The sequence below is a fragment of the Zootoca vivipara genome, chromosome 2 (genome assembly GCF_963506605.1).
Source record: "Zootoca vivipara chromosome 2, rZooViv1.1, whole genome shotgun sequence".
NCBI classification, from domain to species: domain Eukaryota; kingdom Metazoa; phylum Chordata; class Lepidosauria; order Squamata; family Lacertidae; genus Zootoca; species Zootoca vivipara.
This window is the reverse complement of record NC_083277.1, coordinates 8,120,364-9,224,514: the sequence shown is the minus strand read 5'-3', so window position 1 is coordinate 9,224,514 and position 1,104,151 is coordinate 8,120,364. Positions and strand designations below refer to the sequence as shown.

At 46.6% G+C, this 1,104,151-nt stretch overlaps 52 protein-coding genes, 2 long non-coding RNA genes and 3 pseudogenes across 109 annotated transcripts; 18 read left to right on the top strand and 39 right to left on the bottom strand.

Moving 5' to 3' along the window:
• Positions 1-6,267: 6,267 nt before the first annotated feature.
• LOC118081119 (adhesion G-protein coupled receptor G4-like) lies at positions 6,268-59,081 on the top strand. Of its 2 annotated transcripts, none has more exons than XM_035107316.2 (25): positions 6,268-6,438; positions 7,066-7,207; positions 10,337-10,948; positions 15,803-15,874; positions 17,647-18,096; positions 21,821-21,915; positions 22,686-22,759; positions 23,986-24,004; positions 27,029-27,054; positions 30,382-30,524; positions 32,594-32,726; positions 34,986-35,104; positions 37,332-37,542; positions 41,878-42,043; positions 42,844-42,993; positions 44,061-44,174; positions 46,168-46,213; positions 46,850-46,953; positions 48,984-49,096; positions 51,374-51,642; positions 53,042-53,138; positions 54,274-54,563; positions 55,818-55,916; positions 57,666-57,809; positions 58,485-59,081. In XM_035107316.2, exons 2-25 carry the CDS (start codon positions 7,111-7,113, stop codon positions 58,610-58,612), a joined length of 3,771 nt encoding a protein of 1,256 aa, XP_034963207.1. In that variant the 5' UTR covers positions 6,268-6,438; positions 7,066-7,110; the 3' UTR covers positions 58,613-59,081. The 2 variants fall into 2 exon arrangements, with proteins under 2 accessions (XP_034963207.1, XP_034963206.1); XM_035107315.2 differs by having other exon boundaries at positions 23,983-24,004.
• Positions 59,082-75,093: 16,012 nt separating this feature from the next.
• On the top strand, positions 75,094-80,882 carry BRS3 (bombesin receptor subtype 3). The gene is made up of 3 exons (XM_035105076.2): positions 75,094-75,530; positions 79,315-79,666; positions 80,438-80,882. The coding sequence occupies exons 1-3, from the start codon at positions 75,094-75,096 to the stop codon at positions 80,831-80,833; spliced, it is 1,185 nt and encodes a 394-aa protein (XP_034960967.1). The 3' UTR covers positions 80,834-80,882.
• On the bottom strand, positions 80,796-99,534 carry LOC118080145 (uncharacterized). The gene is made up of 7 exons (XM_035105075.2): positions 99,391-99,534; positions 95,620-96,509; positions 94,164-94,290; positions 92,291-93,625; positions 85,702-86,543; positions 84,349-84,475; positions 80,796-83,249 (listed from the first exon to the last, which is right to left on the bottom strand). Exons 2-7 carry the CDS (start codon positions 96,361-96,363, stop codon positions 82,252-82,254), a joined length of 4,173 nt encoding a protein of 1,390 aa, XP_034960966.2. The 5' UTR covers positions 96,364-96,509; positions 99,391-99,534; the 3' UTR covers positions 80,796-82,251.
• Positions 86,802-87,809, bottom strand: LOC132591592 (uncharacterized). Its single transcript, XR_009557050.1, has 2 exons — positions 87,651-87,809; positions 86,802-86,979 (listed from the first exon to the last, which is right to left on the bottom strand). It is a non-coding gene; the product is annotated as an uncharacterized LOC132591592 (long non-coding RNA).
• A 1,568-nt stretch (positions 99,535-101,102) lies between the features above and the next one.
• LOC118080144 (zinc finger and SCAN domain-containing protein 31-like) lies at positions 101,103-110,624 on the top strand. 2 transcript variants are annotated; one of them, XM_060270715.1, is made up of 5 exons: positions 101,103-101,250; positions 101,981-102,060; positions 103,592-104,556; positions 105,344-105,470; positions 106,590-110,624. In XM_060270715.1, the coding sequence occupies exons 3-5, from the start codon at positions 103,774-103,776 to the stop codon at positions 107,432-107,434; spliced, it is 1,755 nt and encodes a 584-aa protein (XP_060126698.1). In that variant the 5' UTR covers positions 101,103-101,250; positions 101,981-102,060; positions 103,592-103,773; the 3' UTR covers positions 107,435-110,624. The 2 variants fall into 2 exon arrangements, with proteins under 2 accessions (XP_060126698.1, XP_060126699.1); XM_060270716.1 differs by lacking the exon at positions 101,981-102,060.
• Positions 110,625-117,053: 6,429 nt separating this feature from the next.
• LOC118081299 (uncharacterized) lies at positions 117,054-156,064 on the top strand. Its single transcript, XM_060270926.1, has 18 exons — positions 117,054-117,148; positions 118,823-119,746; positions 119,890-120,016; positions 121,508-122,356; positions 124,671-124,678; positions 127,709-127,842; positions 128,748-129,381; positions 131,040-131,384; positions 131,826-132,057; positions 132,296-133,653; positions 137,020-137,995; positions 146,957-147,063; positions 148,572-148,686; positions 149,585-149,706; positions 150,883-151,009; positions 152,635-152,730; positions 154,005-154,115; positions 155,169-156,064. Exons 2-18 carry the CDS (start codon positions 118,961-118,963, stop codon positions 155,834-155,836), a joined length of 6,795 nt encoding a protein of 2,264 aa, XP_060126909.1. The 5' UTR covers positions 117,054-117,148; positions 118,823-118,960; the 3' UTR covers positions 155,837-156,064.
• Positions 137,281-138,123, top strand: SURF2 (surfeit 2). Its single transcript, XM_035107878.2, is given in 1 exon segment — positions 137,281-138,123. A coding segment is annotated over 1 exon segment (843 nt).
• Positions 141,170-147,066, bottom strand: LOC118081156 (zinc finger protein 665-like). 2 transcript variants are annotated; one of them, XM_035107413.2, is made up of 3 exons: positions 147,014-147,066; positions 145,308-145,437; positions 141,170-144,494 (listed from the first exon to the last, which is right to left on the bottom strand). In XM_035107413.2, exons 1-3 carry the CDS (start codon positions 147,017-147,019, stop codon positions 142,474-142,476), a joined length of 2,157 nt encoding a protein of 718 aa, XP_034963304.1. In that variant the 5' UTR covers positions 147,020-147,066; the 3' UTR covers positions 141,170-142,473. The 2 variants fall into 2 exon arrangements, with proteins under 2 accessions (XP_034963304.1, XP_034963303.2); XM_035107412.2 differs by lacking the exon at positions 147,014-147,066 and adding an exon at positions 146,828-146,928.
• Positions 156,065-156,853: 789 nt separating the features above from the next.
• LOC132591113 (zinc finger and SCAN domain-containing protein 31-like) lies at positions 156,854-162,557 on the top strand. Its single transcript, XM_060270925.1, has 4 exons — positions 156,854-156,984; positions 158,097-158,550; positions 160,258-160,399; positions 161,349-162,557. Exons 1-4 carry the CDS (start codon positions 156,854-156,856, stop codon positions 162,107-162,109), a joined length of 1,488 nt encoding a protein of 495 aa, XP_060126908.1. The 3' UTR covers positions 162,110-162,557.
• A 13,220-nt stretch (positions 162,558-175,777) lies between these two features.
• On the bottom strand, positions 175,778-196,351 carry LOC118081359 (uncharacterized). Its single transcript, XM_060270924.1, has 8 exons — positions 195,317-196,351; positions 191,910-192,039; positions 189,128-189,849; positions 187,669-187,777; positions 186,381-187,364; positions 179,446-180,236; positions 177,662-177,776; positions 175,778-176,451 (listed from the first exon to the last, which is right to left on the bottom strand). Exons 1-8 carry the CDS (start codon positions 196,334-196,336, stop codon positions 175,790-175,792), a joined length of 4,533 nt encoding a protein of 1,510 aa, XP_060126907.1. The 5' UTR covers positions 196,337-196,351; the 3' UTR covers positions 175,778-175,789.
• Positions 196,352-198,364: 2,013 nt separating this feature from the next.
• LOC118081203 (zinc finger protein with KRAB and SCAN domains 8-like) lies at positions 198,365-206,272 on the bottom strand. The gene is made up of 4 exons (XM_035107516.2): positions 206,104-206,272; positions 203,213-204,100; positions 201,297-201,423; positions 198,365-199,429 (listed from the first exon to the last, which is right to left on the bottom strand). Exons 2-4 carry the CDS (start codon positions 203,975-203,977, stop codon positions 198,369-198,371), a joined length of 1,953 nt encoding a protein of 650 aa, XP_034963407.2. The 5' UTR covers positions 203,978-204,100; positions 206,104-206,272; the 3' UTR covers positions 198,365-198,368.
• A 988-nt stretch (positions 206,273-207,260) lies between these two features.
• Positions 207,261-213,122, bottom strand: LOC118081168 (zinc finger protein 436-like). Its single transcript, XM_035107442.2, has 4 exons — positions 212,926-213,122; positions 211,205-212,044; positions 210,325-210,454; positions 207,261-210,034 (listed from the first exon to the last, which is right to left on the bottom strand). The coding sequence occupies exons 2-4, from the start codon at positions 211,940-211,942 to the stop codon at positions 208,743-208,745; spliced, it is 2,160 nt and encodes a 719-aa protein (XP_034963333.2). The 5' UTR covers positions 211,943-212,044; positions 212,926-213,122; the 3' UTR covers positions 207,261-208,742.
• Positions 213,123-228,650: 15,528 nt separating this feature from the next.
• LOC118081331 (zinc finger protein RFP-like) lies at positions 228,651-241,689 on the top strand (annotated as a pseudogene).
• Positions 241,690-241,709: 20 nt separating this feature from the next.
• LOC118081281 (zinc finger protein RFP-like) lies at positions 241,710-262,118 on the top strand. 3 transcript variants are annotated; one of them, XM_035107709.2, is made up of 9 exons: positions 241,710-242,243; positions 244,551-244,646; positions 246,927-247,157; positions 248,299-248,321; positions 249,417-249,535; positions 251,307-251,339; positions 252,733-252,762; positions 260,561-261,040; positions 261,591-262,118. In XM_035107709.2, exons 1-9 carry the CDS (start codon positions 241,815-241,817, stop codon positions 261,596-261,598), a joined length of 1,449 nt encoding a protein of 482 aa, XP_034963600.1. In that variant the 5' UTR covers positions 241,710-241,814; the 3' UTR covers positions 261,599-262,118. The 3 variants fall into 3 exon arrangements, with proteins under 3 accessions (XP_034963600.1, XP_060126753.1, XP_034963599.1); XM_060270770.1 differs by lacking the exon at positions 261,591-262,118 and having other exon boundaries at positions 260,582-261,569; XM_035107708.2 differs by lacking the exon at positions 261,591-262,118 and having other exon boundaries at positions 260,561-261,568.
• Positions 262,119-270,047: 7,929 nt separating this feature from the next.
• LOC118081317 (zinc finger protein 501-like) lies at positions 270,048-273,839 on the top strand. The gene is made up of 2 exons (XM_035107785.2): positions 270,048-270,180; positions 272,536-273,839. Exon 2 carries the CDS (start codon positions 272,583-272,585, stop codon positions 273,801-273,803), a length of 1,221 nt encoding a protein of 406 aa, XP_034963676.2. The 5' UTR covers positions 270,048-270,180; positions 272,536-272,582; the 3' UTR covers positions 273,804-273,839.
• A 6,427-nt stretch (positions 273,840-280,266) lies between these two features.
• On the bottom strand, positions 280,267-287,449 carry LOC118081226 (zinc finger protein 586-like). Its single transcript, XM_035107581.2, has 4 exons — positions 287,332-287,449; positions 284,472-285,297; positions 283,165-283,294; positions 280,267-281,879 (listed from the first exon to the last, which is right to left on the bottom strand). Exons 2-4 carry the CDS (start codon positions 285,051-285,053, stop codon positions 280,789-280,791), a joined length of 1,803 nt encoding a protein of 600 aa, XP_034963472.2. The 5' UTR covers positions 285,054-285,297; positions 287,332-287,449; the 3' UTR covers positions 280,267-280,788.
• Positions 287,450-289,354: 1,905 nt separating this feature from the next.
• On the bottom strand, positions 289,355-301,160 carry LOC118081345 (zinc finger protein RFP). Its single transcript, XM_035107830.2, has 4 exons — positions 300,554-301,160; positions 298,486-298,508; positions 295,198-295,262; positions 289,355-290,624 (listed from the first exon to the last, which is right to left on the bottom strand). The coding sequence occupies exons 1-4, from the start codon at positions 300,965-300,967 to the stop codon at positions 290,107-290,109; spliced, it is 1,020 nt and encodes a 339-aa protein (XP_034963721.2). The 5' UTR covers positions 300,968-301,160; the 3' UTR covers positions 289,355-290,106.
• A 3,801-nt stretch (positions 301,161-304,961) lies between these two features.
• On the bottom strand, positions 304,962-381,186 carry LOC132591152 (zinc finger protein RFP-like). 3 transcript variants are annotated; one of them, XM_060270699.1, is made up of 10 exons: positions 380,218-381,186; positions 377,750-377,845; positions 375,097-375,327; positions 314,268-314,363; positions 312,492-312,722; positions 311,243-311,265; positions 309,250-309,368; positions 308,162-308,194; positions 306,909-306,938; positions 304,963-306,293 (listed from the first exon to the last, which is right to left on the bottom strand). In XM_060270699.1, the coding sequence occupies exons 1-10, from the start codon at positions 380,641-380,643 to the stop codon at positions 305,776-305,778; spliced, it is 1,803 nt and encodes a 600-aa protein (XP_060126682.1). In that variant the 5' UTR covers positions 380,644-381,186; the 3' UTR covers positions 304,963-305,775. The 3 variants fall into 3 exon arrangements, with proteins under 3 accessions (XP_060126683.1, XP_060126682.1, XP_060126684.1); XM_060270700.1 differs by lacking the exons at positions 375,097-375,327; positions 377,750-377,845; positions 380,218-381,186 and adding an exon at positions 316,892-317,355 and having other exon boundaries at positions 304,962-306,293; XM_060270701.1 differs by lacking the exons at positions 304,963-306,293; positions 306,909-306,938; positions 308,162-308,194; ... (2 more) ...; positions 312,492-312,722; positions 314,268-314,363 and adding exons at positions 366,014-366,582; positions 368,406-368,438; positions 369,341-369,459; positions 372,349-372,371.
• On the bottom strand, positions 330,518-344,290 carry LOC118081378 (zinc finger protein RFP-like). The gene is made up of 8 exons (XM_060270769.1): positions 343,818-344,290; positions 341,080-341,175; positions 339,664-339,894; positions 338,486-338,508; positions 337,366-337,484; positions 334,831-334,863; positions 333,666-333,695; positions 330,518-333,158 (listed from the first exon to the last, which is right to left on the bottom strand). The coding sequence occupies exons 1-8, from the start codon at positions 344,241-344,243 to the stop codon at positions 332,632-332,634; spliced, it is 1,485 nt and encodes a 494-aa protein (XP_060126752.1). The 5' UTR covers positions 344,244-344,290; the 3' UTR covers positions 330,518-332,631.
• Positions 350,573-354,833, bottom strand: LOC132591580 (butyrophilin subfamily 1 member A1-like). Its single transcript, XM_060270808.1, has 4 exons — positions 354,042-354,833; positions 352,863-352,895; positions 352,099-352,128; positions 350,573-351,256 (listed from the first exon to the last, which is right to left on the bottom strand). The coding sequence occupies exons 1-4, from the start codon at positions 354,268-354,270 to the stop codon at positions 350,739-350,741; spliced, it is 810 nt and encodes a 269-aa protein (XP_060126791.1). The 5' UTR covers positions 354,271-354,833; the 3' UTR covers positions 350,573-350,738.
• A 1,309-nt stretch (positions 381,187-382,495) lies between the features above and the next one.
• On the bottom strand, positions 382,496-384,837 carry LOC132591583 (butyrophilin subfamily 1 member A1-like; the record flags this gene model as incomplete). The annotated part of the gene is made up of 1 exon (XM_060270823.1): positions 382,496-384,837. A coding segment is annotated over one exon (537 nt), but the record flags the coding sequence as incomplete, so codon positions are not given.
• A 1,156-nt stretch (positions 384,838-385,993) lies between these two features.
• LOC118081283 (zinc finger protein RFP-like) lies at positions 385,994-401,402 on the bottom strand. The gene is made up of 7 exons (XM_060270784.1): positions 400,889-401,402; positions 398,329-398,424; positions 395,758-395,988; positions 394,569-394,591; positions 393,392-393,510; positions 392,459-392,491; positions 385,994-387,629 (listed from the first exon to the last, which is right to left on the bottom strand). Exons 1-7 carry the CDS (start codon positions 401,312-401,314, stop codon positions 387,124-387,126), a joined length of 1,434 nt encoding a protein of 477 aa, XP_060126767.1. The 5' UTR covers positions 401,315-401,402; the 3' UTR covers positions 385,994-387,123.
• Positions 401,403-402,882: 1,480 nt separating this feature from the next.
• Positions 402,883-423,490, bottom strand: LOC118081210 (zinc finger and SCAN domain-containing protein 30-like). Of its 4 annotated transcripts, XM_060270678.1 has the most exons (5): positions 423,307-423,490; positions 420,041-420,161; positions 415,141-416,125; positions 411,486-411,612; positions 402,883-410,130 (listed from the first exon to the last, which is right to left on the bottom strand). In XM_060270678.1, exons 3-5 carry the CDS (start codon positions 415,936-415,938, stop codon positions 409,154-409,156), a joined length of 1,902 nt encoding a protein of 633 aa, XP_060126661.1. In that variant the 5' UTR covers positions 415,939-416,125; positions 420,041-420,161; positions 423,307-423,490; the 3' UTR covers positions 402,883-409,153. The 4 variants fall into 4 exon arrangements, with proteins under 4 accessions (XP_060126661.1, XP_060126660.1, XP_060126662.1 ...); XM_060270677.1 differs by lacking the exon at positions 420,041-420,161; XM_060270679.1 differs by lacking the exon at positions 423,307-423,490 and having other exon boundaries at positions 420,041-421,061.
• A 4,271-nt stretch (positions 423,491-427,761) lies between these two features.
• Positions 427,762-430,007, bottom strand: LOC118081336 (zinc finger protein 501). The gene is made up of 2 exons (XM_060270799.1): positions 429,897-430,007; positions 427,762-429,286 (listed from the first exon to the last, which is right to left on the bottom strand). Exons 1-2 carry the CDS (start codon positions 429,916-429,918, stop codon positions 428,229-428,231), a joined length of 1,080 nt encoding a protein of 359 aa, XP_060126782.1. The 5' UTR covers positions 429,919-430,007; the 3' UTR covers positions 427,762-428,228.
• An 817-nt stretch (positions 430,008-430,824) lies between these two features.
• On the top strand, positions 430,825-463,890 carry LOC118080238 (zinc finger protein 420-like). 3 transcript variants are annotated; one of them, XM_060270280.1, is made up of 8 exons: positions 449,219-449,361; positions 450,895-451,866; positions 452,735-452,849; positions 454,231-454,295; positions 456,128-456,254; positions 456,866-456,964; positions 461,125-461,247; positions 461,633-463,890. In XM_060270280.1, the coding sequence occupies exons 2-8, from the start codon at positions 451,105-451,107 to the stop codon at positions 462,673-462,675; spliced, it is 2,334 nt and encodes a 777-aa protein (XP_060126263.1). In that variant the 5' UTR covers positions 449,219-449,361; positions 450,895-451,104; the 3' UTR covers positions 462,676-463,890. The 3 variants fall into 3 exon arrangements, with proteins under 3 accessions (XP_060126265.1, XP_060126268.1, XP_060126263.1); XM_060270282.1 differs by lacking the exons at positions 449,219-449,361; positions 450,895-451,866; positions 452,735-452,849; ... (3 more) ...; positions 461,125-461,247; positions 461,633-463,890 and adding exons at positions 430,825-430,966; positions 431,013-431,034; positions 435,135-435,224; ... (2 more) ...; positions 438,477-439,780; positions 442,584-446,779; XM_060270285.1 differs by lacking the exons at positions 449,219-449,361; positions 450,895-451,866; positions 452,735-452,849; ... (2 more) ...; positions 456,866-456,964; positions 461,125-461,247 and adding exons at positions 430,860-431,034; positions 435,135-435,224; positions 436,313-436,439; ... (1 more) ...; positions 438,477-439,684; positions 442,661-442,663 and having other exon boundaries at positions 461,902-463,890.
• A 599-nt stretch (positions 463,891-464,489) lies between these two features.
• LOC118081155 (zinc finger protein 208-like) lies at positions 464,490-478,838 on the top strand. 3 transcript variants are annotated; one of them, XM_060270270.1, is made up of 4 exons: positions 464,490-469,114; positions 470,529-470,592; positions 472,369-472,511; positions 474,693-478,838. In XM_060270270.1, the coding sequence occupies exons 3-4, from the start codon at positions 472,442-472,444 to the stop codon at positions 476,972-476,974; spliced, it is 2,352 nt and encodes a 783-aa protein (XP_060126253.1). In that variant the 5' UTR covers positions 464,490-469,114; positions 470,529-470,592; positions 472,369-472,441; the 3' UTR covers positions 476,975-478,838. The 3 variants fall into 3 exon arrangements, with proteins under 3 accessions (XP_060126253.1, XP_034963301.2, XP_060126250.1); XM_035107410.2 differs by lacking the exon at positions 470,529-470,592; XM_060270267.1 differs by having other exon boundaries at positions 470,529-472,511.
• Positions 478,839-481,985: 3,147 nt separating this feature from the next.
• Positions 481,986-487,642, top strand: LOC118078337 (zinc finger protein OZF-like). Its single transcript, XM_060270739.1, has 2 exons — positions 481,986-483,970; positions 485,143-487,642. The coding sequence occupies exons 1-2, from the start codon at positions 483,859-483,861 to the stop codon at positions 486,672-486,674; spliced, it is 1,644 nt and encodes a 547-aa protein (XP_060126722.1). The 5' UTR covers positions 481,986-483,858; the 3' UTR covers positions 486,675-487,642.
• Positions 487,643-495,724: 8,082 nt separating this feature from the next.
• LOC132591610 (uncharacterized) lies at positions 495,725-499,174 on the top strand. Its single transcript, XM_060270923.1, has 2 exons — positions 495,725-497,459; positions 498,735-499,174. Exons 1-2 carry the CDS (start codon positions 495,725-495,727, stop codon positions 499,172-499,174), a joined length of 2,175 nt encoding a protein of 724 aa, XP_060126906.1.
• Positions 499,175-511,849: 12,675 nt separating this feature from the next.
• On the bottom strand, positions 511,850-589,886 carry LOC118081247 (zinc finger protein OZF-like). Of its 9 annotated transcripts, none has more exons than XM_060270508.1 (6): positions 589,783-589,886; positions 540,402-540,485; positions 539,089-539,205; positions 517,106-517,189; positions 516,153-516,269; positions 511,850-515,891 (listed from the first exon to the last, which is right to left on the bottom strand). In XM_060270508.1, exons 2-6 carry the CDS (start codon positions 540,433-540,435, stop codon positions 514,150-514,152), a joined length of 2,094 nt encoding a protein of 697 aa, XP_060126491.1. In that variant the 5' UTR covers positions 540,436-540,485; positions 589,783-589,886; the 3' UTR covers positions 511,850-514,149. The 9 variants fall into 9 exon arrangements, with proteins under 9 accessions (XP_060126491.1, XP_060126488.1, XP_060126498.1 ...); XM_060270505.1 differs by lacking the exon at positions 589,783-589,886 and adding an exon at positions 544,590-544,878; XM_060270515.1 differs by lacking the exon at positions 589,783-589,886 and adding an exon at positions 544,590-544,878 and having other exon boundaries at positions 511,850-515,888.
• Positions 522,715-530,758, bottom strand: LOC118081222 (zinc finger protein 260-like). Of its 3 annotated transcripts, none has more exons than XM_035107575.2 (4): positions 530,541-530,758; positions 528,046-528,129; positions 526,703-526,819; positions 522,715-526,433 (listed from the first exon to the last, which is right to left on the bottom strand). In XM_035107575.2, exons 2-4 carry the CDS (start codon positions 528,077-528,079, stop codon positions 524,749-524,751), a joined length of 1,836 nt encoding a protein of 611 aa, XP_034963466.1. In that variant the 5' UTR covers positions 528,080-528,129; positions 530,541-530,758; the 3' UTR covers positions 522,715-524,748. The 3 variants fall into 3 exon arrangements, with proteins under 3 accessions (XP_034963466.1, XP_034963464.1, XP_034963465.1); XM_035107573.2 differs by having other exon boundaries at positions 523,782-526,436; positions 530,541-530,755; XM_035107574.2 differs by having other exon boundaries at positions 523,782-526,436; positions 530,582-530,755.
• On the bottom strand, positions 550,731-551,894 carry LOC132591582 (zinc finger protein 665-like). The gene has a single exon (XM_060270822.1). It carries the CDS (start codon positions 551,892-551,894, stop codon positions 550,731-550,733), a length of 1,164 nt encoding a protein of 387 aa, XP_060126805.1.
• Positions 552,342-577,939, bottom strand: LOC118081134 (zinc finger protein 208-like). Of its 5 annotated transcripts, none has more exons than XM_060270122.1 (5): positions 573,446-577,462; positions 571,480-571,596; positions 554,227-554,310; positions 552,939-553,055; positions 552,342-552,674 (listed from the first exon to the last, which is right to left on the bottom strand). In XM_060270122.1, exons 1-5 carry the CDS (start codon positions 573,477-573,479, stop codon positions 552,361-552,363), a joined length of 666 nt encoding a protein of 221 aa, XP_060126105.1. In that variant the 5' UTR covers positions 573,480-577,462; the 3' UTR covers positions 552,342-552,360. The 5 variants fall into 5 exon arrangements, with proteins under 5 accessions (XP_060126105.1, XP_060126106.1, XP_034963246.2 ...); XM_060270123.1 differs by having other exon boundaries at positions 552,342-552,671; XM_035107355.2 differs by lacking the exons at positions 552,342-552,674; positions 552,939-553,055; positions 554,227-554,310; positions 573,446-577,462 and adding exons at positions 562,363-570,164; positions 577,745-577,939.
• Positions 578,480-589,906, bottom strand: LOC118081136 (zinc finger protein 345-like). Of its 3 annotated transcripts, none has more exons than XM_035107362.2 (4): positions 589,783-589,906; positions 587,823-587,906; positions 586,075-586,191; positions 578,480-585,815 (listed from the first exon to the last, which is right to left on the bottom strand). In XM_035107362.2, the coding sequence occupies exons 2-4, from the start codon at positions 587,854-587,856 to the stop codon at positions 583,693-583,695; spliced, it is 2,274 nt and encodes a 757-aa protein (XP_034963253.2). In that variant the 5' UTR covers positions 587,857-587,906; positions 589,783-589,906; the 3' UTR covers positions 578,480-583,692. The 3 variants fall into 3 exon arrangements, with proteins under 3 accessions (XP_034963253.2, XP_034963255.2, XP_034963252.2); XM_035107364.2 differs by having other exon boundaries at positions 589,750-589,857; XM_035107361.2 differs by having other exon boundaries at positions 589,709-589,836.
• Positions 589,907-591,104: 1,198 nt separating this feature from the next.
• On the bottom strand, positions 591,105-597,764 carry LOC118077611 (zinc finger protein 345-like; annotated as a pseudogene).
• On the bottom strand, positions 596,329-612,500 carry LOC118077610 (zinc finger protein 260-like). 5 transcript variants are annotated; one of them, XM_060270707.1, is made up of 6 exons: positions 611,560-611,713; positions 608,598-608,673; positions 606,063-606,179; positions 600,802-604,507; positions 597,779-597,862; positions 596,329-596,352 (listed from the first exon to the last, which is right to left on the bottom strand). In XM_060270707.1, exons 2-4 carry the CDS (start codon positions 608,656-608,658, stop codon positions 602,895-602,897), a joined length of 1,791 nt encoding a protein of 596 aa, XP_060126690.1. In that variant the 5' UTR covers positions 608,659-608,673; positions 611,560-611,713; the 3' UTR covers positions 596,329-596,352; positions 597,779-597,862; positions 600,802-602,894. The 5 variants fall into 5 exon arrangements, with proteins under 5 accessions (XP_060126690.1, XP_060126687.1, XP_060126686.1 ...); XM_060270704.1 differs by having other exon boundaries at positions 596,331-596,352; positions 609,861-612,500; XM_060270703.1 differs by having other exon boundaries at positions 596,331-596,352; positions 608,598-610,179; positions 611,560-612,500.
• An 897-nt stretch (positions 612,501-613,397) lies between these two features.
• On the bottom strand, positions 613,398-625,640 carry LOC118081169 (zinc finger and SCAN domain-containing protein 12). Of its 3 annotated transcripts, XM_035107443.2 has the most exons (7): positions 625,531-625,640; positions 622,903-623,065; positions 621,850-622,745; positions 621,036-621,126; positions 619,888-620,394; positions 618,337-618,561; positions 613,398-615,433 (listed from the first exon to the last, which is right to left on the bottom strand). In XM_035107443.2, exons 3-7 carry the CDS (start codon positions 622,615-622,617, stop codon positions 614,871-614,873), a joined length of 2,154 nt encoding a protein of 717 aa, XP_034963334.2. In that variant the 5' UTR covers positions 622,618-622,745; positions 622,903-623,065; positions 625,531-625,640; the 3' UTR covers positions 613,398-614,870. The 3 variants fall into 3 exon arrangements, with proteins under 3 accessions (XP_034963334.2, XP_034963336.2, XP_034963335.2); XM_035107445.2 differs by lacking the exon at positions 618,337-618,561; XM_035107444.2 differs by lacking the exon at positions 622,903-623,065.
• A 2,645-nt stretch (positions 625,641-628,285) lies between these two features.
• Positions 628,286-637,671, top strand: LOC118081242 (zinc finger and SCAN domain-containing protein 31-like). Its single transcript, XM_035107621.2, has 4 exons — positions 628,286-628,344; positions 631,079-631,971; positions 632,745-632,865; positions 634,334-637,671. The coding sequence occupies exons 2-4, from the start codon at positions 631,237-631,239 to the stop codon at positions 635,185-635,187; spliced, it is 1,710 nt and encodes a 569-aa protein (XP_034963512.1). The 5' UTR covers positions 628,286-628,344; positions 631,079-631,236; the 3' UTR covers positions 635,188-637,671.
• Positions 637,672-638,145: 474 nt separating this feature from the next.
• LOC118080236 (uncharacterized) lies at positions 638,146-671,479 on the bottom strand. The gene is made up of 13 exons (XM_060270922.1): positions 671,054-671,479; positions 665,506-665,601; positions 664,343-664,573; positions 661,641-661,663; positions 660,555-660,673; positions 657,043-657,559; positions 649,061-649,523; positions 647,595-647,690; positions 646,451-646,852; positions 645,626-645,628; positions 644,391-644,556; positions 643,284-643,316; positions 638,146-639,589 (listed from the first exon to the last, which is right to left on the bottom strand). Exons 1-13 carry the CDS (start codon positions 671,465-671,467, stop codon positions 639,072-639,074), a joined length of 3,081 nt encoding a protein of 1,026 aa, XP_060126905.1. The 5' UTR covers positions 671,468-671,479; the 3' UTR covers positions 638,146-639,071.
• An 8,652-nt stretch (positions 671,480-680,131) lies between these two features.
• On the top strand, positions 680,132-696,232 carry LOC118081144 (tigger transposable element-derived protein 1-like). Of its 2 annotated transcripts, none has more exons than XM_035107374.1 (6): positions 680,132-680,249; positions 681,529-681,623; positions 689,748-689,874; positions 691,154-691,264; positions 692,351-694,428; positions 696,013-696,232. In XM_035107374.1, the coding sequence occupies exons 1-6, from the start codon at positions 680,207-680,209 to the stop codon at positions 696,100-696,102; spliced, it is 2,544 nt and encodes an 847-aa protein (XP_034963265.1). In that variant the 5' UTR covers positions 680,132-680,206; the 3' UTR covers positions 696,103-696,232. The 2 variants fall into 2 exon arrangements, with proteins under 2 accessions (XP_034963265.1, XP_034963264.1); XM_035107373.1 differs by having other exon boundaries at positions 691,151-691,264.
• Positions 696,233-706,824: 10,592 nt separating this feature from the next.
• LOC132591514 (zinc finger protein 550-like) lies at positions 706,825-724,706 on the bottom strand. Of its 6 annotated transcripts, XM_060270346.1 has the most exons (11): positions 724,427-724,706; positions 721,363-721,413; positions 720,671-720,784; positions 718,387-718,936; positions 715,075-715,192; positions 713,476-713,558; positions 712,026-712,152; positions 710,926-711,021; positions 710,311-710,469; positions 710,079-710,207; positions 706,825-708,337 (listed from the first exon to the last, which is right to left on the bottom strand). In XM_060270346.1, exons 4-11 carry the CDS (start codon positions 718,759-718,761, stop codon positions 707,169-707,171), a joined length of 2,256 nt encoding a protein of 751 aa, XP_060126329.1. In that variant the 5' UTR covers positions 718,762-718,936; positions 720,671-720,784; positions 721,363-721,413; positions 724,427-724,706; the 3' UTR covers positions 706,825-707,168. The 6 variants fall into 6 exon arrangements, with proteins under 6 accessions (XP_060126329.1, XP_060126314.1, XP_060126318.1 ...); XM_060270331.1 differs by lacking the exon at positions 720,671-720,784; XM_060270335.1 differs by lacking the exons at positions 720,671-720,784; positions 724,427-724,706 and adding an exon at positions 723,051-723,069.
• A 1,917-nt stretch (positions 724,707-726,623) lies between these two features.
• LOC118080234 (zinc finger protein 850) lies at positions 726,624-773,577 on the bottom strand. Its single transcript, XM_060270921.1, has 16 exons — positions 773,285-773,577; positions 769,444-769,624; positions 767,301-767,493; positions 766,542-766,716; positions 764,395-764,825; positions 762,791-762,899; positions 761,631-761,738; positions 759,269-759,391; positions 750,878-753,061; positions 749,932-749,993; positions 737,293-737,775; positions 736,581-736,704; positions 735,674-735,756; positions 732,219-732,345; positions 731,219-731,311; positions 726,624-731,125 (listed from the first exon to the last, which is right to left on the bottom strand). Exons 2-16 carry the CDS (start codon positions 769,512-769,514, stop codon positions 729,822-729,824), a joined length of 5,670 nt encoding a protein of 1,889 aa, XP_060126904.1. The 5' UTR covers positions 769,515-769,624; positions 773,285-773,577; the 3' UTR covers positions 726,624-729,821.
• On the bottom strand, positions 746,912-749,920 carry LOC132591590 (uncharacterized). Its single transcript, XR_009557048.1, has 2 exons — positions 748,735-749,920; positions 746,912-747,165 (listed from the first exon to the last, which is right to left on the bottom strand). It is a non-coding gene; the product is annotated as an uncharacterized LOC132591590 (long non-coding RNA).
• Positions 773,578-776,235: 2,658 nt separating the features above from the next.
• On the top strand, positions 776,236-807,679 carry LOC118081122 (zinc finger protein 585A). Of its 6 annotated transcripts, none has more exons than XM_060270079.1 (12): positions 776,236-776,319; positions 778,184-778,277; positions 780,150-780,351; positions 782,455-782,599; positions 783,936-784,354; positions 787,081-787,207; positions 788,931-789,044; positions 792,372-792,539; positions 800,161-802,362; positions 803,789-803,841; positions 804,788-804,861; positions 807,373-807,679. In XM_060270079.1, the coding sequence occupies exons 2-11, from the start codon at positions 778,207-778,209 to the stop codon at positions 804,830-804,832; spliced, it is 3,546 nt and encodes a 1,181-aa protein (XP_060126062.1). In that variant the 5' UTR covers positions 776,236-776,319; positions 778,184-778,206; the 3' UTR covers positions 804,833-804,861; positions 807,373-807,679. The 6 variants fall into 6 exon arrangements, with proteins under 6 accessions (XP_060126062.1, XP_034963214.1, XP_034963213.1 ...); XM_035107323.2 differs by having other exon boundaries at positions 778,177-778,277; positions 788,934-789,044; XM_035107322.2 differs by having other exon boundaries at positions 778,177-778,277; positions 800,164-802,362.
• On the bottom strand, positions 807,454-813,842 carry LOC118081321 (zinc finger and SCAN domain-containing protein 2). Of its 2 annotated transcripts, none has more exons than XM_035107790.2 (4): positions 813,554-813,842; positions 812,419-812,572; positions 812,076-812,178; positions 807,454-810,535 (listed from the first exon to the last, which is right to left on the bottom strand). In XM_035107790.2, exons 2-4 carry the CDS (start codon positions 812,524-812,526, stop codon positions 809,607-809,609), a joined length of 1,140 nt encoding a protein of 379 aa, XP_034963681.1. In that variant the 5' UTR covers positions 812,527-812,572; positions 813,554-813,842; the 3' UTR covers positions 807,454-809,606. The 2 variants fall into 2 exon arrangements, with proteins under 2 accessions (XP_034963681.1, XP_034963680.1); XM_035107789.2 differs by having other exon boundaries at positions 813,594-813,842.
• A 127-nt stretch (positions 813,843-813,969) lies between these two features.
• Positions 813,970-835,170, top strand: LOC118081250 (uncharacterized). Of its 3 annotated transcripts, none has more exons than XM_060270736.1 (8): positions 813,970-814,531; positions 821,242-821,352; positions 822,080-822,869; positions 824,341-824,472; positions 826,026-826,559; positions 829,899-829,967; positions 830,114-830,185; positions 833,447-835,170. In XM_060270736.1, the coding sequence occupies exons 3-8, from the start codon at positions 822,551-822,553 to the stop codon at positions 833,965-833,967; spliced, it is 1,647 nt and encodes a 548-aa protein (XP_060126719.1). In that variant the 5' UTR covers positions 813,970-814,531; positions 821,242-821,352; positions 822,080-822,550; the 3' UTR covers positions 833,968-835,170. The 3 variants fall into 3 exon arrangements, with proteins under 3 accessions (XP_060126719.1, XP_034963529.1, XP_060126720.1); XM_035107638.2 differs by lacking the exon at positions 813,970-814,531 and adding an exon at positions 816,766-816,902 and having other exon boundaries at positions 822,771-822,869; XM_060270737.1 differs by lacking the exon at positions 813,970-814,531 and adding an exon at positions 816,766-816,902.
• A 1,976-nt stretch (positions 835,171-837,146) lies between these two features.
• On the bottom strand, positions 837,147-846,817 carry LOC118081301 (zinc finger protein 501-like). 2 transcript variants are annotated; one of them, XM_035107756.2, is made up of 4 exons: positions 846,567-846,817; positions 845,285-845,367; positions 844,047-844,173; positions 837,147-840,732 (listed from the first exon to the last, which is right to left on the bottom strand). In XM_035107756.2, the coding sequence occupies exons 2-4, from the start codon at positions 845,357-845,359 to the stop codon at positions 839,519-839,521; spliced, it is 1,416 nt and encodes a 471-aa protein (XP_034963647.2). In that variant the 5' UTR covers positions 845,360-845,367; positions 846,567-846,817; the 3' UTR covers positions 837,147-839,518. The 2 variants fall into 2 exon arrangements, with proteins under 2 accessions (XP_034963647.2, XP_034963648.2); XM_035107757.2 differs by having other exon boundaries at positions 837,147-840,729.
• A 4,507-nt stretch (positions 846,818-851,324) lies between these two features.
• On the bottom strand, positions 851,325-858,667 carry LOC118081405 (zinc finger protein 883-like; annotated as a pseudogene).
• Positions 858,668-863,126: 4,459 nt separating this feature from the next.
• LOC118080233 (zinc finger protein 665-like) lies at positions 863,127-896,650 on the bottom strand. Its single transcript, XM_060270920.1, has 6 exons — positions 896,587-896,650; positions 895,011-895,125; positions 887,918-889,470; positions 872,335-872,514; positions 870,745-870,859; positions 863,127-868,862 (listed from the first exon to the last, which is right to left on the bottom strand). Exons 2-6 carry the CDS (start codon positions 895,042-895,044, stop codon positions 867,661-867,663), a joined length of 3,084 nt encoding a protein of 1,027 aa, XP_060126903.1. The 5' UTR covers positions 895,045-895,125; positions 896,587-896,650; the 3' UTR covers positions 863,127-867,660.
• Positions 896,651-902,646: 5,996 nt separating this feature from the next.
• LOC132591119 (uncharacterized) lies at positions 902,647-903,964 on the bottom strand. Its single transcript, XM_060270807.1, has 2 exons — positions 903,140-903,964; positions 902,647-902,721 (listed from the first exon to the last, which is right to left on the bottom strand). Exons 1-2 carry the CDS (start codon positions 903,947-903,949, stop codon positions 902,674-902,676), a joined length of 858 nt encoding a protein of 285 aa, XP_060126790.1. The 5' UTR covers positions 903,950-903,964; the 3' UTR covers positions 902,647-902,673.
• A 4,940-nt stretch (positions 903,965-908,904) lies between these two features.
• LOC118080232 (zinc finger protein 397-like) lies at positions 908,905-917,705 on the bottom strand. Of its 2 annotated transcripts, XM_060270668.1 has the most exons (5): positions 917,637-917,705; positions 915,666-916,638; positions 914,943-915,060; positions 913,267-913,749; positions 908,905-910,023 (listed from the first exon to the last, which is right to left on the bottom strand). In XM_060270668.1, the coding sequence occupies exons 2-5, from the start codon at positions 916,401-916,403 to the stop codon at positions 909,410-909,412; spliced, it is 1,953 nt and encodes a 650-aa protein (XP_060126651.1). In that variant the 5' UTR covers positions 916,404-916,638; positions 917,637-917,705; the 3' UTR covers positions 908,905-909,409. The 2 variants fall into 2 exon arrangements, with proteins under 2 accessions (XP_060126651.1, XP_060126650.1); XM_060270667.1 differs by lacking the exon at positions 917,637-917,705 and having other exon boundaries at positions 915,666-916,951.
• A 5,394-nt stretch (positions 917,706-923,099) lies between these two features.
• On the bottom strand, positions 923,100-987,598 carry LOC118081121 (uncharacterized). Its single transcript, XM_060270919.1, has 19 exons — positions 987,464-987,598; positions 984,361-985,125; positions 982,803-982,914; positions 981,300-982,075; positions 979,988-979,992; positions 974,790-975,501; positions 973,527-974,084; positions 971,648-971,804; positions 968,585-969,495; positions 962,067-962,891; positions 955,265-955,400; positions 954,379-954,489; positions 952,770-953,265; positions 942,369-942,581; positions 936,092-936,294; positions 932,987-934,757; positions 930,908-931,601; positions 929,501-929,606; positions 923,100-926,819 (listed from the first exon to the last, which is right to left on the bottom strand). The coding sequence occupies exons 2-19, from the start codon at positions 985,087-985,089 to the stop codon at positions 925,720-925,722; spliced, it is 9,615 nt and encodes a 3,204-aa protein (XP_060126902.1). The 5' UTR covers positions 985,090-985,125; positions 987,464-987,598; the 3' UTR covers positions 923,100-925,719.
• On the top strand, positions 940,102-952,885 carry LOC118081127 (zinc finger protein 271-like). 3 transcript variants are annotated; one of them, XR_009556997.1, is made up of 5 exons: positions 940,102-940,169; positions 941,654-942,617; positions 943,995-944,109; positions 944,633-947,988; positions 952,828-952,885. XR_009556997.1 is itself a non-coding variant. In XM_035107334.2 (4 exons), exons 2-4 carry the CDS (start codon positions 941,835-941,837, stop codon positions 946,765-946,767), a joined length of 3,030 nt encoding a protein of 1,009 aa, XP_034963225.2. In that variant the 5' UTR covers positions 940,102-940,169; positions 941,654-941,834; the 3' UTR covers positions 946,768-948,766. The 3 variants fall into 3 exon arrangements, 2 of the variants coding, with proteins under 2 accessions (XP_034963225.2, XP_034963224.2); XM_035107334.2 differs by lacking the exon at positions 952,828-952,885 and having other exon boundaries at positions 944,636-948,766; XM_035107333.2 differs by lacking the exon at positions 952,828-952,885 and having other exon boundaries at positions 944,633-948,766.
• Positions 987,599-993,022: 5,424 nt separating the features above from the next.
• On the bottom strand, positions 993,023-1,007,784 carry LOC118081185 (uncharacterized). 2 transcript variants are annotated; one of them, XM_035107486.2, is made up of 5 exons: positions 1,007,586-1,007,784; positions 1,002,798-1,003,733; positions 999,114-999,249; positions 995,801-996,559; positions 993,023-993,428 (listed from the first exon to the last, which is right to left on the bottom strand). In XM_035107486.2, exons 2-5 carry the CDS (start codon positions 1,003,563-1,003,565, stop codon positions 993,040-993,042), a joined length of 2,052 nt encoding a protein of 683 aa, XP_034963377.1. In that variant the 5' UTR covers positions 1,003,566-1,003,733; positions 1,007,586-1,007,784; the 3' UTR covers positions 993,023-993,039. The 2 variants fall into 2 exon arrangements, with proteins under 2 accessions (XP_034963377.1, XP_034963378.1); XM_035107487.2 differs by lacking the exon at positions 1,007,586-1,007,784 and adding an exon at positions 1,006,944-1,007,577.
• A 4,584-nt stretch (positions 1,007,785-1,012,368) lies between these two features.
• On the bottom strand, positions 1,012,369-1,035,492 carry LOC118080231 (zinc finger protein 850-like). Its single transcript, XM_060270918.1, has 7 exons — positions 1,035,161-1,035,492; positions 1,030,101-1,030,926; positions 1,029,018-1,029,114; positions 1,025,434-1,026,410; positions 1,016,831-1,017,499; positions 1,015,822-1,015,954; positions 1,012,369-1,014,157 (listed from the first exon to the last, which is right to left on the bottom strand). Exons 2-7 carry the CDS (start codon positions 1,030,773-1,030,775, stop codon positions 1,013,022-1,013,024), a joined length of 3,687 nt encoding a protein of 1,228 aa, XP_060126901.1. The 5' UTR covers positions 1,030,776-1,030,926; positions 1,035,161-1,035,492; the 3' UTR covers positions 1,012,369-1,013,021.
• Positions 1,035,493-1,037,678: 2,186 nt separating this feature from the next.
• Positions 1,037,679-1,047,110, bottom strand: LOC132591570 (zinc finger protein RFP-like). Its single transcript, XM_060270768.1, has 7 exons — positions 1,046,173-1,047,110; positions 1,045,326-1,045,421; positions 1,043,537-1,043,767; positions 1,042,509-1,042,531; positions 1,042,003-1,042,121; positions 1,040,651-1,040,683; positions 1,037,679-1,038,899 (listed from the first exon to the last, which is right to left on the bottom strand). The coding sequence occupies exons 1-7, from the start codon at positions 1,046,635-1,046,637 to the stop codon at positions 1,038,382-1,038,384; spliced, it is 1,485 nt and encodes a 494-aa protein (XP_060126751.1). The 5' UTR covers positions 1,046,638-1,047,110; the 3' UTR covers positions 1,037,679-1,038,381.
• An 18,745-nt stretch (positions 1,047,111-1,065,855) lies between these two features.
• On the bottom strand, positions 1,065,856-1,089,280 carry LOC132591575 (zinc finger protein RFP-like). The gene is made up of 7 exons (XM_060270783.1): positions 1,088,605-1,089,280; positions 1,086,451-1,086,546; positions 1,085,308-1,085,538; positions 1,082,918-1,082,940; positions 1,079,659-1,079,777; positions 1,077,510-1,077,542; positions 1,065,856-1,071,560 (listed from the first exon to the last, which is right to left on the bottom strand). The coding sequence occupies exons 1-7, from the start codon at positions 1,089,019-1,089,021 to the stop codon at positions 1,071,043-1,071,045; spliced, it is 1,437 nt and encodes a 478-aa protein (XP_060126766.1). The 5' UTR covers positions 1,089,022-1,089,280; the 3' UTR covers positions 1,065,856-1,071,042.
• Positions 1,089,281-1,091,184: 1,904 nt separating this feature from the next.
• Positions 1,091,185-1,103,475, bottom strand: LOC118080227 (zinc finger protein RFP). Its single transcript, XM_060270767.1, has 7 exons — positions 1,102,945-1,103,475; positions 1,102,375-1,102,470; positions 1,100,569-1,100,799; positions 1,099,391-1,099,413; positions 1,097,485-1,097,603; positions 1,095,982-1,096,014; positions 1,091,185-1,093,382 (listed from the first exon to the last, which is right to left on the bottom strand). Exons 1-7 carry the CDS (start codon positions 1,103,407-1,103,409, stop codon positions 1,092,865-1,092,867), a joined length of 1,485 nt encoding a protein of 494 aa, XP_060126750.1. The 5' UTR covers positions 1,103,410-1,103,475; the 3' UTR covers positions 1,091,185-1,092,864.
• Between the last annotated feature and the right edge of the window lie 676 nt (positions 1,103,476-1,104,151).

The window sequence follows — 1,104,151 nt, the reverse complement described above, 5'->3', positions numbered from 1 at the left end:
ATGGTTCCTCAATTTTTTCAGTACCCCACTATCATATTCTAGCTTTGTTGCTATTTCTTTCTTACAGTTCTAAACATCCTTACATAAACACAATATTAATTATATCCTCACAACAAACCTGTGAGGTAGGTGAAGATGAGAGAGATTGTGACTGGCTCAAAGGCACCTTATGAACTTCACGTTGAAGGCAGTACGTATATGCTTCTGAATACTAATTGGGAGTTGGGGAGGGGGAGAAATTTAATTAATTAATTAATTAATTAATTAATTAATATACTGTCCTTTATCCAAAGATCCCAGGGTGGTGTGCAACATTGAGAACATAATTTATTCAGCATAATAAATAATAATAAAGCATGGTATAAAGTAAAATAATCATCATGACACACACACACACACCCCTATTTAACAGGCCATAGATTATTTAACGGCCAAAGGCCTGGGTGAACAGGAATGTTTTCATCTGGCGCATGGGCGTACCCAGGATCAAAACTAGGGGGGGGCAAGGGGAGGGGCCAAGGCACGGAAGGGGAGGGGCCACAAAGTGGGCGGGAACGGCGAACTCGCGCTCCGCCGGGCTGTGCCCCTCCCTAGAAGCAGGGCTGGTGGGCGGAGGCGGAGCCCAGCCCAGCGGAGCGCGAGTTCAGCATTCCCGCCCGCCGCGCTGCGCTCTCTGGTTCCCCGCCGCACTTGGCCTTGCCAGAGGGCGCGACGGGGAGCTGGAGGGAGGGCGCAGCGCGGCGGGCGGGAACGGCGAACTCGCGCTCCGCCGGGCTGTGCTCCGCCTCTGCCCACCAGCCCTGCTTCTAGAGTAGGGCAGCTGCCCTAACTTGCCCCATGGTGGGTACGCCCTTGATCTGGCGGCTAAAGACAAGTAATGATCGCGCCAGGCGAGCCTCTCCGGGGAGAGCATGCCACAGATGGGGAGCTGTGGGAACTGCAGGCCCGCAATATCTGAATGGGGAAATTGTTCAGTTCTGTTCTGTACTTTTCGATGTGTGTTATTTATTGTTTATGACTACTTTTGTTACGTAGGTAATTGTGTGACTCTTCACATTGTAAGCCGCCTTGAGCATGGCTTTAACCATGGAAATACAGCTTGCAGATAAAATGATGGTGTTGAAGGGCCACAGGTTCCCCATCTTTGGAGCATCTTTGGAGAAGACCATCTCAGTACACAGCAGCACCTTGTATTTTCATTTAATACCATCTGTTTCCTTCAGACGCTTGGTTTGCTCTTTCTATTTTTGCAGAACAAAGCCCATCTGAGTAGTTGGGACTCTGGCCAGTGTCAACAAAATGGCTTCCAGTCTGGAAACGAGGCCAAGCTGAAGAAGCACCAATGTGCTTTGGAAGGCCAGTCTATGAGGCGGGCCTAACCGCAGTCCTGAATCCTGGACATAACGGCAAGAGGACCGAAAGAGCAGTGGTAGGCCAAGCCAAGGTTAGCCGGCTCAGTTTCAAATGTCATGACGACAGAGGTCTGGGTTACATCCGAACGGACAGGGAAGGGGCTGTAGCTGAGTCGTAGAGCATCAGAGTTGGTTGCCCCAACTCTAGGTAGGACTCAAGGCAGGGTAAAGACTCCCTGTCAGAAATCCTATTGAGCTGTTGTAAGTCAGTTTGGACAATACTGAGCTGCTTTATTGTTTGTTTGTTTACACGCTACCCAACTGACTGGGTTGCCCTCTGGACAGCTTCCATCAAACACAGTAAATTCAGCAGCCAGGTTGTTTTCTGCTGCTCCAGAGAAGCGGACACAGAGCAATGGATTCAAACTACAAGAAAGAAGATTCCACCTAAACATTAGGAAGAACTTCCTAACAGTAAGAGCTGTTCGGCAGTGGAATTTGCTACCAAGGAGTGTGGTGGAGTCTCCTTCTTTGGAGGTCTTTAAGCAGAGGCTTGACAGGCATATGTCAAGAATGCTTTGATGGTGTTTCCTGCTTGGCAGGGGGTTGGACTGGATGGCCCTTGTGGTCTCTTCCAACTCTATGATTCTATGATTCAGGTTGCTCATCGGAGCGAGATGTTTTGAGCATATTACACCGATCCTGGTCCAACTGCACTGGCTACCGATTAGTTTCTGGGCCCAATTCAAAGTGCTGGTTTTGACCTATAAAGCCTTAAACAGCTCAGGACCGCAATACCTCAAGGACCGCCTCTTTCCATATGAACCTACCTGGACCCTGAGATCATCTTCCGAGGCCCTCCTTTGTGTGCCTCCTTCTCGAGAGGTCCGGAGGGTGGCAACATGAGAACGGGGCCTTCTCTGCAGTGGTTCCCTGTCTGTGGAATGCTCTCCCCAGGGAAGTTCACCTGGCACCTTCATTATACACCTTTAGGCGGCAGGCAAAAATGTTCCTTTTTTACCAGGCTTTTGGTTAACCTGATCAACATCCTATACCCTTTTAAAATGTGTGGGTTTTTTGGTGGGGGGGGGCATGTGTGTGTTATTGGGTTATCCCTATGGAATCTCCAGGTAGGGTTGGGGGAGATTTCCTGCATGAAACCGCAGAGAGCCACTGCCAGTCAGTGTAGACATTACAGTTTCCAGTGTTTCCTCTCTGTGTTTTTTCTTCTCCTGGTCCATCCACTGTGAAACATATGAAGCCTGACTCCCTACAGACAAGGCTCACAGGGCTCACCTCTCCCCATCGGGAGATGCACAAGCGATGTGGCAGGAAGGAATCCAACTGGAACAGCTTTCCTCATCATTTTATGGCCTTACCAAGAATCTCTCCCATGGAGCTGGGAGCTGGGAAAAGTACGTACAGGAGTTTATTTAAAACAACCACAACAACCACAAATGTGTCACTGAGATGCTGTTAATCTTGCCTGTTCAAATCTCCTTTATTTTATTACTCTAATCTAATCTTTGCTATAGCTTTCTGGCAAGATTACATTTTATGAGCAAATATGTAACTTAACATTTGTATTTATATGGTTGTTAAACACTGTAAAGGTTGGTGGTCAGAGGTCAGTACCACCCAATCTGGTTAACTTTGCAGAGTAGAACAGTTTAACAGCTTTAAGTGTCTGCCTTAATTTAGAGTACAGTGAATACATGGGGATCTGGAAGCTTCCCTGCGAATCAACCTAAGAAATAAATCCAAGCTTCTAGCCCTCCTAATTGCAGAAAGACCTTGAAAACATAATTTGATCTTACTATATTATAAAGTTGTAATGCTGTCATCATGCTGCCATTTGCAATGCCCCCAACAGGTGGCCATGATAACTCCTGTGTGGTGACAAAACAGCAGGTAGGCAAGTAAGGGCTGGTGGCCCAGGTGAGCCTTTTAAAGGAGGGAGGGAGGTGCTTCAGCGCATGGTATGGCAAACTGAAGTGCCTTCTTCTCTCCATTAAAAACACCACTGGATCAATGTTTAAAGCAGAGGGGTGCTTTAAAAGGGGTTGAAAGCAGGGTGGATTTGATTTAAATCAAATTGATTTAAATAACGATTTAAATCACTAGTCAGTAAGACTTGATTTAAATCTTTTTTTTTTTTACAGAAAGACTAATTGTTGCAGGTACAATCTTAATATTTACAACCAGATGAAGGTTTCATTTTTGGAAAAAATAAATTTTCAGGGTAGTTTTTGCAGTTATATCAAAAATTACTGATTTGTTTATACTATTGGAAATACATAGACAGATATTTATGAAATTATTGTGAGGTTTAATAAGTTAACTGTTTATATTTGGACAACTTTTCTGTTGCACTTTATTGGAAGGAGATAAATAAACATTTCCTTAATAACAATTTAAACAATTTATTTAACTAATACAATAACATGGTAGCATATGTATCCATGTTTCTTAACTGATGTGGTTAAACAATTTTTAAAAAAACCAAAAACTTAGACTGAGTTTCAGCACACATGAAAAACTTAAAACAAATCCTTATTTCCTGATGAATAGCCTTTGGACTATAATGTAACTTAAATAGAAAACTATCTTTAGAAAGATTTTTTCTTTCTAAAGAAATAAAAAGCATTTTATTTTAAATATATAATTTAAAAAACTGATTTAATTTTTAAAAAATCTGATTTATTTTATTTTTTAAAAAATCATTGATTTTTATCCACCCTGGTTGAGGGGGTGTTGTGGTGGGAGGGGAAGAAGAGGTTTGGGCAGGCTGTGAGGTGTTAGATAAGGATGAGGCACAAAGGAAGGGCATTGGTCAGGTATAAGGGGTGTTTCTTTCCACTGTTACCTGTAACTCTCAGCTGTCCTGTCTGCACCTCACCTGCAGCAGGAGTAGGGATGGAGGTCTCCCAATCTCAGTTCCCTTGCGTTCTCGGTTTTCCCACTCTTAAATTTGGTTCTCTACATTTTTGCAGCAATCTTCAAACCTTCTTTTCAGAAATCCTCATGGGAATTCTGCAACATTTTAGTGTAATATATATATATAATAAAAGTAATGTCCAGTAACACCTTAGAGACCAACTAAGTTTGTCCTTCCTTGGTATAAACTTTTGTGTGGATTTCTCCGAATCAACACCTTTTTTTGTATGCTGTTTTGACCAACACGAACATCATTTCAAGCAATTTTCCCCAATATAATGCATTTTTGTATGCTATTTTCACTAATACATTCAATTTAGATATACATCTAAATTTTTGTGTGGATTTCTCCGAATCAACACCTTTTTTTGTATGCTGTTTTGACTAACACGAACATCATTTCAAGCAATTTCCCCCAATATAATGCATTTTTGTATGCTATTTTCACTAATACATTCAATTTAGATATACATTTGCCTAATACATGCTTTTCGTAAACTTTGGCTTGTTGGTGAACAAGAGTGCAAAATTCAGAGAAGTGCAAATAGAGGAAGGATGGGTGTATTTTGGTTATCACATTGTTTCAGAAAGTGTGAATTTGGAAAATTTGGTTCCAAATATGAGCTGAATACCCCCTCCCCCCGTCCCCTCATCCCTTGGAGAACTTCTGACGGTGCTCTTTAGTTTCCCAGTATCTCTGATCCAGATTGAGGATGAATCCTGACAAGACAGAAGTACTGTTTGTGGGGGACAGGAGGCGGGCAGGACTCCTGTGGACTCCCTGGTCCTGAATGGGGTAAATGTGTCCATGAAGGACCAGGTGTGCAGACTGGGAGTCATTCTGGACTCACAGCTGTCCATGGAGGCACAGGTCAATTCTGTGTCCAGGGCAGCTGTTTATCAGCTCCATCTGGTACGCAGGCTGAGACCCTACCTGCCTACAGACTGTCTCACCAGAGTGGTGCATGCTCTAGTTATCTCTCGCTTGGACTACTGCAATGTGCACTATGTGGGGCTACCTTTGAAGGTGACCTGGAAACTACAATTAATCCTGAATGCGGCAGCTAGACTGGTGACTGGGAGCGGCTGCCGAGACCACATAACACCGGTCTTGAAAGACCTACATGCTTTGATGGTGTTTCCTGCTTGGGAGGGGGTTGGGCTGGATGGCCCTTGTGGTCTCTTCCAACTCTATGATTCTATGATTCTACATTGGCTCCCAGTACATTTCTGAGCACAATTCAAAGTGTTGGTGCTGACCTTTAAAGCCCTAAACGGCCTCGGTCCAGTATACCTGAAGGAGCGTCTCCACCCCCATTGTTCTGCCCGGACACCGAGATCCAGCGCTGAGGGCCTACTGGCGGTTCCCTCGGTGCGAGAAGAAATGTTGCAGGGAACCAGGCAGAGGGCCTTCTCGGTAGTGGCACCCGCCCTGTAGAACACCCTCCCACCAGATGTCAGAGAGAAAAACAACTATCAGACTTTTAGAGGACATCTGAAGGCAGCCCTGTTTAGGGAAGCTTTTAATGTTTAATAAATTATTGTATTTTAATACTTCTGTTGGAAGCCGCCCAGAGTGGCTGGGGAAACCCAGCCAGATGGACGGGGTATGAATAATAAATTATATTATTATTATTATTATTATTATTATTATTATTATTATTATTATTATGGAGTTGATTGCAGGTCAACTTCACACAGAATTATTGCATTTTTCCGTGTATAAGACGACCCCTATTTTGGGGGACTCCAAATTAAGAAAACACCCCTCAGCACTACCCATGTATAAGATGAGCCCCTATTTTAAACCAGTTTGGTAAAAAAACCCAAGTCTTGTACACGGAAAAATACGGTAATTCTTATCCTTAAAATCTCAGTAGATAACAGATAACTGCTACCCATAAAAAGGGGGGAGGAAATGAGCCCATAGTTAAAAAGCAGAGTGATCTCCTGCCAGCCTATAAGGGGAAGTCCTTCTTCACACTGGCAGGGAGAGTCCCATTTGCAACACTTGTGCGGCATTGAAATTGTCCTTCTGCAAAAAAACAAAACACCACACAATTGGCAAGAAGCTCATTTGTAGGGCCTGCAGAAGGGACTAGAGCTGGCAAAATATCACTGCAAATCTTTTTAGCGGCTTCCCTGTCAGGTAAGTGGTCTTATTTTTGAATCTTTGCGAAATGTCTTGTAATGAATTCATTTAGATACAAATCAATGAACAAGCGAATTAAAAATGTGCAAGAACTTGGATAAGGAGGATATTAAAATGCAAGGCTGCCATTGACCTTATGTTCTAACCCTAATAGCCTTAGACTCCATTTAACTCCATATAGACTATGCATTTCTTTATTTTTAATAAAGTTTTCCATTTTAACAATACAATAAAAACCACATTAAAAACATTCCAAATTATAATACAATCAAACAGTCCAAATTTTATGCCAAATTATAAATCTTTAGGTTACTTCCCATGCTCTGGAGGTCGAGGAGCAACGATCTCACGTAGTACCGCATTCCTTAATTAGTCCACATTTCTAATCCACATTTCCCCCAAATATATGCATTTCTGTACATACAGTTTGGCTGAAGAGGTGCATTACAAAAATTTGTAGAAGTTTGAGTTTTGAAGGTTAGCTGTGTTTCGGTTCTAGAAGTGTGAAATGGGTGTATCCCCTTAGCATGCACAAAAAATCCAGTTTCTCCAAGGGAGCTTTGGTTTGATCCAGAATCAAGCAAGCGTCACCTCTTCTTCTTGTGTGTATCCCTCACTATCCAGAAAGTGCCTCGTGGGATTCCCTTCTGCCTTTCAAAGCGTGTCTAGATGATGAGAGGGCGAATGGGGAGTTTAGCTGGAAGTTCTTCAGACAAGACCCTCTGCAGCCTGGTCGTCATTCTTGTGGGCTTGTTCCTTCTCTCAGGTAAAGGTTTCCCCAGTGCTCCTGTTCATTTGCCTACAAATTCAGGAGTAGGCACGCTTGCAAGGGCCCGTTGCCTAGCCAGGCCCCCAGTGACCTGTGGTTCATCCCCACCATTCAAGACATTGACCCAAAAGTCAGTTTGCTCGTCACCTGCTCTTTCTGTGGCATGCTGGGTTTTTCCAAAGCTCCGACCTGAAGGGCCATTTGCAATATTTAAAGAAACAAACAAATGCATGGTCTGATCTCTTCTTCTTGTGCAAAGCAGAATGTGTGTGTGTGTGTGTGTGTGTGTGTGTGTGTGTGTGTGTTTCCCCACTCTTCCACTTTGCAGCTTCCAGTATCCCATCCCATCCCTTTCTTGGGTGTCCCTTGACCCTGGGGGTCATCTTTTCTGGGGTGCTGCTGCTGCAGGGGACTTTAGCAGGAAGAGGGAGGCAATACAAGGCACATTTCAGTGGGATTCATATTGTACCTAATTACATCCAATGTCTCCCTTACACTTGCCATGTGAAGTGTTGCAGCCCTTAAGGACTAGACCACAGGCTGTGGAACATTTGAATCTAGATGTGACATCAGACCCATTTAATGGGTCAGGGTGAGTTAAGGTCAGTAAAGGTAAAGGAACCCCTGATCATTAGGTCCAGTCGTGACCGACTCTGGGGTTGCGGCGCTCATCTCGCTTTATTGGCCAAGCGAGCCGGCATACAGCTTCCAGGTCATGTGGCCAGCATGACAAAGCCGCTTCTGGCAAATCAGAGCAGCACATGGAAACACCGTTTACCTTCCCGCTGTAGCGGTCCCTATTTATCTACTTGCACTTTGACATGCTTTCGAACTGCTAGGTTGGCAGGAGCTGGGACCGAGCCACGGGAGCTCACCCCGTCGCGGGGATTCAAACCGCCGACCTTCTGATTGGCAAGCCCTAGGCTCTGTGGTTGTAACCTGCCCTGTGACATTAGGGTGTTGCGTGGGAAATGAACAAATGAATAGTAATAGTAGTGATTAATAATGATGAAAAGGGGATCCTGGATTAGATGGGCCACAGGGCTCTTCTTAAGCAGTTCCAAGCTTTCTCCCTCCAGTGGCTTCCAGCTGCCCTGAATGTAGAGGCAGACCAGAGCCATCCTAGGAGGAAGCCATGGAGGGCCTGAATCTACTCCATGAATTTGTCCAACACCCTTTTAAAGCCATCCAAGTTGTTGACCATCGCTACCTCCTGGGGAAGGGAGTTCCATCATTTAACTCTGTGCTGCATGAAGAAGGACTTTGGGGAGGAATGATTTTTTAAATATTTTTTTATAGGATTTATATACCGCCCTATACCCAGAGGTCTCAGGGCGGTTCCCATAAAAGGGTCACAGTTTCCTCTTGCTCATTTTGGGGGGTGCCCTTTACTGGACCTTTTCCAAGTTCACAAGACCCTTTTTGAGATGAGGCAAGCAGAACACAGTACACAATATATTCCAAAAGGGGTCACATCATAGATCTGTAAAATAGCATTATGAAAGTGGCGGTTTTATTTTCAGTTCCTTTCCATGTAATTTGCCTTTCATGGCTGCTCCTGTTGTTGTTGTTTAGTCGTTTAGTCGTGTCCGACTCTTCGTGACCCCATGGACTAGAGCACGCCAGGCACTCCTGTCTTCCACTGCCTCCCGCAGTTTGGTCAAACTCATGTTCGTAGCTTCGAGAACACTGTCCAACCATCTCGTCCTTTGTCGTCCCCTTCTCCTAGTGCCCTCCATCTTTCCCAACATCAAGGTCTTTTCCAAGGATTCTTCTCTTCTCATGAGGTGGCCAAAGTATTGGAGCCTCAGCTTCACGATCTGTCCTTCCAGTGAGCACTCAGGGCTGATTTCCTTAAGAATGGATAGGTTTGATCTTCTTGCAGTCCATGGGACTCTCAAGAATCTCCTCCAGCACCATAATTCAAAAGCATCAATTCTTCGGCGATCAGCCATCTTTATGGTCCAGCTCTCACTTCCATACATCACTACTGGGAAAACCATAGCTTTAACTATACGGACCTTTGTAGGCAAGGTGATGTCTCTGCTTTTTAAGATGCTGTCTAGGTTTGTCATTGCTTTTCTCCCAAGAAGCAGGCGTCTTTTAATTTCATGACTTCCGTCACCATCTGCAGTGATCAAGGAGCCCAAGAAAGTCAAATCTCTCACTGCCTCCATTTCTTCCCCTTCTATTTGCCAGGAGGTGATGGGACCAGTGGCCATGATCTTGGTTTTTTTGATGTTGAGCTTCAGACCATATTTTGCGCTCTCCTCTGTTCATTGAGCCACCTGATCCATCACCTCCAGTTCAGAGTTTATGTGAAAGTACTTTTTTTTTTTGCACTTTAGGGATGCGGATGGTGCTGTGGCCTAGAGCCTAGACCACTGAGCCTAGACCACTGAGCCTAGAGCTTGCCGATCAGAAGGTTGGTGGTTCGAATCCCCGCAACAGGGTGAGCTCCCGTTGCTCTGTTCCAGCTCCTGCCAACCTAGCAGTTCAAAAGCACATCAAAGTACAAGTAGATAAATAGGTACTGCTCCGGCGGGAAGGTAAACGGTGTTTCCGTGCGCTGCTCTGGTTCGCCAGAAGCGGCTTTGTCATGCTGGCCACATGACCCGGAAGCTGTCTGTGGACAAACGCCGGCTCCCTCGGTCAGTAAAACAAGATGAGCACTGCAACCCCAGAGTCATCCGTGACTGTACGCTGGCTCCCTCGGCCACTAAAGTGAGATGAGTGCCACAACCCTAGAGTTGTCCATGACTGGACCTAACGGTCAGGGGTCCCTTTACCTTTATCTTTGCATTGTGCAACTTTTTCTTATTTTTCTATAGTTATGCTTTATATTTCAGCAGTCGTGGATCTCTGTAGAAAATCACTGGCTGCCCCAGAACACGGCCAGGTGTGCTCCAGATAGTCTACATATTTTATTTAAAAGGATTTGTATAGTGCTTAATCTTAAAAACATCCAAACAGATTGTGGCTGTGTTCACTGGGGCTGGTGCAGGATTCAGATCGACACATTCAGGGCACCGGCTTAGGGAAGGCTAGGCTATGCAGCTGACGGATTGATTGAAAAATGTCCTCACTCTCTTCTCTTATTTCTCTTGCTACCCATGTCACGAACAGAAACTGCTTCCCTGAAAGGGAAGCAACTGGTCCTGTCTGGACAGACAGAGAAATACCCTTCCTTGGCCGGCCGCATTGCCCACGACTTGCACATCTTTACCGTGTGCATCTATCTGAGCAAGACTAATAGAAGTGTGGGTACTTGGGCGGCCTTTTCTTATGACATCAGCAGTTCCTCCAGGGACCCCAAAGATGCGGAGCTGGCTTTGTTTGCCAGTAACGATACCCTGCAAATGTCCCTTTTCGGCACCCTGGTTGATTTGGGGAAAGATGTCGTGGCCCCCAAGATGCGCCAGATGTGCTGTGTGTGGGACGGGTACAAGAGCTTGCTCGAGGTCTTCCATGACGGGGGCAGGATGAAGAGCGAAGATCTCCCTCTGCTCAAGCGCAAGCACCTGAAGCCTAATGGGACTTTCAGGATTGGGTGCCTCCACAAGAAGCAGGCTTCGCCCTTCCGCTTCGTGGGAACCTTGCACTACTTCCAAATGTGGAGTTCCGTGATAGAGGAGCAGCAAATGAAGAAGTGCTTTTCTGGAGATGTCATTAGCTGGGAAGGCGATTACTGGTCCTTGAACGGCGCAACACTTGAGTCCGACCATCACCAAGATTGCGGTGAGTATCATGCCAACAGAGTCTTCGCAGGAGCCTCCTCCATCTTGCTCGCTCCCATCATTTTGAACAATACGTTTTCACACACACACCCCAAACTCAGGAGACCCCCAGGGCTGCCTGTGCTCACCCGGGTTTCAGTTTCCTCAGCATGAAGGCTGGTAGAGACTGTGGTGCCTTTAATAATAATAATAATAATAATAATAATAATAATAATAATAATATTTTATTTAAACCCCGCCCTCCCCAGTCAAAACCGGGCTCAGGGCGGCTAACACTAATAAAATTACAATAAGACATAATAAAATTACAATAAGACATAAAAGAAAAGAAAACAATTAAAATACAGATTAAAATACAATACTAAAATTTAAAATGCAGCCTCATTTTAAGTAGTCCATAAATCAAAACCCCGAGGGAGGAAAACACAGGGGTCAGACTTTAGGATATATAGTTTGATTTGCACATATGTATAGGGTGAGCTCCCGTTGCTCGGCCCCAGCTCCTGACACGTCAAAGTGTAAGTAGGTAAATAGGTACCACTCCAGCGGGAAGGTAAACGGTGTTTCCGTGCACTGCTCTGGTTTCGCCAGAAGCAGCTTAGTCATGCTGGCCACATGACCAGGAAGCTGTCTGTGGACAAACGCCAGCTCCCTCGGCCAGTAAAGCAAGATGAGCACCGCAACCCCAGAGTCATCCGCGACTGGACTTAATAATAATAAATGATAATAATAATAATAATAATAATAATAATAATAATAATAATATATTATTTATACCCCGCCCATCTGGCTGGGTTTCCCCAGCCACTCTGGGTGGCTTCCAACTGAAAAATAAAATGCAATAATTTATTAAACATTAAAAGCCTCCCTAAACCTAATGGTCAGGGGTCCCTTTACCTTTACAACCTGAACATGGGATGGAATGGCTCACAGCATTAATCCTGCAGCGGATCTTGTTTCCCATTAGATTCCCAGGGAGATCCTCAAGCCACAGCTTTGGGTCCAGCACACAGAGCAAGACAATCCTTTGTCTCTCCAGCTTCCAGCATCAGCCCAAACTCTCAAGCATAGACAGCCTGCTTTGCCCTCTTGTTCCCCATCCTAGGATGGCTGGTTGCATGATGCAACCAAATGCTTTGTTATCTAGGGGTTTGTCTGTGCTGGAGCAGAAGGTGGATCCACACCAGCCTGCCTCCCCATCAGTGTAGAGCAGGCATCCCCAAACTGCGGCCCTCCAGATGTTTTGGCCTACAACTCCCATGATCCCTAGCTAACAGGACCAGTGGTCAGGGATGATGGGAATTGTAGTCCAAAACATCTGGAGGGCCGAAGTTTGGGGATGCATGGTGTAGAGGAATCCACGTGATGCCCTTCCCATCCCAGCGCTGTCCCAGATCTTCCACCCTTCAGAATCATATCACAGAATCATAGAATTGTATGGAATCACAAACATCCTCTAGTCCAACTTTCTGCAATGCAGGAATCACAACTTTATGGGCGGGGAGGGGGGGGAGTAATCCTTGGGAAGCCCAAAATGGCCAGGATTTTTTCAAAACCCTAATTCAAGCAGGGTAGAGGGACGAGCCTTGAGACGACACTAGGGTGGGGTGTATGTCACTACGTCAATGGGGAGACAGGCCAGTGCAAACCCACCTAACTCCAGTGTGGACAAGTTCTCTGACTAAGCTTTTGAGAGCCTGGTTGGAGACAGGGCGGTAAAGCTTTATTTATTAATCTGTTGTGCGAAATATCTGCCATGGCGTGTGGGAACTCTTGCACAAGCTATAAATTTCCTCCTTTGCCTTTTACGACTGTTTTTGACAACCTGAAATTTATGAAAAGCTGATAGTACCCGGAACAGATAATGGGGAATAAGGACCAAAGCAGGAGAACAACAAGCAGGTGGTTGAGTTTATTGGAGCGCAGGACTGGCCAGCAGATAAGAGCCTCTCCAAGGTCCTGATGCTGTTCACTGAAAAGCAGCTCTGCCCATTCATGAGCATCATGGGAAATGGCCCTCGGGGGCTTGTAGTGGGTTCAAGCTGTGGGATTTTATTCCATCTCGACAACTCCCTGTCCACCGAAAGCTAAGGTAGAAGATTAGCAGCCCAACCTGTTTGTTTGGCCCTCAGTGTTTCCCCATTTTTTAAAAAAAATTAACACATTTTAAGAAGAGTTTGGATTTGATATCCCGCTTTATCACTACCCGAAGGAGTCTCAGAGTGGCTAACATTCTCCCTTTCCCTCCTCCCCCACAACAGACACCCTGTGAGGTGAGTGGGGCTGAGAGACTTCAAAGAAGTGTGACTAGCCCAAGGTCACCCAGCAGCTGCATGTGGAGGAGCGGAGACAAGAACCCGGCTCCCCAGATTAGGAGTCTTACCGCTCTTAACCACTACACCACACTGGCTCTAAAGGAAACTAGTATTTGCATTAGAATGAAATTCCACAGTGGCTCCAAATACTGTATTTTCCCGTGTATAAGGCTATATCCCCCCCCAATTTAGAATTGGGGGTCATCTTATACACAGAATGCTGCAATTATTTATTTATCAATTTGGGGCTCAAAAAATAGGGGTCATCTTACACATGGGTGTGTCTTATACACGGAAAAATACGGTGACCAGAGGAAGGACTTTTCTTCAGAACTCCAGCAGCAGAAGAAGGAAAGGCTTACCCCTTTCCCCTGGTGATGCAGTTTACATTTAAGAAACAAAAAAAGCCATCCAATTTAAAATGCCATACAGTATCTGCTTTAGCCCTCCCATGCTAGTCTTTTCAAGGAATAAATAAAAAACAGAAGTCTTGTAGCACTGTTCACTCGTACTAGACAGGTCCATGTTTTGTTATTCCTGTGTGTTTTTCATAGATGGTGGATCATTCAGTCACATGACATCCCCCCCCCCCCACCTCACCAGCTTGCTAAAGTGGGCAGTCCAAGGAGGACTGGACCATATAATTCACCCAGGATTGTAGATGGGCTCATGTGCATTCCTCCTCTGAAACAAGACCAGAAGGTTCATTGCAACCCCCAGACTTCCTCATTTCTGAATCCTTTCTACTAGCCTTTATTGGCATAAGTTGTTGTTGTTTAGTCGTTTAGTTGTGTCCGACTCTTCGTGACCCCATGGACCAGAGCATGCCAGGCACCCCTGTCTTCCACTGCCTCCCGCAGTTCGGTCAGACTCATGTTGGCGGCTTCGAGAACACTGTCCAACCATCTCGTCCTGTGTTAAAACAGTAAACTCATACAAAGTCATCCAAATACATTCATAATCCAAACACATACGATATATAAAAGACTAGATAGCCACCACTGAATAAATCAGGAAACTTTAGATTTAGCTTTAAAGACCTCTGCTAAGTACCCTGATCCAGCCAACTTTATTTATAAAATCAGGGAGTATTTACATAAAGGACCGGCTAGAAATCATAAGATTTTTCAAAAACCAGGCACCACCAGTAGCCTCTCTTCTTGGTGATATGGCTCTCGAGTGCAAATATAAAGATTCTCCGAAACCAAACAGCAATGAAAATCTTACAGATTTGAATTGGACCCAAGAATCCTTGCCCAAGAGACACCAAAACCAGAATGGAAGATGCCACTTACACACGACCCATGATACTCTGCTATCAAGCGGATAGAAAATTTTGCTTTAGAGGAGAAAGCCTTAATGCGTCAATTTTGGACATTGCCAACCAGGGCCCAAATAGAAATATTGGATAGGCTAGATTTATTGAGAAGCTGTTTAACATGACTTAAATTGTGCAACACAGAAGAAACAATGGGCTTAAAATGAAAGGAATTTAAGTCCCAAGTGATCAAGGAGATAAAAAATGGAAAAGGGAGCACAGGTCCCGGGAAAGTCGAACCTCTCTAATTTACCAAACTGGGCCCTGATAAACTCAGACGAAATTATGGAACTTATTGCAGAACTAAAACCCGGTAGGGCCCCTGGCTCTGATGGGATTTCTGCTGAGATTCTGAAGAAGTGTGCAGATTGGGGGCATCATCACTTGCTAACCTTTTCGCTCTTGTAGACCAATATGGAATTATACAAAAAATGTGATTAACTTCTGTAATTATCCCAATTTGTAAAAAAAAAGGCGACCTTGAGCAGCCGTGTAATTATCGCCCTATTAGTCTCCTGTCCACTATAAACTCTACTCTAAACATTTGGAGCGCTATCTATTGGATTGGATTAAAACGAATAGAATTATTGGCCCTGAACAGATCGGATTTACAAAATGGAAATCAGCTATTGATCACTGTCTCTCACTTGCCTTTCTAGCAAATCCGAAATCTGAAATGGGAAAGTGATATGTGGCCTTTATTGATCTGAAAAGTGCTTTTGACTGGATACCCAGAGGGCTGCCATGGGAGAAATTGAATGCCATTGGGCTAGAACCCCAACTTTTTCTTGATAAGAATATTTTCCTTGATAAAAATATGCATACAAACACTGTGTCAGGTGAAGATCTCCCTGGACGGCCACTTATCACCTCCCTTTACAACTACTAAAGGAGTCAAACAAGGCTGTATTCTTGCCCCACACCTATTGAATCTATTTTTGAATGATATGAAACATCTACCTGTTGCGAATGGCTGCCCTCCTAGGAAGGCAGTCCCCATACTTTTATATGCCAATGACAATGTCCTCCTCTCCTGCACCAGAGTTGGGCTCCAGAGGTATCTAAAAGCATTCTTTCATTAACCTAGTGATTAATTACTCAAAATCCAAGATCTTGGTATTTTCAAAGAGTTGGCATCCATATAAATTGGTGAGCCCTGTCTTTATTCATATTTATGCATTCCTCAATTTCGTCTCTCTGCATTTCTCCCTCTTTTCAACAGGGTCACGTGACTTTAACCATACATCTTTAGCTCCACCACTGACAAGCAAAGCCCCTGACCCCTCAGTTACAGGTACGTGGGGAATAGAATGGAGTGATCCGGGTTAAAATCTTGCCTCATGGGCAGCTGGCCCTGGACAGGGAACCTGTGGCCCTGCAGGTGTTGGGCTCCAGCTCCCATCAGCCCCTGCACCCAGCATGGCCAATGGTCAGGGCTGATGGGAGTTGGAGTCCGGCAGCATCTGGAGGACAGTGTGCCCAGTCCCAAGTCCTGCATTACAGGGAGGTAGCAGGACCCTGGATGGGTCTTCTTACAATTATTTATTTGCTAAATTTATATCCACTTTTTATTTATATCACAAAATATATTATTTACCAATTGATTGTAGTAAAATCATCATCACCATCATCTCAAAGCTGTTGAATCATCCAAGGTAGCTAACAAAAATGTATATAATAAATAATAAAATTCTCCTGATAATATTCTCCTCTTATAAGTTATCACAAATTTTAAAATGCCCAGTTTTCTAAGTTACGTATTTCTCTTGGCTGGCATAGGTAAAAAAAAATGTCCCAAGTATTGCTCCCTCAATGCATTATGTAAAGAGCAATATATATATTAAAATTTGTACAAGATTTTCACCCAAGGACAGGTAGATTCAATTCAGAATATGGCGTATTTCTGAACCTTCCTTCCGAAACAGCTGAAGCCATCAGATTTGAGTGGGTTTTGTAGAGTGACAGAGATGAAATATATTTCAAGATGTTCATTCCCACTGGAAATGCTACCCTGGAAGCCACAGTTGTAGTTATCAAGGACCCCAGTACAGCTTCTACCACATTTCCTATTGGACCTCCTGAGACTCCGTGAAATCCTGAGTAACGGAGGTTTCTCCAACAGCCAACTCTGATGTGGTTATAACTGTGCCTCTGTCTTCTTTAGCAACAACCTGTAAGTCTGCAGTCACACTTCTGGACGATGGTCTTCCATGGATCTCTTCTGGGACTGTTCCTTCACGGGCTGGTGTGGAGGACTCCTTGGTCCTGAATGGGGTAACTGTGCCCCTGAAGGACCAGGTGTGCAGCCTGGGAGTCATTTTGGGCTCACAGCTGTCCATGGAGGCACAGGTCAATTCTGTGTCCAGGGCAGCTGTTTATCAGCTCCATCTGGTACGCAGGCTGAGACCCTACCTGCCCGCAGACACTCTCACCAAAGTAGTGCATGCTCTAGTTATCTCTCGCTTGGATTACTGCAATGCGCTCTACGTGGGGCTTACCTTTGAAGGTGACTCAGAAACTCCAACTAATCCAGAATGCGGCAGCTAGACTGGTGACTGGGAGTGGCCATCGAGACCACATAACACCGGTCCTGAAAGACCTACATTGGCTCCCAGTATGTTTCCGAGCACAATTCAAAGTGTTGGTGCTGACCTTTAAAGCCCTAAATGGCCTCGGCCTGTATACCTGAAGGAGCGTCTCCACCCCCATCATTCAACCCGGAAACTCAGATCCAGCGCCGAGGGCCTTCTGGCGGTTCCCTCCCTGCGAGAAGTGAGGTTACAGGGAACCAGGCAGAGGGCCTTCTCGGTAGTGGCTCCTGCCCTGTGGAACGCCCTCCCACCAGAAGTCAAGGAAACAAGCAACTATCCTACTTTTAAAAGACATCTGAAGGCAGCCCTGTTTAGGGGAGTCTTTAATGTTTAATGCTGTTTTTGATATTTGATTGGGAGCCACCCAGAGTGGCTAGGGAAACCCAGCCAGATGGGTGGGGTATAAATAATATATTATTATTATTATTATTATTATTATTATTATTATTATAGTATTATAAAACCAAATGGACAGTGTCTCCTTCCAGGTCTGATGAAGCCACACCCAAAGCAGAACCAACGGCATCAACAGCTGTTCCTTCTAACTCTTATGTGAAAATACCAACCTCTGGCAGAGATGGAACAACACATCAACAGGAGTTGATTGCATCCACCACTCGACCCGATGGAGCTACCCCGCAGGGCGTCCCAACTCAACCCACATGGTACATGCCAACTTCTCAGTATGCTGAGACAGCTCCCAAAAGCACCTGGACTGTGCCCACCTCCAAACCTACCCAAGTTTCCTCAACTTCTAGATACGATGGGGCGACACAACAGGCTTCTGAAACAGTATCTGTTCTTCCTTTTACCAATACAAAGCTTATCACTGAATCGAAAGCATCAACCATCGATATAAATGCCAAGACCACGCCGCAGACTTTTTGGTCTACACCAACACCCACAGGAACCATGCCAGTTTCAGGTAATAGATGGGATTTGTGTTAAAACTTAATGTGGAAGCAAGATATTAAGTTTACTGCCTGTTACACAATTAGAGAAAACCAGCTGAAGATGATGTACAGGTGGTATATGACTCCCATCAGACTAGCCAAAGTATACAAATTAAAATCAAGTAAGTGTTGGAGATGTCGTGAGGTAGAGGGAACAATGTATCATGTGTGGTGGGGATGTGGGGGAAAAAAATTCTGGAGCAATATTCAATATTAAAAAAGATGCTTAAAACATCATTTGAGGAAAAACCAGAAGCGTTTCTATTAGGCTTAGTTTCAAAGGACATCCCTAGTGAAAATAAAAAAGTGTTTTTATATGCTACTAAGAGCTAAAATTTGGAAAGGGGATAAGATTCCATCAGTAGCAGAGTGGCAATACAAGCTTTGTGAATTAATTGAATTGGCTAAAATGCCAGCAGCTAGTAGATTCCAATCAAATCAGAAATTAAGAAAAGAAGAGGAATGTGGATCCTTGCCAACTTCTTGTTGTTGTTTAGTCGTTTAGCCGTGTCCGACTCTGGGCCAGAGCACGCCAGGCACTCCTGTCTTCCACTGCCTCCCGCAGTTAGGTCAGACTCATCTTGGTAGCTTCGAGATGAGCCCCCTTGCTAACTACCAACCCCCAACGCTACAAAATATTTGGGAGACCTTTCCAGGAGAGTTCTTAGTAGCAGGAGAATTAATATGTTATTCCACACAATCACAGTCAGCCATTAGCAATGCAGTAAGCAGCACCTTAGAGACCAACCAAGTTTGTCATTGGTATGAGCTTTCGTGTGCATGCACACTTCTTCAGATACCTTCATGCACACGAAAGCTCATACCAATGACAAACTTAGTTGGTCTCTAAGGTGCTACAGAAAGAAAAAAATTTATTTCGACTACGTCAGACCAACACGGCTACCTACCTGTAACTACTCCTATTATCTGGAGATGATTAACGTGTACAAGTGTGAAGTTGTGGTGATTCCATGATTTGAAGGGCAGCTGAATAATAGAGGACTTGACTGGTAGCTGCAGCTCTTGGATAACATAGACACAAACCTACAAAACTCTGGAGAGCAAAAATATCTGAGCTTTCTGTAGCCCATAATTTCCCAAGACTTCAGAAAAGAAGCCCATCCTAAATATCACTTTCTTCATCTTTCACATACATTTGTTGTTGTTGTTTAGTCGTTTAGTCGTGTCCGACTCTTCGTGACCCCATGGACCAGAGCATGCCAGGCACTCCTGTCTTCCACTGCCTCCCGCAGTTTGGTCAAACTCATGTTCGTAGCTTCAAGAACTCTGTCCAACCATCTCGTCCTCTGTCGTCCCCTTCTCCTAGTGCCCTCAATCTTTCCCAACATCAGGGTCTTTTTTAGGGAGTCTTCTCTTCTCATGAGGTGGCCAAAGTATTGGAGCCTCAGCTTCACAATCTGTCCTTCCAGTGAGCACTCAGGGCTGATTTCCTTCAGAATGGAGAGGTTAGATCTTCTTGCAGTCCATGGGACTCTCAAGAGTCTCCTCCAGCACCATAATTCTTTTTTTTTTTAAAAAAATGATATTTATTCATTTTACATATTAAAAAAATAACACAAAATACAAATTCAGCATACAAAAAAAGAAAAAGAAAAAGATCCCCCTACCCCCCCAAAAAAGGAAAAAAGGAAAATATAACAGCAATAAAGAGAAAAAAAAATCAATCTAATAATCTTATATCATTCTCATAACATTGAGACTTCCCCGGTTCCCCCCTCTTTGATTCCCTAATTTACTTCCTCGTAGAGCAGTTTTCACCTTATACCAGATAATTTTTAATTAATTAACATTTCCTCATTCATTATCACCATTTAATTATATCTATAAACTCAATTTTTAAATACTCATATTCTAATATATCTCCCCAACTTAGAATTTTTACCAACAATGAAACTGCATTTTAATACTTCATTCTTCCCCCCCCCCCTTCCCCTGGACCCAGATTCCCTAGATACCTCAGCAAATTCCATATTTCATACCAGTGTCGGACATTTCCAATCAGACCAGCCTAAATTTACATGATTAAACATTTTATCCCACTCCCACCCTTTCCAAAAACTTCCAGCAATATTTTTTAAAGCCACTCTGCTGTCTCCACACTTTCCTTGCTGTTTCCCAACACCCCCCTTCTTCCTTCCCCTCAACCCAGAGCCTTCCCTGCACACCCTCTCTCACTGGGTGTGCAGAGACCCCCCCTGGTTCTCCGTTGGAGAGTTCTTTTTTTAAGTCCAAAACTTGTCCCACATCTCCCACTTGTGGGGCTTTTTGACAGTCTTCTTCCCTCTCTTCTTTGCAATTTTGAAGTTCTTCTAAATTATCATTAATGTCTATCATTTTTATTTCTTCCTCCGTGTTGTCTGCGCAGGTCAGTTCTCTTCCAGAATCCTTGTCCATATCTCCCTTCGTGTCCTCAAGTCTGTTGTTAATTTGTCACACTTGTTCATTGTTCTTGACCAGCTGTCCCTTGATGTATAAAAGTTCCAAATAAATCTTTTGGTACTGTAAGTCCTGTACTGATGTTGAGACTGCCATCGTCCTTGCTCTCAAATCCCGTGGGAAAGCAGCAGATAATAAAACCGGATGTGACAGGTGTCAAATTCCCAGATGGAGTCCATTTTAAGTCCAGTCCTGGCTATTTCATAAATCCAAATATCAATAACATAGTCTCTTCTTAATAATAGCAGAATATCAATCCATTCACTGATCTCTCCAGGGACCTAGTTCCAGTCTCCTGGAGGGTTTTAAGAGTCTGATTCTTGGTAAATTAATTACTTCCTCTCTCTTCCCCTGCTGGGGATCAGGTTACTGCTTCACATAACAATCAAAGTGGGAGACCAACTTCCGTTTTTATAGTCACCCACCATGTCCAATTTTTTTTTTAAAAAAATATTGCCAATCAAGCTTTTTTACTCACGCTGAGTTTTGTTTTTTCCTGATCGTTGCTTTTTACGGAAGGAATCCACCGCTCTCTGTGTGAAGACTTGGGACGTCGCTTCTGGAGGTAATGCTGGTGCCCAAAATGGCTCCCGCGACTGCGACTCCGCTGACTCTCAGGGACTCTGCTGGGCTCCCCGGGCAGCGGAGGAGTCGCGTCAGGAGCTCTGCAGGGCAAATTTGGCCCCCGGGAAGCTCAACCCGGGGTTCTATGGGGATCCGCGTGCCCCCGCGGTATTCCCCCCCCCTCCGCGAATGCCAGAAGCCCCGCAGCTCGGGGCTTCTGCGTCCTCACAACAGCGCGATAGACCGGAAGTCCTCCAGCACCATAATTCAAAAGCATCCATTCTTCAGCGATCAGCCTTCTTTATGGTCCAGCTCTCACTTTCATACATCACTACTGGGAAAACCATAGCTTTAACTATACAGACCTTTGTCAGCAAGGTGATGTCTCTGCTTTTTAAGATGCTGTCTTGGTTTGTCATTGCTTTTCTCCCAAGAAGCAGGCATTTACTTAACAAAAAAGTTTGAGAGCAATAAGGAGAGATAAGTGAAAGGAACCACTGGGGGGAAAGCATACGCAAGGCCACCATCTCAGGGGCATCAGGCACAGCTTTGCATTTGGCAGATTAAATGCCCACTTCCCAAAAAATAGCTGTGTTCCCCACAAAGGATGATGTGTAGGAAAGGTCACTTGCGAAATGCAATGCGGATGTAATTTTCCTTCCTCTCTTGTTGCAGTAACGTTCTATAACATCCAGATGAACTTCTCTGTGTTCTCCGATCCTCCAGAGACATTTGATTACTATGATGTTAAGAAGCTCTCAACAAACTGGGTGAGTGCTAATTCTTCTCTTGCCCACCCCTGAACACCAGTTTACAGGTTAGCAGATTGTAATCAATTCCACTGTACAGAAAGTGAAGCACAAAGCCAGTCGTACAACCCAAACTATAGGCCTCTGGTTTTCATCTAGCACTATTGAAGACTTAATTACAGAACAGCATTTACCTTGTGTGTGCACCACTATGTGTGAATGCTTAGGGGTCTGTTCTGGGGTGGGTGTATTCATTCCTAGTTGTGGGGCAAACTCAATGGATTAGCAGCAATCAGCTCTTTAAGGCAGCTACTACCGCAACATTGAGGGACGCGGGTGGCGCTGTGGTCTAAACCACTGAGCCTAGGGCTTGAAGATCAGAAGGTCAGCGGTTCGAATCCCCGCGACGGGGTGAGCTCCCATTGCTTGGTCCCAGCTCCTGCCCACCTAGCAGTTCTAAAGCATGTCAAAGTGCAAGTAGATAAATAGGTACCGCTACAGCAGGAAGGTAAATGGCGTTTCCGTGTGCTGCTATGGTTCACCAGAAGCGGCTTAGTCATGCTGGCCACATGACCCGGAAGCTGTACGCCGGCTCCCTCGGCCAATAACGCAAGATGAGCGCCGCAACCCCAGAGTCGGTCACGACTGGACCTAATGGTCAGGGGTCCCTTTACCTTTACCGCAATATTAAATGGTTAGCTTTTCACAGAGGATCACCATCGTTAGACAAAATGCTGAACAAATTTCACCCAGGGAAGCAAACTGTAGTTAACTTTTTCTCTCTCTTACAGTTAATGGGAGTTATACAGTTATTCCATGATCCTGAATTTGTTGTTACAAACCATAACATCAAGGCAAATGCTCGGTGAGTATTTTATTTGTTTGTTTGTTTGTTTTGCTTTCTGCCACTCTTATCAAATATAGGAATAGGTGGTTAGCAAGAATACATTTACAACCAGACTAAAAACTCACATTACTAAGGAGTAGCAGTATGGGCAACGCAGTACTATATTCCAGGGGGAGAGAGAGAGAGAGAGAGAGAGAGAGAGAGAGAGAGAGAGAGAGAGTTCTCCTCCAGGATCTGCTGTCTCTGAGCCAGGGTGGTGTAGTGATCAGGCTCGGACCCAGGAGACGGGGGATCAAATCCCCACTCAGCCCTGAAGCTCACTGGGTGAACTTGGGGCTCCGTCACTGTCTCTCAGCAGTCTAACCTACCTCTCAGGGTTTCTGTGAGGGTAAGAATATCCCACATATATCAGCCAAGTGAGCAGGATGAGGAGGAGGGCAGTGTTTCCATGGAGCTCACTCATTTAAGATGGAACCAACTCTTTTAAGATGCAGGTGTTGGGTGCTTAGCTGAGCAGCTAAGGTCATTGGCCAGGGGTCAGCAAACCTTTTCATCAGGGGGCCGGTCCACTGTCCCTCAGACCTTGTGGGGGGCCAGACTGTATTGGGGAGGGGGTGATGCAAGAGCACCACGAGCCCCGGTGGCTGCTTACCTGTGTCTTGCGAGCGGCAGGGGCTGGCAGCGGAGGGACGATGAGCGGTGTGCGAAATGGGCTCCGGAGAGGGGCTGCTTAATATGGCGGCCGCTCGAGTGCTGCTGCTGCTGGCACCAACAGAGCCCAGCCCCCTTCCTCCTCTAGGCAGGGCGGGGAGGAGCCAGGAGGAGGGAGGGAGGAGCCACCACCACCACCGCTGAGGGAGAGAGAGGGAAAGAACGAGCGCGCTGGCGATTCACATGGCGATTCCCGGACCGTCCGCAGGCTGGATCCAGAAGGCAATTGGGCCGAATCCGGCCCGCAGGCCTTAGTTTGTTGACCCATGGTCATTTCCTTCACAAAGGGACCAGTTTGGCTGCTCCACCAGGTTCCCTCATGCACCCTAGCCTCAAAGATATAGATCACAGGTTTTGGAAGGAACTCAGGGTTACATCCAGACTGGACCCTCCCCCCCCCCCAGCCCATAATACTATGCAGGGTTGCTCAGCGTCCTCCCCTCTCATACTGATGTTTGCCTCTTTTTTCCTGTTTCTGTCTGTTCTGTATGTCCTGTTCTCCCCCCCCACTGCTTTTTGATTCCACAAAGGAGGGAGCGCATGAAAACTGGGGTATGTATGCATTTTATGCGCCATAGTTTGCACCAAGCCTCTTCACCTTCTTACGTAAAATAGTCACTTGGGTGTTGTTTTCCTCTTTTCTTCAATCTTTTTGCACCGCATGCTTTTAGGAAATTAGTTCTCACGGGGGATTGCCATGGCAGCAGTAAAGGATGCGCCATGGCAACTGGTTTGAGGAGGTTTAATGGTAAACATGTCTTGCCTTTGTACATTATGCAAAGATAAACAACGGTGGCGTATAATCTTTTACGCAACTGGTCCAGAACAATTCAGCCTGTCACAATTCTCTGCCACTTCCCATTGCCATCAACTGTGGGCCAACAGTAGCCAGAACAGAGACATGATGCTTCCTTATACTGCTGCTTTCCAGGTGTTTGGAACTTTAACTCCCATCAGCCCCAGCCAGAGTAGACAATGGAAAGGCCATCTTAAACCTAATCAGACTTGTAACTAATTTTGCAAGTCCTGTGGTTACCACCAAGAGTAGATGCCCTGCCTTTCTTTTCAGTAACACCTGCCTAGAGAAGATGGGTGGTGTGATGTCATCATGCTTAGAATTCCCTTGCCTGCCAATGGTGAGGAAAGTGTGTGCGTGCGTGTCAGGACAAGGCGGCTCTGAGCACGAAGATGTCGTCTTACCTTCCAAGTCCCGGACTGCAGAATCCGGGACCGGCAGCCGTGTGACACCGGAAGTTGCGTCGACATAACTTCCGGTGTCGCTTTGTCCTTCTATGGGCACCAAAAATGGCCGCCGCGGGCTTCGAAAGTCACTTGTACGCATGTCAGGAAGTGCGTCGACGCAACTTCCGGTGTCACTCCGCCCATCTATGGGCACAAAAATAGGCCGCCGCCAACACCGGAAGTCGCTTCTATGCACTTCCGGACATGCGTAGATGTGACTTTTGAAGCCCGCGGCGGCCATTTTTGGTGCCCATAGAAGGGCAAATCGGAAAGAAAAAAAATGGCCGCCGGCAGGAGAAAATAACGGAGAAAAACGGGAGACGAAGTGATACGGGGGACCACCGGGAAAAGGTAAGTAAAAACGGGGCTTTCCCGAGGAAAACGGGGTACTTGGCAGCTATGGATGTCGTGCCAGGTATTTTCTTTTCCGAGATACAAGATGGACCATTTTTCTCTCCTCCCACAGTCAAGCAGCAGACCATGCTCTCCGAATAGTGCTTGGTTCCCACTGGAATATTGGAATATTGCCTCCTCCCTTTTAGGGTTCCCCCCCCCCCCACACACACACAAATACTTTTTGTGCTTCTGCAGACTTTGAAGTTCTCCCAAGCCTGCTGGTAGCTCCACTTTTGTGTGTGAGTGATGCCTTTCCGTCAGAAATCCGTACGCTGAGAATGAGTTGAGTGGTTAAGAGCGTTCTTGCATCCATTGTAATGTCTGCTTTGCAGCTTACTGGAAACTGTCTTCTTGGTTTCCAGTGGAATTCAAGCATGCATAATATTCTCTGGCCGACACCTCAAATCTTGGAAATATTGTTGTGCTCACTCTAGTCTCTTGAGTGGTGAGAGACTTCAGGGATGCCTGCGGCTGTTGAGAATTGGTTTTCTTACCATGAAGGTCATTGGAGATTGTGGTGTCTTCAAGATATATGGTTTAATCTCCACCTATATACAAACTGACTGTAGAATGGAGGGACTCACAGCATTAACACCCCAACAGATTTTGGTTCTGCATTAGGTCTCCAGGGAAGCCCCAAGTCCAGCTTTGGGTCCAGCACAGAGCAATACAAGCCCCTGTATATCCCGCTTCCAGCCATAGCTGCCAAGTACCCCGTTTTCTCCGGGAAAACCCCGATTTTACTTACCTTTTCCCGGTGATCCCCCGTATCACTTCGTCTCCCGTTTTTCTCCGTTATTTTCTCCTGCCGGCGGCCATTTTTTTTCTTTCCGATTTGCCCTTCTATGGGCACAAAAAATGGCCGCCGCCGGCTTCAAAAGTCGCATCTACACATGTCCGAAAGTGCATAGACGCGACTTCTGGTGTCGGCGGCGGCCATTTTTTGTGCCCATAGATGGGCGGAGTGACACCAGAAGTTGCGTTGACGCACTTCCTGACATGCGTACAAGCGACTTTCGAAGCCGGTGGCGGCCATTTTGGGTGCCCATAGAAGGGCAGAGCGACACTGGAAGTTACGTTGACGCAACTTCCGGTGTCACACGGCTGCCGGTCCCGGATTCTGCAGTCCGGGATTTGGAAGGTAAGCTTCCAGCATCAGCCAAAACTCACAAACACACAGGTCTCCTTGGCCTATTCTCCCTCCTAGGATGATGTGGCATCCTGCCTGTTGTCTCTATGCCTCTATTTGTCTCTATGGCAACAGAGCAGCCTCTTTGGACATGTCAGTGGTGGTACTTAACTAGACAACTAAAGTTATTACCAGTATCTTACAAAGAAAGTGGTCTGACCAGTTTAGTGGCCTTTTCTGCTAGATTCTAAACTAGAGTAGCAGGCTTGGAATGAATCCACTGACCCCTGGCCCCGATCTTGTAACATAATAAATGGTTTTTGTTTTTGTTTGCTTCGTAGAATCTGCCTTTCCCGTCCTCAGGTACATCCATTTTTCAAAACTGGCTGTTCCTCCCCCCCCCCAAGTCCCTAAAGTCACCCTTTTGAGATTTCCTGTATCCAAGGAACCTGAAATTGCTTTAAAATTAAATTGCTCCAAATGTTCTAGGAGAGCTGAGTGACTTTCAGTTTTTCCTCATCACAGAGTGAAAAACTGCAGATGGCAATTATCAGAGCATTTAATAGCCAAACTAAGGGACTACTCAAAATGCTGTCTGATGTCAGAGAAACATGGTGTCCTTCCAAAGGCATTCATGGCACACGGAGGCCAATTGATGTTAGAATATTTCATTGTAACAAGTATGAGCTAATCAGCTGCCTTTCTTCTGCTAAATCATCTTGATTGAGCTCTTGCACTTAAGATATCATTCCTTAGTAATCACATCTTTTTGAATGTTTTTTTTTTACTTTGCATATTGTGAACTGAAGAGAGATGAAAAGCTGGCTCCTGAAAGGTAAGCTGTTCATTTTCCTCGAGTAGTAGCTTCTATACTTTCTGCCTCCGGAAAGTGATTTGCACATTTACTGTGCTCATGCTGCAAAATCTACATGCACATTGCAAAGGATTCTGGGCTATGTTGCCACAGACCTCACCATTAACCCATGTAATGTCGAGCGCTTAGAACGCGCCACAAATGCTTCCAGGAAGTGGCATGTTGATGAAGAGGGGGTGGTTTGCACCCGTCCTTACTCAGGAGCTTCTCCACCATGAACTGCCTTGTAGTGGGCCAGGGACAAATGTCTGTGCTTGACCATCAGACAGGGGCTGAGTCCCAAAGCAAGCAGAGAAGGGTCAGAGGAGAGACCCTGCTTGAGAGGGTCAGGAAGGCTAGAAGCAGTTGCTACTCAAAGGCAGGCAGCTGTCAGAAAGGGGCAGCCAACATAATCAAGAGGATGGAGCGCCTCCCCCATGGGAAATGGTTGCAGAGTTTAGCGCTTTTTAGAGAAAAAGTGCATCCATGGTGTACAAACAGTGGATGGAGAAAAGCTTTTCTTTCTCATAACATTGGAAGCGGAACGTTGGCAGATTTGGGACAGATGAAAGGAAGGCTTTCTTCACACAGGGCATAGCTCATAGCTTATTCAAGCCCCTTCGCCACGACAAGGCATTGATCCATGAAGGGGAGGGCATTGTTGAAAGGATGGAAATGGTTCCAACGGCAGGCAGTGATGGCCACCGGATTGGATGGCTTTAAAAGACAAATGCTTGGAGGAGGAGACGGCTGTCGATGGCTGCTCACCATGATGGCTATGCTCTGACTAGAGGGACTAGGCTAGTCCCCTAAAGGGTCCAAGAACCTCCTCAAAGCCTACCCAGCTTTAGGGAAGGAGGCAGCAGTGCCCTTCAGCTCTCTATATTGGACCAACAGGCCAAACCCTACGCCAAAGGATAAATGGACATAAATCTGTCATCAGGAATCACAAGATAGAGAAGCCAATAGGAGAACACTTCAGTCTCCCAGGACATTCAATACAAGATCTCAAAGTAGCTGTCTTATTACAAAAGAATTTCAGAAATAGACTGGAGAGAGTAGTTGCTGAATTTCAACTTATTACTAAACTGAAAACTATGGTCTGAATAGAGACATTGGATTCTTGTCTCATTACATATGCTAAAGCTATTTTTGGTCATCTGTATACTATCCCTTGCTTTTTCCTGTAGGGCTAATTACAGTTGTTAACAGCCCTCAACAGGTTTACCATACCCATTGAGTCAATCAACCATCTCCTACTACCCTTCTTGGAAACACCCCACCCCACTCTCCCACTATATATAAGGGTCTGGTGACTTCTGTTTCACTGTATCCGAAGAAGTGTGCATGCACACAAAAGCTTATGCCCAGAACAAACTTAGTTGGTCTCTAAGGTGCTACTGGACAAGTTTTTATTTATTTAATTTATTTCAACTACGTCAGACCAACATGGCTGCCTACCTGAATCTAGTGCTCTGAATGTGTTTTAAAGGTGTAAGGCAGGGGTCAGCAACCTTTTTCAGCCGTGGGCCGGTCCACCGTCCCTCAGACCATGCGGTGGGCCGGACTATATTTTGAAGGAAAAAAATGAACGAATTCCTATGCCCCACAAATAACCCAGAGATGCATTTTAAATAAAAGCACACATTCTTCTCATGTAAAAACACCAGGCAGGCCCCACAAATAACCCAGAGATGCATTTTAAATCAAAGGGCACATTCTACTCATGTAAAAACACGCTGATTCCCGGACCGTCCGTGGGCCGGATTGAGAAGGCGATTGGGCCGCTTCCGGCCCACGGGCCTGAGGTTGCCTACCCCTGGTGTAATGCGTACTCAGCCTGAGCTAGATGAAACAATGGTCCAACTTGGTACAAGGCAACCTCCTGTGTTTCAAAAGGAACTCGTCCACCCCAGCATCTTTTCCCAGTAAATAAGCACCATGGAAATCCATAGGACTGGCTGACTCAATGGAGAATAATAATAATAATACTAATAATAATAATAATAATAATAAACATTATTATTATTTCTACCCCGCCCATCTGGCTGGTTTTCCCTAGCCACTCTGGACGGCTTCCAACAAAATATTAAAATACATTAAAACATCAGCCATTAAAAACCTCCCTAAACGGGGCTGCTTTCAGATGTCTTCTAAATGTCATATAGTTGTTTACTACTTTGGCATCTGATGGGAGGGCGTTCCAAAGGGCGAGAAGATTACCATTGTCAGAAAGAAGACTGGAACCAACCGTCAGAAAGGACTTAATGTGAAAACCGTGTTAAAGCCCCTCGGAAGTTATGAGAGATGCTCCTCCTCCTTTTCCAAACTGGCTCCATCATTAGTGTGTTAGTGCTGGTGCAGTTTTACCATTTCTAGACAAAGAGACGGAGTTGACGGGATGTTCTTTGGCAACCAGGGGCGTACCCAGGATCAAAACTGGGGGAGGGGCAAGAGAGGGGAAGAGAGAGGGAAGGAAGGAGGGAGGGAGGGAAAAGAGAGAAGGAAGGAAGGAAGGAAGGAAGGAAGGAAGGAAGGAAGGAAGGAAGGAAGGAAGGAAGGAAGGAAGGAAGGAAGGAAGGAAGGGGTGGGTGGGAGAGAGAGAGAAGGAAGGAAGGAAGGAAGGAAGGAAGGAAGGAAGGAAGGAAGGAAGGAAGGAAGGAAGGAAGGAAGGAAGGAAGGGGTGAGAGAAAGAAAAGGGAGGGAGAGAGAGAGGGGGAGAGAAAGGAAGAAATAAAGAGGGGGGAAGGAAGGATGGAGCTCCCGTCCGCCCCGCCCCCCAGCTCAGGCTGCTGCTCCCCCCTCCCACGTTCCTGTCGCTGGCTGCAGCTGCGGAGGGGGCGGAAACAGCCCGATCTCAGGCTGCTTCTCGCCCTCCCCACGTCCCTGTCGCTGGCTGCAGCCGCGGAGGGGGCGAAAACAGCCCAATTTCCATAACCCGCAGCAACTTTTCCCCTTCAGTTTTCGGAGGGAAAAAGTGCGGGTTATGATCTGTAAAATACGGAATTTTTTTTTGCTTGGGGGGGCAGCTGCCCCCCCGCCCCTCGCTGGGTACACCCATGTTGGCAATAATACCCTTTGAGCTTAATGTCCCTGTGACTGTATAATAAGTGGCATCCTCTGAGCCAGAAGAACCTCCCCTGATCCTTGATGTGTGAGGGTTCCCTTCGTGACTTCAGAGATGAGGTAAATGCTCTCTGCACTGGCTTAGGGGCAAAGGTAGAAGTCTGTATTGGAAAGAGATGCCAAGGTTGAGCCCCAATGGAAAGCGCAAGCCTTCCAAGGGTTGTCTGTCTGTTGTGCTTTCAGCTTTTCCTCAAAGTCTGTCGTCAAGGCCACATCTCACCAACCCAGAGAAAACATCAGGAAAATGTTACAGGATACTTTGAGTGGCAGTCATACTGAGAAGCCTCTTTCCATGGAATCTAAAGATGTCGCTGTTGTTCACTTTGGTAATGTATTCATCAGATTTAAGCTGTTAAATCGAGGTTGGCTTATTTGTGCTGTTTCACATAGTGTTGCATGGATGGATGGATGGATGGATGGAAAGTGTGTGTGATAATAATAATAATAATAATAATAATAATAATAATAATAATAATATAATTTATTATTTATACCCCGCCCATCTGGCTGGGTTTCTCCAGCCACTCTGGGCGGCTTCCAACAGAATATTAACATACAATACTTTTCTAATACATTTTTCAGTTTAGCAATTTATTTACTGCTAAACCCCTCAGCCTCTAAGCCAGGCATCCCCAAACTGCGGCCCTCCAGATGTTTTGGCCTACAACTCCCATGATCCCTAGCTAACAGGACCAGTGGTCGGGGAAGATGGGAATTGTAGTCCAAAACATCTGGAGGGCCGAAGTTTGGGGGTGCCTGCTCTAAGCGCTTTATAGTAGAAAACCAGGAGGGGATATACAGGGGGCAAAAAACCTTCTTTGAAATGCCTGCTGAGAACAAACAGTTGTTAGACTTAAGGCTTGTTTGGTTTGTTGTCAGCCCCTTTGGGCACAATTCTGTGGGAAAGTGGCACACTAGTAAACAGATGGTGGTGGTTTCGTAATACTGACCATCCCCCAAGGAGCGCAAAACAGCACACCTAGTTTCCTGTTCTCACAATGACCCTGCGCGGTAGGCTAGGCTGAAAGATGGTGAACAGCGCAAGATGACGCAGTGAGCTTTGTGGCTGGGAGGGGATTCGAACCCGGCTGCCTGCGGCCTCAAGGCTCAGTTGAACAGAGGTCAGGTGAGGGGTGTAGCCCTGCCGCAACATCTGTTGCTGTGAACATGCCCGTTGCTGCGCTCTCACCGATAAAGGAATTGCTGGGCTGCAATTCTGCACTTTGTGCCCTCAAAGGAAAAGGAAAACACAATTTTCATTGTGGTGGGTGTGAGCAGTGCCCTGGCCAATGTAAATCTGTGTGTATGAAGAGATCTCTTTACCATCTCCTGGTAAATGGACTGTTGTATATATACAGTGGTACCTTGGTTCTCAAATGCCTTGGTACTCAAATGCCCTAGTTCTCAAACACCGAAAACCCAGAAGTAAGTGTTCCATTTTTTGAACGTTTTTGGGAAGCTGAACATCCGATGCAGCTGTCAGCTATTGTTTCTGGGGCACCTGCACCAATCAGAAGCCACGCCTTGGTTTTCGAACCTTTCGGAAGTCAAACGGACTTCTGGAACAGTTTAAGTTTGGCGCTTTTGCTATTTATTTTGTGTGCTTTTTTTCTTTTGAGGCTTTTTTGGTTAATTTGTTTTTGTGACTGTGTGGAACCCTGTTCAGCTACTGATTGCTTGATTGTGTAACTGCGGAAATGGATAAAAGGCCCACATCCAAACAATTACTATCATCAGTGCAGTTGAGAAAAAAAAATTAATTTAAATTTGTATCTTCTACAATACTGTCTTATTTATTTTATAGTACAGTACATTGATGATTGCTTTCATTTAATGGATCAATGGTCTCGTTAGCTAGTAAAATTCATGTTACATTGCTGTTTTAGGGATTGTTTTAAACGTTTGGAACGGATTAATCCGTTTTGCATTACTTTCTATGGGAAAGTGTGCTTTGGTTTTGGAACGCTTTGGTTTTGGAATAGACCTCTGGAACAGATTAAGTTTGAGAACCAAGGTACCACTGTATATGAAGAGATCTTTTTACCATCGCCTGGTAAATTCACTGTTGCATATACTGTATACAATTCAACAGCAGTATACTGTGGATGCAATGGGAGTTTTAGAAGTAAGTTAAGACAATTGCATGCAGGGCTGGACTAACTGCTATCAGCCATGACAGCTAGAATATCCACTTTTAGAAGCCGGCTGCCCTGATTGTTCCGGGCAGCAAAACAGGGGAAGGGCTCTTGCCTTCATGCTCTGGAGGTTGTTGGGGAAAAGGATGCTGGATTGGCTGGGATGACTTTCAATAAGCTAGGTAAAAATTGAATGGCACCTAAATATTAGAATCTAGTGAACACAGGGATTGGCTCTCATTGTCTGCTCTTGCCCCAAGACCCAAAGACGTGCTCTCAGCACACACCACCATCCAAATACAAGGGGACCTACGAGTGGCTGGAGACAGCTCCTGCCACTGTGGCATCTCAGTCCTGCAAGATGAATGGAGACCAGCTTGCTAGCAGAGCGTGGTGAGTTGTGGGTCCTTCTCTCTTTCTCTCCCTCAACCTCAACACATTTCACCTGTATGAATGCATTTATACCCCACCTTTCTGTGAAGGTTCATAAGGCAGTTTACATGAAAGCAACAGTGCTTTCAAGGCCTTTTACAATACAAGATTATTATTATTTTTAAATAATATTCATTAAGTTTTCCATTTTTAACAATCCAATAAAAGCCACACTAAAAGCATTCCAAATTATAAAATAATCGAACGATCAAAATTTTATGCCAAAGTAGTTCCAATAAGACATTCTGATGTTGATCTTTCGTTTGTTTTTAACAGCTTCTGAGTTTGTCTAGCAAGTGGATTGGACCAATATAGTATGATTCTGTGTGGAGAAAATTCCTTCATGTTTATTTTCTTTGTTTCCGTCTTTGTACTCCGACAGTCTGTCCGTGGCAGTTCACTTTCACTTCTCACGCCTGTAATTTCCACTGTGACACATCCCGAGCTAGAGGAAATCTGGCTTTCTGCCATTGGTACCAGGCATATATCCAAACTTCTTTGTTTTATCTCCTTCCAAAACAAATAAGCCTGTACTTTAGCTAGAAAACATAATTTCCATCATCTATTCTTTTATCGATCAGTTAATTCTGTAGTTAAACCATAATCATAACAATAATGAAGTACAATAATGAAGCACAAGCAGAAGGGGATGACAGAGGATGAGATGGTTGGACAGTGTTCTCGAAGCCACCAACATGAGTCTGGAAACGACTAAATGACTAAACAACAACAATGAATTGATCTTTCTTTTCAGTCCCGCTTGCATACTCAAACAATCAGGCAGCCAGTCCTTCCAGGGAGATTTCAAATAGAAAATATATCAAAAAGAAAGAATGGAGGCTCACCTTCCATTCAAACATACCAGTCCCATGATGATAATAATCCTTCTTCCACTCAAATCCCTTGGCACCCCAGTGGCTGAATCAGTTAACAGAATACTTTATCTCCCCTCGCTCAGAGCATGCCTGTTAATTAAGTCCAAATTTCATCTTAAAAAGCAGGTGTTCATTGCTCATGGCGACAGCTTTGGAGAGTTGCCAAAGTAACGCAGGGTGCTTTACACCCAGCCTGCCCTGCCCCCTCATTCCTTCCGGACTGGGAGCAAGTGTTCGGCGATCTGTGGGTAAACCCTGGGGGGTTTGGGAGGATGATTACTCCCATCTCATCCTCAAAATATTCCGTGCGAGACGGCTCTGATGTAATGGGCAGCCATTCGCCATGGCAGCCAAACAGGAAGACAATATTAAATGCATAGACCCAAATGCATAGAGTTGGAGTCTTCCAGTCCAACCCTCTGCAATGCAGGAATCCCAGCTAAACAATGCCTGACAGGTGGCCATCCAATCTCAGCTTGTTGTTTAGTCATTTAGTCGTGTCCGACTCTTCGTGACCCCATGGACCATAGCACGCCAGGCACTCCTGTCTTCCACTGCCTCCCACAGCTTGGTAAAACTCACATTGGTAGCTTCGAGAACACTGTCCAACCATCTCATCCTCTGTCGTTCCCAACATCAGGGTCTTTTCCAGGGAGTCTTCTCTTCTCATGAGGTGGCCAAAGTATTGGAGCCTCAGCTTCACGATCTGTCCTTCCAGTGAGCACTCAGGGCTGATTTCCTGAAGAATGGATAGGTTTGATCTTCTTGCAGTCCATGGGACTCTCAAGAGTCTCCTCCAGCACCATAATTCAAAAGCATCAATTCTTCGGCAATCAGCCTTCTTTATGGTCCAGCTCTCACTTCCATACATCACTACTGGGAAAACCATGGCTTTAACTATATGGACCTTTGTCGGCAAGGTGATGTCTCTGCTTTTTAAGATGCTCGGCTTAGTAACCTCCAATGAAGGATGGTCTACCATGTTCCAAGGTTGTCCCTTCCACTGTTGAAGGGCTCTTAACTGTCAGAAGGGTCTTGCTGACGTCGAGTAGGAATCTCCTTTATTGTAAATTGAAGCCATTAGTTTGTGGCCTACTCTCCAGAGCAGGAAAAAACAGGCTTGCTCCCTCTTCCATGGGAAGGTCCCTGTGATATTTTAAGATGGCTCTCATCATGCTTCTATGCAACCCACCTCTGTGCTCTCTGAAGCCTGCGACCGCTGTCCTTGTTCCCCTGGCCCAGAATGATACATCATGGTTCCTGGCAGCCCTGCTTAAAATATAATAAAAGTAATGCATGCTCTTAATTTCTCTTGGTTTCACTTTCTCTCCTTTACATTTTAAAGCTTGATTAATATCAACACGGGAAATGCTTATTGGAGGAGACAAGACCTGACTCTGTGCCAGCTGGTGCAAAAGCTACCTGATAATATTATGGAACTGAAAAACATGACCATCACAGTGGGTAAGTGGGTTATCTTTGCTTAACATACAATCATAGAATCGTAGAGTTGGAAGGGGCCCCCAAGAGTAATCTAGTCCAACCTGCTGCAATGCAGGAACCTCAACTAGATTAAATATGACAGATGACCATCCAACTTCTGCATAAAAGCCTCCAAGGAAGGAATGTCCACCACCACCACCTGGGAGAGACCATTCTGCTGTTGAACCATAGCTGCCAAGTCTCCCGTTTTCCCCGGGAAAACCCCTTATTTACTTATCTTTTCCCGGTGGTCCCCCGTATCACTTCGTCTCCCGTTTTTCTCCGTTATTTTCTCCTGCCGGCGGCCATTTTTTTTCTTTCCGATTTGCCCTTCTATGGGCACAAAAAATGGCCACCGCCAGCTTCAAAAGTCGCATCTACGCATGTCCGGAAGTGCATAGACGTGACTTTGGTGCCCATAGATGGCCGGAGCGACACCGGAAGTTGCGTCGGCACACTTCCTGACATGCGTACAAGCGACTTTTGAAGCCGGCGGCAGCCATTTTGGGTGCCCATAGAAGGGCAAAGCGACACCGGAAGTTACATCGACGCAACTTCCGGTGTCAAATGGCTGCCGGTCCCGGATTCTGCAGTCCGGAACTTGGAAGGTAAGTGTTGAACACCTCTTACTGTCAGAATGTTCTTCCAGAAGAAGAAGAAGAGGAGGAGGAGTTTGGATTTGATATCCCGCTTTATCACTACCCTAAGGAGTCTCAAAGCAGCTAACATTCTCCTTTCCCTTCCTCCCCCCACAACAAACACTCTGTGAGGTGAGTGGGGCTGAGAGACTTCAGAGAAGTGTGAGTAGCCCAAGGTCACCCAGCAGCTGCATGTGGAGGAGCGGAGATGCGAACCCGGTTCCCCAGAGTCTACCGCTCTTAACCACTACACCACACTGGATGTTTAGTTGGAATTTCCTTTTATTTTGTAACTGGAAAACCGGGGACACAGGGGTCCTACTCTGCGGAGCAGGAGAAAACAAGCTTGCTCCATCTGCCATGGGACAGCCCTTTAGATATTTGAAGATGGCTATCATCAGGCTTTTGTTCTGGGGGTACTCAAAGGTACACAGTACCGACACCTTTTTTTCTTTAGAAGAAAAGCACTGATTAAATGTGTGGCACTTACTGTAACAGCTTCATGGTGAGTACCGACATTTTCCCCCCTAGAAGAAAAAGCACTGGCTATCATATGTCCTCTCTGTATCCTCTTATCCAGGCATCCCCAAACTTCGGCCCTCCAGATGTTTTGGACTACAATCCCCATCATCCCTGACCACTGGTCCTGTTAGCTAGGGATCATGGGAGTTGTAGGCCAAAACATCTGGAGGGCCACAGTTTGGGGGTGCCTGCTCTTATCCATGATGTCATGAGGTTATTGTTTGTCCGTTCCTTCAAACACCAGGGACAGGGGACCTGAAGATCTCCAGGTGTTGTTTGGCTCCGGTTCTAGCAGCCCATATAACCAATGGTCAGGGGTTTTCAAGACATAGAAGAGAAAGTCCTCTTTCATGCAGCACATGGACTTTGTTGATGCAAGAGGCAGCGATAGCCACCAACTTGGATGGCTTTAAAAGAGGGTTGAAGGAATTCGTGGAGGAGGAGAGGGCTATCGGTGGCTACTAGCCACAATAGCTATGCCCCGCTTACATGGTCAGAGGCAGCAATGTTTCTGAATGCCAGTTTCTGGAAAACTCAAGGGAGGAGAGGGGTCTTGTGCTTAGAGCCAGCAGGCTCTTCTTATGCTCAACTTTGCTAGGAATCTGAACTTGTGCTTACTTCATGAGCATGGCTCTCTGGAGCTCTGTGTGGCTCTCCGGGGGTGGGCTAAACAATGGCTCCAAGTTCTTGGGTGCCCTGCCTGTGGAAAAAAATCACACAAGGTTTGGGAGGATGGAAATCTAGCAAGGAGCCTTGGGATAATGGTGAGAGCCATAAAAATGTGACCAGGGGTTGCCTCACCCGTTCAAGGTCAGGAGCCACAGACCAGAGAACAAGGTCTTTCAGCCCCCTAGGCAAGGCAACTTGTTCAAACAGGTTTCGCAATCCTTATAAGCTTATATCCTTCCGTGACTACCATTCCCAGGTCTGCCTCCTTCGAGAGAAAGAGAGGCATGTTGTTCCCCATGCCAAGGCCAAGACCAAGTAGCCTCCTGGCGATGCCTTCATTCATGAGGAAGAAAAACTTACTTGCATTTTTTCTGTTGCAGAAAACGCCGAGGAAGTGGCAGATCACATTTTGATTCTGCTGAATTCTACTAAGCTGAGTAAGGAAAAAATCGAGGTCCTTGTGAGCAAGCTCACTGATATTGCCAACTGTGAGGAGATCAGTGAGGCGCTGGCGAGGAAAGCCTTACAAATAATAGATATCATTCTGACACAGGCTACCAATGCCCAGGGCTTGCGAGGACACATCAACAGGTAAGGGGGCTTGCCAGAGAATCAGTTGCTACCCACACAGGAAAGAAGGTTCCTTGTGTGACTTTAAAGTGCGACTAGGACAGCCTTTGCCCAGCTGGTTATTCTCCAAGGTTTTTTGTGCTCCTGTTCCCATTTGCCTCCGATGCCTATCAGCCCCCACATTATACAGCCATGCTGGCTGATGGGAGTTGTAGTTCACAAACATTTGGAGGGAATAAGCTTTGCAAAGCCTGGTTAGGGGATTTAATACTCCCTTGTATTAACCCCTTCCCCCCCCCAAACCCCAACCCCAACATTCATAAAGGAAACTTTGTCAGGGAATGGCTAGTGTAGGAGGGCCCTCCTTCATGGCATACAGTCTACATGGAGGAGTCTGGATCTCACAGCATGGTGCTTTCAAGAGGAACTTGTTCCCCACAGCAGTCAAAAGCATCTCTCCCAGCCAGCCTTCAGCCAGCCTGCCCAAGATGGATCTCTCTCTGGGTTCTCTCCTTCTTCTTCCCAGCACACCTATCTAAAGACTCTCTTTTCCTGTCACTTCACACCCAGTTACCCTGGCAACCTTCTTTCTCCCAGGCCCAAGATCCTCTTAGAAGAGCCATCAGCACTTTTTGTCACACTAATGTCTCTAATCCCAGGTAAGGCCCTGACTTTGAAAGGAAACTTAGCCTATACTTTTCCACTGGCCTCCAATCTTCCCTTCACTACTCAAAACAATCAAAATCCCTACCATTTATTAACTTATAGCAGACATGTCCAACCAGTAGATCGTGATCTACCGGTAGATCCCCGACTGATCCTGGTAGATCACGGGACCCTGATCGATTGTGGGATTAAATAAAGTTTACCAAAAGTTAAACAAATAAAAGCTGAAGAACTCTGGGCAATCCTACCACCCCACACAAGCTCCTCCCCCTTCCAATGACAATGGGTAGATCACCTGCCAGTTTTTTTTAATATTGGGAGTAGATCCCAGTCTCTTGGGAGTTGGACGTGACTGATTTATAGGGTTGGGGGTTCCCCACCCCCCAAATCTATAACAATATAGTGGGCACACTATATTGTTGGAATGGAGAAGAACAGAGCAGTGCTGTCACCCTGTATGTTAAAGACAGATTTAATCCTGCAAGCTAGGAATCCCCAAAGGGGCGAATTCTTCCACAGAATCATGGCGGGTGGTGAGACCCAGCCCCAAGAGCAGTGGAAGTGCTATCGTCCCCCTGACGAAAATGCTCAGAATGGGGGAGGCCATTGAATCAAAATGCTGCAACTCATTTAGAGCTTGCTGACTGTGGACCAAATCAATTTTGGCAGCCAGATTCACTCCAAAGGCTGCTGGTTCAACCCTGGACCTAAACCAATCTCATGGTAGCGGGATGAGTTTGGCATATGGAGGCGGTGCCTAAAATTGTCAGGGTCTTTTGAAATGCAATGTGGGCTCCTCAGCCTCTCATTTTTTAACACATGGGAATCAAACGTTATGTGGGGGGGGCGCTATGCGTGTGCTGAAAATAGATAAAATAAAAAGCACTGGGTTGTGTCGTGATTCTCCCCACAGTGTTCCCCCTCCTACTGTAACCTCCCAAGCTGTAGTGATCTGAGTAGCAGCTTTCACACAGCACCTTTTCCCTAGTTAAATTAGGCTGTTTTCTTCCACATCAGGGTCATAGGCAGTACAGGCAGATTCCTTGGGCAGCGGAGACCCAGGGATCCAGACAAGGGGGTGCTCTATCCCTTCCCCTTCACCCTTAGGACAGCTAGATCCACTATGCATGCAAGACATGCAAGCACTTACTAGGAGAGTAGTTTGCAATTGCTACAAGCCGAACTGAAAAATCTGAAGGCTGCTTAAAAAACCTGGACCAAGCAAGTGTCTCTTCTTATTTTTGTTTCTCACTTCAGCACCTTTTCGGGTAGCAGATGGTGTGAAAAACTGTGAAACTGGAGGCAGGCTTCCTAATGCTATGAGGAGGCGACATGTTTTGCTCCTGTCCTCCATTTGCCCACTTAATTCAGTGAGAGCATCAGAAGGGACTGGCTGCTGGAACAGGCAATGGCCCATCAAGTCCAGCATCCTATTCTCACAATGGCAATAATAATAATAATAATTAATAATAATAATAATAATATATTTATTTATACCCCGCCCATCTGGCTGGGATTCCCCAGCCACTCTGGGCAGCTTCCAACAAAAGATTAAAAATACATTAAATGGCTGCCCAGATGCCCCAATGGGAAGCCCACAATCAAGTCTGCCCACCTGTGGTTTCCAGCAACTGGGACTCAGAATCATTGCCGCCTCCAGCTGTGGAGGCAGGGCAGAGCCACCGTGGTCAATAGCCACTGCTCACCTGTGCAAAGTAATTCTACCTGCAGCTCCTTGTGGAGAAAGGAAGAGACTGGAACCTGGACCTGTCTTGCCAAATGCAAGATCGAATCATAGAATCACAGAATCATAGAGTTGGAAGAGACCACAAGGGCCATCCAGCCCAACCCCCTGCCAAGCAGGAAACACCATCAAAGCATTCTTGACATATGCCTGTCAAGACTCTGCTTAAAGACCTCCAAAGAAGGAGACTCCACCACACTCCTTGGTAGCAAATTCCACTGCCGAACAGCTCTTACTGTCAGGAAGTTCTTCCTATTGTTTAGGTGGAATCTTCTTTCTTGTAGCTTGAATCCATTGCTCCGTGTCCGCTTCTCTGGTGCAGCAGAAAACAACCTTTCTCCCTCCTCTATATGACATCCTTTTATATATCTGAACATGGCTATCATATCACCCCTTAACCTTCTCTTCTCCAGGCTAAACATACCCAGCTCCCTAAGCCGTCCCTCATAAGGCATCGTTTCCAGGCCTTTGACCATTTTAAAAGATGGTTCTTTTAAAATTAGATTCAGAAGCAATACAAACCCAAGTGGGTGAGAAAATTAAAGATTTTATTCCAAATAGCAAGCAAAATATACATTACCAAACAGCACTTCAATCTGCCACTGAGAAGCTCTGAAGGAGTGGCGAAGTGTCCCCCAGATAGTCTCTTGGTGCCCAGCTGTACAGCTGATAGACTGTGCTGAGCCATAGCTGCCAAGTTCTCCCTTTTTTTAAGGGAAATTACTTTATGCTGAATAGGCTTCCTCGCGAGAAAAGGGAAAACCTGGCAGCTATGTGCTGAGTTTCTGCTTGACATGCCCCAAAGCTAGATATTTTATAGATCTGTGTCCGTTTGAGCTAATACAGGCCCAACTAGAGGTACTTTACATCAAAAGAGAGCTGCTCTACATCAAAAGACAAAAATGCCAGGCTATACATCAAAGGCTTTGCTGACCAGTGAACATATCAAAGACCTTTTTACAAGGGATATAAAAAGTAATATAGAAACCAGAATCAGGAAGAGATAACCAGAGAGGAAGAGTTGACAATGCCAGATCATTATCTCCTCAAAATTACAATAATCTTCCGCATTATCCACACAGGACCACATCTCCAACTGCAAAAGGGCCAGAAGGGATTGCTCCCCACTCCACCCCCGCATTGACATATCCCAGTGATGGGCAACCTTTTGAGCTGGGTGTGTCAAAATTCGCCCAAAAAAAAAGAGCATAACTCGGGTGGTGTGTCACTTCGAGAAAAAAACCCATAATTTCGTGATATTTATGGTTTTAATAACAAAAATGTATAATTGTAATATATAACTGTATTTAATAAACCAAAAACTAATTTTTTAACCAAACCAAACCAAAAAACCCTTATTTATCACAAAGTGCCCAGAGTTGTTGAGCTTTTTGGGGGGAGCTGCTGACCAAAGTTTTGGAGGGGTTTTTTTTGGGGGGGGGAGAGAGAACAGAAATAAATGACGAATAATACCTTCGCTGGAACTAACACGCAGCACCGACATAGTCTGCCAAAGCACCAAAAAACCCAGCACAGAACGGGTTAAAAAACGAACGCTGTTACACCTAATCATAGTCTGCCAAAGCGCCAGAAAAAACAGCGCAGAAAGGGTTTTACCAGCAACAACAAAAACAAAAAAGGATCCGGGTTTTAACAGCGGAGACAAGCTGTAGTGTGAGGAGGAGCGGGAGAACAAATGGGGGGAAAACAACAACAGCGCGAATGGGCCGGTGGGGCGCGTGCCAGCAGTGAGGGCTCTGCGTGTCACGTCTGACACGCGTGTCATAGGTTTGCCATCACTGACATATCCCTTACATTGTGTATGTTGGTGTAGTAGGGACCAAATAGAATAATACAGGGTCAATAATGAGAGAGAAGGGGATCCCACGGTCTAGTTGTGAGAGCCATAAACAAAGCTCATTTGTTTTGTTCCCTTTGTTGTTTAGCATCCTACAGGTACTGGAACAAATAGGTTTCAAGCTGAAATTCAGTGGGAGAAGTGAGTCCATCGTTCTCCCGCGGCTGGCTTTGGCTCTGTTGCGCCCAGATCCCATGAATTTCCAGGGAGTTGCTTTTGGGGTCACATCCTATGACTCTGCAATGGATCCACAGGTAAGAGGCCCTTCTTTTGACTCTGTCCTTCTGCCCCACGACCGGTTCCTGCCAGATCCAGAGAGCTGCTAAGTCAACGTCTCCCACTCTTCCAGTGAAAAATGGGGTGAAAATGGGCTTTGCTCTCTGGACTATGGCTTAGACCTACATAGGGAACTTGGAAAGGCACACAGGTGTGAGGAGGATGACGATATGTGACCATCTGTAGGTGACCCGGAACTACAACTAATTCAGAATGCGGCAGCTAGACTGGTGACTGGGAGCGGCCGCCGAGACCACATAACACCGGTCTTGAAAGACCTGCATTGGCTCCCAGTACGTTTCCGAGCACAATTCAAAGTGTTGGTGCTGACCTTTAAAGCCCTAAACGGCCTCGGTCCAGTATACCTGAAGGAGCGTCTCCACCTCCATCGCTCTGCCCGGACACCGAGATCCAGCGCTGAGGGCCTTCTGGCGGTTCCCTCGCTGCGAGAAGCCAAGTTGCAGGGAAACAGGCAGAGGGCCTTCTCGGTAGTGGCACCCGCCCTGTGGAACGCCCTCCCACCAGATGTCAAAAAGAAAAATAACTACCAGACTTTTAGAGGACATCTGAAGGCAGCCCTGTTTAGGGAGGCTTTTAATGTTTAATCGATTATTTTATTTTATTTTTCTGTTGGAAGCTGCCCAGAGTGGCTGGGGAAACCCAGCCAGATGGGCGGGGTATAAATATGTTGTTGTTGTTGTTGTGTTGTTGTTGTTGTTGTTGTTATATTTTATCTGGAGGTGACTCTAGCCCCCCAAACATTTTCTCTTCCACGCAGATTGATATCCGCCAGGCACCCTTTGAAATGGCCCTGGCATCCATATTTTTGCCAGAACTGCTGAGGCATTACTTGGGGGCCCAATCCTTTGAGCCAGAAGATCACACAAAGATCCAGTTTTCTTTTTTCGGAACAACTTCGCCGTTTCAGGTAAATGTGGCCACCGCTGAATGGTACAGGCAGATCAGGAAGCAAATGGCAAGAGGAAGCTCCAGAATCTCTCCCTCACACATTTCAGGTTGGCCTTCAGCCTAGTCTTTTGACTGCCCTTCCTTCCTTCCTTCCGATTTTCCACATAGGTTCACAAGGCGGTCTACACAGTTCTCAAAATTCCAAAACAGATCCAAATCAGGCATATCACAATCTCAGTTTCCACATGCCTTATTTTTCGTCAAAGAGGCTGGGGAGAAAGACAGAGTGTGTGTGTCTCTCAAGGTTGCCCCCGAGGCCACCACAGAGATGGCCCCGCTCCTGTCAGGTAGCATTCTCACCTCATGAGAGGATGGTGCCTGGAGAAAGGGCTTTGCTGGCAGATTTTAACAGCTCATGCTGGTGGGGTACATGCAGAGGATATTTGGGAGTCCAGACCACAAACGTTTTTGAGGACAGCTTGAATTGGGCCGAGGAACCATCTGCTAACAGTTGCACTTTAACAGCACTCCTTATAATGGCTAATTTGGATGGCGAGGCCCACCAGAATTGTAGCCCAAGTGAAAATGAGAAGCAAGTAGCACAAAAAATATTTAAAGGGGGTGGAAAATTCTTCCAAATTAGTCCAGCAAGGAGTAAGCATACTCAGTAACTGCAGAATATAGAGTGATAGTTAGGGGGAGGCGGACAAAAACTTTGCTTTCTATATTTAAAAATAAAGTTTTAAGAAACAAAGATTTGATCATCTTTTTGATGGCAGTGGTTGTTTAATTATAGCCAAATATTGGAGATTTTTGGATGTGGACTTATTTGAAATTTGGTGGGTACCGTTCCTTGTTTTTCTTTCCCAAAATTAATAAAAGCAATTTAAAAGGAAAAGAGGAGGTGGGTGGAAGAGGAAGAGCTGGTAGGGTTGACAGTTAATTCAGATCTTTTGCAAATCGCTCATTTAACCAAAAATGTATAAGAGAAAAAGAGGGGTTTTGTTTTGTGTTTTGTTTTGTTTTGTGTTTTGTTTACCAATGGTTGGCTCCCGAGCTGTGAAACATTGCACCTGTCTGTTACAGGAAAAGAATAAAAATCTGATCACCTATGTTGTGGGCGCCAGTGTTGAAAATGTGTCTGTTCAAAACCTCTCGGAGCCAGTGAATATAATTCTACAACATATAAACTCAACGACGGTATAGTATCCTGTTGTCTCCAGTTGCATAAGTGTTGATTCTGCAGCATTAAAGCACATTGATTGCTGGTGGATAGAGATGCTTTGCTTTGACTTGGGGATGATGCTAAAGGCCAGCTGTTGGAATTCAAGAACGCAGGAAGCTGCCTGAACACAGAGCCAGACCAGTGCTAATTCCATATTTTTACACTGACTGGCAGCAACAGCTCTCCAGGGTTTCAAGCAGGGAAAATTCCCAGGCCTACCTGGAGATGCCATCGGGGATTGAACTTGGGAACTTCTGCATGCAAAGCAGACACTCTGCCACTGGCAGACGAAGGTGGGGGCAGGGGGGGCGGTCAGCCACGGGTGACATCGGGGGGTGACATCGCAGTCGCCCCCGCCCCCTGGGACACTCGGCACTCACCACTTGCTGCACACACCCCAGGACGTGGGTCGCTTGCCATGCACCCCACCCAGACATGTGCCACGCCCCCTGACACGCATGCCAGCCACGCCCCCAGATGTACGCTGCTCCCGGTGTCAGAGCAGGTAGCTTTGCCACTGCGCTCTGCTGCTCACATGTGGCCCTTCCCAACTTCTGGAAGCAAAGCACCTCCTAAGCCAGTGGTGGGGAACCTTTTAGAGACCGAGTGCCCAAACTGCATCCCAAACCCACTTATTTATCGCAAAGTGCCAACACGGCCATTTAATATGGGATAATAACGATTGTCTGCATGCGCACATACAAATAAATAAATAAATAAACCCAGCCAGATGGGCAGGGTATGAATTTTTGTTGTTGTTGTTGTTGTTGTTGTTGTTGTTGTGTTTTGCTGTTTGATGAGAGTTTGCCTAAGAACCCCATGAATGCTAACCTCCAGTTCCGTGATGAAGGAAAGGCAGGCTATTGGTGTACGCAGGGGCAGCCATTATGGTGCCCTTCAGATGTTGATGGACTCCCAATCCCACCAGCATGGTGAATAGGCAGAGATTAGAAGTGTTATAATTCAGTAGCATCCATAGCTGCCAAGTTCCGGCCTGAGAAATAAGGGACTCGACCGGAAGTAGCAGACTGGAAGTAGTGCTGCCGCCATTTTGGAACTGGGCGGAGCATGCTCAGAAGCTACTTTTGATGCTGCTCTGCCCTGTTCCAAAATGGCCGCCGCACCAGAAGTCACGCTGCGGCCATTTTGGAACTGGGCAGAGCAGCATCAAAAGTCGCTTCTGAGCATGCTCCGCCCAGTTCCAAAATGGCCACCACGCCAGAATAAACCGGGGGGGGGGGGACAAAAAAATCCATTTTTTCGGCTGGGGACAGCTGGAAAAACGGGGGTTTCCCGGGGAATACGGGAGACTTGGCAGCTATGAGTAGCATCTGCAGAGTACCATGTTGGCTACCCCTATATGAAAGAATAATATCAGCTGAAAGAAGGTACATGCCAGACCACATAGGTCACCTAGAGAAGGAAAAGCACAGGTCCAGGTGGCTTTGCCTTTCCAACCCGTTATTCAGCTCTAAATCAGGATAAACACCATTCAGCCAAAACTGTTGGATTTCAAGCTGGTCTGTAATTTCCAAAATCACCAACTTGAGAGGAGGCTTCTTCAGTAAAGGTGTACCTACTGCCCCTCTCGGAACAGATTTCTTGCTATGTCCTTCTTGCAGAGAAGCACTCACCGCAACCAAGATAAAATCTGAATAATTTGTCCTGCAAGAGAATGCTATCATTATAAATTTTTTGGAGCTAGAGGTACCAATACTGATTTTGGAGGCTGAACTTGCTTGGGGACTAGTAGTACCTGGCTGGCTTTATTTCGTGTGTGCATCCACCTTCGGCTTATTACGGTATCATCATAACAGCTAACAACATAAATATCTACTGTATCTGGCTCTTAACTGATCGGCCTGTCTGTTTTCAATTGTGGCGTGGGGGGGGAGCGGCTGCCCACTTTGCAAACCCCCAGCAACAGCCCTGCCACCACTGTCCTAAGCCATTCCTTTTGCTTTTCAGGGTGATGAGTCTGTGCACTGTGTATTTTGGAACTTTAAGAAGAACGGTGAGTATGAAGGATATAACTAGCTCTGCTCTGGGCCAGAACAAAGGTCCATTTAGTCTGGTGTACTGATTTAACTTATTTAAAACCGGAATGGAGGGCAAAATGTTGGGCTTGCTCCAAAGTGAGTAACTTCAGTATGACCCTCTTTTGTTAAACCCAGAACAAATGTAATATTTAGGTCAAAGACTTCTAGCCAAAAATGCAGCAAATTCAACGTTAGCCGAGAGTTGCATGATTTGAAGGAGTAGCTTGAGGGGAGCTGTAACTGAAATAGTATTTTGATGCGTTCAAATGCGTGTCTGTACTTCAAAGTTCCAGTGCAGCAGCTCTAGGCAGCAGAGAATTATGCCTCTTTTTAAATGGGATGCAGCCAAGCAAAGCACAACTTTCATTATTTCTTTCTCCCACAAGTTTCCCACCACCAATCTTAAGTGGGCGATCTGAGAAGTGCATGGTGGGAGCATGAGAAGCCTTTAGCACTTCTCCACCCCTCCCTGCGATGGTTGCAGCTAAGCCCCAAGTCAGCATGAGGCTCTGCAGAGAGTCACACATCCCCCGTGTTCTGTTGGGAAAGATCTATAAATGGTGAGGGACAAGTAACTACAGATGAAATATCGTCTCTTCTCTGCTGCACAGATAACCAAGGAGGCTGGGATACATCAGGGTGTGAGGTACAACGCACAAATTCAAATTACACAATCTGCAACTGCAGCCACCTCACCCATTTTGGAGTCTTGCTGGTAAGCTTTTGTCACTGTCGTGTCAGAACCAATTGCCCTGTGTGGTTCCTGCAAAGGACAGCACGGAATGTCTCCTTTCGTTCAGTTCTATAGCTGTATTCAGTGCTGAAATATACTCGGACGCCTGTAGTGACTTCATGCTCTTTATTGCAGCTTGTAAAACAGTGAATGAAATCCTCCCCCCCCCCCAAACCTCAGGCTTTTATATACATTATTTACACAATGAGTCCCGTCTGATTGGTTGATTTTGCTTCCCTCCTGGAGCCTGATTGGTCTTTTCCTGCAGGCCAATCAGTTGTTGCATTCCAGGATGCTACCAGCCTAATAGGCTGATTAACTTCTTCCTGGAGCCTGATTGGTCTTCTCGTGCAAGCCAATCAGTTGTTGCATTCTAGGATCCAAGCTTAGTACAAAACAATAACAATAACAATAACAATAATAATAATAATAATATTTATACCCCGCCCATCTGGCTGGGTTTCCCCAGCCACTCTGGGCGGCTTACAACAGAAAAATGAAATAAAATAATCTATTAAACATTAAAAGCCTCCCTAAACAGGGCTGCCTTCAGATGTCTTCTAAAAATCTGGTAGCTGTTTTTCTCTTTGACATCTGATGGGAGGGCGTTCCACAGGGCGGGCGCCACCACTGAGAAGGCCCTCTGCCTGGTTCCCTGCAACTTGGCTTCTCGCAACGAGGGAACCGCCAGAAGGCCCTCGGTACTGGACCTCAGTGTCTGGGCAGAACGATAGGGGTGGAGACGCTCCTTCAGGTATACTGGACCGAGGCCATTTAGGGCTTTAAAGGTCAGCACCAACACTTTGAACTGTGCTCGGAAACGTACTCCCCCCCCCAAAAAAATGTTTAGGGGTACTCTCATTTTGACTCAAGAAAATCACCATTTTATAGTTCAAATTGGGGGAAATAAATACAGTAAATGGACAAAAGTACAAAGATTCGCAAAATGTTTAGGGGTATGTGTTCCCCCCGCATCCCCCCAGAAAAAAAAAGCACTGGTTGTATTTCTTTTAAAATCCTATCTTCAACATCAAAAAAGAGGGCTTGGCTTAAGCTGTGGATTCAGTATCTTTGGCCTGGTAGAGTTGGTATAGCGGCTAAAAAATGTGCCCCCCTCCGCTCCTCCCAAGTCAAATCCCATCCCACAGCCATGATGTCATTGGATTATTTTGAAGCAACTAACTAGTATTAGTGTAATAGTTTGGTATCTTTACGTTTATATCCTGGGGCAAACAGCAGATTTGGGGAAACAGTTTCAACCAAGAAAATGGCACAGGGCGAAAGGATTAAACCTTCTCCTGTAGTGCCTTGGGCCTGATCCAAATCACTCACTTGTACACACACACACACACACACACACACACACACTGGTGAAATTCCAGAACTTGTAATACTACTGTGTTTCTCCAAAAATAAGACACCGTCTTATATTTATTTTTCCTCAAAAAAAAACACGGTGGCTTATTTTCAGGGGATGTCTTATTTTTTTTATATTAAGTATGGTACAGTTTAACCTACAAGGTTAAACTGCCTATCACTATGGCTCATTTTCGGGGTATGGCTTATTTTCGGGGTATGGCATATTTTTGGGGTATAGCTTATTTTCGGAGAAGCACGGTACTTCTGGAATTTGCAAAATTGTGTGGAAAATTTGCTCCTGAGGGTTTTGCAAACTGTTTTTGCACCTACTGTAAGCCTTATCACTTACAGAGATTCCAAAATTTGCAGTAAAGAAGCATGAGCCGTGAGGTAACAGAATACAGGAAGAAGGACGAGCTGAAGAAAGAATTGGCTCATCCTGAGCCTTAGGTCCCATGTGAATCTTTCCTTTCGCTCCAAACTTCACAGAATACTTTTTTTTGGGGGGGGGGAGTGGGACAGGGGAATCATGAACCATAGAAGCCACATAATTCACACCTCAGTCAGCAATGCCCAAACAGATATCATTTTGGGTCTGCTTTCTCACCAACTCTTCCAATGAGAGGCTTATTCACTTCCACCCTGGTTTCTAGGATGTATACCGGACGGTACGTGAGGACAAGGTTTTAACATTGGTCTCCCACGTGGGATGTGGCCTTTCCTCCATCTTCCTCGGCTTGGCTCTAGTGGTGTACCTTTCCATCGAGTAAGTAGGACCCACCTGCCATTTTCTATACTACAACAACGTTTATTTACTTAGATCCCCCTCTCCCCAGCCCATTCACTGCCCCTTCCTTCCTGTGCTCTTTAGGCCAACCTGGATACTGAATTAGTCCTAACCCCCTCCTCCCTGCACCCATAGCTGCCAAGTTCCGGCCTGAGAAATAAGGGACTGGACTGAAAGTAGCAGACCGGAAGTAGCGCTGCCACCATTTTGGAACTGGGCGGAGCATGCTCAGAAGCTACTTTTGATGCTGCTCTACCCTGTTCCAAAATGGCCACCGCACCAGAAGTCACACTGCAGCCATTTTGGAACTGGGCAAAGCAGCATCAAAAGTCGCTTCTGAGCATGCTCCGCCCAGTTCCAAAATGGCCACCGTGCCAGAATAAACCGGGAGAAAACAAAAAAATCCATTTTTTCAGATGGGAACAGCTGGAAAAACGTGGGTTTCCCGGGGAATACGGGAGACTTGGCAGCTATGCCTGGACCTCTTTTTATTTAAAAGCTTAATACTGTATACAACATGTGAATATCAGATTAGCCTGGCTGCTGACTCAGGCTAAAGGGGACCCCTCTTAGGAAGGGGGTGCCAAGTTCTTTTTTATATATAATATTTTATTAAGTTTCCATTTCACAATATGTAAAGACATCCTCATTTTTCACATTAATTTTTGCTCATAAGAGCTGGTTGACTCCCCCCCTCCCGCCTTAATTCTTTACTATGTCATTGCATTTACAGTATACTTCTTCCTGTTTACATGACATCCATTTCCATTGTCACATTTTTTAAAAGAAAATATAAAAAGGTAGAATCATCAGCATTGCAAGTCTTCTTAAGTCAGTCCTGCTAGCGCTGTTAATTGTTTACAGTTGTCCTTCAAGTATTGTATAAATTTACCCCAGTCTTTTTGGAAAGCTTGATCATGCTGGTTTCGGAGTTCCCCAGTCAGTTTCGCCAGCTCTGCATATTCCATCATCTTCGTCTGCCACTCTGCTATTGTTGGTAATTCCTGTTGCTTCCATTTGGGGGCGAATAAAGTCCTTGCTGCAGTAGTTGCATACATAAATAGTGTTTGATCTCTCTTAGCAATTTTTTCTCCTACTATACCCAGTAAAAATGCTTCTGGTTTTTTTTTTTAACAAATGTACTTTTGTACGTTTTCTTTAACTCATTATATATCAGATTCCAGAAGGTTTTTTACTTTGCTGCCAGTTCACCACATAGGATAGAAATTTCCTTCTTTTTCTTTACATTTCCAACTTTCCTTATTTTTCATCTTATACATTTTGGAAAGTTTAGTTGGTGTTAAGTACCACCCATACATCACTTTCATAATATTTTCTTTTCATGCACTACACTACAGGCCGTAAATTTAATTCCTTCATTCCATAACCTTTCCCATGCCAGGGGATGCAAAAGTTCAATCTGTTTTAGTATTTTGACTTTCTGCCTGTTTTAAAGGGCTGTTGTAAACTTTTCTTGATTTTCTTGTTTTATCTTTTTGCTACCTGCTTTGAGGTTGCTAGGGTTTTTGTTTTTACAACCAAGCAGCGCATTTCACTCACACACACACGGGAATCCCCGCTTATGCAGAGGTTCTGTTCCAGGTCTAATGCAATGCTAAACCTCTGTTGGGATCCCACTCCAGTTTGCTATTAAGACCCCCCCCCCCGCACACCATTCCCAAAAAGAGGCAGCTCTCAGAGCTGGCCTTTCCATCTTTTGTGTGTGTGTGTGCGCGCGCCCAGATGAAGTCTCCAGCACTGCTTTTCCCAACAAGTGACTTGATTGGCATTGTTTTATAATCCCACCTCCATTGAAATTTGGCAGAGCTGTTGTGTGTGTGGGGAGCTACATAAGCCAAATCTGGTTTGTCGGTTGCCATCTTTGTGGCAAACGGTGTGGGGTTCTTGCCACGCAGGAGGGGCAGGCTTAGGCAATATGGTACTCTGAGCAAGGACAACATTTGCCCCCTCCCTCCCCAAATTTCTTATTTTCACAATAATTCATTTTGGTGCCTTTGCTTTTTTATGCAGCTTCTCTCAGCAGGTATAAATACAGGCCTGTTGTTGTTGTTGTTGTTGTTGTTGTTGTTGTTGTTGTTGTTGTCATTTGGCTCCACCCCCACTCACCCACCCCATGCCTGTGCTGCCCTTACTTCGGTGCTGCACCCTGCTCCAGACCCTTCCCATGCCCGGCTGCCCCACTGTGGACTTAAAGGGCACAGGGGGCGAGCGAGGCCTTCACCTCTTTCGTTTCAGCAAGCTCCGCGGGGACGACCCGTCCAGAATCCTCGTCCACCTCTGCTCCGCGCTGCTGATGCTCAACCTCGCCTTCCTGCTGGACTCCTGGCTGGCCTCTTTCCAGGTGCGCGGCCTCTGCATCACGGTGTCCGTGGCTCTTCACTACTTCCTGCTGGCTGCCTTCACCTGGATGGGCCTGGAAGCCATCCACATGTACTATGCGCTGGTCAGGGTCTTCAACACTTACGTCCCGCATTACATGCTCAAGGTTTCCCTGGCTGGCTGGGGTAAGTGCAGGGCAGGGGAAAGGGTGGGGGGGGGTCACTTCCCATCTAACGGCCACATCCCCGCAAGGGGAATCTTCTGGGGGCCATATACTAGCAGTGGGCGGGGCCGGATATGTGATTTCCCCCTTGGTGCAGTAGGTGGCATTAAGACCTTGCAGAAGGCAGAGGGGCATCGCATCTGTCTCTCCGTCTCTCTGCCCGTTCCTCCTTCTCCCTCTCCCTCTCCCTCTCCCTCTCCCTCTCCCTCTCCCTCTCCCTCTCCCTCTCTCTCTCTGTGTTTCTCTCTCTGTCTTTGTCTGTCTGTCCTTCTATCTGTTTTGTCTCTCTTTGTCTCCATCAATACAGTGGTACCTTTGTTCTCAAACTTCCGGAAGTCCGTTCCAAAACCAAAGCGTTCCAAAACCAAGGCGCGCTTTCCCATAGAAAGTATTGGAAAACGGATTAATCCGTTTTTAAAAACAACCCCTTTTAAAAACAGCAATTGAACATGAATTTTGCTATCCAACGAGACCATTGATCCATAAAATGAAAGTGATAAACAATATCCTAGAGTCACGCAATCAAACAATCAATCAGTAGCTGATTGATTGGCACTCAATTCAGAAGCATAGTGCTCAAAACGGAGTGCGTTCAGCTTCTGAAAAAGGTTTGCAAACCAGAACACTTACTTCCAGGTTTGCAGTGTTTGGGTTCCAAGATGTTTGAGTACCAAGGCGTTTGAGAACCAAGGTACCACTAAAATCCTTGCACACCTTCTCCATCCAAGTAAGCAAGAGGCATTGTCACATTTCAAGAACTCGCTCTAGGCCAGGCATCCCCAAACTGCTGCCCTCCAGATGTTTTGGCCTACAACTCCCATGATCCCTAGCTAACAGGACCAGTGGTCAGGGATGATGGGAATTGTGGTCCAAAACATCTGTAGGGCCAAAGTTTGGAGATGCCTTCTCTAGGCCAAGGAAAGCTTTCTCTCTCTCTCTCTCTGTGTGTGTGTGTGTGTGTGTGTGTGTACCGGTATGTGAGAGAGAGAGAGAGAGAGAGAGAGAGAGCATGGCCTCTGGGAGGAGGAATGGCCTGGGGAGGCTACCAAGGGCCAGGCAGGGACGTCAGGAGGGCCACATTTGGCCCTGGTCCTGCAACTCCCCAGCTTGGCATGGAGGGTTGAGCCTGCCATTTTGGCTTGATAGCACCTAGCACCCAAGAAGGAACAACGGGCAGCTCAGAATGGCACCGCAGCCCCAAAATGCTGGGTGCTTCGATTGCATGTCCCCCATCCCCGCACTCCCCTGGTGATACAGGTCTTCCTGAGGACTCGCCTTCCTTAGTCAGGTCACAATTGCATCCATGCTGCTCTTTTTCCTTTCCGGCTAACCCATTCTCGTTTCTCCCCCTTTGCCATTAGGAATTCCAGCGGTCATCGTTTCCACGGTTCTCATTATAAGCACAGACTTTTATGGGGTTTTAAGCGACCCCCTAAGCAGCAGTCCAATCACACCTTTGTAAGTCTGTATGGTATGCTTTGATTCGCCTCAGATCTACCTGACAGCAGGTATCCCCAGCAGGTATCCCCCCTTTTTTGAGTGTGTGTTGGGGAGAGAATTCAACCTTCCTTACTTTTCGGTACACCAACCTGTTCACTCCCTTCCATCTATGGGTCAATTGATGGTCCTGGCCTTTCTCAAGGAGATTCCTCTGTCTGTTCAGCTGCATGCATATAAATGCCCAAACATCCGAAGCCTACAATTCCTTCAGCACTTTGCAGATCATATATATTAAGATCATGCAGAATTTGTATCCAGAAAGCCTGACCTCCTGCATAACCCACTCTAGAACTTATCCTGCAATTTCCAACATAAAATTCAGTTTTGTTTATTGAGGATTGTATCCAGCCTTCAAATCAAAGTTTATTGTGGCGAGTCAGCAGAGCATAACATAGAAAGATACCGGAGACAATTTCAGTACAAGTTAAACAACAATTACACTTTAGAGTTAGAAACATAATAAAATTAAATGTTAGCATTCCCCTGCAAATTGCCGTTGGGAAACTCTTGTTTCCTACGTCTAATAGCAGATACACAAAATTTTGCAACATTGGTCGTGATTTCGGGATCCTTGTCTTCCACCAGGGCTCTCAGGCGTTGGGGTTCTGGTTCGTACTTAAACTTTTGTAAAACTGGGGTAATAAAGGACAAACGTAAATCCTCATAGAGGCTGCAGTATAGCAATACATGTGCATTTGTTTCTACTTCCGATGAGCCACATGGGCAAATACGTGTCTCATAAGGTTTACCCTCGTACCTGCCTTGCAACAGGGCAGAGGGGAGTACATTAAATCTGGCCATGGAGAAGGAATGTCTATACTTAGGTATAGACAAATATACTTAGGTATATTTCAACAAGGCTTTTAAGTTGAGTCTGATTCTGCGCTGGAATCTGTTTTAAGATGTGTTTATTTTCTTATCATTTGTTTGGGGGAAAGGACAGGATGTGAATTTAACTAACCACCACTACTGATGGGTGTCTCATTGAAAAGCCTCAAGAGAGGCTTCCAGCTATCAAGAGCCCATCTGAAAGAAATGGCCCTGCCAGCAGCCTTAACAGCACTTCTCTCCCTCCTCGCCTTGTCTGCTACAGTTGCTGGATCCGCGATGACCTTGTGTTTTACATCTCTGTGCTGGCCTATTTCTGCTTGGTGTTCCTGATGAACACCGTCATGTTCATCGCGGTCCTTCTGCAGATTCACACCATGAAAACGAAGAGCCCGGGCCGCGTCAGCAACTGGAATCACAGCTTCCTCCACGGCTTGAAGCGGGTAGCCAGCTTAATGGTTCTGCTCAGCTTAACGTGGAGTTTTGCCTTTTTCTCTGTGGGGCCCACACAGACATTGTTCTCCTACCTCTTTGCCATTTGCAACACCTTCCAAGGTAAGCGTTTGCACACAGGTGGGTGGGCTTCAGAGGAGGGACCGTAGCTCAGCAGCAGAGGAGCCTGCTGGGTCAGGCCAGAGGCCCATCTAGTCCAGCCTCTTGTTCTCACAGTGGCCGACCAGATGTCCATTATGGGAAACCTGCAAGCCGGACGTGAGTCCAAGAGGAGCCCTATCTCCCCCTCCTGTGGTTCTACCTCTACCTCTCTTTTAAATCAGAACCGCCTGGAGGCGGTTGGAGGATGGACGGCGGATAACGGATTGAGGATGAATCCTGACAAGACAGAAGTACTGTTCTTGAGGGACAGGAGTCAGGCAGGTGTGGAGGACTCCCTGGTCCTGAATGGGGTAACTGTGTCCCTGAAGGACCAGGTCTGCAACCTGGGAGTCATTTTGGACTCACAGCTGTCCATGGAGGCACAGGTTAATTCTGTGTCCAGGGCGGTTGTCTACCAGCTCCATTTGGTATGCAGGCTGAGACCCTACCTGCCCACCGACTGTCTCGCCAGAGTGGTGCATGCTCTAGTTATCTGCCGCTTGGACTACTGCAATGCTCTCTACGTGGGGTTGTCTTTGAAGGTGACCCGGAAACGAAACTACAACTAATCCAGAATGCGGCAGCTAGACTGGTGACTGAGTGGCCGCCGAGACCACATAACACCGGTCCTAAGAGACCTACATTGGCTCCCAGTGCGTTTCCGAGCACAATTCAAAGTGTTGATGCTAACCTTTAAAGCCCTAAATGGCCTCGGACCAGTATACCTGAAGGAGCGTCTCCACCCCCACTGTTCAGCCCGGACACTGAGGTCCAGCGCCGAAGGCCTTCTGGTGGTTTGCACCCTGCGAGAAGTGAGGTTACAAGGAACCAAGCAGAGGGCCTTCTCGGTAGTGGCGCCTGCCCTGTGAAACACCCTCTCAGCAGATGTCAAAGAAATAAATAACTATCTTACTTTTAAAAGACATCTGAAGGCAGGCCTGTTTAGGGAAGTTTTTAATGTTGTATTGTGTTTTTAATATTCAGTTGGGAGCCGCCCAGAGTGGCTGGGGAATAAATAAGTTGTTGTTGTTGTTCCAGCAACTAGAACACAGAAGCATTACGAGTACCTTGCTCTCTGCAGGCAGGAAAATCTCTTGGTCTGACTCTGACCCGTTCTGTAGTTGAAGAGATGATGGCAGAATTGTGGCCAGAGGAGTGGGGAATCTAATGAATGTTTTTCCTGCTCCCCCTCTCCTCCCCGTCTCCTTACTCTAGGATTCTTCATTTTCGTGTTTCACTGTCTCATGAAGGAGAACGTGAGGAAGCAATGCCGAGTGCATTTCTGCTTGGGAAAGTTTCGGCTCAGCTATTCTGGTATGACATTCTCATATATATAAAACCAACTCTTGGCTATGGGCTGACATTGTTCTCTGAGGGCAACAGTGGCTGTGTGGCTGCTTTTGCAGTTGTTGTCATCTGAGCTGCCCACTACCTGTACTGGAGGGGCTGTGATGGAGCAGCCCAGCCATTGCCTTGCCCAATAAGAGGCCATTATAGCACAGAGAGTGAGGGAACTAGACCCCCTACGAAAGTCCTCAGATACAATCCACCAATCCCGTATGCTATAATATGTGTTAGGATTACAGTGGTACCTCAGTTTAAGTACACAATTGGTTCTGGAAGTTTGTACTTAACCTGAAGCGTACTTAACCTGAAGCAAACTTTCCCATTGCAAGTAATGGAAAGTGGATTAATCCGTTCCAGATGGTCGGTGGAGTACTTAAACTGAAGCGTACTTAACCTGAAGCCAACTTTCCTATTAAAAGTAATGGAAAGTGGATTAATCCGTTCCAGATGGGTCCGCGGAGTACTCAACCTGAAGTGTGCTTAACCTGAAGTATGAATGTAATTGGTTCTGGAAGTCCATACTTAACCTGAAGCATACTTAACCTGAAGCGAACTTTCCCATTGAAAGTAATGGAAAGTGGAATAATCAGTTCCAGATGGGTCCGCGGAGTACTTAAATTGAAAGTACTCAAACCGAAGCGTACTTAAACCAAGGTATGACTGTATTAGTTATTATATTTTAAAATGAACATCCCATTTTTTAATCTTTTTTTAAAAATAGATTTAAGTGTGGCCAACAACAAAGGCTTAAAATACTAAATGAGTTAAAACATTGCAACAAAAATTAAAGTGAGCTATTAAAAAAGGCCAAGAACCTCATATAGAGGGCTTTAAATAGAGTGAAACAGCAGTTAAAGGGAAAACAAAGCAACAGGAAGCCTTTAAAAAAATCTATTTAAGTTAAGCGAAGGCACAGGTTCTGTGTCTGTGTCTCTGTGTGGTGGTTCTGTTTTTTTAGGGCTTTACAAACTCCAAGCATGACCAGTCCTTGTCCCGGGGGGGGGGGGAATCCAATCTCATACAGACACAGCTAAACAACAGAGGAGGCAGCGGCAGATGAGAAGAGGGTGAAGGAAGTAATGGAAAGAATATCTGATGGCCTTAATTCCAAGTTCTTTGGCTTAGTTTACAATAAGGCATGGGGAACTAGTGGGATGACCCAAAAGGCTTCTGGGGAAAGCCGAGTTTTGAAGAAAGACCTAAAGTAATCTAGATTAGAGAAGAGGTTGTGCGGAGGCATTCTGAGAGGCAGTTCTAGGCATAAGGTAAAGGGACCCCTGACCATTAGGTCCGGTTGTGACCGACTCTGGGGTTGCGGTGCTCATCTCGCGTTATTGGCCGAGGGAGCCGGCGTACAGCTTCCGGGTCATGTAGCCAGCATGACTAAGCTGCTTCTGGCGAACCAGAGCAGTACACGGAAACGCCATTTACCTTCCTGCCGGAGTGGTACCTATTTATCTACTTGCACTTTGACGTGCTTTCGAACTGCTAGAATGGCAGGAGCAGGGACCAAGCAACGGGAGCTCACCCCATCGCGGGGATTCGAACCGCCAACCTTCTGATCGGCAAGCCCTAGGCTCTGTGGATTAACCCACAGCGCCACCCGCGTCCCAGTTCTAGGCATAAAAGGCAGCAAATAAAAAATGAATTTCAGGGGGGCAGGAGACCATTTACGCTTTCACACCCTCCAAAGCCTGCCCTCCTACGCTGTTTCAGATTGGAGCAGCTCTGCCACAACTCTGGGATATCACCATCACTCGCAGAACACATCACCCCATTCTCTGAAGTCGCAGAGCTCTTGCACCGCCAGCTCCACATCAAACGGTTCAGGAAGCTTACCTGGGGCTGCTCCTGAGACTGGTGAGTGGGAACTATATATAGCTAGATAGCTGGAGAGCTGGAGAGCTGGAGAGCTGGATAGATAGATAGATAGATAGATAGATAGATAGATAGATAGATAGATAGATAGATAGATAGATGATGGATAGGATTGTAGGTCACAGGCTACCAGTGCTGCAGGATGAGATGGGAAGTGGGCAATAGAGTCTGGAACTGTCACTATGGAGGATGGCATTTCAAGGTGAGGGGGTTTGTGCACCCTGTTTTTGAGTGCTTTTCTGTGTGATGGACTCCCCCAAAGTAGAAAGCTAGCACAAAAGGTAATAAAGTTCTCATTCTGCCACCTGCCACGATGGCTGCTTTGATACTTTTTTAAAAAATATCAAATTCTTTCAAAAATTTATCTCCCTCTTATTTTATTTATTTTTTATACGTTTGCTTGTCTGGTGCCGGAAGCAGCCCCCCCTTAGCCTGTCTCTTGAGCAAATCCGGCACTGGCTTGCGAGGTGGGTGGCTTAGTGGGTGAAGCATCTTCCTTTGTTTAAAGAAATGTTCCTAATAGTTTCCTAGGTTTTAGAGAACATCTTGAAAACGGAGAAAGAAAAATTGCAATTTCCAATTTAAGCTCTCCTGGATTATTTTCAAAGGCGTGAATCGTTGGAGGGGTGGTTGACTCCCTCTGTATTTATTTCCTAGATGATGTTTTGCACAGCACCCGCCATGCATCCTTTACTCACCAGAAGGTCAAGCTTCCTCGCGTGAGAAGAATGTCACCAATGGATGCAGAGCTTCACTGCACTCAGAAAACGAGTTTTTTGCCTTGAGGGCCTGTCTGGTTCTTCCTGGGTCTCCGGCTGCCCAGTCTGCTCTTTACAGTCATGACAAATCAATGGTCGGCTGAAGATCTTCTTTCAGCCTCTCCTTCCACCCTTCTCAAAGTATTCTGAGCCAGTTCAATAAGTTAGTTTCAGTTAAGGATTTTGAAAAGCCTACCAGCTGAGCAGGCAAAGCTCTCAACCTATGCCCCATGAAGACGAAAGTTTGGACAGACCAATGGTTGCAAACATAAATGAGAAATAAGTGAAGGATTAACATCGGAATGGTTTACTGACTAATTAAGAAATGCAATGTGATATTAGATTATTAGCACTCCGCGAAATTCAGAGCATGGGAAGTCACCCAAAGATATATAATTTGGCAATATATTTGGCTTTTTTATTGTATTGTAATTTTGAATGTTACAATGTGTTTCTTATTGGATTATTAAATTGGAAAACTCAATAAAATATAATATATAAGCAGGAGAAGAAGAAGGAGACGACGAAGGAGGAGGAGGAGGAGGAGGAGGAGGCAGTCTGACCTCTAATCCTGACCCTAACCCTAAGTTCTCCTCTGAGGAGGTGGAGCTTGAGAAAGCCACCTATTTAAGTTTGCAGCAGGTGCTGGACTCTGTTGCTGGAGCAACACTGAAATATCTCTGCTTTTGAGCTTGCCTTGCATCTGGTAAGCAGCTGCCTGGAGTCCTGATAACCTAAAGTTGGCATCCCCAAACTGCGGCCCTCCAGATGTTTTGGCCTACAACTCCCACACTCCCTAGCTAACAGGACCAGTGGCTGGGGAAGATGGGAATTGTAGTCCAAAACATCTGAAGGGCCAAAGTTTGGGAATGCCTGAGTCCTAAAGCCTCACCTGGGCTCTTGCTGTGCTTTGCCAGAATGGATCAGGGCTCACCTGAACAATGGGAACTCAGGGCTCAGAGAAAGAAAGGAAACCATATGGGTCTTAGATTCAACAGTGAGAGAGTAGGAGCAAAATACACACAGTCCCTTGCAATATAAAATGATAAATGAAGAACCAGGTTGGCTAATTGGGCGGTGTCAGAGTCAGTTGTCTCCAAAACCTCCTGTTCTTGCTTATAAGGCCCATTGCAAGAAGAAGAAAAAACATGCCTTCCCTTTGCTTGCACCGTTGTCCGTCACTGATTCATTAGTGTTTTTTAAATCCCACCTTTCTTCCCAAGAGCTCAGGGCAGTTTACGTGGTTATTCCTCCCACTTTCCTCCGATTTCATGCTTCAGAAGAACCCTGTGGGGCAGGCTAGGCTGAAAGGTGGTGGCAGGCTCAAGGTCACCCACTGAGCTCTGCATTTTATTTAAAGATGTTGCATTTTATTTAAAGATGTTGCAAGACTGCGCTGGCTCATGGACTGCCCCCCAGGGTGCGTGTGCGCGCACATGCCTGTGTTTGACTGGCAGCTGCCCCTGAAGGCAGGGTGCTTGGTAAAGGGGCCTCTGGCCTGATCCAGCTGCTCCCAAGCACTGCTGAGGGGTGCATGTGTGTGGAGTCTGTCTGCATTACTCCTGCCTTGCAAGGGGTTGGACTAGATGACCCTCGGGTCCCTTCCAACTCTACAGTTCTATGACTCTCTGTCTGCGTGTGTGTCTCCTGTAAAAGCAGTTGTGAAGGCAGCAGTCCAAAAGTACATCACAAGCTGAATTTTATACATTTTCCTTGGACTTCTCTGCATATCCTAGTGATCTCGCAGTTTCCCAAATTGGCAGGAGAGAGAAGGGAGATCTCAGAACATGGAAGAGCCTTTTTGGATTGAACCAAAGGCCCATCTCACCCAACATCTGGCTTCCTACAATGGCCAACCAGGTGCCCCCAGGAAGCCCCCAAGCAGCGCTAGGGGGCACCTGCTCTTTCTTGTCATTTGCCTCCTCCCCCTGACACACACATCACCTGCTAGTATTGACCGCTGGCCCTGTTAGCTAGGGATGATGGGAGTTGTAGTCCCAAAACATCTGGAGGGCCGAATCTGGGGGTGCCTGGCTTATAGCCACTGCAAGACCTGTTTTCTCTTTATGAACTCAACTGAGCCTTTTAGAAAGCTACCTGCTAGTAGCCGTCGACACAGTTCATGGCGGAAAATTCTGCAGGTCAGTTCTGAATTGTACTAAAAACTTCCTCCTTTGTGCCTGCTAGTCCCTTCCATGGGAAGACAAGGAGATGGACAGACAGACAGGCACACACACACACCACGAGAGAGAGAGAGCGCTCTATCCACTTAAGTTAAAAATACCTTTTTTTATTGATTGGGGGGGGGCAGCAGATCTTTCCCCTTGAAGACAGTTTATTTCACCCTGAGGATATGTATGATGGTTAATAAATCTGGCCTATGGAAGTGAATATGGTTGATGGCTGTGCCATTCAGCCTCACTTCCCGCCCAGGAAGGCTTTCGATAGTTGCTCATCATTGGTACCCAGAGCTGCCTTAGCAGGGATGGGGGCTGAGTGAGTCTCCCCCACATAGGGGAGCAAAAGACAAAGGGCTCTTTTATTCCCACGCAGTAGCAGTTAGCGATGGCTGGGGGAGAGGGAGAGGAGGAATATTTCAGTAAGAACCTTTCCCTGAAGGCAGCAGCGAGAGCTCCCAGGCTGATCACGCAATGCCTTGAATCGGGCTGTAACTGGCAAGGAAGACAATGTAAAAGTTTTTGTGGAGATGCACAGAGAAGATCTGTGATGAGGATATTCAGCACCCCTGAATTCTGCCCCTTTGAGATCCAGCATGGCAAAGTGTCAGACTAGGACCTAGGAGACCAGGGTTCAAAGCATCTCACTGCCTCTCTCAGTCTAACATCCCTCACAGGGTGGTTCTGGGGATTAATTGAGGAGAGGGGGGAACCATGTAGAGTCATACCTGGGTTAAGTACACTTTTAAGTTTGAGTACTTTCAGTTTAAGTACTCCGCGGACCCAGAAGTGTTTACTTCCGGGTTCCGCCACACGCACATGCGCAGAAGCGATCTGCACGCTTTGCGCATGCGCAGAAGCGCTCTATCGGTGCTCAGATTAAGTACTTTTCGGGGTTCAAATGGCACCCCGGAACCAATTAAGTACTTAACCTGAGGTACCACTGTATGCCACGTTCAGCTCCTTGAAGAATAAGCTGGAATGGGAATGCGGTAACTAATAAAATGAAATAAATCTTCCAGAGCAGCCAGAAGGACAGTGGCATAGCGTGAGGGGAGCCAGAGGGGCTGTTGCCCTGGGAGCAAAACAAAAGAGGGGCCTGCAAAATTTCAAAAGGGAAATAAACTACTTTGAGGGGCTTTTTTAAACAACCAATTGGAGTAAAAATGTCATGAAACAAATCATAAAATAAATGGCCACTGCCACTGTCCCCTCCCTAGCTCCCCTTTGCTGGGAAGACCCTTCCCTACCACCATCGCTGCTGCCGCCCTGCCCTGACAAGGTTCGCAATTCTTGCCCTGGGCACTGGCATCCCATGCTACGCCACTGGGTTAGGAGACAGGAATTGATCCTTAAAACTACATCCTTAGGAGTTATCAAGCCTATGAGCCAAGGGAAAACTTTGGATCAGGACCATATTGAAATGGGGGGGGGGAACAGACCCAAGAATAAGAATGCCCAAGGTGGACTCAAGAAGACTGCATGTGTCTCTAGACGGCAGAAGAGAAAGTTAACTTTCACATCACCAGCGGAGTAAAATTGAGTGAAGAAATGGTGCACGCCAATGTATCACTTCTTTAGCACATTGGGCTCAACCTCCTAAACTTCCTAACTCAGAAAAGGCAACCAAAAAATGGTCGAGGGGATGGAGCAACTGCCCGTGGGACTTTCTAGTTTAGAGGAAAAGCGAGCACAAGGTGAAAGCAGCATTACAGAGACCCACAGAGAGGGAGAGTGGCTCTTGTGCTTGAGTCCTGCGTAGTTGGCCACTGGGAGAACTGGATGGGCCTCGTTGGGCTTCATCTAGCAGGCTCTTCTTTTGTTCAGAACAGGTAAAAATGTAAAGGACCCCCGGACGGTGAAGTCCAGTCAAAGGCGACTATGGGGTTGCGGCGCTCATCTCGCTTTCAGGCCGAGGGAGACGGAGTTTGTCCACAGATAGCTTTCCGGGTCATGCCAGCAGGACTAAACCGCTTCTGGCACAACAGGACACCGTGACGGAAACCAGAACACACAGAAACACTGTCTAACCTACCCGCCACTGCAGTACCTATTTATCTACTTGTGCTGGCGTGCTTTCGAACTGCTGGGTTGGCAGGAGCTGGGACAGAGCAACGGGAGCTCACCCCGTCATGCAGATCTGAACCGCAGACCTTCCGATCAGCAAGCCCAAGAGGCTCAGTAGTTTAGAGCACAGCGCCACCCGCGTCCCTTTGTGAAGAACAGCACACTTGGGGGAAAGGGTGTGTGTGTCTTGGTAAAGAAAAGTATTTCAATTATTACTTTTGGTCGCATTTATTTTTCATTTATTTTAAGCCCTGTCTTTAAAAGCAATTAGAAGCCAAAGCAAAACACAGACCTTTTGGTTCCTGTGGGGGGGGGGGGGAATAAGAGCAGAAAGGAGCTTTTGGCTGGTCCCTGTTGCTATCTTCTATCTAAGCCAGCCCCCCCCCTTCATTCCATAACTCAAGAGTGCTTCATTTTAACTTCAAACGCAGCATTGCTTAAGTTGTCAGGTGGAATGAAGGCATATAATTTTATGATGGGGCGTGAATCAGCCTCTCTCTGCACCTGGCACCCTCTCATTTGTCTCTCTGATGCCTCCTTGCAAGATATGGGGGGGGGCGCATTGCGACAGGTATGGAGGTGCAGAGTGAGAGCTGCAAAGACAATAACACCTGCTGAATTCATCTCGAGTCATTTCCTGATCACCTCAAAGAGTATGCAAATGTGAACATGAAGATACACCTAAAGGCAGAGGTGGTAACAGAGATCCAGTTGGGGGTGGGGTGGGGGGCTGGTGATATATGCGGATGTGTTTACGATGTGGCTGCATGGAGCTGATCCAAATTACTCTCAAATGGCATGTTTACCGTTTTTTTTACTGTACACTGGAGTTGAAAACATCCCCTCCTCAATGCCTCGCTAACAGCACCTGCGCAGCTAAAAGGCTCTTCTCATGCCAAAGACATAAGAGACACCTTTGATGTCATGATGACACCTCTTACCTATTATGGGATGTGCATGCGTGGAGGAAAGGGAGGGAGAGCCTTTGGCCTCCAGTGCGCATCAGCCCCAGGCAGCAAGGCTGCAGGTGGGCCATGATGGGCACCGAGGTCCAATGATGTCTGAATGGCCACTGGTGGGGTTTGTGTTTCCTGGAGGTGTGCCTGTGGGCGACCTGTGCCTGAGCCGAAATGAAGGGAAGAATAGCAACACTCAAACTGGAGGAGATGCTGGAGGGGGTTCAAAGTGACCCAGGCGCAACTTCCTGTTTGGCTGCCATGGTGAATGGCTGCCCATTACATCAGAGCCGTTTCATACGGAATTTTTGAGGGTGAGATGGGAGTAATCACCCTCCCAACCCTCAGGGTTGGGTGTAATGATGCTGGCGCTCCAAACTCTGTCCCTTGTTTTTACAGTTTTATATTATATATAAAGTATATAAGTGTTGGTGCTGACCTTTAAAGCCCTATACGGCCTCGGTCCAGTATACCTGAAGGAGCATCTCCACCTCCATCGTTCTGCTCGGACACTGAGGTCCAGCGCAAGGGCCTTCCGGCGGTTCCCTCGTTGCAAGAAGCCAAGTTACAGGGAACCAGGCAGAGGGCCTTCTTGGTAGTGGCACCCGCCCTGTGGAACACCCTCCCACCAGATGTCAAAGAGAAAAGCAACTACCAGACTTCTAGAGGACATATGAAGGCAGCCCTGTTTAGGGAAGCTTTTAATGTTTAATAAATTATTGTATTTTAATACTTCTGTTGTAAGCCGCCCAGAGTGGCTGGGGAAACCCAGCCAGATGGGCGGGGTATAAATATATTATTATTATTATTATTATTATTATTATTATTATTATTACAAGTAAAGGTAAAGGGACCCATGACCATTAGGTCCAGTCGTGACTGACTCTGGGGTTGCGGCGCTCATCTCGTGTTATTGGCCGAGGGAGCCAGCGTACAGCTTCCAGGTCATGTGGCCAGCATGACAAAGCCGCTTCTGGCGAACCAGAGCAGCACACAGAAACGCCGTTTACCTTCCCACTCTAGCGATACCTATTTATCTACTTGCACTTTGACATGCTTTCGAACTGCTAGGTTGGCAGGAGCTGGGACTGAGCAATGGGAGCTCACCCCATCACAGGGATTCGAACCACCGACCTTCTGATCAGCAAGCCCTAGGCTCCATGGTTTAACCCACAGCGCCAAAGTCCATTACTGTCTTAGTCCGAATCAGAATCCGGAAGCACTGCCCGTCGGGACTTTTGCCAGCAAAGCACCCTTGGTGCCTTGAATCTACTCCTCTCCTTGCGCCTCTTTCTCCCCCTTTGCTGTTGGGGTGATGGGACTGGTGGAGCACCCTCTCCACCCGAACTGCTCAGCTGAGGAGCCGGTGCTGTCTCCTCTGGAAGAGGAGTACACAAGCGGGATTGAAAGAACATTTTATTACCATTGTGACTGTGGTTTAACTATAGAACTGACTGTGCGAAATTGGACTACATTTTGGTAATCACTTTCAACGGAACAATAAAAAGAATTGATGATGGGAATTATGGGTTTTCGCTGAAGCACCGGTTCATTAATTAGTTGGAAGGAGATAAAAAATGAATTTCGGATACATTCCCGGTGCAAATGGTGGAAAACCAGATTTCGTTCGGTTTCTGAGTTGTGTCGCACGAAGAATTGCCTTCGAGGGAAAACAAAAGTGAACGCCGAGTACAGATTGTTTGGATTACAAAAAGGGAAACAAGGAAAATGAGCACCAAGAAACTTTTCACAGAGAACTTCACAGGACTTAGCTGCTTGTCAGACGAATTCAGGGGCTGTTAAAAATCAATGAAGGAGCAACATCGGAATGTTTTATTGGAATTACCTGATCTAAATAAGGAATGCAGCGCTATGTGAGATCATCGCTCCTCGACCTCCAGAGCATGGAAAGTCACCCAAAGACTTATAATTCGGCATAAAATTTGGACTGTTTGATCTTATTATAATTTGGAATGATTTCAATGTGGTTTAATTTGGATTGTTAAAATAAATAAATTTATTATTATTATTTATTAATAAATATTATTATTTTTAAAACAAAAAAATGACGCAGGTGTCCAGCTGCAAGGCACCCAGGCAGAAGGGGTGGCCAAGGAGATGCAAGTGTGGATGGGCAGCTGAGGGGCTACAAAGAGATGCAGTCTTTCCTCGCCTTCAGCTACTGACAATGCCTTGGAAAAGGCTGTGCTGGCGAGAGCTGAGGAGCTGCAGCTAACTGATTTCTCCACTCCCTGGATGCCTTCCGTGGAAGGGGGAGCAGGAGGTGCATCTGAATGGGCAAGAAAAGCAGCGGGCACTGGAAGAAATGGTGGAGGAGAACACACAGGAAAAGCCCGAGGCCAGTGTATGCACACCAGAAAAGCTGCTGGCGTCTGAGTAAATGGTGCCTGGAAACACTGGGATCTCTTCTTCTTCTTTCTTTGGCGATCACTCGTAACCAATTAAGATTGCCTTCCATAAACATGGTTTTAACAATGAGTCCGTAAGTGACTGTGGAGGCCAATCCTGGATCCACACGTCCTTCCACAATGGGGACATTGGTTTCCGGGGTGGGAGTTGATCAAGGTGAGGGTTTGCCAAATGTGCCTTTTTCTTAGCACGTTTCTCCCTTGCATCCTGAGTTTGAGTGTCTTCAAAGCCCACGACACCTTTGGTAAAGGCTGTTCTCCAACTGGAGCACTCGCAGGCCAGTGTTTCCCAGTTGTCAGTGTTTATACTACATTTTTAAAGACTTGTCTTGAGAGAGTCTTTAAACCTCTTTTGTTGACCACCAGCATTACGCTTTCCATTTTTAAGTTGGGAATAGAGTAGTTGCTTTGGAAGATGATCATCAGGCCTCCGCACCACACAACATGACCAGTCCAATGAAGCTGATGTTGAAGAATCATTGCTTCAACACTGGTGATCTTTGCTTCTTCCAGTACACTGATATTAGTTCGCCTGTCTTCCCAAGTGATGTGTACCATTTTTCAGAGACGCCGTTGATGGAATCTTTCGAGAAGTTAGAGATGGCATTTATAAGTGGTCCATGTTTCACAAGCATATAATAAGGTTGGTAGTACAATAGCTTTGTAAACAAGCATTTTGGTTTCCCTGCGAATGTCCCAGTCCTCAAACACTCTGCACTTTAATCGGGAGAAAGCCACACTTGCAGAGCTCAGGCGATGCTGGGATCTAACCCTGCTTGGAGATTGGGGTGACACACAACAAAGAGTTAAACTGTCCTTCTCAACCTCCTCCCACTGCCCTGCTTCTGAGACTGCTCAGGCTTATCCAGGATCCCTATTTATGTATTTGAAAGCATGTTGGTTGATTGCATTTGCAATTAACACCTGGTTTCTAGTTTGGGCATTTGGAAGTTGTCTCTCTCCTTGTCAGGGCCTGAGCTGAGCTCTCCAGCTCTCCAGCCAATCTCCAAAAGACTTTTTAAAATGAGAAATATCTCTCTACCCCCTTTACCCACACTCTCGCTCTCGGCTTTTGCACACACCAGCTCCAGAAAATGTGGGCTAACAAAGCAACGATGAATTTGATTAGCCTTTTCGAAAGAGTGAGCACAATCTTCTATTATCCCAGTGACTCAAATCTTGAGAATATTAATATATACCAGAGATGAATTGCCCAAATGGAAGTAGATTCAGATTACTGATAGGCTTTTAATAGGCCCTGTGTTATGCAATTAAGGGACTTTAAAGAACTTTCAGACTCTAAACATATTATTTGCATTTCCACACGCCCACACATGCACTACAATTTCTAGGCACGGGTCCACATTTCAACCTGATGTGTCCAAACACTTTTCTTTCTTTCTTTCTTTCTTTCTTTCTTTCTTTCTTTCTTTCTTTCTTTCTTTCTTTCTTTCTTTCTTTCTGGCTTGGCTACTTTCACCAGGAAAACCTGCTCTTCAGTGCTGAATCGGAACAAACAGCAATTCAGGTTTTCCGCAGAATTGTTTTCAGCGGTAAGAAGCAGGTTTTTGTGGGGAATGTGCTGGGGAAGGAAGGAAGGAAGGAAGGAAGGAAGGAAGGAAGGAAGGAAGGAAGGAAGGAAGGAAGGAAGGAAGGAAGGAAGGAAGGAAGGAAGGAAAAATGCTCAGACACAGAGCTTTAAAGCACAGCCCTGTGGCTAGAAACACGGCAAAAAAAAATGTCTGGATGATCCCTCTTTGAGTAAAATATGTCCTAAGTTGCAATGTTCTTAATTAATAAAACTGGATGTGTGGAGTGTGTCTTCATCTCAAAGAGCAATGCTAAAATGAAGTTGCCTGTCTCTGTTCTTTGGGGCATGAGAGGAAGAGGATGGCTTTGAGGCATGAGCTGCCCTTTACTAGCCTGTTACTGTTTTGAATTCTATTGTTTGTTATGTTCCTTAGGGGGTCCTGCAAAGCACTATTCTGAATAATAATAATATATTATTTCTTCCCAAGCCACTCTGGGCGGCTTCCAACAGAAGGTTAAAAATACATTTAAACATCAGTCATTAAAAACTTCCCTAAAACTTCCCTTCACATGTCTTCTAAATGTCATGTAGTTGTTTATTTCTTTGACATCTGATGGGAGAGCGTTCCACATGGCGGGCACCACTACTACCAAGAAGGCCCTCTGCCTGGTTCCCTGTAACATTTCTTCTTGCACTGAGGGAACTGCCAGTAGGCCCTCAGCACTGGACCTCAGTGTCTGGGCTGAAAGATGGGGGTGGAGGTCGTTTAGCACTTTAAAGGTCAGCTCCAACATTTGAATTGTGCTCGGAAACATATTGGGAGCCAATGTAGGTCTTTCCAGACCGGTGTTACATGGTCTTGGCGGCCGCTCCCAGTCACCAGTCTAGCTGCCTCATTCTGGATTAGTTGTAGTTTCCACCTCTCCCAACCCAGAAGAGGTCATTTCCGATGCACTTCCGGGTCGGGGGAGGCCCGTACGCATGCGCACAAGCGATTTTCGGTGATTTTTTCCCGACCGTTTGCATGTGCGCATGTGCACAGGCGCGCACTCCCCCGCCCTCCGGCCTGCTGCGCGCGCACTCCCCTACCCTCCGGCCCGCCGCGCGGTTGGCGCGGCGGGCACCGGCCTGAAGCCCGGTAAGTCTGGGGACCCCTGGTCTAAGATGACATAGCAAACTTTCTCTGGAGACAGGTAGGTAGCCGTGTTGGTCTGGGTCGAAGTAAAATTTAAAAAAGCAAGGGTTGAGACAATGAGATGGCTGAAGAACCCTTGCTTTTTCATGCAAAACCATTTGCAGTCGTTTTAGGTCATCAACAGCTATCAGTCAGTCAATCACCCACTTCCACCACCCTTCTGAGTTATACCCCCTCCCCTCCCCACCCTCTCCCCACCCCTTCTCTACATAAGCGCCTGGGGACTCCTATTTCAGTTTATCTGAAGAAGTGTGCATGCACACGAAAGCTCATACCAAAATAAAAACTTAGTTGGTCTTTAAGGTGCTACTGAAGGAATTTTTTTATTTTATTTCTCTGGAGAAAAACCCTTACACCTCACTCTCTTAGCCCAAGGACGGGGCCTCCAGATAATGTTTGACACCAGCTTCCATCAACCCTGACCAGTGCCCATGCCAGCTGGGGAGGAAGGGGGTTAGAATAAGAGAATTGTAGAATTGTAGAGTCAGAAGGTACCCCGGCGGTCCTCTAGTCCAACCCCCTGCAATGTAGGAATCTCAACTAAAGCATCCATGACAGATGGCCATCCAACCTCTGCTTTAAAACCTCCAAGGAAGGAGAGACCACCACCTCCCAAGGGAGACCGTACCACTGTCAAACAGCTGTTACTGATATTTAGTTGGAATCTCCTTTCTCGCAACTTGAAGCCATGGGTTCGAACCCTACCCTCCAGAGCAGGAGAAAACAAGCTTGCTCCATCTTCCACGTGACAGCCCTTAAGGTATTTGAATATGGCTATCCTATCTCCTCTCAGTCTCCTGTTTTCCAGGCTAAGCATACCCAACTCCTTCAACCATTCCTCATATGGCTTGGTTTCCAGACCCTTGATCATCTTGGTCACCTTTCCGCATTTGCCTCCCTTACTGCAGAGGAATATTTGAAGTCATTAGGAGAGTCGAAATGGCTCCAGGATTGCTCTCCTGTGCTATTTCAGACACATGGTTCATGTATTTAAATATGTGTGCATTTATGAATATTTTCCTGCCAACCTAGCAGTTCGAAAGCACGTCAAAATGCAAGTAGATAAATAGGAAGGTAAACGGCATTTCCATGTGCTGCTCTGGTTTGCCAGAAGTGGTTTAGTCCTGCTGGCCACATGACCCGGAAAGCTGTCTGTGGACAAACGCCGGCTCCCTCGGCCTGAAAGCAAGATGAGCGCCGCAACCCCATAGTCGCCTTTGACTGGACTTAAGAGCAAAATGGACGCTTCGGCATCTGAAGGTTGCGACTTATGAAGAGCGCCACGGAACGGATCGCCTTCGTAAGTCGAGGTAGCACTGTACAGGCCTTTTAGTAGCCAGGGAGAAAGTATTGCACACTTGCCTGTCGCTCTTGGTTCCAAGTCATTCGCTTCTTCGTGCACAGTTATTAAAAACCGCCTTCTGCGGCTTTTACCTTCCCCTATTACAATGCTTTCTCCCACCTTCTCCAGATTTTGCAATTGAACAAAGTTAAGATGAAGAAATTGTCTGTTTTGCAAGTTGCGTATTTCTTTCTTTCCTTCCAGAATGAATCCTTTTCCCCCATTGAGACATCCTTGCTCCCCCTCCTCCCAGTTCTTGCATAATGGCATCTATTGTTCTTTCAGCTGCAGAGATACTGTTTCCCCCCCCCCCAGGGGAAAGGGTGGTGGCTTTTATCAGAGCGTGGAATGCTTCACCCCATCTCTTTAGAAGAGAGTCAACTTGCCGCCTTTGCTCCCCTCTGGAGAAAGATCCATCAAGGAAAAAGACGGCACCTTCCAACTTGCTCACCCAGCATTTCAAGCTGGCAGGAGGCCCTCTCTGGTGGGGAGCCAGGCTTCAGGCTCAGCTATGCCCAGCTAAGCTGGGTGACAACCAGGAACAGTGCGCAGAGGTGTCTGAGGGAGAAGCAAATGGCACCATGCTTTGTGGGAAGTAGGGTTCTTGCATCTCCTTCCCTTTGGGGGATGAACCAAGCAACCCCATGTTATAAAATCATATGGGGGGGGGTTTGCAGGACACCATTATTAATGAACAGAGAGGGGTGACAGAATTTGACAGCTGCAATACCCAGAATCCTGTTCAATGCCATCTTCCCTGTCTCCCCACCCCTCCTGCTAGGACTCGACCCTGCCTGAAGGAAGGCTTAAGGATCTGCATATGCACAACAGTTAGCATAAACTCACACATTTCCCCTCTCCACCTCCCCTCCGCCCAGAACAAAACAATGTTTCCAGAAGAAGGGGGGGGGGAAACCGCCCAAATCCAAAGTGACACTTTTCTACTCAAGTTAATAATACAGCCTATTATATGTTCTCTTACCATGAAATCTCTATCCGCTGCCTCTGTATTAGAATTGCTAGTATCTCTCTGTATTGGAATTGCTGTTTTATATCTTAGAACTGTACATGTCAGGACTGCTACCTTTTAATTAGAAATCCCTGCATTAGGTATGTTTTCCAGGTATATTTTCTGTATGAACCCTGTATGATCCCAACCCACCTGAACCTTGCCCTACTACCACCCTATACCCATTCAAGGACACACGGACAATAGAGGGATTAGCTGGAACAACTTTATTCAAATAAATTGCCATCCTCAACGTAGCCCACCCTTCCATGGCCTGGAGGAAAACACCTGCCGGGCGGACTTCCACCCCACGGAAATCGCCAGGAACTGCCCCACCTCTGCACCCATCTCGACTGATTGCCCTTCCTGCCAAACAACAGGGAGCACCATCAGCGACAGGAGAAGAGCGATTGACATCTCTCCATCTGAAAGGAAAAGTCATCTCCGCACCCAGCTAATCCGATCCCCCACCCGTCGCCCTTGTCTCCCCCTCCCTCCCAGTCCAGAGATTTCCATGCAGGGACAGGAGGGTATATAAGGGGACTTTACCATTTTCCGGGGTTCCTTCCTTCTTTCCAGAGGCAGGGACCCTACAGCTTTAGCTTTGCATTCTGCAATAAAGGGATCAGTTTGTTTTTCCTGACAGCATCGTGTGGTCTCTGTCATTTTCCCGGCGGAGCTGAACTTAGTGCAAATTTTGGAGCTTCCGACCCGCGTCTATCCTTCTTAAAAGGCAACACATTTTGGGGTACATTTTTCATAACACCCATCTATGAGTTATGCCTGGTGGTCAGGGCAGGGTCACTGCAAAACCCACTTGGGACCTCATTGCTCAGTCCAGCTGGCACAGCATTGTCCACACCAGCAGTTCTCAAGCCTTTGTGGGCCACTGCCCTTTGGCTCTGTGCAACCCTATAAAAAGCATTACCCTCTCCCCCATGCTTTTTAACGTCTACATGAAACTACTGAGAGAGATCATCAGGGGGTTTGGGCTGGGTGTTCATCGGAACCCAGGGCCGTCTCAAGCATGTCGGGCACCCGGGCGCCGTGGTGTGGAGATCACTCCGGCGCCCCCACCCCGCCCCGTTTCTTGCCGCGGCGCCCCCCCTGCCGGACCCGCGCCCTGGCGACCCGCGCCACCCAGCCTACCCCTAGAGCCGGCCCTGTCGGAACCAGTGAAGGTGGTGAAAGTCCTGTGTGAGTGTCTGGAGGCGGTTGGAAGATGGATGGCGGCTAACAGATTGAGGTTGAATACTGACAAGACAGAAGTACTGTTTTGAGGGGACAGGGGACGGGCAGGTATGGAGGACTCCCTGGTCCTGAATGGGGTAATTGTGCCCCTGATGGAGCAGGTGCGCAACCTTGGAGTCATTTTGGATTCACAGCTGTCCATGGAGGCACAGGTCATTTCTGTGTTCAGGGCAGCTGTTTACCAGCTCCATCTGGTATGCAGGCTGAGAACCTACCTGCCCGCAGACTGTCTTGCCAGAGTGGTGCATGCTCTAGTTATCTCCTGCTTGGACTACTGCAATGCGCTCTATTGTGGGGCTACCTTTGAAGGATTTTCGGCGATTTTTTGCCGATTTTGAAGATCGCCGCCGCGCCGTGCGCCGTAAGAGCGGGCGGCGGCAGCGGGCGGCGGTAGCGGGCGGCGGGGGTCGTCGCGGGCCAGATTGGGAGGCCAATTGGGCCGCATCCGGCCCGGGGGCCGTAGTTTGGGGGACCCCTGTCTTAGACAAACAATTTTCTTTTCTTTTTAATATACATTTTTATTAGTTTTTACATATATTTTCCAAACAGAACATATCATCTCATCTCATCTTATACAATATTTTGGCTATTTTAGCTTGATACTTCCATCAACCATGTCTAATGATTTTCAAACCTCATCTCTTAATCTTACATTTGTTATCCTAACTATTACTATTAATAATCCATAACTTAAAATCCATTCTCATAAATCTTTTCTGCAATATTTCATATAGTTCTCTTCACAAAGCTTATTGTAGTCCTACAAGCATAGTCGGGTTGCAATTGTCTTTCAGATAACGCATATATTTACTCCAATCTTTCAAGAATTTCTGGTCCTGAATTCTCCGTCATCTTATCCAATTCTGTGTAGTCCATCAATTTCAACTGCCATTCCTCTTTCGTCGGTAGTTCTTCCTGCTTCCATTTCTGTGCCAATAATACTCTTGTTGCAGTTGTCATTATAAATCATTTCCCAGAAGCCTTTCACTTTCTTACATTCCCACCACAGATAAAAAGTGCCTTCCTTTTCCTTACATTTCCAACATTTATTACTTATTTTATACATTTTAGCTAATTTCGCTGGTGTACTGTATATTCCTGCGTATAAGACTACTTTTTAATCCAGGAAAATATTTTCAAAAGTCGGGGGTCATCTTATACGCCGAGTTGTATTTCTTATACGGCGAGTATATCCCAAACTCTATATTTTAACTGGAAAAGTGGGGGTCATCTTATACGCCCAGTCGTCTTATACGCCGGAATATACCGTCATTATACATCATTTTCATTACATTTTCTTTCAAAGCATTACATGCAGTAAAATTTGTTCCTTCTTTCCATAATTTCTCCATAATGGTTTGTCTGGGAGAAATTATAGACAAAGCATTTTCAATCCTCACTTCACAATGTGTTGTAACTGTTATTCATACTCAGGGTAGACCCATTTAAATTAATGGTCATGGTTTATTTGGGGCATTAATATCAATGGGACTACCCTGAGTTGAACTTTAGGTGGGTATAAGTGGCCTACCTTATAGGTCTGTTGTAAGGATGTTTGGGGCGTGGGTGACGCTGTGGTGTAAACCACTGAGCCTAGGGCTTTCCCATCGGAATGTCAGCGGTTCGAATCCCTGCAACGGGGCGAGCTCCCGTTGCTCGGTCCCTGCTCCTGCCAACCTAGCAGTTCGAAAGCACGTCCAAGTGCAAATAGATAAATAGGTACCACTCCGGCGGGGAGGGAAACGGCGTTTCCGTGTACTGCTCTGGTTTTGCGAGAAGCGACTTAGTCATGCTGGCCACATGACCCGGAAAAACTGTCTGCGGACAAACATCGGCTCCCTCGGCCAGTAAAGCAAGATGAGCACCGCAACTCCAGAGTCGTTCACGACTGGAACTAGCCATCAGGGGTCCTTTACCTTTACCTTTTAAAGGATGCCTGAGGTTGCATTTGTGAAGTCTTTCAGAACTCGATATAAGGACTGAGTAAAGCAAGAGCTAAACATGGTTTCTCTTTTTTGCCTCTATTTTGAGACAAGGTGTTCCCTAATTCCCACTGTTATAATGTTATATTGGGTACATAGGCACTCAGTCTGTGCTCCATAGACACTTTTTTATATGGAGAAGTCAATTCAGCGTGCAAATTGTGCAAAGAGCCAGCCTAATCGAAATAACAGAGTACTGTTGACAGGGAAACCAGTGAGAAAAAGCAATCAACCCCCACCCCCGCCCCAATTTCCTCCTCCTCTCTCTTTCCCCCACAGTAGCTGCTGAAAGGCATATTTTTTTAAAAAAAAATGATAAAGACGTTCCACACCTCCCACACAGTTCAGCAATGAATCTGTGAGCATCCATTCCTATCAAGCTTTGAGACTCCAGAGCGAGGAGATGTGAGTAAAACATCTTGTGGAATCTCTCTCTCTCTCTCTCTCTCTCTCTCTCTCTCTCTCTCTCTCTCTCTCTCTCTCTCTCTCTCTCTCTCTCTCTCTCTCTCTCTCTCTCTCCCCCATTAATGCTTCTTCTGGCCAATTTAATTCCACCCTCAGCTGGCAAAATGTCCAGGGCACCTCCGCTGGGGATGAATGCGGCTCTTTCCGATTTTGCAAATGCAACTGGGCGCCCGGTACCTGCCGCCACGGGGAATCAAACCGCGGAGGAAAGGGGGTCCGAAGACACTTCGCTCGGCTTGGGAGTGCTCTGCACAATTTGCGTGGCATACGCCGCGATCATTGCAGTCGGTCTCCTTGGGAATGTGATCCTCGTCCAAGTCTTCTTCAAGATCAAATCGATGCAGACCGTCCCAAATATCTTCATTACCAGCCTGGCTTTTGGAGATCTCCTGCTGCTGCTCACCTGCGTGCCTGTGGATGCTGCTTGCTACATTGTGGACACATGGCTGTTTGGAAGGATGGGCTGCAAGCTGCTCTCCTTCATCCAGAGGACGTCTGTCGGCGTGTCCGTGTTCACTTTAACCGTGCTCAGTGCGGACAGGTAAGTTGGAAGGAAGGCGACGGACCAAGAGTTTGACAGCGGGGCGGGGCTTGCTCCCGCGTTGGGTTGGATGGGGCTGAGTTCTGAGTCTTGCACACCCTCCAACATTTCTCCGGTAAAAATAGGGACGTCCATAATGATAAATTTCCTGTTTCTACTAAAGATGGGAGGGCCTGGGGGGGGGACTGGAAAAATTGGAGGAAAACCGAGGGTTCTCCGTTTTTCCCTGGGTCTGTTTTTTCTCCCAGGAAAAATGGGGGAGGGGGTTTGGAAATATTAAAACTATATCAAACTTTTTTTCCCAGTTTTTCCGGTAAAAGACGGCTTTGGGGAAGGGCGGAAAAAACCTGGTGTCGTTCCCCCCCCCCCATTTTTCTGGGTTTTTTTCCAGGCCTTCCCATCTCTAGTTTCTACCCCGTCCATCTGACTGGGTTGCCCTAGCCACTCTGAGCAGCTTTCAGATAAGATATCTTTATTGTCATTGTCCCCTTGCGGGAACAACGAAATTACCTCGGTTTAAGTACACAATTGGTTCTGGAAGTCTGTACTTAACCTGAAGCGTACTTAACCTGAAGCGAACTTTCCCATTGAAAGTAATGGAAAGTGGATTAATCCATTCCAGACGGTCAGCGGAGTACTTAAACTGAAGCGTACTTAACCTGAAGCAAACTTTCCAATTGAAAGTAATGGAAAGTGGATTAATCTGTTCCAGATGGTCCACGGATTACTTAACCTGAAGCGTACTGAACCTGAAGCGAATAGAAAGTGGATTAATCCATTCCAGACGGGTCCGCGGAATACTCAACCTGAAGCGTACTTAACCTGAAGCGTACTTTCCCATTGAAACTAATGGAAAGTGGATTAATCCGTTCCAGACGGGTCCACGGAGTACTCAACCTGAAGCTTATTTAACCTGAAGTATGAGTGCAATTGGTTATGGAAGTCCGTACTTAACCTGAAGCATACTTAACCTGAAGCGAACTTTCCCATTGAAAGTAATGGAAAGTGGATTAATCTGTTCCAGACGGGTCCGTGGAGTAATTAAACTGAAAGTACTCAAACCGAAGCATACTTAAAACGAGGAATGACTGTAAAAACATAATAAAACATATACAAGGCTGCCTTCAGATGTCTTCCAATCAACTTGGCTTGGGGGTCGCATAATTCCATACCCTCCAACATTTCTCTGATGAAAATTGGGACGTCTTAAGGAAAAGCAGGATATTCTGGGATCAAATCAGAAACTGGGACGGCTTCTGTAAATCCGGGACTGTTTCTGGGGGGAAAGGGGCACTTGCCCAGGGACACCAGTGAAAGAATCCATAGGGGCCATGACACCCTGTATTTATCACCTCTCATTTAACAAAAACTGCCTTCTAACAATATCTCAGCATGCTAGTTATTTACAGAGTGTTGTCCCCCACCCACTGCCCCCAAAATAATCCTGGTAACAATATCAATAGGAGTATAGCATCTAAATCAAGAAGGATACTGACAAGCTGGAACGTGTCCAGAAGAGGGCAACCAAAATGGTCAAAGGCCTGGAAACGATGCCTTATGAGGAACGGCTTAGGGAGCTGGGTATGTTTAGCCTGGAGAAGAGAAGGTTAAGGGGTGATATGATAGCCATGTTCAGATATATAAAAGGATGTCATATAGAGGAGGGAGAAAGGTTCTGCTGATCCAGAGAAGCGGACACGGAGCAATGGATTCAAGCTACAAGAAAGAAGATTCCACCTAAACATTAGGAAGAACTTCCTGACAGTAAGAGTTGTTCAACAGTGGAATTTGCTGCCAAGAAGTGTGGTGGAGTCTCCTTCTTTGGAGGTCTTTAAGGGGCTTGACAGTCTTTAAGAGGCTTGACAGCCATCTGTCACGAATGCTTTGATGGTGTTTCCTGCTTGGCAGGGGGTTGTACTGGATGGCCCTTGTGGTCTCTTCCAACTCTATGATTCTATGGTTTGTTAAGGGTGTTGGGAATTGTAATGCTGTGAGGAGGTCAAAGGTGTTCTATAATTATTACCTTCATAGTCTACATTTTTCTTCCAAGGTAGTGTACAGGCTTCTCTCTCCCCCTCCCCCAATTCATCCTCACAACAACTCTGTGAAGTAGGTTAGGCCAAGAAGCAGCGACTGGCCCAAGCTCACCCAGTGAGCTTCATGGCTGAGTTTTGAACCCTGGTGTCTCTAACCATTATGCCACACTGGCTCTCTACAGTTGTAGTTACTGTTGTTGTTGTTATTAATTACATTTATGTTGCTCAAGGCAACCCAAAGCAACTTACAACCAGTTTCCAGATTCTTTGATGGGTCCTTTACCTTTTTTAACTGTAAGGGGAGCTGGGAATTGTAGCTCTGTGAGGGGTAAATTGCAATTCCCAGGATCATTTGGGCGGAGGGGGGCAGTCATGTGCTTTTAATGTACAATGTATGGAATTCCACCTCCCCAACCAGTACGGCCACAACAGCCAGAGGTGATGGGAGCTTTTGATGTCCCTGTTTCCCATTATTTCAAAGCTTTGAATTTCCAGTCTGTGCTTGGAAATTTAGACCTCCCTTTATGGTTGGGACGCAGGTGGCACTGTGGGTTAAACCACAGAGCCTAGGGCTTGCCGATCAGAAGGTTGGCGGTTCAAATCCCTGCATCCCCGCATCCCGTTTCTCGGTCCCAGCTCCTGCCAATCTAGCAGTTCGAAAGCACATCAAAGTGCAAGTAGATAAATAGGTACCACTCCGGGAAGGTAAACAGCGTTTCCATGTGCTGCTCTGGTTCGCCAGAAGCGGCTTAGTCATGCTGGCCACATGACCTGGAAGCTGTACGCCGGCTCCCTTGGCCAATAATGCGAGATGAGCACCACAACCCCAGAGTCAGTCACGACTGCATCCAATGGTCAGGGGTACCTTTACCTTTATGTTAATAGTAGCAATTGTATTTTTAAGCACTTTGTCTCAGATATGTAAAATGTTAACTCTTGATTCCTGAATAACGGAAGCTGAATGTGACATGGAATATTTGGAACAGATCCCAAATGATTAAACTGCTAGCATCTGGAAGAAGAACATTTCCCATTTTATATGATAGTGATAATGATGATGATGAGATGAAGATGAGGATACAAACCAAGTGCCAAAAGGCAGGAGAAAGTAAGCTGTGTCTTGGTGCCACCTAGTGGTGTATTAAAGCAGTTCAGGAAGAGCAAAAATGGAAGTGTAAGAATGACGGCTAAACCTTTGCAGCCCATTTATCAGTGTAGATCAGGGGTCAACAAACTTTTTCAGCAGGGGGCCGGTCCACTGTCCCTCAGACCTTGTGGGGGGCCAGCCTATATTTTTTTTTGGGGGGGTGAACAAATTCCTATGCCCCACAAATAACCCAGAGATGCATTTTAAATAAAAGGACACATTCTACTCATGTAAAAACACACTGATTCCCGGACCGTCCGCGGGCCGGATTTAGAAGGCGATTGGACCGAATCTGGCCCCGGGCCTTAGTTTGCCTACCCATGGTGACTGTAGCCCCAACCAAAAGGCAGAATCTCCAAGGCTCAATATATTTGGCCCAACAGGCTGAGATCAGCGTTCAATTTAATTAATTCCCATATGCACGCAAGAGTTAGGCACTCGTAACAGATTGTTCCAAAATTTTGGAAGCCAAACACATTTCCCAGAGTCTGATGGGGCACAAAGAATGCCAGGGAGACAATTTTCGGGAAACGAGATGTTCCTTTGATTTTGCTCAGTTCTTTCATTGCTTTTATCACTTTGACATTAATTGCCATTCCAGGTACAAGGCAATTGTGAAGCCCTTGGAACTGCAAAGGGCCGATGCCGTCCTGAAGACCTGCTGCAAAGCCGCTGCTGTCTGGATCATCTCCATGTTATTAGCCGTTCCAGAGGCCGTGTCCTCCGATCTCTACGCCTTTCACATTCCGGATAAAAACGGCTCCTTTGAGACCTGCGCGCCTTACCCCGTCTCCGAGAGAATCATCCAGGAGGCTCATTCTCTGGTGTGCTTCTTGATGTTTTATATCATACCGCTAGCAGTTGTATCAATCTACTACTTTCTCATTGCAAAGGCGCTGTACAAAAGCACGTCCAACATGCCGGCAGAAGAGCACAGCCATGCTCGTAAGCAGGTAAGTAGAGATCTAGGGCAGCCTTCGCCAACCTGGTGCCCTCCAGATGTTTGGGGTTGTTGCTCGGGCACATGGCTGATATGATAGCCATGTTCATATATATAAAAGGATGTCATATAGAGGAGGGTGAAAGGTTGTTTTCTGCTGCTCCAGAGAAGCGGACACGGAGCAATGTATTCAAACTACAAGAAAGAAGATTCCACCTAAACATTAGGAAGAACTTCCTGACAGTAAGAGCTGTTCGACAGTGGAATTTGCTGCCAAGAAGTGTGGTGGAGTCTCCTTCTTTTGAGGTCTTTAAGCAGAGGCTTAACAGCCATATGTCAAGAATGCTTTGATGGCACCTTGCAATTTGATGCGCTTTCGAACTGCTAGGTGGGCAGGAGCTGGGACCGAACAACGGGAGCTCACCCTGTTGCAGGGATTCAAACCGCCGACCTTCTGATCAGCAAGCCCTAGACTCTGTGGTTTAACCTACAGTGCCACCGAGCATTACACTCCTCCAAATGTTCCCAAGCTTTCACACATTTCTCAATCTGTTCACAATGCTCCCTGACAGTAGTTAAAAGATCCACAGACTCTTCTTCTTCCTCCTCAGCATGCTTTCCGAAGGCGACGACCTTCTTCAGATGGCTCCCTTTCTCGACGTACACGGGGGGTGGAGTGGTGGCATCTGGTGTACACATTGCTTTTTGTGACTCCTGCATGCAGATTTTTTATTTTAAAAATGGGTTGTTGTTTTTTTACATGTGCAATGATTTCCCTCTGCAGATTGAATCTCGCAAGAGAGTTGCCAAAACTGTGCTGGTCTTGGTTGGCCTGTTTGCCCTCTGTTGGCTCCCGAATCATGTCCTTTACCTTTATCGTTCCTTCACTTACTACGCTTCCGTCGACACATCCACCTTCCACCTCATTGCCACAATATTCTCCCGGGCTCTGGCTTTCAGCAATTCCTGCGTCAACCCCTTTGCTCTCTACTGGCTGAGCAAAAGTTTCCGCCAACATTTTAAGAAGGAAGTCCTGTGCTGCCAAGCCAAGACCCCTCCGCAACCTTCCCGCATCGTGCAGAGTGCAACTCCCACCAGGGCCATGTCGGTCACAGGCTCTGAAATCAGTGTCACTCTGCTGACAGATTATAGCATCACTAAAGAAGAGGAGAGCGTTTAATTCTGCCCGGCCTGTGGATAATTGTCCTGCCGAGGTCCACTGAGATCAAAGCATGTCAGGGTGCAGAAAAGAGGTAAAGCCACTTTTTTTTGCTTTTTAAAAAATATTATTTTATTTATTTATTTTCCAAAACCAACAAAAAATAAAAGCAACAATACATATTCAAACTTCCCCCTATTCCCTTCCCTGGTTCCATTGTTTATCATCCTACCACATGTCCATTTTAAATTATGAAATCATTAAAATTACTTATGGTCCAATCATAATGCCTTTACAAGTCTTTTAAAAATCCTGCTAATGTATTAAGCTGTGTATATTGCTTCTGTATATATACAATAAATTCCTTCCAATCTTCCTTCCAATAATCGGATTTTTTTTCTATTTAAATTGGATTTTTAAAATGAAATGCTTTTGGAGGAAAAATCTTTCTAAAGTGTCTGTAACCTGAAGCGTCTGGAGAACAAAAATATTTCATGGGCAATATCTCAATGTTATGTTAAGAGTTCCTCTCTCCTTGATCACTTTTCCATCTGCGCAAATTCCACTGAATCTAATCCAACATCAATACATTATTGACTAGGAGAGAGAGAAGTACTGTACTATAAACATTTCTTATTCTATTTTTTTCCCATTGGCATTTTATTAATTTTTTTCAAGTATCTCAAACTCTGCAACAATTCAAACACGTGCAGGACAAAAGCAGCAACGAAGAAGATTAAGCAAAGCCATAAGCAGATTTCAAGTAACTCCACTGGGGCAAATAAAATAACCATCACAATGCCGACCCGGTGGAATCAGGAACTCCAAAACGGTACTGTATTTGAGTTTCGTCCAAGGAGTGCTCATCAGAGGGCGACTGGAAACCTCTGCTTCAGAGTAAGTCTCAGATCAGGCTCAATCTGAGGATGAGGAGCCAGGATCCTTGGGACGAGGCAGAGGAAGGCCTGTCTGTACCACAAGGGAGCTCAGCTTCTGCAGCATCAAGACCCCCACCCAATCTCTCCCTGCAGCCACCGGAAACTACCGTATTTTGATTCTTTACCATGTCCTTCTGCATCAGGAATAGTGGCCCTCTCAACCAGGGTTTCTAGCTGTTTTTGGACAACAGTTCCCATTGTCCCTGACCACTGGCCCTGCTAGCTAGGGGTGATGGGAGTTGTAGTCCAAAAACAGCAGGAAACCCAAGTTTGGGGAACTGCTCTAAATGTTGCTGAGCTACAACTCCCATCCGCCCCAGTGAGAAGGGACAATGTGAGTTCTAGTTCAGCAGCTCCCAGAAGGGCACAGGTTCCCCTGCTTCCCTTCTGCACAGACATTCTTGTGCCTAACAGAGCCAGAGTTTTTGACGTCCCCATTTGTCCGAAGCGTGCCTGCCGTTGCTTTTTCTCTCGAGAGCAGAGCGCTTTCCCAATGGCTTTTCACACGGCTTCCCTGGCATGGGTTCTCTTGTGGCTGAGAAGGCGGGAGTTCTGGCTGAAGCCTTTCCCGCAGTAGGAGCACTCGTAGGGCTTCTCGCCCGTGTGCGTCCTCTCGTGCACAATGAGGTTCGAGCTGCGGCTGAAGCTCTTCCCACAGCTGGCGCACCGGTAGGGCTTTTCCCCCGTGTGGGTCCGGGTGTGCGCCAAGAGGTTCGAGCTTTGGCAGAAACTGATGCCGCAGTCGGCGCACTTGTAGGGCTTCTCGCCCGTGTGGGTCCTCTCATGCGTGATGAGCTCGGAGCTCTCGATGAACCTCTTCCCGCACTCGGCGCACTGGTACGGCTTCTCGCCCGTGTGGATCTTCTGGTGGCGGATAAGGAGCGAGCGCAAGCTGAACGACTTCCAGCACTCGGCGCACTGGTACGGCTTCTCCCCCGTGTGGATCCGACGGTGGCTGATGAGCTGCGAGCTTCGGGAAAAGCTCTCCCCGCAGTCCAGGCATGTGTAGGGCCTCTCTCCTGTGTGGGTCCTCTGGTGGTTGATCAGGTTCGAGCTGCGGGTGAAGCCCTTCCCGCAGTCCGAACATTTGTACGGCTTGTCGCCCGCGTGGGTCCTCTGGTGGCTCATGAGGTTTGAGCTGCGGGAAAAGCTTTTCCCACAATCCACGCAGTTGTATATTTTCATGTCTGCGTTCGCTCCCTCGTGTGCTGGGCGGTCGGGGCACACCCTCGGGAGGTCCTCCCTTTCATCCTTAGAAAGTCCTTGCAGAGTCCCAGCCACGCTGAGGTCGCCCTTGTCCTTTTCTCCACTGCAGCGGGAGAGTCTATTGGACTTGATCCCTCTGAGAGGTTCCTGCTTCCTCTCTGGCCTGTCCAGATTCTTAAGGGCATCCCCCTGGTTAGGACATTGGACCACGTTCTCCTTGGCCTGCCTCAGTGTCGTCATCTGCTCGCTTCTTCTGAGTAAGAGGTTTTTCTCATCCTCACTTCGCCACCCACCTGGAATAAGGTAAAAATAAACAAAGAGTCGGCACGTGAGTCATACCTTGTGCCTATGGCAGGGCAGTGGTTTTTCGTGTGGGTGTATTCTGCAACATGGACTGCCAATTAGCTACCAGGCCAAGTTTAAGATGCTGCTTTGTTTATTTATTTCATAAAATTAATCCATCTCTTGATTGTAAGACAAGACCAAAACCACCAGCTGAACAAATTTTCTGGCGGTTAAGAGCTGTTTGACCATGGAATACAACTCTCTGATTCTCTACCAAGGCAGTTTACAAAAAAACAAAGAAAGAAAGAAAGAAAACAAAGAAAAATTAACAATTGAGACAGCAAGAGACTAAAAACAGATTAAAACTCACATGGCTTGGGTGTATAAAGGCTATATAGCTTGGGGCCAGAATACCTGAAAGATCATCTCATTCCTATATTCTCAATTGATTGCTGCAGGGGGCGGGGGACTCCTGCAAATGCCACTTTATAATAAGTTATGTTTTGTGCAATGGAGGAATCAGGCCTGTAGCGGAGGGTGGCACCTTCCCTGGGGAATCTCCTCCCATCTCTGCTGTCTTTTTGCTGTCTACTGAAGACCAACCAGTCTTTTCAGCAGAGATCCTTCCCAGTGTGCATGTGCCAGAACTGTTTTTCAGGCGCTTTAAAGAAGTTTTACGATTTTAAAACATTCTTTTCTATCACTCACTGCTTCCTGCCTTTGGTTTCTTTGGGAGGAAGGGTGGGGGTGAAACTCACTAAATGTATGTATGAATGAATGTGTGAATGTATGAATGTATGAATGTATGAATGTATGAATGTATGTATGAATGAATGAATGAATGAATGAATAAAAGGTGAATGATCCATGCTTAAAGGAAGTATCGGCATGGTTGGGAGTGAAGGGATATACCCAGGTTTGCAGAAGTACAAAATAAAAATCCAGAGCCCCTTTCCCAATGAGTGGCAGGAAGAAGAACCTGATAACGTCCCAAGGAAGACAGCATGAAGGACTAGAAACTTATCTTGCATATTGGAAAAAGAGCCAGCACCGAAATCCCATTATTAATGTTGCTGTCTACTGCCGGTGACATGCTTCTCTCCTTACCCAGCAATCCGGCACCTCTGTCCCCCTCCAGCTTGCTCCCTCTGCTGAAGTGTTTCTGCCAGATGTTGGAAAGTGTCCACTCAGCCGTTGAGAAGTTCAGAGCCGTCGCCTCAAGAGGCCCCGGGACCTGCAACAGCAGCAGTGAAGGTCTTGCATCAGTGCAGGGTGGCAGGGCTGAAAAGGGAAAAGCTACAGGCAAGGGCTGGATGCCGTGCGCACACACAGACGGCACACATACTGACACATGCGCTCCTTTCCAATGTCACCCATGTGAATGCCTTTGCGAGCAACATTACAAGTTAGCAGGGCAGCAATGGGTCTAATAGCTGGTTTCCAACACACGCTGCACTCTGGCGCATCTGCACGCTGCATTTAAAGCAGAATTATACGACATCAAACAGTCAGTGCTTCCCCCAAAGCATCCAGGGAACTGTAGTTTGCTGGGGGTGCTGAGCGTTGTTAAGAAACCCTCTGTTCTCCTCAAACAGCTACAAAAAGAGGGACTGATATTTCAACCACTCTGCGCATTGTAGCTCTGCCTCACTTGTTTTCCTTATGTAGGAAGTAACTCCTGTATGCTGTGGTCTAAACCACTGAGCTTTTTGGACTTGCAAGTTGGAAGGTCGGTGGTTCAAATACCCCACAAAGGAATGAGCTCCCGTTGCTCTGTCCCAGCTCCTGCCAATGTAGCAGTTCGAAAGCACACCAGTGCAAGTAGATAAATAGGTACTGCTATGGCAGGAAGCTAAATGGCATTTCCATGCGCTCTGGCACTTGTCACAGTGTTCTGTTGTGCCAGAAGCGGTTTAGTCATTCTGGCCACCTAACTCAGAAAGCTGTCTGCAGACAAACACTGGCTCCCTCGGCCTGAAAGCGAGATGAGCGCCGCAACCCCATAGTCGCCTTTGACTGGACTTAACCGTCCAGGGGTCCTTTACCTTTTACCTTTACCTTTACAGATAAAGTAGATCTAGATGGGTAAAGTAGCATAGAATATGAAACGATGTTTGAAGCTACATTATCTTGAGCCATGCAATTGCTGGTCCGCCTAGCTCAGTATTGTCTACCTGCACTATAGTCTACCTGCATGTGGCTCTCCAAGGTTGGAGTTGGGAGACATTCCCAGCCCTTACCCGGCAATGCCAAGGATTGAACCTGGAACCTTCTGCATGCAAAGCAGATGTGCTGCCTTTGAGCTACGGCCCTTCCAGTTGCAGGAAGATGGGGGGGGGGGGACACACACCATCACAGCACCCATCCTTGCCCTTTCCCGCCAGAAGTCTGCCTTCTGACACTTCAGATCTGCTCTGCAGCCCATGGCAGCCTCCCTCCATCGGGGCAAAAGATGCTCACCTCACGCTGCTGCTTCTCGGCCTCTCGACACCTCAGCAGGAAGGCCTCAGCCAGGGCCACTGCCTGGGCACATGCTGCCGGGCAGCGCTCCCTCACCCAGCTCTGCATGTCCGGGGGCAAGATGGAGAGGAACTGCTCCAAGATGACCAGCTCCAGCACCTGCTCCTCCATGGGTGTCTTGGGCGTCAGCCACTGTTGGCAAAGCTCCCGGAGTCGGCAGCAAACGTCCCGGAGGCCCTCGGCCTTCTGCGGACACAGCTGTGGGTCCTGCATCTCTGTCCCCACAAAGTCTTCCCTACCCTTCCTGGAGGACCCCACCTCGGTGACGTTCAGGGGGCTGGAAGCTCGGTCCGCTTCTCTGCCGGAGGAAGGTGCGAGACGGGTCACCCACTCCCCTCGAGCCCAGCGGCGAACGGTAGCTGCTCCCTCAAAGGAGGCAAGAAAGGCCATTGAGTCGCTCCATGGCGGACACACCGGCGGGTCTTCAAGTGTCGAGCGAAGGGATGGTGTGGCCTTCAAGAATTCTTGCCACTGGGCTTCCCAATGCTCAGTCACTTTGTCACCCGGTTCTTGCTTCACCTGAGGGAGCGGCGGCCATCTCAGCAAGTCCTCAGTGGCTCCACACTGGATAATCCGTGTTTTTTCCTTCCCCTCTTGCTTTTCCTCCACTCTGTCCCCTGGCCCACAGCCTTTTGGATCCAGTTCCTCCACCTTCGCTCCTGACTTCTCAGGCACATCTTGGTCCTGGCTTCCTGCCGACTCCCATTTTGACGCCCTCTTTCTTTCCACAAGAGACATCTCTGAAGTCAACCGTTGTCTTACTTCCAGTTTCCAAACGCCAGCTCAGGCTTCCAGCTGCTCTCAGAAGAGCCCACCTTGAAGGCTTCGCAGTCCCGCAGCCCATGAGTTTTATGCTCACCCTGATGCTCATTCAACAGGCTGATCCGATGCCACGGATGCAACCTTCTGCAGTGTCACAGTTTTGGGAAGTAATGGCAGGGATGCCATGGGCTCAGGACAAACTCAATTCTCCCTGTTTGTGAGAAAAACAAAAGCCTCAGCACATTTTTGCCCCTATTTGAAAACAAGTTTTTTTAAAAAAATAAAAGATTTATTACAAACTCATATTTCTTACACCCTGACGCAGCTCAGGACCCCAATATGTTCTGGAATGTCTCTCCTGATATGAACCTACCCAGACCCTTAGATCTTCTTCTGAGGCCCTTCTCCAGGTCTCCACTCTGAGGGAGGCTCCGAGAATGTTGAAATAAGATGAACCTGCAAGCGGGATGCGAGCACAAGGGCACTCTCACCTCCTGTGGTTTCCAGCAACTGGTATTTAGAAGCATTATTTCCTCCAAGCATAGCCAAGCATAGTCATCAATGACTGTCAGGTTCAATCCCCGGCACCTCCATGTAAAGGCTGGAAATTTATCCTGTCCAAAACCTCACGAGAGCTACAGCCAGCTCAGCTAGATGGTCTAAATCAGGCATCCCCAAACTCGGCCCTCCAGTTGTTTTGGGACTACAATTCCCATCATCCCTGACCACTGGTCCTGTTAGCTAAGGATGATGGGAGTTGTAGTCCCAAAACATCTGGAGGGCCGAGTTTGGGTATGCCTGGTGTAAATGATCGGTATATTGTTGTGGATTCGAGCCCCAAGTTGGGCAAAAAGATTCCTGCATTGCAGGGGGTTGGACTGGATGACCCTCGGGGACCCTTCCAATTCAACAATTCTGTGGTTCCAAAGATACATTCCTAGCAACCCAACCCACCCTGGCTTTAAAAAGAAAGGGAAACGGTGTGGGGTGAGAAGGAGAGAAAATCTATGTTGCCCCCACCCCACCCAGTGGCTTTCAACCAAGCAAGGAAAATAATCTGAATCTGCAGGTCCTTTTGGGACTCCAAACTAAGGGAAAACTGCAAAATAAAAAGCCCCTCTGTTCACCTCGGCCTGGAAAAAAAATGCTGAATTCGCTTTCCACCCCGATGAGAAGGGAGGCTCCCCGCATCTCTCACCTCCTTTGAGGGCGATCCCTGCAAGGTCGCTGCTGCAGCTGAACACCAATCTCCAGGTGCCACTTCTGCCAACAGTGGGAGGGCAGGCGGGGGAGGGTCCAGAAGGCGGAACAGGAAGGAACCTTCAACACAAATCGGCGTACACCCACGTGCCCACTCATTCTCAGGGCCACTCTAGGAAGCGAGGCGCGCCTTTTTTTAACCCTTAACCCTTTCAAACCTACCAGCCCTCTGGAATCGATTAAAACGCACCCAGTAGGTTTGTTTGGTTGTTTGAGATTTGTGCTCCTCCTTTTGAAGGTGCCTCGATGCCAAAAACGGCAGGGCTCCTGCACCTCGTTGACCTGTGCATTAAGCAGTTGCTGCAAGATTAAAATGCAATGTTAAAATCTTCTGAAGAGGGTGGGACATGCAGAGTCAAAGTGCATCTTGCTGCTGGTTAACTTTAGCCTTGAACTTACTGGTCCCACAACCCTCTTCCGATGGCCATTTGTATTGCTTTGACTTTGAAGCCCAGTTAACATTTCTTACCCCCAAATCACATCTCCATGCTTGACTTCTATTTATTAGATGATAAGAATAAGAATTTATTATTTATACCCCGCCCATCTGGCTGGGTTTCCCCAGCCACTCTGGGCAGCTTCCAACAGAAAAATAAAACACAGTAATCTATTAAACATTAAAAGCCTCCCTAAACAGGGCTGCTTTCAGATATCTTCTAAAGTCTGGTAGTTGTTTTTCTCTTTGACATCTGATGGGAGGGCGTTCCACAGGGCGGGCGCCACTACCGAGAAGGCCCTCTGCCTTGGCTTCTCGCAACGAGGGAACTGCCAGAAGGCCCTCGGTGCTGGACCTCAGTGTCCAGGCAAAACTATGGAGATGGAGACGCTCCTTCAGGTATACTGGTCCGAGGCCGTTTAGGGCTTTAAAGGTCAGCACCAACACTTTGAATTTTGCTCGGAAACATACTGGGAGCCAATGTAGATCTTTCAAGACCGGTGTTATGTGGTCTCGGCGGCCGCTCCCAGTCACCAGTCTAGCTGCCGCATTCTGGATTAGTTGTAGTTTCCGGGTCACCTTCAAAGGTAGCCCCACGTAGAGCGCATTGCAGTAGTCCAAGCGGGAGATAACTAGAGCATGTACCACTCTGGTGAGACAGTCTGCAGGCAGGTAGGGTCTCAGCCTGCGTATCAGATAGAGCTGATTGACAGCTGCCCTGGACACAGAATTGACCTGCGCCTCCATGGACAGCTGTGAGTCCAAAATGACTCCCAGGCTGCACACCTGGTCCTTCAGGGACACAGTTACCCCATTCAGGACCAGGGAGTCCTCCACACCTGCCCGCCTCCTGTCCCCCACAAACAGTACTTCTGTCTTGTCAGGATTCAACCTCAATCGTTTAGCTGCCATCCATCCAGATACATTACAGCAGACAACAACACCCTGTTCCTGTAATGGCCTTTTAAAATGTTTTATTTTTATTTTTTTGCAGTTTAGAACAATTTCATTAATTTCACAAACTCTGTGTAATTTGGACATAATCCGCCAGCAGCATATCCAAAAAAAACCACCAGGCTAAGGGACAGCTATGAATTTTGTTTCCTCATTTGCTCATTTAGCTGTTCTTTACTTTCAACACCAAAGCACAGCCTATGTAAAGGAACTGGAAGTGACAAATTTAACCGTTGAATAAGCAGAGAACCCTATAATTGTAGAGTTGGAAGGGACCCCCGAGGGTTATCTAGTATAAGCCCCTGAATCTCAGCTAAAGCATCCGTGACAGAGGGCCACCCAACCTCTGCTCGAAAACCTCCAAGGAAGGAGAGCCCACCACCTCCCGAGGGAGTCCTTTCCACTGTCCAACAGCTCTTTCCGGCAGAAAGTTCTTCCTGATGTTTAGTCGGAATCTATTGTAGTTATTCTTTTGTTCTGGTTATTGTTGATGAAGATTAAATACCAATAAAATAATGCTTTAAAGGTAAAGGTAAAGGGACCATTAGGTCCAGTCGTGAACCGACTCTGGGGTTGCGCGCTCATCTCGCATTATTGGCCGAGGGAGCCGGCGTATAGCTTCCAGGTCATGTGGCCAGCATAACAAAGCCGCTTCTGGCAAACCAGAGCAGCACATGGAAACGTCGTTTACCTTCCCGCTGTAGCGGTTCCTATTTATCTACTTGCATTTTGACGTGCTTTCGAACTGCTAGGTTGGCAGGAGCTGGGACCAAGCAACGGGAGCTCACCCCGTCACAGGGATTCGAACCGCCGACCTTCTGATCAGCAAGCCCTAGGCCCAGTGGTTTAACCCACAGTGCCACCTGGGTCCCCCAAAATAATGCTTTAATTGGAATGTTTTCTGGATTTGTCACTCCTCAGGGGTTGCCACAGTGGGGCCTGCGGGTGCCAGTACCCCTGATGGCACCTGCAGGCCTCAGTAAATAATCCCTCATAAAATCGCAATACCTGAGAGACTGTGCATGCTGATCAGCTAAGGGAGGCTGGAGTTACCATACTCTCTGTGCTTGTCAAACTATGGTGCTGATGCCTGAGGAGGGGCCATTTTTTACCCTCCCAAGAGGGCTGGGGTCTGCTCAAGGCAGGGCTCTCACTGTGTGTGAGCTGGGCTGACATTACCCTTGCCAAAATCAGTGTTCAGGGATCCAGAAAAACATACTGAGGCTAAATGGGAATTAGCCACCCTTGCTTTAATCAAACATTTTAATAGACCCCCCCCAAAAAAATAACCACAGCTCCTTTAAATACACATCCCAATTAACCATCCATTTTTAAAAGAAATATCTTTTTTTTAATACAGATGCAAGTGAAAAAAGCATACAACAGACACCACCTTAGGCGAGGTATTTTCCCTTTCCCATGAAGGGGTGCCCCTCAATCCCCAGCACGTATACATACACCATTGAAAAAACGAAGACAGTATGCTTTCCCCCTTCCAAACAACTATTTTCAATTATAAGCAAATGTGAGATTTACATTTGGACACCTTCCAGGTGTCTTGTTTATTGAACATTCGCTGTCATTTGTTCACAGATTAGACAGGTGTTGGCTGCAGTGCATCTGCTTTGCATGCAGATTTAATCCCTGGAATCTGTGGGAATGCTGGGAGAGGATCCTGTTTGAAATCCAGGAGAGCCACTGCCAGTCAAAGTAAAAACTACTGAGAGCAAGATGGACCCCATGGTCTGAACTTGGTAGATAAGGGAGCTTTCCTATGTTCTCACAAATTCTGCTTTGTTTGTGGGAATGCTACATAAAACTGCATCCAAGCAAGGGTTACCTCAGTGAGTTTCCCCATCACTTTCCTTCCCGAAAAAAGTCTAATCCTTTCTTGGGGGATGGAAGTGGATTTGTGGCACAAGACCTCCCCATCAACTGCAACTGTGCAACCTGAATTTGCTGGTATATGAAGGAATCCTGCCCGCCAAATAGCGAGAGTCTGGAAGCGCCCTTTGTAGCAGGTAAAACCACGTTAAGAAAAAGACAAGTCAAGATTAGAAAAATAAAGAGCAAACACCTCGCTTACTGGAACAACAACAAAAGCTGGGGAATAGCTCATTGTTTGAACAAACATTCAAATGGGAGACACTTGAGTTGTTGGGGGCTACGAGGACCACCCACAATTCATGCTGAAGCCCTGAGAAACACAATTCACTTCCACAGTTTATTGCGGACTTGGTACTGTCCACATTTTCCACAGCATCTTGACGATGTCATCCTCAACCAAGTGATGTCCCTTCCTCCCCGCCCAATTTAATCTGTTTTTACAGCTTCTTTGTTTGTTTTAAATTTATTGGATTAAATTCCACAGCAAGAGGTTTTCCACAGAGACGGTACATCTCAATTAAGGGGGAAATTATACAGGATAGCATTCTGATGAGGACAATAGCGTGTGGTCGGCCACATTTTTTGGGCCAGTGGAATTCTGAGAAACTGCCAACGGCACCAGTCACAAAATGGCTGCCGCGGGGATGTGGCATAGCACAAAATGGTGGCCACATCCACAAGAGCAGGAAAAGGGACAGGGCCGCAAAAAGATGCAGGCATGCACCTTCCCCCTCAAGAAAAAACAGTCACCTGCATCTGCCACCACTGCATTCACTTACAGAGAGAAGGTAGTTGCTCTTCTCTCCCATTCAGAAGCCCTGGCACCTAGTGAAATGTGGGCAGCTATAAAGAGACACATTCAATGTAGGAGGGGCTGAGACAGTGCAGGCAGGAAATGAGCAAGAAGAGCAGGGTCCCTTTCAACTTGTGGATGTTTGAGAGGCGATTTAATCAGGTTTTCTATAGGTGCCACAGGAGGTACTGGTGGGCACACTGTCTCCTGTAGGTGTTGTTTGGCGACACCTGGTGTGGACACAGGTCAAAATGTGCCACATGGCACTGCTGAGGGGATGCCTCCACAATCAGGTTTGCTAACGGAGTCCACTGTTTGGCAGCCCTCACATGTAATTGATGTTTCCCCCCCCCCAAGCACCCTACAGACCAGAGGTTTGAGGTCCAACCTCTGCCCCCTCACACCCTGATCCTCTGAATGAGAAAATGAGAAAAGTTATTCCGTCAGGTGAGTTCTCTCGTGCTTGGTAAGCTTTGACCTCTGGCTGTAGCTCTTCCCACAAGCCAAACACTGGTAAGGCTTCTCTCCCGTGTGGGTCCTCATGTGGAGCGTGAGGCCTGAACTCTGGCTGAAGCCTTTCCCGCAAGCCGGGCAGGCATATGGCCTCTCCCCAGTGTGGGTCCTCTCATGTTTGATAAGGCCCGAATGGTGCCGGAAGCTTCTCCCGCAGATGGAGCACTTGTACGGCTTCTCGCCCGTGTGGGTCCTCTCGTGGGCAATGAGCGTTGAGTTGTGGCCGAAGGACCTGCCACACTCAGCACACGTGTACGGCTTCTCTCCCGTGTGGGTGATTTCGTGCCTCACCAGGTCCGAGCTGCGGAGGAAGCTCTTCCCGCACTTGGAACACCGGAAAGGCTTCACCCCGGTGTGGGTCCTCTGGTGCAGGATAAGGTTGGACCGCTGGCTGAAGCTCTTCCCGCAATCCCCACAGGCGTAAGGCCGCTCGCCGGTGTGGATTCTCTTGTGGAAACGGAGGCCGGAACTCTTACTGAAGCTCTTCCCACAAGTCGGGCAAGTGTAAGGTTTCTCTGCCACCAGAGTTTTCTCTGTCACGGAAGGAGGGCTGTCGCTCCGGCAGATTCGCTTCCCGGCCTCAAAGGGCGCATACATCTCTTCTCCAGCGTGGATGCGCTTGTGTTTCATGAGGCTTGAATAGAGGCTAAACTTTTCCCCGCAGGTTAAGCACGCATAACGCTTCTCTCCTGCGTGGATTATTGCGCGCTTAACAAGTGCCAAGCCCCTGTCGAGGTTTTCCCCGCAGTCTGAGCATCTGCAAGCCTCTTCTTCCCGTGCGTCGCTTTGCTCATGCTCAGCTGGGCTTAAACTGGGGCGCAAGCTTTTCCCGCAGCTCAAACAGCAGCATATCTTCTCACTTGCCACTTGGGCTCCCGCGCTATGCTTCATAAACTCAGCTCTCTGACTGGACGTCTCAAACTCTGAGCGTTTGTGGGGCTTGCCCTCAGCATCGATTAAGAAGTCCGCATCGTCACCAAAATCACCCCCCTCTTCCTCACAGGGCTCCACCTTCTCGAACGCAGGCCTCGCTGGGGTGTCCTTGACACCGTCTACTCCAAGGAAAGACGCATCTGATCTTTTGTCTGGTTCCTCCGTGTCCTGCTTCCTCCTTGTCCTGAGCCATTTCTTGGAAGTTTGTCCTGGTTTTGGATGGTGCCGGGAAACACATTTTTCTCTTCTGAGCAAGGCTCTATCAATCTCTGTTTGCTTTGGATTTCCCACGGAAGCCTCGTTTTCGCTGGATCCCTCAAGGTCACCTGTTAAGAGACAACATCCAAAGAGATCTGTATGAGTGACAAGGTTCTGGGGCTCTGTTTCTGCCCAGCAGGGCAAAGGATGTCTCTAGCTTTCATGGTTGCAAAGGCAGGTAAGAATAATAATAATAATAATAATAATAATAATAATAATAATAATAATAATAATTTATTTATACCCCAACCATCTGGCTGGGTTCCCCCAGCTACTCTGGGCAGCTTCCAACAGAATACTAAAATACAATGATCTATTAAACATTAAAAGCCTCCCTAAACAGGGCTGCCTTCAGATGTCTTCTAAAAGTCTGGTAGTTGTTTTTCTCTTTGACATCTGATGGAAGGGCGTTCCACAGGGCGGATGCCACTACCAAGAAGGCCCTCTGCCTGGTTCCCTGTAACTTGGCTTCTCGCAATGAGGGAACCGCCAAAAGGCCCTTGGTACTGGACCTCAGTGTCTGGGCAGAACAATGGGGGTGGAGATGCTAAAAAGCAACACAAAGAGAAGATCAAACCTGGCAACTAACCCATGTACTGCACTTACCACAGACGCTCTCATCTGGGTTGTTCTCTTGCTCATGTTCACTGTCCAGCTGTGTCTGGTTGGAATCCAGCAGGATCTGCTCATCCTCGAGGCAATCCCCAGCTCCTTCCTCAAATATCCGCAAGACCTGGAAAGGCAGCAAGTACCCAACAGTAAGGACGGGCGAATCTGTCAATTACAGTTCCTCTCAGTTTCCCATTTTCCTAATTGTAAGTTCAGCTCTTCACTCTCCCTTGTCAGTTTGCTATTATTATTTTTCTGGACGAGATACCACAACACACTTTTTGTATGCAATTTTGCATAAAATACACATTTTTGCAGCACATCCCCCCCCCCACAACAATATAATGCATTTTTGGCTGTTATTTTCACTAATTTTTATGCATACTTCTTTACCCAGATATATGCATTTCTGTACATGTCAACTGGCCAGAGAACTGCATGGCAAAACTCAGAGAAGTGCCTATTTCGAATGAGTTGTAGTCCAAAAACAGCTGGATATGAATGAATATATAATGATAATAATCATATAGTCTGCCAGAATACTGGTGGCAAAAAACTGGAAAAATGAGACGCTATCTACAATAACGGATTGGCAAATATTAATGTTAAATTATATACGAATGGCAAAATTGACTGATTCAATAAGAGACTTACCTGTGCAAAAAGTAACAAAAGAGTGGAGCATGTATAAAAATTATCTTAAACTGTACTATCCAAACAATTCTCTACTCGCAGACATTGAATGATGTTTGAGAAAATGAGGAATGATGAAAGTGGAAATGAAAAGATATAAAAAAAGATATTATAAGCAAAAACCTGTGGACTACAAGATATATAAAATTGTATAATAAGAGGGATGGGAAGTATTTGTGTATATATGTAATGACTGTGTTCATTCTTTATCTTTTTTCGATGATAGGTATGGTAGAAATGTGATTTGTGTGCTTTTAGATGTTGCTTTTTTCTTTTGTATTTGGTGTATTTGTATCTTGTTGTTCTTTTGTACTCTTTTGTATTCTTGTGTTCTTTATTCTTTGTGTTTTTAAACAATAAAATTTAAAGATTTTCCAGGGTGGAAAAATCAAATAGTCTGGGCACCCAGGGCATCCATACACAAAACCTAGGCTTGAGCTCCGAGGTCGTCACACTCCAATGTCTCTCGAGATAGGGAGAAGGCAACAACCACAACAATTCTAGGAAGCAGGAGCAGTGAGGGGGTGGCCTGGGACAAGCAGAAGCTGTGTGTGGCCCCCAGGCCTGAAGTTCCCAACCCCTGAGCTAAATGAAGCCCAGCTTGCATGTCTGAAGCACCACAACTTCAGAGGCAGAGTTCAGCCTCACGCATCTCCGGTCATGGCTGGGAAATGCGCTGGCCAACCAGTGCCAGCAATACTAGTCTATACGGAGCAATAGCAGCTCTCAGGCCTTGCCCTCTCCCTCTCGGCAGCCTCACCTCCTCTTCCTGGGGCTCGCCCTCTCGCTGCCTCAGCAGGAACTCCTCCGCCAGGGCCACCGCCTGCCCGCAGGTCTCCGGGCCGCTTCCCTTCACCCAGCCCTGCATCTCCGAGGGCAGGACGGCCAGGAACTGCTCCAGGATCACCAGCTCCAGGATCTGCTCCTTGCTGCGCCTCTCCGGCTTCAGCCACTGGTGGCAGAAATCCCGCAGCTGCCCGCAAACCTCCCGGGGGCCCTCAGCCTCCTCGTAGCAGAAGAGACGGAAGCGCTGGCGCTGCCACTCCCTGCAGCTGGCCTCCCCGCGCAAGATGGCCGCCTTCATCGTCCCGTAACTCTCTCGGGCGTTGGGGCCACCCAAGCCCTCCCCGGCTGCTTCTCCCAGCCGGGTGGCCCACTGGTTGGCCTCGCCGGCCCCCTCAAAGTGGGCCAGGAAGGCCTTGATGTCTCCCCAGGGCATGGCGGGCTCTGTCGGCTGCGAGCAAGGGGCCTGCTTCCCCCCGGGGGACTCCAGCCACCCGGAGCCCTGGCTCTGGAGCAGGCCCTCCTCAGCCTCCTCTTTAACCCGGGGGATCGTTATCCTCTTCATAAGTCTCCTGACGCTCCCGGGACGAAGGATGCCGTGAGGTGCTTTCCCACGTCTTCCAGATCCCTCAACTTGCTCAGGGCCTGTGAGGTCCTCCTCATCCATTTGGTCTTCATCCAGAGCAGCCTGGCCTCCCAGAATCCTTTGCTGGTCGGTCATTTTCTTTCCCGAGCTACGGGACAGCCTTATTGCAAGTCAAGCCTCATATCACTCTTCCTTGCCTTCTTATAACTTCAGACTTTTGGATAAATGGCCTGTGACCTTACTTCTGTCCTTCAAACAAGCTGCACTCACAGATGATGGACCTGTTTACAGAAAAAGACATGGATTTTTTGGTTTGTTTTCATTTTTATTCATGTATTAATATGATATATGCCGAATAAATACACAGTATATATATAACAATTGACCTGTTAGTGTGACACTTTGGAATTCCCTCCCACTGACATCAGGCAATTTGAATGTTTTAAGCAGCTGCTTTTAACTGCTTTTAGCTGTTTTTATTGATCACTTTTAGTTTTATTCTTTTTGTACATCGCTTTGAACGGTTTTTTCAATCAAGCAGTATATAAATTGTATGAGATAACTTGTATGAGATAACTTGCATGATATATAAAAATAATTTCACGGAAATAAAACAGTGTTGATAAAAATATATTTAAAAAAAGAAATACGGTAAATAAAACAGCATGTGTGTGTGTGTGTGTGTACGTATGCATATATGTATACTGTAGTTACAATATTTCAAGTAGTAAGCACTCCAGTTAACAATTGAAAGTTGTCTTCCCTTTTAAGATGCATTTTCTATTGTATTTTCTATTGGACCTATTGCAGTCATCAGCAGTCGTTAACAGCCATCAACAGGTTTACCACTCCTATCAGCTCATCACCCATTCCCACCCACCCCCACCACCCTCTGTATATAAATAAGGGTCTGGCTCTTCTGTTTCAAGTGTATCTGAAGAAGTGTGCATGAACACGAAAGCTCATAACAAAATTAAAACTTAGTTGGTCTTTAAGGTGCTACTGAAGGAATTTTTTCATTTTGCTTCGACTCAGACCAACACGGCTACCTACCTGTAACTATTTCTATTGTTGCTTATCAGAATAGAGACATCAAAATGTAATTTGTCAAACTGTGAAATTGGAAGGGTGCCATCTTTGCCAGTGTTGAGATGGGGATTAAAGTGTGTTAAGATGGGTCTCCACACACTTGTTGCAAGTCCCAGTATACTGCCTCCGACAGTGGAGAAAGGACACAGCCATGGATCCAGTCCAGTCCAGCATCCTGTTCTTACAGTGGCCAACCAGGCGCCCACAAAGGGAAGCAAGTCCTGAACACAACAGTACTGCTCTCCCCAGCCGCAACTCTATTTATTATCTTCATCGCCATGATCCTACACATTGTCAAAGGGAAACTTCCCACCAGGGTAGAAATTATATACTGAACAGATGGAAAGCTCTTTAATCTGAGTAGGCTGAAAGCAAAAAGTAATGTTACCATAACTTCCCTCATAGAGCTGATGACAATGTAGTGTGAGCACACTCAGAGGATGACCTCTAAACCAGTATCTTCGCAGAAGCTTGTGGAAAGCCTGGCCTATCGTTCAAAATCCCCCCAAAAAACAAAGTGCTGCACCAACAAACACAAAGCAACCCCTCTGCAGTGCCACAGTACTCTGGAGTACTGTGTCCAGTTCTGGGCATCACAGTTCAAGAAGGATACTGACAAGCTGGAACGTGTCCAGAAGAGGGCAACCAAAATGGTCGTCAAAGGCCTGGAAACGATGCTTTATGAGGAACGGCTTAGGGAGCTGGGTATGTTTAGCCTGGAGAAGAGAAGGTTAATGGGTGATATGATAACCATGTTTAAATATATAAAAGGATGTCATATAGAGGAGGGAGAAAGGTTGTTTTCTGCTGCTCCAGAGAAGCGGACACGGAGCAATGGATTCAAACTACAAGAAAGAAGATTCCACCTAAACATTAAGAAGAACTTCCTGACAGTAAGAGCTGTTCGGCAGTGGAATTTGCTGCCAAGAAGTGTGGTGGAGTCTCCTTCTTTGGAGGTCTTTAAGCAGAGGCTTGACAGACATATGTCAAGAATGCTTTGATGGTGTTTCCTGCTTGGCAGGGGGTTGGACTGGATGGCCTCTGTGGTCTCTTCCAACTCTATGATTCTGTGAAATCCAATTTAATGGTGTAAAGTTGGAAAGTGTAATCCCTTTTCCTACCTGGGTAGTTATCTTTCTACAAAGGCTGGCATTGCCTGAGCTCTGCGAGCGCAGCTTTCTCCCAGTTGAAACACAGAGTGTTTAAGGGCCAGGAAATTTGCATGGAAACCAAAATGCTAAGCTATTGTACTACCAACCTTACTGTACACTTGTGAAACATGGACGATCTCCAGCTCCTTGAAATATTCTATCAACGGTGTCTCCGAAAACTTTACACATCACTTGGGACGACATGCAAACTAATGCCAGTGTACTGGAAGAAGCAAAGATCACTAGTGTCGAAGCAATGATTCTTCAACATCAGTTTCGTTGGACTAGGCATGTTGTGCGGATGCCTGGTTATCGTCTTCCAAAGCAACTACTCTATTCCCAACTTAAGAATGGAAAGCATAATGCTGGTGGCAAAAACAAAAGAGGTTTAAAGACTCTCTCAGGGCAAATCTTTAAAAATGTAGTACAGGTATAAACACCAACAATTGGGAAACACTGGCCTGCGAGCGCTCCAGTTGGAGAACAGCCTTTACCAAAGGTGTCATGGGCTGTGAAGACGCTCGAACTCAGGACGCAAGGGAGAAACGCGCTAAGAGGAAGGCACGCTTGGCAAACCCTCACCATGATCAACTTCTGCCCAGAAACCAATGTCCCCCACTGTGGAAGGATCTAGAATTGGCCTCCACAGTCACTTACGGTCTCACTGTTAAGACTGTGTTCATGGAAGACAATCTTACTCGGCTACGAGTGATCACTCAAAAGCACATAGTGGAAGCAGGAAGCAGATGAAATAACCAGGTAGAAGCTGATTATGGCACGTGAAAGTTGCACAGATGTAAATGTTTGTTTGCTTTTTGAATGACTGGAGATACAGGTGCCTCGTCCCTGCAGCCCATTACCTCCCTCTCCTGGTGTCTTCCCCCCCCCCATCTGATCTTGCACCCACCCATTTAAAACTCACCTCCCTTCCAGAGGCGCAGCAGAAATAAATCCAGAGCAAAACTCTTTTGCAGATCAGCCAAGCAACGGAGTGCAAACCGAGGCTGGGGATTCAAAAGGCAGGTTCCCTCCTGGAGAGGGTGGAGCAGGAAGGAAACTGGAGGGTTTCCCATTCTCCACCCCCCAGCCACACACATACACAGACACACTTTTGAGAAAGGAAAACCCACAGATTTCCGGCCCTTCTCTAGCAACTACAGCCTCTGTTGATTTAACTCTTTGCAGCATCCCAAGGGCTCAGTTGAAAGGATCAAGGAGTTTGGCAGGGCGAGGAGAAGGAGGAGATTTCCCTGCCAGCCAGAGTTTTATTTATTCGTTGCATTTACAGGTGAAACTCGGAAAATTAGAATATCGTCGAAAAGTGCATTTATTTCAGTAATGCAACTTAAAAGGTGAAACCAATATAAGAGATAGAGGCATGACATGCGAAGCAAGATATGTCAAGCCTTTATTTGTTGTAATTGTAATTATTTGTTGTTAAGGCGGGTCAATTATAAATGGAGTGTAATTAATGAAATGCAATAGCGATGTTTATTTTTGTATTAATGTAACTTTGTTTTATTACTGTGGAATTTCCAAAAGAAAGCATTTGTAAAAATTAAAAGAAAAATAAATGAATAATAAGTTGCATTCCTAAAATAAATGCACTTTTCGACGATATTCTAATTTTCCGAGTTTCACCTGTATATCCCTGAATTTGTTGCAGACTCTTTCCAGCCACATGCCCAGTCACAGACCGGCCTGCTGCTTTACAGTGCTGGGCTTTTAATTGTTTCACTGTTGCTGTCATGGGCATGGCCAAGGGGGCCAATGAAAATCAATAGCAAGCTCAAGTTCTGCCCCCCCCCCTAACAAAAAGCAATGCAGGAATTAAATAAGCCTTTAAACACTAGTTCTTTTAAATCGCCAATGGACAAGCTTAGCAATGCAATTTTAGGACCACCCGGTACCACCCGGCCTGCTGCGATACTTTCTTAGTTCATCATGAACTTCAGAATAAGACTGAACCTTCTCGCAGAGGCAGCGTGGGGTAGTGGTTAGAGTGTCGGTCTAGGGAAACCAGGGTTCAAATCCCCACTCGCCCATGCAACTCATGGGGTGACCTCTGGCCAGCCACTGCCTCGCAGCCTAACCTACCTCATAGTGTTGTTGTAGGAATTAAATGAGGAGAAGGAGAACCCTTTGAGTTCCTTAGAGAAAAAGGTGGGGAGAATGCAATATTTTTTTGTTATGTTTTTACAGGTGTTGCAAAGCGCCCAGAGTTACTGGGGCAACCCAGCCAGACAGGTGGGGTATAAACAAAATTCGAAATAAAATTATAAAAAATATATTGGTGCGCATCAAACACAGCTCTTCCTGAGTTAGGGGGGTCTCCACCATCCTCTCCCCTAGGGATCTTGCGTCTTCATAGCACAGTGGCAGGCAGAAATTCAGCAGGCAAAGCTTTTCCCTGACATGGAAATGCAATGCTGTGCCTGGCTGCACCTGTTAAATGTCTGCCTGTCACACTGCTGCTTAAAGGACAGGGCTTTATTTTAATTTTTAGGTGTATCTGGCCTTGTGACTTGTCCCTGATGGCTGTCCTAGAATATGAGAGAGAGGTGTCTGCAATAAGGGTTAAAAACAATAAAGCGCCATCCAGGCAGTTCTCTGCTTCCTAGAGAGGCCAGGAAAGGTAGGAGGCTGCAAGGGAAGGTCTTCTTTCCTCTTCCCTTCAGTGCCCTGGCGAGGAATCCTTTCCTGTGTTTTGCCACAGAGGAAAACCAGAGCCTTGGCAGGACATTCCCAAGAGGGATTGCAGGGCAGCAGCTGCAAGGAGCTGGTGAGTTGGAGGAAGGAGAATGGGGTGATCTTTGTGGGGGGGAGGAGGTTTCACTGGGGTTGGGGGGGATTACTTTTTGCACTGTGGAAAGAGTGAGGGGCATTCCCCCCAAATGTGTCCGGAAAGAGAAAATTGTATTCACTGGCGCATTGCTGCTGCGCTGTTCGTTTTGAGCTGCTTTCATTGGCATAATAGGGTGGTGTGCAGTTCTATCATAAGACAGAAAGACAAATGGTCAAATATTTGGGCAGGCAGACAAAACCAATTTTATCAATAAAAAAATGTTTGCATGCCCCTATTCGCTAAAATATATCAGAGTGGTTTACAACAAACGAGTACAAACAAACACACGCTAAAGTAACATGTAAAAATGAAAACCCAGGATCACCCACTAACTATTTTTAGTAGGCTGCATAAGTCTGGCAGCATGGAAAAGTTCACAGCAGACTTTTAAAGATTAAAGAGAAGGCATCCATTGGATCTCTGTTGAGCCTTCCACAGGATTGGGCCAATGACCCTAAAGGCTCCTGTTTCTTGCTGCTCTCAGTTCAGCCTGGATGTGATCCCTCTGATCTGAACCAGGATATAAGGATCTTCAGGTGGCCTTATAGTGAAAGTTGCTTGCCAAAAATGTACATATTAGGCAAAAATGCATAGAAAGGTTTGTTTTAGGTCAATTGGGCACTAACAATGTTTTGATCCCCCTTTCTTTTTCCTTTTCTCTTTGTAGAAACATATTTTCCTGGCCGTAATCATATTTTGATAATCCTATTCCACCCTGGGCTCTTTTGGGGGAAGGGCAGAGTACCGGTATGTACTGAATAAATATTCCCCTGGAAGGGTCTTGAATACTTCTCCCTTGAAAGGGGAAAGCTAGAAACCTGGAGAGTATTTTATTACTATCATTATTATTTCTTTGTGTTATCCAGATGTTTCAGACTACAACTCCCATCAGCCTCAGCCAGGGCAGGATGGCACCGATGGGAGTTGTAGTCCGAAACTAAATGTCAGGAGGGCCCTGGAGAAGGCTGATGTATATACTGTAAAGCTCTATATCTAGGGCAAGGGTAGAAATTTGGTTTACTAATTTTTATTCTTAATTACATTTGCATACCGCCTTTCATCCATAGATCTCAGGGAGGTTCACAGCATTGAAATACAAGATAAAACCACAAATGCATAGTGAAAACAAGAACAAAGGAAACCAATAACCCCCATCCCTCCTAACTTACACTTCCTGGAAATAATATGTGACCGAAACACAGGGTTCCTTCAAAATGTGCTGACCTTTAAAGCCCTTAAACGGCCTCTGTCCAATATACATGAAGGAGCATCTCCACCCCCATCATTCTGCCCGGACACTGAGGTCCAGCACCAAGGGCCTTCTGGTGGTTCCCTCGCTGCGAGAAGCCAAGTTACAGGGAACAAGGCAGAGGGCCTTCTCGGTAGTGGCACCCGCCCTGTGGAACGCCCTCCCACCAGATGTCAAAGAGAAAAGCAACTACCAGACTTTTAGAGGACATATGAAGGCAGCCCTGTTTAGGGAAGCTTTTAATCTTTAATAAATTAGTGTATTTTAATATTTCTGTTGGAAGCCGCTCAGAGTGGCTGGGGAAACCCAGCCAGATGGGTGGGGTATAAATAATAAATTGTTGTTGTTGTTGTTGTTGTTATCCGAAATTTGCAGTGCCGTTCCCCAGCCAAAAGGATGTGTATGAAACTGCATATATTTGTGAGACATAGAATATAGCAAAAATGTGTTCCGTTAGTGAAAGTTGCTTGCCAAAAATGTACATATTAGGCAAAAATGCATGGAAAGGTTTGTTTTAGGTCAAATGGGCACTAACAAAGTTTCATGAGGAATGTTTTTTTAAAAAGGAAATTGCCAAAGGATTCCCTTTCCAGCATGACAATGTACGCCAAAATATTGTCATGCCTTCTCATCAGGCAAAAAACAAAGAGGTGTGAACCTTGAAATGGGAAGAGGGTGCAGCGCATGCCGCCTCACATCTTGCAACATGAGTGGCAGCGGCCTGAACCCATGAAAGAGGTGGCAAAATTGCAGCGAGAAACACCACCGGGTTGAGGGGGATACAAACAGAATTATTCAGAAATCAAATGTCATGGAAATAAGTGCTATGCCATAATTGCCATATGCATTGCTAAACTTGTTTCCGTATGCCACTTGTGCCATATGCCATTGCATTGCAGCTCAAATATTATGCGCAAAATAACAGGGAAATGGAATAAACTGCAGTGTGAAGGCAGCCAAAAGCCGTCTGCTCCAAAAGTAATTGCACTTTAACAGCTCTTTCTCCTTCTCTCGGTTATCTTCTTTCAGGGAGAAGGCCCAGTCGCCAATTGAGAACGCCCCCAACTTCTCTTTCGGTACCAGTTTGGCAAAAAGAGACTCCGATTCTCTTGTTTGGATGCTTAGCCATCTGTGCTGGCACAATGTTTCCCTCGGATGTGTGCTAAGCCCTATGAGTTTGAGAGCCACGGCTGAGGGAAGGCCAAGACGAAATGGCCGCTGAGGAAGGAGGCGCCTCGCCATCCCTGAGCCTGCAGTTCCGGGTTGCGCTTGGACAGCATGGCGGTATAAAAACAGAGGCCCAGGATCCGGCTGACGCCAACAATCACGATATCCAGATGGTGTGCATTGGCGAGCCTCATGGGTGGACTGCCTCGACCCATGTCAAGCCGGAACTGGAGGAAGTGCATTGGGAAACCCGAGAAAATGAGGTGTTCTTGAAGGCGAGGCCGTCCCCTCGCTCAGGGTGGGGAAGCCTGCCACCGTGTCAGGAGGCCCTGCCTTGGGACGGGGTCAAGGTGTTCCCAGCCTCCTTTGAGGGAGCGCTCACAACTTGCAAATGGCTGGCCAGAGAGTGGGGGTCTCGGCAGAGGACACCCGCCTCTGAAATGGAAGGGCAACGAGCGACTGGCACACCGACCAGTGCCAGAGCGAGGAGGGGCAGCAGGAAAGGGAAGGCCACTGTTCTTCTGAGCGGTGCAGTCGGGGCAGAGGCCCGGCGCCAGCAGTTCAGGCGTTTCTGCTACCAAGAGGCCGAGGGTCTGCACAATGCCTACGGCCAACTCCGGAGCCTGTGCCATCGATGGCTGAAGCCGGAGAGGCACTCCAAGGAGCAGATTTTGGAGCTGGTGATATTGGAACAGTTCCTGGCTGTTCTGCCCCCAGAGATGCAGAGCTGGGTCAGGGAACGGGAGCCTGAGACCTGCGCCCACGTGATCGTCCTGGCTGAGGATTTCCTGCTAAGGCAACAAGAGGCAGAACAATTGGGGCAGGAGGTGACTGGAGCGGGGGTCGGCCTGAAGTTTGGGAGGTTTAATGGGAATTTGCTAGATTAGGTGGGGGCAAGTGCCTGGATCTGTTGATAAACCAGAGTTTAACCTATAGAACTTGAGTGGGTGTGCCAAAGGGGGCGCGGGAGTGAACTGGAAGTGTGGTATAGTGTGTAGAGCAGTGTGGTGTAGCGGTTGGACTCTGGCCACATCCACAGTATACACTGTAGAATCCTAGAACGATAGAGTTGGAAGGGACCACGAGGGTCGTCTGTTTCCACCCCCTGCAATACAGGAATCTTTTGCCCAACATGGGGCTTGAACCCATGACCCTGAGGTTAAAAGTCTCATGCTGTGCATTCAAAGCACATTCATCACACTTTTTGCAGTCATGACTTCCCCCCCAAGATTCCTGGGAGCTGTAGTTTTGCCCCTCATAATGCCATCCAAGCTCTGCTTAGAAAATCCTTCCTGATGTTTAGTCGGAATCTCCTTTCTTTTAACTTGAATCCATTGGTTCCTTGTGGTGCCCAGAACTGGACACAGTGTTCCATGTGTGCTCTGACCAAGGCAGAATAGAGCCATACTATTACTTCCCTTGATCTGGACACTAGACTTCTGTTGATGCAGCCTAGAATAGCATTAGCTTTTTTCACTGCTCCATCACAATTGGTCATAACATTCCACTGCAATTTAACTTTATGAAATGACTCCCACCCCGGTCTCCCTGCCGCCTCTAGTGGATCCTTTCCCTCTCCCAGCTCTGACAGAAACCTTTCCGCTCTTCTTACAGGAGCTGGGACCCTTTGTGGAGGTGATGGTGAATTCTCCTGAGGGAGAGCATGTTCCATCAGATGCTTGGCAGAAACCGCTCTTCAAGGAGATCAAGCAGAAGGGCAACAGAGATGCAGAAACACTCGGTATGGAGTCGGTTAACTAGCAGGTGGGAGGGTGAGGAGCTAATAATATACCTGAAGGAGTGTCTCCACCCCCATCGTTCTGCCCGGACACTGAGGTCCAGCTCCAAGGTCCTTCTGGCTGTTCCCTCACTGCGAGAAGTGAAGTTACAGGGAACCAGGCAGAGGGCCTTCTCGGTGAAACACCCTCCCACCAGATGTCAAGGAAATAAACAACTATCTGACTTTTAGAAGACATCTGAAGGCAGCCCTGTTTAGGGAAATTTTTTAATGTTTGATGTTTTATCATGTTTTTTCTATTCTGTTGGGAGCTGCCCCAAGTGGCTGAGGAAATCCAGCCAGATGGGAACGGTATTATTATTATTATTATTATTATTATTATTATTATTTAATATTATTATTAGTAATTATTATTAATAATATTAGAAAACTTATAAGCAAAAAGAAGGCCACACCACTCATTCATGGCTCCCCCCAAGGAATCCTGAGAACTGTAGTTTGTTAAAGGTGGCAAGAGTTGTTAAGAGACAGTCCCGTCCCGTCCCCCAACTTTATACCCCTCACAGAGTTACAGTTTAACAGTAGTTTAACAGTCAATCAATCCCTCTTCCACAGGAACTCTGTGAACTGTAGCTCTGAGAGGGGAATAGAATGCCTCCTAACAGCTCCCAGCACCCATAACCACCTACATTTCCCAAGATTCTTTGGGTGTGGATTAAGCCATTACAGTTGTACCTTGGTTCTCGAACGGAATCCATTCCAGAAGTCCGTTCGACTTCTGAAAATGTTCTAAAACCAAGGCACGGCTTCTGATTGGCTGCAGGAGCTTCCTGCACTCAGCCGGAAGCTGTGTTGGATGTTTGCAAACTGGAACACCTCACTTCCGGGTTTGTGGCGTTCGGGAGCCAAAATGTTTGAGTCACAAGGCGTTCCAGAACCAAGGTTTAATGTGGTATCATACTGCTTTGAATGTATAAGGCTGGAAAAAGTGACATTAGATGGGAAACCGCTTCAATTTTTAAATTATTCTTAAGTAGCATCTAAATCTTGTTAAATAAAACTAAAAATGATTTGGCGGGGGTGGTGGTGGTGTCGATGACTCAACTGTGTCTTTTCCTTCAGACAGCCGTACGACGTCCCAGGAGGAGGAAGAGCTCGGGCAGCAAAGAGGTTCGGAGTTAGCGGAAGCACGCAGGATGTTCCTGGGCAAATCTGCCAGCCACCTCACGCTGAGGAGCGAGAGCTTTGAGGAAGCTTGCGGATCAAAGCGGCAGCAGGAGTGGCTTCCTGCGATGACATGGGGGGCGCCGTTGCACCGGTCGGAAGCTGACGGGCCTGTTCCCGAGGCGGCGCTCCATGGCGTGGCGGTCAAGTACCTTTGCCCCGAGTGCGGCCGGAACTTCCAGCACAAATCGACCTTAATCCGCCACCAGAAAATGCACACGGGCGAGAAGCCCCACGTCTGCCTGGAGTGTGGAAAGAGCTTCCGCCGCAGGGACAAGCTGATCCGGCACCAGAGGATCCACACGGGGCAGAAGCCCCACGAGTGTGCCGAGTGCGGGAAGAGCTTCCGCGAGAGGGGGAAGCTCACCAACCACCAGAGGATCCATACCGGCGAGAAGCCCTACGCCTGCCCGGCCTGCAAGAAGACCTACCGCTGGAAGGAGGAGTTTGTGAAGCACCTGAGGATCCACACGGGCGAGAGGCCCTACGGGTGTCTGCACTGCAGCAAGGCCTTCATCAGCAAGGCCCACCTGGTCTCCCACCACCGCAGCCACACCGGGGAGAAGCCGTACGAGTGCACCGAGTGCCGCCGGCGGTTCTGCAGCAAGCAGAGCCTCGCCAAGCACCAACGGGTCCACGCGGAAGAGAACGCCTACGAGTGCCAGGACTGCGGGAAGGTCTTCCGCTATGTTTCAAACTTCGCCAAACACCAGAGACTCCACACGAGCGACAGGATCCTCTAGTGAGGAATAATTTATACAGTGGTACCTCGGGTCAAGAACTTAATTTGTTCCGGAGGTCCATTCTTAACTTGAAACTGTTCTTAACTTTAGCTAATGGGGCCTCCCGCTGCCGCCGCACGGTTTCTGTTCCCATCCTGAGGTAAAGTTCTTAACCTGGGGTACTATTTCTGGGTTAGCGGAGTCTTTAACCTGAAGCGTCTGTAACCTGAAGCGTCTGTAACCCGAGGTACCACTGTAATAATTTATTTTATGCACCCTGCCCATCTGACCAGGTTGCCTTGGCCACTCTCGGCAGCTTCCCGCAGAATATACTAAAACACCACACACCGTCGTCACATGTCAAAAGCTTTCCGATGCAGGGCTGCCTTCAGATCTCTATGGAAAGTTGTATAATTACCTCCTTGGCATCTGAGGGCAGGATGCAGGAAGGTAGCCAGGATTTATGGTGGGGTGGGGCAGGACACACACATGTCATCCTCCTCTGTCTGGCTCTGTCCAGCAGATTTGGAATGAAACGTCTCAACAACCGTTCTTTTAAATTACTTTCTTTTGACCCCCAAGTGCCCGAAAAAATCTGTCAAAGCCTTCAGTTATTTGAAAGCTAGGAAGTTAAATAAAAAATAAACATCATCGACTGAGGGCTTTCTGCTGTATAGAAACTTCCAGTTGTTTCTAGGCTGGCCGTGCAGGTGCGCGCTCTCAGGAAAAAACGCCGGAAACAATGAGAAGCTTCCAGAACTGAGCTACTTGCAACGCGATTGGTCAGTTCACGGAAGCCATGCCGATCGCTCAGTTGGGTTGCCAGTTGTGTCACTAGAATGCACCACATCAACAAGTGACCTCAGCGAGCCTTTCAATTTCAAATATTCTGATTCTTTTAATTATTTTTATTTATTTACTTGATGGGGGGTAGCTGCCCTCCTGACCCCTCGGCTACACCCATAGGTGGGTGTTCCACAGGGCAGGCGCCACTGCCAAGAAGGCCCTCTGCCTGGTTCCCTGTAGCTTCACTTCTCGCATTGAGGAAATTGCCAGAAGACCTTCGGAGGAGGACCTCAGTGTCCGGGCTGAACGATGGAGGTGGAGACGCTCCTCCAGGAACAATTATCATTCCATGATAAAAACCCACTTTTCCTTTGACACTGTCAGACACCACAGACACCGGGCTTCTCTCCTGAGGCTCCCAAAATCCCACCAGCCTGCAGACATGAGAGAATCCACTTGCTCGGTGGAAGGGCCTTATCTCACCTGCACATGCAGAAGGTCCCAGGTTCAATTGCCCAAAAGCATTTTCATGTTCAGCAGGGAAGAGTCTCCCTGCCTGAAACCCTGGACAGCAGCTGCCAGTCAGTGTAGACACTACTGAACTAGATGGAGCAACAGCCAAGTTCAGGAGAAGGCATCTTCCTATTATCCTGTTTATAACTGCTTATAAAACCTATTGCCTTGTTTCAGTTAGCCTTGTATGCTCGAAATCTTTGTATCCACATAAGGCTAGACAGCTGTGCATTTCTTTGTTTGTCTGAATGTGAGGAATGATGATCTATTTGTGCAAACTAAGCTATTCCTGCTAATTTGAGCAGGGAGACCCTCTGCTCAGTGGACAAACATTTTGAGAAGCAATTTACACAGCCGACCACCAACAGATTACAGTGACTTCAGTGGCAGAAACCACTTAAACCATTCAAGGGCCAAATGTGGACTTGCCTCGGACAAGAGTCATTTTTTAAAGTCTTGATAATGGAGAGAAAGGCTTCAGAACATTCTGACCGCAGAATCATAGCTGGACGGTGGAAGCATGAACGACCGCAAGGAACGTTTTTAGAGAAAGACTTGGATCTGAACTGGCAGGTCCCTTCCCTAAACCTCCTGGTCTCAATCCATGACATTGTGAGCCGGTGTTTCTATGTGCAGTTTAGGAAACGCTGGTAAAATTAGTAACACACTTTCTCAAATGTTTCTGTTGTGATTATTGTGACATACATGGGGGGTAGTAGTAGTAGTGGTAGAAATTATTACCTACCCCTCACCCTAAGATCCCAGGGCAGGTTAGAGCAATTGAAAAACATCATTAATTTTAGAAAGAGTGTAAAACAACTTGAAATTACAAAAATAAGTTGAGTCCTGAAAATATACACCTCAGGGTCGAAAGCATTGTTTTTTATAAAACCATGACTCGTGTGGTGAAAGTGAACACTGTACCTTTAAAGCACATTCTTTCCCTCAAAGAATTCTGAGCCTTGTAGTTTACCCCTCACAGTTACAATGCCCAGCAGCCCTTAACAAACTACAGTGCCCAGAATTCTTTGAGGTGGGAAGAACACACTCTGAATGTGCTTTAAAGGTGGTGTCTTGTATGAAGCCTGGGAAGGCTTTCTCTCTCCCATAACATTAGAAACGGAGGGGTCATCCAGTGAATCTGACTGGCTGGACTTTCAGGCATTGAGGTAGGTGGTAGAGCAGGCTTCTTCAAACTTGGCCCTCCAGATGTTTTTGGCCTACAACTCCCATGATCCCTAGCTAGCAGGACCAGAGGTCGGGGATGATGGAAATTGTACTCTCAAAACATCTGGAGGGCTGAGTTTGAGGAGACCTGTGGTAGAGCATCTGCTCTGCAAATAGGCAGTGCAGGGTAGCGGTTAGAGTGCTGACCTAGGACTTGGGAGATCAGGGTTCAAATCCCCACTCGGCCATGGTACTCACTGGCCAGTCACTGTCTCTCAGCCACACAAGGTTGGAATCCTAGAATCCTAGAGTTGCAAGGACAATACAGGTTTTTGGGAGGGCAAAATGGGAAGAGGGAGAATCATGTACACGAACTTCAGCTCCTGGGATGCTGATGCTGCAGAAAGGTCGCTGGTTCACTCCCCAGGATCTCTAGGTAACACCAGGGGGGGGCGGGGAGAGAGACACTACCCCCCCTCCCGTCTGAAACCTTGGAGAGCCACTGGCAGTCTGTGTAGAGAACACTGAGTTAGATTATAAAAATCAGCCTGGTAGCTTCCTCAGTTTCTCACGTGTTTCCAAGGTCACACGTCTTAAAGGCTTTTCTTATTTTCACTTGTAATGCAAAAAGGGGGCATCTGTTGGGAAAGATTGAAATCTGCTCAGATGGATTTTGGTGGGGCTATCTCCTGGGTAAATGGGGTTAGGACTGCAGCCTAAGACACCTGCCTTAATGTCGGCTCCACTAAAAGGGCCATTCCGTGAAAAATGAGCCTGATTAGAAAAAAATTATTTTTAAAATATACTTATTTTACTTATAGTTTCATTAACTAAACATATTAAAGTTCAATATTCCAAAGGAAAAAAGAATTTGAAATTATTTTTTTTCATGAGAAATCTGAGCTTGAAGTTTCAGTATCATTTTTCTGATTGTGTAGCTTAATTTTGTTCATTTAGGTTGGCATTATTTTTTAAAGATAAACAAAAATTGTGGTTGTCATTGTTGGTATATTATTAAAGTGAAGAACTTTGTCTACACATTGGACTTGAAAATTTTTAAATAGGTAAGTTATTTCTATTTTATTTTTATTATTGAATGGGATGCTGTTTCAGTGTCCCACCCGTGACAGCAAAAGGTACAAAAGTTTATTTTGTGATAAAACTAATTTATAGGTTATGTTTGTTTTATTGTGGGAGTATGTATTAGAGTATAACACACCTATCAATAATAAAAATGCAGTTAATTAATGTAAACACCATGAAATTTTAATAATTCTTTTTCTGTCCCACCCGTGACAGTTTTCAACTTGTTTTACTGTTGTAGCTTGAGTTAGTGATTTCAGCAAATGATTTCAGCTCTCTGCAGACAGGAGACAGATTCCTCATGTAACAATTCTTTATTCTGGCAAACAAGACTGAGGGACTGAGGAGAGGGGAACTAGCTAGAAAGGGATACATTTTGGAGGGAACAATCTCAAGCAATCACAAAGCTGCCTTTTGGTGGAAACCAATAAGACTAAGGCGCCAAATGCAGCTGCTTGAATGAATCAATAGTAGCTGTTCCTTCTGGAACATAAAGGCAGTTACCGTTACTTTACCCTAGTACGAATACATACAGTAATACAGATAATATAACCTTTGAATCAATACACAAAATGGGAAAGACTACATCTGCAGAACGTATGAGAAAGCTGCGTGAAAAACTAAAACAAGATAAAAACGAATGTGAAAGCTTCAAAGAAAAGGAGAGGGTCAGAGATAAGAAGAGGCGAGAAAAGTTGGTAAAGAATTTGTCTGCAAAATCACTTATGGAATACAGACGGAAAGAAACTGAGCGCAAAAGAAAGTACAGACAAAAGATAAAAGAAAAAAATCTAGGCCAATTGGCGACACTACTATTCCAGAGATTGGGTCATTTAAATGCCCACAATCTCTTGGAAAGGCTGTTACCAAAGTTAAAAGAGTGTTGCCATTAAGTCCACGGAAAAGAATAAAGAATAGCCATGTTACGAAAGCTTGTGTATGAGAGTTCACCTCAAGCGCCAAAACCACTACAGTGGTACCTCGGGTTACGAACGCGATCCGTTCCGGGTCGCAGTTCGTAACCCGAAAAGTTCGTAACCCGAAAAGGGCCCAAACCGCCTTTTGCGCATGCGCGCGCGGCAAAATACTTCCCGGTTTGCGAAGTTCACAACCCGAGGTACGACTGTATATGATAAAAGCCCTAAACAGAACACCAAAAGTTCTATTATTTCACAAGATAATATCTCAAAGGTCCATGAGTTTTATAATTCAGATGATATTAGCAGGCAGGCACCAGGATTTAAGGATGTCAAATCTATTAAAGATCCGACAAGTGGAAAAAGAATCAAAATCCAAAAGCAGCATATGAATATGACAGTCCAAGAGGCCTATGCCTTATTTAAGATTGCATAGCTGCCAAGTTATCCCTTTTTTTAAGGGATTTTCCCTTATGCTGAATAGGCTTCCTCGCGAGAAAAGGGAAAACTTGGCAGCTATGAGATTGATAATCCAACAGTTGAAATCAGCAATCAAAATCAAGAAAATATTTTTTTAATAGATTTTAATTTTAGTACAGTGGAACCTCGGTTTACGAACACAATTGGTTCCAGAAGTCTGTTCTTAAACCGAAGTGTTCGTAAACCGAAGTGAACTTTCCCATTGAAAGTAATGGGAAGTTGATTAATCCGTTCTAGACGAGGAAAAACACCCCCTAGAACGGATTAACCGCTTTGCTCCGATGCTGCAGCCGCGAAAGCGGTCCCGGCCTCCGCAAAGGCATCGGAGCAAAGCCCCAGCCTCCGGAAGGCATCGGAGCCGGGACTTCGCTCTGATGCCTTTGCGGAGGCCGGGGACCGCTTTCGCGGCTCCCCGGCCTCCGCAAAGGCATTGGAGCGAAGTCCCGGCTCCGATGCTTTCCGGAGGCCGGGGAGCGTTTCCGCGACTGGGCTGTGCAGCCGCGAAAGCAGTCCCCGGAACGCTCCCCGGCCTCCGGAAGGCATCGGAGCCGGGACTTCGCTCCGATGCCTTTGCGGAGGCCGGGGAGCCGCGAAAGCGGTCCCCGGCCTCCGCAAAGGCATCGGAGCGAAGTCCCGGCTCCGATGCCTTTGCGGAGGCCGGGGAGCACTTTCGTGACTGCAGCCCAGTCACGGAAACGCTCCCCGGCCTCCGCAAACGCATCGGAGCGAAGCCCAGCCTCCCCGAAGGTATCCGACGCTCCGATGCCTTTGGGGAGGTTTGGCCTTTGCTCCGATGTCTTCGGGGAGGCCGGGCCTTCGCTGCGGGCCTCCAGGAGGCATCGGAGCGAAGGCCCGGCCTCCCCGAAGGCATCGGACGCTCAGTAGACCTCCGGCACCTCGGTTTACTAACTTCCGGGTTAGGATAGTTCGTAAACCGAAAGTTCGTAAACCGAGGTGTTCGTAAACCGAGGTACCACTGTAAATACAACATTATACTTTGTAGGCTATGGTAGATAGTAAGTATAGTAATAGCAAAAGGTTTTTTGTAATTATTCTATTTTTAACAACCTTAATTGTATGTTAAATCAAGTGTATGCCAGACGCGTCCCACCCGTGACATTTCATTGTCCCACCCGTGACATTTCATTGTCCCACCCGTGACAGCATTTTTTCCTTAATTTTGTATCATTAAATTTCTTAACCTGAATTTCTGATTGCATAGTTGTAACCAATAAACATTGATTTAAACAAATATGCTGAGTTTATAATTGATTCACCTCCCAACTCACAGAGTTTTTCCATAAATCAAACTTATCTCAAGCCCCATGTCCTTTTTTTGTCCCACCCGTGACAATACTTTAACATTTAATAAAATTGTCAAAAATATCCATAAAAATAATAAAAAATTAGTAAAATGTTCAGTATCTTATTAAGAACATAGTTCAAATTTTGGTTGTTAATTTTTATGTATATTTACATTCTTACACATGTGTGAATACCAAAAAACATGGTCCAAGTGTCCCACCCGTGACAATGGAATGGCCCAAAACAGAAAATACTGTACATTCGCATATCATAGAATAGTAGTGTTGGAAGATTGGCAACAAAAACTACTAGAGTATGCAGAAATGGCAAAACTTAGTGGCAAGATAAGAATCCAGGGAATTTTTTGAGTTAGAGTGGAAATGCTTTATTGACTATTTAAAAAATCATTGTACACAACTAAAAACATTAACAGGATTGACATAAAGACGATTGTATGCATGAAAGGAAAGCTAATAATAATTAGGTTTAATTGGGAGATGCGGTTGGAAAAGATATACATAACCGCATACATGGGACAAAGGTTGAGGTGGGGAATGGGTTTTATAAATGTATAATGCAAAAAGATTTGATGTAAACAGAAAATCTAAAAAATATATAAAAACAAAAACAAAGGAAACACTCAATCAGGATTCGGACACAACAGCACTTCTGTGGTTTCCACTTTCCAGCAATTGGGATTCAAAAAGAAAGGCACAGAATTGGCTTCGGTGCTTAGTTTTTAAAGTTGGGAATGATGCAAATTATTTGCGGGACACCAGGGCAGTAATAACAAGCAGCTGCTCTTGACTGTTGATGCCGGACAAAGGAAAAGACCACAACAAATCTTCAGAGGTATATTATTACAACGATAAATAAGACTTTTTAAATAAAAAAAATGCAACAATGTTGAATTATTAAAATCGTACCAAATTTATTAGTTAAAATCTTCGCTGCGGATGAAATATGGGAGGACTCCAAACTGTTGATATTTAAATATTTCTCGACAAAACTCAGGCCAGCACCATCTCCCCTGCGTCCTTGTGTCTTCTCTGATTAACTGTAAGGTCCGAGCTCCAGTTAAAGCTGCTTCTGCACTCAGAGCATTTGTATGGCTTCACTGTCTGGTGAGTCCTCTTGTGCAATTTTGTATGTTGCACCATGCAGAAGGGTGGCAGTGGGTGGAAATGGGGTTTTCCCCTCTATTGCTCTCCATTAAAATATTTTTAGGGTTGCCATACGTCCGGAATATCCCAGACATAGCCGGTATTAGAGATGGGAAGGCCTGGGGTCCCCCCCCCCGATTTTTCCCGCCCCCCGGCCTTCCCATCTCTATGGTATTTGTCCCTTGTAAACAGCGTTTGGGCAGAAATTGCGTTTTTAAAGTGTCCGGGAAAATCTGGATGTACGGCAGCTCATGTCGTAAGTGTAGATTTTGGCACAAGAGCAAAATATTTGGACAAAACTAAAAAAAAGCTCAACAACTTTTGGGTCCAGATTGTCACTTTTTGAAATATGGCAATCCTAAACTCCTGCCAGGAATTTTGCTTTATTTCTCCCACTGTTTCTTCCTGTTCTCTCTTTATTCTCTCCCTTTACCCCTGTGATGAGCTCCTTGCAAGGAGATGGGCGCCTCCTGCATAAACTCACCCACTCTTTGCAACTTCTTGTGATACAGTCACTGGTTGGCAAAAAGCTGCAAAAAGGGGTTAGGTAAGATACCGGAAATGGCGTCATTATTTGACAAGAGGCATTGTCAAGTTTCTGATCTCTCTAGGAACCTGAGCTCTGTGGACTTAACCATCAAAGGACATGCTTTTGGAGAGCAAAGGAGGACAAAGCATGTTGAATCTTAAATTGTAAGATCCTTGGGGCAGGTGCCTTGTCTTCCTCTCATCTCTAAGTCAGTGGTGGGCAGAAAGTTGGCATGGATCTACTGGTTGATCTCTGGGAGGTTTGCAGTAGATCAGCAAGGATTTATGACTCCCAGTTGTTTAACAACAGCTGCAAAAAGCCCCAAACACACTCACACAGTCCTAAATTATTGTACTAAAACGGTTTTGTTTGTGTGGGAGCATTGTGAGTGCTATTTTATTATTATTATTATTATTATTATTATTATTATTATTATTATTACAGTATACCACAGTATACCCAGAATTTTATCACACCCTGTCTGATAAACAGTCTGATGAACCAAATTCATGCGCTCAGAATTTTCTATTGCTAAAATCACAGAACCATAGAATTGTAGAGTTGAAAGGACTCCAAGGCTTATCTAGTCCAACCCCCTAGCTGCAGTCCAGTGTATCTTTATCTAGACTGTGACTAATTGGGCATAGCTCAGTGGTGGAAAAGCTGCTTGGCATGTATAGAATCATAGAACTGTAGAGTTGGAAGCTACCCCAAGGGTCATCTAGTCCAACCCCCTGCAATGCAGGAATCTCAACTAAATCCATGACAGATGGCCTCCACTTAAAGACCTCCAAGGAAGGAGAGTCCACCACCTCTTGTGGGAGTCTGTTCCACGGCTGAACAGCTCTTGCAGTCAGAAAGTTCTTCCTGATGTTTAGTCGGAATCTCTTTTCATGTAACTTGAAGCCATTGGAGATTTTAAAGCAGAGGTTGGATGGCCATAGTTCATGGATGCTTTAGTTGAGATTCCTGCATTGTAGGGGGTTGGACTAGATGACCCTTGGGTAATCTTCCAACTCTACAATTCTATGATTCCATGATTCCTCTTCCAACAAGCCTTTTGAGATTTCCCCCTTTCTGCATCTGTACTGGAGTTGTGTCTTTAATATTTATTTTTATCTTCAAGTCGGCGGTTCTTCATAGTTTCTCCCACCGCTCTTAACCAGTACACCACGCAGAGGCAATAATGCCTCTGAATAACACAGTTCTAGTTACAGGTAGGTAGCCGTGTTGGTCTGCTGTAGTCGAAACAAAATTTTAAAAAATTTAAAATTCCTTCCAGGAGCACCTTAGAGACCAACTGAGTTTGTCATTGGTATGAGCTTTCGTGTGCATGCACTGGCATCTGGAGAAATGTGCATGCACATGAAAGCTCATACCAATGACAAACTCAGTTGGTCTCTAAGGTGCTACTGGAAGGAATTTTAAAAATTTTGTTTCGCCTCTGAATAACATTTGCTGGAAACCACAGATGGGGGGAGAGTGCTCTTTTGCTCTGGTCCTCCTTGAAGATTTCCCATCAGGATGCTGGGCTGTGATCCCAAGGGATGCAAAACACAAATGGCCCTCAGCTTTCTGAGCAATTTGCTTTATGGCCATTCACCAAAGGGGTTAAGTTCATGGAGACTTGCATTTCCTAGAGATACTAAGAGGCTTTGGGAGCAGAGGGATGCGCAACTCACTTCCTGCCCCGCCTACTGTGGGAAAGCAGGGGTTTAAATTTCCCAGGCGATGCAGGAGGAGCGGTGGTGCTGATTCCCCCACCTCCCTTGTTCTTTTTAGGAAAGATCAGGTGAGTGGGGGGGGGGAGTGGGTTTGCAGCAATAAGAGATGGGGAATTTCAGCAGAGAGATTCTCCGCCGGTATGCCTTTCGGAACTGGGTGACAGGCAGAAGTTGAACAGGTGAAGCTTTCCTCCATCATGGCATTTCTGTGTTTGGGAGCAGCTGTACCTGCTGAATTTCTGCACTGGGGTTAGCTTGTGACGGTGCCTTTTTCCACGAACACACGCCCTTCCTCTGTTGGATCCCTCTGAATCAAGGACCTAGGGAGGTAGCTCAGTCGGTAGAGCATGAGATTCTTAACCTCAGGGTCGTGGGTTTGAACCCCACTTTGGGCAAAAGATCCCTGCATTGCAGGGGGTGGGACTAGATGACTCTTGTGGTCCCTTCCAACTCTGCAGTTCTGTGATTTTATGCTTCCTGGCTTGAAAAAGCATTCAGTGGCTGCCAGCCACAATGTCTGCATTTTCCTTGCACTGAGAAAGGCATAATACGTCTCTGGATACCAATTTTTGGGAATCACAAGTGGGAGGAGTCAGTGCTGTTACACACTCATGTCCTGTTTGGGGTTTCGCATTGGGGTGTCTGGTTTTGCCACTGTGAGAAAAAAATGCTGGACTAGATGGGCCATTTATTTACTAATTATATTTTATATCCCACCTTACCTACGAGGAACTCAAGGTGGAAGACATAGTCCTCTCCAACTTATCCCCACAACAGCCCTTAGGAATAGGCTAGGCTGAGAATTGCTGACTGGCCCAAAATCACCCTGTGAACTTCATGGCCGAGGGGGATTTAAACCCTGGTCTCGCAGGGTCCTGGCCCAACACACCTTAGGGTTATTCCCTAAAAGAGCTGTGGGTGTTGATTGTATTGAATATGTATATGTATGAACACAGGCATGGAAGGAGAAATATGGGCAGGAGGGTGAAATAAATCTCTGCTAAATGAAGAAAATGTTATAGCTCAGGGGTAGATACCTCGCTTTGCATGTGGAAAGTCCCAGGTTCATAGAATTATACAGCTAGAAATGAGCAGGGAGGTAATCTATTCAATGCTTTTGTTCAATGTGTCCCTGTGCGGCCTCTGTTTAAACATCTCCAGCGGAGAGGCCATTGGTTTCTTGTGATATTTATCCAAAATCTGCATCTTCCCTGCGGTTTCCTCCTACAAGTTCTAGCCTAGGGTTGTCATATTTCAGAAAGTAAAAACCAGGAAACCCCAAAAGTTATTTATCTTTTTTTAGGAACACCTCAATAGATCAAGGGCAAATTTTCAATTCCGCATTTGAAATCCTAGTATATGTGGCAGCCCTATATCTAGTCCGATCCCCTGGGGCGACAGAGAATGACATTCACACCATTTGAAAACACTCTTGTTCCATTTTAAGAGTCATGGACAGTTGTTAGGAGACACACACACCCCATTCCCCTCACAGATCTACAATTCCCAGAGTCCCCCAGGAAGAGGGATTGATAGTTAAACCACTCTGGAAACTGTAGCTCTGTGTAGGGAAGAGGGGTCTCCAAATAACTCTCAGCACCCTTAGCAAGCTACAGTTCCCAGGATTCTTTACAGGAAGCCATGGCATTAAGTGCATATTGGGCCTCGCTTTGATCTAGCAGTGCCTGTCTTATATTCTTATAAAATTAGTATATCTCTCCCCCCTTTTTTTTCCTCCACAGGAAGCTTAAACTTCCCTTCCAAACCGCTTGCATGTCTGCACACCCAGCAGCTTCGTGAGGTCAACAGCTTCACAGCCTGGGCTGGCGGAAAGAACTGGTAACTTGGGCTCGGGCGGACGTTTGACGGGAAGAAATAAAATGGCAGCCAAGCCGAGGGACGGATTGGTGCTGGGTCTCCAGCCCGAGGCTGGGCCTCAACAGGGAGTGAAAACAGAGCAACCAGATCTAGCGGTCCTTGACCCAGGAATGGGGAACGTCCCTCACGTCTTGCAGGCCAGGAATACCAGGGAATTCTGGGAGAGAAACGTGCCGGGCCACGTTAAGCAGGAGCCACAGAAGGGGCTGCAGCACCCATGGGAGGCCCAGCTGCAGGAGTTCCTCCGAGCGATGGAGTCTTCCCACTCCGACGGAAGAAACCCGCACCAGCGGACGTTGGCATTGCGGGACGAGGCCCACCCCGCCCTGCCTCCTTCGGTGGGAATGGATGGCGCCAGGCCGCATCTGAGGGGAGAGATGACAACCCCTCTACTGCCAGGGCCCTGCAGAGAAGCCCAACAGCCAGCTAACAGCCTCTTGGCCAAAGAGACAGGAGAGTCCGGGAAAGTCAAGGAAGAGGTCCTGGGCGAGGAGGAGAACGGCGTGGCCGCTGGCATGGATGCCGAGCGCCAGCGCTTCCGGCAGTTCAGCTACCGGGAGGCCGGGGGGCCTCGAGAGACTTGCAGCCGCCTCTGGGATCTTTGCCACTGGTGGCTGAAGCCGGAGAGGCGCAGCAAGGAGCAGATCCTAGAGCTGGTGATCCTGGAGCAGTTCCTGGCCGTCCTGCCCTTGGAGATGCAGAGCTGGGTCAGGAAAGGCGGGCCGGAGAGCTGCTCGCGGGCGGTGGCCTTGGCGGAAGACTTCCTGCTAAGGCAGCGGCCCGAGCAGGTGAGCACCTGCTTCTCCCTGCTACCTTTCGGAGGCTTTCGGAGTTGCGGAGAGGGCAGAGATGGGCCACATTCACAACATACATTAAGGCACTATAACAGCCGGGGCTGGATAAGTAAGAACAATCTCTCCTTCTGTTTCAGGTGCCGGGGGTTTCCAAGGAGGGGGCTGCCAAGATCCCTGAAGTGGAGGCATCTCCCTTGGGTGCCTGGCCGAGGCCTCTCTTCAGAGAGATCAAACAGGAAGGCGACAGGGATGCGGCCTTGCTGGGTAAGGGTTCCTGGTGGCAGAGTTTTAACCACACAGTTGTTAACATTTTTGATTTGTCACCAGGTAAAAGGTTAGGTCAGTGATGGAGGCCTGCACCCCTATCAGCAGTAATTCCATTTCAGTCCGTAAATAAGCTGTTCCCTGAACTTAGGCTGCCCACTAAAATGGGATCTCTTAAATCACGGCTTCTGTAACTACAAGAGGGGGATTACAGGCCTCGCTCAGGTGTTCTGTGGTGGATCATTACATGTCCTTAGGTGCTGACAAAAAACATTCCTTTTTACCCAGGCCTATGGCTATTAGCCCAGAGTGGCTGGGGGAACCCGGCCACATGGGCGGGGTATAAATAATAAATTATTATTATTATTATTATTATTATTATTATTATTATTATTATTATTATTATTAAATAATCTATGGCCTGTAAAAGTGTGGGGGAGAGGAGTGTTATTATGAGGGCTATTTTATTATTAGGCTGTCTGTCAGTTTGCTTTATATTATGCTTCTATTACGATTTTGCCATTGATGTTCCGTGATACGTTTTTAATGTTGTACATCACCCTGGCATGCTTTGATAAAAGGGTGGTATATAAATTGAATATTAATAAGAATTAATTTTATGCAAGATATGTGGGGGAGAGTGCAGCCTATATTCGGACTAATGTGGGGTTTTTTTTGGGGGGGGTGGCACATACCAGCGATAGAATTGCCAGTAGAAGTGGCCCAAGAGGGCTGCCCCCACCCCCACCCCACCCCCTCATCCTCACTATACCTTTAAAGCATAATCATGTCACTTTAAACAGTTGTAGCTTCCCCCCTAAAGAATCCTGAGAACTATATTTTGTTAAGGGTGCTGGGAACTTTAGCTCTGTGAGGGGCCTCTCAGAATTATACTGTGCAGAATTAAATCCTGTGGAGGCCCTTGGGAAGTTGAAATCTGAGGGCCGACCTTGCAATACATTTTTTATTTTACCAACCATTTTAATAAACCAATTTTATTGCACAATAGTATTTTGATCCATTGTCGCAGGGCCCCTCAAAGGCACAGGGCCCATAGGCCAGTGCCTGCTCTATTTAGTAATCCGGCACAGGAATTATTACATTAAGAGGAGGATATCTGGGTGTGTAGGAACTACCCTACAATGATGAAATTCACATCCATTGCTCCTCCCATGTTTTCCTCTGGTCCTGCCCTGAGGGCATATGGCCCTCAGAAGGTTCTGCAGAAGGGAATGTGGCCCTCACAAACCATAGCTGCCAAGTTTTCCCTTTTCTCGCGAGGAAGCCTATTCAGCATAAGGGAATTTCCCTTTAAAAAAGGGAGAACTTGGCAGCTATGTCACAAACAAAGTCTAAACAGAGAACATTGTCCTTCAGGTAACCTGGTGCCAAGTTCCTCAGGGCTCTGCACATTAATAGCAAGCCTTTGAGCATGGCTTCGTAGCTAACAGGCAAACAGCAAATAACACTGAGTTTCTCTCCTTATTTCAGCAGGAGGTGGGCAGGAGCAGAACATACAAGAAAATCCCCGGAAACGGGAACCACACTGGCTGTTGTCAGGAAGAGGCGGGCAGAATGCCTCTGGCTGGCCCAATCGGGGCGAAGCATCTGCCAGCCAGGAGGAAGCGAACCCCGAGAAAGAAGGGGACAAGTTTATAAATTCCCAGGGCAGGTACGTGGAATTCGATGGGAATGTGGCCCAGCTCACCGTCCCTGCACCAAACGAGTCGCAGAAGCCGGGTCACGAGAGGCAGAAGTCCTGCGCCCACTGCGGGAAGGACTTCCAGCTGAAGTGCAACCTGCAGGCCCACGAGAGGACCCACACGGGCGAGAAGCCCTACAAGTGCTCCGTCTGCGGGAAGGGCTTCAGCACGAGGGCATACCTGATCACCCACGAAAGGATCCACACGGGCGAGAAGCCGTACCAGTGCTCGGACTGCGGCAAGAGCTTCTGCGACAACTCCAACCTGATAGTCCACCGGAGGACCCACACGGGCGAGAGGCCCTACAAGTGCACGGACTGCGGGAAGAGCTTCCGGGAGAGGCCGGTCCTCATCCGGCACCAGCGGATCCACACGGGGGAGAAGCCCTACAAATGCAGGGACTGCGGCAAGAGCTTCAGCCAGAGCTCGGGCCTCCTGGTGCACGAGAGGACCCACACGCGAGAGAAGCCCTACACGTGCGCGGACTGCGGCAAGAGCTTCGGCGGCAACTCAAACCTCAGGGTCCACATGAGGATCCACACAGGGGAGAAGCCCTACAGGTGCTCGGACTGCGGGAAGGTCTTCAGCGACCGCTCGCTTCTCATGCGGCATCAGAGCACCCACCAAGAGGGGAAGTGTTAGAAAAGGGGTGGTTGGGGGGGAGCAACACACGAACTCGAGTTCCATACTGTCTAGGAGAATGACATTTTGATGCACACATGTACGCCACTCACACATACATTTAATGTGCTGTGGTACTGCTTTAAACAGTCATGGCTTCCCCGAAAGGATTCTGGGAGCTGTGTTAAAGGTGCTCAGAGTTGTTAGGCAAGACCTCTATTCCTTTCACAGAGCCACAATTCCCAGGGCTCCCTCTGAAGAGGGAATAATAATACTAATAATATTTTTTTATTTATACTCCGCCCATCTGGCTGGGTTTCCCCAGCCACTCTGGGCAGCTCCCAACAGAACATTAAAAACACAATAAAAACATCAAACATTAAAAACTTCCTTAAACAGGGCTGCCCCCAGATGTCTTCTAAAAGTGAGATACTGTAGTTGTTTATTTCCTTGACATCTGATGGGAGGGCGGTTCCACAGGGCGGGCACCACTACCGAGAAGGCCCTCTGCTTAATCTCAAAGCATTCTGGGAATTGTAACTCTGCGATGGGAATAGAGGACTCTCGACACCCTTAGCAAACCACAGTTCCCATGATTCTTTTGGGGGAAACCATGACTGTTTATAGAACCGTAGAATTGTAGAGTTGGTCCTGAGGGTCATCTAGTTCAACCCCCTGCAATGAAGGAATCTCAGCTAAAGCATCCATGACAGATGGCCATTCAAAAACCTCCAGGGAAGGAGAGGCCACAACCTCCCAAGGGAGACCGTTTCACTGTCAAGCAGATTTTACTGTCAAAAAGTTCTTCCTGGTGTTTAGTCGGAATCTCTCTTTTTTTGTAACTTGAATCCGGCAGAAGTGTGAATGTGGCTGTAGTTGCCTTACGACCCACCCTGATTACGCCCAGACCTCTTTCTTTTTTTTTAATGCATCTTTCTGCCTTTTAATATGAACCACATGCCAAAATGGCTGAGTGGGAACACCTAGAAAGCGTCTAATGTCCGCAACCAGGCAATAAATAGCTTTATCAGGACTGACCCAAGATGCCAGAAAAGTGCAAGCCATTCTCAAGGTCCACAGAACTCTCCCATAAGGTTGGACGTTAAGCAAAGCAGGAGGGAGAAGGAGGGAGGAAAACACTCGCTCAGTCACCGGTGTAGCCGCAAAGTCACATGCTTTGAAAATCCGAATAGGAGAGCCACAGCAAATGCGCAGGGAATCTCTGGGATTAGGGAGGAGAAAGTGTGGGACCGTAGCCTTTGTAGGAGAACACCACACCGGGGGGGGGGGAATTAAAGGATGCGCAAGCGATTCACAGTCCACATTAAGCCGAGGTATGGCCAGACCGTGTAACTCAGGGGTCAGCAAACTTTTTCAGCAGGGGGCCGGTCCACTGTCCCGGACTATATTTTGAAAAAAAATATGAACAAATTCCTATGCCCCACAAATAATCCAGAGGTGCATTTTAAATAAAAGGACACATTCTACTCATGTAAAAACACCAGGCAGGCCCCACAAATAACCCAGAGGTGCATTTTAAATTAAAAAAAACACATTATACACTCATGAAAAACATGTTGATTCCTGGACCGTCCGCAGGCCGGATTTAGAAGGCGATTGGGCCGCATCTGGCCCTCGGGCCTTAGTTTGGGGACCCCCGGTGTAACTTAATGCAGACCTCATGGCTAGAGCGCCTAAGTGGTTCTTCACTGCCCTTTCCCTCCTCCCTCTGCTCTGCTTAACTTCCAGCCTGATTTCTGGAGAAGTGGAAAGCTTTGCTGACCGCTGAGTGAAGGGTTTTGCTAGTGTGGCAGCCATGGCTGCAGTGGCGCCCTTTGGATTCCCCCCCAGCACCCATAACTCTCCACTCAGGAAACGCCCTCTTTTGTTGCGAGTTGGTGGGAAAGTACAGTACATGGAACTGGGGGGGGGGGGGTGATGACGGGAGTCATATTCCAGCAAAAACCTGGAAGGCCGCAGCTTCCGCAGCCCTGTCAAAGAGACTAGTCCTTAAGCAAACGGCAGCAGGGGTGGCATGATGTTCGCAATTCCACTGCCCCTTTGACACATGTCATTTAGCAAGGGGAACGGAACCCTAGTAGTACCGTAGCTTAGTAGCGGTTAGGGGTACAGGCCGAAGTTTATAGTAGGTTTTAAGTTTGTAGGGTATAAATCTGTAGCATGTACACGGTCCTTGCCACTTCTAGCGGGAGGGAGGTGGGATTGAAGGGTGGAGAGTACGGAATGCGATGTACTGTACTGATGAATGCCGATTTGTATATATGCAGAGAGTTTTAAGCTTTAGATTTCTCTTCTCTCCCACTGCCCAGCCTCTTATGTCAGCACTTCTTCCAGGAGTGGCTCCGCGTTTTGGGATTAGCTTTGCCCTAGGATGGGGACATTTGTCATTGGAAAGACATTTGACTCACATAGCTAATAGATTTTTTCCCCGTTCCTAAGTAGCATAGGGGTTCTACGATGATCAGATTTGGCTTGTTTGGTTTTTTCCCCCAATCCAAGAATTTTAGAGAAAATGTTTTTATGGACCTGTAGGAAACACTGATTATAACAAATAAAAAGGAGTTCTTAAAAAAAAAAGTGAAAAGCATGGCATGGACATGATATACCTTTGAAAAGAAAAAGTGTATTTTTCATTGTAAACTCTTAACACTGTGGTGGTTTGTTAAGAGAGTCAGTGCAGTGTTTAGAGTTGCGGTAATCATTGTTGAACCTTCCAGATCTAGTTGGGCCACAGCTTCAGATGCGGGAGAACCACTTGGAACCAAAAAAGATCCTTTATGGAGGAGCATTCCATCACTGGGGGGCCACCACAGAGAAGGCTCAGTGGAACTTATAAAGAGCAGGCATACTCAAGGTGTCTGGACTACAAGTCCCATCATCCCTGGGGGCTGATGGGAGTTGAAGTTGCAACACCTGGAGGGCACCAGGCCAGCTGCCACCCCTGCATTAGACATTATTATTATTATTATTATTATTATTATTATTATTATTATTATTATTATGAGACTCTGTAGGGCTCCCATCTGCAAACAACGCCTCTCAGATAAGGACCAGCGACACTTTCCTCTTGGTGCAAAGACATGCCAGATTGAACAAACCCCAGTCGCTTTCTTGAATGGATGTGACTGGAAACAAACAGTGAGGTTGTGTATCCGTAGCAGCGACCAGAGGAGGAATGGCCGCTGGGAGGAGTGCAGAGAGAAGAAACATTGCAGTGCTTCTGCAGCAGCATCTCTGGACGCCTTCCTCTGCCCCAGCTGCAACAAAACATCTCTCTCCCCTATTGGTCTCTGCAGCCACAGATGGATGCCAAGAATGTTCATAGAATCATAGAGTTGGAAGAGACCACAAGGGCCATCCAGTCCAACCCCCTGCCAAGCAGGAAACACCATCAAAGCATTCTTGACATATGCCTGTCAAGCCTCTGCTTAAAGACCTCCAAAGAAGGAGACTCCACCACACTCCTTGGCAGCTGTTTGGTAGCTCCTTGTTGTTGTTGTTGTTGTTGTTGTTGTTGTTGTTGTTGTTGTTGTTGTTGTTGTTGTTGTTGTTGTTGTTGTTGTTGTTGTTATGCATTTATTTATTTATACCCCACCTTCTTCCCTGGCAGCTTACAGATAATAAATAATAATTTTATTATTTGTACCCTACCCATCAGACTGGGTTGCCCCAGCTAGTCTGGGCGGCTTCCAATGTATATAAAAACATAATACAGTGGTACCTTGTTTTACAACCATAATCTGCTCCGGAGGTCCGTGTGTAAACCAAAACAGGTTGTAACCCAAGGCGCGCTTTTGCCAATGGGGCCTAAAAAAAAAAAATTGTTCGTAATCCCCAAAAAATGGGTTGTAATAAAAAAAAAAAAGTGGCAAACCGGGACACACACTTCTGGGTTTGACGTGTTTGTAACCCAAAATGTATGCAAACCAAGACATATGGAAACCAGGGTACCACTGTAAAACACTGCATATTACACATTAAAAAAAACTTCTCTATACAGGGCTGCCTTCAGATATAGTTGTTCATCTCCTTATCTTCTTCCTCCTCCTCCTCCAACGCCCCCCCCCATTGCACATTCTTTGCACGAAAATTATTAAAATGTCAATATAATAAAAAATAAGAACATAAGTACTGTGTCCAGCTCTGGGCACCACAGTTCAAGGAGGATACTGACAAGCTGGAACGTGTCCAGAAGAGGGCAACCAAAATGGTCAAAGGCCTTATGAGGAACGGCTTAGGGAGCTGGGTATGTTTAGCCTGGAGAAGAGAAGGTTAAGGGGTGATATGATAGCCATGTTCAAATATATTAAAGGATGTCATATAGAGGAGGGAGAAAGGTTGTTATCCGCTGATCCAGAGAAGCGGACACGGAGCAATGGATTCAAGCTACAAGAAAGAAGATTCCACCTAAAAATTAGGAAGAACTTACTGACAGTAGGAGCTGTTCAACAGTGGAATTTGCTGCCAAGGAGTGTGGTGGAGTCTCCTTCTTTGGAGGTCTTTAAGCAGAGGCTTGACAGCCATCTGTCAGGAATGCTTTGATGGTGTTTCCTGCTTGGTAGGGGGTTGGACTGGATGGCCCTTGTGGTCTCTTCCAACTCTATTATTCTATGAAAATGTAAAGGTAAAGGTAAAGGGACCCCTGACCATTAGGTCCAGTCGTGACCGACTCTGGGGTTGCGCGCTCATCTCGCATTATTGGCCGAGGGAGCCGGCGTGTCATGTGGCCAGCATGACAAAGCCGCTTCTGGCAAACCAGAGCAGCACATGGAAACACCGTTTACCTTCCCGCTGTTGCGGTTCCTATTTATCTACTTGCATTTTGATGTGCTTTCGAACTGCTAGGTTGGCAGGAGCTGGGACCAAGCAACGGGAGCTCACCCCGTCACAGGGATTCGAACCGCCGACCTTCTGATCAGCAAGCCCTAGGCTCAGTGGTTTAACCACAACGCCACAGCTCTGAATTCGACCAAGAGCTGCCCAGAGATGTCGTTTGTCATGATTTTACAACAGCTAGCGACCCCCAAGGGCTAAATGGAGCCTCCAGTGCCAGAGGCAGTCTATCTCTTAATACTTGCAACAGAAAAAGGAGCCGGCTCTTGTGCTTGCAGTCTTCTAGCTGGCCACTGTCAGAGCAGGAGGCTGGGCTTTTTAAGGAGAGGTGAGCCTTTTGGGTCCTATCCAGCAGGGTTGGGTTTTTTGGTGGGGGGGGGGGAATTGGGTGCGTGGAAATGACTTTCTCAGGGTTAAGGCGACAGATTCCTGTTTCCCAGAACAGCCTGGATGCATTAGGAGGAAGAGGAGGGAGAGGAACCGAGGACATCACTTCCTATCCTGCCGGCCATAGGGGGCGTGGGGTTGGGGGGCACCGGCGGTAGGGTCCTTTGCCCAAGTAGCAGCCCAGCAAGAGGGGTGGGGGACACGTTGCCCCGTTGATGCCTCCTGCGTGCCCCCCTCCACCTTTTGCAAGAAGATCCTTTGGTGAGTGCAAGGCGTGTTGCAATTGCAGAGGGAGGGATTTCAAACAAAGCTCCTGGGGAAAGTCCAGGGAGACGAGACAGAGCGAAAGATCTGGGGCTGGAGGGACTTCTAAATACTGTATATATATATTCTTATTGTTTTTCCCATGTTTTGATTATCTCACGTGCAAATCGTGGCTTTGGAAGGCGATTAACAAAAGCAATAGTTCTAATGAAAGAGGAGCGGGATGTGGTTGGAAGAAAAGGGCTGTGTGTTTGCAAAAAATAAAAATAAACGAGTTTTAGGGGAGGGATTAGCCAGCCCCGTTTTCATCCAGGCTCAGTATAGGGCTTTAATATGCTGCGACCCCAAAGCTGGGGGAGTGCAGGGGGGGTAGCCAAGGATGTAACAGGAATAATAATAATAATAATAATAATAATAATAATAATAATAATAATAATAATAATATAGACAAAATGGCACTTCACGCACCAGAGGGAGTGGACTGCAGCCCACAAAAGCTAAAAGATTAGGAAACGTTTACTGAATATATGGGGAAAGAATTGTGTATACCTGAGAATGTTGGCAGCATTAAGATAAATTCAACAGTGTAAATATGTTTAGATGGATGTAATAATGGAATACAGGATGGTTTAGTTTATATAGGGATTTATATGTAAAATGAACCATTGAAAGAGAAGAAGGGAAGTCATTGATATTATACGGATCTTAAAATGTGTATTTTAAATTGCTAAACAGAAAATTTAATATATATATATTTATATTAAAAAAATAAAGTCAAGTAATATGTTAACACCATGAACTCTGGTGGTTTTGCAACTACTGGTCTTTTGCACTGACATTTCTCTCTCCTCGCCTCTAGAGTCTCTCATAACCTTTTTAATGGTGCTTACTCCTTCCCTTAGGGAGAAGCTTACTGGGAACAAATTTGGGCCTCTTTGGCCTGCGGTGTGTGTTGCTTTGAGGTGCCCAACCACCCTTCTAATAGTCAGCGTTGGACTAATGGTCACCCCGGTCGCAGATGCCCGGCTTGGCCTGAGACACAAAATGGCCACTGAGCAAGGCAGCGCCCGCACCCCAAGCTTCCAGTTGCCGGCGGATCCGAAGGCGGGGACGAAAATGGCGGAGGAGGAGCAGGCCAGCTACCTTGCCGGCAGGGCTGCGGGTCCTTGCATTCTTCAAGCCGGGAGCATGTGGGGCCTTGAGAGAAGAGGTGGGGAAGATACCCTGAGGGGGACCAGCAGCGTCTCCAACTCTTGGCATCAATATATCCGGCCATTTAGTCACCACGAAGCCGAGTGGCCGCGGCAGGTTTGCCGGCAGCTCTGGGAGCTGTGCTGCCGGTGGCTGAAGCCGGAGAGACACGGCAAGGAGCAGATTTTGGACCTGGTGGCCCTGGAAGAGTTCCTGAGGGCCTTGCCCCCAGAAATGCAGAGCTGGGTCAGGGCGATTGGGCCAGAGGGTGGTTCGCGAGCGGTGGCCTCGGCCGACAATTTCCTCCCAAGGGAAAGAAGCAGTGAGGAGCAAGAAGAAGAAAAGGTAAGAAGGGTTTGCTGCAAGTGATCCGAAGGGGTTGAGAAGGTAGGTGCAGGATGGGTGCTTGCTGACCACTGTTGCGCCGTTCCTTTTTCCTCTCGATGTTCGGGCAGTGGGTGCTGTTCCTTAAGTAGCCAAAACAGCACCACCCATGAGTGGGAGGGACCAACAGGCTTAGGGAACCCCAGTCTATCCGCAGAAGTACAAAAAGGTTTTATGGGGGGGTCCGGAAAATCTTGACAGGAGAAAATCTCAAAACAGCCCATAGAGGAATGAGCATTCTTAAATGACATTTGAGCCATACCTCTGAAGCTCTGTGACATCACTTTAGATGGTCATGAATTCTCCCAAAGAATCATGGAAAGTGGGTTGTTGTTTTTTAGGATGCCCAGAATTCTTAGGGGGCAATTCTGGGCATCCTAAAAAAACACAAAAACAAAAATCCACTTCCCAGGAATCTGGGATGGTAGGATGAAAGGAGTCTGTCAACTTGCCAAGGAACTGATAAGATTCATTACTGAGTCATCTGCAGTTTGACAGGCTGCTCTTCTTCCCAGGGTGAGAGGAAAAATGGCGAAAACAGGTTATTTATTGGGACAGAGTGACTTTTGCAGCTGTTGTTAAAGTTGCAAAACAACGAAGCACAGGACAGAGCATGGGAGAAATTTCTGGAACAACAATGGGATATCAGCTCAGGCATGATGGAGAACAGCAACAACTGGGAAAAGATAGACATACTGATAACATCTTGCAAGGACAGGAAGAAACACCACGGAAAGAATAATTGCCAAACACAGGAAGAATAAAGTTATACAGTGGTACCTCTGGATGCGAACAGGATCCGTTCTAGAGGCCCGTTCGGAACATGAAAAGGCTGCATCCTGAAGCACCGCGTCTGCGCACACACATGACACAATTCTGCGCATGTGCGCATGCTGAACCTGGAAGTAACCTGTTCTGGGACTTCCAGGCTCGGCGCCTCCGTAAACTGAAAAGACATAACCCGCAGCAGACGTAACATGAGGTATGACTGTAGTTTGAGTGCCTCACTTGTAGTTTTATAAATCATTTAATGTGTCAACATGAATAGAAGTTGTTAATATTGCAGTTGTTGTATAATGGGATTATTATTATGACAGGAATGTAATTGAAATTAATAAGATTCTGGAACGCCGAAATCAAGAAACGCATCCACCATCAATTCTAGCACACGGGGAACCACCTTATCTAAATTATATAATTCGGTATTTGAACGATTGGTATTAGTAATTGTATTATAAATTGGCATTGTTATAATGAGGCTATTATTGGATTGTAATTGAAAACTAATAAAAAGTATTACTTAAAAAATAAGATTTATTATTATTAGGGGGCCCCTATCCCCATCACAGAGCTACAATTCCCCGAGCGGTTTAACATGCAACCCTTCTTCACGGGGAACTCTGGGAACTGTAGCTCCGCCTGCTTTCTAGCAGATCTTTACACCCATGAGGACTAGAACCTTAAACAAGCGTGGAAGCTGCATTCTTTGCTCAGCTCCACATCCCATGCTTTTCCTACGCTCCCTGGAAACGGTGGCACAGCCCTCTCTAGATAGCAACCCTGTGAGCAAATGAGAAATCACGCTGCTGAGAAGTTGACGGTGCTCTTTCCTCTTTCAGGAGCAGGTGACTTTTGAAGAGGTGGCCGTGTATTTCTCCAGCGCCGAGTGGAGTCTTCTGGATGCCGGCCAAAAAGCCCTGTACAGGGAAGTTATGCTGGATAATTATGGGAACGTGGTCTCCTTGGGTAAGGACGTTGTTCAAAAAGCACAGAATGTGGGTACTGGTTATTGGTTTGGTTCATCTCAAGGTGTGTTTTGGCAGCTGAATTTCAACACCTTCCCTGCTGGGGGCAGGATATTCATAATCCACCTGACCCCACAGATGGCACTTTCATATTTACAGCTCTATGATAGCACTTTAAACAGTCATGGCTGCCCCCAAAGAATTCTGGGAGCTGTAGTTTATTAAGGGTGCTAAGAGTTATTAGGAGGCCCCTATTCCCTTTGCAGAGGTAAAAGTCCCATAATTCCCTGGGAAGAGGGATTGATTGTTAAACCAGTCTGGGAATTGTCACTTTGTGAGAACAGGGGTCTGCTGTCAGCTCTCAGCACCCTTAACCAACTACAGTCCCCAGGATGTTTTGGGTGCGGAAGCTGTGGCTGCTGAAGGGGTATAAGAATTATTTAATTGTATAGGGGAACGCGGCCGGGGGCAGCTCCACATTTGAGGGCGGACATGGCAAAGTGGGGAAGAGTTGCAGTTCTGTGGCCGAGCAGAAAATCTCAGGTTCAATCGCTAGCACCTCCAGGCGGGATTAGGAAAGGCTCCTTGCCTGATTCCCTGGAAAGCTGTTGCCATTCAGTGAAGACAATCCTGAGATAGCTTTCCTGTGGAAGAGTCTAGCCACTTTTCTGGTGTCTGAAGAGCGCCAGTAAGGTGGAGTGGAGCCCTTTTCGAGAAGTCACAAAAATTAAAAAGGTTGTTTTGGTGGTTTTTTGTTTTGTTTCCTCTGAAGGACTTTGGCTTCTCAAACCCGAATTCGTCTCCTGGCTGGATGAAGAGGAAGAAGAAAGTGATATATTTGTCCAGGGAGCTGCTGAAAGAGAGGAGAGATCAAGAGGAAGGAGTTCTTTGGGTATTTATTTAGATTCACTCTTCTTTGATTTACACGCTGCCCTTTAATAGGTTCCCAAAGTAGCTTACAGAAAGTCCAAATCCCACACTAAAACCACACACACACACACACACACCCCACAATATGCTAAGCTATCAGCAGAATTAAACAAAACACCAGGCAGCATTAAAAAAAAACCAGACAGAAGATTTTAAAAAACCAACAAAAATCTTATGTCACAATTCTCTGCTTCTTCCAGCAGGGGTTGAGAAGGGGTGTGAGAAGCAGACGAATGGCCCGGAAAGTTCTAGAGATGTGGAACTGTGCGGTGATGCTTTGTTGAGAAGAGCTGAGCCAGAAGATGCGCTCGGTAGCGCATGGGCAGAAGACGACGAGGGGCAACTGGGGAGCCGCTCGCATGAAAGCCAAGTCCAGTTCCTTAATTGCCTGGAAGGATATGGCAAGCCTGAGGATTATTTGGCCCAGCTGGGAATCTTCCAGAGCGAGGGAGCTTTCGAAAGCATGAAGGCCTTCATGCAGAATCCTGACCTCCTTGTCCCGAACCAAGCAAGTCTTCCGGGACGGAGGACGCACCAATGCTTGGTGTGCGGGAAAAGGCTGGCCAGCCGAGGGAAGCTCATCATCCACGAAAGGACCCACACGGGAGAGAAGCCGTTTGCGTGCTCCGACTGCGGGAAGTGCTTCAGCCAGCAGGCGCACCTCAGCGGCCACCGAAGGACCCACACGGGGGAGAGGCCCTTCCAGTGCGCTGAGTGCGGAAGGAGCTTCAGCGACAGGACCTCATTCAAGAGGCACGAGAGGATCCACACGGGAGAGAAGCCCTACGAGTGCACAGAGTGCGGGCGCCGCTTCAGTGACTGGACGGCCGCCAGGAGGCACATTGCGGCCCAGATGCGCACCAAAGCCCACAAGTGCGCAGACTGCGGGAAGGGCTTCCAGAACCTGGAGGAGCTCCTGAAGCATGAAGAGGGGCACCCGAGCGACAAGCCGTATACGTGCTCGGTCTGCGCGCAAGGCTTCAGCAAGGCGCAGTACCTTTTCAGGCACGGCATAACACACGTGAGGGAACGGCGTGAGCAGCAACAGCAGGACCAGAGAGGCTCCCCTCACGAAGGGGAAGCGGCCACGCAGGAATCATCGGTGTGCGCAAGAGAGGGGCGTGAGGGCCGAGGGTGCAGCGAAGGCTCGCTCGCCAAGTGCGCCCTGAAACGTGCTGGAGCCGGGAAGGCCTTTGGGTGCTCGGAGTGCGGGCGCAGCTTCAGCCAGAGGACCAACCTGGTGATCCACTGGCAGACGCACACGGGGGAGAAGCCCTACGAATGCGCCGAGTGCGCGAAATGCTTCGGCACCCGGACATCCTTGCGGAGGCATCGGAGGATCCACACGGGGGAGAAGCCCTATCAGTGCTCGGACTGCGGGAGGTGCTACAGAGACGGGACGTCCTTCCGGCGGCACAAACTGACCCACACAGGCGAGAAGCCGCTTTCGGAAAGCTTTCCAGCTCCAGCCCAGCTCATTAAACAGGAAGAAACCCACATGGGGGAGATTCTCTGGGGCAGCCCCAGTTGCAGGGAAACTCCAGCTCAACAACCGTTCTAAAAGAAGAGGCGTCCAAGAAAGAAGTCACATAACAGCAGGGGTAGGGAACCTGTGGACCTCCAGATTCCCTCCCCCCCCCCAAATTATTTTTGCCGGGCTATAACGCCCTTTCTCCCTCACCACTGACCATGCCGGCCGGGGAGTTGGAGTCCAACACAGACCTAGAGGGTCATTGTGTCAATGAAATACAAACTCTTGTATTGGGGTAGAAGCTGTTTCTTATAAACCGGCCACATCCCCTCAGGCCGCTTATCCATTTGAACTCCCCTTAGCCGAATTGTAGTTCAGCAACATTTAGAGTGCTCACAGCAGCCCCCCCCCCATCCTTGGTTTCGCCCTTCCTCAAACCCCCCAAAAGTTCTACCAGCCCATTTCCACCCCACGTCATAATTGTTAAGTTTCGGAACTTGGCCATGTTTACGCCACACATTTTAAGACGCCATGATACCACTTTGAAGTGTCATGGCTTCCCAAAAATAATTCTGGGAGCTGTAGTTTGTTAAAGAGTTGTTAGGGGACCCTTGCTCCACCCCCCAGATGTACAAATTTAATAAATAGTAATAATAACAACAACTATGGGAATAGTAACACTGGAAGGGGAATAGTGGGGTCTCCTATCAACTCTCAGCACCCTTAGCAAACTGCAACTCCCAGAAGTCTTTGGAGGGAAGCCATGATTTTTGAAAGTGCGTTATAAATGGATTGTGTGAAGGTGGCCTTGGTGCAAAAGTGCCTCAGTTTGAATGTCTGCTGGTTCAGTTACAAAGTAGCCTGGTATCTACAGTGGTACCTCGGGTTAAGAACTTAATTCGTTCTGGAGGTCCGTTCTTAACCTGAAACTGTTCTTAACCTGAGGTACCATTTTGCTGCCGGTGCGCGATTTCCGTTCTCATCCTGAGGTAAAGTTCTCAATCCGAGGTACTACTTCCGGGTTAGCAGAGTCTGTAAGCTGAAGCGTTTGTAACCCGAAGCGTTTGTAACCCGAGGTACCACTGTATAGGCAAAGACTGCAGCTTCTGAAACTAAGGAAATCTGGAAATTAAAAATAAAAATATCTTGTTTTAAAAGGGATGCATATTACATCTTGTTTTGCCCCTCTAAGATTTGAGTATGCAGCAGAATGGGGGCTGGGGCAGAACACCTTAAAACGACAGGACAAAAAAAAAGTGGGAAGGGGGGGGCAAGCTCTGGTGTTCATTGAAGCAAAATTCTTCATTGTAGCTTGCTCTATGGGTTTTGGAGTTTAAAACTCCTTCAGGAGCTCTAGGTGGAAATCAAGCCTTAATTAAGAACAGTTGAGGAAGTTGGGTATGTTTAGATTGGATAAGACGAGACTGAGAGGAAATATGATAGCCATCTTCAAATACCTCAAGGGCTCTCACATGGAAGAGGGAACAAGTTTGTTTTCTCCTGCATTCGGAGGGTAAAATCTGAAGCAATGGCTTCAAGTTACAAGAAAGGAGATTCTGGCTAACATCAGGAAGAACTCCCTGACAGTAAGCGTTGTTTGACAGGGGAACAGTCTACCTTGGGAGGTGGTGGACTTCCTTGAAGTTTTTAAAGCAGAGGTTGGATGGCCATCTGTCATGGATTTAGTTGAGATTCCTGCAATGCAGGGGGGTTGGACTAGATGACTCATGGGGTCCCTTCCAGCTCTACAATTTTATATGCAACTAGTGTAATTCAGCCCGTTAAGTAAACGGGCGCTAGAACATCCCGGGGTTCAGAGAAGCGCTAGCGCAGCGCTTCTCCGAACCCCGGGACCTGTCCTTCCTGTCGGCGGCAGGGGGGCAGGAACGAAGGAGGGGAAAGCAGCCCTTTCTCCTCCTTCCTTCCTCTCCCCCAGCCGCCGACAGGAAGGAGACATCCCGGGGTTTGGAGAAGCGCTTGCGCGCGCTCCCCCCCCCCCGCCACCAACGCTCAGTCCGGCCAGGAGCGGCGGTTGGCGGCCGCAGGGAAACGGTAGGTGGGGGTGTGTGTGTGTCCAGTCTCTGCGTCCAATCCCTGTGTCCGTGGGGCACATGCGCAGTAGTGCGGACACAGGGACTGGACGCAGAAACACTTGCATATTATTATATAGGATTCTATGGATCTCTGAAGCACCTCCCTGGCTGTTAAAGGTGGCTGCAGCTGTGTTCAACATAGCACACCTCTCACTCTCCTTTAAACAGCTGCCTGCCATCTGCGCTGCTTGTTCGTTCAGCTGCCTGCCATGCTGTTGTATGTTGGAGATAGCTTGTCCCCTGAGAAGTAGTCACATGAACTGAAGTGTAACGACAGCCTTACGTTTTTATGTATATAGGAAGACATTTCCAGCCCCGGGAAATCATTGAATATTATTTACTACTGTTATCCATGCCTCACATTTCTGGAAACAAAGCCTTTGATTTCTGATATTCAGCCAATTAGGAATTTTATTTCACTGAGTCCCAGACCCATTTTAAAGCACGTGCGTCGTAGGCAGTGTATTTTGATACACCAGAGTCACACATTTACCTGTCTGCTACGCTGAATACCGGATTGAAAGGAAGCAAATGCTCTTCAAATGCTCAATTGGGCAACATAACGGCGGTGGGTTGCTACTTTCATTTTTAGTCACGGGACTGTTTAAAGCAGGGGTAGGCAACCTAAGGCCTGGGGGTCGGATGCAGTCCAATCGCCTTCTCAATCCAGCCATCGGATGGTCTGGGAATCTGTGTTTTTACATGAGTAGAATATGTCCTTTAATTTAAAATGCATCTCTGGGTTATTTGTGGGGCATAGGAATTCGTTCACCCCCACCCCAATATAGTCCGGTCCCCACAAGGTCTGAGCACAAACTGCTGGAAAAGTTTGCTGACCCCTGGTTTAAAGAATATTGGGAACCTGTTGTTTGTTAATGGTGCTTGTTGGGTGATCTCTATCATTCTCACAGATCTATGATTTTTTAGAGGGGTTTAACTATCAGTCCCTCTTATTACTTATTAAAATTATTAGCCGTTTTTTGACCCAGCAGTTCAAAGAGACTTAAATATTTTAAGCAAAAACACACATATATAAAAACCAGCATTAAAAAAAAATCTAGAAGAAATTTCTTTAAAAAAAAATAAAATTAGAACATCCCACCCAGGCAAAAAGTTAAAACACAAAGGGTTGAGGAGGTGCTTCTGCCACAAAATGGGGTGGGTGGGTTATTGGATTATTATTATTATTATTATTTATATTATGTATTTTTTGTTTTTATATTGTGATTTTAGATTGTGAATTACCCTGAGACCTGCAGGTACAGTACCTATAGGGCAGCATACAAATTTAATCAATAACAATAAACAAAACACACAGGGAACCCCTTCGCCGCCTATACGCCTATAATCTTTCTCCAAGATTCCTGTATGGAGTCTTCACCCAAACATCATCACCACCATTATTATTGTTATCGTCATCATCATTATTAAGAAACCAGCTCTTCACCTCGCTTTTCGCCCCGCATATGGGGGAGGTGAGGGCAGGGAGCCGGAACTGTTTATGAGTGCCAGGTCTGCGATCGTTTCCCACGTCTCTAGGAGCGGCAGCCAGGGCGGACCTGATTGGCTGTTGCCGCTCCTTATTTCCCTCGCGGCCACCGTAGCCCCACCCACAGCGGCCATGTGCGAGGCGGCGCGCGATGGTCCGGCAGACGCGGTGCGGAGCTTCTTGCGGGAGCATCCTGCGCTGCGCCTCCTGCCTGCGGGGGACAAAGTCCGCTGCGCCCTGACCGGCCACGAGTTGCCCTGCCGGTTGCCGGAGCTCCAGGCCTACACGAATGGCAAGAAGTACTCGCGGCTGGTCCAGGCGGCCGGGGCGCTGGACTACGGCGAGTATGGGCCGCACATCGTGCCCAGCACTAAAAACCCCGCGCAGCTCTTCTGCAAGCTCACCCTACGCCACATCAACAGGATCCCGGCGCACGTCCTCCGCCACGTGCAAGGCCGGCGCTATCAGAAGGCGCTGAGAAGGTATGAAGAATGCGAGAAGGAGGGCACGAAGTACGTCCCCGCGTGCTTGCTCCGGAAGCCCCGTCCCCGGGATGATCCACCGGCAGGGATCCACCGGCAGTCCGATCGGAAGGGATCCTGGGAGCATCCGTCCAGCAGCGAGAGCAGCGGAACGGACGACAGCATGAGCGACTTGTACCCGCCTGGGCTTTTCCCGGAGAAAAATCCAGCAGCCAAGGGAAGGAGCCGCGACCGAAAGGTGGCAGAGCCATCGGTGGATAAAAGTGTCGCGGAGGGAGAGAGAGGGGATCCCATGGAGGTGGATTTGCAAACAGGCACCAAAAGGGCAAAGAGACAAGCAGGTCCCTTGAAGAAGAAGCTCAAAAGTTGAAACCAGAGACCCGGAAGCTTTGGGAGAGACGTCTGTGGGAAAGAGACGTTTCTTGACCCCACAAAACACCGATTGTGTGTGGCGGAGGGGCTGGGGAAAGAAGACGGGTTTAGTCTGCCCTAATTCTGACCCCTCCCCCCAAATAATAATAATATGCATGTCTAGTGGCTAGGGATGTAGTCCAGTCCTAGCAGGTGGCCCTTGGCTGTTGTAGATATTGCTCATACCTTAGGGGTTAAAAAATAAACCCCAGCTGTAAAACAGGCATCTTCTCATGTGCCAAGGTTAAGTGCATTGGTTGAACAGTGTTTAATGAATTAGTTCAAATATCTTGGGTGATTTCTAGTTCATCGGACCATCTTCTGTCAGGTCACAACCGGAGGCCCATGGCATTATTTCAGAAATCCAACCCTTTGGGCCTTTAAGCTTACAGATTGCAATTGTTGGGGAAAATAAACAATTCAAATTCCACTCTGTGTGTGCCAATGTTTTCTTAGTGTTAGTATATTTTATACTTCAGCACAGCAGCATGTAAACTGCTGAATACTTTTTTTTGGGGGGGGGGATTGCCAAGAATCAGGGTTTCCCAAACTTGAGTCTCCAGCTATTTTTTTGGACTACAATTTCCATCATCCTTGACTACTGGTTCTGCTAGCTAGAGATGATAGGAGTTATAGTCCAAAAACAGCTGGAGAGAGACCCAAGTTTGAGAAACCCTATTTTAGATGAACTGCGAACTTTGCCTGCAGCTTCAATGACAGTACAGAAAATGCTGGAAAACAAATCAAGAATTATATAATTGGGTAGGAGCTGGAAGGCTGGAATAAAGCTTACGAAACTGGCAGCTGCTCTTTCAAAAAATAAATAAATGGTGTGTTAAACCATAAGTACAGTTCTGGACAGGCTGTGAATGTAGGCACACCAAAAAGAGAATATGAGGAAAGACACAACTCAAGTCTCCTAAGGAACTCAGTTTTTTAAAAAGCAAATTTCTAGTCCTTGTGGATTCAGAAGTGCTTGAAATACAATGTGAGTGATGCTTGCTGAAATCACAGAACCCAGTAAGAGTCCATCAGAGGTCCCAGGGCTGGAATCTAGCCGCAGGGCCCTGCATAGCTCCTTCCTTCTCCCCATAACTTACCATATCTTTTTGCAAAATAGAAATAAACTGCAGACTAGGTTATGCCAAGCAAGGTGATAATTTATTCAGGTAGCAAAACTCCCCCCAAAAGTTCTAGAAGAATTTTGAGCACCTGAAAGTGAATTCCCCTCCTGCAAATATTTATTTCTCCATGGTTTATACATAGCTTCAGAAATATGGACTAATTCAACATGGACCACACTCTGAAGTCTCTCCCTCCTGAACCACCAACACAGTGCTCTCATGACTGGGAAAGGAACACTTCTCCAATCTGACATGAGCTTACAGGGGTCTCTCTACCCACACTGGTTAAAAAATTGTAAAAAAAGAATCTAGAATAAAGGTGGCAGTCACATAACTTATGTGTGGGAGAATGCTTTTCAAACATAAGGCATCCTGATCCTATACATCCTGATTTTCCTGGACATTACTGGGATTTTACATTTCAAAGGTGGAATTGATGTCCGGGGTGAATTTCTGAAATGCGGCGCTTTGTCCTGAATTGGGGGGGGGGTGTCTAAAAAAAGCTCAACAGCTTTTGGCAACCCTAAGCAAAGGCTATTAGCCGTGGCAGCCGAATGGAGACTCCATCTCTAGGGCCAGTCTACCTCTGGGTATCAGTTGCATGGGAGGGATGTGGTCTTTATGTTCTGCTATGGCCCACCCAAAGGACTCTGGCTGGATGTTTGGAGGAATTAAGGAAGCTGGACCAGATGGGCTCCTTGGCCTGATCCAGCTGTTCTTACATGCTCAGAACACATTTTAATAACTCTGGGACATCCAGCAAAGCAGGATGTTGGAAGATTCCAGGCAAGCACAGAGTTTAATTATGGAACTCGCTCCTGCAGGATGCAATGGCTTTAAAGGATTTAAATCAAATTCATGGGGCATAAAGCTGGCTAAGTTCGACCTCCACTGCCAGAGGTAGTTTACCTCTGGATAATAGCTGCTGGGAATCACAAGTGGGCAAAATGCTATTACATGGAGGTCCTGCTTTTGGGGTTCCTTTTGGGGCATCTGTTTGGCCACTAGGAAAGCAGGATGCTGGCTGGGCCTCCTGTCTGATCCAGCCTGTCAGGCTCATCCTTGTTGGAGGAAGAGCTCTACAACCCAGCAGGGATTGTGTGGCTGCTGTATTCATACTGCGTGACCACCCTGAACAAACGTATCAGCACCAGTAAGTCGATACTGAGACTGCTGTGGATCAAAATTTTAATATACAGGCGAAACTCGGAAAATTAGATTATTGTCGAAAAGTGCATTTATTTCAGTAACGCAACTTGAAAGGTGAAACCAATATATGAGATAGATGCATGACATGCAAAGCAAGATATGTCAAGCCTTTATTTGTTGTAATTATTTGTCGTTAGGCGGGTCATTTATAAATGGAATGTAATTAATGAAATGTAATAGCGATGTTTATTTTTGTATTATTGTAACTATTTGTTTTATTACTGTGGAATTTCCAAAAGAAATCATTTGTAAAAAGAAAAAGAAAAAATAATAAGTTGCATTACTGAAATAAATGCACTTTTCAACGATATTCTAATTTTCTGAGTTTCACCTGTATTTCCAACCCCATGGTATTAAAATTTTGATCCACAACAGTCTCAGCATTTACTTACTTTCACACACCCTACCATTCTGCAATAGTCCAAAATCCACACCTTTTTAGCTTATACAGTATATTTATGGCTGATTTGGGGTAAAGGTAAAGGACCTCTGGTTAAGTCCAGTCGAATCCAACTTTGGGTGCAAGCACTCATTTCCGCTTTCAGGCCAAGAGAGCCGGCATTTGTGCACAGACTGCTTTCCAGGTCATATGGCCAGCATAGCTAAACAGCTTCTGGCGCAATGGGACACCGTGACGAGTGCCAGAGCACACGGAAGCACCGTATACCTTCCCACCACAGTGGTACCTATGTATCTACTCGCGCTGGTGTGCTTTCAAACTGCTAGGTTGGCAGGAGCTGGGGCAGAGTAACGGGAGCTCACCCCATCACGGGGATTCAAACTACCAACCTTAGGATAGGCAAGTTCAAGAGGCTCAGTGGTTTAGACCACAGTGCCACCCAGATTTGGGGACAGTTTTATCAGTCCTGCTAGCCAGACATTTGGTTGGCCACTGTGAGAACAGGATGCTGGACTAGAGGGGCCACTGGCTTGATCCAGCAGGTTCTTCTTATGCTCTGTGTGTAAACAGGTGTTCATTAAACTCGAAAGAGTCTGTAAGGCTTCTTTTGCCTATGGGTTCTGCTAAATAGTATTTCTTAAAACAGCAGGCCAGGAATCTCAATCCAGTCTCAGGTGAGGCTCAGCGCCATCACCTGTCCAGTGCTTTCTCCTCACTCGCCTGCCTGGTTCCCAAACTGTTGGACCAATGTCAGCACCATATAATTTTATTGCACACCGGGTCAAGTTTCCTGGGAGACAGAAAAGAGGAGCAGGAAGAAATGAAGATCTCCTTCCTCTGGAGGGAAAGGGCCAGAGGAAATATTGAGGGAAATCAGATATTCAAAGGTTAATATTTCAAATAACAATAATAATATTTCGCCCTCCCCCTAAGAAATCCACACACACCTGAGAATAGCAATGAAAGGATAAAAGGAAGATAGCTGTTAACAGGAGGAATGAAAGAAACTGGCAGCTTGGGGTGGGCATAGGGAACGGTGAAAGGAGGAAAGGAGAAGAAATAGCAGGAGATGAATAAAATTACTTGTGATAGGTGCATGGAGAGAAAGGAAACATAAAATAATTTGACTTCTCCACTTAGAGCAAAATTCTGCCTAAAATGAAGCTAACATGATACTTCCATGATACTGCTCACAGCTTGAGGAAAGCTAACTGTGGAAGCCTGTGTTACAAGGAAATGGCTAAGGCAAAGGATTTAGAAACTGAGATCAGGGAGCAGTGATTTGCAGCTGATTGTGCTGAAGTTCATCTCAGATCTGCCACCATTTTGCGACTAGCTCTGCCCTTGCACCTTATGATTGGTGGGCCTCATGTTTGTTGCTGGGGGTTTAAGTAAGTTTCAGCCCTTTTAAGTGTTTGCTGGAGGTGGACAGTTTTGAGACCAATCCTGCTCTGGTGAGAAACTAGCTCAGCCTGGCTAAAAAAACCCTTCCACCGTAATCTTGTTTCTGCACCGTTTTTGCTTTCCTGTGTGTGATGATCACCATGGAAGCTTTTCCTGCAATCTGTTCCTTTGTACAGTTTCTCTCTGCTGTGGAGCCATAAACATGGTTGAAGCACTCTTGATTGCTGATACGGTTTCTCTCCTAACTCAATGATTTGGATTCTCAGATGAGTAAGAAGGTAGATGATGCAAACCTTTACAGGGTTTCTCGTGCTACGTGGATTTTCTTGTGCCTGAAGAGGTGTGAGGGGTCACTGAAGTTCCGCCCACATTCGGGACACACAAACGGCCTCTCCCCTGTGTGGATTCTCCGGTGGTTCACAAGCTGCGAGAGCTGACGGAAGCACTTCCCACACTCCAAACACGTGTACGGTTTCTCCCCTGTGTGGATTCTCTGATGTTTCACAAGCGGTGAGCGCTCTCGGAAGCATTTCCCGCACTCGGAGCATTTGTACGGCTTCTCTCCCGTGTGGATTCTCTGGTGACTAATAAGGGCCGACCTCCTCCGGAAGCATTTCCCACATTCCGAGCACCGACACGGCCTGTCGCTTGTGTGGGTCCTTTCGTGCACGAGTAGCTCGTTCCCTGTGCAGAAGCTCTTCCCACAGGCCAGGCATTTGTACGGCCTGTCTCGTGTGTGGGTCCTCTTGTGCCTGATCAGGTGCGAGGGGTCTCCAAAGCTTTTCCCACAGTCGGGGCAGCTAAAGGGTTTCTCCCCCGTGTGGGTTCTCTCATGGTTCATGAGCTGCGAGTGCTGGCGGAAGTCCTTCCCACAAATGGAGCATTTGAAAGGTTTCTCTCCTGTGTGGATTCTCTGATGTTTAATGAGGACTGATCTGCTGCTAAAGCTCTGGCCACATTCTGGGCATTTATATGGCTTCTCTCCCCTGTGGATTCTCTCATGGGCAAGGAGACCTGAATTGTGGTTGAAGCTTTTCCCACACTCTGAGCACTGATACGGTTTCTCTCCTGTGTGGATTCTCATGTGAGTAGTAAGATAGGCACTGGTGCTAAAGCTCTTCCCGCAAACAGAGCACTCACAAGGTTTCTCTCCAGTATGGGTTCTTTTGTGTCTGTTGAGGTGAGACGGGTCGCTGAAGGCCCTCCCACAATCTGAACACGCATATGGCCTCTCCCCTGTGTGGATTCTCTGGTGGCTCCCGAGCTGAGAGTGCTGTCGGAAGCATTTTCCGCACTCTGCACACTTGTAGGGCTTCTCTCCCGTGTGGATTCTCTGGTGTTTCACAAGTTGCGACTGCTGCCGGAAGCACTTCCCGCACTCGGAGCATTTGTAGGGCTTCTCGCCTGTGTGGATTCCCTGGTGGTTCATGAGCTGGGAATGCTGTCGGAAGCACTTCCCGCACTCGGAGCATTTGTAGGGCTTCTCTCCTGTGTGGATTCTCTGGTGTTTTGCGAGCTGCGAATTGTATTGGAAGCACTTCTCGCACTCGGAGCATTTGTGTGGCTTCTCCCCCGTATGCATCCTCTGGTGGCTAATGAGGACCGACATCCTGGTGAAGCTTTGCCCACAGGCAGTGCACTGGCACGGTTTCTCGCTCGTGTGGATTCTCTCGTGCATGAGAAGCTCGTTCCCTGTGCAGAAACTCTTTCCACACACCAAGCACTTGTATGGCCTCTCTCTCATGTGGGTCCTCTTGTGCCTGATGAGGTGCGAGGGGTCACCAAAGCTTTTCCCGCAGCTGGGACAGCTGTACGGTTTCTCTCCAGTGTGGATTCTCTCGTGGTTAACAAGGTGAGAGTGTTGGCGGAAGCCCTTCCCACAAACGGAGCATTTGAAAGGCTTCTCTCCCGTGTGGATCCTCTGATGTTTAATGAGGACCGATCTACTGTTAAAGTTTTGGCCACAATCTGGGCATTTGAACGTAGTCCTGCTGGCTTGGATTATTCCATGTGACAGAAGATCAGATGCCTCCCTTGGGACTTTTACACACTCAAGGGGTCCCTTTTCGTGCTGATCCTCGGGGAGACCCTGCTGGAATATTCTGTCCTCCAGTTCCTCGTACCTGCCCTGGTGATCAATCAAGTTGTCCTCCTCTTCTGCTAGGCAGTTTCCCTGCTGGCTCTCAGAGGCTTCATCTCTCAGATTGGGGCTCCAAGATGAATTCTGTTCCGCTCCTCTCAGTAGCATCGCATGCGGTTCCACTTCTGCAGGATTTCCAGACTGATTTGGCTCATTCCCACGCATCCACTCATCACCTGCCGGAATAAGAACAGAATTCCAATGTGCGTCTTTTTTTGGAGAGAGATGCGAGGGGCAGAAAAAGGAAGCAAGCAAGCAAGCTCTGGCTACACACTAGGAGCAGCTGCATGGAAACAGCCACGGTGCTACATGCCTGAATCCCAGTTGGACTGCTGTAACCTGCTCTACGTGGGGCTGCCTTTGAAATGTGCTCGGAAGCCCCACCTGAAACATCATATCTCCCTATACGAACTTGCCTGGGTTTTGAGATCCTCAGGTGAGGCCATTCTCTGTCAGAAGCACAGAGCCTTTTCTGTGGCAGCCCCCATACTGCGGAATTCCCTCTCAGGAGATGTTAAACTGCCTTCCTTTTTGTTATCCTAAGGCCTTCCTATTAATCCAGGCTATTGAAAACCAAGGTGCAGGCGATGCAGACCACTAGGCCGCCGTCAGGGCAAACTGCATCTTAAGGCGTGTTTTTAATGTGTTTCAATGTACTTTTAACTATTGTTTTCAGTCAGGATAGTTTTACTCCTTTGTATCTGATACAGTCAAACCTCGGGTTGTTGAACATAATCCAAATTATTAAATAATCTCTGCCTTTAAAACAAACAAACCAGGGTATGTGTGACTCTAAATTCATGGAGATTAGATCTAGCAATGACCAGTAATCATGGTGAATAACAGCAGAATGTCTATCGTTCCCCATCTCTAAAGCACAGTTTCCCAAAGTGGTCGATACTGATCCTTTGGGGTCAAATTGCAAAGTGCCGAGGTGGGTGGGTCCCAGGATAGAATGAGAGGGCAAATCAAGCAAAGAGGATCCTTGCCTGAGAAGGTGGCAGCTCCATCATCGGCCTCTTGCTTGATATCCTGGAAGAGCAATCCCTGCCAAGTGTCTTGAAGAGCATCCTCTGTCCCGGGGAGATTCATTTTTTCTTGCTTCTGCGGACTCAGAACCTAGCAACAGAGCAGCAGAGATCTTGTTCAGTAACGAGGTACAGAAAAGGAAAGAGGAGCATTGATCATTTAAACCATTCTGGGAATTATAGCCCTGTGAGGAAAAGATGGGGAGGGGACTCCTATGAACTCTGAGGATATTTAACAAGCTACAGTTCCCAGGATCCTTTGAGGAAAGCTTTGACTGTTGAAAGACCCTCTTGCCATGATGGGAGGGGAGATTGTATATCATGGGGCGGGGGAATTGAATTGGTAATTTCCCTTCTTTCAAATCTGTTTTCCATATAATTCTGTCTAAATCTACACACCTCTGTTTTTTTGCCTTTGTAAGTACAAGGAAAACCCTTCAGGGAGTTCCCATCTGAAGCAGATATTTTTTTACTTTTTAAGGGCCTCTGTCAAAAATTTATAATCCTCTCTCTTCTTCAAGACCTCTTTTAGAATTATAATCCTCTCATCATCTATTTCAAGACCTTTTTCATAATATGTCTGGAGCACTCCGTCTTTGATAGAATTTCCTAGTAATCTTGACCATGTTGACAGAAAGGCCCTTTTCTCTTCCTTTCTCTGATTCAAGGCGCACTGAATCCCCTTCTGCTTCAGTCCTGCTAATGCAGACTGCGGCTGGAGACCCAGGCAGACACACTTCTCGGCTCAGCAGACACTGTAGTAAAAAACAGGGCTGAGCCAGAAGCACTCCAAGTACTTGTTCCCTCCAAAAACCAATGCATTGCCTGAAAATATTATCCTCTCTCTGCAGGGTATAATCATAAATCAATATTCTTCATGGGGAATGCTTCTGCCAAATGGAAACAAAGAATAATATCAATATTCAGCGACAATGCATGTTTCCAAATCTTAAGAGGAGATTATTGTTGTTGTTGAATTATGAAAGTCTGTGTTTTCATCTGTATTCCCTCCCCGCCCCCACAAAAAAACTTCAATTTCAGTTGAGAAAATTGATGACTTTGCTGTTTTCTCTCTGCACTGTAAAGATTTTGCCGTGGTTTGAACCAGTAACATCAGGTGGGAAACCTCTATTGGCCGTACAGATGTGACTTCCCCCAAATACCCCAAACACTCAAAAATAGAGACAGTCTAGAAGCGATTCCAAGCCCTCTCCAACGATCCTCATAGCAAGGCATCGATTTGGACACAACAACCTAAATATCGGAAAAATAGAGGCCAACTTTCCCGCTTTCTGCTGCCAAGAGACTGGCTGCTAAGCAAACAAGAAAAAGTGTGCGTTATTAAATATAGTATTTAGTAACAGCTTTAAGAGGGAGTGTTGGAGGAGATTGCAGATTTCCATCTGGGGCTGTGGAGACATTTTCTCCCAGCAACCCTCGGTGTAACCTGAAACTTGCAGAGAAAACTACTACGCCCTTACCCAACTGAGCTTGCAGTCTCCTCTCCATCGAAGACTGGGATTTAATGCAATTAAATGCGGGCTTTGTGGGCGCAACATCGCCAAGCCCTTTTCCACACCCCTCTCTCCTTTGCCCCTTGCTCTGCTTAGCCTCCAGCCTGACGAAGAGCTCTGCTGAACCCGAAAGCGGGCGCTTTTCACACTCACCGACATCACCTCCCACCAGCTGCCCTGCTCTCTCGGGTCCTCCAGCCAAGGTTGAGCGAAGCCGGAAAAGGCTCTCGCGGCCTCTCTAGGAACGAAGACTCGCTCTCCTTAACCCTATTTACGGGAGGAGGAAAAGGCGGTAGGGTGGGAGAACCATTTTCAGAGTCTTGTGACAGCTGAAAGGATGCTAACGTCAGATGCCACGATGCAGTTTTCCCCAAGCTTGGTGCCCTCCCATCAGCACCATGGGGCTTTGCCTTGAGTGCTCGTTTAGTATGATGTTGCTGCTGATTTATTTTAATTCTATTTTATTTAAAACATTTCAATTGAACAAAATAAAGCGGCCGGGGGGGGGAGGGGGAGAAAAGGCGCATTAAAAAATACCAAAAAGAAACAACCACTATAATTCCATAATACAGAGGTATATAAGTGAAATTATTATTTTAATACCTATCCATTTATTTATAACCCACTGTATTTTTTTATAAATGTATTCCAAATGCCATTCTATTTGTCCATACACAATCTGCGTCTACCGTATAAGCTATCTGTCTGTATGTTGCAAGAGTTGTCAGAATAAAGGGGGCTATAGATTTATCATTCCACTGACTCAGTCTTTTAGCCGTAGTGAGGACACAGCAAAACCATTTACGTTGACAGGTTGTCAAATCCAACGTAATTTAAAATAATGTTATCCTCTGACAGTACTAGCTTCTCCCCGTCCCCCGCCGCCAAAAAAGTAATATTTATAATATTTAAACTATCTGGTACTTTCTCCCAAAACTTAATAAGCATAGGATATTGCATAAACATATGTAACAAAGAAGCATTATCCTTATTACATCTCCAATATGCTGCCATAAATAGTTCCCTTCTATACAAACGTTACAGAGCACAGTACAGTTGAGTGATTGTATAGAATCATAGTGTTTTGAATGGGAACCTCCGAAGGTCCTCTAGTCCAACCCCGTCACACAGGTATCTCAGCTGAGGCATCCCTGACAGATTCCCACCCAGCCTCTGTTTAAAAACCTCCAATGAAGGAGGGTCCAACACATTTCGAGAGAGTCTGCATGGAAGGAAAATAAGGACACTTGGAGGATCACAGATCTAGGGCTCTGGTTCTTAGAAGCCTAGGAAGCTGCCTTATACCGGTCCAGCTCAGTATTGTCCACACTGATTGGCAGCAGCCCGCCAGAGTTTCACGCTTATAAGCAGGAGATAGGCGGCGCTGCTCTGAGCTTGCGGCTTGGAAAGCATTCAGAGGTCGGTGGCAAGGCAGCTCCTGCGCTCCTCCTCCTCCTCCAGCCACCTCCCCTCTCCGGAAGCAGGATGGCCAAAGATGGGGCGGAAGCTGGGAAACGGAAGCCTGAAGCAGCTGTTTTAAGCGAGATACAGAACTGTAGACTTGAGAGGGGACCCCTGGTGGTCATCTAGTCCAACCCCCTGCAATGCAGAAACCTTGTCCATAACAGAGCGGCTCTGGGCTTCGGTGGCTGCTGCTTCTTCTCCTCTTCTTCCTCCAGCTCCTTTGTGGTCTCGATTTCCCCAAGGGTAGCCAGGGCCGGGGGGCAGGCGGAAGCCAAAACCGGGGAGACTTTGCGAGGAGCAAGAAGCCGCTGAGCACGGGCGCCCGCTGCCCCGCGCCACGAGGGACGAAGAAGGAAGCGGAGGTAGATCCTGGGGAGAGAAAAGGACCGGGGACCGGGCAGGCGGGGTAGATCACAGAGCGGAGGGTTGTTTTTAAGGGAGCGGGAGATCATCCCCGAAAGTGTCCGCCCATGCAAGGCTGATCTGCAGCTCGCGAACTAAAGAGAGAGCGAGACGGGGGGCGGGAATCGAACAGCGCTCTGCACATGAGCCGGGAACAGCTCTCCTTTATCGCCTGGCAATTTGCAGGGCTGGGCGATGCTGAAGTTATAGTTTAAATTATAGTTGGAAAATTTGCCCCTCTATATTTTTAGTAGGCTGGAAAACTTGCCCCACATACGGGGCACATTTTCCAACTTAACATGATCAGACTTAACCATTTGCTGTCAAAAACTATATTTACTTTTTTGAAAAAACAATTGTGCTAGCTTGTAGATAAAGGTATAGGAAATACAATGGTCTCCTGTTTACCTCAAAATAGATAAAAATAAAAAATACCAAAAATTAAATTATAAAAAGTTGGAAAACTTAGAGGCTTTGCAAAGGCAAGAGGAGAGCCAAAAAATCTGTAGGGGCATTTGAAATATTAAAATGACATGGGATAAATACTATAAATCGCCATTCAGGATGACACCTTGCTGTCTTTGTCAGAGGTGAATAAATTGTGGGCATGTGACCCAGGTGTGGCTCAGGGGATGTTTGGAGAAAGTAACAAGGGCATGGGTTCCTAAGATACCTGTGTGAGCCAGAAAAACAGAGGCTTGCCTCTTCCACCATCCTGGTTCACTTCTGCAGCTTGCCTCTTCTGTTGTCCTCATTCCCATTTTATGGCAATATTTTAGACTGCCTCTTCCACCTTCCTCATTCCCTTTTGTAGCAACGCTTCCTCTCCTGCTGTCTCCTTTCTGTTTCTTTCAGCAGCGCTCAACCGTGGGGACGAGCCCATTTTCACCACCGCGTTCGGAAGGATGGCATCCCTGACGCTATCTGGGCCAGTCCCTCTTCCTGCTGGTGTGGCCACAGTTGCTCTGGTTCCAGCTCAGGTGAGCAAGGGGACAACTGGCTCTGGGGTGACAACCTACCAATTTCACTTCGCTTCAGTATGAAGGGTGACCTTAGCCCCACCTGCTGCTCCTGAGAAGCTCTGTGGAGAGACAGTGAGGTGCAGCAGTTAGAGGAGCAGTGGGAATACTGTATGTTGGATTTTATAACACAAGTACTTTGTTTGAGAGTCTCCCATAAACAATTGCTGCCATCTTCAGATAGAGCTGGCAAGGACCCTACCTAAAAACCTGGAATTCTCTGCCAATCAGTGTAGAAAATACTTAATTAGACATCCAATGCTCTTTTAAAATGTGGGGTTGGGGGGTTATTGGACTGTTGTTTTTATTTTGATTATATGTTTTGTGGTTTTATATTTTCATTTTGTTCTGTGAAGTGCGCTAAGACCTCCGGGTATAGGGCGGTATTTACAGTGGTACCTCGGAAGTCAAACGGAATCCGTTCCGGAAGTCCGTTCGACTTTCAAAATGTTTGGAAACGAAGGCGCGACTTCTGATTGGCTGCAGGAAGCTCCTGCAGCTAATCGGAAGCCGCATAAGCTGCATTGGACATTGGGGTTCCAAAGAACGTTCTCAAACCGGAACACTCACTTCCGGGTTTGTGGCGTTTGGGAGCCAAAATGTTTGACTCGCAAGGTGTTCGACTTCCAAGGTACAACTGTAAGTTCAATAAATAAAGTTAATTAGATGGATCAACTATGTGGCTTGTGCGAAGGCGTCAAGTCCTTTGTGGAAGGGATGTAGCTCAGTTGTAGAGCACCTCTTTTGCATGTAGAATGTCCCAGGTTCAATCTGGCTTCTCCAGCTAGGCCTGGGAAGAGCCCTATCTTGAAACCCAGTTAGCATTGAGCAGGGGTAGCTATTGTGGTGGCCTCTGGATTTGTTTTTGGACTCCAACTCCCATCAGCCCCAGCCAGCATGGCCAATGGACAGGGATGATGGGATTTGTGGTGCAGCAAAATGTCAACCGGGCACCTTGTTGACTACCCCTGGCATAGATAATAGATGGACCAATGGTCTGACTCTGTACTATGCAATTTACTTGCCTGGGACCCTGGAGATTCTCTGGTTGGTCAGTCTATAAACTACTGAACTAGGCGGATAAACTATCTGACTTGGGATGAAGCCGCTTCTGAAGTTCTTGTGCCTCCTTTCCAGGTTTTGGTGACCTTTCAGGACGTAGCGATCCACTTCAGTGAAGAAGAATGGGCCCTTTTGGATCCGGACCAAAGAGCTCTCTATATAGATGTCATGGTAGAGAACAACATCAACTGGGCCTCTCTGGGTATGCAGCCCTCCTTTGCTGCTCAATAAATGGTGTTGAGAGGGCTTGGGAAGGCTCTAGGAAAGCATATCACAGCTCTACTTTCCCCATCTCTCAGTTTGAGTAAGGAAAGGGCCATAGCTCAGTGGCTAGAGCACTTGCTTTGCAAACATTGTCGCTATTACAAGGTTATGTGCTCTATATTTATCGCTCCAATCATGCAGCAAACCCCAAGCGGAACTGGTGATTATTACTTGAAATACTTAATAGAGGACAGGGAACTAGAGATTACCTTAAAAGTGGCTAAATTCTGTGCTGCTGCTATAAAATTAAGGAGACAAGCGTTGAATGAATCTAACCACCAATGTCTTAATATGTATTAAATTAGCTGTTCTGTTCAGTTTTTATTACAGCAAAAGCCAGCAATACAGAATAACATAATTCCAAACAAAAGAAAATCAGCTATAACAACACCAGAAATAAAACAATTACACAAAAGGGATTTGCAATGTGTCATTCAATAGAAGGAATTTACGTTTCTTGATAGCTAAAGTGCAGAATTTAGCCACGTCATATGACACTGGGCTTGAGGAATCTTCCAGAAGGAATTTTCGTAAGAGTTTGAGGGGAAATTCCAAATAATATTGCAAGGGTGTAAATTTTGATAAAAGGGGTAAAATGAGTTGAGCTCGTTCTTTTAAATTAGCAATTAAGGCTTTAACTTATATATTTTAGCAGTTTGAATTATTTATCGCTTATTATCTCATAGAGCTTAATTTTGATCTATTTATGTTTGTATGTTCTCTGTTGTTGTACACTCGTACCTTGGAAGTCGAACAGAATCCATTCTGGAAGTCCGTTCGACTTCCAAAATGTTCTGAAACCAAAGCACGGCTTCTGATTGGCTGCAGGAAGCTCCTGCAGCGAATCGGAAGCCACAGGAGCCCCGTTGGACATTCGGGTTCCAAAGAACGTTCGCCAACTGGAACACTCACTTCCAGGTTTGCAGCATTTGGGATCCAAAACGTCCAAGTACCAAGGCGTTCAGAATCCAAGGTTCGACTGCATATGTTGTACTCTGGTCAGGGACCGAAATAAATCGATTCATTCATTCATGCATGCATGCATACATACAGAAGGCCCCAGGATCAATCCCCATTTAGGGTTTGGAAAGGCTCCCTGTCAAAGTTCACATCCTCACCAACATTTAAAGCATTCTTATGCCCCTTTAGCTGCATTTATTCATTTTGTATACCACCTTTCATACGAAGGTCTCGGGGAACTTCACAGCATAAAAATATAAAATAAAAAAACACGAAATGCATAATAAAAACAAGAACGAAAACCGAAATAAACCAATATCCCTCCATCCCACGAAACACATTTAAAAGGACACAGAATGTTAATCAACTACAGGCCTGGTTGAAGAGGAACGTTTTTGCCTGGCGCTAAACAGGGAGCCACTGCAGAAAAGGCCCTGTTCTCATGCTGCCACCCTCTGGATCTCTCGTGGAGAAGGCACATGAAGAAAGACCCCAAAAGACGATCTCGGGGTCTGGTTAGGACCTAAGATGGTATGGAGAAGTGTGTCAGAAGGAGTAGCTTCTTTCCTAATTCCACTTGTATTTTTGTCTTCCCTTCTGAAGGTGGATATTTATTTCCCAAGCTGACCCTCATTTCCAGGCCTAAAGGCATCAACAATCTCTGTGTAAAGGACTCCAAGGAAATGGAGAGCATTTCAGGTAACGCCTTTCAAAGAACGTGGCCAGAAGTCTTGAATCTTCCTAGTTCAGTCAGAGCATCATATTTCCTGAACACTTTTCCTGACAAGATAGATATAAAGCCAGAAAACATGTATATCAGGGTTGGTGGCTTGGTTGGTTTTTAAAAAATATGTATATCTATACAGTGGTGCTGCGGTTTGCGATCGATCGGTTTGCGAACGCTGCGGACCCGGAAGTGCTTACATCCGGGTTCCATGGTGCGCGGATGCGCAGAAGCGATCTGCGCGGCTCGCGCATGCATAGAAGTGCTCTATCGGCGCTTTGCGCATGCGCAGAAGAGGCGCTCCGTTTACGGACTGCTTGGGAAGCGACTGGCTCCCTAGAACCAATTGCGTCCGTAAACCGAGGTACCACTGTACAGTATCAGCCTTTCCAACCTGTTGCCGTCTAAATGTTTTAGACTACAGCTCCCATCAGCCTCCCATATAGTTTATTGCTGGTCTGGTGACAGTAGTTTTTATTCTTTATGCTCTGATCTTTTGCACAATTAATGGCTTTTGAAATCAGCGACCTGTCTTGAAATATTTTTTATTTCTGCTCCGTAGAGAGACCAGTATTCTTGTGTACCTAAACTGAGTTTCCTGCCTTTTCTGTTCTTTGGATCTGTATTGAAAAGCCGCATGGTTGGTCTCCTCCCTCCGCTGACAGAAGTGAGTCTCAGGATTCAAAATTAGAGCGCAAGTCATTTTCTGTAGATCAGGCATCCCCAAACTTCAACCCTCCAGATGTTTTGGACTACAGTTCCCATCTTCCCTGACCACTGGTCCTGTTAGCTAGGGATCATGGGAGTTGTAGGCCAAAACATCTGGAGGGCCACAGTTTGGGGATGCCTGCTGTAGATCCTTGAGACTTCGGAGTTGTATCAGAAGCTGTAAACCTTTATTCTCGGTGCTGTTGTGAGTGGAAAGGTGTTAATTGAGTATACATTTGGTGCTGGAATATAAGGAAAGAAAGGAGTAGAGAGCCATCTTGGCTGGATGACATCACTGCCCACAACCCTGGCCATATTGTTGACGTGCTTATGGCATTTGGAGATAACCTGCCTTTGAACAGGGAAGCTCCATTTAGCTGCCATGGCTTATAAACCTATCTGCTTCCACGAATTAGTCTAACCATTCCCACCACTGCCACCTGTTTTGGAAGCCAGTAGTTATGGCTGTGCTTTTTGTGTGTGCAGTCTCACAAGTTTTTACATTGTCATTTTATGAATATTTGTTCTTCTCTTCCAAAAGGTGATTCTATGGCGAGTGAGACCAAGCAGAAGCCTCTTCAGCCAGAAGATTACTCCTGCGAAGCCAACAAGACTTTAATGAGAAGATCCCAGAATAATGTTTGTTTTTCAAGTGAGTGCCCATGAAAAACATTTCGGGGGGAAACAAGCAGGGATAAGTCCATATGTCGCCCCAAAGTCTGCAACTTTTCCTCATAGGGGAGCTGATCTGTCCCATTGATCATTTGGTCATCCTTATCAAGAGCTTTTTGAAGAAGAGCTAATAATAATAATAATAATAGTCAGATACTTTAGTTGTTTATTTCCTTGACATCTGATGGGAGGGCGTTCCACAGGGCGGGCGCCACTACCGAGAAGGCCCTCTGTCTGGTTCTCTGTAACCTCACTTCTTGCAATGAGGGAACCGCCAGAAGGCCCTCGGCGCTGGATCTCAGTGTCCGGGCTGAACGATGGGGGTGGAGACGCTTCTTCAGGTATACAGGTATATATTTAAGGAAGCTGGATACTTTTTTTTAAAAAAAATTTTTTTTATTGATTTTATATTAAGACAAAGAGAAGTAACAATAAAAAGAAAAAAATACAACAATAAAAAAATAAAAACAAAAAAGAAGAAAAAAAGAGAGCAAAAATATAGCAATTCATAAACACCATTGAACACTAACAACATCAAAATTTAACTTTATATAATACTATTTTGTTCAAATGCAATTCTTTGTCTCTATAGACTTCCTCCTGTCCTCCCTTCTACGTTTCTCTTTATAACTAATTTAGCACTTCTAAATCTTATCAATATTCTTCTTCTAAATCACTCATTCTAAATTTTATTCTCTATCCATTATCCCAGGCAAATTCCAAAAATTCATAATATAAATTGGATCTTGAAATCACATTAACTAATCATCACTTATCTTAAATCATCCTACATATATCAAATTAGCTTCTACAACCTCCTTATACTTCCACTTCCTTTATCAAATATTTCTAATCTTATAATTCTTTTCTAAATAAATTTTAAATTTCTTCCAATCTTGTTCCACCGCTGGAACAGCGGAGGAAGCTGGATACTTTTTGGGGGGTGGGGAATGTTTCTGAGGCAGAGATAGCTTTCCTTTTAAACTTTTCCCCCAGACAAGTAAGGTGCAATCTGCTCTTCTCCCTTCTGCAGAAGAAGCTTGGAGCCGGGATTGTCTCTCCCCATCCTCTTTGTGTGATAAAAGAATGTTTGGTGAGGCTGAAGATCCACTCCTCCATTCCAAGCACCCGGGAACACGAGAGGAATCTTTGGGAAGAGTAGAGCAGAAAGGTGAGGCCTCTGGAAGCCTCCTCATAGATGAAAGAGAAGAGGTGTGGACCAATTCTGGGACGACTTACCGGTGGAAGTCGTTCCTCGTGCCACAGGAAACAAAACCTCCAAGGGAGAAGCTATACAGGTGCCCGGTTTGCGGGAAGTGTTACAGCACCAGGCCCGTCCTGGCACGGCACCAGAGGACCCACACGGGCGAAAGGCCGTACCAGTGCTCTGAGTGCGGGAGGCGCTTCGCCCAGTGCATCGACCTGAAGAACCACCAGAGGGTCCACACGGGCGAGAAGCCGTACGTGTGCTCCGAGTGCGGGAAGAGCTTCAAGCACCACTCCAGCTTGACGGCCCACGAGAAGATCCACACAGGCAACAAGTCCTATGCCTGCCTGGAGTGCCGGAGCAGCTTCAGCAACAGGTCGAGTTTCTCCAAGCATCAGATGACCCACTTGGCGGAGAAGGCAGGGCCTCCTCCGGGAGTAGGGGAAGTTTCAGGGAGCGGCGGAACCTTACAGGACATCAGAGAATCCACCTGAGGGAGATGGGCTGGCCCGGCCGCCTCTGCTGTGAACTTAGGACGTTCCTGTCTTACGGGGGCAAGGGGAAGCTGTGGCCCTCAATGTGTTATTGATTGTTGACTGTGCTCCACTGTGCTTGGTTCTACTCTGAAGTTCCAGAGCAGCATTGATCACTGCCAAAAGCAGGGCTTGACTGGGGTTTTTATGGGGTTTCTGAACTTTTGCATTAAATACATGATGGTTTTGTACTGAAATTTGTTTACTGGTTGTTGTTTTTAAAACACCATGCACTAGCCTCCTTGGGAAAGCAGCTAGACCCTGGAAGGTGCTATGTACACATGCCCAGCAAGTTGGAGTTAGCAAAAACACGATCGACACAGGAGTGTCAGGCCTAATAAGCACAGGAACTGATCTCCGGCAGGTGTGTCCCCCTTGCTGAGACTGAAGGTCCCCTCCTCTCCAGGGTTTTCCCCAAGCAATTGGAGACTGCAGCTGTGCAAAGCTAACTTCTCCTCCTCCCCTTTCATGCCATCTGTTGGTCATCCTGGCTGGGGTTGATGGGAATCAACTGTATATTTAAAGCACACACATGCCCCAATTCTGGGAACTGCAGTTTACCCCACAAAGAGCTACAATTCCCAGGACCCATAGAAAATTACATCTCCAATAATTCATCATCATCATCATTATCATTTTATTATTTATACCTATCTGGCTGGGTTTCCCCAGCCACCGTTTGGTGGGGAAGAAGATGTACTCAAAATGTATGCTATGTACGCAATCTGAGTCCAGCAATGTCCACAGGTTTCCCAACCCAGGGTTAGTCCCAAATGTCCTGTCCTCCAGACGTTAACAGAGTGCAACTCTCGCCATCCCCAGCCAGGGGCGATGGGAGTTGTAGTTCAGCAACATCTGATGTACCCCCATGCCAGCGACCTTTGTCACAATCTGCATTACGACTCTTTTGCTCGGCAAAGGGTTAAGGTGAGGGAATCCCGCCTCCTAGAGAGACCGGAAGCTTCTCTGCGGCACGAAATGGGAGAGAACAAAAACAATCAAATGCCACTTCCTGTTCCGCTTCCCCGTGGGAAAGTGGCCTTTGAATTTTCCCACGCGCAGATAATCAGGGCTCGGAAGGACTTTTCCGGTGGCTGCGAAAGAATCAGGCAAGTGGGGAGGGCGGAGGGGAAGGGAGTGTGTGCTGGGCCTCGAATGGGCTCCATGGCAGAAGTGCAACTGGGGACGCTTTTCCCTGCCATGGGGCTGGGGAGGAGAGGGAAGGCTGGGGAAACATCTTTGGTTGGATTTCTGCCTGCCAGGTAGGGGAGAGCGGCAGAAAAATGAGCCCTTCGATTTATTATTTTTATTTTTATTTTTATAATGCACACTTCAAGTGGAGCAGAGAGTAAGTCTTTGTGCAAATGAGGGGGTGGCAATCTGGATCCTCTCTCAGGGTATCATGCCTTTGAACGCTACCGTGTTTCTCATATTATAAGACACGTCTTATATTTATTTTTCTCTCAAAAAAACACACTATGGCTTATTTTCAAGGCATGTCTTATTTTTTTCCTCCTCCTCCTGCCGCGGCCGGCATTGCTGCTACGCCTATCACTATGTCTTATTTTCGGGGTATGGCTTATATTCCTTGAATGCTTAAAAATCCTGCTATGGCTTATTTTATGGGTATGTCTTAAAATATGAGAAACAGGGTACCTCACGTTCTTTAAAATAAAGAGCATCTTTCCTGTAGACATACTATAGTCTGTTTATTACACCAGTGGTTTCCAAACTTCCCACCCCCCTTCCGCCCAATGGACTACTTGAATATTGCTGATGGAGGACAAACCTCGATTATTTTTCTGCCTTTTGTAGCAAATGTAATGCCCCATGCTAGACGTCCAGATGATTTTTAGTTATATTTTTATTGCTTCTTTTATTTCTTTGCTTTTATTTCTCATCTCTTGATCCTACTCCAATTTGTGTTCCATAGAGTTCAGGCAGAAACTTCCACAACTCCTCCACACTGCCCGATAGATAGCTCAGTCAACAGAGCATGTGACTCTTGATCTCAGGGTCGTGGGTTCAGGAAAAATATTCCTGCATGGCAGCAGGTTGGACTGGATGACCCTCTGGGTCCCTTTCGACTCCAGAATTCCATGATTCTATGACTCTGTGGCTACCAGGCTGGTGCCTTAATGCAAGGCTCCCCCTACTCTAGCGGGTAGCCTTTGGCCAAGGAAGATTTCCAGCTCCAATTTTTATTTTCTCCCTTCAACAGCACAGCCGTCGCCCCGGTCAGCATCTCTGAGGGGAGCGAGAGGATGGCCCGCCTCCTGCCGGACCTCTGTAAAGAAACCCAGCTGACAGAGAGCGGCTTGTGGGGCAGCGACAAAGTCAGCTGCTTGAAGGTGAAGGAGGAGGTCCTGGAGGAAGAGCCAGCCAGCTCAGAGGCACAGCGACAGCACTTCCGGCAGTTCGGCTACCAGGAGAACGAAGGACCGAGGGAGGTGTGCAACCAGCTCTGGGAGCTGTGCAACCTGTGGCTTAAGCCTGAGAGGCACACCAAGGAGCAGATCCTAGAGCTGGTGGTGCTGGAGCAGTTCCTGGCTGTCCTGCCACCGGAGGTGCAGAACTGGATCAGGGACGTGGAGCCAGAGAACTGTTCCCAGGCGGTGGCCCTGGTGGAGGACTTCCTGCTGCGGCAGCAAGAGGACGAGAGGCAGGAAGAGCTGGTGAGGATGTTAGGAAGGACCCAGGAAGAGGTCAGGCCAAAGGGGCTCCGTCTAGCCCAGGCATAGGCAACCTTGGCTCTCCAGATGTTTTGGAACTACAACTCCCATGATCCCTAGCTAACAGGGCCAGTGGTCAGGGATCATGGGAGTTGTAGTTCCAAAACATCTGGAGAGCCAAGGTTGCCTATGTCTGGTCTAGCCCAACATCTTGTTTCCCACAGTGGCCAAACAGATGTTCCGATGGGAAGCCCCCAAGGAAGACCTGCTTGCGACAGCATTTCTCCCCTCCTGAAGCCTCCAGCAGCTGATACTCAGAAGTACACTGTCTTGCACTAATTCATGAAGTGGCCCATCAATGGCTACTAGCATGGTGGTCCTGCTCTTTCTCCACAGTTGGAAGTGGTAACACTTCTGAATAATAATAATTATTATTATTATTTACCGTATTTTTCCATGTATAACACGCCCCCGTCTATAAGACTATTTTGGGGGACTCAAAAACGGGGGGAGATTCCCCCGTGTATAAGACTACCCCTCCTTTTTAAACATTATTTTTAGTAAAAAAAACCAAAACCCTAGTCTTATACACAGAAAAGTACGGTATAGGGCACCCATCTGGCTGAGTTTCCCCAGCCACTCTGGGCGGCTCCCAACAGAATATTAAGAACACAATAAAACATCAAACATTAAAAACTTCCCTCAACAGGGCTGCCTTCAGATGTCTTCTAAAAGTCAGATAGTTGCTTATTACTTTGGCGTCTGATGGGAGGGTGTTCCACAGGGCGGGAGCCACTACCAAGAAGACCCTCTGCCTGGTTCCCTGTAACATTGCTTCTCACAGTGAGGGAACTGCTAGAAGGCCCTCAGTGCTGGACCTCAGTGTCTGGGCAGAATGATGGGGGTGGAGACGGTCCTTCAGGTATACTGGGCCGAGGCCGCTTGGGGTTTTTAAGGTCAGCACCAACACTTTGAATTATGCTCAGAAACTTACTGGGAGCCAATGCAGGTCTTTCATGACTGGTGTGATATGGTATTGCTCACAGTCACCAGTCTAGCTGCAGCATTCTGGATTAATTGTAGTTTCCGTGTCACTGTCCACAGTGGGGGAGAGGGCTCCTGTGCTTGGGTCCTGCTTGTAAGTATTCCACAGGCACCCTCCTCCTCCTCTGGCACAGTGGGTCAACGCATGTGACTGTTAACCAGAAGGTTGGTGGTTCGTGCCCACCCAGGGCACGAATTCCTGCCTTGCAGGGGGTTGGACTAGATGAACCTTTGGGTCCCTTCCAATTCTAAGGTAAAAGGTAAAGGACCCCTGGATGGTTAAGTGGTTAAGTCTAGTCAAAGATGACTGTGGAGTTGTGGCGCTCATCTCGCTTCAGGCGGAGGGAGACGGCGTTTGTCCACAGACAGCTTTCCGGGTCATGCGGCCAGCATGACTAAGCCGCTTCTGGTGCAATGGAACACCATGACAAAGCCAGATCTATCAGTTTGAGGAAAACAGGGGGAATTAAATGCAACAAATAAATACAATAAGATTGTATCTGCAGGTGGTGCAGTGACCGGTTGGGTCTCTAAAGGGAGAGATGATTTCTCAGGTATCCAGATCCCAAGCTTTCTAGGGCTCACTCAAACCAGCCCCTTGAACTCACCAGCAACCAGCCTCATCCTTGCCTCGTCTCCTTTCAACATCCTGTGCTCTTTTTTCAGATGTTGGGCCCATTCAAAGAGGAGGCTGCTCATTTCCCCACCGCTGAAGACGCTTCCTCAGACACCTGGCGGAGGGTCGTCTTAGGGGAGATGAAGCAGGAGGAGGACGACAATGACGACGACAGAGACGCAGCCTTGTTGGGTGAGGACTCCTCTTTCTATGCTGTTTTGAGTGTGAGTGTCAGGCAGTGGTGGTATGAGTGAGATGTTGCCTTGATTGAGCAATTCTAAATTATACAGCCTTGCAGTGCTCTCTCATTTTACTTATCTGTATGTGTTGTTGTTGTTAATAATTGAATTTATATACTCCCCTATAACACATGGAATTTATATACTCCCCTATAACACATGGAATTTATATACTGCCCTATAACACATGGAATTTATATACTGCCCTATAACACATGGAATTTATATACTGCCCTATAACACATGGACAGTGTTCTTGAAGCTACAAACATGAGTTTGACCAAACTGCGGGAGGCAGTGCGAGACAGGAGTGCCTGGCGTGCTCTGGTCCATGGGGTCATGAAGAGTCGGACATGACTAAACAACAACAACTGCCCTATTCCCAGAGGTCTCAGGGTGGTTCACATAAAAAGATCACAGTATATAAAATCAAAACAGAAACAATAACCCAGAAATACCCCAGTTTGAATCCCCACAATGGGGTGAGCTCCCATTGCTCTGTCCCAACTCCTGCCAACCTAGCAGTTCAAAAGCACACCAGTGCAAGTAGATGAATAGGTAGCGCTGCGGCGGGAAGGTAAACGGCGTTTCCATGCGTTCTGGTTTCCGTCACGGTGTCCCATTGTGCCAGAAACAGTTTAGTCCTGCTGGCCACATGACCCAGAAAGCTGTATGTGGACAAACGCCGGCTCCCTCAGGCTGAAAGCGAGATGAGCACCAAACCTCATAGTCACCTTTGACTGGCCTTTAACCGTCCAGGGGTCCTTTACCTTTTGCCTTTACCTTTACTTTTTACCTCACAGTAGCCAGTCAGATGCCTCAACAGGCAGCTTACTTGAGATTTTCCTGCCCCCCCCCCAATCAGGGAATGACTTATGTTATGATTTCCTCCTTTCCGGCAGGTTCCGAGAGAGCGTGCAGGGAGGACAACACAGACCATTCTGCTGATCCGAGGCCTCACGAGATGCTTTTGGGGATTGCTGAGTGGAACAGTCCTGATCTAGGGGAAGCCTCTGAGAGTCTGCCAGGAAGCCACCCAGAGAACAAGAGGGACAAACTGGTTTGCGGGCCGCAGGGCTATCAGCCGGCCAAGGGAGGAGTGTCTCTCCAGCCGCGGATCCAAGACGAGCGCCTGAAGAAGTGCCCAGAATGTGGGAAGGGCTTTGTGTGGCGGTCAGAGCTGATCGAGCACCAGCGCTCGCACACTGGGGAGAGGCCCTACTCCTGCTCCTACTGCGGCAAGAGCTTCAGCCGCAAGTCGTACATCATCAAGCACGAGAGGATCCACACGGGAGAAAAGCCCTACATCTGCTCGCACTGCGGCAAGGGCTTCATCTCCAAGTCAGACCTGATCAAGCACGAGAGGACCCACACGGGAGAGAAGCCCTACATCTGCCCCGACTGTGGCAGGAGCTTCAGCAGGAAGCAGTTCCTCGTCACCCACCGGAGGACCCACACGGGGGAGAAGCCCTACAAGTGCTCCGAGTGCGGGAAGAGCTTCAGCCAAAGGACTTGCCTGGTCATCCACGAGAGGGCCCACACCGGGGAGAAGCCCTTCAAGTGCCTGGTGTGCGGGAAGAGCTTTGGCCGCAGGGACATCCTCATGACCCACCAGAAACTGCACACCCGTGAGAAGGCCTTCCAGTGCACTGACTGGTTGTGAAGCGGTCCCTTTGCCCGGTTCTGCATGCCCTTTGGAGTTCATAACTGTATATATTCTGGAATTGGGTTTTGGTTTTTTTTTAATGAAGGTTTTGCATAGAAGAAGCCTTACGGAAGGCTGCTTAACATGCTCCCCCCGCCCTTTTAAGTATTTGATGGCTTCTTTTGTACATCGGGAAAATGTAATGTGTGAATTAGGTAAACAAGTGTATTATACAGGTAATCAGGAATGTAAGGCTTACCAGAGAGACCTAAGATTGGTTATGGGTCTCGGTTAAATGCACATTCAGTGGTGACCCACTGGGTTTCCATGATGAGCTGGTTCAGATGCCAAATCTGTTGGACGTGTCCTAGAGGTTCCCAGACTTATTTGGCCTGTCTCCCACTTAAAAAAAAAAATACTCAGCAACCCCCTGGAAATCTACCTTCTTTAAGTGAACAGACAGAAAGATGCAGTGAAAACTGGACGAAGAGATGGGCTAGGTCCCGGGCTTAAAAACCCTTGGCTTGGCCATCTTTGGTGCTGAGCGCTGCCACCTTTCCCTTGCGTGCTTGGATCCAGAGCAGCCCTGCTAGATGGGGCCCATCTAGTCCAGCATCCTGTTCTCACAGTGGCCAACAAGCTCTGCCAATGGGAAGCCTGAAAGCGCAACACCACTAGCCTCCGTGATTCAGAGCAACTGGTGTTCAGAAGAATATACTGCTCCTGGCTGTGGAGGTACAACATAGCCATCATGGCTGGTAGATTCCTGCTTTCTCACTTCCTGCTTTGGACAAAACACCTTTTAAGCAGGCTTCCTGTTTCCTGCTAACCACAGTTTTTGGTAGTTAGTGTGTAATAAACTCTGGTTTTCCTGAATCAGGAAGTCAGGAAGGGAATTGGAGATAAGTCAGCCTGAGCTACTGACCCAATGACATTTTTTTGTTTTTTGTTTTTAATGCAGAAACCATTGTGTTAAACGGCTCTAATAGAAATCAGCTCATGGCAAATATTCACTCTGACAAGTAACCTTTGGCCAGGAGGATCTGAAGAACCTCCTTTCTGGATGCTGGGTGTGCCTGAGGGTGCTTTGCACTTGGATGGCAATCCTCCCTCCCTGTTACACGAGGAGCTGGATTTGAAACCAAAGGGTGTCTTAAAAAAAAGCAAGCAAGCAAGCTGTATTGTACTTTTAAAAAGTATGGTGTGCAAGGATTTCCTTGCAGAAAATGAACAGAAGCTTCAGGAAAGGAATTTAGTTTTTATTGTTCTATCAGCGCAAGCATTTCAGCTTGCCAGACAGAATGATCCTCCCTCTTTGTCCCCCGCATGCTACCGGTACTACTCGGGGAATTCTCCAAACCAGTTTTTGGGGTGCATACAGGGAGAAGGGGGAGCCCCGTTGTGCTATTGGAAGTCCTTACCCAAGCTTCTGTTTGTGGGCACTTGTCAGTTGAATCCCTTTCTCGCTGCCTTAGCTGAGACATTTGTGCCAAACCATGGTTTACAACATAGCTGCCAAGTTTTCCCTTTTCTCGCGAGGAAGCCTATTCAGCATAAGGGGAAATCCCTTTAAAAAGGGGATAACTTGGCAGCTATGGTTTACAATCCTAACCATCTTTCGGAATTCCTTGTTTGCTGCCATTTTCAGCTTGCTGAAACTCTCCCTGTTGGGGGTCGTCAAATCCTAGCACAAACCATGGTTTACAAATCCGTTTCAAGCCACGGTTTCCGGTCCTCATTTGCAAGCTGATTGTAACCATGGTTTGTTTGATTCACAACACTAAACCAAACCTTAGTTAACCTTCCACTGCCATGTTTTTGTGTGGCCTCTATATTTGAGGCCCTGCATGAATAAGCAGGGAGGTGTGCCTAACATTATAATGCAGCCTTGTTCTTTGACCACTTTCTTTGGTAGCCAGGAATTCCATGTGAGTGAATGGTTTGGCACAAAGGTGGGCTGCTTAGATGCCAGTCCGCTTGGTAAAAGGCTCTTTGTCTTTTCTACTTGCCTGCTAACAGGCTACAATCCTTCACCCCACTTTACTTCAGCCAACATGAAAACACAAGCTAACTAGCCTCTTGGCAAGTTAGTGATTTTGAGGAGCAGGTTTTATAAGCCTGTTTAATAGGTTTCTTCCAAATTCTTGCATTTCTCATATATTCCCACCCCAAAAAAAGACTTAACACAGCAAAACAAACACGATAACATCAGAATGCCTGATAAATATTAGGCTGACCATTGAGAAGCTTTCCAAAACGTCATCTTAAAAATGTGACCTATTTTTAGATTGTGAGCCTGAGAGGCAGGCCTTTTTAATCTAGTGTTGCTTTTTATGTCCTCAATGAAATAAATAAGTAGATACTTTTGATGTGTGCATTTCCTCGGCCCCCGAGGGAGGAGGGAACGAAGAGCTGGGACATGTCAATCTGTCTGGTTGTTAAGCAGAAGGTTAGTGGTTTAAGCCCACCAAGGGGCATCTGTGGGCAGGATTCCTGCATTGCAGGGGGTTGGACTAGATGACCCTCGTGTCCCTCCCAACTCTAGAATTCTGTGATTCTATGAAAAAGGAAGCTAATGTCTACCACTGCCCTTGCCAACTTGGCCGTGCTGGAAGGGGCTCGTGGGATTTGTATTCCCAACACATCTGGAGGGCCGCAGGGTCAGACTACTCAGGCCTGAGTGTTACCTGTTGCAGCTGGTGGAAGCTCAAGCAGAGACTGTTCCTGTTGGGAGTTCCTTTAAAAAGCAAAATGATGGAATTGGGGAGGGACAGTCTTATAAAACTGCTTTTCAGTGTATGGTTTTGGGCACAGCCTCGGTCTCTTAAGAGTTAAGATGACCGAGTCGGTTCCCAGACGGGCCCTGGATGCCTCTCATTCCAGGAAAGAGAGAAGAGGGTGGCTTGGAGTTTACTTCCTACTCTGCCTCCCCACGTGACCTGCCCTTTGAATTTCCCAGGCGTGGATTCAAGTGGGAGATATTTTTTCCCCACTAGCAGTGGGAGGGGGGGGATCAGGTGAGTTTAGAGGGTAGAGGGGCTTTTAAGGAGTGGGGGCTCCAGGGGAGGAGGAAAATATCAAGGCAGGCTGTTTAAAGACCATGAAGCTTTGCCCCCACCCTCCATTCCTGCTCAGATGCATGGAGACCCCCTCCCTTACTGAGACTGAGTCAGGTGATTGGTCCACACTGAGTGGGCCCCCTGGAAAACCCAGGTGGCTGTGCTGGTCCCCCTGGGATGGCAGGACAGCGGGTAGGGTGGGCACCTGCTCCCGAGGCAGTGCTTTCATTTGCACCCACTAAAATGTCACAAAATGATTTCCTTGGCAGCAGAACGGCTGTGAGTCTCAGTAACCATTTAAAGTGCATTAACCCACACCCACCCCAAGAATCCTGGGAGCTGTAGTTTGTTCAGAGTGATGGGAATTGTAGCTGTGTGAGGGGTTACAGTTTCCATGCTGTTCCAGTTTTGGGGAGGGGTCTGAATGTGTGTTAAATGTATGGTGCAGTTGGCTTCCTTCAAGGAATCCGGGGAATTATAGTTTGTTTAGGGTGCTGGGACTTGCAGCATAACAAGGGGCAAACTACAGTTCCCAGTAGTCCTGTGATGGGGTGGGGTGTGTGTGGCTTTGAATGTGTGGTTGGCAACCATCCTGCTGCTGATTTGCAGGAGGGATTTAAGCGCATATCAGAACATTAGGTTTGCACAGTTAAAAGTGGATGAAAGGGCTCTGTTTCTTGCAAGTGACAAATCTACTTTATAAAAGAGAGGGATTTTTGTGGTTAGAAGGAGGACAAGGAAATTGTTTCGACTACGTCAGACCAGCACGGCTACCTACCTGTAACTAGTCTATTTCTCTTCACAGGGGACTCTGTTAGCAGTAGCTCTCTGAGGGGAATAGCCTTCAATGGTTCGTATGTTGCACTAAACCATGGTTTATTTGAATGTCTGAACACACATGCCACCAGCGGTATAACCATAATTTGATAATCACAAACCATGCTCATAAGCCATGGTTTATTGCTAGCTTACAAACCTTGGATGGTGTTAATCAAATGTGGCTGACAGCATGCGCTTCCCTTGCAATCCATTATTTGGATTTTAAGAAACAAAATCAACAGCACAGTCCTGTGCTTGTCGTCTCAGAAGCTGGACTGGGCAAATCTGTCCTCCCCCCTCCCCGCTGTGATTCGTTCCTCGCATGTTTGTATGCAAATCTGCCCGCTATAAAAAGTCTTCTTACCAGTTAGAAACTTTAATGAACACAGAGAACAAAGAATCCATTTCCTAGGAATGGCGGTGCTCCCAATTAAGGATTCCACCCACTTCCTCCCTAGTTACCCACATCACTACTGCATCTTGTAACCTGAGCTCTTAACCACTGTCCTTTCTGTGCTGCCACCTTATCTGCTCTTCTTGACCTTCGGCTGAGGATGCTTTCCAGAGACAGTGAATCTGTTAACTCCCTCCCTCCCAGTGCTTCTTCTCCTAGTTGTTCCCCATCAAATATTTCCCAGCTTCTGCCTTCTGAACGAAGGCGCTCTGTGAACTACTGTTCCAAATCTATACTATCTTCCTACTCCTGGGAAGAGTCAGGATCCTGATCAGGAGCAGGGGGAGGCTCCCACCATTCCTCCTCAGTGCAGCCCTCCTCAGCACGGTCCCTGACACCCCTCCCTTTACATGGAGCAGCTTCCTGACACATCAGATCCTCGTCCTCCTGCCTGCCATTTCCTGCTTGTTTCTGTTGCCACTGTAAGATTTAAGCAGGGTCCTTTACTTAAGGCAATCAGCCATTACTAGTTATAACAGGACAAGCAATAAAAGGGAAACAAGAACAACAACAATAATAAAACTTTTTATTATTTATATGCCGCCCATCTGACTGGGTTTATATATTGCTTAATTGCCAAAGTTTCTAAGTGGTATACATCCAAATTAATTTTATTTATTCATTTCATAAATTTATACACCATTGATTGCAAAAAAATCTTAAAGAGGTTTATGAAAAGAATAAAGTTAAAAACAACTATTTAAAACATTACATTAAAAAAAAACAGTGAGAAACTAAAAAGCAAGTTAAAATACACATCATTGTTCTACGAATCTGGATAGGGTTTCTAAAAGGGATTTACTTGTATACTAATAGCACTTTGAACTTGGCCCAGTAGCAAATCAGCAACAAGCACAGATCTCTGAGTATATGCTGACAATGCCTCCGTCCTGTCAGCAATCATGCTGCAGCATTCAGCACCAACTGCAACTACTGGATTAAGCCCGAGGGAAGCCCCAAATTTCACATTCCAAAGCATACAATGGATAGGACCAATTACAATAAATCAGAAAATCATGGGAGGAAACGTAACATTCCTGTTCCAAACAGAAAGGCCTTTGTCAAACACCTGAAATTTCAACAGGGAGAGAGGGGTCTTCCTAAACTCAGCTGGGAGGGTGTTGCACAGAATTTTGGACCCACAAATCTAGGGGGTGTGAGCTGTACATCTGACCCAGGGAGAACCACTAAGGGAGACTCCCCTGCAGATCTCAGAGACCAGGCAGGAATATCGAGGATTAGGCAGTCTTTTGAGTTATCCTGGTCCCAAGCTGCTAAGGGCCTTTTAAATTAATATGTGGATTTTGAACTGAGCCCAGTAGCATCCAAGCAGCCAGCCCAAGAGCCACAGTTACATGCTGGCAGAAGTGTGTCACCACCTGCAGTCTATAGCTAGCCAACTGTTTTGCACCAGCTCAACTGCCTCATAGGGGCAAGACCTACTGAGAAAGGAGATTTCGCTCAACAATTAGTGTTTGCACAGGGGGGGGGGGGGGAAGCTAGAAAAGTGTTCATGAAAATAAGTTTTTAAAATCAAATGTCGCCTGTTTTTTCCTCTTTTTTGATATATGCTCCCATTCTCAGACAGTTGAACTGCAACCACCATCATGGCTGCCCTTCGGCCACGCTAGCTGGGGCTGAGGAGTTGGGGGCCTAATGAAATCTGGAGGGCCATGATGTTTCCTGTCCCTGCACATTCCTAGACCATTTGAGAGAAGACTTGGTGGACTGGAGAAAGCTCACCGGCCCCCAAAGGATCTCCGGTGGACCATGAAGCTGAAATAACGGCGGAAACACCAAACATTACGGAAGGGGGGGGGGAGATGAAGCACACCATCTTGAGCAGAACGTTTTTATTTCTTTATAAACACTCAAACGATGTTGTGCCGCAAGAAAGGCCGGTCTTTTTTTGTTCCCACGTTCTTCAAACCAGTTGTATTGTTACCCCAAAATTGTACATAACTCAGGTTGCTTTGCTACCCCAAGATCGCTGCTTCTGTGAAGCTTGTGAGAAAGGTGTAAGAAAAGGTGGGGGGGGGAGGGAAGATGGCCGCTCCCCATTGGGGACCTGGTGGAACCCCCAACCTTTTAGTTTGCAGAAGCCTCTGGGAAAGGAGGCTCCACTCTTAGGTATCGCCAGTCAATAGCCTCTTAAGAGTGCTCTCTTCCGTGTTGTCTACCAGCCTTCCCCAACCTGGTGCCCTCCAGATAATCTTAGCGACTTCTCCCCTCAGCCCCAGCCAACAGGAACTGTTCAAAGGCATTTAAGCAGCAGCCCTCATAGCACCTTACAGAATTCAATTTCAGGGAAGTTTAGTGTTGTGTGAAGAAGGGCTCCTTTTTTCGTGCCCTGAAGCCACATCCCCTGCCAATTTCACTGGGGTGAGTCCAGCTTTCCATGGTAAAGGGGGGAGGACCTTATTTACTCTTTCTACAGGCTTATACATCTCATGTCCTCTGTCAATCATTTAAAAACATTTACGGTAATAACCACCCTTCCTCCAAGAAAGCAACAAACTGAGTCCTACTCTGAGTAAACCCACTTAATTATTTTTTAAGTCCATTGTTTTCAACAGATCTTCTATGTTGGCCCCAGAAGACATCCTTTATACAGTGGTACTTCGCTAGATGAATGCCTCGCAAGACGAATTTTTCGCAAGACGAATGCGTTTTGCGATTTCAATGGAGACTCGCAATACGAAGTTTCCTATGGTGCGCTTCGCAAGACGATTTTTTTCGTCCCATAGGGTGCCTTCGCAAGATGAATTTTATTCGTCTTGCGAGGCACCCTATGGGAAACCGCACTCCAATGCGTTCCTATGGGAGCCGCTTCGCAAAACAAATTTTTCGCTATACGAAGCGACTCGCAGGACGAATTAAATTCATCTTGCAAGGCACCACTGTATTGTGCCCTTAAGATGATTTGTGCTTTGTTATACATGAATACATTTTGCACCTGGAAAAGTTTTTTTGGGGGGGTGGATTTGGAGTGCTTTGTTTCTAATGCCAAGGTCGCAGGTTCAATCCCCGTACAGGGCAGCTGCAAGGGTTCGGACTAGATGGTCCTCATAGTCCCTTCCAACGCTACACTTATAGGAGTCTATATTCCGTAGCTCTCTGCTGAAATCCTGCAACTTGTTTTGGTCCCACCACAGCATAAGAATGTCCCTCCAGACAGCAATTGTTCCATAACATCGGGAAGCATTGCAGAACAATTGATAACATGGAACAATGTGTGGAAGGTCCAGTATAATTTTTCCATTTCATGCTCTATTATTGCATCAATGTCATGTTGTTAACTATACCCACAAAAAAACCACTGGTCCGGAGGTGTCAGAATGAGGTAACTGTGCCCCTGAAGGACCAGGGGCACAGCCTGGGAGTCATTTTGGCCTCACAGCTGTCCATGGAGGCACAGGTCAATTCTGTGTCCAGGGCAGCTGTTTACCAGCTCCATCTGGTACACAGGCTGAGACCCTACCTGCTCGCAGACTGTCTCACCAGAATGGTGCATGCTCTAGTTATCTCCCGCTTGGACTACCGCAATGCGCTCTATGTGGGGCTACCTTTGAAGGTGACCCGGAAACTACAACTAATTCAGAATGCGGCAGCTAGACTGGTGACCATAGCTGCCAAGTTTTCCCTTTTCTCGCGAGGAAGCCTATTCAGCATAAGGGAAAATCCCTTTTAAAAAGGGATAACTTGGCAGCTATGCTGGTGACTGGGAGCAGCCACCGAGACCACGTAACACTGGTCTTGAAAGACCTACATTGGCTCCCAGTACGTTTCCAAGCACAATTAAAAGTGTTGGTGCTGACCTTTGAAGCCCTAAATGTCCTCGGTCCAGTATACCAGAAGGAGCGTCTCCACCCCCATTGTTCTGCCCGGACACTGAGGTCCGGCGCTGTGAGAAGCCAAGTTACAGGGAATCCGGCAGAGGGCCTTCTCGGTAGTGGCACCCACCCTGTGGAACGCCCTCCCACCAGATGTCAAAGAGAAAAACAAGTACCAGACTTTTAGAAGACATCTGAAGGCAGCCCTGTTGAGGGAAGCTTTTAATGTTTGGCGCACTATTGCATTTTAATATTTTGTTGGAAGCCGCCCAGAGTGGCTGGGGAAACCCAGCCAGATGGGCAGGGTATAAATAATACAATTATTATTATTATTATTATTATTATTATTATTATTATCATCATCATCATCAGATTCGTCCACGTCAATCTTAAACCAGGCACCAAGGGCGATGCTATCACAGCTGTGTCAACAATTGTTTTCCCTCTGAACCACTGAGCAGTGGTATTAAATATTGCTTGAGAATAAACAATCTTGGTAAGCCAACTAAAATATTTTGTCTACACTGATAAGGCCAGAAGAACGATGTCAGAAACCACAAAAGCCCTTGAAGAGCTTTCCATCAGTGGCTTTTAAGGAGGTCTTTGGGGCTAAGTGCGTAGACCTACAAAACAAAAAACAACCTACCTATATTATATTGGCCTACTGGGTTTATTTTTTAAAAAGCACCACTGCACCACCCAATATGTACTTAATCTGTGATGTTTTTCATGTCTTTGGTTCTTCCAAAGGCCTAGAAGGGATTTGCTCCATGTACAACCCTTTGGACTGTTTCAAAAAAGTCGATCTATTGCTAATCCCCAAGCAAAACTTCATACTCTGCTGCCGAGAGTCAAGAAGGACCAATGTGATTGTGTCAGTGTTGAACATGGCCAGTGAGATAAATGGCAGAGATAGGAAGCCAAAATTAATGTATTACTGGATTCCAGTTCCCAGTTAACCACTTCCTTGTTCCTGTGGGGCCTTTTCCCAGTAACAATGAAGTGATTACAGGAGACACACATGCAAGTCTTAAATGCTGTCAGGGTGACAAGGGAGCCAATTTATTTTCTGTTGCTCTACAGCAGGTATGGAGAACCTTTGGCCCTCCAGATGTTTCCATGGAGGCGCAGGTTGCATCCACAGCAAAGGTGGCATTTTTCCATCTCCGCCGCATCAAGCAGTTGGTCCCTTACCTCTCTCGCCCCGATCTGGCCACAGTGATCCATGCGACGATCACCTCCAGGCTTGACTATTGTAACTCGCTCTACGCAGGGTTGCCCTTAAAGCTGACCCAGAAACTCCAGCAGGTGCAGAATGCCGCAGCGAGGCTCCTTACAGGGTCCCGGCCGTGGGATCACATTCATCCAGTGCTTTACCAGCTGCACTGGCTCCCGGTGGAGTACAGGATCAGGTTTAAGGTGCTGGTTTTGACCTTTAAAGCCCTATGCGACTTGGGACCCTCGTACCTACGGGACCGCCTCTCCTGGTATGCCCCGCGGAGGACCTTAAGGTCCACAAATAATAATATTCTGGAGATCCCGAGTCATAAGATGGCTAGATTGGCCTCTACTAGAGCCAGGGCCTTTTCAGTACTGGCCCCAACCTGGTGGAACGCTCTTTCCCAGGAGACCAGGGCCCTGCGGGATTTGTCATCTTTCCGCAGGGCCTGCAAGACAGAGCTGTTCCGCCTGGCCTTTGGGTTAGACTCAGCCTGACCCCTGTGTTTTTCTCCCTCATGGCTTGGATTTATGGCCTACTTGAAATGAGGCTGCACTTTAAATTTGAATACTGTATTTTAATCTGTATTTTAATTAATTGTATTTATGATTTATTGTGGTTCTGTTGGTGTCAGCCACTTATGGCCTACTTGAAATGGGGCTGCACTTTAAATTTTGATACTGTGTTTTAATCTGTATTTTAATTAATTTGTTTTTATGTTTTATTGTGGTTCTGTTGGTGTCAGCCGCCCTGAGCCCGGTTTTTGACTGGGGAGGGCGGGGTATAAATAAAAATTTATTATTATTATTATTATTATTATTATTATTATTATTATTATTATGTTGCCGGGAAGCATGGCCGACGGTCAGGGACGATGGGATCTGTAGTCCAGCAACATAGAAAGGGGCAAAGGCTCCTCTATTACTGCTCTAGATAGCACCCGAACCAACAGATTCAAATAAGAACAAAAAGAGATTTTGATGAAACATTTGGAAGAAGAGTTTGGATTTGATATCCCGCTTTATCACTACCTGAAGGATAGTGATTCTCCTTTCCCTTCCTCTCCTACAACAAACACTCTGTGTGAGTGGGGCTGAGAGACTTCAAAGAAGTGTGACTAGCCCAAGGTCACCCAGCAGCTGCATGTGGAGGAGCGGAGACGCGAACCCGGTTCCCCAGATTATGAGTCTACTGCTCTTAACCACTACACCACACCAGCCACCACACCCTGAAACGTAGCTCTTTTGGCTGTCGAAAGGTCGGTTCTCCTGTACCGTGCCAGCTGGTCATTGTGGGAACAACTGTTAAGAAATCAAAGCCTGAGCTTTGATTTTGATTTTCCTCTTCCCTCCCTGTCACCCTTTCCTCATGTGTCGTCCTTTTTTTTTTTTTAAAGATTGTAAGCCTGCGGGGTCAGGATTGACTTTTTCTGTTTGTAAAGCCACTCCAGGAGCCTTTTTGGATGAAGAGCAGGCTCCGTATAAAAAAATAAAAATAAATGGCCGTACTTCTAAAGGGTTTCTAGCAAAGGGAGGTCCTTCCCAATGATGTAAGAATAAGAGAGCCAGGGTGTAGTGTTTTGTTTACTTTAATAATATTTCGGTATTAATTGCATTTAACCTTTCCCACAAATGATTCCTGTGTGTATTTTGTGACTCGCAAGCCTCCCTCCTGTGCTGCATTCCACCTCCAATAACCCTGAAATGTGTTACAAATGGCCATTCAGGGTGTTCTAGTTGGCACCAGAGCGTAAATCCAAACTTTTCATTAAAACTTCCTGGAGAAAGGAGAAGGAAGGGAAGTGAGATAAGGGAATGAATGTCAACAGCCCAACAAAGGCCTGGTTGCTAGAGAAACTGTGATAGGAGGACATTTGAGACCCGTGGCCTGGGCACATTTGGGTCACTCCAAGGTGATTGCAGGGGTGAAGATACCGATATGGAGCCATGTCTGTTTTACTTCTGATGTCCTGTAACCTTTCCTGGTGTATGTAGGAGAATGTTTATGTTTCAAGAATTTTTAGATGTTCTGTGGCTTTTTGTGTGCCGCCTATGAAACCCTTGTGCCAGACTTCTTCTTAGGTGGCGGTTCGGCTAGAACAACCACGTTAAGTTGAGCTCTGCCCTATGGCAATATCTATAATAATAAACGCCAGGCCCCTCCTTGATGCTGGGCTTGGAATTAAATTCCTGGGTCCCATTTAAAATAAAAAAAAAGATGGTCCCTCACCCGCGTAACGAACAGAGCGGTGCGGAAGCAAGTTATTACCTTGCCACACAGGTGGAGGTGCTAAGAGTTGGCGCTGGGAGCTTCTGCATGCAAAGCATGTTCTCTAACCGCTGATCCTACTGCCCTTCCTCTTTCTTGAAGAATGCGATGGGCCACGAGACCCTTGTATGGGCGGGCAGAGGCCAAGCAAGAGCCTGCAGCAAGCACAAAGCCAGCTGCAAGCTTCTCTGCGGCCGTCACAGGTGCTGAAATCGCTCAGAACTGTGGAACCATCAGGGCTGGCTGTTGGGCCCTGTAATCTGGAGCCTCAAACAGCAGAATGAGGAGGAGGGATTCCCAAACACAGCAGTGGCCGGCTTGCCACCTACGAAAGAAATACACATTCCCTCCAAAACAGACGTCCCCTGTACCATCCTTCTCCAACATGAGCATTGTCCACAGCCTAAACTACCTAGGTGCACCACTGAGGAGGCAGGAACCAGGAGGGGCAGAATGGGGATAGGGAGATTCTGGCCCCTCCAGCCTCCCTTCTCTGCCTGGCTGGTTGTATTTTTGGCAGGCATTTGAGCTGCCCCCCCCCAATACTGGTCGGTGATGGATTTGTAATCCTGGCCTACAGATTTCCATAGCAGGTGGGCAAGGGGAGATTCGGCTCGCTCACCTGCTGAAGAGAGATGGCTGCTGGCCGTTAAGGGGCTCAGAAAGGAGAGGAAGCAGAGAAGTCCCTCCCTCCCCCCTCAAACCATTGAGAAATGCTGCTCTTGACCAGAGCAAGCAGCTGGATTAGCAGACAGTGGGGGAAAAAGGATCAGGAGGCATGACGGAAGCAGGGCCAGCTCACCCATTGGGCATGGTGAGGCAGTCGCCTCAGGTGGCAGGCCAGAGATAAGCTGAAAGGGGTGGCAGACTCCCCCCCCCCAGGAATGCGCCACTTGCTGCCTCCTCTCCAGCATCATATTCTCTCCCCTGCCACTTTCAGCACACAGGGTCTGCCTCCAGTCGCCTCAGGTGGCAGCAGGGCACCATTTTCTGTTTTGCTTCAGGTGGCAACATGTCTTGGGCCGGGCCTAGGTGGAAGGGAGCATGTGGGGGGGGGGGTAGGTAGGAAACTAGCACAAGGAAGGTGACAGAAGTGGGGAAGGAGTCCAGCCTGCCACCTCCCACGGCCTTTTTTGGACCAGCTCCCCTGTCAGGGACTGGCTGGATGAGGAGCAGTGGGGGACGCCGCCTGACCAAGAGTCCCTCCTCCCCCTCCATGGAAAGTGCAGAGGGAGAGGATTTGGCTCCTGGTGGTGGGAAACCGGCCACCACCCCAGAGGAGGGGATGAGCTGGGAAATACTGGAGGCAAGGAGCTCGAGGGATAGTGAAGAGGCAGAATCAGACAGGTGCCGCAGCACAGGGCAGGGACAGGAGTGAGACTTGGCAGCTCTCCCACAGAGCCGCTCTTTACAGCTTCTCTGCTGAAACAAAACAAAACAAAAAATCCCTTCCAGTAGCACCTTAGATACCAACTAAGTTTGTTATTGGTATGAGCTTTCGTGTGCATGCACACCTCTTCAGATGCCTTCAGCTTGCAGGCCCCTCCTGCCCCAGAACAAGGCATTTATTGCATGTTGCCGAGCAGAGAACCAGGCAGACACGGAGAGGGTCCCTTGGAGCTCACCGTAGACAGAAGGAGGGGTCTGACACAGAGGGCCAGGGAGTGAAGGGGGAGCTACAGGCCAGTCCAAGCAACTGCTTCATCAAGACAGGAGCAACCTTTAGAAGTCTCTGTGTGTTCTTAGTTCTGCTTTCCTTAACAAAGAAACTAACTGTAAGTTAGCCAGGGTTTCGCTCTTTTTCTCTGATCTGCAAACGACCTGCTCTCCTTGTCGACTCCCAGACATCCCCCCCTCTACCCGATCGATTGCTTTAGAAGGCAACAGAGGCTATGGGGGACCTCTTTTTTGCCACGGCCCTCACTCACAGAGATGCTCCTTTGTTGTCTTGTTATGTAGTCTGTAATCAGTTTTTGTTTAGTACAGACAAAACAACTCCCCAGTCCCCCCCAAAAAAACCCGCCCCACCCACAGCCCGCCAACCTCTCAGTGGTGGTGCTTGATGAAGTTGGAGTTGTCGCTGAAGCGCTTGCCACAGACAGAGCACTCGTAGGGCTTCTCTCCCGTGTGGATCCTCTTGTGGACGATGAAGTTGGAGTAGTCGTTGAAGCGCTTCCCGCAATCGGGGCACTTGTAGGGCTTCTCCCCCGTGTGGATCCTCTTGTGGCGGATGAGGCTGGAGCCCGTGTTGAAGCCCTTCCCACAGTAGGAGCACTTGTAGGGCTTCTCTCCGGTGTGCACTCGCTGGTGGATGAGGAAGGCGGCCCGGCTGACGAAGCTCTTCCCGCACTCAGAGCAGTTGTACCACCTCTCCCCCGAGTGGATCCTCTCGTGCGCGATCAGGTTGGAGCGCCGCCGAAAGACCTTCCCGCACACGTGGCAGGCATTATCCCTCTCGCCGGGGAGGAGGAGAGTCCCCGGCTGCATGGCGCTCTCGTCCAAGTCCTCGTACGTCCCCTGGGAGTTGATGAACTTCCCTGCTTCTCGCTCCAGGCAGATCCCGCCGTACAGCATCTCGGAAGGTTCCCCTGGACCGGGGCAGTGGGGAACGGTCTGTTCGACCCTTCCAGACAACATCCAACGTGGCTCCAGCTCTCCGGAAGCTTCCGGGTCATTCTTCTCCGGGCTGCACAACTTCTCGTCACCTGCTAGAAAGGGCAAAGGAATGGCGTTCATTAAGGACAGGGGTGGGGGACTGCCTGTAACCCTCCAAATTTTCATAGAAACAAAGAATCGTAGGAGTTGGAAGGGACCATGGGGGCCATCTAGTCCAACCCCCTGCAATGCAATAGTCTTTTGCCCAATGTGGGGCTTGAACCCATGACCTTGAGATAAAGAATCTGTCAAACACCAACTCCCATCAGCCCCCAGTGTGGCCAGTGGCTCTAGGATGAAGTCCTTTCAATATGTAAATAATGATGATGATGATAATAATAATAATAAATCCCCACACATAGAAGAGTAGCACACAGGGAAATGGACTCAATAGCATAGAGCAGGCCTCCCCAAACTTCGGCCCTCCAGATGTTTTGGACTACAGTTCCCATCTTCCCCGACCACTGGTCCTGTTAGCTAGGGATCATGGGAGTTGTAGGCCAAAACACCTGGAGGGCCGCAGTTTGGGGGTGCCTGGCATAGAGTATTGTATCAAGGAGCATTCAATTTTGCGGGGAAGAATGTTTGACCATGAAATGGGCTCCCTTGGGTTTTTAAACAGAGGTTGGCTGGTCCTCCGTCCGGGATTCTTCAGCTGTGATTCCTGCAATCCAAGGTTGGCCTGGATTACCCTTGGTGGATAAACTTTATGATTCCAAGCTTCCCTCTGCCGCATTCCATACACAAACAAATACATGCACACAGCCAGAAGTGGCACATGCCAGCATTAGGCTGCCCTACTCAAGAGAAAACAAGGGCAGCATTGAGCTATCAGGCTTGGCAGGACGTCTCCCAAAGGCCACAAGGGCGAAGAATCAGAGCAGGAGCACACACTGGGCACTGAGCCAAGGGGAGTTTTGGAAGAAGGCGTGAGGGCTCTGACAGGGTGCTAGGGTCCTCCTGCCTCCTTTCCAAATCCCAGTTAGCGCTTTCCCAGCTTTTGGCCTTGCACAGGGCACAATAGTACCCAAAGAAGACCCAAAGGTCCCAAGTTCAATCCCCAGCATTTCCAGGTAGGGCTGGAAGAGTTTTCCCTGCCCACCAAGCCACTGGCCATCAATGTTGACAATTCTGAGCCAGGTAGACCGATGGCAACTCCTGCCTCCCATGTCCCCAACAGCAGCCCAGTCATTGGGGTGCAAAGGAGGCCGTGACGATGTTCAGCTCGCCACCGAGCAACCACTACCCCTCAGAGATCCTTACGCAGCAAGGGGGCGTCTCCTTCGCTTTCCTCCTTCATCCCGCCAAGCAGCGGCCTCTGCCAGGTGTTCGGAGGAGCCTTCTCCGCAGAGTCTTCCTCCGCAAATGGGCGGATTGTCTGAAAACAGGGAAGAGGATCCCGTTCAGGGGAGACACAGTTGTCAAGGGGGCAGGAACAGTGGATGGATTCTACCCCCCTACCTTGCCAGCAGTGCACCAACAAAGGAGGAATCATGGTTGCAGGGGTTCACGCGCTACTGAACTCTCAAGCTGGATTACTGCAGCACATTCCCTATGGGGCTGCCCTCGTGTTGGAGCAAACACTTATCCAAACAAGGAATTAATCTACACTGGTGCCAGGGGCTGATCTGGATCGGAGGACTGGGGAATGCAATCGCAGGGAGAGGAGCTCCTAACAAAAAAAGGAAGGGGAATATCCCTGCCCCCCCTTCTCAGCATTTCCAGAAGCAGAGAAACAGGCAGAGACAGAAGCTGCACAGTTGAGAGAGGAGCTACCCAGCTTTGCGATAGTAGCTAAGCAACCAGAAGGGAGGGAGCAACTGGGTGATACATCAATCGAGAGTGGGGGGAGCTCCCTCCTCCTGAACTCGGAAGTCTGAGCGAGTCAGAGAACAAAGGAGGAGGGACATCCCATTTGTGCGCTTCTTGCTGTGGAAGTGGAGAGGAGTCAGAGTAGGCAACTGCTATCCTTGCAAAGAGTTGCCACTCTGTGCTCACAGCATGATACTGTAATAAAAAGACTATAAATCTACCAATGCTCATATTCTTATCGGTGAGTTACCAAGAAGGGACCTCCCGTACTTGACAACCAGTGAGTTATAACATTAGAATGTGTTCTAAAAATGTGACACCAGAGCAGTGATCTGTCACCAATGGGAAATTGCATTGGGATATAGAGAGAGGGGGGTTTAAAATAATAATAGTAATAATACCAGTACTATAATAATAGAATTTTCCATAATAATAATCCAATAATAGCGTTTTCCAGATCAGTGTAGCCAAGGAGTGCTTTCAAGCAAAAAAGTCAGGCCAGCAACCCACTAGATGCCTAGATGGAGTAGAGTCATGCCTCGACATCTGAAGGCTTCGACTTCCGAAGATTTCGACTTCCGAAATCGAAGCCTCTGGAAGTCCTCCCGGCGCGCACGTTCTGCACCTGCACAGAGCGCCGTGCATGGCGCATGCGCAGACGTGCAAAATCGTGCTTCGCGCATGCGCCGTAGTGGCGCTTCGGCAACCAAAAACCTCGGCTTATGAAGTCGACCGCGGAATGGATTGTCTTGTGGTACTAAGTCGAAGTACCACTGTAGTGGCAAAACTAGCAGCATCTAGCCTGCTATTCTGGGTAGCCTTCAATAATTCAAGTACATTGCTAGGGGAGGAGAAACCTAGGAAAAGAGGTTACAGCTCAAGGGGTAGAACATAGGCTCTCTGTGCAGACAGTCCCAGTATTAAGCCCTGGAATCTCAGGAGGGCTGGGAGACATCCCCGCCTGAACTCCTGGGGAGGCTCTGCCATCAATGTGGACAATGCGTAGCTAAAAAAACTAAGGCCTCACTTGGTGCAAGGCATATTTCATTTGAATCTAAATCAGCACTTTATAATATCCAGAATTGCAAGTCTTCCTCCTCCTCCTCTTGCCTTTGTTTTCCTTTTGAGTCCTTATCTCCCTTGTCTCCTTTAAACCCAAAGCGTGCCCATCCCCTCTTCCCCAGAAACCTCCTGTCCCCAGTGCCCTCCCCACCTCCAGGGCCAGCCACACTCACCTGCTGCTCTCCCACCCGCCCCTCGTCCTCCCGCCGCCTCAGCAGGAAATCTTCCGCCAGGATCACTGCCTGGGTACAGGTCTGGGGGCTGCACTCCCGGACCCAGCTCTGCATCTTCGTGGGCAGGATGGCCAGGAACTGCTCCAGGATGACCAGCTCCAGGATCTGCTCCTTGGTGTGCCTCTCCGGCTTCAGCCACTGGTGGCAAAGCCTCCGGAGGTGCCGGCAAGCTTCGCGGGGCCCTTCCGCTTCCTGGTAGCCGAACTGCCGGAAGAGGCGGCACTCTTCACGTGAGCTGGCAGCCTCCTGGGCCTTCCTGCAGTCCGGCTTGTCTTTGGCCAGGAGGCCCCTCTCGGCCTGGGAGGCTCCTCCGCTCCGACGAGGCAGGGTTTGGGGGTCTGGCTCCCACCTAGGCCGCCGGCTGGTGGCAGCCATTCCATCAAAAGGGGGCAGGGAAGTCTGCGCACTGTTTCTTGGGAGTTGTGGGCTGCCCCCGTCCGCCTGGGGGGACTCCAAGGCCTTCAGGAACTCCTGCAGCTGAGATTCCCACCGCTGCTGCAGGCCTTTGCGGGGCTCCCGGATCACTTCCTCAGGGGCAGTTCTTTCCCAGAAATCCCGGATGCTCTCCGCACGGATGACACAAGGGCCCCTCCCTCCGCCTTTCCCCGCCTCGGGCCCCGCGGGGTTCTGCTCCCCCACCCTCTTCTCTCGCTCGGCCTGCTGAAGACCTGGCGCCGACGTATCTCTGGACTCCGCAGCCATTTCCACCCCCACCCCACCCTCAGTCGATTCTGTCGGTCAGCCCTGGAAGCACCACCAAGTCCTGAACTCTCAAAGCAAGGAAATTGTGTGCAGGGGGAAGCAAATGCCGAACAGGCCTGGCCCCTGAAACAGAAAAACCAGAGGCCAGAATCAGAGAAAGGGTGTTAGACAAGCACGGGCAGCCTTTTCTACCCAATAGCCAGGTTCCCTCAGAGGTCATCCTTTGTGGGTTGCAGGTGGTCAGTGGTCAGAGCTGGGACTGATGTTGGGCAAGCCAGAGGCAAATAATGTTATAGATCATTTAATCTGGAATAAAAACTGCCCAGCTTCCGATTCTTCCCATGGCCAGCTCAGATTAGAATTCACAGGTCTGCTCAGGAGTAAGCCCGATTGGGTGTGCTGGGAATCTTAGAAAAGCACATCAATGCCTTTTTTAAAAAAAAGTTCAACAGAAAAAAGCTACTGTTCTGGAGAATTTAAGAGCGCAACTGCAACAAGAGTCTGGATCAGGCTGATGGCCCATCTATTCCAGCATCCTGTTCCCACAGTGGCCAACCAGATGCCTGTTTGAAACCTGCAAGCAGCAGGATCCAAGCAAACAGGACCCACGGTACAAACCTGCTTTATCCCGAGTCAGACCGTTGGTCCATCTAGCTCAGTGTTGTCAAAACTTGCCAGCAGCAGCTCTCTATGATATTCCCAACCCTACCCGAAGATAATCGGGGTTTGAAGCTGGGAACCTTCTCCATGCAAATCAGATGCCTTTCCCTGCTGTAACTGGTCTATTTTCAAACCAGGAAATCAGCCCCACTGCCAAGCTCCTCTTACCTCCACGTTCGGAGGTAGTGCGTGCCTCTGAATGCCAGTTGCTGGGTATCACAAGTGGGGGAGAGCAGTGCTGTCGCACTCGAGTCCCGCTTCTGGGCTTCTCTATGGGGATTCTGGTTAGCCCCCACGAGCACAGGATGGGCCCTTTGGCCTGATCTTACGTTCCTGCGCTACGTTACCTCCACTGTTTCTCCTGGTGTGTTCGAGAGCCATACCCTGAACCTGCCAGCGTCCACATCTTGTACCCCCTGGCCAGGGTCCTTCCGAGCCCTCCTGCAACCCCACTGCAAATGTGCCCACATCCTCATTTACGCGCAGCGCCCAGAACTTACCAGCAGCATCTGCACGTGGGACGTTTGAGGGCTTTTATATTAATTAATTTGCTTATTGCCTTGATCAAACAGCACAGAGGGAGAAAAGTGCACCACCTTCTGCAAATCAGGCAGTTGTTAAAAGGCAGAGGAGCAGGAGCTAAAGGGAGAAGTTGGCAACCCTCTTAGCTTGGAAAGTAGCCCCCTCCCTCTGCTCCCTTGGGCTTCCTGCCCATTTCCCACCTCCCACCCTGGATCCCTCCCCTCACAATTGCCCCCCCCAAGAGGATCACTTACCCCCTCCACCCCACTCCAACTCACCTGATATCCCCCTCCCAGGAACAAGCACGGAAGGATCTGGGAAATTCAAAGGCCACTTAGCCACGGTGGGCGGGGCAGGAAGTGACCGCCACTGTTTACATCCCGCCCTCCGGCCACAACATCCGGTCCGCTCTAGGAAACCAAAGCGCGCCTCTTGTTCGTTTTAACCCCTTAGAAAGCGAATAATTCAATTAAATGAAATACAAAGCGGGGTTTGCTACCCATGGCTGAAATACATTCTTCCTGGAATTGTGAGCTGCGAGAGAGAACCACGCAGGGCCTCTTTTTGGGGTGTATAGGAAGCCTGCTTGTGCCGGTGAGAATCCTTGTCCGCCTAACCCAGTGCTGCCTGCTCTGGCTGGCAGCAACCCTCCAGGGTGTCAGGCGGAGAAGGGAAGGTGAAATATACTCGGAGTCGAGAGTGAATTTCATGCTCTTTATTCAGCTCATATTCATCAAGGAGAAGAAGAGAAGACGAATGGCTCTTTTCCCAAAACCATCTGCTTATATACATTATTTACACAATGGGCCTTGCGTGATTGGCTACTTCAGGGCTACACCTGTGGGCCAATTATATTGTGGATTGACTTCTGCCTGCAGCCTGATTGGCTGCTCCTACAGGCCAATCAGGTAGCAGATTCACTTCTGCCAGCCGCCTGATTGGCTGCTCCAGCAGGCCAATCAGGTTGCGGATTCACTTCCACCTGGAGTTGGATTGGGTAGCTCCCGCTGATTCTGAATCCTATTGTTCTAGGATTCAGCTCAGTACATAACAGAAGGGCTGGGGGCCATAGGCATAGCTGCCAAGTTATCCCTTTTTTACAGGGATTTTCCCTTATGCTGAATAGGCTTCCTCGCGAGAAAAGGGAAAACTTGGCAGCTATGGCCATAGGGCGGGAGAAAAGCCTTGCTTCTGGGGCTTCCCCCGGGCATTTGGTCGGTCCCTGTGAGAATCAGATGCTGGACCGGCTGGGTTGCCTTTGGCCTGATCCAAGGGGCTGTTAACGGGGCTCTTCGTAAGCCTTTTCCATGCTCCCCCTTCTGATATTTCAATTTGATTGATTGATTGAATTCATACACTGCCCTTCATCCGAAGATCTCAGGGCGGTTCACAGCATAAAAATATAAAAATGATGCCCTTCTTAAACAATTGCACTGTGAGTCCGAAATGGCTGGAGGTCTCTGGTGTAGCAACCTCCTTCCCATTCATCTGTCTCCTGTTGGCTGCGATCACTGTCATTTATATAAAGGGCAAAGGACCTGTGGTCCTCAAGATATTATTGGACTCCCCTTTCCCATCATCCCTGAGTTCTCCAACATCTGGAGGACCACAGGTTCACCATGCCTCAGGGGCAAGCCACAGCTACAGCATCCTGGCTAAGTTCAAACGCTACTTTCCCACGGTGGGCGGAACAGGAAATGACCTCACGGGTTGCTCGCAGCCAGCCTCCCCTCCTCGCCTAAAAAAAATCTAGCCCCTCTGGGCATCGATTCGTTAGCTTTAACTCCTTCGTGCATCTGATCACCTTACGGTAGCTTCAATATGAGGGCGTAAACCTCCAAGGACCAGTCTGGGAAATCCTTGCTTTATAGAATTATATCTAGCTCCCCTATGGGGAAAGGTGCTTTTTAATTATTAGAGGCTTTTTAATTTATTTCTTAAATTTAAATTTATTTTTAATTTAATTTGGGACTTTTTAATTAGAGAAAAGGCAAGAAAGGTGGTAAAAAAATGACTTGTCAGGTGGAAAAAGGGGGTGCAGACCCACCCCATACATTTAAACAATGCACTTTGAAAGCATGTTGCTGCCCTCAAAGGACCCTGGGAACTGGAGTTTGCTAAGGGTGCTGGAAATTGTAGCTCTGCTAGGGCGAAGCTACAGTTCCCAGGATTGTTGGGGAGTGGGAGCTGTGTACTTTAAAGGTGCATTGGGTGTGCTTTAACAGTACGGCATGGATCCACTAACAAAAGGAGGGACTTCTTCACGCAGGGCATAAACTGTGGAACTCACAGCCACAAGATAATAATAATAATAATAATAATAATAATAATAATAATAATAATAATAATAATATCAATGATAATTTCTTATTTATATCCCGCTTGTCTGACTGGGTTCCCCAGCCACTTTGGGTGGCTCCCAACAGACTCTTAAAAGCACAATAAAACATCAAACATTAAAAACTTCCCTAAACAGGACTGCCTTCAGATGTCTTCTAAAAGTCAGATAGTTGTTTATTTCCTTGACATCTGATGGGAGGGTGTTCCACAGGGCAGGCGCCACTACCGAGAAGGCCCTCTTGAAAGGAGGTTAAACAAATTCATGGAGGGTAAGGCTATCAACGGATACAAAACCGGACAGCTAGATTCTTCTTCCACTGTCAGAGGCTGTACATGACTTTGAATACAAGGTCCTGCTCGTGGGGGTGGGGTGGCAGCTTCCCATTGAGGCATCTGGTTGTCCACAGGATGTTGGACTAGACAGGCCATCGGTATGCACCTCTGCAGGGAAGAGGATTGGGACAAACTCTCTCTCTTTAGTTGACCCTTGGGGTCACGTCCAACTCTATGATTCTATGAAAACTAGAACTGTAGTTGGCTCTGCCTGTCACTGGCTCTCTGGCTCCACCTACTGTTGGTCTTCCTGCCATCTGCCCTACCAGTCCCAATGAGCACCAGTCCCCAAAAATTCTGGGGACTGTACCGTAGTTTTCCCTTCACAGAGCTACAATTCCCAGCCCCCTTAATAAAAGGCAGAAAACCAGGATTCTCTGCAGGAAATCATGTGTGCTTTAAATGTGCATTTGGTGTGAATCTGCCCAAACGTTTGGAGGGGGGCCACAGGAGGTTTCTCATCTCTGCTATAAAAATTACAAGGCAGCTGCGAAAGTCCTGAGGAAAACCATCTTTATTTTTTACAACCTATTTGGAAAAACTACTGTAAACAATTGCACACAATGGTAGGATTGACAGAAAACCTGTAGTAAAAATTTGAACAATGGAATGATAAAATCATTATATTTTGCTTGTATATATAAAATAGAAAATGCAAAAATAAAATATATAAAAAAAGGAAAACCACCTTTCTTTTTTAAAATGGAGGACCATGCAAAATGAAGATTTGGTGCCAATCGACACCCGAGCAGCAGGGCCTGCTTTGTGTTGTGAGGAAAGAGTGTCTTCAGGAAAAGCTAAGTCTGCCACAAAACCTTAACTGAACAGAGAGCAGTGTGCAGAATGACAGCTGGAATCTGTTTGCCTCAAAAGACATCCCCAAGAACCTTCAGTTCCACTAAACATGTCAGAAAACTGAGTTCTGTAAGAGGGCCTCCAGTCTCATTGTGAGTGAATTCTGCACCGTTTTTTTTTTCATTTTGTATTTTTATGTTGTAAACCACCTTGTGATCTTCGGATGAGGGGTGGTATATAAATCAAATAAATAAATGAAGCAAATCATGCTTCAAACTAGGCAGGGCAAAGGAAGTCAGTGACTGAGTGGAAGTTTCAATATTCTCCTTTAAAGCATTTGCAATCCTAGGGGCATTGGATTTTATCAGAGCAATTCTGGGTTTTTTGCAGGGGCAGTACGGGCAGTTACATCATTTCCCTTATCTGAGTCTTGTTCCCTCTGCCACATGAAACTGCTCTTAAACTCACAGCAGGAGAAGGAGAAGGAAAACCCACAGAAGGGAAGTAATAGTACCACTGTATTCCGCTCTGGTCAGACCTCACCTGGAGTCCTGTGTCCAGTTCTGGGCACCACAGTTCAAGGAGGATACTGACAAGCTGGAATGTGTCCAGAAGAGGGCAACCAAAATGGTCAAAGGCCTGGAAACAATGCCTTATGAGGAACGGCTTAGGGAGCTGGGTATGTTTAGCCTGGAGAAGAGAAGGTTAAGGGGTGATATGATAGCTATGTTCAAATATATAAAAGGATGTCATATAGAAGAGGGTGAAAAGTTGTTTTCTGCTGCTCTAGAGAAGCGGACACGGAGCAATGGATTCAAGCTACGAGAAAGATTCCACCTAAACATTAGGAAGAACTTCCTGACAGTAAGAGCTGTTCAACAGTAGAATTTGCTGCCAAGGAGTGTGGTGGAGTCTCCTTCTTTGAAGGTCTTTAAGCGGAGGCTTGACAGCCATCTGTCAGGAATGCTTTGATGGTGTTTCCTGCTTGGCAGGGGGTTGGACTGGATGGCCCTTGTGGTCTCTTCCAACTCTATGATTCTATGATTCTAAGTTGCATTGAGTCTTGTTGCAGCTTTGGAGGAGAGAGGCCTCTTTGTAGTATTGTACTAATAGCTGTTGCTTGGATGAAGTTAAGGCTGCCACCCTTACAAGGCAGTAAATAATACTGGAGGGACTAGCTTATATAATTTATATTGCAATTTATAATTTTTTTGTACCTCACTAGGTCATGATAAAATTAAAGTCAAGGAGTTTCACAAGTAAAAAGCCAAAGGGGGGGGGGGAGCATGTAAGACCAAGGTTTGCTGTGGCTCGTTTCTGTCCCCATAAAGTATGGTTTACCATAAAGTAAGTGTCCAAATAACTGTTAGCAAAACTAGCAGGGTGAAATCAGAATCTGCAAAAAAAGACTATGAGCACCCTTTTCGTTTTCCAAAATGCTTCATCATCTTTATTTTATTTACCTTTTTTATTTGTCACTTTCCAAACAACCCTCTGATGCAGATTATGATATTATTTTCATTTTTCAGAAGGGGCATTGCTGAGGCTCAGAGACAGAGGCTCTCCCCAGCTCACAGAATTGGTCCATGGCAGTGGGGGCTTGTCCCCCAAGCGGGGTCTCTTATCTGCCCCCAAGACGGAGACGGTGTTTCCCCCAGCTTCCAAACACTTCAGGGTCTTGTCCCCGTTATGGATCCTCTCGTGTCGAATGAGGGTCGACTGGTGACTGAAGCTCTTCCCACACTCTGAGCATTTGTAGGGCTTTTCGCCCGTGTGAGTCCGGTTGTGCGCGATCAGAGATGACCGGTCGCTGAAGCTCTTCCCGCAGTCGGCGCAGGAGTATGGCTTCTCCCCCGTGTGGGTCCTCTTGTGGGTCGTCAGGGTGGAGCGGTCGCTGAAGCTCTTCCCACAGTAGGGGCACTTGTAGGGCTTCTCCCCGGTGTGGATCCTCTCGTGCTTGACCAGGTGGGGCCTCTGGCTGAAGCTTTTCCCGCAGTCCGAGCACTTGTAGGGCTTCTCCCCGGTGTGAGTCCTCTCGTGCAAGATCAAGTGCGACCGCTGGCTGAAGCTTTTCCCGCAGTCCGAGCACTTGTACGGCTTCTCCCCGGTGTGGATTCTCTGATGAGTGATGAGGACGTTCCTGCGGCAAAAGGTTTTCCAACAAACCGAACATTTGTACTGGGACTCTCCTGTCAGTGTCCTCTCGTGCACTATGAGATCGGACCCCAGCCTGAGGACTTGCCCCAAGTGAACCCCTGTGTTTTCCCGCCCACCTTTCAGGGCGGCTGCCTGTGGCATGATGCTGTCATCAAGGTCCTCGTACCCACCCTCAGAATTAATGAATTTCCCGCCTTGTGCTTCTGGTTTGTTTCCTTGCAGGCTCTCAGAGTCCTCCGCTTGACCAGCGATGTTCTGCTCTTCTTCCCTTGACAACGCTACGAACGGCTCCAGTTCCTCAGGATTGCCCGACCGATTCCTCTCCTTCCGACGTGTCCCCGCAGAACATGCTAGAGTGGGGGGGAAATAATCCAGGCATTATTATCCTCTGCTAACAGAGAAAGTGGGCGAAAATCAGGCTCAAGACAGGAAGGAAGTGTATGGTGCAGCCAATCGGAAGCCGCACCTTGGTTTTCGAACCGTTTCTGGAGTCAAACGGACTTCCGGAATGGATTAAATTCGAGAACCAGGGTATGGTTGTATCCCTTTCTCCCAGCGAGCCGCTGCAGCTTCAACATTCCCTTTTGCGATTTCAGAGCCCCACATTAAAAAAAATAAAAAAGAAGTAAAGGAAATAAAAAACAAAAGCCTTACCAAGCAAGGTGGCATCTCTGTCAGTCTCTTGCTTGATCTCCCTGAAGTGAGGCGTCGGCCAGGTATCTGGTGGAGCCCGTTCCATCTCAGGGAAGGCCCGTACCGCCTCCTTGAACAGCACATAAGACAGAAACAGTGAGGGTCTCACTTTTAAAAAAAATATATACCAGCACTCAGATTGTTGTGTTGCCTACCTATCCTCTTATTTCAGGACCATTGTGTTGAAAACTAGCCTGCTTAACCGGCCTACTTTTATTTCGGATAAAAAGTGGCTGCAGGCCCTCCGATCACATCTGCGTTCCAGATTGGAGGACCCGCAGCTCGCTTTTCCTCCAAACGAAAAGCGGATGCCATGTTTCTGTTGACAATCAGCCCTGCCCTCTGCCCAACAAGAATCCTTGTTTCTCAATTTGATTCTTTTAGATAGTTTTGTATGTTTTTGTGGAATTTTATGCATTGTGACTTGCTGTTGTTTTTATTGATTATAGTTTAGTAATTCTTTACTGCAATTGATAAGCGTAAACTGTTTAATTATTATTTGCTGGTATTTAATTTTACTATTATATTCTGAATATGAGTTGTTTATTTTAAAGTAACTGTGACTTTTTGTGTTGGATCAGCTCGTTATGCTGAGGACACTGAGATCCAGCGCCAAGGGCCTTCTGGCGGTTCCCTCACTGCAAGAAGCAAAGCTACAGGGAACCAAGCAGAGGGCCTTCTTGGTAGTGGCACCCGCCCTGTGGAACGCCCTTCCATCGGAGGTCAAGGAGATAAACAACTACAGTACCTGACATTTAGAAAACACTTAAAGGCAGCCCTGTTTAGGGAAGTTTTTACTCTGTGATATTTTAATGTATTTTGGTATTTGTTGGGAGCCGCCCAGAGTGGCGGGGGAAACCCAGACAGATGGGTGGGGTATTAATAATATAATATGTGTGTGATCTTTTCTGTCTATTTTGTTGTTTCTTCAGCTTGTAAGCTGCCTTGTGTATAGCAATAAAGAAAGGTGGTATACAAACTAAAAGTGAAAATGAAATGAAATCCTGGCTAGTTCCCCCTAAAGGTTACCCACAATTAACCCTTTTTGCAGTTGAGTTCACTCTCTTAATCAATGCAAACTTTCCTGGGACCGACTGCTACACCACTCTGGGTATTGCAGCTCTATGCAGACAGTCTCCTAACAACACTCAGCACTCTAAATAAACTACAGTTCTCAGGAATGTGGGGGGAAAGCCGTGACTGTTTAAAGCAGCACAACAGGGCTTTAAATGTATAGAGCGGCCTTACAAAGCCACTGGAACTAACCATATTAGGGCTCTAGCTCAGAGCATCTGTGTTGCATGCAGGAGATGGGAATGTCCTCTGCTTGAAACCCTGCAGAGCCCTTGCCCATCCGTGTAGACAATACTGACCTGGGTCTGACTCGGTATGGGCCATTTATTACGTTAAATCCTCTCACCTTCCCTCCGAGTCTCTCGTCCTCCTGCTGCCTCAATAGGAACTCCTCTGCCAGGGCAACGACTTGGGAGCAGGTCTCCGGGCGACATTCCTTGACCCAGCTCTGCATCTCCGAGGGCAGGACGGCCAGGAACTGCTCCAGGATCACCAGCTCCAAGATCTGCTCCTTGGTGTGTCTCTCTGGCTTCAGCCACCGGTGGCAAAGCACCCGGAGCCGGGTGCAAGTCTCTCGAGGCCCCTCCTGGTAGCTGAACTGCCGGAAGTTTTGCCGCGGTGCATCAGAAGCAGCTTCTTCCTCCTTCACTTTCCCAATCTCTCTCTCCTCTTTGGCTTCTCTTCCGGGATGTGGCAGGAAAGGGACCTGGCGTGGCCTGGCGTCACCTGGAGACAGGCCAACTTGGGCCTCATCCCGCAACGCCAATGTCCTCTGGCGCGGGTTTCTCCCGTCGGAGTGGGAAGACTCCATCGTTCTGAGGAACTCCTGCAGCTGGGTCTCCCATGGCTGCTGCAGCCCCTTCTGTGGCTCCTGCTTAACGTGGCCCGACACGTTTCTCTCCCAGAATTCCCCCATACTCCCATCCTGCACGGCACGAGAGTCTTTCCCGAGGCCTTTTCCCACTTCGGCTGGGTCCGGCTCCTCCACTTTCATCCTCTGCTTTAGCACAGCACCGGGCGGTAGGCTCAAGGCCAGTGTATCTCCTGGCTCGGTGGCCATTTTCCTTTTTCAAGCCAATGGCGGGCGAAGCTCAAGCTGCGGCTAGCCAGTCCCACAAGAAGGTTTTGCTGCAAAAGGCGGGGAGAAAAAGAATCCAGGTGCTTCACAGGAAAGAAAGATTTTTCATCCTCTTAAGCCACAAAGAATCAGATGTGAGGGAACTTTGGTTCTCCAGATGCTCCTGAACTACAACTCCCCCCCATCAACGTTTTCTGGGGTTGATGGGAGTTGTGGTGCAGCAACATCTGGAGAGACGAAGTTCCTTCTCCTGTCGTGCACAAAGGCATGTGGAGGGTGGAATCGGAAGCCTAATAAATTAGATCTGCCTGTGCACTTCTGCTTCATAGCTCCTCATAATAAGATTCTGCCTGCTGGATCAGGTCAAGGGCCTATCTAGTCCAGCATCCTGTGACTGACCAGAGGCCCCAATGGAAAACTGCCGCAGGACCAGAGCACCAAAGCACTCTCACCTCCTGTGGTTTCAGAAGTAACTGGTATTCAGAAGCATTTCTGCCTCCAGCCGTGGAGGCAGAGCACAGCCTTTACGGCTAGTAGTAGCACAGATAGATTTCTAGATTTTGAATTATGGTGCTGGAGGAGACTCTTGAGAGTCCCATGGACTGCAAGAAGATCAAACCTATCCATTCTGAAGGAAATCAGCCTCGAGTGCTCACTGGAAGGACAGATCCTGAAGCTGAGGCTCCAGTACTTTGGCCACCTCATGAGAAGAGAAGACTCCCTGGAAAAGACCTTGATGTTGGGAAAGATGGAGGGCACTAGGAGAAGGGGGCGGCAGAGGACGAGATGGTTGGACAGTGTTCTCGAAGCTACGAACATGAGTTTGACCAAACTGTGGGAGGCAGTGGAAGACAGGAGTGCCTGGCGTGCTCTGGTCCATGGGGTCACGAAGAGTCGGACACGATAAAACGACTAAACAACAACAACAACAACAATAATTTTTTTATTATTTGTACTTTAATTATTTTTATTTATTATCAAAATTCTAATCATTTATTTGGCTTATTATAGCTATAATTTATTATTATCATTATTTATTGTATTATTATTATTATTATTATTCATTATCCTATACTGGAATTATTGTTATAATTTAATATCATCATTGTTTATTTGTACTTTTATTATTTTTAGTTATTATCAAAATCTCCCTCATTTTATTTATGATCAAAATCTTGCTTGTCATTTTTTTGGGCTTATTATAGCTATAATTTATTATCATCATTATTTATTGAAATAAATGATGATGATGATGATGATGATGATGATGTATTGGAACTATCTTAATCATTTATAGAATTTCTCAGCTATCCTTCACAGCACGCTCCCGGTGTGGGTTACAAAAATAGAAAAGTGCAGGATTAAAATTCTGTTAAAACAATGTACAATTACAAGAACAGGGTGAATCCCAGAAACACACCTCTCAGGTGCGAAAGTGCAAGGGAAAAGAGGTGCATTGAAAGCTATGCAACGAAGGTGGCAGGTGCCTTACCTTAAACCTCGCCTTTTCGTTTAATATTAGCACACAAAAATATGCAAAGAAAATACACCTAACAATGCAAGCCAACTTAGAACAAAACACAATATTTTTAATCACTTATCATCATCGTATACTATGTAAGTCACAGTGTTCCATTTATGTATATTTCATTGGGGGGGTTGTTGGGGGCTGGCTGCAAATGGGGACCAGGCTCTTGTACCTTTAATTAATTGTGCAAAAGAGGTTCTTTCACCGGGTGCAGCTTAGCAGGACATGCCCTCTTTTGCACACAGAATTATTATTAAAGGTGCAAAAAGCTCTGCAGTCTTTGCAGCAGGTCACCCTGATATATTCAGAACCAGCAAAAGCTGGGAAGGAAGAAAACTTAAAAGGCGAGGCCCACTGACAAGATCATCCCTTCCTATTAGGTATACTGTACTAAGATTAGGAACCTTGTGTTTAGATGGGAAGCTACACTGAACAATGCACTAGTCCTCAAGGAACTGCGGTGGGGGGGGGGGAGAGAACAGGCTTGGAAAGAGAAGCTCCCGTGCATTTGCATGCACTCACCTGATCCCTTTTGCAAGGCTTTCTTCCGCCCCTTCTCCTCCTTCGATTTCGCCTTGGCCGCGCCTGGGAAATTCAAACTCCGCTTGGGTTTCCCACAGCGGAATAAGGAGGAAATGATCACAGAGGTGCCCTCGCCAAAAATTCACAGAGTACAGAGAGAAAAGGGAAGAGTGACACATCTCATGGTGCGAATGGCAAATTCCCGGGTTCACATTGGAGAAACCATTAAAAAAAAAAAACAGTGCCAACGATCTGTTTATAGATATCTATGGAGAGATGCAGGATTTTACCGCGGTTTCCCAGCAGGTAACAGAAAAGTAACAATGGAAAAAGGATCGATAACTCCACTCTTTTTTGGTGCATAAAATTCAAGGTCGTGAGGTTTTTTTAAAAAGCATAAGCCTGACTTTGCAAATGATCCCAATGCAAATTTAGCCTATTATCCCTCAGATGGGCGGGGTATAAGAAATAAATAATTATTATTATACTATTACAGGTTGTTGCATAGCTGTCATGTTTTCCCTTTTCTCGTGAGGAAGCCTATTCAGCATAAGGGAATTTCCCTTTAAAAAAAGGGAGAACTTGACAGCTATGGGTTGTTGGGCGGGGTGCTCTAGCTTACAGCAACCCTGCAGTGTAGTCCGATGTTAACGTTGCAGGTTGGGGTCCAGGCTGAGACAGACTCGCAGAATTATAAAACTGTAGACTTGGTTGGGACCCAATCGGTCATCTAGTCCAACCCCCTGCAATGGGCGGTTAATTGCAACAGCAACCCTGCAATATAGGAGCATCGTTAGCATATCCCTTTTCCAGGCTGGAGGTGGGGCTGGAGCTGAGTTGCTACTACGCAAAAGCCTTGCAGTGTAGTCCAGTGCTGCAATGACCCCCGCATCTCATTCTCAGCCACGAGAGACCCAAGATTTCCGCACGCAACAACCCTGCAATGTAGTTTGGTTTCAGGTCGGGAGGGAGCTCAGGCTGGGGCTGGTTTGGATCTGGAGCCAAAAACCATCTCCCCTTCGAGCTGCGGCAAAGGCCATTTAAACTGCCCTCCCTCCTTCCCCCTACCCAGTCCAAATCCAGCTCTCGGCTGCACACAGAAGCTTTGTGCTTCTTCTCAATGCAGAGTTTGCTCCGCTGTCGTTGAAACCCTAAAGAATGCGAGTCGCGTGAAATATTAAGCGGCACCGCCGGGTTAACCAGTGGAACTCACTGCCACTGTCTTAGATGCGCTGAAAAGGGGATTAGACCAATTGACGGAGGAGAAGGCTTTCAACGGCCACTGTTAATGATAATTATATACTGTATGCTACTTCTTCAGGATCAGAAATGGTACCAGTGGCTGAGGATCAGAAGTGGTGGAGCACTCTTAGGGTCACGTGCTGCCTTCGAGCTTCCCAAAGGCTGACCACTGTTGGAAACTGGGTATGTACTAAGGAGGCCTTTATTCTCATCCAGCAATGCTCTTATTATTACATGCAAACGAGGCCCATCTATGCTGCTGTGGGTTGTCTTGAGGAAGGGGGGGGCTTTAACCAATAAAATATTGGCTGGGCTGGGCAGTGTTTTTTTGGGGGGGAGTGTGGCCCACCTAGAAGTTGTTGGGACTCCAATCTCACATCACTCAGCATGACCAATGGGCGGGGGTGATGGAAGTTGCAGTCCAGCAAAAGCTGTAAGGTTATAGGTTTCCCCTCCATCTTCGAAACCAGAAACGCAGGCTGTGTCACTCTTTACTTTTTTGAAAGAAAATATCTACGGTACAGGCTCTCCCACAAATCATTGGTGGCCAGACATTACATAGAAAGCCGCTATTGGCTCATAGAGATAGAAAAGGGTTGAGTCACAAACTGTCCCATCGGCTTCCGGTTTGGGAGCTCCATTCATTTGATCACTGTTTAAAGTGATCAAAGCCCCGAGCGCCTTCTGAAAGAAAATATAATGTAGGGGCATAGGAAGCTTCCTTCTACAAGAGTCCAAATGGCTCAGTACTGCAGCAGCTCTCCAGCAGCTCTCCAGCAGCTCTCTCAGACTGGAGGATCTCTATCAGCCAGGGATTGAATCTGGGACGCAGGCAGATACTCCGCCCCTTAGCTATGATCTGCCGCCCCCCCCCACCCCAGAAAGTGCTTGCTATTGGTTGAGTGGTGCACAATTTTTTTCCTGCAATTTAATGTCTGGTCTCTTATTTTGATGCATTCTCTGATGATTTCAGGTGCAAGTTTACTCGGAAGTAGGTCTCACTGTCTACAATGCATCCTACTTTCTAGGCAGATGTATGGGGTGGGGCTTGCAGTTCAATCCTATCATACTTGTCTACTCAGAAGCAAGTTCATTAAATTCAGTGGGGCTTGCTCCCAGGTAAGTAAGTGTAGGATTGCAGCCAGTGGGAGAGTAAGCCCCGCAGAAATGAGTGAGACTTGCTTCCAAGCAGATCTGAGATAAATATTACTACAGGAAGCAAAGTCCCCCTTAAAAAAATGAGTCTATTTTTTGCCCTCCCAGCCTGCCCTTTGGGTAATAAAAGCGCCCATTCAGTACAAGGTTGTGTGGTGTAGCATTCAAACCCTAACTCGGCCAGGTAGTGAGTGAACTTGGGGCAATCAGCCTAACTTTCCTTACAGGATTATTTTGAGGATAAAACAAGGAGAGAGAACCAGTGTGCCACCTTGAATTCCTCGGAGGCTTATCGTTGTAATAATACCAATCCATTCTTTTAATAAATACTACTTAACATTTGTATAGTGCTTTCAAGTGCTCAAAAGTGCTTTACACCCGTCTAGTTGTAATCCTTCACAACAACCCTGTAAGGCAAGCCAGCATGATTCTGACCCAGTCTGCAAGGGATATGCCTGGAGATTCCAGGGATTGAACCTGTAGCCCTCTGAGGAACATCCCACAAAGTTCCAGCCCTCTGGAATTTTCTGGCTGATTTTCATCCTCCTCTTGCAATTTCTCACTGACATAAGGGGCACTGGGGTTAAACAAGTATTCTTTAAAATGGACAGAAAATGTATCCCAAATGAAGGGATAGTTATTGTAATAAGGGACAACCGGGGCAGAGTGCTGCCACAGCACAAACTGGATCAGCACTGGCTGCAGAATTCTGCTTCCTGCAACTCTCCACTTGCTTTCTTTTAAAATAATAATTCAGGTTTCTAGTCCTTATGAGTGCAAGTATGTGCATGAAAAGTTGGGGCAATGCATGTTGAAGCATCAAAAGGCAAAGGAGATGCCGAACAGGATTGCTTCAGGTCAGCACACATTTGTGTGTGTGTGTGTGCATGCTTAAGTGGAAAAAATGGAATATGCAAAATAAGAGCAATGGCATGCAGATTTTGCAAAATTTGCATAACACACATGTTGCAGAACTCAGCTTAAGGTGAAAAAAGCAGTGTTGTTTATTTATTTAAACACGGAGTGCCCACAGACAGTCCTGGGACCAACCCAACGGTTTGCGACTCCTGTGTCGCGTGGCTTCTTTCGTGCCTCGTACAGTCGGCAGCATGAGCAAAGCTTTTCTCGCAGTGCGAGCACCGATGCGCTTTCTGCCGCGTGTGGGTCTTCTTATGCTCGCTGAGACTTGACCCGGCGCCGAAGCTCTTCCCGCACTCCAGGCACATGTAGGGCTTCTCCCCCGTGTGCCTCCTCTGATGAGTGACGAGGTCCGTCCTCCTGCTGAACTCCTTCCCGCAGACGGAGCATCTGTAGGGCTTCACTCCCATGTGGGTCCTCTCGTGGTTGGTGAGCTGCGATCGCTGGCAGAAGCTCTTCCCACACTCCCCACACTTGTAGGGCTTCTCCCCCGTGTGGATCCTCTCGTGCTTCATGCACGTGGAGCTCTGGCTGAAGCTCTTCCCACAGTGCGAGCACCGGTACGGCTTTTCCCCGGTGTGGGTCCTCTTGTGCGTGTTCAGGTTAGACCTGTCGCTGAAGCTCCTCCCGCACTCGGCACACATGTAGGGCTTCTCCCCCGTGTGGACTCTCTCGTGCGACATGAGGTGCGGCTGCCGGCTGAAGCTCTTCCCGCAGTCGGGGCACTTGTACGGCTTCTCCCCCGTGTGCATCTTTTTGTGGGTGATGAGGCGGGATTGGTAGCTAAAGCTTCGCCCGCAGTCCAGGCACTCGTACGGCTTCTCTCCGGTGTGAATCCTCTTGTGGGCGAGCAATTCAGCCCTCCACCGAAAGGCCTTCCCGCACTCTGGGCATGTCTTTTCTCTCCCGCCTTTGGTGAGCTTCTCTTGTACCTGTGTGTTGCCGCACGGCTCATAGAAGTGCTGGTAACAAACAATGGGTGCTGCCTCTCTTTCCGTATTCGAGTGGCCCCCTTGCCGGCTCACCAAAACTTTGCCCTGATCCGGACGCTGGGGAACGTTTGGCTCAACGTTCCCCGGCAGGACCCAGTACGGATGGAGATCCCCGGCCATTTCTGGGTGGTCAGTCTCTTCCTCCCAGCGCCTCTTGCCACCTGCTTGGACAAAAATAAACCCCAAAGGTGAGCACTCTCCTGCTCCGGGGAGAAAAAGGGGGCTACAGGGCACAGAAACTGAGTCAGGGCACTGGTCCAAATAGCTCAGTGTTAACTGCAATGACTGGCAGCTGCTCTCCAGGGATGGAGTTGGGGGACATTTCCAGCCCTACCTCGAGATGCTGAGGATTAAACCTGGGACAAAGCAGATGGTGTGCTACTGAGCTAGGCGGGGTATTATTATTATTATTATTATTATTATTATTATTATTATTATTAAATGAAAGCTCAGGGTCTAGGGCACCACAGTGACAACCCCTGTTTTATGGTATTTGTTCAGGACCTGCTAAAAATATTACTAAAGTTAATTCATGTACCAAAAATGGATTAAGGTGTGGAATAAATACAAACATAAATTAAGTCCAGGGTCTTTTCACTTTTGACGAAAGCTTTTTGCAACAAGGAAATGCAAAGAATTGGGGAATTTAATTAGGGGATTCAATTAAGACATAGTCTGACATTATCGGCAATATGGGACAGACCCAACCTCCATTTCCCCAATATTTACACGCTAGGCTTGTAGTCTTCACTTTGACTGCAAGGGATGGGCACCAACAGAATAGGATTCACTGACTATGAAGGGAACAAACAAAAAAGGATTAAGCAAAATAGACGAAAATATTCTAGATACAGTGGAACCTTGGAAGCCGAACACCTGTAAACTCAAATGTTTCGGCTCCTGAACGATCAAAAACCAAAGTGATTGTTCCAGTTTTCGAATTATTTTCCGAAGCCGAGTGGCTGGCGTGGCTCCCGCGGCTTCTGATTGGCGGCAGGATGTTCCTGCAGCCAATCGGAAGCCGCGCCTTGGAAGTCGAACGGACTTCCGGAACGGATTCCGTTCAACTTCCAAGGTACAACTGTATACATCTAACACATAATTCTTAGCAGCATAGTTGGGAAAGGGATTTGGGGCAGGGAATTTCGTTGGAACGATGACAGCACATTGTCAACCAGGGGCAATGCCTGCCTTCCAAACAGACACTATTATTACTCAAGCGATTTTTCTTTGCATAAATAAATTGATTTTTATTTACTTTCTAACATTTTTATCCCATTCTCCCTCCAAAGAGGTTGAGAGACAGCATGCAAGGCCCCTCCCCATTTCATTTTCACAACAACCCTGTGAAGTAGGAGAGAGAGCGAGACCAGGCCCCATGCAGAGGGCTTCATGCGTGAATGAGAACTGAACCTCAGGCCTCCTGAAGCTATGTACCATTTCATTTGTTAATTTCCGCATTTATATAGTCACCCCATGACAAGAGGTCCCTGGGAGAAGAAAAAGCACATTTAAAATACAATATCAAACAACAAAAACTCCTAACAAGTTAATTAAAAAGCTGAAACACAATTAAGAAGCACCGATTAAAACTCAGTTTATAACTGAGAGGCCCAGACTATAAAAGGTCAGTTATTTAAAGGGCCCAATAGGTAGCACCAGGCAAATTAAACCTCTCTGGGAGAGCCAGTGTGGTGTAGTGGTTAAGAGCGGTAGACTTGTAATCCGGGGAACCGGGTTTGCGTCTCCGCTCCTCCACATGCAGCTGCTGGGTGACCTTGGGCTAGTCACACTTCTCTGAAGTCTCTCAGCCCCACCCATCTCACAGGGTGTCTGTTGTGGGGGAGGAGGGGAAAGGAGATTGTTAGCCGCTTTGAGACTCCTTCGGGTAGTGATAAAGCGGGATATCAAATCCAAACTCTTCTTATTATTATTATTCAAGTACCAGGGTGCCACTTCTAAAAAGGTCCTGTCCCTAGTGGGGACTCTCATCCCTTCATCTGGCGGGAAATCTCTGAGTAGGGCCTCTGAGGAGGATCTTAAAAGTTCAGGTGAGGTACAATATGGGAGAAGGCACTCGACAAACACAGGCATCGTCTCCTAATGATGTCAGCTATGCATTCCTCTTGACATGGAATTTGTTCCCGACCTTTCAGCAGTCCTGCAATGTCTTTTTGGAATGGATTCTCTCATGTGCAGTAAGGCTTGGTCTCTGGGCGAAGGTCTTCCCACAGTCCAAGCACTTGTAAGGCTTCTCCCCTGTATGTATCCTTTCGTGCGTGTTCAGGTTGGAGCGATGGCTGAAGCTCTTCCCACAGCCAGAGCAGTTATACGGCTTCTCTCTCGTGTGGGTCCTCCGGTGAACGAAGAAAGCAGATTTGTCGCGGAAGCACTTCACGCAATCCGGGCACTCGTGGGGCCTCTCCCCCGTGTGGATTCTCTGGTGCGAAAGGAGGCTGGAGCTCTGAGAGAAGCTCTTCCCGCACTCAGCACACCTGTAGGGCCTCTCTCCTGTGTGGGCCCGTTTGTGTGCTGTCAGGGACGACCGGTCGCTGAAGCTTTTCTCGCACTCCAAGCACTTGAACGGCTTCTCTCCCGTGTGGATCCGCTCATGAGTAATCAAGTTGGAGCGATGGCTGAAGCTTTTCCCACAGTCCGAACACTGATAGGGCTTTTCCCTCGTGTGTGTCCTCTGGTGCACATCCAAAGCGGATCTGTCCCGGAAGCTTTTGGTGCAGTCGGGGCACTTGTGTGGCTTCTCTCCCGTGTGGATTCTCTGATGTCGAATAAGGACCGACTTGTGCCGGAAGCTTTTCCTGCAGACCGAGCAGCTGTAGGGTTTCTCTCCCGTGTGGATCCTCTGGTGTATAAGGAGCCCCGTTCTCCTGCTAAGGCTTTGCCCGCAGATTGGGCACTTGCACAGCTTCTCTTGCCCAAGGTTTATTTCGTTTTCAGAATCGTGTCCAAGCGCTTTCCTGCATTCAAGGTCGGCCTTTGCTCCCTTGCCATTTCCCTCCAGTCCTTTCTCATCTCCCCAAGAATTCGTGACTGCACCCCTTTCCTTCCCCTCTTGGATTTCAGAAGTTGCTCCCCGAATCGGGCACTGGGCAATGCTCCGTTTATCCCTTTCTGCCAATATCCCACGTGGATCTTCTTCCCCGGGACGTCCTGTCCAATTTTGCTCCATCACAAATGGCCTCTTCTGTTCATCTGCTGGAAGAAGCAGAGCGTCCAAATGTCAGTCTCTCTGTGCTAAGGGATAAAGGAACAACAGGCCAAGCTCAACACCAGGAAGGAAGATCGAGGCAGAGCATCTGCTTTGCATGCAGAAAGTCCCAGTCTGGGAAAGATTCCTTGTCTGAAACCCTGGAGAGCTGCTGCCAGTCAGAGCAGGCAATGCTGAGCTAGATGGGAGCAATGTTCTGACTCAGTATAAGGCAGCTTCCTGAGGAAAGTGGAGCCATGGTACTCCCTGCCACAGTTAAATCCTTGTGGCGATACAAGTAGCTGTCGCCAAAGAGGGATTAGGTATCAGTAATCTCAGTTGTTGCCTGCTGATTATGCCAGACCCGATCTCCATTTTGTTCCTGGCTTCATTCTTGAACCACTACTGGTGGGCCTTGAGCTCTCTCAAACATGTTCTGGGGCTGAATGGTTTGAGAACCTTTGCCCTAAAATTCTAGATAAATGCTAATTAGGAGGTTTCCTAAAAGGCGAGTTAGCTAGTCCTATTCAGCATTAACCCACCAAATTTAATGGACATGACTAACAGGCTCATTCATTTCAATGGTCTAACCTAGGCATCTCCAAATTTCGGCCCTCCAGATGTTTTTGGACTACAATTCCCATAATCCCTGACCACTGGTCCTCTTAGCTAGGGATCATGGGAGTTGTAGGCCAAAACATCTGGAGGGCCGAAGTTTGGGGATGCCTGGTCTAACCTGACTCTGATGTGAATTATGACTACTATTAGCAATAGGTAAGTTAAAAATTTATATCATCACCATCATCAATATGAAAATACAGTGGTACCTTGGTTTGCAAACAGTCTGGTTTGCATATGTTTTGGGTGACAAACACGCCAAACCCAGAAGTGCGTGTCCCGGTTTGCAAAAATTTTTTTGGATTACAACCCATTTTTTTGGATTACAAACAAAAATATTTTGGAAGCCCTTATAAATATTTTGGCAAAAGCGCACCTTGGGTTACAACCAGTTTTGGTTTACAAACAGACCTCCGGAACGGGTTATGGTTGTAAACCGAGGTACCACTGTAATAATAAATGGGACCTACAACAAAATATCACAATGTGTTTGTTTATTTAAGATTGTAAATAAATTTACAATAAGATTGTAAATAAACTTCTTCCCAAAACATGTTTCCAAAACAGAGTACAGCAGAAGTATCAGAAAACAAAATCTATAATAGAAATAAATATATACTGTATATTTCTGCGTATAAGACTACTTTTTAACCCAGGAAAATCTTCTCAAAAGTCAGGGGTCGTCTTATACGCCGGGTCGTATTTCTTATATGGTGAGTATATTCCAAACTCTATATTTTAACGGGGAAAGTTGGGGGTCGTATTATATGCCCAGTCGTCTTAGATGCCGGAATATACGGGTACATAGCAATTTAAAGGCAGACCTTGAAAACGCCAAATTACACAAATTTAGTACACGCTGTAAAATTGCTGAGCCACATCTCTTCCAGCCGGCCACTTCGACTTGCCCTGCCCCCAGTGTTCCATTGTTTCTTTTCTAACAGACACTCAATGGTTAGTTACAGCAGTGTTTCCCAACCTTGTGCCTCCAGATGTTTTGGGACTACAACTCCCATCATCCCTAGCTAGCAAGACCAGTGGTCAGGAATGATGGGAATTGTAGTCCGAAAACAGCTGGAGGCTCAAGGTTGGGAAACACTGAGTTACAGAGCATGCTCACTCTCTATTTAGCTAGGTACAAGGAGAGGTTGCTGCCCCATTAGGCAATTTATGTAGTTCTTATTGGAGGGAGGGACATATTTCTCAACCACCTCCTGGGGTAACTGTAGCTGGTAATCAGGTGCAAAGCATCCTTACCTGCATAGGTGGTGTCTCTGTCCCCCTCCTGCTTGACCTCTCTGCAGAGCACCGCCTGCCAGGTGTCTGACGGAGCCTGCTCTGCCTCTGAAGACTGGGCAGCTACCTCCTTAGACACCCCTGCCACCTGGAAAAATAAAAGCAGAAATAGAAATTAAGCAGCTGCTGAGGCCCGTTGGCATAAAAAGGTCTTCAATAGTCAAAAGTGAAGGTGTCTGCTGTTTCTGTCCTGGAAGAAAGTGCTCATTCACAGCATACCTTTTAAGTGCTATGATACCACTTTAAACAGTCATGGCTTCCCCCAAAGAATCCTGGGAAATCTAGTTTGTCTCCCTGCTTATTTAACTTATATGCAGAATTCATCATGCGAAAGGCTGGACTAGATGAATCCCAAACCAGAATTAAGATTGCCGGAAGAAATATCAACAACCTCAGATATGCAGATGACACAACCTTGATGGCAGAAAGCGAGGAGGAATTAAAGAACCTTTTAATGAGGGTGAAAGAGGAGAGCGCAAAATATGGTCTGAAGCTCAACATCAAAAAAACCAATATCATGGCCACTGGTCCCATCACCTCCTGGCAAATAGAAGGGGAAGAAATGGAGGCAGTGAGAGATTTTACCTTCTTGGGCTCCTTGATCACTGCAGATGGTGACAGCAGTCACAAAATTAAAAGACGCCTGCTTTCTGGGAGAAAAGCAATGACAAACCTAGACAGCATCTTAAAAAGCAGAGACATCACCTTGCCGACAAAGGTCCGTATAGTTAAAGCTATGGTTTTCCCAGTAGTGATGTATGGAAGTGAGAGCTGGACCATAAAGAAGGCTGATCACCGAAGAATTGATGCTTTTGAATTATGGTGCTGGAGGAGACTCTTGAGAGTCCCATGGACTGCAAAAAGATCAAACCTATCCATTCTGAAGGAGATCAGCCCTGAGTGCTCACTGGAAGGACAGATCCTGAAGCTGAGGCTCCAATACTTTGGCCACCTCATGAGAAGAGAAGACTCCCTGGAAAAGACCCTGATGTTGGGAAAGATTGAGGGCACAAAGAGAAGGGGACGACAGAGGATGAGATGGTTGGACAGTGTTCTCAAAGCTACGAACATGAGTTTGACCAAACTGCGGGAGGCAGTGGAAGACAGGAGTGCCTGGCGTGCTCTGGTCACAAAGAGTCAGACACGACTAAATGACTAAACAACAAGAAAGGCTGCTCAGAGCTCTTTGGAGACACCCTACTCCCCTCCCAGAGCTATAATTCCCAGAGTTCCCGGGAAAAGGGATTGTTAATAAACCACTCTGGGAATTGTAGCTGTGGGAGTAGGGAAGCAGTCTCCTAAGAACTCTCAGCACCCTTAAGTAGCTCCCAGGATTCTTCGGGAGAAGCCATGGCTGTTCTAAATCTGTATTAACCAGGTTTTTCTTGCAAGCCCAGAGGGTGGCAACAGGAGAACGGGGCCTTCCCCGTCTGTGGAATGCTCTCCCAGGGAAGTTCACCTGGCGTTCAGGAGCCAAAACATTCGAGTCGCAAGGCATTCGTCAACCAATCTACGACTGTATATAAATTCATTTATTATTATTACAGTCATACCTCATGTTGTGTCCGCTTCAGGTTGTGTCTTTTCAGCATGCGAACGCAGCAAACCCAGAAGTATTTACTTCTGAGTTTCGCCGCATGCGCAGAAGTGTTCTGCGCGCTTTGCGCACGCGCAGCAGCACTCTACCGCGCTTTGCGCATGCACAGAAGGGCTCAATTGTGCTTTGCGCGTGCGCAGAAGCGCCGCTCTAGTTGCGGGCTTTTCAGGGTGCAAACGGCACCCCGGAACAGATTGTGTCCACAACTACAGGTACCACTGTATTATTATTATTTTTATTATTGGCCAAAAAATGAGCTGGCTGAAACCACCTGGCTCACCTCCTCTTCCCATCTCTCCTCCTCTCGGGATTGTTGCAGCAGGAAGTCCTCAGCCAGGGCCACTGCTTGTGCGCAGGACTCCGGGCTTCCCTCCCTGACCCAGGCCTGGACTTCCGGAGGCAGAACGGTCAGAAATTGCTCCAACACCAGCAGCTCCAGGATCTGCTCCTTGGTGTGCCTCTCCGGCTGCAGCCACTGTCGGCAAAGGTCCCGGAGGCGGCTGCAAACCTCTCGGGGCCCCTCGGCCGCCCGGTAGCAAAACTGCCGGAAGTGCTGGCGGACACTCTCTGCATCCAGGTCCTCTTCCTTTACCATCCCAGGAACAAGGACCTCGCCTTCGGTCCCCGAGTTCTTATGGGCTTCACCGCTGGGCAGGAGTTGAGCCCCTTCCTGTCTCCTCAGCTGCAGGCCTGTCTCCGACACTCCCTCAAAGGGAGGCAGATCGGCCTGAGAAACATCCCTCAGTCCAGGTTCCGGCTGTGGGGCCTTTCCTTGTTCCGAGTGCGGGGACTGTACCGCCCTCAGAAACCGCTGCCACTGAGTCTCCCAGCATCCTTGCGCTGCCCCCTCGCGCTCCCATTTGACATGGTGCAGTGCGGCACCCTCCCAGAATCCCTTGGCACTCTCAGGCTGGGCGGCACGAGGCTCTTTCCCTATGCCGTTCCCTGTCTCGGTGTCCACTGGGTCCTGCTTCTCAGTCTTCACACCCAACTTTCTGATCGTCTCTGCGGCAAAATCGGATGCATCGCCATGATCTTCCGCCATTTTGGTTCCGGGGCCAAGGCTGGCCTGAATTGGGGTGTGTGAAATGAGCCTCCCACCAAATCAAGTGCGGAAATGGCAGGCCCTCCAGAGTTCACAGCTGGATTCTAGGTCGGGATCCTTTGCCTGAGGGAAAAAGAAAGAACGAAAGAACATTTCTGAATCGGAGAGGATAAGCAGGACCCGCAACAAAATTTTGCAGCGCCAACTGGGAACTGATAACATGAGTTTCCTTCTCCCAGGGTGTAAAGAGTGCTGCCAATCAATGCTGATTATTGCTTCTTCTTTAGATCTGTTATTCGCTTGTTGCCCGGAGGTCTCAAAGTGACTTGAAAAACACAAATAAATGTATGTTACTATTCCAAATGTATGTTATTCCAAAATGGCAAAAAATGGCTGGAAGAATTAAAAATCAGGAGCAAAATTTTAATAAGGAATTGGGGAAAATTTATAATTTACATTAAAAATCATTGTAAACAATTAAAATTATTAGTAGGATTGGAATGAAACTTGTAGTTTAATGTCAAACTATGGTTGTAATGGAGATTTAATAGATTTAATAGATTAATTTGGATTAATAGAAAAGATGCAGGAGGGAAAAAGTTAACATAAGGACCCACAAAGGGGAGGAGGCAAGTCCAGGGGAATCTTTGAAATTCTCTTTTTATTTTTTTTGTTTGACAAATGTTTGTAAATTTCAAAATCTGAAAAATTATATGAAAAAAGGAGAAACACATAAATGTATTTACCCCTTCAAAACCAAACCACACCACTCCTCACCATACCTGCCAAGTTCCGGACGTGAAGATCCAGGATCGGCAGCGCACGCATGACCGGAAGTTGCGTGACGCAACTTCCGGTGGCGCTTCGCCCTTCTATGGGCACCAGAAAATGGCGCCAGCGCCGGAAGTCGCTTCCGCGCATGACCAGAAACACGTAAAATCGACTTCCAGCGCCGGCGCCACCATTTTCTGATGCCCATAGAAGGGCAAAGCGCCACCGGAAGTCGCGTCACGCAACTTCCGGTCATGCGCGGAAGCGACTTCCGGCGCCGCCATTTTCTGGTGCCCATAGAAGGGCAAAGCGGCACCAGAAAAATGGCCGCCGGGCCGAAGCCGATTTAAGGGACAATACCGGGATTTTAACCTAAACGGGAGACCGCCGGGAAACGGCAAGAAAAAAGGGGTTTTCCCGGCGGATACGGGATACTTGGCAGCTATGCTCCTCACCCCCTGGACTGAGATTGTTTTACTTTCTCGATATGGCTTAGATCGAAGTTCCATGTCCCCATAAAGTGACTCGCTATTTCTTTGCAATGAAAGGCAGCCCCGAAATTTATTATTTTTACAAAAATGAAACAAATGCCCAGGAGCACCATTTGTGCTCTGAAGCCCTCCACCCGAGGTGCCTGCCTGCATCTATCAATCAGTATTTACTGATTATTTTTCCCAGTTAAAGCTTTCTGCTGGCTTGGTTTCCAGATGTTGCATGCCGCCTTGGAATGTTTTGAGGAAAGCAGGGTTTAGGAATTCATAAATCACTGCCCAGAGATGGAAAAAGTTGCAGTATCAGCCAAGGAAGAGTGGCTAATTAAATTAACAGATTATGCCGAAATGGCAAGGTTAACAGGTGCAATAAGAAACCAAGAAGAATTTTTTTTAAATTAAAAATTGGGGAGAATTTGTGGAATATTTGAAAAAACTTATTTATGCAAATAAGCTCATCAGCAGGATTAATGTAAAACAAGCAGTTAGATGTATTGTTCCGAAAAAGAATAAGTTAAAGATGGAGTAATGTGGAAAATGCAGTATGAAAATTAAAACTAAAAAGAAACCACAAAGGGGGTGGGGTGGGGAAGGAAGTGAAATATATGTGTATAAGAAACGTGTGGGGTTTGTATTTTTGTAATTTGTTTGGCTGCATATCTTTGAAAAATCCCATACATTTCTAGAACACATATATTTGACTCCCCCCACCTTTCGTGGCTTCTTTTTTATTTCTGTGTATCTATATCTATCTATCTATATCTAGAAATTCGTATATCACATCTTCCTTTCCCTTTCCCTCCGCCTCTCTTTTGCACTGCATGCAGCCCCAGCTCCCGGCCCCTTGCAAGCGACTTAACTCACCTGATCCCTCAAATCCCAGGAGATCCTCCCGCTTTCCGGAGATGCAATATGCAGTATATACATAAAAGCTCCTTTGGGTCTCCCCTCTCCCACCAGGCTTCCCCCAGGAGAGGCGGAGCAGGAAGTGACTCCGCACAGGCGCAACCTTCTCCCCGTTTGCGAGGAAGTCTTTATAAGGACCGACCCTTTCGGCTTCGCCCCTTTGGGGGTTGCAACCTGCACAAAACTGGGGTGGATCCCAATATCATCCCCGCCCCCGACCCTGGGAGAAACAAAGACCCGCGAGGCCGGGGGTGGGGGGTGGAAGAAATTCCTGGGAGAGGAAAGGGGGATTTTGCATTCCTGGCTTGGATTGGAAACGCGTGTCTCTCCCCCCCCCTTTTTTTTTTGTTTTCTTGCTGCTGGACTCCAGCTCCCATCAGCCCCAGCTTACCATGGCTAGTGCTGAAGGATGACGGGAGTTGTAGTACTAAAACAGAACCAAGGCTGCTCCGGTTCCAATTCCAAGAATTGGAAGAGCCCCCCCCCCCAAGGGTCATCTATTCTAGTCAACCCCTTGCAATGCAGGAAGCTTAACTAAAGCTTAAAAGGTAAAGGTAAAGGGACCCCTGACCATTAGGTCCAGTCGTGACCGACTCTGGGGTTGCGCGCTCATCTCGCATTATTGGCCGACGGAGCCGGCGTATAGCTTCCAGGTCATGTGGCCAGCATGACAAAGCCGCTTCTGGCAAACCAGAGCAGCACATGGAAACGCCGTTTACCTTCCCGCTGTAGCGGTTCCTATTTATCTACTTGCATTTTGACGTGCTTTCGAACTGCTAGGTTGGCAGGAGCTGGGACCAAGCAACGGGAGCTCACCCCGTCACAGGGATTCGAACCGCCAACCTTCTGATCAGCAAGCCCTAGGCTCAGTGGTTTAACCACAGCGCCACCTGGGTCCCTTTAATTGGAAGAGCCCCCCCCCAAGGGTCATCTATTCTAGTCAACCCCTTGCAATGCAGGAAGCTCAACTAAAGCTTACTGAACTTAATGAGTAGCTCACTTAGAATCATAGAATCATAGAGTTGGAAGAGACCACAAGGGCCATCCAGTCCAACCCCCTGCCAAGCAGGAAACACCATCAAAGCATTCTTGACATATGCCTGTCAAGCCTCTGCTTAAAGACCTCCAAAGAAGGAGACTCCACCACACTCCTTGGCAGCAAGTTCCACTGTCGAACAGCTCTCACTGTCAGGAAGTTCTTCCTAATGTTTAGGTGGAATCTTCTTTCTTGTAGATTGAATCCATTGCTCCGTGTCTGCTTCTCTGGAGCAACAGAAAACAACCTTTCACCTTCAGGATGAAAACAACTCAGGATCCCCAGCTCCTCAGGTTCGTTTGATTTGTTTGCTAAGCCTTTTGCTGTACTCATGAAGACAGGAAACATTGCCAGCAAAATTGCCCCAATTCCATGCCCCCTATGTGTGGATTTCCTAGAAGCATCTGGCCACTATATAGTAAGGCCAATACTATGAGATGAAGCCCCTGGTAGGGCAAGGAAAAATAATTGCCAACTTGCCCTCCTCCCCAGCACCTGCCTTTGGCTGCTGTCAGCTTCCTCTTGAGAGACACGAAGGAAGCAACAATGAACCATCCATCCCAGGAATAGCTAACCTGAGGCCTTCCAGATGTTGATGAACTACAACTCCCAGCAGCCGCAAGCAGTGCAGCCAATGCCCAGGGGTGATGGGAACTGTAGTTCAGGAACACCTGGAGGGCCGCAGGTTTGCCACCCTTGATCTAGCCTGAAATTCCAACACACCCTGACCTGACTGGCATTTGTTGGCATGAACTGTTGTCTCCTTGGAGGGCAGCATGACTCAAATCAGGTTCATTCTTTTGTATTTACTTCAGTAACCTCTGCACTTGAGGATTAAGCCTATATTATTTTACTGTGATACTAAATGTACCGTGTTGATTTGGTTGCATCTGAATTCGTTGACATTTGTTGCAGCAAATTGGCAGGTTTTTGTTTTTGTTTTAAAATAAATTAACTGTAATGTATATTGAGAAGACGTTAATGTTCATTGTGAGTGGCTTTGGGGCAAAGCTTCCTGAGACAGCGACATTTGAAGAAGAAACTAAACTAAGCTGTGCAAAACTTGATGTAGGACTAAATAGACCGTTGGCTTTCCTGATAAAGTTGTACCTTGGTTCTCGAACAGAATGCGTTCCGGGAGTCCATTCGACTCCTCGAACTGTTCAAAAACCAAGGTGCGGCTTCCGATTGGCTGCAGGAACGTCCTGCAGCCAATCGGAAGCTGCGGAAGCCATGCCACAAACTCGGCTTCCAAAAATCGTTTGAAAGCCGGAACACTCACTTCCAGGTTTTGATAGTTTGGGAGCCAAGGTGTTTGAGATCCAAGGTACGACTGTATTCTTAAGTGGCTCTTTTATTCCTACAGGATTTAATTACTGAATGATACGGAAAGGACCTTTTCAAGGTGGTCTCTCCATATGCTATGAGATTTGACTGCAGCCTGGCACCCTCCCCTTCCTTTTATGCCACAGATAAAAAGCACATTCTTCTCCTGATTTTCCTCTTTGCCACTCAATAACAGTGGCAAATGGTAACAAAATAGAGATCTCTAAAAGCAGACTCAGGACCTTATTTTATTTTCCAGCTGGGGTTGCCCAGTGAGGTAGTTTTCCCCACCCTCTGAGCCAATCTCCCCTTCCTCTTTCAAATGGCTTCTCGCGTGTACAAGGAGATTTGGCTTCTGAGTGAAGCCCTTTCCGCACTCCAGGCACTTGTATGGCTTTACCCCAGTGTGGGTTCTTTCGTGCTTGAGAAGGTTGGAGCGATGGCTGAAGCTCTTCTCGCAGGCCAAGCACTGAAACGGTTTCTCCCTCGTGTGCGTCCTGTGGTGAACGACGAAGGCCGACTTGTCCCGGAAGCTTTTGGGGCAGTCTGGGCACTGGAAGGGTTTTTCTCCCGTGTGGATCTTCTCGTGCTGAACCAGGCCGGCGTTCTGAGAGAAACATTTCCCGCACTCGGCACACTCGTACGGCTTCTCGCCCGTGTGGGCTCGCTTGTGTTTCATGAGGGACGACCCGTCGCCAAAACTCTTCCCGCACTCTCCGCACTTGTACGGCTTCTCTCCCGTGTGGATCCTTTCGTGCGCGAGGAGGTTCGTGCGATGCCGGAAGTTCTTCCCGCACCCAGAGCACGGGTACGGTTTCTCCTCGGTGTGGATCCTTCTGTGCACAAGGAAAGCGGATTTGTTCCTGAAGCTTTTGGCGCAATCGGGGCACTCGTGCGGCTTCTCTCCTGTGTGGATTCTCTGGTGCCGAATAAGATCGAACCTCTGCCTGAAACTTTTCCCGCAGTCTTGGCAGTGATAGGGCTTCTCTCCCGTGTGGATCCTCTGGTGAGCCACAAGCCCAGTACGCCTGCTAAAGCTCTGTCCGCAGTCCAGGCAAGCAAAGGGCTTCTCTTGCGTGTGGGTTCTCTCATGTGCCGTAAGATGCGATCGCTGGTTGAAGTTTTTCCCGCAGTCCGGGCAGTTGAAGGGCTTCTCCCCGGTGTGGATTCTCTGATGGGCAACCAGGACATTCCTCCTGCAGAAGCTCTTCCCACAGTCAGAGCAGATGTAGGGTTTATCTCCTGAGTGCATTCTCTGGTGTTCTGTGAGCTCCTCCTTGCAGCGAAAGGACTTTCCACACTCAGCGCATGTCTCACCCTTGAGGAATCTTTGCTGGACTGGCATGGCAGGGAGCTGGAAATGAATGGATTTGCCTTCTTCATTATGGGGGTGAGTTTCCTGCTGGTTTTCAGATGCTTCTACCCAGTCAGCATATCGGGATACAGTCTGTTCTGCTCTCTCTGGCAGTATGCAACGTGGTTCTGCTTCTTCAGGATTGACTGGCACGATCTCCTCCTCCTCACCATCTGTTAGAGGGGGGAAAGGGATCCTTAGAAAGAGAGATTTTCCTTCCCCAGGGAAAAAGGAGGGCCTGGATCATCAAATAAGGGGTCTGGGGCCCAGTTATTTGAAGGACCACCTACAGGAACACACACAGGCCCTAAGAGTGGCCTCAGAGATCCTGTTTGCTAGTGCACCTGTAAGGTCAGTTAGATTGGTGGGCACTAGATCTCAAGCCAGAGCCTTTATTGTGGTGGCCCCTCACTTGCATAACTCGCTCCGCCAAGAGAACTCCCCCCAGCCAAAGACTCCTTACCCAGCCAAGGGGCATCAGCAGCTGTATCCTCCTGCTTGACCACTCTGATGAGCGGCCACTCGCCAGAGTCTGACAGAGCCCCATCAGCCTCAGGGGAATCATCCGCTTTCTCCTTGAAGGGCCAGAGGACCTGAAACAGCAGAAAGAACGAGACAAAGAAATGGGTGCGAATGGCCTGAGATTCAGGGGTGGGGAACCTCTGGAGCTTCTCCAGATGCTATGGGACTCCAATTCCCAGGGGTCAGGGGTCAGGGGAACAGGAGTCAAGCAAGATCTGGAGGGCCACAGGCTTCCTGGCTTCAACTCAGTCAGGTCATTGGCCTAACTTTCACAGTATTGCCTACACTGACTGGCACCAGCTCTCTAGAATCTCAATGAGACCTTCTTCAGGCAAAGGCTGTCCTCTGCGCTGTCTTTGAAGGGGGATGCATTAAACACTCCAGCTGGTGCAGGATGTGGCAGCCCATCTCAAGACAGGGACTGGAGCACAGGAATCCATCACTCCTGCGTCCACATAGCCTCCCTCTTCTCTCTCAAGATGGTAGATACAGAGCCCTGAAGGGCCAGAGAGCAACACAGACTGCCTCTTCACAGCAGTGGAAGCTGATCCGTTAGGGCAGAGAGCGCGTTGCCCACCATCCCCCGTCTTCCCCCAGCATGTGGCGTTCTAAGGTACACTGCCTCGGAACCTGGAGGTTCTACTTTGCCAATAGAGCCAACCCCTGCTGATTCTGCCAGATCCCATTTTCGAACCATCTAAGGGAGCAGTCAATCCAATGCATATTTACAGTCAGCAAAAACTGCCCCTAACGGCTCGCCCTCTGGGCTCCTTGCCATCGTTCCTTTTGTTCTTCCCAGGACTGATCTCCTGCTCTCTCACCTGTTGTATTTCATGCTCGTTCTCCTGCTGCCTCTCCAGGAAATCCTCTGCCAGGCCGACTGCCTGACCGCAAGTCTCCGGCCCGCCTTCTCTGACCCAGTTCTGCATCTCCGGGGGCAGGACAGCCAGGAACTGCTCCAGGATCACCAGCTCCAGCATCTGCTCCTTGGTGCGCCTCTCTGGCTGCAGCCACCGGTGGCAGAGCCTCCACAGCATCCCACAGAGATCTCGCGGCCCCTCGGCCTCCTGGTAGAGGAACTGCCTGAAGCACAGGCGCTCCACCTCCTGGCTGGGAGCCTCCTTCTTCACTTCCCCACGCTCCAGGGCCAAAACGCTGTGGGTGGGCTGGGGGACGTCTCCTCCAGGGCCAGGCAGATGGCGGATCACCCTGCCTCGCCCAGACTGCAGCCCGATGTCTGATCGCCCTCCAAAGGAAGCCTGAGTGTCCCTTGGGCCATTGCTGTCCAGCTGCAGGCTTCCTGGTTCAGGCTGCGGAGACCGCACAGCCTTCAGGAGCCCCTGACACTGAGCTTCCCAGCACTCCTCCCGAGGCCCTTCCTCGGGTTCCTGCTTAATGTGCTCTGTTATGGGCCCTTCCCACAATTCCTTGAGGCTCCCTGAGCGGACGGCCAAGGGGCCTGTTCCTTCCTCCTCCTGGGCCTCCATCTTCACTGTGTCCTCCATCAGGGCATCTCGGGGGACGGCCCAGACAGCTGCGTTCCTGCGTTCGGATGCCATCACCTCTCTTAACTCCAGGGCTTGGCAGGGGTCACTCACACACTGCTATCCCATGTTTCTCGGTTATGTCAACTGCCAGGTCCAGGATTTTTTACAAGGCCTCTGCAAGGAAAGAGAATCAGTGGGAGCTGCAGCAAAAAGTTGCAGCGTGGAACACTCCTGCTCAGGATGCTCCATTCCGTTCTCTGCCCCCATGTTTTCCATCCCACCAATCATCAGCCAGTATTCCGTGCATACTGAGCATGCTCAGTCCTCTGGGAACTGTAGCTCTGTGAGGGGAATAGGGGGGTCTCCTAACAATCTCAGCACCCTTAACAAACTACAGTTCCCAGGATTCTTTGGGGGAAGCCATGACAGTTTAAAGTGGAATTACATTGTGCTAAATGCATAGTGCAGATGGCACCCTGATTACAGCCCTTTCACATGAGAGTCCAGTGTTCTGGTTTCCCACTGCGCTTTCTCACATTCAGAAGCTGTTCATTTCATTTTTGCAGAGTGGGAGAAGGAGTTGCTGCCACTATTTTGAATCAACTGGCAATCAAGAAGCCTTAGAGACACTTAGTGATCTACTGCAAATCACCCCATCTGACTTCTGACCACCCCTGACATAATGTCCCTGAAGACAGATATAGGCAAGATATAGCCATGATGAAGAATAGTCCTTGATAGACTTTACGTTTAAAAGGGGTGGGGGTGGGATAGAGAAATCCACAGAGGATGTTCTAAAACTCACCACAGCTCCGTGGAACCTGCATGTTCAGGAGCAGTTTACCTGTGATCGCAAAATGCTGGAGGCAGACAGCAGCAAGAGATTTGCCGCTGCCTCTGAGCATCCCAGAGAAGTCTGGCTGCCCACTGTTGGGAGCAGGAGGCTGGTCTGGGGGGGTTGTCTGATCCAGCAGGGAGTCCTCTTAGACCCCTAAAGCAAACCTTCCTATTCCAGGTGAGCTCTCTGCTCCTCCCTCAAGGCTCTTCTCACTTACCGGATTCCCTCCCAGGAGCTGAAAATCTCTTTTTCCAGCCTCTACTTTGCAGCAAAGAAAAGCACCATAGAGTCGCTAAGGGGGAGAAAAGGAAGAGGGCCTTCAATAACAATTTCATCCGAAGTGTCGCTCTAGAAATCCCGACTCTCTCAGCTTAACCCTTTGTGACAATCAGAGCACAGAGTAGAAGATTAAAAGGATTCCCCCCTTCCCCCCCTATAATTTCTGTGTCATGAGAGAGGAAAAGCCAAAAGTTAAAAATAAATTGATCTGGAATAAATTCTAAATAAAACCAGCACTTAAAAGTATATTCCCCCCAAAATGCTAATTATAATTTATATACCACCCTACAGTATACCCGGGGGTTGCAGGGCAGTTCACAGAATAAAATCAAGATATAAAACCACAAAATACTTAATACAAAATAAAAAAACAACCCAATAGCCCCCTCAAACACACACACACACACACACACACTTTAAAAGTGCATAGGATGTAAGTCAGATCAACCAAAGGCCTGCCAACTTTAACAAATCTGGGCAGTTATAGACCAAGTACACTAACCCATCTGTAGAAGAAAAAATGTTTTCCTCTGTCTGGAAGTGTATGTGAATTGAAATCCTTCCCTTGATTATGTTCACACCTTTTCCTCTCTGCACATGCCCAGGTGAAGGGAGAAGGAAGCAGCAGTTGCAGTCTTGGGATGTAGTTGGTCTGCCGTAGTCGAAACAAAATAAAAAAAATCCTTCCAGTAGCACCTTAGAGACCAACTAAGTTTGTCATTGGTATGAGCTTTCATGTGCATGTGTATCTGAAGAAGTGTGCATGCACACGAAAGCTCATACCAATGACAAACTTAGTTGGTCTCGCTGTGGGTTAAACCACAGAGCCTAGGGCTTGCTGATCAGAAGGTCAGCGGTTCGAATCCCCGTGAGGGGGTGAGTTCCCGTTGCTCAGTCCCAGCTCCTGCCTACCTAGCAGTTTGAAAGCATGTCAAAGTGCAAGTAGATAAATAGGTACCGCTCCAAGCGGGAAGGTAACCGCCATTTCCGTATGCTGCTCTGGTTTGCCAGAAGCAGCTTAGTCATGCTGGCCACATGACCTGGAAGCTGTACGCTGGCTCCCTCTACCAATAAAGCGAGATGAGCACTGCAACCCCAGAGTCGTCCATGACTGGACCTAACGGTCAGGGGTACCTTTACCTTCACCTTAAGGTGCTACTGGAAGGTGTCTTGGGATGCTTCACCCAACTGTATTGTCATCTGGCAGGTGTGAATAAACCCCACATTGCTGAGACCACCTACAGCTGTTTTCAAATGAGTGTTGGGAGAAAATGCCCTGGAGTGCTTGCAGCCCCATTCTTCTGGACATATTCCAGTGAGCGAAGCTCTGGAAAAGGTCCTTGGCCCAGGCTGGGCTTGGATTCCGCAATGCCATTCTGCAACCAAGCAATGTTTACTTAAATGCACATATTGCAGACAGAGGGTTCTTAGAAATGAAGAAATGTTCATGGAAATAACACACGGACAGCTTGCTACGCGATCTGCAGCAGGGACCAAAACCAGGGTGCTACAAAACAGACCACAGGCTTGTAAAGTCTTACTTGCAGATTTCCCACAATGGGCATCTGGTTGGCTACTGTGAGAACAGGATGCAGGTCTAGATGATACACTCTCCAACGTTACCCTGGGAAAAATAGGGACATCCTATTCCATAATCATATTTTTTAAAAATACCCCTCCCATCTGACTGGGTTGCCCCAGTCACTCTGGATGGCTTCCAACATATATAAAAACATAATAAATAACTGAACAATAAAAAAAACCTTCCCTATACAGGGCTGCCTTCAGTTGTCCTTTAAAGCTTGTATAGTTACTTATCTCCTTGGCTCCAATGTTGCGTAACTCCCTACCCTCCAACATTTCTCTGATGGAAATAGGGACATCCTAAGGAAAACCGGGACTTTCCAGGATCTAATCATAAACCGGGATGGCTTCTGTAAATCCAGGACAGTCCCTGGAAAATAGGGACACTTGGAGGGTCTGAGATGATGGGCCATTGGTCTGATCCAGCCGGTTCTTCCTAGGTTCTCAAGGAGGATGAGACCAAATGCTTATCAGTCACTTGTGGGATGGATCGGGTTGCAATGAGGCATCCGGGTGTGATTTCCCCTGATAAGGAGAGCCTGCTGGAACAGGCCTATGAATGGCCCATCGAGTTCAGCATCCTGTTCTCACAATGACCAACCAGGTGACCATTATAGGAAACCTGCAAACACAAACCCCTCTTGCGGTTTCCAGCAACTGGGATTCCGAAGCCTTGCTGCCTCTGGCAGTGGAGGCAGAACAGAGCAGAGCCATCCTGCCTAGGAGCTATAGATACAGCCTTCTACTCCATGAATTTGCCTAGCCCTCTTTCAAAGCCATCCCAGTTGGTGTCCATCTCTGCTTCCTGTTGGAGTTCCACAGGTTAACACACAGAGTGAAAAGGAACTTTCTTTTCTCTGTGCTGAATCTTCCAACATTCAGCTTCATTGGATGCCCACGAGTTCCAGTGTTATGAGAGAGGGAGGAAAGCGTTTCTCTATATCCATTTTTTCCATGCTGACTCTTTGCTTTCGGAGGCTGGCACTGTCTGTGAGAGACTCAAAACAGCGAGGTGGGTCACTGGGACCATCTACTTCTTTTGCCTGCTCTGTGCATCAGTATCAAAACCTTTATTGGCATCACAAACATTCAAAGTAAATAGGCCAGTACGATCTCGTCGCCCTATTATCAGTACAGAACACAAGGATCTGAATTAACGAGCATACACTATTGCTTTTTCAAACCTTGGTGTATTCTGATCGTGTGACTCATTTGACCTCGGTAGAGAGTGGTGAACTCTCCCCAGTAACCAGAGTCACTTGGTTTGAGGAACTCATGGACACCTTAATAACTGAATTGCCCCATTCACATCCGCACAGGCCTCCCAAGAAACCATGGTCTGGTGAGTGGACTGATAACTAAATCAAAGGCATTAACGTGAAGATTAGGAGTATCTACAGAGAGATTAGAGAGGCAGGCAACTCCCGATTGCCTAATATATATTTCTCTAGAATCAGGCAACTTAGGGAAACTATCCGGCTTAGCCAGGTAAGATACAGCCAAGCTTGCTGGGATTTGTTGCTCTCAGCCATCCTTACCAATGATCATAAGAAATTTTGGAAGGTTATTGCGGACCCCCCACAGACCCAAGGTCATCGACTGACATTGATTCCATCTATGTTATGGGTAGAACATTTTAAGGCGATCTTCTACGACGATCGTATTCCCTCAGACAGCCAAGATCTTGTCCCCTCTCCGACCCTGGTTGAGTGGCCCCCTGCCTCCCTGGCTCTGTGCATCTGATGAGCAGTGGGTTCCTGCATCTGGAATCGGGTTGCTCTCCAGAGCAGCTGCCAATGACTTATCAGATGCTGCTGCCTGTCTGATTTTTCATAGAATCACAGAATCCTAGAGGTCACGGAGGGGGCTCAACTGTACATGGCTGATCAATTTATGTGGGTTTTCTGCATGTGTCTTTGCTGCTTTCTCACAGATTATTCTGGGGAAGGTAGAAAATCCAAGGCTGAGAAGCAATGTAGTGAAATTCTCAGTCCCTCTGTGTTTGTGAATTGGTCTAGATCAGGGTTCCCTGAACTTGGGTCTCCAGCTGGTTTTGGACTACGACTCCCATCATCCCTAGCTAGCAGGACCCAGTGGTCAGCGTTGATGGTGGGGATTGAAGTCCAAAAACAGCTGGAGACCCAAGTTTAGAAAACCCTGGTGTAGAGGTAATGCCCATTAAAGTGTTACCTTGATACAGATATTGGGATTTGTCTCACGGGCCAACACAGCCTTTTCTGTACAAGGCTGAAAGTGAAAGCTTCAGTTTGTAGGCTTCCGGAACAGGTGTGTTTAGGCACCTGGGGTTATCTTCCTGTTTTGGTCCCAGAAATGCCAAACCTGAATTGAGAACACCAGTTGGGCTCGAGTTGAGCCCGCAGTCCAACTTCCCTGGAGGCCCTTCCTCTTAGGCTTGGGTACAAGAAATATGTTCAGAAATATAGTAAAAATGCAGTATCCATTAAAGCGTTTGAGTGATTTTAAAAAGATACGAGGAGATGCATCCTAATTGTTACATCCTAATTGTTAGGATGTAAAAGGAAGTAAGAATGTACTAGATTATTCGCTAAAGAAGTTTGTACTAAGGTATTTACATTCAATTATAAAGAATAAGTATATACTCGAGGAATTAGTCCAAAGCTTTTATTTTTACTTTTATTATATATACATATTTTTATTTTACTCTTTATTTTTAATTTTCTTTATCTTTTCTGTTTTCTTTGGTATTCTAGTTTATTTAGGGGAGGAAAATGCTGGAAAACGAAAAAGAGGAAAGATAAATTAATACAGAAAGGAAATACTTGTAATAATTACTAGATAAACTGTAGAATGTAATCTGTATGATGCCTATTTTGTATAATGTATATATTCTTTGTATGTTTTGTATTATATATGTATTTTGCAGTTATGAAAAACAAAAAAAAGTGTGGTGAGGACTGTTTCTAGCCAGATTCCCCATCTTGATAGCCACATAAACTGAGGCAAAAGGGCTGCCTTAAGCCTACTGAACAGTTCATGAGTTCAGATTGTCGACAGCTCAATAGAGGGTCTCTGCGTTGCCGCTCCGGGGTCGCTTGATCTTCTCAATGTTCTTTAGGATCATGTCGTGCAGAGTCACATATTTCTGAGCTCCGAAATGATGAACCACAGGCTGGCGTATTCCTTTTCCTCCATCTCAGTCAACGTGTGACGGTAATCCTCCACATGGGGATATTTAGCTATTTTAGAAACCAGCTTGACCAGATCTAGAGATCTGGTCCAAGTATGAAGCGGCTTCACTCTCCACAGTTCAGAGCTCCACCACAGTCGCTTCCTGAATAGAAACGCCAAAGTTGCTGCCGTCCTCTGTCCTGGGAATCAGCAGCTGCACCCACATTTTGACGGTGTTGCATTTCTCAATTAGCAGCTGGATCCTTGGAAAGGCCCTTTGCCCCCAGATGTTTAGATGCTGTGGTCCCCTTAATCCTCTCCCGATGACTCCAAGCCCCCAAACCATGAAGGGATCTTGCTCCACAGGAAGGACTCTCAGGAGCCCGCAGAAGTCCGGGGTGCTGAAGAAATTGTCCAGGCAACCCTCCCCAGTGCAATTCAGGAAGGCCTCGTCCAAGCAGAAATCCTGTAGCAGCAGCGTACCCTAAGGGCCTCGGCAAAGACGCTCAGCCCTCTTGCCTTTGCACGGAAAAGGCTCCTTGGCCAGAGGGCTGGGGAAGGGACTTTCCCACAGGGACCTTTGCTTTCCTTATCCTACACAGGCAGGACACAGCAGGTCTGTGTTGCTTCTGCACTTTCTCTGTGAGCTGGGGGGGGTGTTGGTGGGAGGGGGGCAGAGAAAGAGGCCATCACCGCCTCTTGTGGGAGAGAGTTCCACAGTTTGACTACAGGGTGCGTGATGGGCTGGAATGGCTCTTCCAAAGGGGGTCCCTCTAGTCCCCCATCCCAGACCCATCAATTGCCCCAGTTTGAGCAAAGCATCCTAGAATTACAGCAGCCATCCCAGCTTGATCCCAGGATGGACAGAGAAAGTGCAGAAGCGACACAGACCTGCTGTGTCCTGCCTGTGTAGGATAAGGAAAGCAAAGGTCCCTGTGGGAAAGTCCCTTCCCCAGCCCTCTGGCCAAGGAGCCTTTTCCGTGCAAAGGCAAGAGGGCTGAGCGTCTTTGCCAAGGCGCTTAGGGTACGCTGCTCCTGCGGGATTTCTGCTTGGACGAGGCCTTCCTGAATTGCACTGGGGAGGGTCGCCTGGACAATTTCTGCAGTGCCCCGGACTTCTGCAGGCTCCGTGGCACCTTGGCGCCTTGGGCATGCTGAGCTGAGAGTCCTGCCTGTAGAGCAAGATCCCCTCATGGTTTGGAGGCATCGGGAGAGGATGAAGGGGACCACGGCATCTCAGGGGACTGCCTCTTGGGGGGCTTGCCGGCTTTGCCTCACACCCTCGGCAAGAAGTTCTTCATCCAGAGAACCAGTGGCTTCAGGATTCTGCGGCACCTGTTGGGGGGGCATGGGAAGCATCGTGCTGGGGGCCGGCATTGGCAATTCTGGCTCGGGCTTCATTTCCGGTTGCGGGATGGGTTTTGGGATGCTCCTGCTGTGGCTTTTAGGCCTCAGGTCCAGCCTCTCTGCCGAGTGCTGCTCGGGCAGGCAGACGGCCTTCTCTGGGTCCTGAGGCTGGGGGGCAGTGGCCTTGCTCTTCCACCACTTGCCCTTGCTCCTGTCCAGCTTGGAGGGCAGCCCCTCTTTGCCCAGGCACGTCCGGGAGGAGTCCGGCATGTGGACCTTGCCTTCCTGCACGCTCAGCCACTCAGCATGCTCAAACCATGAGGGAAGGGCTGTACCGCGTGGGCGGGTGGATGCAGTAGGGGGTGCAGCGGCCGCAAAGCAGGCAGACGGTACTCCACATATGGCCGGCTGCGCCCCTTCTCGAGCCCCTTGGCCAGGGCCCGGTGCAGGTCCTGTGTGGCTTGTTCCTGGTCCAGCGACGCCCCCAGCGGGTGGGCCAGGAACGGGGTCTTGCTGGGCGGCACAGCAGGCTGGCACACTTCCTCAGCAGACTGGCACGCCTCCTGCTGCAGCTTGGCTGGGCCCTGAATAATGACAGATCCAGGACTGGCAGGTGGGTGGGTGGCGCTCATTGCATCGCTGGTTGCCAACGGCCTCCGGGCTTCGAGCGCAGTGGCATTGGCCAAGCTCAGGCGTTGCACCTTGCAGTCCAGCTCCTGGGACTTGTAGTCCAGGAAGCTGATGTTGTTGGGTGGTTCCGGTGGGTGGGCCGGGTCACTGGTATGTTTGCCCACGGGGTGCCTGGAGGGGGTCAGGTGGGAGAGGTGGCAGAAAGGCAAAGGAAGGAGGTCAGAACAGGCCTTCGTTCACTTTGTCTTGTTTGTCACCAGCAACAGAATGTTATAAGAATGTTAAGGTCTCAATTATAGAATAAATACTCATAAATGAGTTTTGGGACGCGGGTTGCGCTGTGGGTTAAACCACAGAGCCTAGGGCTTGCCGATCAGAAGGTCGGCGGTTCAAATCCCCATGACGGGATGAGCTCCCCTTGCTCGGTCCCAGCTCCTGCCCCCCTAGCAGTTCGAAAACACGTCAAAATGCAAGTAGATAAATAGGTACCGCTCCAAGTGTCAAGGTAAATGGCGTTTCCGTATGCTACTCTGGTTCGCCAGAAGCAGCTTAGTCATGCTGGCCACAAGACCTGGAAGCTGTACGCCGGCTCCCTCGGCCAATAATGCGAGATGAGCGCCCCACCCCACCCAGACAAGGTCTTACCTATCCCTGTCCCTGCAGACTGTCTCCTTGGGCAGGCTTGGTCCTGGGGCGGGATGGATCTCAGGGGACTGTTTGATCTGTGGAGAGGCATAAAGGAGGTCTAAATTAAGGAAAAGTGAAAAAAAGGGGAAACATAATAAAATTGGGATAAATCGTATGTATTTGTGTAATTTAAGTAGGGGTGTGTTAGGTATAGAGGGTATTGGGGAAGTTGTGATGGTTAGAGTTATGTGTAGTGGTGGGGGATGTTGTGGGGTTGACATGATAGGAGATGGGAGTTGTGTATGGGGGGGGGGTCAGGAGTTAGTGTAGGAAATGTGGAGTGTGTAAAGTTATGGAGGGTGTGCCCGATATGTGTCATCTTACCTGGACAGTGGATGTTGTCTGTCTCCCTGGGCAGGCTGGCTCCTGGGTCGGGTTGGATCTCGGGGGGGGGGGGTTGTTTGACCTGCGCAGAGGCATAAATAAGGTCTAAATTAAGGGGAAACTTAAAAAAAATGGGGAGTGGGCGGGATTTTGGCAGTATGTTGGATGTTGTTTGGTGGGGTGGATGGGGAGTGGGCGGGATTTTGGCAGTATGTTGGATGTTGTTTGGTGGGGTGGATGGGGAGTGGGCGGGATTTTGCCAGTATGTTGGATGTTGTTTGTTGGATGTCCACTGGAGAGGGCACTTTTTTTGTACAGAAACCCAGGTTTCTACCTGTCCTACGTGTGTCATCTGGCCAATGTAAGTGGATAGAGACACTCCCACATGAGCACCCGATGTTGTGGTCAAATTTGAGGGCGATCGGGCAAGCGGTTGTGGAGAAAGGTGCGGCCGTACAAACATGCACCATATATATATATATATATATATATATATATATATATATGTACTAGAGGTCCATATTATGTTGATTGATTGATTGACCTTTACCTGGAGGAGGTTAGGCAAGGAACTGGGTGAAACTGAGGCTCATCTAGTCCAACTGCCCTTCAGTGCAGGAATCTCAACACCAAATTATACAATGGTAGAGTTGGAAGGGTCCCCCAAGGGTCATCCAGTCCAACCCGCAGCAAGGCCAGGGATTGAACCCGCCACATTGGAGTCCTCTGCAGCAAGCAATGGTGGTGTTACTTACGGACGACAACAATCACTGCAAAGGGGAGGAAGCACATCCCGGCAGTTTCTGCAGTGACAGGTGTCAGGTCCACCGGTGCAGCGCATCCTTGCTCTGTGAAGAAAACAATAGCCAGACCAAAGTTTTAAGATATTTTAAATACCTTTTCCCCAAACCAGGGCTTTAGGGGCAGCAGACTCAGCTGGGAAGAGAGAAGAGGAGTGTAGGTAATATTAAAAAATAATAATTTTAGGTTGGGTGTCCTTGCTTCTCCATTTGAGCCTACCTGCTTTTGTAGGTTTCATGGTATTTTGACAAACACACAAGACGTAACTGGTTGTGCTCTTATTCACTATATCATATCAAATAACTTAGAGTTCAACGAGAATAACTCATAAAGTTCAACGGAGTAAGCAGAAGACCCAGTAACTGTTATATTATATAAATAACTGTTATATTAACCCAGTTATTTGATATGATATAGTGAATAATATATTTTATTTATGTAAGAGCACAAGGAACCTTGGATCTGCAAGCCCATCTGACTGCAAGCACATGGTGGTTTCTAGGAGTGCCTTACCTGCATCTGATCCGTTGCCATTGCTGAGCGAGATGCTTCACCTTCCTGTCCATCTTGTGCAAATATGAGGTCAGGATCCTGCACGACCTAAGAAAAACCAGAGAACCAGGGCAACATAAGAACATAATAAGGGTCTGCTGGATCAGGCCAGTGGTCCGTCTAGATCAGCGTTTCTCAACCACTGTTCCGCGGCACACTAGTGTGCCGCGAGACGCTGGCTGGTATGCCGCGACGTGCGGCGACGAGAAGGGCGATTTGCATTGTCACGTGCCTGGCGGCCGCCAATACACAACACTGACCCGCCGGAAAGCAATATTTCTCCTCCTCTTTCCCAAAGCTCTGTGCAAACGAGCCTGGCGGCCGCCAAATCACAACACTGACCCGCCGGAAAGCAATATTTGGCAAGTGTTTCTTACAGTCATAATTATAATATAGGGCGGCACAGAGTTAAATTTTTTAACTTTTTTAATGGTGGTGTGCCTCGTGATTTTTTTCACGGAACAAGTGTGCCGTGGCCCAAAAAAGGTTGAGAAACACTGGTCTAGATGACTCTCAGTGTCTACAATTCTATGACCTTGGGGGAACTGGGACAGATGATGCTGCCCGTCTGATTTTTCATGGAATCACAGAATTGTAGAGTTGAAAGGGCACCCCCAAGGTCATCTAGTCCAACCCCCTGCACTTCAGGAATCAAGACTCACCTGCATGCTGCTGCACGGTGCATTTTCTTCTTTTTGAGATGAAGAAGAACCTGTTGGAGAACAGCAAGGCAAAAAGAACAGAGCTGAAGGCAACAGAGCGACAGCAACAGAGGTGGGGGGGGGGAGGTGGGGAGGTGAATGGGTCTGAATCCCTTTCATAGTCTGCAGGGCCTGTTCAAGGCTTTCTGCCGCCTGAAGCAAAGGGCAAGGAGTTTCCTCCTCCCAGGCAGATGGCTGAATCTTATTTCAACATCCTCCCTTACACCCAGAGGACAGCGGCTTGGTTTAGTGGGTGCAAGATCTGAGCATAAGAGCACCCTTGCCTCCTGTGGATCCCAGCAACTTGAATTCACAAGCCTTCCTGTCTCTGAATGTGGAGGCAGAGCACAGCCATTGTGGCTGGGAGCCAGCTATAGCCTCCTCCTCCTCCTCCTCCTCCTCCTCCTCCTCCTCCTCCTCCTCCATGAACTTGTTCAATCCCCTTCTTTAAATTGGCCCTCACTGCTTCCTCTGAAAGCATCAGAACAGCACAGAGTGAGAGGCGGAAGGGAGGTCATTTTGTCCAGGCAGCAGAAATGCCCATACAAAGAGAGTGCGAAGATGCATCTGTCCCTCTGCCTCCACTGTCAGAGGTGATCTGCATCTGAAAGCCACTTGCAGCTACCGGTAGTAATCACAAGCGAGTAGAAGGCTAAAGGTAAAGATAAAGGGACCTCTGACCATTAGGTCCAGTTGTGACCGACTCTGGGGTTGCAGTGCTCAGCTTGTGTTCTTGGCCGAGGGAGCCAGCGTACAGCTTCCAGGTCATGTGGCCAGCAGGACTAAGCCACTTCTGGCGAACCAGAGGAGCACACAGAAATGCCATTCACCTTCCTGCTTGGAGCGGTACCTATTTATCTACTTGCACTTTGACCTGTTTTCGAACAGCTAGGAGGGCAGAAGCTGGGACCGAGCAAGGGGCGCTCACCCCATCGCGGGGATTCGAACCGCCGACCTTCTGATCGGCAAGCCCTAGGCTCAGAATTGTAGAGTTAGAAAGGACACCCAAGGGTCATCTAGTCCAACCCCCTGCAAGGCAGGAATCTCAACTAAAAGCATCCATGACAGATGGCTGTCCAAGCTCTGCTTAAAAACTGGGCTGCGGCTTACTTACCCACAGGCAGGAAAGAAGCAGCAGCAGCAGCAGCGACAACCAACGGTCGATGTCCTCCATCATGTTTGCCAGTTGGGGCAACTGCTCTGTGGCTCTGACCGGATTTCAGGCAGGGAGTTCTGTTGTCTCCTGTGGTAACGCCTGCATCACAAATGTCTTCTGTGACATTCTGTGACGCTCAGGGCCTCTCTGTGATCAGTCAGCCAGCAGCAGAATGGGTGGCATTCATCCAGCCCTCTGAGCTGGGCTGGGCTGCGAGGCAACTGACCCCTGACCCTGAGAATGAGGTTTCAAATCTTTAGTGAGAGGACCTGAAGCTCAAGCCGAAACAAAATAAAAAAATAAAAAAATTCCTTCCAGTAGCACCTTTGTTGCTGTTTAGTCATTTAGTCGTGTCCAACTCTTCATGACCCCATGGACCAGAGCACGCCAGGCACTCCTGTCTTCCACTGTCTCCCGCAGTTTGGTCAGACTCATGTTGGTAGCTTCAAGAACACTGTCCAAGAATCTCTGGACACTGTCCAACCATCTCGTCCCCTGTCGTCCCCTTCTCCTTGTGCCCTCCATCTTTCCCAACATCAGGGTCTTTTCCAGGAAGTCTTCTCTTCTCATGAGGTGGCCAAAGTATTGGAGCCTCAGCTTCAGGATCTGTCCTTCCATTGAGAACTCAGGGCTGAGTTCCCTCAGAATGGATAGGTTTGATCTTCTTGGAGTCCATGCGACTCTCAAGAGTCTTCCCCAGCACCATAATTTGAAAGCATCCATTATTTGGCGATCATCCTTCTTGATGGTCCAGCTCTCACTTCCATACATCACTCCTGGGAAAACTATAGCTTGAATTAGACAGACCTTTGTCGGCAAGGTGATGTCTCTGCTTTTTAAGATGCTGCCTAGGTTTGTCATTGCTTTTCTCCCAAGAAGCAGGCGTCTTTTAATTTCATGACTGCTGCCACCAACTGCAGTGATCATGGAACCCAAGAAAGTAAAATCTCTTACTGCCTCCATTTCTTCCCCTTCTATTTGCCAGGAGGTGATGCGACCAGTGGCAATGATCTTAGTTTTTTTGATGTTGAGCTTCAGACCATATTTTGCACTCTCCTCTTTCACCCTCATTAAAAGCTTCTTCAATTCCTCCTCACTAAGTTTGTTATTGGTATGAGCTTTCGTGTGCATGCACACTTCTTCAGATACCAATATCCAGCATGCTTGTGCTGGAAATTGCAGACCCTCCAAGGCTCCATCTTCCCCAGATAGACAGAAGCCATCCCAGTTTCTGATTTGAACCTGGAATGTTCCGCTTTTCCTTAGGACAGTGATGGCGAACCTATGACATGCGTGTCAGCAGTGACACGCATAGCCATTTTCGGTGACACGTGGCCGCATGCCAAGACCTCACTTCTGGCCGGCGGCAGAATGCCACAGGTGACGCATCTCTGGGGGCCTTGTGGAGGCAAGATGGCGGTCGGCACAAAGCCGTGGAGCTACTGAAAGTGACTAGCGCTGCAGGAGCTGCTGGACGGGCTCCTGAGCCACTGAAACCACCACCACCACCGCCCGGACACTGGGGGCCACCAGTGCAGCAACCGGAGAGCTGCCGGACCCCACCCCCATCCCGCGAACCTGACGGACAGCCTCGAGGTGGAAAAGGAAGCCTCAGCACAGGCCCAACCTCCCCACCTCCACACCGGCAGACCTGTTGGAGGAAGGCCTGAGCCCAGACGCCCACTGGAAAAGACCTCTGGGTTTTTCCCTTTAAATTTTTTATTTATTTAAAAAAATTTTAAAAACTTTTATAATTTTTTTCTCCCCTTTTTCCTTTTTTTAAAGGGGAAACAATTATACATTTTTGTTATTTAAACTATAAATATCACAAAATTATGGTTTTTTTCTCGAAGTGACACACCACCTGAGTTATGCTCGGTTTTTTTGGTGAATTTTGACACACCAGGCTCAAAAGGTTGCCCATCATTGCCTTAGGACGTTCCTATTTTCACCAGAGAAATGTGGGAGGGTATGGAATAGGAGTCTCTGTTTTCACAGAAATGGAGAGGCTGAAGACTGTGGAGTTCAAAGAACTGTACCAGTTCCTGGAAGAACAAGAAAAATGTCTGTGGAAGAGGTGGAGAAGGAGATTTTTAACAATATGTCTGTTTCTGTCTCTTGGCTGACTCTGCCTAATCCTCTCTTTTCCTCAACTTTCCCCCAACAGCAAATGTGACTCTGGATCCAGACACAGCCTATCCCTGGCTCACCCCTCAGAGGATCGGAAAAGCGTGAGATTGGGAGAGAAAAAGCAAAACCTGCCCAACAATCCTGAGAGATTCAACATCATGCCTTCTGTGTTGGGACGTGAGGGATTCACAGCAGGCAGAAATTTCTGGGAAGTCACTGTGGGAAGTGGGGAAATGTGGGCTATGGGGGTTGCCAGGAAGTCTGTGAGGAGAAAAGGGCGGCTTCTACTTAAACCCTGAGGGGATGAATATGGGTTGTGGGGAAGTGGCTTGGTGAGTACTGGGCCTTCACCTCCCCTGATGACTCTCCGCTGTCCCTGAATGAGGATCCCAGGAGGATCCGGGTGACTCTGGACTATGAAGGGGGATGTGTGTCTTTTTCTGACGCTGACTCAGGAGCCGAACTCTACACGTTCTCAGGAGCCTCGTTCTCTGGAGAGACCCTCCTCCCTTTCTTTTATCTGGATGACTTTCAAACCCACCTCAGTATCTCCTGAGGAGACTAAATCTGCCTCTCAGGCCCAGCAGGATTCATTCCAGTCAAAATCAGTAGAAATAACAGAACAAAAATGGGTTGCTTTTTACTTTGCATGTCCCTTTTCCCAGAATTCCCTCTGCAGTTTGCTTCTTAAAGAGACAATCACACTTTTAGGAGTCCTAATAATTTTCCTCACCTTCAATCTTGTTTTCCTTTTGAGATGTCTGATTTGGCAGAGCACGAGACTTAATCCCAGGGTTGTGGGTTTCTGCACTGCGGGGGGTGGGACTAGATGACCCTCAGGATCCCTCACAACTCTGCAATTCTAGGAAACCTTCCTCTCCCCACAATACCCTATTGCAGCTGTGAAAATGCATGCATCATTGGATTAACAGAGGACTAAAAAATGAACTCCTTCACCCACGTCAGGCAGGATAGCTCCTTGCTCTGTAAACCTTAGATAGGAAGAAAATGTTTAATGAATATCCATGAATGCTTCTTTCCAGGAGAGAAAATTTGGACCTTTCCCTTTTCTTGCTTTGATAACAGTGCTTTATATTGCATTGCCTTCTTAACCAAACCGATGCCATCTAGTTTGCACTGAGAGACTCCCGCCGTGAAGTTCTGTTTACAAAAGGAGGCCATTGGTTTGAGGGAAGGGATCAGCCCTTGCTTCTCCAAGCCTTATGTCATTTTCTGTTTGATTTCCAGCGGGTCGAATCCAGGCAGAACAATGGCACAAGAGCTGCCACACACCTGTTGTCCGGCTGATCTTCCTTACCTTTATTATTAATCTCACTTCCCCACCCCCAGAAAGAAAAATATATTCTTGATGTTCCTCCAAATCTGCATGATTAATTAAGCCATTGAACTCAGGGGAGGGGGGATTTTCTTGGGATTGACTAAATGCCATGGGGGTTATGATGCCACGTGGCCACCTGCCACGGATGCTTTCACTGAGATTCCTGCCCTGCAGGGGGTTGGACTAGCTGATCCGTGGGAGTACCTTCCAACTGTACAATTCTGTGATTCTCTGATGGCAGGCACCTCCCCAGCTGGAGTTTATGGAGCTTAACCGAAGGTGTTTTAGGAACGTTTGGGATTCTTTGTCTGGTTGTTATATGGCGGGACTCTGCCTGTGAAATGCATGCAATGCCGACAGCGGCGGAGGCGTGCGAAAGGCTTGAGCTGAGGTGTTTTGGAAGGTTGGGAAGGAAATAGCGACCAAGCTAGGAGGTTGGGAGCGTAGCTTGGAAGTGATAGGCTGTCTGCCAACTGACTACCATCCTGATTGGCTGAGGCACACAAGTATGCAGATATAGAGTTCAGTTGTCCGGTCTACCCACCTAGGCTTGGCGGGTTTAAACCAGGGTTAGCAAAGGTAGCACTTTATCCTTGATGTGTATGTGCTGCTTGGTGCGACATTGAAGAAGAAAAGGGACCCCCCCCGAACTAATGGTCTCATGCCCGCGTGTGCCTGAGGCTGGGGAAACGGACCTGGCCTCTGGCTTATGTGCCAGTACCACCCCCCTCCGTTCCGTAACACGCTGGTACTCCTAGAACCCCTCAAACAGCTGCATTCTCCGCTCGGTGGTTTCTGCGCTGAATTTAAGATGCTCATGGCCGTGTTTCAAACGGTGCTTCCCAGAGTGGGCGGTACTACCCCCTGGGAAAGGGGAGGGGTGGGGGTGGAAATGACCGCCAGACTTGGACTTGGAAAAGCTAGCCTCACTGGAACAAGTTCATCAATTTTGTGGAGCTCATTAAACTAGGATAGTTTCAATTGGATTTTGAATAAATGTGCAATGAAGGAGTTATCTTGAGGGAATCAAGTCCCGTTTGCTAAATCAGAACTCCCGTCCATTTAGGGCAGCAGCAGATGTTCTCCAATTCAAAAAGGCTAAGGAAGCCTATGAATGAAAATGTTACAGTATGAATACCACAACTTACTAAGTACCTGTGTGCTTGTATGTGTAATCAAAAGCATGGGAAACAATGAAGAATAAAACATTCAGCAAATGCAAAGATCTGGCGACTGACGTTATTTTTTTTAAAGGATCACGTGGTCACTGAGTTTCTGAGTCATTTCCTGGAAAGGAAACACCCAGTGACTCAAAACTGAGAAAGTGAAACTTAACTCAGGTCTTTGGAGCGAGGGAGCCATGGCTGCTGCTGGGCGTCCCGTCCAGAATCTTTGCGATGAAGCCACTTGCTCCATCTGCTTGGAATATTTTAAGGATCCAGTGATCATCGCAGAGTGTGGGCACAATTTCTGCCGATCCTGCTTGATCCAGTGCTGGGTGGAATCGGAGGCAGAGGCTTCCTGCCCTCAGTGCAGAGAAAGAGTCCAGAGAAGGAGCCTCATCTCCAATCGGCAACTGGCAAACTTCGTAGAAATAGCCAAGAATCTCAGCCTTCAAGAGGGAAAGGAGGGGGGAGGAAAATGGAGTGTCTGCGAGGAGCACCAGGAGCCCCTGAAACTCTTCTGCAAAGTCCATGAAGCCCCCATCTGCGTGGTGTGTGACAAATCAAAGGAACATGAAAATCACAAGGTGATTCCTCTGAAGGAGGCTTTCGAGGAATACAAGGTAGGAGATCCCTGGATCTTGAGGGGGGAGAAATAGCTGTGGATTCTTCTTGGAAGGTTTTCTTTTTAATTCTCAGGTCTAAAGTAGGCATGGCGTGAATTGGTGGTTGTTTATTATGTAAAACGCAGCCCAGGGGAAGCCTGAGGGCTCCTGGGATGGCTGGGAGGAGGGAGTTGAAGTCTTTCTCTCTGCCAGAAAGGGTTAACCTCATTCCCATCCCCCAGGAAGGTTGCTTTATAAATATTTAGAAACTACAGATGTAAATTGCACATACACAACTCAGTACATGTCTCCTTTGGCTAGCAGGATGCTGCCTTAATGCCCTGCAAAGCAGAGAGCAGCAAGGGATCAGCTGCAGGGGGGGGGGCGGTGGCCAGGAATTGACCAGATGGTGCAGGATCCCCCCCCCCAACGTATATGTCGGAATCAGATTTTCGAGTTGGGGCTGGTGGAAGCACGTACTGGTGGGGAGCACGCTTATTCTGGGGGTGCTGGGGGGCCTGTGCAATAAGGTGTGTGTGTGTGTGTGTGTGTGTTGAAGATCTTTTCCCGTCCCAAATGGCGGGAAGGTTCATAGTAGCATCTGCAAAGACTAGGGGGAAAGGTGACTTTTCCATGACAACTCAGAATTGGACCTGTGCAATTACCGTATATAAAAGCAATAAGATTCTCATTATGCTTCAGAAAAAAACTTATTAAAATGCCTTTTAATCCCTTTTAAAATAATTCACTTGTTCTACTATAGTGGTGCAAAAATGCTCCTGTGTCATGCAATGTCAATAATGCCACAAAATAGTAAAGATCATAGATCATAGATCATAGAATTGTAGAGTTGGAAGGGACCCTAAGGATCATCTAGTCCACCCCCTGCAATGCAGGAATATGCAGCTGTCCCATATGGGGATCAAACCAGGAACCTTGGCATTATCAGCACCATGCTCTAGCCAATTGAGCTATCTGGGTGAATCCTACTTAGGTGGATTCTGGCTGCAGCAAGAACTTCTTTGGCCCAGAAATGGAAGAAGCTGCACCCCTTTAATCTCCCCTGGTGGTCCAAGCACATGTGGGTTCTGACTTCTGCAGAGAAGATAACTGACAAGTAGCAGAAAACCTGAATTGCCATCTGACCCAATTAAGTGGCAAAGCAGCTGGGTCAAGAGGAAGGGTGGAAAAGCCCTAGGCTTGCAGAAGAGGGGCTTGGAATGGGTGAAGTTTTGAGAAGCGCTGCTCTATTCCTGTATTTCTAGCCTCTTGGGCCGACCTCACTATCTCTTTAATGTTAGACTGATACATCCCAGGTTGGATCCTGCCTCCCCCCTTCTTCCTCCTCCTCCTCTTCCCACGTCTCCCTGGGACCTCAAGATGAGAAGTCAGGCTGGAAGTCTCCTTGGAGGAGACCAAGGAGCAAGCATGGCTGCCTTTGCTCGTCTCCAGACTAGTTTGTTGCACACGAAAAAATTTCCATCCCAATTCTGCAGTGGTTTTCAACCAGTGTGCTGTGGCACCCTGGGGTGCCTTGAATGATGCTCACTCACGGGTGCTGCTGGCAACACTGGCCTCTGTCCCTCTTTCCTTCCTTCCCTCCCTCCTTGGATGCCATCTCTGCCTCCCAAAGGCTTGTGCAGCTGTTTGTTGCAGCACATGCAGCAGCCCTGGCTACAAGCTCCACAGGCAAATGGTGCCTCTGGACTGCACAGGGGTTTTGGTTGCCAGGATCTGAGGCAGCCTCAAAGTAAGCAAGCAAACTGGCGAGGAATGGACAGACAAGTCCCAGGCCCCTGTGGGGCAGCATGAGGAGGAACCTCTCTTTGGGGCTCAGAAACCAAGAGGAGGAATCCTAAGGAGAGGGGAGAGGAGAGGAGGCTGAGAGAGCACTCCACAAGGGAGGGTGTTTGAGAAAGGGTGAGGGGCTGCCAGTTCTGCAAGCAAGAGGGGACCTAACTGGGATCCTGAGCCCCACAGGGGTGCCACAGAAAAAAGGTAGTTGGTCAAGGAAGTCATGGACCCAAAAAAGTTGAAAACCTCTAGACTCTTATTTCCTCCAGTAAACTGCTTTTCTATTATAGCAAGGCCACCGAGCGCATGAAGCCAGTGTAATATTCATCTCTCTGTGTGTCTCAATCAAACCTGACTTTTTCCTTTTCTCTTTAGGGACAGATCTGTCACCATCTGAAGATTCTGAGGAAAGAGAGAGAGGAAATTCTGGCCTATCAAGCAGACCTGAACAAGGAAAGCAAAGACCTCCTGGTGAGTGTCTGTATTGTTACTAGTGAGGGAACAAGCACTTGAAGAATCGAGTCAGGATTGAGGAGGGATGGGGAAATCTGCCCATTTCAGCTTCTCCCCATTTCTCATTTTCCCATATCAGTTTGTTTATTCATTTATTATTCTGAAAATGAATCAGATGTTAGGGTAGCTACTTCCTTGTACAAATATTTTAATATGTACATTATCCTAAATAATTTTTTTGGTGAACATTACCTGGCTGGGTCAACTGTGAACAATTCAGAGGTGTGAATTTCAAAGGATTGCTCTGTTTTGGTCTCCATATTTTTTCAGGAATAGCAAATTAGGTAAATTCACCTTCGAATCAGCTAATTTGAGTTTATAATGGTACCTGTAGTTACGAACTTAATTCGTTCCGGAGGTCTGTTCTTAACATGAAACTGTTCCTAACTAGAAGCGTGCTTTCGCTAATGGGGCCTCTTGCTGCCGCTGCACCGCCAGCACACGATTTCCCTTCTCGCCATGTGTTCCTCTACTAAGAACAGGATTTTGTATGGGGACTGATTTGTAAATCTGGGGACTGTCCCTGGGAAACGGGGACGTCTGATAAACTTAGTAAGGGAAATAGTCCCAACTTAGTGACTGTGACTGAGCAGTCACTTCTCCTAACTCTTAGGAACACACAAGGGAGAACACATAGAGCAGAACATGGAGGCTGTGTGCTCCTCTACCAAGAACAGGCCACACCCACATTCAGTAACATGCAAAGGAAGTCTGTCTCAGCTCAGGAGGAACCAGCAAGTTTTCTCCTGAGTGATACAAAGCATTCCCCAGCATGTGCATTGTAGGACTGTTGTATTTGACTGCAATATGTTTTTACATCCCACATATCCATGGCTAGGGGGAAAAAGCTGCTGGCTTTAGGCAGCAGTCCTCTGCAAAATATAAGTCAATAGAAAGATCAAAATAAATGTTTACATCTTTAGCCACTGGACTTTTCATGTCTCTGAAAAATCAGAAGTGTCCTCCCTGTGGAATTCTCATAATTCTCTTCCGGATGTTTTGAAGGCTGACCATCTTCCACTCAGACCTCCTCTTTTCTTGCAGAAATTAACAGAAATGGAGAGGCTGAAGACTGTGGAGAAGTTCAAAGAACTGCGCCAGTTACTGGAAGAAGAAGAAAAGCGTCTGCTGACTCATGTGGAAGAGGTGGAAAAGGCTATTGGAGGGAGAAGGGATGAGCAGCTGGCCAGACTCTCCAGGAAACTCCTTTCTTGAGAGGATCATCCAGGAGATGGAGGAAAAGGTTCAGCAGCCAGCGAGTGAACTCCTGCAGGTAAGACGGTGAAAGGAATAGCCAGAGGATCCATGAAAAGGCTGCCTCCAATCTTAATGTGCCCCTTTCATGTATGCAAGGAGTTCAGGGGCTCAGATGATGGAGCCTCTAGTCAGGTTTGTAATGGACAGGAAGACCCAAGAGACCTGGGATGCTTAACTCACCAGAATGCAGACTAGAGATTCTTCTGTGGTCTTGATGGAACTGGAGGTGGTTTTCTGCTCTTTGCTGATGCTTTGTCTCCAAATGCCTTCCAGCTGTGGGGGCACTTCGCCTAGGATGCATTCAGGCCTCCTTCCGAAATTAGCCAGTCTGTTGACCAAGCACAACTTCTGGGTTGATCACCTTCACAATGGATCCAGATCAGCCCAAAATGGTGCTCAGTCACAGTGACCAAAGAGCAAGACAGAGGGACTCATCCAGACTGCTGCGTGTCCCACCCCTTTCCTCCAGGAAAAGCCACTGTTTACTTCTGAATGAGAGCAAAAATCATTGATATTTGATTTGGAGCAAGGTTTTTCCTGAGGGAAAGTGGCAGGGAAAGCAAAACCACTTGGACTCCTGTTTTCTGGGCACAGGAAAAGCAGAGGTCTGGAGGAGCCCAAAGAAACACTGAGTTGTTTTATTACCCCTTTGGAGGCATTTTATGCTGCAGGTGCTTTTTTTTTTTTTACTTCCCGATGGAAAATAGAATTTGAAATTTGAGGACTTCTCTGGGGGACAATTTGGGATAGTGCCCTGGCAGGATTATCCTGTAGGTTTACGTATGTCTGAATTACACGATGCAAACTGGGTTAAAGTTATTAAATTATAATGTAAGACAAGAGATGAGGTGGAATCTTCTCTTCAACGCACAAACGTGAAATTTCCCTAAAATGCTGGTGGATTTTCATAAGGATTTTAAACAATTATGGCAAAATGATGTGGAAATGTGGAGAACCTGATATCGGAACAATTAATAATTTCAGATTGGAAAAATAAAGGTTGTGAGAAACAAAAACTGGCTGATTCCACCATCCTTACCCCAAACCTTGGCATGTACAAGGCAGAGTGACATCCAAGGGCCAGGGTCTGAGGGGGCTTCCTAGTGTGGCCTGTGGTGTGCAGTAAATCCCCTTCTCTTTTTCCCTTTAGGATGTGAGAAGCACCTTGCAGAGGTAAGTGGATCTGGCTCATTCCCATTAGCATCACTCCATGAGGCCGGGATGCAAGAACCTAAAAATAGCCCTCCAGGGGTAGCAGGGTAGAGACTGTAGGACTCACTCCCTGCAGCATCTCACAGGTAAAAATAGAGCCCCCTCTTTTGAACTTGTGGCCCCCCAATTCTCCCTCCAAGGTTCAAGGTCAACTGCCTCCTCCCTCCCCATATCCCTTCACCCAGGGATGGGGGGCTCTTTTCTTTCTCTTGCACTTTCTGTTCATGGACATTGTAGTAATTTCAAATATCTAGAAGAGAAAGTCCCAAAGATGCTTGGGAAGTGCTTAGGAAGTACCAATAGATTTCCATGTCCAACTAGAAGCCCCCCAACTCTGGTAACTCAGCCCCTTTGAGGCACTTAGGGAGGGAAGGTCTGTTGGTCTAGAATAGGTAGGTTCTTTTTTATGGAAGCGTTTCCAGCGTGAGAGGCTGAAGGGGGTTTGGAGAGGGGGGTGAAAGTCAGGTTGTTTGATGCCTCTGATGTCCAGTTGGGCATGGAAGAGTCCAGTTGAGAGTCCAGTTGGGCATGAGAGTCCAGTTGGGCATGGAATTGTGTCCTTCCTGGGTGAGAGAGGGGGGCAGGAAGGGTGGAGGTTGTTCTCCTTGACCGCTGGGCAGCTTTGGACATCACTCCCATCCTCTGGAGAGGCTCAGGGATGGAGAGATGGCAGGCATTCCACTTCAGGGGTTTGGTTCTTACATCCTGGGACCTTCCCAGAAAGTTTTTATGGGGCAGCATCATTGGAAGCCATTGGAAGCCATGGGAGCCCTACAGTGGTGTCGCTTGGGGTTACATCTTGCCCCTTGTGCTGTTTAGCATCCTTACGAAGCCACTGACAGCTCTCCTGAGGGGTTTTGGACTGAGGTCTCACCAATCTGTGGTGGACACCCAGCTTTATCCCACTTTTCCATCTCAGTCAGGGCAGGAAGTTGAAATGCTTGGAGGTGGAAGATGTACTGGATGTGAGTCAAGAGTTGAAGCTGAATTCTGAAAATGACCTGTTGGGAAATAAACTTTCACTTTGTTCATGTTATTGAGATACCCAATAATTTGGGAGACAGTGCCACAATTCATTGTTTTTCTTTTCACCAGATATGAGAAAAGAGAGAGTCCAGAGAAGCCACTTGCTTTCCCTCCAGAGCTGAGGAACAGGATCTTGGAATCCTGTGATCTAAATCACCTTGTGGAAGATGCAATGAAACAATTGAAGGGTAATGAAAAATGGCTGCCAGGATTTCACACTGGGAATTCTATTCCTTCTTCAGAACCGAACATGGCTGAAACAGAGTGTAGAGCAAAGTCAGGATTTTTTCCTCCCATGTGCTTCTGTTTACAATTCTACAGAACCTCCTTTTCCTTTTGGTTCCCCGTCTACACAATCTGGGTTTGTCCTTTCGGAGGTTCTCCTGGTCTGAATGGAGTCAAAGGGCATTAAGAAGCCCCCAGTTCCCCCTCTTCCTCCTGCTCAGGCTTGTTTCTCCAGGCCTGAGCCATATCCTCCTCAGACGTCCCCCTGCAGCTGCTATATCTAGTGCTTCATGTGTCAAAATCTCCTGAGAGTAATAATAATAATAATAATAAATTTATTTATACCCCGCCCATCTGGCTGGGTTTCCCCAGCCACTCTGGGCGGCTTCCAATAGAAATATTAAAATACACTAATTTCTTAAAGATTAAAAGCTTCCCTAAACAGGGTTGCCTTCAGATGTCCTCTAAAAGTCTGGTACTGTAGTTGTTTTTCTTTTTGACATCTGGCGGGAGGGCGTTCCAATGAGAGAAGGCCCTCTGCCTGGTTCCCTGTAACCTGGCTTCTTGCAGCGAGGGAACCGCCAGAAGGCCCTCGGTACTGGACCTCAGTGTCCGGGCAGAGCGATGTAGGTGGAGACGCTCCTTCAGGTATACTGGACCGAGGCCATTTAGGGCTTTAAAGGTCAGCACCAGCACTTTGAATTGTGCTCGGAAACGTACTGGGAGCCAATGCAGGTCTTTCAAGACCGGTGTTATGTGGTCTCGGCGACTGCTCCCAGTCACCAGCCACATTCTGGATTAATTGTAGTTTCCGGGTCACCTTCAAAGGTAGCTCCACATAGAGCGCATTGCAGTAGTCCAAGTGACAGATAACTAGAGCATGCACCACTCTGGCGAGACAGTCTGCAGGCAGGTAGGGCTTCAGCCTGCGTACCAGATGGAGCTGATAAACAGCTGCCCTGGATACAGAATTGACCTGCACCTCCATGGACAGCTGTGAGTCCAAAATGACTCCCAGGCTGCACACCTAGTCCTTCAGGGGCACAGTTACCCCATTCAGGACCAGGGAGTCCTCCACACCTGCCCGCCTCCTGTCTCCCACAAAACAGTACTTGTGTCTTGTCAGGATTCAAGCTCAATCTGTTACATCCCACATTGAGTTCCCACATTGAGAGTGGAAGCAAGAGCACATGAGCTCCCAAAGGGCACAATTCTGCTTGTTTACAACTTTAAAGATGTGTAGAATGTTTGTGAGGAAGGACTTCCTTTTGCATGAGAGCTCTGCCAATCCTTCCTCATCAACCTTCACTTCTCCTTCTGTTTCACAGTTACGGCTTTAATAATTTCCCTCACCACTTTACTTGGGAAGATGTTAAGGCTGCCTCCATCTCCCCTCTGCCTTCTTTTACAGGATTCCTCTTGCTCTGCCTCCCCTCCAGTCCAAGAATGTAGAGCCCAATTTCAGGGACAAAGTTCAGAGACCATCAGGATTCATGCTGAATATTCTTATTCTGCTGTTTAAAGCTTTAGTTATTTTCATAGATTCTTACTATGATTTTCTAGTTTTTAATTATTTTGTACAATTTAATTAATATTTAATAATTGTACTTGAATTTAAGGATGCCACGTTATGAAGTGTTACTTTTGTATGGAGATTTATTTCTGGTGGAAGAGTGTTGCCCTTACACTTTATATCTTTTTGCTTCCTCAGATGCTGTGTTATACAGAAAACAGATTCAAAAGGGTAAATTTCCAGGGGAGGAACAATTTTACAGGAGGGATGGGGATTGATATTTCATGGGTGTTGAACCGTCTGTTCTGCAGACTTTGGGACCCCCACCAATGTCATAACTCTGGGTAACAGTTCTCTAGTGTTGTTTGGATTATTTGTCTGTCCCATGAATGAACTGGGAGGGGGTTTGAAGGCTTGGATTGGGGGCAGAGCTTGTCCCTGCGAAGAACCTGCACACCAGTCTTGAGTTCCGTTCCTGCCTATAGACTATTATCCTGGTTTCCCCCTCAATTTTATAGATTTTGCTTTCTTTCATAAAATTTATATACTGCTTGATTGTAGGAAAAAGCCTCAGAGCCTTACAATATCTTACAAAAGCCCTTAAGGAGAATCCTGCAGGGTCAGTCCAATGTCCATCTTGTCAAGTTCTCATGTATTTCTGAGTTTGAAAGGATCCCAAGGATCATCTAGTCCAACCCCCTGCAATGCAGGAATTACAGCTAAACATGTTAGTTGCTTTAATTTCTTAGGCCTTGTGATATTAAATTCTTGAGAATAATGTTTTGGAGAATATTTAACATCACTACTTAGGCCTACAGTCCCAGGACATTCTATACAAGATCTCAAAGTAGCTGTCTTATTAGAAAAGAATTTCAGAAATAGACTGGAAAGAGAAGTTGCTGAACTGCAACTCATTACCAAACTTGGAAACATGGAGAGACCTGGCCTGAACAAAGACATTGGATTCTTAAATCTTTAGCCATCTCACCCCTTGCTTTTTCCTGTAAGACCAATTGCAGTCGTTAAGTCGTCAACAGCTATCAGTCAGTCAATCACCCATTCCCACCACCCTGCCGAGTAATACCCCTCCCCACCCTCTCACTATATATAAGGGTCTGGTGACTTCTGTATCAGTGTATCTGCAGAAGTGTGCATGCACACGAAAGCTCATACCAATGACAAACTTAGTTGGTCTCTAAGGCGCTACTGGAAGGAATTTTTTTATTTTGTTAGGCCTACAGTTGTCGTCTTTGCAATTATTTGTTCTATGATTTAATCTTTTGCTTGAAATAAGGAAACAACAGGCGCTATGTTATGGTGATGTTTTGTAAAAAATATTTATTATTTTTTAGATATGCATTGTAGCCTGTTAAGCCTGTCTTTTTGCTTCCTCAGATGTTCAGTCATTCAGAAATCTTCAGAGAGGTAACCTTTTGAGTTATTCCCCCTTTCCCCCAAGGGAACTAGTCTTATGGTATATATTCAATCCAAAAGAGAAGCATGGAATAAGCAGTCCTTTGTAAAATTGCCCTGCCACCTGCCTCCTCTTCCCTGACGGCAAGCCCTAAACTTCCAAGATGGTAGGAAGGCAAGGAGAGACCAAGTGGGTGAGAGAGATGGAGAGCAGGAATAAACAGGCTCCCCACCTAGTGTGATTTTTACTTTTGTGGGGCCAAACCATGACCCCTGCGTAAGTTAGGGGGCACCTATATTTGTTTTTATGTTGTATTTTTAGGCTGTGAACCACCCTCAGACGTATGGATGAAGGGCAGTAGGAAAGTGTGATATTATTATTATTATTATTATTATTATTATTATTATTATTATTACGACTACTACTACAGGGGGATCCTCATCTACTACTACTACTACTACTACTACTACTACTACTACTACTACTACAGGAGGGTCCTCACCCCCCACCCCAACCAGAGGTCCCCAAAGGCCAATTCCCACAGATATTGTCAGAGGAAAGCAGCTTCTCTCCTCTCCTGCCTCCTCCAATTCTCCTCTCTTTCCCCTTCACTAACACAGAAGAGATGAGTAAATGGTTTACTGGGTGGTTTTTCCTCTTAGAAAATGCCTGGGTTGAAAGGAGGGCAGGCACAATACACACTGAATATAAGAAAGTGAAAAAAACTGATTTAAAAACCAACAAGGAAGATATTTATTCTGATGAAAGCCTGCAAGGACGGAGAAGTCTTGCATGTGATGCAGAGAAATCCCACTGATCTGAAAGGGAATCTGGGGTTTTTGGTTGTTGTTGTTTTTTTAACAAAATGTCTGTTTCTGTCTCTTGGCTGACTGCCTAATCTTCTCTTTCCCTCATCTTCTCCCCAACAGCAAATGTCACTCTGGATCCAGACACAGCCCATCCAAAACTCATCCTGTCTGAGGATCGGAAAAGCCTGAGATTGGGAGACAAAGAGCAAGTTCTGCCCGACAATCCTGAGAGATTCAGCAGCTGCCTATGTGTGTTGGGACGTGAGGGATTCACAGCAGGCAGACATTTCTGGGAAGTCAATGTGGAAAGTGGGGAAGGGTGGGGTGTGGGGGTCTCCAGGAAGTCTGTGGAGAGAAAGGGCCTCTTCCCCTTAAGCCCTGAGGAGGGTGTGTGGGCTTTGGAGAAGTGGGGAGATGAGTACTTGGCCTGCACCTCCCCTTCTTCCTCTCCTCTGTCCCTGAATGAGAAGCCCAGGAGGATCCGGGTGACTCTGGACTATGAAGGGGGACGTGTGTCTTTTTCTGACGCTGACTCAGGAGCCGAACTCTACACGTTCTCAGGAGCCTCGTTCTCTGGAGAGACCCTCCTCCCTTTCTTTTATCTGTGGGGAAATGAAACCCACCTCAGAATCTCCTGAGGAGACTAAATCTGCCTCTCAGGCCCAACAGGAGTTTCTCTCCAGACCAGAGTGACTGATATGAAAAACATTTACCTGCCAAGAGCACATTGGGCAGTTTTTCAAGGGGACCTTTGAAAGGATTCATTCCAGTCAAAATCAGTAGAAATAACAAAACAAAAATGGGTTGCTTTTTACTTTGCATGTCCCTTTTCCCCAGAATTCCCTCAGCAGCTTACTTCTTAAAGAGACAGTCACACTTTTAGGAGTCCTAATAAATTTCCTCACCTTCAATCTTGTTTTCCTTTTGAGAGGTCTGATTTGGCAGAGCACAAGACTTAATCCCAGGGTTGTGGGTTTGAGCCCCACGTTCAGCAAATGTTTCCTGCACTGCGGGGGGGTGGGATTAGATGACCCTCAGGATCCCTCACAACTCTGCAATTCTAGGAAACCTTCCTCTCCCCACAATACCCTATGCAGCTGTGAAAATGCATGCATCATTGAATTAACAGAGGACTAAAAAATGAACTCCTTCACCCACATCAGGCAGGATAGCTCCTTGCTCTGTAAACCTTAGATAGGAAGAAAATGTTTAATAGATATCCATGAATGCTTCTTTCCAGGAGAGAAAATTTGGACCTTTCCCTTTTCTTGCTTTGATAACAGTGCTTTATATTGCATTGCCTTCTTAACCAAACCGATGCCATCTAGTTTGCACCGAGAGATTCCGGCCGTGAAGTTCTGTTTACAAAAGGAGGCCATTGGTTTGAGGGAAGGGATCAGCCATTGCTTCTCCAAGCCTTATGTCATTTTCTGTTTGATTTCCAGTGGGTCGAATCCAGGCAGAACAATGGCACAAGAGCTTCCACACCCCTGTTGTCCGGCTGATCTTCCTTACCTTTATTATTAATCTCACTTCCCCACCCCCAGAAAGAAAAATATATGCTTGATGTTCCTCCAGATCTGCATGATTAATTTAGCCATTGAACTCAGGGGAGGGGAGGGGATTTTTTTGGAATTGACTAAATGCCATGGGGGCTTTGGTGCCACGTGGCCACCTGCCACGGATGCTTTCGCTGATATTCCTGCCTTGCAGGGGGTTGGACTAGATGATCCTTGGGAGTCCCTTCCAACTCTACAATTCTGTGATTCTATGATGGCAAGCACCTACCCAGCTGGAGTATATTATGGAGCTTAACTGCAGGTGTTTTGGGAACGTTTGGGATTCTTTGTCTGGCTGTTATATGGCGGGACTCTGCCTGTGAAATGCATGGAATGCCGACAGAGGCGGAGGCGTGCGAAAGGCTTGAGCTGAGGTGTTTTGGAAGGTTGGGAAGGAAATAGCGACCAAGCAAAGAGGTTGGGAGCGTAGCTTGGAAGTGATAGGCTGTCTGACCACTGTATACCGTCCTGATTGGCTGAGGCGCACCAGTATGCAAATATAGGGTTCAGTTGTCCGTTCTACCCACCTAGGCTTGGCGGGTTTAAACAGGGTGCAAGGGTAGCACTTTATCCTTGAGGTTTATGTGCTGCTTGGTGCGACATTGAAGAAGAAAAGGGACACACACACACCCGAGCTCAAGGTCTCATGCCCGCGTGTGCGTGTGTGTGGGGGGGCGGACCTGGGCTCTGGCTTATGTGCCACCCCCCTCCGTTTCGTAACACGCTGGTACTCCTAGAACCCCTCAAACAGCTGCATTGTCTGCCCGGTTGTTTCTGCGCTGATTTGAAGGTGTTCCTGGCCGTGTTTCAAGCGGTGCTTCCTAGAGTGGGCGGTACTACCCCCTGGGAAAGGGGAGGCGTGGGGGTGGAAATGACCGCCAGACTTGGAAAAGCTAGCCTCACTGGAACAAGTTCATCAATTTTGTGGCGCTCATTAAACTAGGATAGTTTCAATTGGATTTTGGATAAATGTGCAATGAAGGAGTTATCTTGAGGGAATCAAGTCCCGTTTGCTAAATCAAAACTCCTGTCCATTTAGAGCAGCAGCAGATGTTCTCCAATTCAAAAAGGCTAAGGAAGCCTATGAATGAAAATGTTACAGTATGAATACCACAACTTACTAAGTACCTGTGTGCTTGTATGTGTAATCAAAAGCATGGGAAACAATGAAGAATAAAGCATTCAGCAACTGCAAAGATCTGGGGACATACTTTATTTATTTATTTTAAGGATCACGTGGTCACTGAGTTTCTGAGTCATTTCCTGGAAAGGAAACACCCAGTGACTCAAAACTGAGAAAGTGAAAGTTAACTCAGGTGTTTGGGGCGAGGGAGCCATGGCTGTTGCTGGGCGTCCCGTCCAGAATCTTTGCGATGAAGCCACTTGCTCCATCTGCCTGGAATATTTTAAGGATCCAGTGATCATCGCACAGTGTGGGCACAATTTCTGCCGATCCTGCTTGATCCAGTGCTGGGGGGAATCGGAGGCAGAGGCTTCCTGCCCTCAGTGCAGAGAAAGAGTCCAGAGAAGGGATCTCATCTCCAATCGGCAACTGGCAAACTTCGTAGAAATAGCCAAGAATCTCAGCCTTCAAGAGGGAAAGGAGGAAGGAGGGGGAAAAGGGAGATTCTGTGAGAAGCACCAGGAGCCCCTGAAGCTCTTCTGCAAAGTCCACGAAGCCCCCATCTGCGTGGTGTGTGACAAATCAAAGGAACATGAAAATCACAAGGTGATTCCTCTGAAGGAGGCTTTCGAGGAATACAAGGTAGGAGATCCCTGGATCTTGAGGGAGTGAAATAGCTGTGGATTCTTCTTGGGAGGTTTTATTTTTAATTCTCAGGTCCAAAGCAGACATGGCATGAATTGGTGGTGGTTTATTATGTTAGAAGCAGCCCAGGGGAAGCCTGAGGGCTCCTGGGATGGCTGGGAGGAGGGAGTTGAAGTCTTTCTCTCTGCCAGAAAGGGTTAACCTCATTCCCATCCCCCAGGAAGGTTGCCTTATAAATATTTAGAAACTACAGATGTAAATTCCACATACACAACTAAGTACATGTCTCCTTTGGCTAGCAGGATGCTGCCTTAATGCCCTGCAAAGCAGAGAGCAGCAAGGGATCAGCTGCAGGGGGGGGTGTGGCCAGGAATTGACCAGATGGTGCAGGATCCCCCCCCAAAGTATATGTCAGAATCAGATTTTGGAGTGTGGGGGGTGGAAGCACCTACTGGTGGGGAGCACCCTTATTCTGGGGGTGCTGTGGGGCCTGTGCAATGAGGTTTCAGTTTGTGTGTGTGTGTGTGTGTGTGTTGAGGATCTTTTCCCGTCCCAAATGGCGGGAAGGTTCAGAGTAGCATCTGCAAAGACTAGGGGGAAAGGTGACTTTTCCATGACAATTCAGAATTGGACCTGTGCAATTATATAAAAGCAATAAGATTCTCATTATGCTTAAAACTTTTTAAAATGCCTTTTAATCCCTTTTAAAATAATTTACTTGTTCTACTACAGTGGTGCAAAAATGCTCCTGTGCCATGCAATGTCAATAATGCCACAAAATAGTAAAGATAATAGATCATAGAATTGTAGAGTTGCACAATTGTAGAATTGTAGAGTTGGAAGGGACTCTAAGGATCAACTAGTCCAACCCCCTGCAATGCAGGAATATGCAGCTGTCCCATATGGGGATCAAACCAGCAACATTGGCATTATCAGCACCATGCTCTAGCCAGTTGAGCTATCTGGGTGAATCCTACTTAGGTGGATTCTGGCCGCAGCAAGAACTTCTTTGGCCCAGAAATGGAAGAAGCTGCAGCCCTTTAATCTCCCCTGGTGGTCCAAGCACATGTGGGCTCTGGCTACTGCAGAGAAGATAACTGAGAAGTAGCAGAAAACCTGATTTGCCATCTGACACAATTAAGTGGCAAAGCAGCTGGGTCAAGAGGTAGTGGGGAAAAGCCCTAGGCTTGCAGAAGAGGTGTTTGGAATGGGTGAAGTTTTAAGAAGCGCTGCTCTATTCCTGTATCTCTAGCCTCTTGGGCTGACCTCACTATCTCTTTGACGCTCAACTGATACACCCCAGGTTGGATCCGGACTTTCTTCTTCTTCTTCTTCTTCTTCTTCTTCTTCTTCTTCTTCTTCTTCTTCTTCTTCTTCTTCTTCTTCTTCTTCTTCTTCTTCTTCTTCTTCTTCTTCTTCTCCTCCTCCTCCTCCTCCTCCTCCTCCTCCTCCTCCTCCTCCTCCTCCTCCTCCTCCTCCTCTTCCCATGTCTCCCTGGGACCTCAAGATGAGAAGTCAGGCTGGGACTTTCCTGGGAGGAGACAAAGGAGCAAGCATGGCTGCCTTTGCTCTTCTCCAGACTAGTTTGTTGCACTAGAAAATCTTTCCATCCCAGTTCTGCAGTGGTTTTCAACCAGTGTGCTGTGGCACCCTGGGGTGCCTTGAATGATGCTCACTCACGGGTGCTGCTGGCAACACTGTCCTCTTGTCCCTCTTTCCTTCCCTCCCTCCCTCCCTCCTCGGATGCCATCTCTGCCTCCCAAAGGCTTGTGCAACTGTTTGTTGCAGCACATGCAGCAGCCCTGGCTACAAGCTCCGCAGGCAAATGGTGCCTCTGGGGTGAACAGGGGTTTTGGTTGCCAGGAGCTGAGGCGGCCTCGAAGTAAACAAGCAAACTGGTGAGGAATGGACAGACAAGTCCCAGGCCCCTGTGGGGCAGCGTGAGGATGAACCTCTCTTTGGGGCAGCTCAGAGACCAAGAGGAGGACTCCTAAGGAGAGGGGAGAGGAGAGGAGGCTGAGAGAGTACTCCGTAGGGGAGGGTGTTTGAGAAAGGGTGAGAGGCTGCAAGCTCTGCAAACAAGGGGGGACCTAACTGGGATCCTGAGCCCCACAGGGGTGCTGGAGAAAAAATTTAGTTGGTCAAGGGAGTCATGGACCCAAAAAGATTGAAAACCTCTAGACTCTTATTTCCTCCAGTAAAGTGCTTTGCTATTATAGGAAGGCCACCGAGCGCATGAAGCCAGTGTAATATTCATCTCTCTCTGTGTCTCAATCAAACCTGAGTTTTTCCTTTTCTCTTTAGGGACAGATCTGTCACCACCTGGAGATTCTGAGGAAAGAGAGAGAGGAAATTCTGGCCTATCAAGCAGACCTGGACAAGGAAAGCAAAGGCCTCCTGGTGTGTGTCTGTATTGTTACTAGTGAGGGAACAAGCACTTGAAGAATCGAGTCAGGACTGAGGAGGGATAGGGAAATCTGCCCATTTCAGCTTCTCCCCATTTCTCCTTTTTCCATATCAGTTTGTTTATTCATTTATTATTCTGAAAATGAATCAGATGTTAGGGTAGCTACTTCCTTCTATAAATATTTTGATCTGTATTTTACCCTCATAAATACATTTTTTTGTGAACATTACCTGGCTGGGTCAACCTTGAACAATTCAGAGGTGTGAATTTCAAAGGATTGCTCTGTTTTGATTTCCATATTTTTTTCAGGAATAGCAAATAAGGTAAATTCACCTTTGAATGCAGCTAATTTTGAGTACCTCTAGTTACGAACTTAATTCGTTCTGGAGGTCCGTTCTCAACCTGAAACTGTTCTTAAGTAGAGGCATGCTTTTGCTAATGGGATCTCTTGCTGCTGCTGCACCACTGGCACACGATTTTCGCTGTCATCCTTGGGGCAAAGTTCTCAACTCGAGGTAACTCTTTCAGGTTAGCGGAGTTTGTAACCTGCAGCGTTTGTAACCTGAGGCGTTTGTAACTCGAGGTAACAATGTATTTCCCATTGTTGTTTATTATGTGAATAGCAGTCAAGGAAAAGTCTGAGGAATTGTGAGCTGAGAGGGTGGAAGCAGTTCAATTCAAATCCAGATTTACCGTAAATATTACTAAAGTGTTGTCTTTCCGAATGTGCGCTATTGTTCATCTTTAGGAAATTCAGGGAACTATGGGGATAAACTCTGCACTTTCTCCTCATCCACCTCTGTTTCTGTTGGTCTTCCTACACCTAAATGGCCCCAGTCTAAACTGAGGGGTGTTTTAAGTCCATGGATATTCTCTATGAACTATGAACAGCTATGAACTCTGGTTATAATGCCTCAAAACATGCAGGGAATATCCAGTGGGGATTTTATGGAGGCAGGAGAAAATATATTATTATATCCTTCCTAACTTGCGCCAGCAAGTTCTGTAACTTAGCAGAGTTGTTAAACAATCCCCCTTTTAAATTACACAGAGGTTAGCTAATTGCAGACTCATCTGAACCTCACTATTTAGGATTCCTGGTTTCCCTTTATTATATCTGTCACAGTGGCCTGGGTGGGCTACTTCAGAGAAAAGACTCCACACAGCTCCGCATTTTATTGTTTTATTGGTGCTGTGTATTTACAGTGCTTAAAGCAGTGCTATTTACAGAGGTTAACACATCTTATCGGTTTCCTGCAGAACCTCCGAATGGAGATTGGCGCGTTTTTCTCCAGCATAAAAGCTTGGGGAGACCCAGCCTTTTCCCTCGAAGTTTTTTGCGCAATTCCGGAGTAGGTGGGATTGGCCTTCCCCCCTTGCTCCCCCCTTCCTGTCCCTCCTGGGGCAATGGCTCTGCTACCTTGCCTGAGCCTCAGACACCACTTCCTGTTTCTCCACTTGAGTCGGAACTCTCCCTGCTTTCCCCAGCGCTCGGTGATGGGCTGGAGCTCAAGATGGGAGGGACCTCCCGATATCCCCTGTCCCTCACAATATCCGTCCTAAAACAATAGATACAACCATCTGATTAAAGTTAACATAAAACTAGTTTACTTACAACCATCCAGTTCACAATAAGATCCCTGAAGGCAGACTTAGTTTACAGAACAACATATAACTATGTGAACTATCCCATAAGGTAAGGTTACCACTTTGCAACTTCAGTCGGAATGATAGGATTTTGTATGGGGATTGATTTGTAAATCTGGGGAATGTCCCGGGAAACGGGGACGTCTGGTAACCTTACTATGGGAAATAGTCACAGTCACTTCTCCTAACTCTTAGGAACACACAATGGAGAACACAGAGAGCAGAACATGGAGGCCATGTGCTCCTCTACCAAGAACAGGCCACACCCACATTAAGTCACAAGCCAAGGAAGTCTGTTGCAGCTCAGGAGGAACCAGCAAGTTTTCTCCTGAGTGATACAAAACATTCCCAGCATGTGCGTTGTAGGAATGTTGTATTTGACTGCAATATGTTTTTACATCCCACATATCCATGGCTAGGGAAAAAAGCTCCTTCCTTTAGGCTGTAGTACTCTGCAAAATAGAAGTCAATAGAAAGATCAAAATAAATGTTTACATCTTTAGCCACTGGATGTTTCATGTCTCTGAAAAATCAGAAATGTCCTCCCTGTGGAATTCTCATAATTCTCTTCCTGATGTTTTGAAGGCTGACCATCTTCCACACTCAGACTACCTCTTTTCTTGCAGAAATTAACAGAAATGGAGAGGCTTAAGGCTGTGGAGAAGTTCAAAGAACTGCACCAGTTCCTGGAAGAACAAGAGAAACGTCTCCTGAATCATGTGGAAGAGGTGGAGAAGGAGATTGCAGAGAAAAGGGATGAGCAGCTGGCCAGACTCTCCAGGAAACTCTCCTTTCTTGAGAGGATCATCCAGGAGATGGAGGAAAAGTGTCAGCAGCCAGCAAGTGAACTCTTGGAGGTAAGACATTGGCAGGTACAGCCCAAGGCTCCAGGAAAAGGCTGCCTCCAATCCTTTATGTGCCCCTTTCATGTATGCAAGGAGTGCAGGGGCTCAGATGGTGGAGCCTCTAGTCAGGTTTGTAATGGTCAGGAAGACCCAAGAGACCTGGGATGCTTAACTCACCTGAATGCAGACTAGAGATTCTTCTGTGTTATTGATGCAGTGGGGGGGTGATTTTCTGCTCTTTGCTGATGCTTTGTCTCTGAATGCCTTCCAGCTGTGGGGGACTTCGCCTAGGATACATTCAGGCCTCCTTCCAACATGAGCCAGTCTCTTGACCAAGCTTCTCTTCCAGTCCCCTCCACAACTTCTGGGTTGATCCCCCTCCCCATGGATACAGATAGGCCCAAAAAAGTGCTCAGTCACAGCGACCAAAGAGCAAGACAGAGGGACTCATCCAGACTGCTGCTTGTCCCACCCCTTTCCTCCAGAAAAACCCACTGTTTACTGCTGAATGACAGCAAACATCATTGATATTTGCTTTGGAGCAAGGTTTTTCTTGAGGGAAAGTGGCAGGGCAAAGCTACTTGTGTTTTCTGGACACAGGAAAAGCAGAGGTCTGGAGGAGCCGAAAGAAACACTGAGTTGTTTTGTTACCCCTTTGGAGGCATTTTATGCTGCAGGTGCTTCTTTTTTTACTTCCCGAAGGAAAATAGAATTTGAAATGTGGGGACTTCTAAGGGAGACAAATTGGGATAGTGCCCTGGCAGGATTATCCTGTAGGTTTACGTATGTCTGAATTGCATAATGCAAACTGGATTAAAGTTAATAAATTATAATGTAAGACAAGAGATGGGGTGGAATCTTCTCTTGAACCCACAGACGTGAAATTTCCCTAAAATGCTGGTGGATTTTCATAAGGATTTTAAACAATAATGGCAAACTGATGTGGAAATGTGGAGAACCTGATATTGGAACAATTCATAATTTCAGATTGGAAAAATAAAAGCTGTGAGAAACGAAAACTAGCTGATTCCACCATTCTTACCCAAAACCTTGGCATGTACAAGGCAGACTGACATCCAAGGGCCAGGGTCTGAGGGGTCTTCCTAGTGTGGCCTGTGGTGTGCAGTAAATTCCCTTCTCTTTTTCCCTTTAGGATGTGAGAAGCACCTTGCAGAGGTAAGTGGATCTGGCTCATTTCCATTAGCATCACTCCATGAGGCTGGGATGCAAGAACCTAAAAATAGCCCTCCAGGGGTTGCAGGGGAGAGACTGTAGGACTCACTCCCTGCAGCATCTCACAGGTAAAAGTAGAGCCCCCTCTTTTGAACTTGTACCCCCCCCCCCCAAATTCTCCCTCCAAGTTTGAAGGTCAACTGCCTCCTCCCTCCCCACATCACTTCACCCAGGGATGGGGGCTCTTTTCTTTCTCTTGCACTTTCTGTTCATGGACTTTGTGGTAATTTCAAATATCTAGAAGAGAAAGTCCCAAAGATGCTTGGGAAGTGCTTAGGACGTACCAAGAGATCTCAATGTCCAACTCGAAGGCCCCCAACTCTGGTAACTCAGCCCCTTTGAGGCGCTTAGGGAGGGAAGGTCTGTTGGTCTAGAATAGGTAGGTTCTTTTTCATGGAAGCGTTTCCAGCGTGAGAGGCTGAAGGGGGTCTGGAGAGTGGGGTGAAAGTCAGGTTGTTTGATGCCTCTGATGGGAGAGTCCAGTTGGGCATGGAGTTGTGTCCTTCCTGGGTGAGAGGGGGGGCAGGAAAGGTGGAGGTTGTTCTCCTTGACCGCTGGGCAGCTTTGGACATCACTCCCATCCTCTGGAGAGGCTCCGGGATGGAGAGATGGCAGGCATTCCACTTCAGCGGTTTGCTTCTTACATCCTGAGACCATACCAGAAAGTTGTTATGGGGCAGCATCATTGGAAGCCATGGGAGCCCTACAGTGGTGTCGCTTGGGGTTACATCTTGTCCCTTGTGCTGTTTAGCATCCTTACGAAGCCACTGACAGCTGTCCTCAGGGGTTTTGGACTGAAGTCTCCCCAATCTGTGGTGGACATCCTGTTTTATCCCGCTTTTCCATCCCAGTCAGGGCAGGAAGTTGAAATGCTTGGAGGTGGGTGATGGACTGGATGTGAGTCACGAGTTAAAGTTGAATTCTGAAAATGACCTGTGGGGAAATAAACTTTCACTTTGTTCATGTTATTGAGATCTCCTGCAATAATTTGGGAGACAGTGTCACAATGGGGCCATTCATTGTTTTTTCCCCCACCAGGTATGAGAAAAGAGAGAGTCCAGAGAAGCCACTTGCTTTCCCTCCAGAACTGAGGAACAGGATCTTGGAATCCTGTGATCTAAATCACCTTGTAGAAGATGCAATGAAACAATTGAAGGGTAATGAATAATGGCTGCCAGGATTTCACCCTGGGAATTCTATAACTTCTTCAGAACCGAACATGGCTGAAACAGAGTGTAGAACAAAGTCAGGATATTTTTCCTCCCATTTGCATCTGTTTACAATTCTCCGGAACCTCCTTTTCCTTTTGGTTCCCCGTCTACACAATCTGGGTTTGTCCTTTTGGAGGATCTCCTGCTCTGAACGGAGTCAAAGGGCATTAAGAAGCCCCCAGTTCCCCTATGCCTCCTGCTCAGTCTTGTGTCTCAGCAGTGGAGCCAAGGCCTGAGCCGTATCCTCCTCAGACGTCCCCCTGCAGCTGCTATGTCTAGTGCTTCATGTGTCAAATTCTCCTTGGAGTGTTGGTGAGGGAGGTGGGGTGGGTCCCTGTGGGGTGGTCCACGCCTGTTATGGGATCGGCAGGGGTACGATCGGTGGGGTGGGGGTATGTGTGGAGTGGGCTTGTTCAGGGCGGGAGGGGGTTGGTGGTACGTGATCTCCTGTGGCAGCGCGGGTCCCTGGGGAACGGTCTGGTCTCGGGTGTGAGATCTGCGATGTGGATTTTTTCTCTGGGCAGTCTGGTTGGAGGGATAGAGGGGTTTGGCGGTGGGATCCGTGGGGTGGTTGGGGAGTTTGTAGAGGTGTAGGGTTGTTGTGGAGGGGTATTGGTTCGTGGGGGTGGGGGGAGGGATCTGTGGGGTGTGTGGAATGGGGTTGGCTGGGGGAAGGGGGTCACAGGAGGTGGGGGGATCGGTGGGGGTGCAAGTTGTGGGGTGGGTGGGGTTGTGGAGAGGTATCAACCTGGTTCCCTGGTTGGTGTGGGTATCAGGGTCTCTGTGGGGCTTGGTGGGGTGGGGTGGGGTATGGAGTGGGTTTCCTCTGGGTGGGGGGAGGGATCGGGATCGGCGGGGGTGGGTACTGTGGGGTGTGGGGGGTGGAGAGGGCTTGGATTTTTTGTCTGCGGAACGGCCTGTGGAGCGGCCTGGGTCTGTGGGCGCCTGGGGTCTCAGGCGGCAGTGCAGCCTGTAGATCGGCCTGGTTTCCTGGTGGGTGTGGGTCTCGTGGGCTGTGTGCGGCGGGATCGGTTGGGGGCGGGATCCATGGGGTGGGGTGTGCAGTGGGTTTTCTCTGGGTGCGAGGGGGTCGCGGGAGGCGGAGGGGTCGGTGTGTGTGTGTTCCGTGGGGTGTGATTGTGAGAGGGAATGGATTGGAGGACGGTGAGAGGGAACGGTTCAGAGGACGCTGCTATAAGTGTTGGATCTCATGGCGGAGGTGGGGTTTGTGGGTGTGGCATAGACTCCATGGGGAGGGAGGGGGTGTAGGAGGAGGAGCTGAGGGAATAACGCCACTTGAGGGCACTGTTTTAGTTTGTGGAAAAGTAGGTCTGTACCTGTGCAGGCAAGAGATGTGAGGCATCCAAGGTTGTGCAAACACTCAGGAAGTGGCATGGATCGTTGTGTCCAAATTTCAGGGGGATCGGTCAAGCGGTTACTGAGAAAAGTGGAGCCCACAGTTTCACCATTTTTACATTTATATATATATAGATTTGTAAGCTTGCTTTATGATTGCTGAGTTATAAAGCTTTAGTTATTTTCATAGATTCTTCCTATGTTTTTCTTGTTTTTAATTAATTTTTGTATGATTTAATTAATATTTAATAATTGTACTTGAATTTAAGGATGCCATGTTATGAAGTGTTACTTTTGTATGGAGATTTATTTCAGGTGGAAGAGTGTTGCCCTTACACTTTATATCTTTTTGCTTCCTCAGATGCTGTGTTACACAGAAAACAGATTCAAAAAGGTAAATTTCCAGGGGAGGAACAATTTTACAGGAGGGTTGGGGATTGATATTTCATGGGTGTTGAACCGTCAGTTCTGCAGACTTTGAGACCCCCATCAATGGCGTAACTCTGGGTAACAGTCCTCTATTGGTTTTTGGGTTCTTTGTCTGTCCCATGAATGAACTTGGAGGGGGTTTGAAGGCTTGCATTGGGGGCAGAGCTTGTCCCTGCGAAGAACCTGCACACCAGTCTTGAGTTCCATTCCTGCCTATAGACTATTATCCTGGTTTCCCCCTCGATTTTATAGATTTTGCTTTCTTTCATAAAATTTATATACTGCTTGATTGTAGGAAAAAGCCTCAGAGTCTTACAATATCTTACAAAAGTCCTTAAGGAGAATCTTGCAGGGTCAGTCCAATGTCCATCTTGTCAAGTTCTCATGTATAGGGAACCTCCCTTCCATTTTGTATACCGCCATTTTCTAGTATGGTTTACCATTTCTGAGTTTGAAAGGATCCCAAGGATCATCTAGTCCAACCCCCTGCAATGCAGGAATTACAGCTAAACATGTTAGTTGTTTTCATTTCTTAGGCCTTGTGATAGGCCTACAGTCCCAGGACATTCTAGAATCATAGAATCATAGAGTTGGAAGAGACCACGAGGGCCATCCAGTCCAACCCCCTGCCAAGCAGGAAACACCATCAAAGCATTCTTGACATATGGCTGTCAGGCCTCTGCTTAAAGACCTCCAAAGAAGGAGACTCCACCACACTCCTTGGTAGCAAATTCCACTGCTGAACAGCTCTTACAAGACATATACATATCTTCTATACAAGATCTCAAAGTACTGTATCTGTCTTATTACAAAAGAATTTCAGAAACAGACTGGAAAGAGAAGTTGCTGAACTGTAACTTATTACCAATCTTCAAACCATGGAGAGACCTGGTCTGAATAAAGACATGGGATTCTTATCTCATTATACATGATGAAGCTATCTTTAGCCATCTCACCCCTTGCTTTTTCCTGTAAGACCAATTGCAGTCATAAAGTCATCAACAGCTATCAGTCAGTCAGTCACCCATTCCCACCACCCTGCCGAGTAGTACCCCTCCCCACCCTCTCACTATATATAAGGGTCTGGTGACTTCTGTATTGGTGTATCTGAAGAAGTGTGCATGCACACGAAAGCTCATACCAATGACAAACTTAGTTGGTCTCTAAGGTGCTACTGGAAGGAATTATTTTATTTTATTAGGCCTACAGTTGTCGTCTTTGCAATTATTTGTTCTATGATTTAATATTTTGCTTGAAATAAGGAAACAACAGGCGCTATGTTATGGTGATGTTTTGTCAAAAATATTTATTTATTTTTAGCTTTGTAGCCTGTTAAGCCTGTCTTTTTGCTTCCTCAGATGTTCAGTCATTCAGAAATCTTCAGAGAGGTAACCTTTTGAGTTATTTCCCCTTTCCCCCAGGGAACTAGTCTTATGGTATTCAATCCAAAAGAGAAGCATTGAATAAGCAGTCCTTTGTAAAACTGCCCTGCCACCTATCTCCTGTTCCCTGGCGGCAAGCCCTAAACCTCCAAGATGGGAGGGAGGAAGGTGCAGGAGAGACCAAGTGGGTGAGAGAGATATGGAGAGCAGGAATAAACAGGCTCCCCACTTAGTGTGATTTTTACTTTTGTGGGCCCAAAACATGACCCCTGCGAAAGTGAGGGGGCACCTATATTTGTTTTTATGTTGTATTTTCATGCTGTGAACCACCCTGAGACCAATGGATGAAGGGCAGTAGGAAAGTGTGATGATATTATTATTATTATTATTATTATTATTATTATTATTATTATTGTGAGGGACAGGGGATATCGCGAAGTCCCTCCCCTCCTGAGTTCAAGCCCATCCCCGAGCACAGGGGAAAGCAGAGAGAGTTCCGATTCCAGTGGGGAAGCAGGAAGTCGTGTCCGAGGCTCAGGCAAGGTAGCGGAGCCAGGGTCCCAGGTGGGACAGGAAGGGGCAAATAAGGGGGGGAGACCCATCCCCCCAACTCCGGAATTGCGCAGAAAGAGGAGGGGAAAGAGGATGGGTCTACCCAGGCTTTTGTGTTGGAGAAAGACGCGCCAAAAGCCATTCGGAGGTTCTGAACCCGACTGAACACATAGCTCCGTGTAAATAGCAATGACTTCAGCACTGTAAATACGCAGCACCAATAAAAGAATAAAATGCAGAGCTGTGTAGAGTCGTTACTCTGAAGTAGCCCGCTCCGGCCAACTGTGACAGCAACCTCCGAATCTTTTTTTGGGCTACTTTGGAGTTGCCGGGATGAGTGCGTCAGAGGCGGAGAAATGGCGGCAGATCGCGGAGAAAGCCCAACAGGACCTGCAGCAACTGGCGCTGCAGGCACAGGGGGAATTAAAGGCAGCTAAAGAAGAAACCAAGAAGGTCCAGGAGGACCGGCTACAACTTGCGGAACAGGTGAGAGCGCTTCAGGAAAAAGAGCAGCAACTAAGGGCGGTGGCGGTAGAGCTCCAAAACAAGTTGGATGCCGAGAAAAACAAGGCGGGAGGGGCCCCCCAACTCCAAGTGCTGCCAGGAAGGAGAGCGGGGACCCTAGTAAGCAAGTTCAATGGAGACCCGAGGGAATATCATGGCTTTGAGACTGAGATCGTGTATGCTCTTGAGCTGCACCATGATGAGTTCCCTGATGATGAGCACAGGGTAGCGTTTATTGTGGAACACCTTACAGGGGCAGCCAGGGAGTGGCTAAGACCGTTAATCGCGACAAAAAATCCTTGCATGAAGAATGTCAAACTATTTCTAGAGGCTTTAAAAACTATGTATGCGTCAGATAGCCATATGGACCAGACCAAGGAGGAACTGCATAATTTAAGGCAAAGAACAATGACAGTTCGCGAATATTGGGCGAGATTCACCATGCTAGTGCACAGACTGGGGTGGGAACTGCACTCGCCTCCGATGGAAGCGGCGTTCTACCTGGGGTTGAATGAGGATGTGAAAGATGAGCTCTCGAGAGGTCCAAAGCCCAGTAATATGGATCAGCTGAGCAAAGCGGCTCTGGCGGTGGGGGTGAGACAGGAATCCCGGTGGAACGACAAGCAAGCAACGCGCGCAAAGCGGGCTTGGTTCCCACGGTCGCAGGAGAAGCCACTCCCCCAACAGCCATCTCACGCCATGCCAGGGGCCAGCCAGGACCAGGAACCCATGCAAATTGATAGCGCGCGCGCGCGCGGGCTTTTCAAACCCCAGCGGCGACAAGACGCAAGGAGGGAAGGGGCGGGAATTGCTTTCTCTGCAACTCCCCCCAGCATCTCGTCAGAGACTGCCCACATCGCAGGGAGTGGCAAGGAAAGGCGGGAACGGTTGTGCCCTCCCCCACTGAAGCAGCACCACAGCAGGGAAACGGGAAAGCCTGGTTGCAGGAGACAAGGGGCAGCAGCCAGGCGCAGTCAACAGACAACAGCCCCAGCCCGCCCACCCGCACAGCGCGGAGCAGAGCCAGCCCACCCCTCCCAGAGCAGGGGTGGTTCTAGAAGTGACGCTAACGCTCCCAAATGGCTATCCCCTGACGGTCCTCGCCTTAATTGACAGTGGTGCATCAGCTAACTTCTTCTCGAGAAACTTTGCAGAAGAGCACCAGATCCAGCTTCTGCAGCTGGACTTTCCCCTGCACGTAGCCACCATTGACGGCAGGGAGTTGCTGGGAGGGGCCATCACTCATCAACCCCCCCCCCCATGAGAATGACGGTGGGCAGGCACTCAGAGACACTGGCATTCAACGTCACCACCATCTCAGACCCCCCCATCGTCTTGGGCATGAGCTGGCTGGCGCGCCACGACCCCTCCATCAGTTGGCACCAGAGATGCATCACGTTTGGGTCGGACTTTTGTCTGGAAAATTGCATGCAGCACCAACCAGGGGAGGGGCCTCCAATAGCCACGGTGGCCACCATGCACGTCAAGGGGGGTGAGGCGATACCCAAACCATACTGGGACCTGCAGGAGGTCTTCAGCGAAGCGGAGTCCGACCACCTACCCCCACACAGGTCTTTCGACTGCCAGATCAACCTGGTGCCAGGGGCAACGATACCCCCAGCCAAGCTGTACGCCATGTCAGATCAGGAACTGGAGGATCTGTGTGCGTTTATAGACAAGAACCTCAAATGGGGGTTCATCAGAGAAAGCAAGGCAGCAGGGGGCAGCCCGGTCTTCTGGGTGGACAAGAAAGACACGCAACAGCGCCGTCTTGTGGTGGATTTTAGACGGCTCAATTCAGTGACAGAGCCAGTGGCTTTCCCCATGCCCAGAGTGGACGATCTCCTGACAGCGGCACGCAGGGGCAAGATTTTCACCAAGCTAGACCTGAGGGGGGCGTACAACTTGATCAGGATCCGGGAAGGCGATGAGTGGAAAACCACGATGTTCACGCCTCTGGGCTCTTTTGAATATCTGGTGATGCCCTTCGGGTTGCAAGGGGGCTCAGCATGCTTCCAGGCCTTCATGCACCACGTCCTGGGGTCCCTCCTCTTCAAGAACTGCTTGGTCTTCCTGGATGACATCCTTATCTATTCCAATGACCCAGTGCAACATGTGAAGGATGTCAGGGAGGTGTTGCAGCGCCTGAAGGAGAACCACCTGTATGTGAAGCTGGAGAAGTGCAAGTTTCACACCAGAGAAGTAGACTTCCTGGGCTACAAACTGTCAGACAAGGGGCTGGCGATGGACAAGGACAAGGTGCAGGCCATCCTGGACTGGCACAGCCCCAGGACGCGCAAAGATGCCCAACGCCTCCTAGGCTTCGCCAACTTCTACAGGAAATTCATCAAGAACTTCTCGCGGGTTACGGCTCCCATCACGGACTGCCTGAGAGGCAAGCAGAAGTTCAGGTGGACACCAGAAGCGCAAGCAGCGTTCGAAAGCCTCAAGAGGGTGTTTGCTTCAGACCAAAACCTGTTCCACGTGGTGCAGGATGCGCCCCTACGCGTGGAGACAGATGCTTCAGACAGGGCTTTGGGCGCCATTTTGCTGCAACTGGATGCCAACAGAGAGTGGAGAGATCCTGTGCCTTCTTCTCCAGAAAGCTGACCCAACCAGAGCGCAACTAGACGGTGTTTGATAGGGAACTTCTTGCGATCCACGCTGCTTTCCAGCACTGGCGACACTTCCTGGTGGGCGCCAAGCACCCCATCCAGGTGTGCACAGACCACAAGAACCTGGAGTTCTGGAGAACAGCCAGGGTGCTCAACCAGCGGCAGATACGGTGGGCAGAGTTCTTCTCGAACTTCAACTTCTCCATCCACTACATCCCGGGGGAGCAGAATGTCAGGGCGGATGCCCTCTCCCGCAAACCAGAGTACATGGAGCAGGAGTTGCCACCAGCACCCAGGCACATCTTCCCCCCATCAGCATGGTCCTGCGGAGCAGCAGTGGTGAGCGAGGCAGAACTCACAGCACTGACAGCAGCTGATGTGTTTGCCACCCGCATCTTCAGAGAACTGAGAGGGGGGGAGGGAGCAGGCAAAAGACTTTGCAGAACGCAGGGGGCTGCTTTTCTACAAGGGGGCACTGTACCTGCCCACCACCCAGCTTAGACGTAAGGTCCTCAAGCAGATGCACGACAACCCAACGGCGGGTCATTTTGGAAGGGACAAAACCGCTCACCTAGTCATGAGACACTTCTGGTGGCCAGGGGTGCGGGAAGATGTTAGAGACTATGTACGGGGCTGTGACACCTGCCAGCGGGCAAAGGTAGTCAGAGCAGCCCCAGCAGGATTGCTGGAGCCCTTAGCCACACCACACAGGCCGTGGGAAGTGGTGTCCATGGACTTCATCACGGACCTGCTGGCGTCCAGGGGCAAGACCGCAGTGTTGGTGTGGTGGACCTTATGTCCAAAATGTGCCACTTTATACCGTGTGCCAGGGCGGTCTCTGCAGAAGAGACAGCCAAACTGTTTGTTGACCACGTATTCAGACTGCATGGATTACCTTTAAGGGTTATTTCGGATCGTGGCCGCCAATTTGTTTCCAGGTTCTGGAGGCGGCTCATGAACCTCCTGCAGGTGGAGGTCAGCTTATCGACGGCGAGACACCCGCAGACCAATGGACAGGCGGAGAGGGTCAACGCCATTCTGCAGCAGTACCTAAGATGCTACGTCAGCCAGAGACAAACGGACTGGGTGGATCGCCTGCCACTGGCAGAATTTGCCTACAATAATGCAGTGCACGTCTCCACAGGGGTGTCGCCCTTTAGGGCCAATTATGGGCGCGACCTCAGATCTTTCCCGGAGAGGGAGGGGGAGGAGGAGGAGGAGGGCCCACTGGCAGAGGATTGGGCAGAGGAACTGGAGACGGTGCACCAGCAGCTCAGAGAACACTTGGAGAGGGCCAAGGAAGCGTACAAGAAGGGGGCAGATCGCCACAGGCGACAAGGGGAGGTCATCAGGGTGGGGGACAAGGTTTGGTTGTCCTCGGAGGGCCTTCCCATTAGAGGGAGGTGCAAAAAGCTGGCGCCCAGACGGCTGGGCCCCTTCACGGTCACGCAACAGGTCAATCCGGTGGCCTTCAGATTGGCACTACCAGAGGACATGAGGGTGCATCCAGTGTTTCATAGATCGCTGCTGTCGCTGTACAGGGAAAGCAGCAGGCTCCGAGACAGCGAACAAACCCCCGAGGGAGGGGGGGAGAGGGAAGGCAGGGAGCAACTCAATGAGGCCACGGCCATCCTTGATTCACGGAGAGGGGTGGGGGGCCTGGAGTACCTCATGGCATGGGAGGATGCTCCACCGTCACAGAATGAATGGGTCCCAGCCACTCAGATACAGGAGGAATTCTTGGTGGAAGAATTTCATGCCCTCTTTCCCCACAGACCCAAGCCCTGGCACATGGAAAGGGAGGGGGAGGGGAGGGGGAGGAAGTACTGGAGAGCAGTTCACCATGGGGATGGGAAGCGGAGTTTGAGGAACCAGAGGAAGAAGTATGGGCGTCGCCGAGATCCACCCAGTCAGAGGAAGAAGCAGACTGGCAGCACATTTTTACCCCCACCAGCTCTGACGCCACGGACTTTTTGGGATTCCAGTCCTCCCAGGCGGAAGGGGGGGGCTCGCAGGACTGGGGGGAGGTGTTCACACCAACGGGCTCGGAAAGTACTGAGTTCTTAGGCTTCCAGTCGTCACCGACACCTGGGGGGGACCTGGGGAGGGGAGAAGGGGAGCTTGGGAGGGGGGTGGATGTGAGGGACAGGGGATATCGCGAAGTCCCTCCCCTCCTGAGTTCAAGCCCATCCCCGAGCACAGGGGAAAGCAGAGAGAGTTCCGATTCCAGTGGGGAAGCAGGAAGTCGTGTCCGAGGCTCAGGCAAGGTAGCGGAGCCAGGGTCCCAGGTGGGACAGGAAGGGGCAAATAAGGGGGGGAGACCCATCCCCCCAACTCCGGAATTGCGCAGAAAGAGGAGGGGAAAGAGGATGGGTCTACCCAGGCTTTTGTGTTGGAGAAAGACGCGCCAAAAGCCATTCGGAGGTTCTGAACCCGACTGAACACATAGCTCCGTGTAAATAGCAATGACTTCAGCACTGTAAATACGCAGCACCAATAAAAGAATAAAATGCAGAGCTGTGTAGAGTCGTTACTCTGAAGTAGCCCGCTCCGGCCAACTGTGACAATTATTACTATTACTACTACTACTACAGGGGGGCCCTCATCCCACGCCCCAACCAGAGGTCACCAAAGACCACAGATATTGTCTTGCAAAAGAAGATTCACTATTTGAAAGAGAAATCATTCAAAATAAAAGCAATCTGCTATCCAGAACATATAATCTACTACTGGGATGGGACTTATTTCAAGAAGAGACGACAGAATCTATGATTAAATGGTCCCAGGATCTCGGTCAGACAATACAAATTGACCAATGGGAGAAATTATGGAAGCAGGATATAAGATTTACGGCTTCTTATAATATAAAAGAAAATTTTATCAAAATGTATTTTAGGTGGTATTTAACACCTGTAAAGATGGCCAAAGTATATAAATTAAAAAATAATTTATGCTGGAGATGTAATGGGGAACCTGGCACATTTAAACATATGTGGTGGACGTGTCAAGAAATAAAAAAGTTTTGGTTAATGATTCATGAAGAATTAAAGAAAATGATGAAAAAATCGATAAAGAAAAAACCAGAGATCTACCTATTAGGTTTATTAAGTGAAGAGATCCCCCCAAAGAATAAGACAGTGTTCTTGTATGCGTGCACAGCAGCCAGGGTTCTAATAGCTACTCATTGGAAGACATCCAAAATACCAACAAAAGAAGAGTGGATAAACAAGCTTAGTGAGTATTTATTAATGGCCAAACTTACAGCAGCCTTGAGAAATCAACCGAAACAAAAATTAAGAAGCGAATGGGAAAGTTATGATGAATATATAAAAAAATACTTTTTAAAAGAGGGCATGCTCACATGCTTAGAATAAAAAGATATGAAGGGATATAAAAATAAAGAGTGGAGATATAAGATAAGAGTGATAGAGGAATACAGGAAAGACAGAATGCATGCAGAGAATATATGTAAGCGATGGATTATATCTATAAAATTGAAGCTGAAGTGAAAATAGAAGTCGGGTAAATAAAGGAGGGAAGCTTGTGGGGTAGGGGGGTAGGTGTTGGGGGGTGATTGGTATTTGGTGAAATTTTGTTTTTGTTTTTGTTTGCTTTTATCGTTATTATTATTTATGGATATTACGGATTATTCTTTATGTTCATTGGTTTACAGATTATTTGTTTATTGTTTATGTTGAATTGTATTAAGATTGATGCTCAATAAAAATAATAAAAAAATAATAAAAAGACCACAGATATTGTCAGAGGAAAGCAGCTTCTCTCCTCTCCTGCCTCTTTCAATTCTCTCTTTCCCCTTCGCTAACACAGAAGAGATGAGTAAAAGGTTTACTGGGTGGTTTTTCCTCTTACAAAATGCCTGGGTTGAGAAGAGGGCAGGCACAATACACATTGAATATAAGAAAGTGGAGAAAACTGAATTAAAAACCAACAAGGAAGATATTTATTCTGATGAAAGTCTGCAAGGAGGAGTCTTGCATGTGATGCAAAGAAATCCCATTGATCTGAAAGGGAATCTGGGGTTTTTGGTTGTTGTTTTTTTTAACAAGTTGTCTGTTTCTGTCTCTTGGCTGACTCTACCTAATATTCTCTTTTCCTCATCTTCTCCCCAACAGCAAATGTCACTCTGGATCCAGACACAGCCCATTCAAAACTCATCCTGTCCGAGGATCGGAAAAGCCTGAGATTGGGAGACAAAGAGCAAGTTCTGCCCGACAATCCTGAGAGATTCAGCAGCTGCCTATGTGTGTTGGGACGTGAGGGATTCACAGCAGGCAGACATTTCTGGGAAGTCAATGTGGAAAGTGGGGAAGGGTGGGGTGTGGGGGTCGCCAGGAAGTCTGTGGAGAGAAAGGGCCTCTTCCCCTTAAGCCCTGAGGAGGGTGTGTGGGCTTTGGAGAAGTGGGGAGATGGGTACTTGGCCTCCACCTCCCCTGATGACTCTCTTCTGTCCCTGAGGGAAAAGCCCAGGAGGATCCGGGTGACTCTGGACTATGAAGGGGGACGTGTGTCTTTTTCTGACGCTGACTCAGGAGCCGAACTCTACACGTTCTCAGGAGCCTCGTTCTCTGGAGAGATCCTCCTCCCTTTCTTTGGTATGTGGGATAATAAAACCCCCCTCAGTATCTCCTGAGGAGACTAAATCTGCCTCTCAGGCCCAGCAGGAGTTTCTCTCCAGACCAGAGTGACCGATATATAAAACATTTACCTGCCAAGAGCACATTGGGCATTTTTTCAAGGGGACCTTTGAGAGTATTCATTCCAGTGAAAATCAGCAGAAATAACAAAACTGGTCGAGAACCGTAACAATAAACTAAACAAAAGAAAACAAAAATGCGTTGCTCTTACTTTGCATGTCCCTTTTCCCAGAATTCCCTCTGCAGCTTACTTCTTAAAGAGACAGTCACACTTTTAGGAGTCCTAATAAATTTCCTCACCTTCAATTTTGTTTTCCTTTTGAGATGTCTGATTTGGCAGAGCACGAGACGTAATCCCAGCCCCACGTTTAGCAAATGTTTCCTGCACTTCGGGGGGTGGGACTAGATGACCCTCAGGGCCCCTCACAACTCTGCAATTCTAGGAAACCTTCCTCTCCCCACAAGACCTTATGCAGCTATGAAAACGCATGCATCATTGGATTAACAGAGGACTAAAAAATGAACCCCTTCACCCACGTCAGACAGGATAGCTCCTTGCTCTGGAAACCTTAGATAGGAAGAAAATGTAAAAGAAAGTGCTTGTGCACTTATGTATGCCTTGACAGACTTGGTATGTGTTAAATCGTCAACAGTGCCATTCAGGTACCCATTATTTCTTAAGATGTGGCTATGCAACTCTGGAAATTTCATTTGCAGTCTTACCCATTCCACCACGCCCCTGAATTTGCCAAAGAACTCTTTGCCTTACAACTTGTCTGCAAAAGTTACTAGTTCTCATCCGAGGAAGAAAGAAGAAGCTGTCCAAGCAGACTTGTGTTAGCCACGCAGTACCAATGGCCTAGATTGTGGGGTTTGGGCGGGATATCTCTTCTAATTTTACAAAAGCTTCCCAGTCCATTTACCCCAGGCAAGTAGTTCTTTCCTTAGCCTTCCTTAGTTTTGTTGTTTAGTTGTTTAGTCGTGTCCGACTCTTCGTGACCCCACGGACCATAGCACGCCAGGCACTCCTGTCTTGCACTGCCTCCCGCAGTTTGGTCAAACTCATGTTCGTAGCTTCGAGAACACTGTCCAACCATCTTGTCCTCTGTCGTCCCCTTCTCCTAGTGCCCTCAATCTTTCCCAACATCAGGGTCTTTTCCAAGGATTCTTCTCTTCTCATGAGGTGGCCAAAGTATTGGAGCCTCAGCTTCACGATCTGTCCTTCCAGGGAGCACTCATGGCTGATTTCCTTAAGAATGGATAGGTTTGATCTTCTAGCAGTCCTTAGTTTACACTCTATTGAATTTTGCTCACGTACATTGGACTATGAACTCACTCTGGCTCATAGGGGATTCTGCAGTCACTCCACCAGGAACCATTTTCTGGCTTCTAAAATATATTTATGTGCAATGCATGAATACCTCTATAGACTTTCTGCATCTTTTGGGCGTGTGTGTGTCTCTGTGTTTTATTTTATTTTTAGCAGCTGGTCCCAGTAAAGCACCTTGATGCCCATGTTTAATGGATATCCATGAATGCTTCTTTCCAGGAGAGAAAATTTGGCCCTTTTAATTTTCTTAAGATAAGATATCTTTATTGTCATTGTCCCCTTGCGGGAACAATGAAATTAATTGGTTGCTACATCCACTCAGATAAAGCATTCCACATAATCCAAAATTACTACAAAACCTAATTAAAGACAGTAAATTTTCTTGCTTGGATAACAATGGTTTATATTGCATTGCCTTCTTAACCAAACCGATGCCATCTAGTTTGCACCAAGAGATTTCCGTTTTGAGGCCGTGAAGTTCTGTTTACAAAAGGAGGCCATCGGTTTGAGGGAAGGGATCAGACATTGCTTCTCCAAGCCTTAAGTCATTTTCTGTTTGATTTCCAGCGGGTCGAATCCAGGCAGAACAATGGCACAAGAGCTGCCACACACCTGTTGTCTGGCTGATCTTCCTTACCTTTATTATTAATCCCACTTCCCCACCCCCAGAAAGAAAAATATGTGCTTGATGTTCCTCCAAATCTGCACGATTAATTAAGCCATTGAACTCAGGGGAGGGGAGGGATTTTCTCGGGACTGACAAAATGCCATGGGGGTTATGATGCCACGTGGCCACCTGCCACGGATGCTTTCACTGAGATTCCTGACTGCAGGGGGTTGGACTAGATGATCCTTGGGAGTCCGTTCCAACTCTACAATTCTGTGATTCTATGATGGCAGGCACCTACCCAGCTGGAGTTTATGGACCTTAACTGAAGGTGTTTTGGGAACGTTTGGGATTCTTTGTCTGGCTGTTATATTGTCTGTGAAATGCATGCAATGCAGACAGCGGCGGAGGCGTGCGAAAGGCTTGAGCTGAGGTGTTTTGGAAGGTTGGGAAGGAAATAGCGACCAAGCAAAGAGGTTGGGAGCGTAGCTTGGAAGTGATAGGCTGTCTGACCACTGTATACCGTCCTGATTGGCTGAGGCGCACCAGTATGCAAATATAGGGTTCAGTTGTCCGTTCTACCCACCTAGGCTTGGCGGGTTTAAACAGGGTGCAAGGGTAGCACTTTATCCTTGAGGTTTATGTGCTGCTTGGTGCGACATTGAAGAGGAAAAGGGACACACACACACCCGAGCTCAAGGTCTCATGCCCGCGTGTGCGTGTGGGGGGGGGGCGGACCTGGGCTCTGGCTTATGTGCCACCCCCCTCCGTTTCGTAACACGCTGGTACTCCTAGAACCCCTCAAACAGCTGCATTGTCTGCCCGGTTGTTTCTGCGCTGAATTGAGGGTGTTCCTGGCCGTGTTTCAAGCGGTGCTTCCCAGAGTGGGCGGTACTACCCCCTGGGAAAGGGGAGGCGTGGGGGTGGAAATGACCGCCAGACTTGGAAAAGCTAGCCTCACTGAGACTCTTTCCCTCATCTTCTCCCCAACAGCAAATGTCACTCTGGATCCAGACACAGCCCATCCCTGTCTCATCCTGTCCGAGGATCAGAAAAGCCTGAGATGGGGATACAAACCTCAAGCCCTGCCCGACAATCCTGAGAGATTCAGCAGCTGTCTTTGTGTGTTGGGACGTGAGGGATTCACAGCAGGCAGACATTTCTGGGAAGTCAATGTGGGATTTGGGGAAGAGTGGACTGTGGGGGTCGCCAGGAAGTCTGTGGAAAGAAAGGACTTCTTCTTCTCCTTAAGCCCTAAGGGAGGAATCTGGGCTGTGGGGAAGTGTGGAGTCATGTACATGGCCTTCACCTCCCCTCTTTACTCTCCTCTGTCTCTGAGTCAGGAGCCCAGGAGGATCCGGGTGACTCTGGACTATGAAGGAGGATGTGTGTCTTTTTCTGACGCTGACTCAGGAGCCGAACTCTACACGTTCTCAGGAGCCTCGTTCTCTGGAGAGACCCTCCTGCCTTACTTTGATCTGAATGACATTAAAACCCACCTCAGTATCTCCTGAGCAGACTAATTGTGCCTCTCAGGCCCAGCAGGAGTTTCTCTCCAGACCAGAGTGACTGATATAAAAAACATTTACCCACCAAGACCACGTTGGGCAGTTTTTCAAGGAGACCTTTGAGAGGATTCATTCCAGTCAAAAGCAGCAGAAATAACAAAACAAAAATGGGTTGCTCTTACTTTGCATGTCCCTTTTCCCAGAATTCCCTCTGCAGCTTACTTCTTAAAGAGACAGTCACACTTAAGTATGCCTTGACGGACTTGGTCAACAGTGTTAATGTGTTAACAGTGTTAATGGATTAATGGATATCCATGAATGCTTCTTTCCAGGAGAGAAAATTTAGACCTTTCCCTTTTCTTGCTTTAATAACAGTGCTTTATATTGCCTTCTTAACCAAACCGATGCCATCTATTTTGCACCAAGAGATTCCGTTTTGAGGCCGTGAAGTTCTGTTTACAAAAGGAGGCTATCAGTTTGAGGGAAGGGATCAGCCATTGCTTCTCCAAGCCTTAAGTCATTTTCTGTTTGATTTCCAGCGGGTCGAATCCAGGCAGAACAATGGCACAAGAGCTGCCACACACCTGTTGTCCGGCTGATCTTCCTTACCTTTATTATTAATCCCAGTTCCCCACCCCCAGAATGAAAAATATATGCTTGATGTTCCTCCAAATCTGCATGATTAATTAAGCCATTGAACTCAATGGGAGGGATTCTCTCAGCATTGACTAAATGCCATGGGGGCTTTGATGCCACGTGCCACCTGCCACGGATGCTTTAGCTGAGATTCCTGCCTTGCAGGGGGTTGGACTAGATGATCCTTGGGAGTCACTTCCAACTCTACAATTCTGTGATTCTATGATGGCAGGCACCTACCCAGCTGGAGTTTATGGACCTTAAGCGATGGTGTTTCGGGAACGTTTGGGATTCTTCATCTAGCTCTTATATGGCGGGGCTTTGTCTGTAAAACACATGCAACACAGACAGCCCGTGCCCGTCTCTGCTTTCTGACTCGAGTGGTAAATTACACTCAAAAGATCCGATACCCTGCCTTCTCTGGCTGGGAACAACCAAAGGCAGCGCTAGCTAGTGGTTTCAGTGTTGATGATTATCGTCTTGTCTGCCAGTTGTGTGTGCCTGATATGCTGTTATATCAAATATACTTTTGATTTAATAATGCTAAAGAGTTTTTGTCCCAGCTGTTCAGGAGCTCTGCCCCAGGTCTCTCTCTAATAAGAGTACTAGAAGCATCTGCTACATTACCTTGATATCTCGCCTTTTCTTCAAGGAGGTCCTCGCAACAGCAACAACCCTGTGAAGTAGGTTAGGCTGAGAGTGAGTGACAGGCTGAAGGTTACCCAGCGAGCTTCCTGACTGAGTGGGGATTCAAACCCTAGTCTCCCAGGTCCTAGTCCTGCACTCTAACCACTGTACCACACTGGCTTTTTAATGCAGCATTTGTCCTAATTAACTTGCAAGCTTACACAGTGGTGCTTTTTTCCTGCCAGGTCATCGTTATAGAAAAAGTGCATTGGGGGTGGGTTTATACAGCTTCATTTGCACATCATTCCATTTTATTTATTGTTCTGTGTCATTGCACTCTTGCCATCTGAAGGCACCCTCTTGCGCAAGAAGAGGGTTTTATTGGATTTGATATTCCACTTTATCACTACCCGAAGGAGTCTCAAAGCGGCTAACATTCTCCTTTCCCTTCCTTCCCCACAACAAACACTCTGTGAGGTGAGTGGGGCTGAGAGACTTCAGAGAAGTGTGACTAGCCCAAGGTCACCCAGCAGCTCCATGTGGAGGAGTGGAGACTCGAACCCGGTTCCCCAGATTACGAGTCTACCGCTCTTAACCACTACACCACACTACAGACCCTCCAAGTGTCCTTATTTTCCAGGGACAGTCCTGGATTTACAGAAGCCGTCTCGGTTTTGGATTTGATCCCAGAATGTTCCGCTTTCCCCTGGGAAGTCCCTCTTTTCGTCAGAGAAATGTTGGAGGGGATGGAGTTATGCGACCCCAGAGCCAAGGAGATAAGTAACTACACATCCTTTAGAAGACACCTGAAGGCAGCCCTTTATAGGCAAGTTTTTTTATGTTTAATTTATTTTTATGTTTTATATATGTTAGACCAGGGGTCCCCAAACTACGGCCCCCGGGCCGGATGCGGCCCAATCGGCCTCCCAATCCGGCCCGCGACGACCCCCGCCGCCCGCTGCCGCCGCCCGCTACCGCCGCGCGGCGACGATCTTAAATATCGGCAAAAAATCACCGAAAATCCTTTGTGCGCATGCGTATGGGCCTCTCCCGACCCAGAAGAGGTCATTTCCGATGCACTTCCGGGTCGGGGGAGGCCCATACGCATGCGCACAAGCGATTTTCGGCGTTTTTTCCCCCCGACCGTGTGCGTGTGCGCATGCGCACGGGCGCGCACTCCCCCGCCCTCCGGCCCGCTGCGCGCGCACTCCCCTACCCTCCGGCCCGCCGCACGGTCGGCGCGGCGGGCACCGGCCTGCTGCGCGGTAAGTCTGGGGACCCCTGTGTTAGACAAAGGTCCGTATAGCTAAAGCTATGGTTTTCCCAGTAGTGATGTATGGAAGTGAGAGCTGGACCATAAAGAAGGCTGATTGCCGAAGAATTGATGCTTTTGAATTATGATGCTGGAAGAGACTCTTGAGAGTGCCATGGACTGCAAGAAGATCAAACCTATCCATTCTGAAGGAAATCAGCCCTGAGTGCTCACTGGAAGGACCGATCCTGAAGCTGAGGCTCCAATAATTTGGCCTCATGAGAAGACTCCTTGGAAAAGACCCTGATGTTGGGAAAGATGGAGGGCACAAGGAGAAGGGGACGACAGGGGACGAGATGGTTGGACAGTGTTCTCAAAGCTACGAACATGAGTTTGGCCAAGCTGCGGGAGGCAGTGGAAGACAGGAGTGCCTGACGTGCTCTGGTCCAAGGGGTCACGAAGAGTCAGACATGACTAAACAACAACATGACATTGAAGGTGACCTGGAAACTACTCTCTGGTTCTGAATGGGGTAACTGTGCCCCCGAAGGACCAAGTGCTTAGCCTGGGAGTTATTTTGGGCTCACAGCTGTCCATGGAGGCGCAAGTCAATTCTGTATCCAGGGCAGCTGTCTACCAGCTCCATCTGGTACGCAGGCTGAGACCCTACCTGCCCGCGGACTGTCTCACCAGAATTACAGAATATACAGTATAGACAAGCAATCATGGTGCTCTCTCTCAGCTCCCAGAGCAGAAGAATCCACAGCGTTGTTATAAGAATTTTGAGGTCATATATATATATATATATAATAATTGTTCATAAAACATGTGCATGAATGTACAGTACAGGCACATGTCTGAAGCAGCACAGGAAGACAGGCCTTTCTGACACCATTTTGACTCTCTCAGACCTGGCGTTCCTCTGCAAGGAAGAAGGTGGGGGGGGAACCTTCTCATTGTCTCAGGAATTAAAGTGATAATCCCTGGCATCCTGATACCTGAGTGCCAGACAAAAGGGTGTGATTAACTTGGCAGGGAAACAGGGAAATGTAAATATCTCTCTTTTTTGTTGATTAGGTTTGGGGGGCAGGGGGCAGGGTCCAGGATGCTCAGATTACTGCCACCAGACCTCCCCTTTCATGATGTACCTATGATGAATCTAGGGAAGGGGGGTCTTGGGCTACACCCCTTCTGTGACATATGGATGATGCTTCTGGGGGGTGGGCTGAAACCAATTTCAAATTTCTTTTTAAGGACAGGACACCTTTGTTTGGGGTCCTTCCTTGTTCTCCTGCGTGAGAGGAAGGACCCTGTTGCAACAGCGGAAATAAAAGTGCCTTGCTTCGTACGTCCTGGTTTGGTCTCTGTTATTTGGTGGGCAGGAGACGCTTAAATTTGTCTGCTTGCCTGGATCCTTGGGCTCTCCCTGGGTCAAGATCCATTTCTCTGGGTTCATAGGAACCAGCTTAAATTTTACTACAGCGTAAAAGTGAAAGTAGAATTTCACAGTCTCATACCGGAAGAAAGATAAGCATGTCTTCCCTTCTCACGTTCATCACAGACAGGCATGTGAATCACACAAATCATAAAATGCAGTTTCGGAGGCCTGGTTTGCTAACATCGAGCACACTACTCTAAACAGTCATGGCTACACACACACCCAGCAAAATAACAATAATATTGGGATTTATAGTTAAGGGTGCTGTCAATTTTTAACAAATGCCTATTCTGCTCACAGAGCTACAATCCTCAGGACAGTTTAACAATAAATCCGGCTTCACAGAGAATTTTGGGAACTGTAGCTCCATGAGGGGAACAGTGGTCTCCTAGCAACTGTCAGCACCCTTAACAAACTACAACTCCCAGATTTTGAATTTGATTTTTTGCAGGGGAGGGGAGCCATTATTATTTATAGTAATAATCATCGTGTTTTAATGCATGTAGTATGAATGTGGCCTTAGGTGAATGCCACCTTATGTTCTATCACAAACGTTTCCCAAATCTCCCCTTTGCCTTCTCCCTTTCAGTCCCCAGTAACATTTCTTGGTAGGATAGGGAGAGACGCTCTTGGGAATTATAGAGACAGAACTAGCTAAATTTTATAGCAATTTATTCATGTATGCGACTACACTGGCAAGAATATTACTTGCCCCAAAATGGAAAGAAGTCCCAGTAAAGGAAAAAGGAATATAAGAACTTATGAAATGGCAGAAAAATGTGAATCTTACCGGAAGAATAAGAAATCAAGAAAACAGACTTTTATAAAATAATGGAAATGTTTTTATTATTATTTACAGATAAATTGTAAACAGATAAAAACACTAGCAAGATTATTGTACTGTAATAACCTGCAGCTACATAAGAGTACTGTATATATTAAAGAAGATAAATAAATAAGTTAATTTGGGTATGCAGAAGATATTTAAAATAAAAGTAAATTTAAGGTACCACAGAAAGAGGGGGAAGGAAGTCAAGATTTTGAATGTCAAAATGATTGTATAATCGGTGAAATGTATATATCTGAATACTATAAATAAAATTTAAAAAAAAGAGGATTGGGAGAGGTGCTTTGCCTGGAACCCTGGACAGCCGCTGCCACTCAGTGTAGACAACACTGCGCTAAATGGACCAATTTTCTGACTCTGTATATGGCATCTTCCTTTGTTAGGCTCACCCCAAACATCACCTCCCCCGCCCCCAAAAGCCAGCAAGCTTGGGAATTGTCCAGAATTATTCACCAGAGATCTGGAGATCCCAGAAACTTCCTTGCAGTTTTACTGATAATTTGGAATTTGTTAATTTTCTCTCCCTCCCCGCCCCTGCGCCTTTGGAATGAGTCGCCCTAAATCCACGATTTTTAGAGATACTCGGTTTTTCATGTGTCTGTCTGTCTGTCTGTCTCTCTCTCTCTCTCTCTCTCTCTCTTTTTGCAAAGGGGGACGATAAACAGCGACGGCCACTTCCTGTTCCTTCCTCTCTCTCTCTCTCTCTGTCTCTGTCTCCTTTTCAATCGCTCTAGCAAAACCCATTTGCAAATCGGCAGTTGCAGGAGCTGTTCAGCCGGGCAGCTTCCTTTGTGCGCGTGTTGCTGCGCGCTGCGCTCTTGCAGGCGGCTGTGCATCGGGAGGGCTTGCGGAGGTAGGAAAGTTGCTTCCCTTAAAATCGTGCTTACTCTCCCTTCTCTTCTCTTTTCCCTTTTTCCCAGTGGGGGAGGAGGAGAGACAAAAGGGGAAAGGCGAGGTAGTGCAGCGAGGGGGGGGGGACAATAGGAAACTCCCCTTCCCGTCTTGGGTGGCTGGAAAAGCTGGATCGCAAATATCTCTGTCTGGAACAGGGGAGAAGGTGCGAAAAGAGAAACCTTCGTAATGCAATATGATGGCAAAGAGGGCCTTTTTAAGGTTGCCAATGGACTGGGAAGTGTGTGGAAGCCTGATTTTGCTCTTGGACGGTGGCTGGATGTGCAGAAATGTGGATGTGCAGAGAAAAGCAGATGTGAAGCTTTTTTGCCACACAGGGATAAAAACGCCTGCACATTGGGCTGCTGTCCAAATGCACAGCTGCAGGCTGTGTTTGAAAAGTTAGCGACCCCTCCTAACTACCTTCTTCTTCCTCCTTTTAAATGCAGATCGATCTTAGAAATGCCCCAAGGGAAGGCCCAGAGCTCAGTGGCAGAGTAGGTGTCTTGCATGCAAAAGGTCCAGTCTCTGGCATCTCCTCTGGGGAAAACTCCTGCAATGAAATCCCGGAGAGTGGCTGCCAGTCAGTGTAGACAATACTGAGCTCAATGAAGCAACCGTCTAGCTCGGTACATGACAGCTTCCTGTTTCTCTGTACAAGGCAAGCAGAAGCTCCCAGGTTCGCGCCTCAGTGGCCTCTCCAGTTACTGTGTGATCCTCAGAGGAATAGCAGGATACATATGGATTTAATTAATTAAATAGTAGCAATAATACGGCTGAGACAGATGCTCAGCTTGAAACCCCCGGAGAGCTTCTGCCAATCAGTGCAGACAGTTCTCATCCGGATGGGCCAGTGGTCCAGAACTCTGCACAAGGGGGCTCAGCACTGACACGGGAACAACACCGGAAGCTGCCTTATTCCACGTCGGAAAACCAACACTGACTGGCAGAGGCTCTCCAGAGTTTGGGGCAGGAGCTTTACCCATTCTTGCCCAGAGGCACAGGGAATTGCGCCCAGGACAAGGCAGATGCTCCGGCCCTGTGCTACGGTGCTTCCAGGAACCATGCAGAGGGCCTTCTTGGTAGTGGCTCCTGCCCTGTGAAACACCCTCCCACCAGATGTCAAGGAAATAAACAACTTTCTGGCTTTTATAAGACATCTGAAGGCAGCCCTGTTTAGGGAAGTTTTTAACATTTGATGTTTTATCGTGTTTAAAATATTTTGGGGGGAGCTGCCCAGAGTGGCTGGGGAAACCCAGTTAGATGGGCATGGTATAAATTATTATTATTATTATTATTATTATTATTATTATTATTATTATTATTATCATCCCCCCAAACTTGAGCCAGCCCTGGTTTAAAGAGCCCATTGGGAGAAGCTTGCAGAGCAGTGTGTATGAGGTATGGGGAGCAGCCTTGGGAAAAGTTTTGGGGAGCGAGTTCTCGTGGCCCTTTTGTAACTTATCCTTTGCTCCAGAGGCTGTTGCAATGTCAAGTTTTGCATATTCAAAAGAGCATCTTTTGTGTCTGGGTGAATTAATGTGGGCTAACGGTCATTCCTAGGATCTATCCAGGTCAAATAGGGTTGCTACCTCAAAAGCACAGGAAATGGATTGGTTTTGGGGGTGGGAGGTGAACTGCACAGGAAGGCAGTACATGGTTTTTGCTCCTGGAACAGGAGAAAGGCCATAGCAGTGGTGGAGCATCTCCGTTGGATACAGAAGGTCCCGGGTTCAATCCCCACCATCTCGAGGTAGGACTGGGAATGTTCCCTGCCTGGAACCCAGTAGAACACGGCTGGATTAATCATTAAGCAGAATAAGCCTGTGCTCAGGGCATCAAAGGAAGGGGGGAAACACAGAAATTTCCCATTGTCAGGTTTTTAGCATTAATGGTCCCAAATTGCTCATCTGAGTGTTCCATTTTCTCAGTTGAAGTATATTAAAAATCCCAGCTGCACAGCTATGCAACAAGGCAGGCTGGATGCCTTTACTCTAAGTATAGAAGCAGATGTGTTATGTAAGACTAAATAAAGTGGAAATATACAAAAATAAACATTGTTTTCCATCTTTCCCATTGTTTCGTTGCATTTCAAAAAATAAAATTTTGTTTTGCGGTTTATTATTGTTTATTCTATTGTTTCTATTTTGAGGGCACCAAAATCATTTAAGTCCTCAGGGGCCTCTAAAGGTCTTAATCTGACCCTGCCAATCAGTGTGGGAAATACTGAGTTAGAGGGACCCATGGTCAAACTCACCTGCGGCACAGAGATCGAGTCCTGTTTAGGTCGCTTCTCACTCTCATTTTTCGTTTTTAGCCTCAAAAACGTATTTTTCAAAGAAAATTCACGCCGCCGGAGAACAAATGAGTGACAGCAAAGAGGAGGTCACCGAGACGAAAAGCCCCGACCTCATGGAAGCGTGTGGGTCCTTGCTGGAAGCGCCCGACGGCCTTTCCGGGTTTCACGGCATGGAAGGCATCTGCGAAATCAGCCATCGCCCGGAAGGCCCGCCGAGCCTCCTCCCCATCTTGGATGAAGGCGGCTCCGTCGAAGGGACATCCTACATCTGCACCGAATGCGGGAAGAGCTTCAGCAGCATCTCGAGCCTCATCAGCCACCAGAAGAGGAACCACTCGGGGGAGAAGCCCTACAAGTGCTCTGACTGCGGGCGCAGCTTCCACCAGAGCTCGGACCTCGTGAAGCACGAGCGGATCCACACGGGCGAGAAGCCGTATCAGTGCTCTGTGTGCGAGAAGCGCTTCAACCAGCGCTCCTACCTGATCGTCCACGAGCGCTTCCACACAAAGGAGAAGCCCTACAAGTGCTTCCTGTGCGGGAAGAGCTTCTGCTCCAACGCGCACCTCATGACGCACCAGAGGACCCACACGGGCGAGAGGCCTTACCAGTGCCCCGACTGCGGGAAGCGGTTCAGCACCAGCTCGAACTTCGTCAACCACAAGAAGACGCACACGGAGGAGAAGCCGTTCAATTGCTCCCTCTGCGAGAAGAGCTTCAAGCGGAGCTCGAACCTCATCCAGCACGAGAGGACGCACACGGGCGAGAGGCCCTACACCTGCCTGACGTGTGGGGAAAGCTTTGCGTCCAACTCGGGCCTCGTGAAACACCAGAGGAGCCACACGGGCGAGAGGCCTTACAAATGCTCCTACTGCGGGAAGAGCTTCAGCCAGAGCATGATCCTCACGCAGCACGAGAGGACCCACACGGGCGAGAAGCCGTGCAAGTGCCTCGTCTGCGGGAAGAGCTTCCGCTCCAGCTCCGACCTCGTCAAGCACAAGAGGATCCACACGGGGGAGAAGCCCTACAAGTGCTCGCTGTGCGGGAAGAGCTTCACCACCAGCTCGGACGTGGTGAAGCACGAGCGGACCCACACGGGGGAGAAGCCCTACAAGTGCGGCACCTGCGGGAAGAGCTTCAGCCAGAGCGCGCACCTCATGCAGCACCAGAGGATCCACACGGGGGAGAAGCCGTACATGTGCCTCATCTGCGGGAGGTGCTTTACGTGCAGCGCACACCTCGTGGTCCATAAAAGAACCCATAAAGACCAGGAGGTTTTGCAAGCCTGAACTGTTTTGGCATTTAGGGTTTTTTGGGGGGGTGGGGTGGGGAGTAATTCCTGCAGGATGGGGAATGGAAACGGCTTTACTCCCTGGTCTGACATAGTTGAGCAGCAAAGATCCCATGCAAAAAGAGAGGAAATCTTAGGAGCGTACTATGCAGTTGCTTAAACCAGACCTTTATAAAACCATGCGGAGCCTGTTTTTAGAGGAGTGTGTGAAGCAGAAAAACTTAGTACAGTGGTACCTCTGGTTAAGAACTTAATGCGTTCCGGAGGTCCGTTCTTAACCTAAAACTGTTCTTAACCTGAGGCACCACTTTAACTAATCGGGCCTCGCGCTGCCAGCACACAATTTCTGTTCTCATCCTGAAGTAAAGCTCTTAACCCGAGGTACTATTTCTAGGTTAGCGGAGTCTGTAACCTAAAACGTTTGTAACCTGAAGCGTTTGTAACCCGAGGTACCACTGTAACCAATTTAATCGTATTATGCATGGGGTGGGGTGGGGGGAATCCTGCCCAGCTAGGAAAGAAGCCATAACATTTCCACACAGGCCTGTTCTTGTACTTCGCTGAGTAATACAGGTGGTAACGGCAAGGTAAACCTAACCAGGTTTCCCAGGGTTTCGGGTCGCGGACTGCCTTCCCACTTGCATCCAGTCCAAGGGGTGGCGCTGTCTGTCGGCTTCTTCGGTCTCAGTGTGGCCCATGTAGAACTCAGCCGAGAGTAAGAGGGGATCAAGGCCAGCGTTAGTTGGCTGTGCCTGTCGCTGGCTCTCTGGCGCCACCAACTGTCTGCCTCCCTGCCTTCCAGCCTATCGATATCAATGGAACCCAGCGACACATTCCCGGGTGTGGAGGAGAGATGCGGCTGCGAGAGCAACTGCAGGCAGGGAAGCAGCTACAGACTTGCAACCATCGGTGCAAAAAATAAATAAAGAAATGGGTTTTTCATGCATTACTGTATGTTATTTCATGGTAATAAATAGATGGTTGTTTTGTGTGCAGGCCTACTTTATCGAGAGCATTGTGTGGGTTTTGCAGCATTCTGACCCAGACCCAAACTGCTTTTCCCCAATATTAGGACCACACTTAAATTTTTGCTCATTAAAAATTTCTTTTGGGGGGAGAGGAAGTTTCACGACACTCCCTGTTTGCTTATTTCTTATACACGTGTGCACACACACACAAAATATAATAACTGTCCTTTACCAGTTTGATACCATTTTCTTTAAAAACACAAGAGCTTCTTTCTGAGGCAATCGGGGGCACCTTTAGGAAGTTTGATTGTATTTTGTAATATTTTTAAAAATATACAAATAAAGAGTTTTGGTTTTTTTTAAGGAAGTTTGATGTTTTCATGTCACATAGCCAATTGGATTTGGCTACGTGACATCACAAAACGGGGGCAGTGCTTTCTGTCTTTATACTGAATGATTATTGGAGCTCTTGCCCAAGCATGGTACACATGTGCAGTTTGTAGGGTATGAAGTTTTTGTAACCCCATCTGTCACCTCGTTTAAGGTCAGCCTTCTAAAACGAGAGGCGATGGCGATCAGGCTTGCCTTATGACTGGAGTCAGAAGTGGACCCTGAAAGCGGCTGGGGTGGCTGTTAACCAACTCTGCGTTCTTGCTCTGCCAGTGACAATTTCCCCCATGATGCTTTGCTGACATCACCATGCTGTGAGTGTCCTGCTCCCCTGACAAGGGGCAGCCAATCCAGGCGGGGCAGGGAAATGCAAATTGCAGTGATGTCACTTTATGAGAATACTGGAGAAAAAGAGGAGGAGATTGGGGACACAGGAAGCTGCCTTATGCTGATTCAAACCCTTGTTTCATCTAGCTCAGTACTGTCCACACTGACTGGCAGCTGTTGGGTTTCAGACAGGCTTCTCTCCCAGCCTTGCCTGGAGATGCCAGGGACCTTCTGCATGCAGGGCAATGCTCTGCCACTGGGCTGTGAACTCTCTCCTGCTGTTTTCCATGCGAATGGGGGTGTCTGCTTCCAAACTTCAAAAACTATATCGTGGAGCTGGAAACACTTAAGGAAGAGGGCAAACAAAATGATTAAGGGGAGCTGGGGTTTTGTCTTTTTAAGAAAGCGTTTTATTTAACAAAAATTAATCGACAAAAGACCTCTATGCAGTTTACATGATATACACACTAATTTTTAAAAAGCACAAGATGAAAAGTTAACAAGGAGTTGACATACAATTTATCAAGGGGTAAAGTTAAGTGTCTTAAGATAAGCAAGACAGGTTGAAATTTGGACATGGGAAGCTGGCTAATTCTGAGTCAGACCATTGGTCCACATAGCTCAGTACAGTTGTACCTTGGTTCTTGAACACATTGCGAGTCGGACGTTTTGGCTCCCGAACACTGCAAACGCGGAAGTGAGCGCTCCGGGTTGCGGATATTCTCTGGAACCTGAACGTCCGACACAGCTTCTGCGGCTTCCGATTGTTCTTCTGTGAACAGCTCTTCATAAGTTGCCCATTCACTCTTTATGTTTAATTTTTTCAAGGGCTATTATCAGTGCTTTTTTTCTAAGAATGTTTTGGGGTACTCTCATTTTGACTGAAGAATATCACCAGGAAAGGAAAGGAAACCACCATCAGAGGAGGTAACAAAGAAACTGACCAATCACTGTGCTAGATTCCAACTCCTACTTCACACATTAAACGCTCACTTCCCTCTGAGACTCAGGAAACACCATGACAGGAAATGAGGCCGACATCAAGGGCAGCAACGGAACTGACGATTCACCGCACTAGAGAAGAAACTATTTTTTTTAAATAAAAAAAGTTTCTCCTGTAAGATTCACAAAATGTTTAGGGGTATGCATACCCCTATGTCCCCCCCCCCCCCCGAAAAAAGCACTAGGTATTATAGTGTCTTTTAAATGTATGGTGCAAATGTAGCCCTAATGAGCACCAGCTGCCGCTACTGGAGGAGAGAAAATGGTTGGGGAGAGGTTTTTCTTCCTCATCACCTTAGACCCCAAGGTTGAAGCTGAACAGCAGGAGATGCAGAGCAGGCTAAAGGAAGACGTGCACAATTAAAAATATGGCATTTGCTGACACAAGCTGTGGTGATGGCCGCCCAATTGTGGATGGCTGTGAATGAAAAGGCAATCAGTGGCTGTTAGTATAGTCTGAGGCGGCACATGAGGCTACCTTCTTGCTAGCTCTGGTCACTGGGAGAATAGGTGGCCATTTGGGAGCCATCTTGTGTGAGAGAGAAATCCCTATTCCCCTCACAGAAATGAGGGTTTTCCTAACAATTCTGGGCACACTGAACAAACGACATTTGCCAGGATTCTTTGGGGGAAGCCATGATAGTGTGATATGATAGTCCTTTAAATGTATGGTTACAGGTAGGTAGCTGTGTTGGTCTGGGTCGAAGTAAAATAAAAAAATTCCTTCAGTAGCACCTTAAAGACCAACTAAGTTTTTATTTTGGTATGAGCTTTCGTGTGCATGCACCCATCCCCACCCCTTCTCTACATAAGTGCCTGGGGACTTCTATTTCACTGTATCTGAAGAAGTGTGCATGCACACGAAAGCTCATACCAAAATAAAAACTTAGTTGGTCTTTAAGGTGCTACTGAAGGAATTTTTTTATTTTACTTTAAATGTATGTTGTGGATGCGGCACAAGTTTTTGCTCTCTTCACAGATATTGGGGAGATGCTATCCCTCAGTCTTTTCCTCACAGAGCTTGTTTCCAAACCCCTCAGCAGCAGCATTGCCCTCTTCTGAGCTTCTTCCAATTTGTCTACATCCTCCTTAAAAGTGTGGTAGCCAAAAGACTGACTCCAGATGAGTTCTGGGTTACCGCAGAATAAATTCCTTTTGAGTATTGTATAGGAATTAAGAGGCAGTTTTCTTTAAAGATGCAGGCCTTTGTCCTGTTCCCAAACAGACCATTCCACCCTGAATTTCCCTCAGCACTTCAAACTACAGTGGTACAAACACAATTGGTTCCGGGAGTCTGTACTTAACCTGAAGCGTGCTTAACCTGAAATGAACTTTCCCATTGAAAGTAATGGAAAGTGGATTAATCTGTTCCAGACGGGTCCGCGGAATACTTAAACTGAAAATACTCAAACCGAGGCGTACTTAAACTGAGGTATGACTACACAAGACTGTTTCTGTAAGAGTGTATTTATTGAAGTAAGGGATCGTGGTTGTACATGGTTGACACAAACTCAAACATTCCAGGCAATACAGGGATGGGGAACCTGTGGCTTTCCACTGGTTCGGTTGGACTCCAACTCCCATCAGCCCCAGCCAGCATGGCCAATGGCCAGGGATGATGGGAGTTGGAGTCCAGCACAATTTGAAAGGCCACAGGTTCCCCCAACCCCAGCCTTCAGGGATAGTGCAGCCTGGGAGAGAGAGCTTCCATTTCACAAAATGTGCACCGGCCTGGATGAAAGACAAAACGCTCATAAGACCTGATGCATTTGGTTAATCCTGCACTGGCATGCTTAATCTCTTTCTCACCAGTGGAGTGTGTGGCAGGGGAACTCTGACCCATGAGCCACGCGCAGCCTTCTGCCTAATTTTGGGTCAGTGGAGGGAGAGAAGAAGGAGGGCAGAAGTTGGGAAACCCATTGCAAGCAATCAGCCCAGAGCTCTGGCAAGAGTGATCTGCTGAATTTCCTGCCACAGCCTATTGGGGTGGGGAAGGAGAGGGAAAAGAGGGTGGCAGAGAGGGAAGAGAGAGTGGTTGGTAGAGGAAGAGAATGAAAGGGCAGCAGAGAGAGAATAAGGGGTGGCGCGCGCACACTCACACACAGAGAGAGAGAGAGAGAGAGAGAGAGAGAGAAGGGGTGATATTTTCTCTGTCTCTGCTACCCCACTTTGGGCTGTTTAGCCACAGGAAAGGTCCAATAACGGTGCTCAATGCAGAAATGGGCAGAGTTAGCAAAACTGGAAAGGCTCACGTATGGGCAATCTATAGGGTTGCCAGACTCAATAGAGGACAGGACTTCTGTGCCTTTAATTGCCCTGCTCTCTTTTGAGTCTGGAAACCTTAAAGAGAAACCAGAAGACCCTTTGTTTAATTTCCAAGCAAAGGGTCTTCTGGTTTCTCTTTAAGGTTTCCAGACTCAAAAGAGAGCAGGGCAATTAAAGGCACAGAAGTCCTGTCCTCTATTGAGTCTGGCAACCCTAGCAATCTATCCGGAAGACAATTATATTTTGAGGAGTTAGCTGATCTATGATTCTAGCACGGTCTTTCCTTCCTGTCTCTGTTTGCTTCTCCTCTCTATCTCTTGTTCTGCTCTTTGATGGCTGAGAACAGCCTTTAATTTGCTGGAAAGAAGTGATAACGCAGGGTACCTTCTGACCTTTTTGGATGTTAGACATTGTTTGGAGAACGTGCGGCATGGGAAGAGGAAGCTAGCTGATGAATAATTTGCACATAGGTAGCCGGGCAAGGCACGTAGGCTAACGGGCTAGTTAGCTATAAATCAGATGGTTTTGGGGCAGAGTTATTTGAAGCTCCCGCACGAACTATCTCTTGCAGGTTTCACCTCCAACCTTGAACGGAGTCTTGGAAGGTCTCCGTGAGCACCACCAATCTGTGCTTACATTTAGAGCACTCTGATACCACTTTAAACATCCATGGCTTGCCCCGGAAAACTCCTGGGAGCTGCAGTGAAGGAGGCAGAGGGTTGTTGGAGAACCCCTACACCCCTCACAGAGCTACAATTCTCAGAGTTGCCTGGGAAGAGCGATTGACTCTTAAACCGCTCTGCAAATTGCAGCTCTGCAGGGCCGGCCAAAGACATTTTGGTGCCTGAGGCGAACCACAAAATGGTGTCTCCCCTCTCCGCCAGGGAAGAAGGGGTGAGTGGCGATCTACATCAGGAACAAGAGCAGAATAAAATCAACCTTTCCTTACGGTTGAGGTGGGAATCAAAGGCCATTCGGAGGGGGAAGGGGCCCATTATGAATCATGCCAGGTGGGTGTGGATCCCAGGAGGTCCCCCCCGCCATTTCCTCCCTAGGGGGGAGTCTAGCAGCGCTTCCTATTCACCAAGAGGCCACGGTAGAGGCAGCATTGTGGGACAGCTGCCAAGGAGGCAGAAGATTCAGCCTCCAAGGAGTGTGCCACAGCCATCGCTGTCCCTGAGGTAGCAGCGCATGATGGAGGCTGGATCAGCTGCCCTGTGGATCCTGCTGTCTGAAGCAATCAGCTCACCTTGCCTCATGGGTGGGCCGGCCCTGCAGCTCTGTGAGGGAAATGGCAGATGGGACCTAATTATTGACATCCCTTTTTTAAAATAATATTTTTATTCAATTTTCAACAAACAAACAAACAAACAAACCACAACAACAACCACACACAAAGAAAAATATACATCCCTTAGCATGTCCAACCGGTCGATTGTTTGTGATCTACTGGTCGATCGCGGAGTGTTCCTGGTCAATTGCGTGATCCCACCCCCCACCCCCAAAGCTCAACAACTTTTTAATAGTAGGAGTAGATCGCAGTCTCTCAGGAGTTGGACATGCCCACCTTAAGACAAGGATGGGATCCAGAAGCCCTCCGGGTGTCACTGGACTGCAACTCCAGGCCGTTGGACCATGATGGGAGATGGGAGCCCAGAGGCAAGGTTCCTCATCCCTGCTTTAAGACTTCAACTGCCAAAAGGTGAACCTAGCTATCTGTACTTTCTAGGGCTGATTTTCTGGTATGCAGTGAGGCAAATGGGCTACATGAAACGCTAACCATGTGGACAATAGCCCTGTGCTGTGTCTTTAGAAGTTTATATTTCTCTCTAACTAGCTGTATGTAGAGATCTGGAAGGTGGGGAATTCTCTATTAGGAATATGAGTTGCATGAAAAGAAGACTACCCTGTGACACAGATTTATAGGATTTCCAGTCCTTGTAGAATCTCTGATGTTTATTAAGATTTGTGTTGAGGTTCATTCTCTTCTGACAATTCAAGTATTTATAATGTTCCCATCTCCTGTAAAGTTCATTGTATGTCTATTACGGTGCAAACTCCCATTTTCCTCCTGTGTGAATGCTTTTGATGGCGGATCAGATACTGGGTCTGACTGAACCTCTTCCCACAATCCACACACTCGTGCAGCTTCTCTGTCGTATGTCTCCTCTGGTGCCTGGTCAGGTACTGGCACACGCTGAAACTTTTCCCACAGTCTAAGCATTCGTACGGCTTCTCTCCTGAGTGGATTCTCTGGTGGCTGAGAAGGTTAGATTTATTGGAAAACGTCTTGGTACAATCCGAGCATGTGTACGGCTTTTGCCCGGTGTGGATTCTCAGGTGGCTGAGAAGGTTGGATCGGTCCGAAAAGGTTTTGGAACAATCTGAGCATTTATAGGGTTTCTGCCCCGTGTGGATTCTCTTGTGGGTATTAAGGTGCGAGCTCCGGCGGAAGCATTTCTCGCAATCAGGGCATTCGTAGGGTTTCTCTCCGGTGTGGGTTCTCTTGTGGCTGATAAGGTTTGAGCTCAGCCGGAAGCTTTTCCCACAGTCTGGACATTCGTAGGGTTTCTCCCCGGTGTGGGTTCGCCTGTGGCTAATCAGGCTCGAACTGCATCGGAAACTCTTCCCACACTCCGAACATTCGTACGATTTCTCCCCCGTGTGGGTTCTCCGGTGCCTATGGAGGTTCGAGCTCCGGCGGAAACTTTTCCCGCAGTCGGAGCATTTGTACGGTTTTTCTCCCGTGTGGGTTCTCTGGTGCCTGTGGAAGTCTGAACTCCAACGGAAGCTCTTTCCACAGTCTGAGCATTCGTAGGGTTTCTCCCCAGTGTGGGTTCTCTGGTGTTTATTAAGGTAAGCTTCGTCTCTGAACACTTTCCCACACACGTTGCACTTGTTCCTCCTTTTCCTGCTGTGGATTCTCTGACGCACTGTGATTTCGTGGAAGTGGCCGCCTTCATAAGCAATGGATTTGTTCTGCCATTCCTCCACTTCGTCCCCTTGCTCCCACTCTGATCCATCCATGTTCCCATTGTCTTCTTCCGCTTCCTGGTGATCAGCAACTTCCATCAACACTCCATGTGGCTCCCTCTCATCCTTACTGGGCCATTCATCAGCTCCTGAAATCAAGAGATAAGGCAGATTAGTTTACGGCCAGGTTGCTCACAGGAGCAAGATGCTTTGAGCATATTACACCGATCCTGGTCTGACTGCACTGGCTACCAATTAGTTTCCATGCCCAATTCAAAGTGCTGGTTTTGACCTATAAAGCCTTAAATGGTTCAGGACCACCATACCTCAAGGACACCCTCTTTCCTCTGTATTGTTTTAATATTCAATTGGGAACCGCCCAGAGTGGCTGGGGAGACTCAGCCAGATGGGCGGGGTATAAATAATAAATTATTATTATATATTGTTATTTCCATATGAACCTACCCAGACCCTGAGATCATCTTCCGAGGCCCTTCGTCTGCCACCTCCTCGAGAGGCCCAGAGGGTGGCAACACGAGAACAGGGCCTTCTCTGCAGTGGCTCCCCATCTGTGGAATGCTCTCCCCAGAGAAGTTCATTATACAGCTTTAGGCAGCAGGCAAAAATGTTTATTTTTAACCAGGCCTTTGGTTGACCTGATCAACATCCTATACCCTTTTAAAATGTGGCTCTTTTGGGGTGTGTATGTATTATTGGGTTATTGTTTTTATTTTTATTTTATATATTGTTACAGGTAGGTAGCCGTGTTGGTCTGACGTAGTCGAAACAAAATTTAAAAAATCCTTCCAGTAGCACCTCAGAGACCAACTAAGTTTGTCATTGGTATGAGCTTTCGTATCTGAAGAAGTGTGCATGCACACGAAAGCTCATACCAATGACAAACTTAGTTGGTCTCTAAGGTGCTACTGGAAGGAATTTTTTTAATATATTATGATATTTTTCGTGAACTGCCCTGAGACCTCCAGGTATAGGGCAGTGTAATAAGTCAATTGATTGATTGATTGATTGCATGCATTTACATTCCACCTTTTCTTCCAAGGAGCTCAAGGTGGCATACATGGTTCTCTTCCTCCCTATTTTATATTTACAACAATCCTGTGAGGTAGGTTAGTACCTTAGTAGTGGATTTATAATGGGCTGTCCAAACATTGTCCTGCTTTATTAGTTGTTAAGAGCTCAAGAAGAGCCTGGATCAGGCCAGTGACCCCTCTAGTCCAGCATCCTGTTCTCACAGTGGCCACCCAGATGCCCCCATGGGAAACCCATAAGCAGGATCCAAGCACGGGTGCCCTCCCACCTCCTGAGGTTTCCAGTAACTGGCGTTCAGAAGCAATACCGCCTCCAACCATGGAGACAGAGCACCGCTGAGCACCCCACAGCCACAACTAAAATCCATGGACTGCTTAACCTTACCAAGTGAGCTGACATCGTCCTTGACCTCTTGCTTGACCTCTCTGCACAGCGGCCTCTGTGTGATTTCCAGCACTGCGTCATCTTCCACTGGGGTATTCGCAGCCACTTCCTGGATCAGCCTCTCTGTCCCCTGGAAACAATAGTGAAAGTTTTAGTTGAGGTAGCAGAACAACAACAACAACAACAACAACAACAACAACTTATTACTTATACCCTGCCCACCTGGCCAGGTTTCCCCAGCCACTCTGGGTGGCTCCCAATCGAATATTAAAAACACAATACAGCATTAAACATTAAAAACTTCCCTAAACAGGGCTGCCTTCATGTGTCTTCCAAAAGTCAGATAGTTGTTTATCTCCCTGACATCTGATGGGAGGGTAGGGTTGCCAGACTCAATAAGAGGACAGGACTTCTGTGCCTTTAATTGCCCTGCTCTCTTTTGAGTCTGGAAACCTTGAAGAGAAACCAGCAGACCCTTTGCTTGGAAATTAAACAAAGGGTCTGCTGGTTTCTCTTTAAGGTTTCCAGACTCAAAAGAGAGCAGGGCAATTAAAGGCACAGAAATCCTGTCCACTATTGAGTCTGGCAACCCTATGGGAGGGTGTTCCACAGGGTGGGCGCCACTACCGAGAAGGCCCTCTGCCTGGTTCCCTGTAACCTCACTTCTCGCAGGGAGGGAACTGCCAGAAGGCCCTCGGAGCTGGATCTCAGTTTCCGGGTTGAATGATGGGGTGGATACGCCCCTTCAGATATGCTGGGCCGAGGCCGTTTAGGCATTCTGGCCGAATACAGTGGTACTCCCGGTTGCAGCTAGGATCCATTCCAAAGGTCCGGTTGGATCCTGAGGTTTTCGCAACCGGAGAGACCGCTTCTGCATACGCACGTGTGGCGGTAGAGCGCTTCTGCACATGCACAGTAGTGCTCTACTGCTGCGCATGCGCACACGGCAAAAACCCAAAAAATACATCCGGATTTGTTGCTTACGCACCCCGACGTTTACGTAACCGGAGGGATACATAAGTGGAGGTACCACTGTATAAGGAAGGGCCATAGCTATGGGTGTACTGAATAGCATATGTGAAATATGCAGCACCCAAGGGTAAATATCGAAACCACAGAAGGGAGGACAGGAAGCCAATGGATAAAGGAATTTACAGTTTTTTTCATTTGGTTTTTTTTGCGTGTGTAAAAAATCAAATAATATTTACCAAAAAACAAACAAATGAAGGGCCATAGCACTAGAACATGTGCTTTTCATGCGGCAGGGGGACACTAATGGGGACATTCCCTCGCCGGAAGGGGCTCACCTGCTCTCTCCATTGCTCTCCTTCTTCCCGTCTCGGCAGCAAGCTCTCTGCCAGGGTCACAGCCTGGATACAGGTCTCTGGGCCTTGTTCCATCACCCGACTCCGGATTTCCTGAGGCAGGACAGCCAGGAACTGCTCCAGAATCACCAGCTCCAGGATTTGCTCCTTGGTGTGCCTCTCGGGCTTCAGCCACTGGTAGCAAAGCTCCCGGAGCCGACTGTATGTCTCCCGTGGGCCTACAGCTTCCTGGTAGGAGAAATACCTGAAGCTGTGAAGCCGTCCTTCCAAGCTGCCAGGGAGTGGAGAAGCTGTTGTGCCGCCTGCTGGCGCAGGATTAGGAAGAAGTGGGTTCCCCCATCCAGGTTGAGGGCATTGCACGGCCTTGAGGAACTCTTGCCACTGGGCTTCCCAGCGCTGAGACGACAGGCCCTCTTCTGGCTCCTCTTTCATGTGTTGCGGAGGTGCCACCTCTCTGGGACTCTGCTTGAGGGTCCCCGCTTGAAGGATGCCAGGGGGTTCTCCTGCCTTCCCCGATCCTGTCTCCAGCTGGGGGCTTGCCAATTTCTGCTCCTCCATTTTCATCTTGGGATCCAGCAACCTTTGTTGCAGCTCAGCCTCGGATAGCAGGGCAAGGAGAGAGCAAATAATTCTGCCTCCTGCAGTATTTCAGCGCATGCCAACTGTTTTCCGCAAATGCCGCAGAAAGATATTGTGCCATGAGTTTTCAGTGTGTTGGGGATGTGGCCAAAGGACTACTCCAAACAGCCAGCGGGGCTCTTTGGACTGCACATCTTCTTCTGGAAATTCGAAGGATTTCCCCCTATTCCTGTTGGAAAGGGAAAGAGACTAAGCTTTCAACTTTCATTCTATTGCTTCTGATCTAGTGAACAGAATTCTATTGAATCAGGGCACAATCCTGTGCTCAGATCTGCTGGGCTGAGCAGCTTAGGCTGGTTCCCGGCTCAGCCAGGCATAAGTCTCCCATCAGTGATGAACCTTGCCGCTTGGCTGCCCAGCGGAGGCGGCCCCTGGGGGCAGGGCGTCGTGATGCATGCGTCACAACGTCACAACGCATGTGTGGTCCGTCCAGGCTGGTGTTGCTGCTCCCGCGTAGGGTTGCCGCGGGAGCAGCAGCGCCAGCCCGGCTGCTGCTCGCACACAGTGGCCCATGGGGCTGCCGTGCGCCAGCAGCAGCACGTGCTGACTGCGCATTTGTAGTATCCCGGTGCGTGGGCACTCCATACGCACCGGGATGCTGCACATGCACAGTCAGTATGCGCTGCTGCTGGCACATGGCGGCCCGTAACGGGCTGGGGGCAGCCGGCACGGACTGCATGCAGCGCGTGCGGGCAGAGGCGAGGGGTGGGGAGGGGCGCCCCGAGTGGAGGCCCCCCCCCCGAGAGGAGCCCAGGGCGCACCGCCCCCACCGCCTCCACCTTGCTACGCTACTGTCTCCCATCCCATCTTAGTCAGGGCTCATGCCAGTGTAGGCCCTGAAGAAACAGGGCAATCTGAATGAGTGATGGTGGGGGACTTACTCTGATCCTAAACTTGTTCAGCTTGGTCACATGACCTGGCAACCCAGCATGGGTTTCGCTGGCAAAAAAGGTGATAGAACTTAAGCCACACAGTGGAAGTCCATGGGGGGAGGGGAATCCCTCAGAAATTGGTACCAGGCTTACCTGGCAGTTCCCTTTCCACCAAGGAATCGAACATGGCTCCCCGTCAATTGTGTGGCAGCAGCCTGCAAAATAGCGAAAGCGGGTGCTTGCAGGTCTTTGCTACTTTGCAGGTGGCTTCTAATCGCATACTGGTAAATTCAGGTTGCAAAATTATAGCTCAACCCGCTTCCCGCTTTGATGCAACATCATCTAACCTCCAAATGAATGCTCTTTAAATTGCCAGTCGGGATGAATGCTCAATAAAGTGCCCTGTCTGGAGACACCCAAGCTGTGTACATTTAAAGTGCACACAAACATAAAGGTAAAGGTAAAGGGACCCCTGACCATTAGGTCAAGTCGCAGACGACTCTGCGGTTGCGGCGCTCATATCGCGTTATTGGCTGAAGGAGCTGGCCAAGGGAGCTGGCATACAGCTTCCAAGTCATGTGGCTAGCATAACTAAGCCACTTCTGGAGAACCAGAGCAGCGCATGGAAACGCCGTTTACCTTCCCACCGGAGTGGTACCTATTTATCTACTTGCACTTTGACGTGCTTTCGAGCTGCTAGGTTGGCAGGAACAGGGACCGAGCAACGGGAGCTCACCCCATTGTGGGGATTCAAACTGCCGACCTTCTGATCGGCAAGCCCTAGGCTCAGTGGTTTAACCCACAGCGCCACCCGCGTCCCACAAACATACACCACAAATAATCCTGGGAACTGTAGTTTAACACACACACACCCCAGAATTACATTTCTCAGCACCCTTAAAAATCTACTATTCCACGGTTTCAGGGATGGGGGTGGTGAAAATGTGCTTCAAATGCACCTAGGGATCTTGGAAGCCGATGGTTATACCCTTGCCATGAATTGCTCTTAAATTTCTCCTCATCACCCTTGATCTAGGAAGGTATAGAGTCTCCCACCGCCCTTAGTGCGTGTGTGTATCTCTATTTTTCCCCTTATGTCTCCTTTTGCTAGGATCCATTTTAGTCATTTCAGCTGTGCTTTTTCTCCCCTTGCTAAGTTTTTTAACATCAAACGGCTTTTCAGAAACCCACCAGAGGGGAACTGCCTGAGTTGAGGGTAGGGTCCTAATTTCTTTTCCTTCTCCTCCTCCCCACCCGCAAAAATGAACAGGGCACTCCCCTCCCACCCCCATCCAAGCCTTAAAATTTTTTTATTTTTTTTGAAAAATTACCTGCACTTGAGATCTGCTGCAAATACTTCATAAGGCAGCATCACATTAACTCAAGAGCTGAAGGTAGAAAAATTCAAAAGCTACAGGCTCCCGGGCATAGGGTAGGGGGTGGGGAGGAGGGGGGGATGAAGGAAGGAGAACAGGAAGGGACTTTGCACTATTTACAGTCCCCTCTTTTCAGTCCTCTCTGGCAACCAGAGCTTCTTATTGGTTTTAACTCCTTCCAGGGAAGGTAACTAGGCGTGGATTATTTTTTTAAAGGAATTTCCTGAATTCCTCGTTTTACTTGTTTTCATATGCTTTTACACCATTTATGTTTTATGATTAATGCTGATTTTATATTGTGCAACGTTTAAGAGGTTTTTATAATAATAAAAATAAAATAATAATAATAATAATAATAATAATAATAATAATAATATATTATTTATACCCCGCCCATCTGGCTGGGTTTCCCCAGGCACTCTGGGCGGCTTCCAACAGAAATATTAAAATACACTAATTTCTTAAAGATTAAAAGCTTCCCTAAACAGGGCTGCCTTCAGATGTCCTCTAAAAGTCTGGTAGTTCTTTTTCTTATTGACATCTGGTGGGAGGAAATTAAAAACAGAATAAGAAATTAAGTGGTTTATAAATGCTGGTTGGCACTTGAGCCCTGCAGTTCTTTCCATTGCTTTCGCAGCGAATGTCTTGAGAAAACCTCACCAGCTTCACCAAGGGAAATCCAGCCTGGATTTCCCTTGGTGAAGCTGGTGAGGTTTTCTCAAGACATTCGCTGCGAAAGCAATGGAAAGAACTGCAGGGGTCAAGTGCCAACCAGCTTTAAACCTATGTGAAAGCATTTATAAACCACTTAATTTCTTATTCTGTTTTTAATTTCCTCCCACCAGATGTCAATAAGAAAAAGAACTACCAGACTCTCACAATCCTGTGCTCAGATCTGCTGGGCTGAGCAGCTTAGGCTGGTTCCCGGCTCAGCCAGGCATAAGTCTCCCATCAGTGATGAACCTTGCCGCTTGGCTGCCCAGCGGAGGCGGCCCCTGGGGGCAGGGCGTCGTGATGCATGCGTCACAACGTCACAACGCATGTGTGGTCCGTCCAGGCTGGTGTTGCTGCTCCCGCGTAGGGTTGCCGCGGGAGCAGCAGCGCCAGCCCGGCTGCTGCTCGCACACAGTGGCCCATGGGGCTGCCGTGCGCCAGCAGCAGCACGTGCACGCCTGGCAAGCGCATTGGTGGGACATTGCGGGTGCCACGGCACCCATGGGTGCCACACTGGAGAAGCCAGAGGGAGGTGATAATGCTGAGCTAGGGAGAGCAGAAGCCTGGTGGGGTTCAAGGCAGCATCCAGCATTCGCTGCACAAGACCCCAGGTTTAATCTTCAGAAATGACAGCTGAAAGGATCCCAGGCCAAAGCTATGTAGGTGCAGCAGACAAAGAGGGTGGGGGCAGGCTGGTTTTGCTCTCTGGTCCTCCTTGCAGGTTTTCCACACGAGGGGTCTTGGTGGCCCCTCTTGGGCGCTGGACCAAGTGGGCCCCTTTTGTGTCCTTCCACGGGGTGAGAGGAGTCTCACAGGGAAACTTAGGATGACATACAAACGAGGCCAACAACATAAAGGGGAGGGAGGTGGCCCACAAGCAGGTGGGGGGGAGGTGTCTTTATTCCGTCATGTGCCACCACCCCATGAGAAACGCAGGGAAAGGAGAGCAGGCTTCACCGGTCAGTAGTCAGTGGCCCTGATAGTGGAGCCAGAGTGAGTCCTGCCAGATCTTTGAGAGGGGTTGATTCCATAGGCATTTCTTGTTCCAGCTGTTAGTATCCCAGGAGAGAAATCAGATGCAGCTGGTGCTGAAAAGACGCTCCTTGGGGGAGCATTGTGTATTTGGGGTGGGATTGAGGAACACAGGGAAGGTGCCCTGCGTAATCTATAGGGTAGCATACCTTTCAAAAGCTGCCGGACTGCAGCTCCCATCCTCTCTGCCCCCTGGCCATGCTGGATGGGTCAATCGGGAGTTGGAGTCCAGCACTATCCAGAGGACACCCCATTTGATGCCCCCGATGGACAGAATCCAGCCTGTAAATAAGGAATGTTAATGCATCCACTCGAAACACATTCAACTGGGCAGAAGCCCCACTCAATGCAATGAGGTTTATTTCTGTCAAAGTGTGGAGATTTCGAGGCTCTATTTGCATAGGGCATTTGAAGCTAACACCCTGTTCATTTTCTTTTACATTTTCTTCCCGTCTGAGGTCTCCAGAGCAAGGAGCTATCCTGCCTGATAGGGGTTCATTTTTAGTCATCTATTAATCCAATGATGCATGAATTTTCACAGCGGCATAATATATTGTGGGGAGAGGAAGGTTTCCTAGAATTGCAGTTGTGGGGTCCCCGTGGGTCATCTAGTCTCACCCCCTGCAGTGCAGAAAACCTTTGCCCAACGTTGGGCTCAAAGCCACGACCCTGGGATTAAGAGTCTTGAGCTCTGCCAAATCAGACAACTCAAAAGGAAAATAAGATTGAATTTATTAGGACTCTTAAAAGTGTGACTGTCTCTTTAAGAAGCTGCAGAGGGAATTCTGGGAAAAGGAAAGAAAATGCAAAGCAACAGCAACCCATTTTTGTTTTGTTATTTCTGCTTATTTTGAGTGGAATGAATCCTCTCAAAGGGCCCTTGAAAAACTGCCTAACGTGCTCTTGGCGGGTAAATGTTTTTTATATCCATCACTCTGTCTGGATAGAAATATCTAATGGGCCTGAGAGGCAAATTTAGTGTCTTCAGGAGATACTGAGGTGGGCTTTAATGTCATCCAGCTCAAAGAAAGGGAGGAGGGTCTCTCCAGAGAACGAGGCTCCTGAGACCGTGTAGAGTTTGGATCCTGAGTCAGCGTCATAAAAAGACACACGTCCCCCTTCATAGTCCAGAGTCACCCGGATCCTCCTGGGATCCTCATTCAGGGACATACGAGAGTAACTAGTGGAAGTGCGGGCCCAGAACTTGCCTCCCCACTTCCCCAGAGCCCAGATTCCTCCCTCAGCGCTTATGAAGAAGTAGCCCTTTCTCCTCACAGACTTCCTGGCGACCCCCATAGTCCACACTTCCCCACTTTCCACATTGACTTCCCAGAAATGTCTGCCTGCTGTGAATCCCTCACGTCCCAACACAAAAGGCCAACAATTGAATCTCTCAGGATTGTCAGGCAGGTCTTGCACTTCCTCTTCCAATCTGACACTTTTCCGATCCTCGGACAGGATGAGGCAGGGGTGGGCTGTGTCTGGATCCAGAGTCACATTTGCTGTTGGGGAGAAGAGGAGGGAAAGAGAAGATTAGGCAGAGTCAGCCAAGAGACAGAAACGGGCATCTTGTTTAAAAAAAACACAACCAAAACCCCTAGATTCCCTTTCAGATCAATGGGATTTCTTTTTAAATCAGTTTTCTTCACTTTCTTATATTTGATGTGTATTGTGCCTGCCCTCCTCTCAATCCAGGCATTTTCTAAGAGGAAAAACCACCCAGTAAACCTTTTACTCATCTCTTCTGTGTTAGCGAAGGAGAAAGAGAGAATTGGAGGAGGCAGGAGAGGAGAGAAGCTGCTTTCCTCTGACAATATCTGTGGGAATTGGCGTTTGGGGACCTCTGGGCTGGGGTGGGGGATGAGGACACCCCGTAATAATAATAATAATAATAATAATAATAATAATAATAATAATCACACCTGCCTACTGCCCTTCATCCATAGGTCTAAGGGTGGTTCACAGCATAAAAATACAACACAAAACCACATTTAGGCGTCCCCTCACTTTCGCAGGGGTCATGTTCTGGGCCCACAAGTGAAAATCACACCAAGTGGGGAGACTGTTTATTCCTGCTCTCCATCCCCCTCACCCACTTGGTCTCCCCTTGCCTTCTTCCCTACCATCTTGGAAGTTTAGGGCTTGCCGCCAGGGAAGACAAAGCAGGTGGCAGGGCAGTTTTACAAAGGACTGCTTATTCAATGCTTCTCTTTTGGATTTAATATATACCATAAGACTAGTTCCCTGGGAGAAAGGGGGGAATAACTCAAAAGGTTACCAGTTAGGGGCTGAGACATTCATGATAGGCAAGTGTAGGGGTGCCGTATTTTGAAGAGCAGATTTTGACATCTGGTGGGAGGGCCTTCCACAGGGCGGGTGCCACTACCAAGAAGGCCCTCGGCATTGGACCTCAGTGTCCGGGCATAAGGATGGGGGTGGAGATGCTCCTTCAGGTATACTGGACCGAGGCCGTTTAGGGATTTAAAGGTCAGCACCAACACTTTGAATTGTGCTCGGAAACGTACTGGGAGCCAATGTAGGTCTTTCAAGACTGGTGTTACATGGTCTCAGCGGCTGCTCCCTGTCACCAGTCTAGCTGCCACATTCTGGATTAGTTGTAGTTTCTGGGTTACCTTCAAAGGTAGCCCCACATAGAGCGCATTGCAGTAGTCCAAGCGACATAACTAGAGCCTGCACCACTCTGGTGAGACAGTCTGTGGCCAGATAGGGTCCCAGCCTGCGTACCAGATGGAGCTGATATACAGCTGCCCTGGACACAGAATTGACCTGCGCCTCCATGGACAGCTGTGAGTCCAGAATGACTTCCAGGCTAAGCACCTGGTCCTTCAGGGGCACAGTTACCCCATTCAGGACCAGGGAGTCCTCCACACCTGCCCGCCTTCTGCCCCCCACAAACAGTACTTCTGTTTTGTCAGGATTCAACCTCAATCTGTTAGCCGCCATCCATCCTCCAACCGCCTCCATACACTCACACAGGACCTTCACCACCTTCACTGGTTCTGATTTGAAAGAGAGGTAGAGCTGGGTATCATCCGCATACTGATGAACACCCAGCCCAAACCCCCTGATGATCTCTCTCAGCGGCTGCATGTACCATGTTTCTACAAAAATAAGACACCGCCTTATATTTATTTTTCCTTAAAAAAAACACACGGTGGCTTATTTTCAGGGTATGGCTTATTTTCGGAGAAACACGCTAGATGTTGAAAAGCTTGGAGAAGAGGACAGAACCCTGAGGTAACCCACAAGTGAGAGCCCAGGGGTCTGAACACTCGTCCCCTACCGCCACTTTCTGAACAAAGTCCAGGAGGAAAGAGTGGAACCACTGTATAATAGTGCCCCCAGCTCCCAACCCCTCTAGACGGTCCAGAAGGATGTTATGGTCGATGGTGTCAAAAGCTGCTGAGAGATCCAGCAGGACTAGGAAACAGCTCTCACCTTTGTTCCTAGCTCGCCAGAGATCACCAACCAGTGCAACCAAGGCAGTTTCAGTCCCATGATGAGGCCTGAATCCCGACTGGAAGGGATCCAAATGGTCTGCTTCTTTCAGGCGTGCCTGGAGTTGTTCGGCAACCACTTGCTCAATCACCTTGCCCAAGAATGGAAGATTTGAGCCTGGGCAATAGTTGGGCATATTGGCCGCAGCTAAAGATGTTTTTTTAAGAAGCGGTTTAATAACCACCTCTTTCAACGGGTCTGGGAAGGCTCCCACACAGAGAGAAGCATTCACCATTCCGCAAAGCCCATCGCCCAGTCCTTACCGGCTAGCTTTTATAAGCAAGGATCAAGGAGACAGGTGGTTGGTTTCACTCATCCAAGCAGCCTGTCCACATCCTTGGAGGTAACAGTTTGGAATTGATCCCATGCAACTTGAATAGATAGGACTCTAGCACTCCCCCACCCCAGCCCGGCTCCCATGGTGGCAATGTTCTTAACTTTCAAAATAATAATAATAATAATAATAAGTATTACTCCCTCGCTTGCCACATGAAAGTACTTGGGCTCCTGTTCACATCTTTGTGAATGCAAGTGTGCACAGAACAATTTATTAAACTGTTAAACATGTACATATGGACTCTCCTTAAGGGCAGGGGGATGTTAACTCTTGCTCTCCGGGACTCCTCCTCTAAGATCTTTTAGCTGAGCCAGCGTCCCTTAAGTTCATCCACAAGAAAAGGTTTTTATACAGTATGTCGCAAGCTGAAGATGCTGCTAGTCCGAGAAAAAGAGGACACATGGCAACCAGTCCTGGAAAATGTCACATGGAAAAAGAACCCAACTCTAGGCAGGAATGAAACTCTTCCCTACTCAGTCTGATCCTTCTGGGTAATTTATCTCGCCCCCTCTGCATCTTCAAGTCCACCCTCTCTGCCTTTGTGGTACAAACAGCAGGGGCTAGAGTCAAGTTGTATAGAACAGACTCTTGACCCCCCCCCATGAAACACTATTCCCCCCCCCCCGGTGAAGTGGGATCTCCATGTGAAATTTAACTCTCTGGAGATTTCTGAATGACTGAACATCTGAGGAAGCAAAAAGACAGGCTTAACAGGCTACAATGCAATAGCTTAAAAAAATAAATCTTTTTTTACAAAACATCACCATAACATAGCATCTGTTGTTTCCTTATTTCAAGCAAAAATTAAAATCATAGAACAAATAATTGCAAAGGCCTAAGTAGTGGTGTTAAATATTCTCCAAAAGTTTATTCTTGAGATTTAATATCACTAGGCCCAAGGAATTAAAACAACTAACGTGTTTAGCTGTAATTCCTGCCTTTCAGGGGGTTGGACTAGATGATCCTTGGGATCCTTTCAAACTCTGCTATTCCATGATTTCGTGGGAAAATCAGAAATGATAAACCATACTAGAAAATGGCAGAATACAATCATTCAAAATCCACGAATGAAATGGGGATCCGAACTGGAGGGCTGGAGGAAGGTTTAACATCTGCCCCAAGTAAGCTGGTGGGGAAAAGTTGTTGAAACTGGAATTTCCAAATATGCTGACAAACTAGATTGCAGAGGAAGAATCGGCAGAGCTTTGCCATGGAACTCCAAGGGTCTGGTGTAATGGGAAGTCCTCTCTCATGGAATGGGGCTGATCTCATAAGAACTGTGGGAACTCTGAGGAGATTGGGATGGCTGAACCACAAGAAATGGCTGGTGAGGTTGAAACTCTGAGGAAGAGGCAGCTCAGGCCTTGGCTCTGCTGTTGGGAGACCAGCCTGGCAGGAGGTGGAGGAGGGACTGGGTGCTTGTGGGTACCCTTTTGAACACACTTCACTAGGGGGAAATCCAAGCAAATCTCGAGAACCTCCAAAAGAATCTCTCCATATTGTGTGGAGGGAAAACAAAATGCAAGGGAGGTTTCCTATGCAGGAGAACTCAACAAGAGGGACATTGGACTGACCCTGCAGGATTCGCCTTGAGGGCTTTTGTAAGATATTCAAGGCATCATAAGGCAGCCCTGTTTAGGGAAGCTTTTAATGTTTGATGGATTTCTGTATTTTAATAGCCACCCAGAGTGGCTGGGGGAACCCGGCCAGATGGGCGGGGTATAAATAATGAAATTAATGTTGTTGTTGTTGTTGTTGTTGTTGTTGTTGTTGTTGTTGTTGTTGTTGTTGTTATATTGTAAGGCTCTGAGGCTTTTCCCTACCATCAAGCAGTATATAAATTTTATGAAATAAAGCAAAATCTAAAAAATCGAGGGGGAAACCAGGATAATAGTCCATACGCAGGAATGGAACTCACGACTGGTGTGCAGGTTCTTCGCAGGGACAAGCTCTGCCCCCAATCCAAGCCTTCAAACCCCCTCCCAGTTCATTCATGGAACAGACAAAGAACCCAAACACCAATAGAGAACTGTTACCCAGAGCTACACCATTGATGGGGGTCCCAAAGTCTGCAGGCCAGAGGGTTCAACACCCATGAAATATCAGAGCCCACCCCTCCTGTGAAATTGTACTCAGTTCCATGCAATAAGTGCCTGGCATGTTCACTTCTGAAGAAATAGAATTCCCAGTGTGAAATCCTGGCAGCCATTATTTATTACCTTTGAATTGTTTCAAGCTTGGAGGGAAAGGCAGTGGCTTCTCTGGACTCTCTCTTTTCTCATACCTGGTGAAAAGAAAAACAATGAATGGCCCCATTGTGACGCTGTCTCCCTAATTATTACAGGTGATTTCAATAAAATGAACCAAGTGGAAGTTTATTTCCCAATAGGTAATTTTCAGGATTCAGCTTCAACTCGTGACTCACATCCAGTCCATCACCCACCTCCAAGCATTTCAACTTCCTGCCCTGACTGAGATGGAAAAGCGGGATAAAGCTGGGTGTCCACCACAGATTGGGGAGACCTCAGTCCAAAACCAGGGGCGTAGCCAGGATCAAAACTAGGGGGGGCAAGCCATGGTCGTTCAGGGGAGGGGCCAAGGCACGGGAGGGGAGGGGCCATGAAGTGGGAAAGTGGGCGGGGCTACAGGCCAGCGGGCCTGATGACATTGTGGCGGTGGCGGCGGCAGCGGCCACCTTGTGCTTCTGGGGCTGGCAGCGTTGGCGGCTACCCTGCTTGGCTGGAGAGGACGGGAGGGTAGGCGAGAGGGGATGGCAGGGCGGGCGAGGCAAGGCATGGCCGCAGCCACGACGGCTCCGAGGCGTTGCTGCATATCAGCATAATATTTCAACCATGGTTCAAGCCCCACCTTAGGAAAAAAATTCCTGCATTGCAGGGGGTTGGACTAGATGACCCTTGTGGTCCCTTCCGACTACAATTCTATGATTCTATTGATATATTACCATAGCATATGCATCATTCTGCTTTCTTGAATTGTCCTACTCCTAGGCATAGCAGCCAACTCCTAGAGGCCTAGGTGCCTCTCCCCCCCCCCAATTACTGGTAAATACCATATTTGAAAGAGTCATCCCCCCATGTTGATGGGCTTTCTATGTGGGGCTTATCTGCCCCCCCCCGTATTTTATTAAGGATGGAAGAGGGAGGGAAGGAAGGAAGGAAGAAATAGAGAGAGGGATAACGCATATTTGTGGGTGTCTCTGGATGACGCTGTGATGTTGGAACTCTGCAGCAAGAGGACGGGAGGGTCGGGCAGGCGAGAGGGGGTGGCAGGGCGGGCAAGGGCGAGGCAAGGCATGGCCGCAGCCACGACGGCTCCGAGGCGTTGCTGCATATCAGCATAATATTTCAACCATGGTTCAAGCCCCACCTTAGGAAAACATTCCTGCATTGCAGGGGGTTGGACTAGATGACCCTTGTGGTCCCTTCCGACTACAATTCTATGATTCTATTGATATATTACCATAGCATATGCATCATTCTGCTTTCTTGAATTGTCCTACTCCTAGGCATAGCAGCCAACTCCTAGAGGCCTAGGTGCCTCTCCCCTCCCCCCCCCCAATTACTGGTAAATACCGTATTTGAAAGAGTCATCCCCCCATGTTGATGGGCTTTCTATGTGGGGCTTATCTCCCCCCCCCAGTATTTTATTAAGGATGGAAGAGGGAAGGAAGGAAGAAATAGAGAGAGGGATAACTCATATTTGTGGGTGCCTCTGGGTGACGCTGTGATGCTGGAACTCTGCATGTACAGGAGCCTTGTAAGCAGCTTTCTCTCTGCTTGATTTACAGCAGGCACGTCCAACAGGTAGATTGTGATCTACCAGTAGATCACTGGATGTCTGTGGTAGATCACTGGTAGGTCACTGGCACCCCTAAAAAAAGCTCACCCAAAATTTTCCTCCTCCCTAAAAAAAGTTGAACTATGACCTGAAGCCCTAAACAAAAATGGGCCTCCCTCCCTCCTAAAAGAAGCTCAACAAGTTTGACCTAAACCCCAAAAAACAGGGCTTCCCTTCCTTAAAAAAACTCAACAGCTTTGACCTGAACCCCCCCCAAAGGGCATAGATCACCCCCAGTTTTAAACTCTGTGAGTAGATCAGAGTCTCTTGGGAGGTGGCCACCCCTGATTTACAGTATACAGATGCAGGAGGAGGGGCAGACTGGAACACCACTGCTTTTCATAAACATCACTGTGTCTGTCAAAGCTACAGCCCCCCCTTTCTTATTCACTTCCTTTTAGCCTTGCAGAGCCACCTTAGTCAAATTGAATCCTCTGAGTCTGCACCCTCATTAAATCGCCAATAGAACTCTTAATGCTCCTGAATGCTCATTAACAACTCCCACTTAAGAACAATAGGGTGAAATTGTCAGCTATCGAATCTTGCCTGGGGATATATGCTCCATTGTCTTAACTGCTTAACTACTGGTAGCCACTTTGCTTTATTTATTTGATGTGTTTTTGTTACAGCTGTGTCCCCCACCCCCCCAGCAAGCGGAGACTTAGCTGCTCTTGCTAAAGCAAAGCCCTTTCCACTTCAGTTTTTGGAGGGGAAAAGTGCTGGTTATGGTCTGTAAAATACATTAATTTTTTGCTTCTAGGGGGGGCAGCTGCCCCCTTCTGCCCCCCTTGCCTACGCCCATGTCCAAAACCCCTGAGGACAGCTGTCAGTGGCTTCGTAAGGATGCTAAACAGCACAAGGGGCAAGATGTAACCCGAAGCGACACCACTGTAGGGCTCCCATGGCTTCCAATGATGCTGCCCCATAACAACTTTTTAGGAAGGTCCCAGGATGTAAGAACCAAAGCTCTGAGGTGGAATGCCTGCAATCCCTCCCTCCCTGAACCTCTCCAGAGGATGGGAGTGATGTCCAAAGCTGCCCAGCAGTCAAGGAGAACAACCTCCACCCTTCCTGCCCCCCTCTCTCACCCAGGAAGGACACAACTCCATGCCCAATTGGACTCTCCCATCAGAGGCATCAAACAACCTGACTTTCACCTCACACTCCAGACCACCTTCAGCCTCTCACGCTAGAAAGGCTTCCATGAAAAAGAACCCACCTATTCTAGACCAACAGACCTTCCCTCCCTAAGAGCCTCAAAGGGGCTGAATTAACAGAGTTGGGGGGCTTCGAGTTGGACATGGAAATCTATTGGTACGTCCTAAGCTCTTCCCAAGCATCTTTGGGACTTTATCTTCTAGATATTTGAAATTACCAAAAAGTCCATGAACAGAAAGTCAAGAGAAAGAAAAGAGCCCCCATCCCTGGGTGAAGTGATGTGGGGAGGGAGGAGGCAGTTGACCTTGAACCTTGGAGGGAGAATGGGGGGGGCTACAAGTTCAAAAGAGGGGGCTCTACTTTTACCCGTGAGATGCTGCAGGGAGTGAGTCCTACAGTCTCTCCCCTGCAACCCCTGGAGGGCTATTTTTAGGTTCTTGCATCCCAGCCTGATGGAGTGATGCTAATGGGAATGAGCCAGATCCACTTACCTCTGCAAGGTGCTTCTCATATCCTAAAGGGAAAAAGAGAAGGGAATTTACTGCACACCACAGGCCACACTAGGAAGACCCCCTCAGAGTGGAGGAACAGCCTGGCCCTCGGATGTCAGTCTGCCCCCCTCCACTGCCCCAAAAGAAATGCCTCCTCACACTGCCCCACAGGGGCCTGGGACTTGTCTGTCCATTCCTAACCCCACAGGCGCCATTCGCCTGGGGATCTTGTGGCCAGGGCTGTTGCAACAAACAGCTGCACAAGCCTTTGGGAGGCAGAGACTCCAGAGGACATTTGAGGAGAGAGGGAAGGCAAGAGGGAAGAGGCCAGTGTTTCCAGTGGCACCCCTGAGCATCATTCAAGGCACCCCAAGGTGCCACAGCACACTAGTTGAAAACCACTGCAGAACTGGGATGGAAAAGTTTTCTAGTGGTACCTCGGGTTGAGAACTTTACCTCAATATGAGAATGGAAATCGCGCGCCAGCAGCAGGAGGCCCCATTAGCCTCGGGTTAAGAACTGTTTCAGGTTCAGAACAGACCTCCGGAATGAATTAAGTTCTTAACCCAAAGTACCACTGTAACTAGTCTGGAGAAGAGCAAAGGCAGCCATGCTTGCTCCTTTGTCTTGTCCGAGGAGAGTTCTAGCAAGTGGGAAGAGGAGGAGGAGGAGGAAAGGGTGAGGCAGGATCCAACCTGGGGTGTATCAGTTGAGCATCAAAGAGATAGTGAGGTCAGTCCAAGAGGCTAGATTAACAGGGATAAATCAGCAGTTCTGAAAAAGCCCATTTCAAGCCCCTCTCAAGAGGCTAGAGATACAGGAATAGAGCAGCGCTTCTCAAAACTTCACCCATTCCAAGCCCCTCTTCTGCAAGCCTAGGGCTTTTCCACCCTTCCTCTTGACCCAGCTGCTTTGACACTTAATTGGGTCAGATGGCAATTCAGGTTTACTGCTACTTGTCAGTTATTTTATCTGAAGTAGCCAGAACCCACATGTGCCTGGACCACCAGGGGAGATTTAAATGCTGCAGCTTCTTCCATTTCTGGGCCAAAGTAGTTCTTGTTGCAGCCAGAATCAACCTAAGTAGCTCCTTCAATCAGAAGATTGCTGTCTGGTCACCCCACAAGTTCAAAGGGGCCAGCTTCATTTCATTATCTTTACTATTTTTTCGCACTATTGACATTGCATGGCACAGGAGCATTTTTGCACCACTGTAGTAGAACAAGTGAATTATTTTAAAAGGGATTGAAAGTCATTTTTAAAAAAGTTTATTCTGCAGCAGAAGTAGAATTTTATCTTTTTTATATAATAGCACAGGTCCAATTCTGAGTTGTCATGGAAAAGTCATCTTTCCCCCCTGTCTTTGCAGATGCTACTCTGAACCACTGAGTCCTTTGCTATTTGGGATGGGAGGAGATCCTCACCCCCCCCCAACCTCATTGCACAGGCCCCACAGCACCCCCAGAATAAGTGTGCTCCCCACCACTAGGTGCTTCCACCCCCACTCCTAAATATTCATTCAACAGATTTTGGGGGGATCCTGCACCCTCTGGTCAATTCCTGGCCACGAGTCCCACCCATAGCTGCCAAGTTATCCCTTTTTTACAGGGATTTTCCCTTATGCTGAATAGGCTTTCTCTCGAGAAAAGCGAAAACTTGGCAGCTATGGTCCCACCCCCCAGCTGACCCCTTGCTGCTCTCTGCTCTGCAGGGCATTGAGGAAGCATCCTGGTAGCCAAAAGAGACATGTACTTAGTTGTGTATGTGGGATTTACATTTGCAGTGTTCTTCATAGGTACAAAGCAACCTTGCTGGGGGATGCGGATGAGGTTAACCCTTTCTCTCCCTACCAAGGTTCCACTTCAAATATTTGAAGCTGCTGTGAGTATTTCAAGGGAAGATCCCTTTGTCCCCCTGGCAGAGAGAAAGACTTCAACTCCCTCCTCCCAGACCTCAGGCTTCCCTTTGGCTGCTTTTTATGTAATAAACAACTACCAATTCATGCCATGCCTACTTCGGACCTGAATCGACAGCTGTTTCTCCCCCTCAAGATCCAGGGATCTCCTACCTTGTATTCGTCCAAAGCCTCCTCCAGAGGAATCGCCTTGTGGTTTTTATGTTCCTTTGATTTGACACACACCACGCAGATGGGGGCTTCGTGGACTTTGCAGAAAAGCTTCAGGAGCTTCCGGTGCTTCTTACAGACTCCTTCTCCCTTTCCCTCTTGAAGGCTGAAATTCTTGGCTATTTCTACCACATTCGGCAAATTCCAGTTGGGGATGAGGCTTCTTCTCTGGAATGTTTTTCTGCACTGGGGGCAGGAAGCCTCTGCCTCCAATTCCCCCCAGCACTCGATCAAGCAGGATCGGCAGAGGTTGTGGCCACACCCTGGGATGTGCACTGGATCCTTGAAGTAATCCCGGCAGATGGAGCACGTGGCTTCATCACGGAGACGCTGGATGAGATCCCCAGCAGCAGACATGGCTCCCTGACGCCAAAGAGCTGAGTTAAGCTTCGCTTTCTCAGTTTTCCGCAACTTGAACTTTCCTTTCCTGGAAAAGACTCAGTAAAGTCCCCAGGACTATGCAACAAAATAATAAAATATCCTTCTGCCGATCCTGCCTGATCCAGTGCTGGGGAGACTCCGGAAAAGGGTAAAACGCGGGTCTACATGGATCCTCCCCTTTTTTAAAAACAACGCCAACAAATCCAGTGTCAAATCACATCTGGTAGCTGTTACGTATTGGGCTCAGTGTCCTTCGACCACCAATCAGGGTCCGCATCCTGGCGCGACCCAGCCAATCCCTGAAGTGTGTGGTAGGCGAACGCTCCAATGAGAAATAAGCGCGCGAACTATTAGAGTCTTGGTGGGTTTTTGTTGTTGTTCTCTGGTGGAGTTTAACAGAGTGAGTTCTAGTTGGAGCTGCTTATGTGTTAACAAACGATCTGCAAAGTACCATGCTGACTCGGCTTCCTTTCAAGCTGCGTATTTAACACTGGCGACGAAGGTGCGATCCTAGAGCCCCCTGCCTGTAAAGGCCTGACGCTGCACGTCTATACCATCCATAGCTGCCAAGTTTTCCCTTTTCTCACGAGGAAGCCTATTCAGCATAAGGGAAAATCTCTTAAAAAAAGGGATAACTTGGCAGCTATGATACCATCGCCTGCTGCTGTTTCACTGCAAACGCGACCTCACCGCCAGGAAGGAAGTTCTAGTAACAAGACCGCGCCAGCCGCGTCTTTGCAGTTCAAGAGACAGCACCAGGTCCGAGAATGGCCGCTGGGCAGAGTCATTTCCATCACCAGCTCCCCCCTGCCTCTTAGCGCCCGCCTATGTAATGCCCCCTCCCCTTTCCCAGGGGGCAGTACTATCCACTTGTGCGAAGCACTGCTTTAAACACTAGCCTGAGCACTTTAAATTAAGCCCAGAAACATCCTAGCAGCCAATGCAGCTGTTTTAGGGTTTCTAGGGGTACCAGCGGTAACCCTACTCAGGGATCTGGCTGCTAGTCGCCTCCAAAGGCAGCCCCACGCACAGCACATGGCAACAACCCAATCTGGAAGTCCCTGGAGAAATTGGATGAAGCGCTTTGACCTGCCACTTCCACGTCTCAGCTTTCCGACAGCTGATCGGGAAATCCTATGCCAAATGTAGGAGTGGACCCATGGACAGAGAGGGGAATAAAAAGCTATATTTTAGGCTATATCAAAAACCGCCAAAAGGGAAGCCCAGAATCACCGAATAGCGAAGCTTCAGTTTCCTCGCTTCCACCATAGGAAACAGATTTGCATCTGTCAATGAGCCTCTGAAATGAGCCTCAAAGTTGTGAATCGGCCCTCAGCTCTCTTAGCATGGCCCCTTAACTCGCTGAGGACTTGGTGACAGCAGCTCCTGATAAGAATAATAGGAACAATAGGCGTGAAATTCCTGTCAATTACCCTGCTTAAAACGAACCATGTAGCGAAAGCCGAGCAATTTAGTCTCAATTTATCCTCATGCCTAAGGATTTGCCAATAAATCTTTTTCCTAAGAACTCGAAACCCTATATCACCAGAGTGTGTTTGCCCCCTCCTCATAAAACCTGTGTTCTAAGCAAAAATCTGCTCTTATTCCCTTATGGGGTACACAAGAGCCTTATTGGGTTCTCCATCGATCGGAGAATATATAACAGAGGCCAACCAGAGAAGTTTGAGAAGCAAAGCCTTTATTTGCTGTTGCAACAGGGTCCTTCCCCTCACGCAGGAGAACAAGGAAGGAAACCAGAACAAAAGAGAACCTCCACTTTTATCAGTTTCCCCATCACCAAGAAACGCCCCCCAATACATCATTCCTACATCACAGCTATGTAATCAATACCTCACAAAAAAGGAGGGTTCAAGGTAGAAATCTGAGCACTTTTGACACCTCTCCTAGTCCTCCTATCACCCCTCCCAGGTGTGAATTCCTAAACACAAAGAGAAATTAACATTTTCATAAGAGTTGATCACTGTCTTTTGTTCAGAGGAGTCTTCCATTGTGAATGAGATACCATTGACAGCGAATTATGGCTCCCAAGTTGCTAGTCATGTGGAAATGTGTGCATATGCTGATCCTTAAGCCTTCCTTAAGGCAGGGTTGAGTCCAAGCGGGAGGGGTGGGGGTCTCTGGAGTGGAGCAGAGGCGAAGAAGGTGGTGTTGAGAGGGATTCTGGGTAACTGCAGCTGTCAGGTTCGGTCACCCCTCTCTGTTCATTAGTAATGGTGTCCTGCAACCCCCCCAAATATGATTTTATAACACCTGAGTGTTTCTGATCCTTACTTCTTAATTTAAATACTGTACCTTATATTTGAAAAATGTATTCCTTGTATCTGAATGTATTCATTTTGAGTTTTTTTTCTGATATACCTTTCAGTTAAGAATATAGCTCTCTCGTTCCGTGTGTTGCGTGTAATCTCCCAAGTTAAATTGTAACCTTAAATTTGTAACGTGTATTCCTTTAATGCTTTGTATCCTAAACTCTGTGGAAGAAATGTGTCTTCTCTTGAAACGATGTTATATAATAAGTAGCAACTGATCTGGTTTTTAGTGCTTATAATTCAATCACACTTTTAGGACCATTGTTTTATTTTTCCACCCCAATGCTTGATATCGTTTTATTACTGTACCACAATGTAAAATGTCTCGTTGCGTTCCTCGAACTGCCACATTGCCAAAACATCCTACAGCTACCCCAGTGGGTCTACAAGCAATTGCCAAAGAACTCGAGAATGCACATGAAATGTAAAAATCACAGGAAACTTTAATATTCACACCCATTTCCCAGGTGGACCGGTTAGCCATGATCTCTATACTGATAGCCCGGGAACTCCAAAGTTATTTCCCGCAGAGAAGGAAAACCCAGAACCATTAACAGAATCCTGGACTGCTCAAAAACTACTCAACACCTTTGATAGCTAAGATGACCCACAGATATTGCAAAATATTCTATTGATCTGCAGGGGGGTCCCTCTGAGAACTGCTGATGGCCAGATCCCCGTCATAGCTGCCAAGTTTTCCCTTTTCTCACGAGGAAGCCTATTCAGCATAAGGGAAAATCCCTTAAAAAAGGGATAACTTGGCAGCTATGATCCCCGTAGGCGAGGGCAGAGTCTCATGTGTTAATTTCTTGTGTGGTGGCAGCAGCCATAACCCTTTGCTCACCTGGTGCTGCCCATCTTTCCTGCTGCTCTCTGTGTGGTGTTGCCTGTCCGCAGTGGGGGTGGGCAGCAGGCAGGACCCCCAGCTCAGGGTGCCCGGGGCAAGGGGTGCGTGCCCCCTGCAAGGAGCAGGGAAAGGTGCGGGAGGTGAACGAAGGCAAGTGATAAAACCAAGCCGAAGGTGGAGGGGATCATGGCTTATCTGCCCCCCCCCCAACAAATTTGGTGCCCATGCTTGTAAAATCGGTTGCTGGAGGCTGCAGGGGGGGGGAGGCTGGTTTTGCTCTCTGGTCCTCCTTGCAGGTTTCCCATAGGCGTCTGGGTGGCCCCTCTTGGGCGCTGGACCAAATGCGCCCCTTTTGTGTCCTTCCACGGGGTGAGAGGAGGCTCACAGGGAAACGTAGGATGACACACTAATGAGGCCAACATCATATAGGGAAGGCGGCCCTCAGGCAGGTGGGGGGAGGAAGGTGTCTTTATTCTTAGATGTGCTACCACCTTGTGGGAAATGCAGGGAAAGGAGAGCACGCTTCACTGTTCAGTAATCAGCAGCCCTGATAGTGGAGTCAGAGTGAGTCCTGCCTGATCTTTGAGAGGGGTTGATTCCAAAGGCATTTCTTGTTCCAGCTGCTAGTATCCAGGAGAGAAATCAGATGCACCTGGTGCTGAAAAGACACTCATTGGGGAAGCATTGTGTATTTGGGGTGGGATTGAGGAACACAGGGAAGGTGCCCTGCAAAATGTATAGGGCAGCACAGCCCATGGGGCCCCTTCTGGAAACTGCCAGACTGCAACTCTCATCCTCTCTGCCCCCTGGCCATGCTGGAGGGGTCGGAGGGGAGTTGGAGTCCAGCATTATCCAGAGGACACCCCATTTGATGCCCCCGATAGACAGAATCCAGCCTGTAAATAAGGAACATTAATGCATCCTCTGGAAACACATATAACTGGGCAGAGGCCCCACTCAATGCAATGAGGTTTATTTCTGACATGGTGAGGCTGTATTTGCAGAGGGCATTTGAAGCTGACACCCTGTTCATTTTCTTTTACATTTTCTTCCCGTCTAAGGTCTCTAGAGCAAGGAGCTATCCTGCCTGATGTGGGTGAAGGGGTTCATTTTTTAGTCATCTATTAATCCAATGATGCATGTATTTTAACAACTGCATACGGTATTGTGGGGAGAGGAAGATTTCCTAGAATTGCAGAGTTGTGAGGGGTCCTGAGGGTCATCTTGTCTCACCCCCTGCAGTGCAGGAAACCTTTGCCCAACGTTGGGCTCAAACCCACGACCCTGGGATTAAGAGTTTTGAGCTCTGCCAAATCAGACATCTCAAAAGGAAAACAAGATTGAAGGTGAATAAATTTATTATTAGGACTCTCAAAAATGTGACAGTCTCTTTAAAAAGGTGCAGAGGAAATTCTGGGAAAAGGAAAATACAAAGCAACAGCAACCCATTTTTGATTTGTTAATTCTGCTGATTTAGACTAATTAATCCTCTCAAAGGGTTCTTGAAATACTGCCCAATGTACTCTTGGCGTGTAAATGTTTTTTATGTCGGTCACTCCAGTCTGGAGAGAAACATCTAATGGGCCTGAGAGGCAGATTTAGTCTCTTCAGGAGATACCGAGGTAGGTTTGAAAGTCATCCAGATAAAAGAAAGGGAGGAGGGTCTCTCCAGAGAATGAGGCTCCTGAGAACGTGTAGAGTTCGGCTCCTGAGTCAGCGTCAGAGAAAGACACACATCCCCCTTCATAGTCCAGAGTCACCCGGATCCTCCTGGGCTCCCAACTCAGGTACAGAGGAGAGGAATCAGGGGAGGTGCAGGCAAAGTACTCATCTCCCCACTTCTCCACAGCCCACACCCCCTCCTCAGGGCTTAAGGGGAAGCGGCCCTTTCTCTCCACAGACTTCCTGGCAACCCCCATAGCCCACATTTCCCCACTTCCCTCATAGACTTCCCAGAAATGGCTGCCTGCTGTGAATCCCTCACGTCCCAACACAGAAGGCTCCTCATTGAATCTCTCAGGATTGTCGGGCAGGTCTTGCTCTTCGTCTCCCCAGCTCACGCCTTTCCCCTCTTCCCACAGGATGAGCCAGGGATAGGCTGTGTCTGGATCCAGAGTCACATTTGCTGTTAGGGAGAAGATGAGGGAAAGAGAAGATTAGGTAGAGTCAGCCAAGAGACAGAAACAGACATGGGCTCATGTTCACAAGTTTGAGAATGCAAGTGTGCCCAGAACAATTTATTAAACTGTTAAAGATGTACATATGGACTCTCCTTAAGGGCAGGGGGATGTTAACTCTTGCCCTCCCAGACTCCTCTAAGATATGGTAGCTGAGCCAGCGTCCTTTTAGTTCAGCCACAAGAAAAGGGTTTTATACAGTATGTCGCTAGCTTAAGATGCTGCTCTGTTGCCATTCTCTGCTCTAGGCTAGGTGCCTTAGATCTGAGTCTAATCCACTAGAATTTATTCTAGTCTGGGAAAAAGAGGACACGTGACAATCAGTTCTGAAAAAGGTCACATGGAAAAGCAACCCAACTCTAGGCAGGAATGAAACTCTTCCCTGCTCAGTCTGATCCTTCTGGGTAATTTATCTCGCCCCCTCTGAATCTTCAAGTCCACCCTCTCTGCCTTTGTGGTACAAACAGCAGGGGCTAGAGTCAAGTTGTACAGAATAGACTCTTGACCCCCATGAAACAATAGTCCCCCCCTCCTGTGAATTGGGGTCTCCATGTGAAATTTACCTCTCTGAAGATTTCTGAATGACTGAACATCTGAGGAAGCAAAAAGAGAGGTTTAACAGGCTACAATGCAATAGGTAAAAAAACACACACACCCTTTTTATAAAACATCACCATAACATAGCGTCTGTTGTTTCCTTATTTCAAGCAAAAGATTAAATCATAAAACAAATAATTGCAAAGACGACAACTGTAGGCCTTAGTAGTGATGTTAAATATTCTCCAAAAGATTATTCTCACGAATTTAATATCACTAGGCCTAAGGAATTAAAACAACTAACGTGTTTAGCTGTAATTCCTGCCTTTCAGGGGGTTGGACTAGAATGATCATTGGGATCCTTTCAAACTCTCCTATTCCATGATTTCATGAGAAAATCAGAAATGGTAAACCATACTAGAAAATGGCGGAATACAGTCATTCAAAATCCCCGAATAAAATGGGGATCTGAACTGGATGGATGAAGAAATGTTTAACATCTGCCCCAAGTAATCTGGTGGGGAAAAGTTGTTGAAACTGGAATTTCCAAACATGATGACAAACCAAATTGCAGAGGAAGAATTGGCAGAGCTTTACCATGTAATTCCAAGGGTCTCAAAAGAACTGTGGGAACTCTGAGGAGATTGGGATGCCTGAACCACAAGAAATGGCTGGTGAGGTTGAAACTCTGAGGAAGAGGCGTCTGAGGCCTTGGCTCTGCTGCTGGGAGACCAGCCTGGCAGGAGGTAGAGGAGGGACGGGGTGCTTGCAGAAATTCAAGCAAATCTCGAGAAGCTCCAAAAGAATATCTCCAGATTGTTTGGAGGGAAAACAAAATGCAAGGGAGGTTCCCTATACATGAGAACTCGACAAGATGGACATTGGACAGACCCTGCAGGATTCTCCTTAAGGGCTTTTGTAAGATATTGTAAGGCTCTGAGGCTTTTCCCTACAATCAAGCAGAATATAAATTTTATGAAAGAAAGCAGAATCTATAAAATCGAGAGGGAAACCAGGATAATAGTCTATAGGCAGGAATGGAACTCAAGACTGGTGTGCAGGTTCTTCGCAGGGACAAGCTCTGCCCACAATGCAAGCCTTCAAACCCCCTCCCAGTTCATTCATGGGACAGACAAAGAACCCAAACACCCCTAGAGGACTGTTACCCAGAGTTACGCCATTGATTGGGGTCTCAAAGTCTGCAGAACTGACGGTTCAACACCCATGAAATATCAATCCTCATTCCTCCTGTGAAATTGTTCCTCCCCTGGAAATTTACCTTTCTGAATTGGTTTTCTGTATAACACAGCATCTGAGGAAGCAAAAAGATATAAAGTGTAAGGGCAACACTCTTCCATCAGAAATAAATCTCCATACAAAAGTAACACTTCATAACGTGGCATCCTTAAATTCAAGTACAACTGTTAAATATTAATTAAATCATACAAGAAAATAATTAAAAACAAGAAAATCATAGGAAGAATCTATGAAAATAACTAAAGCTTTAAAACTCAGCAATTATAAAGCAAGCTTATAAATAACAGAATAAAAATATTCAGCATGAATCCTGATGGTTTGTCCCTGAAATTGGGCTCTACATTCTTGGACTGGAGGGGAGGCAGAGCAATAGGAATCTTGTAAAAGGATAAAGAGGGGAGATGGAGGCAGCCTTAACATCTTCCCAAGTAAAGTGGTGAGGGAAATTATTAAAAACAAAATTGTGAAATAGAAGGAGAAGGGAAGGTTGATGAGGAAGGATTGGCAGAGCTCTCACGCAAAAGGAAGTCCTTCCTCACAAACATTCTACAAACCTTTAAGGTTAACAAGCATAATTGTGCCCTGTGGGGCTCATGTGCTCTTGCTTCCATCCTCAATGGGGGAACTCTTAGGAGATCTTGATGCTTGAAGCACTAGATATGGCAGCTGCAGGGGGGACGGCTGAGGAGGAGACGGCTCAGGCCTTGGCTCCATTGCTGAGAAACAAGCCTGAGCAGGAGGCAGAGGGGGAACTGGGGGCTTCTTAATGCCCTTTGACTCCATTCAGAGCAAGAGATCCTCCAAAAGGACAAATCCGGATTGTGTAGACAGGGAACCAAAAGGAAAAGGAGGTTCTGTAGAATTTTAAACAGAAGCACATGGGAGGAAAAAATCCTGACTTTGCTCTACACTCTGTTTCATGCTTTCTTTACAGGATCCAGTGTCACAAGATACATGGGCCATTCTGAGGGACAGGAAATGAAGGCTGGGGCACCAAGAAGGAAAGTATCCTGGGGTTACAAAATTCCATGCAATAAGAGCCTGGCATGTTCAGTTCTGAAGAAGGAATAGAATTCCCAGTGTGAAATCCTGGCAGCCATTATTCATTACCTTTCCATTGTTTCATTGCATCCTCCACAAGGTGCTTTAGATCACAGGATTCCAAGATCCTGTTCCTCAGTTCTGGGGGGAAAGCAAGTGGCTTCTCTGGACTCTCTCTTTTCTCATACCTGGTGAAAAGAAAAACAATGAATGGCCCCATTGTGGCATCGTCTCCCTAATTATTTCAGCTGATTTCAATAAAAAGAACCAAGTGGAAGTTTATTTCCCAACAGGCAATTTTCAGGATTCAGCTTCAACTCGTGACTCACATCCAGTACATCACCCACCTCCAAGCATTTCAACTTCCTGCCCTGACTGAGATGGAAAAGCGGTATAAAGCTGGGTGTCCACCACAGATTGGGGAGACCTCAGTTCAAAACCCCTCAGGACAGCTGTCAGTGGCTTCATAAGGATGCTAAACAGCATAAGGGACAAGATGTAACCATATGTGACACCACTGGAGGGCTCCCATGGCTTCCAATGATGCTAGGAGCCGAGCGCCCCTGGTACCGCCGCTCTTGGGACACCTCACTCACCATAGCTCGCTGGCTGGCTGGCGGGCTGCGCTCTGGGCCAGCTCCAGCTGTCTCGCTCACTGGCAGGCTGGGCTCAAGGCGCTCCAGCTTGAGCGCAGCAGTGGGGAGGCCAGCGGGGCCAGGCGCCCACGCAATGCCGCTGCCGCCGCTGAGTCCAGTCCAGACCCTCTGTGCTGGGCCAGCCACAGCACAGAGCGACCTCTCTCTCTCTCTCTCTCTCTCTCTCTCTCTCTCTCTCTCTCTCTCTCTCTCTCTCTCTCTCTCTCTCAGGCTCGGCTCTTCTTTCAGCGTCCCACCCTGAAAGCGTTGAGCGGCCGCTCTTTGCTAGACAGCTGAGATTCGGGGAAGGCGCTGTTTGAAGCAGGAGTCGCAGCCACCCGCTTTTGAAACACGCCAGGCAGGCTCGCTTTGGCGGCTGCCCCACTTCTCCCCCACACACATGCCCCCAGACCTCCCTTCCTTCGCAGCGCAGCCTACACTCCCCCCCCCTGAGCCCTTAGGCAAGGCACGTCCATTCCCTTCTCCTCCCGAGGGAGGGGGAGGCTTGTCGGTGCCTAGCACTTAGCAGCCGAGCAGAAGGGCCATGTCTGCGGTTCTTGCACCTTGTGACGAAAGTCCTCTACTTTCCGTCTTTATTGTACAACCTACTTCTCAGATTGTGCAAGGCTTTAATGGGGATGTCCTGAGGTAAAGTTCACTTCCCACTATCCCAGTTATTCTTCTTATAAACCCCCTCACAATGCTTGGAGTTTAAAGGTAAAATGAAAGTGCTCTTCCAGCCCAAAACGTGGCACGGTTTCTTTTAAGCTCTGAGGGGAAATATGAGACTATTCTTAATGTACACAACAGTAAGGGGTTCTCCTCACTCGAGCTTTACCCCCACTTGAAGCTTTCCTCCCACCTGAGGAAACTTTGTGTCACCCTCAAACCAGTCTCCCTCTTCCTCCTCCTCTCGGTGCACTCAAGGGATAACAACCTATCCTTTCTGCCTTAGATAGGGGTTTTGTCATTTTAATGAGTATCCCCACCAGATGAGCCATAGATACCTCTGCTGGAAAGATCACACAGGCGATGGTACAGATGGAACTTTAATTTAACATTTAATGTCTTATGAACTTAACGGTTGCATTCAAGGTTCATGTGTACAAGCATGTGGTTTCAATGGAACTGTTCTTGTTAAACATATAACTTCAAACCTCACTAATTCCTCACCTAACACTACCCTCACCCACGCTCACACTCTCCTGCTTCATCTCCCTCTCTCTCCCAACTGTCCCTAACTGCTGTTTTCTCCTCATAAAATGTTCGTAACCCCGCCCCCACAAGCATGTGATGTAACTCAAGGTAGGAGGTGCATTAACTCTTCTACATCCAGGCTGTGACCAAATATATCATCCTAGGGTTATTTCGTTACACACCTCTGCTTCAAAGAGTGATTCTAATGGAAATTAGCCAGATCCACTTACCTCTGCAAGGTGCTTCTCACATCCTGGAGGGGAAAAGAGAAGGGAATTTACTGCACACCACAGGCCACACTAGGAAGACCCCCTCAGACCCTGGAGTGGAGGAACAGCCTGGCCCTTGAATGTTAGGCTGCCTGGCACATGCTAAGGTTTTGGGTAGGGATGGCTGAATCAGCCAATTTTCATTTCTCACAGCTTTTATTTTTCCAATCTGAGATTATTAATTTTACCGATATCAAGTTCTCCACATTTCCACATCAGTTTGCAATTATTATTTAAAATCCTTATGAAAATCTAACAGCATTTTAGGGAAATTTCATGTTTGTCGGTTCAAAAGAAGATTCCATCCCATCTCTCTTGTCTTAGATTATAATTAATTAACTTTAATCTAGTTTGCATTGTGCATTTCAGACATACACACTGTCCCAAACTGTCTTCTATAGAAGTCCCCACATTTCAAATTCTATTTTCCATCTGGAAATTTAAAAAAGCACCTGCAGCATAAAATGCCTCCAAGGGGGTAATAAAACAACTCAGTGTTTCTTTGGGCTCATTCACCTTCTGCATTTTCTGTGCCCAGAAAACATGGGTCCAAGTGGTTTTGCCTTTGCCCTGCCACTTTCCTACAGGAAAAACCCTGCTCCTTAGTGCAACATCAAAGCAAAGGTCAATCCGGAGAAAACCTGGCTGAGGTTTGCTCTGATACATCAGTAAATAGCGGCTTTTCCTGGAGGAAAGGGGTGGGACAAACAGCAGTCTGGATGAGTTCCTCCGTCTTGCTCTTTGGTCACTGTGACTCAGCACCATTTGGTCACTGTGACTGAGCACTGTGACTGAGCACCATTTTGGGCCGATCTGGATCCATGGCGAAAGTGATCAACCCAGAATTTGTGGAGGGAACGGGAAGAGAAGCTTGGTCAAAAGACTGGCTCATGTCGGAAGGAGGCCTGAATGCATCCCCAGTGACGCCCCTCATAGGGCAGGAAGGTAACATCTGGAAGGCATTCAGAGACAAATCATCAGCAAAGAGCAGAAGATCTCCTCCCACTCCATCAATAACACAGAAGAATCTCTACTCTGCATTCTGGTGAGTTAAGCATCTCAGGTCTCTTGGGTCTTCCTGTCCATTACAAACCTGACTAGAGGCTCCATCATCTGAGCCCCTGCACTCCTTGCATACACGAAAGGGGTACATAAAGGATGGGAGGCAGCCTTTTCCTGGAGCCTTGAGCTGTACCTGCCACTGTCTTACCTGCAGGAGTTCACTCGCTGGCTGCTGTCCCTTTTCCTCCATCTCCCGGATGATCCTGTCCAGAGAGGAGAGTTTCCTGGAGAGTCTCTCCAGCTGTTCATCCCTTCTCCCTGCAATCTCCTTCTCCACCTCTTCCACATCATCTAGGAGACGTTTCTCTTGTTCTTCCAACAACTGGCGCAGTTGTCTGAACTTCTCCACAGCCTTCAGCCTCTCAGTTTCTGTTAATTTCTGCAAGAAAAGAGGAGGTCTGAGTGTGGAAGATGGTCAGCCTTCAAAACATCAGGAAGAGAATTATGAGAATTCCACAGGGAGGACACTTCTGATTTTTCAGAGACATGAAACCAACCTTAATGGCTAAAGCTATAAATATTTATTTTGAGGGAAAGCTATTTCTGTTGACTTCTATTTTGCATAGGGCTACAGCCTAAATGAAGGAGCATTTTGTTCTAGCCATGAATATTCCCTGCATGTTTTGAGGCATGGCATAACCATGTTCTAAATTGTTCAGAGAACATCCAAGGACATAAAACACCCCTCAGTTTAGATTGGGGCCATTTAGGTGTAGAAATTCAACAGAAATGAAGGAAGCGGAGGTGGAGGACAAAGTGCAGAGTTAATCCCCATAGCTCCCCCCTTTTCTTTAAAGGTTCAAAATGGCCTGAGTTTCCTACAAAGGAAGGAGAGCACACATTTAGAAAGACAATTCTTTAGTAATATTTACGGTAAATCAGGATTTGAATTTAACTGCTTCCACCCTCTCAGCTCACAAGTTCTTTGGCTTCTCCTTGACTGCTTTTCACATAATAAACAACAATGGGAAATAAACTCTCTGTAGCTGCAAGGTGAACTTACCTATTTCACAATTGCTGGAAAAATATGGAGACCGAAAGAAAGCAATCCTTTGAAATTCACACCTCTGAATTTTTCAAGGTTGACCAAGCCGGGTAATGTTCACAAAATATGTATTTAGGAGGGTAAAGTACAGATCAAAATATTTATACAAGAAGGTAGCCATCCTAACATCTGATTCATTTTCAGAATAATAAACAAACAAACAAACAGATATGGAAAAAAGAGAAATGGGGAGAAGCATGAGCGTACCCAGGATCAAAACGGGGGGGATGCCAGCCACGCCCCCACCCCCACCCACCCGATTGGCTGGCTGGCAATGACACGGCCAGGATCCCCCCAGGAAGCGTGGTCAACATCCACGCCCGCAGAGGGCAGGGGGCCATTTCCAGCCTCGCCTGCTCCTTTAATGGCAGCGGTGACTAAAACGAGGCAGCAGCAGCGAAGCTGCCTCCATCGAGGAAAACCTTGACCTTGACCTGGGCTAACTTCAGCCCACACTCCTTCAAGTCACAGCGAGCATAGCACAGAAAGTGCTGCCCCACAATGCTCCGTGGCACTTCATTTGCATACATAGCTGTTTGTTGCAGCACTTTCTGTGCTGTGCTCTCTGTGACTTGAAGGAGTATGGGCTGAAGTTAGCCCAGGTCCAGGTTTCCCTTGACGGAGGCAGCTTTGCTGCCGCTGCTGTTTCACTTCAGCTGAGCAGGCCGAGGCGGAGCACAGTTGGCAGCGTCCCTGTCTGTCGTGCTGTGCTCTTTATACCATTTCCCCCCCTTTTTGCTTCTGGGGGGCAGCTGCCCCCCTGCCCCGTGCTGGGTACGCCCATGGGGAGAAGCTGAAATGGGCAGATTTCCCCATCCCTCCTCAGTCCTGACTCTATTCTTCAAGTGCTTGTTCCCTCACTAGTAACAATACACACACCAGGAGGTCTTTGCTTTCCTTGTCCAGGTCTGCTTGATAGGCCAGAATTTCCTCTCTCTCTTTCCTCAGAATCTTCAGGTAGTGACAGATCTCTCCCTAAAAAGAAAAGGAAAAACTCAGGTTTGATTGACACACACAGAGAGATGAATATTACACTGGCTTATTGGGCTCGGTGGCCTTGCTATAATAGCAAAGCAGTTTACTGGAGGAAATAAAAGTCCAGAGGTTTTGAACCTTTTGGGTCCATGACTCCCTTGACCAACTACATTTTTTCTCCAGCACTCCTGTGGGGCTCAGAATCCCAGTTAGGTCCCCCCCTTGCTTGCAGAACGGGCAGCCTCTCACCCTTTCTCAAACACCCTCCCCTACAGTGCTCTCTCAGCCTCCTCTCCTCTCCCCTCTCCTTAGGATTCCTCCTCTCTATCTCTGAGCTGCCCCAAAGAGAGGTGCCTCCTCACGCTGCCCCACAGGGGCCTGGGACTTGTCTGTCCATTCCCAACAGCAAGGGCCCTTGGCCAGCTCCAGAGGCACCATTCGCCTGCGAGGCTTGTAGCCAGGGCTGCTGCATCAAACAGCTATGCAAGCCTTTGGGAGGCAGAAATGGCATCCGGGGAAGGAAGGAAGGAAGGAAGGAAGGAAGGAAGGAAGGAAGGAAGGAAGGAAGGAAGGAAGGAAGGAAGGAAGGAAGGAAGGAAGGAAGGAAAGAAAGAAAGAAAGAAAGAAAGAAAGAAAGAAAGAAAGAGGGACAGAGGCTAGTGTTGCCAGCGGCACCCCTGAGTGAACACCCCAGATGCCACAGCACACTGCTTGACAACCACTGCAGAACTGGGATGGGAAAGTTTTCTAGTGCAACTAACTATTCTGGAGAAGAGCAAAGGCAGCCATGCTTGTGTTAGCATAAATCCTCTACATGGCACAGATGCTAACATGTGACTATTATTTACTTTATGTGACTGTATTCTTTCCCAGGCAGGACTTGGCTGTAACCCGACTCCTGTCATGTGATGTTCTTTGTTCTTCCTCTTTGCTTTCGCTTTCACCGAGAGCAGATGGCTGCTTGCATCTGTCTCTCAATAAATTAGTTTAACAACTAATAAAATGTGTGCTGTCTTCTGTCACGGAGGGCAGTCGCATCACAAGAATACTGAGCTTTACACCCCAGTATTCTAACAGCTTGCTCCTTTGTCTTCTCCAAGGCTTCCAGCCTGACTTCTCATCTTGAGGTCCCAGGGAGAAGTGGGAAGAGGAGTAGGAAGGGGTGAGGCAGGATCCAACCTGGGATGTTTCAGTCAAGCATCAAAGAGATAGTGAGGTCAACCCAAGCAGTGAGTGATACAGGAATAGGAAGGCGCTTCTCAAAACTTCACCCATTCCAAGCCCCTCTTCTGCAAGCCTAGGGCTTTTCCACCCTTCCTCTTGACCCAGCTGCTTTGCCACTTAATTGGGTCAGATGGCAATTCAGGTTTTCTGCTACTTGTCAGTTATCTTCTCTGCAGTAGTCAGAGCCCACATGTGCTTGGACCACCAGGGGAGATTAAAGCATAGCTGCCAAGTTATCCCTTTTTAAAAGGGATTTCCCCTTATGCTGAATAGGCTTCCTCGCGAGAAAAGGGAAAACTTGGCAGCTATGGATTAAAGGGCTGCAGCTTCTTCCATTTCTGGACCAAAGAAGTTCTTGCTGCAGCCAAAATCTACCTAAGTAGCTCCTTCGGTCAGAAGATTGCTGTCTGGTCATCCCACCAGTACAAAAGGGGCAGCTTCATTTCATTATCTTTACTATTTTGTGGCATTATTGACATTGCATGGCACAGGAGCATTTTTGCACCCCTGCAGTAGAACAAGTTAATTTTTTTAAGGGATTAAAAGGCATTTTCAAAAGTTTCTTTGAAGCAGAATGAGAATCTTACCTTTTTTATATATAATAGCACAGCTCCAATTATGAGTTGTCATGAAAAAGTCACCTTTGCCCCTTTTCTTTGCAGATGCTACTCTGAACCACTGAGCCGTTTGGCATTTGGGATGGGAGGAGATCCTCAGCATCGCCCCATTGCTGAAACCTCATTGCACAGGCCCCACAGCACCCCCAGAATAAGCGTGCTCCCCACCAATAGGTGCTTCCACCCCCCTCCTAAATCTGCTTCCAACAGATACTTTGGGGGGGGGGTCCTGCACCATCTGGTCAATTCCTGGCCACCAGTGCCCCCCCCCAGCTGATCCCTTGCTGCTCTCTGCTCTGCAGGGCATGGAGGAAGCATCCTGCTAGCCAAAATAGACATGTACTTAGTTGTGTATGTGCAATTTACATTTGCAGTGTTTTTCATATGTACAAAGCAACCTTGCTGGGGGATGTGAACGAGGTTAACCCTTTCTCTCCCTGCCACGATCCCAACCCAAATCTTTGAATCTGCTGTGATTATTTCAAGGGAAGATCCCTTTGTCCCCCTGGCAGAGAGAAAGACTTCAACTCCCTCCTCCCAGACCTCAGGCTTCCCTTTGGCTGCTTCTAACATGATAAACAAAGACCAATTTATGCCATGCCTACTTTGGATATGAGAATGAAAAAGAAAACCTCCCAAGAAGAATCTACAGTTATTTCTCCACATCACGATCCAGGGATCTCCTACCTTGTACTCCTCGAAAGCCTCCTCTAGAGGAATCACTTCATGATGTTTGTGCTCCTTGGACCTGTCACACACCACGCAAATGGGGGCTTCATCCTCCTTGCAGAAGAGTTTCAGGGGCTCCTGATGCTTCTCACAGAGTCTCCCTTTTCCTTCTTCCTCCTTCCCTCCTTGATCCCTGAGATTCTCGATTAATTCTACGAAGTTTGCCAGTTGCCGGTTGGGGATGAGGCTCCTTCTCTGGACTCTTTGTCTGCACTGAGGGCAGGAAGCCTCTGCCTCCGATTCCCCCCAGCACTGGATCAGGCAGGACCGGCAGAAGTTGTGCCCACACTCTGCGATGATCACTGGATCCTTAAAATATTCCAGGCAGATGGAGCAAGTGGCTTCATCACGGAGACAATGGTGGATGTGACCGCCAGAAGCAGCCATGGCTCCCTCACGCTGAAGACCTGAATTACCGTAAATTCTGTTTTCAGCCACTGGGAGTTTACTTTTCCGGAAATGAGTCAGTGATCACGTGATCTTTATTTATTTTTTTATTTTAAAAAAATGTTCCCACGTCTTTGCAGTTGCTGAATATTTTCTCACAGAGCAGCGAATGCTTTTTGATTGTGTTGTAAGATTTTTAAGTTGAATAAAGGCTTCTTTTCCTCTGTGTCAATAAAGGAATAAATATCTGCTATAAATAAAGTCTGCCCACTTGTCTGCCACCCCTTCATTGCACCCTGTGATGCTCAAAACCACTGTATAGTCTGCTGCATTGCTTCCTTTTCCAGCCACTGTGAGATATTATAATTGTGTTCACAGTCTCTGTACTAATGTTAATTTATTTAATGTTACTTTTATGTTGTCTCCCTTAAATGTAACTTTGTACAGTCGTACCTCCATTTACAACCTCAATTGGTACTGGGGAACTGGTCGCTCCCCGAGCAGTCCGTACATGGAGTGCCTCTTCTGCGCATGCGCGAAGCGCCGATAGAGCGTTTCTGTGCATGCGCGCGCCGCGGAACCTGGATGTAAGCACTTCCAGGTCCGCGATGTTCAGAAACCGATCGATCGCAAACCGCAGCGATCGCAAACCGATGTATGACTGTATTGTGTAAAATGTACCTACTGTCTTGCAAAAGGAAAAAAATTAATGAAAACCTGTCAAAATGTCCGTGGCTACACAACGGGAAGGTAAACGGCGTTTCCGTGCACTGCTCTGGTTCGCCAGAAGCGGCTTGGTCATGCTGGCCACGTGACCAACGCCAGCTCCCTCAGCCAGTAAAGCGAGATGAGAGCCGCAACCCTTTTTACACAGCGCCACCTACCGAGTCAGCAAAACCTATACTTCTTGTTCTTTAGTCGTTTCCGACTCTTCGTGACCCCATGGACCATAGCACGCCAGGCACTCCTGTCTTCCACTGTCTCCCGCAGTTTGGTCAGACTCATGTTGGTGGCTTCGAGAACACTGTCCAACCATCTCATCCTCTGTCGTCCCCTTCTCCTTGTGCCCTCCATCTTTCCCAACATCAGGGTCTTTTCCAGGGAGTCTTCTCTTCTCATGAGGTGGCCAAAGTATTGGAGCCTCAGCTTCAGGATCTGTCCTTCCAGTGAGCACTCAGAGCTGATTTCCTTCAGAATGGATAGGTTTGATCTTCTTGCAGTCCATGGCACTCTCAAGAGTCTCCTCCAGCACCATAATTCAATAGCATCAATTCTTCTACAGTCAGCCTTCTTTATGGTCCAAACACGACTAAACGACTAAACAACAATTTCCTTATGGAAAGGTGACATTTTGAGCAAAATTTCATAACGGATAGCTTCCCATGCTTTTCATTACACACACACACACACACACACACACCCTAGTAAGTTGTTGCATTTATATTATAACATTTTCATTCAAAGGCTTCCTTGTCATTTTTGAATTGGGGGAAATCTGCCTCTGCCCTAAATGGACGGGAGTTCTGATTTAGCAAGCGGGACTTGATTCCGTGAAGAGAACGACTGGTTGCTAATTCTAACTTAATTCATTTTTAGCATGCTGACAAAGAACTTCAGATTGAAACAGATGCTTTCAGCCTTGCCAACCTGGTGCCCTCTCTTTGCTTAAGACATCTCCAGGTATGGTTGGCAAGGCCCCCTGCCTGAAGACCTTGCAGAGCCACTGCCAGTCAGTGGAGGCAATACTGACCTCGATGGACCTGGCAGAAGGCACCATCTGTGGTGTGGCAGCCCAGTTATGGAGCTCCTTCCCTAGATAGGAATGCCTGGTGCAATCTTGACTATTATTATTAATCAATATTACTACACATTGTGAAGTCTCCCTATAGCCCTGATAAAGTGTGTTCCCTTGCAATGGCTGAAAAACCTGGAGGGCTTTAACAGAGGATTAGATAATAATTCCTGGAGGATAAGACTTTGGATGCTTATATGCTCTGCCTTTGTGGTTGGAAACAGTAATCCTCCTGAATAGTGGTTGCTGGAGACTCAGAAGGTGAGAGGCTCTTGTGCTCGCTGGATCATCACCTTGTCGTGGTGAGTGGGCTTGCATGTTCCTATGACCCTTGTGAGCAAAGCCATCGGGAATCTCGTACTCCCAGCAGGGTCACCCAAGATGGTAAGGTCAAAGGGAAGGAGCTGGACAAAGAATGATCCAAGAAGTCCTCAACGGCAGAACAGGCGGATGATAACAAGCGGTATGTTACAACGGCTGTGAAGGCGGATGAAGGATGCAGCAGATAGGAATCTACTGGTTTGTCATGACTACTTCATGCCATCGGAACAGAGCCCTACTGCGAAGACTGTGGGTTGGTCAGCGTGCACTGATATACACACATAAAACAAATTCATGCACAGGCATCTTCCAAAAACCCAACTGTGGCGATCAGTTTAAAAATTAGCCAGGCTGTAGAGGGTTAACCCTGTTAGAACCCTAAGAACCCAAGGGGGAGGGCTCTGGGGGAATATAAAAACCCCAACCCTGAAGTCAGTGAGGTTGTTGAAGGGAGTTGTTGGTTGAAGTCAGTCAGGTTAGAGTTGGTGTGAAGATAAGAGCTGGTTAATATTGAGGTGGTTGTTAAACAGGGAGATAGACAGGATACAGTGTGATGAGAATAGTGATAGATAATATTAGTTGTTTTTAGAGGTAATAGGCCGGTAATTCAGTTTTAGAGGTATTAGGCCGGTATAGGAACCATCTGTTATTTGAACCCGTTTAAGCTTTGTACCATAACCATCACGCATAAGAACATTCAAATAAACTATCTTGTTTTATTTTAAGATATCCTGGTCTGAGGTGTGTGAGTGACTGAATGTATTTGTTGTCGTAGGCACATCACCAATAGACCGTCAAACGTCCGGGGGTGATGTGCAGGTCAGAGTGACCGCGACATAAACTGGCGGCAGAGCGGTGGGATAGATAGATCAATAGATAGATAGATCGAAATAAGAGTAGGCATAAACTGGTGGCAGCGTCGTGTTTCGAATCCAACACCCACACGCCTATTTGTTTGAGAGACTGACAATTTTGAGTTTCTGACAAGAAGTGTCAGGATTTAAGAAAGATTGGAAGTGGAAGAAATTAAGTAAGAGCCTACAATCCAGTGAGAAAGGAAGGGCATACACCTGGAAGGGGAGAGGGTTAATTCTGAGAGAAATTAACTGGCCCTAGGGTGTAGTGCAGGAGTTCCTAATTGCTGAGAGATTGTAGAGGAGACGGACTTACTTTAATTTCAAAACTATTTTGGCTGAGAGGGTTTTATTTGGAGAGGTTGATAAAGTACGCTGGAAAAGGTTAAGAGGGAACCTTAGGCGTGACTTTACACCTAATTTTGGAAAACCCAGCCGGAAGAAATAGTTTTAAAGAGACAATATTTTATTTCAACCAACTTTATTAAACAACCAACATATAATAAAAAAAATGCCACCGAAGAAAAGTAAACCAGCTATGAGCGAAACTTCTGTTGAAAGAACTCAGGAGGAAAATGGGTCTTTACAAATTGAAGAGTCTAGAGCTGAAACAGTTAGTGAAACCCCATCTGAGGGAAGGGTTCCACAAATGTCTGAGGAATTTGAGAGGTGGAAATTAGAGAAGGAATATCAGTTGAAAGAAACCGAAATGAGATTACAAGCTGAAGAAAGAGAAAAAGAAAGACAACTGAGAGAGAAAGAAATGATGCTAACAATTGAAAGAGAGAGAGAGGAAAGGGAATATCAATTGGAATTGAGAAAATTAGAATTAACAGCGCAGGAGAACCAGAACAACAGTAATAATACACTTACACAAACTACTAGTAAGGTAGATTTGAAGCGTTTTCCCGAATATAAAGACAAAGACAGTGCTGAGGCATTCCTCATTTCCTTTGAAAGGGCATGTGAAGATTTTAACATTAAAGAGGAGGAGAAAATGTCCATCTTGAGAGCTAGAATAAGTGGGGCTCTAACTGATATTTATTCACAAATGCCATTGGAACAGTCCAAAGATTTTAGTTCTTTTAAACAACTTGTTTTTTCGAGGTTTGGGATTACCTCAGAACGTTTAAGACAACAGTTTAGGAGCGCCAGTAAATTGCGAGAGGAGACTTTTGCCCAGCTGGGGGCTAAGTTAACAAATTATTTAAACAAATGGTTGGAACAAGAGGGTGCAGATTCTGTGGAGAAAATTAAGGAAGTTATTGCCTTAGAGCAGTTTTATGACACCATAAATACACATTTAAAATATCTCATAAAAGAAAAGAGGCCTGCAACAGTATTAGAAGCTGCTAGATTGGGAGATGAGATTAATGAAATAAGAGATCACGCCTATGATGGTCCAAGAAAAAATGAAAAACATTGGGGAGAGTTAAATAAAAATAAAAAACAGACTCCACCAACAAAATTTACCTCACAAGGGGAAAATAAAAACTTCCCCTCAGGCCCCAGTACCTCAACTAAGACATCCACCATATCGGGGGTAGCTGAGGAAAAACGTATGAAATTTGGTGGGGGTGAAAAGCCTGATATCATTTGTTGGAGTTGTGGAAAAAAGGGTCACAGGCAAGCCTTTTGCAGAAATGAGCCAGGAAAACATAAGATATATAATAGCGGGTCTCCCAAGCAGACATATTGTGTCAGAGCCTTGGAGTCAACCTCTGCTAATGCTGAAGTTGCCACGACGACGCAAAACACGGACAGGCCTCAACCAGAAGAGACAGTACCACTAGCCAGAGTTGTGGAATGTTATCTCATTCAGAAGGATGAGAGTTTATTAAACCGAACAGGGGAAGAAATATGGATTGAGGGTAGAACCTTTATAGCTCTGAAGGATTCATGCTCGCAAGTGACTGTATTGCACGCTGAGGTTGTTAATAAAAAAGCTTATATCCCAGGAAAAACAATCACGCTGTAGGGAATCTCCTCAACTCCTGTAACCTTGCCAGTCGCTTCGGTACAGCTAAGATTTAAAAATTGGTCAGGCCAATGGCAAGTGGCTGTGTCACCAGAAATCCCAGCAGCAGCGTTAATTGGTTGGGATCTTATAGACCATGTACAGAGTGCACTGGTAATAACTAGAGCACAAGAACAGCAACATTTAGCCAGCACTGACTTATCTGATGAAACAGTTACTGAGGAAAATTCTGAAACAGTTTTAATTCCTTTGGTTTCTAGTCAACCCTCTAAGTTTGCTGAGAGCCAAAAGGCTGATACAAGTTTACAGTCTTGTTTTGAGGCAGCTGCAAATAATAAGGAAATATCCCCTGAGAGCCCTGAACGTTTTGTGGTGAAAAGAGGATTGTTATACAGGGAAGTGCTTTTAAAACCAGAGAGAGGAGGGGATGAGCTTCACCAACAGCTAGTGGTGCCCCAAGAATATAGGGGGGAAATAATGCAGCATGCTCATGGAAGTGTGTTTGGGGGACATATGGGTATAACCCGCACCAAAAAGAGGGTAGCCCAAAATTTTTATTGGCCCGGAATGGGGAGTCAAATTAAACAATTTTGTAAGGCTTGTCATACTTGTCAACTGCAAGGAAGTGGGCAAGATAAAACTAAAGCTAAACTTTGCCCCTTGCCAGTAATATCAACCCCATTTCAGCGGTTAGGGATCGATTTGCTAGGACCCCTCCCAAAAGCCACACGCAAAGGAAATCGTTTTATTTTGACTATTGTGGACTATGCAACAAAATACCCCGAAGCTATACCTTTAAGAAATATAGACACAGAAACAGTAGCCTCTGCTTTAATAAATTATATGTGCCGATTGGGTTTTGCCTCAGAAATAGTTACTGATCTTGGAACCACATTCACATCCCGGCTGATGCAGCGTCTGTGGGAGAAATGTGGGATAAAACATTTAACTTCAACCCCTTACCATCCACAGAGTAATGGTTTGACTGAACGATTTAATGGTGTTGTGATGAGAATGATCAGAGCCTATGTAGCAGAGCATCCTTATGATTGGGACACTAACATTCAAGCCCTATTATATGCATACAGAGCTGTTCCACAAGAAAGCACAGGCTTTAGCCCTTTTGAGTTATTATTGGGAAGAAGAGTAAAGGGTCCCTTGGATTTATTGCGATTTAGTTGGGAAGAACAACAGGAGGATGACCCTGAGACAGTAGTAGATTATTTATTTAAGTTGCAAAACACACTCCAACGTTCAATGCAAATAGCTGGGGGAAATTTCAAGCAAGCCCAGACTAAACAAAAGGTGTGGTACGATAAAAAGGCGCGTGCAAGAACATTCGACCCAGGGAATGATGTGCTCTTACTTAGGCCTGTAAAAGGCAACAAGTTACAATTAACCTGGGAAGGCCCTTATAAAATTATCTCAAAAATGAACGATGTCAATTATATCCTACAATGTGGGGATGGAAGGAAGGTAGTTCATGTGAACATGATGAAACCTTATTTTAAGGCTGAGGGATGGACACTATATGCCATAAAAGAAGACCCCCAAGAGATAAAAATACCCTGTTGGGAAAGGGACGCGCACACAAATACAGTAACTGAAGTAAAGATAGATGCACAACTTACACCGTCACAACACACTGAAGTACAGCAGATTTTATTTGAATTTAAACATTTATTCAGTAATAAACCCGGAGTAGCCAATGGAGTGTTGCATAGAATTGATACGGGAGATGCTAAGCCCATAGCTGTAAACCCATACCGCATTACAGGCAGTTATGTGGAGAAGGTGACAAAAGAAGTGAAAGAAATGCTGGCAGCTGGAATAATTCGTTCCTCTGAAAGTGCATGGGCAGCTCCAATACTTTTATTGACCAAGACAGATGGGAGTTTACGTTTTTGTTTGGACTTCAGAAATTTAAATTATGTGACCAAGTCTGATGCTTACCCGATGCCACGTTTAGACGATTTAATAGAGACTATTGGTAGATGTAACTATATTTCCAGCTTAGACCTTACCAAAGGATACTATCAAATTAGAATGGACCCCAAAGATAGAGAGAAAACAGCCTTCCGAAACCCCATAGGCCTTTATGAGTTTAATGTAATGCCATTTGGACTAAAAAATGCACCCGCCACTTTCCAAAGGTTGATGGATAAAACATTACAGGGTTTACAAAATATAACTATCGCATATTTGGATGATATTGCAATATATAGTATGACCTGGCAAGAGCATAAAACACATTTAAAATTAGTGTTGCAAAGACTTCAGAAGGCAGGATTAACAATTAAGGCTAGCAAATGCCATATTGGGGGAAGCTCCATCAAATACTTGGGGCACATGATTGGTAGTGGACATATTAAACCTTTATCAGTAAAAATTGAAGCAATTATTAATTGGCCTACCCCAACCACAAAGAAAAAAGTCAGAGCATTTTTAGGACTGGTGGGCTACTACAGAAAGTTTATTCCTAATTTCAGCGAGATAGCGGAACCTTTGTCCAGTTTGACTGGAAAGAAATTCCCAGATCCAGTTGTTTGGACAGACAGTTGTCAAAAGGCGTTTGACATATTAAAGACAGCGCTAACATCACAACCTGTGTTAGCCACGCCTGATTATAGCAAGGAATTCACCGTCTACACTGACGCTTCAAACACAGGCATTGGCGCAGTTTTATGCCAACCTGGAGCAGATGGCGAACACCATCCTATTGCGTTTCTTAGCAAGAAATTGTTGCCTAGAGAACGTCATCTTTCCACCATAGAACGGGAGTGTTTGGCGATAATTTGGACTCTCCAACGTCTGAAACCGTATCTATTCGGACGACCCTTCGTGCTTCGTACAGACCATTCACCTCTCCAGTGGCTGAGATCCATGAAAACCAACAGCAAATTGATGAGATGGGCGTTACTTCTGCAGGATTTTGACTTCATCGTCAAGCCGGTAAAAGGATCCATGAACATTTTGGCTGATGCATTGTCACGAAAGCCAGAGACTAATACGGACTAATGACTTTTCAAATCGCTATTGCATGTCATTTGATCTGTATTCCATTGCATGTTGCATGATAAAGTTTACTGTTTTGATGTGGTTAAAAAAAAAAGGTAAGGAATAGTTAATGTAGATTCCAATGTATGTAGGTATTTTTAAATTGTGTTGTTTGATCAGGAGGTGACTTACATTAGGAAGTTCCCCTCCTGATTCAAACCTAAAAAGGGGGGAGGTATGTGGCGATCAGTTTAAAAATTAGCCAGGCTGTAGAGGGTTAACCCTGTTAGAACCCTAAGAACCCAAGGGGGAGGGCTCTGGGGGAATATAAAAACCCCAACCCTGGAGTCAGTGAGGTTGTTGAAGGGAGTTGTTGGTTGAAGTCAGTCAGGTTAGAGTTGGTGTGAAGATAAGAGCTGGTTAATATTGAGGTGGTTGTTAAACAGGGAGATAGACAGGATACAGTGTGATGAGAATAGTGATAGATAATATTAGTTGTTTTTAGAGGTAATAGGCCGGTAATTCAGTTTTAGAGGTATTAGGCCGGTATAGGAACCATCTGTTATTTGAACCCGTTTAAGCTTTGTACCATAACCATCACGCATAAGAACATTCAAATAAACTATCTTGTTTTATTTTAAGATATCCTGGTCTGAGGTGTGTGAGTGACTGAATGTATTTGTTGTCGTAGGCACATCACCAATAGACCGTCAAACGTCCGGGGGTGATGTGCAGGTCAGAGTGACCGCGACACCAACCCATGCTCTGCCTCTGTGGTTTGAAGCAGTAATCCTCCTGAATAGCAGTTGCTGGAGACTCTAGAAGGGAAGAGGGCTAGAATCATAGAATTGGAAGAGACCACAAGGGCCATCCAGTCCAACCCCCTGCCAAGCAGGAAACACCATCAAAGCATTCCTGACAGATGGCTGTCAAGCCTCCGCTTAAAGACCTCTAAAGAAGGAGACTCCACCACACCCCTTGGCAGCAAATTCCACTGCCGAACAGCTCTTACTGTCAGGAAGTTCTTCCTAATGTTTAGGTGGAATCTTCTTTCTTGTAGTTTGAATCCATTGCTCTGTGTCCGCTTCTCTGGAGCAGCAGAAAACAACCTTTCACCCTCTTCTATATGGCATCCTTTTATATATTTGAACATGGCTGTCATATCACCCCTTAACCTTTTCTTCTCCAGGCTAAACATACCCAGCTCCCAAAGCCATTCCTCATAAGGCATTGTTTCCAGGCTCTTGTGCTCAGGTCCTGCTCAGGGCTTTCCCACACACATAATTCTAAAAATAAAAAATAAAAATTGTTTTCACCATCACCTGCAGGTAAAAGGAGAGATATCAAGATGAAGAATTCCCACCAAGGAGAAGCTGTGCCATAGGGAATACAGTATCCCCAAGGAACGTTCCTTTATTAGCTGAGATTGCAGAGCAAAAGGGTGAGTCCAAAGGACACCAGGAAACAAAGGAATACTGTACAGCAATTTCCCAGAAGTTCCCTTTAGCGAAAAGACCTTCTCCTCAATGAAGAAGAGAAGAAGAAGAAGAAGAAGAAGAAGAAGAAGAAGAAGAAGAAGAAGAAGAAGAAGAAGAAGAAGAAGAAGAGGAGGAGGAGGAGGAGATTGCCGAGTAAGATAAGTGAGTCCGTAAATGACTGTGGAGCCCAATTCTGGATCCACATGTCCTTCCACAGTGGGGACATTGGTTTCTGGGCAGGAGTTGATCACGGTGAGGGTTTGCCAAGTGTGCCTTCCTCTTAGCACGTTTCTCCCTTTCGTCCTGAGTTCGAGTGTCTTCAAAGCCCACGACACCTTTGGTAAAGGCTCTTCTCCAATTGGAGCTCTCGCAGGCCAGTGTTTCCCAGTTGTTGGTGTTTATACTACATTATGCTTTCCATTTTTAAGTTTGGAATAGAGTAGTTGCTTTGGAAGATGATAATCAGGCATCTGAACAACGGCTTTAACTGTGTAATGAACGGCGGCTACTACTTTGCCCCTCCCAGCCTATCTCCTGACTTGGGCAGGTGGTGAGAAACACACAACTCGGCACTTCTCTTGTGAACCGTAGTCAAAACAATTTCAGTAGTTCGCTACCACCACCCTTTCTTGCTCGCACCTGGCCAGAGAGTCTAAAAGGGATAGCTCCCCGCCTTGTTACTAGGTTGCAAGCCTCTGGCTACTCCTTATGAAGCAGGCAGAAATTCAACTGGTTTGGTTTCTTTACGCAAACCCAGGCCCACTCTCTTGTGCAGCCTAACACTCAGTATGTGACCAAATGCTTAAGGTACTGGACTAGTTGCCCCACCCTGGACAAACACTCAAGGTCCAAACAATATTCCTTTTCAAGGATTTATTTAAAAGGTGTAAAACATACAACTTAAAATAGTGGTGCACATTTTTTATAAGGTTACAGATATAGAAAATAATAAAAAATAAGCATATAATTTTGCTCTAACTAAGAATACATATGTAAGGCAGTAAATATCATCCTTTTGCAAAGCAGTCAGAAGGCAGAGCCCACAGGCCCCCCCTTCCACCCTTACAACTTCATGCTGACAGAATCTCTGGCAGAATTGCAGACAGCAAAATCCAAAGCTCTATATGCCTCTTCAGCTGCTAGTGTGTTAATCGCAAAAAAATTGGAAGGGAACCTCCACACCGACAAAAGGGGAATGGATAAATAAAGTATGTGAATATCTGGAGCTGGCAAAACTCACAGACATAATACGACAAAAATCGAAAGATAGGATTAAAAAACAATGGGAATGTTTAAATGATTATCTAAAGAAAACAGACATGGGGAATAAAACATGGTTATGTGTAGACTAACCTTGCAGGATGGGAAAAACAAGAAGACTAGGTTTTTCAGACCATTTATTATGCTTGAAATACAATATATGACCAGAAGACAGGAAAATTGAAAGATAAAACGTAAACTACTGTGTGGTCATATATATGGTCATATATCCAGGTGGGGTTACGCGATCCCACTAATGAGAACACCACATCAATTAACTTTTACCAATGGCCTTAGATGTAACTCATTCATTCTCAGCTTTCTTAACTTTATTCTCTACCTGTATATTGGCAGGTGGTAAAGACATTTCCCCCATTCCTTCTCAATTCTGTAGAGGGCGAGTCAACCTCGGGTGGAAGGGATTCTTTAATTTGGCCTTTCATCCCCCTCCCTGTACCTGCCACAAGGTAATAGGTATCACCTGGGTCTTCTTCCCGCCAAAGGCAATTAACACATTCCTTTGCAGACAGCTAATTGGGAAGCAGAGAGAGACACGGCCAGGGCTGTTAAAGACCCAGACTGCCCTGCTGTCTCTCCCAGCATACAATGCTTCAAACCAAGGATTCAGAGTTGTCCATACTACAATTCCCATACCGTGTTCCATGACAAACTGTGTAATACCCAGCTATTAAACAGGTGCTCAAGGCTCATGAATTCTAGGTGCCCCTTGTTTAAAGTGGTTTTCCCTGAGGTCTTTGGCCCAGTCATTTTATAAAATATCAATTGTCCATCTGTAGAAATGCTTTCATTGTTTTTGGGGTGTGTAGGAATGGCTTTGGGTTTAGAACTTGACTTTCATCTCACTTTTAATCTTCTAGTACACTGCATCAATGGCTCTACCGTACATTGTGAAGCAGAACTTGTTTTTTTTAAAAAGAGAGAATCATAGAATTGAAAAGTTGTAAGGGGTCATGAGGATCATCAAGGCAACGGGATAAGAACCCATGACCCTGGGATTTAAGAATCTCATGCCCTGGAAAATAGGGACACTTGGAAGGTCTGTAGTGTGGTGTGGTTAACAGCGGTAGACTCATAATCTGGGGAACCGGGTTCGAGTCTCCACTCCTCCAAATGCAGCTGCTGGGTGACCTTGGGCTAGTCACATTTATCTGAAGTTTCTCAGCCCCACTCACCTCACAGAGTGTTTGTTGTGGGGAAGGAAGGGAAAGGAGAATGTTAGCCGCTTTGAGACTCCTTCGGGTAGTGATAAAGTGGGATATCAAATAAAAAAAAACCCCTCTTCACTCTTCCTTCTTGCGCAAGAGGGTCCCTTCAGATGGCAAGAGAACAATTAATAAAACGGAATGATGTGCAAATGGTGCTGTATAAGCCCACCCCCAATGCACTTTTTCTGCGATGACCTTGCCGGAAAAAAGCACCACTGTGTAAGCTTGCAAGTTAATTAGGACAAATGCTGCATTAAAAAGCCAGTGTGGTACAGTGGTTGGAGTGCAGGACTAGGACCTGGGAGACTAGGTGTCGAATCCCCACTCAGTCAGGAAGCTCACAGGGTAGCCTTGGGCCTGTCACTCACTCTCAGCCTAACCTACCTCACAGGGTTGTTGTTGCGAGGACCTCCTTAGAGAAAAGGCGAGATATCAATGTATTGTAGCAGATGGCTCTAGTACTCTTATTATAGAGAAACCTGGGGCAGAGCCCCTGAACAGCCGGGACAAAAACAAATCAAAACAATGTTTATTTAAGAAATACAGCATATCAGGCACACACAACTTGCAGACGAGACGATAATCATCAACACTGAAACCACTAGCTAGCACTGCCTTCGGTTGTTCCCAGCCAGAGACGACAGGGTATTGGATCTTTTGAGTGTAATTTACCACTCGAGTCAGAAAGCAGAGACGGTCTGTGTGCATTGCATGCGTTTCACAGACAAAATCCCGCCATAGAAGAGCGAGACGAAGAATCCCAAACGTTCCCGAAACACCATCGCTTAAGGTCCATAAATACAGGATGGGAGACACCTGGCTTGAGAGCAGTACATGTGAAAAGAATCTAGGAGTCTTGGTAGACCACAGACTTGACATGAGTCAGCAGTGTGATGCAGCAGCTTAAAAAGCCAATGCAATTCTGGGCTGCATCAATAGGAGTATAGCATCTAGATCTAGGGAAGTAATAGTACCACTGTATTCTGCTCTGGTCAGACCTCAGCTGGAGTACTGTGTCCAGTTCTGGGCACCACAGTTCAAGGAGGATACTGACAAGCTGGAATGTGTCCAGAAGAGGGCAACCAAAATGGTCAAAGGCCTGGAAACGATGCCTTATGAGGAATGGCTTTGGGAGCTGGGTATGTTTAGCCTGGAGAAGAGAAGGTTAAGGGGTGATATGATAGCCATGTTCAAATATATGAAAGGATGTCATATGGAGGAGGGAGAAAGATTGTTTTCTGCTGCTCCAGAGAAGCAGACACGGAGCAATGGATTCAAAGTTCAAGAAAGAAGATTCCACCTAAGCATTAGGAAGAACTTTCTGACAGTAAGAGCTGTTCGGCAGTGGAATTTGCTGCCAAGGGGTGTGGTGGAGTCTCCTTCTTTAGAGGTCTTTAAGCGGAGGCTTGACAGCCATCTGTCAGGAATGCTTTGATGGTGTTTCCTGCTTGGCAGGAATCTCAGTGAAAGCATCCGTGGCAGGTGGCCATGTGGCATCAAAGCCCCCATGGCATTTAGTCAATCCTGAGAGAATCCCTCCCCTCCCATGAATTCAATGGCTTAATTAACCATGCAGATTTGGAGGAACATCAAGCATATATTTTTCGTTCTGGGGGCGACGAAGTGGGATTAATAATAAAGGTAAGGATTGAGGGCACTAGGAGAAGGGGACGACAGAGGACAAGATGGTTGGACAGTGTTCTCGAAGCTACGAACATGAGTTTGACCAAACTGCAGGAGGCAGTGCAAGACAGGAGTGCCTGGCGTGCTATGGTCCATGGGGTCACGAAGAGTCGGACACGACTAAACGACTAAACAACAACAAACAACAACAAGGAAGATCAGCTGGACAACAGGTGTGTGGCAGCTCTCGTGCCATTGTTCTGCCTGGATTCGACCCGCCGGAAATCGAACAGAAAATGACTTAAGGCTTGAAGAAGCAATGGCTGATCCCTTCCCTCAAACCAATGGCCTCCTTTTGTAAACAGAACTTCACGGCCTCAGAACGGAATCTCTTGGTGCAAACTAGATGGCATCGGTTTGGTTAAGAAGGCAATGCAATATAAAGCATTGTTATCAAAGCAAGAAAAGGAAAAGGTCCAGATTTTCTCTCCTGGAGAGAAGCATTCATGGATATCCATTAAACATGGGCATCAAGGGACTTTACAGGGACCAGCTGCTAAAATAAAATAAAACACAGACACACACTCGACCAAAAGATGCAGAAAATCTATAGAGGTATTCATGCATTGCACATAAATATATTTTAGATGCCAGAAAATGGTTCCTGGTGGAGTGACTGCAGCATCCCCTATGAGCCAGACAGAGTTCATAGTCCAATGTACGTGAGCAGATTCAATAGGGTGTAAACTAAGGAAGGATAAAGAAATAATTACTTGCCTGGGGTAAATAGACAGAGAAGCTTTTGTAAAATTAGAAGAGATATCCCCCCAAACCCCACAATCTAGGCCATTGGTACTGCGTGGCTAACACAGGTCTGCTTGGACAGGTTATTCTTTCTCCCTCTGATGAGGACTAGTAACTTTTGCAGACAAGTTGTAAAGGCTGGAGTTCTTTGGCAAATTCAGGGGCGTGATGGAATGGGCAAGACTGCAAACGAAATTTCCAGAGTTGCATAGCCACAGCTTAAGAAATGATGGGTACCTGAATGGCACTCTTGACGATTTAACACATACCAAGTCTGTCAAGGCATACATAAGTGCACAAGCACTTTCTTTTACATTTTCTTCCTATCTAAGGTTTCCAGAGCAAGGAGCTATCCTGCCTGACGTGGGTGAAGGGGTTCATTTTTTAGTCCTCTGTTAATCCAATGATGCATGCGTTTTCATAGCTGCATAGGGCATAGCTGCCAAGTTTTCCATTTTCTCGCGAGGAAGCCTATTCAGCATAAGGGGAAATCCCTTTTAAAAAGGGATAACTTGGCAGCTATGTGCATAGGGTATTGTGGGGAGAGGAAGGTTTCCTAGAATTGCAGAGTTGTGAGGGGTCCTGAGGGTCACCTAGTCCCACCCCCCGCAGTGCAGGAAACATTTGCCGAACGTGGGGCTCAAACCCACAACCCTGGGATTAAGTCTCATGCTCTGCCAAATCAGACATCTCAAAAGGAAAACAAGTTTGAAGGTGAGGAAATTTATTAGGACTCATAAAAGTGTAACTGTCTCTATAGGAAGTAAGCTGCAGAGGGAATTCTGGGGAAAGGGACATGCAAAGTAAGAGCAACCCATTTTGTTTTGTTATTTCTGCTGATTTTGACTGGAATGAATCCTCTCAAAGGTCCCCTTGAAAAACTGTCCAACGTGGTCTTGGCATGTAAATGTTTTTTATATCGGTCACTCTTGTCTGGAGATAAACTCTTGCTGGGCCTGAGAGGCAGATTTAGTCTCCTCAGGAGATACTGAGGTGGGCTTTCCTTCCCCGCAAACTTCCCTGCAGAGCAAAGAAAGGGAGGAGGGTCTCTCCAGAGAACGAGGCTCCTGAGAACGTGTAGAGTTCGGCTCCTGAGTCAGCGTCAGAAAAAGACACACGTCCCCCTTCATAGTCCAGAGTCACCCGGATCCTCCTGGGATCCTCACTCAGGGACAGAGGAGAGTCAGGGAAGGTCAAGGCCCAGTACTTGCCTGCAGACTTCCCCACAGCCCAGATCCCTCCCTCAGGGTTTAAGGAGAAGCTGCCCTTTCTCCTCACTGTCTTCCTGGCAACCCCTACATCCCACCCTTCCCCACTTTCCACATTGACTTCCCAGAAATGTCTGCCTGCTGTGAATCCCTCACTTCCCAACACACAGGACCAGTTGTTGAATCTCTCAAGATTATTGGGCAGGACTTGCTCTTTGTCTCCCCTTCTCACGCTTTTCTGATCCTCTGACAGGATGAGGATGGGATGGGCTGTGTCTGGATCCAGAGTCACATTTGCTTTTGGGAAGAAGATGGGGGGGGGGAGGAAGAGAGGTAGAATCAGCTGAGAGTCGGAAATAGACATATTGTAAAAAAAACTAAAACTAAAAAAAACACAAAAAACCCCGGATTCCCTTTCAAATCAATGGGATTTCTTTGCATCACATGCAAGACTCCTCCTTGCCGACTTTCATCAGAATAAACATCTCATCCATAGGTCTCAGGGTGGTTCACAGCATAAAAATACAACACAAAACCACATATAGCTGCCCCCTCATTTTCATGGGGGTCATGTTTTGGGCCCACAAAAGTAAAAATCACACTAAGCCTGTTTATTCCTGCTCTCCATCTCTCTCACCCACTTGGTCTCTCCTTGCCTCCCTCCCATCTTAGAAGTTTAGGGCTTGCTGCCAGGGAAGAGGAGGCAGGTGGCAGGGCTGTTTTACAAAGGACTGCTTTGTACGGGCTTCTCTTTTGGATTTACCATAAGACTAGTTCCCTGGGGGAAAGGGGGAATAAAATTACCTCTGTGAAGATTTCTGAATGACTGAACATCTGAGGAAGCAAAAAGACAGGCTTAACAGGCTACAATGCAATAACTAAAATATAATAAAAATTTTTTTACAAAACATCACCATAATATAGCACCTGTTGTTTCCTTATTTCAAGCAAGAGATTAAATCATAGAACAAATAATTGCAAAGACAACAACTGTATGCCTAAATTTTTTAAAAAAATCCTTCCAGTAGCACCTTATTGTTGTTTAGTCGTTTAGTCGTGCCCGACTCTTTGTGACCCCATGGACCAGAGCACGCCAGGCACTCCTGTCTTCCACTGCCTCCTGCAGTAGCACCTTAGAGACCAACTAAGTTTGTCATTGGTACGAACTTCCCTGTGCATGCACACTTCTTCAGATACACCAATACAGAAGTCACCAGACCCTTATATATAGTGAGAGGGTGGGGAGGGGTATTACTCGGCAGGGTGGTGGGAATGGGTGATTGACTGACTGATAGCTGTTGACGACTTAACAACTGCAATTGGTCTTACTGGGAAAAGCAAGGGGTGAGATGGCTAAAGATAGCTTTATCATGTATAATGAGATAAGAATCCAATGTCTTTATTCAAACCAGGTCTCTCCATGGTTTGAAGATTGGTAATAAGTTACAGCAACTTCTCTTTCCAGTCTATTTCTGAAATTCTTTTGTAATAAGACAGCTACCATACTAGAAAATGGCGGAATACAAAATGCAAGGGAGGTTCCCTATACATGAGAACTCAACAAGATGGACATTGGACTGACCCTGCAGGATTCTCCTTAAGGGCTTTTGGAAGATATTGTAAGGCTCTGAGGCTTTTTCCTACAATCAAGCAGTATATAAATTTTATGAAAGAAAGCAAAATCTATAAAATCGAGGGGGAAACCAGGATAATAGTCTATAGGCAGGAACAGAACTCAAGACTGGTGTGCAGGTTCTTTGCAGGGACAAGCTCTGCCCCCAATCCAAGCCTTCAAACCCCCTCCCAGTTCATTCATGGAACATTCAAAGAACCCAAACACCACTAGAGGACTGTTACCCAGAGTTACGCCATTGATGGGGGTCCCAAAGTCTGCAGACAGATGGTTAAACACCCATGAAATATCAATCCCCATCCCTCCTGTAAAGTTGTTCCTCCCCTGGAAATTTACCTTTCTGAATCTGTTTTCTGTGTAACAGAGCATCTGAGGAAGCAAAAAGATATAAAGTGTAAGGGCAACACTTCCATCAGAAATAAATCTCCATACAAAAGTAACACTTCATAAGGTGGCATCCTTAAATTCAAGTACAATTATTAAATATTAATTAAATTGTACAAAAAATAATTAAAAACTACAAAATCATAGGAAGACTCTATGAAAATAACTAAAGCTTTAAACAGCAGAATAAGAATATTCAGCATGAATCCTGATGGTCTCTGAACTTTGTCCCTGCAATTGGGCTCTACATTCTTGGACTGGAGGGGAGGCAGAGCAATAGGAATCCTGTAAAAGGATAAAAAGGGGAGATGGAGGCAGCCTTAACATCTTCCCACGTAAATGGGTGGGGGAAATTATTAAAGCCATAACTGTGAAACATAAAGAGAAGGGAAAGTTGCTGAGGAAGGCTTGCCAGAGCTCTCAGGCAAAAGGAAGTCCTTCCTCACAAACATTGTACACATCTTTAAAGTTGTTAACAAGCATAATTGTGCCCTTTGGGGCTCATGTGCTCTTGCTTCCACTCTCAATGTGGGAACTCTCAGGAGAACTTGATGCTTGAAGCCCTAGATATGGCAGCTGCAGGGGGACGTCTGAGGAGGAGACAGCTCAGGCCTTGGCTCCACTGCTGAGAAACAAGCCTGAGCAGGAGGCAGAGGGGGAACTGGGGGCTTCTTTTTTCTCTCTCTTTGAAATTCTTTTGTTTTGTTTCTTTTATAATGTATTTATTAAAGATTTTCTCAAACAACAAAACATACAAAAATACAAAACACACAAAGAAAATTACAAAACATAAAAAAGAAAAAACTAGAATACAAAAAGAATACAAAAAAGAAAAAATACAAAAATGCAAAAACAAAAATTCTAACTATAACCCTTATTTCCAATCTACTGACTTCCTCATTCCACCTCCTTCTGCGATTCTTTACAAACCCTCCGTAGTAAACTCTAAATCTTATATAAATTCTTATTATTACTTTAACTATACCTTAATTCTTTAATCTTTTATATCTTATATTCTATCTAAATCTTACTTCTTAATTAAATTGTCCTTAACTTCTATCAATACTTATTTCACACCATTGTATTATCTACAACCTCTATTTTATCTCCCTCACTTCCACTAATTCTAATCTATTATATGTTTATTCTTTAAATAAATTTTAAATTTCTTCCAATCTTCTTCCACGGCTACTTCGCTCCGATCCCGGAGTCTCCCGGTCAGCTCAGACAGTTCCATAAATTCTATCAGCTTCTTCTGCCATTCATCCACTGTTGGTAATTCTTCATTCTTCCAATTCTTTGCAAGTAGAATTCTTGCAGCTGTTGTGGCATACAAAAAGTAACATCCTTCCTAGGTACTTCATCTCCCGTTATCCCAAGTAAGAAGGCCTCTGGTTTTTTAAGAAAGGTGTTTTTCAACACTTTTTAAATTCATTATCAATCTTTTCCCAGAAGTCTCTCACTTGGGGGCACATCCAGCACATGTGGAAGAAGGTTCCTTCTTGCTTTTTACATTTCCAGCATTTATTATCTTGTTTATGATAGATCTTTGCTTGTTTTACCAGTGTCAGATACCATCTATACATCATTTTCATCAAATTATTTTTTAACACTGTACACACGGTAAATTTCATATTATGCTTCCATAACCTTTCCCAATCTTCCACCATGTTGTTATGTCCTACATTGTTTGCCCATTTAATCATAACACATTTTTGTTCATCTTTTGTATGCCATTCCAACAATAGATTATACATTTTTGACAAATTCTTACTTTTTGAATCTAGCAATTCCGTTTCCAATTTAGACTTTTTCATTTGAAAACCAACTTTTTTATCCATTTTATACATTTCATTAATTTGATGATATTGTAACCAATCATTTACCTTACTCTTCAACACCTCATAAGATTTTAACTTCATCTGGTGACCTTCCTCAATTAGAATATCACTATATTTCAACCATTGTGTTGACATATTCAATCTTTTCTGCGTCTTAGCTTCTGTCGGGGAAATTCACCTGGGTGTTTTTGTTTCTAACAAATTTTTATACCTAATCCATACATTATACAAGGATTTTTCGAATAATATGACTTTTAAAACCTTTATGGACCTTAACTTCATCATACCATAGATATGCATGCCATCCAAACGCATTATCATGTCCTTCCAAGCCAAGTATGTCATCATTGTCTAATGCAAACCATTCTCTTAACCAGCAAAAGGCTGCTGCTTCATAATATAACTTCAGATCTGGGGGCTTCTTAATGCCCTTTGACTCCATTCAGAGCAGGAGAACCCCCAAAAGGACAATCCCAAATTGTGTAGACGGGGAACGAAAAGGAATAGGAGGTTCCATAGAATTGTAAACAGAAGCACATGAGAGGAAAAAACCCTGACTTTGCTCTACACTCTGTTTCAGCCATGTTCGGTTCTGAAGAAGGAATAGAATTCCCTGTGTGAAATCCTGGCAGCCATTATTCATTACCCTGCAATTGTTTCATTGCATCTTCCACAAGGTGATTTAGATCACAGGATTCCAAGATCCTGTTCCTCAGTTCTGGAGGGAAAGCAAGTGGCTTCTCTGGACTCTCTCTTTTCTCATACCTGGTGAAAAGAAAAACAATGAATGGCCCCATTGTGGCACTGTCTCCCAAATTATTGCAGGAGATCTCAATAACATGAACAAAGTGAAAGTTTATTTCCCAACAGGTCATTTTCAGGATTCAGCTTCAACTCGTGACTCACATCCAGTACATCACCCACCTCCAAGCATTTCAACTTCCTGCCCTGACCATAGCTGCCAAGTTTACCCTTTTCTCGCGAGGAAGCCTATTCAGCATAAGGGAATTTCCCTTAAAAAAAGGGAGAACTTGGCAGCTATGGCCCTGACTGAGAAGGAATATTGGGATAAAACAGGGTGTCCACCACAGATTGGGGAGACCTCAGTCCAAAACCCCTGAGGACAGCTGTCAGTGGCTTCGTAAGGATGCTAAATAGCACAAGGGACAAGATGTAACCCCAAGTGACACCACTGTAGGGCTCCTTCCTGCCCCCCTCTCTCACCCAGGAAGGGCACAACTCCATGCCCAACTGGACTCTCCCATCAGAGGCAGGAAACAACCTGACTTTCACCTCCCTCTCCAGACCACCTTCTGCCTCTCAAACTGGAAACGCTTCCATGAAAAAGAACCCACCTAGTCTAGATCAACAGACTTTCCCTCCCTAAGAGCCTCAAAGGGGCTGAGTTACCAGAGTTGGGGGGCTTCTAGTTGGACGTGCAAATCTATTGGTACTTCCTAAGCTCTTCCCAAGCATCTTGGGGACTTTCTCTTCTAGATATTTGAAATTACCAAAAAGTCAATGAAGGGAAAGTGCAAGAGAAAGAAAAGAGAAAGAAAAGAGAGAGGAGTCAGTTGACCTTGATGCTTGGAGGGAGAATGGGGGGGCTACAAGTTCAAAAGAGGGGGCTCTACTTTTACCCGTGAGATGCTGCAGGGAGTGAGTCCTACAGTCTCTCCCCTGCAACCCCTGGAGGGCCATGTTTGAGGTTCTTGCACTCCAGTCTCATGGAGGGATGCTAATGGGAATGAGCCAGATCCACTTACCTCTGCAAGGTGCTTCTCACATCCTAAAGGGAAAAAGAGAAGGGAATTTACTGCACACCACAGGCCACACTAGGAAGGCCCCTCAGACCCTGGCCCTTGGATGTCAGTCTGCCTTGTACATGCCAAGGTTTTGGGTAAGGATGGTGGAATCAGCCATTTTTCGTTTCTCACAGCTTTTATTTTTCCAATCTGAAATTATTAATTATTCCAATATCAGGTTCTCCACATTTCCACATCATTTTGCCATTATTGTTTAAAATCCTTATGAAGGATTTTAAACCCGCATTTTTGGGAAATTTCATGATTGTGGGTTCAAGAGAAGATTCCACCTCATCTCTTGTCTTACATTATAATTTATTAACTTTAATCCAGTTTGCATTGTGCAATTCAGACATACATAAACCTACAGGATAATCCTGCCAGGGCACTATCCCAAATTGCCTCCCATAGAAGTCCCCAAATTTCAAATTCTATTTTCCATCGGGAAGTAAAAAAAAAAAGCACCTGCAGCATGAAACGCCTCCAAAGCGGTAATAAAACAATTCAGTGTTTCTTTCGGCTCCTCCAGACCTCTGCTTTTCCTGTGTTCAGAAAACACAAGTGGCTTTGTCCTGCCACTTTCCCTCAAGAAAAACCTTGCTCCAAAGCAAATATCAATGATGTTTGCTCTCATTCAGCAGTAAACAGTGGGTTTTTCTGGAGGAAAGGGGTGGGACAAGCAGCAGTCTGGATGAGTCCCTCAGTCTTGCTCTTTGGTCGCTGTGACTGAGCACCTTTTTGGGCTGATCTGGATCCATGGGGAAGGTGATCAAGCCAGAAATTGTGGAGGGAACTGGAAGAGAAGCTTGATCAAGGGATTGGCTCATGTTGGAAAGAGGCCTAAATGCATCCTTGGTGAAGCCCAGCACAGGGCAGGAAGGCAGCATTGCCCAGGAGGAAGGCATTTGGAGACGAAGCAGAAAATCACCTCCCGCTCCATCAAGAACACAGAAGAATCTCTAGTCCGCATTCAGGTGAGTTAAGCATCCCAGGTCTCTTGGGTCTTCATGTCCATTACAAACCTGACTAGAGGCTCTATCATCTGAGCCCCTGAACTCCTTGCATACATGTAAGGGGCACAGAAAGGATTGGAGGCAACCTTTTCATGTATCCTCTGGCTGTTCCTGCCACCTTTTTACCTGCAGGAGTTCACTTGCTGGCTGCTGACACTTTTCCTCCATCTCCGGGATGATCTTCTCAAGAGAGGAGAGTTTCCTGGAGAGTCTGGCCAGCTGCTCATCCCTTCTCCCTGCAATCTCCTTCTCCACCTCTTCCACATGAGTCAGCAGGCGCTTTTCTTCTTCTTCCAGGAACTGGCGCAGTTCTCTGAACTTCTCCACAGTCTTCAACCTCTCCGTTTCTGTTAATTTCTGCAGGAAAAGAGGAGGTCTGCGTGTGGAAGGAGCCATGGATGTTCCCTGCATGTTTTTGGGCATGGCATAACCAGAGTTCATGCCTGTTCAGAGAACACCCATGGACTTAAAACACCCCTCAGTTTAGACTGGGGCCATTTAGGTGTAGGAAGACCAACAGAAACAGAGGAGGATGAGAAAATGCAGTGTTTATCCCCATAGGTCCCTGAATTTCCTAAAGATGAACAATAGCGCACATTCAGAAAGACAACTCTTTAGTAATATTTATGGTAAATCAGGATTTGAATTGAACTGCTTCCACCCTCTCAGCTCACAATTCCTCAGACTTCTCCTTGACTGCTATTCACATAATAAATGACAATGGGAAATACATTGTTACCTCGAGTTACAATCGCCTCAGGTTACAAACGCTGCAGGTTACAAACTCCGCTAACCTGGAAGAGTTACCTCGAGTTGAGAACTTTGCCCCAGGATGAGAAAGGAAAGAACGGACCTCCAGAACGAATTAAGTTCGTAACTAAAGGTACCACTGTAAACTCAAATTAGCTGCCTTGGTCCAGTATACCTGAAAGAGTGTTTCCACTCCTATCGTTCTGCCCAGACACTAAGGTTCAGTGCCGAGAGCCTTCTGGCGGTTCCCTCACTGTGAGAAGCCAAGTTACAGGGAATCAGGCAGAGGGCCTTCTTGGTAGTGGCACCCACCCTGTGGAATGCCCTCCCACCGGATGTCAAAGAGAAAAACAACTACTAGACTTTTAGAAGACATCTGAAGGCAGCCCTGTTTAGGGAAGCTTTTAATGTTTAATAGATTATTGTATTTTATTATTCTGTTGGAAGCTGCCCAGAGTGGCTAATTTGCTATTGCTGAAAAAATATGGAGACCAAAACAGAGCAATCCTTTGAAATTCACACCTCTGAATTGTTCAAGGTTGACGCAGCCAGGTAATGTTCACAAAAAATGTATTTATGAGGCTAAAGTACATATAAAAATATTTATACAAGGAAGTAGCTACCCTAACAACTGATTCATTTTCAGCATAATAAATGAATAAACAAACAAACTGATATGGAAAAAGGAGAAATGGGGAGAAGCTGAAATGGGCAGATTTCCCCAACCCTCCTCAGTCCTGACTCCATTCTTCAAGTGCTTGTTCCCTGTCTACTAACAATAGTGACACTTACAAGGAGTTCTTTGCTTTCCTTGTCCAGGTTTGCTTGATAGGCCAGGATTTCCTCTCTCTCTTTCCTCAGAATCTTCTGGTGGTGACAGATGTCTCCCTAAAAAGAAAATGAAAAACTCAGGTTTGATTGAGACACACAGAGAGATGAATATTACACTGGCTTCTTGGGCTCCGTGGCCTTGCTATAATAGCAAAGCAGTTTACTGGAGGAAATAAGAGTCTAGAGGTTTTCAACCGTTTTGGGTCCATGACTACCTTGACCAACTACATTTTTTTCTCCAGCATCCCTGTGGGGCTCAGGATCCCAGTTTGGTCCCCCTTTGCTTGCAGAGCTGGCAGCCCCTCACCCTTTCTCAAACACCCTCCCCTACAGAGTGCTCTCTCAGCCTCCTCTCCTCTCCCTTATCCTTAGGAGTCCTCCTCTTGGTCTCTGAGCTGCCCCAAAGAGAAGTGCCTCCTCACGCTGCCCCACAGGAGCCTGGGACTTGTCTGTCCATTCCCAACACCAAGGGCCCCTTCACCAGTTTGTTTGTTTGTTTGCTTGCTTACTTGCGGCTGCCTCATGTCCTAGCAACCAACACACTCTGGCCAGCCCCAGGGGCACCATTCACCTGCAGAGATTGTACCCAGGGCTGCTGCAACAAACAGCTGCACAAGCCTTTGGGAAGCAGAAATGGGATCCAAGAAGGGAAGGAAGGAAAGAAAGAAAGAGGGACAGAGGCTAGTTTTGCCAGCAGCACCCCTGAGTGAGTATCATTCAAGGCACCCCAGATGCCACAGCACACTGGTTGAAAACCACAGCAGAACTGGGATGAGGAAGTTTTCTAGTGCAACTAACTAGACTGGAGAAGAGCAAAGGCAGCCATGTTTTCTCTTTTGTCTTCTCCAAGGAGGCTTCCAGACTGACTTCTCATCTTGAGGTCCCAGGGAGACGTGGGAAGAGGAGGAGGAGGAAGGGGTGAGGCAGGATCCAACCTGGGATGTATCAGTCTAACGTTAAAGAGATAGTGAGGTCAGCCCGAGAGGCTAGAGATACAGAAATAGAGCAGTGCTTCTCAAAGCTTCACCCATTCCAAGGCCCTCTTCTGCAAGCCTAGGGCTTTTCCACCCTTCCTCTTGACCCAGCTGCTTTGCCACTTAATTGGGTCAAATGGCAACTCAAGTTTTCTGCTACTTGTCATTTATTTTCTCTGCAGTAGCCAGAGCCCACCGTGTGCCAGGGGAGATTTAAGTGCTGCAGCTTCTTCCATTTCTGGGCCAAATAAGTTCTTGCTGCGGCCAGAATCCACCTAAGTAGCTCCTTCGGTCAGAAGATTGCTGTCTGGTCATCCCGCCAGTTCAAAAGGGGCAGCTTCATTTCATTAGCTTTACTATTTCGTGGCATTATTAGCATTGCATGGCACAGGAGCATTTTTAGACATAACTAGAATAAGTTTTAAAAATGCCTTTTAATCCCTTAATTTTTTTAAGCTTCTTCTGAAGCAGAATGAGAATCTTATCTGTTTTATATAATACCACAGGTCCAATTCTGAGTTGTCATGAACACCTTTGCCCGTATTATTTGCAGATGCTACTCTGAACCACTGAGTCCTTTTGCCATTTGGGATGGGAGGAGATCCTCAGCATCGCCCCATGGCTGAAACCTCATTGCACAGGCCCCACAGCACCCCAAGAATAAGTGTGCTCCCCACAGTAGGTGCTTCCACCCCCCCTCACCCCAAAATCTGATTCTGACATATAGTTTTTTTTTGGGGGGGGGTGTTTCTGCACCATCTGGTCAATTCCTGGCCTCCAGTCCCTCCCCCTGCAGCTGATCCTTTGCTACTCTCTGCTTTGCAGGGCATTGAAGAAACATCCTGCTAGCCTTAGTTGTGTATGTGCAATTTACATTTGTAGTGTTCTTAATAGGTGCAAAGCAACCTTGCTGGGGGATGCGGACAAGGTTAACCCCTTCTCTCCTGAGTCCCTACCACGGTCCCACTTCAAATATTTGAAGCTGCTGTGAGTATATTTCAAGGGAAGATCCCTTTGCCCCCCTGGCAGAGAGAAAGACTTCAACTTCCACCTCCCAGACCTCAGGCTTCCCCTTGGCAGCTTTTTATGTACAGTGGTACCTCTACTTACGAATAACTCCACTTACGAATTTTTCTACTTACGAATTTTTAGATAGGTTGCTTCGACTTACGATTTTTTTCTCCCAATGCATTCCTATGGGATTCGACTTACAATTTTTTTCTACTTACGAATGTGCGTTCGGAACGCATTAAATTTGTAGAGGTACCACTGTAATAGGTAAAGGTAAAGGGACCCCTGACCATTAGGTCCAGTCATGACCGACTCTGGGGTTGCGCACTCATCTCGCATTATTGGCCGAGGGAGCCGGCGTACAGCTTCCAGGTCATGTGGCCAGCATGACAAAGCCACTTCTAGCGAACCAGAGCAGCACACAGAAACGCCGTTTACCTTCCCACTGTAGCGATCCCTATTTATCTACTTGCATTTTGACCTGCTTTCGAACTACTAGGTTGGCAGGAGCTGGGACCAAGCAACGGGAGCTCACCCCGTCACAGGGATTCGAACCGCCGACCTTCTGATCAGCAAGCCCTAGGCTCAGTGATTTAACCCTCAGCACCACCTGCATCCGCTTTTATGTAATAAGCACCCACCAATTCATGCCATGCCTACTTCAGACCCGAATCCACAGCTATTTCTCCCCCTCAAGATCCAGGGATCTCCTACCTTGTATTCCTCAAAAGCCTCCTCCAGAGGAATCACCTCGTGATTTTCATGTTCCTTTGATCTGTCACACACCACGCAGATGGGGGCTTCGTGGACTTTGCAGAAGAGTTTCAGGAGCTCCTGGTGCTTCACACAGACTTTTCCTTTCCCTCCTTCCTGCTTTCCCTCTTGAAGGCTGAGATTCTTGGCTATTTCTACCACATTAGCCAATTGCCTGTTGGGGATGAGGCTCCTTCTCTGGACTCTTTCTCTGCACTGAGGGCAGGAAGCCTCTGCCTCCGATTCTCCCCAGCACTGGATCAAGCAGGATCGGCAGAAATTGTGCGCACACTCTGCGATGATCACTGGATCCTTAAAATATTCCAGGCAGATGGAGCAAGTGGCTTCATCGCAAAGATTCTGGACGGGACGCTCAGCAACAGCCATGGCTCCCTCGCCCCAAAGACCTGAGTTAAGTTTCACTTTCTCAATTTTTAGTCACTGGGCGTTTCCTTTCCAGGAAATGACTCAGAAACTCAGTGACCACGTGGTCCTTAAAAAAAAAAAGTATGTCCCCAGATCTTTGCAGTTGCTGAATGTTTTATTCTTCATTGCTTCCCATGCTTTTGATTACACATACAAGCACACAGGTAATTAGTAAGTTGTGGTATTCATACTGTAATATTTTCATTCATACGCTTCCTTGGCTTTTTTGAATTGGAGAACATCTGCTGCTGCCCTAAATGGACGGGAGTTTTGATTTAGCAAACGGGACTTGATTCCCTCAGGATAATTCCTTCATTGCACATTTATTCTAAAACCAATTGAAACTATCCTGGTTTAATGAGCACCACAAAATTGATGAACTTGTTCCAGTGAGGCTAGCTTTTCCAAGTCCAAGTCTGGCGGTCATTTCCACCCCCACCCCTCCCCTTTCCCAGGGGGTAGTACCGCCCACTCTGGGAAGCACCGCTTGAAACACGCCCAGGAGCACCTTAAATTTAGCGCAGAAACAACCCGGCAGACAATGCAGCTGTTTGAGGGGTTCTAGGAGTACCAGCGTGTTAAGGAACGGAGGGGGGTGGCATTGGCACATAAGCCAGAGCCCAGGTCCTTCCGTCTCCCTCTCAGACACAGGCACACGCGGGCGTGAGACCTTGAGTTCGTGTGTGTGTGTGTCCCTTTTCCTCTTCAATGCCGCACCAAGCAGCACACAAACCTCAAGAATAAAGTGCTACCCTTGCCCACTGCTTAAACCCGCCAAGCCTAGGTGGGTAGACCGGACAACTGAACTCTATATTTGCATACTGGTGCGCCTCAGCCAATCAGGACGGTATTCTTGATTTCAGCAAGGCCTTTGACAAAGTGCCCCATGATATTCTTGTAAAGAAGCTGATAAAATGTGGGCTAGACAATGCTACCATTCAGTGGATTTGTAAGTGGCTTACTGACCGAACCCAAAGGGTACTCATCAATGGCTCCTCCTCATCCTGGAGAGTAGTGACTAGTGGGGTGCCACAGGGTTCTGTCTTGGGCCCAGTCTTGTTCAACATCTTTATCAATGACTTGGATGATGGGCTTGAGGGCATCCTGAGCAAGTTTGCAGATGACACCAAATTGGGAGGGGTGGCTAACACCCCAGAGGACAGGATCACACTTCAGAATGACCTTAACAGATTAGACAACTGGGCCAAAGCAAACAAGATGAATTTTAACAAGGAGAAATGTAAAGTACTACACTTGGGCAAAAAAAATGAAAGGCACAGATACAGGATGGGAGACACCTGGCTTGAGAGCAGTACATGTGAAAAGGATCTAGGAGTTTTGGTTGACCACAAACTTGACATGAGTCAGCAGTGTGATGCAGCAGCTAAAAAAGCCAATGCAATTCTGGGCTGCATCAATAGGAGTATAGCATCTAGATCAAGGGAAGTAATAGTACCACTGTATTCTGCTCTGGTCAGACCTCACCTGGAGTATTGTGTCCAGTTCTGGGCACCACAGTTCAAGAAGGATACTGATAAGCTGGAACGTGTCCAGAAGAGGGCAACCAAAATGGTCAAAGGCCTGGAAACGATGCCTTATGAGGAACGGCTTAGGGAGCTGGGTATGTTTAGCCTGGAGAAGAGAAGGTTAAGGGGTGATATGATAACCATGTTCAAATATATAAAAGGATGTCATATAGAGGAGGGTGAAAGGTTGTTTTCTGCTGCTCCAGAGAAGCGGACACGGAGCAACGGATTCAAACTACAAGAAAGAAAATTCCACCTAAACATTAGGAAGAACTTCCTGACAGTAAGAGCTGTTCGGCAGTGGAATTTGCTGCCAAGGAGTGTGGTGGAGTCTCCTTCTTTGGAGGTCTTTAAGCAGAGGCTTGACAGGTATATGTCAAGAATGCTTTGATGGTGTTTCCTGCTTGGCAGGGGGTTGGACTGGATGGCCCTTGTGGTCTCTTCCAACTCTATGATTCTATGATTCTATTCAGTTGGCAGACAGCCTATCACTTCCAAGCTACACTCCCAACCTCCTGGCTTGGTTGCTATTTCCTTCCCAACCTTCCAAAACAGCTCAGCTCAAGCCTTTCGCACGCCTCCTCCGCTGTCGGCATTGCATGCATTTCACAGACAATATAACAGCCAGACAAAGAATCCCAAACGTTCCCAAAACACCTTCAGTTAAGCTCCATAAACTCCAGCTGGGGAGGTGCCTGCCATCATAGAATCACAGAATTGTAGAGTTGCAAGGGACTCCCAAGGATCATCTAGTCAACCCCCTGCAAGGCAGGAACCTCAGAGAAAGCATCCGTGGCAGGTGACCACGTGGCATCATAACCCCCATGGCATTTAGTCAATCCTGAGAGAATCCCTCCCCTCCCCTGAGTTCAATGGCTTAATTAATTATGCAGATTTGGAGGAACATCAAGCATATATTTTTCTTTCTGGGGGAGGGAAATGAGATTAATAATAAAGGTAAGGAAGATCAGTCAGACAACAGGTGTGTGGCAGCTCTTGTGCCATTGTTCTGCCTGGATTTGACCCGCCGGAAATTAAACAGAAAATGACTTAAGGCTGATCCCTTCCCTCAAATCGAGGCCTCCTTTTGTAAACAGAACTTCGCAGCCTCAAAACGGAATCTCTTGGTGCAAACTAGATGGCATCGGTTTGGTTAAGAAGGCAATGAAATATAAAGCATTGTTATCAAAGTAAGAAAATTTACTGTCTTTAATTAGGTTTTGTACAAGCCGGATTTCGAAGGGGCAGAGGAACCAGAGAACAAATAGCAAACATGCGCTGGATTATGGAGAAAGCTAGAGAGTTCCAGAAAAAAACCATATACTTCTTCTTCATTGACTATGCAAAAGCCTTTGACTGTGTCAACCACAGCAAACTATGGCAAGTTCTTAAAGAAATGGGAGTGCCTGATCACCTCATCTGTCTCCTGAGAAATCTCTATGTGGGACAAGAAGCTACAGTTAGAACTGGATATGGAACAACTGATTGGTTCAAAATTGGGAAAGGAGTACAACAAGGTTGTATATTGTCTCCCTGCTTATTTAACTTATATGCAGAATTCATCATGTGAAAGGCTGGACTAGATGAATCCCAAAACGGAATTAAGATTGCTGGAAGAAATATCAACAACCTCAGATATGCAGATGACACAACCTTGATGGCAGAAAGTGAGGAGGAATTAAAGAACCTTTTAATGAGGGTGAAAGAGGAGAGCACAAAATATGGTCTGAAGGTCAACATCAAAAAAACCAAGATCATGGCCACTGGTCCCATCACCTCCTGGCAAATAGAAGGGGGAGAAATGGTGGCAGTGAGAGATTTTACTTTCTTGGGCTCCTTGATCACTGCAGATGGTGACAGCAGTCACGAAATTAAAAGACGCCTGCTTCTTGGGAGAAAAGCAATGACAAACCTAGTTGCTGTTTAGTCGTTTAGTCGTGTCCGAGTCTTCGTGACCCCCTGGACCAGAGCATGCCAGGCACTCCTGTCTTCCACTGCCTCCCGCAGTTTGGTCAAACTCATGTCCGTAGCTTCGAGAACACTGTCAGGGCCGGTGCGTCCATTTAGGCGAACTAGGCCATCGCCTAGGATGCCAAAATGGAGAGGGCCCTAACCAGCCCGCCCCCCAAAACCGCCGCGCCAACGCCCACCACCGCCGCCCTCGCCTGTGGCTTCCTTTCTTATTTTTTCTTCTCCCGACGTTGCCGGGTGAGGGGCGGGATAGCGAGGTGCCACGCTAGTGGGCCAGCGAGGAGGGGCGTCACGCCAGTCAGCCACTAGCGTGGCGCCTTGCTAGCCCGCCCCTCGCCCGGCAACATCGGGAGAGGAAAAAATAAGAAAGGAAGCTGCAGCCAGCAGCCTCGCTCGGCCGGCAGCTTCCTTTTTAATTTCTTCTTCTCCCAACGTTGCCGGGCGAGGGGCGGGCCAGCGAGGAGGGGCGTCATGCCAGTCAGCCACTAGTGTGGCGCCTCGCTAGCCCGCCCCTCGCCTGGCCGGCTGACCGACCGCAAAGCCCTCCTTGAAGGCGGCAGCAGCAGCGCCTTCAAGCCGTCCCACCGTCAGGGAGCGCGTACCGTAGCTCTGCCTGCCTCTCCAAAGGAGGCTGCGCTCCCTCTTTCTTTGGTTCTCGCCAAGGCAGGTGCTGGTGGCAGCTGCCTTCGCCGGACACCCCCCCCCCCAAAAAAAGCTCCAGTGAAGCCCCAGAAAGGTGCGGCCGAGATCCAAGGTGGGGCAGGCAACGTTGCGTCTCCTGGGCTTCACTTAGTCTCAATTTCGGATAGAGGAGCCAGCCAGCGGTGCCACTGTGCGCCGCGCGCCCAGAGCGCGTGGATGCCACACGAACAACTTCCAGCCTCGCCCAGTGTACGGATGCGAACCTCCCGGGAGAGGTTGGATCATTCTTGGGTCGCACTGGAGCCCTCTCAGGCCCCCAAGAACAAAGAAACAAAAGGGCCAGGATCGCAGGACGCACCGTTGGTGCCTTATTCCCTGCCCCTCCCATTAAACGTGTAACCATGGTAACCCTTCAGAGGTCTCTGAGCGTGTCCTCAAACCCAGAGTTGGCACTTTCCACTTTGGCTGGGTTCACACTCCCGTTTGCACTGAGCTCACTGCATTCCCAGCGCTGGGTTTTCAATTCCTGTCCACACGACCACATTTTTTATTCTCTCTCTCTCTCCTTCCTTATAAAATACTACTGTTCGCTGAGTTGTATCTCAAACCAGCTTCATGATGTTCCATCCTAAGTCATCTCTAGCCAAGGGGTGAATATACCTTTGTATAGGGTAAAAACATCAATGCCTGTCAGTGCTCCCTGGTGCATACACAAACAGAAGCAATTTTGACCCTAATGAAGCCATGCTGATGTGAACCCCTTAAGGGAGTAGGTGCTGTGAAATGTGGGGTGGGGGGCAACTGCACTGCTTTCTAAGACATTCAGAAACCTTTGGACAAGGTACTTCAGCAATCTCTTCTCAAGTAAGGCTTAACAGTCATAGAGCAGAAGTCCTCATAGGGATTAGGTTAAGAAACAAGAAGCAGAGAATAGGAACAGACAATTCACTGAATGTAGAAGGTGGAATCCATTAAGGAACAGTATTGGGAATGGGACTTGTGCCTCTGGAGAGCTGCCTGAAGCCGCTGAGTTCGGCGCCCCTGATGGGGGGGGGGCAGAAGGTGATCTCGCCTAGGGCGCAAAAAACCCTAGCACCGGCCCTGAACACTGTCCAACCATCTCAACCTCTGTCGTCCCCTTCTCCTTGTGCATCATCAGGGTATTTTCCAGGGAGTCTTCTCTTCTTATGAGGTGGCCAAAGTATTGGAGCCTCAGCTTCAGGATCTGTCCTTCCAGTGAGCACTCAGGGCTGATTTCCTTCAGAATGGATAGGTTTGATCTTCTTGCAGTCCATGGGACTCTCAAGAGGCTCCTCCAGCACCATAATTCAAAAGCATCAATTCTTCAGTGATCAGCCTTCTTGATGGTCCAGCTCTCACTTCCATACATCACTAGTGGGAAAACCATTTAGTCAAAACTCTCCACTATGACCTGTCCATCTTGGGGGGCCCTGCACAGCATAGCTTATAGCTTCTCTGAGTTCTTCAAGCCCCTTCGCCACGACAAGGCATTGATCTATGAAGGGGGACAAACCTAGACAGCATCTTAAAAAGCAGAGACATCACCTTGCCAACAAAGGTCCATATAGTTAAAGCCATGGTTTTCCCAGTAGTGATGTATGGAAGTGAGAGCTGGACCATAAAGAAGGCTGATTGCCGAAGAATTGAGGCTGAATGGCACTGTTGACGATTTAACACATGCAGAGACCATCAAGGCATACATACATACACACACAAGCACGTTCTTTTACATTTTCTTCCTATCTAAGATTTCCAGAGCAAGGAGCTATCCTGCCTGACGTGGGTGAAGGGGTTCATTTTTTAGTCCTCTGTTAATCCAATGATGCATGCGTTTTCATAGCTGCATAAGGTCTTGTGGGGAGAGGAAGGTTTCCTAGAATTGCAGAGTTGCGAGGGGCCCTGAGGGTCATCTAGTCCCACCCCCTGCAGTGCAGGAAACATTTGCCGAACGTGGGGCTCGAACCCATAACCCTGGGATTAAGTCTCGTGTTCTGCCAAATCAGACATCTCAAAAGGAAAACAAAACTGAAGGTGAGGAAATTTATTAGGACTCCTAAAAGTGTGACTGTCTCTTCAAGAAGTAAGCTGCAGGGGGAATTCTGGGGAATAGGACATGCAAAGTAAGAGCAAATCCAGTTTTGTTTTGTTATTTCTGCTGATTATGACTGGAATGAATCCTCTCAAAGGGTCCTTGAAAAACTGCCCAACGTGCTCTTGGCGTGTAAATGTTTTTTATACAAGTCACTCTGGTCTGCAGAGAAACTCCTGCTGGGCCTGAGAGGCAGATTTAGTCTCCTCAGGTGATACTGAGGTGGGTTTGAAAGTCATCCAGATAAAAGAAAGGGAAGAGGGTCTCTCGAGAGAACGAGGCTTCTGAGAACGTGTAGAGTTCGGCTCCTGAGTCAGCGTCAGAAAAAGACACACGTCCCCCTTCATAGTCCAGAGTCACCCGGATCCTCCTGGGCTTCTCATTCAGGGACAGAGGAGAAGAAGAAGGGGAGGTGCAGGCAAAGTACTCACCAAGCCACTTCCCCACTGCCCAGACCCCTCCCTCAGTCCTTAAGTTGAAGAAGCCCTTTCTCTCCACAGACTTCCTGGCAACCCCCACATCCCACCATTCCCCACTTCCCACATTGACTTCCCAGAAATGTCTGCCTGCTGTGAATCCCTCACGTCCCAACACAGAAGGCCGGTCACTGAATCTCTCAGGATTGTTGGGCAGGACTTGCCTTTCATCTCCCAATCTGACACTTTTCTGATCCTTGGACAGGATGAGCCTAGGATGGGCTGTGTCTGGATCCAGAGTCACATTTGCTGTTGGGGAGAAGATGAGGGAAAGAGAAGATTAGGCAGAGTCAGCCAAGAGACAGAAACAGACAACTTGTAAAAAACAAAAACAAAAAACCAAAACCCCCAGATTCCCTTTCAGATCAATGGGATTTTTTTGCATCACATGCAAGACTGAGACTCCCTGCAGACTTTCATCAGAATAAATATCTTCCTTGTTGGTTTTTAGATCAGTTTTCTTCACTTTCTTATATTTGATGTGTATTGTGTCTGCCCTCCTCTCAACCCAGGCATTTTCTAAGAGGAAAAACCACACAGGAAACCTTTTACCCAGCTCTTCTGTGTTAGTGCAGGGGAAAAAGAGGAGAATTGGAGGAGGCAGGAAAGGAGAGAAGCTGCTTTCCTCTGACAATATCTGTGGTCTTTGGTGACCTCTGGTTGGGGCATGGGATGAGGACCCCCCTGTAGTAGTAGTAGTAGTAGTAGTAGTAGTAGTAGTAGTAGTAGTAATAATATCATCACACTTTCCTACCGCCCTTCAACCATTGGTCTCAGGGTGGTAAAAATACAACATAAAAACAAATATAGGTGCCCCCTCACTTTCGCAGGGGTCATGTTTTGGGCCCACAAAAGTAAAAAAAATCACACTAAGTGGGGAGCCTGTTTATTCCTGCTCTCCATCTCTCTCCCACTTGGTCTCTCCTTGCCTTCCTCCCATCTTGGAAGTTTAGGGCTTGCCGCCAGGGAAGAGAAGGCAGGTGGCAGGGCAATTTTACAAAGGACTGCTTATTATAGGCTTCTCTTTTGGATTGAATATTTACCATGAGACTAGTTCCCTGGGGGAAAGGGGGAATAACTCAAAAGGTTACCTCTCTGAAGATTTCTGAATGACTGAACATCTGAGGAAGCAAAAAGACACGCTTAACAGGCTACAATGCAATAGCTAAAAAATAATATATATATTTTGACAAAACATCACCATAACATAGCATCTGTTGCTTCCTTATTTCAAGCAAAATATTAAATCATAGAACAAATAATTGCAAAGATGACAACTGTAGGTCTAAGGAATTAAAACAACTAGCATGTTTAGCTGTTATTCCTGCATTGCAGGGGGTTGGACTAGATGATCCTTGGGATCCTTTCAAACTCAGAAATGGAAACCATACTAGAAAATGGCGGAATACAAAATGCAAGGGAGGTTCCCTATACATGAGAACTCGACAAGATGGACATTGGACTGATCCTGCAGGATTCTCCTTAAGGACTTTTGTAAGATATTGTAAGTCTCTGAGACTTTTTCCTACAATCAAGCAGTATATGAATTTTATGAAAGAAAGCAAAATCTATAAAATTGAGGGGGAAACCAGAATAATAGTCTATAGGCAGGAATGGAACTCAAGACTGGTGTGCAGGTTCTTTGCAGGGACAAGCTCTGCACCCAATCCAAGCCTTCAAACCCCCTCCCAGTTAATTCATGGGACAGACAAAGAACCCAAACACCACTAGAGGACTGTTACCCAGAGTTACGCCATTGATGGGGGTCTCAAAGTCTGCGGAACAGACGGTTCAACACCCATGAAATATCAATCCCAATCCCTCCTGTAAAATTGTTCCTCCCCTGGAAATTTACCCTTTTGAATCTGTTTTCTGTATAACACAGCATCTGAGGAAGCAAAAAGATATAAAGTGTAAGGGCAACACTCTTCCATCAGAAATAAATCTCCATACAAAAGTAACACTTAATAACGTGGCATCCTTAAATTAAAGTACAATTATTAAATATTAATTAAATTGTACAAAAATTAATTAAAAACTAGAACATCATAGTAAGAATCTATGAAAATAACTAAAGCTTTAAACAGAATATTCAGCATGAATCCTGATGGTCTTTGAGCTTTGTCCCTGAAATTGGGCTCTACATTCTTGGACTGGAGGGGAGGCAGAGCAATAGGAATCTTGTAAAAAGAGGCAGAGGGAAGATCAGGGGTCCCCAGACTAAGGCCCGGGGGTCGGATGCAGCCCAATCGCCTTCTAAATCCGGCTCACGGACGGTCAGGAATCAGCATGTTTTTACATGAGTAGAACATGTCCTTTTATTTAAAATGCATCTCTGGGTTATTTGTGGGGCATAGGAGTTCATTCATATTTTTTTCCAAATTATAGTCCGCCCCCCCCCCAAAGGTCTGAAGGACAGTGGACTGGCCCCCTGCTCAAAAAGTTTGCTGACCCCTGGGGAGGATGGAGGCAGCCTTAAAATCTTCCCAAGGAAAGTGGTGCAGGAAATTATTAAAGCCATAACTGTGAAACAGAAGGAGAAGTGAAGGTTGATGAGGAAGGATTGGCATGGCTCTCAGGCAAAAGGAAGGCCCTTTCTCACAAAAGTTCTACAAACCTTTAAGGTTGTTAAGCATAATTGTGCCCTTTGGGGCTCATGTGCTCTTGCTTCCACTCTCAATGTGGGACCTCTCAGGAGATTTTGACTCATGAAGCACTAGATATGGCAGCTGCAGGGGGACGTCTGAGGAGGAGACGTCTCAAGCCATGGCTCCAATGTTGAGAAACAAGCCTGAGCAGGAGGCAGAGGGGGAACTGGGGGCTTCTCAAGGCCCTTTGACTCCATTCAGAGCAGGAGAACCTCCAAAAGGACAACCCCAGAACCAAAATGAAAAGGAGGTTCCTTAGAATTGTAAACAGAAGAACATGGGAGGAAAAAATCCTGACTTTGCTCTACACTCTGTTTCAGCCATGTTCGGTTCTGAAGAAGTAATAGAATTCCCAGTGTGAAATCCTGGCAGGCATTAGTCATTACCCTTCAATTGTTTCATTGCATCTTCCACAAGGTGATTTAGATCACAGGATTCCAAGATCCTGTTCCTCAGCTCTGGAAGGAAAGCAAGTGGGTTCTCTGGACTCTCTCGTTTCTCATACCTGGTGAAAAGAAAAACAATGAATGGCCCGATTGTGGCACCGTCTCCCAAATTATTGCAGGAGATCTCAATAACATGAAGAAAGTGAAAGTTTATTTCCCAACAGGTCATTTTCAGAATTCAACTTTAACTCGTGACTCACATCCAGTCCATCACCCACCTCCAAGCATTTCAACTTCCTGCCCTGACTGAGAAGGAATATTGGGATAAAGCTGGGTGTCCACCACAGATTGGGGAGACCTCAGTCCAAAACCCCTGAGGAAAGCTGTCAGTGGCTTCGTAAGGATGCTAAACAGCACAAGGGACAAGATGTAACCCCAAGCGACACCACTGTAGGGCTCCCATGGCTTCCAATGATGCTGCCCCATAACAACTTTCTGGGAAGGTCCCAGGATGCAAGAACCAAACCCCTGAAGTGGAATGCCTGCCATCTCTCCATCCCTGAGCAACAGACCTTCCCTCCCTAAGTGCCTCAAAGGGGCTGAGTTACCAGAGTTGGGGGGCTTCTAGTTGGACATGGAAATATGTTGGTACTTCCTAAGCACTTCCCAAGCATCTTTGGGACCAAAGTCCATGAACAGAAAGTGCAAGAGAAAGAAAAGAGCCCCCATCCCTGTGTGAAGTAATGTGGGGAGGGAGGAGGCAGTTGACATTGAACCTTGGAGGGAGAATTGGGGGGGCTACAAGTTCAAAAGAGGGGGCTCTGCTTTTACATTTGAGGTGCTGCAGGGAGTGAGTCCTACAGTCTCTCCCCTGCAACCCCTGGAGGGCTATTTTTAGGTTCTTGCATCCCAGCCTCATGGAGGGATGCTAATTGGAATGAGCCAGATCCACTTACCTCTGCAAGGTGCTTCTCACATCCTAAAGGGAAAAAGAGAAGGGAATTTACTGCACACCACAGGCCACACTAGGAAGACCGCTCAGACCCTGGCCCTTGGATGTCAGTCTGCCTTGTACATGCCAAGGTTTTGGGTAAGGATGGTGCAATCAGCCAGTTTTCATTTCTCACAGCTTTTATTTTTCCAATCTGAAATTATTAATTGTTCCAATATCAGGTTCTCCACATTTCCACATCATTTTGCCATTATTGCTTAAAATCCTTATGAAAATCCACCAGCATTTTTGGGAAATTTCACTTTTGTGAGTTCAAGAGAAGATTCCACCCCATCTCTTGTCTTACATTATAATTTATTAATTTTAATCCAGTTTGCATTGTGCAATTCAGACATACGTAAACCTACAGGATAATCCTGCCAGGGCGCTATCCCAAATTGTCTCCCATAGAAGTCCCCAAATTTCAAATTCTATTTTCCATCGGGAAGTAAAAAAAAAAGCACCTGCAGCATAAAATGCCTCCAAAGGGGTAATAAAACAGCTCAGTGTTTCTTTGGGCTCCTCCAGACCTCTGCTTTTCCTGTGTCCAGAAAACACAAGTAGCTTTGCCCTGCCACTTTCCCTCAGGAAAAACCTTGCTCCAAAGCAAATATCAATGATGTTTGCTGTCATTCAGCAGTAAACAGTGGGTTTTTCTGGAGGAAAGGGGTGGGACAAGCAGCAGTCTGGATGAGTCCCTCTGTCTTGCTCTTTGGTGACTGTGACTGAGCACCTTTTGGGGCCTATCTGTATCCATAGGGAATTGGATCAACCAAGACGTTTTGGAGGGAACGGGAAGAGAAGCTTGGTCAAGAGACTGGCTCATGTTGGAAGGAGGTCTGAATGCATCCTTGGCAAAGCCCAGCACAGGGCAGGAAGGCAGCTTTGCCCAGGAGGAAGGCATTTGGAGACAAATCATCAGCAAAGAGCAGAAAATCACCACCCGCTCCATCAAGAACACAGAAGAATCTCTAGTCCGCATTCAGGTGATTTAAGCATCCCAGGTCTCTTGGGTCTTCCTGTCCATTACAAACCTGACTAGAGGCTCCATCATCTGAGTACCTGCACTCTTTGCATACATGTAAGGGGCACAGAAAGGATTGGAGGCAACCTTTTCATGTATCCTCTGGCTGTTCCTGCCACCTTTTTACCTGCAGGAGTTCACTCACTGGCTGCTGACCCTTCTCCTCCATCTCCTGGATGATCTTCTCAAGAGAGGAGAGTTTCCTGGAGAGTCTGGCCAGCTGCTCATCCCTTCTCCCTGAAATCTCCTTCTCCACCTCTTCCACATGAGTCAGCAGGCGCTTTTCTTCTTCTTCCAGGAACTGGCGCAGTTCTCTGAACTTCTCCACAGTCTTCAACCTCTCCGTTTCTGTTAATTTCTGCAGGAAAAGAGGAGGTCTGAGTGTGGAAGGAGCCATGGATGTTCCCTGCATGTTTTTGGGCATGGCATAACCAGAGTTCATGCCTGTTCAGAGAACACCCATGGACTTAAAACACCCCTCAGTTTAGACTGGGGCCATTTAGGTGTAGGAAGACCAACAGAAACAGAGGAGGATGAGAAAGTGCAGAGTTTATCCCCATAGTTCCTTGAATTTCCTAAAGATGAACAATAGCCCACATTCAGAAAGACAACTCTTTTGTAATATTTACGGTAAATCAGGATTTGAATCCAACTGCTCCCACCCTCTCAGCTCACAATTCCTCAGACTTCTCCTTGACTGCTATTCACATAATAAACGACAATGGGAAATACATTGTTACCTCGAGTTACAAACGCCTCAGGTTACAAACGCTGCAGGTTACAAACTCCGCTAACCTGCAAGAGTTACCTCGAGTTGAGAACTTTGCCCCAGGATGAGAACGGAAAGAACGGACCTCCAGAACGAATTAAGTTCATAACTAAAGGTACCACTGTAAACTCAAATTAGCTGCCTTGGTCCAGTATACCTGAAAGAGTGTCTCCACTCCTATCGTTCTGCCCGGACACTAAGGTTCAGTGCCGAGAGCCTTCTGGCGGTTCCCTCACTGTGAGAAGCCAAGTTACAGGGAATCAGGCAGAGGGCCTTCTTGGTAGTGGCACCCACCCTGTGGAATGCCCTCCCACCGGATGTCAAAGAGAAAAACAACTACTAGACTTTTAGCAGACATCTGAAGGCAGCCCTGTTCAGGGAAGCCTTTAATGTTTAATAGATTATTGTATTTTATTTACAGGTAGGTAGCTGTGTTGGTCTGAGTCGAAGCAAAATAAAAAAAATTCCTTCAGTAGCACCTTAAAGACCAACTAAGTTTTTATTTTGGTATGAGCTTTCGTGTGCATGCACACTTCTTCAGATACACTGGAAACGGAAGTGTCAGGCCCTTAGATATATATATATACAGAGGGTGGTGGGGGTGGGTGGGGATGGGTGATGGGCTGATGGGAGTGGTAAACCTGTGGATGGCTGTTAACGGCTGCTGATGGCTGCAATTAGTCCTGGGGGGAAAAACAAGGGCTGAGGTGCTAAAGAAAGCTTGATCATGCATAATGAGATAAGAATCCAATGTCTCTATTCATCCCAGGTGGCTCCATGGTTTTAAGCTTGGTAATTAGTTCCAATTCAGCAACTTCTCTTTCCAGTCTGTTCCTGAAATTTCTCTGTAATAAAACAGCTGCTTTGAGATCTTGTATAGAATGTCCTGGGAGAGTGAAGTGTTCTCCTACTGGTTTCTCTGTCTTATGGTTCCTGATGTCAGATTTATGTCCATTTATCCTTTGGCGTAGGGTTTGGCCTGTTTGTCCAATATAGAGAGCTGAAGGGCACTGTGTATGCCATCAAATGCCAACAGTGCATGCACACGAAAGCTCATACCAAAATAAAAACTTAGTTGGTCTTTAAGGTGCTACTGAAGGAATTTTTTGTATTTTATTATTCTGTTGGAAGCTGCCCAGAGTGGCTAATTTGCTATTGCTGAAAAAATATGGAGACCAAAACAGAGCAATCCTTTGAAATTCACACCTCTGAATTGTGCAAGGTTGACCCAGCCAGGTAATGTTCACAAAAAATGTATTTATGAGGCTAAAGTACATATAAAAATATTTATACAAGGAAGTAGCTACCCTAACATCTGATTCATTTGCAGCATAATAAATGAACAAACAAACAAACAAACAAACAAACAAACTGATATATAAAAATGAGAAATGGGGAGAAGCTGAAATGGGCAGATTTCCCCATCCCTCCTCAGTCCTGATGACATTCTTCAAGTGCTTGTTCCCTCACTAGTAACAATAGTATACTATATATACTATATATTACTATATATTACTATATATTATATTGTATAATAGTATACAATAGACCTGGTTTGAACAGAGATATCGGGTTCTTATCTCATTATACATGATAAGCGATCTTCAGCCATCTCCACCCTTGCTTTTTCATGCAAAACCATTTGCAGTCGTTTCCGGTCATCAACAGCTATCAGTCAGTCAATCACCCATTTCCACCACCCTTCTGAGTGATCCCCCCTCCCCATCCCCACCCCTCCCCACCCCTTCTCTACATAAGTGCCTGGAGACTTCCATTTCACTGTATCTGAAGAAGTGTGCATGCACACGAAAGCTCATACCAAAATAAAAACTTAGTTGGTCTTTAAGGTGCTACTGAAGGAATTTTTTTATTTTAGTAACAATAGTGACACTTACAAGGAGGTCTTTGCTTTCCTTGTCCAGGTCTGCTTGATAGGCCAGAATTTCCTCTCTCTCTTTCCTCAGGATCTCCAGGTGGTGACAGATCTCTCCCTAGAAAGAAAAGGAAAAACTCAGGTTTGATTGACACACACAGAGAGATGAATATTACACTGGCTTATTGGGCTCGGTGGCCTTGCTATAATAGCAAAGCAGTTTACTGGAGGAAATAAGAGTCTAGAGGTTTTCAAGCTTTTTGGGTCCACAGCTCCCTAAAACAACTACATTCTTTCTGTGGTGTCCCTGTGGGGCTCAGGATCCTAGTTAGGTCCCCCCTTGCTTTCAGAGCTTGCAGCCTCTCACCCTTTCTCAAACACCCTCCCTTGCGGAATGCTCTCTCAGCCTCCTCTCCTCTCCCCTCTCTTTAGGAGTCCTCCTCTTGGATAAAAGGGGCACGACTGCCCTTACTTAAAATGGCCGCCGGAGCCTCACATGTGACACAACGGCCACTAAATTATAAAGCGAAAACCCCTCGCTGTGCCCCCAAGTGTGTGTTAGGAGAAATGAGGAATGACTGCCTAATGCTGCCAGGCGTTTATTAATGCAGCCGCCGGGAGAGGCTTTGGGCTTGGGGGGTTGAATGGCTGTTTTGGTGGTTGCTGGACAGTTGCTCCCCCCACCCTACGTCAGCCCATGACCTATTTGGGCTCCTCCTCCCCCCCACCTACCATCCAGGGCTCCATTCGGGATAGTATTTAAAGGGCTGTAGACTGAGGCCTGGCCTGTAAAATGGAGCCGAGGCCTAGTCTTTAGGCTGTAAAGTAGAGGCGAGGCCTTGGCTTGGGCTAGTATTAAAATGTGACCTGAGGCCTCTGCCCTGTATCTCCATTCCTTGGCCCTGGCCTGACTCTGTGGGTTGTCTGGTAATGGCTGCCTTGTGCATTAGTCTGTCAAATGGAGGGTAATAGGCCCCCTTCAGATCCCCATGAGCCTCAGAGTCCCCCTGTTTTTGTCTTGTGGTTATTTGGTGGGGGATTTTTTGGGGTAGTGGTGCTAAATTTTAAAGTAAAAACCCCTTGCTGTGCCCCCAAGTGCGTTGCTGTGGGTTATTCCCCCACCCGGGCCTAGTGGGGGCCTGGCAGGGGGCTACATAAAACAAAGGCCTGTGCTGCGACCCGCAATCCAGGCGCTCACCCTCTCTCCCCCCCCCCGGGCCTAGTGGAGACCTAGCAGCCTGGCAGGGGCCTAGGGGTCTGATAATGGCCGCCTTGGTGGTTTCAGTTGCATGGTTGATGATTTCATTTGGTTTGTGGGTGTGGCTTAGATTTCACAGGAAGGGAGGGAGTGGAGGAGAGTATAACGCCACTTGAGGGCGCTGTTTGACTTGGTGGAAAACCAGGTTTCTACCTGCCCACATGCAAAATTTGAGGGTTTTTTGTCCCCAACAACCCTCGGGGAGTGGCCTGGATCGTTGTGTCAAAATTTCAGGACGATCGGTCAAGCGGTTACGAAAAAAAGTGCGGCCGACAATTTCAAGATTTTTACATTTTTATATATATAGATGTCATATAGAGGAGGGAGAAAGGTTGTTTTCTGCTGCTCCAGAGCAGCGGACACAGAGCAATGGATTCAAACTACAAGAAAGAAGATTCCACCTAAACATTAGGAAGAACTTCCTGACAGTAAGAGCTGTTCGGCAGTGGAATTTGCTACCAAGGAGTGTGGTGGAGTCTCCTTCTTTGGAGGTCTTTAAGCGGAGGCTTGACAGGCATATGTCAGGAATGCTTTGATGGTGTTTCCTGCTTGGCAGGGGGTTGGACTGGATGGCCCTTGTGGTCTCTTCCAACTCTTATGATTCTATGAATTCCTGGCCACCAGTCCCCCCCCCCCCAGCTGATCCCTTGCTACTCTCTGCTTTGCAGGGCATTGAAGAAACATCCTGCTAGCCTTAGTTGTGTACGTGCAATTTACATTTGTAGTGTTCTTAATAGGTGCAAAGCAACCTTGCTGGGGGATGCGGACAAGGTTAACCGCTTCTCTCCCTACCACGGTCCCACTTCAAATATTTTAAGCTGCTGTATTTCAAGGGAAGATCCCTTTGTTCCCCTGGCAGAGATAAAGACTTCCTCCTCCCAGACCTCAGGCTTCCCCTTAGCTGCTTTTTATGTAATAAACAACCAATTAATGCCATGCTTACTTCGGACCTGAATTTCTCCCCCTCAAGATCCAGGGATCTCCTACCTTGTATTCCTCAAAAGCCTCCTCTAGAGGAATCACCTTGTGATTTTCATGTTCCTTTGCTTTGTCACACACCACGCAGATGGGGGCTTCGTGGACTTTGCAGAAGAGCTTCAGGGGCTCCTGGTGCTTCTCACAGAATCTCCCTTTCCCCCCCTCCTCCCTCCTTCCCCTCTTGAAGGCTGAGATTCTTGGCTATTTCAACCACGTTAGCCAATTGCTGAAGCTCAACATCAAAAAAACCAAGATCATGGCCACTGGTCCCATCACCTCCTGGCAAATAGAAGGGGAAGAAATGGAGGCAGTGAGAGATTTCACCTTCTTGGGCTCCTTGATCACTGCAGATGGTGACAGCAGTCACGAAATTAAAAGACGCCTGCTTCTTGGGAGAAAAGCAATGACAAACCTAGACAGCATCTTAAAAAGCAGAGACATCACCTTGCCGACAAAGGTCCGTATAGTTAAATCTATGGTTTTCCCAGTAGTGATGTATGGAAGTGAGAGCTGGACCATAAAGAAGGCTGATCGCCGAAGAATTGATGCTTTTGAATTATGGTGCTGGAGGAGACTCTTGAGAGTCCCGTGGACTGCAAGAAGATCAAACCTATCCATTCTTCAGGAAATCAGCCCTGAGTGCTCCCTGGAAGGACAGATCGTGAAGCTGAGGCTCCAATACTTTGGCCACCTCATGAGAAGAGAAGAATCCTTGGAAAAGACCCTGATGTTGGGAAAGATTGAGGGCACTAGGAGAAGGGGACGACAGAGGACGAGATGGTTGGACAGTGTTCTCGAAGCTACGAACATGAGTTTGACCAAACTGCGGGAGGCAGTGCAAGACAGGAGTGCCTGGCGTGCTATGGTCCATGGGGTCACGAAGAGTCGGACACGACTAAACGACTAAACAACAACAGCCAATTGCCGGTTGGGGATGAGACTCCTTCTCTGGACTCTTTCTCTGCACTGAGGGCAGGAAGCCTCTGCCTCCGATTCCCCCCAGCACTGGATCAAGCAGGATCGGCAGAAGTTGTGCCCACACTCTGCAATGATCACTGGATCCTTAAAATATTCCAGGCAGATGGAGCAAGTGGTTTCATCGCAAAGATTCTGGACGGGACGCCCAGCAGCAGCCATGGCTCCCTCGCCCCAAAGACCCGCGTTAAGTTTCACTTTCTCAGTTTTTAGTCATTGCTTGTTTCCTTTCCAGGAAATGACTCAGAAACTCAGTGACCACGTGGTCCTTAAAAAAAAAAGTGTGTCCCCAGATCTTTGCAGTTGCTGAATGTTTTATTCTTCATTGCTTCCCATGCTTTTGATTACACATACAAGCACACAGGTACTTAGTAAGTTGTGGTATTCATACTGTAACATTTTCATTCATAGGCTTCCTTGGCCTTTTTGAATTGGAGAACATCTGCTGCTGCCCTAAATGGACGGGAGTTTTGATTTAGCAAACGGGACTTGATCCCCTCAATATAACTCCTTCATTGCACATTTATTCAAAATCCAATTGAAACTATCCTAGTTTAATGAGCGCCACAAATTTGATGAACTTGTTCCAGTGAGGCTAGCTTTTCCAAGTCTGGCGGTCATTTCCACCCCCACCCCTCCCCTTTCCCAGGGGGTAGTACCGCCCACTCTGGGAAGCACCGCTTGAAACACGGCCATGAGCACCTTAAATTCAGCGCAGAAACAACCGGGCAGACAATGCAGCTGTTTGAGGGGTTCTAGGAGTACCAGCGTGTTATGGAATTGGGGGGGGGGTGCCACTGGCACATAAGCCAGAGCCCAGGTCCGTCCGTCCCTCTCAGAGGCACACACGGGCATGAGACCTTGAGCTCGGGGGGCTTGTCCCCTTTTCCTCTTCAATGTCCCACCAAGCAGCACACAAACCTCAAGAATAAAGTTCTACCCTTGCTCCCTGTTTAAACCCGCCAAGCCTAGGTGGGTAGACCGGACAACTGAACTCTATATCTGCATAGTGGTGTGCCTCAGTCAATCAGGACGGTATTCAGTTCGCAGACAGCCTATCACTTCCAAGCTACGCTCCCAACCTCCTGGCTTGGTCGCTATTTCCTTCCCAACCTTCCAAAACACCTCAGCTCAAGCCTTTCGCACGCCTCCGCCGCTTTCTGCATTGCATGCATTTCACAGGCAGAGTCCCGCCATATAACAGCCAGACAAAGAATCCCAAACGTTCCTAAAACACCTTCGGTTAAGCTCCATAAACTCCAGCTGGGGAGGTGCCTGCCATCAGAGAATCACAGAATTGTAGAGTTGGAAGGGACTCCCAAGGATCATCTAGTCAACCCCCTGCAAGGCAGGAATCTCAGAGAAAGCATCCGTGGCAGGTGGCCATGTGGCATCATAACCCCCATGGCATTTAGTCAATCCCAAGAAAATCCCGCCCCTCCCCTGAGTTCAATGGCTTAATTAATTATGCAGATTTGGAGGAACAACAAGCATATATTTTTCTTTCTGGGGGAGGGAAAATAGATTAATAATAAAGGTAAGGAAGATCTTGTGCCATTGTTCTGCCTGGATTTGACCTGCCGGAAATCAAACAGAAAATGACTTAAGGCTGATCCCCTCCCTCAAATCAAGGCCTCCTTTTGTAAACAGAACGTTACAGCCTCAGAACCGAATCTCTTGGTGCAAACTAGATGGCATCGGTTTGGTTAAGAAGGCAATGAAATATAATGCATTGTTATCAAAGTAAGAAAATTTACTGTCTTGTGCAAGCCGGATTTCGAAGGGGCAGAGGAACCAGAGACCAAATAGCAAACAAGCGCTGGATTATGGAGAAAGCTAGAGAGTTCCAAAAAAAATATACTACTTCTTCATTGACTATGCAAAAGCCTTTGACTGTGTCAACCACAGCAAACTATGGCAAGTTCTTAAAGAAATGGGAGTGCCTGATCACCTCATCTGTCTCCTGAGAAATCTCTATGTGGGACAAGAAGCTACAGTTAGAACTGGATATGGAACAACTGATTGGTTCAAAATTGGGAAAGTACAACAAGGTTGTATATTGTCTCCCTGCTTATTAACTTATATGCAGAATTCATCATGCAAAAAGCTGGACTAGATGAATCCCAAAACGGAATTAAGATTGCTGAAAGAAATATCAACAACCTCAGATATGCAGATGACACAACCTTGATGGCAGAAAGTGAGGAGGAATTGAAGAACCTTTTAATGAGGGTGAAAGAGGAGAGCGCAAAATATGGTCTGAAGCTCAACATCAAAAAAACCAAGATCATGGCCACTGGGGTCCCATCACCTCCTGGCAAATAGAAGGGGGAGAAATGGTGGCAGTGAGAGATTTTACTTTCTTGGGCTCCTTGATCACTGCAGATGGTGACAGCAGTCACGAAATCAAAAGACGCCTGCTTCTTGGGAGAAAAGCAATGACAAACCTAGTTGCTCCAGCACCATAATTCAAAAGCATCAATTCTTCGGTGATAGGCCTTCTTTATGGTCCAGCTCTCACTTCCATACATCACTAGTGGGAAAACCATTTAGTCAAAACTCTCCACTATGACCTGTCCATCTTGGGGGGCGCTGCAAGGCATAGCTCATAGCTTCTCTGAGTTATTCAAGCCCCTTCGCCACGACACGGCATTGATCCATGAAGGGCAAAAAACCTAGACAGCATCTTAAAAAGCAGAGACATTACCTTGCCGACAAAGGTCCGTATAGTTAAAGCCATGGTTTTCCCAGTAGTGATGTATGGAAGTGAGAGCTGGACCATAAAGAAGGCTGATTGCTGAAGAATTGATGCTTTTGAATTATGGTTCTGGAGGAGACTCTTGAGAGTCCCATGGACTGCAAGAAGATGAGGCTCCAATACTTTGGCCCCCTCATGAGATGAGAAGATTCCCTGGAAAAGACCAGCTGCTAAAATAAAACAAAATACACAGAGACACACATGCCCCAAAGATGCAGAAAGTCTATAGATGTATTCATGCATTGCACATACATATATTTTAGAAGCCAGAAAATGGTTCCTGGTGGAGTGACTGCATAATCCCCTATGAGCCAGACAGAGTTCATAGTCCAACGTACGTGAGCAAAATTCAATAGCATAGCTGCCAAGTTATCCCTTTTTTAAAGGGATTTCCCCTCATGCTGAATAGGCTTCCTCGCGAGAAAGGGGAAAACTTGGCAGCTATGGAATAGGGTGTAAACTAAGGAAGGATAAAGAAAGAACTACTTGCCTGGGGCAAATAGGCTGGGAAGCTTTTGTAAAATTAGAAGAGATATCCCCCCAAACCCCACAATCTAGGCCATTGGTACTTCATGGCTAACACAGGTCTGCTTGGACAGTTTATTCTTTCTTCCTCTGATGAGGACTAGAAACTTTTGCAGACAAGTTGTAAGGCAAAGAGTTCTTTGGCAAATTCAGGGGCGTGGTGGAATGGGTAAGACTGCAAATGAAATTTCCAGAGTTGCATAGCCACATCTTAAGAAATAATGGGTACCTGAATGGCACTGTTGACGATTTAACACATACCAAGTCTGTCAAGGCATACATAAGTGCACAAGCACTTTCTTTTACATTTTCTTCCTATCTAAGGTTTCCAGAGCAAGGAGCTATCCTGTCTGACGTGGGTGAAGGGGTTCATTTTTTAGTCCTCTGTTAATCCAATGATGCATGCGTTTTCATAGCTGCATAAGGTCTTGTGGGGAGAGGAAGGTTTCGTAGAATTGCAGAGTTGTGAGGGACCCTGAGGGTCATCTAGTCCCACCCCCGCAGTGCAGGAAACATTTTCCGAATGTGGGGCTCAAACCCATAACCCTGGGATTAAGTCTCGTGCTCTGCCAAATCAGACATCTCAAAAGGAAAACAAGATTGAAGGTGAGGAAATTTATTAGGACTCCTAAAAGTGTGACTGTCTCTTCAAGAAGTAAGTTGCAGGGGGAATTCTGGGAAAAGGGACATGCAAAGTAAGAGCAAATCCGTTTTTGTTTTGTTATTTCTGCTGATTTTGACTGGAATGAATCCTCTCAAAGGTCCCCTTGAAAAACTGCCCAACGTGGTCTTGGCCTGCAAATGTTTTTTATATTGGTCACTCTGGTCTGGGCAGAAACTCCTGCTGGGCCTGAGAGGCAGATTTAGTCTCCTCAGGAGATACTGAGGTGGGTTTCCTTTCGCCACAGAAAAAAGAAAGGGAGGAGGGTCTCTCCAGAGAACGAGACTCCTGAGAACGCGTAGAGTTCAGCTCCTGAGTCAGCGTCAGTAAAAGACACACATCCCCCTTCATAGTCCAGAGTCACCCGGATCCTCTTGTACTCCTCACTCAGGGACAGAAGAGAGTAATAAGGGGAGGTGAAGGCCCAGTAAATGACTCCCCTCTTCCCAACAGCCCACACACCCTCCTCAGGCCTTATGGGGAAGTGGCCCTTTCTCCTCACAGATTTCCTGGCAACCCCCACATCCCACTCTTCCCCACTTTCCACATTGACTTCCCAGAAATGTCTGCCTGCTGTGAATCCCTCACATCCCAACACACAAGGCCAGTAGTTGAATCTCTCAGGATTGTTGGGCAGGATTTGTTCTTTGTCTCCCCTTTTCAGGCTTTTCCGATCCTCGGACAGGATGAGGCAGGGATGGGCTGTGTCTGGATCCAGAGTAACATTGGCTGTTGGGAAGAAGATGAGGGAAAGAGAGGATTAGGCAGAGTCAGCCAAGCGACAGAAACAGACATCTTGTTAAAAAAACACACAACCAAAAACCCCAGATTCCCTTTCAGATCAATGGGATTTCTTTGCATCACATGCAAGACTCCTCCATCCTTGCAGACTTTCATCAGAATAAATATCTTCCTTGTTGGTTTTTAAATCAGTTTTCTTCATTTTCTTATATTTGATGTGTATTGTGCCTGCCCTCCTCTCAACCAAGGCATTTTCTAAGAGGAAAAACCACCCAGTAATCTTTTACTCATCTCTTCTGTGAGAAAAAGAGGAGAATTGGAGGAGGCAGGAAAGGAGAGAAGCTGCTTTCCTCTGACAATCTCTGTGGCCTTTGGTGACCTCTGGTTGGGGCGTGGGATGAGGACCCCCCTGTAGTAGTAGTAATAATAATAATAATAATAATAATAATAATAATAATAATAATATCATCACACTTTCCTACCGCCCTTCATCCATTGGTCTCAGGGTGGTAAAAATACAACATAAAAACAAATATAGGTGCCCCCTCACTTTCGCAGGGGTCATGTTTTGGGCCCACAAAAGTAAAAAAAATCACACTAAGTGGGGAGCCTGTTTATTCCTGCTCTCCATCTCTCTCACCCACTTGGTCTCTCCTGTGCCTTCCTCCCTACCATCTTGGAGGTTTAGGGCTTGCCGCCATGGAAGAGCAGGGAGGTGGCAGGGCAGTTTTACAAAGGACTGCTTATTCCATGTTTCTCTTTTGGATTAAATATTTACCATAAGACTAGTTCCCTGGGGGAAAGGGGGAATAACTCAAAAGGTTAGCTCTCTGAAGATTTCTGAATGACTGAACATCTGAGGAAGCAAAAAGACAGGCTTAACAGGCTACAATGCAAAAGCTAAAAAATACACTCGTACCTCGGGTTACGAACACCTCAGTTTGCGAACAGTTCGAGTTATGAACTGCGCAAACCCGGAAGTGTTTTCGCCACGCGCACATGCGCAGAAGCGGCGCAAGTGGTCTGCGCATGCGCAAAATGGCACTTCGGGTCGCGTTCGGTTTACGAACTTTTCGGGTTACGAACTGCGATCCGGAACGGATCGCGTTCGTAACCCGAGGTATTACTGTAATAAATATTTTTGACAAAACATCACCATAACATAGCACCTGTTTTTTCCTTATTTCAAGCAAAAGATTAAATCATAGAACAAATAATTGCAAAGATGACAACTGTAGGTCTAAGGAATTAAAACAACTAGCATGTTTAGCTGTGATTCCCACATTGCAGGGGGTTGGACTAGATGATCCTTGGGATCCTTTCAAACTCAGAAATGGTAAACCATACTAGAAAATGGCAGAATACAAAACGCAAGGGAGGTTCCCTATACATGAGAACTTGACAAGATGGACATTGGACTGACCCTTCAGGATTCTTCTTCAGGGCTTTTGTAAGATATTGTAAGGCTCTGAGGCTTTTTTCTACAATCAAGCAGTATATAAATTTTATGAAAGAAAGCAAAATCTATAAAATTGAGGGGGAAACCAGGATAATAGTCCATAGGCAGGAATGGAACTCAAGACTGGTGTGCAGGTTCTTCGCAGGGACAAGCTCTGCACCCAATCCAAGCCTTCGAACCCCCTCCCAGTTAATTCATGGGACAGACAAAGAACCCAAACACCACTAGAGGACTGTTACCCAGAGTTACGCCATTGATGGGGGTCTCAAAGTCTGCAGAACTGTTGGTTCAACACCCATGAAATATCAATCCCCATCCCTCCTGTAAAATTGTTCCTCCCCTGGAAATTTACCCTTTTGAATCTGTTTTCTGTATAACACAGCATCTGAGGAAGTAAAGAGATATAAAGTGTAAGGGCAACACTCTTCCATCAGAAATAAATCTCCATACAAAAGTAACACTTAATAACGTGGCATCCTTAAATTCAAGTACAATTATTAAATATTAATTAAATTGTACAAAAAATTAAAAACTAGAAAATCATAGTAAGAATCTATGAAAATAACTAAAGCTTTAAACAGAATATTCAGCATGAATCCTGATGGTCTTTGAGCTTTGTCCCTGAAATTGGGCTCTACATTCTTGGACTGGAGGGGAGGCAGAGCAATAAGAATCCTGTAAAAGGAGGCAGAGGGGAGATGGAGGCAGCCTTAACATCTTCCCAAGGAAAGTGGTGGGGGGAATTATTAAAACCAAAATTGTGAAACAGAAGGAGAAGCGAAGGTTGATGAGGAAGGATTGGCAGAACTCTCACGCAAAAGGAAGTCCTTCCTCACAAACATTCTACACATCTTTAAAGTTGTTAACAAGCATAATTGTGCCCTTTGGGGCTCATGTGCTCTTGCTTGCACTCTCAATGTGGGAAATCTCAGGAGATTTTGAAACATGAAGCACTAGATATAGCAGCTGCAGGGGGACGTCTGAGGAGGAGACGTCTCAAGCCCTGGCTCCACTGTTGAGAAACAAGCCTGAGCAGGAGGCAGAGGGGGAACTGGGGGCTTCTTAATGCCCTTTGACTCCATTCAAAGCAGGAGAACCTCCAAAAGGACAAACCCAGATTGTGTAGACTGTGAACCAAAAGGAAAAGGAGGTTCTGTAGAATTGTAGAACAGAAGCACATGGGAGGAAAAAATTCTGACTTTGCTCTACACTCTGTTTCAGCCATGTTCGGTTCTGAAGAAGTATTAGAATTCCCAGTGTGAAATCCTGGCAGCCATTATTCATTACCTTTCCATTGCTTCATTGCATCTTCCACAAGGTGATTTAGATCACAGGATTCCAAGATCCTGTTCCTCAGCTCTGGAAGGAAAGGCAGTGGCTTCTCTGGACTCTCTCTTTTCTCATACCTGGTGAAAAGAAAAACAATGAATGGCCCGATTGTGGCACCGTCTCCCTAATTATTGCAGGAGATCTCAATGACATGAACAAAGTGAAAGTTCATTTCCCAACAGGTCATTTTCAGGATTCAGCTTCATCTGTTGACACCCACCTCCAAGCCCTCATCTAGCATTTGAACTTCCTGCCCTGATTGAGCTGGAAAAGCAGGATAAAGCTGGGTGTCCATCACAGATTGGGGAGACCTCAGTCCAAAACCCCCGAGGACAGCTGTCAGTGGCTTCGTAAGGATGCTAAACAGCACAAGGGACAAGATCTAATCCCAAGTGACACCACTGTAGGGCTCCCATGGCTTCCAATGAGGCTGTTCCATAACAACTTTCTGGTAAGGTCCCAGGACGTAAAAACCAAACCCCTAAAGTGGAATTATTGCAGGAGATCTCAACAACATGAACAAAGTGGAAGTTTATTTCCCAACAGGTCATTTTCCGAATTCAGCTTCTTTTTTTATAAAAATAATCTTTATTTCAATTTCGCAAAACAAATACAAAAAGAAATATAACAAATAACAACGTAAAAAGAAGAAAGTGACAGAAAACAGAAAATATTAACCAATGATTATATAAGCAAATTAATGCAAATCATATTGAGAAACTAGGAAAAAGGAAAAAGAAAACAAAAGACAAAGAAGAAAAAACACAAAAAGAAAGGCAAATCGAAAACATAATGTTGAGATGATATTCAACCAAATCATATTTAAATATCCGATATAACATATAATGCAAATTGACATAACTCAGATTTCAACCAATTATAATATAACAATTAAAATATCATATCAATTTTTGTATTCAGATTTTGCAATCTGTCAGCTAAAAGTTACAGTTAAAAGTTGACTCCTCACTGCCCATACATCGCTTCCCTTTTGTTCACACTCATTAGTTCTTGCTTCTATCTAAACATCAATTGTATTTCCTCTCTCTTTTCCTTTTATTTTTTAAAGATTTTCTCATTTTCATTTTTTCCCTGTTTTTCTTTTAGTGTAGACATACCACCAATTTGATATTAAAATTCTCTTTTATTAAATAATCTTCCACCTGTTTCCACTCACTTATGCATTTTTGTTTAGGGATGTTTCTGATTGCTGCGGTCATTTTGTCTAGGTTCATGAATTCGACCAGTTTCTCCTGCCATTCATAGACTGTTGGCACATTTTCTCCTTTCCAGTTTCTTGCTACCAACATCCTGGCTGTTGCACTGGCATATAATATTATCTTCCTTTTTCCTTCAGGGATGTTTTGAGGGATCATACTCAATAAGAATAATTCAGGGGTCTTCCCGAATGTTATTTTCAACATTTTTTTCAGTTTCTCATATACCCCATTCCAGAATTTTTGAATTTTCCCCACACTGCCACCAGCAATGGTAATAATTACCAATTTCTCCTTTGCATTTCCAACATTTGTTGGAGCTGTTTTTGTACATTTTTGCAATTTTAGCTGGTGTTAAGTGCCATCTATACACTAATTTTAAAATATTCTCCTTAATTCCCGAACACGCTGTGAATCTCATTCCTTCCTTCCAGAGCTCCTCCCATTTATCACTGTATATAGGTCTCCCTATATCTTGGGCCCAACGTGTCATCGTGGTTTTCACCACCTCATCCTTCAGCTCCCATTCGAGAAGGTATGTATATAGTTTTGACATTGGTTTTTCTTTATTCTCCAATAGAATTTCTTGTAATTTTGATTTATTTTCTAGAAACCCAATTTTCTTATGTTTATTAAAAAGACTCTGGATTTGGGAGTAATGAAGCCAGCTCATACACTCATGTTTTAGCGCCTGATATGATTTTAATCTTATTTGTTCTCCTTCTTTTTCTAGAATATTCGAATACGTCGGCCACTTCCCCTGTTTGTGTTTGCTGAACAGTGCAGTCATTTCTATCGGGGAGGCCCACCAGGGCACTTTTGGTTCTAATATATCTTTATGTTCTAGCCAGATTTGTAATAAAGATTTTTTTGAAAACGTGGTTCGTGAATTCTTTATATCCTCCTCTTTTTTCATCTAATAAATATTTGTGCCATCCCTGGGTGTTATTGAAACATTCTAGATCTAATATTTCATTATTGTCTAATTCAATCCACTCTTTTAGCCAGCACATGCCCGCCGCGGCATAGTATAGTTTTAGATCTGGGACCCCCCAGCCTCCTCTCTCCCTAACATCTCTCAGCAATCTGTATTGTATTCTTGGTCTTTTCCCCCCCATTCAGCTTCAACTCATGACTCAAATCCAGTACATCATCCACCTCCAAGCATTTCAACTTCCTGCCCTGACTGAGATGGAAAAGCGGGATAAAGCTGGGTGTCCACCACAGATTGGGGAGACCTCAGTCCTAAACCCCTGAGGACAGCTGTCAGTGGCTTCGTAAGGATGCTAAACAGCACAAGGGACAAGATGTAACCCCAAGCAACACCACTGTAGGGCTCCCATGGCTTCCAATGAGGCTGACCCATAACAACTTTCTGGTAAGGTCCCACGATGTAAGAACCAACCCCTTAAGTGGAATGCCTGTCATCTCTCCATCCCTGAGCAACAGACCTTCCCTCCCTAAGTGCCTCAAAGAGGCTGAGTTACCAGAGTTGGGGGGCTTCTAGTTGTTATTCTAAAAATCTTCATCTACGTGCATATTAAAGTTATACCAGCAAGAATTAGTCTTTATGTAGAAAACTATGATTTAAATCAAGCCTTACTGACTAGTGATTTAAAGTTCAAAAGAGGGGGCTGCAGGGAGTGAGTCCTACACTCTCTCCCCTGCAACCCCTGCAGGGCTATTTTTAGGTTCTTGCATCCCAGCCTCATGGAGGGATGCTAATGGGAATGAGCCAGATCCACTTACCTCTGCAAGGTGCTTCTCACATCCTAAAGGGAAAAAGAGAAGGGAATTTACTGCACACCACAGGCCACACTAGGAAGACCCCTCAGACCCTGGCCCTTGGATGTCAGTCTGCCTTGTACATGCCAAGGTTTTGGGTAAGGATGGTGGAATCAGCCAGTTTTCATTTCTCACAGCTTTTATTTTTCCAATATGAAATTATTAATTGTTCCAATATCATGTTCTCCACATTTCCACATCTTTTTCCCATTATTGTTTTAAATCCTTATGAAAATCCACCAACATTTTTAGGAAATTTCATGATTGTTGGTTCAAGAGAAGATTCCACCCCATCTCTTGTCTTACATTATAATTTATTAACTTTAATCCAGTTTGCATTGTGCAATTCAGACATACGTAAACCTACAGGACAATCCTGCCAGGACACTATCCCAAATTGTCTCCCATAGAAGTCCCCAAATTTCAAATTCTATTTTCCATCGGGAAGTAAAAAAAAAAAGCACCTGCAGCATAAAATGCCTCCAAAGGGGTAACAAAACAACTCAGTGTTTCTTTGGGCTCCTCCAGACCTCTGCTTTTCCTTTGTCCAGAAAACACAAGTGGCTTTGCCCTGCCACTTTCCCTCAAGAAAAACCTTGCTCCAAAGCAAATACCGTGTTTCTCATATAGAATCATAGAATCATAGAGTTGGAAGAGACCACAAGGGCCATCCAGTCCAACCCCCTGCCAAGCAGGAAACACCATCAAAGCATTCTTGACATATGGCTGTCAAACCTCTGCTTAAAGACCTCCAAAGAAGGAGACTCCACCACACTCCTTGGCAGCAAATTCCACTGCCGAACAGCTCTTACTGTCAGGAAGTTCTTCCTAATGTTTAGGTGGAATCTTCTTTCTTGAAGTTTGAATCCATTGCTCCGTGTCCACTTCTCTGGAGCAGCAGAAAACAATCTTTCTCCTCCTCCATATGACATCCTTTCATATACAGTATTTGAACATGGCTATCATATCACCCCTTAACCTTCTCTTCTCCAGGCTAAACATACCCAGCTCCCTAAGCCGTTCCTCATAAGGCATTGTTTCCAGGCCTTTGACCATTTTGGTTGCCCTCCTCTGGACACGTTCCAGTTTGTCAGTATCCTTCTTGAACTGCTGTGCCCAGAACTGGACACAGTACTCCAGGTGAGGTCTGACCAGAGCAGAATACAGTGGTACTATTACTTCCCTAGATCTAGATGCTATACTCCTATTGATGCAGCCCAGAATTGCATTGGCTTTTTTAGCTGCTGCATCACACTGCTGACTCATGTCAAGTCTGTGGTCTACCAAGACTCCTAGGTCCTTTTCACATGTACTGCTCTCAAGCCAGGTGTCACCCATCCTGTATTTGTGCCTTTCATTTTTTTTGCCCAAGTGTAGTACCTTACATTTCTCCTTGTTAAAATTCGTCTTGTTTGCTTCGGCCCAGCTGTCTAATCTGTTAAGGTCATTTTGAAGTGTGATCCTGTCCTCTGGGGTATTAGTCACCGCTCCCAGTTTGGTGTCTGCAAACTTGCTCAGGATGCCCTCAAGCCCATCATCCAAGTCATTGATAAAGATGTTGAATAAGACTGGGCCCAAGACAGAACCCTGTGGCACCCCACTAGTCACTACTCTCCAGGATGAGGAGGAGCCATTGATGAGCACCCTTTGGGTTCGGTCAGTAAGCCAGTTACAAATCCACTGAATGGTAGCATTGTCTAGCCCACATTTTACCAGCTCCTTTACAAGAATATCATGGGGCACCTTGTCAAAGGCCTTGCTGAAATCAAGATAGGCTACATCCATAGCGTTCCCTTCATCTACCAGGCTTGTAATTCTGTCAAAAAATGAGATCAGATTAGTCTGACATGACTTATTTTTCAGAAACCCATGCTGACTTTTAGTGATCACAGAATTTCTTTCTAGGTGCTCACAGACTGTTTGCTTAATGATCTGCTCTAGAATCTTTCCTGGTATTATAAGACACGTCTTATATTTATTTTTTCCTCAAAAAACACACACTATGGCTTATTTTCAAGGGATGTCTTATTTTTTTTCCTCCTCCTGCCGCGGTCGGCATTGCTGCACCTATCACTATGTCTTATTTTGGGGGTATGGCTTATATTCCTTGAATGCTTAAAAATCCTGCTATGGCTTATTTTATGGGTATGTCTTAAAATATGAGAAACAGGGTATCAATGATGTTTGCTGTCATTCAGCAGTAAACAGTGGGTTTTTCTGGAGGAAAGGGGTGGGACAAGCAGCAGTCTGGATGAGTCCCTCTGTCTTGCTCTTTGGTCGCTGTGGCTGAGCACTTTTTTGGGCCTATCTGTATCCATGGGGAAGGGGATCAGCCCAGAAGTTGTGGAGGGAACTGGAAGAGAAGCTTGATCAAGGGATTGGCTCATGTTGGAAAGAGGCCTAAATGCGTCCTTGGTGAAGCCCAGCACAGGGCAGGAAGGCAGCATTGCCCAGGAGGAAGGCATTTGGAGACAAATCATCAGCAAAGAGCAGAAAATCACCTCCCGCTACATCAAGAACACAGAAGAATCTCTAGTCCGCATTCAGGTGAGTTAAGCATCCCAGGTCTATTGGGTCTTCATGTCCATTACAAACCTGACTAGAGGCTCCATCATTTGAGCCCCTGAACTCCTATTATACATGAAAGAGGCACAGAAAGGATTGGAGGGAACGTTTTCATGGATCCTCTGGCTGTTCCTGCCACCGTCTTACCTGCAGGAGTTCACTCGCTGGCTGTTGACACTTTTCTTCCATCTCCTGGATGATGTTCTCAAGAGAGGAGAGTTTCCTGGAGAGTCTGGCCAGCTGCTCATCCCTTTCCCCTGCAATCTCCTTCTCCACCTCTTCCACATGAGTCAGCAGAAGCTTTTCTTTTTCTTCTAGGAACTGATGCAGTTCTCTGAACTTCTCCACAGTCTTCAACCTCTCCGTTTCTGTTAATTTCTGCAAGAAAAGAGGAGGTCTGAGTGTGGAAGGAGCTTTTTGACTAGCCATGGATGTTCCCTGCATGTTTTGGGGCATGGCATAACCAGAGTTCATAGCTGTTCGGTTCCGGTTTCCGCCGGCAGGAATGGCGGACCTGTTTTCCATCCCTCTGACCTTCGTGAGGAATTTGGCGGTTGCTAGGGGAGTAAATGGCAACCCCCTACCCTCTCCGGGGGTTATGGAGAGGGGCCGCTGGCCCGCGATGCCCCCAGACCCACTCCGACTGTTTATGGAGTGGGGGGAGCTTGGGCTGAAAAGCACTTACGAGGGCCAGGACTCCCGGACGCTAATCTGCATGGCGGGGATTTCCATGGTTAAAGAAGATAATTAGGCTTCAATCTATGGACATACTTCAGAAGGAGGGGAAGAAGCGCTGTTTACTGCTGAGAAATCTATGCTGCTGAGGGAGAGGAGTTAAAGGCTGTATATCACCTGGAAGAAGGATTGATGGGGACGGAGCGATAAGGGAATTGAGTTTTTTTTTGTTTTTTTTCATATGAGTTACTTCGTATCTTCCCAGACGCGATGTCCTGGCTTGTTTGGAGTGAAAGAGAAGCAAAAGACTGTGTGAGTTGAACTTTATAAACTGTTGTTACTGAGCATATTTTTTAAAGATGTGGAGTTGCCGATGAGAAAAGCCCCCCCCCCCTAGTCGGACGGAAGGAGTCCTGGACGCGTTCGGAGGATGTATGAGCTGTGACGCACTTTGAATTGGAGCAGCGACCTGAAGCTAAGTTCAGCTATAGGGCAAGGAGATCCATTAATTTACCAAGAGTTTATGGTTTGATGTTTGGGTCTTCTGCCTGGAAAAGCTGTAAATTTTAAAGATCGTTAATCTTCATGGCTATGAGAGAAAACGAAAGTGATTTGAGCTTTTTAAGATAGCGCTGCTTCGACGCAACAGGGAGCTCCAGACTAAGAAGATTTATGGGGAGGCTGGACTGATTAACCCACACAGGAGAAAGAACATTTGTGAAACCTTGTTTGATATTTATCTCAGCAGCTGGGAAACAATCGGTTGAAAGTGGAAAACATCTATGTGACTGTAAGGGGAAGATCTGGATTATTATGAACTTGGAGGACGATTTGAACTTTAGAAAAAAGACGGCAGTGGACGGTTGCGAGGAATCCCCAATTTCTTGAAGCATGGGAACCCAAATAAAAAATTCTTTAGACGATTTGGCATAACATTCGGTTTGATTGATATATATATGTGTATAATTTGAAATAATGAATGTGATATAATTGGTTTTAATTGGAAAATTAATAAAATATATTTTAAAAAAAAAAACAGAGTTCATAGCTGTTCAGAGAACATCAATGGACTTAAAACACCCCTCAGTTTAGACTGGGACCATTTAGGTGTAGGAAGACCAACAGAAAAAGAGGAGGATGAGAAAGTGCAGAGTTTATCCCCATAGTTCCCTGAATTTCCTAAAAATGAACAATAGCCCACATTCAGAAAGACAACTCTTTAGTAATATTTATAGTAAATCAGGATTTGAATTGAACTGCTTCCACCCTCTCAGCTCATAATTCCTCAAACCTCTCCTTGACTACTATTCACATAATAAACAGCAATGGGAAATACATTGAGTTACAAACGCTTCAGGTTACAAACTCCGCTAACCTGGAAGAGTTACCTCGAGTTGAGAACTTTGCCCCAGGATGAGAACGGAAAGAACGGACCTCCAGAACGAATTAAGTTAACTAAAGGTACCACTGTAAACTCAAATTAGCTGCCTCGGTCCAGTATACCTGAAAGAGTGTCTCCACTCCTATCGTTCTGCCCGGACACTAAGGTTCAGTGCCGAGAGCCTTCTGGCGGTTCCCTCACTGTGAGAAGCCAAGTTACAGGGAATCAGGCAGAGGGCCTTCTTGGTAGTGGCACCCACCCTGTGGAACCCCCCCCCACCAGATGTCAAAGAGAAAAACAACTACTAGACTTTTAGAAGACATCTGAAGGCAGCCCTGTTTAGGGAAGCTTTTAATGTTTAATAGATTATTGTATTTTATTATTCTGTTGGAAGCTGCCCAGAGTGGCTAATTTGCTATTGCTGAAAAAATATGGAAACCAAAACAGAGCAATCCTTTGAAATTCATACCTCTGAATTGTTCAAGGTTGACCCAGCCAGGTAATGTTCACAAAAAATGTATTTATGAGGGTAAAATACATATAAAAATATTTATACAAGGAAGTAGCTAACCTAACATCTGATTCATTTTCAGAATAATAAATGAATAAACAAACAAACTGATATGGGAAAAGGAGAAATGGGGAGAAGCTGAAATGGGCAGATTTCCCCAACCCTCCTCAGTCCTGACTCCATTCTTCAAGTGCTTGTTCCCTGTCTAGTAACAATACTGTACAGACACTTACCAGGAGGTCTTTGCTTTCCTTGCCCAGGTCTGCTTGATAGGCCAGAATTTCCTCTCTCTCTTTCCTCAGAATCTTCAGGTAGTGACAGATCTCTCCCTAAAAAGAAAAGGAAAAACTCAGGTTTGATTGACACACACAGAGAGATGAATATTACACTGGCTTATTGGGCTCGGTGGCCTTGCTATAATAGCAAAGCAGTTTACTGGAGGAAATAAGTGTCTAGAGGTTTTCAACCTTTTGGGGTCCATGACTCCCTTGACCAGCTACCTTTTTTCTGCAGCACCCCTGTGGGGCTCAGGATCCCAGTTAGCCCCCCCCCGGTTTGCAGAGCTTGCAGCCCCTCACCCTTTCTCGAACACCCTCCCTTGCGGAATGCTCTCTCAGCCTCCTCTCCTCTCCTTAGGAGTCCTCCTCTTGGTCTATGAGCTGCCCCAAAGAGAAGTGCCTCCTCACGCTGCCCCACAGGGGCCTGGGAGTTGTCTGTCTATTCCGAACACCAAGGGCCCCTTCACCAGTTTGCTTGCTTACTTTGCGGCTACCTCATGTCCTAGCAACCAACACACTCTGGCCAGCCCCAGAGGCACCATTCACCTGTGGAGATTGTACCCAGGGCTGCTGCAACAAACAGCTGCACAAGCCTTTGGGAGGCAGAAATGGGAACCAAGGAAGGGAAGGAAGGAAGGAAGGAAGGAAGGAAGGAAGGAAGGAAGGAAGGAAAGAAAGAAAGAAAGAAAGAAAGAAAGAAAGAAAGAAAGAAAGAAAGAAAGAAAGAAAGAAAAAGAGGGACAGAGGCTAGTGTTGCCAGAGGCACCCGAGTGAGCATCATTCAAGGCACCCCAGATGCCACAGCACACTGGTTGAAAACCACAGCAGAACTGGGATGAGAAAGTTTTCTAGTGCAACTAACTACCCTGTTTCTCCTATTTTAAGACGTAGTCATAAAATAAGCCATAGCAGGATTTTTAAGCATTCAAGGAATATAAGCCATACCCCAAAAATAAGACATAGTGATAGGTGCAGCAGCAATGTCGGCTGTGGCAGGAGGAGGGAAAAAATAAGACATCCCCTGAAAATAAGCCATAGTGTGTTCTTTTGAGGAAAAATAAATATAAAACGGTGTCTTATTTTTGGAGAAACACTCCTTTGTCTTCTCTGAGGAGGGTTCCAGCCTGACTTCTCATCTTGAGGTCCCAGGGAGAACTGGGAAGAGGAGGAGGAGGAGGAAGGGATGAGGCAGGATCCAACCTGGGATGTATCAGTCTAACGTTAAAGAGATAGTGAGGTCAGCCCAAGAGGCTAGAGATACAGGAATAGAGCAGCGCTTCTCAAAACTTCACCCATTCCAAGCCCCTCTTCTGCAAGCCTAGGGCTTTTCCACCCTTCCTCTTGACCCAGCTGCTTTGCCACTTAATTGGGTCAAATGGCAATTCAGGTTTTCTGCTACTTGTCAGTTATTTTCTCTGAAGTAGCCAGAGCCCACCGTGTGCCAGGGGAGATGCTACTCTGAACCACTGAGTCCTTTTGCCATTTGGGATGGGAGGAGATCCTCAGCATCGCCCCATGGCTGAAACCTCATTGCACAGGCCCCACAGCACCCCAAGAATAAGTGTGCTCCCCACAGTAGGTGCTTCCACCCCCCCTCACCCCAAAATCTGATTCCGACATAGTTTTTTGGGGGAGGGGGGGTCTGCACCATCTGGTCAATTCCTGGCCACCAGTCCCTCCCCCCCCCCAGATGATCCCTTGCTACTCTCTGCTTTGCAGGGCATTGAAGAAACATCCTGCTAGCCTTAGTTGTGTATGTGCAATTTACATTTGTAGTGTTCTTAATAGGTGCAAAGCAACCTTGCTGGGGGATGCGGACAAGGTTAACCCCTTCTCTCCCTACCACGGTCCCACTTCAAATATTTTAAGCTGCTGTGAGTATATTTCAAGGGAAGATCCCTTTGTCCCCCTGGCAGAGAGAAAGACTTCAACTTCCTCCTCCCAGACCTCAGGCTTCCCCTTGGCAGCTTTTTATGTAATAGGTAAAGGTAAAGGGACCCCCCTGACCATTAGGTCCAGTCGTGTCTAGCTCTGGGGTTGCGCACCCATCTCACATAATTGGCCGAGGGAGCCAGCGTACAGCTTCCAGGTCATGTGGCCAACATGACAAAGCCGCTTCTGGCGAACCAGAGCAGCACACAGAAACGCCGTTTACCTTCCCGCTGTAGCGGTCCCTATTTATCTACTTGTACTTTAATGTGCTTTCGAACTGCTAGGTTGGCAGGAGCTGGGACCAAGCAATGGGAGCTCACCCCATCACAGGGATTCGAACCACCAATCTTCTGATCAGCAAGCCCTAGGTTTAACCCACAGCACCACCTGCATTCCCTTTTATGTAATAAGCAACCGCCAATTCATGTCATGCCTACTTCAGACCTGAATCCACAGCTATTTCTCCCCCTCAAGATCCAGGGATCTCCTACCTTGTATTCCTTAAAAGCCTCTTCCAGAGGAATCACCTTGTGATTTTCATGTTCCTTTGATCTGTCACACACCAGGCAGATGGGGGCTTCGTGGACTTTGCAGAAGAGCTTCAGGGGCTCCTGGTGCTTCTCACAGAATCTCCCTTTCCCTCCTTCCTGCTTTCCCTCTTGAAGGCTGAGATTCTTGGCTATTTCTACCACATTAGCCAATTGCCTGTTGGGGATGAGGCTCCTTCTCTGGACTCTTTTTCTGCACTGAGGGCAGGAAGCCTCTGCCTCCGATTCTCCCCAGCACTGGATCAAGCAGGATCGGCAGAAGTTGTGCCCATACTCTGCGTTGATCACTGGATCCTTAAAATATTCCAGGCAGATGGAGCAAGTGGCTTCATCGCAAAGATTCTGGACGGGACGCCCAGCAACAGCCATGGCTCCCTCGCCCCAAAGACCCGAGTTAAGTTTCACTTTCTCAGTTTTTAGTTACTGGGTGTTTCCTTTCCAGGAAATGACTCAGAAACTCAGTGACCACGTGATTTATTTATTTTTAAATAAAGTATGTCCCGACTCCCCAGATCTTTGCAGTTGCTGAATGTTTTATTCTTCATTGCTTCCCATACTTTTGATTACATATACAAGCACACAGGTACTTAGTAAGTTGTGGTATTCATACTGTAACATTTTCATTCATAGGTTTCCTTGGCCTTTTTGAATTGGAGAACATCTGCTGCTGCCCTAAATGGACGGGAGTTTTGATTTAGCAAACGGGACTTGATTCCCTCAAGATAACTCATTAATTGCATATTTATTCAAATTCCAATGGAAACTATCCTAGTTTAATGAGCTCCACAAAATTGACGAACTTATTCCAGTGAGGCTAGCTTTTCCAAGTCTGGTGGTCATTTCCACCCCCACCCCTCCCCTTTCCCAGGGGGTAGTACCGCCCACTCTGGGAAGCACCGCTTGAAACACGGCCATGAGCACCTTAAATTCAGCGCAGAAACAACCGGGCAGACAATGCAGCTGTTTGAGGGGTTCTAGGAGTACCATCGTGTTACGGAACGGAGGGGGTGCCACTGGCACATAAGCCAGAGCCCAGGTCCGCCCCCCCTCACAGACACACGCACACGCGGGGGGGATGTCCCCTTTTCCTCTTCAATGTCGCACCAAGCAGCACACAAACCTCAAGAATAAAGTGCTACCCTTGCTCCCTGTTTAAACCCGCCAAGCCTAGGTGGGTAGACCGGACAACTGAACTCTATATTTGCATACTGGTGCGCCTCAGCCAATCAGGATGGTATTCAGTTGGCAGACAGCCTATCACTTCCAAGCTACGCTCCCAACCTCCTGGCTTGGTCACTATTTCCTTCCCAACCTTCCAAAACAGCTCAGCTAAAGCCTTTCGCACGCCTCCGCCGCTGTCTGCATTGCATGCATTTCACAGACAATATAACAGCCAGACAAAGAATCCCAAACATTCCCAAAACACCTTCAGTTAAGGTCCATAAACTCCAGCTGGGTAGGTGCCTGCCATCATAGAATCACAGAATTGTAGAGTTGCAAGGGACTCCCAAGGATCATCTAGTCCAACCCCCTGCAAGGCAGGAATCTTAGCTAAAGCATCCGTGGCAGGTGGCCACGTGGCATCATAACCCCCATGGCATTTAGTCAATCCCAAGAAAATCCCTCCCCTCCCCTGAGTTCAATGGCTTAATTAATTATGCAGATTTGGAGGAACATCAAGCATATATTTTTCTTTCTGGGGGAGGGAAATGAGATTAATAATAAAGGTAAGGAAGATCAGTCAGACAACAGGTGTGTGGCAGCTCTTGTGCCATTGTTCTGCCTGGATTTGACCTGCCGGAAATTAAACAGAAAATGACTTAAGGCTGATCCCTTCCCTCAAATCGAGGCCTCCTTTTGTAAACAGAACTTCGCAGCCTCAAAACGGAATCTCTTGGTGCAAACTAGATGGCATTGGTTTGGTTAAGAAGGCAATGCAATATAAAGCATTGTTATCAAAGTAAGAAAATTTACTGTCTTTAATTAGGTTTTGTGCAAGCCGGATTTCGAAGGGGCAGAGGAACCAGAGACCAAATAGCAAACATGCACTGGATTATGGAGAAAGCTAGAGAGTTCCAGAAAAACGTCTACTTCTGCTTCATTGACTATGCAAAAGCCTTTGACTGTGTCGACCACAGCAAACTATGGCAAGTTCTTAAAGAAATGGGAGTGCCTGATCACCTCATCTGTCTCCTGATAAATCTCTATGTGGGACAAGAAGCTACAGTTAGAACTGGATATGGAACAACTGATTGGTTCAAAATTGGGAAAGGAGTACGACAAGGTTGTATATTGTCTCCCTGCTTATTTAACTTATATGCAGAATTCATCATGCAAAAGGCTGGACTAGATGAATCCCAAGACGGAATTAAGATTGCTGGAAGAAATATCAACAACCTCAGATATGCAGATGACACAACCTTGATGGCAGAAAGCGAGGAGGAATTAAAGAACGTTTTAATGAGGGTGAAACAGGAGAGCGCAAAATATGGTCTGAAGGTCAACATCAAAAAAACCAAGATCATGGCCACTGGTCCCATCACCTCCTGGCAAATAGAAGGGGGAGAAATGGTGGCAGTGAGAGATTTTACTTTCTTGGGCTCCTTGATCACTGCAGATGGTGACAGCAGTCACGAAATTAAAAGACTGCTTCTTGGGAGAAAAGCAATGACAAACCTAGCTGCTGTTTAGTCGTTTAGTCGTGTCCGAGTCTTCGTGACCCCATGGACTAGAGCACGCCAGGCACTCCTGTCTTCCACTGCCTCCCGCAGTTTGGTCAGACTCCTGTTCGTAGCTTCAAGAACACTGTCCAACCATCTCGTCCTCTGTCGTCCCCTTCTCCTTGTGCCCTCCATCTTTCCCAACATCAGGGTCTTTTCTAGGGAGTCTTCTCTTCTCATGAGGGGGCCAAAGTATTGGAGCCTCAGCTTCAGGATCTGTCCTTCCAGTGAGCACTCAGGGCTGATTTCCTTCACAATGGATAGGTTTGATCTTCTTGCAGTCCATGGCACTCTCAAGAGGCTCCTCCAGCACCATAATTCAAAAGCATCAATTCTTCAGTGATCAGCCTTCTTTATGGTCCAGCTCTCACTTCCATACATCACTAGTGGGAAAACCATTTAGTCAAAACTCTCCACTATGACCTGTCCATCTTGGGGGGCCCTGCACAGCATAGCTCATAGCTTCTCTGAGTTATTCAAGCCCCTTCGCCACAACAAGGCATTGATCTATGAAGGGGGACAAACCTAGACAGCATCTTAAAAAGCAGAGACATCACCTTGCCGACAAAGGTCCGTATAGTTAAAGCCATGGTTTTCCCAGTAGTGATGTATGGAAGTGAGAGCTGGACCATAAAGAAGGCTGATTGCCGAAGAATTGAGGCTGAATGGCACTGTTGACGATTTAACACATACGGAGTCCATCAAGGCATACATACATACACAAGCACTTTCTTTTACATTTTCTTCCTATCTAAGGTTTCCAGAGCAAGGAGCTATCCTGCCTGACGTGGGTGAAGGGGTTCATTTTTTAGTCCTCTGTTAATCCAATGATGCATGCGTTTTTTATAGCTGCATAAGGTCTTGTGGGGAGAGGAAAGTTACCTAGAATTGCAGAGTTGCGAGGCGTCCTGAGGGTCATCTAGTCCCACCCCCCGCAGTGCAGGAAACATTTGCTGAACATGGGGCTCAAACCCACAACCCTGGGATTACGTCTCGTGCTCTGCCAAATCAGACATCTCAAAAGGAAAACAAGATTGAAGGTGAGGAAATTTATTAGGATTCCTAAAAGTGTGACTGTCTCTTTAAGAAGTAAGCTGCAGAGGGAATTCTGGGAAAAGGGACATGCAAAGCAAGAGCAAATCCATTTTTTTTTTGTTATTTCTGCTGATTTTGACTGGAATGAATCCTCTCAAAGGTCCCCTTGAAAAACTGCCCAACATGCTCTTGGCAGGTAAATGTTTTTTATATCAGTCACTCTGGTCTGGAGAGAAACTCCTGCTGGGCCTGAGAGGCAGATTTAGTCTCCTCAGGAGATACTGAGGTGGGTTTTTTTTTCGGACTGAAAAAAGAAAGGGAGGAGGGTCTCTCCAGAGAACGAGGCTCCTGAGAACGTGTAGAGTTCGGCTCCTGAGTCAGCGTCAGAAAAAGACACACATCCCCCTTCATAGTCCAGAGTCACCCGGATCCTCCTGGGCTCCTCATTCAGGGACAGAGGAGAGTCATCAGGGAAGTACTTGCCTTCACACTTCTCCAAAGCCCACACACCCTCCTCAGGCCTTAAGGGGAAGTGGCCCTTTCTCCTCACAGATTTCCTGGCAACCCCCACAGCCCACAATTTCCCACTTCCCACAGTGACATCCCAGAAATGTCTGCCTGCTGTGAATCTCTCACGTCCCAACACACAAAACCAGTAGCTGAATCTCTCAGGATTGTTGGGCAGGACTTGCTTTTCGTTTCCCAATCTCACTATTTTCCTATTCTTGGACAGAATGAGTTGCGGATGGGCTGTGTCTGGATCCAGAGTCACATTTGCTGTTGGGGGAAAGATGAGGAAAAGAGAATATTAGGTAGAGTCAGCCAAGAGACAAAAACAGACAACTTGTTATAAACAACAACAACCAAAAACCCCAGATTCCCTTTCAGATCAATGGGATTTCTTTGCATCACATGCAAGACTCCTCTGTCCTTGCAGACTTTCATCAGAATAAATATCTTCCTTGTTGGTTTTTAAATCAGTTTTCTTCACTTTCCTATATTTGATGTGTATTGTGCCTGCCCTCCTCTCAACCCAGGAATTTTCTAAGAGGAAAAACCACCCAGTAATCTTTTACTCATCTTTTCTGTGTTAGTGCAGGAGAAAGAGAGGAGAATTGAAAGAGGCAGGAAAAGAGAGAAGCTGCTTTCCTCTGACAATATCTGTGGTCTTTGGTGATCTCTGGTTGGGGCGTGGGATGAGGACCCCCCTCCCCCATAGTAGTAGTAGTAGTAGTAATAATAATAATAATAATAATAATAATAATAATAATAATAATAATAATATCACACTTTCCTACCACCCTTCATCAATAGGTCTCAGGGTGGTTCGCAGCATAAAAATACAACATAAAAACAAATATAGGCGTCCCCTCACTTTCGCAGGGGTCATGTTTTGGGCCCACTAAGTGGGGAGCCTGTTTATTCCTGCTCTCCATCTCTCTCACCCACTTGCTCTCTCCTTGCCTTCCTACCATATTGGAAATTTAGGGCATGCCACCAGGGAAGAGGAGGCAGGTGGCAGGGCAATTTTACAAAGGACTGCTTATTCCGTGCTTCTCTTTTGGATTGAATATTTACGATAAGACTAGTTCCCTGGGGGAAAGGGGGAATAACTCAAAAGGTTAGCTCTCTGAAGATTTCTGGATGACTGAACATCTGAGGAAGCAAAAAGACAGGCTTAACAGGCTACAATGCAATAGCTAAAAAATAATAAATATTTTTGACAAAACATCACCATAACATTGTTGTTGTTGTTTAGTCGTTTAGTCGTGTCCGACTCTTCGTGACCCCATGGACCATAGCACGCCAGGCACTCCTGTCTTGCACTGCCTCCCGTAGTTTGGTCAAACTCATGTTCGTAGCTTCGAGAACACTGTCCAACCATCTTGTCCTCTGTCGTCCCCTTCTCCTAGTGCCCTCAATCTTTCCCAACATCAGGGTCTTTTCCAAGGATTCTTCTCTTCTCATGAGGTGGCCAAAGTATTGGAGCCTCAGCTTCAGGATCTGTCCTTCCAGTGAGCACTCAGGGCTGATTTCCTTCACAATGGATAGGTTTGATCTTCTTGCAGTCCATGGCACTCTCAAGAGGCTCCTCCAGCACCATAATTCAAAAGCATCAATTCTTCAGTGATCAGCCTTCTTTATGGTCCAGCTCTCACTTCCATACATCACTAGTGGGAAAACCATTTAGTCAAAACTCTCCACTATGACCTGTCCATCTTGGGGGGCCCTGCACAGCATAGCTCATAGCTTCTCTGAGTTATTCAAGCCCCTTCGCCACAACAAGGCATTGATCTATGAAGGGGGACAAACCTAGACAGCATCTTAAAAAGCAGAGACATCACCTTGCCGACAAAGGTCCGTATAGTTAAAGCCATGGTTTTCCCAGTAGTGATGTATGGAAGTGAGAGCTGGACCATAAAGAAGGCTGATTGCCGAAGAATTGAGGCTGAATGGCACTGTTGACGATTTAACACATACGGAGTCCATCAAGGCATACATACATACACAAGCACTTTCTTTTACATTTTCTTCCTATCTAAGGTTTCCAGAGCAAGGAGCTATCCTGCCTGACGTGGGTGAAGGGGTTCATTTTTTAGTCCTCTGTTAATCCAATGATGCATGCGTTTTTTATAGCTGCATAAGGTCTTGTGGGGAGAGGAAAGTTACCTAGAATTGCAGAGTTGCGAGGCGTCCTGAGGGTCATCTAGTCCCACCCCCCGCAGTGCAGGAAACATTTGCTGAACATGGGGCTCAAACCCACAACCCTGGGATTACGTCTCGTGCTCTGCCAAATCAGACATCTCAAAAGGAAAACAAGATTGAAGGTGAGGAAATTTATTAGGATTCCTAAAAGTGTGACTGTCTCTTTAAGAAGTAAGCTGCAGAGGGAATTCTGGGAAAAGGGACATGCAAAGCAAGAGCAAATCCATTTTTTTTTTGTTATTTCTGCTGATTTTGACTGGAATGAATCCTCTCAAAGGTCCCCTTGAAAAACTGCCCAACATGCTCTTGGCAGGTAAATGTTTTTTATATCAGTCACTCTGGTCTGGAGAGAAACTCCTGCTGGGCCTGAGAGGCAGATTTAGTCTCCTCAGGAGATACTGAGGTGGGTTTTTTTTTCGGACTGAAAAAAGAAAGGGAGGAGGGTCTCTCCAGAGAACGAGGCTCCTGAGAACGTGTAGAGTTCGGCTCCTGAGTCAGCGTCAGAAAAAGACACACATCCCCCTTCATAGTCCAGAGTCACCCGGATCCTCCTGGGCTCCTCATTCAGGGACAGAGGAGAGTCATCAGGGAAGTACTTGCCTTCACACTTCTCCAAAGCCCACACACCCTCCTCAGGCCTTAAGGGGAAGTGGCCCTTTCTCCTCACAGATTTCCTGGCAACCCCCACAGCCCACAATTTCCCACTTCCCACAGTGACTTCCCAGAAATGTCTGCCTGCTGTGAATCTCTCACGTCCCAACACACAAAACCAGTAGCTGAATCTCTCAGGATTGTTGGGCAGGACTTGCTTTTCGTTTCCCAATCTCACTATTTTCCTATTCTTGGACAGAATGAGTTGCGGATGGGCTGTGTCTGGATCCAGAGTCACATTTGCTGTTGGGGGAAAGATGAGGAAAAGAGAATATTAGGTAGAGTCAGCCAAGAGACAAAAACAGACAACTTGTTATAAACAACAACAACCAAAAACCCCAGATTCCCTTTCAGATCAATGGGATTTCTTTGCATCACATGCAAGACTCCTCTGTCCTTGCAGACTTTCATCAGAATAAATATCTTCCTTGTTGGTTTTTAAATCAGTTTTCTTCACTTTCCTATATTTGATGTGTATTGTGCCTGCCCTCCTCTCAACCCAGGAATTTTCTAAGAGGAAAAACCACCCAGTAATCTTTTACTCATCTTTTCTGTGTTAGTGCAGGAGAAAGAGAGGAGAATTGAAAGAGGCAGGAAAAGAGAGAAGCTGCTTTCCTCTGACAATATCTGTGGTCTTTGGTGATCTCTGGTTGGGGCGTGGGATGAGGACCCCCCTCCCCCATAGTAGTAGTAGTAGTAGTAATAATAATAATAATAATAATAATAATAATAATAATAATAATAATATCACACTTTCCTACCACCCTTCATCAATAGGTCTCAGGGTGGTTCGCAGCATAAAAATACAACATAAAAACAAATATAGGCGTCCCCTCACTTTCGCAGGGGTCATGTTTTGGGCCCACTAAGTGGGGAGCCTGTTTATTCCTGCTCTCCATCTCTCTCACCCACTTGCTCTCTCCTTGCCTTCCTACCATATTGGAAATTTAGGGCATGCCACCAGGGAAGAGGAGGCAGGTGGCAGGGCAATTTTACAAAGGACTGCTTATTCCGTGCTTCTCTTTTGGATTGAATATTTACGATAAGACTAGTTCCCTGGGGGAAAGGGGGAATAACTCAAAAGGTTAGCTCTCTGAAGATTTCTGGATGACTGAACATCTGAGGAAGCAAAAAGACAGGCTTAACAGGCTACAATGCAATAGCTAAAAAATAATAAATATTTTTGACAAAACATCACCATAACATTGTTGTTGTTGTTTAGTCGTTTAGTCGTGTCCGACTCTTCGTGACCCCATGGACCATAGCACGCCAGGCACTCCTGTCTTGCACTGCCTCCCGTAGTTTGGTCAAACTCATGTTCGTAGCTTCGAGAACACTGTCCAACCATCTTGTCCTCTGTCGTCCCCTTCTCCTAGTGCCCTCAATCTTTCCCAACATCAGGGTCTTTTCCAAGGATTCTTCTCTTCTCATGAGGTGGCCAAAGTATTGGAGCCTCAGCTTCACGATCTGTCCTTCCAGGGAGCACTCAGGGCTGATTTCCTTAAGAATTGATAGGTTTGATCTTCTAGCAGTCCATGGGACCCTCAAGAGTCTCCTCCAGCACCATAATTCAAAAGCATCAATTCTTTGGCGATCAGCCTTCTTTATGATCCAGCTCTCACTTCCATACATCACTACTGGGAAAACCATAGCTTTAACTATACGGACCTTTGTCGGCAAGGTGATGTCTCTGCTTTTTAAGATGCTGTCTAGGTTTGTCATTGCTTTTCTCCCAAGAAGCAGGCGTCTTTTAATTTCGTGACTGCTGTCACCATCTGCAGTGATCAAGGAGCCCAAGAAAGTAAAATCTCTCACTGCCTCAATTTCTTCCCCTTCTATTTGCCAGGAGGTGATGGGACCAGTGGCCATGATCTTGGTTTTTTTGATGTTGAGCTTCAGACCATATTTTGCGCTCTCCTCTTTCACCCTCATTAAAAGGTTCTTTAATTCCTCCTCACTTTCTGCCATCAAGGTTGTGTCATCTGCATATCTGAGGTTGTTGATATTTCTTCCGGCAATCTTAATTCCTGCTTGGGATTCATCTAGTCCAGCCTTTCGCATGATGAATTCTGCATATAAGTTAAATAAGCAGGGAGACAATATACAACCTTGTCATACTCCTTTCCCAATTTTGAACCAATCAGTTGTTCCATATCCAGTTCTAACTGTAGCTTCTTGTCCCACATAGAGATTTCTCAGGAGACAGATGAGGTGATCAGGCACTCCCATTTCTTTAAGAACTTGCCATAGTTTGCTGTGGTCGACACAGTCAAAGGCTTTTGCATAGTCAATGAAGCAGAAGTAGACGTTTTTCTGGAACTCTCTAGCTTTCTCCATAATCCAGCGCATGTTTGCTATTTGGTCTCTGCCCTTTCGAAATCCAGCTTGCACTTCTGGGAGTTCTCGGTCCACATACTGCCTTGTAGAATTTTAAGCATAACCTTGCTAGCGTGTGAAATGAGCGCAATTGTGCGGTAGTTGGAGCATTCTTTGGCACTGCCCTTCTTTGGAATTGGGATGTAGACTGATCTTCTCCAATCCTCTGGCCATTGCTGAGTTTTCCAAACTTGCTGGCATATTGGGTGTAGCACCTTAACAGCATCATCTTTTAAAATTTTTAATAGTTCAGCTGGAATATCATCACTTCCACTGGCTTTGTTATTAGCAGTGCTTTCTAAGGCCCATTTGACTTCACTCTCCAAGATGTCTGGCTCAAGGTCAGCAACCACACTACCTGGGGTGTACGAGACCTCCATATCTTTCTGGTATAGTTCCTCTGTGTATTCTTGCCACCTCTTCTTGATGTCTTCTGCTTCTGTTAGGTCCTTACCACTTTTGTCCTTGATTATGGTAATCTTTGTTCGAAATGTTCCTTTCATATCTCCAATTTTCTTGAACAGATCTCTGGTTTTCCCCATTCTATTGTTTTCCTCTATTTCTTTGCATTGCTCATTTAAGAAGACCCTCTTATCTCTCCTTGCTGTTTTTTGGAAATCTGCATTCAGTTTCCTGTATCTTTCCCTATCTCCCTTGCATTTTGCTTGCCTCCTCTCCTCCGCTATTTGTAAGGCCTCGTTGGATAGCCATTTTGCTTTCTTGCATTTCCTTTTCCTTGGGATGGTTTTCGTTGCTGCCTCCTGTATAATGTTACGAGCCTCCATCCATAGTTCTTCAGGCACTCTGTCCACCAAATCTAAATCCTTAAAACTGTTCCTCACTTCCACTGTGTATTCATAAGGGATTTGATTCAGATTGTATCTTACTGGCCCAGTTGTTTTTCCTACTTTCTTCAGTTTAAGCTGGAATTTTGCTATAAGAAGCTGATGATCTGAGTTACAGTCAGCTCCAGGTCTTGTTTTTGCTGACTGTATAGAGCTTCTCCATCTTTGGCTGCAGAGAATATAATCAATCTGATTTCGATGCTGCCCATTTGGTGATATCCATGTGTAGAGTCGTCTCTTGTGTTGTTGGAAGAGAGTGTTTGTGATGACCAGCTTGTTCTCTTGACAGAACTCTATTAGCCTTTGCCCTGCTTCATTTTGAACTCCAAGGCCAAACTTGCCAGTTGTTCCTTTTATCTCTTGATTCCCTACTTTAGCATTCCAATCCCCTGTAATGAGAAGAACATCCTTCTTTGGTGTCATTTCTAGAAGGTGTTGTAGGTCTTCATAGAATTGGTCAATTTCACTTTCTTCAGCACCGGTAGTTGGTGCATAAACTTGGATTACTGTGATGTTAAAAGGTCTGCCTTGGATTCGTATCGAGATCATTCTGTCATTTTTGAGATTGCATCCCATTACAGCTTTTGCCACTCTTTTGTTGACTATGAGGGCCACTCCATTTATTCTACAGGATTCTTGCCCACAGTAGTAGATATGATAGTCACCCGAACTGAATTCGCCCATTCCCTTCCATTTTAGTTCACTGATGCCCAGGATGTCTATATTTATTCTTGTCATCTCATTTTTGACCACATCCAGCTTACCTCCACTCATGGTTCTTACATTCCAGGTTCCTATGCAATATTTTTCTTTACAGCATCGGACTTTCCTTTCGCTTCCAGGCATATCCGCAACTGAGCGTCCTTTCGGCTTTGGCCCAGCCGCTTCATCAGCTCTGAATCTACTTGTACTTGTCCTCCGCTCTTCCTCAGTAGCATGTTGGACGCCTTCCGACCTGAGGGGCTCATCTTCCAGCGTCATAACTTTTATATGCCTGTTGTCTTTGTCCATGGAGTTTTCTTGGCAGGGATACTGGAGTGGCTTGCCAGTTCCTTCTCCAGGTGGATCACGTTTAGTCAAAACTCTCCACTATGACCTGTCCATCTTGGGTGGCCCTGCATGGCATAGCTCATAGCTTCTCTGAGTTATTCAAGCCCCTTCGCCACGACAAGGCATTGATCCATGAAGGGGTCACCATAACATAGCACCTGTTGTTTCCTTATTTCAAGCAAAAGATTAAATCATAGAACAAATAATTGCAAAGATGACAACTGTAGGTCTAAGGAATTAAAACAACTAGCGTGTTTAGCTGTAATTCCCACATTGCAGGGGGTTTGACTAGATGATCCTTGGGATCCTTTCAAACTCAGAAATGGTAAACCATACTAGAAAATGGCGGAATACAAAATGCAAATGCAGGTTCCCTATACATGAGAACTTGACAAGATGGACATTGGACTGACCCTTCAGGATTCTCTTTAAGGGCTTTTGTAAGATATTGTAAGGCTCTGAGGCTTTTCCCTACAATCAAGCAGAATATAAATTTTATGAAAGAAAGCAGAATCTATAAAATCGAGGTGGAAACCAGGATAATAGTCTATAGGCAGGAACGGAACTCAAGACTGGCATGCAGGTTCTTCGCAGGGACAAGCTCTGCCCCCAATCTGAGCCTTCAAACCCCCTCCCAGTTAATTCATGGGACAGACAAAGAACCCAAACACCACTAGAGGACTGTTACCCAGAGTTATGCCATTGATGGGGGTCTCAAAGTCTGCAGAACTGACGGTTCAACACCCATGAAATATCAATCCCCATCCCTCCTGTAAAATTGTTCTTCCCCTGGAAATTTACCCTTTTGAATCTGTTTTCTGTATAACACAGCATCTGAGGAAGTAAAAAGATATAAAGTGTAAGGGCAACACTCTTTCACCTGAAATAAATCTCCATACAAAAGTAACACTTCATAACGTGGCATCCTTAAATTCAAGTACAATTATTAAATATTAATTAAATTGTACAAAAATTAATTAAAAACTAGAACATCATAGTAAGAATCTATGAAAATAACTAAAGCTTTAAATAGCAGAATGAGAATATTCAGCATGAATCCTGATGGTCTCTGAACTTTGTCCCTGAAATTGGGCTCTACATTCTTGGACTGGAGGGGAGGCAGAGCAATAGGAATTCTGTAAAAGGATAAAGAGGGGAGATGAAGGCAGCCTTAACATCTTCCCAAGGAAAGTAGTGGGGGAAACTATTAAAGCCATAACTGTGAAACAGAAGGAGAAGTGAAGGTTGATGAGGAAGGATTGGCAGAGCTCTCATGCAAAAGGAAGTCCTTCCTCACATTCTACACATCTTTAAAGTTGTTAACAAGCATAATTGTGCCTTTGGGGCTCATATGCTCTTGCTTCCACTCTCAATGTGGGAACTCTCAGGAGATTTTGACACATGAAACACTAGATATAGCAGCTGCAGGGGGACGTCTGAGGAGGATACAGATCAGGCCATGGCTCCACTGTTGAGAAACAAGCCTGAGCAGGAGGCAGAGGGGGGCTTCTTAATGCCCTTTGACTCCATTCAGAGCAGGAGAGCCTCCAAAAGGACAAACCCAGATTGTGTAGGCGGGGAACCAAAAGGAAAAGGAGGTTCCGTAGAATTGTAAACAGAAGCACATGGGAGGAAAAAATTCTGACTTTGCTCTACACTCTGTTTCAGCCATGTTCGGTTCTGAAGAAGTATTAGAATTCCCAGTGTGAAATCCTGGCAGCCATTATTCATTACCCTTCAATTGTTTCATTGCATCTTCTACAAGGTGATTTAGAACACAGGATTCCAAGATCCTGTTCCTTAGCTCTCGAGGGAAAGCAAGTGGCTTCTCTGGACTCTCTCTTTTCTCATATCTGGTGAAAAGAAAAACAATGAATTGTGGCACTGTCTCCCAAATTATTGCAGGAGATCTCAATGACATGAACAAAGTGAAAGTTTATTTCCCAACAGGCCATTTTCAGAATTCAGCTTCAACTCGTGACTCACATCCAGTCCATCACCCACCTCCAAGCATTTCAACTTCCTGCCCTGACTGAGATGGAAAAGCGGGAAAAAGCTGGGTGTCCACCACAGATTGGGGAGACCTCAGTCCAAAACCCCTGAGGACAGCTATCAGCGGCTTCGTAAGGATGCTAAACAGCACAAGGGACAAGATGTAACCCCAAGCGACACCACCGTAGGGCTCCCATGGCTTCCAACGATGCTGCCCCATAACAGCTTTCTGGGAAGGTCCCAGGATGTAAGAATCAAACCCCTGAAGTGGAATGCCTGCCATCTCTCCATCGCTGAGCCTCTCCAGAGGACGTGAGTGATGTCCAAAGTTGCCCAGCGGTCAAGGACAACAACCTCCACCCTTCCTGCCCCCCTCTCTCACCCAGGAAGGACACAACTCCATGCCTAACTGGACTCTCCCTCCAGAGGCAAAAAACAACCTGACTTTCCCCCTCCCCCTCTCCAGACCAACTTCAACCTCTCACGCTGGAAACGCTTCCATGAAAAATAACCTACCTATTCTAGACCAACAGACCTTCCCTCCCTAAGAGCCTCAAAGGGGCTGAATTAACAGTTGGGGGGCTTCTAGTTGGACACGGAAATCTATTGGTACTTCCTAAGCACTTCCCAAGCATCTTTGGGACCAAAGTCCATTAACAGAAAGTGCAAGAGAAAGAAAAGAGCCCCCATCCCTGGGTGAAGTGATGTGGGGAGGGAGGAGGCAGTTGACCTTGAACCTTGGAGGGAGAATTGGGGGGGGGCTACAAGTTCAAAAGAGGGGGCTCAACTTTTACCTGTGAGATGCTGTAGGGATTGAGTCCTGCAGTCTCTCCCCTGCAACCCCTGGAGAGCTATTTTTAGGTTCTTGCATCCCGGCCTCATGGAGGGATGCTAATGGGAATGAGCCAGATCCACTTACCTCTGCAAGGTGCTTCTCACATCCTAAAGGGAAAAAGAGAAGGGAATTTACTGCACACCACAGGCCACACTAGGAAGACCCCTCAGACCCTGGCCCTTGGATGTCAGTCTGCCTTGTACATGCCAAGGTTTTGGGTAAGGATGGTGGAATCAGCCGGTTTTCATTTCTCACAGCTTTTATTTTTCCAATCTGAAATTATTAATTTTCCGATATCAGGTTCTCCACATTTCTACATCATTTTGCCATTATTGTTTAAAATCCTTATGAAAATCCACCAGCATTTTAGGGAAATTTCACCTTTGTGGGTTCAAGAGAAGATTCCACCCCATCTCTTGTCTTACATTATAATTTATTAACTTTAATCCAGTTTGCATTGTGCAATTCAGACATACGTAAACCTACAGGACAATCCTGCCAGGACACTATCCCAAATTGTCTCCCATAGAAGTCCCCAAATTTCAAATTCTATTTTCCATCGGGAAGTGAAAAAAAAGCACCCTCAGCATAAAATGCCTCCAAAGGGGTAATAAAACAACTCAGTGTTTCTTTGGGCTCCTCCAGACCTCTGCTTTTCCTGTGTCCAGAAAACATGAGTCCAAATGGTTTTGCTTTGCCCTGCCACTTTCCCTCAGACAAAACCTTGCTCCAAAGCAAATATCAATCTAGAGAAAACCTGGCTGATGTTTTCTCTCATTCAGCAGTAAACATTGGGTTTTCCTTGGGGAAAGGGGTGGGACAAGCAGCAATCTGGATGAGTCCCTCTGTCTTGCTGTTTGGTCACTGTGACTGAGCACCATTTTGGGCTGATCTGGATCCACGGGGAAGGTGATCAACCCAGAAACTGTGGAGGGAAGTGGAAGAGAAGCTTGGTCAAGAGACTGGCTCATGTTGGAAGGAGGCCTGAATGCATCCTAGGCGAAGTCCCCCACAGCTGGAAGGCATTCGGAGACAAATCATCAGCAAAAAGCAGAAAATCACCTCCCTCTCCATCAATAACACAGAAGAATCTCTAGTCTGCATTCAGGTGAGTTAAGCATCCCAGGTCTCTTGGGTCTTCCTGTCCATTACAAACCTGACTAGAGGCTCCATCATCTGAACCCCTAAACTCCTTGCATACATGAAAGGGGCACATAAAGGATGGGAGGCAGCCTTTTCATGGATCCTCTGGCTGTTCCTGCCACCGTCTTACCTGCAGGAGTTCACTCGCTGCCTGGTGACGCTTCTCCTCCATCTCCTGGATGATCCTCTCAAGGGAGGAGAGTTTCCTGGAGAGTCTGGCCAGCTGCTCATCCCTTTTCTCTGCAATCTCCTTCTCCACCTCTTCCACATGAGTCAGCAGACGCTTTTCTTCTTCTTCCAGGAATTGGCGCAGTACTTTGAACTTCTCCACAGTCTTCAGCCTCTCCATTTCTGTTAATTTCTGCAAGAAAAGAGGAGGTCTGAGTGTGGAAGATGGTCAGCCTTCAAAACATCTGGGAGAGAATTATGAGAATTCCACAGGGAGGACACCTCTGATTTTTCATTTTTTTGAAACATCCAGTGGCTAAAGATGTAAACATTTATTTTGATCTTTCTATTGACTTCTATTTTGCAGAGGACTACAGCCTAAAGCAAGCAGCTTTTTTTCCTAGCCATGAATATGTGGGATGTAAAAACATATTGCAGTCAAATACAACATTCCTACAACGCACATGGCTGGGAATGTTTTGTATCACTCAGGAGAAAACTTGCTGGTTCCTCCTGAGCTGCAACAGACTTCCTTGGCTTGTGACTTAATGTGGGTGTGGCCTGTTCTTGGTAGAGGAGCACATGGCCTCCATGTTCTGCTCTCTGTGTTCTCCATTGTGTGTTCCTAAGAGTTAGGAGAAGTGACTGTGACTATTTCCCTTAGTAAGGTTACCAGACGTCCCCGTTTCCCGGGACATTCCCCAGATTTACAAATCAATCCCCATCCAAAATCCTATCATTCCGACTGAAGTTGCAAAGTGGTAACCTTACCTTATGGGATAGTTCACATAGTTATATGTTGTTCTGTAAATTAAGTCTGCCTTCAGGGATCTTATTGTGAACTGGATGATTGTAAGTAAACTAGTTTTATGTTAACTTTAATCAGATGGTCGCGTCTATTGTTTTAGGACAGATATAAAAAAGGGAAACCAGGAATCCTAAATAGTGAGGCTGCAACTAGCTAACCTCTGTGTAATTTAAAAGGGGGGATGTTTAACAACTCTGCTAAGTTATAGAACTTGCTGGCGCAAGTTTGGTAGACCACAAGCTTGACATGAGTCAACAGTGTGATGCAGCAGCTAAAAAAGCCAATGCAATTCTGGTCTGGTCAGACCTCACCTGGAATACTGTTTCCAGTTCTGGGCACCACAGTTCAAGAAGGATACTGAGAAGCTGGAACGTGTCCAGAAGAGGGCAACCAAAATGGTCAAAGACCTGGAAACGATGCCTTATGAGGAACGGCTTTGGGTATGTTTAGCTGGGTATGTTTAGCTTGGAGAAGGTTAAGGGGTGATATGACAGCCATGTTCAAATAGATAAAAGGATGTCATACAGAGGAGGGAGAAAGGTTGTTTTCTACTGCTCCAGAGAAGCGGACACGGAGCAATGGATTCAAACTACAAGAAAGAAGATTCCACCTAAACATTAGGAAGAACTTCCTGACAGTAAGAGCTGTTTGGCAGTGGAATTTGCTACCAAGGAGTGTGGTGGAGTCTCCTTCTTTGGAGGTCTTTAAGCAGAGGCTTGATAGGCGTACGTCAAGAATGCTTTGATGGTTTCCTGCTTGGCACGGGGGTTGAACTGGATGGCCCTTGTGGTCTCTTCCAACTCTATGATTCTAAGTTAGGAAGGATATAATAAAATAATATATTTTCTCCTGCCTCCATAAAATCCCCACAGGATATTCCCTGTATGTTTTGAGGCATTATAACCAGAGTTCATAGCTGTTCAGAGAACATCCTTGGACTTAAAACACCCCTCAGTTTAGACTGGGGCCATTTTGCTGTAGGAAGGCAACAGAAACAGAGGAGGATGAGGAGAAAGTGCAGAGTTTATCCCCATAGCTCCCTGAATTTCCTAAAGATGAACAATAGCGCACATTCAGAAAGACAACTCTTTAGTAATATTTATTTGATTTGAATTGAAATGCTTTCACCTTATCAGCTCACAATTCCTCAGACTTTTCCTTGACTGCTATTCACATAATAAACGATAATGGGAAATACATTGTTACCTTGAGTTACAAACATCTCAGGTTACAAACTCCGCTAACCTGGAAGAGGTACCTCGAGGTGAGAACTTTGCCCCAGGATGAGAACGGAAATCGTGTGCCAGCGGTGCAGCGGCAGCAAGAGGCCCCATTAGCAAAAGCACGCCTCTAGTTAAGAACAGTTTCAGGTTAAGAACAGACCTCCAGAACGAATTAAGTTTGCTATTCCTGAAAAAATATGGAGCTCAAAACAGAGCAATCCTTTGAAATTCACACCTCTGAATTGTTCAAGGTTGACTCAGCCAGGTAATGTTCACAAAAAAATGTATTTATGAGGGTAAAATACAGATCAAAATATTTATACAAGGAAGTAGCTACCCTAACATCTGATTCATTTTCGGAATAATAAATGAATAAACAAACTGATATGGAAAAAGGAGAAATGGGGAGAAGCTGAAATGGGCAGATTTCCCCATCCCTCCTAAGTCCTAACTCGATTCTTCACGTGCTTGTTCCCTCACTAGTAACAATACAGACACACACCAGGAGGTCTTTGCTTTCCTTGTCCAGGTCTGCTTGATAGGCCAAAATTTCCTCTCTCTCTTTCCTCAGAATCTTCAGGTGGTGACAGATCTCTCCCTAAAGAGAAAAGGAAAAACTCAGGTTTGATTGAAACACACAGAGAGATGAATATTACACTGGCTTCATGCGCTCGGTGGCCTTCCTATAATAGCAAAGCACTTTACTGGAGGAAATAAGAGTCTAGAGGTTTTCAATCTTTTTGGGTCCACGACTCCCTTGACCAACTACCTTTTTTCTCCAGCACCCCTGTGGGGCTCAGGATCCCAGTTAGGTCCCCCCTTGCTTGCAGAGCTGGCAGCCCCTCACCCTTTCTCAAACACCCTCCCCTGCAGAGTGCTCTCTCAGCCTCCTCTCCTCTCCCTTATCCTTAGGAGTCCTCCTCTTGGTCTCTGAGCTGCCCCAAAGAGAGGTGCCTCCTCACGCTGCCCCACAGGGGCCTGGGACTTGTCTGTCCATTCCTTGCCAGTTTGCTTGCTTACTTTGAGGCTGCCTCAGATCCTGGCAACCAAAACCCCTGTCCAGCCCAGACGCACCATTTGCCTGCGGAGCTTGTAGCCAGGGCTGCTGCATGTGCTGCAACAAACAGTTGCACAAGCCTTTGGGAGGCAGAGATGACATCCAGGGAGGGAAGGAAAGAGGGACAGAGGCCAATGTTGCCAGCAGCACCCGTGAGTGAGCATCATTCAAGGCACCCCAGGGTGCCACAGCACACTGGTTGAAAACCACTGCAGAACTGGGGTGGAAACTTTTTCTAGTGCAACAAACTAGTCTGGAGAAGAGCAAAGGCAGCCATGCTTGCTCCTTTGTCTCCTCCCAGGAAAGTCCCAGCCTGACTTCTCATCTTGAGGTCCCAGGGAGACGTGGGAAGAGGAGGAGGAGGAAGAAGGGGTGAGGCAGGATCCAACCTGGGATGTATCAGTCTAACATTAAAGAGATAGTGAGGTCAGCCCAAGAGGCTAGAGATACAGGAATAAAGCAGCGCTTCTCAAAACTTCACCCATTCCAAGCCCCTCTTCTGCAAGCCTAGGGCTTTTCCCCACTACCTCTTGACCCCACTGCTTTGCCACTTAATTGTGTCAGATGGCAATGCAGGTCTTCTGCAACTTGTGAGTTATCTTCTCTGCAGTACCCTGTTTCTCATATTTTAAGACATACCCATAAAATAAGCCATAGCAGGATTTTTAAGCATTCAAGGAATATAAGCCATACCCCGAAAATAAGACATAGTGATAGGCACAGCAGCAATGCCGGCCGCAGCAGGAGGAGGAGGAAAAAAATAAGACACCCCTTGAAAATAAGCCATAGTGTGTGTTTTTTGAGGAAAAAATAAATATAAGACGTGTCTTATAATATGAGAAACACGGGTAGTCAGAGCCCACATGTGCTTGGACCACCAGGGGAGATGAAAGGGCTGCACCTTCTTCCATTTCTGGGCCAAAGAAGTTCTTGCTGCGGCCAGAATCCACCTAAGTAGCTCCTTCGGTCAGAAGATTGCTGTCTGGTCATCAGGGCCATCTTGAGCAGGTCGGGCGCCCTGGCGCTGAGACGCGGAGATCGCTCCGGCGCCCCCGCCCTTGCAGCGCGCAGTACGGCTTCCGCGGGGCTTCGCCGTGCAGCGCCCCCCTGCCGGCCCGGCGCCACCCGGACTGCACCTAGAGCCGGGCCTGCTGGTCATCCCACCAGTTCAAAAGGGGCAGCTTCATTTCATTATCTTTACTATTTTGTGGCATTATTGACATTGCATGGCACAGGAGCATTTTTGCACCACTGTAGTAGAACAAGTGAATTATTTTAAAAGGGATTAAAAGGCATTTTTAAAAGCTTTTTTCTGAAGCATAATGAGAATCTTATTGCTTTTACTGTATATAATTGCACAGGTCCAATTCTGAGTTGTCATGGAAAAGTCACCTTTCCCCCTAGCCTAGTCTTTGCAGATGCTACTATGAACCTTCCCACCATTTGGGACGGGAAAAGATCCTCAACACAGATACACACTGAAACCTTATTGCACAGGCCCCACAGCACCCCCAGAATAAGGGTGCTCCCCACCAGTAGGTGCTTCCACCACCACCCCTCACTCCAAAATCTGATTCCGACATATACTTTGGGGGGGGGGAGGGAATCCTGCACCATCTGGTCAATTCCTGGCCACTTCCCCCCCCCCCTGCAGCTGATCCTTGATGCCCTCTGCTTTGCAGGGCATTGAGGAGGCAGCCTGCTAGCCAAAGGAGACATGTACTTAGTTGTGTATGTGCAATTTACATTTGTACTGTTCTAAATATTTATAAAGCAACCTTCCTGGGGGATGGGAATGAGGTTAACCCTTTCTGGCCGAGAGAAAGACTTCAACTCCCTCCTCCCAGCCATCCCAGGAGCCCTCAGGCTTCCCCTGGGCTGCGTTTTACATAATAAACAACCACCAATTCATGCCATGCCTACTTTGGACCGGAGAGTTAAAAAGAAAACCTCCCAAGAAGAATCCACAGTTATTTCTCCGCATCAAGGTCCAGGGATCTCCTACCTTGTATTCCTCGAAAGCCTCCTTCAGAGGAATCACCTTGTGATTTTCATGTTCCTTTGATCTGTCACACACCACGCAGATGGGGGCTTCGTGGACTTTGCAGAAGAGCTTCAGGGGCTCCTGGTGCTCCTCGCAGACTCCTCCTTTTCTTTCTTCTTCTTTCCCACCTTGAAAGTTGAGATTCTCGATTAATTCTAAGACGTTTGCCAAATGCCGGTTGGGGATGAGGCTCCTTCTCTCGACTCTCTCTCTGCACTGAGGGCAGGAAGCCTCTGCCTCCGATTCCCCCCAGCAGTGGATCAGGCAGGATCGGCAGAAGTTGTGGCCACACTCTGAAATGATCACTGGATCCTTGAAGTAATCCAGGCAGATGGAGCAAGTGGCTTCATCTCGGAGACGCTGCATGTGACCCCCTGCAGCAGCCATGGCTCCCTCACCAAAGACCCGAGTTAAGTTTCACTTTCTCAGTTTTTAGTCACTGGGTGTTTCCCTTCCTGGAAATGACTCAGAAACTCAGAGACCACGTGATCTTAAAAAAAAAATGTCCCCAGGTCTTTGCATTTGGTGAATGTTTTCTCAAGTAGCAGCTTCCCATGCTTTTGATTACACACAAACACACACCCCTAGTAAGTTGTGGTATTCATATTGTAACATTTTCATTCATAGACTTTGTGATAGGAAAAAAACTGCTCCTTTCCCCTTATGGAGTACCCTAGAGCCCGTAGAGTCCTTATGTAGGTTCACTATCGGTAGGAGAAAAACAACAGAGGCCAACCAGAGAATATTGAGAAGCAAAACAGCTAGTCAGCATGATCTTTATAAACTGTTGCAACAGGGTGCTCACACCCCACCCCCACGCAGGAGGGAGGAGGAACCCAGAACATTGGTATGCAAGCCCTTACGGTATATAGACTTTTGAAATTGCCACCCTGTAGCTCAAGTCCACCCCCACACCCTGGGGGATACATCACTGAAGGGGCAGTCTACAGCAGAAATCCAGTCTGCCAGGATACCTGATAATGGTCACTGATTGCATTACCTGGGCAAAGAGACAATGGGGAGGTTTTCCATTTTCCTTCCTCCTTGCAGCGGAGAAACATTTGAGGTCAATTTGGGAGTCAAAATGGCTTCAGGATTGTTCTTCTGCACTATTTCAGACACGTGGTTTATATACTTATGTACGGTATGTGTTTGCCTTGTACAGTTATTAATAATATGTGTGTGTGTGTGTGTGTGTGTGTCACCTTAGAATTCCTATAACAAGCTTCCTTGTCATTTTTGAATTGGAGATAATCTGCCTCTGCCCTAAATGGACAGGAGTTTTGATTTATCAAGCAGGACTTGATTCCGTTTCCGTGAAGAAAACTCCTGAATTGCACATTTATTCAAATTCCAATTGAAACTATCCTAGTTTAATGAGTGCAACAAAACTGATGAACTTGTTCCAGTGATGCCAGCTTTTCCAAGTCTGGTAGTCCTTTCCACCACCAGCCCCGCCCCCCTGCCGCACCTTGCCTCTTAGCGCCCCCCCCCACTTTGAGAAGCACTGCTTTAAACACTAGCATGAGCACCTTAAATTAAGCCCATAAATATCCTTGCAGCCAATGCAGCTGTTTTAGGGGTTCTAGGAGTACCAGCGGGAACCCTACCCAGGGATCTGGCTGCTAGTCATCTTCGAGGGCTGCCCCATGCACAGCACATGGCAACAACCCAATCTGGAAGTCACTGGAGCAATTGCCTCTCCCTGCATTAAGCGCTCTGACCTGCCACTTCCATGTCTCAGCTTTCCGACGGCTGGTCAGGAAATCCTCTGCCAGGGCCACGGCTTGGGCGCAGCTCTCTGGATCCTCTTCCCTGATCCAGCTTTGCAGCTCAGGAGGAAGGATGGCCAGGAACTGCTCCAAGATCAGCAGGTCCACCGTAGTGTTCTGAATAATGTTTTTTATAGGGTAGGCAATGCCCCCCCCCAAAAGTTCGGGATCCGCTGGAAGTATCTGGGCTACAGGAATCTGTGGCTCCCCCTGCCAAGAGAACCGTCATTATAATTTCTATTGATTTATGAATTGCCTCACTAAACCACCATTTCAAGGCAATTTATACACAATTGAAAACTGCTTTAAATCACAAGAACAGCAAATACATTTAAAAGCCTAACAGGTGGACCCTTGTGGTAAAAAGCCATTAATCCAGCCTGTTGGAGCAACAATTGTCTCCAGAAAGTGCAGAGATTGGGCGCCTTTCACATCTCGACGGGAAGCCTAACCTACCTAACAGGGTTGTTGTTGTGAGGACAAAATGGGGAGGAGAATGATGTACACCACCTAGAACTCATTGGAGGAAAGGTGAGAGGTAAATGTAGCAGATGGCTCTAGTACTCTTCTTAGAGAGAGACCTGGGGCAGAGCCCCTGAACACACAGGACAAAAACACTATAGCATTATGAAATCAAAAGAATATTTATTTAAGAAATACAGCATATCAGGCACACACAACTGGCAGACAAGACGATAATCATCAACACTGAAACCACTAGCTAGCACTGCCTTCGGTTGTTCCCAGCCAGAGACGGCAGGGTATCGGATCGTTTGAGTGTAATTTACCACTCGAGTCGGAAAGCATGCGTTTCACAGACAAAGTCCCGCCATATAAGAGCCAGACAAAGAATCCCAAACGTTCCCAAAACACCATCGCTTAAGGTCCATAAACTCCAGCTGGGTATACGCCTGGAATCATAGATTCAGAGAATTGGAAGGGACTCCCAAGGATCATCTAGTCCAACCCCCTGCAAGGCAGGAATCTCAGCGAAAGCATCCATGACAGATGCACATGTGGCATCATAGCCCCATGGAATTTAGTCAATCCCAATAAAATCCCTCCCCTCCCGTGAGTTCAATGGCTTAATTAATCATGCAGATTTGGAGTAACATCAAGCATATATTTTTCTTTCTGGGGGTGGGGAAGTGAGATTAATAATAAAGGTCAGGAAGATCAGCCGGACAACAGGTGTGTGGCAGCTCTCGTGCCATTGTCTGCCTGGATTCGACCCGCCGGAAATCGAACAGAAAATGACTTAAGGCTTGGAGAAGCAATGGCTGATCCCTTCCCACAAATCGAGGCCTCCTTTTGTAAACAGAACTTCACAACCTCAAAACGGAATCTCTCGGTGCAAACTAGACGGCATCAGTTTGGTTAAGAAGGCAATGCAATATAAAGCATTGTTATCAAAGCAAGAACAGGAAAAGGTCCAAATTTTCTCTCCTGGAAAGAAGCATTCATGGATATCCATTAAACATGGGCATCAAGGGACTTTACGGGGACCAGCTGATAAAATAAAATAAAACACACAGAGACACACACGCCCAAAAGATGCAGAAAATCTACAGAGGTATTCATGCATTGCACATAAATAAATTTTAGAAGCCAGAAAATGGTTCCTGGGTGTAAACTTAGGAAGGATAAAGAAATAACTACTTGCCTGGGGCAAATAGACTGGGAAGCTTTTGTAAAATTAGAAGAGATATCCCCCCAAACCCCACAATCTAGGCCATTGGTACTTCATGGCTAACACAGGTCTGCTTGGACAGTTTATTCTTTCTTCCTCTGATGAGGACTAGTAACTTTTGCAGACAAATTGTAAAGGCTGGAGTAAGGCAGAGAGTTCTTTGGCAAAGTCAGGGGCGTGGTGGAATGGGTAACACTGCAAATGAAATTTCCAGAGTTGCATAGCCGCAGGTTAAGTAATAATGGGTACCTGAATGGCATTGTTGACAATTTAACACATACGGAGTCCGTCAAGGCATACATAAGTGCACAAGCATATACTATATACAGGCATATAAACATAGCATCCCAAGCCACAAGGACAGTAAAAAAATTTTTTACCCATGCATATTTGCAAAGAAAAAACTAAACAAAATAGAAAGACATGTACATATTCCGTTTAGACAATACATCACCCATTTTAAATAGACAATTCGGCAAACGAAAGGCATTTAGCATCACATGAAATGACTTTTCGGAGCAATGCTATGATGCGTATACATGTTTAGTGTTAAGAACCGGCAGCCTGGAGACTCAGGTGCCATCTGCCCTATACAGTGGTACCTTGGTTTATGAACTTAATCCGTTCTGGAAGTCCGTTCTTAAACCAAAGCGTTCTTAAACCAAGGCGTGCTTTCCCACAGCAGCGGGGGACTCAATTTACAAATGGAACACACTCAACAGGAAGCGGAACATGTTCTGCTTCCAAGGCAAAGTTCACAAACCAAAACCCCTACTTCTGGGTTTGCAGCATTCTTAATCCAAGCTGTTCATAAACTAAGCTGTTCTTAAACCGAGATACCACTGTATACTGAACGCAGTATCATGCCGCCTGGGGCAGTCATTGCTTCCCCCACCAAAGAATCATGGGAAATGTAGTTTGTTAAGGTTGCTGAGAATTGTCGGAAGACCCCACTATCCCCCCTCACAGAACAAAAACCCCCAGAGTTCCCTAGGAAGAGGGACCAATTGTTAAACCACTCCAGGAATTGTTGCTCTTTGAGGGGGGTAGTGTGAGGGTGTGTGTGTGTCTCCTAATAATAATAATAATTTATAATTTATATGCCACTCTGGGCAGCTTTCAGCAAACACCAGGCACAGTAAAACACCAAACATTAAAAACTCCATTATACAGGGCTGCTTTCAGATGTTTATTTCCACACGTAAATAGTTCCACAGGGCAGACGCCACTACCGAGAAGGCCCTCTGCCTGGTTCCCTGTAACCTCACTTCTTGCAGTGAGGGAACCGCCAGAAGCCCCTCAGCACTGGACCTGTTTTTTGGGCTGATGGGGGTGGAGACGCTCCTTCAGGTATACTGGGCCGAGGCCGTTTAGGGCTTTCAAGGTCAGCACCAACACTTTGAATTGTGCTTGGAAACATACTGGGAGCCAATGTAGGCCTTTCAAGACCGGTGTTATATGGTCTCGGCGGCCACTCCCTGTCACCAGTCTAGCTGCCGCATTCTGGATTAGTTGCAGTTTTCTTCAAAGGTAGCCCCACGTAGGGCACATTGCAGTAGTCCAAGAGGGAGATAACCAGAGCATGTACCACTCTGGCGAGACAGTCTGCGGGCAGGTAGGGTCTCAGCCTGCGTACCAGATGGAGCTGGTAGACAGCTGCCCTGGACACAGAACTGACCTGCGCCTCCATGGACAGCTGTGAGTCCAAAATTGCTCCCAGGCTGTGTCCTTCAGGGGCACAGTTACCCTGTTCAGGACCAAGGAGTCGCCCACACCTGCCCGCCTCCTGTCCCCCCAAAACAGTACTTCTGTCTTGTCCGGATTTAACCTCAATCCATTGACCGCCATAACTCTTAGCACCCTTAATGAACTACAATTCCCAGGATATCTTGGGGGAAATCCCCAACTGATTAAAAGTGGCATCACAGAGTCTCCAATGTATGATGCAGCTGGGGCCTGAGACTTACTTCTGAGTAGACATGGCGTAGGATTGCACTGTAAAAGGACTCTCCCCCTGGAGTAAACAGTGGCAGAACCTTTGCAAGCTGAGATAAAGGCCACAACCATACTAGACTTTAAAGCACACAGCAAGGCCCCCATCCCAAATCCTTGGAACGGTAGTTTACCACTAACGAAGCTATAATTCTCAGCACCCTTAACAAACTAGTTCCCAAGATTTTATTTTTTTGGGGGGGGGGAGGAAGCTATGTTCTCCTAATGTACGGTGTGGCTCAGATAGGAAAACCTCACCTCCCTTTTAGGATTTGGGGGCCAAGTCCCATATCTCAGGGATGACAAACAGGTGGCTGAGTGCAGGGAAAGGGGGATAAATGTGGCCCCTTAGGACCCAGGTGGCGCTGTGGGTTAAGCCACTGAGCCTAGGGCTTGCTGATCAGAAGGTCGGCGGTTCGAATCCCTGTGACGAAGTGAGCTCCCGTTGCTTGGTCCCAGCTCCTGCCAACCTAGCAGTTCGAAAGCAGGTCAAAATGCAAGTAGATAAATAGGAACCGCTACAGCGGGAAGGTAAACGGCATTTCCGTGTGCTACTCTGGTTTGCCAGAAGCAGCTTTGTCATGCTGGCCACATGACCTGGAAGCTATACGCCGGCTCCCTCGGCTAATAACGCGAGATGAGTGCGCAACCCCAGAGTCGGTCACAACTGGACCTAATGGTCAGGGGTCCCTTTACCTTTAGGCCTCATTATGTGACCCTTGGCAGTCTCTCTAAACCAGGCATCCCCAAACTTTGGCCCTCCAGATGTTTTGTACTACAATTCCCATCTTCCCCTACCACTGGACCTGTTAAGCTAGGGATCATGGGAGTTGTAGGCCAAAACATCTGGAGGGCCGCAGTTTGGGGATGCCTGCTCTAAACCAACACCAGCATGACTCCACACCCTTCTGGAGAGTTTCTGCTGGACAGGGAACATGATCCCCAAACTGCCTCTGGACAGGGAGCAAGAGAAGGGTCTGTGAAGGTGTGGAGAAACTAGCCTATTGTACAAAGGAAAAATTGTGGATTTGACGCTCCGGCCTCGCTTGCTTCCAGCCTTGCCCACCACTGGCAGCTGGATCCCAGAAGGTTGCCTAGGAAGGAACAGCAGGCTGGAAAAGGTTCCTTACCCCGACACAGCCCGTAATGTAGGGGACAAGCACTCGAAACTGTGCGCCCAACACCAGGCGGGAGAAAACTTAAGAGCCCTGTTGGATTACGCCAAAGATCCATCCAGTCCTGCTGTGGCCAAACAAGACCAGAAGCAGCAGCCCTTCCTCGCTGTTCCCCTCCCACCTTGCAACTGCCGGTTTTTAGAGGTAGACTGCTCTTGGACCTGGAGGCTCATGGCCAACAACAGCCCTCTTGCCCCCCAAATTTCTCTCTAGCCAGAGCAGAAGAAGAAGCTCGCCAGCTCAGACCAAAGGGCCCATTTCTCCCAGAGTCCTGTTCCCCGAAGAGGCCAACTAGACATTCTGGGAAGTGAACAAGCGCTGCCTTTTGCTTCTGAGCTGCAGGAAAAGGGGCACACACCAACACCTTATTTACACGTTTACAGGTTGCAACTCTCCCTTAAGAACAGGGCTCACCAAGCCCAGAAGGAACCTTGGCGCCAAGTCCTGAGTGTTAAACCTTTTGGACTCATTTCCAGATCAGTCCCTAAGAAACCCATTTGGCATCTTTGGGAAGCTCACCAAGCCGGTTGGGAAAGCAGAAACACCACCTCCCCACCTCCAGGGGTTTGTTTCCAGCATCTGGTAAACTGCAACTGAAAATGGAGGCTCTGCATTTCACATTCATCGGCAGACGACCTCCCTGAATCCATCTGATCTTGTTTCAGTTTTTTAAAAAGCCACCTAAGCTGGCGGCTGCCGTCAACACCTCTTTTCGACAGCTGGTTCCGTTACAAGTTCACTATTTCCTGTGTGAAGTGTCTCCTTTTTTTGCCAGTCCTGATTGCCTTTAAAGTAAGGTTTTAATTCCAGGGTCCTCCTTTTCTTTCTGTCCTTCCAATCTGAATGTTCGTTTTGGTGTAGAGTAGTGTTTGTTCTGCCTACATAACATTGCATGCCTGCTTGGGGCAGGGCCTCTTCTGCGTTCTGTACACTGCCTAGGCTTTTAGGTGCTCAGCAAATAATTTATTAGGGTTCTGCTTTACACCTCCTCCGTCTTGCTTGGTGGTGTTGACTTAACAGATCATACTTTCTAACGGATCGTACTTTGAAACTGAACCTCATATCATGGGAGAATTGAGTAGTGTTCCTCCCTCTCTCCACCATCTTTATAAAACGAGTCTGCTCAATGAGGCATGTGCTTTATTTATATTCTCTGCTCCTCAGGAAAGCAAATGCGGCTATTTTTTCCACAAGCGGCGAGGCTTCGGCGGTTCCTCCCTTGCTCCCCGCCCCAGCCTACCCTCAAATAATCTCTCGCCTCTCGCAAACATAAAATCCAGTCTTCACAACCAGCAGCTGGCCTGCACCATTTCCGACTACAGGTAGAGGACGAAATGCTTGACTGCTCCTCTCTGTCTCTCTCTCTCTCAAATCTTGCACGTAAGAAACCTAGCATGTCAGGGGAAAGGCCCTGAGATGCTAGCTTTCTACGCACGGGGTGACAGTCTTAAAAAACAATAGTACAGTGGGAGCATTCAAAGACGAAGCTTCCCAACTGCGGCCTGATCCTTGGTACAGCCCCGATGAGAGACACGTCCCGCGATGGTCCTCCTGCCAATCGTGCGCTTCTGCTCTGGGGAAGTCTTCCGAGAGCAGCTCAGAGCACGGGCAAAGCCTCCTGCCCTAAGTGCATCCTCTGGTGCTTCACGAAGTACGAGCTGGTGGTGAAGCTCTTCCCGCAGAAGTTGCACTTGTAGGGCTTCTCCCCGGTGTGGGTCCGTTTGTGGAGCACGAGGTGCGCCTTGCAGCTGAAGCCCTTGCCACAGGCGGAGCAGGTGTAGGGCTTCTCCCCCGTGTGCGTCCTTTCGTGGTAGAGGAGGGCGGAGCGCTGGCGGAAGCTCTTCTCGCACGTGGAGCACTTGTAGGGCCTCTCGCCCGTGTGGATCCACTTGTGCTTGACCAGGTCCGAGCTGCGGTGGAAGCTGCCGCCGCAGTCGGTACACTTGTAGGGCTTCTCCCCCGTGTGGATCCTCTCGTGCTTCACCAGGTCCGACCTCTGGTGGAAGCTCCGGCCACAGTAGGAGCACGTGTGGGGCTTGTCGCCCGTATGGAAGCGTTCGTGCACGATCAGCTTGGACCTCTGGCTGAAGCACTTCTCGCACGTGGCGCACTTGAAGGGCTTCTCGCCCGTGTGGATCCTCTCGTGCCGGGAGACGTCCGAGCTGCGGTTGAAGCTCTTCCCGCAGAACGAGCACTTGTAGGGCCAGTCGCCCGTGTGCAGGCGCTCGTGGGCGATGAGCTTTGCCACCTGGCAGAAGCTCTTCTCGCACACGGAGCACTTGTAGGGGTTGGCACCCGGGGGGAAGCCCTCCGGCCCGAGGAACCCCGAGCTGGGGTTGAAACTCCCTCCGCAGTTGGAGCACAGCGACTGCTTCTCTCCCGGGGGGATTTCTTCCACGGTGGCCCCTTCCGGGCCATTCTCATGTGGCCCCTTGGGCCCGCTCTGACCCTTGTAGCTCTCTTCCATCTCACGGAAATGGCTGGCTTCCACCCCGTCTGCCGAGAGCCCGTGCGATTCCGCTCCCTGGGGGGTTTTCCACCTGTTCGCCTCATTCTCGTTTATTTGCCCATCATCTGTTGGAAGAAAAAAAGAGAAACCGAACACAAGTTAGGTTTGTGTACCCCTGCGGAAAGCAGGCATCGTAGGGGATTGGACTAGATGTCCCTCAGGGTCTGACAGGAGCACGTCAGCAGTAAATCACACTGAGGATAAGTTCAGTTAAGTTCAGTCAAAGGCAACTATGGGGTGCAAAGATCATCTCGCTTTCAGCCTGAGGGAGCCAGCGTTTGTCCACAGACAGCTTTCTGGGTCATGTGGCCAGCATGACTAAACCGCTTCTGGCACAATGGAACATTGTGATGGAAGCCAGAGCGCATGGAAATGCTGTTTACCTTCCCGCCGGAGTAGTACCTATTTATCTACTTGCACTAGCATGCTTTCAAACTCCTAGGTGGGTAGAAGCTGGTACAGGGAAGCAAGAGCTCACCCATTTGAACCGCCGACCTTCTAATCGGGAAGCCCAAGAGGCTCAGTGGTTTAGACCACAGTGCCACCTGCAGGGTTTTCTCTAAGCAATTGGAGACTGTGCCTGCGTGCCTGCCTTTGCTCCCCCTGCTTCATGCCTCCCCTGGTTCTGGGAGACCAGGGGGAAGGGAAGCTTTTTGCAGCAGGAGGGGGAGACACCTGTGACCCTCCACCAGCCTGACCTGTCACTGCTTCTTGGCCTCCCTCTTCCTCCAGTTCAGCTTCTGCCTCTGATTCTGGGCTTCTCTCTGCCACAGACTCTCCCCGCTCACTAAGCCCTGATACCCTTTTAGGAGAGCACTGAATTTGGGCACTGCTGAAATTTGAGACCCCAGTGTCCATCACTGGGTGCAGTGAGGTCTAAATCCAATGGTTTCTCATGGCAGTGTGGAGATCTGCTTCTTCTTAAGGGTCAAGGTCTGGGCAGGGCTAATCCCCGACAGGCATGAACGAAGTACAAATGAGAAAAGTGTGCTCATCTGAACCCCTCTGTGGCTCGAAGTGTTTGCTCCAAAATAAACATACAACCCACCCGCACGTTTGGTATAAACCAGATCTCAAGACTCCTGAGTTTTGACACACACAGATGCAGCTGCCTGAGACTCTTAATCCCGGAGTCATGGGTTTGAGTCCCATGTTGTGCAAAAGATTCCTGCATCGCAAGAGGTTGGACTAGATGGGCCTTGAGGACTCTTCCGACTCTACAAATCTACACGGCATGAATGACTTAACAGTGGCACTTCAGATGGCCAGGGATTACGGAAGCTGTAGTCCAACAATGCCTGGAAGACATTGGGTTCCTCATTCCGGGACTCCAACTCCAATCAGCCCCTGCAGCATCCGATAGGCTACAGGTGAGTCACCTTGCTCTAAGGAAAGCTCCTTGGTCAGGAGAATCCCTTACCCACAGAGCGGCCATCTTCTTCGACTTCCTCCTTGACAGGCCTCCCAAGCTGCCTTTCCGCGCTCCTGCTTGCCGCATGCTCAGCGTCGGGGAAATTTACGGTCACCACGTGAAACATCCCTGGGCCCTGCAAACAGCAGCAGCATTTTATTTTGCTTTGTCAAGATCGTTATTATTTAGTGAATTTATACCCCACCCTCCTCCTCAGATGGAGCCCAGATGGGGGAAGAGTGCCTCAACAAGCAAGTGGCAAAATTATTCCCAGGCCATCGCTGCCTCTTGTGGCAGCAAATTCACTGTGTGAAGAAGGACTTTCTTTTGCCTGCAATGAATCGTCAGGCATTCAACTTCATGCTTCATCCATTCTTCTAGTGCTGCAAGTCTCCCCACCCACATTTTTCACACCATGAATTAAGTTTTTACACCTTTACTATGTCACTTCTTTGTCACCTTTTCTCCTAGCCCCAAAACCCCAAATGTTATACTCTTTCCTCAAAATCTTCTTTCCTCCATCGCTTTCACCATTTCAGTTGCCCTATTCTGGACCTGCAATATCCTTTTTGAGGTGAGGGGACCAGAACTGTATACAGTATTCCAAACGTGGCCACGCCACAGATGTGTATAACAGTGTTACGAGAGCGGCAGTTTCATTTTCAATTTCTCCTAATGATCCCTTACATGGAAATTGCCTTTCTCCATAGCTGCCACACACTTCACTGAGCTATTTACTGTAACCTCAAGGTTTTGTTCCTGGTCAGTTCCCAGTCAGTAACCCCCCCCCCTTTTGTAATTTTAAGATGCTTTAAATGCTTTCTAATGTTGTGCAACATTGTCTTTTAATATTAATGTTGTGTTTTGTTTGTTAAGCAACCCTGGGAGCTTAAGGAGAGGGGCAGGTAATAAATTGGAAGAAGAAGAAGAAGAAGAAGAAGAAGAAGAAGAAGAAGAAGAAGAAGAAGAAGAAGAAGAAGAAGAAGAAGAAGAAATAATAATACTGTTTGGCCCAATGTGTATATATTGTTTGCACTGAATTGCATTTGCCATTTTACTGCCCATTCACTCAGTTTGGAGAGATCATTTCAGACATCTTCACAATCCCTTTTTGTCCTCATTACAACGAGAAATTTAATACAATCAGAAACCATGGTCACCTTGAGGCCCACAGCTAACTCTAAACCATTTGTTAACAATTTACCTATTATTTTTAAATTGACTTTGGGCAGCAAAATGTCTTAGGGTGGTCCTGCTTCTGACACAAGACTGCACTTTAGCGGCTATGGCTTCCCCCAAAGGATAACTGTAGTTTGTTTGTTGTTGTCATATAGCCCCTTTACTCGTGGAAATGGCTCGGTGACTTACAGGCACAATAGAAATACTAACATAAATTATGATAAAAACACAACCAAACCTTAAAAACCCATATCTGCACAATTAAAAGACAGGTCTTACAGATCCTACCTCGCTAAAAGAGGCCACAAATACTAAAAAAAACCCTTTCAAACCAAGAGACTGAGTTAAAACGGAAAGTTTTCACCCTGTGCTTTAAAATAGAAAGCAACAACCACAGTTTCTTAAGGGTGCTGAGATCACTCCTTGTAGCTAGATACCTGATTGCAGTTCTATCCTACAAGAGGAAAAATGGGTTACTTTATGATTATTGATTTTTTGCCCTAATGTTTGATTTATAGTGGTGACCAGATGAACTGGCAGAGGTGATTTCAGAACCACTGGCAATAATCTTTGAAAATTCCTGGAGAACAGGCGAAGTTCCAGCAGACTGGAGGAGGGCAAATGTTGTCCCTATTTTCAAAAAGGGGAAAAGAGAGGACCCAAACAATTACCGCCCAGTCAGCCTGACATCAATACCAGGAAAGATTCTAGAGCAGATCATTAAGCAAACAGTCTGTGAGCACCTAGAAAGAAACTCTGTGATCACTAAAAGTCAGCATGGGTTCCTGAAAAATAAGTCATGTCAGACTAATCTGATCTCATTTTTTGACAGAATTACAAGCCTGGTAGATGAAGGGAACGCTGTGGATGTAGCCTATCTTGATTTCAGCAAGGCCTTTGACAAGGTGCCCCATGATATTCTTGTAAAGAAGCTGGTAAAATGTGGGCTAGACAATGCTACCATTCAGTGGATTTGTAGCTGGATTACTGACCGAACCCAAAGGGTGCTCATCAATGGCTCCTCCTCATCCTGGAGAGTAGTGACTAGTGGGGTGCCACAGGGTTCTGTCTTGGGCCCAGTCTTGTTCAACATCTTTATCAATGACTTGGATGATGGGCTTGAGGGAATCCTGAGCAAGTTTGCAGATGACACCAAGTTGGGAGGGGTGGCTAACACCCCAGAGGACAGGATCACACTTCAGAATGACCTTAACAGATTAGACAACTGGGCCAAAGCAAACAAGATGAATTTTAACAAGGAGAAATGTAAAGTACTACACTTGGGCAAAAAAAATGAAAGGCACAAATACAGGATGGGAGACACCTGGCTTGAGAGCAGTACATGTGAAAAGGATCTAGGAGTTTTGGTTGACCACAAACTTGACATGAGTCAGCAGTGTGATGCAGCAGCTAAAAAAGCCAATGCAATTCTGGGCTGCATCAATAGGAGTATAGCATCTAGATCAAGGGAAGTAATAGTACCACTGTATTCTGTTCTGGTCAGACCTCACCTGGAGTATTGTGTCCAGTTCTGGGCACCACAGTTCAAGAAGGATACTGATAAGCTGGAACGTGTCCAGAAGAGGGCAACCAAAATGGTCAAAGGCCTGGAAACGATGCCTTATGAGGAACGGCTTAGGGAGCTGGGTATGTTTAGCCTGGAGAAGAGACGGTTAAGGGGTGATATGATAACCATGTTCAAATATATAAAAGGATGTCATATAGAGGAGGGAGAAAGGTTGTTTTCTGCTGCTCCAGAGAAGCGGACACGGAGCAACGGATTCAAACTACAAGAAAGAAAATTCCACCTAAACATTAGGAAGAACTTCCTGACAGTAAGAGCTGTTCGGCAGTGGAATTTGCTGCCAAGGAGTGTGGTGGAGTCTCCTTCTTTGGAGGTCTTTAAGCAGAGGCTTGACAGCCATCTGTCAGGAATGCTTTGATGGTGTTTCCTGCTTGGCAGGGGGTTGGACTGGATGGCCCTTGTGGTCTCTTCCAACTCTATGATTCTATGATTCTATGATTCTATGATCTAAGTGATATTTTTTACCTTGTAATTGTAATTTTATAATATTTATAGGGATAGGATTTTTATGAATGGAATTGATTTTGTTTACTTTTGTTTTGTTTTGTTCTGTTGTACGATGTACATTGTTTTGTGTTGATATCTTGATATGGGCCTATGGCCGAAATAAAGTACTGAAGGGTGCTGAGAGTTGTTAGGACACACACACACACACACACACACACACACACACACACACACACACAACAATTCCCAGAGTGGTTTAATCCCTTTCCCCAGAGAACTTTGAGAACTGTAGCTCTGTGAGGGGAATAGGATCACCTAACAGCTCTTAGCACCCTTAACAAACTACAGTTCCCAGGGTGTTTCTGGAGAAAGCCACAATGATTCAAGTGGTGTAAGGGTGCTTTGAATGTATTGTGCAGATGTGGCCCCACATCTGGAAGCAGATCTTCTCACCTTCTGGTCCTGCCTGCCCTCCTCCTGGTGCCTCTGCAGGAAATCCTCCGCCAGGGCCACCGCCTGGGCGCAATTGTGAGGGTGGCATTCCTTGACCCAGCCCTCCATCTCTGGGGGGAGGACAGTCAGAAACTGCTCCAGCACCAGAAGCTCCAGGATCTGCTCCTTGGTGCGCCTCTCGGGCTTCAGCCACTGCTGGCAGAGGTCCCAGAGGCGGCTGCAGACCTCGCGGGGGCCCTCGGCCTCCTGGTAGTGGAACTGCCGGAAGTGCTGGCGGTCCGTCTCAGCGCCTGAGGGGTCTTCGCTGCTCTCCATCTCCTCCTTCACTTTCCTCTGATCTCGGCTGGCTGGCGGCCCCGTCCCGTCAAAGCTGGGTGGCAGGGGGACAAAGTGCCCTTCCGTGGGCCGGTGGCTGGTTGTGGCTCCCCCGTCAAAATGTGCCGCGGGTGCCTTCATGTCCCCCCATGAGGCGGTGCCCGGAAGCTGTGGGGGCCCCCATCCCGAGCGAGGAGACTGCACGCCCCCCAGAAACTCCTGCCATTGTGCCTCCCACTGCTGCGACGACATCCCATCCTCTGGTTCTTGCTTGATGTGTTGCGGTCCTCTCCATCTCAGGCCTTGCCTGTCGGACCCCAACTGGGCGGCACTGGGGCTTGCGCTCTGCCCCTCCAATTCCACCTCTTGCTTCAAGCCCACCGGCTCCGCGTCTTCCATTTTCAGGGCTAAATTTGCCCCTCGTTCGAGCCCAGCCCGGAACTGCAGGTCCAGAGGCAACGCGTCTCTCTGTTGGGCTGCCATTTTGTCTCGCTACAGATGTTTTCTCCTCCTTCTGCCCTCGGCTGCCACGGAAGAAGAAAGGCCTAGGCTTTGGGGCCTGCAGTTACATCACGGTGAAACAGGCCGTTCTGCAGGGCGTACGGGGCAAATTTTTGTTGTTCGTCTCGGGAGAGATGCAGGTCATACGGAAGCAGCTGGCATTTTCTCCCTGAGGGAAGGAAACACAAACGGGTGTCGGAGAGACAGGTGAAGGTACCTGGCAGAGTGCCAGTCAAGTCCTCGAGAGACCCGGGTTCAAATCCTCACTCAGCCATGAAGCTCGCTGGGAGACCTTGGGCAAGTCACAATTGCCCTCAGCCTTACCTACCTCACACGAGGGCCAAAAGCAGGTGGGGAAGCTGGCTGTCTACACCAGTGTTTCTCAACCACTGTTCCGCGGCACACTAGTGTGCCGCGAGATGTTGCCTGGTGTGCCGTGGGAGAATTACTTTATATATAGTCAATATAGGCACAGAGTTAATTTTTTTAACATTTTCTAATGGTGGTGTGCCTCGTGATTTTTTTCATGAAGCAAGTGTGCCTTTGCCCAAAAAAGGTTGAGAAACACTGGTCTACACCACATTGAGCTCCTCGGAGGGCAGGCAAGATATAAATATAATCAAATAAATAAAATAAAGCAAACACCCTGTGGAAATGAAGGGAGCAACATTCAGTCAATTAACTGGTTAGATTAATTCGAACCTTTTTCTTTCTAACCCACCCTTTAATTGATTAAGTTTCCATCTCTGGAACCCTGATGATCGAGGCAGTAGAATATTTTGTGGGGAAATGTCATGTTTATTCAATTAAAAAGACCTATGGGGAAATGGAGAGAACAAGCCTCATAGTAAAATAAGCTTCCCAGCCTCACTCTCGCTTGATAGGGTTGTCAAGGAAATAAGCAACTATTTTACTTTTAAAAGACATCTGAAGGCAGCCCTGTTTAGGGAAATTTTTAATGTTTAATACTGTATTGTGTTTTTAATATTCGGTTGGGAGCCGCCTAGAGTGGCTGGGAAAACCCAACCAGATGGGCGGGGTATAAATAATAAATTATTATATTATATTTATTTCAAAGACTTTTTTAAGGAAACCACTGAAATTGTTGAGCTTTATTAAGGAAAACCCAAAAGTTGATGAGTTTTTTTGGGTTGTGTTTTTAGGGGAACCAAAATTGTTGGGCTTTTTTAAAGTAAAAGCTACATACCGTGTTTCCCCTTTTTTAAGACGTAGTCATTATATAAGCCATAGCAGGATTTCTAAGCAATTGCGCGATACAAGCCATACCCCGAAAATAAGACATACTGATAGACCCTTCACCCAGTAGCAATAACCCCCCTCCCGCCAGCCAACCCCCCCTTAAAAATATCTCCATTTTGCTGTCGCTCCACAGACACGTATTTCCTTTAAAAGCTTGTAAAAATGCACTGAAGAGCCGTAGCTGCTGGCTGCCGAAGCCTCGTGACCTCCGTGAGCGCGTCTGTCTCTCTCTCTCCCCCCGCCCCCTGCGTCTCTCTCTCTCTCTCTCTCTCTCTCTCTCTCTCTCACACACACACACACAGAGAGAGAGAGAGCACCCACCTCTCGCTTCCCCCCACCTTTCCCTTCCATTCTATGCGCCCACCCCTGAGTTGCCTGTTGATTTCCTCTTGACGGGAGAGGGGCGATTGAATGCAAAGGCTGTTTTCCCTTTAAGGGAGAGATCTCCGTGTGCGCGTCTGTGTCCTCTGTCTCTCTGTCTCTCTCTCTCTCACACACACAGAACCCACCTCTCGCTTCCCTCCACCTTTCCCTTCCATTCTATGCGTCCACCCATGAGTTGCCTGTTGATTTCCTCTTGACGGGAGAGGAGCGATTGAATGCAAAGGCTGTTTTCCCTTTAAGGGAGAGATCTCCGTGTGCGCGTCTGTGTCTCTCTGTCTCTCTGTCTCTCTGTCTCTCTCTCTCACACACACACAGAACCCACCTCTCGCTTCCCTCCACCTTTCCCTTCCATTCTATGCGTCCACCCATGAGTTGCCTGTTGATTTCCTCTTGACGGCAGTCTCCTGTGTCTGATTGTTGTCTCCTTGCAGCCTTCCTTTCTACCTTATGCTTGCTTGTCTGTGGAGCTGCCCCTTTAAGGATTTGTAAGTAGTCTGGATCGCAGTCCTTGCCTTGGGGACTTTTTTAAAAAAATTAAGGACTTTTTCCTTCTTGCTGTTTGTGAGCACAAAAGTTAAACTGCCGGTCCTAGCTTCCTTTACCCACAAAATTTTACCTTGCTAGCTCAATTGCTTCTTAATTGCTACCATTTACCAAGTCAGCAATCTTAATTGCTGTTTAGCTGGCTTCTTTGTTCTCAGCAGGTAGCTTCTTTGCTATCAGTGATAGCACTACAAAGTTCTGGTTACAGGTAGGTAGCCGTGTTGGTCTGGGTCGAAGTAAAATAAAAAAATTCCTTCAGTAGCACCTTAAAGACTCATACCAAAATAAAACTTAGTTGGTCTTTAAGGTGCTACTGAAGGATTTTTTTTATTTTAGCACTACAAAGTGTTACATTGTTGGAACTTAAGTCTTGGGCAGCTGGCTAGTAGAGATCCTTATTTGCTTTACTATAGGCTACTGCTAGGACTGTATCACACAGATAGATTCCATTATACTGGTTTAGATTTAAGAAGCTCCAGTGTAGCAGATTGCTATTAAGTGAGTCCCCACATCAGAGGAGAGAGAGAGCAGCCCTTTGCGAACATCCCAGGGCTGGGGAGAGAGGGCTGGGCCAGGGACGCACACCTCCCTTCCCTCAGACTCATAATAAAAATACCAGTAAGACATCCCACCAAAAATAAGCCACCCTGTGGTTTTTTGAGAAAAAAAAGTAATAAGACGGTGTCTTAAAAAAGGGGAAACACGGTACAAGAACTTTTGAGTTTGGGAGCTTTTTAAATACATTTTCGGCATGATTTAACCCCCATTTCCTGGAGAATCAGGACGTAAGAATGTTTGCAGTAAGAATGTTTCTTCTGACATTATTGACCAAGATTGTGCAATTCCAACCATCACCTTTGTTGCAAAGCCTCAAGTTTACCCTCTTTTATTGAAACTATCAACTGTATTGTGTTTTGCTTGGAGCAGTTTTTAATTGTGTTTTAATAACCGTGGATTGTATTGTTGTAACCTTTCTGTGGGACCTTGTGGTGAAGGGCAAGGCAAGGAACCCTCGATAGTAAAGCAACAAATAAATCATTTGAAAACAAAGAAAACCCGCTTCTTGCTTCAGAACAGGGTTGATATAAGTAAAAAAAAAACCTGCTCCTTTTCCCTTATGGGGTACCCAAGAGCCCATATAGAGTCCTTTTGTAGGTTCTCTATCGGTAGGAGAAAATAACAGAGACCAACCAGAGAATATTGAGAAGCAAAGCAGCTTGTAAGCCTGATCTTTATTAAAGCTGTTGCAACAGGGTGCTCCCCTCACACACAGGAGAGAGGAGGACCCAGAACAAAGGTGTTCCTGCCCTTATATAGACATTTTAAATTGCCCGCCCTGGGGTCCAAGACCACCCCAAGAAACCTCATACATACACCATAGAAGGGGTGTAGCCCAAGACTAAAGGTAAAGGTAAAGGGGCCCCTGACCATCAGGTCCAGTCGTGTCCGACTCTGGGGTTGCGGCGCTCATCTCGCTCTTTAGGCCGAGGGAGCCGGCGTTTGTCCGCAGACAGCTTCCAGGTCATGTGGCCCGCATGACAAAGCTGCTTCTGGTGAACCGGAGCAGCGTACGGAAACGCCGTTTACCTTCCCGCCAGAGCGGTCCCTATTTATCTACTTGCACTTTGATGTGCTTTTGAACTGCTAGGTGGGCAGGAGCTGGGATCGAGCAACAGGAGCTCACCCCATTGCAGGGATTCGAACCACCGACCTTCTGATCAGCAAGCCCTAGACTCTGTGGTTTAACCCACAGCTGATGAAGAATTGTCAAAACAGGGCCTTGTCCTGGGATTTTTTTCACTGGAATTTATCTTTATTTGCCTCACTATCATACTGGAATTGATTCCTATTTGAATTCATCTCATCATTACATAAATAAAACCTTTTGAAGACTTACTTGAAATTCATCTTCCTCCTGGCCCGAGTTCTTGTAATTTACTGTTTATTTCTGGACTTCACCAAGAACTCCAATTTCTACAGAAGTACAAATCCTGCCAACCTTGACTAGAAAAATAGCACTGGGTGTAAATACAAATAAAAAAAGTTAAATGTCTGGAAATTTGGGTTGCAGTTCTATTAGAAATCCTTCTGGCGCGTGACAGAGTGCATCTCCCGGATGAGATATCAGCTGAGCAACTGGAATTGGTTAGGAAATTTAATCACCACAGCTCAACTTGAGGAGGCAAAGGAAGAGCGAAATGTACAGTCTGCAGACAATTTTTTTAACAGTTGAGCAGACTTTGTGCTATATATCATCCTTCCCCAACCAGGAGGCCTCTTGATGTTGCCGGACTCCAACTCCCATCAGCCCCTGCGAACAGAGCCAATGGTCAGGGATGATGGGAGCTGGAGTCTGGGATCCGAAGGCACAGCTTACCACAACACCCCTGGTTGTCAGGAGACGCCTATTCCCCTCACAGAACTACAATTCTCAAAGTGTCCTTTTCTCTGGGGAAGTTGGAGCATTGTAGCTCTTAAAGGGGCAAATTTAAATCTTAAATTTTACAAGGTAAAAACCAGCATTTTTAAAAATGCATTGTAGCCCTGAAATGCTTCCCTTGGTGGATTAATTATAAAATTGCTCTTGACGCATTTACGGCGTAACGTTAATCAAATGGGTTGAATTGACAGCATATCAAGTTTAAGGGTTTTGTTTTTTTTAAAAAAAAAACCTTATTTTATTTGGTGTATTTTAGTACACATTGTTGTCCATTTCATGACGAGGTTGTCTGTTATTATTTCATGTTATGTTCCGTTCCCCGCCCTGGTATCGTACAGAGGAAGGGCAGGCTATAAATATTATAAAGAAATAAATAATAAAGAAAAGTGCCTAAAGAAAAGTATACCACCAGAAGTTCAACAGAATCAGCATCAAAACCATGTAAGCACTAAAGGACATAACATAAAGAATATATCAAATTCATAAAAAAATTCCTTCAGTAGCACCTTAAAGACCAACTAAGTTTTTATTTTGGTATGAGCTTTCGTGTGCATGCACACTTCGTCAGATACACTGAAACAGAATCAACCAGACCCTTATGTATATTCAGAGGGTGGGGGTGGGTGGGAATGGGTGATGGGCTGATGGGAGTGGTGAACCTGTTGATGGCTGTTAACGACTGCTGATGACTGCAATTGGTCCTGCGGGGGGGGGGGGGAAGCAAGGCACAAAAGAAAGCTAGATCATGATCATCCTATCAGCCCATCAACCATTCCCACCCACCCCCACCACCCTCTGTATATACATAAGGGTCTGGTTACTTCTGTTTCAAGTGTATCTGAAGAAGTGTGCATGCACACGGAAGCTCATACCAAAATAAAAACTTAGTTGGTCTTTAAGGTGCTACTGAAGGAATTTTTTTATTTTGCTTCGACTCAGACCAACACGGCTACCTACCGGTACCTGTAACTATATCAAATTCATGATTGTTTTTAAGAGTGCTGGGAACTGCAGGTCTTGCAGGGGGTAAACTGCAGTTTCCAGGATTAATTATTTGGGGTAAGTCATGTGCTGCAAATGTATGGTACCCACTCCTACCACCACCAACCTCTACCCCGCCCCACCCCGCCAGGCAGAAGACAAAAGGGTGAGTCACAGCCCCATCTTTCTCAAGGGAAGGGTTAGCCAATAACCATCCATCAACACACACAGGAGAAAAGTCCTGGCCAAAGATGTGGCCAAACCAGTTCCTTCTACACTTGCTATTTCTGGGTCATTTTACAGTCCAAGTTGCAGGGTTAGGGCAGGGCCCTCAAGGTCATAGAGAGCCACCCCCTGGCGTAACCCACCAGTTTTCAGGTGGGTCATTAGACCACAGGCTATGTTGTTGTCATGTTAAACAATAAATATAACAAAAATAATAATTAACAGCAACAACCATAAACAGATCCTGAATATTCGCTCGCTTCCTCTTTGGGTCTGAGAATGTGGCCGGGAAACTTAGGAACTACTGTACCTTACTACTGAATGGGGGCGCCGTTCCATCTGGTTCAATATTGTCAACCCAGACTGGCAGCAGCTCTCCAGGGTTTCAGGCAGGGATGTCTCCCAGCTCCACTTGGAGACTGAACCTGTGATCTTCTGTACACAAAGCAGAACTTTTACCACTGAGCTATGGCCCTTCGGCTTTTATGTATCAGAATAACACAGGATTCCAGTTTTGGGAAAAGAGAAACAATAACAAGACTAAAGTCAGTCTAAGGCTGCTCTGAAATTGTAGGACCTTTCGAGTGGAGAAAGGCTCTTTCCAGAAAGGGGGAGGAGCAGCAAGGGGGGGGACAACATCTCTTAGTCCTTATGCCTTACTGTAACCAAGCCTAAACACATGTAGCTGAAAGAGAGCCAGTGGTGGCATTGTGGTTAGAGCACTGGACCAGAACCTGGAAGACCAGGGTTCAAATCCTTGCCTGGCCATGAAACTCACCAGGTGACCTCGGGCCAGTCACAGTCTGTTGGCCTAACCTACCTCGCAGGGTTGTTTCAGGGGGTTGGACGAGATGACCCTTGGGGTCCCTTCCAACTCTACGATTCCGCAGAGACTAAAATGGCAGGGAAACCATACAGTAAATGCTCCCGCCTCAAACCCATTGGCGGGGAGGGGCAGCTGGCATTGCAATCTAATAAATAAATGCATTTTTCCAGGCTGCTTTCCTGTCCATTTGTCCATTTCCTGCCTCTGCCCTTTGCCCTCTCCTACCCCGTCGCACTGCAAGCTCATCGAGGCAGAGACCTGCGCGGCAGCCTCTTGCCACTTGGCCACAGGCCCATCCTCGCAAATGGACGGCGCTCAGGGAAACCAGGAGGAGGTTTTGTGCGGGGGGGCCGGGGCCGGGGGGGGGGACAAGAATCGGCAGTGAGGTTTTGTGCGGGAGAACAAGAATCGGCAGAGGGTTTTTGTGCGGGAATGCAAAGGCCACATCCTCCCCACCCACCCACTCTTTTCTAAAAGGATCAGAACTGCAAAAAAAAAAAAAAACCTCTTTGGGGGGCGGGGCGGGGCAGGGATATCTGCCTTCCTGGATCTAGCTGTCAAGGGCGCTCCTCTCCTCTCCGCCCCCCCCCACCCCCACCTCCCCTCTTTCCCTCCCTTCCCTTGCATGCAACAACCCCGAGCGATGCCCAGGCGGCTTGGAAAAGCCAGCAGGTCCCTCCTGGCAACTCACCTCCTGGAGCGGATTCCCGGGCGCAGATGCCCTCGCTCTGCAAGAAGCCCTGGCCGGGTGGGGGGGGGGCTGGGCTGGGAGGGCGAGGGAGCAGCGAGGGGCCTCCGCTCTGTCCCCAGCCTCCCTCTCCTGAACTGGTAAGAGGTGGGCAGAGAGTGTTCTTCGTCCGCCTCTCCTCGGCGGCGGCGGCGGAGGCGCTGCTGCAGCTCTATCGTTTTAACTCTTCGCGCGCGGGCTGGCTCCTAGGGTGGCCGGTGCTGAGGATGCGCAGCTTTCGCCGCCCATTGGGGGACTCGCTTTTCATTATTATTATTATTATTATTATTATTATTATTATTATTATTATTATTATTATTATTATTATTATTATTATTATTATTCCACTGCATGTAATTTAAGGCAGGCTCCTGCAAGGGGGGAGCGCACCCCTCCCCCCATTTATTCCAGGCACTTACAGCAGGACAGGCTCCCTTTCTCTCCCCTCACCCACCCCAGATCTGCCCCCTCCCCGCTTCCCAGCACTCACAGGCTGTGCAGGATTCAAGCAGGCAAGATCCAGAGCCTGCTTCTCCAATGCACCCAAAGGAAGCCCCTGCAAGCAAGGAGGGTCCTTACAGCCCCCGGGATTATTATTATTATTATTATTATTATTATTATTATTATTATTATTATTATTATTATTCTTTATCCCTTCCCGGTTTAGGAACCGGGCTCAGGGCGGCTAACAACAACTATAAAACATCAACCTAAAACAACTTTAAAACATCGTAAAATGCACATCAATATAGCATCACCAGGGCAACTGGCCAAGTTAGTCCTGCTAAGTCCAGCAAGGAGACCAGGGGAAATTTTTATGTGGAGACCCAGAAGGGTTTCTTCCTTAAAAAAGGAAAGGGAAAAGGGATGACAGATCAGGCTAAATTGAAGGCCAGGCTAAATTGAAGACCAGGTCAATGCCATCACTTAAAAGGCTCTGGCCCTTGGGGAGGATAGTCTAGCTTCTTTAGGACTGCATGGACAGACATGCATGGATCGAGGGCTCCTTATCATCCTTATCACCACCACCACCATGATCATTGAATTTGGAAGGTACGCCCAAAGGTCATCTAGTCCAGCCCCCAGCAATGCAGGAAACTTTCACCCAACGCGGGGCTCGAACTCATGACCCTGAGATTAAGAGTATCTGAGGAAGTGTGCATGCACACGAAAGCTCATACCAATGACAAACTTAGTTGGTCTCTAAGGTGCTACTGGAATAATTTTTTTGTTTGTTTGTTTTTGTTTTGACTACACCAGACCAACACGGCTACCTACCTGTAACTAGACCTGTGAAGTAGGTTAGGCCAAGAGGCAGCGACTGGCCCAAGGTCATCCAGTGAGCTTCATGGCCGAGTAGGGATTTGAACCCTGGTCGCTCTAACCATTATGCCACACTGGCTCTCTACAGTTGTAGTTACTGTTGTTATTATTAATTAAATTTATGTTGCTCAAGGCAACCCAAAGCAACATACAGTGGAACCTCGTGTTACGGATGGGATCCGTTCCGGAGGACCGTCTGTAACACGGAACTGGCGCAAGCTGAAGTGCTGCATCTGCGCATGTGCGCAATTTAGCGCTTTTGCGCATGCGGCGAAACCGTAACCTGAACGCAACTTGAGGTATGACTGTACAACCAACGAGTTTCCAGATTCTTTGAGGGGACCTTTACCCTTTTTACCTGTTAAGGGGGCTGGGAATTGTAGCTCTGTGAGGGGTGAACTGCAATTCCCAGGATCATTTGGGCGGAGGGGGAAGTCATGTGCTTTTAATGTACAATGTTGTTTAATGAAACAACCCCTTAGCCCGGGGGTGAGTGGGATTTGATCCTGTGCCCCACCCCACCAGGTATTGGATTCCACCTCCCCAACCAGCACGGCCAACAGCCAGAGGTGATGGGAGTTGTAGTCTGGGAAATGAGTCAACTACAGTTCCCAGGATCCTTGTGCCATGAATGGGTTTTACACATATGTGTGTGCAACTGCTTCTCAGCCTGTTTCCCTAACTCATCAATTATGGTGGAGTGGCATCTCCTTCATCCAACTCTACGATTCTTTTATTCTATGAAATCCTGGAGAAGCCGCTGTCAATCAACGACAACAATACAGAGCTAGACAGACCAGAGGTTTTACTCAGAATAATGCAGCTTCTAAGTTATTATACCAAAGGCAAAACAAATCTTAGTTGATTTATTACTAGTGAGCACTGCCCTGGAATTTGGAGGAGGGGGAGGGGGAGGGGGAGGGGAGAAGAGAAGAAGAAGAAGAAGAAGAAGAAGAAGAAGAAGAAGAAGAAGAAGAAGAAGAAGAAGAAGAAGAAGAAGAAGAAGAAGAAGAAGAAGAAGAAGAGTGGTTTTTAAATGCACAGTGCAATTTATGAGTTAAGTCATATCAAAAATCAGGCAAATTCACCTGCTGCCTGGGGCTGATGGGAGTTGTAGTCTGAAACATCTGGATGCCACCAGGTTGGCAAAGACAGGTGTAGAAGCAAGCACCATGGGATTTAGTAATGATAACAATAATTTATTATTTATACCCCATCCATCTGGCTCGGTTTCCCCAGCCACTATGGGCAGCTCCCAACAGAATATTAAAAACATGATAAAACATCAAACATTAAAAACTTCCCTAAACAGGGCTGCCTTCAGATGTATTCCAAAAGTCAGATAGTTATTTATCTCCCTGACATCTCATGGGAGGGCATTCCACAGGGCAGGCACCACTACCGAGACGGCCCTCTGCCTGTTTCCCTGTAACCTCACTTCCCACAGGCCCTCGGTGCTGGACCTCAGTGTCTGGGCTGAATGATGGGGGTAGTAAAATTTTCTGAGTAAATCTCCTGTTGCTAGCAATGCATTGCATATAGACTCCTTCAGAAATAAAGGCGGTGTCACAGTGGCCGGAGTGGGCTACTTCAGAGTAACGACGCTACGCAGCTCTGCATTTTATTCTTTTATTGGTGCTGCGTATTTACAGTGCTGAAGTCATTGCTATTTACACGGAGTGATGTGGTCAGTCGGTTTCAGAACCTCCGAATGGCTTTTGACGCGTCTTTCTCCAACACAAAAGCTTTGGCAGACCCATCCTCTTTCCCCTCCTCTTTCTGCGTAATTCCGGAGTTGGGGGGATGGGTCTCCCCCCCTTATTCGCCCCTTCCTGTCCCACCTGGGACCCTGGCTCCTCTACCTTGCCTGAGCCTCGGACCCGACTTCCTGCTTCCCCACTGGCATCGGAACTCTCTCTGCTTTCCCCTGTGCTCGGGGATGGGCTTGAACTCAGGAGGGGAGGGACTTCGCGATATCCCCTGTCCCTCACATCCACCCCCCTCCCAAGCTCTCCTTCACCCCTCCCCAGGTCCCCCCCAGGTGTCGGTGACGACTGGAAGCCTAAGAACTCAGTGCTTTCCGAGCCCGTTGGTGTGAACACCTCCCCCCAGTCCTGCGAGCCCCCCCCTTCCGCCTGGGAGGACGGGAATCCCAAAAAGTCTGTGGCGTCAGAGCTGGTAGGGGTAAAAATGTTCTGCCAATCTGCTCCTTCCTCTGACTGGGTGGATCTCGGTGACACCCATACCTCATCCTCTGGTTCCTCAAACTCCGCTTCCCAGCGCCATGGTGAACTGCTCTCCCGTGCTTCCTCCCCCTCCCCCTCCCTTTCCATGTGCCAGGGCTTGGGCCTGTGTGGGAAGAGGGCGTGGAATTCTTCCACTAAGAATTCCTCTTGTATCTGGGTGGCTGGGACCCATTCATTTTGGGATGGCGGGGCGTCCTCCCATGCCATGAGGTACTCCAGGCCCCCCACCCCCCACCTTGAGTCCAGGATGGCCGTGGCCTCATTGAGTTGCTCCCTGCCTTCAATTCCCCCTGCGCCTGCAGCGACAGCTGCTGCAGTTCTTGCTGGGCTTGCTCCGCGATCTGCCGCCATCTCTCCGCCTCTGACACGCTCATCCCGGCAACTCCAAAGTAGCCCAAAAAAGGATTCGGAGGTTGCTGTCACAGTGGCCGGAGTGGGCTACTTCAGAGTAACGACGCTACGCAGCTCTGCATTTTATTCTTTTATTGGTGCTGCGTATTTACAGTGCTGAAGTCATTGCTATTTACACGGAGTGATGTGGTCAGTCGGTTTCAGAACCTCCGAATGGCTTTTGGCGCGTCTTTCTCCAACACAAAAGCTTTGGCAGACCCATCCTCTTTCCCCTCCTCTTTCTGCGTAATTCCGGAGTTGGGGGGATGGGTCTCCCCCCCTTATTCGCCCCTTCCTGTCCCACCTGGGACCCTGGCTCCTCTACCTTGCCTGAGCCTCGGACCCGACTTCCTGCTTCCCCACTGGCATCGGAACTCTCTCTGCTTTCCCCTGTGCTCGGGGATGGGCTTGAACTCAGGAGGGGAGGGACTTCGCGATATCCCCTGTCCCTCACAGGCGGGATATCAGTTTAATAAATATTAAGTGAAGCAAAAAAAAACCCAACAAGGAAAACAAGGCATGTTTGAAGCTACTTTTTGTCACACACTTACATTCTGCCTTACGATGGAACATATTTTTTCTAGGGGATGTAAACCTTTTAAAGTATTTGAATACAAATGGTGTTGGGCATGTTTTGTTACAAAGTAATATTAAGAAGATAGGTTTCTGTCCTTCAGGAGTTTACAATCCCAATTCTGACACAGGGCGGAGAAGTCAATCCATTCCCTTGATCATTTGGGTTGCTCTTTTCGGAAACTTTCCCAACTCCACAATATCCTTTTTGAGGTGAGGCAACTAGAACTGTATACACTATTCGAAATGTGGTCGCACCAAAGATCTCTCTAATGGCATGCTTTTAAAAATAAAAGTGGATTGTCAAATGAATGATAAGGAACTGGCTTCTGATCACTCCCCCCCCATTACAACTTAAGTGGTGTCTCCCAGATGTATTCTCATGTGTCTGATAAGATTTTCTCGCCGATTGAAGCGTTCCCCACATTCCGTGCAGCGATAGGGTTGTTCTCCTGTGTGGATCCTCTGATGACGGAGGAGATCTTGGCTCCAGTTGAAGCTTTTCCCACATTCCGAACATTTGTACTGTTTTTCTCCAGTGTGGATTCTCTGATGGCTGATAAGGTTCTGCCTTCGGTTGAAGCTTTTCCCGCACTGGGAGCACGTATATGGTTTCTCTCCCGTGTGAATTCTCTGGTGACTTATAAGGGACTGGCTGAGACGGAAGCTTTTCCCACACTCATGGCACTTATACAGTTTATCCTCTGTGTGGCTGCTCTGATGCCTCGTAAGGTTCTGGCTGCGGCTGAAACTTTTTCCGCATTCCGAGCACTTGTGCTGTTTCTCTCCCGTGTGGATTCTCTTGTGGCTACAGAGGTTCTGACTCCGGTTGAAAGTCTTCCCACATTCCGAGCACCTATAGGGCCTCTCTCCCGTGTGGGTTCTCTGGTGGCTAATGAGAGACTGACTCAGATCAAAGCTCTTCCCACACTCGTCACACTCATACGGTCTCTCCCCTGTATGGGTTCTCTGATGTCGGTTAAGGCTCGATTTATCACAAAAGGTCTTGCTACAAACGGAACACATATACGGTTTCTCCCCTGTGTGGGTTCTGTGATGTGAAGCAAGGTTCGTGTTCCGGCTAAAACTCTTCCCGCAATACAAACACTGATAAGGTTTTTCTCCTGTGTGGGTTCTCTGATGCCGCTTAAGGTTTGAGTCATCTCTGAATACTTTCTCACATGTGATACATTTATTCCTGTCCTCTTCAGTGTCTATCATCTCCTGAACATCTGGGAGGTCTCCACCTTGAAAAGCAGAGGATTCTTTCCTGCCGTCCTCTGGTAGGGTTTCATCCTGTCTATGTGGTTCATCTGGGTTCCCAATCTTCATTTCCACCTCCTCGGTCATGATCCTCTCTGGTGACACCCTGGATGTTATTTCCTTCTGCTCCTCATTCTCCCAAATGGCATCTGCTGGCAAATAAATGGCATCTGCTGGCAAATATACATGTAGATAGTGACATTTAAAGAGAGCAAGGAAGAAACAGGACCTTCAAAACAGGGCACAAATTCACTCATTCAAGACACAGGTGTGTTTTAAACAAAAGGCATGGAAACCCATGACCCTCCAGATGTCATAGAATTGTAGAGTTGGAAGGGACCACGAGGGCCATCTAGTCTAACCCCCTGAAATGCAGGAATCTTTTTTCCAATGTGGGGTTTTGAATTTACAACCCACAGGTTAAGAGGCTTATGCTTTACCAACTGAGCTATAACTCCCATCATACCTGATCGTTGTCTATGCTGGGTGAGACTCATGAGAGTTGGGGGTTAGGAGTCTGTGACAACCACCTCCCAGCCACGCTGGGTCTGGTGCTACCTGGAGAAGGGAAATCCGGCCTCTCTTGCACCTTCCCATGTGATGCACCTTCCCATCTTACTACCATAAAATGTTGGGGTGGGCTGCCATCTTGGCTGGCTTTAAAAGTGTTAGGCAAATTGAAGGAGGATTTTCAATGGCTACTGGCCATTCATTCATTCATTCATTCATTCATTCTACTTCCATTCTATTTCAACTCACCAGCCCCGCTGGAGTCGTTCATCCTGCACCCGTGGGAAAGGCGAGGGCCACTTTCCCACGGTAGGCTTGGGAGGCCCGGAAGTGACGCTCCTTCCTCCGCCTCCTCTTCGCTCCGTAGAGCCTCTCTAGGAAAAGCAGACTCCGCGAGCAAGACGAAGGCAAAGACTACGGATCCCAGCAACCCTTGCGCCTGGAAAGGTTCCCGGGGAAAAGGAAAACCACAACTCCCAGCAACGCTTTGGGCCGCCGGGGGCGGCGCCCGTTTGCAATTGAGGATCCTGATTGGCTGAGATTGGGAGACTGAGGCGGGGATTGGCTGGCAGAGAAGAAGTGCTGTTTATAGCAATTCAACTTCTGCTTCTAAGAGTCTCGGCTGTAGGATTTAGCTCAGAAGGGGGCCTGAATCCTGCCATTGCATATGGATATGGATATGGCGCAGCATTTTAAAAAATAATTTCTTTTACAAAAATGCTTTTCAGTTTTATACATTTCAATAATTTTACAATCATTTTAACATGTCAAAACTTGACTTCCTTCCCCCTTTTTCTGTGGTTCCTTAAATTTATTTTTTAATATCTTCTGCGTATCCAAATTCATTTAATTTGTTCATTTATTTATCTACTTTAAATATATATTATAAAACTGCAGGTTATTACAATGTTTTTATCTGTTTGCAATTTATCCGTAAATATTCAATAAACCATTTCCATTCTTTGATATAAAAAAAGTTTGTTATCTTGACCCCTGCCCTTGACTGTTCATGCCCTGAAAGGGAATGCATATACTGTAAGCCTCTTCCAAAATTTCCTCCCAGAAGCCAGGAAAGACTACAAACCCCATAAAGCTTTGGGTCAGGAAAAGGTGCTGGAGGGAGAAGCACTACAAGTCCCAGCATTCCTTGCACACAATGCCTTTAACCCCCATTTTCAAAGGAGGGGAGGGGATCCTGCTGCGGTGAGGTCACTGGCGGGGAGGGGGGCGATGCCTTCCCGGAGGGGAAGCAGCTTTGTTGGGAAATCGGGGCCCTGCAGCCCCACATCCCGGGGGCTGTAAGGACCCTCCTTGCTTGCAGGGGCTTCTTTTGGGTGCATTGGTGAAGCAGGCTCTGGATCTTGCCTGCTTGAATCCTGCACAGCCTGTGAGTGCTGGGAAGCGGGGGGGGGGGGCAGATCTGGGGTGGGTGGGGGGGGGGAGAGAGGGAGCTTGTCCTGCTGTAAGTGCCTGGAATAAATGGGGGAGAGGGGTGTGCTCCCCCCCTTGCAGGATCTGCCTTAAATTACATGCAGTGGAATAATAATAATAATAATAATAATAATAATAATAATAAAGAGCCTCCACTTGCTTGGGGGAGCAGGAGGGTCGTGGAAGCTGCTCCGCATGCACAAGGTGCAAGGTCCAAATCTCTGGCCTGTCTGGAGTGACACTTGCCTGAAACCCCCTGAAAAGCTTCTGCCAGCCCGAGCAGGCAACATTGAAGCTCAATGGACTGACTGGATTAAAAGGAGACAGGGTCCCTGTCACGGAATCATATGGTGGAGTTGGAAAGGGACCCCGGGGGTCATCTAGCCCAACCCGCTGCAATGCAGGAATTGCAGCTAAAGCATCCATGATAACAAGGTAGAAGGGAGCGGGGAGCAGGGAGAGATCCCTTAAGGCAAAGCCAAGATCAAGTGCTGATTTATTATTTTTATTTATTATTTTATTTTACTTTATGGTCATCATATGTTTTAGCTGAGATTCTTGCACTGCAGCGGGTTGGACTAGATGACCCTCGGTGTCCCTTCTGACTCTACAATTCTGTGATCCTATGGGCAGGCAAGCCGTTTGGCTTCGGAGACTCTTTACCGTGGTACTGTATTTCACCATGGGTAAGGAGACCACTTTGTTAGTGGAAAACGGGTCACTTTCGATGCTCAGTTACGCCTTTTATCTGTCTTTGAGGGTGCTAAGGCTGATCTTATTTGCTAACAGTTAGAATCAGTATGTTAGGGTTGGGCAGGAGGACCCTGAGGGTCATCTAGCCCAACCCCCTGCAATGCAGGATTCACAGCATTAATTAATTAATTACCTGCCGCTTGCCACTTGTTTAGTGATCTCTCAAGAATGGAAGGCTGCATCTTGCTACTCTTTAAGCATGTGGTTTTAAAAAGTTGTGCCCGTTGCCTTTTCTGAAAAACTGATCCTATAAAATATGTGCTGCCAAGGGCAATTGCAGCGCATATTGTTTTTGCTTGTTATTATACACATTTTTGTGTTTTTATATTATAAACCGCCCTGCGATCCTTGGATGAAGGGCAGTACTGTATAGAAATTTAATAAATCATCATAATAGTAATGGTAGTATTTTGCCTCAGGTTGGGGGGCTGTTTGTGATTTATAGCAGTGTTTCTCAACCAGTGTGCCTCCAGATGTTTTGGCACTACAACTCCCATCATTCCTGACCACTGGTCTTGCTAGCTAGGGATGATGGGAGTTGTAGTCCCAAAACATCTGGAGGCACACTGGTTGAGAAACACTGATTTATAGGACCAACCAGTCTCATGGCTGGCACATATCTGCTAAGTGTGATTTTATCTGGTGACGTTTCATGCATTCCTGATATATTTTGCAATCAATTCAAACTTTGTACCCTGCCATGAAATATATTTTATGCTATACATTATTTCTTCAGCTTTTTAAACTTGTTATTCCTCTTTCCTTTATGTTTATTCTTTATTATGCATTTTGGTTTATTGTTTCATTTATTGCATTTGTAAGAAAAGAAAAAACCACATTAACTCACAGACTCTAGCCCAAATCTGCTTCCCCCCCCCTCTTTTTTAATTTGATTTTTCTTACCTGGAGAGAAATTGCTTTATTCACTGAGATCTGGTAAATAATATAATAAGGACTCTTTATATTTTGCTTCATATATAAAGTATAATTATCTGCTTTGGGGGGGGGGGAGGCAATTTGCAACCCCTCAGACAAGTCACAGTGAATAGCATCCAGGGCTTCGCAAGTTATTTTGGCGTATGAGGCCTCTTGCAAGACACCCTTTTCATCGTGCATTTGTGGTGATTTTCCTCCTGATGCTCTGGGCAAGGCCACACACAACCCCACTCCCCAAACTGCCTACACTTGCAGTTGTTTGGAGGTGGTTGTGCCGCTCCATTTTGCATTTGATGCATATTCCGTAGCTTCCTGCTGAAATGCTGTCACTTTTCATACCACAAATGTTCACGCTTCCCGTTTTTGTGGCGTTACAGCCCCCCTCCAGTCAGCAGTCATGTGGCAGCATCGGGGAACCATTGCCGAGCAAACAAAAGCAGCATAAACCCACCGTTAATGTGCTGTTATTGTGTAAGGAACATGTTGCGCAATCCACTAGCGTTGAAAACCACCCATTCACTCCGGACGGCCTGAATCAGCTTTTGTTTTGTTTTGTTAAAAGAGATGGGTGGACAGTTAAGGAACTTTGTTTTGTGGGACCGATCTCTTTTTCTGAAGCTGTTTGGTTAGAACGGCTTATTTGAATGATTGGTTTGCTTTTTAAAATAATAATAAGTAGAAGAGTTTGGCTTTGATATCCCGCTTTATCACTACCCGAAGGAGTCTCAAAGCGGCTAACAATCTCCTTTCCCCTCCTCCCCCACAACAGACACCCTGTGAGGTGGGTGGGGTTGAGAGACTTCAAAGAAGTGTGACTAGCCCAAGGTCACCCAGCAGCTGCATGTGGAGGAGCAGGTAAGCGAACCCGGTTCCCCAGATTACGAGTCTACTGCTCTTAACCACTACACCACACTGGCTCTATAATTGTAGCTGTCTTCTTTCACTAGGGACAAATGTAAGGCTCTGCACTTAGGCAGGAAGAACCAGATGCACAAATATAGGATGGGGGGTGGGGGACGACACCTGGCTTGCCAGTAGTACATGTGAAAAGGATCTAGGGGTCCTAGTGGACCACAAGCTGAACATGAGTCAACAGTGTGATGCAGCAGCAAAAAAAGCTAATGCCATTCTAGGCTGCATCAACAGAAGTCTAGTGTCCAGATCAAGGAAAGTCGTAAAGGTACCCCTGACCATTAGGTCCAGTCGCAGACGACTCTGGGGTTGCGCGCTCAACTCGCTCTATAGTCGAGGGAGCCGGCGTTTGTCCACAGACAGCTTCCAGGTCATGTGGCCAGCATGGCAAACCAGAGCAGCGCACGGAAATGCTGTTTACCTTCCCACCGGAGCGGTACCTATTTATCTACTTGCACTTTGACATGCTTTCGAACTGCTAGGTGGGATTCGAACCGCCGACCTTCTGATCGGCAAGCCCTAGGCTCTGTGGTTTAGACCACAGCACCACCTGCGTCCCAGAGAAGTCATAGTCCCAGTCTATTCTGCCTTGGTCAGACTACACCTGCAATACTGTGTCCAGCTCTGGGCACCAAAATTTACGAAGGACGTTGACAAGCTGGAACATGTGCAGAGGAGGGCAACCAAGATAGATGATCAAGGGTCTGGAAACCAAGCCTTTTGAGGAATGGTTGAAGGAGTTGGGTATGCCTAGAGAAGACAAGACTGTGCGGTGATGCGATAGCCGTCTGAAGGGCTGTCGCAAGGAACACGGAGCAAGCTTGTAGAGGGTAGAACTAGTGGGTTCAAAAAACAAGAAAGGAGATTATAAAAATTCGGTCTAATCTAATTAGCAGTGTCCAAATATCTTCAGAACATCTTCAAGACTAGCTAAAGAGGACCCAGTGTCATTAATTGCTGTAGTCTACCTCCCTAAGTACCTAGTAACACTCCTTTTAATCAGTTTTCTTTTAAACAATTGTTAAAACCTATATTTATTGCCTATTTTTAGATTATTACTGTTTTTTTATTGTTTTATGTATTGCATATTTATGTGTGCTGGTCAAGAACCGTAATAAATCAATCAATCAATCAAGAAAGGAGATTACGATTAAAAATTAGGAAGAGTTTTCTGGCGGTAAGAGCAGTAGAATGGACTTCCTCGGAAGGTGGTGTGCTGGTTTTCATTGGAGGTTTTGAAGCAGAGGTTGGATGACCATCTGTCAGGGATGCTTTCGCTGAGATTCCTGCATTGCAGAGGGTTGAATTAGAGGATCCCTTCCAACTCTATGGTTCTATTCATTTTAATAACTGTATATTACATTGTTGTAACCCATTGTTGTAAGAAATCTTTATCAATCCATATATATGATGTTGGGGGAAAGCATCACTCCGAAATTCATTGCTTTTTTTCAGCCCACAGAGTACAGAACCATAGCCCAGACTCAAACTGGATTATCCTCTCATTCCACTGCAAAGAAAATGAATGAAACAGACCCGGTTCAGGTAAGAGATGTCTGTAATAATATGGCTCTGTGCACACAATATTTTGTTCTGGAATCCATGGAGTTTCCAGCACTGGTATCCAGAGGCATTATTGCCTCCAACCAAGCCGTCTCCTTCTCTTCTTGGTTCTTCCTTCTTGTTGAGAAGTTCAGAGTGGCAGCGTCCCAGGAGAGGCGATGCTCTGTGGCAGCTCCTAAATTGTGGGGCTCCCTCCCCACAGAGGTGCGTCCTGCACCTTGGTATTCAGATTTTGGTGAATGCTGAAGGCACACCTCTTTAGGTGCCTTAGACCAGTGTTTCCCAACCTTGTGCCTCCAGCTGTTTTTGGACTACAATTCCCATCATTCCTGACCACTGGTCTTGCTAGCTAGGGATGATGGGAGTTGTAGTCCAAAAACAGCTGGAGGCACAAGGTTGGGAAACACTGCCTTAGGCACCTGAGGTGTTTTTGGAGCCCACCCTATTTCCATGACCGCAATCTGTTTGAGCTGTTTCAAATTCTGAATCTTAAATTGTCATACCCTGCCCTGGGACCTGCTAGTGAATGGCAGGTGGTGTTTGTAACAAATGATAATAATAATAGCTGCATTTTTATGGACATTTTCTTCTGATATATGCATTTTTGTACTTACCATTTGCTTGGAAAACTACAATGCAAAATTCAGGGAAATGTGAACTTCAAAGGATGGATGTGAAGTGCAAATCAGGTACTTTTATTGGCCCGAATATAAGCCACACTTCCCCCTCCCCCCCCCCAAAAAAATCTGACTGTCAAAAGTTAAAGTGTGGCTTAAATTTGCAATCTTACAGAAATTGGCTTTTACGATATCGCTGCTGAAACAGACATACGGTAAAACGGAACAAAAAAAGTTTTATTGCCGATTTGCGAGCTGGAGACTGTTGTACAATTAATTCCAATGTCATTCATCACTTTCCCCATATTTTACTGTGAAGTATACATTTTTTATTTGCATCTATAGTGCTACGAACAGGTCTCGTGGGTCCTTTCTAGTACCCGTAGGATTTTCTTCTACATTTGCCACTTACAGGGATTCTTGGGCTTGGCTGAGTTCTCTTTGTCCTTACAGGGGCCAGTGACCTTTGAAGATGTGGCCGTATATTTCACGGAGGGCCAGGCCGCTTTGCTCGATCCGGCCCAAAGGTCCTTGTACAAGGAGGTCATGCTGGAGAATTATGGGAACATCGCCTCGTTGGGTAAGCAGCCTCCTTTCCCATTTCGGCCAGAAGACTTTGTTGATGTCATATTGAGAAGAAGTTTGCTTTGCCTTACGTCTGCTACATCCAGGGCTTTTAATGTGGCAGATTCTGTCCCTTGGAATGCAGACCCCACCCTTTCCAATTCTTATTTGTAAGTTTCGAAGGTTTACAAATTTAATACTTTCCAATTGATTTCCACTTGCCATTTGACTTCCCCTCCACCCTTCTGGGGTTTCCCTATCTTTTCTAATATCGCTGCATATTATAGCTATTCTGTGTCCTATGCTTTCCACTTGTTCCCAAATACTCATTTTACTGCAGTTCTTCATTCAGATCCTACCTGTGTTTTTACATGTTTACAATGATGCTTTGAATATTCTACAAAAGGTTTCCAATCCTCCTGCCTCTTCTAGATCTCTAATTTACAATAGTTAAACTGGGCAGTTGGAATGCACTCCCAAATGGGCAGCTGGAAGTCATTTGCAGCACTGGAATCCAGGTGTCTGCTTAAAACTCACCTGTTCACCCACACTTTCCCTGTGGAGGGGATCCAGCTTTGTTTGATGCATCAAGCGGATCTATTATTCTGTGATGTGTTTTGTACTTTTATTATGAACACAATTGTTGACTTTACTCTGTTCATACCATGATCCGTTTTTCCCCCCTTTAAAGTTGGGGGAAGAGAAATTTTTGCAAATAAAACAAATGCATATATTGACCAGTGCCTTCCCCCTTCCCCTTTTATTTAGGAGGAGGAGTTTGGTGTAATTATTTTTTAATAATCGAAAACTATGACAGCCGTGTCCCACTTCCACTTTCGGAGCCAGTAAATGCCTCGGAATAACAATCATGTGTAGAAACTACCCCAGGCATCCCCAAACTTCGGCCCTCCAGATGTTTTGGACGACAGTTCCCATCTTCCCCGACCACTGGTCCTGTTAGCTAGGGATCATGGGAGTTGTAGGCCAAAACATCTGGAGGGCCGCAGTTTGGGGATGCCTGAACTAGCCCATTGTGCGAAAGTAAAATTTTCATCAATTGCTCCGCCCACTTTTGCCTCTGGCCACGCCCACCAGAGGCATGTGGCCCTGGGAATGTCAGGTCCCCACCCCTGACCTGCGTGAACATAGCAAATGAATGAAATTAAAAAACAGAGATAGGTATGGGAGTTCAGGCAAATACCTCTTGATTTTTTCCCTCCTTCTGATTTCCCAAGGAGGATCTGAAGACCCCAAGCCGGCCCTGATTTGCCAGCTGGAGCAAGGGAAAGAGCCGTGGGTGGCTACTCTTCGGCGCCTGGGGGAAGAGGCGCTCAAGGCAACCTCAGGTGAGACAGCCAGAGTGGGGCCAACAAGGCTGCATCCAGAGTGAGACCCTGTCTGCATGAACATCTCTGCTCGGAGATCTGCAATAATGTCAATAATCTCCCCCCGCCCCCAGCCATTTTGAAAATAAAGCGGCAGGGAAACAAATTACCAAATCAGGATGCAGTGCTTGTATTTAATCCATTCTCAACAATGTCCGTTTTATCTGTCATCCGAAAAAAGGCCTCTCCCATTAGTAAACCCATCATCCCTAGCTAGCAGGGCTAGTGGTCAAGGATGATGGGAATTGGAGTCCAAAAACAGCTGGAGACCTGATTTGGAAACCCTGGTCTAGATTAAGTCCATAACAAAAAGCCACTTACTAGCACCACTGCTGAGAAGGAAGCCTCAGGGAATTCAGTGGGTTACATTACAGGTGAAACTTGGAAAATTAGAATATCGTCGAAAAGTGCATTTATTTCAGTAACGCAACTTAAAAGGTGAAATCAATATATGAGATAGATGCATGGCATGCAAAGCAAGATATGTCAAGCCTTTATTTGTTGTAAGAAAAATGAAAAATAATAAGTTGCATTACTTTTCGACGATATTTTCCGAGTTTCACCTGTAGGTGTGCAAAGGATTTCAGCTAAATACTAATGATCCTTAGGTGAAGCGTTTTCTTCCAGACTCGAAGAGTAAATTTTGCTGGTGTGTTTTCTCCCAACAGGAGACTTGAAGAAGAAAAACGTGTGTCCAGAGTGCGGAAGATGCTTCTCTGACATGTCCGTCCTCCTTGAACATCGGAGATGCCACTCAACCTGGAGACCGTATAAATGCGTGGATTGCGGGAAATGTTTTCCTGGGTTTTCAGAGCTTTTGACGCACCACAGAGTCCACGTGGCCGAGAAATCTCCTCAGTCCTCCGAATCTGAGGAAGGTTTTGACATCAAAACAGTCATCGTCGGCCACCAGGGAATCCACGCGGGAGAGAAACCTCACAAATGCTCGGAGTGCGGGAAGTCTTTTGATTTCAAGTCCACCCTGGCAACGCACATGCGCATCCACACGGGGGAAAAGCCTTACAAGTGCTTGGAGTGCGGGAAGTCGTTTGCTCGGAAAGGGAACCTTTCCGGTCACCGGAGACTCCACATGACCGAGAAGCCTCACAAATGCATGGAGTGCGGGATGTCCTTTGCTCAGCAGTCGAAGCTCGTTGGTCACCAGAGAGTCCACGAGGAGCTTTTCAAGTGCTTCGAGTGCGGGAAGTGTTTCCCTCACAAGGGCCTTCTCATTGAACACCGGCGGGTCCACACGGGAGAAAAGCCTTTCAAGTGCTTGGCGTGTGGGAAGTACTTTTCCCGGAAGTCGAACCTTGACGACCACCAGAGAATCCACACGGGGGAGAAGCCGTACAAGTGCTCGGTGTGCGGGATGTGTTTCGCGGGCCGCTCGTCCCTCACCTACCACTACCGAGGCCACACCGGAGAGAAGCCCTTCAAGTGCCTGGAGTGCGGGAAGGATTTCGCCGACCGCTCGTCGCTCCAGTACCACGAGAGAGGCCACACGGGAGAGAAGCCGTACAACTGCTTTGAGTGCGGGAGGAGCTTTGCCAGTCGGTCGTCCCTGGTTTGCCACCGGAGGACCCACACCGGGGAGAAGCCTTACCAGTGTGTGGAGTGCCTGATAAGCTTCGCCGACAAGTCGGGCCTCATATGCCACGAGAGGGTCCACACAGGGGAGAAGCCGTACACCTGCCTGGAGTGTGGGAAATCTTACTCCTTCCGGTCGTCCCTCGTTTGCCACGAAAGGTCCCACACGGGAGAGAAACCTTACCAGTGCCTGGAGTGCGGGAAGTCTTATTCCGACAGGTCGTCCTTTGTTTACCACCAGGGGACGCACACAGGAGAGGAACGCTTCAAGTGTCTCGAGTGCGGGGTGTGTTTTGCGCCAAAGCGACCACTTTCCAGGATCCATGGCATCCCGGTCGTGCAGCACCCTATTCATCACGAGAGCTGCTCTTTCTATCTCAAGGCAAGTGAAGTGCCTGGCTCTTAAGATAGGGCATTGGTGTCAGGCTTCAGGGAATCTGACCCCTCCCACGGTGGGCAGCCAAGAAGCCGATGACAAGAAGAGCTCTTACCAAGTCTTTTATTCAGTATTCACAGAGAGAGGCTTTGAAAAGTGCCTCTCCTTTCCAGTAATGGCATTGCTCCGAGTAAAGTCCCACCCCTTCCGTCTCTCCTATCACACGTCATCCCTTTGCCGGTTGATCTGTCATGGAATTCTACTCAATATTGATCCTGAGCAGATTCCAGTGTATAGTTAGCAGAGTAAAAACTTAAACACATTGCAGGATTCCCCCAAAAAATAGACCAGAGGCAATGAATAATTCATCCAGTAGAGCTTTACTGCTACTGAAGGCAAAGAGCATCATGGTCACAAATCCTATATTTTCAGGATTGGCACTGTCTATAAGAAATCCAGTTGCGACAGACCTAACTTAAACTTAGAATAACTTATAATAAGACTAAAACTTAACACTAAGCACTTTGTACAGAACACCACACCAGAAAGAAAGAGAGAAACCCAGGCTCCTGTTGTCTTATCATAGTCTTATCATAGTCAGCATAACCTTGACAGAAGAGATAACAGGACCAGTTTAAGCCAGCTGTTCTCCTTCTCTGAAGGAATAACCCAAACATCATGAACCTTCTGCTTGTTTCTTTCACACAGAGAATCTTCTGGAAGCTTCCAGAACCCTCTTGAATTAAGTAGCATAGGAAATATCTCTACACATCAGATCAATACTTCCTGCACTAAGAAACTGACACTTTCTGCCTCTGAGCTTTCTGTTCTCCTGTTCTCAATGCCTGCTGAGTCCTGAGAGAGGCGGGGGCGGGGGGGGGGGGCGGGTTTGGCATGCTTTCCAAAGACACTGAGTCTGTCAGCTGTTTCTCCCCTGGTGTTGCTTCTTCCTCTTGCTCCTCTCCCAATATTCCCCAGCTTTTACCCTCTGCAGCCTCTAAACTGTGACCTTCTGCAAACCACTGTTCTGAATCTATACTGTCTCCCTCTTCTCTGGGAAGTGCAGGAGGAGGAGGGGGCGGTCTCCCCCATTCCTCCTCAGTCCAGTCCCTGATATCTGGAGGCATATCTTGCGGGTGACATTGAGGCTGGGAGTCAGCAGCCAGTGTGGCCAAGACCACTTAGGAATCCCACTCGCATATCTCTGTCCAGCCCCACACGTCTATAAGAAGAGCCTGCCTGCTGGATCAGGCCAGAGGCCCACCTTGTCCTGCTTTCGAAATGGTTAAACAGATGCCAGTGCCGGATTAAACCCTGCATAGTCAAAATCTCTGGCCCTTCTCATGCGCAGGCTCTGGTGGTATAACATTGAACTAAGAAAGCTAGATTGCAATTTTATTTCAAGATCACATCAATATTATTTTGATCCGTTGTCGCAGGGCCCCTAAAAGGGCCCAGAGACATGCTCTGCCAATTTGGAAATCCGGCACTGCCAGATGCCCTTGCGGCCTGCAGCAACTGGTATTCAGAGAAATGTGGCCTCCGACTGTGGAGGTGAAACACAGCCATCGTGGCTGGTAGCCATTGATAATAATAATAATAATAATAATAATAATAATAATAATAATAATAATAATAATTTATTATTTGTACCCCTCCCATCTGGCTGGGTTTCCCCAACCACTCTGGGTGGCTTCCAACAAAAATTTAAAATACATTTGTTATTCTCTTTGACCTCTGGTGGGAGGGCATTCCACAGGGTGGGTGCCACTACCGAGAAGGCCCTCTGCCTGGTTCCCTGTAGCCAGAAGGCCCTTGGTGCTGGACCTCAGTATCCGGGCAGAACGATGGGGGTGGAGACACTCCTTCAGGTATACTGGGCCGAGGTCGTTTAGGGCTTTAAAGGTGGATTTATACTGATGGATTTATACTCCGTGAATTTGTCTTAATCCAGGTGTGGGGAACCTTTTTGCCCCTCCAGACACCGCTGAACTGCAATTCCCATCAGCCCCAGCGAGCATGCCGAATGGCAAGGGTTGATGGGAGTTGTAGTTCAGCAACCTCTGGAAAGCCAAAGATTTCCCTGGTCCAGTCCTCTTGTCAAAGCCGTCCAGAGTTGGTGGCCATCGTTGCCTCTTGTGGGAACAAATTGTTCCCTTTTGTACGTCCCAAATATTCCAACACTCAGCTTCGTTGGATGTCCCTGAGTTCTCGTATTATGAGAGAGGGAGAAAAAGCTTACCCCCGTCTGCTTTCTCCACACCTTTGTAGGTAAAATGTATCTGGTTTCCATAGTTCAACAGGTTGGTCTGTTAACCTTGTTCGTATGAGGCATGTGCTTCAACGACTCGTGTGTTAGGGTGTCTAGAATGTTCAAATTCCAAAAATGAGGGGTACTTAAAAGTTTTAACATGACTTGGGAATTTGATAGATATATCGGTTAAATTAACACAATTTAGTTTTGCCTGATATGTAAAATGTGTGTAAAATTGAATAGAAATAATTAAAAATGGTTGCCAAATACATGCAGCTTAATAATAATAATAATAATAATAATAATTACCTGACATTTTCAGGTTAAAATTAAAATCCTGTTCTTTTCTGAAAGCAGCTTGTGGGCTTCTTCATGCTTACCAAGCTAAATGTAGTCCAGTCACAAAAATAATAGCAGATTTGTATGCCTCACACCCAAAAACATTTTAAAGACCACTCTCTGAAGAAATTAGCAAAAATTAAGTTTCACACCCTAAAATGACATACCTGTTGATGGTATTAATATAATTCTTATACGGCATTCTTTTTTCCCCAGTTGAAAATGGAATCAGAAATAAAAGAAGAAAAATGAAGACAAGAACCCAGGAGCAGCCAGCTGATCTTCGTGCGAAGGAAGTCGCAGTATCTCTGTTTACAAAATATCTCGGTTGAGTGTCTTGCATCACTAGCACTTCGATGTAACAAGTAAGAATAGGACAAAGGAGGCCTCCATATCTGTCATGTTAGGCTTTGTTCTTAGAAAGGGTTTCCCATGGCGTTTTGGGCTGCACACATGCTACGTATACCTTTGAAACAAATTTGAAGCACATTATTTCCCTCGGAGAATTCTGGGCACTGTAGTTTTCCGCTCACAGAGAAGCGCTGAAGAAAACTACAGTGCCCAGAATTCTTTGAGGCAGGGAGAATTTGCCTTTAAGTTTGCATACACACCATACATGGAAAACACGTTTGAAGCACACAGGCTTCCCGCAAAGAACCCTGGGAACTGTAGGCTGTTAAAGGTGCTGGAAATTGGAGGTCTGTGAGGGCTAAACTACACTTCCCACAATTCTTTGTAGAGGCGTCATTTTCTTTAAATGTGTGGTGTGTGTATAGCCTTTGAAACAGCCCTTTAGTCCAGAGGGTGAGCCTGTGGCTCTTCAGATATCATTGGACTCCATCTCCCATCAGCTGCTCCTGGGTTGGTAGTTTTCCTTCTCCCACCCAATCCTTTTTCCTTTTGTGTCATGTTTTTTGTTTTTAAGAAAAATTGCAGCACGGCTGACAGCTAGGGATTATGGGAGTTGTAGTTGAGCAGCATCTGGTCACAGGCTCCACACCTCTTCTGTAGTCTCTACACCCTGCCTATAGCAACTAAGTCTTTTTGTTGTTTATCCATGTCTGAATCTTCATGACCTCATGGACCAGAGCACGCCAGGCACTCCTGTCTTCCACTGCCTCCCGCAGTTTGGTCAGACTCATGTTGGTAGCTTCGAGAACACTGTCCAACCATCTCGTCCTCTGTTGTCCCCTTCTCCTTGTGCCCTCAGTCTTTCCCAACATCAGGGTCTTTTCCAGGGAGTCTTCTCTTCTCATGAGGTGGCCAAAGTATTGGAGCCTCAGCTTCACGATCTGTCCTTCCAGTGAGCACTCAGGGCTGATTTCCTTCAGAATGGATAGGTTTGATCTTCCTGCAGTCCATGGGACTCTTAAGAGTCTCCTCCAGCACCATAATTTAAAAGCATCAATTCTTCGGCGATCAGCCTTCTTTATGGTCCAGCTCTCACTTCCATACATCACTACTGGGAAAACCATAGCTTTAACTATACGGACCTTTGTCGGCAAGGTGATGTATCTGCTTTTTAAGATGCTGCCTAGGTTTGTCATAAGTCTTAAATACATTAAATAAATGCAACTTCCGTTGTTTTTTCCTCCCTTTCACGCATATGGAATTTTAGATTGTAAGCTCCTCGGGGCAGGGACCGGCCCTCTTGTGAAGCACTATTTGGGCAGCCCGCACAAGCCTGGGCTATGAGCTCAAGGGCTGTTGGGAGTTGGAAATGAAATGAGAACATCATTGCAACCTGGCTGTGACTGCCAACTAGCTTCACCCTCCTAGAAAGAACACTTAGAAGTACTTTGAAAACGAAGAACTGGTACCTGGGCTGCTTGTCTTCCTTCCCCCTCCCAATCCTTTTTCCTTTCATGTCATTTTTTTTTAATAGGAAAATTGCAGATCAAAGAGCAAGGACGATTGTGCTAAACCTGCTCAGGGAGCCCTTTTTTTTAAGCTAAAGAGCAGGGTGAAAAAATACTTTTAGAGAGCACTAAACAAAGCAATAACAATTGGAGACTGAGAAGGGACTGCTCCTATTCCGTGCTTCAAGAGGGGACTTTTATCCATGTCCAAGGGCTGCCAGGAGGGGAAAGTTAACTTGGCAATGTTGAGCATGAGCACTTCATTCCTACATGGGGCACCTGGGGGCTTCTGAATCATAGGAAAGAAATGTCCTGTTCTCCCCCCCCCCCAAAAAAAAAGGAAGTACAAAAATGGGGAACCAAAATGATCAAGGGGCTGAAGCAGCTGCCTTGCAAGGAAGGGAGGGAGGGGACAAGATGGAAATGTATAATATTATGTATGTTATATATAGTAAGCAAATAGGGGTTTTTTCTCATCACATCGGGGACATCGAATAAAGCTGGACGTTAGAAGGTTCAGGAGGCACTTCTTCAGACAGCACATACTGGTAGTTAAAAACTGTGGAACTCACTGCCACAAGGTGGCCACCAATTGGGGTGGCTTTAAAAAGGGGGTGGAGCGAATCCACTGAGAGTAAGTCTATCCGTGGCTGCTGCCCACCCTCGGAGGCAATATAGAAGATAATCCGTTAGGGAATCTTGCAGGCCACATTTCCCTCCGTTTTCCAAACCCCCACCCCACCTCACAGCAGACACCCTCGACATTCCCTAGGACCTGGAAGCTCACAGGTTCTTATTTTTATTATCAATATCCTTTTCCTTTTAGCTTATAAAATCAATGTGCTTCTGCACACTTAGGAAGCTTGCGCGGTGTACTGGGGGTGGGGGCCGGGAACCCCTACTGCCTTTATTTCTTAAAGTTAAGCGGTATGCACATGTTATTAAATCAATAAAAATAAATAGATTTTCGGAGCAGCCCCGTTTCTCTGCTAAGCCAAAAGGCAGGCAGGACCACCCAGAGTTCGGTACTGCAGGCGCCACTGCCTCTAAAGTGATAGTGTTATTTTAATGGTTACAAAAATGTGGACATTTGTTCCATGTCGTCTGAGAGGAAACACACAGTAAGATCTCATTAGATTCTTTGATACAACTGGAAGGATCAGAGAGAATCGGGTTTATTACGGAAGATTATTATAGCCATTATTTCACATTCAAACTGGTTTCTCTCTTACTTTTGACTCTTAAAGAGAGAGGCACATGCTTTTGATTGAGCGTTCTTAAAAAAAGTTGCCCTCCAGAGGTTTGGGGAAGGGGAGAGCACATCTGCCATACATACGAAAGACTATACAGGGGTAGCCAACTCCTGAGAGACTGCGATCTACTCACAGAGTTAAAGAATGGCATTGATCTACCCCATTTTGGGGGGTTCAGGTCTAAGTTGTTGGGCTTTTTTAAAGAAAGGAAACCCCTGCTTTTGGGGGTTCAAGGTTGTTGAGCTTTTTTTAGGGAGCCCAAAGTAGTTGAGGGGAGCCGGTAATCTACCGGTGATCTACCACAGGCGTCCAGTGATCTACCGGTAGATCACGATCTACCTGTTGGACGTGCCTGGACTATACCATTGGTTTTTCCAGCTGAGTATTGTCCATGCTGGCTGACAGAAGCTCTGCTTTCACGCAGCAGTCTTTCTCAGCTCTTCCTGGTGATGCCAGGGGTTGAGCCTGGGAGCTGATCACCAGAGGAACTCACCACCTCAGGAGGCGCTGCAGGTTTGTAAGCAGCTGGAATGCTATAGCTGCATCTTGCATTGCAGATTCCCCCAGTGAGCATGGGTGGGATACATCGGCGGTTGCCAACAAGGGGCCCGTGGGCACAATGACACCCTTGAAGTCGTCCCCATGTGCCCATAAACCTTCTGAGGAAGTTGGAAAAGTGACGCTCTTTCCCAGTTCCTCTTTCATTTCTATGTGCTCAGATAACTTCTCCTTGGCATGACTTTTGCACAGATCCCTTGGAAAAGTGAGACAAAACAGATGACGATCAGTCTTTTGGGTGGTGGGGTGGGGTGAAGTTGAAGATAGAGTTGACCAGTGGGAGTGATGCTCACTAGAAAAACCCCAGATGTCCCCACGAGGCCTGATAGTGTTGGCAGCTCCCTGGAACACATACCTCAGGTGGCCCTCCCTACTCTTATCATTCTGTTTTTAACACATATATAACATGGGAGAAAGTTTCTCGCTTCTGGAACCTTTGAATGGCTATGTTTGTTTTAAGCCTCTTTCTGTATAAATAAGCTTCCTTTTTTCTGTTGAACAAAACCGATATCCCACGTCATTGTTTTTGCGAGTAGAAAATAACTGTCGTGTTCTCATCCGTTATTTAAATAAAAAGTTAGTGCGAAATGCAATCTCGGTTCTAGTAACTCATTGTGTCCTTTCGCTTTTGTTACTCGAGAGTTTCCATGTGTCTTGCAACAGGAGTTTCTCAAACAATAATATCAACAGATATTTCAGTGTCATATAAGGAATCAGTGTCTCTGTTGGAATCGGGGGTCGAAAGGCCAGCTGGCTCAGCCCCAGCTGGAGTGTCTCCCTTCGGCCTTGCTCCGACATTTGCAAGTTTTCAGACTTGAGAACACTTTACTCAGCAGCGTAAACTGCGCAACAGAAGAGGCTTGAGGCTGTAGACACATACTAAACTACGCATTTATTATACATAAATCAGGACAAAGAAAACATGGCATCTCTCCTTGCTGTCTTATCGGAGAGAGACTAAAAACAAAAGCAATACAGAGTGGAAGTTCCGTTCACGCCAGCAATCTGAGCTGGAATGTAAACTGACATGTGACACGCAACAATCCCATGTCTGCAGCAAAGGGTGGAATTGAATCCCCAACAGTCTCCTGACAACGTTCAGCACCCTTAACAAATGAGAGCAATACACACTCCCGCTAATGCACAGATGGAGTCATTCATTTTCCTCCTTCAGTAGTAAAGAGATTATAGCCATCTTCAAATATCTCAATGGGAGAGGGCGCATGCTTGTTTTCTCCTGCTCTGGAGGGTAGGACTCGAACCAATGGCTTCAAGTTACACAAAAGGAGATTCGGACTAAACATCAGGGAAAACTTTCTGACAGAGCTGTTTGACAGTGAAAATGTCTCCCTCCTTGAAGGTTTTTAAGCAGAGGTTGGATAGCCCTCTGTCATGGATGCTTTCTCTGAGATTCCTGCATTGCAGGGGGCTGGACTAGATGACCATTGGTCCCATCCAACTCTGTGATTCAGTGATAAGCATGCATTTGTTTACTCTGTTTTCCAGTTTGTCCCTGATTTAAAAGGCATGGTGTTTATTATGAAAAGTCACTAGTTTCTAGGAAATCATTAATTCTGAGCCTGCACTACATGCTAGGCGTCATCTGCACCAGAAAGTTCTTCCTGAAGTTTATTTGGAATCCCCTTTCTTGCAACTTGAAGCCATTGGTTCGAGTCCCGCCATCCAGAGCGGGAGAAAACAAGCTTGTTCCCTCTTCCATGTGATAGCCCTTGAGATCTTTGAAGATGGCTCTCATATCTCCTCTCAGTCTCCTCTTTTCCTGGCCAAACACACCCAGCTCCTTCAAACATGCCTCATAAGGCTTGGTTTCCAAGCCTTGATCATCTTGGTTGCCCTCCTCTGTACCCGTTCCGGCTTGGCAATATCCTCCTTAAATTGTGGCGCTCAGAACTGGATGGTAAAAGCTGTTCAACAGTGGAACAGTCTCCCTTGGAGATGGTGGACTCTCCTTTCTTGGAAGTTTTTAAGCAGAGGTTGGCGGGCCACCTGTCATGTATGATTCAGTTGAGATTCCTGCATCGCAAGTGGCTGGAATACAGGACCATTGAGCTCCCTTCCAACTCTGCAATTCTGATTCTATGAAAACAGCATGATGCCACTTTAAACAGTCATGGCTTCCACCTTACTAAATATCTGTGGGAACCATAGCCCTGGGAGGGTAAGAACAAATAATAATAGAATTGTAGAATTGGAAGGGACCCCAAGGGTAATCTGTCTATCAGCTCCATCTGGTACGCAGGCTGAGACCCTACCTGCCCACGGACTGTCTCGCCAGAGTGGTGCATGCTCTAGTTATCTCTCGCTTGGACTACTGCAATGCGCTCTATGTGGGGCTACCCTTGAAGGTGACTCGGAAACTACAACTAATCCAGAATGTAGCAGCTAGACTGGTGACTGGGAGCGGCCGCCGAGACCATGTAACACCGGTCTTGAAAGACCTACATTGGCTCCCAGTACGTTTCCGAGCACAATTCAAAGTGTTGGTGCTGACCTTTAAAGCCCTAAATGGCCTCGGTCCAGTATACCTGAAGGAGCGTCTCCACCCCCATCGTTCTACCCGGACACGGAGGTCCAGCGCTGAGGGCCTTCCATCAGATGTCAAAGAGAAAAACAACTACCAGACTTTTAGAAGACATCTGAAGGCAGCCCTGTTTAGGGAAGCTTTTAATGTTTAATAGATTATTGTATTTTAATATTCTGTTATAAGCCGCCCAGAGTGGCTGGGGAAACCCAGCCAGATGGGCGGGTTATTATTATTATTATTATTATTATTATTATTATTATTATCATCATCATCATCATCATCATCATCATCATTACTATTTAGACCTACCCTGCCCCCCGCCCCAGCAATGCAGGAATCATTTTGCCCAACCTGGGGCTTGAACCCGCAACCCTGAGATTAAAAGAGTCTCCTGTCCTGGAGAGCTGTTGCCAGTCAGTGCAGACATCCTGAGCTAGATGGACCAAAAGTCAGACTTGGTTGGTCCTAAAGCAGATTCCTAATGTCCCTGGTGCGGTTTTGAACCATGATGTGAAATGTGGTGCGATTCCTTCTCCCTCCAGCGGCAGTTCCCTGGTTGCCTCCTACTCTGCCTTTGGAAAGGGTTAAGAAAAAGGAGAAGATGGAGCCCAGCTTCCTAGACAGGCTCCCGAGAAGGAGGGATGCCAAAAGGACCTTCCTGTGTTATTATTGCCATTCTTCTTATTCTGCCTCCTTCTCTCCCTCCCTTCTGGGGATGCAGAGGCCTCCTTTGCTCAGAGACAGAGGCAGAGGTGCCGCTTGCAGGGCGTGCTGGAGGGGTGAGTTGAAAGAAACGGGGGGGGGGAGAGAAGACAAAGGGAATTTCAACTGCAAGGGATGGAGTAGTAAAAAGAGGGAGAAAAGGCATCCGAACAGGGGCCTGTAAGGAGCAGGGATGATGCTCTCTCACCCCGGTCCTTGCATGAGGTTGCAAGGATGTAGTCATTATTAATATTATTGTTTGCATCAATTGCTCACGTTTGGGAGTTGCGTCTGCAATAAACAGAATGAGAGGAAGAAACTCCACTGGGGTGCAAAGATTTATGATTACGATTTGCTTTCGTCGTTTTGTCAAAAAAAAGCTGGCAAACTACACAAACCACCACCACAAAGACAGGGGAGACTCTTGGTTTTTTTTTCTTGTTGTCTCAGGCTGCTGCTGCAAAAAAAGCACAGGAGCTCGACACAGGGAGGAAATGTGGCAACTCAGTGTTGTTCCCACAAGACAGGCGGCAGCTGTGCGGAGTGTGATTGTCAGGAGAAAATATTTATTTTCCGTGCTTCTGGCTGCTGTAATGAACGCAGGAACATGGTAGATGCAGAAAGGTGGCAACCTAATGTTGTTTCTGCAGTTCAGGTGGGAAAATTGGGGGAAGGGGTGTCAGGAAGCAAATGCCCCCCTGCTTGTTTTTGGTGTCTCTGGCTGCTGTAATAGGTACAGGAGTGAGACGGGGTGAAAAGGTAGTAGCAATGATATTCATGCACATTAGGAGGCAAAATTTAGGGGTGTCAGGGGAAAATGTCCTTTTGCTTAATTTATGTGTCTCTCAGGCTGCACAGGAACATGACAGAGGGAGGGAAGGTGGCAACCTAATGCTGTTTCTACAATTCTGGTAGCAAATTTTTTTTGGGGGGGGGGGTTGTCAGGGATGGTTGTAAGAGTCTGAGTTGCTGAATTGTAGAGTTAAAAGGGACCTCAAGTGTTGTCCATCCCCCTGCAATGCAGGATTTTTTTTGCACAACATGGGGCTCGAACCCACAACCCTGAGATTAAAGGTCTCATGCTCTACTGACTGAGCTATCCCAAGTTTTTTATCCTTTCAGCAGGAGCAAAATAAGAGTCTTCTCTAATGTGTACACAATGGAATAAGCTACACGTGCTTATTTAGCCATCTGCCCCTTCCAGCTAAAACAACCAGGAGGAGGCGGGTTCTAATTTTAACATCAAATGCAGCTTGTAGGGAATTCTGCACAACTTTGCTTTCAGGGATCCCCTGAAATGAAAGAAAGGGGGGGAGAGAGAGATGCCTCCTTGATGGAAGGTAAGTCTGTCTAAAGAGGGGTAGCCAGATTAAAAAGAGGGCAGGGGTCCTATACATTTAATAGTTGTATAGAAGAAAGAGCAATAGAGGCTGGTCCTTGAGGCATTAGGGCAAATGGGGCACTGCCCCACCAACCTTTGTCTGACTCAACCTGCCTGCCTTCCTGGTTACATCCAGCCCAGGGAGGTGGCATTTTCCAAGATGGTGGACAAGACAGGTCTGATCCAGCAGAACTCTTCATTCAATATGCTTATGTCTTATTTTCTTTAGGGAGAGGCCTGTCCCCTGGCTTGAGAATGAATCCACCTTCTGGGTGACCCTTCTCTATAGTCTATAAAGATCATCTAAAGATCTAGCCCTGCAGCCTTTCCTAAAGATTTTGCGTTTTACAGGGCCGAAGCAGCCTCCCTCTAGTTAAGAGGCACAGAGCAAATCTGTAGATCCAGCTCCGTCGAGGCGAAAGAGAAAGAGGCCTCTTGGATGTCCGGAGGATCAGGGATGGCAACTGTAGGCTTCCAATTTCAGCCTTTATTCGCTCACGAGTTGCCTGCAGGAATTAAATCGGAAGAGGCAGAAGCACCAGATGATTCAATTGGAGAAGAACAAGGAGACAAAGGCCGCCATTTTGTGCAAGCTGGGGCAGCCCAAAGCTTTTCCAAAGGTCCGCCACTGCTACAGATTAAACAGGAACCCGAGGAAGGTTTGGCCCAACACTGGGAAACCCGGTGGCATGACTTTTTATGGGGCCAAGCAGGATGGGATAATCCGCAGCTTCAATGGGGTGATAAGGTCTCCATCGGAGAGGAAGCCCAAAGTGACCGGTGTCCTAGAGCGGAGAGGTTGACCCAAATCTCGCCAGATCTCAACGCCGAAGCCCCAAAGAGCCTGCATGTCAGAGGGAGGGGAGACGCCAAGGTGGAAAGGGCAACTGTCCCGGGTGACATTAGCGCTGAAATCCAGCGTAAACGCTTCAGACATTTCTGCTACCGGGAGACGGAGGGACCCCGAGAGATTTGCAGGCGGCTCCGGGAGCTGTGCTGTCAGTGGCTGAAGCCGGAGAAGCACACCAAGGAGCAGGTGGTTGAGATGGTGGCCCTGGAGCAGTTCTTGGCCGTCCTGCCTCAGGAAATGCAGGGCTGGGTCAAGGCAGGGGGCGCAGAGAGCTGTGCCGAAGCGGTGGCCCTGGCAGAGGACTTCCTGCTGAGCCAGGAAGAGGATGAGCCTCAGGGATGGGAACGGAAGGTGAGGCCACCAAATATCCGAAGGGGCACTTATCATTATTTTATTATTATTATTATTTTAGCAAAGCAGTATGCAAAAGGCCATCAAACACCCAAATTAAAGAATTCAAGCAAAATATCAAATCCCATTACTCAATACTCATGTCATTTTCTGGCTGCCCATTTACAGGTGAAACTCGGAAAACTAGAATATCGTCGAAAAGTGCCTTTATTTCAGCAATGCAACTTGTCATTTTTTCTTTTTCTTTTAATTTTTACAAATGCTTTCTTTTGGAAATTCCACAGTAATAAAACAAATAGTTACAAAAATAAACAAAAATAAACATCGCTATTACATTTCATTAATTGCATTCCATTTATAATTGACCCGCCTAACGACAAATAATTACAATTACAACAAATAAAGGCTCGACATATCTTGCTTTGCATGTCATGCATCTATCTCATATATTGGTTTACCTTTTAAGTTGCATTACTGAAATAAATGCACTATTCGACGGTATTCTAATTTCCCAAGTTTCACCTGTATTGTCAACGGCAACAGAACCCGCCCCACTCCTCTAAATCAAGCTTTGCCAGCCCCGTGTCTTCTGGGTGTTGATGGACTCCATGCAGCAAGCATGGTCAATGGTCTGGGACGATGGGAGCTGTAGTCCAGCAACATCTGGAGGTGCTTGTAGGTTTCTCCACTCCTGGCTAGAAAAGCACTGTTTCCTTTTGGTGCTCCCTCTAACTTCCGTCACTCTGCCCTGAACAAGGGGGTCCTTCCCCACAGGCATCTAGTACGAACAGGATGCTGGACTAGATGGGCCAACTGGTCTGATCCAAAATACTCTTCTGATGCTCTTACGTCCTCTCTGTTGCTCCAGGTACCTGAGGAGGAAAAAAGGGAGACTGCTCTGGGTCTCCTCTCACCTTTGAGCATTCAGCCAGGACCTTTATGCAAGGAGGAGGAGGAGGAGAATGAAGATGCCAGTCTGCTTGGTAAGGAGTTATGGGATGGATTAGACTTTACAAAAGTGGCTTGTTTACAAAGGTTTTGTTTCCTTCAGTCATTAATTCAAGGGGGCATAGACCTAGGTATGTGCATACAGTGGACGCTCAGGACGCGAATGTGATCCATGTGATCTAGATCAAGGGAAGTAATAGTACCACTGTATTCTGCTCTGGTCGGACCTCACCTGGAGTACTGTGTCCAGTTCTGGGCACCACAGTTCAAGAAGGATACTGACAAGCTGGAACGTGTCCAGAAGAGGGCAACCAAAATGGTCAAAGGCCTGGAAACGATGCCTTATGAGGAACGGCTTAGGGAGCTGGGTATGTTTAGCCTGGAGAAGAGAAGGTTAAGGGGTGATATGATAGCCATGTTCAAATGTATAGAAGGATGTCATATAGAGGAGGGAGAAAGGTTGTTTTCTGCTGCTCCAGAGAAGCGGACATGGAGCAATGGATTCAAACTACAAGAAAGAAGATTCCACCTAAACATTAGGAAGAACTTCCTGACAGTAAGAGCTGTTCGACAGTGGAATTTGCTGCCAAGGAGTGTGGCGGAGTCTCCTTCTTTGGAGGTCTTTAAGCAGAGGCTTGACAGCCATATGTCAAGAATGCTTTGATGGTGTTTCCTGCTTGGCAGGGGGTTGGACTGGATGGCCCTTGTGGTCTCTTCCAACTCTATGATTCTAAGTGGGAGGCACGTTCACAACCTGCAGCATTTGCAACCTGCAGCGCCGCGTCTGCGCATGCGCGAGTCGCAATTCAGCACTTATGTGCATGCGCAAAGTGCGATTTAGCACTTCTGCGCATGCGTGAACGCTGAAACCCAGAAGTAACCCGTTCCAGTAGTTCCGGGTTTGGCGCAGTGCGCAACCCGAAAACACACAACCTGAAGCGTCTGTAACCCAAGGTATGACTAAATAAAAAAATTCCTTCCAGTAGCACCTTAGAGACCAACTAAGTTTGTCATAGGTATGAGCTTCCGTGTGCATGCACACTCATACCTATGACAAACTTAGTTGGTCTCTAAGGTGCTACTGGAAGGAAATTTTTTATTTTGTTTCGACTACGGCAGACCAACATGGCTACCTACCTGTAACCCGAGGTGTGACTGTATGTCTAGCATTAAACATAAACATAAACAACCTACATTTAAAGCTGCTTCCTACCATCACGGCTTCCCCCAAAGGATCCTGGGAAAACCCCTATTCTATTCCCAGAGACACAATTCCCAGAGCGGTTTAATATTAATAGAATAATATAACTGTAGAATTGGAAGTGTGGTGACCTGACAAATGTTTTAAATAAATGAAAAGAATGTAATGGTGGCCTGTCTCCCATTTTGCTTCTCCCATCCCTTCCTGCCTTGTAGCCAGTGGGGCGTGGCCTCTGATTTCCTGTGGTTCGTCTCTTCATCCTGCTCCGGAGCCAACTCAGGTGAGGCCTGAACGTGGGAGTTGCGGAGGTTGGGGAGGGAAGGCGAGGAAGAGGGAATAGAGATGTAGTTGAGGTGGTTTGCCATGTGGTTAAGAATTTGCCGGATGTTGGATGCGCACGCTTTTTTCTGGTTTGCACCTTGGAAGTCAAACAGAATCCATTCCAGAAGTCCGTTTGACTTCCAAAACGTTTGGAAACCAAAGTGCAGCTTCTGATTGGCCGCAGGAAGCTCCTGCAGCTAATCAGAAGCCACGGAAGCCCCATTCGGACATTCGGCTTCCAAATAACGTTCGCAAACTGGAACACTCACTTCCGGATTTGTAGTTTTCGGGAGCCAAAACGTCCGAGTTCCAAGGCATTCGGAATCCAAGGTACGACTCTATTGGACTTATTTGTCACTTTGCAGTAAAACAAATCTCAAAGCGTCTTACTAACCCTGATGCCCATGCTCTGCCTTCTGTCAGGGACTGGGCAGAGGAGGAATGGTGGAGACCGCCTCCCCATCCTGACACGGTGTCATTAGAAAGGATCCCAGAACCTCCATCTCCCAGAACCCGGTGAGCCTTAAAAGTAGGAGAGCAAGAAGCTCAAAGACAGAGGGCCCATAGCAGCACCTGTAGAGGAGACGATGAGAATGACGAATGAGAACGTGGGAGAGACGGGGTGGGGTGCGGGTGGAGATTCACTCAGGACATTGCCATTATCCAAGAGGCTGGGTTCTATAGCCTCTCTCTGTAATATTGAAATAAAAAAGGACAGTAAGAAACTTTCCCTTGTCTTTATACTTTCCCGGGCAACCGGCTGGGAGTCACTGACAGCATCCTGACAACTCCATTGTAAGGAATGCTTCTAAATATCAGTTCCGGGAAAGCACAGGAGGGGAGAATGCTGCTGTGCTCAGGCCCCAAGTTCCCCCAGTATCTGACTGTTGCCAACCCTGCGCTCAGCGCCTGAGAAGCCCCCAGCAGAGGACTGGCAAAGTCCCTTGGCACTGCAGTTCCTAGCTGACTGCCAGGAGCTTGGGAGGAGCTGTGCCAAGGGTCTTGGACTGGCGGGCGGGGAAACCCACCTGTCAACCACCTGACATCACGACATCGGATGGGTTGCCCCAACCACCTGTCAAAGTTGGCCAATGGAGGGGGGTGGAGATTAATAAGGGTCTGTCCCACTGGGTCAAAAAGGTGCCCCACCTCTCTTGCAAACTAACGAGGAGAATTCTTGCATCCTTCCTGGGAAAGTTGTTGTGGTGTAGTGGTTAGATCATAGCTAGGCAAACTAAGGCCTGGGCGCTAGATCCGGCCCAATTGCCTTCTAAATCCAGCCCACGGATGGTCCAGGAATCAGCGTGTTTTTACATGAGTAGAATGTGCCCTTTTATTTAAAATGCATCTCTGGGTTATTTGTGGGGCATAGGAATTCATTCATTTTTTATTTTTTATTAAATATAGTCCGGCCTCCCACAAGGTCTGAGGGACAGTGGACCGGCCCCCTGCTGAAAACGTTTGCTGACCCCTGGGTTAGAGTGTCGGACTAGAACCTAGGGAACCCCAGCCATGAACCTCACTGGGCGACCTTGGGCCTGGCCCTGTCACTTAGCCTAACCGGCCTTACAGGGTTGTTGAGATGATAACCGCCCCCTCTATTGCCGGGGGTTGGACTAGATGATCCTTGGGATCCCCTTCCAACTCTATAATTCTATGATAACAACAGGAGATGAGCTGGGGTGTGTGTGAACCAATTACATCCCCTTGAGCTCCTGTGGGGATATACAGGCAATAAATAATAATGCCTAGACAGCAAGCGTTGAGGAAGCAATATTTTCCTTATTTCAGGGACCATTGGCCTTCGAGGAGGTGGCAGTTTACTTTGCAGAGGAAGAATGGGCCTTGTTGGATCCGGACGAAAGATTTCTGTACAATGAGGTCACGTTGGAGAATTATGGGAATATGGCTTCATTGGGTAAGAATCTCCTCTGCAGTAGCCTGTAAGGGAGCAAGGCGGAGGGAAAGAGCAGCTTGTATCTCCCATGTATGTCAACCATGGCTATTTCTCAGGGATAGTCTCCTCTTTAAAAATAGAATTGACCCTAGTACAGTCGTACATTGGAAGTCGAACGGAATCCATTCCAGAAGTCCGTCCGACTTCCAAAACATTTGGAAACAAAGCACGGCTTTTGATTGGCTGCAGGAAGCCAATTATCCTGGTTACAAGAAAGGAGATTCCAACCAAACAGGAAGAACTTTCTGACCGGAAGAGCTGTTCGACAGTGGAACGATCTTCCTCGGAAGGTGCTGGACTCTCCTTCCTTGGAGGTTTTTAAGCAGATGTTGGGTGGCCATCTGTCATGGATGCTTTAGCTGAGATTCCTGCATTGCAAGGGTTGGACTAGTCAACCCTTGGGGTCCTGTCAAACTCTATGATTCTATGTTTTTGCCCAAATGGGGACTGTAGTTTCTTAAGGGTTCTGAGAGTTGCCAGGAGCATGTGAGGGACACGTTTTTCTAGCTTAGATGACTTGAGATGGCAGAAATCACTCCTTAACTTCCTGTGTTTTCTTCCCTTCTGTAAAGGACTTTTGATTCCCAAACCAGAGTCCGTCCCCTGGCAGGAAGGAAAGGAAGATTTATTCACTCAAGACCCTGAGGAAACAGAAAAAGGAGGTTTTGCAGGTAACTGCTCACCTGTGTGACCATTCATGCCTAAAAAAAACCTATTATCCCCTCTAAGGGCTGGTGAAGGGACCCAGGTGGCACTGTGGGTTAAACAACAGAGTCTAGGGCTTGCTGATCAGAAGGTCGGCGGTTCGAATCCCTGCAACGGGGTGAGCTCCTGTTGCTCGGTCCCAGCTCCTGCCCACCTAGCAGTTTGAAAGCACATCAAAGTGCAAGTAGATACATAGGGACCGCTCCGGCGGGAAGGTAAACGGTGTTTCCATGCGCTGCTCTGGTTCGCCAGAAGCAGCTTTGTCATGCTGGCCACAGGACCCAGAAGCTGTCTGCGGACAAATGCCGGCTCCCTCGGCCTATAGAGCGAGATGAGCGCCGCAACCCCAGAGTCGGGCACGACTGGACCTGATGGTCAGGGGTCCCTTTACCTTTAAGGGCTGATGAGGTTGTCAAAATTTATTCTCAGGTGCACTATATATAAATCTAAATAATATTTATATTTCAAAGGCACACCCAAACAATTTGAGGAGTTACCGTGTTTCCCCCTTTTTAAGACACCGTCTTATTACTTTTTTTTCTCAAAAAACCACAGGGTGGCTTATTTTTGGTGGGATGTCTTACTGGTACCGGTATTTTTATTACGAGTCTGAGGGAAGGGAGGTGTGTGCGTCCCTGGTGCAGCCCTCTCTCCCCGGCCCTGGGATGTTCGCGAAGGGCTGCTCTCTCTCTCCTCCAAGGTGGGGACTCACTTAATAGCAATCTGCTACACTGGAGCTTCTTAAATCTAAACCAGTATAATGGAATCTATCTGTGTGATACAGTCCTAGCAGTAGCCTATACCTAAAGCAAGTAAGGATCTCTACCAGCCAGCTTCCCAAGACTGCAAGACTGTCTGAAGTTCCAACAACATAGCACTTTGCAGTGCTATCACTGATAGCAAAGAAGCTACCTGCTGAGAACAAAGAAGCCAGCTAAGCAGCAATTAAGATTGCTGACTTGGTAAATGGTAGCAATTGAGAAGCAATTGAGCCAGCGAGGTGAGGAAGCACGTGTTAGGACCGGCAGTTTAACTTTTGTGTAAAGCAGCGTTTAGCAGCTCCTTTTAGCAGCTCGCAAACAGCGAAGGAAAAAGTCCTTAATAAATAAATAAAAGTCCCCAAGGCAAGGACTGCGATCCAGACTACTTACAAATCCTTAAAGGGGCAGCTCCACAGACAACCAAGCAGCATAAGGTAGAAAGAAAACTGCAGCAGGATTTTTAAAAGGCTGCTTTATGCCCGGTAAAAGCAATGAGACAACAATCAGACACGGGAGATTCCCGTTAAGAGGAAATCAACGTGCATTGAATGGAAGGGAATTTAGGGAAAGGTGGGGGGAAGCGAGAGGTGGGCTGTGTGTGTGTGTGTGTGTGTGAGAGAGAGAGAGAGAGAGAGAGAGAGAGAGAGAGAGAGAGAGAGAGACGCAGGGGGGGGAGAGAGACAGACGCGCGCACGGAGGTCTCTCCCTAAAAGGGAAAACAGCCTTTGCATTCTTCAATCGCCCCTCTTTTCTTCCTCGTGCCTTCATCTCCTCCCCACCCCACTTTTCTCCCCTTCACCAAGTAGAGCTTACACAGCTTGGCTAAAAAAATTATTTTTGGATCTTTTTATTTAAAAAAATGCTCTCAGAAACGGGGAAGGGAAATCACAAGGCTTCGGCAGCCAGCAGCTACGGCTGTTCGGTGCATTTTTACAAGCTTTTAAAGGAAATACGTGTCTGTGGAGCGACAGCAAAATGGGGAGAGATTTTTAAGGGGGGAGTTGGCTGGCAGGAGGGGGGTTATTGCTAGTGGGTGAAGGGTCTATCAGTATGTCTTATTTTCGGGGTATGGCTTGTATCGCGCAATTGCTTAGAAATCCTGCTATGGCTTATATAATGACTACGTCTTAAAAAAGGGGAAACACGGTATTTGATAATTCCAAAGAGTTCATAAATTGTTTGGGCCGATTTTGGAAGTCATGTCCTCACTCTGAATTGTATTTGCTCTCACTCTGAACTGTATTTGCTCTCACTCTGAACTGTATTTGCCATCACCAAAACAACCCAAGCACATCTTTCAACATATGGAGACACTGGAGTTTGTCTGGGACTCCTGCCCAGGTGATTGGAGTGACTGTACCCTTTTGGTTCTGTGAGTGGGACATAGCTCTGTAACGATAAGCATACGGAGTACCGCAGGTCCATCTCCACTTAAAGTATCCCAAGGAGCAGGACTAGAAAAAGACCTCTGCCTGCGACACTGGATTGCTACCAGTCAGAGTTGGCAGTACAGAACTGGATGGCCAAATGGTCTAATCCACATAGGGTATCTTTCCATGTTCATAGGCCTTTGAGGGATCCGCTGTAGTTCAGTAGCAGAGATAGGGATGAGAGAGAAATTCTATTCACTTGTACTTTCTGAAGCAACACATAAACTGAAAAACAGATATCTTTCTAAATTTGCACCTTCCCAAATTTTGCAGCGGAGTTATCCAACCAAGTAAGGTGTACAAAAAAATGCATATACTAAAGAGTGCAGGAAGATGATCCCCTCAAGATTCATTGTTTTTAACTTTGACCCTGGGCTGTGTGTGTGTGTGTGTATGTATGTATGTATGTATGTATGTATGTATGTATGTATTATTAATAATACCTCGCCCACTTTGGGCGACTTCCAAACGAATATTAAAAACAGAATACAGCATTAAACATTAAAAACTTCCCCTAAACAGGGCTGCCTTCAGACGTCTTTTAAAAGGAAGATAGTGACTTATTTCCTTGACATCTGATGGGAGGGCATTCCACAGGGCAGGCGCCACTACTGAGAAGGCCCTCTGCCTGGTTCCCCTGTAACCTCACTTCTTGCAGTGAGGGAGCCGCCAGAAGGCCCTCGGAGCTGGACCTTTTAAAGCATATTTGAAGCACATTATTTCCTTTGAAGAATTCTGGGTACTGCAGTTGACCCCTCACCTTTTGAGGGAAATAATGTGCTTTGAAGGTCTTGCCAAAGGCAAGGGGGTTCTTTCCCCCCCCAGGGGTTCGGAAGTAAACGCGTGATGCAAGTGGTGAAGAAGTCTTAAGATTTATTAAACAGCAGCAAAATCATTCGCAAGAGTAACAGCGTACCAGGCAAGCCGATGGCGACACCTCCGTTCAGCTGCAAAGAGACAGAGAGACCTCAAGCTGGCCATTGGGTCGCACAAAATCCGATGCCAGCCTTCAGGCCTGTGCCAAAGCTCAACTCTCAGGTCAAATGCTAAGGCTTATATCCATGAGGTGTAATTGCTAAATTACCTGCACTGGGCACCAGGGGTCGCATGATCTGGGCCGGCAGGCAAACAGGATATTGGGATCCTCCCAATGTACTACAGTACAGGGAACAATGTACCATGTACAGGGAACAATCCCATGAATTAGGAATTGAAGCTTGGAAAGCAGACAGGTCCATCCACTGTCAGGCTTAGGAGAGCAGTGAAGGCCTGCTTCTGTGAAAGGCTGCACACAATGGTGACATCATCATCATCATCACAATTTATTATTTATACCCCATCTGGCTGGGCTTCCCCAGCCACTCTGGGCGGCTCCCAACAGAATATTAAAAACACGATAAAACATCAAACATTAAAAACTTCCTTAAACTGGGTTCCCTTCACGAACAGTTGCGCCAGGCCACTTGCACCTCCCCAGGTTACAGCAGTGTTTCCCAAATGTGGATCTTCTGTTGTTTTTGGACTACAATTCCCATCACCCCTGACCACAGAACCTGCTAGCTAGGGATGATGGGAGATGTGGTCCAAAACAACAGGAGATCCACGTTTGGGAAACACTGGGGACTCCGCTGGATTGGTAAAGAAAAAGCATTTTATATGTGTTGTACATGCGGTATAACATCGTGACACCAGATGACGTTGTGGAGTCCTGTTTTTCCCAACCCAATTTCCCTGTATGAGTTTACAACGCGTTTAACCGAAATGCTTCTTTGATGTCTCTAGGCCCAGCCAGGGTTACAATATATTTTCCGGTGTTTCCACTACAGTACAGGTAGTGCGCAGCCTAGAACCCTCTCTATCTTCTGAAGTTTCTTCCCTTTTCTGAAAGAGGGACTCCTATTTCCCTCCTGGTCTTTCTCTTTCCCTGCGTCACAGCTGCAAATGAGATGAAAGAAGAACCTCCCCCAGGAGAAGGGATCCCTCATCTAGAAGACACGCCCAAAGTTTTCCCAGGGGGATCTCAGGATGACATTTTCCTGGCAGCCGAGTACTGTGAAAGTAAGTATTCAAAAGGAAGGAGTGCCACAGCTCAGGGGGTGTTTGTTGGGTTAGTTAGGGCCTCCTCTGGGTTGTTTTTCTAAAGTTTTTCTCTCTGTGCACCTCACTAAACCTTGCCATTCCCCTGAGCCTAATATCTTGTGTGTAAATGGTGCTGTTTTGTCTTAAAAAGCAGCAACACTCACAACCTCAGAGTTTGAGAAGAAATGTTCCAATCGGAAGCACTGGGCTTCATCCTATCACCTCAAAACCCTTGCCACCTTTGTTTTGAAGTGGTAGGATGGAGTCCATTGTTCTGCCTCCACGGTAGCTTCCGTTTTCCTCCCCTCCTGTCAGATGGAGTGATATCACGGCCTGTGTTTTCTTGTCTCTCTAATCTCTTCAGGCAACGGCACTGCCAGTGAGGTGGACAGGACGCATCAAGAAGGCCCTAGGTCAGCCAGTTCTGATGGGAGGCTCCCGGGGGGTTCCCTCAGGGAGGTTTCTGTGAAGTCCGAAGCCTTCGATCAGGGCTACGAGTCCGACAGGCAGCAGTGGCAGCGGGCCATGAAGATGTGGGGCATCTCCATTCAGGAGGTGGAAACCGCCGTATCTGATAACGCTGGCGCGATCTGCGCAGGAGAGGAGTGCCACATGTGCCGCAAATGCGGGCAGGCGTTCGAGCACCAATCGGGGCTCATCGTGCACCAGATGATCCACACGGCCGAGAGGCCCTACGAGTGCCTCGAGTGCGGGAAGAGCTTCTGCCAAAGGGAAAACCTTCTTGCACACCAGAGAATCCACTTGGGGGAGAGGCCTTACGAGTGCCCACAGTGCGGGAAGAGCTTCAGCACGCGGTCACATCTTATCACCCACCAGAGAATCCACACGGGGGAGAAGCCGTATGAGTGCCTGCACTGTGCGAAGAGCTTCAGCAACAAGTCCTCGCTCGTCACCCACCAGAGGATCCATACCGGGGAGAAGCCTTACGAGTGTCCGCAATGCGGGAAGAGCTTCTGCCAGAGCGGGCAGCTGATCAGACACCAGAGAATCCACACTGGAGAGAAGCCCTATGCTTGCCTGCAGTGTGGGAAATGCTTCTGCCAGAGAGGACAGCTGATCAGACACCAGAGGATGCACACAGGGGAGAAGCCTTACGAGTGCCTTCAGTGCGGGAAAAACTTCAGCAGGAAGTCATACCTTGACATTCACCTGTGGATGCACACAGGAGAGAAGCCTTACAGGTGCTCCGAGTGTGGGAAAAGCTTCTGCCAGAGTGCCCAGTTAATCCGGCACCAGCGGATCCACACGGGGGAGAAGGCATTTGCGTGTTCCGAGTGCGGGAAAAGCTTCTTCCAGAAGGAGAAGCTGGTAAGACACCAGAGAACCCATGCGGAATCAAAACCGCACAAATGCTCAGGGCCAAAAAACCTTCCCCCGGAAAGATAAGCTCATCCATCATCAGAAAACCCATGCAGAGCTTGAAACCTTATGAATGTTTCCTCTTTTTAAAAAACAAAATGAAACCCTGCTCCCAAACATAGCTGCCAAGTACCCCGTTTTCCCCGGGAAACCCCCGTATTTTCTTACGGGGCCAGTGTGGTGTAGTGGTTAAGAGCAGTAGACTCGTAATCTGGGGAACCGGGTTCGCGTCTCCGCTCCTCCACATGCAGCTGCTGGGTGACCTTGGGCTAGTCACACTTCTCTGAAGTCTCTCAGCCCCCCTCACCTCACAGAGGGTTTGTTGTGGGGGAGGAAGGGAAAGGAGATTGTTAGCCACTTTGAAACTCCTTCGGGTAGTGATAAAGCGGGATATCAAATCCAAACTCTTCTTCTTCTTCTTACCCTTTCCCGCAGGTGTCCCAAATGGCAAAATACCCCGTATTCCCCCGGATTACGGAGCTCCTTCTGATGCCGCTGTGCCCATTTCTGAAATGTCCACAGCGCCAGAAGTCGCTTCTACGCATGTCCGGAAGTGCTTAGAAGCGACTTCGGGTGCCGCGGTGCTGCTGATCCCGGATTTTTCAATCTGGAACTTGCCACTTATGCTCCTAAAGTGTAATAAGTTTTTAGCAAAATGCATCATGTTTAAAAATCATTCGAGACCGATGTTGGAGAAGGTTTCTGCTGTAAATTGGCCATTCCCAAATATAAGGATAAATACAGAAGAGAGAAACAGAGTCTTGCTGGATCAAACCAGACCTGCTGTATACCGTGTTTCCCCCTTTTTAATACGTAGTCATTAAGTAAGCCAGGGCAGGATTTTTAAGCAGTTGTGAAATATAATACACCCCCTGAAAATAAGCCATACCTTGTTGCGTTCCTTTAGAGCCTCGGAGAGGCTTGAGACCAGGTGGGAGGGGGTGCATGAATTGAGCATGTCACCAGGCGAGCGGCGCTGGGAGCAACTTGTGCCGCTTTGCAGCTGCACAGGCCGGCATGGCGGGAAAAGGAGAGCGCTATTGTGTGTGAGCCGAGCAGCACTTGGCCCGGGTGAAGCGGTGGCTGCATTGTGCAAGCGCTCGCCGGGCAGGGTAGAGTTACACAGAGGGATGCGGAGGAGGGAAGGCACTCCCCCCTTCCCCATCCCTGCCAGTTTCCATGGCCTGAGGCTGAGTGGCGACGGGAGGCCCGTGGGTCCTTCCGCACCGCCGGGGCGACGGACGCCGGCAAAAGCACTGCTGACTCCTTCTGCGCCGCCGGAGTGTTGTGGGCTGCATGGCCCAAAGCTGAGCGGTGGTGGGAGGTCCGCGGGTCCTTTCGCGCCGCCGGGATGACGGGCGGCGGGAGCACTGCTGGCCCCTTCCGCCGGATCAAGGATGCGGCCTGCCGGGACGTTGCCCAGCAGCGCCGCGCAGAGCACCAGATCGAGTAAGCAGCCTGCAGAGTCAGCGCCCAGCAGCCCCGTGCTGGATTGAGGAGGCGGTGCTCCGTGCGGCGCTGCTGGGTGCTGACTCTGCAGGCTGCTTACTCGATCTGGTGCTCTGCGCGGCACTGCTGGGCAACGTCCCGGCAGGCCGCTTCCTTGATCCGGCGGAAGGGGCCAGCAGTGCTCCCGCCGCCCGTCATCTCGGCGGCGCGAAAGTACCCGCGGATCTCCCACCACCGCTCAGCTTTGGGCCATGCAGCCCATGACACTCCAGCGGCGCGGAAGGAGCCAGCAGTGCTCTCGCCAGCGTCCGTCGCCCCGGCGGTGTGGAAGGACCCACGGGCCTCCCGCCGCCACTCAGCCTTAGCACAGGGGCTAAGCACAGCCTTAGCACCTCCCACCACCGCTCAGCTTCGGGCCATGCAGCCCACAACGCTCCGGCAGCGCGGAAGGAGCCAGCAGCGCTTCCGCCATCACCCTGGCGGCAGGGAAGGACCCGCGGACCTCCTGCCGCCACTCAGCTTTGGGCCATGCAGGCCAACCAGACCCAGCAGGCCGCCTCCGGGATCCGGCAGCAGCAGGAGGTGGCTTGCTGCGCGTCCCGAGCCCTGAGCCAGCAGGACCCAGTAAGGAGGTACCGTACTTACAGTAACAATAAAAAAAGACACCCCCCGAAAATAAGCCATAGGCTTATTTTCTTGAGTGAAATAAATGTAAGACGGTGTCTTATAATGTGGGAAACACGGTACTCCTGAAATTGAGGCATTGAGGTAATGACAGTTGCCTTTCGAATCCTCTTGATTGGTTGGGAGAGCATTCTTACACATCAGAGAATCCACACAGAAAAGGGCCCTTTCTGAAGCAGCTTGGAACAAGGGGCAGCTTTGTGGTGCTGTGAATTAACTTTGGTCTCTGAACATCATAGACATCCCTCCTCCATTTCTTAGATGGGAACATGAATTTACTTCAAAACACAGTGAGCCATCCCTGCTGAGTTTGGCAGCCCTCTGGCCCTTCAAGCCACATGGCGCCTTGGATTCCTCCCCATGGGACAGAACTCCTTTCCACATTAAAACGAAAAGCAGCTGAAAATAAGTGTAAAATGTCACTTAGGACGTAGACATTTGCAGGTTGGATGTGTAAACTGTAGTCGTATTTCTCCTGTTGTCATCTCCCTCCCTCGCATCAGGTATCTCTCCCACTTCCATTAACTTTTATTTGCACAAAATCTAGTCCAGCATCCTGTTCTCACAGTGGGCAACTAGATACCTCGGTGTGGGGTTGGGGACACAGACCTTTGCATTACGGTGAACCAAAGCAGGGCAACCCCTCACCCGACAGTTACCAGATTTCAGCAGGAAGCTCTGGGTGCCAGTGCAAAATGGGAGCAAAGAAGTTTGCCCTTTTGCAGGTGTGAACAGTACTGAAAGCGGATCGTGTCTGCTCCCCTCTCCCCCAATACATTTACAGAAGGAAATGAGTCCACACTGTGGTTAGGGTTAAGTTCAAGAGCCCATGTTGATCGAAGGAAGGTGATTATGTTGGAGGGACGTGATCGGTCAGGCAGAGGGTCTCCCCTGCAGATCAAAAGCAAACCAGCCGGCATTTTAAAAGGTTTTTACGTGCTGTCAAAACCAGGGCCCCAAAAAGCCGCAAAGCAGACAGTTCCAACTGCAGTGCATAAAAATATACAATTGTGGTCAGACCCTAGCAGCTTGCTTAAAACGGTTATTCCCCATGCTTCCCTTTTCATGTAATTTGCAGGTGTTGAGGTCCTCTCCCTCCTGCCTTCATCCAAACTTTTCCTTAGACAAGCAGAAACAGAGGAGGGACAAAGCCTTTATAGCTAAAGGCCTGCTGTGCAGACCCATGAAGGTCCTTTAAGGACATCTGGAGAAGCTCTCAAAGGCATCCAGTAACTGTCTCAGGTTAGGCCTGCCTCTTTCAATGATGGGAGAAGCCTGTTCCAGATTGTTGTATTCGTGTTGTCCTGATTTCTGTCACCAGACCATTGTTTTTCCTCATTAGATGTACCGTGCTTCTGAATTCTGCTTTTGAATCAGCGTTGTTCTCTGGTTCTGGATAAGAATAGACAGTGTATTTTTTTTTTCTGGGGGCCCGCGAGAGTATGCATACCCCTAAACATTTTGTGAATCTTTGTACTTTTGTCCATTTACTGTATTTATTTTCCCCGATTTGAACTATAAAATTGTGGTTTTCTTGAGTCAAAATGAGAGTACCCCTATACATATATATTTTTTAGAAAACAGATATTCTGAGAACAGATATTCCAAGTCTTAGAAAATCTAAAAGCTGTTCCATCAGGTGACCTCTGCTTACACCAGGAGTCGGCAACGTTTTTTGAGGCTGGGCCTGTCCACTCCCCAGCAGACCTCTCAGTAGGCCGGAGCATGTGTGTCAAGCTATTTCCGGCGCTCTTCCAACCCGGAAGTCGTTCTCCGCAGCGAGAAAAAAAATAGTGTCGCGGGGGGGGGAGCACAGAATCCCCACACCGATCCACGGAATGGCCGTGGGCTGGTTCTAGGAAGCTGGAACCGGCCCATGGCGCTTAGGTTGCCGACCTCTGGCTTACACCATCATTTCTCTTTCTCTCTCTCTCTCTCTCTCTCTTACACACACACACACACACACATGCCTACCCTACTGTGGGAAAGCCTGGGTGAGTGACACCATAATGAATTGAAAATGTGTTCCGCTCAGCCCTGTGTTTGTGTGTGATGTTTAGTTTTGGGTTGGTTTGTTCTAACAGCCGGTTGGTGCAATGGCATTTTGTTCCTTAATAAATTATCTCAAATGAGCAAGAAAGTGTCCAGAATTTAATTATGGAAAAGGCACTGATCTTCAAGTGGAATACAGCACAAGAGAATAAAATCAGGAAAAGGAGGCATTAAAAATTATTTTAAACCTCAATAAATAATCCTCAGTACTTTCACCAGATGCTCGGACACCAAGCAAAACATCCCCGCTTAACAAGAACGTTTTATTGTCACCTGAGGAAGAAAGCTTATTTCACATAACAAATCCTGACCTCCGTTCAGACTGTATTGTTGAGGTTCCTTCTGCACCAAGTTCAGGAGCAAACCCTGCTTTCTCTTCTCTCTCTCTTTCTCCCCCAGCAGATAATGCCAGGAGGAAACATTTCTGACCAGACTGTGACTACCGCTTTGCCCTGTAATCTCAAGCCCATAATGCATATGCAAGATTAGTACTTGAAAATCACAGCACCATTGATCTTTAGGAGCATATTGTTTAAACAGGCCCATTTGTGAGGGGGACCCCAAAATTTAGTACAAGGGTTCCCAAACTGTGGTCTGTGGTGGTTTGTATGAAATATTGATTTTAATTGTATTTCTGGTGTACTGTATCAAGAAATGGAGGGTACATTTCACCATGTGTGGTGGACATGCAAATCAGCGAAGGGTTTTTGGGAAATGACCTATAACAATATAGATGATATATAATGAATTGGGGGGGGTGTTTTAAAGGACTTTTATAAAAAGACCAGAAATCTTATTATTAGGAATACTAGGATGTCCCCACAGATCAAAATGATTTGTTACTTGACGCAATCACGGCAGCCCGAATGATATATGCTCGTAAATGGACAGAGGGGAGAACGCCAACGAAGGAGGAATGGCAAATGAAATGGATGGAACATGTGGAATTAGCAAATATGAATTATAGAAGGAGAGACCAGGAAGGTGGAATATGGTATTTAAGGAGGAGTGAAAAATGTTTGCAGAATATCTGAAAAATCATGTCAAACAGGTTAAAGCGTTAGCAGGGTTGGAGTAAATTCAGCGGTTTAAAGTATATGAAGATGTAATGAGGAGGGAGAGGGGAAATTATGGAGTAATTAGAATATGCAGTTGTAATATCTAGAACCATTAAAAGGGGAAATGGAAGTCAGTGACTACGATTGTGTGAGTAAATTGAATGGAATATGAAAACTTGGTAATGGGGGGGAAAGCATAAAGGGAGAGAGAGAATGAGAATGCAGTGCCAGGGCTCTGGCACTAGACTAGAGCCCTTCCTCCATCCTCTAGAAGCTAGTTCTTCTTTTGTTTCTTATACTGTATTGTCTTTCCTTGTGCCATGGAACTCCAATTGTAATACCAATAAAATGTAAAATGAGAAATAAGATTCAATAGAAGAAATAGAAGAAGAAATAAAAATGCAATTAAACAAACATGCAGCATCTACCACAGTGCATTACAGTTGCTACAACAGATGAAAAAGGCATTAAGTGATCTTCCAAGGCCACCAGCAATTTTCATGTGATCTGGTTTCAAGTGACACAACTGTGCGAATCTGAATAAGGCACAATGTTCCTTTGTTCTGAGGTTTCTACAGTGCTGGATTCAGAAGCAAACCCTGTCTTCCTCCTTTCTCTTCCTCCGTGAGCAGATGATGCCAGGAGCAAATTTTTCTGCCTGGGTTGTGGTCACAGCTTTGCCCTTCCGTTTTAAGCCTGAATTTGAACACGGAACACAAAATTTGCACTTGAGCCTCACACCACCTGTCTACACAATGGATTTTTGTGTTTTATCTTATCCTGGAGTGGCTTGATTCCTTTTTGTTGCCCAATGCTATGGTGATTTGGGGTGTTTTTCAACACTACAGTTCTAAGTAGTTTTTTAAAAAAGCACTTCCAGATCCTCATAAACAGCAGCTTACCTGGGTCTCAACACATAGCATTTTTACTCAAAATTGAGTCCCCCAGGTGTTGTTGGACTACAACTCCCATAATCCCTAGCTAGTAGGTCCAGTGGTCAGGGATGATGGGAATTGTAGTAAAAAAAAAACCAGGGAGGGGCAAGTTTGAGAAACACAGGAAGAGACTACATCTCCCAGAAGGCTTTGGGAAAGACCGCCAGGCGTGGGAGGCCCCACAATGCAACAGGCTCTCTGGCATAAGAATTTTCCGCAGTGTAGGTTGCTTTGGGAGCTCATCACCGAAGAGAAGCTGCAGCTGACTCTTGTAAGGGGTGAATGCAGGTGAGAAGCAGTAGAGGGGAGATACGGGTCTAAAGGCTTAGCCACACTTACTCTTGAATCCCCCACCCCACCACCAAATTTGCTCTTTAGTGCTCAGTAAAATGAGCAAACAGCAAATCAGATTTTCCCCAGTTTGGCCTTTAGTCCAACCTATCCCTAAATAGCAAGTTTTTCCCTTGGAAAGGAGTGGGATAAGGGGGAAACTGCCCAGACATGTGCTTTCCTAAGTGGATGTGTGAGGGAAAGAGTGGGGAGAGGCTGAATCATAGAATCAAAGAACTGTAGAGTTGGAAGGGGATCTGAGGGCCATCTAGTCCAACCCCTGCAATGGAGCCATTGGAATATGCAGTTGTAATGAGTTTATATATTTAACAATGTAAGGGGGGGGAGGGAAGTTGATGACTATGATTGTGTGAGTAAATTGAATAGAATATGAAAACTTGTAATGGAAAAAAGCATAATATTAAAAAAAAATCAAATAGAATGCAGTGTCAGGGCTCTGGCACCATACCAGAGCCCTTCCTCTGCCTTCCCTGAAGCCAGATACAGCGGTACCTTGTTTGGGGAAGGCAGCCCTGTTTAGGGAGGCTTTTAATGTTTAATAGATTATTTTATTTCATTTTTCTGTTGGAAGCCGCCCAGAGTGGCTGGGGAAACCCAGCCAGATGGGCGGGGTATAAAGAATATATTATTTATTATTATTTATTATTATTATTATTATTATGCCATGGAATTCTGACTGTAATACCAATAAATTGCAATATAAAAAATAAGATTCAAAATAAGAAATAAAAGAAGCAATTAAAGTGCAATTGAACAAACATACAGCATCTGTTTTTCAACAGTCTACAGTTTTAAGTTGTGTTGTGTGGTTTTTAAAGACACCCTCCCAGGTCCCATGAATGGCAGCTTACCTGGGGCTCAGCTCCAAGCATAGTTTCTCAAACTTGAGTCCCCAGGCGTTTTTTGGACTACAACTCCCATCATCCCTAGCTAGCAAGATCAGTGGTCAGGAATGATGGGAGTTTGTAGTCTAACATGAGTTGGGTGGGGACCTAAGTTTGATAAATACTGGAAGAGATTACATCTCCCAGAAGGCTTTGGGTCTGGATAAGAAAGAAGGCAAGGACTGGGGAACCCCAGAATGCCCTCCTTTTCAATGAATATTATTGGTGGGAAGGGGAGGAGGCAGAACAAGATTGTTGTGATAAGGAAAAGCACATTGGGGGGGTCGCTTGCAGGGTGCCCTTAGGGAGTTTTGGGAAGAGAAGCTGCAGCCGACTCGTGTAATGTTATATATAATGTATATATGAATAAATGAGTGGTGCAAGGGCTCTGGTAGCATCCCAGAGCCCCTCACTCTGCCTTCCTTTAGCCAGATAATTATATTTCTCATGCTTCTTTTGTTTAACAGAATCATAGAATCTCTGGACTGAAAGGGTCCAGAGGGTCATCTAGTCCAACCCCCTGCAATGCAGGTATCAGCCAACGCATCCATGACAGATTGCCATCCAACCCTGCTTAAAAACTTCCAAGGAAGGAGATTCTGCAACCTCCTGAGGGAGACCGTTCCCACTGTCAAACAGCTCTTATTATCAGAGAGTTATTCCTTATGTCTAGTTGGAATCTCCTTATATCATATTGTACTGACTGTAAATCAAACTTGTGTCCCCAGGTGTTGTTGGACTGCAACACCCATCATCATTTGCTTGCAGGAACAGTGGTCAGGAATGATGGGACTTTGTAGGGTGGGTACCCAAATTTGAGAAACTCTGGAAGAAACAACATCTCCAGGAAGGCTCTGGGTCTGGATAAGAAAGAGGGCTTGAGATGCCCCACAATGCAATGGGCTTTTGCTTTATCCCATCAGCCCTCAGGCACTACTCTTGGCAGGAAGGGGAAGAGGCAGAACAGGATTGTTGTGATAAGGAAAAGCACACTGGAGTAAGACAGAGGTCACTTGCAGGGTTCCCTTTGGGAGCTCATCACAGAAGAGAAGCAGGGGAGGGGAGGTACAGTGGTGCCTCACTAGACGAAATCAATTCGTTCCACGGATCAATTCGTGTAACGAATTTTTCATCTAGCGAGTCCCAGTTTCCCATAGGAATGCATTGAAACTTAATGTGTTCCTATAGGCTCTGGGGGACTGGCGGCGGCATGCGATGGGGCTTCAGAGAAGGTCTCCGAAGCCCCGTCCGATGCCGGCTGTGTGCGAGGCGGCGGGGGGAGAAGCTCTCTGCTCCCAGCCACCGCCTTGCCTGCCTCCCCCGACATGGAGCGCAGTTTCGGAGGTCTCTGAAGTTGCACTCCATGCCGGCTGTGCGCGGCGAGAGGCGGCGGGGGAAGAGTTTCTCCCGCTGCCGCTTCCCGTCTGCCTCCCCCGACATAGAGCGCAGTTTCGGAGACCTCCGAAACTGCGCTCCATGCCGGCTTTGCGCTGTGAGTGGCGGCAGTGGGGAAGATTTTCCCCAGATTGGCCTTTAATCCAACCAATCCCTAAAGAGCAAGTTTTCCCGTGGAAAGGAGTGGGGCAAGGGGCAGGGGCATAGGAAGATAGGGGCAGTGGGGGCGGGGTGCCCGAGCGGCGTGATCCCAAGGGCGCCATCGCGGGTGCCCGCCCTGCCCCCAAACGCGCACCCCGCCCCTTCGGGCACACCCCAAAACACCGCCCCTGTGCATGGCATGCCCCGCCCCAAAATGCATGCCCCGCCCCTGTGTGCAGCACTTCCTGCCCCAAAACGTGCATCCCACCCCCCAAAACGCACATCTCGCCCCTGCACACGGCATGCCCTGTCCCCAAAACGTGCGCCGTGACACGCCCCCAGACCGCGTGCACGTCCCTGGGGGCAGTGCACCTTCTCTCTGCCCCGGTGGCAGAGCATGAAGCTCCGCCTCTGGCAAGGGGGGTACTGCTCAGACACGTACTTTCCTGAGTGTGTGAGGGAAAGAGCAGGGAGAGGTAGAATTTAAGAGTTGGAAGGGGATCTGCGGGAAATCTAGTCCAACCCCCTGCAATGAAGCAATTATTAGAATATGCAGTTGCAATGGGTAAATATATGGAACCATGGAAGGGGGGAAGGGAAGTCGATGACAATGATTATGTGAATAAATTAAATGGAATTCTGTTGGGAGCCACCCAGAGTGGCTGGGGAAACCCAGCCAGATGGGTGGGGTAAAGATAGATAACTAACTAAATAAATAAATATCCCATAGGCCAATGAGAGGCCACTGCTGAAAGTTTTATTTTCATACAGGGTGGTAAAAAGAGGCGGCCCCACGTCCTCCGTGATCCTCTGCCAAGCCATCAGTTGAAAGCCAAGGAGAACGATGCAGAATGGCTTTCCCCTGGGAGAGATGTTGTTGCTGGAGCACTCCTACGCTCTCCCAGCAAGTCCAGGTAGGTCAGTGACTAAATGGTTTTCAGAGGTGTATGCCCTGTGGGACGCCCTCCCATCAGATGTCAAGGAAATAAGCAATTATCTGACTTTTAGAAGACATCTGAAGGCAGCCCTGTTTAGGGAAGTTTTTAATGTTTGAAGTTTTATTCTGCTTTTAGTCCTCTGTTGGGAGCTGCCCAGAGTGGCTGGGGAAACCCAGCCTGATGGGCAGGGTATAAGTAATAAAATTGTTGTTGCTGCTGCTGTTGTTAAAGAGGAATCCACGTAGGAAGCTTTATATATAATATAGCAGGGTTAAACCTTTCCTTATTGAATTTACACAGCAGCAAGCGGATTGCTGACTCGTTTGAGTCCTTCCTGCCTTCTTGGTTGTTAATCCCTTTTGTCCCTCTTGAAAGAATAAATACACATGAATCTGAATGATAACAATATAAACTAGTTTACTGTCAGATTCATTGAGTACATACTTAGGTTACAATAGATATAAACTATATATAAGATATGAGTGAGTCCTGAAAAGACTCCACCAGAGCATTTACTTCTTAACACTTCTATAAGCAGCAGCCTAACCGACCAACGGACCAAACTAACTGACACATAGTGGCAGTTGGTCCTCTCTTAGAATGTTGGATTTGACTGACATATCCCAATATCCAGAGGTCTTTGTGCATCAGGGAATCTTCTGGAAAGGAGAAATAAGGAGCAAATTATGCCACCGACGGTGCCAGAGGAGAAGAGTTTGGATTTGATATCCCACTACCCTAAGGAGTCCCAAAGCAGCCAACAATCTCCTTTCCCTTCCTCCCCCACAACAAACACTCTGCCACACTGGCTGTCACACTCACCAAAGGCAGGTTAAGGGGAACACCAAGCCAAGAGGGAGCCACTGGGGGCAACACAACAATGAGGAACATTGGAAGGGGAGAGTTGTTTGGGGGGAAACGAATTTCAGCGTTTCGCAGGGCAGTGTTGAAATTTCAAAGCCCAAAGTCCGCCATGCACTCACACCTTCCACATGTGGCTCAATGTAGCTTTCAAGGTGGGGGGTGGTGGAATTGTAACAACCTTCCACTACATCATGACAAGATTTAGTCACCTTCATGGAATGTCAGCAAGGAACACCAAAAAAGCTGCTGGGAACCCGACCCCAATGATAAGGTGATATAGGATGGCAGCCTTGTACACTCACTTGCACATCCTGAAAAGCCACTTCTGTGAGGGAGGGACTCCATCAGGCAAGGCCTTCTTCAACCTGCCTTGCCCCACCCTCCAGTCTCTGCTTCTCAATTTGTATTCTATTACGTTATGCACTGTGGCTTGCTGTTGTGTTGTTGATGGTAGTTTGGAAGTTATTGTAATTGTTAAGAGTGGGTTTCTGTTTGATTTTTATATGCTGATATTTAATATTATTCTATACTATTCTATACTATGGGACGTGGGTGGCGCTGTGGGTTAAATCACTGAGCCTCGGGCTTGCCGATCAGAAGGTCAGCAGTTCAAATCCCCGCGAAGGGGTGAGCTCCCGTTGCTCTGTCCCAGCTCCTGCCAACCTAGCAGTTCGAAAACACGTCAAGTGCAAGTACCTACCTCTGGCGGGAAGGTAAACGGTGTTTCCGTGTGCTGCTCTGGTTCACCAGAAGCGGCTTAGTCATGCTGGTCACATGACCTGGAAGCTGTACGCCAGCTCCCTCGGCCGATAGAGCAAGATGAGTGCCACAACCCCGCAGTCGGTTACGACTGGACCTAATGGTCAGGGGTCCCTTTATCTTTATACTATTCTAGTGATTGTTGAATGCTACTTTATTTGATGTAGGTTGCTTATTTTAAAGTTATGTTTTCTTATCACAATTTTGTATTGCATTAGATTGTTATAAGGTGTACATTCTTTGTTTCTTCAGCTTGTAAACCACCTTGGATATTGTAAGATAGAAAGACGGTATACAAATTAAAAGTGATGACTAAAGTGAGGCCACTTTGTGGGGCTGTGGGCATTTTGCCCAAATCTGGGCCCACCCCTGGCTATACTTAATGCAATTTGTTCATGGGTAGCTGCGAGAGCTTTCACAGGTCCAAGCTTCATATATTGCATATCATAGCACAACCATCATTCAGTTTGTATTGTGTAGTTCCTTCTCGTCCAGACTCAGAATAACTTTCCCCCCTTCTCTGTCTCTATGCAGGTGACACCAGGAGAAAATATACCTGTCCGATCTGTGGCGAGTGCTTTGCCTTCACGTTGGCTCTTGCCGGACACCAGAGAATCCACACAGGAGAGAAGCCCCAGAAGGGCAGTGAGAGCGGGGACTGTTTTGATCAGAGTTCAGGGCTTTTGAGCCACCAAAGAACCTGTCAAAGAGAAAAACCCTATAAGTGTGCAGAGTGTGGGAAAACATTTACTCGCCGATCCGTCCTTCTGCTCCATCAGAAGTTCCATGCAGGAAACAACTCCTATGACTGCTGGGAGTGTGGAGCGAAACATTCCCGACTCTCGGATTTTGTGAAGCATCTCAGAGCCCACACAAGAATAAAACCATACAAATGCTTGGAGTGTGGGAAATGTTTTCCCCGGAATTCGCAGCTTTGTGAACACCAGAGAGTCCACACAGGAAAAAAACGGCACAAGTACTTGCAGTCTGAGACGAGCTTTTCTAGATGGCAGCAACTGGTGAGACGTCAGCAGGTCTATAAGGGGGGGAAACCCTGTAAGTGCATGAAATGTGGCAAATCGTTTGCTCGGCACACTGCCCTTGCGATCCATCGGGAGGGCCACTGTGGAAAGAAACTACATAAATGCTTGCAGTGTAGGAAATATTTCCCTAGCCAATCAGCTTTTGTGAAACATCAGAGAATTCACATAGGCACAGGACGCCACCAATGTGTTGGGTGCCAAAAACGTTTTCTCTGGAGATCACAGCTTCTTGTACACCAGAAAATCCCCACAGGAGAGCAATCCCACAAATGCAGTGAATGTGAGTCATGCTTCTCTTGTTGGCTACAACTTGTTATTCATCAGCAAACCCATTCAGGAGAAAAGCCTCATATGTGCTTGGAGTGTGGGAAATGCTTCCCCACAAAATCAGATCTTGTTCAACACCAGATAATCCACCCAGGAAAGAAACCTTATCAATGCACAGAGTGTGGGAAATGTTTTTCTGATAAATCTGCCCTTTTGAGCCATCAGACGGTTCACAATGGAGAGAGGCCCCATAAATGTGTGGAGTGTGGGGAAAGGTTTGTTTTGCCGTCAGAACTTGAAATCCATCAGGGAATCCACACAGGAGAGAAACCCTACAAATGCGGGGAATGTGGGAAATGCTTTGCCGGCCTAGCAGACCTTGATGAACACCAGAGAGTGCACATAAGAGAGGGGCCTTATGAATGTGGAGATTGTGGGAAATGTTTTTCTACTTCATCACATCTTACTAGACATAAGAAAGCCCACCCAGAAAAGCCATATAAATGTTTGGACTGTGGAATGATATTTTCTCATTCACATACCCTTAAGGGGCACCAGAAAAAACATACAGTAAATAGATGCCATGAATGCTTGGAATGTGGGAAATGTTTTTATAGGAGAGAGAGTCTTGTAAAACATCAGAGAATCCACACAGGGGAAAAGCCCTACAAATGCTTAGAATGTGGGAAATGCTTTGCAAGGAAAGAGGGTCTTATGAAACATCAGAGAGTCCATACAGGAGAGATATCCTATAAATGCACAGAGTGTGAGGAATGTTTTACTAGCAAATCACGGTTTAACATCCATCAGAAGAGCCATGCAGGAGAGAAATCCTACAAATGCATGGAATGTGGAAAATCCTTTCCCAAGAAAAAGACACTTCGTGGTCACCAGAAAACCCATACTAAATCGGAAGCCTACAAATGTGTGCAATGTAGAAAACTCTTTGCCAGCCTAGCAGACCTTGATGAACACCAGAAAGTGCACATAGGAGTGGGGCCTTATAAATGTGAAGATTGTGGGAAACGTTTTTCTGCTTCATCAAATCTTATTAGACATCAGAGAGTCCACCCAAGAAAGCCATATAAATGTTTGGACTGTGGAATGATATTTTCTCATTCACATACCCTTAAGGGGCACCAGAAAAAACATACAGTAGATAGATGTCATAAATGCTTGGAATGTGGGAAATGTTTTCCTAAGAAATCCCGTCTTGTGCTTCATCAGAGAACCCACACAGGCGAGAAGCCCTACAAATGCTTAGAGTGTGGGAAATTCTTTTCGAGGAGAGACAGTCTTATGAAACATCGGAAAAGCCACACAGGAGAGTTATCCTATAAATGCAGAGAGTGTGAGGAATGTTTTTCTAATGAATGGCGGTTTATCATGCATCAGAAGAGCCATGCAGGAAAGAAGCCCTACAAATGCATGGAATGTGGAAAATTCTTTACCAAGAGTACGAACCTTCGTAGACACCAAAGAATTCATACTAATTCGGAACCCTAGAAATAATATCTCATAATCCCTAGGACAATCAATACAGGAGACAAGCCCTACAAATGCTTGGAGTGTGAAAAATGTTTTACTGTAAACTCGGGGCTTCTTATACCCAAGAGAGTCCACACAGGAGAGAGGCCTTACCAGTGTGTAGCGTGTGAGAAATGTTTCTCACAGAGGAACCTTAAAAAACACCAGAGACTCCATAAGGAATAGAAAGCATATAAATGTTGGGAGTGCGGGAAATGTTGTTTTAATAAGATTTTGTTACAGATTTTTCATAATACAATATGATAAAAGAAACAAATCTAAATAAAAAACAGAAACAAAAAGACGGATAAGAGAAAATACCAAAGGAAAACAGCAATATAGAAGAAAAAAGGACTTCTGATTCTCCCGTCTGTTACATAAATTATTCAAAATATTCACCCTAGAATGACACTCAACAGATCTACTTTCTGTTAGGCAATATTTTCCCTGTCTTCTATCCCAAATGTATCTGATTTTCCTATTCCTTTATATACGAAAAGTCCAAAAGGGGTTCTCTAATTATTGCTATTAATAAATTTCAGCAATCATTTTTCTCTAAACAAACCTATGAACTTTGCCTCTATTACGGTAACTTCAACAACCATTCCTCCATATTAAATGTTAAAATGTCTTTCCATCTTTGTCCACACAAGAGTTTCTTCTGTTTATATATTAAAATAGTATTCCACAATCCTTTCCTTATTGTGTATTCATTAATTGAATTTCCAGGTTGTAGATGGAAATCTTACTCTCTCAACTCTATCTCTGCCGGCTCAGGGTATCTCTTCATTTCTCCATCCATGGCTTCATTCCACTCCTCCAACATCACAATTCTACTTTTTCATTCCGCTAAACACCTCTGGGAAGAGCTTTCCTTTATTGAAATTGCTCCCTGAAGTCTCTGTGTCCTCTTTGATTCCATTTTCCATTTCATCCTTCTCTCTCTCTCTCTCTCTGTCAAATAGTTTTTATTTGATTTTTCAGTTATAGATTTACAACAAAACAAAACACATTTCCATATACAGAGTTGTTTTCTCTGAATCTTGAGACACCCCCCCCATATCCCCTCAATGGGTCCTAATGTCAGCGTTTTCAACTCCATATTATATCAAATCTATATTTCATATCTATCCATATTATCCATAGAATTTGTTACATTACAAGTGAGATTAAAATCCTGCTAATGTTTTCATCTGCTTACAGGTAGTCTCCTAAATTAATTATAAATGTTCCCCATTCTTTCTTGAAGTTTTTGTCTTCTTGGTTCCTGAGCTTTCCGGTCAGTTTTGCCATTTTGGTGTAGTCCAAAAGCTTGATTTGCCATTCTTCTCTGGTCGGGACTTTGTCTTCATTCCAGTAGCATCCGTGTGGCTCTTGTCACATACATAAAAAGTATTTCCTGCTCCTTTGGGATGTTAGTGTCAGTAATTCGGCCATCCCAGGGGCCAGTTGTCAGACTGGTCCCACGGGCCAAATATGCGATTGCTCTCACAAACGTGATGAACAACACACAAGTCAGTAAATAAGGCTTAACTGCTTTATTTACATATAAACAAACTGGGAGCTCTACATCATGGCTCCCTCTCTCTGGCATCACAGCCAGTAAAGAGAAAAAACAAAGGAAACAACAGTCCCACGTAAACATCCTGTCTACGTCACTTCCACTCTGTTTGAATGAAAACACATACAGTCATATGATACACAATAACCCTATGACTGCAGACGGGGAATGAATCCTAACAAACTCCCCCGATTTATGCCCTGTGCTGCAGTTCACCTTTGGAACTACCTGCAACTGGAGTTGGCATTGGCCATACCATCTTGCACTTCTGATAAGTCATGGCGTCATAGCTCTTTGACTATCAGGAAATTGCACAGTTGGCTTTGTTGGTACACACGCCCGTTTGGACGCGGCCCAGCTTCCTTCTCCAAGGAAAATGGTCTTCACCCATACAGCCTTTGGGCATGGTTCACTGTCTCTTGAGGACAAACTCTGTACCCTTCTCTGGACTCCGGGTTTTAAGACCTGTGTTGAGCTACTTACAACAGTGTAATCAAAACATCTGTGTTAGCAAACTCTTCAGCATACACATACCTTTGTGTGTCGAGCCGCCTACAAACAGCGCCATCTTTAAGCAACTGTGCTAGCAAACCCTTGCACTATGGCAGTGGAAACTCTTGTGAGCACATCTGCTGTTTGTAACAGCGAAAAAACTTACTATGTAAGTCTGCAGCAATGGGGTTGTCTAGAAAAAAAATCTAGAACTCCTTCCCACACTGCACTGCACTCAACAGAGTATAAACAAATCTCACTTTATGCAAGCTAAGTAAGAAAAACAAAACAAAAAATTAAAGGAAAGGATTAATAAACTAATGAGTAAGAGTACAAACATACTAAGAACGCTGAAGTTCGAATTTCAAAGCATCATAAAGTAAATGTACATTTTCCATTTTGCTCCTGGTATTCCTTTTACTGATATTTTTACCGTTCCGCTTTGAGTTTTGTTTGTTTTTTGAATGGTCCAACAGCAGACAACTTTCAGTAAATAAATAAAAGAGTAAGCTCCCCTTGGTTTTGAAAAGTGCCCAATTCTCCTGGTTTCAACCTCGATGGGGGCTGAAGGCAGTTTTACACTGGAAGTGAGTGAGGTTGTCCAGCATCTCCCTCTTTCGCCTCCTGCTCTCTTGCAAACTGAGAGGGGATTGCAGAGAAAGCAGCGTTTGGCTAGCTGCAGCAGCCAAAGTACTCTAATTTCTATCCCCGCTGTTAAAAATGTGTTGGGTGAGCCTTAGCCAGAAGGCAGGACACCACTTTAGGAGCCCAGCTGCATTTTTCATCTCTTGCCTTTTCTCCAAGGGACTCATGGCGGCCTCTGGTGCTCTCCGCTTTCCTAGCTACCATCACAACAACCCTGTGAGGTGGGTCAGCTTGAGAGGCCGCCAACAGCCACAGGTTGCTCCCTGATCAGTACTTTTGGTTTAGATGGGGGCATGAGACTCTTAATCTCGGGGTCATGGGTTCGAGCCCCATGTGAGTCCTGCGTTGCCAGAGGTTGGACTGGATGACCCTCGGGATCCCTTCCAACTCTAGAATCCAACCATGTTGAAATTCATGTTTGCTTCACCTTCTTCTTCTTGTTGCTGGGCACCAATCCTTTACTGGTGTGCCAGTAAGTCAGTAAATAGAAAGGAATAATAAAAATCAATGAGCACCCTTCCCCAGAGCCGAAAGGCACTACCCCCCCTCACAGAGGAACAGACTACAAATCCCAGAATCCTTTAGGTCTGGGAAAAGGGAAGAAGCGAAGGACTAGGACATCCCAGGCTGCCTGTTTCCTCTGGCCAGTCCCCATTTGTGTGGGTCTTTTGCAGGAGGTGTCCGGCCATCGCAGTCTCTGGGGTGCAAAGAGGTTTTTCAGGGGAGGCTGAAGGAGTCTTTGCAAGCAGAGGGGCCCTTCGGAAGCAGCTCTACACGGGTGAGAGGGCACCGTCTGAACCCTGCAACACGTGAATGCCGGTGATGGGGCGGGGCAGGAAAGGGTGGCGGGAGAAACAAGCCATTTTGGCTTTTCCCATTGCACGAATAAGTTTGCACGTTGCATCGGGGAGAAAGAGGAGATTCTCGAGAGCAGAAGAAGGGAACTCTTTCATTTGTTTATTCCTCTTTGAAAGCATTTTAATGAAATGGTAAAATGTAAAATTTTGTAAAATGCAATGGTAACCAGAGATAAATATGAATATGAAGCGCAGTAATAGTAATTATAAATATGCACAAATAATGGAGTGCAGGAAACCATTTAAGCAAAATGGTATTTAATTGTATAAAGCTTATAAAAATAATTGACATGAAACGTAATTTAATTAAATGAAATTAAAGCTTGCTGTTAGATTGTGTATATTTTTAATGGAAAAATCTGGACATTAAGAAAAAACCAGATAACATTATAACCCCTTTTTTAAAAAGAAAAAAGTCTGCAATGAGAGTATCCCCCTGAATATTTTAAATGCTCCAAAATGAATATGCCATCGATTATTCCCCTGACCTGCTTGGATGGAGGTCTGTGTGCATGTAAACAGACCTCTGGTTTCTGTGTGGCTTGAATGTATCCCACGGCTTGCGTGTATTTTACTTCCTTGCATTCATACTCCACCAATCCTGCCAGGAGCTCAAGGGAGTGTGCATGGTTCCCCATCTCCCCATTTCTTCCTCAGAACAACCCTGTGAGGTAGGCTAGACTGAGAGACAGTGACCGGCCCAAGGTCACCCAATGGGCTTCACAGCCAGGTGGGCATTTGAACCCCGGCCTCCCAGGTCTCAGCACAGAGCTCTAACCACTACACCAATTTTCCACTGGACTAGCAATGCTCCCTGGTATTAGACGGGGGTCTTTTCCCAGCCTCTCTTAAATAAATCACGAATTGGACCTGGAATATCTGCTATGCCAGTGAGCTATGGCTGCTCTCCAATCTCTGTTTTATATTTTTTTGAATTATTTAATTTTCAAATATTACAAGTTCTTTTAAAATACACGCATAACTACGGTAATTTCTCATATCCGTTGACTTCCCATCCACCCTCCCATGGTGTTTTTTTAATTCCTTTACAAAGCTGCAATGTTACTTAAAGGTAAAGGGACCCCTGACCATTAGGTTCAGTCGTGGATGACTCTGGGGTTGCGACGCTCATCTCGCGTTATTGGCCGAGGGAGCCGGCGTATAGCTTCCGCGTCATGGGGCCAGCAGGACTCAGCCGCTTCTGGTGAACGAGAGCAGCAAACCGAAACGCCGTTTTCCTTCCCGCTGCAGCGGTACCTGTTGATCTACTTGCACTTTGACGTGCTTTCAAACTGCTAGGTTGGCAGGAGATGGGACCGGGCAGCGGGAGCTCACCCCGTCACGGGGATTCGAACCGCCGACCTTCTGATCGGCAAGCCCTAGGCTCTGTGGTTTAACCCACAGTGCCATCCGCGTCCCTCGCAATGTTCCTTATATTATATCCATTCAGGACTTAACCATCCAGGGGGCCTTTACCCTTTTTATTATTATTATCTCTAATTTGTCCACTGTAGTCAACGCAAGGAAACAGCCATAGGCTGGGGTCCCCCCGACCTTAGGGTTGCAAAAGTAAAAAACAAAACACCCTGATAGATGAGCTTTTTTAAAAAAGGAAACCCCAAACTTTTATGTTGTTGTTGTTTAGTCGTTTAGTGACCCCATGGCTTTATATATATGTTTTTTACAAACATGTAAAAAAAACCGCAATTTTTTAAATCAAAGATTAGTCATTGCCAATGAAAAGTAATAAATGAATAGAAAAAGAACCTACCCACGTGACGCTGAAACCAAAACCTTGCACATGCAGTACGTAAAGGAATGAAAGTCGCCCTTCTCTCCCCACTTCTCTCCCCCGCCCCCCTTATACTGCAAGCAGGAGAGCTTTCCAAACTTTTCATGTTGGTGACACACTTTTTAGACATGCATCATTTCGCGACACAGTAATTCAGTTTCCCTAGCAAACCAGAGGTTAAACTTACCCCTTTCCAGTTCCAGGGAGGAACGTGGGGAGCATTCGCAAGACACACCTACACACTGCAGCCTATAAATTAACGTGTCTCGTATAGAGCATTAAAGTTTCTCATTGAATATAAGTGGTCTGAAAAAAGGACTTTTATGATCTGAAAACAGAGACAATGTATGCACTTTTTTGGTAACCCAAGAAAATCTTTAATAATAATAGTAATAGTAATAATAATAAAGAATGAAGTTGCAAGCCCCTATGGGGAAGACTGAGATTCCCACTCTGCGCTTGCCACCAAAGGCGTTCTTGAGGTGCTGCTATTTTTGCTGAGGGCGTTTTGTCATTACAGTGACCGCTAACCTTTGATAAACCCAGATGCCAACTTTGCTGCCACATACACTCGGACAACACCATTACTGGCCCCAACATCAAACATACCATCTCAGGACTATTTAATTGCTCGTCTAACATTGTGTATGCCATCAAATGCCCGCAATGCCCTTCAGCTCGCTATATTGGACAAACAGGCCAAACCGTATGCCAAAGGATAAATGGACATAAATCTGACATCAGGAATCACAAGACAGAGAAACCAGTAGGACAACACTTCAATCTCCCAGGACATTCTATACAACAGGCATGTCCAACAGGTAGATCGTGATCTACCAGTAGATCACCGGACATCTGTGGTAGATCACTGGTAGATCACCGGCTCCCCCTAAAGAAGCTCAACAACTTCTGCTCCGCCCCAAAAGGCTCAAAATTTTAGTTCTTCACACCCCAAAAACGGGGTTTCCCTCCTGCCTCAAAAAATCTCAACAACCTTGACCTGAACCCCTAAAAAAGGGGGCAGATCACTGCCAGTTTTTAACTCTGTGAGTAGATCCCAGTCTCTTGGGAGTTGGCCACCCCTGCTATACAAGATCTCAAAGTACTGTAGCTGTCTTATTACAAAAGAATTTCAGAAATAGACTGGAAAGGGAAGTTGCTGAACTGCAACTCCTTACCAAACTTGGAACCATGGAGAGACCTGGCCTGATCAAAGACATTGGATTCTTATCTCATTATACATGATAAAGCTATCTTTAGCCATCTCACCCCTTGCTTTTTCCTGTAAGACCAATTGCAGTCATTAACAGTCATCAACGAGTTTCCACATCTATCAGTCAAATACCCATTCCCACCACCCTCCTGAAAATACCCCTCCCCACCCTCACACTATGTATAAGGGTCTGGAGACGTTCAGTGTATCTGAAGAAGTGTGCATGCACACGGAAGCTCACATCAATGACAAACTTTGTTGGTCTCTAAGGTGCTACTGGAAGAAAAAAAAATTACTTTGAGGATGTGCATGTTTATTTCACCAGATTCGAAAGGCCCCCCCCCCCCCCGGTTGGATGTTGGCCGAAGAGCAAGGGAGGCCATGCTGGAGAATGAGGGGAACGAGGCTTCTCTGGGTAAGGAGGTTCCTTCCTTGCTGCCAGAGTCTGAAGCAGTCCTTCCGGGACATTTTCTTGTCATGTTGCTTTGGGGGAGGAAGGGCATTTGGGGAGCAGGTTTGGTGCACGAGAGCTGCAAATGTACTTTATTCCAAATGCCTTGCATTTTGATCCTACCTTTTCCCCCTCCAAGGAGCTCAAGGTGGGGAACATGGGTCTCCCCCTCATTTAATCCCCACAACAAGCCCTAAACGGCCTTGGCCCCATATACCTAAGGAGCATCTCCATCCCATCATTTTGCCTGGACACTGAGGTCCAGCTCTGATGATCTTCTGCCGGTTCCCACCCTGTGGGAAGCGAAGTTATAGGGAACCAGGCAGAGGGACTTCGTTGTAGTGGCACCCGCCCTGTGGAATGCCCTATCTTCAGATATCAAGGAAATAAATAACTGTATAACCTTTAGAAGACGTTTGAAGGCAGTTCTGTATCTGGAATTATTTTGTGTTTGACGCTTTATTATGCTTTGATGCTGTAGATGTCGGATGGGCAGGGAATTAATAACAACAGCAACAATAACAGTAATCTCTGTGAGGTAGGCTAGCCCTGAGAGGGAATGACTGGACCAATATTTCCCGATGAGTTCCACGGCTGAGGCGGGATTTGAACCCAGGTTTCCCAGGTTCTAGTCTGGCACTTTAACCACTGTGCTGCACTTTAGCTGTGTGAAATGAGTTTGCTGGCATGTGAGGGACTCCCACCAGCGTAACAGCAGCAGTCTGGAAGCGCCAACCATGTTCCTTCCCTGGGGTCCTGGCCATGGAGTTCTGATCCCCCACCCCACAGACGTCCTCCCTTCTCTTTCCAGCACAGAGCGAAGGACCACCTTGCCCCCCACAAACCCCCAGCCCCCTAACACAAGGTGCTGTTTAGTTACGGGTTCTCCTTCTCTGGAAATGTTTGAGGGAGCTTTGGATGAGCAGCCATTGGGGATAGTTTGGGCCATGAGGCAGAATGCTTCCTTCTCCTCACCTCCTCACCACAATACCTCACCTCTGGGTATTGTGGGTGGGTGGGGGGAGATGTCAACCTCCGTCTCTCATGCATCATCTGGTCCAACCATCTCAGGTTGGATTCTGAGGCTACTTCTCTGCCATCTTCAAACCCTGATTCCGCTTTGTTCACTTTCTCAGCAGGAAACTCGAGGAGGAAACATTTCTGCCCAGAGTGTGGCCGATGCTTTGCCTTCAGGTTGGCTCTTGCTAGACACCAGAGAATCCACACAGGGGAGAAGATCCAGGAAAAGTCTGAGAGTGGGGAATGTTTGGGTCAGAGTTTGGAGCTTGCAAGCCATTCGGAAACCCCTATGTCTTCAGAGTTCAGTAAGGTTCTTGCCCATCAGCCCATCGTTCTGATCCACCGGAACATCCATGCAGGAGGAGATAAGTCATATCGCTGCTTGGAGTGTGGGGAAGGTTCCTCCCAACTCTCAGATTTTGTGAAACATGAAAGAGGCCACAGAGGAGAGAAACCCCGTAAATATGGCGAGAGTAGGAACGGGTTCCCCAAGAGATCGCAGCTTCGTGAAGACCGTAACGTCCACACAGGAGAGAAGCCCCACAAATGCAGTGTGTGTGGGTTATGCTTTTTTGTTAGGTCAACACTTGTTACCCATCAGCGAACCCACACTGGAGAAAAACCCTATAAATGCCTGGAGTGTGGGAAATCATTTGCTCAAAAGTCAGTCCTTGTAATCCATCGGAGGCTCCACACAGGAGAGAAGCCCTATGAATGCTGGGAGTGTGGGAAATGTTTTCCTCAAAACGCACAGCTTTGGAGCCATCGTTTGGTTCACACAGGGGAGAAACGGTATAAGTGCTTGGAATGTGGAAGAAGGTTTACTCAGCGTTCCTCACTTGTGCGCCATCAGAGAACCCACACAGGAGAACAGCCCCATAAGTGCCAGGAGTGTGGAAAATGTTTCCCCACAAAAGGAAGTCTCAGGCGACACCAGAGAATCCACACAGGAGAGAAGCCCTATGAATGTAGAGAGTGTGGGAAAAATTTTCATGAGAAAGCTGACCTTCTGAGGCATCAGACTATTCACACCGGGGAGAGGCCCCATAAATGTGTGGAGTGTGGGAAAAGTTTTATTTCACCATCACATCTTGCAATCCACCAAAGAATCCACACTGGGGAGAAACCCTACAAATGCATGGAGTGTGGAAAATGCTTTTCCCAGAAACAGCACCTCAAAGCGCATGAAAAAATCCACACTGGGGAGAAACCCTACAAATGCATGGAGTGTGAAAAATGTTTTGCCCACAAATCACACCTTCATGTACACCAGAGAATCCACACAGGCGTGAAGCCATATGAATGTGGAGAGTGTGGGAAATGTTTTTCTACTTCATCACATCTTATTTCTCATAGGAGAGTCCACACAGGAGAGAAACCATATAAATGTTTAGACTGTGGAATGTCATTTACTTTAGCACAAAGCCTTAAGGGTCATCAGAGAATTCATACAGGAGAGAAACCCCACAAATGCTTGGCGTGTGGGAAATGTTTTTCAAGGAAAGACACCCTTGTGACCCATCAGAGAACCCACACAGGAGAGAAACCCTATAAATGCTTGGAGTGTGGGAAATGTTTTCCAAGGAAAAACACCCTTTTGATCCATCAGAGATCCCACAGTGGAGAGAAACTTTACAAGTGCTTGTAGTGTGGGAAATCATTTTCTCAGAAGTCATACCTTGTGATCCATCAGAGGATCCACACAGGAGGGAAACCTTATAAATGCTTGAAGTGTGAGAAATCATTTCCTTAGATATAATGCCTTGTGATCCATAAGAGGATCCACACAGGAAAGAAACAGTTCAAGTGCTTGGAGTGTGGGAATTGCTTTTGTGAGAAAGTGAGTCTTTCAAAACACCAGGGAATTCACACAATAAGCCAATCCTATAAATGTAGAGTAACAAAATCCCTTAAGGAGCACCAGAGAATACACACAGGAGGGAAATCCTACAAATGCTTGGAGTGTGGGAAATGTTTTTCTCAGTCATCACATTTTCACAGTGTGGAAACCTTCGAAAACACCATAGACTCCATATGGAATAGAAAGCGTATAAATGTTGGGGAATGCTTTCTAAAGAAACGAATCTTTTATCAATACTGGAGATTCCACTCAGGAAATACAATGCAAGTGTCTGTAGTGTGGGAAATGGTTCGCTGCTCATTCGGACCTTCAAAGGCACCAGAGAATCCACAGAAAAGGAAAACCGATTAATGTTTTGAGTGTGGGAAATGTTTTGCTTGGACGGGGCAGGCTGGTCCTGCATCAGGGAGCCCACACAGGAGAGAAACCACAAAAATGCTTTGAATATGTGTATTGCCAGATATTTTCAGAAAGTGGTGTCTCCTGATCTCGATGTAATGGTAGCTTTAAATCCTTATATATCTATCTGTACATATAATGAGGGCTTCCCCATGAATTTATCTGTATAATGAGAACTTGGCATCAACCAGAGGTCTAGACAGCTGGGCTCATAAGGAGTCAACTAGCAGACAGGCCTGTCATGACCCAGCCATGGAATTGGCAATTAGACATCGCCCTTGGCTCACTGCTGAGAACAGAGGGAGTAACTTTGCTCTGTGCAAACTGCAGAGACAAGGGAGGATGGCAACAGAACCTAAAGAACCCACCTGCTATTGTTGTTGTTTAGTCGTTTAGTCATGTCCGACTCTTCGTGACCCCATGGACCATAGCCCGCCAGGCACTCCTGTCTTCCACTGCCTCCCGCAGTTTGGTCAAACTCATGTTCGTAGCTTCAAGAACACTGTCCAACCATCTCGTCCTCTGTCGTCCCCTTCTCCTAGTGCCCTCAATCTTTCCCAACATCAGGGTATTTTCCAGGGAGTCTTCTCTTCTCATGAGGTGGCCAAAGTATTGTAGCCTCAGCTTCAGGATCTGTCCTTCCAGTGAGCACTCGGGGCTGATTTCCTTCAGAATGGAGAGGTTTGATCTTCTTGCAGTCCATGGGACTCTCAAGAGTCTCCTCCAGCACCAAAATTCAAAAGCATCCATTCTTTGGCGATCAGCCTTCTTTATGGTCCAGCTCTCGCTTCCATACATCACTACTGGGAAAACCATAGCTTTAACTATACGGACCTTTGCCGGCAAGGTGATGTCCCTGCTTTTTAAGATGTTGTCTAGGTTTGTCATTGCTTTTCTCCCTAGAAGCAGGTGTCTTTTAATTTCGTGACTGCTGTCATCATCTGCAGTGATCAAGGAGCCCAGGAAAGTAAAATCTCTCACTGCCTCCATTTCTTCCTCTTTTATTTGCCAGAAGGTGATGGGACCAGTGGCCATGATCTTGGTTTTTTTGATGTTGAGCTTCAGACCATATTTTGCGCTCTCCTCTTTCACCCTCATTAAAAGGTTCTTTAATTCCTCCTCACTTTCTGCCATCAAGGTCGTGTCATCTGCATATCTGAGGTTGTTGATATTTCTTCTGGCAATCTTAATTCCGGCTTGGGATTCATCTAGTCCAGCCTTTCGCATGATGAATTCTGCATATAAGTTAAATAAGCTATTAGATCGTGTTTAAAAGCCTCAATATAAGGGCTCAATGACAGCAGCTCTCTGATTCCCTCTTTCAAGTTCTGCAGGTGAACATCAATGTTGGCCCTATCGAGGGAAGGGAAAGATCTCCTGCTCCCGGGGTCTCTGCACCAAATGAGATGAACCATGAACTTCACTTTTGCAGTTCTCTCCAAAATATCCTTTTGATCTTGTATCTTAAGGGTCACTCATTAGTGAGTATGGAACATAGATGTTAGACTGTTAGAAAAATAATTAGAATATACTGGACCTTATTACCTTTGTTTTAAAAAGGGAAATCTCAGGTATCTTAACTGTTGGAGATGCACTAGGGATAATGCTTCTCTAAAACATGTTTTTTCCTTGTCCTATAACTGAAACTCTCAACTGTATGGAACAACCTTACATTTACTGAGCAAAATATCCTCTTCAGTTATATACCCACCACATGGAACCTTACAAAAGGATGATACAAGTGGACTCTCCGTGGCCTGACTGCAGCAAAGGGACTGATACTGATGAACTGGAAAAATAAACGATTGGATTGGAGACTTATACAAACTCGCAGCATATAAATGACTTGCATATAAATGCAGTCTTGCCATGGAAAAGTTCAATGATATTTTGGATCCATTTTTACAAATACTGTTAATAGGTTAAAGTCTGGTGAAGTGCAATAACAACATTGTAAAATATACCGTTTGGGGTTTCCACCCCTCCTGCCTTTATTTCCCCCTCCAAGTGGTTTCTGTTTCTTTCTCTCTCTTTTATTTACGTCTCACCATGTTTAGTGCACATATAATTAAGTACTTTTTGAACTTTCAATAAAGATTTTTTTAAAGAAAAAAATTTGACTGCTTATTTGGCTTCTCTTGCTTTGCTTAAATTAATAAAAGCTTTCTTCCAAAGAGTACATTGAGGTGGAGAATTAAAAAAAATGTGTTTTAAGCCATAAGCAAAATATTCCTATCACTCCTCACCTCTGAAACATCTTATCTTTTGTCATGGAGTATGTGAAAAATCCTACTTCCTCCCCCATTAAAAAAAATTCATTTATTGAAAATCAAAGCGGTGCATACAAAACATACAAAAAAGTCAGAAAAACACTGTCAATCAATTCAGCCTGATTCAGCAGCTAAAAAAGCCAATGCAATTCTGGGCTGCATCAATAGGAGTACAGTATAGCATCTAGATCTAGGGAAGTAACAGTACCACTGTATTCTGCTCTGGTCAGACCTCACCTGGAGTACTGTGTCCAGTTCTGGGCACCACAGTTCAAGAAGGATACTGACAAGCTGGAACGTGTCCAGAAGAGGGCAACCAAAATGGTCAAAGGCCTGGAAATGATGCCTTATGAGGAACGGCTTAGGGAGCTGGGTATGTTTAGCCTGGAGAAGAGAAGGTTAAGGGGTGATATGATAGCCATGTTCAAATATATGAAAGGATGTCATATGGAGGAGGGAGAAAGATTGTTTTCTGCTGCTCCAGAGAAGCGGACACGGAGCAATGGATTCAAACTTCAAGAAAGAAGCTTCCACCTAAACATTAGGAAGAACTTCCTGACAGTAAGAGCTGATCGGCAGTGGAATTTGCTACCAAGGAGTGTGGTGGAGTCTCCTTCTTTGGAGGTCTTTAAGCAGAGGCTTGACAGGCATATGTCAAGAATGCTTTGATGGTGTTTCCTGCTTGGCAGGGGGTTGGACTGGATGGCCCTTGTGGTCTCTTCCAACTCTATGATTCTATGGAGCCAGGAGGTGATGGGACCAGTGGACATGATTTTAGTTTTTTTGATGTTGCGCTTCAGACCATATTTTGTGCTCTCCTCTTTCACCCTCAGTAAGAGGTTCTTTAATTCCTCCTCATTTTCTTGTGTCACCTGCATATTTGAGGTTGTTGATATTTCTTCTGGCAATCTTAATCTCATTACACCTCCCATCTTCACCTTAAGAGCTTCATAACAGAAGGTACATTTTATCATATGTGGTGGCAATGCAAGGTTATTAAAACTTTTTGGGAAATGATAATGAATTGAAAAAATGTTAAAAACAACCTTTCTTTAAAAACCAGACGCGTTTCTTTTAGATATTACAGGAATGGATATACCTAAAGAATATAAGAATCTGTTCAACGGCCACACAGATATTGTTAGCCCAACAATAGAAAGAGGATTGGCAAATGAAGTTAATGGAGTATGCGGAAATCAAGATGACCACAAATATTAAAAATAACAGGAAATGTTTATTGCATATGTACAAAAGCATTTAAAGGAAGTTAATACATTAGCAGGATTTTAAAAACACTTGTAATATGATGGAGAATGTTTAAACTTGGAGGTAACCAGAGATAAAGACTTGATTGACATGCATAAATTGAGATAACACAAGGAATCAGGGGGAGGGAGTCAATCACATAATGTGGATTTAATACTATGTGAATACAGTTGTTTGAAATCTTTTTTTAAAAATCATCTGTGATTATTTTGTTTAATTGTGAAAATTAATAAAAATATTTATTAAAAAAGATACGGGTAGGTAGTCGTTTTGGTGTGCCATAGTCGAATAAAAATAAAAATAAATAAATAAGAATTGTGCATGCACACAAAAGCTCATACCAATAACAAATTTAGTTGGTGAAATAAGGGTTCAGTAATGAACAGAGAGGGGACACGCATTTCTTGGCCACACCAAAGCCATGTTTCACAGAGTACCAAATCAGGTCAAAAGGGAAAGCTGACTTGAGACCGGGATGGGGAATCCTTCTATTGTTTCAACCAGACATGCCCCGGTATGCCCCACCATCCCAATCAACATGATCCGATCACCACAACCTCCGCCCTAAGCCCATAGGAAGGTACACATAACAAAGCCAAGCCAGGATGTTTGGAAATGACAGCTATCTCGTCTGATTACACAAACTCCTTGCCGCTGCTGACCAAGCGTCTCCGTCCCCCCCCCTCCCAGGAAAGGAGATTATCGATTCCAAGGAAGCCCAGCCGATCTTGTTGCAGTAAACAGTACCAAAATAAAGGAGGAATTTTCTTTATACTGTCTCTAACAAATGTTTCCTTCGATACACTGTTTGGCCTGAGATCCCGTTATATTTTGTTACTGAATGTCAAAGTGTTCCGCTGTAGCTGTCATTGCACGATCGCTGTCAGAACGTAATCGTTCCTTCCACTTTTCACCCGCTACAATTGTATGTAAACCCTCTTTAGAATGCACATGAAACTGTAACTTCTTGCTACTTATCATCAATATTGTATACCCCGATCAGCGCATTATCACAAGTTGATTTCTATATATGTTTATGAACTCCGGTGTATTAGTTCTCACATATTCTGCTGAATTAGGATGACTGTCCCTCCCGCCTCATCATATGTAATACCACACTGCCACCTAGCTGGCCGCGGACAGATGACACAGATACACAAAATTAAGGGAGAAAAACAACTTTATTTAGATTTTTTTATCACCGATGTTCTCCGCATCTCCGTTGGCTCATCCTGAAACAATAGGAAAAATTATTCATGCATCAGTCAGCTACCACCAAAGATTGTCACCTTTTGTCGCTACCCATCACGGACTGTTAAGCCTTTGTACATGCCTGATTGCTTCCTTTCCGCCCGCTTCCCGCCTTTTTCACGCTAACTGTGTAACATGGAGAAACTGTTCCTATAAAAATCCAAAGCTTCTTTTGTTCGGGGTTCTTCTCCACTAAATTTGCTGCGTGGGGTTGAACCGCTGTTGCAACGGCCTTTTATTTCTTTATTTTCGAGTGGGTTAATAAATTTTGCCTTGCTCTGACAGCTCTGGCTGGGGCTCTGTTTATTTTCGTAGCGGTAAGCAGCGGCAATTGCGCTAGTTTACCAGGATCTGCGGACTCTACCTGGGTCAAGATCCCCTTTGTTTAAGGTGCCCAGAGACCTACATAATTTTACAACAGATTTGGCGACCACTTCGGGGACCCAGTTTTTCCTTGAGCCCCGACCTTTCTGGGGAAAAGGAAGCCCTGCGCGCTCCTGCCATTTGCAGGGGGCATCCAGACCTCAGGGGCCGGAGCTCTGGGGAGTGATTGGGAGTCCGGCGAGACCGGCCAGAGCGGAGCAACGTTTCGGGGAAGGTTGTGTGGGTTTTTTTTTCTCCCTTTCTCTTTTTATACCAGGACTTTAAGTGTTGAGAATCCGGAGCTTCAGGGAAGAATCGTTGTGAGTATTAAAAGGGGACACCTTGGGTGAGCTAAGAACCACAGCAACTAAAAATCTATTTCTCCGCTTGAACTATCCTTTTCTACTCTCCTCTTTGGACCTCAGTTGCAGCAAGGCTGCCAAGGCACGGGTATAAAGTAGAACTGAGGTGCAGGGCAACAGTCTTTACGTTAAACGCAGTGCTTAGAAAGACTGTCCCAGCTCCCTTCTGCCAAACTGAGCAGAAGTCTGAGCAAACTGTCGCCTTTTCTACCAATCTGGGAATCTGGCTATCCCAGCTCTGTTTCCTATTCCTCTGCTCTTAATCTTCGGGTGAAGACGCCCCCCTGCCATGGCGACCCATTGTTGGGTATGACCCATGACCAGGGAACGCAAGTGCACCTGTTCTTTTCCAACCTTTTATTCCTCAGTTCCGACCTGGCATTGCATAGGCAAGCGTTCAGTAGGATCTGAGTTTAGTGTGTAAGAGGCAGGGAAGTTGCTGTGGAACCCTCAGGCAATTGATGACCAGTGGGAGGGTTCCAATAGGGTTTTAGCTGCACCAGCCGCCTAGTAGTTAGTGCACGCGAACGGCAGGCAGAAACACCACTAGAACGTGGGGGTGGGTCATAGACTCGGAAGGTTAAGTGTGTCCAGGAGAAAGGGTCGGGGACCCAGAACTGCAGTATAAAGAGCCAGAATAAACATGGGTGCGCATAATTCAAAGGAATTCCTGTCCCAGACTCCCAGCCGTGGCAAAGCTCAATGGAAGCTTCGCCAAAGTGGGGACTCTGAGGATGAAAGCCCATTACAATTCATATTCGAACATTGGCATGAATTACCTGGGGTGGAAAAACTTGACAAAAATCGGCTAAAGAGACTCTGTCAAAAAAACTGGATCCGCGTCACCACGGACCATCCAGAGGGAGAGAAGTGGATACCGAGAGGTTCCTTTAATGCCCAGCGAATCTCTGCACTAAGAATAACCCTAGAAGACCAATATCCCTTGCAAATTCGATATCTCAACTTATTTGAAAGGGCAAAAATCCTTCTTAAAGGAACTGAAGGTCCAACAGCCCCACAAATGCCAGTGATAAAGGAAAGGAGCCCAAGACCCCCACCGTACCAGGAAACAATCATAGAAGAGCCGGTAGACCAGCTCTGTAGCCCTGCCGAAGCCCCGGCACCCTCTCCTTCTAACGCAAACAGACAACGGGAGGATGAGGTCCAAAACTCCCGGAGTGCAGTGGAAGGCGGATCTGCAACTCCTGCCATGCCTAGTCTAAGTCCAGCACCTCAGGGCGACCTCGAAGCCCGAATTCCTGTTGAAGTACCCCCCCAGCTAAGTCCTGTCGCTAGCAGAACTCGTAGTCGTGACCCAGAAAACAATTTAATGGAGCAACTAGTGACAGTTCTATCGGAATTAAAGGGATCGTCCACAAAGGAAAGAGACCCCATAGAAAGGGACCCAGAGGCTACTGAGAAAACCCAGGGACAATATCCCTTAAGGTCAGTCCCAGTTTCAGATGGGACAAACTTCGTCTATTCCCATGTTCCCTTTTTAACCTCGGACCTACTGAATTGGGCTCAGCAGATGTCGACCTTAAAAGACAATCCTGACATGTGCTATCGTAAAATTGCCATTATTTTTTCTACTCATAATCCCTCCTGGGCAGACGTACACATGCTCCTGAATGGTCTTTTTAATGAGCCCGAACGGGAGGAGATCTTAGAGAAAGCAACAGAAGCCCTAAAATTACCTGATGTCCAACTCAATAAACCCGCAGGGATCGAGCCTCTAACTGCAGCCCAACTTAGAACCGAACCAGAATGGGACTATAACACCACGCCTGGGATTTGGTATCTGAAGGCGTTTCGAAAAGCCATCTTACATGGGATAAGGCTCGCGGGAAAAAAATCTACAAATTGGACTAAGATCAGGGAGGTAACCCAAGAACCTGATGAAACTCCCACCGCCTTCTATACCAGGCTAATAACCGCCTTTCGGACATGGGGGGGAATCGATCCTGATACCCCAGACAACCAAGTAGTGGTAAAAAGCTTCTTTAAAGACCAAGCTTGTCCGGACATCAGAAAATTCCTCTCCCTCCAAGTAGCCTATGAAGGGAAACCCATGAGTGAGATCCTCGGGCTTGCGAAAACCATTTATGATGGAAGGGATGAGAAAAAGAAAAAGGAGGCAAGGAAGGAAAAGGAGGACGATGCTAGAGTCCTCGCCTTGGCTTTGAGTGCAGCCAGTACCGCATATAACCCCCAGCCGAGTTACCCCTTCAGAAATTCAAAGGCTCCCACACAACCTAGGGGGATGAACGCACATGCAAATCGTCAAGCCTCTCCTTACCAAAGGGCTAACAATGTCCAGCATCGAGAGGCCACCTCTCTATGCTTTTTCTGCAATCAAATAGGGCATTTCAAGCGAAATTGTCCACTACTCTTAAATACCGTGGCACCAAAACCAGCTCTAGGGATGGGATCCACGGCAGCACAAAACCCTAACCCGATAGCGCCAAACCCTTTCCAAAATCAGCGCCCATTCCAACTACCGCTGGAATTTAACCAGGAGCAAATGCACCCCACTCTTAATTCAGAGACTAACCAATGACAATTAAACGGGGATCCTTCGAACCTTGCCCTGGTATGCCCGACAATTGCATTATCAGCCCATGACCCCATATGCACAATCACCATAGATGGCCATGAGTATCAGTGTTTACTAGATACAGGGGCAACTTTCTCAACTTTAAACGACAGCCATCTGAGGTCCAGTCAACAAAAGCAACGTATTATGGGCATAAACGGGATCCCCAGGACATGCGCTCTTTCAGAGCCAGCGAAAGTAACGATAGGGCCCCTGGCTGCCGAGCACTCATTTCTACTGACCTCGAGCCCTGTCAACCTACTAGGGCGAGACCTACTATGTAAATTACAGGCAACTATAACTTGCAGCGCTGAGGGTATCTACCTCCACATGCCAGAAGAGGCGGCAGTCTCCTTTCAAGGCATTTTAAAAGAAGAAAACCCGACTGATTTAGAAATACCAACCCCTCTGATTGACAAGGTACCAGTTCACCTGTGGGGAACTACAAATACCTCTGTGGGACTCTTAAAATCGGCAGATCCCGTTGTTATTAAATTCCGCACCGATGTCCCATACCCCTCCATCAAACAGTACCCCTTGCCGCAGGAGGCAATAGAAGGATTGAGACCAATGATACAGGATTTCATGGATCAAGGCATCCTTGTTCCCTGCGTCAGCCCATGCAATAGTCCACTCCTGCCGGTACGCAAACCCTCACCCCCGGGTGCCCCAGTTAAATACAGGCTTGTCCAAGACCTCAGAATTATCAACAACTTTGTGATACCCCGCCACGCCATCACCGCCAACCCTAATACCATTTTGACCGGAATCCCACCAGATAGTACATATTTCAGTGTCATTGATTTATGCTCTGCCTTCTTTTCCATAAGAGTGCATGAGAAAAGCCAATTTTTGTTCGCCTTCACGTGGGAAAAGGGACAGCTGACTTGGACTAGACTCCCACAGGGATATGTAGAGAGCCCAACAATTTTTGCCTGTGCATTGCATAGGGACCTACAAGACCTCTCCTTTCCTGGAGGCTCCTCCCTTTTACAGTATGTAGATGATTTGATAATTTGCTCCACCTCCGACACTAATTGCCACCTGGACACCGTCCATCTGCTAACCGCCCTTGCCGACAAGGGCCACAAGGTCTCACCAAAAAAACTACAATATTGCCAAACTGAAGTAAAATACTTGGGTCACATAATTGGCCACGGAACAAGAGCTTTGACAACTGAGAGAGTAGATGCTATAGCTAAGGTTCCCCTGCCAAAGACCAAGAAACAGCTCCGAGGGTTTCTAGGAATGAGCGGATTCTGCAGGTGCTGGATCCCAGGATATGGAGAATTAACCAAACCCCTTGTAAAAATGACTAATAAAGATGAACCAGAACCTCTTCAGTGGTCCAAGGACAGCTTACAAAATTTTGAAACCATAAAAAGAGAACTGAGGTCGGCTCCAGCCTTAGGGTTGCCAGACTACCGTCTCCCCTTCTCATTATTTGTAAGTGAACAGAAGGGGGTAGCATCCGGAGTTCTGACGCAAACCTTCAGAGGTCAGGAACGTCCTGTCGCGTACTACAGCATACAATTAGACCCAGTGGCGAAGGGGACTGTAGGTTGTCTCAGGGCGATTGCCGCGGCTGCGGAATTAGTGGACAGAGCCCTAGAGATAGTTCAAAACCAAGAGCTAATTTTAAATGTGCCGCATGCAGTAGCCACCTTACTAAACTTAAGGAACTGTCAACATTTCAGTAACGAACGTCTAAACCAGTATGAAGCCGCTCTACTCACTCCCTCGAATGTACGCATTAAAAGAGTCAACACCTTAAATCCCGCCACCCTTCTACCTCTGCCCGATGATGGCACCCCCCATCACGATTGCACCTTAGCTGTCCGACTGGCAGAAAAACCCCGGGAAGACTTAGATCATCTCCCCTTAGAAAAACCAGACCTCTCGATTTTTACTGATGGAAGCTCCAAGGTGGTGGCAGGACACAGACAAACCGGCTATGCTGTAGTCACACATGAATCCATCCTTGAGGCTGCGCCTATTAACCCACGCTACAGTGCGCAGGCAGCAGAGCTTATCGCCCTAATCAGAGCCTGTGAATTAGGCGAAGGCAAGAGCATTAATATCTACACTGACTCCAAATATTGTTTTGGGCTAGTACATGCTACGGGAACTCTTTGGAAACAAAGAGGATTCCTAACAGCTGCAGGAACACAGATCTCTCATGCCCCCCTCGTAAAAAGGTTAATGGACTCCATACATTTCCCGAAGGCCATATCAGTTATACACTGTAAGGCACATACAAATGGGACAGACTTTGTGTCAACGGGAAACCGTATTGCGGATGCCGCTGCCCAGGAGGCAGCGGCCATGAGAGGGGAAATGTATAGGAATGAATTTCAGGCCATTGTAGTTCCAGCCGACGTGGACTTCACTCGAATGTATCGCACTGCGAGCATAGAAGAAATAACCTCATGGCAGGAACTAGGGGCCCAACTTAAGGACAATTTATGGATTATGCCAGATGGCCGCCTGGCAATGCCAAAGGCTTGGGTACCACGCCACCTCCGGGTACTACATAATTTCACACATTGGGGAACAAACCGACTTAGTGACAGCATTCTTAGACACTGGTATGCCCCGGGTGTCCACCAATTTGCCAAATCAGTGACTAAAAACTGCCCCATATGTGCAGGTTTTAACCCCAAAACCGAACCTCGCAAACCCCCAGGCTCTAGACCATGGGCGTACATTCCCTTCGAAAGCCTTCAACTGGACTTTGCCGAACTTCCTAGCTGCTTAGGATATAAACAGTTGCTAGTGATAACAGACCGCCTCTCGGGGTGGCCAGAAGCGTTTCCGTGCAAACACGCAAACGCACAAACTGTAGCCAGGATCCTCATGCAAGAAATTATACCTCGGTACGGAGTTCCACGCCGTTTAGACTCAGACCGTGGCACCCATTTTGCGGCTGAAATAGTCCAAGCCATTTCCAAGGCTTTCGGGATAAAATGGCAGCTCCATACCCCATACCACCCCCCTTCGTCCGGACAAACTGAACGAATGAATGGGTTGATCAAGACCCAACTTGGTAAGGTATGCAGAGCCACAGGCCTCAAATGGGTTAATGCCCTCCCGTTAGTCCTGCATAATATCCGAAGTCAGCCACGAGGACTTTTAAAACTCTCCCCTTATGAACTTTTATTTGGAAGACCTTCCCCAACCCATACTACCCAACTCCCAATTTCTGAACTGGAAGCTGGGGAAAATGAACTAATTGCCTATGTAAGACAGTTGCAGCGGCAACTCAAAAGGCTCCACCAATATGCTGCAAACTGTCAAAATGTACCCCTTGATGTTGATGCCCACTCGTTTAAACCGGGAGACTGGGTACGCATCAAAACCTACAGACGTATTGCCCTACAACCGCAATGGGAAGGACCATTTCAGATCCTCCTCACAACCCCGACTGCTGTCAAGGTGGCCGAACGCTCTGCATGGATCCACCACACCTTCTGCAAATCAGCACAACCACCGGAGGAAGAGGAGCCTCAACCAGACGACGCTGAGAGACCTACACGACCGCCATCCGAGGACATCACTCCCCCAGACGACTCTGCATCGAACGCTCACCCTGACGTCGACCTTCCTGGCGACACCGCAGCTCGACCAACTACGCCGTCACCTCAAGGAGACGACTCTGGCTGTGAGACCCCGGAGAGGTGGATGTCACAGATTCTGCTTGAACCACGACCAGACGATCCTGACCACCCTCCTATTCGACTGCAATTCCGGAAGGAGAAGACCACCGAAACTGACGCCTGAGTTCCCTGTTTTTGTTTTACCTACCCTTATCACAACCCTCTTCTCCCCTCACCCCCCCTTGCATGCCGTCAAGCCCAAGCCCCAATTCCCTTCCTCCCTAGGTGTATCGTGTCTGTCATGTTCTTCTTTCTCTCCCACACAGATTGGCGACTCACCCCTAAAAGATGGACCGCCTCCTGCTCCTGGCATGCAGTTTTTCCGCCCTCCTGGTAGCCGCGAAACCACCATTCGACTGTGGAGGGAACCCGACGGATTTCTTCTTCCTGGACCGACGAGCGGTTGATTCCACCGATCCCTCATCTCGGAGCAACTTGGGAAACCTCGACTTCTGCCTGCCCGGAACCATGACTTGGCTCCGACATGCTTTCCGCCCCCGCTTACGGGACACTCAAGTCTGGGAACTGCTCATCCGGTCTGCCTCGTATTCCATCATCGGACGTGCATTCTACACCATTGACAACCTGTGGAACCGATTAACTTGCCACAATGGAACTTATCACAAAACTCAATGGGGAATGACAGTCAGGACTTATGACCACACTGAGATAGGACATGGACTCTGGGAAGGGTATACGGACTCCGCTATTAATGATTTCTGGACTTATGGACTCACCTGCACCCATCCTGTCACTACCACCACAGTTCAAGGTATTTGTGTACGAAAGTTCTGCTGTCTATGGGATCTGGGGACCTTTTCAGCATGGGATGGGAACAAGTATGTGGAAGGATGGTTACACCCGGTTGGGGGTAGCGCTGATCTAGAGTGGGACTTCAAGGGGCCCCAGAGATGTGGAGGGATAGCTTCCGACTTGTATCTCCTTCAACGCCATGACCCCCTCCACCCAGTCGGCACGGCCCCCAGATCTATCAACTTATCTGAGTTCCCTGATTCCCAACGCAACTCCCTAAGATCCGCTTGGCAAGGCAATTCCTATATCCAATTAGTACAGAAGGTAGCCCATGCAACTAACCTCACCGACTGCTGGATATGCGCTCATACCCCAGCACATATTGAGCAAGGAGTACCTTTTGTTGCTACACCCCTCACACTAGATCAGTACAGATCCCAATACCTCTTCACCCGCAACCTGACCTTTATAAAGCCTACCTCTCAATATATCTACTTAAGCGGGGAAATCACCGGGCCACTATGTAGAAAATTTTCGGGAACCAAGGACCACATAGGATCCAGTTCCTGCTTAGTGACTGTCATTAGTGACCCTGAGGGAAACAGGACATGGATTCAGAACCGTACCCATTCCCGCCCTTACCTAAATATGAAATCTGCCCTAACCGCAGTGCTTTACCCCTTTATAACCGAAACCCCTAGTGCGGCCCTTGTGGAAACCTTTCAGACCGGCCGTATTGGGGAACCCTTGGGTGGGTTGTTCTGGGTCTGTTCCACACGAGCTTTCACTTGGGTCAGCATACACATGCAAGGATCCTGCTACCTGGGTCATGTGCACCCGGGGCTTCGAGTAACCCGGAATTTACCCCATGGCCGTAGAAGGAACAGACGCTCCCCAGTGACTTCCCGGAAGCCCAATGCTAGTGGAGAGACATGGCTCCGTGCACTCATTCCTGCATACGGAGCCTACTCTAACCACTTGGACATTTTACGATTGACGGACATTTTGCTCCGTTTTATAAACGAATCTGAAGCCTCCACCATGTCAGTCCTGACGGAGTTGACCCAGGTCCGCTCCATGACCCTACAGAACCGCCTTGCTCTTGACCTCCTCTTGGCCTCCCAGGGCGGCACATGTAAGCTCATCGGGGCAGAGTGCTGTTCCTACATTTCTGACCAGACCCTTAACGTCACCGCGCATCTCCAGACAATGGATTCTCTCGTTCACGACCTAAGGAACATCCAACATGAGGGGATGGGGGATTGGGACCCTTGGTCGTGGCTCCCAAACATTAATTGGCTAAAGGAGGTAGTGAAGGGGACTATCTATATCTCCATATCCCTGGCACTCCTCCTATTTCTCTCCTGTTGCTTCCTGCAGAGCTGTTCCCCAGTGACAGCTGCTAGCCGATCGTTAGGCTCCTCTGTGCGCCTGCAAGCCGCCCTGCAACAGTTCCCTGAGTACCCTGAAGATATCCCCATGTTCCATCTAGGGAACGGAGACTATTCAAACCCCAGTGTGCGGCATTAATTTTTAATTAATTAAAAATTAGGCCGCAGAGAGGGGAAATGAAATAAGGGTTCAGTAATGAACAGAGAGGGGACACGCATTTCTTGGCCACACCAAAGCCATGTTTCACAGAGTACCAAATCAGGTCAAAAGGGAAAGCTGACTTGAGACCGGGATGGGGAATCCTTCTATTGTTTCAACCAGACATGCCCCGGTATGCCCCACCATCCCAATCAACATGATCCGATCACCACAACCTCCGCCCTAAGCCCATAGGAAGGTACACATAACAAAGCCAAGCCAGGATGTTTGGAAATGACAGCTATCTCGTCTGATTACACAAACTCCTTGCCGCTGCTGACCAAGCGTCTCCGTCCCCCCCCCTCCCAGGAAAGGAGATTATCGATTCCAAGGAAGCCCAGCCGATCTTGTTGCAGTAAACAGTACCAAAATAAAGGAGGAATTTTCTTTATACTGTCTCTAACAAATGTTTCCTTCGATACACTGTTTGGCCTGAGATCCCGTTATATTTTGTTACTGAATGTCAAAGTGTTCCGCTGTAGCTGTCATTGCACGATCGCTGTCAGAACGTAATCGTTCCTTCCACTTTTCACCCGCTACAATTGTATGTAAACCCTCTTTAGAATGCACATGAAACTGTAACTTCTTGCTACTTATCATCAATATTGTATACCCCGATCAGCGCATTATCACAAGTTGATTTCTATATATGTTTATGAACTCCGGTGTATTAGTTCTCACATATTCTGCTGAATTAGGATGACTGTCCCTCCCGCCTCATCATATGTAATACCACACTGCCACCTAGCTGGCCGCGGACAGATGACACAGATACACAAAATTAAGGGAGAAAAACAACTTTATTTAGATTTTTTTATCACCGATGTTCTCCGCATCTCCGTTGGCTCATCCTGAAACAATAGGAAAAATTATTCATGCATCAGTCAGCTACCACCAAAGATTGTCACCTTTTGTCGCTACCCATCACGGACTGTTAAGCCTTTGTACATGCCTGATTGCTTCCTTTCCGCCCGCTTCCCGCCTTTTTCACGCTAACTGTGTAACATGGAGAAACTGTTCCTATAAAAATCCAAAGCTTCTTTTGTTCGGGGTTCTTCTCCACTAAATTTGCTGCGTGGGGTTGAACCGCTGTTGCAACGGCCTTTTATTTCTTTATTTTCGAGTGGGTTAATAAATTTTGCCTTGCTCTGACAGCTCTGGCTGGGGCTCTGTTTATTTTCGTAGCGGTAAGCAGCGGCAATTGCGCTAGTTTACCAGGATCTGCGGACTCTACCTGGGTCAAGATCCCCTTTGTTTAAGGTGCCCAGAGACCTACATAATTTTACAACAGTTGGTCTCTAAGGCGCTACTGGAAGGGGAAAAAATAATTTATTTAAAAAAATAAGAATAGGGGGGAAAGAGCTTAATAGTGTTCTGTCTTATCAAAGCACATTCCAGCGACTTTGTATCTTGCAACTTGTGAAGGGGCAGCGGGGAGCAGGAGATTCTATTCCCCAGCACCATTGTGGGGGTGGATCTTCCCCTGAAGTCAATTTGCTCTGCATCAGAGTGAAAAGGGAAGAGATGGAGGGAAGGAAGGGTGGGCTCGCAGGAAACGGCAAGTGAAGGAAATGATTCCAGATCTTCATTGGATGAGGATGGTAGGCAAAGAGAATTCTCCCTGCCCATATCTGAAAAGCTCCATAGCACAACATCCCTGTGTGGGAGATGAAGCTGAGAGTTGTTCGTCAGCCAAAGGTGTGTTGGAAATCCCTTGCAGTATAATCAGTTGAGGGTTTTTTTTCTGGGGGCTTGTGGGGGTATGCATACCCCTAAACATTTTGTGAATAAAAAAATGTAAAGATCTAGGACAAATATTTGCTGGAAATGCAGGGAGGGAGGCTGAAGGTACATAGATCCACATGTAGTGGAACTGTAATAAGATGAGGCAGTTCAGGGAAATGATCTGCAATTAACTTAAGAAAATGTTCAAATGCTCTCTCCCTAAGAAACCAGAGGCCGTCCAGGTAGGAATTCTGGGAAATGAAATTCCAAAAAAGTATAAGAGAGTAGTTATGTATGCCACAGTGGCTGCCAGAATTCTAGCTGCGAAAGGGTGGAAGGCAGAGGATATCCCAACCAAATTGGATTGGCAAAATAAATTAAGAGAATACGCTGAATTAGCGAGACTTATCAGCGAGGTTACGAGATATCTCAGATGAAAAAAATTACTAGAGAATGGGATATTTGTAAAGTCTATGTTAAAGAATGTTGTCAAATGATAAATCCATTGGCAGGGTTTTGACTGAGCTTCTGTGCTTTAAGAAGGACAATTTTACAAAATTGAATGTAAGTTAAATAACAAGGAGAAACAAAGTCAATGTGCGGTTCTAAGGAATTTAATTTGAGAACATAATGGGAAGATCAAGTACACTATTTTGTAATGAAAGTTAACTTTTCCTCTGATCTACAAAGAATGAAGAACTGTTTGTTTATATTTTGTTTTTAACATTTACTGAAGATTTTTGTTGCACAATTTTGAAACTAATAAAGCATTAAAAAAAATATATTTGGCGATCACTCGTAGCCGGGTAAAATTGTCTTCCACGAACACGGGCCTTAGCAGCGAGTCCATGGAATTGAGCGAATTGGGATTTAAGAGAGAAGCGGTTAGCGGGATTGCAGCCGTTGTCGTTTTCCACTTCAGAGAAGCCTCACTGACCCTCCCTCGCCCTGGACTGGACGAAGGGGGACAAGATGGAGGGCAAGCCGAACCTCCTGCACCCTTCTGAGGGTTGAGAGGAAATTGGAGAGGTTGCCACATGGCAGCCAGTTGGCCACTGCGAGAACAGGATGGGGGACTAGATGGGCCGCTGGCCTGATCCAGCCGGGCTCTTCTAAGGTTATTCTGGCTTATTTAAACATATTCTGCCACATCCGCCCTTTAAAGAGTTTTTGATTGCCTACAATGGACTTCATCACAACCTGGGAGGTTGAGAGAGGCTGGCTGCCTAAGATTCTTTTTGTTGCATAATGCAATGGTGATCTTGGGTGTTTTCCAACAGCCCATGAATGTGCTTTAAGCTGCTGGGTTGTTGTTGTTTTTCTAAAGCACCCTCCCACAACCCCAAAATCTCAGCCTGCCTGGGGCTCAGGGCCAAAGCCTGAAACTAAATTTCCCTGAAGCCTTTGCGCCTAAGAAGGAAAGGAGCCCAGGAGTGGGGACACAAGGCAACGGGGCTTTTGCTGTTTCTCTCGCCAGTCCCTGAAATCAGGAGCTTTTGTGGAGCAGGAGGCAGAGGGAGCTTTGGAGGGGAAAGGCTCTTTCGCAGGAGGGGAGTCCAGGCCCGTCTTAACCACATCAAGCGCCGTGGCGCAAAGGTCCCTCCACCGTCGCCCCGGGCTCACTGTGGACGCAGAGGAGGGACATGGCACCAGTGGGCCGGGTGCCGAGGGCCGGCCAGGCTCAGGGGCGTCACAGTGGGCGGGGCAGGCTGCCTGGTCGCCCTCCGGGGCACCGCCTCCTCCTCCAGTGCTGAGGCCTCTGCTGGGGGGGGGCAGTGCCACACAGCGCCCGGCCTCTCGTCCTCCTCCTGCCCCCAACCCGACCCGCCAGGCCAGGACTCAAACCCGCGGCGGGCGGGCAGGAGGCAAGGAGCAGGGCGAGCAGGAGGGCGGCCAGGCTGGTGCCGCCGCCTGACAGGCGGCCCCCCGAGAGGCGCGCCAAAGACCCCATCACAAAGGGCGACGCAGCCAATCACTGTGCCTGGCTGGCACGGGAGGGACAGGGACAGGCCGGACAGGACAGGAGAAAGGCCACTCTGCACAAGCTCAGGAGCCCCCTCGCCCGCCCCGCTGTGTGCCCGGCTCGCCAATGCTGAGCCGTGGCCCCCGGACCACTTCCCTGGCGCCCTCCAGCGCCCTGGTTCACCGCGCCACTAGCCTCTATGGCTAGGACAGGCCTGGGGGAGGAGGCTGAGCGTTGCTTCCAGACCAGGAAAACGCTGGACTGAGGGAGAGCGGAGATCCGCGGCTGCCAGGAGCTTGCTAGGTCCCTCCTGGAGACTTGAGCTACAGACACAGATCTTTCCTGGAGCTGCTACTGCATCTGAGCCCTTTCCTGCACGCAAAGGGCGAGGCAGAAGAACTCCCCCGAGGAAGCGGTCACTTGGGGGATCTTCATGAAGAAGCTGTGCCTGACTCCTGTAACGTGTGAATGCGGGGAGATGCGTGTCATACTTTGATCTTTGGGATCACTGGAGGCGGGAGGGTCGCCTCTTCCCATTGCACCAGTTTTCCTTTGCGAGGGGCATTGGCGTGAAAGAGGAGCGGGAGGGGAGGCAGAAAAGGGGGAAATAAAAGAACATTTCATTTTTGTGAGAAGGCAGCCCCTTTTCCCTGGGCTGCTAGTAGTTTTTCCCTAGGCATTAGTTTTTTCTTACTTTCCTTTAAATTTTTATTTTGTTTTTATTGCATAAAGTGAGATTGCATCAGGCTGAATTAATTGACAATGTTTTTCTGACTTTTTTGTATGTTTTGTATGCACCGCTTTGATTTTCAATAAATGAATTTTTTTTAACGGACGAGGAAGTAGGATTTTTCACATACGCCATGACAAAAGAGAAAATGTTTCAGGGGTGGGGAGTGTCGAGAATATTTTACTCATGGCTTAAAAAACATTTTTTTGAATTCTCCTGTGACGGGTATAGGGCTCCGTTGAGTTGTTTATGACTCAATTAGGAGCCACTAATCTGCCCGGCGCGCTTTCTCTAGCGCTTCTCTGCTTCCGTAGATCCGGGCTGGCAGTAAAACACACACAGCAGAGTTCTTCTTCTTCTCACACAGCGAAAGCTTGTATAGCCGTTGGATAAAAAGCCTCTTAAGAACACACAGAGTCCAAAGTGTTCTAATAACTACTTAAGTTTATTCTAGAGAGAAAATAACAAACAACCTGGTGAGAGCGCAGACATCTTGCGACCGTCTCCCAGGCAGAAACGAAACCAACTGATACATACAGAAACACTTCTGGTACATTCTGTAACATGATATTCCTCAGTGGTCAGGTGCTATACAGAACACAGTTAACTCTTTGGTTACTTGTTACTCCTCACACCCCCTCTCACCTGAACACTGGGGATAGCGGGTATCCAAACTTACCCCAAAACCAACCCTTCACAGAATTCCCCATGCCGTTGGAAACTCAAGGGTTTTGTGAACCCATCTGCTAGGTTCTCTTGGCTTGGACAATACCTCAACTTAGAATAGAATCATAGAATCATAGAATCATAGAGTTGGAAGAGACCACAAGGGCCATCCAGTCCAACCCCCTGCCAAGCAGGAAACACCATCAAAGCATTCCTGACAGATGGCTGTCAAGCCTCTGCTTAAAGACCTCCAAAGAAGGAGACTCCACCACACTCCTTGGCAGCAAATTCCACTGCCGAACAGCTCTTACTGTCAGGAAGTTCTTCCTAATGTTTAGGTGGAATTTTCTTTCTTGTAGTTTGAATCCGTTGCTCCGTGTCCGCTTCTCTGGAGCAGCAGAAAACAACCTTTCTCCCTCCTTTATATGACATCCTTTTATATATTTGAACATGGTTATCATATCACCCCTTAACCTTCTCTTCTCCAGGCTAAACATACCCAGCTCCCTAAGCCGTTCCTCATAAGGCATCGTTTCCAGGCCTTTGACCATTTTGGTTGCCCTCTTCTGGACACGTTCCAGCTTATCAGTATCCTTCTTGAACTGTGGTGCCCAGAACTGGACACAATACTCCAGGTGAGGTCTGACCAGAGCAGAATACAGTGGTACTATTACTTCCCTTGATCTAGATGCTATACTCCTATTGATGCAGCCCAGAATTGCATTGGCTTTTTTAGCTGCTGCATCACACTGCTGACTCATGTCAAGTTTGTGGTCAACCAAAACTCCTAGATCCTTTTCACATGTACTGCTCTCAACTTCACCAAGCCTACCTGTATGCTCTGACATACGTTTCGGAAGCGGATGTCTAAGTGTTTGGTTCTGGCCTTGAACTGTCCAGACTCCGCCAGTCTCAAAGATGGTTGATTGTCGCCCCAAACAGTGATGGGCTGGCTACAATCACCCCAGATTTCCTGGACCAAACATCTGTAGTACTCCAATTCAGTGCATGTCGCAGACAACGCACAGAATTCGGCTTCCGTGGAAGACATTGCTATTAGGCTTTGCCTGCGCGACCGCCAACCAATCAGGGCATTTCCAAACTTGACTACCAAACCAGTCACTGACTTCCTGTCTTCCTGATTGGCCCAATCAGCATCTGCAAAACAAGTGAGTTGTGGCTCACCTTGCGCTGACATCTCCAAACAATACTCTTTGGTCTCCTGCAAATACCTAAGCACTCTCTTAATGCCATTCCAAGCATGCACGCTAGGTTTCGATGCCTCTCTACTGAGCAAATTGACTGCAAAAGCAATATCTGGTCTGCTCCATTGTGACAAATACAACAGACTCCCTAGCGCTGACTGAAACACTTCAGGACTCTCAAACGCTACTTTGTCCTTCACTTGTGAATCTTTCACAAAGTTTGTCTCCATAGGTGTTCTGACCCCTTTACAGTCAGACATTCTGAACTTCTCAAGCAAATGTTCAATCTTGCCTTTCTGACTGAGCAAAAAACTTCCATCCTCAGTTCTGTCTATCTGCACACCTAGATAAACATTCACTGCACCTAGATTCTTGAGTTTGAACCTCTTGCCTAGCTCTTTTGCAAACTTCTGCACTTGCATCTGGCTCTTTGCTAAGCAGATCAAGTCATCAACATAGACAAGCAACAGTTCCTGCTGTTCTCCTTCACCTCTGAGATACAGACAACTGTCAGCTAGACTCTTCCTGAAACCTAGGCTCTTCAAAACAGAATCAAGACATGAATTCCAATTTTTAGCGGATTGCTTCAGACCGTAGATCGACTTGTGCAGCTTCCACACCTGACCTGGCACGTCACTCTCAAACCCTGGAGGAGGCAACATGTACAACTCCTCCTGGAGGTCAGAGTTCAAATAAGCGGTGTCCACATCAAAGTGGTTGACCACTAGGCCTCTCTGCGCTGCAGTCGCTAAAAGCATCCTGAAAGATTCCGCTCTCGAAGTCGGACTAAAGACATCTGTGTAGTGGATTCCTTTCTTCTGAGTAAAACCTCTAGCCACTAATCTAGCCTTGTACTGAGGCTCTCCAGTCACTGTGGGTTTCAGCCTGTAGACCCACCTACAACTGACTGCTTTCTTGCCTTCTGGCAACTGTGTTAGGCTATACACACCAAGAGATTGCATGGAGTTCAACTCTTTCTCCATTGCAACTTTCCACTTACTAGCTTCCTCCACTGATAACTGTTGCACCTCTTCAAAGCTTTCAGGCTCACACACTGCTAGGTTCGCCCATACACTGACAGCTGAAAACCTTTCAGGTGGTTTACCTTTTGTGGTGCGTTTTGAACGCCTTGGTCCCACATCTTCCCCCTCTAAATCCGAACTGCTTGTCTCTGACTGTGGCTCTCTCGGACTAGCAGCACTGTCAAGAGACCTACTACGCTTTGCAGCCCCCTCTGGGCTTGCTTTGGGTGAAGTGGGTGACCTACCACGTTTGCTGTACTTCCCAGGCTTGACCTGGGGTGAAGTCGGTGTGCTTCTGACTACTTGCTTCACTTCCCTAGGAGCTACACCACTTGGACCATCTACCTGACCTGGATCTGGTCCTGCAGCACCTGGAACTCCAGCATCAGCTACCTGAGTTTCCTCTTCCTGGTCAAAACCTGAAGACCAGTCAAGAAGAACTTCGGGGTTAGCATGAATGCGTCTCCAGCCCTCTTGTTCACAGAACGTAGCACTCCTGCTAATGTGAACGCGGGTTTGGTCCCCCTCTGCTGGTACAAACCTCCAAGCCTTTGAGTTTGGTTCGTAACCACAGAAGATCATTTTTCTGGATCTTGATCCCCCCTTTCTGCGCTTCTGCTTTGGAATTAGAACCCAAGCCTCACACCCAAAAGTTCTGAAATAGTGCACCTTCGGAACTTTGCCATACAACATGTGGTAGGGTGTGTTGTCCACAACTGAATTAAAAGCGCGATTTGAACAATAATTCACAAATTTATAGCATTCACCCCAAAACTTCTGGGGTAGTCCTGCATCAAACAACGTTGCCTCCACCAGTTCAGACAGCGTTCTAAATTTCCTTTCAGCTAAACCATTCTCCTGTGGACTAAAAGGAGCGGTTTTTCTGTGCCTAATTCCCTTGCTGCGGAAAAACCCTTGTAGTTCTGCACTCAAAAACTCTCCTGCCCTGTCACTCTGAAAACACTGGACAGTGACGGAGAACTGTAGTTCTACTTCGGCTACCCACTCCTGTATCACTCTGGCAGCCTCCCCCTTCTCTTTCAGTGTTATGACCCAGGAAAAATGGCTGAAATCATCCAGAAGACACAAAACATATTTTGAACCACCTAAACTTAACGTCGACAGAGGCCCAGAAATATCCATGTGCACTAACTGAAATGGTTTTGTGCTCTTCCTCTCAGACCTAGGATAAGAGCATCTCTTCGTCTTCGCTTTCGCACATGCGCGGCATTGCAGGTGTTTTTGACATGGCTTGAACCTGCAACCTTTGACAAAATCAGGGGCTTTTTTCACATAAGGAAAAGACATATGACAATATTTCCTGTGCCAAGCATGAATACAATCCTTATGGATAGCGCCCTCTGTGCCCTTTGGGGTATTGGCACTTTTAGCCTGAGCATCACCAGTGTTACTTCCACCTGCTTGCCCCCTCCCATCTAGGACAAACAGACCATCAGACCCAACAGTAACGCTTACCAGCTCAGCCCCATCTCTGGCAATTTTGCAAACACCATTGGCAAAACTTATTTCAAAGCCCTCACGCAATAAGCAAGACACACTTAAAAGACCATTCTCCATGCCTGGTACAACATAAACATCAAGGTTAGTGTCTAAGCATTGCATATAAAAAACACCCTTGCTTTTAATTGTTCCAGAAGAACCATCAGCAAGATGCAGGCTTTTTTCATCTTCAAGTGGCCTGCAGTTCAGGATCTGTCCTGAAGGCGGTACAAGATGATGGCTGCTGCCTGAGTCGATAATAAAAGTGAAACTGTCCTGTCCTCTGTTTCTGACCGTTGCTAAGGCAGCAGAAAGATGGCTGACAGGCTTATCTGGAGTTTTCCCACGTCCTCTGCCTCGGCGCTGCTGGCTGGTCCCACGACCACGTCCGCTGGTTTGCCTGGCACCTGGCTGAGTGACCTTGGCTGCTTCCGGAGCTGGGCAAAATCTCGCTACGTGCCCAGGCTGCTGGCACCGATAGCAAAGCCTTGTTGCGCACGCACTCACAGTGGATTCCTCAGTGCTTTTTACTGCACCCCCACTGGCTTCTCTGCGCCCATGGCCCCCCTTCTCAGCCGATTCTTTCTGGCGTCTCAGTTCCTCATCCGCCAAACGCCCAGAAACGTAAGCAATCGTGAGTTCAGGTTCAGGCATGGACTCAAATGTTAAACACAAATGTTCATAGGCGTTTCCCAAACTAGACAGCAAAATATAAACTTTTTCCTTCTCTTTGAACACAAGCTCATGCCGCTGCAGCTTATGGAATGCATCAATCACATTGGCAATGTGCTCCTTAATGGGTTGCCCTGGTCTCAGTCTCAACTCAAAGAGATGCCTCATAGCATGCAGCTTAGCTCCAGCTGTTTTTCTCTGATGGACCCTTTCCAAACTGTCCCAGGCTTCCTTGGCATTTTCAGCATTTTGCACATAGGGCAGTTGCGTAGCATCACAGCTCATGGCAATGGCACATAGAGCCTTATTGTCTTTCCTGGTTTCTGCTGCAAACCTCTGTGCTTCAGCTGCTGAATTATCAGCGACAGGGGTTGGAGGATTTAACACACAAGTCCATAAATCCTTTCCTAGCAACCACATTCTGGCCCTTTCTCTCCACTCTGCATAGTTGTCGCCATTCAACCTCTGGAACGGCACGACAAATGACTCCTGTAGCTGCTCCGCCATCTTGTCCACCCCCGGGCTCCGTGTCTGTGTACTCACTCAGAATAGCTGACGTTGCTCCTCCGGGTAGACTGCGGATCCCAGCCTTCTGGTACAGGGTCTTTCTGCTAGCAAGTGCATCTGTTAATTGCCGACTGCAAAACAACAGGTTTCTCCCAGCTAGCTCTTTACACCGGCTTTCTCCAAGGCTTTTACAGCTGCAATCACCTTTTATCGCTTTGGTGATTGATTAGGTTCAGGACCTCTTATCTCCCATAACCTGTGACGGGTATAGGGCTCCGTTGAGTTGTTTATGACTCAATTAGGAGCCACTAATCTGCCCGGCGCGCTTTCTCTAGCGCTTCTCTGCTTCCGTAGATCCGGGCTGGCAGTAAAACACACACAGCAGAGTTCTTCTTCTTCTCACACAGCGAAAGCTTGTATAGCCGTTGGATAAAAAGCCTCTTAAGAACACACAGAGTCCAAAGTGTTCTAATAACTACTTAAGTTTATTCTAGAGAGAAAATAACAAACAACCTGGTGAGAGCGCAGACATCTTGCGACCGTCTCCCAGGCAGAAACGAAACCAACTGATACATACAGAAACACTTCTGGTACATTCTGTAACATGATATTCCTCAGTGGTCAGGTGCTATACAGAACACAGTTAACTCTTTGGTTACTTGTTACTCCTCACATCTCCACCTCAATGTACTCTTTGCAAGAAAGCTTTTATTAATTTAAGCAAAGCAAGAGAAGCCAAATAAGCAGTCAAATTTTTTTCTTTAAAAAAAAAACTTTATTGAAAGTTCAAAAAGTACTTAATTATATGTGCACTAAACGTGGCGAGACGTAAATAAAAGAGAGAGAAAGAAACAGAAACCGCTTGGAGGGGAAAATAAGGGCAGGAGGGGTGGAAACCCCAAACTGTATATTTTACAATGTTGTTATTATACTTCACCAGACTTTAACCTATTAACAGTATTTGTAAAAATGGATCAAAAATATCATTGAACTTGTCCATGGCAAGTTTGCATTTATATGCAAGTCGTTTATATGTTGCGAGTTTGTATAAGTCTCCAATCCAATCATAGAAGGGAGCCGCATTTTTATTTTTCCAATTCATCAGTATCTGTCCTTTTGCTGCGGTCAGGCCATGGAGAGTCCACTTATATCGTCCTTTTGTAAGGTTCCATGTGCTGGGTATATAACTGAAGAGGATATTTTGCTCAGTAAATGTAAGGTTGTTCTGTACAGTTGATAGTTTCAGTTATAGGACAAGGAAAAACATGTTTTAGAGAAGCATTGGATTGGAGAAGATCAGTCTACATCCCAATTCCAAAGAAGGGCAGTGCCAAAGAATGCTCCACAATTGCGCTCATTTCACATGCTAGCAAGGTTATCCTTAAAATTCTACAAGGCAGGCTTAGGCAGTATGTGGACCGAGAACTCCCAGAAGTGCAAGCTGGATTTCGAAGGGGCAGAGGAACCAGAGACCAAATAGCATACATGCGCTGAATTATGGAGAAAGCTAGAGAGTTCCAGAAAAACGTCTACTTCTGCTTCATTGACTATGAAAAAGCCTTTGACTGTGTCGACCACAGCAAACTATGGCAAGTTCGTAAAGAAATGGGAGTGCCTGATCACCTCATCTGTCTCCTGAGAAATCTCTATGTGGGACAAGAAGCTACAGTTAGAACTGGATATGGAACAACTGATTGGTTCAAAATTGGGAAAGGAGTACGACAAGGTTGTATATTGTCTCCCTGCTTATTTAACTTATATGCAGAATTCATTATGCGAAAGGATGGACTAGATGAATCCCAAGCCGGAATTAAGATTGCCGGAAGAAATATCAACAACCTCAGATATGCAGATGACACAACCTTGATGGCAGAAAGTGAGGAGGAATTAAAGAACCTTTGATTGAGGGTGAAAGAGGAGAGCGCAAAATATGGTCTGAAGCTCAACATCAAAAAAACCAAGATCATGGCCACTGGTCCCATCACCTCCTGGCAAATAGAAGGGGAAGAAATGGAGGCAATGAGAGATTTTACTTTCTTGGGCTCCTTGATCACTGCAGATGGTGACAGCAGTCATGAAATTAAAAGACGCCTGCTTCTTGGGAGAAAAGCAATAACAAACCTAGACAGCATCTTAAAAAGCAGAGACATCACCTTGCCTACAAAGGTCTGTATAGTTAAAGCAATGGATTTCCCAGTAGTGATGTATGGAAGTGAGAGCTGGACCATAAAGAAGGCTGATCGCCGAAGAATTGATGCTTTTGAATCATGGTGCTGGAGGAGACTCTTGAGAGTCCCAGGGACTGCAAGAAGATCAAACCTATCCATTCTGAAGGAAATCAGCCCTGAGTGCTCACTGGAAGAACAGATCCTGAAGCTGAGGCTCCAATACTTTGGCCACCTCATGAGAAGAGAAGACTCCCTGGAAAAGACCCTGATGTTGGGAAAGATTGAGGGCACTAGAAGAAGGGGACGACAGAGGACGAGATGGTTGGACAGTGTTCTCGAAGCTACGAACATGAGTTTGACCATACTGCAGGAGGCAGTGGAAGACAGGAGTGCCTGGCATGCTCTGGTCCATGGGGTCACGAAGAGTCGGACACGACTAAACAACAACAACTGGTGCCTTTGAAGGTCCGAATGAGCAGCGAACCATTTCCCACACTACAAAGACTTGCATTGTATTTCCTGAGTGGAATCTCCAGTGTTGATAAAAGATTCATTTCTTTAGAAAGCATTCCCTGCACTCCCATCATTTATACGCTTTCTATTCCATATGGAGTCTCTGGTGTTTTCGAAGGTTTCCACTTTGTGAAAACCATTTCCCACACTCTACACATTGGTAAGGCCTCTCTCCTGTGTGGACCTTCTGGTGTTCGTGAACATGTGATGACTGAGAAAAACATTTCCCACACTCCAAGCATTTGTAGGGTTTCCCTCCTGTGTGTATTCTCTGGTGCTCCTTAAGGGATTTTGTTACTCTACATTTATAGGATTGACTTATTGTGTGAATTCTCTGGTGTTTTGAAAGATTCACTTTCTGACAAAAGCAATTCCTACACTCCAAGCACTTGAAATGTTTCTCTCCTGCGTGGATTCTCTGATGGGTCACAAGGGTGTCTTTCCTTGTAAAACATTTCCCACACTCCAAGCATTTGTGGGGTTTATCTCCTGTGTGGATTCTCTGGTGCATCCTAAGGCTTTGTGCTATAGTAAACGACATTCCACAGTCTAAACATTTATGTGGCTTTTCTCCTGTGTGGACTCTCCTATGAGAAATAATACCTGATGAAGTAGAAAAACATTTCCCACACTCTCCACATTCATATGGCCTCACTCCTGTGTGGATTCTCTGGTGTACAAGAAGCTGTGATTTGTGGGCAAAACATTTTCCACACTCCATGCATTTGTAGGGTTTCTCCCCTGTATGGATTTTTTCATGCGCCTTGAGGTGCTGTTTCTGGGGAAAGCATTTTCCACACTCCATACATTTGTAGGGTTTCTCCCCTGTGTGAATTCTCTGGTGGATTGAAAGTTGTGCTGGTACAATAAAACTTTTCCCACACTCCACACATTTATGGGGCCTCTCTCCGCTGTGAACAGTCTGATGCCTCAGAAGGTCAGCATTCTCATGAAAACATTTTCCACACTCTCTACATTCATAGGGTTTCTCTCCTGTGTGGATTCTCTGGTGTCGCCTGAGACTTCCTTTTGTGGGGAAACATTTTCCACACTCCTGGCACTTATGGGGCCGTTCTCCTGTGTGGGTTCTCTGATGGACTACAAGTGAGGAACGCTGAGTAAACCTTCTTCCACATTCCAAGCACTTATACCGTTTCTCCCCTGTGTGAACCAAACGATGGCTCCAGAGCTGTGCGTTTTGAGGAAAACATTTCCCACACTCCCAGCATTCATAGGGCTTCTCTCCTGTATGAAGCCTCTGATGGATTAAAAGGCCTGACTTTTCAGCAAATGATTTCCCACACTCCAGGCATTCGTAGGGTTTTTCTCCAGTGTGGGTTCGCTGATGGGTAACAAGTTTTGACCTACCAGAAAAGCATAACCCACACACACTGCATTTGTGGGGCTTCTCTCCTGTGTGGACTTTACGGTGTTCATGAAGCTGTGATCTCTTGGGGAACCCGTTCCTACTCTCGCCATATTTACGGGGTTTCTCTCCTCTGTGGCCTCTTTCATGTTTCACAAAATCTGAGAGTTGGGAGAAACCTTCCCCACACTCCAAGCAGCGATATGACTCATCTCCTCCTGCATGGATGTTCCGGTGGATCAGAACGATGGGCTGATGGGCAAGAACCTTACTGAACTCTGAAGACATGGGGGTTTCCGAATGGCTCGCAAGCTCCGAACTCTGACCCAAACATTCCCCACTCTCAGAGTTTTCCTGGATCTTCTCCCCTCTGTGGATTCTCTGGTGTCTAGCAAGAGCCAACCTGAAGGCAAAGCATCGGCCACAGTCTGGGCAGAAGTGATTCCTCCGCGAGTTTCCTGCTGAGAGAGTGAACAAAGTGGAATCAGGGTTTGAAGATGGCAGAGAAGCAGCCTCAGAATCCAACCTGAGGTGGTTGGACCAGATGATGCGTGAGAGATGGAGGTTGTACTTCTCCCCCCCCCCCACAACACCCACTGCATAAGGTATAACCAGTGAAAGAGCTTTTTCTGATGAAGTAACAGAGAACACTTTTCTTGCCCATTCTCAGCAAGGGAGGAGAAACTCTGAACGGACTCGGCATCCCATGCAAACCGCCTCACCTGAGCTGGTGTCCGAAATGGCAGCCCCTGTTCCGTCTGAGATCTGATATTGTGGGGGCCTGGGCTCCTCCTCTTGCTCTGCACTGGGGACGAGGCTCGTCTTGGGAAGCGGCAGGGCTAAGCGGGAAAGAAGTGAGAAGAAGGAAGAAGAGGAGAAGGAAGAAGAAGTGCGAAGGAGGACGAGGTGAGAAGAAGGAAGCATTCTGCCTCATGGCCCAAACTATCCCCAATGGCTGCTCATCCAAAGCTCCCTCAAACATTTCCAGAGAAGGAGAACCCGTAACTAAACAGCACCTTGGGTTAGGGGGCTGGGTGTTTGTGGGGGCAAGGTGGTCCTTCGCTCTGTGCTGGAAAGAGAAGGGAGGGCGTCTGAAGATGTCTGTGGGGTGGGGGATCAGAACTCCACTGCCAGGACCCCAGGGAAGGAACATGGTTGGCGCTTCCAGACTGTTGCTCTTACGCTGGTGGGAGTCCATCACATGCCAGCAAACTCATTTCACACAGCTAAAGTGCAGCACAGTGGTTAAAGTGCCAGACTAGAACCTGGGAGACCTGGGTTCAAATCCCACCTCAGCCGTGGAACTCATCGGGAAATATTGGTCCAGTCATTCCCTCTCAGGGCTAGCCTACCTCACATATGGGCAGCTTACAGCATCAAAGCATAATAAAGCGTCAAACACTAAAAAATTCCAGATACAGAACTGCCTTCAAACGTCTTCTAAAGGTTATACAGTTATTTTTTAATGAGGGGGAGACCCATGTTCCCCACCTTGAGCTCCTTGGAGGGGGAAAAGGTAGGATCAAAATGCAAGGCATTTGGAATAAAGTACATTTGCAGCTCTCGTGCACCAAACCTGCTCCCCAAATGCCCTTCCTCCCCCAAAGCAACATGACAAGAAAATGTCCCGGAAGGACTACTTCAGGCTCTGGCAGCCAGAAAGGAGGCTCCTTACCCAGAGAGGCCTCGTTCCCCTCATTCTGCAGCATGGCCTCCCTTGCTCTTCGGACAACGTCCAACAGGGGGGGCCCTTTTGAATCTGAAATAAAGAAACACGTCCTCAAAGTAAAAAATAATAATCTTCCAGTAGCACCTTAGAGACCAACAAAGTTTGTCACTGGTATGAGCTTTCGTGTGCATGCACAGTTCTTCAGATACACTGAAAGTCTCCAGACCCTTGTACATAGTGTGAGGGTGGGGAGGGGTATTTTCAGGAGGGTGGTGGGAATGGGTATTTGACTGATAGATGTGGAAACCTGTTGATGACTGTTAACGACTGCAATTTGTCTTACAGGAAAAAGCAAGGGGTGAGATGGCTAAAGATAGATTTATCATGTATAATGAGATAAGAATCCAATGTCTTTGTTCAGGCCAAGTCTGCCCATGTTTCCAAGTTTGGTAATGAGTTGCAATTCAGCAACTTCTCTTTCCAGTCTATTTCTGAAATTCTACAGTACTTTTGGGATCTTGTATAGAATGTCCTGGGAGATTGAGGTGTTCTCCTACTGGTTTCTCTGTCTTGTGATTCCTGATGTCAGATTTATGTCCATTTATCCTTTGGCATACGGTTTGGCCTGTTTGTCCAATATAGAGAGCTGAAGGCCATTGCGGGCATTTGATGGCATACACAATGTTAGAAGATGAGCAATTAAATAGTCCTGAGATGGTATGTTTGATGTGGTTGGGGCCAGTAATGGTGTTGTCCGAGTGTATGTGGCAGCAAAGTTGGCATCTGGGTTTATCAAAGGTTAGCGGTCACTGTAATGACAAAATGTCCTCAGCAAAAACGGCAGCACCTCAGGAACGCCTTTGGTGGCAAGCGCAGAGTGGGAATCTCAGTCTTCCCCATAGAGGCTTGCAACTTCATTCTTTATTATTATCACTATTACTCTTATTATTAAAGATTTTCTTGGGTTAGCAAAAAAGTGCATACATTGTCTCTGTTTTCAGATCATAGAAGTCCTTTTTTCAGATCACTTATATTCAATGAGAGACTTTAATGCTCTATACGAGACACATTAATTTATAGGCTGCAGTGTGTAGGTGTGTCTTGTGAATGCGCCCCACGTTCCTCCATAGAACTGGAAAGGGGTAAGTTTAACCTCTGGTTTGCTAGGGAAACTGCATTACTGCGTCGTGAAATGATGCATGTCTAAAAAGTGTGTCACCAACATGAAAAGTTTGGAAAGCTCTCCTGCTTGCAGTATAGGGGGGTAGGGGGAGAGAAGTGGGGAGAGAAGGGAGACTTTCATTCCTTAACGTACGGCATGTGCAAGGTTTTTGTTTCAGCATCACGTGGGTAGGTTCTTTTTCTATTCATTTATTACTTTTCATTGGCAATGACCAATCTTTGATTTAAAAAATTGCGGTGTTTTTTTACATATTTGTAAAAAACATATATATAAAGCTTTGGGGTTTCCTTTTTTTAAAAAAGCTCAGCTATCAGGGTGTTTGCAACCCTAAGGTCGGGGGGGGGCAGCCTATGGCTGTTTTGTTGGGTTGACTGCAGTGAACAAATTAGAGTTAATAATAATTAAAAGGGTAAAGGCCCCCTGGATAGTTAAGTCCAGAATGGATATAATATAAGTACCGTAACATTGCGAGGGATGCGGGTGGCGCTGTGGGTTAATCAGAAGGTCGGCAGATCAAATCCCTGTGACGGGGTGAACTCCCGTTGCCCGGTCCCAGCTCCTGCCAACCTAGCAGTTCGAAAGCACGTCAAAGTGCAAGTAGATCAATAGGTACCGCTACAGCAGGAAGGTAAACGCCATTTCCGTGTGCTGCTCTGGTTCGCCGGAAGTGGCTGAGTCATGTTGGCCACATGACGCGGAAGCTATACGTCGGCTCCCTCGGCCAATAACGCGAGATGAGCGCCGCAACCCCAGAGTCGTCCACGACTGGACCTAACGGTCAGGGGTCCCTTTACCTTTAAGTAACATTGCAGCTTTGTAAAGGAATTAAAAAAACACCATGGGAGGGTGGATGGGAAGTCAATGGATATGAGAAATTATTCATGCTTGTATTTTAAAAGAATTTGTAATATTTGAAAATTAAATAATTCAAAAAAATATAAAACAGAGATTGGAGAGCAGCCATAGCTCACTGGCATAGCAGATATTCCAGGTCCAATTCATGATTTATCTAAGAGAGGCTGGGAAAAGACCCTCGTCTAATACCAGGGAGCATTGCTAGTCCAGAGTGGCAATTCGGTGTAGTGGTTAGAGATCTGTGCTGAGACCTGGGAGGCTGGGGTTCAAATGCCCACCTGGCTGTGAAGCCCACTGGGTGACCTTGGGCCGGTCACTGTCTCTCAGCCTGGCCTACCTCACAGGGTTTTTGTGAGGAAGAAATGGGGAGATGGGTAACCATGCAAACTACCTTGAGCTCCTGGCAGGATCAGTGGGGTATGAATGTAAGGAAGTAAAATACACGCAAGCCGTGGGATACATTCAAGCCACACAGAAACCAGAGGTATATTTACATGCACACACCACTCCATCCAAGCAGGTCAGGGGAATAATCGATGGCATATTCTACCCAGGCAAAAGCACCTGACTCAGAGATGGGCTGAAACACCCTAGGGAGATGGGGCTGGCATGGGTGGGTGCGGGAGGCAGAGTCCAGCTAGATCCCCATTTGGCCCCTGGATCTGAGATTTCCACACACCCCATCGCCATGATATACAGGACATTTTGGAGCATTTAAAATATTCAGGGGGATACTCTCATTGCAGACTTTTTTATTTTTTAAATAAGGGATTATAATGTTATCTGATTTTTTTCTTAATGTCCAGAGTTTCAATTAAAAATATGTACAATCTACCAGCAAGCTTTCATTTCATTTCAGGTCAATTATTTTTATAAGCTTTATACAATTAAATACCATTTTGCTTAAGTGGTTTCCTGCACTCCATTATTTGTTCATATTTATCATTACTATTACTGCGCTTCATATTCATATTTATCTCTGGTTACGATTGCATTTTACAAAATTTTACATTTTACCATTTCATTTCAAAGCTTTCAGTGAGGAATAAACAAGTGAAAGAGTTTCCTTCTTCGGCTCTCGAGAATCTCCCCTTCCTCCCCGATGCAAACTTATTACTGCAATGTGGAAAGCCAGAAAGGATTATTTCTCCCGCCGCCCTTTCCTGCCCCCCGCCCCCTCACCGGCATTCACGTGTTGCAGGGTTCAGACGGTGCCCTCTCACCCGTGTAAAGCTGCTTCCGAAGCGCGCCTCTGCCTGCAAAGACTCCTTCCTGCTCGGACCTTCAGCCTCCCCTGAAAAACCTCTTTGCACCCCAGAGATAGCGATGGCCGGACGCCTCCTGCAAAAGACCCACAAAAAAGGGAACTGGCCAGAGGAAACAGGCAGCCTGGGATGTCCTAGACCTAGTCCTTCGCTTTTCCCCTTTTCCCAGGAGCAAAGGATTCTGGGATTTGTAGTCTGTTCCTCTGTGAGGGGAAAAACGTTCCTTTGGGCTGTGGGGAAGGGTGCTCATTTATTTTTATTTTTCCTTTCTATTTACTCACTTACTGGCACACAAATAAAGCATTGGTGCAAAAAGAATGAGAAGACGAAACAAATCTGCATGTCAACCTGGTTGGATTCTAGAGTTGGAAGGGACCCGGAGGGTCATCCAGTCCAACCCCCGGCAACACAGGGCTCTTTTGCCTCACGTGGGGCTCAAACCCGTGACCCCGAGATTAAGCGTCTCATGCCCCCATCTAAACCAAAAGTACTGATCAGGGAGCGACCTGTGGCTGTTGGCGGCCTCTCAAGCTGACCCACCTCACAGGGTTGTTGTGATGGTAGCTAGGAAAGCGGAGAGCACCAGAGGCCGCCAGGAGTCCTTTGGAGAAAAGGCAATATAGGAAAAATGCAGCTGGGCTCCTAAACTGGTGTCCTGCCTTCTGGCTAAGGCTCACCCAACACATTTTTAACAGTGGGGATTAAAATAAGAGTATTTTGGCTGCAACTGCAGCTGGCCTAACACTGCTTTCTCTGCAATCCCCTCTCAGTTCGCAAGAGAGCAGGAGGCGAAAGAGGGAGATGCTGGGCAACCCCGCTCACTTCCAGTGTAAAACTGCCTTAAGCCCAGATGTCACCAGAATTGGGCACTTTTCAAAACCAAGGAGATCTTACTCGTTTGTTTATTTATTTACTGAAAGTTGTCCACCACTGGACCATTGGAAAAACAAACCATCCTCAAAGCAGAATGGTAAAAATATCAGTAAAAGGAATACCAGGAGCAAAATGGAAAATGTACATTTACTTTATGATGCTTTCAAATTCGAACTTCAACGTACTTAGTATTTTGTACTCTTACTCATTAGTTTTTTATTCCTTTCCTTTAATTTTTTGTTTTGTTTTTCTTACTTAGCTTGCATAAAGTGAGATTGCATCAGGCTGAATTCACAACAGAGTTTTTTGTATGCACTACTTTGATTTTCAAGAAATGAAATTTTTAAAAGGGGGAAGGAAGTGGGGTTTTTCACATTCCAAGGATTTGTGGGAGGTTTTTTGTCCTTCATGATAAAAAATGTTATGTTTCAGAGCTGAGGAGCGAAGGGAATAGTTTGCTCATGGCTAAAAACATTTTTTAATTCTCCACCTCAATTTACTCTTTGGTGGCGACGAAGGAACAGGAAGAAGCTTTTATTAATTTAAGCAAAGCAGGAGAAGCCAAATAAGCAGTCCAACTTAAAAAAAATTCAAAAAGTACATAATTATATGTGCACTAAACATGGTGAGACATAAAAAAGAGAAATAGAAACCATGTAAGAGGTGGAAATAAAGAGGGGAGGGGTGGAAACCCAGACCTTAACGTATTACAGTATTTGTAAAAATGGATCCAAAATATCATTGAATTTGTCCATTGAAAGTCTGGATTTATATGCAAGTTGTGTATATGTTGCGAGTTTGTAGAATCCTCCAATCCAATCATAGAAGGGAGCTGCATTTTAATTTTTCCAATTCATCAGTATCAGTCATTTTGCTGCGGTCAGGCCACGGAGAGTCCAGTTGTAGCGTGCTTTTATATAATAATAATAATAATAATAATAATAATAATAATAATAATAATAATAATATTTATACCCCGCCCATCTGGCCAGGTTCCCCCAGCCACTCTGGGCGGCTTCCAACAAAACACTAAAATACAGAAATCCATCAATCATTAAAAGCTTCCCTAAGCAGGGCTGCCTTGAGATGCCTTCTAAAGGTCTGGTCATTGTTGTTCTCTTTGACCTCTAGTGGGAGGGCATTCCACAGGGTGGGTGCCACTACTGAGAAGGCCCTCTGCCTGGTTCCCTGTAACTTGGCTTCTCGTAGCGAGGGAACCGCCAGAAGGCCCTCAGCGCTGGACCTCAGTGTCCGGGCAGAACGATGGGGGTGGAGACGCTCCTTCAGGTATACCGGACCGAGGCCGTTTAGGGCTTTAAAGGTCAACACCAACACTTTGAATTGTGCTCGGAAACGTACTGGGAGCCAATGTAGGTCTTTCAGGACCGGTGTTATGTGGTCTTGGCGGCCGCTCCCAGTCACCAGTCTAGCTGCCGCATTCTGGGTTAGTTGTAGTTTCCGGGTTACCTTCAAAGGTAGCCCCACGTAGAGCGCATTGCAGTAGTCCAAGCGAGAGATAACTAGAGCATGCACCACTCTGGAGAGACAGTCAGTGGGCAGGTAGGGACTCAGCCTGCGTACCAGATGGAGCTGATAAACAGCTGCCCTGGACACAGAATTGACCTGTGCCTCCATGGACAGCTGTGAGTCTAAAATGACCCCCAGGCTGCGCACCTGGACTTTCAGGGGCACAGTTACCCCATTCAGGACCAGGGAGTCCTCCACACCCGCCCGCCTCCTGTCCCCCACAAACAGTCTTCTGTCTTGTCAGGATTCAATCTCAATCTGTTAGCCGCCATCCATCCTCCAGCCGCCTCCAGGCACTCACACAGGACCTTCACCGCCTTCACTGGTTCTGATTTAAAAGAGAGGTAGAGCTGGGTATCTGAACACCCAGCCCAAACCCCCTGATGATATCTCCCAGCGGCTGCATATAGATGTTAAAAAGCTTGGGGAGAGGACAGAACCCTGAGGCACCCCACAAGTGAGAGCCCAGGGGTCTGAACACTCATCCCCCACCACCACTTTCTGAACACGGCCCAGGAGGAAGGAGCAGAACCATTGTATGACAGTGCCCCCAGCTCCCAAGCCCTCTAGACGGTCCAGAAGGATGTTATGGTCGATGGTGTCAAAAGCCGCTGATAGCCCGCCGGAGATCATCGACCAGTGCGACCAAGGCAGTTTCAGTCCCATGATGAGGTCTGAATCCTGACTGGAAGGGATCCAAATGATCCGCTTCTTCCAGGCGTGCCTGGAGTTGTTCGGCAACCACTCGCTCAATCACTAGGCAGAGGGCCTTCTCGGTGGTGGCGCCTGCCCTGTGGAACGCCCTCCCAACAGATGTCAAAGAGGAAAACAACTACCAGACTTTTAGAAGACATCTGAAGGCAGCCCTGTTCAGGGAGGCTTTTAATGTTTAATAGATTATTGTGTTTTAATTTTTTGTTGGAAGCCGCCCAGAGTGGCTGGGGAAACCCAGCCAGATGGGCGGGGTATAAATAATAAATTATTATTATTAAATTATTATTACCTTACCCAAGAATGGAAGATTTGAGACTGGGCGATAGTTGGCCATATTGGCCGGATCTAAAGATGGCTTTTTCAGAAGCAGTTTAATAACCGCCTCTTTCAGCGGGTCTGGGAAGGCTCCCTCATGGAGAGAAGCATTCACCAACCCGCGAAGCCCATCGCCCAGCCCTTCTGGGCTAGCTTTTATAAGCCAGGATGGGCAAGGATCAAGGAGACAGGTGGTTGGTTTCACTCGTCCAAGCAGCCTGTCCACATCCTCGGAGGTAACAGATTGAAATTGATCCCACACAACTTGACTAGACAGAACTCTAGCACTCCCCCGCCCCGGCCCTGCTCCCACGGTGGAGTCTACCTCTTCCCGAATCTGAGCGACTTTATCTGCAAAAAACTTTGCAAAATCATTGCAGGAGATCATGTGGCCCGTACTGGGCCCGGATGGAGCAGGTGGTTCTGCTAAATTGTGAGCCACCTGGAAGAGTCACCTCTTTTGAAAGGTTCCATGTGCTGGGTATATAATTGAAGACGATATTTTGCTCAGTAAATGTAAGGTTGTTCTGTATAGTTCTACTGATAATTTTATAGGACAATAAAGGTAAAGGTAAAGAAGCCCCTGACCATTAGGTCCAGTCATGGACGACTGGGGATGCGGCACTCATCTCGCTTTACTTGCCAAGGGAGCAGGCATACAGCTTCCGGGTCATGTGGCCTTGGAAGGTCCACACAAGCAGCAAACCATTTCCCACACACTCCAGACACTTGACTTGTATTTCCTTTGTGGAATCGCCAATGTTCATAAAAGATTCATTTCTTTACCAAGCATTTCCCACTCCTGATATCTATACGTCCTTTTTGGATGGCCACTCTTGTGTTCCACGAGGGCTGACCACTGACAAAAACATTCCCCACACTCCCAACATTTATATGCTCTTTATTCCACATGGAGTCTAAGGTTTCTCTCCTGTGTGGATCCTCTGATGGATAACAAAGTATGACTTCTTAGAAAATGATTTCTCACACTCCAAGCATTTATAGGGTTTATCTCCTGTATGTATTCTCTGGTGACCCTTAAGGCTTTGTGCTGAAGTAAATGACATCCCACAGTCTAAATATTTATGGAGCTTTTCTCCTGTGTGGACTCTCCTATGAACAAGAAGATGTGATGAAGTAGAAAAACATTTCCCACACTCTCCACACTCATATGGCCTCACTCCTGTGTGGATCCTCTGATGGATCACAAGGTTGTCTTTCCTTGGAAAACATTTGCCACACTCCAAGCATTTGTGGGGTTTCTCTCCTGTGTGGATTCTCTGGTGCATCCTAAGGCCTTGTGCTATAGTAAATGACATTCCACAGTCTAAACATTTATGTGGCTTTTCTCCCGTGTGGACTCTCCTATGAATATTAAGGCCAAATGAAGTAGAAAAACATTTCCCACACTCTCCACATTCATATGGCTTCACCCCCGTGTGGATTCTCTGGTGTACATGAAGGTATGATTTGTTGGCAAAACATTTTTCACACTCCATGCATTTGTAGGGTTTCTCCCCAGTGTGGATTTTTTCATGCGCCTTGAGGTGCTGCTTCTGGGAAAAGCATTTTCCACACTCCATGCATTTGTAGGGTTTCTCCCCAGTGTGGATTCTCTGGTGGATTGAAAGTTGTGCTGGTACAATAAAACTTTTCCCACACTCCGCACATTTATGGGGCCTCTCTCCGCTGTGAACAGTCTTATGTCTCAGAAGGTCAGCGTTCTCATGAAAACATTTTCCACACTCTCTACATTCATAGGGTTTCTCTCCTGTGTGGATTCTCTGGTGTCGCATGAGACTTCCTTTTGTGGGGAAACATTTTCCACACTCCTGGCACTTATGGGGCCGTTCTCCTGTGTGGGTTCTCTGATGGACTACAAGTGAGGAACGCTGAGTAAACCTTCTTCCACATTCCAAGCACTTATACCGTTTCTCCCCTGTGTGAACCAAACGATGGCTCCAAAGCTGTGCATTTTGAGGAAAACATTTCCCACACTCCCAGCATTCATAGGGCTTCTCTCCTGTATGAAGCCTCTGATGGATTACAAGGCCTGACTTATGAGCAAATGATTTCCCACACTCCGGGCATTTATAGGGTTTTTCTCCACTGTGGGTTCGCTGATGGCTAACAAGTTGTGACCTAACAGAAAAGCACAACTCGCACACACTGCATTTGTGGGGCTTCTCTCCTGTGTGGACTTTACGGTGTTTGCGAAGCTGTGATCTCTTGGGGAACCCGTTCCTACTCTCGCCATATTTACGGGGTTTCTCTCCTCTGTGGCCTCTTTCATGTTTCACAAAATCTGAGAGTTGGGAAAAACCTTCCCCACACTCCAAGCAGCGATATGAGATATCTCCTCCTGCATGGATGTTCCGGTGGATCAGAACGATGGGCTGATGGGCAAGAACCTTACTGAACTCTGAAGACATAGGGGTTTCCGAATGGCTCGCAAGCTCCAAACTCTGACCCAAACATTCCCCACTCTCAGAGTTTTCCTGGATCTTCTCCCCTGTATGGATTCTCTGGTGTCTAGCAAGAGCCAATCTGAAGGCAAAGCATCGGCCACACTCTGGGCAGAAATTTTTCCTCCTCGAGTTTCCTGCTGAGAGAGTGAACAAAGCGGAATCAGGGTTTGAAGAGAAGTAACCTCAGAATCCAACCTGAGATGGTTGGACCAGATGATGAATGAGAGACGGGAGTCGTACCACTTCTCTCCCCGCCTCCCACTGCATATGGTATAACCAGTGGAAGAGATATTCTTGTTGAGCTTCTTTTTAAATGAAGTAACAGAGAACATTTTTCTTGCCAATTCTCAGCAAGGGAGGAGAAACTGTGAACGGACTCATCATCCCACCCAAACCGACTCACCTGAGCTGGTGTCCGAAATGGCAGCCCCTGTTCCGTCTGAGATCTGATATTGTGGAGGCCTGGGCTCTGCCTCTTGCTCTGCACTGGGGACGAGGCTCGTCTTGGGAAGCAGCAGGGCTATGCGGGAAAGAAGTGAGAAGGAAGAAGAGGAAGAGGAAGTAAGGAGAAGGAAGCATCCTGCCTCATGGCCCAAACTATCCCCAACGGCTGCTCATCCAAAGCTCCCTCAAACATTTCCGGAGAAGGAGAACCCATAACGAAAAAGCTCCTTGGGTTATGGGGCTGGGTTTTTGTGGGGGGCAAGGTGGTCCTTCTCTGTGTGCTAGAAGGAGAAGGGAGGACGTCTGAAGACGTCTGTGGGGTGGGGGGTCCAGACTTCACTGCCAGGACCCCGGGGAAGGAACATGGTTGGCGCTTCCAGACTGTTGCTGTTACGCCGGTGGGAGTCCATCACGTGCAAAATAATTTTACACAGCTAAAGTGCAGCACAGTGTTAAAGTGCGAGACTAGAAACTGGGAAACCTGGGTTAAAATCCCGCCTCAGCCGTTAAACTCATCGGGAAATATTGGTCCAGTCATTTCCTCTGAGGGCTAGCCTACCTCACATTGATGATGATGATGATATTATTATTATTATTATTATTATTATTATTATTATTATTATTATTATTATTATCATTATTCCCGGCCCATCCGACATCTTTAATTTTGGACAGAATCCTACCTTACACCCACACACAAGTCTCTACACCTATGCTAGCTTAATACTAATAATACTTTCTTATTAGTACCCCACCCATCTGACTGGGTTTCCCCATCCACTCTTTGCAACTTCCAGCACATATAAAAGCATAATAGAATGTCAAAAATAAAAACTTCCTGATACAGGGCTGTATTCAAACGTCTTGTAAAGGTTATACAGTTATTTATTTCCTTGACATCTGGTGGAAAGGCGTTGCACAGAGAGGGCGCCACTACCAAGAAGGCTCCCTCTGCCTAGTTCCTTGTAACTTCGCTTCTTGTGGTGAGGGAATCGTCAGAAGACCCTTGCAGAAGGTGGGCCTCAGGGTCCGGGCTGAATGATTGGGTTGGAGACGCTTCTTCAGGTATACTGGGCCAAGGCTGTCTAGGGCTTGTTGTGGGGATTAAATGAGGGGGAGACCTGTGTGCCCCACCTTGAGCTCCTTGGAGGGGGGAAAGGTGGAATCAAAATGCACGGCATTTGCAGCTCTCGTGCACCAAACCTACTCCCTAAATACGCTTCCTCCCCAAAAGCAACATGACAAGAAAATGTCCTGGAAGGACTGCTTCAGACTCTGGCAACGAGGAAGGAGGCTCCTTACCCAGAGAGACCACGTTCCCCTCATTCTCCAGCATGGCCTCCCTTGCTCTTCGGCCAATGTCCAGCAGGGATGGCCCTTTCTACCCTGGAGAAATAAACAGCCCCGTCCACAAAGGTTAGCGGTCTCTGTAATGACAAAACACCCTCAGCAAAAACCTCAGGAACGCCTTTAGTGGGAATCTTTGTTTTTATTCAAGATTTTCTTGGGTTATCAAAAAAGTGCATATATCGTCTCAGATCATAAAAGTCCTTTCTTCAGATCATTTAAATTCAATGTGAGACTTTAATGCCCTATACCGGGGCTTTCCAAACAGTGTGTCGTGACGCGTTAGTGTGTCAGCTGCAGTGTGTGTAGGTGTGTCTTGTGAATGCTCCCCACTAGGGCTAGAAAGGGGTTAGTTTAAAATCTGGTTTGCTAGGGAAACTGAAATACTGCATCGCGAAATGATGCAAAACTGAATTGCTGTTCTGCAAAATGATGCATGTCTAAAAGGTGTGTCACCAACATGAAAAGTTTGGAAAGTTCTGCTGCATGCAGGATAAGGTTGGGGGGAGGGAGAGAAGGGGGATAGTTGACTTTCATTCTTTTACATAGTGGATGTGGAAGGTTTTTGTTTCAGCGTCACATGGATAGGTAATTTTTCTATTCATCGATTAGTTTTCATTGGCACTGACAAACCTTTGAGAAACAATTGGGATTTGTTTTTTTTTAAAAAAAACTCAGCTTTTGGGGGGGTTGTGTTTTTTACTTTTTGCAACCCTAAGGTCGGGGGGCCCAGCCTGTGGCTGTTTCCTGGGGTTGACCGCAGTGAGTTTTTGGGGGTCAGTTTAGCCATGTCAATTTGGTCTTCCCCATAGATGCCTGCAACCTGATTCTGTTCACGGGAGATGACGGGGACTGAGCTCAGGAAGCTCTGCCTTGAAGGGATGGATCCTGCCCTTCAGCTATGGCCGTTCCCGTCTCGGTGTCACACATTTAAGGCAGCTTCATAGGTTGCAAGAGTTAGCTGGAGAGGACCCAGAGTTAGAGAACAAAATGAGAAAATAAGATTCTTGAAGAATGAAACTATTTTGTGGAATTCTTGAAAAATAATAATATCATGGTTATGTTAAATCGTACGCAGGATTTGGAGTATAGCAGCAGATGAGAATTTGCAGTTAAACAGATTAGAGTTAATATTAATTTAAAAAGGTAAAGGACCCTGGATGGTTAAGTCGAGAAGGGATATAACATTGCAGCTTTGTAAAGGAATAAAAAAACACCATGGGAGGGTGGATGGGAAGTCAACAGATATGAGAATGGATAGGAGATATTAGTTACAACTGTATTTTAAAAGAATTAGTAATATTTGAAAATTAAAAACATTTAAAAGAGATTGGAGAGCAGCTATAGCTCACTGGCAGCAGATATTCCCAAATCCAATTCGTGATCTATCTAAGAGAGGCTGGGAAAATAACCCCATCTAATACCAGGGAGAACTGCTAGTCCAGAGTGGCAATTTGGTGTAGTGGTTAGAGCTCTGTGCTGAGACCTGGGAGGCCAGGGTTCAAATGCCCACCTGGTTGTGAAGCCCACTGGGTGACCTTGGGCCGGTCACTGTCTCTCACGCTGGCCTCTCTCACAGGGTTGCTATGAGGAAGAAATGGGGAGATGGGGAACCATGCACACTACCTTGAGCTCCTGGCAGGATCAGTGTGGTATGAATGTAAGGAAGTAAAATACACGCAAGCCGTGGGATACATTCAAGCCACACAGAAACCAGAGGTATATTTACATGCACACACCACTCCATCCAAGCAGGTCAGGGGAATAATCGAGCCAGGCAAAAGCACCTGACTCAGAGATGGGCTGAAACACCCTAGGGAGATGGGGCTGGCATGGGTGGGTGGGGGGTGCAGAGTCCAGCCATTGGGCCCCTGGAACTGAGATTTCCACACACCCCATCACCATGATATACAGGACATCTTGGAGCACTTTAGAATATTCGGGTGGATATTCCAATTGCAGCCTTTTTTCTTTTTTAAAAAAGGGATTATAATGTTATCTGGTTTTCTCTTAATGTCCAAAGTTTTTAATTAAAAATATGCACGATCTACCAGCAAGCTTTCATTTCATTTTTTCTAATTTATTTTCATAAGCTTTATAAAAAGTAATACCATTTTGCTTAAGTGGTTTCCTGCACTCCATTCTTTTTTAAAAACTTTTTTAAATATATATTTTTTATTAGTTTTCTACACATTCTTGGTGTGTATTCATCACCTACTATTTCTGCGTTTCATATTTATCTCTGGTTACCATTGCATTTTACAAAATTTTATTTTTTACCATTTCATTTCAAAGCTTTCAAAGAGGAATAAACAAGTGAAAGAGTTCCCTTCTTCTGCTCTCGCGAATCTCCTCTTTCTCCCCGATGCAACGTGCAAACTTATTCGTGCAATGGGAAAAGCCACAATGGCTTGTTTCTCCCGCCACCCTTTCCTGCCCCGCCCCCTCACCGGCATTCACGTGTTGCAGGGTTCAGACGGTGCCCTCTCACCCGTGGAGAGCTGCTTCCGAAGGGCGCCTCTGCCTGCAAAGACTCGTTCCTGCTCGGACCTTCAGCGTCACCTCTTTGCACCCCAGAGATCGCGATGGCCGGACGCCTCCTGCAAAAGACCCACACAAATGGGGAATGGCCAGAGGAAACAAGCACCTCTTGAGATGTCCTGCCCCTTCGCTTCTTTTTTTCTAGACCCAAAGGATTCTGGGAGGTGTAGTCTTTTCCTCCCTGGGAAGAAAAAAATATGCCTTTGGCTCTGGGGAAGGGTGCTCATTTATTTTTATTTTTCCATTCTATTTACTCACTTACTGGCACACCAGTAAAGCATTTGTGCCCAGCAAAAAGAATAAGAAGGCGAAGCAAACCTCTATGTCAACGTGGGCACTTTTCAAAACCAAGGAGATCTTATCTTACTCGTTTATTTACTGAAAGTTGTCCGCCGTTGGACCATTCAAAAAACAAACCAACCTCAAAGCAGAATGGTAAAAATATCAGTAAAAGGAATACCAGGAGCAAAATGGAAAATGTACATTTACTTTATGATGCTTTGAAATTCAAACTTCAGCATACTTAGTATGTTAGTAGTCATACTCAAGTAGTCATACTCATTAGTTTTTTATTCCCTTCCTTTAATGTTTTGTTTTGATTTTCTTACTTATCTTGCATAAAGTGAGATTGCATCAGGCTGAATTCACCGACAGTGTTTTTCTGACTTGGGAGTTTTTTGTATGCACTACTGTACTTTGCTTTTCAATAAATGAATTTTTTGACGGGGGAGGAAGTAGGATTTTTCACATTCCAAGGATTTTGGGGAGGCTTTTTTTGTCCTCCATGATAACAAAATGTTATGTTTCAGAGTTGAGGAGCGAAGGGAATATCTTGCTCATGGCTTAAAACATTTTTGAATTCTCCACTTCAATGTGCTCTTTGGTGGCGACGAAGGAACAGGAAAAAACTTTTATTAATTTATTAATTTAAGCAAAGCAGTCTAACTTAAAAAATAACTTTATTGAAAGTTCAGAATGTCCATAATTATATGTGCATCAGAAATACAATACTCATCATGAAATGAAAGGAGGTCCAAATATATGTTTGTTTTTCTTTTTCTGTTGTTTGTTTGTTTTTTAGGATAAAATAAGAGATAGTAGAAGAATAAAATAAGTATTGTTTGTTAACAAATGGAGTATTACTTGTATACATTTGTTGCTCTGTTTATAAGATGTATACTCACATTTACTCAAAGAGGATGTATACCAGGCACCCCCAAACTTCAGCCCTCCAGATGTTTTGGACTACAGTTCCGATCATCCCTGACCACTGGTCCTGTTAGCTAGGGATCATGGGAGTTGTAGGCCAAAACATCTGGAGGGCCGCAGTTTGGGGATGCCTGATGTATACTATAGTTGCTGTATACAATTGTTAATAAAAATGCAAAACGGGAAAAAATTAAATTAAAACAAAGAAAGTTCAAAAAGTACATAATTATATGTGCACTAAACATGGTGAGACGTAAATAAGAGAGAGAAAGAGAAAGAGAAACCGTGTAAGAAGGGGGAAATGAAGGGGGGGGGAACCCCAAACTGTATATTTTAAAAGGTTGTTATTGTATTTCACCAGACCTTAACCCTGGGGTCAGGAAGCTTTTTCAGCCATGGGCCGGTCCACTGTCCCTCAGACCATGTGGTGGGCCAGACTATATATTTTTTTTGGGGGGGGGATGAACGAATTCCTATGCCCCACAAATAAGCCAGAGATGCATTTTAAATAAAAGCGCACATTCTACTCATGTAAAAACACCAGGCCGGTCCCACAAATAACCCAGAGATGCATTTTAAATAAAAGGACACATTCTACTCATGTAAAAACATGCCGATTCCCGGACTGTCCGCGGGCCGGATTGAGAAGGCGATTGGGCCGCATCCGGCCCATGGGCCTTAGGTTGCCTACCCCTGCCTTAACCTATTACAGTATTTGTAAAAATGGATCCAAAATACAGTATCATTGAACTTGTCCATGGAAAGTCTGTCTTTATATGCAAGTTGTTTATATGTTGCGAGTTTGTATAAGTCTCCAATCCAATTATAGAAGGGAGCCACATTTTTATTTTTCCAATTCATGAGTATCAGTATCATACAAGAGTCCACTTGTATGGTCCTTTTGTAAGGTTCCATGTGCTGGGTATATAATTGAAGACGATATTTTGCTCAATAAATGTAAGGTTGTTCTGTACAGTTGATAATTTCAGTTATAGCACCATATGGGACAATGAAAAAACCTATGTTTTAGAGAAGCATTGTCCCTATTGCTTCTCCATTCCGAAGGAAATCAGCCCTGAGTGCTCACTGGAAGGACAGATCGTGAAGCTGAGGCTCCAATACTTTGGCCACCTCATGAGAAGAGAAGAATCCTTGGAAAAGACCCTGATGTTGGGAAAGATTGAGGGCACAAGGAGAAGGGGATGACAGAGGACGAGATGGTTGGACAGTGTTCTCGAAGCTACGAACATGAGTTTGACCAAACTGCGGGAGGCAGTGGAAGATAGGAGTGCCTGGCGTACTCTGGTCCATGGGGTCACGAAGAGTCGGACATGACTAAGCGACTAAACAACAACAACAACAACATCCCTATTGCCTCTCCAACAGTTAGTTACCATCGCCTTCTAAATCCAGCCCATGGACGGTCCGGGAATCAGCGTGTTTTTAATTGAATAGAATGTGTCCTTTTATTTAAAATGCATCTCTGGGTATTTGTGGTGCATAGGAATTTTTTCATTCCCCCCCCCCCCACAAAAAAAGTCCAGCCCACCACATGGTCTGAGGGACAATGGACCGGCCCCCTGCTGAAAAAGTTTGCTGACCCCTGCCTTATGTAGCCCTTTTTTAAAAAAAATCGTAATGGGCTCCAGTATATTCTAAATATTATTCCAACAGTCTAACACCTATGTTCCATACTCATTACTGTAATGAGTAACACTTAAGAAACAAGATCAGAAGGATATTTTGGAGATAACTGCAAAAGTTAAGTTCATGGTTCATCTCATTTGCTGCAGAGACCCTGGGAGCAAGAGATCCTTCCCTTCCCTTGATAGGGCAACATTGATGTCGCTGAGCCCTTATGTACAGTAGAGGCTTCCAAGCATGATCTAATGGCAGGTGGGCTCTTGTAAGTTCTTTTCCCATCCTACCCTATCTCTGCGGTTGGCACAGAACAGTTACTCCCTCTGTTCCCTGCAGTGAGCCAAAGTCTGTCTATGTCTAATTGCCAGTTCCATGGCTGGGTGAAGACAGACCTGTCCACTAGTTGACTCCTTATCAGCCCACTGTCTAGACCTCTGATTGATGCCAAGTTCTCATTACACAGATAGATTTATGGGGAAGCCCTCATTATATGTACAGATAGATATATAAGGATTTAAAGCTATCATTATATAGATCAGGAGACACCGCTTTCTGAAATTATCTGGCAATACACATATTCAAAGCATTTGTATGCTTTCTCTCCTGTGTGGACTCCCTGATGAAGTACCAGTTTGCCTTTTAGGCCAAACATTTCCCACATGCAAAACATTAATGGGGTTTCCCTTTTTTTGTGGATTCTCTGGTGCCTTTGAAGGTCCGAATGAGCAGCAAATGACTTCCCACACTCCAGACATTTGCATTGTATTTCCTTTGTGGAATTGCCAATGTTGATGAAAGTTTCATTTCTTAAAAAAGCATTTTCCAAACTCCTGATATCTATATGTCCTACACAAGGGCTGACCACTGATCAAAACATTCCCCACACTCCCAACATTTATATGCTCTTTATTCGACATGGAGTCTTTGAAGGTTTCCACTCTGTGAAAAACATTTCCCACGCTCTACACATTGGGAAGCTCTTCTCCTGTGTGGACTTTCTGGTGTCTATGAAGATGTGATGACTGAGAAAAACATTTCCCACACTTCAAGCACATGTAAGGTTTCTCTCCTGTGTGGATCCTTTGATGCACATTAAGCTCTGAATTACTAGGAAAGTATTTCTCACACTCCAAGCATTTATAGGGTTTCTCTCCTGTGTGGATCCTCTGATGGATCACAAGGGTGTATTTCCTTGAAAAATATTTCCCACACTCCAAGCATTTGTGGGGTTTCTCTCCTGTGTGGATTCTCTGGTGCACCCTAAGGCTTTGTGCTAAAGTAAATGACATTCCACAGTCTGAACATTTATGTGGTTTTTCTCCTGTGTGGACTGTGTTATGAGAAATGAGATGTGATGAAGTGGAAAAACATTTCCCACACTCTTCACATTCATATGGTCTCACTCCTGTGTGGATTCTCTGGTGTACATGAAGGTGTGATTTGTTAGCAAAACATTTTCCACACTCCATGCATTTGTAGGGTTTCTCCCCAGTGTGGATTCTCTGGTGGTTTGCAAGTTGTGAGGGTACAATAAAACTTTTCCCACATTCCGCACATTTATGGGGCCTCTTTCTGGTGAGAACAGATTGATGCCTCAGAAGCTGATCTTTCAAATAAAAACATTTTCCACACTCCATACACTCATACGGTTTCTCTCCTGTGTGGATTCCCTGGTGTCGCTTGAGATTTTTTTTGGAGGGGAAACATTTTCCACACTCCAGACACTTATGGGGCCTTTCTCCTGTGTGGGTTCTCTGGTGGTTTACAAGGACGGAACGCTGAGTAAACCTTCTTCCACATTCCAAGCACTTATACCGTTTCTCCTCCCTGTGAACCAACCGATGGCTCCAAAGCTGTGAGTTTTGAGGAAAACATTTCCCACACTCCGAGCATTCATAGGGCTTCTCTCCTGTGTGAAGCCTCTGATGGTTCAGAAGACTTACCTTTTGAGCAAATGATTTCCCACACTCTGGGCATTTAAAGGGTTTTTCTCCATTGTGGGTTTGCTGATGGGTAACAAATTGTGACCTAACAGAAAAGCATAGCCCACACACACTGCATTTGTGGGGCTTCACTCCTGTGTGGACTTTACGGTGTTCACGAAGCTGTGATCTCTTGGGGAACCCGTTCCTACTCTCGCCATATTTACGGGGTTTCTCTCCTCTGTGGCCTCCTTCATGTTTCACAAAATCTGAGAGTTGGGAGAAACCTTCCCCACACTCCAAGCAGCGATATGAGTTATCTCCTCCTGCATGGATGTTCCGGTGGATCAGAACGATGGGCTGATGGGCAAGAACCTTCCTGAACTCCGAAGACATAGGGGTTTCCGAATGGCTTGCAAGCTCCAAACTCTGACCAAAACATTCCCCGCTCTCAGAGTTTTCCTGGATCTCCTCCCCTGTGTGGATTCTCTGGTGTTTAGCAAGAGCCAATATGAAGGCAAAGCATCGGCCGCACTCTGGGCAGAAATGTTTCCTCCTCGAGTTTCCTGCTGAGAGAGTGAAGAAAGTGGAATCAGGGTTTGAAGATGGCAGAGAAGTAGCCTATGGTTACCAGACGTCCCCGTTTCCCAGGGACAGTCCCCGGATTTACAAATCAAGCCACTGACAAAATCCATCAATTTAGTAGGAAGTTGAAAAGTGTCCCCAGATGCATTGAAAAAAATCTGGTAACCTTAAAGTAGCCTCAGAATCCAAACTGAGATGGTTGGACTAGATGATGCGTGAGAGACAGAGGTTGTACCACTTCTCTCCCCCCACCCACACACCCACTGCATATGGTATAACCAGTGGAAGAGCTATTTTTATTTTTTTGATGAGAGGGTGCTGAGCAAACTGTCCTTCCACCAACACAGGGGTGGACCTCACACCCTCATACCGGTATATTCCTCCCATATGACTGGGTTTCCCCAGCCATGCTAGGCAGCTTGCAACATATAAAACACAATAAAACATTGAACATATACTATATGCAACAAACCAGCCAATAAATCAATAAAAACAACAAACAGTTTACAGTTATACCCAAATAAAAATAACCACAAACCCCAAGTTTTAACCAATACCAACGCGACAGAAACAAAACAGAGGAACCAAAATCAGAGCCGTTTCAAACCTTTCAGCCAGTTCCCCCCCCCCCAAATGCCCCCTTGGTCCTAAGGCAGCAAGGCTTGCTACCTCCATCTCCCTTGAATACAAGCCAGAACTGGAGGAGGAAGCCTCCCCACTTATTTCAGCTCTAGGTCGTTTTCGAGGCTCAAGAGAAATTCTACTTTTTCGGACGTCCGCCCAAATCCCTTAACAATGATGCTACTGTTGTTGTCTCACTTCCTCCTCTCAGTCCAGGCAGGAATGACCAGAATGAGTGGTGCCCACAGAACATGCTTGAAAGAAAAAACAAAACCCAAATGTGCTCACGGAGCTAGAAAGCTTGGCAATCGCTGTCCTCGCATTTGCCTGTTTGCTCTCATTCCCCACTTTCTTCTCCCCCTCCTCTATCCTCCTAACGTCTGAGCCTGAGGGACTCAGCACTCGGCTGAGTTAGAGGAGAACAGCAAAGATGGTGGAGGGAGGACAGGACAGAGGTGTAAAAGGAAAAGGGAGGTTTCTCTCCTTCTCGCATTGTGTGAAAATGCAGGGGGCCCCATGAAGCTGAACCTTGGAAAATGCAGGACAGACCAAAGCAGGCACAGTCCATAGATGTTGGCCAGGCTTGCTGAGAGGAGGGTCCAGTGGGTATTGGGATTCTGAGAAGGTCGAGATTCTGAGTTTTCATGTTCTTAAAAATAGTAGTAGTTACAGGTAGGTAGCAGTGTTGATCTGACGTAGTCGAAAGAAAATAAAAAAAAAATCCTTCCAGCAGCAACTTAGAGACCAACTAAGTTTGTCATTGGGTATCTGAAGAAGTGTGCATGCACACGAAAGCTCATACCAATGAAATCTTTTAAAATTTTAAAAGATGATGCTGTTAAGGTGCTACACCCAATATGCCAGCAAGTTTGGAAAACTCAGCAATGGCCAGAGGATTGGAGAAGATCAGTCTACATCCCAATTCCAAAGAAGGGCAGTGCCAAAGAATGCTCCAACTACCGCACAATTGCGCTCATTTCACACGCTAGCAAGGTTATGCTTAAAATTCTACAAGGCAGGCTTAGGCAGTATGTGGACCGAGAACTCCCAGAAGTGCAAGCTGGATTTCGAAAGGGCAGAGGAACCAGAGACCAAATAGCAAACATGCGCTGGATTATGGAGAAAGCTAGAGAGTTCCAGAAAAACGTCTACTTCTGCTTCATTGACTATGCAAAAGCCTTTGACTGTGTCGACCACAGCAAACTTTGGCAAGTTCTTAAAGAAATGGGAGTGCCTGATCACCTCATCTGTCTCCTGAGAAATCTCTATGTGGGACAAGAAGCTACAGTTAGAACTGGATATGGAACAACTGATTGGTTCAAAATTGGGAAAGGAGTACGACAAGGTTGTATATTGTCTCCCTGCTTATTTAACTTATATGCAGAATTCATCATGCGAAAGGCTGGACTAGATGAATCCCAAGCCGGAATTAAGATTGCCGGAAGAAATATCAACAACCTCAGATATGCAGATGACACAACCTTGATGGCAGAAAGCGAGGAGGAATTAAAGAACCTTTTAATGAGGGTGAAAGAGGAGAGCGCAAAATATGGTCTGAAGCTCAACATCAAAAAAACCAAGATCATGGCCACTGGTCCCATCACCTCCTGGCAAATAGAAGGGGAAGAAATGGAGGCAGTGAGAGATTTTACTTTCTTGGGCTCCTTGATCACTGCAGATGGTGACAGCAGTCACGAAATTAAAAGACGCCTGCTTCTTGGGAGAAAAGCAATGACAAACCTAGACAGCATCTTAAAAAGCAGAGACATCACCTTGCCGACAAAGGTCCGTATAGTTAAAGCTATGGTTTTCCCAGTAGTGATGTATGGAAGTGAGAGCTGGACCATAAAGAAGGCTGATCGCCGAAGAATTGATGCTTTTGAATTATGGTGCTGGAGGAGACTCTTGAGAGTCCCATGGACTGCAAGAAGATCAAACCTATCCATTCTTAAGGAAATCAGCCCCGAGTGCTCCCTGGAAGGACAGATCGTGAAGCTGAGGCTCCAATACTTTGGCCACCTCATGAGAAGAGAAGAATCCTTGGAAAAGACCCTGATGTTGGGAAAGATTGAGGGCACTAGGAGAAGGGGACGACAGAGGACAAGATGGTTGGACAGTGTTCTCGAAGCTACGAACATGAGTTTGACCATACTGCGGGAGGCAGTGGAAGACAGGAGTGCCTGGCGTGCTATGGTCCATGGGGTCACGAAGAGTCGGACACGACTAAACGACTAAACAACAACAACAACAAAACAAGGTGCTGCTGGAAGGAATTTTTTTATTTTGTTAAAAATAGTAAATTGAGGAGGAAGGGGGAAGGAGGAAGAACAGTGGCCAGGTCTGTCGGAGAAGCAACTTTAAAACAATAGGATCCATACCATCCCTATGAATGAAGAAACAGAGAACATTTTTCCTGCCCTTTCTCAGCAAGGGAGGAGAAACTCTGAACGGACTCATCATCCCACCCAAACAGACTCACCTGAGCTGGTGTCCGAAATGGCAGCCCCTGTTCCGTCTGAGATCTCATATTGTGGCAGCCTGGGCTCTTCTGCTTGCTCTGCGCTGGGGATGAGGCTCATCTTGGGAAGCGGCAGGGCTACACAGGAAAGAAGTGAGAAGAAGGAAGAAGAGGAGGAAGAAGAAGTGAGGAGGAGGAAGCATTCTGCCTCATGGCCCAAACTATCCCCAACGGCTGCTCACCCAAAGCTCCCTCAAACATTTCCGGAGAAGGAGAACCCATAACTAAACAGCACCTTGGGTTAGGGGGCTGGGTGTTTGTGGGGGGCAAGGTGGTCCTTCGGTCTGTGCTGGAAGGAGAAGGGAGGACGGTTGAAGAAGTATGCGGAGTGGGGGATTGGGACTGCACTGCCAGGACCCCAAGGAAGGAACATGGTTGGCGCTTCCAGACTGTTGCTCTTACGCTGGTGGGAGTCCCTCACATGCCAGCAAACTCATTTCACACAGCTAAAGTGCAGCACAGTGGTTAAAGCGCCAGACTAGAACCTGGGAAACCTGGGTTCAAATCCCAACCTCAGCCGTGAAACTCATCGGGAAATATTGGTCCAGTCATTTCCTCTCAGGGCTAGCCTACCTCACAGATTACTGTTATTGTTGCTGTTGTTATTAATTCCCTGCCCATCCGACATCTTTAATTTTGCAGAGAATCCTACCTTACACCCACTCACAAGTCTCTACACCTATGCTTGCTTACTACTAATACTTTCTTATTTGTACCCCACCCATCTGACTAGGTTTCCCCATCCACTCTATGCAGCTTCCAGCACATATAAAAGCATAATAAAATATCAAACATAAAAAGTTCCTGATACAGGGCTGCATTCAAACGTCTTCTAAAGGTTATATAGTTGTTTATTTCCTTGACATCCGGTGGGAAGGCGTTCCACAGGGTGGGCGCCACTACCAAGAAGACTCCGTCTGCCTGGTTCCCTGTAACTTCGCTTCTCGTGGTGAGGGAATCGGCAGAAGACCCTTGCAGAAGGTGGGCCTCAGGGTCCGGGCTGAATGATGGGGCTGGAGACAATTCTTCATGTATATGGGCCAAGGCCATCTAGGGTTTGTTGTGGGAAGGGGGAGACCCGTGTGCCCCACCTTAAGCTCCTGGGGGGGGGGAAGGTGGCATCAAAATGCAAGGCATTTGGAATAAGGTACATTTGCAGCTCTCGTACACCAGACATGCTCCCCAAATACCCTTTCTCCCCAAAAGCAACGTGACAACAAAATGTCACGGAAGGACGGCTTCAGACTCTGGCAGAGAGGAAGGAGGCTCCTTACCCACAGAGAGCACGTTCTGCTCATTCTCCAGCATGGCCTCCTTTGCTCTTCAGCCAACGTCCAGCAGGAAGGGCCCTTTCGAATCTGGTGAAATAAACAGACACATCATCAAAGGATAGCTGTCTCTGTAATGACAAAATGCCCTCAGAAAAAACTGCAGCACCTCAGGAACGCCTTTAGTGGCAAGCGCAGGGTGGGAATTTCAGTCTTCCCCATAGATCCTTGCAACTTCTTTCTTTGTTTGTCTTTATTCAAGATTTTCTTGGGTTACCCAAAAAGTGCATACATTGTCTCTGTTTTCAGATCATAAATGTCCTTTCTTCAGATCATTTATATTCAACTAGCTGACCTAGCCCATGCGTTGCTGTGGGTTTTGGTGTTAAATGGGCCCTTTTCTGTTAAATTGACCTTCAGAGTCTCCCTTCAGAGTCCCCTCACCTGCCCTGTCCCAACCCTGACTCCCCTACTGTAAGTTTCAAAAATAAGACTCACCCACCCATGCGTGTTCCTGAAAATGTCCCCACCCCCCACTGCTTTGGCTGACTCAGGATCCTACCTTCCCCCCATGGCCCCATGGCTATATGTCCCCCCCTCCCTTTGTTGTGCCTCATCCCTGTGATTCCCTCACCCTGTGAAAGGCCCATATTATGTTTGTTTTTGCCTGTGGCCTACTGGGCAACTTTGCGGCCTACTTAGTTTTTTCCCTATCCCAACCCTCCCACCCCCCACTGCTTTGGCTGACTCAGGGTTATTCCTTCCCCCTCATGGCTATGTGTTTCCCCTCCCTCCCTTTGTTGTGCTTCATCCCTGTGACCACCACCACCACCACCACCACACTGTGAAAGGCCCTATTTTGTTTGTTTTTGCCTGTGGCCTACTGAATGGTGCAGCCTACTCAGTTTTTCCTGCTTGGCGATGCTGCGGCCTATTGAAAAAGCTTGGCCTTGTTGCTGCAAAAGGACTGTTTTTCAGTTGGTTGCTGTGGAATGTTGTGATGTCATCTGGCAGCGCAGCTTTGGAGCTGCTGGAGTCTTCAGAGCTTCCGGCTGGTGATGCCTAATTTGCACGCCACTTTTTTTTGCCTTCAATCATTATTTTACGTGTGAAAGGTGTGGTTTTTTGATAATCCTTTTTATGCCAGGTCCCACCCTGGTGGGCAAGGTACGTTGTGCCCAAATTTGTTTCAATTCGGTTCAGCAATTACGGAGAAAGGCTGTGACCTCTGCGCCTGCAATGCCTACTTTTATAGATAGATAGATAGATAGATAGATAGATAGATAGATAGATAGATAGATGTGAGACATTAATGCCCTATACCGGGGCTTTCCAAATTGTGTGTTGCGACACGTTAGTGTGTCGGCTGCAGTGCATAGGTGTGTCTTGTGAATGCTCCCCACATTCCTCCCAGGGCTGGAAAGGGGTTAGTTTAAAATCTGGTTTGCTAGGGAAACTGAAATACTGCATCACGAAATGATGCAATACTGAATTACTGTGCTGCGAAATGATGCATGTCTAAAAAGTGTGTCACCAACATTAAAAGTTTGGAATGCTCTCCTGCTTGCATTGGTTGGGGGAGGGAGAGAAGGAGGGAGAGAAGGGGGATAGTAGACTTTCATTCTTTTACATAGTGGATGTGCAAGTTTTTTGTTTCAGCATCAGATGAATAGGTTATTCTTCTATTCATCTATTAGTTTTCAGTAGCAATGACAAAGCTTTGATAAAAAATTGCAGGTTTTTAAAAATATTTGTAAAACAAAATCTCAAAAACTTTAGGATTTGTTTTTTTTTAAAGCTCAGCTTTCGGGGGGGTTGTGTTTTTTACTTTTTGCAACCCTAATGTTGGGGCACTCAGCCTATGGCTGTTTCCTGGGGTTGACCGCAGTGAGTTTTTGGGGGTCAGTTTAGCCATGTCACTTTGGTCTTAACCATATATGCTTGCAACTTGATTCTGTTCACGGGAAATGATGGGGACTGAACCCAGGAAGCTCTGCCTTGAAGGGAAAGATCCTGCCTTTCAGCTATGACCGTTCTCGTCTCTGTGTCACGCATTTAGGGCAGCTTTATAGGTTGCAAGAGATAGCTGGAGGGGAGCCTCGGTCCGGTATACCTGAAGGAGCATCTCCACCCCCATCGTTCTGCCCGGACACTGAGGTCCAGCTCCGAGGGCCTTCTGGCAGTTCCCTCACTACGAGAAGCCAAGTTACAGGGAACCAGGCAGAGGGCCTTCTCAGTAGTGGCACCCACCCTGTGGAATGCCCTCCCACTAGAGGTCAAAGAGAACAACAATTACCAGACCTTTAGAAGGCATCTCAAGGCAGCCCTGTTTAGGGAAGCTTTTAATGTTTGATGGATTTCTGTATTTTAGAATTTCTGTTTTCTTGGAAGCCGCCCAGAGTGGCTGGGGGAACCCGGCCAGATGGGCGGGGTATAAATAATAAATTATTATTATTATTATTATTATTATTATTATTATTATTAGAGAACAAAAGGAGAAAATGAGTCTTGAAGATTTGTGGAATACTTGAAAAATAATAATATCATGGTTGTGTTAAATCGTACGCAGGATTTTGAGTATAGCGGCAGATGAGAATTTTAAATTTAACCAATTAGAGCTAATAATAATAAAAAAGATAAAGGACCCTGGATGATTAAGTCCAGAGTAGATATAATACAACTAACATTGCAGCTTAGTAAAGGAATAAAAAAAACACCACGGGAGGGTGGATAGGAAGTCAACAGATATGAGAAATTAGTTACCCTTGTATTTTAAAAGTATTTGTAATATTTGATTTTTTTATAATTCAAAAAAATATTTAAAAAGAGATTGGAGAGCAGCCTTAGCACAATTGGCAGAGCAGATACCCTCAAGTCCAATTCGTGATCTATCTAAGAGAGGCTAGGAAAAGACCCCTGTCTAATACCAGGGAGCACTGCTAGTCCAGAGTGGCAATTTGGTGTAGTGGTTAGAGCTCTGTGCTGAGACCTGGGAGGCCGGGGTTCAAATGCCCACCTGGCTGTGAAACCCACTGGGTGAACTTGGGCTGGTCACTGTCTCAGCCTAGCCTACCTCACAGGGGTGTTCTGAGGAAGAAATGGGGAGATGGGGAACCATGCACACTACCTTGAGCTCCTGACAGGATTGGTGGTGTAAGAATGCAAGGAAGTAAAATACACGCAAGCCGGGGGATACATTCAAGCCACAGAAACCAGAAGTCTATTTACATGCACACAGCCCTCCATCCAAGAAGGTCAGGGGAATAATCAATGGCATATTCCCGCCAGGCAAAAGCACCCGACTCACGAGATGGGCTGGAGCACCCTAGGGAGATGGGGCTGGCATGGGTGGGTGGGGGGTGCAGAGTCCAGCTATATCCCCATTTGACCCGTTGATCTGAGGGTTCCCCCCCCCAATCCCCATGATATACAGGGCATATTGGAGCACTTAAACAAATTCGGGGGGGATATTCCAATTGCAGCCTTTTTTCATTTTAAAAAAAGGGAATATAATGTTATCTGATTTTTTCTTACCCTCCAGATTTTTTAATTAATTAAATCTACCAGCAAGTTTTCATTTCATTTTTTACTTTTTTTTAAGCTTTATAAAAATTAATACCATTAATAGACCCCCATTTGGCCCGTCAATCTGAGCGTCCCCCCCCCCAATGATATACAGGGCATTTTTGAGCACTTTAAAATATTCAGGGGGGTATTCCAATTGCAGCCTTTTTTCATTTTTTAAAAAGGGATTATGATGTTATCTGATTTTTTCTTAACCTCCAGATTTTTTAATTAATTAAATCTACCAGCAAGCTTTCATTTCATTTCTTCTAATTTATTTTTATAAGCTTTATAAAAATTAATACCATTTTGCTTAAGTGGTTTCCTGCACTCCATTCTTTTTTAAATATATTTTTATTAGTTTTCTACACATTCTTGGTGTGTATTTATCCTCGACTATTACTGCGTTTCAGATTCATATTTATCTCTGGTTACGATTGCATTTTACAAAATTTTACATTTTACCATTTCATTTCAAAGCTTTCAGTGAGGAATAAACAAGTGAAAGAGTTTCCTTCTTCGGCTCTCGAGAATCTCCCCTTCCTCCCCGATGCAAACTTATTACTGCAATGTGGAAAGCCAGAAAGGATTATTTCTCCCGCCGCCCTTTCCTGCCCCCCGCCCACTCACCGGCATTCACGTGTTGCAGGGTTCAGACGGTGCCCTCTCACCCGTGTAAAGCTGCTTCCGAAGCGCGCCTCTGCCTGCAAAGACTCCTTCCTGCTCGGACCTTCAGCCTCCCCTGAAAAACCTCTTTGCACCCGAGATCGCGATGGCCGGACGCCTCCTGCAAACGACCCACACAAATGGAGACAGGCCAGAGGAAACAGGCAGCCTGGGATGTCCTAGTCCTTCGCTTCTTCCCTTTTCCCTTGCCGAAAGGATTCTGGGATTTGTAGTCTGTTCCTCAATGAGGGGGAAAAACGTTCCTTTGGGCTGTGGGGAAGGGTGGTCATTTATTTTTATTTTTCCTTTCTATTTACTGTATATTCCTGCTTATAAGACTCCTTTTTAACCCAGGAAAATCTTCTCCAAAGTCAGGGGTTGTCTTATACGCTGGGTCGTATTTCTTATACGGCAAGTATATCCCAAACTCTATATTTTAACTGGAAACGTTGGGGTTCGTCTTATGCGCCCAGTCGTCTTATACGCCAGAATATACGGTACTCACTTACTGGCACACCAGTAAAGCATTGGTGCCAGGCAAAAAGAATGAGAAGATGAAACAAACTTGCATGTCAACATGGTTGGATTGTAGAGTTGGAAGGGACCCCGAGGGTCATCCAGTCCAACCCCCGGCAACGCAGGGTTCTTTTGCCTCACGTGGGGCTCAACCCCGTGACCCAGAGATTAAGAGTCTCATGCCCCCATCTAAACCAAAAGTACTTATCAGGGAGCGACCTGTGGCTGTTGGCGGCCTCTCAAGCTGACCCACCTCACAGGGTTGTTGTGATGGTAGCTAGGAAAGCAGAGAGCACCAGAGGTCGCCATGAGTCCCTTGGAGAAAAGGCAAGATAGGAAAAATGCAGCTGGGCTGCTACAGTGGTGTCCTGCCTTCTGGCTAAGGCTCACCCAACACATTTTTAATAGCGGGGATTAAAATAAGAGCATTTTGGCTGCTGCAGCTGGCCAAACGCTGCTTTCTCTCCAATCCCCTCTCACTTCGCAAGAGAGCAGGAGGCGAAAGAGGGAGATGCTGGGCAACCTCACTCACTTCCAGTGTAAAACTGCCTTAAGCCCAGATGTCACCAGAATTTGGCACTTTTCAAAACCAAGGAGATCTTACTCGTTTATTTATTTACTGAAAGTTGTCCACCACTGGACCATTCAAAAAACAAACAAAACTCAAAGCGGAACGGACAAAATATCAGTAAAAGGAATACCATGAGCAAAATGGAAAATGTACATTTACTCTATGATGCTTTGAAATTCAAACTTCAGTGTTCTTAGTATGTTTGTACTCTTACTCATTAGTTTTTTAATCCTTGCCTTTAATTTTTTTCTTTTGTTTTTCTTACTTATCTTGCATAAAGTGAGATTGCATCAGGCTGAATTCACAACGGTGTTTTTTGTATGCACTACTTTGATTTTCAGTAAATGAAATTATAAAAAGGGGGGAGGATGTAGGATTTTTCACACATTCCAAGGATTTGTGGGAGGCTTTTTGTCCTTCATGATAAAAAATGTTATGTTTCAGAGATGAGGAGAGAAGGGAATAGTGGCTTAAAACATTTTTTAATTCACCACCTCAATGTGCTCTTTGGTGGTGACGAAGGAACAGGAAGCTTTTATTAATTTAAGCAAAGCAAGAGAATCCAAATCAGCAGTCTAACAATTTTATAGAAAGTTCAAAAAGTACTTAATCATACGTGCAGTAAATATTGTGAGACGTAAATAAAAGAGAGAAACAGAAACAGAAATCATGTCGAGGGGGAAATAAAGGGGGGAGGGGTGGAAAACCCCAAACTGTATATTTTACAGGGATGTTATTGTACTTCACCAGACCTTAACCTACTACAGGATTTGTAAAATGGATCCAAAATACCATTGAATTTTTCCATGGCAAGACTGGATTTATATGCCAGTTGTTTAAATGTTGCGAGTTTGTAGAAGTCTCCAATCCAATTGGAGACGGGAGCTACATTTTTATTTTTCCAATTCATCAGTATCAGTCCCTTTTGCTGCGGTCAGGCCACGGAGAGTCAAAAGGATATTTTGGAGATAACAGCAAAAGTGAAGTTCATGGTTCATCTCATTTGCTGCAGAGACCCTGGGAGCAGGAGATCCTTCCCTTCCCTGGATAGGGCCAATGTCGACGTTTGCTGGCGGAATTCGAACGAGGGACTCAGATAGCTGCTGTCGCTGAGCCCTTATATAGAGGCTTTTAAACATGATCTAATAGCAGGTGGGTTCTTTAGGTTCTGTTGCCATCCTCCCTTATCTCCGCGGTCGGCACAGAGCAAAGTTACTCTCTCTGGTCACAGCGGTGAGCCAAAGCCTATGTCTAATTGCCAGTTCCATGGCTGAGTCAAGACCATAGTTGCCAAGTTTTCCCTTTTCTCGCGAGGAAGCCTATTCAGCATAAGGGAAAATCCCTTAAAAAAGGGATAACTTGGCAGCTATGGTCAAGACAGGCCTGTCTGCTAGTTGACTCCTTATGAGGCCAGCTGTCTAGACCTCTGGTTGATGCCCTCATTATATGTACAGATGGGGAAGCCCTCATTATATGTACAGATAAATATATAAGGATCTAAAGCTACCATTACATCGAGATCAGGAGACACCACTTTCTGAAATTACCTGGCAATACACATATTCAAAGCATTTGCGTGGCCTCTCTCCTATCTGGGCTCCCTGATGCAGCACCAGCTTCCCTTCCAGGCCAAACATTTTCCACACTCGAAACATTAATGGTCTTTCCCTTTTTTGTGGATTCTCTGGTGCTTTTGAAGGTCCGAATGAGCAGCAAACCATTTCCCACACTCCAGTCATTTGCATTGTATTTTTTTTTTACTATCAAACCTTTATTAGGCATTTTACAAACAGAATCGCAAGAAAAAGAATCACATACAAAAGTATTTAAAAGTATTTAAAATGCATACAGAGAGGCAACAGTAAACAGTTCCAAGAAGATGGCGCAGAGGTAAGACACTCTTATCAGAGCTCGTAGAAATCCTTTTAACTACCTTTGCTACCGGCCTCCCCTCCTTGCTTTTTTCGGTTTTTCTTTTCATTTCTTTCCCCCCCCCCTACCCTTTTACCTCCTTTCAACTAAGGCGAAGTTGTTGTATCCTTTTTTATCTTTTTCTTATCGTAACCACTGCCGTGCTGAGATCTAATTTTAATGAAGTTAAATAGCCTCATAGGCACTGCCTCCGGATTTTCTGACGCTTTTTTTGCCGACCCTGCGCCAAACTGTGTTAAATTCTTTCCAAGGATTTCAACTTTCAAATTCAAGGCTTTTAACCCCTAAAATCCTTTAAAGGAACCGCCTTAAAGTCCTCTTGAACTTTAGTCTCTCTTACTGCCACACTCACCGCCTTATCAGCCCAAAACTCTTGCTGCAGCTCACTCAGGACTGAATGAGATTGATCCTAGAATTTGCTACTCTACCTAGAAGCTTGGCCTGATTGATCTAAGAGAAATCAAAAATGAGGAAAGCCAAAAGACCCAGATACCCCGATACGGAAACTGACACAGGGTCTCCAAGTCTCAAACAGAGCAACTTAGACAATTATCTTCTGCTTCAAAAACAGCCCACACCCCCTCCCAAAAAAACCTTCAACTCCTTGCATGAAAAAACAACCGAAGAGATATTTCTTGGAATTAATGAGCAGGATAAGGCTAGCACTCTCCTAATGGAGGCACAAATATTGACTGATAGAAAGGTGGAGTTATTGGAGGAGTGCTGTATGCTGACTGCTCAGACAGTCCAAAAAATCTTCGAACAATTACAAAACATCTCCAAAAAGTTGGATAACTCAGACTATAAAGGACAATCCATCCCCCACTTGTCCCCTTCAACAAGCCCTAGGGACAAGCAGAACAAACCCAAACCTACACCTGTAAATCCCCTAAAAATCAAAGGAAGTCACCCAGTCAACCTGGTATTGAGACCATGTGAGATAGTTCTGCACATCTTTCCATATAGGGGACCTCTGCCTTATTGGGAGTCAACCTAGGCATCATCTGAATTTGCTCCTAGGCCCTGATGCAGGAAATATTGATTTAAAAGCAGTCAAAAGGCTCTTTAGCGATGGATATTCCAAAAAACTTCTTCTAAGATTTGGCAGTCATAGAATTCCAACCAAAATTTTAAGGGGAAAGGCTCATTTAGCCCAGAAAGGAATCACCCAACATCGACACTTTGACGACATATTACTTAGACCATTGATTGTATCCAAAAGACTGAACAGGATGAACAATACCATTTCATCTGAAGCCGATGTCTGTCCTATTCCCGAGGAAGAACTCAATCGAAGGGAGAAATTGCTATCAGTAACCCGGGAGACTATACAAGAAAAATCTAAGCTGCCAAACTACGTTATAGCAGCATCAAACGACAGCCCCGTCCTCGACCCAGTAGATTGGACAGTCCCAGAAGAAGAAGACCTGCTAAGTAACTTTACCAAATTACCGGACAAAGAGCAAATAGGTATACTTAGCAAACTGATGAAATTACACTCTAGGTTGACTAAAATACACCAGCATGGTCAACAAAAAGTAGAAAAAATAATTCATAATCAAACCTTGTACCCATTAGCTCTCTCCCCAAAATGTATAGCTGAAAAGAGAGCCACCAATGGAACCTTCAAATGTATAGATGCAGAGCTCCAAACCCAGCCCCCTTTGGAATATGACATGGTGAGGAAGAACCCTAACAACGGGACCTTAAATTCCTGGCTGAGCTACCAAATATTAGCTCCAAACGAAATAGGTAGCCCTCCTCCAAGAATTATAAAGGATACCACTATGGTCAAACAACAGACGGTCATCGACAGAGCTGATGTTCTGAGCTCAACATCAAACGAGATCAAAGAAATGGAAGTGGAAACGGAAAATAGACCCGATGTCCACAATTGTCCGACAACTACAGAAACCCCGCAGGAACAAGGTATAACAGAAGAAGAAGGCCAAGAAAGGGAGGGAATTTTAACTTCCCATTCCTCAAAAAAGATCTTAGAGGATCCACCGATACGCTCCCCTCCGAAAAAAGTGGCAAATGGCTGTATTTATGTAAGACAAAATCCTTCTCTGAGCTCAATAACTGAATTAGACTGACTAAACTCTGCAAACTCTGCAAATCAGTCCCAAACTCAAAAACAGACTTTACGCTTGCTGTCCTGGAACATCGCAGGGGGGGGGGGAGGCGGAGACCCAGACCTAATGAATTTTCTCAAAGACTTTGAATTAATATTTCTACAAGAAACATGGGCAACTAGAGACATCAAAATCAGTGGATTCACCTCTTATATGATACCTGCACAGAAAACAAATACTAAGGGCCGGCCTAAAGCAGGCTTTTGCTGTCTGATTAAAGACAACCTAGGGATTGAAATCAAACAGCTAGAAAAAAGCTCTCCATTTGCACAAGCTTTACATCTAACTCAAAAAAATGAAATTTTTCTTTTTGTAAATGTCTACGTTCCCCCTACTAAAAGCAATATCTCCAGTGAGAATTGGTCACAATTAACTCTTTATATCGAAAATCTGATTGATAAATATCCAAACGCCTCACTAATAATAGTAGGCGATTTCAATGCTAGGGTGGGAACCAACAAGGAGCAACTATGTAGTAAATTAAATTGGAACATTGACAACGATATTGCTTATGCACTGAAAATAGAACGATTCTCCAGAGACAATGTTATAAATCTTTCGCATTGTATTTCCTTGGTGGAATCGACAATGTTGATAAAAGATTCATTTCTTAACAAAGCATTTTCCAAACTCCTGATATCTTAAGTCCTCCTTTTTGTATGGACACAAGGGCTGATCGCTGATCAAAACATCCCCCGCACTCCCAACATTTATACTGTATGCTCTTTATTCCACATGGAGTCTTTGAAGGTTTCCACTCTGTGAAAAACATTTCCTACACTCTACACATTGGGAAGGTCCCCTCTTGTGTGGACTTTCTGGTGACTGCGGAGATTTAATGACTGAGAAAAACATTTCCCACACTCCCAAGCATTTATAGGGTTTCTCTCCTGTATGTATTCTCTGGTGACCCTTAAGGCTTTGTGCTAAAGTAAACGACATTCTGCAGTCTCAACATTTATGTGGCTTTTCTCCTGTGTGAACTTTCTGGTGACTGCGAAGATGTGATGACTGAGAAAAGCATTTCCCACACTCCAAGCACTTGTAAGGCTTCTCTCCTGTGTGGATCCTCTGGTTCGCCTGAAGACCTTGTGCTATAGTAAATGACATTCCACAGTCTAAACATTTATGTGGCTTTTCTCCTGTTTGGACTCTCCTATGAACAAGAAGATGTGATGAAGTAGAAAAAAATTTCCCACACTCTCCACATTCATATGGCCTCACTCCTGTGTGGATTCTCTCGTGTACAAGAAGGTGTGATTTGTGGGCAAAACATTTTCCACACTCCATGCATTTGTAGGGTTTCTCCCCTGTATGGATTTTTTCATGCGCCTTGAGTTGCTGTTTCTGGGAAAAGCATTTTCCACACTCCATACATTTGTAGGGTTTCTCCCCTGTGTGGATTCTCTGGTGGATTGAAAGCTGTGCTGGTACAAGAAAACTTTTCCCACACTCCGCACATTCATGAGGCCTCTCTCCGGTGTGAACAGTCTTATGGCTCAGAAGGTTAGCGTTGCCATGAAAACATTTCCCACACTCCCAGCATTCATAGGGCTTCTCTCCTGTGTGGAGCCTCTGATGTCTGCAGAGGTGTTGTTTCTGGGAAAACCGTCTCCCACACTCCATGCATTCAAACGGTTTCTCTCCTGTATGGATTCTCCGGTGGATTACAAGTTCCGATGGTGAAATACAGCTTTTTCCACACTCCACACATTTATGGGGCCTCTCTCCGGTGTGAACAGTCTGATGCCTCAGAAGGTATTCTTTATCATAACATTTCCCGCACTCTCTACATTCATAAGGCTTCTCTCCTGTGTGGATTCTTTGGTGCCTCCTAAGGCTATGTGCTATAGTAAATGACATTCCACAGTCCAAACATTTATGTGGCTTTTCTCCTGTGTGGACACTCCTATGGGAAATAAGACCTGATGGATTAGAAAAACATTTCCCACACTCTCCACACTCATATGGCCTCACCCCTGTGTGGATTCTCTGATGGACCACAAGGTATGACTTTCGAGCAAATGATTTCCCACACTCCAAGCATTTGTGGGGTTTCTCTCCTGTGTGGATTCTCTGGTGCCTCCTAAGGTTTCGTGCTATAGTAAATGACATTCCACAGTCTAAACATTTATGTGGCTTTTTTCCTGTGTGGACACTCCTATGGGAAATAAGACCTGATGAATCAGAAAAACATTTCCCACACTCTCCACACTCATATGGCCTCACACCTGTGTGGATTCTCTGATGGATCACAAGGCTGTCTTTCCTTGAAAAACATTTGCCACACTCCAAGCATTTGTGGGGTTTCTCTCCTGTGTGAAACCTCTGATGGATTACAAGGACTGACTTTTGAGCAAATGATTTCCCACAGTCTCGGCATTTAAAGGGTTTTTCTCCAGTGTGGGTTTGCTGATGAACAACAAGTTGTGACCTACCAGAAAAGCATAACCCACACACACTGCATTTGTGGGGCTTCTCTCCTGTGTGGACTTTACGGTGTTCACGAAGCTGTGATCTCTTGGGAAACCCGTTCCTACTCTCGCCATATTTACGGGGTTTATCTCCTCTGTGGCCACTTTCATGTTTCACAAAATCTGAGTTGGGAGAAACCTTCCCCACACTCCAAGCAGCGATATGAGATATCTCCTCCTGCATGAATGTTCCGGTGGATCAGAACGATGGGCTGATGAGCAAGAACCTTCCTGAACTCCGAATACTTAGGGCTTCCTGGATGGTTTGCAAGCTCCAAACTCTGACCCAAACAGTTCCCACGCTCAGAGTTTTCCTGGATCTTCTCCCCTGTGTGGATTATCTGGTGTCTAGCAAGAGCCAATCTGAAGGCAAAGCATCGGCCACACTCTGGGCAGAAGTATTTCCTCCTTGGGTTTCCTGCTGAGAGTGAACAAAGCGGAATCAGGGTTTGAAGATGGCAGAGAAGTAGCCTCAGAATCCAACGTGAAATAGTTGGGTGAGATGATACATGAGAGACGGGGGTCATACCACTTCTCTCCCCCCATCCACAACACCCACTGCATAAGGTATAACCAGTGGAAGAGCTCTTTTTTGATAAAGTAACAGAGAACATTTTTCTTGCCAATTCTCAGCAAGGGAGGAGAAACTCTGAATGGACTCATCATCCCACCCAAACCGACTCACCTGAGCTGGTGTCCGAAATGGCAGCCCCTCTTCCGTCTGAGATCTGATATTGCGGAGGCCTGGACTCTTCTGCTTTCTCTGCACTGGGGACGAGGCTCGTCTTGGGAAGCAGCAGAGCTAAGCGGGAAAGAAGTGAGAAGAAGGAAGAAGAGGAGGAGGAGGGGGAGGAAGAAGTAGTTAGGGGAAGGAAGCATTCTGCCTCATGGCCCAAACTATCCCCAATGGCTGCTCATCCAAAGCTCCCTCAAACATTTCCAGAGAAGGAGAACCCGTGACTAAACAGCACCTTGGGTTAGGGGGCTGGGTCTTTGTGGGGGGCAAGGTGGTCCTTCCCTCTGTGCTGGAAGGAGCAGGGAGAATGGCTGAAGACATCTGCGGGGCGGGGGGGGGGGCCGGGACTGCACTGCCAAGACCCCAGGAAGGGGACTTGGTTGGCACATCCAGACTGTCGCTGTGGGAGTCCCTCACATGCCAGCAAACTATTTTGCACAGCTAAAGTGCAGCGCAGTGGTTAAAGTGTGAGACTAGAATGTTGGAGACCTGGGTTCAAATCGAGCCTCAGCAGTGAAACAGATAAGGAAATATTTGTCCAGTCATTCCCTCTCAGGGCTAGCCTACCTCAAAGGGATTATTCTTATTATTATTATTCCCTGCCCATCCAACATCTTTAATTTTGCACAGAATCCTACCTTACACCCACACACGTCTCTAGACCTATGCTTGCTTACTACTAATAATACTTTCTTATTTGTATCCCACCAATCTTACTAGGTTTCCCCATCCACTCTGTGCAGCTTCCAGCACATATAAAAGCATAATAAAATATCAAAATATCCTCATACAGGGCTGCATTCAAACGTCTTCTAAACATTATATGTAGTTGTTTATTTCCTTGACATCTGGTGGGAAGGCGTTCCACAGGCCGGGCGCCACTACCAAGAAGATTCCCTCTGCCTGGTTCCCTGTAACTTCACTTCTCGTGGTGAGGGAATTGGCAGAAGACCCTCGGAGAAGGTGGGCCTCAGGGTCTGGGCTAAACAATGGGGCTGGAGACGCTTCTTCAGGTATACTGGGCCAAGGGTTTGTTGTGGGTATTAAATGCCCCACCTTGAGCTCCTTGGAAGGGGAAAAAGTGGGATCAAAATGGAAGGCATTTGGAATAAAGTACATTTGCAGTTCTCGTGCAACAAACCTGCTCCCCACCTACCCCTCCACCCCAAAAGAGTGACAAGGAAATGTCCCAGAAGGACTGCTTCAGACTCTTGCAGCGAGGAAGGAGGCTCCTTACCCAGAGAGACCACGTTCCCCTCATTCTCCAGCATGGCCTCCTTTGCTCTTCGGCCAACGTCCAGCAGGAAGGGCCCTTTCGAATCTGGTGAAATAAACAGGCACATCGTCAAAGGTTAGCGGTCTCTGTAATGACAAAACACCAGTACCTCAGGAACGCCTTTAGTGGCAAGCGCAGAGTGGGAATTTCAGTCTTCCCCACAGATCCTTGAAACTTCATTCTTTCTTTGTTTTTTAATCAAGATTTTCTTGGGTTACCAAAAAAGTGCATACATTGTCTCCGTTTTCAGATCATAAAAGTCCTTTCTTCAGATCATTTATAGTCAATGTGAGACTTTAATACCCTATACTGGAGCTTTCCAAATTGTGTGTCACGATACGTTAGTGTGTCGGCTGCAGTGCATAGGTGTGTCTTGTGAATGCTCCCAACATTCCTCCCGGGGCTGGAAAGGGGTTAGTTTAAAATCTGGTTTGCTAGGGAAACTGAAATTTTGCATCGCGAAATGATGCGAAACTGAATTGCTGTTCTGCGAAATGATGCATGTCTAAAAAGTGTGTCACCAACATGAAAACTTTGGAATGCTCTCCTGCTTGCAGTATAAGGTTGGGGGAGGGGAGAGAAGGGGGATAGTAGACTTTCAATCTTTTACATAGTGGAAGTGCAAGGTTTTTTGTTTCAGCGTCACATGGATAGGATATTTTTCTATTCATCTATTAGTTTTCATTGGCACTGACCTTTGATTAAAATCTGCGGTTCTTTTCTTTTACATATTTGTTTAAAAAAATGTCAAAAACTTTAGGATTTGTTTAGGAAAAAGTTCAGCTTTCGGGGGGTTGTGTTTTTTACTTTTTGCAACCCCAAGGTTGGGGCCCCAAGGCTATGGCTGTTTCCTGCGGTTGACCGCAGTCAGTTTTTTGGGGTCAGTTTAGCCATGTCAATTTGGTCTTCCCCATTGACGGCTGCAACTTGATTCTGTTCACGGGAAATGAATATGAACTGAGCCCAGGAAGCTCTGCCTTGAAGGGACGGATTCTGCCCTTTAGCTTTGGCCGTTCCCATCTTGGTGTTACGTGTTTAAGGCAGCTTCATAGGTTGCAAGAGATAGCTGGAGAGGACCCAGAGTTAGAGAACAAAATGAGAAAATAAAATGCTTGAAGAATGAAAATATTTTGTGGGATACTTGAAAAAAATATATCATGGTTTTGTTAAATAAAGGATAAAGAGCAGATAAGATGAAAATTAGTATAGAAAACCAAATGTGAAAGAAGGAGGAAGTCGGGTTCGGCAGAACTAACAAGTTTAGAAGGTGAAAAGATGATTAATAATGAATGGGTGAGGGGTAAAGGTAATTGCTGTATATGGTTATATTGTGTATTATGATTTATATTGTATTATATTGTAGAATGATGTATATATGTTTACATTTGAAATTAATAAAATTAATGCACACACCTCCCCATCCAAACAGGTCAGGGGAATAATCGATGGCATATTCTAGCCAGGCAAAAGCATCCGACTCAGAGAAGAGCTGGAGTACCCTAGGGAGATGGGGCTGGCATGGGTGGGTGGGGGTGCAGAGTCCTGCTAGACCCCCATTTGGCCCGTTGATCTGAGGGTTCCTCCCCCCCCCCCATCCCCATGATATACAGTACAAGGGTTTTTGGAGCACTTTAAAATATTCAAGGGGATATTCCAATTGCAGCCTTTTTTCTTTTTTGAAAAAAGGGATTATAATGTTATTTGATTTTTTTTCTTAATTTCCAGATTTTTTAATTAAAAATATGCACAATCTACCAGCAAGTTTTCATTTCATTTCTTCTAATTTATTTTTATACGCTTTCTAAAAATTCCATTTTGCTCAAGTGGTTTCCTGCACTCCATTCTGTTTTAAATATATTTTTATTAGTATTCTACACATTCTTGGTGTGTATTTATACTCTACCATAACTGCGTTTCATATTCATATTTATCTCTGGTTACCATTGCATTTTACAAAATTTTACAGTTTACCATTTCATTTCAAAGCTTTCGATGAGGAATAAACAAGTGAGAGAGTTCCCTTCTTCAGCTCTAGAGAATCTCCTCTTTCTCCCCGATGCAACGTGCAACTTATTAGTGCAATGGGGAAAGCAAAATGGCTTATTTCTCCCGCCGCTCTCTCCTGCCCCGCCCCCTCACCGGCATTCACGTGTTGCAGGGTTCAGACGGTGCCCTCTCACCCTTGCAGAGCTGCTTCCGAAGGGCCCCTCTGCCTGCAAAGACTCCTTCCTGCTCGGACTTTCAGCCTCCCCTGCAACACCTCTTTGGCCAAACGCCTCCTGCAAAAGACCCACAAAAAATGGGGACTGGCCAGAGGAAACAGGCAGCCTGGGATGTCCTAGTCTTTCGCCTCCTCCCTTTTCCCTCGCCCAAAGGATTCTGGGATTTGTAGTCTGTTCCTCTGTGAGGGGAAAAAACGTCCCTTTGGGCTGTGGGGAAGAGTGCTCATTGATTTTTTATTTCCCCCTTATATTTACTCACTTACTGGCACACAAATAAAGCATTGGTGCATGTCAACAAACTTGCATGTCAACGTGGTTGGATTCTAGATTTGGAAGGGACCCCAAGGGTCATCCAGTCCAACCTCCGACAACGCAGGACTCTTTTGCCTCATGTGGGGCTCGAACCCATGACCCCGAGATGAAGCGTCTCAAGCCCCCATCTAAACCAAAAGTACTTATCAGGGAGCCACCTGTGGCTGTTGGCAGCCTCTCAAGCTGACCCACCTCACAGGGTTGTTGTGATGGTAGCTAGGAAAGCGGAGAGCACCAGAGGCCGCCATGAGTCCCTTGGAGAAAAGGCAAGATAGGAAAAATGCAGCTGGGCTGCTACAGTGGTGTCCTGCCTTCTGGCTAAGGCTCACCCAACACACTTTTAATAGCGGGGATTAAAATAAGAGCATTTTGGCTGCTGCTGCAGCTGGCCAAACGCTGCTTTCTCTGCAATCCCCTCAGGTTGCAGGAGGCGAAAGAGGGAGATGCTGGACAACCTCACTCACTTCCCGTGTAAAACTGCCTTAAGCCCCCATCGAGGTTGAAACCAGGAGAATTTGGCACTTTTCAAAACCAAGGAGATCTTACTCTTTTATTTATTTACTGAAAGTTGTCTGCCGTTGGACCATTCAAAAAACAACATCAAAGCAGAATAGTAAAAATATCAGGAAAAGGAATGCCATGAGCAAAATGGAAAATGTACTTTTACTTTATGATGCTTTGAAATTCGAACTTCAGCGTATGTTTGTAGTCTTACTCATTAGTTTCTTCTTCCCTTCCTTTAATGTTTTCTTTTTCTTACTTCCCTTTTATAAGGTGAGATTGCATTAGGCTGAATTGATTGTTTTTTTGACTTGAAGTGTTTTGTATGTAATGCGTTGATTTTCATTAAATGAATTTTTTAAAACGGGTGAGGATGTAGGATTTTTCACATACTCCATGACAGAAGATAAGATGTTTCAGGGGTGGGGAGTGTCGAGAATATTTCCCTCATGGCTTAAAACACTTTTTTTTTTTAATATCCAACTCAATGTACTCTTTGGAAGAAAGCTTTTATTAAATTAAGCAAAGCAAGGGAAGCCAAAAGTTTCTTCTTTAAAAAAAAATCTTTATTGAATGTTCAAAAAGTACTTAATTATACCTGCACTAAATATGGTGAGACGTAAATTGTTGTTGTTTAGTCGTTTAGTCGTGTCCGACTCTTCGTGACCCCATGGACTATAGCACGCCAGGCACTCCTGTCTTGCTCTGCCTCCCGCAGTTTGGTCAAACTCATGTTCGTAGCTTCGAGAACACTGTCCAACCATCTCGTCCTCTGTCGTCCCCTTCTCCTAGTGCCCTCAATCTTTCCCAGCATCAGGGTCTTTTCCAAGGATTCTTCTCTTCTCATGAGGTGACCAAAGTATTGGAGCCTCAGCTTCAGGATCTGTCCTTCCAGGGAGCACTCAGGGCTGATTTCCTTCAGAATGGATAGGTTTGATCTTCTTGCAGTCCATGGGACTCTCAAGAGTCTCCTCCAGCACCATAATTCAAAAGCATCAATTCTTCGGCGATCAGCCTTCTACATGGTCCAGCTCTCACTTCCATACATCACTACTGGGGAAACCATAGCTTTAACTATACGGACCTTTGTCGGCAAGGTGATGTCTCTGCTTTTTAAGATGCTGTCTAGGTTTGTCATTGCTTTTCTCCCAAGAAGCAGGCGTCTTTTAATTTCGTGACTGCTGTCACCATCTGCAGTGATCAAGGAGCCCAAGAAAGTAAAATCTCTCACTGCCTCCATTTCTTCCCCTTCTATTTGCCAGGAGGTGATGGGACCAGTGGCCATGATCTTGGTTTTTTTGATGTTGAGCTTCAGACCATATTTTGCGCTCTCCTCTTTCACCCTCATTAAAAGGTTCTTTAATTCCTCCTCACTTTCTGCCATCAAGGTTGTGTCATCTGCATATCTGAGGTTGTTGATATTTCTTCCGGCAATCTTAATTCCGGCTTGGGATTCATCTAGTCCAGCCTTTCGCATTATGAATTCTGCATATAAGTTAAATAAGCAGGGAGACAATATACAACCTTGTCGTACTCCTTTCCCAATTTTGAACCAATCAGTTGTTCCATATCCAGTTCTAACTGTAGCTTCTTGTCCCACATAGAGATTTCTCAGGAGACAGATGAGGTGATCAGGCACTCCCATTTCTTTAAGAACTTGCCATAGTTTGCTGTGGTCGACACAGTCAAAGGCTTTTGCATAGTCAATGAAGCAGAAGTAGACGTTTTTCTGGAACTCTCCAGCTTTCTCCATAATCCAGCGCATGTTTGCTATTTGGTCTCTGGTTCTTCTGCCCCTTCGAAATCCAGCTTGCACTTCTGGGAGTTCTCGGTCCACATACTGCCTAAGCCTGCCTTGTAGAATTTTAAGCATAACCTTGCTAGCGTGTGAAATGAGCGCAATTGTGCGGTAGTTGGAGCATTCTTTGGCACTGCCCTTCTTTGGAATTGGGATGTAGACTGATCTTCTCCAATCCTCTGGCCATTGCTGAGTTTTCCAAACTTGCTGGCATATTGGGTGTAGCATTTTAACAGCATCAGCTGTTAAAATTTTAAATAGTTCAGCTGGAATATCATCACTTCCACTGGCCTTGTTATTAGCAATGCTTTCTAAGGCCCATTTGACTTCACTCTCCAAGATGTCTGGCTCAAGGTCAGCAACCACACTACCTGAGGTGTACGAGACCTCCAGATCTTTCTGGTATAATTCCTCTGTGTATTCTTGCCACCTCTTCTTGATGTCTTCTGCTTCTGTTAGGTCCTTACCACTTTTGTCCTTGATTATGGTAATCTTTGTACGAAATGTTCCTTTCATATCTCCAATTTTCTTGAACAGATCTCTGGTTTCCCCCATTCTATTGTTTTCCTCTATTTCTTTGCATTGCTCATGTAAGAAGACCCTCTTGTCTCTCCTTGCTATTTTTTGGAAATCTGCATTCAGTTTCCTGTATCTTTCCCTATCTCCCTTGCATTTTGCTTGCCTCCTCTCCTCCGCTATTTGTAAGGCCTCGTTGGACAGCCATTTTGCTTTCTTGCATTTCCTTTTCCTTGGGATGGTTTTCGTTGCTGCCTCCTGTATAATGTTACGAGCCTCCATCCATAGTTCTTCAGGCATTCTGTCCACCAAATCTAAATCCTTAAACCTGTTCCTCACTTCCACTGTGTATTCATAAGGGATTTGATTTAGATTGTATCTTACTGGCCCAGTGGTTTTTCCTACTTTCTTCAGTTTAAGCTGGAATTTTGCTATAAGAAGCTGATGATCTGAGTTACAGTCAGCTCCAGGTCTTGTTTTTGCTGACTGTATAGAGCCTCTCCATCTTTGGCTGCAGAGAATATAATCAATCTGATTTCGATGCTGCCCATTTGGTGATATCCATGTGTAGAGTCGTCTCTTGTGTTGTTGGAAAAGAGTGTTTGTGATGACCAGCTTGTTCTCTTGACAGAACTCTATTAGCTTTTGCCCTGCTTCATTTTGAACTCCAAGGCCAAACTTGCCAGTTGTTCCTTTTATCTCTTGATTCCCTACTTTAGCATTCCAATCCCCTGCAATGAGAAGAACATCCTTCTTCGGTGTCATTTCTAGAAGGTGTTGTAAGTCTTCATAGAACTGGTCAATTTCACTTTCTTCAGCACTGGTAGTTGGTGCATAAACTTGGATTACTGTGATGTTAAAAGGTCTGCCTTGGATTCGTATCGAGATCATTCTGTCATTTTTGAGATTGCATCCCATTATAGCTTTTGCCACTCTTTTGTTGACTATGAGGGCCACTCCATTTCTTTTACAGGATTCTTGCCCACAGTAGTAGATATGATAGTCACTCGAACTGAATTCACCCATTCCCTTCCATTTTAGTTCACTGATGCCCAGGATGTCAATATTTATTCTTGCCATCTCATTTTTCACCACATCCAGCTTACCATTGTTCATGGTTCTTACATTCCAGGTTCCTATGCAATATTTTTCTTTACAGCATCAGACTTTCCTTTCGCTTCCAGGCATATCCGCAACTGAGCGTCCTTTTGGCTTTGGCCCAGCCGCTTCATCAGCTCTGAATCTACTTGTACTTGTCCTCCGCTCTTCCTCAGTAGCATGTTGGACGCCTTCCGACCTGAGGGGCTCATCTTCCAGCGTCATAACTTTTATATGCCTGTTGTCTTTGTCCATAGAGTTTTCTTGGCAGGGATACTGGAGTGGCTTGCCAATTCCTTCTCCAGGTGGATCACGTTTGGTCAAAACATAACTTCTCTAAGTTATTTAAGCCCCTTCGCCACGACAAGGCAGTGATCCATGAAGGGGAGTTTGCAAGAGAGGAGGAGGCAAAAGAGGGAGATGCTGGGCAACCTCACTCACTTCCAGTGTAAAACTGCTTTAAGCCCCTATCAAGGTTGTCACCAGGAGAAATTGGCACTTTTCAAAACCATTACTCATTTATTTTTTTACTTAATGTTGTCCGCCGTTGGACCATTTGAAAAACAAACAAACTTCAAAGCAGAATGGTAAAAATATCAGGAAAAGGAATACCAGGAGCAAAATGGAAAATGTACATTTACTTTATGATGATTTGAAATTTGAACTTCACTGTACTTAGTATGTTAGTAGTCTTACTCATTACAGTGGAACCTCAGTTTATGAACACCTCGGTTTACGAATTTTCGGTTTATGAACGCTGCGGACCCATCTGGAACGGATTAATTCACTTTCCATTACTTTCAATGGGAAAGATCGCTTCAGTTTATGAACGCTTCAGTTTATGAACAGACTTCTGGAACCAATTGTGTTCATAAACCGAGGTACCACTGTAGTTTTTTATTCCCTTCCTTTAATTTTTTCTTTTCTTTTTCTTACTTATATTGCATAAAGTGAGATTGCATCAGGCTGAATACACTGACAGTGTTTTTCTGACTTGGAGCTTTTTATGCACTTCTTTGATGGTTGGATTCTAGAGTTGGAAGGGACCCCGAGGGTCATCCAGTCCAACCCCTGGCAAAACAGGACTCTTTTGCCACACATGGGGCTCGAACCTATGACCCTGAGCTTAAGAGTCTCATGCCCCCATCTAAACCAAAAGTACTGATCAGGTGGCTGTTGGTGGCCTCTCAAGCTGACCCACCTCACAGGGTTGTTGTGATGGTAGCTATAAAAGCGGAGAGCACCAGAGGCTGCCATGAGCGCTGTTATGGGAATTTAAAGGTTTTTAAAGGTCTTTTTACACATATGTATTAAATGTTCATAGATGTACCAAGCAAACATGTGCAAGAGGGCAGTCCTGTAGCCATTTTGACTCCCAGGCTGACAAGGCCTTTCTCTTTGAAAGGAGGGAGGAAATGGGAAAAAAACCTCTGCTCACAGATCCTGCCTTAAGGGCACATTTAAGGTGTGAATAGGAGAGCTTGTCACCTTGCTCAGGAACTCAGTAATCATCATTACAAAAGGACTCTGGCCAGGCTCCCCATGGTGATCCAACATTAACAAGTAAACTTGGCTCTCAGATTCTCACTCCTCTTCTTTGATGTAGGTGTGACATGGGGGGGGGGTTGGTCTTGGGCTACACCCCTTCGATATGTATGGTGCTTCTGGGGGTGGGAAGGACTGGGAAGAAGGGAATTTTCAAAGTTCTATATATGGGGAGGGAGATTCTTTGTTCGGGGTCCTTCTCTTCTCCTGTGGAGAGAGAACACGCTGCTGCAGCAGATTGTTTTATTTTCTTGGCAAATAAACCGTGGGCAACTACCCCTGCTTTTCTCTACCTTGGGTTGGCCTCTGTTTTGCACTATCGAACAGGGGTAATTAATTTCACCCGATCTCTTCGGAGGTTCGGACTCCCTACCGGGGTAGGACCCTTTTAAACAGGCAAGAAAGCCCTTTAAAATTCTATAACAGCCCCTTGGAGAAAAGGCAAGATAGGGAAAATGCAGCTGGGCTGCTACAGTGGTGTCCTGCCTTCTGGCTAAGGCTCACCTAACACATTAGTACGTAGAATCGCCAATGTTGATAAAAGATTCATTTCTTAACACAGCATTTTCCAAACTCCTGATATCTTAAGTCCTCCTTTTTGTATGGACACTTTTGTGTTCCACAAGGGCTGATCGCTGATCAAAACATTCCCCACACTCCCAACCTTTATATTCCACAGGGAGTCTTTCAATGTTTCCACTCTGTGAAAAACATTTCCTACACTCTACACATTGGGAAGGTCTCCTCCTGTGTGGACTTTCTGGTGCCTGCGAAGATGTGATGACTGAGTAAAACATTTCTCACACTCCAAGCATTTATAGGGTTTCTCTCCTGTGTATATTCTCTGATGTATAAAAAGGTATGTCTTCTTAGAAAATGATTTCTCACACTCCAAGCATTTATAGGGTTTCCCTCCTGTATGGATCCTCTGGTGCCCCCTAAGGCTTTGTGCTAAAGTAAATGACATTCCACTAAACATTTATGTGGCTTTTCTCCTGTGTGGACTCTCCTATGAGAAATAAGACCTGATTAATTAGAAAAACATTTCCCACACTCACCACACTCATATGGCCTCACTCCTGTGTGGATCCTCTGATGGATCACAAGGCTGTCTTTCCTTGAAAAACATTTGCCACACTCCAAGCACTTGTAAGGTTTCTCTCCTGTGTGGATTCTCTGGTGCGCCCGAAGGCTTCATGCTAAAGAAAATGACATTCCACAGTCTAAACATTTATGTGGCTTTTCTCCTCTATGGACTCTCCTATGAACAGTAAGGCCTGATGAAGCATGTCAACATGGTTGGTTTCTAGAGTTAGAAGGGACCCCAAGGGTCATCCAGTCCAACCCCCGGCAACGCAGGACTCTTTTGCCTCATGTGGGGCTCAAACCCGTGACCCCGAGATTAAGAGTCTCATGCTCCCATCTAAACCAAAAGTACTGATCAAGGAGCGGCCTGTGGCTGTTGGCGGCCTCTCAAGCAGACTCACCTCACAGGGTTGTTGTGATGGTAGCTAGGAAAGCGGAGCGCACCAGAGGCCGCCATGAGTCCCTTGGAGAAAAGGCAAGATAGGAAAAATGCAGTTGGGCTGCTACAGTGGTGTGCTGCCTTCTGGCTAAGACTCACCCAACACATTTTTAATAGCGGGGATTAAAATAAGAGCATTTTGGCTGCTGCTGCAGCTGGCCAAACGCTGCTTTCACTGTAATGCCCTTGAAATAAGCAAAAATCTGCCCTTATGGGGTTCTCCATCAGTCGGAGAATATAACAGAGGCCAACCAGAGAATTTTGAGAAGCAAAGCCTTTTATTTTTGCTGTTGCAACAGGGTCCTTCCCCTCACGCAGGAGAACAAGGAAGGAACCCCGAACAAAAGAGAACCTCCACTTTTATCAGTTTTCCCATCACCAAGAAACACCCCCAAAATACATCATTCCTACATCACAGCAACATAATCAATACCTCACAAAAAGGGAGGGTTCAAGGTAGAAATCTGAGCACCTTTGACACCTCTCCTAGTCCTCCTCTTACCCCTCCCAGGTGTGAATTCCTAAACACAAAGAGAAATTAACAGATTCCTAAAAGTTGATCACTATCTTTTGTTACTATCTTTGGTATCTGAAGAAGTGTGCATGCACACGAAAGCTCATACCAAAATATAAACTTAGTTGGTCTTTAAGGTGCTACTGAAGGAATTTTTTTATTTTGCTTCGACTCAGACCAACACGGCTACCTACCTGTAACTAGAACTATCTTTTGTTCGGAAGAGTCTTCCATTCTGAATGAGATGGCTAGTGCCGGCTTACAGGATTATGGCTCCCAAGCTGATAAGTCATGTGGAAATGTGTGTGTTATTCTGGTCAGAGAGAGTCAAAATGGTGTCAGTTAGGCCTGTCCTCCTGTGCTGCTTCAGACATGTGCCTGTACATTCATGTATATGTTTATGAACGATTATAACCTTAAAATTTACAACACCCTCTCAGGTTGCAGGAGGGGAAAGAGGGAGATGCTGGGCAACCTCCCTCACTTCCAGTGTAAAACTGCCTTCAGCCCCCATCGAGGTTGAAACCAGGAGAATTGGGCACTTTTCAAAACCAAGGAGGTCTTACTCGTTTATTTATTTACTGAAAGTTGTCCACCACTGGACCATTCAAAAAACAAACAAAACTCAAAGCGGAACGGAAAAAAATTCAGTAAAAGGAATACCAGGAGCAAAATGGAAAATGTACATTTACTTTATGATGCTTTGAAATTCGAACTTCAGCGTTCTTAGTATGTTTGTACTCTTACTCATTAGTTTTTTAATCCTTGCCTTTAATTTTTTCTTTTGTTTTTCTTACTTACCTTGCATAAAGTGAGATTGCATCAGGCTGAATTCACAAGTGTTTTTTGTATGCACTACTTTGATTTTCAATAAATGACATTTTTAAAAGGGCGGAAGGAAGTAGGATTTTTCACACATTCCAAGGATTTGTGGGAGGCTTTTTGTCCTTCATGATAAAAAATGTTATGTTTCAGAGGTGAGGAGCGAAGGGAATAGTTTGCTCATGGCTTAAAACATTTTTTAATTCACCACCTCAATGTGCTCTTTGGTGGCGACGAAGGAACAGGAAGCTTTTATTAATTTAAGCAAAGCAAGAGAATCCAAATAAACAGTCTAACAATTTTATTGAAAGTTCAAAAAGTACTTAATTATACGTGCAGTAAATATGGTGAGACGTGAATAAAAGAGAAACAGAAACTGTGTCGAGGGGAAAATAAAGGGGGGAGGGGGGAACCCCCAAACTGTATATTTTACAAGGATGTTATTGTACTTCACCACACCTGAACCTACTACAGGATTTGTAAAAATGGATCCAAAATATCATTGAACTTTTCCATGGCAAGACTGGATTTATATGCCAGTTGTTTATATGTTGCGAGTTTGTAGAAGTCTCCAATCCAATTGGAGACGGGAGCTGCATTTTTATTTTTCCAATTCATCAGTATCAGTCCTTTTGCTGCGGTCAGGCCACGGAGAGTCCACTTGTATGGTCCTTTTGTAAGGTTCCATGTGCTGGGTATATAACTGAAGAGGATATTTTGCTCAGTAAATGTAAGGTTGTTCTGTACAGTTCTACTGATAATTTCAGTTATAGGACAAAAGGAGAATGAAATAAACCTATGTTTTAGAGAAGCATTATCCCTATTGCATCTCTACCTTAGAACAGATCATGCATAGGCAAACTAAGGCCCCGGGGCCGGATCTGGCTCAATCACACACTAAATCTGGCCCATGGATGGTCTGGGAATCAGAGTGTTTTTAAATGAGTATAATATGTGCTTTTATTTAAAATGCATCTCTGGGTTATTTGTGGGGCATAGGACCCTGGGAGCAGGAGATCCTTCTCTTCCCTCGATAGGGCCAATGTCGACGTTTGCTGGCGGAACTCGAACGAGGGACTCAGAGAGCCGCTGTCGTGGCGCCCTTATATAGAGGCTTTTAAAAATTATCTAATAGCAGGTGGGTTCTTTAGGTTCTGTTGCCATCCTCCCTTATCTCCGCGGTCGGCACAGAGCAAAGTTACTCTCTCTGGTTACAGCGGTGAGCCAAAGTCTATGTCTAATTGCCAGTTCCATGGCTGGGTGAAGACAGGCCTGTCTGCTAGCTGACTCCTTATCAGGCCAAGTTCTCATTATACAGATAGATTTATGAGGAAGCCCTCGTTATATGGACAGATAGATATATAAGGATCTAAAGCTATCATTACATCGAGATCAGGAGACACCACTTTCTGAAATTACCTGGCAATACACATACTCAAAGCATTTGCGTGCTCTCTCTTCCTGTCTGGGCTCCCTGATGCAGCACCAGCTTCCCTTCCAGGCCAAACATTTCCCACACTCGAAACATTAATGGTCTTTCCCTTTTTTGTGGATTCTCTGGTGCCTTTGAAGGTCCGAATGAGCAGCAAACCATTTCCCACACTCCAGACATTTGCATTGTATTTCCTTGGTGGAATTGCCAATGTTGATAAAAGATTCATTTCTTAACAAAGCATTTTCCAAACTCCTGATATCAATACGTCCTCCTTTTTGTATGGACACTCTTGTGTTCCATAAGGGCTGATCGCTGATCAAAACATCCCCTGCACTCCCAACATTTATATGCTCCACGTGGAGTCTTTGAAGGTTTCCACTCTGTGAAAAACATTTCCTAGACATTGGGAAGGTCCCCTCTTGTGTGGACTTTCTGGTGACTGCGAAGATTTGATGACTGAGAAAAAAATTTCCCACACTCCAAGCATTTGTATGCTTTCCCTCCTGTGTGGATCCTCTGATGGATCACAAGGGTGTCTTTCCTTGGAAAACATTTCCCACACTCCAAGCATTTATAGGGTTGCTCTCCACTGTGGGTTCTCTGATGGATCACAAGCTTGTCTTTTCTTGAAAATAATTTCCCACACTCCAAGCATTTATAGGGTTTCTCTCCTGTATGTATTCTCTGGTGACCCTTAAGGCTGTGTGCTAAAGTAAACGACATTCCGCAGTCTAAACATTTATGTGGCTTTTCTCCTGTGTGGACTTTCTGGTGACTGCGAAGATGTGATGACTGAGAAAAGCATTTCCCACACTCCAGGCACTTGTAAGGTTTCTCTCCTGTGTGGATCCTCTGGTGCACCCTAAGACTTTGTGCTATAGTAAATGACATTCCACAGTCTAAACATTTATGTGGCTTTTCTCCTGTGTGGACTCTCCTATGAACAAGAAGATGTGATGAAGTAGAAAAACATTTCCCACACTCTCCACATTCATATGGCCTCACTCCTGTGTGGATCCTCTGATGGTTCACAAGGTGGTTTTTCCTTGAAAAGCATTTGCCACACTCCAAGCACTTGTAAGGTTTCTCTCCTGTGTGGGTTCTCTGGTGCAGCTTAAGGCTTTTTGATATAGTAAATGACATTCCACAGTCTAAACATTTATGTGGCTTTTCTCCTGTGTGGACTCTCCTATGAGAAATAAGAATTGATGAAAAGGAAAAACATTTCCCACACTCTCCACATTCATATGGCCTCACCCCTGTGTGGATTCTCTGATGGGTAACAAGGTATGACTTTTGAGCAAATGATTTCCCACACTCCAAGCATTTGTGGGGTTTCTCTCCTGTGTGGATTCTCTGGTGCGCCCTAAGGCTATGTGCTAAAGTAAATGACATTCCACAGTCTAAACATTTATGTGGCTTTTCTCCTGTGTGGGCTCTCTTCCTATGAGAAAGATGACCTGATGAATCAGAAAAACATTTCCCACACTCTCCACATTCATATGGCCTCACTCCTGTGTGGATCCTCTGATGGATCACAAGGCTGTTTTTCGTTGAAAAACATTTGCCACACTCCAAGCATTTGTGGGGTTTCTCTCCTGTGTGGATTTTCTGGTGACCCTTAAGGCTTTGTGCTACAGTAAATGACATTCCACAGTCTAAACATTTATATGGCTTTTCTCCTGTGTGGACTCTCCTATGGGAAATAAGATGTGATGAAGTTGAAAAACATTTTCCACATTCTCCACACTCATATGGCCTCACTCCTGTGTGGATCATTTGATGGGTAACAAGGTATGACTTCTTAGAAAATGATTTCTCACACTCCAAGCATTTATAGGGTTTCTCTCCTGTGTGGATTCTCTGATGGATAACAAGGTATGACTTCTTAGAAAATGATTTTTCACACTCCAAGCATTTATAGGGTTTCTCTCCTGTGTGGATTCTCTGATGGATAACAAGGTATGACTTCTTAGGAAATGATTTCTCACACTCCAAGCATTTATAGGTTTTCTCTCCTGTATGAATTCTCTGGTGATCCTTAAGGCTTCGTGCTACAGTAAATGACATTCCACAGTCTAAACATTTATGTGGCTTTTCTCCTGTGTGGACTCTCCTATGAGAAATAAGATTTGATGAAAAGGAAAAACATTTCCCACACTCTCCACATTCATATGGCCTCACCCCTGTGTGGATTCTCTGATGGGTAACAAGGTATGACTTTTGAGCAAATGATTTCCCACACTCCAAGCATTTGTGGGGTTTCTCTCCTGTGTGGATTCTCTGGTGCGCCCTAAGGCTATGTGCTAAAGTAAATGACATTCCACAGTCTAAACATTTATGTGGCTTTTCTCCTGTGTGGGCTCTCTTCCTATGAGAAAGATGACCTGATGAATCAGAAAAACATTTCCCACACTCTCCACATTCATATGGCCTCACTCCTGTGTGGATTCTCTGGTGTACAAGAAGGTGTGATTTGTGGGCAAAACATTTTCCACACTCCATGCATTTGTGGGGTTTCTCTCCTGTGTGGGTTCTCTGGTGACCCTTAAGGCTTTGTGCTATAGTAAATGACATTCCACAGTCTAAACATTTATGTGGCTTTTCTCCTGTGTGGACTCTCCTATGAACAAGAAAATGTGATGAAGTAGAAAAAAATTTCCCACACTCTCCACATTCATATGGCCTCACTCCTGTGTGGATTCTCTGGTGTACGAGAAGGTTAGATTTGTGGGCAAAACATTTTCCACACTCCATGCATTTGTAGGGTTTCTCCCCTGTGTGGATTTTTTCATGCGCCTTGAGGTGCTGTTTCTGGGAAAAGCATTTTCCACACTCCATGCATTTGTAGGGTTTCTCCCCTGTGTGGATTCTCTGGTGGATTGAAAGTTGTGCTGGTACAAGAAAACTTTTCCCACACTCTGCACATTTATGAGGCCTCTCTCCGGTGTGAACAGTCTCATGGCTCAGAAGGTTAGCATTCGCATGAAAACATTTCCCACACTCCCTGCATTCATAGGGCTTCTCTCCTGTGTGGAGCCTCTGATGGATTACAAGGACTGACTTTTGAGCAAATGATTTCCCACACTCCGGGCATTCATAGGGTTTTTCTCCAGTGTGGGTTCGCTGATGGGTAACAAGTTGTGACCTAGCAGAAAAGCATAACCCACACACACTGCATTTGTGGGGCTTCACTCCTGTGTGGACTTTACGGTGCCCACAAAGCTGTGATCTCTTGGGGAACCCATTCCTACTCTCGCCATATTTACGGGGTTTCTCTCCTCTGTGGCCTCCCTCATGTTTCACAAAAACTGAGATTTGGGAAAAACCTTCCCCACACTCCAAGCAGCGATATGAGATATCTTCTCTTGTATGGATGTTTCTTTGGATTAGAACGATGGGCTGATGAGCAAGAACCTTCCTGAACTCCAAAGACGTAGGGGTTTCCAAATGGCTGGCAAGCTCCAAACTCTGACCAAAACATTCCCCGCTCTCAGAGTTTTCCTGGATCTTCTCCCCTGTGTGGATTCTCTGGTGTTTAGCAAGAGCCACTCGGAAGGCAAAGCATCGGCCGCACTCTGGGCAGAAATGTTTTCTCCTCGAATCTCCTGCTGAGAGAGTGAAGAAAGTGGAATCGGGGTTTGAAGATGGCAGAGAAGTAGCCTAAGGTTACCAGACGTCCCCGTTTCCCAGGGACAGTCCCCAGATTTACAAATCAGTCCACTGACAAAATCCATCTATTTAGTAGGAAGTTGAAAAGTGTCCCCAGATTCATTGAAAAAAATCTGGCAACCTTAGTTGTCTGGTAACAACTTTATATTCCTCCCATATGACTGGGTTTTCCCAGCCACTCTAGGTAGCTTGCAACATATAAAACACAATAAAACATCGATATTTTTTTTAAAAAACAAGATATACTATATCAGCAACAAACCAACCAATAAATCAATAACAACAACAATAATAAACAGTTTACAGTTATACCCAAATAAAAATTACCACAAACCGCAACTAAATATTTAACCAACACCAACCCGACAGAAATGAAACAGAGGAACCAAAATTAGAGCCATTTCAAACCTTTCAGCCAGTTGCCCCCCCCCCCAAATGCCCCCTTGGTCCTAAGGCAGCAAGGCCTGCTACCTCCATCTCCCTTGAAAACAACACGGAACTGGAGAAGGAAGTGGAAAGAGGGAGACACCTCCCCACTTATTTCAGCTCTAGGTCCTTTTCGAGGCTCAAGAGAAATTCTACTTTTTCGGACGTCCGCCCAAATCCCTTAACAATGATGCTACTGTTGTTGTCTTGCTTCCTCATCTCAGTCCAGGGAGAAATGACCAGAATGAGTGGTGCCCACAGAACATGCTTGAAAGAAAAAACAAAACCCAAATGTGCTCACGGAGCTAGAAACCTTGGCAATCGCGGTCCTCGCATTTGCCTGTTTGCTCTCATTCCCCACTTTCTTCTCCCCCTCCTCTATCCTCCTAACGTCTGAGCCTGAGGGACTCAGCACTGGGCTGAGTTAGAGGAGAGGTGTAAAAGGAAGAAAAGGGAGGTTTCTCTCCTTCTCGCATTGTGTGAAAATGCAGGGCCCCCCCATGAAGATGAACCTTGGAAAATGCAGGACAGACCAAAGCAGGCACAGTCCATAGATGTTGGCCAGGCTTGCTGAGAGGAGGGTCCAGTGGGTATTGGGATTCTGAGAAGGTCGAGATTCTGAGTTTTCATGTTCCTAAAAATAGTAAATCGAGGAGGAAGGGATGGGGGAGGAAGAACAATGGCCAGGTCTGTGGGAGAAGCAACTTTAAAATAATAGGATTCTTACCATCTCTATGAATGAAGTAACAGAGAACATTTTTCCTGCCCATTCTCATCACGGGTGGAGAAACTCTGAACAGACTCATCATCCCACCCAAACCGACTCACCTGAGCTGGTGTCCGAAATGGCAGCCCCTGTTCCGTCTGAGATCTGACATTGTGGGGGCCTGGGCTCTTCTGCTTGCTCTGCACGGGGGATGAGGCTCATCTTGGGAAGCGGCAGGGCTACGCGGGAAAGAAGTGAGAAGAAGGAAGAAGAGGAAGAAGTGAGAAGGAGGAAGAGGTGAGGAGGAGGAGGAGGAAGCATTCTGCCTCATGGCCCAAACTATCCCCAACGGCTGCTCATCCAAAGCTCCCTCAAACATTTCCCGAGAAGGAGAACCCGTAACTAAGCGGCACCTTGGGTTAGGGGGCTGGGTGTTTGTGTGGGGCAAGGTGGCCCTTCGCTCTGTGCTGGAAGGAGAAGGGGGGACGGCTGAAGATGGCTGCGGGGGGGGGGTCGGGACTGCACTGCCAGGACCCCAGGAAGGGGACTTGGTTTGCGCTTCCAGACTGTTGCTGTTACACTGGAGGGAGTCCCTCACATGCCAGCAAACTCATTTTACACAGCTAAAGTGCAGCATAGTGGTTAAAGTGCGAGACTAGAACCTGGGAAACCTGGGTTCAAATCCCAACCTCAGCCGTGAAACTCATCGGGAAATATTGGTCCAGTCATTTCCTCTCAGGGCTAGCCTATTTCACAGAGATGATGATGGTGATGATGAATTCCCTGCCCATCCGACATCTTTAATTTTGCAGAGAATCCTACCTTACACCCACTCACAAGTCTCTACACCTATCATAGCTTACTACTAATAAGACTTTCTTATTTGTACCCCACCCATCTGACTAGGTTTCCCCATCCACTCTGTGCAGCTCCCAGGGCATATAAAAGCATAATAAAATATCAAACATAGAAACTTCCTGAGCAAAACTTCCTGATACAGACCCTACCTGCCCACGGACTGTCTTGCCAGAGTGGTGCATGGTCTGGTTATCTCTCACTTGGACTACTGCAATGCGCTCTATGTGGGGCTACCTTTGAAGGTGACCTGGAAGCTACAATTAATCCAGAATGCGGCAGCTAGACTGGTGACTGGGAGCGGCTGCCGAGACCACATAACTCCTACCTTCAAAGACCTACCTTGGCTCCCATTACGTTTCCAAGCACAATTCAAAGTGTTGGTGCTGACCTTTAAAGCCCTAAATGGCCTCAGTCCAGTATACCTGAAGGAGTGTCTCCACCCCCATCGTTCAGCCCGGACACTGAGATCCAGTGCCAAGGGACTTCTGGCGGTTCCGTCACTGCAAGAAGCAAAGTTACAGGGAACCAGGCAGAGGGCCTTCTCGGTAGTGGCACCTGCCCTGTGGAATGCCCTCCCAACAGAGGTCAGAGAGATAAACAACTACTTGACATTTAGAAAATGCCTAAAGGCAGCCCTGTTTAGGGAAGTTTTAAACCTGTTATATTTAATATTGTGTTTAAATGTTTGTTGGAAGCCGCACAGAGTGGTGGGCAGGGTATAAATAATATATTATTATTATTATTATTATTATTATTATTATTATTATTATTATTATTACAGACGTTTGCTGCATGCAAACGTCTTCTAAAGTTTATATAGTTCTTTCATTTCCTTGACATCTGGTGGGAGGGTGTTCCACAGGGCTGGCGCCACTACCAAGAAGGCCCTCTGCCTGGTTCCCTGTAACTTCACTTCTCGTGGTGAGGGAATCGGCAGAAGACCCTCGGAGGAGGTGGGCTGAACGATGGGGCTGGAGACGCTTCTTCAGGTATACTGGGCCAAGGCTGTCTAGGGTTTGTAGTGGGGATTAAATGAGGGGGAGACCCGTGTGCCCCTTGGAGGGGGAAGAGGTGGGATCAAAATGCAAGGCATTTGGAATAAAGTACACCGGCAGCTCTCGTGCAACAAACCTGCTCCCTAAATACCCTTCCTCCTCAAAAGCAACATGACAAGAAAATGTCCCGGAAGGACTGCTTCAGACTCTTGCACGGAGGAAGGAACCTCCTTACCCAGAGAGGCCACGTTCCCCTCATTCTCCAGCATGGTCTTCCTTGCCTAGGGCTCTTCGGCCAACGACCAGCAGGGAGGGAACTGCAGCACCTCAGGAACTTGCTTTTGGTGGCAAGCGCAGTGTGGGAATTTCAGTCTTCCCCATTGTTGTTGTTTAGTCATTTAGTCGTGTCCAACTCTTCGTGACCCCATGGACTATAGCACGCCAGGAACTCCTGTCTTCCACTGCGTCCCGCAGTTTGGTCAAACTCATGTTGGTAGCTTTGAGAACACTGTCCAACCATCTCATCCTCTTTCATCGCCTTCTCCTAGTGCCCTCCATCTTTCCCAACATCAGGGTCTTTTCCAGGGAGTCTTCTCTTCTCATGAGGTGGCCAAAGTATTGGAGCCTCAGCTTCACGATCTGTCCTTCCAGTGTTTTTGTTTAGACAAGCCTTAATCAGAAATGTAATTTTATTATGCCTTTTTGGTTCCATTAAAAAAAACCAATAACCCTGTTTATCTGTTTTTATAATATTGTTATTCTTATATTTTATTTTTTTATAATAATGCTTATTATAATATTTTCTGTTTTACAATTCCAAATAAACATTTTGCAAACTTGGAAATATCCAATGACTTCCATTCTTCTCTTTTGATTGTACATTTTACATATCTTACATCCCTGCATATTTTACAATAATCATTCAAATCAATTTTCCACTATTACATCCATAAAGAATCATTTACTACTACTAATCATAATAATAATAAAAAATTATTATTCATACCCCACCCATCTGGCTGAGTTTCCCAGCCATTCTGGGCGGCTTCCAACAGAACATCAAAATGCAGAACATCTATTAAACATTAAAAGCTTCCCTAAACAGGGCTGCCTTCAGATGTCTTCTAAAAGTCTGGTACAGTAGTTATCAGGGGATCCTGATTATCACTGTCTACACCTGCAGAAGCAGAAGACATCAAGAAGAGGTGGCAAGAATACACAGAGGAATTATACCACAAAGATATGGAGGTCTTGTACACCCCAGGAAGTGTGGTTGCTGACCTTGAGCCAGACATCTTGGAGAGTGAAGTCAAATGGGCCTTAGAAAGCACTGCTAATAACAAGGCCAGCGGAAGTGATATTCCAGCTGAACTATTTAAAATTTTAAAAGATGATGCTGTTAAGGTGCTACACCCAATATGCCAGCAAGTTTGGAAAACTCAGCAATTGTTTAGTCGTTTAGTCGTGTCCGACTCTTCGTGACCCCATGGACCATAGCACGCCAGGCACTCCTGTCTTCCACTGCCTCCCGCAGTTTGGTCAAACTCATGTTCGTAGCTTCGAGAACACTGTCCAACCATCTCATCCTCTGTCATCCCCTTCTCCTTGTGCCCCCCATCTTTCCCAGCATCAGGGTCTTTTCCAGGGAGTCTTCTCTTCTCATGAGGTGGCCAAAGTATTGGAGCCTCAGCTTCATGATCTGTCCTTCCAGTGAGCACTCAGGGCTGATTTCCTTCAGAATGGATAGGTTTGAACTTCTTGCAGTCCATGAGACTCTCAAGAGTCTCCTCCAGCACCATAATTCAAAAGTATTAATTCTTCGGCGATCAGCCTTCTGTATGGTCCAGCTCTCACTTCCATACATCACTACTGGGAAAACCATAGCTTTAACTATATGGACCTTTGTCGGCAAGGTGATGTCTCTGCTTTTTAAGATGCTGTCTAGGTTTGTCATTGCTTTTCTCCCAAGAAGCAGGGGTCTTTTAATTTCGTGACTGCTGTCACCATCGGCAGTGATCAAGGAGCCCAAGAAAGTAAAATCTCTCACTGCCTCCATTTCGTCCCCTGCTATTTGCCAGGAGGTGATGGGACCAGTGGCCATGATCTTGGTTTTTTTGATGTTGAGCTTCAGACCATATTCCACATAGAGGCTTACAACTTCATTCTTTTTGTTTTTAATCAAGATTTTCTTGGGTTACCAAAAAAGTGCATACATCTTCTGTGTTTTCAGATCATAAAAAGTCATTTCTTCATTTATATTCAATGTGAGACTTTAATGCCCTATACCGGAGCTTTCCAAACTGTGTGTCGCAACATGTTAGTGTGTCGGCTGCAGTGTGTAGGTGTGTCTTCCAAATGCTCCCCACGTTCCTCCATGGAACTGGAAAGGGGTTAGTTTAAAATATGGTTTGCTAGGGAAACTGAATTACTGTGCTGCGAAATGACGCAAAACTGAATTACTCTGCTGCAAAATCATGCATCTCTAAAAAGAGTGTCACCAACATGAAGTTTGGAAAGCTCTCCTGCTTACAGTATAAGGTGGGGGGGGGAGAGAAGGGGGATAGTAGACTTTCATTCTTTTACATAGTGGATGTGCAAGGTTTTTGTTTCAGCGCCACATGGATAGGTAATTGTTCTATTCATCTATTAGTTTTCATTGGCACTGACAAACCTTTGGTAAAAAATTGCGGGTTTTTTTTTTACATATTTGTAAAAAAAAATCTAAAAAGGTTTGGGGTTTGTTAAAAAAAAAAGCTCAGCTTTTGGGGGGTTGTGTTTTTTACTTTTTGCAAGCCTAGGGTTGGGGGGCCCAGCCTGTGGCTGTTTCCTGCGGTTGACTGCAGTGAGTTTTTGGGGGTCAGTTTAGCCATGTCAATTTGGTCTTCCCCATTGATGCCTGCAAGTTGATTTGGTTCAGGGGAAATGACGAACTGAGCCCAGGAAGCTCTGCCTTGAAGGGAGGGATCCTGCCCTTCAGCTATGGCGGTTCTCATCTTGGTGTCACATAGGCAGCTTCATAGGTTGCAAGAGATAGCTGGAGGGGAGCCAGAGTTAGAGAACAAAATGATAAAATAAGATTCTTGAAGAATGAAAATATTTTGGGGAATACTTGGGAAAAAGATATCATGGTTGTGTTAAATTGTACACAGGATTTTGAGTATAGTGGCAGATGAGAATTTTTAAGTTAACCAATTAGAGCTAATAATAATAAAAAAAGATAAAGGACCCTGGATGATTAAGTCGCGAGTAGATATAATACAACTAACATTGCAGCTTTGTAAAGGAATAAAAAAACACCACGGGATGGTGGATAGGAAGTCAACGGATATGAGAAATTAGTTACGCTTATATTTTAAAAGTATTTGTAATATTTGAAAATTTTATAATTCAAAAAATATATAAAAAAGAGATTGGAGAGCAGCCTTAGCTCATTTGGCAGAGCCGATACCCCCAAGCCCAATTCGTGATGTATTTAAGAGAGGCTGGGAAAAGACTCCCATCTAATACCAGAGAGCACTGCTAGTGCAGAGTGGCAATTTGGTGTAGTGGTTAGAGCTCTATGCTGAGACCTGGGAGGCCGGGGTTCAAATACCCAACTGGCTGTGAAGCCCACTGGGTGACCTTGGGCCAGTCACTGTCTCTCAGCCTGGCCTACCTCACAGGGGTGTTGTGAGGAAGAAATGGGGAGATGGGGAACCACGCACACTACCTTGAGCTCCTGGCAGGATAGGTGGTGTAAGAATGCAAGGAAGTAAAATACACGCAAGCCGGGGGATACATTCAAGCCACAGAAACCAGAAGTCTATTTACATGCACACACCCCTCCATCCAGGCAGGTCAGGGGAATAATCAATGGAATATTGTAGCCAGGCAAAAGCATCCAACTCAGAGAAGAGCTGGAGTACCCTAGGGAGATGGGGCTGGCATGGGTGGGTGGGGGGTGCAGAGTCCAGCTATATCCCCATTTGACCCGTTGATCTGAGGGTTCCCCCCCCAATCCCCATGATATACAGGGCATATTGGAGCACTTAAACAAATTCGGGGGGGATATTCCAATTGCAGCCTTTTTTCATTTTTAAAAAAGGGAATATGTTATCTGATTTTTTCTTACCCTCCAGATTTTTTAATTAATTAAATCTACCAGCAAGTTTTCATTTCATTTTTTAATTTTTTTAAGCTTTATAAAAATTAATACCATTTTGGTTAAGTGGTTTCCTGTACTCCATTCTTATACACACACATATATATATATATATATATATATAAGTTTTTTACACATTCTTGGTGTGTATTTATCCTCGACTATTACTGCGTTTCAGATTCATATTTATCTCTGGTTACGATTGCATTTTACAAAATTTTACATTTTACCATTTCATTTCAAAGCTTTCAGTGAGGAATAAACAAGTGAAAGAGTTTCCTTCGCCGGCTCTCGAGAATCTCCCCTTCCTCCCCCATGCAAACTTATTAGTGCAATGGGAAAACCCAGAAAGGCTTATTTATCCCGCCGCCCTTTCCTGTCCCGCCCCCTCACCGGCATTCACGTGTTGCAGGGTTCAGACGGTGCCCTCTCACCCGTGTAGAGCTGCTTCCGAAGGGCGCCTCTGCTTGGACCTTCAGCCTCCCCTGCAAAACCTCTTTGCACCCCAGAGATCGCGATGGCCGGACGCCTCCTGCAAACGACCCACACAAATGGGGACTGGCCAGAGGAAACAGGCAGCCTGGGATGTCCTAGTTCCCTTTTCCGACACCCAAAGGATTCTGGGATTTGTAGTGTGTTCCTCTGTGAGGGGAGGGGAAAAACGTCCCTTTGGGCTGTGGGGAAGGGTGGTCATTTATTTTTATTTTTCCTTTCTATTTACTGGTACTCACTTACTGGCACACCAGTAAAGCATTGGTGCTCAGCAAAAAAAATGAGGAGATGAAACAAACTTGCATGTCAACATGGTTGGATTCTAGAGTTGGAAGGGACCCCAAGGGTCATCCAATCCAACCCCCGGCAACGCAGGACTTTTTGCCTCATGGGGGCTCGAACCTATGACCCCGAGATTAAGAGTCTCATGCCCCCTTCTAAACCAAAAGTACTGATCAGGGAGCGACCTGTGGCTGTTGGCGGCCTCTCAAGCTGACCCACCTCACAGGGTTGTTGTGATGGTAGCTAGGAAAGCGGAGAGCACCAGAGGCCGCCATGATTCCCTTGGAGAAAAGGCAAGAGATGAAAAATGCAGCTGGGCTGCTACAGTGGTGTCCTGCCTTCTGGCTAAGGCTCACCCAACACATTTTTAATAGTGGGGATTAAAATAAGAGTACTTTGGCTGCTGCTGGCCAAACGCTGCTTTCTCTGCAATCCCCTCTCAGTTTGCAAGAGAGGAGGAGGCAAAAGAGGGAGATGCTGGGCAACCTCACTCACTTCCAGTGTAAAACTGCCTTCAGCCCCCATTGAGGTTGTTACCAGGAGAAATTGGCACTTTTCAAAACCAAGGAGATATTACTCGTTTATTTATTTACTGAATGTTGTCCGCCGTTGGACCATTTGAAAAACAAACTTCAAAGCAGAATGGTAAAAATATCAGGAAAATGAATACCAGGAGGAAAATGGAAAATGTACATTTACTTTATGATGATTTGAAATTTGAACTTCAGTGTACTTAGTATGTTAGTAGTCTTACTCATTACAGTGGAACCTCAGTTTATGAACACCTCGGTTTACGAATTTTCGGTTTATGAACGCCGCGGACCCATCTGGAACAGATTAATTCACTTTCCATTACTTTCAATGGGAAAGTTCACTTCAGTTTATGAACGCTTCCGTTTATGAACAGACATCCGGAACCAATTACACCCATGCTTCGGGTTAAGTACTCTACAGGTTGAGTACTCCGCGGACCCGTCTGTAACGGATTAATCCACTTTTCATTACTTTCAATGGGAAAAATCGCTTCAGTTTATGAACGCTTCAGTTTAAGAACAGACTTCCGGAACCAATTGTGTTCATAAACCGAGGTACCACTGTAGTTTTTTATTCCCTTCCTTTAATTTTTTCTTTTCTTTTTCTTACTTACCGGTATATTGCATAAAGTGAGATTGCATCAGGCTGAATTCACTGACAGTGTTTTTCTGACTTGGAGCTTTTTATGCACTTCTTTGATGGTTGGATTCTAGAGTTGGAAGGGACCCCAAGGGTCATCCAGTCCAACCCCCGGCAAAACAGGACTCTTTTGCCACACATGGGGCTCGAACCCATGACCCTGAGCTTAAGAGTCTCATGCCCCCATCTAAACCAAAAGTACTGATCAGGTGGCTGTTGGTGGCCTCTCAAGCTGACCCAGCTCACAGGGTTGTTGTGATGGTAGCTATAAAAGCGGAGAGCACCAGAGGCTGCCATGAGCGCTGTTATGGGAATTTAAAGGTTTTTAAAGGTCTTTTTACACATATGTATTAAATGTTCATAGATGTACCAAGCAAACATGTGCAAGAGGGCAGTCCTGTAGCCATTTTGACTCCCAGGCTGACAAGGCCTTTCTCTTTGAAAGGAGGGAGGAAATGGGAAAAAAACCTCTGCTCACAGATTCTGCCTTAAGGGCACATTTAAGGTGTGAATAGGAGAGCTTGTCACCTTGCTCAGGAACTCAGTAATCATCATTACAAAAGGACTCTGGCCAGGCTCCCCATGGTGATCCAACATTAACAAGTAAACTTGGCTCTCAGATTCTCACTCCTCTTCTTTGATGTGTGACATGGGGGGGGGGGTTGGTCTTGGGCTACACCCCTTTGATGATGTATGTATGGTGCTTCTGGGGGTGGGCTGGACTGGGAAGAAGGGAATTTTCAAAGTTCTATATATGGGGAGGGAGATTCTTTGTTCGGGGTCCTTCTCTTCTCCTGTGCGAGAGAGAACACCCTGTGCAGAGAGAACACCGCGGGCAACTACCTTGGGTTGGTCTCTGTTTTGCACTATCGAAGAGGGGTAATTAATTTCACCCAATCTCTTCGGAGGTTCGGACTCCCTACCGGGGTAGGACCCTTTTAAACAGGCAAGAAAGCCCTTTAAAATTCTATAACAGCCCCTTGGAGAAAAGGCAAGATAGGGAAAATTCAGCTGGGCTGCTACAGTGGTGTCCTGCCTTCTGTCTAAGGCTCACCCAACACATTAGTAAGAGCGAGGATTAAAATAAGAGCATTTTGGCTGCTGCTGCAGCTGGCCAAACGCTGCTTTCTCTGCAATCCCCTCAGTTCGCAAGAGAGCAGGAGGGGAATCTAATAAGCAAAAATCTGCCCTTATTCCCTTATGGGGTACACAAGAGCCCTTATTGGGTTCTCCATCGGTCGGAGAATATATAACAGAGGCCAACCAGAGAAGTTTGAGAAGCAAAGCCTTTATTTTTGCTGTTGCAACAGGGTCCTTCCCCTCAGGCAGGAGAACAAGGAAGGAACCCAGAACAAAAGAGAACCTCCACTTTTATCAGTTTTCCCATCACCAAGAAAAAATCCCAATACATCATTCCTACATCACAGCTATGTAATCGATACCTCACAAAAAAGTAGGGTTCAAGGTAGAAATCTGAGCACTTTTGACACCTCTCCTAGTCCTCCTATCACCCCTCCCAGGTGTGAATATCTAAACACAAAGATAAATTAACATTTTCTAAGAGTTGATCACTGTCTTTTGTTCAGAGGAGTCTTCCATTGTGAATGAGATACCATTGATGGGGAATTATGGCTCCCAAGTTGCTAGTCATGTTGAAGTGTGTGCATATGCTGATCCTTAAGCCATCCTTAAGGCAGGGTTAAACCATTAGTGATGTATGGAAGTGAGAGCTGGACCATAAAGAAGGCTGATCCGTCGAAGAATTGATGCTTTTGAATTATGGTGCTGGAGGAGACTCTTGAGAGTCCCATGGACTGCTAGAAGATCAAACCTATCCATTCTTAAGGAAATCAGCCCTGAGTGCTCCCTGGAAGGACAGATCGTGAAGCTGAGGCTCCAATACTTTGGCCACCTCATGAGAAGAGAAGAATCCTTGGAAAAGACCCTGATGTTGGGAAAGATTGAGGGCACTAGGAGAAGGGGACGACAGAGGACAAGATGGTTGGACAGTGTTCTCGAAGCTACGAACATGAGTTTGACCAAACTGCGGGAGGCAGTGGAAGACAGGAGTGCCTGGCGTGCTATGGTCCATGGGGTCACGAAGAGTCGGACACGACTAAACGACTAAACAACAACAACAAGGCAGGGTTGCATCCAAGCGGGAGGGGTGAGGGTCTTTGAAGCGGAGCGGAGAGGGGGAAGATGGCATTGAACAGGATTCTGGATAGTTGCAGCTGTTAGATTCGGTCACCCCTCTCTGTTCATTAATAATGGTGTCCTGCTCCCCCCCCCCATATGATTTTCTATAACAGGAATATCAGGAGCAAAATGGAAAATGTACATTTACTTTATGATGCTTTGAAATTCGAACTTCAGCGTACTTAGTATGTTAGTAATCTTACTCATTAGTTTCTTCTTCCCTTCAATTTTTTGTTTTGTTTTTCTTACTTATCTGTATAAATAAAAATGTAGGCATTGCGCAAGCGGATGAAACAGCCTTTCTCCATAACGTAACCACTGAACCCAATTGCAACAAATCTGGCCACAACATACCTTGCCTGCATAGCTCATGAGTCAGGACAGGGTGGGGCCAGTTACAGGGATGTGCTGCAGGGGGGAGAAGGGGGCTCAATACCTCATGGGTCGGGACAGGGTGGGGGCAGTCACAGGGATGAACTGGGGGGGGGAGGAGGGGGCAGGATAAGTCATGTGCCCGGACAGAGGGGGGAAATCACAGGAAAGAACCACAGCAACGCGTGGCCGGGCCAGCTAGTCTTGCAGAAAATGAGATTGCAATTGGCAGAAAACCATGGCTAGAAAAGCCACTGCTATTGGCCTGTCACCCACCCAAGGTGCCCTAAAGACCTGAAAGCAAAGACTTTGGGATAATACACACAGTGAGTGACCTGCGACATCGATCACATGCAGTCTGCAGTCAGCTTACATTAAAAACCTGACTGTACCAAACTACCGAAGGTTATTCACAAAAAGCCAGATTAAACGTTTTCCCCTCTGCAGTGCTGGAAGGTAGGATGAGAGGAGTCCCCTACCAGGAAAGATTGTGCTCATGTGCCCAAGACACAGACTCTAAAACATATTATGCTGCACTGTGTGAAGTTCAAGCAAGCTACGGCTGAATAGCTTTCACCCTGATCCCAGGAAAATCGGAGGAGTATTACATCAAGTTCCTATTGGAAGACCAGTCAAATGCTAGAACATTAGCAGTGGCGAAGTTTCTATTGGTGGTTGCAAGAATCAATGATCCCAACTCTAGGTTTGAAGAAAATGCTTCTGAAACCTGAAAGCACGATGTCCTTATTGAGTATCGCTTTGTAACGAATTGATGGGTCTATGGATTGTAATAAAGATGGTTGCTGTTGTTGATTTTCAATAAATGAAATTTTTAAAAGGAGGAAGTAGGATTTTTCACATTCCAAAGGATTTTTGGGAGGCTCCCCCCCCCCCCCCGTGATAAAAAATGTTATGTTTCAGAGGTGAGAAGCGAAGGGAATATTTTGCTCATGGTATATATATAGATTTAATAAAAACTGGAACAAGGGACTCATAGAGAGCTGCTGTCACTGAGCCCTTATAAATAGGTTTTTAAACATGGTCTAATAGCAGGTGGCTTCTTTAGGTTCTGTTCCCATCCTCCCTTATCTCCGCAGTTTCCACAGTTACTCTCTCTGGTCACAGCGGTCAGCCAAAGTCTATCTGTAATTGCCAATTCCAAAAAAGGTATCTGAAGAAGTGTGCATGCACACGAAAGCTCATACCAAAATATAAACTTAGTTGGTCTTTAAGGTGCTACTGAAGGAATTTTTTTATTTTGCCAATTCCATGGCTGGGTGAAGACAGGCCTATCCACTAGCTGACTCCTTATCAGGCCAGCTGAGAATTTGATGCCAAGTTCTCATTACACAGATAAGATTCATGGGGAAGCCCTCATTATACGTACAGATAAATATATAAGGATCTAAAGCTACCATTACATCGAGATCAGGAGACACCACTTTCTGAAATTACCCGGCAATACACATATTCAAAGCATTTGCGTGGCCTCTCTCCTGTCTGGGCTCCCTGATGCAGCACCAGCTTCCCTTCCAGGCCAAACATTTCCCACACTCGAAACATTAATGGTCTTTCCCTTTTTTGTGGATTCTCTGGTGCCTTTGAAGGTCCGAATGAGCAGCAAATCATTTCCCACACTCCAGACATTTGCATTGTATTTCCTTGGTGGAATTGCCAATGTTGATAAAAGATTACTTTCTTAACAAAGCATTTTCCAAACTCCTGATATCTTAAGTCCTCCTTTTTGTATGGACACTTTTGTGTTCCACAAGGGCTGATCGCTGATCAAAACATTCCCCGCACACCCAACCTTTATATGCTCTTTATTCCACAGGGAGACTTTGAAGGTCTCCTCCTGTGTGGACTTTCTGGTGACTGCCAAGATGTGATGACTGAGAAAAGCATTTCCCACACTCCAGGCACTTGTAAGGTTTCTCTCCTGTGTGGATCTTCTGGTGCCCCCTAAGGCTTTGTGCTAAAGTAAATGACATTCCACAGTCTAAACATTTATGTGGCTTTTCTCCTGTGTGGACTCTCCTATGACTAGTAAGACCTGATGAATTAGAAAAACATTTCCCACACTCTCCACACTCATATGGCCTCACTCCTGTGTGGATCCTCTGATGGATCACAAGGTATGACTTCATAGAAAATGATTTCTCACACTCCAAGCACTTGTAAGGTTTCTCTCCTGTGTGGATCCTCTGGTGCCTCCTAAGGCTGCTCGCTATAGTAAATGACATTCCACAGTCCAAACATTTATGTGGCTTTTCTCCTGTGTGGACACTCCTATGAGAAATAAGATGTGATGAAGTAGAAAAACATTTCCCACACTCTCCACACTCATATGGCCTCACTCCTGTGTGGATCCTCTGATGGATCACAAGGTATGACTTCATAGAAAATGATGTCCCACACTCCAAGCATTTGTGGGGTTTCTCCCCTGTGTGGGTTCTCTGGTGCCTCCTAAGGTTTTGTGATATAGTAAATGACATTCCACAGTCTAAACATTTATGTGGCTTTTCTCCTGTGTGGACACTCCTATGGGAAATAAGACCTGACGGATTAGAAAAACATTTCCCACACTCTCCACATTCATATGGCCTCACTCCTGTGTGGATTCTCTGATGGATCACAAGCTGTGACTTCTCAGAAAATGATTTCCCACACTCCAAGCATTTGTGGGGTTTCTCTCCTGTGTGGATTCTCTGGTGCCTCCTAAGGTTTTTTGCTATAGTAAATGACATTCCACAGTCTAAACATTTATGTGGATTTTCTCCTGTGTGGATTCTCTGGTGTACAGGAAGGTGTGATTTGTGGGCAAAACATTTTCCACACTCCATGCATTTGTAGGGTTTCTCCCCAGTGTGAATTTTTTCATGTGCCTTGAGGTGTTGTTTCTGGGAAAAGCATTTTCCACACTCCACGCATTCATACGGTTTCTCTCCTGTGTGGATTCTCCGGTGGATTACAAGTACCGATGGTGAAATACAGCTTTTACCACAGTCCACACATTTATGGGGCCTCTCTCCGGTGTGAACAGTCTGATGCCTCAGAAGGTCAGCTTTATCATAAAAACATTTCCCACACTCTCTACATTCACAGGGCTTCTCTCCTGTGTGGATTCTCTGGTGTCGCCTGAGTTTTACTTTTGTGGGGAAACATTTTCCACACTCCTGGCACTTATGGGGCCGTTCTCCTGTGTGGGTTCTCTGATGGACTACAAGTGAGGAACGCTGAGTAAACCTTCTTCCACATTCCAAGCACTTATACCGTTTCTCCCCTGTGTGAACCAAACGATGGCTCCAGAGCTGTGCGTTTTGAGGAAAACATTTCCCACACTCCCAGCATTCATAGGGCTTCTCTCCTGTGTGAAGCCTCTGATGGATTACAAGGCCTGACCTTTGAGCAAACGATTTCCCACACTCCGGGCATTCATAGGGTTTTTCTCCAGTGTGGGTTCGCTGATGGGTAACAAGTGTTGACCTAACAGAAAAGCATAACCCACACACACTGCATTTGTGGGGCTTCTCTCCTGTGTGGACGTTACGGTGTTCACGAAGCTGTGATCTCTTGGGGAACCCGTTCCTACTCTCGCCATATTTACGGGGTTTCTCTCCTCTATGGCCTCCTTCATGTTTCACAAAATCTGAGAGTTGGGGAAAACCTTCCCCACACTCCAAGCAGCGATATGAGATATCTCCTCCTGCATGGATGTTCCGGTGGATCAGAACGATGGGCTGATGGGCAAGAACCTTCCCGAACTCTGATGACTTATGGGTTCCTGGATGGTTTGCAAGCTCCAAACTCTGATCCAAACAGTCCCCACGCTCAGAGTTTTCCTGGATCTTCTCCCCTGTGTGGATTCTCTGGTGTCTAGCAAGAGCCAATCTGAAGTCAAAGCATCGGCCACAGTCTGGGCAGAAATGTTTCCTCCTTGAGTTTCCTGCCGAGAGTGAAGAAAGCAGAATCAGCGTTTGAAGATGGCAGAGAAGTAGCCTCAGAATCCAACCTGAGATGGTTGGACCGGATGATGCATGAGAGACGGAGGTCTTCCCCCCACCCACCACACCCACTGCATAATAAGGTATAACCAGTGGAAGAGCTCTTTTTTGATGAAGTAACAGAGAACATTTTTCTTGCCCATTCTCAGCAAGTGAGGAGAAACTCTGAACGGACTCATCATCCCACCCAAACCGACTCACCTAAGCTGGTGTCCGAAATGGCAGCCCCCGATCCATCTGAGATCTGATATTGTGGAGGCCTGGGCTCTTCCTCTGGCTCTGCCCTGGGGACGAGGCTCGTCTTGGGAAGTGGCAGGGCTATGCGGGAAAGAAGTGGGGAGAAGCAAGAAGAGGAGGAGGAGGACGAAGAAGTGAGGAGGAAGCATTCTGCCTCATGGTCTAAACTATCCCCAATGGCTGCTCATCCAAAGCTTCCTCAAACGTTTTGAGGGGGGTCGGGAACCCAGGAAGGGGACTTGGTTGGCACTTCCAGACTGTTGCTGTTACGCTGGTGGGAGTCCCTCGCATGCCAGCAAACTCATTTTGCACAGCTAAAGTGCAGCGCAGTGAAACTCATCAGGAAAAATATGTCCTGCCATTCCCTCTCAGGGCTAGCCTACCTCAAAGGGATTATTATTATTATTATTATTATTATTATTATTATTATTATTACCTGCCCATCCAACATCTTTAATTTTGCACAGAATCCTACCTTACACCCACACACGTCTCTAGACCTATGCTAGCTTACTACTAATAATACTTTCTTATTTGTATCCCACCCATCTGACTAGGTTTCCCCATCCACTCTGTGCAGCTTCCAGCATATATAAAACCATAATAAAATATCAAACATAAAAACTTCCTGATACAGGGCTGAATTCAAGTTTATATAGTTGTTTCATTTCCTTGACATCTGGTGGTAGGGTGTTCCACAGGCCGGGCGCCACTACCAAGAAGGCTCCCTCTGCCTGGTTCCCTGTAACTTCACTTCCCGTGGTGAGGGAATCGGCAGAAGACCCTCGGAGGAGCTGGGCCTCAGGGTCCGGGCTAAACGGTGGGGCTGGAGACGCTTCTTCAGGTATACTGGGCCAAGGCTGTCTAGGGCTTGTTGTGGGGATTAAATGAGGGGGAGACCCGTGTGCCCCACCGTGAGCTCCTTGGAGGGGGAAAAGGTGGGATCAAAATGGAAGGCATTTGGAATAAAGCACATTTGCAGTTTGGAACGCATTAAATTCATAAGTAGAGGTACCACTGTATTATTATTATTATTATTATTATTATTTCCTGCCCATCCAACATCTTTAATTTTGCACAGAATCCTACCTTACACCCACACACGTCTCTAGACCCATGCTAGCTTACTAATAATACTTTCTTATTTGTATCCCACCCATCTGATTAGGTTTCCCCATCCACTCTGTGCAGTTTCCAGCACATATAAAAGCATAATAAAATATCAAACATGAAAAGTTCCTGACACAGGGCTGCATTCAAACGTCTTCTAAAGGTTATATAGTTGTTTATTTCCTTGACATCTGGTGGGAAGGCGTTCCACAGGCCAGGAGCCACTACCAAGAAGGCTCCCTCTGCCTGGTTCCCTGTAACTTCACTTCTCGTGGTGAGGGAATCGGCAGAAGACCCTCGGAGGAGGTGGGCCTCAGGGTCCGGGCTGAATGATGGGGCTGGAGACGATTATTCAGGTATACTGGGCCAAGGCCATCTAGGGTTTGTTGTGGGAAGGGGGAGACCCGTGTGCCCCAACTTAAGCTACTGGGGGGGTGGGAAAGGTGTGATCAAAATGCAAGGCATTTGGAATAAAGTACATTTGCAGCTCTTGTGCAACAAACCTGCTCCCCACCTAGCCCTCCACCCCAAAAGATGACTGACAAGGAAATGTCCCGGAAGGGCTGCTTCAGACTCTTGCAGCGAGGAAGGAGGCTCCTTACCCAGAGAGACCACGTTCCCCTCATTCTCCAGCATGGCCTCCCTTGCTCTTCAGGCAACGTCCAGCAGGGAGGGCCCTTTCGAATCTGGTGAAATAAACAGGCACATCTTCAACGGTTAGCGGTCTCTGTAATGACAAAACGCCATCAGCAAAAACAGCAGCACCTCAGGAACGCCTTTAGTGGCAAGCACAGAGTGGGAATTTCAGTCTTCCCCATAGAGGCTTGCAACTTCATTCTTTGTTTGTTTTTTAATCAAGATTTTCTTAGTGTGTCAGCTGCAGTGTGTGTAGGTGTGTCTTGTGAATGCTCCCCACTAGGGCTAGAAAGGGGTTAGTTTAAAATCTGGTTTGCTAGGGAAACTGGAATACTGCATCGCGAAATGATGCAAAACTGAATTGCTGTTCTGCAAAATGATGCATGTCTAAAAAGTGTGTCACCAACATGAAAAGTTTGGAATGCTCTCCTGCTTGCAGTATAAGGTTGTAAAAAAAATGTCAAAAACTTTATGATTTGCTTAGGAAAAAGCTCAGCTTTTGGAGGGTTGTGTTTTTTAGTTTTTGCAACCCTAAGGGTGGGGCCCCCAGCTTTGACTGTTTCCTGCGGTTGACCGCAGTCAGTTTTTTGGGGTCAGTTTAGCCATTTCAATTTGGTCTTCCCCATTGACGGCTGCAACTTGATTCTGTTCACGGGAAATGAATATGAACTGAGCCCAGGAAGCTCTGCCTTGAAGGGACGGATCCTGCCCTTTAGCTTTGGCCGTTCCCGTCTTGGTGTTACGTGTTTAAGGCAGCTTCATAGGTTGCAAGAGATAGCTGGAGAGGACCCAGAGTTAGAGAACAAAATGAGAAAATAAAATGCTTGAAGAATGAAAATATTTTGTGGGATACTTGAAAAATATATATCACGGTTTTGTTAAATAAAGGATAAAGAGCAGATAAGATGAAAATTAGTATAGAAAACCAAATGTGAAAGAAGGAGGAAGTCGGGTTCGGCAGAACTAACAAGTTTAGAAGGTGAAAAGATGATTAATAATGAATGGGTGAGGGGTAAAGGTAATTGCTGTATATGGTTATATTGTGTATTATGATTTATATTGTATTACATTGTAGAATGATGTATATATGTTTACATTTGAAATTAATAAAATTAATGCACACACCTCCCCATCCAAACAGGTCAGGGGAATAATCGATGGCATATTCTAGCCAGGCAAAAGCATCCGACTCAGAGAATAGCTGGAGTACCCTAGGGAGATGGGACTGGCATGGACTGGCTGCAGAGTCCCGCTAGAACCCAATTTGGCCCGTTGATCTGAGGGTTACCCCCACCCCCACCCCCATGATATACAGTACAAGGGATTTTGGAGCACTTTAAAATATTCAGGGGGATATTCCAATTGCAGCCTTTTTTCATTTTTAAAAAAGGGATTATAATGTTATTTGATTTTTTCTGAACCTCCAGACTTTTTAATTAAAAATATGCACAATCTACCAGCAAGCTTACATTTCATTTTTTCTAATTTATTTTTATAAGCTTTAGAGGCGCCCTTCTTGCTTAAGTGGTTTCCTGCACTACATTCTTTTTTAAATATATTTTTATTAGTTTCCACACATTATTGGTGTGTATTTATCCTCGACTACGTATTACAGCGTTTCATATTCATATTTATCTCTGGTTACCATTGCATTTTACAAAATTTTACATTTTACCATTTCATTTCATAGCTTTCAGTGAGGAATAAACAAGTGAAAGAGTTTCCTTCTTCGGCTCTCGAGAATCTCCCCTTCCTCCTCTTTCTCCCCGATGCAACGTGCAAACTTATTAGCGCAATGGGGAAAGCCAGAAAGGATTTTCTCCCGCCGCCCTTGCCTGCCCCGTTCCCTCACCAGCATTCACGTGTTGCAGGGTTCAGACGGTGCCCTCTCACCCCTGTAGAGCTGCTTCCGAAGGGCGCCTCTACCTGCAAATACTCCTTCCTGCTCGGACCTTCAGCCTCCCCTGCAAAACCTCTTTGCACCCCAGAGATCGCGATGGCCGGACGCCTCCTGCAAAAGACCCACAAAAATGGAGATTGGCCAGAGGAAACAGGCAGCCTGGGATGTCCTAGTGACTTCGCTTCTTCCCTTTTCCCAGACCCAAAGGATTCTGGGATTTGTAGTCTGTTCCTCTGTGAGGGGGAAAAAAACGTTCCTTTGGGCTGTGGGGAAGGGTGGGTGCTCATTTATTTTTATTTTCCCTTTCTATTTACTCACTTACTGGCACACCCGTAAAGCATTGGTGCCCGGCAAAAAGAATGAGAAGATTAAACAAACTTGCATGTCAACATGGTTGGATTCTAGAGTTAGAAGGGACCCCGAGGGTCATCCAGTCCAACCCCCGGCAACACAGGGCTCTTTTGCCTCATGTGGGGCTCGAACCCATGACCCAGAGATTAAGAGTCTCATGCCCCCATCTAAACCAAAAGTACTGATCAGGGAGCGACTTGTGGCTGTTGGCGGCCTCTCAAGCTGACCCACCTCACAGGGTTGTTGTGATGGTAGCTAGGAAAGCGGAGAGCACCAGAGGCCGCCAGGAGTCCTTTGGAGAAAAGGCAATATAGGAAAAATGCAGCTGGGCTCCTAAACTGGTGTCCTGCCTTCTGGCTAAGGCTCACCCAACACATTTTTAACAGTGGGGATTAAAATAAGAGTATTTCGGCTGCTGCAGCTGGCCAAACGCTGCTTTCTCTATAATGCCCTCTCAGTTTGCAAGAGAGCAGGAGGCGAAAGAGGGAGATGCTGGGCAACCTCACTCACTTCCAGTGTAAAACTGCCTTAAGCCCCATCGAGGTTGAAACCAGAAGAATTTGGCACTTTTCAAAACCAATGAGATCTTACTCTTTTATTTATTTACTGAAAGTTGTCTGCCTTTGGACCATTTGAAAAACAAACAAACTTCAAAGCAGAATGGTAAAAATATCAGGAAAAGGAATACCAGGAGCAAAATGGAAAATGTACTTTTACTTTATGATGCTTTGAAATTCGAACTTAAGTATACTTAGTATGTTACCTTAGTAGTCTTACTCATTAGTTTCTTCTTCGCTTCCGTAAATGTTTTGTTTTTCTTACTTCCCTTTTATAAGGTGAGATTGCATTAGGCTGAATTGATTGGTTTTTTTGTACTTGAAGTGTTTTGTATGTAATGCTTTGATTTTCAATAAATGAAATTTTTTCTAAACGGGAGAGGAAGTAGGATTTTTCACATACTCCATGACAGAAGATAAGATGTTTCAGAGGTGGGGAGTGACGAGAATATTTTCCTCATGGCTTAAAACACATTTTTTTAAAATCTCCAACTCAATGTACTCTTTGGAAGAAAACTTTTATTAAATTAAGCAAAGCAAGTGAAGCCAAATAAGCAGTCAAAGTTTCTTCTTTTTAAAAAGATATTTATTGAAAGTTCAAAAAGTACTTAATTATACGTGCACTAAATATGGTGAGACGTAAATAAAAGAGAAAAATAGAGAAACAGAAACTGTGTCGAGGGGAAAATAAAGGGGGGAGGGGGAAACCCCCAAACTGTATATTTTACAAGGTTGTTATTGTACTTCACCAGACCTTAACCTACTACAGGATTTGTAAAAATGGATCCAAAATATCATTGAACTTTTCCATTGCAAGTCTGGATTTATATGTAAGTTGTTTAAATGTTGCGAGTTTGTAGAAATCTCCAATCCAATCGGAGACGGGAGCTGCATTTTTATTTTTCCAATTCATCAGTATCTGTCCCTTTGCTGTGGTCTGGCCACGGAGAGTCCACTTGTATGGTCCTTTTGTAAGGTTCCATGTGCTGGGTATATAATTGAAGAGGATATTTTGCTCAATAAATTTAAGGTTTTTCCGTACAGTTCTACTGATAATTTCAGTTATAGGACAAAAGGATAATGAAATAAACCTATGTTTTAGAGAAGCATTATCCCCATTGCATCTCCAACAGTTAGATACCTTAGAATAGATCATGCGTAGGCAAACTAAGGCCCCGGGGTCGGATCTGGCTCAATCGCGCACTAAATCCAGCCCATGGATGGTCTGGTAATCAGAGTGTTTTTAAATGAGTATAATATGTGCTTTTATTTAAAATGCATCTCTGGGTTATTTGTGCGGCATAGGAATTTATTTATTCTCGCCCCCATAAAATATAGTCCAGCCGCCCACAAGGTCTGAGGGACAGTGGACCGGCCACCTGCTGAAAATGTTTGCTGACCCCTGCCTTAGATAGCCCTTTTTAATACAAACGTAATGGGCTCCAGTATATTCAAAATATTATTCTAGCAGTCTAACATCTATGTTCCATACTCACTACTGTAATGAGTGACACTTAAGATACAAAATCAAAAGGATATTTAGGAGAGAACTGCAAAAGTTTAGTTTGTGGTTCATCTCATTTGCTGCAGAGACCCTGGGAGCAGGAGATCCTTCTCTTCCCTTGATAGGGCCAATGTCGACGTTTGCTGGCGGAACTCGAACGAGGGACTCAGAGAGCTGCTGTTGCTGAGCCCTTATATAGAGGCTTTTAAACATGATCTAATAGCAGGTGGACTCTTTAAGTTCTGTTGCCATCCTCCCTTATCTCCGCAGTTGGCACAGAGCAAAGTTACTCCCTCTGTTGCCAGCAGTGAGCCAAAGTCTGTTCCTAATTGCCAGTTCCATGGCTGGGTCAAGACAGGCCTGTCTGCTAGTTGACTCCTTTTTATCCGCCCAGCTGTCTAGACCTCTGATTGATGCCAAGTTCTCATTATACAGATAGATTTATGAGGAAGCCCTCGTTATATGGACAGATAGATATATAAGGATCTGAAGCTAACATTATATTGAGATCAGGAGACACCACTTTCTGAAATTATATGGCAATACACATACTCAAAGCATTTGTGTGCTCTCTCTCCTGTCTGGGCTCCCTGATGCAGCACCAGCTTCCCTTCCAGGCCAAACATTTCCCACACTTAATGGTCTTTCCCTTTTTTGTTGATTCTCTGGTACCTTTGAAGGCCTGAATGAGCAGCAAACCATTCTCCACTCCAGACATTTGCATTGTATTTCCTTGGTGGAATCGCCAATATTGATTAAAGTTTCATTTCTTAACAAAGCATTTTCCAAACTCCTGATATCTTAAGTCCTCCTTTTTGTATGGACACTCTTGATCGCTGATCAAAACATTCCTCGCATTCCCAACATTTATATGCTCTTTATTCCACAGGGAGTCTTTGAAGGTTTCCACTCTGTGAAAAACATTTCCTACACTCTACACATTGGGAAGGTCTCCTCCTGTGTGGACTTTCTGGTGACTGCGAATATTTGATGACTGAGTAAAACATTTCCCCCACTCCAAGCATTTATAGGGTTTCTCTCCTGTGTGGATTCTCTGGTGCACCCTAAGGCTTTGTGCTGTAGTAAATGACATTCCACAGTCTAAACATTTATGTGGCTTTTCTCCTGTGTGGACTCTCCTATGAGAAGTACCAAGACTTGATGAATCAGAAAAACATTTCCCACACTCTCCACACTCATATGGCCGCACTCCTGTGTGGATCCTCTGATGGATCACAAGGCTGTCTTTCCTTGAAAAACATTTGCCACACTCCAAGCACTTGTAAGATTTCTCTCCTGTGTGGGTTCTCTGGTGCCACCTAAGGATTCTTGCAAAAGTAAATGACATTCCACAGTCTAAACACTTACGTATGTGGCTTTTCTCCTGTGTGGACTCTCCTATGAGAAATAATATGTGATAATTGAGAAAAGCATTTCCCACACTCCAAGCATTTGTGGGGTTTCTCTCATGTGTGGGCACTCTGATGGATCACAAGGGTGTCTTTCCTTGAAAAGCATTTACCACACTCCAAGCATTTGTGGGGTTTCTCTCCTGTGTGGATCCTATGATGAATCATAAGGCTTGACATCTGAGAAAATGATTTCTCACACTCCAAGCACTTGTAAGGTTTCTCTCCAGTGTGGGTTCTCTGATGGATCACAAGGTGGTTTTTCCTTGAAAAGCATTTGCCACACTCCAAGCATTTGTGGGGTTTCTCTCCTGTGTGGATTCTCTGGTGCCACCTAAGGCTTTGTGCTGTAGTAAATGACATTCCACAGTCTAAACATTTATGTGGCTTTTCTCCTGTGTGGACTCTCCTATGAGAAAAAAGACCTGATGAATCAGAAAAACATTTCCCACACTCTCCACACTCATATGGCCGCACTCCTGTGTGGATCCTCTGATGGACCACAAGGTATGACTTCATAGAAAATGATTTCTCACACTCCAAGCACTTGTAAGGTTTCTCTCCAGTGTGGGTTCTCTGATGGATCACAAGGTAGTTTTTCCTTGAAAAGCATTTGCCACACTCCAAGCATTTGTGGGGTTTCTCTCCTGTGTGGATTCTCTGGTGCCACCTAAGGCTTTGTGCTGTAGTAAATGACATTCCACAGTCTAAACATTTATGTGGCTTTTCTCCTGTGTGGACTCTCCTATGAGAAAAAAGACCTGATGAATCAGAAAAACATTTCCCACACTCTCCACACTCATATGGCCGCACTCCTGTGTGGATCCTCTGATGGACCACAAGGTATGACTTCTGAGAAAATGATTTCTCACACTCCAAGCACTTGTAAGGTTTCTCTCCAGTGTGGGTTCTCTGATGGATCACAAGGTAGTTTTTCCTTGAAAAGCATTTGCCACACTCCAAGCATTTGTGGGGTTTCTCTCCTGTGTGGATTCTCTGGTGCCTCCTAAGGCTTTTTGCTATAGTAAATGACATTCCACAGTCTAAACATTTATGTGGCTTTTCTCCTGTGTGGACTCTCCTATGAGTATTAAGATGTGATGAAGTAGAAAAACATTTCCCACACTCTCCACACTCATATGGCCTCACTCCTGTATGGATCCTCTGATGGAGCACAAGGCTCTCTTTCCTTGAAAAGAATTTCGCACACTCCAAGCATTTGTGGGGTTTCTCTCCTGTGTGGATTCTCTGGTGCCTCCTAAGGTTTTTTGCTATAGTGAATGACATTCCACAGTCTAAACATTTATGTGGCTTTTCTCCTCTGTGAACTCCCCTATGAACAAGAAGATGTGATGAATTGGAAAAACATTTCCCACTCTCTCCACATTCATATGGCCTCACTCCTGTGTGGATTCTCTGGTTTACAGGAAGGTGTGATTTTCCACACTCCATGCATTTGTAGGGTTTCTCCCCAATGTGGATTTTTTCATGTGCCTTGAGGTGTTGTTTCTGGGAAAAGCATTTTCCACACTCCATGGATTTGTAGGGTTTCTCCCCTGTGTGGATTCTCTGGTGGACTGTAAGATGTGCTGGTGAAATAAAACTTTTGCCACATTCCGCACATTTATGGGGCCTCTCTCCGGTGTGAACAGTCTCATGCCTCGGAAGGTCAGCGTTCTCATGAAAACATTTCCCACACTCTCTACATTCATAGGGCTTCTCTCCTGTGTGGATTCTCTGATGTCGCTTGAGACTTTTTTTTGAGGGGAAACATTTTCCGCACTCCAGACATTTATGGGGCGTTTCTCCTTTCTGTGTTCTCTGATGGATTACAAGGCCTGACCTTTGAGCAACTAATTTCCCACACTCCAGGCATTCATAGGGTTTTTCCCCAGTGTGGGTTCGCTGATGGGTAACAAGTTGTGACCTACCAGAAAAGCATAACCCACACACACTGCATTTGTGGGGCTTCTCTCCTGTGTGGACTTTACGGTGTTCACGAAGCTGTGATCTCTTGGGGAACCCGTTCCTACTCTCGCCATATTTACGGGGTTTCTCTCCTCTGTGGCCTCCTTCATGTTTCACAAAATCTGAGAGTTGGGAAAAACCTTCCCCACACTCCAAGCAGCGATATGAGATATCTCCTCCTGTATGGATGTTCCGGTGGATCAGAACGATGGGCTGATGAGCAAGAACCTTTCTGAACTCCAAAGACTTAGGTATTCCTGGATGGGTTGCAAGCGCCAAACTCTGACCCAAAAAGTCCCCAGGCTCAGAGTTTTCCTGGATCTTCTCTCCTGTGTGGATTCTCTGGTGTCTAGCAAGAGCCAATCTGAAGTCAAAGCATCGGCCACACTCTGGGCAGAAATGTTTCCTCCTTGAGTTTCCTGCCGAGAGTGAAGAAAGCGGAATCAGGGTTTGAAGATGGCAGAGAAGTAGCCTCAGAATCCAACCTGAGATGGTTGGACCAGATGATGCATGAGAGACGGAGGTTGTACCACTTCTCTTCCCCCCACCCACCACACCCACTGCATAATAAGGTATAACCAGTGGAAGAGCTCTTTTTTGATGAAGTAACAGAGAACATTTTTCTTGCCAATTCTCAGCAAGGGAGGAGAAACTCTGAACGGACTCATCATCCCACCCAAACCGACTCACCTGAGCTGGTGTCCGAAATGGCAGCCCCTGATCCATCTGAGATCTGATATTGTGGAGGCCTGGGCTCTTCCTCTTGCTCTGCACTGGGGACGAGGTTCATCTTGGGAAGCAGCAGGGCTATGTGGGAAAGATGTGAGGAGGAGGAGGACGAAGAAGTGAGGAGGAAGCATTCTGCCTCATGGTCCAAACTATCCCCAAAGGCTGCTCATCCAAAGCTCCCTCAAACATTTCCAGAGAAGGAGAACCCATAACTAAACAGCACCTTGGGATAGGGGGCTGGGTGTTTGTGGGGGGCAAGGTGGCGCTACGCTCTGTGCTGGAAGGAGGAGGGAGGACGGCTGAAGACGGCTGCGGGGTGGGGGGGTCGGGACTGCACTGCCAAGACCCCAGGAAGGGGACTTGGTTGGCACATCCAGACTGTAGCTGTGGGAGTCCCTCACATGCCAGCAAACTATTTCGCACAGCTAAAGTGCAGCGCAGTGGTTAAAGTGTGAGACTAGAATGTTGGAGACCTGGGTTCAAATCGAGCCTCAGCAGTGAAACACATAAGGAAATATTTGTCCAGTCATTCCCTCTCAGGGCTAGCCTACCTCAAAGGCATTACAGTGGTACCTCTACTTAGAAATAACTCTACTTACGAATTTTTCTACTTACAAATGGAGCTCCGTCCGCCATCTTGGATGCGGATTTTTTCTACTTACAAATTTTTACATGGGGTTTCTTCGACTTACAATTTTTTTCTCCCAATGCATTCCTATGGGATTCGACTTACAATTTTTTTCGACTTACAAATGTGTGTTTGGAACGCATTAAATTCATAAGTAGAGGTACCACTGTATTATTATTATTATTATTATTATTATTATTATTATTATTATTATTTCCTGCCCATCCAACATCTTTAATTTTGCACAGAATCCTACCTTACACCCACACACGTCTCTAGACCCATGCTAGCTTACTACTAATAATACTTTCTTATTTGTAGCCCACCCATCTGACTAGGTTTCCCCATCCACTCTGTGCAGTTTCCAGCACATATAAAAGCATAATAAAATATCAAACATGAAAAGTTCCTGACACAGGGCTGCATTCAAACGTCTTCTAAAGGTTATATAGTTGTTTATTTCCTTGACATCTGGTGGGAAGGCGTTCCACAGGCCAGGAGCCACTACCAAGAAGGCTCCCTCTGCCTGGTTCCCTGTAACTTCACTTCTCGTGGTGAGGGAATTGGCAGAAGACCCTCGGAGGAGGTGGGCCTCAGGGTGAATGATGGGGCTGGAGACGATTATTCAGGTATACTGGGCCAAGGCCATCTAGGGTTTGTTGTGGGAAGGGGGAGACCCGTGTGCCCCACCTTAAGCTACTGGGGGGGGTGGGAAATGTGTGATCAAAATGGAAGGCATTTGGAATAAAGTACATTTGCAGCTCTTGTGCAACAAACCTGCTCCCCACCTAGCCCTCCACCCCAAAAGAAGACTGACAAGGAAATGTCCCGGAAGGGCTGCTTCAGACTCTTGCAGCGAGGAAGGAGGCTCCTTACCCAGAGAGACCACGTTCCCCTCATTCTCCAGCATGGCCTCCTTTGCTCTTCAGCCAACGTCCAGCAGGGAGGGCCCTTTCGAATCTGGTGAAATAAACAGCCCTGTCCTCAAAGGATAGCGGTCTGTGTCATGACAAAACGCCCTCAGCAAAAACAGCAACACATCAGGAACGCCTTTAGTGGCAAGCGCAGAGTGGGAATTTCAGTCCTCCCCATAGATCCTTGAAACTTCATTCTTTGTTTGTTTTTTAATCAAGATTTTCTTGAGTTACCAAAAAAGTGCATACATTGTCTCCGTTTTCAGATCATAAAAGTCCTTTCTTCAGATCATTTATAGTCAACTAGTCTCATTCAGCCCGTTAAGTAAACGGGCACTAGAGGTGCGATGGGGCCTCCCTTTCTGCGCTCGGCCGTGGGGCGCGCCGGAAACGCAATTAAACAAAGTGCTTTCCCGTCGTGTCCCACGGCCGAGTGCAGAGAGGGAGGGAAGGCCGCGGCCCCGCCGCTCCACCCACGGGCCAGGTAGGGTTGTCAGGAGGCGGAGGCGGCAGACCAAGATGGCGGCATCGGGCCCAATGCCGCCATCTTGGTCCGCCGCTGCAGGGGAACGGGAGGCAGAGGGTTGAGGGGGGGAGAGAACGTGTGTGTGTGTACGTCCCGCCTCTTCGTCCAGTCCCTGTGTCCGTGGGGCACGTGCGCAGAGACAAAGGGACTGTATTATATAGGATGTGAGACTTTAATACCCTATACTGGAGCATTCCAAAATGTGTGTTGAAACACGTTAGTGTGTCAGCTGCAGTGTGTGTAGATGTGTCTTGTGAATGCTCCCCACATTGCTCCCGGGGCTGGAAAGGGGTTAGTTTAAAATCTGGTTTGCTAGGGAAACTGAAATACTGCATCACGAAATGATGCAAAATTGAATTGCTGTTCTGTGAAATGATGCATGTCTAAAAAGTTTGTCACCAACATGAAAAGTTTTGAAAGCTCTGCTGCATGCAGCACAAGGTGGGGGGGAGAGAGAGAAGGGGGATAGTAGACTTTCATTCTTTTACATAGTGGATGTGCAAGGTTTTTGTTTCAGCACCACATGGATAGGTAATTTTTCTATTCATCTATTAGTTTTCATTGGCACTGACAAACCTTTGATAAAAATTTGCGGTTCTTTATTTACATATTTGAAAAAAAAATCTAAAAAGCTTTGGGGTTTGTTTTTTAAAAAAGCTCAGCTTTTGGGGGGTTGTGTTTTTTTCACTTTTTGCAACCCTAAGGTTGGGGCCCCCAGCTTTGACTGTTTCCTGGGGTTGACCGTAGTGAGTTTTTTGGGGTCAGTTTAGCCATGTAAATTTGGTCTTCCCCATTGATGCCTGCAACTTGATTTGGTTCATGGGAAATGACGGGAACCGAGCCCAGGAAGCTCTGCCTTGAAGGGACGGATCCTGCCCTTTAGCTATGGCCGTTCCCGTCTTGGTGTTAAGCGTTTAAGGCAGCTTCATAGGTTGCAAGAGATAGCTGGAGAGGACCCAGAGTTAGGGAACAAAATGAGGGGGGGAAATGCTTGAAGAATAAAAATATTTCATGGGATACTTGGAAAAAAAATATCATGGTTATGTTAAATCGTACGCAAGATTTGGAGTTTAGCAGCAGAAAATTTATATAAATTTATAGTTTAACAAATTAGAGTTAATAATAATAATAACACAGTGGTACCTCGGTTTAAGTACACAATTGGTTCCGGAATTCTGTACTCAACCTGAAGCGAACTTTCCCATTGAAAGTAATGGAAAGTGGATTGATCCGTTCCAGACGGGTCTGCAGAGTACTTAAACTGAAAGTACTCAAACCAAAGCGTATGTAAACCAAGGTATGACTGTAAAAATAAAGGTAAAAGACCATGGATGGTTAAGTCCAGAATGGATATAAGTAAAATTGCAGCTTTGTAAAGGAATAAAAAAAAAACACCATGGGAGGGTAGATAGGAATTCAACGGATATGAGAAATTAGTTACGCTTGTATTTTAAAAGGATTTGTAATATTTGAAAATTAAATAATTAAAAAAAAAACATTAAAAAGAGATTCGAGAGGAGCCATAGCTCACTGGTATAGCAGATATTCCCAGGTCCAATTCGTGACCTATCTAAGGGAGGCTGGGGGGGAAAACCCGTCTAATACCAGTGGGCACTGCTATTCCAGAGTGGCAATTTGGTGTAGTGGTTAGAGCTCTGTGCTGAGACCTGGGAGGGCGTAGGATACATTCAAGACACACAGAAGCCAGAGGTCTATTTACATGCACACACCTCTCCATCCAAGCAGGTCAGGAGAATAATTGATGGCATATTCTTGCCCGGCAAAAGCATCTGACTCAGAGAAGAGCTGGAGTACCCTAGGGAGATGGGCCTGGCATGGGGTGTGTGTGTGCAGAGTCCAGCCATTTGGCCCCTGGATCTGAGGGTTCCTCCCCCCCCTCCATCCCCATGATATACAGTACTGTACAAGGGATTTTGGAGCACTTTAAAATATTCAGAGGGATATTCCAATTGCAGCCTTTTTTCTTTTTAAAAAAAGGGATTATAATGTTATTTGATTTTTTCTTAATCTCCAGATTTCTTAATTAAAAATCTGCACAATCTACCAGCAAGCTTTCATTTCAGTTTTTTCTAATTTATTTTTATAAGCTTTATAAAAATTAATACCATTTTGCTTAAGTGGCTTCCTGCACTCCATTCTTTTGTAAATATATTTTTATTAGTTTTCTACACATTCTTGGTGTGTATTTATCCTCTACTACGTATTACTGCGTTTCATATTCATATTTATCTCTGGTTACCATTGCATTTTACAAAATTTTACATTTTACCATTTCATTTCAGTGCTTTCAGTGAGGAATAAACAAGTGAAAGAGTTCCCTTCTTCTGCTCTCGAGAATCTCCCCTTCCTCCCCGATGCTTACTTCTCCCGCCGCCCTTTCCTGCCCCGCCCCCTCACCGGCATTCACGTGTTGCAGGGTTCAGACGGTGCTCTCTCACCCGTAGAGCTGCTTCCGAAGGTGGCCTCTGCCTGCAAAGACTCCTTCCTGCTCGGACTTTCAGCCTCCCCTGAAAAACCTCTTTCCACCCCAGAGATCGCGATGGCCAGACGCCTCCTGCAAAGGACCCACACAAATGGGGACTGGCCAGAGGAAACAGGCAGCCTGCGATGTCCTAAGTCTTTCGCTTCTTCCCTTTTCCCTGACCCAAAGGATTCCGGGATTTGTAGTCTGTTCCTCTGTGAGGGGAGGGGAATGTGCCTTTGGGTTCTGGGGAAGGGTTCTCATTTATTTTTATTTTTCCTTTCTATTTACTCACTTACTGGCACACCAGTAAAGCATTGGTGCCCGGCAAAAAGAATGAGAAGATGAAACAAACTTGCATGTCAACATGGTTGGATTGTAGAGTTAGAAGGGGCCCCAAGGGTCATCCAGTCCAACCTCCCACAACGCAGGACTCTTTTGCCTCATGTGGGGCTCAACCCCGTGACCCCGAGATTAAGAGTCTCATGCCCCCATCTAAACCAAAGGTACTGATCAGGGAGCGACCTGTGGCTGTTGGCGGCCTCTCAAGCTGACCCACCTCACAGGGTTGTTGTGATGGTAGCTAGGAAAAAGGAGAGCACCAGAGGCCGCCATGAGCCCCTTGGAGAAAAGGCAAGATAGGGAAAATGCATCTGGGCTGCTACAGGGGTGTCCTGCCTTCTGGCTAAGGCTCACCCAACACATTAGTTAGAGCGGAGCTTAAAATAAGAGCATTTTGGCTGCAGCTGCAGCTGGCCAAACGCTGCTTTCTCTGCAATGCCCTCTCAGTTCGCAAGAGAGCAGGAGGCAAAAGAGGGAGATGCTGGGCAACCTCATTCACTTCCAGTGTAAAACTGCCTTCAGCCCCCATTGAGGTTGTTACCAGATTCTGGCACTTTTGAAAACCAAGGAGATTTTACTTATTTACTGAAAGTTGTCCACTGTTGGACCATTCAAAAAAACCAACCAACCTCAAACAGAACGGTAAAAATATTTACTTTATGATGCCTTGAAATTCGAACTTCAGCGTACTTAGTATGTTAGCAGTCTTACTCATTAGGTTTCTTCTTTGCTTCCTTTAATGTTTTCTTTTTCTTACTTCCCTTTTGTAAGGTGAGATTGCATTAGGCTGAATTGTTGTTGTTTTTTGACTTGAAGTGTTTTGTATGTAATGCGTTGATTTTCATTAAATGAATTTTTTTTTAACGGGGAAGGAAGTAGGATTTTTCACATACTCCATGACAGAAGATAAGATGTTTCAGAGGTGGAGAATATTCAAGAATATTTTCCTCATGGCTTAAAACACATTTTTTTAAAAATCTCCAACTCAATGTACTCTTTGGAAGAAAGCTTTTATTAAATTAAGCAAAGCAAGTGAAGCCAAATAAGCAGTCAAAGTTTCTTCTTTTAAAAAAGATCTTTATTGAAAGTTCAAAAAGTACTTAATTATACTTGCACTAAATATGGTGAGACGTAAATAAAAGAGAAAAATAGAGAAACAGAAACTGTGTTGAGGGGAAAATAAAGGGGGGAGAGGGAAAACCCCAAACTGTATATTTTACAAGGATGTTATTGTACTTCACCAGACCTTAACCTGCTAAAAATGGATCCAAAATATCATTGAACTTTTCCATGGCAAGATTGGATTTATATGTAAGTTGTTTAAATGTTGCGAGTTTGTAGAAGTCTCCAATCCAATCAGAGACGGGAGCTTCATTTTTATTTCTCCAATTCATCAGTATCAGTCGTTTTGCTGCCGTCAGGCCACGCAGAGTCCACTTGTATGGTCCTTTTGTAAGGTTTCATGTGCTGGGTATATAATTGAAGAGGATATTTTGCTCAGTAAATATAAGGTTGCTCCGTACAGTACTACTGACAAGATTCATTTCTTTACAAAGCATTTCCCACAATCCTGATATGTATACATCCTCCTTTTTGTATGGACACTCTTGTGTTCCACAAGGGCTGACCGCTGATCAAAACATTCCCCGCATTCCCAACATTTATATGCTCTTTATTCCCCAGGAAGTCTTTGAAGGTTTCCACTCTGTGAAAAACATTTCCTACACTCTACACATTGGGAAGGTCTCCTTCTGTGTGGACTTTCTGGTGACTGCGAAGATGTGATGACTTAGGAAAACATTTCCCACACTCCAAGCACTTGTAAGGTTTCTCTCCTGTGTGGATCCTTTGATGGACCACAAAGCTTGACTTCTGAGAAAATGATATCTCACACTCCAAGCACTTGTAAGGTTTCTCTCCACTGTGGGATCTCTGATGGATCACAAGGGTGTCTTTCCTTGAAAAGCATTTGCCACACTCCAAGCATTTGTAGGGTTTCTCTCCTGTATGTATTCTCTGGTGACCCTTAAGGCTTTGTGCTAAAGTAAACGACATTCCACAGTCTAAACATTTATGCGGCTTTTCTCCTGTGTGGACTCTCCTATGTCTAGTAAGGCCTGATGAAGTAGAAAAGCATTTTCCACATTCTCCACACTCATATGGCCTCACTCCTGTGTGCATCCTGTCATGTACACGAAGCTCTGGTAGGCCAGCAAAGCATTTCCCACACTCCATGCATTTGTAGGGTTTCTCTCCCGTATGCACCTTCTGATGTCTGCGGAGGTGCTGTTTCTGGGAAAACCGTCTCCCACACTCCACACATTCATACGGTTTCTCCCCTGTGTGGATTCTCCGGTGGATTAAAAGTTCTGATGGTGAAATAAAGCTTTTCCCACACTCCACACATTTATGGGGCCTCTCTCCGGTGTGAACAGTCTGATGCCTCAAAAGGTATTCTTTATCATAAAAACATTTCCCACACTCTCTACATTCATAGGGCTTCTCTCCTGTGTGGATTCTCTGGTGTCGTCTGAGATTTTCTTTTGTGGGGAAACATTTTCCACACTCCTGGCACTTATGGGGCCTTTCTCCTGTGTGGGTTCTCTGATGGATTACAAGTGAGGAACGCTGAGTAAACCTTCTTCCACATTCCAAGCATTTATACCGTTTCTCCCCTGTGTGAACCAAACGATGGCTCCAAAGCTGTGCATTTTGAGGAAAACATTTCCCACACTCCCAGCATTCATAGGGCTTCTCTCCTGTGTGGAGCCTCTGATGGATTACAAGGACTGACTTTAGAGCAAATGATTTCCCACACTCCGGGCATTCGTAGGGTTTTTCTCCAGTGTGGGTTCGCTGATGGGTAACAAGTTGTGACCTAGCAGAAAAGCATAACCCACACACACTGCATTTGTGGGGCTTCTCTCCTGTGTGGACTTTACGCTGTTCACGAAGCTGCGATCTCTTGGGGAACCCGTTCCTACTCTCGCCATATTTACGGGGTTTCTCTCCTCTGTGGCCTCCTTCATGTTTCACAAAATCTGAGAGTTGGGAAAAACCTTCCCCACACTCCAAGCAGCGATATGAGTTATCTCCTCCTGCATGGATGTTTCTTTGGATCAGAACGATAGGCTGATGGGCAAGAACCTTCCCGAACTCTGAAGACCTAGGGCTTCCTGGATGGGTTGCAAGCTCCAAACTCTGACCCAAAAAGTCCCCAGGCTCAGAGTTTTCCTGGATCTTCTCTCCTGTGTGGATTCTCTGGTGTCTAGCAAGAGCCAATCTGAAGGCAAAGCATCGGCCACACTCTGGGCAGAAGTGTTTCCTCCTTGAGTTTGCTGCTGAGAGTGAACAAAGCGGAATCAGTGTTTGAAGATGGCAGAGAAGTAGCCTCAGAATCCAACCTGAAATGGTTGGACCAGATGATGCACGAGAGACGGGAGTCGTACCACTTCTCTTCCCCCACCCACAACACACACTGCATAAGGTATAACCAGTGGAAGAGCTATTTTTAATTTACAGTATGTATTCGATGAGAGGCTGCTGAGCAAATTGTCCAATGAGCTGTCTCCTTCCACCAACGCAGGGATGGCCCTTGCACCCTCAGAGGCTCTCTAGCCTCCTCAGCCTAATAATTAATTAATTAATTAATTAATTAATTGTATTTATATTCCGCCCATCTGGCTGGGTTTCCCCGGCCACTTTGGGTGGCTTGCAACATATAAAACACAATAAAACATCAAAGATTTTTTAGAAAAGATATCCTATACAAGCAGCAAACAAACCAATAAACCAATAAATAGCAATAATAATAACAAAAATAGCAACAAGAATAAACAGTTTACAGTTATACTCAAATAAAAGTAACCACCAATCCCAACTAAACATTTAACAGATGCCAACCTGACAAAAATGAAACAGAGGAACCAAAATTAGAGTCATTTAAAACTTTTAAAAACCTTTTAGCCAGTTTCCCCAGTTGCCCCCCCCCCCCCGCCCCCTTGGTCCTAAGGCAGCAAGGCCCGCTACCTCCATCTCCCTTGAAAACGACACGGAGCTGGAGGAGAGGGAGACTCTTCCCCACTTCTTTCAGCTCTAGGTCCTTTTATAGGCTCAAGAGAAATTCTACTTGTTCAGACTTCCCCCAAATCCCTTAACAATGATGCTACTGTTGTTGTCTCACTTCCTCCTCTCAGTCCAGGGAGAAATGATCAGAATGAGTGGTGCCCACAGAACATGCTTTAAAGAAAAAACAAAATCCAAATGTGCTCACGGAGCTAGAAAGCTTGACAATTGCCGTCCTCGCATTTGCCTGTTTGCTCTCATTCCCCACTTTCTTCTCCCCCTCCTTGATCCTCCTAACTTCTGAGCCGGAACAGCAAAGATGGTGGAGGGAGGACAGGACAGAGATGTAAAAGGAAAAGTGAGGTTTCTCTCCTTCTCACATCTATCCTCCTAATGTCTGAGCCTGAGGGACTCAGCACTGGGCTGAGTTAGAGGAGAGGTGTAAAAGGAAGAAAAGGGAGGTTTCTCTCCTTCTCGCATTGTGTGAAAATGCAGGGGCCCCCCATGAAGCTGAACCTTGGAAAATGCAGGACAGACCAAAGCAGGCACAGTCCATAGATGTTGGCCAGGCTTGCTGAGAGGAGGGTCCAGTGGGTATTGGGATTCTGAGAAGGTTGAGATTCTGAGTTTTCATGTTCTTAAAAATAGTAAATTGAGGAGGAAGAGGTGGGGGAGGAAGAACAGTGGCCAGGTCTGTGGGAGAAGCAACTTTAAAACAATAGGATCCTTACCATCTCTATGAATGAAGTAACAGAGAACATTTTCTCGCCCATTCTCAGCAAGGGAGGAGAAACTCTGAAAGGACTCATCATCCCACCCAAACCGCCTCACCTGAGCTGGTGTCCGAAATGGCAGCCCCTGTTCCGTCTGAGATCTCATATTGTGGCAGCCTGGGCCCTTCTGCTTGCTCTGCGCTGGGGATGAGGCTCATCTTGGGAAGCAGCAGGGCTATGTGGGAAAGAAGTGAGAAGAAGGAAGGAGAGGAGGAAGAGGAAGAAGTTAGGAGAAGGAAGCCTTATGCCTCATGGCCCAAACTATCCCCAGCTGCTGCTCATCCAAAGCTCCCTCAAACATTTCCAGAGAAGGAGAACCCGTAACTAAACAGTATCTAGGGTTAGGGGGCTTGGTGTTTGTGTGGGGCAAGGTGGTCCTTCGCTCTGTGCTGGAAGGAGAAGGGAGGATGGCTGAAGATGTCTGAGGGGTGGGAGGTCGGGACTGCACTGCCAGGAACCCAGGGAGGAGACTTGGTTGGCGCTTCCAGACTGTTGCTGTTAAGCCAGTGGGAGTCCCTCACATGCCAGCAAACCTATTTTTCACAATTAAAGTGCAGCACAGTTGTTAAAGTGCCAAACTAGAACCTGGGAGACCAGGGCTCAGCCATGAAACTCATCGGGAAATATTGATCCAGTCATTTGCTCTCTGGGCTAGCCAACTCATTGAGATTATGTTGTTGTTGATGATGATTATTATTCCCTGCCCATCTGACATTTTCCATTTTGTACAGAATCCTACCTTACAGTTGTACAAAAGTCTCTACACCTATGCTAGCTTACTACTACCGGTACTAATACTTTATGATTTGAACCCTAACCATCTGGCTGGGTCGCCCCATCCACTCTGGGCAGCACATATAAAAACATAATAAAATGTCAAACATTAAAAACTTCCTGATATAGGGCTTCTGAAGGTTACATGGTTATTTATTTCCTTGACATCTGTTGGGAGGGCATTCCACAGGGCGAGCGCCACTACTGAGAAGGCCCCCTGCCTCGTTCCCTGTAACTTCGCTTCTCACAGTGAGGAACTGGCAGAAGACCCTCAGAGCGATTGCCCTAAAATTTGCCCACAACATTGGGAGCGCATGTGAGAGTGTCTCTATCCACTTACATTGTCCATACACACACCTAGGACAGGTAGAAACCTGGATTTCTATACAAAAAAATTGCCCCCTCCAGTGGACATCCAACAAACAACATCCAACTTACTACCAAAATCCCTCCCACTCCCCAGCCACCCCACCACCCCAGGATCCAGCCCGCCCTGGAGAACAGACCTCTGCCAGGGACCAGGGCATCCCAACAGTAGCCCACTCCCCAATGACACCCTCCCGCCACGGAGGTACCTACCGCAGGGGGACTCTGAGGGCCCATTTAGGGCCTACAGGGAAGTCAGAAGGAGGACTGAGGACCCATTTCACAGACTAAACCACAGTGGGACCTACAGGGGAGTCTGAAGCGGGATTCTGAGGGCCCATTCCACAGACTAAACCACAGGGGGGCCTACAGGGGAGTCTGAAGGGGGACTCTGAGGACCCATTTAGGGCCTACAGGGGAGTCAGAAGGAGGACTGAGGACCCATTTCACAGACTAAACCACAGTGGGGCCTACGGGGGGTCTGAAGGGGGATTCTGAGGGCCCATTCCACAGACTAAACCACAGGGGGGCCTAAAGGGGGGTCTGAAGGGGGACTCTGAGGACCCATTTCGGGCCTACAGGGGAGTCAGAAGGAGGACTGAGGACCCATTTCACAGACTAAACCACAGTGGGGCCTACGGGGGGGGGTCTGAAGGGGGATTCTGAGGGCCCATTCCACAGACTAAACCACAGGGGGGCCTACAGGGGGGTCTGAAGGGGGACTCTGAGGACCCATTTAGGGCCTACAGGGGAGTCAGAAGGAGGACTGAGGACCCATTTCACAGACTAAACCACAGTGGGGCCTACGGGGGGTCTGAAGGGGGACTCTGAGGGCCCATTTCACAGACTAAACCACAGTGGGGCCTACAGGGGGGTCTGAAGGGGGACTCTGAGGGTCCATTTAGGGCCTACAGGGGAGTCAGAAGGAGGACTGAGGACCCATTTCACAGACTAAACCACAGTGGGGCCTACAGGGGAGTCTGAAGGGGGACTCTGAGGGCCCATTTAGGACCTACAGGGGAGTCAGGAGGAGGACTGAGGACCCATTTCACAGACTAAACCACAGTGGGGCCTACGGGGGGTCTGAAGGGGGACTCTGAGGGCCCATTTCACAGACTAAACCACAGTGGGGCCTACAGGGGAGTCTGAAGGGGGACTCTGAGGACCCATTTAGGGCCTACAGGGGAGTCAGAAGGAGGACTGAGGACCCATTTCACAGACTAAACCACAGTGGGGCCTACAGGGGAGTTTGGAGGGGGAGTCTGAGGCCCCATTTCACAGACTAAGCTACAGCAACATGTGACAGGGCCAGTTAGTTTAGAATAAAGTACATTTGCAGCTCTCGTACAACAAACGTGCTCCCCACCTACCCTTCCTCCCCAAAAGCAACGTGACAAGAAAATGTCATGGAAGGACTGCTTCAGACTCTTGCAGTCAGAAGGAAGCTCCTTACCCAGAGAGGCCACGTTCCCCTCATTCTCCAGCATGGCCTCCTGTGGAGTTTGCCCACTCATTATGGAGATGTCGTACTGGGGGGGAGAGAAAGGGTTAATAGGCTGGCCAATGAGAAAGCCCAGGGGCGTAGCCTAACTGTGTTTAAGGCTCAACACAGGGGTTTTGGCAGTTATTTCCTTTGGTAGGAAATCGTAGGAGTCAGAGTGAGTGAGAGGCAGAGGGGAATCTACTGAGCAGAAAAAAGAAACGGAAAAATTAAATTAAAGCAAGACTGTGATAAAAATTAACATTCCTGAACGGAGTCCTGGAAATGAAGGCAAAAAAGAATTAATAAACAGTATAAAGGGAGGAGCGGACATATTGGATAGATTGCTGAATCTGACTAGTGGCTTGTTCATGCTTGTTCTTGTGACTGTGGGGCTAATGGGGCAGCAGGAAAATCATTAAACCATTAAACCGACGAAGTGGAAGCAGAAGAACTTAAAAGATCAAATCAGCTAACAAAAAACCCACCACCATCTTAGACTTACAACAACCCACCAGACCTCACCCGACCCGACCCGAATCGACTGGCATGGAACCTGCATGCGATTTGAGAAGGACTGATTAGGACTGAAGCTACACAAGACTGCGTAGTCGCTACAGAGGGTAGGACTTTGGAGGGTTGGGGGGATAGGTTCAGGTCTGGACTTGTTGTAAGCCAAAAATGGCTTATCTTCTGAGTTAGCCAATAAAACTCAAGAGACAAGAGGAGTTAGGAGTCCATTTTGTTTATTGCAAAGCAATAAGGTTACAGTCGAATCTTTTTGCAAAACTGCAACCCAGCCCAAAGGTCGGGCAGAAATTTATAACATTTCAGACAAAGGATTTTGATCTAACCAATCACATAAAGCATTACATCATTTAATATTTTAATATTCATCATTATCTCATTTCATATTTAATACGTATATCATTAACTAATCTAATACGCATGCGCAATAAGCATTGCTAACTAGGCCAAGGATTGCTAGCTAGGCCTTTGATTCTCAATATGTTACATTGTGAGATAGTATGCATGTTGGGAACCTGTGTTACGTGTACTATGTAACAATTTGTGTTCTAGCTTATGAATTATATCTTTGTGATTTGCGTGTTAGCTGACCTTCTGTTCTGGTAAAAGAACGGCATCTTGCTAGATCATCAGTTTCTTAAAGCAACAAGTTCCCATAATTCACTATTATAAGCATATTCCAGGATTTATAGGGATTTACATTATCACCTTAATTGGGCACCTTTGGGCCCCTGCTACAGACTGAGGAATTCATGTTCATTTCTGTAACCTTGTAACAGTGTTGTTGTTGTTGTTGTTGTTGTTGTTGTTTAGTCGTTTAGTCGTGTCCGACTCTTCATGACCCCATGGACCAGAGCACGCCAGGCACTCCTGTCTTCCACTGCCTCCCGCAGTTTGGTCAAACTGCAACTTGATTCTGTTCACAGAAAATGAAGGGGACTGAGCCCAGGAAGATCTACCTTAAAAGGATGGATCCTGCCCTTCAGCTATGGCCGTTCTTGGCAGCTTCATAAGTTGCAAGAGATAGCTGCAGAGGACCCAGAGTTAGATAACAAAATGAGAAAATAAGATGGAAATATTTTGTGGAATATTTTTTTGGGGGGATCATGGTTATGTTAGATTAGAACAAAGGCAGGAGTATAGCAGCAGATAGGAAATTGTAGTTTAACAAATTATAGTTAATAATAATAATAATAATAATAAAGGTAAAGGACCCCGGGTGGTTAAGTGCAGAATGGATGTAATATAAGTAAAATTGCAGCTTTGTAAAGGAATAAAAACACACCATGGGAGGGTGTATGGGAAGTCAACAGATATGACAGAGTAGCTACAATTGTATTTTAAAAGAATGTGTAATATTTGAAAATGTAATAATGAAGAAAATTACTGTATAAAAAAGAAATTGGAAAGCAGCCATAGCTCATTGGCAGAGCAGATATCCCCAGGTTCAATTTGTGATCTATCTAAGAGAGGCTGGGAATAGACCTCCGTCTAATACCAGGGAGCACTGCTAGTCCAGAGTGGCAATTTGGTGTAATGGTTAGAGCTCTGTGCTGAGACCTGGGAAGCCAGGGTTCAAATGCCCACCCGGCCATGAAGCCCACTGGGTGACCTTGGGCCGGTCACTGTATTATCTCAGCCTGGCCTACCTCAAAGGGTTGTTGTGAGGAAGAAATGGGGAGATGGGGAACCATGCACACTCCCTTGAGCTCCTGGCAGGATTGGTGGGGTATGAATGCAAGGAAGTAAAATACACACAAGCCGTGGGATACATTCAAGCCACACAGAAACCAGAGGTCTATTTACATGCACACACCCCTCCATCCAAGCATTCTAGCCAGGCAAAAGCACCCGACTCAGAGATGAGGCACCCTAGGGAGATGGGGCTGGTATGGGTGGGTGGGGGGTGCAGAGTCCAGCTAGACCCCCATTTGGCCCGTTGATCTGAGGGTTCCTTCCCCCAATCCCCATGATATACAGGGCATATTGGAGCACTTAAACAAATTCGGGGGATACCCCAATTGCAGACTTTTTTTCTTTTTTAAAAAGGGGATAATCACGTTATCTGATTTTTTTCTTAATGTCCAGATTTTATAATTAAAAATATGCACCATCTACCAGCAAGCTTTCATTTCATTTCATATCAATTATTTTATAAGCTTTATAGTATTAAATACCATTTTGCTTAAGTGGTTTCCTGCACTCCATTCTTGGTGTGTATTTATCATCTAGTATTACTGCGTTTCATACAGGTATTCACATTTATCTCTGGTTACCATTGCATTTTACAAAATTTTGCATTTTACCATTTCATTTCAATGCTTTGAATGAGGAATAAACAAGTGAGAGAGTTCCCTTCTGCTCTCGAGAATCTCCCCTTCCTCCCCGATGCCACGTGCAAACTCACCCGTGTAGAGCTGCTTCCGAAGGGCGCCTCTGCCTGCAAAGACTCCTTCCTGCTTGGACCTCCAGCCTCCACTGCAAAACCTCCTTGCACCCCAGAGATCGCGATGGCAGGACGCCTCCTGCAAAAGACCCACACAAATAGGGACTGGCCAGAGGAAACAGGCAGCCTGGGATGTCCCTAGTCCTTCGCTTCTTCCCTTTTCCCAGGCCCAAAGGATTCTGGAATTTGTAGTCTGTTCCTCTGTGAGGGGGGAAAACGTGCCTTTGGGCTCTGGGGAAGCGTGTTCATTGATTTTTATTTTTCCTTTCTATTTACTCACTTACTGGCACACAAGTAAGGCATTGGTGCCTGGCAAAAGAATAAGAAGGCGAAGCAAACTTGCATGTCAACATGGTTGAATTCTAGAGCTGGAAGGGACCCCAAGGGTCATCCAGTCCAACCCCCGGCAACATAGGACTCTTTTGCCACACGTGGGGCTCGAACCTGTGACCCTGAGATTAAGCGTCTCATGCCCCCATCTAAACCAAAAGTACTCAACAGGGAGCGACCTGTGGCTGTTGGCGGCCTCTCAAGCTGACCCACCTCACAGGGTTGTTGTGATGGTAGCTAGGAAAGCAGAGAGCTCTAGAGGCCGCCATGAGCCCTTTGGAGAAAAGGCGGGGTATAAAAAACTCAAACAAACAGTTGAGATTAGGAAGACAGTGGAAGGAAGAATGGAAGCCAATTTTATGTGTAAAAGAAATGTATAAAGATAAATGGAAACTTTAAATGTTCAATGCAATGTATAGAGACAAACGGAAATTGTAAATACAGTATGTTTTAAATGGAAATTCAATAAAAATCATATTGGGGGAGGGGGGATTCAAACAGGCAACTGGGCTTGTGCTCCAGGTGGAAAGCCATTCTTTGAAGTCTCAGTTCGCAAGAAGGCACCTCAAGTCCCACTTCCTTCAGTTCAGTTCAGTTCATTGCAGGTGGGAGATGGCAGGCAGCCTCACTCACTTCCAGTGTAAAATTTGAAATAAACAACTCTCTGGCTTTTAGAAGCCATCTGAAGGCAGCCTTATTTAGGGAAGTTTTTAATGTTTGATGTTTAAACATGTTTTTAATATTCTGTTGGGAGCTGCTCAGAGTGGCTGGGGAGACGCAGCCAGATGGGTGGGGGATAAATATATTATTATTATTATTATTATTATTATTATTATTATTATTACCTAACATCAATCTACAAATGGCTGTCATTGAATCTGCTCCCTCAAGCAATAGCCCCACTGATCCTCTGCGACCAGATCCAGTCAGGCTGGCAGACAGCAGTCCTAAACACCCTTCAGAAACTGGGTTTTGCCCCTCAAGCCCTTCTAAATCTGGGGCTGAGCCAAGCAAAAGCTATGGTGAGGCAAAGAATCATAGACACCAAGAGACAACAGGATTGCTCAAGGTGCCCCGACTATAAAACTGGAGAAATCGAGAGAGATATTGGGAGGCGAGCTGGAAGAGATTGTTGGAACAAAAATGTTTTCACTTTTTTTTCTGGAAGGTGCAGGCTTCTGAGATCTTTGGAAATTGCCCACAAACTGTAGTGACGTCCTGGGTACATAAGGCCGAAAGCTGTCAATCAGTAACAGAAGGTAGCTCTTAAGCAATATCCCTCAAGGCATTTATTAGGGGGTGTGCTGTGGGTTAAACCACAGAGCCTAGGGCTTGCTGATCAGAAGGTTGGCGGTTCAAATCCCTGTGACGGGGTGATCTCCCATTGCTCGGTCCCAGCTCCTGCCAACCTAGCAGTTCGAAAGCACGTCAAAGTGCAAGTATATAAATAGGTACCGCTACAGCGGGAAGGTAAACGGCGTTTCCGTGTGCTGCTCTGGTTCGCCAGAAGTGGCTTTGTCATGCTGGCCACATGACCTGGAAGCTGTACGCCAGCTCCCTTGGCCAATAATGCGAGATGAGCGCCGCAACCCCAGAGTCGGTCGTGACTGGACCTAGTAGTCAGGGCTCACTTTACCTTTACCTTCTAGAAATAACACACACTTGTGATCCGCAGTTTATACTTTTATTTAAAACGAGAAATAAGACAATGTTTGTGGCTGGGGTCCCCGCAGTCCAAATATTTGAAAGCAGGGGGTCACTGAAGTCCAGTGTGAAGTCCAGTCAATAACATTATTAACGGTAATCATTATCATTAAGCATAAGAAACCCTCTTTACACAATATGTACATTGCAGGTGGTGGGAGGAAACCAAAGGCGACTCTTGAGATGGCTATTTTATTTATTATTTATATTTGTAATTGTTTGAATTTGCATGCCGCCCTTCATCCAGAGATCGTAGGGCAGTTCACAAGATAAAAATACAAAATGAGAACACAAAATGCATTAATAAAATGAAAGCTCTTCAGCAGTGGAGCAGATTCCCGCGAGAGGCAGTAGAGACTCTCCTTCCTTTGAGATTTCAAAGCAGAGATTGGATGGCCATCGGTCATGCATGATCCAGTTCGAGATTCCTGCATTGCAGGGGGTTGGGCCATCACACAAATGCATTCAAAAGGCCATAGAATGTTAATCAGCTAAAGACGTGGTTATGTTTTTGCCTGGCGCCTATTGAAGGTGCCAGCTGAGGGCCCCCCCCCCGGGGAGAAGCATTCCACAAACAGGGAGCCACCACAAAAAGGCCCGTTCCCGTGTTGCCACCCTCCCGACCTCGTGTGGAGGAGGCACACAAAGAAGGGCCTCGTTTTACGATCACGGGGTCCGGGTTGGTTCATATGGGGAGATGCGGTCCTTGAGGTCTTGTGGTCCTCGGCTGTTTAAGGCTTTCCAGGTCAGAGCCAGCACTTTGAATCGGGCCTGGAAACTAAAGGCTGGGAGACCTGGCCGAATGATTTGCTGCAAGTCGAATTGTACAGTTGGGAGGGACCCCTTGGGTCATCTAGTCCAACCCCCTGCAATGCAGGCAACCCTACGCCTTTCTTTCGATAAAGCCCTAGGACTGATGTTTTTGACATCCTTCTTTGGTATCCCTGCACCCCACCACTCCCATGAGCGCCCCTTTGGGCCGGCGGATCAGGGCACCAATGCAGGCAGGCTAGGGCTCAAACTGCTTTGTCCGGGTGAGCAACCTGGACGTTGAACTCTGCGCCGGCTGAAGTTTCCGAACCATCTTTTTACCACTGCCTCCTTCAAGCAGCCAGGGACCACCCCCTCTCTCAAGGAGGCATCCATCACCCCCCTGGCCCAGGCAGCTGCCTCTGCTCTGCTTGTCTTTTTCAGCCAGGAGGTTTTGACTCTGCCTGTTAAACATGTCAAAAAACGCTTCACCTCTCTGCAGCACCCCCTACTAACAGCACCACATTCGCGGCGTAAGGCTCCCCTCTGCAGTCCTCGACCTTCACGCCGTTGCCCAACGCCCCTTCCTCCCCAGCCGCCTGGGGGTGCGCAACACCATTTTGCCCATGATTCGAGTGCTCCTCCGCCACCGGTTTCAACTCTAGATCGACGGGCTGCCGGTGGATGAGCTGGTGCTTGTACAAACTCGAGGTGTAGCTGAACCGCCGCCCGCACTCCAGACACGAGTAGGGCTTTTCACCCGTGTGGATCCTCTCGTGCCTCACCAAGTCCGCCTTGTCCCGGAAGCCTTTTCCGCAGAGGAAGCACCAGTGGTTTCTTTGCCCCCTGCGGTTCTGCTTTTTTCGGGAAGCTTTGGTCGCTGCCCCAACCTGTCTTGGGACGGCTCCCCACGGACAGTAGCCCCCTGGCCAGTATGATCCACTGGAGAAGGTGCCAGCAACGCTCTCTTGGGGTGTCGCTGATGGGCTGGGCTGCAAGGATCCTGGCTGCATGCAGGCCTTTTCCTGGCTTGAAGACAGTTTTCCATCACCTGTAGGGAGAAAGGAGAATCCAAGCAGATATCATCTTGTGCTAGGGAAAGGATTAAAAAATTTAATATATTTCACAAATGCACACACACAAATGTTGCCCCTGCAAGTAAGTGTCTCTGTTACTGTTTTTAAGATCTTCAATTTTACACATTTCAATAATTTTACAATCATTTTAACATTTCAAAACTCGTCTTCCTTCCCCCTCTTTCTGGGGTTCCTTAAATTTATTTTTTTGTATTTTCTACATATTCCAAATTAACTTAACGTACTCATTTATTCATATACTTTAAATATAAAACTGCAGGTTATTACAACAATCCTGCCAATGTCCTTATCTGTTTACAGTTTATTTGTAAATATTCAATAAACCATTTCCATTCTTTTATTAAAAGTTTGCTATCTTGATCTCTTATTCTTCTGGTAAGATTCGCCATTTCTGTATACAGTGGACCCTTGGGTTACGTTACCTTCGGGTAATGTAAACTTCGGGTTGTGGACGTGGCAAACCTCATGCACACCTCATGCATATGCAGAAGCGGGTCCTCTGGTTACGAAATCTTCGGGATACGAGCCGGGCCTCCAGAACAGATCCCATTCGTAACCGGAGGTGCCACTGTATTCCATAAGTTATTGTATCCATTATACTATTATAACATGCTGTTATCATTATCCAATATATTTTCAAACCTCTTAAAGCATGCCAATGGCTTTCATTCTATCAGCACAAGCATTTTTTCTCCCTCCACATGCTGTTCTGGGTGGGTTCTGCCAATTTGGGATGTTTGTGAGCATGTGTGGACAGGGGGGAATCTTGCTGCACTAGTGAGACTTATTGGTTAGTGCATGGTGCTGATAACGGCAAGGTGGCAAGTTTGATCCCCATATGGAACGGCTGTTCCTTCCAACTCTACGATTCTAGGATTCCAGCTCTTTGGTTTATTTATTTGCATTGATATCTCACCCTTTTCTCCAAAAAAAGGGAGGTTAGGCTGAGAGAGGGAAAGCGCGCCTGTGTGTGACTGGCCCAAGGTCACCCATCGAGCTTCATGAGTAAGTGGGGATTTGAATCTTGGCAGCCCAGGTCCTACTCTGAAACTCTAACCCACCACAAAACTGGATCCAGCTCTCTGCTTAATCCGCCGTTTTATGTTCAGTTGCTGCACTTAGCAGCGAATTGCACCAGCTGTCCCTCTGAGGCGATGCAGAGGGCTCTGAAAACTCTCAAGGGAGAGACCAAATCTCCACCACAGAAGTACTGTTTTGGGGGGGCAGGGGGCAGGCAGGTGTGGATGGGGTACTGAATGGGGTAACTGTGCCCCTGAAGGACCAGGTGTGCAGCCTGGGCATCATTTTGGACAGCTGTCCATGGAGGCGCAGGTCAATTCTGTGTCCAGGGCAGTGGCCTACCAGCTCCCTTGGACTACTGCAATGCACTCTATGTAGGGCCACCTTTGAAGGTGACCCAGAAACTACAACTAACCCAGAATGCGGCAGCTAGACTGGTGACTGGAAGCGGCCTCTGAGATCATATAACACCAGTCCTGAAAGACCTACATTGGCTACTAGTATATTTCCAAGCACAATTCAAAGTGTTGGTGCTGACCTTTAAAGCCCTAAATGGCCTCGGCCCAGTATACCTGAAGGAGCATCTCTACCCCATCGTCCAGGTCCGAGGGCCTGAGGTCCAGCGCTGAGGGCCTTCAGGCGGTTCCCTCACTGCGAGAAGTGAGGTTACAGGGAACCAGGCAGAGGGCCTTCTTGGTAGTGGCGCCTGTCCTGTGGAACGCCCTCCCATCAGATATCAAGGAAATAACTACCTGACTTTCAGAAGACATCTGAAGGCAGGCCTGTATCAGGAAGTTTTTAATGTTCGATGTTTTATCGCTTTGTTATTATTGTTGTTGTTGTTGTTGTTGTTGTTGTTGTTGTTGTTGTTGTTATTATTATTATTATTATTATTATTATTATTATTATTATGCTGTTGGGAGCCATCCAGAGTGGCTGGGGAAATCCAGCCAGATCGGTGGGGTATAAGCATAGCTGCCAAGTTATCCCCTTTTTTAAGTGATTTCCCCTTATGCTGAATAGGCTTCCTCGCGAGAAAAGGGAAAACTTGGCAGCTATGGGTATAAGGAATCACAACTCCAGATGTAACCAATAAAATAAATAATTTCTTTCTATATGCTTCTGCTGCAGCGAGAATTTTAGTGGCATCTTATTGGAAGAGTGATAAGTTACCAGGTAAAAAAAGAATGGCTTTTCAAAACTGTAGATTATGCTGAATTGTCCTTCTTGTCAGAAAAAAAATAAAAGAAAATCCGAGAAGTAAATTTGCTGAAGAGTGGTATAGCTTTTTGAGTTACTTAAAAAAGATGTGTGACCTTAACATGGTTCAAGCATTGGAATAACTCTTGTAGAATAATTTTGGATTTTTAGGGATAAAATATTAGACCAAAGGTGTTATATGATTGGTTCTAAACTAATAAATATCAACTTTATGTTTACTTTTGTACAATTTGTATTAAATCAATGAAGAGATGTAATAGGGAAGTCAATATTATTTTGATTTTGTAATAGATATGGAATGGAATTTATACTTTATTGTGTAATAAGTATAATTGATGTAATGATTTATGTATAGAAAAATGAATAAAAAGAGGGGGGATTGTTGTTGCTGTTGTTCAGATTGACACACACACACCCGGTTCAATCTCTGGCACCCCTACCTCAAAAAAGAACCAGAAAGCAGGTGATCTGAATAATTCTAACGGGGAAAGGGTGGTATCAGTGGCAGCGAGGAGGGAGATGTGCTGAAAGGGGGTCTTTGCCCAAGGGCTCCCCTGAATCCAGAGCTGGCTCTGGTGGGAAGCGGAGGTCCCGGAGGGTAAGCCCAGCCCCATACCTGCGCCGTGGCTGCCTTCTAGGTGCTTCCTCTGGTGTCTGTTGAGGGCGGGTTTCTGAGTGAAGCTCTGTCCGCACTCGAGGCAGCTGTACGGTCTCTCCCCCGTGTGGACCGTCTGGTGACGAAGGACTTGCGAAATGTCCCGGAAACTCTTCCCGCACTCTAGGCACTCGGGGCGTTTGCGGCCCACAAAGGTCTTCGGGGGTCGGACGGCGATGCTGACACCTGTTTGGCCAGAGGCGGGGGGGAGCGGCATGAGATCCCGCACGAGGAAGGAGCGTCGCAAAGGTTTAAATAAGTTCATTGGCTTACGTGAAGTTTAACCGATGCAAAACTTTTATGATTCCTTAGTACACCAGTTGGAAAGTATGGTGCTAAGCAGCGTGTATGTACCATACGTTATTGAAAACTACCTTCCTTACGTTTTGGACAGTTACTCGTTTGCTGTTTATTTAGACACCTCTTAAGAGATCACAAACAAATGTTGCATGATGGTTCCCAAGATCAAGAAGCAAGGGGTTTTTTTTGGGTCTATGCGTCTCTACAATTGGATGCCATTTTGAATCAAGGTTGCAGAATGAACCTTTCAAAACTGCACTGTTTTTAGGTTTCTGAGAATTATTGGGTACGAGCCTGCTCGTAAGTAAGCAATTAAGCAATTAAGTAAATAAATACAGTAGATTAGATAGATAGATAGATAGATAGATGATAGATAGATAGATATGATAGATAGATGATAGACAGACAGATAAAAATATTTTTGATAAGCTAAAAAGGGTGTCTCTTATTAACTGTGCAGCAGATTTTGTTTTTCGGTGAAGGTTATGTTTAATACAATATCTTATGAAGACTGTATCAGGAACATCCGAGAACAGACATTTCTCCTCCTAATACTTCTTCCACTGTCATGTTAGGAAAGGCACTCTGCCTCTCTCTCATACACACACACACACAGAGATGGAATTCCTCTTCTTAAGATAATATTAGAAGAGACATTTCCTTATCTCTCACACAGCAAGAGGGAATCGCTTTGTCCCTTGCAATTATTCGTAGCAGAATGCGGAAAGTTGAATCCCCCCAGATGATCCTGTGGGAAGTCCTGTGGTTTCAGATTATTGTGGAATATTAAGTATACCAACACACCAAAGTTGGAATCCAAATACCTTGGTTCTTAAATTTAATCCGTTCTGGGAATCTGTTTGACTCCCGAAACAGTTCAAAAACAAGGTGCGGCTTCCGATTGGCTGCAGGAGCTTCCTGCACTCAATCGGAAGCCATGTCGGACGTTCGGCTTCCGAAAAACGTTTGCAAAACAGACCACTCACTTCTTTTGAGAGCCAATTTGTTCAGGAGCCAAGCTATTCAGGAACCAAGGTACCACTGTATAACATTTTCTATTGTAAATTGCATAGTTTCAATAATCTGGATGGAGCTGCAGGGCTTGTACAGTTATTTAAAAGCTTTACATATTTTTTGTGTGTGCAGATTCTATTCCCTCTTGAGCATATTCATCTTTTGTGGCACCCGCAAAATTGATTACGGCGTACGTACCTGTGTAGTTCTTTTCTTCCAGATGTTTTCTGAGATGTCTATTGAGGGCCGGCTTCTGGGTGAAGCTCTGCCCACACTCGGAGCAGGAATACGGTTTCTCTCCGGTGTGGACTGTCTGGTGCCGGAGGACATGCGAGATATCCCGGAAGCTCTTGCCGCATTCCGGGCACTCGGGGCGCTTGCGGCCAGTGTGGGTCTTCTGGTGTCTATCCAGCTGCCACGCATCCTGGAAGCTTTCGCCACATTCCAGGCACCAGTGGCCATGTTCCTCCAAGCGTACGACGGTCTCGTAGACTCCCTCGCTGCAGAGCGTGGCTTCGTCCCACCTCTCGAGCGGCTCCGTCTCGTTCTCATGTTCCAGATCACAGCTGCTTCCGAGGGAACCAGGCCGCCCCAATAAAGATCCGAGCATCACCGGAAGCCTGGGACTTCCTCGCTGGAAAGGACCCAGCTTGCTCCCATTCAGAGTTGTTTCTCCAGCTGAGACTGCATAGCCATCCAGGTTCACTTTCCATGAAAGAGGAAAAGGAAACAGAAGAATGAGGCTGGATTTCACTGCACAGTATTTTGAAATATACAAAAGAGCCTTGCTGAAAACCAATTCTGCTTCCACACGGCCACATTTTGACGGGGCATTTCCATGACATCTTAAAAGCCCTCTCTCATTTTAGCTTCTAAAGCTCAGAGAAATCTGACTCTCATGATTTCATTGGACAAGCTGCACAATTTTCATAGGTATAAATGGTTTTTGCTCTGCTATTCTGGTCAGTTATGGCTCTATTTACTTTGCTCTAGCACAGGCGTCCCCAAACTGCGGCCCTCCAGATGTTTTGGCCTACAACTCCCATGATCCCTAGCTAACAGGACCAGTGTTCAGGGAAGATGGGAATTGTAGTCCAAAATACCTATTTTTTTCTATTTTCTATTTTTATTTTTTTCTATTTTCTATTTTTATTTTTTCTATTTTCTATTTCTATTTATTTTTTATTTTATTTTTTATTGGGGGGGGGGGGGCGCGCGCCAGAAGGTGATCTTGCCTAGGGCGCAAAAAACTCTAGCACCGGGCCTGGTTAGCTGCCCTGAGTCCGGCTCCAGCCGGGGAAGGCAGGGTACAAATACAATTTTATATGTTCATTTATTATACATACCCAGTGAGTTGGGACCCAGGCCACCCTCCAACGACGACCACTCAGCCTCAGGGGAGACCACAATCACCTCCTCCTCGTGTCTCCCCGGCGCCTAAAAGAGAAGAGAGGTTTCCCGTCAAGTCAATGGCTTGGGGTGGCCAACTTCCAGGAGACTGCAATCTACTCACAGAGTTATAAACTGGAGCTGATCTACCCCCGTTTTATTGCAAAATATCACTGTAAAAACTCCGTGATAAAATGCAGGGAGGGGAGAGGGGCCGGGGCTGGGTGCTCTTAGACAAAACCAAAGGAAAAGGAGCCCGCGATCAACAGCGATCGACTGCAGCCTCCCAGGGATCGACCAGTCGACCTGTTGGACATCCCTGATGTATACGACAACTGCCGGACGGATGTTACTAGCCCAGAGATGGAAAGAAGAAAGAGCCCCTACCAGAGAGGAATGGCAAACTAAGCTGATGGACCGGAAAGCTCAGGAACCAAGAGGACAAAAACTTTTTTAAAAGAATGGGATTTTTTTTAAAAAAAAAACTTATTTAGGAGACCACTGCAAGCAGATGAAAACATGAGGAGGGTTTTAATCTCACTTGTAATGAAACAATTATTATGGACAATATGGAGTGATACAAAATATAGACTATGGAATAATATGCAGCTGTAAATGTTGACAATAGGACCCATGGAGGGGGTGGGGGGAAGTCTCGAGATTCACAGTAATCTCTATATATGGATATACATTTGGATTGTTATATTTTTATATTTCTAAAATCAAATAAAAACGATGTAAAATAAAATCTGAAAACTTTCTCTCCTTTACCTCGGCTTCTGGTTGCTGGCGTCTGAGGAAATCTTCAGCCAGGGCCACCGCCTGGGAACAGGCCTGAGGGCGGCGATCCCTGACCCAGGTCTGCATCTCCGGAGGCAGGAGGGCCAGGAACTGCTCCAAGATCACCAGCTCCAGGATCTGCTCCTTGGTGTGCTTCTCTGGCTTCAGCCACTGCCAGCAGAGTTCCCGGAGCTTCTTGCAAACCTCTCGGGGTCCCTCGGCTTCCTGGTAGCCAAACTGCCTGAAATGTCTGCCCCCCTGCGCATCGGGGCCAGCTTCGTCCTTTTCCGCGGCCTCTTTCTCCGGCGTCCTGTTTTCTCCAGCGGCTGGATTGCTAAAGGCTCCTGGAGCTCCTCTGCCGTTGCCCACCAGAAGCTGAGCGACTCCATCTCCGCTGGGCCACTGGCCAGCAACCGTCATGGCCTCACAAGAGCCCCACAGCAACGGCTTCGGCGGCTGTTGGCTTCCCCACCCGGAGGGAAAGGGCTGCACGGCCTTCAGGACCTCCTGCCACTGAGTTTCCCAGCGTTGCGCCAAACCCTCCTCGGACCCCTGGGTCAACTCTTGGGGGGGCACCCAGCCCAGAAGCTCCCCGATGGTCCCAACCTGGATGACGCGAGGGACCACCCGTTCCCCTTCGGATTCCAAAAGCCCCGCTTGGGATTCCTCCCTCAGTTTCGCGCCAGGGATCGCCTCGTGTTCTAGAACGTTCTGCAAAGGGAGACTCATCACTCCGCCGGCCCTCAGCTCGGCAGCCATTTCGTCCGACGGCGTTGAACACCGGAGGCAATGTCCACGGAGAGCGTAGAAAGTGTTATTTTAAGCTGGAAAGCCCATCACCGGAAGGAAGAGGGTTCTGAAATGTTGCCACATAGAGACCTGCAGGCCTAAAACAAACAAACAAACAAACAGAATATTTGTAGCCTTCTTCTTAAAAAAGAGCTAAACAAAGAGTTTACTCCTTCTTATCCAATGTGTGAGAGACTTGTGCCTTTGTGGATGTACCACAGGTGATGCCAGGGAGGACCTTGCCATCGGTCGCACCTCCTTTAAAATAAGCACATCTCATGTTTTCATCTGCCAGGCTGATTCCTCCAGGTTCCACCAGTAGGATCTGTCAGCGGTGCCGCAAATCACTCCTGTCAAATGGTGCCTTTATGCTGGATTCAGCAAAATTTCCAGCCAGCAAGAAAGGAACTTCTTTTTCCTGAAGGAAGAAGACAAAAGGTGGAATAAATAAGCCAAACCAAGCTATTTTGGCTGATGAGTCGTTCTGAAAGAGAAACCATATTTTAAGCCTTCAGGCCGAGCATCTGCCTTGCACGATCCTGGGTTCAATCTTTGGCATCTCCATGCAGGGCTCGGGATAAGCTGGCTTTCCATGATGATTATGATGATGATAATTTATTATTTATACCCCACCCGTATGGCTGGATTTCCCCAGCCACTCTGGGTGGCTCCCAACATAATAAGAATAATAATAATAATAATAATAATAATAATAATAATAATAATAAAGCGAAAAACATCAAACATTAAAAACTTCCCTAAACAGGGTGGGGTGGCCTTCAGATGTCTTTTGAAACTCAGATAGTTGTTTATTTCCTTGACATCTGATTGGGGGGGGATGTTCCACAGGACAGACGCCACTACTGAGAAGGCCTTGCCTTTTTTCTGAGCGTGCTCATTCAACTTTTCCCTTTCCTCCCGTCAATTTCTTCATGATCAGCGCTTGTGCAGCTAGACTGAACCTTTTCCTTTTCTATATGCACAACTGCAAATATAACTGGCAAGCTTTGAAAAGCCTCAGGCCCTTATGCTTGGGTACCAGTTAAAAGTGCGTTGCTAAACTGGGCTTGCTGTCCGGATCTAGCAGCTGATGCGACATCATGGGAAGAACATTTCAGTTCTGAGCTAGATGGGCCAATGGCCCAACATAGTCCATAGATGGACCAATGTTTGTCTCCTTTGTCATTTTATCCTCTCAACAACCCAGTTATGTAGTCTTTAGGCTGAGAGAGAACGTGAGGGGCTAAAGGTCACTCAATGAGCTTTACAGCCACGTGGAGACTTGAACTCGCGTCTCCCTCTTCCTAATCCCAGCACTCCAACTGGGTGTGACTGACCTATGCAGCCCTCCAGAGGTCAGGGATGATGTGAGCTGTTAGTGGTTCGAGTATCAGACTCGGACCTGGGCGACCAGTGTTAAAATTACCCCACAGCCATGAAACCCACTAAGTGACCTTGGGCCATTCATTGTCTCTCAGCCTGACCTACCTGGCAGGGTCGTTGTGAGGATTAAATGAGGAGGAAGAGAACCCATATAAGCCACACCTTTAGCTCCTTGTAGGAAGAGGTGAAATACAAATGCAATAAACAAAGTTCTCTCCATTAACCATATGGCACAAAAAGAAGGAATACATATATATTTATATAAATAAAAGAAATCACACTCCCAGTGTTATTAGATAAGTGATTCTCGGTAATACCTATTCTTCTTTTGAATCCATTCGCTTACACACCTGGTTAATTCCATAATTTTATGCTTGCTCACAATCCTACCTGAAGGCACCTTTGCTGTTTCACACCCCTGACACTCCTTAACAAACAACCTCAAATTTAACTTTTTTAAAAGTAAAAAACAACAACCCAAAAACAGAGTTTTGCGTAAAGAGTTACCCTACCACCCCATTATTATCTCAACTAGGACGTCCGGCTGATTATTGTGTGACTTTTTCCCTCGTTATGGCAAAATCGCAAAATTTCTAGGAGTTGCTGTTAGAAACAAGGGTCACAGCAATGAGCTTTTGATTTTGTGTGGTTTTTAATTTAAATTGGGCAGCGTTGTCTGCTTAGCTGCCTTCATATATGTCTGTTCTTTAATAATAATAATAATAATAATAATAATTTATTCCCCGCCCATCAGGCTGGGTTTCTCCAGCCACTCTGAGCGGCTTCCAACAGAAAAATAAAATACGTACAGTGATCTATTAAACATTAAAAGCCTCCCTAAACACAAAAGCCTCCCTTTGTGCACAAATTACAATGCTTGGTGGCTGGTTAAAAATATCGATCTATCAGGATGTTCTATGGCACAACTTCAATGTGTATTAAGGGGTAGACGGCCTTCTTAAAAGCCTCCCCACTTTTGCAAGAAACCTCTATTGAACCCTTTTCACTTTTTCCTCCCCCCCCCCAATTGCACGAAAGTGACATTCCCATCCTAAAACACCAAAAAGATGAAGAAGAAGAAGAAGAAGAAGAAGAAGAAGAAGAAGAAGAAGAAGAAGAGGAGGAGGAAGAGGAGGAGGAGGAGGAGGAGGAGGAGGAGGAGGAGACCCTGTAGTTGTAGACAGAGGTGGTGCATATGTACAGGGAAACACATGTACAGGAAAACATATGAAAATCTGTTTTATCAGAGATCTAGGTCAGGCATCCCCAAACTTTGGCCCTCCAGATGTTTTGGACTACAATTCCCAACTTCCCCAACCACTGGTCCTGTTAGCTAGGGAACATGGGATTTGTAGGCCAAAACATCTGGAGGGCCGCAGTTTGGGGGTGCCTGATCTAGGTCAAAAGTGAACCGAAGTGGCAGAGGGCAAGGGTTTGCATCTGCTCTGCACCACTTTCATATTTAGAAACACCTCTTTCCCCCCTCCTCATGCAACTCACAGCACATCCTGCCCCACTGCGCTGGATCTGCTTCAGCCCCGCAGAGGAACCTAGTTGTCCTCTTTCTGGTCCGGCTATCTCCTGCAACAGAGGGGCTGGAGGGAGCGGGGAGCATCCAGAACAGGAAGTGGGCAGCCCTAATTTATTTCCCCAACTCCTCAGTCTCTCTAGGAACCGAAGCACTCACAATGTAACCCTTCATGTGCCTGTAAAAAACAACAACCAACCCCTACCAACCAGAGACACACCTTTAGCCTCACGATCTTATAAAACACACATTTTATCGAGAGAAATATTGGAGGGTATGGAATAGGATGTCCCCGTTTTCATCAGAGGAATGTTGAAAGGAATGCACTCAGCTGTGCAAATCCCCACAGAGCTGGGAGGGATCCTGAGGGTCATATTGGAAGATGCTGGGGCTTGAACTCTGGACCTCCTGCAGGCAAACCCCGTACTTTTCCACTGAGCCGCGCGGTACCTCCCCAAGGGCAATGAATGCACTTTGCATATGCTCAGAGGGCCCACCGGACCCTTCATATTCCTGCCTGCCATGACGCAGGCTCTGAAAAGCTGGGAACCTCATCTGTCCCAAGCACAAGTTCTACCCATGTTGGAAGTTCCCCTGCCCCGCTCTGCCTAGGGCAAGGCAACCCCACCAACAACTCAGCTGTGGTACCCAAGGGGTTAAAGGGCCTGAGTTAGAGAGTCCTAGAGAGGACAGGAAATGGAGAACGCATGGGGGAATTAAAACACGAGAGGAATATTCCGGTCATGTGCAACTTTATTTCTCTTCCCTTCTTTCTTTGGAGGAAGCTGGGCTTTTTAAAGGGGTATGATATCGCTTTAAATGTATACTGCAGATGGGGCCTTGCCAAGGTCATTAACTTCAGCTGCTCTACATAAGAACATAAAAAGAGCCTCTGGATCAGGCCAATAGTTCATTTAGTCCAGCATCCTGTTCTCAAACTGGCTGACCTGGGAAACAAGCAAGCAGGATTCAAGCACTTTCCCCTCCTATGGTTTGCAGCAACTGGCATTCAAAAGCATTGGTGTCTCCAACCTTGTAGGCTGGTGTTTCCCATACTTGGGTTTTTTTGGACTACAACTCCCATCATCCTTAGCTAGCAGGACCAGTGATCAGGGATGATGGGAACTGTAGTTCAAAAACAGCTGGAGACCCAAGTTTGGAAAACACTGGCGGAGGCAGAGCATAGCTTTCATGGCTAGTACCATCGATAGGCCTCTCCTTCCATGAATTTTTCTCATCTTCTTTCAAAGCCATCCAAGTTGGTGACTGTCACTGCCTCCTGTGGCAGAGAGTTCCATAGTTTGACAATGAGCTGCATAAAGTAGTCTTTTATTTGCTCCTGAATCTTCCAGCATTCAGCTTGATTGGATATCCTTGCAATTTCCCAGCATTTAGGACCTTAAGATGCCCTTAACAAATTCCCACTCAGCCATGATCCTGACTGCATAAGCTTGGGCCAGCCCTTACTTTAAAGTCTAACCAACCTTTCAGGGTTGTTGTGAAGATAATTTGTGTGTGTGAAAAGGGAGGGCGATGGGGGAGGCAGGCAGGCAGAGAGGGGACTGCTGCCCCAGACTTCTTGGGAAACTAGCAAGATACAATGAAAGGAAAACTATCACAATAATACTGACAAAATATCACATTAAATAGCCACATATATTTCCCTTTATTCTCAATTTTATTGTATTGTATTTTACTTTTTCTTGGCAACGGCTGTAGAAATATTATACATCACAGTAAAGAATGGATACAACAGGCATCCCCAAACTGCGACCCTCCAGATGTTTTGACCTACAACTCCCATGATCCCTAGCTAAGAGGACCAGTGGTCAGGGATGATGGGAATTGTAGTCCAAAACATCTGGGATGCCTGGGATACAAGAACTTATGAAATATGCAGAAATGGCAAAAAAATAAGAAATAAAGATAAACTTTTAATGAAAGAATGGAAATGGTTTATTGAATATTTACAGATAAATTGTAAACACATAAGAACATTAGCAGGAGTATTGTAATAACCTGCAGTTTTATAAGAATATATACTTACAGTAGATAATTACAGTAAATGAGCAAGTTAAATGAATTTGGATATGCAGAAGATATTAAAATAAATTTAAGAAACCGCAGAAAGAGGGGGAAGGAAGTCAAATTTTGAAATGTTAAATTGATTGTAAAACTAATGAAATGTATAAATTTGAAAAGTATAAATAAAAAACTTTTTTTAAAAAGCAATTTTATATGTAACTAATTTGCAAACAGTTTTTAATAACACCCATCAATAAAACGTGTGGTTCTTATTTTTCCCTATGTTTTCTGTCTTTCTTTCTTCTTTTTTAAAAATCTGTTTGTCTACTATGCAGCTGACAGTGTCATGGGAGCCTTGCATAAAGAAAGACCAAACCCCCTCCGTCAAAAAAAAAGTTGCATGCGTTTTGCTTTGTTAAAAATAAATAAATAATATTTAAATCACTGCAGGGGTGCAGATTGGGAATTTTTAGACTCTGGGACCTCGATGTGTGCATTCTTTCTTCACTTACGTACAAATGTAGCAAGCTGCGTGAAAAGGTAAGGGGGGCGGCTCTTGCCCTGAAATTCGGCCCGGGAGGCACCACTTGCAGGGGGAGGGGAAGGGAATTTCAAGTGGATCTATAATGGTTAAATCCAAAGAATCCAATTCCTAGAGAGGCTCAATAACGCTGGTGGGGGCGGGCGGAAGGGGAGGTCAGTAATGGACTCATCTTCCTCGCTGGAGGGGGCAGAATGGCTCCTTTGCAGCTTTCAGTAGGGTGAGCCGATGACCACCAGGTTCAATAATAAAGGGACCTTGGGTGGGTGGAGGGTGTTGGAAAGGTGCAGAGGAGGAGAGACAAGGGATGGTGGGGGGGCTAGGGTGGGGGTGCAGAAGGGAAGCACCCCCTTTCTCCCCTAGATCCTCTCCCTTAAGGGAGCAAACCTTGCAATGCACGTGGGAAGGGCACGCAGAGCAGGCCAGAGGTCCTTCTGGCACTGGAAGTGAAGGTATAAGGACGGACTTCCTAACTGCGGCACACTGTTAAACTTAGGAACTCCCTCCCACAGGAGGCAGTGATGACCACCAACATTGGTGGGTTTCGTGGAGGAGAGGGCAACCTGCTGAGGGCTCTCCTCTGCCCTGCCACATTTGGAAGCAGCAGTGTTTCTCAGTACCAGGTGCCAGAAACCACAGGAGGGGAAAAGTGGTCTTGTGCCCGAATCCTGCTTGTGGGTTTCCCAATGGGGCCTCTGGATGGTCATTGTGAGGGCAGGATGCTGGACTAGGTGGGCCACTGGCCTGATCCAGCGGGCCCTTCTTAGGTTCTTATGAAAATGGCTCGTCTCCACTTGTTGAACCCCTGGCACCTAAACATTTGGGGATAGACTGCTGCTGTAAAAGGAGGCTCCCCACAGCTAGAGGCACAGACATTCCCCTCCCCTAGGCAATGCCATTTTAAAAAGTAGCAGTAAGATACAACTCTGCTGCAACATCAGTTTTGTTATGCGTAAATAAAGTGTTTACCATCTCTTTCCTAATTATCTTCCCCACTAAGACCATCAGCTTCACTCTCCCTTCTTCCCATATTTTCTGTTTCCAGCCCAATCTGGTCCTCTCTTTCTTGGGGGAGGCCTCTTTCTTCCACTTGCCCAGTCCAATTGCTCCCTTCTGAATGTTAATTTTGCCAACTCCCCCCCCCCCCAAAAAAAAATTAGTACCCAGACTGCTTCTGAAAATCTTCCCTTCTCTTCCAATGGCAAGTACAGTACCGGTAACACCTTCATTGCCCCTTCAGCCAGTCCCCTCCCCTCTCTTTCTTTGACCATCCTTTTTGCATACTGCTTTAATTTCAGTGTGTTTTCAGATACATGTTTCGAGTATAATAAGTAGTTTTTCACTCTTCATTCTGTTCATTTTTCTTAATTTTCATCCACAAGGAAGGTGTTAATTCCCATTTTTTTGAGATAACAACTTTGCCATTGCATTGTCTGTGTGGCTCTGTTAACTCAATAGGTGTCAAATTCTGAAGCGCACCCCAAGTCTCCGTGTCAAAGAGTCCCCAAAAGTGGCATCTAGAGTGCATGTGAGGACTGCAGGTTTGCAGGCAAATTGCACACGTGAGAATATAAGAGCCTGCTGGATCAGGCCAGTACTGATCCTTGTGGGCCGTGTGTGTGTGTGTGTGTGTTCAACTTTCTACATCTTTCCATTTTGAGAACAGTCTATTTATTCCTACTGTCTGCCTCCTGCCACTTGACCAGTTTGTAATACACACACGAACGTCTCATACATCTTGTTTTATTGTATTTTTATATATGTTGGAAGCCACCCAGAGTGGCTGGGGCAATCCAATCAGATGGGTGAGGTACAAATAATAAATTTTTTATTATCATTATCATTGTCATCATCATCATCATCCCAATCTGTGCCTGTGTTGGATTTAAAATCCACTTTTAAATATGTAAGGGTTTTTAATTGTTTTTGGATATGCAATTGTTCATAGGCAGCAATCATTTTAACTTTATAAATATGCGTGCATGAGGGAGAAATAGCCCAAGCACAATATATCATATATGTATATAGTACAGTGGCGCTGTGGGTTAAACCACAGAGCCTAGGGCTTGCCGATCAGAAGGTTGGCGGTTCGAATCCACGCGACGGGGTGAGCTCCCGTTGCTTGGTCCAGCTCCTGCCAACCTAGCAGTTCGAAAACACGTCAAAGTGCAAGTAGATAAATAGGTACCGCTACAGCAGGAAGGTAAACGGCGTTTCCGTGTGCTGCTCTGGTTCACCAGAAGTGGCTTTGTCATGCTGGCCACATGACCCGGAAGCTGTATGCCAGCTCCCTCGGCCAATAATGCGAGATGAGCACCGCAACCCCAGAGTCGGTCACGACTGGACCTAATGGTCAGGGGTCCCTTTACCTTTACAGTATTGTAAAATGACTTCAAGATCCTTCATAGGGAGCCATCCATTAGTAATATTATTTTTATTTTTATTATGCTAAGCTTACTTAGGCGTCTTAGGTGAGTTGCCTTGGTAAAAGCTTTTTGAAAGCCTAAGTGTGCTTGCTGACATTCTCAAAGAACTCTGATAGGTTCACAAGGCAGGACTTCTCCTTGTTGAAGCCATGCTGGTTCTGCGTCAGCAAGAATTGGTCTTCTATACAGTACTCTAAAAAAATTCCTTCAGTAGCACCTTAAAGACCAACTAAGTTTTTATTTTGGTATGAGCTTTCGTGTGCATGCACACGAAAGCTCATACCAAAATAAAAACTTAGTTGGTCTTTAAGGTGCTACTGAAGGAATTTTTTTATTTTACTTCGACCCAGACCAACACGGCTACCTACCTGTATACAGTACTCTGTTATTTTATCTTTAACCATACTTTACAGCAGGTGATCAGGGATGGTGGTAGTCGTAGTCTAGAAGCTTCTCAAGGGCCACAGGTTCCCCATCCCTGCAAATATACTGTCTAACCCCTGTTTGTCTGTGTTCTTTTTCCCTCAGGTGAAAGGGCTTCCAGTTATCGACTTCAAGAAAGTATCTCTGGAGTATCTCTGCAGACTCTGATTCAGGCGCAGGTTAAGCGTTTCTCTTGCCTCTTGCTGTGAGATTTGAAGGCTGACTTCAACTCGGCTCTTCCCCCCCCCCCCCGTCAGAATAAAATGACTACAGATTATGAATCCTCATCAGCCTTTGGTCTCCAGTTTCAGGATGCGCAGATGGGACTTAAAAGGGAGACCCAGGATGAACCGGCAGCTGCCCTCCAGCCAGGATCTGAGGAAATGGGAGAAGCTCTTCAGCATCAGTGGACAGCCCTATCTGTTAAAGCAGAACCAGATGTGGGTCTCTGGTCCCACCAATATGAAGCTCAGTTGCAGGAGTTCATGAAGACACATCAGGCCCCTTGCTCCGGACAAGGAATCCCACCGCTGCCAGAAACTGTCCTCTGCGTTGATGCTAAAGTAGTTGCAGCAGAGCAGTTGGCCCAAATCCTGCCATGCACTCAGAAACCAAGTCAACAGGCCTGTGACAGGCTGGACTCCATGGTGCAAGGAGAAGGCCACAAGAGAGAAAGACATGATATCCTGAACGAGGAGGCCACCGTCAGCTCAGATGTACCCTGCCAACACTTTAGGCAGCTCAGGTACCTGGAGGCTGAGGGCCCCCGAGAGGTTTGCAGCCAGCTCCGGGATCTTTGCCATCGGTGGCTGAAGCCGGAGAGGAACACCAAGGAGCAGATCCTGGAGCTGGTGATCCTGGAGCAGTTCCTGGCCGTCCTCCCTCAGGAAATGGAGAGCTGGGTGAAGGAACATGGCCCGGAGACCTGTTCCCAGGCAGTAGACCTGGCAGAAGATTTCCTGCTGAGGCAGCAAGATGCTAAGAAAGAGGAAGAACAGGTGAAGGGCAAAGGAGAGAAGTTCGAAATGGGCAAAATGACATTGCCAGTCCTGGCATTGGAGCCTTTTGCTTTCTAGGCCCAAGGCCTTTCTCGTAGTAGCCTGGGAAGCTTTGGTTCTCTAGGCCAGAAGCCTTTCTGGTAGTAGCTCGAGCTGGGCGATGGTCAAACAGCGATACCGGTTTCAGACTTTTTGAAATGGGGATACATTGCGGCTCCCCAGTCACTGCCTTCCTGCAGTCTGCATGCCTGCCTGCACTGTGTTGGCAGCATTCGGGAAGCTGCAACGTATCGCCATCTCAAATTGCCTTCATCAGCTGAGAAATGGACTTCCTTAAACTTAAAGCAAGTCTAACTTCCTTAACCTTCATTTAAATTGCTCCTGAAGGTCGATAATGAGGGAGACGGAGGCGCTTCACCAGGGAGTGCGTTCCACAGATGGGGAACCACTACCGAGAAGGCCCTGTCATGGGTCACTGCAAACCGGGTGGCAGCCAGAGGCGGCACTGCCAATGGGGCTTTCCTTGCTGATTGTAGGGCCCGGGAAGGTTGATATTGTGGGACTCCCTCCCTTAGGTCCCAAACCATTTTGGGCTTTGTTCTAAACCCATGAATTGGGCTCGGTAGCTCACAGAGAGCCCCAACGCATCCCCTTTCCTACTGCTTCAAAATGCTTTCGAGTTGTTACTGTCATATGTTGGGTGCTGCCCAGACCAGGAATGCACGATGGCAGAGAGTTATACAAATTTAATAATTCCTTGTTTGCTGTTTCAGGAGCACTTTCACGTGATCACAGTCAGCTTCCCTGACGATGAACAGGCTTTGTTGGAAACCTCACAGAGCCAGTCCCACCGGGAGATCAAGCAGGAGGATGAAAGGGATTCCAGCTCCCCAAGTAAGGACCTGTTGTTACAATCCATTGCTTACCACAAAGAGCCTGGCAGGGCTTTAATTTGGGGATTCCTCCTTGGGGAGAATGTTTAAAGTGACTGCACTTGGAATCCTGTGTCCGGTTCTGGTTGCCTCACCCTAAAAGGGATAGTGTGGAGTTGGCGACAGTTCAGAAAAGGGCAAACAAAATGAGTCAAGGCGATAAAGCAAAGATCATTGGGAAATATTAAAACGACTCAATAGCTCAGTCGGTACATTATGAGATGCCTAATCTCAAGGTCATGGGTTTGAGTCCCATGTTGGGCAAAATATTCCTGCAGTGCAGTGGGTTGGACTAAATGACCCTCGTGGTCCCTTCAACTCTACAATTCTATGGTTTTATTATCGGGTTTTTTTACTTTAAGAGTAAAGACAAATAAGAGGAGGCATGATATAGTTGTACAGCCAAACCTCAGTTGTCGAACGCAATCCGTTCCGGAAGCCCATTCAGCTTCCAAAATGTTTGACAACTGAGGCGCAGCTTCTGATTGGTTGCAGGAGCTTCCTGCACTCAAGCAGAAGCCGCACTGGACGTTCAGCTTCCGAAAAACGTTTGAAAACCAGAGCATTTACTTCCGGGTTTTTGACGTTTGCGAGCCGAAACGTTCCAAAATGGAGGCATTCAGGATCCGAGGTTTGACTGTATAAAACAGGCACCCCAAACTTCAGCCCTCCAGATTTTTTGGACTACAATTCCCATCATCCCTGACCACTGGTCCTGTTAGCTAGGGATCATGGGAATTGTAGGCCAAAACATCTGGAGGGCCGCAGTTTGGGGATGCCAGGTATAAAATTAGACAAGGTGAGGATAAAGTGGGTAGAGAAAAGGTTTTTTTTCCCCTTTCTCTCTCATAACACTACAGCTTAGGGACATCTAAGAAAGCTGAATGTTAGAAGATTCAGGACAGACCAAAAAACATCATTCTCACAGCACATAATTAAACTATGGCATTGGCTTCCAACACGAGGCAGTGACAGCCACCAACTTGGATGGATTTAAAATAAGATCAGACGAATTTATGGAGGAGAGGGCTGCTAGCCAAGCTAGCTGTGTCCTACGGTTGGAGGCAACATGCCTCAGAATATCAGTTGCTTGGGATCACAAGTGGGGAGAGTGTGGCTGATGCACAAAGGTTGTGTGAGATACTCAGAGGCATCTTGTTGGCCACTGTAGGAATAAGGCAGGCATCTCCAAACTGCGGCCCTCCAGATGTTTTGGCCTACAACTCCCATGATCCCTAGCTAACAGGACCAGTGGTCGGGGAAGATGGGAATTGTAGTCCAAAACATCTGGAGGGCTGAAGTTTGGGGATGCCTGGGATAGGATGTTGAACTAGGTGGGCTACTGGCCTGATTCAGTGGGCTCTGGTGTTCTTAGATACTGTACCTAAATTGTAAGTAAAGTGTTCTCCCTTATTATCTCTCTATTCCAGCAGGTGACGGACACATGAATGGTGAGCGTTTGGAGGAAGCTGAGCTTCGAAAGCTGAAGAAAAGCTCAGGAGATCAACGTGGATCAAACAAACGGAAAGAAAAAACAACGCAGAGGCGGAGAGAGAACTCTCTTCTTTGTCAGGCGGGTGGTATTGGAGATCAACTGATAATCCCCACAGGAGAGAGCAGGGACGTGTCCACCGTGTGTGAGGAAAGCTCGAGTGATGCCACAGGCCACGATGGGTTCTTAGGAGACGAGCCTTATACCTGCTCCGCCTGCGGAAAAGTCTTCCGTCTCAAGTCAAGCCTCAAAAGACACTGGAGAAGCCACACGGGCGAGAAGCCGTACACCTGCTTAGATTGCGGGCGGAGCTTCAGCTGGAGGAGCAGCCTCACCACACATCAGAGAACCCACATGAGTGAAAAGCAGTACAAATGCTCCAAGTGCGGGAAGACCTTCCGCTGGAGCCAGAACCTCACGAGGCACTGGAGCATCCACACCGGGGAGAAGCCCTACAAGTGCTCCGACTGCGGGAGCAGCTTCAACCGGAGCCAGAACCTCATCACTCATCGGAGAATCCACACAGGAGAGAAGCCGTACAAGTGCTTGGACTGCGGGAGCACCTTCAACCGGAGCCAGAGCCTGATCACGCACCAGAAGACGCACGCGGGAGAGAAGCTGTATATCTGCTCAGACTGCGGGAAGACCTTCAACCGGAGCCAGAGCCTCGTTGCTCATCAGAGACTCCACACGGGGGAGAAACTCTACATGCTCCGGATGAAAGGAGAGCTTGCGAAGAAAATGCAGCCTCCTCAGACACGGGTGGATTTGCACACTGCGGACATGATATAGTAGGGTTGCCATATTCCAAAAAGTGAAAATCCAGACACAAATGTTGTTGAGCAGGATCTCCCCGCAAAAAAAGAGAAAGTTCTCAAGCTATTTTTAAAGGAAATTTGCCCCCCCCCCAAAAAAAATCAATGTTGTGGATTTGAGCTGCCATATGTCTGGATTTTTCTGGACATTTTAACTGATTTTTGAAAATTTCGCCCAGACGCTGACAGCCCTATGATATAGGCGGGCTCACAGCGGATGGGGGAAAGATGGGTTTGAGAGCCACCCCTTGTTTAGATAGGTACAAGGATACAGTGGAAAATGAGTGCTGGAAATGTTCATTTAAGTCGGGGGTTGCTGGTGTGGCAGCCTGAGGGTGCTGGTATACCCACTGGGACCTCCTGTGGTGCCTGCAAAAGGTCTCTGTAAATATCCCCTCAAAAATCCACAATGCACAAAAGACGCTTTGCTCTTCCTACTCTGTTCCTGTTTGTACTGGCTCTGCCTCTCCTGCAGTGAACACGCCCCCTTTCAATATGCCCAAGTTCCATTGGACGCCAGGACTGGATGCCCGCCTTCCCTTCCATTCTGAACAGGGGAGAGGTGCGAAGAACTGCTCTCAGCGGTGGCTGATATAGGTGCCTTTCACCCCATTTATCAGGCAGCTGACGTGGAGGCATGCTTCCATCATTTGGCGATCCTGTCTCTCTTCCTCCCAATGCTGTTAGATGTGGTGTGTGTGTTATAGCAAACACTCCTGCATGCAGCATTTTCTCTAAAAGTCAAGGGCTCTGTGCAAATCTCTTTTCTGTTGAGCGATCAAGGCCAATGAAGGAGGACTTGCTAAGCTTGTGTAGCATAGTGGACATGGGTTCAGATTTTGGGATGTCACATTGACAGCGAATACTTAGCCAGAGCCCGACCTCACACAAACACCTCTCCCCAAATATGTGTGCAGTATGCTGGAAATAAAACTGTTGTATGTTAGTTAAAATATTAAATTCGATCATCCCTGAAAGTTGAACTGTATCCTCTGACTGAACATTCCTTCAAACTCCTAGGAAAGAGACTACTAGCCAATGCTGCTTCTATGGACTATATTTCTTCTTTTTCCTAGCAAACTGCCTAAAACGAATCCTTAGTTTAGTTAATATAAACATTGACTAGATTCCTGCCTTCCGCCACCTGCCAAGGAACCTGGGTGTTTTAACCTAGAAATGAAGACCCATCTAGTAGGTGGTGTATTTTACATTTTAAAATTTGGGGGAATTGATTTAGTGCTTGTTTTCCCCTTCCCAGTAGCCCTGAATCCAACCCGAAACCTGCAAACCACCTCACAGCCTCAGTTCAATCCTGGCAACAGCCATTTCCTTCCCCCATCTGGATTTCCTCACCCCCTGCCCCATTTTTGTTTACCATCTAACCCAGGCATCCCCAAACTGCAGCCCTCCAGATTTTTGGCCTACAACTCCCATGATCCCTAGCTAAGAGGACCAGTGGTCAGGGATGATGGGAATTGTAGTCCAAAACATCTGGAGGCCCGAAGTTTGGGGGTGCCTGATCTAACCTGATGAAGCATTCTGTTGACCTTGAAAGCTGGCAAGCTGTTTTCTGACATTTTTAAAAGGTACAGTAAAGGTAAAGGGACCCCTGACAGTTAAGTCCAGCCGTGAACGACTCTGGGGTTGTGGCACTCAACTTGCTTTACTGGCTGAGGGGGCCGACATTTGTCCACAAGCAGTTTTTCCAGTCATGTGGCCAGCATGAGTAAGCCGCTTCTGGCAAAACCAGAGCAGCGCACGGAAACACCGTTTACCTGCCTGCCAGAGCGGTACCTATTTATCTACTTCCGCTTCGATGTGCTTTCGAACTGCTAGGTTGGCAGGAGCTGGGACCGAGCAACGGGAGCTCACCCCGTCATGGGGATTTGAACCGCCGACCTTCTGATCGGCAAGCCCTAGGCCAGGCATGTCAAACCTGTGGCCCTCCAGATGTTTTGGCCTACAACTCCCATGATCCCTAGCTAGCAGGACCAGTGGTTGGGGAAGATGGGAATTGTAGTCCAAAACATCTGGAGGGCCGCAGGTTTGACATGCCTGCCCTAGGCTCTGTGGTTTAGACCACAGCACCACCCACGTCCTTCCTGGGGTGAAATCCTAAAAACAACTCAACTTCAATCCTAAAATAAGGTCAACAACTTTGGTCGGGCCCCACGGCCCTTCACTTCATCAAATCTGGCCCTCTTTGAAAGAAGTTTGGACACCACGGCTTAAAGCCTTTCCCTCAATCTCATGGGATAATCCATACAGGCAGATATATTTTAGAACAAAATACTCCCCAAGTACAAAGGAGCTCTTTTTGCATGAGAATTCTTTTTTTGTTGGAACTGCGCAATAATAATCACCATTTTGTTTCCCTCTTCAGCCTGGGCTGCCATATCTGATCTTGTTTTGCCGACTTCTCATTAAAGGTTTCCATTGAGGGCTGTATAGCATGCATTCAATTATAATTTCCACCTCTTGTGTTGTCATTTAAGTAATTAAATTCTTCCTGGCTGAGCTTCGCCAAATCATGATGTAAGTACGAAAAGATAGCGGTTGCTCACCTCCTTAATCCATGTTTCAAGATGAGAGTCCGTTTAAAGTCTGAAATGCAACATCCAATGACTCTATAATTTAGCAGTTCCCCCCCTTTTTTCTCCTCCATCTGGAACATGCCTGTTCCCCCCCTCCCCCTGAATCTTATAATTATGGAAAACAGGTGTCTCTTGCATGTAGGAGTGGCTCTTGAGAGCGCCAGCAGTGCGAAGCTCTTAGACCCAGCGCCCCTGCCGCTTGTATCTTGACTCCTTGAGTCTGCAAGGGCTAATTACCCCCATATTAGCCCCGAATTACTAGCACGGCTGGAATCCCTTCGTGTGGGAGGCAGTCATTTCCCACAGCGAGAGACCAGAAGTCCCTCATTGTGCAGCGCATAATTGAACTCACTGCCATTGGAAGGCAGAGATGGCAACCAACTTAAAATCATGGAATTGCAGAGTTGGAAGGGACCACAAGGGTAATCTAGTATGGATCTCTGCAATGGAGGAATCTTTTGCCCAACGTGGTGCTCAATCTGGTGACCCTTAGATTAAGAGTCCAGCACTATCCAGAGGACACCCCATTTGATGCCCCCGATAGACAGGATCTAGCTTGTAAATAAGGAACGTCAATGCATCAACCCAAAACACATTTATAACAGGGCAGAAGCCCCACTCAATGCAATGAGGTTTATTTCTGACAAAGTGTGGAGATGGCGAGGCTGTATTTGCAGAGGGCATTTGAAGCAGATGCCCTGTTCAATTTCTTTTACATTTTCTTCCTGTCTAAGGTCTCCAGAGGAAGGAGCTATCCTACCTGACATGGGTGAAGGGGTTCATTTTTTAGTCCTCTGTTAATCCAATGATGCATGCATTTTCACAGCTGCATAAGGTCTTGTGGGGAGAGGAAGGTTTCCTAGAATTGCAGAGTTGTGGGGGACCCTAAGGGTCATCTAGTCCCACCCCCTGCAGTGCAGGAATTTTTTGCCCAACGTGTGGCTCAAACCCACACCCCTCGGATTAAAAGTCTTGTGCTCTGCCAAAGGTGAGGAAAATATTACTTATTGGGACTGTTACGGTAAAAGTATTACTATCTCTTTAAGAAGTAAGCTGCAGAGGGAATTACGGGAAAAGGAAGGAAAATGCAAAGCCATAACAACCCATTTTTGTTTTGTTATTTCTGCTGATTTTGACTGGAATGAATCCTCTCAAAGTCCCCTTGAAAAACTGCCCAACGTGCTCTTGGCAGGTAAATGTTTTTTATATCAGTCACTCTGGTCTGGAGAGAAACTCCTGCTGGGCCTGAGAGGCAGATTTTGTCTCCTCATGAGATACTGAGGTGGGTTTTAATCCCCCACAGATGAAAGAAAGGGAAGAGGGTCTCTCCAGAGAACGAGGCTCCTGAGAACGTGTAGAGTTCCGCTCCTGAGTCGGCGTCAGAAAAAGACACACGTCCCCCTTCATAGTCCAGAGTCACCCGGATCCTCCTGGGCTTCTTCCTCAGGGACAGAGGAGAGTCATCAGGGGAGGTGCAGGGCCAGTACTCACCAAGCCACTTCCCCACAGCCCAGACCCCCTCCTCAGGCTTTAAGGGGAAGCCGCCCTTTCTCCTCACAGACTTCCTGGCGACCCCCACATCCCACCATTCCGCACTTTCCACATTGACTTCCCAGAAATGTCTGCCTGCTGTGAATCCCTCACGTCCCAACACAGAAAGCTGCTCATTGAATCTCTCAGGATTGTTGGGCAGGTCTTGATTTTTGTCTCCCCTTCGCAGGATTTTCAGATCCTTCGACAGGATGAGTTCAGGATGGGCTGTGTCTGGATCCAGAGTCACATTTGCTGTTGGGGAGAAGATGAGGGAAAGAGAAGATTAGGCAGAGTCAGCCAAGAGACAGAAACAGACATCTTGTTAAAAAAACAACAACCAAAAATCCCAGATTCCCTTTCAGATGAATGGGATTTCTTTGCATCACATGCAAGACTCCTCCTTGCAGACTTTCATCAGAATAAATATCTTCCTTGTTGGTTTTTAAATCAGTTTTCTTCCCTTTCTTATATTTGATGTGTATTGTGCCTGCCCTCCTCTCAACCCAGGCATTTTCTAAGAGGAAAAACCACCCAGTAAACCTGTTACTCATCTTTTCTGTGTTAGCGAAGGGGAAATAGAGGAGAATTGGAGGAGGCAGGAGAGGAGAGAAGCTGCTTTCCTCTGACAATATCTGTGGGAATTGGCCTTTGGGGACCTCTGGGTTTGGAGATGAGGACCCCCCTGTTCTAACAACAAACAACAACAACAACGTTATATTTTCTTTCTGCCCTTCATTAATAGATCTCAAGGTGGTTCACAGCATAAAAATACAACATAAAAACACATTTAGGCATCCCCTCACTTTTGCAGGGGTCATCTTCTGGGCCCTCATGCACACAAGTGAAAATCACACTAAGCAGGGAGCCTGTTTATTCCTGCTCTCCATCTCTCTCACCCACTTGGTATCTCTTTGCCTTCCTCCCTACTATCTTGGAAGTTTAGGGCTTACCGCCAGGGAAGAGCAGGCAGGTGGCAGGGCAATTTTACAAAGGACGGCTTATTCCATGCTTCTCTTTTGGATTTAATATATACCATAAGACTAGTTCCCTGGGGAAAGGGGTAATAACTCAAAAAGTTACCAGTTAGAGGATGAGACATTCATGATAGGTGAGTGTCGGGTTGCCATATTTTGAAGAGGGAAAAAGAGGACACTTCTACTCTTAACCATGGATCGCTATAACAACTCTCATTTTAAATACCCCTACTCTATGTAGGTGAATACACAGTGGAAGTGAGGAACAGGTTTAAGGATTTAGATTTGGTGGACAGAGTGCCTGAAGAACTATGGATGGAGGCTCGTAACATTATACAGGAGGCAGCAATGAAAACCATCCCAAGGAAAAGGAAATGCAAGAAAGCAAAATGGCTGTCCAACGAGGCCTTACAAATAGCGGAGGAGAGGAGGCAAGCAAAATGCAAGGGAGATAGGGAAAGATACAGGAAACTGAATGCAGATTTCCAAAAAACAGCAAGGAGAGACAAGAGGGTCTTCTTAAATGAGCAATGCAAAGAAATAGAGGAAAACAATAGAATGGGGAAAACCAGAGATCTGTTCAAGAAAATTGGAGATATGAAAGGAACATTTCGTACAAATATTACCATAATCAAGGACAAAAGTGGTAAGGACCTAACAGAAGCAGAAGACATCAAGAAGAGGTGGCAAGAATACACAGAGGAATTATACCAGAAAGATATGGAGGTCTCGTACACCTCAGGTAGTGTGGTTGCTGACCTTGAGCCAGACATCTTGGAGAGTGAAGTTAAATGGGCCTTAGAAAGCATTGCTAATAACAAGGCCAGTGGAAGTGATGATATTCCAGCTGAACTGTTTAAAATTTTAAAAGATGATGCTGTTAAGGTGCTACACCCAATATGCCAGCAAGTTTGGAAAACTCAGCAATGGCCAGAGGACTGGAGAAGATCAGTCTACATCCCAATTCCAAAGAAGGGGAGTGCCAAAGAATGCTCCAACTACCGCACAATCGCGCTCATTTCACACGCTAGCAAGGTTATGCTTAAAATTCTACAAGGCAGGCTTAGGCAGTATGTGGACCGAGAACTCCCAGAAGTGCAAGGTGGATTTCGAAAGGGCAGAGGAACCAGAGACCAAATAGCAAACATGCGCTGGATTATGGAGAAAGCTAGAGAGTTCCAGAAAAACGTCTACTTCTGCTTCATTGACTATGCAAAAGCCTTTGACTGTGTCGACCACAGCAAACTATGGCAAGTTCTTAAAGATATGGGAGTGCCTGATCACCTCATCTGTCTCCTGAGAAATCTCTATGTGGGACAAGAAGCTACAGTTAGAACTGGATATGGAACAACTGATTGGTTCAAAATTGGGAAAGGAGTACGACAAGGTTGTATATTGTCTCCCTGCTTATTTAACTTATATGCAGAATTCATCATGCGAAAGGCTGGACTAGATGAATCCCAAGCCGGAATTAAGATTGCCGGAAGAAATATCAACAACCTCAGATATGCAGATGACACAACCTTGATGGCAGAAAGCGAGGAGGAATTAAAGAACCTTTTAATGAGGGTGAAAGAGGAGAGCGCAAAATATGGTCTGAAGCTCAACATCAAAAAAACCAAGATCATGGCCACTGGTCCCATCACCTCCTGGCAAATGGAAGGGGAAGAAATGGAGGCAGTGAGAGATTTTACTTTCTTGGGCTCCTTGATCACTGCAGATGGTGACAGCAGTCACGAAATTAAAAGACGCCTGCTTCTTGGGAGAAAAGCAATGACAAACCTAGACAGCATCTTAAAAAGCAGAGACATCACCTTGCCGACAAAGGTCCGTATAGTTAAAGCTATGGTTTTCCCAGTAGTGATGTATGGAAGTGAGAGTTGGACCATAAAGAAGGCTGATCGCCGAAGAATTGATGCTTTTGAATTATGGTGCTGGAGGAGACTCTTGAGAGTCCCATGGACTGCAAGAAGATCAAACCTATCCATTCTTAAGGAAATCAGCCCTGAGTGCTCCCTGGAAGGACAGATCGTGAAGCTGAGGCTCCAATACTTTGGCCACCTCATGAGAAGAGAAGAATCCTTGGAAAAGACCCTGATGTTGGGAAAGATTGAGGGCACTCGGAGAAGGGGACGGCAGAGGACAAGATGGTTGGACAGTGTTCTCGAAGCTATGAACATGAGTTTGACCAAACTGCGGGAGGCAGTGCAAGACAGGAGTGCCTGGCGTGCTATGGTCCATGGGGTCACGAAGAGTCGGACACGACTAAACGACTAAACAACAACAACTCTATGTAGGCTCTAGAAGCTCTTAAGTTTCAACAACAAAAGAATAATAATAATACATAGTGCTCCCTCACTTGCCACATGAAAGTATTTGGGCTCATGTTCACATCTTTGTGAACATAAGTGTGCACAGAACAATTTATTAAACTGTTTAACATCTGCATATGGACTCTCCTTAAGGGCAGGGGGATGTTAACTTGCCCTCCCAGACTCCTTCTCCAAGATCTTGTAGCTGAGCCAGCGTCCTTTTAGTTCAGCCACAAGAGAAGGCTGTATGTAAATGCTACAGTATGTGATTCTCTGCTGCAGATTAGTTTAGCCAGGTGTCTTAGATCCGAGTCTAATGTTCTGTGCTTTTCCCCACAATCAAGCAGTATATAAATTTTATGAAATAAAGCAAAATCTATAAAATTAGGGGGGGGCACCAGGATACTATATAGGCAGGAGTGAAACTCAGACTGGTGTGCCGGTTCTTCGTAGGAACAAGCTCTGCCTCCAATCCAAGCCTTCAAACTCCCTCCCAGTTCATTCATGGGACATACAAAGAACCGAAACACCACCAGAGGACTGTTACCCAGAGTTACACCATTGATGGGGGTCCCAAAGTCTGTGGAACAGACAGTTCAACACCCATGAAATATCAGTCCCCATCCCTCCTGTGAAATTGTTCCTCCCCTGGAAATTTACCCTTTTGAATCTGTTTTCTGTTTAACACAGCATCTGAGGAAGCAAAAAGATATAAAGTGTAAGGGCAACACTCTTCCACCAGAAATAAATCTCCATACAAAAGTAACACTTCATAACATAGCATCCTTAAATTCAAGTACAATTATTAAATAGTAGAAAAAATAATTAAAAACAAGAAAATCATAGGAAGAATCTATGAAAACAACTAAAGCTTTAAAACTCAGCAATCATAAAGCAAACTTACAAATAGCAGAATAAAAACATTCAGCATAAATCCTGATGGTCTCTGAACTTTGTCCCTGAAATTGGGCTCTACATTGGAGGACTGGAAGGGGGGGGCAGAGCAATAGGAATCCCATAAAAGGATAAAGAGGGGAGATGGAGGCAGCCTTAACAAGTAAAGTGGTGGAGTAAATTATTAAAGCAAAACTTGTGAAACATAACAACCCGGTATTGGCAGAGCTGTCATGCAAAGGAAAGTCCTTCCTCATGAACCTTTAAAGAATCTTACAGATTGTTAACAAGCAGAATTGTGCTCCATGAGGCTCCTGTGCTCTTGCTTCCATCTTCCATGTGGGAACTCTCAGGAGATCTTGAAGGCTGAAGCCCTAGATAGGGCAGCTGCAGGGGGACGTCTGAGGAGGAGACGGCTCAGGCCTTGGCTCCATTGCTGAGAAACAAGCCTGAGCAGGAGACAGGGGGTTGGACTGGATGGCCCTTGTGGTCTCTTCCAACTCTATGATTCTATGACAGAGGGGGAACTGGGGGCTTCTTAATGCCCTTTGACTCCATTCAGAGCAGGAGAACCTCCCAAAGGACAACCCCAGATTGTGTAGACTGGTAACCAAAAGGAAAAGGAGGTTCTGTAGAATTGTAAACAGAAGCACATGGGAGGAAAAAATCCTGACTCTGGTTCAGGCTTTCTTTACAAGCTCCAGTGTCAGAATATATATGTGCCATTCTAGGGGACAGGAAATGAAGGCTGGAGCACCAAGAAAGAAGGTATCCTGGGGTTACAAAATTCCATGCAGTAAGAGCCTGGCATGTTCACTTCTGAAGAAGTAATAAAATTCCCAGTGTGAAATTATTGCAGCCATTATTCATTACCTTTCCATTGTTTCATTGTATCCTGCACAAGGTGATTTAGATCACAGGATTCCAAGATCCTGTTCCTCAGTTCTGGAGGGAAAGACAGTGGCTTCTCTGGACTCTCTCTTTTCTCATACCTGGTGAAAAGAAAAACAATGAATGGCCCCATTCTGGCACCTTCTCCCTAATTATTACAGGTGATTTCAATAAAATGAACCAAGGGGAAGTTTATTTCCCAATAGGTAATTTTCAGGATTCAGCTTCAACTCGTGACTCACATCCAGTCCATCACCCACCTCCAAGCATTTCAACTCCCTGCCCTGACTGAGATGGAAAAGCGGTATAAAGCTGGGTGTCCACCACAGATTGGGGAGACCTCAGTCCTAAATCCCTGAGGACAGCTGTCAGTGGCTTCGTAAGGATGCTAAACAGCACAAGGGACAAGATGTAACCCCAAGCGACACCACTCTAGGGCTCCCATGGCTTCCAATGATGCTGCCCCATAACAACTTTCTGGGAAGGTCCCAGGATGTAAGAACCAAAGCCCTGAGATGGAATGCCTGCCATCTCTCCATCCCTGAGCCTCTCCAGAGGATGTGAGTGATGTTCAAAGCTGCCAAGCATTCAAGGAGAATAACCTCCACCCTTCCTGCCCCCCCCTCTCACCCAGGAAGGGTGCAACTCCATGCCCCATGGGACTCTCCCTCCAGAGGCAGGAAACAACCTGACTTTCACCCCCCTCTCCAGACCACCTTCAGCCTCTCATGCTGGAAACGCTTCCATGAAAAAGAACCCACCTATTCTAGACCAACAGACCTTCCCTCCCTAAGTGCCTCAAAGGGGCTGAGTTACCAGAGTTGGGGGGCTTCTAGTTGGACATGGAAATCTATTGGTATTTCCTAAGCTCTTCCCAAGCATCTTTGGGACTTTCTCTTCTAGATATTTGAAATTACCACAAAGTCCATGAACAGAAAGTGCAAGAGAAAGAAAAGAGCCCCCTATCCCTGTGTGAAGTGATGTGGGGAGGGAGGAGGCAGTTGACCTTGAACCTTGGAGGTAGAATTGGGGGGGGGGCTACAAGTTCAAAAGAGGGGGCTCAACTTTTACCCGTGAGATGCTGCAGGGAGTGAGTCCTACAGTCTCTCCCCTGCAACCCCTGGAGGGCCATGTTTGAGGTTCCTGCACTCCAGCCTCATGGAGGGATGCTAATGGGAATGAGCCAGATCCACTTACCTCTGCAAGGTGCTTCTCACATCCTAAAGGGAAAAAGAGAAGGGAATTTACTGCACACCACAGGCCACACTAGGAAGCCCCCTCAGACCCTGGCCCTTGGATGTCACTCTGCCTTGTACATGCCAAGGTTTTGGGTAAGGATGGTGGAATCAGCCGGTTTTCATTTCTCACAGCTTTTATTTTTCCAATCTGATATTATGAATTTTTCCAATATCAAGTTCTCAACATTTCCACATCAGTTTGCAATGATTATTTTTAATGCTTATGGAAATTCACCAGCTTTTAAGGGAATTTCACATTTGTGGGTTCAAGAGAAGATTCCACCCCATCTCCTGTCTTAGATTATAATTTATTAATTTAAATGCAGTTTGCATTGTGCAATTCAGACATAAGTAAGCCTACAGGATAATCCTACCAGGGCACTGTCCCAAATAGTATTCCATAGAAGTCCCCAAATTTCAAATTCTATTCTCTAACTGGAAATAAAAAAAGCACCTGCAGCATAAAATGCCTCCAAAGGGGTAATAAAGCAGCTGTGTATCTTTGGGCTCATCCACACTTCCCTCTGTCTTGCTCTTTGGTCACTGTGACTGAGCACCATTTTGGGCCAATCTAGATCCATGGGGAAGGGGATCAACCCAGAAGTTGTGGAGGGAACTGGAAGAGAAGCTAGGTCAAGAGATTGGCTCATGTTGGAAAGAGGCCTGAATGCATCCTTGGTGAAGCCCAGCACAGGGCAGGAAGGCAGCATTGCCAAGTGGGAAGGCATTCTGAGACAAATCTTCAGCATAGAGCAGAAAACCACCTCCAGTTCCATCAAGACCACAGAAGAATCTCTAGTCTGCATTCTGGTGAGTTAAGCATCCCAGGTCTCTTGGGTCTTCCTGTCCATTACAAATCTGACTAGAGGCTCCATCAACTGAGCCCCTGAACTCCTTGTATACATGAAAGGGGCACATAAAGGATAGGAGGCAGCCTTTTCCTGGAGCCTTGGGCTGTTCCTGCCACCGTCTTACCTGCAGGAGTTCACTCGCTGGCTGCTGACACTTTTCCTCCATCTCCTGGATGATCCTCTCAAGGGAGGAGAGATTCCTGGAGAGTCTGGCCAGCTGCTCATCCCTTTTCCCTGCAATCTCCTTCTCCACCTCTTCCACATGATTCAGGAGACGCTTTTCTTCTTCTTCCAGGAACTGGCGCAGTTGTCTGAACTTCTCCACAGTCTTCAGCCTCTCCGTTTCTGTTAATTTCTGCAAGAAAAGAGGAGGTCTGAGTGTGGAAGATGGTCAGCCTTCAAAACAGCAGGAAGAGAAATATGAGAATTCCACAGGGAGGACACTTCTGATTTTTAATTGCTGTTTCATTTGACTTCTATTTTGTAGAGGGCTACAGCCTAAAAGAAGGAGCTTTTTTCCCTAGCTACGGATATTCCCTGCATGTTTTGGGGCATGGCACAATCAGAGTTCTAAATTGTCCAGAGAACATTCATGGACTTAAAACACCTCTCAGTTTAGACTGGGGCCATTTAGGTGTAAGAAGGCAACAGAAACAGAGGAGGAGGAGGACAAAGTGCAGACTTTCCCCCCATAGCTCCTCTGTTTTCTTTAAAGGTTCAAAATGGCCTCCGTTTCCTAAAGATGAATAAGAGCATACATTTAGAAAGATAATTCTTTACTAATATTTATGGTAAATCTGGATTTGAATTGAACTGCTTCCACCTTCTCAGCTCACTAGTCCTCAGCCTTCTCCGTGACTGCTTTTCACATAATAAATGACAATGGGAGGTACATTTATGAGGGTAAAGTACATATCAAAATATTTATACAAGGAGGTAGCTACCCTAACATCTGATTCATTTTCATAATAATAAATTGATAAACAAACTGACATGGGAAAATGAGAAATGGTTGGGCAGATTTCCTCATCCCTCCGCAGTCCTGACTCGATTCTTCAAGTGCTTGTTCCCTCACTAGTAACAATAGTGACACTTACCAGGAGGTCTTTGCTTTCCTTGTCCAGGTCTGCTTGATAGGCCAGAATTTCCTCTCTCTCTTTCCTCAGAATCTTCAGGTGGTGACAGATCTCTCCCTAAAGAGAAAAGGAAAAACTCAGGTTTGATTGAGACACAGAGAGATGAATATTACACTGGCTTCTTGGGCTTGGTGGACTTGCTGTAATAGCAAAGTAGTTTACTGGAGGAAATAAAAGTCTACAGATTTTCAACTTTTTTGGGTCCTGGGACTTGTCTGTCCATTCCCAACAGCACTGACTCCTTGCCAGTTTGCTTGCTTACTTCGAGGCCACCTCAGCTCCTGGCAGGCAACCCCCCCTGGCCAACCCCAGAGACACCATTCGCTTGCGGAGCTTGTAGCCAGGGCTGCTGCAACAAACAGCTGTGCAAGCCTTTGGGAGGCAGAGATGGCATCCGAGGAGGGAGGGAAGGAAAGAGGGACAGAGGCCAGCGTTGCCAGAGGCACCCCTGAGCATCATTCAAGGCACCCTAAGGTGCCACAGCACACTGGTTGAAAACCACTGCAGGACTAGGATGGAAAAGTTTTCTAGTCTAACTAAATAGTCTGGAGAAGAGCAAAGGCAGCCACGCTTGCTCCTTTGTCTTCTCCGAGGAGACTTCTAGCCTGCCTTCTCATCTTGAGGTCCCAGGGAGGCATGGGTAGAGGAGGAGGAGGAAGGACTAAGGCAGGATCCAGAATGAGGATTTTATTTTTATGTATAATAGCACAGGTCCAGTTCTGAGTTGTCATGGCAAAGTCATATTTTCCCCTAGTATTTGCAGATGCTACTGTACTCTGAACCACTGAGTCCTTTGCCGTTTGGGGTGCGAGGAGATCCTCAGGTCCCCCCCCCCCCCGCTGAAACCTCATTGCACAAGCCCCACAGCACACCCAGAATAAGTGTGTTCCCCACCAGTAGATGCTTCCACCCCCCACTCCTAAATCTGCATCCAACAGATACTTGGTGGGGATTCTGCACCATCTGGTCAATTCATGGCCACCAGCCCCCACCCCCGCAGCTGATCCCTTGCTGTTCTCTGCCTTTCAGGGCATTGAGGCGGCATCCTGCTTAGCCAAAAGGAGACATGTACTTACAGGTACTTGTGTATGTACAAATTACATTTGTAGTGTTCTTCATTTGTACAAAGCAACCTTGCTGGGGGATGCGGATGAGGTTAACCCTTTCTCTCTCTGCCACGGTCCCAATTCAAATCTTGCTGTGATTATTTCAAGGGAAGATCCCTTTGTCCCCCTGGCAGAGAGAAAGACTTCAACTCCCTCCTCCCAGCCATCCCAGGAGCCCCCAGGCTTCCCCTTGGCTGCGTTTTACATAATAAACAACCACCAATTCATGCCATGCCTACTTTGGACCCGAGAATTAAAAAGAAAACCTCCCAAGAAGAATCTACAGTTATTTCTCCACATTAAGATCCAGGGATCTCCTACCTTGTACTCCTCGAAAGCCTCCTCTAGAGGAATCACTTCGTGATGTTTGTGCTCCTTGGACCTGTCACACACCACGCAAATGGGGGCTTCATCCTCCTTGCAGAAGAGTTTCAGGGGCTCCTGATGCTTCTCACAGAGTCTCCCTTTTCCTTCTTCCGCCTTCCCTCCTTGATCCCTGAGATTCTCGATTAATTCTACGAAGTTTGCCAGTTGCCGATTAGGAATGAGGCTCCTTCTCCGGACTCTTTGCCTGCACTGAGGGCAGGAAGCCTCTGCCTCCGATTCCCCCCAGCACTCGATCAAACAGGATCGGCAGAAGTTGTGCCCACACTCTGGGATGGTCACTGGATCCTTGAAGTAATCCAGGCAGATGGAGCAAGTGGCTTCATCACAAAGATTCTGGATGTGACCCCCAGCAGCAGCCATGGCTCCCTCACCATTCAACCACTGGGAGTTTCCCTTCCTGAAAATGACTCGGAAACAGAGTGACCACGTGATCTTTTTTTAAAGCAATATGTCCTTTGCATTTGCTGAAAGTTTTCTCAAGGAGCAGCGAAGGCTCCTTGATTGCTTCCCATGCTTTTGATAACAAAAACACACACTGTCTAGTAAGTTGTGGTATTCATACTGTAACATTTTCATTCATAGGCTTCCTTGTCATTTTTGAATGGGAGAAAATCTGACTCTGCCCTAAATGGACGGGAGTTTTGATTTAGCAAGGGGTGTTAGCATTTCACTCCTCCGTTGCTTGGATGTGTGATCCCCCCTGCCAAGCAGGAAGCACCATCAAAGCATTCTTGACATATGCCTGTCAAGCCTCCGCTTAAAGACCTCCAAAGAAGGAGACTCCACCACACTCCTTGGCAGAAAATTCCACTGTCGAACAGCTCTCACTGTCAGGAAGTTCTTCCTAATGTTTAGGTGGAATCTTCTTTCTTATAGCTTTAATCCATTGCTCCGTGTCCGCTTCTATGGAGCAGCAGAAAACAACCTTTCACCCTCTTCTATATGACATCCTTTTATATATTTGAACATGGCTATCATATCACCCCTTAACCTTCTCTTCTCCAGGCTAAACATACCCAGCTCCCTAAGCCGTTCCTCATAAGGCATTGTTTCCAGGCCTTTGACCATTTTGGTTGCCCTCCTCTGGACATGTTCCAGCTTGTCAGTATCCTTCTTGAACTGTGGTTCCCAGAACTGGACACAGTACTCCAGGTGAGGTCTGACCAGAGCAGAATACAGTGGTACTATTACTTCCCTTGATCTAGATCAGGGGTTCCCAACAAAATTTTCTCGAGGACCCCTCATCGAGCCGCTATTGTGACAAGGACCCCCATTAATTCCTAATCCTAAAATTAAAAAGTGAGAGCCAAATTAAGAGTCTTTTTATATTTTATATTTAGACGTTTTTTACAGTTACAACAGAGTACTCCATCAGTATACAGTTAGTTTTAATTTTCAGTTCTTAATGAGATGAGTTAAATCTGTCCTTTGAGTCCATTATTTCTGAAATATTAGGTTCCAAACTTGAAACTTTCACTCTGAAATCCGACCGCATGTCGAACCGATTCCTATATTTGTTTTTCATGAAACACATGGAAGAAAATGCTTGCTCACACCGATATGTGGTTGCAAATGGAAGGATCTTTTTCATTGCCTTATCTCCAAGTTTCTTGTAGTCCTTGCGGCATACAGCAGAACTACTGCCTCTATCTAATTCTAGTTTTGCGCTAGACTCTGCTCATGCAGGAAGCGGCCAAAACAAAAAATTTGTTATCATACGAAATATATTTAATATATTTTTTATTCTAATAGGATCTTGAGGACCCCTCTGGCATAGCTCGCGGACCCCTGGGGGTCCCCGGACCACCTGTTGGGAACCACTGATCTAGATGCTATACTCCTATTGATGCAGCCCAGAATTGCATTGGCTTTTTTAGCTGCTGCATCACACTGTTGACTCATGTGAAGTTTGAGGTCTACCAAGACTCCTAGATCCTTTTCACATGTACTGCTCTCAAGCCAGGTGTCACTCATCCTGTATTTGTGCCTTTCATTTTTTTTGCCCAAGTGTAGTACTTTACATTTCTCCCTGTTAAAATTCATCTTGTTTGCTTTGGCCCAGTTGTCTAATCTGTTAAGGTCAATTTGAAGTGTGATCCAGTCCTCTGGGGTATTAGCCACCCCTCCCAATTTGGTGTCATCTGCAAACTTGCTCAGGGTGCCCTCAAGCCCATCATCCAAGTCATTGATAAAGATGTTGAATAAGACTGGGCCCAAGACAGAACCCTGTGGCACCCCACTAGTCACTACTCTCCAGGATGAGGAGGAGCCATTGATGAGCACCCTTTGGGTTCGGTCAGTAAGCCAGTTACAAATCCACTGAATGGTCCACACAACAGGGTTGTCTATGTTACTCCTTCAGGCTGCCCGCCGTGCAGTATAGAGAGCAGACTACATAGCAGGGCTGTTGTAGTCTACTGTCACCCTCTGCACCTTAAAAAATGTTGAATAAAAAATGCAAAGTAAAAGGCAAGTTAGGAAGAAAGGCAGGGTTTGATTTGATTTAATATTTGTATTTCGCTAGTCCAAAAACAAACGTTGAGCTCAAAGTGTTTCACAATAATCACAAACAGCATCATTGCAATCCCTGACATAAAAGACAGCAGCATATAAATATAAATAGGACAAACATGACAAATTCCTTTTTAAAAAATTGATACAATGCAATAAAGTCACAATCATGTCCTTCCTTTGGTGCTGCCCTTTTTTTTTGGAGTGGGGGGTGAACATGACAGCCAGTTGCCCAGCTGGTCCAGTCTCACAGGTGGGGGAAACTGAGGCTGCTCAGAGCCTGCCACTCTTTCCCCAGGCAACCTGTGATAGACTGGATATGCCTGTGTCTTTCTGAAAGGAGAAACTATTTCTACAAAGATCGCTGGGAAGGTGGTGCCAGGACCCAGGCAGAATCAGGCAGCATCTGAGAGCCCCTACGCCGACTTCTTAAAATTGGAAGCCGGGAAGTAGGAGGAGAGAACAGATCGCGCATGGATCCAGCTGCAGCACTTTCCAGATGTCCTCAGCCTCCTAATGCAAGTTTCCAACCATTGTTCCACCTAGCTCAGTATTGCCTACACCAGAGGTCAGCAACCTCCGGCCCATGGGCTGGATACGGCCCACAAAGGCCGTTTATCCGGCCCATGAGCCGCCCGGTCACTGAGCCGCCCGCTCGGCAAGTCCCCTGAGCGTTGCGCTAAACCGGAGCAGCATGGCACGGGGACTCACCGAGTGGTGCTGGAAATTGCCTCTGCGCATGTCCAGAAGCCGAAAATCGTGTCTGCGCATGCCCAGACGCCGAAAATCGCTTCTGCACATCATTGCTGTATGGATATACTATTTTTATTCTTTTTTATTTGTGGTTAATTGTGGAAATTAATTGTGAAGAAACAATAGGGGAACTCCAGCAGCTGACCCAAGATGCTGGGTGTTGCTGGTGCTGGTTCTGGGCTGGATGCGGGAAGGACCTTTGTTAAGGTTGAACCAAGGCTGCTGCGGGGATAAAATAAACTTTATGCAAGGCAGTAACCTCAACTAATGTTTTCTGCTGATGCAACACATAGCATGGCAGGACTTCTACACATAGCATGGCAGGACTTCTGGGGCAGCCTAGCGCCCCCAGGTTGGAATTGGCAAAGCTCTCTGGTTTAGTCATCTTGTCTAGCAAAAGGAATTGATTTTGATGATGTGATTTCAAAAATAGCAGAGAACAAAGTTAGGGGAAAAAAGGTTTTAAGTGATTTTTAGGTAAATAAACCAGAAAACAACACTTTCCACTGTGAGTATCTTATTTCTCCTTCTTTTAAGAATTTCAGGGGTGGAAGTTGACAAGAAATTTTCCGCACCGGGTGCCATCTTACCTTGCTATGCCACTGCTCTTGTCCAACGGAATTCCTGGGATGGGGGTAGGCCCCCCCCCCGGCCTTAAAAAGTTGACAACTCTGGGAAAGGGGGGGGGCAGGAGAAACATTTGCACCACGGTGCCAGATATGCTTAAGATGGTCCTGATTACAATAACAACAGTACACCAATTATATATTCCCAAGTTCCAGATGTCTACAGATAATCATCCTCATTCCTGTCTCTGCATTTTATCAATCTAATCAAGCTAATTTATCAATCTAATCAATCTAATTTTATCAAGCTAATATTATCAATCCTTATTCTCAATCTGATCAGCCATTGTTTCTGTGGCTCACATCTTCTGCAGCAAAGTTTCCATGTTGTTAACCCACAAGAGGCATTTTTTTAAAAAATAATCTTATTCTCTGTCCAATTATTTGGTATTCAGTCCTCTTATATCTCCTTTGTTCGTCAAATTCTGATTAAAGGCTTTGTTCCAAAAATAAAGTTTCTAAATGGCAAGTCAACAAATTCTCTCTGATGTCTTTTAATGAGCTTGTGTCTGGATATGTCTGTATATATTGCTGTATTGTGGGACATGCTTCCCAGCTGTATATTATATGAAGATTTTTTAAATCCCTCCGAGAACAAAAGGACCTCCACCAAGCTCCTCTGGGCCCTAGAAGAGCTGGCAGAGATCCAACGTTCTCTGTCCTTCTGTCCACAATTTCTGTCTACAATCATGTACAGTGGTACATCTGGGATCCATTCTGGAGGCCCATTCACAACATGAAAAGGCCGCACCCTGAAGCGCCAAATCTGCACACGCGCGTGATCCAATTTGGTGCTTCTGCACGTGATTTGGTGCTTCTGCGCATGTGCGTGTGCCAAACCAAAAAATAACCCATTCTGGGACTTCTGGGTTCCGCGCAGGATGCAACCTGAAAAGACGTAACCCATAGCGGACGTAACATGAGGTATGACTGTATAAATATAATCCATACAAGCAGATATATTTTAGAACGAAACACACCCCAAGTCCAAAGGAGCTCTTTTCCATAAGAATTCTTATTTTTGTAACTGCGCAATAATAATCGCCATTTTGTTTCCGTCTTCAGCCCGGGCTGCCATATTGTTGCAGTGTGTACCAGGACTCCAAAGAAAGATCAGAAGAAAATTTCAGGCAGCAAAGTTTCAAAGTTATAAAAACAGGTTTATTGTTTTGTCAGACAAAAGCAATAGGTGCATTCAGGCAAAAATGCACAGCTCCAAAGCTGCGTGGGGTGTTCTTATACATGTTTCATATAGCAAAGCCCAGCCTCTTGCAATCTTCTTAAGCCTATCAGCATCATTGCTCTATTGTGCTTGTAGCCAATCAGAGTAGTTTTTACCCACCCGGCTGCCTTTTTCTGTTTCAAGCTGCATTGCTGTCCTTGCCCCACTAGGTGGTGCTGCATACCTATTATTGCATCTAACTAGCTGGCAGTTACCTCTCAAGCCCACCTGTGTCCTATTATAGCTTATGCTGGTTAATTTAGTGGCTAGCTAGTCTGTCACAGCATCTTAAAAAGCAGAGACATCACCTTGCCGACAAAGGTCCGTATAGTTAAAGCTATGGTTTTCCCAGTAGTGATGTATGGAAGTGAGAGCTGGACCATAAAGAAGGCTGATCGCCGAAGAATTGATGCTTTTGAATTATGGTGCTGGAGGAGACTCTTGAGAGTCCCGTGGACTGCAAGAAGATCAAACCTATCCATTCTTAAGGAAATCAGCCCTGAGTGCTCCCTGGAAGGACAGATCGTGAAGCTGAGGCTCCAATACTTTGGCCACCTCATGAGAAGAGAAGAATCCTTGGAAAAGACCCTGATGTTGGGAAAGATTGAGGGCACTAGGAGAAGGGGACGACAGAGGACGAGATGGTTGGACAGTGTTCTCGAAGCTACGAACATGAGTTTGACCAAACTGCGGGAGGCAGTGCAAGACAGGAGTGCCTGGCATGCTATGGTCCATGGGGTCACGAAGAGTCGGACACGACTAAACGACTAAACAACAAAAGTCTGTCACTTAGCTGCTCTTGTGCTGAGCTCTTTCCTTGACAGATTGTTCTAGCAGCTGCAGTGGTTAGATGCTTGCATAGATCTGCTGAACTGCTGTGTCTGCTTATTTGCTGCAATATTGTGCTGAACATAATATTTAGCTGAAATGGAGCTGCCTATTTAAAATGGAGTTTCTCTGGCTCTGGTCAAGAGGACCTTACATTCTGTCCCTGCATGACTGGGTGCCTCAATATCTGATCTTGTTTTGCCAACTTCTCATTAAAGTTTTCCATTGAGGGCTGTATATCATGCATTCAATTATAATTCTCACCTCTTGTGTTTTCATTTAAGTAATTAAATTATTTCTGGCTGAGCTTCGCCAAATCATGATGTAAATATGAAAAGATAGCCGTTGCTCACCTCCTTAATCCATGTTTCAAGATTAGCGTCCCTTTAAAGTCTGAAATTCAACATCCAACGACTGTATAATTTAGCAGTTTTTTCCCCTTTTTTTCTCCTCCAGCTGGAACATGCCTGTTCTCCCTCCCCCCAAATCTTATAATTATGAAAATCTGGTGTCTCTTGCATGCAGGAGTGGCTGTGGAGAGTGCCTGCCGTGCTGAGCTCTTAGACCCAGCGACCCTGCCGCTTGTACCGTGATGCGAGCCAACAGATCACAGGCAATCCCTGGGTCTGTGAGACAGTCCTCCCCCACCCTGGGGAATCTGCCAGGGCTAATTACCCCCATATCAGCCCTGAATTACTAGCACGGCTGGAGTCCGTTCGTGTGGGAGGCAGCCATTTCCCACAGCAAGAGACCGGAAGTCCCTCATTGTGCAGCGCATAATTGAACTATGGCACTCACTGCCATTGGAGGCAGAGATGGCAACCAACATAAAATCATGGAATTGCAGAGTTGGAAGGGACCACAAGGGTAATCTAGTATGGATCTCTGCAATGGAGGAGTCTTTTGCACAACGTGGTGCTCAATCTGGTGACCCTTAGATTAAGAGTCCAGCACTATCCAGAGGACACCCCATTTGACGCCCCCAATATATAGAATCTAGCTTGTAAATAAGGTTTATTTCTGACAAAGTGTGGATACAGCGAGGCTGTATTTGCAGAGGACATTTGAAGCTGACACCTTGTTCAATTTCTTTTACATTCTCTTCCTGTCTAAGGTCTCCAGAGCAAGGAGCTATCCTGCCTGACGTGGGTGAAGGGGTTCATTTTTTAGTCCTCTATTCATCCAATGATATATGCATTTTCACAGTTGCATAAGGTCGTGGGGAGAGGAAGGTTTCTTAGAATCACAGAGTTGTGAGGTCTCCCAAGGGTCATCTAGTCCCACCCCCTGCAGTGCAGGATTTTTTTTGCCCAACGTGGGGCTCAAACCCACAACCCAAAGGTGGTAAAGGTAAAGGGACCCCTGACCGTTAGGTCCAGTCGCGAACGACTCTGGGGTTGTGGCACTCATCTCACGTTATTGGCCGAGGGAGCCAGCGTACAGCTTCCAGGTCATGTGGCCAGCATGACAAAGCTGCTTCTGGCGAACCAGAGTAGCACACGGAAACACCGTTTACCTTCCCGCTGTAGCGGTTCCTATTTATCTACTTGCATTTTGACCTGCTTTCGAACTGCTAGGTTGGCAGGAGCTGGGACTGAGCAACGGGAGCTCACCCCGTTGCAGGGATTCGAACCGCCGACCTTCTGATCAGCAAGCCCTAGGCTCTGTGGCCCACAGCGCCACCTGTGTCCCTGCCAAAGGTGAGGAAAATATTATTTAGCAGGACTGTTAAAAGTACTACTATCTCTTTAAGAAGTAAGCTGCAGAGGGAATTATGGGAAAAGGAAGTAATATGCAAAGCCACAACAACTCATTTTTGTTTTGTTATTTCTGCTGATTTTGACTGGAATGAATCCCCTCAAAGGTCCCCTTGAAAAACTGCCCAATGTGCTCTTGGCTGGTAAATGTTTTTTATATCAGTCACTCGGGTCTGGAGAGAAACTCCTGCTGGGCCTGAGAGGCAGATTTAGTCTCCTCAGGAGATACTGAGGTGGGTTTCATTTTCCCACAGACGAAAGAAAGGGAGGAGGGTCTCTCCAGAGAACGAGGCTCCTGAGAACGTGTAGAGTTCAGCTCCTGAGTCAGCGTCAGAAAAAGACACACGTCCCCCTTCATAGCCCAGAGTCACCCGGATCCTCCTGGGCTTCTCATTCAGGGACAGAGGAGAGTCAAGATGGGAAGTGCAGGCCATATACTCATCTCCCCACTTCCCCACAGCCCAGATTCCTCCCTCATCCCTTACGGAGAAGTAGCCCTTTCTCCCCACAGACTTCCTGGCAACCCCCACTTCCCACCATTCCGCACTTTCCACATTGACTTCCCAGAAATGTCTGCCTGCTGTGAATCCCTCAAGTCCCAACACACAAGGCCACTTGTTGAATCTCTCAGGATTGGTGGGCAGGTCTTGCCTTTCATCTCCCAATCTGACACTTTTTCGATCCTCGGACAGGATGAGGCAGGGGTGGGCTGTGTCTGGATCCAGAGTCACATTTGCTGTTTTGGGAGAAGAGGAGGGAAAGAGAAGATTAGGCAGAGTCAGCCAAGAGACAGAAACGGGCATCTTTAAAAAAAAAACAACAACCAAAAACCCCAGATTCCCTTTCAGATCAATGGGATTTCTTTGCATCACATGCAAGACTCCTCCTTGCAGACTTTCATCAGAATAAATATCATCCTTGTTGGTTTTTAAATCAGTTTTCTTCACTTTCTTATATTTGATGTGTATTGTGTCTGCCCTCCTCTCAACCCAGGCATTTTCTAAGAGGAAAAACCACCCAGTAAAGCTTTTACTCATCTCTTCTGTGTTAGTGAAGGGGAAAGAGAGGAGAATTGGAGGAGGCAGGAGAGGAGAGAAGCTGCTTTCCTCTGACAATCTCTGTGGGAATTGGGCTTTGGGGACCTCTGGGTTGGGGTGGGGGATGAGGACCCCCCTGTAATAATAATAATAATAATAATAATAATAATAATAATAATTGTCATGGATTTAGGTACAGAGCATTATGGGAACTGCGAAGATTCATGGGACTTTGGCCCTTGAGAGGGAGAACGGCCTGGGAAAGTAAACTTCTGAACTCTAAGAGAGAGATTTCTGGCTCTTTTGATCCCGTGTAACCCTGCAGCTGTGAAATCTCCCATTCCTGTGCGATAAGAAATTAGGGAGGAAGCTCTGTCCGGTGTGTTCCAAGAACTGAAGGCGTTAATTGCCCTGTAGGTTGATTAATGGCTAAACACAAGACATCTGTGTAGCCTCTATTTGATTGACAAGACTAACGGTTGTAGGTTCCTTGATTGGATTATTCAAATCTCAACTCTAACGTAGATTGGATAATGAGCCATAAGCCCACGTGGAACACCTCAAGGGTTGTGGGGATTTAAGTCTGTTAGAGATGAGCTTTTTTTGTCCTCTTTTGTCTTGCAAAATGACCCAGCAAGGTACTGCTGTCCTGCTCATCTTCAAAGAGCCTGAGAAAGACTGAGGTCTGCGTGGCTCTTGACTGCAATTTGCCGGATGGAGAGATGCAGTCTTGGATCAACCTTATTCTAAGTTTGTACTTGTAAGTTAGCTATGCTTTCTTGTTTTATCTTTGTATTCCCTTTGTTTTGAGAACTGTTGCATGTTACTTTGTTATGCTATTTTTATAATAAATAGTTAAAAGAGATTTCTTGTGGATTTTGGTCCTTCCTGGTCGCACTGCTAAACCCAGTCCTAGGCTGCTTTGCCCTCTACCAGGCAGAACGTGTATTCTTTGTCCCGGAGGTCTGTAAGTGGACCCCCTCCGGGTGGTGGCAGCGATACCGGTTAAAGAAGTGTTTTAAAACCCCTGTTCGAGCCATAGAGGTATAGCCAGACCCTTCCCCGGGTAACGCAAGCAGCCCCAGCAGCCTCCGGAGGGAGAGCTGGCGGTGCTATAGGGGAAGAGGTTGAGGGTACCGACGGGCACGAAACATCACAATAATAATATCACACTTGCCTACTGCTCTTCATCCATAGGTCTCAGGGTGGTTCACAGCATAAAAATACAACACAAAAGCACATATAGGCGTCCCCCTCACTTTCGCAGGGGTCATGTTCTGGACCCAGAAGTAAAAATCAGTTAAATGAGGAGCCTGTTTATTCCTCATCTCCATCTCTCTCACCCACTTGGTCTCCCCTTGCCTTCCTCCCTACTATCTTGGAAGTTTAGGCCTTGCCGCCAGGGAAGAGTAGGCATGTGGCAGGGCAATTTCACAAAGTACGGCTTATTCCATGTTTCTCTTTTGGATTGAATATAAACCATAAAACTAATTCCCTAGAGGAAAGCAGGAATAACTCAAAAAGTTACCAGTTAGGAGCTAAGACAGTCATGATAGACAAGTGTACAGTTGCCATATTTTGAAGAGCAAAAATGAGGACACATTTGCCAACTTCTACTTTTAACCATGGATTGCTATGACGACACTCATTTTAAATACCCCTACTCTATTTCGGCTTTCGAAGCTATGATATACTAAACAAAAATATAATAATAATAATAATAATAATACATATTGCTCCCTCACTTGCCACATCAAAGTATTTGGGCTCATGTTCACACCTTTGTGAACATAAGCATGCACAGAACAATTTATTAAACTGTTTAACACGTACATATGGACTCTGCTTAAGGGCAGGGAGATGTTAACTCTTGCCCTCCCAGACTCCTTCTCCAAGATCTTGTAGCTGAGTCAGCGTCCTTTAAGTTCAGGATTTACACAGTATGTAGATGCTGCTCTGTTGTGATTCTCTGCTGCAGATTAGCTTAGCCAGGTGCCTCTAGATTGGAGTCTAATGTTCTGTGCTTTCCCCCACAATCAAGCAGTATATAAATTTTATGAAATAAAGCAAAATCTATGAAATTGAGCAGGAAACCAGGATACTAGTCTATAGGCAGGAATGAAACTCAGACTTCCTCATGAACCTTTTAAGCAGAATTGTGCCCTTTGGGGTTCATGTGCTTTTGCTTCCATCCTCAATGGGGGAACCCTTAGGAGATCTTGAAGGCTGAAGCGCTAGATATGGCAGCTGCAGGGGGGACGTATGAGGAGGAGACGGCTCAGGCCTTGGCTCCAATGCTGAGAAACAAGCCTGAGCAGGAGGCAGAGGGGGAACTGGGGGCTTCTTAATGCCCTTTGACACCATTCAGAGCAGGAGAACCTCCAAAAGGACAAACCCAGATTGTGTAGACGGGGAACCAAAAGGAAAAGGAGGTTCCGTAGAATTGTAAACAGAAGCACATGATGGGAGGAAAAAATCCCAACTTTGCTCTACACTCTGGTTCAGGCTTTCTTTACAGGATCCAGCATCACAATATACATGGACCATTCTGGGGGACAGGAAATGAAGGCTGGAGCACCGAGAAGGAAGCTATCCTGGGGTTCCTCAATTCCATGCAATAAGAGCCTGGCATGTTCACTTCTGAAGAAGGAATAGAATTCCCAGTGTGAAATCCTGGCAGCCATTTTTCATTACCCTTCAGTTGTTTAATTGCATCCTCCACAAGGTGATTTAGTTCACAGGATTCCAAGATCCAGTTCCTCAGTTCTGGAGGGAAAGGCAGTGGCTTCTCTGGACTCTCTCTGTTCTCATACCTGGTGAAAAGAAAAACAATGAATGGCCCCATTCTGGCACCTTCTCCCTAATTATTACAGGTGATTTCAATAAAATGAACCAAGGGGAAGTTTATTTCTCATCAAGTTTATTTCCATCACAGATTGGTGAGACCTCAGTCCAAAACCCCTCAGGACAGCTGTCAGTGGCTTTGTAAGGATGCTAAACAGCACAAGGGACAAGATGTAACCCCAAGCGACACCACTGTAGGGCTCCCATGGCTTCCAATGATGCTGCCCCATAACAACATTCTGGTAAGGTCGCAGGATGTAAGAACCAAATCCCTGAAGTGGAATGTCTGCAACCCCTCCCTCCCGGAGCCTGCCAAGAGGTCAAGGAGAACAACTCCACCCTCCCATCACCCCCCCTCTCACCCAGGAAGGGTGCAACTCCATGCCCAATTGGACTCTCCCTCCAGAGGCAGGAAACAACCAGACTTTCACAAACACCCCTCTCCAGACCACCTTCTGCCTCTCACGCTGGAAACGCTCCCAAGAAAAAGAACCCACCTATTCTAGACCGACAGACCTTCCCTCCCTAAGTGCCTCAGAGGGGCTGAGTTACCAGAGTTGAATGGTGGTTTCTAGTTGGACATGGAAATCTATTGGTACGTCCTAAGCTCTTCCCAAGCATCTTTGGCACTTTCTCTTCTAGATGTTTGAAATTACCACAAAGTCTATGAACAGAAAGTGCAAGAGAAAGAAAAGTGCCCCCATCCCTGGGTGAAGTGATGTGGGGAGGGAGGAGGAAGTTGACCTTGAACCTTGGAGGGAGAATTGGGGGGGGGGGCTACAAGTTCAAAAGAAGGGGCTCTATTTTTACCTGTGAGATGCTGCAGGGAGTGAGTCCTACAGTTTCTCCCCTGCAGCCCCTGGAGGGCCATGTTTGAGGTTCTTGCATCCCAGCCTCATGGAGGGATGCTAATGGAAATGAGCCAGATCCACTTACCTCTCCAAGGTGCTTCTCACATCCTAGAGGGGGAAAGAGAAGGGAATTAACTGAACACCACAAGCCACACTAGGAAGACCCCCTCAGACCCTGGCCCTCGGATTTCAGTCTGCCTGGCGCATGCCAGGTTTTTGGGTAGGGATGGTGGAATCAGTCAGTTTTGGTTTCTCACAGCTTTTATTTTTCTAGTCTGAAATTATGAATTATATTGGGAATTCTATCTTCAATAGAAGATTCCAACCCATCTCATGTCTTAGATAATAATTTATTCACTTTAATGCAGTTTGCATTGTGCAATTCAGACATAAGTAAGCCTACAGGATAATCCTACCAGGGCACTGTCCCAAATGGTCTTCCATAGAAGTCCCCAAATTTCAAATTCTACTTTCCAACTGGAAATTTTAAAAAAGCATATGCAGCATAAAATGCCCCCAAAGGGGTAATAAAACAGCTCAGTGTTTATTTGGGTTCATCCACACTTCTGCTTTTCCTGTGCCCAGAAAACACAGCTCCAAGGGTTTTGCTTTGCCCTGCCACTTTCCCTCCGGAAAAATCTGCTCCTTAGTGCAATATCAAAGCAAAGATCAATCCGGAGAAAAACTGGCTGAGGTTTGCTCTAATTCAGCACTAAAGAGTGGGTTTTCCTGGAGGAAAGGGGTGGGACAAGCAGCAGTCTGGATGAGTCCCTCTGTCTTGCTCTTTGGTCACTGTGACTGAGCACCATTTTCATAGGCGTCAACTTCCGAATTGAAAAATAAGGGATCACAGCGGCGTGGAACCGGAAGTCGCTGCTGTGCATGCATGGACGTAGGCAGGGGGGCAGGAGGGGGCAGTTGGCCCCCCTAGAAGCAGGGCCGCTGGTCAGCCTGCCCCGCTGCCCGTCCCTTCTAGCCGGCTGGCTGTGGGGCGGGTGGAGGGAAAGCCAGCCAAACGCTTTGCGATTTCGGGCTGATCCTGGTGCCCCCTCGCCCCTGCTGATCGCGGAGGGGGAGGAGGGGGTCAGAGCAGCCTGATTTCGGGCTGATCATGGTGCTCCCTCGCCCCTGCTGGTTGCGGGGGGGGAGGGGGACGACCATGGCTTTCCTTGCCCCACTGTGGCCCCTGCCCCCGTGCCTTGGCCCCGCCCCTTGCCCCCCCCTAATTTTGATCCTGGCTACCCCCCTGTGCGCATGTCTGGACATGCACAGAAGCTTACCTTCCAAGTCCCGGACTGCAGAATCCGGGACCGGCAGCCGTGTGACACCGAAAGTTGCGTCAACGCAACTTCCGGTGTCGCTTTGCCCTTCTATGGGCACCAAAAATGGCCACCGCCGGCTTCGAAAGTCACTTCTACGCAGAAGGAACCTCCCCTGGCTGGCAGGAGCTGCTTTCAAAATCCAGGGGAATTATGGATTTTTTGCCATTCGGGATAACATCGGGAAACGGCTTTAAATACCGGGGTTTCCCGCGAAAAATGGGAAACTTGGCAGCTATGCCATTTTGGGCCAATCTGGATACATGGGGAAGGGGATCTACCCAGAAGTTGTGAAGTTGTGGAGGAAACTGGAAGAGAAGCTTGGTCAAGAAACTGGCTCATGTCGGAAGGAGGCCTGAATGCATCCTAGGTGAAGCCCAGCCCAGGGCAGGAGGGCAGCATTGCCAAGCAGGAAAGCATTCGGACACAAATCACCAGCAAAGAGCAGAAAACCACCTCCAGTTCTATCAAGACCACAGAAGAATCTCTAGTCTGCATTCAGGTGAGTTAAGCATCCCAGGTCTCTTGGTTCTTCCTGTCCATTACAAACTTGACTAGAGGCTCCATCAACTGAGCCCCTGCATTCCTTGCATACATGAAAGGGGCACATAAGTATTTAGTTTGAAGATTGGTCAAAACTTTGGAAGGAAAACCTTAAATTTACAGCATGCACAGTTCTAAAAGAGAACGTAATGAAAATGATATATCGCTGGTACATGACGCCAGTAAAATTGGCAAGAATGTACAGAAAGAAGGATAAAGCATTCTGGTAGCAGATGGTGATTTCGACCATACGTGGTGGAGGTGTGACAAAGTTAAAAGTTTCTGGGAACTAATTTACGAGCTAAAAAAATTATTTAAATATACGTTCCCCAAAAAACCCAAGGCTTTTCTGTTAGGGCTGATGGGAAATGAAATTCGGAAAGCAGACCAAAGACTGTACATGTACGCCACAGTGGCAGTGAGAATATTACTAGCCCAGAGATGGAAAACGACAGAAATACCTAAAATTGCGGAATGGCGAGTGAAGATGTTGGGATATTTAGAGTTGGCGAACCTGACCTGCAGAATCCGCGACCAGGAGGACACGAAATTCAGAGAAGAGTGGAGTAATTTTTTGGACTAAATTATAAGAATGTAAAGAGTCTGGCGGGTATAAACTAGATCCTACAATAATGATGTAATATAGATACAAAGTTTTGTTAGTAAGCTAGCATTTATCTGTAGGAAACGATTGAATTTTAAGGTGCGCGAGTAAAGTGAATTATACTACCTACTCAAGGGAGGAGGGAAGTCAAAGCATGAAAGTGCTATACAGTGTAAAAAAACCAAAACTTATATGTCGATGTAAAGAATCTGTTGAAAAAAGTAATAAAAATTTATTTGGGAAAAGAAGAAGAAAGGGACACATAAAGGATGGGAGGCAGCCTCTTCCTGGAGCCTTGGGCTGCTCCTGCCACCGTCTTACCTGCAGGAGTTCACTCGCTGACTGCTGACACTTTTTCTCCATCTCCTGGATGATCTTCTCAAGAGAGGAGAGTTTCCTGGAGAGTCTGGCCAGCTGCTCATCCCTTTTCCCTGCAATCTCCTTCTTCACCTCTTCCACATGATTCATTCGACGTTTTTCTTCTTCTTCCAGGAGCTGGTGCAGTTGTCTGAACTTCTCCACAGTCTCCAGCCTCTGCATTTCTGTTATTTCCTGCAAGAAAAAAGGAAGTCTGAGTGTGGAAGATGGTCAGCCTTCAAAACATCAGGAAGAGAATTATGAGAATTCAACAGGGAGGACACTTCTGATTTTTAATTACTGTTTCTGTTGACTTCTTTTTTGCAGAGGGCTACGGCCTAAAAGAAGGAGCTTTTTTTTCCTAGCCTCAAATATCCCTGCATGTTTTGGGGCATGGCATAACCAGAGTTCATAGTTGTCCAGAGAACATCCATGGATATAAAACACCCCTCAGTTTAGACTGGAGCCATTTATGTGTAGGAAGGCAACAGAAACAGGAGGAGGAGGAGGACAAAGTGCAGAGTTTATCCCCATAGCTCCTCTGTTATCTTTATAGGTTCAAAATGGCCTCAGTTTCCTAAAGATGAACAAGAGCACACATTTAGAAAGATAATTCTTTAGTAATATTTATGGTAAATCAAGATGTGAATTGAACTGCTTTCACCCTCTCATCAGGCTTCTCCTTGACTGCTTTTCACATAATAAATGGCAATGGGAAATAAACTCAATTTAGTTGCATTCAAATGTGAACTTACCTAATTCACAATTGCTGAAAAAAATTGGGGACCAAAACAGAACAATCCTTTGAAATTCACATCTCTGAATTTTTCATGGTTGACCCAGCCAGGTAATGTTCACAATAAATATATTTATGAGGGTAGAGTACATATCAAAATATTTATACAAGGAGGTACTTACCCTAAGGGGTCACGAAGAGTCGGACATGACTAAATGACTAAACAACAACAACTTACCCTAACATCTTATTCATTTTCAGAATAATAAATTAATAAACAAACTGATATGGGAAAATTAGAAATAAATGGGCAGATCTCCCCATCCCTCCTCAGTCCTGACTCAATTCTTCAAGTGCTTGTTCCCTCCATCGTAACAATACAGACACTTACCAGGAGGTCTTTGCTTTCCTCGTCCAGGTCTGCTTGATAGGCCAGAATTTCATCTCTCTCTCCCCTCAGAATCTTCAGGTGGTGACAGATCTCTCCCTAAAGAGAAAAGGAGGAACTCAGGTTTGATTGAGACACAAAGAGAGGAGATGAAAGTTATATTGGCTTCTTGCACCCAGTGGCCTTGCTATAATAGCAAAGTAGTGTACTGAAATAAATAAAAGTACAAAGGTTTTCAATCTTTTTGGGTCCATGGCTCCCTGGACCAACTACATTCTTTCTGCGGCACCCCTGTGGGGCTCAGGGTCCCAGTTAGGTCCCCCCTTGCTTGCAGAGCTTGCAGCCCCTCACCCTTTCTCGAACATGCTCCCTTGCAGAGTGCTCTCTCAGCCTCCTTAGAAGTCCTCCTCTTGGTCTCTGAGCCCCAAAGAGAGGTGCCTCCTCACACTGCCCCACAGGGGCCTGGGACTTGTCTGTCCATTCCCAACAGCAAGGGCCCCTTTCTTACTTCAAGGCCGCCTCAGTTCCTGGCAGCCAACACCCCCTGGCCAGTCCCAGAGGCGCCATTCGACTGCGGAGCTTGCTAACTAGTTTGGAGAAGAGCAAAGGCCGCCACGCTTGCTCCTTTGTCTTCTCCGAGGAGGCTTCCAGCTTGACATCTCATCTTCAGGTCCCAGGGAGACGTGGGAGGAGGAGGAGGAGGAGGAGGAAGGGCTAAGGCAGGACCCGGAATGAGGATTTTATTTTTTATGTATAATAGCACAGCTCCAGTTCTGAGTTGTCTTTTTTTTTTAATATTTTTATTAATTTTCCAATTAAAACCAATTATATCACATTCAATATTTCAAATTATACACATATATATATCAATCAAACCGAATGTTATGCCAAATCATCTAAAGAATTTTTTATTTGGGTTCCCATGCTTCAAGAAATTGGGAATTCCTCGCAACCGTCCACTGCCGTCTTTTTTCTAAAGTTCAAATCGTCCTCCAAGTTCATAATAATCCAGATCTTCCCCTTACAGTCACTTAGATGTTTTCCACTTTCAACCGATTGTTTCCCAGCTGCTGAGATAAATATCAAACAAAGTTTCACAGATGTTCTTTCTCCTGTGTGAGTTAATCAGTCCAGCCTCCCCATAAATCTTCTTAGTGGAGCTCCCTGTTGCGTCGAAGCAGCTCGAAGCAGCGCCATCTTAAAAAGCTCAAATCACTTTCGTTTTCTCTCATAGCCATGAAGATTTACGATCTTTATAGAATTTACAGCTTTTCCAGGCAGGAGACCCAAACATCAAACCATAAACTCTTGGTAAATTAATGGATCTCCTTGCCCTATAGCTGAACTTAGCTTCAGGTCGCTGCTCCAATTTAAAGTGCGTCACAGCTCATAAATCCTCCGAACGCGTCCAGAACTCCTTCCGTCCGACTAGGGGGGGGCTTTTCTCATCGGCAACTCCACATCTTTAAAAAATATGCTCAGTAACAACAGTTATAAAGTTCAACTCACACAGTCTTTTGCTTCTCTTTCACTCCAAACAAGCCAGGACATCGCGTCCGGGAAGGTACGAGGCAACATATATGAAGAAAAAATAAAAACTCACTTCCCTTATCGCTCCGTCCCCATCAATCCTTCTTCCAGATGCAGTACAGCCTTTGACTCCTCTCCCTCAGCAGCATAAATTTCTCAGCAGTAAACAGCGCTTCTTCCCCTCCTTCTGAAGTATGTCCATAGATTTAAGCCTAATTATCTTCTTTAACCATGGAAATCCCCGCCATGCAGATTAGCGTCCGGGAGTCCTCGCCCTCGTAAGTGCTCAGCCCAAGCTCCCCCCACTCCAAAAACAGTCGGAGTGGGTCTGGGGGCATTGCGGGCCAGCGGCCCCTCTCCGTAACCCCCGGAGAGGGTAGGGGGTTGCCATTTACTCCCCTAGCAACCGCCAAATTCCTTACGAAGGTCAGAGAGATGGAAAACAGGTCCGCCATTCCTGCCGGCGGAAACCGGAACCTCCAGTTCTGAGTTGTCATGACAAAGTCATCTTTATCCCTAGTCTTTGCAGATGCTACTCTGAATCACGGAGTCCTTTTCCATTTGGGGTGGGAGGAGATCCTCAGCCCCTCCCCCGGCTGAAACCTCATTGCACAGGCGCCGCAGCACCCCCAGAATAAGCGTGCTCCCCACCAGTATGTGCTTCCACCCCCCTACTCCTAAATCTGCTTCCAACAGATACTTGGGGGGGGGAATCCTGCACCATCTGGTCAATTCCTAGCCACCGGTACCCCCCTACAGCTGATCCCTTACTGCTCTCTTTTGCAGGGCTTTGAGGAGGCATCCTGCTAGCCAAAGGAGACATGTACTTAGTTGTGTATGTGCAGAGGCGTCCTTCCCATAGGGGCTAGTGGCTCATTGTGCCAGGGCACCGGCCTCTCAGGGGCACCCCAGCATTGGCAGGGCGCAATGAGCTACTAAGCCCTATGGTGCCACTGCCGCTGCCACTTCCTCTCCCTCGGCCGCGGGTGTTGTGTATTGAGTCAAAGGATTTTATATCTGTATTATTATTGTCTGTATTTGCATTAGGATAAAGTAACTGCCTTTTGGTTCCAGAGGGTACAGCTACTAGTGGTTCATTTAAGCTGCTGTATTTGGATCCTCTGTCTTATTGGTTCCCTCCAAAAGGCAGCCCTGTGATTGCCTGATATTGTTCTCTCCAAAATGTATCCCTTTCTAGCTAGTCCCCCGTCCCTATAAATGTAGCTTTCCTGTCCTCAGAGTCAGTCTTGTTTACTTTAATAAAGAAGTGTTACTAGAGAACTGTCTCCAGCATATTATGTCAAGAGAGCTGAAATCACAAACCCCACGTCACAACAGCGGGAATCCCCTGCCTGCTGAGCCGCTGTCAGTGGGAGGGAGTGGCAGTGGCGGGAGCGGCTTTCGAGGGGCCTCCTCCACATCACTGGTGCCTGTTTCCCCACCACCATCACTCCCGGGGCACAGGTGGCGTCGTGGCAACTGCCTCCTGCTCCGTGGCCATTGGGCCAAGCTGGGTCCTTCGCAAGCGCAGCAGCAGCGGCAGATGGAGGAAGGGGAAGAGGGAGACGCCGCTGGGCTCGGGCAGCAACCAGTGCCTTCAGCACATGGTGCCTGGCGGGCTCTGCCTCCGCCCAGCCCGGCTGAGAGGCGGGCCGGGCTGAGAGGCGGGGCTTGGCCTGGGACGCTGAGGAAGGAGAGGAGGAGAAAGGGAAAGAGAAAGAGAAAGAGAAAGAGAAGGGCCTCCTTGTACAGGCTCCTCTATCGGAGGCCTTGGAAGCCGGGGAGGAGCATCTTCTCCCGTGCCCCGGGCATGGTGCGGGGGCCACGTCCTTCTTTTCTGGTGTTCCACTGCCCCCTTCTCTCCCAATAGCCCCTGCCCCGCCGGAAAGGGAGGGGGCGCCGGAGGTAACTTTTGCGCCACGGCGCTGGATGTACTTAAGACAGCCCTGTGTATGTGCAATTTACGTTTGCAGTATTCTTCATGTGTACAAAGCAACCTTGCTGGGGGATGCGGATGAGGTTAACCCTTTCACTCCCTACCATTGTCCCAGTTCAAATCTTTGAAGCAGCTGTGAGTATTTCAAGGGAATATCCCTTTGTCCCCCTGGCAGAGAGAAAGACTTGGAGTACTGTGTCCAGTTCTGGACACCACGGTTCAAGAAGGATACTGACAAGCTGGAACGTGTCCAGAAGAGGGCAACCAAAATGGTCAAAGGCCTGGAAACAATGCCTTATGAGGAACGGCTTAGGGAGCTGGGTATGTTTAGCCTGGAGAAGAGAAGGTTAAGGGGTGATATGATTGTTGTTGTTTAATCGTTTAGTCGTGTCCGACTCTTCGTGACCCCATGGACCATAGCACGCCAGGCACTCCTGTCTTGCACTGCCTCCCGTAGTTTGGTCAAACTCATGTTCGTAGCTTCAAGAACACTGTCCAACCATCTTGTCCTCTGTCGTCCCCTTCTCCTAGTGCCCTCAATCTTTCCCAACATCAGGGTCTTTTCCAAGGATTCTTCTCTTCTCATGAGGTGGCCAAAGTATTGGAGCCTCAGCTTCACGATCTGTCCTTCCAGGGAGCACTCAGGGCTGATTTCCTTAAGAATTGATAGGTTTGATCTTCTAGCAGTCCATGGGACTCTCAAGAGTCTCCTCCAGCACCATAATTCAAAAGCATCAATTCTTCGACGATCAGCCTTCTTTATGGTCCAGCTCTCACTTCCATACATCACTACTGGGAAAACCATAGCTTTAACTATACGGACCTTTGTCGGCAAGGTGATGTCTCTGCTTTTTAAGATGCTGTCTAGGTTTGTCATTGTTTTTCTCCCAAGAAGCAGGCGTCTTTTAATTTCGTGACTGCTGTCACCATCTGCAGTGATCAAGGAGCCCAAGAAAGTAAAATCTCTCACTGCCTCCATTTCTTCCCCTTCTATTTGCCAGGAGGTGATGGGACCAGTGGCCATGATCTTGGTTTTTTTGATGTTGAGCTTCAGACCATATTTTGCGCTCTCCTCTTTCACCCTCATTAAAAGGTTCTTTAATTCCTCCTCACTTTCTGCCATCAAGGTTGTGTCATCTGCATATCTGAGGTTGTTGATATTTCTTCCGGCAATCTTAATTCCTGCTTGGGATTCATCTAGTCCAGCCTTTCGCATGATGAATTCTGCATATAAGTTAAATAAGCAGGGAGACAATATACAACCTTGTCGTACTCCTTTCCCAATTTTGAACCAATCAGTTGTTCCATATCCAGTTCTAACTGTAGCTTCTTGTCCCACATAGAGATTTCTCAGGAGACAGATGAGGTGATCAGGCACTCCCATTTCTTTAAGAACTTGCCATAGTTTGCTGTGGTCGACACAGTCAAAGGCTTTTGCATAGTCAATGAAGCAGAAGTAGACGTTTTTCTGGAACTCTCTAGCTTTCTCCATAATCCAGCGCATGTTTGCTATTTGGTCTCTGGTTCCTCTGCCCTTTCGAAATCCAGCTTGCACTTCTGGGAGTTCTCGGTCCACATGCTGCCTAAGCCTGCCTTGTAGAATTTTAAGCATAACCTTGCTAGCGTGTGAAATGAGCGTGATATGATAGCCATGTTCAATATATAAAAGGATGTCATATAGAGGAGGGAGAAAGGTTGTTTTCTGCTGCTCCAGAGAAGCGGACACGGAGCAATGGATTCAAACTACAAGAAATAAGATTCCACCTAAACATTAGGAAGAACTTCCTGACAGTAAGAGCTGTTCGACAGTGGAATTTGCTACCAAGGAGTGTGGTGGAGTCTCCTTCTTTGGAGGTCTTTAAGCGGAGGCTTGACAGGCATTTGTCAAGAATGCTTTGATGGTGTTTCCTGCTTGGCAGGGGGTTGGACTGGATGGCCCTTGTGGTCTCTTCCAACTCTACGATTCTATGACTTCCCTCCTCCCAGCCATCCCAGGAGCCCTACTTTGGACCTGATAATTAAAAAGAAAACCTACCAAGAAGAATCCACAGCTATTTCTCCCCTCAAGATCCAGGGATCTCCTACCTTGTATTCCTTGAAAGCCTCCTTCAGAGGAATCACCTTGTGATTTTCATGTTCCTTTGATCTGTCACACACCAGGCAGATGGGGGCTTCGTGGACTTTGCAGAAGAGCTTCAGGGGCTCCTGGTGATCTTCGCAGACTCCTCCTCCCTCTCCCTCTTGAAGGCTGAGATTCTGGGCTATTTCTACCACGTTAGCCAGTTGCCGGTTGCAGATGAGGTTCCTTCTCTGAACTCTTTGTCTGCATTGAGGGCAGGAAGCCCCTGCCTCCGATTCCTCCCAACACATGTACAGGCAGGATCGGCAGAAGTTGTGCCCACACTCTGCGATGGTCACTGGATCATTGAAGTAATCCAGGCAGATGGAGCAAGTGGCTTCATCACAAAGATTCTGGATTTGACCCCCTGCAGCAGCCATGGCTCCCTCACCAAAGACTCGAGTTAAGTTTCACTTTATCAGTTTTCAGCCACTGGGTGTTTCCTTTCCTGGAAACATGGGTGTACCCAGCATGGGGCAGGGTGGGGCAGCTGCCCCCCCCCAGAAGCAAAAAAAAAATTTTTTAATCGTCCTGCTTCACGGTGGCTGAAGCTGAGCTGGAGACACGTCGGGGTCCCACAAGAAGAGCCTGAAGCGGCTCAGCAAGGCGCAGCGGCGTCACTAGCTTTCTGGCAGCAAATCAGAAGGCACCCCGCCTGGGGGGTGGGGCGTATGTCACGTGCATAAAGGCTAGCGACGCCACTGGGAGGAAGGGACCCGTGCGAAGGGAAAGGAGGAGCAATGGAGTCAGGGAAGCGGCTTCCTCCTCCTCTCCGTTTCTCCCTCCCCTCCTTGAGCTCCAGCGTGAGGGCAGCGCGGGAGCCGCGTCCCTAACCAGCCCAGCCCAACCCCGGCGGCGCTGCCGCCACCACTTACTGCTCCTGCCGGCTGCGGCCCAATGGCGTGCCCAACCCCTGCTGGCCCCGACTCCAAGGGTTGCACATGGGTCGCTCCTGGCAGCTGCAACAGCAGCAGGAGCCACGGAAAGGGGAGGGGTCTTCGCAGCAGGAGGTGGAGAAGGAAGAGGGGCTCTAAGCCGCAGAGCCAGGCCTTGCCCCTGGGGAGGGAAAGGAGGGTGGACCTCAGCTTGTGCCCCTGCCGGGTCTGTGGGAGGCAGAGGCAACTTGAGCGTGCAGCTTCTCGGCTGCTCGGCCAGCAATCCCTCCTCCTCCTACTCAGGCGGGGCAGCCGTCGGTGGAGGTGGCGAGGGAGCGCCGCGCTGCCCCCCACAAAGTGGAGCCTGGGCCCTCCCGCCCCCCTATTGTGATGCCCCTGGCCGCACATGTGCGCTCCCCCGGGGCAGCGCCCAGGATGAAACTTCTTCCCGGAGTCAGTTTCACATGGGCTCCATGGCCCCGTCCACATTCCCACTTTGTGGCCCCTCCCCTCCCGTGCCTTGGCCCTGCCCCTGAACGACCATGGCATGCCCCCACCCTAGTTTTGATCCTGGGTACACCCCTGCCTGGAAATGACTCATAAACTCAGTGACCACATGATCTTTTTTAAAATTAAAATAAAGAAAACATGTCCCCAGGTCTTTGCAGTTTCTGAATGTTTTCTCAAGGAGCAGTGAAGGCTCCTTGATTGCTTCCCATGCTTTCGATAACAAAAACACACACTATCTAGTAAGTTGTGGTATTCATACTGTAACATTTTCATTCATAGGCTTCCTTGTTGCTGCTCACCTAAATGGACGGGAGTTTTCATTTAGCAAGGGGTGTTAGAATTTCACTCCTCCGTTGCTGGATGTGTGATTGTATACAGTGGTACCTCGCTAGACGAATGCCCTGTTAGATGAATTTTTCGCTATACGAATAGGTTTTGCGATCGGAGGTTGCCTCGCAAGACGACGAGGTTTTCTATGGCCGCCGCTTCGTCTTGCGAAGCGTGGCTATAAAAAACTCCGATCACAAAACCTATTTCATAGAATCATAGAATCATAGAATCATAGAGTTGGAAGAGACCACAAGGGCCATCCAGTCCAACCCCCTGCCAAGCAGGAAACACCATCAAAGCATTCCTGACAGATGGCTGTCAAGCTTCTGCTTAAAGACCTCCAAAGAAGGAGACTCCACCACACTCCTTGGCAGCAAATTCCACTGCCGAACAGCTCTTACTGTCAGGAAGTTCTTCCTAATGTTTAGGTGGAATCTTCTTTCTTGTAGTTTGAATCCGTTGCTCCGTGTCCGCTTCTCTGGAGCAGCAGAAAACAACCTTTCTCCCTCCTTTATATGACATCCTTTTATATATTTGAACATGGTTATCATATCACCCCTTAACCTTCTCTTCTCCAGGCTAAACATACCCAGCTCCCTAAGCCGTTCCTCATAAGGCATCGTTTCCAGGCCTTTGACCATTTTGGTTGCCCTCTTCTGGACACGTTCCAGCTTATCAGTATCCTTCTTGAACTGTGGTGCCCAGAACTGGACACAATACTCCAGGTGAGGTCTGACCAGAGCAGAATACAGTGGTACTATTACTTCCCTTGATCTAGATGCTATACTCCTATTGATGCAGCCCAGAATTGCATTGGCTTTTTTAGCTGCTGCATCACACTGCTGACTCATGTCAAGTTTGTGGTCAACCAAAACTCCTAGATCCTTTTCACATGTACTGCTCTCAAGCCAGGTGTCTCCCATCCTGTATTTGTGCCTTTCATTTTTTTTGCCCAAATGTAGTACTTTACATTTCTCCTTGTTAAAATTCATCTTGTTTGCTTTGGCCCAGTTGTCTAATCTGTTAAGGTCATTCTGAAGTGTGATCCTGTCCTCTGGGGTGTTAGCCACCCCTCCCAACTTGGTGTCATCTGCAAACTTGCTCAGGATTCCCTCAAGCCCATCATCCAAGTCATTGATAAAGATGTTGAACAAGACTGGGCCCAAGACAGAACCCTGTGGCACCCCACTAGTCACTACTCTCCAGGATGAGGAGGAGCCATTGATGAGCACCCTTTGGGTTCGGTCAGTAATCCAGCTACAAATCCACTGAATGGTAGCATTGTCTAGCCCACATTTTACCAGCTTCTTTACAAGAATATCATGGGGCACCTTGTCAAAGGCCTTGCTGAAATCAAGATAGGCTACATCCACAGCGTTCCCTTCATCTACCAGGCTTGTAATTCTGTCAAAAAATGAGATCAGATTAGTCTGACATGACTTATTTTTCAGGAACCCATGCTGACTTTTAGTGATCACAGAGTTTCTTTCTAGGTGCTCACAGACTGTTTGCTTAATGATCTGCTCTAGAATCTTTCCTGGTATTGATGTCAGGCTGACTGGGCGGTAATTGTTTGGGTCCTCTCTTTTCCCCTTTTTGAAAATAGGGACAACATTTGCCCTCCTCCAGTCTGCTGGAACTTCGCCTGTTCTCCAGGAATTTTCAAAGATTATTGCCAGTGGTTCTGAAATCACCTCTGCCAGTTCTTTTAATACTCTTGGATGTAGTTCATCTGGCCCTGGAGACTTGAATACATCTAAACTAGCCAAGTATTCTTGTACTACCTCCTTACTTATTCTGGGCTGTGTTTCCCCTGCTGAATCATCTGCTCCATATTCTTCAGGTCGGGCGTTGTTTTCTTTCTTGGAGAAGACAGAGGCAAAGAAGGCATTGAGGAGTTCTGCCCTTTCTCTGTCCCCTGTTTGCATTTCACCATCTTCTCCTCTGAGTGACCCCACTGTTTCCTTGTTTTTCCTTTTGCTACGGACATACCCATAAAAGCCCTTTTTGTTGCTTTTAACCTCTCTGGCGAGCCTGAGTTCATTCTGTGCTTTAGCTTTTCTGACTTTGTCTCTACACGTGCTGGCTATATGTTTGAATTCCTCTCTGGAGATTTCCCCCCTTTTCCATTTTTTGTACATATCCCTTTTAAATCTTAACTCAGTCAAAAGTTCTTTAGATAGCCAGCCTGGCTTCTTTAGGCACCTTCCATGTTTCCGTCTCATTGGTATTGCCTGAAGTTGTGCTTTTAATATCTCCCTTTTAACAAACTCCCAACCATCATGAACTCCCTTCCCTTTTAGTATTACTGTCCATGGGATTTCACCCAGCGTTTCCCTAAGTTTTCTGAAGTCGGCTTTCTTAAAGTCTAGAATTTGGACCTTAGTATGCTTGGTTGCTCCTTTCCGCTGGATAATAAACTCCAGAAGAGCATGGTCACTCCCACCTAATGATCCTGCCACTTCTACCCCACTAACCAAGTCATCACTATTGGTTAGGACCAGATCTAAAATGGCTGATCCTCTTGTTGCTTCTCCCACTTTCTGGACAATGAAGTTGTCTGCAAGGCCAGTGAGGAATCTGTTCGACCTTATGCTCTTGGCTGAGTTTGACATCCAACAAATATCAGGATAGTTGAAATCCCCCATTACTACCATCTCACTTCCTTTGGAATGCTTGGCCATCTGTTCCAGGAAGGCATCATCTGTGTCCTCAGTTTGGCTTGGGGATCTATAGTAAACTCCCACAATGAGATCACTGTTGTTTTTCTCTCCCTTAATTTTGACCCAGATACTCTCAATTTGGCTTTGAAGTTTTAAATCCTGGATCTCTTCACAGGTATACATATCCCTAACATATAAAGCTACTCCTCCTCCTTTCCTGTTTGGTCTATTTCTCTTAAATAGATTGTATCCCTCTATTACTACATTCCAGTCATGAGACTCATCCCACCAGGTTTCAGTGATGCCTATTATGTCATATTTAGTTTGCTGTACCAAGAGCTCAAGTTCATCTTGTTTATTTCCCATGCTCTGTGCATTAGTATACAGACATTGAAGACCGTTGATCATTCCCCCATGTCTCTTATTTAAGGATATTTTCGTCCCACCACTAGGTCTGCATGCTGCTTGCTCCATTTGGTCCTTGACATTTGGATGATCATCTTCAGCATTTGATAGACTCCTACCTTCAGGACCACTGTCTCCCTCCCCCACATAAGTCAGTTTAAAGCCCTCCTGATGAGGTTTTTGAGTTTTGTGGCAAAAACATTCCTCCCAACTTTTGTGAGGTGCAGTCCATCACTTGCCAGAAGTCCATCTTCAAGAAACTGCAGACCGTGATCTAGGAATCCAAACCGTTCCTGTTTGCACCATTTGCGAAGCCAGTTGTTCACTTCCCCTATTTTTCCCTCTCTCCCTGGGCCATGTCGTTCAACTGGGAGGACAGAAGAGATGACAATTTGTGCATCTAATTGCTTCAACTTCCTGCCCAGAGCCTCATAATCATTTTTGATCTTCTGTAAGCTATGGCTTGCAGTGTCATTGGTTCCCACATGCACCAAAAGGAAGGGGTATTTGTCGGTGGGTTTTATGATTCCTTGCAGCCGTTCTGTTACATCTTTGATCTTGGCCCCAGGTAGACAGCACACCTCTCGAGACATCTTGTCAGGCCCACAGATCACTGCTTCTGTACCCCTCAGTAGGGAATCCCCAATCACCACTACACGCCTCTTCATAGGCTTGGTTGGGATTCTTCTATGTGCTGTCCCTTCCAAGGTTACCTGCATATTTCCAGAGGACTGACTTGGTTGCTCGTCTTCATATTCCTCATCAACTGTGATGAGGGAGAGATCCTCAGGTGGAGTCTGTTCCTCGTCTTCCATGAGCACTTCAAAACGGTTGTGTAATTCTAAGCACTCAGAGCGATCCCTGGGCCTTCTACTTCTATGAGTCACGTTCCTCCATACATCTGGCTGCTGTGTTGGGGAACTGACCTCCTCCTCAGGGAGATCCCCTGTCTCCTCCTTGGTGCAGACAGTGTGCTCTGCTGCATCCAAGAAAAGCTCCAGCTCTTTAATTCTCTGGAGCGTAGATACACGCCCCTGAAGCTGCTGCACCTTCTCTTCCAGAAGGGCAACCTTGTTTTCCAGTAGGGCAACCAACTTGCAATTGTTGCAGGTGTAGCTACCCACATCCTTTGGCAAGAAAACAAACATTGCACAGGAATTGCAGGTGACTATGGTTGTTCCCTCCACCTCCATCTTGAAAACCTTGAGGTCAAGGGGGAAAGAGGAAGAGGCCTAGGTCCCCCCTAACAAACGTATGAGATTTGCTGCCCTAGGTCAAAAAGATGGGTCACCCAGATCCAAGAGGCAGATCCAAGAGGCAGCAGCCCTAGAAAACCAGCACAAGCACACAAACAAGTAAGAAAACAAATAAGCACACAAGGCATTTGTCTAGCAAAAGGGGAACCAGCTGTAGCTAGTGTTCCGCTGGTCTCTGCCGGTTGCCCCTCACTGCTCGCGGCAACCAGCAGAACACAAAGGGGAACCAGCTGCAGCGCTCACTGGAAGGACAGATTGTGAAGCTGAGGCTCCAATACTTTGGCCACCTCATGAGAAGAGAAGACACCCTGGAAAAGACCCTGATGTTGGGAAAGATGGAGGGCACTAGGAGAAGGGGACGACAGAGGACGAGATGGTTGGATAGTGTTCTTGAAGCTACGAACATGAGTTTCACCAAACTGCGGGAGGCAGTGGAAGACAGGAGTGCCTGGCATGCTCTGGTCCATGGGGTCACGAAGAGTCGGACACAACTAAACGACTAAACAACAACAAGGACAATTGCTGGGGGGGGGGAGTCTCTGAATGCCCATTGCTGGGAATCACAAGCAGGGAGGTTGTCGTTGGTGACCAGGAGAACAGGAAGTTGGACCCCTTTGGCCTTTGGCCTGCTCCAGCAGAGCTCTTTTTGCATACTTATAACCCAAAGTTAGAGAGACTCCCTTCAGGAATCTGTGGCAGGTGTAGACAGTGATAATCAGGATCCCCGATAACGGTAATTGTTCAGTGTGGATCACTTAAGTTTCTTGATAATGTAGAAGTTCGCCCCCCCCAAATAAAAATTTGTGGAACAAACAGCCATGTTTGCTCACTTGGCCGAGTCATCAGGGTGTTGTGAAGAGGTGAGATTAATTAGGAGTCCTTAGGCTAGTTTCTCCTGCCAACCTAGGAGTTCAAAAGCACGTCAAAGTGCAAGTACAGTAGATTAAAAACCATCGAAAGAGAAGAAGGGAAGTCATTGGGTATTTCCAAGTTTGCAAAATGTTTATTTGAAATTGTAAAAAATAAAATATTATAATAAGTATTATTATAAAAAACTAGCTGGCCCTGCACACGTTGCTGTGTGTTAAGTCTGTAAAATGGAGGGCAATAGCCCCCCTTCAGATCCCCTGAGCCTCAGAGTCCCCCTGAGTTGAGGCGAGACACTGTGGAGAGGGCAGGTTTTATCCCTGTGTCTCTCCCTCCCCTTCTGACCCATTACGTATCCCTGCCCTCTATTGCCCCCCCACCTCCACTTGGCCTAGTCTGGAAAGCGGCCTAGTCTGCAAAGCCGAGGTGAGATATTGTGGAGAGGGCAGGTTTCATCCCTGTGTCCCCCCCCCCCGTTCTGACCCATCACGTATCCCTGCCCTCTATTGCCCCCCCACCTCCACTTGGCCTAGTCTGGAAAGCGGCCTAGTCTGCAAAGCCGAGGTGAGATATTGTGGAGAGGGCAGGTTTCATCCCTGTGCCCCCCCCTGTTCTGACCCATCACGTATCCCTGCCCTCTTCCCCCCCCCCCTTACCTCCACTTGGCCTAGTCTGGAAAGCGGCCTAGTCTGTCTGATAATGGCCGCCTGTGTGGTTTTAGTTGCTTGGTTGATGATGATATCATTTGGTTTGTGGCTGTGGCTTAGATTTCACAGGAAGGGAGGGGGTGTACTGTGGGAGGAATTCTACTTGAGGGCGCTGTTTGAGTTGGTGGAAAACCAGGTCTGTACCTGCGCAGGTGTGCTATTTGAGGTTTTCATGTCCCCAGCAACCCCCGGGGAGTGGCCTGGATCGTTGTGTCAAAATTTCAGGATGATCGGTCAAGCGGTTACGGAGAACATAGCAGCCGACAATTTCAAGTTTTTTACATTTTTTGTATATATAGATGAAATATAAGAATAACAATCAGAGGTGTCTTAGCCATAAAGGCTACTGGCGCAAGGCGGCAAGTTCTGGAGGGTGCCTCCGCCATGCCGCGCCACGCCCAGAGCCTCCTCCCTGCCGGAGGAGCTGCCTCAAGCCGCACCGGCAGCACCGCCCTTGCCCGCCTCTTCTCGGGCTGCAGGTGCTGGCGTCGGGCTGCCCCCTCCGGCTGCCCACTGCGCCTGGCCCTGCCCGGCAGAGCGCGAGTCCGTTGTCGCCGTTGTCGGTCCTGCCCGCGGTGGGTGCGACATGGCGGTCTGGGGGGGGGAGCGAGGTGGGCTGCAGAGGGGCCCGAGGGAGAGGTGCTGCCCACCCGGAAGGAAACGTGGGGGTGGGGGTGGGAGGGCGCCTGAGGGATCCCTGCACCATGGCACCCTGATAACAATATTATCAAAACAGATAAACAGGGATGCTGTTTTTTTAAACGGAACCAAAAAGGCATAATAAAATGACATTTCTGATTAAGTCTTGCCTAAACAAGAACTATATTAAAAAAGTTGACACCACTAATAATAAATAGGAGAATTTCAGATAAATGGGTGCAGACACACTAAGATATCAATTCCTTGCAGAACAAACAAACATTTGCAAAATTCTCCCAAAAGAGAGTTGGTGGGTTTTTTTAACAATAATGTTGTTGTTGTTTAGTTGTGTCCGACTCTTCATTATCCCATGGACCATAGCATGCCAGGCACTCCTGTCTTGCACTGCCTCCCGCAGTTTGGTCAAACTCATGTTTGTAGCTTCGAGAACACTGTCCAACCATCTTGTCCTCTGTCGTCCCCTTCTCCTAGTGCCCTCAATCTTTCCCAACATCAGGGTCTTTTCCAGGGAGTCTTCTCTTCTCATGAGGTGGCCAAAGTATTGGAGCCTCACCTTCAGGATCTGTCCTTCCAGTGAGCACTCAGGGCTGATTTCCTTCAGAATGGATAGGTTATAATCACCATCATTATCATCATAATCACCATCATCATCAAATCAGATAGCGCTTTGATTCCAAAAATATGTGCATGCCGTACTACAATTCCCAGAAGCCCTTGCCTTCCAAGGGGCCGGGAGGAGCGAGGACTACAGTTCCCAGCATGCCCTTGCCTTTCCTGCTGGCGGGCTCCCTCCCTTGCTTTGCCCAGCTTCGGAGCACAAAGACAGGTAGTGGGGAAACGCTGAAGATGCGAAGGGGATCCTGCCTGCTCTGGATGGGTCCTGGCGCCGGTGAGTTGCAGCTGGAAGGGGAGGAATGGGGGGCGAGGAGAATTGCAAGGTCTTGTCCGAGGTTGCCACCTTCTTCGATCAGCCTCTGCTCCTTTGCTCCTGCTCCAGCAGCAGGCTTGGGCTGTTGGAAGTTTACTGGGTTTTATTTCCCCGGCGCGGAAAGCTTCTCTTGCTGATTTCTGAAGACCAACCTGCTTTTAAAAGGCAGAAAAGCAAGCCAGCATATTCATCTCCATCTTTCTTAGTCCGTTGGGTCTTCCTGTATCTGGCTGGGCCTTAACTTGGCATGGGAAAAGAGGGAGATGTTTTAATCTGTTCCAGCAAAACACAAGTGCATACACAATTTGGTGGTGGCCTATAAACCCAACTGGTTTTTTTTTTAAAGTAACTTTTTATTAGATTTTATAAACAAGGATAATAGGAATAATATAAAGGATCATAGGAGTAATAAACAGTATAACTAAAAAGACCAAGACTTCCAATGTCATTTGTACAAAACAAAAACAGCAGAATAAATTTGCAATAATATCTAGAACATATGGTTCATGGTCAATGTACAAGTCCTTGGTTTAAATAAACCAAGTGGAGTGAATTAAATAAAAACAGGAAATGGAAACAGGAAAGAACGGCTCAGCTCTGTTTTGTTTAAAGCAAGCACAGGCAAACTCCAGCCCTCCAGATGTTTGGGACTACAATTCCCATCATCCCTAGCTAACAGGACCAGTGGTCAGGGATGATGGGAATTGTAGTGCCAAACATCTGGAGGTCTGGGGTTTGCCTATGCCTGGTTTAAAGCATATAAACTGTTTTTAAGGTGCCACAAAAAAGTATGAATACCCCCCCCCATTTTTCCAATTCCCAATTCCAATGTACAGTTATATATTACTGTAATATACTGTAATATACGGTTGTTACAGAACCATTTATAAATGTGGCAGTTTATTAAATCATACTTAATGAATCTATAATTCACTGCTTTCATGAAAATGTAGAGGATTGTGCTTTTGATTCTCTCTCCTGTCCTGCCGCTAAATCAAATATCACTTCGAGCTTTGCAAAATACTTTTTGAGATATTCAGATTTCACAAATAGGGAGAGGGCTGTTGGACTGAGGTTCTGCTTGTGGGCTTCCCATTGCGTTTCCAGGTCGACCACTCTGAGAACAGGATGTGGCCTGATCCAGTAAGGGGCTTTTTATGTTTGTACAGTATATTCTTAATCCATAAAATGCAGCTCAGTTCCCCCAACCTGCAAATAATGGAAATCTCTTTTTTTAAAGATCCCTCAGAGTACCGAATGACGTCCTCAGTTGAACCTGGATCCCCCCCTTTTTCCAAAGGGAGAGGAGAAAACACTTTGGTGGAGTCAGCTCAGGTAGGGAATTTTGGGGGGAGAATGGGTCAAAAAGTCCTAGAGATAAGTGTCTCTGAGTCTTCTGCGGTGTACTAGACTTCTTCAGCTATGGGAGGTAAGAATTATTCTTCTGCGGTAGATAAAGTTCAGCTCCCAGGTACCGTAGGGCTGGGCGATATATTGTCCAAAACCAGTTTGAAGTCCATATCGCAATACCTGTTTCATAACTTTTGACCTGGCGATATATCACGAATCATGATGTGTGTTAGGGCTGAGTGATGCCTGGCTTTCACCAGCTAAACATTGTGATATAACGATATATCCTGATGCCTAAAATAAAGATGTAACTATGTAGAGGTGAATGGAATAATGTCCAGAAAATGGCTGCTACTTGGGGGTCTAAAACAGGCATAGGCAAACTCTGCCCTCCAAATGTTTTCGGGCTACAATTCCCATCATCCCTGGCCACTGGTCCTGTTAGCTGGGGATTATGGGAGTTGTAGTCCCAAAACATCTGGAGGAACGAGTTTCCTTGGCCTAAAACCTATACATTTTTGCTTGCATTTATCATAATGTTACAACTGTTATTTTACAGTTCAGAGTAACAGGGGCAGAAGGAATCAGGAGAGAAACTATGACCGGCTTCACGGTTTTTTACAGAGCACATGCACATATCATGATTTGTGAAACAGAGAAAATTTGAAGAAATCTGATATTATTTTACAGACTGGTTGCAGTACCACCAACTAAATGATATTTTCAAAATAGATTGGAAAAACGGGTTTGCAACAGAGGTATTGAGGATGGAAAAAGACATATTACAGGATAAAAAGAAAATATTATCTAAAATGTACAGAATTCTGCTAGTTTGGGAAGTTAAAGAAGAAGAAGAAGTTAAGGATGTGATAATTAAATGGTTAAAAGATTTTGGTTACTCCATTCAGATGGCCACTTGGGAAAAATTATGGAACAAAGACCTAAAGTTTAATGCTTGTTATACACTAAAGGAAAACTTTTATGAAAATGTTCTATAGTTGGTACATGACCCCCAGCAAATTGGTCAAAATGTACAAAAGAAATTCACACATATGCTGGAGGTGCAAACAATGTACCATATGTGGTGGGGCTGTGAAAAAATTAAGAACTTTTCAGATATTGTATGTGAAAAGCTTAAAAAATGTTTAAACAAACATTTGCCCAAAAAACTGGAAGCCTTCCTTCTAGGGCATTTTGACAATTGATATTCCAGATGATAAGAGGAGAGTTTTCTTATACGCAACTACAGCAGCGAGAATGTTGATTGCCAAAAACTGCAAGGGAGAGAAAATCCCAACGAAGGAAGAATGGCAATTTAAACTATATTAATGCAGTACTTAGAACTAGCAAAGATGACAGAGGCAATCGGCAACCAAACAAACCAAGAAGTTCAAAACAGAATGGGAGTGTTACAGAGTATATTTAGAAAAACATTGTTCTCAAAACAAAATCCTTAACATGCTTTGATTAGCTTTCGCAAATTAGACGTGTTACTTGATTTTGAGTTACTATGGTTTTTCATTATGTATTTTATTATGTTCTGAATGATGAATGGAAATACATGTATTAATAAGTGTCAGGGGTTGTTGTGGCTACTCTTGAGTAACGACCCTCCACATCTGCTTGTCTTCCAGATGTTTTTATTGGTGCATATTATTTACAGTGCAAGTGTCCATAAACATGTCCGCCTCAGTCTGAGTCAGAATCTCGCAATGTTTGCTTTCTGTTTCGTGCCCAACATAACAGTCTGGGAACTGCGAAGCGCCTCTCCCTGCTCCGACGGGGAGCCGTTCGCCTCAATTCTGGCATGGAGGGGAATGGCCTTCCGGCTGACTGTCTGCTGGTCCCTTCTTCCCCTGCTCTCTCTCCCTCCCCTTGGAGCAAGGGCTCTCTGATGCTGTCAGAGCCTTGGTTCTCCCTTTCTGTTTCCTGGCTCTTGTAATCTGATCCTGTGCTTGACTTACTGCTTGGCGAGGAACTCGACCTGATTTTTTTTTGGGGGGGGGTTGTTCCCTATAAGCCTTCCCCCTTACAATAAGTAAAGCCAATAAAGAACACATCATGATTTGCGATATATAGCCATGTTAAATATTATGAAATCGTTACCACAATGTAGACTTTAGACCGATTTTTGACAGTGTAACAATACAACCCTAGAATGTGTGTATGTGCTATGCAAAAATCACGATGCAGGAAAAACCGTGAAGCCGGCCAGTGCCTCTGCAGAGCTCCATCCTTATTTCAGACATCGTGATATAGCATTATATCGCGCATGTTTAGCTGCTGATATATCACAATGTTGGAAACCAGACGATCACCCAGCCTTACCGTTTGACTCTTCACAGTTCCATCCTGATTTAAGTCATCGTGATATATTGGTATATCACAAAATTTAGCTGGTGATGTATGTTGAACCAGATATCGCCCAGCCCTACTCCCAGGGTTCTTTGGGGGAAGCGGTGTGCCTTTAAATGTATGATGCTTACACAGACTTACTTCAACACTGATGATGGGACAGTATTTTCCTGAGGGCAAAATATGGGTTTGGATGGTGCAGGGCAGGCCCAATGGGCCACACAGCTCTGTCCTGCAACGACTTGCCAGGACTCCTTGGCATCTGCCAACTGAAGCACCTTGTCTCACTGCTTCACAGTAGGGCTGATGCTGAACGGAAACAGGGAAGGCTGGTAGAAAGAGGAGGGGAGGGAAGGAAGGAAGGAAGGAAGGAAGGAAGGAAGGAAGAAAGAAAGAAAGAAAGAAAGAAAGAAAGAAAGAAAGGTGTATTGGCTCTCCTAGATTTTGCTTCTTCTCAATTTACAGGAGGTGCCTTCTAAGCAAAGTATTTTTTTTTAAAATATTTTTATTAATTTTCCAATTAAAACCAATTATATCACATTCAATATTTCAAATTATACACATATATATATCAATCAAACCGAATGTTATGCCAAATCATCTAAAGAATTTTTTATTTGGGTTCCCATGCTTCAAGAAATTGGGAATTCCTTGCAACTGTCCACTGCCGTCTTTTTTCTAAAGTTCAAATCGTCCTCCAAGTTCATAATAATCCAGATCTTCCCCTTACAGTCACATAGATGTATTCCACTTTCATCCGATTGTTTCCCAGCTGCTGAGATAAATATCAAACAAAGTTTCACAGATGTTCTTTCTCCTGTGTGAGTTAATCAGTCCAGCCTCCCCATAAATCTTCTTAATGGAGCTCCCTGTTGCGTCGAAGCAGCTCGAAGTAGCGCCATCATGGATCAATGCCTTGTCGTGGCGAAGGGGCTTGAATAACTCAGAGAAGCTATGAGCTATGCCATGCAGGGCCACCCAAGATGGACAGGTCATAGTGGAGAGTTTTGACTAAACGTGATCCACCTGGAGAAGGAACTGGCAAGCCACTCCAGTATCCCTGCCAAGAAAACTCCATGGACAAAGACAACAGGCATATAAAAGTTATGACGCTGGAAGATGAGCCCCTCAGGTCGGAAGGCGTCCAACATGCTACTGAGGAAGAGCGGAGGACAAGTACAAGTAGATTCAGAGCTGATGAAGCGGCTGGGCCAAAGCCGAAAGGACGCTCAGTTGCGGATATGCCTGGAAGCGAAAGGAAAGTCCGATGCTGTAAAGAAAAATATTGCATAGGAACCTGGAATGTAAGAACCATGAGTGGAGGTAAGCTGGATGTGGTCAAAAATGAGATGACAAGAATAAATATCGACATCCTGGGCATCAGTGAACTAAAATGGAAGGGAATGGGCGAATTCAGTTCGGGTGACTATCATATCTACTACTGTGGGCAAGAATCCTGTAGCAGAAATGGAGTGGCCCTCATAGTCAACAAAAGAGTGGCAAAAGCTGTAATGGGATGCAATCTCAAAAATGACAGAATGATCTCGATACGAATCCAAGGCAGACCTTTTAACATCACAGTAATCCAAGTTTATGCACCAACTACCGGTGCTGAAGAAAGTGAAATTGACCAATTCTATGGAGACCTACAACAACTTCTAGAAATGACACCAAAGAAGGATGTTCTTCTCATTACAGGGGATTGGAATGCTAAAGTAGGGAATCAAGAGATAAAAGGAACAACTGGCAAGTTTGGCCTTGGAGTTCAAAATGAAGCAGGGCAAAGGCTAATAGAGTTCTGTCAAGAGAACAAGCTGGTCATCACAAACACTCTCTTCCAACAACACAAGAGACGACTCTACACATGGATATCACCAAATGGGCAGCATCGAAATCAGATTGATTATATTCTCTGCAGCCAAAGATGGAGAAGCTCTATACAGTCAGCAAAAACAAGACCTGGAGCTGACTGTAACTCAGATCATCAGCTTCTTATAGCAAAATTCCAGCTTAAACTGAAGAAAGTAGGAAAAACCACTGGGCCAGTAAGATACAATCTGAATCAAATCCCTTATGAATACACAGTGGAAGTGAGGAACAGGTTTAAGGATTTAGATTTGGTGGACAGAGTGCCTGAAGAACTATGGATGGAGGCTCGTAACATTATACAGGAGGCAGCAACGAAAACCATCCCAAGGAAAAGGAAATGCAAGAAAGCAAAATGGCTATCCAACGAGGCCTTACAAATAGCGGAGGAGAGGAGGCAAGCAAAATGCAAGGGAGATAGGGAAAGATACAGGAAACTGAATGCAGATTTCCAAAAAACAGCAAGGAGAGACAAGAGGGTCTTCTTAAATGAGCAATGCAAAGAAATAGAGGAAAACAATAGAATGGGGGAAACCAGAGATCTGTTCAAGAAAATTGGAGATATGAAAGGAACATTTCGTACAAAGATTACCATAATCAAGGACAAAAGTGGTAAGGACCTAACAGAAGCAGAAGACATCAAGAAGAGGTGGCAAGAATACACAGAGGAATTATACCAGAAAGATATGGAGGTCTCATACACCCCAGGTAGTGTGGTTGCTGACCTTGAGCCAGACATCTTGGAGAGTGAAGTCAAATGGGCCTTAGAAAGCACTGCTAATAACAAGGCCAGTGGAAGTGATGATATTCCAGCTGAACTATTTAAAATTTTAAAAGATGATGCTGTTAAGGTGCTACACCCAATATGCCAGCAAGTTTGGAAAACTCAGCAATGGCCAGAGGATTGGAGAAGATCAGTCTACATCCCAATTCCAAAGAAGGGCAGTGCCAAAGAATGCTCCAACTACCGCACAATTGCGCTCATTTCACACGCTAGCAAGGTTATGCTTAAAATTCTACAAGGCAGGCTTAGGCAGTATGTGGATCGAGAACTCCCAGAAGTGCAAGCTGGATTTCGAAAGGGCAGAGGAACCAGAGACCAAATAGCAAACATGCGCTGGATTATGGAGAAAGCTAGAGAGTTCCAGAAAAACGTCTACTTCTGCTTCATTGACTATGCAAAAGCCTTTGACTGTGTCGACCACAGCAAACTATGGCAAGTTCTTAAAGAAATGGGAGTGCCTGATCACCTCATCTGTCTCCTGAGAAATCTCTATGTGGGACAAGAAGCTACAGTTAGAACTGGATATGGAACAACTGATTGGTTCAAAATTGGGAAAGGAGTACGACAAGGTTGTATATTGTCTCCCTGCTTATTTAACTTATATGCAGAATTCATCATGCGAAAGGCTGGACTAGATGAATCCCAAGCCGGAATTAAGATTGCCGGAAGAAATATCAACAACCTCAGATATGCAGATGACACAACCTTGATGGCAGAAAGCGAGGAGGAATTAAAGAACCTTTTAATGAGGGTGAAAGAGGAGAGCGCAAAATATGGTCTGAAGCTCAACATCAAAAAAACCAAGATCATGGCCACTGGTCCCATCACCTCCTGGCAAATAGAAGGGGAAGAAATGGAGGCAGTGAGAGATTTTACTTTCTTGGGCTCCTTGATCACTGCAGATGGTGACAGCAGTCACGAAATTAAAAGACGCCTGCTTCTTGGGAGAAAAGCAATGACAAACCTAGACAGCATCTTAAAAAGCAGAGACATCACTTTGCCGACAAAGGTCCGTATAGTTAAAGCTATGGTTTTCCCAGTAGTGATGTATGGAAGTGAGAGCTGGACCATCAAGAAGGCTGATCGCCGAAGAATTGATGCTTTTGAATTATGGTGCTGGAGGAGACTCTTGAGAGTCCCATGGACTGCGAGAAGATCAAACCTATCCATTCTTAAGGAAATCAGCCCTGAGTGCTCCCTGGAAGGACAGATCGTGAAGCTGAGGCTCCAATACTTTGGCCACCTCATGAGAAGAGAAGAATCCTTGGAAAAGACCCTGATGTTGGGAAAGATTGAGGGCATTAGGAGAAGGGGACGACAGAGGACAAGATGGTTGGACAGTGTTCTCGAAGCTACGAACATGAGTTTGACCAAACTGCGGGAGGCAGTGCAAGACAGGAGTGCCTGGCGTGCTATGGTCCATGGGGTCACGAAGAGTCGGACACGACTAAACGACTAAACAACAACAACAACAACAAAAAAGCTCAAATCACTTTCGTTTTCTCTCATAGCCATGAAGATTTATGATCATTATAGAATTTACAGCTTTTTCAGGCAGGAGACCCAAACATCAAACCATAAACTCTTGGTAAATTAATGGATCTCCTTGCCCTATAGCTGAACTTAGCTTCAGGTCGCTGCTCCAATTTAAAGTGCGTCACAGCTCATAAATCCTCCGAACGCGTCCAGAACTTCTTCCGTCCGACTAGGGGGGGGGGGCTTTTCTCATCGGCAACTCCACATCTTTAAAAAATATGCTCAGTAACAACAATTATAAAGTTCAACTCACACAGTCTTTTGCTTCTCTTTCACTCCAAACAAGCCAGGACATCGCGTCCGGGAAGGTACGAGGCAACAATATGAAGAAAAAAAAATAAAAACTCACTTCCCTTATCGCTCCGTCCCCATCAATCCTTCTTCCAGATGCAGTACAGTCTTTTGACTCCTCTCCCTCAGCAGCATAAATTTCTCAGCAGTAAACAGCGCTTCTTCCCCTCCTTCTGAAGTATGTCCATAGATTTAAGCCTAATTATCTTCTTTAACCATGGAAATCCCCGCCATGCAGATTAGCGTCCGGGAGTCCTGGCCCTCGTAAGTGCTCAGCCCAAGCTCCCCCCACTCCAAAAACAGTCGGAGTGGGTCTGGGGGCATCGCGGGCCAGCGGCCCCTCTCCGTAACCCCCGGAGAGGGTAGGGGGTTGCCATTTACTCCCCTAGCAACCGCCAAATTCCTTACGAAGGTCAGAGAGATGGAAAACAGGTCCGCCATTCCTGCAGGCGGAAACCGGAACCCTCTAAGCAAAGTATTTTTATGGTCAGCTAAGCGGGTGGCGCTGTGGTCTAAACCACTGAGCCTCTTGGGCTTGCTGATCAGAAGGTCGGCGGTTCGAATCCCTGCGACAGGGTGAGCTCCCGTTGCTTGGTCCCAGCTCCTGCAAACCTAGCAGTTCGAAAGCACGCCCAAAAGTGCAAGTAGATAAATAGACCCTGGGCCCATGACCCATGTTAGCAATTTATAGGCGTTTCCGTGTGCTGCTCTGGTTTCGCCAGAAGCGGCTTAGTCATGCTGGCTACATGACCCGGGAAAACTCTCTGCGGACAAATGTCAGCTCCCTCGGCCTGTAAAGCAAGATGAGCACCGCAACCCCAAAGTCGTCTGCGATTGGACTTAACTGTCAGGGTCCTTTAGCTTTACCTTTAAGCATAGAATGTGGCACACGTCATTTGGGCGCTGTCTGCACTACACATTTAAACCTGTATCATACAACTTTAAACAGTTATGCCTTCACCCAAAGGATCCTGGGAACTCTAGTTTGTTAAAGACGCAGGCAGCTGCAAGGAGACCCCAATTGCCTTTGCAGAGCTGCACTTCGCAAACTGGCTTAACAAGCAATCCCAGGAAACTCCGGGAACTGCTGATCTGCGAGGAGAGTAAGAGTCCCCTAAGAATTCAAGTTGCCGTGAAGCTCACTGGTTGCACCTGGTGCGAGTCCTTGCCTCTCAGTCGTTTAACCTATCTCACAGGGTTGTTTTGAGGAAGAATTGGGAAGCGGGGGAGCTGTGTCTGCCACCTCGGGACCCACAGATTCCGCTTTGTTCTTGCAGGGCCTGTTGACCTTTGAAGACGTGGCCGTATATTTCACGGAAGGGCAGGCGGCTCTGCTGAACCCGGTCCAAAGGGCCTTGTACCGGGAGGTCATGCTGGAGAATTATGGGAATGTGTCCTCGTTGGGTAAAATCTTGATAAAATCTTAAAATGGAAAACATAACCATGGTTGTACAGCAGCCTTCGCCTACCATATCGTTGGGCTACAACTTCCATCACCCCTCACCATTAGCCATGCTAGCTAGGACTGATGGGAGCTATAGTCCAAACCGTCTGGAGGGCACCAGGTTGGGGAAGGCTGGTGTACAGGGTAATCCTTGTGGTCTGCCTAAGGACGTAAATGCATTTTCTGAATTATTTTGGCGTTGCAGAGCCAAACATTCATTCTGAAATTATGGGTAAACATGCATTCATCCTGAAGTGATGGCTGAAAGCAAAGGAAAATGGGAAGCTGTCTTATGCTGAGTCAGATGACGGGTCCACCTCGCTCAGTGTTGTCTAGCAGAAGCTCTCCAGTGTGTCAGGCAATATTTCAGCTCTACAGACGCCCTGATCTCTCCCAGCCTTAACTGGAGATGTTGGGAATTGAACCTGTGGCTGTTCCATTGAGGCTGTTCCATTGAGCTAAGGGCCTCCCCTACAAGAGCGTATAAATTTTTTTTCCTTACTAAGCACCAAGTAGGCATATACAGAGTTTTTATACATAGCCTCTATCAGCAAAGTTAACTCGGCATAAACTCTCCTTTTGCATAATAATAATAATTATACCTTCTGGTATACTGGACCGAGGCCATTTAGGGCTTTAAAGGTCAGCACCAACACTTTGAACTGTGCTCGGAAACGTACTGGGAGCCAATGTAGATCTTTCAAGACCGGTGTTACGTGGTCTCGGCAGCCGCTCCAAGTCACCAGTCTAGCTGCCGCATTCTGCATTAGTTGTAGTTTCCGGGTCACCTTCAAAGGTAGCCCCACGTAGAGCGCATTGCAGTAGTCCAAGCGGGAGATAACTAGAGCATGTACCACTCTGGCGAGACAGTCCGCAGGCACGTAGGGTCTCAGCCTGCATACCAGATGCATGACTTGAGGTTAAACCTCAGTAAAGAAGAAGAAGAGAAAAGAAGTAATGGAAGGAAATAAAGGAAGGGAGAAGGGGGGGGGGAATAGTACATCTATGTAAGCTTCCATTTCTGCTCCTGTTGTTTTGTTTAATGGAAAGAGTGAATTGAATAAAAATGAAAGTTTTCAGCCAGGCAAAATGAAAGATTAAATGGTTACATAGGCTTGGTCTTCTTAAGTTTATGGATATATATATATATATATATATATATATATATATACCACACACACCCCCAATCAGCCAATTGTGACCTTGATTTCCCCCAACCCCTCGTTCTTTCCCAAGAAGGATTGCCAATCCTCAAGCCTGACCTCATCTCCCAGCTAGAGCAAGGGGAAGACATGTGGGTGCCCGATTCTCAGGGGACGGATGAAAGCAGGATCTCCAACACACACACAGGTAAGGGGCTTGGGATAAGTTGGGGATTCCGCGCCCCCCCCCCGGACCCTCAACAATTAGCAGTTGCCTGAAACTCTTTCATTTTCTCTCCTCCCCCCCCCCCGCCTGAAAGTGTGACCACATCTAGCTCGATTAGGAATGGGAAGACCCACCAAATTTGCTTCTTTTCTCATTTTTCTGATCTTCAATTTCATTCTCCACATTCCTGCAGCAAATCTGCCAATTTTGTTTCTTTTTTTAAAAAAAAACCCCTCTTGGAAATTATTTCTCCTAATAAGACACACGTTTGCCTGCAGTTTTGACCAACGTACAGTGGTCCCTCGACTTACGAATGTAATCCGTTCTGAATGCACATTCATAGGTCGAAAAGTTTGTAAGTCGAAAAAAGCGGTTTCCCATAGGAATGCATTGGAAACCAAAAAAAACCATAAGTCGAGTAAACCGCATCTAAAATTTGTAAGTCGAGAAAACCGCATCTAAAATTCGTAAGTCGAGAAAACTCCATCTAAACCGCTACGGTTTTCCTTTCGGATGTCAAAAAAAAAGTAAGCGTGCCGCCATTTTTTTTCCATTCGTAACTCGAAATTTTGTATGTCGAGTACTTTGTAAGTCGAGGGACCACTGTACCCATTTTTGCAAGCCGCTTCTCCGACTGTTGCATTTTTGGATGCTGTTTTCGCAAACGTATTGATTCTTATGCCCATGTTTACCTCAGATATGCCTTTTTCTAAATGTCGGTGGGAGAACCACATCATGAAATTTGGACAGGTGTGCTTTTCGAAGGGCGGCTCCATCTCTGTTCTCATACTGCCTCGGGAAGCATAAATTTGGCTTTAAATGGGAAGGGAATGGCATTTCTTCCCAGTCCCTTAAAGGGATTCCAGGCCTCTGTGTAGCATTTGTGGGGTGCCCCATGGAACACAAGTGGGAAGACCCTCTAGCGAAGGGCCGTATACCCTTGTGGCAGCCTTCTGGGGCCCCCATGCCAGTGGAGGGTGTGGCCAGGGACAGTGGGTGGAGCCAAAGTTGAAAAGTGGGCGGGCCAACAGACGTTCCATACAAGACATATTTCCATCCTCTATTCAGGCGAGCAAAAGGCATTACAGTGGAGCGATGTCATAAGTACATTTAACGTACACGAATTCAACTCCATGTACCTGTCGAAACAAGGCGTGGGTGACTGTCAAAGCCAAGTGTGGGCAGTTCCACCCAGTGAGCCGTCTTGGGGTGAGCGTGAGTGCGATTTCCTTGCCGAGCACACCGTCCTTCAAGGACAGTGTTCATCATACCCCATGGCCCCTAAACGCAAGCTAGCTGCCTGCAGGTCACCTGGAGGGCAGCGCAAGAAGCAGCGATCTGTTCCAACGCTGGAGGAAAAAGTGGCCGTGTTGGATTTACTGAGGACTGGCCTGTCTGTCTCCAAAGTGGCCCGCGTATACGGCCGCAATGAATCGAGCATCCGTGCCATTAAGGTTCGAGAGAGAGAAATACGCCAAGCCGTGGCCTCGGGTGCTCCCATAACGGCTAAGGTGACGAGCCAAGTTCGCGATCAGACTTTGGTGAAGGCGGAAAAGGCGTTGTACTTGTGGCTGGAAGACATGAATGCCCAAGGCGTTCCCATCGATGGCAACATGATGCGAGAAAAAGCTCTTGACCTGTACGCGCTGTTCAAGCCTCTTACCGAAGAGGGGCGGCCTTGCGATGAGAAGGAGTTCAAAGCCAGCCAAGGTTGGCTCAACAGCTTTAGGAACCGCTTCAACCTGAAAAACGGGCACAGCCCTGGCGACGCTGCGCCCGCCAGTAAACAAGCAGCGAAACCCTACTCCAAACAGTTAAAGAAACTGATAGAAGAAAAGGGATATCTCCCCGAGCAGGTTTTCAACGCTGGCGAGACGGGGCTCTTCTGGAAGAAAATGCCCAGCCGCACGTACATTTCGAAAGCAGAAAGGCAGGCGGCCCAAGACCGTGTGATGTTGTTGCTTTGTTGCAACGCGGCTGGGCATTTAATAAAGCCCGGCTTGCTCTGTGGGTCTGCAAATCCTCGTGCCCTAAAAGGCAAGGACAAACACCTCCTGCCTGTGTTCTGGCAATCGAGCAAAAAGGCTTGGGTGACGGCAGCAATATTCCTGGATTGGTTCCACCGATGCTTCGTTCCGGAGGTCAAGCGGTACCTTGAAGAGAAAGGAATCGACTTTAAGGTGTTGTTGATTGTCGATGATGCTCCCGGCCACCCCGAGGGAGTCCGGTTTGGACATAGCGACGTCGAAGTTGTCTTTCTGCCCCATAACACCACCTCTGTCATCCAGCCTCTGGACCAAGGCATAGTTCGCTGCTTCAAGGCAAAGTACGCGAGTCTTATGTTCTCGCGGGTCTGCAACGCTATGGACGCTGATCCCAGCCTCAGCGCGGCCGAGCGTTGGAAGTCCTTCAGTATCGCCGATTGCATCACTTACGTCAAACAAGCCACGGATGCGATCGAGCCCGAAACGGTCAATGCGTGTTGGCGAAACCTGTGGAAAAAATGTGTGAATGATTTCAGGGGTTTCCCAACCATTCACCATGAAGTGGAATGTATCGTTCGGGTGGCCAGGCAATTGGGCGGCGATGGCTTCAGCGACATCCTCGAGGAAGAAATAGAAGAATTAATTGAGGGCCATAGAGGAATGTCGGCTAGCGAAGAGCCAGAGGATCTGATAAAATCGGAAGAGGAAGATGACGACGAGCAGGAAGAGCCGGCAAGTTGGAACCTTCCCAAATTTGCCGAGGTGTTTCAAGCGGCAAAGCACTTGAACGATTTGATTTCGGAATATGATCCCTCCCTGGAGCAGAGCCTCAAAATCACACGTGGCATTGCGGAAGCCTTGAGGCCGTACCGAGAAATGTTTGAGCAGCTCAAGAGGCAGCAGCGGCAGTTGCCGGTCGCCATGTTGTTCTCGAAAAAACATCCAGCAGCGGATGAGCCATTGCAACCGACTCCTCGAGCGGACACAGAGCCAGCTGCCTTGTGTGCGACTCACTCTCCATCATGCAAGCCTGGACCATTTTCTGCCGCATCGGCATCAAACCCTCGTGATCCCTCAGCAGTGATGTCGGGAGACGAGAAAGACCAATTGCCCGAGTGTGTACAGCAGCCCTCTTCATTGTTTCATCCTCCTCGTATACAGGTGTGTACCGCAGTGTGCTTTATGGGTGGTTTAAGGGATTTTCAAGGGTAATTTTGACTATACGAATTTTGCGCTAAGGCACTGAGTTCGGAGCCTAACCCCCGTGTTAGATGCGATTCCATGGTATTTATAGTTTGAGGATACATAGGGCAAAGGCCCTCAAGGAGGATGTGGGGCAGGTTTATGATGGAGGGGGTGTAGCCTGATGAAGCGCATGGGGGCTGGCTGGAGAGAGGGGCCCGGAGGCCAGAGTTTCCCAGCTTCTGGGTTAAAATAATGCAATTACTATAGAGCTCCAGGTTCAAATCGCCACTCGGCTGTGAAGGCCACTGAGAGATTCTGGGGCATTCACACATACTGCCTAATCTGCCTCACGGGGTTGTTGTGAGGAGAAAATTGAGGGGTGGGGTATGTACCATGCCCTGAGTCTTCTGCAGAGAAGGCAAGGTGTCCACATAGTGAACAAATAAATGCTACGCTCACCAAAATGTATGTTTCTTTTGTATTTGTTTGCAGTGCTTTGGCTCCTCCGATAAGATCAAGGAGGTTCGTGGGACTGTTTCCCTCCCCTTCTGTACCTCCCTGACCCACCTGGCAATGTCTGCCACCTCATAATGGCTTCTTTTTTACCAAGAGATGGGCAGATCCTGCTCCTCAGCTAAGGCAAACCTTTTTGCCCCTTCTCATTTGCCCACCCTTATCCCTCCACCCAAGGATGACAGGGATTGGCTTGTTTATCATTGTATCAAGTCTGAAGGGGTCTTAATGGTTTATATATGGTTTTCCTTTCTCCTTTCCGTATCTCTTAGTGCAGGCATCGCCAACCTTTTTGGGGCTGGTGGGTGTATTTGGAATGCGGTGGTCACAAAATGGCTGCCACCAGGGGCATGCCTTGAGACAAAATGGTTGCCACATATAGAAGAACAGGGAGGAAAAATGAAACCGGGCAGGGAAGCTCTGCCATTGACAGCTCCATCAATGGGCGTAATGTGCTTTTTACTGATCATAAAATCATAGAATTGTAGAGTTTGAAGGGACCCGAGGGTCATCTAGTCCAACCCCCTGCAATGTTCTGTTTGACATTCCGGTTGAGTTTCAGGGCACTTCCAGGCAGCCATTTTGTGACCACCACATTCCAAATACACCCACTATTTGGGGGTGGGATTCAGGCATGAGATTATGGTGGGTCTGGAGCTCTGGTGCAATAAACCCTCCACTCCCAGCTTTACCCAAATTTCCATTTTGAATTGTCGTTTTCCTCTCAGTTTCCCTCCATCCCTGCTAATAATAAAAATGACGAAGGGAAACTCTTTGTTTTTCTGTTCTGTTCAGAACAAGCGGGAGCCTGGGTGCCCAGTCATGGCATCTGATAAAATGTGGGCCTGCTCAAGGGGCCCTACATTTAATGTAGGAGAGGCTGATGTGGATTTTTGAAGTAATCTTACTCAGTAGGCACCATAGGAGGTACTGGTGGGCATACGTGGGCACCATGTTGGTGGCCCTTGCCTTGTCCATTTTCTGAGGTTGCTTCTTACACGGGTCAGCAGTGAATCTCTTATGTTTTTTGCTCTTTTCTCCTTGCAGGCGACTCGGAGAAGAGGCACTCATGCCTGGAGTGCAGCCGGCGTTTTGCTCGGAAATCATCTCTCGCCAGACACCAGAGAATCCACGTAGGAGAGAAACCCTACAACTGCTTGGAGAGAGGGAAGGGTTTCCTCTGGGAGGCAGAACTCGGGAGCCATCGGAGAGCCTGCCCGGAAGATAAACCGTATAGGTGCCAGGAGTGTGGGAAACGTTTTGTTTACAAATCGAAACTCAATGTGCATCGGAGGGCCCACACGGGAGAGAAACCCTACAACTGCCTGCAGTGTGGTAAATCTTTTGCCCAGTGCTCGGCCCTTGTGATCCACCACAGGGTCCACATCGGGGAGAAACCCTACATGTGCTTAGAGTGCGGGAAAGGATTCCCACAGCAGTCGGAGCTTGCAAAACACTGGAGGACCCACACGGGAGAGAAGCCCTATACCTGCCTGGAGTGTGGGAAAGGTTTTCTTCAACAGGCTCACCTCAGCGGACACCAGAGAATCCACTCGGGCGAGAAACCCTATGGCTGCAGGGGAGTGTGGGAAAGGTTTTGCCGACAAATCGAACCTGGTAAACAACCAGAGGACCCACACAGGGGAGAAGCCCTACGATTGCACTTGGTGTGGGAAGCGTTTTGGCCAAAAATCCCACCTCGTGAGACACCAGAGAGTTCACACAGGAGAGAAGCCTTACAACTGTTCAGAGTGTGGGAAACGTTTTGCCCAAAAATCAAATCTATTTTTTAACTTTCCCTTTTTCCTTTCTGTTTGGAATACTGTCTTTGCATTATTCACCCGTGAGAACATTTGAATGAAAGGCGAATGAAAGGCAGATAGCACAAGTAGAACTCTCCAGAGTCTACCATGAGACATTGGAGGAATCCTTTTTCGGTCGTCCTGTCTCATGCAAGATATAAACTCTTGCCATGCCATGCATTATTATTATTTATTTATTGAATGTATATACCGCCCTATACCTGGAGGTCTCAGGGTGGTTTGCAGAACAAAATCAAATTATAAAACTGCAAAATATATAAGGGTAAAGGGGCCCCTGACCATCAGGTCCAGTCGTGCCCGACTCTGGGGTTGCGGCGCTCATCTCGCTCTATAGGCTGAGGGAGCCAGCATTTGTCCGCAGACAGCTTCCGGGTCATGTGGCCAGCATGACAAAGCTGCTTCTGGCGAACCAGAGCAGCGCATGCAAACGCCGTTTACCTTCCCGCTGGAGCGGTCCCTATTGATTATAAAATATATAATCAAAATAAAAACAACAACCCAATAAAGCCCTGTTTAGGGAAGAGTTTTTTAAATAACTGATGTTTTAATGTATTTTTCATCTGTTGGAAGCCGCCCAGAGTAGCTGGGGAAACCCAGCCAGATGGGTGGGGTATAAGTAATAAATTATTTATTATTATTATTATTATTATTATTAACATTATTAACATTATTAAGCCCCCTCCAAAAAAGCCACATTTTAAAAGGGCATAGGATGTCAATCAAATCAACCAAAGACCTGGTTAAAAAGGAACATTTTTGCCTCGCCTAAATGTGTATAATGAAGGCGCCAGGTGAACTTCCCTGGGGAGAGCATTCCACAGATGGGGAGTCACTGCAGAGAAGGCCCTGTTCTCGTGTTGCCACCCTCCGGACCTCTCAAGGAGGCACACAAAAAGGGGCCTCAGAAGATGTTCTTGGGGTCCAGGTAGGTTCATATGGAAAGTGGTGGACCTTGAGGTATTGCAGTCCTGAGCTGTTTACGGCTTTATCGGTCAGAAGCAGCACTTTGAATTGGGCCCAGAAGCTACTGATAGCCAGTGCAGTCGGACCAGGATCGGTGTGATATGCTCAAATGGTCTTGCAAACCTCGCAACCATCTGGTCTAGGGAACCACCCACTAACAGTGCCTCAGTCTTATCTGGATTGAGTTTCTGTTTGTTGGCTCGCATCCAGTTCATTATCGAGGCAAGAAAGAAGAGGGGCAGGTTCTTTAGCAGTGTGGATTTGGCATGTTAGTTTCTCTGCCACTTTTTTTCAGACCCTTTGGTACCAGGCATCAGTTCTCAGACCTTTAGCTGTTTGCCAGCATCTGGCAATTTTCAAGCTGCTGCGAGCAGAAATGACAGCATTTCTTTATATACAGCTTGGAAAGTCAGTGTTATTCATTATTCCCACTACTGCTGGGGCGGGAGACATGTTGATGTTCATCTTATAAAAGTTTTTCAGTTCTTTAAAATCCTCTGTCCAAAATGCAAACAGAGGTTTGCAATGCCACCAGGGGCATAGGAAAATTCCTGGACTCTTCTTATCTGAATGCTCATATTTTCAACCCTAAAAGGGGAACTTTTTCTACATCAGGGAATCCCTTTTGGGTTGGGACACTGTTGTACTATTTCAGTCTACAGTTGGCTAGGATAATTCAGACTTCTTGTATTAATTTACAAGACTCTTGACGGCTTGGGTCTAGAATATCTTAGGGCTCGCCTGATCACTTATATCCCTGCCTCTCACCAAGCACTTTGTGGGACTCACAATTTGTGGCTCAAATGCACGGTTTATAACCCCAGGAGCCATGCATTCAGTACTGTGGCCCCAATCCTGTGGAACTCCCTTCCACCTGAAATTGCACATACATGTTGAACTTCAGGCATTGAACAACAGTCAGCCTATTCCAGCAGGCATTTTAAGTAAGTTATACTGTGTCGATTTATGAAACATGTTTTTTGTTGTATTATTATGGTTCATGGATTGTTTTATTTCTCTGTAAACTGCTTTGTGACCACCCAGTCTTAGAAACTGGGATAGGAAAGCTAGGAACCCAATGGCTCCTGGGATCTGGGTTGTGGGCGCCAAAACAGAATGTCTAGTAGCCATGGGGGGGGGGGGGGTCAGCAACACTTTTTTATTTATTATTTTGAGAAGCATGAACTAAAACACAATTCACTTAAGTGACACATTGTTAATATCACATTTTTAACAGAAATTGTTGCTGCATGTTTAATTTGGTGTTTGCACAATAAAAAAATATTGGTACCATACTTCAGTTTTCAAAACACTCTTTATTGTTAAACATTGAAGGCTGATCCTATAGCTCTAACTGATCTTTGTGTTTTTTCATACAGAATCTTTGTAAACCTCTTAAGAGACTATTGTAGTTACATGGTATATAAATTGTATAACTGAATAATTGAATAAAAACCATTCCCCGCCACTTCCCTAACTGCAAAAAGTCAAGAGGTTCCTTTGGAAAGTACCTGAATCCATTTCAGTTGTCCAAACTTAAATTTCCTGGTATTTCCATCCCTCCTGCAAGCTACTGACTGTCTGGCGGCACCCTGACTCTCTTAACTACACACAAAAAAATTTTGCTAAGTGTTTCTAGGGTTTCCTCATAATTTATGTTGCTTTTCTGCTTTCACCTAACAATGTCACGATAATACTGCATTTTTGTTTCGCCAATCCTGCTTTTCATATTTGATGTATATCCTGCATCTAGTAACTCAATAAAGAATTGAACCGCTCTAAATCTAGTTCCCATTTTTATATTCCATGTATATCCTGCATAGCGACGTTTTTAATGTTTCGTTATTATTTTTAAAATATGCTGGAAGCCCAGAATGGGTGGGGCAGCGCAGTCAGGTGGGCAGAGTACTGCTACTAATACAAAGGCTTTGCTCGAATGATAAAGCAGTGAATTCCTCAAAATAAGAGGTAGGGGAACTTTTTGGCTCCGAGGGAACTTGCAGGGTAACACTGCCAGGTAGGTAGAGAGATAGAGGCTGAGAGATAGCGACTGGTCCAAGGTCACCCAGCAAAGTTTTGTGGCTCGTTGGGGATTTCAATCTTAGTCAAATTGGGGCAGGAGGAGAGGAAGGGGAGCTGAGGAAAGAGTAGATTCCTTCGACTGTCAGTTTTGAGGACAAAACATGGAGGGAACGAGGGATGCTTCCTTATAACCCATGGGTAGGCAAACTAAGGCCCAGGGGCCGGATAAAGCCCAATTGCCTTCTAAATCCGACCTGCGAACAGTCTGGGAATCAGTGTGTTTTTACATGAGTACAGTGGACGCTTGGGTTGCAAACATGACATGATCCATGCGGGAGGCACGTTCGCAACCCGCAGCGCCGTGTCTGCACATGCACGGGTCACGATTCGGCACTTCTGCGCATGCGCAAAGTGCGATTTAGCTTTTTTGTGCATGCGCGAGCATCAAAACCCAGAAGTAACCAATTTGGGTACTTCCGGGTTCGCGTTGTGCACAACCCAAAAAGACACAACTGAAGCATCTGTAACCCAAGGTATGACCGTAGAATGTGTCCTTTTATTTAAAATGCATCTCTGGGCTATTTGTGGGGCATAGGAATTTGTTCATTATTTTTCTTCAAAATATAGTCCGTCTGCCGCGCCCCCCCCCCCACATGGTTTGAGGGATAGTGGACCGGCCCCCTGCTGAAAAAGTTTGCTGACCCCTGTTATAACCTCATCAGGCCATTGGTCCATCCAGCTCAGTATTATTTTCCTACGTCTGCCTTTTCCAACCCATGGCCTGTCAAACTCTATCCTGAGTGAAATCCCCCAGGCCCCATTGTTTCAGGCCTGGCGACCCCCTGCTCCCAGTGTTTCCTATGGCTGCCAAAGAGCTCTTGCCATCGGAAAGTTCTTCCTAATGTTTAGTTGGAATCTCTCTCTTTTTGTAATTTGAATCCATTGGTTCGGGCCCTACCCTCCAGAGCAGGAGAAAACAAGCTTGCTCCCTCTTCCGTGCGACAGCCCTTGAGATGTTAGGAGATGGCTATCGTATATCCACTCAGCCTCCTCTTTTCCAGGCTAGTCATACCCATATCCTTCAACCGTTCCTCATCAGGCTTGGTTTCCAGACCCTTGATCATCTTGGTTGCCCTCCTCTGTATACATTCAAGCTTGTTAATATTCTCCTTAAATTGTGGTGCCCAGAATTGGACACAGTGTTCCAGCTGTGCTCTGACCAAGACAGCAGAGAGCTGTGCTATGACTTCCCTTGATCTGGACACTAGATTTCTGCTAATGCAGCCTAGAATAGTATTAGCTCTTTTTGCTGCTGCACCACACTATTAAGCTTGTGGTCGACTAAGACCTCTAAATCCTTTTCACGTGTACTACTGGCAAGCCAGGTCCATTAACTTTTATGAGTCTTCTCTGTGTACAGCTAACCCTGGACACAACCCTTACTTTTGTGTTGTAATTTTGGGCATTTTTCTCAATTTTATTTTATTGGTCAGTTGGCAGCATTTAAAAAATAAAATAAAACCTGCACCTCAGTTTTTTTTTTACACAGGACCCAATTTTGGTGATATCAGGCATGCAAAATTTAATATGTGCAACGAAATTGTCATTCATTACTCTTTATTTGCAGAACATTTTGCCAATACACTATGAAACTCTTAAAGCAACCATGCAAAGGCAGCCACCTACACATCCAGTTATTTAAAAAAAAATCACCTCAGAAACAAACCTCCACACATAGACGACTCCCTACACAGTATAACAAAATAGGGGGAGGACTTAATTTGGAGAAGCCGCCATTTGTTTGCGGTACTGAATGAGTGGAGTCACCCTGATCAAATCTTCTCTAACCTGAATTTACACACAATGGTCAAAGAGAACCCAAGGCATTTTACATTTGTAAATTCAGTTTCTTTTGATTGAGGAGTTGGCCGGTTTTCAAAATGGAGTCCCACATCTCAGGGATCGTGGCGAGCTTTCCCTATTCCCCCTCACCTGCCTTTATTTAATCTTCACTTGCATACAGTATTAACATGGCGGTAAGTCATATTATTGCAAGGTGTACTCCAGATCACGGTATTTCACAGCAAAAACTTGCAAACACAGTAAAGGAGCGAGATTAAAATGAGAGGATTTCAACGCAAGACAGGTAACAATAATGTGAACTAAGCATGGATAACAAAAAGCAAAATCTAGGTTAAAATATTTTAAAAGATACAGAATGTCTATGATACAGTACAACTTGGAATCCTTGAAGTTGATGCTTCGTGACAATGTTAAGGCCGCTGGAGCCCAGGGGAGGGATGTAATGGCAATCTCAGAAAATTCTGACATTTATCAGTAAAGCCAGAGCACAAGATGATTCGGTTAAAAGAAGAAGGTCATTTACCAAATGACCAAGTATTTTTCTTGTTTCTGATTTTTGCAAGTGAGGAGTGACATTTAGCATTTATTTGGTTGTACATTTCCAAAACAAGTATAATGATAAAATTCTTTCTAATACAGTACCTTACTGAAGTTTCAAGACCAACTACAGTCAGCTAGAATGAATTATACAAGAGTAACATTTCCCATGGGCTGCAGGCAGAACCCTGACAATCAGGGGTAGATCTCAAAAATACGGAGTGCCTGGAAATAATCATACCCTCTTTCTCCACCATTAACTGGTAAATGTCAGCATTTAACAAGGGCAAGCAAGTCCAGGATGATTTAAGAAATGAATCCATTTTCATATGACATCCCCCTGTACCTTAATCATCCCCGTAGATGAGCTACTGCTATAAAACTCTGAGAAACGCCATACACTATAGCAATTTTCTTTGAATTACAGGATGCTTTTATTGGCAATTTATAAAATTCAACCTCTCAATATTCAAAAAGCTTAGCATAATGCATTTGTGGAAGGTAATATATCCCCCAGAGACCGTTCAGCGTGCTCACCCAACCCTCCGTATTGTTCACACAACATCCCATGCACCTACTAAGCCCAGTTCCCCACTAATATTGTTGCTCTCTAGTCTACATTAAAAATTACAGAACGACTGTTTTGCATCTTTATGCAGAAGCTAAGTCCCGCTGCAGTCGAAGAAGCGATTTCAGCATTGCAGGCTTAAAAGTACTCAAAAGTGTTAGCATACCTGTTGGAGTGAAACTTTGCTGCATCCATCATCCCATACCATTGATTTAATCTCAAAATAGCCCATAATCTTTGCTTTTAAAACCATACCAACCAACCACAATTGCTCACCGATTAAGAGCCAAGCACCAGCCTTGAACCTACAGTGGTACCTCGACTTACGAATGACTCGACATCCAAATTGTTCGAGTTACGAAGGGAAAAAATGGCCGCGCGCTAACGAATTTTTTGACATCCAAAGGAAAACCGTGGGCGGTTTTAAGATGTGGTTTCCTCGACTTACGAATTTTTAGATGCGGTTTACTCGACTTACGGATTTTTCCGCATTTCCCCCCCTCCCCCAATGTATTCCTATGGGGAAAGCCACGAAAGCCGCTTTTTTTTACTTACGAATTTTCCGACTTACGAAGGTGGCGTCGGAATGGATTAAATTCGTAAATTGAGACTTCCGGTCTGGCACCATCAGAAATCGGCAAGGGAAACCTCGGGCTCAGAGGTTCCCTGCACTTCGGGGGGGGGGGGAGCCGCTTGGGCAAAGCGGCCCCCCGGAGAACTCCTGGATTGGGCTTTCCAGGAACGTGGGTACCCAGCAGAGCTCACCAGAGTCTCGCCCGCTGCAGGTAACCCCGCTTTTTTGGGGGGGTGACGAGAGCAGACGGAGCCTTGGGACATTCGCTTACTCTGAAGCGCGAAGCTCTGTGCCGGTCTCAAATTGAGCGCCAGATGCCTCCAAAAATCGATTTGGACTTGTAAGTAAACTTTTTAACCAATTTGGAATAAGAATTTGGACCTGGGAGGGGAATCCAAAAGAAAACGGAGGTCGTTCCCCCCCTCTACCGAGATACCAAGATGCAATTATTGAGCCTGCAGCCATCATGCTGAAACGGGACTCTGAATTTCTCTAAAAATCAAAGCGGACCCCTTCCCTGTGGCAGCAGAGCCAAGGGAAGGCGATTTATTTTATATGCGTGGATTTCCGCAAAAAAATTGGAACTTTGCATTAACGAGCTCTCCGGCAACCGGTGACGGGAAACTGGAGGCTTCGATCAGCCAATATTAGGACTCGTCTCTGGCACAACAGCCTAAACGCCATATTGTAACTTGAGAAGACAAAGGATACAGACAGTCAAAACAACACCACGAGATGTGTGAGAAAGGGATACAAAGTGTATGGGAAAAAGTTCAAGAAGTGTTGACAGGAGTAAAAGAATACAAAAGACTTACAAAGTTATGGATTGAAACTCAGCGACAACTTCTCCCTCCAGACAATTTTGAGACACAGGTTGAGGACATAGATTTCACAAGCATTAAAGTTGTAAAGGAGGAAGAACAAGAGGAGCTACAGATTTCGATCGATGTGCAAGTGGTGAGAGAGGTTGCACAGGACATACGTTACAACAAAGGAGCTCCAATGTGTGAGGAAGCCCAGGAATCGCTTTTCCCAGTGAGAGAGGGAAAACAGGTTCTTGGGGAAAATGACCAAGCTGTGACATTCAACAAAGATGTGGCTGGGATTCGAACCTCCTTAGTGAGAGAAGGGAGGCAAGAACCAGGTGAAGGACATGCTAAATGTGGGGACAAGAAAAAGGAGGAACTGGGGTGGGGTTGGCAGAAGGTTTGCTGGAGAGAGGAGGGTGGGCTGGTGTGGTCGAGAGATGGAGTGGGCTGATTAATAAGGCATCGTAACTATGGGATGGATTAAATGGTCTGAATTGGAATACATATAAGGAACTGATCGAGATGCCCAGTGGAACGTCAATCGGGAGAAGGAGGGGGGATTCGGATTAAATTAGGTTAGAAATGAGGTATTAGAATTGTTAGAATGGAAAAGGTAGAATATTTTTAAAGAAAATCAATAGGCTAAAGGGATTAATTAGAAGGAATAAGTTGTGTATTAATTTGGAGTAAAGGATTATATCTAAGTATTATTTTAAGATTAAAATTGTTAGTTCTGGAATTGTATAATCAGGAAAATTGCTAAGATGGGATATAATTAAACTCGGGAAGGAGGGTGCGGGGAAGTCGAAGTTATGACAAAGATATTAAAATATTAAGATTGTATTTTTTTATTTTTTTATTCCTTTTCCCCCCTGGAATTTTGTCCAGTTTCTTTTTTGTGCTATTTTTGTTTTTGTTTTTTTCCTCTTCTTTTTTATGTTTTCTTCTTTTTACACAGTATTAGGATATGATCTGATGTGATGATTTGTATCTTAAATTGGAAAATGCCAATAAAGATAATTTTAAAAAAATAAATAAATTCGTAAGTCGAGGTACCACTATAATTATTTTAGGGTCAACCAGATAAAAGCATAAAGCATACTGCTTCCTTTATTAACATTTATTTGGGACTTGTATGGAGGCGAGAGTGTTTGGCTTCTGCAAAGGATTCTTTGCTCCCCAAATTATGGATGGGGGAGGGGGTTTGGTCCTCTCACCAAGCCAAGAATCTAAGCCACCCTTGTAAGCAAGCTCATAAAAGTCATTTACCCACAAGTCCTCTTCACTACCAGTCACTGAGCAGGCTGGGAAACAAAACAACAACAACAACAACAACAACCCTGCTTTCTATTAAGCATACTGGTTGATGTGGGGATTCTACCATTTGCCTCCTGTGCTGTTAAGAAGAGGAATTCCTTTAAGGCTAGAATGGAGTCCAACAAGGCTGGTACAGGAGAATTGGCTTGAGCCCACTCCCTCGCTTGCATGGGATTCCTGCTCGCCTGTGGCGACCAAGCGAGCTGTTAAAACACAAGGCTGATCTCGGTGCAGTCTTAAAACGGGTTTACTTGGAAGTAAGGCCTTCTGATTTTAAGGAGATTTTACTCCCTTGCTATTTTGCATAGGATTGCAGCCTATATATAAAAACATTGGTATTGATTTCTCAAGAGCCCACACAGAGACCAAGGAGAATAAAAAGCGCTGCAGCATGCCGAACTCTCGTGGCAGATAATACAAAACTAAAGCCCACACATGCCAGTACGTTCGGGAATACGGTAAGCTCCCTCAGATATTCATGATGCAGCTATATCGCTTGTTCTTAGACTCTAGTTTCCATCAGCCCCAGCAAGCATATGGCCAGCGCTCATGGATTATGGGAATTGTAGCACCACCTTCAGGGGGTGTCTGCATCCCAAACTGAATTAATAGGAACCTGTTCTCAGTAATTTATTTCATTTTTGCCAGATTTCAGCAGAACCTGTTAACCTATGGCTCAATCTCACAAATCAGCTGATAACTGTTAAGCAGAGTGCTCTTTCTCATGCTTCCCCTTGCAGGCTTGGAGATTCCCAGTTCAGGTGATGTACAGTACTCTCTAGTTTTGTGATTCTATAACTGTGACTTTCTTCAGCTGTCAAACAAACCCAAATACCCTGAACTGCCCCGCTGCCCAACATTGTGCAACTCCCCAAATGTGGTGCAAAAAAATCCAACCCACATGTTTCCGGATGGCCTCCACCAAAATATCGTTTTGGAAAATAATCCCTTTTTAACTATGTTAGAAGTGTGGAAAACGACAAACCTTTCTGATGATACCCTTCCCTTCCACTTTTAGATCTCTGCTAGAGCAAATCTATACGACCGGGTTTACAAACTGAGAGTCTAGAATTTTTAACCCAATTGATACCAAGAGGCAACGAACCCCTTTAAAAACACCCTCTTTAAAATTTGGTGTGGGTCAGAACAAGCAGGATCGGTGTCCAAATTCCCTTACCCCCCAAAAAGTTAAATAATGACCAGCTTTCGAAAGATGGGAGAGGACAAAAGCGGTGTTTTTTGTTTGTTTACAGACCACCCTGATTGTCATTCATTCTGCCACAGCCAGTTGCTGAATCTCATTCAGTCATTTTGCTTCCATCTAGTCCGAAAGAGTACAGAATCACCATCGATTTTGGAAGCAGAAGAGAGCAACAACTGGGTCTCTTCCCTTTTTTTTGGAAGGCATACACCCAAAAATGTACTCTTTGAGAATCCCTGTTCTCTGGTCAATAATTATAGATCTCTCCTCTTAAGTCAAGCAGGAAGTGGGCATAGCTGTGAAATGCGAGCAATCTCCCTTGCAGAGCTGGATCTCCCTTTCCGAAGATCCTTTGCCTAAAGATTCAAACAGAGCTCCTGTCAGTCAGATCTTGGATCGATGTATCTCTGCTTTGAAACATGCTTATTTTCAAGAATGTCTAAAGCATGGCTTTCTTGCTTGACCAGGCAATCTTACTCATTGGCCATAGGCCTGGATGAGGCTCCTTCCCTACTCTGAGCATCATTCACAGCGTCAAGGTCCTGTCCTCGGTTAGCTCTTTCATGACTAAGATGGCTTGATCTCCGACGGAAGTCTCCTCAATTGTCCACAGGTTGGGCACCCCTCCTTCTCCGGCGTCCGCCGAGGGGGCGTAAGACGGAATGGGCCAGTGAAAAGTTTCCGCAGGGTGAGTGTATCCATAATAGTTCTCTTGCGTGAAGCCGATGCTCTCTGGAGTGAAGCTCTGAGTGATGTCCAAAAAGATATTGGCTCCGACCGCAGCCTTGCCCTTGCGCGACGACCGGCCCTTGTGGCGCTGGGCGTCGTGCGTGTTCTGGTGGCGGATGAGGTGAGAGCTCTGGTTGAAGCTCTTCCCGCACTCGGTGCACCGATACGGCTTCTCGCCCGTGTGGATCTTCTGGTGCCGGAGCAGCGTGGCCAGATCGTTGAAGCTCTTCCCACATTCCGTGCATTTGTAGGGCTTCTCCCCGGTGTGGATTCTCTGATGTCGGAGGAGGGTCCTGCGGTCGCTGAAGCTCTTTCCGCATTCCGTGCACTCGAAGGGTCTCTCACCCGTGTGCACCCGCCAGTGGGCCTCCAGGTTCGACTTGTCGCAGAAGCTCTTGCTGCAGCTGGAGCACTTGTACGGCTTTTCCCCCGTGTGGCTGCGCCAGTGAGTCTTGAGGCTGTACTTGTTGTAAAAGCTCTTGCTGCAGCTCGAGCAGTGGAACGTCTTCTCCCTGGTTTCCACGTGAGTCTTCTGGTGCGTAATAAGATTTGTGGTCCGGTTAAAGCTCTTCCCACACTCCGGGCATTTGTACGGCTTCTCGCCCGTGTGGATTCTCTGATGTCTAAGAAAGCTGGTTTTGTCGCAAAAGCCTTTGCTGCAGACAGTGCACTTGTAGGGCTTCTCCCCTGTGTGGATTCTCTGATGCACCTTAAGGCTCGCCTTGCGCGTGAAGCTCTTCCCGCAAACCTTGCACTGATTTTTTCTTTTGCCTTTGTAAACTTTCGCCGGAGCTGGCAACCCGTTGAAGTCGCTGCCCTGGCAATTGGGTTTATTCCGCCAGTCTTCTGTTTGGTCGTCCTCGTTTCTCTCTAATCCTCCTTGATCCCCAACATTATCTTCCTCCTCTGTATCTTCCGACAACACTCCGTATGGTTCCCATTCACTCTCACTCTCCCAGCCATCACCTAGTAGAGAGGGAGAGAGAGCGATCAATACAATAGTGAAGGAAATATAAAAGATTCAAACTCTGCGAAATCACGGCAAGTTTATTTCTGAGAAGAACAAAGAGCTGGAAAATGGTTATTTTGCCTGTAGATCCCTTCAGCATCTTTAAGGGAAGAGACCACAGCCTTTTTGATACCTGGGAAGGTTATTTATTTATGCCACTACTGCGGCTCGTGTTCTGTTAGCCCAAAAATAGAAAACGAGCGAAGTCCCAACTAAAGAAGAATGGAAAGAAAACAGGAGACTTGGCATCTATGCACAGGTCCCAGCCTGTCATTCTAACCACCAAAACACACCTGGTGTCAGACAGGGGCAGCTCCATGTCATCGCTACCCTAACCCACCAATGGGTTCCTCATGCCTTGGTGCCAAATGCCCCTCCCAAGCCTCCCCAGTTACCCCACAGGCGACACCCCTTACCAACCCTACTTTGGGCCCTCCTTGAACTCTGATGTTACCACCTGCTTGCCTGGATGAAGGCTGGAGACGGTGTGTGAGAGTTTGTGTAGAAACCATCATGGCCTCCCCCAAAGAATCTTGGGAAGTGTAGTTTATTAAGAACTGATGGGAGAGACCTGCTCCCCTCTCAGAACCGCCATTCCCAGCATGGCTTAACAGTCAATCTCTCTTCCTACTGAACTCAGGGAATTGTATCTCCGTGAAGAGAAGGGCTGTGCTTCTTAACAACTCTCGGCACCCTTAACAAACATGGCTTCCAAGATGGAAAGAAGAAACAATCTCGACCAGGGAAGAACAGCAAACCAAATTGATGGACTATGCTGAAATGGCAAAAATAACTGGAAAGCTCAGGAACCAAGAGGACAAAAACTTTTAAAATTTTATAACTTATTTAGGAGACCATTGTAAGAAGATGAAAACATGAGCAGCTAGACTGGTGACTGGGAGCGGCCGCCGAGACCACATAACACCGGTCCTGAATGACCTACATTCGCTCCCAGTACGTTTTCAAGCACAATTCAAAGTGTTGAAGCCCTAAACGGCCTCGGTCCAGTATACCTGAAGGAGCGTCTCCACCCCCACTGAGGTCCAGCGCCGAGGGCCTTCTGGCGGTTCCCTCGTTGCGAGAAGCCAAGTTACAGGGAACCAGGCAGAGGGCCTTCTCGGTAGTGGCACCCACCCTGTGGAATGCCCTTCCACCAGAGGTCAAAGAGAACAACAATTACCAGACCTTTAGAAGGCATCTCAAGGCAGCCCTGTTTAGGGAAGCTTTTAATGTTTGATGGATTTCTGTATTTTAATATTTTGTTGGAAGCCACCTAGAGTGGCTGGGGAAACCCGGCCAGATGGGCGGCGTATAAACAATGAATTATTATTATTATTATTATTATTATTATTATTATTATTATTATTATTGTAAGGTAACAAAGACTATGGGCAATTTGGACGGATTTAAAAAATGTGGATAACGGATTGATATGCAATTGTAAATATTGACATTAGGACCCATGGAGGGGATGGGGGAAAACCTTGAGATTTAATTGAAACTTTTAATTGATTTTGTTATAAGTTTATTTTTTAAAAAACCAAATAAAAATTATTTCAAGAAGAGAAAAGAAACATGGTTTCTTTGTTTAAAATGGGATGAGATTGCTTCAGTTGTCTGGTACAGATGTGGCCATAGTCAAACAGCATCTGTTGGGAAGTCAGAGGGCCCCCATCCCGGCTCGTAGCGGACACTCACTCTCTGCAGCTTCAGTCACAAAAGAAATGCCCTCTTGGGATCCTCCTGGTTGTTCCTCGAGTGGCTCTCCTGACAAAAGGCCTTCCTCTTGAGAGTCCTCTATGCTGAGGGGTGTCCCAGTCACGCTACCTGTGGCGGGGGGGTGGGGGGGGAGGAGAAATGATCAATTTCTGTCTGAACTGGACAGAAAAGCAGGATATGAATCTTCTAATAAGTAAATCTACGTTGCTACCGGCTGATTCCTTCTGCCACGTTTCTCTCAGCGGACTTCCCTCGGGGGTCTCGGCTCCTCTTCCATTTCCAACGTTTTCCTTCGCCTCTTCCCTCTCACTCCCTTTCGGAGCCACTTCAGCCGGTCCCCCACTGTGTTCGCTCCCCCAGAGATTGGCCACTGAAACAGGAGACCAAGAAGAAAATGGCACCTTAAACCACGAGATTTCCCCTCAAATCCCTGGGGAGGGGGCGGCACACCGGTGCCTCACAAATCAGATGGTGGCCTGCTTCACACAACAGGCCAGGCCAAAACTTGGCTTGGAGAAGCTCCTGAAAAGGATCTTGCAGCTGCTTTTTGATGTCCAGAGCTCAGCCATGGTTTGGCTCAGCGTGGCCTCCAAACTGGGGCTCGTGGTAAAGCTCTCTCCTACCTAAGGATATAACCTTGTTCCTTGGGAACCAAGGGAAGGAGCTTAATCACGAGCCCTGGGTTTGGAAGTCATGCTAAGTCAATCCTTGGCAGCAAAAACCAGGGAGGATCAGAGTTTCCTTCTCCTAGATGGGCTACCTTCCCAGGTTCACGAGCCCCACCTGCCCCCCTAAAAGGTCCCAAATGCTGCAATTAAGAATCTACCTGTTTGTTGTTCTCCTTCTTCGGAGCTCTGGTCAAATACCTCTTCCTTTTCTTCCAACCAGGAGATGAGATCAGGTTTAGGAACCGGAGGCCCTTCTGGAGAAGAACGGAAAAAAGCCCATCACACACCCCAAAACTATTATTTCTGGCCTTCTTGAGGAACTCCAAAGCAGCCACTCTGAAACTACCCTGGCCACTGCCACTCCAGCACAATATTTGAGAAGTCAAGATCTTCTAACTGAGGGATTGAGGGGGAATCTGCTGCTGGCTTTCAGATTTTCTTGGACTCCAGTTCCCATCCGCACTGCAGCCAGCACAGGCAACAATCAGGGAAGATGGGAGTTGAGCGTCTTGCAGGTTCTGCAGGCCAGGAAGTTCCTCACCTTGAAGGTTAGAGAGATCGGTCAATGGCCGTTAGCAATTATCTGCTACATATTTTGGAAAGTGGTCTGCCCATCTGTTCTCTATAGGTTTGGATGCCTCTCAAGATATTGGGGATTGAAGCTGGGATGTCCTGCCTACAAAGCAGATGCTCTGCCAGTGAGCTGTGGCCCTTCCTTATGTTTCAACATAGAATGTCCCAAAATAGAATCATAGAGTTGGAAGGGACCCTGAGGATAATCTAATTCAACCCCCTTACAATGCAGGAATATGCAGCGGTCCCATACGGGGATCGAACCCACAACCTTGCCATTATTAGCACCACGCTCCAACCACCCAGCTATCCAGCTGACATATGTGAGATGACTCACCCAGAGCTATGACAGGATCGTAAGGTGCTTTGTCCCAAGCCAAACCATTGGTCCACATGTTTCAGCACCGCCTACAGCAAGCATAGGCAAACTTGGCCCTCCAGACGTTTTGGGACTACAATTCCCATCATCTCTGACCACTGGTCCTGTTAGCTAGGGATCATGGGAGTTGTAGGCCAAAAACATCTGGAGGGCTGAGTTTGTCTATGCGTGGCCTACACTGACCAGCAGCACTGGCCTTTAAGGGTTTCAGGCAGGGAAGATTCGCATCCAAGGCCCAATTCTCTGCCACAGGGGTTTCACGTCCTTCCTCGGTGTCCCTTCACCAAAGAGCAAAGGGATCCTTACCCAGAGAGGCGACATTCCCATAGGTCTCCACCATGACGTCCCTGTAGAGGGCTCTCTGGTCTGGGTCCAGCAGGCCCCATTCCCCCTCCGTGAAATGCACAGCCACTTCCTCAAAGGTCACAGGCCCCTGGAAGGAAGTGGGGATAGCGGGAAGTCATTCTCACAAAGAGTCCCATGCAACTAATCCAGAATGAGGCAGCTGGACTGGTGACTGGGAGCGGCTGCCGAAACCATATAACACCGGTACTGAAAGACCTACATTGGCTCCCAGTACGTTTCCGAGCACAGTTGGTGCTGACCTTGGGATTTCCACAGTGTTGGTGCTGACCTTTAACGCCCCAAACGGCCTCGGTCCAGTATACCTGAAGGAGCGTCTCCACCCCCATTGTTCTGCTCGGACACTGAGGTCCAGCTCCGAGGGCCTTCTCCTTGCAAGAAGTGAGGTTACAGGGAACCAGGCAGAGGGCCTTCTCGGTAGTGGCACCCGCCCTGTGGAACGTCCTCCCATCAGATGTCAGAGATAAACAACTACCTGACATTTAGAAGACATGTGAAGGCAGTCCTGTTTAGGGAACTTTTTAATGTGTGACATTTTAATGTATTTTAATCTTTGTTGGAAACTGCCTAGAGTGGCTGGGGAAACCCAGCCAGATGGGCGGGGTACAAATTTTATTATTATTATTATTATTACTATGAGGCGGAAAACTTTCCACTTCCCTGTATCCCAGGATTGGGGAACCCAGTGCTATTTTTTTTCTATTAAAAATATGTTTAGGGGTAGCCTCATTTTGACTCAAAGGACGTGGGTGGCACTGCGGGTTAAACCACAGAGCCTAGGGCTCGCCAATCAGAAGGTCAGCGGTTCGAATCCCCGCAACAGGGTGAGCTCCCGTTGCTCAGCCCCAGCTCCTGCCAACCTAGCAGTTCGAAAGCACGTCAAAGTGCAAGTATATAAATAGGTACTGCTACAGCGGGAAGGTAAACGGCGTTTCCGTGTGCTGCTCTGGTTTGCCAAAAGCGGCTTTGTCATACAGTAAATGGACAAAAGTACAAAGAACATGCATGACTTATATTGAAATACTGCCCCTTAACAAGGCCAAGCTTTCATCAGTAAAACATGACACATCCACATTCCATGCTGCTTCACACATTAAATGCTCGCTTCCGTCTGAGGCTCCCGGAAAGACCGGGAAAGGAAATGAAGCCATCATCGGGGGTAGCAATGGAACTGACGATTCACCATGCTAGAGAAGAAACTAATTCTTAAAAAAAAAAAAGTTTCTTCTCCCGTTAGATTCATAGAAAGTTTAGGGGCATGCGTACCCCTGTGTCCCCCAGAAAAAAGCACTGGGGGAACCTAAGACTCAAGGGCCAAATGTGGACCTCCAAGGGGTGTGTGTGTGTTTGTGTGTGTAACAAAAGGAAGTCCCTTTGAGGATCTTTGCCTTACCTGATCGGAATCCATAGCATCTGTTTCTACCCCAGCACAAAATGAAGATGAGCCACGACTTATTTCAGCAAACAGCTCTCCACCTGCAAAGCAGACAACATGATGACAAGGCAGTTATTCTCTAAACACATTTAATACGTGGCACTCGACTCTTGACATTATTGGTGTGCTAGATAAGAAATAACTCTAAAATGTGTTGAGAGATGTAAAGAAGAAAGAAAGAAAGAAAGAAAGAAAGAAAGAAAGAAAGAAAGAAAGAAAACACAAAACATACTTTGATAAGCTGCGAACCTGTTTTGAGCACACAAAAATTGTTAGAATTATTTATTCAAATTGTAGGATAATAGACTATACAGAACTGGCAAAATTAAGAGAATCTAATGCTGTTTTAAGGAAGAACAGAAGCCTTTTCAGACTATTATAAAGAAATATTATAGTATGATGAACTTGCGAGCAGGATTTGAGCTATGAGCTACAGAAGTAATTAGATTATTATACTGTAGTTATGATTTAATAGATAGAAGATAAAGTGCAGAAGGGAAGAAGCAACAACTTCATGGAAAATGGGGTGAGTAGTTGATAAAAGTAAGAGAAAAGATGAAATTTTGTTTTGACTGTGTATGTTAAAAACACTGTAACTTAATAAAATGTAATTAAATAGTAATAATTTGTGTACCACCCTTCATCCAAAGATCATGCGATGGTTCACAACAAACAAATGTATTCTTATGTATCACAATGTAACAACGTACTCCATTCATAGCTGCCAAGTTTTCCCTTTTCTCGCGAGGAAGCCTATTCAGCATAAGGGAAAATCCCTGTAAAAAAGGGATAACTTGGCAGCTATGACTCCATGTATTCTAATTCAACCACTAAACTATATCCATCTCCTGGAATGAGGTGTGGCACTCTTAACATCAAAGCAAGCAATTAATTGCTCATTTTACCAGAACGAAAAGGTTGGGATGATCCCAATGACAAAACTATGCTTGCTCTTCTGGATTAACACAAGGTCTCTCTCCACTGTGCTAATGCTCAATGTTTGGTTAAGGATTTTCCATTAAAAGGACAAAGGAAGGTATCACTTTCCAGTTCATTGTGCTTGAACTGGAAAGCTTCCAGAAGGAAGGATAACTACAATGTTTGGACTGCAAGGACAATAGTTAGCACTCACCCTTCAAGTCAGAATTGGAAAAACATTCTGCTCTGCGGTGCAAATGTTAACCACAGTTTTTTGATTCACTGCCACAGGTTTAAGGTTTTTAAAATAGTGACTAGACTCTTGAATTACAGCATAAGGTAAAGGTAACATTACCCTTGTATTGTTGCTGCTGAATTGTATATTGAATTCCGTAAAAGACCAACACAAGGAGCTCACCTCTTAGAGAGTAGCAGGCGCAAGAAAGTTATTTGCCCCCAAATGGCTCCTTCTCTGGAAAGACAGGTTTAATAAACGATGTCACTTTGCTATGGCTAAATTAACATCTTATTCAAGAGCAGGAGCCTCAAGCGACAGAAAGAATACACTTTGGGAAAGTTGGTCCAACCTTCCAAAATATATAGGTGATCCACGGACCTTCAAGCACCAGAAATCCTTACCAGGAAAATCTATGTCGCCATCATTTTCCTGCGCCATCACTCTGAACAGGGTCCTCTGCAAAATGTCTGATGGAGCCCCTGCCTGGGGGGAGTCAGCAGCCACGTCCATGAATGCCACCTGCACACAGAACAAAGAGAGGGAGCCCCCCCCCCCAGTCAGGAAAATAAAAGGGGCCAACTCTTTACGCATAAGCCTGATTCCAGTCTTCCTTCCCCTCCCAATAAATTTTTATTATTTTCTTTTTTCCGATTCTTTAACATCATACAACACATAATCAACAACTATGCAACAGATAGCTTTGCCAAGCTCCGACTTCCCTCCTCCCCTCAACAGGTAATTTATTTCATTCCAATCGCACATTTTCCTAGTTTTACTTAAAATCAAAGATGTAGGGTTTATCTCAGTCCCGCTAGTGTCTTCGTATCTTCATAATTATCTTTTACATATTCTACAAATTTACTCCATTCTTTCTGGAATCTCGTATCATCCTGATCCCAGATTCTGCAGGTCAGTTTGGCCATTTCCATGTATTCTAACATTTTCGTGCGTCACTCCGCTATCAAAGGTAACTCTTGGGATTTCCACTTTTGAGCTATCAATATTCTTGCCACCACAGTGGCATACATAAACAACCTTTGGTCCGATTTTGCAATTTCCTTAGCCATCAGCCCCAACAAAAAGGCCTCGGGTTTTTTAGGGAAGGTATACCTAAATACCCTTTTTAATTCATTATAAATCAATTCCCAAAAGGTTTTTATCTTATCACAAGTCCACCCCGTGTGGTAAAATTCACCAGCAGATGTTTCACATTTCCAACATGCCTCATTTTTCATTCTGTACATTTTTGCTAGCTTTACAGGTGTCAAATACCAGCAATATATCATCTTCACTACGTTCTCTTTTAAAACCGTACATGCCGTGTAAATTTTAAATTTTCATTCCATAATTTTATCCATGCATCAAATTCAATATTATGCCCCAAATCAATTGCCCATTTAATCATTGCTTCTTTCACTTCCTCGTCTTTAGTATACCAATCTAATAACAAATGGTACATTTTTGACAATAATTTGCATCTGCTTCCTAACAATTCAATTTGAAATTTTGACTTCTTTTTCTCAAATCCTAAATTTCTCTTGTCCGTACTGACTCTTATTCTTCCAACGGGGACCCAGCTCCTGAAACAACTGCCAGCAGTGACACATATACTGGGCATGCAGGGCCTTCTCTGTGGCATCACCCAAAGTATCACAAAGGATTGTGAGATGCCCCCAAAGGATCTCTCTGAAGTGGGTGATCAGGAAACAGAGACTGGGATCAGGAAACTGGCAGCAAACTTTCTCAAAGCTTTAAGTTTTCTGCTTTCAAATGTTGCTGCCCTGGGCTGGCTCTTCCCTGCTGGCTTCCCAGTAATAAATTCCCTTCCTTCCCACCAATTTCATTAATTGTTCACCCTAAACCAGTGGTTTGTAATACAGTGGTGCCTCGCTAGACGAATTTAATTCGTTCCACAGGTCAATTCGTGTAACAAATTTTTCGTCTAGCGAGTCCCAGTTTCCCATAGGAATGCATTGAAACTTAATCAATGCGTTCCTATAGGCTCTGGGGGACTGGCAGCGGCATGCAACGGGGCTTCGGAGAAGGTCTCCGAAGCCCCGTCCGATGCCGGCTGTGTGCAAGGCGGCGGGGGGAGAAGCTCTCTTCTCCCAGACACCGCCTCGCCTGCCTCCCCCGACACGGAGCGCAACTTCGGAGGTCTCCAAAGTTGCGCTCCATGCCGGGGGTGCGGGGCGAGAGGCGGCGGCGGACGGAGCCGAATCGCAGTGGGCGCTGCTTGCCCCCGCCTGTCTTCCCCGAGCCAAGCTGCATTTCGCACCGCTGCATTTCGGCTCCGCCCCCCCTGGCAAAGGAAGATTAGCTGTCAGCTTCCCGCGCTGACAGCTGATCTTCCTTTGCCGCTTTCTATGGCCGCGCTCCGTAAGATGAAGCGGCGGTCATAGAAAATTTTGTCATCTTATGAATGCCTCGCGCAACGCAAAACTCTTTAGTGTAGCGAGTTTTTCGTTGTGCGAGGCATTCATAAAGCGAGGCACCACTGTATTGTAAAAATCAAGACAAAACTGGTCTAAAAATAAAAGTTTTTTTTTTTTAATTTTTAAAAAAATCAGCCTTACTTCATTTGGTACCATTAGCAGCAGTAATAAGCACTTACAGAAAATCATTTTAAAATATTTGACTGCTGTTTTACACGGTTTTGCTTAAGAGTGGAGACTCCTGCCACAGTGAAACATTTGAGAATCGCCCGACTTAGATGACCAGCATGGCTGTTACCAGTGCTTTTTTTCTGGGAGGACATAATAATAATAATAATAATAATAATAATAATAATTTTATTTATACCCCGCCCTCCCCAGTCAAAACCGGGCTCAGGGCGGCTCACACCAGTAAAATCCAATAAAACATAAAAAGCAATTGATTAAAATACAGATTAAAATACAGTATTAAAATTTAAAATGCAGCCCGATTTTAAGTTGTCCATAAATCCAAGCCACGAGGGAGGAAAACACAGGGGTCAGACTAAGTCCAACCCAAAGGAGTACAGTGGTACCTCGGTTTATGAACACAATTGGTTCCGGAAGTCTGTTCATAAACTGAGGCGTTCATAAACTGAAGCAAACTTTCCCATTGAAAGTAATGGAAAGTGGATTAATCCATTCCAGACGGTCCGCGGAGTAACCGTTCATAAACTGAAGCGAACTTTTCCATTGAAAGTAATGGAAAGTGGATTAATCCGTTCCAGACGGGTCCGCAAAGTACTTAAACTGAAGCGTTCATAAACTGAAACATGGGTGTAATTGGTTCCGGAAGCCTGTTCATAAACTGAAGCGTTCATAAACTGAAGCGAACTTTCCCATTAAAAGTAATGGAAAGTGAATTAATCCGTTCCAGATGGGTCCGCGGCGTTCATAAACCGAAAATTCATAAACCGAGGTGTTCATAAACAGAGGTTCCACTGTACACATACCCCTAAACATTTTGTGAATCTAACAGGAGAAGAAACAATTTGAAATTTTTTTTAAAGTTTTTTCTCCAGCACGGTGAATCGTCAGTTCCATTGCTACCCTCAATGGTGGCCTTTTGTCCATTTACTGTATTTATTTCCCCTGATTTGAATTATAAAATGCTGGTTTTCTTGAGTCAAAATGAGAGTACCCCTAAACTTTTTATTTTTAGAAAAAATGCACTACTTGTTACCCACCTGCGGCACCAGGTAATCACTTGGAAAAAATACCAGGATGCAACCCGCTCACCTGATCATCTTCTTGCTTCTTCATGAGGAAATCTTTGGCCAGGCCAGTGGTTGGGACACAAGCCTCCCCGTCACTCAACCTCGCCACGAAGCTCTGAATTTCTTCAGCCAGGGGTTGCTCCTTTGTGGGCCAAGCCGGTTTCAGCATCCGATGAGGAGGCGCGTCTAAGGGGATCACATCCTCTTTGCTCAGGACAACCGCTGCTCCGTTTCTTTCCCAGCATCCTCTACTGCTCCCAGCCTGGGCGGCAGATGGGTCCACGGCCACCGCTTTGTGGCCGACCAAGTCTTGCAAGTCTTCCGTCTTCACTTGGTGCTCCAGCGCGGCCTCCAACTGCAGACCTACAGCCAACGGGTCTCCTTGTTCTGCTCTCATTCTCTCTCGTTTCTCGGGGGTAAAGGCAGAATTTGGAGGGCAGCGGGAGGAGGTCGGATGCTACTTCGTGGGCCCGCAAAAGTCTACAGGCTGCTGTTCTGCCACACTGCCCAATGAGGCAGTCACATCAGAAAGGCAAAACTGAAGGGTTCCAGAAAGCCATCGGGTCTTAGCCCTGCAGGAAAGGGAGAGAAAGGACAAGGATGAGAATAACAAAGGAAAACAAGCACATTTTGCAGTTAGGAAAGTGACAGTGAAACGCATGGAAATGTGTGGGACGAATGAATGACTGATGGGAAGAACATCTTCCCATCAGTCATTCATTCATCCCACACGTTTCCATGCGTTTCACTGTCACTTTCCTAACTGCAAAATGTGGGTGTATTTGAAAAAGCAGTTTGCTGGAACAGAGCACTTTTAAGGAATAATAATAATAATTTTACTATTTATGCCCTGCCCAACCAGCCACTGTAAAACCTAAATTTTCAGCATGTAGTAGAATCCCTGCTACAAAATACTGTTCAGTGTATTTTCCTGTCACTTTCCTAACGGCAAAAAGTCGATTTCTTTCTTTAAGTGCATTTTATTGCATCAGAGAGAGCACCTTGACCACACATAACCTAATTTTCTCTAATGTGCTTGAATCCACCCGGCAAAACACTGGCTGGGAGGAGACCTATACACTTGAGATAATAATTTTAAAAAGGTGAGGTAAGGACTTCTGTTTTGCCCAAAGCTGTAGCCACATGCATGTCTACTTCTGAGGAAACACAGGCAGGACTAGGTTGCAACTCACTGGCAATACTGGCTTCTAGTCAGCTGCTGAGCTAAGTTCTGTGCTGCTGCTTTTGGCATATAAAACCCTATACCTAGAAGATCATCTCACTCCTTATATACCCAACTTTGCGCTGCACTCTGCAGGAGGGGGAATCCTGCAAATGCCATCCTATCAGGAGGTCCATCCTGCACAATATTGTGATATTGGGCCCTTAGTATACCTGAAGGAGCGTCTCCACCCTCATCGTTCAGCCCGGACACTGAAGTCCAGCTCCGAGGGCCTTCTGGCGGTTCTCTCACTGCGAGAAGTGAGGTTACAGGGAACCAGGCAGAGGGCCCTCCCATCAGATGTCAAGGAGATAAACAGCTATCTGACTTTTAGAAGACATCTGAAGGCAGCCCTGTTTAGGGAAGTTTTTAATGTTTGATGTTTTATAGTGTTTTTAATATTCTGTTGGGAGCCACCCAGAGTGGCTGGGGAAACCCAGCCAGATGGGTGGGGTATTATTATTATTATTATTATATTGTGGAACGTACCCTTTGGATTTCCCTCCTCGTCTTTGTTTCCGCAGAGATCCTCCCCGACCTGCATCAGTATGGGAATTGTTTTAAGTATGTTTTTTAATTGTTAAAAAAAGAGATGTTTTTAAAAATAAAATAAAATTTATTAATATTATATTAATGAAAATGAATAACATATTAATCCTAGGGGGAAATGATTAAGTTTAGCTTTTTATGTTGTGGTCAACTTACTATGCCTCCCTGGTTCTGAAAACTGGTGCAAGGCCGGCTCCTGCACATTGTCGTATTATTAAAATTGAACAAATAAATAAATCATTTTCTAAAAGGCCGGTTACCGCAGGTCGCAAATGAATTTACTGGACAGTTAGCAGAGAAGAATTTGGCAATTTGTTCTTGTTGGTATTATCAGGACCCGTTGAAAAGCACTGCAGTGTGGAATGCAAGCCAGTCATGCCCTTTCTCAGAATATTCCATTCCGTTCCGCCCTCCCAGTTTTCCCTTCCTCCTCACAACCACCACTGAGAGGCCTCAGTAACCCTTGAATTAATTGGGGCGTTCCCACGGGTACACATAATTACTATTTAACATTTATATTCCACTCGCAAAGCACCTGGGGGGGGCGCGGGGCTGCTTCCATGAGGCTCAGAATGAGTGTGCAAAACTAGTCCTTCCTTTTGCTTGTCTCCAGTCTACCGACATCTGGCTTCATAAGCATCCTAAAATTCTAGAATTAGGAGGGAGGGAAGGAAAACTTTTTGTGACCCACTTTTTGGGACACATCCTGCATAATCTTACATGTCCCCTCTTACTTTCCCTGTTCTCTATAAACAACCGCCCCCCCAAAAAAACGCCACAACCTTTTCATCACATGCTCCAACCCCCTTGATCATTTTGGACAACTTTTTCTGAACCTTTCCGCAGCTATGCAATCTCCCATTTATTCGTTTTTTAGGTGCAGCGGCCAGATGGATGGGGAAAGTGACCTCGAGGGCCGCCCTCCTTGCCTTGGGGGTCAAACCGGTGTGTTTTTTTCATTGCCCCTCCCCTTTCTACACTCTCACAATTGAAAACTGCCTTCCCCCCTCTTTTTTGTTTTTTTGGGGGCTCCCCAAATCCCACCCCACCCTCTAAATTAAAGGGCCAAGCAAACTTGCCTCCATCTGCCCAGCTGGGGAGGAGGAGGAAGAAGAAGAGCGGGGGGGGGGGAGGGAGCAAATGTGGCAAATTATTAGACACCCCCTTGCGTTTCATGACAACTCTCATGCTGCAAATCTCCCATGCACACTTTTGCAAGAAACTCACCAGATCCCCCTCCAGCCATTGACAGCACACCCTGGATCTTCCCCACAGTGGCTGGAGGAGGGGGGTTTTTTTTGGGGGGGGGAGGGAGAGAGAGAGAGAGAGAGAGAGAGAGAGAGAGAGAGAGAGAGAGAGAGATGAAAAGCAGGAAGTGACTTAATGCAGTTTACAACCCTCCTTCCTCAAAGGTATCCTAGGAATAGAGACTCGGTCAGCTTAACCCTTAGTTAGGGAAGCATTTCAGATGTATTGCAAAAAAAGGCAATACACACACAAAGAAGGAAACGCATCACAACACCTTGAGGGTTGGTCCGATGCGCGCGCGCGCGCGCGCCCACCCACCCACCCCTGGGTACTCTAAGGACAGCTCTGTTTTCCTGCAAACACACCATACGGAAAGACAGTGTACGCACAGTGTCCCTTTAAAGCAAGATACTGTACCCAATTGCTGTTTTCCTCTCAAAGAATTCTGGGAGCTGTAGTTTGCTGGGAATTGTGGCTCCGCCAGGGGTGAAACTACAGGACCCAGAATTCTTTCCGAGGCGCTTAAAAAGCCACAGAGCCATACAGTAAAGAGGTTTTAAAGCCCGCAAAGAATCGTGGGGACCTGTTGTTTGTAGGCTCCCACCACCGCCCCCAGCCTCACTTTCAGAATAAACATTTGCTTGCATTTCACGAAATATTTTACTGATAAGAAGTACACTGGGAAACAACTCCTAGCTGTGCTTGATCCATAACATAAAACACAGCTACCTTATAATACCACTGTAGGACATCCCAGACAGTATAAAACGAAGCAGCTACCTAAAAGCATGGCTGCTGCCCAGCATAGAATATTGATGGGCCTTGTATCTTCCTGCCATTCTCTCTTGCCACGCCCTTTGAAAACCACTGAAACAAACATAAAGCTATGCACCTCAGATATCAAAGGACAGAATGTTAGTCTCAAAACATTTAATGACCCCTGTACTTTGCACCAGTTTACTTCTCAACCTAGCCTACCCCACAGGGTTGTTGTGCAGATAAATGTAAAGTGAAGAGCTGCCTATCTATTACCCATCAGGAAGGGTGGAGTTAAAATGCAATTAATTGTTAATAAATAAATATGTTTATATACATTGGCTGCAAAATCCATCATGCTTCTACAGTGGTACCTCGGTTTACAAACACAATTGGTTCCGGAAGTCCGTACTTAACCTGAAGCATACTTAACCTGAAACGAACTTTCCCATTGAAAGTAATGGAAAGGGGATTAACCGTTCCAGACAGGTCCGCGGAGTACTTAAACTGAAAATACTCAAACCGAAGCATACTTAAATCGAGGTATGACTGTATAACCTCCAGGGGTATGTGGGACTCCAACTCCCATCAGTCCCAGACAGCAAGGCCAATGGTTATGGATTATGGGAGTTGTAGTCCAGCAACATCTTGAGGATCACGGGTTCCATCACCCCTGCTCTAAGGAGTTCTGGGCAATGTTGCAGGAGTCCCTTTCTCTGCAAATTCTATTCCCAATAATAATTCTATGAAAAAAACTGAGGCCTATAAAAAGTGACTAGCCCAAGCCTAGGCAGGTAACTTTATGGCTGAACAGAAAATTGAACTCAGTGTCATGTTGGGCAAAGTCCACCACTAAACCCTGGTCAATCTTAATCTTAATAATAATAATAATAATATTCTAGTTTGCTCACCCAACGGAGCTTGCAGGAAAACCAGCTGTAAACCACCAAAGCACATTTAGCAAATTTACATGCCATTCCATAGCAGAACTTAAAGCAGCAGCCTAAAATAATATAAATGGTTCTAATATAAACAGCCTAAAAGAATATGAAGATAAATAACAGAATATAAAATAGAAATAATATAAACAGTCTAAAATAATATGAAGCAGTCTGAAAACAATTTTCAAATCAACCGCAGCACTACTTTTTTTTTTAAGAAAAAGCCGCCTTCAATATGTGGGTATTCAAAGTCCATTTAAAAGTTTATACCCGGGATGGGTAAAACCTTTGGCCCACTCGGTGTTGTTGGACTACAACTCCCATCAGCCTTGACTAGAGGCCATATTGGCTGGGGCTGATGGGAGATGCAGTTCAGCAACACTTGGAGGGACAAAAAATCTGGTCTATACAGATAGGATCATATGCATATCACTTTGGAGGTCGTTTTGTAAGAGTGGGGCTACCAGCAAGAAGGCTCTGCTTATTTCGCCCAGAAAGCTGACTGATTTTACAGGCGGGATTCTGATCAGGACTTTGGGAAGTTTAGTTCTGTGAGAGAGAATAGGAATCTCTTAACAACCCTCAGCACCCTTAACAAACTACAGTTCCCAGGATCATTTGCAGGGAAACTGTGGCTGTTTAAAGTGACATGATACGGCTCTAAATGTATAAAGCAGATGGGGCCAAAGGCTGCCCTCCTACACACCAGACGTGGAGAAACTGTTGGCAAAGAATAAAAGCCTTCATCTCAGGGTTGTGGGTTCAAGCCCCATTGGACAAAATATTTCTGCATTGCAGGGGGTTAGACTAGATGACACTACGGGTCCCTTCAAAACTCAACAGTTCTATGATTCTATAACCTGCCTTCCTCCCAATGTTGGACTCCATCTCCCATCATCCCTGGCCCATTGGCCATACAGAAAGTCCCGCAACCACTGGAGGAACACCACAGCTTCCCCCCTACATTTCTATCCCCCAGAGGTGCTGGTGGTGAAAACTTGTGGCCTTCCAGATTTTTGTTAGACTCCAACACCCATCAGTCCCAGCCAGCATGGCCGGAGGACAAGGATGATGGGAGTTGTAGTCCAGTCCTATCAGGGAGCATTGCAGGTTCCCCAACCCTGCGAAGTCCATCCACTTACCTGCGCTCACTGGGGCTTACTTCTGAATAGACTTCTAATCATAGAATCGTAGAGCTGGAAGGGACCTTGGGGGTCATCTAGCTCAACCCCTTGCAATGCAGGAATCTTTTGCCCAGCGTGGGGCTCAAACCCGCAACCTTGGCATTATCAGCACCAGGCTCTGATCAAGTGAGTTATCCAGGCTGCACTTTGAGGTTTACTCACCCCGGTCCTCTAAGAATACGATCTGGCTGAGAGACTGCTCCAAATCTCCCTGGAGGATTCAGCTGGGCTTCTCTCCTTCTTTCTTCCCTTCTTACTCCATCTGGACCCCTCATTCTTCCCTCCTTCCGACCAGCCACCTCCTCCTGCTCCTCCTGGTTAAGGAAAGAAACGGATGCAACAGCAGAGGCCAGGAACCCCCAGCCCCTTTGCATGCATTTTAATACCCAAATTGCTATAAAGCAACCCAAACGGGCAAGAAGAAGGAGAGGCACACAAGCACACTTTGGCCCTCGAATGGTTAAGGGGACAGAGCTCTCGTTCCTAGAGAGGCAGGAAATGGAGGGTCACAGGAGGGGGGGTGCTGTCCAAAGTGTCCTCCTCTGCCCAGCTGAGTTCCTGAATCCTCTGCAGGCTGGTTGCAGTTTGTTTCGGGGGGGGGGAGGTCTGTAAGTAGAAGGTGCATTTGGCTGGGGGGCAGAAAGGGGGGATTTGGGAGAGGAGCAGAAGATTGCAAGCTGAGGAGTTAGCAAAAGGCAGTGAAACGCATGTTGGAATGGGGAAGGAGGAAGCTGTTTGTGGCAGAGTCAGACCACTAGTCCATCCAGCCCAAGGGCTGCTGCCTACTTTCACAGGCAGCGGATCACCAAAATTTCCCAAGCTCCTAGTAGCTGGGAGTTTCCCAATTTGAGATGTTGCCTGGCATTTTCTGCCTGCAAAGTGAACACAGGAATCAGCCTTCTACAGAGTCGGACAACTGGGTCCGTCTCGCTCAGCATTGCCTACACTGACTGGCAGCAGCACTCCACGGTTTCAGACAGGAAGGCTTTACCAGCCGTACTTGGAGATCCTAGGGGGTTAAACCTTTTGCATGCCAAGCAACTGTCCTGCCCATGCTTCTGCAAACCTTGCGGCTCCCTGGAGCTTCCCGATAGCTCCCTCTTCTGTCTGGGTGGAACTGTTTTGGCCCCATAACAAACAGCCGCAAGGAGAATTGAGGTTGCTTTCGTTCTGTATCAGGATGGGGAACCTTTCTGGGCAGCCTTTCGAGGGCCACATATCAACAGGAGGCAGCACTAGAGACAAAAGCGAACAGAGCAACAAGTGTAAATGCTGCTGTCACATAATAAGCTAGTTTCTATTCACACTCCCCTCTCTGTCCTCAATCTAGGCAAGCAAAGAGGTGCTATCAGAGTTCAGGGGCACATTCCCGCCAGGGGAAAATGCCCAGGAAGGGTACAAAGCAAGATTATTGAGGGGGTGTGGCCTGGGAAAAGTTCTGAGGGCCAGATAGAGAGAGCCCCGGGGGCCACATTCAGCCTGAGGTTCCCCACTCCTGAGGTCCATGACACTCTGCATTTGCCCACTGTTCTGCATGTTTCATTCCTCCAGGGTTCTCAATTCCCAGGTCTAACTGGAAACCCAGATGGCGTGAAGTGTTTTTGGGGAGAGAGCTTCTGCCCACCACCGACATCTCCTTGTGTGCCAACAGAACAGAGCAACAGGCAGGCCACTTCCCTGCTTCTCTAAGAAGCGATGGAGGGCCCAGACTAAGCTGGGCTCAGATCCTGCAGGGTCCACGGGGAACCGTCCTCAGGTCCCGAGTCGCCAGCTCCGGAGACACAAAGCCAGAGAAGAGATGGATACTGGAGAGCCAGCCATTTCCAAGCTGGAGGCCAGAGCAGAGAAAGGCACGGGAGATGCCTTCCCTATTGTCCAAGTGGAGGCAGATGGGCAATTTCCAAAATGGCCATTGCTGAAACGTGTTAAACGGGAGCAGGATGAGGGGCTGCTACAGCAGAGCTGGCAAGCCCAGTGGAAAGACTTCCTCAGAGTGGTTCAGCCCCACAACTCCAGCACAGAAAGCCCACAGCCGCCATGGGGGGGGGGGGACACACCAAGTTATCTTTTATCCACAGTTGAGGGTCCCTCTGTGTGGATAAATTGTTGTTGTTGTTGTTTATTTCTACAAGGCAGGTGCAGGGTCTCTCTGGCCTTCCAGTTGTTGGAATTACAAATCCCATCAGCCATTGGCAATCATTGCTGAGGCTGATGGGACTTGTAGTGCAGCAACATCTGGAGGGCCAAAGGTTTCTCCACACCTGCTATGAGATCACCAGGAGGAGCTCTGCTGAATCTAAGTTCCTTCTAGTCCAGTAACTTGTTTTCCCAAAGCGGCCAATCGGATGCCTCTTGAGATGATACCAAGCAGGCTAGAGAGGCACTGCCCTGCTGTTCCACATCTCATATTCAGAGGTACAACTGCTGCTGAAGATGGAGGTTCCATATATCCTTCATGCGGATGGACCATTGATAGCCTCATCCTTCATGGGTTTGCCTGATCCCCTTTTAAAGGTTAGCAGCCATCACCACCTCCTGCAGTACTGTGAAAGACCATGCATGAAGTAGGGACAAAATAAACTTCCATTTGTTAGCTAAAACCTTTGCCTACCTAGAGGAGAGAATTCTCAGGTGAATATGCAATTTTACACCCCATCTGCACTGTACATTTAAAGCACGTGCCATGCCACGTCAATCAGCCATGGCTTCTCAAAAGAATTATGCAAACTGCAGTTTGTTGAGGGTGGCTGGGAAGCAGCAGTTATGTGTTGCTGGCCTCTGCAGCCACAGCAGCCGCTGTGATCCCCCACCTGTTTGACTTCACCCTCGGAGGCGCACTCCATTGTCTCTCAAGACAGGCAGATGCCAACCATTTTAAATACCTGTTGGGCAGCATGTGAGCAGTTGCAATACCTGCATTTTGCACCAACTGATGGGCAAACATTTGGAGGTCCGCATTGGTTTTTCCTCCTTGTGGAAAACCAAACCCAAGCAGATTCTTATGGGTGCTCTCGTTTCGTGGAATGGGTGGCAAACATTTCTATGCCTTCCATGAACTCAGCAACACCGATCCTCGCCAAAGATGCCAAGCCAGTTGCGGCAGGCTTGAAATAGCATCGGCCTTTTTTGCAGGACAGATCCTGTTTACATTCCTCCATTGTGAAAGCTGATGGTTGGTCCCTCTGCCTCTGCTTCCTGTTTTTTAACTGCGGTTCCCCAGTTCAGGTCAGGACACATCCTCTCTCCCCCCCCCATATTAACTGAATGGGTTTCCTGATGGTTTTCGACATACAGCCCAGCTTGTCGTCAAGAACGGGTTGCTGTTTACCAGCGGATGTCCCTAGCAAACCACCCCCTGGACGTGCAGAAACTTCTGTCGCTCCCAATGTTGGTGGACTCCCATCACCCATGGGCCAGTTTCGGTATGTTTAGTTGGAAACTTCAGGCGGCTCTGGCCATCACCTTTCTCCTCCTCAGCCTTTGTGTTGCCCGTGCAGAACGCAGCAGGGAAGAGGATAGGGACTCTATGTGGCCCGCGCGAGCCAATTGTGCGGCCCCCGATGCCACCTGCTCTTACTGGCGTGTCGCAGTGCGGTTGCCCATCTCCAGGTCATTGCGGCGCCAGAAATAGCTTGTGCACATGCGCGGGCCGGAGAACGGGGGAACACGCTCCCATACGCACGCACACAAGCTATTTCTGGTGCCGCACCGGACCTGGAAGTGCACCGGAAATGATGTATGCACATGCGCAGAAGCCATTTCCGGCGCCGCGCCAGAAAAAGCAAGTGTGCGCTCGTATGGGAGCACGTTCTCCCGCCCTACCGGCTCATCGCGCCATCAGCGCCGGAGGAACTGGCCCGAAGCCAGGTAAGTTTGGGGGCCCCTGCACTGGAGGAAGACTGAGGAATGGGAGAGACCTGACACACCACCTGTAGATGCACAAGCCCCCCACCCCCGTGATGTCACGGAGTGGCTGGATGCAGAAAAGTGGTGGGAGGTAGCAACTGGGGAACCCCCAGGGGAAGAAGGCTCAGAGCCTGGGGGTGTGTGGTGGGACAACAATGAGTGGTTGGAAGGAAAAGACTGGGAGGAGGAGGTGTCAGAAACTGAAAAGTTAACAGGGTTTAGTGAGCAGGAAGAGGCTGTGGCAGAGAGCAGTTCAGAACCAGTGGCAGAAGAGGAGCCTGGAGAGGTGAGGGGACCAGAGGCAGAGATTGAGTTAGGCTGGCATCACGTGTGTCTCCTCCTCCTTCTCCTACTACGATAAGTTCCCCTCTCCACTGGTCTCCCAGGACCAGAAGAGGAATGAAGACAGTGGAGCGGTGACAGACAAGGCCCTGGAGTCTCTGATTGCTCTGGAAGGACCTGAGGGAGAAGACTTAAAGAGAGCTGTAGGAAGGCCTTCAGTCCTGCCTCATAGGGGCAAGGCCTACTGGGAAGACTGGGTTTGCCTGGAAAGCTGTTGCTATGGAAGTTGCTGTGCTCACTAGGCCTGAGATGTTTTGTTTATTTGAATGAAGAGTTAACTTCACTGACACCTTGCGAGTTACTGCTGGTCTGTGCCCGACATCCACCTCCTCTTGAGCCTCCGTGATTACCCCCAAGACCCCAAGAGCAGAGACAGGGGGCGGGTCTAAGCCAAAATCTGAGCTAGAAAGCACAAAGCGCCCTTGGCAGGAAGTGGACAGGCACCAGAGTTGTCTCTCTAAATCCTTTCACCTGCCAACATCTCATTTCGAACAGCTACTAGATTTGCACTCGAGTTCTGGGCGTCTGGGGAAATGGGGAATCTAAGTTGGACGGCAGTGGTGGAGACTGGAACAACAACAACCGGACACCTAACCTCAACCACAGATCTTGCAAGAAATGCAGTATTATTTTTATACAGGACCAGGGAGAGGAGAAACTCAGAGGGAAACAAGTTTATCTCGAATGAGATGCAAGCAGATTGAAATTGGTACAAAAATTCAAAAAACTGACCATCTAGTTTCTAGCGCTCTGTCACAACAGAGGCCATGATCGGCCTCCCCAGACGGAGGCAGTATACTAGGTGCTGGGAACTGTGGTTTTGAGAGGGTACCACCTGTGCTCAGGGTCTGCTTGGTGGCTTTACATTGGAGCATCTGGTTGGCCGCTGTGAGATGAAAGTGCTGGACCAGACAGGGCCTCGGCCTGATCCAGAAGGGCTCTTTCTTACGTTCTTAGCAGTTGCTTAAGCACTACATTTATTTTATTCACGAAAACTCGGAACACTCACACTTCCAACTCTATACTGTAGCTCTACCTTGCTTATACTACTAGGATGGGACTGCAGTCTCTGCAGGGGAAAAAAGCCCGGAGAGATCTGGGGAAATGTTACATGCACACGAAACTCTTCTGCTGCACGACCGTATCATAGAAGTGGAAGGTACCAAAAAGGTCATCCAATCTAGCACCTGAAATGCAGGAATCTTCCACCTCTCATTTGCTTGAGCTCGTAACAAGTCATCTAATGTGTCATTCTCTTGTGGGCTGATTGGTGCTTTTATTTTTCTAAATAAAAGTCAAAAAGCCGCCGTTACGTGTTCTCTCTGGCATGAATTTTCCAGTGCCGAATGAGATTTGGACTCTGAGTGAAGCTTTTCCCACATTCGGAGCACTTGTAGGGTTTCTCTCCAGTGTGGAGCCTCTGATGCCTGATAAGATGTGAGCTCTGGTTAAAGCTTTTCCCACACTCGATGCACTTATACGGCTTTTCCCCCGTGTGGATTCTCTGGTGTGTGAAAAGGTTTGTGCTCTGATTGAAGCTCTTCTCACAAATGAAGCATTTATAGAGCTTCTCTCCTGTGTGGATTCTCTGGTGCCTGATAAGGCTTGATTTGTCGCAAAAGCTTTCGCTGCAGTCCGAGCATTTATAAGGTTTCTCCCCTCTGTGGTATCTCTGATGTGTAAGGAGGCTCCAGTTGCGACTGAAGCTCTTTTCACACACTGAGCATTTATATGTTTTTTCTCCTGAGTGGATACCTTGATGTGTCATAAGACCGGATTTGTCTGAAAAGCTATTGCTACAGAATTTGTATGGTTTCTCCTCTAAGTGAATTCTCTGGTGGTTAAAAAGGTTGGAGCTCTTACTGAAGCTTTCTCCACAGTCAAAACATTTATAAGGATCTTCTTCCGCATATATTTCTGGATGTCCAATAAGACTCATGTCATTAGAGATGCTCTTGCTAAAGATTACGGAACTACACAGATCCTTCTCTTCTTTGTGAATTCTCTCACGTGAAACATGCTTAGACTGAACAGAGAAGCCCTTGCTGCTTTTTGAGTGATTACGGGGTTTCTGTGTCATGTGGATTTTCTGGTGAGCAATAAGGTTTGAGCTGCGGCTGAAGCTTTTCCCACAGTTCAAACATTTATAGGGTCTCTCTCCTGTGTGGATTCTCTGATGGGCATTAAGACTCGATTTTTCGCAAAAGCTCTTGCTGCAGTTTGAACAGCTATACAACTTCTCCCCTGTGTGCAGCCTCTGATGTGAAGTGAGTCGCGTCCTTCGGTTGAAGCTCTTTCCACAAACTGCACATTTATAGGGCCTCTCGCCTGTGTGGATTCTCTGATGAGTAACAAGGCTCGATTTGTGACTGAAGATCTGCCCACACACAGCGCACTCGTTCCTCCTCCTTACTTTGCACGGTTCCTTTTGGAACGAGCTTTCGTGGAACTCCACATTGTGCAAATAATGGTATCTGTCCTTCCACTTCACTGCCGGCTTTCCAACCTGCACCTCTGGTCCATCTTCACTCACAAATATCTCTTTCGCACCTTGAGCCTCAGGTCTCTCCGCAGGAGCCTCATAAACTTCATCCTCATTCTCCCTCTTCCAGCCTGAAATAAACAGAGATGCTTGTTTATTTCCTGCTTCTAAGTTGAGAACAATGATGTTATAAGAGAGAAACAAAAGACGAGTCTTTTGCCCACCTTTAAAACTCTCCCCTTTCTCAGTACACTGCTCGATGAACTCTTCCTCTTCCAACTGGCAGATGAGGTCAGGCTTTGGAATCAGCAGAGCTTCTAGGAGATCAAAACATAAAAATCAAACAGCTGGTTATGAAGGGGCTGCAAGAGAGCTTCCAAGCTCTTTCCATCCACATAGGAAGGACTGTTGCTCGGTGCTACGGCATTTACTTTTGTATGTAGAGAGTCCCAGATTCAATTCCTGGTCATAGGTGCCAAGTTCTGGATTGAAAAATCCGGGATCAGCAGCGCTGCGGCACCGGAAGTCGCTTCTACGCACTTCTGGACATGCGTAGAAGCGCCTTCTGGCGCTGCGGACATTTTGGATATGGGCACAGCGGCATCGGAAGTCGCTTCTATGCATGTCCGGAAGTGCGTAGAAGCCACTTCTGGCGCTGCGGACATTTTGGAAATGGGCACAGCGGCATCAGAAGTCGCTTCTACGCGTGTCCGGAAGTGCGTAGAAGCGACTTCCGGTGCCGGCGCGGCACCAGAAGAACATGGCCACTGGCAGGAGCTCCGTAATCTAGGGGAATACAGGGTATTTTGCCATTAGGGACACCTGCGGGAAACGGTAAGAAAATACGGGGGTTTCCCAGGGAAAACGGGGTACTTGGCAGCTATGTTCCTGGTACCCCCAGGTATGTCTGGGAGAGATTCACCGGCCTGAAACCCCGGAGAGAGACTGCTAGTCAGGCCACATTCACACCTCACATTTAAAAGCACTATCATGCCACTTTAAATGATCATGGCTTCCCCCAAGGAATTCTGGGAGATGGTGTTTGATAAGGCTGCTGGGAGTGGTTAGGAAGCCCCTTATTCTCATCATAGAGTGACAATTACAGAGTGGTTTACCTGATTTGGCAGGGGCTGGCTGGGGTGAGGGAAGTTGGAGTCCAACAACATCCGGAGGACCAAAGGTTCCCCCCGCCCCCGCCTCATATATGGCCAAAGGTGTCCTTACCTAGAGAGGCCACCATCCCGTAATTCTGCAACATAACCTCCCGGTACAATGCTCTCTGGCCTGGATCCAGCAGGGCCCACTCCTCCTCTGTGAAATTCACAGCCACCTCCTCGAAAACCACTGGCTCCTGAAACACATACAAAACTATTTTCTTTTTCTTTTTTTAATTTTATTTATGCTTTTCAGGTTTATACATTTCAATAATTTTACAATCATTTTAACATTTCAAAACTCATCTCCCCCCCCTTCTTAAATTTATTTTCAATATCTTCTGCATATCCAAATTAACTTAATTTGCTCATTTATTCATCTACTTTAAATGCATACCCAAATAAAAATGCAGGTTATTACAATAATCCTGCCAATGCTCTTAAAAGGTAAAGGTAAAGGGGCCCCTGAGCATCAGGTCCAGTCGTGTCTGACTCTGGGGTTTCGGCGCTCATCTCCCTCTATAGGCCAAGGGAGCCGGCGTTTGTCCGCAGACAGCTTCCGGGTCATGTGGCCAGCATGACAAAGCTGTTTCTGGCAAACCAGAGCAGCGAACGGAAACGCCGTTTACCTTCCCGCCAGAGCGGTCCCTATTTATCTACTTCAGTGTTTCTCAACCTTTTTTGGGCCACGGCACACTTGTTCCGTGAAAAAAATCACGAGGCACACCACCATTAAAAAAGTTTAAAAAATTAACTCTTTGCCGCCCTATATTATAATTATGACTGTAAGAAACACTTGCCAAATATTGCTTTCCGGCGGGTCAAGCTCATTGCGGCCACGGGCAGGGTGGGAGAAAGCGAGGCAAAGATGGGGGTGTGGGATAAAAGGAAGGAGGGAAGAGGGGAGCGCTTAGTGTTGGGAGAATGGCAGCTGGGCTGGAAGAGCGGCGGCGGCGCCTGCGCGCGCTCCCTCCTCGCGCGCTCTAGCTCTCCGCTGCCGGGTTGGCGCCTCGCAGTTCGCGAGCCGCTACCTGCGCGCGCGCCCCCGCGCGCCTGCCTCACCTTGCCGCGACTTGGCCAACTTTTCTGCCCACCAGCTCTTGCCTGCGCTCCTCCTTCCCCCCGCCCCCTCTCCCCCCTCCCACTCTCGGCGGCGGATCCCTTTACCTTGGGAGAGGAGGGAGCCTGGGCGCTGTACGGCGGCGCTGCTCTCTCTCGGGGGGGGGGGTTCAGCAGCCGTAAAGCGGCGTGAGAGAGAAGCGGGCGGCTTTCCCTCGGTCTCCCTCCCAAAATTTATTTGCAAAAAAAAAAAGGGGAGGCTCTGGCCGGCTTCCTGCAGCTAGAGCGAAAGGGGACCACGATGCTGCAAAATCGCCCTTCTCACGTCACGGCACACCAGCCAGCGTCCCGCGGCACAGTAGTGTGCCGGGCAACAGCGGTTGAGAAACGCTGATCTACTTGCACTTTGATGTGCTTTCGAACTGCTAGGTTGGCAGGAACTGGGACCGGGCAACGGGAGCTCACCCCATTGCAGAGATTCGAACCGCCGACCTTCTGATCAGCAAGCCCTAGACTCTGTGGTTTAACCCACAGCGCCACCTGGGTCAATGCTCTTATTACCAATGCTCTTATTGTTTACAATTTACAATGCTCTTATTGTTTACAATTAATCTGTAAATATTCAATAAACCATTTCCATTCTTTTACAAAAAGTTTGTTGTCTTGATTTCTTATTCTTCCGGTAAGTTTTGCCAATTCTGCTTATTCAGTAAGTTTTATTCTTCCTTTACTGGGACTTCTGCTTCTTTCCATTCGGGGGCAAGTAACATTCTTGCCGCTGTAGTAGCATACATGAATAAGTTTCTATACAAAATAAAAAAATTCCTTCAGTAGCACCTTAAAGACCAACTAAGTTGGTCTTTAAGGTGCTACTGAAGGAATTTTTTTATTTTGCTTCGACTCAGACCAACACGGCTACCTACCTGTAACAAGTTTCTATACAGTTTCTATACAAGTTTCTATACAGTTTCTATACAGTATATACTATACAGTTTGGGTAGTTCTGGCCTTATAATACAAAACTATTTTCTAACCTATCATCCCAGAAAAGAGGGTGACGATTGCTCTCCTTCCATCACACACCCAAAGGAGACAATAGGAACGGGTGGTTGTTTTCTCTCTGAGTATATGCAGCAAAGATGGAGAATGTGCAGGTGCCGTTGGACTTCCTGTTCCTCATCAGGCAATGGTGTTTCCTGCCTTGCCCCACCTAGCCTTTCCCAGACTATGACTTTGAGAGTAGCAGCAGCAGTAGCTGGCAACAGAGGAGTTAAGGGATATTTTTGAAAAAAATAGTTTTATAAGTTGTGCTTCTTTGTTTCTCAGCTTGATTATTTTACATGGTTTTGTATGTTTTGTGGTATTTTATATAATTTGCTGTTACTTTTATTGATTGGTAATTCTTTATTGTGGTTGAACTGTTTATTATTTCCTGATGTTTAATTTGACTATTTATTAGATTCTGATGGATTGCTGAATGTTGCTTTGTTTGATATAAGTTGTTTATTTTAAAGTTATTGTGATTTTTATATTGGATCAGACTGTTACTATTAATGTTTGATGTTTTATTGTGTTTTTATGTCTTAGAAGTTGCCCAGAGCGAAATATTACATCATCATCATCATCATCATCATCATCATCATTATTACCATCAGTCACCCAGCCAGCACAGCCAACTGTCAGGCATAATGGGTGTTGCACTGCAGCGATACCTAGAGGGCAACAGTTCCCCATCCCTCTTCTGCAAGGTTCAAAGGTTCATACCATCAAAATGCGCTGAACTCAAAGCTTTCCCCGTGGGTGGCTTTGAGGGCTTTGAACAGGAGTAGGGAACCTCCTGGGAGGCCAAATGCACCCCCTCTCCCAGCCTCTTTACTGTACACAGGTTTAAGAGTTGCATTTGCTGCTCCGCCTACTTTTGCCTCTGGCCCCGCCCACTGCTAGCCTGATAGGCTGCCCAGAACGGAATGTGGCCCTCAGGCTTAAAATTGCACACACACACACACACAATCCTTGATCTTGAAGAGTGAGAAGGAGGGGAATTGAGAGAGGTTCTTTTGTGGAATTGTGACAATAGAAGATTCCACCTAAACGTTAGGAAGAACTTCCTGACAGTAAGAGCTGTTCGGCAGTGGAATTTGCTACCAAGGAGTGTGGTGGAGTCTCCTTCTTTGGAGGTCTTTAAGTAGAGGCTTGACAGGCATATGTCAAGAATGCTTTGATGGTGTTTCCTGCTTGGCAGGGGGTTGGACTGGATGGCCCTTGTGGTCTCTTCCAACTCTATGATTCTATATAATCATATTCTTTAGGGAATTGTGAGAATTCTTATTTGGGGTGTTAACGATGGTATTTTGTGACCGACGACGAGTTATTGTGCCACCCTTCCTCCCAAAGAAGCCCAGAGATATATAAGAAGGTGGCATCCCATTTGTCCAAAATATGTCTCCCCAACGGGCTTTCTCCTACCTGAGCTGGCTGGATGGTGGCTTTCCCCCCTCCAGCAGAAAAGGGAGAAGATTCAGAATGTGCCTCAGGTGCCATTTCACTGTCTGTGAATGAAACGGAGGTAGAGTCAGAAGCAGAGGGCCAAACAAAGATTTAAAATCAGCCTTCTAGCCAATCAGGATAATTTTTTAAAATCAGCCTCCTAGCCAATCGGGATCTAATTTTTCATCTGCCTCCTAGCCAATCAATCAGGGTTTATTTTTTTAATCAGTTTCCTAGCCTAGGGTGGAACTGAAGATGCAAAACAAAACAAAACAGCACATTATAAAGTGTCGCACCCTGGTCGATCATGTTATCGCATGTGTTGTTGTTTAGTCGTTTAGTCGTGTCCGACTCTTCGTGACCCCATGGACCATAGCACGCCAGGCACTCCTGTCTTGCACTGCCTCCCGTAGTTTGGTCAAACTCATGTTCGTAGCTTCGAGAACACTGTCCAACCATCTTGTCCTCTGTCGTCCCCTTCTCCTAGTGCCCTCAATCTTTCCCAACATCAGGGTCTTTTCCAAGGATTCTTCTCTTCTCATGAGGTGGCCAAAGTATTGGAGCCTCAGCTTCACGATCTGTCCTTCCAGGGAGCACTCAGGGCTGATTTCCTTAAGAATTGATAGGTTTGATCTTCTAGCAGTCCATGGGACTCTCAAGAGTCTCCTCCAGCACCATAATTCAAAAGCATCAATTCTTCGGCGATCAGCCTTCTTTATGGTCCAGCTCTCACTTCCATACATCACTACTGGGAAAACCATAGCTTTAACTATACGGACCTTTGTCGGCAAGGTGATGTCTCTGCTTTTTAAGATGCTGTTATCGCATGTAGTATTGCCCAAACGAGCTCTCACCACCTCCCCCAACACTAAATGCAGGATTTTACCTTTATCTCTGTGGAATTTCATTGTGCTGGTTTTGGCTCCACGTCCCGGCCTTTCAAAGCCGTCCGACAGAACCTTCTTTGCATCAGATAAAGGGCCAACCACCTCTATGAATGGCTCCTGGACCTAAAATAGGAGAGAGGATTAAGGGCATCAGAATATGTTCTTAATGGATGGCCATCTGTCATGGATGCTTAACCTGAGATTCCTGCAGAGCATGGGGTTGGACTATATAACCTTTGGGGTCCCTTTCAACTCTATGATTCCCCCTTTCCTACACCTTTCTCAGCTCCTTCATATTTATTTATTTAAAATTTACTGTATTTAGTTTTTCAGATTTTGAAATTTGCAAACAGTTATCAAACAATCAACGTAAAAAGAGGATTCTGAAGAATCTCCTGGACGTCCCTCCTCCCCTCTGTGGGTCCTTGTCTTCCTCCTGCATATTGTCTATTAATCCATCATTTATTTATTTTAAATGGGTGACCAACAGAACAAAGCAACTTCCTTGGAGGAGAAAAAACAGCAACCTTAAGCCAAGCTAATAAGCAGTGCTGTTGTTAGAACTGAAATGGGATAGCCACCCCCCCACCCCCAGGTACTACCAGACTGCATGCTGGCTCCAACGGCACCAGAAAGGCTGGAGCTTCCTCAGCCCTGGTGTACAATTCCTTCATGCCCACAGCATGAACCACCAAAATGTAACCTGCTCACCGTTTGCCCTCTGTCCTCCTGCTGCTTCAGTAGAAAACCTTCCGCCAGGGTTACGGCCTGGACACAGCTCCCTGGGCGGCCTCCCCTGACCCACCTCTCCATCTCCGGGGGCAGGACAGCCAGGAACTTCTCCAGGACCACCAGCTCCAACATCTCTTCCTTGGTGAGTCTCTTGGGCCTCAGCCACCGGCAGCAAAGGTACAGGAGCCGGCTGCAAACCTCGTGGGGGCCAATGGCCTCTTGGTACCTGAACTGCCTGAACTCGGCACCGGAATTCGGAGCGTCTCGATTCAAGATCTCTGGAGCAGTTTTTCTGCAGGTTTCCACGCCACACCCAGCCCGAGCGCTTTCAGTCCTCCTCCTCTCTGCTTTGAGGGCAGCTGAATCTTGCAGAGCCTCCTCGGACTCCAGCCCCGCAGCCAAAAGATCACCTCGCTTTACGGCAGCCATGTTCTCTCTCTCTCTCAGGACTGGCAATGGGGCTCAGTCCCACGATTCAACAGCATTTGCTCTAGCCAAGCAATATACAGTGGTACCTTGGGTTAAGAACTTAATTCGTTCAGGAGGTCCGTTCTTAACCTGAAACTGTTAACCTCAAGGTACCACTTTAGCTAATGGGGCCTCCCACTGCTGCTGTACCGCCGGCGTGCGATTTCTGTTCTCATCCTGAAGCAAAGTTCTTAACTTGAGGTACTATTTCTAGGTTAGCGGAGTCTGTAACCTGAAGCGTCTGTAACCTGAAGCCTCTGTAACCCGAGGTACCACTGTATCCGGTTACCGAGAGGATATTCTTCTCCCTATGGAAACAGAAGCTGAATAATAATAAAAATGGGTAAAGGACCCCTGGACGGTTAAGTCCAGTCAAAGCGACTTATGGGGTTGCGGCGCTCATCTCGCTTTCAGGCCAAGGGAGCCGGCATTTGTCCATAGACAGCTTTCCGGGTCATGTGGCCAACATGACTAAACCGCTTCTGGCGCAATGGGACACTGTGACAGAAACCAGAATGCACGGAAATGCTGTTTACTTTCCCACTGCAGCTGAGGTACCTATTTATCTACTTGCACTTGTGTGCTTTCGAACTGCTAGGTTGGCAGGAGCTGGGACACAGAAACGGGAGCTCACTCCATTGTGGGGATTTGAACCTCCGACCTGATCAGCAAGCCCAAGAGGCTTTGTGGTTTAGACCACAGCACCACCCGCATCCCAGAAGCTGTTTACTGTACCGAGTCTCAGTTTACCCTAAGAAATTGGAGGCATGGGAATGGTGTGGGGAGAGAGGAGCCGAGCTCTGCTCTCCTAAAAAATGACTAAGGACCCAAACCTTCACGTAGGTTGAGAGACACAAGACAAAGCACCTGTGTCTCTGCTTAGGCCAGGGGTTCCCAACAAAATTTTCTCGAGGACCCCTCATCGAGCCGCTATTGTGACAAGGACCCCCATTAATTCCTAATCCTAAAATTAAAAAGTGAGAGCCAAATTTAGAGTCTTTTTTATACGTTTTTTACAGTTACAACAGAGTACTCCATCAGTATACAGTTAGTTTTAATTTTCAGTTCTTAATGAGATGAGTTAAATCTGTCCTTTGAGTTCATTATTTCTGAAATATTAGGTTCCAAACTTGAAACTTTCACTCTGAAATCTGACTGCAAATCTCTACCTGCCTACTAGTCAGCAGAAAATAACTTTTGGCTCCATTAGCACCTTTTTATTAAACAATTTTGGCTGAGTGAAACATATCCAGCGCCGTGGTGCGAAGATCCCTCCGGCGCGCCCCCCCCCCAAAAAAAATTCCCAAGAATTGACAACCTTTTTTAGGCAGGGGACCCCCAAAGTTGTTGACCATTTTTAGGAAAGGTTCCCCAGAAAAGAAGCTGACAAGAAGCTGCGGGTGGAAATTAGCAAATGCTAAGGAAAGAAGGGGTGAAAGAGATAGGGAGGGAGGGAGGGAGGGAGGGAGGAAGGAGTCAGAGAAAGAAAGAGAGGGAGGGAGGGAGAGCCGTGCACAGCGCCCAAGCGGCTCTTGCTTTTCTTGCTGGTACAGCGAGCTGGGAGAAGGGACGGACTGACAGGAGCTCCCGTCCACCACCACCCCTCCCAGCTCGCAGCAAAGCAAGCGGAGCAGGCTTGGTAACTGGCAGCGGGGGGGGGGGGGAATGGGGCATCCCAAAAGTGCTCCTCCTGCCTTCCGTGCCTGCGTTCCAACGGAAGGCAGGCAGGGAAGGCAGGCGGCTCAGCCCGGGAGAGGCTGTTGCTTTTGCAAGCAGAGCTACAGCCTCTTCGGGGCTAGAGCGCCTGCGTTCCGTGGGCTCCTCTAAAGCAATTACTTCGCTTGCTTTAAGGAGAGCCAACAGAAGGCAGGCAGGCGGCTCAGCCCGGGAGAGGCTGTTGCTTTTGCAAGCAAGGTGACAGCCTCTTCGGGGCTAGAGCGCCTGCATTCCGTGGGCTTCTCCCACCCAGTCACCCCTCTGTGCAAAGGGGGCTGATTTGTAAGGCGCCCGCACTGCTCCCTCACTGACAGAGGGGGTAAGACCACCACCCCAAAAAACAGTGGCCCCCTCTCTCTCTGGGGGTGGGGGTGGGCGGTGGAATGGGGTGGGGGAGGGGAAGGCGCAGCTGCCGAGGTGAAGAGGTGACCTCGCACCCGCTTCAAAGCCTCCCACCGGGTCCTGAATTGAGGGAGCAGGGGCGCCCAGCAGCGAGTCCGCCGCCCTCCGCCGACTCGGGAGTCTCATTGGGTCTCCTCGGAGGAGGCGGAGCCACGCCAAAAACTCCACAGAACAGTGTCTGAAGCTGCTGGCCACAGGCAGGGAGAGGGCGGGAAGGAGGCAAGCGAGCTCTGGGGCTTTCGGCGTGGCGCCTCCTCCTCTGAGGAGACCCAAGGAGACTCCCGAGTCGGCGGAGCGGATTGCTAGGGGCGCCACGCCGCGGCAGCAGTGCGTGGTGATCCCGCTGCGCGCGCGCTGCTCAGTACGCGCATCTTGGGGAGGTGATCTTGCGGACCCCTCTGGCATAGCTCGCGGACCCCTGGGGGTCCGCGGACCACTTGTTGGGAACCACTGGCTTAGGCTTCTGAAAAATTGGGGAAAGGCCTTATCTTACTGGCAGAGTATCTGCTTTGCATCTGGAAGATTCCAGATTCAATCCCTGGCTTCTCCAGGTGGGGCTGAGAAGAAGAGACTCCCACTTCAAATGCTGGAGAGCAACTGTCAGCCAGTGTCAACAGTTCCAAGCTACGTAGAAACCAGGCAGTTTCCTTTACTTCTTAAGCGGAGATGTGTTGTAGGAGTTATTATTCATTGTACCAGAATTTAGATCACACCCTTCCTCCAAACATCTCAGTGTTTCATACTGTCAGGAGCAAACTGGCTATAAATCACAGCATTCAATTTGAAGTTAACACTTTACAGTCAAACCTCGGTTGTCGAACGTAATTCGTTCCGGAAGCCCATTTGGCTTCCAAAATGTTAGATAATTGAGGCGTGTTTTCTGATTGGTTGCAAGAGCTTCCTGCACTCAAGTGGAAGCTGTGTCGGATGTTTGGCTTCCGAAAAACATTCAAAAACCGCGGCATTTACTTCCGGGTTTTCGGCGTTTGAGAGCCGAAACGTTCCAAAACGGAGCCATTCGGGAACTGAGGTTTGACTTGTATTAGAAAGAGCATGATCTGCACAGACTGGGCCAAATATCAGGCTTAAAGAGCCCAGCAGCTCATCCCTGTTAGGCCTTGCACCTGACTGAAAGTCCCTGCCCCACCACAGCTGTCCAAGTCCCCTCCTCTCCAGGGCTTTTTCCAAGCAAATGGAGACTTTGCCTGCATGAAGCCAACCTCTCCTCCACCCTTTTCATGCCTCTTCTGGTTCTGGGAGACAAGGGGGATGGAAGCTTGTCACACCAGGAGGAGGAGAAAACCTATGACTCCTCACCAGCCTGACCCATCTCTGCCTCTTGGCCTTCCTCATCCCACTCTCCTGCTTCAGCTTCTGCCTCTAATTCTGGGCTTCTCTCTGCCACAGACTCTCCATGCTGATTAAACCCTGTTACTTCTTCGCTTCTGACACCCAGTCTTCTTCCTCTGACCACCATTCCTCTGCATCCAACCAGTCTGTGACACATACATATAGGGTAGGATCCAGACTTGAGGTTCAGTCAGTTCCCAATGAAACCAACTGGACTAAAGCCATTACTAACTTTTCACAATGATTTTAAGCAGCCTAAGCATAACTGATCCAAGTCTACAACTCAAAGTTCCTCCGCCTTTTAAAAATTCTCACGACGTCCTTGAAAAGTAGACTAGACTGAGAGATAGTGACTGGCTCATAGTCACACAGTAACACTTGCAGGTGAGGGGATTTGAACTAGGATCGTACCTGTCCCACTCCAACCACTACACCACGCTGCCTCTCAGTTTAATAGCTGAGTGGTTAACATAAAGAGTTCTGTGGAACTCAAAAGCTTGCTTACTAATTGGTGACAATTGCAGTACAATCGCCCTAACTGCAAATCATAGCATGCACCAAACAGCAATTACATAAAACAAGGCATCAATGATTTGAAGAGAGGGAGTCGGAATTCATAAACATAATCTGCCAGACCTCTGAATCTCCTGAACAACTTATTTGCAACACTGTCTAGCTCTCTCTTTCCAATCTTTCTTGCAGCCAGAGCATAAATTGCCACTCCACGCGTCACAAATCTGCCAGTGTCACACAAACAGAATAAACTGTTTCTGCTTCCCGGAGTCAGCAAACGTTTCAGGAATTGGTCTCTTGGATAACCCTACATTTAAAGTATGCTTCACTCCCTGTCCGCCCCCCCCCCCGAACCCTGAGAACTGTAGTTTGCAAAGGGTGCTGAGAATTATAGAATCATGTGTGTGTGTGTGGGGGGGGGGGTCAGACTAGTTCCTATTATTCTTTTGTGGGGGGCGGGGCGGAATGGGATTTAAACATCCTTTAATTGCATGGTGTGTACACAGTCTTAAATCCCAATGAATTAATGGGATTTTATTCCCAGGTAAATGCAAGCAGGACTGTAGCCTTCTCTGCTCTCAGTAAAGGTGCATTTATTACTACCATTACTTTTAGATATTTTCCCCACCCTCTCAATAGACCAACCCGCAAATTCTTTAAATATATAAGTGTGTGTGTGACAATCATTTCTATAAATATGAAATCTGGTCTGCAATTTCCCCCCCTGCTACGCCAGCTCTCCATTTCACCCTTTTCACCCCAAATGCATTTTGCACTCACCTCTTTCCAGGAGAAATTCCAAAGCTCACCCACCCGACTTTTTTTTTTTTTTTTGCAAAGGTAGAGCGAGGAGGAATAGGCAAGGTTGGCCGGAAGTGCCTCCAGCAACGAATCAACCTCTCCTCCTGAAGAGACCCTCTAGGAATGCAGCACTCGGTCAGATTAACCCTTAACATGTTAGGAGGGTGGGAACCCACCACCCTGGAAAAGTGGCATCTGACTTTTTTTTGCCTTTTAAGTTTACAAGAAACATTTTTTTAAAAAAAAATGGGAAAGGCTATTAAAAACTCAGAGAGCGGAAGTTTAGGATTTGCAGTCAGACTCAGGTGTGTGAAAAAGGTAATTGAAACCATATTCAATAACAGCGCAATCCTTTGCACAAAAAGGAATGGTGGGTGATTCAATCAGGCCAGGCAAAATGACATGCTGTTTGGCAGAGAGCCCATCGCGAAATTATACAGTGGAAGATATGGAAGCTTCCATGCTAAGAGCAGCTGGTCCGTTTAGCTCAGTACTGTAATGTGAGCTGCCCAGGATTTCATAGAAGAGGAATCTCTCAGCTGTGCCTAGGGATGGCAGGATTTGAACCTGGAACCTTCCGCAGGCAAGGCAAATATTGCACCACTGCAATGCGGTCCACTACTTACATAAGGGGGCACAGGAAACTGGCTTCTTCTGAATCAGACCATCGTCTATCTAGCTCAGTATTGTCTGCACTGACTTGCAGCAGCTGTCCAGGATTTCAAACCGTTTCTCTCCCAGCCCTGCCTGGAGAAGCCACAGGATTGAACCTTCGGCACACCAAACAGATGTTCTACCACGGAGGCAAACCCATTTCTCTAGCCATCATTTAATTTCACTATTTAATCTCAGAAACAGACCCCATTTTCATGTAGAGAACAGTCAGAAATGGCTAGCCACAATATTTAGCTGATTATTTTATTATGCGCACTTGTTTTTAAAGTCTATTGCATCTGTGCATTCTCGTGTCTATTTTATACAATTTCACAGTCCACTTAGAGGTTATTTTTTTAAAGGTAGTATAGAAGTAAAATTAAAATCAAGCTAGATGCTGATCAGGCAAATTAATAGGATGGCAGAGTTGGAAGAGGGCCAAAGAGTCATCTAGCCTAACCTCTGCAATGCAGGAATCTTTTGCCCAACGTGGGCCTCAAATCCACAACCCTGAGATTAAGAGTCTCATGCTCTATTGACTGACATATCCCAGCAGTTTTATGGAGGATCAGGCTACCTGTGACTACTTTCTAGTACTCCAGTGGCTATGCTCTTATCTCCATTGTCGGAGGGCGTAAAGATCTGAATTGCAGTCGCTGGCAGTCCCAAGTAGTTAAGAGTGCTGTTGAGCTCATGCCCTGCATATGGGGCCAGTTGCCTCATTTTGCCTAACAGTAGGGCCGGCCCTAAAGCCAATTCAGTCTGCTAGCCCAGTTGGGACCAGCTCCAGGTGGTGGAGCAGAGGGAGCCAGCAATATACCTTTGGTTTCCCCCTTTAGCACAATCCTTTCCCCCTGGAATGGGTTGGGGGGGGGGGCAAAAGGCAGTTGCCTCACTCTTCTTAATGGTAGTGCCAGCCTTTGCCCAGTCTCCAAAGATGGCACCAGGTCTGAGGTGCAAAGTGCCCTCTGGTAGGCCGGCTTCTGTTTCGGGAGCTGGGAACCCGCGGCCCTTCAGTTGTTGCTGAACTACAATTCCCATCATCCCTGGCCATTGACCATCCTTGTTGGGACCAATGGGAGTTGTAGTTCAGCAACATCCTGAGGGCCAAACGTTCCCCACACCTGCCCCACGGTGATGAGCCTCTGGGGGCTTAGTTGACAAACAACAGTGTTGTGAACCTTTCCCAAAATCTCCTGGAATGGCACCGTGTCAGAGGCTCTGTGGAACATTAAATGACAGTTCCTCAAGTTAACTGCCCAGCAGTTACTGACATGCTGGAAATATTATATCTTCCTCGTCTCGGCCTGCCTGAACCTCAGGTAGCCAAGGGTGTGCAACAGGTAGCTGTGTCTTCTACTTAAAAATAACAACTGAAATTTGGAATACTGAGTACCAGTTCTGGTCAACTCTCCTCAAAAAGGATATTGCAGTGTTGGAAAAGTTCAGAAAAGGGCAGCCCAACTGATTGATTAATAATTATTTCATTTCTATACCGGTTAATATATTAAAAGTATCTCTGATCAGCATACAGAAAACTGAAGCAACAACAGACAATGATCAAGGAGGTGGGGCAACTCCCCTATGAAGAAACGTTGCAGCATTTGAGACCGTTTAGAGAAAAGACAATGAAGAAGGTGGCATGACAGAAGTTTATAAAATTATATGTTGCACGGACAGGGTAGAGAGAGAAAAAATATTTATTTTCTCTTTTATTTTTACAAAGTAATAATCCTAAATACGCAAGAATAAAAATATGCACCCCACCACCAAAACCATTCCATTGTAACCATCCAACCTCCCAAAATTCCAACACCTCTTGTGCTAGTTTGATCCCTTTACATTTTAACAGTGCATATTCTACAAACACCTTCCGTATCTCAAAATAATTTCTCCTGCGTATTCCCCGACTTACCTTAATGGCACGTGTTAATTTATCATTAATAGCTATATCCCACACCTCTTTATATACCATTCTTCCATTGTATCTTCTGCTTGCCCCTTCCACTCCCTGGCTATAATAATTTGTGCAGCTGTCAATAAATTTGTGAGCTAGCCCTTCATGGCCTGCGAACCTTCCACCCCATCGTAAATTGATAATGATACTAAACACTCTGCCAAAAATTGAACGGATTTACACCTCCACCACACGTGAACAGAATCCCCTGTTTCCTGGCATCCCCTCCAACACCGAATATTCCTTGTTTATTTGATTTAATCTGACTGGTATTAAATACCATCTCCAAAGAAGAAAATACAGTTATAAAAGAGGAAACCAGTGATATTTGTAAAATATTAGTAGAAATGGAGGATCAATTAAAAGAGGTGTGGGAAAAGGAGACAACAGGGCAGATAGATAGTCAAAGCTGGGGGGAAATATGGGAGAATCGTACGTTGAAAATGTTGTCTATACAGTATTAAGAATAATTGTGCTCGGCTCCTGTTTGGGGGTTTCTCACAGACATCTGGTTGGCCATTGCGAGTCTCTCACTCTATGCTTCCTCAAAGCACTGCTGCCCAAAATACGGCTGCACTCTGCCCCCCTTGGGCCCTCTATAAAGCACCCTAGATTCGGCACATCTCACACCATACCAGTTTAGAAAATGGGAACCCGGTTTAGAAAATGTCACCTGTCCCATCCTGCTAACACTCACTAGGGGAGAGAGCGGAAGGTGGCGAGGGAAAGCACACTGAAAAATATATAGAAAGAAGCAGGCAACTTCCCCCACCCCCGGGGGGAAAAATATCAGCGATTGTACAGGTAATGTAGCTTTATTTAGTCAGCGATTCAAAATAATCTCTTACCGATATACAAAAATAATTAGAAGCACTTGGAGCAGTGTCTCTAGAGCATGACTACAAAGCAGGGTTGTTGTTTTTTTTAAAAAAAATTACAACAAGTCGAACAAGGACTGGTAAATTTGCTAGTAGAACTAGTTACATTCAAACTGGATATTATTACCGTATTATTATTTCATTTCTATACCGATTTATGTTTTTAAAGAAATGACCATGGGAGGAGGCAGAGGAACAAATAGTAGCTTGGTATAAACTGATTCAGGGGTTTCCACTTAAACCAGAGCTTTGTCTGGCTTTTAGAATAGAATCGGCTAAACGAGAGGAGAAATGTGCTGGGTAGCCTTGCCATGCCTCCACCACTACCCTGTTGCATCCTCATCCTGAGCCATGCACCTCCCTCCCCAGATACATGGGGAAGTGAAGGTCTGCAACATGAAGTCCTCTTGGTCCCAATCTAAATAATGTGAGGAGCCTCTATAGGGAAGAGAGGGGCAGCAGGGACGTGGCAGAGGCGACAGAGATATCTAGTATAACCCCACTACCCCTGCCTCCCTGCTGTGCAAGGAACATGGTTTCTAAAAGATCATTACCTTGGTATAGCCATGCAGCCATGATAAAGAGGCTGTGCCATATGAAATGGGTGGGTTGCTACAGGAGACCTCTCTCAGTGATGGGGCCCCAATCTTGGGACCTTTCGTACAAGGAGGTTCATCTGCATGCGCAGATAGGTGCATACATGTGTTTAATGTTTGTACGTTTGCATAGACATGTTTCCAATTTGGCCGTTAAAAGATGAGGAGGATATGCCCTCACCCTCAATATTTTATTCTTGCAGTCGCAACAAACAAAGGGAAGTGGAGGCTGAGGGCCTAAGATCAACCAGCCGAAGACTTACTTCATTCCAGAGTGCATGTATTTAAATTACATTATTAACAACATTTATCTATACAGTATACTGTTATATATTGCAATTTCATATATTCTGGTGCTTTTTCTCTTCTTCTTTAAAAAAAAACCCTGCACTTAACTGTAAACCACTCACAGAGGGCTTTGGGCCACAGAGCAGTATAACAAAAAACGTAATACGTAAATTAATAAAAACTTATTCTTCTTTTTTCATTTTCAGGCTGGCAATCTTGATCAAGGAACCTGAAAAAGAAAGTGAAAATTTGTTTCTAAGCTCAGGGAAACGCAGATGATTCTTCTCCCTGATACCTATTTTATCTTCACAACAAGGTTAGGATGGGGTGGGAGAAAGAGAAAAGAGAGAGAGAGAGAGAGGCTGGCCCAAAATCACCCAGTGAGAGATTTTCTATGGCGAGGTTGGCATTTGAATGTAGAGGAAGAAGAGTTTGGATTTGATATTCCGCTTTATCACTGCCCGAAGGAGTCTCAAAGCAGCTAACAGTCTCCTTTCCCTTCCTCCTCTACTACAAACACTCTGTGAGGTGAGTGAGGCTGAGAGACTTCAGAGAAGTGTGACTAGCCCAAGGCCACCCAGCAGCTGCATGTGAAGGAGCGGAGACGCGAACCCAGTTCACCAGATTACGAGCGCCAAACAGTCCCCACACCGGTCCTAAGGGGGCCTGGGTTTAATTTAACGCAGACTTTGACAACCTGGTCCCCCATGCCAGATGTTCTGGACTACTGTCAGCCACAGTCAATGCCAGGCTGAGGAAAAATGCTCTAATATGCACTGTCATAAAAATACATCAAGGTGGTATATGACATATAAAAATGGTTGGCCTCCATCTGTCTCGATGGACAATGGAGAACGCATCAGGGGGTCAAGTCAAACCACTGTGTTAGCAGCACAGAAGTGACCTCCATAGGGCACAAGCCTGGGCAGTGTGTCTGGAGGTCCTGGGCTGCCCAGATGACAACACCCCCCCCCCCCAGCTTCATTGATGTGGTCCAAAGGAAAGCAGAGCAAGATGTCTGGCACCAGCTTGGCTGCAGGAATGGCCAGACGGAGGTGTACAAGGCCCATTTCAACCATTTTAGGGACTCCACTCCAGATTTGTGTAGGGTTTACTTCTTATCCTTTCCTCCTCCCGAAGATATCCCATAAGGCAGTAGAGGTTAAGAGTCAGAGTTTTTCTTCTCCTAGATGGGCTACCTTCCCAGGTGGATGAGCCCCATGTAAAATGCATATAAAAATAAAACCAGGAAAAAGCATGAAAAACAGAAACAAAACCTTAACAAGTATTGATTTGTCAAAAAGGCAGAATTTATACTGTAAAGGCCTGTTAAACAATATAGTTTTCGAAAGACCTTTGAAAAAAGGGAGGGATGGTTCTTGCTGAACGCTCTTCCGGAAGGGAGTTCCACAGGGCAAGGACCTACCCCACTGGAAGCTCAGTCCCCAGTGAAGGCCAAATGAAATCTTAGCACCATGGGGAAGCCCCATCAGAGGATCTCATAGACCAAGGTGGAGGATAAGAGCTCAGACAGCCAAGATAGCTGGGCATGATGGGAGTTGTAGTCCAAGAACATCTAGTGACCCAAGAATGAAGAACATTGGACTAATCTGATTAAACCCTCATGGATACCCCATCGGTAACAGACAAGTCAGGAATATATTTAGGGATTATCTACTCAACAACAACTAACTGTTCCAAATCTTTAAAAAGATAACTTGATCCCAGGTATTACTTATACAGTATAAAAGGAAAGATCTTGATAGTGGCTTTTGATAGGATACTGGTCTTGTCTTACCTCCGTTCCCCAGTGTAGGCAATCTGAATCTATGCGGTAGTTTGCACAAAAAATAAATCACCATCCACGCTTATCTGGAATGAAAATGAGAATGAAGAACGCTACCATCTCCCAGTCAGGCTCTTCCTGTTTTCAAAGAATAAAACTACATTCCACCCATCTTGACACAAGCAAATGTGCACATCTGCACTGCAAAAGCAGCTTCCCACACACGGGGTGGGAGGGGCAAGTGGTAAGATGCCGGAAAAGAGATTTTTTTATGTCCGAGAGAGCACCCTGCAGGCATGAACTTCCCATGTCTACTCAAAAGCAAATCCCAATGGAATTTGCTCCAAAGATACATAGGACTGAAACACTAACTGCACTTTGTAGCATCACCATGACAATTAACTACCAGGTGGGACCCAAAATTGTTCCTGATAATAAACCGCAACCTCTGAGAATTGGTGCTTGAATTTGTGGTTTCTTCCTCCCACCCCATCACTTTTTCCTTTTGTGTCATGTCTTCATACCGTAGGCCATTTTTTTGTGTTTTTCATTTACCCTTTTTCAGGGCGATGCACACCTTATGGTCTAATCAGTGGTGTGTTTACACTGCAGAGTAGCTGGTAGTGCGGGTTTTACTTCAAAATTAAAATCAAATGTTAACTGTGCTCTAGTTCCTTGTAATAAACAATACCTGTAAAGTTTTTGTACACCCATTTCACTATATGTGTTTTTATATGTACAGTGGTACCTTAGTTGTCGAATTTAATCTGTTCCTGGAGTCTGTTTGACTCCCAAAACCATTCAAAAACCAAGGAGCTTCCTGCAGTCAACTGGAAGCCGCGTCGGATGTTTAGCTTCCAAAAAACATTTGCAAACCGGAACACTCACTTCCAGGTTTGTGGTGTTCGGGAGCCAAACCGTCCGAGTACCAAAGCGTTTGACAACCAAGGTATGACTGTATTGGAAGCTGCCTAGAGTGGCTGGGGCAACCTAGCCAGGTGGGGAGGGTTTAAATAATAAAAAGATTATTATTAAATAAAACAAAGAAATAATGGCAGTCAAGCTGAAGCTGGCAAAGGAACTGTATCTACAGACACATCCCTTCATGTCACAAAGCTCGGTGGGAGGGACTTCACCATAGAGAGAAAGAAGACAGCATATTCAAAGTTTCTCTAGCGACTGAAAAAACAACAGTAATTCATTTCTTACCACAGCAGTGCTTATTGCTTCCACAGGAAATTCTGTAACTTCAACAGGTTCAGCAATCAACTCTGAAATGGACAAAGTGGTTTGGCTTGTGTCAAAACACAATTATCTAGGCAGAAGTACAGGATGGAGTAAACAGAGACTGACAATCCCTGCATCGGGGTGAATAGTCCAGCCCCCACTTCCCACTGTGGGGATTTGAGGTGGTCCATGAGGACAAAAACAGTGAAGAGGGAAAGGGAGACCAGCTTCTTCAGTCAGACATTTCACCTATCCAGTGTGTTCAGGCTGATCCATATAATATTATTGTTATGGGTTTATTATATTTCTTTAATATTATTATTATTATTATTATTGGCATTGCTGACAACCACTACTTTGAGATACTTTCTTATCAAGCAGTATATAAATGCTCTGAAATAAAAATAATAAACAAACATCCTCCCACCATTTTCTCCAAGGAGATGTAACTGGCATACAAGGTTCTCCGCCCCCCACTACAGAACAACCCTGTGAGGCAGGTTAGGATAACAGACAGTGACTGGCCCAAGGTCTCACAGTGAGCTTTGCGGCCAAAGCAGTGTTTGAATTCTGGTCTCATAGCTCCTAGCCCTCTACTTCTACTCTACCTCTACTTTTATTGATTTCTGCATTGCAGGGGGTCCCTTGCAACTCTACAATTCTATGATTATATGACAGCTTATTTGCGAAAATGTTAACTCTTCAACCAGGCCTTTGGCTGATTGACATCCAATGCCCTTTTAAAAATACATTGTGAGATGCCCTTTTAAAAATACATTGTGAAGGGGGGGGCTATTGGTTTGTTTTTGTTCTTATTTTTATTATGTGTTTTGTGTTTTTCATATTGTGCCCTGAGATCTACGGACGAAGGGCGGTATACAAATGTAATTAACGACAATCGCAATAACCTCCTCCTGCCCCTTCTCACCTGCCTGCATGATGTGCGTCCTTTCGTGCCTCCTCAGCTGCGAGCACCTGATATACCTTTTCCCGCACTGCAAGCACTCGTAGGGTTTCTCCCCCGTGTGCGTCCGCTGGTGCACGAGGAGGGACACCTTCAGCTTGAACCTCTTCCCGCAGTCCGCGCACGAGAAGGGGCTCTCTTTGCTGTGGGTGGCCTTGTGCGCCTCCAGGGAGGCTTTCTGGTTGAAGGTTTTCCCGCACTCGGGGCACGCAAAGGGCTTCTCCCCCGTGTGGATCCGCTGGTGCCGTGCCAGGTTGCTCTTGTTGTGGAAGCGCTTCCCGCACTCGGTGCACAGCGACGGCTTCTCTCCCGTGTGGACTCTCTGGTGCGTGTTGAGGGACGACTGCTGGCTGAACCTCTTCCCGCACTCGGTGCACTGGTACGGCTTCTCTCCCGTGTGCGTCCTCTGGTGCATAATGAGGTGGCATTCGGAGTGGAAGCTCTTCCCGCAGTCCAAACAGGGGTGGGACTTCTCTTTCGCGGGGGGCTTGGTGCCTGCACTGGCAGCTTCCCCGCCGTTGGCGCTTTTCTTGGGGCTTTCGCGGGGCACCTCCCCTCTGTGCATTCTCAAATGCAACAGGAACCCCCTTTTCCGCTTGAACCTTTTCCCGCAATCCGGGCAGACGTAGGGCTTCTCTTTGCTGTGGGTCGGCTCGTGTTCAATCAGGCACACCTTCTGAATGAAACTTTTCCCACATATCGGGCAGACGTACGGTTTCTCGCCGGTGTGGATTTTCATGTGCCTGATCAGGTTACCTTTGTTAGAGAACCTCCGTCCGCATACGGTACACAGGTATCTCCTCTCCCCTGTGTGGACTGTCTTGTGTTTACTGAGGGCCTGTTTTTTAATGAAATTCTTGCCACACTCGGGGCACTGGTAGGGCCTCTCCCCTGTGTGGATCCTCTTGTGAACTATGAGGGACACTCTGCTCATGAAGCTCTTCCCGCATTCCGGGCACTTGTAGGGCTTCTCCCCTGTGTGGGCTCTCTCGTGCAAAATGAAACTCCGTCGCCATCGGAAGCTTTTGCCACAGATCGAGCACTGGTAGGTCCTGTCCCCCGTGCGAATGGTCTCGTGCGTGTTCCTTTTGTGCTTCGTCAAGTTGTTTCTGTACCTGAAGCTTTTCCCGCACTCGGGGCACTGGTACGGCCTTTCGCCTGTGTGGATTCTCTCGTGTAAAACAAGGCGATGCTTCCAGTAGAAGCTTTTGTCGCAGTGTGAGCATTTGTGGGGCTTCTCTCCTTTGTGACGCTTCTCATGTCCGGTCAAGGCACATTTGGTTTTGAAGCTCTTACCACAGTCTTGGCAAAGGTAGGGTTTCTCTCCCGCATGGGTATTCTGGTGTACGACGAGAGCTGCTTTCCCGTTGTAGCGCTTGCCGCAATCTGAGCATTTGAAGGGCCTCTCGTCTGTGTGCATTCTCTGATGTTCGATGAGGGAATATTTGAAAATGAAGGTTTTGTCACAATGGGCGCACGCGTGCGGCCTCTCTCGGGTGTGAGCCCTCACCCTGTGTGCATTCAGGTATTTTTCAAGGGTGAAGCTCTGGTCGCAATCTGAGCACTTGTACAGCTTCTCGGCCGTGTGGATTCTCTTGTGTATCCTAAGCAACGATTTCTGGTTGAAGCTTTTCTCACAGACAGGGCATGTGTAGGTCTCTCCCGCATGGATTTTCTGATGTACGGCAAGGGATGTTTTCCACGGGTAACTTTTCCCACACTCGAGGCACTCGTACGGTTTCTCCCCAGTGTGGGTCCTCTGGTGTGTAGCAAGGGATGCTTCCTGACCAAAGGACTTCCCACAGTCGGAGCACTGATAGGGTTTGTCTCCCGTATGAGATCTCTCGTGTGCAATGAGGCGTGCTCGCTTGTTGAACCTTTTTTCACAAACGGAACATCCGTATCGCGTGTCTCCGGGGTGAGATCTTCGGTGTTCGAGAAGGAGTGATTTGCGGCTGAAGCTTTCCCCACACTTGGAGCAGCCAAAAGGCTTCTCCCCCATATGAGACCTCTCATGAACAGTGAGGTTCAGACCCTGCAAACCATCGCCTTCACAGTCTTCCAGTGATGTCGCACTGCTGCCTGCCCGCCCAGGTCCTTCTGCCTGACAGCTTTCATCTTCGTTCTTCTGTGCTTGGTCATTTCCTGCTGGATTAAATGAAAGAATTACAAAGAAGATGGGATGTAATCACACAAGCTAAATGAAAAACACCAAACTCCTGGGCCCAATGTTTTCTAAAATCTATATTAAGTAGGTGTTTGCCACCCATTTGCTACAAGTACAAGCAATAAGAATGACAAGCACATGTTCTCATTGAAAGAGTTTACAACATGGCAAGAAATAATAATAATTTTAATAATAATATTAATATTAATATTAATAAATTTAATATTGTTGCACTGGGCAGTTCCCAACAGAATATTAAAAAACACAATAAAACATCAAACACTAAATAATTGTGAGGAGTAACAAGTAACCAAAGAGTTAACTGTGTTCTGTATAGCACCTGACCACTGAGGAAGATATCATGTTACAGAATGTACCAGAAGTGTTTCTGTATGTTTCAGTTGGTTTCGTTTCTGCCTGGGAGACGGTCGCAAGATGTCTGCGCTCTCACCAGGTGGTTTGTTATTTTTCTCTCTAGAATAAACTTAAGTAGTTATTAGAACACTTTGGACTCTGTGTGTTCTTAAGAGGCTTTTTATCCAACGGCTATACAAGCTTTCGCTGTGTGAGAAGAAGAACTCTGCTGTGTGTGTTTTACTGCCAGCCCGGATCTACGGAAGCAGAGATGCGCTAGTGAAAGCGCGCCGGGCAAATAATTAATGGCTCCTAATTGAGTCATAAACAACTCAACGGAGCCCTATACCCGTCACAGGTTATGGGAGATAAGAGGTCCTGAACCTAATCAATCACCAAAGCAATAAAAGGTGATTGCAGCTGTAAAAGCCTTGGAGAAAGCCGGTGTACAAAGCTAGCTGGGAGAAACCTGTTGTTTTGCAGTCGGCAATTAACAGATGCACTCGCTAGCAGAAAGACCCTGTACCAGAAGGCTGGGATCCGCAGTCTACCCGGAGGAGCAACGTCAGCTATTCTGAGTGAGTACACAGACACGGATCCCGGGGGTGGACAAGATGGCGGAGCAGCTACAGGAGTCATTTGTCGTGCCGTTCCAGAGGTTGAATGGCGACAACTATGCAGAGTGGAGAGAAAGGGCCAGAATGTGGTTGCTAGGAAAGGATTTATGGGCTTGTGTGTTAAATCCTCCAACCCCTGTCGCTGATAATTCAGCAGCTGAAGCACAGAGGTTTGCAGCAGAAACCAGAAAAGACAATAAGGCTCTATGTGCCATTGCCATGAGCTGCGATGCAACGCAACTGCCCTATGTGCAAAATGCTGAAAATGCCAAGGAAGCCTGGGACAGTTTGGAAAGGGTCCATCAGAGAAAAACAGCTGGAGCTGAACTCACGATTGCTTACGTTTCTGGGCGTTTGGCGGATGAGGAACTGAGACGCCAGAAAGAATCGGCTGAGAAGGGGGGCCGTGGGCGCAGAGAAGCCAGTGGGGGTGCAGTAAAAAGCACTGAGGAATCCACTGTGAGTGCGTGCGCAACAAGGCTTTGCTATCGGTGCCAGCAGCCGGGGCACGTAGCGAGATTTTGCCCAGCTCCGGAAGCAGCCAAGGTCACTCAGCCAGGTGCCAGGCAACCCAGCGGACGTGGTCATGGGACCAGCCAGCAGCGCCGAGGCAGAGGACGTGGGAAAACTCCAGATAAGCCTGTCAGCCGTCTTTCTGCTGCCTTAGCAACGGTCAGAAACAGAGGACAGGACAGTTTCACTTTTATTATCGACTCAGGCAGCACCCATCATCTTGTACCGCCTTCAGGACAGATCCTGAACTGCAGGCCACTTGAAGATGAAAAAAGCCTGCATCTTGCTGATGGTTCTTCTGGAACAATTAAAAGCAAGGGTGTTTTTTATATGCAATGCTTAGACACTAACCTTGATGTTTATGTTGTACCAGGCATGGAGAATGGTCTTTTAAGTGTGTCTTGCTTATTGCGTGAGGGCTTTGAAATAAGTTTTGCCAATGGTGTTTGCAAAATTGCCAGAGATGGGGCTGAGCTGGTAAGCGTTACTGTTGGGTCTGATGGTCTGTTTGTCCTAGATGGGAGGGGGCAAGCAGGTGGAAGTAACACTGGTGATGCTCAGGCTAAAAGTGCCAATACCCCAAAGGGCACAGAGGGCGCTATCCATAAGGATTGTATTCATGCTTGGCACAGGAAATATTGTCATATGTCTTTTCCTTATGTAAAAAAGGCCCCTGATTTTGTCAAAGGTTGCAGGTTCAAGCCATGTCAAAAACACCTGCAATGCCGCGCATGTGCGAAAGCGAAGACGAAGAGATGCTCTTATCCTAGGTCTGAGAGGAAGAGCACAAAGCCATTTCAGTTAGTGCACTTGGATATTTCTGGGCCTATGTCAACGTTAAGTTTAGGTGGTTCAAAATATGTTTTGTGTCTTCTGGATGATTTCAGCCATTTTTCCTGGGTCATAACACTGAAAGAGAAGGGGGAGGCTGCCAGAGTGATACAGGAGTGGGTAGCCGAAGTAGAACTACAGTTCTCCGTCACTGTCCAGTGTTTCCAGAGTGACAGGGCGGGAGAGTTTTTGAGTGCAGAACTACAAGGGTTTTTCCGAAGCAAGGGAATTAGGCACAGAAAAACCGTTCCTTTTAGTCCACAGGAGAATGGTTTAGCTGAAAGGAAATTTAGAACGCTGTCTGAACTGGTAGAGGCAACGTTGTTTGATGCAGGACTACCCCAGAAGTTTTGGGGGGAATGCTATAAATTTGTGAATTATTGTTCATATCGCGCTTTTAATTCAGTTGTGGACAACACACCCTACTACATGTTGTATGGCAAAGTTCCGAAGGTGCACTATTTCAGAACTTTTGGGTGTGAGGCTTGGGTTCTAATTCCAAAGCAGAAGCGCAGAAAGGGTGGATCAAGATCCAGAAAAATGATCTTCTGTGGTTACGAACCAAACTCAAAGGCTTGGAGGTTTGTACCAGCAGAGGGGGACCAAACCCGCGTTCACATTAGCAGGAGTGCTACGTTCTGTGAACAAGAGGGCTGGAGACGCATTCATGCTAACCCCGAAGTTCTTCTTGACTGGTCTTCAGGTTTTGACCAGGAAGAGGAAACTCAGGTGGATGATGCTGGAGTTCTAAGTGCTGCAGGACCAGATCCAGGTCAGGCAGCTGGTCCAAGTGGTGTAGCTCCTAGGGAAGTGAAGCAAGTAGTCAGAAGCGCACCGACTTCACCCCAGGTCAAGCCTGGGAAGTACAGCAAACGTGGTAGGTCACCCACTTCACCCAAAGCAAGCCCAGAGGGGGCTGCAAAGCGTAGTAAGTCTCTTGACAGTGCTGCTAGTCCGAGAGAGACACAGTCAGAGACAAGCAGTTCGGATTTAGAGGGGGAAGATGTGGGACCAAGGCGTTCAAAACGCACCACGAAAGGTAAACCACCTGAAAGGTTTTCAGCTGTCAGTGTATGGGCGAACCTAGCAGTGTGTGAGCCTGAAAGCTTTGAAGAAGTGCAACAGTTGTCAGTGGAGGAAGCTAGTAAGTGGAAAGTTGCAATGGAGAAAGAGTTGAATTCCATGCAATCTCTTGGTGTGTATAGCCTAACACAGTTGCCAGAAGGTAAGAAAGCAGTCAGTTGTAGGTGGGTCTACAGGCTGAAACCCACAGTGACTGGAGAGCCTCAGTACAAGGCTAGATTAGTGGCTAGAGGTTTTACTCAGAAGAAAGGAATCCACTACACAGATGTCTTTAGTCCGACTTCAAGAGCGGAATCTTTCAGGATGCTTTTAGCGACTGCAGCGCAGAGAGGCCTAGTGGTCAACCACTTTGATGTGGACACCGCTTATTTGAACTCTGACCTCCAGGAGGAGTTGTACATGTTGCCTCCTCCAGGGTTTGAGAGTGACGTGCCAGGTCAGGTGTGGAAGCTGCACAAGTCGATCTACGGTCTGAAGCAATCTGCTAAAAATTGGAATTCATGTCTTGATTCTGTTTTGAAGAGCCTAGGTTTCAGGAAGAGTCTAGCTGACAGTTGTCTGTATCTCAGAGGTGAAGGAGAACAGCAGGAACTGTTGCTTGTCTATGTTGATGACTTGATCTGCTTAGCAAAGAGCCAGATGCAAGTGCAGAAGTTTGCAAAAGAGCTAGGCAAGAGGTTCAAACTCAAGAATCTAGGTGCAGTGAATGTTTATCTAGGTGTGCAGATAGACAGAACTGAGGATGGAAGTTTCTTGCTCAGTCAGAAAGGCAAGATTGAACATTTGCTGGAGAAGTTCAGAATGTCTGACTGTAAAGGGGTCAGAACACCCATGGAGACAAACTTTGTGAAAGAGTCACAAGTGAAGGACAAAGTAGCGTTTGAGAGTCCTGAAGTGTTTCAGTCAGCGCTAGGGAGTCTGTTGTATTTGTCACAATGGAGCAGACCAGATATTGCTTTTGCAGTCAATTTGCTCAGTAGAGAAGCATCGAAACCTAGCGTGCATGCTTGGAATGGCATTAAGAGAGTGCTTAGGTATTTGCAGGAGACCAAAGAGTATTGTTTGGAGATGTCAGCGCAAGGTGAGCCACAACTCACTTGTTTTGCAGATGCTGATTGGGCCAATCAGGAGGACAGGAAGTCAGTGACTGGTTTGGTAGTCAAGTTTGGAAATGCCCTGATTGGTTGGCGGTCGCGCAGGCAAAGCCTAATAGCAATGTCTTCCACGGAAGCAGAATTCTGTGCGTTGTCTGCGACATGCACTGAATTGGAGTACTACAGATGTTTGGTCCAGGAAATCTGGGGTGATTGTAGCCAGCCCATCACTGTTTGGGGCGACAATCAACCATCTTTGAGCCTGGCGGAGTCTGGACAGTTCAAGGCCAGAACCAAACACTTAGACATCCGCTTCCGAAACGTATGTCAGAGCATACAGGTAGGCTTGGTGAAGTTGAGGTATTGTCCAAGCCAAGAGAACCTAGCAGATGGGTTCACAAAACCCTTGAGTTTCCAACGGCATGGGGAATTCTGTGAAGGGTTGGTTTTGGGGTAAGTTTGGATACCCGCTATCCCCAGTGTTCAGGTGAGAGGGGGTGTGAGGAGTAACAAGTAACCAAAGAGTTAACTGTGTTCTGTATAGCACCTGACCACTGAGGAAGATATCATGTTACAGAATGTACCAGAAGTGTTTCTGTATGTTTCAGTTGGTTTCGTTTCTGCCTGGGAGACGGTCGCAAGATGTCTGCGCTCTCACCAGGTGGTTTGTTATTTTTCTCTCTAGAATAAACTTAAGTAGTTATTAGAACACTTTGGACTCTGTGTGTTCTTAAGAGGCTTTTTATCCAACGGCTATACAAGCTTTCGCTGTGTGAGAAGAAGAACTCTGCTGTGTGTGTTTTACTGCCAGCCCGGATCTACGGAAGCAGAGATGCGCTAGTGAAAGCGCGCCGGGCAAATAATTAATGGCTCCTAATTGAGTCATAAACAACTCAACGGAGCCCTATACCCGTCACATAATAATAATATATTATTATTTATACCCCGCCCATCTGGCTGGGTTTCCCCAGCCACTCTGGGCGGCTTCCAACAGAAAAATGAAATAAAATAATCTATTAAACATTAAAAGCCTCCCTAAACAGGGCTGCCTTCAGATGTCTTCTAAAAATCTGGTAGCTGTTTTTCTCTTTGACATCTGATGGGAGGGCGTTCCACAGGGCAGGCGCCACTACCGAGAAGACCCTCTGCCTGGTTCCCTGTAACCTCACTTCTCGCAGTGAGAGAACCGCCAGAAGGCCCTCGGAGCTGGACCTCAGTGTCTGGGCTGAGCGATAGGCGTGGAGACGCTCCTTTGGATATACTGAGCCAAGGCCGTTTAGGGCTTTTAAGATCAGCACCAACACTTTGAATTGTGCTCGGACACGTACTGGGATCCAATGTAGGTCTTCAAAGCAGGGGGCCCCTCAAAGACTAAGTCTCCCTTCCCATTTCCCAAAATGCACTGAAGTTTGACAAAAAAATAAGGTGTTCCATTCGCCATGCCAGTGGGAATGGCGGTTCAGCAATATCTAGAATGCCAAAGGGTTCTCAGCACCTGCACCAGCTTAACTATGACTTAAAAGGGGAATATGCAGCATGGGGAAAGTGGGACTCTTTGCTCCTCCTCCAGTCCTGCGGTTGCTGCGTTGCCAGGAACTAACTCACGATTTGGCCTATCGTTTCCCCTCAAACAAACCATGCGCAGCAAGCCCAATAACCAACCCTGGCTACCACCACTCATTTCTTATTCAGCTACCTGCCACTGTCTCCTTCTCTTTTTCCGACGCTCCGTTCTCTTCCACGTCTTTGTCCTCGCCTCCGCCTGGCAATTCTTCGCAGGGCTTCCCCTCCTCGCCTTTGCTCCCCATCATGGCGCCTGCTAAAAATCCCCAAACATACACAAGAGAAACGGAGCCTCGGTTTATTTGCGGCTTGAATGTATACATTGACTTCCCCCCTGCCCTCTCCCAAGGAACTCAAGGGGGCTTGCTAGGTTCTCCCCTGATCTTCAACCTCACAACAACAAGGTTACACCAAGAAATAGGCCCTGTCCCAAAGTTACTTGGCAAACTCTAGTCGCCGCTGAACTAGGGCCTGCTTTGGATCTCTAACCACATGCAGCCCTGTTTAGGGAGGCTTTTAATGTTTAATAGATTACTGTGTTTTATTTTTCTGTTGGAAGCTGCCCAGAGTGGCTGGGGAAACCCAGCCAGATGGGCGGTGTATGAATAATAAATTATTATTATTACTATTATTATTATTATTATTATTATTATTATTATTATTATTATGCGTTGCAGTGGAGGCTGTCTGAACAGGGAAGCATGCTACTAATAAATTATCGCTTTCAAGAGAGCACGTATTCATTCCCTTTGCCCAGGGAATCTGGGGAGCCGGCAGTGGTATTTTGAAGGGGTGGCATTTTGAAAGGGTTTTTTATTTTTAAATAATTTTTTTATTTGGTTTTAAAATTATAAAATTATAGCAATACAACCATACACACCCACATTTACAGATTCCTCCGAATCTCTGGACTTCCCACCTCCCCTCCATGGGTCCTATTATTAAACTACTGCATCTTTTTGAATAATCTGTGCTTTATATAACTCCATTGTCTCCATAATACTTGCTTCATTACAAGTGCTGTTGCAATCCTAAGGGGGAATTCTCAAGGAACTGTTGATCATGTGCTGTGCCCTTCGTCGTCGTCCCCATTTTTTTTTACTGTTTTTTAAAATGTTTAATGAAAATATTCCAGCATTTTATCCTTGATTTCCCCCCTCTTTATTTCCTATCGGCTGCTCATTTTCGGTTACACATCTATAACATATTCCCTCATATCAAGAAGAGTTATGCTTCGCTTTGTCGGCCCACAAGCCATGCCCCTCATTTGTTACTCAAAGTTATTTATTTACTGTTTTATTTTAAAGCTTTTCAAAACCACTTTTAAGAAACAAAACAAAACCCTAAGCAGTACACAAAACCAAACCAAAACAAAAAACAGGTAAATAGCATTACAAATCAGGAACGAGGAAAAACGGGAAATCTTAAATAATAGTGTCTGATCTTATGGGTCAGGGAAAGTCTAGACAAAAAGATGGCACCCAAAACTAGTCCCAATGAAGTTAATGACTAAAATTAATTGCTGTCAATGGATCTACTCATGTAGAATTTAGTTGGCTACAACCCTATATTTTTAAAACTATATTTTTAAATTTTTGAGGCTAGCTCGTTTTTCAACATCTGGTTTTCCTGGCAATTTTAACACACATTTTATATTTCATGTAAACTGCTTCAGGGTGCAGCTGCTTAAGCGATATATTAAATTTGTTAAATAAAGGCGGGAGGTAAAAGGAAGCCAAATTCCAACCCAAGGCCGGCTTGTTAATTTCATTTATTTATACAATTATTTCTACACCGCTTTATCCCTGTGTGCGTACGTGTTTCGCGGCAATAAAACCATAATAACTTAAGAGCTTTTCGCCCGGTCCCTTTCTGAATCCTGCCAGGCTCCGACCGAGCAGAAAAGTGTCTTGTTTTTTAGGCCTAGTGATACCGCGAATCCCATCCCCCAAATAATCCTGTGACAGGATTTCTTTTTTAAAAAAATAACAACAATAAATATATGAACACTGTATCTAAGCCTTCTATGCCTTGACGCAGGGAAGCGTGTTCACTAGCTGCGGAAATCTATATATGTCTCCTCAGATGTAAGCCCCACTGAGTTTAATGAGGCTTACTCTCAGGTAAACAGCCACCTGTTTTTACATTATGGCGACATTTTTAGCTCAGCTTCCTTCCACAGCAAGCTCAAATCAAACACATTTGGTTTCCCCCCCGCAACCTGCAAACTGTGGGGTAGGCCAGGCAGACGGAAAATCATTGCCCCCCCCGGAAAAAGTCGCCCCGTCACATTGGCCCCACACATCGCCCGGACTCCAAATCCCATCAGCCCCTGCTGGTATGGCCAGCGACCGGGGATGATGGGAGTTAAGAGTCCACAGGTTCCCCCCTCCCCTCTGCTCTAACCACTATACGACACTGTCTCCAACAGAGGTGTGGCTGGCGATATGGGGGACCCCCTGTAACGACCCCAAACATCCATAATGGGGACCCACTTTCAGCAGCCTCAACCACAGTGAAGACTTCCTCCTGAGATACGACTTCTGGCACAGGGGCCTCCTCTGGAACGCCCTCCGCCCGGCTGTCGCTCACAGTCATGTCTTCTAGAGGAGAGGGGGAAATAAATGGAATTAATTCTGAAACCAGCAAGTCTGTCCCTCTCCCAGAAAGGAAGGAAGGAAGGAAGGAAGCAGCCGATTTAACGTGCAACATTTTATTATGCTTTTTATATATGCTGGGCGGGCTACAAATAATAAAAGAACGATAGTGATAATAATAATAATTATTATTCTGGACATATGGCTACCCTAACAGAACAACTGCTAAGGCCAGGCATCGCCAAAACTTCGGCCCTCCAGATGTTTTGGACTACAATTCCCATCTTCCCCGACCACTGGTCCTGTTAAGCTAGGGATCATGGGAGTTGTAGGCCAAAACATCTGGAGGGCCGCCGTTTGGGGATGCCTGGCTAAGGCGAATAGCTACTCGAGAAAACTATAAACTACATAGGCCTATTGAGACACCTGAAAGTCAAAGGCAAGTATTCTATTGATATATTGCAGTTATTTTGATTTTGTTTTTTAAATTCGTCTTTATTAGTTTATTTTTTAAAATTAAACATACAGCAAACATACATTTAACATTATTCACACGACTCACAAAATTTCATAAAGAAAAAAGAAAAGAAAAAGACTAGAAAAGAAATGATACATAAGTGTAAGAAGCAATATATATTGCAGTTATTTTGATTGCTATATTTCTGTAACTCATCTCAAACCATTTGATGAAAAGCAGGCTATAAATACAAATTAAAATTATATGTTTATTGTTCTAAAGAGATGGATAAATAGATAGTTTTAAAAAATAAATTGTGGTCCTCCATTATATTATTATTAATATTATTATTATCATTATTATGGAAAGGCAGGATCTCTTTGTGCCTGCCAACTGAGCATTTAAGACATCTCAAATGCCGTCTGCATATAGGAGCATGTCAATAAAGGGAGGGCTGGAGACAAGGGCTTCCCTCACAGAGGACTAGCCAATTGCGAAAGCAAGTTCTCAAAAGTTCCGGCCTGGTGTGAGAAGAGCCAGGGGTTAATCTTGTCCCAGGACCTATATACTCCCCCATGACAGAGACACAAGAAACTCTTACCCAGTGTGGCACCACCCCAGTCCTCTTTCTTGACGATTCTTCTGGCTTGTGGCAGACGCCGAGCTTGTGAGGGAGTCTTCTTTGCTTTGGACAAATCAGTCACCCCCTCCTGAAACAGGGCAGAGAGAGAGAGAGAGAGATAGCAAATGGATCATACGAGTCATATATGACCCCGAGGAATCTTCCGCCCAATGCGGGATTCAAACCCACGACCCTGAGATCTGGGAGGGAGGTATGAGAGGGCAGCTCCAGCCAGGGTGGTCTCCAATGCTAGCGCTACTCAGTGTAGACCCACTGAAGCTAATGAATGTGACTAAGTTAGGTCTACTGATTTCAACAAGGTCTACTCTGAGTAGGACTTAGGCCACTCAGAGCTGGGTATGTTCGGCCTGGAAAAGAGGAGACTGAGATAGGATAGCCATAACTCAAGGGCTGTCACATGGAAGAGGGAGCAAGCTTTTTTTTTGTCCTACTCTGGAGGGTAGGATTTGAACCCATGGCTTCATGTTACAAGAAAAGAGATTCTGACTAAATATCAGGAAAAGCTTTCTGACTGTAAGAACTGTTTGACAGGGGAATAGTCTCCCTCAGGAGGTTGGGGACCCTCCTTCCTTGGGGTTAACAACAACAACAACAACAACAGGCCCTCAAATGCTTTACTGCCTGTTAATTGTGGAGACAGAGCACAGCCATCAAGGCCAATAGCCAACATAAGTAGGGGTGATTCCTGCCTAGCCCTAGCCTCTAGTGGCGGGGCGTTCCTCAGGGCAGGAACTGCCACACTGAAGAAATGGCGAAAGTAGCTGCCAAATTAAGAGGACAGAAGTGTTTAAGGAAGAATGGAGACCACTGATGGACAATCTATCAAATTATCACCCATATATAAAGTTGCTGGCAGGATTGGAAGCATAAGCAGTGGAAACATTTAATGGTAGCGGGGTTTAGACAATAAAAATATATGTGTTACAAAACAGCTCATAAAAAAGGAGAATAAGGGGGGAAAAACATCAGGAAAGGAGAGGTGGGAAGTGAAGAAACTCTGCATGTTAAAAAAATGTATATGTTGAGAAATGCTTTGAAATATTTCTTGGAGACCCACGGGATCCGATACCAGGGGGAAACACGGTTCCAAAAAGAATGGAGTAAATTTGTTGAATAAATGGAGAGGAACTGTAGAAGTTTAAGGACACTTGCAGGACTAAAATAAATCCTACGAATTGACTTTGAATAAGTAGGTAAAAGAAACTGTGGGATAAGAGCGGAAAAACAAAGCCGAAGGATGGGAGGGAGGGAAGTCTTAGCTCGGCGGAGCGAATTATATTAAGACAGAAGAGTATAAGATGCGAGAGGTTGTGTTATGTGTGTATCTTTTTGTGTGTTTGTTTGTTTTATATTTGTTAATTTGTGTGTTTATGTGAAAACCAATAAAAATCTTTATGAAAAAAAAATGAAATATTTCTTGGAGACTTAATAAAAATGATATTTTTTGGGGGGTGGGGGGAGGAACAACCACACTGAAAGGCTCAACCGGGGACCAGAATTGCCCCATCAGAGGATCTGAGCAAAGCCCACCGGAATCACCCACTGGAACAAAAGGGGCTCACCTCTGCCTCTTGCTGACTCTGTAGGAAATCCTCCGCCAGCGTCACGGCGTGGTTACAGTCCGTGGGCCCCTCTTCTTTGACGTAGACCTGCATCTCCCGGGGCAGGATGGCCAGGAACTGCTCCAGGATCACCAGCTCCAGCATCTGCAATTTGGTGTGCTTCCCGGGCTTTAGCCACTGGTGGCAAAGGTCCCAGAGCCGGTTGCAAAGCTCTCGGGGCCCTTTGACCGCCTCGTAGCGGAACTGGCGGAAGTGCTGGCGCTGGGCGTCCGAGTTGTCGATGGGCTGCTCCGGGACGTTTGGCCCCGACCTCTCCCTGCATTCTCTCCTGATCCTCGCCTGGAGGAGCCGAGGGCTTTTCCTCGCCTCTGAGTCTGCGGCGCTGCTTTTCTCCCGGATCGACGCCACCCGGAGATCCAAGGCGGAAGAGGCTGGAGGGGAAAGCGGGGCATGCCACATAAAAATCGATATTGAGCCAAGTTGGGGGGACAGTTTTCTGTACTAGAGCAAAAGCTAAACATTATCCATCCATCCATTCCTCTATCAAGACCATCCACAACAACATTATCCATCCATTCCTCTATAAGGAAGCTGCTTTGTACAAGGCCAGACCATTGGCCTATATAGTTCTATACTGTCTACACTGACTGGCAGCAGCTGTCAAAGATTTCAGGCAGGGTGGATAAAAATCAATGATTATTTTTTTAAAAAACTCAAAAATATTTAGTTTATTTGATTTGTTTTTTTAAATCAGATTTTTAAACGAAAATGCTTTTGGAGGAAAAATCTTTCTAAAAATAGTTTTCTGTTTAAGTTACATTATAGTCCAAAGGCTATTCACCAGGAAATAAGGATTTGTTAAGTTTTTCATGTGTGCTAAAACTCAGTCTAAGTATTTTTTAAAAAATGTTTAACCACATCAGTTAACAAACATGGATACATATGCTATGTTATTGTTTAGTTAAATAAATTGTTTAAATTGTTATTAAGGAAATGATTACTTTTCTCCTTCCAATAAAGTACAGCAGAAACATTGTCCAAATATAAAAAGTTAACTTATTAAACCTCACAATAATTTCATAATTATCTATGTATAACCAAATCAGTAATTTTTTATATAACTGTAAAGACTACTTTGAAAAAAAATTATTCCAGAAATGAAACCTTCATCTGGTTGTAAATATTAAGATTATACCAGCAAGAATGTCTTTCTGTAAAAAAATGATTGGCAAATAAAGTCTTACTGACTAGTGATAATGATTTAAATTGTGATTTTAAATCAAGCATCCCCAAACTTCGGCCCTCCAGATGTTTTGGACTACAATTCCCATCATCCCTGACCACTGGTCCTGTTAGCTAGGGATCATGGGAATTGTAGGCCAAAACATCTGGAGGGCCGCAGTTTGGGGATGCCTGTTTTAAATCGATTTGATTTAAATCAACTCCACCATTGAACTACAGCCCTTCCCTCTGCATAAAAGCAACACAGATCAACACAGAACCGGTATAAAATTCATGCAGACCAGTGGAGGAGGACTGCACAGGGCTAGGAGTCAAATGTGGGCCCCCCATGGCATTTTACCTGGCCCCCAGGACTCTCACTAGGTCACTGTTGCATCACCCTTCCCCAACCTGGTGCCCTTCAGCCATTGTGGACTACAACTCCCAGCAGCCCTAGCAAGAGGGCGCCAGACTAGGTTGAGTTACCCGTACAGTGGTACCTCGGTTCTCAAACAAAATCCGTTCCAGATGCCTATTTGGCTTCTGAAATGTTCAAAAACTGAGGCACGGCTTCCCATTGGTAGAAAGAGCTTCTTGTGGAAGCTGTGTTGCACATTCGGGTTCCGAAAAATGTTTGAAAATGGAAGCATTTACTTCCGGGTTTTCAGCATTCAAGAACCAAAATGTACGACAACGGAGGCGTTTGGGAACCGGGGTTCCCAAACTGTAGTTTGGTTTCGTTTCCGTAGGCTATGACGACACAGGGGTCGTTGCAAGGTCTTTGGAGGAAGACGTGGGCTTTGAACCCTTCTCTCCCTCCTCCAAAAAATAAAACATTCTTCTGCTTAGCACCACCAAGCTGAGCATCATTCACGAAGACCTGTCATTTATTATGAACTTTTGTAGCATCGACTGGCTGGCTTCACCTGGGCTTGCTGGAGCCGAGTACGAATGCTCCAGGATCACAATGTCGCTCTTGGAGGAGGCTGCTGCTTTGACATCGCTTTCGCCGACTGCCAAAGTTTGGCTGCTTGGTTCCAGATCGGGCGGTTTACGCCGGACGAGGCACTTTCTCATTTTAGCGAGACCCTTTCCAGAGCCCTGCAAAAGGAACGTAAAACAAAGGGCAGTTATGAAGCAGTCCTAAAATGCAACAACAGCAACCGAAGCCACTTTTGCTGTGGGAGAAGAGAGCTTGGATTTTGGCCTGGTGAGAGTCTCTGTCTCAGAAACAAAATTAAAAAATTCCTTCCAGTAGCACCTTAGAGACCAACTAAGTTTGTCGTTGGTATGAGCTTTCGTGTGTTTGCACAAGCGGCCTATGGGGGTCGTTTAACCGGCCCCCGAGCCGCCCCTGAGCCGAGCTTCCCACTCGGCGAGTCCCCACGCGCGGCACTAAATTGGCACAGGAATCTGCTTCCACGGCGCCAGAAATAATGTCTACGCATGCGCCGAAAATCACATCTGCGCAGATGCTGGAAATCATGTTGACGCAGACGTTGGAAATTACAGGCACATGTGCTCACGCGTACTCAGGATCTGGCCCACGGAGGGATCTCCGCTGAAGTGAACCGGCCCAGGTGAGGTAAACCTTGCCGACCCCTGGTTTAAATGTACGGCATGTGCATGCCCTCTGTTTTCTCTACCCAGAGCGAATTAATAACAAAATAAATAAATCCCATTACCTTTTTCGGCCGACGAACGACAGTCGGGATTGCTCCGGGTTTGAGTTCCCGTCGCCCGGAAGCCACTTTGCCCCAAAAATCTGTCCTCCTAAAGTGCTCTGAGCACACGACGTCGTTGTACGAGGGAGTGAAGTTCTGGCGTCCGATGTTCACGAGCCACTTTTTCAACTGGTCTTCCTTTGTGAGAGGAAACCTGAAACAATTTTGTTTTGAATTTTAAAGAGTTGGGCATTCACATAGTCATGGAAATTGCCACCCATTATTACATTACATTAACCTGACGGCTATGTTCCATCTCCACTGCATCTGAATACCAGTTGCTGGAAATCGCAGGGGGGGAAGAGCGGCGTTGGGTTCAGATCCTGCTTGTGGGCTTCTCAATGAGGCATCTGTGAGAATGGGATGCTGGACTAGATGGGCCACTGGCCTGATCCAGCAGCCAAGCTCTTCTTATGTACAGTGTCATAGAATCATATAATTGTAGAGTTGGAAAGGGCCCCAGAGGGTCATCTAGTCCAACCCCCCCACAATGCAGGTATCTCAGCAAAAGCGTCAACGACAGAGGGCCGTCCAACCTCTGCTTAAAAGCCTCCAAGGAAGGAGAGTCTACCACCTCCCAAGGGAGACCATTCCACTGCTGAACAGCTCTTACTGTCAGAAACTCCTTTCTTGTAACCTGAAGCCATGGGTTTGAGTCCTACCCTCCAGAGCAGGGGAAAATAAGCTTCCACTATCTTCCATGTGACAGCCCTTGAGATCTTTGAAGATGGCTATCATATCTCCTCCCTGTCTCCTCTTTTCCAGGCTAAACATACCCAGCTCCTTCAAGCACTCCTCGTAAGGCTTGGTTTCCAGGCCCTCGACCATCTTATTTTATTTTACTTATGATTTTCAATGTTAGACATTGCAATAATTTTTACAATCATTTTAACATTTCAAACCTTGGCTTCCTTCCCCCTCTTTCTGCGGTCCCGTCAATTTATTTTTAATATTTTCTGCATATCCAAAGTAACTTGTTTTGCTCATTTATTCATCTACTTTAAACATATTGTCAGGGGACCTTCCTACAGGGAACCTCCCCCCCATCCTGTTGACCAGCTCTTTGCCCAGTGAGAGCAGCAGCAGTGGGTCAGGTGGGGCGAATGAGGAAGTTAGCGGTATGGAGGTGGCAAGGCTCAGTGATGTTGGAGAGCCCTTGCACCGCCTTGACCAAGAGGTGGAGGGGAACGGGCAGCCCCTTCTGGTGCCCGAATTAAGGCACGCCACTAAACGTAAGGTCGGGAGGAGGCGTTTCGGGGTGCCCAAACTCTTATGCTGGTCACGCAACAGGAAACGTCCACTCCTGGATTCTGCAAGTGACTAGGAGGTCATGTTTTCTGCTATCTCTGCACTGTAAATACTATGCACAATAAAACCTTTAAAGACAAGCACGGACTTGGGTGTCCTTACTCGAGAGTAGCCGCAACAACACCATTACACATATACTTATGCAGGTTATTACAATAATCCTGCCAATGTTCTTATCTGTTTACAGTTTGTTTGTAAATATTCAATAAACCATTTCCATTCTTTTATTAAAAAGTATGTTATTTTGATTTCTTATTTTTCCAGTAAGTTTCGCTAATTCTGCATATTCTAAAAGTTTTTGTATCTGTTCTTCTTTTGCTGGGACTTCTTCTTTCCACTTTTAGGCAAGTAACATTCTTGCCACTATAGTCGCATACATAAAAAAAATTCTTTACAGTTTAGGTAGTTGTGTCTCTATAATTCCCAAAAGGAAAGCTTCTGGGGTTTGTTTGTTTTTACAAATGTAATTTTAAACATTTTTTTCAATTCAATATATATCGTTTCCCAGTAAGCTTTAACCTTACTACATATGATAAAAATAACCTTCTTTCTCTTTACATTTCCAACACTTATTTGATTTGGATTTATACATTTTTGCCAATTTACTCGGTGTAAATGACCCCGTATCATTTTGGCTGCTCTCCTCTGCACACATTCCAGCTTGTCAACATCCTTCTTAAATGGTGGTACCCAGAATTGTGTCACACGACTGCACTATATTTGAGCAAGGCAGGAGGAGATTGCGCAATCATTCATACCCCACCCACCACAGTTCCCTCCAGGCGGCCCAGCTTACCTGTGAAACGTGACGTGGGCTCCACGCCAACGTCGGTTGTTGCATCTGGGCACTGAGCAACAGCTCGCCATGTCTGCATGCGGAATCCTTCTGAGGTTGACCCAACGAGCAGATGGACGTTTACTTCTCTTTGTTAACTCCAGCAGTTATGAATGTACAGGTGAAAAGAGCTGGATCCAACCTAAAAAAAAAAGGCAAAAGCAGAACGTTTGTTCCACTCGCCCACCTTTCTGGAAGCACGCTGGGTCCTGGATGGTGCTCAACACCTCTCAATCGCTGGGGTTCTATCCATTGAGAATTCTTCCACTATGGTAGAGTGGTATGCAAGAGCCTAGTCAATGTCTTGCCTGTCTAGGACTTTGACCATTCACATCTTTGGTTCCTAGACAGGTATTGCTCTAGGACAGGGGTGGCAACTCCCAAGAGACTGTGATCTACTCTCAGTGTTAAAAACTGGCAGTGATCTACCCCCTTTTGGGGGCTTCAGGTCAAATTTGTTGAGCTTTTCTTAGGGAAGAGGAAAGCCCATATTTTAGGGGTTCAGGTCTAAATTGTGTAGGAAATTTTTAGGAAAGGGGAAAGCCAGTGATCTACCACAGACGTCCAGTGATCTACCAGCAGATCACGATCTACCTGTTGGACGTGCCTGCTAGGAATCTGGACTTGGTGAATTTAACCCTCTAGAGAGAATTTCAAGGGCAAAGAATGAGAGGACATCTCCTGCTAAGGCCTTGGAAGAGAGGAGACAAAATAGGCATTAAATGCAAATATTCACTTCTCGGGGCTTTATTTGGGGTAGGGAATAAAACCAACCTCAGGGTGGTGTACATGGTTTTTCCCCTTCCCATTTCATTAGGGCTGCCATATTTCAAATCCGGAGAGGAGGTTGAGCGTTTTTAGCAAAATCACAAAGAAATGGGAATTTTTCGACTATTTCTGAGGCAAAAACGACACTGCCAACACACGGGCTGCAATATGTCTGGATTTGCTTGGAAATTTTGCCGACTTCTGCCCAGACACTGCTTGCGACTGCAGTATTCTGAATAAGTCCAGGAGATTCCAGACTTGTGGCAACCCTACATTTAAACCCCATAATAACCTTGTGAGGTAGGTTGGACTGAGCCAAGGTCACACCCAGTGAGGTTCATGGACGAGCGGGGATTTGAACCCTGGTCTCCCAAGTTCCTAGCCCGACTCTCTCTAACCACTACCCCACACTGCCAGGCTGCAGACTGACTAATTCCTTTTCTTTAGGGAGATTGCCAGTCTAACAGCCCACAACCCTTAGGGGAAGGGAGTTGATTAAACAGCAACCATTTTATTTGTTCTGCCTTAACAGGGGGGGGGGGCACGGATAGTTGAGCCGCAAATCTGGCTTTTAATTTCCCAGCAACCAACACAAATGCAAGGTGGCCTTATTTTCCTTGGCCAGCCGTAAAAACCACACAAACTCGGTTGATGTAATAACATTTCCCGCACAGCTGAACTCAAGACAGGCGCTTTCCTCGAGGATCTTTATAGAGGGGGCACTGGGTGATGTAATGAACAGTGTCTTGTCTTACAGAACACACAGAAACACTGGTCCAAAGAAAATTCCTTGCAGCTTTAAATGTGGTTTCCAAAGGCAACCCAGAAAGGCAGAGGCTATAAGATCATCTTAATTTTGTAAAAGCAATTGGGCGTTTATGGCTATGACATATCAGAGAATCTCTCTGTCTCTGTTTGAATGGGATCCCTCTCAGAGGTGGTAAAGGAAGATGCAATCCTGGGCATGTTTATTCCAAGTTTAAGCCCTGTTTCGTTCAGTGGGTTTACTTCTGTCCGAGAGGTGAAGTGGGGAGAGTGAAAAATAGTGACAGACAGAGACACAGTTGGAGCTATAGACATAAAAATCCAGAATGATTGCATGTTGCTCTGCTTGTGGTCTGGCATGAAATTCTCATGTTGCATTTTGCTTGGCTGGGCGAGGGGGAAGCCAATCCACCCTTCCTGCATATCAGCGGAGCACAAGGCTTTTGTAGGTAACTGAGCGCTGGGTCTGTACAGACAGTGCGACAAGGCCATTTTAGTGGATGATTCTTGGGCCAGTCACTGCCTCTCAGCCTAACCTACCTTGCAGGGTTGTTGTGGGGATCAAATGAAGAGGGGAAGAACCATAAATGCCCCCTTCAGCTCTTTGGAGTAAAAAGTGGGATATAAATGCAATAAACAGTAGTAGTAGTAGTAGTAGTAGTAATATGCGATACATGACCCACCCCCAGGAACCCTCAACCTGCATCAACAGTACCATGCTGATATCATAGCTGCCAAGTTTTCCCTTTTCTCGCGAGGAAGCCTATTCAGCATAAGGGAAAATCCCTTAGGCATCTCAAGGCAGCCCTGTTTAGGGAAGCTTTTAATGTTTGATGGATTTCTGTATTTTAGAATTTCTGTTTTTTTTGGAAGCCGCCCAGAGTGGCTGGGGGAACCCGGCCAGATGGGCGGGGTATAAATAATAAATTATTATTATTATTATTATTATTAAAAAAGGGATAACTTGGCAGCTATGGCTGATATATGAGCCTACTCAGAAGTACGCCTCAGTACCTCACAGAGCTCAATGGAACTTACTCCCAGGTAAACGGGCACAGGATTGCTGCCAGAGAGCGTAAGCGCACTGGACTAAATTGCAAGGTTGGCACAAAACCACCCTCACAACCCAGTGGACCTCGAAGGGTTGTAAGGTAGCTGGATATGACTAATCAGAGATCACAGAATCACAGAGTTGGAAGGGACCCTGAGCATCATCTAGTCCAGGCATCCCCAAACTTGGCCCTCCAGATGTTTTGGGAGTACAACTCCCATCATCCCTAGCCGAGTTTGGCCGTCCCTGATCTAGTCTGACCCCCTTGCAAAGCAGGAATATGCAGCTGACCCATTCAGGGATCGAACCTGCAACCTTGACGTCACCAGCCCCACGCTCTAACCAACTGAGCTATCCCAGCTGGACTAATAAAGGGTGCAAGAGTCCTGTCCACTTTGTGCACCAGGGCTACCCTACAGGGTCGTCACAACCCATTTTCCCACAAAACTGTAACACTGACGACAGTGACAAAAATACACAAAAAGCTACCTTACACTTGCAACTTAAGCTTTGCCTACAGCAGACCCACTGAAATTAAAGTCAAGCATGTTCATGGGTTTACTCTGAGCAGGAGGAGCGCTGACTCCCTCCCATGGACCCCACCTAGCTCAGGGCGCACAGCTCCATATAGTCAACACGGGCTGGCAGCAGCTCTCCAGGATTTGAGGCTGGAGGCTCCGGGCTCTACCCGGAGACTGAACCTGGGGCCTTCTGCACTCAAAGCCACTGAGCTACGGCTTGCCTCCCCGCTTGCAAAAGCTGCCTTCCCACGAGTATCTTTTCAAAACCAACAAATGCGTATGTAATTTAACAAGAACAGCCCAGCAACAACCACACATTTCCCCTAGGAAATAAGATGCGAGTTAGAAAACAGAAACAGAAACCCCCCTCCCCTGCCACCAAAATCACAGCTCCCTGTTTAATTAATAAATAATAATAATGATAATAATAATAAATAATCCAGGATGTGTTTTCTCTGCTAGGCAAAGCTCTGCCTTCCTCGCAAACAAAATGGCTTCGCAAGCGACTTCGAAGTCTCCTCTGCGGACAACGAGGCTCTTCAGTCTATGCAGCCTTTTTTAATAAGTCTACGTTTTGGAGCGCGCGCGCGCGCTTCCAAAGACACCCAGAAATGCAAAGAGGTAACCCCACTGCTCCGCACCTTTTGGCCCCCCCTTGCACATTTGGAGGAAAGGGCAGGAAAACAACAGGACTCACTTGCTGCTCCTTCCAATGCACTCAGCCCCTTTTGCAAGGAAACTCGCCGAAGCCCAGATTCTCCTCCTCTCTTTCCTCCCCCCCTTTTTTTTGCAAACACTGTAGCCTACCAGGAGTCGCATTCACACGTTCGCGGGTTGGGTTAAGGAAACTCTCCCCTCTTCTTCCTTTCTGGGGAAGCCTCCCTTTTCACCCCTTTAGCTGGCTTAAACTATTAAAAGGAAGCCAGGAATGATTTAGGCCTGGGTCTCTTCCTTCTTTTTCCTCTCTCTATCTCCAACTCCTCCTCCTCCTCCCCCCGGAACAGGGTGGCGAAATGGTCTGCTCCGCTCCAGACAGGCAGCTAGCGGGACATACCAACTTTTAAATGAAATTATAGATGCAGGCTGTTTCAAAATCGCTGCAAGCAGAAAAGCAGCACGGCATGGGGGGCGGGAATCTACAGCGGCACCTTTCTCATTGCAAGGTGCAGTTGGTTTATTTATTTATTTATTTATTTATTTTGTATAAAAAAACTAACCTACCCACCCTGTAGTCTGAAATGGCGCGGTCCATTTTAGCGCCGCTTCCCGCTTGGTGTAACAAGAGCCACCCTAAATAAAAGATGAAAAGGGGGGTGGCAGAGGAACGTGTTGTGGGTTCCTTGCGCTTGCTGATCTTAAAATACAGTAATAAATTGCACTTCTTTTTCTTTCTTGCAGTTTAACCCTACCCTAGATTGCATCTGTGCGTGGTTTGCGCAGGAGCTATGCTGCGCTCAACACTCATAGGGAAATAGGAACTTGCCTTAACCAGCTCATGCGGTACATACATACATAGTACCACCTTATAGAGCAACTAAGTTTGTTCTGATATAAGCTTTCGTGTTGTTTGCACTGATTGGCAGCAGCTCTCCGCCGTTTCAGGCCGGTAGTTTTCTCCGCAAGCCGTTCCTGGGATTCCTGCATTGCAGGGGGTTGGACTAGATGACTCCTGGGGACCCCCCTTCCCACTCTTATGATTCCAACCAGATGCCCTTGGGGAAACCCACAAGCAGGATTTAAGCCCAAAGAGCACTTTCCCCTCCTGTGGGGAGTGACGGGTAGAAATCATAGATGGCTGGGTAGAAATCAGAAGTTGATGGTGGAAATCATAGGGTCTTTTTGACTGCAGTTTCAAAATTGTTAGGTGTTTGGGGCCAGGGGACTGAGTTCTGGTTCCAACCCAGATATCACAATAGTGTGGCAAGCTTCCAAATACTGTATTGTGTTTATATTCTGAATACTTATATGGTTGTCGTGTTTATATTTGGAATATTGTTTCCATAGCGTAAACCACCCTATGATAATGAGATAAGGAGTGGTACAGAAGTTAAATAAATATATTTAATATTTATCTCTGTGTAGCTGAAGCTACATTGCAAGACTAATAAATAAACCATAATAAAAGGCATAGAACAATAAAATGCATCACAAAGTTAAACCCTTATCTGGCAGAGCCTCTGGGTGGCAAGAGATGCATTTTAAATAAAAGGACACATTCTACTCATGTAAAAACATGCTGATTCCTGGACTGTCCGCGGGCCAGATTGAGACGGTGATTGGGCCGCATCCAGCCCCTGGGCCTTAGTTTTGGGAGCCCTGGCCTAGGGCTTGCCGATCAGAAGGTCGGTGGTTTGAATCCCCGCGACGGGGTGAGCTCCCGCTGCTCGGTCCCAGCTCCTGCCAACCTAGCAGTTCGAAAGCACGTCAAGTGCAAGTAGATCAATAGGTACCGCTCCAGCGGGAAGGGAAACGGCGTTTCCGTGTGCTGCTCTGGTTCGCCAGGAGCAGCTTAGTCATGCTGGCCACATGACCTGGAAGCTGTACGGCAGCTCCCTCGGCCAATAACGCGAGATGAGCGCCGCAACCCCAGAGTCAGTCACAACTGGACCTAATGGTCAGGGGTCCCTTTACCTTTAGCTGCAAGGTCAGCTTGTGTACACTTTTATCAGAGGCAGTTTATGCCTTAATCCTGTGGGAGTGAGTTCCACAGTTCAACTCTGCGCTGCGTGAAGGATTTTTAAAAATCTGTTCCGAATCTTTCAACATTCAGCTTGTATACTTATCAGTGGCAAAACACACACACACACACCAGGGATTGCTTTTGAATGGTTTTCTAAAAGACTGGAAGGTGTAAAGAGATGGGGCCAGAGACTTCTGTGTGTGTGTTAGGGGGAGGTGTGTTTCTATATTTTAGGGGGCCACCACCGAGAAGGCAACCTCAGAGGACACAAAAGCATAGCTGCCAAGTTATCCCTTTTTAAAAGGGATTTTCCCTTATGCTGAATAGGCTTCCTCGCGAGAAAAGGGAAAACTTGGCAGCTATGCACAAAAGATTTTGAGCAAGTCAATAAACAGGGATAAACTGTAAGGTTTTCTCCCCTTGAGCCCGCCTTCCCCTCTCATTAACAACACCCTAGTTTAAAAAAACCCACGAACAAACGAGGAAAGTGAAACTTACAATCTGAAATGCCTTTCTTTCTTTCTCTTTTTTCTCTCTCTCTTTTTCATTTTCTTTCTCCCCCTCCCTCTCTCATTCTCTTTCTTTCTCTCTCTCCCCCTCGTTCTCTCACTTTCAAGATTCTTCGTCGGTTGCACTTTCTCGTGTGAGTGCGTTTTGTAAAATGCGTGTTCCATTCCAACTTAAAAAACAAACAAAAACACCAACCCTGCAGAAGAACCCGTGCAATGCAATTCTTCTTCTTTTCTTTTTGCTCTGCCAACCTCCCCTTTTTAAAATCATTACCCAATAAGTAACCCAGAAGAAACAAAAACAGGGGGAAAAGCCTGCTGACACCTGGCTGTTGGATCTCGCAATGAAGGGGTTAAGGCAACCAGTAGACGAATTCTCGCCTTCCTAGAAAGGAAGGGGCCCTTTAGAGCAAAGGCACGGTGTTGTTAGGGGGAAGGAATAGCGGGTGCACCTTCCGGTCCCACTCCTCTCGGGCCACGAAGGAAGAGCCCCATTGCCTCGCAGACCAGCTGGAGTTGCATGGAGGGAGTCGCCAGCAAAAGGTGCGGCGGGTTTTGATTTTGGTTTTGGGGGTGAGAAGTGGGGACCCCATTGCTGTGGGCGGCCGTGGAGGCAGAAGGCGTTGCTCGGAGGGCGGCTTCAGAGGCTGGAGCCAGTGAGCCGCTGGTTCAAATGCCGCCTCTCTTAGGGACTAGGAACTTAGGGGAGCTGCTCTAGTCAGCTGCCCAGGGTTTCAGAAGGGAGGCCTTCCTGGAGATGCCATTGGGGGTGGATCCTGGGATATCCTGTCTGCAGAGGTGGTGGTCCGCCTCTGATTTTCGCTGCCCTTCGCCTCCAAAAAAAAAAAAAAAAAAAGAAACGGGGGGAAAACTGGGTTAGGAGCCATAATGTTGTGGTTATGGTTTGGTAGGGAGAAGATAGCAGAAGGGGAAAAACAGCAACCAGCAGGAAGAGAAAAGGCGAAGTTGTGGTTTGACGGCATGTGTTAGAAATGGTGAATCTTAATAAAATATAATTGGGGCGGGGGAAACTGGATTGGGAACTCCTGAAATTAGGGACATAGGAAAGTGCCTTGAACGCAATCGCTGTGGCCCTTATAGCTCAGTATTGTTCATACTGATTGTCAACTGTTTTCCAGGGAGGGAGGGAGCTTCTCTCAGCCCTGTTTGGGGATGTCAGGAGTCGTTTATTGTTGTTGACAGGAGTGCTTTGTTGTTGTTGTTGTTGATGATGATGATGATGATGATTGTGTCTGCGTAACCCACCCAGGGGTCCGTGAGCACCATTCACATAACAAAAACGGCCATAGAGGTGTCAACATTTTCAAATGTAGGGGGTCTCTGGCTGGGCTTTTGCAAAAAAGGGGTTCTGCAGTACTTCACATAGGAATGGTCTTCAATGGTTCCCGATTATGAGTTACAGCCCCATCAGACAGGCCTTTGAAATGTAATACATTCAAATCTTTCATAAAGGTGGTGGAGGGGAGGTTGGATGGTCATCTATTATTTGGTTGAGATTCCGGCATTGCAACTTTTTGCAGCTATTGTTAAAATTGCAAAACAATGAAGCATGGGACGGAGCAATGGAGAAATATCTGAAACAACAATGGGATATCCGCTCAGGCATGATGGAGAACAGCAACAACCGGGAAAAGATAGACAAAACATTTTACAATGACAGGAAGAAATAACATGGACAGAATAATTGCCACACACAGGAAGAACAAGGATATAGATCGAGTTCCTCATTTGTAGTTCTATAAATCATTTAAGAGTCGGACACGACTAAACAACTAAACAACAACAAAATCATTTAATGTGTCAGCACAAAGTTATTAATATTGCAGTTGTTCTATAAGGGATTATTATTTTGATTGGGATGTAATTGAAATTAATAAGATATTGGAACGCAGGAATAAAGAAAACCATCAAACCGTCAATTCTAGCACATGGGAGGCCACCTAAATTATATAATTTGGTATTTGAACAATTGGTATTAGTAATTGTATTATAATTTGGTATTGTTATAATGAGGGTATTATTGGATTGAAATTGAAAATAAAAAATATGATAGAAAAAAGAGATTCCTGCGTTGCAGTTAGTTAGACTAGATAACTCGGGTGGGGGGCGTGTGTGTGTGTGTAAAGATGGGTGTCTTTTGCATGTACTGCAAGCTGTACAATGAAGGTACTCAGTGCACATCTGTGGGAAGGGAATTCCTTCTGGCACATCTGTGGAGAGCAGGCCCCCCCCCCGGATTGAGGGTGGGGGAACTACCAAGACACCCCCCTCTGCTGATCTTAACCCCTGAGAAAGTATGTAAGGGAGGAGACAGTCTTTCAGATTCCTCTTGTAAACTGCTCCATACTGTTAACCACTCTCTACCGTTATCTCTTACAGTTTTCAGCCAGCAGCCACATCTCTGTGATCATGGTGAAATCATGTTGTGCAATAAACTGCAACAACAAATTTTTGCTGGGCAACAATATTTCATTTCACAGGTAAGGTGCCCTTATGATGCCCTTAGGCTTGAACTGAATTTTCTCCATACTTGGTACATTCCCTGCATATAGAAAGCTAGCAAACAATGGAGGATGTGCAGCGAGTGATGTGGCAGCATCATTGGTCTGATCTGGCAGGGCTCTGCTAACAATGTTTATGTTACCATGTCAGATAGGATGGTTTATAATAATGGCTTTCTCCTGATGTACTAAGCAAGGAATCTTTAAATACATATGTATGATTAACTAAAGCGGGAAACGTTCTATCATGTGAGCATTGAAATAATGTGAGCACTCCACCTGCAGTCTGAAATGGTACTGTCTGCATACAGCTTGGACTGCAAGCTCATTCTTCCCCATTGCTGAGCTGTTATCTCCACTCTGTGGTACCCCCTCCACCAGCCCTGGTGATGCTCCACTGCTCATCAATTGCACTTCAGGAGAGAGCCAGGGCATAGGAAGAGTGCTGGGGACCACCTTCAGGGACTTGGCAGGCTGTATTAAGCCCACAAACTGGTAGTTCCCCATCCCCAAACTAAATCTGTAATCAACACATTGATGCTGCGGTTGCACGGAGAGGTACCTTTTCTTAGAAGTCAGCCAGTGTTCTTGCTTCCTTCTCCTCTGTCCCCCTCCATCAACATCTGTAGCCCCATCTGCACTATAACTTTAAAGCATTGTCATACCACTCTAAGCAGTCTGTTGGAGCGCTTGGGCACGGTCAGGAAACAGCTCCAAATGTGAGAGGCCTGAGCAAGTTCACTTTGCACCAGTGAAAGGGAAAAATAGACGGCAAACTTTAGTCAGTGGCTTCATTTACTGGCAGGCTTGAGCATACACAGTTACACATGTTTGCAGAGTCTCCTGCTAGAGCGCTAGCAGGGGTACTCCTTTAGATGGAGAATTGCCACCTGGCCTGCACAGCAAAACTCACAGCAAAGTACAGATCCAGGTTGCAGGTTCATATGTAGCTCCAAGCACAGCACATAGCCCAGCAGCAGCGAGCAAGTAGGTGTCATACAGCACAGCAGAGTTATTGTGCAGCAGATAGAATTTTCTGGTCTAGTTCCTCATATATAGGCAGGACAATCGCATCCTGGCCAGATGCCAGTTGCTGATTCAGCAGTTGCCATGCAGATTTGGCCAGGTATAAGCAATCAGCAATCTTGCACTTGAAACCAGGTGGAAGCAACCAGCACTTACATTTTTCCTGGGCAAGAGTAAACCTCCTTCAACACAATTATGGTTTCTCCCAAAGAATTCAGGGAGCTGTAGTTTGTTAAGGGTGCGGAGAGTTCTTAGGAGAACCCCCTATACTGTCAAACCCTTCTGGAGATTGTAGCTCTGTGAGGGAGAATGTGCTAAACTAGATGGACCAAGGGTCAGGTCAGGCATTTCTTGCTGGGATAGCTCAGTTGTTTAGCGTGTGGTGCTAATAACACCAAGGTTGCAGGTTCAATCCCCGTGTGGGCCAGTTGCATATTCCTGCATGGCAGGGGGTTGGTCTAGAACAGGCATAGGCAACCTTGTCTCTCCAGATGTTTTGGAACTACAACTCCTATGATCCCTGACCACTGACCCTGGGAGTTGTAGTTCCAAAACATCTGGAGAGCCAAGGTTGCCTATGCCTGGTCTAGAATATGATCCTGAGGTCCCTTCCATCTTTCTGATTCTATCTCTCTATCTAATTATAGCCATGTGTGTTTGTTTCATAGTTATGAGCACAGCTTCTGGGTATCTGTGAGGAAAGGAGTTTGGGACTTTAATCCATTTGTGCTTTGTGCCTCTGCTCCCTGTGAACACATTGTATGAAATAGAACATGAATGCAGTATTTAATTGCCATATAAATATATAACACATACTGGTCATAGGTTTCCTCTGGGGAAAAAAGATCTGTTGAAAAAGTGGGTTTGGAACATCCGTCGCAAGAACTTCACCCCCACACGGCACCATGTGATCTGCTCGGAACATTTTTGCGAGACGGACTACCTTGAAAACGTGGCTTCCGGGAGGCGGTACTTAAAGCCTGAAGCGATTCCGACAGTGTTTAACATACCCGAGCGGCTAAAGAAGGTAAATCTCACTGTCCTACCATTGATCTCGTGGACGGACGCCTTTGCTATACAGTACGATTGTGCCTTACGCGGGGGTCTGGCTCAGAGTGTTCTATGTACTGTATATGCAGAAATGTGTGTACTCAAACCCTTGGAACCGTCCCTTCACAAGTATACCGGTTTCCCTGTAGCTGGCTTGCTGAAAGGGCCTCGCTGCCTCAAGGAACTTAGAGCCTCTCAAAATGGCTTTTTTTGCTTTTTGTTGCACTCAGAGCCTCACCACGCATGAACCCCTTCCTCCTTAGAGAGAAGAATCTTTGCCTCTCTGCCTTCCTTGGGGAGCAAGGCACTCTCTGTGCTCTGACTCCAGATGCCCTAGGATGCTCTTGTGGGATCTCGTGGAAGCACTTTAGACCCAGCGCGTAGAGAGGGCCTTTATGACTTCCATAGCTGGAGGTGGTATGCCTCTGAATACCACTTGCTGGGAATCACAAGTAGGGAGTGTGCTGGTGTGCTTGCGTGCATGCTCTAGTTATCTCCCACTTGGACTCCTGCAATGTGCTCTACATGGGGCTACTTCTGAAGGTGATCTGGAAACTACAACTAATCCAGAATGCGGCAGCTAGACTGGTGACTGGGAGTGGCCGTCAAGACCATATAACACCTGTAATAATAATAATAATAATAATAATAATAATAATAATAATAAATTTATTATTTATACCCCACTCATCTGGCTGGAGGGACCCAGGTGGCGCTGTGGGGTAAACCACAGAGTCTAGGGCTTGCTGATCAGAAGGTCGGCGGTTCGAATCCCTGCAACGGGGTGAGCTCCTGTTGCTCGGTCCCAGCTCCTGCCCACCTAGCAGTTCGAAAGCACATCAAAGTGCAAATAGATAAATAGGGACCGCTCCGGCGGGAAGGTAAATGGCGTTTCCGTGCGCTGCTCTGGTTCGCCAGAAGCAGCTTTGTCATGCTGGCCACATGACCCGGAAGCTGTCTGCGGACAAACGCCGGCTCCCTCGGCCTATAGAGCGAGATGAGCGCCGCAACCCCAGAGTCGGACACGACTGGACCTGATGGTCAGGGGCACCTTTACCTTTACATCTGGCTGGGTTTCCCCAGCCACTATAGGCGGCTTCCAAAAAAATATTAAAATACAATGGTCTGTTAAACATTAAAAGCTTCCCTAAACAGGGCTGCCTTCAGATGTCTTCTAAAAGTCTGGTAGATGTTTTTCTCTTTGACATCTGGTGGGAGGGCGTTCCACAGGGCGGGTGCCACTAACGAGAAGGCCCTCTGCCTGGTTCCCTGTAACTTGGCTTCTTGCAGCAAGGGAACCACCAGAAGGCCCTCGGCGCTGGACCTCAGTGTCCAGGCAGAATAATGGGGGTGGAGACGCTCCTTCAGGTATACTGGACCGAGGCCGTTTAGGACTTTAAGGGTCAGCACCAATACTTTGAATTGTGCTCAGAAACGTACTGGGAGCCAATGTAGATCTTTCAAGACCGGTGTTATGTGGTCTCAGTGGTCGCTCCCAGTCACCAGCCTAGCTGCCGCATTCTGGATTAGTTGTAGTTTCCGGGTCACTGGGTCACCTTCAAAGCCCCACATAGAGTGCATTAGCTCCCAGTACATTTCCAAGCACAATTCAAAATGTTGGTGCTGACCTTTAAAGCGCTAAATGGTCTTGGCCCAGGATACCTGAAGGAGCATCTCCATCACCATTGTTCAACCCCAGACACTGAGGTCCAGCTCCGAGGGCCTTCTTGCGGTTCCTTCTCCGTGAGAAGTGAGGTTACAGGGAACCAGGCAAAGGGCCTTCTCGGTACTGAAATGCCCTCCCATCAGATGTGAAGGAAATAAACAACTACCTGCCTTTTAGAAGACACCTGAAGGCAGCCGTGTTTAGGGAAGTTTTTAATGTTTGAAGTTTTAATGTGTTTTTAATATTCTGCTGGGCGCCGCCCAGTGTGGCTGGGGAAACCCAGCCAGATGGGTGGGGTATAAATCATTTATTTATTTATTTATCTATTATTATTATTATTTATTTATTTATTTATTTATTTATTATCCCATAGGCCAATGGTAGGCCACTGCTGAAAGTTTTATTTTCATACAGGGTGGTAAAAAGAGGCGGCCCCATGTCCGCCGTGATCCTCCACCAAGCTGTCAGTTGAAAACCAAGGAGAGCGATGCAGAAGTGCCTTCCCCTGGAAGCGATGTTGTGGGGCTGGAGCACTCTTACTCTCTCCCAGCCAGTCCAGGTAGGTCAGCAACTCGATTTCACAAAAGGCGCTGCTGGAATACAGCTTTCTGTAAAAAGAGACTGAGTGTATGAGTTTGTGGAATGCTCTCCCCAGGGAGGTTCGGCTGGCACCTTTATTATATACCTTTAGGCACTTGGCCAAAATGTTCCTCTTTAGCCAGGCCTTCGGCTGGCGCCCTTTTAAAATGTGTTTGGGGTGTGTGTGTTACTGGATTATGTATTTTGTGATTTAATTTTGTGATTTTATCTTGTGGTTTTATCTTGTGAACCCCCCTGAGACCTGCAGGTTAAGGATAGTAGGAGAGGATACATTGATTAAATATTATCACTCACGTTAGTGAGTCATGTAGCAGAACAGATTCCCCTCAATTCAGCAGGAAGCTAGTTTGCAGATTCGTTTGAATCTCTTTAGTGAAGCAATCCAATCTGCCTTGCCCAGGTGGATTATTCCTGGTGTCCCCTTTAATCCCTTTTAAAAGAATAAAGACCCAAGAGTCTTTCCTTAACAGTAACAGTACTCACATTCAGTTCACAATATGTTCCCTGAAGACAGGCTTTAGCTAGTAGTTACATAACAGTGTGAGTTCATCCCATATGGGGATTGAGCCAATGTGCTGCTGGCTGAGAGCCAGCAGACAGCAAAATACATTATGAGAACAGCATCAAGAGAAGGAATTTGCTGCAGGAGAGCAGCATGGCAGCAAGAGGAAAAGGGCTACGTGACTCGGCTCTTTTATGGAGTCAGCCAGGGTCATGCCCATCCCCCTCTTCACATGCAGGGGGAGGATGCTGGCTGGAGTAACACACCCCCCCCCCCAACCTGTGTTCACTCTAGGGAAACAAGGAATGTTACATTTGACTGCTGCAATGGATAAATACCGTATTTTCTGGCGTATAAGACGACTTTTTAACCCAGGAAAATCTTCTCAAAAGTCAGGGGTCGTCTTATACGCAGCCGCAGAAGTGATTTATGGCACTGCGGACATTTTGGAAAAGGGCAGTGCGGCGCCAGAAACCACTTCTGCGCATGTCCAGACACGATTTTTGGCTTCCAGACATGCACAGAAGTAATTTCTGGTGCTGCAGACATTTTGGATATGGGCAGCGCATGCATGTCTGGCCCACAGACAATCGTAGGAAGAGGGGTAGTCTTATACGGCGAGTATATCCCAAACTCTATATTTTAACTGGAAAAGTTGGGTGTCGTCTTATACGCCCAGTCGTCTTATACGCGGGGAAAATACAACATAATTTATAGTTTGCTATTGAGCCAAGTGAATTGACCATCAAATGACCCATCCTGGTATTCACCTCTTGTCCTTAAAAACTGTTAGCCCGGGATCTTCGCTTGGCACCTGCGCGGGAGCACTGCCTGACTGACCCCACGGCAGGAAAAGGCCCTCGCTTCCTCCAGCCCAGGCCTTGGAGGGAATGCAGGGAGAGGACATGGCGAAACATCTCGGAGGAGCCCATCGACAACTCGGATGCCCAGCGCCAGCACTTCCGCCAGTTCCGCTACGAAGAGGTCAAAGGGCCCCGAGAGCTTTGCAACCGGCTCTGGGACCTTTGCCACCAATGGCTGAAGCCCGGGAAGCACACGAAATTGCAGATTCTGGAGCTGGTGATCCTGGAGCAGTTCCTGGCCAGTCTTCCCTGGGAGATGCAGGATTACATCAAGGAAGAGCAACCAGCAAACTGTGATAGTGCTGTGACCCTTGCCGAGGATTATCTGAAGAGACAGCAAGGGGAAGAGGTGAGTTCATTTCCTCTAGGGCAGATCCAGGCCACTGAGATGGGTTGCACAAGCTGATAGCATAGACTAGAGTTCCAACAAGAGTGGCCATCTCAAAGGGAAAGAAGCTGAGTATTGAGCATAGACTCAGGCAGAGCTGCAACAGGGAAACTCTTGTGTGGGTGATACGTGAACTGGTGTGCCCTGTCTGGGTTATTCCTTCAGAGATGCTGAGTACAGCTGGTTTAAACTGGTTCTGTTATTTCTTTCAGTCAAGGTCATGCTGTCTATAATAAGAGGCTAGACGGAGTCTGGGTTTCTACTTTCTCTTCCTATCTCTTTTCTGTCTGGTGTGGGGTTCTGTATGCTTAGTGTTAAGATTTAGTCTTGTTATAAGTCATCGTAAGTTTAAGTTAACTCTGCTGCAATATGGACAGTGCCAATCCTGAATGTATTGGATTTCTGACCATTATGCTCATTTGCCTGCGGTAGCAGTCAAGCTCTGCTGGATGAAATATTAATTGCGTCTGGTCTATTTTTTGGGAATCCTGCAACGTGTTTAACTGCTAACTATACATTGGAATCTACTCTGGATCAACATTGAGTAGACTTTCAATGACAAATTCCTGTCCTAAAGCACAAGCCTCGGATGACTGCCTGGATTTTTGTTGAGGAAGGAGGCTCTGCATCATAAGAACCTTGCTGGACCAGACCAGAGGCCAGATCTTTCCCAGCAGAGGAATGGTGGGAGGAACCAGCTGGGCAACCCCTAAGGGAAGATGGTCTAGCGCACAGGGTGTGGTGGTGGGATGGCAATGAGTGGTCAGAGGGAGAAGAATGGGAAGAGGAGGCGTGTCAGAAGCTGAAGAGGTAACAGGACTTGGTGGGCGGGGATAGTCTGTGGCAGAAGGAAGTCAAGAATCAGAGGCAGAAGCCGAAGCAGGAGAAGAGGAAGGCCAAGAGGCAGAGATGGGTCAGGCTGGTGCAGAGTCATGGGTTTTCTCCTCCACTTCCTGGTGCGACAATCTCCTGTCCCGCCTTGTCTCCCAGAACCAGGAGAGGCACAAAAAGGGCAGAGGAGAGGTTGGCTTCATGCAGGCAAAGTCTCCATTTGCTTGGAAAAAGCCCTGAGGAAGTGTGGACTTTCAGTCTTAGCAACAGATTTTCATGAAAACCACCTCCACTGTGCTCATTAGGCTTGACACTCAGTCAAGTCTGTGAAGATTTTTTTTTTGTTAACAACAACAACAAATTTTTATTTGTATCCCACCGTCTCCTGCCAGAGCTGGGCTCAGAGCGGCTAACATCATATTAATAACACAAAATGCATAAAAACAAGCAATCAATTAAAATGCATCGCAAAACTAATTCAGATAAATTAAAATTAAACTGAACAAATGGCAGTCCTCAGGTTCAATTGAAAGCGGTTAAAACTCACCAGGACCAACTGTTTCCAAAGATATTATAAGGACCTGTGAGCAGGCTGGGAAACCTCCTTTGTGCTTGTTCTTATACAAAGAGAAAATGAGTCAGACTGAACCCTGGCCTAAGGCCTGGCAGAACAGCTCCGTCTTGCAGGCCCTGCGAAAAGATGTCAAATCTTGCAGGGCCCTGGTGTCTTGTGGGAGAGCATTCCACCAGGCCAGGGCCACAACCGAAAGGCCCTGGCTCTGGGCGAGGCCAGCATGACCTCCCTGGGGCCCCGGATTTTCAGGATGTTGTTATTAGCAGACCATTATTAGGGTCCTCCGTGGGACATACCAGGAGAGGCGGTCCCATAGGTACGAGGGTCCTAAGCTGTATAGGGGTTTAAAGGTTAAAACCAGCACCTTAAACCTGATCCTGTACTGTACTCCACCGGGAGCTAGTGCAGCTGGTATAGTACTGGGTGAATGTAATCCTGTGGCGAGGATCCCATAAGGAGTCTCGCTGTGGCATTCTGCACCCGCTGGAGTTTCTGGGTCAGTTTCAAGGGCAGCCCCACATAGAGTGAGTTACAATAATCAAGCCTGGAGAAACAGTTAGCTCCATCTTTGAACTGTGTGATTACTGACCGCCATGCTCCTGTGACGTAGGACCCGACTGCAACAGCAACTCTCCTCCATAGAATTCCCAGGCAACTTGTATTCAGAGGCACACTGACAGCAGAGGTAGAACACAGCCATTGTGGCTCATTTCCATTGAAATGAGCCTTCTTCTCCCTGAACTTGTCCAGTCTCTTAAAGCTGTTTAAGTTGGCGAAATGTCTCCAAATGTGAATTCCGTAGCTAACTGTTGTGTGAAGGCAACAGTTAGCTACGGAATTCACAACGAAGCTGAAGGTTGGTAGGTTGTGGATAAAGTCCTTCTTCACACAGCACAGTTACCCTGTGGAACTCCCTCCCACAGGAGGGCAGTGATGACCAACAACTCGGATGGCTTTAAAAGAGGATTAGGCAAATTCATGGAAGGTAAGGCTAGCAAGCAGCTTGCCTCACAGTGCTTTGGAATCGTAGGTGGGCAGAGTGCTGTGCTTTGGGTCCTTTCTGCAGGCTTCCCTTTGCAGCAACTGGCTGGCCACAGTGGGAACAGGATGCTGGGCTCGGTGGGCCCTCGGCCTGATCCAACAGCCAGCCAGGCTTTTCTTAACCCTGCCTCATTGATGGCAGCTGCCTCGCCAGCAGACGTAGTGCCGCACAGACCTGAAGGAACAGAGCCTATCCCTTTCGTGGCTGTGTTCTCTCCCTCACCCATTTTCTTGTTTTTAGGTGCGGAGGCCGCTGGCCGAGATGGCGGCCAATCTCCCTGAGTCCGAGAAAGCTCCCTCGGAGGTGCGTCGTTCGCTGCGGGTCAGGAGGCCCACCAGGAAGGGAGATGGAAGTTCTGCTTTGCTGGGTAACAATTATTTGTGCTTCCCTTGTGGCAGGTGAAGGGGAAGATCCAGCCTTCCAGGTGTTGCTGGACTCCCATCATACAATGACATCGCTTGCAAAGGCTGATGGGAGTTGTAGTTCAGCAGCACCTTCAGGGCCAAAGGTTCCCCACTCCTGTTCCTATGACATGTCTTTTCTCTCGTCTCCTCTTCTCTTCCTCGGTTTCCTGCCTCACATTCTGAGGGCTGCTGTTACAAGACTCTATTTGTGTGTGGGGGGGGGCAGTTCTTATCCCCAGCCTGTCACAAAAAGGATTCTCTGTTTGTTTAGAAGTAGGAGGACTGGGTTATTACAGTCATACCTCGGTTTAAGTACGCTTCGGTTTGAGTACTTTCAGTTTACGTACTCCGTGGACCCGTCTGGAACGGATTAATCCACTTTCCATTACTTTCAGTGGGAAAGTTCACTTCAGGTTAAGTACAGACTTCTAGAACCAATTACACTCATACTTCGGGTTAAATACGCTTCAGGTTGAGTACTCCGCGGACCCGTCTGGAACAGATTAATCCACTTTCCATTACTTTCAATGGGGAAGTTTGCTTCAGGTTAAGTATGCTTCAGGTTAAGTACAGACTTCCAGAACCAATTGTATACTTAAACTGTACTTTATCTTGGTCCAGTATACCTGAAGGAGCATCTCCACCCCCATCCTTATGCCCGGACACTGAGGTCCAGTGCCGAGGGCCTTCTTGGTAGTGGCACCCGCCCTGTGGAACGCCCTCCCACCAGATGTCAAAGAGAAAAACAACTACCAGAGTTTTAGAAGACATTTAGAAGACATTTGTTTAGGGAAGCTTTTAACGTTTAATGATTATTGTATTTTAATATTCTCTTGAAAGCTGCCCAGAGTGGCTGGGGAAACCCAGCCAGATGGGCGGGGTATAATTAAATTAATAATAATAATGATGATAATAATAATAATAATAATAATAATAATAATAAAGGGAGTGACCATAGCACAGTGGTAGAGCCTGCAGAAAATCCCAGGTTCAACCTCCCCAATGGTGTCTTCCAGGAATGGCTGGGAGAGACCGCAGTCTGTAATTCTGGGCAGCTGCTGCCAGTCAGTGTGGACAGTTCTAAACTAGATGTGCCAGTGGGCTCCTAACTAAAACAGTGTAGACAGAATCTAAAATGGAAGTGTTTTTAGGACACCATAGCCACCTATGGAAGCAAACCAGTGCTATTTTTCTAGAAAAACAGGTGCCGGAACTAGTCACCACGAACACTTCCCTTGTTCTAATATACAGTGGAACCTCACTTTTCAAGCGTCTCGGAAGCTGAATGATTCAAAACCTGAACACCGAAAACCCGGAAGGAATTGCTTCCGTTTTTGAACGCGCCTCAGAAGTCAAACGGCTTCCGCCAGCGTGTTTTTCCATTTTTCCAGTGGATTTTGCCGACTGCCCATTGATCCTCGGTTTTTGAACGTTTTGGAAATCGAACGGTCTTCCGGAACGGATTATGTTCGAAAACCGAGGTTCCACTGTAACGGCAATGGCAGCCACCTGAGAGGTGCCAGAACTGAGTTCTAGAAAGTTCCGGCTGGGGGGGGGGGGGAGCCCTGAAGCAAACCACATATGGCACCCTTTGGCCATTGGTTTCTTAGGTGATTTCTTGAGAGAGTTTTTTCCTTCTTCCTTAGAATTCATTTCCCCCCATCTCTCTCTCTCTTGATCCTCCAGAAGATGTGCCTGCAAGTGACAACAACCAGGCAGAGATTCTTCAAGATGAAGTCCCTGCATCTGAAGAAGTGGTATCTCAGGAGGAAGTTTCCTCCGTGACTGAGGCTGCTGAAAGTAGGTACTCATTAAATATGGCGTTCGTTTAATAGAAGCAATCTCTGTCGGGAATGGATCTGGAGCCACTATTTGCCATGCTGCCCTGAGTAAAGGTAGCGGCGCTTAGATCCGGGCCTTGTCTCTAGGCCTAAGCCTGCCAGGGTTTCGAAGGGATTAAGAATGTAAAACCAGCACTCGTATTTTACCTCATGGAAGGAAAGAAGGGAGTAAACAAGAGAGGAATTCTCAGAGGTGCACCATTATTTTATTTTATTTTGACAAAGTAATACAGTAATCATAAATAAATAAGAATAAAAATGTGCACCCCGTTACCACAACCATTCCATTGTAACTATCCAACCTCCCAAAATTTCAGCACCTCCTGTGATGGCTTGACCCCTTTCAATTTTAAAAGTACAAATTCTACAAACACTCTCCATATCTCCTCAAAATCATTTCTCCTGCATATTCCCCGTCTTACCTTAATGGCACATGTTAATTTATCGTTAATAGCTATATCCCACACCTCTTTATGCCATTCTTCCATTTTATATTCTGCTTGCCCCTTCCACTTCCTAGCTATCATAATTTGTGCTATCTCCTTAAACACTGGCAGAAAAATTGTACTTATTTACACTCCTACCACATGTGAACATAATTCCCGGTTTTCTAGCATTCCCTCCAACATAACACCAAATATTCCTTGTTTATGTTATTTAACCTGACTAAATCAGATTAAATCAGGTCAGACCTTTGCTTATTTATTAGGTTTATTTTAAATATAGGTTGATTTTCTGAGCAGATACCCATTCCAGAGCCTCTTACAATCACAATCTTTCTTTTTTAAAAATTGTTTATTTATTTATTTTCCGCTGTTATACATCACAAAAAAGAAAATATACAACAATAAAAATCCATCACCCCCTATCAATTAAATGAACCCACAAACAGACTAACTAACAAACAGACAAATAACACCACCACCACAACAATACATTCATATTGTTTAGCTTAATTTCACATAAGAATATTATTTATTCTGAGTACCTGACTTCCCATCTACTCCTTACATCTGCACCTCATCCTTTTTTAGTGCCATATCAAAACATGTTTTGGTTTTCATAATTTGTGTTTTGTCCTAAGTTTTCCATCTAACTTTTGATTTTTACTGAAGTTATTTGAATGCTGTTACAGACTTTAAACTGCTGTTACTATATTTCAAATATATTTTAAAGACTTCCCATTTTGATAGAAATGCATCCTTTGACTTATTCTTTATTCTTTCTGATAGATTATCCAGTTCCGCATATTCAGTCATTTTCTGAATCCAATCTAGTCTGGACGGGATTTTATCACTTTTCCAGTTTGTCGCAATAAGTATTATTGCCGCGACCGTAGCATAAAGAAAAATTGCCTTTACCTTTGTAGGGATAGTCAAATCTATAATTCCCTGTAGGTAGGCTTCTGGTTTCATATTAAAATATATTTTTAACATTTTTTCCAGTTCAGAATGGATCTCCTTCCAGAACCTTTTGATTTCTTTGCATTGCTACCGTATGTGATATAAATTTCCTTTTTTTCTTTACACCTCCAAAAATTACTTGGTACACTTTTATACATCTTAGAGAGCTTCCAAGGGGTTATATACCATTGATGTTGCATTTTGAGGAAGTTCTCTCTTAACGAATAACAAGCTGTAAATTTCCAGTCCGATTTCCACAAATTCGCCCACTGTTTCATAGTTATTGTGTACCCAAATCTTGTGCCCCCTTAATCATTGCAGCAATGACCTTCTCCTCCTTGACTTCCCAGTCAAGGAGGAGTCTGTATGCTTTGGAGAGTGTTTTAGATACAGAATTTACTACATCAGATTCGAATCTAGAGATCCCTGTGGCAAAGCGTTTTTGTTTATCCATTTTAAATGTCTCATGCAGTTGATGGTACTGAAACCAGTGTGTCACATACTCCCTTATTTCCTCAAAGCCTTTTAGTTTAAATTGATTGTCCTCTTCTTCTAGGAGTAATTTGTATGATGGCCATGTTCCTTGGGTATTTTTCCTCTTGACTGCACATGCCTCTATTGGGGAGATCCATTGGGGAATGTTAGGTTCTAACAGATTTCTGTGTTTCTCTCACACAGCAAACAGAGATTTCCTAATACAGTGGTGCCTCGCTTAACGAATGCCCTGCTTAATGAAATTTTCGCATAACGAAAGGTTTTTTCTAGCGGAGGTTGCCTCGCTAGACGAATTCGTTTTCGTCTAGCGAATCGCAGTTTCCCATAGGAATGCATTGAAATTCAATTAATGCGTTCCTATGGGCAAAAAAAAAATAAAAAAAAATCAATGCATTTCTATGGGATTCGCTAGACGAATTTTTTCGTTATAAGAAAAGACCCGTGGAACGAATTAAATTCGTCTAGCAAGGCACCACTGTAATATGGTTTGTGAAGCCTCTAGGAATTTTAGCTTTCCCATAGGCCATATACACTTGCCAACCCCACCTGTTATCAAACCCCTCCAGGTCAAATAGTTCCGAATCTTGCAATAAACGCCATTCTTTCAACCAAGCGAAGCAGGGTAATACAATTTCATAATACAATTTAAGATCGGGCAACGAGAAGCCTCCTCTGTCTTTTACATTAATTAGAATCTGATGTTTAACTCTAGGTCTCTTCCCCTGCCATACAAATTTAGAGATGTCTTTCTGTCAATTTTGGAGGCAGCCTGCTCCACCCAATATTGGAATCATTTGAAACAAAAAGGTCAGCCTGGGGAGCACATTCACCTTTGTGATAGATATCTTCCCTAAGATTGATAATTTCAGCCTACTCCAGATTTCAAAATATCTTTTTATCTCTGCCCATATTTTTACATAATTGTCTTGGAATAGGTTTATGTTTTTTGGGGTAATCCATATACCTAAATATTTTGCTTTGTTACATATCTTCAGACCTGATACTTCTTCTAACTCTTCTTTTTCCTGTATAGATATATTTTTGACCAGTAGTTTTGTTTTGGTAATGTTCAACTTAAAACCCGCAACTTCTCCAAAAAAATTAATCAAATCCATTACTCTCAATAGACTCTCTTTGGGTTTTTTGATTATTAATAGGTCATCGGTGAAGGCCTTAAGTTTAAAGGATTTATTTCCCAAAGTTATTCCTTTGACCAATTGATCTCCTCTCATCCAGTTGTTTAGGACCTCCATTGTTGTAATGAATATCACAAATCAACTTCAACGTTACTCAGAAATGGTGTGTATTTGGCTGCATCCCTTACACCCCCATTTCTCCACAGCAGTTTTCAGGGTCCATTTTTCCCTGTCTCTTTCTCATCCTTATAGTTGTGTCAGTGAGCGATGGGTGGCAGAGTGACGAAGAAGGGGAGCTGTGTGGGGCACCATGTGAAGAAAGCGAGGGCACAGAGATTGAGGAGAACTCCAGGGGTCTGGGAAGAACAAAGAGGCAACAGGGATCTGAGGCACCTGAGAAGGGGAAGAAGAGACTGGCAGGTAGTCTCTTATTTCTATTCACTTTCCGGTAGCTATTTTTGCTACCCCGCTCTTCATCCCGAGGTCCCAGGGTAAGTCACAACCATGTAAAATGCAATGTTAACAATGCAACTGCAGTAATAAGGGAAATATTGACCTCAGGTGACAAAGGCCCGACACCTTAACCTATCGAGATTTGAGCCCCAAAGTCCCAGGAGCACCTCCCACTTTCAATGATTAATAGGCAGACTAGCAGGCCACTTATAGGGACGCGGGTGGCGCTGTGGGTTAAACCACAGAGCCTAGGGCTTGCTGATCAGAAGGTTGGCAGTTCGAATCCCCGCAACGGGGTGAGCTCCCATTGCTCGGTCCCAGCTCCTGCCAACCTAGCAGTTCGAAAGCACGTCAGAGTGCAAGTAGATAAATAGGTACCACTCCAGCGGGAAGGTAAATGGTGTTTCCGTGTGCTGCTCTGGTTCGCCAAAAGCGGCTTAGTCATGCTGGCCACATGACCCGGAAGCTGTACCTCGGCCAATAAAGCGAGATGAGCTCCGCAACCCCAGAGTCGGCCGCAACTGGACCTAATGGTCAGGGGGCCCTTTACCTTTACCTAGCAGTCCTCTTGCAGCAGGATACATTTACCCCCCCCCCCCCCAAAAAAAAAACTGGGCGCAGATGAGTCATTTAGTAATAGTTTACCGGGGCATAGATTTTTGTGGTTCTTAGTCAAAGCCTCGATAAGGTACAGTGGTACCTTGGTACTCGAACTGCAAAGGGCAATAGGTGAAATTGTACGCTTGCATCTGTGCCTAGCATTAGTCTGATTGGTGTACGAAAGACTGAGCACTAAGCAAAAATAAGTATTTTACTTTTTTAATCTTTTTTTTAGTGAAGTAGTGGAATATTGCAAACATTTGCAGCAAACAGGTCCAAGGTACCGTTCAGTAGATCTGAGGAAGTGAAGGCAAGGGAGGCAAATTAGAGTAGGAGTTCTCTTGTTTGACAGTGAAAGGGAGAGAGAGAGCATTCCCAACAGCAGTGGCCAAAAGTCCCCCAAATTACCCCAAATTGGGTAGGGCACAAGGTTTATTTACACATAGCCATGGTGACAGAGAGCTGCAGAGGAGGTTCATTCAGAGGCTTGTCAAGACAGGCCCAGAAGTGGACTAAAAATAAGGAAGAGATTTGCCGGAGCCTGTGTCAGCATCAAAAGTAGCCTTTGCCTCTTGGCCACTTCCGGTGAATCCTCCTCAGAGTGCTTTGCTCCTGCAGAAGCAAATAGACAGCACTATTCCTAACACCTCGGGGAGAGAGACGGCTGCACAGACCCCGATGATGACGTTGTTGTTCTTGTGAAACCAGTTACGGGCGGAGGTCACGCAGCCCTTCTTTCTCACCGGCCAGCTGTCAAAGGTGTCTGAAGGAGCGGCCAGAGGGCAGAAGCCTATCGCTGTCTCCAAGCTGGTGGCGTTGACACCGCAAGAGCAAGGGTAGTGTGTGTAATTTTTTTGCTGGAGGAAGAGGTTCAGCTTCCAGTTTTCCGGCCCGATCCATCCGCAGCAAGACATCTTGGATTGGAAGTAGTCCCAGGCAAGCATGGCGGACCTGTTGGTTTCGTGCCTCAGGTCGTAGTTCTGGATGAGGTGGTGGACAAAGGGGGGCATTTCTTCCTCGATGGCCTTCGCACGGCGATAGATGAACAGGCCGATGGTGGCCTGGGCCACCAGGAGCAGCAGCAGGCCAACGATGTACAGCCCCAAGAAACAGCGGATCCCTCTGCAGGCCCCGACACAGCCCAGGAACCCCATCACCGTGGTGACAGCCCCAATGCCGATCAGGGTGTAAGGCAGGATGTTCATGGTGGACGTCGAGATCTGCAGGATGGTGATGAGATTTTCCGTGTAAAACAAGAGCCATATTCCGGAGCCCATGATCAGGGCCCCCAGAACAAAGAAGAAGAGGTTGAAGAAGAAGAGGCTGGAAGCAATGGCTTTCTGCCAGATGGGCTTCATCTTCTCACAGACGCATCTTCTTTCTGTTTCGGAATTCAGAACCTCCAGGACAGACAGTTCAACAGCTGTACAGGCTTGGATGACCCACAGAACAAGAACCCTTTTTTATTATCATCTAGTCGCCTTTGGGGACGCGGGTGGCACTGTGGGTTAAACCACAGAGCCTAAGTTGGCGGTTCGAATCCCCGCAACGGGGTGAGCTCCCGTTGCTCTGTCCCAGCTCCTGTCCACTTAGCAGCTCAAAAGCACGTCAAAGTGCAAGTAGATAAATAGGTACCATTCCTGCGGGAAGGTAAACGGCGTTTCCGTGTGCTGCTCTGGTTCACCAGAAGTGGCTTTGTCATGCTGGCCACATGACCTGGAAGCTGTACGCCGGCTCCCTCGGCCAGTAACGCGAGATGAGTGCCGCAACGTCAGAGTCGGTCATGACTGGACCTAATGGTCAGAGGTCCCTTTTCCTTTAGTCGCCTTTGAGTTGCGCACCCCAACCCCTCTTGTTTTTTAACATCTGCCGCTTCAATTATGTGGTCTTTCCCCCTCCCCCCCTTTCTGGAAGTGGAGCACATTCCTTTTTCCTCACTTCTAACCTGATGGCCACTGATGGAATCTGAAAGTTCAGCAACATCATAATATCCATCTCTTTAGAACAATAAAAATATAATTTTAATTTGTATTTATACCCTGCTTGTCATCAAATGTTCTGAGATGAGTTACAGAAATATAGCAATCAAAATAACTGCAATATATCAATAGAATACTTGCCTTTGACTTTCAGGTGTCTCAATAGGCCTATGTAGTTGTTTATAATTTTCTTGAGTAGCTATTCACTTTAGCAGTTGTTCGGTTAGTGTTGCAATATGTCAATAATAATAAATTATTATTATTACAGTGGTACCTTGGTACTTGAACGCCTTGGCTACCAAACAAATCTGCTCCCAAACACCGCAAACCTGAAATGAGTGTTCCGATTTGTGAACGTTTTCGGAAGCCAAACGTCCAACACTGCTTCCAATTGAGTGCAGGAAGCTCCTGCAGCCAATCGGAAGCCGTGCCTCGATTTTCGAATGGTTTTGGGAGTCGAACAGACACGCGGAACGGATCAAGTTTGACAACCAAGGTACTACTGTACATCTTGAGCAAAAATCAGTTCAGCATATAAAAACCAGCACCACACAAGACTACACAGAGAGTGAGACAGTAAGATCCAGACAGGGAGAGAATCAAAAGTCAAATGAAGCTGTTCACTAGGTAGTTGAGATATGTTCCCAGTGACCTTGAAAGGAGATGAGCCAAAACATCATCTGCCTGCTTCTTAGCAGGAATGAGAAGTGCTGACCAGCTAAAATTCTTTCAGCATGTTCCACCTTCAGGTTCTCCACATACATAAAACTTTAACCCTCAACATGAGCATACAATAAAAGCTGTATAATGAAGGCGCCAAATGCACTTTGGCAAGGAGGGGTTCCGCAGCTTAGGAGCTGCCACAGAGAAGGCCCTGCCTCAGGCCACGCTCGCATGCACCATGAGCTTCTGACGATGGTGGCTCTAGCGAGAGAACTGACCCCCTTTGCTAATCTTAACACCTGAGAAGGGTGGAATTGTAGACCCTGGAGCCCTTTCTCCTTTGGGCTAGTTCAGAAATGCCTAATGCCTTCTGCCTTCTTCCATTTTCGTCTTTGGAGGAAATCTCTACAGGCTCAGAGGAAAAGGGAAACCCTAATTCAATCATAATACACTGTTTCTGAAAGGCCTACAAGCCCACATTAATCCAGGAAGTGAAACGTGGGGGGCCACAGGGATTTTTTCCAGGGACAGCGGGGGAATGAGAGGAGGAAGCTGGTTACCCACAAACAAAATGAAAAGATTGCTGCCTCTCCGTTTTGTCTTGCGCCTTAGGTTCTGCAAATACTAAAAAGGTTCTTTCAAAAATTGAAAGTGGGAATGGGGCAGTGCCTCAGTGATATACCCCTTGCTTTGAACATGAGAAGAGCCTGCTGGATCCGGCCAGTGGCCCATCTAGTCCAGCATCCTGTTCTCACAGCGGCCAACCAGGTGCCTGTGGGAAATCAACAATCAGGATTCGAACACAAGAGCACTCCCCACTCGTGTGGTTTCCAGCAGCTGGTATTCAGATGTGTTGCTGCCTCTGACTGTCAAGCAGACCAGAGCCATCGTGGCTTGTAGCCATTGATAGTCCTATCCTCCATGAACTGATTGGTTCCCCTTTTATGAACAAGTTGCAGGGGGCATCCCCCCCCCCCCCGTCTGCGAAGAGGTCAAACGATGCAGCAAAGATCCGAAATTAAAATCAAATTTCCCAATCTGTGTACACCCTATCTGCAAAGGGCCACAGGTGAAATTGTATGCTTGTGTCTGTGCCTAGCATTAGCCTGATTGTTATCCGAAAGACTGAGCACTAAGCAAAAATAAGTATTTTACTTTTTAAATCTTTTTTTTAATTTTAGCGAAGTATTGAAATATTGCAAACATTTGCGGTAAACAGGTTCAAGGCACAGTTCAGTAGATCTGAGGAAGTGAAAGCAAGGGAGGCGAATTAGTGTAGGGATTCTCTTGTTTGACAGCGAAAGGGAGAGAGATAGCACTCCCAACAGCAGTGGCCAAAAGTCCCCCAAATTACCCCAAACTGGGTAGGGCACAAGGTTTATTTACACATAGCCATGGTAACAGAGAGCTGCAGAGGAGGCTCATTCAGAGGCTTGTCAAAACAGGCCCAGAAGTGGACTAAAAATAAGGAAGAGATTTGCCGGAGCCTGTGTCAGCATCAAAAGTAGCCTTTGCCACTTGGCCACTTCCGTTTAATCCTCCTCAGAGTGCTTTGCTCTTGCAGAGGCAAACAGACAGCACCATTCCCAACACCTCGGGGAGGGAGACGGCTGCGCAGACCCCGATGATGACGTCGTTGTTCTCGCGAAACCAGTTACGGGCGGAGATCACACAGCCCTTCTTTCTCACCGGCCAGCTGTCAAAGGCGTTGGAAGGAGCGGCCAGAGGGCAGAAGCCTATCGCTGTCTCTGAGCTGCTGGCGTTGAGGCCGCAAGAGCAAGGGTAGTGTGTGTAATTTTTTTGCTGGAGGAAGAGGTTCAGCTTCCAGTTTTCCGGCCCGATCCATCCGCAGCAAGACATCTTGGATTGGAAGTAGTCCCAGGCAAGCATGGCGGACCTGTTGGTTTCGTGCCTCAGGTCGTAGTACTGAATGAGCTGGAGGACAGAGGGGGGCGTTTCTTCCTCGATGGCCTTCACACGGCGATAGATGAACAGGCAGGTGGTGGCCTGGGCCACCAGGAGCAGCAGCAGGCTGACGAAGAACAGCCCCAAGAAACAGCGGGTCCCACTGAAGGCCCCGACGCAGCCCAGGACCCCCATCACCATGGTGGCGGCCCCGACGCCAATCAGGGTGTAAGGCATGATGTTCATGGTGGACGTCGAGATCTGCAGGATGGTGATGAGGTTTCTCTTGTCAAACAAGAGCCATATTCCGGAGCCCATGAGCACGGCCCCCAGAACAAAGAAGAGGTTGTTGAAGAAGAAGAAGAGGCTGTAAGCAGAGGCTTTCTGCCAGATAGGCTTCATCTTCTCACAGACGACTCTTCCTTCTATTTTGGAACTCAGAACCTCCAGGACAGACGCACAAACACACACACAGTTCAACAGCTGTACAGGCTTGGATGAGCCACAGAACAAGTGCCTTAGAGCAGTGGTCCTCAACCTTGGGCCTCCAGATATTTTTGGCCTACAACTCCCATGATCCCTAGCTAGCAGGACCAGTGGTCAGGGATGATGGGAACTGTAGTCTCAAAACATCTGGAGGCCCAAAGTTGAGGACCACTGCCTTAGAGCACCTGGGCTCACAGCTTTTTTTATCATCATCTAGTCGCCTTTGAGTTCTGCACCCCAACCCTCTTGTTTTTTAACATCTGCCACTTCAATTATGTGGTCTCTTCCCCCCCCCCCCTTTCTGGAACTGGAGCACATTACATTTTATTTCCTCACTTCTAACCTGATGGAAGCTGAAAGTTCAGCAACATCTGGAGGGCTGTGTACATATATATATCTCCATCTCTTTAGAACAATAAAAATTTTAATTTGTATTTATACCCTGCTTGTCATCAAATGTTCTGAGATGAGTTACAGAAATATAGCAATCAAAATAACTGCAATATATCAATAGGATACTTGCCTTTGACTTTCAGGTGTCTCGATAGGCCTATGTAGTTGTTTATCATTTTCTTGAGTAGCTACCGTATTCACTTTAGCAGTTGTTCTGTTAGGGTTGCAATACGTCTAGAATTATTATTATTATTACTACTACTACTACTACTACTACAGTGGTACCTTGGTACTTGAACACCTTGGCTCCCAAATGCTGCAAACCTGAAAGTGAATGTTCCGGTTTGTGAACGTTTTTCGGAAGCTGAACGTCCGACGCCTTTGTTTCAAACCATTTCAGGAGTCGAACGGACTCCCAGAACCAATGAAGTTTGACAACCAAGGTACCACTATATGGTTGTTGTTGCTGCTGTTGTTTTATTTATACCCTGCTCATTTGGCTAGGTTTCCCCAGCCACTCTGGGCAGCTTACAGCATATATAAAAACATAATAAAAACATCAAACGGGACCTAGCCTGTATTCAGTCCCCTTAAGCACCTTTTCCTCTAAGGCATATGTGGTTCTCTCCCTGCTCATTTGATCCCCCACAACAACCCTTTGAGGTGGGTTAGGCTGAGAAGCAGTGGCTGGCCCAAGGTCACCCAATGATCTTTATGACTGAGTAGGGATTTGAACCCTGGTCTTCCCATACTGCCACACCATACTGGCTTGCCAACTGTTTCATCTGCTGGTTTTGCTTTGCTTTTCAATTTATTATGTGGTTTTTATTGCACTCCCCACATTTTAATTGTGTAAACTGCTCTGGAACACAATTTCACTCTAGGGCAGCATCTAAATATTTAAAACAAGTGACATAAACATACTATTGCTTGTATCATAATTTAATCAATTTGACTTTAAATTTGTTTGTGAGTAGAAACAATCTGATTTTGAAGTCAAATGCATCCTTTTTAGCTGAAGCATATATGTGTGTTAGAGGCATTTCCCCTTGTGCGAGGAGGAAGAATGTCTCTTTTAAGATGGGCTTCCTCTCATGTACAGGAGAGGGAAGGGTATTCTAAAAAAACAAAAAAGGTACAGATTCTCTTACTTTCTTGTGGGTTCCCCAAAGACCAGCCGCCGTGTGAGAATAGGCTGATGGGTGAGATGAGTCTTCAGTCTGAACTAGCTTGCATTATCCAAGTGGTACAACACATTACACGCACGTGCATGCACACAAGAAGAAGCTATCAGTGGGCTTGGTGAAACCTCAAGGCTTTCAGAAATACAAAAAATTCCTACGGTAGAATCCACCCTTCCAAAAAGCCCAATGACGATGTCACATGCTGACAGTGGGGGACCGGGGGACCCAGAAAATAAGATGGGAGAGGCAATGGAATGGAGTCTCATAGGAAGGGGTATGGCTGGCCGACCAGAGGAACACTCCACACTGTAATGTTTTATTGCAGGACCCATTTGTGACACTCCTCTCTCTCTCTCTTTCTCTCTCATTTTGTTCTAGCAGGCAATGATCAAGTGCCAGGGAATGAAGAGGAGAGTCAGCTGGAAACAGCTGAGCGAGGAGGAGGAGGAGAAACTTTGGGGACAGTCAGCGGGAAATCTCCCCAGGGTCTTAAGGTTGAAGGGGCACCTGGAATCCTGCAGCACACAGAGAATCTGAAGGAGATTGCAGCGAAAGAGAATCCATATAAATGCCTCTCCTGCGAGGAAAGTTTCCATAAACGGTCTCAGCTGGTTATACACCAGAGGGGTCATGCTGGAGAGAAACCATACAGTTGCTCCCAGTGCGGCCAGGGTTTCTCTTCCCGCCCCGAGCTTCTCAGCCACGAGACAAGCCACACGGAAGAGAAACCATATCAGTGCTCAGACTGCGGGAAGAGCTTTCGGGAACAAGCGTACGTTGTCCAGCACAAGAGGATCCACACGGGGGAGAGGCCGTATACGTGCTCCGAGTGCGGGAAGAGCTTCTATCGCAGAGGGTCCCTTATTCTGCATGAGAGAATCCACACAGGAGAGAAGCTGTACAAGTGCCCAGACTGTGGGAAGAGCTTCAATCGGAAACCGCACCTTGCCGTGCACAGGAGAATCCACACGGGGGAGAAACCCTACGAATGCTCCGACTGTGGGAAGAACTTCACCGTGAAATCTGCTCTCAATGTGCACATGAGGACCCATTCCGAAGAGAAGCCGTACCAGTGCTCTGATTGCGGGAAGAGCTTCCGCGAGAAAGGCACCCTCAACATACACAAGCAGAGCCACACGGCGGAGAAGCCGTTTCAGTGCTCCGAGTGCGGAAAATGCTTCCGCTATGCAGCATCGTTCCGGAGGCACAAGAAGTCCCATTCGGTAGGACCCGTCTTGAAATCCTACGAATGCCCTGAGTGCGGAAAGGGCTTTGGCCGCAAAGATTACCTTATTACACACCGGAGAATCCACACCGGAGAGAAGCCGTACATGTGCTCCGTGTGCGGGAAGAGCTTCAACCATGGCGCAACCCTCGTCACGCATAAGAGGACTCACACGGGAGAGAAGCCGTACGAGTGCTCCGAGTGCGACAAAAGCTTCAAGCAGATTTCGGGCCTTATTACGCACCGGAGAACCCACACTGGAGAGAAGCCATATGGATGTTCCGATTGCGGGAAATCCTTCATTCTGAAATCGTACCTTGATGTGCATAAGCGAACTCACACCGGCGAGAGACCATATCAGTGTTCACACTGTGGGAAAGGGTTCTCGTGCTCCTCTTACCTTTTAAGACATGAGAAAACCCACACCGGGGAGCGATCGCACATATGCTCTGACTGTGGCCAAAGTTTCCATTGGAAACGGTCCCTGATCATGCACATGAGGAAACATACAGGGGAGCAGAACGTACACGATTGCGCTATCTGTGGCAAAAGCTTCAGCTGGTCATCTGCTCTTAGCGTACACATGAGAACCCACACCGGGGAGAAGCCGTACGTGTGCTCTGAGTGTGGCAAAAGTTTCAGCGGCAAATGGATCCTCATTCAGCACAAGAGAATCCACACGGGGGAAAAGCCATATGAATGCCCCGAGTGTGGGAAATGCTTCCATGTGAAATCCTCTCTCCTTGCGCACCAGAGGACCCACACGGGGGAGAAGCCACACGAATGCTCCGAGTGTGGAAAGAGCTACAGTGTGAAAGCCAACTTCATTGCACACATGCGAACTCACACGGGGGAGAAGCCGTACGAGTGCGCAGAGTGCGGGAAAAGCTTCTACAAGAAAGACCGCCTAATGACGCACAAGAGGACCCACACGGGGGAGAAGCCCTACCAGTGCTCGGAGTGCGGGAAGGGCTTCAACTGGAAAGTCGGCCTGATCAACCACATGAGGATCCACACGGGGGAGAAGCCGTACGCTTGTGCCTCGTGCGGGAAGTGCTTCCACAAGAAGGACCACCTGGCGCGTCATGAGATCATCCACACGGGAGAGAAGCCGTACACCTGCTTTGACTGCGGGAAGAGCTTCAACCAGAAAGTCGCCCTCCTCGTGCACAAGAGGACCCACACGGGAGAGAAGCCCTACAAGTGCACCGAGTGCGGGAAAAGCTTCAGCTGGAAAAAGTCCCTGATCACACACAAGGCGGCTCACACAGGAAAGAAACCGTATCAGTGCTCGGAGTGCACGGAAAGCTTCAGCAGGAGATCCCAGCTTGCCGAACATGAAAGAATGCACATAGGTGAGAAGCGGCATGGATAGCGTGGGGTGATTTGGTTCTGTGAGGGCAGGTCATTGCCCTGGATGGAGCACCTCCTTTCCAGGTTCGACCCCAGGAATCCCTGGATTAAACGTAGTAGTAGCAGTAGTAATAATAATTAATAACTTTTTTATTTATACCCCAGCCACTCTGGGCTGCTCCCAACAGAATATTAAAAACACAACAAAACATCAAACATTAAAAACTTCCCTAAACAGCGCTGCCTTCAGATGTCTTCTAAAAGCCAGGTAGTTATTTATTTCCTTGGCATCTGATGGGAGGGCGTTCCACAGGGCAGGTGCCACCACCGAGAAGGCCCTCTGCCTGGTTCTTTGTAACCTCACTTCTCATAGTGAGGGAACTGCCAGAAGGCCCTTGGAGCTGGACCTCAGTGCCCGGGCTGGATGATGGGGGTGGAGACGCTTCTTCAGGTATGCTGGGCCGAGGCCGTTTAGGGCTTTAAAGGTCAGCACCAACACTTTGAATTGTGCTCAGAAATGTACTGGGAGCCAATGTAGGTCTTTCAAAACCAGTGAAAGCTACTGGTTTCACTGGTGGTCTCAGTGGCTGCTCCCAGTCACCAGTCTAGCTGCCGCATTCTAGACCCTGCGTACCAGATGGAGCTGGTAGACAGCTGCCCTGGATACAGCACTGACCTGCGCCTCCATTGACAGCTGTGAGTCCAAAATGACTCCCAAGCTGCACACCTGGTCCTTCAGGGGCACAGTTATCCCATTCAGGACTAGGGACAGGGCAGTCTCGAGCAGGTCAGGCGCCCTGGCGCTGAGGGGCGGAGATCGCTCCGGTGCCCCCGCCCTCGCAGGGTGCAGCATGGTTTCCCCGCAGCTTTGCCGCGCAGCGCCCCGCCTACTGGCCCGGCGCCCTGGCGCACCGCGCCACCGGGACTCTACCTAGAGCCGGCCCTGACTATAGGGAGTCCCCCCCACCTGCCCATCCCCTGTCTCCCAAAAACAGTACTTCTGTCTTGTCATAATCTCTGGCAACATGCCGAGCAAGGAACAGCCCATAACTCAGCCTCCTTTTTAACCATTCTATATGCCCTTTTAAAATGTGGCTCTTTGGTTTTTTTTGGGGGGGGGCGGTTATTGGGTTATTGTTTTTATTTTGATTATACAGTATATTGTGGTTTTTATGTTGACCTTTTCTGCAAACCGCCCTGAGACCTCTGGGTATGGGGCGGTATATAAATTCAAATAATAATAATAATAATAACAACAACAACAACAACAACAACCATCTCAGAACATGACATGACAACAACAACAACAACCATCTCAGAACATGACATGCCAACATCCTCCTCGTTGTTCCCCCACCTGCCCCTTTCATGGTCTCCCCACTCCCCGTGAATAAAAACACTGTACCAATTTATTTTTGTACATTTCAGGCTTCATTGCTGAATCTACAGAGCTCACCGTGGAGGAAATTAGCACTGCCGTGGTAAGGAAGAGCTCTCATTTTGCTTTGCTGAGAGCAGCTTTTAATTACAATGCGTCGTTATTTCCTCTATGACAGAAATTGGAGAAGGACCTTTTTCATTCCTTTACGGGGAATCTGCTGGGGCCACATGACAGGAGTGGGCGGGGCCAGCCAATGAAGTGTTACCTTTGCTCAGCCAGCGAGTTTTATGCAGCCAGCTCCTCTCTGGAGCTGTTATCAGAGTTCAAGGAGATGCTCGGAGGGGTACAAAGCAGGATCAGCAAGAGGGAGGCTTGGGGAGAAAGTGCATGGCCTGGGGAGAATTCTGATAAAGAGTGACAATTCCCAGAATTCCCTGGGAAGAAGGACTGATTGTTTAGCCACCCTGGGAAATGGAGTTATGGGATTGGAACGGAGGGTCTCCTAACAATCCTCAGCACCTCAGTTCCCAGGATCCTTTGGGGGAAGCCATGACTGCTTAAAGTGGTGGACGCGGGTGGCACTGTGGTCTAAACCACTGAGCCTCTTGGGCTTGCCAATCGGAAGGTTGGCGGTTCGAATCCCCATGACAGGGTGAGCTCACATTTCTCTGTCCCAGCTCCTGCCAACCTAGCAATTCGAAAGCACACCAGCTCAAGTAGATAAATAGGTAAACAGCATTTCTGTGTGCTCTGGCTTCCATCACAGTTTCCTGTTGCGCCAGAAGCAGTTGGCCACATGACCCAGAAAGCTGTCTGTGGACAAATGCCGGCTCCCTCGGCCTGAAAAGCGAGATGAGCGCCGCAACCCAATAGCTGTCTTTGGCTGGACTTAACGGTCCAGGGTCCTTTACCTTTTAAAGTGGTAATGCAGATGAGAGCCTTAAACTTAAACCACACCCAAGTCTGGATATGCCAAAGCTGCCTTTCCTTGGCTGGGCTGTGTAGATGACATCTTTCTTATTCATAACACTCTTTGATTGTTCCAGATGAGCTTGGATTGCAATGCCATTATTTTGACCACCGCTGTATAGAGCAGGAAACGTCGGGATGCTGCACTTGGGTAAGACAAGGAACAGCCAGCGTGTTGTGGAGCCTGGAGTTTTGTATGAGGACCAGGAAGACCAAGGATCAAATCCCTGGTCCGTCCATGGAGTTTCCTGTATGACGATAGGCCAGTTCCTCCTCCTTAGTTTATCCTCCATGTTGCAAGGATAAAATGGGGGTGAGGAAGAGTGGAGAAGCTGCAATATCCCACCAGGAGAATGGGATATAAGCACAGTAAATCGTAATAATTCCCAGACCCCATTAAAAAATGCTGCTTTATTACCTTGAAATCCCTCAGATATCTTAAAAACCACCTTCTCTCTTAGGAACCTGCTGGTCACCCTTGTCCAATTGATTTCATTAATAAACTCTGGAGAGATGTTTATTAATGTTTATTAGCATACTGTTTAAGCAGAATAAATGTATAGAAGTAGGGCCTCCTTTTCTAATGCACCTTTGCCTCCCAAACATTCTGATTTGTTTCGGCATACAGTGCTACTTCGGTTTTTGAACGTCTCGGAAGCCGAACGTTTCAGTTTTCGAACACCAAAAACCTGGAAGTAAATGCTTCAGTTTTCAAACACGCCTCAGACGTTGAACGGCTTCTGCTGCATTTTTTCCATTTTCTCCATTGAAACTGCAGACCGCCCTTGGCACCTCGGTTTTCAAATGTTTCGGAAACCGAACGGTCTTCCGGAATGGATTACGTTCGAAAACTGAGGTACCACTGTATTCAGAAAGAATATGCTGTTAGAAACAAGAAGAATAAGGAGATGGAAAGAACGACAAAGCTGTAAAAACGAATAGCTTCATTGAACACCAGAGGGTTGTCTCCAGCTTATTCAGAGTAGACTGACTGAAAACAATGGACATGACTAACGTAACTCCATTCATTTCCATGGGTCTGCTCTGAATACAACTTCATAGAATTGACAGCATAATAAAATTGACAACTTATTCCCTTTCATATACAGTGGTACCTTGGTTTATGAACACAATTGGTTCCGGAAGTCTGTTCATAAACTGAAGCGTTCATAAACTGAAGCGAACTTTCCCATTGAAAGTAATGGAAAGTGGATTAATCCGTTCCAGACGGGTCCGCAGAGTACTCAACCTGAAGCGTACTTAACCCGAAGCATGGGTGTAATTGGTTCCGGAAGTCTGTTCATAAACTGAAGCGTTCATAAACTGAAGCGAACTTTCCCAATCAAAGTAATGGAAAGTGAATTAATCCGTTCCAGATGGGTCCGCAGCGTTCGTAAACCGAAGTGTTCGTAAACCGAGGTTCCACTGTAGTAATTATATGTTCATATATTACACTTTTTCCTTTGTATTTATAATCAACGCAATCCGGCAGTACTGTCAAATTTTGTTAAAGTAGTATAGATACAGGTATGCTATCCACCCACTCACTCTTAGAAAATTCACTTATCAGAGCGTAAATAATAATGCCTAAACCTGCAGATTCAAATATTTGAATATCCAGACTTTGCCCACTTCCTTTCTTCCTTGTGCTTTGCTGGTCAATGGCAGCCATTTTGGGGCAGAAAGCATGCAGAGAGGGAGGGAGATAGAAAAATCGGGGAGCAGGAGAGATCAGACAAATTTGTTTTTCTTTTTGTCTTTTTTGCTGGTTGGCTGCAGCCATATCAGAAAGGAACCACAGAGAGAGATTGTACAAATCCCCAGTTAGAAATATCCTCATAGGAATCAATGGAAATCATGGACTTCTTATGCAAACACTCGCTTAACGAATGATTTCCAGGGAATGCCGTGTGTTCAGTAAGTGGGACCTGCGGGTATATAAGCAGTGCTCTCAGGTCAACAGTGCAGTCCCTGACTTGTGTCTCCAGTGGCACAAATGATTATGGGAGTTGTAGTTTGCTAAGGGTTGTTAGATCCCTATTCCCCTTACACAGAGCTACAGTTCCCAGATTTCCCTGTGAATAGGGATTGTCAAACCACTCTGAGAATAATAGTTCTCTGAGGGGAATAAGAGTCTCCTAACAAACTTCTGCACCCTTAACAAACTACAATTCCCAGAATACTTTGGGGGAAGCCATGGCTATTTAAAATAATATCATGGTGCTTTATATGTGTGGTATGGAGGTGGCCGAAGCAAAGATATATACCGTATATAAAATACAGAATAAGTTATGCAAGTTAAGACCACATTACATGATAATTTCTTCTTCTTCTTCTTTGGCGATCACTCGTAGCTGAGTAAGATTGTCTTCCATAAACACGATTTTAACAATGGCTCCGTAAGTGACTGTGGAGGCCAGTTTAGAAATTAGATTTCCAAAATGCATAAATCTGTGTTTCATTTTGTTTTTTAAATAAACGTGGCATTCACATAGCTGTGGACATTAATCTAAAACTGTTTTAGGAGCAGGTATTTTATTACTTGTGGAAAGGATCCTTTCAAATATTTTTATGCCGATATTAGAAAGATGTGTTTGTATATTCTCTCTCTCTCTCTTTTAGCAAATCATTATGATGCTCTTTTGTTTTCTTTCCCATGCAGGTTTCTGGAAGCTAGCCAGTTTGCTGAACCCGGTTTTTTTATTTTTTATTTTTAAGAAAAAGCTTTTTCCATATGCCGCTGCAGCAGAGTATCTTTAACGTTCTCACGAGCCTTTTCAGAGGTTGGTTATCTTGCAACTGCTTCAAAATTATTGAAATATCTCCCAAGATCATCTCCTCCCTCTTAATCCTTCTGGTCGCTGAAACCCCCATCTGGCTTTTATCCATGTCAGCACTATATAAAAACCATTGTCTTCACTTGCATTTTCCGAAGAATATAGCTCTGAATAAAACTCTTTAGAATCAAATGGGTGCATTGCATCTTCCAGCTTCTGTGTTTGGTTCTGCCTTGCCCAGCCTGAGCCATAGATTTCTACGAGTTTATGTATGCTACCTGCCTTTTCAACCTCTGGCCCTGGGAGTAAAAAGCAGCCCTCCAGACTCTTCTCTTCGGCCCTTTGAACTTTCCCCACCCACCCACCCAACACCCAGTGTCCCCAGGCTCTGTGACCTTGAATGGTGTTTTGGTTTTTTGCCTGGATGTAATATATGGCCTTAAACTTTATGATTAATGTCTCTCTCTTGTTGAGATGGAGCACAGAGGGGTAGGTGGGTGTAGAAACTAAATCTGTATGTTGCTCTGCATACAAATTTGTATTTTTGCCTCTGGTGCCATGTGAGCCCCATGAAATTTCCCTATGAGGGAATGAAAAAAGTCCAACTCTACCAGCCCCACCTTAGACAATGTGATAGAAGAGTGGAAAAATAGCAATCAGCCCTGTAGGAATTCCCACAGTACAGTATTTTCCCACCTTACTTCAACCAGCTCTCTCCCTCTGTGTCAGAGTATTTCCTTTCCGGTTTTCAGGAGTATATATGCACATATTTTAATATTTGTAGTTTAGGATTTTCCAAGGGGCTGGAGATGGTCGGGAGAAATGTATTGCCACCAACCCTCACCAAGGCTCTTTTTCATGTTGATCTCCCCACCTGCTTTCCAACAACTTTCAGCACCGTTAACAAAATGGCATTTCTTAGGATCCTTTGAGGGAAGCCATGGCTGTTTCAAGTATCAAGATACGTCTTTAAATGTACAGTGGTACCTCAGGTTAAGAACTTACAGTAATTCGTTCTGGAGGTCCGTTCTTAACCTGAAACTGTTCTTAACCTGAGGTACCACTTTAGTTAATAGGGCCTCCCGCTGCCGCCGCACTGCGATTTCTGTTCTCATCCTGAAGCAAAGTTCTTAACCTGCGGTACTATTTCTGGGTTAGCGGAGTCTGTAACCTGAAGCATCTGTAGCACGAGGTACCACTGTATAGGGCAGATCCGGGCTTTAATGAGATACGCCCCCACGTTTAACACAAACCCTTCGGTCAATAAGCATGCATGCATCACATCTAACTTTTATTATACATCCTTGTTTCTAGAACAGCCCATGCCGCCTTGTGCAGGGCAGGTAATATCGGTCGAGATCAAGACAGAAAATGTGCAGAAGCGAAATTGGCAAATTATGCTGACTCCACGACAAGCTGCCTGGACACAGCTGCTTATATTATCACTTGAGATTACGGGGGAATATTGCAGATTTCCAAGAGCTCAGATGACGAGCTGTGGATCTTTCAAGTTCTGTTTATATATGTGAGAGAGAAAGGTGATGGTGGTTTCCATGGCAGAAGACAAAATGGGGAGAAATTCAACCATTTTTAGGGGGTCCAGTGTTTCTCAAACTTGGATCCCCCAGCTGTTGTTTGACTACAACTCCCATTATCCCTGACCAGCTGGAGACCCAAGTTTAAGAAACACTAGGTGACAAAAGATGTTTTAGAGCAGGGGGAAGAGCCTGATAATTCCGGATGGGGTGTCTTTGTGTATGCGTATAAGGGAGAAGAAATAAGTCCAAGAAGGGGCATGAATACTGAGGTTTATAAAAGTATGCATAGTGTCCCTCAACTGGATGCTCCCCAGATGCTGAACTCCGGCTCCCATCATTCCTGCCCATTGTCTCTACTTGCTGTGGCTAATAGGAGTTTGGAGTTTTATTTTTTAGTTGCTCTAACCTGCCCTCGGACCTTATGGTAAACAGTGGGTACGGAATCAAATAAATAGCAACATCTTGTGGATACCAAGATGGAAAAGGCTGCTGTGAGAGGGGCAGGTTTTTGCCCCCTTCCCAAAGGACACTCAAATGTGTGTGTTCGTTTGTCTTCTCTTTCCCCCCACCTCCTGATCCGGCTACGGCCTCTCCCTCCCATGTGTCTTTTTATGCACGGTCAGGTGGGACGTGCGGCTGAAGCTCTTCCCGCAGTCCAGGCACTCGTAGGGCTTCTCCCCTGTATGGGTTCTCCGGTGTGTGATAAGGTAACCCCGATCGTTGAAGCTCTTCCCACACTCAGAGCACTCGAAGGGCTTCTCCCCCGTGTGGGTCCTCTGGTGCGTGACAAGGGAGCCCTTCTGGTTGAAGCCCTTCCCGCAGTCGGCGCACTTGTGGGGCTTCTCGCCCGTGTGGATCTTCTCGTGCCTCAGGCGGTCGGAGCGGTGCGAGAACCACTTCCCGCACTGCGAGCACTCGAAGGGCTTCTCGCCCGTGTGCGTCCTCTCGTGCCCCACGAGGTATGACCTCTGGCTGAAGGTTTTCCCGCAGGCGGAGCACTCGTATGGCTTCTCGCCCGTGTGGACCCGGCTGTGGCGCACGAGCTGCGAGCTCGTGCAGAAACTCTTCCCGCAGTCCGAGCACTCGTAGGGCTTCTCCCCCGTGTGCACTCGCTTGTGGCTGATCAGCTGAGAGCTGATGCCAAAGGCTTTCCCGCAGTCGGAACATCCGTAGGGCTTCTCGCCCGTGTGGGTCCTCTGGTGCTTCAAGAGGTTGCCTCGCTCCGTGAAGCTTTTCCCGCAGCTCAAGCACTTGTAGGGCTTCTCCCCTGTGTGGACGCGCTTGTGGTTGATGAGGTGGGAGCTGGTAGAGAAGTGCTTCCCGCACTCGGAGCACTCAAACGGCTTCTCCGTGGCAAAGTCTGTCGTGGGCACGTTGCCGGGAGGCCCTTCTTCCACTGGGAAAAGCTTCCCGAGGATGACTTCTTCCAACGATATCCGGGTGGGGTTTCTGCGCTCGGGTCTTTCTGCTGGGAGGACCCCCTCTTCGTTTTCGCTGTCGGACTCGTCAACTTGTGGAACAAAAAGAGAATCGTTGGATGAGTCAAACTTCAAATCAGAGAGAGAGAGAAAGAGGTGGCCAAGACCAAACAAAAGATGATGATAATGATATTGTTGTTGTTGTTGTTAAATTTATTACTTATACCCTGCCCATCTGTCCAGGCCTCCCCAGCCATTCTGGGCAGCTCCCAACAGAATATTAAAAACAATAAAACATCAAACATTAAAAACGTCCCTAAACAGGGTTGCCTTCAGGTGTCTTCTAAAAGTTAGATAGTTGTTTATTTCCTTGACATCTGATGTGAGGGCGTTTCACAGGGCGGGCCCCACTACCGAGAATATTATTATTATTATTATTATTATTATTATTAGTCATTAAGCCAGCCTTGGAGACTCATCTGGTATGCATGGCCGTTTCGGACAAATCACACCCACCTGCTTTGCACCTGGCGTGGGGCAGAGCTGAATGCGACTGACCCTTCCAAAAACCCTGTACAAAGTGCTTTACAATCAACAACAATCAGCTGGTTGCCGGGGCTTGCCTAGCGCTGTGCAGAAAAGAAAAGAAACTGTGCGGTCCCGTCTGCCCAATACATTTGCAGCAGTAACATACCAATTTAAACAGCCATGGCTTCCCCCAGAGAATCCTGGGAACTGTAGTATATTAAGGATGCCAAGTGTTGTCAGGAGAGGTTCCTATTCCCCTTACAGAGTTGTAATTATTGCAGTTCCCTAGCAAAAGGGATTACATTGTTAGCTCTGTGAACAGGAACGGGGTGTGTGTGTCTCCTAACAACTCCCAGCTCCCTTATCAAACTACAATTCCCAGGATTCCTTGAGGGAAACTATGGCTGTTTAAAGTGGAATTATATGGCTTTCAATGTATGTGTGGGTGTGTAAGAGAGCCTTTTTTAAAAAAATATTCTCCCGACGTGCAACTATTTGACCTTAGAAGTCTGTATTATTTTTTGCTTTAACTTCCCCCGTGCCATTTTCATTTGTTGATACAAGTACAACTTGCAACAGTAAGAACAGATTGCATCCTTGATAAGTTTAACAACCCCATTAGTACGTGATGATAATTTAATAACCTCCCAAATTAAAAATTTGAGCCTCCAAGAACTATCAATATAAGAATTCTTTTGCGTGAAACCATATACTTTCTCATAAAACTGTAAACGCATGTTAGTTAATTGCCCCATGTTTGCTATTCCATGGTCCTCTAAACTTTCACCAATTGTGTTCATGTTTGTTTCACCACCTTTCCTCCATATTTAACCCGCAGAGTCCAGCACATTTTGCTCGAAGTGCTCACTTCCCAAAGCTTAATATGCCATTCTCTAATATGCAGGAATCCCTGCCCCACCCCACATGACAGTATTTTCCATATAGCATTGTCACTGCTAGTAGCATATGAAATAACAGATTTATCTTGTCCTTAGGTACGTTTTTAAAATAAGCGAGTAACAAAAAATGATCATTTTGAAGCAGATACTGCAAAATACTCCTTACATTTGCTATAATTTGTCGCCAACACTTGGGTGTCTTTACCTAATAAGGCAGTCTCCCCATCATATTCTTCCACCACCTCTGCCTGCTTGTCTTCCTGTGCCTTCTTGGAATCCAAAAGATTCTTCTCTGAGAGCTCAGGCGCCTGGAGTGGAGGGAAAAGAAGGAGGAGGCCTATTATTCTGAATATTAAGCTGTTACTTTAAACAAGGAGGGCCGTAGCACATACTTTCTCTGCAGAAATCATTCTATTCCATGTGTTTACAATACAGCTTTTGCTCATATGCTCATGCTTTTAAATATGCTGCAAACCGCTCTGAGACCTCTGCTGTAACAAGACTGTATTCATAATACAGTCTCTCGGTATCGCCCAAAGTACCCTTACGTTTTGTGCCTCTCCGTTAGGCTCTTGCCGTCTCAGGAGGAAATCCTCAGCTAGGGCTACCACCTGGGCACAGAGGTCTGGGCCAGAGTCCTTTTCCCAAGTCTGCATTTCTTGGAATGGAATGGTGAAAAGATGCTCCTTTTCTTTATCTGAACTGTAAAACAAAAAACCACACAATCCACATTGATATGTGCAAATCCACTGGACAAAGATTTCAGTAGCAATCGATATGAAACCTGCAGTTATCTTCCCATTGATATACAATTTTATTGTAGTACTCCAAAAAAAAGGTGGTTACAATAATACAAAAATAAACAAAAATAAGCATCACTATTACATTTCATTAATTACATTCCATCAATTCTGATCGCCGAAGAATTGATGCTTTTGAATTATGGTGCTGGAGGAGACTCTTGAGAGTCTCATGGACTGCAAGAAGATCAAACCTATCCATTCTGAAGGAAATCAGCCCTGAGTGCTCACTGGGAGGACAGATCCTGAAGCTGAGGCTCCAATACTTTGGCCACCTCATGAGAAGAGAAGACTCCCTAGAAAAGACCCTGATGTTGGGAAAGATGGAGGGCACTAGGAGAAGGGGACGACAGAGGACGAGATGGTTGGACAGTGTTCTCAAAGCTATGAACATGAGTTTGACCAAACTGCGGGAGGCAGTGCAAGACAGGAGTGCCTGGTGTGCTATCGTCCATGGGGTCACGAAGAGGCGGACACGACTAAATGACTAAACAACAACAACAATTACATTCCATTTATAATTGACCCGCCTAACGACAAATAATTACAATTACAACAAATAAAGGCTTGACATATCTTGCTTTGCATGTCATGCATCTATCTCATATATTGGTTTCACCTTTTAAATTGGTATCTGAAGAAGTGTGCATGCACACGAAAGCTCATACCTATGACAAACTTAGTTGGTCTCTAAGGTGCCACTGGAAGGATTTTTTTATTTTTTGTTTCGACTACGTCAGACCAACACAGCTACCTACCTGTAACTTTTAAATTGCGTTACTGAAATAAATGCACTTTTCGACGATATTCTAATTTTCCGAGTTTCACCTGTACATTTTCCCCAAAAGGTTTCCACAATTTTGCCCACTAGTGTACCTCTCACCTTTCCTCCAGGGACCCCCAAGGCGTCCAACGAGACTCACCCCCTCCTCATTCCGTCCTCGCTACAACCCTGCGAGGTAGGCTCGGGCTGCGTGCATCCAGGACCTGATCCAGCAGGGCGTCTCTTGCGCTCTCAAGCCCTGGGGGAGAGGGAGGTGATAAAGAGGGGAGGGGGCTCCCCAACCCTGCAGCCTTTTTCTGCCCCCCTCCCCAAAGGCTGCTCCTTCCACGCGCCCAGAAGCTCCCCTGGCAGAGATGCCACCCGACCCACCGAGGCCACTTCCTACTTTCCCACAGGGGGCAGGGCAAGAAGGGGAGGAAGCCCCTCCCACTTCCGCGTTGCACCTCCCCCATTTCCTGCCTCTCCAGGAACCGTTCAGCTCGCTGCTCCAGTTAACTCTTAGGGGCCCGAGAACGGACAACACGAGTCAGTCTTAGGCTGACTATTAAGACATTCCCGGTTTCATTCCCGGTTTCAAGGGCAAGGCGCTGGTTCTCTGGGGTTTGCGAGATCAGGATGCTGTGCTGTTTTTCTTTCCTAGAATCATGGAATCGCAGAGCTGGAGGGAAAGGGACCTGAGGGTCATCTAGCCCAACCCCCCTGCAATGCAGGAATCCTGCCCACAGCCATCCCTGGGTGGGCTTGAACCACCAACCTTCTTGTTAACAGCCAGACGCACTGACCCACAGAGGAGCAAAAGTGCGGGCAGCATATCCTCCCCCCCCCCCCACCATGCACGGTTTACTCAGAAGTAAGCCTCACTCAGTCCAGTGGAGCTTACTCACTATGCTGCAGCTGGACATCATTGCTGACTATGTGTTATTTATCTAGGTTTCCATTGGAATTTTTAATTTAAACTTAGAATCGTGGAATTGCAGAGCTGGAAGGAACCCAGATGGTCATCCGGTCCAAACCCCTGTGATGCAGGAATGCCCAGAACGGCTTGGGGAAAACTCCCTAATAAGTTCTTAACCTGAGGTACTATTTATGGGTTATCGGAGTTTGAAGCCTGAAGTGTTTGTAACCTGAAGCATTTGCGACCTGAGGTACCACTGTATTTGGCTGCACAGAACGGCCCCCAAAATAACCCTGGGAACTGTAGGTTACCCCTGACAGAGCTAGAATTCCTAGCACCCTTAACAAATTACAGTTCCCAGGATTCTTTGAGGAATGTGTGTGTGTGTGTTTGTGTGTGTGTGTTTGTTTGTTTGTGTGTATGGACTGCCAACTTGCCTAAGAATATCAAGGAAGTGGCCTCATAAAATCCCGTAAAACAGAGCAAGAAGGACAGGCTCATACAAAAAGAAAACTTCAATTCCCAGGATTATTTGCAGGAAGCCATGGCAGTGCTTTAAATGTATGGTATGGATGTAATCTAGTTGCTCTCTGAGTTTCTCTGATTACTCTGTGCAAAGTTACATGACAGGCAAGTTGACATCATGATTGCAGGGGTCTTTGGCCTTATCAGGAGGCTGTTAATTTGTAAATTACAAGGAAGGCAGCAGACCTATTGGTTTCTCAAAAGGCAAAGTCCTGTTTATTTGAGATGCTACATATCGATAGTTTTTGGCAGTTTAAGCAGAGCAAACATCCATTCAAACATTCACTCATTCATTCAGCATAGAATCGATAACATTAAAAGGAACAATATTATAAAGATTATGGAAGCATAAGGCTGCATATACACACATCATACATTTAAAGCACATTACTTCCAGATAATAGTGCCCAGATAGTACTAGCCCCTGTCTGTTCTGCCTTGGTCAGACCACACGTGGACTCCTGTGTCCAGTTCTGGGTGCCACAGTTTAAGACTGATATTGACAAACTGAAACACGTGCAGAGGACAGAGACCAAGATGATAAAGGGTTTGGAAATCAAGCCTTATGAGGAATGGTTGAGGGAGTTGGGTATGTTTAGCCTGGGAAAGGGGAGACGGAGAGCAGATCTGATAGCCACCTTCAAATATCTAAAGGCTTATCACATGGAAAATGGAGCAAGCTTGTTTTCTCCTGCTTCAAAGGGTAGGACCTGAACCAATGGCATAAAGTTATAAGAAAGGAGATCCCCTGTATCGCAAGATGATCCAATATAGACATGGCTCAGCTAATATTATTGTTTTTTTTGGGGGGGGGGGAAGAAAAACTATTTTCTCTCCAGCACCAAACCAGATATTGGAATTCCATACATTTAAAGCACATTTATGTGCTTTCTTAAGGACGCTGGCAATTACAGTATAGCTGTATAGTTCCCATGATTGCCAGGGTGTTTGTGTGGGCTTTAAACGTATGGTATGTGAATAGCCTTCATTAAAAGGATTAGCAGCAGCTTCAGAGCAGACAAAAAGTAGATTGTACCATTCAGGAGATGAGAATTATTTCCTATGCAAATCACCCTGTGCAGTTTGCGTAGGAAAAACTTCCCACTTCAAATTTTGCAGGAAAGCCTGGAGCACTTGCACTTCTAAAACTATAGAAGCGTCTGTGCTGCTGTTGAAATTAAGGAAACTGATAAGGAGAAGTTAAATTATATATATCACACACACACAATCTAACCTCATTATTAGTTTCCTTAATTTCAGCATATATTATATATAAAAACACATATATACAGATATATAATTTAACTTCTCATCAGTTTCCTTAATTTCAGCAGATATATATATAAACACACACACACATAACTTCTCATTATCAGCATTTCCTTAATTTCCGTAGATTGTGTGTGTGTGTGTGTGCGTGTCACTTGTTATTGTCATTGGTTTCTATTGATGTATTGCTTTGTTTGTTGCACGTATTGGATATTCTGTTTCTTAATGTTTGACGTTTGCTTGTATTTTTATAAATTCTGTGAGCCACCCACAGTGTTTTTTTAAAAAAATCCTATTACTATTATATACATATCTACAATTTTAACTTCTCATTATGAGAGTTTTATTAATTTCAGCAGCACCATTTAAGGAAGGCTGCCTCATTATTTTGTCCTTCCCATTTGTGGTGTGCTCAGAAATCCTCACCCATCCACTGCCAACCCCCCCCCCCAAAAAAAAACCCGACAGACCCAGATCTCCCTCCTGGCACACCACACACCCCAACACAATCATGTGTGTGTCTCTCTGTGTGTATCTGGAGGGGGGGGGAGGGTCCAGAGCAGAGGGTTACATAACCAGCGAGGCGGGGTGGACTAGAAGGGAAGCGTTGCGCCGCGTCACCGAGGACTCCTTCCTGTCCCGCCCACCTGGGAAATGCAAGGGGGGCCCATGTGAACCTCTTTGTGCTTCCCAGAGATTTGCGTCTGCAGCGATGCCGGACCGGGCTGTTGCTCTCGCCGGGGGAGCCCCGTGTTAAAGGTGCACCCTTGGGGGAGGGGGGAGGGGGAGGGGAAGGAAGTGTAACCCCCCCAAACCCCACCCTCTCCCAGTGGGTCCCAGCAAGGGTGCCCCCCACCCTCCAAAAAAATTGCAAGCAAAGCTCCCCTAAGCCGCCTCCCCGCCCCCTCCCTTTCCACAGCAGCAAAAGAAAACTTTTATGCTAATAGCCTGCACATTCTTTTCAAACAACACTCTGCGCTTCCCCTCCTCCCTTCCTTGTGTTTGCAATCTTTTTTAAAAAAATATTTATTTGAAACTTCAAAGATCCATTTGGAGGGGAGATTGTTGGTGGTTGGGATTCTGGCTGGAGGTTTATGGGGGAAGAGGAGGAGGTGGCGAGGGGAGGGGGGTCTCCTCCAGTTTTCCAGATTTTAATCCTTTAATCCCCCGTGGGTCGCTGTTGTCAAATAAATTCTTTGTATTCTTCCCCTGGCTGGTTCTGTTTGCTTTTCCTGGCATTAGTGGGGGGCGGACCCCGATCTTGCCACTTCCCCCCCTTTATTAAAAACAAATAAAATTCTGTTGGCGTGTACCCTTTAACAGCTTTTTGCCATGAGGAAGTTCTTCAGGTGGTGCAAAATGGAGAAGAAGGCTGTGTACGCACCAGGCAGTTAAAGCACATCACATCCCTCCCCCCCTAAAAAAGAAATTGTAGTTTGTTATGAGTGCCAGGAATTGAAGGTTTGGGAAGGGTGAGCTACCGTTCCCAGGATTCTTTGTCGGGGAGAAGTGATGATGTGCTTTAAACATATGTTTTGTATGCAGCCTAAGTCATGTGGAAAAAACTTATTTCCCCATCCTGTCTATCTTCCATTTTCTTATTGCTCTGTTTTTTTGTACATCCATGAGGGTATCAGGGCATTTTTACGAAATCCCGATTTCAGTACGGTTTGTGCCTGAAAAAGTTTCAGGGCTTTGTTTACGATCGGTAGGATTCTTGTAACATCCTGCTGAAATCCTGTAACTTTGCATACCACGGATGTTGGTGTGTGTGTGTTGTTGGTCCTGGTTTTGTTGGGCTATAAGCAGGAGCACCCCTCAAGACAACAGTGATGCAATGCCATTAGGGAATTGTCACCGAACCACTAATAAATTGGATTGATGTGCAGGCGGACTAGTATGAAGCTGCTTGTCTGTTTTTTTTCATAAAATTTATACACCTCTTGATTGTAAGAAAACCTCAAAGCGGTTTACAAATGGGCCATTAGTGTGCTGTTATTGCATCAGTGACAGCTGTGCTGGTTTGCCAGTTCGTTTCCGGGTCCGATTCAAGGTGAATCGTAGAGTTGGAAGGGGCCATAAATATCCTCTGTTTCAACCCCCTGCAATGCAGGAATCTTGCCTAATGTGGGCCCACAACCTTGAGATTAAGAGTCTCATGTTCTATGTGTTAGTGTTTAACTCCCTGAAAGACTTCCGTAAAATAAATTCTCCTCCCAATGCAAATCTCTTTTCATGTGTTGCGTGAGCAACCAACGAATGCAGCCCTTTTTGAAAGCTGCCTTAATAAAAATGAAGCAGGGGTGGGTGGGTGGAAATTTGAATCCTCAGATACGATCTTCCAAGGGCCCCTTTAGTAATTTCATTTGGATATCTTAGAGGCCTAACATAGGAGAAAGACCTGGAAATGGTAGCTCAGTTTACAATGGCAGCTAGAATGCTAATCTGTCAGAACTGGAGAAATCCCAAACCATAATCTGAAGATATTAATAATTTTAATCAAAGAAGGGACAGGATCACACTTCAAAATGACCTTAACAGATTAGACAACTGGGCCAAAGCAAACAAGATGAATTTTGAATTTTAACAGGGAGAAATGTAAAGTACTACACTTGGGCAAAAAAAAATGAAAGGCATAAATACAGGATGGGATGGAAGACACCTGGCTTGAGAGCAGTACATGTGAAAAGGATCTAGGAGTCTTGGTAGACCACAAACTTGACATGAGTCAACAGTGTGATGCAGCAGCTAAAAAAGGCAATGCAATTCTGGGCTGCATCAATAGGAGTATAGCATCTAGATCAAGGGAAGTAATAGTACCACTGCATTCTGCTCTGGTCAGACCTCAACTGGAGTACTGTGTCCAGTTCTGGGCACCACAGTTCAAGAAGGATACTGACAAGCTGGAACGTGTCCAGAGGAGGGCAACCAAAATGGTCAAAGGCCTGGAAACAATGCCTTATGAGGAATGGCTTAGGGAGCTGGGTATGTTTAGCCTGGAGAAGAGAAGGTTAAGGGGTGATATGATAGCCATGTTCAAATATATAGAAGGGTGTCATATAGAGGAGGGAGAAAGGTTGTTTTCTGCTGCTCCAGACACGGAGCAATGGATTCAAGCTACAAGAAAGAAGATTCCACCTAAACATTAGGAAGAACTTCCTGACAGTAAGAGCCGTTCGACAGTGGAATTTGCTGCCAAGGAGTGTGGTGGAGTCTCCTTCTTTGGAGGTCTTTAAGCGTAGGCTTGACAGCCATCTGTCAAGAATGCTTTGATGGTGTTTCCTGCTTGGCAGGGGGTTGGGCTGGAAGGCCCTTGTGGTCTCTTCCAACTCTATGATTCTATGATTCTAAGGGAAGTGACATATCCATAATCTTTAATCGCTTCATTGTGTTTGTTTGTAAAACTTAATAAATACGAGAAAAAGAAAAAACAGGAAAGATGAATAATGACATATTTGTGCAATATATTTAGTCTCATATTTAGACACTTTCTAAACATCAACATAAAAACCACAATATATATAATCAAAATAAAAACAACAATAACACCCTCCCCCCCAAAAAAGAGCCACATTTTAAAAGGGCACAGGATATATCTATAAAAGGCGCTGCAGCTCAGTGGTAGAGTCTCTGCTTTGCATGCAGAAGGTCTGTGCAAGAGGGAGACGCTTAATTGCAAAGATGTGTGTGGATCTGAGCTTTAACCTCAGTGCAGGCAGCAGTGAGCCACATGGACCAGTGGTCTGACGCTGCATAAGCAGTGCTGGATTGCACAATAGGCAGGCTCAGCACATGCCGAGGGCCTTGCAGAGAAAGAAAGAGATTTTTTTTTGTAAAGAAGAAATTGACTTTAAAGAAAACACATCAAAGTTGTCATAACGGAAAAACACCAGAATTTGATAGGTATCCTTACACTTCATTCCCCCACCCCCACCCCAGTGTTCGAAATTCCCTGGACGTGTTTTGCTCCTGGCATGGGCCCAACTGGAGATTTCTGGGCGCCAAGTTGGTGAGCACAGTTTAAAAGCTTCCATAGTTACTTCCATTTCCCCTGTGTGTGTTTCTTCTTGCATACCGGGACAAGTGAACTGTTGTAAGAGCGAGTTGCAATGTAGTTGAGAGAATTGTGGTGTTGGAAGGGATCCTGAGGGACATTCCGTTGGGGCAAACATAACCTAGATTTAAAGTGCGGTTTGGTGTTTAGCTTATATTTCTTTAGTTCCCAACACTACTTCCCTCATTTTTCTCTTTTCAGTGCTTAGCCCCAGCTAAACCAGGAGGCCTCCTACTAATGTAAACTGAAATAATGTGAGGAGATCAGATCCTGTCATGTGTTGCAATAAATCTATTTTGCTTTAAAATAATATTTTATTATTGTGTTTGTTTTAGTTTGTATTGTGTACAGGGCCCACCATAATCTTTCCGTTCCTCTAAGGGTTTTTAATGAAGCCCTTTGTATAATAATAATAATAATAATAATAATAATAATAATAATAATAATAATATATTTATACCCCGCCCATCTGGCCGGGTCTCCCCAGCCACTCTGGGCGGCTTCCAACAGAAGAATAAAACACAATAATCCATTAAACATTAAAAGCCTCCCTGAACAGGGCTGCCTTCAGATGTCTTCTAAAAGTCTGGTAGTTGTTTTCCTTTTTGACATCTGTTTTTGACATCCACAAAGTAGGTGCCACCACCGAGAAGGCCCTCTGCCTAGTTCCCTGCAACTTTGCTTTTCGCAACGAGGGAACCGCCAGAAGGCCCTCGGTGCTGGATCTCAGTGTCTGGGCAGAATGATGGGGGTGGAGACGCTCCTTCAGGTATACTGGACCGAGGCTATTTAGGGCTTTAAAGGTCAGCACCAACACTTTGAATTGTGCTCGGAAACGTACTGGGAGCCAATGTAGATCAATGTAGGTTCTTGTGTTACATAAGTTTGTGGGGTCCTCTGAACTTATCTGAACATAAGTTTCAAACTCTGCAGGTGAAACTGCTCGGCTAACCACACCTGCATTCCACTTCTGAGGGGAAAGGAAATGATTTTCAGTCCCTGCCTGCAGCGTGGAAGGAAACAGTTTTCTTCTTTTTCTTCCAGGGGCTGGTGGTGTTTGACGAGGCGGCCGTGCACTTCACTGAGGAGGAGTGGGACCTGCTGGATCTGAACCAGAGGTCATGCTGGAGATTCACGACTTGGTGACCTCGCTGGGTAAGGATCCCTTTTTCCCGTAGCCAGGATACTAAGGTCCTGCTGTGTCCGGCCTCACAGCCTTGCTAGTCCAACATCCTGTTCACAGAATCCTAGAATCGTAGAGTTGGAAGGGACACAGAGGGTCTTCCAGTCCAACCCCCTGCAATGCAGGAATCTCAGCTAAGGCATCCATGACAGACGGCCATCCAACCTCTGCTTAAAAACCTGCAAGGAAGGAGAGTCCACCACCTCCGAAGGGAAGCTGTTCCGCCGTTGAGCAGCTCTCGCTATCAGAAAGGTCTTCCTGAAATTTAGTCGGAATCTCCTTCCTTGTAACTTGAAGCAGCTTGTTTGAATCCTACCCTGCAAAGCAGAAAAAAACAAGCTTGCTCCATCTTCCATGTGACAGCTCTTAAGATATTTAAAGATAGCTGTCACATCTCCTCTCAGTCCTTTATTTACCAGGCTAAACATACCCAGCTTCCTTAACCTTCTTGGGCCTTCTTGGTAGTGGCGCCCGCCCTGTGGAACGCCCTCCCATCAGATGCTCACGTACGGTTTATGTGTGTGGTACGGAAACTGTACTTCCCAGGACAGAGCAGGGCTGTGTAGAATTATTAAAACAGCAGAGAGCATTATTGGCTGCTCACTCACCACCTTAGAACAAATTCACACCACCAAGTGCCATAGAAAAGCACTAGATATATCAAGAGATCCAACGCACCCTGGTCACCATTTTTTTCAGCTCCTGCCATCGGGACGGAGATATAGAACAATGCAGGCAAGAACGAGCCGTCTCAGGAACAGTTTCTTCTCTAGAGCGATTTTGGCCTTAAATGGAAAGCCTGGACTTTGAAGTCATCTTATTTTACTTGTTATTTTGTATTATATTTACTGTTTTTAATCAGGTTTTTGTAATTTTGGATTATGCGGAATGCTTTATCGGAGTGGATGTAGCAACCGAGTAACTTCGTTGTTCCCGCAAGGGGACAATGACAATAAAGATATCTTATATCTTATATCAAGGAAAGAAACAACTATCTGACTTTTAGAAGACATCTGAAGGCAGCCCTGTTTAGGGAAGTTGTTAACGTTTGGTGTTTTATCGTGTTTTTAATATGCTGTTGGGAGCCACCCAGAGTGGCTGTGGGAACCTTGTATATCACTACTACACACTCTCAAAGCCTGTCTAGTCTTAGGTGAAGAGGGGTCAGGAATGCTTTCCAAGGACACTGAATCTGCCAGCTGTGTTTCCTTTTCTAGCTGTTCCTCACCCAGTATTTCCCAGCTTTTCCCCTCTGGACTATGCCCTTCTGCAAACCACTATTCTAAATCAATACTGTCCTCCTGCCCTTGGGAAGGTTCAGGAAAAGGGGGTGGGCTCCCACCATTCCTCCTCAGTCCAGACCCTGACATGACTGCGTCTCTATTTCAAGATGGACCTGTGAGCTCCAGACCTGACCTCATCTCCTGGCTGGAAGAAGACAGAAAAGACCTCTTTGCCAAAGGCTCCATGGAAGAGATCAGATCCACAGGTGGGTGTTTCTCTGAGGCCACGCCAGCCCCTTACACTTAAATCAGCACCTTGCCGCTTTAAGACAACAAGAAATAATAGTGACGACAATAACATACTTGCTTCATATTCCAACCCGAAATCTTTGGGCACCTTAACAGATCCCAGGAAAAAGGACTCAGTATAAGAAATACAGGGCGGGATTCAACTCACAAGCCCCAAGAGTGGAACAGGGGTCAGTCAACTTTTTCAGACCTTGTCGGGGGCCAGACTATTTTTTGGGGGGGAGGGGGAAATGAACGAATTCCTATGCCCCACAAATAACCCAGAGATGCATTTTAAATAAAAGCACACATTCTACTCATGTGAAAAAACACTGATTCCCGGACCATCAGCGGGCCAGATTTAGAAGGCGATTGGGCCAGATCCGGCCCCCGGGCTTTAGTTTGCCTACCCATGGTGGAAACTCGTAACAAGGACTTTTGTTGCAGAATGGGACTGTCCCCCTTCCCTCCCATGTCCCCCCCCCCCGGCCAATTGGCTCAATTGACACAAATAAATGACTATTGACACAAATAAAATATTATTGCCAATTAATAGTCACATTTCCATATTCTGTGTATGATAATTAAATATTTCTAGTAATGATACTCACAATTCCACATTTTACCTAACGTAAATAAACACCGCTAAACTGTTAATGGGATGCGGGTGGCGCTGTGGTCTAAACCACAGAGCCTAGGGCATGCCGATCAGAAGGTTGGCAGTTTGAATCCCCACAACAGGGTGAGCTCCTGTTGCTCAGTCCCTGCTCCTGCCAACCTAGCAGTTCGAAAGCACGTCAAAGTGCAAGTAGATAAATAGGTTCCGCTCCGGCGGGAAGGTAAATGGCGTTTCCGTGCGCTGTTCTGGTTCACCAGAAGCAGCCTAGTCATGCTGGCCACATGACCTGTACGCTGGCTACCTCGGCCAGTAAAGCAAGATGAGTGCTGCAACCCCAGAGTCATCCACGACTGGACTTAACGGTCAGGGGTCCCTTTACCTTTAAACTGTTTATATTTAGGTAAAAGAAACACAAAAACCAGTTGGATACAAAACACGAAAATATATCAAAATTCCTAAAATGCAACATCATTACAATGCAGCAATTGGTTTTGTTGTTGTTGTTGTTGTTGTTTGGCAAATACTAAATCTAAAAATAAGGTATTTAAAATATGTTTGCTTACATATTGTGTGTGTTACTTATATTAATATTTTACGTTAATGTAAAAATGCCACATTTCCCTGTAAGAGCTTTGGTGGAGGCAGAAGACTCCTCTGTCTGCTGGTAGGAATTTGTGGATATTTGCTGCTGCTTTTGTCCATCCAGCAAGTAGTTACTTTTTTTTAACCTGCTTGTTAATGTTTCTGCCTTTCTGGAAATAGAACTGGGTTTTCAGGTATTTCTCTCTTTCTCCTCTTTCTCTCCCTCCCTCCATATCTGGATCACAAAGGTGCCAGATCTCTGAAGAAGATCAAGGTGGAGAGCTTCCCGGACGAAGCTCCCGTGATCAAGGAAGAGTATGAGGCTCTGCCGGAAAGATGCCAAGAGAATATTTCTTTCCCCAATGAGGCCAGTGAGGAGGGTGAGTCCCACTTGCCGCCACAACATTGGGGTGGGGCAGAAAGGAGCATCCGAGCAAGTACATTCAGCATAAGGATGAAATTATGGGGGCACACAGGAATTATGGCGAGCTCCTTCAGGACGCGGGTGGCGCTGTGGGTTAAACCACAGAGCCTAGGGCTTGCCGATCAGAAGGTCGGCAGTTCGAATCCCCGTGACAGGGTCCCGTTGCTCAGTCCCTGCTCCTGCCAACCTAGCAGTTTGAAAGCACGTCAAAGTGCAAGTAGATAAATAGGTACCGCTACAGCGGGAAGGTAAACGGCGTTTCCATGCGCTGCTCTGGTTTCACCAGAAGCGGCTTAGTCATGCTGGCCACATAACCTGGAAGCTGTATGCTGGCTCCCTCGGCCAGTAAAGCGAGATGAACGCCGCAACCCCAGAGTCGTCCCGACTGGACCTAACGGTTAGGGGTCCTTTTACCTTTACCTTCAGGATAAGGGTGGGATCTGGAAAACAAGCAATGTTCCAATCAAAGAAAAGTGGCAACATAATTTGATGGAATATGAACCGCTTACAGACTTAACATATAGAATAAGAGAACAAGAAACACATACATTTAGAGAAGATTGGGAAACGTTTACTAAATATAAACACTGAAAACACTGGCACAATTAAGATAAAGTCAACAGTGTAAGTAAGTTTTGATGAATGTAATAATGGAAAACCGATTGATACAGCTTTTGTAAAATATTCAGGGATATAACATAGGTAAAATGAACCATGGAAAGAGAAGGAGGGAAGTCATTGATATCTTACGGATGCAAAAATGAGCACTTTAAATTGTAAAAGAGAAAAATTAATTAAAAATTTATACAGAGAGAGAGAGAGAGACATACACATAAAGGAATTATAGGTAGCTTGTTCAGGATAAGGGTGGGACAGACAGACAGACAAGAACATTTTGCGACTGTTAAATAAAGAAAAAAAGTGGAAAAGTACTTAAAATTGTAATACATTGCAAGATGGAGTAATGTTATTATTCCAATGAATATTAAATTAATATCAAGTCATTAAAAATTTTCTCTGGTGTTAATGATCGCACTGCAGATTTGTGTAACACAATTTCCCTTCCTTCCTTCCTCGGGGTTTTGTTTTGTTGTTCTTTTAAATAATTTTTATTAGATTTCAATTACAATAATCGAGTAAAAGCCTCATTATAGCAATGCCAAATTACAATACCATTAGTAATGTCAATCGTTCAAAAGCCAAATTATACAATGTAGGTGGGCCCCTGTGTGCTAGAATTGATGATTTGATGATTTACTTTATTTCCACATTCCAAAATCTTACAAATTTCCATGACACTCGTCAGAATAACACACCCTTATACCGCAACTGCAATTTTAACAACTTCCACTCGCATTAGCACATTAAATGATTTACAGTCCTACAGGTGAAGTATTCAGACACTCTCTGTGTTCTTCTTGTGTGTGGTAATTATTCTGTCTGTGATGTATCTTCCTGTCCTTGTAATATATTATGTCTGTCTTTTCCTTTCCTTCCTTGTAATCAAAGCGCACCTACTAAGCCGCGCTTCCGACCATGGTTTTCCCGAAGGCATGTCCCTCTCGAGCAGCGGCAGGAAAGGGCGCGGCGTCTCCTGGAGGCACCAGGAAATCTTGGACCTCTTGGACATTTGGGGGGAGCCGAAAATCCAGGAGCAGCTGCGTGCCAGCCACCGCAACATCGAGGCCTTTGAGATCATCGCCCGCAAGATGGCCTGCCGCGGCCACCGGCGCAACGCCGTGGAGTGCCGCTCCAAGACCAAGTGCATGAGGCTGGAGTACCAGCGGGTTGTGAACCACAACTCCAGGACCGGGAAGCACACGGCCACCTGCCCGTACTACACAAAGCTGCACAGCATCCTCCACAACGGGGACGCGGCCGTCCGGCCAAAGCGCATCCCCAGGAACATTAAGAAAAAGACAAGAGCCTCGACACCGCTCGCCAAGGAGGCTGCCACTCCCGAGCGCGCCGAGGAACTTTGTGGCCAGGATGCGCAAGCAGGAAATGCAGAGGAGTACATGGTGAAGCAAGTTCTTGTACCTGGTGGGCAGAATTCGTCTTAATAGGAACAAAGGAATGTGGGGAGCTGCCTTATGCAGATCCAGCTGTCTGTGTATTATCCACACTGGCTGGCAGCAGCTCTCCAGGGGTTTGGGCAGGGGACGATTCCCAGCCCTACCTGGAGAGGCCAGTGGGATTTGAACCCGGGACCCTTCTGCATGCAAAGCAGATGCTCTCCCTCCGAGCTGCGGCCCTCCGCCATTCTTATTGGGAGTCAGCAGAGGTCCTCCTTTCTGCAGTGGGGTGGGAACTTTTCGTGTTGCAGTGGTGGAACTGGTCACCTTCCAAATATTTTTCCCCCAAAATATATTTATTGATTTTATAAAACTGAGAAAAAAACATATAAAACACAAAAATACAAAACTATCACATAAAACACAAAAATACAAAATACAAAAAGAAAAAAACAACCATATTCATCACTCATGTATCCTAACATTGTTGACTTCCTCAAGTCCCTCCTTTCTGCTTTTCGTTGTATATCATCCTTAGTAATTTCTATATCATACTTCAATCATCTTATTATTACTTAACTAACCAATTTCTATATCATATTTCAATCATCTTATTTTTACCTTAACTAACAAAAATTCACCTCATATTAATTAACAACATTCAATTCTTATTTTACCCTTATATCTAAATCTTAATATACTACAATACCTCTACGAATTCACCTCATATTAATTAACAGCATTCAATTCTTATTTTACCCTTATATCTAAATCTTAATATACTACAATACCTCTACAAATCATCCTCTACAACCTCCCTGTACTTCCAAATCTTATCTTAAACATTTCCAATATTGCAATTATTTCTTAAAGAAACTTTGAATTTCTTCCAATCTTCTTCCACTGACTCTTCCCTCTGGTCATGAAGTCTCCCGGTCAGTTCGGCCAGTTCCATAAATTCAGTCATCTTCATCTGCCATTCGTTCACTGTAGGTAGATCTTCCCTCTTCCAATTCTTAGCTAATAAAATCCTTGCTGCTGTTGTGGCATACAACACCTTCCAAATATTGCTGGGCTCCCATCATCTCCGGCCATTGGTCGTGCTGGTTGGCCTGATGGGAGCAGAGGCGGTTTTAGGATGGTGCCGTCGATGCTGTTGCCCTGCAGGGGGTGCCCAAACCAGGATGGAGCATGGAGCGCCAGAAGCGGAGGAGGTGCCAGGGTGACGCTAAAATTTGAGAGGGCTCTTAATGGGAGCTGGAGGACCACAGCGTCCCCGCAAGCATCGGTTTTGCATCTTAACCGTTTGCCTCGTAGCCGTAGGCTGATTTGTATGGGTCAGAACAGTTGTGCGAGAACCCCATGGCATGTTCTCAGGGTTCCCTGGTTTGTACGCAGGCAGTCTAGGCTCAATCCGTCGCATGGTCAAAATTGGGTTGAATGGGGATGCGGATATTGTTGGACTACAACTCCCACCATCCCCCGCCAGGGAGGACAGAACAGTAACTGGCACAGAGGCACACAGCTTTCTCCTCCAAGGAAACATGTGGCACATATACATTGCTCTGTATATGTCATGGACTGGCTGGATGCAGAGAAATGGTGGGAGGAAGCAGCTGGGGAACCCCCAGGGGAAGAAGGCTCAGAGCCCAGGGAGTGGTGGTGGGATGACAATGAGGGGTCGGAGGGAGAAGACTGGGAGGAGGGGGTGTTGGAAGCTGAAGAGTTAACGGGGCTTAGTGAGCGGGGAGAGTCTGTGGCAGAGAGAAGTCCAGAATCAGAGGCAGAAGGTGAAGTAAGAGAGGAGGGAGACCAACAGGCAGAGATGAGTCGGGCTGGGGAAGAGGCACGGGTGTCTCCCTGTTGTGCTGTGACAAAGTCCCCTCCACCTGATCTCCCAGAACCAGGAGAGGCATGAAAAGGGTGGAGGAGGTTGGCTTCATGCAGGCCCAGTCTCAGATTGTTTGGAAAAGGCCCTGGAAAGGAGGGGACTTAAGCAGCTGCGGGGAGGCCTAGAGATGGTAAGGGCCAGGGGGAAAAACCCTGGTTTTCCCCCAATTTTTCCAGGTTTTTTCCAGGCCTTCCCATCTCTAGGGAGGCCTTCAGTTTCTGCAACTGCCTCATGGGGGCCAGACTTGCCAGAGATAATAATTATTATTATTTATTATTTATACCCCGCCTATCTGGCTGGGCTTCCCCTGCCACTCTGGGCGGCTTCCAACAAACATTAAAATACATCAAATATCACAGATTAAAAACTTCCCTAAACAAGGTTGCCTTTAGGTATTTTCTAAATGTCAGGTAGTTGTTCCACAGGGCGGGTGCCACTACCGAGAAGGCCCTCTGCCTGGTTCCCTGTAGCTTTGCTTCTTGCAGCGAGGGAACTGCCAGAAGGCCCTCAGTGCTGGACCTCAGTGTCCGGGCAGAATGATGGGGGTGGAGACGCTCCTTCAGGTATACTGGACCGAGGCCATTTAGGGCTTTAAAGGTCAGCACCAACACTTTGAATTGTGCTCGGAAACGTCCTGGGAGCCAATGTAGGTCTTTCAAGACCGGTGTTACGTGGTCTCGGCGGCTGCTCCAGGTCACCAGTCTAGCTGCCGCATTCTGGATTAGTTGTAGTTTCCTGGTCACCTTCAAAGGTAGCCCCACGTAGAGCTGAGTTGCTGTGCTCATTAAGCCTGACACTCCTGTGCTTATCCTGTTTTTTTACTAATAAAGAGTTAACTGCACTTGCTCGGCATGCTTTACTGCTGGCTCGCTCCTGTCAGTATGCTCTTCAGAATAAAACTTCTCACATGGTCTGAGTGAATCATGCTTCACATTTAGAGAAGAGCATTTATTTATTCAGCTCCCAACAGCCCCAGCCAAAGATAGCTCAGTTGGCAGAACATCAGACTCTGAATCTCAGGGTCTTGGATTTGAGCCTCACATTGGGCAAAAAGATTCCCGCGTTGCAGGGGGTTGGACTAGATGACCCTCGGGGTCCATTCCAGCTCTGTGATTCTGTGCAGAGCATGGCCAGCGGTTGCAGATAACGGGAGCTGTAGTTCAGCAATATCTCAAGAGCTACCCAACCCTGTTTCTTTATGCTTTTGCTTAATTTTACTTTTCTCATTTTAATTTTATGCTTTAGCTTAATTTTGCTTTTCTCATTTTAATTTTATGCTTTAGCTTAATTTTACTTTTCTCATTTTAATTTTATGCTTTAGCTTAATTTTGCTTTTCTCATTTTAATTTTATGCTTTAGCTTAATTTTACTTTTCTCATTTTAATTTTATGCTTTAGCTTAATTGTACTTTTCTCATTTTAATTTTATGCTTTAGCTTAATTTTACTTTTCTAAAAAAATTATTATTTCTCCCTAGGAGATGGCCACAGCGAAGAAAAGGCCATAGAAGAGAGCATTGAGACGTGCATCGTTGGAGATCGCTCCGGTGAGTGCTGTTGGCATCAATAAATGTCAAGCCAGTACAGTAGTTGCTTGGGCTGCATCCCCTCTGCTGTGGGTGAGAGAGTGTCCATCAGTTGATTCATTCCCCACCCACCCGCCCCCAAACAGACTGCCTTTCCCGTTTAATAGATGCAGCCTCCAGCGGAATAGGGGTGGAAATGGAAGCCGACCAGGCAGACACAGAGGTGGAGAAGGAACAAGGTATGAGTTTTAAGACCATTGATATCTTCTACACTCAATTATTGTGGGACTATCCTTGGTGCAGAATGCTGCAGCTGGACTGTTGGTGGGAACAGGCTACAGTCAAACCTCAGTTGTTGAACATAATCCGTTCTGGAAGACCGTTCCATTTCCGAAACTTTCGACAACCGAAAATGGAAGCCTCAACACAATAGGGAAACTCAAAATGGAAGCTGCGTAGCATGTTCAGCTTCTGAGAATTGTTCAACAACTGGAGCATTTGCTTCCAGGTTTTTGGCGTTCGGGAGTTGAAAAGTATGATAACAGAGGCATTCAGGAACCGAGGTTTGGCTGTACAACCAGCACCTAACATGGGTGTTTCCAAAGCTTGTACTGGCTTCTTTGTGCTATCGGGCTCAAGGGTCTTGTATTAGTTTGCAAGGCTCTTAAACAACTTCGATCCAGGATACAACTGGGGCAACCAAGATCTTCTGATGGGGCACTTTTGACGCCCCCCACATGCCTGAGGTTCAGCTGACAGAGCCTATGGAACTCCTTGCCAATAGAAGTTCAGCAGGAACCACACCTGCTTTATTGTAGATGTCTTTTAGACAGCTATTTTGTTTGGAACTTTCCCGCACCCCAAACCAACCCATTTTTGTTGATGTTGTATTATTATGTTTTTTATGTTGTGCACCAATTTGTTTTAGATAGAGGCATGTGCATAGTTTTGAAAGTGCCGTTTATAAATATTTACGTGTGCCTTAGGGAGTGCCTGAGGTCTTATTTCTCTACCTGATCACCGAGGTCTTTGGGGCTGTCTCTCTCACACAAAGCTCATATCCCACTTGGAGCTGGGCCTTCCGTATTGTGAGTCTAAGGCCCTATCTGCGCATTTAAAGCAGTATTATGCCACTTCAAACAACCATGGCTACGCCCAAAGCATTCTGGGAACTGCTGCTAAGGGTGCTGAGAGTTCTTCAGAGAGGTCCCGATCCCCTTCACAGAGCGACCATTCCCAGTGTTTCCTATGGAGAGGGATAGATAGTTTTTGTGTTTTTAAAATTATTTATACTTTTCAGATACAGTCATACCTCGGTTTAAGTACGCTTCGGTTTGAGTACTTTCAGCTTAAGTACTCCGCGGACCCATCTGGAACGGATTAATCCACATTCCATTACTTTCAATGAGAAAGCTCGCATCAGGTTAAGTACAGACTTCCGGAACCAATTGTGTACTTAAACCGAGGTACCACTGTATATACATTTCACTGATTTTACAATCATTTTAACATTTTAAAACTTGACTTCTTTCCCTCTCATTCTGTGGTTCCCTAAATTTATTTTTATATCTTCTGCATATCCAAATTCACTTATCTTACCCATTTATTTGTATTATTTAAATATATACTCTTAAGTAAGTGCAGGATATTACAATAAACCTGCCAGTTTTTTTAAATCTGTTTACAATCCTATATAATAAAGTGCAAGTGTCTCTGCGTCCAGTATTCCCTGTGTCCCTGAGTTTGCGCTACTGCGCATGTGACCCACGGACACAGGGATTCGACGCAGAGACTTGGAACGCACACACACGCGCACTCTCCCCCCCCCACCTACCGTTTCCCTGCGGCTGGCCGCCAACCGCCGCTCCCGGCCAGACTGAGCGTTGGCGGGGAGAGAGCACGCGTGTGTGCGTCCAGCAAGGACAGGTCCTGGGAGCAACGGATAAAGGAGCCGGTCTGCAGAGTCAGCACCCTGCAACGCCGTGCTGGATTGAGGAGGCAATGTTCCGTGCGGCGATGCTGGGCGCAGAGTGCAGACCGGCTCCTCGATCCGGTGCTCCGCGCAGCGCTGATCAGCGCCGACCCGGCAGGCCGCTGGATCAAGGAAACGGCCTGCCGGGTCAGCACCCAGCAGCGCTGCGCGGAGCACCGGATCGAGGAGCCGGTCTGCAGAGTCAGCGCCCAGCAACGCCGCACGGAGCATTGCCTCCTCAATCCAGCACGGCGTTGCTGGGCGCTGACCTTGCAGACCGGCTCCTCGATCCGGTGCTCCGCGCAGCGCTCACATATGTTCTAGCGCCCGTTTATTTAACGGGCTGAACGACACTAGTTTACCTATAAATATTCAATAAACCATTTCTACTCTTTTATAAAAAGTCTTGATTTCTTTTTTTTCGGTAAGTTTCTCCATTTCTTCATATTCCATAAGTTTTTGTATCCATTCTTCCTTTGCTGGGACTTCTGCTTCTTTCCATTTTTGGGCGAGTAGCATTCTTGCCACTGTAGTCGCATACATGAATAAATTTCTATACAATTTAGGTAGTTCTTTCCTTATAAATCCCAAAAGAAAAGTTTCTGGGGTTTTTTTTTACAAAGGTTATTTTGAACATCCTTTTCATTTCTTTGTATATCATTTCCCAGTAAGCCTACAAGACCACCACATATGATAAAAATAACCTTCTTTCTCTTTACATTTCCAACACCTACTGTATTTTTCCGTGTATAAGATGATGCTTTTTGCTTTTTAAAAATAGGCAAAAATTGGGTGTCATCTTATACACGGATTGTGAATGCAAAGGGGGGATGTGCGATTAATGGCAGCAGCAAGCAGGAGATTGGCAGTGGCGATTGGGTGGGTGATTGGTGGCTGCGGCAAGTGGGCAGGTGGTCTGTTGGTGGCGGCGAGGTGGCAGACATTTGGCTGCTGCAGTGAGGTGGCAAGTGATCAGCAGTGGCAGGCAGGCGGGTGAGAGTGATTGGCGGAAGTGACCTCCCCCCGCCAAAAAGCTAAACAACTTAGTTTCTTAATTTTGGGTTTTTTAAAAATGGGGGTTTTCTTATACACGGAAAATACGGTATTTGATTTGGATTTATACATTAAAAGGTTGAGAGGGATTGTTAAGCCACTTTGCGAATTGTAGGTCTGCAAGGGAAATAAGGGGTCCCCGAGCAACTCTCAGCAGCCTAGCAAACTACAAGGTTTCAGATCCGTTGGAATTAATGGACATGGCTAACTTACGCCCAAGTTGCCTCTTGCAAGAGCAATTTCTAAAATTTCACTAAGAATTACATATGTCTGTCCTGAACCTTCAATGGATGTGCCCAAACTCTGGTACGACGAGAGGAGAAGAAACTTTCTTTCTCCGTGTCTCGTATAATTTTACCCACCTGTAGCATGTCTCCTGGCCTTTAAACTAAAAAGCCGTTGACTGTTACCACCTTTCCTCATATAGGCGAGTCTCTCCATCCCCTTAAGGCTCTCCTCTTTGTTGCCCTTCCAGACGCTGCCGCCCCGCCCCGCCCGGCTCCTGCCCTGTCCCCCGATACTTGCATGGCAATCCTGAGGACCAAGAAGAAGCGGAAAGGCGAGAGCGACATGATTGAGCGGCTGATGAAGCACTCCTCGATGGAGAACGCCCGGCTCCTGTCCGCCATGGAGAAAGACAGCAAGGTTTTCTCAGAGTACGTGCAGCTCATGAAAGAGGAGGACGCGCAGATCAAGGAGGAGAGGAAAGCCTTTCTGAACTCCATTGACCATCTCGGCACCATCCTCCAGGGCCTCGTCTCCGGCCTGAATAAAATCGGAGAGGCCCTCCTCAGGCCAGACCAAAGCCCGGCCGGCGGGTTCGCAGACAGCTTCTCCTCTCTAAACTCGCCCCTGGGCTGTGTGTCGCCGGTGCTTTGCAATGGAGAAAGCACCCCTTCTCAGAGCACTCATTTCCCCGGCTCGCTGGAGAGGGCGTCTCCGGAAACATCGAGCCCCGCCAAGGAATCTGTGTACATTCCAGACTGCCAAGGGTAGCGGTGCATAAAGGCCAGGTGTGGACGACCCTTTTCAAGCCTCCCTTGTGGCTTAACCTTCCCCCCCCCCCCGGGGCCTGCATGCCAGAGGTGGGGGGAGCTGATGCAAAAGGGGGCAGAGCCGATGCAGAAAAATATTAACAGTAGGCCGATGTCACCTCTCGTGCATATGCACCCCATTGATACAGAAACACAGGGAATATTAGATCTGTCCCCCCAAGCTTGACTGCTTGTGGGTGGAGGAGATCTCTTGAGCCGCAGTTTTCAGGATGCAATCTTCACCCTACCGCAGAGCAATGAGGCTTGAACTCATTGGAGAAATGAAGCGTCTCCCCCCCTCCCCAGCCTGAACGCTACACAGGAGCGTCTTTGTCAGGGTGTGGGGTTGCGGAGTAGGGGTGGGACGTTAAAACCCCCCTCTCAAATCTCCCAGTCGCAACCGACCCGAAGCAATGGATTTGCCATGCGTGGAGCCACTGGGAGGCGGGTTAACGGGACCGAGGATCGAACCGGTGGTCCCTTCACCTCTGGCATTAATCAGCAAGCTATGCTGTTCCCCGCTTGCGGTTTACCAGAGATATCCAGTCGCGTTAAGACGTTTTGGGGGAGAGAGCTGTGGCAAATGTCCTCGGTGCCTCACGCGGGAGTTGGCTGAGCCTCCGTTCGGCAGCCCGAGATTGCTTACCGGCACTGAAACCAAAATGAATTCGATCGAAGTGCGGGGAGATATAACCTTCCTCCTCAGCCGATTGGCAAGGGTCGCCTGAGGGGGGCGTGAGGGGCTTTGTGTGGTGGTCGTGCGTGTGAGAGAGTGTGCTTTTCAGAGGGGGGCAGGTAGCCGCATGTGACGTTGGTCTGTGGCCCCCGGATGCCTAGCCAAGGCTGAATGCGGCCCTGCGGACAGTAACTGTTTGCCGCCCCTTGTTCCAAGTGCATGTTCTTTACTGGGGGTTTTAATAGCCTAATGAGCGCAGCTGCATTCAAATGAAATAAGCCAGAGTGAAGGATTTCTTTTTGAAAAAATAGATCTCTGTCTCTCTCTCTATATATATATATTATGCATTTTTCTAACAACTCTAATCTTAGCGCACACCTGAACCCATTTAATTCTGTGTTTTGTGCAACAAAGGCATAGGTTTCCTGATTTATAAATAAGAAGCACCTTCCCCCCGTCCCCCCTTCGTTGTTTTAAAGAAGATTTTTTTAATAAAAGATATGGTTCAATAAACAAGATTACTCTTTTCGTCCGAACCGTCCTGCGTCTTATATTCACAGTAGGTATATTTTTTTACCTCAGCATTTCCCCCTCGTGGCACGATAGTTGCGCCTCCAAGTTCCTTAATTATGATTGACGGAAGAGATACGGGTGTTACTTATCTGTTAAGATTTCTTATCTGCCCTTTACCATAAGGTCCCAGAAAGGGTTGCAGTAACATATACAGTTACAAAAACGAATAAAAATGGCGTCAGCAGTGAGACCGTTCCGAAATTATCCTCTGTACTAAAGTGAGGAAATTTTCGCAGCCACGTAATCTGGACATTTTTTTTTTTTTTGCGGGGAGGAATATGCAAGTGGTGGGCAGGGAAAGAAGCAACAGCGTGAGGCACAATAAATGTAAATTTCACCTTTTGTGGAAGGCTAGCTTCTCCACACACACACAGTAACTTCCCATGAACAGCTCAGTGATCATGCAGTATACGGATGCTTTCCCCCCCCCCCCATGATTTATTTTATTACTTTAATAATTTTTGATGGCTTTTGACAGTTTTTTGATTAATAATTCTATTTTTGTTTTGTAAACCGTTTGAGGTTTTCACTATAATCGAGCATTCTGTACATTTCCTTAGATAAAATAATAAACAAATCCAAAACAAAACGCAAGGCCCATAATCCCTGCACAAATAATCCCTAGTTTGCATACATAAATAGTCTGGACGGATGTTATTGGCCCAGAGGTGGAAAGAAGACAAAGTCCCTACCAGAGAAGAATAGCAGATCAAGTTGATGGATTATGCCGAAATGGCCAGAACGACCGGAAGAATCAGAAATCAGGAAGACCAAAAATTTTAATCAGGAATGGGGAAATTTTATAACTCATCTTAAAAACCATTGTAAACAGCTAAAATCATTTGTAGGGTTGGAATATCACTTGCAGCTTAATGATGAATATTGGACACAATGGAGATGTAAAAGATTTGGATTATTATATAAAAGATGCAGGAGGAAATGATTAACAACAGGACCCACAAAGGGGAGGAGGGAAGTCCCAAGAGATTCCTTGGAATCTTGTTTTTATGCTGTATGTTCAATATGTGACCCTAAAATGTTAACTTAAAAAAACCAAATAAATAATTTTTTAAATAATAATAATCCCTAGCTTGCAAAGGTGATGGAGGCTATAAACTGTGTTATGAAAGGCGATTCTTCCTACTCCTTACATTTTTATTGCAAGCTCGGTTTTTGAGATAATTTTACAGGCTGAGACTCGTGGGTATTGAACAAAGCTGAATGTTGGAAGATTTGGGACGAAGGGAGGGGGGGGAGTCCTTAAGGCAGCAGACAGTTAAGACTGTGGAACTCCCTCCCACAGGAGGCAGTGATGGCCACCAATTTGGATGGCTGCAAAAGGATTAGGACTAGTGCTTTTGAATACCAATCGCTAGAAATCGCAGAAGGGGAGTGGGCTCTTGTGGACAAATGAAATACTTTATTGTCACTGTACCACTTGTTTACAGTGAGATTAAACGAGCCCCCCCCCCTCCAAGGATCTCTCAGTCCTTGTTACACTCTGGGTGCTGTTGCATGACCACCAACCCCGAAGGTCAGCTGCAATGTTGCTGTCTTCCATTCAGCAGCCTCACGGCAGATGGGTAAAAACTGTTCTTTAACCTGTTGGTGCGGCTGATCATGCTTCTATATCTCCTCCCCGAGGGCAGGGGATTAAAAAGGTGCTGGCCAGGGTGTGAGTCATCCCTGAGAATGTTCCTCGCTCTATTGAGGCAACGGTCTCACGCGATAACATCTAGCGGACTCAGGGAACAGTCCACAACATCGTGTGCTGTCTTCACCACCCTCCGTAGGGACTCTCTGTCCATGGCTGTCAAACCATCATACCACACCGTAATGCAGTACGAGAGAACACTTTCTATCGTGGACTGATAGAAGGAAAACCCCGCTTGTGGGTTTTGTTTACCACTGTGGGAACAAGAAACTGGACCAAATGGGCCATTGGGCTGATCCTGCGGGCTCTTCCTACGATCTCAATATGGGGAAAAGGTAAGAAATCAAGTCAAAGTCAACAACATTTAGGAGCATTTTATAGACTCTCCTGTTCTCCCAGGCATTTGATGGCTGAAAGAAACTGTTCCCTGAAATTATTAGGCGTGTGGATATCTGGCTCCTTATAAATGTTTTTAGCTCTACTTAGTGCTTGTTATATATTTTTATTTGTGGTGTTCTGCTGGCCTGGCCTTCCGGTGGTGGTGGTTTTACAGGGTGGGAGGGAGAGGCACAGAACTGCAAACATTGTACTAGATCATATTTATTTTAACAAATTTACACACTGCGACGCTTAAGATATCAACTTGCCTGAGCTACTTTCTTACTGACTTTCTTATGCCAACATTCCTAAATCCATTAAAGCGAAACCGAATCGAGAAAAAAAGTTAAAAGCATAACTAAAAATTTAAAACAGCTTTGAAAAAAAGCAGCAGAGAACTACCAGAAACATTAAAAAAAAGATAATGAAGGAAAAACACGGGGGGGGGGGTTGTCCCCTGAAGCTGTATAGATTTCTTAAGGGTCAGATGATGCGGTGGTACCACCACAAACAAGGCTCTGCTCCTCACATCCAGGCTGTGACAGTACTTTGAGCTGAAGTTCATTTGAGGTTCTTGTTGGAAGAGACATGACGATACATATATAAAAGCAGGCGTTTCGCAGGGCCAAAGGTAGAGCTATATAGTGTGTGCAAAAGTATGTCCAATCCTCAGCATTTTCAGGCAGGGCTCGGAAAGAGCCAGTGTGGTGTATGGTTAAGAGCGGTAGACTTGTAATCTGGGGAACCGGGTTCGCGTCTCTGCTTCTCCACATGCAGCTGCTGGGTGACCTTGGGCTAGTCACACTTCTCTGAAGTCTCTCAGCCTCATTCACCTCACAGAGTGTTTGTTGTGGGGGAGGAAGGGAAAAGGAGAATGTTAGCCGCTTTGAGACTCCTTAGGGTAGTGATAAAGCGGGATATCAAATCCAAACTCTTCTTCTTCTGCCTGAAACCCAGGAGAACAGCTGACAGTCAGTGTAGGCAATACTGAGCTAGATAGAATCATAGAATCATAGAGTTGGAAGAGACCACAAGGGTCATCCAGTCCCACCCCCTGCCAAGCAGGAAACACCATCAAAGCATTCTTGACATATGCCTGTTAAGCCTCTGCTTAAAGACCTCCAAAGAAGGAGACTCCACCACACTCCTTGGTAGCAAATTCCACTGCCGAACGGCTCTTACTGTCAGGAAGTTCTTCCTAATGTTTAGGTGGAATCTTCTTTCTTGTAGTTTGAATCCATTACTCCGTGTCCGCTTCTCTGGAGCAGCAGAAAACAACCTTTCTCCCTCCTCTATATGACATCCTTTTATAGATTTGAACATGGCTATCATATCACCCCTTAACCTTCTCTTCTCCAGGCTAAACATACCCAGCTCCCTAAGCCGTTCCTCATAAGGTCTACCAAGACTCTTAGATCCTTTTCACATGTACTGATCTCAAGCCAGGTGTCTCCCATCCTGTATTTGTGCCTTTTATTTTTTTGGCCCAAGTATAGTACTTTACATTTCTCCTTGTTAAAATTCATCTTGTTTGCTTTGGCCCAGTTGTCTAATCTGTTAAGGTCATTTTGAAGTGTGATCCTGTCCTCTGGGGTATTAGCCACCCCTCCCAATTTGGTGTCATCTGCAAACTTGCTCAGGATGCCCTCAAGCCCATCATCCAAGTCATTGATAAAGATGTTGAATAAGACTGGGCCCAAGACAGAACCCTGTGGCACCCCACTAGTCACTACTCTCCAGGATGAGGAGGAGGAGCCATTGATGAGCACCCTTTGGGTTCGGTCACGTCAGCCAGTTACAAATCTACTGAATGGTAGCATTGTCTAGACCGCATTTTACCAGCTTCTGGTAAAATAGATAGACCAAAGGTGTGGCTCAAAATAAAGCTGCTTCCTGTGTTCTTACGTGGTTGAGCATCTGCCAAGCTCAATCCTCAATGATCTCTCCAGGGCCAAGATGGACCCCTGCCTGAAGCCCTGGAAAACCGCTGTCAGACACCACTGATGAGCTAAACGGGCCAAAGATCTTATTCAGTATTATACAGCTTCTTTTTCCCTCTTGCATTTGTATGATTCTGCTCATGTCCTCTGGAGGCTTCAATCAGTAAGGAGAGGTGATCTCCATCAATACTTTCCCACAGCTCAGACATTCCTTAAGATTCCCCCAACTAGCTATCTATGGAGTTGTGTGGAGAACTCCAAAACCAAACATTTTCCGCCTGCGTGAGCACATCTATTGCTGCTGCCTCGCGTGGATTATCTGATGTTTACGAAGGTGATCGCTCCGTCCAAATTTCTTCCCACACTCCAGACATTTATACAATTTATCCCTTGCGTGAACTGCTTGATGGAAAGCAAGGTCTGAGCTCGTGCCACACCTTCCTCTGCACTCGTACTGTTTCTCGCCAGCATTAATTATGTGGTGCTTAACAAGATACGATTTGCAAGATAGACTCTTGTCACACTCTGAGCAACTGTACATTTCCTCTCCCGGGTGTAAGCCTTGATGCAAAATCAGGGAGCTGTCCTGACTCAAGCTCTTTCCGCACATGAAGCACTTGCGCAGCTTTTCCAGCGGGTGGATTCTTTGATAGGAAGACAGATTTGCATTCTGGCAGAAACTTTCGTCAAAGTCTGCACACGGATACAGTTTCTTTCCAGCATGAATGCGTTGATGTGCAGTAAAAAGCCGGCTCCACCTAAATCTCTTTCCGCACTCCAAGCATTTGTACGGTTTCTCCCCCGTGTGAATTCTCTGATGTGCAATAAGGGACTTATCCCAGCTGAAGCTCTTTCCACACTCCGGGCATTTGTACGGCTTCTCCCCTGTGTGGTTTCTCTGGTGACAAGTGAGACTTGCGCTCTGACGGAAGCTCCTTCCGCAGATAGCACATTTATATGGTTTCTCCTCCGCGTGGATTCTCTGGTGGGAAGTAAGGGAGTCACACCGGCTGAAGCTCTTGCCACACTCCAAGCATTTATACGGTTTCTCCCCTGTGTGGATTCTCTGATGAGAAGTAAGGCTTGCACTGTGGCTGAACCTTTTCCCACAAACTGAGCACGCGTACGGCTTCTCTCCGGTGTGAATTCTCTGATGCGAAGCAAGGTTGTCGTGCCTGTTGAAGCTCTTTCCGCATTGTGGGCACTTGTAAGGCTTTTCTCCCGTGTGAGTTCTCTGGTGCAGATTAAATGCTGACTGGCAACTGAAGGCTTTCCCACACTCGGCACACTTGATCCTTTTCTTTCCCCTGCACGTTGTGTGCTGTTTTGGGGTGTCACCGTACTGACAAGTGGCAGATTTCTCCCCCTGCGTCTGAGTTTGTTTCTCCTCCTGATTCTTTGCTCCATCTCGACCCTCCAAGTTCTCCCCACAATACTGACCCTTGGCCGTTTCCAATGACACATCCAACTCTGCTCCCTCGTTCTCACTCTCCCAGACGTAACCTGCTGGAAGATAAGAAAAAAAAACTGGATAAACCCTCTGATCAAGGGAAAAGCAGAACTGATTGTTGTAGGAGGACAAGTCTATCCGCTTCCCAGGATTAAGGGTAGGCTCTGCCTCCATGGACCGTGAAGGCAACGCTCTGCCTCCACTGTTGGAAGGCTCTGAACATCAGTTTCTGGAAACGGCAGGAGGGGGAAAGGGCACTTGTGTTCAGTTTCTGCTTGTGGGCTTCCACTGGGCCATCTGGCTGCCCCTGTAAGAACAGGAGGCTGGACTCATAGAATCTTAGAGTTGGAAGGGACCCAAGGGTCATCTAGTCCAACCCCCTTCAGTGCAGAAATCTCAGCTAAAACATCCCCTGGCCTGATCCGAGAAGGCTATTAAGGGAATACCAGAGTATGAAAAGACAATTGTAATTTCTTAACCCTCTGTGGGATCTTCCAAAGAGAGAGTAGGGAGGGAAGCAGCTGGGGGAGGGGCTGTCTGTTTTTATCTCTGTATGAATCAAATAAATAAATAAATAATAAATAAATAATTTATTATATGTACCCCGCCCATCTGGCTGGGTTTCCGCTGGGCGGCTTCCAACAAAGATTTAACATACATTAAAATGTCACACATTAAAAACTTCCCTAAGCAAGGCTGCCTTCAGATGTCTTCTAAATGTCAGGTAGTTGTTTATCTCTTTGACATCTGATGGGAGGGTGTTCCACAGGGCGGACGCCACTACCGAGAAGGCCCTCTGCTTGGTTCCCTGTAGCTTTGCTTCTCGCAGTGAGGGAACCGCGGTGTTATGTGGTCCCGGCGGCCACCCCCAGTCACCAGTCTAGCTGCCACATTCTGGATTAGTTGTAGTTTCCGGGTCACCTTCAAAGGTAGCCCCACGTAGAGTACATTGCAGTAGTCCAAGCAGGAGATAACTAGAGCATGCACCGCTCTGGCGAGACAGTCCGCGGGCAGGTAGGGTCTCAGCCTGCGTACCCTCTAGAGCTGGTAGACAGCTGCCCTGGACACAGAATTGACCTGCGCCTCCATGGACAGCTGTGAGTTCAAAATGGGGCACAGTTACCCCATTCAGGACCAGGGAGTCCTCCACACCCTCCCGGCTCTTGTCCCCCCAAAACAGTACTTCTGTCTTGTCAGGATTCAACCTCAATCCATTAACCGCCATCCATCTTCCAACAGCCTCCAGGCACTCACACAGGACCTTCACTGGTTCCGATTTAAAAGAGAGGTAGAACTTCAGAAAAATGCCTTATATTGAGTCACACACCACTGACCCATTTTGCGCAGCATTGTTTTTTTTTTAAAAAAACATAATTTTTATTGATTTTTACAAAATGGGGCTTCCGGTTGACCACGCCATCTTGCTCAGACGGGGGTCCGCACAGCGGAGCGGACCTCGGCGCTTCAGAGGTGGAGGGAATCGTTCCAGCGAAACGAAACCTCCTTAAAAGCCCCAAATCGAGCTTTTTGGGGACAGATTTTGCCTGGCGGCGCCAAAAGCGGGTTCTCTCCTCCCCGGATCAGCTTTGTTTAAGCCCCCGAGAGCGAGGAGGTGAACCGCGGCGGACAGGCTGACATTGCTGCTCTGAGAGTGCGAAGCTGCGAGTCTGGGAAGTGGAGGTGGCCAATTCTTCAAAGAACATTCAGCAAATGAATAGACTGTGAGTAATTTGGATTCTTTGGAATGTAAATTAAGGCAACAATTTGGACCTGGGAGAGAGGGGAAAAGAGGAAGCCACCCCCCCCCCCACGGTAACATAAGAGACAGTAAACAGAAACCCGAAGCCGTAAACAGAAGATTTTAACTTAAAAGGATTCCTCAAAGGCATCAAAGAGAATCTCCCCTAAATGCAGGGTAAAAGGGGAGAGAGACTGTTGTGATTGCCCTGCAGAATGAAGTTAAGACTAAGAAAGACCTTTCTTTTTCTCGGGAGCCGGCAGCCCAGAAAACCCAGTGAGCTGACCAGGATTTATAGTTAAATTTTATTTCTATCTTTATTTCTGGACTTTTTGGAAATTCTTTTTTGGTTTATATGCTTTTGAAATGTGAGTTCGAACTTTATTTTAAAGAATGCAGCCAGCTTGTTAAAATGGAGTCGAGAAAATAGACTGCGATCATATTCCACCCCATGTGACAAGTTTTGACCTTGACAGGACTGAACTATGTCAACAAAAAGGTACCCGCCTGAGTTTCAGCATTTTGCGCAGCATTGTTTACACTGACTAGCAGCAGTTCTTTAGAGCTGGAATTGGGATATTCCCAGTCTTACCTGGAGATGCCAGCGATTAAACTTGGGGCCTTCTGCATGCAAAGCCGAAGCTCTGTTGCTCTAATATTAAGCCACAACCCCTCTCCAAAGGACCAGGAGCTCAGGAATGTGCCTCTTACTGAGCGTCACAGACCAAGCCGAAAGCAAATCACACCACTCACAGAACCAGTTTAAACCAGCTGTACTCGGCTTCTCTGAAGGAATAACCCAAACATCATGAACCTTCTTTTACACAGAGAAGCTTCCAGAACCCTCTTGAATGTTCAAGAAGGATACTGACAAGCTGGAACGTGTCCAGAGGAGGGCAACCAAAATGGTCAAAGGCCTGGAAACGATGCCTTATGAGGAATGGCTTAGGGAGCTGGGTATGTTTAGCCTGGAGGAGAGAAGGTTAAGGGGTGATATGATAGATAGCCATGTTCAAATATATAAAAGGATGTCATATAGAGGAGGGAGAAAGGTTGTTTTCTGCTGCTCCAGAGAAGCGGACACGGAGCAATGGATTCAAAGTACAAGAAAGAAGATTCCACTTAAACATTAGGAAGAACTTCCTGACAGTAAGAGCTGTTCGGCAGTGGAATTTGCTACCAAGGAGTGTGGTGGAATCTCCTTCTTTGGAGGTCTTTAAGCAGAGGCTTGACAGGCATATGTCAATAATGCTTTGATGGTGTTTCCTGCTTGGCAGGGGGTTGGACTGGATGGCCCTTGTGGTCTCTTCCAAGTCTATGATTCTATGAATGAATTAGAATAGGAAAGATCTCTACACATCAGATCAATACTTTCTGCACTGAGAAATGCAAACTGACACCAGCCACCACAGAAGCCCTGATTCACAAGCAGAAGTCCATGCACAGGGCTTCATCTTATGGGTCTTGTCAGATGAATCCTGCCCAACATTGCAAAGCACACAGAAGAACAAGCCTTGCTCATGCAGAACTGGCATGGCTTCTGTAAGGGCGAGACATGTCTCCCAGAGATGGAGGTTACTTGTTGGGCAAGTACCTTCAGCATCTCTAAATAAAGGCCAAAGGGATACTTACCTAAGGTGGTCACCATCCCAAGAATCTCCAGCATCACCTCCCTGTACAGAACCCTCTGGCTGGGCTGCATCAGGGCCCATTCCTCCTTAGTGAAATAGAGGGCCACCTCCTCAAAAGTCACTGGTCCCTGGGAAATAAAAATAAATGTCCTTCCCTCATCAATATTCACAGGCAGGGTGTGAAAAGTGCTTCTCCCTCGCTAATGATTTGAAGGGATTTTTGGACACCGCCTTGGAAACTTCAGCTGAAGGGCAGTCTAAAAATACAATATGATCAATAATATTTTTAATACCGTACTGCAAACTTGAGGGGGAAAGCCTTATTGTTTTCATTGATCTGTAGGCTATTCAGAGATCTTTATTTGGCTGAAAAGCAGGATAATATATACAGTCGTACCTTGGAAGTCGAAGGGAATCCATTCCAGAAGTCCATTTTACTTCCAAAATGTTCGGAAACCAAAGCACGGCTTCCAATTGGCTGCAGGAAGCTCCTGCGGCCAATTGGAAGCCGCGGAAGCCCCGTCGGACATTCGACTTCCAAAAGAACGTTCGAAAACCGGAACACTCACTTCCGAGTTTTGATTGTTCAGGGGCCGATTTGTTCAGGAGCCAAGCCGTTTGAGATCCAAGGTAAGACTGTACAGTGGTACCTTGGCTGTCAGACGTAATCTGTTCCAGAAGACCGTTCAACTTCTGAAACTTTTACAACCGAGGCGCAATGGGCTGTCGGCAAAGTCAAAGGAGAATTTTTGGGGGTGGGGGGTGGGAACGCAGTGGAAGCCATTTGACTTCCGAGGTGTATTCGAAAACGGAAGCATTTACTTCCAGGTTTTCGGCGTTCGAAAACCTAAATGTTTGGCTTCCGAGATGCTTGAAAACTGAGACACCAGTGTATATATATATCAATAAATATATCAATAAAGAGTATCTCTATAAAAGGATGTCATATAGAAGAGGGTGAAAGGTTGCTTTCTACTGCTCCAGGCACGGAGCAATGGATTCAAGCTACAAGAAAAAAGATTCCACCTAAACATTAGGAAGAACTTCCTGACAGTAAGAGCTGTTCGGCAGTGGAATTTGCTGCCAAGGAGTGTGGTGGAGTCTCCTTCTTTGGAGGTCTTTAAGCGGAGGCTTGGCAGCCATCTGCCAGGAATGCTTTGATGGTGTTTCCTGCTCGGCAGGGGGTTGGACTGGATGGCCCTTGAGGTCTCCTCCAACTCTATGATTCTATGATCCTACCTGAGGTGACTCCACAGCACCTGCCTCCATCCCAGTGCAAAGGGGAGAGGATCTGGAAAACATTTCGGATGCCATTCCACTACCTATGAGGGAAAATGAAAAGGGTCAAACTATTTGCAACTTTCACCTCAAAGGAGAGTTGAGGGAAATGGTTCGGAAATGAGCAACGGAAATGATCCTTATGAGGAAAGATTACAACATTTGTGACTTTTTTTACTTACGAGAAAGGATAAGTGCGGAAGGGAGGCAGACACACACACACACAACAGAGGTACATAAAATTATGCAGGGTGTGCATATTTAAAGTAGGATTTCATATTATTATTTTATTTGCTTATTAAATTTGCATACCGCCCATATACCCACAGGTCTCAGGGCAGTCAGTCACAGGATAAAATTGCAATATAAAATCACAAAATACACAATCAAAATATAAAAAAAACCAACCCAATAGCCGCTGCCACCCAACACTTTCAAAAAGGGCATTGGGTGACGATCAACCAAAGGCCTGGTTAAAGAGGAACGTTTTTTGCCTGAATTCAAGCTCATATAGTGAAGTTGAAGGTTGGAAGATTCAGGACAAGACAAATGGAAGGCCTTGTTCACAGGGCACATTATTAAACTATGGAACTCTCTTCCACAAGAAGCAGTGACGGCCACAAACTTGGATGGCGTTAAAATACGATTGGACAGATTCATAGAGGAGACAGCTATCAACGGCTGCTTGCCACAACAGCTACATTCCACCTCCACTGCAGTGATGCGTCAGGGTCCAACTTGCTGGGAACTGCAGGTGGGCAGACAGCTCTCGAACTCAGGTGCTGCTTGCAAGATTCCCAGAGGTGCCTGGTTGGCCATTGTGACACTGCCTCCTAATTGGCTTCCTCCTTTCAATTCCGCCTTCCATTGGCTGGCTTTCTTGAGCAAGTAAAATTGATTAGGGTTGCCAACGTCTTTGTTTCCCCCCTGGCCTTGCTCCTGTGCAGTTTAACAGTTTAACATTCACCACCCGGTACCTGGCAATGTGGCATGAGAGCCTCCGCAGCCCAGCCCCCTTTCCATTTGTGGGAAAGCTTCGTTTCTGCCTTTCAGGAGTCTTTTGAAGGCACAGGAGCAAAGAGAGAGATGAGCAGTAGCAGAGGAGCAGCGGGGGGGGGGGGGGAGTGGCAGCCTTAATTTGCGCAGTGTAAGGAAATGATTGCAGGTTACTAGTGAATAAGGTCCCCAGCACAGGAAACGAGAAGCAGTTGTAGGTAGGGGGAGATAATTGATGGGTGCTTACCTGCGGACTGATTAACCTATCTGGATTTCTCAGTGCAGGGAGCACATCGCTTCAATCATGAGCCTAATAATTCAGTTAGGGGAAGAGATTGCAGGATTTCCCTTAATCTTGCATTTCCCTCCCTGAGGCCGCCTTCAGCATCTCTGCAAAAGCAAGAATAAACTCACATGGAACACTTTGCATTTTTTTTCTTTCAGGTTTGCGGGAGAGGAAAAGGGCGCATTCCCTCTCTCTCTCTTCCCCCCTCCCCCAATCTCCTCCTCTTTGCAATCTTTCCTTCTGCTCTAGGAATGTGGGCTCAGATGCTGTTGCTGCTGTTAACCATTGAAGAGCAAATAGGGACGGAGCTGCCTCCTCTTGGCATCAGAGAGAGAGAGAAAGAGAGCGCAGGGAAAGCGGGTCATTTCAGGTGCGTGCAAAGTAGCTGAATGCCTCCCCATGAAAGAAGCAGCAACTCCTTGCTTATAGAAAGCTAGCATGCCAGGCAACAGGGGAAAACAAAAACCTTTCTCCCCTGGTCCCTGGAATTTAAATTTGTGGCAACTGTGAAAAGGGCAAATCCTATGCTAGGGGTTACTGTATTAGGAACCTAAGAATAACTCTACAGTCCATGAGGCAGACTGAGGCAGACACTTCAGGCAGTGGAAGCAAATACTTTAATATGGTAAAGGGGCCCCTGACTATCAGGTCCAGTCGTGTCCGACTCTGGGTTGCGGCGCTCATCTCGCTCTATAGGCCGAGGGAGCCGGCGTTTGTCCGCAGACAGTTTCCGGGTCATGTGGCCAGCATGACAAAGCTGCTTCTGGCGAACCAGAGCAGCGCACGCAAACGCCGTTTACCTTCCTGCCGTCAAGTGATGTCTGTCTGCGCTGAAAAGGCTCGATTTCCCTTGATGTCCCAGTAAGTCAAGGAGCCTTCCCTCCCCAGCTGCAGGGCCCCCTAGGAGCCCCAATACTTGCCTATGAGAGCCTGGAAGAGGCTTCTCTCTCTGGAAGATGCTGATGACTCTCTCCACATGTCTGCAGAAGGGGCACCGTTGCTGCAAAGGGCCCTTCTCTGTCCCACCTGGACCCCACCTCTTCCTGCGCAGGCGGCTGTGCCCGGGGATGCCCTTCCTGCTTTGCTTGGTCTGCGCTCTGCACACGCTCAGAGGATCCCATGCGGTGGCGGCCCCAGAGGCTCCTCCTCCTGCCCTGCGAAGGGGCAAGCAGGATGGGGGAAAACAATACAATATTTAAAATGAAGAACGATTTTAACGAACACAAACTTGTAGGTATTTCAGTAGGAAATATGGGCCTGCTAATTTATGTTGGTCAGGATAAAATCATTCATGGATGGAATATGCTGTTGTAGAGCTTATGAGTGCAAACCTAGGATTCCTTTTCAAGTCTCCTAGACCGAGCGATCTTTCCCCCCTCTCCATAAATCTAAGAAAGTAGACATCTGATTTGCACCTAGGGATGATACAAGCTAAAAGCTAAATAATCACAAGCAGGCATTTCTCTCTTCCCCACCCCAAAAAACTGCAAAACGTGGGAGCAGTGGGAATGGCAGTGAAAGGGTAAGCCGGGAAAGTGAGAGGAAGATGAGAGAGAGGGGCTTAGGAAGGGAGAAAGCAGAGTGGGGGTGTGTGTGTGTCAAATTCAGGAGCCAGCTACACTTTTCAAAAGGCTTCTCTGCTTTGAAACCTGCAGGGGCTGGAAATAGATGGTTCCACCCCACCTCACCCCCACCCCGGCTTCTGCCACCACCCCAGAGATTAGAATGGTAGCGCTGGGTGGCACCTGCCCGCCCTCGCCAACCTGCAGCCCTTCAGGGATCTCTCCAGGCGCGGGTGTGCAGAGAGATGGGGGGGGGGAGAGACGCCAAGCTTTTATTGACAACAATCCAAATTCCTCCAACAGTGGCAGGTTGCAAAGGCGTTGGGCGGGGGCTGCGCGGCTTGTGAGACGGGAAGGAGAGTGGTGGGGAAGCGGGAGACCTGGAGGGGTGGCGACTGAGCCGTGAGGGACGCCAAAGCGCAATGCCTCCTGACTACTGCTGCTGCCGTTTCCCGCTCCGCCATCTCCACGTCAAGCCTCAGGCCCCCGCAGCGCCAGAAGCCGGAGACCAAACAGCAGCAGGGGGGACCGGATTTAGGACCCTGGTGGGCCGGGTCCGGCCTGCTGACCGTAGTTTGAGGGCCCCTGTCTTAACCTGATCCTTAGCCCTATCTCTTCTCAAATGCAGCCCTATCTCTTCTCAAATGCAGCCCCATTTATAACCTGATCCTTAGCCCTAGATAAAGGGACTCCTGACCATTAGGTCCAGTCGTGGACGGCTCTGGGGTTGCAGCGCTCATCTCGCACTATTGGCCGAGGGAGCCGGCGTACAGCTTGCAGGTCATGTGGCCAGCATGACAAAGCCTCTTCTGGCGAAACCAGAGCAGCGCACAGAAACGCCATTTACCTTCCCCCTTGGAGCGGTATCTATCTACTTGCATTTGATGTGCTTTCGAACTTCTAGGTTGGCAGGAGCTGGGACAGAGCAACGGGAGCTCACCCCGTCGCGGGGATTCAAACCGCCGACCTTCTGATTGGCAAGCCCTAGGCTCTGTGGTTTAGACCACAGCGCCACCCGCCCGCCTCCCTAGCCCTATCTCTTCTCAAATACATCCCTATATTCTCAAATAAAACCCCAACTCTTAACCTGGCCCATAGCCCTATCTATCTATCTCCCTCAGAAATGGCTTTTTTTATCCTCCCTCTCAAAGTTCTGCTCCTCTCCCTTCTGTGACTTTGTAGCCAATCGGTGAGAGGCTCCAGCGCTCTGACGGAGCGTAAACCTCTTGACGACTGTTAACGGCTGCAATTGGTCTTACAGGAAAAAGCAAGGGGTGAGATGGCTATAGATAGCTTTATCATGTATAATGAGTTAAGAATCCAATGTCTTTATTCAGACCAGGTCTCTCCATGATTTTAAGATTGGTAATAAGTTGCAATTCAGTAACTTCTCTTTCCAGTCTATTTCTGAAATTCTTTTGTAATAAGACAGCTACTTTGAGATCTTGTATAGAATGTCGTGGGAGATTGAAGTGTTCTCCTACTGGTTTCTCTGTCTTGTGATTCCTGATGTCAGATTTATGTCCATTTATCATTTGGCGTAGGATTTGGCCTGTTGGTCCAATATAGAGAGCTGTTTGGAGAAACAATAGTCATACCTCAGTTTGCGACCGCCTCCATTTGTGACCACTTCGGTTTCCAACCACACGGACCTGGAAGTGTTTACATCCGGGTTCCACGGCGCTCGGATGCGCAGAAGCGATCTGCGCAGCACACATGTGCGCAGAAGCGCACACACACAGAAGTGTGCATTAGGGAGCAACCGGCTCCGCGTAATGGATTGCGGTCGCAAACAAAGGTTATGACTGTATTGTGTTTCCTGGCTTAGAGCAGCACACATGATGTGGAAATTCATGAAGGAGTTCCTGACCGGAGATCAAAATAAAACCAGGTAACGGAATCAAAAAATATTTATTGAGGACACAGAGGATTTACTATCCTCCTATCACGGGATTTCCCCCCCCCCCACAAACAAAAATATAGCTGGGACTGACGGCTGAGACCATACAACACCGGTCCTGAAAGACCTACATTGGCTCCCACTACGTTTCCAAGCACAATTCAAAGTGTTAGTGCTGACCTTTAAAGCCCTAAACGGCCTTAGCCCAGTATACCTGCAGGAGCGTCTCCACCCCCATTGTTCAGCCTGGACACTGAGGTCCAGCTCTGGGGGCCTTCTGGTGGTTCCCTCACTGCAAAAAGTGAGGATACAGGGAAGCAGGTAGAGGGCCTTCTCAGTAGTGGTGCCCGTCCTATGGAATGCCCTCCCTTCAGATGTCAATGAAATAAACGTTTGATGTTTTATTATGTTTTTAATATTATGTTGGGAGCCGCCCAGAGTTGCTGGGGAGGCCCAGCCAGAGGAGAGGGTATAAGTAATGAATTAATTACTACTACTACTACTACACAAGTGTCATAGCTCCTCTGCTGTTTGGGGGTACACAGCCAATTGCAGAATTCTAAGGCAGTGACCAATCACCTTCTAACACACTAAGGCATGCGAAATACCATTTTCTTGTTACTTGCTTTTGCCTATACAGTCCATCTATCTGTACATAACTGTATCTGCAAAAGCCTACAAGCTGTATATGTTTACAGTGGTACCTCTACTTACGAATTTAATCCGTTCCGAATGCACATTCATATGTAGAAAAATTCGTAAGTCAAATCACGATTTCCCATAGGAATGCATTGGAAACGGATTAATTCGTTCTGGAGCCTAGAAAAAAAGACTTTAAAGTGCACTTTAACTGCACAGCAACATTACCTTTCAGTGCAGGGAGTGCAGGCGGTGGCAGCAAGGGCCAGATCCGGCAGGAGCCGGCTGAGCATGGGGGCGGAGAGGGCCCGATTCAGCCCAGCGGGGGTGGCGGGAGTGCTGGGGGCGGCAAGGGCCGGAGCCGGTGGGAGCCAGCTAAGCGCAGTCGAGGCGGGACGCGATACGGCTCAGCAGGGGTGGCGGGAACACTGGCGGCTGCAAGGGCCGGATCCGGCGGGAGCCGGCTAAGCGCAGCAGCAATGAGGGCCCAATTCGGCCCAGCAGGGGTGGCGGGAGCGCTAGCGGCGGCAAGGGAGCCGGCTGCGCGCAGCGGCGGTGAGGCGCGATTCGGGAGTGCTAGCGGCGGCAAGGGAGCCGGCTGTGTGAAGCGGCGGTGAGGCGCGATTCGGGAGCGCTAGCGGCAGCAAGGGCCGGATCCAGTGGGAGGCAGCTGAGCGCGGTGGTGACGAGGGCCGATTTGGCCCAGCAGGGGTGGCGGGAGCGCTGGCGGTGGCGGTGAGGGTCCTTCGGATGTCGAAGAAATTCGTAAGTGGGCCCCAATTTTTTTTACTCGTAAGTAGAATATTTCGTAAGTAGGGTCATTCGTAAGTAGAGGTACCACTGTATTGTTGTTTGAACCATTATGGTCATATGCAATATAAACATAAATACAGCATTCAAATACAGTATCAGCCTATACTACACACACAAATACAAATAAGTTTTTAGATTTCATTCCCAATTAAATCTTTACAGCCCACCAAATTTTCCACAATGAACATTCTCAATTTTGGAGCAGCAACTGCAAATCTCACAACTTTGTCTTTCACAAATTTCTCAAACCAGACAACAAATATGTGACTTTCACTTGATCATCTGCATCAGGTATATTACATAACAAATCAAGGATAAACTTGGTTCAGAATAGAGAAAGCATATTGGTAGAGATCTGCTGCTTAGTTACGGCATACACAAAGATGCTGTTCTGCAAGAATTTTTTATAGCATCCCTCTAAATATTCTGAGCACAGTCTGAAAACAAGTCATAAATGCTTGACTAAATGAACAGATTGGTAAATCGGAGAGAAAATTCTCAAGTTCATGTCTTAGAATCATAGAATCATAGAGTTGGAAGAGACCACAAGGGCCATCCAGTCCAACCCCCTGCCAAGCAGGAAACACCATCAAAGCATTCTTGACATATGGCTGTCAAGCCTCTGCTTAAAGACCTCCAAAGAAGAAGACTCCACCACACTCCTTGGTAGCAAATTCCACTGTCGAACAGCTCTTACTGTCAGGAAGTTCTTCCTGTTTAGGTGGAATCTTCTTTCTTGAAGTTTGATAAGTCTTTCTTATTTTAATTAAATACCAATGTGGGGCAGTGTTCAAAATTAGCCAGGCGCCAGACACATTTTGCACCTGGCTACTGGCGACTTATCACTAGACAGCTGTTGCAACTGAAGCTCTTTCCACACTGCAAAAATGTACATGGGTTGTCCCCTGTACAAGTTCTTTCATGCACAGTAAAGAAACCACGGTAACTGAAGCTCTTTCCACACATCAACTTTCATAGGGTTAGTCTCCTGAATGAGTTATCCGGTGTCCTTATGAGGCCTGTCAGGGATCTACTGTCCTTATGAGGCCTGTCAGAGATCTACTGTCCTTATGAGGCCTGTCAGGCCCCGCCCTGGCCAGGTGGTGAGAGGCAGGGACAGGACCTGCAGGCACTCACAGCAGTGGAGTCCTCCTGGGCAGTTTATTATCCGCATCAGGTATCTTACATAACAAATCAAAGATGGTTAAAAAAAACTTGGTTCAAATCAAACTTGGTTCAAAATAGAAAAGCATATTGGTAGAGATCTACTGCTTAGTTACGGCATACACAAAGATGCCGTTCTGGTTCTGCAAGAATTTTTTATAACGTCCCTCTAAATCAGGCATCCCCAAACTTTGGCCCTCCAGATGTTTTGGACTACAATTCCCATCATCCCTGACCACTGATCCTCTTAGCTAGGGATCATGGGAGTTGTAGGCCAAAACATCTGGAGGGCCGCAGTTTGGGGATGCCTGCTTGAAATATTCTGAGCACATAGTCTGAAAAAAAGAGCCACAAATGCTTGATAAAACGAAGAGATTGGTAAATCAGAAAGAAAATTATCAAGTTCATGTCTTATTTTAATTAAATACCAATGTGCGGCAGTGTTTGAAATTAGCCAGGCGCCAGACACATTTTGCGCCTGGCTACTGGCGACTTATCACTAGACAGCTGTTGCAACTGTGTGTGTGTGCGCGTTGCACTAGACAGCTGTTGCAACTGCAAATCTCCCAACTTTGTCGTTCACAAATTTCTCAAACCAGACAACAAATATGTGACTTTCACTTGATCATCCGCATCAGGTATATTACATAACAAATCAAGGATAAACTTGGTTCAGAATAGAGAAAGCATATTGGTATAGATCTGCTTAGTTACGGCATACACAAAGATGCTGTTCTGCAAGAATTTTTTATAGCATCCCTCTAAATATTCTGAGCACATAGTCTGAAAACAAAAGTCATAAATGCTTGACTAAATGAACAGATTGGTAAATCAGAGAAAATTCTCAAGTTCATGTCTTATTTTAATTAAATACCAATGTGGGGCAGTGTTTGAAATTAGCCAGGCGCCAGACACAAAAGTACATGGGTTGTCCCCTGTACAAGTTCTTTCATGCACAGTAAAGAAACCACTGTAACTGAGGCTCTTTCCACACATCAACTTTCATAGGGTTAGTCTCCTGAATGAGTTATCCGGTGTTGAGGAAGGTGGTTACTGTGGCTGTAGCTCTTTCCACAATCCAAACATTTATATGGTTTGTCCCATGTGAATTCTCTTATGTTTATGAAAGGTGCTATTGTCACTGAAGCTTTTTCCACATTCCAAACATTGATACGGTTTCTCCCCTGTATGAATTCTTCGATGCACATTAAGGGAGGCACTCTGACTGAAGCTCTTTCCACACTCCATACATTTAAATGGTTTTTCCCCTGTGTGAGTTCTTTGATGTTTAGTAAGGGTACTACTGTCACAGAAACTCTTTCCACACTCCCAGCATTTAGAAGGTTTCTCCCCTGTATGAGTTATCTGGTGTCTAGTTAAGTTGTGTCTGTAACTGAAGCTCTTTCCACACTTAATGCATTTATATGGTTTGTCCCCTGTGTGAATTCTCTTATGTGCATGAAAGGTGCTAGAGTCACTGAAGCTTTTACTACATTCCAAACATTTATATGGTTTCTCCCCTGTATGAGTTTTCTGATGTTTAGTAAAGCTGGTTCTGTAATTGAAGCTCTTACCACACTCCATGCATTTATACGGTTTCTCCCCTGTATGAATTCTTCGATGTACAGTAAGGTGGCTACTTTGACCAAACCTCTTTCCACACTCCTGGCATTCATGCAGTTTGTTCCCTGTACAAGGTGTCTGATGTCTTTTAAGGCGAGTACTGCAACTGAAGCTTTCTCTACACTCAATACTTTTATATGGTTTCTCCCCTGTATGAGTTTTCTGATGTTTAGTAAAGCTGGTTCTGTAAGTGAAGCTCTCTCCACACTCTATGCATTTATATGGTTTTTTCCCTGTGTGAGTTCTTTGATGTTTAGCAAAAGCACTACTGTAACAGAAACTCACTCCACAATCCAAACATTTATATGGTTTCTCCCCTGTATGAATTCTTCGATGCACAGTAAGGTGGCTACATTGACCAAACCTCTTTCCACACTCCTGGCATTCATGCAGTTTGTTCTCTGTATGAGGTCTCCGATGTCTTTTAAGGTGAGCACTGCAACTGAAGTTTTCTCCACGCTCAATGCACTTATATGGCTTTTCCCCAGTGTGAATTCTATGATGCATGTTAAGGGAGTTGCTGTACTTGAAGCTTTCTCCACACTCAAAGCACTTATATGGCTTATCCCCTGTGTGAGTTCTATGGTGCACCTTAAGGGAGTAGCTCAGAGTGTAGCTCTTTCCACACTCCATGCATTTATATGGTTTCTCCCCTGTATGAGTTCTTTGATGTCTAGTAAGTTGGCTATTCTGATTGAAGTTCGTTCCACACTCCATGCATTTGTAAGGTTTTTCACCTGAGTGTACTCTTTTATGTATAGTAAGATTTGAGCGTCTACGGAATCTTTTTCCGCACATAGTACATTCATGTTTCCCCCCCACTCTGTTAATCTGATTTTCATCTACTTGAGAAGCACTGTGTTTATCCCTTGGCTTCACTGTTTCTCTCCCCTCTTGTTTGTTGGCTCCATCTTGAATCCCCAATTTCCTTTCCTTCTCTTGTTCCTCGGCTCTTTCTGGCCAGACTTCTGATGGTTCCTCCTCATCCAGGATCCCCCAAACATCTCCTGATGGAATAAAAATTAAAAAAGTAAGGTTGATGTAGCTATTTCATTATAAAAATTCAAAGCCTGGCACTATGTTAAAAGACTATTGGAGGGTGAAACATCACCCCAAAGACATTTTACATAAAAGGTGTTATACCTGGTTTTAAAAAAGCACCACCATTTAACCAATAATTATTAATATCTAAACCACAGAAACTAGGGCTTGCCAATCAGAAGGTCAGGGGTTCAACAGGGTATGCTCCCGTTGCTCGGTCCCTGCTCTTGCCCACCTAGTAGTTCGAAAGCACGTCAAAGTGCAAGTAGATATATAGGTACTGCTCCGGCGAGAAGGTAAACGGCGTTTCTGTGCACTGCTCTGGTTTGCCAGAAGTGGCTTAGTCATGCTGGCCACATGTCCTGGAAGCTGTACGCCAGCTCCCTTCGCCAGTAAAGCGAGATGAGCACCACAACCCCAGAGTCGGTCACGGCTGGACTTAATGGTCAGGGGTCCCTTTACCTAACTTTTCCTATACAGTCATACCTCGGTTTAAGTACATTTCGGTTTGAGTACTTTCAGTTTAAGTACTCCACGGACCCGTCTGGAACAGATTAATCCACTTTCCATTACTTTCAATGGGAAAGGTCACTTCAGGTTAAGAACGCTTCAGGTTAAATACAGACTTCCGGAACCAATTGTGTACTTAAACCGAGGTACCACTGTAAATGCAACAAACAAACCAATACATCAATAGAAACCCACAACAACAATTTTGCTGTATCTCTCTCTCCTAGGAGGAATAATCAAGTATCCCACAAATGAGGATCCCCAACAGAGGAGATTGTTTTTAGTATGCTTTCCCTACCATTCTCCAAGCTAGATTGCTACAATGCATTATACTTCAGGCTGCTTTAGAAGATGGTTCAGAAACTACAGAGTGCTGACCAGTGCAAGATGCTCTGAACATATGAAACCTTTTCTGGGTGACTGTCTTCAACTCAAGGTGCTGATTTTGACCTATGCAGCAAAATGACTGCTTCTCATGAATCCACCTAGAGCCTGCATTCATCATCTGGCTCCCCACCTAAAGAATAGTCTCCCCAAGAGAGGCAACCCAGAAGCCATCACTGGCTAATTGTAGCAGAAAAACAATACTGTATTTATTTTCAGCCAGGCTTCTTGCCTTTAACTTGGGAGAAATACAGGTATTGCAGGTATTGCAGAAATACAGGTATGTCCTTTAGCGAGCTGATGGAAGGCTCTCCGAGCCACTGAGGAATCCATACCTATCATATCTATTGATGAAGGAGAAAAGGATCCTTACCCTGAGAGGTCACCATTTCACAAACCTCCGCCATGACTTCCTTGTACAGAGCTTTCTGTAGGGCCCAGTTGTCCTCAGTGAAATGCAAGGACACCTCCTCAAAGCTCACTGATCCCTGGAAGGACAAAAAAAATGCCTTCCGTAAAGACATTCAAAGACAAGGTATGGAAACCATCTCCCCTCTGCTCCCACTCCAATGATAGATGAGGCAACTGGAGATTTTACCTTCAGTGTTTGTTTGTTTGTTTGTTAATAAGACGTGAAAATCTGGATAACTAAATTTAAGACTGCGGAAAATGAGTCCCACACCATACTCCCTCCTTCCTCCCCTTTCTCAGGTGTGCAAAGACCAAACATGCTGCCCAGCAGGCAAAATGGGAAGTAGAGAGGGATGATATTTTTCAATGATGGCTTTATGCATAATGGTTTCTAAATTGGTTTGCGAATTTTAGTTGTGTTCTAGCTACCATTTGATCACTGTGCCACTTGGGAGACCTTTTAATAACAACAACAACAACAACAACAATAATATTTTTGTCCCCCGCCCATCTGGCTGGGTTTCTCCTGCCACCCTGGGTGGCTTCCAACAAAGATTTAAATTACAAAATACATTTTGATCAGGTGTTCAGAAACCTTGAAAATAACATAAAATTACTACAGCTGCAGATGGCCAGTTATATCCTATGGGGTCCACATTTTTAATGATCTATTTTTAGTACATACATTTTGCAGAGGAGCAGTTTTATGCTGTGTTTAAAAGTTTTCTCGTGGTTTAATTTGCAGTGGACGTATGGCCTTTGATACAAAGGCCAGAGACCTAACTGAGGAGGATCGTCTCCTGCCATAGTCTGCATCTCCTTCTGAACTCTATAGGGGGATACCTTTGAAGGTGACTTGGAAACTAGAACTAATCCAGTATGCAGCAGCTAGACTGGTAAGTGGGAGCGGCCGCCAAGACCACATAAGACCTGAAAAACCTACATTGGCTCCCAGTAAGTTTCTGAGCACAATTCAAAGTGTGGGTGCTGACCATTAAAGCCCTAAATGGCCTCAGCTTAGTATATCTCAAAGAACGTCTCCACCCCCTTCGTTCTGTCCGGACACTGAGGTCCAGCTCTGAGGGCCTTCTGGAGGTTCCCTAGTTGCGAGAAGCCAAATTACAGGGAATCAGGCAGAGGGCCTTCTAGGTAGTGGCGGCCCCCTGTGGAACACCCTCCCATCAGATGTCAAAGAAAGAAACAACTGTCTGACTTTCAGAAGACATCTGAAGGCATCAGTTTTTAATGTCTGATGTTTTATTGCGTTTTTAATATTCTGTTGAGAATCCCCCAGAGTGGCTGGGGAAACCCAGTTAAATGGGCGGGGTATGAATGAACAAAACCATAATAATAATTCCTCTTGCTCATCCCTGGCTGGCAGGAGACTCTCCTGACTCCCTGTTTACTCCCTGCCATTCCTCCCCATTTCCTTCCTTCCTTCCTTCCTTCCTTTACTGGGCGATACTTCTGGTTTCTCTGGAGAGAGGAGCGTGAGAAAAGGCCGCAGGATGGGGCCAGAGGACGGTGAAGGCCAGCAAGCAGCGTCGCTTGGGCGTCCCGCTTCCCCTCCCAGGAGAAGACGACATTTCCCTCTCACCTCTTAGTTCCCCCCCAGGAGGGACGTGGCTCCATCCCTTTTGCGCCTCTTCCTCCCGGTGTGCCCCTCCCTCTCTCCTGCCCCCCCCCTTCCGCCTCTGGACAGGCCGACTCCCCCCAGTTACCCGTTTCAAGGGAGGACAGCCGCCGCCAGGTCCAAAATATCCCCGGGGAACCGGAAGCTCCTCCTCTCTCGCCAGTCTTCCCTTCCGCTCTAGGAATCTAAGCTCTGTCGCCTCTATTAACCGCTTCGGAGCCGCGCGGCAGGAGCCTCTTGGCTGCTCCGGGCAGAGAGGGAGGAGAGGCGCCCGGATGGTCTCCGGCTCTGAAGCAGGAGGGAGAAACCCGGCTGCAGAATCAGGCCAGCGGTGCTCCCAGGTGCTCCAAGCAGGATCCGATTTCAAAAGCAGTTTTATCATCACCTCTACTATTATATTTATATCCCACCCTTTTCCAAGACCGAGAGAGAAGGCGGCTTATAAAGGGGTTGCCATACTTATAAATTCTAAAAGGCAGGCGGCATTAAAAAGGGAGGAACTGCAAACGTTTCAAAGATCCTGGTTGAAATCATAATAAGAAAAAAATTAAAGATGCCCTTATTTTGTGAAATCACCTGAGAAGAGAGGTCCCGCGACTGTAAAAAGATGTGTGCTTTTCATATGTTCAAATGAGACAATACCTGAAAGAATCTCGAGTTTGGATCGGCTGTTGTTGTTGTTTAGTCGTTTAGTCGTGTCCGACTCTTCGTGACCCCATGGACCATAGCACGCCAGGCACTCCTGTCTTGCACTGCCTCCCGCAGTTTGGTCGGCTATTTCGGATCAAACCGAGTTTGATCGGCTATTTCGGATCAAACCGAGTCCTTTCCAAGTGTGCCCCACTTCTATGCATGTTTGACCTCTCAAGGTTTACACCCCACCCAAGCTCTTCCCTCTAGCCTCCTTCCCCTGCTTCTGGCATGGGGAACATGTGACTCTCTCATCAGCTGCAGCAGGTATAATCAAGACATAGATAATTATTTTATTGATTTTATCCGATAGACGTTTATATATGAAATCACAAGATAACAAAGGAATACACGTATTTGAATCGTCCAGATTAATCAGAGAAGGAAAAGGAGGATACACAGATATCGGAGTCCATTCTAACTGTTGTTATTTTTCAGAGAGTTCATCTAAAGCGGCTGGGAGTTCCAAAAGTAGGCTATGGAGTCCATAGCCTACTTTTGGAAATGGAGGCCTCTTTTATTTGGTATATATTGCTCCATGGACTTGCACCCAGACCTTGCAAGAGTCATCTGAGGCCCAAAGTGGTGGCTCAAGTGGTGCTTGTGGAATCCTCTCCCCAGGGAGACTCGCCAGGCGCCATCTTTACCTATTTTAGGTTCCCATTTCACCAAGGGTTATGATGACAGTCAACCTGAGGGGCTTTTAAGTACTTGTGGGCTCTTCTAGCGAGGCAGTTTCCTTGTTTTCGTACAGATGTGTTTTATACATTCCATCAGTTTGATGGTTGTGAGTGGTATTGATGTTTATGTAGTGTTAGTTACAGGTAGGTAGCCGTGTTGGTCTGAGTCTATACAAGATCTCAAAGCAGCTGTTTTATTACAGAGAAATTTCAGGAACAGACTGGAAAGAGAAGTTGCTGAATTGGAACTAATTACCAAGCTTAAAACCATGGAGCCACCTGGGATGAACAGAGACATCAGATTATTATCTCATTATGCATGATCAAGCTTTCTTTAGCGCCTCAGCCCTTGTCCCCACCCCCCAGGACTAATTGCAGCCATCAGCAGCCGTTAACAGCCATCCACAGGTTTACCACTCCCATCAGCCCATCACCCATTCCCACCCACCCCCACCACCCTCTGTATATATATATAAGGGTCTGACACTTCCGTTTCCAGTGTATATGAAGAAGTGTGCATGCACACAAAAGCTCATACCAAAATAAAAACTTAGTTGGTCTTTAAGGTGCTACTGAAGGAATTTTTCTATGTAGTGTTGTAAGTCACCTTGAATCGCTTTTGTGAGCAAAGTGACTAATTAATATGAATAATGGTGATGATTATAATTAGAGATGTAAAATTTCCAGCAATTCTGAAGCCACGGGGGGGGGGGGAATGTTTCCTCCCCGTTTTTTTTCAGGGGAGGGGGGAATGAAAATTTTGGAAAAATTGAAAAAAAAAGTTCAGTGTGGAGTAGTTTTACAAATAGCGTGAAATACCGTGTAGATAATATATGAAAATGTGAATGTCCACAAGGGGCTTTTGAGCCATGTGATAATAAAATCACTTTATAAGATCTGGATTAAATACAAAGAATTACTGGAGCCAAAGATACCATTGTGGACCTCACCCACAGAAGCCATAGCAGTTAAAAGGAGGAATATGAAAGGAGAGTGGCCCACGTACCGATTGTTACTAGAACTGGATAAAGATGAGCCAACTTTGAAGAAATATGATGAAATCAAAAGCCATCTGTCAGATTGGCCCCAATATTTTCAGTTAAACCAAAGATTGTGTATAGATAAGAAGGTCTTGCAAAAGAAACACCCAAATTCTAAGAAGACTTAACTCACAATAAAGGAAAACACATTTCACAAATTTATGACGGTTTATTAGAATGGGAAGTAAAAGAGGAACAAGTTAAAGTAGTAATGGTAAGGTGGGCACAGGACCTTGGATATAATATCTACATGGAACAATGGGAAAGATTGTGGAGGACAGATATTAAATTCACAACAAGCTACAACCTTAGGGAAAACACTAGTAAGATGCTATACATATGGCACCATACCCCTTTAAAACTCGCTAAAATGTATAAAGGCAGGTCGCCAACATGCTGGAGATGCAAAAAGGACATAGGGTCATATTTTCATATGTAGTGGAACTGTGTAGTTATCCGTGAATTTTGGAATAACATCTATAGTGAACTTAAAAACTATTAAAATTTACATTTTAAAAAAGACCAAAAATCTTCCTATTAGGTATACTACCAATAGAATTTTAAGAAAAATTTAAGACCATTGTTTATGTATGCAATCACGGCAGCCAGAATAATAGTGGCAAGGAACTGAAAAAATGAAATCCTACCAACGATAACAGAGTCGCAGAAAATCAAGAAAGGATCAACATAAATAATAATCAGATTTCCCCCTTAGCACCATGAAATATACTAGGAGTCAAGAGTGAATTTCATGCTCTTTATTCAGCTTGTAGTAGCAACAGAAGAAGAAGAGAAGAATGGCTCTTTCCCCAAAACGTCTGCTTATATACATTACTAGCTGGCCCTGCACGCATTGCTGTGCATTAGTCTGTGAAATGGAGGGTATTAGCCCCCCTTCAGATCCCACTGAGCCTGAGTCCCCCTGAGCAGAGGCGAGATACTGTGGAGAGGACAGGTTTCATCCCTGTGTCTCCCCCCACCCTGTTCCGATCCATTACGTATCCCTGCCCCCTATTCGGCCCCCCATCCCCACCCCCACCCCAGGCAGGCCCCTACCTCCACTTGGCAATGTTGGGCCTTGTTGCTGCAAAAGGCCTGTTTTCAGTTGGTTTGGCATTCATGGATGGATGTGAGTGATGGATCTTGTGGTGGAGGCGGGGTTTGTGGGTGTGGTGTAGATTTCACAGGAAGGGAGGGGGTGTACTGTGGGAGGAAATGCACTTGAGGGCACTGTTTTACTTTGTTGAAAAAAAGGTTTGTACCTGCGGAGGTGTGAGATGTGTGGGGTTTTTTTTCCCTAGGAACGGAGAGAAGTGGAGCCCACACTTTCATGATTTTTACATTTATATATACAGGTATATAGATTTACACAATGGGCCTTGCGTGATTGGCAACTTCAGAGCTGCACCTGTAAGCCAATCAGGTTGCAGATTCACTTCATCCAGGAGCCTGATTGGCTGCTCCTGCAGGCCAATCAGGTTGCCGACTCACTTCATCCAGGAGCCTGATTGGCTGCTCCAGCAGGCCAATCAGGTTGCTGATTCACTTCCGCCTATAGCTGGATTGGGTGGCTCCGGCGGACCAATCAGACTGCTGCATTCTGGATCCTATTGTTCTATGATGCAGCTCAGTACATTAATAATAATAATAATAATAATAATAATAATAATAATAATAATAATAATAATATATTATTTATACCCCGCCCATCTGGCCGGGTTCCCCCAGCCACTCTGGGTGGCTTCCAACAAAACATTAAAATACAGAAATCAAACATTAAAAGCTTCCCTAAACAGGGCTGCCTTGAGATGCCTTCTAAAGGTCTGGTAATTGTTGTTCTCTTTGACCTCTGGTGGGAGGGCGTTCCACAGGGTGGGTGCCACTACCGAGAAGGCCCTCTGCCTGGTTCCCTGTAACTTGGCTTCTCGTAGCGAGGGAACCGCCAGAAGACCCTCAGCGCTGGACCTCAGTGTCCAGGCAGAACGATGGGGGTGGAGACGCTCCTTCAGGTATACTGGACCGAGGCCATTTAGGGCTGTAAAGGTCAACACCAACACTTTGAATTGTGCTCAGAAACGTACTGGGAGCCAATGTAGGTCTTTCAGGACCGGTGTTATGTGGTCTCGGCGGCCGCTCCCAGTCACCAGTCTAGCTGCCGCATTCTGGGTTAGTTGTAGTTTCTGGGTCACCTTCAAAGGTAGCCCCACGTAGAGCGCATTGCAGTAGTCCAAGCGGGCGATAACTAGAGCATGCACCACTCTGGTGAGACTGTCCGCAGGCAGGTAGGGACTCAGCCTGCGTACCAGACACACCAACAGCAAATAAAGTTAAGGTTTATCTCATTTTCTAAACTACTGCTATCATTTTTTCCTTCCTCTTCCTCTTTGTCATTTTCCCCATGGATTTCTAAAAAAAACGGCTATGGGGAAAACAAAAACCCCTTTTCCTCCAATTTTTCCGGTTTTTCCCCAGGCCTTTCCATCTCTACTTAAGGACAGCCGGGGCAAAGCCACCTCAATATTTAAGCTCCATAGGTCTACCTTTTGAGTAGTGCTTTAAAAAAAGAAAAGAAACAGAAAACACAACATATACAGTCATACCTCGACATCCGAAGGCCTCGACTTCTGAAGAATTCGACTTCCGAATTCGAAGCCTCCAGAAGTCCTCCCGGTGCACACGTTCTGCACCTGCGCAGTGTGGTGCGCGCGGGGTCGGCGCATGTACAGAAGTACAAAATCGCGCTTCCCGCATGCGCCATAGCTGCACTTCGACTACCAAAGACTTCAACTTACGAAGATGACCGTGGAACGGATCATATTCGTAAGTCGAGGTACCACTGTACATGCAGTTTATTCTATCTCATTTTCTAAACTACTGCTATCATTTTCCATTTCTTCTTCCTCTTCCTTTTTGTCATTTTTCTCATGGACTTCTCAAAAACGGATATGGGGAGAAATGGGGGGGGGGACTGGTCCCCCAACCAATTTTCCCAGTGGACATGGCAGAGCTCCTTGTAGCCTCCTGCACATGGAATGGATCCGACTGCTCCTGCTCGGGGAGGCTGTTCTCCTGCCACCGAGGGTTACACTGACTTTCTGAGACATTTTCGGGCAGCAGAAGAACGTTTTCTCTTCTCCTGGCAGACTCTCTCTCGTGTGGCCTTACATAGGTGAAATTTTCCGGCCCACATTTCTCCGCCTCCTTGATACTTGCTAGTTGCCTAAGTAATTCTAACCTAGTTGGACTGAAAGGTGTAAGGCTGCTTCTTGTGGATTTCTTTCCAAACTTCTGGAACCGTCCAGGAAATAAAACTTAGGTTCATGGTGGAAAATTTCTAGGGGAAAAGCATCCCCTGTGTGCCCAGAGAATGACTTTCTATATTTCATTTTCTCATTTCTCCACAGATGAAAGAAGGGTGTGTTTTTCTCTTTGACATCTGGTGGGAGGGTGTTCCAAAGGGCGGGTGCCTCTACCGAGAAGGCCCTCTGCCTGGTTCCCTGTAACTTGGCTTCTTGCAGTGAGGGAACTGCCAGAAGGCCCTCGGCGCTGTACCAGAGTGTCCGGGCAGAGCGATGGAGGTGGAGACGCTCCTTCAGGTATACTGGACCGAGGCCATTTAAGGGCTTTAAAGGTCAGCCAGCACCAACTATTTGAATTGTGCTCAGAAACATACTGGGAGCCAATGTAGGTCTTTCAAGATCGGTGTTATGTGGTCTCGGCGGCTGCTCCCAGTCACCAGTCTAGCTGCTGCATTCTGGATTAGTTGTAGTTTCTGGGTTACTTTCAAAGGTAGCTCCACATAGAGCGCATTGCAGTAGTCCAAGCGAGAGATAACTAGAGCATGCACCACTCTGGCAACAGTCCGTGGGCAGATAGGGTCTCAGCCTGCATACCAGATGGACCTGGTAAATAGCTGCCCTGGACACAGAATTAACCTGCACCTCCATGGGCAGCTGCGAGTCCAAAATGACTCCCAGGCCACGCACCTGGTCCTTCAGGGGCAGAGTTACCCCATTCAGGACCAGGGAGTCCTCCACACCTGCCTGCCTCCAGTTCCCCAAAACAGTTCTTCTGTCTTGTCAGGATTCAACCTCAATCTGTTAGCGGCAATCCATCCTCCAACTTCCAAACACTCAATAGCCCTGGTTAACTCCACATTCCAGCGAGCCAACAGAAGCTGAAAGGCCATCAACATGGGATAAAGCATCCCCTACCACTTGCATCTTAAAAAGCAGAGACCACCTTACCGGCAAAGGTCCATATAGTTAAAGCTATGGTTTTCCCAGTAGTGATGTATGGAAGTGAGAGCTGGACCATCAAGAAGGCCGATTGCCGAAGAATTGATGCTTTTGAATTATGGTGCTGGAGGAGACTCTTGAGAGTCCCATGGACTGCAAGAAGATCAAACCTATCCATTCTGAAGGAAATCAGCCCTGAGTGCTCACTGGAAGGACAGATCCTGAAGCTGAGGCTCCAATACTTTGGCCACCTCATGAGAAGAGAAGACTCCCTGGAAAAGACCCTGGTGTTGGGAAAGATGGAGGGAACAAGGAGAAGAGGACGACAGAGGACGAGATGGTTGGACAGTGTTCTCGAAGCTACGAACATGAGTTTGACCAAACTGCAGGAGGTAGTGGAAGACAGGAGTGCCTGGCGTGCTCTCTGGTCCATGGGGTCACGAAGAATCGGACACGACTAAACGACTAAACAACAACAACCACTCTCTGGAAACCATTTGGATCCATTAAGTGGCGGGGGTTGACCATCCGAATCGGTCCCACTTCCCTGTAGAGGGGAAGAGTTGCGGAGAAGTCCAGTTGTACCAGGAAGGGATCTGACCATGGCAGTTCTTTTGTTTCAATTTTACTGTCAGATCACCAACATCCATAGAGGTGAACACCAGGTCTAAGGCATGTCCGTGGCTATGAGTTGGGCCAGACTTATTCAGGGACAGCCCCATGGAGGCCATGCTTTCCACAAAGTCCCGAGCAGCCCCTTGTAAGGTCAGGTCGGCATGGATATTAAAATCCCCTAGGGCAGGCATGTCAAACCTGCGGCCCTCTAGATGTTTTGGACTACAATTCCCATCTTCCCCAACCACTGGTCCTGCTAGCTAGGGATCATGGGAGTTGTAGGCCAAAACATCTGGAGGGCCGCAGGTTTGACATGCCTGCCCTAGGACAACCAAACTAGGAGTCTCCAGGAGAACATCCGCCACGACCTGAAGCAGCTCGGGCAGGGAATCCTTGGTGCAGCGGGGAGGTTGGTACACCAAAAGGAATCTTGTACTGCCCCTATTGGCCAACTTCCAGAACATGCAATCAGAGAACTGGGTCTTCCCAATAGGATGCCCAGTGTAAACTAATGACTTCCTAAAAATCACTGCAACCCCCCCCCCTCCCCGCCCACAAGGCCTGGGCTGCTGTGTGTAAGAGAAACCTGATGGACAAGCAGCGGTAAGGACAGGCACACCTGCTTCATCCAACCAAGTCTCTGTTACACATGCCAGGTCAAGTCCTCCATCCACGATTAAGTCGTGGATGGCAGTGATCTTATGAATCATTGACCTGGCATTTCACAGCAGTACCTTCAGGTCGTGTGGGTATCCCTTGCTGATTCCAGTATCCATCCGGTCAAGACCAGACCCGGAGGCAGGGATAGTCCTCAAACAATGACTAAACCTGCCTCCTCAGTAATGACATGGTCTGGTCTTAGCATAACTCCTCCTCCTACCCGTTATCACTGAGATTGGTTGTCCCAGTGCATCCCCCCTCTGTGGAACCTGCCCCAGCCTCCCCTTAAGAATAGGGTTGCAAGACTCAATAGTGGACAGGACTTCTGTGCCTTTAATTGCCCTGCTCTCTTTTGAGTCTGGAAACCTTAAAAAGAAACCAGCAGACCCTTTGCTTGGAAATTAAACAAAATAAGAACAAAATAAAACCTATTTTAAAAAATTTAAGCAATGAAAACAAAAAACAGTAAACGTTACAAACATACCAAAATTAAACAAATTCCCAAACCCAACTAAACATCCACCCCACCCCCGACAGAAAGAATTTTAAAAGGTAAAAAAATAAAATTTCAAAACATTTTAAAAAGAACTCTGTGCTGTTCTGAGTCCTCATGGGCAGCAACAGCAGCAGCGTCAGCTGTCCTTATGAGGCCTTTCAGGCCCCGCCCTGGCCAGGTGGTGAGAGGCAGGGACAGGACCTGCAGGCACTCACAGCAGTGGAGTCCTCCTGGGCAGTTGATTATCCGCATCAGGTATCTTACAAACATAGCTGCCAAGTTATCCCTTTTTTAAAGGGATTTTCCCTTATGCTGAATAGGCTTCCTCGCGAGAAAGGGGAAAACTTGGCAGCTATGCTTACAAATCAAAGATAAACTTGGTTCAAAATAGAGAAAGCATATTGGTAGAGATCTACTGCTTAGTTACGGCATACACAAAGATGTCGTTCTGGTTCTGCAAGAATTTTTTATAGCGTCCCTCTAAATCAGGCATCCCCAAACTTCGGCCCTCCAGATGTTTTGGACTACAATTCCCATCATCCCTGGCCACTTGTCCTCTTAGCTAGGGATCATGGGAGTTGTAGGCCAAAACATCTGGAGGGCCGCAGTTTGGGGATGCCTGCTTGAAATATTCTGAGCGCATAGTCTGGGGGGGGGGGGAAAGCCACAAATGCTTGATAAAACGAACAGATTGGTAAATCAGAAAGAAAATTCTCAAGTTCATGTCTTATTTTAATTAAATACCAATGTGCGGCAGTGTTTGAAATTAGCCAGATGCCAGGCACATTTTGCACCTGGCTACTGGCGACTTATCACTAGACAGCTGTTGCAACTGAAGCAATTTTCCACACTGCAAAAATGTACAGTATATGGTTTCTCCCCTGTACGAGTTCTTTCATGCACAGTAAAGAAACTACTGGAACTGAAGCTCTTTCCACACATCAACTTTCATACAGTTAGTCCCCTGAATGAGTTATCCGGTGTCGAGAAAGGTGGCTACTGCGGCGGTAGCTCTTTCCACACTCCAAACATTTATATGGTTTGTCCCCTGTGTGAATTCTCTTATGTGCATGAAAGGTGCTAGAGTCACTGAAGCTTTTTCCACATTCCAAACATTGATACGGTTTCTCCCCTGTATGAGTTCTTTGATGCACATTAAGGGAGGCACTCTGACTGAAGCTCTTTCCACACTCCATGCATTTAAATGGTTTCCCCCCTGTGTGAATTCTTTGATGTTTAGTAAGGGTCCCACTGTCACAGAAACTCTTTCCACACTCCCAGCATTTATAAGGTTTCTCCCCTGTATGAGTTATCTGATGTCTAGTAAAGCTGCTTCTGTAATTGAAGCTCTTTCCACACTCAATGCACTTATACGGTTTCTCCCCTGTATGAATTCTTCGATGCACAGTAAGGTGGCTACTTTGACCATACCTCTTTCCACACTCCAGGCATTCATGCGGTTTGTTCCCTGTAGGAGGTGTCTGATGTCTTTTAAGGTGAGCACTGCACCTGAAGCTTTCGCCACACTCGATGCACTTATATGGCTTTTCCCCTGTGTGAATTCTATGATGCAAGTTAAGGGAGTTGCTGTAACGGAAGCTCTTTCCACACTCAAAGCACTTAAATGGCTTTCCCCCTGTGTGAATACTATGGTGCATGTTAAGGGTCCTGCTGCAACTGAAGCTCTTTCCACACTCAAAGCACTTATATGGCTTCTCCCCAGTGTGAATACTATGGTGCATGTTAAGGGACCTGCTGCAACTGAAGCTCTTTCCACACTCGATGCATTTATAAGGTTTCTCCCCTGTATGAGTTATCTGATGTGTAGTAAGGTTGCTTTTGCGACTGAAGCTCTTTCCACACTCCATGCATTTGTAAGGTTTTTCACCTGAGTGTACTCTTTTATGTATAGTAAGATTTGAGCGTCTACGGAATCTTTTTCCACACATAGTACATTCATGTTTCCCCCCCACTCTGTTAATCGGATTTTCATCTACTTGAGAAGCACTGTGTTTATCCCTTGGCTTCACTGTTTCTCTCTCCTCTTGTTTGTTGTCTCCATCTTGAATCCCCAATTTCCTTTCCTTCTCTTGCCCCTCAGCTCTTTCTGGCCAGACTTCTGATGGTTCCTCCTCATCCAGGATTCCCCAAACATCTCCTGATGGAAAAAATAAAATAAAAAATAAAGGTTGATGTAGTGCGAGGGGAACTTTGGGGAAGGATTAAACCTTGGTTCTTGCCCTGCGTAGCTTAATGGGGTGTGTGTGTGTGTGTGTAGAATCCTGCTATGTAGAGAATGGAATGTGTGTTGGTTCTCCTTTAAAGAGAAACGTTCCCCTCTTGGTTTTCCCTAATTGCTTTGATGTGATTTATTGCCCCGCCTGGAAGAAAGAAGATGCTATCTGGGTCCTAAGATGGAAGTATAGTGCTAAAAGTTAAATTCACTACAGCTGGGGTAACTTGGGTCCTGGGTTGTAAAAGAGCAATTAATTGTAATTAGTCTGTTAGTCCAGGATGTATGCAACCTCAGACCTGGGAAATTCGGGAGGGATTCATACCCCAGGGCATTTGTGAATTAACATACTCACAGTTGTACATACGCCTGATATGAGATCAAGGGAGGAAACATTTTCCAAAAAAAGTTTTTTATGACCCACCCTATTGTACAGTGGTACCTCTACTTACGAATTTAATGTGTTCCGAATGCACATTTGTAAATCGAAAAAAATTGTAAGTCGAATCCCATAGGAATGCATTGGGAGAAACAATTCGTAAGTTGAAGCAACCCTATCTAAAAATTCGTAAGTAGAAATATTCTATCTGAACTGCATCCAAGATGGTGGATGGAGCTCCGTTCGTAAGTAGAATCATTTGTAAGTAGAGATACCACTGTATTACCATAGCTGCCAAGTATCCCGTTTTTCACGGGAAACCCCCTTATTTCCAAGCCGTTCCCAGTGCTGCCACGGATTTTTCATATCCCTTAAAACTCCCGGATTTCAAAGTAAGCAGCTCCAAGTCCCTCCCCCTGCTGGCCAGGGACTGGGAAAACCTTCCCTCCTTGCAGAGAATCATAGAATCATAGAGTTGGAAGAGACCACAAGGGCCATCCAGTCCAACCCCCTGCCAAGGAGGAAACACCATCAAAGCATTATTGACATATGGCTGTCAAGCCTCTGCTTAAAGACCTCCAAAGAAGGAGACTCCACCACACTTCTTGGCAGCAAATTCCACTGTCGAACAGCTATTACTAGGACACATGGAAGGGATGGGGGGATGTCAGAGTATTCTCAATATTTGGATCTTGAATTTTTTGTTGTTGTATGTTTACATATTTTAAAGTAAAATAAAAGACCACAAAAATGAATAACAACAGTATTTATATATATTTACAACATATTTAAAAATGCAACCAAACACCAAACATTAAAAAACATGTATATCCTATATGCAACAAACAAACCAATACATCAATAGAAACCAATAACTATAACAACAATTTAGCTGTATCTCTCTCTCCTAAGAGGAATAATTAAGTACCCCACAAATGCGGATCTCCCACAGAAAGATTGTTTTAGTATGCTTTCCCCACCATTCTCCACACTAGATTGCCACAATGCATTATACTTCAGGCTGCTTTAGAAGATGGTTCAGAAACTACAGATTTCTGACTGGTACAAGATGCTCTGAGCATATGGAACCTTTTCTGGGTGACTGTCTTCAACTCAAGGTGCTGATTTTGACCTATGCAGCTCAATGACTGCTTCTCATGAATCCACCTAGAGCCTGCATTCATCATCTGAGGCCCTTCGCACAGTGCCCTCTCCAACTGAGATGCAAAGAGAGGCAATACAATACTGCATTTCAGGGACGCAACCCAGAAGCCATCACTGGCTAATTGTAGCAGAGAAGCAAGAATATTTAACTTGGGAGAAATACAGGCACTGCGACGTCCTTTAGCGAGCTGATGGAAGGCACTCCGAGCCACTGAGGATTCCATACCTATCATAACTATTAATGAAGGCGAAAAGGATCCTTACCCTGAGAGGTCACCATCTCATGAACCTCCACCATGACTTCCTTGTACAGAGCTCTCTGTAGGGTGCAGTTGTCCTCAGTGAAATGCAAGGACACCTCCTCAAAGCTCACTGATCCCTGGAAGGACAAAATAAATGCCCTCCTTAAAGACTTTCCAAGGCAAGGTGTGGAAACCATCCCCCCCCCCCCCGCTCCCACTCCGATGATAGATGGGGCAACTGGAGATTTTACCTTCAGTGTTTGCTTGTTAATAATATGTGAAAATCTGGATAACTAAATTTAAGACTGGAAAAAATGAGTGTTATGTCCCACCCCACACTCCCTCCTTCCTTCCCTTTGTCAGGTGTGTAAATACCAAACATGCTGCCCAGCAGGCAAAAATGGAAGTGGAGAGGGATGATTTTTTCAATGATGGCTTTAAGCATACTGGTTTCTAAATTGGTTTGTGAATTTTAGTTGTGTTCTAGCGACCATTCGATTACTGTTCCACTTGGGAGACCTTTTCAATCAGATGGCCAGTTATATCCTATGGGGCCCTCCTTTTTTAATGATATATTTTCAGTACATACATTTTGCAGAGGAGCAGTTTGTGCTGTTTTTTAAGTTTTTCTCATGGTTTAATTTTCAGTGGACGTATGGCCTTTGATACAAAAAAAGACAGAGACTTAACGGAGGAGCATCATCTCCTGCAATTTGTCTGCAGCTCCTTCTGCACTCTAGGTGACTTGGAAACTAGAACTAATCCAGAATGCAGCAGCTAGACTGGTAACTGGGAGCGGCCGTGAAGACCACCTAAGACCTGAAAGGCCTACATTGGCTCCCAGTACATTTCTGAGCACAATTCCAAGTGTTGGTGCTGACATTTAAAACCCTAAACGGCTCCCGTCCATTATACCTGAAGGAGGGTCTCCATCTCTATAATTCTGCCCGGACACTGAGCTCCAGCGCAAGGGCCTTCTGGCAGTTCCATCGCTGCGAGAAGCCAAATTACAGGGAATGAGGCAGAGGGCCTTCCAGGCAGTGGTGCCTGCCCTGTGGAACGCCCTCCCACCAGATGTCAAAGAAATAAACAACTATCCGACTTTCAGAAGACATCTGAAGGCAGCTCCGTTTAGGGAAGTTTTTAATGTCTGATGTTTTATTGTGTTTTTAATATTTTCTTGAGAATCGCCCAGAGTGGCTGGGGAAACCCATCTAAATGGGCGGGGTATGAATGAACAAAACCATAATAATAATTCCTCTTGCTCATCCCTGGCTGGCAGGAGACTCTCCTGACTCCCTGTTTACTCCATGCCATTCCTCCCCATTTCCTCCCATGCGGCCTTTACTGGGCGATACTTCTGGTTTCTCTGGAGAGAGGAGCGTGAGAAAAGGCCGCAGGATGAGGCCAGAGGACGGTGAAGGCCAGCGAGCAGCGTCGCTTGGGCGTCCCTCTTCCCCTCCCAGGAGAAGACGACATTTCCCTGTCAGCTCTTAGTTCCCCCCAGGAGGGACGCGGCTCCATCCCTTTTGCGCCTCTTCCTTCCGGCGTGCCCCTCCCTCTCTCCTGCCCCCCAATTCCGCCCCTGGATCGGCCGACTCCCCCCAGTTACCCGCCTCAAGGGTGGACAGCCGCCGCTACGCCCAGCAACTCCCCGGGGAAGCGGAACAGGAAGCGGAAGCTCCTCCTCTCTCGCCAGTCTTCCCTTCCGCTCCAGGAATCGAAGCTCTGGCGCCTCTGTTAACCGCTTCGGAGCCGCGCGGCAGAGAGGGAGGAGAGGCGTCCGGCTGGTCTATGGCTGTGAAGCAGGAGGGAGAAGCCCTGCAGGATGAGGCCAGCGGCGCCCCCAGTACAGGATTCTCCCCCCACTCCTCCGCAGGTGCTCCAAGCACGATCCGAGTTCAAGAGCAGCTTTATCCTCACCTTTAGTAGTATATTTATTTATATCCCGTCTTATCCTAAGAGTCAAGGCGGCTTTTAAAGGGGTTCCCATAGTTATAAATTAAAAGGGGAGGGACTGCAAACGTTTCAAAGATCCTGGCTGAAATCAGAATTAGAAAAAAATTAAAGATGCACTTATTTTGTGAAATCAGCTGAGAAGTGAGGTCCAGCGGCTGTAAAAAGATGTCTTCCTTCAATAATAATAATAATAATAATAATAATAATTTATTATTTATACCCTGCCCAATACCTTACAGAATCTTGAGTTTGGATCGGCTATTTCGGATCAAACTGAGTCCTTTCCAAGTGTTCCTCCCCTCGCTGCACGTTTGACCTCTCAAGGTTCAGGCATGGGGAACATGTGGCTCTCTCATCAGCTGCAGCCAGTATAGTCAAGACATAGATAATTTTTTTTTTAATTAATACAAAACTTTATTATGTACAATTGATACAATCGGTACAATAAAATGAGTAATACATCTATAATGAGTACATTGTTCTTATTCCGTTCTCACCCATTAATATCCCCTTGAATCCCTCCCCCCCCTGACCCAACCATTGACTTCACAACCATGTCTAAACTCGTCCCCTTATTCCTTTTGATTGTTCTGCATACCTTACTCTTCAATTTTATAATGCTACATAATTTCTTATAAACTTTTTTGTATCCTTTTTTGCCAAATTTAATTGTTGAGGAGCCCTTTAAATATCTAAAAAATTGTATGGGATTTCTAACTTTTTTTGTAAATAATTTAGAAATGGTTTCCAATTGCTTTTTGATTCTTTATTTTTTTTTACTACTGATTTCATCATGTTTTATTGCCAAATTGTAATAATTGAGTAATTTTCCTTGCCATTCTTCTTTGCTGGGGGCACTTGCGGTTTTCCAGTTTTTTGCGATTAACATTCTCGCGGCCGCTGTCGCATAACTGACGCAGCATCTGTCACTGGGCTTGATGTTGTTGGGCATCATCCCCAAAAGGAATAATTTCGGACATTTCTTAAAAGAATACTTCAACATTTTCTTTAATCCTATATAATAATGTCCATGTTGTCCCTGCGTCCAGTTGTCCCGTGTGTCCCTGGGGTACTGCGCATGTACCCCAGAGACACGGGGATTGGACGGAGGGACAACGGCCAACCGCCACTCCGCCAACCGCCGCTCCGAAGCCCAGTCTCATGCTGGAGGTGCGCGGCGAGGCGGCGGGGGAAAGAAGCGCTCCCCCCGGCAGCCTTGCCGCGCACCTCCGGCATGGGACGGCGCTTCCTCGGCCGAAGCGGCAGCGGGCGCCGAGGGAAGCCGGTTTTGGCTTGGTGGCGGCGGGAAGAAGGGGAGGAATTCCTCCCCTTTTTCCCGCCGCCGCCAAGCCAGTCCCCGAGCCGAAGTGCGGCGCGGCGGGGGCTTTTCGCCGTTTGCCTTCCCGGAGCGAAGGGGGAGGCAAACAGCGAAAAGCACCCGCCGCGCCGCACTTCGGCTCGGGGACTGGCTTGGCGTGCGCGGCGAGGTGGCGGGGGGGGGAGGAGAAGCGCTCCTCCCCCCCGCCGCCTCGGCGCGCAGCGCCGACATGGGACGGGGCTTCGGAGACCTTCTCCGAAGCCCCGTCTCATGCGGGAGGTGCGCGGCGAGGCGGCGGGGGGGGAGAAGCGCTCCTCCCCCCCGCCGCCTCACCACGCAGCGCCAACATGGGACGGGGCTTCGGAGACCTTCTCCGAAGCCCCGTCTCATGCGGGAGGTGCCCGGCGAGGCGGCGGGGGGGGAGAAGCGCTCCTCCCCCCCGCCGCCTCGGCACGCAGCGCCGGCATGGGACGGGGCTTCGGAGACCTTCTCCGAAGCCCCGTCTCATGCAAGAGGTGTGCGGCGAGGCGGCGGGGGGGGAGAAGCGCTCCTCCCCCCCCCGCCGCCTCACCATGCAGCGCCGACATGGGACGGGGCTTCAGAGACCTTCTCCGAAGCCCCGTCTCATGCGGGAGGTGTTGGGCGAGGCGGCGGGGGGGAGAAGCGCTCCTCCCCCCCGCCGCCTCACCACGCAGCGCCGACATGGGACGGGGCTTCGGAGACCTTCTCCGAAGCCCCGTCTCATGCGGGAGGTGCCCGGCGAGGCGGGGGGGAGAAGCGCTCCTCCCCCCCCGCCGCCTCGGCACACAGCGCCGACATGGGACGGGGCTTCGGAGAAGGTCTCTGAAGCCCCGTCTCATGCGGCAGGTGCGCGGCGGGGGGGGGGGGAAGTGCTTCTCTCCCCCCCCCCGCCGCCTCGCCGCGCACCTCCCGCATGAGACGGGGCTTCGGAGACCTCCGAAACTCCGTCCCATGCCGGCGCTGCATGACAGCAGCGTTCTAGCGCCCGTTTTTAAACGGGCTGAATTCTACTAGTTCTCTATAAATCGATTCCCAATACACCCTGATTGTCTTACAGTTCCACCACATATGTATGTTAGTTCCCACTTCTTGGTTGCATTTCTAGCAGATGTTACTTGATCCCGGGTAAAATCTGGCCATTTTAATTGGTGTTATGTACCATCTGCTTTGCATTTTTAATATATTTTCTCTCAAATCATAGTTTGGTGTGAAATTGAGATCTCTTTTCCAAAGACTTTCCCAATCCTTCATTGTTATTGATTGTCCTATATCTTGACTCCATTTTATCATATATTATTTAGTCATTTCCTCCTCTGTTTTCCTTTTTAAAATGATTTGATATAAGTTTGATATAAATTTATCTTTATTTACCAATAATATTTCTTCCAATTTGGATGGTTCTTTATTAAATCCTATTTTTTTTATCAATTTGTAACCTTTGGTTAATTTGAAAATATTCTAGCCAAGTATTTAATAATCCCTTTATTTCCAAATATTCCTTTAACTGCCAATTCCCCTCTTTTTGGATTAATAACTCTTTATATGTTGGCCATTTTGGTTCCATATTCCTCCTTCTCACCGCAACTTGCGGTTTTCCAGTTTTTTGCGATTAACATTCTCGCGGCCGCTGTCGCATAACTGACGCAGCATCTGTCACTGGGCTTGATGTTGTTGGGCATCATCCCCAAAAGGAATAATTTCGGACATTTCTTAAAAGAATACTTCAACATTTTCTTTAATCCTATATAATAATGTCCATGTTGTCCCTGCGTCCAGTTGTCCCGTGTGTCCCTGGGGTACTGCGCATGTACCCCAGAGACACGGGGATTGGACGGAGGGACAACGGCCAACCGCCACTCCGCCAACCGCCGCTCCGAAGCCCAGTCTCATGCTGGAGGTGCGCGGCGAGGCGGCGGGGGAAAGAAGCGCTCCCCCCGGCAGCCTTGCCGCGCACCTCCGGCATGGGACGGCGCTTCCTCGGCCGAAGCGGCAGCGGGCGCCGAGGGAAGCCGGTTTTGGCTTGGTGGCGGCGGGAAGAAGGGGAGGAATTCCTCCCCTTTTTCCCGCCGCCGCCAAGCCAGTCCCCGAGCCGAAGTGCGGCGCGGCGGGGGCTTTTCGCCGTTTGCCTTCCCGGAGCGAAGGGGGAGGCAAACAGCGAAAAGCACCCGCCGCGCCGCACTTCGGCTCGGGGACTGGTTTGGCGTGCGCGGCGAGGTGGCGGGGGGGGGAGGAGAAGCGCTCCTCCCCCCCCGCTGCCTCGGCGCGCAGCGCCGACATGGGACGGGGCTTCGGAGACCTTCTCCGAAGCCCCGTCTCATGCGGGAGGTGCGCGGCGAGGCGGCGGGGGGGAGAAGCGCTCCTCCCCCCCGCCGCCTCACCACGCAGCGCCGACATGGGACGGGGCTTCGGAGACCTTCTCCGAAGCCCCGTCTCATGCGGGAGGTGCCCGGCGAGGCGGGGGGGAGAAGCGCTCCTCCCCCCCCCGCCGCCTCGGCACACAGCGCCGACATGGGACGGGGCTTCGGAGAAGGTCTCTGAAGCCCCGTCTCATGCGGCAGGTGCGCGGCGGGGGGGGAGAAGTGCTTCTCTCCCCCCCCCGCCGCCTCGCCGCGCACCTCCCGCATGAGACGGGGCTTCGGAGACCTCCGAAACTCCGTCCCATGCCGGCGCTGCATGACAGCAGCGTTCTAGCGCCCGTTTTTAAACGGGCTGAATTCTACTAGTTCTCTATAAATCGATTCCCAATACACCCTGATTGTCTTACAGTTCCACCACATATGTATGTTAGTTCCCACTTCTTGGTTGCATTTCCAGCAGATGTTACTTGATCCCGGGTAAAATCTGGCCATTTTAATTGGTGTTATGTACCATCTGCTTTGCATTTTTAATATATTTTCTCTCAAATCATAGTTTGGTGTGAAATTGAGATCTCTTTTCCAAAGACTTTCCCAATCCTTCATTGTTATTGATTGTCCTATATCTTGACTCCATTTTATCATATATTCTTTAGTCATTTCCTCCTCTGTTTTCCTTTTTAAAATGATTTGATATAAGTTTGATATAAATTTATCTTTATTTACCAATAATATTTCTTCCAATTTGGATGGTTCTTTATTAAATCCTATTTTTTTTATCAATTTGTAACCTTTGGTTAATTTGAAAATATTCTAGCCAAGTATTTAATAATCCCTTTATTTCCAAATATTCCTTTAACTGCCAATTCCCCTCTTTTTGGATTAATAACTCTTTATATGTTGGCCATTTTGGTTCCATATTCCTCCTTCTCACCGCAACTACCTCTAATGGTGAAATCCACCAGGGTGTATTGGGTTCGAAATATCTTCTATATTTCTGCCATGTTGAATATAACGATTTTCGAATAATATTGTACATGAAAATGTTCCTTTTATCTATTTTATCCTTTAACATATAATGATGCCAGCCGAACCCCAGCCCTTGACCCTCCAGATCTAGTAGGTCAGTGTCCTTAAGTTGAATCCATTCCTTAATCCACCATATCGCTGCCGCGTCATGGTAGCTCTCTAGATCTGGTAAGCCGTACCCACCTCTCCGTCTAAGATCTACCATGATTTTATATCTTACTCTGGGTTTCTTTCCATTCCAAACAAATTTGGCGATATCCTTTTTCCAATCTTTGAATATTTTTTTCTGGTCCCCTAATATAGGTAAATTTTGAAACAAGTAGTTCATCCTTGAGATCACACACATTTTGATTACTGAGATTCTCCCCAGTATAGACAGTTTCAACTTATTCCATACCTCTAGTTTTTGTTTAATTACTTTCCAAGTCTCCTTATAATTTTCTTGTATTAGATCAATCCCTTTTACAGTTGTTTGGATGCCCAGGTATTTTATTTTTTTTACTATTTTTAATCCAGTTTTTTCTTGAAGTTCTATTTTTTCGTTCTCCTCCAGATTTTTCACTAACAATTTTGATTTTTCGAGGTTTATTTTGAGGCCTGCTAGATCACCATATTCTCTTATTTTTTCCATTGTTGCGGGGATGCCCTCGACAGGGTCTTCAGTAGTTACTATTACATCATCGGCAAACGCTTTTACTTTAAATTTTTTCCTTCCAATTATAATTCCTTTAATTTTCTCTTCTTCTCTTATATTTTTTAATAGGATTTCTAAAGTGATTATAAAAAGAATTGGAGATAGGGGGCATCCCTGTCTGGTGCCCCTCGTAATATTAAATTTATTTGTTAATTTGCCGTTTATAGATATTCTGGCTTCTTGAGTATTATATATTGCTTTAATTGCGTTTTCCATTCCCCCCCCCTAAATTTAAACTTTCTAATGTTTTTATCATAAAAAGCCATGAAACCCTGTCAAAGGCTTTTTCCGCATCAATGGAAAGAAGGGCTGCTCTTTTGTCTCTTCTGTCCTCTAAACACTCCAAGATATTTACCACTGTCCTTATATTATCTTTGGCATATCTTCCCTTCATGAACCCTACCTGGTCTTTGTGAAAAATTTCTTCAAGAATATTATTTAATCTTTTAGCTATAATTTTAGTAAAAATTTTGTAATCACTATTTAGGAGTGAGATTGGTCTGTAGTTGCCTGGTATATCTGTGTCTGCTTGTGGCTTTGGTATTAATATTATCTGTGCTTCTTTCCACGATTGGGGAATGCTGCCTCTTTGGAGAATTAAATTCATTAGATCTTTTAACGGATTTAATAATGCTTCTTGTAATTCCTTGTAGAATTCTATTGGTAGCCCATCTGGGCCTTGGCCTTTCCTTTTTTCATATCTTTGATTACGCTTATTATTTCCGGAATTGTTATTTCATTATTTAATTGACTCAATTTTTCTTTTGAAATCTTTGGTAATTTATATTTATTTAAAAAATCATCAATTTGTTGAGGGGAAATTTCTTCTTTTTGATATAGAATTTCATAATATTTTTGAAAGATTTTTGAGATTTCCTCAGTTTTATATATGTAATTTCCTTCCGATTTAATTCTATTTATTATTTTTTCATTTCTTCTTTTTTTTATTTGCCAAGTTAATAATTTGCCATGTTTATTGGCCCATTCAAAATTTTTATATTTCCAATATTGCAATTGCCGTTCCATTTCTTGTTCCATTAAATTCTCAAATTGCGTTCTCAATATTTTGACTTCTTGTTCCAACATTTTATTATACTTTTTATATAGAAGATTTTGCTTTTTCTTTATCTCCTGCAAAAGTTTTTCTTTATTTTGTTCTCTAGATTTAGTAATTTTGGCCCCTTGTGCTATAAAATAACCCCGCATTACCGCCTTTGCTGCATCCCAGACAACTAGAGGGTCCACTCCGCTATTATTGTTGAATTTGAAATATTCCTTTAATTTCTCTACTGCTTCGTGTGCAATATTATCATTATTTAATAAAAAAACATTTAACCTCCAATATCTATCTTTCTGGTCATTTTTTAATATCATGGTAACCGGATTGTAGTCTGATAGGGTATTTGGTCCTATTTCAATTTTTTGAATCCTCATTGATAATTCTTTCGGAGTCCATATTGAATCTATTCTGCTCGCTGAATGGTGTCAAGCAGATATATGCGTATATTCTTTTTTTAACGGGTTTTTAAACCTCCATGCATCTATTAGATTTAGATTTCCCATTATCTCTGTAATTTTTTTTGGTAATTTTGTCTTCTTTGTGCCTTTCTTTACACTATTTCTGTCTATTTCTGGATCAATGACTCCGTTCAAGTCGCCAATTATTATTATTTTTTGTCCCATATAATTCATCAGGTAACTCTCTAGTTTTTTCAAGTATGCCATCTTGCTCCCATTGGGTGCATAAATACCCACCCAATACCAATGTTCTCCTTCAATCATCGTTCTTACTATTACCGTTCTACCTTCTCTATCTGACCATATCATCTCTGGGTTCCATTTATTTTTAATATAGATTACAACTCCTCTTTTTTTCTTCTTGTCAGCTGCTATAAATTCTTTTCCTAATTTTTCATTTTTCAAAACTCTCATATGCTTTTTATTTATGTGTGTCTCCTGGAGACATATGATGTCCCACTTTTTCTTCTTTAATATATGTTCCACTTTATTCCTTTTTTTTATTATTTAAACCATTCACATTCCATGAAATCACTCTAAAATTCATATTTATTAATCGTTACTTGTCACTTTGCGAAGAAAAAAAGGGGGGGGGAAGAAAGAGAAGAGGAAAAAAGAGAGAGAGAGAGAGAGAAAAAGGGTAAAGAAAAGAAGAGAGAATAGGGAGGGAAATAAGACCGAAGGAAAAAGGCAAGGTGATTACAATTGGCTCTAGAATCATTCAATTGGACTAAGCAGGATCAAGGAATTTATCTTATTCAATACATTTCATAAGAAGTGATTCTTCGCTTATTATTTCAAATGGGTGATTCTGATAACTATTATTTAGGTTACAGTGTCTCTATGCTTAAATTTTATTATCAATTCGATAGTCATTCTTTCGTTTCCCCTTCTTCCTCGTTCTCTCCATCTTCTCCCTCGTCTTCTTGTTCATCTTTACTTGGGTCATCTAGATCTTCTTCTTTATTTGAGTCCAGTCCGAGTTTTGGTTTTGATCCGCCCAGTTCATTTGAATAAGTCCTGAAAAATCTATCCGCTGAATCTGGGTTGTCAAACCTTCTCCATCTAACTTTAAAGGAGAACGCCATCCCCTCTGGATATTCCCATTTAAAAAAGATTTTTTTCGCTTTCAATGGCTTCGCTAGGAATTGGTATTTTTTCCTTTTGTGTACCAGCCGTGGTGGAATTTCTTTCAGGACGATGATTTCCGTCTCTTCCATTATCAATTTCTTTTTTCCTTTGAGTTTTATGACCTTATTTCTTAACCACATCGATGTGAAAGTTACCAGGCAGTCCCCTGGCCAGTTGTTGGCTTTGGCCTTTTTAGAATTAACTCTGAAAACTTCCTCTATGTTTGTTTCAATCTCCTGTTCATCCAGTTCTGTCCATTCTGCTAGTGCGCTTATTATTCTCTTCTCTATATCTTCATTTGCAGTCTCTGGTATATTCCGGAACCTCAGGATCTTCTCTCTCATTTTCATCTGCATCATTGCGAGGGCATCCTGTGATGCTTCTAATGCAGCTTGTTGTTCTTCTATATCTTTCTTCATTTTATCGGTTTCTTTTTCCCCCTCTCTCTTTTCCTTTGCCATGTTTTTCAATGCTGTTTCTAATGCCAAGTTCTTATTCTGTAATTCTTGAATTAATTCCATTGCCTTATCCGTTTTTTCTTTGGTATTGTATAATTGCTCTTTTATTTCTTGTCTGTCTGTTTCACATGTAGTCATCTTCTCTTCCATGTTCTCCACCTTGCCCTCTATGCTTTTAATTCTTTCATTCATTTCTTTTTTTATCTCTGAGAGGTCTTGTTTGATTTTTCCTATATCATTTTTAAAGTATTGCTTTATCTCTCCTATATCAGATTTAAGGCTTAAAATTAATTATTTGAGGTCCAGTTCATGATCTGCATTTGATGTTCTTCTCTGTTGCCCATTTCCTAGGTTTAATTTCTTTTGTTTGTCCATTTTAGCTATTGATGTGCAATTTCTTGTTTGTCCAGAGGGTGTCACTCTTTACTTGCTTTCTATTAAACAATGTTCTTAGAGCATTTGTTATCTTTGTATCCACTTGGTGTCACTGTGTTACTATCCTGGTTACTCTTTCACTGTTTCCTAGGACCTCTTTGGACTCTTTGTTTTACCCTATCGTCACTTCTGGCTTCTTTGTAGCCTCGCCTGCTTAGTCCTTAATTTGATTAAAACGCCGTCGCCATTTTATTTTCACTTCATCTTAATTTTCCTAGCCTTCACTGTGGGTGTAAATGTACCCTTTGTTGAGAAAATTTCTCTCCACGTAGTGTCTGTTAAAAAGTTAGATTTATCTTTCCTCCTTTAGCACGGATTTTTATTTCTTGTTGATTCATCGGGCTCTTTGATATTGTATGCAGACTCCCCCGAGTCGGAGTTTAGATGGTTCCTCTGTTTTATTTTCTTTATTTTAATTCCCCAGCATAAGCACTGCTTAGGTTGCCCCTGACGGCGGCTTTTGCAATGTGCTACTGTCCTTATATAATCCTTCCCTCTCCCCACTTATCCCTTATCTTTATCTTCCGGCTTTAAAGTCCAAATTAGTGGGGGGGACTCCTCGGCGCTTCTTTACTTCCTTTTACTTTTTAACGCCCGGGGTTGTTGTTTTAAAAGGGTTTAATTAAAAGGAGCTTTACCGTCTATGAACGCGTCGGGTTTCGGCTTCGCGGGCTGTATTGAATACGTTCTCCGTCGCAGCGCCCAGCTTCTCCCCCTCCTTCAGCTTTTCACGAAGGTTTCCGGGAGAACCTTTAGGGAACAGCCGACTTCTCAGAAGGGGATCGCCTCCCCGACCTTTTCTGGGGGTCGCTCAGCCTTGCGAACCCCCCTTTCACCCAGCTTTTTAGATCGGAGCTGCAGAGCTCCGCTTTTTTGCCCGATCGCGATCCGCGGCCAGAACCGGAAGTCAAGACATAGATAATTTTTTATTGATTTTATCCGATAGACAGATGTTTATATATGAAATCACAAGATAAAGGAGGATACACAGATATCAGAGTCCATTCTAACTGTTATTTTTCAGAGAGTTCATCTAAAGTGGCTGGGAGTTCCAAAAGTAGGCTATGGAGGCCTCTTTCATTTGGTATATATTGCTCCATGGACTTGCACCCAGACCTTGCAAGAGTCATCTGAGGCCCAAAGTGGTGGCTCAAGTGGTGCTTGTGGAATCCTCTCCCCAGGGAGACTCGCCAGGCGCCATCTTTATCTATTTTAGGTTCCCATTTCACCTAGGGTTATGATGACAGTCAACCTGAGGGGCTTTTAAGTACTTGTGGGCTCTTCTAGCGAGGCAGTTTCCTTGTGTACAGTGGTACCTCTACTTACGAATTTAATGTGTTCCGAATGCACATTTGTAAGTCGGAAAAATTTGTAAGTCGAATCCCATAGGGAGAAAAAATTCGTAAGTAGAAGCAGCCCTATCTAAAAATTTGTAAGTAGAAAAAAATCCTATCTAAACTGCATCTAAGATGGCGGACGGAGCTCCATTCGTAAGTAGAAACATTTGTAAGTAGAGTTATTCATAAGTAGAGGTACCACTGTATTCGTACAGATGTGTTTCATACGTTCCCATCAGTTTGATGGTTGTAAGTGGTATTGATGTTTATGCAGTGTTCTAAGTCACCTTGAATCGCTTTTGTGAGCAAAGTGACTAATTAATACGAATAATGGTGATGGTGATAGAGATGTAAAATTTCCAGCAATTCTGAAGCCACGGGGGGGGGGGGGAATGTTTCCTCCCCGTTTCTTTCCGGGGTGGGGTGTGTGTGGAAATCTTGGAAAAATTGAAAGAAAAAACAAGTTTAGTGTGGAGTAGTTTTACAAATAACGTGAAACACCGTGTAGATAATATATGAAAATGTGAATGTCCACAAGGGGCTTTTGAGCCATGTGATAATAAAATCACTTTATAAGATCTGGATTAAATACAAAGAATTACTGGAGCCAAAGATACCATTGTGGACCTCACCCACAGAAGCCATAGCAGTTAAAAGGAGGAATATGAAAGGAAGTGGCCCACGTACCGATTGTTACTAGAACTGGATAAAGATGAGCCAACTTTGAAGAAATATGATGAAATCAAAAGCCATCTGTCAGATTGGCCCCAATATTTTCAGTTAAACCAAAGATTGTGTACAGATAAGAAGGTCTTGCAAAAGAAACACCCAAATTCTAAGAAGACTTAACTCACAATAAAGGAAAACACATTTCACAAATTTATGACGGTTTATTAGAATGGGAAGTAAAAAACGAACAAGTTAAAGTAGTAATGGTAAGGTGGGCACAGGACCTTGGATATAATATCTACATGGAACAATGGGAAAGATTGTGGAGGACAGATATTAAATTCACAACATGCTACAACCTTAGGGAAAACACTATGAAGATGCTATACAGATGGCACCACACCCCTTTAAAACTCGCTAAAATGTATAAAGGCAGGTCGCCAACATGCTGGAGATGCAAAAAGGACATAGGATCTTATTTTCATATGTGGTGGAACTGTGTTTACATTTTTAAAAAGACCAGAAATCTTCATATTAGGTATATTACCAATAGAATTTTAAGAAAAATTTAAGACCATTGTTTATGCAATCACGGCAGCCAGAATAATAGTGGCAAGAAACTGAAAAAATGAAATCCTACCAACGAAAACAGAGTGGCAGACTCTTATGATAGAATACCTGCAACTAGCAAAACTGATGGGAAGAATCAGAGGAGTGTTAAACCAGAAAGAATACGGAGAATGGAAAACATTTAAAGAATATCTAAAATCCTATTGTACAAACAACAATATACTTGTAGAACTAGATTGATGCTTGTAAGTAAAAAGTGTATTAGATATCATAATGGATACACACACACACTCACACACACACACGAAATAACGTAAAGCTGTGCAAGAAAATATAGATAATATAAGCAGTATAATGAGAATGATCGGACGTTTTACATTTTAAAATGCTAGCAGTATTTAATTGTATATTGTATTTTTTCTGTTACTCTATTCTTTTCTAAAATTGTATTGTTTTTGCTTTGTATGATTTGTTTTCTACCGTATGTATATATGTCTATGTGGGAAATTAATAAAGATTTTTTAAAAAGGAACACAGTGTAGATAAAAAGTATTATGCTTACAATAAAACAACACCCTTAGCACCAACAGCAAATAATGTTAAGGTTTATTTTATCTCATTTTCTGAACTACTGCTATCGTTTTCCATTTCTTCTTCCTTTTCCTTTTTGTCATTTTTCTCATGGACTTCTAAAAAACAGCTTTGCGGGTAAATGGGGAAAAAACTGGTCCCCCACCCAATTTTCCCAGTGGACGTGGCAGTGTTCCTTGTAGCCTCCTGCACATGGAATGGATCCGACTGCTCCTACTTGGGGAGGCTGTTCTACTGCCACCGAGGGCTAAGCTTATTTTCAGAGGACTTTTCACGAAGCGGAGGAACGTTTTCTCTTCTCCCGGCAGACGCTCTCTCACGTGGCCTTATATAGGTGAAATGTTCTGGCCCACATTTCTCCACCTCCTTGATATTTGCTAGTTGACCAAGTAATTCTAACCTACCCGTACTACATTCAGAATGAGTTATCTGCCACCGGTGCTCTAGCTATCTCAGCAACTACTTCATTGCCCTCAGATCCATGGAAAACCACGGGGCTGTCCGGGCCCCATGCAATCGGAGAGGGTGCTTCGGAGCCAAACAGTCATTAGCCCTGGTTAACTCCACATTCCAGTGGGCCACCAGGGAAAAGCTGAAAGGCCATCAACATGGGATAAAGCATACCCTACCACTCTCTGGAAACCATTCGGATCCATTAAGTGACGGGGGTGGACCATCCAAATCCGTCCCACCTCCCTGCAAAGGGGAAGGGTCGCGGATAAGTCCAGTTGCACCAGGAAGGGATCTGACCATGGCAGTTCTTTTGTTTTGATTTTACAGTCAGATCACCAACATCCATAGAGGTGAACACCAGGTCTAAGGCATGTCCGTGGCTATGAGTTGGGCCAGACATATTCAGAGACAGCCCCGTGGAGACCGTGCTTTCCACAAAGTCCCGAGCGGCCCCTTCTAAGGTCATGTCGGCGTGGATATCAAAATACCCTGGGACAACCAAACTTGGTGTCTACAGAAGCACATCTGCCACAACCTGAAGCAGCTCGGGCAGGGAATCCTTGGTGCAGCGGGGAGGTCGGTACACCAAAAGGAATCCGGTATGACCCCTATTGCCCAACTTCCAGAACATGCAATCAGAGAACTGGGTCTTCCCAATAGGACGCCTGGTGCAAACTAATAACTTCCTAAAAATTACTGCAACAACCCCCTTCCCGTCCACAAGGCCTGGGTTGCTATGTGTAAGAGAAACCTGGTGGACAAGCAGTGGCAAGGACAGGCCCATCTGCTTCATCCAACCAAGTCTCTGTTACACATGCCAGGTCAAGTCCTCCATCCACAATCAAATCATGGGTGGCAGTGGTCTTATGAATCACTGACCTGGCATTGCACAGCAGCACCTTCAGGTCATGTGGGTTTCCCTTGCCGATTCCTGTATCCGTCCGGTCAAGACCAGACCCGGAGGCAGCGATAGTCCTCAAACAACAACTGAAGCTGCCTCCTTGGTAATGACATGGTCTGGTCTTAGCATAACTCCTCCTCCTGCCCATGATCACGGAGATCGGTTGTCCCAGTGCATCCCCCCTCTGTGGAACTTGCCCGTCATTTTGTTGGCTGGGACCCACTCCCAGGCAGCCCTGACCCCTCCCCTTAAGAACAGAATAAAACCTATTAATAACAACAACAATATCCCCCCCACATATATTCAGTAAAATAGAAACACCGTCACCCAAACTCACCCCCACCCACCTTTCCCCCATCTCCCTCTTTCCCCCCTTTCCTTCCCAATGTTCCCAATGTCTCAACAAATGAAACTGATCTGTAAAAATGTTATGAGACATTGCACATATTTCTGTAAACCAAGAAAATAATAACAACAAAAAACAAAAAACATAAACATACCAAAATTAAACAAATTCCTAAACCCAACTAAACATCCATCCCACCCCCACCCCAAGAAGAATTTAAAAAGGTAAAAAATAAAATTTCAAAACATTTTAAAAAGAACTCTGCACTCTTCTGAGTTCTCCTGGGCAGCAACAGCAGGAGCAGCAGCTGTCCTTATGAGGCCTGTCGGGCCCCGCCCTGGCCAGGTGGTGAGAGGCAGGGATAGGACCTGCAGGCACTCACAGCAGTGGAGTCCTCCTGGGCAGTTGATTATCCGCATCAGGTATCTTACATAACAAATCAATAAACTTGGTTCAGAATAGAGAAAGCCTATTGGTAGAGATCTACTGGTTAGTTACAGCATACAAAAAGATGCCGTTCTGCAAGAATTTTTTATAGCGTCCCTCCAAATATTCTGAGAACATAGTCTGAAAAGTCACAAATGCTTGACTAGAGGAACAGATTGGTAAATGAGAGAGGAAATTCTCAAGTCCTTGTCTTATTTTTATTAACTACCAATGTGGAACAGTGTTCGAAATTAGCCAGGTGCCAGACACATTTTGCACCCGGGTAGTGTCGACTTTTATATGCCTTTTGTCTTTGTCCATGGAGTTTTCTTGGCAGGGATACTGGAGTGGCTTGCAAGTTCCTTCTCCAGGTGGATCACGTTTAGTCAAAACTCTCCACTATGACCTGTCCATCTTGGGTGGCCCTGCATGGCATAGCTCATAGCTTCTCTGAGTTATTCAAGCCCCTTCGCCACGACAAGGCATTGATCCATGAAGGACAGATCGTGAAGCTGAGGCTCCAATACTTTGGCCACCTCATGAGAAGAGAAAAATCATTGGAAAAGACCCTGATGTTGGGAAAGATTGAGGGCACTAGGAGAAGGGGACGACAGAGGACGAGATGGTTGGACAGTGTTCTCGAAGCTATGAACATGAGTTTGACCAAACTGCGGGAGGCAGTGCAAGACAGGAGTGCCTGGCGTGCTATGGTCCATGGGGTCACGAAGAGTCGGACACGACTAAACGACTAAACAACAACAAGTGTCGACTTATCACTAGACAGCTGTTGCAACTGAAGCTCTTTCCACACTCCAAAAATGTATATGGTTTGTCCCCTGTACCAGTTCTTTCATGCACAGTAACCACTGTAACTGAAGCTCTTTCCACACATCAACTTTCATAGGATTACTCCCCTGAATGAGTTATCCGGTGTCGAGAAAGGCGTTTACTGTGGCGGTAGCTCTTTCCACACTCCAAACATTCATATGGTTTGTCCCGTGTGAGTTCTTTGATGGATAGTAAGGGTACGACCTTCACAGAAACTCTTTCCACACTCCAAGCATTTATAAGGTTTCTCCCCTGTATGAGTTCTTTGATGCAGATTAAGGGAGGCACTCTGACTGAAGCTCTTTCCACACTCCATACATTTAAATGGTTTCTCCCCTGTGTGAGTTCTTTGATGTTTAGTAAGGGTACTACTGTCGCAGAAACCCTTTCCACACTCCCAGCATTTATAAGGTTTCTCCCCTGTATGAGTTCTTAGATGCACGATAAGGTGGCTACGGAACCTACATCTCTTTCCACACTCCCAGCATTTATATGGTTTCTCCCCTGTATGAGTTATTTGATGCACGGTAAGGTGGCTAATTTGACCAAACCTCTTTCCGCACTCCAGGCATTCGTGTGGTTTGTTCCCTGTACGAGATGTCTGATGTCTGTTAAGGTGAGCATTAAGGGCTCCACTCTGACTGAAGGCCTTTCCACACTCCATGCATTTATACGGTTTCTCCCCTGTATGAGTTATCTGATGTCTAATTAAGTTGTTACTGTAACGGAAGCTCTTTCCACACTCAATGCACTTATGTGGTTTTTCCCCTGTGTGAGTTCTTTGATGTTTAGTAAGGGTACTACTGTCACAGAAACCCTTTCCACACTCCCAGCATTGATAAGGTTTCTCCCCTGTATGAGTTATTTGATGTCCAGTTAAGTTGTTTCTGTAACTGAAGCTTTTTCCATACTCTATGCATTTATATGGCTTGTCCCCTGTATGAATTCTCTTATGTGCATGAAAGGTGCTATAGTCACTGAAGCTTTTACTACACTCCATGCATTTATACGGTTTCTCCCCTGTATGAGTTATCTGATGTCTAATTAAGTGGTTACTGTGACTGAAGCTCTTTCCACACTCAATGCACTTATGTGGTTTTTCCCCTGTGTGAGTTCTTTGATGTCTTTTAAGGTAAACATTGCAGTTGAAGCTCTTTCCACACTCAATGCACTTATGTGGTTTTTCCCCTGTGTGAGTTCTATGATGCACGTTAAGGTACCTTCTGCAATTGAAGCTCTTTCCACACTCCCTGCACTTATAAGGTTTCTCCCTTGTATGAGTTATCTGATGTCTAGTAAGGTGGCGTCTGCAACTGAAGCTCTTTACACACTCCCTGCACTTATAAGGTTTCTCCCTTGTATGAGTTATCTGATGTCTATTAAGGTTACTTCTGCAAATGAAGCTCTTTCCACACTCCATGCATTTATAAGGTTTTTCACCTGAGTGTACTCTTTGATGTATAGTAAGAGTTGAGCGACTACAGAATCTCTTTCCGCACGTAGTACATTCATGTTTTTCCCCCACTCTGTTAATTAGATTTTCATCTACTTGAGAAGCACTGTGTTTATCCCTTGGCTTCACTGTTTCTCTCCCCTCTTGTTTGTTGGCTCCATCTTGAATCCCCAACTTCCTTTCCTTTCCTTGTTCCTCGGCTCTTTCTGGCCAGACTTCTGATGGTTCCTCCTCATCCAGGATCCCCCAAACATCTCCTGATGGAATAAAAATTTAAAAATTTAAGGTTGATGTAGCTTTTTCATTATCAAAACTCAAGGCCTGGCAGTATGTTAAAAGACTATTGGAGGGTGAAACATCACCCCAAAGACGTTTTACATAAAAGGTGTTATACCTGGTTTTAAAAAAGCACCACCATTTAATCAATAATTATGAATATCTAAACTATGGAGCCCAGGGCTTGCCGATCAGAAGGTCAGCGGTTCAAATTCTCGTGACGGGGTGAGCTCCCGTTGCTCGGTCCCTGCTCCTGCCCACCTAGCAGTTCAAAAGCACGTCAAAGTGCAAGTAGATAAATAGGTACTGCTCCGGCAGGAAGCTAAATGGCGTTTCCGTGCGCTGCTCGGCTTAGCCATGCTGGCCACAGCAGTACATGTGAAAAGAATCTAGGAGTCTTGGTAGACCACAAACTTAACATGAGTCAACAGTGTGATGCAGCAGCTAAAAAAGCCAATGCAATTCTGGGCTGCATCAATAGGAGTATAGCATCTAGAATAAGGGAAGTAATAGTACCACTGTATTCTGCCATGTTCAAATATATAAAAGGATGTCATATAGAAGAGGGTGAAAGGTTGTTTTCTGCTGCTCCAGAGAAGCGGACACGGAACAATGGATTCAAGCTAGAAAAAATAAGATTCCACCTAAACATTAGGAAGAAGCTCCTGACAGTAAGAGCTGTTCGACAGTGGAATTTGCTGCCAAGGAGTGGGGTGGAGTCTCCTTCTTTGGAGGTCTGTAAGCGGAGGCTTGACAGCCATCTGTCAGGAATGCCTTGATGGTGTTTCCTGCTTGGCAGGGGGTTGGACTGGGTGGCCCTTGTGGTCTCTTCCAACTCTATGATTGTATGATCCTATGACCCGGAAGTTGTACGCAGGCTCCCTCGGCCAATAATGCAAGATGAGCGCCGCAACCCCCAAGTCGTCCACAACTGGACTTAACGGTCAGGGTTCCCTTTACGTTTACCAGGCCGCCCCCTGACGGGGGATTTACCTTTACCTTTACCAGGCCCCTTTACTTTACCTTTACCTTTACCAGGTCCCTTTACTTTACCTTTACCTTTACCTTTACCAGGTCCCTTTACCTTTACCAGGCCGCCCCCTGACCATTGATAATACAGCATCTCAACTCAGAGTGATTTGAAATGTCTGGATCTGCAGAGCTTGTTGAAAAACCAAAATAAATAATAATAGGCAGACCAGGTTGATGGACAATGCTGAAAGGGCAAAATTAACTGGGAAGTTCATAAATCAAGAGGAAAAGACCTTTAAAAAATAATGGGGAAGTTTACAATTTATTTACAAGACCATTGTAAGCAGATTAGAACATTAGCAGGATTTTAACCACGCTTGCAAATGAACGGAAAGTATGGATAATTTGGAAGGATAAAATCTGGATAGTATTGATATCCAGTTGTAAATACTATCACTAGGACCCATGGGAGGGATGAGGGAAAGCCAGAGTATTCTCAATATTTCGATCTTGAATTTTTTGTTGTTGTATGTTTATATATTTTAAAATAAAATATAAGATCAAAAAATGAATAACAACAACAGTATTTATATATACTGTATTTACAACATATATAAAAATGCAACCAAACACCAAACATTAAAAAACCATGTATATCCTATAGATGCCCCTTCATGGATCAATGCCTTGTCGTGGCGAAGGGGCTTGAATAACTCAGAGAAGCTATGAGCTATGCCATGCAGGGCCACCCAAGATGGACAGGTCATAGTGGAGAGTTTTGACTAAACGTGATCCACCTGGAGAAGGAACTGGCAAGCCACTCCAGTATCCCTGCCAAGAAAACTCCATGGACAAAGACAACAGGCATATAAAAGTTATGACGCTGGAAGATGAGCCCCTCAGGTCGGAAGGCGTCCAACATGCTACTGAGGAAGAGCGGAGGACAAGTACAAGTAGATTCAGAGCTGATGAAGCGGCTGGGCCAAAGCCGAAAGGACGCTCAGTTGCGGATATGCCTGGAAGCGAAAGGAAAGTCCGATGCTGTAAAGAAAAATATTGCATAGGAACCTGGAATGTAAGAACCATGAATAGAGGTAAGCTGGATGTGGTCAAAAATGAGATGACAAGAATAAATATCGACATCCTGGGCATCAGTGAACTAAAATGGAAGGGAATGGGTGAATTCAGTTCGGGTGACTATCATATCTACTACTGTGGGCAAGAATCCTGTAGAAGAAATGGAGTGGCCCTCATAGTCAACAAAAGAGTGGCAAAAGCTGTAATGGGATGCAATCTCAAAAATGACAGAATGATCTCGATACGAATCCAAGGCAGACCTTTTAACATCACAGTAATCCAAGTTTATGCACCAACTACCGGTGCTGAAGAAAGTGAAATTGACCAATTCTATGAAGACCTACAACACCTTCTAGAAATGACACCAAAGAAGGATGTTCTTCTCATTACAGGGGATTGGAATGCTAAAGTAGGGAATCAAGAGATAAAAGGAACAACTGGCAAGTTTGGCCTTGGAGTTCAAAACGAAGCAGGGCAAAGGCTAATAGAGTTCTGTCAAGAGAACAAGCTGGTCATCACAAACACTCTTTTCCAACAACACAAGAGACGACTCTACACATGGATATCACCAAATGGGCAGCATCGAAATCAGATTGATTATATTCTCTGCAGCCAAAGATGGAGAAGCTCTATACAGTCAGCAAAAACAAGACCTGGAGCTGACTGTAACTCAGATCATCAGCTTCTTATAGCAAAATTCCAGCTTAAACTGAAGAAAGTAGGAAAAACCACTGGGCCAGTAAGATACAATCTGAATCAAATCCCTTATGAATACACAGTGGAAGTGAGGAACAGGTTTAAGGATTTAGATTTGGTGGACAGAGTGCCTGAAGAACTATGGATGGAGGCTCGTAACATTATACAGGAGGCAGCAACGAAAACCATCCCAAGGAAAAGGAAATGCAAGAAGGCAAAATGGCTGTCCAACGAGGCCTTACGAATAGCGGAGGAGAGGAGGCAAGCAAAATGCAAGGGAGATAGGGAAAGATACAGGAAACTGAATGCAGATTTCCAAAAAACAGCAAGGAGAGATAAGAGGGTCTTCTTAAATGAGCAATGCAAAGAAATAGAGGAAAACAATAGAATGGGGAAAACCAGAGATCTGTTCAAGAAAATTGGAGATATGAAAGGAACATTTCGTACAAAGATTACCATAATCAAGGACAAAAGTGGTAAGGACCTAACAGAAGCAGAAGACATCAAGAAGAGGTGGCAAGAATACACAGAGGAATTATACCAGAAAGATATGGAGGTCTCGTACACCCCAGGTAGTGTGGTTGCTGACCTTGAGCCAGACATCTTGGAGAGTGAAGTCAAATGGGCCTTAGAAAGCACTGCTAATAACAAAGCCAGTGGAAGTGATGATATTCCAGCTGAACTATTTAAAATTTTAAAAGATGATGCTGTTAAGGTGCTACACCCAATATGCCAGCAAGTTTGGAAAACTCAGCAATGGCCAGAGGATTGGAGAAGATCAGTCTACATCCCAATTCCAAAGAAGGGCAGTGCCAAAGAATGCTCCAACTACCGCACAATTGCGCTCATTTCACACGCCAGCAAGGTTATGCTTAAAATTCTACAAGGCAGGCTTAGGCAGTATGTGGACCGAGAACTCCCAGAAGTGCAAGCTGGATTTCGAAAGGGCAGAGGAACCAGAGACCAAATAGCAAACATGCGCTGGATTATGGAGAAAGCTAGAGAGTTCCAGAAAAACGTCTACTTCTGCTTCATTGACTATGCAAAAGCCTTTGACTGTGTCGACCACAGCAAACTATGGCAAGTTCTTAAAGAAATGGGAGTGCCTGATCACCTCATCTGTCTCCTGAGAAATCTCTATGTGGGACAAGAAGCTACAGTTAGAACTGGATATGGAACAACTGATTGGTTCAAAATTGGGAAAGGAGTACGACAAGGTTGTATATTGTCTCCCTGCTTATTTAACTTATATGCAGAATTCATCATGCGAAAGGCTGGACTAGATGAATCCCAAGCAGGAATTAAGATTGCCGGAAGAAATATCAACAACCTCAGATATGCAGATGACACAACCTTGATGGCAGAAAGTGAGGAGGAATTAAAGAACCTTTTAATGAGGGTGAAAGAGGAGAGCGCAAAATATGGTCTGAAGCTCAACATCAAAAAAACCAAGATCATGGCCACTGGTCCCATCACCTCCTGGCAAATAGAAGGGGAAGAAATGGAGGCAGTGAGAGATTTTACTTTCTTGGGCTCCTTGATCACTGCAGATGGTGACAGCAGTCACGAAATTAAAAGACGCCTGCTTCTTGGGAGAAAAGCAATGACAAACCTAGACAGCATCTTAAAAAGCAGAGACATCACCTTGCCGACAAAGGTCCGTATAGTTAAAGCTATGGTTTTCCCAGTAGTGATGTATGGAAGTGAGAGCTGGACCATAAAGAAGGCTGATCGCCGAAGAATTGATGCTTTTGAATTATGGTGCTGGAGGAGACTCTTGAGAGTCCCATGGACTGCTAGAAGATCAAACCTATCAATTCTTAAGGAAATCAGCCCTGAGTGCTCCCTGGAAGGACAGATCGTGAAGCTGAGGCTCCAATACTTTGGCCACCTCATGAGAAGAGAAGAATCCTTGGAAAAGACCCTGATGTTGGGAAAGATTGAGGGCACTAGGAGAAGGGGACGACAGAGGACAAGATGGTTGGACAGTGTTCTCGAAGCTACGAACATGAGTTTGACCAAACTACGGGAGGCAGTGCAAGACAGGAGTGCCTGGCGTGCTATGGTCCATGGGGTCACGAAGAGTCGGACACGACTAAACGACTAAACAACAACAACAACATCCTATAGATGCAACAAACAAACCAATACATCAATAGAAATCCATAACAACAACAATTTAACTGTATCTCTCTCTCCTGGGAGGAATAATCAAGTATCCCACAAATGAGGATCCCCCACAGAAAATAGTGTTTTTAGTATGCTTTCCCTACCATTCTCCACGCTAGATTGCCACAATGCATTATACTTCAGGATGCGATGGTTCAGAAACTACAGAGTGCTGACCGTTGCAACATGCTCTGAGCATATGAAACCTTTTCTGGGTGACTGTCTTCAACTCAAGGTGCTGATTTTGACCTATGCAGCTCAATGACTGCTTCTCATGAATCCACCCAGAGCATGCATTCATCATCTGAGGTCCTTCTCACAGTGCCATCCCCAATTGAGGTGCAAAGAAAGATAATACAAGAATGGGTCTTTTAGTGGTGGCTCCCCACCTAAAGAATAGTCTCCCCAAGGGAGGCAACCCAGAAGCCATCACTGGCTAATTGTAGCAGAGAAGCAACAATATTTATTTTCAGTCAGGCTTCTGGCCTTTAACTTGGGACTAATACAGGCACTGCGACGTCCTTTAGCGAGCTGATGGAAGGCACTACAAGCCACTGAGGAATCCATACCTATCATAACTATTGACGAAGGCGAAAAGGATCCTTACCCTGAGAGGTCACCATCTCATGAACCTCCACCATGACTTCCTTGTACAGAGCTCTCTGTAGGGCCCAGTTGTCCTCAGTGAAATGCAAGGACACCTCCTCAAAGCTCACTGATCCCTGGAAGGACAAAACAAATGCCTTCCGTAAAGACATTCAAAAACAAGGTATGGAAACCATCTCCCCTCTGCTCCCACTCCAATGATAGATGAGGCAACTGGAGATTTTACCTTCAGTGTTTGTTTGTTTGTTTGTTTGTTTGTTAATAAGACGTGAAAATCTGGATAACTAAATTTAAGACTGGGGAAAATGAGTGTTTTGACCCATGCCATACTCCCTCCTTCCTCCCCTTTCTTAGGTGTGTAAAGACCAAACATGCTGCCCAGCAGGCAAAATTGGAAGTGGAGAGGGATGATTTTTTCAAAGATGGCTTTATGCATACCAGTTTCTAAATTGGTTTGTGAACTTTAGTTGTGTTCTAGCGACCATTCGATTACTGTGCCACTTGGGAGACCTTTTCAATCAGATGGCCAGTTATATCCTATGGGGCCCTCCTTTTTTAATGATATATTTTTAGTACATACATTTTGCAGAGGAGCAGTTTGTGCTGTGTTTAAGTTTTTCTCATGGTTTAATTTGCAGTGGACATATGTGGCCTTTGATACAAAAAAAGCCAGAGACTTAATGGAGGAGGATCATCTCCTGCCATTGTCTGCAGCTCCTTCTGCACTCTAGGTGACTTGGAAACTAGAACTAATCCAGAATGCAGCAGCTAGACTGGTAACTGGGAGCGGCCACCAAGACCACATAAGACCTGAAAGACCTACATTGGCTCCCAGTACTTTTCTGAGCACAATTCAAAGTGTGGGTGCTGACCTTTAAAGCCCTAAACGGCCTCAGCTTAGTATACCTGAAAGAGCATCTCCACCCCCATCATTCACTGAGGTCCAGCTCTGAGGGCCTTCTAGAGGTTCCCTAGTTGCGAGAAGCCAAATTACAGGGAATCAGGCAGAGGGCCTTCTAGGGGTAGTGGTGGCCGCCCTGTGGAACACCCTCCCATCAGATGTCAAAGAAACAACTATCTGACTTTCAGAAGACATCTGAAGGCAGTCCTGTTTAGGGAAGTTTTTAATGTCTGATGTTTTATTGCGTTTTTAATATACTGTTGGGAATTGCCCAGAGTGGCTGGGGAAACCCAGTTAAATGGGCGGGGTATGAATGAATAAAACCATAATAATAATTCCTCTTGCTCATCCCTGGCTGGCAGGAGACTCTCCTGACTCCCTGTTTACTCCATGCCATTCCTCCCTATTTCTTCCCATGCGGTCTTTGCTGGGCGATACTTCTGGTTTCTCTGGAGAGAGGAGCGTGAGAAAAGGCCGCAGGATGAGGCCAGAGGCCGGTAAAGGCCGGCCATCCAGCAGCGTCGCTTGTGCGTCCCTCTTCCCCTCCCAGGAGAAGACATTTCCCTGTCAGCTCTTAGTTCCCCCCAGGAGAACTCCATCCCTTTTGCGCCTCTTCCTCCCGGCGTGCCCCTCCATTCCGCCCCTGGATCGGCCGACTCCCCCCCCCCCCCGTTACCCGCTTGAAGGGAGGACAGCCGCCGACAGGCCCAAAATCTCCCCGGGGAAGCGGAAGCTCCTCCTCTCTCTCCAGTCTTCTCTTCCGCTCTAGGAATCGAAGCTCTGGCGCCTCTGTTAACCGCTTAGGAGCCGCAGGGCAGGGAGGGAAGAGAGGCGTCCGGCTGGTTGCCGGCTCTGAAGCAGGAGGTGGAAGCCCTGCAGGATCAGGCCAGCGGCGCCCCCAGGACAGGATTCCCCCCCCCCGCAGGTGCTCCAAGCATAGCTGCCAAGTTATCCCTTTTTTTTAAGGGATTTTCCCTTATGCTGAATAGGCTTCCTTGCGAGAAAAGGGAAAACTTGGCAGCTATGGCTCCAAGCAAGATCCGAGTTCAAGAGCAGCTTTATCCTCACCTTTATAATTTATAAAATTATTTAAAATATCCTTCCAGTAGCACCTTAGAGACCAACTAAATTTGTCATAGGTGTGAGCTTTCGTGTGCATGCACACTTCTTCAGATACACTTCTTTAGATCTGAAGAAGTGTGCATGCACACGAGAGCTCATACCTATGACAAACCTAGTTGGTCTCTAAGGTGCTACTGGAAGGATTTTTAAAATTTTGTTTTGACTACATCAGACCAACGGCTACCTACCTTTAGAATTATATTTATTTATATTCCGTCTTTTTCCAAGAGTCAAGGCAGCTTATAAAGGGGTTGCCATAGTTACAAATTCTAAAAGCAGGCGGCATTAAGAGAGGAACTGCAAACGTTTCAAAGATCCTGGCTGAAATCAGAATTAGAAAAAAATTAAAGATGCACTTATTTTGTGAAATCAGCTGAGAAGAGAGGTCCAGCGGCTGTAAAAAGATGTGTGTTTTTAATATGTTCAAATGGCCTGACAGAATCTCAAGTTTGGATCAGCTATTTCAGATCAAACCAAATCCCTTCCAAGTGTGCCTCCCTTCTATGCATGTTTGACCTCTCAAGGTTTACATCCCACCCAAGCTCTTCCCTCTAGTCTTCTTCCCCTGCTTCAGGCATCAGAAACATGTGAGTCTCTCATCAGCTGCAGCCGGTATAGTCAAGCCATAGATAATTTTTTATTAATTTTACTCGATAGACGTTTATCTATGAAATCACAAGATAACAAAGGAATACAGGTCTTTGAATTGTCCAAATTAATTAGAGAAAGAAGAAGAAGGGGATATACAGAGATATCGGAGTCCATTCTAACTGTTGTTCTTTTTCAGAGAGTTCATCTAAAGCGGCTGGTAGTTCTAAAAGTATTGAGGCCTCTTTCAGTTACATATTGCTCCATGTACTTGCACCCAGACTGTGCAAGAGTCATTCGAGGCCCAAAGTGGTGGCTCAAGTGGTGCTTGTGGAATCCTCTCCCCAGGGAGGCTCGCATGGCACCATCTTTACCTATTCTGGGCGCCCATTTTAGTTATGATGACCCTCAACCTGAAGGGCTTTTAAGTACTTGTGGGCTCTCCTAGCAAGGCAGGTTGCTTGTATTCGTGAAGATGTGTTTCATACGTTCCCATCAGTTTGATTGCTGTAATTGGTATTGATGTTTATGCAGTGTTCTAAGTTGCCTTGAATCACTTTTGTGAGCAAAGTGACTAGTTTATATCAATAAAGATGATTGTTCTAATCCCTCACTGGGGTTGCTGATGGAAGATGACAGGAGCAACAACCAGAGGGCTGTTGTTTCCCCATCCCAGAATTAGGAGAAGAGGGGAAAGGCCTCTGGACCAAGGATGATGAACCTGTGGGTCTCCAGATATTCTCGGACTACAGCTTCCACCATCCCTGACCCATTCACCACACTGTCTGAGGCTGATGTGGGTTGAATTCCAACAAGCCTGGTGGGCCATGTGCTACCCAGACCTACTGCAGCCCACAGACAACCCCCCCTTTCCTAGGTCCTCATGTCTTTATTGGCCAGCTACTGCCTCTTTCCCCCTAGTTCTCCACCTTCTCTTTCTCCTTAGATGCTTTTTCCTTCCTCTCTCTCTTCCAACCGTCTGTAGAGTGTCTTACTGCTATTATACCTCACCTCCCCACCCTATCAAGCAATAAGCAGCCGGCTTGCTGCACCCATCTATAACACATGCACCCCCTTCAGCCAATCAATTGAAATCGAACGAGGAGCATCTTCAGAACAGAGGCTTTCCCATGCTTGGGCCAATGTTACGAGTTCTTCCTTTTTCCTTCCGGGGGTTGGGCCCTTCTACATTTCCTCAGAGCCTGAAGGGGGGGTCGTTCCCCCGATAGGAACCTTTATAGGGTCTCTCACTTTTACGGGCTCCTTCGTGAGCAGCGACACAGGAGCTGCCGCCCATGTTTGTCGCGCGGGCTGCCCGGTTGTGCTTCGTCTTCTCCCCTGTGTGAGTTCTCTCGTGCTCTGTCCGGTTGTAGCTCTGGCTGAAGCTCCGCCAGCAGTACGAACACTTGAACGGCCTCTCCCCGGTGTGCAGCCGCCGGTGCCTGGCGAGCTTTGACTTGCTGAGGAATTTCTTCCCGCAGTCGAGGCACTCGTAGAGCTTCTCTCCAATGTGGAGCCTCTGATGCGTGTTGAGGCTCCGCTGGTGTGTGAAGCTCTTCCCGCACGCGGTGCAGCGGAAGGGCATCTCCGCCGTGTGTAGCCGCTCTCGCCTGCAGTGGCCTGGCGCACCAAGCTTGAAAGCTCTCTCAGGAAGCGAGGCAAATGTCTTTTGTTTGGGCCGTGGCAGTGTTTTGCTGGGGGCCTTTTCCTCTGCCCCACAGGTAGTGGATTGGCCTGTCCTTCTCTTCAGGGCATTTCCTTCCTGCCACTTCCTGCGCTGACCCTCAGAGGCCTCCCTGCTTTTTTCAGCCCGAGCCACTGTGTTCTCCGTCGCCAATCTTGAAACGACTGTTATCGGTTCAGGTTGCTCCACCCCGGTGATTCTCTTCGTTCTCACTCTCGGGCCAGTAACCTGTTAGAGTTGAAAGAAGGGAGTGGAGTCAAGATGCTGCTGCTGGGCACATGGAAAGGGAGGAGATGAGAAGAGCCCCGCAGGGTCAGACCAAAGTCCTATCTAGCCCAGCTTCCTGTTTCCCATTATGCTCAGCTCACAAGGAGGGCATGAGGAAAACAGCCCTTCCTCCTGCTGTATGTCCCCAAGAGCTGGTATTTAGAGGTATACTACCTCTGAGACTGGAGGTTCTACTGCACTGTTGCAGCTAATAGATATTGAGAGACCTCTCACTGGTAATTTTCTCTCACCCTCTGGACCAGGAGGTGAGGAGCCCTTGTCAATCCAAGGTCTATGGTCTCCTCTGGGCAACCTTCCATGTCCCACATGCCATTGGTGGGTGGGGCCAAAGGCAGAAGTGGGTGGAGTAATTGATACAAAATTTATTTTTTATGGGAAGCGAAGTTTCTACCTGTACTCTCACACACCCCTCTGTCCTCTGTCCAGACGAGCAAGCAGGCATCCTTATCAGGGTTCTAGGACAAAGCCCATCTACGCAAAAATGTCTGAGTGTATAAAACAAGGCTGGAAAGGGATGAGGCCTGTGGAAGGTCCCAAGGGCTAGATAGAGATGCTTGGAGGACTGCCCTCCAACCCTGAGTTACAGGGCGAGGTGTGTATGTGGCCTGTCTAGTTCAGCATTCTGATCAACAGAAGTATAGTGTCCAGGTAAAGGGACGTAATAGTACCACTCTATTCTTAAAAAAGGATGCGGGTGGCGCTGTGGGTTAAACCACAGAGCCTAGGGCTTGCTGATCAGAAGGTCGGCGGTGAGCTCCCATTGCTCGGTTCCTGCTCCTGCCAACCTAGCAGTTCGAAAGCAGTTCAAAGTGCAAGTAGATAAATAGTTACCACTACAGCGGGAAGGTAAACGGCGTTTCTGTGTGCTGCTCTGGTTTGCCAGAAGTGGCTTTGTCATGCTGGCCATATGACCTGGAAGCTGTACACCGGCTCCCTCGGCCAATAACACGAGATGAGCGCCGCAACCCAGAGTCAGTCACGAATGGACCTAATGGTCAGGGGTCCCTTTACCTTTACCTTTATTCTGTCTTGGTCAGATCACACTTGGAATACTGTGTCCAATTTTGAGCACCACAATTTATGAAGGACGTTGATAAGCTGCAACGTGTGCAGAGGAGGGCAACCAGGATGATCAAGGGTCTGGAAACTAAGCCTTACAAGGAGCACTTGAAGGAATTGGGTTTAGCCTGGAAAAGAGGAGACTAAGAAGAGATGTGATAGCCATCTTCAAATACTTTAAGGGAGCAAGCTTGTTTTCTCCTGTTCCAGAGGGTAGGACTCGAAACCATGGCTTCAAGTTACAAGAAAGGAGATTCCGACTAAGCATATGGAAAAACTTTCTGATAATAATAGCCGTTCAACAGTGGAATCGTCTCCCTCGGGGGGTTGTGGACTCTCCTTCTATGTGGATTCTCTGATGACAGTTAATATTTGACCTGCGGCTGAACCTCTGCCCTGTAATGCAAGCCGCTGTACAGCTTTTCTCCTGTGTGTATTCTCTAATGTTCAGTGAAGTTTGACCTGTGACTGTGCAGGTGTTTTGTCTCTTACCGGTCTGCGTCACCTGGTGGCCTGGGGCTTGGCAGAGCTCCTTGGAGCCTCCTGCACATGGAATGGATTCGACTGCTCCTGCTCTGGGGAGGCTGTTCTGCTGCCACCGAGGGCTACGCCAACTCTCTGAGGCCTTTTCACGAAGCGGAGGAACATTTTCTCCTCTCCCGGCAGACTCTCTCTCGCGTGGCCTTAATCGGGTGGAATTTTCCGGCCCACATTTCTCCACCTCCTTGATACACACCCCTCTTTCGTCTGTGGAGAAACGAGAAAATGAAATACAGAAAGTCATTCCCTGGGCACACAGGGGATGCTTTTCCCCAACGAATTTTCCACCATGAACCTAAGTTTAATTTCCTGGACGGGTCCAGAAGTTTGGAAAGAAAACCACAAAAAGCAGCCTTACACCTTTCGGCCCAACTAGGCTAGAATTACTTAGGCAACTAGCAGCTGCCCAGGGGCCAAATTCAGCCTTCCAAGTCTCTCTGTCTGGAACTCTCCCAAGGCCACAACCTCTCACTAGCCTGGCATGGCCCCCTGGATAAGGTTCATGAAGTGCTTTGAACCCTAGACATGACTATAAAAATGTTGAGAACATGAGGAGAGCCTACAGCCAGATGAAGTCAAAGCCATCTAGTCCAGCATCCTGTCATCACCATGGCCAACCAGATAGATGTCCCAACAGAAAACCCAAAAGTATGTTTACACATCCAATATTTCCTTCCCTTAGCAAAGACAATCAAGAAGTCAGTTGTTATTGGATCAACCAAAAGACACAGGGGAGAGGAGATAGAGAGAAAAACAGCGGAAATAATATTTGTCGTTCTTTTTTTGGCTATACTGCCATTTAAGCTCAGTCTTTCTCTAAACGTACTATAGTATTGATGCTAATTGCTTTGTTTGTGTAATTGTTGTTATTGATATTCAGGAGCTTTCCCCATTTTGAATACTGTGTTGATTGGGATTATATGTGACTTGTTCCGTCCTACTTCTAATGGCTTTTACCCCAAGCAGAGCAGAAAAATGAAAGAACACTACTGAAAATAGCCTTGGCCAATTGCAAAAGCCCTCTCAGAAGCCAGCTTTCATCCGGCACCAGAAAGTAGACAGTGACGGGCCTAGGTGGTCCTCTCCAGGGTTGGCATTCCTTGGACCTGGGGCCAACACAGAGAAGGTTATCCTCCTGGGTTATGCCTGCCCACTTCAGTCAGCAAGGGCCTCAGCCACTGAATGGTGCATACAACATATGGCCACATGAGGGAATTTAACCAAGACACCAGAGAGCCACACGGCATCTCAACTCACCCAGTGAGCCGAAGTCTCCTCCATCCACCTCCAGCTTAGCCTCCACCTCCTCAGATGGGATCTGCTTCTGGAAATGAGCAGAGAACATCCCTTTCAGCAGGGAGATGCAAGTGCTGGAAAGGGCAGACATCTTGGGAAGGGGAAGACAAGTCTCCACCAATCCACTCCCAAGGAGTGAATGAACTGCTTCCTCTTGACCTCTCTCAGGCCAGGGAAGGACTTGAATTACTGAGATGATTTATAGACCACATTTTGCACAGGCCACAGAATGCTCTGTAATAAAAACAAGGAGATAAGAATACAAAAAGATAACACAGAATGTTAGAAATAGACAAAAATGAAATGAAATGAAAACACTATTACAACATGGCTTTCATCCCCAAAGAATATTGGGAATGGTAGTTTGTTAAGGGGGCTGAGTTTTGCATGGAGACCCCTATTCCGCTCACAGAGCTAAAATTTCCAAAAAATGCTCGTGAGGAGGATTTGATTGTTAAACCACTCTGGGAACTACAGCTCCGTAAGAGGAAAGGGGTTTCCACACAAATCTCAGCCCCCTTAAACCATGCACCTCTTTGCGGGTGTTTTGGAGGAATGTCACGGGCTGTTTGCACAATGCAGTAGGGTCACTCTGACATCACACAGCTGCCACATTGATACCAGATCATCTCAGGCTAAAAAATGGCCTCACCTTTCCCCGCTTTTGCGTTTCCTCTTGCAGGAACCCCTCAGCCAGGGCCACCGCCTGGGAGCAGGTCTCCGGCCCGCACTCCCTCACCCAGCTCTGGATCTCCGCCGGCAGGACGGTCAGGAACTGCTCCAGGATCAGCAGCTCCAGGATCTGCTCCTTCGTGTACCTCTCGACTTTCAGCCACCGGGAACAAAGCTCCTGGAGCCGGCTGTAGGCCCCCCTAGGCCCTTCAGCCTCCTGGTAGCAGAAGCCCCGGAAGTGCTGGCGCACCTTCTCCCTCCTCGTGGCCTCTTCTCGCAAGATGGCCGCCTTCACTTTCCCATAATCCTCCTTGTCTCTAGCACTCAGGCTGCTGAAGGCCCATTCGGCTTCTCCACTGAGGGCCGGCAGGAGTTGGGCCGCCCACTCTTCCTTGGGCCACCGGCAGGCTTCAGCCACTTTCTCGAAGGAGGCCAGGAAAGATTTTGTGTCATCCCATGGGGACGGCTCCTCTGGCAATGGTGCGGTTCCCTGTTGAGACTGTTGGGACTCCACCATCTTCAAGAAGTCCTGCCACTGAGATTCACACTGCTGGTGCAGCACATCTCCTGGTTCCTGTTTAACCTGTTGCGCTGGTGCCCTTTGAACAAATCCCCTGATTCTCCCTTCAGAGAGCACTGTCGAGGACTTTCCTTCATCTACCTCCTTGTCCCCCGCTTTGGGAATTGCTGGGCCATGCTCCTGAATTTCGAACCCCGGCTGCATCCACTTCTCCAGGGCTGCCTGGAACTGGAGGCTGAATCCCACTGTGGGAATCTGTTCGGCAGCCATTTTGTTTCCAGCAAAGGGCCCTCGTGTCCCAGTGCAGAAAATGGCGCTTCTTGGATTGCGAAGTAGCTTTCTGCTCTTTTGTCGGTCTCTAGAAGAGGGCTATAGTGCTTGAGACTGACGTTAACGGGACCCCCCTTGAAAAGAGAAAACAGGGTTTCAGGAGCCGAGAAAGAAAATGCACTGTGGTTGGGAACCTGTGGCCATCCTGATGTCACTAGACCATAAGTGCCATAATAATAATAATAATAATAATAATAATAATAATAATAATAATATATTTATACCCCGCCCATCTGGCTGGGTTCCCCCAGCCACTCTGGGCGGCTTCCAACAAAATACTAAAATACAGAAATCCATCAAACATTAAAAGCTTCCCTAAACAGGGCTGCCTTGAGATGCCTTCTAAAAGTCTGGTAATTGTTGTTCTCTTTGACCTCTGGTGGGAGGGCGTTCCACAGGGCGGGCGCCACTACCGAAAAGGCCCTCTGCCTGGTTCCCTGTAGCTTTGCTTCTCGCAGTGAGGGAACCGCCAGAAGGCCCTCGGAGCTGGACCTCAGTGTCTGGGCTGAACGATGGGGGTGGAGACGCTCCTTCGGGTATACAGGACCGAGGCCGTTTAGGGCTTTAAAGGTCAGCACCAACACTTTGAATTGTGCTTGGAAACGTACTGGCCACGCTGGCTGGAGCTGACGGGAGTTCGAGTCTCCCAAAACACATGGACACACGCAGCAGGTTCCCCATCCCTGAAATACACAAATCCAAAGGGCCAGCCCTACCATTGGGTTTCTTAATTCATTTGTGATCCTATTGTTTTGACTGTAAGAAAATCCTGTAAGCGGCTTGAATGTTCCAAAAATAAAAGCAAACACGTGGGATTTGAACTCGTTTCTCTGACACCAGATACCCAGAGCAGAGAAAGCACAGAGCCTTGCGTGGGGAGTGGCCATCCTGAAATTTAAATCATTTCCCTGGATAGCCAATGTGGTGTGTGGTGTGGTTAAATGTCTGGACTAGGACCTCATTAACCAGGGTTCGAATCCCCACTCTGCCATGGAGCTCACTATGGTGACCTTGGGCCAGCCAGTGCCTCCCAGCCTAGCCTGCCTCACAGGGTTGTTATGAGGATAAAATGGGGAAGAGGAAAATTAGGTGTGCCACCTCCAGCTCCTTGGGGAAATGTAACTAATAAACAACAACAATATAGTAAGTCAAACATGAAACCTGGTAAACATTTCTCTCTGCACTTTTTCCAAATCAGTTAAAAAAAAAAAACAACAACAACAACAGAGGCTCCACATTCCCAACACTCATACACACATTTACTGGGGAAAAGACACTGTGATTGCAGTCAATGGGGCTTACTCCCATCCCATGCAAGCCTACAAGGGAATTGAAAGCTTAGCGGTCTTCCCTCCCCCAAGAACACCTCTGATCTCCCTCCCAGCAACCTGACATTCACCTGACACTGCCCTGGAGGAGGACTCTGCAGCTGCAAAACGACCACTTCAGTCCAGGAGAGATGATGTATACATACATATACAGTATATTTATACTGTATATATTTAAAGCTGTTTCTGTGGGCGGGATCAGAGGAGGAAGGGGTTTGCCTACATTATTTGCATAGACATTTAAAAAACAAACAAGCACCCAAACACCCTCTCATCTCTGATTACTTGTGCTCTGTTTTGTTTGTTTTACCTTTCTGAAGTTCAGATTCACCTCCTGTACAAAACGGGCTTTTCTTTTTCTTCTCCTGCCCCCGATTTCTATTTTCTACATAAATTTGCACACGCAGGTGGTGGTGCTTAAAACCGGTACCATCTTCTTCGTTTTTTTAGTCTCGCAAAGGCTCCTGGGAAATGTAGTTCTCTGCTAAGAAGAAAATTCTAGGCGGGGGGTGGGGTGGGATGGGGGGGAACTAGTTTTTAAGAAAAAAATACACACACACGCACAGTTGTGGTCTAGCTTCCCTTCCCGATAAATGGCAAGGGCTCTTCAACGCTTGCTTTACTCAGAGTAGACCCACTGAAGTGAATGGGCACGCCACTAACTTAGATCCGTTGATTTCAATGGGTCTACCCTGCATTGGACTTTTTGTTGAATGCAACCCAGTGTACTTCTGGGAGCATATTTTTATTTGTTTCTAGAAGACTGCACTTGGAATACTGTGTACAGTTCTGGTCGCCTCAACTCAAAAAGGATATTGCACAGCTGAGAAAAAACAGGCAGCTCTCATGTAAGGAAAAGGCTGCAACGTTTGGGGCTTTTTAGTTTAGAGAAAAGGCAAGTAAAGGAGGGGAAAGGGCTATTGTGCCTGAATCTTGCTTGCTGGTATTCCACAGGCCGGCCCCTGTGAGAACAGGATGACAGACCAGATGAGCCTTTGGTCTGATCCAGAAGACTCCTCTTATGTTCTTAAACGATGAAATAATAAAATAATAAAATAATTTATTACTTATACCCTGCCCATCTGGCCAGGCCTCCCCAGCCACTCTAGGCAGCTACCAACACAATATTAAAAACTCATGGCAGGGTCCTTTCCAAATCTACTATTCTGTGATTCTCTGAAAATGTTTTGAACAAAAATGCTTTGTTTGTCTTCATATGCCTCCATGAGGGGTCTGGAGGGTGGCAACACAAAAACAGGTCCTTTTCTGCAGTGGCTCCCCATTTGTGGACAAGGGCTCTTCTGGCATTTTCGTTAGCTATCTTTAGGCGCTAGGCAAAAAGATTCCTCTTCTCCCAGGGGGATTACTGGTTTGTTTGTTGTTTTGTTTGTTACTATGTTTTGTGTTTTTGTGTTCTTATATGTAAAATGCCCTGTGATCCTCAGATGAAGGGTGTTTTTGAAATTTGATGAAGTAATAGATATACAATAATGCCTACTACAAAAACAAACAAAACCATTTTCCTTACAAAAGAGCAATTTATTTAAATCTATCACTATATGTTGCAGAAACGTTCTGGTCATTGAGGCAGTCCCTAAGAAGGTTACATTCTCTATTTGTGGGATTTGTGACAACCATTGCGGGTTTGCTTTTATTTTTTATAAACAATATTTTATTAAAATGCCCTCTAGTTCTGATATTCCAGTGTGTACGTGCCAATGCTTTCATAGCCCAAATGAAACGGCAGACCCGCAAGATGAAAGAAGTACCAAAAAGTACCAAAAATACAGGAAAAAAATTTGGAGGAAAATTGCAGAGCCCAATAAGGACAACTGGGGAATGGGGGAGATAACTGGTTGGAGGGCCGTGAATCTTGAACAGATACAATTCACTCTGTAACAATTTGCTAGACACAAACACAGCACTTTCCAGGTGCTATTGGACTCCAATTCCCATCAGCACCCGAGGGCCAGCATGGCCAATAGTCATAGGGGATGATGGGAATTGGAGTCCAGCAACCTCCAGAAGACCCCCCCAAAAGTTCCCCCTATCCCTGCTCTAAAGGGGGGGGGGCATCCTTGCTTAACATTTTCCATGCTGACATTTCAGCTTATACACAAACCCTGTAAATATGGCCACACGTTACTAGTCAATGAACGCAGCCCGATCCTGCGCAGACTGGCTTCCCATTTTTCATTGAAATACCGGGTTTATATCCCTTCAATTTCCCACTCAGTAAGGAGAGAGAGAGAGAGAAATTACTCAACTGGTGCTTCTCGTGAGGGAATACTCCAAATTCACGATTGCAAAGAATCAAGGGCAGGTGAAATGATCCCTATTCCAGCTCAAAGCTTTTCATTATCATATTCTAACGGAAACTGATTAGAGATGCTTACTGCGGCTCTGAACTGGACTGAAAATACTTTGTTTGCTTGCTTTCAAAATACTGATAATCTCTGGAACATTTATAGCCTGAGAAACAGGGGGCAGAGAGAGTATGTGCTATCCGTTGCTGTTGTTTATCTCTCTCTTCCTTGAGTGCCTGAAACTTTGTCTCCCTCGCCACAGGCAATCAGTCCTAACTGGCACATTCAGCTTCAGGGATGGGGAACAGATATTGCTAGACTACAACCCCCACTGCCCTTGACTTTGGGTCACATTGGCTAAGGGCAGCTGGAGTCCAGCAGTAAGTCCAGCAATAATGTAGCAAGAACCAAGTGTTTGGCACTTCTGTTTCATGGAGCCACATGGCTCTGCAAAGACAAAGCTCTCTTCAAACGCCCCAGACGTCATTTAGCTCGCCAGCGTTGTCTTCCCCCAGAGAATCCTGGGAAGTGTAGTTTGTTAAAGGTGATGGGCATTGTTAGGTGACCCCATATTCTCCCACACGGAGCGACAGTTCTCAGTGTGGTTTAACAATCAATCCATCTATCTTCACAGGGGAACTCTGGGGACTGCAGCCCTGTGAGGGGAACAGGAGCCTCCTAACAGCCCCCAGCACACTTAACAAACTACGTTTCCCAGGATTCTTTGGAAGGGAAACCAGGAGTGTTTCAAGCAGTATGATAATGCTTTAAATGCATAGCCCGGATGAGTCCAGAACTCCCATTACAGTCATACCTTGGAAGTCAAACGGAATCCGTTCTAGAAGTCCATTCGACTTCCAAAACGTTTGATAACCAAATCATGGCTTCTGATTGGCTGCAGGAAGCCACGGAAGCCCCGTCAGACATTTGGCTTCCAAAAGTATTTTGTCGGACATTCAGCTTCCAAAAGTATTTCACAAAGTGGAAGTGTGACTTCCAGGTTTGCAAGCGAGGAAGCGAAAAAATCCCAAGAACTCAGGCCAAAATGACAATTTACTAGATATGTGATTTTCAAGTCTTAAGTGAAATTTATTCCTTTTCCAGATGAGATGAAAACTCCAGGACAAGGCCCTGTATCGATAGTCTTCCTCAGCTAAACTCTTAAGAGTTTTAAGGTCGAAGAATATCAAAACAGGGCCTTGTCCTGGAGTTTTCATCTCATCTGGAAAAGGAATAAATTTCACTTGACTTGAAAATCACATATCTAGTAAATCAAAATCTTGGCCTGAATCCTTGGGATTTCTTCGCTTCCTTGCTTGCAAGTTCCACCAAGAACTCCAATTTCTTTACTTCCATGTTTGCGGCATTTGGGAGCCAAAACGTTTGACTTGCAAGGCGTCCGGGATCCAAGGTACAACTGTACTACTTATGATCCAGACCACGACACTCCTTGCGCTGATGTGAATGACATTTGCCATTTTATCCATCGCACGGAGCAACGGATGGATGCTCAGCTTGTTGTCTAAAACCCCTGGAACTTCCTCATGTGGATGTGAAACCCATTTTTAGCTGGGGACCTTTACCGTGGAGCACAAGCGGTCTGTCTTCAAGCTTTGGGATCTTGCGTTTTATCAACCTACAGTACAATGCATCTCTGCAGCAAACACCATCAAGGTCCCTCCAGACATGGATTGCAGGGGCGCACACAGCCTCACTTGTGTCTCCTGCCATCTAGACACGCACAGCTTTGAAGTTCCTCCCGGCCATCAGAAATGTGGCTTCTTATTTCCATGCGTCCTCTCGTGCCTGACGAGGTGCGTGGTCTGGCGGAACTTCCTCCCGCAGATGGGGCACGGATATGGCTTCTCTCCCGTGTGGATTCTCTGGTGTCTAAGAAGGTGCGACAGACAGTTGGAGTTGTGGCCGCACTCCAAACACCTGAACCAATTCGTCCTCTTGCGGCCATTAAGGCTCGGCTTGGGGCGGCTGCCCCCCTCGCACTTCGCACACCGATACGTTTTCTTCCCGGCGTCTGCCGTCTTTCCCTTGGACACCGCCGGGCTGAACTTCTTCCCGCAGTCCGAACACTTGTGCAGCCTCTCTCCCGTGTGAGCTTTCATGTGTCTGTTAAGGGAGGATCTGTGAACGAAGCTTTTCCCACAGATGGAGCACACCGGCCTTCCTGCTCCTTGCTGTCCCGCTTGTGGGATTGCGACTTTGAAGTAAAGCTCTTCTGCCATGGGCTTATCCCTCCAAGTCACTGTTGTTCTTCCTCCTTTCCTCTTTTCATCGTCTTGCTTCTCCTCTCCACACACTTCGTTTCCTTCCGACGGGACGCAAAGCAGCTCGCCGTCATCCTGAATCGTCCACACAGGGCCTGCTGGAATGAAAGTCAGAGAATCTGATGTTAATCCTTCACTGTTTTCAGGGAATTATTGTATTATTTTGAAATGCAGTAGAAATATGAGATGATTAGGATTCCTTCCAATCTCAAAGCATGGTGTGAGGGACAGGGGATATCGCGAAGTCCCTCCCCTCCTGAGTTCAAGCCCAGCACTGACCACAGGGGAAAGCAGAGGGAGCTCTGATTCCAGTGGGGAAGCAGGAAGTCGGGTCCGAGGCTCAGGCAAGGTAGCGGAGCCAGGGTCCCAGGTGGGACAGGAAGGGGCAAGTAAAGGGGGGAGACCTATCCCTCCAACGCCAGAATTACGCAGAAAGAGGAGGGGCAAGAGGATGGGTCTTCCGAGGCTTTTGTGCTGGGGAAAGACGCGCCAAAAGTCATTCGGAGGTTCTGATACCGACTGAACACATCACTCTGTGTAAATAGCAATGACTTTAGCACTGTAAATACGCAGCACCAATAAAAAAATAAAATGCAGAGCTGCGTAGCGTCGTTACTCTGAAGTAGCCTACTCCGGCCACTGTGACAGCAACCTCCGAATCTTTTTTGGGCTACTTTGGAGTTGCCGGGATGAGCGTGCCAGAGGCGGAGAAATGGCGGCAGCTCGCTGAACAAGCGCAAGAGGAGCTGCAGAAGCTGCATCTGCAGGCACAGGGAGAATTAAAGGCAGCAAAAGAAGAGACTAAGAAGGTCCAGGAAGAACGGCTACAACTTGTGGAACAGGTGAGAGCGCTTCAGGAAAGAGAGCAGCAATTAAGGGCGGTGGCGGTAGACCTCCAAAGCAAGCTAGATGCAGAGAAAGACAAGGCGGGAGGGGCTCCCCAAGTCCAAGTGCTGCCAGGAAGGAGAGCAGGGACCCTTGTAAGCAAGTTCAATGGAGACCCGAGGGAATATCATGGCTTTGAGACTGAGATCGTGTATGCTCTTGAGCTGCACCAGAATGAGTTCCCCGATGATGAGCACAGAGTAGCGTTTATTGTGGAACATCTGACCGGAGCAGCCAGGGAGTGGCTAAGACCGTTAATCGCAACCAAGAATCCTTGCATGAAAAATGTCCAACAATTTCTAGAAGGTTTGAGGACGATGTATTCGTCCGATAGTCATTTGGACCAGACTAAGGAGGAACTGCATAATTTACGCCAAGGAAATATGACAGTTCGCGCATATTGGGCGAAATTCACCATGCTGGTGCACAGACTGGGGTGGGTTTTGGAGTCGCCTCCTATGCAAGCTGCGTTTTACTTGGGTTTGCACGAGGAGGTGAAGGATGAACTCTCGAGAGGTCCAAAGCCCAGTACTATGGATCAGCTGAGCAAAGCGGCTCTGGCGGTGGGGGTGAGACAGGAATCCCGGTGGAACGACAAGCAAGCGACGCGCGCAAAGCGGGCTTGGTTCCCACGGTCGCAAGAGAAGCCACTCCCTCAACAACCCTTTCAAGCCACGCCTGGAGCCAGCCAGGACCAGGAGCCCATGCAGATTGATAGCGCGCGCGCGCGGGCTTTTCAAACCCCAGCGGCGCCAAGACGCAAGGAGGGAAGGGGCGGGAATTGCTTTCTCTGCAACTCACCCCAGCATCTCGTCAGAGACTGCCCACATCGCAGGGAGTGGCAAGGAAAGGCGGGAACGGTGGTGCCCTCCCCCACTGACGCAGCACCACAGCAGGGAAACGGGAAAGCCTGGCTGCAGGAGACAAGGGGCAGCAGCCAGGCACAGTCTGCAGACGAGGTATGGGTGTCACCAAGATCCACCCAGTCAGAGGCAGAAGCAGATTGGCAGCACATTTTTACCCCCACCAGCTCAGACGCCACGGACTTTTTGGGATTCCAGTCCTCCCAGGCGGAAGGGGGGGCCTCGCAGGACTGGGCGGAGGTGTTCACACCAACGGGCTCGGAAAGCACTGAGTTCCTAGGTTTCCAGTCGTCACCGACACCTGGGGGGGACCTGGGGAGGGGAGAAGGGGAGCTTGGAAGGGGGGTGGATGTGAGGGACAGGGGATATCGCGAAGTCCCTCCCCTCCTGAGTTCAAGCCCAGCACTGACCACAGGGGAAAGCAGAGGGAGCTCTGATTCCAGTGGGGAAGCAGGAAGTCGGGTCCGAGGCTCAGGCAAGGTAGCGGAGCCAGGGTCCCAGGTGGGACAGGAAGGGGCAAGTAAAGGGGGGAGACCTATCCCTCCAACGCCAGAATTACGCAGAAAGAGGAGGGGCAAGAGGATGGGTCTTCCGAGGCTTTTGTGCTGGGGAAAGACGCGCCAAAAGTCATTCGGAGGTTCTGATACCGACTGAACACATCACTCTGTGTAAATAGCAATGACTTTAGCACTGTAAATACGCAGCACCAATAAAAAAATAAAATGCAGAGCTGCGTAGCGTCGTTACTCTGAAGTAGCCTACTCCGGCCACTGTGACACATGGGAAGTCAGAAAAAAAAAATAATAATTTATAATTAGGCATAACATTGGGATTTGTTTGATTATTGGATAATTTGTATAACTTGGAATATATCATTTGCTTTGATTGGAAATGTTTAATAAATATTAATTTTTTTAAAAAAAGACAGAGAATCATAGAATTACCTCCTGCAATGCAGGGATTTTTAACCCAACATGGGGCTCAAATCCACGACCCTGGGATTAAGAGTCTCATGATCTGAGATGGGGAATTTTGCAGACAATTACACAGACAATCCTCACGTTTAGACCAAATTAATGGCCTTTTAGGCTTCCTCCACGTGAATAGTTCACTTTTTGAATAATAAGAATCATATGTCATTGGGGGGGGGCATCAGGATTTTAGAGATGCTTAGGTGGGGCATGGCCAAAAAAGGTTGGGAACCACTGACTTAAAAGAAGAATAGTCACTTGAGCCAGGGACAGTCCACATATATATTGGCCTATTCTGACCTGCTTTTCTTAAAACAGACTGCACAGAAAAAGCAATTTGGTTCCACAAAATTCATTCCGATTGTGCAGATAAAAGATAACAGATAGAATTCTACAGGGTGGGGTACTGGTGTGTGAAAACAGTCCAGATCCAAGCATCCCCAGATGGTGGAGACACCAGGCCTCTCTGCTTGGTCGCAAGTGGTTGAAAGCAAAATGCGCCTGGCGCCTGGCTAATTTTGAACACTGGTCCAAACCGAGCAGTGGCAGGGCAGGAAGGGTTAAGGACTACCAGGCTCACATTCGTGATCCAGTTCCCCACACCTGCTTTAAATTTACACACCTGCTGTTGTGATTCTGGGTGACTTTGCGGCTATTTCCCCCTCTTGGCCTCTTCGTCCAGCCGTCACCCCCTTTTCGTGAGCTCTCTGGTGACTCACGAGGCTGTCCCTCCGAGGGAAGCTCTGCCCACAAACTGCACACCAGTGGGACTTCTGTCCCGTGTGGATCTTCTGATGCCGAAAGAGATTTGCTCTCCGTGTGAAGCTATGTCCGCAGACTGTGCATATGTAGAGCTTGGGCTCTGTGGGTGTTATCTGGTTTTCAAGGCCTTGCCTCCGGGTCATGCTCCTCCTGGAGAATGTGCTCCTCCTCTCCTGTGTCCCCAGAGGTGGGACTGAGAGTTCAGGGAGCTGTTCACAAGCAGCCGCCGCCACAGATCTCTCCTGCCAGATTCCTTCATCCTGCTCCGCTGTACCTAGAACCCCGAAGTTGACCTCCAGCTCCTCTCTTCTCACATTGTTCTTGTCTGTCAGTTCATTGCCTCCTGGAACGGAAGGGGATTGGGGTAAGCAGGGAAAATGGGTGGGGGAAACCCCGCCCCAAATATCGTTGTCACCTGTCTCGAGACAATGGAGTGTGCCTCTGGGGGGTGAAGTAAAACGTTTCCGAGCACAATTCAAAGTGTTGGTGCTGACCTTTAAAGCCCTAAAGAGTCTCGGCCCAGTATGCCTGAAGGAGTTTTTCCACCCCATCGTTCTGCCCGGACACTGAGGTCCAGCGCCGAGGGCCTCCTGGCGGTTCCCTCGTTGCGAGAAGCGAAGCTACAGGGAATCCGGCAGAGGGCCTTCTTGGTAGTGGCGCCTGCCCTGTGGAACGCCCTCGCATCAGATGTCAAAGAGATAAATAACTACCTGACTTTTAGAACAGGCATCCCCAAACTTCGGCCCTCCAGATGTTTTGGACTACAATTCCCATCATCCCTGACAACTGGTCCTGTTAGATAGGGATCATGGGAGTTGTAGGCCAAAGCATCTGGAGGGCCGCAGTTTGTGGATGCCTGATTTAGAAGACATCTGAAGGCAGCCCTGTTTAGGGAAGTTTTTAACGTTTGATGTGGCTGGGGAAACCCAGCCAGATGGGCGGGGTATGAACAATAATTAATATTAATTATTATTATTATTTTGCACTAGCAGCACTGAAGTGACCTCTCTGGGGTGCAAGCCTGGGCAGTGTTATGGGGTTCCTGAGCTCCCCAGAGGACAAGACCTCTCTCTCAGCCTCGCTGAGGATAGCAGAGCAATACATTTGGCACCAGCTTGGCTGCAGAAGTGGCTGGAAGGAGGCGTACAAGGCACCATCCAACCATCTTAGGGAATGCACTCTGAATTTGTGTAGGATTTACTCCTTAGCCCTTTATTCTCCTGAAGATATCCCACAAGGCAGCAGAGTTTTCCTTCTGGGCTACCTTCCCTTCATTTCCCTCTACAGCACATGCAGAAACCACCTTCTTAATCACTGGACCCACTTTTGGTCTCGTCCACTCAATGCGCTGGAGCCTGTCTTCGTATGCAGGAGAAGTCCCTAATTCACCTAATTCTTCCAACTCTATGATTCTATGATTCTATATACAGATTTTAAAAAAAACAGCTGGCACAACTGCATATATGAAAACCAATTGTAAGGTAAGGAACGGCACTCACTGCCTCAGCACTGGAAATAGAGGGAGCTATTCCATACCTAGAAAGCCAGCATTCTGGCTGCTCTTCTTCTTCATCTCCTCTTCCTCACAGAATTCTGGTGCAGTCTCATCCCCTTCAGAGAGGGTCACAACCACTTCTGCCAAAGTTCCTCGAGCCTAGAACAGAGTGGAAAGAGAGAAGAGGCTAGCATCTCAAAGGATCTGTTCAAGGATCTCATTCCTCCATCCATGTTCTATTGCCAATTCTGCATCCCGCCAAAGCTTTTAGGAGAGAGGTGGGGAGCCTTCTATGCCTGGTGGGCCTGATCTTATCTGCCCACGCCTGTCAGGCGAAACCTGAAAGGGCAATCGCCTGCCATCACTGTGCACAGCCATGCACTGCTCTCTTAACCTCAAAAATCCAACAGCCCTGTGTGGCTCTCTGCAAAAGGGCTTTTAAACAGCCCTGTGTGAATTTTTGAACCTCCCATTTTCAAGGGCTCAAAAAGTAGCACAGGGATGAAGCAGCAGTTTCCACTGAAATGGCTGGTAAAATGAAAATAACCCCCTCCATTTCAACACATGTCCCACTGCCCATCATGGGAGCACTTCTTGCTCTAGCAAAGAACAATCGGGTGCTTGCCTTAAAGTTTCCCATTCTTCCTTTGAAGCCCCTCCATTATACATGACATCAAGTAGAGGGTGTGGGGGGTTGGCTTGCCCAAAATGGCCTTGCAGGCCAAATGGGGATGACCAGAGGTTCCCCAGCTCCTTCGCCTCACCTGTCCTTCCAAACCTTCAGCCTTTCGCTGTCTCATCAGGAAATCCTCAGCCAGGGCCACAGCCTGGGAACAGGTTGCAGGAGTACCATCTCGGACCCAGCTCTGCATTGCCGGTGGCAAGACCGCCAAGAACTGCTCCAGGATCACCAGCTCCAGCACCTGCTCCTTGGTGCGCCTCTCTGGCTTCAGCCACTCACGGCACAGCGCATGGAGTCGGTCGCAGGCCTCTTGGGGTCCCTCAGCCTCCTGGTAGCAGAAAAGCCGGAAGCGCTGGCGCTGTGTCTCTGTCATGGCGGCACCCTTGCTTGAGATCTCTTTGCCCACTTTGACGCTGTCTCCCCTTTCGCCAGAGTCCAGATCCTCTGAGGTTTTGTGAGCTCCTCCTTTGAGGCCTGGCCAAAGACCAGTCGCTACCTCTCCACAAGCTCCCAAATCAGCTACCGTTTCGGAAGGGACCAGGAAGGATTTGGTGACGTCCCAGCGCATGGTTTTTGGAGACTCTGGGCTCTCCTTGTGAGGGGTGTTCACCGCCTTCAGGAACTCCTGCCATTGGATTTCCCAGCTGTGGGCCAATCCCTCCTCAGCTTCCAGCCGCCCTGGTCTCGGCATGGCCCAACTGGCAAACTCTCCAATCGTCCCAACCTGGGCAACACAGAGAGTCCTTGCTCCATTCTTCATTGCTTCCAGATCCCCAGGATTAACCACGCCCACCTCAGCTGCTGCGCATTCTCCTGACATCTTTACCACAGACAAATCTTGAAAACAGTTCTCAAGCGCATAAGATTTTTTTTTAAAAAAAAGAAAAAACTGAGCCGCTTTCTGAAGGCAAGAAGCCAGCAAGGGATGCCTAGCCTTTGTGCTGGACTTTGTCCATTTCAGCTAGCTGATCTTGAAAGGAACAGGTGTGCAGAAAAACGAGGGGTTTGCACAGGAGCTACTAACAGCTTGCTCCTCTTGGAAACTCTGCTTCTCCCTAAAGAAAAAAAAAGAACTGTGAATCTGATCACACGCTTTCTGAACTTCCCCCCTGAAGAATCCTGAAAATTATAGTGTGTTAAGGGTGTTGGGAACTTTAGTTCTATGGGGTGAGGTATACCAAGTTGCCATAATTCTTCGACGGGGGGGGGGGGAGTGTATTTTAAATATACTGTGCATATGCAGGTTACAGGTAGGTAGCCATGTTGGTCTGGGTCGAAGTAAAATAAAAAAATTCCTTCAGTAGCACCTTAAAGACCAACTAAGTTTTTATTTTGGTATGAGCTTTCGTGTGCATGCACACTTCTTCAGATACACTTCTTCTTCAGGTATCTGAAGAAGTGTGCATGCACACGAAAGCTCATACCAAAATAAAAACTTAGTTGGTCTTTAAGGTGCTACTGAAGGAATTTTTTTATTGTGCATATGCAGCCACTGAAGCACAGCTGGTAAGGCAGTCTTCCTGCTTCTTTTGTAAAGAACTGGAGGAGGCTGGAGTTAATAGCCCATAAAAGCCCACCTAAGAATTAATATTTGCTTTTCCAAACAAAGAAAGCCCACCTAGTAAATTCAGAGCAGAGGTAGCATTCAAACTCGAGATCTTCCGGGATTCCACCCTTATCCCCACGCGCCCTCATAGTTCATCACCTCCGATTCACAGGCTTTTAAACCTGTTTAAAATTAATAAAATAAAATAAAATACAAACACCCCCGAGAGAAGCTGGGATTAGAAGCTTATTGCAAACGAACGGTGTAGTGTCCGGACGTTGAATTAAATAAGTAAGTCCTACAAATTCCACCCGCTTTCTCGCTCTAAGAACATAACTTTGGGGGTGGAGAGAGAGGAGGAAATCAGCTGCAAAGCTGTTTTACCATCCCACAAAACACACACACACACACCCCAAGAAATTTCTCCTCCGGCTTCTCAATACCTGCCCACCTTCTACTTCCACAAAAACTGATTTCCCTGCAAAGGAGCCTCTTTTTTGCACTTACTTGCTTCCCACGTGGCTGATGCCGACCAAAATAAGGACGAAGAAACTCTCCCGGCGGCTGGGAAAGGGGAGGAGCCTGCGTGGGGGCGTGTCAAGTCTGCGCGCGCGCGCCTGGATCCTGGGAGGACCAGCTTACTGCAGAAATCAGCAGCCCCGCCCACCCATCCCCCGTGGCCTCTCTAGGAATCCAAGGCTCTTAACCCCTGGGTGCCCGGAATGTGAGCTGTATTCGCTGAAACGAGGGGGTGGGTGGATTTTCCGCCCCCTTTCCTGCAAGGCGAGGGGCGGAGATCTAAAACAGGGGGGGGGTTGGGGGGAGGGGTTGCTGCAGCCCTCCAAATGTTGGCCAATGGGGGCTGGGGTGGTGGGACCTGGGGATCTGCAACATCTGGAATAAAAGCCCCACCCCCATCAACATTTGCTAAATGGTCAGAAGACTTAATCTAGGAAAAGCTGCCTTCGGCAGGTGGCGCCAAGAGAAGAAATATTTGGAATTGTTTGCATGAAGTGCATTTGCAGCGGGCTCTGTCGGAACCCATTCCCTTCCCCCTCCAGCTTCCCCCCCCCAATTTTTAGTTTTGAATGTATTTATTTTCACTGCAACAAGTGAATGTAAAAAAAATGTTTTTTTAAAAAACCCACATCAGGAGAGCTACAAGTTCCCCTATCCCTGTGATCAAGCGGTTTGAGCAATTCCTATGAGGAATATTATTATTATTATTATTATTATTATTATTAAGAGACCTGTAGGGTTGGAAGGGACCGCTACGGTCAGCTAGTCCAGCCCCCTGCAATGCAGGAATTGCAGCAAAATGATCCCTAGCAGATGCCCTGTTTAGGGAAGTTTTGAATGTTTGATGTTTCATTGTGTTTTAATATCCTGTTGGAAGCCACCCAGAGTGGCTGGGGAGGCCCGGCCAGATGGACAGGGTATAAGTAATAAATTTATTATTGTTGTTGTTTATTAAGTTTATAAAGCCCTTCATGAAAAGATCTCAGGGCGGTTCACAGAATAAAATGCAATGTAAAAACACAGGTAAATAATAATAACAAAAAAACCCCCAAACAATAAACCCTCCCCCTTCCCACAGACACATTTAAAAGGCTGTAGAATATTAATGTTGTTGTTTAGTCGTTTAGTCGTGTCCGACTCTTTGTGACCCCATGGACCATAGCATGCCAGGCACTCCTGTCTTCCACTGCCTCCCGCAGTTTGGTCAAACTCATGTTGGTAGCTTCGAGAACACTGTCCAACCATCTTGTCCTCTGTCGTCCCCTTCTCCTTGTGCCCTCCATCTTTCCCAACATCAGGGTCTTTTCCAGGGAGTCTTCTCTTCTCGTGAGGTGGCCAAAGTATTGCAGCCTCAGCTTCACGATCTGTCCTTCCAGTGAGCACTCAGGGCTGATTTCCTTAAGAATGGATAGGTTTGATCTTCTTGCAGTCCATGGGACTCTCAAGAGTCTCCTCCAGCACCATAATTCAAAAGCATCAATTCTTCGGCGATCAGCCTTCTTTATGGTCCAGCTCTCACTTCCATACATCACTACTGGGAAAACCATAGCTTTAACTATACGGACCTTTGTACGCAAGGTGATGTCTCTGCTTTTTAAGATGCTGTCTAGGTTTGTCATTGCTTTTCTCCCAAGAAGCAGACGTCTTTTAATTTCGTGACTGCTGTCACCATCTGCAGTGATCAAGGAGCCCAAGAAAGTAAAATCTCTCACTGCCTCCATTTCTTCCCCTTCTATTTGCCAGGTGATGGGACCAGTGGCCATGATCTTGGTTCTTACCCTAAAGCAATGAAGCCAATGTTGTTGTTGTTTTTACAAAACGTCTTGTTCCCACTGAGGTCACATCAATGCCATGATTTAAAGCGATATTTTAATAGTCATAGAGAATTCTGGGAACTGCAGTTTGTTGAGGTTGCTAGGAAATGTTTTTTTGTGAAGCCAACAGACCACTTAATGATCTTCCTGCCCATTGCAGCCATTGTCATGTGCTACGCTGGGTGATTTTTCATTTATATTCCCATTATGACTTTAATTTCTTACATAGTATTTTATTGCATTACAATTTTGAATTCAAAAATCCTAATACAAGAAATAAAGGGATAAAAACACAACTAAAAATCTATATGAATATTTAATACAATGCTGCAGACTGCCTAAAGGAAGCTTATGGCTTGCACTATGGGAAACCATGGGTTCGAAAAAAGGTAATTGGAAACATGATAGAAATGTATAAAGGTAAAGGTACCCCTGACCGTTAGGTCCAGTTGCGGACAACTCTGGGGTTGCGCCGCTCATCTCGCTTTACTGGCAGAGGGAGCCGGCGCACAGCTTCCGGATATGTTTAGCCTGGAGAAGGCACAGAGGTGATATAATAGGTAAAGGGACCCCTGACCATTAGGTCCAGTTGTGACTGACTCTGGGGTTGCGGCACTCATCTTGCTCTATTGGCCGAGGGACCTGGCGTACAGCTTCCGGGTCATGTGGCCAGCCTGACTAAGCCGCTTCTGGCGAACCAGAGCAGTGCACGGAAACGCCATTTACCTTCCTACCAGAGTGGTACCTATTTATCTACTTGCACTTTGACGTGCTTTCGAACTGCTAGGTTGGCAGGAGCGGGGACCAAGCAACGGGAGCTCACCCCGTCACAGGGATTCGAACCGCTGACCTTCTGATCGGCAAGCCCTAGGCTCTGTGGTTTAGACCACAGCGCCACCCACGTATAAAATTTTATAAAATTAAGCAAATAAAGGATTTTCCTTCCCCTCTCATAATGCCAGAACTCATGGACACCCAGTGAGGCTGAATGCTGGACATGCAGCACAGAGTTCAGCTTTGGAATATTCTCCCAACTTGGGACGTCTGTGTTCAGAGAGGGCCACCTGTTCAGGCCAAGTGAAATGGCCACCTGGTGGGTGAAGAGGTGTTGGAGGAATCATGAGAGTTGGAAGGGGCTCTCTGGGGTCATCTAGTCCAACCCTAGGGTCATCTAGCTGCACGAATCGCAGCTAAACCATCCATGACAGATGACCAACCAACCTTTTTGAAAACTCCAATGAAGGAGAGTCCAGCACCTTCCGAGGGAGTCTGTTCCACAGTCGAAAAGCTTTTACCATCAGAAAGCTCTTCCTAATATTTAGTCGGAATCTCCTCTCTTGTCATTTAAAGCCTCTGGAGCAGCAGAAGACAAGCTTGCTCCATCTTCATGCGAGAGCCCTTCAGATATTTGAAGACGGCTATTGGTTAAACCACAGAGCCTAGGGCTTGCCGATCAGAAGGTTGGAGGTTTGAAGGGGCGAGCTCCCATTGTTGGGTCCCAGCTCCTGCCCACCTAGCAGTTTGAAAGCACATCAAAGTGCAAGTAGATAAATAGGTACCGCTACAAGCGGGAAGGTAAACGGCGTTTCCGTGCGCTGCTCTGGTTCGCCAGAAGTGGATTAGTCATGCTGGCCACATGACCTGGAAGCTGTATGCCGGCTCCCTCGGCCAATAGAGCAAGATGAGCGCCGCAACCCCATAGTCGGTAAACTAGACCTAATGGTCAGGGGTCCCTTTACCTTTACCTATTATATCACCTCTGTGCCTTCTCCAGGCTAAACATACCCAACTGTGTGGTGGAGTCTCCTTCTTTGGAGGTCTTTAAGCAGAGGCTTGACAGGCATATGTCAAGAATGCTTTGATGGTGTTTCCTGCTTGGCAGGGGGTTGGACTGGATGGCCCTTGTGGTCTCTTCCAACTCTATGATTCTAACTGCTCCTCTTAAGGCTTCTGGGTGTCATTCAGCCCACCCTGCACCCCTTAAGGTAGTCAAAGCTATGGAATTTGCTCCCAGAAGAGCTAGTGACTGGCATCAACTTGGATGGTCCCTCTGCTCCTCTGCCCCCCAATTCTACTCCACTTTACCTGGAGCAGAGAGCGTGGAAGCTGGATTGTGTAATCTACAGCCAGAGGTCAAAAGACGGTGCCTTACATGCAACCCCCCCCCCCACATTCCAGGTATTTCATCTTATATATAATAATTAACTCATTCTGTAAGTGTGGACACTTATGCAGTCAAAACAGCACTACCCTGGGCACAAGATGGATGTTTGCGGGAATCCCAAACTCTTCTTATTCTTTGGCGATCGCTCGTAGCCGAGTAAGATTGTCTTCCATAAACACGATTTTAACAAGTGCAAAGGAAACTTTGGTGTCCCATTGCGCCAGAAGTGGCTTAGTCATTCTGGCCGCATGACCCGGAAAGTTGTCTGTGGACAAACGCTGGCTCCCTCGGCCTGAAAGCAAGATGAGCGCCTCAACCCCATAGTCGCCTTTGAGTGGACGTAACCGTCCAGGGGTCCTTAACCTTTACCTTACCTACAATCCTAACCCCACTTAACTGGGAGTAAGCCCCACTGAATTTAATAGGGCTTACTTCTGAGTAGACATGGTTAGACACTGCAAGCATGCTCAGTGGGTGAGGAACTGGGCCCCTGTGGGCAATGGAAACGCAGAGGTGGGGAAAGGAATGGGATATCTTGGAACAATGGGTGGGGTATCTATATATATAAAAATGTAAAAATCTTGAAATTGACGGCCGCTATGTTCTCCGTAACCGCTTGACCGATCGTCCTGAAATTTTGACACAGCGATCCAGGCCACTCCCCGAGGGTTGTAGGGGACATGAAAAACCTCAAATCACACACCTCGGCAGGATTTGACCCGCTTTTCCACCAAGTCAAACAGCGCCCTCAAGTGGAATTCCTCCCACAGTACACCCCCTCCCTTCCTGAGAAATGTAAGCCACACCCACAAACCAAATGACATCACCATCAACCAAGCAACTTAAACCGCACAGGCGGCCATTATCAGACAGACTAGGCCGCTTTCTAGACTAGGCCAAGTGGAGGTAAGGGGGGGGGGCAATAGAGGGCAGGGATAAGTAATGGGTCAGAACAGGGTGGGGGGAGACACAGGGATGAAACCTGCCCTCTCCACAATATCTCACCTCGGCTTTGCAGACTAGGCCACTTTCCAGACTAGGCCAGGTGGAGGTAAGGGGGGGCAATAGAGGGCAGGGATATGTAATGGGTCAGAACGGGGGGGGGGGGACACAGGGATGAAACCTGCCCTCTCCACAGTGTCTCGCCTCAGGGGGATCTGAAGGGGGGCTATTACCCTCCATTTCACAGACTAACGCACAGCAACGCGTGCAGGGCCAGCTAGTAAATAATAAAATTATTGTTACAGGTAGGTAGCCGTGTTGGTCTGGATCGAAGTAAAATAAAAAAAATTCCTTCAGTAGCACCTTAAAGACCAACTAAGTTTTTATTTTGGTATGAGCTTTCGTGTGCATGCACACTTCTTCAGATACGTATCTGAAGAAGTGTGCATGCACACGAAAGCTCATACCAAAATAAAAACTTAGTTGGTCTTTAAGGTGCTACTGAAAGAATTTTTTTTATTTTAATAAAATTATTATTATTCTTAGATGCCTGACACCCTGAACAGGAGCAGTCCACACACAACCACATTTTGTCTCCATTATAATCACATCTCTGGGTGTGTTTTAATAATAAGCCCCCTTGGGAGCTAAAGAGGGTATAATACTCTTCGTGGATAAAATCAAACCTGTGGAGACCTGGAACCCAATTAGGAGACTGGTGTTACGTTTCATTGTTTATTTCATGAGAAGTTCACAGGCTGTCTCTCCCACCTAGAAACCCCTCAAGGTCTTTCACACCTTCCTATGCAGAGAGAAAGAAAACACTGGCAAACATTGTGACAGAAAACCTCTGATAAGATCCAAGTGAAGCAATTTGTGAATACTTTCCAGAAAGTCTTTTTCATGTGCCTCCTACTGCATTCTTCTTCTTTTTTAACAAGCACTCCATAAATAAATTTTGTTTCAAGCTGCAATCTGATACACATTCGCCATGGCAGTAAGCCCCATTGAACTCAGTGGGACTTAACGTCTCTGTAAAACCTGCACAGGATTGCCCTGTAAATGGTAGATCTGTGAGCCATAACTGTTCGAAAGCACAACACCAACAATATATGGATGGCTATTTATCCATCTGCTCTCAAACATGGACAAAGACGTGAAATTTACTGCAGGGCGGCACTGTGAAGATCTACACCATCCATTTAAAGCACATGGTTTTCCCAACAGAATCGTGGGAACTGTAGTTCCCCACCACCACGGAGCTACAATTCCCTGCACCTTTAGCAAGCTACAGTTTGAGGGATTATTTGGGGGAAGTGATGTGGTCTAAATGTGTGTCGGTTGTGCCTTAAATGGGTGGCGTGGCTCTGCCCAGTATGTAACGTGGGCTTCCCCAACCAGGCGCCTCCCCCGATGTTTTGAACTATGACTCCCGCCAGCGCCAGCCAGCAGAATCAAAACATCTGGAAGTCCACCAAGAAAACGAAAGACTAATTCAGAGGGGATTTTGGGAAAGCTGCCCTAAATTGTCCTCAAAGGGAACACACAAAGCTTGCTTCACACCAAGTCAGCTGGCCGATCTAGTGATATCTTTAAAGGGAAAGCTTTTTTACTGCTTGAAAGGTGTACAATTTTGCAAGGTAGGGTTAAAAAATTCCTTCCCAGCCTTTTTTTAAAAAAACATAAAGTGTAAGCCGCTTTAATTATCGTAGTAGAAAAGCGGGATGCAGATAATAAACTAACTAAACTATTACTTTGATACAAAATACTATTTTATTCTTTAAAAAAATGCTCCAAGGCTTATTGTTCCACCCGAGAAACTTCTTTAAGGGGTGACGCTGGGGGTGGGGGACTGAACCCGGGGCTGCCTGCGTCCATTTCATACACGAGTTAAACTTTAATAAAAATTCTACACGGCACCCTTGCTACCCAAGAGACTAGGGCTGCAATCCTATAACTACTTAATGGGAGTAATGGTCAGTGGCTGTGGTGGGGCAGAAGGGAGCCCAACAGCAGGTGGCGCCAGAGCCAACGAGAGAATCACAAGAGTTGGAATAGGTGGAGCCAACTAATTCTACTTTTGTCCCCACCCTCCTGCCGAGTTCTACAAGGGCAGAAACGGACTAAGGGCAGCACGGAACACTCCTCTGAGCTACCGGTATCTGTAAGATGGCAGTCGGCAGGCAATGGAGGCTGGTCCACTAGGACAAACGGGGGAGGGGTCAATGCTCCACCAAGCTCAGTCGGTCCTCAGCAACACCCACCTGCATACAGTGTTCTCCTTGCAGAGCAGGGAGAATAGGGGGAAACTAGAACTAGGCTGGCTTTGCCTGTCGTCAGCTCTCTGCCTCTCAGCCTTCTGCCATACTAGACCCAATAGGCAGCAGCCCACTGCTATGTACACCCACAGAGGTGAGCCCCACCTGTGAGGATCAAAGCCCAAGTTACCAAAATTTTGCAGTGGAGACATATTCCAACGTTGGGTTACTAAAACACACAGAAACTATACAGGACTAGTTGCATGTCGCACATTGCCCATGACCAGTTAATGCAGAGGAAACTGTCACCATATTCCTCATGCCCCATCCATTCCAAATATAGATAAATCATTGATGGGGGTGGAGGATGGAATTGCAACAAGATCTTCATAGCCCAAATAGGCATATTTCCTCTGCGCATCCACAGATGTCCATCCACCAACATTTATTGGCACAGCAGCAACCTAACCATATACAGAGGTGGATGCCTAGCAACCGAAAAGCTTTGGTGTTAATTACCGCTGCAGTTCCCATACTGGGCATCAGGGTACGCTAGTGAGCAGGGGTAGGACTCGCAAGCGATTCGCTGCATAGGTTTCCCCTCTTTCCACGAGACGGCAACAATTGCTGCCCATCCGGACACTAAGTGCGATTGCTCAATTCACCTCTGGTATAACGGCATAGTCAAATTCCCTCAGAGGAGTGTGCCTGTTGTGACTCTGCTTGAGTACACTGGCCTGGGATTTTTCTCTTTCCAAGAAAGAGGCATGTCCAGTCCCAAAAAGTCAGGAGCGGATCCTGAACGGGCGGGGATTCTTACACCTAAACAAACTATGCTAAGACTGCGGTCTGCTCTCGTATCTTAGTCCGGGAGGCCGGAGGGGACATGCGCTTCAGCTCTCGGACGGCTGAGAGACGTAGGATGAGGGTTTCTCCCCCTTGTGCTTCCTCACGATGTGCTTGATCACATGTGCCCGCTGGCTGAAGCTCTTGCGGCAGACCAGGCAGGTGTACGGCTTCTCTCCCGTGTGCATCCTCTGGTGCACTTGGAGACCTGACGAGTGCCGGAAGCTCTTCCCGCAGTCGGAGCATTGGTACGGCTTCTCCTCGGTGTGGATAACTTCGTGGGTGAGCAGGCTCGTCTTCTGGTTGAAGCTCTTCCCGCAGTAGGAACACTTGTAGGGCTTCTCCCCTGTGTGGATCCTCTGGTGCCGGTTGACGCTCGACTGCGTGGCGAAGACCTTACCGCACACGGGGCAGGGACTCATCCGCTTCCCTTTGTACAGCTTCGCCGGGGTCTTGATGAAGCAAAGGTCTCCGCCTGGAACGATCACCGACTCAATCGTCCCCACGGACACATCCTTCCCCAGATCGATCTCGGGTTCGTTCTGGTGCTGGGGGACATTCTCCTCCTCCTTTTCGGCGCCCGGCGCATCTGAGGACTGCGCCTGGATCTCCGTCCCTTGCTCGTTCAGCAGCCGCCAGCTCATCACACTGCCCGTCTGCCGGACGCTCTTCTTGCATGACAAGCATTTGTAGACCTTCTCCCCCGTGGAATCCACCTGGTATGGGGCAATGCCCCATTTCGGCTTGAAGCTCTCCCCGCACTCCGAGCACTGGTAGGACTTCTCCTCGGTGTGGACGGCCTCGTGAGCCATGAGGTTGGCTCTGCGGTTGAAGCCCTTCCCGCAATCGAGACACCTGTAGGGCTTCTCTCCCGAGTGGATGATCAGGTGTCTGTTGAGGCTCGATTTGCGAGTAAACTCTCTCCCGCAAGCGGGGCACACGTGTCTGCCCACGCCCTCCTGCAAGCTCTGGGGGCCCGTGATCTTCCATACTTGTATTTCGTTTGCCATGTGTCCCTCTGCTCCGCCTGGATCACCAAAGCTCCCTTCTTCCATCTCACATTCTTCCTCTTCCACATCGGACTCCGATTCTTCAGGGGACAGGTGCCGCGCTTCCTTTCCGCTTTCATCCAACAATATTTCACGTCCTGGAGCAGAAGAGAACAGCGTTTATTGTGGCCGTCCACGTCAGAATGGAACACCGTGCAAGCCGGTTCAAACTTCTATATAGGTGCAGAAACTGCAATAGAATTTAGTACATGGAAATGAATTGCGTACAGAGTGGAGTTCAACGTAGAATTAAATTGCTTGCCCAGCACGATGTCTCCCTCTCTCCTGCCCTGCAAACCCCCTACACCGGTTCTAGGCAGAGGGCCTTCTCGGTAGTGGCGCCCACCCTGTGGAAGGCCCTCCCATCAGATGTCAGATAAATAAACAACTATCTGACTTTTAGAAAACATCTGAAGGCAGCCCTGTTTAGGGAAGTTTTTAATGTCTGATGTTTTATCACTTAAAATTTATTATTATTATTATCATTAGGTCTGTTGGGAGCTGCCCAGAGTGGCTGGGGAAACACAGCCAAATGGGCAGGGTAGAAATAATAAATTATTATTGTTATTATTATAGGGTTTTCCCCAGCCCTCCAGAGCAGAATTTGGGGGGGGGGGGCAGAAGGAGGGAAATCCCTGTTACTTCCACTCGTGCAACACCCTAAGTGAATCCCACCTGACGTATAACGCCTTCCAGTTAACGAAGCTTTCCTTATTGAACACCACTAAAACAAGAAGATGGTCTGTAGCGAAGGAGGGGTTCTTTCGGATCATTTAGGACTTTAAACACTAATATTTCCATTGTGTGTTATGCCCTTCCGAGAGCCGTGAACAAAAATCATGCAGAGAGGAGGACTGTCCATGCTCCGGGGATTTCTGCAGGGATACCATGAACCCTAAGTCACAATGGTTTCATTCTCCTGCCAGTCAGAGATAGCAAATGCCTCTGGATACCAACTTTGCTGTCCCTCGAGGCTCAGATGGTCTCAGTGGCCCGGAGTGCCTTCCATCAGCTTTGGCTGGTGGCCCAGCTACGCCCCTATCTGGACAGGGATAGCCTAACTACTGTTGTCTATGCTCTGGTAACCTCAAGGTTAGATTACTGCAATGCGTTATACGTAGGGCTGCCTCGTAAGACAGTTCGGAAACTTCAGCTAGTGCAGAATTCAGCGGCCAGGTTGCTCACCAGAGCAAGACGCTTTGAGCATATTACACCGATCCTGGTCCAATTGCACTGGCTACCAATTAGTTTCTGGGCCCAGTTCTTTGTTCTTTTTTTCTTTTGATAACATTTTATTAATTTTCCAAAAGCAACAACAAAAATAAAAATAAAAATAACAACAATAATGCAGAAAGAGAAAGAGAAAGAAAACACCATAAACAAAATTTTAAACCATAATTTTTGCTTGACTTCCCTCCACTCCCCCTCTTGGTTCCATTGTTTAGTACTCATTCACGCACATCCTTTAAACCTTATATTCTTAATAATCCAATTTTAAACCTTCTTCATCTTGTTACAAGTGATGTTTAGAAGTTATACTAATGTAAAAATCTATACACAATGCTTAAAAGATATGCATTAAACATTTGCTCCTTTTTATAAAATTCAAAGTCCTCTTTATTTCCTTGGGTTTCAAGTTAACTGATTTTGTCCTGCATAGTTCAATAGTTTATTTTGCCAATCTTCTTCATCTTCTTTGGCAGAGGCTTCTTCCTTCTTTAGGAGCTGGCTGGTCTTGGCCTGGTGTCCACTCTTAAGCACAGGAACAAAGTATTTCGTTCAATAAGTCCATCAAGACCTGTACATCTCAATATCATAACTTCATTTTTTTAAAAACAATCATTTCCCACATTCCTTTCCAATCTTTATATGTCTTTTCCCAGGCCTTTTTAATGATTTTACATTCCCACCACCTTTTATCCTTTTTACCCTCCCATCCTGTTTCTTCCCTATCACAGTCAAAGCCTCCCAGATCATTTCACACAGGGTATCATTTTTATCACTAAAAGCCTCTTGTTTCCGGGCCCAATTAAAAGCGCTGGCTTTGACTTATAAAGCCTTAAATGGCTCAGGACCACAATACCTCAAAGATTGCCTCTTTCCATAGGAACCTTCCCGGACTCTGAGATCACCCTCTGAGGAACTTCTTTGTCTGCCTCCTCCATGAGAGGTCTAGAGGATGGCAAGGCGAGAACAGGGCCTCTTCTGCAGTGGCTCCCCGTCTGTGAAATGCTCTCCCCAGGGAAGTTCGCCTGCCACCTTTAGGCGCCAGGCAAAAATGTTCCTTTTAAACCAGACCTTTGGTTGACCTGATTGACATCCTATACCCTTTTAAAATGTGGCTCTTTGGGGGGGCACATTATTGGGTTGTTGTTTTTATTTTGAATATATATATATATATATATATATATATATATATATATATATATATATATATATTGCGGTTTTTATTTGATAAAACAAACAACAAAAATAAACAGGGCCGTCTTAAGCGTATCTGGCGCTGTGGTTCAAAGATCCCAGAGTTGTCGACCTTTCCCCAAGCCTCTGCGGGGATCGCTGTCCTCCAACGGAGGCTTGGAAAGGAAGCTGCACGCCCGCCAGCCATATGGTTGGCGGGGCACAGCTGGCGGGTGTGCAGGGAAAGGGGAGGCCTCTGGCAAAGCCGCGCAGCTCCCCCACTCGCTGGGACGCCCCTGAGAGGCCAGCGCCAGTAAGCCCAACAGGAAAGACGGCTCTGTTCAGAAAGCACAGAATTTAAGAGGCATGAAAGCCTTACCTGGCGAGGTGGGGCTGTTGTCGACCTCTTCCTTTACCTCTGTCTCCATCAAAGCCTGGTCTCCATCCGACAGGCCCACAACCACTTCGTCGTACGTGTCCAGATCCTAAAACAGCCAAGTGCGACCCCCGTTATTAAGCCACAACAACAGGCTGTCCAATTCAGACTCTGGCCTATGCTGCCCCCGCAGACCACAACTGTCATATTGAGAGTCAGGTGCCACCAGAATAGGACCTCCTGGCAGACCAGAGTTCAAATCTCTCCTTCGCCATGAAGCTCACTGGGTGACCTCAGGCCAGTCGCTACCTCTCAGCCTAACCTACCTCGCACCTTGAGCTCCTTGGAGAAGGTGGTGGGATATAAATGGAGAAAAAAACAAATCCCTCCACAGTCCAAGGCAGAGGTGACCAACTCCCCTCGTAGGCTCCGCTTCTCCCTCCCTCCACGATGTGTTCTCGAACTCTGATCATGTCTGGATGCAGGATCAGAGAGGGAGGTGCGAGTTTGCGCAGAAACTAGCCCACCGTCCTATATAAAAATAAATTTTGAACCCACTGTTCCTCTAATTTCTGCCTCTAGCACGTGGCCCTCAGAAGGGAATGCGGCCCTCAAGAAGGAAATGACAGCCCACCCCCTAGGTTCAGGCAGGAGTCTTGACCAACTGTTTCAGTCAAGAGCTGTTATCTGGGGGTACCAAGAATGAGATGTGGTTTTGTGGATCCTGCCTCAGAATTGGGAGCCTGCGCTAATCAAGAGGGAGAGTGACCCTGCTCACTTTTTGTCTAAACTAAAAAGCCCCAAATGCTGTGGGCTCTCTCCAGATATTGTTGTTCCCTCGACCCTTATGGCCAACATCTAGCAAGCCAGGATTATGACAAACTTCTCTCTATCCACTTTCCTCTCACAACACACCATTGTTCCTCACCTCCCCCCCTCCACAGTAAGAATGAATGGGTGGTTTGTGAGCCATGGAGAGCAGCTCTACACAAAGACCTCCCCAAAAGTATCATGGGAACTGCAGTTGCCCCGCCCCACACAGAAAGCTACAATTCCCAGCACCCTCAACAACCGAAAAATCCCCATGATTATTTGGGGAGAAGCCGGCTGCTTTTAAATGTGTGCTGGATGTGTTTCGATTTTATTGTGCGGATCTGCCCAGAAAGGGACAGAGACTGAGCAACTGAGGAATGGGTTCTCAAACCTCAAACAGTGTAACTGTTAAGAGAGACCCATGTTCGAATCCCCACTCAGCCATGATGCTCACTGGGTGACCTTGGGTCCTTGCCCACGTGGGTCCAGGCCACCTGCTCCTTGCACCCACACCATCACCACCCTGTCATATTCCCCCGAGGAAGTTTCCCCTTCCCCCCCAAAACCCCTCACCTGCCCTTCCCACCCCCTTCCTACCTCTTGAGGCCTCAGCAGGAAGGCTTCTGCTAGGTCCACCGCCTGGTCACAGGACTCTGGGCGACCATCCCTCACCCAGCTCTGGATTTCCGGCGGCAAGACGGCCAGGAACTGCTCCAAGACCACTAGCTCCAGGATCTGCTCCTTGGTGTGCCTCTTCGGCTTCAGCCAGCCGTAGCACAGCTCCTGGAGCCGGTCGCAGGCCGTGCGGGGGCCCTCGGCCTCCCAGTAGCGGAAACCCCGAAAGCGCTGGCGCTTGGCCTCCGTGTCGATGTGGCCTCCGCTCGGGACATCACCCTTCCCATTTGGGTCTCCCGGTTTCAGGGTCCTGGAGATCTTCCAGTCTCCGTCTCGGAAGGCCGGGAGGTGCTTCGCCCTCCTCTTCCTGGCAGGCTCCTGGCGGACGTCCGGGACAACTGGAGAGGTCTCGTCCCCCGACGGCTGAGCGGCGTCCCACGTGGAATGAGAGGGCTCATCTCCCGGCGGGCAGCCCTGCCACAGAGCGTCCCAGGAGTGCAGAGGCCGTTCCTCTGGCTCCACCTTGATCTCCTGGGGCTCCAGGTGAGGTGGGCTGTGGTGAGGAAGACCCTCTTCATGCACCTCCGTCTTGAAATCTTCCGAGCCTGCGACAAGCGCCTCTTTCATTGTCGTCCCTGGGCAGCTTAGCGGCCTCACGTACCAACCTTGATGAGGCCTGGGCGAGAAAGGGCGAGACGGGATTCAAGGCTAAGTGTGACGTGATAAAATATACATGAAATTTATGGGGGATATTGTTTTTATTTTGATTTCAGCGGCACCTTGGTTCTCAAACGCCTTGGTACTCAAACAACTTGCAACCCAAACACTGCAAACCTGGAAGTAGGTTTGCTAACTTTTTTCAGAAGCCAAACATACTCCGTTTTGAGTGTTATGCTTCTGATCTGAGTGTTACGCTTCCGTTTTGAGTGCCACACTTCCATTTTGAGTTTTATGCTGACATCTGCCTGTTTTTGCTACATATTTTTCATTTTTTGTTACTGTGTGGAACCCAGTTCAGCTACTGATTGATTGATTGTTTATTGCTTTCATTTTATGGAGCAATGGTCCCATTAGATAGTAAAATCCATGTTAAATTGCTGTTTTAGGTTTGTTTGTTTTTTTAAAAAAACTCTGGAACAGATTAATCCATTTTGCATTACTTTCTATGGGAAAGCGCACCTTGGTTTTGGAACGTTTTGGTTTTGGAACCAACTTCCAGAACGGATTAAGTTTGAGAACCAAAGTACTACTGTATATATTTTGTGGTTTTATATTTTGATTTTGTTCTGTGAACCGCCCTGAGACCTCTGGGTATAGGGTGATATATAGGTTCAATAAATAATAATAATATTTTTAAAAATGATTATTTTATTATTTTTAAGGATGTGTGACACATGGCTTAGTCAGGGCACAGGAAGCTGCATTATCCAGAGCCAGACAATTACTCCACCTAGCTCTGCGCCACCTGCTCTGACTGGCAGCAGCTTAGACAGGTGCTTCTTCCTTAAATTAATTCTTCAATACATTATCTTTACACTGATATATTATTTTATAGTATTACTCCAAAAAAGTGGTGTTATGAGCCATCATTGCCAAAACAAGATGACACCTGATTGGCTCTCTAAACACTCCTTTTTCTGGTTATTTGGCTATAACATTCGATAGAATACAGATAACTGAACAAACTTTGCTGCATTACATTCTTCATTAAATTATATTTCCATTGATATATAATCTTATGCAGTGATTTTTTCCCCAGAAAAAATGTTTAGGGGTACTCTCATTTTGGCTGAAGAAAATCACCATATTATAGTTCAAACTGGGGAAAATAAATACAGTAAATGGAGGAAAGTACAAATATTCACAAAATGTTTTGGGGTATGTGCCCCCCTGCGCCCCCCAGAAAAAGCACTGCTTTTATGGTATCACGCCCCCAAAAATGGTGTTATGAGCCATCAAACCTTGGAAATACACTTTCCCCAAAAGGTTTCCACAATTTTGGCCCCTAGTGTAAAAAACAGTGCTGTAGCTGATAAAAATGGAAATGTAATTTTTTCTTACCTGCAAAGGTGATGATAGTCCCCTTCAATAATCACAAAAGGTGACTGCTGTTCAAGGGTTCTGTAGCCCTCTTCCAGAATCCCTCTAGGTGACTCCTGTCCTGCCATTCCTTCCCTTTTTACACCACTGACACCTGGTTCAGACTCAATGGACCTTTTCCGTTGTTTTAAAATTTGTCTAAAGTGAGACATAGCGCTATCATTGAAAGTGTTGGTGGCGTGACTCACAGCAGCTGCATCAGGGTGATATTTTTCAACAAAACTCTGCACTTCGACCCATTTCGCACACATTTCTTCGATCAGGGCAGTAGGAGCACTTTCTCTTCTCTCCTCCTCCTCCGAAGACAATTCCTCCGTTGCCGCCTGTTGCTGCTCCATCAAAATGTTCTGGAGTTCTTCTGTGGTGAGTTCCATCTTGTGCTCCTCCACTAACTCCTCCACATCGTCACTGTTCACTTCCAAGCCCAGGGACTTCCCCAGAGACACAATATCCTCAACGAGAGGAGCATCCTCTTCAACAACCTCGAATACGCCTTCAGGGACAGCCGCTGGCCACAATTCCTTCCATGTGGACGTCAGCGTTCTCCGAGACACATCGCCCCATGCTTTGTCTATGAGATGCAAGCAATGTAGGATAGTGAAGCGGTTCTTCCAGAACTCTCTGAGGGTTAGCTCTGGGTCCGAGGTCACCTCAGAGCACATTTGGAACAGTGCTTTGGTGTAAAGCTTCTTAAAATTAGATATGACCTGCTGCTCCATGGGCTGAATGAGGGGAGTCGTGTTGGGGGGCAAAAACTTGACACTGATAAAACCAAACTCTTCCATCAACTCGTCTGCCAATCCTGGCGGGTGGGCTGGAGCATTATCCATAACAAGCAGGCACTTCAGTGGAAGATTTTTGTCCTGGAGGTATTTTTTCACGCTTGGCCCAAACACTTCATGAACCCACTCAATAAAAAACCGCCTGGTTAGCCAAGCTCTGCTGTTTGCCCTCCACATCACAGGCAACTTGCTTTTTATGACATTGTTTTTCTTAAATACCCTGGGGTTCTCAGAAAGGTAGACTAGCAAAGGCTTCAACTTAAAATCTCCGCTTGCATTCGCACATAATAAAAGGGTTAGCCTGTCTTTCATGGGCTTGTGTCCTGGCAAGGATTTCTCCTCCTCTGTTATGTAGGTCCTCTTTGGCATTTTCCTCCAAAAGAGGCCTGTCTCGTCACAGTTGAAAACTTGTTGGGGGAGGAAACCCTCGGCCTCTACATAATCTTGAAATTCCAAAACAAATTGGTCGGCGTCTTCTTTGTTGGCACTGGCAACCTCACCATGTCTCCCCACAATGTGTATGCCACTTCTCCTCTTAAAATTATCAAACCACCCTCTGCTTGCCTTGAAACTCTCGCCCTCGGCACTTGCTCCAGGTGTGTTTCTGATCAGGTCGGCATGCAAATGCAAAGCTTTCTCACAAATCATGCTCTCAGAAATGCTGTCCCCAGCCAACTGTTTTTCAGTTATCCATATGAAAAGCAATTTTTCCACTTCCTCAATTGTCTGTGTTCTTTGTTTTGTAAGTGTTTTAACACCTCTCGCAACGTTGGCTCCTTTAATGGCTTTTTTATTTTTTAAGATGGTACAAATGGTAGATTTGGCTATACCAAACTGCAAGGCCAGATCACGTACACGGGCACCACTTTCATGTTTGGAAATAATTTCCTTCTTCACCTCTATTGTCGTTCTGTTAATGGTTCTCTTGGCTTTGCAGCTTTTATCCATTTCTCACAGCAAGGGGTGATTGGCAGAGGGATCCTGAGATGAGATGAGCAGAGATTTGATTGCACACAGTCACAAAAACAAATGGGTTGCAAGAGAGTCACCAAATAAGCCCAAATATCACCTCCATGCTCAGGACTCAACAGCCGGCAGCTAGGCCTCAGGATCTTGCACTCAGCAGAAGCCGCGTGGCATGTTCGAATTCTGAGGCGTGTTCGAAAACCGAAGCATTTACTTCCGGGTTTACGGCGTATGTAAACGGAGACGTTCGGAAACCGAGGTACCACTGTATACCGCTCAATTGTGGAAAAACCAACGAACAAACCCTCACACCTTCGTCCTAAGATCCCAGGGCGGATCACAACCATTAAAAACCCAGTGCGGTGTAACGGTAAAGAGTGTTGGACTAGGACCTGGGAGACCTGGGTTCGAATCCCCACTCAGCCATGACGCTCACTGGGTGACCGTGGGCCAGTCCTCATCTCTTAGCCTAACCCACCTCACAGGGTTGTTGAGAGGATGGAATAGGGAAGAGGAGAACCAGGCAAACCAACTTGAGACCCTTTGAAAATAAAGGTGGCCATCAATGTAATAATAATAATTTAAAAACCCAACATGAAAAACAAAATGAGCTAGTGGCTGTTCCACAAATGTGAGTAAGGCCAAAATAGACCCTTTACTCTTCAAGGGGCTCCACACAAGACTCACTGCTGTCGTGTGGCAGCGTGAGTCCTACAGACCCTCCAAGTGTACATATTTTCCTGGGACAGTCCTGGATTTGCAAAAGTTGCCCCCGTTTCTGATTTGATCCCACTTTTCATTGGGACGTCCCTATTTTCACCCGATAAATGTTGGAGAGTAACATAGTTTTGCGACCACCCCCCCCCCCAGCCAGGAGATCAGTAATTATACACAGTACAACCTTTAGAAGACATCTGAAGGCAGCCCAGCAAAGGGAAGTTTTAAAATGTGTTGTTATGTATGTTGGAAGCAGCCCAGTGTGGCTGGGGAAACCCAGCCTGATGGGCGGGGTATAAATCATATAATGATGATGATGATGATGATGATGGAGGAGGAATATTTTCATTGGAGAAATGTTGGGAGCGTATGAGTGTTGGGGGTTGTTCCTGCGCCGGATCAACCCTGCAGCCGCTTTGGGGTGTTCCTGGCCATCTCGACCGCCCTTTCCGCCTCTGCTTTGCGCCAGAGCCGAGCTGGGGATGCGAGGGCGCACCATTGCACCGCCCCGACCCGGGGACCCCATTTCCAGCCTTGCGCCCCTTCCCAACCCCGCCAGACCCCTCCTCCGCCCCCCTGCCCTCCTTCCAGAGACCCTCACCTGGGATACCACCGGCGATCGGGCTTGGGAAAGCGCTGCTTCTCCGGCGGAGGCAGCCCCCTGCGCTGGGAAATTCAAAATCCAGCTTCTCGAGGAAGAGGTGGAGCCTCCCCGGCCGTGAGAGCAGAAAGGAAATGGCTCTCCAGCCGCCGCCACCCCGCCCACCCTCGCCTCTTTGAAGCGCACCCAAAGAACCCTGGGAACTGTAGTTTGAAGAGGGTGCCGGGAACTGTAGCTCCGCCAGAGGGAGAACTACAGTTCCCGGGATTCCAGCTGCCGGGGAGGGGGAGAGCCATGCGCTTTCGACGCCTGCGCTGCTGCGCGCAGCTGCGCTCTCTGAACTTAACTCGTGGCTGGCCAAGGGTTGAATGGAGAGGCGGATGGGCCGGGTAAGATCGCTAGTCGGAGAATGGTGGAGGTTGAAGGGATCCCACCGGTCATCTAGTCTAACCCCCTTCAATGCAGGAATCTGTCACCCAACGTGGGGCTCCAACGCACAGCCCTGGGCATCAGGGCCAACTTCTTCTTTTTTCTTTTTAATTAATTCATTTGGTTTTTCTGATTAAAATTTTACAGTCACAGATATCCAACATTCAGCATATAAACAAGATTCCAAGGAATCTCTTGGACTTCTCCCCTCCCCTTTGTGGGTCCTATTGTTTATCATTTCCTCCTGCATCTTTTATAATAATCCAAATCTTTTAACCTCTCCATTGTATCCAAAATTCACCACTAAACTACAGTAGGGGAAAGTGGGGCAAGTTGGGCCATTTTTTACTTTAAGCTCTACACACCTCAAAATAATGCACATAAAAGAAAACTTTTGAATTTAACATTTATTAGGTACTATTCTAAACAAAATCAAAGGGTTAATGTTTCACATTTGATGGTATAAAATGACAAAAAAATCACATTTAATTTTTCCAAAATAATGGATCAATGTGCCCCAGTAGTGGGGCGCATTGATCCTTCACTTGGGGCACATTGAGTCATTCCATTTTAAGAGCAAAGAAAGCATTTTTGCTACACAGTATAAACTTCCAAAAGAGTTTCAAAAATATCTCAAAGTTCTTAAGAGTCAGCATCACTTCAACTTGTACTCATTAAGTAAACATGGAAATGTTACCATCTTAGAAGCACGAGCAGTTCCTCCGAAGCAGAGTGGTTTTAGGCAACAATTTTACAATATCCTCAAAAGGAATCAAAGCTTCTGGTTCATAAGAGGGAGTGAACTTGGGCCGCTCATTCACTTTGGACAGAACACATTTTAGAAATTTTACAATGAAGTCCCCATATTCATCAGTTCCAGTAACTTCAGCAACATAATGGGAAATTGTGGTTTTTCCTAAAATCTTCACGATAACAAAGTTTCCCTCTTTCACATCAATCTTGTTGAATTCTATATTTTCCTCTTCCTCTAGTTCAGGCATCCCCAAACTGCGGCCCTCCAGGTATTTTGCCCTACAACTCCCATGATCCCTAGCTAACAGAACCAGTGGTCAGGGATGATAGGAATTGTAGTCCAAAACATCTGGAGGGCCGAAGTTGGGGGATGCCTGCTCTAGTTCATCTTTAGAAAATGTTTCAAAATCAGTCGAGTCACTTTCAAACAGCTGGTTCGCATTCATTTTTTTTCAATAAAATATTTGAGGACCCTGGGGACCCCCAAAATATACCCTCCAACATTTCTCTGAGGAAAATTGGGATGCCATAGTCCATTATTATTATTATTATTATTATTATTATTATTATTATTATTATTATTATTATTCTATACCCCCTGCCCATCTAATTGGGTTGCCCCAGTCACCCTGGGCAGCTTCCAACATGTATAAAAACATAATAAAACATCCAACATTAAAAAGCTTCCCTATTCAGGGCTGCCTTTAGATGGCTTCCAAAGGTTGTTTTTATTTTGGTATGAGCTTTCGTGTGCATGCACACTTCGTCAGATACACTGAAACAGAATCCACCAGACCCTTATGTATATTCAGAGAGGGGGGGGTGGGCATGATGGGAATGGGTGATGGGCTGATGGGAGTGGTAAACCTGTAGATGGCTGTTAACGACTGCTGATGACTGCAATTGGTCCTGGGGGGGAAAAGCAAGGGCTGAGGCGCTAAAGAAAGCTTGATCATGCATAATGAGATAAGAATCCAATGTCTTTATTCATCCCAGGTGGCTCCATGGTTTTACGCTTGGTAATGAGTTCCAATTCAGCAACTTCTCTTTCCAGTCTGTTCCTGAAATTTTTCTGTAATAAAACAGAGATCTTGTATAGAATGTCCTGGGAGATTGAAGTGTTCTCCTACTGTTTTCTCTGTCTTGTGGTTCCTGATGTCAGATTTATGTCCATTTATCCTTTGGCGTAGGGTTTGGCCTGTTTGTCCAATATAGAGAGCTGAAGGGCACTGTTGGCATTTGAGGGCATACACAATGTTAGAAGATGAGCAATTAAATAGTCCTGAGGTGGTATGTTGGATGTTGTTGGGGCCAGTAATGATGTTATCCGGGTGTATGTGGCAGCAAAGTTGGCATCTGGGTCTGCACACGAAAGCTCATACCAAAATTAAAACTTAGTTGGTCTTTAAGGTGCTACTGAAGGAATTTTTTATTTTGCTTCTACTCAGACCAACACGGCTACCTACCTATTCCAAAGCTTGTGTAGTCCTTGGCTCAGGGGTTCGCCAAACTTCATACTCTCCAACATTTCTCTGACCTCCCCCCCACCCCGTTTTACAGCATCCTTTGCTGGAGTGCCGATTCTGGTGAAACTGTAGATTTACAGCATTCGACTGCTCCTGAATATGGAGGCTCTACATAACCAACATGTGTTAAGAGCATAGGGGAAAGCATTGCTGTACTCAGTCCGTGCTTGCAAAAAACTTCTCACATGCATCTGGTTGGGCTCTTTGAGAACTGCATAGGGCATTGACCTGCCAGGCTTTTTTTTGGATGTTCTGGAGTATTTTGTGTTTTTTTTAATGTTATTGAAATATTTTGACATAAAATACAATAAGAATCAAAGTAGCCTACGAAACAAGAATTTTTAAAAGAACAAAAAGATATAAAAGAAAAAAGGGGGGGAGAGAAAGAGGGAGGGGAAACCACCCTACAAGGCCCTTCACCATATTTATATGCTATATTGTATTTCCTGCCATTTATCCACATACAGAGCTGTTCATGGGGGGGGGGGTTAAAGAGCTACCATATTTTTTGTGATTGCATTTTTAAAAGAAGCTGTTTTCAGTGTTGTATTTTTAATTGTCGCATTCTGCCCTGGGTCCCTAAGAGTGAAGGGCAGGTAATAAATTAAAATAATAATAGCAGCAGAAATCAATATTGGAACTCCCTGCCTATTGACACCAGGCAGGTGCCTTCACTGTAGAACCTTTGTTTTTACAAGCCTATCCAGATATGAAGGATGTCGACATGTGTTTGAATCTTCTTCCTTTTAACTTTTCGTTGTTTTTAATTATTTCTGAACCTTTTAAATAGCTGTTTTTCCTGATTTTTATTTAAAAAATAATTTGTATTCTTTCTATAAAACCACTTTGAGGGTGTCTTTTAAATTGTATGTGTGCATACAATTGTGTGCATGCACACGAAAGCTCATACCAAAATAAAAAACTTAGTTGGTCTTTAAGGTGCTACTGAAGGAATTTTTTTATTTTAAATTGTAGTGACCTGAAACATTTTGTTACAGTGGCCTCACTTGTAATTGAGTGCTCATATTGAGGGATACAAGCCATTCCGTTCCCATCACCCCACCTCTCTTTCTTTCTTTCTCACACAGCCTTAGCATCTTTGGGATGTGGATCTGGCTTTTTTTATCGTTGTCTGGAAAAGGGAAAATTATTACCGGTATTAAATTTCAGTGTGGCTGGGCAAGGGTTAAAGGCAGCGAGCGGCGGCTCCTAGAGAGGCGTGGGAACTGGGGTGGGCTGCTGGGGGTGGGGAAGGAAGGAGGGAACTTCCTTTTCCTCTTTTTCTTTTTTTTGCACCCAGAAGCTGCACTTTGAAAACAGCCAGCAGAGGACGCTTGGGATGGAGGCAGCACTTTGGAGGCTGATGAGGGGTGAGAGCAAAGATGGGGGCATTTGGGTTCCAGGGGGTAGGGGGTTGAGGTGGTCCTAAGGAAGGAAGGCAGGCAGGGGGAGAAGAGGCAGGCAGACTGGTGTTGCCTGCACGGGCTGGCAGCAGCCCTCCAAGGTTTCAGGCAGGGGGGGCATCCATTCCCAGGCTGGCCTGGAGATGCCATTGGGGATTGACATTCTGCATGCCAAGCAGATGCTCTGCCACTGAGCCACACTGGTTGTGCAGAAAAAGGGATCTGGGCAGAACTGGGACGCCCTTGGCCACAGCTTTAGCTTGGTGGTTTGTTCTCTCTGCTGGTGAAATCCCCTTCTTAAGAGGAAGCCTCTCTCCTCCTGCTTGGTTGCCTTTTTAAAAAAATAACTCAAACAATGCCTGAGCATGTTCCTGGTTCCCACCTCTAGAATGTATAACTCTATGGTGAGATTCATAGAACCGTACAGTTGGAAGGAGCCCTGAGGATCATCTAGTCCAGCCCCCTGCAATGAATATCTGCAACCTTGACATTATCAGCACCATGCTCTAACCCAGGCATAGGCAACCTTGGCTTGACAGGTGTTTTGGAACTACAACTCCCATGATCCCTGACCACTGGCCCTGTTAGCTAGGAGTCATGGGAGTTGTATTTCCTAAACATCTGGAGAGCCAAGGTTGCCTATGCCTGCTCTAACCAACTGATCTCGCATTAGAGCAAGAGCATGCCTTGCTTTTTGCTTTGTGGTGAGAGTCTGTTTTTAAAATATATATATGACGTTTTATTGTATTTTTAATATTCTGTTGGAAGCCGCCCAGAGTGGCTGGGGAAACCCAGGCAGATGGGTGGGGTATAAATAATAAATTTATTATTAATAATAATAATATAATTATTGTATGTTCTCATTGTACCGAAGGATCTTAGCAAATATTTCCACATTCAGAGGTAGTGTACCTCCGATTACCAATTGCTGGGGGCAGGGCTCTGCTACCTTCTGGGTCTTGCATGTGGGCTTTCAAGATTGATCCCTGTTGGGCAAGGTGTGATGGATATTTAGCCTGATCTTCTGTTGATGCAGGCTAGAATAGCATTAGTGGTTTTTGCTGCTGCATTACACCATTGGCTCATGTCAAGCATGTGGTCTCTCAAATTCTATACATTTCTGTAATGTTGCTCTTACACCTCCTTTTTCTATACAGTCGTACCTTGGTTGTCAAACGCCTTGCTACTTGAACGTTTTGGCTCCCGAACACTGCAAACCTGGAAGTGAGTGTTCCGGTTTGTGAACGTTCATTGGAAGCCAAACGTATGACGCGGTTTCTGCGGCTTCCGATTGCGTGCAGGAAGCTCCTGCAGCCGATCGGAAGCCATGCCTTCATCGTCAAATGTTTTCGGAAGTCGAATGGACTTCTGGAATGGATTCCGTTTGAAAACCAAGGTACGACAGTACTGAAAAGCCTCAAGCGCAGTAACCTTTCCTTTCTGTTCTTCAGGAAAAAACGAATCTTCCAAAGTGGGGAGAGAGCACTACAGCCTAGCTGTGTAGCTGAGGGGCTCTGAAACGTCGCCACCTCCGCCTGGTCTGCTGCTCAAAATTGCCCAAGGCTTGATGGTTGGGATGTAGGCCGAGAGTGATGCAAAAGGGCAACCGGTTGAACCAAGCCTGAAGACAAAATGGCCGCTGAGCAAAGGATGGTGTCCTGTTTGGCTCCCCACCAGTATGAGGCTGTGGTGGAGAAGGAAGTGAAAATGGAAGAGCTGGACCCGGCGGAATCCACACCACCAGAGGGGCCAAAACGATTCAGAAAGACCCCCCAAGGTGGGACCATTGGGGAATGCCTCAGCCGGGCCATTGCGAAGCCAGCCGAGTGTGAACTGGACGATGGGTTGTTGTCCCATTGCTGGGAGGCCCAGTGGCAGGAGTTCCTGAAGACAGTACAGTCTCCATTTTCCGGGTGGACCAGCTCTCCGCAGCTCCCCATTCCATTGGCTCTCTCGGAAACGTCGGCCGGGGTTTGCCAGGGCCCCCTGCAAGAAGCGGCGAGCAGGCTCCCTTCAGGCATCAGAGAGGGGTCCCCCAGGACCGACCCCTTGGATGCGCAGCCCAGAGAGAAAGCTGGTTGTGGGGCTGTGAAGGGGGAGACCCCGCATGAGGGAGAGGCTCCTGGCGCTGAAACGCGGCGCCAATGTTTCCGCTGGTTCTGCTACCAGGAGGTCGAGGGGCCCCGGGGAGTCTGGGCCCGGCTGCGGGAGCTCTGCTGTGAGTGGCTGAGGCCCGAGCTCAACTCGAAGGAGCGGATCGTGGATTTGGTGACCCTGGAGCAGTTCCTGGCCATCTTGCCAGAGGAGATCCAGAGCTGGGTGGGCGAAGGCGGGCCAGAGACCTGTGCCCAGGCGGTGGCCCTGGCCGAAGACTTCCTGCTGAGGCAGCAGGAGGCAGAGAGGTGGAAACAGGAGGTGAGGATAGTTCCCGCCACCCCACACTCTGAAGGGGTCTCAAGGTGGGGGTGGCAGCGAGCGCTTTGGTCCTTCCTCCTGTCGCATCCCGTCAGGTAGAAAGAAAGAAAGGCCCTAGTAGATCAGCAGATGCTACAGAAAATAGGGTACAGACTTGGGCGATGGTTACTTCATTGTTGTTTATTTCCTCCAAGGAGCTCAAGGTGGCTGCATGGCTCTCTCCCCTCCCGTATTATACACACAAAACCCTGTGAGGTATGGTAGGCTGAGAAGCAGTGACTGACAGGTCCAAGGTCACCCAGAAAGTGGGGATTTTAACCCGGGTCTCCTGGGGTCTATTCCACCTCTCTCACCACTGTAGCAAATGGTTTGGTTGAGATGTTTCTGCCAGAAGGTGATAACGATGGTTGTCATAATAATAATAAAAGTAAGAAGGAAAAGAAGAAGAAGATTATTTAAGATTGTTACTCGTGGAATCCATAATAATTGGCCATAATAAAGCAATAGGCAAGTATTAATGATAATACAATACTAGTACCTAATTAAAGTTAATAGTTAATAATTAAAGTTAAAGTTAATACGGTAACCAACTTATTATTTTATTATTGTGTAATGTTAATAGTACATTTGTAAAGATCAATAATGATGCTAAAATAATTTTGAATTGGTTATTTAGTAATAAATATACATTATTAATCATAGCTGCCAAGTTATCCCTTTTTTAAAGGGATTTTCCCTTATGCTGAATAGGCTTCCTCGTGAGAAAAGGGAAAACTTGGCAGCTATGTTATTAATAGTAATAATAAAAAATTAGACACCAGTAGTACAGTGTAATTGTTGATTTATTGTTTTAAAAATAGATTAATGACGTGCTAAGTTATTACGGAAGTGGGGCCTGCAACAAAGTGTGAAGTGCTTCTGTTCACAGTGCCAAACTGCCATGCTATCTCTCTTGGATGCTTTAGTTGAGATTCCTGCAATGCAGGGAGTTGTACTAGATGACCCTCAGGGCCCCTTCCAACACTAAGCTTTTATTATTCTATGCCCTCTTTTTCCAGGATACTCCATTTCATTATTTGCTTCTCCTCCTGCACCCTCCAGTTTTGAAGCAGAATTATTATTATTATTACTACCCCACCCATCTGTCTGGGTTTCCCCAGCCACTCTGGGTGGCTTACAGCATATCTAAAAACATAATAAAAACATCAAATTCCCAGTTCCTTGCCTCCTTAGCCTGTTTATAAACGTATATTGCTTAGTTATTTAAATCAATAAATACGAGTTAATTCTTTTAAAAGGAAAAGTACCCTTTGTAAACTGACCACTCGAGTCACACTGCAACACTTTGCCTCCAAACCTCTGCTTATTGCGTTTCAGGTTCTGGGAGAATTTGAGGAGGTGGCGATGAGTTTCTCTCGAGAAGAGGATGCTGGAGAGAGGCCCCACCCCAGGGAGATCAAGCAAGAAGGCCAGGAGGGGACCACGTTGCTGGGTAAGCATCTTTCACTGTAGCAGTGTGTCGTCCCCCCCAAATAATGTATTGCTATTGTTTACCGCCCTGCGCTTCTTTGGGATGAATTTTTCAAAATTTCAGAAACAATTTTCCAGCATTGCAGGGGGTTGGGCTAGATGACCCTTGGGTCCCTTCCAACCTTACAATTCTATGATTCGATGATGATGATGATGATACAGTGAGCTTTTCCAAGAAAATGCTTCCTCTAACAGAATTGAGAAAAGTCTAGAGATGCAAAAATGCGGGGTAGCTGGGAATTCCCCCTCCCCAGTTGTTTCTCAGTCCTTCACATCTTCTTGGCTGAATGACTCCTGGGTCTCCACAACAATAAACGTGAGGTTTTGTTCTGTGGTTTGTTTCTCCAGCAACTGGTGTTTAGAGATAGACTACTTTTGAACATGAAGGTTCCATTTAGCCATTCTCAGAAAAGGCCTGCTGGATCAGGAGAGCATACTGTCTTTTCCAGGTTCCATTTTTAACAAGCTTCTGTTTTTTATTCCAGCAGGTGATGGCTGGGAGAGCGAGGAAGAAAGGCCCTCATTTGAGGTGCCGCTGGAAAGAACAAAGCCTCGAGACCCAGAAGAGGGCTTTGGGGATCAAGACGGAACGAGGGAGGAACAGAGAATACAAACAGACAACAGTCGGAGTAATAAATCCACCCTTTGCCAGAGTGCTGATTCTGGTGAAACTGTAGCACAGCGAAGAATTTCCATGGGGAAGCGGCAGTATGTGTGCAATATTTGTGGGAAAGCTTTTACTCAGAAATCAAACCTCAACAGGCATCAGAGAATCCACACAGGAGGAAAAAAGTATCAGTGCTTTAAGTGTGGGAAAACCTTTAATTGGGAGACTAGCTTTACTAGACATCAGAGATTCCATTCGGGTGAAAAGCCTTACCTGTGCTTAGAATGTGGGAAGAGCTTCAGTCGGAATGCAAACCTTATCATCCATCAGAGAATCCACACAGGAGAGAAACCGCACCAGTGCATAGACTGTGGTCAGAGCTTTAGTCATATCTCCAACCTCATCAGGCACCACAGAGTTCATACTGGAGAGAAGCCTTATAAATGCCTAGAGTGCGGGAAGGGCTTCGCTCAAAAATCAAACCTTATCAAACATCAGAGGGTGCACTCAGATGACAAACCTCACAGATGCTCTTCTTATGGGAAGAGATTCAATCAGAGGCCAAACCACAACAGACTCGAAAGGATTCTGTTTGGAGAAAATGCATGCAAATGCTTCAAGTGTGGGAAGGTCTTTTCCCGGAAAGGGAACCTCCTCAGGCATCAGAGCATCCACACAAAAGATAAGCCGCATAAGTGTCCGGAATGTGGGAAACGTTTCAACCAGAGGACAAACCTTAATGCTCACCAGAGAATTCACACCGGAGAGAAGCCTTACAAATGTCCAGACTGTGAAAAAAGCTTTCGGTGGAGAGCACACCTCCTCATACACAAGAGACTACACACAGGGGAGAAACCGCACAAGTGTGGTGATTGTGGACAGAGCTTTAGCCAGAGATCCAACCTTGTGAGACATCACCGAATCCACACTGGAGAAAAGCCATACCGATGCTCAGACTGTGGGAAGAGCTTTGGTCAGAAATCGAACCTGATCAAACATCAAAAGATTCACACTGAAGACAATGCTCTCAATCCAAAACCAAACCATATTCGGCACAAAAGAATTATCACAGGAGAAATCCTGTATAAGTGTTTCAGATGTGGGAAAACATTTTCCCGGAGAGGGAACCTTCTTCGACATCAGAGCATCCACAGCAGAGAGAAACCACACAAATGCTCTGACTGTGGGAAGAGGTTCAATCAGAGAACGAACCTCATCAGCCACCAGAGGATTCACACAGGTGAGAAGCCTTTCAAATGTTTGGATTGTGGGAAGAGTTTTCGTCAGAGCCCGCACCTTATCAAACATCAGAAAGTCCATATAGAAGAGGTGTCATACAGAAGTTCAGATTGTCCAGAAAGTGTAGATCCAGGGTTGAATCCTAGCAGACATGAGAGAATTGAGGTGGGAGAAACCCCGTACGAATGCCTTAAGTGTGGGAAAATATTTAATTGGCAATCAAACTTTATCAGGCATCAGAAAATTCATGCTGGCGAGGAGCCTCACAAATGCTCTGACTGTGGGGGGAAATTCAACCAAAGGAAAAACCTCATTGCCCACCAGAGAATCCACATGAGAGACAAGACCTACAAATGTCCAGACTGTGAACAGAGCTTCACGTGGGAAGCTCACCTTATCATCCATCAAAGAATCCACACGGGAGAGAAACCCCATAAATGCACAGAGTGCGGGCAGAGCTTCAGCCAGAGGTCCAACCTTATCCGGCACCAGAGAATCCACACGGGTGAGAAGCCCTACAAATGTACAGACTGTGGCCAGAGTTTCAGTCGGAGAATGCACCTTGTTGTACATCAGAGAACGCACACAGGGGAGAAACCACACAAATGCCTGGACTGTGGGCAAGGCTTCAGTCAAAGGGCGCACCTTACAGTGCATCGGAGAATCCACACAGGGGAGAAGCCCCACAGGTGCGTGGACTGTGGGCAAGGCTTCTGTCAAAGATCGAATCTTATCAGGCATCAGAAGACCTATGCCTGCGAGAAGAACAAATAAGAGATGCTTCCATTGTAGCCTGTGCTGTCTTAGCCAGTCAGAGAACCACTGGGGACAGGGCCAAAACCATTATATAGCGCAGGCTGAGAGAGTGACACTTTTACAAAACCTCCAATATTGCTAGGCATCTTGGCAGGAACAGAGACTAGGAGGCCCTGCCTGCACCCAGAAAGTTGGGTGAGGACATGAGACCTCTCCTCCAGCTCCCCTTCCTTCTTCCAAGCCTTGCAAAGTAGCGACAGCAGCCAGTGGCTTGCGATGTACCAGCTACACTTGAAGAGAAAAGCATCTGGAACCCATTCCGACTTGGGGGAAACACCCGAGGCAAGGACCAGGGAACCCGTGGCCCTCCCAGATCCTGCCAGACTCCAACTCCCATCAGCCCCAGCCAGCATGACCAAAGTTCTCGGGGAATGATGGGAGTTGTAGTATTGATGTAAAAATTTTCTGAGACACCGTTAATGGAATCTTTCAATGAGTTGGAGAGGGCGTTTATAAGTGGTCCATGTTTCACAAACATACAGTAAGCTTGGTAGTACAGTAGCTTTGTAAACAAGCATTTTGGTTTCCCTGCAAATGTCCCAGTCCTCAAACATTCTGCACTTCAGTCGGGAGAAAGCCGCACACGCAGAGCTCACACATCACTTGGGAAGACAGGCGCACTAATATCAGTGTACTGGAGGAAGCAAAGATCACCAGTGTTGAAGCAATGATTCTTCAACCTCAACTTCGTTGGACTGTTGTGCGGATGCCTGATGATCGTCTTCCAAAGCAACTACTCTATTCCAAACTGAAAAATGGAAAGTGTAATGCCGGTGGTCAACAAAAGAGGTTTAAAGACTGTCTCAAGGCAAATCTAAAAAAATGTAGTGTAAACACTGGCAACTGGGAAACACTGGCCTGCGAGTGCTCCAGTTGGAGAACAACCTTTACCAAAGGTGTCATGGGCTTTGAAGACACTCAAACTCAGGACGCAAGAGAGAAATGTGCTAAGAGGAAGGCACGCTTGGCAAATCCACACCGTGATCACCTCCCGCCCGGAAACCAATGTCCCCACTGTGGAAGGACGTGTGGATCCAGAATTGGCCTCCACAGTCACTTACGGACTCATTGTTAAAACCGTGTTTATGGAAGACAATCTTACTTGGCTACGAGTGACCACCAAAGACGTATTGATGGCATACGAAGGGCCAAAGGCTCCTTATTCCTGGCCTAGGCAAGGTAGGGGATTCTCTGAATTGGATTCTTCATTCCGTTCTCCCCGCTGCCTCCGTCTATCTATGTTCTCATCTTTCAGTTCAGCTTTCTGGTTCTATTAAACCCCTTGTGAAGCCGAAGATCTCCGTCTCCTGTTCTCTTTTTGCTTCCTCTTCCTGGAATTCTGCGTCTCCTCCGGATCCAGCCCTCTTTCCTTCCAGTGGGACACCCCAGGTACCTAGTGCTAGCTTTCCCAGATAAGACCCGTCTTTGCCTCCTGTCCCCTCCTTCCTGTTCCTCCCCAACATGCCCTTCTTTCTCTTAGAATGTAAGCGTGCGGGCAGGAGACCGACTTCTCTCTTTTGCACCATTGTACAGCACCTGGCACATAGAGGCACCTTTACAAAACAGCAACCCCAAGGATAAATGCACCGTGCTTAGAAGGCTGGAGATTGTTCAATTATTCAAATGAAGGGAATTGAGAGACATTTGACTGTGCAGGTGAGCTCGCTGCTAAAAGTGACAAAGGTTTAGGGATGATATATGACACCATCGTGACACATGCGTCTTCATCCAGTGGCAGCCTAGAGCATGGAGATAGAGACGGGGGGAACTGTATGATGTCTCAGCGAGAGAGCACCTGCTTTGCACGCAGAAGGCCCCGGGTTCAATTCCTGGCATCTTCGCTTAGGGCTATGAGAGACTGAAACCATGGAAGGCTGCTGCCAGTCAGTGCAGGCCGTACTGCACTAGATAGACCAATGTTTTTAGCCTGCATTTGGCTGATTCCTACGTTATCACCCCATGCCAGTTATTTTTTTGCCCCATTCATATGACAGGCTTTAACCAAAGGATCTCAAGTGTGCAGGGCCGGTTACAACAAGAAATAATAATGGTAATAATAATAGTAAAAATAATAAATATTATTTATAGCCCACCCATCTAGCTAGGTTTCCCCAGCCACTCTGGGCGGTTCCCAACAGAATATTGAAAACACCAAACATTAACAATTTCCCTGAACAGGGCTGCCTTCAAGATGTCTTCTAAAAGTCAGATAGTTGTTTATCTGTTTGACATCTGAATGTAGGGCATTTCACAGGGCGGGCACCACTCCCGAGAAGGCCCTCTGCCTGGTTCCCTATAACCTCACTTCTCGCAGTGAGGGAACCGCCAGAAGGCCCTCGGAGCTGGACCTCAGTGTCTGGGCTGAACGATGGGGGTGGAGATAAATAAAATATATTTTATTTCTGCTATATATTTTGGAAAGTTGTTTATCCTCTACTGATCTGGACACACTTGGATATCACAGCCAAATTTTGCACAAAATTCCTGAAAGGACAGAGCAGGGTGTTGTGTAGGGATACCACTGGACGCCATTTTGAATCAAGATGGCAGGCTGAACCTTTCAAAAATGAAGACGCTTCTTCAGGTATACTGGGTCAAGGGAGTTTAGGGCTTTAAAGGTCAGCACCAACACTTTGAATTGTGCTCGGAAACGTACTGGGAGCCAATGTAGGTCTTTCAGGACTGGTGTTATATGGTCTCAGCGGCCACTACATTCTGGATTAGTTGTAGTTTCCAGGTCATCTTCAAAGGTAGCCCCACATAGAGTGCATTGCAGTAGTCCAAGTGGGAGATAACCAGAGCATGCACCACTCTGGCGAGACAGTCCGCAAGCAGGTAGGGTCTCAGCCTGCATACCAGATGGAGCTGGTAGACAGCTGCCCTGGACACAGAATTGACCTGTGCCTCCATGGACAGCTGTGAGTCCAAAATGACTCCCAGGCTACGCACCTGGTCCTTCGGGGGCACAGTTACCCCATTCAGGACCAGGGAGTCCCCCACACTACGGTATATATGACACACTATAACCAAAGACTCTCGAGTGCGCAGGGCAGGTTACGAGAAGTTACCCCCAAAATAGCATTTACACCAAAGATGCCAAGCCTTGCCTCCCTTGCTCCTTAACATTACACCTCTCCAAAAAAGATGCTCTTTAGGGTTTCGTAGAATTGTTGAATTGGAAGCTACCCTAAGGGTCATCCAGTCCAACCCCCTCAAACAGGGTCATCCCAGCTCTATCTGGAGATGCCAGGGATTGAACCTGGAACCATCTGAAATTGGGGAGAAGGGTCTGCTTCATCCTCAGGGAACATGCTGGCAAAACAGGGCATGGAAGGATTGAAAAATCACCGGCTGATGGGCAGAGACTTCAATCCTGCTCTTGGGGGGTTGGGTCTAGGCAGGATTTCACCACCACCCTGATCACCCGGGGTTAAATCCTGCTGCTCTGGCAGGTGGCCACTTGTATCACTGTAGGGAGACTTGGAAGTCCTGAGAGATCACTAGAAAACAAACACACACTGGTGGGGAAAGGGGGAGGTAGAGTAGGCTTAATTTTATTAAATTTACATTGCTCTTCCAGCTACAAATAACCCCAGAGCTATTTACAACTAAAGTAAAAATACAATAATAAAAATCACATAAACAATATTCTAGAAGACAGTATCGTGAGAGGGCGTAATTTGTCCCACCCAGCCTAAGGCCTTATTGCCACCATAGCTCTAAAGCATTGTACAGCTTTAAACAGTTGTGGCTACCCCCAAAGAATCTTGGGAAATGTAGTTTGTTAAGAGTGCCAAGAATTGTTAAGAGACCCCATTCCCCTCATAGAGTTACAATGGCTGGAGCGGTTTAACAATCAACACCTATCATGGGAGTTAAAATTATTGGACTTAGTTGAGATGGCAAAGGTGTTTAATCAGAGAAAAATCATCAATATTTATGAAAGATTGGAAACTCGTTATAGACTTTTTACGTGGAAAAGAAAATGAACTTATGAAATCTAGGTTTGAGGATTGAAGGAAATACTGGTTTATCGAAAGTGGAATTGATGGGTGTTGTCTTGGAGTGGATGTTTTGAATAATTTTCTATATATAGAGGACAGCCTAGTGCGGCCACAGAAAATATCGGACTGTTAGTTGAGAATAATGTGTGGAGTTCTACTTCTTGGGCAAGAGTTCAAGGATGCGCCCCAGCCAGACGGGTGCTACACAGGGCCAATGAGGGGACCTGGCCTGAGAAAGAGTCTTCAAGGGCCAGAGACGGGGGCTTAGAGGCCCCCGGTTCCAAGGTTCTCCACCTCTGTTCTAGGGGGTGGCTTTCTCATGGGAACAGCTTGCTGGATCAGACCCATCTAACACAGCATCTTGTTCTCACATGAGCAAGCCTGCAAGCAGAAACTTAGCCCCACAGCAACTCTCCCCTGTCCTGCCGTTTCTAGCAACCGGTTACTGCCTCCAACCACGGCGGCAGAGCGTGGAAACGAGCAGAATTGAAGAGTTTAGGGCAGCATTTCCCAAACTCGGGGCTCCAGCTGGTTTTGGACTACAACTCCCATCATCCCTAGCTAGTGAGACCATTGGTCAGGGATGATGGGAATTGTAGTCCACAAACCGCTGGAGACCTGAGTTTGGGAAACACTGGTTTAGGAGAATGTTCCGACAAAATATTTATCTAACCATGTGTTGTTGTTTTTTGGGAGGAAGCTAAGGCACAGAGGCCAAATGCCACCCTCCAATGCTCTCTACCTTGCCTGGGCACTCTCCACATGCCCCATCATCTTCCCAGCTACACCTGCTCCGACCCAGGCCATGCCCCATAGCAGCCCTAGTCTCCTTGAGCGTTTTTACCTGGTTGGAATATGTCGAGCTCTGATCATCCCAGAGGATGCTGGTCCATTTGGGCGGGCGGGGCCCTCGCTCGCCCTGCCTTCTTACCTGCAACCAGTCCAGAGGGTGGCATTGCCTGCCCACTTCCTCCGCGTCGCCCCCTGGGCAAAACCAGAACCAGTTGGCCTTGCCTGTCGTTGGCTCTCTGGCACCACCTACTGTCAGGCTCCCTGCAGTTCACCCCACCAGCCCCAAGGGGAAGCACCTCCCATAGGATAACCCCTCTGTCAAGGGCACTACCCAGCCAAGGAATGCATGCGGCCAATAGTTAAGTATTTATTGTCAACGATAACACAGTTGCTTCTACAGCTCTGGACACCTATGCACTCCAATCTAATGGTTAGGCAGCTATTCCAAGGAGCAGTTGCAAAACCAGGTCCCCTCCACCAGTTTATATATCTTCTCCCCGATGGATTGCATGCACGCAGCTGGAGACTACGCCTACAATTTCCTCTGTTCCTCCCTTTTCAATCCCCTCCTGGTTCTGGGGGACAGTGACACAGGAGAGGGTGTGGAAGTACCTGGCCCGCCGCTTCTTTCTCCTCCCAAACCATCCTGTGCGCCAACTCCCGACACTTCCCCTTCCTCTTGCCTCCTGGTTAGTACAGATCCCCACAAACCACTGCCCCCCCCCCCCCCGAGTCAGATTCCAGTCCCCCATTCCCCGGTGCACAGTCGTCCATGTCCTGCCGGTCCCTGACACCCTCTGACTTTTCTGGAAGGAGCACAGAGAGGGTTGTGCGGGAGCCTATCAAAACCATCCCACTGTACAATGGAGAATTTTCACATTCATCCCTCCAGCCGCTGTTGCAAAAATGAGGGGGGAAATGTATTTTGCCGCCTTAAAGGCTCAATCAAGTTATTGTGGGTTTTTGTTTTTTTGGTGGATTCCAGTCTCACAAAAGCTTACGCTGCAGTAAATGCATTTTACTCCTCATGGTGGTGCCATAAGGCGTACTAGGCTTCAGTGCCTCTCTAGTCCAACATCTTGTTTGCCACAGTAGCCAACTAATGGGAAGCCCACAAATGGGATACGGGCCGCCTCCCGCGGATGTTCCCTAGCAACCGGCCTTCAGGGGCAGTGTATAGCGTCGTCATCACTAGTAACCAAATATATTCTCTGATTTCCAGGGATGCTCGCTTCTTTCCTGAACCCTTCCCCGCCGTCGGAGCCTTGGGACGACCTCCGCTCTGTGTGGATTTTCTCGTGGTTTGTTAGGATTACTCTCTGGTTAAATGTTTTCCCGCAATAGGAGCATTTATACGGCCTCTCTCCCGTGTGGATCCTCAGGTGTCTTTTGACGCTGGATTGTGTCGTGAAAACTTTCCCGCACAGAGGGCACTGCCTGTTTCCCGCTCCTTTGTACTGTCTTTGTGGAGCCGACGTTTGGCAAAGGTCGCCGGCTGGAATAGCCGTGGGTTGTATCTTCCACCCCTGCACCGGGTCTTTGGCCCACCTCTCCGCTCCCTCTTGTGGGCCGCAGATTCCTTCTTCGTTCCAACGTCCCGATTTTGGCGGGGGCGCCCCCAAAAGTTCCCCCCCCTGCTCGTGCACCAGCCTAGCACCTCCTGGAACAGAGAGGAAATCTTTGTCAAATGGGAATCTCGGAAATAGGGAAAAGATAAACGGCTGCGAGCCTGAAAAGGGGAGTCCTGCTGATAGAGGTGTCAAAAAAAGGTTATTTATGTATGCCGCTACTGCGGCCCGTGTTTTGTTAGCCCCCAAATGGAAAACGAGCAAAAGAAGAAGAATGGCAACTTAAACTAGTGGAAAATGAAATAAATTCCTTCAGTAGCACCTTAAAGACCAACTAAGTTTTTATTTTGGTATGAGCTTTCGTGTGCATGCACACTTCTTCAGATACACACGAAAGCTCATACCAAAATAAAAACTTAGTTGGTCTTTAAGGTGCTACTGAAGGAATTTTTTTTATTTTGCTTTGACTCAGACCAACACGGCTACCTACCTGTAGTGAAATATGCGCAGCTTGTGGACCTAACTTATAGAATAAGACAAGAAGAAGAACATGCGTTTGAAGAAGGTCGGAAAATGTTTATTGAATATATGGGAGGCAATTGAAAACGTTGGCAGCATTAAGATAAATTCAACAGTGTAAATAAGTTTTGATGGATGTAATAATGGAATACTGAATGGTTTAGTTTATATAAAATATGCAGGGATTTATGTTATGCAAAATGAACCATGGAAAGGGAAGAAAGGAAGTCATTGATATTTTAAGGTTGTATAAATGAATATTCTAAATTGTAAAAAAGATATATATACTCTGTGTGTGTGTGTGTGTGTATGAGAGAAGAGGTGCCATAAGTATTGGGATTCCACCAGCTCTTGAGGACATACCTGCGTGAGCTTCCTTCATTAACAGCTGTTTCTAACTGCTGTACTGTTTTGATGGGGGTGTTTATTTTAATATTTTGACAGAACTGCTTTAGCAGTAGTGGGGCTCCCTGCCTTCTACCCTAACAGCCCTAATGAAACTCACCATCCACTGCTCTGCGTGTCACCAGACTACAACTCCCATCTCAACCCTGGCAGGGCTGATGGGATCGAGAGTCCGCCAGCATGTTCCCCACCCCTGCTGTGGCCCCCTTGCACCAAATGCATTCTCCCTTGAGGTTCCCCCATCTCTAAGGCAAATCAGTCTCAAGGTTCCCCCTTCTCACCAATCTCTGCTGGGAAAGAGAGGCTCTCTCGGGGTCCTCCAGGCGAGATCTCAAGCACGTCTTCTGAGCGAGGCCCTCCTAGCTGAAAACCCTCGATGGTGCTGTTCTCTTCTGGAGACAAAGGGAGACAATACTGAACGTAAGAAAAGCCTGCTGGATCAGGCCAGTGGCCCATCTAGCCCAGCATCCTGCTCCCACAGTGGCCAACCAGAAGCCTGTGGAAAACCCACAAGCAGGATTTGAACACAAGAGCCATCTCCCCTCCTGTGGTTTCCAGGAACCTGTGCTCAGAAGTGCCTCCAGCCGTGTTGGCAGAGCAGAGTCACTGTGGCTAGCAGCAACTGATAGCCCTGAATTTGTCTCATCCTCTTTCACAGCCATCTAGGTTGGCCATTACTGACTCCGCGGTGGGAGAGACTTCCGTAGTGTAACTAGGCACTTCAAAAAAAATGTTGCTGGGAGGTCAACCATTGAGCTTCACCAGCAATAGTCTCACTTGGGAAGGAGGAGAAACAGGTGGAGGTTTGGGGAAAGCACTCTATGTTTATCCCCCCACCCACCCCCCGAAAAGCACTTATAAGAAATTTGCAGCCGAGAGCTGGTGCCTGCTTTTGCTATCGCTTTCCCCTCCTCCTGCCCCGTCTCTTTTCCTTTTGTGTCATGACTTTTGGATTCCCAAGCCTGAGGAGCAGGGAACATGTTAATATCGGTTGCCGTAAGCCAAAGGGAACCTTTCGAGGCCAAAGAGCAGAATTTTAAAAACTTGCTTCCAATAATAATACATCGAATAAATTGTGCTGGACCAACTGCGTTTCCCTGTCCAAGATGCCAGGCTTTCTGTGAGTGGGAGAAGGCCAGGCAAAACCAAGGACTGAGCAAGTCTTACCCAGTTGGTTGGTGTCTTGGTCCTCGAGGGAGTCAACTGCTCCACCACCGACCTCCTGCTTGGGCCTCCTCAACTCCTTGGCACCGGACGGAGCCTGTTCTTCTGGTGGAAGTGGGGTGACCACCTCTGCCACAGCCTGGAAAAATAACAAGGATGAAGCCTTTTAGCAAATAAGGAGAAAAGGCTGCTGGGGGGTGGGGTGGTGGCAGGTGAGGATGTTTTTTCCTATTCACATCTCGCCAATTTCAAATTTCTTCCAGAAGAGTGGCGTCTGGTTGAGGGCCTGTGGCAGGAGCCTGAGAAATGTTCTCTGATTTTTACATTAAGAGGGCGTCTCTGGCACGTAGCCCAGTCTCAGAAGCTGACCCATATTATCAGACTGTGCAAGCGCCACATTGAGCCCGATACGTTTTGCCCTGGTACAGTGGCTCTTCCTTCCCTTCGTCCGTGACTCAGAGGAAGTTGCGACACTTAACGTCTACTCTTGACAAACTTTTGGAGGGCCTCGTTTCACTTAAGGATGCAAGAAGAGGCCAACCAGATCAGGTCAGTGGCCCATCAAGTGCAGCATCCTGTTCTCACAGTGGTCAACCAGACACCCATGAGACACTTGTGGGCAGGATCCGAGTGCAATGGCACCTTCCTCTCCTGCAGTAACCGTTCGTAGCCTTGTTCTCCATGAAGCTGTCTGCTTTTGAACCTAGACCAAAACAACCCCCTCCAGAAACCGTTTCTTCCCCCACTTTCTTTTCCAGATTCATTTATTTTATATGGTTCGTTTAAATTTTGCCCCATAAAAAATTAACATCAACAGACATCAATGGCATGCGTGCTTTTGATTGTGACGCAAATAACTTTTGCAGTTTCTCTGATATAATAATTTGTTGTTGTTTAGTCGTTTAGTCGTGTCCGACTCTTCGTGACCCCATATATATAATAATAATAATAATAATAATAATAATAATAATAATAATAATTTATTATTTATACCCCGCCCAACTGGCTGGGTTTCCCCAGCCACTCTGGGCGGCTTCCGACTGAATATTAAAAACAGTACAGCATCAAACATTGAAAACCTCCCTAAACAGGGCTGCCTTCAGTTGTCTTTTAATAGTAAAATAATTGCTTATTGTTTTGACATGTGCTGGGAGGGCATTCCATGTGGGATGCAAAGGGTTAAGTGCAGTCAAGTCACAACAATCCCTAGATAGTCCACTTGGAGGACTGAGGAGGAGGATATGACTAAACGTAGTTTCCTCTTCCTTCACATGCAAATGAGTTGAGGAAGTGGCAGATAAATCCTGAAGGAAACAGCCATTTTCTCTCTCTTGGACCAGACCTCTTGGACTACACACATCTTAGTGAGTCTCTCCCTCAAGGCCTCCAGCCTAGAGAGAGAGATGAGATGGAGTCTCACTTCTTATAAGTGAACTTCACAATGTATATATTACCTTTTAACTAAGCAAGTCTACCTCTTGAGTGTGCTGTACCTCGAGATGCTTGTAAGTAAACATCTTTTATACTTTTAAGAGCATTGTGTTGTGTCTTTTCTTTTAAGAGGGAAAAAGGGGAAATACCAGGAAAATACACTTTATTTTAGTGGCTTAAATCAAGCCTGCGCAAACGTTCTTCTGCTGTGTATTTTGCAAAAGGGGAATGTTTTACTCTGCTAAAGTTTTGTGCTTGCTAGCGCAAGCGGGGATAGGATATATTAAACAATATCTCCTCATCCACATTCCTGAACATTCCCACATAGGGTTATTGCGGCCCAGAGTTGCGTATTTTGTGTATTTTTGAAGGATTGATTTGGATTGTGATTTTGAGCTGTGTAGGATTTTTCCAGTTAGAGTTTCCTGGTTGAGCACATGGTCTCTTTGTTCTGCAGTGTGCTTGGGGGATTAACTACCCCTCCCCTCCCTCAGAGTTTGCAGCACTGAGATAGCTCAGAGGTAGTGAAGATATTTTTGAGATTTTTGAGATTTTGATTTTGATTTTTGAAAGATTTTAAATTTTGGAAATTTTGGAAATTTTTGAAGTTTTAAGATGGCAAGCTCCAGTTTTGGTAGTGAGGCAAGACCAAGTCTTATGCTGCTTGATGACAATAATTTTGTGCAATGGAAGCAGCGCATTTTAGTTTATCTTGCTGCTAGGCGTGTTCTGCAGGCCATTAAGGAAGAAAAGCCTACAGGAACCGATGCAGAAGCTTTAGCCAAGATAGAAGCTTGGAGTATTAAAAATGATGAAGCCAAGCACATAATTTTGAGCAGTTTGAGGAATGAGCATCTATCGATGATAAATTTTGAAGATGATGCATCTAAGATCCTAGAGGACATTGAACGCATTTATGCACAATCTACAGAGAGTTCCTATAGATATTTGTTGGATAAGTTACTCAAGTTGAAGATGAATTCTAGAGAAGAGTTTACAGAGCATTTTAAGAATTTTTCTGAGATTGTTCAAAGAATTGCCTTTACTCCCAGAGCCTTTGATGATGTGACTAAAGTAACGTTTATGCTTGCATCATTGGGACCTACGTTTGCTCCTTTTAAAAGTATAATGGATCACACAAAGGATTTAACTTTTAATGAGCTTATCAACCATTTAAGAGAGGAATGCAGAGATAGCCTTGATTCTCAAGAAAGGAATCCAAGGAGGAAGGATAGCAGCTATGCATCCAAGCATTTTGGAAAGTCCAGAGAGACATCTAGAGAAATAATTTGTTTTAGATGCAATGGGAAAAACCACATAGCAAGGAACTGCAAGGGTTCAAATGGGGATGAAGTTGAATCCCACCCCTCAAAACCACAAGGCATTAAGAAGGGGAGTCGTGAGCAAACCATGTTGATGCAGGAGAGGAGTCTAGCTGTCCAGAATCGTGAAAATAAGCGCAATAAGTGGATTCTTGACAGTGGAGCGAGTTCTCATTTCTGTTATAAAAAGGAGTATTTTAATGAGATTAATAATGATGAATCCTCTGAAATTGAGATTGCTGATGGCAACATTGTAAAGGCATTTGGTGCAGGAACTGTGAACTTGCAATTCAACGTAGATTATGAGACAATTAATACAAAAGTGACTGAAGTTAAGTTTGCACCAAAACTCAATTGCAACTTACTGAGTGTTTCCAGTTTGGACAGGAAAGGATTTAAAATTACATTTGAAAAAGGGCAATGTATTGTGACTAAGCATGATGAAGTTTGTGCTCAGGGCACACTAAAGGACGGTGTATATGAGCTTAATATTTCAGAGAACCAGCGGAACCAGTCGACAAGGATGGCCCAACCAAGCAAAAGGGATCAAGCAAGTCTGGAACCAACAAGTGAGGAGTTTGTATTTTATCCTCTTGAACCAATACAAAGCACTAATCCACCTTCTAGTGTCGTAGCACCCCCTATAGGTGACACCCGAGAAGACGCGGAGGTTCAGGCCCCTGGCAGCACCAGAGACGAAGAGGATGAGGAGCAGCTGTATGGGGATATGCCACTGCTGGAGGAGGATGAGGAAGCTGATGCGGTCGAAAGACCAGAGGTCAGACACTCATCCAGAACCAACAGAGGTGTTCCACCATTACGGCTGTCCTACCTTTCAAGGTCGGCGTCTCCACAGGAACCTTCCAAATGGGAAGAGATAGAGAGGATGCCACCGGATGAAGCCAGTCTCTGGAGGAAAGCTGCTCGGGAGGAGATAGATGCACTTCATCGGAACAGGACCTGGACACTCACAGAACTACCTCCTGGTAAGGAAGCAATTGGAAGTAAATGGGTGTTCAAAGTTAAAAAGGGTTCAGAAGGGGAGGTGCAACGCTACAAAGCTAGGCTTGTGGCACAAGGTTTTTCCCAGAAGTATGGTGAGGATTACGATCAAGTGTTTGCACCGACAGTTCGATACAGCAGTGTCAGACTACTTTTAAGTATTGCAGCATCTAAGCAAATGTCGGTTTACCATATTGACATTGCGACAGCCTTTCTTCATGGCGAAATTTCTGAGCAGATTTATATGAAGCAGCCCAAAGGTTTCATTAAACCAAATGAGGCACATCTAGTGTGCAAGCTGCAGAAGGGACTTTATGGTTTGAAGCAAGCAGCGAGGGCTTGGAACCAGAAACTTCATGAGATGCTGGTGCAGCTTGGGTACAAGCAAGGGACTGCTGATAAGTGCTTGTACACCAAACAAAGGGATGGACAGTTTTCGTACATTTTAGCCTTTGTTGACGACCTTTTAATTTCTACGTCAAATGAGAAGGACTATAAAGACATAGTCAAACACCTCAACAGGGAAGTAGAGGTCAAGGAACTTGGAAAAGTGAAATACTACTTGGGAATTCAAGTTGAGAGAGAAGAGGATGGATCGTTCTTACTCAGCCAAAGGCAAAAGATAACTGAACTGATTGAAAGCATGCAGATGCAGGACGCACACCCAGTTGCGACACCGATGGCCACAGACTTCTTGAAGAATCAACAAGGTTCGAAGTTGCTGCCAAACAACACGCAATACAGGTCAGCGATCGGCAAACTTTTGTATTTGGTTACCACATGCAGACCTGACCTGGCAAGTGCAGTGGGGATCCTAAGTAGGAAAGTAAGTTGTCCCACTGAGCATGATTGGGCTGGTGTTAAGAGGGTTGTTCGTTATCTAAAGGGAACCATGGACTGTAAATTAAAACTGCCAGCCGTCAGAGACCCTAAACTGCTTGGGTATACTGACGCGGATTGGGCTGGGGATAATAAGGATTATAAGTCCACCAGTGGTTATGTTTTTATGTATGGGGACGGAGCTATTGCATGGGGAAGTTATAAACAGAAATGTATAGTTTTATCGTCCTCAGAATCCCAATACATTGCGGCTTCGGAAGCTTGCAGAGAGATCGCCTGGCTGGATCAACTCCTGAAGGACTTTGGCGTGCCAAGGAAGGGACCTGTCAGCTTGATGGAGGACAATCAGAGCAGTATGAAGCTGACACAAAGTGAAAAGTTCCTTGCACGCACCAAACACATTGGGGTCAGGTACCACTACATACGCCAGGTGATCGAGGATGGACTTGTTGAAATGTGTTACTGCAACACTGACCAGATGACTGCAGATGTCCTAACAAAGCCCCTGCCAAAAGAGAAGTTCCAGGATCTTCGTGGCAAGCTGGGACTCTTGGGTGGTTGATTAAAGTTGTTTATGTATGTTTTTGTGTATGTTGTGAATTGCCTGAGAAGGGGTTTGTGGGATGCAAAGGGTTAAGTGCAGTCAAGTCACAACAATCCCTAGATAGTCCACTTGGAGGACTGAGGAGGAGGATATGACTAAACGTAGTTTCCTCTTCCTTCACATGCAAATGAGTTGAGGAAGTGGCAGATAAATCCTGAAGGAAACAGCCATTTTCTCTCTCTTGGACCAGACCTCTTGGACTACACACATCTTAGTGAGTCTCTCCCTCAAGGCCTCCAGCCTAGAGAGAGAGATGAGATGGAGTCTCACTTCTTATAAGTGAACTTCACAATGTATATATTACCTTTTAACTAAGCAAGTCTACCTCTTGAGTGTGCTGTACCTCGAGATGCTTGTAAGTAAACATCTTTTATACTTTTAAGAGCATTGTGTTGTGTCTTTTCTTTTAAGAGGGAAAAAGGGGAAATACCAGGAAAATACACTTTATTTTAGTGGCTTAAATCAAGCCTGCGCAAACGTTCTTCTGCTGTGTATTTTGCAAAAGGGGAATGTTTTACTCTGCTAAAGTTTTGTGCTTGCTAGCGCAAGCGGGGATAGGATATATTAAACAATATCTCCTCATCCACATTCCTGAACATTCCCACATTCCACAGGGCGGGTGCCACTACCGAGAAGGCCCTCTGTCTGGTTCCCTGCAACCTCACCTCTCACAATGAGGGAACCGCCAGAAGGCCCTCAGTGCTGGATCTCAGTGTCTGGGCTGAATGATGGGGGTGGAGACGATATATTTTTTTTAATGATGAAAATGGGGGCAGAATTTAACATCCTGTCCTTTTTCTCAGTCTAACATGTCTCTCCAGAGTGTTCCCTGGGTGGCAGGAGTTTTGGATTTGCTGGGTCCCAGCTCCATTTGTGTCTACCTAGCAAACCGAACGAGACCCACTCTGTTTTATTTGGCTGAGTTACAATTAATTTGCCTTGTATTTCCAAGTTTCTGATTCATCGCTTGCATTATGTTATGGGGGAAAAATTAATAGAAACAAAATTTGTTTGTTTTTAAAAAAAGAAGGGCACCCAATAGTGAAAGGGAGCGAGTGTGTGCTCAAAGACCCCTAAGTATTTTTAAGTAGGGCTCAAGACAGCTCAGATGGTAGAGCACAAGACTCTTAAGCTTGGGGTCGCAGGTTCGAGGCCCACATTAGGCGAAAGATTCCTGCATTGCAGGGGGTTGGACTAGATGGCCCTCAGGGGTCCCTTCCAACTCTATAATTCTAACAGCAAACTCAGTTTCTGTGGGCTGATCCTCACCCAGGCAAAGCGGTACCACTCAAGCACAAGAGGAAGACACCAGCAGACTCAAGGGTTTTAGGATTTTCCCCTGCCCCGTGTACAAACTCTCCCTTCTTAGCATCTTCTGAGATTCACACAATGGTGTGAAGGTCATAAGAAGCAGAGTGCCTCCTCCATCATCCTGTTCTCGCAGATGCCCCAATGCAATGGCCACAAGCGGGAACCTGATCACAACAGCACATAGCCCCACTGGCGAGTCCCAGAGGTGTGCTGTGCCTCCGCCGGTGGCTCCCTCCAACATGTGCCGGTTCCTCTCCTACCCCAAGATTGCCACGGGCTACATGCCACGCCGTACCTGCTGCTCCTGGCTCCGAGAGGCCGCTTGCAGGAAGTCCTCGGCCAGGGCCACTGCCTGCGAGCAGCTTTCCGGGTCCTGTCCCCTGACCCAGCTCTGCATCTCCGGCGGCAGGATGGTCAGGAACTGCTCCAGGATCAGCAGCTCCAGGATCTGCTCCTTCGAGCGCCTCTTGACCTTCAGCCACCCCCGGCAAAGTTTTTGGAGTTGGCCGTAGGCCCCTCGCGGCCCCTCGGCCTCCTGGTAGCAGAAGCGCCGGAAGCGCTGGCGCTGCTCCTCCCTGCTCATGGTGTCCCCGCGCAAGATGGCTGCCTTTACTTTCCCATAATCCTCTCTGTCTTCGGCCTCCAGGCTTCGAAAGGCCCACTCGGCTTCTCCGCTGAGGGCTGGCTGGAGGCGGGTCACCCATTCTTCCCGGGGCCACCGGCAGGCTTCGGCCACTTGCTCGAAGGAGGCCAAAAAGCCCTCCGTGTCCTCCCAGGGCGTGGGCTCCTCTGGTAACTGTGGGAGCCCCCAGGCCGAGGGAGGATGAGACTCGATTTTCCTCAGGAACTCCTGCCACTGGGTTTCCCAGCGCTGAAGGGTGGCCTCCCCTGGTTCTGGTTTCACCTGGTCCGCTGGGATTTTGTGGAGGAAGCCCCAAATGCTTCCAGCCTGAAGCACACGTGGTGGTTTCCCAATTCCTGCTCCGGGGCAGGCCGGATCTTGACCCCCCACTTTGTTCCTTGGGAGTTCCAGAGCGGGTGCGAGCCGGAGGCCAAATCCCGACTTGGGTCCCTGGTCTGCAGCCATGTTGTTCTCTCTCTTGCAAGGAACTAAATTCGCCTAGCTCCGAGATGCAAGCTCCCAAGCGCCGGTCGCGAATGATGCTGGGCCAATGGGCTGCTGAGCATCCAGCATCTGACTTTCCTTGCTCACAGTTGGGCCAGGCTGAGCAGCAGAGCTCAGGAGATGTGGAGCTAGATTTCTCCCTGCGGGGAAATAAAAAGGGAATGATTCCAGGATTGGAAGGGACGATGCACAATATGAAGCAAGTTGCCCCTATGCCACTGATACTGCGCTCTAGGATTGGGGGAGGCCCGTAGCTCAACGGTCCTGCTTCAAAGGGTCCCAGGTTCAAATCCTGGCATCTCCAGGCAGATCTGGGATAGGCTCCCTGCCTGAAACAACGGAGAACTGATGCCAGTCAGTGTTGCCAATATTGAGCTAGATGTGCTCAGTATAAGACAGCTTCCTAGGTTTTTGCTAGAGAGAAGAATCCATTGAACATGGTGGGGCTTCGCTCCCAGCAAATACAGAATCATAGATTCTGAATAGAGACATTGGATTCTTATCTCATTATACACGATAAAGCTATTTTTAGCCATTTTAGCCATCTCACCCCTTGCTTTTTCCTGCAAGACCAATTGCAGTCGTTAACAGTCCTCAACATGTTTACCACACCTATCAGCCAATCACCCATTCCCACCACCCTTCTGAGTAATACCCCTCCCCACCCTCTCACTATATATAAGGGTCTGATGACTTCAGTTTCAGTGTATCTGAAGAAGTGTGCATGCACACAAAAGCTCATACCAATGACAAAGTTAGTTGGTCTCTAAAGTGCTACACGGGTGGCGTTGTGGGCTAAACCACAGAGCCTGGGGCTTGCCGATCAGAAGGTCGGTGGTTCGAATCCCCGCAACAGAGTGAGCTCCCGTTGCTCGGTCCCTGCTCCTGCCAACCTAGCAGTTCGAAAGCACATCAAGAGTGCAAGTAGATAAATAGGTACTGCTCCAGCGGGAAGGTAAACGGCGTTTCCGTGCGCTGCTCTGGTTTGCCAGAAGCGGCTTAGTCATGCTGGCCACATGACCCAGAAGTTGTACACTGGCTCCCTTGGCCAGTAAAGCGAGATGAGCGCACAACTCCAGAGTCGTCCGCGACTGGACCTAATGGTCAGGGGTCCCTTTACCTAAGGTGCTACTGGAAGGATTTTTTAAAATTTTGTTTCGAGAATTGCGAGGGTCAACCCCCTGCTATTCAGGAATCTTTTGCTCAACAAGGGACTCGAACACATGATCTAGAGCAGGGGTCAGCAAACTTTTTCAGCAGGGGGCCGGTCCACTGTCCCTCAGACCTTGTGGGGGCCAGACTATACGGTATTTTGAAAAAAAAAAATGAACGAATTCCTATGCCCCACAAATAACCCAGAGATGCATTTTAAATAAAAGGACACATTCTACTCATGTAAAAACATGCTGATTCCGGGACCATCTGTAGGCCGGATTTAGAAGGCGATTGGGCCGCATCTGGCCCCTGGGCCTTAGTTTAGGGACCCCTGATCTAGAGTACCGCGCACTAACTGCTACAGTTTGGTTGGTTGTTTACACAGTTCCTAGCTGACTTTTCCTCTGGGGTTTTCAACCTTTTTGGGTCCACGGCTCCCTTGACCAACTACATTCTTTCTGCGGCATCCCTGTGGGGCTCAGGAGCCCAGATATATCCCCCCTTGCCCGCAGAGCTAGCAGCCCCTCATCCCTTTTCAACCTCCCTCCCTTGTGGAGGGTTCCCTCCTCTCCTCGGTCTGTGAGCTACCCCCACTGCCCCAAAGAGAGGTGCCTCCTCACCCTGCCCCACAGGGGCCTGGGAAGCACCCCCTGGCCAGCCCCAGTTGCAGCATTTGCCTGGAGAGCTTGTAGCCAGGGCGGCTGCAACAAAAACCTGTGCAAGCCTTTGGGAGACAGAGATGCGAGAGGGCATCAGATGAGGGATGGAGGCCAGTGTTGCCCCACGGCACCTGTGACCATCATTCAAGGCACCCCAGCAACTGGCCCAAGGTAACTTAGGTAGCTTCATGGCCGAGTAGGGATTCGAACTCTGGTCCTCTCCTCCAGTTCTGCCACCCTGGGATTTCAGCTTCCATACAAGTATCGCTGTGGAGAGCCTGTGTGGTGTAATGGCTAGAGTGCTGGACTAGGACCTGGGAGAGCTGGGTTTGAATCCCCGGCCTCAGCCATGCTGCTCAATGGGTGACCTTGGGCCAGTCACTGCCTCTCAGCCTAACCTACCTCACAGGGTTGTTGTGAGGATGAAATGCGGAAGAGGAGAACCACGGAGACCACCTTGAGCTGTTTGGAAGATAAAAGGTGGGTTTATAACTGTAATAAATAAATATAAATATATAAATCCCACATTGCCCTTCAGCCATCCCACCCACAACCCCCGCCTGTTCCTGGTTCTCCTAGACGTGCAGGATCTACCCCTTCGGGACTCACCCAGATCCAAAGCCACGTGCTCCTTCTTCCCCGCAAGGAGGGATCCCCAGACCCCCAAAGCAACAACGTGTCTTGGGAGGAAAGTGAATATAAATTTCTTATTTCTCCTGGCACAGAAAGCTGTTCTCCAGACCCCGGAGATGCGTCTCCCTGCCCTGCCAGAGCAAAGCCAGCAGCCGATCTGCCGGCGGCCCGATCCTTTGTGGCTTTACGCGGAAGAAAACGCCCTGCAAAGACTTAACTGCTGCTCGGAGTGCGTGACTTTCTGCAGCCCAAGCGAGGCGCCTGCTCAACTCCTCTCTTCCAAATATCCCTGCCTCTAGGTCTGCACCCTCCTCTCTCTTTCCCTTGCCTTGTGCATTTGCTTAAAAAAATAAATTAATAACAATGATTATTATTAAAATAGCCGCGGCCGCTTTAAAGGGGACGTCCAAAAAGCTTCCTTGGGAATGGTAGTTCACAGCAACAAGGAACTATACTACAAGTCCCAGGATGCATGGCGGGGCTGGCAGGAAATGACATCATCTCTCCCTCCCTCCCCCTGCTGCAAAGCTTTGAGCACATCGAATAGGTAGGGCAGAGAGGGATTTGAAATGGGGGTTAGGATGGGGAAAGAGTGTGCAAAAATAGAAACTCCCGTTGTTTGAACGAGATCAGGCAACAGGAGCTCTGTGCTGAGATAGGTTGGAGGGAGACTGGGGGCTCATCTCCAGTATATATAATATATGAGATAATATATTAGATAATATAATATATAATAAATATATACAGTGCTTTTTTTCCCTAAAAATGTTTAGGGGTACTCTCATTCCGTCTGAGACTCAGGAAGCACCGAGACTGGAAATGAGGCCGCCATCTGGAGTAGCAGTGGAACTGACGATTCACCACGCTGGAGAAGAAACTAATTTTTTAAATTTTTTAGATTCACAAAATGTTTAGGGGTAGGTGTACCCCTGTGTCCCCCCAGAAAAAAAGCACTGAATAAATATATATAATATATAATAAATATTATGAAAAAATATATTCTCCAAATATTTCTATTAGTTTTCAGTATAGCGAAATACAGATTCAACCAACATAACTTTTTAGAAACAATGGGTAAGGAAAGTATGCACATTTTTTTACAATAAATAGAACCTGCACTACATATTTTAAGCAGCATCATACCGCTTTAAGCAGCCATGCTAATATCCCCCGCCAAAGAATCCTGGGGACAAGAGCTGAGTTTCTTAAGGGTGTTGCCATCCCCCTCACAGAGTTCCCTATAAAGGGGGATTTATTGTTTAAACCACTCTGAGAACTGTAGCTCTAGGAGGGGAACAGAGGTCTGCTAACAGCTCCCTTAACAAATCACAGCTCCCCTACTTTTTGGGGAAGAAGCTACAATATGGAATCATAGTATTGTGGAGTTGGAAGGGAACCCCGAGGGTCATCTATTCCAACCCCCTGCAATGCAGGGCAGTTTAAAACTAACCAAGATGATGGGCTATGCCGAAATGGAAAAGATGACCGCCAGGATCAGGCACCAAGATGACAAGAAATTCAGTCAAGAGTGGAAAAAGTTTGTAGAATATCTTAAAGACCACTGCGTATACTTAAAAATGTTAGCGGGATTGTTGCAACACTTATAATGTACCGGTAATATGAGTTAAGGTAAAAAAGGAGGTAAAATAGATTAGAAAAATGTACTGTACTAAGATGCAAAAAAGAGGGGAGTCTGAGGGATCTAAGTAATCCCAGAAGTGTAGAAATTGAAAATGATGTGAATGTATAAGAATATTGTTTTAAAAATGGAAATACAGTAATAGAAAACCCGTATCATGGTGTTTTAAAGGTATGCAACCAAAACATCAAGGGCACTGGGGCAGTCTCTAGCCAAAAAAAGTTGGCAGCTGTACTGGGTGGCAGCCAACTAACTTCTACTTAAGAGCAGGAATTAGTGTGCCTGTTAGTCCTACAACCTTCCAAACTGATTTTCCTGCCCTTTCTGTCTCCTTTATTTCTGCTTATAGCATTGCTATCGTTTTTAACTCCTCCCGAGTTCAAGTGGCACACTGTCAAATAGAATTTAAACGGATGCTGCATATGGAGTGTTGCATCTGCCGCGGCCTTACGCAGAGCCAGGCCATTGCTCCATCTAGCCTAGTGATGCCAACTCTGACTGGCAGCTGCTCTCCAGGGTCTCCTCAGAGGTATTCCACATCACATCCTATGCCATTCTTTTAAGTCAGGGACAGAGAATTGTTGCCCACCAGACGTTACTAGACAAGACCAAGACAGAAACAGGATTCCCGCCACAGTGGTACCTATTTATCTGCTTGCACTGGTATGCTTTCGAACTGCTACGGTAGGTTGGCAGGAGCTGGGACAGAGCAACAGGACCTCACCTTTATGAGCCTCCGAAACTTGTAGGCTCTACAGATCACCACACAGACAGCCATCAACAAGAACAAGGCTAATCGTACTTCGTTAAAACCTGTTTAATGTGCCGTACTTGCGAAGTCTTTCACAAAGATACCTGAACTTTGTTATATTGGTCCCCGCCCACAATCGCCTTCACTGTGGATATGCCTTCTTGTTCCATGATAGTGTTCTCAGTTTCCAGGACATAAGGCCCAGATCTAGTATGGACAGTCAACTTAAGGCTTGCCACCCAACTAAGGATTTCAGATGACCAAATTCGAATGACTTTAGGCCACAATATAGTGTCTTTTTGGCTTTCAAGAGATCTTGGGAAAGGCAAAAACTAGCCCTGTCTCTCTCTGTACTAGAGCTTTCCAAACTGTGTGTTGCGATATTTCAGTGCGTTGGCTGCAGTGTGTAGTTGTGTCGCACTAATGCTCCTCGCGCTCCTCCCGGGGCTGGAAAGGGGTTAGTTTAACCTCCGGTTTGCTAGCAAAACTGAATTACTGTGTCCCCGAAATGATGCATGTCTAAAAAGTGTGTCACCAACGTGAAAAGTTTGGAAAGCTCTGCTCTACACTATAATAAAGATTGTATCCTTTGATAAACCTTTTCTCATTTTATTCACTATCTATGTTCCAGTAGACTAGAGCAAATGAGAACAAGCAGGAGGTTTTCAGAGATGTGCATTCTTTGTGGTGTAGCAAGAGTTGTATTTTTGCCAAAGCCGTTTCCCAGTTCCAAGCATTGACGGCATAGCATTTTCCCTGCGGTTCTTCCCTCGTCTGTGAATTTTCTCGTGTGAAATAAGGTGCCTGCTTTTGGCAAAAAAAGCTCTTTCCACACTCTGGGCATTTATATGGTTTCTGCCACGTGGGTTTTTTGATGGGAAATAAGAGAGTCACCTCGGCCAAAGCTCTTGTCGCACACCGAGCATTTATAAGGCTTCTCCCCTGTGTGGATTCTCTGGTGGGAAGTAAGGTTGCTGCTCTGACTGAAGCTCTTTCCGCACTCCAAGCAGCTGTATGGCTTCTCCCCCGTGTGGGTTCTCTGATGTAAGGTGAGGTGGGCACTCCGACTGAAAGTCTTCCCACACTCCGAGCATTCAAATGGTTTCTCTCCTGTATGCATTCTCAGGTGTGAAGTAAGGTTCCCGCTGAAATTAAAGCTCTTCCCACACGCCAGGCATTTATGCGGCTTCTCTCCTGTGTGGATTCTTTGGTGTGAAATAAGATGCTTGCTACAACTGAAGCTCCTGTCACACTCTAAGCATTTGTATAGTACCTTTCCTGTGTGGATTCTTTGATGTCTAGTAAGGTGTGCTTTCCGAATGAAGCTCTTTCCGCACTCTGAACATTTATACGGCCTCTCGCTTGAGTGCTGCGTCCTCTTATGTTGCATAAGTCTCGACTGATCACAGAAGCTCTTGCTGCAGCCGGAGCATTTATACAGCTTCTCCGCTAGGTGGATTCTCTTATGTGAAATAAGGCGTGTGCTTCGGTAGAAGCCCTTCCCGCACTCTGAGCACTTATAGGGTTTCTCCCCTCTGTGAAGCCTTTGGTGCAAAATAAGGTAGTCGCCCCGACTGAAGCTCTTTCCGCACTCAAAGCATCGAAATGGTTTCTCTCCTGTGTGGGTTCTCTGATGTCTGTTAAGGTCCGATTTGCAGCTGAAGTTTTTCCCACACACGGGGCACGTATTCCCAGCATCCTCAAATCTTTCCACAGACGCTTCGCTTGGTTCCCCCTCATTTTCAGTCTTGGACGTATCTACTGGTGGGAGAAAGAGAAATCTTACCCAACGGAACCTGGAGCAGTTATTAGACCCATTATTTCCCTTTTGGCTATACTGGGTTGATGGGAGGCAGAGCCCAACCATTTCTAGAAGGCCACAGATTTCCCACCCTTACCAACTTTTATTGGCTGGAACCAGAGGTGGGTAATGCTCAGCACAGGGGCCTAACCTGGCCCCCTGAACCCACCAGTTCAGCTTGCAGTGGTTCAAATATCAAATGAGACATAGCACTGGGCTGGGTGAAGAGGTTTAAATCTCTTTTCCCAGCCCGGTAGGAAGTGGGAGAGAGGGTGGCAGGGTTAGCGGAGGCTCATAGCTGCTGTGTGCCCATATACACAACACTGGTGATCCCTACATAACCTGCTTAGAGATTTTTATTCTGCTAAGTGTTATCATTGCTTTTAGAAATATATAAACAAATAAACAGCTCTCAGCCAGCTTTTGAAATCCTCCTGGAGAGCACCTCAGACCGCCTTCCTCCAGCACGATTCCTCTCACAGCCCAGTCTTCTTTGGAGGAAGAGAAATGCCTTCATTTTATTCATTTAAAACTCTTGTATCTCACCTTTCTTTTCTTCTGCCAAGAGAGCTCATGGCAGAAAGCAGTGGTAAAACATGAAATACAATGAAGCACACACCCCAAGGGCCCTTGGAACTGCAGTTGTTCCCTGGATTATTTGGAGAGGGGGAAATGTGTTTTAAATGTATGGTGTGAGCACAGCCTGAGAAACAATAACAAACAACAATGGAATAAAAAAGCTGAGAGTATTAAAGTAGCAGTGCCTAAAACCAAATTAAAGGTGCAATCTTGTACATGTCTACTCAGCAGTAAGACCTGTTGTGTTCAGTAGGACTTACTCCCAGATAAGTGGACAGAGAATTGCAGGCGAGGAAAAGATGGCGCTCCCCCATTCCATGTAACACAGAATGACTGGATTGGCAGTTGAATCTTAATTTTAGTTTTATTTACTAGAAGCATGTGCACTCGGCATTGTTCAGAAATGCAAGAGATGCCGCTTTGAAAGGTTCAGCCTGCCATCTTGATTCAAGATGGCGTCCATGCTCTGTCCTTTCAGGAATTTTACGCAAAATTTGGCTGTGATATCCAAATCGGAGGATAAACAACTTTCCAAAATATATAGTAGAAATAAAATGTATTTTATTTATCGCCAACCCCATCGTTCAGCTTGGACACTGAGATCCAGCTCCGAGGGCCTTCTGGCGGTTCCCTCCCTACGAGAAAAGAAGTTACAGGGAACCAAGCAGAGGGCCTTCTCGGTGGTGGCACCCGCTCTGTAGAACACCCTCCCACCGGATGTCAAGGAAATAAACAACTATCTGACTTTCAGAAGACATCTGAAGGCAGCCCTGTTTAGGGAATTTTTTAATGTTTGGTGTTTTATTGTGCTTTTAATATTCTGTTGGGAGCCGCCCAGAGTGGCTGGGGAAACCCAGCCAGATGGGTGGAGTATAAATAATAAATTGTTGTTGTTGTTGTTGTTGTTGTTGTATACTTTCCCACTATTCTTGAAATAATAACATTGACTGGACCAAACGAAATAAAAAAATTCCTTCCAGTAGCACCTTAAGAGACCAACTAAGTTTGTCACTGGTATGAGCTTTCATGTGCATGCATGGTATCTGAAGAAGTGTGCATGCACACAAAAGCTCATACCAATGACAAACTTAGTTGGTCTCTAAGGTGCTACTGGAAGGAATTTTTTTATTTTGTTTCGACTACGGCAGACCAACATGGCTACCTACCTGTAACTATTGACTAGACCACCTCTTCCCCTACAGACCCTCTTGTGTGCTGTGATGAGAGCATGGAGCCCTCTTGGTAGTACTACCACCCTCAGAGTCTAATAACGGTAATAATAAGAATAACCATAGGATATTCTATATGGGCAGTTGAATCTTAGCCATTCAGAACTGGCAACGGGAAAAGGACGTTAGAAAAGGGCTGCTGGATCAGACCAGAGGCCTATCATAATTCAGCATCCTGTTCTCACAGTGGCCAAGCAGATACCTAAGGGAAGCCCACAAACAGGACCTGGGAGTATGGAGGAGCCTCAGCTGAGCTTAACCCAGGCAAGGACTCGAGCTCAAAGAAAGGCATAGGTCTCCTCACCAGACAGACTGTCCTCTCCGTCCTCAACTTCCTGCTTGATTACCACGCACAGGTGCCCCTCTTCCGAGTCCCACGGAGACTGCCCTGCATCCGAGAAATTTGCATCTTCTTCTTCTTCTTCTTCTTCTTCCTCCTCCTCCTCCTCCTCCAATGCCACCTGAAACAGCAGAGAGCAATCCTTTTTCTCTTTTTTACATTATGGAGCCAGTTTTTAATTTTTCATTATTTTATCTTATTTCGACAAAGTAATAATCATAAATAAAAAAAGAATAAAAATGTGCACCCCACCCCCGAGACCATTCCATTGTAACTATTCAAGCTCCCAAAATTTCACCGCCTCTTGCGATGGTTTGACCCCTTTCGATTTTAACCGTACAAATTCTGCAAACACCCTCCATACCGCCTCAAAATCATTTCTCCTGCTTGCCTTAATGGCACATGTTAATTTATCGTTTAATAGCTATATCCCACACCTCTATACCATTCTTCCATTTTATATTCCACTTGCCCCTTCCTCATCTTAGCTATAATAATTCGTGCAGCTGTCAATAAATTTGTGAGCAAGTCCTTATAGCCTTCCACCCAATCCTTGCCAAATCCGTAATTCTACTGAGGGGAGACTTGCCTCCAGTCGCAACGATGCGTTTGGGAAGCAGGGCGGTGCAGAAAAAAATTGCCTCAAGATTGAACAGCTTTCAAAGTGCCAAGGTGGTTACCAGTCCAAATCTGAGCCCCGTATAATAGCTCTGCTAGGGGTTTAGCTTGGAAGACTTCTTGAGGGTATGTGTTTGCCACTCTTTGCATGGAAAAAGCATGTCAAGAGTTTTGGCACTTTGGGATGCTTTTTCTTTTGCACATTTTTGGTGTGCTCCCCCATGACTCCGTGGACTGGAAGATAAGGCCCAAATATTTGAAAGCTTTGACCTGTTCGATTGGCTGATTGTCCATACGCCAACTGTGGGGCCTATAGTTTCTTGAGAAAACCATAACTTTGGTTTTCTTATAATTATAATGATTGATTCAGGACCCTAAACTGTGCTTTTATACCAAATTTCCTTTTTCCTGTGTATATTGTAATGTTTTATTGTTGCTATGCCCATCGGCTAACGTGAGTAAAGTTTCTATCTATCTATCTACCCAATCGTAAATTGATAATAATGCTACCTCTGGACTTTAAAACAGTCAGCTTTAAACCAGTGGTTTCTATTACAGTGGTGCCTCGCTTAACGAATGCCCTGCTTAACGAAATTTCCGCTTAACGAAAGGTTTTTTCTAGTGAAGGTTGCCTCGCTAGACGAATTCGTTTTACGAAAAATTCGTCTAGCGAATCGCGGTTTCCCATAGGAATGCATTGAAATTCAATTAATGCGTTCCTATGGGCAAAAAAATTTCAAAAAAAATTTCAATGCATTCCTATGGGATTCGCTAGACGAATTTTTCGTTATAAGAAAAGACCCGTGGAACGAATTAAATTCATCTAGCGAGGCACCACTGTATCTCCTTAAACACCCTTTGCCAAAAAAATTGTACTCCCACCACATGTGAACATAATTCCCTATTTCCTGGCATTCCCTCCAACATAGAACCGAATATATATATATATATATATTTGATTTAATCTGACTGGCGTTAAATCCCATCTCCAAACTAATTTATATTAATTTTCTTTTATTCTTAAGAGTTAGAATAAGAGCAATCCTTTCAGACTTGGGTGCTTCTGCAAAAAACATCGGGTGCTTCCACAAGAAACGTTGCACCTGGCTAGGCCTTCAGAGAACAGCCAAGCAAAACGAGGCATAAGGTGAAGTCCATCAACAACCTCAAGCTATACTTCTCTCTCATCCCTGGCCCTGTGCCACACATAGGGAAATAGTTTCACCTGTTTCTCCTCTCTCTCGGCCTCTTGCCGCCTCAGCAGGAAGTCCTCGGCCAGGGCCACCGCCTGGGAGCAGCTTTCTGAGTCCTGTCCCCTGACCCAGCTCTGCATCTCTGGGGGCAGGACAGCCAGAAACTGCTCCAGGATCAGCAGATCCAGGATCTGCTCCTTGGTGTGTCCTTCGACTGTCAGCCACCCTCTACAAAGTTTCTGGAGTCTACAGTAAGTCCCTCTCGGCCCCTCGGCCTCCTGGTAGCAGAAGTGCCTGAAGTGTTGGCGGTTCTTCTCCCTCCTGATGGCATCCTGTCGCAAAATGGCTGCCTTCACCTTCCCATAATCCCCTTTGTCTCCGGCTTCCAGGCTGCTAAAGGTCCTCTCGGCTTCTCCTCTGAAGACAGGCAGGAGCCGGGCTGCCCATTCTTCTGGGGGCCACCGGCAGCCTTGGGCCACTTGCTCAAAGGAGGCCAGGAAGGCCTTCATGTCATCCCATGGCGCGGGCTCCTCCGACCACTGCGGCATTTTCCAGCCTGAGGGAGGAGACTCAACCATCTTCAGGGACTCCTGTCAATAAAAAACAGATATTTCAAGCCATAGGGCTCAATATCGATGAAAAACTCACCTAAGGGCCAAAGCCAACGTTGCTTGGCAGTGTTTTCCAAACTTGAATCGTCAACTGTTTTTGGACTACAACTCCCATCATCCCTAGCTAGCAAGACCAGTGTCAAGGAATGATGGGAATTGTAGTCCAAAAACAGTTGGAGACTCGAGTTTGGAAAACACTGGGTTAGAGTGTTGGACTAGGACCAAAGTTCAAATCGTCACTCAGTGACGAAGCTCACTGGGTGACCTTGGGGCAATGCAATTAAATGTAATTAAGAAATGCTTCTGAATAAGTTCAGGGTGTCAGTAACCCCTCTAGTCCATCATCCTTAAATAGCTCAGTCAGTAGAGCATGAGACTCTTAATCTCAGGGTTGTGGGTTCAAGTCCTCACGTTGGGCATACGATTCCTGTATTTCAGGGGGCTGGACTAGATGACCCACGTAGTCACTTCTGGCTCTGAAATTCCGTGATTTTTCGATTCTATCCTGTTATCACACTGGCTAGCCAGATGTCCCCAGGAAAGCCCATAAGTATGACTGCGGCTTCAAGCAACTGTTATTCAGAAACAGAGTGCCTTCGACCACGGCAGTAGTAATGTAGTAGTAATAAAAATTTTAAAATAGCCGCTATGCCATGCACAAACATCACAACACATGGGTGTCACCTGTCTCTCCTGCCCCTTGGCCTCTCCTGGCCTCAGCAGGAAATCCTCGGCGAGCAACACTGCCTGGGGACAAGCCTCTGGGCCTTGTTCTTTGACCCAGCTCTGCATCTGTGGTGGCAGAATGGCCAGGAACTGCTCCAGGATCAGCAGCTCCAAGATCTGCTCCTTGGAGTGCCTCTCCACCTTCAGCCACCCGTAGCAAAGTCCCCGGAGCCGTATATACGTCCCTCTGGGCCCCTCGGCCTCCTGGTAGCAGAAGCATCTGAAACGTTGACGTTGCTCTTCCCTGTTCTTGGCCTCCGCTCTCAAGATGGCCGCCTTCATTTTCCCATAATCCTCTTTGTCTTTGCCTTCCAGCCCACTGAAAGCCTGCTCAGCATCTCCCGTGAGGGCCGGCAGCAGTCGGGCCGCCCACTCTCCCCTGGGCCACCGGAAGGTTTCGGCCACTCGTTCGAAAGAGGCCAGGAAAGACTTTGCATCATCCCACAGCTCCTCGGACCGAGGCAACTCCATTTTCTTCAGGAGTTCCTGCCATGGGGCTTCTGTCGGCTCCTCGCCTGGCTCCTGCTTCACTTGCCCTCCTGGAAACCTATGCAACAAGTCCTTGATCCTTCCATCCTGGAGGAAACCTGTGCTTTTCCCTTTTCTCGCTGGCGTCTCCTGCAATGTGTCGCCTAGGGTGTCCTGATTCCCCATTTTCATTCTCGAGTGGCTTTACAAACGTAAGGGCACGTTACGGACAATTCTAGAACAAATCGATAGGCATCCTGAGCTTCTGCCTAGAGAATGGAAAAGGGTAGAAACAAAAGAGAAAATGAATTAACAAGAGACAGCTCTAATATTGCAGCCACTTGCGTATGCTAAAAAATGGTAACTGCATGCAAGTTATACTGAAACTTTTTTGCATATTTTTTTTACTCTTTTGTAGTTTTAATACTATCACCTATTAATAAGAGAGAGACTTCCCAGGATTATTCTTTTTTTTGGGGGGGGGAATAATCAGTGTGCTTTAAATGTGTGGTGTGCATGAAGTCTTGGCAACCGTACCCCAGTGAAAATGTCCTGGTCCCTTGCCCTTTTTCTTCTTTGTAGGTATTAAATTTCCGCCTTTCCTCTCAAAGGAGCCCTGGGCCACAAACAATACAAGAGAACAATCAAAACGTTTTGAGCAGCTAAAAAAACCCCTAAGCACACATAAAATACTTTAAGAGTCACGTGTGAGCCGCCCTCACAGCTAATAATTTCAAGGTTGCGAGGAGCAGCATCTTTTGAGCCATCAAATGCCTGGTTGAACAGGAACGTTTGGCGTATTTGTATATATGCTTTTTTTAGGGGGGGGGTGCAGGGGTAGGCATACCCCTAAAGATTTTGTGAATCTTTGTACTTTTGTCCATTTACTGTATTTTTCCTGATTTGAACTATAAAATAGTGATTTTCTTGAGTCAAAATGAGAGTACCCCTAAACATTTTTAAAGGAAAAAAAGCACTGTATATACAAGAGGATCTATCTATCTATCTATCTATCTCCTCCTGAATGTTGATAATGAATGGGAATTCCCCCTGCCGGAAACCCTGGAGAGCTGCTGCCAGCCAGTGTTGACAATACAATGCTAGATGACCCACTTTTACCTAGGTATAGATCTGCATCTGTACCTATATATTTCCTTCCTTACATAGAGGGGTCCTGCCTCCTTTTCCTGATCTAGAAGGAGCTTGAGTGGGAAGGATCCTGCTGTGCAAGGATCCAACGGGTGGGGAAGGGAGAGCTATGGGGGTGCCCCTTTCCTCCTGCACCCCCTCCCCACTTCCCCCCGCCCCCTCTCCCTGCAGCCCTCCATGCTCACCCCTTCATGGTGCACACTCTTTCTTCTTCTTCTTGCAGGAAAAAAAAGGATCTTCCCAGGCGCCCCCTCCTCCCACAACAGGAAAAGACCCTTTGCCTGCTCCCCCGCCCCGTAAATCCTCATCTTTCTTTCTTTCTCCCTCCCTCCCTCCCTCTGCTGTCTTTTCTAGGAAGCAAAGCTCGGTTGGTTTAACCCCTTTGAGCTCTTGCTCCGGGAAACGTCATTTTCCCCCTCTATGGCTGGGAGTGACATCGAGAAGGGGCCTCTTGCGCAGAATCAGAGAATCGTAAGAGTTGGGAGGGGTTCTCAGGGGTCATCTAGTCCAGCCCCCCCGCAGTACAGAGATAGGAGCAACAGGGTCGGACTAGATGACCCTCGGGGATCCCTTTCTACGGTTCTATAATTCCGAGAGCGGGCTTTCTTTCTGCGGCTCAGCTGCAGCAAGGCTCTAAATGGGTGGGAATCGCGGGGAAACGGCAGATCGCCGTGGAAAAAAATATGGGAGGAGCCGTTCTCCCTTTAGAAGCGTTTCACTGGCAGCCGGAGCAACAGAGGAACCTGCCTTATTCCGAGTCAGATCAGGACTGTCTGCACTAGTTGGCAGTGGCTGTCCTGGGTTTCAGGCGGGGTGGCGTTTTCAGCCCCATGGAAACTTCTGCATTAAAAGAAGATGCTCTTTCACTAAGTTGTGCGGCGTTTCCATCCTAGGTTTTACATCTATCTGTCAGGGATCTTGCACTGAGCAGGGATTGGGCTTAATGACCCCCAAAGCCTAGAATTAATACTGTAGAGGGAAGTTTTAAATGTGTAATGCTTTATTGTAGTTTTATAAATTGCTGAAAGTCACCCAGAATCCCTGGGGCAACCCAGTCAGATGGGCAGCATAGAAATATTACTATTACTATTACTGCTACTCCTTGGGGCACTTTACAACAACTTTTTTTTGCCCAGATTTTGCTTTTTGGTTGTGTAGGTTTTGCCTGTTTTGAGCATCGCCAGTTTTTCTTCTGGCTATTTTGTGGTGCCCACAAGTTACTTAAGAGTTCCAAATGTGCCCCCCTCCCAAATTTCCTTTTGCATGAAGAAGAGGGAAATGCCCTTTTGGGGATTAAGCTTGCTGCTGCTGTTTTTGCATTTTAAAAAAATGCATTTTAAAATTGATCAAGAGGATGGAGCAGCTCTGCTATGAGGAAACATTGGAAAATTTGGGACTTTTTAATTCAGAGAGAAGGCAAGTAAGAGGAGACATGAAAGAGGTGTAAGCGTAGCAAGGAGAAAACAAATTGAGACATTTTTATCTCCCACCATGCTAAAACTTGCAGACACTGAGTCTTTCACTTTGGCGGGGTGGGGGGAAACTGGGAAGGAGAATTTGTCACTGCAACACAACTGAAATATGACTGCAGCTCCCTGATCCATTCTCAAGTTGGTGTGCAGGATTTTTAGTTTGCCATAGGACTCTTTGCAGCTGAAATGTGTTTGGCTATTGGCTGTGGAAGATACCCAGTCCATCTTTTTTGCAGACCCCACCACATTCTTGGGTTAATCGGGGTTCACTTTGCACCCCAGCTGAACTAGTGACAAAGACAACAGACTCCAAACTCCAAATTAAATATTTTATTGATATACAGTGTTCAACGGAGGATTAGTAATGGGTGGGTGGAGAATCAATGGTCTACAATACACCATGAGCAGTAAAACACAATGGAAATAATCTTAGTGATCATATACATAAAAAAAAGGTAAAGGTAAAGGACCCCTGGATGGTTAAGTCCAGTCGCGGACGACTCTGGGGTTGCGGCGTTCATCTTGCTTTACAGGCCGAGGGAGCTGGCGTTTGTCCGCAGTTTTTCCGGGTCATGTGGTCAGCATGACTAAGCCGCTTCTGGCGCAGCACCAAAACCAGAGCAGCACACGGAAACGCCATTCACCTTCCCGCCAGAGCAGTACCTATTTATCTACTTGCACTTTTGGGCGTGCTTTCGAACTGCTAGGTTGGCAGGAGCTGGGACCGAGCGAGGGGAGCTCACCCCGTCGCGGGGATTTGAACCACCAACCTTCTGATTGGCAAGCCCAAGAGGCTCAGTGGTTTAGACTACAGTGCCACCCACGTCCCTTATATACATAAAGAACTCATTAAAAATAGTGGCATAATAATGGACAGACTCACCCAAAGCGAAGCGACTCATCAAAGCAATCAGAATGCCTGCTTCTCCCTTCCACAAATTCCCTCCAGCCCATCTAGTTGAAAAACTGCCCTAAACCCCCATGGTTTCCCCAGCTGTTCTATGCTGCTTAACGTTCTGGAATAATGTTCAGAGCTACTACCCACCCTGTGCAATGGGTCTGTGGCTCTCACAGCAGAGTTAGAACAAGGAGGGAGGGAGGGAGGGACGAAACAAAGAGAAGGAAGAATAGAAAAGGGAAGTGGGTCCTTGGAGAACACATTCAATATTGATCAGAGATGGGGACTGGTTTCATCATATGCATTATGGGCTCAGAGCTGGGCACTTCAACGCTCACCAAGTTCCTGAACTTTTCTAGGGCAGGGGGAATTTGTGGCCCTCCAGATGGACTCCAACTCCCATCAGCTCTGGCAGCCAGCATGCCATGTGGTCAAGGATGATGGGAGTTGGTCCACCAATATCTGAAAGGCGAGAGATTCCCCTTGCTCCGTTCCAGCAGAAAGCAGCTTTGCCATGGATGTGTTTGCCTGTGCTTGCTGAGCCCCAACCACCAGCTGTTTGCCATTGGGGCTTGCAAAGTGCTGTACATGGGCTTTGCAGGTGCCAACGATCAGGCAATTGGCAGGAGCCTGCAAACCACCTGCTGGCCTATCTACAATGCTTCCTGTCTGGGCCAGAGATTCCCCATTGCTGATTTGCAGACTTGGACAATTTGAGGGTGGCTCCCAAGCTATAGAACAAGTTGGAGGCCCTTTGGCCCTCCAGAGGTTACTGAACGACAAATCCCATCATCCCTGGCTATCGGGCCTGCTTGTGGGGGTGGGTGGGTGGGAGCTGTCGCTTGGCAGCATCTAAGGGTCAAAGGTTCCCCACACCTGCTATATAAAACAAGCAGAATTGAGCAGCAGGGGATCTACTCAGAAACCAATGAAGCTTAAGCTTCAGGGCCCCTAATCCCGGAGGGGCCCAAGAATCGACTTTAGTCCACAATGCTTAAAAAAATTGGGTCTAGTAGACCCGACTGGAGTCGCATGACACAAACTAATTTATTTTTTGTTGTATCCATTCCAATAATCCGAAAGTTTGAGAGTCAGTCGCACAGATATTGTAAAAGGTGCAGGGAATCTGTCGTGGAACCACCCCACAGAAAAAGGTTAACAGTGGTTACCCAGACTGCATTGTTGGTTGTGAGGGGGCCCTCATAACAGTCCGAGCTTCAGGGCCCCTCAAAAGTAGGTCCGCCACCAGAATTGAGGCAGGAGAGTTTGTCTGTTCTGCTCAGAAAAAGATGAATGGACATGGGCAACCTGGGGCTTCAGAGTCTAATTTCATGCAGGCAGAGGTGGTGCCTGCCCACTTATGACACTTGCCCCACCCACCACGTGCCCCGCCTCCCAATAGGTTCTCCCTGTGAGAATGTGGCCTTTGATAGGGCAAAGGTTCCCCATCATTCCCAAAGACAAATATCCCTCCTTCCAAAACGATTCCCCATCCGTAGCCACGAATGTTTCATCTTACAGCTGAAAATCAAACTCTGGGGTTGAAACACCAAACTTTTGCGAGTGGGCTAGGAGCTGATGATTTCAGACAAACTTACCCGAATGCCAACCATGTGCTCTTCACGTTTGGTACTTGAATGCATCCCCCACTCCAACATCTCCCACCGCTCATGAAATAAGGTCAATGTTCGGGGGGGGGGAACGAGATTTAGGGGGTTGCTGAGGGGTCAGAAATGCACAGCTCAAACTCCTTACATTAGAAGGCCTGTTTTAGATCAATATCACCCTGGGCCTGAATGGAGCCTCATGTATACTATTGGGGTTGCCATATTTCAAAAAGTGAAAACCCAGATGCAAAAGTTGTTTTAGGGTTCCCAAAATTTGCTGAGCTTCTTTTACAAAATCTAAAATAGTTTTTGAGCTATTTTTAAGGAAGTTGGCCAAAATCTACACTTCTGACACGGGTTGCCACATGTCTGGATTTTCCCGTACATTTAAGCGAATTCCGCCCAGACACGGTTTACGGCGGCCAAATCCCGGCTATGTCTGGGAAATTCTGGACATATTTCAGCTCTTGTTATTGTTCCACTTCCTTACCCTAAGGTACTGGGGAGGGTGGCGGCGACTGAGAAAAACACATTTCAAAACCAGTTGAAATGAATTCCCGTGAAGAGAAAAAGCTGGATCCTGTATACATTTATATATAAAAATATCACATGTTGAAAGCCATAGAAAAAAAGGTGTGTCTCCGTCATGTGGCAAAAGCTATGTAATCGTGTCCTCAGACACAACCCCACAGTGGGGGAACTCTGCAGCTTAGGGATGGGGAGAGAAAGCCCTCTCTCGAGCCACCGCCCTCCACTCAAAAATCTCTGAGGATGGTGGAACTACCAAGGGGCCCCCCTCGGTTGAGCTCAGCACCCAAAGGTGCACAGGGAAGGAGGCAGATATTATTTCCTCGTCCTGTGGAGGTTTCTATGCCGTGTGGGTTCTCTCGTGTTTGATCAGGAGCCACTGCTGGCTGAACCGTCTCCAGCAGTGGGCGCACCTGTAGGGCTTCTCTCCCGTGTGAGTCCTTTCGTGCCGCACGAGGTCCGAGCGCTCGAAGAAGGTTTTCCCGCACGCCGAGCACTGGTGGGGCTTCTCGCCCGTGTGCTTCTTCTTGTGCTTAATGAGGTTCCAGCTGTAGACGAAGCTCTTCCCACACGTGGAGCAAGTGTACGGCTTCTCCCCGCCGTGCGTCCTCTCGTGCTTGAGGAGCAGCGAGTTGCGGCTGAAGCACTTGGCACACGCCGAGCACTGGAAGGGCTTCTTCTCGGAGTGCGTGGCCCTCTCGTGGGCGATCTGGCAGAAAGCTTTCCCACAGTAAGAGCACTGGCGAGACTTCTCAGGTCTCAGAAGAGGGTCCCTGGGGACGAGGCTCTCCCCAGCATCCCGAACCTGTCCCCCTCCATTTTGGATTCTTTCAAGTTGGCCAAGCCTGGAGCCTTCGCCGAAACCTCCCTCTGGAATGGCGCAGGGCTGTACGTGAGGCCTAGAGAGGTGGTTGCCAAGGGACTCGTCTGCCACGCCAGGAACGGATCCTCCTGCCCAATTCCTCTGGCGGTTTCTTTGCTGCCTCTTTGGGCTATGTTGTCTCCTGCCTGTTTTGCCCACCTCCTCAGCCAGGGAAACGGTCTTAGTTGCTCTCCTGTGGAACGCTTCAGGCTCAGAATACTCCAGAATTTTCTCTCCACTTTTGCTCTGCTGCACATAACCTTTCAGAATGAAAAAAGGTGTGTGTGGGGGGAAACCCAAATTAACAGAACTGACAGCAGAATATATATATTTTTATTCCACTTTTTTTAGCATCTTGATTTATTAGGATTATCGGCTTATGATCCTGGGTCCTTCAAATCTTTTCCTGGTTTTGGAATTAAGATACCGTAATTATTTATTGTTCCCATGATGGAGGGATCCTTTCACCCTCTATTACTGAATTATATAATACTTTTATTTTAGGAACCAATATTTTTAAAAATACTTTTTAATATTCTGTTCCCAATCCACCTGCTCCTGGGGTTTCCCCCCCTTTTAGCTTCCCTATAATTTTCTCTATTTCTTTTTCTGAAATTGGTAGTCCCATAATCTCTCTATCTCTACTATCTAGCTTTATCTTCCAGTGTGTCTCGATATATTCTTTCATCTTCCCCATAGAATTGTTACCTGCTGAATATAACTCTTGGTAATACTCTCAACTTATCTTTCATCAAATACTCTTGGTAATACTCTCAACTTATCTTTCATCAAATTATTTATTCTACCTCTAACCTCACTCCCAAAGGAGCCCATGGCCACAAACACACCAGTGATCAAACAACACAATTTAAAAAAGAAAATCTTCCACTATATACTTCAGGAAGTTTTGTCTGGACACTTAAAATATTGAAGCTAAATTTCACACAGTGATTCCTGGAATCCAGGAGCAGGAGAAATTAGGCTTACCTAGCAGCCCAGCACCTGGATCCTGCTTGGTTTTCTTCATCTCCACAGGGCTGGAGGGAGATGGTTCAGCCTTTACAGAGCACACCATCACCTCCTCAAACTTTGCCAGCTCCTGAAAAAGAAACAAGTATCATTTTTAAGAGCAGGGAGACAGGAATCTATGCGGAGGTACAAGTACCAGGTGGGTGGACTTTGTTTTTTGTTTTGTTTTTTGAATAGCACAGATTATTTTTAGTTACAGGACCAGTCTAATCTAGCTCTGCAATGCCTACCCTGACTGGCAATGGCTCTGCAGGGTTCCAGAGGGGAGCCCAACTTGGAGATGCCGGGGATCAGTGCTCTAGAACTGAGCTACCATATGAATATTAGATTCTACACTGGCGGCCAAAATTGTGGAAACCCTTTGGAAGAAGTGTGTTTCCAAGGTTTGATGGCTCATAACACCACTTTTTTTGGGGAGTAACACCATAACATTATATATCAATGGAAAGATAATTTAATGAAGAATGTAATGCAGTAACTTTTATGAAGAATTATTTATTACAACAGCAGTCATAAAGAAGAAACGTGAAACACAGAAAAAATGAGATACACAAAAATTCTCATGCTCATTGGCTACATTCAAATGAAGGAAAGCTACTCCATATCAACCTAAGCAAATTGTGCTTTCTTTTTCTGGTTATTTGGCTGTAACCTTTGATAGAATACAGATAATTGAACACACTTCATTGCATTACATTCTTCATTAAATTATCTTTCCACTGATATATAATTTTATGGTATTACTCATAAAAAAGTGGTGTTATGAGCCATCAAACATTGGAAATACACTTCTTCCAAAAGGTTTCCATAATTTTGGCCACTAGTATAGAAAACCTTTATAGGTATAAAAAAGTTATTTAAAGCTCCAGTTCTCAAAGTGGTTTAGCAGTCTAGTCATCTTCCCAGGGAACTATGGGAATTGTAGTTCTGTGAGGAGAATATGGGTCTCGCCCAACAACGTTCAGCACCCCTAATAAACTACAGCCCCCAGAATTCTTTGGGGGAAACGAGGACTGTTTAAAGTGGTTTGAATTGTGTCAGAGCTACTAGCTGGTGCCAACTGACATTTAGGAGAGGCGGCCAACAGGAGCAAAGCTCACTTAGTTTCCTGTTTCCCTCTGGCTTCCTGCCTTGCCCCACAGATGTTGCTGGACTGGAAAGTTAGCAAATAGTCAGGCAAGAGACCAATGACAGCTGGAGATGCAACGGTTGAAGGACGTTTACTCCATATACAACACGGGTGGGGGACCTCAGCCTGTGGCCCTCCGGATCTCTCAACGTGGCCCTTGGGACTCTTCTCAGACCATACCCCCTCCTCCGTCCCCGTCTCCCCGGATAAAATGCGTCCTTTAACTGCAATGCTCTCTCTTGCTTGCCTGGTTGTATGTAATTCTGGCATAGCTGACTTGCAGCTTCTCATACAAACAAGCATGCGGCCCCCCAGAAGGGAATGTGGCCCTCAGGCCATCAATGGTCCCCACCGCTTGCTGTTTGTAAAAGGATGAAACACTCTCACCTGCTCTTCCCATCTCTTGGCCTCCTGCTGCCTCAGGAGGAAGTCCTCGGCCAGGGCCACCGCCTGGGAGCAGGTCTCCGGGCCGCACTCCCTCACCCGGCTCTGGATCTCCGGCGGAAGGACGGTCAGGAACTGCTCCAGGATCAGCAGCTCCAGGATCTGCTCCTTGGAGTGCCTCTCGACTTTAAGCCACCGGGAGCACAGCTCCTGGAGCTGGCTGTAGGCCCCCCTGGGCCCTTCAGCCTCCTGGTAGCAGAAGCCCCGGAAGTGTTGGCGCAGTTTCTCTCTACCGATGGCATCCCGTTGCAAGATGGCCGCCTTCACTTTCCCATAATCCTCTCTGTCTCCGGCCTCCATCCTACTAAAGGCCTCCTCGGCTTCTCCCCTGAGGGCCGGCAAGAGTCGGGCCACCCACTCTTCCTTGGACCACCGGCAGGCTTGGGCCACTTGCTCGAAGGAGGCGAAGAAGGCCTTGGCGTCGTCCCAGGGGGTGGGCTCTTCCAGCAGTGGCGGGACAGCCCAGCCTAACTGAGAAGCCTCCACTCTCTTCAGGAAGTCCTGCCACTGGGTTTCCCAGCGCTGCAGCTGCCCCTCGCTCGGTTCCTCCTTGATCTGAACTTCTGGTATTCTCTGCAGATCTTCTCCGATCATCACAGCCTGGAGGGCGTCAGGGGCTTTTCTGACACTTTGCAAGACTGCCTTTTGGCGATGACTCGCTTGCTCCTCCATTTCATCCCAGAGTTAAACTCTTGTATAGAAGCTTCTCTAGATTAAAACCAATATATATATATACAGTATTGGCTCTTGCGGCAGCTGCTGGGCCAGAAGGCAAGGAGCCCCATAGTAGGTGCAGCTTTTGCAAGATGTGTTACCTTCACTTTCCTATAATCCTCTCATAATCCCATAGCCAATAGGAGAAGGAGACAACTAATTTTGATTTTGGTTTTTTTATCCCATCCCATCCTCCTCCCTGTTGAATTCTGGGGAAGGAATACAGCTTAATGACAGAGCAAAGAAGATGGTCTGCCACTGAGCTGCAGCCCCCACCCCCGGCTTAGAGCATGGTTAGGCAAACTAAGGCCCGGGGGCCGGATCCGGCCCAATCACCTTCTAAATCCAGCCCATGGACAGTCCGGGAATCAGCGTCTTTTTACATGAGTAGAATGTGTGCTTTTATTTAAAATGCATCTCTGGGTTATTTGTGGGGCATAGGAATTCATTCATTCCTAACACCCCCCCCCCCAAAAAAAAAATTAGTCCGGCCCCGCACAAGGTCTGAGGGACAGTGGATCGGCCCCCTACTGAAAAAGTTTGCTGACCCCTGGCTTAGAGTTTGACCCGCCCTGCAGCCCCTGGTCCCATGGAAAAGGAATCAGCCACAGTATCTCTGGAGACTCCAGAGCCAGGATCCTTTTCCTACAAAGGCTGGATCAACAAACCCTTTGTTATCAGGGCATAAGTGTCCAGGCATATGAAGGACTCGGGACTAGTTGTTCACACAGAACGTGCTTGACCCAGAGAGCCAAAGTTGGCCCACCTACCCAAAGATGTGAACCATCAGTAGGCTTGGGGGAAAACCAGAGGTTCCCAAAAGTAGGGGGCGGGAGGATCTTCCCGAAAAAAATCTCAATAGAGACTGAGCATTCATTCGGAGTGGCCACAAAATACTGACTTGGGGGGAGGAGAGTGAAATCACAAGCGGAAGGCGGAACGGGATAGAGTATCCTGGAATGGGTGAGCTGAGGGTGTGTGTGCACCAAACTCTTAAAGCACATTTAAAGTGCAGTTCCTGTCCACCAAAGAAATTTATCCTAACTTTCTACCCCCAGAAAGTACTGAAGCAACTCAAGGAAGTTAGAAAGTTGACACCAGTCTTAAATCTCTTTTTCATGTGCTGTCGTTTTAACTTTTTGAACATCCTACGTTATCGCTATACATTTTCCTTGGCGGTAATTTTATCATTTCATCTTTTATACAAAACGCTTTGAGGATACAGCATTGCTTTTTACAATCATGAAATAAATAAATAAATAAATAAATAAAATATAAAATAAAATAAAACAGTGAAAATCAATTAAAAGCCCCAAAAGTGGGTAGGAACCCAGACATGCAATACAGCGTGCTTAAAATGCTGACGCCACCCACTCACAAGCGCTTCTGTGGCGTATGGGTGATGCTTCTGGGGGGTGGGCTGAAGCCAATTTCAAATTTCTATTTAAGGGCAGGACACCTTTGTTTAGGGTTCCTTCCTTATTCTCCTGCGTGAGGGGAAGGACCCTGTTGCAACATCAAAAATAAAGGCTTTGCTTCTCAAAATTCTCTGGTTGGCCTCTGTTATATTCTCCGACCATGGAGAACCCAATAAGGGCTCTTGTGTACCCCATAAGGGAATAAGGGCAGATTTTTGCTTATAACAGATGGCAGAGTGTTGCAGAGGATGGGAGGCAGGATGGAATGGAACCCGGGAAAGAGTCCTTGACCAACGCCTTGCTGTGAAGGGGGTCGCAGTTTAGAAGCAGAGAAGGTCCCGGGTTCTAATCCCAGGAGAGACACCCTCCCTCCTACCTGAAACCCTGGAACGCTGCTGCTGGTCAGTGCAGGCAGCCTTGAGCTTGACAGACCAATGGTCTGACTCAATTATAAAGCAGCTTCCAATGTAACTGTGTGTGTGTGTGTTTGAGGATGTGTCTCCCCATGGAACCAGATCCAGTGCTTTTTTCCCTGGGGGTACGCAGACCCCTCGACATTTTGTGAATCTAAGTTTGGCGTCATTGAGGGGCAGTATTTCACTAGGAGTAGGAAAATAGGAGGAAAAAAGCACCGGCCAGATCTATTCCCACCCCACCCCATTTCCCTGCATTGCAAAAACAAAAACACCTCCACCTTCCCTAAAAGAAAAGCGTTTCTGCGGGGAGGATCCGTTCTCTGATGTGGAAGGAAATGAGCGCGAGGGGTTTCGCTAGGGGTCAGAGTTAGACCTCCCGGGATCAAAGCAAAGGGGCTGGAGGTGTGTTGCCTCCCCCCCACCCCACCCCACCAAGTCACTTCCTCTTCTTCTGTCCTCCCACCTTTGGAGACCCGCCTCTGCCCTCCTGCAACTCACCTCTCCACGCACTGAGATCTTTTTCCCCTTCCTTCCTCCTCCTGTTTTTTTGTTTTTTTGCTGAAGGGGAATTCAAAACCAAACTCCACCCCTAACAGGGGGGAAAAAACCTCCAGTGTTTTCCATCCAGCCAAAAAACAGCACTTTATTTGGCCCCTCTAGCAAACCAAGCACTCGGTCACTTTAACCCTTTGATGCATTTGCAGACGGTCGGATAAGTGTCTGCATGAAGGGTGGGGAGACCAAGGGCCGTACAGTATTCCCTTCTGGGCAGCCTTCGGGGGGGGGGCATAGCTGCCAAGTTATCCCTTTTTTAAAGGGATTTCCCCTTATGCTGAATAGGCTTCCTCGCGAGAAAAGGGAAAACTTGGCAGCTATTGGGGGGGGGCATATGCCAATGGTGGGCGGGGCCTGGGGCAAAAGCCGACTGGGGAATAAAGGAAAACTTCACCTTTCTACTGGTAGGCTTAGTTTCAACGGGGGGGGGGGCTGGTGCCCACTGGGGCTGGTAGGGTGGAAGCCGAGGAGCCCAACAGTAGGTGGCACCAGAGAGGCAGTGGCAGGCAGAACCAACCAATTCTAGGGTTGCCCCCATCCTCCGACCTGCTGAGTTCTGCAAGGGGCAACACAGAGAGGAGGAAACCGACAGACAGTGTTTCTCTTTGGCTTGGTTGCAAGAAAGAATGCCACTGGTGGGGCAGTGCCCCGTTAGCCCTCAGGGACCAGCATCTCCACAGAGGGTGTGGTCTGGGAAGAGTCCTGAGGGTCAGAGAAGATGGCCCACCCCACCCCCCGGCAAATTTGCTTCCAGGGCCTGAAGACACAACACAGACAGACAGACAGACAGACAGACAGACAGACAGACACACACACACACACACACACACACACACACACACACACCCCATCCCAGCATGACATAAAAGTGCTTACTTCATTAATAAAAAAGTTCTGATCTGGATAAAAGCACAAACGGTGACATAAAAAAAAGGAAAAACGACAAAAAAATAAGGAAAATAGACTAAAACGAGGGGAAAGAGAAAGAATTAATGGGAGAAAAATAAGAAAGAAATGAAAATAAAGAGCTTCCAGTTCCATGTCTATCACCTATTTGTAAACTCACCCATACCTAACAAAACCACTTTCTATAAACCAACATGATATTCACTGCTTCCTTCCTTTTTAAAAGCTCAAGGAAAAGGGAGGGCAGAGGCCAAGCCTGCCTTTCACGCTCCAAGGTCTGGCCAGGAAGTTAAGGCCTGGCTGCGGTTACTCAGTGTGTAGCCTGTTCACCCCAGGCATGTGGTGGCGGGAGAATATTCCTCCTTGCAATCCCATGATCACTGGATTGAAGCATGTTTTTAACTGGAATTGTTTTTAGACGTTTTAGAATGTTTTTGATGTGCTTTCGTTTTGGCATTCTTAAACAATTCCCCGCTACAACAAAGGAGATCTATGTGAAAACGTGGAAGCAACACAAAGCCCTGTTTCGGAAAAGCTTTTAATGTGTGACAGACTATTGTACAGTTTTTTAATATTTTGCTGGAAGCCGCCCAGAGTGGCTGGGGAAACCCATTATTATTATTATTATTATTATTATTATTATTATTATTATTATTATTATTATTATATAAATGTCCCCACACCTTCAATGTGGGGTTCCGCAGGGCTCAATCCTATGCCCCATGTTGTTTAACATCTACATGAAACTGCTGGGTGGAGCCATCCAGAGGTTTGGAGTAGTTGTCAGCAGTATGCTGATGACACTCAGCTCCATTTCTCCTTTCTATCTGCAGGTGAGGCAGTGGAAGTGCTGGACCAGAGTCTTGCCTTGGTAATGGACTGGATGAGAGCCAACAAAGTGAAGCTCAATCCAGATAAGACCGAGGCTGTGTTGGTGTGTGGTTCCCTAGGCCAGATAGGTGGGAGATTGCCTGCTCTTGATGGAATTACACTTCCTCTTAGGGGCAGGTTCATAGCTTGGGGGTACTCCTGGATCCTTTGCTGCTGCTCAAGGCTCAGGTGGCCTCAGTGGCCCAGGGTGCCTTCCATCAGCTTAGGCTGGTGGCCCAGCTACACCCCTATCTGTACATAGATCTGGGATAGCCTGTTGTCTATGCTCTGGTAACCTCAAAGTTGGATTACTGCAATGCATTATACGTAGGGCTGCCTCTGCAGATGGTTCGGAAACTTCAGCTAGTGCAGAATTCAGCAGCCAGGTTGTTCACCGGAGCAAGACAGTTTGAGCATATTACACCGATCCTTAAACGGCTCAGAACCACAATACCTCAAGGGCCACCTCTTTCTATATGAACCTATCCGGACCCTGAGGTCATCTTCTGAGGCCCTCCTTTGTGGGCCTCCTCCTTGAGAGGTTTGGAGGGTTGCAGCACAATAACGGGCCTTCTCTGCAGTGGCTCCCCATCTGTGGAATGCTCTCCCCAGGTATGTTTGCCTTTCTAACCAGGCCTTTGTTGATTTGATTGACATCCTATGCCTTTTCAAAATGTGGTTTTTTTGGGGGGGGGGTGTTATTGGGTTGCTGTTGTTTTTTATTTTGATTGTTGATTTTGTGGTTTTGTATTTTGATTTTATTCTGTAAACCACCCTGAGACCTGTGGGTATAGGGCGGTATATAAATTCATGATAATAATAATAAATAAATAAATAATTTGTTGTTTGCTGGTAGCAATATTGATGTGAGCTATTCCCAAAGGAAAACTTGTTATAAACAACAACAACAAAAACTCTCAATTTTACATTTTAACAGGCTGTTGGAAAAAACATATTGTCAAGTACAGTCGTACCTTGGAAGTCAAATGGAATCTGTTCTGGAAGTCCGTTTCCCCCCACCAGAGGTACTACCGCTCCCCTAACACCCCAGCTCACTCTGCTACGCTTGTAATAAAAGGTTAAAAAAGAAGAAGTAAAGGACTCCTGGACGGTTAAGTCCAGTCAAAGGCGATATGGGGTTGCGACGCTCATCTCGCTTTCAGGCCAAGGGAGCCGGCGTTTGTCCACAGCTAGCTTTCTGGGTCATGTGGCCAGTATGACTAAACTGCTTCTAGCGCAACGGGACTCCATGACGGAAACCAGAACAGACGGAAACACCGTTTGCCTTCCCGCTGCAGCGGTACCTGTTTATCTACTGTACTTACACTGCTGTGCTTTCGAACTGCTAGGTTGGCAGAAACTGGCCTGGGACAGAGCAATGGAAGCTCACCCCGTCGCAGGGATTTGAATCACCGGCCTTCTGATCGGCAAGCCCAAGAGGCTCTGTGGTTTAAGACCACAGCGCTACTGGTGCTCATTGCACACTCCTTTGTGCTGATCCTCTTCCCTCATTGATGGAGAACTTGAAATTCCAATTGTTGCGGGACTCCGACCACCATCATCCCTGACCGTTCGCCATGCTAGCTGGGAGCTGATGGGAGTCGGGAGTCCCACAGCAGCCAGAGACCCACTGCAGGTTCCTCTTTGTTGCTGTAAAGCTCTTGCGTGCGTGCCCTGATGCATGTCAGAAATCACGCCGGCCAGTGGCACGGACTGCAATGCAGCTGTCCCATGCGGGGATTGAACTTGCAACCTTTTGTTGGTGTATCTCTCATAGCTCTGCTTGGAGATGCCGGGCTGAACATGGAAGCCTCAGAGGGCCAAACAGATGCTCCACCCCAAGGGAGCGCCATTTAATGGGCGGCATTAAGGGCAGAGCTTTCCCAGGGGGAGATCGTTGAGCTCACCTTCCGTTGCTAAAAGTCCTCAAGGTTGACCACAGAGGGGCTTCAGGAACATGACTTGAGATGGCAGTACTGGTGCCAAACTTGTCTTGTTTCACCCTTTCCCCCAGTAGAGAGTGTGAGACCGTTGCATGCAAGATCCCGGGTTCGAATCCTGCTTGGCCACAGCGAAGCTCACTGACTGACTTCCAGCCTAACCTGCTTCACAGGGTTGTTGTGAGGTTAATATTGGGGGGAGAGTCATGTATGCCACCTTGAGCATCTTAAGGGATGCAAACGGAATAAATAAATGGAACAAAAAAATAATGGGATAGATAAATAATGGGAGATTGATGGCAATAATAAACAAATAAATAAAAATCCCTCCCTGCTGTTCACCCCATGAGAAATCAGATGAGCCCCACCCCTTTAAAACTAAACTAAAACAACAACAAAAACACGGTGGGATTGCGGATCTTTATTATTATTTTTATTGCATTTGAGTCCAACATTTTCTTCCAAGGAGCTCAAGGTGACGTACATGGTTCTCCCCTTGTTATTTTATTCCCCACAACAACCCTGTGAGGTAGGTTAGGCTAAGAGGAGGTGACTGGCCCAAGGTCACCCCTTGAGCTTTGGGGCTGGGTAGGGATTTGAACCCTGGTCTCCCGGTTCCTATTCTGACACTCTAACCGCTACACCACACTGTCTCTTCTCACTATTAGACCCCGAGTGCTTGCAAGCACCGTAGGTATCATAGTTATCTTGTGCCAAATTTGCTGATATGCAAAGCTCTACAGCAGGCATCCCCAAACTTCGGCCCTCCAGATGTTTTGGACTACAATCCCCAACCACTGGTCCTGTTAGCTAGGGATCATAGGAGTTGTAGGCCAAAACATCTGGAGGGCTGCAGTTTGGGGATGCCTGCTCTACAGTAACTGTTGGTCATATGTGAGGAACCACTGGTCCTCCAGATGTTGCTGGACTACGACTCCCATTAGCCATACCCACTGGCAATGCTTGCTGGGGCTCATGGGAGTTGTAGTTCAGCAGGAACCAAAAGGGGCCGAGAGGTTCCCCATAACTGCTGTAGTTTCCAGCAATTAAGACTTGTGGGCAGTGGCAGCAGAGTAGGTCAAGTTGAAATGAGAAGTCTTTTGGGTCTTTTACCACACTGATGGGGCTTGAACTTGTTTTTATATGTGGGGAAGTTAATCTGCAGAAAACTTAAAAGGGGAAATTTCCACCTCATAAGGGGAGATCAAGTTTGCTTTACCCCTTACTTACAATAAAGAAAGGCAGCTTACCAGGGATGTTGTAGCAGCTTACAATGCAAACTTGGAAGTCAATCTCTACTCCCGTTTTATATGTAAGGGACACAGAGAACGGAAGGTTCCGTCAAGTCCAGCATCCTCCCCTCACAGTGACTGACCAGAGGCCTGCGGGAAGCCGGAAAATGGAAACCAAACCCAAATGAACTCTCCCCATCTAAGCTTTCCAACAACTAGCCTTCAGCTGTGGGGGTAGCCAACCTGGCTAGTAACCATTGAGAGCCCTCTCCTCCTCCATGAATTTGCCTAATCCTCTATTAAAGCCGTCCGAGTTGGTGGCCGTCACTGCCTCCAGTGGCAGGGAGTTCCACAGTTTAATCGTGCGCTGAGAGATTAAAACACACAGTGTGAGGCCCTTGATCACCCCTAAGGAAACTCTTGGGAGTTTTTGGTCATTGGGCGGAATGCAACAGCCCTGGGAATCTAAGAATGGGAGAGAGGAGCGCTTACGACGACCTAAGTCCGCCCTTCCTCTCCCACACCCCGAAGGACACGCAACCAGCCGCGAGCAGTCTACTGAAAGTCGAATTTATTGTGAGAAATAAGTGCTAATGATCTGCTCCCGGACATCCACCCCGCGGGGGTCTTGCTCCACCAGGCTGTCAGTTTCCAGGTAGGGAGGCACGGGGACCTCGGTGTCCACCCCTTGTCCGCCATTGATAATGGGCAACTGGCGCCGGAGGGCCATGTTGTGTAGCATGGCGCACACCACAAACACCTTGGCCACCTTCTCCGGGCGAAGCATTAGCCGCCCGCCAGTGGAGTGGAGGCAGCGGAAGCGCATCTTCAGCTGCCCAAAGGCCTGCTCCACCACCATCCGCGTCGTCTCGTGCGTGGCGTTGTAGCGGGCCACAGGCTCCGGGCCGTCGTCGGGGTGCGGCGTCATGAGGAAAGGGCGCAAGGGGTAGCCGCTGTCGCCTGTGGAGGAGAGGAGGGAGCATCGTGAGCGTGAATGGCACAGGAGGCAACTTGAACAAAATATTCCCCCTCCCCACACTTCCCCCCTGCTCCCCGGAGGGCATGTTCCTCTGCCACACGCAACTGGGCACAGGCCTCCCCCTCTCACATACCCTTGCCCATGTTTGAGAATAATAATACAGTGGTACCTCGACTTACGAACAAATCGATAACCAAATTTTTCGACTTACAAATGGGGCATATGGCTTACGAATTTCTCGACATCCGAACGGAAACCGCAGCGGGGTTTAGATGGGGTTGCTTCGACTTACGAATTTTTCCGTTTCCAATGCATTCCTATGGGAAATCGCATTTCCAATGGCGCTTTTCGACTTACGAATTTTTCGACCTACGAAGGTGCCTTCGGAACGGATTAAATTCGTAAGTCGAGGCACCACTGTAATAATAATAATAATAATAATAATAATAATAATAATAATAATGAATTATTTATACCCCACTCATCTGGCTGGGTTTCCCCAGCCACTCTGGGCGGCTCCCAACAGAATATTAAAACCACGATAAAACATCAAACATTAAAAGCTTCCCTAAACAGGGCTGCCTTCAGATGTCTCCTAAAAAGGCAGATAGTTGTTTATTTCCTTGACATCTGATGGAAGGGAGTTCCACAGGTGGGGCGCCACTGCCGAGAAGGCCCTCTGCCTGGTTCCCTGTAACCTCACTTCTCCCCATGAGGGAACCGCCAGAAGGCCCTCGACACCGGACCTCAGTGTCCGGGCTGAATGATGGGGGTGGAGACGCTCCTTCAGGTATACTGGGCCGAGGCCATTTAGGGCTTTAAAGGTCAGCACCAACACTTTGAATTGTGCTCGGAAATGTACCGACCGCTCCCCCACCTCCTCCTCGCCTCGCCAACTGCCCTTCCTGCCGCCGCCGCACAATTTCTGCCTCATCCTGAAGCAAAGTTCTTAACCTGCGGTACTATTTCTGGGTTGGTGGAGTCTGTAACCTGAAGCGTCTGCAACCTGAAGCGTCTGTAACCCGAGGTACCACTGTATTCGCAAAAAAAATGGCGAAATCAGGAGATACCTACTCAAGAGAAGTGGCAGTAAAAAATGGTGGAATATGCCGAATTGGCAAATTTAACAATGAAAATTAGAGATAGAGAAGAGGCAGACTATAAGGTGGAGTGGAAAGCTTTCTTGAGTATTTAAAGAATTATTGGAAACATGTAAAAAAAAAAAGTAAGGTAGGATTTGAATGGAGAACAGCAATTGAATATTTGCTGGGAGCCCAGTGTGGAAAAGAGAAGGTAAACAATAATTATATTACGCAGCAAACTTAGAAACTATGGGGGGAACCATGGAGGGATGGAGGGGAAGTCGAATGTGAAATGGGTGTGTATTTGGAAAGTACTGTATGTATTCTTTTGTAAACTCTTGAAATTTTAAATACAGTGGTATCTCAGGTTGAGAACTTAATTCATTCTGGAGGTCCGTTCTTAACCTGTAACTGTTCTTCACCTGAAGCACCACTTTAGCTAATGGGGCCTCTCGCTGCCGCCGCACGATTTCTGTTCTCATCCTGAAGCAAAGTTCTTAACCTGCGGTACTATTTCTGGGTTGGTGGAGTCTGTAACCTGAAGCGTCTGTAACCTGAGGTACCACTGTAAACTATATAAATCCGGGGAGCTTGGCCTGGCTGTGTGGGGAGGTGGCTGGCCAATAGAGGAAGGAAGGGAAGAAGACACCAACTTGCAGAAAATATTGGGGGAACTCACCCCACTAAATGTTTTACTAGGGGGGTCCAAAAGGATATGTCAAGAATGCTTTGATGGTGTTTCCTGCTCGGCAGGGGGTTGGACTGGATGGCCCTTGTGGTCTCTTCCAACTCTACAATTCTATGATTCTATGACCAGGGCACCATAAATTTGCTGCTTATGTACATGTTGTCTGGGTGTCTTAGGCAAATCTCAACAAATGTAGTATAAACACAGAGAACTAGGAAACACTTGCGTGCCAGCACTCCAATTGGAGAACAGCCTTTACCAAAGGTATCATGGGCTTTGAAGACGCTCAAACTCAGGCCGAAAGGGAGAAACGCGCTAAGAGGAAGGCACACTTGGCAAACCCTCACCGTCACCGTGGTCAGCTCCAGCCCAGAAAGCTATGTCCCCACTGTGGAAGGACATGAGGATCCAGAATCAGCCTCCACAGTCACTGTTGAGACTGTATTCATGAAAGACAATCTTACTCGGCTATGAGGGATCGCCAAAGAAGAAGACGACAGCGGCACAGACATCCGGTGTGGGGACAGAGCTGACGTACGACACGGTTTGTTCACACACACACACCCAACACTCCAATACTCACCCAAGAGCCAACCCTTTCCTTCGGGCCACGACTCCAGGAGCCTCTGCAGCTGGGAGAGCTGGAATATCCGCGCGTCGTGGACGCTGCCGGGGAACTTTGCCAGCACGTGGGTGAAGCACCCCGAGGCATCGCAGGTAGCCTGCACGTTGAGGCTGTGGAAGTTGTGGCAGTTGCGGTAGAGCGCTGGCATGTCAGCCGGCGCGATGATGGGGACATGGGTGCAGTCCACGATCCCAATGACGTTCGGGAAGCCGGCTATGTCAAAGAAGGCTTCCCGCGTGCGGCGCAGTTCCGAGTCGGTGGTGGGGAAGGTGATGTGCTCGTGGACATGGCGGAGCATGGCCTCCAGGAAGGCGTCGAGGCAGCGGCTGACGGACGACTGGGACACACGCAGGTTGTCGCCCGTCATCCGCTGGAAGGACCCGGTGCCCAGCACCTGCAGCGCGATCAGGACCTTCTGCAAGGTGGGGATGTGCCTGCGGCTGGCTGAGGCACCGTCCAGGTAAGGAGCCAGCAGGGTGCAGAGGTCCTGGATGGCCTGGCGGTCCAGGCGGAAGCGGGTCAAGCACTCCTCGTCGGACACCTGCAGCTCATGGGTGCGCATCCGGATGAGGCGGGTTCTCCGGGGCGGCCGCCGGCTGTGGATCTCAAGGTTGGCGGCATAGACAAGGTCTAATAGGCCCTCGTCGTCGGAGCTGCCCTCCTCTGGGTACAGGGGGAGGGGGCCGCCTGCCCGGGGAGCCACTTGCCCAAGGTTGCCTGCGGGGAAAGGGGGGGAGGAGAGAGATCCTGATCACACCAGGGACCGGATTAGGAACTTTTCTCTATGTACACTGCATCACTCTTTCTCTTGAAAAAGAAACGTAAGAGGAAAATGGCCGAGAGGAAAATGGCAAAAACAGGAAAATGGGAAAGTGTGACTTTTGCAGCTGCTGTTAAAGTTGCAAAACAATGAAGCACGGGACGGAGCAATGGAGGATTTTCTGAAACAACAAGGCGATATGAGCTCCACCCAAGGCATGAAAGAAAACAGCCACAACCAGGAAAAGATAGGCAATATTTTACAAGGACAGGAAGAAACACCACATACAGAATAATTGCCACACACAGGAAGAACAAGGATCATGGGTAGGCAACCTAAGGCCCGGGGGCCGGATCCGGCCCAATCGCCTTCTCAATCCGGCCAGCGGACGGTCCAGGAATCAGCATGTTTTTACCTGAGTGGAATGTGTCCTTTTATTTAAAATGCATCTCTGGGTTATTTGTGGGGCATAGGAATTTGTTCATTTCCCCCCACAAGGTCTTAGGGACAGTGGACCGACCCCTGCTGAAAAGGTTTGCTGGCCCCTGATACCTAGATTGAGTTCCTCACTTGCAGTTCTAGAAATCATTTAATGTGTCAACAGGAATAAAAGTTATTAATATTGCAGTTGTTGTATAAGGGATTATTATTTTGACTGGGATGTAATTGAAATTAATAAGATTCTGGAAGGCAGGAATAAAGAAAATCATCAAACCGTCAATTTTAGCACGCGGGGGGCCACCTAAATTATGTAATTTGGCATCTGAATGATTGGTATTTGTAACTGCATTATAACTTGACATTGTTATAATGAGGCTATGATTGGGTTATTGTAATTGAAAACTAATAAAAATTATTATCAAAAAAGGAAAGAAAAAGAAACATAAGAAAACTTTGGGTGGTAGAATCAAGAGTTGGAAAGGACCCTGAGGATCATCTCGTCCAGCGAAATGAATGAATGTGACCAAGTCCTAGCATTTCAGAGGTCTGCTCCCCTCCGTAATACTTAGCTGAACACCACCCTCTGTCTTCAAGGGCACGGCATTTAAAAAACCTGAACTGTACAGCTGAGTTGGCCATCATCACTATTCGCTGGTGACGTTCTTCCACAATTCCACCCTCTCTTGCTCCCGGCCTACTTGATCTCAAAACAACAGACACCACCTCAGCTTCCCTAGATGGATCAGTCCCCAGGATAGCCCTCCAGACATTGCTGGACTCCAGTACCCATCAGCCCCAGCCAGCATGGCCAGGTATGATAGGAATTGTAGTACAATCTATGGAGGGCACTCCCAGCTACTCCTGGCAGTGTTTCTCTGAGGTTTGGGGCAAAGGCATCACCTGCTACCCCGAGATTCGTTTTTTAAAAATACGAAATGGCCAGGAGTGATGGCAATATTTTGCGCTGCATTTTAGGCAGGCGTAGGGGAAACTTTGCTCCTCCAGATGTTGTTGAACGACGGCACTCACCCTTCCCTGGCGCTTGCTGGGGCTGAAGGGGATGGCAGTTCGGCAACATCTGGAGGGCCAAATGTCCACCCCACCCCCTCTTTTAGGAAAATCCCAAGGGATGGCTCGGTCAGTAGAGCAGGCGACAACTCTTAATCTCAGGGTTGTGGGTTTGAGCCCCATGCATTGCAGGGGGTTGGAATAGATGACCCTCAGGGTCCCTTCCACAATTCTAAATTGAGCAGCCAGCCCATTTTGACAGAACGGTGGGCAATCTGATAAAAGCATTACAGAAGATGACAGCCCAATGTTTGCTTTGCCCATCAAGCCTGACTGGCAACATCTCAGGCAGGAACAGATCGTTCCCAGTCACATTGCTCGAGATCCATTTAGCAGAAAGATCCAGCTTGATACAGGCAATAAACTCGCTCAGCCGCCACGTTCTGCTCTAGGGTCTCTGCTGAGAAGTAGCCGTTGATCTTCAGCGCCCTAGAAGCTGATAGGGTGGCTACGACTCCCTCAAACAAGCAAAAACGTCTCTAGGGTTTCCCCACCCCCTTAAAGATGAAACAGAGCCCCCCGCCCCATGGAATAAAATATGTCAGCCGCCGCGAAGGCATGTTTCTAGAGCAAGAGTTTCCCTCGGGCAGCAGAAGCATCCCACCTGTTCCAACAGGTGACCTCCCAGGTGCCAAGGACGGAGAACAAAGGAATTCTGCAGGCCTGCCCAATCCCTTTATTCACGTCTCAAGTGAAGGACTGGGATGACACACAAAAATCTGGAAGGGGCTGCAGATCCTTTGGAGGGTAACATCTCGAGAAAAGCTGGGGAAATGTTATCTATCGGGAGAACTTTAAAAGATAAAGTCAGAGCCATTGCTTGCTTTTGGCAATAAGCTCCGAAACTCCCCAGTGGGGCAAATGTTTGGGGCAAAGAGGACAGCCCTGGATGCCAGGCACTCTGAATTTCTTGGGTGGGTGGGGGGGATGAGCCTACGAACCCAAAACAGGTGTGATGACTCAGTAAGCCAATAAGATAACCACGCAAAATGAACTTCTTACCCAAATTGCTGCCCTCTTCCTCATCAGCCTCTTGCTTTGCTTCCCTGAACAGAGGCTTAGGCGCAGAGTCGGAGGGGGGTTGCTCCGGCTCTGGCTCTGGAGAATCTGCGTTGTCCATTTCGAAGAGACCCAGCACCTGAAAAGAGCACAAAAGCTATAGATTAGGTCTGAATTGGCTCAGAAAGGCAGGGTCATACATAAGGGCAAAACACCACTTAAAATTATGCTCCGTAATAGTTAGCGCTTGTAAAAGGGAGCGGTCAGAATTCATGTAACTGGTTCCTTTAATTTAAAACAAAACAAAACCCCACCCTTCTTGCACGAAGCATGCAAGTCCCCTGGGTTGTCACAACAACCCTGTGATGTAGAATAAGCTGGGAGGGGGTGACAGGGTGAATGGGGATTTAGTACCTGGGTTTCCCTGGTGCTGGTCCGGTACCCTAGTGCTATTCCACATTGGCTCAGTTCTGACTGTTCCCAGGGAAAGGGGGAAGGAATATTAGTGCAGCTGCAGAGGGAAAACTGCAGGGTAAGTTCCTGCACCCAAAAAACCACCAGTGTAAATAAGTTTTGATGGATGTGAAAATGGAATACTGAATGGTTTAGTTTATGTAAAATATGCAGGGATCTATGGCATGCAAACTGAACCATGGAAAGAGAAGAAGGGAAGTCATTGATATTTTAAGGTTGTTTAAATGAATATTCTAAAATGTAAAATAGAAAAACTTAATAAAAATTCTACAAAAAAAAACAAACCAAACCAGAGAGAGATAGGATGGGTGGTCACAGAGAAAGTGAGAGAAAAATGGGATGGGGTGTCCAAAGAAACACAGAAATGAGATGAGGTGTCACAGGGTGGGGGCTGGGGTGTGTGTCAGGAGCGAGCCAGCAGTAAATCACGCCAGTAAATCATGCCATGCAAGCTGGAGTTAACTCTTTATTAGCAAAAAACAGGATCAGCACAGGAGTGTCAGGCCTAATGAGCACAGCAACTCATCTCTGGCAGGTGTTGCCCCATGAAGCAGTTGCTGAGTCCCTGCCTCCCCTCCTCTCCAGGGTTTTCCCCAAGCAATCTGAGACTACGCCTGAGTGAAGCTTACTTCTCCCTCTCCCTCTTTTCATGCCTCTCCTGGTTCTGGGAACCAAAGGGGAGCTTCCTGCAGCAGGAGGGGAAAACATCTGTGCCTCTTCAGCCTGATCCATCTTTGCCTCTTGGCCTCCCTCGCCCCACTGTCCTGCTTCAGCTTCAGCCTCCGATTCTGGACTTCCCTCTGTCTCTGGACTCTCTCTGCTCACTAAGCCCTGTTCCAACACTTCCTCTTCCCAGTCTTCTCCGTCTGACCACTCATTCTCACTCTACCACCATACTCTGAGCCGTCTTCCCTTGGGGGCTCCCGAGCTGATTCTTCCCACCATTCCTCTGCGTCCAACCCGTTGGTGACAGAGACAGAGACAGAGAGAGGGCTGAGGTGCTGCAGAGAAAGAGCGCTGAGCAAGCATGCAAAGCAGCAAACCCTTCACCATTTTGGCTCTGTCACTTGAGGTCACATCAACCAAGATTGATCTTAATACAGCCAGACTAGGTCTGGACACCTCCAAAGGACTCAAATCAATAATGGTGTCGTGTCTGGAGTGAATATGCATGGGTTTACCCTCAAAGTGGGACACGGGTGGCGCTGTGGGTTAAACCACAGAGCCTAGGGCTTGCTGATCAGAAGGTTGGCGGTTCAAATCCCCACGACGGGGTGAGCTCCTGTTGCTTGGTCCCTGTTCCTGCCAACCTAGCAGTTTGAAAGCGTGTCAAAGCACACTTAGATAAATAGGTACCGCTCCGGTGGGAAGGTAAACGGCATTTCCGTGCGCTGCTCTGGTTTTGCCAGAAGCAGCTTAGTCATGCTGGCCACATGACCTGGAAGCTGTACGCCAGCTCCCTCGGCCAATAAAGCGAGATGAGCACCGCAACCCCAGGGTCGGTCACGACTGGACCTAATGGTCAGGGGTCCCTTTACATTTACCCTCAAAGTAGGGATGCAGGTGGCGCTGTGGTCTAAATCACTGAGCCTAGGGCTGGCCGATCAGAAGGTCGGCAGTTTGAATCCCCGGGACGGGGTGAGCGCCTGTTGTTCAGTCCCAGCTCCTGCCTACCTAGCAGTTCGAAAGCACGTCAAAGTACATGTAGATAAATAGGTACTGCTCCAAGCGGGAAGGCAAACGGAGTTTCCATGTGCTGTTCTGGTTCGCCAGAAGCAGCTTTGTCACGCTGGCCACATGACCCGGAAGTTGCCTGCAGACAAACACCGGCTCCCTCGACCTATAGAGCGAGATGAGCACCACAACCCCAGAGTCATCCGCGACTGGAGCTAACGGTCAGGGGTACTTTTACCTTTACCTTTACCCTCAAGGTGCCTTGCAAGCCTATCACAGCAGGTCTCTGATTAAGTCTTCCTAGTAGAAAGATGCTAAAAATGTTCTTGTTTCAACTGAGCTTTCACTGAAGCGTTTTGCATTATTAGTTTCTTTGACCACTGAATGGTTTGTTTCTAACGCTCTGAACGCTGCATATTGCTTTGTGCAATTCCATTGTTCTCCGCTTAGGGATACTTCTTTTTGAGCGAGAGGCATACAAATTTAGTAAATCCAGACAAGGTAATCTAATTCCCTCCGCCAAAGCCCCACTGCTCAGTGCAGGATCTCCTGGGCAGGATGCAGTCCCAGCAGACTTTGCGTATGCCTAGGTTTAGGCTTCCGTAAACAGACACATTCTTAGCAGTATATAGGGGAATTCTAAAAAGGCAAGAAATCTTCGAGTGGAAAACAGCCTTGGAGGTAGCCCAACCCAACCCCTCTTCAGGACAGGGCTTTTGCAATTACAGTAGGGGCAGGGAAACCCTTTTCAGCCAGAGGGCTGCATTGCCCTCTTGCCACATGGCAGTGGGTTTTTCACACAGGGGGGAAATTGGGCCGGGCAACCAATGGAAATTTGACACACTTTTGCCAGAGAACTGGCTCTCTTATGGGCGCTTTGTGATAACCGTCCCCCATTTGTAAGAAATCTGTCTGTTAGTGTGGCGGCACCTACACTGCGGAACTCCCTGCCTCTTGACAACAGGCAGGTGCCTTTGCTGCAAAGCGTAATGCTGGTGGTCAACAAAAGAGGTTAAAAGACTCTCTAAAGGCATACCTAAAGAAATGTAGTATAAACACAGACAACTGGAAAGCACTGGTCTGTGAGCGCTCCAATTGGAGAACAGCCTTTACCAAAGGCATTGAAGACGCTCGAAGTCAGGACGAAAGGGAGAAACGTGCTAAGAGGAAGGCATGCTTGGCAAACCCTCACTATGATCAACTCCCGCCCAGAAACCAATGTCCCCACTGTGGAAGGACATGTGGATCCAGAATTGGCCTCCACAGTCACTTACAAACTCACGGTTAAAACCGTGTTAATGGAAGACAATCTTACTCAGCTACGAGTGATTGCCAAAGAAGAAAGAAGACCTGCTAGAAATGTTTTTGTTTAAACAGGCCTACCCAGATGCTGAGAAAGCTGGTGTGAGTTTTAACCTGTTTTTAGTCTATTGCAGTTGGGCCAGGATCAGTGAAATATTCTCCCCCAATGTTTGCTGCTCCCCAAAGACACATTCACGCATGCACACAGATGCCGATCTGGATGAATCCCTGGCTCACCTGCTGCTCCCTCCTCTCCGCCTCCCTCTGCATCTGTAGGAAATCCTCGGCCAAAGCGGCCGCCTGGGAGCACGTCTCCGGTTCGTGTTCCCTCACCCAGCTCTGGAGGTCTGGCGGAAGGATGGCCAAGAACTGCTCCAGGATCAGCAGCTCCAGGATCTGCTCCTTGGTGTGCCTCTCCGGCTTCAGCCACCGGTGGCACAGGTACCAGAGCTGGCTGCACACCTCGCGGGGGCCCTCGGCCTCCTGGTAGCGGAACTGGCGGAAGCGCTGGCGCTTCATCTCCATGCTGGCCGAGTCGTCGCCCAACACCTCCTCCTTCACTTTCACCACCCCAGACTCGCCAATCTCCCCAGAGTCCAGGCTGTTGTGAGCCTCGGGGCCTTCCCCGGCCAGGCCCTGCTGGTGGCGGGACGCCCGTCCGCTCCTGGGCCATGGGCGGGCCACTGCCGGCCCCTCGAGGGAGGATGGAAAGGCTCGCCTGTCTTCCCACTCCGCTGGCCGGGACGCTGGCGGGTTTCTCCACCCCGAGCGAGGGGAGCGAGTGGCGTTGAGGAGGGCCTTCTGATGAGCCACCCGGCCCCTGGGCAGCCTCTCCTCTTTGTCTCGGGGGCCACGGGAGGCCTCTCCTTTCCCCCGCCAGCCTTCCTCAGACTCAGGGTTCTCATGTTCGTCCTCCTCGACCTCCATCCTCTTCCCTCGCCGGGCCACCTGCTCCAGCTCGCCCTGCAAATGGAGGCTCGAAGTCGCGCCCCGCTTGGCGGCCATTTTGAGACAGCCTAACTGCCGGCCTTCTCCGAAAACGCAAAGGGTTTCTCTGGGAGAGGAATGCCTCCGCCTTCTGGCTTACACCTGTGGGAAAACTGGCTGCTGCAATGGGGTCGTCTTTGCCTCAGAAGCACACGGAGATCAATGTTTGACGGCAGGGCCTTCTACCTGAAGAGCAAGGAAGAAAAACAGAAATTAACAGAGAAAAATTCTCCTCAATTAAAAACAGCCAAGGGATCCCCCAACCTATTGTAGGTGGCATCAACAGAAGTATTCTACACCTTAATTTATAGAGACCAAATTAGCTTTATTTTGATACCAAAATATGCCCAATTGGTTGAAAAATAAGTGAAACAGGTGGTGTTTTTTTCTAAACTGATGCAGAAATCTTTAAAAAAAATTCTCCTGAGCTCCATTTTGGACCAAAAAATCTTTAAAAAATTTAGGTTAATTTGAAGAAAATCTGAGTTGTGAGAGAGCACATAGCACCAGATGATTTGGCGTGTAATGACCCAGTGTCCTGAATCAAGGGAAATCATATTCCTGCTGTATTCAATCTTGGTCAGAGCACACCTGGAGTCCTGTGTCCAGTTCTGGGCAGCAGAATTTTAAAAAGATATTGACAAGCTGGAAGATGTGCAGAGGAAGGCAAGCAAGATGATCAAGGGTGTGAGAACCAAGCCCTATGAGGGAATTTAGCCTGGAAAAGTGGAGACTGAGAGGAGCTATGCCAGCCATCTTCAAATACCTAAAGGCCTGTCACACAGAAGAGGGAACAAGCTTGTTTTATCCTGCTCCACAGGGTGGGAATCGAATCAATGGATTCAAGTTACAGGAAAGGAGATTCTGGAGTACGCAGTAGAGGCACCTCTTTTCCCATGGATGTTAAAAAGTGTGGCTCTTAACTGTAACAGATTCATGGTACCGGCACCTAATTTTCTAGAAAAAAAGAACTATGTGGAACGGATGACGTATTTAAGCAGAGGCTGGACAGATGTCTGCTAAAATGGCAGTCGGGGCAGGAGGAATCTCTCTTTCATTTTAGGACACCTGCCTAGGATCTCCTGATAAAACACTGAGGGGAGGGAGGAAACCTCCCATTTAGAGGCGCCTTAAGTTAGGGTTGCCATAGTCTGGAATTTCTCGGACATAGCCGGGATTCGGCCATCAGAAACATTGTCCGGGCAGAAAATCGCTGGAATGTCCGGGGAAATCCGGATGCATGTCAACCCATGTTGGAAGCGTAGATTTTGGCGAATTTCCTTAAAAACAGCTCAACAGCTTTTGTGTTTGGATTTTCACTTTTTGAAATATGGCAACCCTACTTAAATGGTGCTTGGAGTCCCAATTTTGGGACTACAAAGCGCCTGCCTCGCACACGACGTCATTGTGACTGACTTAGATCACCCTGGGAAATTCTACCTGTGGCCCTGCACCTTTTAAAATATCACAGAAATCAGGATCATTATTTTTTGCTGTCAGTCTTGTACTGTGGTATTTAATTTATTTATTTATTTATTTATTTCATAAAACTTATGAGCAGCTTGGTTTTAGGAGGAAAAAAACACCTCAAAACACAGAGAGTATGAAGTAGAAAGAGATCAAGGAACGCTGTTTTCATCGCCATACCAAAAGCAGAAACCACTAATGGCTTCAGATGTCTTGCAAGGACCTCTATTTCATAGCTGTCAAGTTTTCCCTTTTCTCGCGAGGAAGCCTATTCAGCATAAGGGAATTTCCCTTTTAAAAAAAAGGGAGAACTCGACAGCTATGCTATTTTTACCCAGGCTTTCCCTGGCCAATAAGATCAGCTCCTGTTTAACGTGTTTGAATCTGAAACGTGTTTCTGTTTTATTTCACATTCTGCATTTTTATATCACTGTTTTACTGGGTCCAGGTTGCATGCTTAGTTTAATATTTTAACAATATACTGTTTTGACTGCTAGGTCTGTGCACACTTACACAAGATTTTTGAAATATTATATACCTAAGCAATCACTACGCTCGGCCGATGAGAGCCTCCGGCAGATAGCACCTTATCAAGAGGTCCGTTCCGCACCTTTTAGTATGGTGGTACCTGCCCTTTGGAATGCCCAAATGTTGAAGTCTTTTGGGTGCCTACTGAAGACCTCCCTCTTCCAACAAGCCAAAATGGAGATGTTTCCCAGGCTCCATCCACACTCTTCATTTAAAGCACTATCATTCCACTTTATAAACCGTCATAGCTTCCCCCAAAGAATCCTGGGAACTGTAGTTTTTAGAGGTGCTGACAGTTGCTAGATCTTTATTCCCTTCACAGAACTACAGTTCCCAGAGCAGTTTCTCATCTTCACAAGGAATTCTGATGGCCCTCAATACAAGACAGTATTTGCCGGGTGTGTGTGTGTTAGATCTCAGGACCAGAGGCTCTATGTGGCCCTCTAGACCTCTCTACCTGGCCCTTGAGTCGCTCCCAAGGCCACACCCGCTCCGCAGGCATGCCTCAAACCCTCTGCGAGCGTTTTCGCCTGGCTAGAATGCATTCATGAACTCCAATACTTCTTGGTTTGTAGAAACTTAAGTTTACTGCACAAATGTAAAATTTACATTCATTGCTCTGCCCACATTTCCTGCTGGCCCTATCCAAGACTGGCTTGTGGCCCCCAGGAGGTCACCCAGAATGGAATGAGGCCCTCAGCTTGTAAAAGGCTCCCTGCCCCCTGGATTATAGTTTAAATCTGACATGACCTCACAAACGGAAGGGCTCTGAATGCAACAGAGGTTCTAACTGCCAGAGGACATTTTTTTGCCAATTTCCAGTGAGAACAGGAAATTGGCCATTAGGATGTTCTTACTCATTTATTTGCAAGTTGGGAGAGAAGGCAACACACTAAAATTAGGATAGTTACCAATAGATTAATCACTGATTAATGCATCCATTTCCCCCTTAAACCAACATTCATTAGCATTTGACTTAAAATAGCTTTGACTGGGGGTGGGGGGTGGGGAAGCATTTTCTCTGAGATCTCACACATCTATGGCAATTTGTAACATTTTAGTGCAAGAATTTTTCTACTGTGTCCCATATCAAAATCCAAATGATATGATGAGTGGGGATGTGAAATGTTTTAATAAATAACAGCACAACGAAAAGAGTTAAAAAACTGACAATGTACAAAATAAATAACAGCACAATGAAAAGAGTTAATGAATTGAGAAAACTTTTTTTAAAGTTATCTAGCAGGCTAAAATGGACTATCGCAGAAGTCTCATTGAAAAGGCGGTTACATTCATCCTTGTACCCACTTTCCTGGGAGTAAGCCTATTGAATTCAGTGGGACTTACTGCTCTGGGCTAACCCAAAATCTTAACCCCCTGAAACATGCTAGTTTTACCTACTTTTTTCTTCTTCTTCAGGCAGCGAAAGAGCATTAAAAAAAAATCTCTTGCACAGGACGTTTACAAAAATAAAATAACAATAAGACCTTTATGGGGGCTGCACTGAGTGCCGAGGAAAACCAAATGAGGTCTGGATCAGACCCGTGGGGGAATTTAGATGTCTCTTAACTTGTACACAGACACACACTAAAAAAGCTGTTTTCTAACCTTGCACACACACTAGAAAGGTGCAATCCTTTCTTCCAGAGGCTGCAGAGCCTTAAAAGAGTAAGAAGGGATCAGCGTCCCTCTCCCCATATATATTTTGTGGGGGAGGAAGGGAGTGGGATAATCGGGTCGCGGGATCCTCTCTCTTTCTTTCCGCCTTGTCCTTGGATCTGGGATCAGCTGCAGCTTCTGCCATTGTCCTAGCAGAGAGGCCATGCTTGGAGGGAGAGAGAGAAGGATCAACCCGTACAAAACCCAGCCTGGGGGTGGGCGAGAGGGAGGCTCAGGATCCCTCCCCCCCTCCCATTTCACCCCCCCTCCTTCCCTCTCTCCTACTTTTATTTGATCAGGAGGTTTTTCGGGGAGGGGTTCAACTTTCCCTTTTTTCTCCTTTTTTTTGCACAGCTCGCTGGACTGACGCTGCTTTTTACCCACCGTGCATGTTGCCGAATGCATTTCTTTCCTGGAGGATCTATTGCAACGGAACAATTATTTTTGTTATTTTTTAATGCAAACTCTTCTTTAAATAAAAAAAATAAAAAATCCAGCCTCTCTTTCTGTATGTGTGCGCCTTTCTCTCCTCCCATCAGAAAAGGGCCTCGGGTATTAAGCGGCTCTTCTAAGCTCAAGTTTCTCGTCCTCTCTGGGACGCTCAGCCCTCTATCGGTTTAACCCGTCCAGCACCTCCTCGTAAGAAAAGGCCAAAAAAGGGGGAAGGAAAATAAATTTTAATAGCCAAGAAGCCGATGGGTTGAACTACTAATTTCCAAGCCATTGATTTGTATTTATTTTTCCCCGCCCACGCAAGGATTAAATCTCCAAATGCGTTTGGGTGGCGCGTGGATTGTCCTAGATGCGCAGTTCTTGCGATTCGTTTCTTTAAAAATCGGTTTGCAAAAAAAAAAAAAAGAAAAAAGAAAAAGATGGGAAGCTAAGCTAAGAGAGGGTTAAACGGCAGTGGGTAGGGCAGAAATCTTTTTTTATTTTTTTTTAAGCAGAAGAAAAGATCTAGTAGGCGGAAGGAGAGGGTTTTAAGGGAGGGATTTAAAAGCCAGACAATGCCTCTCATTGGAAAACAAAGTAGATTCAGCAGAGCTTTCCAAGAAATAAATAAAGGCGCCGCGCTCCCCCTCCAGGAGAGTTCATCGGAGGGGAGGAAAAAGTAAACACACTTAAGAATAAAATTTAAGAAATCGCACGCACACACACGCATTTTGCATTTTGCAACCTGACTCTAGTTACCTGCTTCCAGCGGTTTTTTGTGTGTGTGTGGTTTTTTTTTTTTTTGCTTTCCCACCTGAGAACAAAAGAATGATGTGGCTGTTCAGGAGCCCGGCCATAGGAGGAAAAGGAACTGCACTTCTTTAGGGGTCAGGATTGCAAAGGGGGAGGAGGAGGAGGAGAGGGGGAGAGGAGAAGAAGAAGAAGAAAAGCTTCATTCCGGGTAGGAAGCCTGGCTGGCACGCCGCCATACTGCGGGAGGAGCTGCACCTTTCGAACTGCTGCCTGGCAGGCAGGAGAACTTGGTCCTTTGCGCGCGGGGAGGAGAGAGAGAGGCGGGTAAATCCGCAGCTTGCATAAGGAAGCGTCTCAGAGCCTGCAGAAGTTGGGGTGGCTGTTAATGGAGAAGCTAAGAGGGCCCTGGCAGCGGGATCGGGCCAAAGGGTAACTGGATCGGGGCCACCTAAGTGCAGACCACGGCCCCCAGTGGGGGGCATAGCTGCCAAGTTATCCCTTTTTTAAAGGGATTTTCCATTATGCTGAATAGGCTTCCTCGCGAGAAAAGGGAAAACTTGGCAGCTATGGGGGGGGGGGGGAAGAGAGCTAAAAGCCAGAGCCAAGCACTCCATGGTTGGGATTCCCAGCAACTTGATACATGCTCTCCAACATTTCTCCAATGAAAAGAGCGACGTCCTATTCAATAATAACAACAATAATAATTTATACCCCCCCCGCCCACCTGGCTGGGTTGCCCCAGCCACTCCAAGCCATAGCTGCCAAGTTTTCCCTTTTCTCGCGAGGAAGCCTATTCAGCATAAGGGAAAATCCCTTTAAAAAAAGGGAGAACTTGGCAGCTATGCTCCAAGCAGCTTCCAGCATGTATAGAAACATGATAAAACAAACCATAGCTGTCAAGTTCTCCCTTTTTAAAAAGGAAACTCCCTTATGTTTAATAGGCTTCCTCTTGAGAAAAAGGGAAAACTTGACAGCTATGACATAAACATTAAAAAAACCCTTTCCTATGCAGTACAGGGCTGTCTTCAGATGTCTTCTCTCTCTCTTAATTTTTATTAAATTTTCTGTTTATTTTAGAATATTCATTTAAACAATCTTAAAATATCAATGACTTCCCTTCTTCTCTTTTCATGGTTCATTTTGCATAACATAAATCCCTGCATATTTTACATAAACTAAACCATTCAGTATTCCATTATTCTGTCCATCAAAATTTATTTACAGTGTCTTCTAAAGGTTGTATACTTTTCTCCTTGGCTCGGGGGGGTGTGTGTGTCGCATAACTCCATACCTTCCAACATTTCTCCGATGAAAATAGGGAGGGATGTTCTAAGGAAAAGCGGGTCATTCTGGGATCAAATCAGAAACTGGGATGGCTTCCGTAAATCCGGGATTGTCCCTGGAAAGCGGACACTTGGAGGCTCTGCTTGATATTCAGAGGCATGTTGCCTCCAACAGTGGCAGAAGACGGACATCTCAGCCCCTGTTAGCCTTAATTTTTATTATTATTCTTTTCTATTTTAATTGCACCTTTCCTTCATCAAGGACTCCAGGCCGGCATGTGAAAAGACACAGACAGAAACAGTAGAAAGATTTCTAAAAAAACATCTTAAAACGTCGCAGCTAAATAATCTCAAGTTAGCCAAGAATAATATCTCCCCACATACATCAAATATCAGAGATGGAATCAAAGAATTGGTGAGTTGGAAAGGAGCTCGGGAGACATCTAGAAGCCGCAGAAGCTGCGCCGGACGTTCAGCTCCCAAAAATCGTTGAAAACCGGAACTCACTTCCAGTTTTCGATTGTTTGGGAGCCGATTTGTTCAGGATCCAAGGTACGACTGTATTCCGGAATATAACAATCCCAAAGTCCTTCAGCTCATATTTCTTGCATAGAAATGGAGGCAGCATTTTGGGGGTGGGGGCACCATTGAAATTTTCCCACAATGCTCAGGAGAGAACATAGAAATGCTCAGGAGAGAACATTGTGGGTAATTATCCCTGGCATCCAGCGGTGGGTGACCACTGTTTAAAATTCCCCACAATGCCCCGTTTCAGTGTTTGCCTCAGAGCATTCTGGGAAATTTTTAAGTGGTGGCTGCCCAGCACTGAATGCCAAGGATTTATTTGTTTTTTAATAGCGAGCTCAAGGAAGGGGGCCTTTGTCCCACGCCTGTCAGCCAAGGGCAAGAAGCCAGAGAACAATATGCTAGCTTTACCAGTTCAGAACATACTCAGTTCACAATTCAAGTTAATCCAAATGATCCTCAGACAAAAATCCCGCCCCCAGGATTCAGAATGTTACAAGCGGCTGTGCTGAAGTCAAAAAATGTATTTAAGAAAGCCAAGCAAATGTGCAAACGCACACAGAGTGGAATAGAGTCTAAAGAGTTAAAAAACACACGTAAGGGGAATGAACTTGAAGGTGAGCAAGAAGTTGTTCAATGTTCTGCCCCAGTATGAATGTAATTCAAGTTCAGTTCACGTGGCTTTTATGGGAACTACTTTTCTAAGGTAGATCAGAGATTTTTGAACTAAATCCACGAACTTTGTTAAACCAAATTAGTTCATTCAAAGCACTGTCCAAAAGAAAAATAATATACCTGGCTGTCTTAAAAAAAACTGTGCACACACAGAGGTCTAAAATTGTTCACCGCTTCACCCTACACTTGTCCTAGTTTCCTAGTACTATTAGTTTCCAATCATAATTCAAAATAGTGTTGCTACCGACCTTTTAACCCTGAAATGGCTTAGGCCAGCTTTCCTCAACCTGGTGACTTCCAGATGTTTTTGTCAGGCTCTTGTCACCAAAACACCACAGCAGCAGCCCTTACTCAGGAGGAAGTAAGATGAATGGCTCCCTCGGTTTTCGAGCATCTCAGAAGCTGAACGTTTCGGAAGCCGAACACCGAAAACCCGGAAGTAATTGCTTCCGTTTTCGAATGCTCTTCGGAAGTCAAACAGCCTCCGCTGCATGTTTTTCTTTTTTTCTCAATGGATTTTGCCGACTGCCCATTGCTCCTCGGTTTTTGAACATTTCGGAAGTTGAACAGTCTTCCAGAACGGATTACATTAAAAAATCGAGGTTCCACTGTATATATATGAATGACACAGCAGTACTGTATACGGATTTTATAAAATAAATAAATATTAGCCAACACAGTGCCCTCTTTTTGATTTATTTTATTTATTGGTACATATCCTGTCCTTCCTCCCAGAGAAGCCCAGGGAGGCAAACACTTCTGTGATAAAATAGAAAATGAAAATAAAAATTAAAACTGGGTTTTTTTAATTAAAAAAAAGCAAAACCTAAAAACATCTAAAAACAAATTCAAAGCTCCAACTACACCATACCATTAAAGCAGCATCACACTGTTTAGCCACAGTTTCTCCATAAGGAATCCTGGGAACTGTGGTTTGCTAAGGGTGCTGCGAGTTGTTAGGAGTCCCCCTATTCCCCCCACAGAGCTACAGTTCCCAGGATGGTTTAACACTCAGTCCCTCTTCCCAGGGAAACTCTGTGGCCGCTGGACAAGATGGGCCACTGGCCTGATGCTGGTTCTCCTCTTATGTCTTTTTGAGGACACGGGAGGGGAAGGGTGAGCCAGCCTGAGCCTCACCTGGGCTCATTTCAGACACGATGGTTTATGCAGCCTTTCAAAGTCAAGGTTCAGTTACTCATCACTCTTCCTTTGTGGAGCTCAAGCCTTGAATGGAGCTGGCCAGAGCAACAGAAGCTCTTTTGTCCAGTGGTTCAGCAGAATGCACACCTAAACCTCTCCATCAAGTAAACTCATATAGAATTACAGAGTTGGAAGGGACCCTGAGGATCATCTAGTCCAGGCATAGGCAACCTTGGCTCTACAGATGTTTTGGAACTACAACTCCCATGATCCCTGACCAGTGGCCCTGTTAGCTAGGGATCATGGGAGTTGTAGTTCCAAAACATCTGGAGAGCCAAGGTTGCCTATGCCTGATCTGGTCCAAGCCCCTGCAATGCAGGAATTTGCAGCAGTCCCTTATGGGGATCAAACCTGCAACCTTGGCATTATCAGCACCACAACTCTAGCCGACTGAGCTACCCAGCTCTTCATAGCACAAACGAAACGGGCGATCCTGGGGGAAAAAGCATTAACACAAAATGCCGTTTCAGAAGAAATTAGTCATTGTCTTTCTTGCCAGTCTCCAGGCCCATGGATCTGCTAGTAGCAAAGTGCTTTTCTGAGCCTCCTACTCGCCATGTGCTTGGAAGCAACCCGTTACAGCCCCATTCTCAGAAGGGGAAATAACTCAACAACCCACCAACTTGGGAAAGTAGTTATCACCTTTCTGCTACACGTAAGCTCTGAACAATACAGTGGTACCTTGGTTTTTTAACGTAATCTGTTCGGGAAGACCATTCCAAAATGTTCAAAAACTGAGGCGCAAAGGGCGTCCTGCCAATTCAACAGAGAAAATTGTGAAAAACAACAGATACACGCAGTGGAAGCCATTTGACATCCGAGGCGTGTTCGAAAATGGAAGCATTTATTTCTGGGTTTTCAGCGTTTGAAAACTGAAATGTTCGGCAATGGAGACGTCCAAAAACCAAGGTACCACCGTATTAAGATCATAAGCCCACCTCCTGGTGCATATCTACAATTTATTTCCTGCGTGGGTTCTCTTGTGTGCAAGAAGATCTGAACTAGTAATGAAGCTTTTCCCACAGGCCAAGCACTTAAATGGCTTCTCCCCCGTGTGAGTGCTCTGATGCCTGCGGAAGTTAGACCTCAGGCTGAACGTCTTTCCGCAAACCCCGCAACTGTACGGTTTTTCACCGGTGTGGATTCTCTGGTGTCCCCGGAGGAGAGAGCTAGCGGTGAACCTTTTCCCGCACTCAGGACACTTGTACGGCTTCTCCCCCGTGTGAACGCACAGGTGCGAAATGAGCTGAGAGTTGTGCCCAAAGCTCCTCCCACAATCCGAGCACCGGTACGGCTTTTCCCCTGTGTGGATTCTCTCGTGTCTGATCAGGAATGTGCTCACGCTGAAGGACTTCCCGCAGTCGGAGCATTTGAAAGGCAGCTCTCCGCGATGGCTTTTCAGGTGGTTGGCAAAAGAGGAGTGTTGCCGGAACTGGCGCCCGCAGTCCGAGCATTTGTACGGCTTCTCCGCGGTGTGGGTCCGGTAATGTTTGGTGAGGTCCGAGCACATGGCAAAGCTCTTCCCGCAGCACGAACACCGGAAGGGCCGTTCTCCCGTGTGGGTCCTCAGGTGGCTGCCGAACGAGGAGCTCTGCCGGAAGCACTTCCCGCACTCCAAGCACTTGTAGGGTTTCTCTCCCGTGTGGGTCCGGTAGTGTCGAGTGAGGTCTGAGCTCACGGCGAAGCTTTCCCCGCAGTGCGTGCAGGTGTACGGCTTCTCGCCCGTGTGGGTCCTTGCATGGGCCACAAGGGTCGACTTCAAACTGAAGCTTTTCCCACACTCCATGCACTTATAGGGTTTCTCGCCCGTGTGGATTCGCTGATGCGCAGTGAATCCCGTGGGCCGACTGAACCCTCGTCCGCACACGTCACACTTGTGTCGTTTATCGTCTTTGAGGAGTCCCTGCTGGATGTTTTTCTCCAAGGCCTCCTTCCTTCTGGCATAAAGGACAGAATCTGCAGCGCTCCCTCCCGGATGATTTCCCCTTCGCCTCTCAGGGCACTCCCCTTCTTGGCTTGGAGGCTGCAACCGATCAGGATTTTCCGTCAGAGGAGTCTCCTCCTTGTTCTCGGTCCCCCGTCCATCACCTGCAGAAACAAAATTTTCAGAACTTCTATCAGCTGCAAATGCATTTAGAGTTCCATCTACGGTTTCGGTCCCTCAGTCTCAAAAAGGGTATATTGCAGAGGTGGAAAAAGTACAGGACAGGTGTGATCAGGGAATTGAAGCATTCCCCCTACAAGGAAAACTACAATGTTTGAGGATTTTTTTAGTGACAAAGAGGAGATGCATGTTGTTGTTTTTACAGACAAAAGGCCCACCCCCTCTATAATAATTTAAAAAACAGTGTTGTCAAGGAATTCAGGAAGGACTTCTTCGTGCCAGACATCTTTGATATATGGAACAAATGACACAAGAAGCAAGAAGACCCTCTCTTGCATGTCTATAATATAGACATGGAAGCATGGGAACGATTGTGAAATATGGATATAAAATGTACAGCATGTTACAGTTTCAAAATAATATATTGATCGTATCTAACACCGAGTAAAATGGCAAAAAAATATAAATTTAAATCAAATAAGCGTTGGAAATGTAAAGAGAAAGTAGGTTCTTTTTATCATATGTGGTGGTCTTATAGTAAGTTTAAGGTCTACTGGGAAATGATATATAATGAAATGAAAAGGATGTTTAAATTCGTAAAAAAAAAACTAACCAGAAGCTTTTCTCTTGGGAATTTTAGGAACAGAGACACCCAAACTGTATAGTAACTTATTTATGTTTACTACTACAGTGGCAAGAATGTACTACTACTACAGCGGCAGTAGCGTCCTGCAGACAATCGGAAGCCACGCAAAATGTTCGAGTTCAAAGGCATTCAGCTTCCGAGTTTCCACTGTATTCTGTATGATACTAATAAAAGGACTGAAAAGCCGCTTTCTCTGTGTGTCTGGATTCTTTCGGCAGTTAGGCCAGTGAGCTGCGTGGCGGCTCCCTCATGACACACCCCTCCCACCCCACGGCGGGAGATGCTGCCCCTCCACTTTCGGAGGCAGTAGGCTAGGAATCACGTGGGTGGAGAGTGCTGTTGCATTTAGGTCCTGCTGGGGGGCTTCCCATTTTGGTGTTTGTTTGCTGCTGTGATAATAGAGGGCCTGGGAATCCGATCCCCCTCCCTCATGGCAGGCTCCCAGTAATGGGGGGGAAAACAAAAAAGCTCTTACCAAGGTATTTTATTCAGTATTCACAGAGAGAGGTGTAGTAAAGTCCCCACCCCCTCCGTCTCTCCTATTACGGGTATATGTCATCCCTGTGTTGGCTGATCTGTGCCTCTGCGCTCTCTGCTCTCCTACTCTCAATGCCCACTGGATCCTGGGAGAGCAGGGGTCAGGAATGCTTTCCAAAGAAACTGAGTCTGACAGCTGTCTCTCCCCTGGTGCTTCTTCCTCCTCCTGTTCCTCTCCCAATATTCCCCAGCTTTTACCCTCTGCAGCCTCTGAACTGTGACCTTCTGCAAACCACTGTTCTAAATCTATACTGTCTCCCTCTTCTCTGGGAAGTGCGGGAGAAGGGGGAGGGGATGATCTCCACCATTCCTCCTCCGATGTCCAGTCCATAGCTGCCAAGTTTTCCCTTTTCTCACGAGGAAGCCTATTCAGCATAAGGGAATTTCCCTTAAAAAAAGGGATAACTTGGCAGCTATGATCCAGTCCCTGACAGCCAAGGCATATTGCCAAAATGAAAACCTCACCTAGCATGCTGGCACAGCCTTGGTCCTCCACCTCCTCTTTAGCCTCTGAGCCCACCGGCATCTGTCCAGCCTCCGATATCATTCCTGTTGCTGGAGTGCAATTCAAAGCTGTGCCTCCCGACAGCGGCAGCCCCTGAAATGGCAAAGAAGCATAACGGACAATACAGCAAAAGGGTTGGTTCAGCACTACTACTGCATGTTGGCTGATGTAAAATTAATTATTTCTATTAATAATAGAAAAAAACAAGCATGGACTAACGGAGTAGTGGGGGACCTCTGGCCTCTCCATAGGAATGACCTCCCCCATTTAATAATAATAATAATAATAATAATAATAATAATAATAATAATAATAAATTTATACCCCACCCATCTGGCTGGGTTTCCCCAGCCACTCTGGGTGGTTCCCAACAGAATATTAAAATCACGATAAAACATCAAACATGAAAAACTTCCCTAAACAGGGCTGCCTTCTGATGTCTTCTAAAAGTCAGATAGTTGTTTATTTCCTTGACATCTGATGGGGGGGGGGGCGTTCCACAGGGCGGGCGCCACTACCGAGAAGGCCCTCTGCCTGGTTCCCTGTAACCTCACTTCTCGCCATGAGGGAACCGTCAGAAGGCCCTCGGAGCTGGACCTCAGTGTCCGGGCTGAACGATGGGGGTGGAGACGCTCCTTCAGGTATACTGGGCCGAGGCCTTTTTCCTTCCGGCGCTACAATTCCCAGAATGATTTAACACTCACCCATCCCTCTTCCCAGGAAACTCTAGAGAATTGTAGCTTTGTGAAGGGAAATGGATATCTTAACGCTTAACCACTCCCAACAAACTACAGCTCCCAGAATTCTTTGGGGGAAGTAATGGCTGTTTAAATGGATGCTCTGAAAGTAGACTACCTTGGCTCTGGCTCCTCCTACTGGTGGCCTCCCTGCTTTCCACCCTGTCAGTTCCAATGAGCCCCAGCCCCCAGGGCCTGCAACATTTGGGACATCCTGATGAAGCGCCCTCACCTGCTGTTTTGGTTTCTTGGCTTCTCTTTGCCTCACCAGGAAGTCCTCAGCCAAAGCCACCGCCTGGACGCAGGTCTCTGGACAGCCATCTTTGACCCAGCTCTGCATCTCTGGAGGCAGGATGGCCAGGAACTGCTCCAGGATCAGCAGCTCCAGGATCCGCTCTTTGGAAGATCTCTCCGGCTTCAGCCAGTGATGGCAAAGATGCCACAGGCGGCTGCAGGCCTCGCGGGGCCCGTCAACGTCCTGGTAGTGGAATTCCCTGAAGAGTTTCCACTCCATGTCCAGGGTAGCAGACTCACTTCCTTGGGTCTCATCTCTCGCCTTCCAATTGTCTTCCCCATTGCTGGCGTCCAGCTTCCCATATTCCTGTGGTAACGCTCCAAGGAAGTTCGGCATGCCTTGGGGCCACTGGTTAGCGTTCGCCACGCCATCCAACAAGGCCAGAAAAGCCTTTGTGTTATGCCACAGAATGGGCTCCTGCCTTGCTGGGCTTTCCCATCCCGAATGAAGACATCTCACTGCCTTGAGGAGCTCCTGAGACCCTGAACATGGCAGAGTCCTCTTGTCGCCTGGTTCTTCTTTAAATGGCTCCGGCATTTCCCAGTTTGGAAAATCCAGATTGTTGCTGGCCTCAGGATCACAAGAGGATCCCCCCCCCCACGGACTCTACCCTGAGTTCAAATCCACCTGGGTCTTGTTCCTCCGTTTTTACCTTTGTCTGCATTCCCTGCTCTAACTCAGCCTGACTGACCGCCATTTTGACTCTCAGGGAAACAATGGCCTCACATCCGTGTGGCTACTATTTACCTCTCAAATTTTCAGCTCCTGTATTTTCACAGGGAAATAATTCCATCTTCTGGCTGCCCTAGAACAAAACAGAAACACATCACATCACAGAGAACAGAGAGGTTCTGAGCTCCGAAACAGTAAGAAAAAAAATTAACTGGAACTTGCAAGAAGGCAGCCAGTGTCCCTGAGGGAAAATAAGAGACAGAAAGGCAGAATTTAACAGCACATATGGAAATGTTTCTTCTGGATTTTCCTTTCAGCATCTCTCTTGGTAAAAAGAGTCAATGTTTTCCCCTTTGGGGCTTGAATATGGAAGATAGAGAAGGCTTTTTTTTTTTCTATTGCTCGGGAGGGCAGGAGACAAACCAGTTGATTCAAGTTACAAGAAAGGAGGAGATATTCTGACTCAACAACAGGAAGAACTTTCAGACAGCAAGAGCTGTCTGACAGTGGAACGGACTCCCTTGGGAGGTGGTGGGCTCACCTTCCTTGGAGATTTTTAAGCAGAGTTTGGATGACCATCTGTCATAAATGCTTTAGTTGAGATTCCTGCATTGCACAGGGTTCTACTAGATGACTCTCAGGTCCCTTCCAACTCCCCAGTTCTATGATTATTGGTCAAATCATATGAACGCAGGAAACTGCCTTCTACAGAGCCAGATGCAAAAGGTGATTCAATGATAATCATAATCGCGACATGGGAACTCTCATCCACCCAAACACCACCCCTTTTTTATTCCCCTCCTTGGAAAGGGGACATAACTCAGTGGTAAGTAAAAGGTAAAGGACCCCTGGATGGTTAAGTCCAGTCAAATGTGACTATGAGGTTGCGGCGCTCATCTCGCTTTCAGGCCGAGGCCGTTTGTCCACAGACAGCTTTCTGGGTCATGTGACCAGGCCAGCATGACTAAACCATTTCTAGTGCAACAGGACACTGTGATGGAAACCAGAGCGCACTGAAACGCCATTTACCTTCCCACCACAGCGGTACCTATATATCTGCTTGCACTGACGTGCTTTCAAACTGCTAGGTTGACAGGAGCTTGGACAGAACAGCGGGAGCTCATCCCGTTGCACGGAATTGAACCGCCGACCTCCTGATCCGCAAGCCCAAGAAGCTCAGTGGTTTAGACCACAGTGCCACCCAAGTCCTATACATGACTCAGTGGTAGAGGATCTGATCTGCCTTGCATTCAGAAAGTTTCATGTTCAACCACACCAAGTGGCTCTGGGAATGCCTCCTGTCCAAAACCCAGGAGACTTTGCCACTATCAGTCAGTAGTCAACGCTGAGCTAAATGGACCAAGGGTCTGATTCTGCCTTTCCTGGAGGGGCTGCTTTCTCTGTTCCTGACCTTCTGCACTCTCAGGCGCTCTCCTCTCCAGTCTCCAAACACACCCAGCCCCCAGGTGTGAGAAACCAGACGGAAAGAGGATAAGGTCCCCTCTCTACCCGTCTGCAGCACCAAAAGAACGCGCGGCTAAGAGATGCGCAAAGGCGCAGAGCCAAAACTCACCCGCCTTGACCCCGTGGCACCCGAAGGGACATCAAAGCAGGCACGCAGCAGCTGCATTCACATTTAGAGGAGCAACCCAGGAGAGCCGACCCAATAGGAGGCGGTGCAGGAAGGAGCTCCCACCCCCTCCTACTCTTTGCACTGCCGGGGTGGGGAAAGCTGGGCAGGAGCGCACCAACACACGCTTCCAACTTCCTCTCTTGTGTGCGCTCCGCATCCTCTCTAGGAGAAGAGCCTCTCTCCCGATTTAACTCCCAAAATAATCTCGTTCATAAACCAAGATCATGGCCACTGGTCCCATCACCTCCTGGCAAATAGAAGGGGAAGAAATGGAGGCAGTGAGAGATTTTACTTTCTTGGGCTCCTTGATCACTGCAGATGGTGACAGCAGTCACGAAATTAAAAGACGCCTGCTTCTTGGGAGAAAAGCAATGACAAACCTAGACAGCATCTTAAAAAGCAGAGACATCACCTTGCCGACAAAGGTCCGTATAGTTAAAGCTATGGTTTTCCCAGTTGTGATGTATGGAAGTGAGAGCTGGACCATAAAGAAGGCTGATCGCCGAAGAATTGATGCTTTTGAATTATGGTGCTGGAGGAGACTCTTGAGAGTCCCATGGACTGCAAGAAGATCAAACCTATCCATTCTTAAGGAAATCAGCCCTGAGTGCTCCCTGGAAGGACAGATCGTGAAGCTGAGACTCCAATACTTTGGCCACCTCATGAGAAGAGAAGAATCCTTGGAAAAGACCCTGATGTTGGGAAAGATTGAGGGCACTAGGAGAAGGGGACGACAGAGGACAAGATGGTTGGACAGTGTTCTCGAAGCTACGAACATGAGTTTGACCAAACTGCGGGAGGCAGTGCAAGACAGGAGTGCCTGGCGTGCTATGGTCCATGGGGTCACGAAGAGTCGGACACGACTAAACGACTAAACAACAACAATCTCGTTTACCTTTCTGCACAGGCTGCAGCTATAAAATTGACGAATTTACGCTGAAATGGCAACAAACAAACCCCAACAACCCTACAGGACGAATTAGAAACCAGGAAGAGGCACATTTTAATAAAGAACAGGGGAAGGTTAATTGAGAAACGATTGCAAATAATCACATCCACCAGTAGGTTTGATAGGAAGCCTGCTGTAAAAATTTTGAAGTATGGATTGGCGAAGGATTTATAATAATGGAGAAGGAGATGTAGAGGGGAAATCATCATATGAGGATCCCCAAAAGCGGGGAGGGGACACAGAGATCCAGCGCCGAGGGCCTTCTGGCGGTTCCCTCACTGCGAGAAGCAGAGCTACAGGGAACCAGGCAGAGGGCCTTCTCCGTAGTGGCACCCGCCCTGTGGAACGCCCTCCCATCAGAGGTCAAAGAGATAAATAACTACCCGACATTTAGAAAATACCTAAAGGCAGCCCTGTTTAGGGAAGCTTTTAATCTGTGATATTTTAATGTATTTTAATGCATGTTGGAAGCCACCCAGAGTGGTGGTGGTGGGGGTACCCGGCCAGATGGTTGGAGTATTGTTGTTGTTGCTGTTATGTCCCTCTTGTGTTTTCTGTTCTGTTCTTTCAGTTATTGCATGTGAAATTGAAAATGGCAAAAATAAACTGTACAGGCTGCAGCTATTGCATTGGAAAAGACATGGGGGTTTTATGGCTAAGACTAAGATTTTTTATTAATTTTTTTAAAAAAGAATTGTAATGGGAATCACAGGGATGCGGGTGGCACTGTGGGTTAAACCACAGAGCCTAGGGCTTGCCGATCAGAAGGTTGGCGGTTTGAATCCCCGCGACGGGGTGAGCTCCCGTTGCTCAGTCCCAGCTCTTGCCAACCTAGCAGTTCAAAAGCACGTCAAAGTGCAAGTAGATAAATAGGTACTGCTTCAAGTGGGAAGGTAAATGGCGCTTCCGTGTGCTGCTCTGGTTCACCAGAAGCGGCTTTGTCATGCTGGCCACATGATCTGGAAGCTGTACACCGGCTCCTTCGGCCAATAATGCAAAATGAGCGCCGCAACCCCAAAGTCGGTCACGACCGGACCTAATGGTCAGGGGTCCCTTTACCAAGGGCGTACCCACCACAGGGCAAGTTAGGGCAGCTGCCCTACTCTAGAAGCAGGGCTGGTGGGCAGAGGCGGAGCACAGCCCGGCGGAGCGCGAGTTCACCATTCCCGCCGCGCTGCGCCGCACCCTCCCTCCAGCTCCCCGGCGCCCCCTCAGGCAAGGCCAAGCGCGGCGGGGAACCAGGGAGCGCGGCGCGGTGAGCGGGAACGGCGAACTCGCGCTCCGCTGGGCTGGGCTCCGCCTCCGCCCACCAGCCCTGCTTCTAGGGAGGGGCACAGCCCGGCGGAGCGCGAGTTCGCCGTTCCCGCCCGCCGCACTGCGCCCTCCCTCCAGCTCCCCGTCGCGCCCTCTGGCAAGGCCAAGTGCGGCGGGGAACCAGAGAGCGCGGCGCGGCGGGCGGGAACGCTGAACTCGCGCTCCGCTGGGCTCCGCTTCCGCCCACCAGCCCTGCTTCTAGGGAGGGGCACAGCCCGGCGGAGCGCGAGCTCGCCGTTCCCGCCCACTTTGTGGCCCCTCCCCTTCCGTGCCTTGGCCCCTCCCCTTGGCCCCCCCTAGTTTTGATCCTGGGTACGCCCATGCCCTTTACCTTTAATGGGAATCACAGGTGGGCAGAGTGCCGTTGCATTCAGATCCAGCTTGTAACTTCCCACATGCATGTTTGACGTTTTACTGTGTTTGATGTTTTAATTCAGAGGTTTTCAACCTTTTTGGGTCCATGGCTCCCTTGACCAGCTACGTACATCCTTTCTGCGGCTCCGCTGTGGGGCTCAGGAGCCCAGTTGTGTCACCCCTTGCATGCAGAGCCCACAGCCCCTCACCCCTTTTCGAACTCCCTCCCTTGTGGAGTGTTCCCTAGGCCTCTTCTCCTCTCCCCTCTCCTTGGGAGTCCTCTGGGCAGCCACTGCTGCTGTCCCTGGTCTCTGAGCTGCGCCCCCCCCCCCAAAAGAGAGGTGCCTCCTCACACTGCCCCACAAGGGCCTCAGATTTTTCTGTCCATTCCCAACAGCAAAGGCCCCTTGCCAGTTTGCTTGCTTACTCTGAGGCTACCTCACGCATAGCTGCCAAGTCTCCTGTTTTTTTGCGGGAAATCCCCGGATTTTAATCCGTTTCCCGCTGTTATCCCAAATAGAAAAAAATCCCGGAAATCCCCCGGATTTCCTACCTGCCAGGGAGGCTCCATTTCGGGTGCTGCTCTGCCCATGTCTGGGCACTGGAAACCGGGCAGTGCCGGCACCAGAAGTTGCTTCCGGACATGCGTAGAAGCGACTTCCGGTGCCGCGCCACTGCTGATCCCGCATTTTTCAGCGGGAGACTTGGCAGCTATGTACCTCAGCTCCTGGCAGCCAACACCCCCTGGACAGAGGCCAGTGTTGTCCTTGGCCATCATTCAAGGCACTCCAGGGTGCCACGACACGCTGGTTGAAAACCACTGTTTTAATTGATTGGAAGCCGTCCAAAGTGGCAGGGGCAACCCAGTCAGCAGATGGATGCCTAATAATAATAATAATAATAATAATAATAAATCACTAGCCTGATCCAGCCAGGTTCTTCTCGTGTTCTTATGGATGTATACACACAAATAATTAAATAAATTCCAAAACCAAAGCAAAAATGCACGATCTTCCTCATCCACTTGATCTTGACAGCTGAGCAAAGCAACAGAGAAACAGGCTTTTTTTAAAAAAGTTTTTATAATGTTTCCCAGTGTTCTGCGAAGTTCACAGCATCGACAGAGCATTCAGAGCCATGAAACCAAGGGAATAATAATAATTTAAAAAGACACACACTGGCGGGAGCTGGTCCAGCAACATCTGGAACGGCAAAGGGTCCCCCACACGTGACCTAATAGACCTGCATATATTAGCCATTCTTGCCAATTAACTGAAACATCTACAGCAGGCATCCCCAAACTCGTCCCTCCAGATGTTTTAGGACTACAATTCCCATCATCCCTGACCACTGGTCCTGTTAGCTAGGGATGATGGGAGTTGTAGTTCCAAAACATCTGAAGGGCCGAGTTTGGGAATGCCTGATCTACAGAGTCAGACCACTAGCTCACCTAGTTCAGTACTGTCAACACTGACTGGCAGCAGCTCTCTGAGGTTATAGACAAGAGCTTTTCCCAAGTTGGTAGAGGAGGAGACTCGTTAATCTCAGGGTCATGGGTTCGAGCCCCATGTTTGGCAAAAGATTCCTGCATTGCAGGGGGTTGGACTAGATGACCCTCAGGATCCCTTCCGACTCTACAATTCTATGAAAAGGACTATTTAAAGGGGTATGATGTTTAAGTGCATAGTGCAGATAGGGCCCATCACACCACTTTAAAGAGCCCTTTTAGGGTGCCCCAATTCCCCTCACAGAGCTGCAATTCCCAGAGTGGTTTAAGAATCTGTCCCTCATCCCTGGAAACTGTAGCTCTCTGAAGAGTACAGGGGTGTCACCTAACAAAACTCAGCACCCTGAACAAATGACAGCTCCCAGAATGCTTTGGGAGAAGCCATGATTTTTTTCTTCAAAGTAATAGGATGCTGCTTTAACTGTATGGGGTAAACGAGGCCTTAAGAGTCCCATATGGGGATCGAACCTGCAACCTCGGCGTTATCAGCACCATGCTCTAACCAACTGAGCTATCCAGGCAAGAACATAGGAAGCAGCCTGACCTTCAGCCAGACCCTTGTTCCATCTAGTTCAGCCCCGTTTCAGGAAACTGGCAATGGCTCGCCATGGTTTCAGGCAGGGAAACTCCCCCAGCCCTTACCTGGATTGAACTACCGGTAGGAACCTTCTGCACACAAGGCAGGTGTCCCACAGCCCATCCCACTTCTCCTATAGAGATACGGCCACTGGGTAAATTATTGCAGGTGACCGCTAGGTTCTCAAGACTCGGTGGATCGATGCACACAAATATTCACAAAGCAGGTTGGTGCAATCATTTCCACGGCCAATAATTCTCTTAATGGTTTGTTCAGAAGATGGTCATGCTGCTTTGACAAACCTCCTATGCTTGTATTTTGCAATGGGGTCCCCTTATGCCTTCTCCCTTCACTCATGTAACAAAACACCTTTCAGTGAAGACATTTTAAAAACAAGTAAATTGAGGGGGTTATTCTAACGCAGGAGGTCACCTTGAGAGTAAATTCCTGTCCAGTATTTTTTTTTTTAAAAAAACACACACACATGAGAATGATCTTGTTCATGGGTAGGCAAACGAAGGCCCGGGGGCTGGATCCGACCCAATCGCCTTATAAATCCAGCCCGCTGACGGTGCGGGAATCAGCGTGTTTTTACATGAGTAGAATGTGTCCTTTTATTTAAAATGCATTTCTGGGTTATTTATGGGGCATAGGAATTCATTCATTTCCCCCCAAAATATAGTCCAGCTCCCCATAAGGTCTGAGGGAAAGTGGACCAGCCCCCTGCTGAAAAAGTTTGCTGACCCCTGATCCTTGTTTGACTACAACTCCCATCATCCCCAGCCAGTTTGGCCGAAGAACATGATGGGAGTTGTAGTCCAACAACATTTGAGGACCTAAGATTGAAGAACGCTGCTCTAGAGCAGGGAGTAGCAATGTGTCCCCCCCTCCAGAGGTTGTTAAGTTAGAACGCCCATCCTTTTTTTACTTTGAGCCATGCTAGCCAAGGCTGATGGAAGATGAAATCCAGCCTCTGGAGAGGCCCACATTGGCTACCCCATTCTATAGATCTGATCAGGCCGCCAGTAGGGTTGCCATATGTCCTCTTTTTCCAGGACATGTCCTCTTTTTCATGATGAGAGTTATCACAGAGATCCAGAGTTAAAAGTAGAAGTTGCCAAATGCATCCTCATTTTCTTGCTCTTCAAAATATGGCAACTCTAGATCCCGTATGCAAATACAGTAGTGCTTGGTTCCCGAACAGAATGTGTTCCGGGAGTCCATTCGACTTCCAGAACCGTTCGAAAACCAAGCTGCGGCTTCTGATTGGCTGCAGGAACTTCCTGCAGCCAATCGGAAGCTGTGGAAGTCACACAGGACATTCAGCTTCTGGAAATTGTTCGAAAACCAGAACACTAACTTCCAGTTTTCGATCATTTGGAAGCTGTAACATACAAGTTCCAAGGCATTCTGCAACCAAGGTATGATTGTATCGTGAAAAATTAGACAACTGAATTCAAAATTTAATCCCTTCTCCAGCAAGCATGCACACACACACACACACACACACACACACACAGAGTAAAAGTGCCTAGGATTTCCTTGCGATGTGTATTTTCTGATGTGCAATAAGGTTTGAGCGCAGCCTGAAGCTTTTCCCACATTCCGAACATTCGTACGGTTTTTCTCCCGTGTGGATTCTCAGGTGTCCCGTAAGGAGTGTGCTGACACCAAAGGTTTTCCCGCATTCGGGGCATTTGTATGGCTTCTCTCCTGTGTGGACTCGCTGGTGCCTGCTGAGCTGCTGGCTCACGGTGAAACTTTTCCCGCACTCCAGGCATTTGTACGGCTTTTCCCCCGTGTGGACTCTCCGGTGAGTAATAATCTGCGAACTGTTGCAGAAGCGCTTGCCACAGTCGGGACACTGGTACGGTTTCTCCCCTGTGTGCGAGATTTCGTGCCGGATCAGGTCTGAGCTCACGCTGAAGCTTTTCCCGCAGTCCGAGCACTTGAACGGCCGGTCTCCTGTGTGGATTCTCTGGTGGTTTTTCAGGTGCGAGCTTTGGCGGAATGCCTGCCCGCACTCCGCGCATTTGTACGGCTTCTCCCCCGAGTGAGTCCTCTTGTGCTTAATGAGCTGCGAGCTCACGCTGAAGCTTTTCCCGCATTGCTGGCACCCGTACGGCTTCTCGCCGTTGTGAGTCCTTTCGTGGGCTATCAGGTTCGACTTCAATGTGAAGGATTTCCCGCAGTCAGGACACTCGTACGGCTTCTCCCCGGTGTGGATTCTCTGATGTGCAATCAGGCCCGTGCTGCGGCTGAAGCTCTTCCCACAGACGCCGCAAGTTCTTTGCTTCTTGCCTTTGGGAGGGATCTGCTGGTTTGTGGGCTCAACAAAATCCCCAGGTGTTCTCCCAGGATCATTCACACTGTCTTCCGGGTGGCTTCCCATCTTTGTCTCTGAATAAGGCAGGAAAGCTGTTTTGTTATCCTGACATTGCAAATGAGGGTCTACTTGGGTTGGCCATTCCCGCTGTGGATTACCCTCCCGCTGATTCAGCCAACTGTCACCTGAAGGAGAGGAAAGCAACAATAATCTAGATGAATGGTTTGCAGTGAATTGGTAGGGAGTGGTTTAATGTTGGTTTAGTATAGCTTCATACTATGAGCTTGCTTTGAATTGTTGTTTTATGTTGTAGCTAGGGTTGCCAGACTCAATAGAGGGGGTTGGCAGGGGGTTGGACTGGATGGCCCTTGTGGTCTCTTCCAACTCTATGATTCTAGGACAGGACTTCTGTGCCTTTAATTGCCCTGCTCTCTTTTGAGTCTGGAAACCCTAGTTGTAGCTGGCATTATAATTGTTGCAGATAAACTTGGTTCTTAGTAAGTGTCCAAAGTAAGCTGACTTGGTCCATAAGAGGGGAGGGACACAAAAACCCATAGTGGGGGTTGAGGAAATACTTTTATCACAAGGGCGGGGTAAGTTTTGCAATCCAGGGGCCACATTTCTTTAAGGGCTTCCTTCTGGGGCCTACAATTCCCAGTTCCCTGTGACAAGGGGCTGATCGGTGAACCATTCTGGGAATTACACAAGATTTCTCCCCATCTTCCTCTCTCTGCTGAGTTCCACAAGGGGCAAAACTGAGACCACATTCACACCATAGTTTTAAAGTAAAAAGGTAAAAAAGGTAAAGGTAACCAGGACGGTTAAATCCAGTCAAGGGTGAATATGGGGTTGCGGCGCTCATCTCGCTTTCAGGCTGAAGGTGCTGGTGTTTGTCCACAGACAGCTTTCCGGGTCATGTGGCCAGTAGGACTAAACCGCTTCTGGTGCAACGGAAACACTGTGACGGAAGTAAGAGCGCACGAAAATGCTGTTTACCTATTTATCTACTTGCACTTGGGTGCTTTCGAACTGCTCGGTGGGGAGGAGCTGGAACAGAGCAATGGGAGCTCACTCCGTCTTGGGGATTCGAACCACCGACTTTCTGATCATTAAGCCCAAGAGGCTCAGTGGTTTAGACCACAGTGCCCCCACATAGCACTTTAAGCAGGCATGGCTTCCTCCAAAGAATTCTGGGAGCTGGAGTTTCTTGTGGTTGTGCTGAGTGTTCTAGGGGAGCCCTATTCCCCTCCCAGAGCTACAGTTCCCAGAGTCCCCTGTGAGGAGGGATTGATAGTTATAGCACGCTGTGAACTGTAGCTCTGAGAGGGAAATAGGTGCTTCCTAGCAACTGTCGGTACCCTTAACAAACCACAGCTCCCAGAATTCTTGGGGGTGGAGCCATGGCAGTTTAAAGAGGTATCATAGCGCTTAAAATTTATGGTCTGAATGTGGCCTAGCTCCTTCTAAGCACTAACTGCAATGCCAGGGGCGTTGCTAGCCGTTCCGTCACCCGGGGCAGCAAACGCGGAGTCACCCCTGGGGGCGGGGCAGCACTCCGCAGCATCGTGACGTCACGATGCATACGTCATGACGTGCAGGCATGGTGCCGCCTCGCTGGCCCGCCCCTCGACGTTGCCCTTGCGCGCGCCGCAGGAGGAAGGGAGAGCGTGCGTTGGCTGAGCAAGCCAAGCCCTGCAGCGCATGGCAATGTTTTTGCCGGGCAGCTGCCGGGACCGGCTTGCTCCCTCGGTCGACACACATTCCCTTCCTGCTGTGGCGTGCATTCTCCCTGGGTGGAGTTGAGGGGAGGGCCAGCGAGGTGACCCGCCCCTCAACTCCGTCCAGGGAGAGCGCACGTAGGCCGAGGGAGGGAGCAAGCTGAGTCCGGCCCGCCGCCCAGCGAAAACCTTGATCGGCGTGCAGCGGCGGCTGGCTTGTGCTTGCTCTCTCGCTCTGCCGCTGCCGGCTCTCACTTTCCTCTTTTTTTGGTGTTTTTCGGCTGGGGTGGGCACTGGGCGGAGCCGCGTGTGGAGCCGAGGGGCATGCCAGCGAGGCGTCATGCTTGAGGCTGGTGTGACGCCCCTCCTCGCTGGCCCGTCCCTCGCCTCCGCGTGTGGCTCCACCCCAGCCGAAAAGGAAAAGGAAAGCGCGAGCTGGCAGCAGCAGAGCGAGAGAGCAAGCACAAGCCAGCCGCCGCCTCACGATGAGCAAGGTTTTGGGAATCGGCTGAGTTGCAGATCGCGGGGGTGGGCCCCCGGCGAGTGTCTGTCACCCCCCCAGGGCGGTGCCCGGGGCAGCCCGCCCCCCCCTGTAGCGACGCCCCTTGTGCAATGGGATAAATCTCAAGGCAAATCTTTAAAAATTAGAACAGCCTTTATCAAACTCAGTATGAAAGGGGAAAATGTGCTAAGAGGAAGGCCTGCTTGACAAACCCTCACCGTGATCAACTCCCGCCTGGAAACCTATGTCCCCACTGTGGAAGGACGTGTGGATCCAGAATTGGCCTCCACAGTCACTTACGGACTCACTGTTAAGACCGTGTTCATGGAAGACAATCTTACTTGGATACGAGTGATCCCCAAAGAAGAATAGGGCATTCTTTCAAGCCCCAGTTCAGTTGTTGGGGCTGACCCTGCAGGCTCTGGAGAAAGCGTTTGAAGGTTTGTGCACCCACAGACAACACATGGGCACCTCCTGTTCTAGGGACTGAACAGGGAAGATCAGAGCTGAGGTTTAAGCACCCGGGGCAGGAAGAAGCCTGCATTCCAGGCAACCAAGGACTTCCGCCTTACCCAAAGAGGACGCACCTCTGCCACCCTCTTCTTTGACTACCACACGTGGCAGCTTCTCTCTGGCCTCTGAAGGAGCCGCGGGATTCGTAGGCACTACCTGAAACAACCAGGAGGACACAACCCGGTCAAGGCAGCTGGAGAAAGGCAACAGGGTGGATGGAAAAGTACTGGGCAAAGGGGCAGGGGGTGCCGGAAAGAAGGCTGGACCGTTGGTCCTCTGATGGGCTACTCAAAAGGAGGGTGCATCTAGTCCATCTTTCTCTTCCCACAGTGACCAATCAGATTCATCTTGGGAAGCTGGCAAACAACAATGCGTTGTTTTGAGAATCCCACAAAGAACAACACATTGTTTGGGAATCCAGCAGGCAACAATGCAGTATTATCACAAACTTTGAATGCCGCCAGGGTCAGCTTAGAAACAAATGTTCTCGTATCTGACTCCCAGTAATGTGTAAGACAGGTACAAATATTTGCTGGAAATGTAAAAAAAAAAAACACAAGGCACCTTCTATCATATGTGGTGGTCTTGTAAGGTAATAAAAGCATTCTGGGAAATGATATATAATGAGGTGAAAAAAAATGTTCAAATTAACTTTTGTAAAAACAAACAAACCAGAGACTTTTTTTATTAGGATTTATAGGCACAGACATTCCAAGGGAGCAGAGAAGATTTTTTATGTTTGTGATGATAGCCACACGGATGCTAGTAGCCAGAGATGGAAAGAAGATAAAGTCCCTACGAGAGAAGAATGGCAAATTAAACTGCTGGATTATGCCGAAATGGCAAAACTGACTGGAAAGTTCAGGAACCAAGAAGACCAAAACTTTAATGAAGAATGGGAATTTTTGCAATTTACCTTGTAATGCAGCAAGTATTATGGAAACAATAGAGTAATATAAAATATGGACTACTGAAAAATATGCAGTAAAGGTTAACAATAGGACCCATGGAGGGGATGCTGGAAGCCCAGAGATTCGAAGGGATCTTTAACTGTGGGTGTGTCTAGTTGGATTGTTATATCTTTATACTTGTAAAATCAAATAAAAATTATTTCAAAAAAGGAAAGAAATAAATGCCCTCACCTCTTTGGGTTTCTCACCCATTTGCTGCCTCCCCAGGAAACCTTCTGCCAGGGCCACCGCCTGGGCGCAGGTCTCCGGCCTGCCTTCCCTGACCCAGTTCTGCATCTCCGAGGGCAGGACGGCCAGGAACTGCTCCAGGACCAGCAGCTCCAGGATCTGCTCCTTGGTGTGCCTCTCTGGCTTCAGCCACCGGTGGCACAGGTACCAGAGATGGCTACACACTTCCCGCGGCCCCCCGACCTCCTGGTAGCGGAGCTGACGGAAGTTCAGCCGCTGCATCTCCAGGGCGACGGTGTCCCTTTCCCGGGGCTCCTCCTTGACTCCCCCAGAATCCAAACCCATGTGGGCCTCTTCTGATGTTCTGCTGAGGTCTGCCGGGAGGATGTTTGCGCGGTCTCCTTCAGGGCTGCCACTGCCGCAGTGCGTTCTTTCCGTAGAGAGCGGGCAAGGCTTGGGATCTTCCCGTGGGGCAAGTTCTGGCAAGCATGGGCCGCTCCATCCCATGTTTGGCGACTGCCTCGCTGTCGGGAACAGCTCCATAACCTCCCGCTGGACTCTGCCAGGCCCCTTCTGCAATTGAGGTCCTGCTCCGCCCTGCCTCTCTGCTCGTGTTCCCGGAACTGCGCGCCGATTCGGCAAAGCTTGAATTTCACTCCGGTCCATCCCTTGTGCCATCTCTCACACAGAATGTGACAGCTCCGCCTCGCTCCGCCCCAGCTCCTAAACCATGTCTTCAGTCGCCTGCTTCGTTCGGTTCAGCCACTCAATCTGGTGCGAGGTAAGAAGCTCCATTGGCAATGACCCTGTCCTGAATCCAATGACAAACCTCGCAGAGGCAAAAGACAGAAGATTATTCCTGAAGAATTTTTATTTTATTTTTAAGAGCTGTGTTACATTCAGAACATAGAAAGTCAGGCCATCAGCCTAACTACCTCAGTGTTGTTTGCACTGACTGGCATTAGTTCTCTAGGATTTCTCTCCTTTCCCCTCCAAATTGTTTTATTTGATTTTACATATTAAGAATTACAATCATACCACAACACATTCCAAAAGTACAAGATTCCCACGAATCACTAGACATCCCTCCTCCCCCTCATTGTTAAACCTTTTCTCCTGCATCTTTTAATCAAAAATTTTATATTTCCATAGTTTCCATAGTTCAGGTAGGTAACCATGTTGGTCTGACACAGTCGAAATAAATAAAAAAATTATCCAGTAGCACCTTAGAGACCAACTACGGGAAGTATGTTCTGGGTATAAGCTTTCGTGTGCATGCACACGAAAGCTTATATCCAGAACAAAGTTGGTCTTGTATCCAGAACAAAGTTGGTGCTACTGGACATTTTTTTATTTATTTCCATAGTTCTCGTTACATTATAAGTGTTATTGCAATCCCGCTAATGATTTTAACCATTTACAGTATTCTCCAAGGTAAATTATAAATTTCCTTCATTTCTTATTAAATTTTTCGTCTTCCTAATTTCTGATCGTTCCGGTCATTTTAGCCATTTCAGCATAGTCTTGATCTGCCATTCTTCTCTGGTAGCGAGTTTATGTTCTTTTCACCTCTGAGCTAGAAGTAGGATTTCTCTCTCAACCCTGACTGGAGTTAGAATCATAGAATCATAGAGATGGAAGAGATCCAGTCCAACCCCCTGCCAAGCAGGAAACACCATCAAAGCATTCCTTTGCTGGGAACTGAACCTGCGACCTTCTGCATGCCAAGCAGATGTTCCAGGACTGAGATGAAAAGGCTTAGCAGGTTCTTGCAGGGGTATTAAGCACATTTCCCAGGCACCTCCTCAACAGCAGATAAAAGCGGTTCTATTCTGCCACGATTCTGAAGCAATTTATATTTGTGTTGCTCAGTCTGTTTATGGTTTTGGTTTGAGCTGCAGAGTCAGTTTCTGGTGGCTCAATTAGTGAATTGTTCCTTTCTTGCTATGTGGGTCTTATCTTGAATATCACAGGTGCGAGAGGAGTGGAAGGGGATGCGAGCGAGGTAACACTTTGTGTATTATCTGCCTTACTTGGGGATCAAGAAATAGCTAAATTTTGTCCCTACTGAGAAAAAGGGAAAGTTTAACAGCTCAGCAGAACACATGATTTGCATGCAGAAGGCTCCCAGGTTCAACCCTCAGCATTTCCATGTAGGACTAGAAAGGACTATTGTCTGAAACTGTGGAGAGCTGCTGCCAGTCAGTGTGGACAATACTGAGCTAGGGAAACCAATGGTCTGACTTAGTATATGGAAACTGTACAGGGAAGTTTTTTAAAAATGTTTTATTATGTTTTATAGGGGATGCGGGTGGCCACTTGGGCTTGCCGATGAGAAGGTCAGCAGTTCGAATCCCGGCAATGGAGTGAGCTCTCGATGCTCTGTCCCAGCTCCTGTCAACCTAGCAGTTCGAAAGCATGCCAGTGCAAGTAGATAGATAGGTACTACTGTGGCGGGAAAGTGAACGGCATTTCCATGTGCTCTGGTTTCCGTCACGGTGTCCCGTTGCACCAGAAGTGGTTTAGTCCTGCTGGCCACATGACCCGGAAAGCTGTCTGTGGAGAAACGGCGGCTGAAAGCGAAATGAGTGCTGCAACCCCATAGTCACCTTTGACTGGACTTAACCGTCCAATGGCCAGAGGATTGGAGAAGATCAGTCTACATCCCAATCCCAAAGAAGGGCAGTGCCAAAGAATGCTCCAACTACCGCACAATTGCGCTCATTTCACACGCTAGCAAGGTTATGCTTAAAATTCTACAAGGCAGGCTTAGGCAGTATGTGGACCGAGAACTCCCAGAAGTGCAAGCTGGATTTCGAAAGGGCAGAGGAACCAGAGACCAAATAGCAAACATGCGCTGGATTATGGAGAAAGCTAGAGAGTTCCAGAAAAACGTCTACTTCTGCTTCATTGACTATGCAAAAGCCTTTGACTGTGTCGACCACAGCAAACTATGGCAAGTTCTTAAAGAAATGGGAGTGCCTGATCACCTTATCAGTCTCCTGAGAAATCTCTATGTGGGACAAGAAGCTACAGTCAGAACTGGATATGGAACAACTGAGTGGTTCAAAATTGGGAAAGGAGTACGACAAGGTTGTATATTGTCTCCCTGCTTATTTAACTTATATGCAGAATTCATCATGCGAAAGGCTGGACTAGATGAATCCCAAGCCGGAATTAAGATTGCCGGAAGAAATATCAACAACCTCAGATATGCAGATGACACAACCTTGATGGCAGAAAGCGAGGAGGAATTAAAGAACCTTTTAATGAGGGTGAAAGAGGAGAGCGCAAAATATGGTCTGAAGCTCAACATCAAAAAAACCAAGATCATGGCCACTGGTCCCATCACCTCCTGGCAAATAGAAGGGGAAGAAATGGAGGCAGTGAGAGATTTCACCTTCTTGGGCTCCTTGATCACTGCAGATGGTGACAGCAGTCACGAAATTAAAAGACGCCTGCTTCTTGGGAGAAAAGCAATGACAAACCTAGACAGCATCTTAAAAAGCAGAGACATCACCTTGCCGACAAAGGTCCGTATAGTTAAAGCTATGGTTTTCCCAGTAGTGATGTATGGAAGTGAGAGCTGGACCATAAAGAAGGCTGATCGCCGAAGAATTGATGCTTTTGAATTATGGTGCTGGAGGAGACTCTTGAGAGTCCCGTGGACTGCAAGAAGATCAAACCTATCCATTCTTAAGGAAATCAGCCCTGAGTGCTCCCTGGAAGGACAGATCGTGAAGCTGAGGCTCCAATACTTTGGCCACCTCATGAGAAGAGAAGAATCCTTGGAAAAGACCCTGATGTTGGGAAAGATTGAGGGCACTAGGAGAAGGGGACGACAGAGGACAAGATGGTTGGACAGTGTTCTCGAAGCTACGAACATGAGTTTGACCAAACTGCGGGAGGCAGTGCAAGACAGGAGTGCCTGGCGTGCTCTGGTCCATGGGGTCACGAAGAGTCGGACACGACTAAACGACTAAACAACAACAACAACCGTCCAGGGGTCCTTTACTTTTTACCTTTTTTAACCTATTATGTTTTATATATGTTGGAAGCTGCCCAGAGTGGCTGGGGCAACCCATTCAGATGAGTGGGGAATAAATAAAACAACAACAACAACAATAATGTGCTCACATGTTACTAGCCCAGAGATGGAAAGAAGACAAAGTCCAGAGAAGCTGACACGGAGCAATGGATTCAAGCTACAAGAAAGAAGATTCCACCTAAACATTCCTGACAGTAAGAGCTGTTCGGCAGTGGAATTTGCTACCAAGGAGTGTGGTGGAGTCTCCTTCTTTGGAGGTCTTTAAGCAGAGGCTTGACAGGCATATGTCAAGAATGCTTTGATGGTGTTTCCTGCTTGGCAGGGGGTTGGACTGGATGGCCCTTGTGGTCTCTTCCAACTCTATGATTCTCCACGGGAGAAGAAAGGCAAGCAAAGCTGACTGGAAAACTCAGGAACCCAGAGGACAAAACCTTTTTTTTAAAGAACAGGAAAAAAATGATAATTTATTTAGGAGACCACTGCAAGCAGATGAAAACATGAGCAGGATTTCAATCTCACTTGCAATGTAACAAATAATACCATGGATATTAACATGGATTGATATAAAATATAAATTATGAAATAATATGCAGTTGTAAATGTTGACAATAGGACCCGTGGAGGAGGTGGGGGGAAATCTCGAGATTCAGATTAATCTCTATATATGGATATGCATTTTGATTAAATCAAATAAAAATGATTTCAAAATATATATGAGGAGGAGGAGGAGATTCCTGTATGTGTCAGTAGAGAGACATGGGCTGCAATCGACAGAGAACCTGCTCTGCATGCACAAGATCCCAGTGTCAATCCCCAAGCAGGGCTGTCCTGAAACCCCAGGGGGCTGCTGCCTGCCAGTGCAGACAATACGGGGCTGTATGGACTATCAGTCTGACTCCGTACATGTCAAAACGCCCTCGCCGCTTCCAAACCACCTGAATGAGTTTTCCTTGCCGATTCCTCTTCCCTCCTGTCTCGCCTCCCTCGTTGCCCCAAAACACAGCTTTGCACTCACCTCTCTGACCTTCTGCACAACGAAGCCATGGTTTTGCAGCCGAGTTCCCTGGCAGGAAAAGGAAGGGACAGCATTGACTGGCTGCTCCCTGGGCCTCTCTGCAAAACACAGCTCTATCTGTTTAACCCATTGGGGGCTGTGGGGCAGTTTCCCAACAGAGAGGTGGCATGTGAGCAAACAGGCTGGAATAGCTGTCTTATTAAAAGCAGAGTCAGCCAGACCCCTTGGGTCCATCTAGCATTGTCTACACCAGGGGTCAGCAAACTTTTTCAGCAGGGGGCCGATCCACTGTCCCTCAGACCTTGTGGGGGGCCAGACTATATTTTGAAGGGGAAAAAATGAATTCCTATGCCCCCACAAATAACCCAGAGATGCATTTTAAATAAAAGGACACATTCTACTCATGTAAAAACACGCTGATTCCCGGACCATCCGCGGGCTGGATTTAGGAGGAGATTGGGCCGGATCCGGCTACACCAGGTCTACACCAAGTATGCCCAACACGTAGATCACTGGATGTCTGTGGTAGATCACTGGTAGATCCAAAGCAGCTCAACAACTTTAGCTCCCCTAAAAAAAGCTCAACATTTTTGCCCTGCACCCCCCCCCCAAATTTGGCTTTCCTCCTCCCTAAAAGGTCAACAACTTTGACCTGAACCCCCACAAAACAGGTCTTCCCTCCTCCCTAAAATGCTCAACAACTTCGACCTGAACCCCCCAAAACAGGGCTTTCCTTCACCAAAAAAGTTCAACCTTGACCTGAACCCCCCAAAAGGGGGTAGATCACTGCCAGTTTTTAACTCTGTGAGTAGATCGCAGTCACTTGGGAGTTGGCCACCCCTGTACACTGACCGGCACCAAAGAGAAACCGCACAAGTTTGGTGAGTCACCTGCGAAACCACACCGGAGAGGCTGTGTCAATACTCCCTGTGCGGGAAAGACTTCCAGTGGCAACTCCATTTGAAGAGGCACCAGAAGATCCACACAGGAGAGAAGCCTCACAAATGCCCGGACTGCGGGAAAAGCTTTTCCCAGAGAGATACGTTACTCAATCACTGGAGGACCCACACAGGGGAGAAGCCGTACGAGTGCCCAGATTGTGGAAAACACTTCTCCCGGTGGCATACAATGATCAAGCACCAGAGAACCCACACAGGGGAGAAGCCTTATGAATGCCCCGAGTGTGGGAAAGAAGGCATTCATCAGACAATTCATTTAGGGAATACGTCCAGCTAATGTTCTTGAAAAGTGCCACATTCCACAGAAAAAAGAGGGAGAATGTAGCTTACATCCTGATTTGCAGTGGAGAAGACAAACCTTATCTACGTCACAAGACATAGGCGGATGAGAACAGAGAAGCCTAGCAAAAAACAGGCTGAAATAAATAAATTGATTCAGCAGGAAGTTTAAAGTAATAATAGAAATTGGACCAATATTTTCAGTTATCACAAAAAGATTTTTAAAAAGGAGAAACAGTTGACATCATAGGTGTCTATATCTAGAAGATATAGATGATCTGATCAGAACAATAATGTGCACCCTGGGGGTTGATAACAAAATGGATTGTGTTTTGTTGATGAATAGCTATTAATTTGTTTTAAAGAAGCAAGATTCCACCCCACATTAATTAGTAAAGTCCCCAAATGTTCTAGGCTCCATTATGAAACATCTCGGCTTGATGGTTCAGAACGAAGGCCAGGGACACATGCTTATCGCTCCCCTTGTTTTTCTGCATTCTGACTGCCAATGCAAGAGACACAGGGACACAGCCAACAACATTTGTGGGGTTTTTTTTGGGGGGGGGTGCATTGTACATTCTAGACAAAAAGGCCACTCATGTCAGCTTATACCTTGGGTTCCCAATGTGGCCTTGGGCCCCTCCCATTTGTAACGATGGTTGGTTTTTTAACAGAGGATGGTGTGGAAGGGGCTGGAAAGTAGTGTGTAGGCATCTAGGGACACATTTCCCCATAATGTCTCTGGATCCCACATCGGGCCCATAAAGAAGACGGTGCAGACAAGCTAGAGGCCAGCAACATCCCGCTTGGGTCCAGAACTTTCAAAAGCAGCTGAATTTCATGCTCCTCTGTGTGCTGTAGGGGGTCCCCTCCGAAAACTTCTGACAGCCAGATCCCTGTAGGCAAGGGCAGAGTCTCATGTTCGCATTTCTTGTGTGGCGGCAGCAGCCACAACCCTTTGCTCACCTGGTGCTGCCCACCTTTCCTGCTGTTCTCAGCATGTGTTGCTTGTCAGCAGTGGGGGTTGGCAGCGGGCAGGACCCCCAGCTCAGGGTGCCTGGGGCAAGGGAACTTTTTACAAGTTATTTGAAGAAACAACAAAGAGACTTAGAATGACTGGCAGGATTTAAATAAACATACACAAACTTTTTAAATTAAATTATGAACTTGAAGATTTTGAAAATAACATTTATAACTGTAAAGCATGCAGAAACAATATAGATTAATAAAACAGTTATGGGAGCTGGGGGAAGTCTGGGGGGAGGAGGGAGGGGGAGGGGAATGGGGGAAATGGGGGGGGGAGGTTTTGAATGCAATGTTGATAATTGTTATGGATTTAAAATGTTTCAATAAAAATTAATAAAAGAAAAGTAACATATAACTGGGCAGAAGCCCCACTCAATGCAATGAGGTTTATTTCTGACAATGTGTGGAGATGGTGAGCCTGTATTTGCAGAGGGCATTTGAAGCTGACGCCCTGTTCAGATTCCTTTTCATTTTCTTCCCATCTAAGGCCTCCAGAGCAAGGAGCTATCCTGCCTAATGTGGGTGAAGGGGTTCATATTTTAGTCATCTATTAATCCAATGATGCATGAATTTTTCAGCTGCAGAAGGTCTTGTGGGGAGAGGAAGGTTTCCTAGAACTGCAGAGTTGAGGGTCATCTAGTCCCACCTCCTGCATTGCAGGAAACCTTTGCCCAACATGGGGGAGCCCGTTTGAGGAAAAGATTATTTATTGGGACTGTTAATAGTGTAACTGTCTATTTAAGAAGCTGCAGAGGGAATTTTGGGGAAAGGGAGGAAAATGCAAAGCAACAGCAACCCATTTTGTTTTGTTATTTCTGCTGATTTTGACTAATGAATCCTCTCAAATGACCCTTGGAAAACTGCCCAACTTGCTCTTGGTGGGTCAGTATTTTTTATATCGGTCACTGTGGTCTGCAGAGAAACCCCTACTGGGCCTGAGAGGCAGATTTAGTCTCCTCAGGAGATACTGAGGGGAGTTTCATTTCCACTCAGATAAAAGTAAGGGAGGAGGGTCTCTCCAGAAAACGAGGCTCCTGAGAACGTGTAGAGTTCGGTTCCTGAGTCAGCATCATAAAAAGACACCCGTCCCCCTTCATAGTCCAGAGTCACCCGGATCCTCCTGGGCTTCTCATTCAGGGACAGAGGAGAGTAACCAGGGGAAGTGCGGGCCCAGTACCTGCCTCCAGACATCCCCATAGCCCAGATCCCTCCCTCAGGACTGAAGTAGAAGAAGCCCTTTCTCCTCACAGACTTCCTGGCAACCCCCACACCCCACCCTTCCCCACTTTCCACTTTGACTTCCCAGAAATGTCTCCCTGCTGTGAATCCCTCACGTCCCAACACAAAAGGCTGGTAGCAGAATCTCTCAGGATTGTCGGGCAGGTCTTGCTTCTCGTCTCCCCATCTTACGCTTTTCCAATCCTCGGACAGGATGAGTTGGGGATGGGCTGTGTCTGGATCCAGAGTGACATTTGCTGTTGGAGAGAAGATGAGGGAAAGGGAAGATTAGGCAGAGCAAGCTGAGAGACAGAAACGGACATCCTGGGGGGAAAAACCCCAAAACAACCCTGAAAAATCTAGATTCCCCTTCAGATGAATGGGATTTCTTGCAGGCTCTCATCTTCCTTGTTGGTTTCTAAATCAGTTTCCTTCGCTTTATTATAGTCACAGGTAGGTAGCCGTGTTGGTCTGATGTAGTCGAAACAAAATAAAAAATTCCTTCCAGCAGCTCCTTAGAGACCAACTAAGTTTGTCATTGGTATGAGCTTCCATGTGCATGTGTATCTGAAGAAGTGTGCATGCACACGAAAGCGCATACCAATGACAAACTTAGTTGGTCTCTAAGGTGCTGCTGGAAGGAATTTTTTAATTTTGTTTCTTATAGTCAGTGTGTATTTTTTTTATTAGAAAATTAAACAAAGCTACATACAAAACCTTGCATATACTCAATCACACACACCTATTCACAATAAAAACTGACACATAGCTACATTATAAACACCCTATACAGACTGACAGACCCACACATTATCTTAACCCCCCACCACTCTACACCCACCTATTGTGATAGACTTCCAATCACATGAGTCGTAATGTCTTTTAATCTCCGTTAATTTCCTTTGCATATTGTTAACTTTATACATTTCTTATCACTCTATACTTCATTACTATAAAGACCAAATGGTATTACATAATTCATCTTCTATTTTCTCCTTATACTAATTGCGGAACTTTCCTTAATCTGATAAAAGTTCTGGCTTTTCAAGATAATTTTTTTAAAATTCTTTCTTTTTTAAAAAAAACAATTTATTAAATTTTCCAAATAAACACATTAAACAAAAACAAAACATTCAACAACAAACACAACAACACATAATAAACACAAAATTTCCTCTTCTTAACATATATTCAATTATTACAATTCATAATAATAACTTCTTTGATTTCCTCATAAGGTTTCAACTTCCATCCCTTTTCTGTTTTCATCAAAATCTCCTCGTAGGTGGCCCTCTTTCCCTCCATATTTATTTATTTTACCATCAGCACCTCCACTGGTGAAATCCACCATGGAGTTTTTATTTCTAACAGCGATTTGTTTCTCTCCCATACCTCATATAAAGACCTTCTTATCACATGATTTGTAAAAACTTTATGAACTCTTTTTTTATCATACTACAGATATGCATGCCACCCAAATCTGTTGCCGTAGCCTTCTATCAGATAATTTAGATATATTTTTGGAATTATATATTAACAAATATTTATCTAATTTAGATATTTCTTTTTCAAAACCTACCTGTTTATCTTTGGCCACTCTATATTTAATTTGGATGAACTGAAACCAATCATTAACATACATTTCTATTTCCTAATAATCCCTTCATTTTAATTCCCCATTTAATTCTTGTAATAAATTTTATGAAAGAAAGCAAGATCTATAAAATTGAGGTGGAAACCAGGATAATAGTCTATAGGCAGGAATGGAACGCAAGACTGGCATGCAGGTTCTTCGTAGGGACAAGCTCTGCCCCCAATCCAAGCCTTCAAACCCTCTCCAGGTTCATTCATGGGACTGACAACAAAGAACCCAAACACCACTAGAGGACTGTTACCCAGAGTTACGCCATTGATGGGGGTCTCAAAGTCTGCAGAACTGACGGTTCAACACCCATGAAATATCAGTCCCCATCCCTCTTGTGATATTGTTCCTCCCCTAGAAATTTACCTTTCTGAATCTGTTTTCTGAATAACAGAGCATCTGAGGAAGCAAAAAGATATAAAGTGTAAGGGCAACACTCTTCCGCCTGAAATAAATCTCCATACAAAAGTAACAATTCACAACATAGCATCCTTAAATTCAAGTACGGTCAAACCTCAGTTTTCGATCACCTCCGTTGCTGTACGTTTCGGCACTCAAACGTCAAAACCTGGAAGTGAGTGTTGCAAGTGCCGCGCCTCAGAAATTGACCATTTTGGAAGTCTGGAGCAGATTACGTTCTGAGGTTTGACTGTACAATTATTAAATAGTACAATGGAACCTCCTGCCAACCTAGCAGATCGAAAGCACGTCAAAGTGCAAGTAGATAAATAGGTACTGCTCCGGAGGGAAGGTAAACGGCGTTTCCGTGCGCTGCTCTGGTTACGCCAGAAGCGGCTTTGTCATGCTGGCCACATGACCCGGAAAAACAAACGTCAGCTCCCTTGGCCAGTAAAGCGAGATGAGCACCACAACAACAGAGTCATTCATGACTGGACTTAACGGTCTGGGGTCCCTTTTTACAGTGGAACCTCAGAAGCCGACCGCATTTAAATTTGAATGTTTCAGCTCCCGAATGATAGAAAAATGGAAGTGATCGTTTTTCGGAAACCGAACATCCAGCACAGCTTCTGCAGCTTCCATTTGGCTACAGGAAGCTTCTTCAGCCAATTGGAAGCCGTGCCTTGGTATTTGAACCATTTCGAGAGTCGAATGGAGGTACGACTGTAGAGAAAATAATTAAAAACAAGAAAATCATAGGAAGAATCTATGAAAATATCTAAAGCTTTAAAACTCAGCAATCATAAAGCAAGCTTCCATCCTCAATGGGGGAACCCTTAGGAGATCTTGAAGGCTGAAGTGCTAGATATGGCAGCTGCAGGGGGACGTCTGAGGAGGAGACGCCTCAGGCCTTGGCTCCACTGCTGAGACACAAGCCTGAGCAGGAGGCAGAGGTGAAACTGGGGGCTTCTTAATGCCCTTTGACTCCATTCAGAGCAGGAGAACCTCCCAAAGGACAATCTCAGATTGTGTAGACGGGGAACCGAAAGGAAAAGGAGGTTCCGTAGAATTGTAAACAGAAGCACATGGGAGGAAAAATATCCGGACTTTGCTCTACACACTGGTTCAGGCTTCCTTTACAGGATCCAGCGTCACAATATACATGGGCCATTCTAGGGGACAGGAAATGAAGGCTGGAGCACCGAGAAGGAAGTTATCCTGGGGTTCCTCAATTCCATGCAATAAGAGCCTGGCATGTTCAGTTCTGAAGGAAGAATAGAATTCCCAGTCTGAAATCCTGGCAGCCATTTTTCATTTACCCTTCAATTGTTTAATTGCATCCTCCACAAGGTGATTTAGATCACAGGATTCCAAGATCCTGTTCCTCAGTTCTGGAGGGAAAGCAAGTGGCTTCTCTGGACTCTCTCTTTTCTCATACCTGGTGAAAAGAAAAACAATGTCAGCCCATTCAAATCCACAATTTCTGTTAAAGGAAAAGAAAGGAATTGAGAGGAGGAAGCCGGAGGAAAGCCTAGAGGGACAGGCAAGCACTGAGTGGGGAGTTTCTTCCTCACTATGGACTCCTCAGCCAGACCCCCAAGGGCAAAAACAGCAACCCCAGGCCTCTGAGTCTCCCCACTGATGTCTATTCAAAGAAGGAGGAGAATTATATGGAATCAAGAGGCGGGAATTGTCTTAGGGTGATGACAGCACAGCACACATTTCCTTTCTCTAGATGCTTCCAGAGGAGGTGTGAGGAAAAAACAGAGATTCACTTCTGTTGGGAAACACAAAATGTGATTGCGAATGAGCCAGATCCACTTACCTCTGAAAGGTTCTTCTCATATCCTAGAGGGGAAAAGAGAAGGGAATTCACTGCACACCACAGGCCACACTACGAAGACCCCCTCAGACCCTGGAGTGGAGGAACAGCCTGGCCCTTAGATGGCAGTCTGCCTGGCACATGCCAAGGTTTTGGGTAGGGATGGCGGAATCAGCCAGTTTGGGTTTCTCACAGCTTTTATTTTTCCAATATGAAATTATCAATTTTTCCAATATCAATTTTTCCACATTTATACATCAGTTTGCAATTCTTGTTTAAAATCCTTATGAAAATCCACCACCATTTAAGGGAATTTCACGTTTGTGGATTCAATAGAAGATTGCAACCCATCTCATGTCTTATAATTTATTAACTTTAATCCAGTTTGCATTGTGCAATTCAGAAGTAAGTAAGCCTACAGGATAATCCTACCAGGGCACTGTCCCAAATTACCTGCCATAGAAGTCCCCAAATTTCAAATCCAAAGGGGTAATAAAACAGCTCAGTGTTTCTTTGGGCTCATCCACACTTCTGCTTTTCCTGTGCCCAGAAAACACGGGTCCAAGTGGTTTTGCCTTTGCCCTGCCGCTTTCCCTCAGGAGAAACCTGCTCCTTAGTGCAACATCAAAGCAAATGTCAATCTGGAGAAAACCTGGCTGATGTTTACTCTCATTCAGCAGTAAACAGCGGGTTTTCCTGGAGGAAAGCAGTGGGACAAGCAGCAGTCTGGATGAGTCCCTCAGTCTTGCTCTTTGGTCTGAGCACCATTTTGGGCCGATCTGTATCCATGGGGAAGGTGATCAACCCAGAAGTCATGGAGGGAACTAGAAGAGAAACTGGGTCAAGAGACAGGTTCATGTCGGAAGGAGGCCTGCATGCATCTTTGGCGAAGCCCAGCACAGGGCTGGAAGGCAGCATTGCCAAGCAAGGAGGCATTTGGAGACAAATCATCAGTATACATGAAAGGGGCACATAAAGTATGGGAGACAGCCTTTTCATGGACCCATGGGCTTTTCCTGCCACTGTCTTACCTGCAGGAGTTCACTCGCTGGCTGCTGACCCTTTTCCTCCATCTCCTGGATGATCCTCGCAAGGGAGGTGAGTTTCCTGGCGAGTCTGGCCAGCTCCTTATCCCTTCTCCCTGCAATCTCCCTCTTCACCTCTTCCACATGGTTCAGCAGATGTTTTTCTTGTTTTTTCAGGAACTGGTGCAGTTCTTTGAACTTCTCCAGAGTCTTCAGCCTCTCCCTTTCTGTTAATTTCTGCAAGAAAAGAGGAGGTCTGAGTGTGGAAGATGGTCAGCCTTCAAAACAGCAGGAAGAAAAATATGAGAATTTCACAGGAAGGGCACTTCTGATTTTTCAGAGACATGAAACCTCCAGTGGCTAAAGATGTAATAATTTACTTCAAGGAGAGGCCCTCTGCATTTCTCTTTCAGTTGACTTCTATTTTGCAGAGAGCTACTTCCTAAATCAGGGGCAGGCAACCAAGGGCCCAGGGGCCGGATGCGGCCAAATCACCTTATCAATCCGACCCGTGGACAGTCTGGGAATCAGAATGTTTTTACATGAGTAGAATGTGTGCTTTTATTTAAAATGCATCTCTGGGTTATTTGTGGGGCATAGGAATTTGTTCACCCCCCCCCCAAATATAGTCTGGCCAACCATGTGGTCTGAGGGACAGTGGATCGGCCCCCTGCTGAAAAAGTTTGCTGACCCCTGGTGTAGACAATGCTAGATGGACCCAAGGGGTCTGGCTGACTCTGCTTTTAATAAGACGGCTATTCCAGCCTGTTTTCTCGCATACCACCTCTCTGTTGGGAAACTGCCCCACAGCCCCCAATGGGTTAAACGGATAGAGCTGTGTTTTGCAGAGAGGCCCAGGGAGCAGCCAGCCAATGCTGTCCCTTCCTTTTCCTGCCAGGGAACTCGGCTGCAAAACCATGGCTTCTTTCTGCCCACGGCTGAAAAAGGTTGCTGAGCTCTGGACTAAAGCAAGGAGCTTTTTTTCTAGCCAGGGATGTTCCCTTCATGTTTTGGGGCATGGCATAACCAGAGTTCATAGTTGTCCAGAGAACATCCATGGGCATAAAACACCCCTCAGTTTAGACTGGGGCCATTTAGGTGTAGGAAGACAACAGAAACAGAGGAGGAGGAGGAGGAGGAGGAGGAGGAGGAGGAGGAGGAGGAGGAGGAGGAGGAGGAGGAGGAGGAAGTGTAGAGTTTATCCCCATAGCTCCCTGAATATCCTAAAGATGAACAAGAGCACACATTCAGAAAGACAACTCTTTAGTAACATTTATGGTAAATCAGGATTTGGACTGAATTGCTTCCACCCTCTCAGCTCACAATTCCTCAGACTTCTCCTTGACTGCTATTCACATAATAAACAACAAGGGGAAATAAACTCTACTAGCTGCACTCCTTTGAAATTCACACCTCTGATATTTTCTAGGTTGACCCAGCCAGGTAAAATTGACAAGAAAATGTATTTATGAGGGTAAAGTACAGATCAAAATATTTATACAAGGAGGTAGTTACCCTAACATCTGATTCATTTTCAGAATAATAAATTAATAAACAGAGCGATATGGAAAAATGAGAAATGGGGAGAAGCTGAAATGGGCCGATTTCCCAATCCCTCCTCAGTCTTGGCTTGATTCTTCAAGTGCTTCTTCCCTCACTAGTAACAATAGTGATAGTTATAACAAAAATAAAAATAATTTTTTTTATTTATACCCTGCCCATCTGGCTGGGTTTCCCCAGCCACTCTTGGCGGCTTCCAACAGAACATTAAAATACAATAATCTATTACACTTACAAGGAGGTCTTTGCTTTCCTTGTCCAGGTCTGCTTGAAAGGCCAGAATTTCCTCTCTCTCTTTCCTCAGAATCTCCAGGCGGCGACAGATCTCTCCCTAAAGAGAAAAGGAAAAAACTCAGCTTTGATTAAGACACACAGAGACATGATGAATAGTATGGTGGCTTCTTGCGACCAGTGGACTTGCTATATTGTAAAGTCATACCTTGGGTTGAGCACGCTGCGGGTTGCGTACTTTTGGGTTAAGAACTGCACAGACTCCGAACTGTTTACGGTACTTCTGGGTTCCGCCACGCGCACATGTGCAGAAGCGTTCTGCACACTTCACACATGCACAGAGGTGCTTTATCGCCATTTCGCGCATGCGCGGAAGCACCATTCGGGCTGCGTACTTTTCAGGGTGCGAACGGCACCCCGAAACAGATTGAGTACGCAACCCGAGGTACCACTGTAATAGCAAAGTAATTTACTGGAGGAAATAAAAGTCCAGAGGTTTTCAACTTTTTTGGGTCCATGACTCCCTGAACCAGCTACCTTTTCTCTGTGGCCCTCCTGTGGGGCTCAGGGACCGAGTTAGGTCACCCCTTGTTTACAGACTTCTACCTAGTCTTTGCAGATGCTACTCAGGGATATCAAGGGAGATCCCTTTGTCCCCCTGGCAGAGACAAAGACTTCAACTCCCTCCTCTCAGTCATCCCAGGAGCCCTCAGGCTTCCCCTTGGCTGCTTTTTACATAATAAACCACCACCAATTCATGCCATGCCTACTTTGGACCTGAGAATGAAAAATAAAACCTCCCAAGAAAAATCCACAGCTATTTCTGCCCTCAAGAACCAGGGATCTCCTACCTTGTATTCCTCGAAAGCCTCCTCCAGAGGAATCACCTTGTGATTTTTATGTTCCTTTGATTTGCGACACACCAGGCAGATGGGGGCTTCGTGGACTTTGCAGAAGAGCTTCAGGGGTTCCTTGTGCTCCTCGCAGACTCCTCCTTCTCCCTTTCCCTCGGCCTCTTCGCACATTCTCCCTTTCCCCCCTCTTTCTTCCCTCCGCACTTGAAGGCTGAGCTTCTTGGCTATTTCTACCATGTTAGCCAGTTGCCGGTTGGGGATGAGGGTCCTTCTCTGCACAGTTTTTCTGCATTGAGGGCATGAAACCTCTGCCTCCGATTCCCCCCAGCAATGGGCCAGGCAGGATCGGCAGTAGTTGTGCCCACACTCTGGGCTGGTCACTGGATCCCTGAAATAATCCCGGCAGATGCAGCACGTGGCTTCATCACGGAGACGCTGGATGAGATCCCCAGAAGCAGCCATGGCTCCCTCACACGAATCAAGTTCCGCCTTCCCAGTTTTCAATTTCCTTTCCCGGAAATGACTCGGTGATCACGTGATCTTGATCTCTTTTTATTTATTTATTTAAAAAATGTCCCCAGGTCTTTGCAGTTGCTGAATATTTTCTCAAGGAGCAGCGGATGTTTTTTGATTGCACAACAGCTTCCCATGTTTTTCATTACACAGAAACACACACATACTGTACCTAGTAAGCTGTGCTACTCATAACTGCAACATTTTCATTCAAAGGCTTTCTTGTCATTTTTGAATTGGAGAAAATCTGCCTCTGCCCTAAATGGACGGGAGTTCCGATTTAGCAAGCGGGATTTGATTCCGTGAAGAAAACTCCTAAAAGTCTGGTTGCTAATTCTAATTTACCGTAATTCCTTTCTAGCATGCTGGCAAGACTGAAACAGACGCTTTCAGCATTGCCAACCCGGTGCCCTCTCTTTGCTTCAGACTACAATTCCCATCCAGTGGTGGAGCATATGCCCGCCTTGTCCAGGGTGGGCGCGCACCCGAGGGGCGTGGGGAGCGGAGGGTGCCCTCCCAGGCGCAGGATAGCCGCTTCGTCTCCCCTTCCCACTTGCCTGCCTCCTTCCCGTCCTCTCACCTGCCTGCCTACTCCAGCCGGGTATCCGGGATGGGCAACAGCGCCCTGCCCGCCTATGACTCCCACGTCCACTGCCAGCCGTCGGGTTGGGGGAAGGGGGAGCTGCTGTGGCGCTTTGACAGCAGAAAAGCGGAAAAGAAGCTCCCCCCCTTCCCCTGACGGCTCGCGGTAGGCGTGGGACTGGAGTTTAAGACCGGGCGGGCGGCGAGCCGAATCAATGTCACCTCCCCAAGGAATGACACCCGCGGCAGGGCTCGCACCTCCTGCCCCCACCTTCCTCCACCCGTGCTCCCATCATCCCTGGCCAGGACATCTCCAGGTATGGCTAACAAGGCCCCCTACCTGGAGACCCTGCAGAGCAGCTGCCAGTTAGTGGAGGCAATATTGACCTCAATGAACCAATGGGCTGGCCTGGCAGAAGGCACTATCTGTGGTGTGGCAGCCCAGTTATGGAGCTCCTTCCCTAGATAGGAATGCCTGGTGTGATCTTGACTATTATTATTAATCAATATTACTACACATTGTGAAGTCTTCCTATAGTCCTGATAAAGTGTGGTCCCTTGCAGTGGCTGAAAAACCTGGAGGGCTTTAACAGAGAATTAGATAAAATTCCTGGAGGACAAGACTTTGGATGCTTATATGCTCTGCCTCTGTGGTTGGAAGCGGTAATCCTCCTGAACAGTGGTTGTGGAGTCTTTAGAAGGGGAGAGGCTCTTGTGCCCACGTCCTGCTTAGGGGTTTCCCACACACATAATGTTTAAAAAAATGTTTTCAGTTTCACCATCACCTGCAGGTAAAAGGAGAGAGATCAAGACGGAGAATTCTCATCAAGGGGAAGCTGTGCCAGAGGGAATATCCCTAAGAAACGTTCCTTTGTTAGCTGAGATTGCAAAGCAAAAGCATGAGTCCAAAGGACACCAGGGAGCAAATGAACACAGCCATCTCCCAGAAGTCCAGTTCCCTTTAGTGAAAGCCCCATGCATTTTGGAGCAGAAAAGCCCTTCTGCTCAAATCATGGGAGGAACGACCAGAAGTGTTTGGGTCTGGGGAGGCTGAATGCTGAAGAACATCCCTACGAATGCCCCGTGTGTGGGGAGAGCTTCCAGCAAGAATCTGTCCTGGCTGAACACCAGAGGATGCACATGGGAGAGGAAGCGTACAAATAGTCTGAGGGCGAGAAGCCCTTTCCCCAGCGAGACATCTGGGTGTGCCATCAGAGCAGCCTCATGGAAGAGAAACCATATCGAGTGCACAAATAGGTTCAGTTGCATTGGAAGATCCGCACTGAGCAGAAAGCTTTTCCTAGAGAGATACATTACGGAGTCCCAGAGGGACCCAGACATGGGGGAAGCCATGCAAATGCCCCGATTGGGGGAGAATCTTAAACCATCCATGCAACTTAAGAGAACACCAGAAAATGAGGCATTTGTGATTTGAGCAGAGAGAAAACAAAGAAAAGAACGCAAACTGCTTGCTCCACAAGGAACATAAGGAACACCATTTCAGATAAAACCACAGCGGACTTTGCTACCAAACTCTGCCACTTTGTCCTTACCCACAACCACTTCAAATTTGGTGATGACCTGTTCCTCCAGATCAGCGGCACAGCCATGGGCACCCGCATGGCCCCACAGTATGCCAACATCTTCATGGCAGATTTAGAACAACGTTTCCTTAACTCCTACCCACTCAAACCTCTCCTGTACCTGCGATACATTGACGATATTTTTATTATCTGGACACATGGACAACAGACCCTGGAAACCTTCCACCAGACATTCAATGACTTTCACCCCACCATCAACCTAACAATGAACCAATCTATGCAAGAAATACATTTTTTGGACACTACTATAAAAATACAGGATGGACATATAGACACCACCTTATACAGAAAACCAACAGACCGACAAACATATCTACATGCTTCTAGCTACCATCCCAAACATACCAAACAATCCATCGTATACAGCCAGGCCTTACGTTACAACCGCATCTGTTCCAACTCTACAGACAGAGAATCTCACCTAAGAGATCTACAGCAAACCTTTTTAGAACTAAAATATCCACCTGATGAAGTTAAACAACAGATCAACAGAGCCAGACAGATACCTAGAGAGAACCTGCTGCAAGACAGACCCAAAAAAGAAAATAACAGAACACCACTAGTCATCACATACAGCTCCCAAGTTAAAACAGTACAACGCATCATCAGAGATCTACAGCCTCTCCTGGACAATGACAGCTCCCTTTCTCAAGCTCTGGGAGGAAGACCTTTCATTGCCTACAGACAGCCATCCAATCTTAAACAACTCCTCACCCACAATAATACAACCACCAGACTTAATATGGACACTGGTACCAGAGCCTGCAATAAACCCAGATGCCAACTTTGCTGCCACATACACCCAGACAACACCATTACTGGCCCCAACAACATCCAACATACCATCTCAGGACTATTTAATTGCTCATCCTCTAACACTGTGTATGCCATCAAATGCCAACAGTGCCCTTCAGCTCTCTATATTGGACAAACAGGCCAAACCCTACGCCAAAGGATAAATGGACATAAATCTGACATCAGGAACCAGAAGACAGAAAAACCAGTAGGAGAACACTTCAATCTCCCAGGACATTCTATACAAGATCTCAAAGTAGCTGTCTTACTACAAAAGAATTTCAGAAATAGACTGGAAAGAGAAGTTGCTGAATTACAACTTATCACCAAGCTCAAAACCATGGAGGGACCTGGTTTGAACAGAGATATCGGATTCTTATCTCATTATACATGATAAGCGATCTTCAGCCATCTCAACCCTTGCTTTTTCATGCAAAACCATTTGCAGTCGTTTCCGGTCATCAACAGCTATCAGTCAGTCAATCACCCATTTCCACCACCCTTCTGAGTGATCCCCCCTCCCCATCCCCACCCCTCCCCACCCCTTCTCTACATAGAATCATAGAATCATAGAATCATAGAATCATAGAGTTGGAAGAGACCACAAGGGCCATCCAGTCCAACCCCCTGCCAAGCAGGAAACACCATCAAAGCATTCCTGACAGATGGCTGTCAAGCCTCTGCTTAAAGACCTCCAAAGAAGGAGACTCCACCACACTCCTTGGCAGCAAATTCCACTGCCGAACAGCTCTTACTGTCAGGAAGTTCTTCCTAATGTTTAGGTGGAATTTTCTTTCTTGTAGTTTGAATCCATTGCTCCGTGTCCGCTTCTCTGGAGCAGCAGAAAACAACCTCTCTCCCTCCTCTATATGATATCCTTTTATATATTTGAACATGGCTATCATATCACCCCTTAACCTTCTATTCTCTAGGCGAAACATACCCAGCTCCCTAAGCCGTTCCTCATAAGGCATCGTTTCTAGGCCTTTGACCATTTTGGTTGCCCTCCTCTGGACACGTTCCAGCTTATCAGTATCCTTCTTGAACTGTGGTGCCCAGAACTGGACACAATACTCCAGGTGAGGTCTGACCAGAGCAGAATACAGTGGTACTATTACTTCCCTTGATCTAGATGCTATACTCCTATTGATGCAGCCCAGAATTGCATTGGCTTTTTTAGCTGCTGCATCACACTGCTGACTCATGTCAAGTTTGTGGTCAACCAAAACTCCTAGATCCTTTTCACATGTACTGCTCTCAAGCCAGGTGTCTCCCATCCTGTATTTGTGCCTTTCATTTTTTTTGCCCAAGTGTAGTACTTTACATTTCTCCTTGTTAAAATTCATCTTGTTTGCTTTGGCCCAGTTGTCTAATCTGTTAAGGTCATTCTGAAGTGTGATCCTGTCCTCTGGGGTAAAATAAAAAAAATTCCTTCAGTAGCACCTTAAAGACCAACTAAGTTTTTATTTTGGTATGAGCTTTCGTGTGGAACGTATCTGAAGAAGGAACGTATCTGAAGGAGGAACGTATCTGAAGAAGTGTGCATGCACACGAAAGCTCATACCAAAATAAAAACTTAGTTGGTCTTTAAGGTGCTACTGAAGGAATTTTTTTATTTTACTTCGATCCAGACCAACACGGCTACCTACCTGTCCTCTGGGGTGTTAGCCACCCCTCCCAACTTGGTGTCATCTGCAAACTTGCTCAGGATTCCCTCAAGCCCATCATCCAAGTCATTGATAAAGATGTTGAACAAGACTGGGCCCAAGACAGAACCCTGTGGCACCCCACTAGTCACTACTCTCCAGGATGAGGAGGAGCCATTGATGAGCACCCTTTGGGTTCGGTCAGTAATCCAGCTACAAATCCACTGAATGGTAGCATTGTCTAGCCCACATTTTACCAGCTTCTTTACAAGAATATCATGGGGCACCTTGTCAAAGGCCTTGCTGAAATCAAGATAGGCTACATCCACAGCGTTCCCTTCATCTACCAGGCTTGTAATTCTGTCAAAAAATGAGATCAGATTAGTCTGACATGACTTATTTTTCAGGAACCCATGCTGACTTTTAGTGATCACAGAGTTTCTTTCTAGGTGCTCACAGACTGTTTGCTTAATGATCTGCTCTAGAATCTTTCCTGGTATTGATGTCAGGCTGACTGGGCGGTAATTGTTTGGGTCCTCTCTTTTCCCCTTTTTGAAAATAGGGACAACATTTGCCCTCCTCCAGTCTGCTGGAACTTCGCCTGTTCTCCAGGAATTTTCAAAGATTATTGCCAGTGGTTCTGAAATCACCTCTGCCAGTTCTTTTAATACTCTTGGATGTAGTTCATCTGGCCCTGGAGACTTGAATACATCTAAACTAGCCAAGTATTCTTGTACTACCTCCTTACTTATTCTGGGCTGTGTTTCCCCTGCTGAATCATCTGCTCCATATTCTTCAGGTCGGGCGTTGTTTTCTTTCTTGGAGAAGACTGAGGCAAAGAAGGCATTGAGGAGTTCTGCCCTTTCTCTGTTCCCTGTTTGCATTTCACCATCTTCTCCTCTGAGTGACCCCACTGTTTCCTTGTTTTTCCTTTTGCTACGGACATACCCATAAAAGCCCTTTTTGTTGCTTTTAACCTCTCTGGCGAGCCTGAGTTCATTCTGTGCTTTAGCTTTTCTGACTTTGTCTCTACACGTGCTGGCTATATGTTTGAATTCCTCTCTGGAGATTTCCCCCCTTTTCCATTTTTTGTACATATCCCTTTTAAATCTTAACTCAGTCAAAAGTTCTTTAGATAGCCACCCTGGCTTCTTTAGGCACCTTCCATGTTTCCGTCTCATTGGTATTGCCTGAAGTTGTGCTTTTAATATCTCCCTTTTAACAAACTCCCAACCATCATGAACTCCCTTCCCTTTTAGTATTACTGTCCATGGGATTTCACCCAGCGTTTCCCTAAGTTTTCTGAAGTCGGCTTTCTTAAAGTCTAGAATTTGGACCTTAGTATGCTTGGTTGCTCCTTTCCGCTGGATAATAAACTCCAGAAGAGCATGGTCACTCCCACCTAATGATCCTGCCACTTCTACCCCACTAACCAAGTCATCACTATTGGTTAGGACCAGATCTAAAATGGCTGATCCTCTTGTTGCTTCTCCCACTTTCTGGACAATGAAGTTGTCTGCAAGGCCAGTGAGGAATCTGTTCGACCTTATGCTCTTGGCTGAGTTTGACATCCAACAAATATCAGGATAGTTGAAATCCCCCATTACTACTATCTCACTTCCTTTGGAATGCTTGGCCATCTGTTCCAGGAAGGCATCATCTGTGTCCTCAGTTTGGCTTGGGGATCTATAGTAAACTCCCACAATGAGATCACTGTTGTTTTTCTCTCCCTTAATTTTGACCCAGATACTCTCAATTTGGCTTTGAAGTTTTAAATCCTGGATCTCTTCACAGGTATACATATCCCTAACATATAACGCTACTCCTCCTCCTTTCCTGTTTGGTCTATTTCTCTTAAATAGATTGTATCCCTCTATTACTACATTCCAATCACGAGACTCATCCCACCAGGTTTCAGTGATGCCTATTATGTCATATTTAGTTTGCTGTACCAAGAGCTCAAGTTCATCTTGTTTATTTCCCATGCTCTGTGCATTAGTATACAGACATTGAAGACGGTTGATCATTCCCCCATGTCTCTTATTTAAGGATATTTTCGTCCCACCACTAGGTCTGCATGCTGCTTGCTCCATTTGGTCCTTGACATTTGGATGATCATCTTCAGCATTTGATAGACTCCTACCTTCAGGACCACTGTCTCCCTCCCCCACATAAGTCAGTTTAAAGCCCTCCTGATGAGGTTTTTGAGTTTTGTGGCAAAAACATTCCTCCCAACTTTTGTGAGGTGCAGTCCATCACTTGCCAGAAGTCCATCTTCAAGAAACTGCAGACCGTGATCTAGGAATCCAAACCGTTCCTGTTTGCATCATTTGCGAAGCCAGTTGTTCACTTCCCCTATTTTTCCCTCTCTCCCTGGGCCATGTCGTTCAACTGGGAGGACAGAAGAGATGACAATTTGTGCATCTAATTGCTTCAACTTCCTGCCCAGAGCCTCATAATCATTTTTGATCTTCTGTAAGCTATGGCTTGCAGTGTCATTGGTTCCCACATGCACCAAAAGGAAGGGGTATTTGTCGGTGGGTTTTATGATTCCTTGCAGCCGTTCTGTTACATCTTTGATCTTGGCCCCAGGTAGACAGCACACCTCTCATCTTGTCAGGCCCACAGATCACTGCTTCTGTACCCCTCAGTAGGGAATCCCCAATCACCACTACACGCCTCTTCATAGGCTTGGTTGGGATTCTTCTATGTGCTGTCCCTTCCAAGGTTACCTGCATATTTCCAGAGGACTGACTTGGTTGCTCGTCTTCATATTCCTCATCAACTGTGATGAGGGAGAGATCCTCAGGTGGAGTCTGTTCCTCGTCTTCCATGAGCACTTCAAAACGGTTGTGTAATTCTAAGCACTCAGAGCGATCCCTGGGCCTTCTACTTCTATGAGTCACGTTCCTCCATACATCTGGATGCTGTGTTGGGGAACTGACCTCCTCCTCAGGGAGATCCCCTGTCTCCTCCTTGGTGCAGACAGTGTGCTCTGCTGCATCCAAGAAAAGCTCCAGCTCTTTAATTCTCTGGAGCGTAGATACACGCCCCTGAAGCTGCTGCACCTTCTCTTCCAGAAGGGCAACCTTGTTTTCTAGCAGGGCAACCAACTTGCAATTGTTGCAGGTGTAGCTACCCACATCCTTTGGCAAGAAAACAAACATTGCACAGGAATTGCAGGTGACAATGGTTGTTCCCTCCACCTCCATCTTGAAAACCTTGAGGTCAAGGGGGAAAGAGGAAGAGGCCTAGGTCCCCCCTAACAAACGTATGAGACTTGCTGCCCTAGGTCAAAAAGATGGGTCAAACTGCGCCGCGCGCCGCTGCACTCCAAGCTCTGACTAGCTCCGCCCACAGCTAATCACCTGAACTTCCTGACTCACACTTCTAGGTGAAAGGTCACAGCCAGAAACAAACAAGGTCACAGCCAGAAACAAACACCCACACAAGCCTGGACAGTCACCCAAATCCAAGAGGCAGCAGCCCTAGAAAACCAGCACAAGCACACAAACAAGTAAGAAAACAAATAAGCACACAAACTTACTCACACACAGCCCCAAAAGACAAAACCACAAAATCTACAGAGTGTCTCCCAAGCTCAGCTCACCTTCTGCTCCTTCCTCAGTCGCTGCACTCCAAGCTCTGGAGTTACATAAGTGCCTGGAGACTCCCATTTCACTGTATCTGAAGAAGTGTGCATGCACACGAAAGCTCATACCAAAATAAAAACTTAGTTGGTCTTTAAGGTGCTACTGAAGGAATTTTTTATTCTATTTTGCTTGCTCCACAGGGTAAGAGAAGCAGCTCCCAGTTGCTTATCATTTAATAAATTAAACTCGGAGTGCCTAATCCAGATGACTTGGCGGATAAAGCTCCCCACTTATTCTGATTCTTGCTATGAATCAGCCCTTTACCCCAAGGTTCCAGTACCTTTTGCTTGCTCCACAGGGTAAGAGAAGCAGCTCCCAGTTGCTTATCATTTAAGAAATTAAACTCGGAGTGCCTAATTCAGATGACTTGGCGGATAAAGCTCCCCACTTATTCTGATTCTTGCTATGAATCAGCCCTTTACCCCAAGGTTCCAGTACCTTTTGCTTGCTCCACAGGGTAAGAGAAGCAGCTCCCAGTTGCTTATCATTTAAGAAATTAAACTCGGAGTGCCTAATTCAGATGACTTGGCGGATAAAGCTCCCCACTTATTCTGATTCTTGCTATGAATCAGCCCTTTACCCCAAGGTTCCAGTACGGGTTACAATTAAAGACAACAATTAAAAGCAATTTAAAACAACTGTGACCAAAATAAGGTGAGTCCTAACAATATGTGCAAGCACGTAAATGCATAACTTTTCAGCTGGCCCTCGTTGACTTTGGGCGGCAGAGGGGGGGAGGCAAGCAGGTGCTTAGAAACTTGGGCTTGGGGAGAGTTGGGTTCAAGTCCCTTTTTAGCTTTAGGAATTCAGAGTCCCCCGGACCAGTTGCTGTTCCTGATACCAGTCAACCTCACAGAGCTGTTTTGGGGATAAAAAGTTGTGTGAGGGGGGCATAAGCGATTTCACCAGCACTAGGTACCCACATTGCTAGCACTTGCTCACAACACCTTGCCATAATTTAAGCTGCATTTCTGACAGTCAAAGCAGTTTGATTCTCTGCTCCACCCATCACTATGGTTTGAAAATTTGCTGGTTGCAGCAATGCTTGATTTAGTGTGAATGTGCCTCTCAAACCACTTTCTTTGAACACAGAAATCTGAGAGGAAATAAGAATGCAGTTTCACAGAATAATAATAATAATAATAATAATAATAATAATAATAATAATAATAATAATATATTATTTATACCCTGCCCATCTGGCCGGGTTCCCCCAGCCACTGTGGGTGGCTTCCAACAAAATATTAAAATACAGAAATGAAAAACAAGCTAAGATAGGTGACATAAAAGGAAAGGGGAATGGGGAGGGAGGAGGAAAGGAGGAAGCTCAGGTACTAGTTCTTAAAGTTATAATGACCAGTTGGGGTAGAAACAGTGCAGGGAGCTTGATGGAGTGACTGTTACTAGGTGACAGTTGTGGAAGAGCCCAAGGCAGCTTATTGAACATGCTTATTGCTCCCCTTGTTTTTCTGCATTCTGACTGCAAATGAAAGAGAAATATGTTAGGGACACAGCCAACAACATTTGTGTGTTTTTTAGGGGGTGCGTTGTTCATTCTAGGCAAAAAGGCCACTCATGTCAGCTTATACCTGGGGTTCCCAATGTGGACTTTTGCCCCTCCCATTTGTAATGAGGGTTGCTTTTTTCACCAAGGATGGTGTGAAAGGGGCTGCAAAGTGGCGTGCAGGCATCTAGGGACACATTTCCCCAGAGTATCCCTGGGTCCCACATGTGGGCCATAGAGAAAGAAGAGGGCGCAGAGAAGCTTGAGGCCAGCAACATCCTGCTCGGATCCAGAATATTCAAAAGCAGCTTATTTTCATGCTCTCGTCTGTGCTGAAGGGGGGGGTCCCTCTGAGAACTGCTGAGGGCCGATCCCCGTAGGCGAGGGCACAGTCTCATGTTCGCATTTTTTGTGTCGTGGCAGCAGCCATAACCCTTTGCTCACCTGGTGCTGCCCACCTTTCCTCCTGCTCACAGCATGTGTTGCTTGTCAGCAGTGGGGGTGGGCAGCGGGCAGGACCCCCAGCTTAGGGTGCCCGGGGCAAGGGGTGTCTGCCACTGCCAAGGAGCAGGGGAAGGTGCTGGAGGTGACCGAAGGCAAGTGATAAAACCAAGCCGATGGTGGAGGGGATCATGGTTGCTGGAGGCTGCAGGGCGGGGGGGGCGGGGGTCAAGGCTGGTTTTGCTCTCTGGTCCTGCTTGTAGGTTTTCAACAAGAGGTTTCTGGGTGGCCCCTCTTGGGCGCTGGACCAAATGAGCCCCTTTTCTGTCCTTCCACGGGGTGAGAGGAGGGAAACTTGTGATGACACACAAACCAAGATATAGGGGATGGAGCAAGGGGAGGTGTCCCTCAGGCAGGTGGGGGGAGGAAGGTGTCTTCATTCTGAGATGTGCCACCACCCTGTGGGAAACGCAGGGAAAGGAGAGCAGGCTGCACCGGTCAGTAGTCCGTGGCCCTGATAGTGGAGCCAGAGTGAGTCCTGCCTGATCTTTGAGAGAGGTCAATTCCATAGGCATTTCTTGTTCCAGCTGTTAGTATCCAAGGAGAGAAATCAGATGCACCTGCTGCCGAAAACACGCTTCTTGGGGGAGCATTGTGTATTTGGGGTGGGGCTGAGGAACACAGGCAGCACAGCTCATGGGGCCCCTTCTGGAAGCTGCCAGACTGCAACTTCCATCCTCCCTGACCCCTGGCCATGCTGGATGGGTTGGAGGGGAGTTGGGAGTCCAGCATTATCCAGAGGACACCCCATTTGATGCCCCCGATAAGCAGAATCCAGCCTGTAAATAAGGAACATTAAAGCATCCACTCGAAACACATATAACTGGGCAGAAGCCCCACTCAGTGCAATAAGGTTTATTTCTGACAATGTGTGGGGATGGCGAGGCTGTATTTGCATAGGGCATTTGAAGCTGACACCCTGTTCAGATTCTTTTTCATTTTCTTCCCATCTAAGGTCTCCAGAGCAAGTCCTGCCTGACGTGGGTGAAAGGGTTCATATTTTAGGTAAAGGTAAAGGGACCCCTGACCATTAGGTCCAGTCATGGACGACTCTGGGGTTGTGGTGCTCATCTCGTGTTATTGGCCGAGGGAGCCGGCATACAGCTTCCGGGTCATGTGGCCAGCATGACAGAGCCACTTCTGGCGAACCAGAGCAGCACACGGAAACGCTGTTTACCTTCCCACTTGAAGCGGTACAGCAAGCCCTAGGTTCAGTGGTTTAACCCACAGCGCCACCCACGTCCCATTCATATTTTGGTCATCTATTAATCCAATGATGCATTCATTTTTCAGCTGCATAAGGTATTGTGGGAAGAGGAAGGTTTCATAGAATTGCACAGTTGTGAGGGGCCCTGAGGGTCATCTAGTCCCACCCCCTGCAGTGCAGGAAACTTTTGCCCAACATGGGGCTCATACCTACAACACTGGGTTTAAGAGTTTCACCCTCTGCCAAATCAAACATCTCAAAAGGAAAACAAGATTGAAGGTGAGGGAGCCCGTCTGAGGAAAATATTATTTATTGGGACAGCTAAAAGTGTGACTTTCTCTTTACGAAGTAAGCAGCTGCAGAGGGAATTATGGGGAAAGGAAGGAAAATGCAAAGCAACAGCAACCCATTTTTGGTTTGTTATTTCTGCTGATCTTGACTGGATTGAATCCTCTCAAAGGGCCCTTGAAAAACTGCCCAAGGTGCTCTTGGCAGGTAAATGTTTTTTATATCAGTCACTCTGGTCTGGAGAGAAACTCCTGCTGGACCTGAGAGGCAGATTTAGTCTCCTCAGGAGATACTGAAGTTGGTATTAATATACCACATAAGAAAGTAAGGGAGGAGGGTCTCTCCAGAGAACGAGGCTCCTGAGAACGTGTAGATTTCGGCACCTGAGTCAGCGTCAGAAAAAGACACACGCCCCCCTTCATAGTCCAGAGTCACCCGGATCCTCTTGGGCTCCTGACTCAGGGACAGAAGAGAGTAAAGAGGGGAGGTGCAGGCCCAGTAAATGCCTGCACACTTCCATAGAGCCCAGACCCCCTCCTCAGGCCTTAAGAGATATAGGCCCTTTCTCCTCACAGACTTCCTGGCAACCCCCAAAGCTGAAGATTCCCAACTTTCCACCTTTACTTCCCAGAAATGTCTGCCTGTTGTGAATCCCTCACGTCCCAAAACAGAAGGCATCACATTGAATCTCTCAGGATTGTCAGGCAGGACTTGAAGTGTGTCTCCACATCTAAAGCGTCTCCCGCTTTTCCGATCCTCGGACAGGATGAGCCAGGGATGGGCTGTGTCTGGATCCAGAGTGACATTTGCTGTTGGGGGGAAATGAGGGAAAGAGAAGATTAGGCAGAATCAGCAGAGATGGACATCCTGATAAATAAATAAAAACAACCGAAAATCCCAGATTCCCTTTCAGATAATTGGGATTTCTTTGCATCACATGCAAGACTCCTCCTTGCAGACTTTCATAAGAATAAATATATTCTTTTAAGAATTAATATATTTTTTATCAAAATTTGATATAATACTTCTTCAGGAAACATAGGCCACAGAAGACGTGCACCTTAGTGGATTCAACTCATATGGGATACGGGCCCTAGCCGGGACCAGACAGGGTAGGGCCAAAGGGGGCATAGTCACCCTGGTCTCTACCACACTGCAGGCGGATACCATGCCACTACCGGCATGCCAACAAATAGCTCTAGCAATCGGTCTACAATATAAGGAGCTCGCATTGCTAATAATCAATGTATATCTACCGCCGCAGTATCTTAAGGATGACATCAAATCAACTTGGACCGTATTAGAACAATATATATCCGATCTAGCCCTATCCCTACCCAACTTCCAAGTAATAATTGGGGGCGACTTCAATGCTAGGATGGCAAAATCTGATGACTCACTGTACAATAAATATCAGCTACTCCCTCCTGACGTGGCCCAAGATCTTCCTAACAAGCTCCTGAATAGGAACTGCAAGGATACCAAGGCAAACTTGGCAGGTCTACACCTGGCAATGACAACATACAAATTGAACCTTTATATCGTAAATGGTTCCTTTCCAGCCGATTACCCCGGTGAATACACCCACCTCTCTGGGAACAGAGCCTCTATTTTGGACTACTTTGCCATCTCGGGGGCCTTACTGGCAAAGTTGGAAAATTTCAGGGTACTCCCGTATATCAACAGTGATCACCTTCCAATTTATCTCCAGATGACGGTTAATATGCCTAGGTTCACCCCAGAGACATGTTTCACAACAACTCAACGACCACAAATGGAAATCAAATGCAGGAAAAAGTGGACAGAAAGACTAGACTTCCAACTAAAGCAAGTCCTTGCCAACAAATCTAATATTAGGCTAAGACAGCAAATGATGTCAACAAGACAAGAACGCAACCCAGTAAGAGCCTACGAATCCTTGGTACGTGAACTATTACCCTACTTAGGTAGTGATGTTTCACATACCGCGAAAATCAATGCTCCGATTTCCGGCCCCTGGTTCGACATTGATTGTATTATGGCCAAAGAAGCCCTTATGAGGGCATATTCAAACTTTAAAGCTAATAAATCAATAACATCAAACATGGCCACCATGCAAATTTATGAACTTAAAAAGCACTATAAAACAGAAAAAGAAAGAGGCAATGATGGCTATGTGGGCCCGGCTCATTCAAGCAACGAAAGGGAAAAAATGGTCACTATTTTGGAAAATGGTGTCCAGCAGCAAGAGCAGTCCTACAATGCCCGAACAACCAATTTCACCTGTGGAGTGGGAGCGTCACTTCAGGCAAATGTATGAAAGCTCAGACTGTGTAGAGATGTGGGACACATCTATTATGTTGGATCTCCCAAGCTGGAACCCAGTCACCACGACGGATATCCAGTCACTACTATCCAGATCTAGAACAGGGAAAGCACCAGGTGAAGATTTAATTCCGCTTGAGCTCATTAAGGAAAACAAAGAGTGGTGGTGCCCGGCCTTCGCATCCTTGTTCACATACATCGACAAGACGGGCCACGTTCCAAAAGATTGGGGGATGGCCATAATAATCCCCATCTACAAAAAAGGGAGCAAGTCAGACCCAGGCAATTATAGACCCATTAGCCTACTTAACATTGTGAGCAAATTTTATGCCCTGCACCTCAAAGATAAACTGCTAGACTGGCTTGAGATGGAATCCTTAATAGCAGATGAACAGGCAGGCTTCAGGAAAGGGCGAGCCACTGTTGACCATTGTTTGATCCTCCAACATCTTGTAGGAAAGTATACAGCCAATAAATCTTCTGCAATATATGCGGCTTTCATCGACTTAAAGATGGCTTTCGACTCTATTTAAAAAACCAAACTCTGGGATAAGCTAAAATCTTCTTCAATAGATAAGACTACTATACACAAACACCTATCTTCGGATCCGCTGTTCCCCCCAGGGCCAACTAACACAACAGATACCAACTCAGCGAGGTGTCAAACAGGATTGTGTGCTAGCTCCTCTTCTGTTCAACTACTATATAAATGACATTGTATCAAAAGTAAAAGGGCCACAGTTTCACTCTCCTAAATTGGCAGATAGGCATACAGTATATCTATTCTTCTATACGAGGATGACGCTCTGGTCTTATCGAGGACCCCAGTTGGGCTAAGGAGGGCACTACGATCATTAGCGAAATACTGTACAGAAGCCCATCTCACTATCAATTATCAAAAGTAAAAAATAATGTCTTTCGCCAAATGCCCTAAGAGCCATACATGGAGCATAAGCGGCCAGAAAATCGAACGGGTCCACTGCCTAAAATATCTAGGCATCGTCTTTCACGATAAAGGGCTAAAGAAAGCCCACTTAATACAGTCAGTAACAGCAGCCCACAGTATGTTGCTAACTAAAGATGCTTCTCTGTTGCGATTCTCTGATCTAGGCTAGCTTAGCTGGGTGCCTTAGATCCGAGTCAGGAAGATGGTTGAAGCAGTCTGTGAGGGCTTGTGGGGAGGTGTGTTTGTGAGTGGAAAAGGATCGGAGGACAGTGAGGGAAGGAGTCGCAGGACGCTGCTGGAGAGGATTTTTGGACGGTGGTTAGGAGGGGAGCAAGATGGCTGAAAGAGTATCTGAGGGTCTGGGGGGGGGATGTGAATTTGAGTGGGAACAGATTAGAGGTTTGATGATTGAGGGAGTGTGAGAGGGAAAGGTATACTTTTACGCTGTTAGGAGGTCCAGACGCTGGTGTTGGGTATATCCGATGAGGTCCTGGACACCTCTGGCAGATGGATATCCGTTAGTGTTGGATCTCGTGGCGGAGGCAGGGTTTGTAGGTGTGGCATAGACTCCATGGGGAGCTAGGGGGTGTAAGAGGAGGAGCTGAGGGAATAATGCCACTTGAGGGCGCTGTTTTAGTTTGTGGAAAAGCAGGTTTGTACCTGCGCATGTATGAGATGTGAGGCATCCGAGGTTCTGCAAACACTCAGGAAGTGGCATGGATCGTTGTGTCCAAATTTCAGGGCGATTGGTCAAGTGGTTACCGAGAAAAGTGGAGCCCACACTTTCACCATTTTTACATTTTTACATATATACTAGCTGACCCGGCCACACGTTGCTGTGGTTCTTTCCTGTGACCCCCCCTGTCCCGATCCATGATGTATCCTGCCCCTCCTCCCTCCACCCCAGCTCATCCCTGTGTTTCGGTAGGATACCCTTCCCTCTGTTGTCCCTGGGGAGTGTTGGCCCCTCCTCCATGTATCTCCATACCTTGGCCCCCACCCTTGAAGAAGGAACTGTCAGCTTCTAGGTTCTATTTCCCAGCATGCACTTTTGTCTGAGCCTTCTGTTGTCCCTGGGGAGTGTTGGCTCCCCCCCCCATGTATCTCCATACCTTGGCCCCCACCCTTGGAGAAGGAACTGTTATGTTCTGGGTTCTATTTCCCAGCATGCACTTTTGTCTGAGCCCTCTGTTGTCCCCTCCCCCCTGTATCTCCATACATTGGCCCCTGCATCGTGAGCATTTCTATATATTTAGATTAAGGATCAGGGGTGGCAACAGAAGGCATGTTCTGAAGCACCCGAGTTGTTCAGTTCCATAAAAAACCCAGGAAGTGGCAAGGGGAAGGTAGGGGATTGTAAATGGGGTGGGGGGTGGCCACTGCAAATATCTGAGGACTTAAACTGGGGAGAGAAAGTGCATGGTTTTTTGTGGGGGGGTTTTAAAGACACAGAGGGTTGCAATCAGTTGTAGTATATACCGGTAAAGCCTAGGTTAAAAGGGGCACGACTGCCCTTACTTAAAATGGCCGCCAGAGCCTCGCATGTGACACAACGCCCACTAAATTATAAAGCGAAAACCACTCGCTGTGCCCCCAAGTGCGTGTTAGGAGAAATGATGAACAACTGCCTAATGCTGCCAGGAATTTATTAATGCAACCGCCAGGAGAGGATTTGGGCTTGGGCTTTGGGGGTGGAATGGCTGTTTTGGTGGTTGTTGGACAGTTGCTCCCCCCACCCTACATCAACCCATGACCTATTTGGGCTCCTCCTCCCCCCACCTCCCACCCAGGGCTCCATTTGGGATAGTATTTAAAGGGCTGTAGAGCTGAGGCCTAGTCTGTAAAATGGAGCCGAGGGAGTGGGGGCCTGGCAGGGGCCTACGTAAAACAGAGGCCATGCTGCGGCCTATGATCCATGTGCTTGTCCTCTCCCCCCCCCCCCCGGGCCTAGTGGGGGCCTGGCAGGGGGCTAAATAAAACAAAGGCCGTGCTGCGGGTGACTGAACATCTGAGGAAGCAAAAAAGAGAGGCTTAATGGGCAACAATGCAATAGCTACATAATTAAAAAAACAAACAAACATCACCATAACATAGCATCTGTTGTTTCCTTATTTTAAGCAAAAGGTTAATTCATAGAACAAATAATTGCAAGGACAACTGTAGGCCTAAGTAGTGATGTTAAATATTCTCCAAAATATTATTCTCGATAGTTTAATATCAGTAGGCCTAAGGAATTAAAACAACTAACGTGTTTATCTGTGATTCCCATGATTCCATGGTGAAATCGGAAAATAGTAAACCATATTAGAAAATGGCGGAATAAAATCATTCAAAATCCACGGATGAAATGGATGAATCTGTACTGGAGGGCTGGAAGAAGGTTTAATATCTGCCCCAAGTAATCTGGTGGGGAAAATCTGTTGAAACCGGAATTTCCAAGCATGCTGATGTTGTGAGAATTTTAAGGTTATATAAAACACTGGCCCTGCCACACGTTGCTGTAGCTTAGTCTGTGAAATGGGCCTATAGGCCCCACTTTGACTTAGTTTGTGAAATGGGGCTATAGGCCCCCCTGTGGCTTAATCTGTGAAATGGGCCTATACGCCCCACTGTGAAATGGGTCTATAGGCCCCACTGTGGCTTAGTCTGTGAAAGGGGTCTATAGGCCCCACTGTGGCTGAGTCTGTGAAATGGGCCTATAGGCCCCACTGTGGCTTAGTCTGTGAAATGGGCCCTCAGAGTCCCCCTTCAGATTCCCCTGTAGACCCCACTTGTTCCCTGAGGGGGGATCTCTAGGGTAGGTACCTCTGTGGCATGCGGGGGTCCTTGGGGAGCAGGCTACTGTTGGGGTGGCCTGATCCCTGGCAGAGGTCTGGTCTCTGGGGCGGGCTGGGTCCCGGGGTGGTGGAGTGGATGGTGAGTGGGCGGGATTTTCCCAGTATGTTGGAGGTAGTTTGGTGGAGTGTATGGAGAGGCTGGGTTTGTGGGTGTGGGCTAGACTCCTAGGGGAGGGAGGAGGGAGAGGAGGAGGAGCTGTGGTAATAATGCCACTTGAGGGAGCTGTTTTAGTTTGTGGAAAAGCAGGTTTTTACCTGTGCAGGTATGAGATGTGAGGAATCCGAGGTTGTGCAAACATTCGGGTAGTGGCATGGACCGTTGTGTCCAAATTCCAGGGTAATCGGTCAAGCGGTTACCGAGAACATTAGAGTCCACAGTTTCACCTTTTTTACATTTTTATATATATTGTTCATAAACATGTACATGAATGTACAGACACATGTCTGAAGCAGCACAGGAAGACAGGCCTGACTGACACCATTTTGACTCTCTCTGACCAGGTGTTCCTCTGCAAGGAAGAAGAGGGGTGGGGAAAACCTTCTCATTGTCTCAGGAATTAAAGTGATAATCCCTGGCATCCTGATACCTGAATGCCAGACAAAAGGGTGTGATTAACTTGGCTGTGAAACAGGGAAAATGTAAATATCTGTTTTGTTTCACTTGATTAGGTTTTTGGGGCAGGGGGCAGGGTCCAGGATGCTCAGGTTACTGCCACCAGACCTCCCCTTTCATTTATGTATCTATGATGAATTTAGGGAGGGCGGTCTGGGGCTACACCCCTTCTGTGATGTATGGGTGATGCTTCTGTGGGGTGGGCTGAAACCAATTTCAAATTTCTATTTAAGGGCAGGACACCTTTGTTTGGGGTTCCTTCCTTGTTCTCCTGCGTGAGAGGAAGGACCCTGTTGCAAAAGCAAAAATAAAGGCTTTGCTTCTCAAAATTCTCTGGTTAGCCCCTGTTATATTCTCCGACCAATGGAGAACCGAATAAGGGCTCTTATGTACCCCATAAGGGAATAAGGGCAGATTTTTGCTTATAACACTGACAAACCAGATTGCAGAGGAAGGATCAGCAGAGCTTTAACCCTGTAATTCCAAGGGTCTTGTGCCATACCTGCCAAGTCTCCCACGAAAACTACGGGATCAGCAGCAGCAGCGGAACCGGAAGTTGCACCGGAAATTGTCCGGCGGCCATATTGGGGGGGGTCGCATGGTGACGGCCATCTTAGGGGTGGCCATGCGGCCACCTCCAAGATGGCCACCGCCATGCGGCCACCCCTAAGATGGCCGCTGGGCATGCGTAGAAACTATTTCCGGCGCCAGCGACGGCCATTTTCTGGTGCCCATAGATGGGCAAACCGGCACCAGAAAAGTGGCTGCTGGCAGGAGCGGATTTAAGGGAGATTTACGGGAGAGGAGCTCAAACGGGAGACCGCCGGGAAATGGTAAGGAAAAATGGGGGTTTCCCAGGGAATACGGGGTACTTGGCAGCTATGTCTTGTGCAATTGGGAGTCGTCCCTCATGGAATGGGGCTGATCTCCTAAGAACTGTGGGAACTCTGAGGAGATTGGGATGGCTGAAGCATGAGAAATGGCTGGTGAGGTTGAAACTGAGGAAGAGGCGGCTCAGGCCTTGACTCTGCTCCTGGGAGACCAGCCTGGGCAGAAAGTGGAGGAGGGACTGGGTGCTTGCGGGTGCCCTTTTTAACACATTTCACAATGGGAATTCCAAGCAAATCTCGAGAAGCCCCAAAAGAACCTCTCCAGATTGTGTGGAGGGAAAACAAAGGAGTGGAAGTCAGTCTGGTGTGCAGGTTCTTCACAGGGTCAAGCTCTGCCCCCAACCCAAGCCTTCAAACCCCCTCCCAGTGTTCACAAACACCATGGAGAGCCAGGGCTCCCATGTCCTTCCGGCCGGCCTGCCAGGTATCTCACCCTCCAGTGCAGTTAGAGATATCGACCTAGACTCGGAGAACCTAGGCACGCTGTTGCAGAGTTCACGTAGCTTGTGCGGCCACAGAGAAAGAGAAACACGTGTTGGCATATTTACAGGCGTTTATTAAGCATATCTCAGGAGAGAGAAAAACATGTCCTCTCCTTCTTCATCAGCACAGCAGAGCAAAAGCAAAAGCAATATACAATGGAAGTGCACAGACAGACATGTGACATACAACAGCTACATGCCTGTACCTTAAGGTGGAACTGAATTCCCACACCCTGTTCATTCATGAGACATACAAAGAACCCAAACACCACTAGAGGACTGTTACCCAGAGTTACGCCATTGATGGGGGTCCCAAACTCTGCATAATAGACAGTTCAACACCCATGAAATATCAGTCCCCATCCCTCCTGTGGAATTATTCCACCCCTGGATATTTACCTTTCTGAGGGCAGCTACAGATCGGTCCCTAAAGAGAAAAGGGAAAACTCAGGTTTGATTAAGACACAGAGACAAGATGAATGAAATATCAGTCTGAAATATTGAAATATCAGTAAATGATAAATATCAGTATGATGGCTTCTTGCGACCAGTGGCCTTGCTATAATAGCAAAGTAATTTACTGGAGGAAATAAAAGTCCATAGGTTTTCAACCTTTTTGGGTCCATGACAACCTGCACCAGCTACCTTATTTTCTGCAGCACCCCTGTGGGGCTCAGGATCCCAGTTGGGTCACCCCTTGCTTACCGACTTCCACCTAGTCTTTGCAGATGCTACTCAGGGATATCAAGGGAGATCCCTTCGTCCCCTTGGCAGAGAGAAAGACTTCAACTCCCTCCTCTCCTCCCTATCTCATTATACAGTACAATATAAAGCTATTTTTAGCCATCTCACCCCTTGCTTTTTCCTATAAGACCAATTGCAGTCCTTAAGAGTCGTCAACAGGTTTTCCCCACCTATCAGCCAATCACCCATTCCCACCACCCTTCTGAGTAATACCCCTCCCCACCCTCTCACTATATATAAGGGTCTGGTGACTTCTGTTTCAGTGTATCTGAAGAAGTGTGGATGCACACGGAAGCTCATACCAATGACAAACTTAGTTGGTCTCTAAGGTGCTACTGGAAGGAATTTTTTATTTTGTTTCCCTCCTCTCAGTCATCCCAGGAGCCCTCAGGCTCCCCCTGGTCTGCTTTTTGCATAAGAAACCACCACTAATTCATGCCATGCCTGCTTTGGACCTGAGAATTAAAAGAAAACCTCCCAAGAAGAATCCACAGCTATTTCCCCCCTCAAGATCAAGGGATCTCCTACCTTGAAATCCTCTTCCACACCGACTCTCCCTTTCCCCCCTCCTTCCTTCTTTCCCTCTTGAAGGATGGGATTCTTGGCTATTTCTACCATGTTAGCCAGTTGCAGATTGGAGATGAGGCTCCTTCTCTGGACTCTTTGTCTGCACTGAGGGCAGGAAGCCTCTGCCTCCGATTCCCCCCAGTACCGGATCAGGCAGGACCGGCAGAAGTTGTGCCCACACTGGATGATCACTGGATCCTTGAAGAAATCCAGGCAGATGGAGCAAGTGACTTCATCACGGAGACGCTGGATGTGACCCCCACCAGCAGCCATGGCTCCTTCTTGCTGAAGACCCGAGTTCAGTTTCGCTTTCTCAGTTTTCAGCCACTGGGATCTTCCTTTCCTGGAAATGTCTCAGTGATAGAGCTATTTTTAGCCACCTCACCTCTTGCTTTTTCCTTGTAAGACCAATTGCAGTTAACAGTCCTCAACAGGTTCACCACACCTATCAGCCAATCACCCATTCCCACCACCCTTCTGAGTAATGCCCCTCCCCACCCTCTCACTATATATAAGGGTCTGGTGACTTCTGTTTCAGTGTATCTGAAGAAGTGTGCATGCACACAAAAGCTGATACCAGTGACAAACTTAGTTGGTCTCTAAGGTGCTGCTGGAAGGATTTTTTTTTATTTTGTTTCGACTACAGCAGACCAACACAGCTACCTACCTGTAAACAGTGATCACGTGATCTTTATCTTAAAAAAAATATGTCCTCACGTCTTTACAGTTGCTGAATGTTTTCTTAAGGAGCAGCGAATGCTTTTTGACTGCTTCGCATGTTTTTCATTAGACACAAAAACACACATACCTAGTAAGTTGTGGTATTCATACTGTAACATTTTCATTCAAAGGCTTCCTTGTCATTTTTGAATTCTAGAAAATTTGCCTCTGCCCTAAATGGATGGGAGTTCTAATTTAGCAAACGGGACCCGATTCCGTGAAGAGAACTCCTAAAAGTCTGGTTGCTAATTCTAACTTAATTCATTTTAGGATGCTGGAAAGTAACTTCAGATTGAAACAGACGCTTTCAGCATTGCCAAAGTGGTCCGCCCTGTTTAGGCCCACGCTGCCCAGGTATAAATAAATCATCATCATCATCATCATCATCCACCTAGTTCAGTGTGGTCAACAATGACTAGTAGCAGCTCTCCAGGATTTTAGACAGGAAGCTTTTCCTGAGACGGTAGAACATAAGGCTCTTAATCACAGGATCACGGGTTCAAGTCCCACATTAGTGTGAATGTGCTTCTCAAACCACTTTCTTTGAACATAGGCATCTGTTTGTGAGGAAATAAGAATGGTTTCAAAGATCAACGAAAAACAAGCTAAAATAGGAGACATAAAAGGAAAGGGGAATGGGGAAGGAGAAGGAAAGGAACAAGCTCAGGTACTAGTTCTTAAAGTTATAATGACAGTTCAGGTAGAAACAGTGCAGGGAGCTTGATGGAGTGACTGTTACTAGGTGACAGTTGCAGAAGAGTCCAAGGCAGCTCTGAGCCACAGTGATAGAATAACCCCTATTGGTTTCTAACTCTCTCTGCTTTGCAACCTCATGGAATAATGGCATTTGCTCAGTTCTATGGATCCTTCATGGATCACTGCCTTGTCGGGGCGAAGGGGCTTAAATAACTTGGAGAAGTTATGTTTTGACCAAACGTGATCCACCTGGAGAAGGAATTGGCAAGCCACTCCAGTATCCCTGCCAAGAAAACTCCATGGACAAAGACAACAGGTATATAAAAGTTATGACGCTGGAAGATGAGCCCCTCAGGTCAGAAGGCGTCCAACATGCTACTGGGGAAGAGCGGAGGACAAGTACAAGTAGATTCAGAGCTGATGAAGCGGCTGGGCCAAAGCCGAAAGGACGCTCAGTTGCGGATATGCCTGGAAGCGAAAGGAAAGTCTGATGCTGTAAAGAAATTTTTTGCATAGGAACCTGGAATGTAAGAACCATGAATAATGGTAAGCTGGATGTGGTCAAAAATGAGATGGCAAGAATAAATATCGACATCCTGGGCATCAGTGAACTAAAATGGAAGGGAATGGGCGAATTCAGTTCGGATGACTATCATATCTACTACTGTGGGCAAGAATCCCGTAGTAGAAATGGAGTGGCCCTCATAGTCAACAAAAGAGTGGCAAAAGCTGTAATGGGATGCAATCTCAAAATGATCTCGATACGAATCCAAGGCAGACCTTTTAACATCACAGTAATCCAAGTTTATGCATCAACTACCGGTGCTGAAGAAAGTGAAATTGACCAATTCTATGAAGACCTACAACACCTTCTAGAAATGACACCAAAGAAGGATGTTCTTCTCATTACAGGGGATTGGAATGCTAAAGTAGGGAATCAAGAGATAAAAGGAACAACTGGCAAGTTTGGCCTTGGAGTTCAAAATGAAGCAGGGCAAAGGCTAATAGAGTTCTGTCAAGAGAACAAGCTGGTCATCACAAACACTCTTTTCCAACAACACAAGAGACGACTCTACACATGGATATCACCAAATGGGCAGCATCGAAATCAGACAATGTGTGGAGATTGCGAGGATGTATTTGCAGAGGGCATTTGCAGCTGACACCCTGTTCAGTTTCTTTTTCATTTTCTTCCTGTCTAAGGTCTCCAGAGCAAGGAACTATCCTTCCTGACGTGGGTAAAGGGGTTCATTTTTTAGTCATCTACTAATCCAATTATGCATGATTTTTTCAGCTGCATAAGGTCTTATGGGGAGAGGAAAGTATCCTGGAATTGCAGGGTTGTGAGGGGTCCCAAGGGTCATCTAATCCCACCTCCTGCAGTGCAGGAAACATTTGCCGAATGTGGGGCTCAAACCCACAACCCTGGGGTTAAGAGTCTCGCCCTCTGCCAAATCAAACATCTCAAAAGCAAAACAAGATTGAAGGTGAGGGAGTCCATTTGAGGAAAAGATTATTTATTGGGACAGCTAAAAGTGTGACTGTCTCTTTAAGAAGTAAGCTGCAGAGGGAATTGTGGGGAAAGGAAGGAAAATGCAAAGCAACAACAATCCATTTTTGTTTTGTTATTTCTGCTGATTTTGACTAATGAATCCCCTCAAAGGTCCCCTTGAAAAACTGCCCAGCGTGCTCTTGGTGGGTAAATGTTTTTTTATATCGGTCACTCTGGTCTGGAGAGAAACTCATGCTGGGCCTGAGAGGCAGATTTAGTCTCCTCAGGAGATACTGAAGTGGGTTTTATTCCCCCACAGAAGAAAGTAAGGGAGGAGGGTCTCTCCAGAGAACGAGACTCCTGAGTACGTGTAGAGTTTGGCTCCTGAGTCAGCGTTAGAAAAAGAAACCTCTCCCTCTCCATAATCCAGAGTCACCCGGATCCTCCTGAGCTTCTCCCTCAGATAAAGAGTAGTGAGACCAGGGGAGGTGGAGGCCAAGTACGCACCTTTCCACTTCCCCACAGCCCAGACCCCCTCCTCAGGACATAGGCAGAAGATTCCCTTTCTCCTCACAGACTTCCTGGCAACCCCCACATCCCACCCTGACTCACTTTCCACATTGACTTCCCAGAAATGTCTGCCTACTGTGAATCCCTCACGTCCCAACACACAAGGCTGCTCATTGAATCTCTCAGGATTGTCAGGCAGGGCTTGCTTTTCGTCTCCCCTTCTCAGTCTTTTCCGATCCTTGGACAGGATGAGGTCAGGATGGGCTGTGTCTGGATCCAGAGTGACATTTGCTGTTGGGAAGAAGATGAGGGAAAGAGATTAGACAGCATCAGGAGAGAGACAGAGACGGACATCCTGATAAATAAATAAAAACAACTGAAAAACTCAGATTCCATTTCAGATGAATGGGATTTCTTTGCATCGCCTGCAAGACTGAGACTCCTTGCAGACTCTCATCTTCCTTGTTGTTTTTAAATCAGTTTCCTTCACTTTTGTTATATTAAGTGTGTATTGTGCCTGCCCTCCTCTCAATCCAGGCATTTTCTAAGAGGAAAACCCACCCAGGAAACCTTTTACTCATCTCTTCTGTGTTAGCGAAGGGGAAAAAGAGGAGAATTGGAGGAGGCAGGAGAGGAGAGAAGCTGCTTTCCTCTGACAATATCTGTGGAAATTAGCCTTTGGGGACCTCTGGGTTGGGGTGGGGGATTAAGACCCCCTAATAATAATAATAGTAACAACAACAACAACAACAACAACAACAACAACAACAACAACAACAACAATTTAATCACATTTGCCTACTGCCCTTCATCTATAGGTCTGAGGATGGTTCACAGGATAAAAATACAACACAAAACACATTTAGGCATCATGTCACTTTTGCAGGGGTCACATTCTGGGCCAAGTGAAAATCACAGGAAGTGGTGAGCCTGTTTATTCCTGCTCTCCATCTCTCTCACCCACTTGGTCTCTCCTTGCCTTCCTCCCCGCCATCTTGGAAGTTTAGGGCTTGTCGCCAGGGAAGAACAGGCAGGTGGCAGGGCAATTTTACAAAGGACTGCTTATTTCTCTCAGATCGCTCCCAGAGGGTTCGGTTGGGCCCTTATATGTCTAACATGCTTAGGACTAACACAGGAACACAACAAGGATGTGTGCTTAGTCCGCTCCTTTATACTCTTTATACCTATGATCGTGTCGCTGCCCACCCTAGAAATAGGGTTGTCAAATTTGCAGATGACACAACCGTGATCGGGCTCATCTCTGATAAGGAGGGTGAAACGGAGTATAGAGATGAGGTGGAGCGGCTGACAGAGTGGTGCAGAGTCAACAACTTGCTCATAAATACAAAGAAAACTAAGGAGCTTGTGGTAGACTTTAGGAGACAGAAGAACGAGGTCCAGCCACTTTTGATTGACGGAATTTGTGTAGAGAGGGTAACAACGTTTAGATTTCTAGGCATTGAGTTACAGGAGGATCTGTCCTGGAGTGTTAATACAAGGGGGCTTGTGAAGAAGGCGCAGCAGAGACTGAATTTTAAGGAAAAACCATCTTCCACAAAAGCTGCTGCTTGCCTTCTATCACTGTGCCATACAGAGCGTGCTCACGTACGGTTTATGTGTGTGGTACGGAAGCTGTACTTCCCAGGACAGAGCAGGGCTGTGCAGAATTATTAAAACAGCAGAGAGCATTATTGGCTGCTCACTCACCACCTTAGAACAAATCTACACCACCAGGTGCCATAGAAAAGCACTAGATATATCAAGAGATCCAACGCACCCTGGTCACCATTTCTTTCAGCTCCTGCCATCGGGACAGAGATATAGAACAATGCAGGCAAGAACGAGCCGTCTCAGGAACAGTTTCTTCTCTAGAGCGATTTTGGCCTTAAATGGAAAGCCTGGACTTTGAAGTCATCTTATTTTACTTGTTATTTTGTATTATATTTACTGCTTTTAATTAGGTTTTTGAAATTTTGGATTATGCGGAATGCTTTATCGGAGTGGATGTAGCAACCGAGTAATTTCGTTGTTCCCCAAGGGGACAATGACAATAAAGATATCTTATCTTATCTTATTCCATGCTTCTCTTTTGGATTTAATATATAGCATAAGACTAGTTCCCTGGGGGAAGGGGGGAATAACTCAAAAGGTTACCAATTAGGGGCTGAGACAGTCATGATAGGCAAGTGTAGAGTTGCTGTATTTTGAAGAGCAAAAAAGAAGACACATTTGCCAATTTCTACTCTTAACCATCGTGAAGCTGAGGCTCCAATACTTTGGCCACCTCATGAGAAGAGAAGACTCCCTGGAAAAGACCCTGATGTTGGGAAAGATGGAGGGCACTAGGACAGTGTTTCCCAACCAGTGTGCCTCCAGATGTTTTGGGACTACAACTCCCATCATCCCTAGCTAGCAAGACCAGTGGTCAGGAATGATGGGAGTTGTAGTCCCAAAACATCTGGAGGCACACTGGTTGGGAAACACTGCACTAGGAGAAGGGGACGACAGAGGACGAGATGGTTGGACAGTGTTCTCGAAGCTATGAACATGAGTTTGACCAAACTGCGGGAGGCAGTGGAAGACAGGAGTGCCTGGCGTGCTCTGGTCCATGGGGTCACGAAGAGTCGGACACGACTAAACGACTAAACAACAACAACAACTCTTAACCATGGATCGCTATGACGACACTCATTTTAAATACCCCTACTCTATTTAGGCTTTCGAAGCAGTGATATACTGCTAGTAGCAATGTTCTTAATTTAAACAAAATAATAATAATAATAATAATAATAATAATAATAATAATAATAATAAGTATTGCTCCCTCGCTTGCCACATGAAAGTATTTGGGCTCGCGTTCACATCTTTGTGAACATAAGCATGCACAGAACAATTTATTAAACTGTTAAAAATGTACATATGGAGTCTCCTTAAGGGCAGGGGGATGTTAACTCTTGCCCTCCCAGACTCCTTCTCCAAGATCTTGTAGCTGAGCCAGTGTCTTTTTAGTTCAGCCACAAGAGAAGGGTTTTATACAGTATGTCGCTAGCTTAAGATGCTGCACTTTTGCGATTCTCTGATTTAGGCTAGATGCCTTAGATCTGAGTCTATTGCACTAGAAATTTTTTCTAGTCTGAGAAAAAGAGGACACATGGAAACCAGTCCTGGAAAAGTTCACATGGAAAAGCAACCCAACTCTTGGCAGGAATGAAACTCTTCCCTACTCAGTCTGATCCTTCTGGGTAATTTATCTCCCCCCTCTGCACCTTCAAGTCCACCCTCTCTGCCTTTGTGGTACTAACAGCAGGGGCTAGAGTCAAGTTGTACAGAAGAGACTCTTTACCCCCCATAAAGCACTAGTCGTCCCCCTCCTGTGAATTGGGGTCTCCATGTGAAATTAATCTCTGAAGATTTCTGAATGACTGAACATCTGAGGAAGCAAAAAGGCAGACTGAACAAGCTTTCATGCAATAGCTAAATAAAAAACTTTTTACAAAACATTACCATAACATATCATCTGTTGTTTCCTTATTTCAAGCAAAATATTAAATCATAGAACAAATAATTGCAAAGACGACAACTGTAGACCTAAGAAGTGATGTTAAATATTCTTCAAAAGATTATTCTCAAGAATTAGGATCACTAGGGCTAAGGAATTAAAACAACTAATGTGTTTAGCTGTAATTCCTGTATTAATAATAATAATTTATTATTTATACCCCGCCCATCTCGCTGGGTCTCCCCAGCCACTCTGGGCAGCTTCCAACAGAAAAACAGAACACAATAATCTATTAAACATTAAAAAGCCTCCCTGAACAGGTATTGCAGGGGGCTGGACTAGATGATCCTTGGGATCCTTTCCAACTCTTATATTCCATGATTCCATGGGGAATTCAGAAATGGTAAACCATTTAGATCAGAAAATGGCAAAATACAATCATTCAAAATCCACAAATGAAATGAGGATCTGAACTGGAGGGCTGGAGGAAGATTTAACATCTGCCCCAAGTAAACTGTTGGGGAAAAGCTGTCGAAATTGGAATTTCTAAGCATGCTGCCAAACCAGATTGCAGAGGAAGAATCAGCAGACCTTTACCCTGTAATTCCAAGTGTCTCGTGCAATTGGGAGTCGTCTCTCATGGAATGGGGCTGATCTCATAAGAACTGTGGGAATTCTGAGGAGATTGGGATGGCTAAAGCACAAGAAATGGCTGGTGAGGTTGAAACTCCGAGGAAGAGGCGGATCAGGCCTTGGCTCTGCTGCTGGGAGACCAGCCTGGCAGGAGGTGGAGGAGGGACTAAGTGCTTGTGGGTGCCCTTTTTAACACACTTCACAAGGGGGAAATTCAAACAAATCTCGAGAAGCTCCAAAAGAATCTCTCCAGATTGTGTGGAGAGAGAGAAAAATGCAAGGGAGGTTACATATGAATCAGAACTTTGTACTGATTGAGCAGGATTTTCCTTAAGGGCTGTCATGAAGTTAGAGGCCGCCTTTCCGTCTCTACCCTGCCCTCCAGTCCCTTCTCCGAGGGCCACTGGAATTCCGCTGGGAGGACCAAGCGCACGCCCCTGTACTTCACTGGTTAGAACGCTCAAAACTCTCGGTATCGCTGCCACCACTGAATTCTTAAGGTAATCCAGACAGAAGTTGGCCTGGTAGAGTGCGAATGGGTTAAGGACAGGATTTAGCAATGCAGCCAAGAGGAGACAAAACCCAAGACAAAATATATTTTAACTATTTAAAAGTAGAGTTAAACAAAGATGATTAAGCAGTTCTCAGAGAATATTACAATTAAAACAACAAGGGTATAAACTAAGTTATACATACGTATGAAGGATAGTAGGAAATATCAAGGCATGCCATTTCCATCCGGCAAGGTACCCGAGAGCACATGGTTTTACATTAGCTCAGGTAAGGCACAGCAGGGATTCAGCAAAGCAAACTTCAGCCTCAGCTCTCACTCTCTCACACATTTCAAAGCTACAAGTCTTAAGGTTTCATCCATAGCTGCCAAGTACCCTGTTTTCCCCGGGAAAACCCCGTTTTTACTTACCTTTTCCCGGTGGTCCCCTGTATCACTTCGTCTCCCGTTTTTCTCCGTTATTTTCTCCTGCCGACGGCCATTTATTTTCTTTCTGATTTGCCCTTCTATGGGCACCAAAAATGGCCACCACCAGCTTCAAAAGTCGCATCTACGCATGTCCGGAAGTGCGTAGACGGGACTTCCGGTGTCGGCGGCGGCCATTTTTGTGCCCATAGATGGGCGGAGCGACACCGGAAGTTGCGTCACACACTTCCGGACATGCGTAGAAGTGACTTTCGAAGCCGGCGGCGGCCTTTTTTGGTGCCCATAGAAGGGCAAAGCGACACTGGAAGTTACGTCGACGCAACTTCCGGTGTCACACGTCTGCCGGTCCCGGATTCTGCAGTCCGGGACTTGGAAGGTAAGGGTTTCATCACACATGGGATACAAAGTCAATAAACCAATCATGCCCTTCTTTACTTTCAAATGGGCCTATGGATGACCGACAGAGTATTGTTCTGTCATCTCATTAAGAGTTAAACCAGATGTTCTAAGTTTACATATCAGTCACCTTAGAGAAGAGACTCCCTCTTACTTCCCAGGCCTGGCCGGGAACAGTAAACCAATTAAGGCCAGCCCTTCGTGATTCTAACACCCTTTCTCCTTGAACATCCTTTCACAGCTGTAACAGACCTTCAATTAGCATGTAAATCAAAGGGAGGGGGGCTGACAGGAGATAAATTCCTTCCTTAAGGGCAAAAGGACAGTTTCTCAGCCACAGATTCAATCCCAGGCTTCTTCACGGCATTTGCAGTGTGCACTACGAAGAACCAAGGTTCCTAATAAAAGTACACTATTATGCTACTTCATGACAAGGGCTTTTGTAAGATATAGTAAGGGTCTGAGGCTTTCCCCCACAATCAAGCAGTAGATAAATTTACGAAAGAAAGCAAGGTCTATAAAATTGAGAGGAAAACCAGAATAATAGGTAGGAGTCTGGTGTGCAGATTCTTCGCAGGGACAAGCTCTGCCCCCAACCCAAGCCTTTATACCCCCTCCCAGTTCATTCATGGGACACACAAAGAACCCAAACACCACTAGAGGACTGTTTCCCAGAGTTATGCCATTGATGGGGGTCCCAAACTCTGCAGAATAGATGGTTCAATACCCATTAAATATCAATCCCCATCCCTCCTGTGAAATCGTTCCAATTTACCTTTCTGAAGCTTTTTTCCAAATAACAGAGCATCTGAGGAATCAAAAAGATATAAAGTGTAAGGGCAACACTCTTCCACCTGAAATAAATCTCCATACAAAAGTAACACTTCACAACATAGCATCCTCAGTTTTCAATCACATCCTTTGCTGTACGTTTTGGCACCCAAACATCAAAACCTGGAAGTGAGTGTTGCAAGAGCCACGCCTCAGAAATTGACCATTTTGGAAATCGAATGTCCTTCTGGAGCAGATTACGGTCCAAGGTTTGACTGTACAATTATTAAATAGTACAGTGGAACCTCCTGCCAACCTAGTACAGTCATACCTCGGTTTACAACCGCCTCCGTTTGCGAACGTCTCTGTTTACGAACACCGCGGACCCATCTGGAATGGATTAATTCACTTTCCATTACTTTCAATGGGAAAGTTCACTTCAGGTTAAGTACGCTTCAGGTTGAGTACTCCACAGACCCATCTGGAACGGATTAATCCACTTTCCATTACTTTCAATTGGAAAGTTCGCTTCAGGTTAAGTATGCTTCAGTTTAAGTACTCCGTGGACCGTCTGGAACGGATTAATCCAATTTCCATTACTTTCAATTGGAAAGTTCGCTTCAGGTTAAGTACGCTTCAGTTTAAGTACAGACTTCCGGAGCCAATTGTGATTGTAAACCGAGATACCACTGTAGTTCAAAAGCACGTCAAAGTGTAAGTAGATAAATAGGTACTACTCTGGTGGGAAGGCAAAGGGTGTTTCTGTGCGCTGCTCTGGTTTCACCAGAAGCGGCTTAGTCATGCTGGCCACATGACCCTGAGGACAAACATCGGCTCCCTCGGCCAGTAAAGCGAGATGAGCACTACAACCCCAAAGTCGTTTGTGACTGGACTTAACAGTCAGGGGTCCCTTTTTACAGTGGAACCTCAGAAGCTGACCACCTTTGAACTCGAATGTTTCGGCTTCCGCAGCTTCCGATTGGCTACAGGAAGCTTTTTAGCCAATTGGATTCCACGCCTTGGTTTTCGAACCATTTCGGGAGTCGAATGGAGGTATGACTGAATAAAAAAATAATTAAAAACTATGGGCGCGTCGCACACGCGCAGGAGCGTGCCTTGGGGAGCGACGAACTCGGGGAGCAACCGGCTCCCCGGAACCAATTGTGGTCGTAAAAGGAGGTATGACAGTACAATTATTAAATAGTACAGTGGAACCTCAGAAACCAACCACCTTTAAACGTTTCGGCTCCTGAAATATAGAAAAACGGAAGTGATTGTTTTTCAGAAGCCAAACATCTGGCACAGCTTCCACGGTTTCTGATTGGCTGTAGGAAGCTTTTTCAGCCAATCAGAAGCCACTCCTTGGTTCTCGAACCATTTCGGGAGTCAAACCAAGTCCTAAAATGGATTAAATACAAGAACTGAGGTACTACTGTAGAAAAAAATAATTAAAAACAAGAAAATCATACGAAGAATCTATGAAAATAACTAAAGCTTTAAAACTCAGCAATCATAAAGCAGGCTTACAAATAGCAGAATTAAAAAATTCAGCATGAATCCTGATGGTCTCTGAACTTTGTCACAGAAATTGGGCTCTACATTCTTGGACTGGAGGGGAGGCAGAGCGATAGGAATCCTGTAAAAGGATAAAGAGGGGAGATGGAAGCAGCCTTAACATCTTCCCCAAGCAAGTTGTGGGGTAAATAATTAAAACCAAAATTGTGAAACATAAGGAGAAACAAAGGTTGATGAGGAAGGCTTGGCAGGGCGCTCATGCAAAAGGAAGCCCTTCCTCACAAACATTCTACAAATTGTTCAGATTGTTAACAAGCAGAATTGTGCCCTTTGACTCCATTCAGAGCAGGAGAACCTCTAAAAGGACAACCCCAGATTGTGTAGACTGGGAACCAAAAGGAAAAGGAGGTTCCGTATAATTGAAAACAGATGCACTTTGTTTCAGGCTTTCTTTACAAGCTCCAGTGACACAATCAATATACATGGGACATTCTAGGGGACAGGAAATGAAGACTGGAGCACCGAGAAGGAAGGTCTCCTGGGGTTCCTCAATTCCGTGCAATAAGAGCCTGGCATGTTCAGTTCTGAAGGAAGAATAGAATTCCCAGTGTGAAATCCTGGCAGCCATTTTTCATTACCTTTCCATTGTTTCATTGTATGCTCCACAAGGTGATTTAGATCACAGGTTTCCAAGATCCTGTTCCTCAGTTCTGGAAGGAAAGCCAGTGGCTTCACTGGACTCTCTCTTTTCTCATAACTGGTGAAAAGAAAAACAATGTCAGCCCATTCAAATCCACAATTTCTGAGTCTACTTTAAATTTAAATACTGCAGCCGGAATATGGTCAGAAACACAGCCAATTCCTGCTCCCTCGTGAGAAACTGCTGCCTCCCAAGGGGCAGGTGTTTGCCTGGGACAGGGTGGGGTGGCCAGCAGAGTGTTTGCTGTAGAGTGACGTAACTAGAAGGAAACAACTAAGGCAATAATTTCTCCAAAAAAGTAATTTTGCCTTGTTGTATGTGCCAGTAAAACAGTCTTCTCTTAGCGACACTTGAGAAAACTCAAAATATTTGTTTCTGGAACTTAGGGATCTCTTGCTTTGATATATTAGATAACCTCTGCTCTAGAGTTAGTTGTTTGCAGAATATGAGACAGATCAGTTGACAGATTCATTCCCTGTCTGCAGTCATTTTTTAAAAAAATATTTTTTATTGAAGATTTTAAACTTAAAACATTTATCATAGCATCATAACATAAACATTTAACCTACAAAGAGGAAAAAAGAAAAAAGCTTATAAACACAGAAAAAAGAAAAATCACAAAAAAGAAAAGAACAAAAGAAAAGAAAATTATTCAATCTTATCTAATATTCTTTAACATAACTTCGACTTCCCCTTCCCGAGTCCATTTTAATCCCAACTTCAGCAATTTTCCCCATCCCATTTAACAAATTCCTCTAATACCACTATCTAAATCATCACATAATTAATTAATTCCAAATCCAATAAAATTCCCTTTAAAATATTCAATCTATCAAGACCCCTTAGCCTATAAATTCCCTAAAAAATATTCCCATTTATAATATATAATAACCTCACTCTTTTTCTATTACCCATATTTTTAATACCCCCCTCCCTCCCCTGATTGACAATTCCCTGTAAACCCCAACCAGCTCCTTATAACAATCCATTTTCATACCATTTAATCCATCCCTTGTTTAAAATTTCTTATATCTTTCACCCCACTCCATCTCTTGCCCACTCCAAGCCGCCCCCCCTCTCCACCTCTCCTTCTGATGTTCCATTCTCTGTCCCCAATTCCCTTTCCCAACTTTCTTCTTCTTGCCCCCCCCCCCCAAAGCCAGAACTTGTTTTGATCTTTTGTTTTTGTCTGAATATCATTGGCCAGAATCTGGACTCCCTCTCCCACTGAGAGGCCAGGATCCTAAGTCTTTTCTTGGGCTGGAGCCTTCTGGATAAAACTAATGTCCTTTGCAGCTTCTCTCACAAGTTGCCCAGGCTTCAAATTTTTCGGCTCATCTTGAACCTCATCTTGTAATTCCAAAGTATCCTTTGGGGGAAACAATTGTATCACTTCTTTGAAACTCTGTCTTCTATATTCCTGCACATCCTCCATCAACTCTTGAATTTGTTCCAACAAATGTTGCATACTGTCTTTGTCCAGTTGAGGACTCATTGTTATGTCTATCCAGATCCTTTGTGTTCTCAAATTACAGTGGAAGGCATGAGCTGCTATTTCCAAAGACTGATCTTTCCCAGGTTGCCTTCAACCCTTTTATTTATACTTGGTCCTTTACATATCCTGTAAAATCCAACTTCACTTTTTACTTCCAAAGCCTCTTACAACATGAATCCCGTGCTTTCAACACCTAATTCAGAAGTTCAAGAGTTCACAATAATAAATAACTTCCTAACCGGTGACTTCACAATGGCGGCCGGTCTTTGTTTCCAGGTTCTTGCCCCCAGGTTACCGAAGGGTTCGTTCCAGGTTTAGATTTTTGCAGAGATCAACAAGATCAAATCTCCTTCTCTTGGCTCTGCCCCACAGGGAAGGAGTCCAGCATAATTTTTTAGCGGATCTCCAAGTCCCATTTCAGCATTTTAGCTGCATGTTTTGTAACTGCTTGATTGTCTCGGTGTGTGTGTGGGGGGGGGGACAACCTCCGTTTCCTTTTTAGATTCCCCTCCCAAAGCCAACTCTTCTCCAATTATTAGTCCAATAAATTTACTTACAAGTCCAATCTTTATTTGGAGGTATCTGTCAACTGTCACCAACACGGAGCTTCGTGACCCAGAGGAAGCAATCTATCCAAGGCTCCGTCCCACTCTGCCTGCTCTCGGAGCTCCTAAAAAGGTGCTTCCCGGGCAGCGAGTGGGACTCTATGGGGCTCAGCTGGGTACCCACATCCCCGGGAGGCTCAATCTGGGGGTTCTCTGGGGAGTCGCGGTGCTCACATGGCTCTCCCCCCCCCTCGGGGCGCTAGGGTCCTCAGAGACCGAGGTTTCCCCTGCCGGTCGGCAAATGGCGACAGACCGGAAGTGCATCCCCTTTCTGCAGTCATAGGACTATAGTTTATCATATGACTGTATGTGTTTTGTTCCCACAGAGTGGATGTGACGTAGACAGGATGTTTGTGTACTGTTGTTCCTGAAGTGGAACTATTGTTTTCTTTGTTCTTTCTCTTTACTGCCTGTGATGCTAGAGAGAGAGAGCCATGATGAACCGCTCTGAATATCTGAGCTGGGCAAACAGAGACACACTCTGCATTGGGAGGCACTGTTTGCCTGTTCTGGGGGAGATCTTTCCAAAATGGAAGGAGATGACTTGTGACATCATCTCAATGATCACTGCAACCAACAGGTGGCACTGCTTTGGAAGAAGCAGTTGCAACTTTTGTCCTGTGATGTTTGGACTGTGTCCAGAGGCAAAGACTTTTGGACAGCTGCAATCGTGTCAGAGAAGACTAGCGGCAAAGAAGCAGAGCTTCAGAAAGGGGACTTTTGCTAAGTGCAAACCTCTTAAGGGTGCATAGCACCAGAGGGCCATGGAACTGAAAAAGCAGTTGTTGTTTAACAAGATCTTCCCCAGGTGCACAACCAAATCAAATGATTCATCAAAAGGACATTCAGACCAATACAAAATAAATTATACACATTGCAAAAGTAAAAGTAAAACCAAACTCACACTCTGCAGCATCTCACTGGAAAAACAGGATCCCCGCTTTGGAATTTGTAGCCTCCCAATTCTCCCCATTCAATTAGCACTATTTCCTTTGTGAGGTTTGGTTTTACTGCAGCCCCCTGTAGGGCCATATTTGAGGTTCTTGCATCACGGCCTCATGGAGGGATGCTAATGCGAATGAGCCAGATCCACTTACCTCTGCAAGGTGCTTCTCATATCCTAGAGGGGAAAAGAGAAGGGAATTAACTGAACACCACAAGCCACACTAGGAAGACCACCACCCCCCAGACCCTGGAGTGGAGGAACAGCCTGGCCCTCGGATGCCAGTCTGCCTGGCACATGCCAAGGTTTTGGCTAGGGATGGCGGAAGCAGACAGTTTTGGTTTCCCACAGATTTTATTTTTCCAATTTATCAATTTTTCCAATATAAATTTCTCCACATTTCCACATCAGTTTGCAATTTTTGTTTAAAATCCTTATAATATCCACCAGCATCTAAGGGAATTTCACGTTTTTGGATTCAATAGAAGATTCCAACCCATCTCATGTCTTAGATTCTAATTTATTACTTTTAATCCAGTTTGTATTGTGCAATTCAGAAGTAAGTAAGCCTACAGGATAATAATAATAATAATAATAATAATAATAATAATAATAATAATATAATTTATTATTTATACCCTGCCCATCTGGCCGGGTTCCCCCAGCCACTCTGGGTGGCTTCCAACAAAATATTAAAATACAGGAATTCATCAAACATTAAAAGCTTCCCTAAACAGGGCTGCCTTGAGATGCCTTCTAAAGGTCTGGTAATTATTGTTATCTTTGACCTCTGGTGGGAGGGCATTCCACAGGGTGGGTGCCACTACCGAGAAGGCCCTCTGCCTGGTTCCCTGTAACTTGCCTTCTTGTAGCGAGGGAACCGCCAGAAGGCCCTTGGCGCTGGACCTCGGTGTCCAGGCAGAACGATGGGGGTGGAGACGCTCCTTCAGGTCTACTGGGCCGAGGCCGTTTAGGGCTTTAAAGGTCAACACCAACACTTGAATTGTGCTCAGAAACGTACTGGGAGCCAATGTAAGTCTTTCAGGACTGGTGTTATGTGGTCTTGGCGGCCGCTCCCACTCACCAGTCTAGCTGCCGCATTCTGGATTAGTTGTAGTTTCTGGGTCACCTTCAAAGGTAGCCCCACATAGAGCGCATTGCAGTCGTCCAAGCGAGAGATAACTAGAGCATGCACCACTCTGGCGAGACAATCCGCGGGCAGGTAGGGACTCAGCCTGCGTACCAGATGGAGCTGATAAACAGCTGCCCTGGACACAGAATTAACCTGCCTCCATGAACAGCTGTGAGTCCAAAATGACTCCCAGGCTGCGCACCTGGTCTTTCAGGGGCACAGTTACCCCATTCAGGACCAGGGAGTCCTCCACACCTGCCCGCCCCCTGTCCCCCACAAACAGTACTTCTGTCTTGTCAGGATTCAGTCTCAATCTGTTAGCTGCCATCCATCCTCCAACCGCCTCCAGGCACTCCGGACCTTCACCGCCTTTACTGGTTCTGATTTGAAAGAGAGGTAGAGCTTGGTATCATCCGCATACTGATGAATATCCAGCCCAAACCCCCTGATGATATCTCCCAGTGGCTGCATGTAGATGTTAAAAAGCATGGGGGAGAGGACAGAGCCCCGAGACACCCCACAAGTGAGAGCCCAGGGGTCTGAACACTCACCCCCACCACCACTTTCGGAACACGGCCCAGGAGGAAGGAGCGGAACCACTGTATGACAGTGCCCCTAGCTCCCAAGCCCTCTAGATGGTCCAGAAGGATGTTATGGTCGATGGTGTCAAAAGCCGCTGAGAGATCCAGCAGAACTAGGAAACAGCTCTCACCTAATAATCCTACCAGGGCACTGTCCCAAATTGTCTTCCACATAAGTCTCCAAATTTCAAATCCAAAGGAGTAATAAAACAACACGGGTCCAAGTGGTTCTGCCTTTTCCCTACCACTTTCCCTCTGGAGAAACCAGCTCCTTAGTGCAACATCAAAGCAAAGATCAATCTGGAGAAAACCTGGCTGATGTTTGCTCTCATTCAGCAGTAAACAGTGGGTTTTCCTGGAGGAAAGGGGTGGTACAAGCAGGAGTCTGGATGAGTCCCTCTGTCTTGCTCTTTGGTCACTGTGACTGAGCACCATTTTGGGCCAATCTGGATCCATTGTGAAGGTGATCAACCCAGAAGTTGTGGAGGGAACGGGAAGAGAAGCTTGGTCAAGAGATTGGCTCATGTTGGAAGGAGGCCTGGATGCATCTTTGGCTAAGCCCAGCACAGGGCAGGAAGGCAGCATCGCCAAGCAGGAATGCATTTGCCGACAAATCACTAGCAACGAGCAGAAAACCACCTCCAGTTCCATCAAGACCACAGAAAAATCTCTAGTCTGCATTCAGGTGAGTTAAGCATCCCAGGTCTCTTGCGTCTTCCTGTCCATTACAAATCTGACTAGAGGCTCCATCATCTGAGCCCCTGAACTCCTTGCATACATGAAAGGGGCACATAAAGGATAGGAGGCAGCCTTTTCCTGTCACTGTCTTACCTGCAGGAGTTCACTCGCTGGCTGCTGACACTTTTCCTCCATCTCCTGGATGATCTTCTCAAGAGAGGAGAGTTTCCTGGAGAGTTTTGCCAACTGCTCATCCCTTCTCCCTGCAATCTCCTTCTCCACCTCTTCCACATGATTCAGCAGACATTTTTCCTGTTCTTCCAGGAACTGGCGCAGTTCTTTGAACTTCTCCTCAGTCTTCAGCCTCTCCATTTCTGTTAATTTCTGCAAGAAAAGAGGAGATCTGAGTGTGGACAATGGTCAGCCTTCAAAACATCCGGAAGAGAATGATGAGAATTCCACAGGCAGGGCACTTCTGATTTTTCATAGACATGAAACCTCCAGTGGCTAAAGAGGCAAACATTTATTTTGAGGGGAAGCCCTCTCCATAGCTGTTTCTGTTTACTTCTATTTCACAGAGAGCTACAGCCTAAAGCAAGGAGCTCTTTTTCTAGCCACGGATGTTCCCTGCATGTGTTGGGGCATGGCATAACCAGAGTCTAGAGAACATCCATGAACATAAAACACCCCTCAGTTTAGACTGGAGCCATTTAGGTGTAGGAAGGCAACAGAAACAGAGGAGGAGGAGGAGGAGGAGGAGGAGGAGAAGGACAAAGTGCAGAGTTCATCCCCATAGCTCCCCTGTTTTCTTTAAATGTTCAAAATGGCCTGAGTTTCCTAAAAATGAATAAGAGCGCACATTTAGAAAGACAATTCTTTAGAAATATTTATGGTAAACCAGGATTTGCATTGAATTGCTTCCGCCCTCTCAGCTCACAAGTCGTTAGGCTTCTCCTTGACTCCTATTCACATAATAAATGACAAGGGGAAATAAACTCAATCTAGCTGCATTTCCTTTGAAGTTCACACCTCTGATATTTTCAAGGTTGATCAAGCCAGGTAATATTCACAAAAAAATGTACTTATGCTGGTAAAGTACAGATCAAAATATTTATACAAGGAGGTAGCTACCCTAACATCTGATTCATTTTCAGAATAATTAATTAATACACAGACTGATATGGAAAAATGAGAAATGGGGAGATGTTGAAATGGGCTTATTTCCCCATCCCTCCTCAGTGCGGACGACATTCTTCAAGTGCTTGTTCCCTCACTAGTAACAATAGAGACACCTACAAGGAGGTCTTTGCTCTTCTTGACTAGATCTTCTTGATAGGCCAGAATTTCCTCTCTCTCTTTCCTCAGAATCTCCAGGCGGTGACAGATCTCTCCCTGAAAAGAAAAGAAAAACTCGGGTTTGATTGAGACACAAAGAGAGGAGATGAATATTACACAGGCTTCTTGCACCCAGTGGCCTTGCTGTAATAGCAATGTAATTTACTGGAGGAAATAAAAGTCCAGAGGTTTTCAACCTTTTTGGGTCCATGGCTCCCTGGACCAGCTACCTTTTTTCTGTGGGGCTCAGGGACCCAGTTAGGTCACCTCTTGCTTAAGGACTTCTACCTAGTCTTTGCAGATGCTACTCAAGGATATCCCTGGCAGAGAGAAAGACTTCAACTCCCTCCTCCCAGCCATCCCAGGAGCCCTCTTGCTTCCTTTTGGATGCTTTTTACATAATAAACAACCACAAATTCATGCCATGCCTACTTTGGACCTGAGAATTAAAAAGGAAACCTCCCAAGAAGAATCTACAGTTATTTCTCCACATCAAGATGCTGACTTTTAGTGCTGACTTTTAGTGATCACAGAGTTTCTTTCTAGGTGCTCACAGACTGTTTGCTTAATGATCTGCTCTAGAATCTTTCCTGGTATTGATGTCAGGCTGACTGGGCGGTAATTGTTTGGGTCCTCTCTTTTCCCCTTTTTGAAAATAGGGACAACATTTGCCTTCCAGCAGACTGGAGGAGGGCAAATGTTGTCCCTATTTTCAAAAAGGGGAAAAGAGAGGACCCAAACAATTACCGCCCAGTCAGCCTGACATCAATACCAGGAAAGATTCTAGAGCAGATCATTAAGCAAACAGTCTGTGAGCACCTAGAAAGAAACTCTGTGATCACTAAAAGTCAGCATGGGTTCCTGAAAAATAAGTCATGTCAGACTAATCTGATCTCATTTTTTGACAGAATTACAAGCCTGGTAGATGAAGGGAACGCTGTGGATGTAGCCTATCTTGATTTCAGCAAGGCCTTTGACAAGGTGCCCCATGATATTCTTGTAAAGAAGCTGGTAAACTGTGGGCTAGACAATGCTACCATTCAGTGGATTTGTAGCTGGCTTACTGACCGAACCCAAAGGGTGCTCATCAATGGCTCCTCCTCATCCTGGAGAGTAGTGACTAGTGGGGTGCCACAGGGTTCTGTCTTGGGCCCAGTCTTGTTCAACATCTTTATCAATGACTTGGATGATGGGCTTGAGGGAATCCTGAGCAAGTTTGCAGATGACACCAAGTTGGGAGGGGTGGCTAACACCCCAGAGGACAGGATCACACTTCAGAATGACCTTAACAGATTAGACAACTGGGCCAAAGCAAACAAGATGAATTTTAACAAGGAGAAATGTAAAGTACTACACTTGGGCAAAAAAAATGAAAGGCACAGATACAGGATGGGAGACACCTGGCTTGAGAGCAGTACATGTGAAAAGGATCTAGGAGTTTTGGTTGACCACAAACTTGACATGAGTCAGCAGTGTGATGCAGCAGCTAAAAAAGCCAATGCAATTCTGGGCTGCATCAATAGGAGTATAGCATCTAGATCAAGGGAAGTAATAGTACCACTGTATTCTGCTCTGGTCAGACCTCACCTGGAGTATTGTGTCCAGTTCTGGGCACCACAGTTCAAGAAGGATACTGATAAGCTGGAACGTGTCCAGAAGAGGGCAACCAAAATGGTCAAAGGCCTGGAAACGATGCCTTATGAGGAACGGCTTAGGGAGCTGGGTATGTTTAGCCTGGAGAAGAGAAGGTTAAGGGGTGATATGATAACCATGTTCAAATATATAAAAGGATGTCATATAAAGGAGGGAGAAAGGTTGTTTTCTGCTGCTCCAGAGAAGCGGACACGGAGCAACGGATTCAAACTACAAGAAAGAAAATTCCACCTAAACATTAGGAAGAACTTCCTGACAGTAAGAGCTGTTCGGCAGTGGAATTTGCTGCCAAGGAGTGTGGTGGAGTCTCCTTCTTTGGAGGTCTTTAAGCAGAGGCTTGACAGCCATCTGTCAGGAATGCTTTGATGGTGTTTCCTGCTTGGCAGGGGGTTGGACTGGATGGCCCTTGTGGTCTCTTCCAACTCTATGATTCTATGATTCTAAGATCCAGGGATCTCCTACCTTGTACTCCTCGAAAGCCTCCTCCAGAGGAATCACCTTGTGATTTTCATGTTCCTTTGATCTGTCACACACCACGCAGATGGGGGCTTCGTGGACTTTGCAGAAGAGCTTCAGGGGCTCCTTGTGCTCCTTGCAGACTCCTCCGTCTCCCTTTCCCTCTTGAACGCTGAGATTCTCGATTAATTCTACCATGTTAGCCAGTTGCCGATTGGAGATGAGGCTCCTTCTCTGAACTCTTTGTCTGCATTCAGGGCAGGAAGCCTCTGCCTCCGATTCCCCCCAGCACTCGATCAGGCAGGATCGGCAGAAGCTGTGCCCACACTCTGGGCTGGTCACTGGATCCTTGAAGTAATCCAGGCAGATGGAGCAAGTAGCTTCATCACGGAGACGCTGGATGTGACCCCCTGCAGCAGCCATGGCTCCCTCACACAAGTTAAGTTTCGCTTTCTCAGTTTTCAGCCACTGGGAGTTTCCATTCCTGGAAATGACTGAGTGATCACGTGACCTTTCTTTCTTTCTTTTTAAAATGTCCCCAGGTCTTTGCAGTTGCTGAATGTTTTCTCAAGGAGCAGCGAATGCTTTTTGATTGCTTCCCATTTTTTTCATTACACACAAACATACACATACCGTACCTAGTAAGCTGTGCTTTTCATACTGCAACATTTTCATTCATAGGTTTACTTGTCATTTTTTAAAAAAATAATTTTTATTAATTTTTTTCTGTAAAAGCATAGACTCACAATAAATAGACACACGACAAACAAAAACAAAACCTATACTAAAGCAAAAACTATTACATCACTCTCTCTATACAACCCTCACTTTCTTTATGTTAACTTCCAATTATTCTCTCTGTAAACTGTATATTAACCTTAATTTATCGCACAGGTATAACTTTCTACTTGCTGGTTCTTATCCCATTACATTTTTTCTTTAGCAAAATAAAAAAATCCCTTCAGTAGCACCTTAAAGACCAACTATGTTTTTATTTTGGTATGAGCTTTCGTGTGCATGCACACTTCGTCAGATACACTGAAACAGAAGTCACCAGACCCTTATGTATATTCAGAGGGTGGGTGGTGGGGGTGATGGGTTTCTCTAGGTTTTTACCAGGTTCAGTATTGGTCTGCCGCTAGGATTCCGATTTACCATTACTCTTTAAATATTCATTAAACATCCTCCATTCCTTCTGTATTTTTTGTTTCATTTGTTGCCTTATTCTTCCAGTGGCTTTTGGTAAGTTTGCCAATCCATTATGCTGGGCATATTTTTGTTTTTCCAATTTCTCGCGACCAAGACTCTTGCCGCTACTATTCCATACATTAACAATATTCTTTTTGTGGTTTTAATATCCTCTGGTATTATATTTAGTAAAAATAATTCTGGTCTTTTTCTAAGCGTACATTTTAACATTTTTTAAAGTTCCTCGTAGATTTTATTCCAGTATATGCATATTTCTGGACAGTTCCACCACATGTGAATAAAAGACCCTTTTTCCGCGTTACACCTCCAGCATTCAGAAGATTTGTTCTTATACATCCTGGCTAACTTTTTCGGGGTTTGATACCACCTGTACATCATTTTAAAGATGTTTTCTCTTAGGTTGTAAAAGGTAGTAAATTTTATCTCCACCTCCCACAGTCTTTCCCACTGTTCCATCATAATGTTATAGCCAAAGTCTTGGGCCCATTTCACCATCACTGATTTTACTTGTTCCTCATTTAGTTCCCGTTCCAACAACAGGTCATAGATGCGTGAAATATATTTCCCATCGCTCTAGAATCATAGAGTTGGAAGAGACCACAAGGGCCATCCAGTCCAACCCCCTGCCGAGCAGGAAACACCATCAAAGCATTCTTGACATATGGCTGTCAAGCCTCTGCTTAAAGACCTCCAAAGAAGGAGACTCCACCACACTCCTTGGTAGCAAATTCCACTGCCGAACAGCTCTTACTGTCAGGAAGTTCTTCCTAATGTTTAGGTGGAATCTTCTTTCTTGTAGTTTGAATCCATTGCTCTGTGCTCGCTTCTCTGGAGCAGCAGAAAACAACCTCTCTCCCTCCTCTATATGATATCCTTTTATATATTTGAACATGGCTATCATATCACCCCTTAACCTTCTATTCTCTAGGCGAAACATACCCAGCTCCCTAAGCCGTTCCTCATAAGGCATCGTTTCTAGGCCTTTGACCATTTTGGTTGCCCTCCTCTGGACACGTTCCAGCTTGTCAGTATCCTTCTTGAACTGTGGTGCCCAGAACTGGACACAGTACTCCAGGTGAGGTCTGACCAGAGCAGAATACAGTGGTACTGTGACTTCCCTTGATCTAGATGCTATACTCCTATTGATGCAGCCCAGAATTGCATTGGCTTTTTTAGCTGCTGCATCACACTGTTGACTCATGTCAAGTTTGTGGTCTACCAAGACTCCTAGATCCTTTTCACATGTACTGCTCTCAAGCCAGCTGTCACCCATCCTGTATTTGTGCTTTTCATTTTTTTTGCCCAAGTGTAGTACTTTACATTTATCCTTGTTAAAATTCATCTTGTTTGATTTGGCCCAGTTGTCTAATTCTTTAAGGTCATTTTGAAGTGTGATCCTGTCCTCTGGGGTATTAGCCACCCCTCCCAATTTGGTGTCGTCTGCAAACTTGCTCAGGATGCCCTCAAGAATGCGCCCCGTGTGTGGGGAGAGCTTCCAGCGAGAATCCGCCCTAGCTGAACACTAGAGGAGGCACATGGGAGAGGGAGCATACAAGTTTCCCGAGTGCACAGAGGTTCAGTTGCATTGGAAGATGCACACTAAGCAGAAAACGCACAAGTGCTTCCACTGTGGGAAAAGCTTTTCCTAGAGAGTCAACCTCACAGAGCTGTTTTGGATAAAAAGTGGCGCAAGAGAGGAACAAGCAATTTCAACAGCACTAGGTACCCATGTTGCTAGCACCTGCTCACAACACCTTGCCATTATTTAAGCTGTGTTTCCAATAGTCATAGCAGTTTGATTCTCTGCTCCACCCATCACTACGGTTTGAAAAGTTGCTGGCTGCAGCAATGCTTGATTTAGTGTGAATGTGCTTCTCAAACCACTTTCTTTGAACACAGGCATCTGCATCTGTTTGTGAGGAAATAAGAATGCAGTTTCACAGATGAAAAACAAGCTAAAATAGGTGACATAAAAGGAAAGGGGAATGGGGAGGGAGGAGGAAGCTCAGGTTCTAGTTCTTAAAAGTTATAACGACCTGTTGGGGTAGAAACAGTGCAGGGGGCTTGACTGAGTGACTGTTACTAGGAGACAGTTGCGGATGAGGCAGCTCTGAGCCACAGTGATAGAATAACCCTTATTGGTTTCTCTCTCTCTGCTCTGCAGCCTCAAGGAATATTGGCATTTGCTCAGTTCTATGTATGCCTGTTTCCAGCAAAGCCTACTTTTAAAAAGGTTCAATATAAGCCCTGATGTTTCATCCATTGTGACATTTAACGTCACACTGTGTTGTGTGCCTTCAAACAGCATTCTTGAACATGTCCATCCTGTAAATAAGGAACATTAATGCATAAACTCGAAACATACCGTATATAACTGGGCAGAAGCCCCACTCAATGCAATAAGGTTTATTTCTGTCAAAGTGTGGAGATGGTGGGGCTGTATTTGCAGAGGGCATTTGAAGCTGACATCCTGTTCAATTTCCTTTTTTATTTTCTTCCCGTCTAAGGTCTCCAGAGCAAGGAACTGTCCTTCCTGACGTGGATGAAGGGGTTCATTTTTTAGTCACCTACTAATCCAATGATGCATGAATTTTTCAGCTGTATAAGGTCATGTGGGGAGAGGAAGGTTTCCTAGAACTGCAGAATTGAGGGTCATCTAGTCCCACCCCCTGCAGTGCAGGAAACTTTTGCCCAACATGGGGCTCAGACCCACAACCCTGGGGTTAAGAGTCTCGCCCTCTGCCAAATCAGACATCTCAAAAGGAAAACAAGATTCAAGGTAAGGGAGCCCGTTTGAGGAAAAGATTATTTATTGGGACTGTTAAACGTGTGACTGTCTCTTTAAGAAGCTGTAGAGGGAATTATTGGGAAAGGAAGGAAAATGCAAAGCAACAGCAACCCATTGTTTATTTCTGCTGATTTTGACTGGAATGAATCCTCTCAAAGGTCCCCTTGAAAAACTGCCCAACGTTCTCTTGGTGGGTAAATGTTTTTTATACAAGTCACTCTGGTCTGGAGAGAAACTCCTGCTGGGCCTGAGAGGCGGATTTAGTCTCCTCAGGAGATTCTGAGGTGGGCTTTCTTTTCCCACAGAGTAAAAAAAGGGAGGAGGATCTCTCCAGAGAATGAGGCTCCTGAGAACGTGTAGAGTTCGGCTCCTGAGTCAACGTCACAAAAAGACACACGTCCCCCTTCATAGCCCAGAGTCACCCGGATTCTCCTGGGCTTCTTATTCAGGGACAGAGGAGAGAAATCAGAGGAGGTGAAGGCCAAGTACTTGCCTCCAGACTTCCCCACAGCCCAGATCCCCTCCTCAGGCCTTAAGGGGAAGATGCCCTTCCTCCTCACAGACTTCCTGGCGACCCCCACAGCCCACATTTCCCCACTTCCCACTTTGACTTCCCAGAAATGTCTGCCTGCTGTGAATCCCTCATGTCCCAACACAGAAGGCTGCTCATTGAATCTCTCAGAATTGTCAGGCAGGTCTTGAGGTTTGTGTCCCCCTCTCACGCTTTTCCGATCCTCGGACAGGATGAGGCAGGGATGGGCTGTGCCTGGATCCAGAGTGATATTTGCTGTTGGGGAGAAGATGAGGGAAAGAGAAGATTAGGCAGAATCAGCAGAGAGAGAAAGAGACAGACATCCTGATCCAAAAAAACACACACGAAAACCCCAGATTCTCTTTCATATGAATGGGATTTCTTTGCATCGCCTGCAAGACTGAGACTCCTTGCAGACTTTCATCAGAATAAATACCTTCCTTGTTTGTTTTTAAATCAGTTTTCTTCACTTTCTTATATTTGATGTGTATTGTGCCTGCCCTCCTTTGGAGACCTCTGGTTGGGATGGGGGATGAGGACCCCCCTGTTGCAATAATAATAATAATAATCATCATCATCATCATCATCATCATCACATTTGCCTACTGCCCTTCATCTAAAATGGTCAAAGGCCTGGAAACAATGCCTTATGGGGAACGGCTTAAGGAGCTGGGTATGTTTAGCCTGTAGAAGAGAAGGTTAAGGGGTGATATGATAGCCATGTTCAAATATATAAAAGGATGCCATATAGAGGAGGGATAAAGGTTGCTTTCTGATGCTCCAGAGAAGCGGACACGGAGCAATGGATTCAAACTACAAGAAAGAAGATTCCACCTAAACATTAGGAAGAACTTCCTGACAGTAAGAGCTGTTCGGCAGTGGAATTTGCTACCAAGGAGTGTGGTGGAATCTCCTTCTTTGGAGGTCTTTAAGCAGAGGCTTGACAGGCATGTGTCAAGAATGCTTTGATGGTGTTTCCTGCTTGGCAGGGGGTTGCACTGGATGGCCCTCGTGGTCTCTTCCAACTCTATGATTCTATAGGTCTGAGGATGGTTCACAGCATAAAAATACAACACAAAAACACATTTAGGCGTCCTGTCACTTTCGTGGGGGTCACATTCTGGGCCCACAAGTGAAAATCACACTAAGTGGGGAGTCTGTTTATTCTTGCTCTCCGGCTCTCTCACCCACTTGGTCTCTCCTTGCCTTCCTCCCTCCCATCTTAGAAGTTTAGGGCTTGCCGCCAGGGAAGAGGAGGCGGGTGGCAAGGCAGTTTTACAAAGGACTGCTTATTCCATGCTTCTCTTTTGGATTGAATATATAGCATAAGACGGGTTCCCTGGGGGAAAGAGGGAATAACTCAAAAGGTTACCAGTTAGGGGCTAAGACAGTCACGATAGGCAAGTGTAGAGTTGCTGTATTTTGAAGAGCAAAAAAGAGGACACATTTGCCAACTTCTACTTTCAACTATGGATTGCTATGACGACACTCATTTTAAATACCCCTACTCTGTGTAGGCTATAAAAGCTGTGATATATTGCTAGTAGTGAAGGAAGAGGTGACCCATTTCTGATTCTGCAGTTTACCCAAACTAGGTCCCACATTCTTTCCTTCTTTCTCTCTTGAAGAGCCCTCAGCCCAAAAGCATAACACAAATTAAAGACAGGATGCTTGGCCTTATCAGGTTGCAAGGAAGCTAGATGGATGGCCTTGCCAGTCGCAAAGGGAGACAGAATGGCTGGTCTTATCAGGGCTGATGCATTAGCCTTTGACGCACAGGCCTTGCGAGACAGGAATTCTAACCCTGCACAAGGATGGTACCAGGGTCGAACTTAGGTCGAGGAGAGCTTTACATTGACAATGTGTATATGATAAGGTGCAGGACAGGAATCTTTAAGATATACTCAAAATGTAACCTTTTACAAAGGACTGCTTATTCCATGCTTCTCTTTTGGATTGAATATATAGCATAAGACTAGTTCCCTGGGGGAAGGGGGGGGAATAACTCAAAAGGTTACCAGTTAGGGGCTGAGACAGTCATGATAGGCAAGTGTAGAGTTGCTGTATTTTGAAGAGCAAAAAAGAGGACACATTTGCCAACTTCTACTTTTAACTACGGATTGCTATGACGACACTCATTTTAAATACCGCTACTCTATGTAGGCTATAAAAGCTGTGATATATTGCTAGTAGCAGTGTTCTTAACTTTCACCCAAAAAAGAATAAAAAGAATACGTATTGCTCCCTCGCTTGCCACATGAAAGTATTTGGGCTCATGTTCACTCTTTGTGAACATAAGTGTGCACAGAACAATTTATTAAACTGTTTAACATCTGCATATGGACTCTCCTTAAGGGCAGGGGGTGTTAATTCTTGCCCTCCCAGACTCCTTCTCTAAGATCTTGTAGCTGAGCCAGTGTCCTTTTAGTTCAGCCACAAGAGAAGGGATTTACACAGTATGTAGATGCTGCTCTGTTGTGATTCTCTGCTGCAGATTAGCTTAGCCAGGTGCCTCTAGATCTGAGTCTAATGTTCTGTGCTTTCCCCCACAATCAAACAGTATATAAATTTTAAGAAAGCAAAATCTATAAAATTGAGGGGAAAACCAGGATAAAGATCTATAGGCAGGAATGGAACTCAGACTGGTGTGCAGGTTCTTCACAGGGACGAGCTCTGCCCCAAATCCAATCCTTCAAACTCCCTCCCAGTTCATTCATGGGACAGACAAAGAACCCAAACACCCAGAGTTATGCCATTGATGGGGGTCCCAAAGTCTGCAGAACAGACGGTTCAACACCCATGAAATATCAGTCCCCATCCCTCCGGTGAAATTGTTCCTCCCCTGGAAATTTACCTTTCTGAATCAGTTTTCTGTATAACAGAGCATCTGAGGAAGCAAAAAGATATAAAGTGTAAGGGCAACACTCTTCCACCTGAAATAAATCTCCATACAAAAGTAACATTTCATAACATAGCATCCTTAAATTCAAGTACCTGTATGGTCAAACCTCAGTTTTCGATCGTCTCCGTTTCTGTACGTTTCGGCTCCCGAACATCAAAAACCTGGAAGTGAGTTGTTGCAAGAGCCACACCTCAGAAATTGACCGTTTTGGAAGTTGGACATCCTTCTGGAGCGGATTACGTTCGACTTCTGAGGTTTGACTGCACAATGATTAAATAGTAAAGTGGAACCTCAGAAGCCGACCACCTTTGAACTCAAACGTTTTGGCTCCCGACTACAGAAAACCAGGAGTGATTGCTTTTCGGAAGCCAAACATCTTGCACGGCTTCTGCAGCTTCTGATTGGCTGCAGGAAGTTTCTTCAGCCAATCAGAAGCCAAGCCTTGTTTCTCAAACCATTTGGGGAGTCAAACCAATTCCTAGAATGGATTAAATACAAGAACCGAGGTACGACTGTAGAAAAAATAATTAAAAACAAGAAAATCATAGGAAGAATCTATGAAAATAACTAAAGCTTTAAAACTCAGCAATCATAAATCAAGCTTACAAATAGCAGAATTAATTTTTTTAGCATGAATCCTGAAGATCTCTGATCTTTGTCACAGAAATTGGGCTCTACATTCTTGGACTGGAGGGGAGGCAGAGCAGTAGGAATCCTGTAAAAGGACATAGAGGGGAGATGGAGGCAGCCATAACATCTTCCCCAAGCAAAATAGTGGGGTAAATTATTAAAACCAAAATTGATTGTGAAACATAAGGAGAAGCAAAGGTTGACGAGGAAGGATTGGCAGAGCTCTCACACAAAAGCAAGTCCTTCCTCACGGACCTTCTACAGATTTTTGAGGTTGTTAACGAGCATAATCATGCCCTTTGGGGCTCATGTGCTCTTGCATCCACTCTCAATGTGGGAAATTTCAGGAGATTTTGACACATGAAGCACTAGATATGGCAGCTGCAGGGGGACGTCTGAGGAGGAGACGCCTCAGGCCTTGGCTCCACCATTGAGAAACAAGCCTGAGCAGGAGGCAGAGGGGGAATTGGGGGCTTCTTAATGCCCTTTGGCTCCATTCAGAGCAGGACAACCTCCAAAAGGACAACCCCAGATTGTGTAGACTGGTATCCAAAAGGAAAAGGAGGTTCCGTAGAATTGTAAACAGAAGCACATGGGAGGAAAAATATCCTGACGTTGCTCTACACTCTGGTTCAGGCTTCCTTTACAGGATCCAGCGTCACAATATACATGGGCCATTCTAGGGGACAGGAAATTAAGGCTGGAGCACCAAGAAGGAAGGTATCCTGGGATTACTCAATTCCATGCAATAAGAGCCAGGCATGTTCAGTTCTGAAGGAAGAATAGAATTCTCAGTGTGAAATCCTGGCAGCCATTTTTCATTACCCTTCAATTGTTTCATTGCATCCTCCAAAAGGTGATTTAGTTCACAGGATTCCAAGATCCAGTTCCTCAGTTCTGGAGGGAAAGGCAGTGGCTTCTCTGGACTCTCTCTTTTCTCATACCTAGCGAAAAGAAAAACAATGTCAGCCCATTCAAATCCACAATTTCTGTTAAAGGAAAAGAAAGGAATTGAGAGGAGGAAGCCGGCTGTGGAAAGCCTAGAGGGACAGGCAGGCACTGAAGTGGGGAGTTTCTTCCTCACTACGGACTCCTCAGCCAGACCCCCAAGGGCCAAAACGGCAACCCCAGGCCTCTGAGTCTCCCCACTGATGTCTATTCAAAGAAGAAGTAGAATCATATGGTGTCTGAGGGCGAGGACAGCACAGCACACATTGCCTTTCTCTAGATCAGTGGTTCCCAACAGGTGGTCCGCGGACCCCCAGGGGTCCGCGAGCTATGCCAGAGGGGTCCGCAAGATGCTATTAGAATAAAAAAATATATTAAATATATTTCGTATGATAACAGATTTTTTGTTTTGGCCGCTTCCTGCATGAGCAGAGTCTAGCGCAAAACTAGAATTAGATAGGGGCAGTAGTTCTGCTGTATGCCGTTAGGTGGCGCTTTACAAACACTACTGTTTTGCATAGAGGCAGCGCGCACATTCTACTAACGCTCACCTCCCCAAGATGCTTTGCGCGCGTCGGCTTCATTTGTGCGCTACTGCGCAGGTACCCTGTCTTCTCCATTCCCCTCCCTCCTCCCTGGCGCGCACTGCCTCTTTGCAAAACAGTAGTGTTTGTAAACAAAGCGTTGTTTATCGCAGAAGCTACAGTTCGCGTAGTTAAAAATGGACCGTTGGTTAAAAAGTGGTTCGTTAAAATGACAAAGGCCTACAGATGAAGAGGAAGAACTGTAAAAAACGTATAAATATAAAATATAAAAAGACTCTTAATTTGGCTCTCACTTTTTAATTTTAGGATTAGGAATTAATGGGGGTCCTTGTCACAATAGCGGCTCGATGAGGGGTCCTCGAGAAAATTTTGTTGGGAACCCCTGCTATAGATGCTTCCAGAGAAGTTGTGAGGAAGAAACAGAGGATCACTTCTGTTGGCAAACGTGAAATGTACCCTAAAACCTCTACTCTGAACCTGAGTGACACCTTAAATACTCCAGGCGGAATATGGTCAGAAACAGCCAATTCCCGCTCCCTCGTGAGAAGCCGCTGCCTCCCAAGGGGGCTCTATGGGGCAGGTGTTTGCTTGGGACAGGGTGGGACGGCCAGAAGAGTGTTTGCTGTAGAGTGACTGAAGTGGTCAGTCTAGAAAGAAACAACTAAGGCAATAATTGCTCCGAAGAAAGTAACTTTGCCTTGTTGTGCGTGCCAGTAAAACAGCCTTCTCACAACAACACTTGAGTAAACTCAAAATATTTGTTTCTGAACCTTAGGGATCCCTTGCTTTGATATATAAGATAACCTTAGCTCTAGAATCAGATGTTTGCAGAAGATGAGACAGATCTTCCACAAGTGCACAACCAAATCAAATGATACATCAAAAGGACATTCAATACAAAACAAATTATACACATTGCAAAAGTAAAACCAAGCCTCACAAAGGAAATGGCGCTAATTCATTGGGGAGAATTGGGAGGCTACAAATTCCAAAGAGGGGGTCCTTCTTTTACCTGTGAGATGCTGCAGAGTGTGAGTCCTACAGAGTCCTGCAGCATCTCACTGGAACAACAGGATCCCCGCTTTGGAATTTGTAGCCTCCCAATTCTCCCCATTGAATTAGTGCTATTTCCTTTGTGAGGTTTGGTTTTACTGCAGCCCCCTGCAAGGCCATGTTTGAGGTTCTTGCATTCCGGCCTCATGGAGAGATGCTAATGCGAATGAGCCAGATCCACTTACCTCTGAAAGGTGCTTCTCATATCCTAGAGGGGAAAAGAGAAGGGAATTCACTGCACACCACAGGCCACACTAAGAAGACCCTCTCAGACCCTGGAGTGGAGGAACAGCCTGGCCCTTAGATGGCAGTCTGCCTGGCACATGCCAAGGTTTTGGGTAGGGATGGTGGAATCAGCCAGTTTTGGTTTCTCACAGCTTTTATTTTTCCAAGCTGAAATTATCAATTTTTCCAATATCAAGTTCTCCACATTTCCACATCAGTTTGCAATTTTTGTTTAAAATCCTTATGAAAATTCACCAACGTTTAAAGGAATCTCACATTTTTGGATTCAACAGAAGATTCCAACCCATCTCATGTCTTAGATTATAATTTATTACTTTTAATCCAGGTTGCAATTCAGAAGTAAGTAAGCCTACAGGATAATCCTACCAGGGCACTGTCCCAAATTGCCTTCCATAGAAGTCCCCAAATTTCAAATCCAAAGGGGTAATAAAACAGCTCAGTGTTTCTTTGGGCTCATCCACACTTCTGCTTTTCCTGTGCCCAGAAAACACAGGTCCAAGGGTTTTGCTTTGCCCTGCCGCTTTTGCTCAGGAAAAACCTGCTCCTTAGTGCAACATCAAAGCAAATGTCAATCTGGAGAAAACCTGGCTGATGTTTACTCTCATTCAGCAGTAAACAGCGGGTTTTCCTGGAGGAAAGGGGTGGGACAAGCAGCAGTCTGGATCAGTCCCTCTGTCTTCCTCTTTGGTCACTGAGCACCATTTTGGGCTGATCTGTATCCATGGGGAAGGGGATCAACCCAGAAGTCGTGGAGGGAACAGGAAGAGAAGCTTGGTCAAGAGACTGACTCATGTCAGAAGGAGGCCTGCGTGCATCCTTGGCGAAGCCCAGCAAAGGGCAGGAAGGCAGCATTGCCCAGGGGGGAGGCATTCAGCGACAAATCATCAGCAAAGAGCAGAAAATCACCTCCAGTTCCATCAAGACCACTGAAAAATCTCTAGTCTGCATTCAGGTGAGTTAAGCATCCTAGGTCTCTTGGGTCTTCCTGTCCATTACAAACCTGACTAGAGGCTCCATCAACTGAGCCCCTGAACTCCTTGTATACATGAAAGGGGCACAGAAAGAATTGGAGGCAGCATTTTCCTGGAGGCTTGGGCTGTTCCTGCCACCGTCTTACCTGCAGGAGTTCACTCGCTGGCTGCTGACACTTTTCCTCCATCTCCTGGATGATCCTCTCAAGAAAGGAGAGATTGCTGGAGAGTTTGGCCAGCTGCTCATTCCTTCTCCCTGCAATCTCCTTCTCCACCTCTTCCACATGATTCAGCAGACGTTTTTCTTGTTCTTCCAGGAACCGGCGCAGTTCTTTGAAATTCTCCACAGTCCTCAGCCTCTGCATTTCTGTTAATTTCTACAAGAAAAGAGGAGGTCTGAGTGTGGAAGATGGTCAGCCTTCAAAACATCAGGAAGAGAATGATGAGAATGCTTTCTATTTCGCAGAGAGCTACAGCCAAAAGCAAGGAGCTCTTTTTCTAGCCACGGATGTTCCCTGCATGTGTTGGAGCATGGTGTCAGGGGACTTCAGTATAGGGAGCCTCCACCCCTCCTCCTGACAAGCACATCGCCTAGCGAGAGCAGCAGCAGCAGCAGGTCGGGAGAGGAGATTGAGGTCACTGGTGCTGCGGTGGAGGAAGGGCTCAGTGACGCTAGAGAGCCCCTGCCCCAGCCTGACCAGCAAGGGGATGAAGGAAGACAGCCCCTTCCGGCGCCCAAATTGAGTAAGGCACCCAAACGTAGGGTATGGGGTTGCCGTTTTGGGGTGCCCAAGCTCTTATGCTGGGCGTGAAACAGGCGGAGTCCATTGCCAGATTCTGGGAGCGACTAGACCAGGCATCCCCAAACTGCGGCCCTGCAGATGTTTTGGCCTACAACTCCCATGATCCCTAGCTAAGAGGACCAGTAGTCAGGGATTATGGGAATTGTAGTCCAAAACATCTGGAGGGCCAAAGTTTGGGGATGCCTGGACTAGACAGTCATGTTTTCAGCTTTCTCTGCACTGTAAATACTATGCACAATAAAACTGTTAAAGACAGCACGGACTCGGGCGCTTTTACTCGAGAGTAGCCGCAAAAACATCCTGACACATGGCATAACCAGAGTTCTAAGTTGTTCAGAGAACATCCATGGGCATAAAACTCCCCTCTGTTTAGGCTGGGGCCATTTAGGTGTAGGAAGGCAGCAGAAAAAGAGGAGGAGGACATAGTGCAGAGTTCATCCCCATAGCAACCCTGTTTTATTTAAAGCAGGCATCCCCGAACTCGGCCCTCCAGATGTTTTGGGACCACAGTTCCCATCATCCCAGACCACTGGTCCTGTTAGCTAGGGATGATGGGAGTTGTAGTCCCAAAACATCTGAAGGGCTGAGTTTGGGGGTGCCTGATTTAAAGGTTCAAAATGGCCAGAGCTTCCTAAAAATGAAGGAGAGCACACATTTAGAAACACAATTCTTTAGTAATATTTATGGTAAAGTCGGATTTGGACTGATTTGCTTCCACCCTCTCAGCTCACTAGTCCTCAGGCTTCTCCTTGACTGCTATTCACATAATGAACGACAAGGGGAAATAAACTCAATTTAGCTTCATTCAAAGGTGAACTTACCTAATTTGCTATTGCTGAAAAAATATGGAGACCAAAACAGAGCAATCCTTTGAAATTCACACCTCTGATAATTTCCAGGTTGACCCAGCCAGGTAATATTCACAAAAAATGTATTTCTGAGGTTAAAGTACAGATAAAAATATTTATACAAGGAGGTAGCTACCCAAACATACGATTCATTTTCAGAATCATAAATTAATAAACAGACTGATATGGAAAAATGAGAAATGGGGAGAAGTTGAAATGGGTAGATTTCCCCATCACTTTCCAGTCCCTACTCGATTCTTCAAGTGCTTGTTCCCTCCCTAATAATAAGAGTGGTGCTTACAAGAAGATCTTTGCTTTTCTTGACCAGATCTTCTTGATAGGCCAGAATTTCCTCTCTCTCTTTCCTCAGAATATCCAGGCGGTGACAGATCTCTCCCTGAAAAGAAAAGAAAAACTCAGGTTTGATTGAGACAAAGAGAGAAGATGAATATTATACTGGCTTCTTGCACCCAGTGGCCTTGCTGTAATAGCAATGTAATTTACTGGGGGAAATAAAAGTCCAGAGGTTTTCAACCTTTTTGGGTCCATGACTCCCTGAACCAGCTACCTTTTTTCTGTGGGGCTCAGGGACCGAGTTAGTCCCCTCTTGCTTACAGACTTCTACATAGTCTTTGCAGATGCTACTCAGGGATATCAAGGGAGATCCCTTTGTCCCCTTGGCAGAGAGAAAGACTTCAACTCCCTCCTCCCAGCCATCCCAGGAGCCCCCAGGCTTCCCCTGGGCTGCTTTTTACATAATAAACCACCACCAATTCATGCCATGCCTGCTTTGGACCTGAGAATTAAAAAGGAAACCTCCCAAGAAGAATCTACAGTTATTTCTCCACATCAATATCCAGGGATCTCCTACCTTGTATTCCTCGAAAGCCTCCTCCAGAGGAATCACCTTGTGATTTGCATGTTCCTTTGATTTGTCACACAACAGACAGATGGGGGCTTCGTGGACTTTGCAGAAGAGCATCAGGGGTTCCTTGTGCTCCTCGCAGACTCCTCCTTCTCCCTTTCCCTCGGCCTCTTCGCACACTCTCCCTTCCCCCCCTCCTTCTCCCTTTCCCTCTTGAAGGCTGGGATTCTTGGCTATTTCTACCACGTTAGCCAGCTGCCGGTTGGGGATGAGGCCACTTCTTTGCACTGTTTTTCTGCACTGAGGGCAGGAAGCCTCTGCCTCCGATTCCCCCCAGCAATGGGTCAGGCAGGACCGGCAGAAGTTGTGGCCACACTCTGCGATGGTCACTGGATCCTTGAAATAATCCCGGCAGATGCAGCACGTGGCTTCATCACGGAGACGCTGGATGAGATCCCCAGAAGCAGCCATGGCTCCCTCACACGAGTTAAGTTCCGCCTTCCCAGTTTTCACAGTTTCCTTTCCCGGAAGAGCTTCCTTTCCCGGAAATGACTCAGTGATCACGTGATCTTTATCTTTCTTTTTTAAAAAAATGTCCCCAGGTCTTTGCAGTTGCTGAATGTTTTCTCAAGGAGCAGCGAATGCTTTTGTTATTGCTTCCCTTGTTTTTCATTACACACAAACACACACATACCTAGTAAGCTGTCTTATTCATACTGCAACATTTTCATTCGAAGGCTTCCTTGTCATTTTTGAATTGGAGAAAATCTGACTCTGCCCTAAATGGACGGGGGTTCTGATTTAGCAAACGGGACTTGATTCTGTGAAGTGAACTCCTAAAAGTCTGGTTGCTAATTCTAACTTAATTCGTTTTTAGCATGCTGGAAAAGAACTTATGATTGAAACAGATGCTTTCAGCATTGCCAACCTGGTGCCCTCTGTTTGCTTCAGACTACAATTCCCATCCAGTGGTGGAGCATATGGCCGCACTGCCCAGTTATAAATAAATCATCATCATTATCATCCTCCACCTAGTTCAGTGTGGTCAACAATGACTGGCATCAGCTCTCCAGGTTTATAGACAGGAAGCTATTCCTGAGACAGTAGAGCATGAGACTCTTAATCACAGGATCACGGGTTCAAGTCCCACGTTGGGCAAGAGATTCCTGCATTGCAGGGGGTTGGACATAATAATAATAATAATAATAATAAT

Coding starts and splice junctions, on each gene's coding strand:
- LOC118081119 (XM_035107315.2), top strand. CDS start 7,111: ATGATGAGAGGGCGAATGGGGAGTTTAGCTGGAAGTTCTTCAGACAAG. Junction 15,875..17,646: donor CCCTGACCCCTCAGTTACAG/GTACGTGGGGAA, acceptor CCAAATGGACAG/TGTCTCCTTCCAGGTCTGAT. Junction 21,916..22,685: donor AGAAGCTCTCAACAAACTGG/GTGAGTGCTAAT, acceptor TCTCTCTTACAG/TTAATGGGAGTTATACAGTT.
- BRS3 (XM_035105076.2), top strand. CDS start 75,094: ATGTCCAGGGCACCTCCGCTGGGGATGAATGCGGCTCTTTCCGATTTT. Junction 75,531..79,314: donor ACCGTGCTCAGTGCGGACAG/GTAAGTTGGAAG, acceptor TTGCCATTCCAG/GTACAAGGCAATTGTGAAGC. Junction 79,667..80,437: donor ACAGCCATGCTCGTAAGCAG/GTAAGTAGAGAT, acceptor TTCCCTCTGCAG/ATTGAATCTCGCAAGAGAGT.
- LOC118080145 (XM_035105075.2), bottom strand. CDS start 96,363: ATGACCGACCAGCAAAGGATTCTGGGAGGCCAGGCTGCTCTGGATGAA. Junction 94,291..95,619: donor GCGAGCCCCAGGAAGAGGAG/GTGAGGCTGCCG, acceptor CTGCCTTTCCAG/GTCTTGCGGATATTTGAGGA. Junction 86,544..92,290: donor GAGAACTCACCTGACGGAAT/AACTTTTCTCAT, acceptor TGGAAGCCTGAG/CTGGCGTTTGGAAACTGGAA.
- LOC118080144 (XM_060270716.1), top strand. CDS start 103,774: ATGGCCGCTGAGGAAGGAGGCGCCTCGCCATCCCTGAGCCTGCAGTTC. Junction 104,557..105,343: donor CAGAACAATTGGGGCAGGAG/GTGACTGGAGCG, acceptor CTCTTCTTACAG/GAGCTGGGACCCTTTGTGGA. Junction 105,471..106,589: donor CAGAGATGCAGAAACACTCG/GTATGGAGTCGG, acceptor CTTTTCCTTCAG/ACAGCCGTACGACGTCCCAG.
- LOC118081299 (XM_060270926.1), top strand. CDS start 118,961: ATGGCAGCCAAGCCGAGGGACGGATTGGTGCTGGGTCTCCAGCCCGAG. Junction 119,747..119,889: donor TAAGGCAGCGGCCCGAGCAG/GTGAGCACCTGC, acceptor CTTCTGTTTCAG/GTGCCGGGGGTTTCCAAGGA. Junction 151,010..152,634: donor CATCAACTGGGCCTCTCTGG/GTATGCAGCCCT, acceptor TCCCTTCTGAAG/GTGGATATTTATTTCCCAAG.
- LOC118081156 (XM_035107412.2), bottom strand. CDS start 146,905: ATGTTGCGCCCACAAAGCCCGCATTTAATTGCATTAAATCCCAGTCTT. Junction 145,438..146,827: donor GAGACTGCAAGCTCAGTTGG/GTAAGGGCGTAG, acceptor CTCTGTTGCTAG/GTTCTGAGTCCGCAGAAGCA. Junction 144,495..145,307: donor TGGAGCTGCCACCTTCTCAG/GCAAGGATCCTC, acceptor TTATTCCGGCAG/GTGATGAGTGGATGCGTGGG.
- LOC132591113 (XM_060270925.1), top strand. CDS start 156,854: ATGGGAGAGAACAAAAACAATCAAATGCCACTTCCTGTTCCGCTTCCC. Junction 156,985..158,096: donor GGTGGCTGCGAAAGAATCAG/GCAAGTGGGGAG, acceptor TCCCTTCAACAG/CACAGCCGTCGCCCCGGTCA. Junction 158,551..160,257: donor ACGAGAGGCAGGAAGAGCTG/GTGAGGATGTTA, acceptor CTCTTTTTTCAG/ATGTTGGGCCCATTCAAAGA.
- LOC118081359 (XM_060270924.1), bottom strand. CDS start 196,336: ATGGCCGGGGATCTCCATCCGTACTGGGTCCTGCCGGGGAACGTTGAG. Junction 189,850..191,909: donor AGCCTTGCAAAAGGGATCAG/GTGAGTGCATGC, acceptor CATTGGCTTGAA/AAAGGAAAATGGCCACCGAG. Junction 187,778..189,127: donor ACGAGAGACTCGGAGGGAAG/GTGAGAGGATTT, acceptor GTGCTGTTCAAG/GAGGCGGTACGGGCCTTCCC.
- LOC118081203 (XM_035107516.2), bottom strand. CDS start 203,977: ATGGCGGAAGATCATGGCGATGCATCCGATTTTGCCGCAGAGACGATC. Junction 201,424..203,212: donor AGGAGAGATGGGAAGAGGAG/GTGAGCCAGGTG, acceptor TTATTTTTCCAG/GTGGCAGGGGTGTCTAAGGA. Junction 199,430..201,296: donor CAGAGACACCACCTATGCAG/GTAAGGATGCTT, acceptor TGCTTCTTCCAG/CAGATGAACAGAAGAGGCCA.
- LOC118081168 (XM_035107442.2), bottom strand. CDS start 211,942: ATGGCATCCGAACGCAGGAACGCAGCTGTCTGGGCCGTCCCCCGAGAT. Junction 210,455..211,204: donor ACGAGCATGAAATACAACAG/GTGAGAGAGCAG, acceptor CTGCTGTTTCAG/GTCCTCTGGCCCTTCAAGGA. Junction 210,035..210,324: donor TGCTGATGCCCCTTGGCTGG/GTAAGGAGTCTT, acceptor CCCCTCTAACAG/ATGGTGAGGAGGAGGAGATC.
- LOC118081281 (XM_035107708.2), top strand. CDS start 241,815: ATGGCTGTTGCTGGGCGTCCCGTCCAGAATCTTTGCGATGAAGCCACT. Junction 242,244..244,550: donor AGGCTTTCGAGGAATACAAG/GTAGGAGATCCC, acceptor TTTTCTCTTTAG/GGACAGATCTGTCACCACCT. Junction 244,647..246,926: donor AGGAAAGCAAAGGCCTCCTG/GTGTGTGTCTGT, acceptor CTTTTCTTGCAG/AAATTAACAGAAATGGAGAG.
- LOC118081317 (XM_035107785.2), top strand. CDS start 272,583: ATGAGTGACAGCAAAGAGGAGGTCACCGAGACGAAAAGCCCCGACCTC.
- LOC118081226 (XM_035107581.2), bottom strand. CDS start 285,053: ATGAAAATGGAGGAGCAGAAATTGGCAAGCCCCCAGCTGGAGACAGGA. Junction 283,295..284,471: donor GAGAGCAATGGAGAGAGCAG/GTGAGCCCCTTC, acceptor TATTGTTTCCAG/GGGACAGAGAGGCTGATCCA. Junction 281,880..283,164: donor GGACGATGTCAGCTCACTTG/GTAAGGTTAAGC, acceptor TCTTGATTTCAG/GAGCTGATGAATGGCCCAGT.
- LOC118081345 (XM_035107830.2), bottom strand. CDS start 300,967: ATGTCTGCTGCTGGGGATCTCATCCAGCGTCTCCGTGATGAAGCCACG. Junction 298,509..300,553: donor AGGCTTTGGACGAATACAAG/GTAGGAGATCCC, acceptor TTTTCCCTTTAG/GATATGAGAAGCACCTTGCA. Junction 290,625..295,197: donor AAGCTTGAAACAATTCAAAG/GTAATAAATAAT, acceptor TCTCCCCAACAG/CAAATGTGACTCTGGATCCA.
- LOC118081378 (XM_060270769.1), bottom strand. CDS start 344,243: ATGGCTGTTGCTGAGCGTCCCGTCCAGAATCTTTGCGATGAAGCCACT. Junction 334,864..337,365: donor TGCAATGAAACAATTGCAGG/GTAATGAATAAT, acceptor TTGCTTCCTCAG/ATGCTCTGTTACACAGAAAA. Junction 333,159..333,665: donor ATTCAGAAATCTTCACAGAG/GTAATTTTATTC, acceptor TCTTCCCAAAAG/CAAATGTGACTCTGGATCCA.
- LOC132591580 (XM_060270808.1), bottom strand. CDS start 354,270: ATGACCTGTTGGGAAATAAACTTTCACTTTCTTCATGTTATTGAGATC. Junction 352,129..352,862: donor CAGAAAACAGATTCAAAAGG/GTAAATTTCCAG, acceptor TTGCTTCCTCAG/ATGTTCAGTCATTCAGAAAT. Junction 351,257..352,098: donor ATTCAGAAATCTTCAGAGAG/GTAACCTTTTGA, acceptor TCTCCCCAACAG/CAAATGTGACTCTGGATCCA.
- LOC132591152 (XM_060270699.1), bottom strand. CDS start 380,643: ATGGCTGTTGCTGGGCGTCCCGTCCAGAATCTTTGCGATGAAGCCACT. Junction 375,328..377,749: donor AGGAAAGCAAAGACCTCCTG/GTAAGTGTCTGT, acceptor CTTTTCTTGCAG/AAATTAACAGAAACGGAGAG. Junction 306,939..308,161: donor CAGAAAACCAATTCAGAAAG/GTAAATTTCCAG, acceptor TTGCTTCCTCAG/ATGTTCAGTCATTCAGAAAT.
- LOC118081283 (XM_060270784.1), bottom strand. CDS start 401,314: ATGGCTGCTGCAGGGGGTCACATGCAGCGTCTCCGAGATGAAGCCACT. Junction 398,425..400,888: donor AGGCTTTCGAGGAATACAAG/GTAGGAGATCCC, acceptor TTTTCTCTTTAG/GGAGAGATCTGTCACCACCT. Junction 387,630..392,458: donor CAGAAAACAGATTCAAAAGG/GTAAATTTCCAG, acceptor TTCCCCCAACAG/CAAATGTGACTCTGGATCCA.
- LOC118081210 (XM_060270678.1), bottom strand. CDS start 415,938: ATGGCAGCCCAACAGAGAGACGCGTTGCCTCTGGACCTGCAGTTCCGG. Junction 411,613..415,140: donor AGGGCAGGCAGGACCAGAAG/GTGAGAAGATCT, acceptor TGCTGTTTGCAG/GGCCCAGGGATGTTTCACGT. Junction 410,131..411,485: donor AGAAGATGGCCGCTCTGTGG/GTAAGGGATTCT, acceptor TTCTTCCAACAG/ATGATGGGCAAATAAACGAG.
- LOC118081336 (XM_060270799.1), bottom strand. CDS start 429,918: ATGAACGACTCCAGCGGGGCTG. Junction 429,287..429,896: donor GAACGACTCCAGCGGGGCTG/GTGAGTTGAAAT, acceptor ATTTGCCAGCAG/ATGCCATTTGGGAGAATGAG.
- LOC118080238 (XM_060270280.1), top strand. CDS start 451,105: ATGTCCGGAGGATCAGGGATGGCAACTGTAGGCTTCCAATTTCAGCCT. Junction 451,867..452,734: donor CTCAGGGATGGGAACGGAAG/GTGAGGCCACCA, acceptor CTGTTGCTCCAG/GTACCTGAGGAGGAAAAAAG. Junction 454,296..456,127: donor CTGCTCCGGAGCCAACTCAG/GTGAGGCCTGAA, acceptor TCCTTATTTCAG/GGACCATTGGCCTTCGAGGA.
- LOC118081155 (XM_035107410.2), top strand. CDS start 472,442: ATGCAGAATGGCTTTCCCCTGGGAGAGATGTTGTTGCTGGAGCACTCC. Junction 472,512..474,692: donor CGCTCTCCCAGCAAGTCCAG/GTAGGTCAGTGA, acceptor GTCTCTATGCAG/GTGACACCAGGAGAAAATAT.
- LOC118078337 (XM_060270739.1), top strand. CDS start 483,859: ATGTGCATGTTTATTTCACCAGATTCGAAAGGCCCCCCCCCCCCCCGG. Junction 483,971..485,142: donor GGGGAACGAGGCTTCTCTGG/GTAAGGAGGTTC, acceptor TCACTTTCTCAG/CAGGAAACTCGAGGAGGAAA.
- LOC132591610 (XM_060270923.1), top strand. CDS start 495,725: ATGCCAGAAGAGGCGGCAGTCTCCTTTCAAGGCATTTTAAAAGAAGAA. Junction 497,460..498,734: donor AGCCTGTGAATTAGGCGAAG/GCAAGAGCATTA, acceptor TTAAACCGGGAG/ACTGGGTACGCATCAAAACC.
- LOC118081222 (XM_035107573.2), bottom strand. CDS start 528,079: ATGCTGGAGAATGAGGGGAACGTGGTCTCTCTGG. Junction 526,820..528,045: donor GGGGAACGTGGTCTCTCTGG/GTAAGGAGCCTC, acceptor TTTCCCGCATAG/CCCTGCTGCTTCCCAAGACG. Junction 526,437..526,702: donor CATTTCGGACACCAGCTCAG/GTGAGTCGGTTT, acceptor TCACTCTCTCAG/CAGGAAACTCGAGGAGGAAA.
- LOC118081247 (XM_060270508.1), bottom strand. CDS start 540,435: ATGCTGGAGAATGAGCAGAACGTGCTCTCTGTGG. Junction 539,206..540,401: donor GCAGAACGTGCTCTCTGTGG/GTAAGGAGCCTC, acceptor TTTCCTGTGTAG/CCCTGCCGCTTCCCAAGATG. Junction 515,892..516,152: donor CATTTCGGACACCAGCTCAG/GTGAGGCGGTTT, acceptor TCACTCTCTCAG/CAGGAAACTCGCGGAGGAAT.
- LOC132591582 (XM_060270822.1), bottom strand. CDS start 551,894: ATGTCATTTACTATAGCACGAAACCTTAGGAGGCACCAGAGAATCCAC.
- LOC118081134 (XM_035107351.2), bottom strand. CDS start 573,479: ATGCTGGAGAATGAGGGGAACGTGGCCTCTCTGG. Junction 571,597..573,445: donor GGGGAACGTGGCCTCTCTGG/GTAAGGAGGTTC, acceptor TTTCCCGCGTAG/CCCTGCCGCTTCCCAAGATG. Junction 570,165..571,479: donor CATTTCGGACACCAGCTCAG/GTGAGTCGGTTT, acceptor TCACTCTCTCAG/CAGGAGATTCGAGGAGAAAA.
- LOC118081136 (XM_035107362.2), bottom strand. CDS start 587,856: ATGCTGGAGAATGAGGGGAACGTGGTCTCTCTGG. Junction 586,192..587,822: donor GGGGAACGTGGTCTCTCTGG/GTAAGGAGCCTC, acceptor TTTCCCGCATAG/CCCTGCCACTTCCCAAGACG. Junction 585,816..586,074: donor CATTTCGGACACCAGCTTAG/GTGAGTCGGTTT, acceptor CACTCTCGGCAG/GAAACTCAAGGAGGAAACAT.
- LOC118077610 (XM_060270704.1), bottom strand. CDS start 608,658: ATGAGTGGGCAAACTCCACAGGAGGCCATGCTGGAGAATGAGGGGAAC. Junction 606,180..608,597: donor GGGGAACGTGGCCTCTCTGG/GTAAGGAGCTTC, acceptor TTTCCCACATAG/CCCTGCTGCTTCCCAAGATG. Junction 604,508..606,062: donor CATTTCGGACACCAGCTCAG/GTGAGGCGGTTT, acceptor GTTCACTCTCAG/CAGCAAACTCAAGGAGGAAA.
- LOC118081169 (XM_035107443.2), bottom strand. CDS start 622,617: ATGGCTGCCGAGCTGAGGGCCGGCGGAGTGATGAGTCTCCCTTTGCAG. Junction 621,127..621,849: donor GCCAGCAACCAGAAGCCGAG/GTAAAGGAGAGA, acceptor CTTCTCTTTTAG/GCGCCGGGGAGACACGAGGA. Junction 618,562..619,887: donor GGAAGAAAAGAACTACACAG/GTACGTACGCCG, acceptor CTGGCCAAACAG/GTGTCAGCATCGCCGTCCGA.
- LOC118081242 (XM_035107621.2), top strand. CDS start 631,237: ATGACTACAGATTATGAATCCTCATCAGCCTTTGGTCTCCAGTTTCAG. Junction 631,972..632,744: donor CTAAGAAAGAGGAAGAACAG/GTGAAGGGCAAA, acceptor TTGCTGTTTCAG/GAGCACTTTCACGTGATCAC. Junction 632,866..634,333: donor AAGGGATTCCAGCTCCCCAA/GTAAGGACCTGT, acceptor TCTCTATTCCAG/CAGGTGACGGACACATGAAT.
- LOC118080236 (XM_060270922.1), bottom strand. CDS start 671,467: ATGGCTGCTGCAGGGGGTCAAATCCAGAATCTTTGTGATGAAGCCACT. Junction 664,574..665,505: donor AGGAAAGCAAAGACCTCCTG/GTAAGTGTCTGT, acceptor TTTTTCTTGCAG/GAAATAACAGAAATGCAGAG. Junction 639,590..643,283: donor CAGAAAACAGATTCAAAAGG/GTAAATTTCCAG, acceptor TCTCCCCAACAG/CAAATGTGACTCTGGATCCA.
- LOC118081144 (XM_035107373.1), top strand. CDS start 680,207: ATGCGAAGGGGATCCTGCCTGCTCTGGATGGGTCCTGGCGCCG. Junction 689,875..691,150: donor TGGGAATGTGTCCTCGTTGG/GTAAAATCTTGA, acceptor TTCTTTCCCAAG/AAGGATTGCCAATCCTCAAG. Junction 694,429..696,012: donor TTCATCCTCCTCGTATACAG/GTGTGTACCGCA, acceptor TTCTCCTTGCAG/GCGACTCGGAGAAGAGGCAC.
- LOC132591514 (XM_060270346.1), bottom strand. CDS start 718,761: ATGAGAGCAGAACAAGGAGACCCGTTGGCTGTAGGTCTGCAGTTGGAG. Junction 715,193..718,386: donor AGAAGCAAGAAGATGATCAG/GTGAGCGGGTTG, acceptor TTCTGTGTGCAG/GTGGCATTCATGGACGTGGC. Junction 708,338..710,078: donor TGTGACTGAAGCTGCAGAGA/GTGAGTGTCCGC, acceptor CCTCTCTACTAG/GTGATGGCTGGGAGAGTGAG.
- LOC118080234 (XM_060270921.1), bottom strand. CDS start 769,514: ATGGCGAGCTGTTGCTCAGTGCCCAGATGCAACAACCGACGTTGGCGT. Junction 737,776..749,931: donor AAGCAATAAGCACTGCTGTG/GTAAGAAATGAA, acceptor TCGTGGGACTGA/GCCCCATTGCCAGTCCTGAG. Junction 735,757..736,580: donor GAAATTCCACAGAGATAAAG/GTAAAATCCTGC, acceptor TTTCATTCACAG/ACAGTGAAATGGCACCTGAG.
- LOC118081122 (XM_060270079.1), top strand. CDS start 778,207: ATGGTGAAATCATGTTGTGCAATAAACTGCAACAACAAATTTTTGCTG. Junction 784,355..787,080: donor AGAGACAGCAAGGGGAAGAG/GTGAGTTCATTT, acceptor TCTTGTTTTTAG/GTGCGGAGGCCGCTGGCCGA. Junction 802,363..803,788: donor ACATGAAAGAATGCACATAG/GTGAGAAGCGGC, acceptor TGTACATTTCAG/GCTTCATTGCTGAATCTACA.
- LOC118081321 (XM_035107789.2), bottom strand. Junction 812,179..812,418: donor CTAACGGAGAGGCACAAAAC/GTAAGGGTACTT, acceptor CCTCCACTCCAG/GCGCCTGAGCTCTCAGAGAA. Junction 810,536..812,075: donor TGGGGAGACTGCCTTATTAG/GTAAAGACACCC, acceptor TTGTTCCACAAG/TTGACGAGTCCGACAGCGAA.
- LOC118081250 (XM_060270736.1), top strand. CDS start 822,551: ATGCTTTCCAAGGACACTGAATCTGCCAGCTGTGTTTCCTTTTCTAGC. Junction 822,870..824,340: donor GGAAGAGATCAGATCCACAG/GTGGGTGTTTCT, acceptor TGGATCACAAAG/GTGCCAGATCTCTGAAGAAG. Junction 826,560..829,898: donor GAAGCAAGTTCTTGTACCTG/GTGGGCAGAATT, acceptor ATTTCTCCCTAG/GAGATGGCCACAGCGAAGAA.
- LOC118081301 (XM_035107756.2), bottom strand. CDS start 845,359: ATGGCATCCGAAATGTTTTCCAGATCCTCTCCCCTTTGCACTGGGATG. Junction 844,174..845,284: donor GTGCTGTGGAGTCACCTCAG/GTAGGATCATAG, acceptor TTTATTTCCCAG/GGACCAGTGACTTTTGAGGA. Junction 840,733..844,046: donor TGGGATGGTGACCACCTTAG/GTAAGTATCCCT, acceptor CTTATCTTCCAG/CAGGTTACGTCTGGGAGAGT.
- LOC118080233 (XM_060270920.1), bottom strand. CDS start 895,044: ATGGTGGAGGTTCATGAGATGGTGACCTCTCAGG. Junction 889,471..895,010: donor TGAGATGGTGACCTCTCAGG/GTAAGGATCCTT, acceptor TTATTCCATCAG/GAGATGTTTGGGGGATCCTG. Junction 870,860..872,334: donor GCTGTCCACCCTTGAGGCGG/GTAACTGGGGGG, acceptor TTGTCCTTCCAG/GGATCAGTGAGCTTTGAGGA.
- LOC132591119 (XM_060270807.1), bottom strand. CDS start 903,949: ATGGCTGCCGAACAGATTCCCACAGTGGGATTCAGCCTCCAGTTCCAG. Junction 902,722..903,139: donor AAACGCAAAAGCGGGGAAAG/GTGAGGCCATTT, acceptor TTTTTATTACAG/AGCATTCTGTGGCCTGTGCA.
- LOC118080232 (XM_060270668.1), bottom strand. CDS start 916,403: ATGTCAGGAGAATGCGCAGCAGCTGAGGTGGGCGTGGTTAATCCTGGG. Junction 915,061..915,665: donor CTGAAGGTTTGGAAGGACAG/GTGAGGCGAAGG, acceptor ACTCTGTTCTAG/GCTCGAGGAACTTTGGCAGA. Junction 910,024..913,266: donor ACCCAGAATCACAACAGCAG/GTGTGTAAATTT, acceptor CTTTCATTCCAG/CAGGCCCTGTGTGGACGATT.
- LOC118081127 (XM_035107333.2), top strand. CDS start 941,835: ATGGCCGCTGAGCAAAGGATGGTGTCCTGTTTGGCTCCCCACCAGTAT. Junction 942,618..943,994: donor CAGAGAGGTGGAAACAGGAG/GTGAGGATAGTT, acceptor ATTGCGTTTCAG/GTTCTGGGAGAATTTGAGGA. Junction 944,110..944,632: donor GGAGGGGACCACGTTGCTGG/GTAAGCATCTTT, acceptor TTTTTATTCCAG/CAGGTGATGGCTGGGAGAGC.
- LOC118081121 (XM_060270919.1), bottom strand. CDS start 985,089: ATGGAGGAGCAAGCGAGTCATCGCCAAAAGGCAGTCTTGCAAAGTGTC. Junction 974,085..974,789: donor CCAAGGGGCAGGAGAGACAG/GTGACACCCATG, acceptor TTTTATTGACAG/GAGTCCCTGAAGATGGTTGA. Junction 953,266..954,378: donor CTCTTTCCCAGCAGAGATTG/GTGAGAAGGGGG, acceptor TCTCTGTTCCAG/GAGGTGCTAGGCTGGTGCAC.
- LOC118081185 (XM_035107486.2), bottom strand. CDS start 1,003,565: ATGGCCGCCAAGCGGGGCGCGACTTCGAGCCTCCATTTGCAGGGCGAG. Junction 996,560..999,113: donor GGAAGAGGGCAGCAATTTGG/GTAAGAAGTTCA, acceptor CTTTCCCCGCAG/GCAACCTTGGGCAAGTGGCT. Junction 993,429..995,800: donor AGGAAAGGGTTGGCTCTTGG/GTGAGTATTGGA, acceptor TCTCCTCCACAG/GCGACAGCGGCTACCCCTTG.
- LOC118080231 (XM_060270918.1), bottom strand. CDS start 1,030,775: ATGGCACAAGGGATGGACCGGAGTGAAATTCAAGCTTTGCCGAATCGG. Junction 1,026,411..1,029,017: donor CAGAGGTGCGTCCTCTTTGG/GTAAGGCGGAAG, acceptor CCTCTCCTTCAG/GTGACAGTTGGCTGAATCAG. Junction 1,017,500..1,025,433: donor TACACATCGCAAGGAAATCC/TAGGCACTTTTA, acceptor AACTCAGGGTAG/AGTCCGTGGGGGGGGGGATC.
- LOC132591570 (XM_060270768.1), bottom strand. CDS start 1,046,637: ATGGCTGCTTCTGGGGATCTCATCCAGCGTCTCCGTGATGAAGCCACG. Junction 1,045,422..1,046,172: donor AGGCTTTCGAGGAATACAAG/GTAGGAGATCCC, acceptor TTTTCTCTTTAG/GGAGAGATCTGTCGCCGCCT. Junction 1,042,532..1,043,536: donor CAGCGAGTGAACTCCTGCAG/GTAAGACAGTGG, acceptor TTTCCCCTCTAG/GATATGAGAAGAACCTTTCA.
- LOC132591575 (XM_060270783.1), bottom strand. CDS start 1,089,021: ATGGCTGCTGCAGGGGGTCACATCCAGCGTCTCCGTGATGAAGCTACT. Junction 1,079,778..1,082,917: donor ATGAGAAGCACCTTGCAGAG/GTAAGTGGATCT, acceptor TCTTTTCACCAG/TTATGAGAAAAGAGAGAGTC. Junction 1,071,561..1,077,509: donor TGGAAAAAAGCTTCAGAAAG/GTAAATTGGAAC, acceptor TCTTCCCAACAG/CAAATGTCACTCTGGATCCA.
- LOC118080227 (XM_060270767.1), bottom strand. CDS start 1,103,409: ATGGCTGCTTCTGGGGATCTCATCCAGCGTCTCCGTGATGAAGCCACG. Junction 1,099,414..1,100,568: donor CAGCGAGTGAACTCCTGCAG/GTAAGACGGTGG, acceptor TTTCCCCTCTAG/GATATGAGAAGCACCTTTCA. Junction 1,097,604..1,099,390: donor ATGAGAAGCACCTTTCAGAG/GTAAGTGGATCT, acceptor TCTTTTCGCTAG/GTATGAGAAAAGAGAGAGTC.